This window comes from Amphiura filiformis, chromosome 9 (genome assembly GCF_039555335.1).
Source record: "Amphiura filiformis chromosome 9, Afil_fr2py, whole genome shotgun sequence".
Taxonomy (NCBI): domain Eukaryota; kingdom Metazoa; phylum Echinodermata; class Ophiuroidea; order Amphilepidida; family Amphiuridae; genus Amphiura; species Amphiura filiformis.
Window position 1 is genome coordinate 65,029,816 of NC_092636.1, and position 1,077,500 is coordinate 66,107,315.

A 1,077,500-nucleotide genomic window follows, 5' to 3' on the forward strand; every position below is an offset into this window, starting at 1 on the left:
ATGGATCCCCCACCCATGAGATTTTCCATGGGCTAAAGAAATAAACAAACAAAAAAAGGAACAAAAACACAAGCAAAAAGCAATAAGTGTTTCTATGTCACTAATTGCAAGAATTATTAGTATTCTAGTTAGATCAATTCTACCTGTGTGATTTATATGATATGCATTTACTGTTTAAAGCTATTTCACGAAAGACGGGAATCCTTTTGTGTAATCACAACAAAATCATGTCAGATCTATTTTGGATTTTTGAAATCCCCAACTTGTTCCAGAATGTTCACTATTTTGCATAATAATATAGAGAATCCATGTGGCTATAAAAAGGTGAATGTGACAGAATGATCTATTAATAAAATGAGGGTTTTGTTAGTATATAAATAAATGCGAACATGTTTTCGTGGCAGAATTTATCACTAAAAGTTTCTAAAGTGTTTTTAAAGGAACATGGGATTCTTCACACAAACATATTTCATTGGGAACCCTCCCACTCTGCTACATTATAAAAGGTAATCAAGCTTTCAAAGCCTGTGCATTAAATTAGCGTTATTTCATTCTAAAAACACTTTTAGAAACTTTTCGTTATGGCGTATACTGCTGTGGATATACTCGTCGATAAATATTTGCAGACAGGATTACCAGTTACGGCACTCGGACATGAGGTCGATAATACAAGATGGATTGGGATGATGGCCACAGAAAAATATAAAATATTTTTCAAGTTTTAAACCTGTAAACAACGGAATCCCCGTACATTTAATATTTCTCTTTCCTGCATTACTTGTGTAAAAGTGAAATCTATTGACAATTATCGCGAAGAAAGGCCATGGCAGTATGCCAACTCCAGGACATGGCAGTATGCAGAAATAGGTTGTGCAAAAAGTCAGCAACGAGCGAGTAGAACTTGTTTTGCTGTTTTTCCTTTCAAGAGTGAATCCCGGGTCATATCTTCTCTTGAACCCTTTCAAAATACTGAAGTACCGTTGCGCATATAAAATATTTAACATTTCATTGATGTTCATGAAATATTTCACATTTCATTTTTGGGGAAAGTAACAAGGAGTGCTACACACTATTTAAGATAAATAGAGCACTTATTCTGAAAAATCTCTTGGACCATAAATTATCAGTGAAAACGTTGAATTTTACGGGCGAATTCTATGTGGATAATGTCAAACTAGTCAAACGGAGGATTCTAAGAGACGAAAAATAACACATAATTGAAATTGAAAAACGACACATGGCATACCCAATAAAACCAAATAGGACTAAAAATATTAGGTTTGATAGATTACCTATTAAAGAATACAAAGAATGATCAGCAAGAAAAAATACAAGCAATTAAATGTTTTGATACGAAACTATTATAAGCTATAGAAGCTCTGTAATAAGTCAACTACAATTCTATAGCGCCTCACGCTATTTTGTTTTAAATCTGATTGTTTCAGATTGATTGTAACCGAATAGAAAACAATACCATTCATTTCGTTGATCAATTTGAAAGATAAGTGCCCATCATTTGCGTGAGTTGCGATATATGTTGCGAGGGTGTTTGAAAATATTCCAGCAAGGAAATCCTGCGAAAGTTAATGTATGGTTTGGCTGGGACCAACATGTACAAGGATATCATTAAGGTATTATCGTTAACGTTAAGTTATGGCTCGCCTGGGATCGGGATCAGTATGTACAAAGGTGTAATTTTGTCGCGAACAACAGAGTAAGAAAAACAAGAAAGGAAATTACATGTTTTGCTAAAATGTTGTAAGAAAACATTTGAATATGCGGAACCATGACGTAACAGACCTTATAAGTATTCCCATCTTGCACTATTCCAGGGGTATATAGCGCACTATAGCGCGCTAGAGTTTGCCATTGTATGAGCCGGATATGAGATATCCGCTGGCCTACCAAACTCTCAATGGAGAATTGCGGGGAAATGGGACAAAAGTGTATTACCGCAATAGCAGTCGAGACACATAAATATATAATATTATAGTCATGTACATTTTACATGCTTGTAGCCTTCCCATCATACTGTAATGATATATGAAAAATTGTAAAATGCTTGACATGATCAAGTATTAGCGTTTAGTTTTCAAATAAAATTAAAAGCATAAAATATTACCCTCCAAGTTGTATGATAGGCATAGATGTTATGATATATGAAACCAAACTAATTCACTTGTATAAGATTTCAACTGCATTGGTGAACTCAAAATATTTAACAATAAATAACTTACTAAATTTAGAATTGAGGTAATTGGAAAATATTTTTTTTATTTAGAAACCGATATAATATCAAACCATTGACCATCAATTTTAGTTGTATGTCGGGCAATGCTTCAGTCGGGTTTATCAAATGTATAGGTACATGAAATGTTGCCCACTTAACCAATGTTACGTTATTGATTGTTAATTTTGTTTGTTAATGTTACAGGTGAGTAGAGTGACCACCTTGGTCTGGGGCGGACATTTTAAAAATGAATTTAAAAGAGCAGCAACGACATCACTTGCATTACATTCCAGATGTTAAATCTACATCATATGCAAAATTTGAGGAAATTTGCATGAGTCCGTTTTATTTTAGGGCCATTTGTCTATAACTGGTCTTTACATGTAGCACTATGGAGAGAGTGCCCGTTGAGGGCGCTATAACCCCCACTTTAGTAACAAAAAAAAAAAAAAAAAAACTGCCCGTGCGAATTTTCTAAAATTTTCAGAGTATGTAGTATGAACATGTAGAAATATAATCAAGTAGTTGCCCTACCTGCTCTCCTCCGAAAAAATAAAAAGTCCTATACCTCAATGATAAAGAAACCTAGGTGTGACAGACATGACAGAGGAAAAGGAAGAAAGTACATCTGAGATCGATGGACTTATCTCCTTATTCCCAAGCCTGCTCATGCTCCTCCAGACCCTGAAAAATGTATCATTTTTCAAAAGAAGTCACAGTCACTTCAGAGTGGTGAAACTGGTAGGAAATGTGTACGAGCAGTGACGAGAGGTAGCTGAACTCAAAGATGATGATGTTCACAAAAAGCTTAAGGTTCTTGGACCTGATTATACATTCAAGTACCATAACATGATTGCATGTTATAAAAGGTATATACAAATACACGAAACAAAGAAAACATTTGAATATGCGGAACCATGACGTAACAGACCTTATAAGTATTCCCATCTTGCACTATTCCAGGTGTATATCGCGCACTCTTTTCTCCGCGCTAGAGTTTGCCATTGCATGAGCCGGATATGAGATATCCGCTGGCCTACCAAACTCTCAATGGAGAATTGCGGGGAAATGGGACAAAAGTGTATTACCGCAATAGCAGTCGAGACACATAAATAGATAATATTATAGTGATGTACATTTTACTTGCTTGTAGCCTTCCCATCGTACTGTAATGATATATGAAAAATTGGAAAATGCTTGACATGATCAAGTATTAGCGTTTAGTTTTCAAAAAAAAAAATTAAAAGCATAAAATATTACTCTCTTAGTTGTATGATAGGCATAGATGTTATGAAACCGAAATAATTCACTTGTATAAGATTTCAACTGCATTGGTGAACTCAAAATATTTAACAACAAATAAGTTACTAAAATTTAGAATTGAGGTAATTGGAAAATAATATTTTTTAAATTTAGAAACCGATATAATATCAAACCATTGACCATCAATTTTAGTTGTATGTCGGGCAATGCTTCAGTCGGGTTTATCAGACCCACGCGTGTCCCAGAGTTTACTACCATGCTCTCTGATGATGTCTCATTGGTTTGCCTTCATTATCATAGTTTGGTTAACCATCTCACGTACCTTGACGAATTGATGGTGTGACATTTTATGCATGGTCAAGATGAATAAGATGAAGTATCTTAATCTGAAATAGTTTGCTATTCGCTGTTTACAACTACGGATGCAATAAAGATTTTGAAACTAGCGAATGAAAGTTGCTTACAAATTACATTACCTGCAAATATGCTACATGTGACATGCACAATAAAACATGGATACAGCATTTTTACTATAAAAGCTCATTAATTTGACGGCCTATGCTACAAAGTCTGTAAGAAGACGACATCTTGATTGGATTTTGTAACCCCATCTTAATTGTAGAGGCATCATTCTTAATATTTGTTTACCAACCTGAAAGTCAATTATATTTGATTAAATTTTCCTGATTATAAAGGTAACATGATCGAAATTCAGCTCTGTATTATGACCATGTAACCTTTGTATATTAACAGAGCCAAAGGGATATCGATACTCTATTAACTCTTAATTACCGTTTGGCTCTTTCCATTATCGTATAATTATTAGTTTTATTCAGGATTCAAGTTAAATCGTCTACCTTCGCAATATGACATTGACCTAAACACGTCACATAGAGTAATTATACCCTTCATTATGAGACGATAAACTCATCTATGCATCAAAGTTTAAAACTGCAATAGTATAAAGAAGCCCAGTTTATATAGTTTTGAAATTTTTGATGCCTTATTTATCTTAATAGCCGAAAATGCGTTGCAGATTTAAAACGTAAAATTTCCCCAACTGGATGAGTATACATTGTTTATCCCATGGGTCCTAAGATGGATCCTTGTGGAAGGCCAAAATTCAAAACATGCTCGATGGAGAACTGTCCTGAAATACAAACAAGGTTTCTTATGTTTTTAAGATAAGTAGCAAACCATCGTAGAGCCCGACCGTTATTACGAAAAGTATGACAAATCCTGTTGACAAATATGGCGTGATCGATTGTATCAAATGCAAATGCAGCCGTTAAGTCGAGCATGAGGAGAAAGACTGCATTCTTATTATAAATTGCTGAGGCAATGTTATTCTTTACCCTAAGCAGGGCTGTCTCGGTATAATGCAATGGTTTCTGAGCAGATTGGAACAACTCATTTAGGTTATGAGATGCTCAGTTAACCTACTAGACGATACCATTTCAGCAACTTTAGTAACAACCTTGATGTTTGAGATTGGCCTGTAGTTCTTAAGAACATTAGGATCTATACTGTGCTTCTTAATAAATACACTGTAACTCAGAATACAATTGAGGACATTTACGGCTCATTCGTGGTGTACGGTCACAAATAAATGAAACACTTCATCTTGATTACATCAATATCGAATTGGCATTTTACTAACTCCCTTGGCGACCAATATGAGGGACTGTGCAATAATTATGATCGGGGGGGGGGGCTCGCCCCAAATCGCTTTCCCCTCTCGGCCCGCCAAAATTGCTTTACCCCTCGGCCTGCCATAAAATCTTTGCACCCCCCTGCACATGCCCAATTTCTGGGATCCCAATTTGCAAACCTTAAATGATCTACACACTAGATATATGTTGCGAGCGGCGCGAGCAGACAAATGTGCATATTTAAGCGTTTACGTACTGTTTTCTTAAGACTTTTTAGAGCGTTTTATTTAAAAGGCATCCCATTAATGTGTGCCAAAAATCGCTTGCCCCCTCTCAGCTTGCCAAAAATTGTTTGCCCCCCATTTTGGCTCGCCAAAAATTTCTTGCCCGACTACAGATTCCTGGTCCCCATATAATTGACTAATGAGACCCAATAATGTGACCAGGGAATCCCATCCATTGTCCATAATCTGGGATGGTTGACACAGTCAAAGGCCTGGCTGTAGTCAATGAAGGACATAATAATGTGGTAGTCTGTGATCTTTACACTTCTCATTTATATTCTTGATGTTTACAATCTGGGTCTCTAGTCCTTCTATCTTCTTGAATGCCAGCCTGCTCCTCAAATCTCTTGGTCTAGTTTAGTCTCCTGATGATGATCTTTAACAGAGCCTTACTTTCATAACATATGAAGCTGACGGTGCGAGGGTTAGAACACTCTTTTAAGTTATCCATCTTTATAGGGAGTGTAACAAATACAGCTCTAGCTGCACCAGTCTTTGGGCTGTTCCTGCTCCTTCCGTATGCGAGAGCATAAACGACACATTATGCCAACACCTTCCTTGCCTGTTGCTTTCCATAGCTCTGCTGGTATTTCATCAATGCCAGTTGACCTTTTTAGTGATATACTTCACCCACCTTAATATCTTCACTGTCAGTTGGTGTGATGCCATTTCCATCATTTATTACATCCATTCTTGGAACCCACTTCTTTGTTTGCTATACCAATGGCTGCTTTTGAATCACCTTTACACATGTTACGTCTCTCCATTTCCTGGTATTTTCTTTCAGTGAAGTTCTTTTTATCTCCCTTAACGTCTTGAGTCAGTTGGTGTTGAAGGTCTAGCTTTGAGATGGTTTCAGTCTTATCTTTGTAGCAGACCTCAGGCAGTCAACATAAACGGGACTGTTTCTACGCATGTGCCACTTTACTATGGAGTTCCTCAATTGAAACACACAAACATTACACACAACCGCCCTCTCACATGTGCACATATAAACAATATGAAAGCTATTTTACATGAACTTTCCTGCTTTTTGGATTTCTTTGGAACAAAAGTTATGGGTATGCAAGGATCTACATAATGTAGATTTTGTTGACATAAAACCAAGCACATACCTGTCACTTAGCAACTGAACAGCTCACTATAATATTCATACGCCCACTTATTTGAAACACGTGTTACACACACTTCAGCTATGTTTCTCGTTAAAAGCATGGTTGGTTGCTAAAATAATTTAAAATAGGCTGCACTTCTAAGCTCCAGAAGTCATCCAAACATGCGTATTAGGAATACAAGGCTGAAATCACTATGCCAGGAGGAACTACGCTTTACTTTTATTTGCAGTAATTAGGACTCATATGTCAGCACTTTGAAAGATGCGGAGAATTTATCTCATTGATTGCAATCTTGAATTGACATTTCCTAGCATGGAAGTTTGGCATTAACTCTTCTTTTCACAGATAAATAAATGAAACACTTCATGTTGATTACATCAATATCGAATTGGCATTTTACTAACTCCCTTGGCGACCAATATGAGGGACTGTGCAATAATTATGATCGGGGGGGGGCGGCTCGCCCCAAATCGCTTTCCCCTCTCGGCCCGCCAAAAATTGCTTTACCCCCTCGGCCTGCCATAAAATCTTTGCACCCCCCTGCACATGCCCAATTTCTGGGATCCCAATTTGCAAACCTTAAATGATCTACACACTAGATATATGTTGCGAGTGCAGCGAGCAGGAAAATTAGCATATTTAAGCGTTTCCGTACTGTTTTCTTAAGACTTTTTAGAGCATTTTATTTGAAAGGCACCGCATTAATGTGTGCCAAAAATCGCTTGCCCCCTCTCAGGTTGCTAAAAATTGTTTGCCCCCATTTTGGCTCGCCAAAAATTTCTTGCCCCGACTGCAGATTTCTGGTCCCCATATAATTGACTAATGAGACCCAATAATGTGACCAGGGAATCCTATCCATTGTCCATAATTGGGGATGGTTGACACAGTCAAAGGTCTGGCTGTAGTCAATGACGTACATATAATGTGGTAGTCTGTGATCTTTACACTTCTCATTTATATTCTTGATGTTTACAATCTGGGTCTCTAGTCCTTCTATCTTCTTGAATGCCAGCCTGCTCCTCAAATCTCTTGGTCTAGTTTTAGTCTCCTGATGATGGTCTTTAACAGAGCCTTATAACATATGAAGCTGACGGTGCGAGGGTCAGAACACTCTTTTAAGTTATCCATCTTTATAGGGAGTGTAACAAATACAGCTCTAGCTGCACCAGTCTTTGGGCTGTTCCTGCTCCTTCCGTATGCGAGAGCATAAAGGCCACATTATGCCAACACCTTCCTTGCCTGTTGCTTTCCATAGCTCTGCTGGTATTTCATCAATGCCAGTTGACTTCTTTAGTGATGTACTTCACCCACCTTAATATCTTCACTGTCAGTTCTGAGTTGGTGTGATTTCATTTCCATCATTTATTACATCCATTCTTGGAACCCACTTCTTTGTTTCTCCATTTCCAGACATTTTCTTTTAATGAAGTTCTTTTTATCTTCCTTAATAGCAACCTCCTTGTTCAGACGTGACCTTTTATTCTGATCACCAGCTGCTTTGGCTTCTTTCCAGTGTGTGTTGCGTAATCCAAGGTTGCTTACCTACTTTACTTGTATTACGCCGGGGAAACGATTAAGCATCAGTTATGATCTCCCGTACATGTGTACTTGCGTAATATTTGACCACGACTACCTACGTTAGTACCCAGTTTTAACCACCAGTTATCAGTGGGAGCTGGTAGCCTGATGGATAGAGTGTCCGTCTAGAGAACGGAAGGTCGTGGGTTTGAATCCCATGCAGGCACATTTCAGTTTCCTCTTGTAGCGAGCAATCGTTCCCCATTGTGTGTATTTATAATTGTGCAGGATGTATATCCCCATTACCTAGGTATACATCGCACATGACTCCAACTCTAATTTTGCATACCTTACCAAATTTACTGGATTGCTTTCGTCATAAGGTAAACCCGTCCGTCCACGAATATATAGGGTTTTGGTATACAAATCCGTAGGCGGGGGATTTGTACGAACTGCGTGCAGTCAATCGATAAGGCGTTCGATTATGGTGCGAGAGGTTGCGGGTTCGAGCCCTGGCTGTGGTTTCATACACTGTCGTGAAAAATTGAGTTAGCTTGAAATTCCCCTGGACAATGACCTTACTGCTAATTGTCTCGTTGTAACCTGTACTGAACTTGGTAGTTTGATCTGGCTGCGATGGTCAATTATGGAATGTCCAGGGTGCGCGCTCCTAAGCTGCAAAGTTGTTGTTTAATGGTTTATGGAATGATATGAGGCCGTAGTAGGCAGGTCACTATAAATCATTAAACATTTTTGTTGTTGTTACACCCTCTCTTTAATAGTACAGCGTATACCAAAAAATTATATGTTCCCCTCTACATTTGACCTTGTTTGATCAAACCTAATTAAACGAGTGTTAGGCTCATATTGGTTTAGCAATCACCCATTTTAAAAGCTGCTAAAAAGTGCAGTATAGTGTATCCAGAGGCAGATTTAAGAAACCGGCCCTGTCATCCAGCAAAGTAGCCGGGGGCGGGCGCTGACTTACAGAGCAGCGGATACACAATATCAAGTAAGCATGGTAAGTGAGGATATAGGTAATGCTCCGGTGTTATTGTGGAGGTCAGGTTTTACCGTCTTGGCAAAATGTTCAGGGTATATTGATTACTTTTCGCATTTTTGACCAAATAAAAAACGGTGCGAAATGACAAAGGTGGAAGATATATAGCAAACATAACGATCACACCTGGTATAGCATCTATAATTCTACACAAAGATAATGGGCTTATAACAAGAAAATTCATGAACATGTTTCACTGAAAGTAATGATTATAATAATGTATTTTCGATTTCACATGAAACGATAGTTTGAAAAACCTGGCTTCTGGTATGTTGCGACCCAACATTTCACTGAAAGTAATAATCATGATCATGTATATTTTCAATTTCACATGAATCGACAATATTAAAAAAAAAAAATTACAAATCATAACAACCATCACCTGGTTTATTGCGACACAAAGACACAAAAAGAAAGTTCATAAAATTTCCGATAGATAGTTGAACTATTATATGTGGGGAAATTCATTATTTCATAGTGTTACAAGCTGAAAACCAAGTATTTTACCATTGGGGCCCATGTAAATGTCATTTATATTTTTAAGCTTTTATCAGTCCGGTCCGACTGCCTGCCCAGGAAACACTGCTGGGCCAGGTAGGTGAACAACGTTGTAGCATAATATAACTGACGTTTAAAGCCCACATGGCTGAGACGTATTGACTAATATTACAAGAATTCTTCGCACGTCAAGGGAAGGGCTAGTTCTTTGGCAAACTCTTTTAAGAGCTAGTGATATCCTTCAGGACGTATGAAATGATTGCCCACTTTAGCCATTATCACTTAACAAACTTCTTACATTCACACATACAGTCTTAAAAGTGCATTATGCGCCAGCACTTACACACCCACACACCCATTAAACACAACGGTGCGTAGTGTATGAGTTATAAGGTCGAATAGATCAAATATCAAAAATTTCAAAAAACAAAATTATAATTACTCCTTTTAACATAAGAAATCGCAAACATCCCTTTAGTGCATTTTGTATTGTCATGTCCCCCTTTAGAGTTCATGCAGCCAAAGTTCAATAAAAATATGTACAAGCATAATATTTGACCCATGATTTCATCCGATTCTGAGGTTAAACATTTCTCAAATAATTTTTTTCCTATTTGGTTTGCCGAGAGGAGTAATTTAGGACAAATTTCGATTGAATAGCTGTATTTTAAACAATTTGGCTTCTGTGAACGAGATATTTGACATTTGACCTTATTTACTCTATAACTCCTGAACTAAGCACCCTAGTGCAATATGATAATTGACTCTTTTTTTATTTCTAGCAATGAGCGGAACAATTTGAGGTATCTTACAATATGATAGAACAAATATTCAATGTTGGTCCTATTATGACCTTCGATCCCTCGTGGGAAGCATAGGTGCATAGACAAAATAGACTTTTGAGGTGTAAGGATACCAAATAACATTGGTTCCACTAATGTAGGAAAGCTAGGTTCTAACTCAAATTCACCCCATAGCGCCATGTACTAGAAAGTACCTCATTGATTACAATCTTGAATTAACATTTCATTTCACAAATAGCTGTCCGCATGGAAGTATGGCATGAACTTTTCTATTCACAGATAAATAATTGAAACACTTCATCATGATTACATCTATATCGAATTGGCCTTTTACTAACTCCCCTGACGGCGGTTTTAACTAGGTCCTATTCAAATCCGGGTATGATTAAAAACAGACATAACAAAATTACATGAACTTAAGGGAACCTAAAAATAGGTAAGGGAATCAAATTTCTGATAATATCATCTAAATGTAACCTACCACCTCTGAAAATTTGATATGTAGTGATCTCCGTAAGGATATTTTAATTTTCAAGCTTTTATTGGTTGACTACATCGCCTATAGGGAACAAATGATATGATCTATTATGAAACTAGTTTCACTAAAAGCATGACCCTCCCTCCCTGCCTGAACTTTCACAATTTTCTTCATCAATATTTTACCCTTATTATTACCATCTTGATCGAAGTTTTGACCAATCCCCGTTGGCAAAACGAATTTCGTTTATATATTTGTTTTTCTGACATGTCTGACGTTATCTGGTATGTTCACTTATACAAGACTAATGCAATAGGTGTCGACGACGTACATTATCAAGCATGGTAATATTAATTTGATTTTGATTGCGGTTAATTGACAAAGTATTAGTATATTTTTGATTCTTCAAGAAGTACACGTACATACATAACCACAAGAGTTCAACTTACATGTTGAATTAAACAAATAAAATATAATTATGATGAAGAAAATTAAACTATTACTCAAAGCGGAAATTAGCTCACCTGAGAGCTTTCGGAATGTAGCAATAACTATATTCCTTGTTTACTCGGTAGATGGACTGGTGAAAGATGCTTCTTACTGCTTGAGACCGTCGAACTGTGAATAAAATATATTTCTTCAAATATTCCTGCTTAATTAGAGATGCAAAGTATTCAACACTTGGAGACATTTTCTCGTGAAAAATCTGTGACTGGGTGAAAAATTTGTGAAAAATCCATGTTGGATTACAGATTCTTCACGGATTTTTTCCAAAGATCACATATATTTGTCTACTTCGGATGTTTTTGTTTGTTCCTTCACATATTTCCTGTGAAAGATTGAGGGTTTTCTTTTTTTGTTCTCGATTTCTACAAAGCTTTTGTCAACAGTATAAAATGTTTAAATGAAATAAATTTAGGCTCCAAAGTAGGAGATAGAGGTTTGGGGAAGTGTCGCCATCTTTCAATTACCTATGGTCAAGTGTCCACGTCGGGCTCTAGTAACAATGGTAATATACTATTTGCCAGCAGTTTAAACATTAGAAAGAATATACGGAGCATGAAATAACAGTCACCGCAGGAAACTACGCTTGTATATAAAGAAAGTTGGGGGGAATTTATGAAACTTTTCCGATGACGTAACACACATACAGTCTTAAAATATATAACAAACAATATCTTGCTCAGGCACACGAGCTTATCTGGATCGAAATACACCTTATTTGCTTGCAATTTGTTGCAGTTGACCTATATTGATCTAGTTGATTTCGAGATGAAGTATAAACTATCATTGCGAGTAATATGATAAACAACCAAGTTCGTTGACTTCAATCTAGCCACTATTTCATCAATATCCAAATACATATATTTCGTTAGGTAACATGCGACATGGGCTAATATGATTTAAAATAAATCTTCTTCATGCTAAAACAGATTTAAATTGAAAATGTTTCACTTTTCACACCGTAGTTTCATTATTTGCCGCTTGATGCATTGTTTCAAAATGTTCGACGGGAGTTTGAAAATGAAATACTGGTCTTATATTCATACATTTATCGGGCACAAGCACTTTCTTAAATGCTTGCCGGTAACGACGACACATTACAGTATATACAACTGGATTAACGGCGGAGTTTATATAAGAACATAATTGACCAGTATCAATATGTATTGCCTTACAGTTTCACTGGATATAAGGAAATTCTGTGCATTGTCGCCCGTACGAAAAGATGCTATCATTGAAAACACGCAATTAATCTCAAATGGAAATAGCAGACAAATAAGATCACAAGACCATTAACCACCAACATATTTCCTATTCCGGTGTTGGCATTTGGGTTTGTACACCGTGTTGGCTTAATCTTTTAATCTTTCAATAGTGATCACAAACTAAACAATCAGGAAAGGAGACACCACAAACGCAACGTGATCTGGTTTAATCCACCCTATTCAAAAAATGTAACAACTAGCAGAGAAATACCACATCTTGACAGCTGATAAAGACTCAACTCTAAACAAGCGCGCAGAACTGGTGTCTAAATGCAGACATAAGCGAAAATACAAACTACGAAAAGTAACATGGCATTTTCAGTCACCTACCTGGACAACCGATTCTTTAGAAATGCTTAGTCGCGCTAAAAGTCGATCGATACATGTTAAAATCAGCACAATTCAGAGATACACCTTTTGCTATGAAATTAATTTTCTCGGTCAAATATAAAGCAATATATTTTTTTTTTTTTTTTTTGTCAGTTAAAAACTTGGTGCTTGGATATACATTTAAAAAAAAAAATCCTGGTGTTAAAATTAAGCATCAAATTGTATCTTTTAGTGTGATATTTTTGATTTTTACTATGATAGGCCTTGAGTTCGCCTGCGAGCTTTTTACGGAATTGATTTTTTAGCGTCTCAAACTAATATAGTTTGCTAAAGAAAGATATTTCCCACCTCTGTAAAGCACATCGTGTGGGTCTATATATTATAGTTTTGTCAGAATTTCCGTTTTTATTTTACCCTTTTTCCCTTCATGCTCTGAAAATGTCAAACTCGGTGCTTTTATCTCGTGCGCAACCAGCAGAAATAGTCGATATTTTCATTGTTGTCATCCAGGGCAATTTTCCATTGAAAAGCAAAGATCATGAAGATTGCCCGACTAGCGATTTGGTAGCCCAAATCCCCAATTGGTAAATGAGGTGAATTTTAAAAAATTGCTCCCGTGATAGCCTGCAATTTCAATTTATATGCATTCCATGATTATGAAAACCATTTTGTCTGTCTGTGTGTTTGTTTACCTAGGTTAGTCCGTATTAAGAGACGCACGCTTGAGGTTCATGAAAATCCACGGTCCAAACCTAGAAAAATTAGCGTGTTATTATAGGGGATTTTAATCTTCTGTCCCTCCTATCTCCATGTGAATTTTGTATGACCTACCCACGCGCCCCCCCCACAATCGCGGGTTGCCATTTTCATTACACCCTTCAGACTTGTGTTCGGGTTTCTGTAGAGATTCATCAGTGTTCGGGTTTGTTTTTAATTTGACATGTAGGCCTATATATAGGCCTAACCATATTTGTCATAATTAAGCGCTATACCTAAATGTATAGCTATGCTATATATTATTATGTAATATCATGTACATGTAGGCCTATAGGGTGGGGTGGGTGCAGAGGTGTGTAAGGTGGGTAGTGGGGGAGTATGTAGGGAAACTTTGGTGTGGTAATCAACACACTTTAACCATGACTTTCAATGCAAGGCTTATTGTTGCCACAAATGGTTTTTTTTCCCTTACGGTTATTTAATAAGTTTTTATAAACTTCCATGTTTAACCTGGTATTGTTTTGGCTGCTTCATTAGGACCTATGACTTTCGGTGGGTTTCCAAAAGCAGTTTCAAACAAACACAAACAAAAGGCACCATACCCAGTCACCTTCATGACAATTGAAACACTACGTCAAGTATTAACATCCAAGTTATTCTGTTTTTAGGCAAGCAATTTTAAATAATTGCTTGAACAGGTTTTTGTTTAAAAACAAAAACCTGTTTAAGTTAGCAATGAAAATGAATGGTTCTTATAAGGCACAATCTCTGATGAGGAACTCAAAGCGCGTAAAGCACGAAATTTACAAACAAACATAAAACAATCAATTTATAAAGATGTTTAAAAACAAAAACCTGTTTAAGTTAACAATGATAATGAACGGTTCTTATAAGCCACAATCTCTGATGGTTCTTATAAGGACAATATATTTCTGGCGTTTAAATAACGAAAGTCTGGGGCGTTACGCCGGGGCGTTACGAAGGTTATTTCTTTGGAAGTGTGTTCCAAACAGTTTGCTTGATCATAAAACATACAGCGTAATATAATGTTTTGTAAAAGAAAGTTTTGTTTAAAATATTGCCCAATTGCATGTAAGCCTTCGGGCAAAGTTGTTTTGAGGAGAAGCAAATTTCAACACATTGGTCCGAATCACTCACGTGATGATGAAATATCCTCATCGTGCTATAAACATGATCAGTATAGGAGCGCTATTAGGCCTGGGAATTTCGTTGCTATATTGAAGTTCTGGCAACACTGTATCATGCCGGTATTCCTATTAAACCCAGGGATATCGATCCACAATGTTAGTATTATTAGCCTTATATTTCACGCGTTGATTTTGAAAAAATTTCAGCCGGTGAAAAAATGGTGAAATCAAAACGTAAATTCTGACAAAACTATGATATATCGCTCACGGTGATGTGCGTTAGAAAGTTGGGGAAAATCCTTCATTAGCGTACTATATTACTTTGAAAAGCTAAAAGGTTGATCCAAGAAAAGGCTCGCGGGCAGAGTTTAAGCCTATCAAAATCGAAAATCTTACACGAAATGACTGAATTTCACGCCTAAGTTTAACACTAGGATTTGAAAAAAAAAAAAAGTATCAAGCACTACAATTTGACCTGACATTTACTGAAACAATGAAAATGATTGCATTTCATTTGGCCGAGAAAATTAATTTTACATTGAAAAGGTGTAACTCAAAATTTAGCTCGTTTCAACACCAAATTCGATCGTTTGTATTGCCACATTAAATGACTGAGTGAGCCTTGCTAAACAAAAGAATCGGTTGTCCAGGCTGCTAACTGTTTTTTCTTGGTTGGCCCAGTGCTTATTGACGGTTTTTCGCCACTTCAACTAACTCTTTTCATGATGGGCTATTGTAGCTTAACATGCTTAAGGTCAAGTAGTTTATGTCGAGTGTATTTATGTGTGTGTGTGTTGCTTGTACTGTTGTTTTAAGGTTGGTCTGAACCCTGAAATTATGGAAACTTTCGGGCCTCATAACTTCTAAATTGTTGGTCTAAAGTATATAAAAGTATACATATTTAGAATGGCAAAGACTTGATAAGTTCATCTGTGAGGTCAAATTTGGGCCAAAATGCCATTTTTGGCCCAAAATCCCAAAAATAACGGGTTTTTAAATTAATTTTTAAAAACTAGATCAAAATATCTAGGACCCGTTTTTTAATTTTTTTAAATTTTGACCAATTTCACCAAAAATATTTGAAATTTGTGCCAAAATCGGGCATTTTTATGATTTTTTTTTGAAAATTCAGCATTTTTTTACCATTTTTGGTGCAAAGTTGGTCGAAATTCTCCTAAATGAAAAACCTGATCCTAGATATTTTGATCTAGTTTTTAAAAATTAATAAAAAAACAATTTTGGCCCAAGAATTTGTTTGTTACGATGCACGAAAAAGAATTGGATCAGTTTGCATGATGATTCCATCATGGATGGTTGAAACTGCCAGTAGCAAAATAATTTAACTTTTGCATTATCACATTAATTTTTATAAAAAAAAAAATAGATTGCAAGTGTTCGGATACTTTTTTGGCCCAGTACAGAACCAGCTCCTTGATGCATCTAGGCAAACCGAGATTTACTTTAAGTCTGGAGTGTTGGATTTCTTGCGATATTAATTTGCATCAAGTTCTGTTCCTTTCAACACTTGGGCTCTGGTTACAGGTGCTTAACTTGTAGGCTGATACAATTCCCCAATTCTTTTGGATGTAAAGTGTGATGTCACAGAAGTAACATGCACCTGTTCCTCCCAGCTTTCTGGCTGGTTTATAACATTATATCACATTCTTCTTGTATTTCAAACTCGATATTGTGTCCATAAAATTGTTAAAACAAATAATACTTTTTTGATGTATTTGAATATCATACCAATAATGAAGTCAAATGAATAACTTTCGTTCCACAAGTTCTAGTCGTATTATTAGCTCTGCTTAAATGCATCGAGCACTCTGGTGCAAAGGTTGTGTTGGTTTCTTACAGAATCTTGATATTTATAGTTTAGAATCTGCAGGAGACTTTAAAAGATGTACGTCGAACTCCGGGACGCTTAATTTATTTTTGCAACCAATACTCTTAATCTTTAAGGTTAGGGATATGTAAAACTAGTCAAATTGAGGATTATTTTGTAAGAGATGAGAAATAATAAATTAACGAAACTGCAAAAATTGCTCATTATCAGATTAAATACAAAACAAATAGGACTAAAAGTATAGGTTTGATAGGTTACTTGGAGCATGCAAAGAATGATCAGCAAGAAACATATTACCAACAATGTTTGATACGAAGGTATTACGGCTAGAAGCTCGAGTGTTAAAACCAGGAGGATAAAGTTCTAGTACTTTTTCCAATGATGACAACCATTCCAAGCCAAATATCATGACCCATGTGAGGTAAAGTCTAAAGTGGGTAAAGTAGATCATATCAAGACTCCTGGTAGACGCAAGAGCAGGCAATTATGCCACGTAAATATGCTCAAAGAGAATGTATAAAGAAGTGACAGTGGTATTTCACTATCCATGTGTACAGTAATACATGATGATAAGGTAAATGGACACCGGGGATGGATATACCGATGCCAAAACTCGGCAATGTAGACATAAGTAAAGATGACATTAATTCCGATGTCACATTTGACCAGGATAATGAGGTGGAGCACAAGGAGTATAACTGACCACTGATCTTCAGCTAAGTATAATGTAAAATTGAACAATTCTGATGTGCTTACTAACTTTGACCAAAAGTTAGCTCATCTTAATCAAGACCAAACATAGTCAAATTGCAAATTTGATTCACAAATTTGACAATATATTTCCTGATACGCCAATTAGAACAAATGCTGTATTTTATGTTGACGTTGATGATACAGAACCAATTAATCCTTACAGAGTCAATCCACTGAAAATGGAACATCTCAAAAATTAGACTAAATTATATTCTATACACAATGATATCATAAAACCAAGTAGTAGTGAATTGAGTGAGTTCACCATGTATCCTTGTTCCCAAGCCTGATGGATAGTCGCGGATATGCGAACTACAAATGTTCATTCAAAGACTAGCATCCTATTCAAAGAATTGACGATTGCATAGACAAAATCGGGAAAGCAAAGTTTGTTTACAAATTTGACATTTTGAAAGTGTACTGGTAAGTCCAATTTACAGACCGTGCCGAAGAGATTTTTGCATTTTGTACACCATTTGGTCTTTACTACTACAAAGTTTTGCAACTTGTTTTGAAAAAATGGGCCAACAACCTTTCAATGAATGGAAAACCAAATTGTGGCAGATATAGAGGGTGGTGAAGCGTATGTGGATGATTTGATTGTTTATAGTGAGACTTGGGAACAACACATGGAACTACTCCATTAATTGTTTAAAAAGCTACCTGAAGTCCTTCTTGACAGTCAATGAGTTTTGTCATGCCATAGTCATATTTAGGATATGTTGTAGGTTAAGTTCGGGTGAAACCAATCAAAGCGAAATTGAAAGCAATTGGGCAATAACTCATGCCTACAAACAATTTGCACTCATGAGATTTCTAGGTATGGTTGGCTATTACAGAAATGTCTGCCCAAACGTTTCAGATATAGCAAGTCGGCTCAAATTGCAGAAGCAGTTCAACACTGATAGCCAGAATCGAGTCAAGTGACTCTATAAGTGGAGTAAACTAGCACCGACTCTCCAAAGGAGTCACCTGACTGTCATAAGAGAGTCAGTTGACTCTACCTGTGGAGTCAATTGACTCTACATTTAGAATCGTCGACGGAGTCAAAACATTTATGACTCTTCAAGAGAGTCAGTCTCTGGAATAGTTTGGCTGTTGACACCATGGAATGTATATTCTCTTATTCCTAAGGGATGGTGGTTCAGCTTAAATTTTTAAAACCTTTTTAAAACCTGTATTATACTTGATGTACATCTATATGTATCATTATTTTGTGCTATTTCCGAACTGTCGGAGTGACCCTGTAACGGAGTCAGGGTGACTCTATAAATGGAGTCTGGATTACTCTAGAAGCAGAGTCTAGCCACTGCGTGACTCTACGTCTAAAATGACTCCATATTGGGAGTCAATTGACTCATGTGTAGAGTCATCATCGGTGACTCTTGCGCGGAATCAAGACATTTATGTCTCTTCAAGGGAGTCAGATGACTCCCAATATGGAGTCATTTTAGACATAGAGTCGCAGAGTGGCTGGACTCTGCTTTAAGAGTCACACTGACTACAGTTTGGCTTTCAGTGAAGTTGACTATTGATGCAGGTGATATTGGCTCTGGATGTTTTGTAATACAAGAGGGTTAAAATCAAGTTGATCACCCCATAGGTTACTTTTCAACAAGTACAAGCCAAATTACTCTATAATTGAAAATGAGTGTCGGCATTGCTGTTAGCATTGCTATAATTGGAAGTGTATTTGGGTACCATAGTTTACTATGTGCTTGTCTTCACATAACACGATCCCCTCACCTTCATCAACAGGATGAAGATCAAATACCAAAGACTGGCGAGGTGGAGTTTGACATTACAAGAGATAAAAAGACATTAAGAAAATATGATATTAAGGGAAAAGACAATGTAATGGGTGACGCCTTGTTTGTCTAGAATTGCATACAAACTGACAAACAAAGATTCCTTTAAAAAGGAACATGTGTGTGACAAGAAGTCACTGTGTAATATTATGAAGAGTTCAATACTCAAAATTGATATTATTGAAGTTGATGTATTAAAAGAAAACATGATTTTCTTTACATTCAAACTTTGTTCTTTTAGGGTTGAGGGTGTGATGTGCCCTGAGCAATTTAATTTGATCATATAACTTTGGTTATAATTTAAAGCTATTACGTGAGAGATATGACAGATGGAAACTCACTTTTAAGTAAATCATGCAAGAGTTTGGGTGTTATGAAATGTTAGGGGATACACCCATTTGTTGCAATAACAATTTAACCAAGATTGATTAATATCTTGGATATCCCCATATGTCAAAATGTCGTCATAGTATTGCACCACTATGGAAAATCCCTGTGAATATAATAAGGTGAAGGGATTTTTCCGTTTTACTGCTTGTATAAAAGAGGAAAGCAAGAGTTTCTCGTGGCAGATGTGGATCAAGAAGATTGTTGTAGCCTGAGTAGCCGATAATGTGCTTAATCCAGCAATAACAAAGGAGATTTCGAGTACACGAAAGTGCTTATCCTCCCCAAGGGAATACGATTCTTCTGTCTGATTTATGAGACAATATACGTAGAACAGTGTGGAAAAAGCATGTTTCCTGGAGACAGTGAGTGATTGGTGAAAGCAGCACCATTTTGGAAATTGTCATCTGTGCGAGGATTTTAAACGCACAGGATGTATAAATTCAACGGTGGACTTCGCTGAACAGTAGTCTTTGCTTTGATTGTATGTATTTATGTTTATATGCAAAATTATGGTCAAATCATACTTAACTATATTGTTAATAATCAAACAGTGTGTTGTACTTGGATAAGGTGTATTTGGCCTTGAGCCATTACGACTCGTAACAATATCTACATGTCTGTGGACTAACTTTGTGAAAAATGGAGCGATTGTAATGAAATCCAAATAGTGATTTATTTCATCGAGATATAAGCTAATGTCCGCTATCATGCTGCAAAAAAACATCACCCACTTCACAGCTGTTCAGGTGCATTATCAGGACATCATTGGGCGATACATATGGGTCCAGGGCAATTGTCTGTCTGTGATACACACACCTACACATAAACTGACGCTATGGACCACAATGGCCTCATCCCAATGGCATAGTTCAATAACCTCAATTAAACAATCATTGTGCACAATTTGACCTCAAGTTGCAGAGTATGAGTTTTTGTACTCAAATTTTTAAAGGTCATTCAATGAATGTACAAATGTATTAGGGTTAAAGAACTGTGTCCTGATAGATGAGCATGTTATGGATCCTAGTGTGACAGTCTTCCTTTCCATGGCACCTTGGGGGCAATGACAGTTAGAGCAGATTTATGGTTGCACAGTCACTTTATGCAAAGACCTAGTAATACACAGTTAAGCTGCGAAAAACATATAATATTACCCTTCAAGATGTATGATAGGCACAGATGCTATGAAATATGAGACCAAAATTAATTCTCTTGACTCGATTTCAACTGCATTGGTGAACACACTAAATTTAGAAGTAAGGTAATTGGAAAACTAAATTTTTAGAAACCGATATCAAACCATTGACCTTCAATTTTACCTGTTTGTCCGGTAATGCTTTAGTCGGGTTTATCAAATTTCAAACATATTGCCCTGTCCCATGTTTTATTATTACCATACTCCCTGATGATGTCTCGTTCGTTTGCCTACATAGGACTACAGATTAGCGAATCAATTGAGCCAAAGCTGATACAAGCAACAAAATTAATTGGCATAAACTCTCCTAGTGGATCCCGTATTAGGAAAAATGCGTTAGCCAACGTGAGCCATTTGTGCAACCCCATATTTCCAAGGTCAAAGTTTATACAGGTGTCAAAATTCAAAGTTGCTCAAATTTGGTTTAAAATATTTCTGTGGTCATAAGGATTAAGAAAATACATAGTTTGACCTATCTACGACTTACCGTTCCGGATTTCTGAGCAAGAAGGTCAACATTTGGATTCTACATTGGTCAATTTTCTCCGAAAATGGTCTCAAAATCTGAACTCAAAATTTCAATAAGGAATAGTTTGTAATATCGGAGCTGTTTTGTTGCCAAGGTAACATAGTGAAACGGGTCAATACCCAATCAGTCCCATTGGTTGTGACCTATTTTGCTGTGTTTCCTAGGTAACCGAATGTTGTAGATAGTGCAAACTATTCTTTTGCTTGACTGCTATTAAAAGACGAACAATTTGAGAGCATTTTCATCAAAACCGGAGTTTTTTTTTTATGTGTAGCCCAAATGTTGACAATAAATTTTAAGTTATTGTCTCGTTAAGGGGGTACTACACCCCTGGCCAATTTTGTGCCTATTTTTGCATTTTTCTCAAAACTTATAGCGCATTGGTGACAGGTAAGATATGTATATTATAGGGGCAAAGACAACAACTACTGCACTGAAAATTCAGCAACTCAAGGCAAGTAGTTACTGATTTTCCCTCATTTTTGACTGTAACTCCACAACTGTTGTATGTGCTGAAATAGAATTTCCAGTGCAGTAGTTGGAGTCCTTGCCCCTAAAATATACATATTTTACTTGTCACCAATGCACTATAATTTTTGAGAAAAATGCAAAAATAGGCACAAAATTGGGCAGGAGTGTAGTACCCCCTTAAATGGGTATAATTTCTCTTTGTGATGTGTTTAGGTATGACGCCTTTTCAGAGCTGATTAAGGTAATTGTTCACGTTGTCTTTAATAACTCTAAATGGTATTTTTAATGTGGTCAAATGGCCCGGGTATGAAGAGATTTCAGAGGGAAGGTGTTTACTTAATAGAAATTTCCATATTTATTGTTAGTCAAACAATAAGGCGAAGAAGCCATTTTAATGTCAGAACAATGTTGACCTTTACAATTTTGGAAAATTATGTAAATGCTATACTCAGTAGTCACCTTGTGTGAAAAGTGAATTGAATCGTCCGTTGTATTTTTGTGAGCTTTTTTTTACTGCGACGCCCAATTTAAATGTTTGTTCAAGAGACATGAATGAGAACACACAATGCGCAAAAACACACCAGATCTGAAACTAGCCGCGGCCACCGAGCCAAAAAAAAAAAAAAAGGGGTATTTCACATCGTCCTGCTGACCAGCTACTGCAATCACTTTAGTGGGCTATTAAATACGCTATTTTATGGGTCAAACAAACTGTGACCTAAAACCGGACGAACGGAAAATGTACATCAACTTTTCGCCAGATTTGTGACGGTATTTCGAGCGGGTATTTTTGTCCCGGTAGTTCAAACATCCCCTTCCCTTTTCCGGATTTACCTCAATAGTTCAAGGTCGAATATATTCCTTCTTTCACTTCCTCTTTTGTTTCCAAACATAGCTTCTTATATTTTTAGGGCCTTTATATCTCACACGACTCGCACACGACTACAACTCTAATTTTCTATTTACTGAAGATTGCTTTCGTCATAAGGTAAATCAGTACGTCCACGAATCTATAGGGTTTTGGTATACAATTCTACAGGGGTTTGTTACATCTCCCCTCTTACATGTAGTAAAAAGTGTAACCAAAAATACGTTGCTAGGACAAGGGTTAGCATAAATGACATATTTTTAATCATGTAAGCATTCGTACATAGTAACAACAATATATTATGGATTTGTTTGCCTTAGTATACAGAATATGAAACATTACATGCATATGATACTACGATATTTACATAGTATTATTTTGATATATATTTAACATGCCGTGCTCTATTTTAAAACCAAACAATGCACGGTCTTGTCTTTAGAATGTGAATTTTCTTATTTATGGAATTTGCAGATACATGTAGGTTGAAACAAGCAGTAAAAAAAGAAAAGAAAAGCGCAGTGATTTATAGTGCGCTACGCACAGGCACAACGCCTAGACGTTGATCCACAAGCCTCGGCACACTATACATTGTTCCCAACATCATGCGAGCGACGACCTATTATATTTGACCAATGACCTGGTCCATATTCTGTTTCAGCCACCATGTAACCTTATCAATTTCCTGGGACCTTTGGATGTATTGATAAATATGTGTTAGAATTTATTTAAAAAAATATATCTTACCCAGGGCAATGTGCATGGGGTGTCACATAGCTGCTCATGGGAAAGTCAGCCGAAACAGCGTTTGTACATGAGAATTAGTGTATTTTGTTCCTATCATGATTAGATGAAGAATTTTGGTCTGATCAAATCATGTCGATTTGGTTTTTTTATTTAACCCCATCGAAAACAATAGCACTATGTTTCATTGGATTCAGCTGTATCCCGGATGTCCACGATTTTCTTTATTATGAGTTTTCACTGCTTTAAATACTGTTGTAGTTGTTTAATTTTCTCTTGATCCTTTGACATCTTAAAGTTTTTCTATATTTTATAATATCATTGTATAATTGTACAAGAACGCACCGTCATGTAGACGAGTGCCGCTATTTCACAAGCGATTATTATTATTATTATTATTAATATTATTATTATGCTTAATATTACAAAGAAAATTGCTTAATTATAGCAGTCAATTATAATTATATGGTATTATATGGTATATTTGTTTGTTTAAACGGTCGTTCTGTGCGTAGAAATAAAGGTTAATGCCCGGCCTTTTCCATAGGGACGTTATAAAGCAACACAGCTAAAATTCACATGGGACAAATGTCGAAGAATGTCACTTTGTCGTGAACAGCGCTGTAGCATAAAATGACTGACGTTTAAAGCCATAACATACGATCGTATCCGGGGATCTTATAATATGAAATTATTTTTTTTTAACCTGAATTTTTTGGCATACAGGTCCCAACTTGCACCTAAATGGAATCAGCCAAATTTGTTTTGTTTGTAGGTCAACAGAGCAAAGTTTGACATAAAGTCATAATTCATGAAGTATGACTTATGTCCATCTCTAGAACTATAACGGGAAAATAACCAGGAAGGTTTCTTTTATTTTACCTTGTTATTTCAGCTCCAAATGGACAGAAACCCTTCCCGCCAATTATTACTAGTATTATTTTAGCATTTGGAGTATAATTCACAAATATTAATTGAAAATTGGAAGGAAATCGCCGTACATTAGGGCTTTAAAGCCCGCGAGGCAAACCTATTGATTAATGTATAATTCTTGGCACATCTTGGGGAAGGGCTAGTTCTTTGGCAAACTCTTCTGAGAGCTAGTGATATCATTCAGGACGAGTGAAATAATTGCCCACTTTATCCATCACCCGGAAGCCATTATCACTATGCACACTTCTTTCATTCACACATAAAGTCTTAAAAGGTCTTTATGCGCCAGCACATACGCACCCCACCCATCCAACACGCAAATAAACCCATATACACCCCACACCCAAACCAACACAAACACCATACACAAACACCCCCACTCACATACACACATTATATAAACAATATGAAAACAATGTTACATGAACTTTCCTGGTTTTGGATTTCTTTGGAAAAAGGTTATTGGTTTGCAATTATATACATAATGTAGCACACAACTATCATTTTGCAACTAACTACAGAGCCTACTGAATACACGCTTACACAGCCAAAACCACTGACCCACATTACACATACGCCGCCCACTCCATACTCACCCACACACTCAACTACACGACCGCTCACTCACACGCTTAGAAACATTAATTTGTAGCCTCATTTTTACCTAATTTGAAACACATGTAACACACACTTCAGCTATGTCTCTGATTGCGACACTTGATTTGCGGAATAACTAAATATACAGGGCTGAAAATACGTGAAGAGCTATGCTTCAAAGCGTTTAATTTGTAGTAGTTAGGACGCATATGTCCGCACTGTGAAAGTTGCGGAGAAAGTATCTCATTGATTACAATCTTGAATGAACATTTCATTTCACAAATAGCTTTCCGCATGGAAGTATGGTATTTTCCTTCCTGAGAGAAATAAACACTTCATCATGATTACATCGATGCCGTATTGGCCTTTTACTAACTCCCTCGACGGTGATTTTAAGCAGGTCCTTTTCAAGTCAAGGTTTGATTAAAACAGTCTTAACAATATTACATGAACTTAAGGGCACCTAAGATAGGCAGGAAATTATATTCTTGATACTATCATCTGATATTGTAACCTGTCACCTCTTAAGATTTGATACGTAGTGATTTTCGTAAGGGATAATTTTAATTCTCAAGCTTTTATTCTAATAATATTATCAAGCAAGGTAACATTAAAAGTTGATTTTGGTCGGATGGCAAACTATCGAAGTATTAGAATATCTCTGATTCTTCAAGATACGTTGAAAGTAACACAAAATGATCATAATGAAATGTGGTTCATTCTTAGAAGTACATACATAACCACAAGAGTTCAATAGAAAATATATGAGTTCTTAACTTACATGTTAACCCTAAACTAGAAAACAATTAATCTCCAAATATTCCTGCTTAATTAGAGGAGATAAATCTCATGAAATATTTACGGCCGTTTTTGTTTGTTCCTGCACACATAGAAGTGCTTGAGGAAATAGAATTAGAGATTAAAGGTTTTCCATTCTTTCTCAATTTGCTCAAACCTTTGTTTAGAAGAAATAAATGTAAGCTCCAAAGTAAGAGCTAGAAGTTTGTGTAATGTGTAAATGTTACAACTGGCACCATCTTTCAATTCTCGGTATTCATAATTCGTTGCGCCACCTATCGACTAAGCGAAATCGGCCGAAAATCGCAATGCATCATATGTATTTGTTGGCATCCAAACCCGGAAGTGCCCGTATTGCTACGCGAATTGTAACTAAACGTTGGTAAACTGATCGATTTTTATTTCATTTTCAACCATGGTCAAAACCTGTGAAGGGGCCGAGTGTTATTCGCATACGAACCAGCTTAAAATAATTGCGTTCAAGCGAAGCTAATCGATTCTATTCATTGCTGTAACAATTGGAATTGGTAATCTGATAATTGCTTAAGGTTATTAATTATTTTAAACTGTTGTGATTTGGTAGTTCACATCATCTTACGAATGGTAGTGAGCTTTGGCAAAAACTGCATTGCTCAATTCATAGCGAGCGTGTAGAAGAATTAAAATATCACAGATATACTTTTATAGGTGCTGCGGTTCTTGAGTTACGTTGTAAAGAGGGCTGAAACAACAACACTTTTGTAAAACGTACATAACTCATTAACAACAATACATTAAGCAAGTTTGCAAAGTATACGATTTGTAGAATGAACTTTTGCAAAACATCAAGGTGTTAATTTTCAATAATATATTGATCTAGAGAATGCCAATCGATTTTTAGGTTGCTTCGACCAACAATACCTCGTCAAGATTTCCGGACTGGAATCTATTTTAAATGTATATATATTTTTTTTTCAGTCAATAACTAGGCTGATAAAGATTGCAAGTATTTTGCTTGGAATCACTGGGAGACGCCGGTGAACCCAAGATGCACCACTGCTATCACATGTACTACAGCGATTGCACGGGGACCAATAGAAGATGTCGACGGAAGAAGTCCTTTCAGGCCTATATCACTTAGTCGATAGATGGCGCAATTTATTTCGAATACCGAGAATTGCCTACGGGCAAGTGTCAATGTCGAGCTCCAGTAACAATGGTGATATCATTTTTGGCAGCAGTTTTAACATCAGACAGAATACCCAGTACCTACAATAATAGTTACCACAGGAAACTACGCTCGTACATAAAGCAAAGTTGGCCGAACTTTCGAAGCTCACATTTTTCTGATGACCTAACACACATATGGTCTTAATGACAAACAATCTCTTGCTCAGGCACACGAGTTATCTTGATCGAAAGACACATTATTTCCTTCCAATTTGTTGCAGTTGACCTATATTGATCTACTTGATGAAGTATAGAATATCCTTGTGAGTATTGCGCTAAACAACGCTTCACCTTTTCGTTGACTTCAAGCCAGCCACTATATCATCAATATTCAGATACATATATTTCGTTAGGTAACAAGCGACATTGGCTGATTTGGTTTAAAATAAATCTTCTTCATGCTTAAACGGATTTAGATTGAAAATATTTACTTTTCATACTGCAGTTTCATTATTTGCCGCTTGATGCATTGTTTCAAAATGAATATCCCCGGTTCGACAGGAATTTGAAAGTCGATTACTTGTTTTATTCATGCATTTATCGGGCAGAAACACTTTCTTAAAGGCTTGTCGATAGCGACGACACATTACAGTATATACAACTGGATTAACAGCGGAGTTTATATAAGAACATAATTGAGCCAGTATCAATATATATTGCCTTACAGTTTCGCTGGATATAAGGAAATTCTGTGCATTGTCTTCCGTACGAAAAGTTGCTATCATTGAAAACACGCAATTGATCTCAAATGGAAATAGCAGACAGAAGAACACAAGACCATTAACCACCAACATTTTTGCTATTTGATTTCTTATTCCGGTGTCGGCATTTGTTTGTACACCATGTTGGCTTAATCTTCTAATGCATTTGTCCAGACCTTTGATAATAGAAATATACAATACAATGTTCATTACCAGGGTAACGAAGAAAGGAACAGTTTGCAATCCTGTAGATACACTGCTTATCCATATTTGATGTCTCAAAGGTGAACATATTCGAACAACTTTTGGCCATGTTTTATACTGTTTAACATCAGGCCATTGTACGCAGTGTACTTTTTGGTCAGCGTTACCTGGAGTAAGACATGCTGCCAGAAATGCCGACGCTATCCATGATAGAAAAATGATTTCAAGAGATTTCGATTTAATGATACTTTTTCGATTTTGTGGACAGCATACTGCCATGTATCTATCCACACTTACAAGAGTCACGCAAAATAGAGATGAGAAATATGCTGTATCGGTTAAGAAATATATCCATACACACCCGAATGTTCCTAAGGGTGTGTCATCTACTTGGATTGGAGACATAGCATATTTGGCAAGTTTGTGGCCCACAGCTGAACATAGGAATATAATATCGGCAACTGCTAGACTTATCAAGTACCTGTTGGTGATAGTTTGCATGTGTGTTATACGTAACACCACATAGATGAACGCCAGGTTACCAATAACTCCCAATATGAGAAAAACAGGTAGAATAACAACTAAAAGAGCAGTTTGTCCATCATTATAACCATATTCCTCTGATTCTTCCTCTGAAAGATTGTAAATATTATCTATATCACACCCAGTTTCTTGGCGAGAGCCGAGATCTATGTACACGGCCATTTCGTCGGTTGAAACAATGATCATCCGAGCAAGCCACTATCCCGGGATGTGTCTAGTATTCGAGCTTAACAAAGTGTGCATGCGCATGCGCATCACCAGGTTATCAATATGGTAGCTAGCAATCCAGCATGGCTTTACTTTGATGATCAGCACTTTGCAACAGCACCTTGTCAACTTAATAAGCTATTTCACTGAATAAAGTGTGTAGAGTAATTAAAAAATGCATTAGCTCCCATATAATTTCAAGCGACCTCATATTTATAATAAATATCGATTATTGCGATACGAACGGCATAGAGTATGTTAGATGCATTTACATAAGTAAAGTTAAGTTAATGTCATGCATAAATCACATACTACGATGTGACTAGGTCTGGACCATGGATTTTCCATGTAATCAAGTTTATGTTCCTCACGTACATTGGTAAGAAACAAGCAAGCAATAATTGTTTCTTCTTTCTACCATATACGATTGATTGCATTGAATAAAGCCCCTTTTTTGTTTCTTCCCACCCCGTTTGATGACATGAATAGTGTGTTTGTACCTGTTCAGCCTAGCCATTCACTGTATATTAACTGTGTATTAACTTATACCTATATATATTTCAATTGTGAAATATGATCATTTAGTTTCTTTTATATGTCCTATTATTTGAATGCCGGTAGTGAATTGTATAAATAAAATAAAATTAAACAAATGCTAACCGAACATAATGGTTGAATATTGTAACCTTAGAATGCATACAAGTACATAGTAATATGCAGTCTTCTATGAGGTCAGCATCATCAAGAAAAGCCAAAGTGGGAATATTGATACCCTATTTAGCATTTTGACACACTAATGGTAACGCTGTGCGATTTCATTGTGCCTGATGAATTCGACAGGGGTTTGATAATACATCATTTATAATGGCTTTAAGCCCTCGATATATGTCCACTAACACACCCCCACCCCCACACAGAAAATACACCACCCTTCTTGATTTTGTAAACATTCAAATCCCTGGACATTTTAGACTTTTCCTTTCCATGCGTTTCTTGTTAAAAAGGGAAATCCATTGAAATACTTTGGAATTGGCATCAATTTTTAATTTTGACCCATGTGTAAACTTGGACCCTCTATATCTCGGAATGCCCATGTATTGGATTCTTATTCTATATACCTCAGACACATCGACATAAAAGCACAAACAAGCTTTACCCGACTATTACGTTAGAACCAAAATGAAATATATATGATCACCCAATTCATAGTTTCGTTCACAATATTGAACGCATTTTAAATCTTTACCCAGAACAGCTAGCGCGCACATAAAGTACATAAAAGGTTGACTTGACTTCTTTCACTTCATTTGAAGTATTCAAACAAAGCTTCTAAGTTATAAGATTACAAGTCCTTCAAACCGTACATGAATCCAACTCCAGTTTATATCCTATATTTCCAACTTACTGGATATTTTGACATTCAGTCCACTTTCCACATTTGCATAACTCGCCCACCAATATTGTACTTTCTTGTTTATACTTTACAGAAAATAAACATCTTAAAAGCAAAGGTAAGTGTATAAATATAAACAAATAATGTTCCTTCCCCTTAAAAGACCAGGAAAATAGCCCTTTATCAAAATACTAAATGAAGTTAAGAAAATAACAGTTACTAGTATTCCAAATCTACCTTACATAGAGTGAGCTTACATTCAAAATAGTGATGCCTCGTGGGCATTTGAATTGAATATCGCTTAAAACGGTTCATACGTCGTACCAACGGTAAAGGTTGATTTCAAAATAAAGATGGCTTCTTTGTTCTATTGCACCTTTTTTTTGTTTCGGGCTATTAAAGTACATGTACAGGTTGAAACAAAAACAAATTATACAAATTTTTTTTAAATGTTATTGTTAACCATGAAAGCCGATTTTACACAATACAAGCTTGATATGCGCGAAAATGTCAAAAGTGGCACAACTCTGAACGATATCTGGACGATTTAGTTAATTGAGCATAGCGTTTGAGCCCGAACTAGTTAAGAAACCAAGTTAGCCAAGATGTTACTCATTTCACTGCATATACCATTGTTGACATGATCTCTTTCATTATATAATTTTTATTGTTACAGTCTGTATGATAGACACTCCCCTGCGTCGCGTAAGTCTATCAGACCTGCATTTAGAGGTCTGTTCTGCCAAGGAGATGGTTCTACTAAAACGTGCACCAAATGGTTTCAATTTGGGCAAACTCCAAACCAAACTCCACACAAATTGCATCCCTTGAACCCCTACACACACGGCCCACAAAAATATCACATTCACACACCCTTAATAGTGTACTTGTAACTATCCATTTTGAGGTACGGTATTCTTGGTTGTGGACACTGCACCTTTTGGAGAGATTTGACTATAGAGGAAATTATAAAGAGGAGGAGCACCACCATGAACAAAGACTAGGACAGTACCAAGTATCTCACATTTTTGACGGGTTTTTGAACTACTTCTAGCGTCGGTTGACAGTAACTACTCATCAAGTGCTGATAAAGGCAACAGTGTCTGCTGAAACGTGCAATTTCTGGATCACATGCAGAGAACCTTGTCTACTCAGTTTACTATACCAATTCTGATGAATCAGTTAAACCATTACTCAAAACCTCTCGAACAAATTATTTAGTTATAATACAAAAAAACACGTGAGCTCTCCTCAAACTTAGTCAGACACTTATATTACCAGTTCTCGCATGCATCCGCGTTAAAATCTTCATCGTAAATATAAAATTGAAAAATTGGAACAAATTTAATATCATGCCATATAGACTTAGCCTATATACTAAATATCAGTGGGAGCTATCATACAAAGCTGGACTAAGTTCTGAAAAGGACTATTAATCCGTATTATTTGCACGTTTAATGCATCTTCACTTTGTTCACATTTCCAGGTGCTGTGTCAACACTAGATACAAGTCATTCGACAGTATTCTGTTTCTTTAAACTATACCAGAATTAATGGGTACACCTGCTTTCCAATAACATTCCTGTTTTATGCAATAATTCCACCCACAAAGGAAGATGCTTTTTCGCACCTACAAATCTGTATAGAAATCCTAATTTAGGCAAAATTTATAAGGCATTCATTATTAAAACTGTTAACTACTTTGTATTCCCTACCCATGGGCGTCATGGGGGCAGTGGTAGACGTTCATATATAAACTACGCAAAAAAAGTGTCTTTATGGTTAGGAAATTGACCCACAATTAAAATCTAGCAACTAATTTTGTAATTTTGCTAATTAATCGCGTGCGGGGGATTGTCCTGCGCATTTTGACACCTCAATCACTACCCTACGACACTCCTGAGAAAAGATATGCATGTTTAAGTACCAAGAGGTCGACAAATAGATTTTAATAGTGTGTTAATTTCCTAACCATAAAGAAACTTTTTTTGCGTAGTGTAGATACGAGAACACAATATCAAATGTATCCCACACATTTTGGCAACTTTCACTTAAGACAAATACAACATTAAAGTCTATATGATATTAGACTACATTTTGAGGTTTGTGCTAATACATGTACATCCAGTATGCTCCCTCGGACATGCACCAAATGACTTAAATTGGGGTGTCATTTTTTTTGGCCAAATCCCTTATACTGTTCTGGTAGGATAGCTATTATGGATTGCTTCTATCCAGTGACCACTTCTGGGACAAATTCAATATCACTTACAGATATTTGAAAGCAAAAAGTACAAATCTCTGGGCATCGAACACTTTACCCATGGGGAAGGTGGTAGGTCAATTTGTCCCATTAATTTAAAGCACACTCTGTGTACAGTATAAACTTAAAAAATCGAACTGAAAATTTAGAAAACCCCATAGGAAAATTGCTGAAAATGGTTTGTGCCCCCCTCTAATCAGACCCGGTGCCATCCAATCATGGTTGGTGCCCCCCTTCCATGCCACTGCCGGGGAAAATATGTAGGGGTTAGTCACCTTAGTAAAAAGGTTAACCTTTAGAAAAGTGTTAAACTGGTTAAATTTGTAGTCCCTAGGAAAAAGTCAATGCGATGATGTAAAACGGGATCACTCAGTGAGAATGATAAGATAAGCGTTAAGCGGCAGCATGTGTTAGGATAACCGCATGTTCCAATTCCGTTTCTGTTTCCTTGTTAGTTGCCAGTAAGCGACTCATATTAAGATGGATTGGTTAAGCTATTCCTACAACAACAAATCAATATGATCAACCGGATATGTTCGGTATTCCATTTAAATCCCTACTGGAGCAAGGTAAAATTCTTCAAAGTGTAATATATTATTTTTTATTCCTGTACTTAGTATTGATTAATTAATATATCACTAAATCGAAAAAAGTGGAATATTATCTGAACGCTGAATTTCCCCGAGATGAGGAAGTACAGCATCATATCCCAGAACCAGAACCATGTCGATAGAGGAAGTAGAAAAAGGTCATCAAGAAATTAAAAAACAACAAAGCATGTCAAATATGGAGCCTTGTTTGAGGTCGACACCATTAAGCTTGTAACAAGTGTGAATCTGTTAAGAAGTGTAGCCTGTTATCAAGAGTTCTTACATTCATTGTATTATTTCTTGCCTAATGAATAAGGTCATAAATTTGACAAAAGTGTTCGAAATGACTCACTAGACCAGAGTGAATGCATTGTAAAAGGAGAGTGGGTTTAAGACAGTAGAACTCAGAAATTAGCAAATCTGGTCAAGCCCCGTCTGGCGACGACATGTTTCCATAATATTTGAAAGGTGGGCTTCCTAAAGTAAACATTAAAAAGTACATTGGCATAATGTCCATTATGGGCATAAATTTGGATTAATTATAATACGTGATGCTCCTCATTAAAAATATAAAAAAAGAGAGGAATAGAGAGTGGTTCAGAAAAAAAAATGTAATTTTTTCCTGTATTCTCTCAGGTCACTCTTACTAGGAATCTGCACAGGGATATCAGAGCCCAAATCATCTGTTAGTCTTCCAAGTTAAATCGCGTTAAAATTATGGTCAAAATATCATTTCTAGTCAGAATAAGAGGTAAATGACTCATTTCATTTACCTAAACGGTCGTTTAGTAACTGGGTTTCTCCTATTAAATGAAAAAGCCTTTTTGCTGAGGTCCGATTTGAACACAATCCAATATGGGGCTGTGCGAGTGTGTGGCCAAAAGCATCAGAGTGGCTACATGTCCCAATTCATCTTGTGTTCTCATGTTAATTTATCAGTAAGAGACTCATATTAAGTTGGACTAGTTAATCTATCCTCACAATATTATTAACCCAGATATGTTCGCTATTCTATATGAATACCCATTTGAACAAGGTAATATTTACGGTGTAACTTGGCATTCTTTAATTAATACTTCACTGCACGTAAACTGTAATGTCTAGGTTGTTTTCAGACGTCCTGTGTTTTTCTGTTAAGATGGGCGGCTAATTTTCCGTCAGCATCTTTGTAGCGACTAACAGTTTTCCATCAAGTAATTAAATAATGTGTCAAATAATTGCCAACAGCCTCACTTGGTCGGAAACTGTTAGGTCGTTGATCCGTTAAAAATCAATTTATTTAACCATTTTGAATGATTTGAAGGAACTGCGTGTATAAAGTGAAACAAACAGAATTTGAAGGAAGAAGAAACCGATAACGACAATGACGAGGATGATGAAGATTATGAAGGAAGAAAAGAAATAAAAATACAACAGTAACAACCAAACTAGCAGGTGTTTTTCTAGGAAATAGTATCGCATTTATTTGAATTAATTAATTAAACACAACGCATTAGTTACTGTTTCATGGTGACTGTAAGCAATTTCATTTTACTTTAAATCAAACACGTGTTATGCTAGATAAATAGCTCGTATTATCCAAAATACAGAGTAATAGAGGCGAGTGTTGACAGCGTTCATTGCTGCTAGGCTAGTATAGACCATATCCATTAACTCCGTTAAAGCATTAAAACATTGTTTGCTCACCCAGTTTGAACATCTTGTTGTGACGTTTAAAAATAGAAAGCAAAATTAAAATATTTTGTGTTACCACTATCGGTCAGATATCTGCTATAAAAATAACTATATACATTAATATGAGTATGCTACGGGAACCACTCGAAAAGGAACATCACTAAAATGATAAATAAATGCATCCTTGCAAAGGTATGTTTGGATGTCTATATATCAGTTCCCTTTTTCCCATAACAGATCAGTTCTATTGAACCCTTATTTTCTAATTATAAGTTTTTCTTACTTGGTGCGCAGTTTCACTAGGCATATGTAACGATTTCCTTCGGCTGTCTAGTCTGTCTTATTAAATTTCGTTATATTGTATGTTCTTTGCCATTAATAGAATTTTGTAATATGTGTAGTAGGCTACATTTTGACAAGCTTTCTGTTATTATCTCGTTACATTTGTCCCAAATCGTTTACCTTATTACATTATGATACTCAATCCGTAGGATTACATATCAGTCTTTGTGTATCCGTAGATTACAATGAGGCTTTATTCTAAAATCTTTTGTTAATAGTCTTACACTAGTTGATCCAATACCAAATGCTATTGTTGCAGAGGAAAATACGCTTTTAGTACCCGGACCCCTGTTGTCTAAAACAAGAGCTCCACTTCACTTGCTCCACTTCACCGGCGCGTCTGCGTGGTTTACTTCGCTCGCGAAATAAACCACTCAGGCTACGCGGACGCATCGTTGTTAACCGGTGATGAACAACGGTGAAACATGATTGAATCCCTAAATACTAAAAATTGCAAATATGACTAAAAATCACGACACGTCACTATGTGATGAACCAGACGATGCATGTTTTATGTGTAAAATGTGAAATCTCCGCGCAATTTGCTATATTTTCCTCGCAATCATTTTGTCCCTGGTCATGACAGACCTGTTAATAAGCGATTAAGATGTTATCTCCCTTCAAACATAAAAATATATTCAATTTATTCGTCTAATACCCTGTGCCCTTGGCACGAAATGGGCTCGTAAGATTCAAACCCAAGAACAACAAGAATCCTCTTACTCATACCTACAGCATGGGAGGTGCATCAGTCTACAGATAGTCACATCAGTTTACAGATAGTCACATCTTCTTCTTCTTCTTCTTTTGGTCAGTTTGGCGCCCCCCCCCTAAGGGTGGCGCCCGGGACACGTTGCCCCTGCCCCCTATAGTTACGCCACTGACTCCATACCAGTATTTTGATCAGTTTCATTTGCCTCTCTCTGGCAATGTTCCGATCATTCCACAGATCCTGAAGTTCAATCATTCTTCATTTGGTCATCCCAATCCTGGCTTTGGATGTTTTTACCGAACCTAGATGCTTGAAGTGGTTACCTGTTAAACTTCTTCTCCATCTATTGTGATGTTGTACTCTTTTCCTTCTGCCTCTGCAACCAGAAGTTTAGCTTTCTTCACATTGAGTTTGTGATTCACGTCTTTGCCAGTTATATCTACTGCTATGTCCTCTACTGATGCCATAAGTATCCACATCATCAGCATCCCTCATCGCTTTCTCTGTGTATGCCACGGAAAGATACGACGCAATGTAGCCCTGTCTCACACCTTTGGTCATACTGAACTCATCTGTATTTCATCATTCCACCTGATACTTTTAGTATTTCCTTTACATACAAAGATTGTAGCAGAAACACAAGATGTACTGGGATACAGCAAACGGCTTTGAAAAATCAAACCTTCATCACCTACTCCTAGTACATTCTCCATCAGTATCTGAAGGCATACCAACATATCTCTGGTTCATCTGCCTTTCCTGTATTAGCTTGTTCTTCTGGTAGTTCTTGCTCCAGTTTTGCTTTGAGAACTTTGCTGGTATGGCTAATGAGTGCGATTGAACATTCCTTAGGGTCCCCAGACTAGAATAACATTACAAACTCTTGTATTTTTCATTCTTCCGGCCATACTCAACTTGTCCATATACTTGTGCGTAGTTGGTGTAAAGCTTCTAGTCCATACCGTCCTAGGGATTTTATTAGCTCGCCAGGTACACCATCAAGACCCGTTGATTTCCCAGTTTGGTGACTGCATGCTCAACTTCATACATGATAGGTGGTGGCTCTACCTCTTCAACCGGTCATGGCATGGAAAGTGGTACTTCACATTCTGGTTTTTCAAACAGATTTCCAGATCCAAATATATATTCAATTTATTCGTAATACCCTGTGCCCTTGGCCAGAAAATGGCTCGTAAGATTCAAACCCAAGAACAACAAGAATCCTCTTACTCACACCTACAGCATGGGGTGTGCATCAGTCTACAGATAGTCACATCAGTCTACAGATAGTCACATCTTCTTCTTCTTCTTCTTCTTTTGGTCAATTTGGCGCCCCCTAAGGGTGGCGCCCGGGGCACGTTGCACCCCTGTCCATCTAGATACGCCACCGACTCCATACCAGTATCTTGATCAGTTTCATTTGCCTCTCTCTGGCAATGTTACGATCATTCTACAGATCCTGAAGTTCAATCATTCTTCCTTTGGTCATCCCAATCCTGGCTTTGGATGTTTTTACCGAACCTATACTTGAAGTGGTTTACCTGTTCAACTTCTTCTCCATCTATTGTGATGTTGTACTCTTTTCCTTCTGCCTCTGCAACCAGAAGTTTTGCTTTGAGTTTGTGATTCATGTCTTTGACAGTAATTTTATATCTATACTGATGCCATAAGTATCCACATCATCAGCACCCCTCATCGCTTTCTCTGTGTATGTCACGAAAAGATACGACGCAATGCAGCCCTGTCTCACACCTTTGGTCATACTGAACTCATCTGTATTTCATCATTCCACCTGATATTTCCTTTACATACAAAGATTGTAGCAGAAACACAAGATGTACTGGGATACAGCAAACAGTTCAACGAGTTTGACTGAATCAAACGGCTTTGAAAAATTAATGAGCATGACAAACCTTCATCACCTACTCCTAGTACCTTCTCCATCAGTATCAGAAGGCATACCAACATATCTCTGGTTTATCGGCCTTTCCTGTATTAGCTTGTTCTTCTGGTAGTACTTGTTCCAGTTTTGCTTTGAGAACTTTGCTGGTATAGCTGATGAGTGCGATGGAACATTCTTTAGGGTCCTCAGACTAGAATAACATCACAAACTCTTGTATTTTCCATTCTTCCGGCCATACTCAACTTGTCCATATACTTGTGCGTAGTTGGTGTAAAGCTTCTAGTCCATACCGTCCTAGGGATTTTATTAGCTCGCCAGGTACACCATCAAGACCCGTTGATTTCCCAGTTTGGTGACTGCATGCTCAACTTCATACATGATAGGTGGTGGCTCTACCTCTTCAACCGGTCATGGCACGGAAAGTGGTACTTCACATTCTGGTTTTTCAAACAGATTTCCAGATGCATCAAAGTCTCTGATCTGCTTACATTATTCTTCGAGCATGTTGTCTTGTCTCTTCCGATCCTCCTTTGGATCTCAGCACGCAGTTCTTTGTAGCGATGTTTCTGGGTTGGTGTGTCACTTTGTTTGCGCAACCTGCTCTTTTGCTCAGCTCAAGTACTTCTTAACTAAGCTATGGCTTTTTGAGAACTCTTTTGGCTCTTTCAATTGTTTACTCAGCTGTCTGTGTCAATATGGTTTTGTATGTTACCCGCAAGGATTCTGGTTTGGTTTCACTTGAAGTATTTCGGTTCATCGGTTCATTTCTCAATGGCTGTTCGATTTCATACTCAAACTTACTTGGCCTATTCACATTCAGTTTGCCCGATCGTCTCTTTGTTTTGGCACATGTTGGCTTCACTCGCATCTTTGCTGCTAGTAGTATGTGATCTGTATCACAGTCAGCCCCAGAGGATGTCTTTGCATCCATGACACTCGATTTCCTCTTCTTTTCATCATGATGCAGTCGATCTGGTCTCTGTAACGTTCGCCAGGTGATTTCTATGTGTACAGGTTTCTGTTGTGGTGTTTACAGGGAATTTTGGCAGGGAAAGTATTGCTTCATCTATGAAGAATGACCTAGAATGGAATTTAATACATCAGGTTACAACAAAACCAACTTCAGCATTCCTTGTAATATATTGTTACATGCATATAGAAATTAATATACGTATTAAGTGCTGTTTAAAATCCATATTATAATAAAGTTACTGCTTTCATATCACGAGAGACATTTTGCAGGGTGACTAACCCACTGTCTAACGCCAAATTGATCAGGTAAATATTATCATAATAACAAGTCAAATGAAACACATCCTTTTGCTAATGTTAATGTTTTCATTCGAGTGCCGTCTGTTACTTAATCAGCGTTTCCGATTTGGCCTAGCCGGATAAAGTGATATCTGGGTAAATCGACTATGTAAACATCGCCATAGGTATATTAATTATTTTACACTACTGAATTAAGGGCTCGGATAGCGATGCTCACCCAGCTTAGCACATTATTTAGTGGTTAGTTATTCCATTTTTTTTATTTGTTCGGGTTCTGACAACCCTGGATAACCCAAGAAAGCTTCTTTTGAAGCTTATTTCCATTGTGGTCCATTTGAACACCGGGACGGGTTGGGAACAGTCAGGGGTTAAAACCCTACTCTTTTCGAAACTGGCTGCGAAATACATGTACAGATATGGCTCTCTGCACACGGGACCGACGGCTTAAGGTCCCCTCCGAAGGACGGAATACTTTCATGATTCATTTACCCAATTCTAAATGAACCATGGGGAGAGCGGAAGTCTGAATTTAATCTACAGTTGCCAATTAAATCGCCACCGCCGGGAATTGAACCCGGGACCTCATGCACTAAAGGAAAGTACCCTAACCATTGCGCCACGCTCTCCCTCTTAAAACAGAAGATGCACTGGGCATTAATTCTGGTCAAATTCTGCCCGGTAGATGCCAGATTGATGCACTCTATCCTCCACGCAACTGTTCGTCCCAAGGCTTTACGCTACGACTGACCGAAACATTGGGGACAAAGGGCGTTTTCAGAGGCGTTGGAAGGCTATATTTTACACCCCGCTTTTTCACAAGATTCTCCCACTTGTTCGTGGAACTTTCCTGGTCATTTGTCGGATTGAAACTTGCATAGTATTGGAATATTTTAAGCACGGATTTCAATTCAATTCAAAGTAGTTTATTTATAATACTTTTCCATCTGGTATAGCAATCACATATTAACAAGGCACGGGATAACATTAATATGCTTAATTTTTTATTTTGTTATTCTTAATTCAAAATGTTGAAATAATATTAGCTGCTGGGAAGGGTTGCTGTCCATTTTAAGCTGAAATAACAAGGTAAAGTGAAAGAAATCCCACTGGTTATTTTGGTTATTTAACATGCAGTTTTATGGGAGGACATAAAGTCGTAATAAAAAATTAGGACTTTATGTCGAACATTGCTCTATTGACCTACAAAGACAACAAATTTGGCTGATTTCATTTAGGTGCAAGTTGGGACATGTGTAAATATTACAAATACGACCATTCGACCTAAGCTAATCGTAGATCCATCTTTTGCGCTCATTTTAGTGATCAAATTTATACCCCGGTTATCTATTTATCAAAGATGATCATAGAGGGTGAGGGGGGGGGGGGGGTGAGGCCCACCTGTGGTTTCTACAGTAAGATCAAATATCAAACATTTTCATTTCCCGCTTATAAGATTATTTGTTAAAATTAATGTTTGACTGATAATAACAAACAATACCCCGCTTTTTCACAGGATTCTCACACTCGGACAAGTGTACTTTTTCTGGTTATTTGTCGGGTTGAAACTTGCATAGTATTGGAACATTTTAAGCCCAGATTTCAATTCAATTCAAAGTAGTTTATTCACATGCTTTTTCATCTGATACAGGGTGACCCAGAATGATTTATACCGAGAAAGATATATTTTTTAGGTATGAAGGGCATTACTATTGGTAGTTGTTTTAAATTCAAAAAATTACATTTATTTAGTTTTCTTAGGAATTTTAGATTTTAGAAATTTGACGTTTCGGGAACAGGATATTGCGTAAAATTGATGAATTCCAAGTTTTGACAAAACTACCTATTTTGAAAACCTGTACAATTACTAACCGTTCAGCACATTTTATTCAGTATATTTGTTGTGTCCTGTAACTTCTACTAAATAGTCTATATCTATCGATTATTTATGATGTTACGAAGCAATCCTTGTATGGAATAAAGGATTTGGTACGCTTGGGTGACCTTAAACTATTCTTTCGTTGGCGGCAGTTTTGATTGAGGTGTGTGAGTTTCATCATTTGAAATGCCGGCAGAGATGGATCGTATTAGAGAAGGTTCGTCCTTAGTGTCACAGCATGTATTATGCCCACAATATACTGGCAAACCCACAGCTACGTAACGGAGAAGAGTAAGATTTACTGTCGAGGATCCTTGAGGAAGTTATATCCTCTGTAATGAAGGACATTTTTGGGTCAAAATTGTGGTAAAAATCACATAAAAAGTACGTTTTTCAACCTAAATATCTGAAGTCATGTTGAAATGTTTCACTTAATCCTATATCAAGAATTATTTAGCGTTGAAAGGTCTACATCTGCGCCAAATTTGGTGTATTTCCTATAAAAGAACTACAGTACTCTATAATATTTGCATGCGCTTCGAGATTATTTTTGTAAGCGCTTAATAAATGTGCCTAATATTGTTAGTATTATTAAGAAAATAGTATGAATAATAAATAAGATATAGTATCATATATGAAAACACAATATACTTTGTAAGATTGCATTTTAAACAGGTACACTCAATATGAGTTGGATATTATATAAATCTAATACAAAATTTTATATATCAGTATAAGTGAAGAATAAATAAGTGAAAAAAAATTTAAACAGATACACTCAATATGAGTTGTAAATATGTATAAATTAAATAAATACAAAAAGTAGGTGATAGCATAGGAAAAAACTACCCGTTGCACACAGAGGTATACATAAGGCCATACACCATATGCATATACAACGGGAGAAAAAACACTACAAACAATATTTTTAGGCCTATATTATGAGAAGGCAAATGGGATGACAAAAGACCTGCTTAATGTCAAGCTGATAAACTGTGTTTTTGATGACAGTTTTTGATTTTATCTGTTTCCGATTCACTGCGAGAAAAACCGTGTTTATCGATCAACTCCGATCGAAAAAAAACACCTTTTTTTCAATTGTCCTGAATATATATTATTTGGTGTCAAATCACATTAAGGTTACTGTTTTACATTAAGGTAACTCTTGCTTTCTTGCCATGCGGGTCATCCCACTTGGAGTTTTTAGTCGTCGCATGAGAGTCACCGGCCTCGGGCCTGTGGGCCCTGCGGCTTTGATGTTTTCAGTATCAACAAAAACATCAAGCTGCAATTTGTATTCTACTTTTAATATTAACTAATTTCCCCCGGTTCTTGAAGCCATGTCCTCTATCGTGGACTAATTTATAGTTTAAGCTTGTTGGACATCCATATTTCGGGGTAAGTGGTTCTTTATAGCCATGCGGGGCAAATTAGTTGGATATCTATATTTAGCGGTTACCACTAACGTGTCAGGAGACACGTTAAAAATATCCCTAGTCGCTTTTGAATGAGGTACATGTATATAAAGTTTCCAGAACATATTACTTGAGTATCGTAATTCATCAACATTACATAAATCAAAATGAAGCTTTATATTACCTGAAATTATAAAACTACTTTTTTCCTAAACCCAATTGCAATATTGAATAATTGAATATATATGTTGAAACAAATGTTGCTGAGCTTGCTTAATGAGTGGATTTTCATAAATCTTCATTTTCATGCTTAAAGGAGTATTTCGTGATCCTAGCATCCTCTTTTTATGACATTTTTCAGTAAAAAAAAAAAAAAAAAGCATATTCCCAAAATTTCAGTTGATTCCGATTTTGCGTTTGCGAGTTAGGGCCTATGCATGATTATGTGTATTACACTGCTCCATAGACAATACGTTGTAATTTCGTTCTGGTGCACCAGAACGAAATTCAAATTTCGCGATATCTTTGCTAAACGAATTAATCTGCAAGAAATATTTTGTACACAAACATTATGTAGCCAGAGTATTCCAGTGATATAAAAATCTCAACTTTTTTGAGAAAAGTGGGGGATGAGGCTGTGGATCACGAAATGCCCTTTTAAATGAACACTGTAATTAAAACATCAGTTTGTATAACCAGGGAATAACATTAGATATGCAATATTATGATTTGTAGACCAATACACATGTAAGTCAGTCTTTCCCTGGAATTTACGACTAGATGGATGAAGCATGGACCTTTCGTTTATCAAACAAAAATATGCCTGTTACGGTCACTAAACTGTCCCAGGCCAAAGTCACATGCTACCGAGTTCACTCAACGCCAAACAGACACACTGTTTATTATATCAAAAAACTTAGGATTATTTATTAGTGCAGTATGGCTGTCAATCAAAGCACATTACAAAATCATGCAGGAGTGAAACTCGCAAGTGCCACAAATTTTTGCTAAAATTGCTTATCTAAGCCTGGAGATCTTGATTAGCTGACGTTCTGATGAGATTCCTTTGATGGTCTCAGTTCTCGAAGATCATGTTTTCACTATCCTAGCTGCTATGCTAGTGGTTTCCAAAATAATGGTCTTCTATGTTGATCGAAAGCTCCTCTGTTGGAGATCTTTCGAGCTAGCTATCTGCTGACAGTCAGATAACACTATGTTAGTCCAGCAAAATACCACAGATATTTTAGTCTGTCACCTCTTTGAGTCGACAAGACAAAATTAGGCATTATTTGCCTTCACTACCGCCTTTGGCGTATTTTCGTCTCTCCAACAGACAAGAACCGCGAACCGAAGTTTGAAGACTTCACACAATTATTATAACTTTTGTACCAATACTGGCTAACATAAATTTCACAGAGTTTTTCCTGTAATAACTCTAAAATGTGGCTCTCCAGGCCTTACATCTAATATGTTACCCTTCAAAATTGAGCTTCAAAATTATAACATATTTCAGCATATTACATCATTCCTAAATATAGCTCATTATATCATCACATTAGAATCATTAATCTGTATAGATGGTTACTGCGCCACCACTGACATTTCCAGAAACTTCTTTATAACTAATTTCACTTTACTCATTAGAATTTTTCCACTGAGTTTCTAAAATATTCCATATACAAAATAGTGATCAATATCAGAACAAGTGAAACCTAATGTCTGATGCCAAAATACATAACTTTTAATCAAGTCGAAAATCGGAAACAGGTTAATCGAATTGAGTTCAATCGACTTTGAAATATGTCTAAAACGTGTTCTTTGTATCATAGTTTTACGCTTAATGACAAGTTCTACGTATACCGTATGTCTTAATTATGATATTTAACAACCAAAATAGATTTGGTATACTAGTGTCTCATTTGATACTTTTTGTTATGACAGTCTTCGAATTCAAATCACATTTTACACTCTATTATTATCAATATAATATATCCATAGTGCATGGTACGATTAAAATTGCCAGCATTTTTGCATGGTATTTACAATGTCACATAATGTCTATATGGTATTGAGAATTTTCAATGTCAAAGTCAATGTTCCTGCTTTTGTAATATAAACTATGAAATATCTATTGAAGATGTGAGATCTCATAATGTATAGATGCCAGTCGTGATATGTAGCAATTGACATGTTATTGCGCTCAGGGAAGCAAATAAAACTGGTGATGTTCAAACATATTACAAAGTATAAATACATACAATTGATTGTTTATTGCACTTTAAATTTAAATTGTACAAATAACCTGTATATAAGTGATTCACAAACAGCAAGTCCTTGACGGAAACGTTAATAGTTACACAGTATTTTATTAATTTGTAATTCCTTTATCCATAAGAGGCGGCATTATGCTTACATGTATATCAAAATAGGTTATCGGCTTGTGAGAGATGATTATTATACAAATTAATTCATTTTGTAACCAGTTCTCTAGACACTGTAACTAATAGATTTCAGCGACAAAAAATATTTCCTTATGCTTGATGGAGTCACTATTATGCTTAATCCGCTTTATTGGTGGTTTGTATTTATATACAAATGAAGACTGTAGTGGAAGAAGTGCTCACGTGCCAAAATACTAGTTCTGAGAAAATGGGGTCTAAAGTTTTGAAATGTATCTGCTGATCACAAACTTTATTATTTTGTACTAAAACTTGCAGGAGTAATTTTATATTCACTATTATTCTTTTACAGCTATAAATTAATACATTGTTACTTATTGATTTTCTATAATTGATAATCGATATCTTGCACTTGAGTCTTTTTTCCACTACAATCAGTGATCAGCTGTAAACAAATGGATTTTTCTCAAAATTGAATGGCAATATAAGTAATACAAGTATATATTTTTGGAATGCCCATATAGAGAGGAACAATTTGATGTATCATTTGTGTAAACCGGATGTTGCTTAAAATTTGACCTCGTTTGACCTTTGGTTGACCTTGAGCTTATAACTCCTTAACTAAATGTTGTAGATATGACAAACCATATATTTTTGTAATCCTTATGACCCAACGAGCAATTTGACACTAATTTGATAGTGATCAGACCAATTTGAAAATTTGACCCCAGTTGACCCCTCACGTGACCCCTATTTCTGAGAGGTCATATCGGCCAAAATTTTCAGAAAAAAATTGCTAAACCCCAAAGACTTCAAAACAGTCAATAACTCATTTTCGCCAAAATGGCACTTGAGTACATTATCCACTATGGTCTTCAAATATACTTAAATCTTTAGAGATAATAATTTGTATTCACAGCTCAGATTACAAGATAATATTCCTTGAAATATGTAAACAAATTAAAAACAAATAGGGCCTCACTTTCATAATGGCCAGGGTTTTCCATCTGATATTGCATGTCACTGCAGTAATATTTGAGCACGGATTTCACTTATTAGTTGGAGTTATCTTAAAATCTCCTTCGTTATATATAAGTAGATTAATAGCACATTGTTGGAAAATAACTTGTCTGCAGGCACCTTTATTTATCTGAAGGCACATAGACTACCAAAATATTAGAAAGCCTACAACGACTTTCTTGGTCCGAATCTGCCACGAAAACAAAAAAAAGATGTAAAAGTTTTAGGTATAGCCCCGTGACTAATGCTGGTTTCATACTTTCTGCCGCTTGCCGCTGAGCGGCGTGACGCTTCATCATTCCGCTTGCACTTGTCTGCAAGCGGAGCGGCAGCGGCATGACTCTGAAGCCACTCTTGCCGCTCAACACCGCTCCAAAGTCGTATTTTCTTCTCATACGTCAGAGCGGCACCGCTCCGAGTTGATTTGAATTCAACTCCCAGCGGTGCTGCCGCCGCGGCAGAGCGGTGGGGTGATCGATATATCGGCTTGCCGCTGGTCACCGATAGCGTTTCTGGCGGCTGGAAAGTATGAAACCAGCATTAAGCGTGCAACCAAAAATAAACGGCAGAAAGACCGTAAAGGGTTAAGTTATATCATAAGTTATAAGCTTAGAAATAAAAATTACTTTTATAACCTCATCCTTATTCACATTAAACTCTCTAAGATCTCAACACATCAGTTACTCAAGTTTGCAAGAAATATTGCACCAGCCATTATTTATAGTTGAGTAGCAATTTGACAATTAATATCAGATGAAGTATCCTCCATCATGTTCATAGAATCAGAAATATTACACACATCAATTTGATTTGAACTAATAGATATAACACTAACATCACCAAAACATTACTTATTACACTCTCCATCAAGCTCGACACTTTATCGCTAACATAACCCAGAGGTCACCCTGCATCCACCCAGTCGTATGTTTGAAGGAAAGTCTGACCTAAGAACTCAATAAGCTCCCGATTTTATTTGAGTACATGAATAAGTACGGAATACCAAACAAACACATGTTTACTATTTGCGTGTCTTCAGGATAACTCTTATATCTTATACACTTATATATATTCAGTTGATCTTCGCGTAGGGAAATATAACCTGCAATATTAGTACAGACAAGCAATGCAGCTGGAGAGATTGTCTAAATAGGTACTTAGAAAAGCAATTTAGGCAAACGTCAAAAGAGTCCCCAAATATCCCCAAACCCAAAACGGATTTCAAATTAAGTTTCGTGTAGAACTCTCTGCCTCAAGAATTGAAAACAACGTGCAATGTATCTCAGTTCAAGATGAAATATAATGAACGCTATTGCTTTTCTCCCTGCATTCCCTGTATAATTTTACTCTTGTATACTGTGCATTTTTTCGTCTTATTTAGTTTATTTTCTGAATATAAATTGGCATTGTTGCTCAACTGAACTGTATTTTGTAGTTCTCTTTTAAATAGGAAGGCAGGCACAGAAGGTTACCAAGTAATATCAGAAAGATGATGCAGGAATCATATATCAGCTTCTTCCATTAATGTCGGTGTATATCTGAAATGACAAGAAGTAAAGTAAAATAGCAAATTTGAATAGGATATGGAGTCAAATTAATTTGATATTATTTTTTTCTGCTGCATGACAAGCACTAAGTATATCTTAAATATGGAATTTCGGAATCAAAATAAATACTAATGTCTCATCTTATATATTTTATATTGAGAAGCTTCAAATGAGGCATGTTTCAAATCGTACTTTACACTATATTATCATCAATATAAGACATCCCAGGTACATGTTATTCTTATAGTGATAAATATTGCTGGCATTTTGTCATGATATTTATCTCACATTGTCTATAGGGCATTGAGAATGTTTAATGTCAGAGTCAATTTTCCAATTTTGTCTGTAAACACCAAACTGCTTTTGCAATATAAGCTATAAAATATCTATTGAAGATGCCAGGTCTCAAAATGTATAGATGCCAGACTTGATATGTAGCAACTGAGATTTTATATCCCGCTGGGAAGCAAACTGGCCATGTTCAAACGTGTAAAAATGTATAAATACATTCAATTGATAGTGTTTATTTCTAAAAATTGAACAAATATTTACCACTGCTTTTACATGATTCAAAAACGGCAGGTCCTTGACGACAACGTTATTACTGTATACAACTTATAAGCAAAAGTTACGAGCAACATCATTTTTATGACAGGATTGAGCAAAGTGGTTAGCAGTCGCGCAGCATTAGATGTATTTTTTTATTTCCAATAAACACAGGTGACTATATGCTTACATTTCTATCACAATATGTTATCAGTTGTTAGGATATGATTATTTTAAGTTGAAAGACAATATTACAAATTTCATAACCAGTTAGAGATAATTAATAGATGTCAGCGACAAACAACACGTATCCTTAGGCTTGATGTAGTCACTATTATGGCTTACCTGTTTGGTGGATTATATAATATCTTCGATTTTTTTGTATCTACAATTTGGACAAGCAATATTCCTTAAAACGATTTATTGATTCATCAAATACGTAAACACATTTATTTAGCTATTAGTGTCTCAATCTGGCAATGGCTGAATATTGATTGCATGTCACTGCATCAATATATTACGGACTTTATTGACATTATCTTAAAAACGCAGTCGCTATGTTTAAAGGTGTTTAAATTACCCCGTAATATTTAAAAACAACCCACGGAGAAAAAACAATGAAAAACAGGTGAGAACATTTGCTGAAAATTCCAATACTTTAATGTATGAGAAAATGAAGAATCGTGCTTTAAAGCAACTCACAATAGTTATTATATAGAATCGTTATCAAAATGCAGCAGAACATGTTGAGTGACTTTATGAATTGGGAATAATTTTGTTAAGTAAGCTAGAAATAATCTAAAATACTTTAGCTAAAATAGCGCTATTATAAGCACTGATCTTGGCTAATTTACCCAAAACAGGATGCTTCTTTCACAAATGACCTTGACCTACACAATCAGCCTGGGAAGTGGGAAATGTGAATAAAATAATCGCTTACGTATTGATTTGAGAAGCATACTTGAAGACGTTTTTCACATCAACCATATATACAAAATATATGTTGGATTCAACAGCTTAAACTGCCTAAATGATGTACTATTAAGTGTTTGGGACCAACCCTAAATTATTTATCTTATAGATAATATGAGTTGAAACATTACTATAAAAATACATGATGTAAACCCTATATATTTGGCCACTGCAGCTATTTATATGGCATGTTTTAAAATATATTTATGACATTTTTGTTTAAAATATGGCATCTATGCATTAACAGCCGGAGATAACGCTGATGAAACTTCGGCCAGGCATAAGTGGCCTGGTGAAGGAGGTGCCGTGCGTAGATTGTTGATCTGAGTGTTTTTACAGGACAGGAAAGTATAGCCAACAATCGGGCGTACCCTGATCGGAACTAACTATAACGGGGTACTTTATCATGGGTCATCTGCCCTGCCTTTTCCAGATGAACCACAGGGAGAGCCTGGGACATCTCGCATTTACATATATCACTTTTGCAAGTGACTATCCGCCACATTTACCGTATAGAGTAACGTTTCCTGGAATTGTTGGTGTTATCCTCAGATAATGTAGAAGCACAGGGATGACAACATAGCCACAGAATAAGGTTGATGTTTACAAGTTGTAGCCATTTGTTATAGGGAATCAAGGCCATATATAACCAAAAACGAAAGTTCTGGGTGATTCCCCCTCCTGATCAGAATCATGGATATGGGACAAAAATGACACATCTTTTATCAATTCTTGGGAATGTGATGTGCCCTGAGTAATTTAATTTAATTATTTAGCTTTGTTTACAAGCTGAAAGTATTTCATGAGATTGGAAACCCCCTTGTACTTGTAAGAGTTTGTGTGTTATGGCATGTTCTGGGGGAATTCCCTTTCATTCATCAGGTGATCAAAACAAACTGAATCAGAATTATTAATGTCATAGGGGATTCTCCATATTACTCATTATATAACACCTAGGTAGATCCTTGTCACTTGATTGGTTGATTGTTGGTCACATGTCATTCAATAAATAAACTTCGTTGAATGGAACATTCCATTTTTCAACTCATGAAAATATTCTTACCATTGCACTCATAAACATTCATTATTTGTATAACATTCTGGTTGATGTGTATAATTAATCTTGGGAAATCCCAAGATTGCAGCAATCTGTTGTGAAAATGTGATTGAAGTAATGGTTTATTAATAGATGATAGGTTTTGCATGAGTACTGGTATAAAAGCGGGAGGCTTTTGTTTGGACTTTACAGAATGTCAAGGGAGATTGTAAACTCCACATGTGTGTGATGGTCTTCGTGCTTCAAAAAAAGTACATTTTAACCAGTTTATATAGCCAATAATTGAGCTATTTTAATACAGCAACGAAGGAGATTGCGAGCACACAAATGTGCTCTTCCTCATCAAAGGATGAAAGTTCTTTTGTCGTATTGCTGGAGTTTGCTGGGAAAACCACACATCTGTCAAATACAGCGGAGCTGTGTTAAAGAAACCCGTTCCCTGGAGAAAGAGCGATTGGTGAAAGAAACACCATTTTTGGAGAAAGCAGCGCAAGGAGATATATTTTGGAGAAAGCAGCGCAAGAAGATAAGTAATTGGAGAAAGCGGCATCATTTCGTGTGAGGATTTCATACGCAAGGATATTTATATACACAAGTGTACACTGGACTTCGCTGATTTTCGCAGGACAAGTGAATAAGGATATATTACATCAGTCGTCCAGAACATTGCAAGAACTCTAGGATCACCAACAAGAAGACCGCTGGTTAAGTACTGATAGAATAAAACTGATTGTGTGATTTTATTGTATATGCAATAGTGTTGTTATATGTACCCATCATACTTTGTTTTCAATTAAAGACTTAGATTTTGTTAGCTTAATCAAACAGTGTATTTCCCAGCTAACACACTACGTTTTCACGACATTCGCTGACGTTGGACTTAGGTTATCATTTACGTTGTAAATACGTAAATCTGTGAACTCGTATTCGTGTAGTGACAACGTTATTTTCGACGTTGATTTTTGGACGTTGATATAACATCATTATGACATTGTAATGACGTTGTTTCGACGTTGATGCAATGTTTGACCAGACCTGGTGACAACGTTTGAATAATACGTTCAGTAAACGTTACACAAATACGTATCTGAAAAATAGTTTAGATATTGAAACCATGGAATGTAAATTCTTCCATTCCAAGGAGATTGTTGTCCAGCCAAAATTTCTCATCGTGTCGCTTGACGATCGCCTTTAGGCGTGAAACTCAAAGTAACGACTTCTATTCCTGAAGTTCTAAACTTTAATTTTTATACGCTCTCCCTTTTTGGGATTGAGCATCATTGTTGCCGGATGATAATATAATGTCATAATCACGTTGTCTCGACGTATAAAGCACGTGGTTAAAATGTGGTTTAAAAGTCATGAACTGACCCAGATACAACGTCATCTACGGACCTCGTTAGTACGCAAATTTATGACGTTGTTTCGACGTATAAAGTACGTTATTACAACGCCGTGTAAATGTCATGGTCTGACCCCGATACAACGTAATCTACGAACGTCCTAATTACGTTAATATGTGAACTCGTATTCGTGTTGTGATTTTCGGACGTTGATATAACGTCATAGTGACGTTGTTTTGACGTTCACAACTTGACGTCGAAACAACGTCATAATGACGTTACATTAACGTTCGGGAATAACGTTTTCACGACACGAATACGAATTCACAGATTTACGTACTTACAACGTCCATATATTACGTTTGTACGACTTTATATAACTTTTAGACAACGTTGTAACAACGAAAAATTGTTAGCTGGGTTGTGTTGTGCATGCGTGAGAATTCGGGTAAAAGGTGATTTTGGCCTTGAGTCAGTACCGTAAAATGGGGTAACTTTGGTCTGTCAAATATATTTTTTTTATGGTCATATTTTCGTACAGCAATATTGTTTTTAGTCGTATTTGGTGTAAATTTATTAAGAAATATATTTGGAAGAAATAATAGTTGCTCATGTCTAAGTTCCTTGAAATTTACGAAAAATTCGGGATGTTTGACCAAAAATGAGCATTTTTAAACATTTTTTTCAGAAAAAATTAAAATCGATATTTATGACCAATGATGTGTGCTTGATTAATTTTGCAAGGGGTCAAATGTCACAAAAAACAACAACTTGCCCATATACAGCGAAGATCAATTTTTTTGATTTTTTTTCCTTCATGGAATGTAATACTCTGACCAAAGTTGTCCCAAATGCGGGGTAACTTAGGTCAGGCTATTTTTAACCCCTAGGGCACCCTTACAAAATTATTTTAAAATCTTTTTCAACTTCAAGGTGTAGAAGGGAACCCTACTGTCATAAAAAAGAGTTAATTAGAAATATAATTTGTTTTGTTTGGAAGCAGTGGTTTAAAAACTCTGAAAAGTGCCCAAAGTTACCCCATTTTACGGTACGACTCGTAACAGGAAACTATCCACTTGAGTGTCATATTTACTCGTCTTGAGCGCAAACACTGCTAAGTCACGCTCCCTCTGACTAATGATATAAAACGACATATCACAACACATGAAACTCTTTAATTTAGACCTCTTCGATGTAAATTAAGCACATTTGTGTGTCCTTTAATCTATAAATAATATACATGTTTATGGGCCCTAGGCAAGTATTAATGTATGGAGTTATAGTTGATTTGCATAAGGCGAAAAGTCATTAGTTTTGTCCATCCGAGTTTGAGTGTGAACATGTAAATGTGACCATAATTTAAAGGTGAGTGGAAGATGGCAGGGTAATTTTAGCCACGACCCATACTTTCATACCTAAATTGGTTGGTAGTACGAAAGTTGCCAATTTACAAATAAGAATTCTTCGCCTCGTGTGAACGGGGCCGCGGTATACATCGTACATAATAGAGTGTCTTATTTTTTTTGTTTTTCTCTGTTATTGGTTGTTAGTGTAACTTTAGTTCTTCTATTATTTATTATAATACTGTAATTTGTTTTCAGAGGTAGGTAACTTTATCTGGCCTTATTGGCTTTCCAGCTTACTCCTCCATAAAGTTTTAATTGTTTGTAATTTTGATGTATTGTTTTTAATATGGAAATAATAAATTGAAATTAAAATGACAATGTGAAGTATCAGTTTACTTCGGCTTGCATAGTTAAGTTGTAGGACCTGTCGAGGAGCAAGTCTGAATTCTCATACATGTTGATAAAGCAAGCATATGTGAAGAGACGTTGGGGTTTTGAACTTTAGACTCGAATTCCAGAAATTAAAATATCCGATTACCATAAAACGTGCCAGTAATTTTAGTTGGCGTCAATTGAATTTTTAAAAGATATTTTGCCGTCTTTTCATTTTCACTTTTGTCAGATTAAAACAAAATTATGACGCATTGTTAAATGAAAATTAATGCTCTGCCTTCTAAACTATGTAGATCAAGTGCGACGCGAATAGGTATCATGAATTGTTAGATATGATGTGGAATTAATATCCATGTATCCCTTTATAAGATATGCTACAGTGTTTACACAAAAATATTTATTTAAAAAATCTACAACCTCACTCTTTCCAGGAATATAACCGAGCCTACCTGTGCATTAAATTATCGATATTTGCTTCTAGCACCAGCTTACAAAGTTATAGAAACTTGATTATGCATGGCGTACAGCGATAGTCACTTTACTCTCGTTTTACAAAGGGGTTGTACCCCGGTGGTGGACCCACCCCAACATGTGTTTTCCCGGTGCACTTAAATGTTCAAATGACTTGGGCTAATCGCAAGCCCACCCTTTGCGCCCATTTCAACAAATTGTTTATAACCCGGGGATAGGGTGGTCTGAAGCCCATCGATATTTTTTTTAAATTTTTTATTACAGATATTCTAAGCGATACCGAGTTCAAATTTACTATTTACATTTCGAATAGTTTTCATTCACGCTTGTTTAGCCAAGAATTAAGTGTAAGTGTAGTGTAAGTACAGCGTATTGATACTATTGTTAATCACAGCTATCTAATGATATCAAAATCCTTATGGGGTTTGTAATCCCAAAGCGTGTAACAAGAAATACGTAATCTGAACATTGTGAGTGGCCCATGAATGTAATGTAATGCATTGTAATGTAATGTAATGTAATGTAATGTAATGTAATGTAATGTAATGTAATGTAATGTAATGTAATGTAATGTAATGTAATGCAATGTAATGCAATGCAATGCAATGCAATGCAATGTAATATAATGAAATATAATCTAATTTATTTGTATTGTAATGTACGTAATGTAATGTAATGTAATGTAATGTAATGTAATGTAATGTAATGTAATGTAATGCAATGCAATGCAATGCAATATAATCTAATTTATTTGTATTGTAATGTACGTAATGTAATGTAATTTAATGTAATGTAATGTAATGTAATGCAATGCAATGCAATGCAATGCAATGTAATGTAATGAAATATAATCTAATTTATTTGTATTGTAATGTACGTAATGTAATGTAATGTAATGTATTGTAATGTAATGTAATGTAATGTAATGCAATGTAATGCATTGTAATGTAATGTAATGTTATGTAATGTAATGTAATGCAATGCAATGCAATGTAATGTTATGTTATGTAATCTAATATAATCTAATGTATTGTAATGTAATGTAATGTAATGTAATGTAATGTAATGTAATGTAATGTAATGCAATGCAATGCAATGTAATGTAATGTAACGTAATGTAATGTAATGAGATAATCTTTACCAAATAGAGGAAGCACAATGCGTAAAGTATCATGTCATACTAAACATTCCGTGTCTTCTAGACAACTCTGTATAATACCCATCTTCTACATGCTCCATTGATCCTCACGCACTGGAAAGTCACGTGAAGCGTTAGCACAGACAAGACGTTTAGCCGCAGAGAACGTCTGAATAGCTACTCAGAAGAACATTTTAGGGAACAGTCAAAGCCCGGAAACGAGGTTAGGAAGGTTAGTTACTTTGGACAGGATATCGAAAACACATGTTACTTGTTAAGAAATACTAGGATGTCCGGTTCTTGGCGCGGGTCCCCACCCGCTAGCTGAGTATACCATGTATACGGGAGCAGTTAAAATGAGGAGATAGATACATGACACCAATCACTTTCTGAAATATTAGAACTATGCTTCAAAGAATAATGACATGCATATCTGGAAAGACAGACAGTTTTTCATTCCGCCTGCCCACGTCTCCGCTGTCCCTCTATGTATACAAAACATGAGTACATTGCATTGTAGCTGGGATTTTAGGTATTTTTTTAATGAAACTTCACGTATATCTTATCATGATTATCGGCTTCTTCTAAAAGCTATATAGGCTACACTTTAAGTATATACACATCATTAGATTTACAAAGTTTACTTCGAGGTCTGTTAAATGTCAATTTTTAGTAATAATTTGCCAAATAATTAAAAAAATCAATATAATTTGATATCAGAATATTCCTCGTTTTCAGAATGCAATTTAGTGCGTCTGATGTGCTCTCGGGTCCCCAAAATGACCTTTGATATATCGATGCAAGTTGATGCTAGGATCAACAGAGAATTCTCTTGTAAGTAGCGTAGTCCTGGTCCTTTCAAAATTACAACATTATCGTGTTGAGAGATAACGCGGGAAGACAGCAAAGAAATGTCAACCTGCATTTAATAGGGTATACTACGCAGACATAGAAAAACGTGATCAAGTGTTCGAGTAGTAAAATGAGTGAACATCGGTCGAAGTTATTACAGCTGATACAAAATATTTTCCTTTAAATTCACTTTTCCTTTAAATTAAAACATGATAAGGGATGAACCCAAAACCAAAACTCGACCGGCGGTTCACTCTGTACAATTAAGTACGTGATCTTTGATGGAAATGAGCTTTCACTGGAGTACCGAGATAAATAAAATTGTGCACTGTGTATCGAGTCACAAGGAATCGTTAGGGAAGGACTGCACCATGCCTCACACGATTTTGTACAGCTCTCTTCCCTAGTAAAAGGGGTACAATTGTGGTTTTACCCTTTCGTTGTTAACTGAACATATCTCGAGATCAAAATAAGCAAATTAAACAGAAAAAACGGCATTTGAGAGCTAAGACTGCGTCCTTGACGTTGATATAAGTAATATGTCACAGCCGTATTTTCTAATTACCAAAGAGGGAGGGGGGAGGGCGCTTTTCACTTGCACAATTTTTTTTTAAACTGGCTGTATTGTGCACTGTGTCGAGTCACACGGAATCGTTATGGAAGGACTCGCCATGGCTCACATGATTTTTCATGGTTGCCTTCAAATTTCGGAATGGGTAGACACATTGGCTTTAAAAAAAGATAAAGCAACCAACAATATTTTCTCTTAATAATAATAAGGAGAAGAGCAGATAATATAATTAGTTCGAAATACGAATATGTTGTGACTATTTTAAAATTTATGAAAGTACGGTAATATGAGTCTAAGAACGACGAAATAGCTACTCTGAAGAATAGCATTATAGGCAAATGTCAAGGCTAGGGGCAAGATATTACCTCAGCCAGGATATCAACACATTAAGAATATAAATTTATCAAAACAAACATAAAGAAAAATACAACAAATTACTCAGCAACATATGAAAGATATTGAAAGATGATCAAATCGTTAAAGGACAGTACAATGTACCTCATGTAATTAATAAATTGATTAAACACATCGCAAAATTGATTCTTCTCTGGTGGTTCAACGTAATTGATCGTTATAACGATTATTTTTTATACGTAGCGGTATTTATGTAAATAGAAATTAAAATTTAACTTCTACGCTATTCAAATTTGGTACCCTCAGAGGAGCGCTTGCACAGGCTCAACCGTCTTCAGCGGATGTTATTGCACCGAAGATTTGTTTTGTTTGTGATGTTGAAAGACCTCCGATGACGATGACGTGGATGACGTCAAACAAGAATATGTTGTGGAGTGTCAGGAGCTTGTTTCATACAGGGTCAAGGTCTAACCCTTTGTCACGGCTCAGTCTGGGTCCTTTAGTTCTAATATGGATACCTTCCAAGACCCTATGACTAGAGGGAAGGTCTTTGACTCCTGGTATTAGGTTTAATTCTGTAAAATATTATTTGCTGTAATTTTACGGAATCGGAGGTAGAAAACGGTAAACAGGATTTCAAGTATAGTTCGAAAAATAAAATTGAATTAACTGAAAAAAAAAATACAAAGAAAAAAAAATCAAAAATGTGTGTCTGTTGTTGTTTTCAATAGAATAAACGTGTAAAGTTGAAGTTTGTAATAGGAATATATCTTTATTAAACTTCTTGTAAAACCTCAGGTATTGGAGAACAACAAAATATGGTGAAACCCCAGATATTGGAATAGCCACAAGAAAACGGAAAAACACGGAATGTGACATATTGACAAAACGGAATTTCAAAGGTAGAACACGGAAAACTTATGGCTCTAGCTATAACAACCTTATATTTATATTTGAAGCAACACGGCAATTTAATACACTCTGTATGCAGGCGGTCTCACCAAAGAAAGGGTGAAACAATATTAAATACGGGTCATGATTACAATGCCCAATGATACCTCCATGAACATTTAAAATTTATATCACAGAATCCATGGAAATTGTGATTTTAAAGGCAAAAAAGAGGATCGTTAAAAGGTAACTATAGTAGATGACACGGCTCAATGCTATATGTTACATGTGAATCACCTTAGCTTATTGAACATATTGAAATAAATCGTTCCCTTTCCGGTAGGTATGGATACCTATACAGGAGTTTGTTTCTTACCACAACAGATCGGTTACATAATACCATTATTTTCTGTTTAATTATTTAATTATAATGTCTGTCTGTGTTGTATGTCAGTATAGAATTTGATAAGAAGGCTGTATTTGCGACAAACTGTCTGTATCTTTATTTTGAATTCTTTATATTTGTCCCAAGATCGCTAACCTTATTACATTATTATATTTTCGACAGTGGTTGTGCATCCCCTTGTTGAAAGTGTATATTGTCTAGAAATAAATACAAGCGTAAGGGACAGGAAAGCACGAAATGGAACAGCATCAAAGTATTACAGGCTTATGTGATCAAATACAACGCAAGAAGGAAGAGTGTGTCAACATGGGTGGGGGGGGGGGGCATTTCCAGGATGGATACGCAGCATGTGCCTCGGGATAGACCACCTTTTCAAACCGAACCCCAAAATCAAAATGAACCTCTTTTGGCAATCTTGTACCCAATGACCCCCATTTTACAGTTTGTAATTTTTATTCAGATTGTGTATACTGAATGACCCCATATTTTTTGCAAATGTACATTTGAACTGAAATCTCTGCCACTTATAACTTTAGATAGGGAGTGCCCCGGATCAACATATTCGATTTATATAGGTCAGTGAATAACTGGAATTCTTGATGGCGGCTCTTAGTAAAACTACGTGATCAAGTATAATTGAATCGCATGTTGGGTTAAATCTGGGCGATATGAACTGGTTCTTTTCTTATATATTGTTTTTTCCTACTGCAAAACAATTACTACATCACAGGATTTATTTACCAATTTAGTGTTTATTTTCCACTACATTTTGTATCGTTTTAACAAATCCCAGGTACATTTTTAGTGTTGGATATTTGCTTCCTTTCTTTCATGTTTATTTATATTGATCTCACATTGTCTATAGATTGTTGAGAATGATAAATGTCAAAGTCATTAAATTTCATTTTTGTCTTTAAATTTTGAAATGCTAGGGTCATTCAATAAGTTCTACCTCCTCTCCTATAACTTTGGTTTGGTTAATGGTAGCTTCTTCAAACTCAGCATGATTATACCAGGCCGTTGCAACTTCTATACTAGCGCAATACAAAAAGATGGCGACAGCGTCGGCTTCCCCTGTGTATTACCTTGTGTGATAGCCTACTGAAAACTGCAGAAAAATGCTGCTGCCACCTACGATAGTACTGCGTAGTGCTGTGGAGACTTATGCTTATGACAGAAAAATGCTGCTGCCATCTACGTCCACATGTTGCAAGTGTTGACGTCGCTGACCTCATATCGACGATCGGAGTTGCAATTCCATCGCACTTCGTGCTCTATTCTTCTTCCATGATTATACATTGAAATATCACCTACAGATAAGAGCAAATATACATTGATGGCCTTTCCAGATGTTTAAAGGTGACCTCAGGAGCAAAATAAGAGATTGATACACCGGAAACTGTCACAAAAACGTAATACATATACATGACAATAGGTGTGTATACCTCCTACGACATTTGCTCCATATGCAACGGTTATGACTATGCTAACAATTTGTAGCTGTAACAACATCGAATCTAGTAACCAAACAGCAAAATTGTCATTATTAAAAATGCATCTTCACTATTATATCAGCATCCAGTTTTTGCTGTTATGTCTGGTAGTCTTTCAGAGCATTAAAATATGATTGCGAAACATCTGTATGAAATGAATTTTTTAGAGCTGAAAGTAATAAATAAAGATATCCAACCTCTTTTTGTCACTTTCTATATATTTGTAAATCAGTTTCAATTACATTAAGTGCCATTTTCATAGCAGGTTTAAAGTGCTTCCAGTTAGCCATAGTTTTCTAATAATAAGCAATTTCTGTATAAATGTATTTTGGGCATTTAAAAAAAACCCGTGAAATTTGATTCTTTGCGAAAAAAATCCAACGGATGCTGTTGAGTGAAGCAGTTTTTTTGTCGCTTCACATCATTTGCTATATTTTGCTATATGTCAGCTTCAATTTAAGCCATCTGAAGTGACCAAATAGTATTTTATGGTCACTTCAGAATTGGTCTACTTATGTCTTGTATATGTTCTCCATTTCCGCGGCACCAAATTCTGATTTCATTTTTACTTTGCAAACAACAGATTAAAGAAGATATTGAAACTAAATGTTGTCACAAGCAAGATAAGACTCCAGGTTATAATCATAAAATATATGAAACGGCTATTATTTGCAGAAGCTGAGATATGAGGGTGGAGGTATAACGTTTTGAATGACCCTCGTAATAAACATCTGAAAAAAAGTAACTAACCCCCCTTAAATAACGGCCATTATTTAAGAACGAGCTATTGTATTACAAATCTGTAAAATGCGATGGAAGCAGAATTTATTTTTGCGCATTTTGACACCTCATTTGATACGATAGCCCAGAAAACAATAAAACACCGGTCAATTTAATGTAGTGAGGTCCAGATTTGAGAGTTGCACTTACAACAATACAAAAACAGTCAGATACCATTACACAGATTTCCCTCCATTATACCCAATACAAATCAATAGAATTGACAAATCTATAAAATGCGTTGGAAGCAGAATTTATTTCTGTGCATTTTGACCCCTCATTTGATACGATAGCCCAGAAAACAATAAAGCACCGGTCAATTTAATGTAGTGAGGTCCAGATTTGAAAGTTGCACTTACAACAATACAAAAACAGTCAGATATCATAACACAGATTTCCCTCCATTATACACAATACAAATCAATAGAATTTACAAATCTATAAAATGCGTTGGAAGCAGAATTTATTTCTGTGCATTTTGACCCCTCATTTGATACGATAGCCCAGAAAACAATAAACACCGGACAATTTAATGTAGTGAGGTCCATATTTGAAAGTTGCACTTACAACAATACAAAAACAGTCAGATATCATTACACAGATTTCCCTCCATTATACGCAATACAAATCAATAGAATTTACAAATCTATAAAATGTGTTGGAAGCAGAATTTATTTCTGTGCATTTTAACCCCTCATTTGATACGATAGCCCAGAAAACAATAAAACACCGGTCAATTTAATGTAGTGAGGTCCAGATTTGAGAGTTGCACTTACAACAATACAAAAACAGTCAGATATCATTACACAGATTTCCCTCCATTATACGCAATACAAATCAATAGAATTTACAAATCTATAAAATGCGTTGGAAGCAGAATTTATTTCTGTGCATTTTGACCCCTCATTTGATACGATAGCCCAGAAAACAATAAAACACCGGTCAATTTAATGTAGTGAGGTCCAGATTTGAAAGTTGCACTTATAACAATACAAAAACAGTCAGATATCATTACACAGATTTCCCTCCATTATACGCAATACAAATCAATATACTTTACTGCAACTTTCAAATGTTGGGTTACATTGATTTAAATGTACGCTGTGACGTCAATATTTAGTCAATTGCTACAAATGAGGTGTCAAATAAATTGTGCTTCTAACGCATTTTACAGATTTGTAATACAATCGCCCGTTTTTGAATAATGGCCATTATTTAAGGGGGGTTAGTTACTTTTTTTGAGATGTTTATATACTATGACATGTCTATTATGGTTGCATAATATATCCAGGCCAGGCTTGTTATGTAGCGATGTCATCTCCCTTAGGGTAGCTAACTAGTCTTGTTTAAACGTGTTGCAAAAGTATAATACATTCAATTTATTCCGCTTAAATTGTACAAATAACCAGTGTTATTCAACTTGATGCAAAAATAGCAAACCATATGAAAGTCCCTTACGGACACGTTATTGTATTCAGAGCTTACAAAGCAAAATGCCTGTAACTTATCTTACAAGTATAACATGTTACATTTGTCAATGACGGGATTAGGCAAAATAAGCCAGTAGTATTATTTATCATTCTTTCATTTAATATTATCATAATATTTATCATAAAACTTGACAGGCAACTATCTCGGCAACTATGTTGGAAGTTCAATCAAATGTGTTCCTGAAATATAATTATTTTCCGTTGCTAACCACTGTGGCTCCTTGTACAAAAAACCATTTAGGAACAATCAGCGCACACCCTATACATACCACAATTAACCATCGCAACCAAGATCAGCCGGCGAGTTCTCGTACGGGTAATCACAAGAATAGACAGTGCACTGCATCGAGCTCGTGAAATGAAATAGTAAATGGAAAATAATTTGCCCCAAATATATTGGCGCAACTCAAATTTGATTTCAACGATAAACATCTTATTATTTTCTTGATCAAGGCACCCTGCCCTGTTTCCTCTTTTCTTGTTCGTGATTCTTGTTACAAAATTAAATGACGGACTGGTGTATATGCATAATTTCGAAAATCTTCTTTGTAATAATTCATTAATCCATGCATTACGTAAACACATTAACAAATAAGGGACTCAAGCAATGACCGATTGTTGTTCCAACCTGATTACTTGTCACCCAGGTTTTATGCAGTTCTAGTTGGAATTAGTTACGTCTTAAAATTCAGTCGCTTAGTAAGGCCAAAAAAGTATTTGTTTTCCTTTTTTTTGTCTTAGATCTGTACACGTGTTGCAGCAAGTGTCAAACTGTAATGTATTTCAATCTTACCATAAAGTTTAATCTCTTTGGCAACACAATCTTGATAAAGATTCAGTATGAATATGCTTGTTGCAAGGGTCGCGGGCTGGAAGCATGTAGTACAAAATCTCAGACCGTAACATAATGTTATTTTAAAAGTCTTGACAGAATATTTGGAAAACATGTTTGCCCAAAAATGATTTCTAATAATAACATTTTGACAACATTTCTGAACTGTTATTGTAGTTATTGTTTTATATAAACCGTTTTAATAATGTTTTCATGACCTTTATATAAACCGACTTTTAAATGTTATTGAAACGTTTGAAACACAACCAAAGCATACTTCTAACACGTTTATAACGTTTTCAAAACATTGTTGTTTTTGCTGGGGAGGTCACTAGACTTGTCACATAATGGGGACTTTTTGACTTATGACAGACGTGATCATGGTGATAGAAGGAAAGTGAAGGGTCCGTGATCGTTTGGTTGGCATGCGGGGGGGTCAAAGGTTCGAATCCCGGGGTGCCAAGTGACTTCTTTCTTCATCTTCCCTCCTTTTTCGTATCTTCTTTGACTTCAGATATCAAAAAGCAGGGTTAAGTGTTAGGGTTAAACACATTTCTAAACATGCTAATGCCAATGTTTATTTATGTACTGTTTGTTATGTATGATACACAAGCAGCGGTTCCGATTTGGTTCAATTCGATTCAATTGATCTTCACGTAAGGATGAACATGAAGTGTTAGTACAGACAAGCAATGTAACTGGGGAGAATAAAATATATATAGAAAAGCTATTTAGGCAAAAAGTCGAAACTCGGAAACAGGTTAGGATTCGTAGATACGTGGGTTAAATTCGTAAGGACATTGATTTCTCAAAAGACCGTAAAGATGAGGTACGGATTGACTTGAAGATGGAATAGGGATTGACTACCAAGTAATGTCAGAAAGATGACAAAAAATAATAACAACCTAGGGGATTTATGTTTATTACAACCAAACTGATGCCATGTAAATGTACTGCAAATTTAACATTAACCTTTTAGTAATTTTGCAGAAGGCTTTTGTTGGCTAATTTATATCATTTGAATTTGAATTTTATTTTAACAATTATTTAATCAAAGTTTAATTGATGGTTTCTAAGACTGAATTCGCCCAAAATTACGTATACGACAATAATACACTAATCCGTCGAGTTATTAAATACAGAATTTTAAAACATGTCTGAGTCCTAACAATGAATTTTTCATCAAACTTAAGATTTGGTTTTATACCACTTTATACCCCCATTTTATTATTTTACTTCAGAAAACTACAACAGTAAATATAATAACGCAAAATTATGACTTGACAAGCGTGCATCGATTAGTAGTCGAGTGGAGTAGCCTTTTGTCCCTTTAGTGTTAGGTGTAAAGTTGCGTATGACTAACATTTTCTTGATTGAAGGCACCATGTTTTCTCTTTATTTGTTCGTGATTCTGACTACAAAATTAAATGATGGACTGTTGCATATTTATAATTTCGAAAATCTTCTTTGTAATAATTCATTAATCCATGCATTACGTAAGCACATTAACAAATAAGGGACTCAAGCAATGACCGATTGTTGTTCCAACCTGATTACTTGTCACCCAGGTTTTATGCAGTTCTAATTGGAATTAGTTACGTCTTAAAATCCAGTCGCTTAGTAACGACTGTTTAAGGTGTGCAAAGCACGTTTGAAAACAACCAATCAGTAGTCTGGAGTGTGACTTTGTATGGAGTTGAGACATGGACATGTACATGGTGTGAGGAGACGGGAAACTTGAAATGTAGGCGTGTGTAACAAGTGAGTTAAAATGTGCATAGGGAAGTATTTTGCTGTGGGAAAGAGAGGTCACTACACTTGTCACATAGTGAGGAATTTTTGACTTGACAGCCATGATCATGGTGATGAGGGAAGGGGGGGGGGCGACTATTAATTAAAGACGAAGAAGAAAATAGCAATGCTAGATGAACCAAAGCATAGGTGACCGCATATTGGGATAAAACAAAGAGCTGTAGACAGAGGATATGAGAGATGACGGAAGTCGCGAACCTAATAAGGCAGAATACTAAGCAACCATGCAAGCAACAAATCAAATTAAACACATTTCTAAACATGCTAATGTCCATGTTTATTTCGGTGCTGTTTGTTATGTATGATACACAAGCAGCGGTTCCGATTTAGTCTGGCCGAAATAAGTGATATCTACTGCAACGTTTTAATCATGGAACTATTGAGCTATATTTTGTAGCACGGACTACGAATGGGAGGGGGGGAGGTGCAACCCCTAATTTTTACACATTCAAGATCCAGACCAGTATTTTCTCACAAGCTCGTTCCACAAACGCTATGCTGTGTGCTATTTTGAGTTCATTTGTTAAGACCAAATAAAAATCTAACGTTTTTCTGCTGACAGTTTTGCCAGGAACCTTCTACCAAATAGCAAAAGTGTAACATAGTTGCTAACCTTACATATCATTAGATATATAACGTTACTTCGAGGACTGTTATATATCAAAAATATAAAAATATACATACGTGTATCTGTGATATTTGAATTATTCTACATGCTATGAAATGATCAATGTAATTGTTGCCAAAGCTCACTACCATTCGCAATTGTGATCTACCAAATCGCAACAGTGTTACATAATTACTAACCTTAAGTACATATCATTAGATATATAACGTTACTTCGAGGACTGTAAATATCAAAAATATAAAAATATACATTTTTTAATAATATGCCGTAAAATTGGTATTATTTTGTATTTCAAAAAAATATTTGATATCAGAAGAACACTCCTCGTATTCAGAATGCAATTTGGTGTGTCTGACGTGCTCTCAGGTCCCATAAGAATACTGGGCAAACGTTCATGCTATCCGATTCCGTAAGAACTTTTAAGAACACTCCTCGTATTCATAATGCAATTTGGTGTGTCTGACGTGCTCTCAGGTCCCACAAAAATACTGTGCAAACGTTCATGCTCTTCGATTCCGTAAAAACTTTTAAAAGATATCAAAAATTGCATCTACATGTATAGGGAAAAATTAAAAACACCAAATTGCACACAAATAAACGACTATTGTACTGAAAAACATCAAAATAATCAAAATTTCAAAACATGACAAAAATATTACAACAGCTGAACCACACTATAAAACAGTCATTGATGGCACTGAAGAACATGCCCCTTGATGCAGATGGTGAAGAAGTTAACAGTGGTATGTCGAGACACCTTTAACATTGCTGAATTGGCGTTTTAGTATGATTTTTTATGCTGAATATCACCGAGGAGTCACCCTGCAACATAACATTCAGCAACTTGAGCAAAAACAGTGGTGAGTGACAATAGGCAGCTGCTTAAGAATAGGCACAACTATCGCTTGTTTCCACTGTTTGGGAACTTTATCCTCTGAGTAGGAACTATTAATATACCAGACATGGTCATACTCAGTTGATAAGCGACTTCTTTTACCAACCGAGGAGGAATTTGATCAGGACCCACGGCTTTGGCTGACTTTGGTTTGCCAAGCTCAGCAAAATCGGATAGTGTACTGAGGAGGTTTTTCAGCAGGTACGTAAACAGGCAGATGACTAAAAATTTAAAGGGTCAATTAAGACCCTCAAAGACCTAATCAAACTATATAGCATTGATGGCATTTGCTTTACCTTTCAAGTCAGAATCATCCATACCCAGGATGTCCAAGCTGAGCTTAGTTTTACTGGAGTTCAGTTTTCTGTAAATTACTGATTCTATTGTTACGAGTCATTAATCTGACTCAAGGCTAAAACACCCTTTTCCCAAATTCACTTTATAACACAACACACTGATTAATTAAGTTAACAATATCTAAGGCACCAGAGACAAATTTGTTCGATCTTTGGATCGACCATCGATGCTGCATCGATGTTTGTTATTAATGAACTGACAACTAATGAATCAGAATTAATGCTAAATTAATATTTATCAATATCAAAACAAGCAAAGATTCATGTTTTTATGCGCGCCTTTAATTTAAAACAATATGAACAAAAGAAAACTGAAACATAAGAACTGACAAATGAAATGAAAGTTATAAAAAGTACAGAGAAGTAAATACTGAAATAAAAACTGCTTTAAATAAAGCTTCATTGAAGAAACTGTGTTGTCTGTTTGTTGTGTTTGTTGGAATCTTTTTGCGCCTTGTATATTCCAGTTTGTCACTTTTAAAACTGAACCGTCGTCTTTTCAATTACCTGTAACTTCACCTCTTGAGGTCACATTGGATTCAATGTGATGTCATAATGTGCAGGATTGGATAGTGCATCTATTAAAAAAACAAATTTACCCCAACATGGTTCAGTTTTAAGTGTAAGGATAGTTTTTTGGCGCAGTATATGATTTGTCCATTTGAAACATATGTCCTACGAAACCGTTAAATAGAGTTCTTTTGGCTGCAAGGCCCATACTGGTACTGCGTAAAATTGTGTTTATATTCGCTTATATCCCAAATACCGGAAAATCCGATTATATTAATAGCCAATTGATATTTGCACAACATATGATGTAATCTGGGAAATTTCCAATCACAATTATAAACATTAACATAACATCACCTCCCGTGGGTTTTTCCCAACATGATGTCATATTCACTTTACAATGTCGGGAATTCCCCTAATGGTGCAATACACTGAACACTGAATTCCCAAAACTGTAATCACTCATGTAATAACTCTGAATTGTAAACAAAGATAAATAATCAAATTAAATTACTCAGGACACATCAGACTCTTTGGTCTTTTATTTTTTTAAACTGATTTGAATCTTATTTCTAAGTTCACGTCACAGTTAATGGTTATCTGACGCAAAAGTATCTTGTCGTTGAGAGATTAAGTTTTTAATACTTTGTGAAAGCCACGGCTTATCATTAGAGTGCATTTTTGATTTAACAAGAGGAAAACACAAGTCAATAGCCACATTTTTCTTGAGTATCACTAGACTGTAAGAATTCATGCCAATCCTGATCATGAACCCACATCCCCTGAGCTCGTAATCGAGACTCGCATAATGGTATTTATGATGATGATAACGGTGACGATGGTGATGATAACGATTCCCTGCGACTCGATATTGCGCACAAGGAAACTCAAGCTTCATTGGAATTTAAATATCTTGCCATCCATAGAGGAGAGAGAGAGAGAGAGAGAGAGAGAGAGAGAGAGAGAGAGAGAGAGAGAGAGAGAGCTCATGTCCATCACAGGATCACGTACTTAATTGCAGATTTCATGACAGAACAATTTGACCCAATATAAGGCCAAAACAGAGGAGAGGAAAAAAAGACAGCTTCACTGGTTTGACAAAAAAAGTAGGTCGGTCGATTACTTTTTTTACATTATAAATTAAAATCTTTAACTGGTTAAATAATGTACACTTGCTGTGTAACTTAATTTACATGTTAAAGCAGGTTTTAAGGGGGTACTACACCCCTGCCCAATAATTTTGTGCCTATTTTTGCATTATTCTCAAAAATTATAGCGCATTGGTGACAAGTAAGATATGTATAATTTAGGGGCAAGGACTACAATTACTGCACTGGAAATTTTATTTCAATACAGACAACAGTTGTGGAGTTACAGTCAAAAATGAGGGGAAACCAATATTTGATCAATAAATCAATAACTACTTGCCTTGAGTTGCTGAATTTTCAGTGCAGTAGTTGTAGTCCTTGCCCCTATATTATACATATCTATTGAGAAAAATACAAAAATAGGCACAAAATTGGCCAGGGGTGTAGTACCCCTTAAGTGATACACATTGTTTAAAAACGTGTATTTGTGGTCAATTAGAATGCAAAGATAGGGGTGTGTTTCTGGAGTGTTAGAAATTAGGGTCGCTATTCTCTTCTACAGTAAAAACTTTTACCTTTAATTTTGTCAAAATTAGGAGATTGAGGCTAAACATACTTTTTTGTTTAAAATTGCTGCAAAATTCACTCACATTTAAGAAACACGAATCAATTCTGCAAGGCGCGCACGCACAGAACGTACGTAGTACACGAAACCGCGCGCGAGTGCAATATTTATGCGTTGTTCGTATTTTTCTAACGGCTTTTCTGATTGGTTATGTGGTTCGCAATGTGTAAGGACAAGTTTTAGTCAAGTGAATTCAAAGGTGAATATTATGGTAAACATGGTCAAGTATTTTGCCGTATCAAGTCATATTCCTGTAACACTATTTTATGCATTTTATTACTTTTTATTACCTTTGGTACTGCGAAAACACACCTGTCAGTGTGTATAAGCTTGTATGTTAAAACATCTTTCGATTTTGTAGAGGGCTTGTGTACACATTTGTCATTTTTATTTCTCATAGGAATCAGTTATATTCCCGGTTATGTTTTCCTTGGGCTGTCTGGTATGTGTTATTAAATTGAGTTTGGAATTTCTTTGCTGTCTCTCCACACGGCATCATGTTGTAGTTTTTGCAGGTTGTCATGGTTGTACTATACATGTATGTCAAGCCCTGCGCGAGTTTCAGGATATTCCTCTGGTGATTCTATAAATAGCATTTCCGAAATATTCCACACTTTATTGCATTTATACTACCTGATTTATCCGCATGAGTCGCACCTTCCTCTTTTTGTCTGCCTTTGTGGAATCATTTCAATCATTTTAGCTGAGTGAGTATAGATATACATACAAGCGCAAACCGCATGAACGTAATGAAACTGGGATATTGAACAATACCAAAGAGCTATGTGAAAAGGATTGCACCAATATGCACCTTTTTGTCAAATTCACAGGATTGGTTAGAAGTTTGTAAGTAATAATAAATATGTTGTGACGAGTCAAAACTAGAATAATTAAAATGAGTTAAAAAGATCCAAACATCACATTGAGAACAAGAATAAGAGCGAAGATGCGCAGCGGTTGTTCCGTCGCCTTGCATCACTGAGGTCCCGGATTCAAGCCCCGGCCGTGCCCAAGGACTGTATGTGTACTTGGTTTATCCCGATCCATGCTCGTTCTCGCAGGTTTTCTGTCTGCGTGTCTGTCCGCATCTTTTCTTGGAGACTGGTGATGTGATGAGGAATAGTGTTGAGATTAAGGAGTTATTGAATGTCACCATATCATGGAAATTAATGCCACTTATCTCCTCCTCAACCTTTAATGAATGACCATTATTCCAAAACGGTTAATTGAATGCCAAATGAGGGATATGCAATGCATACAAAGTAACCCAAGAATTGAAAGTTGTAGCAAAATCCTGTTGCCTTGTACATAAAAATATAGGCCTATTCAGTGTCCATTAAAGGAAATGCTTTCAGCTCTCATTGGATTAGTTTTCTTGTTTTGTGAATTTGGAGGTCAAAACATGTGATAAGCAATAAAAAAATCATTATTCACATCACTGATGTCATCAGTGGTCATTATTTATTTAATCCCATATTAAAACATGACAAGTTCAATGTTTTTGGGGGACCAAGAAGCGGAAGACCAAGGGTTACATCTGTTGGTATGGTTGGTAACACCTCCCAATCAGGAAATTTTTAATATAACTTTACCAATGAAAGGAGAACTTGCAATTGTAGGCCAATTGTTGGTTAGAAAAAATATTGAAATCTTAATGTTCGACACTACGTGAATTATGATTACTGATGTGAATAATGACAATCATTATTGATTATCACATGTTTTGATCCCTCTAAGAGCTTGATACAAAAAGGATGATAATCCAATGAGAGCTGGACAGATTTCCTTCAATGGATGCTGAATACAAGGCAATAGGATTTTACTGCGACTTTCAAATTTTGGGTTACCTTCATTTAAATGTACGCTGCGACTTCAGTATATAGACCATTGCAACAAATGAGGTGTCATAATGCGCAGAAATAAATGCTGGTTCAAATGCATATCCCACATTTGGCATACAATTAACCGTTGTGGAAAAAGTGTCATTCATTAAAGGGGACGGGTGATTACTTTTTGGTAGATGTATTGGTTTACATTATATGAAAAGCAGAGTTAATCCTAGTATACCAGAGTTTGATATCATCAAATAAGTAATTACTAACTTCGTAAAGTGTAATGGAATCGAATCGTATAACTGATTGATAAAGCAGAACTGTTAAAATATCATACAGCGACTCAATGGAAGAAGTTCCAAAATAATATTTAAAACCTGATGATCTACATACAATCTGAAGCAGACAAGTGCCAATCAATTTCTCGTGAGAATTCAATAAAGGCAACCTGTCACCTTGACTCATATCTGTCAAAACGGTATCTGATTTGATTATCATTCAAAGTAAGGCGCTTTGTCCAAGTATTTTGTAGGCCAATTATCTCATTATCATAGTTGACATACAAAAGAAAGTCATCAAATTAGAATGGGTGGATTCAACGTTGTATTTATCCCACATGTACCAGAGTGATTGAAAGACATACATCTTTGTTCCATAACCATTAAGGTATAGGACATTTTGTGTTTTTGCTATAGCCCCCGAATGAAATGTATTTAATTATGTTTTTACTCACTCATGTAGCATTGTGTATGAATTTTACATGTGCTATTCTTTTTTTATGGGCATTTTAGTGTCTAAAATGGCCCAAAATGAGGGTTTTTCAATATTGCCGTCCCTTTCTAATCGTCACTCCCATATTCGTTGTTTTTCTCATACTAGTTTACTATATAAACTGACCCCATATAATCCTTTGAAGAAGTTATCTATACATTTAGGTGTCAATATGAACAAAACCAATGGCGAACATAACCGAAATATATGTAAACATATCTGGTGAGAAAAAAATTGAACGGCTTATGGTCTACATTTAACTTTATGTAATGAAAAATATACATGTATTGTGATCACCGTAAGAATTTTTCCTAAAAAAATAAGTGGACAGAGAAGAAAATATTCATTTGTTACTTTTGCATGTGTCTTGCATGTATCATTTGTGACAAAAACTGATTTATAAGGAAACTCGGTTAGACTATAGAACATTTTGTCACATTTAACTCAACACACCACCGATTTCACCAGAATCATTTATAGGAACATGCAGCATGTGTAATGGACCCCAAATCCTCAGAAATAGGTTATCAATGGTTAGTATTGTTATATACTAGTCCCTAGTTTTGTATGAGCGTATGAGGATGACTGAGTAACTTGATCAATGTTGATATGAATATGGATAATGCTTGACGTGCTAGATAATTTACGAACATGCTCATGTTCCGGCGCGTCAATCATGTTATCATAATAACTTTCTTAGAGGTTCTCGATTCAATCATCACATCACATGTTAGCTTTCGATGATTGTATGCTTAACATCCTGACACATATTAATGGTATGATGTACACTATAGTAGATTTTAGTCATGTTTGATTTCAAATTGATTCGTGAAAGTGATATTTATATTGTTCGATATATTTTTGATGAAAACCTAAGATGTGTACACTCGTGTGTTTACGAAAATCACTATTACGGGCGCTCGCTCTAATTTTACTACTAGTAAATACGGTATAAGAACTTGTACTATTTCATTATAACAATTTGGTGACTGTTACAGTGTTTCACATAACTATATGGATTTCCTGTATCCATTGATTGCACATAGAATCCAATTTTGAAACTAAATAACTAAAGTACTATTTGCGTAGTTCATATGCCTTGCAAAATAAGAAAAGGTAAATTAGTTTTCATGAACCTCCCAACCAGGGCCTCCACATCCTTAAAGGCCCATTCAGTGATTTGCTCATCCTGACGATCGTCAAAATCATCAAAATTCAGATTTTGGAACCTTTGTCATTGTCATTGTCATTTCACATGCATCTGCAATTCATATATTGACAGTACATATATTAGCTATTTCAATGGGATAGGCCCGCAAACAATTACAGACCTCTACTTCGCTGACGACATAGCACTATTGGCCGACAGTCTCAGTGATGCTGAAGAGCTACTCCATCTTGTTGAAACTGTAGCACTAACAGTCAGTCAGCATGAACGCCAAGAAAACCAAGGCAATGGTTTGCAATATGGCTGCATCCCCAATCCGAACACTTGATGGAAGCGAGCTTGAAGTAGTTGACGATTTCAAATACCTTGGGGCTTGGATTGGCAGCAGTGAAAAGGATTTTAACATCAGGAAAGCCCAGGCATGGAGGGTCGACAACATTATGAACAAGATATGGAAGAGCAGCCTGCCTAGAAATCTTAAAACCAAGCTTTTCACCACCACAGTCGAATCGGTTCTGATGTATGGTGCAGAAACCTGGACAATTTCATCAAAGTTTAGGAAGGCGCTTGATGGTTGTTACATAAGACTACTGAGAAAAGCACTTAATGTTACCTGGCAGTCGCACACCACAAATAAGGACCTGTACGGCAATCTCTCCCCAATCTCCGAAAGGCTGAAAACAAAAAGGCTGAGATTTGCTGGACATTGTGCCAGAAGTGAAACAGAGGCAGCTTCCAGAGTTTTGCTGTTACGCACGGTAAAAGCTCAAGAGGACAACCACGGAAGGACTACATTAAGTAACTAATCGAGGATACTGGACTAGAGAGACAAGGCATTAGGAACTGAATGCAGAACAGAGTTGTGTGGAGAGCCATCAGCGGAGTCCGACTAGACAAATCGACATAAGCAAGTAAGCAAGTAAGCAATTTCAATGGGGCTTCAACTTTGTCAATAATGCTGTAACTTGTTTTTTTGCCCAATTTTTTCATTTAAGAAATACCTAATGACAATTTGAACGACTTATCATTCACTTTTAAGGGTTTTATAAATAATTCATGTATTCTTTATACTTTTGATGGATCACTGAATGGGCTTTAATGGTCAGCTTTATTCCAGGTGTAGGTCTGGTGTTCTTATTATTCATTCTAGAGTGTGTGCATAGAATGGTCCTACAAGTATTCACTCACCCCACCCAGAATTTTTTTTAAAGTTCCCAGATCGAAAACTCTAGTCTAAAGGGGTTTCGAACACAGACAGGACTCAAACTGCACAATATCTAAGGGATGTAGTACTAAAAAATTATAGTTTTTATTATGAAATGAAATGAAACTAGCGGAAACAAAACGAAATGACATGAAATGAAATGAGATGAAATTCTTGATTACTGCGTATGCTGTTACGGGACCCTGTAGCCAGTATAAACAGTAAGTCCAGATGAATAAGTTTAAATATATTTATTTTATTTCATGTATTATATGCAACATCTGTTCCAGGGAATTATACTTCAGATCTTGGCGTGTTTTTCTTCTGTGAACATAAACAAAGGGTCTGATGGAGCTGCGAACAGTCAAAACAAAGAATCTTTATTGGCTTTCTGGTTAGAAATCGCTGATAAAACGAGAAATGTGAGGAATGAGCAATTTAAGAAATCCAACAGGATTTAAAAAAAATACAGCATATCTATCAAATATATACATGATATGTATGATCCTGCTTGCTACCATGTAGGAGATGATCTATGTATGTAGTAAACAGGATAATTATACATTATCGAGGAATACATGTGCTGAAATTAGCTGCTTATGCTGCACTGCCTCTTTATCCACTTGACACAATGCCATGTGATATGTAACGTAACCTTACTTGCAAGAAATCAAATAAGAATGGTATCATTTGCCCCACGAGCAGCAAGCTGATTCCCGTCCGAATGCATGCGAAGTTATAATACGCGAGTCACTTATTTGATATAGAATTCTCGCGATACGGCCTTAGCCTTCCATATTTGTCATGTACGTCCACATGGTTATTACATCTCTAATGACTTTCGTTCTTACATATTGTTAAGTATTGATGTATTCTTCTGTAATGACGTATAATTGAAACAGTGTACACTCTTGTTCCTCCTGTAAGGATAAAGTATTTATGGTTTTCATGATTATTTTTATGAGAACATGCAATAAAGTATGTTAATATAACTTCAGATGAGTAATTTCTATGGCTATACTCTCAGTAGGTTCGAAGGTTTGTCAAGTGCCTAATAGTATATAGCCTCGGGGTTTATTGTAAAGTCTGCACAAAAAGTAACTCAGCTGTTATAAATACTCCTATAGATTCAGAACTAATAATTGTTTTCACAATATTTCAACATAGAGAGAAGGATGATATTTACACGCATTTTGATACCCCATTCGTCAAATGTAGTTCAATATTAACAACACAGTGCTTTTACAGAAAAGTACCCGAATTTAAAAGTCGCAGTTTACAGCGATCAATGCCAGCACTGTAACACGTAAAGCCCGCCATTATCTTCGCGTTTACTTCAAATCAATACAAATAACTGCAACTTTTAAATTGGGGTATTTTTCTTTCAAAACACTGCTGTATTGTCAATATTGAACAAAATTGGACAAATGGGGTATCAAAATGCGCGTAAATAAATCATCCTTCTTTTTTATGTTGAAATATTGTGAAAACAATTATTAGTCTATAGGCGTATTTATAACAGCTGAGTTACTTTTTGTGCATAATTTAGAAACCTCTGATGGGTTACAGCAACCCTCTATGGTAATTTCTAATGGTCCTACCACCGGGTAAGGTAGTGGTAACATTTTTATCGCTATCACTCCAATTAGTCCAAATTAGACCAAAGGGTGAATCTACGATGAGCTTAAAGCCATGATTATGCTCTTTTCATTTCTATACAACATTGCTGATGTTGACAACTTGGTCCCTAGTCCCCCTTGCTTCCTGCCTGATCATCAGATATGTGTGTCTAAGTGTCTACCCCTTGTAAAGACGCAAACACGATTTAAGATAAATAGCGCCATCAGTGTTCAACTTTTCTTTAAAATGACTCAGTTTTAATACATGCCATCAAACAATCGTGTTCTACAATAAACCACAAGGATATATACATTCAAGCTTAGTACATGTAGTTAGCATAGACATTTCCTTTTATATTCAGCAGAGAACATCCGATGAAAGTTGCATGTTCTTGTGATTTTTCGCCGAAAATAAATTTTGCCTATAATATTTGTGCGCTCAGTATGACATCAGGGCAACATTGCGTTTGTGCTTATTTTGGTCTCATTGGATTGAGTAAACAAATAGCTGTATCAAATATAACAGTATTATGATGTTTAATATAGAAAAATAAAGGGGTTAGCAGCACCCACCATTCGTAGTTGTCATTAACACTTTATTATTTGTTTTTCATTTGCTCTCTCTCTCCACTCTCTCTACCTCCCCCTCTCTCTACCTTACCAACCTGACAATATTCTCTCAAAGAAAGTTGCTCAATGCATCCTGTGCTGAAAATCGTCTGTCGCAAAATGTTGCACTGCTCATAGTATAGCATCAGAACCAGATGACAAAATAAAGATGCATGTTTGGTAATGTTCAAATAACGCTGTGAAAGAGAGTAGGAAATAAAGCGGATTCTGAACGCTCATGTATATAGATTCTTGCTATGCATAATGAAAAGGCAAAGTGATAAGCTTGTTATGCCATGGACTTGACAGAGATGCCAAAAATAACTGAAAAAAAAACACCGCGAAAGTTACACAAATTACAGTATAACCGTCAATATTTATCCCATAAAATGTATCAATTGCGCGATTTGCTGAGCGGTGAGGGAAGCAACCAATGAATTTGAATGAATTAGTGCATTGTATTAATTGTATAATTAATGGGTGCATTTGAATACCACGTCGTATGGATTTTGAGGCTTATAATTTCAGCCACCAATGACAAAAAATGGATTTATTACATCAGCCAGTTTATTCTCATTAGTTACATATGGAAAGACAAATAATGATACATGAATAAAATAAGTATAGCAACAATAAAAAAACCCATATAAACTAAAGCAGGCTGGCAGTGTAAAATCTAGGACAAAATATTAAAAACAATTGTAAAAAAACAAATTTAGTTTAAACAGTGGTGGATCAATCCATGATGGTTCGGATTTTGAACAATATATACTAAAAGATGTGCACAGGACAATTTTTACGAGATTATTCCAAACGTTCTTAAAAGTTTGAGCTGTACCCGAGAGATATATGAGGGACTTAAGAGTAGGGATATTTTCAGGAGATAGGTAACCTCTACTACCAATTTCAAAAGCATGAATATCAGCTTTGAGCCCTTTTTCGGTAAGATCATTAATAAAACTAGCATATTTGTCAAGTTTCCTCTGATGGGCATCAACAAAGTTTGTTTCGAAGGGTATGGTTAACTCAATAATACAAATCTTGCTGAGATGCGGCCAACGAATCAAGTTTCGTCTGATGGGCATCAACAATGTTTGTTTCGAAGGCTATTGTTAACTCAATAATACAAATCTTGCTGAGATACGGCCAACGAATGACAAGATCACGGCGCTGGGAGGTAGGGAGAACATCAGGTGGAACTGTTGTGACTGTTTTTTTACCTCCGAGATCAGCATAAACATGATAGTCATCTAGTATTGTCAGTAATGAATTTTAAATTTGCTTCGAGAGTAGAGTATTGAAGTAATCTTGTGTGTAATTTTGGTTCATTTTTATGGACAGGATTTTAAGATATGACCTTGTGAAAAATCATAAGGTTTTTTTTAGTCCAGTTTGTATAATAATATGTGGCGTGACGAAGCAAAACTAGTTTAATAAGTGCGTCAAAAAGATGAAACTTCAAACGTCGCATTAAATCTCTTTTAAAATCTATTATAAATCCAATGTTAAAGTCAAATTCAAATTCAAATTGTTTCCTCTGTATATCAAATCTGTCTATTTTTTACCATTATGGATAACATTCTTTTTCATCTCAATACAAAATTTCTTTTTATATCTATGATATGGTGTTTCTTTTTGAGCCCAGTTTATTTACAAGCTTCTAGAAATTGTCAATAAAACCAATTTTCTTTTAGCTTCGATATTGAATAAATGGTGCGTGTTTGAGAATCATACTAATTCTTAGTATTGTTCTATTTCCCGCTTTCATTTGGTTTGTGCTTGCATAAAGGCATAATAAAAGAGAAAGGCGCGTCTCATACGAATACATCAGGTAGTATAATGTAATAAAGTTTGGAATACAGGAAACATTTCAGAGACGCTGGGATCGCCAGAGAGTTGCCCCAAAACTCGCAAACTGAGCTTGAAATACGTGAATAGCAGTAGCACTTTCAAACATGTCGTGTGGCGAGACAACAAGATATTCAAAGCTGAACATGATGACGCATACTAGATAGCTAAAGGAGAATAACCAATTCCTACGGGAAATCAAAATGAATAATGTCTTTTAGACACACACTCTACACAAAATTAAAACCTAAATGTATAAAAACTGAAAGGGGCGTTTTTGCAGTAACTAAGGATAGATAAAAAGTAAAATATAAATACCAGTACGTTTAATAAAAAAAGTAATACGGGAACAGTAAGATGGGCAAAAAATTAAGGTTAAGGTTAAAGCCTTAATGTACGACCTTTTTTCAGAATATACCTTTATTTTTTTCAAAACCGATTTCTTGGCATATTTCTAATACTTACACATGTTCCAACTTACATTCTATGAGCAAACTGTCAAATTCGCCCTATTTGTAGTAAAACGGGATGATTTTCTGTTGGTCCGATTATCATAATTTTCAGATTATGATATTGTCGGAACGATCGCAAATCACGGTCTCCTATGAAGCCAGTTTGGCTACGCTCTCTCCACACAGGGGGCGTAACCAAACTGGCTGCGTAGGAGACTAACTCTGTGGCCGCACTCGGCGTCCTAATCCAAAAAGTGCGAGATATTTCGAGTGATAGAGGTGATGTTTTTGATGTTGTTTCTTTGCCAATTTCCAATGTTTTTCGTGTCCAAATGTATTGGGAACTGTCATAGTGATTGCATATTATCTATTTTATCATTTTGGAAGAAACAAAGAAAAATCTAAAAATTTTTGCCTTAAGAAAACGTCATTTTTTCTTCACAGGAGCGACTCAGTTTTAAGCGACAGCTATGATGGTTGAAATTAGCCCTTGACTGATCAGTCTGGCTGGGAAAAATATAGGTTGACCGTCATTATTTTTACGACTGGCCCTCGAAGTCTATGATGTCCGGGAATTGCCTATTTTACAGGCAAAATCATGCCAGTGTTTCTGTAAAGGAAAGGCTGCTTAATATCATTAAAAGTTATTCGATCTCTCCCATCTGTGGTACACTTGCAGTATTTAACATTACTAATCATGACCAATCCAAATTTTGCCAAAATTATGCAAATATCTGCTCATTTTAATGCTTACTTTAGATGTCCATGGTTTTTTCTGAGAAGTGAAATTAAGGGCGCACAACCATATAATTCTATTTTGTGGTGTGGAATCTGAAGAGTTAAGGTTAATCAATGCTGTTTTCAGGTGCTTGATTCCTGAGGGGCGTTGTTAATAACAGAATAAGCAGGCAGAAAATGATGAACTCGAAGCGTACTCAAAGCCACGAACTTGTGTTGAAATTATTCCTCGATATCATTGGTGAAATAAATCAATGCTGATAGGCCGTATTAAAAAGAAAGAAAGAAAGAAAGAAAGGAAGGAAGAAAGAAAGCTAGACATACAAAAAGACGGGAAAAAGCAGGGAAAAAGTAAGAGGAGAAAAATAAGGAAAGAAAGAAAGAAAGAAAGAAAGAAAGATAAAGAAAGAAAAAAAAGCGAAGAAAGAAAGAAACAGAGAAAATGAAGAAGAACAAAACAAAAAGTGAAATTTTACCACATAGGGCCTCGAACCCAGGTTTCATAAATCTCAAGATTTCAAATCCAGCGCGTTAACCGATTTGCCCACTGAAATACTAACTTAATATCTAATCTCAATGCAATTATACGCACTGGTGTGATTACAACCACGTCCGCTGTTTATTGATGATTTTTATGATAAACAAACTTGTCAGCCTGAATTTAGGACGTGTCGATTTTCAAATAGTTTATTATAGGAATGTTCTTCTTGTCAAAATCAAACAGATTTACAGACCAGATAGTCCATCATCGGAGTGACGGTACTTGACATTCCTGCGTTTCATTAAAAAAATATATCCTCCTATATAACTCCTATATTTTAAAGGTTTGTGTGTTATCTTTCATTAAAAAGAATTAGGTTTATAACATGCTTCGTTGTGTACCTGGACTCTTTTGAAATGCAACACCAAAAAATACAAGATGGCCGCCAATAAAATATGCAAATTAGATAGTTTTTTCACTTTTCGCTTTAATTCAACCCAAGTGTCTTTGACACCATATATGAAGTTTCTAGCAGGTCTAGCAGGTATAATAAGAAAAAAGTGTTTTTGGCGCACGCCTTCCTTTAAATAACATGTGTATCTCGCCAAAGATCCAACCATTATGTGTGAATGGAAATCATTAAATGCTAATTCAGTGATTTGCTCATCTGGAGGATCATAAATTCATCACAATCCAGATTTTAGCAACTTTGTTAGTGTCATAGATGTGATAACATAGCCTGCTTGTGGTTAATCCGAAAGCCGGCTATTAAAGACAAAGTTAAGACATTTTACTTAAATCTGTAATTTAAGTACTACACCCCTGGCCAATTTTTGTGCCTATTTTTGCATTTTTCTCAAAAATTATAGCGCATTGGTCACAAGTAAGATATGTATATTATAGGGGCAAGGACTACAACTACTGCACTGGAAATTTTATTTCAGCACAGACAACAGTTGTGGAGTTACAGTCAAAAATGAGGGAAAACCAATATTTGATCAATAAATCAATAACTATTTGCCTTGAGTTGCTGAATTTTCAGTGCAATAGTTGTAGTCCTTGCCCCTATACTATACATATCTTACTTTTCACCAATGTGCTATAATTTTTCAGAAAAAATGCAAAAATAGGCACAAAATTGACCAGGGGTGTAGTACCCCCTTAAGTAGAGAAATTAGGTAGAAAATTTAGCTACATGTATTCATGGTATATGAATGGAGCCTCAACTTTTTCAATACAGCTGTTTACCTCGTTTTTTGCCCAATTTTTTATTTAAAAATACGCAATGACAATTTTAAATTTATTCTTCACTTAACCTTATGTGATTTCTTGCTATCGCTTAGCATTGTGCAAAATGAATAAAAGCCCGTAGACTCTAAGCAGCTAATTGCAGCACATGTTTTCATACACCCAACTAGTAAATCATAAAATGTATGATTATTCAGTTTACTCCGCGGCAGCAAAAAGCATCGTAATTGTTGATAAGTGTCCTCTATAGCGGTCATTATCACTACATTGATGGAAGCTGATATTTGATGCAGCAACACTTGATTTCATTTTGTCTACTTCTCAATTTCGTTTATTAGATTCTGACGTGCCTTTTATGGATTAGCTCCTGACAAAATACCAACAGTTGTCTTGCTGGCAAATCACGTCAGGATCTGAAGTGTAATTCCCGGGTACTTGTGGATGATGCATGTACAGGGTGAGTCAAAAAAAGTGCAATAGAGAAAAGAATCCATTTTTATTTAAGAACCGAGTTGCACCTTTTAGGTTTTTTTTAAACACTGTATAAATGATATATCCATTAGTGACCTTGTGTGAAAAAATCAAGGATTTAGCACTTAGCATTTTGTTTTTAAGGCACATTTTATAGCGATAACCAATTTTGATGTTTGTCCAACAGACATCTAAAGACTGCCATTTTCTTAACCTCATTGACACTGAAATAAAATGGAGCACCCAAAGTGTTATTGCCCTTAGTCTAAAAGGAGAAGAAACATTATTTGTTGTTATTTTTATTTTACCTTTACTTTAAAGATGTTTATTCTCTATTAAAACATACAAATTTGTAGGCGGGTTTTTCAAATATCGAAATGAAATGCGTGCAAATTGAGGTGGAGTGAATTACAACATATCTAGGAAGTTGGGTATATTGTGACTTGGAGTTGGAGTCGAGTGAGGTATGAAGGATTTTAAAAAGTAATGCTAGAAAGATTGCTTGAACAAAAAAAAAAATAACGCAAAAATCAACCTTAAGTTAAAGTCAGTTTCAGAGCTGGTGCCTTTATCGTCCATTGTGTGCAATCATTCAAAATAGACGGTAGCTCTTGGACAAATAATGAAATTGGGTATCGCTGCAAAAGGACTCATAAAAATTTAACGGTAGTTGCGATTCACTTCATTTTTTCACAGAAGGTGACTATTGAGTGTGGCATTTATAAAAATGGTCAGTAATGGGAAAGTTCGACATGGTTCTTACTACGATTATTTGCTCTATTGCACTTTTTTGACTCACCCTGTAATACTAGATTTCAATTTTAGTTGTTCATTTTATTCGAAGGAAATCCATTAGGGCATTAGAAAACAGTTTATATTACCGATTGATCAGTCGTTTCATATAATTCATTTTAATCAACTTCTTCTTTGTTACCCCCCCTCCCCGTGTTGTCCCATATCCTCCCGTTCTTTCCACTGTTCCCCCTTTTGGCTCACATCCCTCTTATCCGCTCTATATGTCCCTAGTATCATGGTTTTAGTACTTCTTCCTAGTCAACTAGACGCGAATTAAATGATACGCGTTTTTTTTGTTTGACGCGGCGTGTTGATGCGCGAAGACGCAAGAATTTTTGTTTGACGCGATGTAGTTGTTAGGCGGACACAGTAACTGATGCTCACTATTTTGAGGTATTTTTTTTAGATTTTAATCACTAAGATTGAAAAAATGAGGTGAATATGCGGCGTAAGGTTTGTCATGTTTGCAAAAGTAAAATTTGCAGTTGCATCACCACCGTTCGAATTTTTATCACGAAAAGTTTTGCAACTCGGTAATTTATTATAGATATAACTCATACAACGTTTTTTGTCATTTGATTGGCTAACCACTATTGATTATTTCTACTATTTTTAGCAGCTAGCTGCAAAAGGACTATATCACTCCACGTCCGTGCAATATTTATTTTTCCATTGCACGGACGCGGAGCTACCACAGCAACGCTGACAGACGCGCGTGTGTATAACCTCGATTCGTCAATTATAGGTGCGGGTGTTGCTTCTAAAATAAATAGGCACATATCTTTCAATTTATTTTGCTTTCAATGGAAGACACTTTTTTAAATTGTAATGGGTCAATCAGATAATGTACGGTTAATTTCCTCTTCAATTCTATGGACATTCAGTCGACAACAACCGCAACAAATTCGGTAAATGTCCCTTTAATGTGAATTATGGTTGACGGAATTTTACAAATTTATATTTGTATGTCCATTAAGTAATTTAACTGAACATACTTGCATAATATACGTCTAGCACTCCTGTTTTAGATTTCACATAATAATATATCATCATATGGCTGAGGGAAAGTACTCCACATTTTGTAGATCTTAGTAGAACCAATGTATGGTGCGCCATTATATAACTCAATAATGCTGTTTGGTCGCAAGCCATTCATTGACTGAGGGTGGCATATGAATCGCTAGTAATTCATGAAAGTAATGAGTGAATAAACAGGGCTTCTCAAACCTTTTTTCCGGGACCCAAATTTAATAAGGAGAATATGACGCGCATTTGTTGGCATATGCTTTGTAAATAGCCGGAATTTCAGCCACCAATAACAAAAAACTGATCAGCCAGTTTATTTTCATTGGGAAAAATATGATACTGTCATATGATTGGCTGAGAGAGACGTATATTGTTGTGAACCAACAAAGCACTGCCTGTGACTTCCTGTTGTTGTCATAATATATTGTATTCAAAGAACAACAATGATATTATTTTTCTCTGTATATAAGACTTGCTTTTTCATGTCTGTCTTTAGTCCTGATGAAGTCAGAGCCACATCTGGCGAAAGCCTGACCAATTTCACACATTATTATGTTTTCAGAATCTTGCTTCCTATACCTCTCCACACAGTTTAAAACGTCAAAAAATAGCATATTGGATGCATTTCGAATCCAATTTTAGCGCCACCTGGATCCCAATCCCCCGTCATTTTAAAATCACCGATTTTGCCGCCAATTTTAACGTATTGCAAACAGCAACGACCGTATGTGAGACTAGCGAACATAAACGCACTGAATGAGACTATTCATTCATGAACTCGATTTTGTTTACTTTGCTGTCAAACCGGGAGAATTTGATTTTCTACGGACGCGGAAAGAGATGTTTAATTTCATGATTCTAGGCTTGAAAATCAACGTTGTGGTGTACTAAATGCATGTTTCAGCTGCTAAGAAATGAAGAAATTAATGTTGTTTGCCGTTTATCTGTACGAAAGTACAAAAAAACGAGTAAAAACCGGTGCTTAACAACCACGTAAAAGCTGCAGAATTCGGCACTCTCATGCCTCGGACATCGAAAATTATCATATTTTCTGACCAAACCAGAGGATTTATACCTGCCAAATGTCACTTTTGTAACTAATTGAAGACTCTGCAAGGTTTGAATGATGTTAGCACAGACACGGTAGGGTTTTAGATACGCTTATGAAATCGGCAAATATAGCTCTAGTCCACCCAACTGCACTGCACTGGCTCTTGCACAGTTGCACTGCAGGCTTGCACTCTGTATTTTGTAGCTTAAGTTAAGCTTTACTTTATCAGTTTATTGCCTATCAAATATTATTATAAACACTTTATTACTTCATATTTTCAACCCTCATAATTCAATTATATCATTTCGCAACTTACGAACGACTCGGAACGAGTACGTAACTTCATGAGACATAGGGATTTTTCCCCATTTTTTTTCCCTCTAGTGTAAGTGTTGGTAGGCAATCTCTGGGAAGTGCAGATTAGTAAATAATTTTAGTGAAATGTATTTTACAATACGTTCTAAAGGATTTTGAGACTTACGAAGCGCTACGAATCGTCATAAATTTTGGTGAAATGAATCCCCGTTGATGTAAATGTTACGAAAACTTGTGGAATTCCGGAAGTGGGGCCAAAAAGTCCGAAATAGGACAAAAAAAAAATTCAAAAATTCTTTTTTCAATTTTTTTTTTTTTGCTCTAGGCATGTAAGATCAGTCGATTTTGACCTCCCCCCCCCCCCAATTTTTTTTTTTTTTTTTTAAATCTAAAAAAAACCAATTACTGAAAAAAAAAATTGAATTTTGTCTTAAAATAAAGATTCTGAAAACATAATAATGATAAAATTGGATGGTTTATTTCACCCAATGCAAAATTTATTGGTCTCGCTATGAGTTTTAAAATATTGGACTCGACTACGTCTCGTCCAATATTTTAAAACTCATAGCTCGACCAATAAATTTGTGCATTGGGTTCAAACCATCCAATTTTATATCAGTGACTGGCTGCACCAGTACTCTAGTTTTCACACATTGTCAGTGGCGAAGCCACAGAGCACGGAAGGGAGGGGGGGGGGGGAATTATCCAGTCAGAACTCTCCCCTAGTAGCGTATCTACTAGCTAAGGGTTATGGCGCCCGGGGGAAAGGATACAAAATGGCAGAAGGATGCAGAAGGATGAAGGATGGCAGCCCCTTATTCAAACAATCGTGCGTGGATTGTGTAACTCTGTCGCCCCTGCCCCACCTGGCTACGCCACTGAAGCTGAGACAAACTTTAAAAAATCTTAGGGTTTCAAAATCACAATTTATGAAGGCCATCAACAATCCGAGGGCCATTCAACTTTGATGCGCTATTATTAAACTGTACGCTATGAATACGCACACACCAAAAATTCAAATTTTCTTGGTTTGGTTGCAGATTTAAAAGCTTCCATGTGTCTACAACTCCTAATACAGTAAAACCTCGTCTATAAGCATATATGGTGTTTTTGATGAAAGCTAAATTAATAATATGAAACAGCCGTAAATATGCTACAATCGAAAAATGCCGACATTTTCGATTTTGGTATAATTTTTCTCTTATTCAGGTATCTTCTACCCAATGATATCGTCAAGACACTGTTTTAAATGTCAATGGGTCAATCAGAAAATTTAAAGTCAGTCAACAACAACCGTAATAAATTCGGTAAATGTCCCTTAAATATGAATTATGGTTAACGAAATTTTACAAATTTATATTTTCATGTCAAATACGTAATTTAATTTGCAATATACGTCTAGCACTCCTATTTTAGATTTCACATAATATATCATCATATGGCTGAGAGAAAGTACTCCACATTTTGTATGGTGCGCCATCATATAACTCAATAATGCTGTTTGGTCGCTCGCAAGCCATTCATTGACTGAGGGTGGCATATGAATCTCTATCTGTCTTTACCGGAGTCGACTCATTCAAAATTAGAGTTTAATTAATGAGTGAATAAACAGGGCTTCTCAAACCTTTTTCCCGTGACCCAAATTTAATAAGTTGCCATATGTCTTGCAAATAGCCGGAATTTCACGATATTATTTTGGGAGAGCACATTTACTTTATGACGGCAGAGTGAAGTAGATTTGGAACCTAGTGGTTATAAGACCATGTGGGTTATAGACCAAATGGTACTATGGTTAGTAGAGTAGTAGACATACTTGGTATTGGACCAAACAATATACGACTAAATGGACATTAGACTATATAATTATTAGTGGTAATTAACATTTATGGCAATAGATCGTCAATAAATTTAAGTAAATTAGGTGTATAATCGTATTTTTTTAAAACAACTATATATACCTAATTTACCTAATTTTAATTTTTGCAAGTTATTATTCACACTATAATGTCTTTCTGTGTATAAATGTATTAATAAATAGATTTAAAATAAAAGCCACATTTTCGTCCCCGATTGTAAATTTTTGTCCCATTGTCAGTGGCGAAGCCACGGAGAGGGGGCGGTAAATTCCCTCAGTCAGAACTCTCCCCCAGTAGCGTATCTACTAGCTAAGAGTTGTGGCGCCCGGGGGAAAGGATACAGAATGGCAGAAGGATGCAGAATGGCAGCCCCGTATTTAAACAATCATACGCGGATTGTGTTTCTCTTCCCCTGCCCCACCTACTACGCCACTGAAGCTAAGACAAAAATAAAAAAAAAATACTGGGGTTTCAAAATCACAATTTATGAAGTCGGAGGGCCATTCATCTTTGACGCGCTATTATTAAACTGTACGCTATGGATACGCACACAGCGAAAATTCAAATTAGCTTGGTTTGGGTTGCAGATTTAAAAGCTTCCATGTTTCTCTCTACAACTCCTAATAGCTGTATAATTTATAAATAACTACAAGAAAGGCTTTCAATATTGTATATAATTATTATGTTAAAAAAATACCGTAACTTTGCAAGGAATATGATATGGGCACATATGAGATGATTGTCATGTATTGAGATAAAAGAGTAACAAAAACTACTATATTTTAAAACTGGTGTGATGTCATAAATCAGGAATTTGCATTATGGTTAGAAACATGGCTCATTATCCTCATATAGAAAAAACCCTGCCGGGATGAAAGGGATATTTCCACAGAATTAGAGAAGGAGAACCGGGACTCCCTATACCGCCACGTACAATCGCGCCTTCAGCTATGGGGAGAAAATTGGGGGTATTCGGGTCCTTGCTGACGGTGCGCGGAGACGAACGAAAACAATTCTGCGTCTCATCTGAAGCGTCTTGGTACTCGCGTACAGGTCGCATCAAGTGCGTCTCTCAAATGCGCCCATCATCCATGTCGCGCTTGCATGACTACGAATGCCTCGACGGCGCATTCCGAGGAAAACCGAATACCCCCAATTTTTGCTCCATGTCTGTATCAAGATGGCGGTTGAGTCCTGATTCTCTGGTTTTAATTCTGTGGATATTTCACAAGACGGAAAATACCAGTAAACAGTAGGCCATGCGACAACAACATTGAGAGGACTCGTGCAAACCAGTGTTAAACTGCGTGCGAGTATTGCACTAAACGCAGATAAACGACGCGCTTGAGCGCAACAAAGTCGTTCGCGTTTACTCGTTCATGGTATCAAGTCACGCGGTATCGTTATGAAGGTGTTTACTTAATTTTCGTTGATGGGCCGAATCTGGGTAACTATTTTAAAACCATTATTAAAACTTTAAATTTTAACGTTACTACTTGGGACAAAAACTAATCGATAGATAAAGGTTGAAATTACTTGTCTGGCTAAAAATTAGAATGATTAAAGCGTTAAGACAGAAAATATCATAGTTAGAAATCCTTGGCAACGAATATAAATTTGAAACGCAAAAATCATGAATTCTAACAACAAGTGTGGACAAAATGGAAATCAAGTAGAGAATTATTCAGCTATTTTCATTGCAATTTATTTGTTAATTCCTCAAGATGATTGGCTACACATAATAGGGTACATTTCATTTCGAAGTTTTCCGCGGGAAAGTTAAAAAGGCATACCCACGAGTGCGACGGTCATTTTTGCAAAGGTCGCGTACGTTAATAATTTGACCTTCAATGGAAAACGCGTATTATGGCCCTTGGACTGTCAAGGCTTTTTATGAAAATATTTCAAATATAAACAATTGATCATATTGTTGATTATGATATATAGCATAATATAATAGTAGAAGAGTATTAGTAGAGCAAACATAATTTGCAAAGTGGCATGGCAAGCATTCCTGTATTATCTATCGAGATAAAAGTACAGCGCACCTGAAAAAAAAACCCCAACGGATACACATAACATCACAATACATTAAATCAAAAACATGCATCAAATACAAATAAGTCTGCTACTATTTTCATTTGTATGAAATGATAGCAAATTAAATGAAAGTACATAATAATCATGATGACGAAATTAAATATGAAAATTCGATTCTGTATAATATCTCCAGATTCTTTCTGGCGACTCAAAAATAACAAAAAGTACAGATTCGTTATCAAAATTTAGAGAAAATAAACATAATGAATTAGAGTTTGAAACTTTGATATATTGAGCAAATTGCTCTACACTCACATCCCAAAATGGTCTAACTGACCAAAGAACATTAGTCCAGATGCTGCTTATTCTGACAAGCATAACGCTTGTCACACCTTGATTACTTAAAAGTAAAACAACGAGGCGAAGCAGCCAGCCTCATCATGCGCGTATTTGGGGGGGGGGCTTTGGGGGCGCCAGCCCCCCGGGGTCAAAGTAGGGGGCGGCAAAAACGAAGGGGCGGCGGAAGAAGAAGGGGCGGCAAAAAGAAGGGCGGCGGAAGAAGAAGGGGTGGCAAAAAGAATTAGTAAAGAAAAAAGGGCGGGAAAATTTGAAATGCTTCAAAAACTGTGAAAAACTGGAACTATACATTGGGTTTTTTTGCTCTTCACTTTTTCAAACCACCGAAAAAATAATTGGGTCAACCTTTTCGGGCTGTTGAGGAAGGGGCGGCAAAATGTATTTTTCTTCAGCCCCCGGGGAAGGAGCGGCAACGGTACGCCACTGCTCAGCTCCCAGATTTCGAAGGGGTGAGGGTCACAGAGGGGTCACGGAGGTAGAAAACGTGATTTTTGAAGGAAATGCTTCTCCTCCTGCAAGTAATATAATAGGATGCTGGTACTCCAATAATATTGCTTGCAGGAGAAGAAGCATTTCTCGCAAAAATCACATCTTCGACCTCCGGGACCCCTCTGTGACCCGCATCCCATCGAAATCAAAAACAATGATGTCGCGTGTTCTTTGAGACGATAGATGCACGACAGCAGATAAAAACAACAACTTTATTCTCATTCTTAAACACTTCAATTCAAAATATATTAATCATAAGTCATGATACCAAATTTAATTAAAATTAAGGGATCGGATATTTCAACATTTAGCGACGTTTAGCTGAGTATACACCAAACATCGAATTGCATTCTGAATACGAGGAATGTCCTTCTGATATCAAATAATTTTGATTTTTGTTTTTTAAATTCGTGATATATTTCAAATTTTATGACAAATTAATCAAATTTGATATTTTTGAAATATTTGATATTTAACAGTCCTCGAAGTAAACGTTATTAATCTAATGATATGTACTTTATGTGTATGTAGCTGGGATGAAAAGCCGACGATCAATTGAAAATTGACCTTTTCATGAAGAACATGAAGAACCAAACAACCAATGTAGGTACAGGCAAAGTTAGATAGCCAAAAATTGCCAATTACCCCACAGAAGTGTCAGGAAAACAGTACAAAAGTGCACAAGTGATGAAAATCACTGTGCACATATAAGCAGACCTAACAGACAATAACACAAAATCCGACGTTTCGAGCAGATAAACTGCTCTTATTCAAGGACAGACAACAAAATATAAAATCAAACAGCGAAAATTACATGTTGCAGTTTAAAAACAAATTCAAGTCAAATAGAACACAGTAGCAAACACGACAACAAGCTCGGAGCAAAATAAGCTTTGTCTTTACTCTATGAAAGCAAGTTCACAACAAAGAGTAGTAATATACAACACCAGAGGACAATAGGGTATTGTCCTAATTGACAGGATGTAAATGTCAAGTGGGATCGCAATCAATAGAATGAGGAATAAATTGAATAGAGGATAAGTGAAGTGGACTATAATAGAAAAGAGTGCCACTCAAAAGATATAATTCCTAGACTCTTTGTAGTGAACTTGCTTTCATAGAGTAAATACACAGCTTATTTCACATCAAGTTGGTATACCTTGCTCTCTTTATTTTCAGTTATTTCACGTTCACCAATTTGGACTTTTGGCTCACAGTTTTAGGCTAGTCAAGCATGTGTCTGACTGGTTGTTTATCTTCAGTGCAGGATCTACAGTCGTGATACATTAAGCACAATACCGTATTACAATATTCTATAAACGTTATTTCTATTTCAAATCTATTGAACATTTTAATAACTTAGCAAACTGCGCAGATATTCTATTAAACTCTCGTCGAATGACGTCACTAATTCATCTAGACTACAAATTCAGCAAATTGTACCAGTATAACGTTATGTATAAAAGGATTTCCTTACATCATGCATGTACATCGCAAAAAAGGGAGCACCCATGGAATAGTGATATAGGGATTGTCATCAAACTGGAATTTTCTGTTCTAAGGTTACTCTAACAATTAACCGGTAGATTGAGTTGCTGAGACTAGCGGACGATATCAGATCATTCTATCATTGGTTGTTTCTTACTCACTAAATAAGCAACTATTCATTAAAATGACAATTGCTTTATCATAACTGGTCTAATATATTTACGTAAATAAAAGTGTGTAACATTTGGTTACTTCTTTTCATTTTGATTCACACCGGCGCGCGTCTTACAATGTTCAGCGAAAATTTTAACAAAACGGACGAGTCTCGTATTGTTTTTAACAACGAATCATTTGCAAGCGGCAATACCATCTCTTGCGTCGACTTGTCCCCATACCCAATTTTCGCGATTGGGTTTCTTTATTCCTTCTCCGAGAAAATTGTCTTAGAAATGATCTTACCGCCTATTATCATCATAGGAATTCTGTTGAACGTGTGGTTTTTGTTTGCAGTGGCACGTTTAGATTTCATGAGGACATCTCTTAACTATTATCTTGTCAACCTTGCGTGTGCTGATACTATGATTCTCATAATTAACGCAATTGACAAACTTCTGAGATATGCCATTTCACCGGTAAAAGGGTACGATGTAGTTTTTGGAGAGATTGGCTGTGTATTTATCGCGCACATCAAATGGTGGGGTTTCTTTTCGTCTTTAATAATCATCACTATGATCACATTCGAGAAGTACTTTGCCGTTTGTAAGCCACTGAAACACAAGCATATTGATCACAAGAAAAGAGCTATAAAACTTTGTACAGTAGCATGGTTGGCAGCTTTCTTGCTTGCGTCCGTTAACATCACATCCGTCCTCAGAACAGAAAGATTTTGTGTTTCAGGGTGGCCTAATGAAGAGCGGTTTGCAAGGCATCCCAAGATGTTGGTACGATGTTTATCAATAAACAAATTTTTTAACAAATTCTGCCAATTATATACTTCGATTCCGTTTTTCGTTGGATTTGTGATCAATACTATTTTATATATCAAAATATACGTATCGGTTACGAAAATGGTCAAGTTTCGCAAAAATTCTCACTCTGATGCTGATAATCGCAGCACCAAGATACGAGTTGCTAGAATGCTCATCACTAATGGATTGGTGTACTTCTGTTGTTTGGCGCCAAATCAAGTTAGACTATTGATGTTATATGTGAACTTTTTTCATACCGGAATTCCACATCTTTACACCATTTACACTGTTATCGATGTCATGGTCTACCTTAACTCAACACTGAATCCAGTGGTGTTTAGTTTGACAAATTCGCGTTACAGATTGGCGCTTCTACTCGCCATTTCACCACGGAAGTTTCACTCACGAATCAGCAAAGACAAAACCGGGACTGTCAACAGAATGGCAAGCACCGATTTCGCTCGTACACAAAACACAGCTATCCCGTTGAATACGGTATCTCACCGTGTTAGCAAATCATCGGCTTAACTTAAGGGATCTAAAATGAGCGTTTATTGCGTTTCGATAGTATTTTTTGTGGCACATGAGAGCACCTCAGACCTATCGAATTGTATTCTGAATACGAAGCATGTCTTTCTGATATCAAATAATTTTCATTTTTGAAAATCACAATATAATACAAATTTTATGACAAATTATAAAAATTTGATATTTTTCGATTTTTTGATATATAACAGTCCTCGAAGTAAATAATATAAATCTAATGATATATTTTTAAAGTGTATGTGGCTGGGAGGAAATGCCGCCGATCAATTTTATTTTTTGTCTTTTTATATTGAAGATATGGATTTTTTTCCAAAAAGACCTACTTTTTTTTGGTGTTTTGGGAAAAAAAATCCATATCTTCAATACGAAAGGTCAAAATTTTCAATTGATCGTCGGCTTTTTAACCCACCTACATACACTTTAAGTATAAATCATCAGATTTATAAAGTTTACTTCAAGTACTGTTAAATATCAAAAATATCAATTTTTAATGATTTGCCATAAAATGTGTATTAAATTGCGAATTTCAAAATATCAAAATTATTTGATATCATAATGACATTCTTCGTATTCAGAATGCAATTCGATATGTCTGATGTGCTCTAATGTCCCAAAATAAATACTGTCCAAACGTTCATACCCCAGCCCTTAAGACTATCCTACTACTATTGATAAATAGCTTTTCAATTAACATGATTAACGAACATATTTCGAGCGCATACATCTGTAAAAATACATCGAAAATTAGGAAGTCAACTCTTTTCATGCCAAATCGCGGTTTGCCAAGAACGTTGCTAACGTAGACATCAACATTAGTGCCACTATCGCATCTCCTTCAAAGGTAGTTCGCGAGCTTGGAGTCCTACTTGATAGTTCTCTTTCTATGAGCAATCACATTAATAGCGAGTGTTGAAGCGCATCCTTTGCCATCAGAAAAATAGGCAAAAATCGTCGCTACCTTTATCAAGCAAGCGCCGAGAAACTGGTTCATGCGTTCATCTCGTCCCGGTTGGACAACTGCAACAACGTTTTCTTTCGAATTACAAATAAAGAACTCAATAAGCTGCAACGCATTCAGAACATGGCGGCTAGAGTCATCACTTTGAGTAAGTTCTAATTTTATAAAGCCCTGAACGGTCAGGCATCCGTGTACATTTCGGAGCTAATTTCGGAGTATCAAGCTAATCGAACTTTGCGTTCTTCGTCATTTCATCTCCTCTAAGAAGCTCCACTTACGGAAGCAGATTTGTGTCAACTGCGCCAAAACTATTGAATTCGCTTCATCTCCTACTCAGGACTCCACAATCTGCAACCAGTTCAAATCACATATTTTTCATATTTTTAAAACTGTGTATAATTCTCCTTAATCATGTTTATACAATGTTTCACGTGCAATCTGTTGCCGATTTCGCCGCCCTGTATTATATTATCGGTGGTTGTTTTTATTATTCTCTCTTGTGTTTACTGTAGATTTGGTTGCTTTAATATGTACTTTTTAGCTAGTTTTCTTTTGTAATTACTATCAGTGTTTTATCGTATGCCTGTTTTAGGCTGGTGTAAAGTGCATAGATTCCTTTGCTTATGCGCTATATAAGTCTTTGTTATTATCATTATTTTTATTATTATTATTATTATTATTATTATTATTATTATTATTATTATTATTATTATTATTATTATTATTATTATTATTATTATTATTATTATTTATTTATTTATTTATTTATTTATTACGATTGTAATGAAAATGTGTTGAATTCTGACATTAAAGGCCATTCAAACTTCATTTTTCATTCCATCTCTGCTGAGTATATCTATGATCAATTTTGTAAATAATCGAATAAAAAATCACCTAGTCTTGATGATATTTGTGTTAAATTGCTTAAAATAGCTGCCTCTATTATTTGTAACTGACTTGCCTATATATATACATACAATCTTTCTTTGTCAACCTCGGTTTTTCCATCAGAATGGAAAAATGCCAAATTTGTTCCTATTTTTAAATCTAGCAGCAAATGCAATGTTGACAACTTTCGTCCCATTTCTGTTTTAAGTGATGTTTCTAAAATTATTGAGAGTGCACTTCATGATCAAGTATAATCTTTTTTGTCTGTAAATAATTATATTAACCAATCAAAATCTGGTTTTCATTCTCAATAATCGACTGTTACCACTGTAATTGATGTTCAGGACTATATTCTTAAGAGCATCGATGAGGGGAAAGTCACTGGTGCCATTTTTCGTGACCTCAAAAAAGCTTTTGATACTGTAAAGTACTGTAAAATGACTTTTAAGTTCTGTCTCAAAGATAAAAATAAATACACCCAACCACTTTTTGTCACTTGCTATTTTCAAATCAATGTCCTTTGAAAATCTCAAAGGATTGCTCCTGGAAACTTGATTTCTCAATTAAATACTATTCAAATTGCTGACTCGTTTAGAGCATGGTAAGTTTTTGGGACAAAGCAGCTCAAGATCATGGTTTAATAAGTATGTTTGAAATAAGTCCAAGCATTGTGTTTACTACAGTACGAGTCGTGGTACGAAAAGGAAATTTCAACATTTACAGAAAGGCAGCATCCCATACCCGTCTGTACAGAAATAAACAGCATCCAACACCCGCCAATACAATCCGGCCAAGTTTGGAGTCATGGGAACACAAACAAATGCTTACAAATTCTGTTTTACCCGCACAATATTCTGGACTGGAACTTCTATACACATATTCAAATTATCAATGGTTTCAATGGTTTCAGAATTGAATTAATTTAAACGCTAACTTGAGTATAATTTCAATGGCTTTGATATTGTGTTTGGAGTATCAAATGACCATTTTTTAAACTTATTTATGTACTGCAAACTTTACATTTACAAATCCAAACGGATGTTATTCATATTTTTGACGGTTTTATATCATTAGGCTACAAACAAACGCAATATTGAATCAGTAATTAATCAGTAAGCAAGGGGGTCAAATTGTACCCAAACTGGCGGACAAGAAATGTCATGAATTACGACACCATTTTGCACGAAAATACAGCTTATTAAGCCAATTTGAACATGGAGTCATCCCGAGAAATATTTTCCTAGCATATTGAGCTAACACCTCAGCTACTTGTTTTTTCACAATAAGATACTAATGGAAAGAAATTAACAAATCTCTGTCATTTTTCGTCAGTTAATTTTTTTACAGAACGTTATGTTTATGTGCATCACCTCTTCCACCGTCAGTCTCTTACACAGTCTCCTTGACAAAAGTATCTCTCTCGTCCATAGATTGACCGTTGAAAGTTTGTCGTAGTTTATGATACGTGTTACACATTGGAACTTTGCACTATACATGATGCTGAAGAGGTACTTTTATGCACGCGGGATAGGGGAAATTATTTCATGCTCCGGGTTTTATCGGAATTACTCAGTATGAAAAGGTCTATTGTTGAGGGAAAAGGTAAATTTTTTACTCAAAACTCAAAAAAAAATTACTCAATAATGCGTGAAACGTGATTTATATTTTGTTGTTATAATACAGACTCATCTTGATTCGATTTCGTTGTACAATACACATGTATTTTGTTTAAAACAAATTTGTTTTCTTGATTTTTGTTGCAATATCAGATAATTTGTGGCATGCTATCTTATATCTGACAATGATGTGTATTTGTGTTTTTGATTCTTCAATAACAAAAAAATGCAATGACAAAAAAACACAAACAGTCGATATAGAAGAATAAAGAAGAATAGTTGGAGTATATGTATGGCCCTTTGTTGTCAAACAAACAAGTACCGAACTCACTGCCAGTGGCGCAGCGTGAGTTGTCATATTTTGTGGTAGGGTGGGTTGTGGTGTGGGGGATGTTCACCGGCCCTGATGGTGGGGGCACAAGCAGTTTTTCTGCAATTTACCTATATGATTTTCTAAATTTTCAAATCGAGCGGGAGGCCACGTGTGATACCCCCTGCCCCTATGACGCTACGCCACTGCTCATTGCATTAATCTTGACGGGTTCCCGTAGCCCGACAATTTAGCCATGTATCCATTTCATGTTAGTGGCATTATTACAGCCAGGATAGATTCTCTGCCGAGAAGAACCGCATCATCTTCAAGTTGGAGTCTCTGCATCCTCAGTGACTCACCCGGATGGTCTAAACACGTTCCCTCTCCATGACGTGACATTTTGCTCTTGCGCCATTTTAAGATATTAGGGATGTTGCTATATGGCCAGTGTGTGTTTAAGGCATCGTTACGTAGTAGATAAAGGGTGAGAAACAGACCATTACCATAGATAATCGGTGTCTTGTTGAGGTATGGTGAGCATGTTAGTCGCTCGGAAGGCGAGACCCCGAAGGGGTCGAGCCTTCAGAGCGACTAACATGCGAACCATACCTCAACAAGACACCGATTATCTATGGTGATGGTCTGTTTTGAACCGTTTATCTTACATATACGGCGAGCAAAAATAAACGAATTTGTTATAAAAGTGTATTAATTTTCCAAAAAACAAAATGGAAAAAACTGATGTATTATTTTGTAAAAGTTGTGGGTTTTTTCCCAAAATAAAAACACCTCGAGATAGTGTAATATTCTTCCCATGTGTCCTGCGTGCGAGTCTATTTAATGACAAATGCAAGAGATTTAATCAAATCAATACAAAATTGATCTCAATTGACAATTGTATTTGAAATGGTTTGGTAGGTTATTCACTTGCTTTAATCCGCTGGAGTTTATTCACCCCGTGACCATTGTTATTCAAATGATTAATGAATAATGCAAATTATATAGAGTTGTCAACTTTGGACTACAATCTGTTTCAACACCATGAAATTTATATCTTAGAAAAATGTGAATATAAGCAGATATTTGAAAAACCTAGTAACGTTGTGTCCAATGGTACTCCCCATTATGGGTAGGTCACAGTAAGGCTTTGCACCCCCAGCCTCTTGACTTGTAATGAGTACCGCAGGTTAGTTTGCGAAGCTCCCCTGGTCGGGTACTATCCCGGGGTTCTTGCCTAGCAGCTGATTTGCATGGACCGTTGAGCGTTTTGGGTTGGGCAAGGATAAAGGCAGATTCCCTTCTAAAAACCAATGGCAAGTTTATATACATGTACTGAGTTTACATTCAACGAAACGGTTACTTTTTATTTATGAATATTTACTTCGTTATGCTAATAAAAATTTAATTTGCATAAATCTAATTGAGCACCAGTGGTGTTATATGAATTTACTGTTATACGGACTGCAGGAGCCCTCTATAATTTTCTCTTGCCATGTAACATTTGCATTTAAATCGAGCTGTAAATGCATTTTTTTCCAAAATTCTATCTGAGACTAGTAACCAACTCAGATTCTACATGTATGTTGTGATCCTTTCCATAGTGTTTCTAGAATGCCCATGGTATTCCTTTTGTTTAGCTCGCTGCCCGAGACCGTTATCTTGAGCTATTGTGTTGATAACGGTCTCTGGGCAGCTACCTCCATTACTCTAGGTAATGGTCGAGGCAACGAACCTCAAACAAAAGGAATACAATGGATAATCTGTGAATAGAAAAGGGCTAGATATCCACAGATACGTGTATCCTGAGCAGCTAATGATGGACTGAGGAATAAGGAAATCGTTGATGCGCATATTTGAGTAATATATTCTCGAGATATCATCCGCAAACATGCATTGCGTTATTTTATGTTTATATTAGGGGGCCCATATGGGGAGTATATAAAACGGGGACCCCAAAAACGGGGACCCCTTAAAATCACCCCATAAAGTTACTGACAAATTTCTAGGGGTCCCCGTTTTTCAACTTTGGGGTCCCCGTTTTACAGATTGACCCAGGGTAATCTGTAAAACGGGGACCCCAAAAACGGGGACCCCTATTTTTTCACTCTATTTTAGGACTGATGAGTCTCCAAATCTCGACAAAATATTCACCATGGATATACTAATATTACAAATGTAATTTATGAAAGTAGTAAGCACTTCTTATATAATTGTCCAATATACAAAATGTTGGGGTCCCCGTTTTTTAGGGTCCCCGTTTTACAGATTGACCTAGGGTAATCTGTAAAACGGGGACCCCAAAAACGGGGACCCCTTAAAATCACCCCATAAAGCTTCTGACAAATTTCTAGGGGTCCCCGTTTTTGGGGTCCCCGTTTTACAGATTGACCCATGGTAATCTGTAAAACGGGACCCCTATTTTTTCTCTATTTTAGGACTGATGAGTCTCCAAATCTCGACAAAATATTCACCATGGATATACTAATATTACAAATGTAATTTATGAAAGTAGTAAGCACTTCTTATATAATTGTCCAATATACAACATTTTGGGGTCCCCGTTTTTTAGGGTCCCCGTTTTACAGATTGACCTAGGGTAATCTGTAAAACGGGGACCCCAAAAACGGGGACCCCTACAATCACCCCATTAAGCTTCTGCCAAATTTCTAGGGGGTCCCCGTTTTTGGGGTCCCCGTTTTACAGATTGACCCATGGTAATCTGTAAAACGGGGACCCCTATTTTTTCTCTCTATTTTAGGACTGATGAGTCTCCAAATCTCGACAAAATATTCACCATGGATATACTAATATTACAAATGTAATTTATGAAAGTAGTAAGCACTTCTTATATAATTGTCCAATATACAACATTTTGGGGTCCCCGTTTTTAGGGTCCCCGTTTTACAGATTGACCTAGGGTAATCTGTAAAACGGGGACCCCAAAAACGGGGACCCCTTACAATCACCCCATTAAGCTTCTGCCAAATTTCTAGGGGGTCCCCGTTTTTGGGGTCCCCGTTTTACAGATTGACCCAGGGTAATCTGTAAAACGGGGACCCCCAAAACGCTGTGACCCCTATTTTCTCTCTATTTTATGACTGATGAGTCTCCAAATCTCGACAAAATATTCACCATGGATATACTAATATTACAAATGTAATTTATGAAAGTAGTAATAAGCACTTCTTATATAATTGTCCAATATACAAAATTTGGGGTCCCCGTTTTTAGGGTCCCCGTTTTACAGATTGACCTAGGGTAATCTGTAAAACGGGGACCCCAAAAACGGGGAGCCCTTAAAATCACCCCATCAAGCTTCTGCCAAATTTCTAGGGGGTCCCCGTTTTTGGGGTCCCCGTTTTACAGATTGATCCAGGGTAATCTGTAAAACGGGGACTCCGAAAACGGGGACCCCTATTTTTTCTCTCTATTTTAGGACTGATGAGTCTCCAAATCTCGACAAAATATTCACCATGGATATACTAATATTAGTTGTCGAGATTTGGAGACTCATCAGTCCTAAAATAGAGTGAAAAAATAGGTTCCCCGTTTTTGGAGTCCCCGTTTTACAGATTACCCTGGGTCAATCTGTAAAACAGGGACCTAAAGATGAAAAACAGGACCCCTAGAAATTTGTCAGTAACTTTATGGGGTTATTTTAAGGGGTCCCCGTTTTCGGGGTCCCCGTTTTATATACTCCCGGCCCATATGTATCGCTATACAATGCGCTCGCTCTCTATCCAAGTGCAGAGTAGCGCACTACCTCAGCTAATTTGTGTAAAACGAGTGTGTAAATGATAGACGTTAATGGACAAATCAATAATGCGTGTTTGAATACTGTATCATTTGCGCGAATTACGCGAAGAAAGCAGGAAAATACCCGAAAACAATATTGTTTTGAGAAAACGCAGAGCGATGTCATATTTTGCTGACAGAAAGAAGAAAACTATTGTAATAGGTAATACGCATGAGTAATACACAAGAGTATAGATGTGTGTTTACATCATTAGGCAGAGGCGCCGTATTTAGCTTTGGACATTTGATTATTTTCTTTATTTTCTGCCCGACTTTATACGCGGGTGAAAAATTTAAGAAATTCATTGACTATCCAATGCTTACGCTAAATACGACGCCCTCCGCCTAATGTACAAGTAAGTCACGTGAAATTGTACGCCGCTATAATCCATTTTGGAATTATTCCAGAGAATAACATTTATTATGTCATCCATTATAAATCGCTCCCAATCGACAGAGAAATCATGAAGCTTACCTAAACAGCATGAACCAGCTATGGATCAATGCTATCGTGTTATTATTTTTTAGTTGAATGCAAGTTTTGCTTTTCCAAAGGTATATTTACACTCAAAATATGTGTTTGTCGTTGTATAAAATCACTTATATAAGAATAATACATGTGACTTTGTGTGGTTTTGCCTTTTAACTATACGTTTGTTTGCTCTCGATCTATCTAGATATGTATATATATCTACCTTCATTTATCACATTATTTAGATATATGTGATGCGATCAAGCAAAATCAGTCGGAACTCGGAAATATTGATTTTGAGATAAAACCAAACAAAGGAAAGATTTCCTTTTGTTTTCTATTGTTTTTGGAAACTCTTTAATTGCTCATATCTTTGGATCTGGTTGTTCAATTTCAATGGGATGTCCGCAAAATGCAGCTTTGTAAATGATTTTTACTGTCCTATAAGAAACTGAAAATTTAATATTTCCGAGTTCCGACTGATTATGCTTGATCGCATCACATATCTGGAACGAACATGTACGTTAACACATTTTCGTGATCGATTAAAATACATTTTATAAATATTTTTGTCAAATACGGTGAATGCTTGCATTATGTTCCGCGATTGACTCGACTTTTGCATCGAACAGCTCAGCTTAGATATGTTAACCCTAACCGTACTAAACAACACAAAACCATGGACAGTTCATAAAACATAGGCACGGGCAGGAATCCCACGTGATGTGATTGCGTCATCTTGCGAACAGTCATATGGTCGCGGAAAGCTTGGCCGGGCAAGCTACACCCCGTAGCAAGGTAGGCCCGTGCACGTGTCTAGAATCCGAGGGGCCGCTGGTTCAAAATCGCACACGAGAAGAAAGTTTTCTCTTCTTCTTTCTTTCTTCTTTCCTTCTTTCAGCGAAGGCGTTGGGGTTAATATAACGAAAACACACTCGGCTGCTTTCCAGTGATGTGTTTTATTTCTAATATGTAACCGTACACGTATATTTCTGTAGTACATATGCAACAGAAGATCGTGAAAGTTGTGGCTAGCGACTTACCAACTATTTATTTTATTTGGCGCCATCTTCGTTAACACTTTTATAGTGCAGTTGGATCTCCAAACAAATATATCCGTAAATAAAAACAAGGTAAAATCACGTTCATTTCTCTGTGTGCCCTTGAATAAATTGATTGTGTGATATTCTTTTTTTTTTTTTTTAAGTTTTTTCTACATAATTATTTGAAATATATAATTATCAGTATTATCAGAAAGATTCGAGCCAGGTATACCAACTTGGTGTGGGGAACAAAGACAAAGAAAAGATAAAAACTAATGCAATATGTAAACCAGAATGGTGTACACTGTTACTGCACTAGCAAAATATAAAAGCAAACAACAAGGGAAGTTCAAATATAACTCAGTAGCAAACAAGATAAGCTCAGAGCAAAATAAGCATGTCTAACCTCTATGAAAGACGTTCACTACAGAGAGTAATTGGAAAGCAATATAATTCTGTAATTATGATTATAATTATAATTTCGTTGTTTGCTTTTATATTTTGTTGAAGAAGAGCAGTTTATCTGCTCGAAACGTCGGTTGTATTTTTGTTAACTTTGTCTACCATCCCTGTGGTTTTGGTTTTTTTCTAATGCAGTAACAGTGTACACCATCATATTGCATTAGTTTTTAATCTTGTCTTTGTCTTTGTTCCCCACACCAAGTTGGTATACCTGGCTCGAATCATTCCGTCTTTATATATTCTAGATATCCTCTTGTATCATCCTTTGATCCTTGGTGTGTTTTTCCGTTGGAGACCATTACCTACTTTATCAGTATTATCATTATTTCTCTAAAGTCCACCTGAAAATACCGGTGTGAGTAAAAATAGGACTGTAAGGGCAAATTTACTTTAGCGGGAAATAATAAGGTCGACTAAACGTTTTAACGACATCTCTGCAATCCTTCCGATTTAATTTTTAATATGGAGGGGCACCTCACCTCTCTATATACTCGCAATGTGTTCAAAATATCTTTTCTAGGGCGAAAGATGTATTTTTTTGTTACGTTCTCTAATATTCCAAAATGGCGGAAGTTGTCAAAAATTATTAAATCTGATACGGAAAAATATATATTATTCACAGGTCAAAATAATATTTTTAACCAAAATAAGACAATAATAATAATAAACATCAGATTTATGAGCAAGCACAAATTTCGCCCTATTGTTTACCACTTCCTGTTTTAGTGGATTTTAACGTTATTATTATTGTTTTTTATTATTATTATTATTATTATTATTATTATTATTATTATTATTATTATTATTATTATTATTATTATTTTTTTATTAGTGTTAGTGTTATTATTATTATTATTATTATTATTATTATTATTATTATTATTATTATTATTATTATTATCATTATTATTATTATTATTATTATTATTATTATTATTATTATTATTATTATTATTATTATCATTATTATTATTATTATTATTTTTATTAGTGTTATTATTATTATTATTATTATTATTATTATTATTATTATTATTATTATTATTATTATTATTATTATGGAGATCTACTAACTAGTGTGTTGCTATTCATCGAGTATCGAGTTTCGAGTTCGAGTATCGAGTTTCGAGTTCGAGTTTCGAGTTTCGAGTTACTAATTTCGAGTTTCGAGTTACTAATTTCGAGTTTCGAGTTAGGTTTTTCGAGTTTCGAGTTAAGAATTTCGAGTTTCGAGTTAAGAATTTTCGAGTTTCGAGTTAGGATTTTCGAGTTTCGAGTTAGGATTTTTGAGTTAGGTTTTCAGAGGTTTTTTAGTAAAAATGTAATAAAATCTGAAAGTAGTTGAACATTATAAACAATGTTAAACGAACACGGAAAGTAGAACGGTAGTATTCAAAATAATACACGCTAGACTTGGCGAAATAATAAAAGTCTTATTCGGTGTAACTTTTATGAGATAAATTTGACAGAATGTTAAAACACAATTTAGCGCAGAGCTACGAGAAACCAAGGAAGTGCCAATATTTAAGGGAAAAATGCATGGATCTTATAAATGAAATTTTGTGATGTTCAACGAGTAGGCCCTATATTAATTAAATAATCATTTAAGGTGGTACTACACCTCTGACAAATTTTGTGACTAATTATTTATCTATTTATTTCTTATTTAACCTGGGGTGACCAATCAATGCACTGGCACTGTTCTCCCCTGGTTCCCAATTTTGCAGTGTTCTCAAAAAATAACTACACATAATTGGTAACAAAAGTTATGTATATTATAGGGGCAAGAAATCCCATTAGGCCCTACTTCACTGAAATTTCAGTGTGATTTAAAACAAGTCGTTCATTATAAGAAATGAGGTACATTCTAGTAGTACATCTTTTCTTATAGTGGTACCTCTTTTCTTATTATAAATAACGTACCCTTGAGTCACTGAAATTCCAGTGTAGAAACTGGATTCCTTGCCCCTATAATAGTACACATAACATTTTGTTACCAGTGTGTTATTATTATTTTTTTGAGAAAAATGCGAAACAATAGTCACAAATTTATCAAGGGGTGTAGTACCCCTTAAAGTTACATATTTTAATTTTTTAAATTGACCTAAATACTGGTGATATATATTCATATATATTTAGTGAAGTATGTCAAACATCGATCGGATGAATTGATATTTCGGTCCAAAATTATATAATTCCTCGAATATCAAGTAAGTGTTGATTGAGCCTTCACTGGTTTTTGGCGAGGGGGAAGGAAAGAAGGAAGGAAGAAAAAAAAGAAGAAGAGGATAAAACTTTTTTCTCGGGTGCGGTTTCGAACCACCGACCCCTCGGGCGCCAGACATTGCCACGGGGGTGTAGCTTTGTCGACCAAGCTTTCCGTGACCATATGCGACTTGATCCACCAGTCCTTCAACTGCTTACGCACGGTCATCGGGTTGTGCTTGCAGGTGAGAAACGGCCATTTATTCCGCCATGTTGATTGTTTCGAGATCGGGGCCGAGGGACTCAGGCTATGCATATGCTTTGTGAACTGTGGTTTTGTGATGTTTGGTACGGTTATTTCACGTTTAAATGTTGAATTTAGTAGTAATGATGTTTCATACACTGTTTTAAACCAGTATTTAAATTGCATCCATAATTTTCAATTTCAAATGAACAAAATATGACTCTTCTTGCAATCCGTTGACTTAAATCAGAATGTAATGAGATTGTATGAAGAATATTTTACTTCCCAACGTCTATACGTGATATGGGGAAAACAAATACCTCTCTTCAGGGACATAATAACTTAACTCGATATTTTGACATTTTCGAGTTATAACTCGAAAATGTCAAAATATCGAGTTAGGTTATTATCATGTTCATTGAGCTTAATAAAGTTAATATTTCACGTTTAAATGTAGACCGACTCTTTATACTCTGTTTTACACCAGAATTTAAATCGCATCCGTATAATTTTCAATTTCAAATGAATTATTCAGGGAACAAAATATAACTCTTCTTGCTATCCTTTGACTCAAATTATTAGGTAAATGAGGTTTCATTAAGATGATTTTGCCTCCCAACGACTATACGTGATTTGGGGAAAACAAACACCTCTCTTCAGGGACATAATAACTTAACTCGATATTTTGACATTTTCGAGTTATAACTCGAAAATGTCAAAATATCGAGTTAGGTTATTATCATCTTCATTGAGCTTAATAAAGTTAATATTTCACGTTTAAATGTAATCCGACTCTTTATACTCTGTTTTACACCAGAATTTAAATCGCATCCGTATAATTTTCAATTTCAAATGAATTATTTAGGGAACAAAATGTAACTCCTCTTGCTATCCTTTGACTCAAATTATTAGGTAAATGAGGTTTCATTAAGAGTATTTTACTTCCGAACGTCTATACGTGATATGGGAAAACAAATACCTCTCTTCAGGGACATAATAACTTAACTCGATATTTTGACATTTTCGAGTTATAACTCGAAAATGTCAAAATATCGAGTTAGGTTATTACCATATTCATTCAGCTTAATAAAGTTAATATTTCACCTTTAAATGTTATATTTAGTAGTAATGACGTTTTATACACTGTTTTAAACCAGTATTTAAATCGCATCCGTAATTTTCAATTTCAAATGAACAAAATATAACTTTTCTTGCTATCCGATGACTTAAATCATAATGTAAATGAGATTTCATTAAGAGTAGTTTGCTTCCCAACAACTGCACGTGATTTGGGTCAAACAAACACTTCACTTCAGGGACATAATAACTTAACTCGATATTTTGACATTTTCGAGTTATAACTCGAAAATGTCAAAATTTCGAGTTAGGTTATTATCATGTTCTTTGACCTTAATAACGTTAATATTTCACCTTTAAATGTTATATTTAGTAGTAATGACGTTTTATACACTGTTTTAGACCAGAATTTAAATCGCATCCGTAATTTCCAATTTCAAATGAATTATTTAGAGAACAAACATATAACTCTTCTAGCAATGATCCGTTGACTTAAATCATAATGTAAATGAGATTTTATTAAGAATATTTTACTTCCCTACGGCTATACGTGATCTTGGGGAAACAAATACCTCTCTTCAGGGACATAATAACTTAACTCGATATTTTGACATTTTCGAGTTATAACTCGAAAATGTCAAAATATCGAGTTAAGTTATTATGTCTCTGAAGAGAGGTATTTGTGTTCCCCCAGATCACGTATAGACGTAGGGAAGTAAAATACTCTTAATAAAAGCTCATTTACATTATGATTTAAGACAACGATAGCAAGAAGAGTTAAAATTGTCCTCTAAATCACTCATTCGAAATTGAAAATTACGGATGCGATTTAAATTCTGGTCTAAAACAGTGAATGTAACGGCATTACTACTAAATATAACATTTAAAGGTGAAATATTAACTTTATTATGCTGAATGAACATGGTAATAACCTAACTCGATATTTTGACATTTTCGAGTTATAACTCGAAAATGTCAAAATATCGAGTTAAGTTATTATGTCCCTGAAGAGAGGTATTTGTTTTCCCCAGATCACGTATAGACGTTCGGAAGTAAAATACTCTTAATGAAACCTCATTTACCTAATGATTTGAGTCAAAGGATAGCAAGAAGAGTTATATTTTGTTCCCTAAATAATTCATTTGAAATTGAAAATTATACGGATGCGATTTAAATTCTGGTGTAAAACAGAGTATAAAGAGTCAGATTACATTTAAAGGTGAAATATTAACTTTATTAGGGTCAAAGAACATGATAATAACTTAGCGCGATATTTTGACATTTTCGAGTTATAACTCGAAAATGTCAAAATATCGAGTTAATTATTTCCTGAAGAGAGGTATTTGTTTTCCCCATATCACGTATAGACGTTGGGAAGTAAAATATTCTTCATAAAATCTCATTACATTCTGTTTTAAGTCAACGGATTGCAAGAAGAGTCATATTTTGTTCATTTGAAATTGAAAATTATGGATGCAATTTACTACTAAATTCAACATTTAAACGTGAAATAACCGTACCAAACATCACAAAACCACAGTTCACAAAGCATAGGCACAGGCAGGTATCCCACGTGATGTGATTGTGTCATCATGCGAACAGTCATATGATCACGGAAAGCTTGGTCGACAAAGCTACACCCCCGTGGCAATGTCTGGCGCCCGAGGGGTCGGTGGTTCGAAACCGCACCCGAGAAAATAGTTTTATCCTCTTCTTCTTTTTTCTTCCTTCCTTCTTTCCTTCCCCCTCACCAAAAAACAGCGAGGGCGTTTGGGTGAAGGCTCAATTCAACACTCACTTGATATTCGAGGAATTATATAATTTTGGACCGAAATATCAATTCATCCGATCGATGTTTGACATACTTCACTAAATATATATGAATATATATCACCAGTATTTAGGTCAATTTAAAAGATTAAAATATGTAACTTTAAGGGGGTACTACACCCCTTGATAAATTTGTGACTATTTTTTGCATTTTTCTCAATAAATAATAATAACACACTGGTAACAAAATGTTATGTGTACTATTATAGGGGCAAGGAATCCAGTTTCTACACTGGAATTTCAGTGATTCAAGGGTACGTTATTTATAATAAGAAAAGAGGTACCACTAGAATGTACCTCATTTCTTATAATGAACGACTTGTTTTAAATCACTGAAATTTCAGTGAAGTAGGGCCTAATGGGATTTCTTGCCCTATAATATCTATAACTTTTGTTACCAATTATGTGTAGTTATTTTTGAGAACACTGCAAAATTGGGAACCAGGGAGAACAGTGCCAGTGCATTGATTGGTCACCCCAGGTTAAATAAGAAATAAATAGATAAATAATTAGTCACAAAATTTGTCAGAGGTGTAGTACCACCTTAAATGATTATTTAATTAATATAGGGCCTACTCGTTGTACATCACAAAATTTCATTTATAAGACCCATGCATTTTTTCCTTAAATATTGGCACTTCCTTGGTTTCTCGTAGCTCTGCGCTAAATTGTGTTTTAACATTCTGTCAAATTTATCTCATAAAAGTTACACCGAATAAGACTTTTATTATTTCGCCAAGTCTAGCTTGTATTATTTTGAATACTACCGTTCTACTTTCCGTGTTCGTTTAACATTGTTTATAATGTTCAACTACTTTCTGATTTTATTACATTTTTACTAAAACCTCTGAAAACCTAATTCAAAAATCCTAACTCGAAACTCGAAAATCCTAACTCGAAACTCGAAAATCTTAACTCGAAACTCGAAAAACCTAACTCGAAACTCGAAATTAGTAACTCGAAACTCGAAATTTGTAACTCGAAACTCGAAACTCGAACTCGAAACTCGAAATTAGTAACTCGAAACTCGAAATTTGTAACTCGAAACTCGAAACTCGAACTCGAAACTCGATACTCGAACTCGAAACTCGAAACTCGATACTCGAAACTCGATACTCGATGAATAGCAACACACTACTAACTACGTTTTTATACATGGTGAGTAATAAACAGCGCAATAGTGCAGTAGGCAAAAATCAACATTGGTATAAGTCTCGCAGTAACAAGATTTATAAATAGATGCGATTCATATTGTTTTGTACAAAGTTACTATTGAGTGTATTTAGTATTTATAAACGTGTTAAATAACTGAAGTTTAATTTGGTTATACGTAAACATCGCTCATATGTTCTTTGAACTATTGCACGTTTTTTTACTCACCCTGTAGTTGTACGTAAGCTTACAAAATCATGTTGCCCTTGGCTCATATTCTTAACACGCATTATTGATTTGTATTAGAAATTCATTTATTTTATACTCAAAATGAGTGATTTTGATGTTTATTAAACCGCCTGTTTTTCCAAATGCAACATCGAATTCTTTTGAAATGGCTAGAATGTATAGTTTATACAATTAATCTACCAATCAGACTCATCCACTATCAATGGATCAAACTGATGATACCAATTATTTTGATACGAACAATGTGTCCACATGGCACCAACCCCCAAGTTTCATTTAAGGGGTATAATCCACGCGTCTAGTACGCACTCGTTTCTAACTGAAATGTCTGTGAAATCTTGTCCGCGCAGTTCTTGCCGCCACGCGCGCGTCAAACTAAAAACTGCGTGGAGTGTGCGCCATGCGCTGGTAAGAAGTTCAGCTACGCGAGAGTACCGTGTTTTCATCGCCATTTACCAATGATTTTTGTAAAAGAAAGAAAGATAAACAAAGAATAAAAGAAGGAAAGAAATAACTAAAGAAATATATAAAGAAAGAAGTTCAGGAGTGAAAGAAATAAAGAAGGAAAGAATGAAAGAAAGAAAGAAAGAAAGAAAGAAAGAAAACTAATAAAAGGAAGCCAATTTTGGTAAAGGTTGAGCAAGAGGAAATCAATAACAGGCCTATACGTAAAAATAATATAGGCTATAGGTTTATATAATTTATAAATAAAACTAGGTCTAGCTATATTTTGTTTCTTAGGCATACTGTCCATTTAAACAGGCACAGTAGGCCTACGAAAAAATATATAAAAGGGTGATATCAAACGGCCTTTTTATTTGTCTTATTAACTAGTATTATATAACTTATTTATTATAAAGTAGTTTCTTATTTTACTGATTATTAATATAATGAAATGATTTCAATAGTATATTAAGGTAAAATTCTGTAATTTGAAATATATATCACATGAAGTCAATTTAAAAAAAAATAAAATGTCTATTTTCACATCGCGTGCAACTGACTTTATAACTTAATGATTTGTATGAAAACACAATACAATAATATTTCTAAAGTGTTTTCAAAGTGTTATTGTAAAAAATATGTTTTGCAAATAGTTTTTGCCAAATATTTTGTCAACACTGAGATAACATTATGTTAGAATGTTAGCAGTATAACGTTTTTGAGTGTTTTGAAAACGTTTTATACCCTTTATAACCCTTTAAATAACCCAATATTTAAACGTTTGCAACCTTTTCTAACCTTTGTGAATGATGGCGAAAATGTTTTGTGTTTGCTGGGTACATACCTAAAATGAGATGATATTTGAGTAATATTAATATCATTCTAAACATGATAAATAACGAGATCCGCTAATATTTAAGTTAATAATTACAGGCCTATTCAGTGATAGCCTGCAAAGAAAATAACATTGTTTATAAATTGCATAGGAGTGAAGGATAAGTCATTAAAGTTGTCATAGGTAGGCCTACAAGTATTTTTGCTATATGCAAAACAACGAGAAAAAACGGCAGTATTGATAAAGTTCAAATTTAATTCAATTTGAAATTACAGATATGTAAAATATCTCATTTTGTTTGTTGGTTTTGATACTTTGGAATCAAGAGGGCTAATATTAAAACCAAAGACTGTCATGTTGCAGGTGTTTGCGATATCACCTGCATACGCGGAAAATGTAGCGCGTATGAGCTGCGACAAGTTTTTGCGAGTGACTCGCTATGATATCGCACTGATATTTTGAACCAAAAAATATGCCATTTCTGCTCAAATTGTGAAAAAAGTAACTCGGTGACCCCCATTTTTTATTAGCTTTAATGAAACATCCTTTCAGTGCGCATATTATATCAAAAAATCAGCAAAATTGTTGGGGTAGAATTTTTGTTATAATCGAAAATATGTCTAAATTTGTAATTTTTTTTTAGACGCCTGTACTAATTTTCCCCAAAAACAGCCTTTTCAAAATGGTTATTTCTCGAAAACGAGCTCGGTGACCCCTCTTTTTTATTTTAGATATTCGAAGTATATCGATGAAAGTTAATTGGTACGAAGTTTGAGAAAAATTGTTGGACGGGATCTTGTATGGACTATACCCCTTAAGTGAACTTGTAGTGTCAGCCGACAAACGTCTAGTGTTTGTGGTGGTTCGACACCTTGAATTTGCTTTGGGATACGACACCACACGTCCGTCCACACGGTCCACACCTCAAAGTTTTGGCCTCCATCTGGACATGAATATAATACAAGCTAGCTATTTCCTCGCGTTTAAAAGGTAAGGAAAATCAACAATTCTTACATCTTTCCCGTGATCCAAACTTCATAAGACAGGGTTTGAGGTTTGAGTACGGTTTCACTGCCAAATGTGTGAAAAAAAATATTTAGGTGTGAAGAATACTTCTAAAAATGAGCATATATAGTATTTCTAAGGTAAAAATGTCTGAATTTTCAATTTTTCTAACTTAGAATACTGTATCTTAAGTCGTTTTTGGGTTAAACATGGATTTATGGCCATTTTTTACTGAAAATGACCAGTTTTAGGTGAAAAAAAATTCACCATTAATTTTCAATCCCTAATATTTTCTACTATATAGATAAATGTTGTCTTTCTCTGTTATTTTGTATTACCTGATGGTTTATTTGTTCAAATAAAACTGTTTTTAATTGATTTCATCGCTTACTTTGTATACCATACCCGGATAAAGTTGAACTTGAAAGTGAAAAAACGAAGCCCAAAAAAGGTCATTTTCGAGAGATTTGTATCTTAGTTTCGCCATAAAATTTGATCTAAAGAGGCTAGAGACCTCATTAACCCCTCATTTTAATGATATTTCAATTTGCCACACACTGATAATAATTTTAACTTCCTTAAAAAAAGAGAAATTGAAGAAAATTGCAAAAATGTTACCCATACCCCTAAGCGTGAAAAAAATATGGCAAATTGTAAAAAAAATTATTTCGGAAAAACTTATGGAGGTACAGCTCTGAAAAGTTGATCGATTGTGCACTCTACCAATCCCCACAATCGATTAGATTTGTGGAATGATGCCATGTATACTTTTTTCAAAATAATTTTTTTTACGACTCAGATTTTGCCCCATTTTGAGGTTCACGCCATTTTTCTGATGTATTAAACCCTTAAACCCAAAGGTCACACCCATAAAAGTTATTCCAGGAAGAGCAGTCAATGCCTTTCATGTTGTGCCCTCAAATATGTAATTATAAAGGGATGATCTGATGATAATACGACCACCGATGATGAAGAATCTTTCACACCGGGAGATGTAGTATGGGCAAAGCATGGTTGCTTCTGGTATCCAGCTAAAGTCATTTCCCCAACTGATGTACCTGAACATCTATCTGAAGTTCTATCCTGAGAAAACTGAATCAGAATCAAGTAATAGTCAAGTGGTATGGTGAAGAGAACTTTAGTTCTGTACCAGCTCATCACATCAACCATTTATCAAAAAAAAAGTTGATGCAGCCCATGCTGCTAGATCACACAATATTCAGTTGCGCTATCAACAAGCCATTTCTGATGTCAGGGGTGAATAAAGTGCTATGCTTCAGTATAAACATTTTAAGATTGTGTAAAGGTAATCAGTTATACATTAACACTTTAAGAACATAATTTCTTTATGAGTTTAGACATCAATAGATTTATTGTCTTGACACCAAACCTGACCGCTATATGTTTACTAAATATATAGGAATACAGGGGCCTCAGTACCAACATCATTTCATTTTCATACATGAGAACAGTGTTTAAGCAGTCTTTATAGTTTGTTTAACGTATTTATAGATTCAAAACAACTTAACTGAAGTAATAATGCTCTGTAACTTTTTAAAATACAGTTGTGTTCCAAGTAGACTCCCAGGATTCTTCGTAAAAACAACATGCGCTTAGAATTTGTTACATATCTTTAAAATGGTGATACCCTGTGTATTAAAAACTTCAGAAATGGACTCAGCACAAAATTCTAGTCCAGAAAACATGTATAATGTTATGATAACATGAACTTCATTTTTCCCCCATTTTGGCAGTAAAACCGTACTCAAACCTCGAACCCTGTCATAAGAAAGGTTTGGCGCGAACCACATCATGATAAATAAGCAAAGGAATGTGCCGGCATGGGGTTCGAACCCACGACCTTCCGATCTCTTGACGGACGCTCTATCCATTAGGCTACCATATCTCTAATGTAATCAGTCCAGGTATACTATACACACAAACAAATATAACACAAGTACATAAGTATATAGTTACTGATGCTTAATCGTTTTGCCCAGCATAATACAAGTAAAGTGGGTAATGGGGATACGCATCCTGCACGAGAACAAATAAACACAATGGGGAACAATTGCTCCCTACAATAGGAAACTGAATATAATTAATAAGAAAAAAAGAACAGTTTACCAACCCAAAGTGTTACAATTAAACCAGACAACAAATACACACAAATCACGGATTGGGATTGGAATCATGAAATTCGAACCCACGACCTTCCGATCTCTAGGTGGCCGCTATATCTCATGCCAATTATTAGGTTTACAAATGTTGATGACGTCAAACGTGAAGATGTTGTGCCGCCCCCTTGGTTCCGGGGGGTCAGGAGGTTGTCCCAGACAGGGTCGATGTCCAACCCTTTGTCACGGTTCAGTCTGGGTCTTTTAGTTCTAATATGGATTGCTTCCAAGACCCTGCGAGGGAAGTCCTTGGACTCCCTTTCTAACACTTTTACGTTCTCCCAGTCAATCTGGTGTCCTTTGCTCCTGTCGACGTGTTCCTTGATCGCTGACTTGGAACTGGCCGCTTTGGATTTATGTTCTGTTAGCCTCTTTTCGAGCTTGCGTCCAGACTCACCTATTTTCGTGCAACAAAAACCTCATCATAAACCTAATAATCGGAACGGGATAACAATTGAAATGGCAGCTATGACAGTTCTTAGTGTCCAAGAGACAGGTTTCTAGTTCCATTCTACAACCATTCATACATATTACCCGTTTTTTACTTTTATTGTATTAACATGCACATTACCCCGTCATTGCCCGTGGAGGTGGTGGGCAGTTTTCATTTAAATTCGATAAATGCCCTCCCTAAGTTGATAATGGACCATCTCACTCGATTTGTGTGGACCAAAGTAACTGCCTAAAACGAGGCAAAATTGAAACGAAATGGGGTTTCAAATCATTGAACATTAGAATTTAAAAAAGTAAGGGTGTGCTAACACTTTTCTTTGATGACTTTTACCAATTTAAAAAAAAATTAAAAAATCTTAAAAAACAAGAATCTAAGCTAATTGAATGGTGTAGTCAATGAGTACCATATCTCATTGTCTTTATTACACAATAACAAAAAATGTGAAACTTGAATACGCCCTTCAACATGTTGAACCCGCACTTTCCGAGATTCTGTCAAGCTGGCTTTTCCTGGAATCCAAACCACGTCCACCCTCTTATCACGCCTTCAATAATAGTAGACTGAGTGCAAATAGATATGCATTTGGTGTTCAATAATTTCACGTCAACCTGCGCGTCTCTGTTAATATTTTACCCTGACGTCGAACAGACAGAGACGTAATTAGATGCCAGTCTTTAAATCTCTGGGGAAAAATGCCTCCTCTCGCGATCATATTCTGTCAGTGTTATTTTATGTTACAACATAATCATGGAATATATATGTACTAAATGCTCTTGCATTGATTTTTTTTAATCTTCAGGAGCATCCTTGTATCCACTCATTAACTACATGTCTCAACTAAAATGGTGCAACCAAAAACGGCTGATTAATATCAACAGTTGAGGTTGACATAATTGTTATCAATACCACGGTATAACTATTCAGCTTTCTAATTTGGTCGTGTTGTTGCTGAGCGATATTGTCCCGGGGATATGAATTCGTGCTAGCCAAATCCGTTTGGTGCCATATAAATGCACAAGAACTAAAAGAAAGAACACTGTTTCATGTTCATGATGCAGTCATGGTCCATGGCAAAGGCGATTCGACCTTTGTGGCATTAAACCCAGTTAACAGGAAATTAATCCAGTAAATCGATTCAGTAAAGCAAATAAGCTCATGCATTCGATCACTAACGGCAATCAGCTTCGGTCGATTACCCCAGCTGCAGCGTATGTAAACTCTAATTTGCATAGAGGCTGTACGTGAAATTATTGATTGGCTCCAAACAAAGGATTTGAACCGGTGCACGTAATCATGGCGCAGTGCAGTCCATTCAATCAAATGTTGTCATCAACCTATTTGATCGCAGTGCATTGTTATGTGTGTGAGACGAACTGTCGCGGTTGATTGCAATCAAACAAACGATGTCTTATGTATTACTTTGTTCCGTGATGAAAATCGTGATGTTTTATTTAATCACTCTCGAAAAATGTATTTCTTTTGTAGGCCTATTACTTTGTTTTGTGATGAAAATCGTGATGTTTTATTTCATCACGCTTTAAAACAAACGATTTCTCATGTATTACTTTGTTTCGTGATGACAATTTTGATGTTTTATTTCATCACTCACGAAAAATTGATTACTTCTGTATTACTTTGTTTCGGGATGAAAATCGTGATGTTTTATTTCATCATCACGCTCTAAAACAAACGATTTCTTATGCATTATATTTGTTTTGTGATGAAAATCGTGATGTTTTATTTCATCACGCTCTAAACAATAATTATAGTTACATGCATTTCAAGAAAAAAATCTTATTAAAACGGTAGGCCCTATGTTGTTTAGAAAAAATGTAGAAAGTGATGATGATGATGATGTCGATGATGATGATGATGATGATGATGATGATGATGATGATGATGATGATGTCTCCAAAAGTGTCCCGGTTTGTTTTTCTTGCCCTAAATCGTGCGTATCTATTAATAAGGCACTTCAATAATCAATAATCAGTCCCGTGACGGCCTCCACTAACTAGCTACTAACTTGGGTTTATGGGCGCTGATATTTCATGTTCACTGTCACTTATTTATCAGAAAAGTGCGACCCTTTGTCAATCACCTACAGTACCCAATTTCGGCATACTATATAAGAAACTCATCATGATGATTGCCAGAGAATAGTTAAGATGTAGCTTGTACCGTTTTTTTGTGGCATCCTTCAGAAGTGAGCGGTCCGGTACCAATATTTTCGGTCAAATCTCCATTCAATTAACACGGGGAGTTGGCTAGCTATGCCTTGCCCTCACTCATATGTTACAAAAGTGCGACTATTTCTGAACATCTAACCTAGCTGTAATTTTAGGTCATGTTAGAGAAATATATTTGCTAGAAGTTTGGAGAATAGCTAACATATTGGCTGGTTATTTTTCACACAGTGATGTTAACTAGGCAAGTGCCCATTCTTGCAACGTACATCATTTGTAGGGGTCACGCGTCAATGGTGAGAGCACTGTGTATTGTGTATAGGAAAACGGACAGTAACTGCAGTATGTTTTTCGTGAATGATAAAAAGATGGACCGGATTTTGCACCTAAATGGAATCAGCCAAATGTGTTATGTTTGTAGGTAAACAGAGCAAAGTTCGACATAAAGTCATAATTTTAAGAATTATGACTTTATGTCCTCCCATAGAACTGCGTGTTAAACGGCCAAAATAACAAGCAGTGTTTCTTTCACATTACCTCGTTATTTCAGCTAAAATGGACAGAAACCATTCTCGATAATTATTACTAGTATTATTTCAGCATTTTGAGTATATAATGACAAATTTAAAATTTGGAGGAAATCGTACATTAAGCCTTTAAGCCTACCAAACGTGGAATCTTGTGGGACTAAATTACACTACACATCGTCATGAATTCAGCAGACAACCGAATCCGTATTCGGCTTTTGGTAAATTCATGTTACACACGAAATATTTTTGAATTAGAGAACAAGGGTTCACGGATCTATCTCAAGAGGGCAGCATAATTATCAATTTTTAACGGTGATCATTGTCGACCGTGCTGCGCTGTACTTCGTTAGCTAACCCAGTATGCCCTTTCGCTAATCGATACGCTGCCATCTAGAACTGAAGCGCTTGATCCCTTTAGGGTATTTCTCATCACGAAACTCGCCGAATTCCGTAGAGACAGGACTTTCCCTACGAGTACACATGGGTACAAAATGCAGCCAAAACCTGGGCACCATAACGACCCTTAAACGAAAAATCAACACACAATGACGCAGAATATAGTAGTAGGCCTATAAATAGTCACCAAAGATGATGTTACCATGGTTACTATGATTTTACGATGACATCACGTTGGTATTACGATGGTTGATTAAGGGTCCTTTCAACTTTTCTGTTTCTGTTTCGGTTTCCGGTTTCGGTTTCGGATCTCATTGTTATTTTGAAATGTTAGCATGGTACGTGTGAACAATCCTTTTATTATAGTCTTTTGTTGACTACAGAAAAGTTGAACGAAGATAACTTCTGTTTCGGTTTCGGGAGTTATGTTAATTTCTGACATGAAAAACGTGAGATGAGAGGGTTGATGCTAATCTAGACAAAAGAAGTGTCTAAATTTTACGGTCGTAAATTCGCGATAAATTGTACGGCTTCAATTGACTTGCGTTGGGTGTATAGGTACTCCAGCCTAAGCGGGAGTAGGCTCGTGAAAATAGCCCAGCGTAGAAATATACATTAACATGATTAATATAAATTAATCAATAGTAATCAGTGTTGCCAAGAATACGTATACTTGTTCGTGCAATCGCGCAAAAATCGGTCATATCCCAGCAAACACAAAACGTTTTCGACATCATTCGCAAAAGGTTATAAAAGGTTGTCAGAAAACGTTTAAATGTCGGGTTATATAAAGGGTACATTAATGGTATAAAACGTTTTCCTAACATTAAATAACATTTGCTGGTAATTTACTGCACAGCAAACACAAATGTTTTACAGAAAACATTTAAATGTCGGGTTATATAAAGGGTATAAAAACGTTTTAATAACATTCCAAAAACATTTTTGAAAACTTGGTACAAATTATTCTAAACAGAATGTTATTTTGGGGTTGAAAAAATATTTTGCAAAAAATGTTTGCCCAAAATATTTACAATAAAGTTTTTAAAATGTTTTCACGACCTTTAAATAACCCGACATTTAAATGTTATTAAAACGTTTTGTAAAAAACATTTAAAGAACATTTCTGTGTTTGCTGGGTGCAAATATTTAAACATAATGTTATTTAAGTGTTGACAAAATATTTGGCCAAAAATGTTTGCAAAAATAGTTTACAATGACATTTCGAGAACATTTTAAAAATATTGTTGTAGCGTGTTTTCATACAAAACGTTTTAAAACGATTTCATGACCTTTATATAACCCGACATTTTAATGTTATTAAACATGTTAAAACGTTTGTACCTAAACCAAAACCCAAAATATAACTTATTTAGAATGTTTTAAAAACGTTTTTGTGTTTGCTGGGATTATGATTATGTAGCGATTAAATGGGGAATTATTTTCGTCCCAAATACACCTTAAAACTTGGTAATATGCAAAACCAGAGAAGTGCGTTGACTCAAATCTATTTTAAATGTATATTATTTGAGAGAGTGGGGATGATGAGACGCGGAGATGATCTGGTGGTGGGGAGGGAGGGAGGGAGGGAGAGGAGGGGGGGGAGGGGAGGGAGGGAGGGAGGAGAGGAGAGGAGAGGGAGAGGAGAGGAGAGGAGAGAGAGGAGAGGAGAGGAGGAGGAGGAGGGAGGAGGGGAGGGAGGGGAGGGGAGGGGAGGGGGAGAAGGGTAAAGGAAATACAACATCCAATATAATTCAGATATCCACATAATTCAAAAGATGGCACAGGTGAGAGTTGGGGAGGGGGAGAGACAGACAGACTAGAAAGAGAAGAAAGCGAGAGGAGAAGAGGCAGGGGTCCTTTTTTTTTAAATGTCATAGTAATATGGACCATAATGACACCAAATTTGCATTCGGACCTGATGTAGGCCTATGACATGAGTAAGATTGCCCACTTGAGACGCAGGTGTTGCATATAAGCCCCCTAATTGACTTATCCAACCTTTATTGACAGACATAAGTGTGATTGACAGCACCTATTATTACCTCTTCAAAAGAGAAGCATGATGCCCCAAACGTAACAATGAAGTCAACTTACACACCATCCTACTTAATCCCTTGCGTTTTCGTTTCTGAACAATAGGGCTCCCGAAACAGAAAAGATGAAACGAGGGTATGTATAAACACCCGCAGATTCGCTGCCATTTTCCTGTCTGATTCTAAACACAAGGTGGCGCTACACCACAGTCATGATTAATCAATTACGTAAAGGTGAAACAAAATATACTCAAAACAAATTAGCATTTACAGCCTTGTTGTCTAATTCAAATGCGTAACATGAGTTTATTAAAAAAACAAATCCGGATTCGACCGTCTGCCGAATTCATAACGATGTGTAATGCGTTCGAGTATTAATATAATACGAAAAGAAAGTTGAAGACGTCGAAGATTATAATACCAAAAGACGCAATAAAATAAATATTAATGAAATAATTGACTCTTTGTTTATTTTATCTGGCTTATTTCGAGTTAGACTTGCTCAAAGTTCTCAGGTTTTCTATTAAATGTGCATTTTTCTCTCAGTTGAGCATCAACACATTGATATATCAATGCTTACATAGAACATCATCCAGCATGTCCAGTGGCCTTTAAGTGTAGATTAGGCTGATTCTTGTAGCTACTTGTATGCGGTGTGTTTCATGTTATTGTAAGCAGTCAGCTAGGGTATCCCTGGTCAGACACATGAACCCAAATGTCTTGACAGTCGGATGCTCAATGCAGAGAAAAATAAATTAATAGGGCTCTGCAAGCAGGCTTACAACCACAACATAATCAATTGGGTTTTATGTTAAACTTCAACAAACAAAAGTCTAGGTGAAAGTGGTTTTTTTAATGGGAGAAGGATAATAAGCCAGAAGCCTCGAATCAAGGCTAATTTCGAGTTTATTTATTATTATGACGACCTCTAGCATTGTCGTTTGTAATAGCACTGTCGTAATACAGTACAAGTGGGAAGCGGCAAAAATGATGCTTTTTTTTAATATCCCATTTTCAAATAATTTTCATTCCGGACGTGTCGAACTAATCAACATCTTTTACCAACATTGCACTGAAGACACATTTTACTGTGAAAAATCTCTGACAAGTTAAAAACAGATCTGTGAAAAATATGTAATCCAACACAGATTTTTCACGGATTTTTTTTAACTTGTCAGAAATTTTTCAACCGATGACGGATTTTTGTCTCCTAGTGAGATGTTATAAACCTTAATTATTTTTTAGCACTAGACCTATTCGAAGCTAAAATTAAATTTAACACTTTGCTACATAACGTTGGAAACATGCTAATTATCTAATACCAAGATCACGCTTATCAAGGTGTGTTTCACCAAAGTGTTTCTATAGTGAAAGAGGTCATTCCGAGATATCACTGCACAATAGATGCAAAGCAAAAACAAAAATTAAAAAATATAAATACAAATATTATGCAGTGTTAAAAGATACTATCTTTGTTATCTATGTTAATAGTCAATTCGCTATATTTCATTATGCATTCCATTCATATATAATTTTGATGATAATTATGATAAAAAGTATCATGTTATAGAGAAAATATACAACATGTACATGAACACGTCAAGAATAAACGATTTGCAAGGTCATCAGCCTTTGATTATTTGACACTTGGGTGATAAAGATCATCAATGGTGATATATTTTAAATTAGATGGGCAGCATTCCCGCGTAAGAGGTGTTAAGGGGTCAGGACATGGATTGCATTCAAGAAGTAGTGTGCTTGTGATTGAAGTTGTGTCATTCAACCTAAACTGTTTGTATAATGAGATCTGGCACCAATAGGAGTTCTGAAATTGCAATATTTTAAAATATAGGCAGATATGGGAATCGAATCCGGAAAGAAAGAAACTTAATGAAAGAAACAAAGTAAGGAAGAATGATGTCTAATAATTGATCAGAACACAATTTACAGAAAATATTTACAGGCATTATGATAGTGGTCAACCCCTTGCCTTTAAATGAGGCTTATGAATAATTAAGTAGCTGTTGCACACTGTTCAGACGTTTTATACTAGTTTGACTAAGAATATATCGTACAATAAAAAATATTGAAAATTTAATGGATGATCATTATAAATAGATGCATGTGTAGGATTGTAGGTAAATAATTCAAACGTTTTTGGTTGAGAAATCCATTAACTGATTTTCTGCGAAACGGAGTGTTGACATTTCCCGGAAGTGATAATGTGTTTGTTTTGAGTATTGGATCGTATAAGAGATCAAGAGAAACGGTACCTTCGTAGCGGTTGATTGCTTAGGCTCCTTTTTACGAATATAGATTGATTCCTTCTTCGACAAATAAGTACATTTGCTATCTCTGAAACGTTTGGAGAGAACTTTCTGTAATAATAATCAGCCATTCCTCACGAGTGCCTTCTTGCTTACATGTGTGGGGTATCAATTGCTTCAACTTTGGCTTTGATAGATTTCACCTGACCTTGACCTACAACATATCCCAAGTATGTGACTGTGGCAGGGCAACACTCACTTTTTACCAGATTGACTGTCAATGCTTCAGACAGCTTCTTAAACAATTGATGGAATTTTCCCATTGTGTTTTTCCCAAGTTTTGACTGTAAACAATTAAATCATCTACATACGCGTCACATCCCTCTATGTCTGCAACAATTTCTTCACCATTCTCTGAAAGGTTGCATGCGCGTTTTTTAAACCGAATGGCATAACTTTGTACTGGTAAAGGCCAAATGGGTTCAAAAATCTCTTTGGCACAGTCTGTGATTCAAAAGATCTTGATTTTTCAGGTTTTAGGGGAAAATCTCTATCTTCAATATGAAAGGTTACATTTTCAATTGATCGGCGGCTTTTAAGAATTCCATAGAGGATATTATGTGCTTTTCAATTAGCGCCTGATTGTTCTGGTCGCGTTTTAGGGCCTTTCATTTAGCGCTGATTATTTCTGTCTACGCTTTGGGGGTTTTCTCTATAGAATCAAATATTAAAAATATTAATAAATGATAATAACTCTATAAGAAATCTTGGGCAATTATTGCTGAATTTTGAGAGAACTTCGTCTACTGTATTTTTCAGCGTTTCTTACGTATAGAAGTGTAAACTGACTCCTATCTGAATCATCCATTACAGAATGGGCTGGTCTATTTCTGAATCTTGGGGAAAATCCCAACTCATAAGAGACATTACCATTTTACATCGCAACACTGCCTGGGGAAAATTCCACGAGGTTCCCCATATGATGCCGTCATTAAACTACAATAGATCTGACTCGACTGATTATATTATTGGGAAAATATAGGGTTTTTGTACTCTCTTGGGTTTTCCCCTTATCCCATCGCATGATTTTAAGTGCACATCACAATATTCTTTAGGATTTAACCACACTAATAAGTGCAGTTTCCGGGAGCAGTTGTAATACATATAGAAACACTCCGTATTATTCTCTCCTGGTAATCATTAATATCTTCGTCTTTAAAATGATTGAACACATATGTGTGATTTGTCCATTTAATCTTACTGTGAAAACAATGCATCTTTGCATCGTTGATCATGATTAACATTGCCATGCGGAAGTCGTATGCTGAAGACGGTCAATTACATCTTTGACACTACAAAAGAACACGGATGCAATATTGTCAACTACGTTCTCCTCCTTCTAGTTGTGGCGCATTTTGATATTAAAAGCGCAGATTAATACAGATTTGGGCCAGTTTACATTCCAAGTAAATATATTTGTGGTGTTAAATGATATTTTGTTGGGAATACACTCTTTTACACCTTTTTATTTGTAAATCATAGCCTTAGAGGTTTGTTTCTGGACATACGTACTTTAAAGTCTTTCAACTCTCAATACAAATCACAAACGGAAACTATATTTGAATTATGGATGGACCTCAACACTCCACCCCACCATACCTACGCTTCAAATTGAAGAATGTGCTACACTACAGTTTGTCCACTTTAAAGTACGAAGTAAGGTACGCGCATTTTGGGTAAGTCCGTCGCGTATTAAGTACTTTTGTCTGCGGCTAGCAGTATGTTAATTCCTTTTGCCATTACGGCGCGCCAAAACTGTGTAATTAGAGACTTTGCGGAATAAAGTTACTGGAACTTTAACGGCAACTTCAAAAATATCGATTCGATTTCTTGCTCAAATTCACCTCAACGCGAACGTCAGATTGGTTTCTGTACCAACAGCGTCTTGTTGTTTAAACTAGGGGAAGTGTATCAATGGGTGATCAAAAGAAGGGTATGTAAAAGCGACTGCATCAAATTTCTCCCTTTTGTTTGTTGAAGTGGTTTGTTGGTAACACTTATTACAATAGGCGCTTAGTTTGAATAAACATGGATTACATCTGTAGGCGATGACCAATGGGAATTAGGCCTATGTTATGAGCTATACGCTAATATTATACTTCTAAACATGTTTCAATTAAATATTCTTGTGATATGCCTATATTATTGTCCCGGAATTTTATAATAAAAGCTCGATTATTATTCCAGTAAACGTTAGCTTTGTCAATTTTATATTTCCATCAGGACACAAGCCCATTTTATCTGTTTGCTCTCCCTAGACCCCCCCACCACCACCTCTCCATATCATCCCCTCCCTCCATCTATTCATCTATCCTCACTTTCCCACTCCCCAGTGGAATTGCCAGGAGTTTTCTTTTAGGAGGGCAAGGACTCCTCTTTGCATTTTGATCGAATTAAATATATCTCCCCGAATGAACCTCATTTTGTTCTTTAAAAACTCCCATAATTTTGAATTTCAACCAACATATTTCTGAATGCTTCTTATTTTTTGTAACAAATATGCCTCCTCTTTTAATAATGAATAATTTGGTTGACATACAATACCCATAGGCCTATATGCATATAGCGTGGCACATGTTAGACCAGCTTTCTGCTGAATTGGGGTACATAATGTAGGCCTAAATGAATAAAATAAATAATTAAATAATACACCTGAACAGTACAAGCATATTTGGTTATATAGAGGTGTACTTATAAGACACGCAACGTTGTAAAAAAATGTTCACAGTAGCTGCAATTCGCAGAAGTTCAGTACACTGCTAGGTCCCGTAAAATCAGGCCATTAATTTTACGGGCACTTAATCCCCTTGGCGTTGAAGTCGAAGCCAAAATTTGGTTCCGCAAGCTGATTTGGTGTACGTCATGAGCACACACAAAAGCATATACCAAGTGTGACGTTTGGAACAAAACATATTTTGATCTAATTCAATCAGTAATTTTCAGCAACATGTTGCATGTTTTTTACCCAAACCAAATTAGATTTCCAATAATTGGTCTATTAACTAGATAATACATAAGTGGTAATTATGTAGTCTATGGGGAAATATCCAAACTATTGTTCTTAATTATGACGTATTTTCATCATAATTTACGGCACACTATAGATTCTAGCGTTAACTTTAACTTCAAGCGGCTTTAATGGCAGAGTGGTTTTGAATACATAATCCTCTATAATCCTCTAGACGTTAAAGTGTGTGGTTTCTAACTTCATTTCGCAAGGTCTCTATTTACTTACTGCATAATTAACTTCGTACTTCAAATTGGACAAACTGTAACCAATGCAGTCCAGAATACGTTGCAGTATATCCAGAAACAAGCCAAAATAGAGATATTTAATTATTAAAAAATTAAAAAAACAAACAAACAACAAAACAAAAGGGAAAAATAGTGTGTTTTCTCAGAAATACCACTTAACAATATCGAATATAATTTGCATGGAAAAGGGTTTGAAAGAGCATTTGGCCGGGTCCTAATCTCCATTAACTTCGGTGGACCGCACCATTAATTGTCAAATTATGCTTTGCTCAAAATTTAAAGATAATTCGGATTTCTGTTATCTTACTTAAAGGTATCAATCAGTCTAACCAGTGGTGTTTTTTTTTATCTCGGTTATTCATCCTGTTACGATTAATTTGGCATCGGATGATATATAGATAGTTGCACACTGCTCATGCGTAAAGTGGAGTAATTAGGTATCTACTGTTCAGTGTAGTAGGAGCAAGATAGTCACTAAAGTGAACACACGTGGTAGTATAGAGTAAGGCTGGGATGAACATCTGCATTGATTATGTATGGTCCTTGTATATCATTAGACAATTAGTTTATCAGAAAAACAAGATCATATTGGAATAATACTGGCTAAGACTTCATTAGGTGATGTTCTCTCATCACGTAAGCAGCACCGAAAAAAATGACTATTGCTGATCATTCTTAAATAGTGGACAGGTGGTGTTGGATTTGCCTTTTAGATATTAAAGCCATTGTGTTGAGGAAAAGGCTGATTGAAAAGTTTGTGGATTGTTTGGCTTGTATTCTGTACTTCTATCATCGCAGTGTATCAAAATGGCTAACGAATCGATGAGCAACGACATGTCTTCGGCATCATATTCTTATTATTCATATACAGATGGTATTGATTGCTTTAACCTATCACAGTACCAACACCTAGCTATTGAATATGTTTATCCTTACTCGGAGAGGATCGTATTGGAAACCATCTTCCCGATCATTGTAATTGCTGGACTTCTGCTGAATGTATGGTTTTTGTTTACAGTGGCACGTTTAGACTTTATGAGGACATCTCTTAACTATTATCTCGTCAACCTCTCCTGTGCTGATATCATTATTCTCACAATCAACTCAATAGACAAACTTATTCGATATGCCATTTCACCTGTAGCAGGCTTTGATGTAGTTTTTGGAAAGGTTGGTTGTATTCTTATTACCCATATCAAATGGTGGGGTTTCTTTTCATCTTTGATAATCATCACCATGATAACATTCGAAAAGTACTTTGCAGTTTGCAAACCGCTGAAACACAAACACATTGATCACAAGAAAAGAGCTATGAAACTTTGTACAGTAGCATGGTTGACAGCCTTCACGATGGCGTGCGTTATCATTCCATCTTCTAGCAAAGCAGAAATAAAGTGTGTTAGCGATTGGCCAGATGAAGAACACTATGCTAAGCATTCCAATTGGATGGTACAGTGTCATCCAATAAATAGCCTTTATTTGTCGTTCAGTCAAGTTTTTACTTCTATTCCCTTTTTCGTTGGGTTTGTGATCAACACAATCCTATACGTTAAAATATATTTAACAGTGAGGAAAACAGTCGAGTGGCGCAAAAAATCTCATGCTGATGTTGAAGATCGCAATACGAAGGTGCGAGTGGCTAGAATGCTCATCATTAATGGTCTAGTTTACTTCTGCTGCCTGGCCCCGAATCAATTTGTCCTATTGCTAAGTTCTACAAACACATTAAACCAAGGTATTCCACATCTTCACACCATTTTGCTTGCAGTGACTGTTTTGATCTACCTAAACTCTTGTCTCAATCCGGTGGTGTTTAGTCTCACAAATCCGCGTTACAGATTGGCTTTTCTACTCGCCATTTCACCACGGAAGTTTCATCCAAGAATTAGCAAAGGCAAAACTGGGGCTGCCAGTGCCGATTTCTCTCGTTCTCCAAATACCCACATGTCAATGTATTCGGTATCAAATACTGTTAATAAATTATCTTTTAAAGAATGATATTTAATTCATATCGCTAATCTAACCCGTAATCAATGTACAGAACTCAAGCACCAATCCAATAATATCCAATCGAAACAGTTGTAACATATATTATAACAATTTTACCATGAATATGTTTAAAAAAAGAAAAGAAATTATGATACTAGTATGTTTATGAAGGTAATTTTTATCGATAAGACGATTTGATAAATACGACGTAAAGTTTGCTTCGTAAAAAATCGAAAGGTGAATTCTTTTACGGTACTGATAATGATCTCTGTAATGCAAATATGTATAATGAATATTTCGGTTATATTGTGAACATGGTACAAATAATATTGCTTTGAATTGTATATATTAGTGACTACTCATATCGAGATCTGTCATATTTTGCAGTCTAACTTTTTAAACTATCTCTATTAGAAAATCAAAATTGATCGATATTTTGATATTCAACGTGTTCTGATAGGTTATTGATAAACAACTGATCATTAAACTTTAACCAAATGAACACGTTATTAGTTCATTTTGCGAATCAAAGATCAAAAAACTAGATCAAAACAGCTTATCGAAACGAATCGACCACAATTATTAAGGTAGACAGGTTGTGAAGAGGTGTAAAACGTTAATTTTTGCAAATAGATAATATTGCCATATAAACTACAGAGAGCATTTCACATTACTCATGAAATCACTGTAAAGCAGGTATAACCTTCATTAGAAGGAAAATATATGCACATATAATAATGCCCCTAACCCTAACCATAACCCTAACATATTTCCATTATGTTCCTTCATAATGAAAGAATAACCCACAAGTTCCTTCATAATGAAGGACTAACCGTAAAACATACCCTTTAGTCAGCTGCGACATTAGTTGAAAAATTATGTTGAATATTAACGTGCAATTCGAGAGCTGGATACGTTTTCAGAATACTTTGTTTTTCTCTGAACTAAACCAAATTTGTATTTAAATTGATGTAAGTTAAGTGTAACTGTAAGCATTACGTTACAAATAAAATGAGACCATGTCTTCAAAACTATATATCTAATGAACTATGTTCTTTTTCAAATGATAGCTACGAAACGGAGCTTTCACATAAATGCAAAATAATACTAAATGATCGGCGAAAAAGGTATTTGTTTGGCCCGCTTTAGCCACATTAAACGGGATCAGCCCATTGGTCCGTATGATAATTAATCAGAAAGAAAGAAAGAAAGAAAGAAAGAAAGAAAGAAAGAAAGAAAGAAAGAAAGAAAGAAAGAAAGAAAGAAAGAAAGAAAGAAAGAAAGAAAGAAAGAAAGAAAGAAAGAAAGAAAGAAAGAAAGAAAGAAAGAAAGAAAGAAAGAAAGAAAGAAAGAAAGAAAGAAAGAAAGAAAGAAAGAAAGAAAGAAAGAAAGAAAGAAAGAAAGAAAGAAAGAAAGAAAGAAAGAAAGAAAGAAAGAAAGAAAGAAAGAAAGAAAGAAAGAAAGAAAGAAAGAAAGAAAGAAAGAAAGAAAGAAAGAAAGAAAGAAAGAAAGAAAGAAAGAAAGAAAGAAAGAAAGAAAGAAAGAAAGAAAGAAAGAAAGAAAGAAAGAAAGAAAGAAAGAAAGAAAGAAGGAAAGAAAGGGAACCGACATTCTCCAAATCACGTGAACGGCAAGTTTCAAATGCATATCCAGTAGTCTAATGAGAGCTAAAATAAAACTCACGAGGCATTGTTATAACCATGTACTACCCATATAAGGTGCAAAGCTTTTTGTCTTTTTTATTTCCATATTTACACATTAACCCAAAGCTGATATTCACATTAACCATTTTGATATACATGTCTCTGTCAGTCACGCCAACAAAACAGAATATAGTTCAACGCTCTGACACTAATAACGGATGAAACCATGCATTTCTTACCTAATATGCAACCAAAATATATCATTGATATAATATACACTGATTAAAATGCTCTCATCACGTAAGTACCACAGTAAGAAAATCACTATTGCTGATCATTCTTAAATAGTGGACAGGTGGTGTTCAAATTTGCCTTTTAAATATTAAAGCCATCGTGTTGAGGGAAAAGCTGATTGAAGAGGTCCTCCCGACAACTGTCATTATTGGACTTCTGTTAAAATAATGTGTTTTTAAAGCAGTGGGGCGTTTAGATTTTATGAGAATAACTATTATCTTGTCAACTTCTCGTCAGCTGGTATCGTTATTCTCACAATAAGCTCAATGACAAACTTGTTAGATACGGTATGCCATTTCATCTTTCTTGGTGTATGTTTTGGAAACGCTGGTTGTATTCTTATGACCCATATCAGATGGTGGGGTTTCTATTAATCTTTGATAATCATCACTATAATCACATTTGAAAAGTGCTGATTAGATGCAATAATGTGCGTGCAATCAACTACTACGGGCGCGGGTCAATAGGAAATCACAAGAATTGGTCTGGTAATAAGATTTATATTTGAAGTCATACCTTCAAAAATATTTCAGTAAATGACCTCTGGTATTTGGCTTACAATAGCTAACATATATGGCATTTAAATATAATATGAAAACAACAGAACATTGCTTAAAATAGGTATATCACCTCAAAAATAATCGCAGCAGAAACACGTTATTTAATGTTCCTACATTATTGAGCTTTATTAAAGAATCAAAAATCAAAAAACAGAATTGAAATCGGTCAATGCATTGTGATGTAGTGTCAATTTAAAGATGCTCGTAGATGGAATGAAATCCTGCCACAAATGGCTGTAATGACAAAATTTGCACATTTCGAGATTTTGAAGGTTTATGTGGACGCTTGCTTGAAAAAGCAGCGTTAATTTAAATATCACATGTTAAATGCCTATCTTTCCTGACTTCGTTAAAAACAAAATTAAAAAATCTATCATTGAATAATTATAACAAATTAACAAAATATACTATTTTAGCATTTTCGGCCAATCTGTAGACAAATTAAATCTCAAAAAATGTTCAGCTAATTAATATGCAAAATTGATGCCAATAGAAAACCGTACATGATATAAAGGTGCGGGTTTTTTTGCACACATATGTATACAAAGTTCTTTCAATTGATAACAAAAATACACAAAAAGTAATTAATTATGCAAATTAGGTAATTACAGCTAAATATGTATTCATGATATTATTATGCAAATTAGGCATGAGTAATTTTGGGTTTTTTCAATATTTAATGAACGTCTGTTCATTCATTATAAATTTTTAAAGTATGATCCTGTTATGAGGTTGAATAAATGAACTGCAGTTAATTATTTAAAAACAATACAAAAAAATTAAAAAGTTTGACATTTTGACGGTGTCTGGAATATAATTTTCATTTTTACTGTATACATGGTATGTGTCACCATTACTCAAAGCCAAGTCCGAAAAGTAAAAATAAAAATTCAGTTGCAATGAGACTTTATATTAACATTTTGTTATCTGGATTAACATGGGAGGACAATCGGTAAAAGGAACAGCAATTCTACTGTACTGCGTATACAAAAATAGTATGGCCTTGGACACACACAATGGCTTAGAGCTATTGTGGTTTGGAAAATTACTCCCTAAAAATATCTTTGATTAATGTTTTGCTTCAACTAGTTTTAGGGAAGTGTTTCATTCGTTGTCGACGGAAATAATTTACATGCTAAGAAAGATTAGTATTTCAGCTAAATGGTGGTAGGTCCCTTTATTTCAATAGGCCTATATTTACTGATTTATGAGCGATCTTCAAAAATCCATAAAACAGGCAGCAGCTCTTAAACAAAACAATTTTTAATTAGCCTCGGAAAGGCTTCACACACCATATATTAAAAATTTAAACAATTTGGATAAGTGAAGCATATGAGGAAATTCATTTATCGACATGGATGTTTTCTAAAATTGGCCAAATTTGAAGCGCCCGCTTTTCAATTCACTGTTATGCTTGCATGCACAGTGTAGCAGAACTATTGTGCAGCCACTGTGACATACCTACTTAAAATATATTTTAGATGCCCATATTACTGGGAAACGCTGTAGCAAAAGGCAGAACATTAGACAAAATATATAAGATAATTAAAGTACACAAAATACGGGCTTATATTAATTCGTCGGTCGCAACACATAGGAGCGTACTGATTTTGGTCATTATTATGAAATTTGGCGCAACGGTTTTAAATACTTCAAGTACACCAAGCAATATTAACTTCCAATATCCAATCCAATATCTTCCATTTCACAAACTAACGTACGAACAAGATGCGTCAAACGGCACAAGAATCGGATTTGATGACATTTAGGCACAGGATCAGCATCATCCGTTAGTGGCGTATGCTTTAGAAACGAGCCGAAAACCCCAAATCTTCCGTTTCACATAGTGACGGATGATGTGGCGTATGGTACAAAAAGACACCGAAAGTCCAATATGCTTCATTTCACATAGTGGCGTACGTGCGACCTAACCCTACCAAGAAGTATTTTGGTACACATTGGATTCAAACCTCTGTCCCCTCGCATGCCACGCAGAAGATCACCGACATGTAGCCACGAGGGTTACGCTGGCCCGGCTAGCGATTGCCTGGGTATATATGACTTAGACTGATTGCGTCATCGCATCACGAGGAATGCATGCACGCCCAGTGGTATTAATAAAGAGTTTTAGTGAAACTTGGTTCGGTTAGGGTTAAGCTTCAAAAAGGTACCGAAATCCTCAATTCTCCCGTTTCACATCGTGGCGTATAGGTTAAGAGCTAGATATATCCTATACAATTTACAATTTAATTTAATCCTTTAATTTAAATTTCAAAATGGAATCGGTCCACTGAGAGATAATAGCGAGCTTCCAAACGTAAGTGTCATACGCCCATGCATATATTCAAAATCATTCTCATGTAACGGGATTTTCAATAGACGGGCGTATGGTACGTACTTTTGGAAATCGCAAGCTCTCTATTATTAGTATATAGCATATCCTCCAACCGCGTTTTTCTCGGAAACGTATTTTGCATTTTTCCTGCACGTACGCCACTATGTGTTGCGTCCGACGAATTGCATTACTCAGAGCTGGCATTACTCTGAATCGTTTCTATTTTTTTTTAAATTCTGTTCAAGTTCAGTAACATAATTACAAACATGCGTTACTACAACCAGGGACAAGGCAACCCATTATAAATAGACGTGGTCGATGCGCCGGTTTTCCAAGTCATATACATTATGAAAACGAGGGACAAGGATTCAACGACCACAAATATGCACCTATCAAAAGCAAATATGTGACCATCCATCTCAAACCGCTCGTAAAGTCGGCAAATTGTATTTCGAGTTACAGTCCAAAATGTGCATAAAGCTTGTATTCAAAATGTACCTAATAATTGTCCTACAAGTTTCTCATTTCAGTCCAGTCAAATACCAATCTTTAATCCTATTGTTGAAGAGGATAATAAGCTTATACTTATAGTAAATAGCTTTAGTCTTTGTTTGCTTTGGCTAAATCCTGTTCAAGTGGTGGCTTAACCAACAATTAACAATGAGAGGACATTCCTGAACCTCGTTGACTTGGGGGATGATTTGAAGTGACCGCCAATTATGACCATTTGATATTTAATACCAGCAATATAGAAAAAGAGATATATTGAAGCACAAAAATAATGTACCTTTTTACTGAAGGAGCAAAGTTTAACAAGCCATAACTCCGCTTCTGGAAGAAAACAAAATTGACCAGGGGCCGACTTTACGAGCGTTTCGATGTGGATGGTCACATCACTGAGATCGCAACCATGCTCATCTATCAAGGCAGAGTTCTCTAACTACTATATCCGTGTACACTCATCAAATACAGACTTGACATGTATTATGGAATATTTCTTCACGAAGTGCCAAGACTAATCTGAAAGGGGTCTGCATAAACCGCACGGGTTAGATACTTATTGGGGTATGTCGGGAGATGGTATCAAATAATTGTTGATAGAAAATGTGTTTTCCATGAGATTACATTATGGTGCTCATAATGTAGTGCATTTGCCTAAAATGGCGGATTTAAGGAGGCTGAATTTGAGCTCCATGGGGGACACAATTTCGGACTTTATGCAACATTGTTCTGTTATTATCAAAATTATTTGGGTTTGAGGTGATATTTCTTAAACTTTGTCAGCAATTGGCATTTGTCACAGCTGAATGCACTTGTAATGAACCATTTTTTTTAAATGGCTTGAACTTAAAATAATAGCTCTTCAAAGTGGTACGAACTCAGAAAGTTTGAATGTCTCCCACTGCGGTCAAATGTTATAAACTTACGGTACAAAAACAACTGCGCGGATTCCTGGTTGTCCAATGAAGTCACGCTGTTTATTTATGACAGTAAGTTTATAACACTTGGCTCTACATGTAGTGGCGCATTCGAATTTTCTGAGTACGTACCACTTTGAAGAGCGGGTTTTTTTTCAAAAGTTTCTCTCACATTCAAAATTGGTACATTATACGTACATTCACAAATGCCAATTGCTGACAAAGTTCGGGAATATCACCTCAAACCCCAATAAATTTGATAATAACAGAACAGTGTTGCATAAAGTACGAAATTGTGCCTCCACAAAGCTCAAATTCAGCCTCCCTAAATCCGCCATTTTAGGCAAATGCAATACATTATGAGCACCATAATGTAAACTCACTGAAAGCACATTTGCTATCAAAAATTATTTGACACCATTCCCCGTCACACACCAATAAATACTTAACCCGTGCGGTTCGCGCAGACCCCTTTCAGATTAGTCTTGCACTACGTAAAGAAATATTCCATACTAAATGTCAAGTCTGTATTAACCTTTTGCATGAACCCAACATAAACGTCGCAATTAAGATTTAATATACAGGTTAGTATTATAATATTTAATTAATCTTCCACATTAGAGGTATTCTTTTTCTCCATAAACATGATAACTACCTGGGACATTTACTAATGGACGATGACGTAGGTAAGTAGGCATTTCCTCTATATCGGAAAAAACAAACCAATAAAAGCTAGAGTGCTTTTACCGGCTCATCTGCACACGTTGATTTGAAATGATTATCCTAATACAGTTAATTTTTATTTCTTCCGTGGTCTGGGCAGTGCGTATCGCGTACATGAGCGTAAACACACAGGCGATAAACAATTACGCTGATTGGCTGATCAACGGTCTTGACAACAAGACGGTTTACCTATTGGTCATAGACGCGTAGAAGCGGAGGAGACCTCGCCACTTCTACGCGTTTGCCGATCACCAGCGCGTACCTGGACCAGGGAAGAAAAAAATAAAACTATACACATTTTATCTTACGTATCTGTATTGGGGTTCGTATAAATTTATTGTGGTGAAACTATACACTACAAAAGTCCCCTCCATTTTGAGTGGTCATAACTTTGAGGATAATTAATTAAAATCAATGAAATTGATACGAACGTGAGGATATCTTTGTTAGCTACAGTATAATACCAATCGTGAGTAAAGCCAAATCGGAATGGTCGTAAAATTAACATTAATTTTGTTGAAGCTCCATTGACGCCTTATATGCATTAATTCCCGTTGATATTTGGATTCAGATTCAGATTCAGATTAAATTTATTTCAAATTCGTGGCCCGTAGGCCAAATTACATGAACTATTACATTTGCATTGTTTACATTAAGAGACATAAAAAACATATAAAATATACATACAATCACAATAAAATTGCTCAAAGAAATTACTTGCACTTGTTGAGGCAAAATCTCACACTCACACTCATACAGCTCACACACCCCTACATCTCCTCACACACCTTACATACAACCCCACCCAAACTATCAGCCCTCCACAAACACACACCAGATGCACTAGAGAATTTAATTTAATAAAACAGTAATTACTAATAATTAGAAATAAATTAGAAGAGACACATTGGATACATCAAGATAAAAATGCTGTCTTAAAATCACAGTTATAACACACTAGCTGAATATAAACATGATGAAATGCACTAATTAATTAAGTAGATGAGTGAGATAGGGTATTGAGCTGTTCCCGTATCTTTTTGTTTGGGTTCAGGGGACCTGATACTTTTTGCACTCATATTGTGTGGAAACCATTCTGAGTACCTAAGTTTGGAGTTCCAACTGATCAAGGGAATATGTGTAGGATGAGTAATTTTGAAGATTGTGCGCTTACTAAGAACCCACCATTATTATTATTATTATTATTATTATTATTATTATTATTATTCTTATTATTATAATTATATTATTATTATTATAATTATAATTATAATTATTATTATTATTATTATTATTATTATTATTATTATTATTATTATTATTATTATTATTATTATTATTATTATTAATTAGCACCAAGGATAATGCGGCAAGACCTCTTTTGGATGCGCTCTAATTGATGTGCCTGGTCGTTGGTGATATAGTACCATGCCAGACAGGGGCTGCATATTCGCATGTTGGGCGAGCATAACTAATATAAACAGAGACTAGGTCACCAGTTGGAACACCAAAGCCTTTGAGACGTGAGAGCATGTACAACCTTCGACTGATTTTTGATACCATATTGTCAGATTGTTAACCTGAGACTGACAGCCAAGATTGGACTGGACAGTGAGCCCCAGGAGATTAGTCTCAGACACCACCTCAAGCTCAATCCCAGCAATGTGAAGACTAGGAGGGACAGGAGGTTCCCTCGTGAAACAAACCTGCATCACCTTGCAATTACTCGGATTGAGCTTGGGATGATGGTCATTTGCCCAAGCATCCAAGTCCTGAACATCAGATCCAATCTGGCTCACTTGTTTAGCAGGACGAACCTCTCCAAGGGTGAGATTATCGACATACTTAAAGCTTTTAGTCAGAGACTCCTCAGAAGCATTGTTGATTACACCAAGAAATGTGATGGGGCCAGCTTAGTGCCCTGTGGGACACCACATGAGAGAGTTTGCCATTCTGACAGGGCAGAGTGGTACTGCACCCGTTGACGACGATCCTATCAGCGACTGCTACACATTGTTTAGGAATTTCAAAAGAATTACCTGCATGTATTAGCTTGATGTAGTTTTTTGAATTGTGGTTGTGTATAACCCATATCACAATTATGGTAGGGTTTCTTTCCATCTTTGATAATCATCACTATGATTACATAAAGTACAGGATGTCCCTGAAAGAACTGTATTGTCGGAAACTAATTTTGGGTACTTTAACGCATGAACCAAATAACTAAATAACCAATGTAGTTGAGGAATTATCAGCTGTCACATAATTTTTGAATTTTGACGATTGACCACTCCGTTTTTGAAATACAAGAATTTTGCGAAACTACTTTATTTTAAATCCGTTCCCTGAGTCAAATATCTATCAATAACAATATACGCCTCATGTACTGATGATATGATGCGCAGTGATTTGCACTCCGAATACAGATCATCGATTGATATTTGAATCCGTGCAAAGGCTTGATATATGAGGGTGTTTCGTAAAATTCGTAAATTTCACGAACGGTTTGGTCAATTGTCAAAATTCAAAAAGTATGTGCTACCTGATTTATTCACCAACCACACCAGTTATTTAGTTATACTTAATAGTTGTGGCATTAAAATACCCAACAATTAAGTTTCCGACGAGTTCTTTCAGGGATACTCTGTATGTGCTCGTAATCAACCACTACGCCGCGGCGGCTCAACGGGAAATCACAAAAAATGGTCTTTTACCAGATTTATGTATGAACTCATATCTTCAAAAGTACTTAAATGAGCTCTGGCCTTTGGCTTACAATAGCTCAAGGCAATCATATAATAATATGAAAATACATGCCATTGCAATAATGTTTATAGCGCTCGGGCGCGCTTTACTGGGACACCATTATAGTAATCGGTAGAACATTTATAGATTAATTATTATAAGGTCAATTTAGTTTATTTTAAAAGCCGATATTAATAATATTGCATTACTGGCTGCCATAGAATTTTTATCTTTTCTAGAGTACGCGTGTTTTTTATTTGTTGAATTCTATTCAATTTCAGCATGTTCAGTACACTAATTACAAACATGCGTTACCAAAAACCATGAAACTACGTGGTCGATGGGCTAGCATAATATGAAAAAAACCACGAGGGACCAAGATTTATTAAACCATGAAGTTCACCTATAAAAAGTTAATACTTGAGTCAATTTTCACATGCTCACAATAATTATGCACACAAAACTAACATGTCAACAACATGCTCATCTATCAAGGCACAATATTCTTTAACTACAATATCCGTGTGTACGCAAATTGGTGTCAAATTTTGTGCCCTGATTATTTAATGAATGTTATTAAACTACACCATCGGACATGAGTATATTTCAGTCAGTAATGTACACACCACACAAAAGTCGCAGGCAGGTTGGTGTTAAACCAGTGTGTTAAAATATTTAATTAATCGAATTTATCTTCTTCCACATTAATGTTTCAATAACCATAGCTCCATGAGAAAGACAAATGGCATTCTTTATCATCCATACAAACATTATATAATACCTCAGGCATTTGCTAATGGACGATGACGTTGGTATTTCCTTTAATACATGGGGAAAACAAACCAATAAGTGCAAGACTGTAACATTATCAACTCATTTTCACACGTTGATATGAAATACTTTTTTCTTTTTTTCCCCGGGTTTGTCCCCATATAAACGTTATGCCTGTTTTAAATAAACATCTCAAAAAAAGTAACTAACCCCCCCTTAAATAATGGCCATTATTCAAAAAGGCGCTATTGTATTACAAATCTGTAAAATGTGATGGAAGCAGAATTTATTTCTGCGCATTTTGACACCTCATTTGATACGATAGCCTAGAAAAACATAAAACACCGGTCAATTTAATGTAGTCCAGATTTGAAAGTTGCACTTATATACAAATTTTTACAATAAAAAAACACTCAGATATCATTACACAGATTTCCTTCCATTACACTGAATACAAAATCAATACAATACACTGCAACTTTCAAATCTTGGGTTACATTGATTTAAATGTACGCTGTGATGTCAATATTAAGTTAATTGCTGCAATTGAGGTGTCAAAATGTGCAGAAATAAATTCTCCTTCCAACGTATTTTACAGATTTGTAATACAATCACCCGTTTTTGAATAATGGTCATTATTTAGGGGGGGGTAGTTACTTTCTATGAGATATTTATATAAGTGGCAAAGGTCTATTACAGTTGGAGCCTATTCTGAAATTAATCATAGCGACCCAAAGAATCTACATGCCCAGTCTTCTGATTTTGTTAACTCTGTCCCCTTAATTTAGTTATCCTGCCTCACTATATACGACCAGAGAATTTGACTGTGATTGTACACCCGTTACGGCTAGTGTTTATAGTGGGCAAATTTGCGGATAATTTCTGACCGGATAGAATTTATACGCCAATGTATTGTACATCTTCTCCCACTGTACACACGCTGGTATGATGATGTCTAATAGATCAATGTTCCCGCTCTTGTCAAAGGTGAATCTTTAAAGGTTGAGCTCTAACAATATGTGACCGTACATCGCGAATGAGCCGTAAATTCCTCCCCGGTCAATTTTGTTTTATTTCGTATTTAGAAAATATATCATAAGCTTTAAAATGGTATATCATTTGACTTCAAACGATATCCAGACGCGGAGTTATGGTTTGGTGATAAACTTTGCCCCTTCAACAAAATGGTACCTTTTTTAATTTCTACATTGTGTCTCTTTTTCCACATTGCTGGTAATAAATACCAACAGTCATAATTGGCGGTCATTTCAAATCATCCCCAGGTCAACGAAGTTCATGGATGTCCTCTCATTGTTAATTGTTGGTTATACATAGCGGGCTGCAACGTTCTTTGTTCTATTGTGTCTGATTAGAGCGCTGACATAAGTCGGAACTCGGAAATATTAAATTTTCAGTTTCTTATAGGATAGTAAAAAGCATTTACAAAGCTGGATTTTGCAGAAAACCCCATTGAAATTGAACAACTAGTTCCAAAGATTTGAGCAATTAAAGAGTTTCCAAAATAAAAGGTAACAAAAGGAAATGATGACTTTGTTTGGCTATATCTCAAAATCAATATTTCCGAGTTCCGACTGATTTTGCTTGATCGCATCACATATTTGAAAATGTTGCCAATCAATATTCATGAGAGTGTACATTCAACGTCCAGTTTTCGAAATTGGGTGACTTGTGCTTGGCAGGTGCAAAATACATCTGACTGGGCGTTTTAATTACGTAACGCATAACGGCATTGATGTCATCGAATGGCTGCTTAGTGCTGTTATGAGTTTAGTTTCTAAAATGATTATTTTTAAATTTATTTTCCTTTCTTTTCTTTCTATATGTTCTATGTACTTATTCTTTCCTAGGCCTAGAGTAACTTTATCACTCCCTCGCTCTCCTTCTATCTCTTCCGTTCTTCCCCCTCTTTCTTTCTTTTTGTCCTCTGTCATTCCAATAATATGTCCTTATCTTTCTGTTATTTTATTTACTTCTCATTATTTCTTTCTGTTCATTTTTCCTCTTTCTCCCTTCCTGTGGGCCCCGCTCATTCTCCATATCCCCTCATTGTTTTTATATCCCCTCCTCCCCTCTTCCTCCCTCATCCCCTCTCAAGACTTCTAACAGGGGTGAATTTGCTCCTGCTCCCCCCTCCCTGTGGGTACGCCGCTATCCCTATGCCAACCTCCTTCTTAAAATAAAATAATGTACATTTGTGAAAAAAACCTTTATAGGCCTATTACTTATACTTACATGTATACGCTGCGATTACCATTATAGAGTATTATAGAAATGTGGACATGGCAGCCTTAATACATTCTGATGTGTAATCGATCAGCAGGGGCATCCAATGTATTTAAATGAAGCACCTAAAGTCAGGTGGGTGATAAACAAGATTACATCGACAAATAAAGCTTCCTTTATACTTCAGACCCACACAAGCGCACATTTGGGATACGTGAGAACAATGGTACCACATTACACATGACTGCCTTTACACATGACTGTATTGTGGTCACTTATTGATACTCGCCGTTGTGTAAAGCGTTAATATGATGCCGGGTCAGTGACCAATTTAATGGCGGAACCCCTTTGTTCGAAACAATGGTACCACTTTTATGAATAGCCTACCGGATAATCTAATTGGCATCAAAGGAACAAAGCATTACGTAATTTTTCTCTCCTTAATTCTATCTATAACCTCCTTGGTTATACATACCTAGACAAAATTCAATGCTTTGTAACCCACCACTAACAAGATTAAGCCAAAGCAAACAAAGACCAGAGCTATTAAGAATTCTATAGACATCTAAGGTACGTCGAAGCATTATCCTTTCATCGACATTCATGCACATTTTACACTGTAATTCAGAATACAATTTAGGACATTTACGGCTCATTCGTCGTGTACGTCACAAATTGTTTTGGGTTATGATATACATTAAGTCAAATTTGTAATTGTATAAGATAGCAAAAAGTTGATACATGCTTCATGTCGAGCCTCGACGATTGATAAAACATCTCGATACTCGGGTGCATTAATGTATAATATCTTTCTCAACAAGTATAAATAATGCTCAGTTGAACCTTCTGTAACGGCCTAATCTAATGCGGACGTAATTAAGTTAGACACTATTACAGTCATGACTAATTCATCAAAACTTATTTTAATATTATTTATGGAATTACATTTGACACCATGCTTTATTAGTTTTCTATAATCATTTTCTATTACGACGGAGGATAGTAATATCGGGCACTTTTACCTATTCAATAATCATTTCCTCTATTATATTTGTGACGTCTGCTGAATATTTTTATTGAATAGAATATTAAACAATATAATGATTCCTTGTACTGCCCAGCAAGGACAGAAACGTTTTTTGAAAGCATTCATAAAATGTTAAAAAAAGTAGTCAGAAAACGCCGATGTGGTTGTGGTGTTAAAATAAACGGTATAAAATTTTTTAATAAGATTTAAAAATATTTTTTGAATGTTATTGCAAAACATTCTGCATGAACTATACAAGCCTAAATCATTTTAAGTGTTGACAAAATATTTTTAAACGTTTACAAACACACTATGTTACAATAATATTCGACAACATTTACAAATGTAAAAAAAATGTTTTCATACAAAACTATTAAAAAGCGTTTTGACCAAAAACCTAAAAAAAGTTTGAAACACAGGATTATTTTTGATGGGGCGGGGGCAGGCGGCGGATGACATGATCCAGCCGGCAACTTGTGAAACCGCCCGGCCGTATGGCATTTCCAATATAGTCGGTTAGTCTTGTGGGGTTCATTATCGAACCCCAACGGTTTTAGCTTGTATTTATATTATTTATCAACATAGGCCTATTTGTTTGTGATATTTCAAGCGTTTTAAAATTTCAAAATAATCCCATTCAATTACACGGTTGACGATGAAAATTTACTGAATTTAGAGAATGCAATGCGGCCACCACCTGGGACGGGGGTCTAGATACTAACATGTTGTTAAATATGGCTGGAGAAAAAAACTACATCAGAAACAATTATGATATATATTGTGTATACGTATGTATACGAGCGTACCTAAGCAATAAAACGTCCCCTTCCAACAATGCCTCATTTCAAATATATAGTTTTAGTTTTGGTTTTGGTTTTGGTCACGTGTTTTCCTATTGTCCTGCCTAACCACTTGAATCATAAGATATCGAACTCATTGTTTCTACCTTTTGTTTAAAACCGAACATTTGAGACAGTCAGTTTCGGTTTTGGTTTCAGTTTCTTATAAGTGGTGTGGATCGTAAAATTATTTGATTTGAAGTTACCTACTCTAAGTATACAAAAGAAATGTTTAAATTTCGCAGTGCAATATTCACGAGCAGAGAAGTCGAACAAAGAAGTCTACATTTGAAAGCATTGATTTAGTTTGAAAGCATTGACTTGAGACTACGAATTAGCCTAAGCTGATTTCACTGTGAAAATATATAGACCATCAAAATATTTCCACAGACATTACAATAGGCACTTGACAGATTATGACTTCAGTGTTATAAACACTATTATACACAATTCTATTTATGTGCATGTCGCATGACGGAAGATCAATATCATAGAAAGCTGGTTTAAACTAACTTTTATTCAATTTATTTATTGGAGAATAGAGAGAGAGAGATAGAAGAGATCGCCAGGGAAAGAGGGTATGTGTGTGTGTGTGAGGGGGGAGGGGGCAGGGTAAGGGAGAAAGAAAAACAGGGGGGAGAGCATTGGAAGTGGGAAGGGAAGGAGGGGGAGAGGGGGCTCAAGAGTGGAGTGGAATAATAGGGAAGAGTCGATATCGAGTGTGGGGAGGGGGAGGGAGGAGGATATATATAGGTGGCGGAGGGAACATAGGTAAGAGGTATGGGTTGTGCTTTCCGGGGAATAATCTAATTCATAATCAAATCATCTACATCATCATGCATCGTTTATATTTCAGACAAATAAAAAAACACCCCCCCCCACCCCCTCAATATATGCACATGATTTCTACATGTAGGTCTAGGCCTCGTATATATCCATCTTTTATGTCTCAACGATGTCTATGCATAACTTATCGGAACTTGGGTGCAATTTTATGGTGTCATGGAAGTGTGCCACTTACGGCAGAGAGCATCAAAAGTCGCCGGCGTTGATAGATATCGATAATTCAAATGTTAGCACAATAGGCTATTATATACGTATGGTTATAGGCCATTATACTTATGATTATATATACCCTCTTGTGTCCTCCCAGCACAAAAGTGTTATGATTGCATACCAGTTCATCTCCACATTTTAATCCCTTGATTTTTGGTTTCTGAACAATAGAGAAACCAAAACTATATATTTGAAATGAGGGAATGTCCAAGCAATGCGACCGAATAAGCTCGAATTGTTGTGAGCGAAAACATCAAACGAAAAACCGAAAATCTCAGCGTATACGAGGGTCATTCAACACGTTCTACCTCCACCGTCGTATCTCTGTTATCTTATGGTCCAGGATATTGACATTACCCATGGTTATACTCTTAAATCTTGGCTAAAAAGATATTTGATTAACTTGTGTTTTTCGGTTTTTAAGATATGTTGGTTAAAGTGGACATAGATTTGGTACGTCGGAAACACGTCTGAACGGAAATGCTAATTTTGGTTAAAAAGGATGCCAACATCTATGTGGAAATCATTGCAGATTTATTTCTAAAAATGGTTTTAACAAAAATTAAAGCAATTAAAATTGCTTTAATTTTTGTACACATATTTTAATCAACATCTAATGCTTGCAGATAGTACAGTTTTACTGTAGTTAGGTCAAAAACCTCAATTTGGTGACAACTCTCTGGCTAGTAAGGTTTGACTTCTATGGACCATTTAGAAAAAAAAATCAATAACCTCGCTGAATGCATCAATTTATTTTATTTTTGAAACTTCATTTTTACCCTGCGATCTCGTCGAGGAAAAGTTACAAGCATTTTCCGAAATTCGAAGACAACAATGCTACTTCTATGTGTAATTGCTCATAAGATAATATAGCCTACATGAACACATTGCCGTTGATTGATATCTAATATGAGGAGAGTTTATCCATTAGCGTAAAATTCAAGAAACAGTGAAAATGAGTCCAAGAGATGACAGACCGGTGATTCTGTGCGAGAGTAATAAAAGGTGAGTGACCCAACTGACAGCCTCATCTTCCATATTTTTATGAAGAAAGTTCATATTCTCATAACCAAAGTAAGAAACGCACCATTTAATTTTCATGGGGGGGTATGGGAGTTTGGGTTAGGACATTCATAAGGACGAGCGCAAGCTGCATCCAGCAAACAAGAGAGTTCAAGTATCTGGGAAGTATATTTTCTGCAGATGGAAAGATTGATCAAAGGTCAATAATATCATCTACCAACTGGGTCCACATCTGGCACATTTAGCCATCCCGATTTGAAAACCAAGACAAATCAACTTAATTTCAGCCTAACACTCTGCTACCACTGCCAAAATAACAGAAAAGCTCATCACCTGTGAAATGTAATGCCTATGAGCTATGACGAACAAATCGAGGAGATCAGAAATGAGGACATTCTGTCTGATTCGATCGTCATATTTTCAAGTAAGCATTTTCACAAAATCACCCACAACTGAATTTTACCTATCGTTGTATCTCTAATGTGAATTTCACATAAACTCTCTCTAATGTGATCGCACAAAGGAACATACATGACACAAAATGTATTCCGAAGGAATTTCAATCGCGATTTTCACAGAAACTGTACTTCATGAGATACGTCAGTATGTAATGCGGGCTATGTATAATAATATAATATAACAATAATATTTATAAAATAAATCTCGTCCCCAGATTAACTGATTAAGAGTAAGGCCCAAGTACATTAATACAGATTGAGATTAACCAACGTTATGACTGCAACATATTCAATCGCACCAGCATGCAATCGGTTGTTTATGATGCATCACTGTTATGTAAAACACACAACAAAATTAGATTTCTTAGATTTGTCACTAATAAATTTTGATGACTCTACATAACAACTTCATTTGATTGATGTTACATTGTAAAAGATAACACCTCGATTCTGATTACATCCGTAGATGTGTTTCCAATTAAAGTCTGCAACACAGATTTTGATTAACTGTAACAGGGATAATTTGAATATATAATTCGTGATTCATTTCATTCGTGCTTAACCCTAGAACTACTGAGCCATATTTTTGATTTTCGGCTAAAATTCTACAAAAATGCGATTTTCACCGAATTTTCTCCTCAATATAAACGGAAATTACTATTTCAACCAAACAAACAAGTAAAAAGTCAAGAGCAAAATGAAAATAATTTATTTTACTGTACAAAACCAATGGTGGGCCTCACCAACCCTCCCCCTTCTATATTCATCTTTGACGGCTGGTCCTACACCCGGTTAAGGTGCTGGGGTGAAAGTTTTATCACTAAGATTAACGCAACAGATGGATCTACGATTAGTTTAGGTCGTTAGGCGTGCGTTTTCTTTATGACGGATAAAGAATATTATTCTAAGGGCGGTATCTATTCGTAGTTCTAGGGTTAATTAATTATGTCAGTGATCTTCACTGAAATTGGTAGAAAAAGCTTATTCCGTGATGGAGAAGTATGTAAACGTCTCCAGAGGTATTTATTCGAGTCTTATTCGTATGAAAAATTGACCAAAAGGAACAAAACTTGCTGGCAGCTGGGCTGTTTATTTCCTTCACAAACTTGCAAGGTCTTTTAGAAATAAATTTTATGGACATTTTAGATAATTAAACCTTTGGTTCTTACGGCTATTGAGGTCTATTCAAAAATAAATCCATGCAATATCAGTGAAATTCCAATTAAAACACGCGGGAAGTTGCTGCTAAAATTTAAAAATGCATTCTGTAAAAAAACAATATTTTTAACAAGGTGCCTATATGTCTAACAAAAAAGCAAGCATCTGATACTATGATTTGTTTAGATTTTCTAAGTTAATGAAGCAAGAATTGTAGGTCAGGCATTTTTTTTTTTTAAATGACTTTCCCACGTGCTCAATTTGTATGCTCTGCTTACTCGTATAAAACACACCGCGCAACGATTAACGCAACGATCTGTTAACGTTTGCCAACACTAACACTCGTGAGAATTTCCGTGGTGCACGACAAAGCCACCAAATGACTTATCATATTATTGTCCATTGCGCTTGAATTGCGCTTATAGTTTGATTAGCTCGTAATCGGCGGTTCTTATAACATCGCGGATTAATATCAATATATTTTATTTTGAGAATTACCTTGTGACATCTCACCAAAAGCATGAAAAATTATTAATAGAAGTCCTATTATATTATATATTTTGTCTACTTTATTTAACGCGCATAATATAGATCAGACAACTATATATCACTCTTAACGTGGGCGTAGTAGTAAAAATCTAATAAATTCAAAGTACCGCTCCCTCGGAAAAATACCGAGGCCCAAAACAAAACCCTCCGATTTCACACAATGACCTCAAAATAGATGGTGCGCAGTTATTATTGTCTAATTCATAACCTCATTAATAAACGTAATGCGTGCGATCCAATTACATTTAGTTATTTGTGAAAACGCGAACGCAAATCGAGGTCATTAATATCTCACAATTGACCGCAAAATGCGTAATTGTTCCAATGTCGCACACAATTGACCGTCGTTTGCGTGTTGTTGTGCGCCGAACAAACTGCGCGCGCGCTGGCTGCCGTATTTGGATTGCGCGCTACCATATTTGCACAGCTGTACAGATTGTGATACGCACTTTTGTTATTGGTCGTCCTGTTTTAACCTGATCGATTTTTGGAAAGGGAAGATCAAGATGTAAAAATCATCTATTTTTATAAACTTTTGAGCAAAATTTTGAGTTATTTGTAAGGTGAAGACATTTTAAGTGACGGTTATGAATGAGGTTAATATGGTAATATGTCGGGCATTGTGAAAAATCTAAACATTTTTTTCGGAATATCCCTCGGTTCCAAAGGCAAAATGTTTAGATTTTTCACAATGGCTTCCAAATAACCGATGCGCAGCTATTAACCTCTAAGAATAGTTTATTCTGTCACATTTACCTTAATATAGACACAGGGATTTTCCATAATGTTGCAACACAATGATCACACTAAGTCATGTGGGAATTCCCAAGATATTAATAAATCTGGCTGAATTGTTTTTAAATCAACTTGATTGCATGATGAGAGGGATTCCAATCTCTCATTAAATAGTTTTAATATGTAAAGAAAATATTAAAAGATCAAATCAAATTACCCAGGGCAAATCACAAGGTTCTGTTAGCTTAAACACTATACTTTTAAGTATAGTGTTTAAGCTAACAGAACCTTGAAACAAATTAAAGGATCAGATTTATTTATTAGCACATTTTTAAATATCATAACGATTGTAAATCGAAAAACGCTTCAAGTTCAAAATCCTCTTATACATCTACAAGTCACTGAATGATCTGTCACCAATCTACCTGTCTGATTGTTTGACGATCTATATCCCAACCAGAGAGGGTTTACGCTCGGCGTTAGACGCAACTCGTCTAGTTGTTCCCAGGAGCAACAGATTAATTGGTGATAGGTCTTTCAGTGTACGAAATTTGAATTTCGTTCTGGTGCACCAGAACGAAATTACAACGTATTGTCTATGGAGCAGTGTAATACACATAATCATGCTCGCGAACGCAAAATCGGAATCAACTGAAATTTTGGGAATAGGTTTTTTTCGTGGATATCTAATGAAAAATGACATAAATAGAGGATGCTAGGATCACGAAATACTCCTTTAAGGGATGGGTTCATTAAAGTAGCGTTCTCCGAAAAGTTTTTCGATAAATTCATTAATTTCTCAAAAAATAAAAATCTCAGTTTAATAAATAACGGTTAAAATGAAAGCCATTATTGGGGGCCTAATTATCGTATCATTATAATAGGTCTGGCACCAATGCAAGCATTTGTTTCGGTGTCCCAAATTCATAGTAAAATATGCTGACGCTATTTTTTACAAATCGCCTGGAATTGCATATTTAGGTTCCAGCGATTGCTGAAAAAAGTGGGGTATGTTTCTGAAAAGCGTTTCCGCTTGGAATGTAGATGCCTATTGTTGAGCTAAATGTCCGTGATTTTAATTTATAAGCTCTTTCATTGACAATTTGCAACGTCTTTTTCATACCATACGGGTCGCCTGCTTGAATCCCGATATTTAAAAAATATCGGGATTTTAAACCAAACAACCAGCAAAAAGAGTTCTCTAAACTGTCCTCTAACCGCAGATAACATTAGATCGACTGTGCTATTGGTAGAATTTAAACGAGAACCAAAAGTGTTCGCCGAAGTCATGCAAATATGGACTATCGGAGAATATAGCGTTTTTGTAAGAAGTTGCATTTTTTGACAATGTTTTATATGTTCTTGCTATGAAGAACATTAAGAATTTACTTCAAACGTCGTATGTAGTTAACATACCTATTCCGGTTCGGCTATGTATATATTAGAATCCTTGATCGTCGTTATTTGCAATGTCTTTTGCACTTTTCTCCTCCATAAAATGGCGAAAATATTCCTATTACAGAACAACACCTCCAAGTCACTTTAAAATACCACAGCACTATATAGCTTGCGTTGACAGTTCTGACAGAATACAAGTCACTATGCATTGAGCGCATTGGAATCCCAATTCTTTCTCACATTGATTGATTTCAAACAATTGATTCGAACCAACGCCCTTGATCCTAATGTACTGTGTTCAGAAGTTTTGAATTGAGTTATCAAATTTGTAACAGCTGGACTCAGTCTTGCGTATAATAAGCGTCACATTGTAATTCACATTAGATAAATGAATGTGAAATGAATAAGAGAGTAATTTATCGGTGAGTTATGTACTGGGACTGTTTTCTGTATAACTGTATTATTTCTTGTTGTTTTCTATTATATTTGTTGGTTTAGTTTATCGCTATGCACAGCTCCAAGATATAGTATATTAGTATAGTGCGTTTTATTTTTTAATTCATCCTATTATTTTGGCTTCAGATGGACATAAACCATTTTTTACAGTTATTGCTGATATTATTTCTTTATTTTTGGTAAACCGAAATAATAAACTATAAAACCATTAACTGATAGAATATATTTCCTATAAGGCGCGTGAAAGTCGATTCCGAGTTTATCGTCCCCCGCCCGTTTCACTTTTTGGAAACCAAAAATACCCGCATCAAATTTTCAAAAATGCCAAAATAATTCATTATTTTCAAAGTATCAGTGTTTTCACCAGTTTTAGCAATTGGAAACATATATTTTTGTTTGTAAAACATATATTCATAACTTGGAAGCATGAAACCAGGCTCTTTTCTAATTTTTCTAGTCCTTACCCATATAAAAAAAAAACATGTTTATAAATCACATGTATGAGTTTGGCTTCAAATCAACACGCATTTTAGGTCAATAATGAAATCTGATGAAATAATGAAAAAAGAAAAAAGAAAAAGACACCTCACCAACCTGAAAAAAAGTAACGATAAACTCGGAATTGACTTTCATGGGCCTAATCTATACTGTCATGTTGGTGCAAATTAGAGCATTTGAGATTGTTCATCAGGTGGTAAAAGTTGTTCCTGAGAGCATCCGAAAGTCCCGCTGCCTTAAATTTCAAGCCGTAACAGTATCAAAAATGTTGAATGATATCAGGCAGCTGTTGCCTAACCCACCCCTCCCCAAGCCTCGAAATAAGCAGGCACCCAGGAGCCAATGGTCATAACATTTTGGCTCCTGGTCCACACCAAAACCAGGCTCCTCTTTTTTTTTCAAATAGAGCCTGTTAGTTTCGGTTTTTGTATGTAAGATGTACAATTAAAAATTAAATGACTCATAGCTCTTTAAAAATGCCTCCTGGTTCACTAGATAATCACAGGACCAGGAACCGCTTTTTCCAAATGTGTGGTTCCTGGTCCAGATCTGCTTATTTCGATGCTTGCCCCTAATAATATTAACCCCGGGCCATAAACACAACACATGCCCCTCACATCCACACACCTCGCTCTGCTTTCACTTTGCAATGGAGCTTATAACTCCCCATTAAGAACTCAGGAAATCATTTTGTATTCTTACATGTCAAAACTAAGCATACGCCTGTCATTATTTTGCTATCGGGGGAGCACTTCAATTATATGAGATCTACTAATGACGCCTACTAATTTCAAAAGACTTTTTGGCAACATTATCAGTGATAAATATAATAAAAGTTGTCAATGAAACAATAAAAGCGTCTAAATCATGATGACGATAGATCCAATGGGAAACAAGTGGGGTGTGTGTGTGTGTGGGGGGTGGGGGGTGGGTGGATGACAAACCATGTGCTGGGTGATAGCGAAAGGGGGGGGGGTCTTAATTTAAGGGCTATTCATTGATCCCAGAGAAAGTATAAAATGGTAAAACAAATTTAAATTCTATATAAAATGCCTAAAAGTGAAGGATAAATCATTAAAATTGTCATTAGATATTTTAAAACGTTTTGGCAAGAACCGAGGAAAGCAGTATAGTGTTGATAAAATTATAGCCCCGTTCCATATTTTGTTAATCTTTTAAATCTCCTCTTGGGATTGTTCTTCATTGCCAATGCCATGATTGCTTTTTATAGTCTGGTACAACTGTTATATTATGTTTGACATATTTAATCAGTGGCGTAGATTTCTTTTTGACATGGGGAGGGGGGAATGGAGTTGGAAAAAAATTGAAGTATAGTCAATCGAGCGACAATATATGGCAATTATGGTACAATTGCGCGCTAAGTGCTCGAAAAAGTTTGGTATTTTGAAGCTAAACTGATGAAATATGGTGTAAAAGTAGAATAAATGCGCGCGAAGCGCGTGAAAATTTGCACTTTTGGGGCTAAAATGGGCAAATATGAGGTTAATTTGATCAGAAACCCATTATCAGGTATCGACATGGGGGGATGACTGTATGGACCATCCCCTGGCAAAATATTGGGGGGGGATAAATCCCCCATCCCCCAGGATCTACGCCTATGCATGATATTTTTGGATTTTAGTCTATTTTGATGTTTTTCATAGTGCAATAGTATTTTGGTTAAATTAATATTTTGCGTGCAATAATATGACCGAGTGCTTTTCTGATCTAATACTTTTTTCCCTATAGATGCAATTTTTGATGTCTTTTAAAAGTTTTCTTAAGGGATCTAAAATGAGCGTTTATTGCGTTTCGACAGTATTTTTTGTGGGACATGAGAGCACTCAGACCTATCGAATTGCATTCTGAATACGAAGCATGTCTTTCTGATATCAAATAATTTTCATTTTTGAAAATCACAATATAATACAAATTTTATGACAAATTATAAAATTTGATATTTTTCAAATTTTGATATATAACAGTCCTCGAAGTAAATTATATAAATCTAATGACATATTCTTAAAGTGTATGTAGCAGGGAGGAAAAGCCGACGGTCAATTGAAAATTTTGACCTTTCATATTGAAGATATGGATTTTTTTCCCAAAAGACCTAATTTTTTTTTTGTGTTTTGGGAAAAAAAATCCATATCTTCAATACGAAAGGTCAAAATTGTCAATTGATCGTCGGCTTTTCATCCCACCTACATACACTTTAAGTATAAATCATCAGATTTATAAAGTTTACTTCAAGTACTGTTAAATATCAAAAATATCAATTTTAATGATTTGCCATAAAATGTGTATTAAATTGCGAATTTAAAAAAATCAAAATTATTTGATATCAGAATGACATTCTTCGTATTCAGAATGCAATTCGATATGTCTGATGTGCTCTAATGTCCCACAATAAATACTGTCCAAATGTTCATACCCCAGCCCTTAAAGTGTTTAATATTTATATGTATGTTCAAATTGTAATTTTACATGTAATTTGGCCGTTTGGCCACGATATGTGTAAAATAAAATACCGATATTAAATAATAATAATAGCTGATTTCTCTACTAAGTAGAGAAATGATAGATTCATGTAAAATAACTTACTATGTCTTTAATACATGGCTTAAGGTTTGCACATCGAAACTAACAAAGATACTGGACAAGGTGCTAAAATCTAAATTTTGCTGATTCATGGATTTCTACATTCTCCGGATGAAATCACTGAACAGGCTTTTTACAGCCCTACATACATGTAGGCCTACAACACATCAGTCATATTCACCATAGACCCTAGAAAATAACGCCACTGAGCTATATCAGGGCACGATGGCTCAGTGGTTACGGCCTTGGACTCATAATCTGAGAGCTTGCTCGACGTGCGTGGGTTCGATTCCCCGTCCCACCACCGTGTTGCGCCCTTGGGCAAGGCGCTTTGCCTCGCTTGCCTCACCCCACCCAGGTGCAATGGGAAGCTGTTAGGGGTAGTCACAGTCGTTGTACTGATGAACCCTGCGCCACTTGTAGGCTGCAAACGTGGTTCCGACATATTCTAATGACGGCGGAATAAATGTAAAGCGCTTTGAGGCTGTTTACGGCATTAAGCGCTATATAAATATCTACATTTATTTTTTTATTTATTTATATGGAAGTCCCTCCCCCCGGACAAGACAAATTTCAATACCATTTAAAGTTAGAAGTACTTGCCCACTGAAGCATGATTAATAGCTGCTAGTATTGCATAATATTATTACTATAGTCTGGTCAGTACTAAAATCGCAGAGTGATTTAAAAATATTACTATAGTCTGGTCAGTACTAAAAGCGCAGAGTGACTTTATTTATTGCATTTTTAATTAAAAGAACCACTTTTTAGGTAAGTTACACAGCTGAAGTTGTGATAGTATTGAGATACAACAATATCATGGTATAAACAAGAATATGTTCCTTTGGTAAAAATTTCTATAGTCTCTACCCTTAAGTGCTGTTATTATTATTATTATCATTTCATTCAGTAACGTTAATTAAGGCAACAGAACAGTCTCATGACACTGAATAAAAATTCCTTTAAAAGGAAGGCCAGCGTCAATGCAGAAGAGGTCTTGTAAATAGTTTGGGTCACCGTGAAAGGCATTTTTAGGATCACGCTTACATCCATGTTACATGACAGTTCACCAAACCATCAATGGTGAGAACATGCACACTGAAACAGCAAAACACATTAACTCCTATAACTCCTGTCAACTCTTTAATTCATTACTCCAAATTGTTCTGTATTTTTGTCTTTACTGCTTTTTACCCATGCTTATTATAAAAATCAAGAAATACACTGCAGTTGTTAGTTAATTCGCTATGTTAACTCAACTTACATGCACATTTTATTTCAAAATAATTTTATATTATTTCGCAATGTATAGTTTACTATATAAAGTAGATAGTGGCAAGCACATGATAAAGGACTGATCATTCACTACAATCTTCACTTTTAAACTGTATTTTTTGAATGTGTTGATTGTTAGTCCGAAACTCCTGCAAAGCTATGGACATGGCATCTTACCTACTCCATTCTGTAGTCTGCATTGTGTGTTTTCTCAGTCTTCAATCATTTTGTTGAATGTAATTTTATGAATCAAATAAAAAAGATAGAAATTGGCCTCACTTTAGTTATGTGTCATTTTACAGTATTTATCATTTATAAAGTAAGACAATAATTTATTTATTTTCTATAAGTGCATGTCAAAATATGGGATATATTGTTCAATATTATAGCTAGCCCTAAAAACTTTATTTTCAATCGGATTTTTCCCGTTGAAAAGACAAAACTGATGTTAAAGATAGCAATAATATCATCAATAACATTTTGAGTCAATTTTATCCATAAAACGATACAGGATAGGATAGATAATTACTTTGACTTCAATGTGGTCCATATAATGAAGATTTTGATTCCACAACATTATTAGATCTGTTATCAACATATCAATTATGCACTCACAGGCAACCAAACATCATGCTATCAGTAGTCCACTGATATGACCTCGTGATCATTCCCCGCTTTGACCATGTCATTTTTTTGATATGCTGATTGCTGAACAAGTTTATGTTTATATGTGTAGGCCTAACCTATGATAACTTTTTAAGTCATAATTAATTCAAACATAACTTTGGCAATACTCAATCGTTTTCGTTCGTTGAAACGGCAAAACATACATTCTTTTCCTTGCAAATCGAATTAGCAGACATCAAAAACATTTCCACCACGAGAAGTAAAAAAAAAAATTCATACCAATAGAAGAAGGCTATAATCTTAGCTAATCTTTAGTGTACACAAACCCCATCTCAGAATTAGGTACCAGCGCCCTATGCGCTGGCGAAAACACTTAATTCAGCACTTATGTATTGCTTCCACCATCATTATGCTGTATGGGGCATGATATTTTCTCGTCTTCATTTTTAATGAATAAAATTAATGTGATGTAAGTTTGATTGATGAACTTTGTTATTTGCATCAAGTATCAATACATCACATCACAACACATCGACTCGACCATCCGCTACCTCATAAATCATATTACAGGTACATAATTTTCTGTTAAAACTGAGTTAGGGAATTTCCACTTTTTATAGCAATTAATTAATAACAGCAATAATGTATCATGTCACTGTGTGGGGTGGGTTCGGGTGCGTGAGTGTTTAATTGGCGTGGTGTGTGGTTAGTCTGTGGTTGTATATGACACGACTCAATCGCCAATACAGTTAGGACGCTGGACAACCGATTGTTATTGTTCTGCAAGGCTCACTCAGTCATTTAATAAGGCAATACAAACGATCGAATTTGGTATTCAAATGAACACAATTTTGAGTTACACCTTTTCAGTGTAAATTTTTTTTTTTTTTTCCAAATGAAAAGCAATAATTTTCATTTTTTCAGTAAATTTCAGGAAAAACTGTAATGCTTGATACTGTATTTTTTTTTCCAAATCTTAGTGTTAAACTTAGTCGTTAAATTCAGTCATTTAGTGTAAGATTTTCGATTTTGATAGGCTTCAACTCTACCCGCGAGCCTTTTTTTGATCAACTTTTTAGCTTTTCAAAGTAATATAGTTCGCTAAAGAAGGATTTTTCCCAACTTTCTAACGCACATGACCGTGAGCGATATATCATAGTTTTGTCAGAATTTCCGTTTTGATTCCATAATTTTTGACTACCAGCTGAAAAATTTTCAAATCCACGCGTGAAATCTTAGGCTAATACTAGCATTGTGGATCGATATCTCTGGGTGCCCGGCCTGGATACAGTGTTGCCAGAACTTCAATATAGCAAAGAAATTACCTAGTGTTTCAATTGTCATGAAGGTGACTGGGTATAGTGTCTTTTGTTTGTGTTTGTTTGAAATTGCTTAAACCCACCGAAAGTCATAATCAAGCAGCCAAAACAATACAAGGTTAAACATGGATGTTTATAACAACCTATTATAATGACCTAAAGGAAAAATCATTTATGGCAACAATGAGCCTTGCATTGTAAGTCATGGTTAAAATGTGTTGAGTACCCACCCCACCCCCATAGGCCAACATAATATTACATACCGGTACCTTACAATATTTATATAGCACGGCTATAGCTATACATTTAGAAAGTAGGTCATATAGCGCTAAATTATGACAAATAGGCCTACACAAACCCGAACGCACGTCTGAAGGGTGTAATGAAAATGCCAACCCGCGATGGGGGTGTGTCATTCAAAATTCACCTGGAGATAGGAGGGACAGAAAATTAAAATCCCCTCTAATAACACGCGAATTTTTCTAGGTTTGGACAGTGGATTTTCCCATGGACCTCATCCTAGGTAAATAAACAAACAAACAAACAGACAAAATGGTTTTCATAATCATGGAATCCATAGCCCCTATAAATTGAAATTGCAGGCTATCACGGGAGCAAATTTCAAAAATTTACCTCATTTACCAGAATTGGGGATTTGGGCTACCAAATCGCTGGTCAGGCAATCCTGGTTTTCAATGGAAAAGGGACCTGGTTGACAACAATTGAAATATAGATTATTTCTGCTGGTTGCTCTCGAGATAAAGTACTGAGTTTGACATTTTCGGAGCATGAAGGGAAAAAGGGTAAAATAAAAACGGAAATTCTGACAAAACTATAATATATAGACCCACATGATGTGCTTTACAGAGGTGGGAAATATCTTTCTTTAGCAAACTATATTAGTTTGAGGCTAAAAAATGAATTCCGTAAAAAGCTCGCGGGCGAACTAAAGGCCTATAAAAATCAAAATATCACACTAAAAGACAAAATATGATGCTTGAATTTTAACACCAGGATTTAAAAAAATGTATATCCAAGCACTATGTCTTTAACTGACATTACTGAAGAAAAAAAAATATTGCTTTATATTTGACCGAGAAAATAAATTTCATAGCAAAAGGTGTATCTCTGAATTGTGCTGATTTTAACATGTATCGATCGACTTTTAGCGCGACTATGCATTTCTAAAGAATTGGTTGTCCAGCGTCCTAACTGAATAGTCATGATAGAAGTAGTGGCGACTTTCTACATGACTATATGACTTCGGCGGTTGTTTGATGGCATGTAAAATGACTTTTTAAGAAAAGTTGAACAATGTGGCGCTATTTATTTTAAATCCTGTTTGTATCTTTACAAGGGGTTGATTGATTGATTGATTTTATTTGGTTCCATAATACAAAATACATAAAAATATTATATTGCACAGTTTAAAATACATTACATAAATATAACACTTGACAAAATAAGAAATTAAAGATATACAATGTGAAGATAAAAATACACTAGGAACCGGATAACCCATAAAGCCAATGTTTCAGGCTTATTTCCAATGGGGTCCTTGAAAGAAAGATTTTGGCAAAAAAGGCAAGAGTATAAACAAAAGAAGAAAGAAAGCACACAATGGACAACAGACCCCACTGGAAATTAGCCATTACTGAAAAATGTACACTTGCACAACGGTATTAGAACAACAGCAAAAAGACTAATAAAAAACAAGGGAATTTTCAAAAAACATTTGATCATGAAATGTAAGGTATAATTTGGGGGGGTTGCCGCCCTAGCATCGCCACTGTGTATGTACGGGGATGTTGACTACGACTTTTTTAGCTATTAGAAAACTCTTTATTGATATCGGATCAACAAAATGTACTCGACTAAATGGTGTAATTATTTTCGTGCGATCAAACGGAATATATTTCATAAACAGTACGGTACATTAGCTCGACAACACGGTTTTCTAATGGGTTTCATTTATAGCATCACTCCCCATCCATTATTTCAAAGGAATATTGAAAAAAAGTTCAAACAAATTATCGGCGGCAAGATGACCTTTGGAGTGCTCCTATATGACAATAGAATATTGAGCATTTTGAACGTAATTAGCGTCTCTGCCCCTTTTACATGTGCAGGGTGAGTAAAAAAGTGTAATAGGGCAAAGAATCTATATTTACGAGCGATCCAAGTTGAACTTTACACACTTGCAAATTAATTTGTATGAGTCTTTTTACTGCGATACCCAATTAAATTTTTTTGTCCACGAGGCGACATGTATTTTGAATGAGAGCACACAATGCGCAATAAAGACACCAGATCTGAAACTTAATATCTTAAATCAAGGTTGATTTTTGCGTTCTTTCAATTCCTCTTTTTGGTTCAAACACACTTTCTATCATTACTAATGTCTTTCATACCTCACACGACTACATAGTTAGGTCAAAAACCTCAATTTGGTGACCACTCTCTGGCTAGTAAGGTTTGACGATTGATTCGAGATTGATTCGACTTCTATGGACTATTTAGAAACAAAATAGCCCCCATGTCCCTCGCGAAAATCCCGGCATTTTTTGCTAGAGGCCAAAATCCAAAATGGCCGCCGCAACCATTTTGAAAATTTAAGTTCTGAACCAAAGCACCTATAATCATGCACAAAGACACTTTTTCGGATATGTCGAGTACAAGGATTCCGATTCTGACATTAGTTTGACATTTTTATCATTTCCACCCAGAAATCCAAGATGGTGGCCGGCATAGAGAGTGCTGACATTCAAAATTTAGGTGTTGCACTTTTTACTCACTCACTGATTAATAATGTTTTTGTGATACGTCCTCATTTCAAACTTGTAATCGTAATTTTAAAACGCGAATAAAATGAAAACCTTTTTTTTTTCGTCTCTCCTTTTGTATAACACTGTGTATATTTTCGGTCATCTGGGATTTGATCAATTAGTAGATAATTAAATCTGGTCAACCAGAAAAACTCACTTTTGGTTTTATCTTAACATATCTTTTATCCTTTTGTATCTTAACGTAAGCAGTAATGAAAAACGTCATTATTGAACACGAACACAAACTTGCAAATATTATTGTGGGCTGGAGCAGATGTGAAGGCTGTAAATTATACAATGACTTGAAACACACGGTTTTTTTCTGAAATCAAAGTTGATGAAGCATTTTTGGTAAAAGGAGAGAAAGTCAATGTTTGTACAAGCTTAATCCAACGTTTCTATCATAGACGCTATATCCCCCGTGCTATATCCATTATCAAAATGCCTGATGTACATACTGTACTTCAGTCTGACATTGTATGATAACTGTCGTGTCATCCTTCATCCATCAAAAGTGAATGGCCAACTAACCGGACAGAACCAACATATCTTGTTACGATGACTGCAAATCATTAACTACTGATTGGCGATTGGCAATTGAAAAACGTTTTTTCTGGTTACCATAAGAAAAGTGTTTCTTAAACACAATTTCTAGAGGGTTCATTTTATACAGGACTACACAAAACTGCAGCCAATGTAGTTTTATCACACCTAATGTGTTCTTTTATGTTGAACTCGGCCCTGGTTTCTATGTGTGCGGTGTACAAGCTGATTGAAAAAAGACGTAAACTCATGTTTAATTGTGGCCCTTTTGTACGAACTCTAGAAGGAATCCGATATAAATGAAAATATCATTGAACAGACCAGATTCTCAACCGTACATTTAAATTAAAAGGAATTGTTGTACTTGTTTATACCAACCCCGAGTTATACCCATTAATTTTTTGTTATTTCATGCATCAACTTAATATAAAAACTCTCTGTCAGGAGGAATAATGTCATGTAGGAATTGAAGATGAATCGCTCAAATAAAAACCTAATATACTTCATTTCCACAGTCGCTTTCGGCGAATACCGGAAGACCAAATTGAATTCACCAATTATGATATAAAACTGCAATCAACTATCAAGTTGATGGCTAATGCTGCCTATATATCAGGCTGGCAGGCTATCAATTACTTTCGCATCTGATAATTTTTGACACTGTCGTCCATAGAGCTTTAAAGCATCATCGCAGTTTTATAATGAAATTGGCCTATCTTTAATAGGTCGTTATCTCTGATCCCTGTCTACATACGCAAGTACGTGTGGTGTTAAAATTATATTTAAGAAGCGTAAAGAATGAAAAATAAGAAAGAAGTGCACGGTTTATTGGTCAAATTTGATAACATCTGCATAGGTACCGTAAACGTTCGCCTAATGGCGCTATGGAGTTCATGGAAATGAGAGAGCGCCATCCCTGTAAAATCCGACTATTATCACTGATCATTAAGGGTACGTGTAGTTAAAGGGTGAAACCTATCGACACATACAATTATGAACAAGATCGAACAAACTTGTTCATGATAATGCGGTAATCATTCATCTGATACGTTGTGGCCCAGTGAGCAGAGCATTAGACTATAGTGCGAGGATAAAGAGATATTGTGGAGAAGATTGATGGTTCGAATCTCATGCAGTAATTTCTGACAGATTATGATGTCTGTCAATGTTTTTTTTTTCTGATTTGAGGAAATTTTATTCTCTATTTTCTTGATTTTATCTTTAACATTGTTTATATAATTTTATTATTTTATCTTGTATGTGTCTTTTTTCATGATTCTTTGTTCTTATCGTTTCATTTTAGAGTAACTCAATTCATTCAATCAAATGTTGTAATGAACCTATTTGATTGTATAGGCATTTGTTATGTGTGTGAGACGTCTTTCAATTCGCGCGAGTGTCCTTGCCTATGCATCAGTGGTCATAAGAGGTATATCATTTTATTCGAAAGGGGGGGTCCCAAATTTACGGGGGGTCATAATGTCTTGGAGAGAATAAAAGGAGGGTCATAAAATGTTTTATGACCAAAATGTAGGAGTCACACGATGACCACAGAAAGTGTGTTATTTTATTCAAAAGACTGATTTCAATACAATTTTGGGGTTTGGGATCATACAATTTTTGTTGCCGAAATAGGGGGCCGGGGTGCGCAATTTTATTGACGCAGACTTTTTGTAAATTTGGGACCCCCCTTCCGAAAAAAATGATAGCCCTCTAAGAGGATTCAAAAGATAACCTCTGCCCCAATAATCCGTAGCTATATTTGAAACTGTTCCACGGAGGATTTATCATAATAGGCTCAGTCTTCAAATGATATAAATAAAATTTGAATGAGTGAACGAACAAAATCATACAACGACCAACTGAATAGAGGCTGTGCATATGACGTATCATCCCGTAAATATGGCGGACTACTCAAATGCATTCAACAAAAGCATGATTGCATCTACCGCGACAGTTCGTCTCACACACATAACAAAATGCACTACGATCAAATAGGTTGATGACAACATTTGATTGAATGGACTGCACTTCGCAATGATTACGGGGCAGAAACCGGTTCAAATCCTTTGTTTGGAGCCAATCGATAAACGCAAGGCCTCTATAGCTATCATTGAATACTGGCTAGGATTCCACAACACAATGAGAACATGTTATAAAGCGCTTTGGAAGGCACACAATACCCCAATGGCTTTCCATATTATGTGCACTCAACAACTATTCAGTATCGAAGCCCGGTATCGAAGTTACGTAATGTTACTATGTCAACGGGATCACGCGCTTAAGTAATGAACCACGATCGAAACAATCAGTACACAAAAAAGGCATACCAAAATAGCGTGATCGTAATGATCGCCATACAAACAGTGCTTGGTTCCGATACCATCACGGAGTTACGTAACTACTTCGTGGTCTGATAGTTATATGATCAATGGTCTGATCTACTTGGGTTCGATCCTTTTAAGAAAAGAAAAAATAGCTGATCATTTATAATGCATAAATGAATAAAGTAATGTAGTTACACAATTTGAAACATTGAGGCCGTTCTATTTTTCAAAGTTCATTTAACTGTTAAATGTAGTGGAATATATGACGCATTGTTAGGTAGGTAGCAGGTAGAGCAAATTTTGTCAGCGGTTTTTGTTGCCGTTTGTTCGCAGTGCCTATTTATCTAAAAAAATAAGAAAATAAAAATTAAATTAAAAAAATTCACAATATTCGTTCGTAAAATGGGGACAAAATCCAAAAACATTTCTTGACCCTTCTTCACATAAAAGTGGGGGCAGAAATCAAGATTCGAACAAGTACCATTCACCATTCAAGGCGCACCCTCTACCGACTGAGCTAACGGGTCAGACAATAGAAGGATGTAATTTTGAACTGAAGAATATTTTAAAAAAATATGAAGAAATTACAATGTTACAAAAAGATTTACCAAAATGAGTTACAACGTATGAATCGATTTACAAATTAAGTCCAATGGCACTTTGAGAAAGAATACCTGAAGAAACCCCAAAACATTTGCTGCTCTAGCAACTAACCTAGTGACCTAAAGTATTGGGTCATGTCACGATATTTATTCTGAGACATTATGTCCAGGTTGCTCAATTTAACATACACGTATCCTTAATGCTGTTGAGATTTTACAAGGATGGCGCTCTCACATTTCTAAGAATCCAAAAGCGCCATTAGGCGAACGTTTACGGTATACCTTTTCGGGCATGGGCCATTAGTGCGAACCTGCACCGAAGGCAAGTATAGCACGGAAATGACGCCAATGCAATAATTCAACACATGTTATTTGTAGGAATCACACCAGAACTAAGGTAATATATAGGCATAATTGTTATATTCATTATCAAGTCAATAGTATCTTGAAATATTGAAGTAAAATGAGAAGCTGATGCCTCCTTAAATAAATAAATAAATAAATAAATAAATAAATAAATAAATAAACAAAATCAAATACTTCAAAAAATACACAGAATGATGGAGACTTATAACCAAATAGAATTAGACATTTTATTGCAAAAGAGACTTGGCAAAATCCAACATTCAGCACAACTTTGAACTCACGTTTCAATATAAATAATAAAATGAAATGTACATTTTGTTTGGATAAATGAATGTAACATGTTTATCTCATTGTTAAAAGGGCATTTCATGATCCATAGCAGAAGCCTCCTGCAACACCACATCTCAAAAGCATCAACTCTTTTCCTGTCATTGTTGGAAAAGATCAGATGTGGACATTCTGTGCACAAACTAAAACAAATCGGTGTTTTTTGGTAAACATGGTAAATACAGGTATAATAGCTAGATTATGCACGATGGGCAAGTGCCCCCCCCCCCTTCCGCCGCCTATGTAGGTTTATAACTAATTTACTGGGTTTTGAAATAATGATCCTTCGGACTATCGACCTATAACCAAAAGAACATGTAGGACCATTTCGAGTATTGCGTAATTGAAGAGCTTCTTTCCAAACCATGTTAAGTCCACAACCACATGTTTCTCATTTACTTATGTGATACAATCATAATTACTTTGACAAGTTTGACATTAGCAACAATGAGTTGTCCATTAACAAGCCATTATTTACCACTACAATGTTGCTTAACAATATGTAGACTGTTGTTCTCATTTGGGAACCAAAGGCATCACACGGAATTGTTGCTGTGCATCCATCCACTGTTTGCTTTGTAATGATACATCCAACTGAAATTACTTTAGCTATAGCATCAAAACCCATTGCAATATCGCATAGGTAAATCAGAAACATGTGTTTGTGGACTTAACATGGTTTGGAACAAGCTCTTCAATAATGTTGCCTCCGATTTGATTGCAAACCACTATAGACTGAAACGATGTGAAACCTCTTGCTGGTGTGACAAAGCGGTACTGGTTAACGAAATCTCAAATAATTGTAAAAAGGAAGAAACAACCAAAGAGAGCCGTCGACTTTATTGGAATATTGTCGCTATCCTGTTTTCAAAATCAAAAGCATTTAAGGCATCCGATACACAGCCCAACCCCACATCGTCCCACTTTTGTCTGCATCGAAATGTCGAATTCAATACGTAACAAAGTGTTAATCGTTCCACAGAAAGGCTTCGTCACCTAAATACTCAGCTAATTCTCTGTTATATCTTACAAAGAAATTATCGAGGAGAGCTCTCGTTTCTGGCAGGACATATCCCAACTTTTGACTTTTTTTTTCAGTAGCTTTTTTGGATTCAATTTGTACCAAAACTCGGTCGTCTTCTAAATCAGGTAATTCAGCTTCGGATAATTCATCTGTGTAAAAATAAATAAACACAATATCATCTTACATTACAAAAATTATATCTACCGCGTATTCTGTAGCTATGGTAGCATCTTAATCACGGACCATTAAACGCAACTAGTTTAAATTATAGACTGTCCCAATTAAGGTGAGCCCGACGAATCGAATGTGATTCTATCTGAAAATATATCCATTTGAAGATGACATCAAATATAAATCTTGTTGCACCCGGTACCCGTGCTGCAGTGGTTGATTGCACGCACATGCATGCGGTACTCAACATTGGCGTTTCTTCTGATTTTATCTAAACTCCTCAAAAAAAGTTTGGAAACTTACCAAAACGGCTTTATATCAGAAAAATTTGAAATCTATTTCCATATTATTTCATATCAATACAAGCGTTGTTCTTTCCTGTCAAAAATGACACCAAATTTGTGACCATTACTTATTTTATTGTTGAGTAACTGTCTTTGAAAGACAAGGAGGTCTAAAAAAAAATGTGCCAAATCTGTCATTGTCTGCGCCATTTGCATCAGTAAACATGAATAAGGAATACCACACTGTTTCATTAAAAACGGTTTTTGTACTGTCAGTCTCACGTACCGGTCTTCTGCAGCCGTTGTTTTTCTTGGATGGCCTCTTCTGGGTCTGTCTTTGACATCTCCGGTCTGACGAAACTTGACTTTTAGCTTGGAGATCATACTGCAGGAAAATCCAAATGTTGCCGTTATTCTGTGGTATGCCAGCCTCAAGCTGACCAATAGCGCGAGCCTTATCCAGGTCTGGTAATCGAACCATGTTTGCTTAGAAATTTCTTGCAAATGACCACTATGAAGAAGTGACCAGCAAGATAGGTTGACTTGCGTTGATCTGTTTGAATCCACAAGTAGTAGAACGGCTAATCCCATCCTAGCACTTTTCATTCAACATGATGTACTGCAAACAACTTTTCATTCATTCTTTTATTCATGCATTAAACCACTCGTTCATTCATTCAGAGCAATAGGATGAGCGCAGATAATGGTCAGATTCGCACATTTTCTTTGACACCTCTCTGTCTTTCAAAGCAAGTTACTCAGCTGTGGAATAAGCTATCGTCACAAATCAGGTATCATTGTTGACAGAAAAGAACAATGTTTTCGCTGGTATGAAACAATATGGAGATAGATTTCAAAATTTTCTGATATACAACCGTTTTTGAAAGTTTCCAAACTTTTTTTGAGGAGTTTATTATGTTGTTAATAAACGTATATTAAATGAATGAATGATTAACTGAATAACTGTAATTCTCTTCGTTAGTCAAAATAAAATGTTACACAAAAAATGATAACTTTGAAGAATGATATCAAAATGGCAATGTCACCCGCAGGCGTTTATTATTAACATGATTAAAATGAACATTTTAAAAGGGCATTTTGTGATCTTAGCATCATCCCCCTACTATACACCTGATCCGTGAACTTTGTATTTTTTAAAGACTATTCTTGTCAGGTTGAATCAAAATGAAGGAGGAAAGGTACGGAGAGGAGTAGAACTGAAGCATGCTGAAGGGAGGGTGAACTGTAATCCGACTTACCTATTTCAAGAAACTTAAATATCTCTTGAAACATACTATTGTTTGCATGATCATGCCAATCTTCAGTCCGTAGTACTAGGAACTGTTCTCTTGGATATAGGCGAAGCCATTCACGAACATGGGCAATGTACACACTTACTTGAATCCTCTGAAAGACAATTCAGTACACATTCATTTTATTAGGAACACGAATTTGGTTTGGTATTTATATAGGCTCACTATTATGAACTGTCTGAAAACATGACAATCCAATCAGAATTTGTGAAAATCATTACTAAACCGCCCACATTAGCGACGTATTGGTACATGGTATGTGTCACATTGTATGAATATTTTTAATGAAACAATTTAAGGTGGTACTACACCCCTTGATAAATTTGTGACTATTTTTGCATTTTTCTCAAAAAATAATAACACACTGGTAACAAACGTTATATTTTAGGGGCAAGGAATCCAGTTACTACACTGGAATTTCAGTGATTCAAGACAAGCGGTACGTTATTTATGATAAGAAAAGAGGTACCGCTAGAATGTACATAATTTCTTAACATATAACCACTTGTTTTGAATCACTGAAATTTCAGTGCAGTAATTGGATTCCTTGCTCCTATAATATACATAACTTTTGTTATCAGTGTGTAGTTATTTTTTAAGAAAATTGCAACATTAGTCACAAAATCTATCAGGGGGTGTAATACCACCTTAAAATGTTTTTTGATTAAGTTTAATGGTGGCGAATTATGGTAATCAGGGATGACTTGTGGACAAAATGTATTAATCAGGGATGATTATAAGTTAGTATGAGTATTAGAATAGACTACATAAAATTACACTTACGAATATGCAAGTATTAGATATAACACTGAAATTAGAAATTTATAGCAAAATATTAAAATCTGGATGACATTAATATTTCACCAAACAGTATAAATGACCCAAAGTCTTATCAATCAACGGCTAACATAATTAGTTTTAAATCTTCATTCATTTTATCAACAATATTACCAACACAATATCGCTAACACCTCAAGAGCTGTAGTATTGTCGTGTCATTAGCATACATCATGTACATGCTGACCTGAACATCTCAAAACAGAATGACTAAAATCATTGACATATCATGACGAGAAGTGGGCCCAAATTTGAGCCCTATGGGACACCACATAATAACTATAGCAATCTGCATGTTTGAACATCATTTATACATGTGTTATGTAATGTTCAAACCATTGAATAACATATGAATTAAAACCATAAATGAGTTCATTAATATTGATATTTTTGAACGAAACATTATTGCTGTATATCGTATGCATATAAAACTTTTAATTTTTGGCAATTATGGTGGGATGATATTTTGTAAATGTTATATAAAATGTAAAAAGAAAAGGACCTAAAATTGAGCCTTGAGACACGCCGACTGTGGGGGAAATTTCGCATAATATGTTACACAAAAATTGGGCAACAAGTGCTCACAATAAAGTGGTCTCTACTTACCGGGTAGTAACTACGGGAAGCACATGCTCGGTAACTCCGTCGTAACCGACACTTATTAAATCTTTTGGTTGCGTCTTGAACGTGTCTATGAAAATCAGTGGGAGACTGATGTAAACCAGAGTAGAAATAGTCGGAAATTGTTCTGTCAAAATTAAAAGAAATAATACTAGTTATTTAATCACTTATTTATTTATTTAAGAATTGAATTATTATTTTAGCAATACATTGGCTATTACGTTGATTGTTTACGTACCTATCAGTCGGGTTTCTCAAAATAAGTATGATTTTCGCTCCAGGCATCACGGCATGGATTACATCTGCCCAGAGAAATATTAATTCGCCATTGTTGTTCCTTGGTAGTTCATTGTTTTCCCACAAATAGGACGGTGATCCATCTCCTGAGGAAAAAGGAAGAATATATTGCAGTACACAAGAAAAAGCCAGTAAGGGGCTGTGCAACAATTATGAGCTCTCGGGGAGCGTGGTACAATTGGGGGGCGGCAAAGATTTGTTGGCAAGTTGGGGGGGCAAGCAATATTTGGTACGCCGAGGGGGGGGGAAGCAATTTTGGCACACACTTACCGGGCACCTTTTAAATAAAATGCTCTAAAAAGGCTTAGGAAACACTACAGAAACGTCATATGCAAAATGTCCTGCTCGGTACGCTAGCATCATATAACTAGACAATTTAAAGTTTGCAAATTGGGAACCACATGAGAAATCCGCTCTCTACTAAATTGATATTAAGGGCGTTGGCTCTTACTAACGTTGTTCCTTGTTATGCAAATGAGCAGTTTACGCTTCTACACAGAGATTTCGGAGCTATTTCCCTCATATTCCACGTGCATCAAGGCCGTTTCTATACAGTTTAATGAGCATGAAAAGAATCTTCCGCACGACTATATAGTGCGAAGTAAATATCATTTTTGCCAGCGCACTGCAGGGTTTATTGTTCTATTGTGTCCGATTTGAGCGCTGGCATATTGTGAAATTTTGCCAATCAATATTTATATTATACATTCAACGTCTACTTTTCAAAATTAAGTGACTTGTGTTTGGCAGGTATGAAATACATCTTTGAATGGGCGTTATATCAATTACTTAACGCATAAAGGCATTGACATCATCGAATGGCTGCCTAGTGCTGTTATGTGTTAAGTCTCTACATTCACTGCAAAAATAGTGTTTAGAAATCAGAAGTCGCCTTAAGGGGGTACTACACCCATGCATTTTTTTTGCATTTTTTTGCATTTTGTGAAGAAATGAGAAAAAGAAATTGGACAAAGTGGTATGCAAAATGAAGGGGCAAATCTTCTCGTTCAATTGGTGGCATCAGTATCAATGAAGCGTACATGCTTCTAATGATATAAGCCAAAAGGTGGTACATCACTGATGTTTTAAATTCACTTCATTTTGGAAAGCTTACTATCAACGGATTTCGTTAAAATTTTGGATATGTGTTGCTAACACATTAGGGAAATAATGTTGATATGTAAAATGGGAATAAGCGGTCCCTGATCTCTTTTATGACTTCATGAACTTGGTGCTCCACAACTATCAAAAAACGAACCGGTTAAAATGCTTCTATTTTCAATGTTGAGCTATATTTTGTATTTTGAACTTGCGACACTATTTCACTGAAACTTAATTAAGCCATAGGTAACAGGTTACCACAACCACATTACAGCAATGTTGAAAAATATTGTATTTTTTGTCACCCATACCACCATATTAGGTAGTTTCCCGTAAGCTTCATTTTTGTGATTTTGGTAACTATTTTATATTTATTTGCCCAATTCATCTCAACTAGGCAATCTAAATTGTACTCACCATTTACATCCCAAGGTATTTTAGTATATCCACCTCACATATTTCCATTATATATCCAGTAACAGACAAAATATCAAAATTGATGCCTCATTATGACATGTATTTTATCACAGACTACCACATGTTGATCCCTGAATTTGACCTGAACCAATTGACCTATAACCTGACCTTTGATGACCTTATAGCCTTTTTTAATCTCTTTTCCTAACACCACATTATAGAAGATAAATACATGGTGTACTATTAAATTGTCTATGTGGAAGAGATTAGGCCTATTTAATTTATTCAGTGTTATAATCAGTGAGTACATTTCTATAGATGGTATAACAAAGGATTTAATGTATTCTATTCATGCCCACTACTTGAACATGTTGAAAAGAATAAATTATGGACAATTTATGGTTTGTTATGAAACACGCATCTGAGTTACCAGGATACATGTAAACAAAAAAATATATAGGGCTAAAATGACTTACTATACAATGGTTTAAAAGCACCTTTTTTATTATTATTTTATTTTTTTCTTTATTTCACATGATCCGTGCATATATTGCCTAGCTATAAATGAAAAAATATTTTTTTAGACCAATCAAACCAATACATGGGTGTAGTACGCCCTTAATGCGGTCTTTTCACTTTGGTGAGCATTAAATGCAGTGGTGCACCAAAATGCATCCTGTTACACAGTAAATGACGCTACAACTTTTCGAATCGTACCAAATTTTATTCAATTGTTCATTTCTTGATCATTCTGATTTCGGGTTACACAGGTGTGGTATCATTATCTGCAGGTAATACCTTTCTCTAAATGTTCATTACATATTGCTTACATAATAAGGCTCCAAGTTCTAATCACTCAAAATATAGTAGGGACTTTCTGATTTTGATGTCCCTCAATAAGCCTGCACGTGCCTCTGCGTTTGCACGCACAATTTCCCAGCAAACACAAAAATGTTTTAAAAACGTAAAAAACACGTTTTCGTTTAATTCAAAACGTTTAAATAACATTTAAATGTCGGGTTATTTAAAGGTCATGGAAACGTTTTATATGAGAGAAAAACACACTATACAACAACATATGAAAAGGTTGTTAAAAATGTTATTGTAAAATATTTTTTGCAAAAATTTTTGCAAATTTATTTTTTAAATAACATTATTTTAGAATGTTTTGCCTCAAGTTTTCTAAAATGTCTTTGAAACGTTAGTAAAACATTTTAAACCCTTTATATAAGCCGACAATAAAACGTTTTGTGTTTGCTGGGTTATACTCCTTTTCACAACTTCTAAGAGTCACATTTTGTTATATACATTTCATTATTATCTTGATTAATGTACTTGCATTTACTTTTCACCTACCGAATATCAGTGATTCATTGTCTCTCTGTGTTATTAAGGATTGTGTAAATTTTCTCAACGAGTTCAAATATTGTGTTATTGAGTTATCTGAAGAGAAAACGTATATCACGATGTTATTGTATTAGTATAAAATATCTGGATATAGGCAATTGCAAGCGAAGGGGTTCCAAGTGAAAATTGTTAAAGCTATCAATAACTCTTGATAATCTCAAATAACAAAGCATAACCTCTTTCAAGGCAATTTCAGCAGTCTATCCATTCGGAAAACCGTAATTAAATCATTAAAACTCAATTTAATATACTAATACTAGTAGCATAGGTGTGCTAACAAAGCCTGCTAGTGTGAAGCAGAAAGCCGTTTATTAAAGATAAAACATTTTACATGAAACTGTCTGTAGGGAAATTAGCTACATATATTTGAATGGGCTTCAACTTTGTGGTTTTTTTTAAATTCAAAAATACCTCTAATAACAATGTTAATTACTTAGGCTATCATTTACTTCTAAGTGAAAAATGTATTATTTTTACACTTTCGCTATACGAATGGCACTTTTGAAATGAACAATTTGGCAAAAAATGAAGAAAACAGCAGCATTGACGAAGTTGAAGCCCCATTCAAATACATGTAGCTTATTTATATACTGTCAATATATAATATTGAAAATACTATTGTTTTCACCATCATGATCAACCGAAGTACCTACTAATACGTCTATACCATATTCTTACCAAATTAAACATAATATAATTTACGTCCTTCGCCACTGCACTGCTGACGTTTCCTATAATGATATTGGTTTGGCGCCATCTCAGTGAATTTATAAAATGCATTTTGAATCCAAGCAACCACACAAAGAATTTCTCTTTTCAGCAATAAAATGTGAGAATTTTTCAACCAGCCTCGTAGCTAGGATGTATTTTGGGGTGTGCGGTGGGTAAAAATGGCACCATTTTAAATTTTTCTTCAAAAAGGCTTATTTGAACGTTTTTACAGAAAAAAGCAGACCGTTTGTGAATTGTTCCTTCAAAAGAAGACTGATTTTTAGCGTCGTTTACAGTTCAAATCAGAACGCATGACCGACGGCCCATTATTTTAATGCACAAAAACGAGAAACGAAAATTCTACTGCATATAACATTTACGACATAACCCCCCTTTTTCATGAAAAGCAAGAATGCAATTGCTAATCATGAAAGTCGATTATAAGGGTATACGATGTATTGTTGGTCGAAGCAGCAGAAAAAAAGTAGTTCACAGCATCTTGCGAATGGTAGTGAAAAAAAAAAAAAATTGCATTGCTCAATTCATAGCGAGCGTGTAGAAGATTTCAAATACCACAGATATACTTTTGTAGGTCCTGTGGTTCTTGCGTTATGTTGTAAAGAGGGCTAAAACAACAACACTTCTGTAAAACGTACATAACTCATTAAAACAACAATAAACCCGAACTAGTAAATAAACCAATGTAGTTTTTCTGTTAGCCAAGATGTTACTGATTACACTGTATAAACCATTGTTGCCATGATCTCTTTAATTCTTTTCTGAGAAGCGAAATTGCAATTGTATAATTTTTATTGTTAAAGTCTGTAGATTATAATGCATCCGGTCTCTGGTCTGGTCCTTTTCTAGCGGGAAAGGTCAGTCGGGCTCGTCATCTGACCCACCAAAAAGAAACTCGTCAGTTATATTCATCCTTGCTGTTCAATAACTTGATAATTTTGGATTATTCTGAAATATACATTTTGTTAATTGGACTTTTCATTCTCATTTGACACCCTGTTCGTGAACATTAAGCAAGAATTGACCAAGATATGCGCCTCCAAACTCTCAAACCCCAAAATGAAAAGTTGCAATTTTAACGATTCAATTGTGCCTGTTACATTGTGTGCTTTATTGATTGGCCCGTGGTGCTTGTGTGCAATACAACGATGCGTTCCCATTGAAAATCGTTGAAAATGCAACTTTTGATTTTGGGGTTTGAGGCTTTGGAGGCGCACATCTTGGTCAATTCTTGTTCGTTTTTCACGAACAGAGTGTCAAATGAGAAAGCAAAAGTCCAATTAACAAAATGTATATTTCAGAATAATCCAAAATTATCAAGTTATTGAACAGCAAGGATGAATATAACTGATGAGTTTCTTTTTGTGCCTGGTGTATATTATTTACACCATGGACAACAACATGTTCTTGTGACTTGCATGATTATTATACACGAAGAGAAACGATTTCGACATCATCTGTTAACCGCTAAACGATGACTTCAAAACTGCTGACCCGGGGTAATATAGTAAACAAAATATCAGGTGAATATGGTGAAGAAAATTTATATACTTCATCATATGTCTCAATTCGTCTATACCATAATCTTACTCCAAGTTGAAAATATAATATCATTTACGTCCTTCGCCACTGCACTGCTGACGTTCCTATACTGGTATTGGTTTGGCGCCATCTGAATTTATACAATCTAAAATGCATTTGGAATCCAAGCAACCACACAAAGAACTTCTGTTTTCAGCAATAAAATGTGAGAATTTTAAAGGTTTCAACCAGGCTCGTAAGCTCTCGTAGCCAGGGTGTATTTTGGGGTGTGCGGCGGGTAAAAAATTGGCCCATTTTAAATTTTCCTTCAAAAAGGGCTTACTTGAACAGAAAAAAAGCAGACCATTTGTGAATTGTTCCTTCAAAAGAAGACTGATTTTTAGCGTCGTTTAGAGTTCAAATCAGTACGCAAGACCGACGGCCCATATTTGCACAAAAACGAGAAACGAAAATTGTTATTTATAAAGTTGATAATTGCAATATTCTAGCCGATGATTTTTAAAACCCAACTCGTATATCTAAAGAGTAAATTCTACTCTCACCACTGCACTACTTCTCCTAGCCTATCGCTGAAAATATGATCAAAAAGTAAAAATAACGAGACTAAAAAAAATTTCCTACCAGATTTGTCCTTATGTGTCCAGAAATGAGGTTCTTTGTTGACTCGTACTACTTGTGGATGTCGGCTGATGTGATAGTATAAATCTGTCGTGCCGCATTTTGCTGCACCAATTTCAATAAAATAAGGTAGACATCTTAGATCGCCGTCTTTTTGTCGAAAACATGGATTCTTGTAGTCTGTCAAGAATGGTTTCATTAACCGCCGGAAAACCTGTTCGAAATAATTAATCGTATATATGTAGGCATAATATGCCAAATATCGTAGATTTTAGTCTCATTTTGGCATCTTTTGATCATGCACTTAAAGGGGGAGGGGTAAGTTACCCAATCGGTTTTGGATATTTAATTTTGTCTTCAAACTTACATGTCATTTTCGGTTTATCCCTCGTGTAAGAGAGCACGAAATAATAATCATTTTTTCACCATGGCTACAAATTTTGAGCTATTCAGACAAATTTTGCTTTCGGTTTTAAAATTGGATGCATAGATTGTGATTGTCTCGAAACAAATTACTTTTTTGGATGTGTTTACATGTCGTACACATGATTTTCAGTGACACAAAGAACATAAAATCCTACTCCTCCCCTCCACCCTCGCACCTGCCCCGTTACTCACCAATGGAAACATTGTTAACATTTCATCCCATATGTATTTGTGATTAACATGCGGTGGAGGCGGTAATTTCAACGGCACATTCATGTTATTCAGAACATCTGTATGTTTTATTTTCCAAGCTTCAAACTGCTGCAACATTTCCTTCAATTCAAGATTTTCTACTGCGTGATCCTTCACTCCATTTGCTAATTTCAAATTATCATTGCGGAAGTTCATATTCAAGAGTGATGTCAAATTTTGATCCTGTTTGATTAAGTCGCTTTTATCCCGCCCAACCTTGGTCTTCTTATTCGTTGAAAAATAATTCCAATCCAGTTGTTTATGAATTTCAACACGGTCTAAATTAGTACTGGTATTTTGAATTGCCATATTCCCAGGTCTCCTGTTCTGGTCTGTAGCAGTCAATGCATCTTGTTGCCATGGAGACTGATCGGAAAGTTTTCCACGTTTGTGGAATATTGAGAGTTCGTAACCTTTCAACTTTAAGGCGATGTATATAAAACTGGCAAGAGCACTACTGAAAATCAGCACTGCAAGTCGACGACGGTATTTGAAGAGCTGAAAGAATAACATGCAGACATTATCGTTTACAGGCTTGAAAATAAGCGAATTTAAAGATCGTACATTTATAGCGTGGAGCGGCTGTCGTGTATCAGAAATGCATGAAGTAAAAGTGTTGTTGGTTTAATTCAGGCAATTAAGAGTCGCGGAATCTAAATTAATAAATAAACAAGATGAGTTTCAAGATTGGATTTGGTCACGTGGTTTCCTATTATCCCGCATAAGCTCTTGACTGACGTCATTACCGATATCTTAGTCAGTACCGTACCCTTTGTTAGAAACTTAAAACTTGTATAATGCAGTTTCAGTTGTGCGGATGACATTGCAGTGAGACCCAGGTCACAGTTCGAGAGGAGATGATATACCACCCACGCACGGCCATTTGCGGAAGCAAAAAGTCATGCCAGTGACCTGTACCATGGTACCATAGTCTGGCTAATCAGGAAGATGATTAATATCCTTGCATATTATGACTCATCAGTTATGGTATAACCATGATAACCGATTTACTATAGAATAGTCATTATACTATGTTTACTGTATTAATACTTTATCATATTGATAAAATCGCAGCAAACACAAAACGTTTTCGACATCATCCGCAAAAGGTTAGAAAAGGTTACCAGAAAATGTCATGCTATATAAAGGGCATATAAAGGTTATAAAACGTTTTAGAATAATTTGGCCAAAAATGTTTGTAAACAGAATTCAACAATAACATTTTAAAAACATTTTAAAAGTAGTGCATTTTCAAACAAAATGTTTTAAAACGTTTTTATGACCTTTATATAACCCGACATTTAATGTTATTAAAACGTTTTTTATCCAAACCAAAACCCCCAAATATGACCTGTTTTAAACGTTTTCAAAACGTTTTTGTGTTTGCTTGGATGTGACCACATCTTTATTAAATATCCGGATGTGCCTACTAAACATACTGGAATATACACTGACCTGTGTCAATTCAGGTCAGAGATGATATATCATTTGTGTGAATTGTGACATTTTTCAGTCGCAATTTCCCCGGATATAGTAAGTTCCCTGTTTCAGTTTTCATTTCAATTTGTTACATAATCGTGTGACCGCAGAATATCTTGGTTTGAAGATACCTTGATCAAAGTATTGTGATGTGCCCTGAGTAATTTAATTTAATTATTTATCTTTGTTTACATTTAAAATCTATTTCATGAGACATTTTAGGGAATCCCCTCTCATGCATCAAGGTGATCAAAAACAAATTGAATCATTTCTAATTTTGGATAATTAATGTTTACAATTATTCTTGGGAATTTCCCAGATTACATTATATATTGTGAATGAAGTAATTGGCTATTAATAGAATGGGACTTTTTGTTTGGTATATAAGAAAATATAAACACAATTCTTCACAGTATTATAGTGTTGTTGCAGGCTAGTAACAGTGTGCTTACAGTCCATTTCGTTCAAAGAAAGGAAATTGAGAACCAGAAATATTTTATGTAGTCAAGGTACTACTATAATCGGAGAAGATCTACAATACGTCAAAGTGCGCACCTCTTCCAAGAAAGAATACAAGCCTGCTTTCCATTAGAAATTGTGCGAAAGGTGAAAATAGCACCATTTTGGAGATAGTCAACAGTGCGAGGAATCTATACAAAGGATATAAACGTCTTCAGTGGACTTCACTGAACAGTGATCTTCGCAGGAGAAGTGAATCAGGATAATACATCAAGAACTTTACAATCAACAACAAGAAGAAGGCTGCTGGATAAGTAACTTTTCTAAAGGGTGTATGATTGATTGTATGTGTTTATGTCGACTCACTTAAGTATCATTTTCTTTTGATTAAAAGACTCAGATATTGTTAACTTAATTAAACAGTGTGTTTTGTTTTGCATTCTGAAGTGAATTTGGGAAGAGGGAGAGAGCCAGAGAAACAAAGGGGGGGTGGGATTGGTGAAGGGAAGTGAAAGAAGGGGGGACACTGGGGAGAGGATGGGAGGGAATAGGGGAAGAGGAGGTGATAGGTGACGCTTATACTTCCAGCACCCTTGCCACACCAATCCCCACACCGTCCATGCGTGATTGATATTCGACTATAATTGTTTACATTCAATATAATGATATAGGCCTACATTCTGATAATAATATGCTTAGCACATTCATGACAATGGGCTATTTTATACTTTGGTACCGTACTATGCACTATGAAGTCTATTGCTTAGAAATGAAAACGCAAGGTATTAACATGATTAAGGTTAGCAACTATTCCAAACTGTTGCGATTTGGTAGTTCACAGCATCTTGCGAATGGTAGTGGGCTTTGGCAAAGATTGCATTGATCATTTTATACTAGCGAGTGTATAATACATTATCATGATTATAGAACAATTCAAATCTCACAGATATAAACTGAGCTCAAAAAGAAATTTTTTATAACTTGTGAATCACAAGGTCATATCTTAAAATACTGTCAATCAAAATGAACCAAAATTACACACAGGATTACCTTAATACTCTACTCAAAACACATGTCAGTAACCAAGCAGTTTTCCAACTGACACAACAGCAAAATGCACTGTCATGGGACAGCTTCCTGGACTTCCTTCACTTTTACAGCCCAACATTGGGCACCCAGGACAAAAAATCTGCGAGAATGCACACAAGATCCTTGCACAGATGATAAAACGGTGCTGCTTTCTGCTTTTCATACACTTTTTTCATGAAACAGGGCTGGGCTGTGAATGTGGTCCAGGAAGCTGTCCCATGTCAGTGCATGTTGCTGTTGTGTCAGTTGGATAACTGCTTGGTTACTGACATGTGTTAAGAGTAGAGTATTGAAGTAAATATGTGTGTAATTTTGGTTCAATTTGATGGACAGGATTTCAAGATATGACCTTGTGAAAATTATAAGTTTCTTTTTGGGCTCAGTTTACTTTTGTAGGTCCTGTGGTTTTTTAGTTATGTTGTAAAGAGGTTTGAAACAACAACACTTTTGTAAAACGTGCATAACTCATTAACAACAATAGTCAGTACCCTTTGTTAGAAACTTAAAACTCAAAGTGATAATTATTTTTCATGGCCGGCTTTTCCTTAAACATTTTGTTTGAGGACTATTGTCAAAAATATCATTATCAGAAGGACATTGCTCGTATTCAGAATTATTAATTTTGTATACTAATAATTATTTGTTGAAAATGAAAATATTAAAGCATTATGTATAGTTTGCATTAAAAAAGAGATTATAAGATGAGTGGCATGGTGTTTGTTTCTATTCGTGTATTCTGTTTAAATAATTGTGCATTATTTACGTCATTCAATCTCGTAAACATGCCCCGAGAAACATGCCTATCAGAATTCAAACTATAAATACCATGGAAGTATTAATACAGGACCGGCACGTGAACTTACCAACGTGTTTTGATGTAAAAAACAAAACACCACATGAACGCCTTTATTCACGCTATATTTATAGAAAAACCAGGGAAGTGTCACTATGAAACCCCAATCTATGATTAAACCCAGTATCACATCAGTACCAAAGCATGCAGCTCGCATGTAGCTATATATTCCTTGGAGCTATTCGACCTAAGGTTCATATTACAGTTCGAGTTATGGTTTTAGGAAAGTTTTTCGTTCACAAATGCTTACTTGTGTACAAAGATGAGCAGCCATTGCTACAGCAGTTCAGCCTGTGGGAAAACCATGCAGTCGACGGCGTCTATGAATGTAGTGGTAGTAGGCTCCCGTGAGTAGATTATATCACTCTTTACATTTTACATTAGTTTTACTTTTCGTATAACTACATCATTTTCCCCATCTCCCGAGTAAAATCGTAGCAATTTTGGGTCACCCACTAGTACTAGTAGTCGAGGAATCGAAGTTCACAGGTCCAGCGTCTGCACTTCCCTGATCTGACTGACAATACCACATGTATGTATGGTATGACCATGACCCGATATAGCCCTACTATAGGGCCTTTTGATCGTACGTGGCAAATTCTCGGGTGGAGCAGTCACTGGGTTTTAGTACTTCTCGGAGGATAGCGTGTTTAAAGAGAGTCTATGGCAGGGGCTAGAGCCGATAGAGCGAAATGAGGACAAGGAAGACAAGGAAGCGTTCGTTAATACATTGGTGTCAGGTGGTGAGCGTTGTGCAATCTCTAAATTCAGTAAAATTTCCTGTTTAATAAATGAATAGAATTATTTTGAAATTTAAAACGCTTTAATAAAATATCACAAACAAGTAGGCCTATGTTTTAAATAAATAATAAGCTAAAATCGTATAGGGGTTTGATAATGAACCTCCACAAAACTAATTAATTACCTTCAAATTAATTGAAAGGGCATTTAGTGATCCACAGCCTCATTTATGCCCCCACTTTTTTCAAAAAAAACTTAAAGTTGAGATATTTGCACTGGAAACGTTTGGCTACATGCTTACATATTAAATGTTGAGGTCTATGTACCAAAAATTAATTCCTTAAGCAAAAATATCGTCAAATTTGAATTTCGTTCTGGTAATCATGCATAACTCACAAACGCAAAATCGGAATCAACTGAAATTTTGGGGAAGCTTTTTTCGTGGATAGGCCTTATCTACTGAGAAATGTCATAAAAAGAGGATGCTAGGATCACAAAATCCTCCTTTAATGAGTAATATTTGAATATTATTAGGCCTACCGGGTGATAGTTGGGGTTTTTTTTAAATGGACTTATTTTCAGGGGGAGGGGCGATTTTGTGAAAGGTGGACTATCTTCTCAATTGGACCTTTTTGACCAAAAAAGCATAAAAACCAATTGTGATATTGGGACTTTTGTATACCTTTGCAAATTTGGGAGGAGGTGCGCCCCCACTTTGATGCAAAAGTTTGAGCCACCAGCTCTTATAAATAATAATTCTAGAATCCCCTATTTTCGGTGTACAAATATTATGACTCCCCCCCCCCATGTATTTTGGGTATGAAAATTATATAACTCCGTATATTCATGGCTACCCGTTCCGGAAGAAACTGCGCGGACAGCCCCCTAAATAAGGGGATGGGCAATTATGATCTGCTCGGGGAATTTCGGCTTGTCCCCCTCGACCTGACAACCCTCACCCCCCCATCGAAAAGTTGCCGCCTCCCCCTCGGCCTGCCAAAAATCCTTGAAGCTGTATGCAGCGAAAAATAGCTGTTGCTTCTCAACTGGAAAATCGCTTGCACGACGTCCGACGATTACACGAGGGTCATTCAAAAAGTTCTACCTCCATCATCACATCTCTGTTATCTTACGTGCTATCATATTGAAATTACCCATGATTATACTCCTCCTGGCTACATGTACAATACAAAAGTTATTTGATGAAACTGTGCCGTGAAGTTTGCCAGATTTCGACTATAGACCAAGAAGCGTTACGTCCTTACTTTAAGCAAGGGATGCATCTTGACGTGGAATAAGATGAACAGTTTGTTAATAACCCTGTATACTTACAAAAACTGTGCATACGACTTATTTCAATTTAACTTATGAACCAATTAATACGACTTGAACCAACAAATGCTCACCAAATCGAAGTAAACAACCTATGGAAAAGGGTCAACATGATGGCTATTCTGAACATGTATTAGTTTTGTTGTGCAAAATACACGATACCGAATTACACTGTACTATCTGCAAGCATTAGATATTGTTTAAATTATTTGAACAACATAAAGCAATTTAATCATTTTCAGAAATTAATCTGTACTGATTTCCATAGAAGTGGGCAACCTTTGTAATCAATATTAGCCTTCCTTTTCACCGTTTTCGACGTACCAAACCTCTATTCGCTTTAACCAACACATCTTAACATCTTAACATTTTAACAACCAAACATATTTTCATTAAATACAGAATAACTTTTGTAGCCAAGGTTTAAAAGTATACCCAGCAACACAAAACATTTTTGACATCATTCGCAAAAGGTTATAAAAGGTTGTCAGAAAACGTTTATTTTTGTTGGTAATTTACTGCACAGCAAACACAAATGTTTTACAGAAAACATTTAAATGTCGGGTTATATAAAGGGTATAAAAACGTTTTAATAACAATCCAAAAACATTTTTGAAAACTTGGTACAAATCATTCTAAACAGAATGTTATTTTGGAGTTTAAAAAATATTTTGCAAAAAATGTTTGCCCAAAATATTTACAATAACGTTTTTAAAATCTTTTCACGACCTTTATATAACCCGACATTTTAATTTTTATTAAAACGTTTTGTAAAAAACAATTTAATAACTTTTATGCCCTTGCTGTTTGCACATAATTTAACATAATGCTATTTGAGTGTTGACAAAATATTTGGCCAAAAATGTTTGCAAACATAGTTTACAGTGACATTTCGAAAACATTTGAAAAATATTGTTGTAGTGTGTTTTCATACAAAACGTTTTAAAACGATTTCATGACCTTTATATAACCCGACATTTTAATGTTATTAAAACGTTTTACCTAAAACAAAACCCAAAATATAACTTACTTAAAACGTTTTTGTGTTTGCTGGGTAATCATAGGTGATTTCAATTTCCTGGCACGTACGATAACAGAGATGTGACGATGGAGGTATAACTTTTAAAGGGGCATTTCGTGATCCACAGCCTCATCCCCCACTTTTCTCAAAAAAAGTTGAGATTTTTATATCACTGGAAACCTCTGGCTACATAATGTTTATGTTCAAAGTATTTCTTGCAGATTAATTCGTTTAGCAAAGATATCGTGAAATTTGAATTTCGTTCTGGTGCACCAGAACGAAATTACAACGCATTGTCTATGGAGCAGTGTAATACACATAATCATGCATAACTCGCGAACGCAAAATCGGAATCAACTGAAATTTTGGGAATAGGTTTTTTCGTGGATATCTAATGAAAAATGACATAAATAGAGGATGCTAGGATCACGAAATACTCCTTTAAAATGACTCCCGTATAAACAATGCTTAATTAGCACTTCGGCCGGAAGTCTGTCCTACTTTGGGCAATTGTCAAGTCAAAATCAGACAAAAAGCCTTTAACATAATGTTTAAATTCGATTCTTTGTTAAGATGAGTTTGAAATCTACTTGATTCGTAATATTCTACTTGTGAAAGTAATACTGGGCCTATAACTGTACTTGTGCAAGTAAGACTGGACCTACAACTGCATATGAAAGTAAGACTGGGCCATACAACTGTACCTGCAACTGAGATTTGATATAACACTGTCAAACTACAAACTGTCCATTTCAAGAGCCAGCGTTATGAAAGTCTTGTTTACTTATCGTGTTACTCTGAATAGATGGCAATTGGTAGAATACGCTCACGTTTGACATCTCTATAAGGTAAGCCTCATTTACCCTGTAATGTATTGGTGTTCCATGTCCATGACATGATATATCACAGGAAACAACCAAATAAAACAAATACTAGTGGAATACACAATTTTACTTATTTAGTTTGCTCTTCGTGGTAGCCTTTGTTATGTTTGAAAAGGTCAGAATGTCTTCAATCTGTCTGTTTACCTTCTAGTTATAAATTTTGCTCCTTTTTAACACAAATTGATCTCAAAGGGCACAGCAATTACCGTCTATAAATAATGAGCCAACAAATGAAATCCTGGTTGGTAATGCGGCATGCATGGAAATTACTATCCAGTGACACATATTTGAGTTGCTCTTAGTAACCAGTATGATCTTCTATGAAAATGATTAATGCAGTACGTGTTTACTTTGGATGGAAATGACCAAAAGTGTCATCACTTACCTCGATTACACTTTAAATTTGTACAAGGCAGTATCCATTATTGTTCTGGAAGCAAGACTTTAGCACCTGTATACAAGGAGTTCTATACACTACGACTAGACTAGTACAATAGATACCTCAAATACTGGATGTTGGCATCAGTATACAATCATGATGTCCCAGGATGATTGCGTCTCATCCCTTTGTAACGGAACAACCTACAAACGTACATCAGACACTATAAAACAATATGAGAATGCTGAAATTATTCTTCTAACTATCATCATGCCAGTAATTCTGATATTCGGCGTGATTGGTAATGTCGCCTTCCTTTATGTCGTCACAAGAATATCATGGATGCATACTATTCCAAATAAGTATCTTTCACATCTTGCTGTTGCAGACATAATCCTTCTTCTCGCTGCTATTGGAGAGAAACTAGCCCGGTATTTGCTGTCCCCATACGCATACGATGAAGCAATTCTTGGTTACTTTGGATGTGTCGTGATACCTGTTATGAAATATTCTGGCTACTATGCTTCAATGTTGTTCGTTACACTCGTGACATTAGAAAGGTACTATGCAGTATGTCGTCCTCTTGATAGATTCTTGAATAATACCAATAAGAGATCTTCCCAAGTTATCATTGGTGCTTGGACAACATCTTCTGTACTTGGGTGTACTCAGATCCCAGCCACATGCAACATAATCACGTATTGTATTCTCTGGACTATTGAAGAATTACAACAGGAATCCAATCTTCCAGAAAGTATTGGTTATTGTCATCCGGTGAATATGTTACACTGGTTGGAAGATGTATCGATTATTATACAAACAATCACATTTCTTTTTGCAATGATTTGCAATGCCATTTTGTATATCGAAATAATTCGAACGCTCAACAGGAGAGTTGGTGTTATGGACATAAATACTGCGGACCGAGAGCAAAGGGGAGTAACTCTTCACCGCCTGGAATCGAATCCGGGACAAAATCATAGAGAGGTGACACGTCATATGCGGGATCGTATTGCTCGGATGCTCATTGTTAATGGTACCATATTCTTCTTGCTAATGGCACCATTTCAAATCATAATGCTTGCAAAGGCCTTCACTACAAAGGACCCACTTGTATGGGAAAAGGAGTTCGGAGCTTGGATGCAGATTTTTCGAGTACTGACATATCTTAACTCAATGGTAAATCCTATAGTATTCAATGTTACAAATCCTCGCTACAGGAAAGCATTTCAGGAGGCTTTCCTCTGCTCTAGATTGAAGGAAGACAATACATCAGTTGTGGTTTTAAGACCCTCTCATGACCAATAAAATGATATACAACAAAATATACTTTTACCTTAAATTGTTGCCTCACGAAAAACATTAATCCGAAACTTATATCTTCAAGCGAAAATTATTTACACAAAGTTATTATAAATAGCTGTAATACCGTGAATAAAAATGTACATGTTGTATATTGAATGCTATTTGCCATGAAGACAATCTTTCGTTTTACTTCTACTATACTTGATAAACTTAAATAACAATTAAATTTTTTCAAGATTTATAAATTTCCAAGTTCTTTTCAAATGGGAAAAATGTGGTTATCTCTTTGAGAACTAAAAAACAGCAACTACAAAGAGATATCCATAGAATGTCTACGTACTTTCGTTATACTTTATATTTAAAAGTCTGGTCATATCATGTGCAAGAGGCAGACATTAAAACACCGAAATCCAACGGAGAACGACTATTTTGATACAGCCTATATTTAAAATTTTCAAACAGTATTTCAAAATTATCCAAAGGTCTACTTGACATTATAACATAAGCTTACAATATATATTTCATCTAACTTTTCAATAGAACTGGTAAAATTGTAGCCAACTACAAATATCTCGTCATTTTGATTGATTCTTGAGTATACTAGTAAGAGATCTTCCCAAGTTATCATTGATGCTTGGACGACATATTCTATTCTTGGATTTACTCAGATCCCAGCCACATACAATATAATCACGTATTGTATTCTCTGGACTATTGAAGAATTACAACAGGAATCCAATCTTCTAGAAAGTATTGGTTATTGTCATCCGATGAATATGTTACACTGGTTGGAAGATGTATCGATTATTATACAAACAATCACATTTCTTTTTGTGATGATTTGCAATGCCATTTTGTATATCGAAATAATTCGAACGCTCAACAGGAGAGTTGGAGTTATGTTTTTCTGTGTATTTGACACCTAATACGGGACAATGCAACTTTATGCAAAGTTATACCAATTTGAATGGAAAAAGAGAGCATTTCAAGTGACACATCTGGGATATTTTTTCCTTCACAGCAAGTCCCGCCGGCTGTTTAATGGGATCGTTACACTACAGCATAACATATTGACACAAATATCATCTAATTAGAATCTCTTACTACGAGGGTCATTCATAAAGTTCTACCTTTAATACATATAACAGTATTTGCTATGATGTAAAATGTCAACAACAAAAAATGATAAAAAAGATGCTTCACTCCAACAAAAACCCTTGCTTTTTATCAAAGATTTAGATAAGAGCAAGTAAGAATTGTAACCAAATTTAATGTTTTTCTTAAAATCCTAAAAGACATTTATGCATAAATTGTGTGTATTAGGAAAAAAAGGCTACCTGGAAGCACTTTAAACCTGCTATGGAAATGGCACTTGGTAACTGAACACCAAGGAAACTTATCTGAAAAGTGACAAAAAGTGGTTTGGTGCTTTTATTTTTGAATTTCAGCTCTGAGAAAGAACTTAAAAAAGTCATCTGGCTGTTTTGTTGTTACACATTTGATGTTGATTGAGTTATACTCTGTTAGCATAATCATAACACTTGCATATCGAGCTAATGTCATAGGAGGGAAACACACATATTTTCTTGTAAAAATGTTTTATGAGTTTTTACCGTTTCCGGTGTATCAAATCTTATTTTGGTTCTGAGGTCACCCACAAAATCTGGAAAAGGTATCAATATACATTTTCCCTCATTTGTAGGTGACATTCCAGTGTATAATCATGCCGAGTTTGAAGAAGCTACCATGTACAGAACCAAAGTTATAAGAGCGGAGGTATAACTTGGATGGCCACCATTGTTTCCTGGTGTGAAAACAAAAGTGCATGGCAAAATCAACTTTCCAATTCCAATTACAATGTGTAATATGTTTTATGTTTTCTCTTTCGTTTTCACTTTGGAAGTTCTGCTTTTGTCCCATATCTGCTCCCGTTTCATTTCTGATGACTTCAAATTAGGTAGAAATCCTCTAGTTTGATAAATTGTATTATTACCATTTGGACTTGATGTTGTACCTGAAGTTTCATGTTTCATCTTTGAGTTTGAACTTTCGGCATGCAATGACCTTTTCTTTGGTATTTGATCATGATGCAAGTCATCACTTGAGTGTCTTTTAGAAGTATCTCTTGCTGATGTTTCTTTGTTCCTGACATGTGTTGTTGGCTTACTGTCTTTTGAAAGTGTTCCGAGCAAAGTGTTCCTGAGAAATCGCTTGTTAGTTGTCATGTTCCTCTTTTTCCTGTTGAATGATAATAGCACAAGTACATTGAAAATAATTAGAAAATTAAGATTATCCATTATTACAGTTACAGTACATAGCACAGAGCACATTGCATCAGGGATTAATGAAATTGGGATATGACAGCTAGTCAAATAATATGTACAGGTATCTGTAAGTCGCCAATACTCTGCCATTGCATATCCTGGATCACCAACTCAATTTTAACCGGCTTTTTTTTTTTTTATCACATACGATTTCTCTGTTCAAGCAATAAAATTGCCCTTAAAATCGTCACTTACTGCATCCACGGTTAGACTTTTTCAAGCCTGCTATAGTGTATTTTTTTCAAATGCTGAACAGCTATAGCTTAATTTATTAAATACATCAAATCAACCAACAATACCACGATACTGTAAGTGAAGCTGATCACATAGTTATTTATTTTTATTTTTTATTTATAACATTCGGCCGAAGCCAGGCTAAGCCCAATAGTGCTCAGAGGCTACTAAATTCAAGGGATGCCATCCGGATATGATGGAACAGGGATATGGGAAGAGGTCCGATTTTAGATGCAGAAGGAAAACCGGAGCACCCGGAGAAAAAACGGCGAGGACGAGCATGGATCGGCAACCAAACTCACATGTGGCACCGCGAGGGAATTGAACCCGGCCACAGTGGTGAGAAGCGAGTGAGAAGACCACTACAATGGTGAGAAGTGAGTGAGAAGACCACTACACTAACCCGCCCTCCCAATGTTAGGATGCTGGGTGCGTTCTTAATAACTACTACTAGTATTTGTTGTCTTGTCCTGTCTTGTCTTGTTCTTTATTGTGGACTTTAACAATGACCAAGATCTGGAATGATATAATGGTATAATGATATATAACTAACTGTAACATACTATACAATAACGTACAATCCTATATGCGCCCCCAAGTCCTTGAGTGTATTATTTTAGGTACCTGGATAATGAGCACATGTATATCAAGGACTGAGAAACAACTTAGCTAAGTATTTACAGTCTTGAGGCGCATGGAACGCCGGACAGAAGGGGCTGCGGAAGGCAGGCTTGGTGGTGTGTATGTTTCCTTTAGACCCGGAGAGTTGTGGGGTAGCAACCGTGACAATGCGCGCTGTGGAAGCTGAGTGTCGCGGGTGGAAGAGGGTGGCGGATCCAGGGACAATGCTGGTCCAGGGGTGTTTGGTGCTGGTTGGGTTGTGGGTGTGTCTGGAGTAGATGGGGCAGTGTTGTCCGTAGGTGGCATACCTGTAGTCACCTTGTTCGGGTCGCTGGGTGCAGATGCTAAGGAGGGTCTGCGAGGTACGACTGGTGGTGTAGGAGGGCAGATGAGATGATGGGGCTGGCAAGACACTGCAGGTGTATAGCGCCGCAAGAACTTCCTGTTACGTAAGGTTACTCGGCCAGAGCCATCTACGCTGAACCACATATTGGTCAAACTGACGCACCTCAATGACAATGCCTGTTTTGTCCCATTTGGTTGGGTGAGGGCCGGTTTGATTCTGGACTCGTGCGTGGTCACCAATAACAAGGGGAGGAAGGTGTCTTGTGTGCTCGGAAAGCCGTTCTGCAATTTTCATGTGTCTGTTACGCAGGGCCTCTTCTCGGGCTGCCAGTGTCTCTCTCCATGTTGGGTGTGGTTCATAGCGACCGGGGTGTATGGGAATGAAATCACGTATGGGTCGACCAAACAGACACTGTGCTGGGGAGAGTTTAGTCCCTTTGTCTGGTGTATTTCTGTATTGTAACATTGCCCGTTGAAAGGAGTCAGTGTCTAGGTCTCCATTGGGGTTTGTGTTGTCGAAGACATATTCCAGCTAGCTCAAGTCAAGACCCTGAACGCCTTCAGTATCAAAATGCCAGGCATAGCATGCCCGATCACTTCGTGTGACTACGTCACACCAGAGGACGCCACACCTGAACTCACTATTGCGCTACTCAATCTTCATGGCAAACAACACGACACGCCACCCCAACCAGGTGGTGCAAAAACTGAAAAGGTTAAACGCCCTACAGTGTCCCTCGGGGGCACATCAGAGGAATGGACATATTTCCTCTCCAGATGGAATGACTACAAAACTGCCACCAAAATAACTGGTGCAAACATTGTAATCCAGCTCCTTGAATGCTGCGATGACCCCCTCCGCAAGGATTTAACACACACAGATGGGGGCATCACACTCACTGGGAAACCTGAAGAGGATGTCTTGAAAGCCATGAAAACACTCGCTGTTCGTCAAGAAAATATCATGGTTTCACGTGTCCAGCTACATGACATGCGACAAGACAGAGATGAGCCGATCACGGAACTTTGCCGCCTGTCTTCGTGGCCAGGCAGGGGTGTGTAATTTCATTGTGCCCTGCCCAAATTGCAACCAGAATGTTGACTATAGTGAGCATGTACTACAGGACGCCATCTCTCGTGGCATCAGCGACAAGGAAATTCAACTGGAGCTCCTTGGGGAGCAGAAACAGAACATGACTTTAGAAGAAACTGTCAGCTACATAGAGGCAAAAGAGAGCGGGAAACGATCCGCCACCCGCCTACAAGGTAACATAGCCTCCACAAGTAGCTACCGCTCAATGAAGAAGGCAGATAACACTCATCAAAGACACATTTGCAACTATTGTGGTCGTAAAGAGTCACATGGCACACGTCGCAAGGACCGTGAGCAGTCATGCCCTGCATTTGGCCATGTGTGTGGAAAATGCAGTGTTCGGGGCCACTTTGACGCAGTTTGCAGCGGTGGCGGCCGCAAAGCGACATTCCAAAGAACCTACTAATCAAAGAAAAGGCACGACAGACACAGAAAGCGCCATATTTGACACACTTTGCAGCATTGACAATGACTCTAATGTGTTTAGAGTTTAGAGTTTGTGTTGTTGTGTTGGGGTTTGTGTTGTCTTGGTCATTGTTAAAGTCCACAATAAAGAACAAGACAAGACAGGACAAGACAACAAATACTAGTAGTTCGTTATTCCATGATGCCATGATCTTCACCTTCCATGGAAGGCATAAGATCTTGGATCACGCGCAATGGAAGGCTACTAGTATTTGTTGTCTTGTCCTGTCTTGTCTTGTTCTTTATTGTGGACTTTAACAATGACCAAGATCTGAAATGATATAATGGTATAATGATATATAACTAACTGTAACATACTATACAATAACGTACACTCCTCTACGTTCAGGGATGCTGGCGACCATCGATCGATGATCGCCAGCACTCCTGGAATTAACCAAGATGGCGGTCTCCATGCATGTACCGAGGTGTGCTGGAGTAGAACCAAAATAGCGAGAATTGCTGGTAAAATCGAACTGGAAAATTTGGCACGCAAGCCACGCATACCAGCCAAATTTACTGTCAGGGGCTTGATTGTACTATCAGGACAATATTGAGGTTTGCAACTCACAGTTAAAAAATCATGCTATTCCATGATGCATTGATGAAATTGTGCTAAATCACACATGCAACCTGTTCCTAAATGGGATGGAAATTGCTCTTATAGAACAAGTTCAATAACTTCAATTACATAACCATTTATGTCACAATTAACCCAGTCAAGCAATTGTCTTAATTTGTCAACATGTATGTACTGTTTTAGGGAGGCACTGGAATAATACAAAAAACGCACAATTCTCTGCGGTAGGTTATAGTCAAAGTTTGTTCAGCTTATATAAGTTGAAAAAAATTAGACTAGTTGTATGTTGCGTAATGCGTGACTGGCGCACCCTTATGTGAATCTATGTGAGTTTGAGTTGGGACTTTATTGACGTGTGTAGTAACAAAAGCTGAATAATTTTCACCTATTATAAGCCAAACAAACTTCAATATACACTTGCTTTACATACATACCAGCCATATGTTCCCATGGTTTCTGCTCTCTCTTTGCCTCTTTTGGCTTCTCCAAGAAGTTCTTCAACTGCTAACCTGAAAAGTAGCATTTTATAGACCCTCATAAGCACGGATAAGTCATGGAACCATGATGATACAGTTTGGATACTTTTGTTTTGTTTTATTTAGTTTTATTTAAAGGGAGAAAAAATTACTTAATGCTACATTGTATATAAAACTGTTTGACTAATTGCTCCACAAAATGACCAACAAGGAACCTCTGGAATGTGTCTCCACCACTTGGTCATCCAACTTGGTCAACAAAGCTATTAGCGATAAAAATATATTATCCTGCATGCAGCCATTACACTGATTTGTGACAAGAAGATATCATGACAAAATGTTTTAAAAAGTACTTGTTTAACCTGTGCAATTAGAACAAAAAATAACAAAGCAAAAGATGTACATGTATGTGCAAATGATATATGGTATTCTCTTTATTTAAAAAAAAAGATCAATTGATCAATGTTCCTGTTAAACAGCAATTCTGTGTAGAATCTTAATGGCGAGCACTATATTCAAAAGCATAAACAATGTTCACTATGTGTGTTTTTTTTCATCCGGCCAGCAAATACAAGAATGATTTTCAAACATTATAAACATTTTTATAAACATGTTTTGGTTATTGGCCAAAAAAATATGTATTGGTTTTTGGTCAAAACTTTTTAATAATATTTAAATCTTGGGATATACAATAGTCATAAAAACAATTATTTATGAAAAAACACGACAACAATTTAAAAATGTTTGCAACATAGTTGCCAGGACTTACAAAATATAATGTTGAAATGTTTTATATTCTTAATTATCAGTGGTGGTGGAAGCATTTTAATGAATACATCAATAAATTGCCTGGGAGTAAATTTGCATAGGCCAAAATGAAGGTGGGTTTTGCTATTTGCTGTACCGTTGTGTGTTAAGGGCACACATTTATTGTGCAATTTATCCTATTTTGGCCCCCAAACCAGTGGATGCACAGGCCTACAGGGCAATTATTGCTTTATTTTTTCTTCTATTAGGATTCTAGTTAGGGGGGATATGTTTTGGTTATTGGCCAAAAAAATATGTATTGGTTTTTGGTCAAAACTTTTTAATAATATTTAAATCTTGGGATATACAATAGTCATAAAAACAATTATTTATGAAAAAACACGACAACAATTTAAAAATGTTTGCAACATAGTTGCCAGGACTTACAAAATATAATGTTGAAATGTTTTATATTCTTAATTATCAGTGGTGGTGGAAGCATTTTAATGAATACATCAATAAATTGCCTGGGAGTAAATTTGCATAGGCCAAAATGAAGGTGGGTTTTGCTATTTGCTGTACCGTTGTGTGTTAAGGGCACAAATTTATTGTGCAATTTATCCTATTTTGGCCCCCAAACCAGTGGATGCACAGGCCTACAGGGCAATTATTGCTTTATTTTTTCTTCTATTAGGATTCTAGTTAGGGGGGATATGTCTATCCCACTGCTTCCACCACCTGACATTTACACATTTTCTGTAAAACGTTTTGTCTTTGGTGTTCGCTTTTACAATGCACAATTTGGGATAAATTTGTTTTACCTCACATGAAATCCATCTGGACATCGAGTTACACCCCAATACCACATTTGCATCATGCCAAATAAGTGCCAACAGGGCCTAGATTTTGACGAGAATAGTAGAATCGATTCTCATAATGATTCTCATAAGAACTTCTTCCATTGTTTCATACAGTAAGTGCAGTGACTGACTATGATGATTTTTGCAAACCAAGACGAAATCTAGGCCCTGGTCAAGTTCAATATGTTCATGTTTGTTTGTTTTTGTACAACCTAATGATAATTCAACTAACAACCAAAACAAGGGTTAAATACATGTAAGAATAAAAGACTGATATTTGAAAACATATAAATTGACACATGGAGATATACTTTACCTTTCCAATTCGTTGTCATCCATCTCTCTGCACCTATGTGTAGTAGGCCCTAATGTGTAGCTCCTGTATGTCACCTGTAAATAAATAGATATACACACATTTTAATAAACATAATAACTGATGCAAAATGGGGGAGCCTTAAAAGTTTTGACCCTCCTAAGGGGGGGGCTGAAAAAAATGACCACAAAATTTCCGGAAAATTGAGTTGAGATGCTTTTCTATGGGGTTGACCCATAATTTTCATGTCAAAAGGGGGGGGCCCTGAAATTTTTGAGACCTAAAAAGGGGGGGGGGGGCCTGAAAAGTTTTCGCGATAATTTTTTTTGCATCAGGCCCCCCTTACAAGTGTTTGTGAACAGTCCCTAACCCATGTTCAAAATGGATTTGTGGAACTGTGTTAAGGCTGGGATTTTTCGCAAATTTTGTGCCTGGGTACCCTATTTTGTGGCTACTAGCAGTGGTGGCACCATGAATTTTCTTTTGGGAAGGCATGTGGGCAAAGTGAATTTCGGGGGGCAAAATCAACAAATTCTGCGCAAAATTGCCGCAACACTGTTAGTGGCGTGCGCAAAGGGGGAAATGGTCAGGGGTAACCTGAGAGGTCACTGTTCATGCCAGTTTGAGTTTCAGAAAGGTTTCATTCATTTTCTGAAATGATCATTTGATATGAAACAATAAATAGTACAATTTACATCAAAATGTCGATAAATGACTAATACAACTACAAGTGAGAAACATCCCACCATCGCATCCTTCATCATGCGTCTATCGCGCTACGGTGGGAACATAATAGATTTCACAATTAGCCAGTGCCGGCCACACAATTTCTATTGGACCCCAAACAAAACATGCGGGTTTGCAATGTCAAGTTGGCTCCTAGCATGGCATGCTGTGTGGATATACTTGTACTGGGAACCACCTAGACTACTCCGTACTGTCCGTAGTCCACTTGCATATTGTGCATACTAGCTCATACTCTGGATATTGCATTTAAGCTTAAAACTCCGATTTAATTAATTTGTGCACAATTGATAGATTTTCAAAAACTGATCATCTTTTCAGTCACCGTACTCCCTCTGTTTGTTAGCTTCCCAAGTGGACTACTGACTTTGGATTGCGGTTTACACGCTTAACACGGCTGTCTATGAGCTTCTATGGATGAGCTTGTCGGGTTTCTGGCCTACTAAAATTGGCCATGATGTAATGCATCTTTAATTGGATCTGGCTTGTGATTGGTCGCCCAGATCTCGTTATGGTTTAACTCCTCCGGGCACCTGCCATTACCATTAATACATGGTACACAACTATGCGGCCTTTGTGTTGGCGGGAACATGAGCGCGTCTTGTACATTTTTTTGTACCATGCTTGTATTTCCAGGCTTTGTGCGTGCGGTTAAATTGGATTGATAAACAAGTATGATTGACAGTGTTTGTGTTAGGGATCAAAGTTCCGTTTAAAATGCAATGTCCATAGTCGATTTTTAACTGGGACTTATGCGATTAATAAACTGGTAGATTCTAAAATCAGAATTGTTCAGTATTGAAGAGCTAATATAATTATGACATTTTATTATGATGTTGTATTCAATAATTAAATATAAGCCTCACGATACTTTACTTTTTTACTGTCACTAATATAATTATATAAACTTTTTCATAACAATTTTATACTAGTATTTTGATGTAATAAATATCAGTATAATTTCGAGTTCAACTGAATGCTTTCATCATGATTAATAACATGTTTTATTTATCAAAAATCGACTATGGTATAGTCTAGGAACCACCACGATCTTCCGCTACGTGTTTCATGACTACTTAGAAGAGAGCTCTTAGGCCCTTCGCACTTGATTATTAGTTTCCTGTTTACCGCCCGTGTCCAAAATTGAAAATCTCAAAATAATTTATTTTATTTTTATTTCTTATTTCTTATTTCTTATTTCTTATTTTCTCCTTTAAAAAATAACTTTCAACTACTTCTACTTGCCATTTTCTGACTTTAATAATATCAACAATAATGATGAATGAACAAAGAGTACAACTCCACCTTCACTTAAATTTAAAAATCAAATATTGTTGTGAAATAATTAAATGCTCGCTCTAGTCAAAACGAGTCAATAGTTGCTTGTAATAGTTCAAACTAAATAAAGAAAATAAAAGATAATTAATAATTAATAATTAAAAGTCACCTCGTCCCTTTTTCAAAATCTTTAACAGGAAACTAATAATCAAGTGCGAAGGGCCTTATGGTCATGCGCCATGAATTGCGGTATGTATGTACATGTAGGAAAGCTGATCTGATATGGCCAATTCCACCTTTACGGACGTTACAGATACATGCAACTTGCAACTTTTAAGTGAATGTTTGTTGTTAGGATAACACTTTATTTCTTTGTACATATATCTACTAGTACACACTCTAATGTTCAATATAATGAAGCAATTTTGTTTTGGCTTTCTTAGTTAATTAGCTACAGAAATTAGAAACGCAGCGTTCACGGACGTTACGCTGAAAGTGCCTGCCATTTTGACAGATGGTAGGCCTACATATCCTTAAATCTCCATTCAGTTCTGTGTTTTATTTTTTTCTGTTAACTATATTGAGCAAGCCCTGACTCCATTCTATGTAAACATGAAAAGCAAGTTTGAAATTAATACTCCTGTATCGTCCTACACTGTTAATTTAGTATTACGGACGTTACATTTTATCTCAAATGTAACGTCCGTAACGTTTTCATAATGAAAAAAAACTGTCAAGGTGCTTCCTCAAATTTTTTCTTTACTATCTTGAAGTAGGTCTGACATCAATCTATGGAGGCATCATTAGCAAATTTGAAATAAATGCTCCTGTTTTGAGCAATAATGTTCCAAAATTTTGTTACGGACGTTACAAAAGGCACTTTTGGCATGGAATTGGCCATATATCTCATTGTGATGGTAATTAAATTCCGTTAAAAATGCCAGTATGATAACAGTCAATGTCTGTGCTGACGAAACTAAGTTGGATGTGTACCTATGACATACATGTATGTTTTTTAAGTTGCGAACTATTTATAAGTCAAATGCAGCAAACCTTTGACGAGCGCGACTACCGTGATGTTGCAAATTCGGCGCTAACAACGCGTACGGCGCACAGTTCATTCATAAATTTCCACTCAGCAACAACATATCGCCTTAGCACCCAATCAGAGACAAGTGCGTGCAACGCAGTAAATACGCGATGTATCCTTACAATACTCGCTCGTCAAAGGTTTACTGCATTTTTTTATAGAATTTATTTTTTAGTTAAGCTTAAAACATTTCTGGGAAGAACCGGCATGATTGATTACTCACGTAACTCACCTCATCACTGACACCTACAAAAAACCCGTAAATCACTCCTAACTGATCAGATACTCCAGAAACGCTGTCAGAATGCAACCTTATGGAGTCAAATCGCATAGTTTTCAGCGAGAATTGATCAACAAATTCTTCTTTCGTTAAAAATGCTTTACATAGCCCCTGATAGCCCGTAACCCAACATACGGGCGCACACCACCAATAGAGCGCCCCATTGAAATACACGTGAAAACGCATCTATTCTTTTTCTGATTTTAGACCTTTAGGCCTACGCAGAGATACTATAATAGGTCTACGGCAACAAATTGAATTATAAACATACTGACAAATCGATGACAATTTATTATTATGTTTCAATGTACGGGTAGTAGGCCTAGTAGACCATTTCATGATACCATTTTCGACACGTTTCTAGTGAAACCCCATTTCTCTTTTTTTTGGATCCGTAGTTCATGATTGTATAGGTTTCATGATTTAAGCTATAACATGCCTTTCTTTTTGATTACAAATCCATTCGTATTACGCGGACTTGGATGTCGACCTTTTCCCATGATACATCACGATTACATCGCAAACCGCTGGCGGCGCCCTTATTGCGAATACCGAGAATTGGACTAGACCCATGCGCGTATCTAGAAGGCCCTTACCCCGGGGGGCTGAGATGGTTTGTGCCGCCCTGGAGAAAAGATACAGGATGCCGCCCTACCCCCTACCCCCCCCACCCACACACGATTATTTGGGAAGTCTGAGGGGAATGTTACCTCCTAAGAATTTGGAAAAAAAACATTTGGTGGACGATTTTGACACTATTATATTGTAAAATTATACTTAGAAAAAGTGAAAATGAAGGCCCAAATGAAGCAATTCGTGGACCAAAACTGATTTTGTGTTCTAAAGAGAAGAGAAACGGCCACTTGTTTATCTATACGTAGGAGGTTGTCTGCTCGAAGTTGGAAAGTTTTGGTAAATGATGGTCCAAATTGGAGCCATTTTGTCAATCATTTTCACTTGTTTATCCATAGGCTAGGGGTGTCTGAGAGATGTTCCCCCCTCATAAAATGTTGCAAATGAAGGTCCAAATTGAAACCGTTTGGTGCATCACTTTTTACTTGTTTATCCATAAGCTGGAGGGGTGTCTGAGGGAGATATTTCCCCTCCTCCGAAGTTGGAAAATTTTGCCAATTAAAGGTCCAAATTGAAGTCATTTGATGTATAATTTCAAAGTTGTTTACCCAATAGCAGGGGAGTGTCTGAGGAGGATTCCCCCCTCCGAAGTTGGACAATTTTGCCAAATGAAGTTCCAAATTGAAAAAAAAAAAAAAAAAAAAGCGCAGTGATTTATAGTGCGCTACGCACAGGCACAACGCCTAGACGTTGATCCACAAGCCTCAGCACACTTTACAGATTGAAGCCATCTGGGGTATAATTTTTCACTTGTTGAACCAGGGGGGAAGGTGTCTGAGGGGATGTTCCCCCTGCCAAGTTGGACAATTTTGCTAAATGAAGGTCCAAATTGAACCCGTTTGGTGCATCGTTTTTACTTGTTTAACCATACGCAGGGGAAGAGGTGTCTGAGCGTGGATGTCCTCCCTCCGAAATTGTACAATTTTGCCAAAATTAATAAAGGTCCAAATTGGAGCCATCTGGTGCATCATTTTTTACTCGTTTAACCATATGCAGGGGGTGTCTGACGGTGGATGTTCTCCCTCCGAAGTTGGAAAATTTTGCTTTTCACTTGTTTATTCCCCAGAGGGGGTTCTCCCTGGTTGAAGGTATACGGGGATGTGCCACGGTTTTCGGGTACCTTTTCAGCAATTTTGGTATATCAATGGGTGGGTTTTCAGTGGAGACCAATGCGCCCAATTGGGCGCATTTGGGCAAAAATGCCCCTAAAAGCGCCCAATTAGGGCAAATTCTGTGCTTTTTGGGTGTTTTTGTGAAAAATTGGTATACTGATGGGTGGCAAAAAGTAGGTATAGAGAAAGTCAGCATCCCGAAAGTCTGCGTGGCACATCCCCGTAAATTTTTTTTCGAAGAACCCCCCCCCCCGGGGTTTATTCATTCACAGGGGGTTGGTTGTCTGAGGAGTGATGTCCTTTTGCTGGCCCCTGCGCAACATGATTGCCACCTCTGGCCCATCAAATAGCAGACACCCCTCCCCACATCTGTAACCCAAGTTTTTTCCAAGCTGTCCCCATAATTCCTTTACCGGGAAATTTTGAAAAAGTGCGCGAGTAGCGCGCAGAAATTTGCTATTTCAATGCTAAAAATTCAAAAGGGATGTATCGGCATGATCGGAGTCACCGAGCCAGGGGCCAAAATTCCTAAATCGTCCCACTGATTTACTAGGCCTACTAAGAGAACATTACCGGGCGCGAAAAATTGCAGTTTCAATGCTAAAATGAACATAATTGAGGACAATTGTGCCAAAGGAAGATGTATAGGCGTTTTACAACATTTGGTTAATTTAGTCCCGGTGTTTTGATCCAGCTCATGAGTTTTATGCTTATTCCATGTTAATGATTTACATAATAGAAAGGATGGTATGACTCTCCTTTTTGAGATTCGTGATTGTGTTCAAGTTTGAGATGAAAAAAAAAGAATTTCCAATGGGGCGTCTCACAGATCTACTCACAGAATGGGTTTGCCGAGATAAATGCGCGAGAAGCGCGATCCAATCTGGCATTTTAATACTAAATGTTCCAAAATGTTTGGCTTAAGGGCTGGGGTATGAACGTTTGGACAGTATTTATTGTGGGACATTAGAGCACATCAGACATATCGAATTGCATTCTGAATACGAAGAATGTCATTCTGATATCAAATAATTTTGATTTTTTGAAATTCGCAATTTAATACACATTTTATGGCAAATCATTAAAATTGATATTTTTGATATTTAACAGTACTTGAAGTAAACTTTATAAATCTGATGATTTATACTTAAAGTGTATGTAGGTGGGATGAAAAGCCGACGATCAATTGAAAATGTTGACCTTTCGTATTGAAGATATGGATTTTTTCCCAAAACACCAAAAAAAAATTAGGTCAAAATTTTCAATTGACCGTCGGCTTTTCCTTCCTGCTACATACACTTTAAGAATATATCATTAGATTTATATAATTTACTTCGAGGACTGTTATTTATCAAAATTTGAAAAATATCAAATTTTATAATTTGTCATAAAATTTGTATTATATTGTAATTTTCAAAAAATGAAAATTATTTGATATCAGAAAGACATGCTGAGCCTAATTCAACGACATGACTCGAGAGAGCAAAAAGTGGGGATCTGGGCCAAATTTTGACAAGCCATATCTCCAAAACCGCTTGGAATTGAGCATTAATTTTTTCCATGTGTTCATTATGCTCATAGAGGTATGCTATCAATGATTTTCAGCAAAATTTGAGGGGATGACCAATGACCAACCAACCCTTTTTGTTGATGTGGCTGGAATGACTCCTATGTGAGTAGGCAAGCCTAACTGATGTTTTTAATGCAAAGTCATCAAGACCCCAAGCCACTATTTCTCAGAAATGTTGTCCAAGAACATATTTTCAACATACCTAAAGTTCATGGTGGGGCAAATTGTCTGACATTGGTTTTCAGGGGTGTCAAAATGTACAAAAAATGTACTATTGGAGTTTTGCATGGGTAATATCTCAGCTAAAATTATCCTAATTGACTCAATTTTGGATAAGAGTAATGTCCTACCAAAGGGTTCCGACTGGCAAAAAATGGACAAAAATTATTTTTACTTTTGGAGTTCTGACCCCCGAAGTTGGTCCTGGATGGACAAAGTTGCATTTTGAGGGCCCTGTATCTTTTAAAGTAAAGGAGTTACAAGTTTTCTGATGCCAGATTTGAACTCTACACAATTAAGTACCCCAGGATACATACTTTCAAAGTTGTAGGGGGTTCTCTTTATACATTTATGGACCTCCAAACATCGTCTTTCGCGTTGCGACACATTTTTACGCTGATCCCCTAAATTTCAAATTGATGCCACGGGAAAACGAAATAGCGTATGAAGCTCAAATTTTCAGGATTTTACTTTCTCATCAATATCTACCACCACACAGATAAAGAAAAAAATTGAACAGGTGCTGCGGTGCACATCCCAGGAGTTGACATGGAATGGCTCTGCTTCGTATTCAGAGTGCAATTCGATAGGTCTGAGGTGCTCTCATGTCCCACAAAAAATACTGTCGAAACGCAATAAACGCTCATTTTAGATCCCTTAAGTTTGGGTCTAAAATAGACCAAAAGGAAGATGCAAATCGTAAATTGGCACAACATTTCTCTCGAATGAACAGGGAGGGTACTGACTTGCCACCCTGCCCTATTGTAATTTTCAAAAAATGAAAATTATTTGATATCAGAAAGACATGCTTCGTATTCAGAATGCAATTCGATAGGTCTGAGGTGCTCTCATGTCCCACAAAAAATACTGTCGAAACGCAATAAACGCTCATTTTAGATCCCTTAAGTTTGGGTCTAAAATAGACCAAAAGGAAGATGCAAATCGTAAATTGGCACAACATTTCTCTCGAATGAACAGGGAGGGTACTGACTTGCCACCCTGCCCTATGGACAGTGGCGTAGATTTCTTTTTAACATGGGTGGGTTGGAAAATTTCTTGAAGTACAGTGAATCCAGAGCCTTTCAGTGACAAAATTAGTTTATGGTACAAATGAGCTCGAAGCGCCAGAAAAATTTACCATGATTGAAGTTAAACAGAAGTGGAATAATTGGCACTTTTTAGGTTTATATGACAAAATATAATTGACTTCCATGCAACGCTAATGGCACGGGGCTATATGATTTTTGTTACCCTCTGAAAATGTTGGCTTTGAAAAAACTGTCTTTCATACTATTAGTTTTTAAATTCGCAAGAGGTGCGGAACCATTTTTGCCGCTTGCATCATGGGAGGTGCTCAAAATCCACCGAGGGGTACTGATTCCAACACCGGCTAGCTGCACGTTCCTTTTTTACTCTCTTAGTTTTAATGATCAAAGCAAAATAATTAGTTTTGTTGAAATTCGCGCGAAGCGCGCAAAATTTAGATTTTTACTGCTTGGAAGGGCTCAAAATCCATCGAGGGGCACTGTATCTGATCATGCGTTTATTCGGTTTTTTCTGACCCTCTGAATTTTGCCGGCCGTAAAACAATCTTTCATAATGATTAGTTTTGTTGAAATTTAGATTTTCACTGCTTGGACGCGGGCTCAAAATCAATTAAAGAGGCGCTGAACCCAACGCAGGGCGGCAAGTTCCCTGTTGTCTCCCTTAGTTAAGGAATGGTCATGCATGGCGTTGATTTTCCTCTCCTCCCCTCTTCTCTCAGTGCTAGTTGAAAGCCAGTGGCATAGCTAGGGGTTTTGGCGCCCAGGGCTAAGGATACACAATGGAGCCCTCCCCAATCCTTGAAACAAATACCCGCGGAGCGCGCAAAAATGTGCACAAATAGGACCTATCACTCATTAATTTTGGTTATAATGAAGTTGAATATCGTTCAATTGATCTTTCAAATGAATTTGTGTTCAAATGCGCGCGAAGCGTGCGAAAATTTTGACTTTTATCGCCAGGAGGGGCGCAGAATCGATGTTGAATTGGTCAATTCGGCGCCCCTAAGGGTGGCGCCCAGGGCACGTGCCCCCTCGTTACACCACTGTTGAAACCCACCATATATATGCGGTTTTCTCTCCTTCATTTGCTTTATTCCTGGTTATAAGCCATCTTCCTTGTATGTGCCGCCCCATAAGCCACCTTACTTTTATGTAGTGCCGCCCACAAGCCACCCTCCTTCTATGTGTCACAGTGCAGGCCCATAGTTAAACAGCGTGATATACCGTTTTCCACTAAGAATCACGACGTGCCGCCATTTATATGTGACTGACAAGCGTTTTTCTCTCCTCCCTCCCTATTCTTTTGTCCTGGTTACAAGTCGCCCTCCTTGTATGTGTCACCTCACAAGCCGCCCTCATTCACCTATATTTTTAACGCCCGTTGTACGTTTCCGCCGCCCCCCTCTTTCTCTTGGTTACAAGCTAACATGTGCGGCCCTACAAATAGGTTTACTTTTTTTTCTTTGTTACAAGCCGCCTTCCTTGTATATGTGCCGCCCCTCAAAAAATCCCCCATACTTCTGTGTGCTGCCCCACAAGCCACCCTCCATGTAGTGCAGGCCCATATAGTCAAAAAGTGTGATCTACCTTTTCACCCCCTCTTTTCCCCTGGTTACATGTCACGATGTGCCGCCCTATAGATGACCAACAAGTGTTTTTCTCCCCCCCCCCTCTACTTTTGTCCTGGTTACAAACTGCCTTCCTTGCATGTGCCGCCCGTCACAAGCCGCCCTCCTTGTGAGGTCACCCTGTGGGCATATTAGACTTGTTGTACATTTCCACCCCCTCTTTTATCTTGGTTACAAGTTGACCATGTGCCGCCCTTTATTGGTGACTGACACACGTTTTTTTTCACAAGCCACCGCTCTCCTTGTATATGTCGCCCCATGGCGCCCTTCTTGTATATATATGCCACCTCTATCTCTCTATCATGGTTGGTTGGCTACAAGCCGCCCTCTATCTGCATTCCTGGTATGAGCCGCCCTCTATCTCTCTATCATGGTTAGTTGGCTACAAGCCGTCCTCTGTCTGCATTCCTGGTATGTGCCGCCCCTCTATCTCTCTATCATGATTGGTTGGCTACAAGCCGCCCTCTATCTGCATTCCTGGTATGAGCCGCTCCTCTATCTCTCTATCATGGTTAGTTGGCTACAAGCCGTCCTCTGTCTGCATTCCTGGTATGTACCGCCCCTCTATCTCTCTATCATGGTTGGTTGGCTACAAGCCGCCCTCTATCTGCATTCCTGGTATGTACCGCCCCTCTATCTCTCTATCATGGTTGGTTGGCTACAAGGCGCCCTCTATCTGTATTCCTGGTATGTGCCGCCCCTCTATCTCTCTATCATGGTTGGTTGGCTACAAGCCGCCCTCTATCTGCATTCCTGGTATGTACCGCCCCTCTATCTCTCTATCATGGTTGGTTGGCTACAAGCCGCCCTCTGTCTGCATTCCTGGTATGTGCCGCCCCTCTATCTCTCTATCATGGTTAGTTGGCTACAAGCCGTCCTCTGTCTGCATTCCTGGTATATGTGCCGCCCCTCTATCTCTCTATCATGGTTGGTTGGCTACAAGCCGCCCTCTATCTGCATTCCTGGTATGAGCCGCCCCTCTATCTCTCTATCATGGTTAGTTGGCTACAAGCCGCCCTCTATCTGCATTCCTGGTATGTGCCACCCCTCTATCTCTCTATCATGGTTGGTTGGCTACAAGCCGCCCTCTCTCTGCATTCCTGGTATGTGCCGCCCCTTTATCTCTCCATCATGGTTGGTTGGCTACAAGCCGCTTTATCTCCCCTTTTCTCCTGACTGGTTGCATCTCGTACTTGATATGTGCCGCCCTACAAGCCGCCCCTATCCCTCATCTTTTCTTCTCAGTGCTGATTACAAGGAGCCTCCTTGTATGTGCCGCCCCACCCATTATTTTAGGCCGGTTTTTTTCTTTTTTTCTTTCTTTTCTCTTTCTTTCTTTTCTTTTTCTTTCTTTTCTCTTTCTTTCTTTTCTCTTTCTTTCTTTCTTTCTTTCTCTTTCTTTCTTTCCTCTTTTTCTCTTTCTTTCTTTTCTCTTTCTTTCTTCTTTTTCTCTTTCTTTTTCTGTTTCTTTTTTTCTTTCTTTTTCTTTCTTTCTTTCTTTCTTTCTTTCTTTCTTTCTTTCTTTCTTTCTTTCTTTCTTTCTTTCTTTCTTTCTTTCTTTCTTTCTTTCTTTCTTTCTTTCTTTCCTCTTTCTCTTTCTTTCTTTCCTCTTTCTTTCTTTCTTTCTTTTCTCTTCCTTCTTTCCCTTTTTTTCTTTTTCTCTTTTTCGCCGCCCCTTTTTTCCCCCCGGGGGACTGGCGCCCCCAAAGCCCCCCCCAAATACGCGCATGAGACCCCTCCCATATCGGCAACATATTTTATGAGCTTTTATGCATACATATCAAATCATGAGATGCACGAATTTCAAACCTACTATTTTGGCATATTTGTAATTTTTACACAATGTTCAACTTACACCTCGGATTACACCTAATATAATTGGAATCAGCCAAGTTCGTTGTCTGGACCAATCCCCCATAGAACACCACAGTTAAGCGGTCAAGATATTAAGTGTTTTCTTTCCTTTTTATCTCGCTACTTCTGCTTCAAATGTAACGTGAAAACCTTCCTGACAGTTATTTACTAATATTATAAATATTGTTATAATTTTGAAATGACAAAACTTCAAATTTGCCCGAAATCGTATATTATGGCTTTAATAAAAATATGAAAACTAGGATTTAAAAATATGAGTTAAAATCAAATCAAAAATCAAAGAGAGGTGCTTGCGGGGTTCGAACCAAGATCGAACTTCCAAATACATGTATTTACCACTAAGCCATACCGGAGATATGATTAATTCGGTGACAATAAAAGCAATGTTATTCCCACTCAGTGCCTCACTCGTGTATTCTATTTCTGGAATGAATTAACACCGTCCAAATAATGTAACACAAACCTTTATGCTGACTTTTGAAATTGTTTGAACGTTGGGAGTATTATTTTCAAGTTAAATAACCAACAATGGACAATTGACAATGAAAGTTTCTTTGCAGGAAAAACATCGGCCGTACAATATATGGCGTGACAGTAGTCACGCACAAAGATAAACATTTCAACATGTTCAATATACGACTACGAATATACCCCAACCAAAATTCACGACATTTTCAGGCAAGCTAACTTAAGTTATTCTATAACATGACACCGATTTTTGATTCCGGCGCTTTTTCTTGCTTGATGATATGAACATTTTTGTGTTCGTGACATGCAATTTTTCTCATTTTCCGAGCTACTTTGGACATGTTCAAGCTTCTTTTTTTCCATTTAATTCAACTTTTACACGTTATTTGTTGCTTTACACAAATGTTTGATGTCTTATCTGTGGTCAGGGTACATGAATGATGCAATATACGACCCGTGTCTTCCATTTCTGGAGCTATTTATTTCAACATTGTGTTACGTAACCCGTGTTCACCAACCCGTATAAATTTTCTGTCGAACAAAAGTGGTCACGAAGTTGCTGTCGTACTGTAAAATGTCCAACTCAGTATTTCATTTCTAATATAACCAGCATAAATAATCGATATTTTTATTGCGTCTTCCAAAATCATCCATCCATGAGTACATTCGCGAGTTGATTTTGAAAAAATTAGTAGTCGAAATTAAAAAATGGTGCAATCAAAACCGAAATTCTGTAGGGAAATATCTTTCATTAGCGAATTATGTTACTTTGAAAAGCAAAAACGTTGACCCCCCCCCAAAAAAAAAAGCTCATGGGGCGTGTTGAAGTCTGTGAAAATCGAAAATAAGCCCAAATTTCATACCTAAGTTCAACACCAAAGTTTGAAAAAAATATACAGTACCATACATGATAGTTTTTTCCTGACATTTACTGACAAAATGAAAATTATTGCTTTTCATTTGGCCGACAAAAATTAATTTTACAGTGAAAAGTGAAAAAAGGAGTGAAAACTCCAAATTTTGCTCATTTATACGCCAAATTCGATCGTTTGTATTGCCTCATTAAATGACTGAGTGAGTCTCGTTATAACAATAGCCATCGATTCACTAGCGTTATGAGTGAATTGCTTTGGGCAAGATTGCCAGACTCGAAAATATTGTTTTTGCAAATTGGGAGGGGGGTTGAGGAATAGGTCCATTGCTTTTCTTTGATTTTTTTTAGCAAGTGTTTTGCAATTTTGACTGCGTTCTCCGCTTTGCCACAACTAGTGGTCAGCTTGAATTGATATTCATTGGCAAAAGCATGCGAACTAAACGGTGGACCATTATCTGAGCATATCTCATCTGGCACTCCATGGGTTGCAAAATGCTTCTTAAGGATTCTCATAAACAACTGCGGCATCCTTTCTGCCATGCAACTTATCCAACTCAAAATAGTCTGAATAATAGTCCACTGTAGATACGACCTTATTACACTCTAGATGGCGATAATCATTAAGGCCATACGACACAGCATGTAGGAGGAACAATAGAAGGCTATATGACTTTTACACTATGAGACATTTTTCTGTAAAAAATCTGTGTGAAAAATCTGTGTTGGATCACAGATTTTTCACGGATTTTTCAAGTGATCACGGATTTTTGTCTCCAAGTGATATAAGCTAGTTACTTTTATTGAAGTAATTTACTCGAAGAAAATGAGAATAGAGATAGAAGAGAGAGGAAAAGAGAGTGTGTGTGTGGGGGAGGGTAAGTGGGGGGGGATAAAGAGAAATAGATGGGGTATAGCATTAGAAGTGGAAAGGGAAGGGGGAGAAGAGCTCGAGAGTGGTGTGGAATACTGAGTGTTCGAATGTATAGGGGAAGCGAGGAGGGGGAGAAGGAGACACTTGGGACAGGGAAGAGAAGGTCATATAGGTGGGGGATAGGGGAGCCTAGCTAGGTGGTATGGGTTGTGCTTACCGGGGACAATAGACTAATTCATAATCAAATCATCTCCATCATCATCATGCATCGGTTATGTTTCGTACAAACAAACAATGCCCCCCTTCAATATACGCGCATGATTTCTAGGCCAAGGCCTCGTGGCCGTATAGAACTCGGGGTGTAATTATACGGTGATATGAAAGTATGCCAACTACGACAGAGACTTCTCTACGACAGGCATCAACTACCGCCCGCGGTGATAGGTGTCCGATAATAATTATGTTAGCACATGCAATAGGCCATTATGTACTTGATTTTTGGTTTCTGAGCAAAAGAGAAACCAAAACTTATAATTTGAAATGATGGATTATAGTGCAGATCCATTAGGCCTAACTCACCAAATCCATACTCTTTAAGCTCATTGCATCTCTACACTGAGTTGAATGGCACTAAGTGTGTTTAATTCCCACAGAACATTATTTCAGAAGTTGCCCTTTGCCGTGCAGCTGTCTGTTTAATGAATTTTGTCTGCTATGCCATGAGATGAAATTGCTTTCTTGAGTTTTCAACATCTCTGATGTTTACACTCACGTTTTAATAATACTAGGCTAATGACTATGAAGGAGCATATTCCTGGTGCTTTGCAAGTCGGTGTACTGTTACATTGATCCTTTTTAGTGATCTGTGTACTAAACAACATACGTGTTTGCTTTTTACACTCCATGCATCTTGAGTTTACCTTGAACGCTAGCGAACTTTGGTATATAGTCAGGGTACAACGATTTTCGCAATGCAATGTTGCCCCACTCCGCGCATTTCATTTCCACAATTCATTTCGTTCTTCCAGAATATCGGTAATGACACGATCGACAGCTTCAGTCCCATTTTTCATGATCAAAACTTGGTATCAGAAGAAAGCTCATATAACCTCATTACGCCAGTACTAAAAATTAACGCCTGAAATGTGGTTCGTTTAGATAAAGTGAACAAAAACGTAGTATTTACTATCCTATGTAGCAATGTTATACACGTTTTTAATTCTTGTTTCAAAGCTGCTTTGTTTTAATAATAATATGCTTCCGTGTAAGATAAAAAACAGAACACGAGCAAATTGGACCACGCCCCTTTAATAGCTATTTATCCGGACTGAAAATGTGAATGTCATACGTACCCCAACCCCAACACCTTAACACCACTTTGTTAACACCCCTCAAAATGAATTGTTTAATCCTAGCCCTAAGTACTCTCATAAACATTATAGTCCTACCCCTAAATCCTGATCACAATCGCTATCCCTAATCCAATTTCGTATCCTAAATCATACCCTAAATATAATCCCAATCATAAACCTAACACTAACCCTAACAATGGATAGGACATTCCCGGACATTCAGCAGCCCATACCAACTTTTTGTGGGTTCTCAACGTTCAATAAAACCTAATTTTTTCTCAAATTGTGACCCCTTCAATTTTCCAATAAATGTTAAAGGAAAAGCGCAGTGGTTTATAGTATGCGCACAGTCACAACGCCTAGACGTTGATCCACAAGCCTCAGCACACTTTACAGGTTTTCGCTGACCGATACGGGCATTAACGGGCATAAACCATTAAACAACTACACATGGACTTGCAGCTCATAGTGCAGTTACGCCCACGGCAAATTCACCGTGACCTTTCCAGCCATAAACCCCCTTATTGAAGATTAAACCGATATATGCAGTACTAAACCATTATATAGTAATCTATTGTCCAATGCAAATTTATTACCACCTGATAATATTAATCCAATGAGCGACCGAATTGTCCGCTACGGACGACTAATCCAATCGATAATGATGCTATTGACATGTACGAGCGGAGCTCCACTGACCGAGTTTTGGGGGTATTTTTTACTGGTTTGCAGCTGCTTGCTGTCATTTACTCATCAAGGCGGACCACCGTTATTATAAGGACTCTGCCAATTATTTAAAGATTGACATTTAGAGAATAAGCCATACTCGATTGACAGAAAGTACTAAATTTGTACGTATGACGGTTTTATGACACCAATCTTCCAAATACGACCAAGCTATGGCTGCCCGGTGAAGCAAAATGTGCATTGGAATAACACGGCGAGTTTGGATAGATGGTAGGATTTCTTTTTAATACAAATGTATGTTCCCTCGTTATTAAAGCTTGTACCGGGTTGAAGATTCAGATATTTGGAAAAGAATAAGTAATTATAACATAGAGCAAGTACTAAAATCATAGCTTTTATACTTTTTGATATTTGATGCTAACTAGTTCATCCCCAATAGCTACAACACAGCGCTACCAGTAGGGTTCAATTGCCAATTGTGAGTGCCCATGTGTTGTGTGCATACATGTAGTTAACAATAACTGCATGTAAGAAGCGCACAACATTAGACATTCCACAATACTGACCATTCAGCCAGGATCAACTCCCGGAGTTTCGTACCGGTTACAACGAGACAATTACAGTAAGTTCCTTGTCCAGGGGAATTTCAAGCTTACTCAATTATTAACACGAGAGCGTACTAACCACTGGCGGGGTTCGACTCCGCAACCTCTCGCACTATAGTCGAACGCCTTATCGATTGAGCTAACTTGACTGCTATTTGGACTTCTATAGAATAGCAAAAATTATTTTCCGCGTACTATTTATTGTCCCTGCAAATCAACGAGTCCTTTCCAAGGTTGTCTACATTTTAAATATCTAGAATACTAGATTGGGGACAAGTACATCCGGCCCAGACTGCTTAAAGATAATAGGCATATTACTATAAAGCAGGTTGGTCCGAATCAACTACGTGTATATTACAAAAACATTTACTGCTGCTGATTGTAGATGCATTTATTTATTTGTTTATTTATTTATCAATTTAAACCAAAACACTTTTATTGGTATAAAGATACTAAAATTCTTAAAGTAGCAATATCAATCAAAATATAAAACGCGCTTTAATTGCAAAGACTACTCGCTTAGAAGAAAACAATCGATATGCTGTGATGAGTAATCTATATTTTGATGAGTTACATCCAAATTGGACCTTCGCAAATACATATTCATTAGCTTTTCATCAAATGTATTGCAATCATAAGCATGATTCGTATTACGTAAGTCAACAAATTAAATTAGTCCCTGTTGATGATGTTCATACGCGCCAGTGGCGTAGCCAGTGCAGGGGGGGGCAGGGGGCTGGTGCCCCCCTGTAAGGCCGTCGGTAGACGGAAGGCGTTGGTGAAAAAAAATTGGGTTAACAATAGACTATTTTTTACCCAGGGTGACAGAAAAAAGGGGAGAATTGTAAAAAAATGATGACAAATTGTGAATGAAATTGAATTTTACATAAAAATTTTCTGTTTTTATGATGGTACCGCCTCTTCACTTTTTCAAACCATGCAAAAAAAAAAATTTGGGTCAACAAATCACAACTTTCGTCGGCAAAAAAGAAAAGAAAGTGTATTATTCAATGTCAGAATTGAAAATCCACAACTCATTATCTGGAAGATGCATGTAGGCCTATGAGAACGCGTGCTTGTTATTGAAAGAAATTTGCAGTGTGCTTATCATTGTGGAAACATTATTTTGCAAGGCAGTCCGAAGCATGGAAAGTCAACGTTAGCATTGAAAATTGTACATGGCAGGTTTCAAATTGTGTGTAATGTGTGCATTTCCGGGTGCATGTATGCCTCAATGCGTTTGGGGGGGGGGGGGGTGCTACATTGCACTATAATCACATTATCATGAGAAGCACAGTGTTGCTATAGTATAGGGTACAACGATAGTCAAATGTACAAATATGTGACGAACAAAATTAATATGATATTGAAGCAATACATCGATATAATGTACAGGCAGTAACAATCTAATACGATATCAATATAGTCTAGACACAAGTCAGTTTGCAGTCAACCAAAATTAATCAGCAATGCGAAGGTCATTATTATATCTTAGGCATATGTGACCATCCACCGCAACTGAGCCCGGATGTCTCCAGTGCCACTATTGAGATATGCTCCATTGAACTTAACAATAAACAATAGGAAACAAAGGATTTATTGACTGTTTTATTGATTTTTCACTACTTAAATGTCAAGTACTATAGACATGATATACATCATTTTAAAGCTAATTTCAAGCAGAATATTTTGGTTGAATATCTCAAAAATGATGATTGGCGACTTCAGGGCTCAGTTGTGCTGGATGGTCACATATATCAAAGTATAGGTATATATAATGAAGTCCGACATAGTATTATTGAGTGAAGCTCAATTATTGAAACCGAATTAAAAAGACTAGTTTGCGTCTGACGTCAGGGCAAAGGCGCAGCGTGGTTGCTGACCTGAGCAGTACAGCATTTTTGGTCAGGTTGACAGGACGTCGTACACAAACTAGTCTTTTTAATTCTGTCTTCAATTATAACATAATTAGTTAGCAGTGTGCTAATCGCAATCGCTGTCATATTTCATAATATTATATTTTTGCAAGAAAGTCCAAAACCGGAAAATCAACATATTAAGGGTAGACGAGGTATTGTTGGTCGAAGCAACCTAGAAATCGATTTTCATTATCTAGATCCATATATTATTGAAAAAAAAAAGGTTGTGAGTGTGAGGACCCAGCACGATAAAAATTGTACTCGATATCTTAATTGATACTTGATACAGTGCATGCAAGTGCAGTATAGCCTACGTGTTTCTTTTCCAAATGGTACAGAAATAATAGAACGAAATGTTTTTGTTGGGAAAGAATATTCGTCCTCTTATTCAAAGAAAACAGTCAATACTTAAGACTGGATTTTACAAGCTACAACTCAAATCCGACCTTAAGAAGTACACGCCGTTAACTTTTCTTTAAATGTAAATCATAAGCATAATACTTTGCGGGTACACGGTATATTTATATATAAGTGAAATGGAAAATAAATATCTTGCTAGCCGTACGAAGCGACATTTCAAGGTTAAGACGACGTCTTACTCGAGTCATTTGGCCACACGAGCTGTAACACCAGGTGAGTTGGAATTCAATATTATGCATTTATTCCCGGACATTTTACTATATATATCTTACCCTTACAAATATTTGCCCGAACTATTATAGACATGACCTTTTCTAGTAATAAACATGCTAATCCTCATTAAAGATAAGCATGCTCTTATGAAGATAGCGCATACTATAATGCGAAATAATTATCATAGAGTATGGCCCGGGAGTATGGCAATCTATAATTTTTTTTAAAATTACATCATATGCGGTATCGCAAATGGAATTTTAATTGTAATAGATGCTGTATATCGTAGCTTGTATGCAGAATTGAAAAGTATGTTACATGACTCGGTAACAACAAACACTGTACTAAATTAAAAATAATTAATACTTTCCTTTGGATCCTAGATGCTGCATTGCCAGCACTGCATCAGTCAGCTTGACATGTGTAATACCGCCCTCTACAGTTATTACAACTTCAATGGGCTCTGTAACTTAGCATAGCCTAGCAAAACTTATTTAAAAAGGGCTTTCATCAGTATTTGTATGCTCAACTCATATACTGCGCCAATAAAGTATCCTTACACTTGGAAAAATAATCACAATTTTCAAACTGAAAAATATTGGAGTAAATTTGTTTTTTTAATAGATGCACTATCTAATCCTGCACATTATGACACCACATTGGATCCAATGTGACTTCAAGCATTAGATTAGACGAAGGTCCAGTTTCAAAAGTGACAAACTGACCTATTCAAAACGCCACAGACCACAAATCTGGTTTGAGAGTGATGAATGGCTAATTTATGCGTTTGGCTTTAATTTAATACAAAAGGAACAAAAGAAAGCTGAAACAAAAGAACTGACAAATAAAATGAAAGTTATGAAAAGTACAGAGAAGTAAAAACTGAAATAAAAACCGCTTTAAATAACGCTTCATTGAAGAAACTGTGTTGTCTCTTTAAATGTCGCTTGTTGGAATCTTTTTGCGCCTTGTATAGACGAGTTTGTCACTTTCAGAACTGGACCTTCGTCTATTCAATTGCTTGTAACTTTACTTCTTGAGGTCACATTGGATTCAATGTGGTGTCATAATGTGCAGGATTATATAGTGCATCTAATAAAAATACAAAATTACCCAAATATTGTTCAGTTTTGAAATTGTGATTATTTTTCCAACTGTAATGATACTTTATTGGCGCAGTATATATGTCCTAAAGCAGGTTCATGCATCCACGATGATATAAATAACAATGAATAATTATAACATCCTGAGCTATCGATAATTTCTGAGAGCGAATATACTTTTGGGCTCGCCAAATATCAATTGTTCCGATGATGTAGCGATGTAACCACTTTAACATGCTTTAAATTAAACTTAAACAATTAATTTGATATTAATTAGTTAGTGGTTATTGTTTTAGTTTAATTAATATGTCACGTAACAATTTATTTGAAGTTGTTGTCTCCTTATGGTCGATAATCAACGAAGGTATGCAGACAGGTGAATCCGTCAAAACATACAAAATTAGCTCTAATAAAAATTCCTTTAAAAAAGGAATGGGGCGCCCAAATTATGTGAGCTTGGACGTGATATGGTGAATTCCATGGCATGGTGTTTAGATTTGGTCCCGGGGATTTGGTATCATAATGATTTTTTCTAGGGAAGAGTAGAAGATGATCAAATGCAAGACAAATGTGTTTGATTGGGGAAGGTGTATCACAGGACCGTTTTGGATGAAATAAATTGAATTGGAATGAAGCTGTCGTGTCAATTTGCGATTATGTGGGGTGGGGGAGTTGCTTTGGTGATATTGCTTTGGATATTGAATATTGTTGAATTTCGTTATGCAGGGGGGTATATGATGGATAGTATAGAAGAGGATCTACCCCTATGTTGACCAAAAGAAAAGTTTTTATGAATGTATAACGTCTGTGATACATATACATCATAACGTCTGTGATACATATACATCATCTACTTGCTAATACACTGAAAATCTAATAGAGATGAAGGATAAAAGACAATTACAGAACATTCATTCTTCAAAAGTAGCTATATGGGTATACAATGTTTACAAGATAAGAACGTTAATGTTTTGTACATGAACGTAACATCTTTGATACATAGTTGTTAACACACTGAAAATCTGACTAGAGATTTACAATTTGATGATATCCAAAAGAATACTTACTAACTTAGCATTGAAGAATTAAAATAATTACAGAACTTTCATTTGTTAACATACACGTAGCAATGATTAACAATGTTGAAAATACAAACGTAACGTTTTGTTCATAAACATAACATCCTCGACACATCTAGGATCCGCATAATTTGTTGATTAATGTCATAAACAGTCACAAAAGATTTATGGTCTGATCATTTTATCATTTTAAGGGAACCCGATATTGCATTTGGAAGAACCAGGCTTTTCAATTACTATCAAAACTGCTGGGTACCAAACTTTTGATACAGCTTGTATAGTAATTTGTTCTAATTTCCATGCAAAAGGAGCCAGTTGTTTCATCCTTAAAACAAATAGGCTACACCATAATTTCCAATTACCCCATGCAGATAGATAAGACCTTGGTAAGATAAGCGTGTTAATTGTTATGTCACTATCACTATCTTGATCTTGATAAGATGCCTGACTTTGAAACTTTGGGTACAAAAACTCATACTCTGCAAGTTAGGTCAAATTTTGCACTATGATTGTTTATTTGAGCTTATTGGACTATGCCATTCAGATTAGGCTATTGTAATCCATAGTGTTGGTCACCGTCTATCGGGTTCTAAGAGGCGGTAAACTGGTTACAAAGGTCAAAGTGGTTACAAAGGTCAAAGGTCTCGATTTATTTGGTGTTTTTACAAATCCATTAATTTTGTCTTTTAAACAAAGAATATACGCACACCATTTTATCCTGTGCATAACAGAAAACAATAATAAAATCAAATCCAAGCATATTGTGGATTTATTTCTGAGCAAGGGCATAATTTTAGCAAAATAGCACAACAATTGCGGAGTAAATCTAGTAAGACTGAAATTAGAAGCTACTCACAAGTACATGCCAATATTGTATATTGTATAGAGGGCGCCCCAAAAATCTAGAACAACGGCCGACATATTTTTTTCTTTGCAATGCGTCTTTGGATTCATTGCAGCTAAGGCAAAAAAACAGAGGGGGTACTTCCATATTGATGCTACGCTCCATGGGAAGTCGGAATATGGGCGGAACGGACTTAGGGACCGTTCACAAACACTTGTAAGGGGGGGGGGGGCGGATGCAAAAAGGGGGGGGGGCTGAAAAATTGTGACCCTCTTAAGGGATCTAAAATGAGCGTTTATTGCGTTTCGACAGTATTTTTTGTGGGACATGAGAGCACCTCGGACCTATCGAATTGCATTCTGAATACGAAGCATGTCTTTCTGATATCAAATAATTTTCATTTTTTGAAAATCACAATATAATACAAATTTTATGACAAATTATAAAAATTTGATATTTTTCAAATTTTTGATATAGGCCTATAACAGTCCTCGAATTAAATTATATAAATCTAATGATATATTCTTAAAGTGTATGTAGCAAGGAGGAAAAGCCGACGGTCAATTGAAAATTTTGACCTTTCATATTGAAGATATGGATTTTTTCCCAAAAAGACCTAATTTTTTTTGGTGTTTTGGGAAAAAAATCCATATCTTCAATACGAAAGGTCAAAATTTTCAATTGATCGTCGGCTTTTCATCCCACCTACATACACTTTAAGTATAAATCATCAGATTTATAAAGTTTACTTCAAGTACTGTTAAATATCAAAATATCAATTTTAATGATTTGCCATAAAATGTGTATTAAATTGCGAATTTCAAAAATCAAAATTATTTGATATCAGAATGACATTCCTCGTATTCAAAATGCAATTCGATATGTCTGATGTGCTCTGATGTCCCAAAATAAATACTGTCCAAACGTTCATACCCCAGCCCTTAAGGGGCCCTGAAAAAATGGCCACAAATTTTTCTGGGAAAATTGAGTTTATATGCTTTTCTATGGGGTTGACCGACAATTTTCATGTCAAAAAGGGGGAGGGGGGCCTTGAAATTTTCGAGGTCTGTAAAGGGGGGGCCCCGAAAAATTTTCGCGATAAAATTTTTTTGCATCAGCCCCCCCCCCCTTACAAGTGTTTGTGAACGGTCCCTTACGACACACGGTATATCATCATCATGAGTTATTTTAAGATTTAGTTCATGTTATACTAAAAAGATGACCTTTAACCATTTTACTGAAGCATTATGGGTACCTTTAGTCATTGATACAATGACAGTATATTTTTCTGATCCGGGCAGTGTATTGGTTCAAGCCACAAATTTATGTTCTTTTCTTATGCGGTATATACGCGAGGGGGGTGGGTGGGAGGGGTGAATTGGCATTATTTTTCCAATGAATGCCAAAGAATGGAAAGTCAACATTAGCATTGAAATTGCATAGGAGGTGACAAAGTGTGTAATGTGTTCGATTTCATATATGGATGCTTCAAAGTGATTATGAGGGTGTGTAGATGTGAAAGGGGTGTGTGTTTGGGGATAAGGTGGTATATTTGGCTTGGTGGGAGGAGTGTATAGCAGCGAGATCATATTGCAATAAGAAAAATTGTAAAATGGTGGTTGTTAGACTTCATATAATTTCTACGCAAAACTATATTTACTTTGGGGTTTTTTTTTATCACATATCGAAATATCGTTTTTACATAATAGTGAGGAAAACTACGTAGCTAAAGTTCTCAATAACTAAAGATTCTGAGCACAATATTTCGATTCTGTATTTGTTTGTTTTGTAAAAATAATTACGTTCATATGGTTGGAGTATCATTTTTGAAATCTTTGGATACAAATGCGTTTTTGCAACCACCATCTGCTTACTGCATGCAATATGTCAACCATGCATGTGTCCTTTTTGCCTACTTCATGGAACCTGATCTGTGATACGCGATATTCAATAATTAATTTGTAGTGTGTACCTACCTTACGGTAATGCAATGGAGGCACAAGATAACATATTCGAGACGTCTATATAACTTCATGATGCGTAATTGTGTTGCCCCAGTTATTTGATTAAACTGGATTTCATAACCCTAGACCAAGCCTCGGGGGAAATACGACGGACTCGCTACTATTTTTGACTTCATGTCTCAGAACTTGGTCAATCTATACACGACATATTAAGATCATGCCCTAGTCTGATTCAAAAGTACATTATCAGATGTAGTAGAGCTCTCAATTCAATATCATGTTTATATTGTGTTCGCTTGTTTGTTTTATTTGTTTGTTTATTTATTGTTTTATTCTTGAGAGAGGGAGAGAGAGACAACTATTACTCTATTAAAACAATGGCTTTATATTTGAAGGTAATTGATATTTTCTAATTGTATTTTTGTTTTCCCCACTATGCGGGTACACGGTACATTTATAAGTGAAACGGAAAATAAATATCTCACTAGCAATACGAAGCGACATTTCAAGGTTAAGATGACGTCTTACTCGAGTCATTTGGCCACAGGAGCTATAACACCAGATGAGCTGGAATTCAATATTATGCATTTATTCCCTGACATTTTACTATTTCTTACCCTCACAAATAGTTGCCCGAACTATAGATATTGCCTTTTATAAACATGCCAATCCTCATTACAGAAAAGTACGCTCTTACGATGATAACTAATGCATAATATCATTTGAAATAATTATTATAGAGTATGGCAGTCTATAAATTTCAAAAATCACATTATTTATGCGGTATTGCAAATGGAATTTCAATTGTAATAGATGCTGCTTGCACGCAGAATTGAAAAGTATCGTATCTGACTTGGTCACAACAACCCCTGTACTAAATTTTAAAATAATAATAATACTTCCATTGTGACCTTATGTACGAGCACCGCATTTGTCTGCTTTACAATGTGTAATACCGCCCTCAACAGTTATTGCAACTGCGAGATAAAAAAAAAAAACTTCATTAGCTCTTTAACTTTAACATAGCAAAAGGTTTTTTTTAAAGGGCTCATGTTTATGCTTAAATAATAATGCTCTGAAGCAGATTAATGCATCCAGGATGATATAATTAATAATGAAAATAACATAATGAGCTTTCGATAATTTCTGAGAGCGAACGTACTTTTGGGCTCGCCAAATATCAATTTTTCTAGACGACGAATCGATGTACCAATACAATGTGCATTTTACTGGTGCTCTATACTTGTTACTTCGTCATTTATATCTTAATTGTCTGCCATACGTCCAGTCATTTAAGATGTTTTTTCATAGAGGTTTTATGTTAATTGCAATTGATCAACGAGGTTTTAAAATCTCCCGATATCGAGTACGACAACGGAGACGAAAAATTCACCGATATGTAGTATATATATACATTTTCTTTTTTGCATTTGTTACTTCAGTAACTTCACATTTACAATTTGAATAATTATTACAATGAAACCAACAGATTTCAAATGATGTACCACACATAAATCGATGTGGATATGAAACTGGCAACCCTGGTTCATTCTACTACATCTGTTCAGGCGCATAAACTACCCCACAGTCACTCACTCCATCGGTGTACATCACACAGCTGCATAGGTTCAGATTCACCGGCATCATATACCACTTACTCTGTAATTCTATTGGTGTCCTCTTTGAGTTTCTTTATCTTTTAGGCATTATCACATTGATGGATAGTTTTATCGGATAATGTTAATGTATCATTTTTGCTGACAAATGACCATGGATACGGATACTACATTCCCGGAAATAATTATCAGGTGTATTGCATAATCGCGAAACAGGCACTTTTTATACAGATCGACTTTGTATTCTTCAACAAATATTTCTCTTCAATCGTATGATTTCAAATTTTACTTTAACTGTTCTTGTAAATCTCTATCACTTAATCTGAAAATGCAATTTCAAATGTTTGAAAGCATTGTAGTATTTCCAGATTTTCAACGTTTGTTACGCTAGACCAGCTACGAATGTTCTCTGCTTTACGCAAATATAAGCAATTATGAAAAAATGGTATACAAATAATTGCTTTTATATAATATTATCATGATATCAATCTTTTGGAATATGTTAATTTAAACGTGTTTTTTCGATTTTAATTCTGTTAACGCGTGGTTAACGTTGATATTTTACAAAGAGAACAGCTTTCACAATGTAAACAGATGATTATATTGTTCAATGCTGGAGACTACAAAAGTACGGATCAAAACATTAGGAATACAGTGCTTGGCAATATCAATATTATAATCAATGATTATTCGCTCATTAGCAGAAACAATTGATTGGTATTCGCTTTGAACCTGGTCATTATTAAATCATCAGCATTATACAACAAGCCTGGGATGTGTTCGCTATAATGGACACATAACAAAATCACAAAACTATTGAATAACGTGTTTTGGGTATGAGATTCTCTTCGTTTCAGCGCTATTGAAGAAATCACAGCCTCAGTGATAATTTAATTAGTGAAAACAGATATATCTTCATTGCTTATGGGAACCCAACCAAGTTACATCTGCATTGTGAACGACTGGTAGATAAGGAGACAAGCTCATTTCTGGATTACTATGATTTTATATATGACCTTTACAGCTTATCTTTCGTCTATTCACTGGTCTTGGTGTACTATAAGAACACCTCCGCAATTACTGTGCAATTCTAAAGCGACAACACATGCGGATTTATCTATCGACTGAAATGAGTTTTGGAATATATAGCGAGAGAAGAGATCGTCCAAGTTGATACAATTTACGCTGCTTCCGTTGAATCTGCGCCTCGAATGTGGGAGGATCTCATCTCAGATCCGCCGTGCGTCTTTTAGTAAAACTTATATCATCGGCGTTGGAATTCAGCCTTACTTATTCGACAAAAAGGCTGAAATTCTGAACTTATTCTACGGACAATATAAACGATGTAACAAAACTCAACTATCAAAGAAGTAATAATAATGTTGGCATTATAAATAACTAGCTGGCGTCTTTATGATTGCATTTTTTAATTAGAGCGATTCAACTGAACAGTACTTGTATTATAGGATTCACTGCATTACAGCGGTCGTTAATAGTGGCAATCTATCTGAAAGAAACTCGTTATCTTTACTTGATGCAACAGTACCTAATTTAAACTGCGTCAACGGAAAACAATATGCTGAATACTCTTTTGGTTTACGTAACGGCATTAATATGTTAACCAATATCTGTGATTGTTTGGTTCATTGAAGGATTCGGATATTACAACCTTTGATAAAGCAGAAACATGATCAAAATGAATGTTTCAAATGCATGAAACATCAGCAACCTACCTGAGGCACAAGCCTATTATTATGACGACAGTGAAGCTCTACTTATAACAATGGTCATGCCTTGTATTCTTGTGTTAGGATTATGCTCGAACGTCGCTTTTATCTTCGTAATTTATCGCATACAATGGATGCGAACCATTCCTAATACCTATTTATTAAACTTAGCAATTGCTGATACTTTATTCTTGATAGTTGCTGTCGGGGAAAAGTTATTTCGTTTTGGGAGTTCACCGTATCATGACGATTGGGCGCCTGTGGGAACTACAGGATGTATCTTAGTCCCTGCAATTATGAGTTGCTGTTATTATACGTCTATAACGCTTGTGTCTTTAGTTAGCTTGGAGCGTTTTGATGCCATCTGTAGACCTTTAAAACACAGACAATTCAGCAGTAAGAATCGAGTACTAAAGCTCGTAGCAGGTGCCTGGACCTTTTCCATGTTGATGGCTAGTGCTCAAATACCTGATTATTCTCATTTAGTACTTTACTGTGCATTACCACCTAATAACACAGGGGATCTGACAGTAATGAAAAATCACCATCCGCAAGTCATAGGTATGTGCAAACCAGTCGCTGCCTGGCTTGATCCATTTGTCAATTGCGTCCAGACAGTCCCATTTATAATTGCCATGTTTGGCAACGCTTTTTTATACGGGAGAATTGTACTTGCAGTGAAAAAAAGTACCGCAGAAGCTCAGATGAATGGTTTATCTGGCCAGAACCTTCGCAATCGAAATCGGGTGACAAGAATGCTTGTAATCAACGGGGTGCTATTTTTCTTATGTCTATCGCCTTTTGAATTGACTTCCTTCTTATTTGTAGTATGGGAACTGAGCGCTGGCTCGTTAGACATGCTTATTACCCCTTCAATGATGGTGTGGATTCAGATCGCAAGGATTCTTATGTATTTCAATAGTGCCATTAACCCGGTCGTATATAATATAACCAACCCAAGATATAGGACAGCATCAAGACAAGCTTTCTGTCTAAAATCAGTTGGGTCGTCACATCACACAGAGTATACCCAACCTACAGCCACACATGTTGCCAAAACTGCTGTCACTGCATCATAAAGTCAGTTTATTCAGAAATTGTTTTTCATTTCTATTTGTGACCTGAGCTTACAACTATTAGTGATCATATTTTGTATTGGATTCGATAAAAGTTATACCACTGAAATATATCGACAGTTCAGGTCAATTGCTGAAATTACAGTTTAATATACTGACTTTTAGTGTGGGTAAGCAGTTTTGTAACATCTCAATTTAACTCAAAAGATATATTAGTGTCATGGAAAAACAAACAAGATTTCCCAATCTAAGAATAAAATTTAAGTAGTATGTATAAGTAACATAATTATCCTTATCGTGCCAATGATGCCACTATTACGAAAAATAAGTTTCAAATGCGTGAATAAAAAAAACCAGCTAGCAACATAACAAATCGGAATAAATGATTGACCATTGAAGAAATAAATTTCGACTACTCTAAGTTTACCATGTTCAATGATGCTTTTAAATCACAAATTTAATTTCGACCTGGACTGAAATAGGCCATAAGGACAGGCATATTTTTGACAGCTTTGTAGACCGATGTTAAAACACGACAAAATATCATTGACAAAATAGGTATGAGATTACTGAACTTGACCAGCTGCAGAAACATCAGTTACATATTTCTAATACGGACAGATTGACCAACAAACAGACTGACAGATAGACAAACACGAAAAACAAACTTAAACACAGCTTCTGACCTTAACTTGAAGAAATGACGAAATAACTATAAAAAAAAGGTAGCAGATGAATATGATTGACATCAAAGTTGCTATTCAAAACGTTTAAACGATTTCTTTCACGTTCGTAAGAATCACTTCAAGAACTATAACCATCAACGTCGTTTATTCCTGACAGAAAGCTGACGACAGACAATTGAACCAGGACAGACAAAGACAGCTACATACAAAAATATGAAAGACGAAGCGTATTGATGATGAACATTGTTCATTGTTGAACATTAATAATTTGTTAAAATGTAAACTAAAAGATAAGGTACGATTTAAAGAAATACGGGTAATACAGTACCCTTTACACCCAAATAATGTGTTCGAGGCAGTAAAAATGAAAATGATGGGTGAGGCGCAACCGAACCCATTATTTAAACATTTTTACTGCCGAGGACACACTATTTTGGGTGTAAAGATAATGCCACACCCTTTATTTGTAGAGGGGCGGCAATTGGTGATCTCCAAATTTTAGCAGGTTTTCGTCGCAAAATATGGTAATTAAGTTCCTAATTTGCATAATTTATGCATATCAAGCAAAATAAACTTGTGCACATATTATCTGGAGATCTGTATGAGTTACAGTGATGAAACTTGGCGGAGAGTAGCACAGCCAGAGGTTCTTGACCTGATTCGATTTGATATTCAGCGCAAAACATGCATAATCGCAAGGTCATTGTGAGGTCATCCGGGGTCAAATCGCCATATTGTTGCAGGTTCATGATATTTGGTGGGAACGACCACTGTAGGAAGACAAAAAATGTTAAGGTCATTTTGGGGATCAGTACGAGTGATAAAACTTGGCGGAGAATAGCACAGCCAGAGGTTCTTGACCTGATTTGATTTTCAGCGCAAAATATGCATAATCGCAAGGTCATTGTGAGGTCATCCGAGGTCAAATCGCCATAGATTGTTGCAGGTTCACGAAATTTGGTGGGAACGACCACGCTAGAAATGTCAAGGACATTTTGGGTCATTCGGGGTCATCCGGGGTCAAATTGCCATAGATTGTCGCAGGTTCATGAAATTTTGTGGGGAAGACCACTGAAACAAGGCATAAATGTCAAGGTCATTTTCGGGTCATTCGGGGGGTCATCTGGGGTCAAATCGCCATAGACTGCTGCAGGGTCATGAAATTTGGAGGGAACGGCCACCTTAGTGAGGCAAATAATGTGAAGGTCATTTAGGGGTCAAGTGAAATTGCACCGGTTAAATGATGGGCGTCAAGGCGGAGACATTGCGGCCGACGCTTTGCGTCGAAAACCGCGCAGGTCGAGAACCGCGAAATTCTAGTTTATATTCTGTTACCATGAATGACAGTAAATGACAGATATTGTACGCGTAACCAAGTGTAATGCTGTGCGTAGAATGTTCGACCCATTGTAAATAAAATGCTCTCATGTGTTTTAACAAATCACACTTCGCGATTTTGAATATTGAGGGTAATAGAATTGCACATTATGGTAGCAATGATATCGCAACCAGATAAAGACCAGTAACTGACGAACACGACGTCCCGGACAGACTGTGGTAATACGTATAAAAGCGTGACAGACGTGACAGAACGGAGCAATTGACTTTAGGTTTAGCAGTTTACCAAAGGGTCAACGATTAATAATAATTATTATTAATCGTATTTTTTATTATTTTCTATAAAGGAGTATCTGTTGCATAGCAAATATTTATTGTTTACCATGCGAGTATCTTGCCTGTAGAGACAATAAGGAAACTATTATTGACTTCCAAATTAACGGATCGGCTGGCGCACAGACAGACGGAAAAACAACTGGCAAACAATCAAGCGAGCAGACAGACACGTGAACTGTAGAATTATGTTAGCAGATACAAAATACTCTCATTACGAACATAATGCACCCAACACAATTGTGCAACTCGCCATACACATATACCCTCCACACACCCCAACCCCTACACCCACCCTAAACACCACCCGCAAATGGAAACAATACCCACAGACGGTTGAACGTGGACCAAACCTCTCAAGTAACGTTGACTGCAAAAAAAATCCCTATAAAATACTTGACGGCTTTATTCAGCTGCGCAGTATGGTTAATATTATTGATTGCTGAACACAATTGAATTCACTGTATTTCGATGTTTATGTTGCTAGTAAGCCTTGACTGTGTGTATCAGTATCTGATATAAAATATTAAAATAGTGTTACTTTCAACTTAAAATCATAATAAATTGACAAATTTGATGTAATGTGCTATGTAACGTTATAATTATTAACAGATAACTTTCGCTTCGTGTTTAATAATTTTGTTCCAAGCTCGTGATGTAATGTTTATGCAGTATCAACTGGAAGTTATCTAAATTACTGGTGCTAACGATATTAAATAAAAATGTCAAGTCAGTAACAGCTGTATTCATTTACTCTTTCACATTGTCGTATATATCTTAAATTTTCAAAATTAGCCTAAATAATTTAAAATAAAAACAATTATTCTAAGCATATAAAGATAAACCTCATAATATGGCTTCCGTCATCTATCTGTTTTAGCATATTCCTTTGCAAGGTGTTTCTCATGGTACGCACCATTATCTGTGGTGTCAATTCAATAGAAGCAACACTGACCGAGCGCGTCTTTGTGTACGATGTTTTGTTTATTGTCCGTATCATGAGAAATTCCATGTAATATTGGGTAATAAGGTTAGAAAGAATAGCACTCTTCTTTGATTGAGCTCGTATTAGGTTAAGAATAATTAAATGAGTACTATCACTACAAACGTAGTAGAATAATTAAATGTGTACTATCACTCCAGACGTCAGTGTCATCATTATCTCATCTTAATTGGTTTCAGGATGTGTTACGCACATGATACGCATTGTAAACAAAACATCGTACACAAATGACGCGCTTGAAAATGTTATGTTTATAATGAAAAGATGTTAGAAAAGTGCGTACATTGCGTGTACATACCTCTGAAGAATTACCACATTCCTTTAATATTTTTTATTTATATTTCAAGGGCGTGTCGTGTTATTCCAAATTCAGACAAGCGGTATTAAGGAGTATCTGCATTCAAAGCTTATTGACTGAGAACTTTCACAAGCATTCCTGACATAAAACAAAGCCGCCAGATTAGACACGCTCGAGTGCTAGGACAAGCTGATATGTTCCACGCATTATGTTGATTTTAATGTAACTTGTAACTATTATATTTGCTAATAAATTAAACCCTGAGAAAAACAATCACCTACTTGCTCAAATGTTTGTTCAATTGTTTGACATTACTCTTCAACCTCATTATTTTCAATTCCAATTGACATCATCTATCAGGGTTGTTTTTCTGAAACGTATTGAACGATTAAGCTCCTTAAAACTAGATTCTGCAATTCAAACAAACCCTGGTTTAATTATGTTCACTTCGTTGCGACATTATCTATGAAATATAATATGACGGGTATGTAAACTCTTAAAACCATGACGTTGGTTATTCCGTTTTGTCATCTAGAACTTAAGGGGGTACTACACCCCTGTCCAATTTTGTACCTGTTTTTGCATTTTTCTCAAAAATTATAGCGCATTGGGGACAAGTAAGATATGTATATTATAGGGGCAAGGACTACAACTACACTGGAAATTTTATTTCAGCACAGACAACAGTTGTGGAGTTACAGTCAAAAATGAGGGAAAACCAATATTTGATCAATAAATCAATACCTAATTGCTTTGAGTTGCTGAATTTTCAGTACAGTAGTTGTAGTCATTGCCCCTATAATATACATATCTTACTTGTCACCAATGTGCTATAATTTTTGAGAGAAATGCAAAAATATGCAAAAAAATTGGCCAGGGGTGTAGTACCCCCTTAAAGGAAGGTGACCCGATATATAAAATCATATTCTTACATACAATGTTGTCCCTTTCAAGCATTTATGTAAAAAGAACACGTAACTGTTACTTGTAAATGTGAATAATTCCTTATGAAATTACTGACACTTATGCAGCGTGATCATGGTAGTCTACAGTGTTTTTATGAATGCTAATCATCTTGATCATATAATAATATAATTGATTTCAAATGAAAGACCCTATTTTTCTCACTTTCATATTGAAATTAGGAGTTCCAAATCGGTGTATTTCTGAAAAGATCATCAAAAAATTTTTTTAATTAGTCTCAAGCGTAGTATACCACAGTCGAGATTAATTCGTTAGTTTTTTGATGATATCTTCGGATATACCGATTTGCAACGCCTAATTTCAATAATTATGTTAAGGAACAAATACGAGCTTTTACTTGATACCAAAATCTGCATTTTTATGGAGTAAAGTGGTTGATGGGGCAATCAATCGGGTCATCCATCTTGAAACAGCATAAAGTCACGTGATTAATATCGATCATAAAACTGTATTACAAGATGGAAAAAGAACCTGCTATTTTCTTACCATAGCATGTTGCACTGTCATTATCTATTTTGTACGAAAGTCTGAATTGTCCTTTCGGTTTGGATTTTATTATTTAAACTTTAACTTAAGCCTCCTACGATAGCTGGTGGTGATTTCGAATGTGGTGATTATGTTGAACCATTAATATTCTAAAATCAGTCAGCAATATATTATTTCAGGTGTAAGTGTGTATGGACTTAAGTTCTATGACGCCTGTAATTGGATTCCTGTATATGTGATACTGGCACATCTTGACCATTCCACATTACTCGTTTTGCCACCATAATACAGATAATATCAAATAACAATATTGATTGTTTTATCCTGTGGAGTGCAACCTCTGAACATTCCTCTAAAGTCAAGTAGTCATATGACATATGATACTACCAATATTACAGCGTCCCACTTGCTCTTTATTCTGCACAGTCATATGACTTAGTTTTCATGGATATCTTTACCACATGTGCAATACCTGGTAGGAACTCTATAACTAAATAACTCTCAGTGTATACGTTGATATTTGTAACTGCATAAGAACTTTATTTTGCATTTGAATTGTGTATTCTGATGAATGACGCGTGATTCCACAGCCCCCAAGTTTTTGGGCCTCTGGCCTGGGCCTGTTGGAATTTATTTTTGCAGTACATTTTAGGTTTGCGACACACCCACGCAAAATTATGAGAAAATCGACTTACGTGATATGCCTGAAATTACTTCTAAAACAAAGCACGAAAACCAATTATTCTTCATTAAATATACAAGCCTATAGATCAGCTTAGAAAAAAGATCATGCTAAAATATTAATCTGTAGTCTTCCTCCTTCACATGCACCATAGATGTTGTACCTGTGATAAATATTTCTAGGAAAAACATAGTAAACATGGCAGGCCCTGAAATTTCTGGCCAAGTTTTTGCAAAAGTATCTTTTCGTTAAATATGATAATCAAATACGTTTCTTAAGCAGATTTTTTGTTTTTATTCCAAAACAAAAGCGTCACAAACAATCCATTTACGGTTATTTTTTCAGATTTCAAATCTATATATGTGACCCGGCAGTACAAATGAGCCGTAAATTCCCTAAATTGTATTCTGAGTTACGGTGTAAAATGTGTACGAAGGTCATATTCATCGGTAACTTAAGCTGGCCCGACATCCGTCTCATTTCGATAGTCAAAAACTAATCAATAATCCTATTGTTGAAGTGGATAATAAGCTTCTACCTTAGATGGCTATAGAACTTTTAATAGCTCTGGTCTTTGTTTGCTTATATTGCTAAATCCTGTTCAAGTGGTGGGTTACCAGGCATTGTATTTTGTACAGGTATGCCTAACCAACAATTAACAATGAGAGAACTTTCTTAAAGCTCGTTGACTTGGGGATGATTTGAAATGACCGCCAATTATGACTGTTTGATATTTATAACCAACAATGTGGAAAAAGAAACACATGTAAAAACGTAAAAAGCTATACTTTTGTTGAAGGAGCAAAGTTTAACAAACCATAACCCCGCTTCTGGATATCGTTTGAAGTCAAATGATATACCATTTTTAAGTTTATGATGTTTATTTTTTAAACACGAAATAAAACAAAATTGACCGGGGAGGAATTTACGGCTCATTCGCCGTGGACGGTCACATATGCGTTTTTGCGTACATTATCTATTTTGTATGAAAGTCTGAATTGTCCGTTCGGCTTTGATTTTCTAAACTTCTGCGCTAAACTTCTTATAAGTTCCTACGCTAGCTGTGGTGATTATGTTGATTTAACTTCAATCAACAATGTACTATTTCAGGTGCAAAGATGTATGGACTTTAGTTCCATGACGCCTGTAATTGGATTCCTGTATGTGTCACTGGCACATCTTACCTTACTCATTTCACATTACACATTTTGCCACCATAATATAGATAATATCAAATAACAATGCTGATTTTTTATCATGTGGAGTGCAACCTCTGGACATTCCTCTAAAGTCAAGTAGTCATATGACATATGATACTGCCAGTATTACAGTATCCCACTTTCTCACAGTCATATAACTTAGTTTTCATGGATATCCTTACCACATGTGCAATACCTGGTAGCAACTCTATTACGAATTTTTAAATGCTTGCTACAATATATATTTTACTATTTATACTTTTGTCATAAAACTCTCAATGTACTTAGATATTCTTAACCGCATATTCATTTTATTTTTGCATTTAAATGGTGTATTTTGAAGCATGACGTGTGATTCCACAGCCCCCAAGTTTTTGGACCTCTGGTCACGTCGGGATAGTTCTTTGCATTCATCGTGCAGTTATTGTTAACTACATGTATGCACACAACACAGGGGCACTCACAATAGGCAATTGACCCGTACTGGTAGCGCTGTTTTGTAGCTATAGGAGATGAACTAGTTAGCGTCATATATCAAAAAGTATAAAAGCTATGATTTCAGTACTTGCTCTATGTTTCAATTACTTATTCTTTTCAAAATATCTGAATTTTTGACCCGGTACAAGCTTTAATAACGTGGGGCCATACATTTGTATGAGAAAGGAAATCTACATCTTATCCAAACTCCCGTGTTAATCCAATGCACATTTTGCTTCACCGGGCCGCCCTGACTTGGTCGCATTTGGAAGATGGGTGCCACGAAACCGTAATAGGTACAAATTTAGTACTTTCTGTCAATCAAGTATGGTTTATTCTCTACATGTCAATCTTTACATTATTAGCATAGTCGGAGGACCGCCTTGATAAGTAAATGATAGCAAACCAGTGAAAAATACCCCCAAAACTCAGTCAGTGGAGCTCCGCCCGTACATGCCAATAGCATCATTATCGATTGGATTAGTCGACCGTAGCGGACAATTCGATCGCTCATTGGGTTAATATTATCACGTGCTAAGAAATTTGCATTGGACAATCGATTACTATAATGGTTTAGTACTGCATATTTCGGTTTAATCTTCACTAAGCGGGTTTATGGCTGAAAAGGTCACGGTGAATTTGCCGTGGACAAAACTGCACTATGTACATCTCTAGTTTTGATATTTTATTCTGCATAGATGGTGATAAACAAAACTAAACTATAATACGGTTATATTATTATTCTCCCCAGCATATTCTCAGACATTTATAGACTTGGGACTCTTTTCAATGTTTGTTATACTTGTTCAACTAACAAGATTACTTTGTTTGATACCATATACCGTTTGTCCTGGTTTTCTCTTAGTAGAGTAATGTAATAAAAACGAATGAGCGATAAACAAAAAATGAAAGAAAAGAAAAGTAATTAGAAAGAGGAATAAGAAAAGGGGGAAGCGCCTGTGCTACTGAAGTGCCTTCATATCAAGTAAGCTCAGTAGAACATTGCACCACTGCATCAATGTTCAAGGTGATGAAATGTAGCTGAAAAATGTCAGAAACCGTTTTGACATTTTAAAAAAATATTCCCAGCAAACACAAAACGTTTTCGACATCATTCGCAAAAGGTTATAAAAGGTTGTCAGAAAACGTTTAAATGTCGGATTATATCAAGGGTACATTAATGGTATAAAACGTTTACAAAACATTAAATAACATTTGTTGGTAATTTACTGCACAGCAAACATAAATGTTTTACAGAAAACAATTAAATGTCGGGTTATATAAAGGGTATAAAAACGTTTAAATAACATTCCAAAAACATTTTTGAAACCCTGGTACAAATAATTCTAAACAGAATATTTTGCAAAAACCTTTGCCCAAAATATTTACAATAACGTTTTAAAATGTTTTCACGACCTTTATATAACCCGACATTTAAATGTTATTAAAACGTTTTGTAAAAAACATTTTAAGAACATTTCTGTGTTTGCTGGTTGCAAATATTTTAACATAATGTTGTATAAGTGTTGACAAAATATTTGGCCAAAAAAAAAAAAAAAAATAGTTTACAATGACATTTCAAAAACATTTTTAAAATATTGTCATAGTGTGTTTTCATACAAAACGTTTTAAAACGATTTCATGGCCTTTATATAACCCTTATATTTATCTAAACCAAACCCCAAAATATAACTTATTTAAAACGTTTTAAAAACGTTTTTGTGTTTGCTGGGTTAAGATTAACACGAAAATAAAAGGTACTGACCGAGTTCTAGTCTTTATTTCCATAAAGCATTTGTATGCCAATTTCTTCATATCGTTTTTAGTATGTCAAAGTGTCTTCAATGACATTTTACTGTTTCTCCTATCTTCGCGTAAAACAACCAGTATCTTAGTATTAAAGCTGTTACTGTGAGGTAGGGTACGTTGGCTGTACGTGAAATCAAATTATGCGATATGAATGATTAAGCTATAGTATTACTGAAACTGAATTCATTTATGCTTACGCTTCACACTTGGAGTGACCCTTCTTTGGAGTGACACTTCTTTGTAGTGACAGTCTTTGAAGTGACACTTCTTTGGAGTGACACTTTCTTGGAATTACACTTCCTTAAAGTGTATATCCGTAGATGGAGTGATTGTATTTTCGTCTTTTAATTTTGTTAAGAAAATCTGCGGTCACACGATTACGTAAGAAACTGAAATCATAATCAAAACGGCTTGAGCTTATGTATAGGACAATATAAAACCACGTTCCCAAAATCCAACTCATCCCCAAATGTTTAATTTGAAACAAGGTATTTTCACAATTTCACAATGGATAAGCCACGTGATTAACATGGATGACATTAGCTCATTTACAAACATAAGAGACAATGAAACTCTTAAGTTTAGCAACTATTTAAACTGTTGCAATTTGGTAGTTCACAGCATCTTGCGAATGGTAGTGAGCTTGGGCAAAAATTGCATTAATCAATTCATAGCGAGTGTGTAGAAGAATTCAAATAACACAGATATACTTTTTATAGGTCCTGTGGTTCTTGAGTTATGTTGTAAAGAGGGCTGAAACAACAACACTTTGCAGTAGAATGAACTTTTGCAAAACATCAAAGTGTTATATTTCAATAATATATTTAGATTTTTTGACTGCTTCGACCATCAATACCTAGTCTACCCTTAATGCATTCATTTATGTAAAAGGATAATCATCGTGTGGGTGACCAATGTCGTTATTAGAATATACGGGAAATGTGTGAACAGTTTAGCATCTTAAGGAATCAATTTTCTCTCAGGAGGTATTCACGATGAGTGTCAACACTACTCAGGACATGACAACCGTTGCTACTACGTGACAAACACGCAATCTGAAATCTGAAATGTCAATCAAAACAATATGCACTTTAAATTGATAATAAACTCGTTGTCAAGTGAAAAACCAATATAATCTGATAATGATCATACTTCAGACAATATACATCAATAGCTACAGAATTCTTAAAAAGTGGCTTGTATTTGTGATTCTATGTTATTTTTTATGCATTTGTGATCATTTATTTTATTGAAATAGTGTAAAAAGCATTTCAATCTTAACCACGGCTATCGTGTTTTACGTTCTAAAGAGTAAAACTAAAATTAACACCCCTTTGGATTTGTTTCTGTATTTCAAAAAGCATTTCTTCGATAGTTCGATTGCAAATATTTTTGACATGCATCATCTACAGACTCATAGCATATTCATCCCCAGTGGTTCTAATCTCAGAGGTGTTATGATGCATTAATATTCACATACGAATGGAGAGAATTTGATATCATGACCCACTTGTATGTCCAGAATGGGATAATCCCATAAGTCTTTGCGAGCATACCGGAGATGTTATCATTGGACGACATGTCATCTGACCCGTTTGGCGAACATCGTTTCTGCGCATTGCAAGTCGGCGACGGTGACGTCAAATAACGACATCTCAGGTCTAACCGCAAAGGCTTCTGGGATTTATAAAATTGTCAATTGCAATTGGGAACTTGCATTATAATCAGGCACCCGGTATCAGGAATTCTTGCATTATAATCGGGCACCCATTATTAGCAAGTACACTTGTATTATAATCGAACACCCGGTATCAGGAAAATGTGCATTAAAATCGAGTACCTGATATTAACGTTTTGCAACTTTTAAATTAGCGAACTCTTTCATTTAATGTGTGCTCTTTCAGGCATGAAGTCACCTACCGTTATGAAATCGGTGTCATAGAAGTTGTGAGTCTGCTAATTATGCATGCAAAGAATATGTTCAATTAAAGAAATACTTTTTGAAATATAGAAACAAATCCAAATGAGTAATTATTTTTGTATAATGTGTTTTATTTTTCTGTAACCCGATTCATTATTTCTGTGGAGTGACTTCATCAGCAAGTTCGTTCGTTTTTATTTCATTTAATATTGAAATACAACAGCAAATAAATAAATATAAAAAAAAAACGACTCACACACACAAAATGAGGAGGAAGCAAGTACTATGCAGTACCACCGGTTTCATATATATTTTAAGCTGAGTGTTTAATAAACATCCCACATGCAAATGCCTGAAATAAATTGCATATTAATGGATATTGACCACCAGAAGTTCCATTTTAGCTTCGAATCCATGGAAAGTGTTTAGGAATTAAAGGTCATTGATCGATCTGCATGTGAACACATGTGTTTTGGTGTCTTATTGTATCCAATTACAGGGTGAGTCAAAAAAAGTGCAATAGAGAAAAGAATCCATTTTTATTAAACAACCGATTTGAACCTTTTAGGTTTTAAAACATTTTATAAATGATACACCCATTAGTGACCTTGTGTGACAAAACAAAGGAATTAGGATTTAACGTTTTGTTTTTATGGCACATTTTATAGCGATACCCAATTTTAATGTTTGTCCAAGAAACATCTATAATTTGAATGTCAGCCCACTCTGTGTAAGGAAGATTTGGAACAACTGCTATTTTCATAAACTCATTGGCATTGAAATAACATGGAGCACCCAAAGTGTTATTGCCCTTGGTCTTGTTTAAGGAAAAGAAACATTATTTGTTGTAAATTTCATTTTACCTTTACTTTAAAGATGTTTAATCTCTATCGAAAACATACACATTTGTAGGCAGATTGTTTTCAAATGTCGAAATGAAATGCGCGCAAATTGAAGTGAAGTGAATTATAAAATATCCAGTAAGTTGGACATATTGGGATTTTAAAAAATGGAGTTGGAGTCTAGTGAGGTATGAAGGACTTAAAGTAATGTTAGAAAGTCTGTTTGAATAGAAAAAAGAAATAAAAAAAACACGCAAAAATCAACCTTATTTAAGTTAAAGTCAGTTTCAGAGCTGGTGCCTTTATCGTGCATTGTGTGCTCTCATTCAAAATACATGGTACCTCGTGGACAAATAATGAAATTGGGTATCGCAGCAAAATGACTTTTAAAAATTAAACGGTAGATGTGATTGGCTTCATTTTTTCACAACAGGTGACTATTGAGTGTGGCATTTATAGAAACTTTCAATAATTGGAAAGTTCAACGTGGTTCTTACATAAATATCGATTCTTTGCTCTATTGCACTTTTTTTGACTCACCCTGTACTTTTCGTTAAATGAAATGATGTCTCAACCTATCTTACGTGGGTTGAATAAAATAAAAACAAGAACAAGAACACAATCTAGTGTTCTGTTTCAAGGTCGGTCATAAATGACGTTCTACTCCATCTTCTATTTCTTATAAATTTACATTCCTATAATTGCCCCTCCCCATAGCCCACCATCTCCAATTGCCGGCAGTCTCATGCCGAGGGTTGAATATAGAGACATTCAATATACCAAGACAATCAGTGAGATAAACAATAAGGTTATAAACAATAATGGTGCTTTGAAGCACTTTCTGTTGAAAAGGCGCCACTCTTCTTGACAAATATTGCCAGTGTTTAATTGTATGTTCACTACAATTGATTAATGAAGACGCCTAACATACACCGATGGATTAATTGTATATAAACTGTAAACATGGTATGGTAAACTATTATTAACGTTTTCAAGTTACATCCATCAAATGGTGGTTATTGACCAAACGTTTGCATCAGATGTCACTTTCAAACTAAACATGCGGGTACCGCGAAAATAAATAAATAAATAATAAAGCAGAAAATAATTGTTCAATTACATCTTTCGCTGAAAACAAATAATTGATTTTCAATCTTTTGTGTGCCATTGTTCTGCAACCTGTATTCTTGTTGTGTTGTTTAAAGTAAGCGTTGTCGATGTTTGTCAACGTTTTTTATTAACCTACCTGAGTCGTTCCTTATTCAGACACTGTTCAGATCATATAGTGATCAAGGCAGGGAACATGAGAAGCTAGACTTTAGCTTGCTTCGAACTGGCTGCGAGGTCCTTGTAATCTATAGCAACAACTGAACTACATCGAATCCATGCCCGCTTACACTAGATTAAAAGACCTAAACCAATGTTTAATTCTATATATACATAAAAATGCTGTATTCTCATTCCTTTGGTTAAAAAAACCCCATCCTGTTCTGTGAGTGAGTTTGCGAGTCTTTCTTTTTAGGTGATGTATGTTGCAGCAGATTGCGTTAACTGTCTATACTTTAGGTTCACACAGACAAGAATTTAAACCGTTGATTTGATTTGAAGTCGAATTACTGGAGTGGTGATAACCACTTGTAATCACTTTACACCTCATAATGTTCTTGTTAATTTGAATGTCATTTATTCAGACTGGTGTTGTTTTTTTAATGTTTTTTGATGGTTAAGTGCATTCGTAGTTTTATTATTCGTCCTTTTATTTTTACTTTTAAAACGAGCATATGTCTTGTATGTGTTACTTATGAAGTGGTGTCTGATTTAAATGTATTATGTAGAGCCTTAAGTATAAATTTAATAAACGTTGACATACGAGGAAACGAATTCCATTGCTATATATCTGGGTTTTTTGACAAATGTAATCGTCTGGCGAATAAGGACAACATAAAATATTATCTACAATCTTTACATATCACCTCCTTCACTACGTAAACTCTTTACCTCCAAAACCCTGTTATTCTGGTACTTATATCTGCGAGTTAAATCATTCTGTTCTTCTCGAGATATCAGTTATTATATATCATTCAAAATTTGTAGGGCATTCGTGATTCAAATTTCACAGTTGAAACAGATTGACTTATATTTCACCTCAAACACCAGATTTTGAATCAGATTTTTATGACATATATAGGTTATTGTATCTCGAGGGTTTGGCTTTTAGCTACGGCAGCTGAAATACATGCTTTCTTGTTGAATAAAGAAACCAGAATCGCCTGGATGTTTTCTTGGATGAAGAGTAATTTCCATTATCATGGGATAGATTTAGGCATATTCTTTACATCTCATTAATTTACGTTGAAAACAGTTATTACCTAAGTATGAGTTTATCGTAAAATTTAAAAAACAACCGTTTTTACATAATGTAAGTCTTTATAACTTGCGGCGCCAGTAGGCGAAAACCTGACACCACTTAGTCACTTACCAACCTGATTACTCAAATAATCATCAAATAACATCACTCATTTACAAGTACAACATACAGCAGTTTTCGTTCTATTACCTGCTATCTATCCATTACTATTGAGGTAGTTAAATGAGAAATGATATATATTATTGGTAACATCCCTTTTAATGCATTTCACTCCAGTCATGCAACCAGACATTGAGTTATATTCACTTCAATTCCTTCTCCTTATTCTTACCTAATCACATTTTGCCGAAATGGACACCGAGGTTATAATAGACGTCTAACCCTCTAGGGATTCTTATACAATAAAGTATAATAAAAGAAATCGGCAAATAGGGCGAGGCTGAAATCAATCAAATTTCTTTTATACAATGTCTCTATCCTGTTTTACTTCTGTTTTTATATCTCACAGTTTCGTACATTACAAAATGTCAAAATAATTTAGGTCCATATGCATGATGTGCTGTTTCTTATATTAGCCACAGGCTAAGCGATATACATTGGAGAGAACGTGTAACAATAGGACCAAAAAAGATAACAATAATTTAAAGTTACATTTATAGTCGAATAAACTCTGTTTAATAGCATGTATTTTAGTGTAGTCTAATAGTATCGCAAAAGGGAGAATTGGCAATGATGGAAAAGTAACTCGGGAGAGACGGAAATAGTTTAAATAGACAATAACATTATAATTGCAAAGGAACAGGCAATTTCAGTGCAATATGATAAGAACAAGATAATTATTAGTTATACTGGTAGTTTTGTTCAACTGACACCTACACAATAATAATTATTATGCATTAATGGCTGCAGGTAGGTAATATTAGATATCTAACAGCTTGAAATTATAATATAATATATAACATACATTTCTCTTGCCCAAAATAATCGTAAGAAAATTATAGTTATCTCATATAGGTTATTAATAAAACAATAGTTGTTAACATTTCCTGATAATTCTTACATGAAACTTTACTCACTTCAAGAAGAATTATGCATGTTGTGATATTAAAGTAACTTCATAGCATACGTAAACCAAAAGATCAAACATTTGTAATATCTGGAAGCAAAGATATTCTGGGTAGACACGCGGGGACATGTCAAATATTAAACATGATGCTGGTTCCTCATGTGTGGAGATGATTCGACAAAGATCAGGTTCATAGGCAATCAATAGTCGTGTCCTCAAGACGATGTGAAGACTTGAGGAAAGTAAAAATCAAATTGCTTTCAAATCTTGTTCCCTGGCAACTTCAGGTGCAACTTTAATTTATATATATATTCATACTGATTTCATGTAATATGAATCTCCGTTGAAAAGATCACCCAAACTGTTTTGCCTGAGCGGTCCATAATGTGATCTGTCAAACGAGGTTCACGATTGATAAAGAGTTTCATTGTGTCATACACTGGGTAGGATACGTCAGTTGCATTTCCAAGTTAATTGTAAATGTTGTCACTTGACATCGTTGACAAGCCCGAAACAGGTCAAGTATTGGGAAAAAAAGTATAAACATGATGAAGGTGAGGGATTCAAATGCTCATTGTGGAATCATAACAGCATTCGTCGATAAACTCATAACTATCCACAATTTCGCGATTATGTTCTTTCTTCATTTTAAATTCCCGGGTTTACTATGATAAAACACAGAGTAACCTTGTTAAAGTACAATGTTTTATGACACAGTAAACACTTTGCAATGTTAACGGGGTATAAGAAAGTCACTTAAAAAACCAACTCAATCCAATCTGAATAATACACTTGTGATAATATCAAAATTAAAGTAGCTTGATCTTATGCTTAACACTAGTAATCTGTGCCCAAAAATACTACATAATCTCAAAATGATTGCCTGTCCGTCTCCAGGAGAATAGTGCAACCCAAAATGACTGATATACTAATATTTGTAGGTTGGCACAATTGTTATTAAGGGAAGAAGTAAAAAATCATTTTTAAACTAAACCTGCTAGGAAATTCATATTTGGTGTAAATGACACTTGAGACCTGAAAAAATCAGAAAAATGCCAAAAAACATTCTCATCTGCATATTTAATTGGTGGCCATCTTGGATTTTAGGTGCCGGGTTTCAAAATAGTAACGGAACATAACTGTAGATGCTAGAGATGTAATATTTTTTAAATGAAAGTTAAAAAGCAGCAAAAAAGGTGTTGAAGTAGATTTTTTATAAAATGCTTCATTTTTTGAGAGAAAAAAAAGCAAAACCTGATAACGCCAAAAAATGTAATTTTATGACCTAAAAATGTGACCAAAACAAAAGCAAAATTCTAAAATCTACTTGCAGACTTTTTTTTACAACTAACAAAACACACATGCTGTGAAAATTGCATTCAAATTTGTCGCAAAATGGCCTCCGATTTCTCTTTTGAAGGCGCAAAAATGCAAAAACGAGAAAAATCCCAGAAACATCTAGAAACACCTTTTTAATTTTTTATGCAAATTAGATGGCAATTTATTACATTATACAACTTGTAAAAGACGCAGGCACTTAATTTATTACACTTTTTGTGAAGAAATGGGTATTTTTGCTGCACTTCCAACACACATTCACCCAAAAATATTTGTATCGGCTTCCTTTGGCTATCAAGCTTAAATGCTATGATTGTTTGTTTGTTTGTTTTTCTTTTTAGTCGAAAAAGGTTATTCGGGCCGGGCTTTTTTTTAATTGCATTTTAAGCCCGCAAATGCGAATGTGCTCGCCGCGTTAATCTGAGACGACAACATTTTATATTTATTTTTGCCTATGATCGTCAACATTATTCTAAATCATAGCCATTTAATGCAACCCATGTTTTTGTTTATCAAATATACTTCAGGCACAGTACTGTCATTATGATCATGATTGGATTCAACAGAATTGTGCTTGTTGAAGGTATTATATTAAAACAAGCAATGGCAGCAAACCTGTTTTTGCAACCCCTCAGGAGATGCAGTGTGTATTCACAAAGTTAAATATTTTGTTCCTGATTGCAAAGCCAACTACTTTCTTTTAGCTATCATAAAACAAAAAAATGAACAAACCTTTCTATCTGATATGGTCTACTTTGAGCTTCTTCTTTTTCGATCACCTGCCGTCTCAACCACAAAGTTTTGATTGTCACTAAAACATTTTCCCTCATGTCATTCCGACATTTAGGTCAATTCACACTTCAGAGTCGTTAGACATACGTGAATGTTATCTATCTGTTATTTTATACATGAAGTCGATTAATAGTTGAGAACTATGAAATGGCTTTCTGTCTGTATACGTGTGATAACACACCATCAAGTTATCTGATAACATTTACCGCCAACTTTCTTAGTCTCTATCATCGCGTCATCGTGATTGTCTCATGGCATATAAGGCCTGATAATAAATGGGGCCTTCGATTACATGATGATATTGCGTATGTACTATCCGTTATTAATATTGTAGTTAGATATGTAGCGTGAACCAAGTTTGACATTGTCAAAAATGATTATTGGCATTGAAACACATTTAGATCGATATTACTACATTCACATATCGCAGGAATAGGTAAACAACCTTTCCGCAAAGGCAAAATGTTTGTCACGCGAAGTAAATGGAAATGATGTAAATTTGATGCAATGCAATTTGATTCTTATTCATGTGCTTTTGATCTATTTGATGTATTTGTTTGCGTGTTTGTTTGTTTGTTTATGGTCCTTTGCCAAAATATGTTAGCCGATTAGAATAAACCAATCTTAATCTGCTAAATAAAATGGTTGAGTATAAAAAATTATTACATTTTGAAATATACACATATCAGTAACAATTAAGGAATAAGGGTCAATGCGCAAGATATTCGTTTGGTTTAAACGAAAATATTCCTTGCCTCAATAAAGACGAACAAGCAAAAATTGATGTAATCATTTCTTATGTGTAATTTATTATTTTACTGTGAGGTATGGCGAAATACCAGTTTACTAATAGTCATAAACAATAATAGTAATAATTCTACATTAATAATAATTATTATTAATAATTATTATTTTTTAAATACTAAAGCATTACATTGTTGCCATCATAATGCTTGTAGCAATTATCCATATCATTGATATAGATGTAATAATAGAATATTTGAAGATTTCAGATTTCGGTGGACGTTTGTAGAATAATAGTTACGCCTTAATTAAAGTAACTGTCGACCGCAAATCGTTCCAAGTGTAATATTATTTGTGACTTTAAATAACAATCTTCAATCTAGAGGGTTGGACAACTGTCTCTTAAGGCGAGTGGGATGGCTGGAGGCATGTTCTTATAGTTATTGTTAAATAACAAAATAAAAATTGGTACCTTGATCTTATAAGAATGTAATTAAGAAAGCCAGTAATCGCATTTACATTTCATTACGATTCTTGAGTTATGGCCAATAATATATCAAAACAAAAGTTTTGGGGAAATTCCTGTGAACCACCTCTCTCATGTTTAAAGGCACTACGTGTACTTTAAAATGGAGTGACAGCAACAGGTGTTAACATGGAGCTCCAAACATTAATAATGACATCTGAGACCACAATTTCCACATCTGGTGCTTGAGGTAGTGGCTCTATAACTAGACATTGTTTAATAATGTTCGTGATTATATATTGAAATTTGTTCTGATATAACCTTTGTAGTGTAAAATGTGTCTCTCCATTCTAATATTTTCAACCATTTGTTCCAGACATCAAATATATATCCGTTTTCTAAGTTACTATCTTACCATAGCTTTATCAGTGCACAACGTCATCATCCCTATATCTTCGTGTCAGAAATTGCCATGATAGTAGGGCGAATCCGCTAGTTGTTCAACAGCCACGCATGGTGAGTTTGTTCGAGATAGGCCGATTGACTCAGGCTAAGCACACCACAGATTACCATAAAAATACACGCTTCTTCTCCATTACGAATGCAGCGATACCATTAATATCAGCTGAAATGACTAAATGTTACGATCTGCGCATGCTCATTATCCTCTTTAACGTTGCCAACTCAAGAAAATTTGATTTTTCGCCAGTTTTTACTTTCAAGACGCAGAGTGTAATTTCAATACGCACATAAACGCTTATCATATTCTTTCAACACATATATTCAACTGCAAGTCTTACAAATGTTTTGTACAAAAGCAAAAATAACGGTATATATTAAAGGGTTTGAGCATATAATCACATCAAAAGAATCTACAATCATATCACAACATGTAGTCTAATTTCATAAGGAATAAAATCAATTCATTTCAATATGCAACGCTCACCGAGTGCAGAGTGCAAGTATAAGCTCATTTGGTAATAGAAGGTACTCTCTGCAGCCGGTGGGCAGTTTATAAAGACACATGCTTTGATGCCTATACAAAATAATTCTTTACCTGGCGTGGACGATGTGCAGTGTTGTACCGTTATTGGCTATTTTGTACAACTGTCCGAATTGTACTTTCAGCTTGGATTTTGCGCAAGCTGTGGTGGTTAGTTTGAACCCTTAATCTTTTAAAATCAATCAACATTGTGTTATTTCAAACGTAAAGGTGTGTGGACCTAAGTTCCATGACGCCTGTAATTACATTCTGGCATATCTTACTGGCATATCTTACTCATTCCACATTACTCCACATAAACGGAAGAAAAGAAAACTATATATTTAGAAAGAGGAATAAAAAGGGGAAGTGCCTTTATAACTAGGCATAGGCTACTGAAGAGCTTTAATAGCAAATAAGCTCAGTAGGCTACCTATAAAGCCTCTTTCCATCTTCTCATCTTCATCTTAGTTGGAAAAACGTCGCGCTTGCATGTTATACTTAACAGAGTTTTAAAACACAGTGTAAAAGGAACATATGGACATTATTGCACCGCTGCATCAATGTTCAAGGTTATGAAATGTGACTGAAAAATGTCAGAAACCGTATTGACGTTTTTAAACAAATATTAAGATTAACGCGAAAACAAGGCACTGGCCGAGTGCTAGTCTTTATTTCCATAAAGCATTTGTATGCCATTTTCTTCATATCGTTTTTACTACGTCAAAATGTCTTCAATGACATTTTACTATTGGTCCTATTTTCGCTACCATTTTCTATAGGATTAAAGCTGTTACTGTGAGGTTGGTACGTTGGCTGTTGTTATACTGATATTTTGTCGGTCGGGCTGTTTAATTCATTTATACTTACGCTTCACACATGGAGTGACCCTTCTTTGAAGTGACACGTCATTGAAGTGACACTTCCTTGGAATGACACTTCCTTGGAGTGTATATCCGTATATGGAGTGATTGTATTTTTGTCTCCGGCAATCATACCGGCCAATCATAACACTATGCCGTATATGTTAGAAAAATAATTATCAAGCACAAAACACATGTTTTTTTAAATTTAAAACAAACTCATAAACACGAATAAAAATAGTCGGCTCTCAAAACGTGATATTCAAAACTCCCGCGCAGAAATTGTCTACGTGGCCTAATAAGGCATAATGTTGTGATTGCCGGAGACACCCTTTAAGAAGATCTGCGGTCACACGATTACGTAAGAAACTGAAATCAAAACCAAAACGGCTTTCTACGTTGTTGGTTTGTGACCAAAACCAAAACTTATTTATTTATTTATTTATTTATTTATTTATTTATTTATTTATTTATTTATTTATTTAAATATTTATTTATTTATCTATTATTTAACCTGGGGTGACCAATCAATGCACTAGCACTGTTCTCCCTTGGTTCCCAGGTGGCACAAGGCCATACATATAATACACAATAAAAACGGCTTATAAAACATTATATCATACGATTGCACATAACAAATTACATCAAGAGCAATACAATAAAAAACATCATTTAAGACATAGGTCATATGATTGCACATTACATTAAAAGCATCAAAGAAATATACATAATAACAATAGAGGAAAAAAATATGACAAAACAAAATGGATATATGGGGGCCAAAGCCGGGTAATAGGCCCATGGCCATGCCCCAGGGGGCAGAACTAGAAGTGCAAAAGTCAGGGGTTCACCCAGTCCGAAAAATTGCACACAAACATTTAAAAAGTTTAACTCATCCTAAAACGTTTAATTTGAATGTATGAGCCACGTCATTAACGTGGATGACGTTAGCTCATATACAAAAATAAGAGACAATGAAACCCTTATGCATTCATTTATGTAAAAGGATAACCATCTTGTGGGTGGCCAATGTTGTTATGAGAACATACGGGAAATGCGTGAACAGTTTAGCAACTTATGGAATCAATTTTCTCTCAGGAGGTATTCACGATGAGTGTCAACACTACTCAGGACATGACAGCCGTTGCTACTACGTGACAAACATGCAATCTGAAATCTGAAATGTCAATCAAAACAATATGCACTTTAAATTGATAATAAACTCGTTGTCAAGTGAAAAACCAATATAATCTGACAATATCATCAATAGCTTCAGAATTCTTAAAAAGCGGCTTGTCATTGTGATTTTATGTTATTTTTTTATGCATTTCTGATCATTTATGTTATTGAAATACTGTAAAAAGTATTTCAGTCTTAACCACGGCTATCGTGTTTTACGTTCTAAATAGTAAAACTAAAGTAACTACCCCTTTGCATTTGTTTCTATATTTTAAAAAGCATTTCTTCTATAGTTCGATTGCAAATATTTTTAACATGCATCATCTACAGACTCATAGCATCATTCATCCCCAGTGGTTCTAATCTCACAGTTGTTATGATGCATTAATAATCACATACGAATTTGATATCATGCCCCGCTTGTCTGCCCAGAATATGGTAATTGACCTTTTCTGGTAAATCACATGAGCCTTTGCGAGTATACCTGAGATGTTATCATTTAACGACATATCCTTTCTAACCGCAAAGGCTTATGGGATTGACCAAAAAAGACAATTGCATTATAATTAGGCACCTGGTATCAGGAAAACTTGCATTATAATCGGGCAACCATTATTAGCAAGTATACTTGGATTATAATCGAGCACCCGTTATCAGGAAAATGTGCATTAAAATCGAGTACTCGATATTAAATTTTTGTAACTTTTGAATTAGTGAACTCCTTCATTTAATGTGTGCTCATTCAAGCATGACGTCACCTACAGGTATGAAATCGGTGTCCTTGATACTATGTGTCTGATAATGATGTATGCTAAAAATGTTTTCAATTGAAGAAATACTTTTTGAAATCCAGAGACAAATCAAAATGGGTAGTTTTATTGGTTTACTCTTTACAATGTGTTTTATTTTTCTGGAACCCGATTCATTATTTCTGTGGGGTGACTTCATCAACAAGTTCATTCATCTTTATTTCATCCAATATTAAAATACAACAGCAAAAAACAAACACAGACGACATTAAATGAGATGATACTCAGAAGGAGAAGCAAGTACCAGTCAATAATGCAGCACCACCTGTTTCACATATATTATGAGTTGCGTGTTTAAAGAAACATCCCACATGTGTTACTATCATGCAAATGCCTGAAATAAATTGCATATTAGTGTTCTGTTTCAAGGTAGGTCATAAATGACGTTCTACTCCATCTCCCAATTCTTATACATTCCTATAATTGCCCCTCCCCATAGCCCACCATTTTCTCCAATTACCGGCAGTGTCATGGCGAGGGTTGAATATAGACATGATAGAGGCATTCAATATACCACGACAATCAATGAGATAAACAATAATGGTTTTTTGAAGCACTTTCTGTTGAAAAGGCGCCAATCTTCTTGACAAACATTGCTAGTGTTTAATTTTATGTTCACTACAATTGATTAATGAAGACTCCTAACATACACCGATGGATTAATTGTATACAAACTGTAAACATGGTATGGTAAACTAGTATTAACGTTTACAAGTTACATCCATGGTGGTTATTGACCAAACGTTTGCTTCAGATGTCACTTTCAAACTAAACATGCGGGTACCGCGAAAATAAATAAATAAATAATAAAGCAAAAACTGATTCAATTACATCTTTCGCTGAAAACAAGTAATTGATTTTCAATCTTTTGTGTGACATTTTTCTGCAACCTGTATTCTTGTTGTATTGTTTAAAGTAAGCGTTGTCAATGTATGTCAATGTTTCTCATTAACCTGCTTGAGTAGTTCCTTATTTAGACAGGGAACATGTGAAACTAGACTTTGGCTTGCTTGGAACTGGCTGCGAGGTCCTTGTAATCTATAGCAACAACTGAAATACATCGAATCCATGCCCGCTTACACTATATTAAAAGACCTTAACCAATGTTTAATTCTATATACATAAAAATGCTGTATTCTCAATCCTTTGGAAAAAACTCTGTGAGTGAGTATGCGAGTCTTTTTTTAGGTGATGTATGTTGCAGCAGATTGCGTTGACTGTCTATACTTAAGGTTCACACAGACTAGAATTTAAACCGTTGATTTGATTTGAAGTCGAATTACTGGAGTGGTGATAACCACTTGTAATCACTTTATACAGGGTGTCCCAGAATGATCTATACCGGGAAAGTTGAATTTTTTTAGGTGTGAAGGGCATTATTCTTGGTAATATTGTTTTCAATTATAAGATCTACATATTTAGCTTTCTTAGAAATTTTAGATTTTAGAAATTGGACGTTTCTAATAGAAGTTACAGGATATTACGTAAAAATGGTGAATTTAGGGTTTTACAAAACAACCTATTTTGAAAATCTGTACAATTACTAACTGCTCAGCACAAAGTTATTTGGAAAATGTTATGCAGGTACTTTTGTTCTTACTTTCCTAAATAGTCGATATCTATTGATTATTTATGATGTTACGAAGTAATCCTTGTAATGAATTTGTGACCTTATACTATTGTGTCTTTGTTGGCAGTTTTGAATATAATTATTGCGGTGTTTAAGTTTCATCATTTTAAATGCCGGCAAAGATGGATTTGTCATAAAAGTATAGAGAATGTTTGTTTCTTAGTTTCATAGCATTTATTTATGTCCACAGTATATTGGCAAACCGACAGCTACGTAACGGAGAAGATTAAAATTGACTGCGGAGGATCCTAGATGAAGCTATATACTCTGTAATAATGACATGTTTGGGTAAAAATAAATGTTTTTAACCCAAATATCTGAAACGTTTCACTTAATTCCATATCAAGAATTGTTCATCGTTGTACGCTTAACATATGTGCCAAATTTGATGTATTTCCTATATTTCCAGTAATATCAATGTCACGCCAAAACGAATCAAGCTATTTCCATAAAAGTCACAGAATAAGTAGGTGACATGTGTGCCATTGTATTGCACCTATCAAAATTAGATATACTGTTGACTATATATTTTTTTCAAACACGGTATAGATCATTCTGGGACACCCTGTACCTCATAATGTTCTTGATAATTTGAATGCCATCTATTGAGACTGGTTTTGTGTTTTTTGAATGTTTTTTTGATGCATTCGTAGTTAACTCGTTCCTTTATTTTTACTTTTAAAATAAGCATATGTGTTGTATGTGTAACCACCCATAGTGGGTAGGAGAACATGAAAACTAATATGAGATACTGTATTAGGATCACATATTAAGTATCATGTGAGAGTATACTCTTGTACTCCAGAAGACAGGATCACATATTAAAGTGTGCGACACTATGGAATATAAAAAGCATGATATGGGTATGTTAAAAATTGAAATGAGGTATGGGGCTGGCTGGGGGTGGCTACGGGGTGTTATCTCAAGGACAATATTGTTCAAGGTTGCGCCGCAGGCTTACAAAGAGACAATAGCAATCAAGCTTAAACTTTAAATTAGCACCCGATAGAGGGCAGGGCCTGAAGAATGAGGGAATTTATAGGGTAAATATTTAACGGAATAAACTGCATAATCATATTATTTAGATTTATTCCGTTAAAAATCTTATTTTAACTTATCAAATTACTAGTTTTTATATTCTATGGTGTCAAATTTTATTCACAACGTTGTAAATACGCATTAAATACGATTAATAACAACAGAGGGCGAATTTCTTTAATATGTGATCCTGTCTTCTGGAGTACAAGAGTATACTCTCACATGATACTTAATATGTGATCCTAATACAGTATCTCATATTAGTTTTCATGTTCTCCTACCCACTATGGGTGGTGTAACTTATGGAATGGTGTCTGATTTAAAAGCATTATGTAGAGCCTCAAGTATCAATGTAATAAACGTTGACATACGTGGAAACGAATCCCATTGTTTTATATCTTTTTTTGCCAAATGTAATCGTTTGGTGAATAAGGACAACAGACAATATTATCCATAATCCCGTATATTTACATATCACCTCATTTACTACGTAAACTGTTTCCCTGCAAAACCCTTTTATTCTGGAGCTTATATCTGCGAGTTAAATCATTCTGTTTATCTCGATATATCAGTTATTATATACCATTTAATATTTGTAGGGCATTCGTGATTTAAATTTCACAGTTGAAACAGATTTGACTTATATTTCACCTCAAACACCAGATTTTAAATCAGATTTTTATGACATATATAGGTTATTGTATCTTGAGGGTTTGGCTTTTGGCTACGGCAGCTGAAATACATGCTTCCTTGTTGAATAAAGAAACTAGAATCGCCTAGATGTTTTCTTGCATGAAGAATAATTTCCATTATCATGGGAAAGATTTAGGCATATTCTTTACATCTCATTAATTTACATTGAAAATATTACCTAAGTATGGGATTATCGTAAAATTAAAAATACAAGCGTTTTTATATATACAGCATATGTAACTCTTTGTAACTTGCGGTGCCAGTAGGCGAAAACCTGACACCACTTAGTCACTTTCCAAACCTGATTACTCAAATAATCGTCAAATAACATCACTCATATACTACAAGTACTGGTATTGAGGTAGTTAAATGAGAAATGATATATATTATTGGTAACATCCCTTTTAATGCATTTCACTCCCAGTCATGCAACCAGACATTGAGTTATATTCACTTCAATTCCTTCTCCTTATTCTTACCTAATCACATTTTGCCGAAATGGACACCGAGGTTATAATAGACGTCTAACCCTCTAGGGGCTCTTATACAATAAAGTATAATAAAAGAAATCGGCAAATAGGGCGAGGCTGAAATCAATCAAATTTCTTTTATACAATGTCTTTATCCTGTTTTACTTTTATATCTCACCGTTTCGTACATTGCAAAATGTCAAAATAATTTATGTCCATATGCATGATGTGCTGTTTCTTATATTAGCCACAGGCTAAGCGATACACATTGGAGAGAACGAGTAACAATAGGACCAAAAAGATAATAATTTATAGTATACAAATATTGACTGCTATGAGGGGCATGGTTAAGATTATAGGCCCAAGGTGATCTCAAAACCATGCTATGACCCGAGGCGCAGCTGAGGGTCATAGCATGGTTTTGAGATCACCACGGGCCTATAATCTTAACCATGTCCCGAATATAGCAGTCAATATTTGTTTTATATACCGAATGGATACGTGGATGTTGCGATTGCGCAGTTTGATCGGGACGCACGTGACCGGTCCATAGTTCATTTCCATGGACCGGTCCATAGTTCATTTTGAGGGCATAGTTAATTCAATGACTGCACTTTCAACCAATCAGATGACAGGAATCTATATATGAGGTATATAATTACATTTATAGTCGAATAAACTCTGTTTAATAGCATGTATTTTAGTGTAGTCTATTAGTATCCCAAACGGGAGAATGAGCAATGATGGAAAAGTAACTCGGGAGAGACGGAAATAGACGTTTAAATAGACAATAACATTATAATTGCAAAAGAACAGGCAATTTCAGTGCAATATGATAAGAACAAGATAATTATTAGTTATACTGGTAGTTTTGTTCAACTGACACCTGCATTATTATGCATTAATGGCTGCAGGTACGTAATATTAGATATCTAACAGCTTGAAATTAGAATATATAATATTTAACATACATTTCTCTTGCCCAAAATAATGGTAAGAAAATTATAGTTGTCTTATAATAGGTTATTAATAAAACAATAGTTATTTCCTGATAATTCTTACATGAAACTTTGCTCACTTCAAGAAGAATTATGCATCTTCTGATATTAAAGTAATATATAACTTCATAACATACGTAAACCAAAAGATCAAACATTTGTAATATCTGGAAGCAAAGATATTCTGTATAGACACGCGGGGACATGTCAAACATTAAACATGATGCTGGTTCCTCATGTGTGGAGATGATTCGACAAAGATCAGGTTCATAGGCAATCAATAGTCATGTCCTCAAGACGATGTCAAGACCTGAGGAAAGTAAAAATCAAATTGCTTTCAAATCTTGTTCCCTGGTAACTTTAGGTGCAAATTTAATTTATATATATTCATACTGATTTCATGTAATATGAATCTCCGTTGAAAAGATCATCCAAACTGTTTTGCCTGAGCGGTCCATAATGTGATCTGTCAAACGAGGTTCACGATTGATAAAGAATTGCATTGTGTCAAACACTGGGTAGGATACGTCAGTTGCATTTCCAAGTTAATTGTAAATGTTGTCACTTGACATCGTTGACAAGCCAGAAACAGGTCAAGTATTGGAAAAAAAAGTATAAACATGATAAAGGTGAGGGATTCAAATGCTCATTGTGGAATCGTTACAGCATTCGTCGATAAACTCATAACTACCCACAATTTCGCGATTATGTTCTTTCTTCATTTTAAATTCCCGGGTTTACTATGATAAAACACAGAGTAACCGTGTTAAAGTACAATGTTTTATGACACAGTAAACACTTTTCAATGTTAACGGGGTATAAGAAAGTCACTTAAAAGCCAACTCAATCCAATCTGAATAATACACTTGTGATAATATCAAAATTAAAGTAGCTTGATCTTATGCTTAACACTAGTAATCTGTGCCCCAAACATTCTACATAATCTCAAAATGATTGCCTGCCGTCTCCAGGAGAATAGTGCAACCCAAAATGACTGATATACTAATATTTCTAGGTTGGAACAATTGTTATTAAGGGAAGAAGTAAAAAATAATTTTTTAAACTAAACATGTTGGGAAATTCATATTTGGTGTAAATGACACTTGAGACCTGAAAAAAAAAATTCTCATCTGCATATTTAATTGGTGGCCATCTTGGATTTTAGGTGCCGGGTTTCAAAATAGTAACGGAACATAACTGTAGATGCTAGAGATGTAATATTTTTAAATGAAAGTTAAAAAGCAGCAAAAAAAGTGTTGAAGTAGATTTTTTATAAAATGCTTCATTTTTTGGAAAAAAAAATGCAAAACCTGATAACGCCAAAAAATGTGATTTTATGACCTAAAAATGTGACCAAAACAAAGCAAAATTCAAAAATCTACTTGCAGACTTTTGTTTTACAAATAACAAAACACACATGCTGTGAAAATGTCATTCAAATCTGTCGTAATATGGCCTCCCATTTCTCTTTTGAAGGCGCAAAAATGCAAAAATGAGAAAAATCCCAGAAACATCTAGAAACACCTTTTTAAATTTTTATGCAAATTAGATGGCAATTTATTACATATACAACTTGTAAAAGAAGCAGGCACTTAATTTATTACAATTTGTTGTGAAGAAAACATGAAAAACGTTTATTTGCTTTTTGAGATACAGATTTTTGATTGTAGAAGTGTTACATATCGCCACTTGAATAAAATATAACAATAAAATACACAATAAATATCACTGCTTGAAAAACAATAAAATACATTAATAATGCATTTGATCGCGCAAGATGCTTCACTTCAAATTGCAATTTCTTGGGAACCATAAGTGCGATTTTAGTGGAATAAAATGTATGTGAAAGAAAAAGGTCTGCTCTTTACCTGGGATGACAATGAAATATGACTATAAATGGGTATTTTTGCTGCACTTCCAACATACATTCACCCAAAAATGTTTGTATCAGCTTCCTTTGGCTATCAAGCTTAAATGCTATGATTGTTTGTTTGTTTGTTTGTTTGTTTGTTTTTCTTTTTAGTCGGGCCGGGCTTTTTTAAAATTGCACTTAAGGCCCGCAAATACGAATGTGCTCGCCGCGTTAATCTGACACGACACCATTTTATATTTATTTTTGCCTATGATCGTCAACATTATTCTATATCATAGCCATTTAATGCAACCCATGTTTTTGTTTATCAAATATACTTCAGGCACAGTACTGTCATTATGATCATGATTGGATTCAACAGAATTGTGCTTGTTGAAGGTATTATATTAAAACAAGCAATGGCAGCAAACCTGTTTTTGCAACCCCTCAGGAGATGCAGTGTGTATTCACGGAGTTAAGTATTTTGTTCCTGATTGCAAAGCCAACTACTTTCTTTTAGCTATCATAAAACAAAAAAATGAACAAACTTTTCTATCTGATATGGTCTACTTTGAGCTTCTTCTTTTTCGATCACCTGCCGTCTCAACCACAAAGTTTTGATTGTCACTAAAACATTTTCCCTCATGTCATTCCGACATTTAGGTCAATTCACACTTCAGAGTCGTTAGACATTCGTGAATGTTATCTATCTGTTATTTTATACATGAAGTCGATTAACAGTTGAGAACTATGAAATGGCTTTCTGTCTGTATACGTGTGATAACACACCATCAAGTTATCTGATAACATTTACCGCCAACTTTCTTAGTCTCTATCATCGCGTCATCGTGATTGTCTCATGGCATATAAGGCCTGCTAATAAATGGGGCCTTCGTTTACAAAATATTGAGCGATTACATGATGTTATTGCGTATGTACCATACGTTATTAATATTTTAGTTAGATATGTAGCATGAACCGAGTTTGACATTGTCAAAAATGATTACTGGTATTGAAACACATTCAGATCGATATTACTACATTCACATATCACAGGAATAGGTAAACAACCTTTCCTCAAAGGCATATAATATTATTATCACGCGAAGTAAATGGAAATGATGTAAATTTGATGCAATGCAATTTGATTCTTATTCATGTGCTTATAATCTATTTGATGTTTTTGTTTGTTTGTTTGTTTGTTTGTTTGTTTAACTTTATAATGGTCCTTTGTCGAAATATGTTATCCGATTGGAATAAACCAATCTCAATCTGCTAAATAAAATGGTTGAGTATAAAAAATTATTGGTTTTTGAAATTACCTCATATCAGTAACAATTAAGGAATAAGGTTCAATAAGCAAGATATTCGTTTGGTTTAAAACAAAAATATTACTAGCCTCAATAAAGACGAACAAGCAAAAAATGATCTAATCATTTGATATGTGTTACTATTTCAGCAACTCTTCCTATACCGTTGTACAGGAGCCAACCGGTGTTAATCCGTGATGAATCCACAGTTCAGTAGCGTGTACGCGAACGCAAGGTTAGGCGTACTCATTACGCGTTACGCATGAGCGCGTAAAAGTCGTCATGGCTAGAACATATGCGTAAACATGAACTCTCTTATGTTGGCGGTAGCAGCTAAATATTACCGCTTTATTCTTTAGTTTTATTGCCGATATCAACAGAGAAATACCGCGATTTTTTTATAAGGTTGAGTGGCAATGACAAACGGATATTCCGAATAAAAAGATCATGTGAATTAGACATCTTTAGCTTGTTTCGTTATTGAAAGGGATTCAATCATGTTTCGCCGTTATTCATCACCGATTAACAACTCGCGTCCGGTGCGTCTGCGTGGTTTACTACTTACTAAAGCTGCCCTCGCGAAGTAAACCACTCAGACGACGCGAAATACCAATTTACTTATAGTAATAAGTAATAACAGTAATAGTTCTACATTAATGATAATTATTATTTTTAAATACTTACATATAAAAACATTACATTCTTGTCATCATAATGCTTGTAGCAATTATCCCAAATATTATCATTGATACAGATATAATGATAGAATATTTGAAGATTTTAGATTTCGGTGGACGTTTTTAGAATAATTTAAGTATAATTCAAAACTGTCCGCAAATCGTTCCAAGAGTAATATTATTTATGACTTTATATAACAATCTGCTTCATATTTCATTCAATCTAATGGGTCGGACAACTGTCGCCTAAGGCGAGTGGGATGGCTGGGGGCATGTTTTTCAACATTATTGATACATCGATGTTATATGAAAGTAGTTAAGAAAACCAGTAATTGCATTTACATTTCAGTGCGATTCTGGAGTTAAGGCCAATAATATGTCAAAATGAAGGTTTGGGGGAAATTCCCGTGAACAACCTCTCTCGTGTTTAAAGGCACTACGTGTACTTTAAAATGGAGTGACAGCAACAGGTGTTAACATGGAGCTCCAAACATTAATAATGGCTTCTGAGACCACAATTTCCACACCTGGTGCTTGAGGTAGTGGCTTTATAACTAGACTTTGTTTAATAATGTTCGTGATTATATTATTGAATTTTGTTCTGACATTACCTTTGTAGTTTAAAATGTGTCTTTCCTATTCTAATATTTTCCAACATTTTTTCCAGACATCAAATATATATGCGTTTTCCAAGTTACTTTCTTACCATAGCTATATATATATATATATATATATATATATATATATATATATATATATATATATCTTCGTGTCAGAAATTGCCATGATAGTATGGCGAATCGGCTAGTTGTTCAACAGCCACGTATGGCGAGTTTGTTCGAGATAGGCCGATCGACTCAGATTACCATAAAAGTACACGCTTCTTCTCCATTACGAATGCAGCGTTACCATTTATCAGCTGAAATGACTCATTTTTACGATCTGCGCATGCTCATTATCCTCTTTAACGTTGCCAACTCAAGAAAGAAGAAAAGAAAACTATTTAGAAAGAGGAATAAAAAAAAGTTGAGTGGCTTTATAACTAGGCATAGGCTACTGAAGAGCTTTTATAGCAAGTAAGCTCAGTAGCCTACCTTTAAAGCCTCTCTCCGTCTTCTCATCTTCATCTTAGTTTGAAAAACGTCGCGCTTGCATGTTATACTTAACAGAGTTTTAGAACACGGTGTAAAAGGAACATATGGACATTATTGCACCGCTGCATCAATGTTCAAGGTTATGGAATGTGACTGAAAAATGTCAGAAACCGTACTGACGTTTAAAAAAAAATTAAGATCAACGCGAAAACACTAAGGTACTGGCCGAGTTCTAGTCTTTATTTCCATAAAGCATTTGTATGCCAATTTCTTCATATCGTTTTTAGTACGTCAAAATGTCTTCAATAACATTTTACTATTGGTCCTATTTTCAGCTACCAGTGTCTTAGGATTAAAGCTGTTACTGTGAGGTTGGGTACGTTGGCTGTTGTTAGGTACTGGAAATCAAATTATGTGATATGAACGATTTAGCTATAGTATTACTGATATTTTGTCGGTCGGGTTGTTTAATTCATTATTCTTACTCTTCACACCTGGAGTGACCCTTCTTTGGAGTGACACGTCTTTGAAGTGACACTTCTTTGGAGTGACACTTCCTTGAAATTACACTTGCTTGGAGTGATTGTATTTTTGTCTTGTCTCCGGCAATCATAACATTATGCTTTATATGTTTGAAAAATAATCATCAAGCACGAAACACATGGTTTTTTTTTTAAACAAACTCATGAAAACGAATAAAAACAGTTGGCTCTCAAAACGCGATATTCAAAACTCCCGCGCCGGAATTGTCTAAGTGGCCTAATAAGGCATAATGTTATGATTGCAGGAGACTTCCTTTAAGAAAATCTGCGGTCACATGATTACGTAAGAAACTGAAGTCAAAACCAAAACGGCTTTCTACGTTGTTGGTTTGTGACAAAGGGTACGGACAAAGGCATTGGTAATAACATATATCATGAGCTTATGTATTGGACAATAGGACACCATGTGACCAAAACCAAAACTCATCCTAAAACTTTTAATTTGAATGTATGAGCCACGTCATTAACGAAAATAAGAGACAATGAAACTCTTATGCATTCATTTATGTAAAAGGATAACCATCTTGTGGGTGGCCAATGTTGTTATTAGAACATGCGTGAACAGTTTAGCAACTTAAGGAATCAATTTTCTCTCAGGAGGTATTCACGATAAGTGTCAACACTACTCAGGACATGACAGCCGTTGCTACTACGTGACAAACATGCAATCTGAAATCTGAAATGTCAATCAAAACAATATGCACTTTAAATTGATAATAAACTCGTTGTCAATTGAAAAACCAATATAATCTGATAATGTTATCATACTTAAGACAATATACATCAATAGCTTCAGAATTCTTAAAAAGGGGCTTGTCATTATTCATCCCCAGTGGTTCTAATCTTACAGGTGGTATGGTGCATTAATAATCACATACAAATGGACAGAATTTGATATCATGCCCCGCTTATCTGCCCAGAATATGGTAAAAATTGACCTTTTCGGTAAATCCCATAAGCCTTTGCAACTATACCTGAGATGTTATCAAGTAACGACATGCCGTTTCTAACCGCAAAGGTCTAACCGCAAAGGCGTATGTGATTCACCAAAAAAAGACAATTGCAATTGGGCACTTGCATTATAATCAGGCTTAGCAAGTATATTTGGATTATAATCGAGCACCCGGTATCAGGAAAATGTGCATTAAAATCAAGTACTTGATATTAACTTTTTGCAACTTTTGAATTAGTGAACTCCTTCATTTAATGTGTGCTCTTTCAAGCATGAAGTCACCTACATGTATGAAATCGGTGTCTTTGATGCTATGAGTCTGATAATGATGCATGCTAAAATGTTTTCAATTGAAGAAATACTTTTTGAAATACAGAACAAATCCAAATGAGTAGTTATTTTTGTTTTACTCTTTACAGTGTGTTTTATTTTCCTGGAACCCGATTCATTATTTATGTGGGGTGACTTCATCAACAAGTTTATTCATCTTTATTTCATCCAATATTAAAATACAACAGCAAACAACAAACACAGACGACATTAAATGAGATGGTACTCAGAAGGAGAAGCAAGTACCAGTCAATTATACAGCACCACCTGTTTTACATAATTATATTATGAGTTGGTTGAGTGTTTAAAGAAACATCCCACATGTGTTACTATCATGCAAATGCCTGAAATAAATTGCATATTAGTGTTCTGTTTCAAGGTAGGTCATAAATGACGTTCTACTCCATCTGCCACTTCTTATACGTTCCTATAATTGCCCCTCCCCATAGCCCACCATTTTCTCCAATTACCGGCAGTGTCATGGCGAGGGTTGAATATAGAGGTATTCAATATACCACGACAATCAATGAGATAAACAATAATGGTTTTTTGAAGCACTTTCTGTTGAAAAGGCGCCAATCTTCTTGACAAACATTGCCAGTGTTTAATTTTATGTTCACTACAATTGATTAATGAAGACGCCTAACATACACCGAGGGATTAATTGTATACAAACTGTAAACATGATATGGTTAACTAGTAATAACGTTTACAAGTTACATCCATCAAATGGTGGTTATTACGAGCATATGTCTTGTATATGTTACTTATGAAGTGGTGTCTGATTTAAATGTACTATGTAGAATCTCAAGCCTTTAGTAAACGTTGACATACGAGGTATCGAATTCCATTGATATATTTTTTTTAAACAAATGTAATCGTCTGGTGAAAAAGGACAACAGAAAACATTATATATAATCTTTACATATCACCTCCTTCACTACGTAAACTCATTATCTCCAAAACCCTTTTATTCTGGTACTTATATCTGGTACTAATATCTGGTACTTAAATCATTCTGTTCTTCTCGAGATATCAGTTATTATATATCATTCAAAATTTGTAGGGCATTCGTGATTCAAATTTCACAGTTGAAACAGATTTGACTTATATTTCACCTCAAACACCAGATTCTAAATCAGATTTTTATGACATATAGGTTATTGTATCTCGAGGGTTTCGCTTTTGGCTACGGCAGCTGAAATACATGCTTTCTTGTTGAATAAAGAAACTAGAATCGCCTGGATGTTTTCTTGCATGAAGAATAATTTCCATTATCATGGGAAAGATTTAGTCATATTCTTTACATCTCATTAATTTACACTGATACAGTTATTACCTAAGTATGGGATTATCGTAAAATAAAAAATACAACCGTTTTTACATATATAGCATGTAACTCTTTGTAATTTGCTGCGCCAGTAGGCGAAAACCTGACACCACTTAGTCACTTACCAAACCTGATTACTCAAATAATCATCAAATAACATCACTCATTTACAAGTACAAGATACAGCAGTTTTCATTCTATTACCTGCTATCTATCCATTACTATTGAGGTAGTTAAATGAGAAATGATATATATTATTGGTAACATCCCTTTTAATGCATTTCACTCCCAGTCAAGCAACCAGACATTGAGTTATATTCACTTCAATTCCTTCTCCTTATTCTTACCTAATCACATTTTGCCGAAATGGACACCGAGGTTATAATATACGTCTAAGCCTCTTGGGGTTCTTATACAATAAAGTACAATAAAAGAAATCGGCAAATAGGGCGAGGCTGAAATCAATCAAATTTCTTTTATACAATGTCTCTATCCTGTTTTACTTCTGTTTTTATATCTCACAGTTTCGTACATTACAAAATGTCAAAATAATTTAGGTCCATATGCATGATGTGCTGTTTCTTATATTAGCCACAGGCTAAGCGATATACATTGGAGAGAACATGTAACAATAGGACCAAAAAGATAACAATAATTTAAAGTTACATTTATAGTTGAATAAACTCTGTTTAATAGCATGTATTTTAGTGTAGTCTATTAGTATCGCAAAAGGGAGAATTGGCAATGGTGGAAAAGTAACTCGGGAGAGACGGAAATAGTTTAAATAGACAATAACATTATAATTGCAAAGGAACAGGCAATTTCAGTGCAATATGATAAGAACAAGATAATTATTAGTTATACTGGTAGTTTTGTTCAACTGACACCTACACAATAATAATTATTATGCATTAATGGCTGCAGGTAGGTAATATTAGATATCTAACAGCTTGAAATTAGCATATATAATATATAACATACATTTCTCTTGACCAAAATAATGGCAAGAAAATTATAGTTGTCTTATAATAGGTTATTAATAAAACAATAGTTGTTAACATTTCCTGATAATTCTTACATGAAACTTTACTCACTTCAAGAAGAATTATGCATGTTGTGATATTAAAGTAACTTCATAACATACGTAAACCAAAAGATCAAACATTTGTAATATCTGGAAGCAAAGATATTCTATGTAGACACGCGGGGACATGTCAAACATTAAACATGATGCTGGTTCCTCATGTGTGGAGATGATTTGACAAAGATCAGGTTCATAGGCAATCAATAGTCGTGTCCTCAAGACGATGTCAAGACTTGAGGAAAGTGAGAATCAAATTGCATTCAAATCTTGTTCCCTGGCAACTTCAGGTGCAACTTTAATTTATATATATTCATACTGATTTCATGTAATATGAATCTCCGTTGAAAAGATCATCCAAACTGTTTTGCCTGAGCGGTCCATAATGTGATCTGTCAAACGAGGTTCACGATTGATAAAGAGTTGCATTGTGTCAAACACTGGGTAGGATATGTCAGTTGCATTTCCAAGTTAATTGTAAATGTTGTCACTTGACATCGTTGACAAGCCAGAAACAGGTCAAGTATTGGAAAAAAGTATAAACATGATGAAGGTGAGGGATTCAAATGCTCATTGTGGAATCGTAACAGCATTCGTCGATAAACTCATAACTACCCACAATTCCGCGATTATCTTCTTTCTTCATTTTAAATCCCGGGTTTACTATGATAAAACACAAAGTAACCGTGTTAAAGTACAATGTTTTATGACACAGTAAACACTTTGCAATGTTAACGGGGTATAAGAAAGTCATTTAAAAAGCCAACTCAATCCAATCTGAATAATACACTTGTGATAATATCAAAATTAAAGTAGCTTGATCTTATGCTTAACACTAGTAATCTGTGCCCCAAAATATTACATAATCCAGGAGAATAGTGCAATCCAAAATGACTGATATAGGCCTACTAATATTTCTAGGTTGGCACAATTGTTATTAAGGGAAGAAGTAAAAAATCATTTTTTAAACTTAACATGCTAGGAAATTCATATTTGGTGTAAATGACACTTGAGACCTGAAAAAAATTCTCATCTGCATATTTAATTGGTGGCCATCTTGGATTTTAGGTGCCGGGTTTCAAAATAGTAACGGAACATAACTGTAGATGCTAAAGATGTAATATTTTTTAAATGAAAGTTAAAAAGCAGCAAAAAAAGTGTTCAAGTAGATTTTTTATAAAATGCTTCATTTTTTGAAAAAAAAAGCAAAACCTGATAACGCCAAAAATGTGATTTTATGACCTAAAAATGTGACCAAAACAAAAGCAAAATTCAAAAATCTACTTGCAGACTTTTGTTTTACAAATAACAAAACACACATGCTGTGAAAATGTCATTCAAATCTGTCGTAATATGGCCTCCCATTTCTCTTTTGAAGGCGCAAAAATGCAAAAATGAGAAAAATCCCAGAAACATCTAGAAACACCTTTTTAATTTTTTATGCAAATTAGATGGCAATTTATTACATATACAACTTGGCTCCTGCACTTAATTTATTACAATTTGTTGTGAAGAAAACATGAAAAACGTTTATTTGCTTTTTGAGATACAGATTTTTGATTGTAGAAATGTTACATATCGCCACTTGAATAAACTATAACAATAAAATACACAATAAATATCACTGCTTGAAAAACAATAAAATACATTAATAATGCATTTGATCGCGCAAGATGCTTCACTTCAAATTGCAATTTCTTGGGAACCAGAAGTGCGATTTTAGTGGAATAAAATGTATGTGAAAGAAAAAGGTCTGCTCTTTACCTGGGATGACAATGAAATATGACTATAAATGGGTATTTTTGCTGCACTTCCAACACACATTCACCAAAAAATGTTTGTATCAGCTTCCTTTGGCTATCAAGCTTAAATGCTATGATTGTTTGTTTGTTTGTTTGTTTTTCTTTTTAGTCGAAAAAGGTTATTCGGGCCGGGCTTTTTTAAAATTGCATTTAAGGCCCGCAAATACGAATGTGCTCGCCGCGTTAATCTGAGACGACACCATTTTATATTTATTTTTGCCTATGATCCTCAACATTATTCTCTATCATAGCCATTTAATGCAACCCATGTTTTTGTTTATCAAATATACTTCAGGCACAGTACTGTCATTATGATCATGATTGGATTCAACAGAATTGTGCTTGTTGAAGGTATTATATTAAAACACGCAATGGCAGCAAACCTGTTTTTGCAACCCCTCAGGAGATGCAGTGTGTATTCACTAAGTTAAATATTTTGTTCCTGATTGCAAAGCCAACTACTTTCTTTTAGCTATCATAAAACAAAAAAATGAACAAACTTTTCTATCTGATATGGTCTACTTTGAGCTTCTTCTTTTTCGATCACCTGCCGTCTCAACCACAAAGTTTTGATTGTCACTAAAACATTTTCCCTCATGTCATTCCGACATTTAGGTCAATTCACACTTCAGAGTCGTTAGACATTCGTGAATGTTATCTATCTGTTATTTTATACATGAAGTCGATTAACAGTTGAGAACTATGAAATGGCTTTCTGTCTGTATACGTGTGATAACACACCATCAAGTTATCTGATAACATTTACCGCCAACTTTCTTAGTCTCTATCATCGCGTCATCGTGATTGTCTCATGGCATAAGGCCTTCTAATAAATGGGGCCTTCGATTACATGATGTTATTGCGTATGTACTATAGTATCCGTTATTAATATTTTAGTTAGATATGTAGCGTGAACCAAGTTTGACATTGTCAAAAATGATTATTGGCATTGAAACACATTTAGATCGATATTACTTCATTCACATATCGCATGAACAAGGTAAACAACCTTTCCTCAAAGGCATAATATTTGTCACGCAAAGTAAATGGAAATGATGTAAATTTGATGCAATGCAATTCGATTCTTATTCATGTGCTTTTGATCTATTTGATGTATTTGTTTGTTTGTCTAACTTTTCTAATGGTCATTTGCCGAAATATGTTAGCTGATGTGAATAAACCAATCTTAATCCGCTAAATAAAATGGTTGAGTATAAAAAATTAGTACATTTTGAAATATACTCATATCAGTAACAATTAAGGAGTAAGGGTCAATACGCAAGATATTCGTTTCGTTTAAACAAAAATATTCCTCAACAAAGACGAACAAGCCAAAATTGGTGTAATCATTTGTTATGTGTCATTTATTAATTTACTGCGAGAATTTACTGCGAGGTATGGCGAAATACAATTAACTAATAGTAATAAGCAATAATAGTAATAATTCTACATTAATAATTATTATTATTAATAATTATTATTTTTTAATACTTACATTTAAAAACATTACATTGTTGCCATCATAATGCTTGTAGCAATTGTCCCAAATATCATTGATATAGATGTAATAATAGAATATTTGAAGATTTTAGATTTCGGTGGACGTTTGTAGAATAATAGTTACGCCTTATTTCAAGTAACTGTCGGCCGCAAATCGTTCCTGCTTCATACTTAATTCAATCTAAAGGGTTGGACAAACTTCGCTAAGGCAATTGGATGGCTGGAGGCATGTTCTTCTAGTTTTTGTTCAATAACAAAAATATATACCTTGATCTTACATGAAAGTAGTTAAGAGAGCCAGTAATCGCATTTACATTTCATTGCGGTTCTTGAGTTAAGGCCAATAATATATCAAAACAAAAGTTTTGGGGAAATTCCTGTGAACCACCTCTCTCATGTTTAATGGCACTACGTGTATTTTCAAATGAGCTCTATACCTTGGTAATGGCATCTGAGACCACAATTTCCACATCTGGTGCTTGAGGTTGTGTAAACATTGTTCGTGATTATATTATTGAAATTTTTCTGGTATATGTATAACCTTTGTAGTGTAAAATGTGTCTCTCCACAACTACTACCTTCCAGCTAACAAAAACACAATGTTGATGATGCAACATAATGCTTTATCTGTAAACGTTTTGGCGACACTGTGTGCTTTTGATTTCAATTCTCAAGGAATTTGATCTTCGCTGGCCTTTGACAATGAATTTGTGATATGATAAACATCATCCTCTCTTTCAGGAATGGCATTATTATGACTTTCAATAAAATATGGTAATATGATATACTGTGTGCATAAAACTTTTTTAATCGCATAAGACGTTTGACATTTTATTAGCTTGTGTGCTATAGTGATCAAGTTATGCATACACAGCCCAGGCATATATGAAGTGTGAACCGTCTCTCTCGTGTTTAGTGGCACTACGTGTACTTTCAAATGGAGTGACAGCAACAGGTGTTAACATGGAGCTCCATACCGGCCATATAATGGCATCTGAGACCACAATGTCCACATCTGGTGCTTGAGGTAGTGGCTTTATAGCGTGTTTATATTATTGAAATTTTTTCTGACTTAACCTTTGTATTGTAAAATGTGTCTCACCAGTACTAATATCTTCCAGCGTTTATCAAAATGTCAAAAGCTGACAACACAATACCAGCCACTGCCAATAGCAACGTACAATAAAACAAGTCTGGTAAGTCACAGCATAATTAGATTTTTAAGTATTGTTAAGGCACCACATGATATTTTATGTAACCTGAGATAGCTAGGTTGTTCTAAGTTTGAGAGTGAAGACATCAAAATCAAATATTGTTTTAAAAATCATTAATTGTTTTTTTAAAGTGCGGTAAGTTTTCATTATAGTAGTGTAGAAGACGAAGTACGGCAAATAGACAACAAAAAATTGTAACCAGCTTGCTGTACATTCAACAAAGCACCAAATGACTCGCATTAATTGTGCAACCAACCACAATAGAGCTACCTCTACTCTATGTGATATTGGAAATGACAACAAAGTGACATAGATATTATTACATTGGCTTCATTTGATCGTAGATCGTTGGATACATTAGTAATATCCACATTTAGATGTATTACAAATAAATACATGGGTTGTACATATGGGTTGAATGAGCTTTCGATCTGTCAGCCTATAAAATCGATTCTGATTTGAAACATTCAATTTACAATTTAAGGGATTTCTAATGGGCGGGAACCTGGTTTGGATTCCAGAGGGAGTGTGCCTCTAAGAGACACAGCCATCAGAAAAGGACCAGCTCAGATCGCCCAGTCATATTACCGACCGCTATGATTTGGGGTAACTCATTGCTTCCCCTCTCCAGATACGTGTACTTCAAGTTCGCCAATACCCCACGCCTTAATGTCCTAAACAAAAAAATAATGTGATTATTTATATAGAAGAGCCATGGTTTACCTTTTTACACTGATGACATTATATCGTTCGAGCAGAGTTTTCAATAGGTAACGAAATACATGTATATGTTGGTGTATTGTAATCATCAAAATGAAAATATAATATTGTTTTGATTTGGATTTTAAGGCTTAGATGCGTCTCTGTCACTTAGGCGATTCCGACACTTATCCAAATAAGCTTTGCATATAAAGGAGGTTAAAACAATAACACTACACGTACAGCACCCAATTCTCCTAACTGACTCACTATTGAACAATTGGCCGATTAATTATTTTAATGGTTACTGGGCTGGGTTTACCGTTACTGCTGGGTGAATTCGGTGCGTACCTACATGAGAGTAATAACAACGTTGCAATAATATTGTGACAGGGCTTTGTAAAAATGTTTTGGCAGAGGTACCTGAATAAATAACTACAATTTTTGTTTTATATATATTATATAAAACCTTTACCCACTTACAATAGTGTGGTTCAAATTGATCACTAAGTAACATAGTAATATTGTTTATTGCAGCCGCTGCTCCATTTTCCTTGAGTACCATATACCGGGTGTCCCAAAAACGTTGCATGTAGATTTTTGAAAATAATCTTCTAAGTTAATATTAACAAATATAAATATCCTTTTCATGACATAATCTGTGTACGCAATGTACCAGTACCCCTGTGCATGTCATGTTCATAACCTACGTACCGTACTTATCCAACATTCCATGCATTCCTGAGCAAGCTGTTTACGTGGCATAATGCCACACGAGGCTCATTACCACCGTCACAGCCACCGAACATTTGGCGGGGCATTTGAGTAGGCCCAGCCATAGCATGGCAGATGCAATGTTTTATTTCGATAAACAGAGAGTAAAACATGTTCAGTTTTATTTCAAGAGTTCAATAAGAAATGTGTAATATTCTTACAGTGTATAACACAGCAGCCATTTTTAATAAATTTCGGTTTTTATAGAGCGCCTATTACCAGATCTCAGAAGATTCAAAACACTGCAAATTTCGCTGCCATGGTGAATCACAATCAGATCGCATCAACTAAGGATTGTGCAGCCGAACCCGGCGCAAGCCTATCCGTACTTAGATTGTAACATCTACCAATTATTTGTGCATATCCCCAAATTCCATTGGGTAAAAGAAGTTTTTGATAGACAAGGAACTAGGAACTAATCATTGATTTTGAAAGCAGTAGGAAACTAGCTCTTGATCAGAGCCCTCGCAGTACCTTAGAAGATCCAGTGATCCCCAAGTAAAATAAACCCAAGCAAGTGACTAGTATTAGTAAAGAAAATGTATATAGGCCAATCCCTGCCTGGTTTAGACCACAGATATCTGTGTTTAGACCATTCTGTAAAAAAATTAATACCACTCCCAGCAGTACATGTACATGTACAGAGCTTGCCGAAGGCAAGCTTCACTATAGGCAAGCTACATAAGTCACCAACAAGTAAGTAGGACCACTATGCAGTAAAGATCACTGTCTACCTAAGATATTGGTCTACAAAACCCACCAACCGCGAAAGTCCACTCATTAGTGTCAGAGGGCATATGGCATGGTTTTTCATTTTTTCTTTCAATTGGATGGAAAATAGGTTGGCTTTGGAGCAAAGCTATAGGAAACCGGAGATCCCGGAGAAAACCTGCGATAGCGAACATGGATCGGGATACCCCAAGTGCACATATAGAGCTTGGGCACGGCCGGCCTTGAACCAGGGAGCTCAGTGGCGAGAGAACAACCGCTGCGTCAACTCGCTCTCCAATGACCATCTTCATTTATTTGTCACTAAGAGTCAAGAAGCTCTAAAACTGATTTATTTTTAATGTAATATTTGATTTTTTTAATGTTTCTTTTGTGCTATAAGTTCAACCATGAAAAAAAAAATGAAAAGTAATAAAAATATTATGAAAACAAAGAAGAGCTTGTGTAATATTTTGATGGTTAGTCACTCTCGCAGGGACTGCCGTTTGAGAGGAGTGAGAGCAATCACTCCTCTACAGCTCTTCTTAAATTGCATTTGCAAGAGCGGTTTATACCTCCTCTAGATGACTCATTAAATTATTTATGATTTAATGGCCACAGGTGCAAACAGCTCTTCTAAAGCTCTTCTTGAAGAGACCAAAAGAGCATTCTACAGCTCTTTTCTAATTTTCAAAAGGCAGTCCCTGCTCTCAACACCCCTGTCATCTCGCGCTCATAAGTTAAGTTGCTATTAAGATACGGAGTTGAAACCTAGCAGATAATTACAAGAAGTATGAATAAATAATATCTCACAAAAATGACAGTTTTGTAGTACCGTCACAAAATGCCGTCTATTATCTACATGTAACCTTTTTATGGGACATCTTGTATAATTACAGAAATAGGTTAACACTGTAGAGAACCTGCGACAACCATGGATGCGTTAATTGTTGCTATTAGATTGATTACTCTCCTTAATACTAAATCGTGATTAATTGCATCGAGCTTAAGACAATTAGGCACGGTGCATGGGGAATTGAAAGGTAGTCCACAAATTTCTAACTACTAATTCATTTAATTAAGTAATCTATTAAATATCACCGTTCAAAGTTCAAATCTTATTTGCAATATTACTTCTTTTTTATGAAAATTCCATTCTGACTTTTGCTCTATTCCAGTTTATCAGAATTCATCTACAAATTCCTTGTGGTACTCACATATATGTGTAGCAAAGCTTGTTTTGAGACAAAACAGAAGAAAACAAAGGATTTCAGATCTCTTATTGCTTTTTACTACTTTGCAAACAAACAACAGGTACATGAAATACATTTATCGTAAAGCTTATTTTGAGGACTATTTGCCTGCTTAAAAGTAAAAATGCAAACATTACATTACTGAAGGATGATCACCTACGAGTCGTACAGTGATATGCAAGAAATCCTTTCATTTTGAAGAAATATCTTCTGATTTAAACTAACTGATTACATTGGATGCTACGAACGTGTATCTTTAAAATCAAATTCCTTAGATAGAAGTTAGATTAAGGGATCTGGAATGAGCGTTTCGACAGTATTTTTTGTGGGGCATGAGAGCACATCAGACATATCGAATTGCATTCTGAATACGAAAATGTCTTTCTGATATCAAATAATTTTCATTTTTGAAACTCACGATATAATACAAATTTTATGACAAATTATTAAAATTTGATATTTTTCACATTTTTGATATTTAACACTCCTCGAAGTAAATTTTATAAATCTAATGATATATTCTTAAAGTGTATGTATCTGGGAGGAAAAGCCGACGATCAATTGAAAATTTTGACCTTTGATTTTGAAGATATGGATTTTCTTCAACAAAAAGACCAAATTTTTTTGGGTGTTTTGGGGAAAAAAATCCATATCTTCAATACGAAAGGTCAAAATTTTCAATTGATCGTCGGCTTCTCATCCCACCTACATACACTTTAAGTATAAATCATCAGATTTATAAAGTTTACTTCGAGTACTGTTAAATATCAAAATATCAATTTTTAATCATTTGCCATAAAATGTGTATTACATTGCGAATTTCAAAAATCAAAATTATTTGATATCAGAAGGACATTCTTCGTATTCAGAATGCAATTCGATATGTCTGATGTGCTCTAATGTCCCACAATAATTACTGTCCAAACGTTCACATCCCTTAAGAAATAATAAGGGTTTGGCAGCTCCAGCAGCAGACCCCGTCGAAAAATATTTCAAGACCCCGTCGAAAAATATTTCAAGTATACCCGCCTCCTCTACCGGGCAAATTTCTTTAAAGGAAATTTCTACTCCATTTTTGAACAGATAAACTTCGAAAGATTAGCGTAGCCTCCTATACCTCATTAACTCGTTTAGTAGTTCCCAAGAGTTAATAGCCACTATACTCTGCTAATCTACTGTTTCCTACCGGAATTCACATTTGTTATGACGCCGTGCATATCTTTTAGGTTCCAGCTTTAATCATTAAATCTGATTACTCTACCCCTTTGAGACCCACCTTGCGTGAGTTCGAAGTTTCAATTACTTGCCTACCTGAAACAGGAATAAAAAATGTATATGCTATATCCTGTCGAAAACCTTTCTCAAATTAGCATTAAAAGCATTATTTTGTATTATATCGCGAGTTTAAAAAAATAAAAATTATTTGATATCAGAAAGACATTTCTCGTATTCAGAATGCAATTTGATGTGTCTGATATGCTCTCATGTCCCACAAATAATACTGTGCAAACGTTGCTATCCGATTCCTTAAATTGCGGGCTTAGCTTTTAATGTATAAAAGAATGCCGCGTATATCGTCAATATGAAAATTCAAAACGGCTTTTCCTACATACACTTTAAATAAATACCATTAGATTTATAAAGTTTACTCCGAGGACTGTTAAATAGCGAATTTCAAACAATCTAAATTATTTGATATCAGAAGGACATAGAAACTTACAGAGAAATGAGTCAAGTAAGTCACAGCTTGTCTGGATTTTTGACATTTTCTGTATTGTTTTTCTATAACAAAAGGTAACATGGGTAATTGTCTCAGCTACTCGAAAAAAGACATTTGCAGTTTTATGATTACAAAAGGTGCCTGCTGAATTTGCTTTACGTGTGTAAAGAACACATTAAGTATGTTTAAGGGGTACTACACCCATTGATTTTTTTGCAGTTTTTGCATTTTGTGAAGAAATTACAAAAAAATTGGACAAAGTGGTATGCAAAATGAAGGGCAAATCTTCTCGTTTTATTGGTGGCATCGGTATCAACGTAGCTTACATGCTTTTAAAAGTAGAAGCCAAAAGGTGGTACATCACTGATGATTTAAATTCACTTCATTTTGGAAAGCTTAATATCAACGGATTTCGTTAAAATTTTGGATATGTGTTGCTAACACGTTAGGGAAATAAAGTTGATATGTAAAATGGGAATAAGTGGTTCCTGATTTCTTTTATGACTTCATGAACTTGGTGCTCCACAACTATCAAAAAAATGTTGAGCTATAGTTTGTATTTTTAACTTGCGACATTATTTCACTGAAACTTAATTAAACAGGTTACCACAACCATACTACAGCAATGTTGAAAAAAATTGTATTTCTTGTCACCTATACCACCATAGCTTAACTTTTGTGATTTTGGTAACTATTTTATATTTATTTGTGAAATCCATCTCAACTAGGCATTCTAAATTGTACTCACCATTTACATCCCAAGGTATATTAGTATATCCACCTTGCACTTCTCGATATATATCCAGTTAAAGACAGAATATCAAAATTATTCCTCATAATGATACATTTTGTATCACAGACTCTCACATGTGTATTCAAAATTGATGCTTAAATTTGACCTGAACCAATTGACCTATAACCTGACATACGGTGACCTAATAGCCTTTTCTTCTCCTAACAACACATCAATAACAACATCAATATCAAATTGACTAATGACTATGCATCTATTGTGTAAGTGTTTATTTAATTTATTCAGTGTTATATATTTTGCAAGCACCACTAGATTTTCTATAGAGAGTATAACAAAGGATTTAATGTATTCTATTCATGTACCCTACTTGAACATGTTGAAAAGAATAAATTATGGTTTGTTATGAAACACGCATCTGAGTTACCAGGATACGGTAAACAAAAAATATAAAGGGCTAAAATGACTTACTATACAATGGTTTAAAAGCACCTTTTTATTTTTTATTTTTTTATTTTTTTTTTATTTCACATGATCCGTGCATATATCGCCTCGCTATAAATGAAAAAATATTTTTTAGACCAATCAAACCAATATGGGTGTAGTACGCCCTTAATGGTTTTAGAAATTATGTAGTCAGCTTGCTACTTGCTATTTAGTAAATGGCATTTAGAGACTTTCTTTCCACGATAATATATACATCGTCTTTAGTCAATCTTAATTGAAGCTATATGTTTTATTTCACTTTTCACATTCCTGTAAAGAAGATAAAAGCGACTTCATTGTTTTGTTTTGAGTTACTGCTGAAGTTTGTACCAACCAGTTCTTCAACCAAATGCTGTTCCATATTCCATTCGAGATGTATTTTTTTCTTGACGAAAACTTCATGAATGAACAGGACATAGAGGAGCTAGATTAGCTTTCACATAGTCGAGATCTCAAACCTATGGGACATACTTTAGATGAGTTTCCCATCGCTAAGAGGATGAAGCCCAATATGGTTTTCGTCGCCGTATTCTTCAGGCGGTGAACCAGATTGAACAAGGACAGATCATATTGTTTAATTAATAGTCAAGCTTTTTCACATTCCTGTAAAGAAGATAAAAGCGACTTCATTGTTTTGTTTTGAGTTACTGCTGAAGTTTGTACCAACCAGTTCTTCAACCAAATGCTGTGCCATATTCCATTCGAGATGTATTTTTTTCTTGACGAAAACTTCATGAATGAACAAGACATAGAGGGGCTAGATTGGCTTTCACATAGTCGAGATCTCAAACCTATGGGACATACTTTAGATGAGTTTCCCATTAAGAGGATGAAGCCCAATATGGTTTTCGTCGCCGCATTCTTCAGGCGGTGAACCAGGTTGAACAAGGACAGATCATATTGTTTAATTAATAGTCAAGCGCACGTGACGTCGAACTAATGAAAACTGAAATAAATAAACTGGTTAAAAATAAATGAAATATAACTGGAATACTGCTTGGGTAATGAAATGTCGACTGATGAAATTTGATGTGTTTTTGTTCCGCTTGGTAGAATCTTTCCTTTTTATGTATATAAGTGTTTCAGTGTTAAAATTCAACTGTTGACCATTCAAATGCTTGTAACTTTGCTTGTAAATGTCACAGATCTCAAGATCTAAAGATTGTTAAAATCTTCTGAATGGAATGGTGCAAATTATGTTCTATTTTCCAAGCGTAAAGATACTCTTTGTGCGCAGCATATGTCCAGTGATTAATTTGTTTTGTTTTCATTGACGCTTCATAATCAAACATAATATTGCGAATCCAAAAACATAATATGATACCCCTATATACAACTTGCATAAATCAGCCCTTTTTATGTTACAGGAATTACCATAAACCCATTGTGAATGTACACAACTGTTTAGTGTCCAATTCCAAAACGGGGGTTGTACCATGTATTATGCCTATTATACAAAAAACGGGATGAAAGCTATTCTAGCTTTTTTCAAGCACACTACAAAGGTTTTACTTGAGGTCTTGTATGTTGTTTTGATCACCCGAATTGACTAGCAGCCTTTTCCATGTAACCACAATGATGTATATAGAACCCAGATTACGGGAAGGTAAATGCCGTGAAATGTTGCTACGACAATCTTATTAGGTTACCCACCTCAAGCATTAAAGGGGAATTGAAGTTATCTTGTCAGTTCGATTGTGTTATTTGATCTATATACTTTCAACATAGTCCTTGTAACTACAATTCCTGCAAGTCCAACTGTTAACAAGTGTTAAAGGTGGTACTTGCATGACTTGTAGTACTTTCCTTTGACCATACGATTCTGCAGATGCGATTAAGATACGTTGACACTTGTTTTATCGTATGGACTCATCATATAATACAATACATCATACAATACTGCTAATTTACAGCTGTAATTACGTACGGATGCATATATACTGCGCCAATAAAGTATCCTTACACTTGGAAAAATAATCACAATTTCAAAACTGAACAATATTGGGGAAATTTTTTTTAATAGATGCACTATCTAATACTGCACATTATGACACCACATTGAATCCAATGTGACCTCAAGAAGTAAAGTTACAAGCAATTGAATAGGCGAAGGTCCAGTTTTAAAAGTGACAAACTGGCCTATACAAAGCGCAAAAAGATTCCAACAAGCGCAACAAAGAGACAACACAGTTTCTTCAATGAAGCGTTATTTAAAGCAGTTTTATTTCAGTTTTACTTCTCTGTACTTTTCATAACTTTCATTTTATTTGTCAGTTCTTTTGCTTCAGTTTACTTTTGTTCCTTTTGTTTTAAATTAAAGCCAAACGCATAAATTAGCCATTCACCACTCTCAAACCAGAAGTCTAATCTGTGGAGTTTTGAATAGGCCAGTTTGTCACTTTTAAAACTGGACCTTCGTCTAATCAAATGCTTGTAACGTTGCTTCTAGAAGCAATTTGGAAATTGTGAATATTTTTCCAAGTGTAAGGATACTTTATTGGCGCAGTATATATGCATCCGTACGTAATTACAGCTGTAAATTAGCAGTATTGTTAACAAGTCGTTGTTCATGTTGCTGTATTGTGTATTGAAATAGCTCCTGAAGAAGACTGTTGTGAATGTGAACAGGTGATTCAAACTATCGGGTATATTGACATATTGAAATTAAAGTATATTGTTTATTTGCCGATGATATCAACCATACTGCAGTTACTGTCCGTTTTCCTATACACAATACACAGTGCTCTTTCCCATTGACGCGTGACCTCTACAAATAGCCCTACGTTAAAAGTATGGGGATATGACTAGTTAACGTCGCTGTGTGAAAAATAACCGGCCAATATTAAAAGTACTCTTCTAAAATTCTAGAAAATATAGTTTTCTAACATGTCCTAAATTTTTAGCTAATATAGATGTTTGGAAATATTCGTACTTTGGTGTTTTAGTTAATGTTATAGGTAATAGTACATTGCCTAGTTAACGTCGCTGTGTGAAAAATAACCGGCCAATATTAAAAGTACTCTTCTAAAATTCTAGACAATATAGTTTTGTAACATGTCCTAAATTTTTAGCTAATTTAGGTGTTGTGAGAGGGTCGCACTTTTGTGTTTTAGGAAGGATATGTAAACGACAGATAACACCAAAAATATGAAGAAATTATTTCCAAACCGTGTTAAGTCAACAATCATTATGTTGCTCATTTTCAAGAATGCTGGTTTACAAAAAGCAGGCCATTGTCTCATTTCGTGAACAAAGGTACACATACCATTGTTTACTTTCGTTTCCTTTATAATTGGTTACCCAACTGAAGCTATAATACCAGCTTTATTGCGATATCGCACATGAAAACAGACACATGTGCACAACCAGAGAAGATCCGATTTAATCAGTTGAGCTGTTTCAATGAGTGTTATCTTGGTTTAATAGCTTTTAATGGGGTTTAAGTCCTGCAAAGGTCGAGATGAATTCTACTGTAGACATGACTGCATCATGCACCTTATAACCTTTCCAACAATCGTGATGAATAAAGCTATGGAAGAATAAAAACATTGAATGTAAAGATAACGTTTGAGGATTCCCAAACCACTAGTTTTGCATTGAGACTTGAGCCAATCTGACCACTAGACATGTCATTTGACCACTGATACATATCTCATGATTCAGATAACGTCGAACTACCATTGAGCAGGCGCTACATAGTCATTGCATTAAAATCAAGAAACCTGAAGGAAACAAACGAATGTCATTGTGTAATTTTAATGCATCTACGCAACTCGAAAAAGCGACACACATGACATGGATATTAACCTACCCACCTATACCTCACATTTCTGTTGTTAACAACATTCCTGGTGTTAACTTTGAAGTTTTGGCGTATGACCTCTGATGTACCTTTTAGAATTGGCATTGGCATGGACGATTATTGGAATTAAATCCATTCAACTTTGAAAAATGTGTGCGGGTTTTCTCGTTGCTATTTTGGAAACAATGATATACCCGGCGCACCTGTTTCATAAGAAATTGTCTTCATCGTATCTAGAATAAGCTCAACATTAACAATCTCAAATATATATAAAATATACGCAATACAATTCACACGTAGGCGTTATTCCTTTAAAAGCATACATCAATATCGATCACTGATATAAATATAATATAAATTGTTTATATGAAATAGGAGACAGTTCAAGAGAATCCATTATTCCATTTCAATTTATTTGAAAATTCAATGCTTTATTCTAGCATCTTTAAATACATATGGGAAATTGTATTCCCATCCAAATTATGGTTGCTGCAAATGACTGCTATAATTATGCATACTAGACATTATCCTGATATATTTATATTTTTCTATTTTCATTTACGATTTGTAAGATCCTCAGCGAGTCCAATATTCAAACAGATTTTACCATTTGGATGGTAACATGCAGATTGGGACACTGGTTTAATGTTAATGCAAACATGTTGCTATCTGTGAATGGGATTTTATCTCCCAATTGTAGGATAAAATACTCACATGATATAGTTACCCTTCTAGTTAAGATTACTAAGAAGGTGCTTTCCGATTAAATAACATATTTCTTAAAATGTAAATATCGTAGTTTAATAATTGTGATGATTGTGTCGTTATAACAGATCTGACATGAATTTAATTTAAACCCTTAGATTTCCCTGAGAGAATGGGGTGGGGGGTAGCAAAACGTCCAACAACACCGATGAAGGTCCAAAGCGATAAAAGTAACAAAATCTATTTCGGTTCATTAGTACAAAGTAGAAATATGGATGGGTTCGGTCATACTGTTCTATACATGAAGAACTTTAACTTGTTAATTTCATAAATATTAAAGAAATATGTAGTTGTCATCATGGTTGGGTCTTGGTTCTGATGCTGCATTCTTGACTTTTGTGTGAGGGGTATGTGCACGTATTCCGCGCATAGTACGTACATGAATAATACGCGCTCAAGCGTGTATGCGCGTTAGTGTCGGAAGCTACTATGATAGTTGGCTCCAAAACAGAAGAGATCAACAGGATTAGAAATCCCCATCTTTTGCATTTCTTATTTGGAACTTCACGTAATAGGGGATATTTTCGGTGTCTGTGTACATTTGTGGATTAAGACAAGGTGGGTCTCATGTCCTGAGATGTGGGACCAGAGTATAGCTGGATACTGTGACTCTCCGGTTCCCTTTTGGAACTTGAAGACTGTTACTCTGTCAAGCATGAATTATATGTAATTCACTAAGAAGTTACCAAACTTTGAGGGAAAATGTGCTTCTCTGATTTGCTCCAAGATTTCTTGACTAATTCCATTTCCAAAATGTATACTTTTATATATCTTGCATGAATAATGAAGTTACAGCACTTTTAATTCTTGTATTTCTAATAGTGCCCTTTAATGCTTTGCTACTGCTTCAACAAGTGACCAGCACTTACTATTTACATGACTTACAAACATTCATTTTCGAAAATTCGTGCAGTATACCTACACTAATAACTGATACGTGTTTCAATATCCTGATGGCCTCAGGAAACCGGGATAATAATTCGCTTTTTCCGACAAAAAGCTATTTTCCTTTACGTGTTATTAAGATGCTAAAACCCTTTCCACAACACCTGAAGCAAAATAGTGTGATGTTTCCATTACACGGTACGCAGTTCCTAATGGCAGAGGCCGGATGTTCGCAATGTTCCATATAGTCTAGAAACTGGGTCACTTTCGGAGTTAGGGAGAGAGTTATGGGTCTAAACTAACACTTTCTGCCGTCAGGCAGTTTCCTTCTTTGATATGAAAACTGCACATAAATATGAGCCCGATTACTTTATTTAAGGTGCAAAGCGTGGGTTAATGTACGTTTATGCATCGTTGAAGTGAGATGTAATGAAGTAAGAACACAAAAACAGTTTCTGCATTTTAAAAATATCATTCGACTGAGGAGCTGTCGACTACAAACAAATAAGGAACAATCATGGATTTGTCTTAATGCGGGACCATCGAAATTTAATGGCGTTTAATATATTAAAGCATATCAAAACAAATCCCTGTAGGTTAACGAAACAATAAACTATATCTAGTGACGTGTTTTGTTGCCATTGAAATATCATACTCGAACATTAGATTTTGAATCCAGGACAGTAAACAGAATCTGATATCCCTAGACAACTTACGTAAACCCGCACCTTTAACATGACACAGAGAGTACGTATCTAATTTGAATACACAGCCGTCTAGTGTCCGATTCCCACGCGGCCTTTGCACTCTGTATTACGCCCCTAATAAAAAAAACACCTTGATTCCCGGTGACTTCTGGTTGATGTATGACATCACCTTGTGATGTCATTTCGCGAGGTAGAGTTCTGATGTTTCTGTCCAAGGTGCGTAAGAGTTTGTGTCTGAGTCCTCAACGGTTGAGGGACTGTTGTTCTGCCCGAACCCAGATGGCTTCGTTTATTCCCCGTTCGTACCAGCGTGCTTCGCGGTCGAGGACTTTGACGTCCTCGAGGTCCACTTCGTGTTTGCTAGCTTTTAAAATGTATGCAAACTGCAGATTCCACGGGATCCGAACTCGAGCGTTGATGATGTTGTAGCCTTCTCCTACCAGTCAACTCTGCTTGCCTTTGGGTTGCTCGTCCTGAGGGTGGACTCACGCCTGGCGGATGCATGGTCTTGACATTTTCAAATGTGTAGTGATGTTGTAATATGTGTAGTGATGTTTAAACATCACAACCCATGAAGTGGCACTGACCGCAACGTTGGTTGCTCCAAGGTGTATGTTGGAAAAATCTGATTGACCAGATTGAATTTAATCTCTCGTTTGAGAGAGAGTATTCACATTTCACAACAAGCAGCAAAGACGTGGACTTTGTCCTCTCTAAGATTATGCTTTCTGAGTTAGCAACGTAGCATATACAGTCACCAATTAATGACAGTTTTGCGTGAATGATATTTGTTAGTTGCATTATGATGATATTTTAAGCTGATCTTATTTCAATTCATTCAGTCTCAAATCGAAGCTTATTGGTTGGAAACTCTGCCTTCCAGTGCAGAACGTTCCCCGCACACTTTATAATCCAATTAAATTAAGCATATTCCTTTACATAACGCAATCAACATTGTTTAGCTTTCATAGTCGCTCTATATCCCCATCATAACCTTTCAAATCATCTTGGCGAATAAAGCTTACGTAATAATGAAAGCATTAGCCTTAACACATTTACCTCCAAACTCATCTTGACCAGTGACGGATTAACTTCTAGGCATATTATTTATGGATTAGAATCATGCATACAAAGTGCGACGATTTTACTACAGGCTGACGTGGCGTGAGATACTTTGGTTATCCTACTGACCATTGATGTAATAGGAAACCGTTGAATTGAACTATATGATTCCCATAGCGACCAGTTTCGCATTAAGCCAATAGCTGCCAATCTGACCACAGGCATGACATTTGCAGTTGTAATTCACCACTTACACATATCCCATGATTCAGTTCTGCCAACGCAGAACTACCCATTGAGCGTGTGATACATTGCATTTGAACGCCCGCAAGAACAAACTGTCGATATGAATTGTAGATGCGATCGTGGATTGGTTGGTTAAACCAATACGAGAGCTGATGCCTTTACTTTAAGGTTAAAACCAAGGTAAATCACCTTGATAACAACCTTTCTTTGGCGGTTTCTCTCAAAGATCTGGGTTAAGGATACTTGAACAAGTTGATGAATCTTAAAAATCACTTCAATGCAACGTTGTGCCACCTTGCAGACAGAATACTTACTAGTAGTCGGCATTATTAACAACTTACAGCTATGCACTGGTATGTTTAGGCAACTTGCAGAGAACATTATTTTGATGCATTTAAAAACATGTTTTTTTCATCCATGAAGTCGTGGAGACACATATGGGTCACACGGGAAAAACAGAATGCTCCGGACTGGTTCGTGTAGTGATCAACGCACTTGCCTCACCTAAGGCTCCAGTTCGATTCCCTCTCCGTGCCGTAATGAGCATGGCTACTGATCCATGACCATCCTCCCAGGGTCTTCCCGGGTTGCCTGGTGATCCTACTGAATCCTAAAATCGGACCATTTGAACTCACGTAAGAAATACAATAAGAATTATGACGTACTAAGTAAATGCCGATATGAATTGTAGGTGAGATCGTGTATTGATTTGTCAGATGTGCTAATGACTTAACAGGCGTGACATGTACAGTTTAAGTCACTATTTACACATATCCCATGATTCAGTTCTACCAACGTCGAAATACCCATTGAGCGTGTGCCACATTACATTTGAAATGATTCGTATTACTTGCCGCCTTTAACACTACGCCTGCCTGACAAAAGATGGCGCTTTATGTTTGGAAACCTTCTATATCACTCCTCCGTAAGTCAAATTTTAAGATGATACACTTGCTCATTTAATATCGATGTTAAACAATGTGATGTTATTCAGCTTGTTAACTTTGAGGTTTATGTAAGACCACTTGTTCTTATATGTTTCACAACACAGAGATTTTGCATGATTTGCCATATGACATAGAATTGCTATTGACATAGACGATTAATGTAAACAAATCCACACAGTCGACGCAAGTGCGTGGGTACTCTCGTTGTTATTTTGGAAACAATGATGTACCTGCAGTACCTGTTTTTTTAATATAATCCTCGGCTTGTAAATAATAGGCTTCCTACAAAATTCCTATAATGTATTTTAATTCATATATGTTATTCCTTAAGAGCATAGACCTGGATTTAGATCATTCATCCAGTGGTGTAAACATCGCATCGAATGTTGTTAATTATTTATATGAGATACAATCCAAGAGAAACCATTCAATTATATATCAATCTATTTGAAAATTCGGTGCTTCATTTAAAGGTACACCTCAATTTAGACCACTCAATGGCTAAAACATCGAAACAGACCACTATATAATTTACTCGTATATGCGACAGGAGACACTCGAAGAGAATTCATAATCAATTTATATCAATCTAATTGAAAATGTATGCTTTGTTCCTAGTTTCGGCATCGTTAAATACATATGTGACATTTTATTCCCCAGCCATAATGATGATCACTTATCCATGTCATCCCATCTGAATAATCTTAGCTATCTAGCTAACCTACCTTCTCCTTGTAGACTATTATAGGACAAAGGTAATTTGAGCAGCGTCCTGTGCAAGCTTTCATCTCATCGTGCTTTGATAGTTGTAATAAACTGCTCAAATAAAGAAAGTCCGCACTTATGTAACCCATCCTACACCAAAACCTGATCGTGTAATGACAATTTGATTGATAAGGTCATGTGCAGAATTTTGTTAGCTCCATTTTGATAACAACGTTGCTACTGACAAAGATTGGTGCATTTTGGTGCATTTTCAAAACGATGAACGCGGTCGAAATTGCTTTAGCGTGGCAATGTGGTCAAGTTTGCTGCCCACGATGGTCCCTGTCGACTATCCCGTGTGCGCTCTTTATTCATTTGTTAATTTAAAACGCATGGATTGTTGCAATGCTTTACTGATGAATACTAGGGCATGATGCGATCGACATGACCTAGCGGTTGTTTCGGGCTATGTCAATGACTGCGCTCTGCCAGTCACCCTACTGGTCCGCGTGGTCCGTTCTTATATAATTTGCGACTTTTACAAATGCACCAAAATTCATATACTGGTATCAATCTCTGTGAATTCCAACGTTTGATAGTAAATTTGGTATCAAATTGGAGCCAATAAGATTCTACACACGATCTTATTAATCATATTGCAAAGAAAAGATCAGGTTTTGGTGTAGGACTGGTTATAATAGTGCGGACTTTCTTTATTTGAGCAATTTAGCTTGATACACGGTCTGCCTGAGTGTGACATGCACGTGGGTGATACGCGAACGTTTGAGGGTTTCCAACCAATCCTTAGAACTCTCCCTGTCTACCAGTCCATAAACCTACATAAATGTACTCTTATTGGTCTATAATTCACTGAATTTGCCTTGCTCCATCATTTATGAGCTCCTTTATGCCTTAATAAATTATATTCCTTCTGTTGCTTTACAATCAAGCTTTTGGGCTTCTAGCAGATTCGCCGTGAAGCAAGTACACTCGCTGAACTTGCGGTGATAGATCCTTTTCCTTTTTTACTGCCGTGTTCAGTGAATGAATAGACTTATCGAGTTCATCCGCAGAGCTACAACTGAATAATGCTTTTAAAACACTCTTTAAAACTTTCATCTTTATTTTGCAATGTGTCTAGTGCATTCATAATTTGATTGTAATATTTTTCATGTATTTTTCTATTAGTGAATTGCCTTGATGTTTTTAAAGGGTGATCAATATGCATTATAAATGAGTCAAGTGGTTACATATAGACACTGATTTCGTGTTAATGCAGTTGATGAGTTAGAGTGGCTACCCTTCTGACGGAAGTACCTGCATGATAAAGTTGCCCTTCTTGTTTAGCCATTTGGGAACTTTTATCCAATCTCACATTGAAAGAATAATGAATTATCTCAGCTCTACATGTTTGCAAATACGTTTCTGTAACATCAACATGTCTTGATAAGAATGGGATAAAATCTTTTTCATATCCTTAATAGGACTGTTTGATCATCATACGAGTTCGTAAGGTGTTTAATGCAATAATAGTACAGAGAGTTTGTAAACATTTATAAATATTTATAAATATGGATCCTTGTCTCATGTTTGCTTTTTAGTTGGCATGACATCAGATAAGTATATACAAAACCAAATTCAATAATCATCTTCTTGGCATATTTGAAGTACCATATTTCAGTTAGGAATAACATATAGCGAGGAATAACATTGTGACATTCATTCGTCTTTGTGTATTCACATTTATATTACCTTACCGCTTAACACGTTGCTATTTTACCAGCTTGTGCGTGACGGGGATCTTGTCATTGCTCACATGACACAAGCAAGCAAGTGTGAGCTGACGTTATTTCAGAACGTACGTGTTTATATATTTTAACGCATCTTGTTCTGATATCTCTTTAAGTGTAAAACCTTTGTGCCAAGTGCCAAATATCTTCCAGTGTTTATTAAAATGTCAAAGGAGAATGGTCAATAAATATTGACAACAAAACACTAGCCACTGCCAATAGCAACTAACATCAAAACAAGTCAAGTAAGTCACAGCGTAATTGGACGTGCATCTTTTTAAAGGTGCCACTTTGTATTTTCCACAATATGATACTGGTACCTGTTGTTATAACAGTCCATTTGAAGTTTGAGCGAAAAAGAATAAAGTTTTCATCAAAATAATACTGACCGTCTTTTTACTGTTTAAAATAGTAAGGAGCCGGAATTGTTTAAGAGCCAGTTCAACTCAGTTTCTCTACTAAAGGCTCCATAGTGAGGACTTGCAAGTAATGGAGTTCCAATATATAATAGCCCTGTAGGGCAAGAAAGCAAGGTTAATGCGAAACCTTGATGTTATAGATAGTCCGTCACCCATATCACCCACTTCATAGTTAGAGACAGCCCGTCAACCATTTTATTTTCCCCCTTAATTTTCTTTATTTTATTCTTCATGCCTGGCCCTTTATTGGGGGCTAATATTGTTTTTAACAACCGATACCTCCACAACCACAAGGACAGGCAATTCGCAAGCGTAGTCGCCGATCAGGTCTTACTACGACAGTGTCATGCGAAGAGCCCTATATAGAGCTCTGCGGAAGAGACAGTTCTGAATTGTGGATAGTTTCTAACCATGTGCAGCATATCTACACTTATAACATATTCATGTTTCAAAACCCTTGTGACATTGGATAGTAATTCATTTTGTCCTACAATGAAATTTTCACCCATACCCATTAAGATGCTAGAAATTTGTCTACAGAATGCTTTAGGTAAAAAAGTAAGATGTTTCATTCTAGAATACGCAGTTCCTAATCATGTTAATGGCGAGGTCAGATGTTCGCAAAGTTTACCAGTCTAGAAAGTAGGTGACTGTTAGAGTTTCAGAGAGAATTACGGATCTAAAGTAACGCATAATGCCGCCAGACATTTGCCTTGGAATTGAACAAAAATATAAAATCGATTAGTTGTTTTAAAGCATCAAGTGTGGTTTAATTTAGCAGTACGTTTATGCATTTGTTTTTGATTTGAAAGTAGTGAAATGACAAAGAAATCCACAGTTTCTTCATCAGTTCAAAAGCTTTACTTTCTGCGACCATACAGAGGAGCCACTACCAAAACTTTGTGAATGAAGCGGGCATAGAGAAGCTAGAGTAGCCTTCACGGAGTCCAGATCTTAGTGCTCCGGTGAACATATGGACATCCTGAAGAAGAATGGCACATCAATAAGAGAATAAAGCCCAGTACCTCACTGGGTTTGCGCCACCGCATTCTTCCGGCGGTGACCTAGATTGAGCAAAGTCTGATCAGACGAGGAGGACATACGACGTCGATTTTGTGAACATGAACAATAATTGTGGCTATAAAACATTAAAACGGAACTAAAGAAAACTTAAACAAACGAACTAGCTAAAATTAATCAAACAAAACTGGAGTATTGCTTCAAAAAAGATTGACTGACAAAATGTGTTACCGTGTGTCTTTTTGTTCCGATTGGTGGAGTATTTTTGTACAGCCAGCTTATCATTTTAAAATTCGACTTTTCTCTGTTAAAAAGCTTGAAACTGTCTAGTTAGATGTCGCATATCTAAAGAGGTGTTAAAATCTCCATAATAAGTTGAATCAACTAAAATCATTAAATTTATCCAATGATTGTTTAGTACAAACCATGGGCGCTTTACCATTTGTCAAGATCCTTGTACTTTGTGTGTCCAGTATATTTCTAGTGAATTGAACATTAGATTCTGAATCTATGACAAACATAACCTGATATCGCTATACAAGTTACATAAACCCGCCCTTTTAATATGGTATAGAAATTACCGAAAGCTCAATGTGAATGTACACAGCCGCCTAGTGTCAAATTCCTACATCAGGTCTGTACCATGTATTATGCCTTATAGAAAGAAAACGGGATGAAAGCTTTTCTAGCTTTACTTCAGTGCAAGCGCTGCAAAGTTCCCGGGGCAAAGTTTTACTCGGGGTCTTATGTTGTTTTGATCATCCGAATTGACTATTGGATTGATACATGTAACAACCGTGATATTTAGAACCCACATTGCATGGGAGAAATAAAGGCCGTGAAATGTTGCTGCGGCAATGAAGCTAGTTATCTTGTCAGTTCGATGTTGTGATGTGATCTACTTTCAACATAGTCCATTCTACTAGGCCTGCAATTTCATACAAGTTCCAGTTATCATGCACATTTTCCTTCTGATCATACGATTGTGCAGATGCCAGATAAGGATATGATACCTATCTAGTCAGAAATGAATTGATCATCAATGTAGCAGTAATTATTGTAGTAGTTTATTACTCATGTATCACAATGCTAGATTATACACGGTTGTATTACCTCAATTTTATATGTTGATGACGTAGTGTTTTGAAGCTGCCACTGGAGAAGAACATTTCAAACAGGTTATGAAAAGTACGGGGACCTCGGCAAAATATTGAATTTTCAATATTTTGCTGAAGCCCCCGTACTTTTAATAACCTGTTTGAAATGTTCTTCTCCAGTGGCAGCTTCAAAACACTATGTCAACAACATATAAAATTGTATAATATTTATTTTACGAAGGGCCGAAATTAATCCTTGAGCTATGTGATTTGTTTGAATGACCAAAATATTAATATAAATATGCCTTTTCAATTTCTAAATGCGAACTGTTATGATCTCTTTGAGGACGTTCCCGGCAAACTTTATAGTATATTAATATTCTATAGTAGCCTCCAGCTTTATATGTACACCTCCAATCAACTACAGAAGAATAGAAACATAGGTATGACACACTAACCTGCCACCTCATCTTGACCAGTGACTGATTATCTGCCATAGATTAGGAATCATGTCTACAGGCTGGCTTGAAGAGACAAAGTTATTACTAATATTAATACAGCATTTTGAGTAAAGAAAAAACAATTAAAATTTAATGGAAATCGCGCATTTGGCTTTAAGTGTGTAATGAGGGTTCCTACACTCCCATTATGTAACGGGGTAGCTATCTGAGTTAAGATGCTATGAACGTATTGGTAGAAGTTCTTTATTACCAACGTGATTGAACTAAATGTGTTTGTCAGCTGTGGAGAAGGATTGGTGCTCTACGGGGCATTTGTCTCTTGGATCCAGACTACCAAATGGCCGATCAATAGGGACCTTGGATCCAGACTACCAAATGGCCGATCAATAGGGACCTTGGATCCAGACTACCAAATGGCCGATCAATAGGGACTTTTCCTCCTCAGCCTATACATGTAATTGCACCGAGATTAATGCTAAAGTTTACCAAACTTTCTATATTGTTTTATCTATTGTGATCCATAGCCTTCTGCAACAAATGGTTTTGGTCATGAGCGTGGTTTTAGGCAGTCTACCCTTTTTGAAAGTTAACTTATTGTACCTTCTGAACAACAAAATTTACAGTTCTATGATTATAAAAAGCGCATATACTGAAATCGCAAATATAACACACACATTTGCTAAAGGTTCAATCAGCTGTTCACTTGCTATTAACGATTCAAAAACATTCATTTCGAAAATATGCGCAGTATATACCTACACTAATAACTGCTACGTGTTTCAGTATCTTGTTGGCCTCAGCTCAGGAAATCGGGATAATAATTCGTTCTTTCATACAAAAAGCTATTTTCCTTTTCGTGTCTAAGATGCTAAAATCCTTTCCACAATACTCGAAGCAAAAGTAGTAGAATTTTATTTTCCATTACACAGTACGCAGTTCCTAATGACACAGTCTGAACGTTCGCAGTACAACATTCCTGAAACTGGGTTACTTTCGGAGCTTGGGAGAGAGTTGCGGATCTGAAGTAACGCTTTATGCTGTCAGGCATTTTCCTTCTGTGGTATGAAATTTAAACAAAAGTATAACCCCGATTACTTAATTTAAGGTGTCAAGCGTGGTTTAATTCGTTGTAGTGAAATGTAGTAAAGTGAGTAAATATATATTATTTAAATCTGTATATAGTATAGCTATATAGTAAATATATCCAAAGGTTTACTTTTTTCATTCAAGCATATTAAATTGACGAATAGTGATGGAGTTGCCTTGATGCAGGACACTCGTAACTTAATTGCGCTTAAAATATCGAAGCAAATCAAAACTTTAAGGCTGGCGAAACAATAGACTACGCCTGTAATGTGTTTTGTTTAAATTGAAACGCCATACCTGAACATAAGATTCTGAATCCAGGACGACGGTAAATATAATCTGATATCCCTATTCCACTAAACGTAAACCTGACAGTTTAATATGGTACAAGAATAACCTAAAACCCTATTTGAATGTACACAATCGTCTAGTGTCCTATTCCCACATCGTCCACGCGGGTTTTGCACCATGTTTTATGTCTTATTAATAGATCGATGTGTAAGATATTCTAGATTTACTCATGTCTGTATAAGTTACAAAGTTATTACCTGGGCTTTTGCATGTTGTTTTTATCACCGGATTGACAATCGGCTAGTGAGTTCTATATAACAACATGAAGGTATGACCCAGATTGTACAGCATGTACGAGAAAGATTAAGGTCGTGAAATGTTGCTACGAAAACCTTACTGGGTTACACACCTCAAGCCATCTAGAGGGAAATTGAAGTTATCTTGTCAGTTCGATTTTGTTATGTGATTATGTGATCTACCCTCAACATACGTGTTTCTTATTCTGGAACTTTAAGCAAAGCACTGAATGCAGCACGAGGAAAGTACGGTATAGCGACTTCGCCTCTTGACTATATGATTTCTTGTTTTGGTTTAGCACATACAGTGACCAAAGGAAATCTTTGTCATTTTTGCATACTACTCTTGTTTTGCGTAAAAGATATTTAGGTATTTTTTAATCTTTTGACATTGCATGTCAGACAGAATGCCTTTATTCACCTATACATACACAATATAAATATTACAAACAATTTATTGCACAGCACATATAATTATATTAGATATTATACAAAATTTCACATAATAATAATAAGAAAATCAAACAAAACAATAATATAAGCAAAATGACAATGCCAAAAATAGACACGGACGTCATCCAAGTAACTGTGGATCTGCGACCAACTAGCTAACTAATCGCAGCTACAATGCTGGCCAAAAGTGTTGGGACGGTTTGATAGGGTAATGTAAATAAGCCCCCCCACTCCCCCCGATCAATGTTGAATCCTACTTTTTTGGTCACACGCGCCTAGTGGCACCCAACATTGATTGGTGGGGAAGGGGGAGGGTTGGGGTAATAGGAAAGGGTTTAGGCTTGTCACCAAAGAAACCTCCACTTTATTACGTTAACAATAACGGAAATAAGGCCATAATATAGTGTACGTTTCCATAAGTGTCCCAACACATTTTGGCCATGGTTGTAGATCAAACGCCTCGCACGGAGTTCCTGCCTAAATAGGAACAGCAGAAAAGGATGTCCTCCATATCTCAATTTGCCAATGCACATTTTGCCAACACATAATTATATCATAGTTGACATATTTTGAACGAACATTGGTTAGGTAATGTCATTATGATAATTAACTAAAACATTTTCAACAGAAAGCCTAAAGTTTGTACCAAACCTTTGTATTATGTTGATATTTTTATATTCCTTATTGTCTGAACTGATTTCATTTCGTCTTAAACCTCAGTTCATAGCTTGGTAATCCTCTATTCGAGTGCAGAGAGTAACCTTGCTCATTTGCATTTTCTTTTAACGTTACGGTTTGAAGTTGCCATAAACATGAATGCGTTTAGGACTCAATACAACACTGCCTCCTTTCCATTTTGGTATTTTGTTAGAACATTTTGTTCTTATTGTACTTTATATATAAGGCTATCACTGCTCTTAGGCTTTTTTGTGAAATAAAATGAAAATGAAGCAATGTTGCGCTGAGCCCTCAATACCGTATTATATAATACCATAGTCCTACAAGTCACACATTTTCCTTTTGACCCGAGAACCCATTAGAGAACTACGGTTATTTCATATGTTATTGTTATGGCACTGCAGTAATATAACTGGGTAATGTGCATTACGAGAGCACGGTGGCCGAGCGGAACGGGCTCCGACTCATAATTGGAAGGTTGCGGGTTCGAGCCCCGGCGACGCCATCTTGTTGTGCCCTTGAGTAAGGCACTGTATTTCGATTACTAAAATAAATGGATACCGGCATTCTTAAGGGTAGACGAGGTATTGTTGGTCGAAGCAACCTAAAAATCGATTTTCATTATCTATATCAATATATTATTGCAAAAGTTCATTCTACAAATCATATACTTTGCAAACTTGCTTAATTTATTGCTGTTAATGAGTTATGTACGTTTTACAAAAGTGTTGTTGTTTCGGCCCTCTTTACAACGTAACTCAAGAACCACAGCACCTATAAAAGTGTATCTGTGATATTTTAATTCTTCTACACGCTCGCTATGAATTGAGCAATGCAGTTTTGCCAAAGCTCACTACCATTCGTAAGATGCTGTGAACTACCAAATCACAACAGTTTAAAATAATTAATAACCTTAAATGCTGGGAATGTAACAGACTCGCTGTGAAGGAGGTGTAGCGATCCCCATATAGCAACATTACATGGAGGAGTTAGGATCAATCGCCGATGTAAGAGAGATGGGCACTCCGATCACTGTTTATACAGGATCGTCTACTTTACTTTTTTTTTTATTAATGTGCGTCTATGGTAATGCTGGATTTACGATTTAGCCATATTGTCGCTGTGCTTGCTATTTACGCCTAAAGATTTGCTCATCCAGAGGATCGTTAATGTCATTAAAATTCAGATTGTTACACCTTTGTTAGTATCATGGATAGAATAGAATACCGTAGAATTCCGTCTACAAGCATATATGCCTCTAAACGAGACGAAAGGCAAATACCCTCCACAAACACATTGCAATAGATTGGTCTTACAATAATACGTGTTTGTACAGTCGCCTATATCAGTAAGGTAGTTGTTCAAACTCCAAATAATGTTTTTGTGGAGAGTTTCTGCCTCTCGTCTCTTGCATTCAAAAACACACGTTTAGAGGCATATATATTCTTGTAGACAAGTATATGTCTGTTGTTAAGTCAACGGTCGTTTACTAAAGACTATTTCTTATCGCACCATAAGGCTGTTGAATTCAGCATGGTATGCCGCTGCAATAGACACCCTGGATAGCAAGTTCGACATTCAGAGTGGTTTATTTACATGTCTTATATATTATATTGTTGGTCGTTTGGTGGTGCAGTTAGACAAAAGTTTTGTACAGAATTTATGAATGGACGAAACGCCTGGTTTATTTTAGTGTGGCAGAAACCAATATATTAATATCCGGTGTAAATGACCCTTTTCTTTTGTAAATGCGAACTTTAATTATCTCTTTGAGGACGTTCACGGCACACTTTATCGTCCGTGTAAATTTTACTCAGCACTTCATATAGAATAAACAAACAAATGTTAGCCTTCAGTACCTCTACATCCACACCCTTTCACCTTTCCAATCAACTTGACGAATAACGTTAATTGAGACATAAAAATATTAGCCTTTGGTAGGTTTGGCATACTAACCTCCCAACACAGGCTTGATCAATGACGGATCACAAATTAACTGGAAGGCATATCATTCAATAACAATCATGCCTAAGTATGCTGATGTTTGAGTCGCACTATTTAACCGGGCTAGACTTCTAGGGGCTGGAAGTCAAGATTTTTTTTTTGGAACTGGGTATTAGCCACTTTTGTAACAACATTATGCATTAGTGTACACACAGTTATAATTATGTAAGTGTTTTTAGAGAAAGTGGGATGTTTTTTTCTTTTCAAACGGTGTGTCTCTTACAGCAGACTGACGTGGCGAGAGATACTGATAACGGTTAAATCCTGATCCTTTAGTTAGTTCTAACTGGCAATAAAAGTTTGAATTTAATAGTTGGTGAATTTTGAGAAAAGGGCCGAAAATGCATTTTTAGGGAGTTTTTCCTATGCTCTGATAGTCAAGCCCAAACACTTCTACTAAGACTAGGTTATACATTCTAAGTTTTGGAAAACACTTTGTCTAATATATTTATAACCAATTATCAAAATATAATTGTGAGCAAATTGAAAGCCGCACTCAAAATGTTGAATGCTTAGAATTATGATTTAGCTATGTTTCATATGGCAAACAGGAAAATATTTTTAATTCAACAAATTGGTGCCGTATTTTAATACTGCGAAATAATCTTAAAAGTGAGTTAAGTCACTATTGGACCAGTCTATTGGATCAGTTCCTACTTTAATGATGAATGTAAGATCCGATTTATATAGGTCTATTGCTTTGATAGGAATTATATTGCCTAGGTGCGTCTCTGTCACTTATCTAAATAGGCTTCTGTTATGATAGCGGCTTTAAAACAATAAACACGTAGACACATGAGAGTAATTACAGCGTGACAATTATATTGTGGTAAACATGGTAAGTCTTTGTAAAAATGTGTTGGCAAAAGAATCTGAAAAAAAAATCAACATTTTCCACATTTACGAATGAGAGATTTCATTTGTCAGTGAGCTACAAGATGTTTCTCGTTTCTTTAGTGTTTGATTTTCCACAGTAATACTTTCATTGCATTTTGATTGACTCTCTGTCCTTAATGGAGATGACTTAAGAGTACCAAGACACGAACATTCCGTAAGTGATACGCCCCAGACAAGCCAAATCGCTGGAATTCCCCCACCTGAATTTGATACTGCGATTGTGGTTTATGCGCTATTTTTAAAGCACTTTGTGTGGTCCAAATTGGTTAATAAGGGACATAGTAATGTTGTTTATTTCAGAGCTATATGAACATAAGTATCCAAAAACCGTACTCATGGATGTATTTTCATGCGTCAATTGACGCTATTCAATTATTTTGTCCTCTTTAATGATACTGAATCTTCATTAAATAGTCTCGTGCATCGTGTTTAAGAATATACATTAAGAAACAAATCAAGCTACTATCCATTAAGTAATTAAATAATTAAATAAATTGATTAGATACAGTTATGTAGTTTGTAATTAATGTGTCTTTATCATTTCATCAGATCCTGATCATTGACAAAGTTGACAAAATATTTCGTGTTTGTTGATCTGTATTTTTCTTGTTTGAGTTTTGGTGTAGATTAATCATGTGACCTACTGACGATAAACTAAATCCTTAAGCAAGGGTCTCCCTTAAAATGTCTGAAAAGGAAATCAACTAATTGTTAACCTAAAATCCCGTGTAAAAAATAATAATATCCCCCGTCCAGTATTCGAACAAAAAATAACCCAAATAGTCTACTGTTTACTGATTACTCTTGCAGGCCCACCTTGTGAGTTGGAAGTTCCATTTACCTTCCTTTCTAAAAAGACTTGAAACCCCTCTGTATCGTACATTAAATTTCAAGATGACACTTTTGGGAGTTTGGTAACTGTTATAAAATCTAAGCCAACAATGTGATGCTATTCCTATTGCTATCTTTGAGGTTTGTAAGACGATTCTTCTTTTAAATTGTTTGTAGAAATCTTCAGTCTTCTTAATAAAATTATGTGCTTTTCACATATTAATGAAAATAAAGCCATACAGTCGACACATGTGTGTGGGTCTTCTCGTTGGCTGACCTGGAATATTTTTCCCATTATGCTAAAATAATATTCAAAATATGCGCCAGTGGAATTTAAACGTAGGCGTTATTCCTTTAAACCTTGATTTAGATCATTCAATCAGTGCTTTATACATTCACGGTTGTTTAATGGCATGTAAAACTGAGTCGGTTTTAAGAAAAGTTGAACAATTATGGAGCTATGTATCTAAAATCTTGTTAGCATCAAGGGGTAGACACTTGTAAAATGGTAGTTGAACATCAGCAAACAGACTAACAAATGACAGGGAAATTTAAAAACAAAATTATTTTTATCATGAAATGTAAGGTAGTACTCATATTATTTGGATAATTTAAATTTAAAATATATGTAAATAGCGCCCTCAATTTGCACAGAAATTCACAGTTTATAGAATTACAAGTACCACAAAAAAGCAGAAAAGATGAATAATTTGATATAGAAACGAAAATCTATGTTAAAAATTAATACAAAATATATGTTTATATACAGTTTATTAGTGTGATAGCTGTTGGTATTATTCAGGTCTAGAATTGAACATTATGATGTTTTGTTAGGACATCAAACGAATCGAATACCATAAATTATTTATGTGAGATAATACAGATTCCAAAATAATCCATAATCAATTATATGAATCATTTTATGTAATGCAATGCAAATGCAATGTTTTAGTATCGTTAAATTTGTCCCCCAGCAAACTTTAAGCTCCAGGAAGTGGTATTTCTGTAAATGGTTTTAATATGTAAACACATCAATAAGTATTCCGAAATATTTTTTATTATTCTATTCTATTTTATGTATTTATGTGTAAAGTGTTTTCCGTTTAATGCAAATTAACAGGTATTACATCTCCATTTCTTCCGATCACCACTTCTATGCAACTTTCTCTTGTATCATTTTCTCCAGTACTGAACACCTTATCCAGGCCAAATAAACCATTTCGCTCTAATACCTCTCTCGCTCTGTACCAAAAGTCTCCAGATCTCTGCGTTCGACGAGTTCTTGCACTTCCGAATAAGTTAAAATCTTCAGAATACGTTATTGAATCTACTAAAATCTTAAATCTATCCCATGATTGTTTAATTTAAATGACGTGATTGGGGCTCGAGCAAACTGGCATATGAAAATATTGAGAGAGAGAAAATCAGGATTCAGCGGTGATTGTTTAACTTAGAGTATTGACGTTTTTCCATTTGTAAAAATATCTTGATGGTCAGTTTATTTCTAGTGATTGATTTTGTTGTCAATGAAACTTCATTATCAGAAAACACAATTTGTATACACGCAAACCGTCTAGTGTCCGATTTTATACGGAGTTTGCACCATGCATATGTAGTATGCCTTATATAAAATTTAAAAAAAGCATGGGACGTATTTATCCGAGTATAAGCTACTGACAATACTTTTTTACTCGAGGTATTTCATGTTCGTTAGATCACCGGAGTTTACTGTCGGCTAGTGAGTTCCATATGCAACAATAAGGTATATAGAACCCAAATTGTTCGGGGAGGCAAAGGCCGTGAAATGTTGCTACGACAGCCTTATTAGGTTACCTACCTGAAGCCATCTAGAGGGATATTGAAGTTATCTTGTCAGTTCGATTTTGTTATGTGATCTACTTTCAACATACATGTGTTTTCTTATTCTGAAAGAGTAAAGTACACTATTTAAAGAATAGGATTTTGCCTGCTTTCATGCTTGGTTTATCAAATACAGTGACCAAAGGCAATATTATTCCTTTTAGTTGCATAATACCGTACTTGTTTAGCGTGAAAGATATTTGATAGTTGTATTATGTTGATATTCAAATCTGAGCTTGCTTGGTAATTCTATAATTATTCCAGTGCAGAAAGTAACTTTGTTCATTTGCATTTGCTTTTATTGTTACCGTAAAACATGAATACATCGAGGGCTCAGTGCAACACTACCGTCCTCATTTTGGTTATTTTGCCTTCCAACTCTCTTGACCAGTGGTAGTCAAATTATTCATGGATTAGGAATCACTGATGCATACCTGTACGTACAATGTTATTACTGCAGGCTGGAGTGGCGAGAGATCCCTCGAAAGATAAGTTGGTTATTCGACTGACCAATGAATGTAATAGGAAACCATCAAATTAAACTAGATGCTTCCCTAGCCACCAGTTTACATTAAGTCCTGATCCATTCTGATCAAAAGCATGACATGTAGTTTTTAGTAATATCATCGAACTGCCTATTGAGCATGCGCCACATTACATTTGAACGCAAGAAAGAAAATGATAATCATCAACGGCCGATATGAAGGGTAAATGAGATTCTGGAGAGCTTGATCAAACGATTGCGAGTGATCTAAACTATAATACGAGAGGTGTTCAACTTGAGGGTTAAGACCGAGACAAATCATTTTAATGCTGACATTTCTTCGGCCTAGTATCTCAAAAGTCCGGTTAAAAGACACTTGACGAATCAATGTAATACTGTGCCACCTGACATGCAGGAATCAAAACTCGTGACGTCAACACAAAGGTAAAGATACAAACAAAATACTTTTAGTAAAACGTCTCTTCGTAGACACACTTTGGTAGACACACCAGGCTAAAGAAAAATGCTCACACTGAACAAAATAATACAAACAAAAAATGTTTGACTTATAGATTTACAGAAACAAGTATAAACCAGCAATATCTTCCCTTAATGGTGAGTGCTAAGTAACATGAAATGTGTTCGAGGTAATGGAAATATCAGTGCAAATAACCTCGATATAACCTAATTCACTGATTAGGCCTTCTTTGTTATCTTATTTGACCCATTTCTGGACTTGCTACACTGCGAAGGGATGCTGACGGTAATTCTAGTTACTATTGGACCAGTTCCTACTTTAATGATCGGATCGTAAGATCCGATTAGATCTATTGCTTTGATTGGGATTTTATTGCTTAGTAACGTCTCTGTCACTCTAGGGCTTTGTAAACTTATCCAAATAGGCTTCTCGTATAAAGCGGTTAAAACAATAAACACGTACACACATCAAAGTAATTAGTATGATTATAGCATCGCAATCATATTGTGGCAAGTCTTTATGAAAACGTTTTTTGCCTGAAGGCCAAAGCTACAGTTTCAACATTACCCACAAGTAAGACGTTGAGTGTGATATTTCATTTGCCAGTGAGATATAAAAGCTCTCTATTGATATGCCTCCCGTTTCTTTAGCGTTTGATTGTCTCTAGTAATACATTTACTTTCCTGGAATTTTGATTGATTGTCTGTCCTTAATGGAGAAGATTTAGAGTTTGTTTTTACTCGCCAAACTGTAGTATCAAGTAAACCAACATTCGATCCGTAAAGTGATACCAGAAGGGTGAGCGTTCATGATAATCCAATAAATTCCCGTAACAATCGTGCAAATCATGTTAAATTGGCCGTATTTGGCAGAGATGCAGTACTTATAGCGCTTATCATAATATTATAGGCTATGGCGGCATTTCAACAGCACCCTTATTTGTTGGGAAAAGGTCGTTGAACTTTTACACAGAGGCCAAGTTCAAAATTGCTCGGACTTGGTTAAAAATACAGGCAATGTGTTTCTCTAGTCACAAGGATTCAGAAAAATTATAGTTTGACATATCTACGATGTACGGTTATGGAGTTATGAGCAAACATTGTGACGTCTTAGGTCTAATTTTGGCGCCACATGGAGCAAAATTGACAATTGTTGAATATGGTCCCACATTATTGGCCTTTCCATGATAAATAATAATAGTTTGTGCTATGTAGGATGTTTCGTTACCTCAGTAACACATCAAAATCGACAATACCTATTGAGTTGCATGGAGTTCTATATTGAATCAATTTGACCTTGACAAATTGTGGTGTTACCTGTATAAGAGAGCACCCAAGATAGTTAAACTATCCTTTTTCTGGTTTCGTGCAACAAGACAAATAATTTGAGACCAGTTTCATCAAAATCAGAGCAATACTTTTTACTCGAAGACTTACATGTTCACCGGAGTGTCCTGTCGGCTAGTGAGGTCCATATACAACAATAAGGTATATAGAACCCAAATTGTTCGGGGAGGCAAATGCCTTGAAATGTTGCTATGACAGCCTTATTAGGTTACCTACCTGAAGCCATCTAGAGGGATATTGAAGTTATCTTGTCAGTTCGATTTTGTTATGTGATCTACTTTCAACATACACGTGTTTTCCTATTCTGAATTTTTAAACAAAGCAATGAAAGCAGCCGGAGTAAAGTGCACTATTACAAAGAATAGGATTTTGCCTGATTTCTTGCTTGGTTTAGCACATACAATGACCAAATGCGATCTTATTTCTTTTAGTTGCATACTAATCTTGTTTTGCGTGAATGATATTTGATAGTTGTATTATGTTGATATTCAAATCTGAGCTAGCTTGGTAATTCTATATTCCAGTGCAGAACTTTTTTTTGCATTTGCTTTTATTGTTACCGTAAATATGAATACATCGAGGGCTCAGTGCAACACCACCTCATCCTCATTTTGGTTATTTTGTCTATAATTATTTGGTTTTTTATGTGCACATCTTACTTCAGTTATTACAGCTTTTGTGCATTGATGACAATGCTAGATTTAGGCGAGGGTTAGTAATATTTACCCTAAGTCGTTGTACTTGCTATAGACGAATCCAATTTCACGCATTCCTACACCTTAATGGCTGCCAAAGCTGGGTCCCCGTCGGCTCCATCTCACCTAAAATGTGAAATGATGCGGCCTTGGGGGGGGGGGTATTTTAAACTGCATTCTATCACCTGTGTTACACGTAGACAAAAGAATAATGACAGTGTACAACACAAAAGAATCTAACATCGAATTTTAAGCGGCTTTAATCCACCCAATTGGGCAGTCACTACACCAGTTGGTGCATGCCCGACATGGCCGACCAAATCCTGACCATGACTTGGCTCGTTGGATTCGTCTATAGGCGCTTACGAATTGATATGATGGAGGTCATTCTGTCTAAGGACAGTAAGAACAATTTTGGACAGTGTTTAAGTCCATACTTAATATGATAATAGTCAATTTATTTTACGAAAGGACAATGATTTAAAGACGTTTAGAGCTTTATGACTTGTGTGACCTATACTAATATCCTATGTAAATAACCCTTTTCCCTATGCAATTATGAACTGTTATTCTATCTTTCAGGACGTTCCCGGCAAGATTTATAGTCTATGTAAGTAATACATAGTCCTTCATATAACGCAATCAACATTTACAGCCTTCAGTCGCTCTATATCCTCACCTCATAACCTTTCCTATCATCTTGACGGATAAAGCCGCGGAAGAATAAAAACATTAGCCCTTGGTAGGTTTGACACACTAACCTTCCAACTCTCTTGACCAGTGGCGGATGAACTGATAGGGAAATTATTCATGGATTAAGAACCATGCGTACATGTACGTACAAAGATATAACTGCAGGCTGGCGTGGCGAGAGATAAGTTGGTTATCCGACTGACCAATGAATGTAATAGGAAACCATCGAATTAAACTAGGGGATTCCCTAGCCATCAGTTTTGCATTAAGACTTTATCCATTCTGATCACATTATCCCACGATGCAGTTTTTCATAACATTGAACTACCTATTGAGCATACGCCACATTAAATTTGGACTCAAGAAAGAAAACGATAATCACGATGTACGGCCGATATGAATGGTAGGCGAGATTATGGAGTGCTTAATCAAACGAGTGATCAAAATTATACGAGAAGTGTTTAACTTCTTGGAACTGCATTGGTCTGATTTAGTCAAACGTCTCTCCGTAAATACACTTTGGTCACCCAGGCTAAAGAAAAATGCTTAGACCAAACAAATAACAAAAACAAAATGTTTCTCGTATCTGATTGTAAAAGTTTTCAGTGAACTTCGCCATGTTCGCAGGACAAGTAAATCAGGGTATACATCAAGAACAACATAACTTGGTAATCAACAACAACAAGAAGGCTGTTGGTTAAGTAACATTAATACCATTATGTATTTGATTGATTATAAGGTGCATGTATTCATGTTTATGTATCAGAGCATTGATCATTTGATTAAAGGTTTAGATATTGTTAACTTAATCAAACAGCGTGTTTTGTTCCCTGGGTTTTGTCGAGCATTCTGGAAAGAATTTGGGAAAAGGTGTTTTTGGCCTTACATCATTAACGACTCGTAACACAGTAATTCTAGTCAGTATTGGACCAGTTCCTACTTAAATGATATGAATGGTAAGATCCGATTAGATCTATTGCTTAGTGGCGTCTCTGTCACTCTAGGGCTTTGAAAACCTATCCAAATAGACTTCTCGTATAAAGCGATTTACAATAAACACGTACAAACATCACAGTAATTAGCATGATTATAGCATCGCAATGACATTGTGGCAAGTACTAGTCTTTATTAAAACGTTTTTGCCTGAACTACAAAGCAACAACTTCAACATTAACCACAAGTAAAGCGTTAAATGTGAGATTTCATTTGTCAGTGAGATATAAAAGCTCTTTATTGATAAAGCTCTCTTTTCTTTGGCGTTTGATTGTCTCCAGTAATTTATTTATTTTCTTGGTCTGTCCTTAATGGAGAGGATTTAGAGTTTGTTTTTACTCGCCAAACTGTAGTATCAAGTAAACCAACATTCCGTAAGTGATATGCCCCAGACAAGCCAAACGCCTGAAATTCTCGCGCCTGAATGTGTTACTGAGATTGTTTGTTATGTTCTATTTTCAAAGCATTTTGTGTGGTCCAAATTTACAAGTTATGTTGCTAATTCAAATTTCCTTACACATGAATAGGCTAAGAATATGAACAAAGCCGGACTGACATAGATAGTCTTTGTATACTTAAACTGTTGCTATAAATGAGCAAAACTGTCCTCCCTAAAGTCTGGTATAAAATATATCATCAGTTTATTCAAATCCCAAATATTTATTTACAAGATCCCAATTTTCTACTGTAATTCTCAGCACACTCCACACTGTGGCAGTTAACCAAGCCACCCTATTTCGCATGCACTCATGAACTATATATAGTGTTAGTCACGAAAACTGCAAATAAGGCAAAGAAGCCATATTTTTTTATAACGCAATTTGAATTTTTCAGTTCTTGTAGAAAATGTCTTGAAAAGCTATACTCAATAGTCACCTTGTGGGAAAGAATGATGTGGATTGCATCTAACATTTTATATGTTTTCTCATTTTTTTTGTGTCTAAAAGCACCAATATTTTGAATGAGAGCATATTTTTGAATATCTTATTCTGACTTTAAACTTAGATTTATAATAATTTGCCATAAAATTTTAGAAAATAACTGGCTCATCATAAGACAATTTACAGTCAATAATCTTTGTTATATTTCCTTTTCAGCTGCCAGCAAGCGGGTTCTCTATACATGATTCATGATTGGTTTTATTCCAACTTTCCAAGAAGACGGAGAAGACTAAACACAACAAATATAATATATATATACCCCTCACACAGGCATAAATAACTTGATCATTATCAAATTTTAATATGATAAAATTAATAACTACCCTGATTAATGCATACCGTATCATACGAACATATCTGTTAATGTAGCATTTGCTACTTTAATATCTGTAACTATATTGGAAACCAAATTAATATAACGATAGTAAAACAATTGACTTGTTTAAGAAAGTACTTTTCTTTTAATAACAATCATGTATAAGGTGTTATCTAAGCGTGAACAAAAGCGCTCATACATGCAAAAAAGATAAAAATAAATAAACTTAATTACATTTGGTAGAAATTCGCATCACATGTGCAAATGCTATAAATAACTGTTCTATTTTATTCAATTACGTAAAAAATAAATCAATTGTTTAGATGCAATGCACAGAAACAAAATCAGCACTCCTTTTTGATTAAAAACAGTTATTGTGATTGAAAAATAATTAGAATAATTTCCTTTTCTCACACACGGTCACGTTTGCATCTGGTGGCAATTACTATTTAAAAATGGACTCGTTAAAGGGCATAAACTGCTTCAAATAGGTTATTGAATACTTTGAACATAATAACTAGCGGTAAATAATATGGCAATGACTAACTGGCATTCCTCATGAAATAATCATGTGAATTATACGATCTTTAGCTTGTTTTCGTTTTATACTATGATCAGCTCTTAATAGGCGGGAATTATTTAGTTTTTGTTACTGCGAGAGTCAATAAAGTTCTAACTTACGCACGCGTAAATTCACAAAAGCACGCGTCATTCACGCAAAACGCAAAGCGAAATTCGCGTAGGTGCTGCGCCTAGCTGTGTGTACGCCATTCTATATCAATCCACGATGTTATGAGTCCCGCCTATTTAGAGCTGATCAGAGTATAGTTGTTGAAAGTGATTCAACCATGTTTCACCGCTGTTCATCACCGTTTAACAACTCGCGACCGGCGAGACTCGGTGGTTTTCTTCGGTCGGGCAGCTAAAGCTGCGCTCGCGAAGTAAACCACGCAGACGGTGAAACATGATCGAATCCCTAAGTTAACAAGCTTTTGTTTATACCCAAGCTAACCGTAGATGTTAGTGATAAAAAGGTTAGCTGACCACATTACCAGATTTAATTCCAGCCATCAAAGTGAACCAAAAAGAGGGTTACACGATTTTCACGATTTTATATTTATTTACTCTTTTGAAATTATTCTGAGGGATCTTGACTTTTAATCTTGGCTATCCATTCCACAGTTTTGGACTAATGTTCTAGTGCCGTACGTTTTAGAGGACTTTGGAGATATTTTATTTTTTTAATTAATACAGTCCCCTGGATGGAACATTGCGAATTGCGTAAGAGAACACTTTTTGGTCAAACGTACCATTGGTTTAGAATATGGTACATATAGCACAGCAATACATTAGTTGGGAGGTTGGATTCTGTGCATAGACTACATGGTAGACGAGGCACAACATGCATGCTCTACATAAGCATCAAAGTCAGTGCCCAAATGATGTCAGCTGTTTAAATGTTAGTGTCTCAACCAAAAATATAATTATTTATAACCTTAAAATTCGTTGACGCAAATGAAAGATAAAGTTACAATTTTGTTTTCAAATGTAAAAGAAGAAACTTTGACGCAGGGGGAATAAAAAATGTGAAAAGTGACGGCTATGGACGCTTAATGACTTGACATCAATTATTTTTTGGATGTTTAGGTATTTCACAATACCCTAAAAAAACTTCAAATTGGACTCAGTTGAAGATTCTTACACCCACTATAAAAAGATCTCCCATGATGTGCCTTAATATGCTCTACTAGAATTGCTATCAACATTAAGGGCGTACAACACCCCTGGCCAATTTTGTGCCTATTTTTGCATTTTTCTCAAAAATTATAACGCATTGGTGAGAAGTAAGATATGTATATTATAGGGGCAAGGACTACAACTACTGCACTGAAAATTCAGCAACTCAAGGCAAGTAGTTATTGATTTATTGATCAAATACTGGTTTTCCCTCATTTTTGACGGTAACTCCACAACTGTTGTCTGTGCTGAAATAAAACTTCCAGTGCAGCAGTTGTAGTCCTTGCCCCTATAATATGCATATCTTACTTGTCCCCAATGCGCTATAATTTTTGAGAAAAATGGAAAAATAGGCACAAAATTGGGCAGGGTGTAGTACCCCCTTAACGATTCATAGAAATAAAGGAGGTGTTCATCCCTAATCAATAAAATCCATTCAGACGCAGCACGCGCAAGTCGTTTGCTATTTTAGCAACGCCAGTTTCTTCAAAACAATGTTCACCTCACCTATATATATAAAAAGTAAGCTTCCATCTAAAAATCTCATAGCTATTAAAAGATGTGCCCCAGTGGAATTCACACTATAGAGTCTGTCCTCTACAGGCATACCAGTAGATAGTTCATGCGGAATGAAAACCATAAAGCCTATACTCGTTTTATTATACATTATAACTTAAATTGTGAGAGGGGTGAAACATTTTCGCATTTACAACCCCTGCTACACTATCAGGGATCCTCCGTGGCGGATTTAAACTGTCAGTAAATCAGCAGTCCAACTCTCATTTTATGGATACATTAATGCCGTGTTCAAAGGTGCAGTGGGTAGAATATTAATTAAAAAGCATTATGCCCGTGCTACAAGTTAGAAGTATACCCGCGTGCAACGCATTCGTGATACTTTCTTCTCATCCTCCCCTTCCTCATTAAACATACAAGTGTCAAAGCTAGCGGTCGTAACTCTATAACTACAAAAGTATCGGGCCCAGGATGTGGCATTATTATGATGGATCCAAGTTGTGATAATATTGGATCCAAAACATAATAATGATAAAATTGGATGCTTTACGCCCAATATTTATTGGTCTTGCTATGAGTTGTAAAATATTGTACTCGACTACGTCTCGTCCAATATTTTAAAACTCATAGCTCGACCAATAAATATGGGCTCAACCGATCAAATTTTATATCACACTAGGGTCCTACCCCGAAGATGTGCATTTACCCACTTTCACCCACCAGAGGTAAAAGGTCAATCAAACATTACGCAGAAAGATCGCAAACCCGCGAAATGGCATCCGGCGCGAACGAGCACAGAAAGATCGTAATCCAGCCAAACGGTAAACAAGTCTAAGAGACCATAGGGCTAATTGCTGAGGCTTCTACCACAGACTCCAGGGCACTTAATTCCAGGAATTAGGTCCAGGGTACCGAACGTGTCGAGAGGGTTCTTGTAACCTGACCCTTCCAGCTCAGGCCACTAGATAAATTGGATACATCATTAATGATTTATACTGTTTCTGATTGAATTAAAAATTCTTAACTCATTGACCTTGTACTAATGCAAATATAACCGTGTACCTAATTACAACTAGTTCTTGACAGACAAGTAGACTTCCGCCTCACGCGTTCACACAAATTAACTTACTTTCGTATTTTATTATTTGCCGCTAGTTATGTCGCAAGTAACAACCCATTTGAAGCCGTTTATGCCCTTTAACGAGTCCATTTTAAATAGTAGTTACCACCAGATGCACACGTGACCGTGTGTGAGTAAAGGAAATTATTTTGATTATCTTCAATCTAAGAAATATTCCTGGTTTTAAGTACTGTTTAAATACTGTTACGAGTCAATTATTACTCAAGGCCAATACCGCTTACCCAAATTTACTTCAGATTAAGTTGATTAAGTTAACAATATCTGAATCTTTAATGAAAAGCAAAATGGATTTAACAATAATTCTTCATATGAACATAAATGCATAAAGTCATTTAGAATCAATAAAATACACTGTTTAGGAATGTACTTGGCAGCCTTCTTCTTAATGTTGATTATAAAGTTCTGTTGCACTCCATGTTTCTGGACTACTGATGTATCCTGATTAAATTGTCCTGCGAAAATCACTGTTTAGCGAAGTCCGCCGTTGCCTTGAATATATCATCTGCGTATAAAATTCTCGCACAAAAGATAATTTCCAAAATGGTGCTCTTTCACCTTTCACACAATTTCTAATGGAAAAAGGCATTCATGCATCCCCCTGTTTTCATTTACATTAACAGATTTGTGATTTCATAAACCAGACTGCATTAAGTCGACAGAAGAATATATGTATCCCTTTCTTTGAAGAGGTACGCACTTCTACTGGATTTTACCGCGCGGCGAAGTAAATAGTCTGCACATGTGGCATCACAACTCCAAAATGCGTCAGTCATGCATGCATGTGAAGTTCTTTCTGTGCTTTCTGAGGACAAAGTTTGCTATCTTATTTCTTGATTGTTAAAAACATATAAACAAGGATATTATGGAACGATTATAAAACTATGATTTCGATGTGTTCTATTTAGCAAAACTTTTGCCGATTCCGTTCTGTCCACTTTGGCACTATGCAAAAGTACAATGTATAAGCTACCAGCATAGCCTACCCGCTCCATGTAACGAACATGCGCTGTAGCTACGGTACTGTTTATTATTATGATGATTCAGTCTCTCTTAACAACAGAGATACATGAATGATAATGTCTCCAACAGAACTGCACCGTCTAACGATTTACATTTTTGGATATTTTAATGCCACAACGATATGTTATTGAGTAATAAAGCCGCCACATCATTTTCAAACTCTGTTTTTGAATAATTTGCAATTGAAAATCAAACATTGCGGAGAAAGATCGCAAAACCGCAAAAATTATCCGGCGCGAACGAGCACAGAAAGATCGCAAACCAGCCAAACGGCAAACAAGTCTAAGAGACCATTGGCGCTAATTGCTAAGGCTTCTACCACAGACTCCAGGGCACTTAATACCAGGAAACAGGTCCAGGATACCGAACGTGTAGAGAGGGTACTTGTAACCTGAACCTTCCAGACGTGTCCTAGATTATACAAACATGATATCAATATGCAACAGACATCATTAATGAGACAAGTGTCACGATGAAAATTTCATCTCAGTCCATGGAAAGTCTGTCCGATAATCCCCAAGGTGTCGGCGTGGACAGAATACTAAACAAAATAAGGAAATTGATGACAACGCCATGACATCCGCTTAGGGCTTACACTTGACTCTTTCCATCTTCAATAATTGATTGTTTGTGAGTGAGTTTAATATTAAAGGAAGATGCGTGTGTGATATTTAAATGTATTACAAAATGGTCAAGTTGTAAAACTAGAATTAGAAGTTATTAAGGATGTATTTAAAAGTCCAATTTATAGTGGTCTGACATTTCAATCTTAAAAGACTTTTTATAGGATTGAAAGCTCAGGCCACTAAATAAATTGGATACATCATTTATAATAATTTCTAATGTTTCTTATTGATTTAACATTCTTAACTCATTGACCTTGTACTAATGCAAATATAACCGTGTACCTAATCGTTCTAACTAGTTCTTGACAGACAAGTAGACTTCCGCCTCACGCGTTCCTACAAATTAACTTACTTTCGTATCTTATAATTTGCCGCTAGTTATGTCGCAAGTATTCAACAACCTATTTGAAGCAGTTTATGCCCTTTAACGAGTCCATTTTTAAGTAATAACCACCAGATGCAAACGTGACCGTGTGTGAGAAAAGAACATTATTTTGATTATCTTTAATTTAGAAACTTGTTTTTAATCACAAGGATTGATCGTTATTGTTTTTATACATTGCAGTTTCAACAATGAAATGTTTAACGGTTTTATTTTTTATTTTTATTTTTTTCTCAGAGCATCAATAAGTACTTTTGTTGCTCATTTAGTCCTGAGAAAGCATGTAACATGAAGGAAGATGATTCTTAATAAATATTTTTTAAAGATGATTCTTAATAAATATTTTTTTAGAAAATGTTTCTCTGTGCATTGTATCGTTGCATAATGCATGTTGGAGAACTTTTATCCGTTTGAAATAAAGAAGTGCTTTGAGGAATATAACTTGACCCTTACCAAATGCAATTTACCCATTTCGAATTGATTGCTTTTTTAAAAATACATTACATGTTGTAGAGATATACAAATACTTGTAGAAAATGACCGCAGCCATTTGCAGTGGATAGAATTGCATTAGGGCAAATTGGACATGGTTTACACTGAAATACGGTTACAAGGAGTAAACATAATTATCTCTAGCGTTCAATTCTTATCTGATCAACCATGTTGTAGGATATATCATCTTCCCTGGAGGACAAATTACTCGGTTCAGGTTCGGTCAAATCACTAAATGCGATCGTTCGTAACAGTCGATGTAATGCAATAAAGTGCACTTTCATTCTACCTTTTTAACGGCACCAACTGTGATGGCACGAATGTAGCTGATGGCATTGTTTCATATAGGTTTAATGCGTTACATTAATTGGAATGTATTGATTAGTGTGTATACTCATCAGTTAGTATTGTTCTTAAAAGTATGTTTCATAACCAACTTTTTAAGCAACCCAAAACCCCAAGTGTTCGGTAACATAAAATCTAGCCTATATAGTCGCATATGTCTTTCCTTGATAATTATCGTTGATTACATATTTCTGATAAGAACGTCAATATTACTGGAAAGTAACTTTGCATGTTTTGCATATTCTAGTTTACTTTCATATTCTCTGAATTTAAAAGTAAACAGGTTATTAAAAACTATTAAGCCCCTCACTCATTCAATGATGTAATCCTTTGTAACAAATATGTACTTTCAAATACTAGATAACCCAGGTATTCGTAAATGTCGCTATTGGTTGCTATGCAAATCATGCAAATATGTACATGCCAATGAACAAGGCAATACATTCTGATTCTTTTGTTCTGTATTTGGCATCAGCCCCGGGCATCAGCATGGTATGAAATGTCGTGAAATCCTTTAGGCCGTATTAAATTAATGTTTTGGTTCTCGTCCAGAAGATTTTCATGAATTGATGAGGGAGGGAGGTGTTTTTTTTTTTTCAATGTAAAATTAGCATTGTCAGTAGTTTTCGGTCTTCTCCAACAGTGCTCGAGGAAACGATGAGGCCCTTTTTTTTTTTTCAAATGTGAGATTCTGAGGATAAACCCCTAGAGTACCACAAAAAGACTTGGAAGTGATGCTTGTTCTCTAATAAACTTATTTATATGTATGAAGATTTCATAAATCATTCCAAAGTCTAAAAAATTGAAAAATCTAAAAAAAAAAAAAACAATCTGACAAATCCCAGAAATTGAGGAGGGAGGGGACGAGAACCAAAATATTAATTTTACACGGCCTTATCAAGGACTGGTGGACATAAAATTAGGGGTTAAATGTCCAACCCATGAAAATGTGATTATGTTTGTATTATACCCTTACCAAACATGAATGCCTATTTGGCATTCTGTAGCTATTCGCCAAGCCCTCGAGTGCTAAGGATATCGGTACTAGGTGGTCACTAGCACTCAGCAGCTAATGAATGCCTATAGAGCTGGTTCACAGGCATTCCGAATGCCTCACAAGAATGGTACCGAATGCCTATTTACTCATTAAGCCCTCATTAAAGCTCAATACTATTAACTTAGGCATTCCTAGCATTCGTAACTTAGGCATTCCTAAAGTGGTTCTAGGATTAGGCGGTTTGCTATAGGCACTCAGTGGCATTCGGATAAGTCATAGGCATTCCACAGACAAAATTTCTAAGTATTAGGCATTCGGTTAAAAAATGTGTAAAGTAATAGGCATTCACTGAAAAATTTCTAAGTATTAGGCATTCGGTTTAAAAATTTCTAAGTAATAGGCATTCATTCAATTAGGCATTCTGCTAATAGCCTTGACTAGCATTCCTTTAGTGGTTGACCCAAGGGTCAAACAGGTGCATGATGGGAATATATTTCTAACTGCCATTTTGAACTGGTGTGAATGCAGAGATGATGGAATCTTTATCCTTTCATGTTTCCAGCTTTATTATAGGCCTTATTTGTCCACTTTTTACATTTGGGATGTTACATGACAATGCATATTATGTGGACAACATCATACATGTATGTGATCCATGTAGTTATCTTTGTGTGCAATAATATGCCACAATATGGATGGTGTATGTACCTGGTGTGTGTAGGTAAGCTTAAATAGACTAGATGTAATGTAGGCAGTTTCTTGAAATATGAAATGGTCTAGTGCTAGGAAGGAGGAGCTAGTTAGTATATTGGGGCATTATTATTGATAATAATAATAGTGTACATTTATACCACGCACAAATACACTAAAAAGCACTCATATGGCGCAAGAGCTCAAGCAGAGCAATGAAACCAAACAACAACGACAAATTATATCATTATGTAGCTAATATTATTTTGTGTACATATTTATAAAACACACTGATCCCAGTGGGCGCACCTAACGTTGAAATCATATTGAAATTTCGATGTCGACTGGTTGAAATCATGCAGGTTGTATTTGCAAATTTGAACTTCAACCTGATTTCAACCTCCTTAATTTTTGCATTGAAAGTTGGTTGAAATCAGGTTGAAATTTCAATGTTGTATCAATTAACGTTGAAATTTCAACATGCTATCAACTAACCGTTAGGTTGAAATCAGGTTAGGTTGAAACTTCGACATTGTTTCAACGTTGAAACGTTGAAATCCTAACCTGTGCCCACTGGGATATGTTACTCAATTTATCAGTTATGAATTTGATGCAATTTAGTGGCTCTTGCTGATGCACATGGCTATATACATGTACTTGCTGATATATTCAAGTTCAATTTGTGCATATTCTTAATCCTTACTCTCCTAGAATTCCTATATAGAAACCCTTAGAAGATAGGGATTTAAGTGCTATTTTTTGAAAAAAATATGGGAAATCATATGGAAAAGTATTATCATGAGCCTCATTTGATCTGAAAAAGCATTAAGGAAATAATTTTGTCTTTTTTCACTTTTGACTTCATTTATTATGAAGGGAATAGTTTGGACCTCCACAGTTGTTGATAAGAATTGGACAGTTATATCGTTCAACCAGAAGAACTTGGGAGTCACATCTCCGCTCAACAAAGACAGAGGACAGACACTGTACTGAACTAAAATGCCTCTGCGTCTGTCACAATGGATAAAAAATGGAGTATATTCTGGGCTTACCGTGTGCGGTTTTCTGCAGTGCATTCTATTCCTATTCCTCACTCTACTAACCATGTATCTTGATGAATCACTCGATGAATTGCTTAGCCAACATAGCTATATAATTATATAATGGTTCGAGTGCCTCACCTGTAGGTAGTTGGAATACCTACATGTATAAGCGGTTGGAATACCTATAGGTGGTTGGAATGCCTATAGGCGGTTGGAATGCTTCCTAGGTGATTGGAAATTTCTTTGGCGGTTGGAGTGCTTCATAGGCGGTTGGAATGCCACTAAGTGGTTCGAGGGCCTAGCTCATTTATTATTTCGCCTCTGAGGAGGGCTTATGAACCACTTACGAACCACTTGTAGCGGTTGAGGGCTTAATAAGTGGTTCGAGTGCTAACCTGTAGGCGGTTGGAATGCTTCTGAAGTGGTTGGTATGCTTCCTAGCGGTTGGAATGCTTCCTAGGCAGTTGGAATGCTTCCCAAGCGGTTCGAATGCTTCCCAAGCGGTTCGAATGCTTCCTAGGTGGTTTAAATGCTAGGTGGTTTGAATGCCTCCTTAGTGGTTCGAGTGCCTCCCTAGTGGTTCGAGTGCTTAGCTCATTTACATATTTCGCCTCTGAGGAGGGCTTATGAACCGCTTATGAACCACTATAAGCGGTTGAGGGCTTAGAAACAGGCGGTTGAGTGCTAACAACCGCCTATTAACTCAATGTTATAGTATTGGAGGCATTCACCATTTAGGCATTCATTACCGGTTCTTTACCATTCAATGGAATGCCTAGTGAGTGCTAAGAGAATGCTAGTTTTTTAGGTAAGGGTAGGCATGGAAGGATTTAGCTGAAAAGCAAGCTAGCGCCCTTGAATGAAAGGCACGGTAATAGATATTTGCCTAAATAATGCATTCTTTATAGAAAGTGTATCTGTAAGCATTCATACCAGCTACTTATACAATCAAGAAACCCAATTGTACCGTGTACACAAGTGTTGGCTCTTTTTACACTTGCTGTTTAGAAGGAGCAGTAATTGGTTCAGAGCACACTACGAGAATATTGCCTGGTGATGATATGACAAACGTGGTGATAAGTGTTATCGTCAACATCATTGATAAGCTTTGTATGGTAAGATTGTATGAAAATGGCTTTACTGTAAGCATTAAGTTCTAATTACAATTTGGTTGTTTGTTTTTCCTTTTTCAGATTCAACAGTAGAAGTGCACTAATTGGTAGTGACATTGAGCATGATGACACGGTAATAACAATAACAGAGTAAAACCTATGTAGTAATATCAGAGGTTAATTACTGCGCATCAGTTGATTTGAGGGTCAAATCTAAACATTATTGCAAGGCGCTTAATTATGCGATGCTCAAATATGGTAGTTGCGTGCGCGTAGCTTGTTAATTCATGATGAGCACGCGGAGGTCATTAAAGCCATTATTGTAATATTTGCTGAGGAGGACGCCCTCAATATTTTTCAGAATTCTGTTTTTCACACGAAAGTAATGTACTTTGTTAAACTAACATACCCGGCAAAAAATAAGACTTTATGTGCTGTAGTTTTGAATAAACGCTGGAGGAAATATTAGTCGAACGCGTGAGAAATGTTCATAACACACTACGTACATGGCGTGCGGGACGGTTATGCACACATCAAAGGACCGTGTCGTAGCACGTCCGACGGAGTGATACGCATTGGTGACACATATCAATTTGTAAGCACTCTTTAGCAAAGTCATAGTTCATTGAATTTACATGCCAGTGCAACTATATGACAAAACAGGCGAAAATAGTAACTTTTAATGTTCTGAGTCAATAATGACCACTCGAAGAACTGTGTACTTATTTCCATTGGTGGTTAGTTCAGTATTGCAGAAGTCAATTTCAAACATTCGAGTATGTGGCTGTCTAATCATTTTGTATATGTTACACATTTTAGTTATCAAAAAAGTACTTGGCGAGAGTGCAATTCTTTAAGCCTCGCCCTATAGCTCACAGCCAGACACATATTAAATTTTAAAACATTACTTATCTCTTATTGACACTAGATGTGACAGCTGACTCACATATGAAGTGTACTTACGTTACAGTTTCAGTCGCTAGAGAAATGTCGAGACATGTATTTAATTTGTTTGCATTACTCAGGGATTCGCTTGTCATTATTTCTGATTATCCAGATATTGGTTTACTTAAGTATGTCAAGCTGACATTTCTTGTTTGATGACCTTGGATCTCTTCATTTTGCAATTCAACGTGTGGACAGAGAGAGGGGGAGAGATATTCATAGGGACAAAAATGCCTTGAATGGTAATGCAAATCGCAATCATAGCAATTGCCACTCCCCTGGTCAACCTGCCGTGCAATGCATTTTACAACTCATACCCGGTCAGTTAGATTGAAATTCAATGATACTACATCATAACATAATACAAGGTAAACGGATTAAGATAAAAACTAATTTAAATATCACCAAACTCCATTAGTAAGATTGAAAGTAAGATGTATGTTCTTATCATATAAAATGGTATATATCCTTGTGTTTTCCTGGTTATGATAAGTCTTAGGGAAGATGTCATCCTCCTGTCACAAAATGTACTTTAATAATGATCTTAATTTACAATAGTACATGCTAATGCAACAGCAGTTCACTTGTTCTATAGATACAACACTGAATTAATCCAGGATGATAATCCTCCTCTAATAGACAACAAACAAACATATTCATCCAAATGCAACAAAACAATTGTTTTTCAGCAGCTTCGTAAAAATAATCATGTTTGTACGCTCGTATTATGTTCCATTCAGTTAATAGAAGAGAAGAGTTTTTAGTTGTTTATCAACATTCTTGTTTTGACTACAGTTGAGAACTTCAGATAGATTTAATGTTTGCTCCTGTATAAATAAGTGTTATGTCAATATCGTGTTATTGAACTTATGTACTATATGACGTCCACAAGTTTTGTCAGACCATGTGATTTTAACTTTGCTAATTCAGTATGCTATATTATTAATGTGGAGAATATAGCTACAAATGCATTTTGTGATATGCGGAATATAGATGTCGAATTAAGTTCATATTATTGATATTTCCTCTCAAAAGGTGAATAAAAGATTGAACGCCATGTGCATTAAATGATTGCCTGTGCGACAATGATATGTTATTAACCTGAACATATATACTCTCATTATAGTATAGTTATATAATACACAAAAAACACAAATATCTCGAACATACATCTAAAGTCTGCACAAAGAGTAACGCAGCTGTTATAAATACGTCTATAGCTTCAGAACTAAAATTCTTTTCACAATATTTCAATATAGGGAGAAGGATGATTTATTTACGCGCATTTTGATGCCCATTTGTCCAATGTCGTTCAATATTAACCACACAGTAGTGCTTTTAAAGAAAAGTACCCTGATTTAAAAATTGCAGTTTACAGCCATCAATGGTTATCACGCAAGCATTGTGGCACGTAAATCCCTCAATTATCTTCGCGCTTACTTCAAATCAATACAAATAGCTGCAACTTGTATATACGGGTATTTGTCTTCAAAAACACTGCTGTGTTGTTAATATTGAACGAAATTGGACGAATGTGGTATCAAAACGCGCGCAAATAAATCATCCTTCTTTCTATGTTGAAATATTGTGAAAACAATTATTAGTTCTGAAGCTATAGGCGTATTTATAACAGCTGCGTTACTTTTTGTGCATTCTTTATTTGAAACTCACTGGCGGTGTATCGCGTGTAGCAATTTCACATTATGTGAATCATAAAATTATGAGCAATAACCAAGTTCAATAACTTCAATTACATCGATTGCACTTCATTTAAGCAAGATGCGCGTTTGCATTTCAAAGGCAATATCACTCAACTGTAAAATCGTTCAAAAGTATCATTTATTGCTCTGGTGGCTAATTTGGTAATCTAATTGGTTCGCATCTGTCATTATTTATACGTTGATATGCGGGTAGTTTTAATAAGTGCCAGGGACAATTATATAAATACTGAATGTTTTCAAAATAATCGTAAATGCATGTCATATTATTTCATTTTATTTTATCTAATAATGTGACATTTCATCATTGTATGCTTAGAATATTTATTGTCAAATTAAAGAGAGAAACTTACGTAAATAACATCAAAATATTATTGAGAAGTATGTTGACTCAGAATCCGTACAAAAATATGGCAATGAATACAACTAGCTGAACTAGTTTAAGGCTAACATATATTTCCTTTTTTAAAGCCTTGGAAACAATGCAAAATTGGTAAGTATATCATATTCACTTTAAGGTAACCAGACCATTTCTGCGTAATTAAAGTCTGGGATTTACTGTTTGAATAAATAACCCTCCTCTCCCCTTTTTTTTAGGTCAAGGCTGTTTTTTACATTGTTGAAGTTTTTTCACAAAACGCCATAGAAACAATGGGCCATATGTTGTTGAAATATCTTTCGAATTTTTATGCCATGAAGTGGTAAATTTTAAGGTCAAATTCCAAAAGCCAAAACAAAACATTGCAACGCAGATATTTTAACACTATTATGCAATGTCATCATCGCATCAGTGTATTCATTATTTGTTTGAAACCTTCATGCTATTTAGACGTAAAACGCCCATTCCATATTCACAAATATGTAATTTTATGTAAACAAAAGGTTATAACAAAGCGTTTATGATATTTATATTTTATATTACAATTCTCCGTCCAAGTGCTTCCAAGCGGAAAAATACCCGGATTCATAAACAACGAAGTAACGGATCACTGGATTTGTGATATACCATCCATATACCTGCACCATCCTGTCATCCAATGAATAACGTGTAGCATCTGATTGTTGTACAACAAATTCATATTGATTTTAATAAAAAGTGCTACATTTGTGGTCAACACCTGTTGGTTTTAATAAAATCAATTTAATTGATAATAATCATCACACCAGCCTTGACCCGAACAAGATGTACGGGCACAACCACACTCCCAGTCAATCAAAATAATTAACTCCCCTGGTAGTCCACTGATTAAATTCATTAATTAATCCCTGAGTGCTTCATATAGATAACTGTAGTTGTACAATAGAATATAAGTCGCTGATCAGTTCGGTGAATGGATGGTAAGTGAAACAGCTGGTTTGATTAGGTATTGATTTCATCATATAACCAATAATAGAGGATCTGTGAAAGCCTGTCCTGGGATATACGTATTGGTGCAAGTATTAACAGGATTAAAGTGCACTGAATTGAACTTTAATAACCACATAAGGAGGCGACTATGAAATGAGTACCGTCTATCTCTATGTGTGGATGCACTCTACCCTACCTTAAAAATAAAAAGCTAGCTCTACTTTCCCTAAAATGAACATTTACCGATCAATCAATACAAAGGAACAATATACCACTAGCCCAACATGATAAACCCATTATATTAAAAGATATAACCTCTCATTTCACTCACTTCTTACTTATGCGTTTACATTATGTACAGCTGCGTAAAAACTAATGAGGCACTTGCCCGCTGCTATATCAGATATGTGTCTTTTTAACATAAAAACCAACATCTCCAAATCTCTCATTAGTTGCAGGTTGTGACAAACAGCTAGCAAGCAATCATACTGAATTCTTTATTGTATTGTCCCTCAACAATAGGAGTTTTTGTTTAATAAAAATCTGTTTGACCGCCATTACATAAAAATAGTAGTTTTAAATTTATTTATCATAGAGTTATGTGACGAATTTGCTAGTCTCCTTCACAGCCAGTTTGTCGGTCCTAACACTCGCCGTTCGCGGTTGCAGACCATGCAGTCTGGGCCAGATACTACAAATTAGATTGCAATGAAAAAATCCGCATAGCACTCCAGAAAATAGAAGATTAGATTACCATAAAAACGACAGAGTAATCTTTAGCGGGGTTTTATGTAATTTTTAGATAGAATTTTCACCATCTTTTCAACCTTCATTATCAGCCTTCAGGATTGAGTATCACGAATCGTTATATATGATGCACATTTAATATTCATAATATTATTTTGCTAGGGGTGGTCCATTCAATAATACCTTAAAGTTGATGCCTGTATGTGGTTTCTGACCAAATTTACCTTCATATTGGTCATTTTAGCCGGCCCTATAGGTGCCATTTTTTTCACATTATTGCACAATATTTCATCAGTTAAGCTTCAATATGGCACAATTGTTCGCGCGTTTCGCACGCATTTGTACCATCAACTTATTCTGTTGCCAAAAGGGGCTTCACTATGCTTCAAGAATTTTTTCAAACCCCATTCCCCGAATGTCAAAATCCAATCTACCCACTGACTAATGAGCTGGTCGTAGCATATCCTTTAGCTAGTTTAGCATATCAGCTCATGCTCATCATGGTACACATCGTCATCATCCCTATATCTTCGTGTCAAAAATTGCCGTGATAGTACAGCGAATCCTCTCGTTTTTCAACAGCTACGCATGGCGATTTTGTTCTCTCATATGAGATACCACAGTGTTTCTATATTCTACACATTATTACGATTTGTGCATGCTCTAGTACCCCATATGATGTTGCTATTACAAGAAAAATCGATTTGTTTTCAGGTAAAACCAGGGTTTTGTTTCCAGTACACTAACTTGAAATGCAATACACTAATAGCGGCGACTGCTGTTTGTTGTGTATATGTTTTACTGCATTTTGTAAAAATTGTGATATATTTAATTTTAAGAATTACAATTATACTTTATAGGTATAAAGGAACACGTTTAGCCCATTCAGTTAAGTTCCAGGTGCAAGTCCTATAACACAATGCATATGTAAACTTTCTTTATCTGTGTCAATAATAGAATATTGATTTCAACGGAGTATGGAGCTGAATGGAAAAAATATACAGGGTGTTGACACTGTGTGGTATTAACCACCTGGGTATTCTCAAATATGCTAGTGAAAGTGTTAGCAACAATCAAGAGAGCATGTCAATGTCGCACGCAATTAATAAAATATTGCAATATTGACTATTAACATTGTTTCATCGAGCATAGCGTTCCACATACAAATGTTTGATGTGTTTTTTAATTTGTATGTTGAAAAACCGTTTTGACATGTGTTTCGTGAAACACATTTTTGGTGACAGATTTACTATGTTTTGCAAGATTGTTTTCATGTTTTTGACATTTGATGAAATTAGTTAACATTTTCATTTCAACTATTCGTTGTTTGTTGCCAGGTGTACTACCCAATGGATATTAAAATGTTTGAATACATTACGTAACCAACAGTTGGTAGAAGAAGTGAAATGAATTTAACCAACTTGGTAACAACCAATTTATCAATGTTGGGTAAAATGCTATGACAAAAAACCGTTAAGCAGCGTTTTGAAACTATAGTTACAGAAAGTGAAATATTCTGCTCTTTAAAGGAATGCGCTTGCAATCACATCATTATGCCTTATATGTACAAATAATCTAGCACAAATCAATATGCTTTTATTTAAAACAATCTTATATTCACCATAAAAACGAATAAAAACATCCTTCTTTCAACATGCGATATTCAAAATTCCCGGGCTCCGCTATTGTCTAGTGCAATGACGTCCCCATACAATGAAGGCTGACGACAATTGTGCACAAATAACCATGACGTCATTGCACCAGACAGTCGGCGCCCGGGAATGTTGAATATATCGCGTGGTGAGAAACGGCTGCATTTATTAGTTTTTTTATGGCCAATATGAGTTTAAATAAAACCATGTGATTCGTGCTTGATAATTACTTTTCTTCCATATAAGGCATAATGTCATGATTGTCGGAGACTTCCTTTAAGGTTATACGATGTATTGTTGGTCGAAGCAGCAGAAAAAAAGTAGTTCACATCATCTTGCGAATGGTAGTGAGCTTTAGCAAAAATTGCATTGCTCAATTCATAGCGAGCGTGTAGAAGAATTCAAATATCACCGATATATTTTTGTAGGTCCTGTGGTTCTTGAGTTATGTTGTAAAGAGGGCTGAAACAACAACACTTTTGTAAAACGTACATAACTCATTAACAACAATAAATTAAGCAAGTTTTCAAAGTACATGATTTGTAGAATGAACTTTTGCAAAACACCAAAGTGTTATTTTTCAATAATATATTGATTCAAAAAATGAAAATCGATTTTTTTTTGGCTGCTTCGACCAACAATGCCTCGTATACCATTAAGTACCATAGTACATATCCAATACTCATTCATGCGTGAAAATCAGATTTATGAAATACATCTTTGCTTCCACTGATCCACTGATGTATACATACACAAAATTTGTCTTTTAATATTGATTGGTTTTTTCATTAAATTGCGGTAATTACAGAAATTAGATTAAAATTAGAATACGCGGATTTAGAGTTTCTCTACCGGAACTCAATTGGTGCCGAAATTCCTTCCCACAATGCAATAAGCGTTTTGCATAACAATAGATACAGTTTGGAGGTTAATCAGTATTCTTTGTTATGCAATACGCATATTGCATTGTGGGAAGGAATTTCGACACAAATTGACTTCCTGTAGAGAAACCCTAAATCCACGTATTAAAGCAACTCTTACATACATTAGTAGTAAGTATTAGAAATTATATGAATATGATTACAAAGATATACAAATTAAAACATTAAGGTTAGCCGAGAGCTTTTCATGCGCTTGATATCAGAGGGGTGTAAGTTCATAACAGAAACAGCCATGCAGAAAATGAACAAGCGTGTACACTGGGATGTAGGCCTACTTACAATAGAATATCGATCCACGGTCAAGACATGAAACTTAGCTCGTGCCCGGAGCTCGTGAGTCGGTGGGGGGGGGGGGGGGGGGTGCGGTATGCCGGGTCGGATGCCGGGGGGGCACAAGCCGTTTTCGGCAATTTTCATAAGGATTTAAAAAAAATTAAAATTGATTGGGGGCACTTCGTCAAGCTACGCCCTGGAAAATGTGTTGATTTTGAATTTATAGCCTTGATATCTTTGATGAAATAAATCAATGCTGCTATTCCCCTGATTACAATGTAATAGGAGCTAATAGGTTACAACAATAACATCAACAACATTAATATCAAAAAGCAATTATTTGCAAATCGAATTTGGGAAGAACAACGAGACAGACTTTAGCAGGCCTACAAATTTCTGAATTATATAAAGTGAACAACAATCAATCACGAGCAAGAAAGAATAAAGAAATAGTGAAAAAGAGAAAGAAAGAGAAAGAGAGAGAGAAAGAAAAAGAACGAAAAAGAAAGGAAGAAAGAAAGAAAGAAAGAAATGAAAACAAAAATGAAAAAGATATGGAGAAAGAAAATAGGAAAAAAGGAAGTAAAAATGAGAAAACTTCAGCCTCTATCCACTCGGCTATACATCAGCTTACGCAATTGCTTGTTCTCGAAGCGGATATATAACTTTAATATGACGCAATTACTTGATTACAATCGCGTCCGCACAATGGCTCTTAGAATAAACACGCATGTCGGCGCTGAAATTTTGAACGAACTGATGGAGGAAAAACCTCGTTTTTTGCCATACTAGCTTCAATTTGGAGTGAAAATCAAATGGGATAGCAATTGGCAGAATGTTGAGAAATAATGTAGGTATTCAGATGTCTAAATTAACGTCCCGTAATCAAGATATCGATAATTTTACAAAACAGTTTTTTCTCAAGCAAGATTCTCGAAAATGTTCCCCAAAAACGGGCTTTTAAAATTTAATCGGTACTGTATTTGGTTCTTTCCCATGGCAACATTATTTCTTTAATCGATTTGTAGTACAATGCAAAAAAGAAGAAAACAATCACTCGGCGTGGTTTTATACGAGGCGCACATTTGAAAAAAACGTCATGGAACGCGTTTTTGATCTTGTGAACATGGTGCGCAAAACGGCTTTAAACGAAGGATTTTCAAATTTATTCCAAAATTTGTATCAACACACAAGAAAAATGTTAAGCTACATCCAATGCACCAACATTTCACTTGCTGCGATATTTGATTACTGAGAAAACTCTGTTTTAGAGAACAACTTTATACGTCTTTTATACGTTTTTTATACGTTTCTTTGTTATTACCTTAAAAATACCGCACACTTTTAAATGCAGAGTAAAAACAACCCAGCAAACAAGAACGGTTAAAACATATAAAAACTTTGTTTTGGTTTTGGTTTAAACTGCTACCACATTTTGAAAATGTTTGTTTTAAAACGCTACTGTAAAATAAATTTGTCTAAACATTGTCCGCACATAAATAACATTTATGTTAGAGTGTTTTGCAGCAAGTTTGCAAATATGTTTTTGAATGTTATTAAAACGTTTCATACCGTTAATATAATCTGACATTTCAACTCTTTTCTGCCAACCATTTCTCACCTTTTGCGAATATTTTCGAAACCGTTTTGTGTTTCATGGGAATGTAAATTTATAAAAGCGCGGTAATGAATGAAACTTATATTAATGAAATTAGCTCCCAATTTAGGTGCAATGGCAATGTACTCTGAATGTTACATGTATATTGGAATATTATAAAATACAATTACATGCATGTCAATATTTCATTGATGTCTTGACTATAAATCTTTCGTTATGACGTCATTCACCCAACTATCGCAATATTTCAAACAATTGCCGCCCGGCTCTTCAAATAAAAAAGGTATAGATGGTATTATCAATTCACGTGTGTACTTCATTATTCAATATTTAACAGGTCATTAAAAGTACTTTGAGGAAGTACTTGAAAAGGAGAAGAATGCATCAAATGATACAAAATTTACTCATAAAAATGATGCTCAATTTCATGCTTTCGGTCACAAGTTAGACTACCCTGTAGTCCACTTGCCCATTGTGCATACTCTGGATATTGTATTTAAGCTTAAAACTCTGATTTAATTAATGTGTGCACAATTGATAGATTTTCACATCTGTTCTTTTCAGTCACCCTACTCCCTCTGTTTGTTAGCTTCCCAAGTGGACTACTGACATTGGATTGCGGTTTGCATGCTTAACACGGCTGTAATGAGCTTCTATGGATGAGATTGTCGGAAATCTGGCCTACTAAAATTGGCCATGATGTAATGCATCTTTAAATGGATCTGGCTTGTGATTGGTCGCCCCGATCTCGTTATGGTTTAAATCCTCCGGGTACCTGTCATTACCATTAATAACTACATGGTACACAAGTATGTGGCCTACCCCGCCTTTGTGTTGTGTAATTGCATGAACGCGTCAATAAGTGTATGAACGCGTCTTGTATTTGCTTGCGGTTAAATTTGATTGATAAACAAGTATGATTGACAGTGTGAGTGTTAGGGACTTTGCCCGTTTAAAATCTTAAGTCCATAGTCTATTTTTAACCTGGAATTTCGCGATTAATAATCTGGCAGATTCTAAAATCAGAATTGTTCAGTATTGAAGTGCCAATACAATTATGGCATTATGATATGTTGCATTCAATAATATAAGCCTACGTACACTTTACGTTTACTGTCACTAATATAATTATATTAACTTTTTAATAACAATTTTATACTAGTATTTTGATGTAATTAATATCAGTATAATTTGGAGTTCAACTGAATGCTTTCATCATGATTAACATCAAAAATAGACTATAGCATAGTCTAGTCACAAGTAGGCACTATTATAAATTTTAGGATAATAATAATTACGTTTACTCAATTGCTCATTTGGCCAAAGGTTTAATGTTATAGTTTTCCGTCAAAAAAGAACATATCAACCAAATTAATTAAATTTGATGGTATAAAGAAATGAATAACCACGTCTCAACCTGCAGCTGGAAAGATGACCATTAATTTTGTCAAAGCGCCCTGCGCTATCCCCTATTACTATATACAGGGTGTCCCCAAAAAAACCTAGTGAATAAAATTGTCCGTAAGTCAAGAACTAGACATCAGAAACCAAAAAAATCAAATGTAGCGCATAGCCTATTTTTTTGTGCATCACATACGAAAAATGTATTTGATTCGCTTGAGTGGTTGCGAAGAAATTAACAATTACATAATGCGCGTATCAATGCAGTTCATTCCAAGTTTGATCAACAGGCGTTTTTCTCATCTCGCTCACCGTTTCCTAAATATTTGAGCCAAGAATGACGATGAACAAGTACTTACAGCTTTACGTGTGATTTTGATACCATGCAACATTAATGTTGAAGTTTTAAAAGATTTAAACTTTGCATTACAATTTCTTGGAAATATTCCAAAAGCATTAATGTCATGAATGTGTGTGAGAATTTTAAAAGCCAAATGGAATTCTGTATGCAATAATTCTTTATGCAACATTTATATCAACATTAACGAACAGAGTACCGAGCATCATCTTACATGCAAGATTTCCTTTTCAATATCGTGCAGGTTTTCAAATTTGAACCAAACCTGATTAAATGTTTTGCAATAAACAGATTATTTAAAAAGAACGAAAAGGAATTCACGGTCCATTGACTGTTAACCACTGGTGCGCATTGTGTTGAATGAGCTTTCATTCAAACTTGAAATGAAGTGAATTGAGGCATGCGTTATGTAATCTCTCATTTCTTCGCAATCAGTCAACCGATTCCAATAAAATTAAAATTAGATTTTTAGATCTTGATGTCTATTTCTCGACTTACGTTCACATTTATTTGTTCGGTATTTTTTTCTAGGATACCCTGTATTTGGGTTAACATTATACATATCCTATTACGTCATTACATCAATCTCTCTAGCTGTCCAGCACATAGAAGCTGACGCGGTTACACCCTTCCACCAAACATGCCAAATGCAACTAGGAGCATATCGAATGAACTGAGAAATTAAGGGATCTAAAATGAGCGTTTATTGCGTTTCGACAGTATTATTTGTGGGACATGAGAGCACCTCAGACCTATCGAATTGCATTCTGAATACGAAGCATGTCTTTCTGATATCAAATAATTTTCATTTTTGAAAATCACAATATAATACAAATTTTATGACAAATTATAAAAATTTGATATTTTTTATTTTTGATATATAACAGTCCTCGAAGCAAATTATATAAATCTAATGACATATTCTTAAAGTGTATGTAGCAGGAGGAAAAAGCCGACGGTCAATTGAAAATTTTGACCTTTCATATTGAAGATATGGATTTTTTCCCAAAAGACCTAATTTTTTTTGGTGTTTTGGGAAAAAAATCCATATCTTCAATACGAAAGGTCAAAATTTTCAAATAATCGTCGGCTTTTCATCCCACCTACATACACTTTAAGTATAAATCATCAGATTTATAAAGTTTACTTCAAGTACTGTTAAATATCAAAATATCAATTTTAATGATTTGCCATAAAATGTGTATTACATTGCGAATTTCAAAAATCAAAATTATTTGATATCAGAATGACATTCTTCGTATTCAGAATGCAATTCGATATGTCTAATGTGCTCTAATATCCCACAATAAATACTGTCCAAACGTTCATACCCCAGCCCTTAAGCATGTCCATCTGCTCCACCTGAACATTTACCAAACGCTCCCACGCTAGTACTTTCTTAGTATCTATTTAGGTTAATCTATCCACACCCCTATGACGTCATTACTTCAATCTCTCTAGCTGTCTTTCATGAGCTGACGCGGTCACACCTTCCACCATCCACCTTCCATGTGGTCGTAAACAAGCCTTCATTATACGTTACATCCCCTCGTTTGAAATTATAAGTATTCATTTCTCTTTTGTTCAGAAACCCAAAATCAGCGGGTTAAAACGAGGAGCAGAACTTATCTGCAATCATAACATCTAAAGCTAAATTTATACTACATAGCTGAGCGACAGCGATTTGCTTTTACCCAATAAGGTAGAGCGTTTTTTGTTGAAAATTAAATGAAACTACTTGCTACATAGTTTAAGTTTCTAACAAAGATACAAAGAGCTTAGGCAGGATAATAGGAAACCATGTGACTAAACGACCGATTGTGTATTCGTAATAATGTGGAACAAAATACTTACACAGTCACAGGATGGACCCATAGCTATCCTTTGATACCATATAGACCATTACAGTGCGTTTGGTATAGAAATCCATAGGGTTGTTACCTCCCCTGCTCCCCCTGCCCCCCCCTTGTAAGGGGAGATTTGATCTGTTAAAAATGCTATAAATCGTGAGTAATAATCATCGTAGTATGTGCAAAGTGCAAAATGTTGATTGATATCAGACCCTTTTTTATTCTTGGTCATAAAACAATCTTTTCCGATTCCAGATCAATTCCGATCGTCTCCGATCCATACATAATCGGTAATGGTTAAGTTGTTCCGATCTATTTATATTCAGTTCGAACTAGTTTCGAACAAAAGAAATGTGGATAACTATAGAAAACCTGTTAAATATTTGTTAATAATATATTATTTGTAATAATTATGTGCTCAAGGTGGACTCAATTTTCAAAGCTATGATCCTAAAACAACATGGTATCCAGCAACATGAAGCAATCTGAAGGGTTTTTGGGAGATCACCATAAATGAGGACATATTTCACTCAGGGAACGGGATCTAGCTATAGCAAAGTCATTAACGCTGCTGCAAGACAGTTACAGCATAATAGAGGTAATGCTTAGATAAAACAATAGTGTATTATTTCATCATTATTTTCTTCCTACACATTAAATAAATACAACAAACACGTACACGAATAGGCACTTGGCATACATAAATGAACCCTTCAAAGACTATTTAAATATGGATTTGAAACACTTAGTAATTCGGGCCTAATCCTAAACCTAATTCTAATCATAACCCTAACCCTAATCCTAACACGAACCTTACTCATAACCCGAATGCTAACCCTAACCCTTAATGCTATGTAAAATTACATTAAGGAATAAACGCAATTGGATTAAGCTATAAGTTGCGGGAGGCCCGCACTATACTAACATTTCATACTATTTATTTTGAGTTGCGTAAAGATTGGAGCTATATTGTTTTCTGCCTTCGCGAAAAGACCCATAATCTGATAATATAATTCATTTTATCAATTTCCTCATCCAAATAATTACTTGTTTGAAGACAGACACTGTGTAGTTGCAAAGAAAGAGGGTAAAATTCTCTAAATCAATGCGAACTGTTAAGAATTTTTGACTAATTTACATGTAAAATCCCTCATACCCAATGATACCAATAAACATCCATATAGAAGTGTCCTGCCCCTCCGCCTTCCCCCTCCTTCTCCTACGCTCTATAATTATGTCTAAGCTTCACCAACTGAATTGTTTAAAGCATACGGTGTGTGAAAAAGGCAAGACCGGACTGGTATCGTATATCATTAGACAGGTCTATAAGACCATTTAGGATGAGCAACAAAACGGGTTATCAGAAGTGACAGTTGCGACAGACAAGCTTGCGCATTTAGGCACTAACAACAACAACGGAGGTCAAATGTTCAATATTTCCCAAAGAGAATAACACAATATCTTATTTTATTTCCAAATAATAGTGACAGTATCGACTCTTAAAAGCTGTCATCATGTTTCAGAACAATCGGCTATTCACTTGAAATCCCTACACCCCTTTGAAAAATACTAACCTTAATCTCCCACACAGGGAGTGTGAATTTCAAATGGGGTTACCTGAATTGGATAAATATTTTGTATGGATATGCTATCTTTTAACTTTTAACGCGAAATAAGATTACATGTAATGCCTTGGGATATCATGAAAGCTTTATAAATTAATATATTTTCTATCATTGCATTCGAACTTAAATATTGCTGCAAATTTGGTTTTCATAGAACAGCTGCATATTTCAATATCGCAGCTGTATTATTATTTTATGATTTAACAAATATCTGCGTAGATAGAAAAACATGACAAGGACATTAAATCTTTTTGAGAAATTCTTCCAATTAACTAGTTTCTATTTCCTGCATAATCCAACAAAATTACACGGAACTTGAATTATAAGGGACAATGGTTTGGTATTTGAAACTGAAATAATGGTTGAAAATGAGTGTTTATCGTATGATTAATCCAAGATGTGTCAAATCACATTTCTATATTACAGTTTTAAAACGCATCAATGCGATCTCCCGGGTCGCTATAATACAAGGTGCATGGACGAAAGAGTAACAGACCGCGTGCAACCAGTCAAAGTCCCCGTGCATTGTATGCTGTGAGTTCTCGCATATTCATGAGGGCCGATTGCTCGATCATGCCGTATCTGACAATCACGCCAGCTTGAGTGCATTGGCGTGTACGCGATAGAGCACTGCGTGCCTTCGCCGTTACGCGATAGACCTTTATGTGCGTAGCAGTCTTGCCTGTCGCATTTCATGGAACAATCGGCCCTCATTATCGGGTGATGCTGAAACGTTGACTGGTTGTACCACAGAATTAGAGAAGGAGAACCGGGACTCCCTATACCTCCACGTACAATCGCGCCGTCAGCTATGGGGAGAAAATTGGGGGTATTCGGGTCCTTGCCGACGGTGAGCGGAGACGAACGAAATTCTTGGTACTCGCGTGCAGGTCGCATCAAGTGCGTCTCTCAAATGCGCCCTTCATCCATGTCGCGCTTGCATGACAACGAATGCCTCGAGTACATTCCGAGGGAAACCGAATACCCCCAATTTTTGCTCCATGCCTGTATCAAGATGGCGGTCGAGTCCCGATTCTCTGTCTTTAATTCTGTGGGTTGTACGCGGTCTGTTATCTCTTTCGTCCATGACAAGGTGGTTAAAAAGACATTCAAAATCCGGGAGATTCTCGCTTAGTAGCGCGTTTATTGTAAGTACGTTACAGTGCATGTTCGTGTAGGGCGCTCATGACGCGATGCCGTCAAGAGGAGATCACATTGAAATGCATCCCAGGAACACGTTTCAATCCGGATCCAACCTCTCGTGTAGAGCCACCCATTGTTTGTGGGTGGGAATACTATTCCTTTCAATGCATATAACGTGCCATTTTGAAATCATTAAAATTAAGAACAATTTGAATCACAATCTTTTAATCAATGTTGTACAATAAAATAATGCGACATTTCTTCAAACGTTAAACAAAAGAATGGGAATTTTATTATAAATTATTAATCAATACACATTTTCAAGTATTCAACTCTAGCGCGATTGCTCTTGATTACTCTCCTTCAACGTGCACTATGGCAGATTGATATATAATACGCTTACCTCTTTTTTCAGGTTAATGAAGTAGCTATTGGATATATAGCATTTACATTGGGAATTATCTCGTAAAAGTATTGCAAATAAAATAGTATCGTTATAATTAGGAAGATAAAGGTGAAATAATACCTTCTTAATTAAAAAAGAATTAGAACATTTCCCCTAAGACCTTGTCAGATAAGTATTGAATCACCTGATTAAAGCGAGTAGCGCTTAATACGATTCTGTTAAAGTTAATTGAAACCAACTACGATAAATATGATCAGGTCTAATTATATGAAAATAAGCCTCGAAGTAACTGATACCTAATTTACGTAAATTTTAACTTGAAAACAATGTAGCATCTTTGCTTTTACCAACAACATTTGATGTTGGCCACCCGTGTAATCTAACCCTAGTCCATTTACTTCAGTTTCATATTCACAATAAAGAGGTCCATTAAATTAAGGTTTTGATTACATGTCCAAAATTCATGCTATATAGGAACGGATTTAGATGGCTCAGACTGGAACGACATGGGCTTCAATCCAAGAGCCGCAACCCGTGCTCGTAGAGTTACGCCTGGATGTATGTGTCCATCGTCGTGATTTAGAGTGCTGACAGGTTCGTTGCTCTTTTTCAAATTTATTTGGCGTTATGTATCAGCGAACAATGGTTGACAAAAACGTAAATAAATAAATGGATAAATAAGTCAATAAATAACTAGATAAATAAATACTCAATAAAATAATATAAATGAAAAAATAATAAATTAAATAATAATTGAAGTAACGTATTAGGCACTCTTATAGACTAATAAGATGAATTAAGTTTACTCACTGTGTTGTCGCTCAAGTGACCACATTTTTACTCATTTATCAATAAATGAACATTAGATAAAGGTCCCGGGGGAGGGGGTGCATACCCAGATTGTTTTTGACCAATTGAAAAATTGCCTCATTAATTCCAATGTGGGTTATATTTCACAAGTTTAGTGCCAAAACAGCAAATATTCGCGCGCAATTGTTCCTAAAAGTTTGTATGTGAATATTAATTTAATTAGATTATCTTTTATAAAAGTGTCCAAGAACTCCAAATCCCCCCTCAGATATCCATGATCAATTATACTAATTATACAGAGCTAAAACAGCCTATTTAAACCATGATTCAACTTCACTTTGCCCCCCCCCCCCCTTCAACGATCAACTTCGGATTGACAAGACCCGAAATGTAGATATAAAATAATGTTGGCAATATCGTACCTTATTGTATAGCTTTTTCTCGGATCGATCAAGATCTCAATTGTAATAATAACTATAGCACTCCATGCAAGCCACACATACAAGCAAAACATGAATGGTCTTTTTGATAGGCCTATGGACAGGAAGACGATAAGAGATTAAATACGACTTCACCAGAATTTAGCAGATGAAATGATATAATAAATTTAAAAAACATCTGCATTGAAGTTAAAACCGCATCTTTGGCTAAATTTGAATACATTTCAAGTCATATTAGGGGGGAAATGTCATGCTTTCGATTTATTACAACATAAAAGTGTAACTAGAAACACCATTTAAGCATTGTTCATTTTTCAACTTTTACGCCCATTTTTCTCACAAATCCAATAAATCACGACATAACATTGAAATCAAAATATAACAGGCTATTTTCCCACCAAATACTTGTTAACTATTAGTTGAAAGGAATAGTAATGGAAGTCTATTTTCATCGTTATCAATCTGTAATAAGTGCTTAAGGCGGACTCAATTTTCATTGCTGTGAACTTACAATAACATGGCATCCAGCAACATGAACCTACCTGAAGGGGCTAAGGGGAGATCTCCTTCAGGAAATACACACCATAAATGAAGACATAGTGCACTCAGGGAACGGGATCAGTTATATTATAGTCATTAACGCAGCTGAGAGACAGTATACCAAGGAATGCATAGATAAAACAATAGTCTCTATTTCATCGTTATTTTTTCTTACTACACAGTAAGAAATAATATTCTCAAAGCAGTATTGCAGAACACACACATTATTAATATGACGTATTAATCAATGTATTAACTATCTGAGGATGAGAGAATAAATATGGCAAAAATGGCGGTCAGCATGCATTAATAAAAATAGCATAGGATTCAATTTGATTTAGAGATGCCCAGAGATTAAAGCCATGCTCGTTATATATACCCGGGGGACTCGACATTGGAAGTGACGGGGATGTGCGGACACCAGTTCGAAACTATTGGTCTTTTGCGTGGGACTACACAATTTTCAAAAACTTTTTTTGAAATTATTGAAGAAAAGTAATGAAACTTTGTGAATCTTAGTGAAAAAACGGGGTCATTCGGTGAGAGATTACCATAAATTTGCACAAAATATAGAACTTCTACACTGCTGCAAACTCTTGAATATTCTTAGAAAAGGAAATCTGTCGGTCCCTGGTACCCAAAAGTTTCCCGTAAACATCTTTACATTTCCAATCTACCTTCCCCTTCCACGCTATAAAGGATATGTTCTTAAGTTTTTGTTTGACCCACTTAATTAAAGAATACGATAGTAAGCATGACTGGGTTGGTATCGGATGACCATTAGATACGGGGTCCTCTCGCTATTCCGAAGGTTTGCCATTCCGAAGGTTCGCTATTCCGAAGGTTCGCTTTTCCGAACGTGTAATTTTACCATTCGCTGCTATTCCGAATGTAATTAAAGGTTCGCTATTCCGAAAAAACGGTTCTCTATTCCGAAGGTTCTCAATTATCATAAATTTGCCCAAAATATAGAACAAATTATAGAACTTCTACACTGCTGCAAACTCTTGGATATTCTTAGAAAAAGAAATCTGTCGGTCCCTGGTACCCAAAAGTTTCCCGTAAACATCTTCACATTTCCAATCTGCCTTCCCCTCCCACGCTATATGTTCTTTAGTTTGTGACCTACCCAATTAAAGAATACGGTAGTAAGCATGACTGAGTTGGTATCGGATGATCTTTAGATACGTCTGAATGACCACAGTTTCGACTGGCAGGCTATCGCAAAATAATGTTTTTAGTACTAACAATATCAACGGAGACCACATTTTCAATATTTTAAGAGAATAGTAGAATATCTTACGACTCTTTAAAGCTATGATGGGGATTAAGTTTTTACACGCAATAGCGTTGCAATGAATGCCTTGGGGAAGTTAGGAACGTTTTATAAATGCATGATTTTAATAATTTGAAGCTTTCAAACATACGAATTTATGACTTGGATTATATTTTTTATAGAACAACGGATATACTGCCACTACCAACAATATTATGATTTTGCAAATATTTGGCTATAAATGCATGACATTGAATCTCATTTATGAATTTACTCGACTACTTTCTTGAAAATCTAACAAAAACACACAAAAATGATAAGAAACAATGATTTTGTATTAACCCTAGAACTACGAAGGGGGTGTACACTGTATCACCCTAAGATTTTTTATCCGTCACAAAAAATAACGCGCATATTTACGCCCTAACGACCTAAACTAATCGTAGATCCATCCATTGCGCTCATTTTAGTGATAAAAATGGTAACCCCAACACCTTAACCGGGGGTAGGACTGACCATCAAAAATAACCACAGAGGAAGAGGGGGTTGGTGAGGCCCACCATTGGTTTCTACACAAAATCCACAATATTTATTTCGGTCTTGTAAATTATTTCAAAAGCTACTGACTTTTTGTTAGTTAGATTGCAATGGTCATTACAATCGCAAATTTCCAATTTGCGAGTGTTCTGTTTTTGGTCAGTTCTTCTTTCTTTCTTTCTTTCTTCTGTCAAACTTTTAACGAGCCATCGTAGCCATATGCTTTAAGCCAATGTGACCATATTTGGTCACAAGGACCATTGGGTGGGGGCACAAATGTTACATGACCAACTCGGGGTCAAAGGTCATCCAAAGGTCATTATGACCAAAATGTGATTTTCACTAAAATGCTTCTTCTTCCACAAATTACATAACACAATGTCGTCACTTGCATACCTGCATCGCCTTTAGCCAGTGTCTAAAAGTTGTACAATGAATTGGGGTCAAAGGTCATTAAGGGGGTAAAATCTTACAATTGCATTATCTCAACATCCGTAAGGGGTATGGAGCTCAAACTCAGTGACAACAAATCTCATGACCAGGGGAACATTTTACAGGGGTCAGGTCAAAGGTCATGCAGAGGTCAAATTTAAGAAATGCATTTTCTGTACATCTGTAATGGGTACGGGACTCAAACTCTGTGACAACAAACTTAATGACCATGGGAATATTTTGGAACACTTTGCAGGAGTCAGGTCAAAGGTTATCTTGGGTCAAATGTTACAATTTCCTTTTCTGGACATCTGTAAGGGATAAGGGGCTCAAACTCAGTGACAACAAATCTCATGACCAGGGGAACATTTTGTAGGGGTCAGGTCAAAGGTCAAATTTTAGAAATGCATTTTTTGGACATCTGTAAGGGGTACGTGGCTCAAACTCAGTGACAACAAACTTAATGACCAGGGGGAATATGTTGGAACACTTTGCAGGGTCAGGTCAAAGGTTATCTGGGGTCAAATCTTATACCGTAATTTCATTGTCTGTAAGGGGTATTGGGGGCTTAATTTCGGTGACAACAAACCTCGTGACCCGGGAAACATTAAGGTCAAAGGTCAGGTCAAACGGCCATTAAAGGGTTACATGCCTTGCGATTGTCTGCGCTCTGTGAGCGCAAATTATCTCTAGTTTCCTTTCCGACATTATGTGGGGAATGTTTGCACTTATTTTGTATCACTGGATATACCGTTATATATATTACGTTATATACCAAAGCTGGTACCATAATGATATAACGTTTATAATTGAAAATTTGGGGTGCAAACGACCCCCCGCCCCTTCGTATCCGCGTTACAAAATATTGCTCAGTAGTTCTAGAGTCAATGACAATGAACAATTGGTGTCAATTTTAATATAGATAACACTTTTTTTTTTTTAATACGATCAATCCAATAATAATGCAAAGTCACGTTTTATATTTAAGGTTTTAAAGATATTACTTTCTGTGTGAAAATGCTTCTCCTCTTAATGTAATGCGAGAATTGCGACTTTTTTTAATAAATCAATAGAATCATAATCTTTATACCATAATATAGATGAGCACTAACTGAATTTGACAAACCTTTTAAACGTTGAACAAAAAATGGAAAAATCTAAAAATAATTTATCTATACCATACTATACAATTCTATCAGCGCAGAAATGCTCTTGGTGATCACTTTCAATAACTGATTGATACCTATTATTACTTTTGCCAGGGTTAAAACGAAGTAAAATTCAATAAAGATTACATGTATATCTCGTAAAGAGTTTAAACAGAATAAATCCATTCATATTAATAATCTGGTTAAAAAGAGTAGCGTTTAATTATACGACTTTTATGATTATTAAATTAAAGCACACTACCATGACTACGCAGAATATCAGTAAAATCATATCTGAAACCAGAAAACTGGAATAAACATGCTTCGAAGTAACTGATATCCAATTTACGTAAATTAGAAAGTAGATACAATGTAGCATCTTTACTTTTACCAACAACATTAAATGTAGGCCACCCGTGTAATCTAACCCTAGCCCGTCTACTTCAGTTTCATATTTAGCATAAAGAGGTTCATTAAATTAAGGTTTTAGTTTCATCACCAGAATCAATGACGAGATAGGATTTAGATGGCTCAGACTGGAACGACATGGGTTTCAATCAGACAGCCGCCACCTGTGCTCGTAGAGTTACACAATGTTGTCTATCGATTTGCGTCACTCATTTACACTTTTCTTGGAAATGCTATCTATTATTTATTTATTTATTTATTTATTTATTTATTTATTTATTTATTTATTTATTTATTTATTGACATATCAATGAAATGTACCGCAGTGGCACGTACAGGGTCGACATTAAAATACACAATATGACATAAATAAATACAACTGGAGCTAAATGCGTACACGAGTATAGTCAATTAACTATAGCCAATCAGCCCAGCTATATATAGCCAGCCCCAGCTAGCCGAAAGTTACGACCTTTTACCCCAAGTCTGTATAAATACCGGATAATGGCTATTGCATGTGCTCAGTAAAAATAGCAGAAAATTGCATTTTGGACCATAATGACCTTTTGTATGAACTTTGACTTCGAGTTGGTCACTTGACATTTATGCCACCAGTGCCCACCAGCAATTTGTGATGGTGACCAAGTGATATCGTTGTACTATGTAATATGATCATTGACCCCAATTATGTATAACAACTTTTAGGCACTGGCTATAGCTGATACATGTAAAATTAACATAAAATCACATTTTAGCTATAATGTCCGATGTCATGATTGGAGTTGATCCCTTAAAATAAAAGTGAATTATTTCTGGGTTCATATTTATGATATGATCACTTAATTTACAATCCCGAAAAAAATGTGTTCGAATAAATAAGGACATATTGCACTCAGGGAAGGGGATCTAGCTATAGCAGAGTCATTAACGCGGCTGCAAGACGGTTACAGCATAATAGAGGTAATGCTTAGTTAAAACACTAGTGTATTATTTCATCATTATTTTCTTCCTACACATTTAATATATACAACAAATACGTATACACGAATAGGCACTTGGCATACATAAATGAACGCTTCAAAGACTATTTAAATATGGATTTGAAATACTTAGTAATTCGGGTCTAATCCTAAACCTAATCATAACCCTAACCCTAATTCTAACACGAACCTTACTCATAACACGAATGCTAACCCTAACCCTTAATGCCATGTAAAATTACATTAAGGAATAAACGTATAAACCTATAAGTTGCAGGAGGCCCGCACTATACTTACATTTCATACTATTTATTTTGAGTTGCATAAAGATTGGAGCTATATGTGATGCGATCAAGCAAAATCAGTCGGAACTCGGAAATATTGATTTTGAGATATTGCCAAACAAAGGAAATATTTCTTTTTGTTTCCTTCTGTTTTGGAAAGTTTTTAATTGCGCGTATCTTTGGAACTGGTTGTTCAATTTCAACGGGGTTTTCTGCAAAATACAGCTTTGAAAATGCTTTTTACTATCCTATAAGAAACTGAAAATTTAATATTTCTGAGTTCCAACTGATTTTGCTTGATCGCATCACATAATATTGTTTTCTGCCTTCGCACAAAGACCCATAATCTGATAATATAATTCATTTGACCAATTTCTACCACACTCTCATCCAAATAATAAACTTTTTTGAAGGCAGGCACTGTGTAGTTGCAAAGAAAGACTCGAGGGTAAATTTTTCTACATCGATGCGAACTGTTAAGAATTTTTGACTAATTTACTTGTAAAATCCCTCATACCCAATGATACCAATAAACATCCATTAAAAGGTGTCCTTCCCCTCCGCCTTCCCCCTCCTTCTCCTAGGCTATATGATTATGTCTAAGCTTCACCAACTGAATTGCTTAAAGCATACGGTGTGTGAAAAAGGCAAGACCGGACTGGTATCGTATATCATTAGACAGGTCTATAAGACCATTTAGGATGAGCAACAAAACGGGTTATCAGAAGTGACAGTTGCGACAGACAAGCTTGCGCATTTAGGCACTAACAACAACAACAGAGGTCAAATTTGCAATACTTCGCAAAGAGAATAACACAATATTTTATTTTATTTCCAAATAATAGTGACAGTATCGACTCTTAAAAGCTGCCATCATGTTTCAGAACAATGGGCTATTCATTTGAAATACATACACCCCTTTTGAAAAACATAACCTTAATCTCCCACATAGGGAGTGTGAATTTCAAACATTTTGTCAAATGGGGTTACCTGAATTGGGTAAATATATTTTATGGATATGCTATCTCTTAACTTTTAACGCGAAATAAGGTTATATGTAATGCCTTGGGATATCATGAAAGCTTTATAAATTAATATATTTCCTATTATTGCATTCGAACTTAAATATTGCTGCAAATTTGGTTTTTCATAGAACAGCTGCATATTTCAATATCGCAGCTGTATTATTATTTTATGATATAACAAATATCTGCGTAGATAGAAAAACATGACAAGGACATTAAATCTTTTTAAGAAATTCTTGCAACTAGTTTATATTTCCTGCATACTCCAACAAAAATACACGGAACTTGAATATAAGGGACAATGGTTTGGTATTTGAAACTGAAATAATGGTTGAAAATGAGTGTTTATTTAATGATTAATCCAAGTTGTCAAATCACATTTCTATATTACAGTTTTAAAACGCATCAATGCGATCTCCCGGGTCGCCCATTTATAATACAAGGTGCACGGACGCAAGTCCCCGTGCATTGTATGCTGTGAGTTCTCGCATATTCACGAGGGCCGATTGCTCGATCATGTCGTGTCTGACAATCACGCCAGCTTGAGTGCATTCGCGTGTACGCGTGTACGCGTGTACGCGATAGAGCGCTGCGTGCCTTCGCCGTTACGCGATAGACCTTTATATGCGTAGCTGTCTTGCCTGTCGCATTTCATGGAACAATCAGCCCTCATTATCGGGTGATGCTGAAACTTTGACTGGTTGTACCACAGAATTCGAGAAGGAGAACCGGGACACAATATACCTCCACGTACAATCGCGCCGTCAGCTATGGGGAGAAAATTGGGGGTAATCGGGTTCTTGCCGACGGTGAGCGGAGACGAACGAAAACAATTCTGCGTCTCATCTGAAGCGTCTTGGTACTCGCGAGCAGGTCGCATCAAGTGCGTCTCTCTCAAATGCGTCCTTCATCCATGTCGCGCTTGCATGACAACGAATGCCTCGAGTACATTCCCAGGGATTTAATGCTGTGGGTTGTACGCGGTCTGTTACAAGGTGGTTAAAACCCCAGACAAACAAGTACCTAGACCTATGACTTTGGTTCGCGTAGTGAAGCCGACACTGCTTAGCAACGACTTTGACAAGGACGCATACCCGGACGCAAGCAAGCAGACATGTTCGCGTCAACGGAACATTATTGCATTTGACGCGAGCGATAATGGCGCAACAATCACGCGTTTTCTCTCCAGACATGAACGCTTATTTCTCCGCGTCCGACCACCCGACCAAAATCACCTTGGATACGTGGCTTCACCTCCCGCTGTGGTAAGGGATGGGCAGTAATAGGTCTAGGTGGTATGTCTATGGTTAAAACGACATTCAAAATCCGGGAGATTCTCGCTTAGTAGCGCGTTTATTGTAAGCACGTTACAGTGCATGTCGTGTAGGGCGCTCATGACGCGATGCCGTCAAAAGGAGATCATATTGAAATGCATCCTAGGAATACGTTTCAATCCGGATCCAACCTCTCGTGTAGTCACCCATTGTGTGTGGGTGGGAATACTATTCCTTTCAATGCATATAACGTGCCATTTTGAAATAATTAAAATTAAGAACAATTTGAATCACAATCTTCTATTCAATGTTGTACAATAAAGTAATGCGACATTTCTTCAAACATTAAACAAAGGGATGGGAATTTTATTATAAATTATTAATCAATACACATTTTCAAGTATTTCAACTCTAGCAGTGCGCGATTGCTCTTGATTACTCTCCTTCAACGTGCCCTGTGACAGATTGATATATAATACGCTTACCTCTTTTTTCAGGGTAATGAAGTAGCTATTGGATATATAGCATTTACATTGGGAATTATCTCGTAAAAGTATTGCAAATAAAATAGTATCGTTATAATTAGGAAGATAAAGGGAAATAATACCTTCTTAATTAATAAAAGAATTAGAACATTTCCCTAAGACCTTGTCAGATAAGTATTGAATCACCTGATTAAAGCGAGTAGCGCTTAATACGATTCTGTTAAAGTTAATTGAAACCAACTACGATAAATATCATCAGGTCTAATTATATGAAAATAAGCCTCGAAGTAACTGATACCTAATTTACGTAAATTTTAACTTGAAAACAATGTAGCATCTTTGCTTTTACCAACACCATTTGATGTAGGCCACCCGTGTAATCTAGCACTAGTCCATTTACTTCGGTTTCATATTCACAATAAAGAGGTCCATTAAATTAAGGTTTTGATTACATGTCCAAAATCCATGGTATATAGGAACGGATTTAGATGGCTCAGACTGGAACGACATGGGCTTCAATGCAAGAGCCGCAGCCCGTGCTCGTAGAGTTACGCCTGGATGTATGTGTTCATCATCGTGATTTAGAGTGCTGACAGGTTCGTTGCTCTTTTTCAAATTTATATGGCGTTATGTATCAGAGAACATGGTTGACAAAAACGTAAATAAATGGATAAATAAGGCAATAAATAACTAGATAAATAAATACTCAATAAAATAATATAAATAAAAATAATAATAAATTAAATAATAATTGAAGAAACGTATTAGGCACTCTTATAGACTAATAAGATGAATTAGGTTTACTCACTGTGTTGTCGCTCAAGTGACCACATTTTGACTCATTTATCAATAAATGAACATTAGATAAAGTCCTGGGGAAGGAGGGGTACATCCCCAGATTGTTTTTGACCAATTATAAACTTGAAAAATTGCCTCATTAATTCCAATTTGGGTTATATTTCACAAGTTTATTGCCAAAACAGCAAATATTCGCGCGCAATTGTTCCTAAAAGTTTGTATGTGAATATTAATTTAATTAGATTATATTTTATAAAACTGTACATGAACTGCAAATCCCCCATCAGATATCCATGATCAATTATACTAATTATACAGGGCCAAAACAGCCGATTTAAACCATGATTCAACTTCGCTCACCAACGATCAAATGCGGATTGACAAGACCCGAAATGTAGATATTAAATGTTGGCAATATCGTACCTTATTGTATAGCTTTTTCTCGGATCGATCAAGATCTCAATATAGTGTAATAATAACTATAGCACTCCATACAAGCCGCACATAAACACAGCCAAAAAAGAAAGTCTCCAGTAGTTCCATCCCCATTTAATCAGAGTCTGATGAGTTTATGGCAAAATAATTTATATGATAGTTTTCTATACACTTTCCTTCAAAGGTTGATACCAAATTTGATATCAAAAGTTTAATCATCGTGAGCATAGAAACCGTTGTTTGGAAATTCGCGCAATTTTAAAAATGACACAGGGAATTGTATCACGTAGCAGAGCTAGCGTGAGTGCCAAGAATTACGTCGCCTGAATAGGCCGGCAGGTTAAAGGTTTACCCATGCATGTCAAAATGCAAATCAAATACCCCGCTGTTTCAATTGTGCGCAGGCAAGTGTGCAATGATTCCTGTACGGGTTGCTTCAGGCCACATAATAAGCTGATACCATGCATTGGATTTTGCGTGGTCAATTCGTAATTTGTCATTTTAAAATTGCACGAATTTCCAAACAACGGCTCCTATGCTCATGATGATTAAACTTTTATATCAAATTTGATATCAACGTTTGAAGAAAAGTGTATAGAAAACTATTATATAACTTATTTTGCCATAAACTTATCAGACTCTGATTAAATGGGGATGGAACATGATGCAGTCATGTCTACAGTAGAATTCATCTCGACCTTTGCAGGACTTAACCCCATTAAAAGCTATTAAACCAAGATAACACTCATTGAAACAGCTCAACTGATTAAATCGGATCTTCTCTGGCTGTGCACATGTGACTGTTTTCATGTGCGATGTCGCAATAAAGTTTGTATTATAGCTTCAGTTGGGTAACCGATTATAAAGGAAACGAAAGGAAACAATGGTATGTGTACTTTTGTTCACGAAATGAGACAATGGCGTGCTTTTTGTAAACCAGCATTCTTGAAAATGAGCAACATAATGATTGTTGACTTAACACGGTTTGGAAATAATTTCTTCATATTTTTGGTGTTATCTGTCGTTTACATATCCTTCCTAAAACACAAAAGTACGACCCGCTCCAAACACCTAAATTAGCTAAAAATTTAGGACATGTTACAAAACTATATTGTCTAGAATTTTAGAAGAGTACTTTTAATATTGGCCGGTTATTTTTCCCACAGCGACGTTAACTAGGCAATGTACTATTACCTATAACATTAACTAAAACACCAAAGTACGAATATTTCCAAACATCTGAATTAGCTAAAAATTTAGGAAATGTTAAAAACTATATTTTCTAGAACTTTAGAAGAGTACTTTTAATATTGGCCGGTTATTTTTCACACAGCGACGTTAACTAGTCATATCCCCATACTTTTAACGTAGGGCTATTTGTAGAGGTCACGCGTCAATGGGAAAAAAGAGCACTGTGTATTGTGTATAGGAAAACGGACAGTAACTGCAGTATGACTACTGGAGACTTTCTTTTTTGGCTGTGTTTACAAGCAAAACATGAATGGTCTTTTGATAGGCCTATGGACAGGAAGACGATACGAGATTAAATATGACTTTACCAGAATTTAGCAGATGAAATGATACAATAAATTTAAAAAAACATCTGCATTGAAGTTTAAACCGCATCTTTGGCTAACTTTGAATACATTTCAAGTCCTATTAGGGGGAAATGTCATGCTTTCGATTGATTACAACATAAAAGTGTAACATTTGATTTCGTAACTCCGTCTCTTTAATTTTCAACAAATGAGATCTTAACAACTTTCAACAAATGAGAACTTGAATTATACATAAAGGGTACAGGTACTGGCTGTTTGTTTTTAATTTTGACATATTTGTCTTTATTTAGGATATATATAATTGGTACCTTAATTCTTCTGCAATCCAACATTTGCTGTCTTGAGTGGGGAACCTGAATCATGAGGGAGGAATGTTAAGTTTTAAATGGAGGAAAATGGAAAAATAAGGGGTGATCCGAAAATGTTGAATGCCAGGGGGAACGTTAAACTTTTCGTCGTTTTTTTATTTTTATTTATTTCAAAACACCAGTACCCCGCTGGCTTAAATATTGAACGCTCCCTGTCGCTATGACTATATATGAATACATTCATATATTGGATTATTCGATATCGTTGGTGAAAATAATAAAGTACTTAACCCTCTAAATAGGACACAGAATATACCTAACCTCAGTGACAAGTGACGTTAAGTCTACAATTGCTTCAGTTGCTTCACTTGTGAAAAAGGCTTTGCTTCAAAACATAAATAAGAAAAAAACTAGCATTAGCCTATAACTAGAAACACCATTTCAGCATTTTTCATTTTTCAACTTTTAGAAAAATGCCCATTTTTCTCACAAATCCAATAAATCACGACATAACATTGAAAGCAAAATATAACAGGCTATTTTCCCACCAAATACTTGTTAACTTCTGATTAGTTGAAAGGAATAGTAATGGAAGTCTATTTTCATCGTTATCAATCTGTAATAAGTGCTCAAGGCGGACTCAATTTTCATTGCTGTGAACTTACAATAACATAGCATCCAGCAACATGAACCTACCTGAAGGGGCTAAGGGGAGATCTCCTTCAGGAAATACACACCTTAAAATGAAGACATAGTGCGTTCAGGGAACGGGATCAGTTATATTATAGTCATTAACGCAGCTGCAAGACAGTATACCAAGGAATGCATAGATAAAACAATAGTCTCTATTTCATCGTTATTTTTCTTACTACACAGTAAGAAATAATATTCTCAAAGCAGGATTGCAGAACACACACATTTGCCACGAATATGCATTATTAATATGACGTATTAATCAATGTATTAACTATCTGAGGATGAGAGAAAAAATAAGGCAAAAATGGCGGTCAGCATGCATTAATAAAAAATAGCATAGGATTCAATTTGATTTAGAGATGCCCAGAGATTAAAGCCATGCTCGTTATATACCCGGGGGACTCGACATTGGAAGTGACGGGGATGTGCGGACACCAGTTAGAAACTAGTGGTCTTTTGCGTGAGACTACACAATTTTCAAAAACTTTTTTTGAAATTATTGAAGAAAAGTAATGAAACTTTGTGAATCTTAGTGAAAAAACGGGGTCATTCGGTGAGAGATTACCATAAATTTGCACAAAATATAGAACAAATTATAGAACTTCTACACTGCTGCAAACTCTTGGATATTCTTAGAAAAAGAAATCTGTCGGTCCCTGGTACCCAAAAGTTTCCCGTAAACATCTTCACATTTCCAATCTACCTTCCCCTTCCACGCTATAAAGGATATGTTCTTTAGTTTTTGTTTGACCCACTCAATTAAAGAATACGATAGTAAGCATGACTGGGTTGGTATCGGAATAGGGAACCTTCGGAATAGCGAAGTGTTCGCCCTTAGATACGTCTGAATGACCACAGTTTTGACAGGCAGGCTATCGCAAAATAATATTTTATTATACCAACAATATCAACGGAGACCATATTTTCAATATTTCACAAAGAGAATAGTAGAATATCTTACTTTATCGACTCTTTAAAGCTATGATCATACTATCAGAAAACATCTATCATGTTTTTACACGCAATAGCGTTACAATGCGTGCCTTGGGGAAGCTAGGAACGCTTTATAAATACATGATTTTAATATTTTGATACTTTCAAACTTACGAATTTATGACTTGGATTGTATTACTTTATAGAACAACGGATATACTGCCACTACCAACAGTATTATGATTTTGCAAATATTTGGCTAGAAATACATGACATTGAATCTCATTTATGAATTCACACGACTACTTGCAAATCTAACAAAAACACACAGAAATGATAAGAAACAATGGTTTTGTATTAACCCTATAACTACGAAGGGGGTGTACCACCCTAAGATTTTTTATCCGTCATAAAGAAAAGGCACGCGTTTACGCCCTAACGACCTAACCTAATCGTAGATCCACCCATTTCGCTCATTTTACTGATAATTTTTTTACCCCAGGACCTCAACCGGGGGTATGACTTGCCACAAAAAATTACCATAGAGGGGGAGGGGGCTGGTGAGGCTCAATATTGATTTCTACAGCAATATCCATAAGTTTTATTTCGCTCTTGTGACATTATTCCAAAAGCTAGTTAGGTTGCAATGGTAATTTCTAAATTATTTATATTTAGGATGAAATTCGGTGAAAATCACATGTTCTTAGAATTTTTAGCCGCAAATCAATTTTGCCTATACTTTTGCACATAGCCAGAATTTCCCAAATTGGCGCATATTATGAAAATGTTTGTACTTATTTTGGTATCACTGGATAGAGGAGACCCATAGCTATACATTGGTATGTAACGGTATATAACGTTTATAATTGAAAATTTGAGGTGCAGCACCCCCTCCCCCTTCATATGTCTCAGTATTTCTAGAGTTAATGCATGATAATAAAAAATTGGTGTCGATTTTGATATAGATAACACTTTTTTCGTTGATATCACGATTAATCCAGTAATATGCCAGGTCACGTTTCATATTTAAGATTTGAAAGATGTGTGAAAATGTGTCTCCTTTCAATGTAATGCAAGAATTGTGACTTTTTTGTTTTTTAAATAAATCAATAGAATTATAATATTTATACCTTAATATAGATGCGAACTAACTGAATTTGACAAACCTTTCAAAGTTAAACAAAAATAAATCTAAAAATAATTTATCTATACCATGTATACAGTTCTATCAGCGCAGAAATGTTCTTGATGATCACTTTCAATGACTGATTGATACCTATTATTACTTTTGTCAGGTTTAAGGCCTGTAGCTGTTAATGTGACACTCTCCGTCGAGTTTTTCGATAAATTCATTAATTTCTCAAAAAGTAAAAATAGCAGTTTAACAAATAATAGTTCAAATGAAAGCCATTATTGGGGGCATAATTATCGTATCATTAAAATAGGTCTGACACCAATTAAAACATGTGTTTTGATGTCCCAAGTTCATAGTAAAATATGCTCACGCTCTTTTTTACAGATGGCCTGGAATTTCATATTTCGGTTGCAGCGATTGCCCAAAAATAGGTGGTATGCTTATGAAAAGCGTTTCCGCTTGGAATGTAGATAGTTATTGTTGCTATTACTGTTCGCGATTTTAATTTATGCATTCTTTAGCCGACAATTTTCAATGCAATTTACACACTCAAAATGTCGCTCGCGTAAATACTGATATTTTAAACAGTATCCGTTTTTTAAACGAAACTACTGTCCACATTAGTTCCCAAGACTTTGATGAAAACATAGATACCAAATCAGACTGCATGTGACGAACAGATTTTAAACTAGAATTGAAAGAACCAGCGTATGCCCTATGAAAATGCTGTTTCGTAATAAATCGCGTTGTGATAAAAGAGGGAATTTTGGACATCCTTTTGGCTGTTTTTTTATACCAAGGAAATGCGTGACCTACCCCAAACTTCTCATGTAGCCTTGACTTAATGTCCGTGACTGTTTGATATTATTGAATTTAGACGATTTGAACTATTTACTTACATTTAACCCGATGTTTGGCCAGAGAATGTTGTATTATATTCCAAAGATGGCGACAGCTACAGACTCACTTTAAACCAGAAAAAGGACACGTTTCTGCTCAGATGTTTCAGAGTTTGAGACCATATATTCACGGTTTTCCTATTACAATTCAAACCTATGACAAATTTGGCTGGTTTGCGATATGCGATTTTTCATCCTGATGTGGTAGTGATGTCAGTACAGTGAGCATTTAATTGGGCACAGCCAAATAATTACTAGCGTTCGGTCAAAGCGCTGGTGTACACATGCACACGCTTAATACGCCACATAGATGCGCGAGCGAAACAGCTGCTTCAACGCGTTGACGTTGACTGCCACATCAGGGTGAAAAATGGTAGGCCTACATAAAGGTTGGCAAATGAAGGAGGCGGCAGTTTAGCGAATATGCGAGTGCAAGCGCCGCCCTAACCGTGGAAGGTTTCCGCATACCGAATATAGGTTTATATCATGCCCTCTAGGCCTCATGGTTTATTTTTCGAAAAGAAAGCATAATCAATTGAGAAGGGAATGGATATTGCCATAATAATATCAAAGTTAATACTTGTCGTCCATAACAAGAAGGAATGCATCACGATTGTATAATATCCAGCTTTGGTATTTCATTTGATTACACTAAACATATGAAGCTTTATCTTTACTAGATTTATGCACTGAACATTTGCAGACCAGGCCTTCTACATGTAGTGAGCACCACATTAGATTGTGTTTACAAGAAATATTTATAAAATAAATAAATAACATGAATCCATATAAGATTTATATAGTGCACCAGAGGATACAAAGCGCTGTAATTTCGCTGCTACTAGTGAATTATCAGAATCAGATATCATCAACTATGCCGATTGTAGCCGATTAGATTGTAACATCCACTTATTATCTCAGCAGTTCCCCAAAGTCCATTGGATGAAGAAAGATGTGAGCGGTATGAATTAATAAGTGTCGCCTCCTAGAAATATCTTAGATCACCAGCTTGGATGATAAAATATTATCTAGAAACACGCATCTGTTTTTCAAGGTCTCCCTTTCATCTATTGACCTTAAAGAAAGGATTAAAATTATTGAATAGAGTCCATGACCTGACGCAACGCATTATTAATGAGTAGCTATTAGGGACAGTCATGATGTTATGGTTGAGCGAGCAACGTATGACCACTACACAGGTCAATGGCCTGATTGCGATCTGGCGGGTTTTTAAAAGCACAGTCCCTGAACTACGGTGTACCATGAGGGACATGCAAACTTAAAATAATTTTTCACAAACTCAAATATTTTTTTGCAAACTTAAATGATTTTCTACAAACTCAAATATTTTTTTTACAAACTTGAAATATTTTTTGCAAACTTTCGACTTTCACGAGAGAGCAAGACTCCCAGCGAGACTCAGGCTATCGAGATTGAGTCTATGCGATGCGATATGATTTTTTTTTTAAAGAAGAGTCTTAGACCTCTCGGCCACACGATTGGTTGGTATCCATCTTGAATTTTTTTACATATAATCGCAACCTCAACATAGGCTTACCACGTGGCAAGCAAAGGCAGAAAACGTACCATATTTTGGAATTGTATTTGCTTAAAAACATTAATGTGTATTAATAGCGCCCAATTGTTGTTAAGGAGGCTGTGTACTCTCAGACATGCATGTAGTAAAAGTGCAATAACTTTGTAATTATTCGCACAAGACATATAAAAGTATACATTTGTATGAAGGCAAGACATCAATAAATCTTAATATAAATACAGATTTGGGGTAAAAACAACAATTCTGAAGAAAATCACAAAAAGTGAGTTTTTGGCAATATTTGTTAGGTACATCATAACAAAAAACACTCTTTCCAAAATATTTTATTTTGTTTTTAGCTCAACTTGAGGCTCCATTCCAAAAGCGGTTTTTTAATATTTTTTTATATCAATTGGCCTTATATTTTGAGATATTGACCATATAAGACATCAAATTGAACTTTTTAAAATTCACAAACGCCTATTTGCACAAAATGATGCCTAAAATCGGAAATAGACCAAAATATAAAAAAATGAAAACCGTTTCTTGAGTCAATCGTGCTTTTTACGATGATCATATTGGCTTACCTATAGATGCTGTATTTATTGAGTTATCGTGTACCTAAATCGTCATTTTACCGAGAAAATGAACATTGAAATAATGGCCGTTGAAGTTTAAAGTGGTCACATTTTGCACTTTCATCGAATTTCACAGGGGAATAGGGCAGTTTTCGTTTTTGTACCTTATATTACGTGAACATCGGGTAAATCCACAGCCCCTTGAGAAGTTTGAGCGAAATCCATTCATATTTAAATCGGGGGAAAGAACTTGAAAAAAGCCACATTTTATCAGCTAAAACGGAGCCATTTGACCACTAGGTTTTTGTTAAATCAGTGCTTCCGTGGTGTTTCCATAAGATGCGCCGCGCATGCAGATAAGCGTCGCGTATGCGTAGCGTATTTGTGCGTTAACAAATTGCGCGATACGCAACGCGATGCGTTGTTGGGCGCGAGTACCCTGCTGGTTCAACAAAGATTTTCTTTCCTTTTCAATTTCAAACACGAGTGGAATAGTGAAATAAAATCCTTAAAATATTGCAGTTGGAGTTTACAAATCTGGATTTTCATTCCTTTTATTTATAAAAAACATAACAAAGTGCAAACATAAAAAAAAAACTCAATTTTGCGAAAGAAACAATGTCTAGAGTACACAGCCGCGTTAAGAGGCGCACCATTTGATTTCAAAGGGGAAAGAAAAAAAAAAAAAAAAACTTCGCCCACTAGTGAGACGAAAAAACAACTTCGCCCACTAGTGAGATGGAAATTTTTTTTGCCTCACTGGTGAGTAAAACAAATTTCTCCCACCCAACTTTGTATAAAGGTATACATTATAATTGAAAAATAAATAAATAAATAAAAAAAGGCGGTGAAAATAAATCCTCCCTTTGGAGGCGATAAAAAAATACAAAAAAAATTCTTCCTGACCCAAACTCCCATGCACCCCTGAGAATCTAATGGTGCGTCCCCTGCGTGATCTAAATACAGAAATCCGACAATAAATGGGCCTCTACATGCACAATAAATTATATTAAAGTTTGCAACAACAACAATTAAAGTTTGTAATAATTATTCGAGTTTGTAAAAAATCATTTGAGTTTGTAAAAAATTATCAAAGTTTGCAAAAATTATTTTAAGTTAGCATGTTCCTCATGGTACACCGTACTGAACATAACATATCCGTGGGCATATGACCGAAATTGCCTAGCAATTGACGTCTCATGTCAACGCAGTCTATAGTGTGATTAGAACATTATTGTCTGGTGATCATTATAGTATGATCAGTACGAAAATCCAGATTTTCAAAAATTAAAAGAACCACTTTTTAGCGGGAATTTTCGTAAGTTACACAGCTGAAGTTATGAAAGGGTTGAAAGACTACAATATTATGGCATAAACAAGAATATGTTCGATTGGTCTTTATTCCTATAGGCTGAACCCTTAAAACGAAGTAAAATGCATAATGATTACATGCATATCTCGTAAAGGTATTAAAAAGAATAGTACAATTATTAGAAAAAGTCCCCAAAGACATTCCAAAATAGGCTTATATTAATCGATTCATATTAATCATCTGGTTAAAAAGAGCAGCGTTCAATAATACGATTTTATGAAGTAAATTGAAGCCCACTGCGCAGAATATAATAAAATCATATCTAACACCATGAACAACTGAAAACTGGCATAAACATGCTTCGAAGTAACTGATATCCAATTTACGTAAATTAGAAAGTAGATACAATGTAGCATCTTTACTTTTACCAACAACATTAAATGTAGGCCACCCGTGTAATCTAACCCTAGCCCGTCTACTTCAGTTTCATATTTAGCATAAAGAGGTTCATCAAATTAAGGTTTTAGTTTCATCACCAGAATCAATGACGAGAAAGTTTTTAGATGGCTCAGACTGGAACGACATGGGTTTCAAACAGACATCCGCCACATGTGCTCGTAGAGTTACACTTGTTTGTCTATCGATTTATTTATGTATTTTTATTTGTTTACTTTTATTTATTTATTTATTTATTTATTTATTTATTTATTTATTTATTTATTTATTTATTTATTTATTTTATTTATGTCATATACAACTGGAGCTAAATGCGTCACGAGTGTAGACAATTAATTATAGCCAATAAATAAATAAAGCAAAAAGGTTTGTTTATTATCAAACAATGATTGACTGTAGGATTTGTGTCCCTTTTTGAATTAATGAGTTGTCAAGATATTACACTGGGGACTGTAAATAACATTTAGCATGGTTGTATATACATTTTGTACCCAGCGAAAAATATCATAGAACAATAGAACTGAAGTGGTTTAATTTTAGGTGTAAATATTTATTTTTCAAACTTGCTGGTCACGGCCACCGCGTGACTCTAATAAACATCTCAAAAAGGTAACTAACCCCCCTTAAATAATGATCATTATTCAAAAACGGGCGAATGTATTACAAATCTGTAAAATGCGTTGGAAGCAGAATTTATTTCTGCACATTGTGACACCTCATTTGTAGCAATTGACTAAATATTGACGTCACAGCGTACATTTAAATCAATGTAACCCAAGATTCGAAAGTTGCAGTAAATTGTATTGATTTTGCATTCAGTATAATGGAAGGAAATCTGTGTAATGATATCTGAGTGTTTCTGTATTGTATGTAAGTGCAACTTTCAAATCTGGATCTTACTACATTAAATTTACCGGTGTTTTATTGTTTTTGGGCTATCGTATCAAATGAGGTGTCAAAATGCGCAGAAATCAATTCTGCTTCCAACGCATTTTGCAGACTTAATACAATAGCCCCCTTTTGAATAATGGCCATTATTTAAGGGGGGTTAGTTACTTTTTTGAGGTGTTTATAATAGGCTACATTTAATCCAAAAGGACAATTCAGTACTGAACGGTCACGAACATTTGAGATATCCTCAACATGTAGTGCTCCTGGAACATAATTGTTGTCTATAATCCTCTAAGTAATACTGTTCATGATATTTATATAGAGGCTGAGCATAACATATTCAAGGAATATCAAATGTACGGCTTGTCTTCTCCTCGGCTTGTTTTTAATTGTGTTTGTTTTGAAAATATTATTTATCTTACGGTTATTGGAAGAATATCGTTGCGATTGCATATAAGTTAATTTCTCTGACAATTGAGGACATTAGTTATTTCTGTGGTCATTGTTTTCATATGCCTTAAGGTAGCGAATTTAATAATGAGTTAGGGAACCTCTACACAATACCGGTTAATAAAAACAACATATTAAATAACAAATTCCAGGAAACACTACTTGCAGCTTGACAGACCCGATAGGTGCTGGACTACTTGCAGCTTGACAGACCCGATAGGTGCTGGACAAGTATCGGTGCTCCCAAGGCTACTTTATCGATCTGCAGAACTCATAGCACGAAGCCATCCAACAACTTGACACACAACAACAAACTACACTACTTATGGTATCAAGTTCAAGTCTACCTAGGGTTATTAATTCCATCAATTAATTGCATACTAGAAGATGCGTGAAGGGACCATGTGTTTAAAGTTAAATGGTCGCGATGTCCTAGGCTCTCTATGGGTTGTATTTCAACCCGAGGTTCGCATGATACGTACGTGATAAAAGTAAATTAGGATCAATTTCAAGAGTATTACTATACTTTAAAGTCTGAAAAGTAAGAGGATGCCTCAAACCTGTGACCTGTCACATGAACCAAGCAATAATACGAGAGTCATTCAAAAAGTTCTACCTCCACAATCATATCTCAGCTTTATCTCAACTTTAACAGAAACCATTGCTTTATAGCAAAGAAAAGAATAACAGCTAATAATACCTGTATTCAAATTTAATTTTTTTCTTTAAATGCGCAAACGATATTTATGCAGAAATTGCCTGAAGAAAAAGAGCTAACTGGATGTTTTTAAACATGCTGTGGAAATCGCACTTGGCAATTGAACACCAGGGAAACAAATTTAAAAATAACAAGTACAAAAAGTGATTATTTTTAACTTTCAGCTCTGACACAGAACTAAAAGTGATTTCATATAGATAGTCCCCATGCACAATTTCATGTTCTGAAAGACCACTAGAGATAACAGTAAAAACAATTCGATGCTGGTATAATTTAAGTTAAAATACATTTTTATCACCCTTGATTTTGCTGTTTGATGTTGTTTCAGTTACAATTTGATAGCATGATCATAACAAATATACTCATACGAGGTGTATCAAATTTAATTTTGATTCTGAGGTCACCTACAAAATATGAAAAAGGTATTAATATACATTTGACCTTTATATTTGTAGGATGTTTAGGTTACATAGCAATGTATAATCATGATGAGTTTGAAGAAGCTACCATTTGCAGAACCAAGTATATAAGAGCGGGGGTAGAACTTATTGAATGACCCTCGTACATACCGGTTTTCGATAAATTAGAACCCTGTGGCGAAGAAGTAGATTACTTTTTTTTGTTCGCCTTTGCGCGTTGATAATTATTTGATAACGACATTTATTAACGTCAAATGCTTAAAATAATACGTAATAGGATATTATCAAAGTATAATATCAAGTCTGATTTGCTTTAAGCGCTAACAAAAAAATGATAAACGTATCCTTTTATTCCTTTTAATGACAGTATTGTAATGACAGTAACCTATACACAAACGTGAAGTATTCTGTACATATTATTATTATTATTATTATTATTATTATTATTATTATTATTATTATTATTATTATTATTATTATTATTATTATTATTATTATTATTATTATTATTATTATTATAAAAATGATGAGGTTTCGTCAAATAGTTATGGTTCGTAAGGTTGTCAATCCAAACCCAAACACTAGCAAATCAAATGATAAGAATCGGCCCTTACATATCTCCAAACAATCAAATACCTTCTCCCGGTAACAAACATGTGATCACTACTCTACCAATCGACAACTTAGGTTTCCTTTATTTCTTTTACCAATCCTATCTTTCCACGAAATATCGTAATAGACTTGAAACTACCAGAATGAAAACCATACAATCAGTGATATTTGAAAGGGATTTGTAATTGAAGAAGCGTGATAGTGCATATTTGTCCGAGTTTTTCATTGATTTCCGATCTTTTTGTATTGTCGATTTAGAATTAACAGGTGAAATTGTGTCAGGAGATATTCCCTCACACAAGGCTGTATACAAGAGGCACACCTGATGCATATCTTACTAGAGCACTGTTAAGGCGTGGGGTATAAGCGAACTTGAAGTACAGGTATCTGGAGAAGGGAAGCAACGAGTTACCCCCAAATCACAGCGACAGGTAGTGACTGGGCCGCCGAGTGCTAATATATATTTATTTTGGAAGGTTCGTGTTTGTTTTCCAAAATTTGATATTTTTGGTGATATTTCAAAAAAGCGACATGCCAAAGACAAATCGTTTTGCACATACTTTGTTATTGCTAATACAATGGAGCCAATTCAACAGCACCCATATTTTGTTGGAAAAGGTCATTGAACTTTCACGTGTAGGTCAAGTTCAAAATTACTCAGACTTGGTTAAAAACAGTAATGTGTTCATCTAGTCATAATGATTCAGACAAAGTATAGTTTGACATATCTACGACGTACGGTTATGAAGTTATGGGCAAATAGGTAACATTGTGACGTCATATATCGAATTTTGGCTCCACAGGGGGGCGAAACTATTTGTTTGGTCACGAGAAATCAGAAAAAGAATTGTTTTCCCTATGTATGATGCCTCGTTACCATGGTTATAAAGCAAAATAGGACAATATCCACTACATTTTTATTGTATTCTATATTTAGTTAATTTGACCTTGACAATTGTTGTGTTACCTGGATAAGAAAGCAATCTTAGAGAGTTATAACTATCCTTTTTCTCATTTCTTGCAACAAGATTAATAGATTGAGACCATTTTCAACAAAATCAGACAATTTTCATTTTGCCCCTGCGGAGCCAAAGTTAGACATAATGACGTCACAATGTTACACTTCACTTTTGTGACCAGAGAGTCACAGTGGGTTTTGAGCAAGTTTGAATAACTTTGAACTTGACCTCCTGTGCAAAGTTCAATGACATTTTACCACTAAATGAGGGGTGTTGTTGAAATGGCTCCACAGCCTAAATTAATCACCTGTATAAGTACTATTACTCTACCAAATATGGTATCTTTAACACAATTTGCACGATTGTAATGCCTATGAACTGAAATATCTTGGTGTATATTACTTTAATATGAAATCGCCCTTTAAACCACTTTGCTACTTTGAAGTGTTAGTGATAGTGTTCGTTGGGTTGCACTCTTTGCAACGATATAACAATATTGTCTGCTAGAAAGTACAACACGTATAATAAGCTTTTAGTCATGGCTCATTGTCATGCTATCTAAATATACCTAACTTCTGAGAGAACACAATTACCATGGTTACCATGTTTATTCTAAAATAGAAAATGAGGGGACCAACTTAGCATATATAACCAACGTTACCACAATAACAATATTGCCACACGGTCAACAATGTATTACAAACTCAATATAAACAGAAGGTATGGTTAGCAAAAGAACAATAAAATAAATAATAAATAATATATTGTATTCCTTTGGCAATTTTATATCGCTTGTTTAAACTGTATTCTTCTGTATTGATATTCATGATATTGTGCTGCTAAGCAATAATGTCTTAATATTACAAAGTTTCCTGAAATTCTAGCCATTATCTTTGTAGCAATACTTTTCTATTTATCTGGTCGGGTGTGCGTGAATGGGGTGGCTTACTTGAGTTTTAAGGCTACATGCTCTTTTTGGTTAAATTTTTTGGCGGGAAATAATCCCGCCAAAACATTAAAGTAATCTTTTCCCACAACTAAATATCATAGTCAGGAAATTAATGATGCATCTGGTAGATTAGATCATAACTTTCATTATACTTAGTTGCAATTATCCAAGAAAATTCTTGATTTGTTTTTACAGTGTCTTGAATTGTCGATGTTTTTGATCAAAAAACATCACTCGGTGTATTTTGAAATTCGAGGCATTAACTCTTCTCAAATTAGCCCCAAATCATAATTTATTATATGCACGTGTAGCAAACACCAATGGGAATAATTGGACGTTGTTTGCGGAGCCTAAATTTGGTTTGACTTTATTTCACAATAATTCTAAGGTGAAAATTTTGACCTGACATTTCCTTTTTGGATTTCCAATTTAAATTCATTGATATGTGATATTTTGAATAAATAAAGAGTACGCTTACCTTTCTGCAACACTTCCCGGTATCATCAAGCATCTGCTGATAACCAACATTTTAGCTGAAAACAGTCCCTTCCTATCATTTTTGAACAAAAGTGCGTACGCTACGCGTATATACTGGCACAGCGAGGTAATGAAGAGAGCTATTTACGGTGGGGTATCTATTGTAAGCTATTAGGTAGGCCTATAGTATATCTTCCCGCAAGTGACATAAGGGCGGTATATTCAAACGCTATTGTCTGGATCATTGAGTATCGATTGCGCACATATACATGCAACACGGATGTGTGTGGTCCTCCCCAGGTTTTGACATGAATTACAAATGACGTCGTGAATGACCCAGCGTTTTCATTTTATTATTACTAAATTAATCGTCGTTTATCACGAGTCCTAAGAGTCGTACCAGTTCAATTCATCAAAATTAATTTGTATTAAATGAAAAACAAACAGACAAGTAGAGTCATATGTATTTCTATGACCGTATTCCTACCAAAATCTGATTTTCAATACACTAGAAACGTGTTGATATGTATATCTTTTAAAATCGCCGAATGTTAACCACAGTCACCGTGGCACAGTAGGCATCTGTAGCATTCATAGTGCAATTGGCAGTGGTTCGAACCCCGGTGAAAATTTTAGTATTTTTTATTCTTTTTACTAATGCGCTGTGCCGTTTTTCAAACACGCCCCTGAATGAAATTGATGGGCAAGTACCCTTAAGGTTAGCCGAAATGTTTTTCATGCGCTTGATTTCAGAGGGGCGTAAGTTGATAACAGAAACAGCCATGCAGAAAATGAACAAGCGTACCGGGAGGTATAATAAGCCTACTTTAATAATCATAATAGAATATCGATCCACGGTCAAGAAATGAAACTTGGCTCAGCTCGTGCCCGGAGCTCGTGATGCGGCGGGAGGGGGGGGGGGGGGGCCCAAGCCGTTTTTCGCAATTTTCTGAGGATGTTATAAATTTTAAAATCGATTGGGGGCACTTCCTCTGGCCCCTATGCCCGCCCCATGAAGATACACCACCGTCTAGAAAATGTGTTGATATTAAATTTATAGAGCCTTTATATCGTTGATGAAATAAATAAATAACATCAACAACAACATCACAAAGCAATTATTTTTAAATTGAATTTGGGAATATTCAACAAGACAGACTTAGCAGGCCTACAAATTTGTGAATTATATAGAAGTGAAAAACAATCAATCACTGTAGTCAGCGAATCAATCAAATCACTGAAATAGGCCTATACAAAAACTAAAAAAGAAAGGAGCAAGAAAGAATAAAGAAATAGTGAATAAAAAAGAAAGAAAGAAAGAAAGAAAAAAAGAAAGAAAAAAGAAAAGGAGAAAGAAAAGAGGGAAGGAAGAAAGAAAAGAGGGAAAAAAACCCGAAATTTCAGCCACACGGGGACTCGAACCCACAAAAATTAATTATAATAGATTCAAAGTCCAACGCTCTATCCGCTCGGCCACACATCAGCTTACACAATTGATTGTCCTGGAAGGGGACATATAATTATAATTTGACGCAATGACGTGATTACAATTGCGTCCGCATAATGGCTCTTAGAATAAACACGCATGTCGGCGCTGAAATTTTGGACGAACCCGATGGAGAAAAACCTCGTTTTTTGCAAAACTAGCTTCAATTTGGAGTAAAAAATCAAATGGAATAGCAATTGGCAGAATGTTGAGAAATAATGTAGGTATTCAGATGTCTAAATTAACGTCCCGTAATCAAGATATCGATAATTTCACAAACCAGCTTTTTCTCAAGCAAATTCTCCAAAATTTTCCCCCAAAAAGGGCTTTTAAAATTTATTCGGTACTGTATTTGGTTCTTTTTTTTTTTTTTCGTATTTTATTCCCTGTACTTGGGTTTGATGGGGGGAAAAAACATACAAAATAAACCATCAAACCCTACACACATATACAAGTAAGATACATACATGTAATCAGTAAAGCACTTTATAATATAAAGGAAACAAACTTTAACTATAGACTGTATTCATAAAATGTAATTACAAATCAAGAGTTTCATAATTCATACAACATACAATGTACATGTACCTTGCAACAAAATAACACAACACATGACAAAAAGCCCAAAAAATTATTTTTTTTTAAATGTACAGTTCCTGAATTAATAAAATAAAGGGTTACAGCTCCAAAATCAAATTATCAAAGGCTCCCATTTTTTTGTGTGCTTAGCAAACTTATTATTTCTAACAGCAATAAACCTCTCTGACTTCTCAAAAGTTTTGACCCACGATGTAAACACAAAAATGCTCAAAGGCTTTTCCTCGACCCGGCACCTATAAATGTAGCGCTTGGCCAAAAGAATAATTAAATTTTTGAAACAATCAAATTCCTCGTTAAGCAAACCAAAACAAACTATTTTGAAAGTAAGGTTTATGAAAAGATGAAGATCATTTTTATCCAGGAAATAATTTCCTTCCAGAAAAGGTTGGAGAAATTGCAATCCCACATCAGATGTTTAGTGGTTTCAATACTTGTCTTGCAAAAACTGCACAAATTTGTTTCTTTTAATCCTATCTTGTAAAGAAAATTGTTTGTCGCTAAAATATTATGAATAAATCTAAATTGAAAATATCTTGTGTATGTGTTGATACTGCTAGTAAAAGCCATAGTATATATCTCATTCCAATTTTCAATAGGTACTGGTACAACAAAATCATTTACCCTGGCATTCCAGTATGCCTGTGATGTGGGGCATGCCTGCTGTCTTAGCTTTTCATATGCAAATTTGCAAACTCTTTGTGTATTCCAAAGTTCAGTCAACAGACAGTCACTCATCTCATTATCATTCATTGAAAAAACCTTGCACTGTGCATTCTGGATGCTCCTAATTATACCATAATACTGAATAAAGTTACACTTCACATTGGGATGCTTTTTTTAAACCCTCAAAAGTCATAAATTGATTATTTTCAATTAAATCTGATAACAAGTTCACACCATCTAAACTCCAACTACGGTAATAAACACACTTCCGGTTCACCTTAATTTTAGAATTAAACCAAATAACTTTGTTTGTAACATCATATTCTGCACGCAATTTAAACCAGCCTTCCAAAATATTTTTCAAAAAGTCATTACTTGTGTGACATTTAAAATCAGAAATCTTAGATGGCTCGCACTGCCATAACCAGTTACTTGTTCCGGACCCACCAATTTTGTCAAGTTCTCTAGCAAAAAGTAATTTCCACTTGCCATTATTATCTGGGTTCATGAACCTTTTAACCCAAGATATTTTAACTGCCTCTTTAAAAAGAAATATATTAGTCATGTTCAAACCACCATCTTCAATTTTATTATACATTGTTTCTCTTTTAATCTTATCTTGTTTACCATTCCAAATAAATTTAAAAAATAGTTTCTCAACTCTCTTAAGAAAAGCATCAGGGGGGTTAGATAACACTGAAAGAAGGTAAGTAAGCTGGGACATTGCAAGCGACTTAATAATGGCAACTTTGCCAATTGGGGTGAGACCCCTTTGTGACCAAATATTCAAAACTGTGTTCATTTTATGCAATTGACTTTCATAGTTTAAATTAAACATCTCTTGTTTATCCAAAGAAATATTCACACCTTTTTATTGGGCCTTTGGTCCAAGTAAATTTTGTGCCAGGAATCAAGATATCGTCTTCATTCTTTGAAGAACCAATTTTTAAAATGGACGATTTTGAATAATTAACAACCAAACCGGAAATTTTGCCAAATTTTTGATGGTCTCCACTGAACTCAGAAGGAGTTTTCAGATCCGTCCAAAATTAAGGTAGTATCATCTGCGAATTGGGTTAATTTGACAGAAATAGAATCCTTAACTTCAATCCCTTTTATATTATCATTTTTACGAATGGCAATTGCAAGAATTTCTGCACAAAGAATAAAAACATAACAACTCAAGGGACATCCTTGACGCAGACCACGTGTTAATTCAAAATATGGTGAAACAAAACCCTTATTAATAACACAGCTTTGAATATTTTTATAAAAAGAGAAATCCATTTTTCAAACTCTCACCAAACCCAAACATGTTAATACATTTTTCAACAAAATTCCACTCCAACTTATCATATGCCTTTTCAAAATCTAAAAATAAGAGTAGGCCTGGAATATTTTTAATATCAGCATAATCAATAATATCTAACACCAGCCTGATATTCTCACCTATGTACCTATTTGCTAAAAAGCCTGTCTGATCATTAGAGATTACAGAAGGAAGTACTTTCTTCAACCTATTTGCAATTGTTTTGGTTGCTATTTTATAGTCTACATTAAGAAGACTAATCGGCCTCCAATTTTTCAACTGATCATGATTTTTACCCTCTTTAGGAATTAATGAGATGACTCCTCTACACTGCTCATCAGTCATACATCCCTTTTCAAAACAGTAATTGAAACAGTTAACGACAATTTGGCCGATGTCATTACAAAAATACTTAAAGAATTCAATTGGAAAACCATCAGAGCCTGGGCTCTTACCATTCTGCATATCATTCAACACTTCAGAACATTCATGCAGAGAAAGAATACCTTCACATAAATTACACTGGTCATCACTGATTTTAGGAATGTCCTCAGGCTGTATTCCCAACTCTAAGATACCTGTATCAATATAGTTTTCATCCTCACACTCTGTCGAGAACAGGTTTGAATTTGGTTCTTCCCCATGGCAACATTATTTCTTTGATCGATTTGTAGTACAATACGAAAAAGAAGAAAACAATCACTCGGCGTAGATTTATACGGGGCGCACATTTGAAAAAAACGTCATGGAACGTGTTTTTGTTCTTGTGAACATGGTGCGTAAAAATGCTTTAAACGAAGGATTTTCAAACTTATTCTAAAAATTTGTATATAACACAGGAAAAAATGTTAAGCTTCATCCAATGCACCAACATTTCACTCGCTGCGATATTTGATTACTGAGAAACTCTGTTTTAGAGAACAACTTTATACGTCTTTTATACGTTTTTTATACGTTTCTTCGTGTAACCTTAAACGTGCCTTTGTAACCTTAAACGTACCGTATTTTGGGACATGCAGTAGAGAACGTATCGAAGGTAAATGTGCACAGAATCATATTACTTTCGATTATTTTCTCATTATTGATGTGTAAATTGACATAAGAGAATTGTTGTATTTTTATATGTTGATATAATTAAATCCTCAGTATTCCAAATATAGTACCGTATTCAGTATTCCAAATAATCAGTGCTATCGTGTTTGCTTTTAAAATATGCTCAATTGTCCGTGGTTTAATTTTTGATAGAAACCTAGGGACCGTTCACAAACACTTGTAAGGGGGGACCTGATGCAAAAACATTTTATCGCGAAAATTTTTCCGGCCCCCCTTTACAGACCTCGAAAATTTCAGGGGCCCCCTTTTTGACATGAAAATTATGGGTCAACCCCATAGAAAAGCATATAAACTCAATTTTTCCCGGAAAATTTGTGGTCATTTTTTTCAGGGCTCCCCCCCCCCCTAGGATGGTCAAAAATTTTCAGGGGCCCCCTTTTTGCATCAGCCCCCCCCCCCCCCATACAAGTGTTTGTGAACGGTCCCCTATCTGGATGTACTAAAGCTACTTTACAACCTATTTTCCAGATCAAGGGCCGTGCGTAGGGGTGGGGGTGTAGCCGTCTACGTGAATCAATGTTTCCAAACTAATACAATCGAGGTTGATATCCCCCAAGAGATTGAAATGTTTTGGCTTCATATTCGCCCAAATAGACTACCAAGAACAGTTTCTTCTATTATTGTTGGTGCACTCTATTTCCCCGACGAAAACCAAGATATAATGATGCTTATGCTCAATCATATTCAAGATACTTTGGATCTCATGCGTGTTAAATATCCTGACGCAGGCGTTTGCATCATAGGGGATATGAACAAACTTGATGTCTCTCAACTTTGTAGAAATAACAACCTAGTCCAAGTTGTCGACAAACCAACAAGAGGGAATAGCATTTTGGACAAAATAATAACAAATTTTGCTCAATTCTATTCAACCCCTTTGATTGAAACACCCATAGGAAAGAGCGACCACTCAACAGTTGCATGGTTCCCAAAACCTAACACAGTATTAAGCATACTAACGCGACTATTACCAGAAGTGTTCGACCAATCAAAGACTCGGGCATTCGTTCTTTCGGTTCTTGGATATCAAGTCACGATTGGAGTGAAGTTTACGAGCAAAACAAATCTCAGGATTGTACAAATGCCTTTTATAACACCCTGAATGAACAGATGGACTTGCATTTTCCTACACGGCAAGTAAAACATCATGTCACAGATAAGCCGTGGCACTACGAACTTACACACTATACTGCTGTATCTAAATACTCGACAGCTTTGTAAGGTCAAACTTTTCACTGTGAGGTTACCACGCTTGCGCGGAAGCTGTTTTGTGTGACCTTTATGCTAATTCAGTGACCCGTGTTCACTCACGCTGCCCTGCACTTCCCGCCGTGAATCAAATCATCCTCCAGACACGCTCCATAAGATATGCTAATGCATGGAGTACAAAGAATTACTTTGATCAATACCAGTTAAACAGGTGATTGGTATTGTACTCCATGCATTTGCATGTCTTCTGGAGCGTGTCTGAAGGATGATTTAACCAGTAAAAATAAAAACATGTTTCTCGTCCGGGTTTAAAAAAGGAGGAAGAGGGCTTGAGGCCCTTTTATTTTATTGTTCTGGTAGGTACGCCCCCGCTAGTGATCACAGAACCATCCAGAATTGTTTCTTGCATATTAGCAAGGCTATAGAAAACATCTCAACATCCAAGACATCTTTCTTCAAAAGTTTTGACTGAATTAAAAAAAACTGAAAATAAATTTGAAGCGGCCTCAAAAAAGAAGCGGGAGGGGACGAGAAACATGTTTTATTTTTATTCGGCCTTATGATCTTCCGTGCAGTAGAAACGGGAAAATCCGAAATATTACTCAAATTTGGTCCAACTTTGGCTTAAATGTAACACAAAACTCGAAAATGTAACACGTTAAAACTTGCACAGTGTTATACTGTGTAGTTTTCCGATGATGGAAAAATCAAAGTATTCATCGAAAAATCCAAGAAATTGTGAATCTTGCGATGAAATTTATACCTCAAAATGTTTCAGAATTGTCAACTTGCCTAAAAATTCCGATGATCAAAAACATGTGCGCTGAAAAATGTCATTATTTTCCTTATCTCTTCACCGATTTTCAAGGTTTAAAAAACTTCGTGTATATTGCCATTTTGTCTAAATGCGAGTAGAAAGTTGTCAGATTCAAAACATCATTCAACCCTCAAAGACCTTTCTAAAATCCCCGAGCCGAACACACGAAGATTAAAAGTTCGGCTGGTCGTTCGGCAAACATCGGCAGGATCTCGCTGAGTCCACTGTGATTGGTCCAGCGGCTGGAGCATGCGCGAGTAATTTAACAAGCATTTGGATACAGTAATATTTGTAGTGCGTGGATATCTTCGAAAACAAAGGAATTAATCAAAAGACGTCAAGAAGTTTTCGATCACACTAGACCTCCAATTTGGAGATATTACAGGAACAAAGTTCAGTGTTCCATTGCTAATGATAAGAAAGACTATTACCATGACAGAGTTCAAAGGCATAAAAAGTCTAACCCTGCTGAGTGGTACCGTCAGATACGTGTTATGACAACCAATAACACTAGCCAAGCACCCATTGAGCCTCCAGCAGGTACCGACCCTTCTGATCCTAAAGCTGTGGCCAACAGTATAAATGATCATTTTGTTTCGATCGGTCAGCACATAAGCCCGTTGAACATTTCTGGCTTACCCACTTACCTTCCTGCCCCAGAAGCACTTCCTGAAATATATCCCTGGGAAGTCAATTCGAAATTGTCTAAAATCGGCAGGAAAAAAGCGGGGGGACCAGATGGGATCTCATCTAAGCTGATCCGTGAGTTCTCAGTTGAACTTAGTGATCCACTGTGTCATATTTTAAATAAATCTTTTCAAGAAGGGTCGGTGCCATCGCAATGGAAACGTGCCGTGGTTGTGCCTTTGCCTAAAAGTAAACCCGCTACGTGGAACCAGCTTAGACCGGTCTCGTTGACTGATCACTTTTCTAAGGTGGCCGAGTCCTTTGTTACAGATTGGGTGGTGGATGACATAGAACCACAAATCGATCATGGGCAATTTGGCAGCAGAAAAGAAAGATCCACGACCCATTATTTGGTTAAGTTAGTCGACTTCATCCTTAAACACCTTGAGCAATTTAAAATTATGTCACGTATCACCGTGACTGATTTTAGTAAAGCATTCGACTGCGTTGACCATAATATCGCCATTCCAAAATTAATTGAAATGGGTACAAGGCCTGCTGCAATACCATGGATTTGTGATTTTTGTCGTACAGATCCCAATGTGTGAGATACCAAAATGTCCTGTCTGACTGGCAAAATCTCTCAGGCGGTGTTCCACAAGGCACCTTAAATGGGCCTATTATTTTTATGGTTCTTGCAAATGACGCTGCCAGCATGAACGATCCAAATAAACTCGCTTTGAAATATGTTGACGATTTAACTGTAATTGAAAACATCAATACCAGAAATGGTAGTACTATTCAAACTGATTTAGACAATTTTGACGATTGGGCTCTGTACAACAACATGAAGTTAAACCCGTCCAAATGCATGTACATGGACGTCTCCTTCATGAAAGATCCCGAGGTATTACCCCCTCTGCGGTTATGTAATCAAAATCTTAAAAGTGCCGATGTGATCAAAATTTTGGGCATTAAGATCGCCAAAGACCTCAGTTGGGACATTCATATTGGAGACGTTCTAGGGCGTGCTAGTGGCCGGCTGTTTATGCTGACCAGGCTCAAAAGATTTGGTCTGAGTGTTGAGGACTTGGTTACCATCTACGTTGGTTTTGTGCGCCCCCTTCTTGAATACGCGGTGCCCGTTTGGCATCCGGGGCTAACTGAGAAACAACACCTGGCTTTGGAGCGTATTCAGAAGAGGGCGTGCAGAATCGTCTTGGGTGGTAACTATATTTCTTACCAAGACGCCCTCGTCACATGTAAAATGTCTGATCTCAGAAGCAGACGTGACAAGATCTGCTTAGATTTTGCTACCAAACTATATGACTCTCAACAATTTCGCAGCTGGCTACCTAAGTTGAGATCCGAAGTGGTCAAGGTTCCTCTCCGCAATAGCAACATGATGACGCTGCCGAAAGTGCGCACGCAGAGATACGCCAACAGTGCTATCCCGTACATGGTCAAAAAGTGGAATGAACAGTTGAAATAGTTTTGGCCATTTTGCATTCTCTGTGCTGCGTTGTTTCTGCAGTTCTCTCTGCTGTTTGTACTGAGGTTGTTTTTAGATCCGGCTTCAGTTTGATTTGTCATTGTTGTTTATATTGTAGTCTCATTTAATTGTTGTATATATTTTCTCTTGCCATTGTTGTGATATTTTTGTGTTAATATTTTGATGTGTAAATGATGTTGTAATTCAGCTATTTGCTGCGAGTACATTGTTTTAATAAACCATTTATATATATATATATTCATAAATATCATTAAATATTATTATGATTCATTCATCATGTTCATAGTTCCATTGTCTTTCTTTGTCAGATTCCTATATTATTGTACAGGGTGTATCAATATACAGTAAACAGTTTAAAACATGTCACTAGATGAAAAAGTTTGTGGTATGATTTGGTCAAAATGGTCTAGTTGATGGCTGAAAAAACACTTGGTCTCCCACAACTGCTGGCTTGTGACCAGTACTATGGACTCGGTGGCTATTTTCATATGCTGAGTAAAACTGCAGCTGCCCAAAGTAAATTAAAATCAAAACAACATGAAAATCACATGTTTCACTACTTTCTTCACCGCAATTGACAGTTTTAGCCTTCCAAAAGGTCACCATTCCTCTGTATGCAGATTTCAGCTCTCCTCAACATGGCATTCACACCACGTCTAATGATAGGTCTGTCCTACCTGTAGATATCAGCTTCAGCAATTATGCGTTTCTGGAGTTTAGCAAGATCTGCAGGAGAAGAAATCCAGTGGTGTAAGATCAGAAGATTTTTTTTGGGGGGGTTCCACTTGGTGATGCAAAGCAATCACATGATTACCAAACAATTCTGCAACGCGTTCTGTCAAGAAATTGGTGAAACATGAGATTTTGTATGTTGTTTGGATTTTGATATTATTGACCATTGTTGACTCAACTACATTTTACTTGGCTCTAAGTCTTTATTAATGGTCACATGCCGGTGATTTTGCAGTTTGGGAGGACAAGACGTTGATTCAGCTATGACCAAGTACCTCATAGTTTTTAATCAAACTGCTTACTTTATTTTTATATCGTACCCTGTATAATTTTATAGTCTGGTCAATTAAAACAAATATGTACAAATAATTTTAAGAAGCTTTTCTGCAAAACAAACATTTTGCATAAAATAAACCGTGTAGAAAAGTGGGTCAATCGATTCCCTGTTGCCTTGCAAATGTTGCTTTAATATGGATTATTATGCTTCGTTCGTCACTAGATCCTTTTGTTTGCGTTAGCTAATAGCCAAATAGTCAAATATTGCCAAACGCAATTTTCTAGTATTAACTTCTTTTGGCGTTTGATAGATTTTTTCTTCTCAAAACAACCAATTTCAAATTTGAAATTGCTCCAATGTTGTAACAAACCTCTGGCATGCAGTATTTAGGAAATATCACCAAGTGAATGGAAAGAAAACTAACAATTGCTTTTCAGGTATTATTGAAACCATTTGTATTTGCATGAAGCATATTTGTACTAGGAAATGAAAATTGGGAATTTCAAGCTCATACAAGAACTATAATATTAACCAATTTTTAATGTACATGGACTATGAGGAAACATGGAATGGGTTAATATTATTTATCTAGAACCTACACTATTCTTAAGGGGGGGCTGAAGTAGTATTTTTGTGAAATAAGGGTATTTTTGTAATTTTAGGTTTTTTCTAAATTAAAAACCTATAGAGTTTGGGCTTTTATTGCTTTTTATTTGAATCAAATCGAACATTTGGTTCAGAAGTTGCAAGTAATCAAAGGGAACAGAGTGACGCGCATTGAATTTTGTCCTATACTAATACACATAATGTATTTCTTATGTATTGTATTGTTTTCAAGGGGCGATATTTAAGGAATTTTCGTACAAAAATTAATTTCTGAATAATGTAATATGCTAATTGCATATAAAGAGTTCTAATAATTAGTATAAATGTTATTGTTGACAGAAACGTGATTTTATAATTATTTGATATGCATAATTGCTGCCTAATTAACATATTAAGTGTTTCTAGACTTAAAATGTCATTTTCTGCCAGATGTCGTTTCGCGTCATTTTGTACCTTCCGTGTCACTTTTCTTGGTAATGGTGTATCTTTTTGAGCTTATATTTGGCAGGTATGTCGGACATACATATATCTAAACATTTACAGAAGGAAATTTCAAAAAACATCTGGTAACCTTGGAAATTTTCCCCAAAATGCGCAAATTTACCAATTTTAATGCACCGTAGCGTAACCGTACAACCTCTTTTTGAAAATTCCTTCTGTAATTTTTTTAATTAGACATACATTTGTCAGTTAAAACAAATTTCAGAAACAAATACCAAAGAACGACCGAGAAAAATGTCGCGCAAGGACAGCATGTGAAAATCCAATATGGCCGCCGTTACCATGACAACCGGTATAACGACAATTTTTTTGGTTGGAATCGCTAAGTTTGATCAACATACACATTCCCACCAATTTACAAGTGCACAGATCAAATACTTTAGAAAATCACTTTTACTACTTCAGCCCCCTTAATTAAGGTGGCTGTGTACTCTCAGACATGCATGTAGTAAAAGTGCAATAACTTTGTAATTATTCGCGCAAAACATATAAAAGTATACATTTTATGAAGGCAAGACATCAATAAATCTTAATATAAATACAGATTTGGGGTAAAAACAACAATTTTGAAGAAAATCACAAAAAGTGAGTTTTTGGCAATATTTGTTAGGTACATCATAACAAAAAAAACACTCTTTCCAAAATATTTTATTTTGTTTTTAGCTCAATCTTGAGGCTCCATTCCAAAAACAGTTTTTTTATTTTTTTGATATTGGCCTTATTTTTTGAGATATTGACCATATAAGGCATCAAAATGAACTTTTAAAATTCAAAAACGCCTATTTGCACAAAATGATGCCCAAAATCGGAAATAGACCAAAATATAAAAAATGAGAAAACCGTTTCTTGAGTCGATCATGCTTTTTACGATGATCATATTTGCTTACCTATAGATGCTGTATTTATTGAGTTATCGTGTACCTAAATCGTCATTTTACCGAGAAAATGAACATTGAAATAATGGCCGTTGAAGTTTAAAGTGGTCACATTTGCACTTTCATCGAATCTCACAGGAGAATGCGACAGTTTTCGTTTTTGTAACTTATATTACGTGAACATCGGGTAAATCCACAGCCCCTTGAGAAGTTTGAGCGAAATCCATTCATAACTTGATATTTAAATCGGGGAAAGAACTTGAAAAAACCCACATTTTATCAGCTAAAACGGAGCCATTTGACCACTAGGTTTTTGTGAAATCAGTGCTTCCGTGGTGTTTCCATAAGATGCGCCGCGCATGCAAATAAGCGTCGCGTATGCGTTGCGTATTTGTGCGTTAACAAATTGCGCGATACGCAACGCGATGAGTTGTTGCGCGCGTGTACCTTGCTGGTACAACAAAGATTTTCTTTCCTTTTCAATTTCAAACACGAGTGGAATAGTGAAATAAAATCCTTAAAATATTGCAGTTGGAGTTTACAAATCTGGATTTTCATTCCTTGTATTTATAAAAAACATAACAAGGTACAAACATATCATAAAAACTCAATTTTGAGAAAGAAACAATGGCTAGAGTACACAGCCGCGTTAAAGCCAGAAGTCCTCCGCGTAGGAAAGAAACGCGGAAAAGGCAGTTTTGCTAAAAAAAAATTTTTTAAATGAACAGGAAAAGCTTTAAAAAGTAAAATTAAAACAAAATTCAAGACTTTATGTACTGTAGTTGTACGCGATGATCATAACACAGTACGTACATGGCGCGCGGGACGATCATATACACATCAAAGGACCGTGCCGTAGCATGACATACGGTAGGGTAAGCATTGACGACTTTGGCGCTGGTACTTCATTCCAATTTTCTTTGCTTTACTTCAGTTGGTCGGCTTAAAATTAAAAGAAGACATATCTAACTGTAAAAGCTAACGTTTTTGGCAAATATATACTAATCTATTTTTTTTAAAATATGGCTTTAAAGAGGAAGTCCCGCAAGAGCAGTTCTTCTGGGATGAACCAAACCTGCCTGGCTATCAAATTAATTAGTGACAATGTTATCTCTGAATGTGCTAATTGTGCAATAACATTAAAACATCCATTAGCACCTGTCAAATTCAGAGATAACCATATCACTGATTAATTTGATAACCAGGCAGGTTTGGTTCACCCCAGACGAATTGCTCTAGCGGGGCTTCTTCTTTAATGTGAATTTGTTAAAATATACCTTATTAATTGTATTCTTCGAATTATCTACATAACATATAAAGTTAGCAATAACGTTGTGTTTCACATTTCAGTCATAGAACATGTAGAATGGATTACTTACAGTTTATGGTAAACATCTTAAGGGTACTTGCCCATCAATTTCAATCAGGGGCGTGTTTGAAAAACGGCACAGCGCATTAGTAAAAAGAATAAAAAATACTAAAATTTTCACCAGGGTTCGAACCACTGCCAATTGCACTATGAATGCTAAAGATGCCTACTGTGCCACGGTGACTGTGGTTTAACATTCGGCGATTTTCAAAGATATACATATCAACACGTTTCTAGTGTATTGAAAATCAGATTTTGGTAGGAATACAGTCATAGAAAGACATATGACTCTACTTGTCTGTTTGTTTTCATTTAATACAAATTAATTTTGATGAATTGAACTGGTACGACTCTTAGGACTCGTGATAAACGACGATTAATTTTGTAATAATAAAATGAAAACGCTGGGTCACTCACGACGTCATTTGTAATACATGTCAAAACCTGGGGAGGACCACACACATCCGTGTTACTGTATACGTGCGCAATCGATACTCAATGATCCAGACAATACCGTTTGAATATACCGCCCTTATGTATGCACCTGCTTGACACGTCTTGTCACTTGCGGGAAGATATACTATAGGCCTACCCTAATAGCTTACAATAGATACCCCACTGTAAATAGCTCTCTTCATTACCTGTGCCATGTACGTACTTTTGAACCATACTTTGTTCAAAAATGATAGGAAGGGACTGTTTTCAGCTAAAATGTTGGTTATCAGCAGATGCTTAATGATACCGGGAAGTGTTGCAGAAAGGTAAGCGTACTCTTTATTTATTCAAAATATCACATAGCAATGAATTTAAATTGGAAATTCAAAAGGAAATGTCAGGTCAAAATTCTCACCTTAGAATTATTGTGAAATAAAATCAAACCAAATTTAGGCTCCGCAAACAACGTCCAATTATTCCCATTGGTGTTTGCTACACGTGCATATAATAAATTATGATTTGGGGCTAATTTGAGAAGAGTTAATGCCTCGAGTTTCAAAATACACCGAGTGATGTTTTTTGATCAAAAACATCGACAATTCAAGACTCTGTAAAAACAATCAATTTCTGGGATAATTGCAACTAAGTATAATGAAAGTTATGATCTAAGCTACCAGATGCATCATTAATTTCCTGACTATGATATTTAGTTGTGGGAAAAGATTACTTTAATGTTTTGGCGGGATTATTTCCGCCAAAATTTTCAACCAAAAAGAGCATGTAGCCTTAAGACACTGCAATGACTGCATTCGGTGAGCCCTGGAATAACTTAACAGTATTTTAATATATAAGAATGTATCAAGGATAAGCATGCCATTATCACCAGTGGATCCGAGATAATATCATATGCATGAACATGATCTTATAGCTTGAAACAGTCAGAGTAGGCATGGTTGAAGCCTATAAGGTTTCCTGACAAAATACTTGAACACAGTCAAGGTAACCAGGCCGTACTTGTAGTATGGATTTGGTTTCTTCTGCATTTCGTCTCGCTTGTGTAAGTATCGATTTGTATTACTTTATACTTTGACCTTTATGAACAGCATACCAATGCATACGGTTAAACGTGCAAATAGGAACAAGTGGTCTAGAATACCGGATCATGTTGTAAGTAAATGTAGGAAACATGTTATGTAATGCACATCACGTAATGACCAGGTTTAACCTTGTACAAACGAAATAACAACGTTAAATGCGCATACACAAAAGGATTTAGTAAAGTGCACACATTGGTAAGCCATCTGAAATTTATCTTGTAAAATGAGTGCTTTGTGTGAAAAATCCATTTAGTACCTATATCATGATATGCTTTGTTTGTTTCACACCTGAGAAATAAGTTGCCCTTTTCGAGCTGAAATTTCATTGATATGTAAGTTAACAAGCTGCAAAATTAGAGCAACTACCTTTGATCCCCTAGCCTTTTGGTATCCAATTCGCTTCCTATAATTCGGCCAATTAATATTGCTTCTTTATTATCAGGATGATGGAATAGTTTTAAGGTTAAATCGAAATCCCGCCTGAGGCGAATATTAGCAGTAGTTACATTCTTCCGCGCTATTTCCTGAGGAGACGGTATTTAAGACGAAGTGTTGTATATTTGCTACACTCAATAAGGGTCCACGCGTTGAAATCAATTCCAGATCTATTCGGTGGCTGATATAATTGCGCCATAGCGAATGACGACGCACAATGTATCGATATCTTGTTACGCATTTTCCTTGGCTGAGTGTACATCATCGATCCATAAAGTTGCCACCTGCAATACCTTTAATAACACTTCAGAGTGAAAAACGGGCACATCTCTTAAAAATGTTCAATAGTTGGGAGCCGATTGAAATCATTTTGTTGGTTTATTATTTAAGTTAATGATTACAGGTATCTTGGCACATCAAAATATATTTGATAATTTTTTTCAGATATAGGAAAAAAGAGGGCACAATGATGGTTCTGTGTTTTGGGGACACCCTGTATCATTTGCATTGTGATTTGTGATCTTTCAATACAAAAGTATTTGGAGTTTTCCACTCGATTCAGAATTTAGCAAATAACAAATTTGCCCAGTTTTACAGCCTATAACATGTATAAGACTTTGTGTCTATGATCTTGATCCAATGACTCTTATCACAGGCCTGGTAAATTAAGATCCATGCATGGGCGAAATACCATCAAAATATAAGTTTCTTGTTAGTAAATTACTTTGTGGATATTTGTTTATGTCGCAGGTGTATGTTATGTACTACCGATATGCCAATCTCATAACACAGTATTTAGCTTGCTGACAGTCTCAATTTCTTTTCTGATATTCTTAGCATTCTTGAAAAGCAAAGAAAGTAATACAGTTCCAAACATGCAAACACACATTAAACAATGTGTTTTGTAGCACTGTATTTCTTTTAGATTAAGTTAGATTGGGTTTCAATAACTTGATGCTTTGACCTTTTTCTAAATGAGATTTCGAATGCAATATTCACAAACAACATTAATAAGAAGTTATCAGCAACAGATAACGTCATCCTACATTTGTAAACAAAATTGCAAATATTTTGATGTGCAAAATATTATTATTATTGTTTTTAATTTCTTTTACCTATCATTTTACATTTTATATTATATTATTATACCAAGTGGAATGTACATTTTCTATGTATTTTTATGTAGTTGCATGAAGGGGTGTGTGTGGATGTGTGTATCTTGTGTGGGGATGAGTCTATGTTAATACCGAAGGTGTGTGGATCTGGTAAGTATGGGGGTGCGTTGGGGGTGTAGGTGGGGTGCTTGTGGTGGGGTGGGTTTGTATGCATGTATCGGGCTTATGTACTGATTGATGCTTGTTTGATATTGTAATATCGTTGCAATATGATGGGTTTTTTAATAAATTTGTATATAAAATTGATGTAACTCTGGTTTTTAATACAGTAAAGACAATTTATTCATATAAAAACGTTTTTTTTATTAATGCATGAATAATAATAATGATAATTATGACTACATTTCAGTGGTAAATCAAAAAATGACAGTCAAAACACAGATATCAATAATAATCTGATAATAATGTATACTTTGATGTCTTTAAATATCGTGTTTTGTATTTTCCTTTGTTTTTTCAGGTAACTAACCAAAACTCGCAGAACATACATAATGTGATTAATTTATACACCGTGAATGTAAACATACCCATGTTTTCTCAACTTGACACGTATTCTGCCATTAGTCTTAACTTCATCACATTTTGTCACCAATTTCTCATGCAATATTAGTAGTGACAACATCGAGAGCTTGATGTGAAGTTCGAATATCACAAGTACAACACATGAATGCATCACTTGTCAACCATGTAGTTTTAGAGTGTTAAAATGCTTTTACCTCAAACGTTATTTGATCATTTAAGAGAGGATGACGTTAAAACAGATGAGTGAGTTTAACGGTTTTATGATGACTAAAACTGAAATAAATACAAAGAGTTGCTTTATGTCTTTACATAACATAATTGATAAACTGGATAGAATAGGAGAAATGTCCAAAAGCCGAAGCGACTGGCCATGTGAACTGAAGGGGCTGATTCAAAAAGAAGTAAACTCATGTTTGAGGGCATGTACCTATAAATCGGTAAGGAATCCGGTGTAAATAAAAATGACATGGGAAAGAGGAGATTTTCAAAACAACCGAATAGTTGTATTTGCTCGTAGCAAACCAAAGTAACACCCATTTGAATAAAAACACTTATTTTAGTAGCTGCACACGGCCGATTGATTTTGCATCCATTTCTATCAATAAAGCATTATTATGATTTATTATTGAAATGACAACGTTTGCTTTTACTTCATATTCAACAAACAATGATAGTAAACTTAAACTAAAACATAAGTACTGATAACATTAATGGCTTGGACAAGTACCTTTGCACAGTTTTTTGTGTGGCCAAATAGTGCGTCAGACACACCAAATTGCATTCTGAGTACGAGGAATGTCCTTCTGATATCAAATAACTTAAAGTTTTAACCAATATTAGTAGTGTCAATATCGTTTATGTGAAAATTATTAGGTTCAAAATCGCATAATATACTATATGTCATGATAACATATTTGAAGCAAAAATCAGATTTGCTGCTTTTCAAGTTTCATTCAATTAAAGCAAACTCTGTTTAATTTGATTTGAGTTCACTTGTGAAACATAAGTCAGTTATTGTCTGGCTCTACCTTCAATCTAAAGGCCCTGGCGGTTTGATGCATCTTCTTGCCCTGTCCCTCAAGTTAGTGATGTGGGTGCAACGAACGCCTGTTACTGCATTCTGCTGTATGTGCTACCTTAAAGCTTGAAGGCTCAAGACTCAAGGTGGGCCTTGAGAACATATCTGGAACTTGAGATAACCCCATAGAAAATAATCCAGCGGGATCAGCTCCTTACCAATTAATACATTATGTATTTGTGAAGTGAAACCGTGAGCAGCAACAAAGATGGGTGGTTTATTCAAATGAGTATAACTCTGCTGTGAGCAATTACAAAAAATCATTTTTATTTAGACGTTCAGAATTTTCCAATGATATATTTTTCATTTACAGCGGTCAAACATGAGTTTATTTCCTTTTGAATCAGCTCGTATGTCCGCAGTGGCAAGTGACATATAATGACAAATGCCCACTGATGACAGTCAAATGCGATCCCGTTAAAACAACCTATTAATAGGCAAGAGACAGGACAAAATTGGGCATGAGACAAGATTAAGAGTGTTGTGGGGCAACACGTGCAGACCAAGCTCGTGGGGTGCGGGTTGCCGGCAAACAGTACAACATCGAAAATACAAATACAAGCAGGAAAATACAAGACATTACAATAAAATAAGATGTGAACAAAAGTTAAAGAAAATTACTGGTAATACGCATTTATTAACAATTGATACCTATTTCAAACACGAGACAAAAAAGCGTGGTTTTTGCTGTATTTATATAGTTCTTAAAGCTAATCAAATGAAACAATTATCATAATACAATATGACAGAGACATTATCATAAAGCTCAGTACAATACCACTATATTAATCTACTTGCGAATGTTGCTAAATGTATTTGAATCCATTTGCTTTTTGCTGATATAGGACTTTCCGTGATGCGCCAATAAGTCACAAAAAGTTATAGGAGCATGGTACAATGTAATAAAAAATTGTCATTTAGTTTAAGGGCTGGGGTATGAACGTTTGGACAGTATTTATTTTGGGACATTAGAGCACATCAGACATATCGAATTGCATTCTGAATACGAAGAATGTCATTCTGATATCAAATAATTTTGATTTTTGAAATTCGCAATTTAATACACATTTTATGGCAAATCATTAAAATTGATATTTTTGATATTTAACAGTACTTGAAGTAAACATTATCAATCTGATTATTTATACTTAAAGTGTATGTAGGTGGGATGAAAAGCCGACGATCAATTGAAAATTTTGACCTTTCGTATTGAAGATATGGATTTTTCCCAAAACACCAAAACAAATTAGGTCTTTTTGGGAAAAAATCCATATCTTCAATATGAAAGGTCAAAATTTTCAATTGACCGTCGGCTTTTCCTCCCTGCTACATACACTTTAAGAATATGTCATTAGATTTATATAATTTACTTCGAGGACTGTTATATATCAAAATTTGAAAAATATCAAATTTTTATAATTTGTCATAAAATTTGTATTATATTGTGATTTTCAAAAATGAAAATTATTTGATATCAGAAAGACATGCTTCGTATTCAGAATGTAATTCGATAGGTCTGAGGTGCTCCCATGTCCCACAAAAAATACTGTCGAAACGCAATAAACGCTCATTTTGGACCCCTTAATGACTTTAAATCTAAATGATTAATATCATAGTCCTATACGGTATTTATAGTTGTTTTGGTTATACTGTTGTTGTTGCTATTGCTGTTGTTGCTATAGGCTATATGTTGTATAATATATATTTAAATAATGCCATCCTTGTTTTTGCGTCGTTTTACAGCCAACTTCATATGTCACAGCTGAAATGCAATTCAGCCCCTTTACATTCTAAAAGAATCGGCCTTTAAATATCTTTTCTCATTAAACAATCAAATACCTTATTCCGGAGCACGCAATTGCTCACTGCAAATCAACAACTAGGGTTTCCTTAATTTCTTTTACCAATCTTTTTATCTTTCCACGAAATATCGCAATAAATTTAAAACTACCATAATGAAAACCACACAATCGATAACATTTAAAAGTAATTTAGAATCGAAGAAGCGTGTAAGTGCATAATTGTCCGAGTTTTCCATTGATTCCCGATCTTTCTCATTGTGGATTTAGAATAAACAGGTGGAATTGTGTCAGGAGATATTCTTTTACACAAAGGAGCATGCGAGAAATATCTGATGCATATCTTATTGGAGCAATGTTTAGTTTTATATAGACTGTTTCACAGAAATAATTCATCCATGAACGGTTAAAAGGTTAAAAGTTCCACATGATTTTAAAGTTTAAATAGCTTGCAATTGACATGTACACTATGATATAAGAGCTAAGAGAAGCATGAAGAGTGAAGCATAATTTCGACAAGCTTTGTTTTTCGATGTTTGTTTTATTAAATTGGTAATATAATTAGCTGCTAGAGTGTACAAAGTGTGTAATAAGCTTTTGGTCACTACCATGCTATCGAAAACAGACAATGAAGGGACTGACTTTGGAATTTTAGAAATGATCATGAATGTTACCACAATTGACATTGTCCTACATATTCAACAATGTATTGACTTATTAATATGAACTGAAAATGTGGTTAGAAAACGAAAAACAGTCAAAGTCATACAAGTGTTATACGGTATTGTAATTTGCAATTGTCTTGATTGTCTTTCACCTGTTTTGACTTTATTCTTCAGCATTGGCGAAGCAATAATGCAATGTCGGAATGCTATCAAAGTGACCAGAAATTCATTTTGAACAATATTTAATATAACGTTAGATATCTCACCAACCATGCTAACCATACTAAAATAATATCTGACCCTGGTAAACCTGTAGCACAATTTAGATATTAACTTTTTGGGGGACATGCTATATTGTACATTAGAATCAGGTTTCTTTTGTTTTTGTTCTCTGTGGTACTCATTATTGATGTGTAAATTGATATTAGAGTGTTGTATTTTTTCAGATTTCAGATCGAATTGATTTAATGGGCCATTAATACGAGCGCTGATGTAACCGAATCTTTAGTATTCCAAATCAGAGGATGATTTAAGCACTTCCCACCACACCATTGTGTTGACTTGCGGTTAGCACAGCTGTGTGAGTGAACATGACACCACTGCTCGCACATTGCATTGAAGGGCATGGTTAAATTTAAATTTGGACTGATATATTTACAATAAAAACGCATTCAAAATTCTAGTCGATTTCACATTTTATGTTACCTACAGAAGGTGTGAATTATCCTTTATGCATACATCACTTTTGTTCTGAAATCGACCAAGTAATAATGACACACGCACAATTCTTAAACAACATCTTTTGCACAGAATTCAATGGGATTTGAAAAGTAAAGTGGCAGTTGAAACTCTAGTGATAACACGTTTGCAGTGCATGATGGGGCTTCCTTAAATCATCCTCTGATTCCAAATAAAATCATTGTCTCTGATTTCATACCAAACGCCTCATGCCATAATGATACACTCATTGTACTCTCCTGTCTTTCTTTGTCATACATCTTAAATTGTAAGGTTCGGTTAATTATTAAAAAAACTATGTAAAGATAATAATATTCCATGACGCTTCTCCTGAAAACAAACACAAAAGTGGGTCAATCGATTTCTTTTTCCACGCAAATGAAGACCTGAGCTGCAAAAGTACCCAAGTCACATTTTGGCGAAATTGGGTTATTAGCAGTTTGATGTTTCTAGCCAAGGGGAAAGAAATGTAAGTTTAAACCAAATTCGTAATTTTAAATGCTTTTTCAGGGAGTCAAATTTGGTATCATCATTGATCCGAGCTGCAAAAGTGCCAAAAGCCCAAAATCGACCAAATACCTGATTTTAGCAAGAGTCAATAACCTTATGTGCCAGAACATATCTAAAGACATTTCCAATGTGAATACTAAATTTGATTTTCATACCTTCCTCCATTATTTTGCTACATTATTTTGACAACATTAAAATGCTTATGTTCTCAAAATATCAAAATTTAACTTCTGCAGCTCAGGTTTTCAAATGTACACTGCTTTTCGCTTGCGTTAGCTAATGGTCAGGGCGCCAAACGCAATATTCCCGTATTAGCTTAACTTGTTTTGGCGTCTTTGTTTTTGATAGATTTTTATTTTCAAGACAACCTAATTCAAAGTCAAGTTTAATGGTTCTCTGTCAGCATCGGGCAATTTGAGATATGGGCTGTCATAGTTCATACAGAGGTAAAAATTCACAATTGCTATCAAACCTCACTAAAGTATTTGTATGGCAATATTGATGGACTATTCCAGAAAATAAATGCACACCCCTTATAGAGGAGTAACGTTCCAATAATAAAAAAATGTCTGTTCTCTGTAAACGACTAGAATTCCAGTTGCCAATGTTACTTGAAAAAGCTTGGAAATTCAATTAAATGAATGAAAAATCACCGAAATGTCTCAAATGAGTTCCCAAATTGAGGATTTCTGGTTTTGAACTATTTTTCTGCTGGATTTTTTGACCTTCGGATACTTTAAATGTCTTGATTTCCAACAATCACGACTGGACATAAAATCCAAAAATCCGAACTCCTCTATAGGGGTGTGCATCTGATTTCTGGAATAGCCACCAAATGTCACCAAATGAAGGTTTTATACTAGCACAACGCTCTAGCCAACTCCCGGGGGGCACTCAACACAAATGACCATACGGGTATGCTCCCCGGAAAGACCCCCCTTTTGGGTTTCGCAGCTCCGAAAGACCCCCTATATTTGACCAAAATAAAGCTCCGAAAGACCCTTGATTTTAATAATTTCAGCTCTAAAAGACCCAAAAATTGCTCATTCCTCATATTTCTTGTTTTTTCAGGCGATTTTCAACCAACAAGTCAAGAAAGACCCTTGATTTGGACTTTTCGCAGCTCCAAAAGACCCCATTTTACTTGTTCACAGCCCGGTTCGCAGTTCCAAAAGACCCCCTTTTACCGGTACGCCGTCAGCTCCCAAAGACCCATCACCTCAAAATTCCAACTGAGCCACAGTGGCACGCTGGAGAAGAACGGAAGATATCTATTTAATATAGGTCCGAATGTACTATTAAAACTTGTCATCATCATCAGCGGATACGGCATAATATCATTATGGATATGCAGAAACATGATCTTCACACAGTCAGAGTAGGTATATAATTATATAGGTGAAGCCTATTAGGTTTCCTGGCAAGATACTTGAAAACAGTCAAAGATAACCAGGCATACACGGGTTGTGTACTAGTATTAGATTATGTATTATTTTATGCATTGACCTTGATGTACAAGCATATCAATGCATACGTTTAAACGTCAACATAGCAACAAGTGTATAGCAAGCCATTGGGCCCAATGTGTGCACTTATTAAATCCTTTTGTGTATGTGCAGTTACGTTGCTAATGCTTAATCGTTTGAACGAGGTTAAACCTGATATTGAGTGTGGGAAACATGTGATGCAAATCAGGCAATGATCAGCCTCGTTCAAACGATATAGCATTAGCAAGGTTAACTGCGAATACACAGAATGATTTAATTTAATAAGTTCACACATTGGTTTAATAATTGAAGCTATCTAAAATTTATCTTGTGAAATGAGTGCTTTGCGTGAAAAATCCATTTAGTACTTGTATGCTTCGTTTGTTTTGCACTTGTAGTCTGTTGTTTACGCGCTGACATTTCATACCATTGATTATGTACGTTAACAAGCTGCACAATTGGAGCAACCATCTTTCGGCCTAGCCTTTTGATATCAAATTCGCTTCTTATAATTCAGCCAATTAGTATTGCTTCTTCATTGTCAGGATGGTGGAATAGTTTTACGGTTAAATCGAAATCCCGCCCGAGGCGAATATGAGCTAAAGGTATATTTGTCCGCACTATTTCTCGAGGTAACCGATATTTATGACCAAGTGTTGTATATACACTTAGAAGGGGAAGTACCTGATGTAATTGCGCCATAGCGCATATTGCAAAATAATGTATCCTGACGTGGCGGGTTTAGACAAATAGCACCGCGTGAGTTTGAATAATGAGCGCGGAAGTAATTATAATGTACCGCAATGGACCGATCAAATAACGTGCATTTTATTGTTGTACCCTTGCTCGACGTCATAACGTTTCTGATGCTTGTCTGAAGAATAACATTTTTTATCAGTGTGTGCAACCTTCATGTAAGCATTATTACGAATCCCAAGGCTTGACTTTAGGGTTTAGTGGTAGGGGTTAGAGTGAGGTTAGAGTAAGGGATATAAAGAAATTCGGGATGCTTACATTAAGGTCTTCATATATAATTATGTCTCATTCGATTTGTATTGTTTGTGCTATTCGGGATGCTTACATTAAGGTCTTCATATATAATTATGTCTCATTCGATTTGTATTGTTTGTGCTAGCCAATATTACGTCCCTACTATGGTAAAATAGTGTTTCTTAATGTGTTAATTGATTTGTAGAGGCTTTCTTAAATAAATTTGTCAGAAACAAAGGTGTCTTGGTATCTTACCATTGGAATCGGCATTACACGTACTTTCTTAATATATAAGATATGTAGTCCCAAACGTTGGGGTGGAGGAGGATTGCGTAAAACTCCCTCGTACTTTTCAATGGTTGACCTATTTTGTTGTGTTACCTAGGTACCGAAACATCCTAAATTGTGCAATCTTATATTTGTATTGCTATGTAAAACGAACATTTTGAAACTCTTTTGCCAAAATCGGAACATTGTTACACCCTTTAGAGCCACAAATGTGACCTTTGATACTTTTGGAAAAATTTCAAGAACGGTACACCCTAAATAGGTCTACATGCTCCCAAAGCTTGTGACTAGAGCAATACATTGGTATGCAAATCATACAACGTTAAGGACTGGAAGCAATATACAGGAAGACCATATTATATTCCAATGGTACCAAGAAGCAGTAGGTCTTCATTCTTTTCCGACATCGATCTGAGAATTCTTTAAATAAGACTGACTTTCATAGTAAAGAATGCAGATAACATAAGATAATAATGCCTACGTGTTCGAAAGCACTAGAGTGCATTATAATCTATCGATACCCTCCGCATACATTCCGATTCGGATTTCTTGGGGTCGACTTACTCGAAAAAGTGTCTTTGTACACGATTTTTGGTACTGTGGTTCAAAACTTATTTTTTCAAGATGGCGTCCGCGGCCGCCATCTTGGATTTCTGGGTAAAAATGAGGTCGTACTGTCAAAGTATTGTCAGATTCAAAATCCTTGTGGTCGACTAATGCAAAAAAGTGTCTTTGTACACGATTTTAGGTCCTCTGGTTCAAAACTAAATTTTTCAAGATGGTGCCGGCCACCATCTTGGAATTCTGGGTGAAAATGATGCCGTAATGTCAAACTAATGTCAGAATCGGAATCCTTGTACTCGACATATCCGAAAAAGTGTCTTTGTGCATGATTATATGTTCTCTGGTTCAAAACTTACATTTTCAAAATGGTGGCGGCGGCCATTTTGGATTTTGGCCTCTAGCGAAAAATGCCGGGATTTTCGCGAGGGACATGGAGGCTATTTTGTTTCTAAATGGTCCATAGAAGTCGAATCAATTGTCAAACCTTACTAGCCAGAGAGTGGTCACCAAATTGAGTTTTTTGACTTAACTAATATGAAAGTGCAATAATTAAACAACAAAGTCATCACTATGAGCTTCAAAAGATTTTGTTTTATTACTTTGATTGTGTTTTCATCTCCCGGGGGTTCGTACGGAAACATCTTTCTATACATTTTAGTACCAATTAACACACGTACTACGATATCTAAGAATTGAGGTTAAATTTGTATTGAATTTACTCTATCATCATTTTACCAATCCTACAAATACATCTCTTCACGGAGAAAATATTACATATGTATATGATTTATCCGATATTGCCAACAATATTATTCTACCTCTTTGGATACGTTTTCATAGTTAGTGAGAATGTGTTCTTATTTATTTAGTTTTCTTTTTATTTATGTTATAATTGTCTTCAGTGTTATTTTACCTGTAAATTGCTCTTGATACAGTTTATTCAATATACCGTTCTATACCTGTTCACCTTGTCCTTAAAGCTTTGCAGAAACATAATAACAATATCAACAATACAAACAACAAAAATAATTTGACTCAAACTGAATTCAGTATCTGTTATCACTTTTAACGAACTATTGAATTTAATATGAATGTAAGATAGAAGCCCCAGGTTGAATTTTCACACACGTATATATCATATTTCCTTGTTAGTTTATTGCATTGTATAATTTCATTTTAGTCGTTAACCTTGCTGATCTTCGTTCTAATTAAATTAGTCATAGATTGTATTACACAATTAACGATACATGTATTGGAATTGTGTATTAGTGTATTGAAAGTGCAATAATTATACAAAACCCAGTCGTCGCTATGAGCTTCACCTTTTTTTTTATCATTTCATTTGTGTTTTCATCAGTAGTCAGCTTTCTATAATGCATTAGTACCAATTAACGCTCGCCCTACCAAGCATTTTAGGCAACTCTTACCAGGGGGGGGGGGGGGCCGCCCCTTTGATTTTCCCCAATAGATGCCGTACATATATGTATGACTTTGATAGCATACTCAACCCCAAGAAAGGTAGGGTTGTCAATTTTCTTATCTTTAATACACATTGGAATCAATTCATCATCATCAGTCGGCTACAAGCTTTCTCCAACTATTGCGATCTTGGGCAAGCGAAACAATTTTGTTTGGCTGCAACATCCCTTCAGTATCTCCCAGGAGGTGCTGGGCATACTGTAAGTACAGTGTGCGCGGCCGCCCCGGTTTCCTCTTCCCATGTGGTGGAATATAAAGGGCATAATTCTTTCACAGGCTCGTCGTCTTCAAGACGCAGTATATGGCCGAGAAATTTGAGTTGATGAATCTTGACTCTGGCAACCAGTGGAGTGATGTTGGTCATATTGGAATCAATTGGGTAACATCAAAGACCGTGTATACATAATCTACCATTGTGCACTGTACACACGAGCAATACTAGTGCAGAATGGTAGATTTATTAGGTCTTTCAACGTATACACCAATCCGAGAAGCGTTTACTGTATTTGGCCCTCTATTGACGGCAACACAGATGTACCAGAGCGGGAGATTTAATTCGTAATTCAATACTCATGATTGTGTATTGAATATCACTGTTGTGTACAATTCCCGGGTACAATTCTGTATAGCACACAATAAATAATGGATGGAACCCCCGACCTCGGGACACCGCAGTTTTACATCGGGGACACCGCAGTAATGGCGAAGTCGGATAGGTGTATATGAGTGCAAATGATGGTACTCAACTACAAAGAAGCGTTTGGTCGCCTTTTGTAGCGTTTTTAGTGCAACAAGTAAATCCTGCTCTAATTCTCTTGTTGACTTTATCAATTTTGGATTGTTATAAGCACGTGGCCAAGATACACGGATTATTTTCCTTCATCCAGTGCTGTTTACAGGATGAAGATTGGTTTCTTGGTGACAAAGTTGTTTATACATGTTTTAAACTATGATTTGTCCATATTTATCCTTAACCCTATTAAACATGCAAAACCAAAAAGAGCAATGTTGCGCGTATGATGCTGTCCTACAATCGGAAATTTATAAATGTTTTTTTTATGTTGACCATCCATGAGGTTACATGTATATAGTATACAAATGTATACTGCCATGAGAAGTTTGGGTTAAAACTATGGGCCCAAGGTGAGATCAATAGTACTATTTTCCGGAGGATAATATCCCCGAAGGATAATATTTGTTTTATATACTTCATTAATATGTTCTTTGTTCATTGATTGGTTAAAAGAAAACTATTTGACGTTTTGATTCTTCAGCTTCTATCCTGAGTGAACAGCACGACCAATTTAAGCACAACCTATATTTTGCCCTTCAAAAAAATCGAATAGGCTAAAATCGGGCTAACCAATTACAGCAGCGCGAAATCACGCTTTGGCAGTTTCGCGTGCGTGAACTGTTCCGTCGCATCAAATGCGCGCACGCGGAAGGCATGGTCAAAAGTACTATTTACGGCTTGGAGGTACTATTTAGAGGTTAATAACTGCGCATCGGTCATTTGGAGGGCATTGTGAAAAATCTAAACATTTTGCCTTTGGAACCGAGGAGCCCCGAGGGATATTCCGAGGTCCAAAGCAAAATGTTTAGATTTTTCACAATGCCCGACATATTACCGATGCAAAGTTATTAACCTCATTCATAACCGTCACTTTAATCTCTTCACCTTACAAAATAACGCAAAAATTTGCTCAAAAGTTTATAAAAATAGATGATTTTTACATCTTCCCTTTCCAAAAATCGATCAGGCTAAAACAGGACGACCAATAACAAAAGTGCGTATCACAATCCGTGCAAATATGGTAGCGCGCAATCCAAATACGGCAGCCAGCGCGCGCGCAGTTTGTTCGACGCACAACAACACGCAAACGCCGGTCAATTGTGTGCGACAATGGAACAAATACGCATTTTGCGGTCAATTGTGAGATATTAATGACCTCGATTTGCGTTCGCGTTTTCACAAATGATAAAATATGATTGGATCGCATGCATCGCATTTATTAATGAGGTTATGAATTACGGCTCATGCGGGACATTGAAAATACTATTTACGGCTTAGAGGTACTATTTACGGATAGGAGTACTGATGGTAGAACTATTTTTGGTCATGTGGTCCACTTTTAACCAATCAAATGCACAAGAATATATTAATGAAGTATATAATATCCTCATCTTGTGTATGATCGAAATCTTCAACAATTAGTTGATAATAAGGATGTTTATGCATTGTTACCATTTCACATTTAGATTGATCCTCGTATCACAATCTTGAGCCCTAGTTAAATCACGATCAAAACATATCTTAGAGGTTTTTAGCACCAAGACAGGAAGAAAATATAAATTTTCAACCGTCTGCGGGTCATGTTGCCAAGAGTAATACTTTTATACCACTTATTTTGGTCATGGCATAATAACCCTAATTGTGATTCCGCCTTGCCCTTGCATATTCAGTTTTCCGAAAATAAATAAACCTTCTGATCTTGTAAACGTTATGTAGGATTGCGATTCCAGTAATTGATTTCTCACTTGCCTATATCTTAGTCTTTGTTTAATGCTACATTCCTTTCAGACTACAAGCAAGCAAAGGCAACTCCTATTTGCAAAGCCGCAGAGTAAGTAATTCATATTAGTCATGAACATATCGTAAAGTGTCAAGATGAATAATGGGAGCTGTAAGTTTACGATAGATTACTTACACAAAATGGGTTAAAAGCATTGTGAGATTAACCCAAGGTAAATGTCCTCAAAATGAGCATTTCAGTGAAGCAAACCATAAACAAACAATCACTAGAAGACAAAAATACGTGATCGGTTGAATCCACCATAGACCAGTCACGGATTTGTCACGAAAGCGTATAATCCTTAATTAAAAGCTGGACAGTATTGTCAACATTTTAATTATCAATATGCTTTTAAAAACAAAATACTTGATAATTACATGAAACGATAATAATAAGCCATTAGCTAAATGATTTAATTGAATAATATGATTTTTTTCGCACTAGTATACAATATTACTCATACTAAAGGCCGGCACTTACAGGAAACGTTCCTTTTTAGAGTAATAAAGCTTGCTATTCAAAATATTACGCTATCTAAAATGCATTAATGTGGGACATTTCTAACTCGGCCTGCATAAAATAGCTTGCCCTCCCCCCCTGCTCTCGGCCCGCCAAAATATCCCCCCAATTTGCAAACATCAAATGGTCTAGATATATGTTGCATTTGCATATTAAAGCGTTTCCGTACTGTTTTCCTAAGCCTTTTTAGAACGTTATATTTAAAAGGCGCCCCATAAATGTGTGGCAAAAATCGTTTGCTTGCCACCCCCCCCCCCCAATTGATCGTAATAATATGTATATACAATGAGTTAAAAACAATAAACACAACAGGTTGAACGAAAATCATGGGAGGTTAAATAGCAGCATGCAACCTTCAGTTATACAGGTGTTCATGAACTTAACTCCTGAAAACTTTGACTCCATTAAACCAAATTTAATATTATGCAAAGATGCTTCCAGCTACATCTACTGGAAAACTGGAATGTTGTTCCAATGTTGATTGCGGTGTGCAGGAAGCTTCTATCCAGGAAGGAGTTCTCGCATGCAAAGGCATGACCAGGCATGGAAGTGCTAGATCCTGTGGCGTGTCGTCTTTCGTATGGTGACATACCCGTATGTACCGTAGTGCATACATCATACATATTACGACGGTATTTTCTGATGAAAGAAATGTAATTTAGTGTATTATGAACCTCCTAACTCTAAAGAGCCAAAATGATTTCTACCCAATTAACTCCCCCCTATCGCATTCGCCAAAATACAAAGAAAAACTAACCAGTAGATACCAGTTGTAGTAGTCCTATATACTAATGCATGGCGTATTATGTGAAAGTTAGCGAATCTTTGCAAGGTGAAAAAACCTACTATACTCATGTGACCATTTAGCCATGGTCTGACATGCTGTGAAATGATGATTTCCAATGTGGTGGTTTAAAGTCCATATCCATTCCACATCACAAGAGCAAAATAAAATATATGGATTTTACTGTAGAAACTTACCTATGGTGTGCCTCATCAATATACACCCCCCCCCCACACACGCGCACTAATGTTCGATTTGAACGTACCCCCAGGGTAAGGTGGTGGGTTTCTTATTAAACATGAGCGCAAAATGGATATATAATTAGCTTTAATCATATGGGCGTTAAAAGAAGCGTTTTCATGTGCCGGATGAAGAGGGTACACCCCAACCACAGCCACCCAATTTCATAAGAGGAGGGTTATAAATTGTGTCACATGCACGAACATTTATTTTATTCACAAAATGGTAATCCAAATTTCAAAAGTGTATTTTAATCATGTTTTTTTTTCTGAAACCCTTAAGGGATCGGATACACACAGACGTTTGCACAGTATCTTTGTGGAGCCGGAGAGCACATCAGACACACAAATTTGAATTCTGAATACGAGGAATAACCTTCTGATATCACATAATTTAGGTGGTTTTTTTAATTCTTGATATAATACAAATTTTATGACAACTTATTAAAATTTTATATTTTTGATCAATCTAATGATGAAAAGTCTCCCATCATTTGAAAATGTTAAGTTTCGTATTGAAGATTTGTATTTTTTCCAATACACCAAAAAGTTTTGGTTGACGTTTGTTTGTCTGCTTGTTAATTTCCACTTTTAAAAAGTGTCAAACTCACAATTGATTAATCAGGTTAAAATAAGATCTTGCTAATATCATATTTGAACATTAGTAAATTTCATTTGATCAAGTAAATTTATGTTACGACCCTGAAAAAGACTGATACGTACGTTATTGGATTTACACTCAACTGAGCTAAGGTTTTAATGAAAATGATTATTGTAAAACCCATCAATCAAAATGTTGACAATAGTCTAATGGTCATAATCTAATCAAAGCTTAAGAAAGAAAATATAGGCCTACATCTAATACCGTTCTTGCTTTTGAATTGTTATAACAATTTGATCAAAATAAAGTTTAATCTTTGCCCCTTGCAGCAAAGTACTTAAAAGTACATATAATTATTTACACAATCCTCTTCATCTGCATATGTCTTTAATAATAGTATCTTATCTGCTCTCTTGAAAATCTATCCGGGATAATTTTATGACCCAGCCCCTTCATTTGCTCACATTTCCCCAATGTCATGACAGTGATTGTTGAGGCATCAAAAAGTAACCCGTAGACTCCCATTAGCCAGGTGCAATTTTTGAGATAATGATCGAGCTAGAAATAGGAATACTTCAATACCGCTTGACAAACTTGATAGCTAGTGATAATACTGCCAGGCGCTATGTGCCCAATGATGATGCACCATTTAAAAGAAGCTTCATCTGCACAACATGTCTATCAACAAAATGTCTTTCAAGGTCAGTTGATATGACGGAAAATATTTACCCGTAAGGGGCAAACTTACAAAGAACTCATAAAGAATTCCTTTGTGAGCTAAAGCTTTCTGGTTCTCAACCCTCTAAATGTATACCGGTAAGTGGAATATAAGGTTATAAGCTCAAGGCTGACACAGATTGGTGAGTTTACTAGAGCTTGGGAAAATGTGAAGTCACCCTTTTTAAATAACGTTATTTTTATTGTATCCGGGTGTTGTATGTTCTTTTTTTCTCGTGAACGAATGATTGAGCTAAAGAAGGCAAAAGGAATAACAGTTTGATCGATGTAGCTAAATTGTAATCGCTATTATATATGTTTGAAATATTTTGAGTGGAATAATCGGCAAAAGCTGGTTTATTTTTATAGGATAATTGAAAAAGATGAATATTTACCATGGTAACGCTATGGAATGATCAAGCGGGAAAAATCAGCAACTTATTCGCTACACCCAAATGTTTTATATACATTTTTCATTTTTGTAATGGATTTTACTGTTAATATGTATGATATATAAGGAAATTATATTCTCGAGAGCTTTATAAATAGATACATAAATCGTCACGTCCATGCTACGATAATTGTTTAAGTCATTTTTTGTAATTTTGAAACCAAAGTACAAAATATGGTTCAAGCATGCATCAGTTACGTAATCACCCTAATTATTTTTTGATTACTTGTCTTTTCATTTGTCTCATTATCATTTGCTCTTGTGCAAAGATTGGTGAATAAATAATGTTTAAATGCATGTTAGAACTTTTAATAGCATTTAAATGTCGGGTTATATAAAGATCATGAATACGTTTTTTAATATTGTAAAATATTTTGAGCAAACAGTTTTTGTCAACAGTTAAATATCATTCTGTAACACCACGTTTTCAAAAATGTTTTATGAATGTTAGTAATGTATTTCATGAACCCTTTGTAATTTGTCGTTTTATTTTGGACTTTTGTTGATATTTTTTACTCGAAAGTGTACTTTTGTCGATGGGGGGATGGCGTCGCAAACTTTCCAACCCCCTTTGTAAACTACAAATTTATCTATGTTTACACTTCAATATGTTATACACTGCCGTTAAGCCTTTAACCTGAATTCTAAACATAGTATTTATTGTCCTCAATTAATAATATCTCTCATTAAGATATTACGATTTATTTCCATTTCCAGATCGTAGGACAGTACGTATTTACAGTTTTGTATTATTAGATTAGATTATTAATGACACTAATGTGCTGTACACCTCTCCGTTGTTTACCGTTTTTATTTACTTTAGTAGCTTTTAGTGATGTTCACTTGTTATGTGCAAGAAACAGAATGATATCTAAATAGTACATCCCATTGCAGATATGTTGCACGAATATTCATTGATATATCTACATATGTCAGAAAATCAGAAACTGGAGTAAAGACGTGCGACTATGAAGATATCAGTAAGAATAGGTAAATTTATCAAGTATCTAATCACGACAGATCACGACTGTCTCTAAAACAAGCAAGACAACCATGTATACCCGTAATGAGTGATGCTAAAACCAGCGCTCGAAATAAGGCGCGTCCTTGCGTCAAATATCCGTGAAAGTAGGCGCGGACCCGCAAATTTACTGCAGTACGGGTCCGTGTGACCCGTAAAAATTGAACCAAGCAAAGAGCAGAAAATTCTGGTTTTGTTGTTCTACTGGAAAATCTGGTTCACATAATAGGTCCAGCTCCCTGAGTACACTTTCATTTTAGTTTCCCATCAAGTTTTCAACCCAGGTTTTCAATTTTATACAATTTACATACCGTGATCGCCGTAGCTAATTCTCTCTCTTGAAATTTCAAAGGCATGGGTCCGGCGTCGGACCCTTGAAAATTGGTGAGGGCCCTTGAAAATTGTTCTTCTTGTTTCGAGGCCTGGCTAAAACCCACAGTTGCTGTAGAAAATTATATTCACACACTAGGGAACATTTTCCGTGAAAAATCTGTGATCGGTTGAAAAATTCTTGACAAAAATCTCTGCTGGATTAAGATTTTTCACGGATTCTTTTAACCGATCACAGATTTGTATCTTTTAGTGACACTGTACACACATTTGTGTGACGGTGATGTCAACATTCGACTCCATTCTCACAATGCAAATATCTTATAAGCTTGTGCCAATAACTAGCACTTTAGATGAAAATTGTATCAGTAGTTCTTTAAAAATGCTAAGAAACATAAACCGCTGAGTGCACCAAATCCGCGTAACTTCGGAGTAAGCTACTAGTTTAGTAAGTTGGCGAGTATCTCGCATTTTGAGACTTCCAAATCGGCGTAAGTTACTAGACTAGTAAGTTCTATTGTTATTATACTCGGCAACTTACTCTTCATCTTTGCGGAGTAAGTTGGCGAGTATCTCAGAATTTCGTGACTTCCAAATGTGCGTAAGTTACTAAACTAGTAAAGTTACGCCGCAGCTATTGTTATTTACTCGGCAACGTACTCTTCATCGTTAGAGGAGTAAGTTGGCGAGTAAGCAAATCGGTTCATAGATAGAGGAGAAAATCATTGATATTGATGAGATTTTGAAAGTAAATGATATGATATTTCGCATTAGAGCGTATTCTGCGCGTGGAGCGTCTCGTATTAATCAATCAATCAATCAATCAATCAATCAATCAATCAATCAATCAATCAATCAATCATTATTCATTCCCTGTGACGTGTCACATAATATAGTGATTAGCGAATGCATGTTGGATTCCATTTGTATCTTCAGTATAGCATAATTAAGTAGGCCTATCATTTAAATTTCACAATAGAGAAAAAGTCCCATTACTTTATGCGTTTATTTTATGCCTTACAAATTTATGACAAGGGACCATTCACAAACACTTGTTGGGGAGCCTGATGCAAAAAAATTTCATTGCGAAAATGTTTCGGGCCCCCTTTTGAGATCTCAAAATTTTCAGCCCCCCCCCCCCCCTTTTTTGACATTAAAATTATGTGTCAACCCCATAGAAAAGCATATAAACTCAATTTTCCCAGTAAAATTCGTGGTCATTTTGTTTTAGGCCCCCCAGAGTCAAAATATTTAAGGCCCCCCTTTTTTTTTGCATCAGCTCCCCCTAACAAGTATTTGTGAACGGTCACCAATTGTATTCTATATACTACACTGAGTAATAATTCGAATCTATGCAAATATTTTCATATCTGGGGAAACATGTTTTTAAAACTCAAGATATCTTCTATCGCTAATATAGGCCAACATATAAATTATCGTATTTCAGGATCTCCCCAAGCTTCAAGAACTAGGAATAATTGCAAGTTTTGTGCCAAATAAATATTCCCTTCACACGGCTGGATACAATCACAGAAATAAATTATTTCCTCATGATATTCTCATATTTTAACCTGATAACGGCAGATCCATATGCTATATCCCAATCCGACTGGCACTGGATGGGATGTATTTTAAGTATAATTATTTCCTGACCCTTCAGGAATTATATGCCCCTCTATCATGTTGTTTATTCCATTCCCGGTTCGCCTGGTTGCAGGGCTGCACAATTACACACTATCACAAAACGCTATATCCCTCATCCTACCCCTGGGGCACACCCTCTGGTTAATGTTTGAATAGAGTAGGCCCACGATTGTCAGATATTTTGCCCAAATTGAAAAAAAAAATTGTTACCAAATATCATTTTAAAAATACTTGCGCTTTTTGTGTTGTTTTAGAAAAATACAAACCTTTATCATGTTTATTCTAAAATTGGGGAGCTATTATTATACAAGAAGCCCAACAATTAGACCCATATTTTGCGGCTTATTATCTATGACATACGGTCTCTTGAACTGAGAACCAACCTCACAAAGAAAATGTTAACACCCTAAAACCAACCACCTACAATTTCACCACCTGACCCCCAGTGTAAAACACACAATTTTACCCTTATTTGACATGTTTGAGCAAAATAAATGAACTTTGCCATAGAAAACAAAAAATATCACATTAATTTTGGGCTAAAATGGTGCAGGCCTACAATTGAAACTAGCAATTATCACAATAACACACACCCACCATTTTTTTAAATCTTTTCCCCTCCTACAACTGACACTGATACGCGACTGAACACGTAAACTACTTTGACCCCGAAATGATTTTTACAAAAACTATACTGCTGAGTCCCCCACCCCGGCGTTTGACCCCTTCTGTTATGGTGTGACAAAATAGATAATCATAAACCTATATAGGCCTACTACTACAAAGCACGCTAAATACACTGATATGGTATTTTGTTTGTACCGGGGTATTTAGTGACATAACTCTGCCTATTGTTGAAATTGAATAACAATTGACCGCGTGGTTAAAAACGTGATATTAAAGGTGCTGATTGGGATTCAATGCTCCATTAACGAAGATACTAAAGAAGTAGTTACTCGCCAGATACGCTTCAGCGCAAGTCCCAAAAATACTAGTTTAGTAAGATACGCGGCAGTTGCGGAGTAGTTAATAGAGAGATTGCGGAGAGGCGTTCACTGCAAACGCCATACGGGTTACGGATTTCTGCATTTTGCGGTAGAACGTCATAGTCCCGTTCACATCCAAACTAGCCTCCTACACAGCCAGTTTGTGTCGGTCGTAACGCTCGTCGTTCCTAGTATGTTCGTGATAGCCGCATAGAGTCTGAACCAAGACTACGTGTAAACGCAATTGCAATCATGATGGCGCTATACTGAGACAAATAATCTAAAGGTAATAGGAAGCACCCATTGATTCACCTTGGGTGCATCGAACCAGAGAAGATTATCTTCTTTCATCGAACTACTTTCCTCGGTATTGATATGCAAATACGACTGGCTGTATCTATAATGTTCTAAGCATTCAGTCCAGATTAGCGATATTTGAGTTTTGCGGGCTATTGGAAAATGAGTATAGGCCTATGTTCACACGTGTATGCTATTTGTCTAAATAATCTAAATAGAGTTTGGTGTTGGATGCCTAGGAAGTCTTGGTGTATATTATTCGAATAACAAGAAACAAACTCCATTATCATAATAATACCCTGTTTACTTTCTAAAGCAAAATGAAAATATATAATCTAATATGCCTAGTTCGATTACTACCCAGCAAACACAAATATATTACAGAAAACGTTGAATGTCGGGTTAAAGGTTATGTGAGGGTCAAGGGCATTAAAAGTTTTATAACATTCAAAAAACCCCTTTGTTCTAAACATGCTGATAAACGTTCTAACACAATAGACACTTAAATATGTTTGCCAAATCATATTTTACTATAGCATTTCGAATTTTGGCTTAAAATGTTGTCGTATTATTTTTTCAGTATAACACGAGTTTTCAGGATTTTTATATAAACACATATCGATATGTTATCAAAATGTTTTAACTAAAACCAAAAACACATGCATTATCATGTTTTAAAAACATTTTGGTGTTTGCTGAATAGTATCCATAAGCAAAACACTTTGACAGCTGTTTAATGCACAACGAAAAAGCAAGGCGAAAAATAGCGTTGCACGAACTTCTGTTCCCCGTCCCAAACAGACAATTATACCGCATTTATGCCGTAACACGACACAATCTTGCCTAAAACGTCTCTTCGCAAGCTGATTTTTGGACGGCATTTTCCACACACAAATGAATAGGCAATCTGCCCCTTCGAATTCGCGTCGAAAAAAAATCGAAATTTGTTCACTTCTTCTTGTCTATACGAGATCAAATTTTGACCCCCAAAATGGATTTTATTACATGTCGGACTCTACTTGTTCTATTAGGATGCTTTGATTCGTTTCATAACATGATAAACATAACATTTTTCTGCATTTTTATAATGCGTTTTTTTGTCATTTTGGAACGTCATTTTTTGCTACCAACCGCAACGTAATCGCCTTACGGTAATTCCACGATTGACCAATTCACAATAGATTTCACCCTCTAGAGGGCATAATAACCGATTTTCGACTAATGTAGCTTGCCGTTCGCGTTCCCGTGTCACGTTTCACGTAAATTTCGCAATCTCTCTACTAAAGAAGTAAGCTACTAAACTAGTAAGTTACGCGGATTTGGTGCACTCAGCGGTAGTCTAATGATTTCTCTCTACTAATTCAAGTAGACACTAATACTATGTAAAATAAATACGTGTTGTGCAAAATTGCACGATACATTACCTGCCGTGTAATTGTGCCAGACCTTTCAAGACAGTATTAGGGATTTGAGCCTGAACTAGTATTACCCAATTGTAGCATAATGGACGACGACCTTTTATCAAGTTTTTAATAGCAATCTTGTGTGATCCCTCTTACCGCGCTTACTTAGGCTCTTCTGCCATAAGCCATCTTTACTATGTCTGTCCAGACACGCAATTTCCACATGCACCACACATTTATCAATACATATAACTCAGGCAATTAATCTTTATAGTGTTATCCGCTTTGGAAATACACTATTAATAATGCACATCTCTTGTTCCATTTTATACGCTTGCTCCAATTTTGGTTTATTACATGGGACAAACCATAACACCGTATTAAATTTAATGGTGTGAGAAGAAATATCTTTTATTTATTACTATGGCACAGGCAAGATCTTTTTGATCCAACGACTAGATTCTGATGCCTACACAAATGAGATTTGAAAAACATAACATGCTGTCTGAATATGACTTGCGTCTGACACTTCACGTTCAAAGTTGAGAAACATTGCTTTTAAAACATCTGAACGCGGCTGACTCTATAGAATATTTATGTGTGATATTGCAGATCTAAAATGGCTTACTTTATGATATGTGACCGTACACGACGAATGAGCCGTAAATTCTTCCCCCGTCAATTTTGTTTTATTTCGTGTTTAGAAAATATATATCATAAGCTTTAAAATGGTATATCATTTGACTTCAAACGATATCCAGAAGCGGGGTTATGGTTTGTTGAACTTTGCTCCTTCAACACAATGCAATGGTAGCTTTTTTCGTTTCTACATGTGTCTCTTTTTCCACATTGCTGGTAATATATATCAAACAGTCATAATTGGCGGTCATTTTAAATCATCCCCAAGTCAACGAGGTTCACAAATGTCTTCTCATTGTTAATTGTTTGTTATACATACCTAGACAAAATACAATGCTTTGTAACCCACCATTTGAACAGGATTTAGCCGAAGCAAACAAAGACCAGATCTATTAAGAATTTTATAGACATCTAAAGGTAGACGCTTATTATCCTCTTCAACAATAGGATTATTGATTGGTTTAAAAGTTGTTTGACTATCAAAATGAGATAGATGTCGCGCCAACTTGAGGTACCGATGAATACGACCTTCATGCACATTTTACACTGTAACTCGGAATACAATTTAGGACATTTGCGGCTCATTTGTGCTGTACGGTCACATATGATTTATGACTCTCAACCACAGATAGCATGTTTCTGGAACAAATATTGTTGGCCTTGTGCCACCTGGGCACCGTGGGAGAACAATGCTAGTGCATTGCAAGGCCAAAATAAAATAAAATAAAATAAAATAAAATAAAATAAAATAAAATAAAATAAAATAAAATAAAATAAAATAAAATAAAATAAAATAAAATAAAATAAAATAAAATAAAATAAAATAAAATATCAAATAAAAACCGTTTTCAAATTGTTAGCTTGGCTTTATTTAATTGATCTTGTAATGCCTATTTTCCTCTCGATGGCGTAGGCTTATTAAGCTTGCTAGTTTTATTTCAAACATAACATTGCGTGGGTATATGATTTTCTTGAAATACAGACAAACAACTGACTTAACATTAACTTGAATATTGACCGATCCACTATATTGTACTTTGTAAAAACATACTTTTACGACGGACAATGGTATTAAAGCAAATGCAATTAAAGGATATAAGAAATTAATACAAAGCTGATACTTAGTGAAAATACATCTTGACAATTCCACTAAAATCAACATGTCCGCAAAGCTGGAAATACCTTAACCAGCTACGACTTAGAGTAGGCAAATGGGGATACTATTAGGGAACAACCATCTGTGATTGCAGCGCAGGGCCCCTGACACCATTACATTGGGCCTTGCTTGAGAAACAATGCACAACTTGGTCAGACCTTGCTCAGTACATCTGAGCGCCCCAGAGATGTTTACAACAGTAGGTGAGAGTTTTATGTAAGGACACAGCAAAAGAAGCTTAGCTTATTTGTTTATATAGTCAGAATAAACTCTGCAGTGAGCTATCCCAGTGGGCACACCCGACGTTGAAATCACGTTGAAATCAGGTTGACGTTTCGACGTTGAAATCACGTTGTATTTGCAAATCGACTCTAACCTGATTTCAACCCGATTTCAACGTTGATTCAACGTCGAAATTTCAACCTAATTTCAACCTGAATTTCACGTTGTATTAACGTCGAAATTTCAACCTAATTTCAACCTGAATTCAATCCGATTTTAACCTGATATTTAAAAAAATATAATTATTATATCTACTATACTAAAATAACCAGCGAAGTCTGTCTGTCTGTCTGGTTGTCCGGCTATGCGTTTCGCCGCGCTTCGACGCATCGATCCGATATTTTGGATATGGATAGGTATCGAGAAAAGCCTGTTGACCGGGTGGTTTTTGAAGGGCCCCTCGAGGTCAAAGGTCATCTAGGGGGGAAAATGTAAATGATTCCCTCAAAGGATAGCATTAAGCAGTCAAGTGCATAAGTTAACTGCATAAAAAGAAGTCCACCTGTCCAAGCTGTCAGAAAATTTCACAACACCTGTGACCAGTAAACACCGCAATGTCTACCCAGAATTCATTGCTGCAAATTCTTTTTAAATTTCAAACTTTGTCCGATCGGGCCCAAACTTGGTGGGTGGAATCCTTGATACGAGGGGAATATATGCGCGAAATAAAATCCGAGGTCAACCGAGGTCAAAGGTCATTACGGAGGGTTCAAATTTCAAACTTTGTCCGATCGGGCTCAAACTTGGTGGGTGGAATCATTGATACCAGGGGAATATATGCGCGAAATAAAATCCGAGGTCAAAGGTCATTAAGGAGGGTTCAAATTTCAAACTTTGTCCGATCGGGCTCAAACTTGGTGGGTGGAATCCTTGATACCAGGGGAATATATGCACGAAATAAAATCGACGTCAACCGAGGTGAAAGGTCATTACGGAGGGTTCAAATTTCAAACTTTGTCCGATCGGGCTCAAACTTGGTGGGTGGAATCCTTGATATGAGGGGAATACATAAAGGGCAAAGGTCATATGACTCGAGGGCAAAGGTCATATGACTCGAGGGCAAAGGTCATATGACTCGAGGGCAAAGGTCATATGGGGTCAGTATGCAGCTTAAAAGTGGTAGAAGTAAGAAAGAATCCTCGATATGAGGAGAACATAACAAAAAGTCAAAAGGGTCATCAGGGGTCAAATAGCATTGCCATCAGTTACTCTCACAGCAACGGGTGAACTAGTAGTAATAAATTTATACGTACCCACGTGTAGAACCTCACCGCTGTGGTCCGTCTGGGAGAATATTATCATGAATTCATGATTATAGGCTAGGCTTGGTATCGCCCCTGGGTAACTGGCATCGCCGTCGTTGTCGGTGCAGAGGGCCGGTGCAGTAGACACCCATACGCGGGATGCAACCGGGTGTGGAGAGCCGCGCGCAGTGGTCGGTGCAGAGGGACGGTGCAGTCGGCATCCATACGCGGGAGTCTACCGGGTGTGGTGTCGGTTGGCCGCGTGCAGTGGAGCATGCGTCGGAGTCGGAGGGCCGGTGCAGTCGGCACCGCAACGCGGGAGGCAAACGGGTGTGGAGTTGGTGGGCCCGTGCGCGGCGGTCATGTTTTTGACCAAAAATCACATTTCTGACCAAAAACACATTTTAAACCAAAAATCACATTTTTGACCAAAAAATCACAATTTTACCAAAAATTACATTTTTGACCGAAAATCCTATTTTTGACCAAAAGTCACATTTTGACCAAAAAATCATATTTTGGACCAAAAATCACATTTTGAACAAATATCACATTTTGACCGAAAATCCTATTTTGACCAAAAATCCTATTTTGACCAAAAATCACATTTTGACCATGAATCACATTTTTGATCATAAATCACATTTATGACCCTTGACCAAAAATCACATGTTTTGAAAAACACAACAACATATTTTTGACCAAAAATCACATTTATGACCGAAAATCCATTTTTACCAAAAAAACACATTTGTCAAAAATCAAATTTTTGCCCAAAAATCTTTTTTTTTTCCAAGATGGCCACCACTGAGTAAACATCAAAGATCTTTTAGTAAAGCTAGATGAGAATAAGTATATGTGTTCACGTAACCGCCTCAACTCATTTGCATAGAATTGGAGGTGGGCTCGTATTCTGATTCGTCGAACACCTAATTTGCATAGTTTTGGAGGTTTCCATATTTGGGTTTACCTAATTAATTATTAATGACCCGGACGTTGTTTACATCATGACGTCATAGAGCTTGTTACTCGTCCGATTCGAAACACGAAAAGCATTTGCACTTTTCTTCCCATTAATGTTATATCATGAAATACCATATAGCGGAGGTGTTAGTTTTTATATAAGGAAAATATTCAAACCGATGACCCCATGTTGACAATGGCTAAATATGCTGTATTAGTTCTGGAAAGGGTCCGGCGACGGTCCGCCATTTTTTTTCTTCAGATTTTGATGTCATTTAGGAGACTTGCTTACCAGTCGTTTTCATTATCCTAACTACAGTTTGCACATTGAAAAGTGAACTTCGACGTACGTGATGCGAACAATTCTTGCCGTACCTTTTTTGATTCATTTTTCAGCCGGGACGGTTACGTTTGCGGCCACGCATCGGTATAGGGATGACCAGTTCTTGTGTATATAGAATTCTGTGGTAAACATGCAACATCGGGCAATCTTCTTAGTATTCGATTTTGCTAATTTCTCACCTTTTTATATCAGTTTATCGTAAAAGCCTCAATTTGATGATTTGACCTATTTTTAACCTTCAAATCCTAAATAGATTTTACGTGCAAACGGTAAGCGTCGCGTTTTAGGCCATAAGTCGAGTTACCTTGAACTTTGAAATTTATTTTTGATATCATCATCATATCAATTTTTCAACGTCGTCGTAGAGCCTGCAAGATAACGTTTTATTGTTGGTTTATATAAAGGGTATAAAAACGTTTTAATAACGTTCTAAAAACACTTTTGAAAAATAGATGCACGATATTTTAACATGTTATTATAGAGTTGACAAAGCATTTTGTGTACCTTTATAATGCAAGTAATAGTAATACAGCAATACTAAACAATTCTGGTTTATTTTTTCAAGATGGGTCGCCATTTTCAAATGGCGCTGCCATAGCTGAAAACAACAACAACAAACACATGTACATACAGGACACTTCTTTCGCCTATTATTGGTATAAAATCAACCAGGAATATTAAAGTGCTCTAGCTGCAGAACAATTTTGGATATGAGGTAATCCATTATTTTTTTCAAGATGGTATATCCACTTTCATAGTGGCTGCCGCCTTAGCTGGAAAACACCAAAAACACTTAAATAGTTTTGTGTGTCTTAAAAAACTGCATATTTATGTTCTAAAGACACAAAACTAGAAACAGTTCTCTCAATAATTTTAAATAATCAAAAATATGGGCCAAAAAGGATCAAAATTTGACTTTTTTTCACAATTTTGACCAAAATTGGGGATATTTTAAGGTCCTTATTCAAGAAATTGAGAAAATTGTTTCTAATTTTATTTTGTGTCTTTAGAACATAAATATGCAATTTTAAGGATCTGGAATGAATATTTTTTGTGGGACATGAGAGCACATCAGACATATCGAATTGCATTCTGAATACGCAGAATGTCTTTCTGATATCAAATAATTTTCATTTTTTTAATTCATGATATAATACAAATTTTATGACAAATTATTAAAATTTGATATTTTTCACATTTTTGATATATAACAGTCCTCGAAGTAAATTGTATAAATCTAATGATATATTCTTAAAGTGTATGTAGCTGGGAGGAAAAGCCGACGATCAATTGAAAATTTTGACCTTTCATTTTAAAGATATAGATTTTTTCCCAAAAAGACCTAATTTTTTTGGTGTTTTGGAGAAAAAAATCTATATCTTCAATACGAAAGGTCAAAATTTTCAATTGATCGTCGGTTTTTCATCCCACCTACATACATTTCAAGTATAATTGCGAATTTCAAAAAATCAAAATTTTTTAATATCAGAAGGCCATTCTTCGTATTCAGAATGCAATTCGATATGTCTGATGTGCTCTAATGTCCCACAATAAATACTGTCCAAACGTTATGGTTTCATATCCTACACATCGCAAATCCAAAATAAAATCAGCTCCGTCCTTTTGATTTTCAAGTTACGTTACCATGGTTACATGTATCATACTTTGATACAATTTGTATCTAAACGCATCCTAAACACTTATATCCCGTCTTCAACACTGCTAACGCTTAGCTAAGTGACATGTTTAGATATGTAACAAGTAACAACATCATAGGACTTCCTACCATGAAGATGTGTGTCACACATCGAAAATTCAAGGTTGCTTGGAATTTTGTGCTGAAAGTCATTTTAAACTTTTAGAAATTAGATATGTAAGCTTTTTATTTGTGATTTGTGATGTTTAGGAGTTGGAGTTCCCAAAAATGTGGAAAACAATATTTTCTTTTATTCCAGAGCACTTTAGGTATACGGGGATGTGCCACGTACCTTTTCAGTGATTTTGGTATATCGATGGGTGGGTTTTCAGTAGCAACCAATGCGCCCAATTGGGCGCATTTGGGAAAAATGCCCTTAAAGCGCCCAATTATGGCAAATTTAGGTGCTTTTTCTTGAAAATTGGTATACTGATGGGTAGCAAAAACAGCAAAAAGTAGGTATAGAGAAAGTCAGCATCCGAAAATCTGTGTGGCACACCCCCGTACAATTTTTTTCGAAGACCTCCCCCCCGGGTTGTGATGATTCTCAAAAGAACTCGTGAATTTTCAGAAAGCTGTTTGTGTTAAAGTGCGAGGGTTATCCATAGGCCTAGATATGTACTAGGAGGACACTTTAGAACTTGACCCTTTTGGAACCTTTTAAGAATGTACTGGATGCAATGTGCCCATTATACTTAATGTTAATATAGGGTTTCCCCTGGCTTGCGTAAAAATCTTGAGTAAAAATCTCAAGTTTTTCTTCTTTTCACGGTACAACTTGCTTAAAGATGATGCTACCATGTAAGATACCTTTAACATAATTATGGTTTCTAAGTCCTGACTTTTACACGTATAACTAAACTGGAAATTGTTGACAGATTATACAACTGAATACTTCTATTTTTCTCATCGAAGAACTTCACAGAACTTTCTTAGACTGATGATCAGATCATATACAGATAGTGTGATCAATAGCTTTGAAAGTGTTCTGCGTTTGCAATCCACCCTTCAACGTATTCAAAGGATCCTTGTCGTGCTCAGTTTTAGCTGATGGAGATAAGCATCGAAAACGTCAACCCTATCAGTAGGCTTATATCGCATTGATGATGTCATCAATATCAATATTAAGAAAATCTACACCAGAATCTGTATATTTGCTTGCTTAGTTCTTTCTATGTCAAGACACATATCAAGGCAATAACAGCTGTTATCATTAAGCTGATGGGTTTGCACATTTTTTGACCAAAAATCACACTTTTTGAAGCTGGTCCATTTCACAGTTCCTGGAATGTGAGGCGTGAGTTCATTACATCTGCGGGCTATATGGAATGAATGATGATGACTAACAACTTAAGTTAGATCTTGAAAGGATGAGTAGTATGTGGCAGCAACTGCTCAACGATGGACTTTATTCAGTGTAGGAGTTGGTCCATGCCATGCCGTGCCAGTTTACTCCATCTTTGATTTGGCCATGCTCTTGTATTAAAATTATGGCTCTCTCAAGTTGTCAGTTCATCCGAAATCTTTGGCTGCATCTAAACTTTCTAAGTTAAGTCAATTTTCTTGATGCTTTATACATTGTACATTGTCATGGACTATTCGCTACTTGCACGGTTCCGCCATTATGCACTATGTGCGGGGAGAGCCTCGAACTGGCAGGATACATGAAAGGAAGAATTATGTAACCTTACACAGAATGTTATATGACTAGTTCAATTCCCATTCATGTATGCTGCCAGTTCGAGGTTCTCCCCGCACATAGTGCATAATGGCGGAACCGTGCAAGTAGCGAATAGTCTGTCTATTGCATGGCCAATCTTGTTTTTTTTTCCATTGTCACGTGGCACAACAACACGTCAGCTGTAACGACAAAAATAACAATTTAGGGATTTAAAAATACAATTATTCCCATAATTTACACATACAAAAACATTATATTTGACATAGACTTGCAGTACGAGTAATATGCTTAATGTAAAATAGGCACAGGCCTACTGAAGGTAGACCTGTTACTCCTGACTGTTAGGGTCATTCTGCTGAACAATTCTTAGGGCCATTCTTGGGACCAAAAAGAGGGAAATTATAACTTATTTTTGCTCCTTTAGACACATGCTTTAGACTAGAGACATTATTTGGGGATGTGAAATCTTCTGCCTAAAAAGTGTTCAACACTAATTGGCTCATGCTTGCACATGTTTAAAGTAGGCATACTCAGAGAACATGATATTTTTGACATAGAGCAGTGATAAGTTTAATGAAAAATGAAAAATAGCCTCACTTTCTTTCTAGAGAACTGCAGATTGCACCTTAATGTTGAATCTATTTGAAGAAGATATTTACGACCTTTAATAACTTGAAGGTATAGGCCTATAGCTTTAAGGGCCTAAATCTTGTGAATACAAATACTGAATAAAGTTCATAATTCATTTAGCCTATTAAAAACGAAGATAAGTAGATAATTAATATTAGGGTCCTATGATGTATATCTTTGTAATTTATCCTTAAGTCTCTCAGAAAAGATTAGATATAGGCCTACCCGTTATGTTTACTAAACGGTTGCAACTAGGCCTACCAAGGAAGCACAAGCGAACATTAACATGATTAATTTTGAATAGGGGGATGTCCTTCTGATATATTTAATTTAATTTAAATTTTTTGAAATCCACGATGCAATAAAAATTGTGGGGCAAATTATTAAAAATGGCAATTTTTGACATTTAACAGTTCTCAAAGTAAACTTAATAAATCGAACGATATCTGCTTGAAGTGTATGTCGCTGGGATGAAAAGCCAACTATCAATTGACAATTTTGACCTTTCATATATAGATTTTCCCCCAAAAGACCTAAATTTTGTTGGGGAACAATCTATATCTTCAATAGGAAAGGTCAAAATTTTCATATGATTGCCGGCTTTTCGTCCCAGCTACATACACTTTAAGCGTATATCATTAGATTTATAGAATTTACTTCGAGGACTGTTTCAAAAATATCAATTTTAATCTCGAATTTCAAAAAATCAAAATTATTTGATACCGTACTAGAAGGACATTTCTTGTATTCAAATCAAAATGCAATTAGATATTTCTGATGTGCTCTCAGGTCCCACACAAAATACGTGAAAACGTTGCTATCCGAGCTCTTAAGGCTTAAGCTTAATTACGGTATAAGATTTGACCCCAGTTAACCTTTGACCTGACCCCTGCAAAGTGTTCCAACATATCCCCTCTGGTCATTAATTTTGTTGTCACCGAGTTTGAGCCTCGTACCCCTTACAGATGTCAAAAAAATGCATTTCTAAAATTTGACCTCTGCATGACCTTTGAACTCACTGACCCCTGTAAAATGTCCCCCTGGTCATGAAATTTGCTGTCACTGAGTTTGAGTCCAGAAGAAGAAATTATAAGATTTGACCCAAGATAACCTTTGACCTGACCCCTGCAAAGTGTTCAATATATTCCCCTGGTCATTAAGTTTGTTGTCACAGAGTTTGAGTCCCGTACCCCTTACAGATGTACAGAAAATGCATTTCTAAAATTTGACCTTTGACCTGACCCCTGTAAAATGTTCCCCTGGTAATGAGATTTGTTGTCACCGAGTTTGAGCCCCATACCCATTACGGATGTCGAGATAATGCAATTGTGAGATTTTACCCCCTTAATGAACTTTGACCCCAATTCTTTGTACAACTTTTAGACACTGGCTAAGGCGATGCAGGTATGCAAGTGACGTCATTGTATTAGACCAAGTAAAAAAAATAACATGTATATCGTCCGGACTTTTTCAACAATCGGTGAGGGAGGGCCTTATTATTTGTTATTATGTTATTTTTTTACCATTCATTTCTGTGTAAAATTGAAATTGCAAAGTGTTTGTCAACACATCATAAAATCGGGGAGGTCCCCTAATATTTTTGTTATTTCCCCCCAAAGCCCTACTCCTAGCATGAAGAAAGTGTTTGCAATGTGTTTATAAATGATAACCAAGAACTTCTGAATATGTCTTTTCATCACAACAATTTTAGAAACAAAGTAAGGAAGCAAATAGGAAAAATAACAAAAATATTTGAAAATCTCCAAAAATCGGTGAGGGCGGGGACGATATACATGTTTTTTATTTTACTTGGCCTTATGTAATTTGTGGAAGATGAAGCATTTTTAGTGAAAATCACATTTTGGCCATAAATAACCTATGACCTTTGACCCCGAGTTGGACACTGGCCTAGAGCATATGGCTACGATGGGTCGTTATAGGTTTGACAGAAGAAAGAAAGAAAGAAAGAAGAAGAACTGACCAAAAACAGTAGGCCTACAATCGCAAATTGAAAATTTGCAATTGTAATGACCTAGCACATGAGCATTGCTGCACGATATGACTAGGCTAGGCCTAGGGTCCTAGTTTCGTAATTATACAATAAACATTTGCATTTCCCCCAGGCTCGTAGCCAGCACCCCCCAAATGCCAAAGGCAAAGGCCCAAAAAGTTACCTTTTTTTTATGCCTTCTTGGTCCGTCTAAAAATGTCCAAATCCGCCCAGTCCAAAAAGTTCCAAATTTTGAAAAAAGTCCACTTTTTCAAAATCAATACCTTCCCCCCATCAATCCAGACTACGGGCCTGATTGCCCCAGCAAATATTCCAAACTGGCATGACTGGGTCTTGTACAAATACAAGTCATTAAGCATGTCAACTTCAAGGCACTGTTTCGTGTCTGTCGAATGGTGCATTTATGATTGTACAGCATGCATGTCATGTGCAGCAGGCATGTACTTTAACTGCTCAGTAAGCTTAACTATTTTAACATATCCTGATGATACAAAATGGAAAACCAAGTTGAAATATACATCCAGCAATGTGTCCAAAAGTCAAATAGACCTTTAAAGAAAATTTAAATGTTTACTAACCTGTTTTATTTGCAAATTTAGGCCTCAAGTTAATGTTCGTCACACGAACGCGTACAACTCCTTTTGCTTACTGATGTTGGGCAATATCCGTTCTGGAAAAGTGTTGGGCGAAAGCGATACTACTACAAATTTGTTTAACTTTTGAATGTCCAAACATGGTGATCTTAAACTGATCTAGGATTAGAAACTTGTTTTTAGGTCAAAATGCGACCAGAACTAACGAATATCCAAAACATTGAAATTGTTTTTGAACATGTTTCATAGGCCTAGGCCGACTAGCCTACAACTCTAGCGTGATGCAGAATTCACTGCTTGCCTATCCAGATCCTACATCAAGTTCAAACAAACGGACACATTCAAGGCATTATGTCATTGATTGATGCGCCATCAGTTTTGCACTCGCGTGTGCGTAGGCCTACCCATAAACACTTGTGAAGGCACGTGCGTACTCGCAAACACTTGTGCACGCGCGTACGTACCTTCAATAATTTGCAAATGTGCGTGCGTACCTATAAACACTTGTGAACGCGAGTGTGCACTTGCAAACACTTGCGAACTCGCATGCGTACCCATAATAACTTTCGCGTACCCATAAACACTTGCGAACGGGCATGCGTACTCGAAAACACTTGCAAACTCGATTGCGTAACGTACGCGCGTGCGTACCCGCAATAACTTTCGAACACAAGTGCGTACCCATAAACACTTGCGCATGCGTGTGCGTACCCATAAACACTTGCGCATACGCTTGCGTACTTGCAAACACTTGCGAACGTGCATGCGTACACATAAACACTTGAGAACGAGCTTATTCACGCAAACACTTGCGAACGTGCGTGCGTATACTCCCAAACACTTGGGAACGGGCATGCGTACCCGCAACGTGCGTTTGTACTTGCAAACACTTGTGTATGCATTATGTGTACTTGCAAACACTTGGGAACGCGCGTGCGTACCCGCAATAACTTGCAAACGCATGTGCGTACCTATAAAGACTTGAACATGTGCATGCGTACCCATAAACAATTGCGCACGCGCGTGCGTATTCGCAAACACTTGCGAACGTGTGTGCGTACCGGCAATGTACGCAAGCGTACCCATGAACACTTGTAAACATGAGTGCGCGTGCGTACTTGCAAACATTTGCGAACGCTTGTTAACACAATTGTGCACGCGTGTACGTACCCACCCACAATATATCTTGCAAACGTGCGGTATAGGCCTACCTATAAACACTTGCCGTCCCCATGAAAACAATAAGAGGGGCGTGCCCCCCCTAACTCTCCCCTGCTTTCTCCGACTATGATCGACAACATAGGCCTATGATGCGGCCGGCCCACCCACTCCCGCACCCGGTTGCCTCCCGCGTATGGGTACGGTGCCGACCTCGATCTGCCGACCTCGTAGCTACTGACGCCGGCTATGCCGCCGCGGCGATACCCGGGCAATACCCCGGGACGATATGACCGGGTTAGTAAAATAGTTAGAAGATATGCGAATAGGCATATTAGGGACCAATCACCACTTGTTAGGGGGGCTGATGCATCACCCCCCAACAAGTGTTTGTGAACGTCTCTTGCACCAACTTCACCATGTTGTAGGAGTTCCCATATCAACATCAGCCCGCCAATTGAGCGGCGACGGGGCCGTATAGCATACCCCGTACCACCCGGTGTTTTCGCGTAAGTATTTGAGGTAGTGCACGCCGCGCGCGCCACTTGAAGAAGGGAACGGAAGTTCGGTTAAAATCGTTAGATCATGCGGCCTGGATATATAGAAAAACTTGGGGAAAATTTCAATGCTATCGACCTTTAAACATGTATTAATCTAGGCATATGCATATTTCGTCCTAATAATATTTTATGTAAGGTCATTAAGTTGTGCATTGAAACATTGGTTGAAATCAGGTTGAAATTTCAACGTTGTATCAACGTTGAAGTTTCAACCTGATTTCAACCTCATAATTTTGCATTGAAAGTTGGTTGAAACATGGTTGAAATCAGGTTGAAATTTCAACGTTGTATCGACGTTGAAATTTCAACCTGATTCAACCAATCTCTAGGTTGAAATCGGGTTGAAATCAGGTTAGGTTAGATTTCGACGTTGTATCAACGTTGATACAACGTCGAAATCCTAACCTGTGCCCACTGGGTATTGATAATATCAGATATCTAGAAAACTAAAGCACCTGAAGAACATCATATTTACTGTACCTGTATTTAAATACATTATATTTGGTACTATATAGTACTGAAGAAAGGGGAATAAAGGACACTTGGGTAGGGAAATGCATCTTGAAAAATCATAGTGAATAAATCAAAACACTTGAACGCACACAAAGTGTAATCTACACCGCTGTTGTATGTTTCAAGAGTGCGAGCAATGTATGTTTACCTCAAAGTGCAATCCACACTGCTTAATTCATATTCAAACGATTAGCTCTTTAACATGTTTAAAGCGAATTAAGTACGACGGTAAATTGATAAATAAAACTTGATTTGTAGTAATGAGTGTGTTAATTTGCTATTATTTATTTCAAAAATTTATTCATTTAATCATTTATTTAACCCTAGAACTGCCAGTGGCGTAGCAAGAGCGTCAGGGCCCATGGACAAGGAGCACTACTACGGGCCCTTTGAACCATGGCGGGATTTACCCTTTTGGGGCTCTGGGCCAGGCCAAAATTTTGAGGCCCCAAACTCAAGAAGCGAGGAAGGCATGTGCACTCAAGGCAGTGGCCAAGTTTTGGTTTACGTAAAATGCGGATGCATTAAAATGTATTTTTTATTTTAGCCCCAAATCACTAGGAGACAGACAAATCTGTGAAAAATCTGTGACTGGTTGAAAAATCTGCACTTTTGCCCTAATGTAGCCAAAACATGCTGTTATTGAGGTTAAAAGAAAGATGCACGGAACCATCTGGCTCAATGGCAAATCAGGCCCTGTTTTTAACATGTCCATTATCAGCCCTTATTTAATTTTCGCTTTGATGATCGGGGATGCTCGGGGCCCATGGACTTCGTCCACCATGCCCCTCCCCCCCCCCCCACCCCCCGCTTGCTACGCCCCTGAGAACTGCTGGGCCAAACTTTGCAACACGGACTACGAAGGGGCTTGTTGCACCCCTAATTTTCAATTATAAACGTCATATAACGTATAATATCCTATTTGGTACCCATGTGCAGCTATGGGTCTCCTCTATACAGTGATATCAAGATAAGTAAATTAAATCATGTTTACTGAAAAACATTACAAAATAACAGAAAAAAATAACCAAAATGCAACTGTCGATGGTTTCATCAATATATTGTTTAACTATTCCTAGCCAACGACAGAGATGATTACTGTTTGACTTAGTATTGACGACTGACACACATGAAAGAAACCTCGCGTAATGATTGTGCATGTGCAATTATGTAAAATTAGGGTTTATGTAAAATGTAATGTGCCACTGACGATTATCCTTTTTATTTCTAGTTTAGATGTAATCAAATAACAGGGCAATGTACGCTCATTGAGTGCACTTTATGTCATTAAATATATATTTGCACCTGCTTAATAACCAAACACTCATATTAAATAGGCTATTACATCTTGAAACTTTTATTGAAAACAATTGTTTTTACAATCGGTAAAATAGGTTCAATAACACGGTTTCGTCGTTAGTGAGAAAGGCTTTACTTATTAATATTTATATTGTAATTATCTTCTGTTTTATTTTAATGTAAATTACCTTTGATACAGTTTATTCCTATACCAGTTTAAACCTATTCACCTTGCAAATTTTAGCTTCGTCGAATCATAATACCAATACATTCAGCACCAAAGTAAAATAACTTGACCTAAACAGAAGTTCATCAAACCCTCGTAGTTACGGAAGTATCAGTTATCACTTTCTCACTTTCGACGAGTTGTTGAATAATGTATGCACGTAAAATATAAGCCCATGGTTGAATTTTCTCACACGAAAATATCATGGTTGCTTTATTGCATTGTATAATTTTTATGATATCTCAAGGCATGTATCATTCATTCCATCGTTAATGACGCTGATTGGATCAATTTATCTTGAGCATCCCCTAGATTCACGTGCGCAACGAGATATTTTAATTAGTATGAATCAAATATTGGGTCCATTGATTAAAAATCTAAGATTTTCACAATGAATGGTTCCTTATTTATGTTGTCCTTAGAATGTTTTTTTTTCTTTTCTTTTATGTCTGTTCTGTATTATAATTTGAACGTAATTTCTTTTGTGCAGCTATATAGTAATAATTTTCTGTATTCCTCATACATGTTTTATGTTCTTTCTCTATAAATTAATTGTTTGCTCGTATATATATTGCCAACGCTTAGTTGTGCGCTTTATATATTTCCAATCTAAACCATTACGTTATATTACAAAACATTACATTATTTACATTCATCACATTACATTACATTACATTACATTGTACATATATATATCAGTAATGTTGTATACCACTTATGCTTATGTTTTACTTTAATTAGACAACAATAACTGCGCATCATCTATTTTGAGGTCATTGTGGGAAATTGGAGGGATTTGTTATGGGCCGAGGTCCAAAACAAAACCCGACAATTTCACACAATGAACTCAAAATAGATGGTGCAAAGTAGTTATGGTGTCATTCATTATTGTCGTATCTGATATTTTGAACAAATAAAAGTGGCATTTTATGTTATTTTATGCCATAAAACGTTGTTAAATATAATCAGTTTTAATGATTATTACAACCTACTCTACAAAAAGAATCGACCAGGCGAACTTGACATTAGCGCCGACAACAAGAGCTACCAATCACAGAAGCGAAACGGCATCGCGTGTACGTGTGCGTTGCCGTAACTCTTAGCGTATACACGCACGCGCGCGCGGAAGTTATTGTAGCGTGTCAGGAGTCATCGTGAGTTATTAATGACCGCGCAATGAGTGCGAGGTCAGGCAATCAATTTCTTTTGATTGGATCGCACTTGCTGCGTATATTAATAAGGTTATGAATTAGACAATAATAACTGCGCACCATCTATTTTGAGGTCATTGTGTGAAATCGGAGGGTTTTGTTTAGGGCTGATGTATTTTTCCGAGGGAGCGCCAGCTCCCGAGGAAAAATACCGAGGCCCAAAGCAAAACCCAACAATCCAGATGTAAGATTGCTTAAACCTGCGATTCCAGTACTTGATCTCTGACTCGCCTGTATAACCTGTCTGTGCATGTTTACTGCCTGCTAACTTCCATTTCAGGACGATAATTTATGCCATGAATATATCGTTAAATCAAGATGAATAATGAGAGCTTGTCAGTTTGCGACAGATCGCGTACCAAAAATGGATTAAAAGCATTATTAAGATTGAAAATGTCCTCAAACCAGCAATTATGTGGTCAGTAAATCTTAAGCGACGACAACTGTGCAAATAGCACTTGTTAAGCAATGAGCATCCTACAAATTTATAAAATCTCAAAGTTTACAACGATAATTATCGATTTGCTTTCAAAAACAAACTAATGGCATTTTATCACCTGAAACGATAATAATAATCGATGAGGTAAATTATTAACTTATTATTTCTCATAAATGAAATCGTTTTAAATGAAAATCTTTGCATGGAATAATATAATGCTTTGCCCTAACACATTATTATTATAATTATTATTACTAAGAGCATTTAACAGGAACAGTAATATAATCAAGCTTGCTATTTAAAATACATTCATGTGTTAAACATCGCTTATTTTTCAAGCATGAAACATTCAGATTTTTTTTCCTTACGTTTTTGGAACGAACATGAATGAAAGTCGTTTCCAGATAGTTGGCCTTTTATTGATGTTACACTTACGGCACTTGCCTCGTTTACTCTCGATGGTGCAGGTTTATTGAAACAAGACTCGTCATGATTACAAACATAGCGTGGGTGAAATACGAATTATCCGAGGGATAAAAACAACAAAACGTTAACGAAACTTGATCGATGCACTTGTGCCTTAATAGCTCAAATCACCGGTGGATATTCAACTAAAAGGTTGACATTAATGAACGTTTACAATGCTTTATTTTATAATAGCCACATTGGTTTTGAATCTACAGAAATTCATAAGCCAACAAAGTCAGCAAATATACAAAAAAAAAGTCTCATATGTCAAACACGTGGTTCACGGCCGGTTAGTTAGAATAAATAACATAATAATATGTACTATTTAAAGACAATGAACACAACAGGCAAACTGGAATCATGAGTGATGACCTCTAATTACAGGTGTACATGAAGTTTGTTGAAAACTTGGGTTCCATTTTCAACAGGAAGGTTATGTTGAAATGTTGATGGCGGAATGAGGGAAACTCCTGAGAGGAGTTCTTGCATCATTTGTGCAAAGTGCATGATCAGACACGAAAGGGCTAGATCGTGGCGTCTTTCGTGAGGTGACTTGCGTTTTGAAAAGTATAATATATTAAAATCTAAACTCGCATGTGCCGTGGTACATATAAGTACATCTAAGATAAAGGACTAAAGATAAAAGAAATTGTTTGTGAAAGAACAAATCACAAATGTCAATTTGTCTTTGTATTATCCCTTAATTTCACAAGAGGAAAGTCAACATCATTGATTTTACTGTAGAAATGTAGATATGATGGGCTTCACTTCTCCCCCTTCTTATGTTCAACTTTGATAGTCGGCCCTACCCACGGGTATGTTGGTGTTAAAATTAGTAGCCTATCACTAAAATGAGCGTGTTTTAGTGTTTTCATGATCCACTGCCCTTCCTCACACCCTCACATGTTTTTGCTGGTAAAAGGGACCTTGTACTGGACCGGCAAACGGGGTCCTGTTTTTTCTGAATTTCTGGCCCTAATTGAGGACGTTGACCCCGTTTTATACAAAGTATCAAGTTTAAATAAAATATTACCAATTATTATATTTTATGATCGATACAATTGTTTAGAGGTAACTCAAAGAAAGAAAACGAAACATCTGATACTATTCTTGATTTTGATCAAGTTAAAGATTCGCTGCCTGCAGGAAATTACTTCAAAGAAGATGTATTTAAGCAATACAATTCTCTTCACCAGAATAATCATGTAGTAACTCCTCTGCTCTTATCTGTAGATAATCTATCCGGGATAATTTTATGACCCAGCCTCTTCATTTGCTCACATTTCCCATGTGTCATTACAATGATTATTGAGGCATCAAAAAGTAACCTGGATTTCCCTTTAGGCAGGTGCAAATTTTGAGATAAAGATCGCACTAGGAATAGGAATATTCAATACCGCCTGACAAACATCATAGCTAGTGATATAATAATGTGCCGTATGATGATGCCCCATTTCCAATAAGCTTTATCTACACAACAGCAAAAATTACTATAACAAAAACCAAGTTTTGTTCATACAGCCAACTGAAACATATTTTAGGTTCGTATGGGGAAAGGCGAGTTCATCTAATCTGCGTTTTGAAGGGCGCATGTCTTTAAAAGCCGATTACAAATCGACTCATTACAATTAGGATACAGAATGACGATGTGAAATGTCATCATCCATCGTGAGAAACTTTGAAAAGAAGAAATCAATCAATCAAACTATAGCAAAAGACATATCAGTTTGCTATAGCCTGGATAGCCTTGACAGACTTCTAGTCTACCTCGGACATCGCATGATAATATTATCGGCCAAAAAATCAATCATGTATTAAAACTTTATGTTATAATAACATTGTTTCCACAACAAACCAAAATTCAAGAAAAAATAGAATGTAACATTTATTTATTTATTTATTTCATATTTAACATGGGTGAACTTTTAAATACAATATGCTCTTTTTGAATGCGCAGCTGAAGCCATAATGTACATCATAAACATTACTTGTGACTTCATTGTCAACTAATACATTTTGACTTTTGATTTAATTAATACCAGGGCAATAATTCTGTTTGTTGTTATACGTGTTTGAATACAATAGAATCAAATTGTAACTGACAATTTGTTTCATAAAGAAACACGTTTTTCAACCGGAGCAAAGGCGATATTCACTAAGATAACATTCAATCAGGTTTTTCCTTCGAGTGAATGCACTTCATTTAGTATGCATCGGCTATATTCATAAATACGTTTTTATAAATACGCACGTGACCCATGGGCACGACATACCAAGACCAGCAAGCGTGACCAAATTTTCCTGCATTGACCACTATATAGAAAAGGATAGGAACTCTATAGATAAATATCATCAAATTTAAGTATTAATTGAATAGCAAAATTATTACACATAGGGGTTTTGTAATATGTTATCAAAAACAAAATTTTGAAAGTATTTGACGACTAAAAAATATTCAAAGACGGAAACGTTTACAATATAATCACAAAGTTGAACAAAATAGACAATTTTGCTGGACAGTAGTCTCGTGTTGTTTCGCCTTTGCATTCAAATGTATAGAAAGACCACACGCTATGTAGAAGGTCACTTCAAGACTTACTGTCTACAAGCTGTTATGGCAGCGCGGAGGTGGTCACGTGTGTATTTATAATAACGTATAAATGTAGTCGAAGCATACTGTCATTTGTCAACAAATTAGGTTTTACATTTAATACTTATCTCGTTTCAGCTTTAGGAGAGGACATATACGTCTGCAGAGCTCCTGAACTACGAAGCTATTACCTTTGCAGATTACGAAAAAGTAAATAAAGAAGAGTAAGAAGAAGAAAGCAAGAAAACCTTTGGAAAAGAAGTAAATCCTTGAAATCTAACACATTTTACAGCTAAACTCTGTTCTCTGTTATGTATGTTAAGCAGTTGTAACAAAATACAAATGCTATGATCACATACATCGTTTGTTAATCATATACTTGCAGTAAGATGATATTTTAGGCAGTAAACTTCGACTATGTTTATAAATACGTATTTATATTTACGCACGTGATCACCTCCGCGCTGCCATAACAGCTTGTAAACAGTATGCACAAAAGAGTTAGACAGGGTCTAAAGTTAGACCTGGTCTAACTGGAATTAAGTTCTATCAGGAATGGCCCTTTACTCTTATTTCCTTCCTAGAGTAGCTAGCACATTCTAAAGATTTTAATGCAACGGTCAAAAATAATAGAAAATAACTTAAGCAAATGTAAAGGAAAATGTCCTTTCTCATGGTAAACTCGACTGTGCAGCAAAATTGTCTATTTGTTAAACTTTGTGATTACATTGTAAACGTTTCCGTCGATACTTTCAAAATGTTGTTTTGATCAAATACTACAAATTCTAAATCCCCTCATCCGTAATAATTATGCTATTCAATTAAAACTTAAAATTTATCTAAAAAGTTCCTTTTTCATTATAGTAGTCATGGCATGGCCTATGGGTCACGCGCGTATTTATAAATACGTATTTATAAATATAGTCGATGCATCATGTTAGACAAGCATAATGAAATATATTCATTCACTCCAAATTCTTTAGTAATCGAGTCATATGACAGTAAAGTAATAAGATACAGTCAAAATAAGAAAGAGGAAAGATCGAAATAAAATTGAGAGGTATAATCATTTGCAATAATATTAAACCCGTAGAATCGTGTCTGCTTTAAATGATTTCACAGATAGACCCATGGCAATATGTCGCATCGTCATATTGTATTATCTATTATTTCATTGCTTTTTTTTTTATCTTACCAAGTCATTGGAGACGTAGTGAAGGTTATCTTGCATGTAAATTACGATTATAGTGGCTATGAATACCATCTTGTATCGATTAAGCAAGAAATTAAGCAAACCCAAGACAAATCGAGTGAAAAACAGTTTTGTTCTATTATGTTATGTAATTTGATCGCACGCATTATTAACTGCATGGACGCGAACATGAAAACTGTTATTGGTTGCCCATTCGGTCTGCCTGACTAGACTTAGATGTTACTTTGTCTAGGATTCTTTTAAGTTTGTTAAGTATCACTTTCACATACTTGATAAAACTTACATAATGTCAGTTATTTTTGTTATTTTTTATTGCAGCATAGGATATAAAGCTGCCAGTTTGACTTTTATTTCATCAGCACTCTGGCAAAAAGAAGGTTCGTAAAAAAATATTTAGGCATCAGCTAGTAAGTAACTCATGCATTTCGTAAATTATACATTCCATTCGGAATTTTTGCCACTGACCAAGCTCTTCAAGGACGTATTTTCATGTTCTTAGTTTGATCCGTTATGAATATCAAATAAGCTGTGTTTGTTTCTAAAGGTTATAGAGAGAGACATGTCCTTGACGTTGAAATAAGTCGTATCTTCACATCTTCCAACATTAGGTAACATTTAATTAAAGCGCAGTTATGACGCATGATTTTGTTTGACTTGAATTTCTTGGTAAAACATTATGACACGGTGTGTGGTGATGATTACATATCTTAAGCAAGCAACGCCAACAATTATTGGTTCGTGAATAGTAGTTGATGGTTAAAATCTCAGTAAGTTGCATAAATATTGTCACTCAAAAGTACTGAAGACATGCGGTGCATAATATAATAGCAAGGCGCAACACCAACGTCATCAGAAAGGACAATTCATAGGAAAAATCGTTCTTGTGCTGTTAGATTGATTAACTGCTGTTACGCGTAAATTGCACAAGTAATGCCTGACTGGCACCATTAGTATGATTACCATGCAATTAACAAATCTTACTTGTCTTCTTTTACTTACTAACCTTATAAAATTGTAAATTCAAGGCTATTGTTTCTTTTCATTCTAAACTTCACAACAGCATAATTGATAAATAAACAACGCACGATTTCTACTGTAATGCATGTTATAGATTTTAACCTAAAGGTAACTCTAGAAAATCTAGTTTCAAGTGTACTAATTTTGAAACACAATGCTCTGAATAAGAAATCTACAGTTCTACCAGCTTATTCATGTAAATAGTACGATTTTAGTTTGGTATCTGTAACTCATCTATAGCGTATCTATCCAAGAAAGGTTACACAAGGTTCTAGTGGATCATCTATATCGAAAACAAAAATGTCAGTAGAAATATATACCATTCCCAATAGTGAATGTACCGATTGGGGAAAAGGGATGCTCTAAATCAAATTTATTCGCTTTTGAAAAAAGTAGAACAAGCAGACGTAGAACGTGTAAATGAATCATTCGCGAGTCTTTTGTGTATGTAGGTCTATACAATTTGTACCTCGGTACGGCGATATTAACTATTAAGACGGATTTCAAAATCTGCTTCATAGTTCAATGTCGTTGATAGTTAAAAATGGATTGATGATCTAAAACCTGCGCGCCAACTAGGTGTAAATTGCTTCCATTACTTATATATACAGGGTGTATCAAAATGATTGGTACCGACGACTTCTCATTTTTGCCGATTTTTTAAACTATTTTTTGTACCAGTTTGGGGTTAATTGTTTAAATATTTGTAATTATAGTAGTTTTATCTTCTCTAAGAATTTTAGATCATAAAGATAACACATTCTGTTCAGAAGTTACATGATTCTAAAGGAAAGTGGGTGTTTTACACTTTTCATCGTAACGCTGGATCAGTAGCGCACCATTTTCAAAGCTCTATTTCACTACAAATACCTAGTGAGAATGATATGTTGAAAACCATGGAACAGTTTAATATTTTCCTTGCCTATTTCTGCATAATATATTATATAAATATTCTGATCAATATTTATTAATTGAGAGTAATATTATTGACTTGAATAATTTAGGCGCGGTGAAAGAAGTTTGTGTATCAACACCTTCCAGGGCAGTAATTTAAATTGTAGTATTGAGATTACTAAGTAGATGGTGTGGAAGAATTGCTATAGACTGTAGACAGTGTAGGTTAGGTTAGACCTGGTAAAAGTTATTGGAATGGCTCCAAAGTACTCCACACTTCAGCGCCTGCATACATAGTAAAGAATTACTGGTTGACACGAAGCTATGGAGAGGTGCGGAGAAGATTTAGAAGACAGTTTCCAAGAGCAAGGAGTACCCCATGGAAACATGTTATAACTTGCAATGTTTCAAAATTTGATATGAGCAGTTTCAGAATGGATCCATGCCAGGTGTTATGTTTATTCAAGATAGGGCTTCACCTCACACTGCCAGAGCCGTAAGGCAAGGACTTCAGGAACTATCTTTCTATATAAAAGCATTTGTAAAGAAATTTTATGTTATAAAGACTGAGGTGAAATAATGAAGAGCATGTATGCAATAAATACTTCAAGCAGTGAACCTATTCATCTTGTGTTGTGTAAGTAAAACCATGATTACGTCGATCTTCGTTCAAATGACAATAGCTCCCAGATGCATCAACCTATCATCTTCAGATTATTAGATCAATAAGTTAACATATACCCCTTTCTATTTATAGTACAAAAACTATATTAATTAGCAATTTTATATTTTTGATATATTTTTGAAAAAGTCACATAGCCCGGTACCAATCATTTTGATACACCCTGTATTATCTATATAAAAGCTTGTAATGTAGACGGCAATAAGGTTCTTCAAGTAGGCTATTCACATTGTTAGAGTAATCTCCCCGGAAAGAAGAATATCTGTAAATGATTTTACCAACTTAATGCTAGGCAAAGCGTAAGTATAAAAATCTGGCTTTCCTAGTTATATCTGTGCTGATGAGACAACTCAAAGCAGCGTCAAATCCATGTTAATAAGGCCTGATATGACTGTTGTTTTAATAATTGTTATTTTGTTGAGAAAATCGCCAAAAGTGAAGCGGATATGTGGAGCAGAAGAAATCCCGTCTGTGTATTCTATGACCTACTTGCCTAGTTTTTTTTCACACTTGAATATTTAGCTCCTTTCAGCGATTTAATAAAACATTGAATGTAAGTGAAAGATATAAATTATACGTAATGCAAAAAGAAGATAATAGACACATTGCGATTTCCAAACGTAGACATCGGACGTACACGTTGATCTATTCAAAACCACTCTCCTGTATCGAAGCGAGGTCACGTATTTAGCTATTTGTGAAGATATTCCACGTGCGAAATCGACGTAGATACATCCATTTCACAATATGTTAAAGACAGTCAAAGATAATGAATATACGAAGGAAAGTCTAATTATTATTATGATCCTTTTTGTTTGTAACAAATCATTATAATAAAGATGCAGCGATGTGTTAAAAATGGACTGAATTTAAACGCAATATTCATACGCAGAAATTGAAATGTGTGTGATACTTTGCGTACAAAAAATGACATTGCGATTTCCCATTTTGGATTCCAACGTAGAATAAAACGCAGATGCTACGTTGAAATATGCTGATTTTACCTCGTGTCTAAGTCCATGCAACGCGCCCAATTTTCAGGACTAAAAAGTCTCATTTGAAAGTAAAGTCATGATGTATGGATGTAGTGATCTTTAATCTACCAAAATATATGTTTTTGGGCAACTATAATATTTGGGGACCACAAAAAAACCCAGCATGTTAGTGTTTTCTGTGTTAGTTTAATCAGCATGTAGGTCAAACTTTAGTCAAAATCAAAAGCGGCCTGTTTGAATTAGGCAAAGACTCAGCTTACTGTTATTTTTTCAATCACTATGCCCTCTATCGACCTAGATTAGATTAGACCAAATATTATAGTGTTCATTCCAGCTGACTTGTTCTCCTTCGTGACGAATGAGCACAATCCAGTTTGGAACCGAGACTAGCAATATAGCGTATTAACGTACGTAAAAACGTATGTGAAAACGTACGTTCCACGTGCTGCGTTTGGAACATCGCAATCTCTCTAATAAAATTTGATACACTAAAAATAAAATATTTTAAAAAATGGTGGCATTTTCACACCAAAACTAGTGTCAAAGATGGGTCCTCAGGTGGCTACCTTAAGGTGTCAGATTGACTCCATTATGGGTGTAAGAACATGACACCTCTGGCAAAAACAGTTGCCCACTACGGTATATGGTACTGTGCACCCGTGGCAAAGTGGGGTGTCATTTTCAATTTCACACCAAAACGTGTCGCCTCTGACACCTAATTTTCTTTCCATGTATAAAAAAAAGCCGGAAAATAAAAATATCCTCTGAACGTTGACAATGATCTTCCATACACTGTGTAATATGTCAAAAACGTGGTCTTAGTTCAGAAATTGAGTCATAATCTGTTTGATTTATATTGATGAAAGAACCCTTAAAATTATTTCAAATTTATTTTGAGCAAAATACATGATTTTCATGATTGGTAAAATAAAAATTTCACTTGTCATGACAAATTGATACTTGTCAAAATCAATTATCATTCATCAATTTGTCATTATGTGGACTATTTAGCAACTAAGAAAATATTAGTAGTAAGTAATATATTTTTAATTGCTATAAATTCTTTCATCATTACACCTAAATTCCAACATAACAGATTATTTTTGAATGACTTAACAGCTATTTGAAATGACAATTTTTTTAATTTGTCAAATTACACCACATTTTAACAAATTAATCAAATTACGGTATGATAGAGAGCCTTAAGTTTGTCATCTCTGCAAAGCACTTTTGACATTTTCAATATCTCGCTATGTCTAGCTCTGCCTGTGCCAACAGTGTATGTTTAGCAGTGTTTGTTCTTTTGATGGTTCCCCACGGTTAGCTTCGTCTTATGGGTATGTGATGGCTTTTCAATGTATCATCTGTTTTGGTTTTGTGCTTGCCGGGTCTTTATTCATACTGTGCATTTTAAGTCTTGTCTCCACCATCACGGTCCCCCATCTGTTTTGTTTTCAAAAGGAATGGTGGATGTTGTCTCCTACGCAGCCGGTTTGGTTACGCTTCCCCCTGTTTGTGTGGAGGGAGCGGAATCAAACTGGCTGCTGTGGAGACTATGGTGGATGTATGACTTTAAATAATTGCGTGATAGTGTTTTGAGAATTAATTTGAGTACTCAAGACTTCGTCTTGGTATTGTGTTCACCGAAGGGTGCTCTGATAACCCAGTAATTTACAACATCTCCACTTCGGACGTGACCAAAGTCTGAGTAACATTGCAGGCACGTTTTTCATAATAATCATTTTGTACAAGAAAGTGTAATTATTGCTACAAGTATACAAGTAGTACGTGATTCTTAAAATGGGCGATTATTAAATGCATATCAATATTACTTCATAATGTTGTTCATCACATCAGCACACGTGCAAACTAATTAATTATGCGTAAAAGCATATAGGCCCTAAATGCAACGTACATAAAGTTTCCCACAGTTTACATAAAAAGTCCTGCCTACAGGTCTCTTTGTCTAGATTGTAACTCCGATACTTGGGAGCTGTGGAGTCAGTTAATTTTGGAAAGGTTCAGAATTATCCATTTTTGCAGCATAATGTGCCATTTTTTCTACTTTTTTGATATTCTATTAATATTAAAAAAGAAAAGACAAAAATGTAATAAGTTTTACATTTGTGAAACACAGGCTAGCAATATGATGGTAAATGGCAAACCGAGTCATCAATCTGACCGCTCTCTATAATGAGGCACTGCTCTTTTGAAAAGAAATGTGCGCTCAACAAGAAATATTTGCATTTTCCTTGCTAATTTTGATTTTTTGAGTAAAATAAATAATTTTCATGATTGGTAAAGATTCCACTTGTCATGGCAGATTAATAAATGACAAATTGATACTTGTCAAAACCATTTTTATCATTCAGTAATTTGTCATTATTATATATGGACTATTTATCAATTTGAAAAATAATTCGTTCTGCTGAAAATATTTTTAATCGCTATAAACAGTTCTTTTATCATTACACCTAAATTCCAGCATAACAGATTATTTTTTTGAATGACTTAACAGCTATTTAAAATGACACATTTTTTTATCTGTAAAATTACACCACATTTTAACTGATTAATGAATTTACGGTGGGTAGCTGGTAGATAGCCTTATTAAGTTTGTCATCTCTGCAAAGCATTGACATTTTCGATATCACGCTATGTCTACCTCTGACTGTGCCGACAGTGTATGTTTGGAAGTGTTTGTTCTTTTGATGGTTCCCCACGGTTAGCTTCATCTTAGGGGTGTGTGACTGTGATGGCTTTTGAATGTTTCGGTTTCGGTTTAATTTGTGTTTGCCGGGGCGTAATTCATACTGTACGTTCTAAGTCTTGACTCCACCATCACGGTCCCCCATCTGTTTTGTTTTAAAATGGAATGGTGGGTGTATGACTTTAAATAATTATGTTATTATTGTGTTTACCGAAGGGTGCTCCGATAACCCAGTAATTTACAACATCACCACTTTGGACGTGACAATGAGTCTGAGTAACATTGCAGGCACATTTTTCATAAATCATTTCTCATGTAATATAAATGTAAAGAAGATTTTCCACCTGTGTGAATCGAGACCTTTTTCAGTCGCGATTCCCGGAATATCGAAAAAATATCGAAGTTTCCTAAAAGATCCTTAGTATGTACTTCTTCACTCAAGGTTATATACTGTCATCTGTTTTGGTTTCATGTTTGCCGGCTTGTGACTTCAACTGGGGCTTAGATGGCTTGTCTCCATCATCTGCTTTGTTTCCAAATGGATTGGTGGGTGTATGGGTTAACTTAATTGTATGAGAGTGCCGTGGGTACTCAAGACTTCGTCTTGGGATATCAAAGAACCTTTGTTGTTGTTCACCTACGGGTGCTCTGATAACCCATTTACTCGACTAGCTTCATACTTATAACATCACCAGTATGGAGGTGACAAAAAAGTCTGAGTAACATCGCAGGCACGTTTTTCATTAATTCATTTCTCGTATTGCAATTTACAGCAAATGTTAATTATTGCTTCAAGTTTACAGATTATATTGTACGTTATTTCTTCAAAAGAGCGATTATTAAATGCATATCAATAATTCAAACTATTTACTTGCTTATTGCATCAACATTACGTGCACACTAGTCATGATTATTTATTAAGCATTTGAATGCTTCGTACATAAAAGTTACCAGTGCATCGATCATTGAAAAAGTCATTCCTATCGCAAAGTGTACATTATCTAAAAATAAAAAATAAATTAAAATTAAAACAGAAACATTCCATTAAAAAAATCGGATAGTTGCTGACAGCCCAGCTGCAAGTAATTTTTATCGGCGTGTGTTTAAAAATATATTAATAAGTTTTTAACCAGATAGAATATGTGAAAACAAAACCAGAAATATTCTTCTTTTTTTTTTTTTTTTTTTTAAATACGAAACATTATGTAAAAATTGTTACACCAGTAGTCCAGTAATTAGCATACCGGTATTCATCTCAGGATATTTATTAAAGGAAGTCTCCGGCAATCACAACATTATGCCTTATATGAAAGAAAAATAATTATCAAGCACGAATCACATAGTTTTAATTAAAACAAACTCATAGTGACCATAAAAACGAATAAAAACATCCAACGCTCAACACGCGATATTCAAAATTCCCGGGCACCGAAATTGTCGAGTGCAATGACGTCCCAATAATACAATGAAGGCTGACGACAATTGAGCACAAACAATTATTACGTCATTGCACTTAAACTATTTCAGTGCGGGAATTTTGAATATCGCGTGTTGAGAGCTGACTGTTTTTATTAGTTTTTATGGTCAATATGAGTTTATTTTAAATAAAACATATGATTCGTGCTTGATAATTATTTTTCTAACATATAAGGTATAATGTTATGATTGCCGGAGACCCCCTTTAAGATACTATTTTCTATTCAATTGCCAGGTTATATATACTAAGAGTATGATAACGCTTTTGAAAAGCAAAAGCCCAATAATGTTTATGTCCATCTCGTAGGTAAATATCCGCAGGTTAATGTGCTATTAAGGCACAAGGACATCGATACATTTTCTTAAATGTTTGGGTAAGTTTATTTTATCATGATTACTTCTTATACGGATATACCGTTTTTCATGCACACAAGGTATTCTTTGTAAAAATGGTTGAAGTATATTATGCCAGTAAGCCTTTGTATTAAAAGTAAACGAAGTATGTACAATTGTAATAACGACAAACTAATAATCAAAAAACAAGATCCGGAAGCTTCTTTTTAAATCATAGACAGAATCTGAATGTTACGTGTTGGAAGTATTATCAATTTAAAATGTCACACATACTGTATTTAAATGAGGCAAGTAGACCATTTTCCCTAGAAAAAACTTTGAACATGAATTGCCTTTTAGTAATTACAATACTTTTTTTAAATCCTAACATTAAAATTGCTTCCCATTCTGAAAGTAAGTAGAAAATTTGCATAATGATTTAATATTACTATGACGGCTTCGGGTGTTACACATTCTCAATATTTATCTTTGGAAACAAACAATCTTTTGATTGCAAGATGCAAATAATTATGAATTATGAAATTAATACATAATTATTCACTCTTCCGAGTGTTTATTGCTTGACAGTTGATGTTTGAAAGGAAAATTTTTTAATGGTGTTGTGAGTGATAAATAAAACAAACATTTATTTTCAAACCTGTTTTCACTTTAATTGCTTGTGCTTACGGTTTACTGACCACTATTTGAGGCCGTTTACCTCGGGTCAATCTCCCAATGCTTTTAACCCATTTTTTGGTAAGTATTAAATCCGTCGTCAACTTACAGGCTCTCCTTACTCGCCTTGATTTTATCTTATGTTCCTGTAGTAGAGCTCTATTATTGACGATGAGTCTTCAAAATAGGGTTTACTTATTTTATAGTCCGAAGGATTCTACCAATAAGCAAAGACATGTCATATCGAGTGAGTGGTAAATTACTGGAAAACATGTTTAGCAACCCGAATGATTGAAACTAAAACAGTAAATCGGTGTCAAATCAATTCATAGGTACAACCCACATAATACTTACTATAATGTTTTTCAAAATACCAAATTTACAATACCGTTAACACTGTGTTCTGTGCCTGACACAGAATAGTGTAGCAACCACAGCGAGTTATCACAACATACATGACATAGCATGGAACAATGTTGGGATTGCTGTGGTTGGAGCCTTTGGATGCATTGTAGAGTTCACTGATATCATATATACAAACCGTCAAACAAAAGTGGATTTACAATGAATTATATGTGATGCGATCAAGCAAAATCAGTCGGAACTCGGAAATATTAAGTGTTCAGTTTCTTATAGGATAGTAAAATGCATTTACAAAGCTGGATTTTGCAGAAAACCCCTGAAATTGAACATACAGTTCCAAAGATATGAGCAATTAAAGAGTTTCCAAAACAACAGGAAACAAAAGGAAATATTTCCTTTCTTTGGCTATATCTCAAAATCAATATTTCCGAGTTCCGATTGATTTTGCTTGATCGCATCACATATAGTCAATATCTTTCCCCTAGAAAGGGGCGGAACTGCTTTCTGGATGGCGCCGTATCATTCCATACAACAAATTTGCAGCTTAGAAGCGCACACCCTAGAAATTCCACAATTGCCCTTCGCAGCCAAAATTAGATGTTCGAGTTTCGTACGGGTTACAACGAGACAATTAGCGGTTAGTTTTTTGCCCAGGGAATTTCAAGCTGACACCACAGTGGTGTAAAAAAATTAATGATGCGTCCTTGGCGGGGATTTGAAACTGCATGTCATCAACCGTGTTACGCGTAGACAATAGAATGATGAAAGTTTACAACACAATACAACATAACATCGATTTTTAAGCGGCTTAAATCCACCCAATTGGGCAGTCACAACACCAGTTTTGTGCGCCGGGGACCCAGTCATAGTCGACTAAATTCTGACCATCACTTGGCTCGTTGGATTCGTCTATATGAGAAAAATCTTCTGATACGAAAATCTTACTCTAAATGTAATGAAATGATCCACACCATTATCAGTCCCAGAACAACGCCAAATATGGATTAAAAGACCTTTGACCTTGGATGTATAACAGCATGTTATGATCTAATGGGAAACTGTGCACATCAACAAACACCATTTCTATCAAAAAGGCAACGGCCGATATAATTTGAAACCACATAAATTACTAGAGTTGGTTCTTCTCTTGGATTTGGACCAAGCTTTAGAATATCGACTGTTGCGTTTTGAAATAAAACAAACCAGAAATTTATCACCCATTGTAAAAGATATGCGGCCCTGATTTGGTAAAACGATCTAACTTGAAATTGGGACATTTTGAGATAAATCCATATCATGGGTAATGTGAGTGCGCTCTTTCCATTGGTGACATACTAAAATCACCACCATGCCACCAAATAATGAGTTTTTTATATTTTCTAAGACATTAGATCTGTTTAATAATTTATTTTATTCAAAAGAAAAACGTCAAGTGTTCAAACTTTAAAGCTCTTTTTCTCGAAAGAGCGATTTTAATTTCAAGTTAGATCATTTTACCAAATCAGGGCCGTATGGCACATGTACCGAATACATGTACATACATTGGCTGACCTTGTGGATTTCCTGGCCCAGCCATGCTAACCACATAAGGAGATTATACGATTAACCTAGTGCAGCTATTGTCATAGCAGGGTATTATTATGTAATACTCCTGATCCATATTTGGCGCTCTCTTGGACTGATTATGTGGCCATGTGTTATTTGTCAAACCAGAACTGGAACCAAAAACTGGGACAGGAAATGTGCAAAATATTAGCTTCATAAAGAAAACGGAAAACGCTATGAAAGGTTGTCTGCGTTTGAGATGAATGCAAACAAGTAGCGTATGGGGATAGTTTAAGTAATGATGGCTCATGGGTAGAGAGTCGAAGTAAGCGTGGTAAGAGGGGTCACAAGAATGGTATTGAAAACTCAATAAAAGGTCATTGTCCATTGTATTATTCAGGCAATAGCTGTTCAGGCTCAAATTCCTAATATTTGTTAGGTTCAAAATGACATCAGTTAACATGGTTAATGGATCTTGCGATATTACGTAACGTGTACCTTTCTATCTTAAACTAGTATTAGCGTCCAACTTGAAGTTGAATTAGTAGTTGCAAAACATTGGTACTATTTTCTTTAACATTTTAGTAAAATTTAGCTATACCAGTTTTGTTTAAGGGACTAGTAACTAACGCTCGGGATCTAATGTGCGCTGTTAAAGTTTGTTCGGCTTATATAAGGCGGACATTATTCGGCTTTTGTATTTAAACAACTGCGCGCATCAATAAAGTCCCAACTCACGCTCGCGTAAATTCACATAAGCATGCGCCAGTTACGCAACACACAACTAAGCATTGCATCCAAATGCGGGCACGCCATTCTAAAGTCTGCACAAAAAGTAACTCAGCTGTTATAAATACGCCTATAGATTCAGAACTAATAACTTATTCAGAACTGCAACTTTTAAATTCGGGTAATTTTCTGTAAAAACACTACTGTGTTGTAAATATTGAACCACATTTGACGAATGGGGTATCAAAATGCGTGTAAATAAATCATCCTTCTCGCTATGTTGCAATATTGTGAAAACAATTATTAGTTCTGAATCTATAGGCGTATTTATAACAGCTGAGTTACTTTTTGTGCAGACTTTATATCAATACACGGTGTTATGAGTCTTATTTTTCCGCCTTATAGAAGTCGAACAAACAATTAGAAAATATGGTCGGCCATCATTGTCCGGTTTTTTTTGTTTGTTTGTTTTTTAGATCTTTTTGTTTGTTTATTCGGATGTTGTCTACTCTTTTATGAAGAAGTTACGTCAGTTTGTTTTATGAAGAAAGGACGTCAGTAAAACAGCAAATTGCTTGCAGTCCGGAATGTTCTATTGTAGCTTTTCTTTTGATCTTCACTGATGTATGTATAAGAGCTTGACTTTCTTCACGTAAAATTCGGAAAGCTATTAGGATTAGCATTACAAAAATAATGTATAATTGTGGCGGATAGAAAATAATTTGTTGCATGGTAAATATCATGTTATATCCTTTCCCGGCGCCTTTGTGTACAAAATGATATGCCATGAGTAAAACAAAACACTGGCAAGTTGGCTGTAAAATACAAGATAATATAACAGTGTAAGCTCATGCTTTGAAACCGACATAACTAACTATAGGACAAGTTGTAAAAACAAAATTGAGAGTCCAATTCATACCAATTCGAACTGGGTTACCTGATTTAGTTGGGATGTTGCTGTGACCATAAGACCATGATCTGGCATAAGATACTTACTCATGTTACGTATTCTTGCTGAGCACTGTCTCCGGTCCTTAACTACATGTAGTACTAGTATTTCTGACACAGATATCTCAATGAATATTCGTGCGACAGATTTTCCCTGGGGTATGCTATTTAGATATGGTTCTGTTTCCTGCAAATAACAACTGAACATCACTAAGGTAAATAAGAACAGTAAAGTAAACCGAGAGGTGTACATCACATACATTTCAACTAAGACCGCTGTCAGTTGATACAGGACAGTGAAGCGCACTATCCGCTTGACCGCTTTACGAGACACGATAAACCAATCACAAGATAACTGATATTCAGGCTAAAGACATAGAAATAGTGTTTGGTTGTAAACATGGTAAACTGTTGTAAACTTGGATGAAGTCTACAAAGCAGTCGGATATGTTTGTATCACATGCATGTGCAGGGAGCTAAGCAATATTTGTAATCATCATAAAGGTCCAGGAAGCATGTCACATTTCAAGATGTTTTGTGAAATCTGTTTCATATTTCCAACGTCGTCGATGGTTTTTAATATGGATAAGATAAATTTGAAAAGCTAATAGGCAGACAACTCATGAAATAGCAAAACTTTAAAAAGTTATTTCCAGTATCATTATGAGTGACATAGATTCATCTGGCCACCTCAAACCAAAACTTCAAAGAACAAAGATGTTCATTTTTCAAAACAAAAGTCAATGTACGTTTATATAATATTAACTATGTGGCAACGTAAAGAAGATTTGGGCAACATGTACTCCACTTTTTCAACACGCTCTTAATGTAAGGTTTAATCATGTACTCTGGGAAATCGTGATGTACGGGGCGTTTTTACATCGTGACATTTTTCTCATTCGTAAGATTCGGTTATATAGTTTTTTACTTTCTGTTTTTCTTCATAAATTTTACAAATGTGTCTCGATTACATTAACTTTCAAGTGATAACGACTCTTATCATCATGGTAACGTTCTTAAAGACCGAACTCCGGCGGCAGTTTGACGATGGCAAAGTATTGTCATACATTGCGTGCATCCATTACACTAATTAATACTGGTATGAATTTCTACATAATTATAAATATAGACGAGTCCTTTTTATATATTCATGCCACCATAATCAAATATGACGTGATATCTTGGAGTGTGTATATTTTCAGGAGCGACAAACTCTAGTTTCTAGAAAACTAGTAAAGAGTCGTTGGTTGTTCCACATCACTTTGTATTCATTTATTATGCTAGTCAAATTTAGAAAAAATAAGGGGTTAACCCACTACTAATTGCAACAGAATCCATTTAATCACCATTCATTTAAGAAAAGCGTATTTAATAACACATCAAAAGTCCCAAAATTTCAAGTAGTGGAACGGGAATCAGAAAAGTATAGTTAGAGCGGTCTCCGATATATAGTTCTTGAGTTATAGGCAAAAAGGTCAAAAGTCAAATTTTGGGGCCCACTGGCGGTTACAATTGAAATATGCTCCAGATGACAAATGACAAACTATACTTTTTATTAAATGTTTTGCAATCGGAACAATATGAGACCATTTTTATCATTATTATGTTTTGATGAATTCAAGTGTGTGAAAATATTGGATCCAACACATATAATAATGATAAAATTTGATGCTTTACACCCAATATTTATTGGTCTCGCTATCAGTTTTAAAATATTGTAAAAAAAGCTCGACCAATAAATATTGGCGCAGTGTGGGTTTGAGCTCCACCTCTGCCGAACCATGGCCGAACCAAATTTCCTTTTTTTTTAAATTTCATATTATGTTAGGGAAATGTGGCTGGGAAAATTTATGTATGACGAACAGACAGAGGAGTGGGCGACACTATAACACTATTTAGGTCCCTATAAATTAACAAAAGCTCATAGACAATCATGTTTTGATTTCTCCATATTCCGAGACTCATTACTGTAAAGAATTAGGTCATAATAATGAACAGACGTATTTTGTTCTGCTTCATCCATTGCACTTTTGGCTATATTTTAATAAAACAATGATGGTTAAAACAACAGCGTTATCAGGCCTCATTAACAGAGATTTGACGCTGCATTGAATTGCCTCATTAAGAATGACATATCTAGACAACCAGATATTTATATTTACGCCTTACCTACCACCATGCTACCACAAAGTAGGTAAAAGCATTTGCAATTAGTTTTCGTTCCGCGAAGATTACTCTAACAAAATGAATAAATTATCTTTACTTAACACCCACAGACGAGCCCTGATCTAGATTAGACTAATTCTGTCTATTTTAATTACATTTCAAATTTCGCACAGTCTTTATTCTAGCGTTAAATACCTGTAAATATTGGAAACAATTTACACTTATAGACGTTCGTTGAGCTAGTTCTGTCTACTTTATTAAAGTGTCTTCTTTTTATAGCATCCAATATCTGTAAATGATGCAAGGCATTTTACACCTATTTGGCGCGCAGTCTGGAGATCATCAATCCATTTTTAAAACCGGCGTCGACATTGAACTATGAAACAGATTTCGTCTTAAGAACGTTGTCGTCTCGTACCAGTAACGACTTTCATACGCTGATACATACAACATACTTAAGTATTGATTTTTACGCGATTACATTTTATTTGGCGTCTTCATTCCTAAAAAGTTGTCATTTTATTTGTGCTGACGGTACATTCTGTTTTCCAATTGCCAATCCCTCTATACTGGAAAGATTGGCTATATAACTAGTGTTTTGTTTCTGCTTTGTTTCTCAACTTTTCTTCGAGGTGTACATCTTCAGATAAATAAGACACTTTCATGAATTGGTTGTACAATCCAAACCAACCACAAATTTACATACTGATATCCAGTCTTAGCATTATGTTTCATAATGACAGTAATGAGTGTACTTGATACTCTCATTTCATTCTAGCATAAGTCATACGAAGGTTTTATCAATATGTTATTGTAAAATTTAGAATTACAAGAATAGCCTGAAATGAATGTGCCAATTACAAGGTCACAAGGGAAGAAGGCAAGTAATATTGTTAATTGCACGGTAAGCGTGCTAATAGTGTCAGCTAAGCCTAGTGCAACAACAGTTAAACAGGAAAAGCATTTATCAGATTATATTTTTACTTCCATCGCTTTTGTTCACAATATCTGAATAGATTAGGACTGTAATTTACAAGAAAAGAGTTCAAACTCTACATGTACGTTAACCATATCGTTATGAATTAGTCAGAGTGACGAATCAAGAATTATTTGTGCTGGCCAGGGGCTTTTGTGTAGAAAGTATTGCTTGTTCTAAGGCAGCCTCTAAACTTGTATAAGTTATAGTCATATTTAGCAAACAGATCATCCGACTATTTTAAAGAGCCCCATTTGGTGCCGAAGAAACAATCCTATGCTATTATATACTGTTTTATTATTATTATTATTATTATTATTATTATTATTATTATTATTATTATTATTATTATTATTATTATTATTATTATTATTATTATTATTATTATTATTATATAAATAGAAAATCCAAAAAGTGGGAAAAAAAACATGATATATACTGCACAAATGGCCAATTTCGACACTCTTTTCTAAAATTGTCCGACTCCTTCAGATGGTGTATCATTATTATTATTATTATTATTAATATCGTGATATTTGACCTGTTTGCTTATAACTCCAGAAGGGTATGTCAAAGATAGGTAAAAGTGTACTTTTTCTGAATCGCCATGACAAGAGGTATAATTTGGGGACCTTTCCAACATTTGAGCAGTTTGAATTTTGACCTCTGTGTGAACTTTGACCCGCCATATCTCACAATGCTCATCGCTGACAGAGGTGCAGTAAACTTATTTTTGAAGTTGGTGGTCTTGAGAAGCAATATCCATCAAAAACAAAACTATGGACACCAAAACACACGGTTGTTTGATGTGACCATTTATTAATTTTTCTAACAAAATATTATTATAATTTTCAATTTTTGACCTGAATAATACCAAAAGCTGTCACACTAATAAACTGTATAAACACATATATTTTGTAGCAACTTTTAACATAGGATTTCGTTTCTATATCAAATTATGCATCTTTTTCTCCTATTTTGTGGTAATTTTAATTCTATAAACTTTTTATGCAAATTGAGGGCACTATTTACATGTATTTTAAATTAAAATTACACCTTAAATTTCATGATAACAAGTTTCTTTGATAATTCCTTTGTCATTTGTTAGTCTGTTTGCTGATGTTCAAAAATCATTTTATAAGTATCCACCCCTTGTAAAGATGCAAACAAGATTTTAGATAAATAGCGCCATCAACCGTGAACAAGCTACTGTGGCAAAATTGAGTTTGGCAGCCGGACTATAAGAAAATGTTTAAGATTGCTTTTGCTAAGCTATAGAAACATGGTGGTAGATGGTATTTCCGAGTGGCAAGGTATTTAGCAGAAACGCGTGCTTTTGTGTAGTGTAAGTATACATTTAAATAATCAATACCCACCAACCATCAATCTATACGGTATCACTGGAAACGCATTGGTGTATCTCCCACTAAAACCACCCAAACCATCTATTAAATAAATAAATGGATAATTAATTACAGTAGTTACAGTGAGGTGCCAAGAAAATGCAAAAGAAATGCGATATAAAGGACTGTTGTCGCTTTGTTTTCAATAGAAATACCAATACATGCAACATGTTTTAAATTTTAAAAAGAAATAGAATAAAGATCCCGTTACATTTTATCAGCATAATAGAGGGTGGTATTTTTCATCAATGTAAGCTTAAGGGGATTCGTGAGAATAACGAAAGTAATCTAGGTGGATTGAGCTGGTATTAGCACAGTTTTTGGATTTCTTCGTTTCATATCTACAGGCAATGTTACCAATTTCAATTCAATTTATTCAATTTCATTAATAAGTGTCATGTTGTTTTTAACGGCAATTGCCTACAATTCTGGGGGTATGGGAATTGGTTGTAATTTGCAAGATGGATGGGAAGTACGTGTGTTAAATTTTTGGATTTTCGCTTTCACTATTTTCAAGGTATTTGCTGAATTTCCAATGGATAGGATTTGGGAGTCAACATTGTATTTAGTTATTGATAACAATCTTATTGAATGTATCTATTGACGGCAATATGTCATAGCTTTGTAACTAACCTACTCCCAAATATCTTGGCTGAGAGGAATTTTAACCCGTAATAATTTTGTAATGTCTGTTTATATAAGCGAGTCGAATAAATTGCATATAACAATTGTGACTGCTTATGTTTATGTTTATGTAATATTGTCAGAATGCCCCCTTTCCTGTTAACGCCGGTGGGTTTGCCGATCCTATTATATTTTATATTTTGTCGTGGGCTGTTCTCTTCCATAATGCCGGGATTAACTCCAGTTTTTTTTTTAAATTAATAATTGACTATCCGATCCTTGTGCCCTTTAGAATAGCACTGGAATATAGACAATATATAGATGATGTCTTTCATCATTGTGTGGACGTTGCTCTCCGACTGCTCAATCTCACTTGTTCCCATATGAATCCTATTCCTACTTCATGTAGATGCTTGTAATCCGATATGTAGCTCTTTCCCTCTTCTATGATTTGTCCGTTTTTCTGATTCTTGAACCCTGCTATTTCGCGCGCCTCACATAACTCATATATCAAGTCTTAAACCCAAGATATATACACGAGTGTGAACTTGGAAACCTGATATGTTTACTGTCAACTGCAATTCCCGATGATTGTCAGTCTTCGTATTCTGAAGATGCGCGATTGACTTAACCATGCATTAATGTTATATTACAGCAAATTGACGTCCAACTACTCAAGGAAACACCCGTCGTTACGTTGCTCCTAATGTTGCCTACTTCACAGGTGACAGTAACCGCATCAATGCCAGTGTTGTAAGATAAGAAGGTATGATATACTTCAACATAAGGACATCTTTATGCTGCATACCTTCATAATAAACTCCTACCAAAAAGCACCCCTTTATTACGAGACAAAACTAAAAATCTATTCATCAAATTTAAAAACCGAAATAGCAAAAACAAACCCATACCAGGTTAATTTTGATACCTAATTTGTCTGGATAGCTCCAAATCTGTAGCCATGGTGACTCCTTGAATGCAAAAGATGCATTTAAAAAAGTTGCACTAAAAAGCCACTCAAGTCAGTGTACCATTACATTCTCTACATGACTAGTCAAGGATGACCCGCGGTGACTAGTGACGATCAGGCACTCAAGCAGCAAAAGCAACATTTTCAATAGGTTTATGTGCAAATTTTGAATTAGCATCTGTTTCATTCAAAGGGTCACCATAGCAACAAATGTTGGGCTATTAAAGGGGCATTTCGTGATCCACAGCCTCATCCCCCCACTTTTCCCCCAAAAAGTTGAGATTTTTACACCACTGGATACCTCTGGCTACATAATGTTTATGTACCAAATATTTCTTGCAGATAAATTCGTTTAGCAAAAATATCGCCAAATTTGAATTTCGTTCTGGTGCACCAGAACGAAATTACAACACATTGTCTATGGAGCAGTGTAATACACATAATCATGCATAACTCGCAAACGCAAAATCGGAATCAACTGAAATTTTGGAAATAAGCTTTTTTCGTGGATATCTACTGAAAAATGTCATAAAAAGAGGATGCTAGGATCACGAAATCCTCCTTTAAGACAAATGAGGCATCACGATTTACGGGACAAAACTGATTTACCTTTTGCTATTTCAGTTTTAAATTATAGTTATTATCTGATAATAAAGGGGGTGAGTTTGGGTCCGAGTTGTCACATATTTTGTTATCTTTAGCGGTAGGGCCAACAATTTCTGGAAGCGCCAATTGTATCATGTTTTATTGAGCTATTGACAAGATTGAGACAGCAAATCTTTTTCAAGACTTCCACGACTACACTTTGCTTAACTTGATTTAAAAACTTATACACGTGAATTTAATGTGGAACTATAATACTGTGGGGTCTTTGAAAATGTTATGACATGTACCAGTGTGTACCGGGACTAATTTTTGTGAAACAACATTGATCTTATATTACGTCACAGTATTATGAACGCAACGATCATCATATTGTCCTACAATGCCACGCGGAAAATACAAGCCATGCTTTCTTGACACTATTCCAAAATAGTCCTGTAAAAATTACTTATTCCTTATAGCAAAACTATGTACGTTTGTTATTTGCTTTCAGCAGATGAACGGGTAAAATAAATATCCCTTTAGATAATATAAATGATACCTTTTGGTGAAATAAATGCTACGATCTGAATATCCATGTTTCTGAAACATGATCCTAAGCCAACATTTTGTTAATGTATAAGGCTAAATATCGCAATATATAAATCGATACTGGCTTGTCGATGATTAGCTTACAGATTTTACATCCACTTATTGACAATTGGTATAATGTTATTTGATTTGCATTTATTTCATTTATTTCCGTAATAAGAAGGCATGTTGACTATTTGTTATGTTCTTGATACTTGATACGACTGAACTTGGAAAGAAAATCCTTTTCTATTATTTCTTGTTCAATATTAAGCTTCGAAAAGCAGATTGCTATCTCCAATAATCCTGTAAAATACTCAGTTGAAATTGAATGATGATAACAAAATAATCAAAAACGTATAGTAAGATAGGATTCACCTATATTTTCCAGGCTTAATCGATAAAAGATTGAATTTAGCCATTATAATCGTAACTTACATGCAAGATAATCTTGTGTGGGTCTCCAATGACTTGCTATATTAAAGATAAAAATGTAATTAGACGCCTTCTCTCTCCGCAAAGAAATGCATAAACTATTTTTAGAGATAAAACGGTTGATTCAAAGAATTTCGATTGAATAAACACATTATTACTTCTTCTTCTAAATAAAAGGGGAGACAGTGCCTAGCACAAAGTTACCCATGGGTGTTTCTTTTCCTGTATAGGGTATGGTACGAGACCCTTTTTAAAGCAGCCGTGGAGGGACAGTGAGTCACCCCTCCCCTCCATCAGTAATGAGGATCGGTAGTGAATGCGGATGAGTTACGACCTCCAAAGCCAACGGCATTCCACTGGCTGACGGCTGTAACAGAGGAGAAGGGAAGTGTTGGTCATCAGTATAGTATAAGCCTAATCTGGTCAAGTCAGGAAGCTTGCCACTGGTATCCAGTACTACTTGTTCCCAGAGTCGGGTGTGCGGCGACTAAACCGTCACCCCTGCCAGTTCTCAACCAGGAGACTGGAGAGGAGGATCACTAGACATCCTGATGGAACGATAAATAACACCAATTAACAAGAACGTATGAGGTTAATGAAGAGCCATCGGCCATCTAGAAATGGTGGAAGACAATGGCACGCCACCACCATTTATTTTTGCCATGTATACCATGATAATGAGTTCGGTTACGAGCAGAAGCATGGCACTGGAAAGTGATACCCCTGGCCGGAATGTGTCTCAAATTCTACTGGGGAAGAGAGGACGGATGGCATGTACCCATGACGCTTCAACATTAAAGCCATTTGGAGGTGCTGAAGTCGATGGTTCCTTTGACAATGAGGGCAGACAAAACCTGGAAAACAACTTTAAAGATCGGAACTTGGAATGTGAGAACAATGAACCAAGGAAAATTGGACATTCTGACCATGGAAATTGACAGAAACGATCTCAATCTTGCAGGAATCTCCTAAATGAGATGGTCAGGAAAGGGCCACATCACCACAAGGACCAACCATGCAGTTTACTACTCCGGAAATGATACCAGAAGAGAACGTGGAGTTGCTTTCATAACGAATTCAAATGTTGCCAGATGTGTCCTTGGATACAATCCGGTTAATTATCATCATTCGCCCAAACGGAACACCAATGATTATTTTTGTGGTTCAAGCCTATGCACCCACTTCATGAACAGGGGAAGAAATCAAGACTTTCTATGATAATCTCCAGAAGGTGATAGATGACAATCATGACATCAACAAGAGAGACATAACCATCGTCACAGGAGATTTCAATTCGAAAGTTGGAGGGAAAAATACCAACAGTAATGTTATGGCAAGCTCAGGAGAGCAGAACGAAAGAGGAAAAATGCTAGTTTATTTCTCCAATGCAGGAAACCCATCTAATCATCCTAAATACCTTCTTCAAGCAACATCCTTGAATGCTCTACACATGGTCATCACCAGATCATATCATAAGGTGCCAAATAGATTACATCTTGGTCCAGAAGAGATGGCGAACTAGCTTCATGGCTGCAAAGACCTACCCAGGAGCAGATTGTGGATCGGACCACCAACTACTTGTATCAACCATGAAGTTGAAGCTAAAACTGTCCCATGCGAATGCTTACCGTCTTGCATTGGACAGACAGAGTTGGAACAACATCATCAAATGGGTCACAACAGGTCAGTCATGACCCCTAGGACAACGACGACGACGACGACGACCTAAATAATGTTCTTACTTTTCTCCTTCTTATTCTTCTTATAAATCATGGTAAAGACGTGGTAACTTGACGCTAACGCTCACACTTAAACATGACTTTTTTGCATGACTAATATTATTCGAAGATAAAAAAAAATGGTAAAAGCTAATTTAATCGCAAAGTGAAGTGCTTCCATAAAGCTCACTCGAAGGACAAAATGTGATTTAATGTTAGCTAATTGAATGTCGCGATTCATCAATAACGCCATACTTGAAAGTAAAAATGTCGATAACATTTTCATGCTATTTAAATCAAGCATTTATGTTCGCTGACCGTTATTGCTTTTATGTCATAATCTTAATTATAGAAAGTAAAAAACGTATTGAACAGAAATTAACACGATGAAATAATTACAATTCCATAATTCTCATTCGGGCAATATGGGTTCAGGTGCATCGACAAAACATTACATTTTCAGATTTGACCATCTCGGCACTTAACCTGTTCTCTACGTGACCGTGTTCAGTGTCATGACTGTTATTTGGTTTGCATGATACGTACCATTACTTGGTTTAATGATCGACGTGAGAAAGCATAAGTACATGAAAGTAGACATGCCACATTAATTTCGGGTGATAAATAAATTCTTTTGAAAAGAATGTTTTATAGCCGATAGGAAAATGGCAACATGGTACATTTTATCACGTACAACGCTCGAGGTAGACCATGTTAAATTTTTAAGTCTGCCCAAGAAGTTCTAGGCTATATGAATGGAACGATAGCAGACTAATATGTCTTTAGCTGTAGTTTGATTTATTCTCCTTTTTACATTTTCTAAGGGTGACTTGTCACATCGCCTTTCTGGATTCTACATATGAAATCGATACATATGCTACTCCTAATCAAACAGTTTAAGACACTGTGTACTTTTAACGAGTATATGTCCTTTTGGCTCCCTCTAATATTTGCATGTGTCCATCTATACTCTCTTTCTATTTTGCCACCAATTCACCAATAACACATTGGCAGAGATGAAGCCATCGCCGGTTAACATTTTCGAAAAATGACTGGCAAATCTAAAACTATATAGAACGCGTTAAAACAGAAAAGGGCACTGTTGCTACCGAAGTAGGCCGTTGTAATACTTATTGTTTAGCATGAATGAGTACAAGAAATAAACATGTTTTCTTTTGAATCAGATGAAATAATTGCACATGTTGCCATTTGTCTACTCAAAAATAAACCCTCAAGAGTATTGTGTGGCTCTTATGTATTAAGTAAAGTGCAAATAGCAAACATTACTGATTTGAGAGTATTCATTTGTTTATTTTTCCCGCTCCATCATTCCACAATTATTGTTTTGATGAATCCAAGTGTGTGAAAATATTGGATCCAACACATAATAATGATCAAATTGGATGCTTTACGCCCAATATTTATTGGTCACGCTGAGTTTTAAAATATTGGACTCGGCTACGTCTCTTCCAATGACTCATAGCTCGACCAATAAATATGGACTCAATCAATCCAATTTTATATCAATGGCAGGAGGTAAATATTTATATTTCGCTATCACTCCACAACAATAACCAGCTTCCAGCTCCACCATTCTGTGCGGATTTAATATTGTTCAAATAGGAAATTGAAATTAATTTTAGCTACATATATTGTTCATATTGTTATTCTTTTTCCCCAAAGCTAATCAACTAAAATAAACCTGCTTATAGCTCCATCAATCACACATGAGAACAGCGAACAGGTAAAATAAGAAAATCGTTATTAAGGCTTACATCCTATTTTCCCAAGCAATATTAAGTATTGAATGTATCATTTACTATCTATGGTGTATCGCAACCTTTATAGCATTCAGATAATAAACCAATAGGCCTATATGATGTGATCAAGCAAAATCAGTCGGAAGTCGGATTTTTAGATATAGCCAACTTGTACATTGTTTTAGAAACACTTCAACCTATTTTTCGATGTTATGTATTCTTATGTATTTAAACATCCTAAACAGTGCAAAAATTTTTTCTTTAAATGAATTATGTTTGAAAATCGAACAATTAGGACCATTTGCGTTAAATCAGACAATTTTTAGTTTTTGACCTCTGGGGACCCCGACATTTGACCTCTGACCTTTTGATCAAGAACCGTCACAAATATGGCAAACTATGCTCTTTCTGAATCCTCATGATTATAGGAATACTTTGGTATAGTTTTAAAAAGATGGAAGCAATTTTGAAATTTGACCTCTATATGCTGTTCAGGGGACATCTTTGAATTGCCTAGCAGTGAACACAATTCTGTTGTAATTAGTGGTGATTCAATTCAAACCCCACTTTGATTGGAATCTATCATGTTTGTCAGGCGGTATTGAAGTATTCCTATTTCTATCTGGACCATTATATCAAAAATACCTGAAGGAAAAATTCGGGTCACTTTTTAATGAATCAACAATCACTGTCGACACATGGGAAATTTGAGCAATTGAAGGGGTTTGGTCATAAAATTATTAAGGACATGTTCTTTACAGGGCAGTTTCTACATAGATATCTCTTATCAAATACGTATCCGTTAATCATCTCTAAACATGTTAGGGTGGTACTACACCCCCTGATAAATGTTGTGATTTTGCATTTTTCCAAAAAAATAACTACACCCTGATAACAAACATTATATACGTTAAGAAATGAGATACATTCTAGCGGTACCTCTTTTCTTATCATAAATAACGTACCGCTTGTCTTGAGTCACTGATATTCCAGTGTAATAACTGGATTCCTTGCCCCTATAATATACATGTACATAAATTTTGTTACCAGTGTGTTGTTATTTTTTGAGAAAAATGCAAAAATAGTCACAAATTTATCAAGGGGTGTAGTACCACCTTAAAGTAATCATACAAGCGGTTGGGCTTAAACCTACTTAGTATTTTGCACGTACAAAATGAACTCGCAGACGAAACAGAAAATGCACAATTTTGTCCATTTTAAAATATATCAAATAGAATCAAGAAAATACCAATCAAAGCAAAATTACAAGAAACAAAACTTTGCTGGTGGTAAACAAACCCGCTACCGGTATGAAATAGAACTTACACTGATCATAAACTGCATACTGCCGATTAGCACACAAGTGTAAACTGCCTGCGCCTGCGACCTTTTCAATTATACTGACTACAGAGGGCGGCATTATCGATTTTGTTTACAAAGTCTATGTTACTAGTCGTAAAAACATAATACGCAGTTGTTAACCTATAATTAACCTATAAGTACCCTCTGCGATTTGCTGAGTACGACTGGTAACAAAGAGAAAAAGATGAAAAAACATTGCACGGGCGCTGAGTGCTTACCGTATTATACGCATTAACATATCAGCGCATGTCAATTGTTTCATCCAATTTCTATAGCAACAAGTATTGGTTTTCTATTTTATACATGAGAAAAATCCCGTGATTTTTTATATTTTTTTAACAAAATATTTACCAACAATGTCGAAATATACGAGCAAATATAAATGCAATCATCGCACAGCTTCAGGTCTTCCATCTGCTCGATGCACGTAAATCCTGGCTTGCGGCACTATAATCAATATTCAATTATGCAAAGACAAATTATCGTCACGACAGATGTAACAATTATAATTTATTTTAATCATGGTTGTGGCATATTTCTAGGGAATTTCCTTTTTCAAAGCCTGGGGTTAGTCAACAGAAATGACCGAAAAATACTGTTTTCACTTACAAGTGCTTTTATTACAAATATCAAATTATATACAATGTATTAAAGTAAATGGCCTTCCTTTTGTCAAAAACAACACATATTTGAGGACACAGTATAAATACATTTTTAAAAAACAGGTCTCAAAAGGGTGTTTTATGAGCTGAAACAGCAAATAAAATGTAAATAATAAAACCTCATTTTGACCTGCTTAGATGCTTAGATTCATGCATCATTCCAGGCATTTCCGTTCAATAGGTCATTGATTTTACGCTAAAGCTGTTACTTAATCCAGTGTGTGGTATCATTTATTAATGTGGTGTAAAGGACAACGATACATTCTTTATGTGATCATAAAGAAATGTTATGAAATCAATTCATAACATGGGGTCAAAGTTCAACTTTCATTACATACTGACCACACGTCGTCGTAGTTTGATAGTATTTGTTTCAAAGATTTTGTATGCAAGAAAAACACTCTTTGAAATACAAACATGCTTCTCCAAATATATGCAAATGCAGATACGACCTCATTAAAATTGTATCGAAGGAATCGAAATAAAACCAGCCAACTATACGTGCAAGCAAACTTTCCTTGTGTTTTCACCTGAATACCTTCAAAAGTTCAGAAGCCTGGTATCTTATAGACATCATTTCACATCGAATCCCTCGGGCTGTTACGTGATATCTGCCTTGTTCAGCTGTTATTTCTCAACTTAGAAACATACTCTGAAAGAAGGGAGAAATAGAAGATAATTGGAGCCCCTTGCTTTATCAACACCACAGGATATGATTTGCTCCAGACAAGAAAAATAGATGAAGTATTAAGTAATGCATATTTATAAGCGCATTTTATTTGAAAACAGACGTGTGGGTGGCACTCTTGATTAAATTAGAATAAGAGAAAATCGAAGAATTGTCAGTATTGTTTTAGTATTGTTAACGGTCAAATTGAATTGACAAATGGAAAATAAACAAACATATTTTCCATACCTACGCCAACTTAGAGAATATATTGAACATGCCAGTCGATATTCATGCGAGCAGGCGCTTATTAAGTTCTATAATTCATTACCATGGCCGTCGTAACTATTTGTGTATTTCCAGCCACATGTAATCAATCACAGTTTTGTATCTTAACAACAGGACGCAATTAAAGATGTTTCTGGTAAATAATAAGTACGAAATATCAGTCCAGTAACTCTCTTAACAACTATGTAGATAATAATATTCTGAAAATGTGAGCTTAATTTCGTAGGTCTTGAAGTTCTTGATCAAAGATTAAAAGTTTAAAGTACACATGGGGCAATGAAAAACTAGAGATAACCATCTGGGTACAACATTTAGATACCAGAAATAACCAGTTATCCTATTTCTTAGAACACTACATGTATTTGTATGCTGGCTAGTAGCATATGTACAAGTGACATTGTAATTGTGGAAAAGATAGCACTTTTAGTGAAAATCATAATTTGGGCCATAATGAACTTTGGCTGACCATTGACCCCAAAATGCTCATGTAAACACACTATTGTCGCGGTAAAATTGCACAAATCCTAATAATGGCTACGATGGTTCAATATAAGATTGACAGAATAAATAACGCGGATGATACAGGCAAAAACAACACGCTGCTCTACATTGGTGTCGAATATTAACTGGTTATTACCCATTCACTTTGTAGTTACCATTGTATCAAGACCATAATGATTTGGATAACAAAATCTTGGGTTTGTTTTTTAGAATATGCGCCACACAATAGCCATCTTGGCTATATAACACAAGGTCGTAAACTATACTATGGAGTCTTTAAAAAGGTTACGGCACGTACTGGGACATATTATTTTGAGACAAAATTGATCCCGACATTCAAAATATGATCTCAATGAGCATAGTATTGTATTACAGGGAACATGCAAACCATGTACTCATTACACTATTCCAGAATAGTCCTGTAGCAAGTGCGTACTAAGTAACTTCTTGCTTAGAGCAAAGTTATGAATAATGCTTATTATTTGCTTTGAGCAGACGACCGTTCTTACACACAGATTATACTTACATGAATGAATACTATGTTGCAATACAAATATCCACGTTCTGAAACCTGATTCTATGTCAACGTAATATATAAATCGGTACTAGCGATCGGTATTTGTCGATGATTATCTTACAGATTTCACATTTTTATATTGACGATTCGTAGATTTGGACTTGTTTTTTTGTATTTCCTGTATGTGTTTCCTTATGACAAGGAATATTGGCTATTTGTAATGTACTTGATACATGTAGGTACGACTGAAATTCCAAATGAAACTACATTTCTATTATTTCTTGTTCGACATGCGATTTTAGCAAAATGTTCTTTGTTAGCACTGATTTATGGATGTAATCGGCTTTTCGCTGTAATGTTAATATTTTTTTTTAAATGACTGCTAGATCCACAATTCCTGTAAAATACGCCTTTAAATAGTCTTTGAGAAGTTGATGTTGCATGACGTAAAAAAACAATCCTTGGAAGACATTCTTCAATGAGAGTGCTCAACAATAAAATAGGAATCCCTTGTTATTCTCAGTGCGGCAATGATATTTAAAATGACCAGTGCATCTAATACATCCACAGTGTTTATCAAATTACTTATGAAGTTAATATATAACTACGCGACAGAAACTGAAAATCAAATCCCTGTTTCATTAGCTGTGTCATGTGCATGCTTAATTTCACGCTTAATTCATACAAGATGCTGTTTGGCCAAATACAAGATAACACTGAGTGCGCATCCAATATGATCTTACTTTTCTCCTTCTTACGTATTCTTCTTTATATTAAATTTTCTTTCCTTTGTTTTAAGTATGTAGACGTGATAGCTCGAAGCTATTGTCCACACCTCCATATAATTTAGTTCACCTCAAGTTCGGTTGTGACTAGTGATGTATGTGCGTATTTCGCTGGCCGCAGTATTGAACCAAGCGCGTAAGGTTAATCGCACAAAGCGTACACTCACGCTTACAAAGGCGGTTTGTCGGCACGCTTGCGGCGCAAAAGCAAAAAAGCATTGACATCACTACCGACCTTAACTAAAGTTATGATTTATATTCATTTGTATAATAAACACATTTTTCTCATCCGATCTGTTCATTGATCGCACTTCCTCAGTCTATAACCAGGATTGCGGTTTGCTGATTTAACGTTGTCGTCAATGGAGGAGATTGTTCAGCGTGATCCAGAAACTAGACTACGCCTGACGTGACCGACTGACCACGATTGGTTGTTTAGAGTTCGTGATGATTGAAATCTTCCGGGCACGTGGCATGACCGCTAGCTACACCGAACACAACTATCTGTGGAATTTGTGGTGCTTAATGTTGGCGCGAAAGTTAAACTCTCACTAGGTCCTTGCGGTTAGATTGAGCTGATTAACCAATAGATGCCGTGTATGACTGACAGCTACAAGTCACTGATAAAGTTAAATGTCACCAGGCAAAGTGTTGCTCAAAATCAAAAAGTACATCGGGCGTTCGCGGTCAATAAACTGGTGTATCTCAAAATCAGAATTGTTCAATATGTGAGCTCTCATTAATATTATACCAAAATATATTGCATTAGATAACATACATATATTTTACTTTTACTGTGACTAATTAAATAAACCTTTTTATGACCATTTGTTGAATACATTACTTGTGATGAACATCTGTTTAGATTCGAGTTCAACTGAATGCGTTCATCATGATTAATAACATTTTTTTATTTATCAACAATCGACTATGGCATACCGTAAAACCTCGTCTATAAGCATATAGAGTGATGAAAGCTAAATTAATCCAGGCGCCATTTTGGAATTTGAGCAAATAAATTACAGATCCATGCATATACAAACAAGTATTATTGTAAGACATATCTATTGTCTTGGCATATTTACGCATGTATCGTATTAATTTAGCTTTCATCAAAAACACTATATATGCTTGTAGACGAGGTTTTACGGTAGTCTACCAAAGCTAAACCTGGCTTTTTACATGTCCAATATTATCGAAAATGAAAGACTCTATTATGGAAGCTAGCGTGGTTGCAAAGTGGCGGTGCTTTCACTATGCTCAATCGAAGACACATTTACTGCATGTGCTCGTGAAAATGTTTTGTTATCTTACTAACGTCATACTTTAAAGTAGAATAGCTACAAAAAATATTACATTATTGAAATCAAACATTTATGACAATAAAATAGAGAAATATTTGCAATAACCGACAGATATGACAAATTTACAATTTCATGATCTTAATACAGGAAAGACGGGTTCAGGGAACAGCAAAACCAAAACATTCAATTTTCAGATTTGACCAGTTCACTACATGACCGGATTTACGTGTTATTTCTGATTTGACCAGTTCACTACATGACCGGGTTCATTGTTATTTCGGGTTTGACCAGTTCACTACATGACCGGATTTACGTGTTATTTCGGGTTTGACCAGTTCACTACATGACCGGATTCACTGTTATTTCGGATTTGACCAGTTCACTACATGACCGGGTTTACGTGTTATTTCGGGTTTGACCAGTTCACTACATGACCGGATTTACGTGTTATTTCGGATTTGACCAGTTCACTACATGACCGGGTTCACTGTTATTTTGTATGCATGATACGTAGTTCAATGTGTGAATGTACAGGTGAGTAGAGCCGCCACAATTCGTTCTGGTGATAGGGAAGAATGTCTTTTTAATAGAATGTTATATTGTATGATTTCTTAGCCTATAGACAAATTTCAACATGAACATTTTATCACGTACCACGCAGAGGGTAGAATAGAAGTAGTTCCAGGCTATAAGAATGGAACATTAGCGGACGTATGGCTCTTGCTGTTGTTTGATTGATTTTTCTTCTTTTCTTTCTTTTTTTCTCAGGGTGACTTGTCACATTGCCATTTTGGATTCTACATTTATAAAATCGATATTTAAGTTTCGTTTACTTCAACAAGTTTCTTTTAAACGCTTGCATTTTATAATGTACGATTATCTGTCCTTTTGTATCCTTCAAATTAAATAATTTGATGTAATTATTTATCTTTCTTTACAATATAAAGTGAAATGGATATGACATCATATTGGAATTCCCCCAGGCAAGGAAGTGATGTAATGTGAAATGTGGGATTTTTTGTGTTTTGTATATAAGAACATGTAAACACAGTTTACAGTGTTGTTGTGGGGTAGTTATATCAGTCCATATGCTTTCAAAGAAAGGAATTTGCGAACCAGACATATGTGACGTGTCATGTCAAAAGGAGACACTTTGGGCAGGATCGTAAATGGAGAAATAGCCAAAAATCTGCCCGGGTGATTTTTTTTCACAATTTGGGTTTGTTGCGAATTTGTGATGTTATTAATGTAAAAAATATTGTCTGATAGTTTCAGACTGGAATATAACTTGCATTTTGTATTTTTTGAGACATTTTTCAAGGAAATTCCTACTCTCAACATTGTCAATAATATTTTTAAAGGCCGATATTTAAATTTCCAATTTTATAATGCCATAACTTACGAACTCAATATCTTCGCTTAGGAATGTCCGATTTCATTGGGGAAAACGAGGTTGTGGAGCAAAATATCTCTACTTTTGACATGACATGTAACATATATAATGTAGTCAATGCACTACTATCCAGTAATATCGGAGAAGATCTTGAATACTTCAAAGTACATACCTTTTCCAAGAAAGAAACATATATTTTTCTGTCCACTTGCTGGACAGAAACATGAAACAACACATCTGTCAATATTAGTGGAAACAGAGCGGATAAGAGCCAGATCTGTTTTCCCAAAACAAGAAACGGTTTTCTCACGTTTTTTTTTCTTTGTTTTAAAAATATACCTTAAAATATCCAAAATGTTGGTCCAAATTAAAACAAACAAATGATCCTTTTTGACCCATATCTTTAAACGAAGAAAGATTTAAATAAATTGAGAAACCTGTTTCTAGTTTTGTGTCTTTACGACACAAATGCGCAATTTTCGTCAATTTCGATATTAAGGGTAAATTGTTATGGTAGGTCGAAAAAATTTGCATGAAATATTTGGTGCTTTTCTCAAAAACTGCTCATTTTTGCATATATCTGCCATGCTAGTTAGATTCCTTGCATCATTTCCTTTCTGAAAATGTATACTTTTAGGTATTTTGTCATCATTACTTTTAAAGATACAATACAAAACAATGTCTAAAATTTCCCACTTTGAGTGATCCTGCCTGCCCCCTTAAGCGTATTCGAATTGGGGCATCATCATTCGGCACATAACACAGTATTATCATTAGCTATCAGTTTTTCAGGTCGATACTGCAGTATTCCTATTTCTAGCTTGATCATTATTTCAAAAATTGCACCTGCCTGAAGGGAAACCACGGGTTACTTTTTGATGCCTCAATAATCACTATCATGACACATGGGAAATGTGAGCAAATGAAGGGGCTGGGTCATAAAATTATTCCAGATAGATTCTCTACAGAACAAAGCAGTTAGTATAGCAGTCTTTACCGATGAAGAGATTGTTGTATTTCTGCAATACATATCTTGTTTTTCTTTAAAGTGCTGCAAGCGGTAAGGCTAATTAGTTTTTATTACAATTAAACAACAAGAAAAGTGTTAGATGTGATGTTTTATTTCTTTTGACCTTTTAATTAATTTTGGGAGATCACCTCTATTGACAATTTAATTAATCAGGTTTCATAATGATTAATTTGCATTAACTACGGCTCATTTTAAATTATAAAATAATATATAAAACATTTCAAGGTTATAATATCAAGAGATATTTGAATTATTTGACCTAATATCTTATTTAAACCTGATTTATTAATTTTGACGAGAAGTGACATCATCCTTCGACTGCGGAGCAGGCGACCACAACATTTATCCTTGTACAGAGATCTTTGACAAGTGCGGCCATCTGTCCCGATTGAACCATGCCTTCATGGTATGGTACCCTAGCACACGTTGGATGTATAGGTTACAATACGAATTGCGTGGGCGTCCAGGTCTCCTTTTGCCATGAGGTGTTTTTAGAGAGCATACCTTCTAGCAGGCTCTTCCTCTGGAACGCGAAGGATGTGCTCAAGGAATAGCCAGCAGATATAAGAGGTTCAGCGTTGGTCATAATTTGAATGTTAGATAGTAATTAAAATAAGTTGGTTGGTTAACTGATTATGATATAATATCGTTTTGCATGGTACATAATCACACCGATATAAGCTGTTCAATGACTTACTAAATTATATAGTTCTCAAAAATGTCTATGATCAAAACTAGTTATTTCTTAAAGTTCTAGGCTATTACATTAAGTAGAGTATCAAAATAATGGTCCAGTCAGCTACAGCCCTGAAATTTGAATGTCTACCAAAATCTTTCCAAAATGACAAAGGACAATAGCCCAAAGTCCTTCTCATTAAGGAAATGAATGAAGGAAAATGCAAAACAAGTTCCATTCTACGAATCGTAAATAAGTGGATGTGAAATCTGCAAGATAATCATTGACATCGACAAACTATTGCGTGAACTAAGAAAGAAGAGATGGCGTAGGCCCGGGGCGTAGGATCAAGTTTAAGAACATAGAGATTCATATTGTACAATTATAGCATTCATGTACGCCAATAGGAACCATCTATGTCATGAATGTGGAAGAACACTTGCCATATTTCCTGCAAAAAGAAAATGTTACCCGTGCATCTAATTTAAGCAAATAACCAGCATTATACATACCTTTACTTTGAATAAGTCACGATTTGGTTCAGGAATATTCTGGAATGGTGCGTTGTAATCAATACAAATGAATACATCATGTATGTTTACTGTATTACAATGCGATACTCATTGGGATCATATTTTTGTGTGTCGAGAGACAATCGATGTTGCCTCAAAATGGTTAGTACCAGTACGTGCCTTTATAAAGTACCACAGTATAGTTTAACTGTTTAGGTTTAACATTGGAATCAGGTGTCTAAGTTTTGCAATCTTGCGTTTATAGCATTAAATTTGGATCTTGTGTAGTCAAAGTTCTTATTCCAATCATGGCCAAGTAAACCTTGATACACTGGCAACTGTATTAACGTGAATGGGTTGTAATCCGTGTCGTACAGATGGACATCCTCGGTATGATTACAGAAATGTTAGGGTGTTTTTGGGTGTCCTATTTTGACATTATCCCTTTACATTAAGGGAACTGGAATGAGCGTTTTGAGCGTTTCGACAGCATTTTTTGTGGGACATGAGAGCACATCAGACCTATCGAATTGCATTCTGAATACGAAGAATGTCTTTCTGATATCAAATAATTTTCATTTTATGAAATTCACGATATAATACAAATTTTATGACAAATTATTAAAATTTGATATTTTTCACATTTTGTAGCTGGGAGGAAAAGACCTATTTTTTTTGGTGTTTTGGGAAAAAAATCCATATCTTCAATACGAAAGGTCAAAATTTTCAATTGATCGTCGGCTTTTCATCCCACCTACATACACTTTAGGTAGAAATCATTAGATTTATAAAGTTAACTTCGAGTACTGTTAAATATCAAAAATATCAATTTTTAATGATTTGCCATAAAATGTGTACTACATTGCGAATTTCAAAAAATAGATATCAGAAGGCCATTCTTCGTATTCATAATGCAATTCGATATGTCTGATGTGCTCTAATGTCCCACAATAAATACTGTCCAAACGTTCATACCCCTTCCCTTAATACTTCTGTGTAAAACAAACTTATGTCATATATTGTCACGGACTAATGACGTTTTCAATACATGTATTCGTCAAATTTGAACTTTGGTAAATGCTTAAGCTTGTATCAACATTGATTATATTGATTTATAAATCTATAATAGAAATGACAAAGATTTTTTCAGTCTTAGTTTAACTCAATAGTTACAACTTAGCCCAAATTCTACCCGATCAGCACATTTAGACAGTACTTCATGTTTGTTCATGAGATGAAATTATTCGATGTTTCAAGACGGGAACTACGCATGCATTCTAAGAGTGCTATTGACACATACTTGTCACACATTCGACATTTGCTTGTTGTTGCTTTATCATTACAAACTCAAAGTGGTATATAAAAAGTGGGTCGCTTTATGAATAGAACATTCTCAGCAATAACGATTCAAAGCATTACAAAATCGTTTAGATTCATATTAAAAAAAAGATACTATTTACAGGTTTGCCATATATCAAAAGGGCTGTTCATGGGACTGTTTGGACTAAATTTCATTGCGGTTAGATCCCGTCTTTCGTTTGATCAAGAATTTGAAGAAAGTAATCTCTTTTGATTTGTGATTTTGTATCTTATGATTGTTTTATAAACATGAAATTAGGCGTTTCCTCATGTTGTTGAGAAAGTCAAGGAAAAAGAACTCAGTACAGGAATTCAGTTTCCTGGGACGGTGGATCAGATCTGGTGAATGTATTACTGTAGTAGGTCTACTGGTAAAGTGACGAACAAACCTCCAAGCGCACCTTTAGGATTTTTCATCAGCATCAGTAGAAATTCTATCCTTTGATAGATTTTTGGATGACCTCGCTTGAATCTAGCAAACAATAAACATTCAGGATTATAGCGCGCTATTTAATCTGATTCAACTCGGCGTGGGACTTACTTATATTCGACGTGGAATACTTTTTGACGTCACGAAAAGTATCAGACATCAAAATATTCTACGTAACATACGGAGTCTGCAGCTACCCTTACTGAGCTGATATTTATATAATTTACTATAAGCTGCTTTAATTGGTCCTGCTTGTTATAACACAAAACTGTAATTGATGCCGTGTGGCTGGAGATTTTTAAACAGTTATGACAGCTATGGTAAATGATTTATGGATTTAAAACTTCAGCTTCTGCTCTCATGAATATCGAATACCATGTTGACTATATTCTGTCATCTTGCCGGTCCCTGGATTATCTTTTATTATTTTCTTAAAAACATTGATTTTGTTAAAAATCCTCAATCTTTATGGTTGTAAGGTGGATTCGTATATCTCTACGTTGAAGTACCTTTGGAAAGCATGTTTGGTTATATTTCATTTGTCGATTCAAAAGCAATACTGACAATCTTCGATTTTCATTTGGTTACCTCGCACAGATGTTATCTTACTTCAATCACGGGTGTCTGCCACACGTCTGTTTTCAAATAGAAAGTTCATATAGTATGCATTACTTAATACTTCATCTATGTGTTTTGTCTGGAGCAAATCATATCCCGTGGTGTTGATAAAGCAAGGGGCTTACATTCTCTTCTATTTCTCTATTCTTTCAGAGTATGTTTCTAGGTTGAGAAATACCAGCTGAACGAGAAATATATCACGTAACGGCCTGAGGGATTCGATGTGAAATGATGTCTCTAAGATACCAGGCAACTGAACGTTTGAAGGTATTAGAGAAATGAGGTGAAATAAATGCGGATTTAAGGGATGTTTGGCTTGTACGTATAGTTGGCTACATTTTATTTCGATTTCTCATACTGCAGTTACTGTCCGTTTTCCTATACACAATACACAGTGCTCTCACCATTGACGTGTGACCTCAACAAATGATGTATGTTGGGAGAATGGACACTTGCCTAGTTAACATCACTGTGTGAAAATAACCAGCCAATATTTTATTTATTCTCCAAAACTTCTAGCAAATATATTTCTCTAACATGACCTAAAATTACAGCTAGGTTAGATGTTCAGAAATGGTCGCACTTTTGTAAAATATGAGTGAGGGCAAGGCATAGCTAGCCAACTCCCCGTGTTAATTGAATGGAGATTTGACCGAAAATATTGGTATCGGACCGCTCACTTCTGAAGGATGCCACAAAAAAACGGTAAAAGCTACATTTAAATTATTCTAAATAGGTTCTAGAAAATAAAGTTTTGTAACATGTCCTAAATTTTTAGCTAATTTAGATGTTTGGAGACGGTCGCACTTTTGTGTTTTAGGAAGGATATGTAAACGACAGATAACACCAAAAATATGAAGAAATTATTTCCAAACTGTGTTAAGTCAACAATCATTATGTTGCTCATTTTGAAGAATGCTGGTTAACAAAAAGCAGGTCTTTGTCTCATTTCGTGAACAATGGTACACATACCATTGTTTCCTTTCGTTTCCTTTATAATCGGTTACCCAACTGAAGCTGTAATACCAGCTTTATTGCGATGTCGCACATTGAAAACAGACACTTGTACACAACCAGAGAAGATCTGATTTAATTAGTTGAGCTGCTTCAATGAGTGTTATCTTGGTTTAATAGCTTTTAATGGGGTTTAAGTCCTGCAAAGGTCGAGATGAATTCTACTGTAGACATGACTGCATCATGTGGGATATAAACATTAATGCGGTGTCTACGTTATGCATCCCACCCGCATACTAACGAGCACGAGATGAATATAACCCGTCTCTATATTCCCCGTTCAGTACCGTTTCGATTCAAAACAGGGGGGCGTGGCAACAACGGCTTCGCACTGTAAACAAATCTATAATGTCGCCCTCTCTAGTCAATACAAATGAAGTTGTATGAACGGTTTATACTTGTCTGCTATTCGTCTGTATGCAACAATCACAACTAACAGTGCATTTAAACGGTGACCTGAACGACAAATCACACTTTACAAGCAGCGAATGTTTGTTTCATGTAATTTTATTTTAAATATATACTTTTACTGTTTATCTGTGCGCTTCATTTTAACCTCGTTTTTCCAAGTCAGTTTAATTTCGTTCTTTACCAGCGTATGGATGCTTTGTATCCCTCTGCTCCCATTTGATTTTCAAAAATGTTCTTTGAACAACAGTTTGTTACCATTGTCATACAGACAGCAGACGAATTTTAAAAGATACCAATTATTTTCGCCCCTGTGTGTCCTAAACAAAGAACGAAAATATATTGCCTATGTCATAATTAGAACCAGCAGCTCGCATTTAAGACACACGGTGATCCAAAATTCCGAGGAAGATGTCAATTCAAAATGTGCAGATTACTCCATTGACTGCCCTATTTATTTGTACACTAAGCGTTCTAGACAGTGCACGATCTAAGGTTACTGTTCCGAAACCAGGCTACACGTTATACAATGCACACAGCCCGTAGTATGGCCCTCTATAACAATATTCGTACTGTACGGAATAAAGCGTAGTATCAACACGTTCGTCAATGATGTTGTACAAGAGCTATATCTTGTTGACATACTGGCATGTCACCCCTTGCTGTTGTCATCACGTACCATAGGCCACAACCATAGATTTGTGATACTTCGAGTCTTCATCTTGGTGTACCAACATGCATTCTTTTCCAGTACCATCCGGATGTGGAATGCCCTTCCATGTGGAATGCCGCTCCATCCTGTGAGGCATTCAGAGGAGGCCTGGCCAAAATCATCCATTTAGCATCATTGGAGTTTTTAGCAGCACTGAACAGCACCTTCATCTATTTTCTTTTGTGTTTTCTGCACCGCACTTGCTCCATGGATGTGATTATACTCTCACCACAAAGATGAAGTCTTAATCTCGGGAAGCTGGTGATGGTTTGTTATGGTTTGAATTGTGCGTGCGCTTCATAGCTGCAAGTCTTTAATTGCTGCTAAATGGTTTTATGATCTGTCTTGGGCCACATTGGTCAGCGAATTCCTTTAAAGTGTGCTGAGGTTTGTGGGTTTATGCCTGTACGTATAGGCATTATATAAATCACTGCGCTCTCCTTCATTGATTTACCCTTGAACGGTAGTAGTATCATAATATTTTGTCGTTATAACTTTTCATCAATTGCTTCCAGGAGTCTAGCTGACGATAACTATCTCCCTTGGAATGACAAGTATTAAAATATAATTTGATAGAGTTATTCAGTCAAGATTTACGGTAATATTTTATACATATCCAGTCTAAACATTCTACAATAGAAATAACTAAATGCGTAAATTCAACTTCAATCAAATTCCAAAATCTGAAATAATAATAACGCATTTTCAGTTGATATTAGTTTTGACAACTTTAAACTAGATCACGAACTTATAATTTCTTTAGATGTTAGCAAATGGCACATTAGTAATAGTTACTATCGGAGAGGGCTGTAAATACAGAGAAATTAATTACACTGACAGTAGGATCTCAATCATAACAATGTCTAATAACACAGTTCTTTACCCTTAATATGATGTACACTGATCGTAGGGAATACATTTTCTAGTATTTGGAACCGTTTGACACATACTTATTTTCAGCTACAAATTTGCATAAATAATCTTCCCTATTGAATCGTATTTTTTATTTTTGTTATTATTTTATAGCTTACTTTGGTACGTGCAATTTTACTGACTTTGCAATCCCTTTTACCATTTCCACTGAATCGCTATTAATCTTAGTAGGCTTGATCAGAGGCCGCATAAATTTAATCACCCTCTAAAGCAATCTGTCACACATAAACCACACTATGAGTAACAATTCAGATTTGGATTCTCTCCTATAATAAAGCTATATTATGCCGCGGAAAGAAAACCATGCATAATATATAACAGACAACGTAAGGTCTTCTCGTTTCGGATTAGTCTTAATGTGCATCAGATATTAATTGAAAAACCTTGTTTGAATATAACTGCCGAAAATTGTGGTAAATAATTCAATATGGTCTTCAATACCCTTGTTTATGTTTATATAAAGGTTACTTTAGGTCAATGCATAGATCATGGTCGTTAACTTTCATTGAAAACTTTTGTAATTGCATGGCAAATAATTTAAGGTTGCTTTGGGTCAACTGCCGTTGGATCACACTAATCTATCATTCATCGCAAGTTCTATAGATGGTGTACATTTATTAGAATGACTTTGAATTTCCCGCTTGAGAATGTGCTGGGTTCAAAACTCATTTTGAACTGTGATTGAAAGCTGTTTGGCAGTCCGGTCCAAGTGCCTAGTCAGGCAACACTACCTGATCAGGCAACATGGTATCCGAACAATGCAGTGCGCTGATTCAAATAAAATATATCTTCTTTCTTGGTTTATTACTATTTTTAATGGATATACAAGTAGTGCTATATTTCCCAATAATTGCTATATTTCCCAATAATTTTAGTTAAATTAAAGCCATTTACTTCGGTTAATTAAAATTGTCAAAAAACGGTTAGAAACTGATTTGTCATTTTTCAAGTTAGATATTACTCAAGTGTTTGGAATTGAATTTCCGCTGATCAATAATTAAGTCACCATGAGCAATTAGAGTATTGTGTCGAATTCAGAAGAGTTTCAAAAGCCTGTGATGCCTGCGCAGGAAACATGCTGCCCTCTTGGACAGTGCTTTCTGGCCAGGCAGTCGGACAGGACTGTAACAACAAAAAATGTGTGCCAGAAATTGTCGATCTACAGATCTTCCAAAAGAGCTAATTACTGCATTCAAAATAGTTGACTGTTAGTGTTGAATCTTCAATAAGTACAATAAATTAGATCTTATTATTTATAGTAATACGTTTTGTGATCATAAATTAAATTTCAAGCAACGGTTATATAAAAATCCTGGCAAATAATTTAATTTGCCAAAAGAAAATGGTATCGGCTTGTGCAAAATCATCAGGCATGTTCATCGTTTCCCCTGGTAATGCCTGGTAATTACGTAAGTTGGTACGTTTATATCACGGCAAGTGACCCTTCAAATCCATCAAGAATAATAAAGGCTGGTGTCAGTTGCTGACTGTACGTAATTAATCACGTGACACACTTACGAGATGAACATCAAGTAAACTCTTGATGACAATTTGCTTTTGAAAACAATTTATATAAGAAGCTTTGTAGGAGGAATGTCATGCCATATCAATAATTATACCTGAACGAGTACGACATTTTATATGTCCAAACCTTGCCATGCTCTCACATTGCCATATTTACTGGCAGGACCTTCATTCACATTGCAGTTCACGTTTGGAATAGTCTACCAGATGAAGTACATGTAGTCGGGGACACTGATATCTGCCAACGGCGCACCATCCTTCAAGAGCAGAGTGCATAAGCATCTTATTTCATGCGTCTGGTGCTTTACTGTACCCCTTCACTCTTGTTGTAAGCTGCTGTGAACCACTGATTGGCCCATGTGGTTGTTGTTTTTATAGTGCCTAGGTGCCTATAAGTTCTTGACCTGTTTCACTCCCCGTGGACTATTGTTCACTCTAGCATTTTATTAAAAAAAAGGGGGGGAAGTGGGTGCATCATTTCATCGAATTTAGCTAGAATCGGCAACAAAACGCAAAACTATATATAGCAACTTTTAATATGAATCTAAATACCTTCATAATGTTTTCGTTATCGATGAGAATTTACGTTCTTACAACAACCCAATTTTGGTTCATATACCTCTTAACTTTGAATTTGTAATGATGAGGGAATGTGTGCCAAATTTGTTGAGTGTCTCAATGGCACTCTTATCTTAGAATGCATGCGTAGTTCCCGTCTTGAAGCACCGGATAATTTCACCTCATGCATAAACATGAAGTACTGTGTGAATGCTGATCGGGTAGAATTTCGGCTTAAGTATGTTATTTGGCTTTCTGATTTATAAATCGATGCAGTCAATGAAATAACAACATTCGGAAAAATAGGAATTTGACGAACATATATCAATGTATTGAAAACTAGGGGCGACCCTTAGCCGTGTACATTTGTCTCCCATTTATATGAAATGGGCTCGTTACTTACATTAGGGGGTTGTCATTTTCTTCGAAATGGGTGCATGCTTATGGGCACATACCTGACAGCTGTCACAAATATTTCCTACAAGTCAAGAAATAAGTGCGGCTGTGTGGTAGCGGATATATAAAGTCCGTTTTGGCCAGTCACATGTTGCAATTATCTTCTATTTGTGTAGAGACTGTATTAATATTATATCCGAGAAATTATAATTAAACCAGTTGTACGTACAAGCAAACATCTTTTAAATCCAATCCACGTGTGTTCACCTCGAATCCCGCAGGCTGTTACGTGATATTTATCTTGTTCAGCTGGTATTTCTCAACTTTGAAACCTTCCAAAAAAGAAGAGAGTAATAGGAGGCAGTGTCCCTTGCTTTATCAATACCAGAGGACATGATTTGCTCCAGACAAAATAAAATAGATGAAGTATTAAATAATGTATAATATAAGAGCATTCTATTTTGACAACAGACGTGTAGGAGACACTCATGATTAAATTAAGATAACAGCTGTGTGTAGTAACGAAATAAAAATCGAAGAATTGTCGGGGATTTTGGTTTTTTTTGGTTTTTTTCATTTTTTCTTTCTTTCTTTCTTTTTTACGGTCAAATTGAAAAACTAAACAAACACGCCTTCAAAAGCTACATCGACTTGTCTGTCGATATTCATGCGAGCTCTTTAAGTCAGTCACCACGGCCGTATAATTGTTTAAATATAATACTCCAGCTTCATGGTATCAATTACAGGTTTGTTTCATAGTAAATGATAAGTACCAAATATCAGCTCAGTTACTGTCGCAACTATGTTACTTGGCTTTCAGATTTATAAATCGATGTAGTCAAAGAAATAACAACATTCGGAAAAATTTGAGCATAACGAAAATATATCAATGTATTGACAACTATATCTTCGTTATTCAATGACAATATAGTGGCGTACTACACAGACAATTAACTTGCTTTCATTGAGTGAAGATTTGCGGAACAGTAACAGTGTAAGTGATTTGCTTTACTAAAGCTTAAATTAAACGAACCTTTTGCAATCCCACATTCACAACAGTCATTTCTACAAAATTCCAATTAATCTTAGCTTATATTAACATTCTCTATAAAATACAATATTTTACTCATGAAACACTTTACAAGTAATAATTCAAACTTGGTTCTCCGCGATTTATCAACATAATAAAATTATAACTACAATTTAGAGCCATAAGTTTTCCGTGAAACGGAAAACTAACTAATTTCACGGAATCGGAGGTAGAAAACGGAAAACAGAATTTCATGTAGTTGGAAAAATAAAATTGAAATAATTGAAAACAAAAGGAACAAAATCAAAAAACATTAAATCATGTTTAACTATTGGTGGGTTTTAATTATGTTGACTTATTATTATTATTATTATTATTATTAAACAACAAAAAAACACGGAAAGTGACATATTGACAAACGGAATTTAAAAGTAGAAAACGGAAAATTTGTGGCTCTAATTACATTATAATACGGGGAAAGAAAACCAATAATAATAATATCTGACAGACCACTTAAGGGCCCGGCCACCCACCTTTGCGCATATCAGACACACTAAATTACATTCTGAATACGGAGAATGTCCTTCTGATATCAAATAATTTTGTAAATGCGCGATATAATGCAAACTTTATGGTACATTATTAACAATTGACAATTGACATTTTGATATTGACATTGGAGGAAAAGCCAACATCACATAAAAATTTGGACCTTTCGTATTGAAGATACGTGACGTTTTTTGGGAAACTTCATGTATATTTTCGTTATTATCTTTGGTAGTTACTTAATATTCATAATTTTATTAATTCATCCCAAATAACATACATGACACTATGGTTTCGGTAGGGAAAAGTTATATTTTTTCCTTGGATGGACCTGTCTAATATGTCCCTCGAGAAAATGTAACAAGGGGAAATCAATCAAACTACAGCAAGAAACATATCACTTTGCTATCGTTCCATTCATACAGCCTGGAACTGACTTGGTAGACTTCTATAGTCTACCTCGGGCGTGGTACGTGATAAATGGTACATGTTGCCATTTCCCTATCGGCTAATGTGCAATATACCGTTCTATTTAAAAGAAATTCTTTTCTATCACCAGGAAGGATTGTCTCGGCTCTACGTACCTGCACTTATACTTTTACACGTCCACAATGGTCAAATGAGAAAACTGAATGTTTTGCCATCATGTGATGGAGCCATCACCGACCAACATCTACGAAAAGGACCGGGTAATCACAACCCAGAATGCGTTAGCTCAATCGAACTAAAAATTGGGTTATTTTCAAAAAACAATGAAGTATTGCTTAAATAGATCGTTACAATACAATTTGTTTGGCATGAATTAGTACAAGAATGAAACATGATTTTGTCTAAATCTGATTGAATAACTGCCTGCACATTTTGTCATTTGTCGCATGTATAAACATATGTAATCGTATTAAGAGCAACGTTACGTGAACTATCAAACACTTAACGAATTGAGTATCATTTGCAGTTTCCTCCTGGTTTATCAATTTCAAGTTATCATGATAAATATTATTCTTTCTCAATCATACCCTAAATATAACCAGCTTTCAGCTCGATCGGTGTGTACTAGTTTAACATTGTTCAAATAGGAAATTAAAATTAATTTTAGTTACATTGATTATATTGTTATTCTTTCATTTGCTTAATTTCCTCAAAGCTAGTAGTAAAAATATATCTGCTTTTAGCTAAATTATTCACTCACGAGAAATAGAACAGGTAAAATGAAAAAATAATTAGGGCTTACTTCCTATTTTTCCAACTAATACTTAAGTCACCAATGTATCGCAACCTATATCAGATTTTAATGTATTTTCCCATATCTATCTTGTCTATGATTTGGCCCTTCTGGGTAAACATTTTTACTAATCATTACTAACCTTGAAAGAAATTTTGTGATAGACATGTTGTGCAGATAAAACTTATTTGAATTGGGGCATCATCATTCGGCACATAACACAGTATTATCATTAGCTATCAGTTTTGCAGGTCGATACTGCAGTATTCCTATTTCTAGCTTGATCATTATTTCAAAAATTGCACCTGCCTGAAGGGAAACCACGGGTTACTTTTTGATGCCTCAATAATCACTATCATGACACATGGGAAATGTGAGCAAATCAAGGGGCTGGGTCATAAAATTATTCCGGATAGATTCTCTATAGAGTGGAGCAGTTGCTACATTGATGTCTTATAAAGTTTAATAGATATCGCATTTCTTAATATGCATCCTTTAATTTTCTTTAAAGTAAACCTGCGTGCGGTGTGGGTAATCAATCTGATTATGACAATTCACCAACAAGAAATGTATTGGATGTATTGTTTTGATTTGATTTTCATTTCATAATTATTAATTTGCAGTGATTGAAGTTTAAATTTTAAATGATTATGTATTAAACGTGCTGATATCAAGAGATATTTATTTTATTTGATCTAATAATTGATCTTATATGAAAGATGACATTCCAATATATGCCTTTAATATCCACAATATCATGAATATGGTTGTAAGAATACTCGCCATATTTCCGTCGGGCAAGATACATATCTTTCCTATAATAAGTCACACATTTTGCTTCAGGACTATTCTGTAATAATGTCATAGGTGGGCCAAGTTGTAATCAATACAAATGAGTACATGGCCTTTATGTTGCCTGTAATACAATACGGTACTCATTGGATCATATTTTGTGTGTCGGGATAAGATGGATCATCGATGTTGTCTCAAAATGATTAGAACAACTTCAAGTACGTGTCACATGCCACACTATACTTCAACATTGAAGTCATTGAAGTTTTGCTCATGTGTTTGTAGTAATGGTAACAGTGGTTTTTTTATGTTTGTGTGGTCTTTTTTTACAATTTTGGTATTAGGGTATACCGTTATATTAATATTTATGTTTTTATGTTCCAAGCAACAAAAAAAAGTAAATGACGTTAAAGTTTAAATACGTTTTCTTCAACTTTTGAAAAGTTTACATTGATTTATAAATTTGTAATACAAATAACATATTTCATAACCTTAATTTAAAGCGATGGTGGATCCGAAATTCTAATTAATTATTATTATTATTATTATTATTATTATTAAACAACAAAATAACGAAAAGAAACACGGAAAGTGACATATTGACAAACGGAATTTAAAAGTAGAAAACGGAAAATTTGTGGCTCTAATTACATTATAATACGGGGAAAGAAAACCAATAATAATAATATCCGACAGACCACTTAAGGCCCCGGTCACCCACCTTTGCGCATATCAGACACACTAAATTACATTCTGAATACGAAGCATGTCCTTCTGATATCAAATAATTTTGTAAATGCGCGATATAATGCAAACTTTATGGTACATTATTAAAAATTGACAATTGACATTTTGATATTGACAACGGAGGAAAAGCCAACATCACATAAAAATTTGGACCTTTCGTATTGAAGATACGTGACGTTTTTTTGGAAACTTCATGTATATTATCTTTGGTAGTTACTTAATATTCATAATTTTATTCATTCATCCCAAATAACATACATGACACTATGGTTTCGGTAGGGAAAGTGATATTTTTTCCTTGGATGGACCTGCCTAATATGTCCCCCGAGAAAATGTAACAAGGGAAAATCAATCAAACTACAGCAAGAAACATATCACTTTGCTATCGTTCCATTCATACAGCCTGGAACTGACTTGGTAGACCTCTATAGTCTACCTCGGGCGTGGTACGTGATAAATGGTACATGTTGCCATTTCCCTATCGGCTAATGTGCAATATACCGTTCTATTTAAAAGAAATTCTTTTCTATCACCAGGAAGGATTGTCTCGGCTCTACTTACCTGCACTTATACTTTTACACGTCCATAATGGTCAAATGAGAAAACTGAATGTTTTGCCATCATGTGATGGAGCCATCACCGACCAACATCTACGAAAAGGACCGGGTAATCACAACCCAGAATGCGTTAGCTCAATCGAACTAAAAATTGGGTTATTTTAAAAAAAAATGAAGTATTGCTTAAATAGATCGTTACAATATAATTTGTTTGGCATGAATTAGTACAAGAATGAAACATGATTTTGTCTAAATCAGATTAAATAACTGCCTGCACATTTTGTCATTTGTCGCATGTATAAACATAAACGCATCCCAAAAAGAAAGTATCCAGTTTGATTTTGGTCCATAAATCAAAGATGGGGTCTTCAATCAAGACCTACCAAATGTATGTTACAGATGACTTTATTCCGCACAGTTTGATATCTCATTTGTCCAAATCGATGCTGAATTGATGACACAGTGATCTTTTAAATGCAACCACCCCAATTTTAAAAGTTGCAATAATCCCTATTGATGTGGTTTTCCTGCTTCTCAAGATTCTTCATAAAGGTACACAATAACAGAGACGGTCTAAGACTGTTTGACTTCATTTCATGTGTTTTATTCAATACAGATACTCTTTTACTCCTTCCTCAATGTTTTACCCTTCACACTTCACAATCAATATATGGTATGTCCTCCTGCTGCATCAATGACTGCCAGACATCTGCGGCGCATGCTCTTGATCTATCGCTACCCATATTGAGTAGCAGGACCAAATCAATAGGAACTTACTGCAACTTTTAAAATTGAGGCGATTGCATTCAAAAAGTCATTGTGTCATCAATTCTGCATCGATTTGGACAAATGAGGTAACAAACTGTGCGGAATAAATTCATGTGTAACATACTTATGGTAGGTCTTGATTTAAGACCCCATCTTTTGATTTATGGACCAAAATCAAACTGGATACTTTATTTTTGGGATGCGTTTATGTAATCGTATTAAGAGCAACGTTACGTGAACTATCAAACACTTAACGAATTGAGTATCACTTGCAGTTTCCTCCAGCTTTATCAATTTCAAGTTATCATGATAAATATTATTCTTTCTCAATCATACCCTAAATATAACCAGCTTTCAGCTCGATCGGTGTGTACTAGTTTAACATTGTTCAAATAGGAAATTAAAATTAATTTTAGTTACATTGATTATATTGTTATTCTTTCATTTGCTTAATTTCCTCAAAGCTAGTAGTAAAAATATACGTGCTTTTAGCTAAATTATTCACTCACGAGAAATAGAACAGGTAAAATGAAAAAATAATTAGGGCTTACTTCCTATTTTTCCAACTAATACTTAAAGTCATAAATGTATCGCAACCTATATCAGATTTTAATGTATTTTCTATATCTATCTTGTCTATGATTTGTCCCTTCTGGGTAAACATTTTTCCGTCATTACTAACCTTGAAAGAAATTTTGTGATAGACATGTTGTGCAGATAAAACTTATTTGAATTGGGGCATCATCATTCGGCACATAACACAGTATTATCGTTAGCTATCAGTTTTTCAGATCGATACTGCAGTATTCCTATTTCTAGCTTGATCATTATTTCAGAAATTGCACCTGCCTGAAGGGAAACCACGGGTTACTTTTTGATGCCTCAATAATCACTATCATGACACATGGGAAATGTGAGCAAATCAAGGGGCTGGGTCATAAAATTATTAAGGATAGATTCTCTACAGAGTGGAGCAGTTGCTACATTGATGTCTTATAAAGTTGAATAGATATCGTATTTCTTAATACGCATCCTTTAATCTTCTTAAAATTAATCTTGCGTGCGGTGAGGCTAATCAATCTGGTTATGACAATTCACCAACAAGAAATGTATTGGATGTATTGTTTTGTTTTGATTTTCATTCGTCAGATTTCATAATTATTAATTTGCAGTGATTGAAGTTTCAATTTTAAATGATTATGTATTAAACGTTATGAAATCAAGAGATATTTGAATTATTTGATCTAATAATTGATCTTATATGCTTTATATAAGCTTAATCAATTTTAATTTTAACCTCCGCAATATGGTTATAAGAATGCTCGCCATATCTCCGTCAGGCAAGATGCATAACTTTCCTATAATAAGTCCCACATTTTGCTTCAGGACTATTCTGTAATAATGTCATAGGTGGGCCAAGTTATAATCAATACAAATGAGTACATGGCCTTTATGTTGCCACATGCCACACTATACTTCAACATTGAAGTCATTGAAGTTTTGCTCATGTGTTTGTAGTAATGGTAACAGTGAGTTTTTTTTGTATGTTTGTGTGGTCTTTTTTTACAATTTTGGTACTAGGCTATACCGTTATATTAATATTTATGTTTTTTATGTTCCAAGCAAAAAAAAGTAAATGATGTTAAAGTTTAAATACGTTTTCTTCAACTTTTGACAAGTTTATTACATTGATTTATAAATTTGTAATACAAATAACATATATATTTCATAATCTTAATTTAAAGCGATGGTAAATCCGAAATTCTAAATGATCAGCATTCACGCAATACTTCATGTTTATGCATGAGGTGGAATTATCCGGTGCTTCAAGAGGGGGACTACGTATGCATTTAAAGAGTACCATGAGACACTCAACATATTTGGCATACATTTGACGTTGCTTGTTGTTGCTTCATCATTTCAAGTTCCATGTGATGTATGAACCGAAATTGGGTCGCTGTGAGAACACAAGTCTCATCGATAACGATTCAAAACGTTATAAAAGTGTTCAGATTCAAATAAAAAGATGCTATTTATAACTTGGTCTCATTCCATGCGAGGTTTTTGTATTCGATTTTATGCGAAATTCGATGAAATGATGTCCCTACTTTACCATATAAGCTAGAGCTGATGCAATAAACATACTATGTTCAAGAACACATTATACATTACATGGACATTCTCTCCCTCTCCCCCTCCCCTCAAAAAAGATATAACATAACAGCCTGGGGAATTTGATGTGAAATGGTGTCTATAAGATACTTGTGAAGGTATGCTGATATAAGAGATGTTAGATGGTACGGTTAGTTGACTATTTATTAGTTCGATTCCTCGGATATAAACATTAATGCGGTCTCAGAAATTATCTATTTTAGGGGCAAACTGTTTATGCGTTATATACATCCCAACCGCATACTAATCGGGATACTAATGAATATGAGTTCAATATAAACTGTATCTTTATAACTTGTAGTAAGTTTCCGATTCGCTGGGTGCGAGTAGCGAGCATTGTAACAACGGCTTTGTACTGTAAAATAAAGAAAAATATATAATATCGCCCCCTGTAGTCAATATAATTCGAAAGGCTGATATAGGTATTCTAGTCATCAGTATAGACGAATCAAATTTCAAGCATTCCTATACCTCAGTGGCAGCCATGGCTGGGTCTCCGCTGAGTATATCTCACCTGAAATGTGAAATGATGCGTCATTGGCGGGAATTTTAAACTGCATCCCGTCATCCGTGTTACACGTAGACAAAAGAATGATGAAAGTTTACAACACAATACAATATAACATTGATTTTTAAGCGGCTTTAATCCCCCCAAGTGGGCAGTCACAACACCAGCTTGGTGCGCCGGGGACCCAGTAATGGCCTACCAAATCCTGACCATGACATGGCTCGTTGTATTCGTCTATGCTATACTCACAACAATCAGTGTATGAAACACACCTTAATAAAGAGACATACTCGCCTTGTCCTGTTTAATTGTAAGTTCAGGTAATTTTTCAGTAGGGTTGGCAAAGGTCAAAAAATAGATTTTGCTTATACCTTGGGGGTTGAAGTACTTTGGTAGTGTGTTACAGTGACGGGCATTGTTAGTCCATTTTTTGCTTGTTGCCATGGTAACAGGCAATTCTTAGTTTTAAGCAGTTTTCAGTCAATTTCGGGGTAAAAAAGTTAAATTTACCCTATTTTGGCGTTCTAATTGCAGCAATGCATAAAACATTTGTGCAAAACCAACTGTTACATGATATAAATCCATCTCCATACGTTACGAAAAAAGTTTAAAATGTTTTGGAAAAAACATTTTTATGTCTTTTTTGGAACTGGCAACACTGCAAGTTTTCACATATTGAATAATGTGATATTTTACCCCATATTTGCATCGAAAAAAATCTATATGCCGGAGCACTCTGGATAGTAATCTTATAGGAGGTGATGAAGGTGACTTGGCCCCACTCATATCTGATGAGAACAGCTTGGGCACTTGTATAGATTGGAAGCAGTTTTGCCATAAAAAGATGCATTTTGGTGATTTTTAAAATGAGATTTTTACAGAATATGATATAATTTGCTACTCAGAAGCACGTTTCTTAAGATAAAATGTATCTCTCCATATCCTTATGATATAGGGGTCTTAGGTGCTGCAAGCATAGCGATATGTTCAGTTACGTAGTGTGTTTTGGTTTTGGTTTTTTATATAGCAGTATACATGATCCGGACGAAGAAATATCACACTTCTAACCAGCAAATAAATGATTTCATGTAATTTCATTTATCTCCCTGTCATATCCCAGCAAACACAAAAACGTTTTTAAAACGTTTGAAATAAGTTATATTTTGGGTTTTGGTTTAGGTAAAAACGTTTTAATAACATTAAAATGCCGGGTTATATAAAGGTCATGAAATCGTTTTAAAACGTTTTGTATGAAAACACACTACAACAATTATTTTTAAAATGTTTCCGAAATGTCATTGTAAACTATTTTTGCAAACATTTTTGGCCAAATATTTTGTCAACACTTAAATAACATTATCTTAAAATATTTGCACCCAGGAAACACAGAAATGTTCTTAAAATGTTTTTCATAAAACGTTTTAATAACATTTAAATGTCGGGTTCTATAAAGGTCGTAAAAATATTTTAAAAACGTTATTGTAAATATTTTGGGCAAACATTTTTTGCAAAATATTTTTTCAACCCCAAAATAACATTCTGTTTAGAATGATTTGTACCAAGTTTTCAAAAATGTTTTTGGAATGTTATTAAAACGTTTTTATACCCTTTATATAACCCGACATTTAAATGTTTTCTGTAAAACATTTGTGTTTGATGTGCAGTAAATTACCAACAAATGTTATTTAATGTTATGAAAACGTTTTATACCATTAATGTACCCTTTATATAACCCGACATTTAAACGTTTTCTGACAACCTTTTATAACCTTTTGTGAATGATGTCGAAAACGTTTTGTGTTTGCTGGGATACTGCTTGTCTGTACGTGTCATAGCTCTATACTTATCTTACCAAGCTATTTTAACTACATTCATTTCCTAAATTTTCTTTGTATGCACCAACTTGGTGTCTGATTAAAACTATGAGTTTACATTTTCCTTCCATATCAAAATAGTACATAACGAAACGAACCTTTAAAGCTGTGTATTGTCATAGCAAATTGAGTCAGATGTTGTATTTTGAGATAATTTTAGCTAATAATAGTATAGACTGGTTCTATTTTGGTAAAATCGCGTTCCTAGCGGCAAGTTTGCGTAAAAGTTGGCAACCAGCTTATTTTTGTTAATTTGGATATGCTGAACTCGAATCTGTTGTATGCAAAGGAACATTTTGAGACCGTGACCCTCAAATAGACACCCAAATGACCCCATAGGATCGCATAAGGGGCAAAAATTAATTTTATTCCAATAACACTTTCAAATGTCCAATTACGCGTCTGACCCTGTGGATTCCAGATATGTAATGTTTGTGCGTGTACGACCTATCGGGGTTCCAATATAGCTTGACAGACAAAATATTTGAATTTAGCATACCCGAATTAACCATACTAATTTGGTTGCCAACTTTAACGCAAACCCGCCGCTAGATGCTTAAATAAGCACATATTTCCTAAAAAAACCCAGTCTAGTATTCAACATTAAAATGGTCTTCTCTGAAACCGTAAGTCTAATTATGATCATTTTCAGAAAAATAAAACTCTGAGATCAATGACTCATGTACTCAAGTTGGGAGGTGAATTCTGATTTTGATTGGCATCAGACTCATTTAACTTAATCACATCACATATAAGTCCATACTTCTAACACAATGATTAAAAAAATGTATAATAAATGACTTGGGTGGTTACCACCCCTTACCCCGCGGACTTTGGTGCCATCCGGGCGTACCTCACAATGCCTACTAGACAATCAATCAATCAATCAATCAATCTTTATTTCATTCAAAATACAACAATACAATAACAGCAAAACAACACATTTGAAAGAGGAGATGCTCAGAAGGCCAAAAAGGCCTGAACAAGCACCCCCTTAACCTTAGCCTAAGTTTCTTAATTTGTCTAATAAAATACAATTACATACATACAAACACCCCCACCCTCTTTCATACATTCATGTAGAACGAACTAAGCAGGAAAAAAATGATGAATAAAGAACATGCAGAATATAAATTAGGATTTCATAACATTTGCTCACGTACGTATATCGCACAAGAAAGCTGACATTTTGTGAATATAGTATAAATGCTAAGAGATCAGTTAATTTTAATCGATTTTTTGTTTTAAAAGGAGAAAAATAAAAATAAGTAAATCCAAACTAAGAGGTATTAAGTGTACATTTCTATAAGGTTTGTTTTAATTTGGGATCTAAAGAGTTTTACTGATGTAGCCGTTTTGGCGAGAGTAGTATCATATCTTCGTATCGTACACATAACCGCTGAGTATGAATTAACAATAGCCACCCCTGAACATCGTTGACTTGGGAATGATTTGAAATTACCGCCACTTCAGATTGTCATGATTGTTTGAGATATTTTCTGCCAACAATGTGGAAAAGGGGACACATGTAGCAGCCGACAAGTACCGCTTTAACGGGTCACATACGGAGAAATTAATTACACTGACAGTATGATCGCAAACATAACAAATGTGTGAACACAGTTCTTTAGTCTTTATGATGTACACTATAAATATGGAATACACTTTCTAGTATTCAATTCAATTCAATTCAATTCCAGTATTTAATTAATCTTGTTGTGCTTTATCGGCAGCCACGTAAATTCAATTAATTTTCTCCAAAACAATCTGTCACCATATGCAAGAACACATTGTAAGTAATAATTCAGGTTTGGGTTATCTGTGTTTCATCGTTATACTAAAGCTATAATTACATTGTAGCGCGCGGAAATTTAACACATAAATAATATATGACAGACCACTTAAGGTCTTCTCGGCCGGCTTATCGTCAGCTGAAGTTGTTTAAAAATTGACAGTTTCGGATTAAGCTTAATGTGCATCAGATATTAATTGAAAAACCTTGTTTGAATATAAACACTGAAAGTCCCATGGTTAATAATTCAATCTGATCTTCAATAACCTTGTTTAAATGTTTAAGGTTACTTGGAGTCAACGTATAGATCATTTACGGTATACAGTCAGCGTAAACCTTATATTAATTGAAAACCATTTGTTTAAATATGAATACTGGTAACTACATGGTAAGTAATCTAATGTAACCTTCAATACCCTCGTTTGAATGTTACTTTGGGTCAACGTTTACTTTTGTTGAATCTTGCTAATCTATCAGGGCAGATGGTGTACATTTATACGAATGACGTTTGAATTTCACCTTTGAGAATGTATTGGGCTCAAAACTCTTATTATACTACGTAAGGTTACATCTTAAACTGTCATTGCTGAATAGACTGTGGTATTGAACTGAGACAATTTTGGATGAGAGTCTATTTAGCATGATTCATATAAATTCTTTAGGTTGTCACCAGCTTTGCATAATACCGAAGTGCAGATTACTATAAAGCGTCCGTTTCAATAATGATTTCAATGATTTACTGCTCAGCCTGATGTATAATATGACACATGAATATGAAATAATACAAAGCACATATGGCTTAGCATTGTACAAAATCTACAACGTCATCCTCTGCAGTTGTAAGCGGGTGGAGGAGGAAGGTTTTTATTAGTATCCTTTCTTTTACCTCCCGACAATATATTTTACTGATCTCTGGCCAAGTGAATAAATATGCTATTTAAGTTCTTCCTTCAGCATCGATATTCGATATTTAGCATCGATATTCTTCTTCTTATTCTTTTGATACATTTGAATTTTCATTTTTAAAAATGGGGGATATTGTTTTTTGTGATCATAACTTTATTGTAAACGACAGGTATGTAAAATTCCTAAAGCAACATTGTTTAATTTGCCCAAATGGCATCGGCTTAGGCGACGAAAAAGAACCCTTTTCTTCAGGAGGATCAGGGAAGGTCGGTCGGTAGGGCTTTCTTATTATTATTATTATTATTCTTTGTCTTCTTCTTTCTTTCTTTCTTTTTTTTTTTTTTTACCAAAGGACCAAAAATATTTTAGAATTTTGTTCCTCGCTTTTTTTTTCATTCAAAATCAATCAATCTACTTTTTGCCAGAAACAGCTGAATTTACATGCTTATAGTTATTGTGGTCAAACTCAATTAACTTCTGGCCATTCTACAAGAATACACATATTACAAAATGTTCCATAGTTGACAATCTACGTCGGCCAGGCAGGTAGAACATGGGGCAAAATCATCAAGCATGTTCATCTTTTCCCCTGGTAATGCCTGGTAATTACATCACATAAGTCAGTACGTTTATATCACGGTAAGTGACCCTTCAAATCCATCAAGAATAATAAAGGCTGGTGTCATATGCTGACTGTACGTAATTAATCACGTAACACACTTACGAGATAAAGCTCAAGTAAACTCTTGATGACAAGTTGGTTTTGAAAACAATTTACATAAGAGGGTTTTAGGAATAATGTCATGTCTTATCATCAATTAATATCCCTGAACGAGTACGACATTTTCACTGAACGAATTTGACTTTTACCTGTGATGAATAATTGTGGTTCAACGCGATCAAATGAGACGAATGTCCGCAAACATGCTGTTTGATCATTATTAGGGGCTTAGAATCATCAAGATCAGAAAATATATTAATGAATGCCTCTATGAGGAAAATAATTCTTTTTTTCATACGCGATGATCTCAATCGATGGACGAACCCAGCAGTAGGTGATCCATTTAACTTTGTTAGCAACGTTACAATAATATCTTGTTGTACTTTGATAAAACATAAGTCAAAATAGGGTTTAGAAAAATTCAACTTACCGAGAAAAATATGCGAGACAAAACCGTTTGTGGGCTGTTTATTTTACCAATTTTGACAGTGTAAATCACAAACAATATTATACTTAATAGATTCATCAGATTCGGTCAGTCTTTTTTCTTTGTTTTTCTTTTTCTGGAGGCTAAAGTTACCCTTAAATTTCACAAAAAAATTTTTATTTTGGTCCCAAAACGGCTGATTTTACATGATTTTAGCCAAATTCAAAAAACAATCTTCAAAACGTACAATTCTGGGTCGGTCGGGTCCGGTGAACAGACTTTTTTCGTCGCCTTAGGGAGAGATTAAACCTAAATATAACAATAAATTGTGAAATGGTGCTAGGAATATAAGGGAAAAGTTCGTCTATTCGTCCAACAGGTATTGTGTGTTTCATTTACAATTAATGTAAAATGTAGCAGGATTATAACTGATTATCTCCAGTGTCTTTTTTACTTTCGGTCTGGTCACATTAAATATATACCATTACAGCACTGCAACAAATCCCTGTAGATACTAACATTATTAAGTTACTTTTTTACATACGTTGTTCTGAAATAAATAATCCATCCAATCGTGGCATGTTAGAATTAATAATAGCTTCTAATTAATATTTCAGTTGTACTCTTCTTAGTGATTTGTAGGTCACTGTGACTATCATTGACGAACAAACAAACAGCCGAATAGAAATAAAAGAACGACGAGTACTATGAGAACTGCTCTATGTAGTTATACAGCGTGCTGTCGTGGTAAGAAAAGCAATGCTAGCCCACAATTCATTGTATGTAAACAGGTACGTAAACAAGACGTAAGACCAATAGCGATACGAATACAGCTTAGGCCCTTTATCCATAGGCTGTTCCCTTGTGGCGTGTGCCCTTGTTCCGTGTTCACTTGTTCCCATGTGACCTGCCACACAGACAACGGCCTTTAAGCAAAACAAAGGTTCGTTGTCTGTGTGGCATGTCACATCACATGGGAACAAGTGAACACGGAACAAGGGCACACGCCACAAGGGAACAGATTTGTCGCCACGTGCGCCTAACAGGCAGCCACACAAGAAATTTTGCTCTTGGTTTTCCGGCAATTTTGTAATGATTAAGGAGGATTTGTGCAGCATATTTATTACTGTTGGATAACTTATTGGATTGTGATCTTGGTGGTCACTCAGAAAAGCATAACTTTGATAGGATTTCACCATTTTCTGCAATTTTTGTGATTTTCTATATGGATTAGACTTCATATATCATGGCTAAACAAACTACCACAGTTCTACACTACAGGGCAATACCCTGGCTCTACAATGTAGTTTCATTGACAGCTATCCTCACAGTGATTTGGATTATATTGATTCTTGACTCAATCCCACTTCACTCATCACTTGACTGCACCATCATGAGTCTGAATGAGAATTACTCTTACAGCCAGTCACAGTTGTTGCAGTTAAGGCCAAACACTTGTGAAAGATTACCTAATGGTGTCTGGCAGAACATAATACAGCTTGGAATTAGATCACCAAGTGTGAAACCTCCAACCCATCGTGGCATCAGAGCTGGCTCTAGAAAACTTAAGTATAGACAAATACCTGTGCATGTAACTTGTAGGCCCAGCCCCATCCAGAAAGGCCACAAGCAGCTACAAAACAACCTTAATAATTGAACTCAAATTCCCAAACATTCCCCTCATCACCTTGACATACATTAGTGGAACGCGCAGTCGGTGCGAAATAAAACCACTGAAATTGCCGACTTCTTGCTTGATAGAAATGTTGATGTACTTTTCTTAACTGAAACATGGCTCCGCCAGAATGATCCTGTCGTAATTGGTGAACTCACACCACCCGGTTTCACCTATCTTCACATCCCTCGGCAGAACTCGGAAATGTACGGTGGCATAGGAGTGGTATTCAAATCAATTCTCCAATATCAAATTAAGCCTAGTACATTTACCACTAAGACATTTGAACACGCATTTATCTGTGATAAGTCAAATCACATCATGTTCGTTGTTATTTACCGTCCTCCTCCTTCAAAGGTAAACAAGCTGAAAACGCCCGACTATCTAGATGAAATTGACTCGTTTATAACGGATGTGAGTATGTCAGCCAGTAAGATCATGTTTGTTGGAGACTTTAATCTTCACATGGAAAAACCAGAGAAACCGGAGGTTAAGGCATTTCTGAAAACTCTATCAACTGTTGGCTTTGAGCAACATGTCAATGAGCCAACTCACATCAAGGAGGGTATTCTTGACCTGATTATTTCCAGGCCTACAGATGACATCATTGAGCACCTTAATGTTCATAGAAGTTTGCATTCTGATCACTTTGTTGTGCATTGCAAGCTAAATTTGGAGAAGCCGAAACCCCCCAAAATAACGTCTTCTGTGAGGAAATATTAAACCATCGACCTTGTCAATTTTAAAGCGGATTTGGAATCTGAACTTAACAACTTCGCTGTTAACAGTGACATTCATATTGCCTGCAAAGATTTTGAGGAATCTCTGACAATCGTTATTGACAAACACGCACCAATCACAGAAAGAAGCAGAACCATTCGTCCAAGATACCCTTGGTACAACGATAACATTCACAAAGCTCGTCAGAAACGGCGTCCACTAGAGCGTAAATGGCACAAAAACCCAAATGACCGCAACTATGAACTTTACCGCGAACAAAGCAAGATTGTCACAAAGTTGATTAATAATGCAAAATCTGCTTATTATAAGAAAGAACTTGACACAGCAGATACGAAGCAAGTGTTTCAGACACTCAATACTCTGTTGAACAATGGCTGTAAGATCCTCCCTGCCTGTGAGTCTTTGAGTCAGCTGAGCAATGATTTTGCAATTTTCTTCAAAAACAAAATTGCTCTGATTCGTGATAGGCTTGATGGTCTCGAAACTGACACAACCGCTAGTGAAAGATTATTTCCGGATGAAAACCCAAGATTGTGCACTTTCAACCAAGTTTCTGAAGAGGAAGTATCAAAGATCATCATGAATCTTCCCAATAAACAATGCACTTTGGATGTTTTCCCTACTTGGTTGCTAAAATCAGTTACTGACACGCTTATCGCTCCACTTACGAGCATTATAAACAGGTCCCTTGTTCTGGGAAGTTTTCCAATGAACTTAAAATCAGCCATTGTGACACCTATAATCAAGAAACCAAGCATGGACTCTAACGAACTTAAAAGTTACAGACCTGTTAGCAATATAAAGGTCTTTTCAAAGATCATGGAGAAAGTAGTCCTTCCTCAGATCAGATCTCATCTTGCTATTAATGACTTAGAAGAACCATTTCAGTCAGGATATAAACCATCGCACAGTACTGAAACAGCCCTACTCAGAGTAAGGAGCGATATTCTGAATGCCATCGACAGAAAGCATGCCGTCTTCCTGGTCCTCCTGGACCTAAGCGCGGCTTTCGACACGGTGGACTACCCTACTCTTATCAACAGTCTAACCAGCGTTTATGGCATTACTGAAACAGCGCAGGCATGGCTTGCCTCCTATCTCACCAAAAGAGATCACCAAGTTTGTGTGTCAGGAGCCATGTCTGAAAGCCTTCCTCTGCTTTATGGACTTCCACAGGGGTCTTGCATCAGCCCGGGAATTTTTACAATGTACACTTATCCAATGGGAGCAATCATCCGCCGTTATAACATCAATTACCACCTTTACGCGGATGATGTGCAACTTTATATTGAATTTGACCCTAAAATTCCGGGTGATGCTGCTGTTGCAGCTTTTAAGCTCCAGGCTTGTATTGCAGAACTTAAGACATGGATGAGCACTAACAAGCTGCAGCTAAACGAAAGTAAAACAGAGTTCATGGTGTTAGCTTCAAAACACAACCTGGAAGACCTTTCTACTGTCACTTTGAATTTGGATAATACCACCATCATCCCTTCAACTGTCATTAAGAACCTCGGTGTCAAGTTTGAGTCTGACATGTCAATGACTGCTCAGGTTGCTTCCATATCTAGCTCCACTAACTATCATCTCCGCAATATCAACAGGATCCGTCGTTTCATTGACAAAGACACTTGCGAGCAAGCAGTCCGAGCGCTAATAACATCCAGATTGGACTACTGCAACTCTCTGCTTATTAACATCACAGCCAAAGACATACAGAAGCTTCAAAAGATCCAGAACCGCTCTGCACGTCTCATTTTCCGGGCAAGCAGACGTGAGAACACTTCTCCTCTGATTCAAGAGCTGCACTGGTTGCCAGTCAAGCAGCGAATCATCTTTAAGACCCTTCTGCTTGCTTACAAGTGCCTGCAAAATCAAGCCCCCATTTACCTCACTGAACTCCTTCACATTTACATTCCGTCTGTCAACCTGCGTTCCGGGCAAGACCAACCTCGCCTTGTTGTCAACAGAACTTTCACTACTCAAGGGGATCGCGCTTTCACACATGCTGCCCCAATGTTATGGAACACTTTACCAAATGTCATCAGAAACTCTATCACAGTTGCTTCTTTCAAGAGCCAAACAAAAACTCATTTATCCCGGACTAATTTCTTCCCCCATGTTTCATGCTGCTTTGTTTATTTAATGTAAGATGTGTAGTTTAAGATATTTTTCTGTAAAGCGCCGAGGTCGTGTTTTGCTCATGTTACGGCGCTATATAAAAGCTGCTTGTTGTTGTTGTAGCCTATGGATACAGGGCCTTATACGGTACGTCACTGATTCAATGTACATCATCAAAGCTGGCTAAATAAAGGATTTTGAATAGATAGACGGGATTACGATCACGGCGTTCGGAACATCTCTAATAATATCTTAGTATATCGTCGGTCGCAACACATAGTGGCGTAGAGCGATTTTCCAAATTTTCCGTTTCACATAGCGGCGTATAGGTTTAGAGTAATGTGAACCTTAATTTCAAATGGGATCGGGCCACTGCGAGGAGTATTGACTCCGTTACTAGTAGCATATCCTTCAAAAACGTTTTGCTCGGAAACGCATTTTGTCCTTCACGTACGACACTATGTGTTGCGACCGACGATATGTGCTACTGGGCGAGCATTCTTGTATGTTACAGCAATATCTTGTGGGGTGCAATTTTCTTTTCTTTGTGGGGTATAAATCATAGAAGAAATAGCTTATAGGACCCCATAACGTCTGAAACCTTCAGAAATTCTATTTTAGAGGTACATCAAGGGAGGTAAGGGGGTCTGTGTGAAATAACGTTTCCCACAAAATATTGGTCGTACGTTTTTTATACCCCAAGAATGGAGTGATAAGAAATACCCCAGAAACAACCAATGGCTTATTTTATCGCTAGATTCGCGATATGTGGAAGGAGGGTGTGTGTATGTACTTTTCTCAGTAGTGTGAGATAAAACCATAATATTTGAACATATTGGGTTTTTAAGGACACGGTGGCTCAGTGGTTACGTCCTTGAACTCATAATCTGAGAGCTTGCTCGACGTGCGTGGGTTCGGGTCCCCGTTCCACCACCGTGTTGCGCCCTTGGGCAAGGCGCTTTGCCTCGCTTGCCTCACCCCACCCAGGTGCAATGGGAAGCTGTTAGGGGTAGTCACAGTCGTTGTACTGATGAACCCTGCGCCAATTATATTTGTAGGCAGCAAACGTGGTTCCGACATATTCTGATGACGGCGGAATAAATGTGCGCTTTGAGGCTGTTTACGGCATAAAGCGCTTTATAAATATCTACATTTATTTTATTATTATTATTTTTTTTTCTAAATCCTACTTAGTAAAGAATGATAAAATATTGTTAATCATGGGGTTCATTGTTGTTTTAAAAATTTGTAAATTTGTAGTGGGGTTCATGTTAGACCAGCACTAACCTGAATTGGACTACCCTGGACAAATATGAATACAATAAATGAAAAAGTATATAAATAAATAGAACAGCCGCAAAACCTAGAGAACTGCTGGTGCAATATGATGCACAAAATGTTGCACTTGGCTTATAATTCTAATAAAAGTTTTAAGAGTTAGAGTTAAGAAGCTATAATACAAGGTCTGTTAACATGATTTTGATAGGGTAAAGTCAGCGGGAATAAACTATAAATCGGGTCAAGCACCTAAGATGTCTAAGAAGCTATATCGTGGTTAATGGTCGGTATTTGTTATATATTGCTTGTGTATCGTAATGCATTAGGCCAAAAAAAAAAATATTGTTGTGTTGCCCTCAAGTGGAAAAATGGGAAAGTTGGGTCGGGCGGTCGGATTTCTTTTTTTTTTTTTTTTTTTTTTAACCTTCAGATTTTAAAAATCCCCTCAAATATTAAATAATGCTTCTTCAATTAGGGACATTTGTCAATTTTGACTTCTGGATACCTGTTAGACATCAATTAAAGACTAGTCTTTCAATATAATATTAATTTTAAGTGAAAAACATTGATTTTTTGAACAAATCTGTAAAAATCATCATTCCAAAAAAAAAAAAAAAAAAAATTGCGACCCTGATTTTTCAGGATTTAGGACCGGACGGTTGAGGGCAACACAACAATTTTTTTTTTTTTGGCCTTATGGGTCGACTGTCGCACAAGGTGTAGTGTACTCTTGTGTCTTCTTCAAATGGCTATACGCACGTTTGCCCTATCAAGTACCTAAACGTGATGTGAATTCCAATTATTTTACTTTCTATTATGAATAGCAATGTCCAAACCGACTTCCATCCTCTCACGAACAAGGTAATTATAGGTCCGTAACCCGATCAATAGCTTTATCCCCCATTTTTATTTATGAAAACTGAGATATTAGTATCAAAAGAAAGCTAACATTTTTTCATTATACCAGTGAAATTTATGCACGAGATATGCGTCGTTTAAATGGCGTGAACAAACACCTGTGATTTAGGTTTACCACACTGGAAATGTGTGTATTCTAATCCTATTGGGTATTGTTTACAGGAGTGTACTTCTCACATCAAAAGCGCTGCAGCAATGCAACTCAAAATTTAGAAAACTAATTGTTTTAATTGGAGTCATCATAGAAAACAAAACATTAAAAATCAGACCACGCCTCTTTATTTCGTAAAGGTATCTCATTTATTGGCATTTCTTATCTTAAATTTGACGTGCTCCAATAAAATTGAATCCAGTCAGTGCATTCTGCCAAACTGGTTGTTTTGCCAGGGCAAATGGTAGAACAAGCATAAACTGACAGTATTCATTGTGAAAGTACGTGTATACTACAGTTGAGAGTCATCGGGAAATCTTACAAGAATGTAAGTATCTATTTCCTCTCTCTCTCTCTCTCGTGTATCTGCTAGGAACGTTCAGTCGAGTTTAGTGCGATATTTTTGGTCAGTAATGATGTCTGACGACTGCTGGCCAAAACAAAGTGTTTGTTTGCTCAGACATGGGGTAGAAAAGGATGGGTCGGTAGGTCGGTTTTTTTTTCAGATCTGTACACGTGTTGCAGCAAGTGGGGTAAGAGAAAATATACGACATTCAGCCTTACATTTTGTACTTGTGTCAACTTTAATTACAGGTTAATTAATGAACGTGTTTTACTTGTTGGGAGAGAAATTAGACAAAAATAATGCATGCGCGCTGTTGATGCGTCTAATGTATTATAGACTCATCAACATCAGCGCAAGCGCATTATTTTGTCTAATTTCTTGAGCAACAAGTAATAACCTACTTCATACATAATAAGTGATTTTTGCTGTTTTTATAACAAACTATCACTAAAAATCTTGAAACAGATTCATCAGGATCGTTCATAGTTCATTTGATTGATAAAGGTTCTTTTTCAGATCCAATTAAAATGATACTACTCACTCAGAAATATTTCATTTCCTTTCAGGAATCTTGTTCACTCTGGTACTGGTGTTTCTAGATGTTTTTAGAACCGGCAACACTCTTGTCTGGTTTTGATGACGTCACCAAACTTTCTTGTTACCGAGTATTTATGACCTGGTCATAAATACTCGGCAACAAGAAGATCAGGCAAAGGATGAGTCCCACATAAAACAAGCCCTCGCGAGATGTGGTTATCCTGAGTGGTCCATCAACAAAGTCAAAGCGGATAAAGAACATCCTAAACCCAAGAAAAAGCCCCCCAAAGACAGCAAGGAGAGGAGCAAAGGTCTTGTGGTCATTCCATACGTGGAGGGTCTCGCTGAGAGGATTTCTAGAGTATTAATTTTAAGAAACATGGCTTTTCAACCAGCATGAAACCTCATCGCACTATACGTAACATGTTAGTCCATCCCAAAGACAAGCGCGACCCATTACAATCGGCTGTAATTATCTACGAGATACCCTGCCAGAATTGCCCTAAAACCTACATCGGTGAAACAGGCCGCTTGTTTGAGACGAGACTAGCAGAACACAAATCAGAAAGTGAAAAAGTAAGCGCAAAGAGCTTAACTAGATCTCAAAGAAAAGCATCCGCCTCAGAAATTCATAAATCAGCCATCGCAGAACATGTTGCTCACAAAAATCACATCTAGAAACACCAATACCAGAGTGAACAAGATTCCTGAAAGGAATTGAAATATTTCTGAGTGAGTAGTATCATTTTAATTGGATCTGAAAAAGAACCTTTATCAATCAAATATTACTAAAAATGTAGGAAAATTAGACCAAATATAAATGCATCAACCCGCCCGAAAAATGAATAAATCCTACACGACGCGAACGCGTGCAAAAGCACTGCGCGTAGTACGCAGAGTGCACATTGTACACAATCAATGCACTCTTCGTACTTTCCTAACCTCTTTTCTGATTTGCTGCTTTGGAGTGTATGAATATATTTCAACCTTACCATATAAAGTTTAATCTCTTTGGCAACAAAATCTTGATAAAGATTCATTATAATTTCAGTATAAATGCATGCTTGTTGCAAGGGTGACGGGCTGGAGTAAAAAATCCCAGACCATGCTTGTCATTCTTGGTTCTCTATGTTGATGTTGATTCATGGTAAAATATTGTTGGTGAGGGATATATGGGAGAAATGAAATCTGTTATTGCCAGGAATATTAACTTTCAAATGTCATTTGGCACTTTTATAGGATAAAAACATAATTTTCTTTATTTTTATATCATTGTTTTAAAAAAAAGTGTTTCATGTTTTTTTAATTTTTTGGGTCGGTCGTGTCTGGGCAAACAAACACTTTTGTTTTGGCCTAGAGTCATTGCTATAAGTAGTAAACAACGATCATTATCGTAATCTATCGCCTTATTTCATCAAGAGCTCCAAGTAGTGATACCTATGCTAAGAATAAAGAAGATGAAACTCGAGAACTCGGTGAATTTCTAGGAACCATTCAAATTCCCAAACCAGCTTCACAGTGTGGTTGCAATTAAATAATCATATCTGAATGTGGCCAAGCAGCAGTAGCGTAACCGTTTAGTTGTTAACTAAACATATCTCGAGATTAAAACAGGCAAATTTAACAGAATAAATGACATGTGAAAGCTAAGACAGACTACGCCCTTGAAGTTGTCACAATTGCATTTTCTAATGGCCAAAGAGGGCGCTTTTTACTTGCACAAGACAGGCTGTATATGTGACCGTACAGCACGAATGAGCCGTAAATGTCCTAAATGGTATTCTGAGTTACAGTGTAAAATGTGCATGAAGGTCGTATTCATCTGTACCTGAAGTTGGCGCGACAAGAAGGCTTATTTTAAACCAATCAATAATGCTATTGTTGAAGAGGATAATAAGCTTCTTCCTTAGATGCCTATAGAGTTTTTAATAGCTCTGGTCTTTGTTTGCTTTGGCTAAAGCCTGTTCAAGTGGTGTGTTACAAAACATTGTATTTTGTCTAGGTATGTATAACCAACAATTAACAATGAGAAGACATTCCTGAACCTCGTTGACTTGGGGATGATTTGAAATGACCGCCAAGTATGACTGTTTGATATTTATTCACCATCTGGTCTGGGGCGGACATTTTAAAAATGAATTTAGAAGAGCAGCAACGACACCACTTGCATTACATTCCAGATGTTAAATCTACATCATATGCAAAATTTGAGGAAAAATGAACGAGGCCGTTTTATTTTAGGGCCATTTGTCTATAACTGGTCTTTACATGTAGCCCTATGGAGAGAGTGCCCGTTGAGGGCGCTATAACCACCATTTTAGGAACAAAAATGTGATTTAAAAAAAACGGCCTCGTGCAAATTTTCTAAAATTTTCAGAGTATGTAGTATGAACATGTAGAAATATAATCAAGTAGTTACCCTACCTGCTCTTCTCCGAAAAAATAAAAAGTCCTATACCTCAATGATAATGACACCTAGGTGATTACCAGCAATGTGGAAAAAGAGACACATGTAGAAACGAAAAAAGCTACAATTTTGTTGAAGGAGCATAGTTCAACAAACCATAACCCCGCTTCTGGATATCGTTTGAAGTCAAATGATATACCATTTTAAAGCTTCTGATATATATTTTCTAAACACGAAATAAAACAAAATTGACCGGGGAGGAATTTACGGCTCATTCGTCGTGTACAGTCACATATGTTATCACTCACCATTACTATCTTTATACCTTTATTCCATCGTATTCAAATTTTAAAACATCTCTGCAGACGTGCGATGACCTTCAGATGGTGATTCCTTGGGGCTTTGTACAAATTGGCAATGTCCCTATGGTTTAGTTTTATCACTGTATGGTGGACGAAACGTATATTAACCATATTGACTGTCTAGGAAATGTGATTCTTCCTATTTATGTAATTCTGTAAATCCTGCTTTATCACTTTGCTGTCTGAAAACATTTCCTTGACATTTCCTTGAAGAAAAATATAAGTAAGGATATAAAACATTACTTTTGTGGTTTTATCCGAACATAACAAGTCACGGAAACATGATACATTCAGTATCTGCTGTTACTATTGCTAATACTCTAATGTAATCAAACACAACCCCTTATGAATCGTATGTTATTTTTTTTCTCCTTTGCATTCTGAAGAAATCAAATGAATATGTAATCAATCCTTGTCACCACTTGTTAGAGGGGTGCCAAGACATCCTTAAGGTATCGCGGATCCATTTATGCACTGTTATCACTAAACCATAGGTTTTATATACTGACATTTTTGCCGTTGGAGGCATATTAAAATATGCCTCCAACGGCAAACGGTGAATGAAAAAATTTGCAAAAATGACTATCGGATACCGGTACTTTTTACGAACATGATTCATATATCTCCCATGCGAGATTTTGCCATTTTCTAGAGCTGTGTAACTTTTGCATCTTTACATAGGATAAGTAGTTTCATGTCTGACATGATTTAGGTCTTCTAACAACTTGAACCCTAGAACTACTGAGCCATATACTACGAAGGAGGCGTTGTTGCACCCCCCCCCGCTTTATTTTCAGTTATAAACATCATACCGTAATATTTGGTACTAATGCATATGCTGGGGTAAAAATGTTATCACTAAAATGAGCGCAAAGGATGAATATACGATTAGCTTCAGTTGTTTGGGCGTAAAGACGCACATTTTTATGACGGATGAAAAACCTTAAGGGGGTTGGTACAACTCCCCCCTTCGCAGCATTAATAAGACTTTGAAAACCAACTCGTAAAATACGAGTTTAAAACTAAACAATGTCAGTATCTACACTGCAAATTTCTCAACGGTATTCAAATTTTTCGGAAGATTCAAAATATGTTATATTCGCACACATCGGATGCGTCATACTTTTAATGGTCTTCTTTATCCAAATAATATTCTGCGGAATTAGTCTTACAAGCATCCCAGTGTAAGCATCATTTTTGTCACGACTGTGATACTGTAAAAGTTGCTATTGTAAGTGAGAGTGATCGAAAGTCACACTAAGTTCTCTGCATAACGTACTTGACACCTTAAATATTGTCATCATAAATGGACATCCCTGAAAGGAAGAACTATTTTGAGTGTGGGGACCTTGATATATTCTAAACCTGATTGCCGCTAGTTACGTTCCAAAGACAATGGGTTATGCATATTGAATATTACTACAGCTATATACGTAAAACACTGAAAGGAGGCTGAAACTATTTGGCAATTACTCATCAGTAAACAACATGACAAATGTTAAGGTTACACGAAGAAACGTATAAAAAACGTATAAAAGACGTATAAAGTTGTTCTCTAAAACCTCGTTTTCTAAGCAATCAAATATCGCAGTGAGTCAAATGTTGGTGCATGGATGTATCTTTACATTATTTTTGTGTGTTTATACAAATTTTTAGAATCCGTTTGGGAAATCCTTCGTTCAAATCATTTTTACGCACCATGTTCACAAGATCAAAAACGCGTTCCATGCAGTTTTTTCAAATGTTCGCTCCGTATAAAACCATGCCGAGTGTTTGTTTTCTCCTTTTTTGTATTTCTAACTGCCTACATTATTTCTCAAATGTCTGTCGCTTACTTTACCATTTGAATTTCACTCCAAATTTAAGCTACTTTTGCAAAAAAAAACAAGTTTTTCGCCATCGATACCTCCGACATTTACAGCGGTAATGAGCTTGTTTATCATAAGAGCCTGTTATGCACTATTCCATAATAGTCAGTTTGAGATCAATCAATTTCATGTGTCTCCCGGTGGCTCAATCGGATAGCGCGCCGGACTCACGTTAGACTTTATATGCCTAATACTATAGTTTTGAGCTAGAAAACTTTGGTACGTGTTCGAGTCCCTATGTTGTCCATTCCATTTATTTTATTTTATTTTTTCTCCTTTTTTTTCTTTTTTTTGTTTTTTTTCTTTCTTTCTAACTGCAGCGATTGATTGTTTTTGCCCGTTTTTTTTTCATTATATAATTCAGGAATTTTTTGGCTATACTGGTCTAATAGGCGCGGACTTATGAATATATTTTTACAAATTAGATTAACAAAATATTGGTTGTTGGTTTTGTTATTGTTGTTGTAGTTATTGTTGTAGGCCTATATATTGCATAATCAGGGTATAAATAGGCCTAGTATTATAGCCTATAGAAGCATTGATTTATTTCACGACAGATATCATCCAGGATAATTTTAAAAATTGAAAATTTAGAAAATCCAAAGGAAAATTGCCGAAAACGGCTGCCCACAATCAACCACCCCCCAATCAGCCCATATGGTCCTATCATGGCCGCCCCCATGCAACATATATAGGGATGACTCACGAGCCGCGGTTTGTCCGTGGCCCTAGTTCAGATTGATATACTATTGTACGCGTGAGTTCATTCTTTTCTGCATGTCTGTTTCCATTATTAACTTACGCCCCTCTGGAATCAAGCCTTGAAAATCGATTGTATTTAACCTTAATCTTGAGTAGGACTTAAAAACTTGCAGGGGAAATGCAAGTTGCATGGGGACAAAGTGATACCTGTTATTAGAATGCCGCCGAAAATAGCATAACTGTGGTGTAAAGTTATTATATGTTATTATACAACGAAAGGCGCAAGGTGGCAGTTTCGGGACATCCTGGCCACTGAGTTAATGTTCTTTGTTTGCCGCGCACTTGTACAAGCCAGTTGTATCCCATATCAGCAAACACAAAAATGTTCTTAAAACATTTATTCACAACGTTTTAATAACATTTAAATGTTGGGTTATACAAAGATTATGAATGACTTTTTAAAACTTTATTGTAAAATAATTTGATCAAACATTTTTGCTAAATATTTTGTCAACAATTAAATAACATTCTGTTAAAATGTTTTGCATCACGTTTTCAAAAATGTCTTATGTATTAAAACAACTTGCGACTTCATGCTTATTGCGTTGTAGCAGGTCACGTAATTATAATAAAACAATATTTCAACGCATATTTAGAGAAACTTCGTCACATATTAATCGTGCTTTAAAAAAAAATTAATTGAATGTTTTTAAAGAGTCCCTTGATAAAGCTGCCATTAAAGTTTGATGATTATTACTATTGATTTAGTACTTTTCAGTAAAAACCTTAGTGCATATCCATGGTATAGCATGTTTAAAAACGTGGGGCCATGGGGAATACCGCTAAAATAAGCTGCTAGATGTAAACGGCGCATATCAAATAACACATAAGCATATGATACCCAAATACTGCAATAATTACTTCATTAAATGTTATCCTATTTAAGTTGTTATGAAAACTTAATTAAGTTTGACATATCGTGTGTTATGACATATTGTACTTTGGTCACTTCTTTTTTAATAATGTTTAAACAAACTTAAGACAAGATGTTTTACACTGTAAATAATACATATACAATATTATAAGATAAGCCTAGACCTTAAATGGTCAAATGCCTACGGTGACACTTTTCCTCATGCGAGGTGCCAATTGGGAGACACTGAAAGACAATGAAGCTAAAGAAATATGTCTCATATATGTTCACTTCAGACAACTGTCTGCATTTGTGGCGGCACATGAGCCAAAATAATTGAGTTCCCCTGTTGTAAATAGTACTGAAACCGATACAGACTGTTTAACTTTAGTGAGCTTAGACATGGAAAGCTAACATATTTCATCTGCTACGTGCAATGCTTGTCAAATACAGCACTTCATTTCCTTCTGCTCCCATTGGACTTAGTATTATATCACAACTTCATCACTAGAAGTATGCAATATTTGCAAGTTTTCCGATAAATGTTATAGGCTAAATGTTAAAGATGTAATGCGTCACCTGTGGTGTCTGTTAGAGTTTGGTGGATGACTCTAGCTAAATATTATTTTGTCTTACCATAACTTAATATTATTCTATTTTTAATTGTCATGCCATTATTGCAATACCTTTATTTATTTCTCCTGAACGCACTTTCCTTCTTTGAATTTCTTTGCTCTTTTCATCCCTCTCCCTCTTAAATAATTTCTCCTTATTTCATATCTCCCCTTTTCATACAGTCTCTCCTTTTCACTCTTTTTTTTTTCTTTTTTTCTTATAAGGTTTCTTCTCCGAGTTTGCTGATTTTGGCTTGCACAAACACGCAAGTAGTGAGTGAGTCCTATTTATGCTCCCTTTCCTTCATTTTCCCTTAGATTACCTGGTATTTGAATTGGGTTGTCTTAGCACGCTTTTGGGTCTTCCTATAAACCATACTCATACATTTATTAACTTTATGATTGGCCCATATAGTATCATATAGCATTGCTCCTGAACATTTAAAGCTCTAAATCGGCGGGGAGTGTAACATCAGCACATTTGAGGTAACAGGTTTGATGTTTCAAAGTTCCACCAATTTTAATTCAATTGCTAATGTAACTAGCACAATTTTACTTTTATCCGATATAGTTCTTTGGGTTTTTCTTTGCTGACTTTACAATACTCGTTGCTACACAATAAATATAAAATACTCGTTGCTACACAATAAATATAAAATATCTTCTTATGTTTGCTTTTTCCAATAAAAAATATAATGACAAAAAAAAAAATATAAAATATGCACTGAGATGATTCCGAATCAGTTCGTTTAATAACCCTATGCCTCTTTGTACTAAAATTACGATAACTATCAGAGGAGGACGAGGTAGAGTATAGGTCCGTTCTTTTTGTTTTTGTTTAATATAACATTCAATATGCTCCTCCAACACTATCAGCGTCCCACTGATTCCATTTTTCCAGATAGAGGTACCCATAGGCATGGGCTTTCCAATTTCGGTTTTCAGTGTACCTCGTGGGCTTAGACCAAATGGATGTAGACAAAATATGCATTAGGCGAAATAGTATTTGACTAAATGGCAAATCACCCATATATAAACATAAATTAATGAAGTTGCAATTTTTTATTGTTATGATGCCTAAGGACGTTATATATCTTTACCACCATCTGTCGTCTCATTTGCTCAAGAGCTCTAAGTATTGATACCAAAGCTAGCCATAAAGAAAACCTTTCATTCGTCTTTCAGGTTTCAGTTTAATCACGATATCGTTAGTTCAATATGCGAAATAGTCGGGTGCAGCCCGTCAGTCAGAAAACCCATTATTCAGAAGGCCTGCTAGTCAAAACGTTCTGTGTAGCGGGCCTTCTAAATAACGGACTTTCTGAATAGTGGATTTTTTGTTGAATTTTATGTTAAAGTCCTGCTACTCAGAATTTTTTCTGACTAGCAGGCTGTATCCAACCCTAGCCGTAAACCCTAAGCCTAAGCCTAAGCCTAACCCTAACCCCTAACCCTAACTCCTAACCCCTAACCATAACGATAAGCATAACCATAACCATTACCCTGCAAAGGGCCCGTTAATCACAAGGCCTGCTACTCATACCCGCTACGCAGAAAATATTTCTGATTAATGGGTTTTCTGATTAGCGGATCTTCTAGTTCGCGAATCATTTTAAATGAAAACAAGCCCGCTATTCAGAATTTGACGGGGTTTTCAATGTATAGTGGGCCTTCTGTGTAACGGGCCTTCTGAGCGACGGTTGCCATAAAGAAATGGATGTCGCAATTCCATACTAGAGGCTGACGTATGAGGTGAGAAATAAACAAAAGGAAAGAACACAATATTGACACCTAAATTATTATTCACCCCCAACCATCTCACGGCTCTACGATTTCCATAACGACACGTTATTCAAATATCAAGAAGCAGATGTCGTAGCTCGGCTTATCCTTTCTTTTCACTATTTTTTATAGTTATATAGTTTCGTTCTGAATTTGTTTTGACTTGAGCACTACTTTTATTTGAATCATGTTATAATTATATGAGACTGTCTATATCATAATAAATCTGATGACCTTCATGAAATATTAACCTTCCTATCGTCTGTGGAAGTAATTGATACAATTTAGTCGATGCAACGTTTAAAAACACACGTGATCAATATGATTTTAGTAAGGCTTAGTAAATCTTGGGTGGTGCACATAACACTTGTTACACTTGTGGTTTTTTTGTTTGTTTTTGTTTTTTTCTTTTACAATTAATTTTTCGCTATTTTGTGCGTTTATTCATGACCACATTATATTCTTATCATCTAACATCAATTCTTTCTTTCTTAATGCTCTGCATTCCGTCTCTATTTTTGTTATCTACATATCTTGATAGTTTATTGTTTGGATATTCAGTTCCTCACACCCCTGATACTATTTTGTTTGCGTCATATGATTTCTGAATTCTGATATCGGTATTATTATATATTACCATTAGAGACCTGCTCTCACATAATGAGCATGGCCATAAATCAAAAACAAAGATGTGCAACTTTCCTCTCATTTTTGGAAACGGTGTTAATAAACATCAATGAGATTGGGTCAATTTATGCCATTGCAATTCATCCTAGGCGTGCTATATCATGTTATCATTCACCGTTGTTATCTTTTATACCTTTATTTCCTTCTTTTTAAGTTCGAATGTGCTTCACAACATCTCGTGCCATTAGCTTCGGAAGTTGATTCCTTAGAGCTTTGTACAAATAGACAATGTCCCTGTGGTCAAATTTTATCTCCGCATGGTCGGAATATACGCGATATTAACCCTATTGACTTTGTCTATGCAATATGATTCTTTATATTTATACAATCTCTGTCAATTCAGTTTTATCACTTTTTGTCTGAAGACATAATGCTTGACATTTCCTTTTAGATAAAATGTAAATATCAAAAAGATGTAATGCGTCACCTGTGGTGTCTGTTAGAGTTTGGTGGATGACTCTAGCTAAATATTATTTTGTCTTACCATAACTTAATATTATTCTATTTTTAATTGTCATGCCATTATTGCAATACCTTTATTTATTTCTCCTGAACGCACTTTCCTTCTTTGAATTTCTTTGCTCTTTTCATCCCTCTCCCTCTTAAATAATTTCTCCTTATTTCATATCTCCCCTTTTCATACAGTCTCTCCTTTTCACTCTTTTTTTCTTTTTCTTATAAGGTTTCTTCTCCGAGTTTGCTGATTTTGGCTTGCACAAACACGCAAGTAGTGAGTGAGTCCTATTTATGCTCCCTTTCCTTCATTTTCCCTTAGATTACCTGGTATTTGAATTGGGTTGTCTTAGCACGCTTTTGGGTCTTCCTATAAACCATACTCATACATTTATTAACTTTATGATTGGCCCATATAGTATCATATAGCATTGCTCCTGAACATTTAAAGCTCTAAATCGGCGGGGAGTGTAACATCAGCACATTTGAGGTAACAGGTTTGATGTTTCAAAGTTCCACCAATTTTAATTCAATTGCTAATGTAACTAGCACAATTTTACTTTTATCCGATATAGTTCTTTGGGTTTTTCTTTGCTGACTTTACAATACTCGTTGCTACACAATAAATATAAAATACTCGTTGCTACACAATAAATATAAAATATCTTCTTATGTTTGCTTTTTCCAATAAAAATATAATGACAAAAAAAAAAAAATATAAAATATGCACTGAGATGATTCCGAATCAGTTCGTTTAATAACCCTATGCCTCTTTGTACTAAAATTACGATAACTATCAGAGGAGGACGAGGTAGAGTATAGGTCCGTTCTTTTTGTTTTTGTTTAATATAACATTCAATATGCTCCTCCAACACTATCAGCGTCCCACTGATTCCATTTTTCCAGATAGAGGTACCCATAGGCATGGGCTTTCCAATTTCGGTTTTCAGTGTACCTCGTGGGCTTAGACCAAATGGATGTAGACAAAATATGCATTAGGCGAAATAGTATTTGACTAAATGGCAAATCACCCATATATAAACATAAATTAATGAAGTTGCAATTTTTTATTGTTATGATGCCTAAGGACGTTATATATCTTTACCACCATCTGTCGTCTCATTTGCTCAAGAGCTCTAAGTATTGATACCAAAGCTAGCCATAAAGAAAACCTTTCATTCGTCTTTCAGGTTTCAGTTTAATCACGATATCGTTAGTTCAATATGCGAAATAGTCGGGTGCAGCCCGTCAGTCAGAAAACCCATTATTCAGAAGGCCTGCTAGTCAAAACGTTCTGTGTAGCGGGCCTTCTAAATAACGGACTTTCTGAATAGTGGATTTTTTGTTGAATTTTATGTTAAAGTCCTGCTACTCAGAATTTTTTCTGACTAGCAGGCTGTATCCAACCCTAGCCGTAAACCCTAAGCCTAAGCCTAAGCCTAACCCTAACCCCTAACCCTAACTCCTAACCCCTAACCATAACGATAAGCATAACCATAACCATTACCCTGCAAAGGGCCCGTTAATCACAAGGCCTGCTACTCATACCCGCTACGCAGAAAATATTTCTGATTAATGGGTTTTCTGATTAGCGGATCTTCTAGTTCGCGAATCATTTTAAATGAAAACAAGCCCGCTATTCAGAATTTGACGGGGTTTTCAATGTATAGTGGGCCTTCTGTGTAACGGGCCTTCTGAGCGACGGTTGCCATAAAGAAATGGATGTCGCAATTCCATACTAGAGGCTGACGTATGAGGTGAGAAATAAACAAAAGGAAAGAACACAATATTGACACCTAAATTATTATTCACCCCCAACCATCTCACGGCTCTACGATTTCCATAACGACACGTTATTCAAATATCAAGAAGCAGATGTCGTAGCTCGGCTTATCCTTTCTTTTCACTATTTTTTATAGTTATATAGTTTCGTTCTGAATTTGTTTTGACTTGAGCACTACTTTTATTTGAATCATGTTATAATTATATGAGACTGTCTATATCATAATAAATCTGATGACCTTCATGAAATATTAACCTTCCTATCGTCTGTGGAAGTAATTGATACAATTTAGTCGATGCAACGTTTAAAAACACACGTGATCAATATGATTTTAGTAAGGCTTAGTAAATCTTGGGTGGTGCACATAACACTTGTTACACTTGTGGTTTTTTTGTTTGTTTTTGTTTTTTTCTTTTACAATTAATTTTTCGCTATTTTGTGCGTTTATTCATGACCACATTATATTCTTATCATCTAACATCAATTCTTTCTTTCTTAATGCTCTGCATTCCGTCTCTATTTTTGTTATCTACATATCTTGATAGTTTATTGTTTGGATATTCAGTTCCTCACACCCCTGATACTATTTTGTTTGCGTCATATGATTTCTGAATTCTGATATCGGTATTATTATATATTACCATTAGAGACCTGCTCTCACATAATGAGCATGGCCATAAATCAAAAACAAAGATGTGCAACTTTCCTCTCATTTTTGGAAACGGTGTTAATAAACATCAATGAGATTGGGTCAATTTATGCCATTGCAATTCATCCTAGGCGTGCTATATCATGTTATCATTCACCGTTGTTATCTTTTATACCTTTATTTCCTTCTTTTTAAGTTCGAATGTGCTTCACAACATCTCGTGCCATTAGCTTCGGAAGTTGATTCCTTAGAGCTTTGTACAAATAGACAATGTCCCTGTGGTCAAATTTTATCTCCGCATGGTCGGAATATACGCGATATTAACCCTATTGACTTTGTCTATGCAATATGATTCTTTATATTTATACAATCTCTGTCAATTCAGTTTTATCACTTTTTGTCTGAAGACATAATGCTTGACATTTCCTTTTAGATAAAATGTAAATATCAAAAAGCATTACGTTTGTGGTGTTATTCGGATATAGCTTCTACAAGTCACGGAAACAAGAGGCATTCAGTGTCTGCTGTTACTCAATTGCAAATATTCTTATATAATAAAGCACAAAGACTAAACGATTGTGTATCTATATTTAGATATGAATTATGAAGACAAACTTTGAGGCCTCTTTAACAGCTGGTGACAAGGATGAATTGCATCTTTATTCGATATCTTGAGCATGGTGTGAAAAAACAGAGTTATAATAGTTATGTACTTTGCCAATTCATTTCACTATACTACTACATTACACCGTGTGTTATTTTAATTACAAATGGTAGAATCGGTTTCTACGTATAGAGAAATTCAGTAAGCCTACACAGCAAAAAATAAGGAGTAAAGTGCTACCGACTAAAGTATGTTGATTAAAAAATAGACCAATTATTTACTCATCAACGAGTAAAAGACGATATTTGACACAACTCTTTGCCAGAGTAAAAATGGTCAATGGAAAGAAGTAAAATATTTTAATCGCCACATTGTATTTTACTCAAATCGCGTAGTAAATTCAACACGCGGAGTAAGTTTAATTCGACGACGTATTAAAATTCATGTCATCATGGCGTATAAAAGTGGAGCCGGGATGCGGGTGCAGTGTCTGCTGGTGGAATGGAGTTTGTCAGCAGTACAACCAATGTTTGAAGGTACTAATTTCATTACTATTATTCATAACTTTATGTCCATATACCTGTTACACAATTAGAAATCTTATTGTATGATTTGAACCGGATATAGACAGGTTTTTAAGTTAGTTAAGCTTATCAGTAATTGTCATCGGCTCACCATGCTAGCTGTGTATTTGCGATCGTAACTAGTCTGAGCAACCTCGAAGTACATACGCTGATGTGGACCAGGCCCGGGGTCCAGGGGCGTACATGTAGCAAGCGGATAGGGTGGACAAAGTCCATGGGCCCCGAGCAAAAGCGAAAATGAAGTGGATAGGGATCAGGGCTGATAAAGGAGATGTTTAGAAGGCCTCACACTACTCCTTGTCCATATGCCCCAAAGCTCTTGCTACGTCCCTGATCCTGATGTTGACTCGTGCCACATAACTTTTTTTTCAGTTATATGTAGTAGGAGAGTGAAACCATTGCAAAATATCACTTGAAATTTTTTTCCATAGGCAGTTTTCTTTTTCAGTGCATTTATAATATTGATCTATATTTTACTTACAGATCAGATGTGACTTTGGGATTTTTGTGCTGCCCTACCTCTTTCCAGGAAAGGTATTGAAGAAAGATGCACGAACGTCAGTCAACAGGTAAATTTCTATCAATAATGTTGCATTTAACTTGCCAATTTCTTTGTGCATCTCAGAATACATGTAGTTCATTGAATGTGTAGTTCTTGAAACCTCAAATGCCAAGGGGAAAACCCCCTATATAACCCCTTATCCTCACCGACAGGTGTTGGCTATCGTGAACTTTGAATAATCAACCGCGAATCTTATAATTATCTTGTTTACCATTTCTGTAAATTCTTGTCTCCTAAAGTTTGTGTCCCCTTGAAAATAGCATTGCCCGCTATCACAGGAATAATAATATAATAATTATAAAGATATTTTTAATATTTGCAAAATCGCATGAAAGTAGAAATGCCAATGCAATGGGTGATTACAATGTAAATTACATGTAAATATGTCATATTTGCTTTAATATTTCAAGAATTTCAGCAAGAGTTTTCATTTTTGGTTATATACCATCTGACCAATTATAGACAGTTTAAAAATAAGACATGCATAAATTTAGTTATTTGTGTTTTAAACCTTCTATCTGCTTCATCACTTTCGAGTACCAAACAAATTTTGATTTATGGTTGATACAATGAAAAGGTGGTGGATTTTCTATTTTAAGGCAGCTTTATTTCACTTGAATAGTCCCAATCCATGAAATTAATGTCCTTTATTACATTTTCTTTTATTTTACATGTTTCAGGAAGGCACAGCTTTGGACTGGTTCCTCGCCAACTTTACTGGACGCACGCTGCCATTTATATACTTGTGAAGCAAGTTGAATCCAGAACTGTGTTTTTATATAAATGGATAGGCAAGCTTTTTCAATGCGCAACAGTGATGAAAGTTGTAGAACTTGTGGACAAGATATACCAAATCCTTCACATACAATGACTTAGCATATCCAGTACAGGCTGATCACTGCTATTTGGCAGTTCCTGGACACTATATCAGCTACTAAAGAACCTGGTAACATTAGACAATTCTTGAGTGTTAAAACATAATGAAGTGAAGACTTAATTTCTGTCCCATTTAAAACACTCAGCATCTATAACATTAATTTTCAAATGACTTTTTCACATCAAAAGTTTTGGGAGAGGTGACCGGCTTCTATTCTATGTTTGCTCACATTGGGTAATGAGACAATAGACATGCTATATTGTGATTTATTTGATACCTATTTTGAAAATAAAACCAGGAAAAATGCAGAATATTATATTTAATTTTGTATTCTTTTCATTCTTTTAGTTTAAAATACTGCTTTGTTCCAGCTGCAGATGGAGCCTCAATACAACTCGAAAGTGTTTTTTGCTTAATATTTGTTGAGTAAAATACGTTTCATGTTGCTCAAAATGTTGAGTAACACTTTACTATTCATCATTTTGCAAATATTTTCACTTAAGTTTTACTCAAATAATGAGTAATCGTTTTTATCAACACTTGCGTAAACCTTTACTCAAGGTTAAACGAGTAAATGTTTCCTTGTTTCAGAGCAAAAAGGAGCTACTCAATATTGGGTAAAATTTAATCAACAAACGTTGAGCAAATATTACTCCATAGTCAATGAGTAAAATTTACTCTCATCTTTGAGTAAAAAAAGGGAGCTACTCAATATTGAGTAAATTTTACTCAACAAAAGTTGAGCAAATATTACTCCAAGTGAAAGAGTAAATTTTACTCTCATCTTTGAGTAAAAAGGAGCTACTCAATATTGAGTAAAGTTTAATCAACATGTGCTGAGTAAACAATTAATCAACCGAAGCTGAGTAAAAATTACTCAAAATTCGACTAGCTCCCTTTTTACTATCGTGATGAGTAATATTTTACTCAATATTGAGCTTTTATTTTTTTGCTGTGTACTACGGTGAATGGAGAAGTAGTCTTTGAACTTGCAGAAACAGCTCTTCTCTAATACTTAGTTTACTTAGCTAATTCAAGCTAGTGTTGTACAACCATTACTACACAACTTACTTACACCTCATTTTTGTCAATCACAATACCACGCTTGACACCTAATATTGTCTTCATAAATAACGAGCCTGAAAAGAATGAATACTTCTGTATTCTGGAGACCTTGATGTATTCTATACCTGATTGCCGCCAATAACGTTCCAAGGGAAATGGGTTATGCATCCTGAATATACTTTTACTACAGTAACATGACAATACGTCTAACACCTATGAGGCATTGAGTGCAAACAATTTTATTCTCTAAAATGGAATTATTCGGCAACTTCTCGTCTATGGTATGTTTTATTATTATTTATTATTATTATTATTATTATTATTATTATTATTATTATATTATTATTATTATTATTATTATTATTATTATTATTATTATTATTATTATTTAATAAACCTCAATGGATGCCACAAGATGTTAACAAGCGCAGTACCCTGCTATCGTACATGTATGTCGCTGACGTAAACGTCGAATATCAAAAACTTAATCGATGCAATACGTAATTACGTATCCCATTTGGGTTATAATGGCGTCCAGTTATGAATGTTTTTGTTTCTGGTTTGTTTTGTTTTGTTTTGTTTTAGTTTTTTTGTGAAATCTCTCAGAGACCCTATATACCCTTTCATGTGCGTCTCTTTGCACTCGATTATGTGTGTAGGCTCTGTTTAACAAGTTGCATAGATATAGTTTTCCTTTAGCTTGTCTTGCTCTCCTTCTCGCATTGCTCTTTACACTTCTCTCTTTAAATGTTACTCTCACTTTTGTACTTGTTTACTTACCTTGCGTCGTTTGTTTATGTCTTTCTTTTAAGAGTACGTCACTCTCTTTTTTATCTGTTTCCATTTTACTCACTCACTTCCACCTTTCGATATTCTACCTCCTTTACTTTCGTCCCTCTCACTTTAAAAAACAAGGTCAAATGTAATAGTTATGTTTTTTTTTCACGAGGTTGCCTCACCTTGTTGGTTCTTTGCTTCATAGTTTTGGCTTGCATAAACACGGGACACGTATTGAGGGAATTCCATGCTTTCTTACTCTCCTTTGTTTCTCTTAAATTAGGAAGTATTTGAATTGGGCTGCACCACGCTTCTGGGTCTTATCCTAGTTACCATTCTCATACATTTACGTAACGTATTAGCCCATATTAAGCTCTGAAATTTAAAGCTTCCAGTCTGGAGGGAATGCAATATCGTAACATTTGCCATATAATTTTGATGAAACGGCGAAGTGTCAATTATAAATAGAACTGGAACAGTTTTACTCTTATCTGATTTAGCTCTATAGGCTTAACTTCTCATTACTCGTTGAAACCAAGTCACTTACAAAATAAAAACAAAATATGATTACTTTTAATGACGTGAACGTACGAACATTACCTAAATACACAAACCTCAAAAACTGACTTCGGCATTTTGGTTATGGGGTGACGATATATAGCATACAAGTACTTGATATTTTGGTAAATATCGATGGGTAAAATAAAATTTCATAAAATCATTCAAAGCTACAAACAATTTGATTTGATTTGATTTGATTTGATTTGATTTGATTTGATTTGATTCAGCATGTTAAAATGGATATACATTACAAACATTACATTTACAGGTAAAATACTTATTATAAACATACAATTATTTTACAAATATTACAAAAGAAACAAAATTGTGATGTAAATATTTGCAAGAAAAGGAAAGAAGACAGTTATTGTTACTTTAATATAACATACGGTAATATAACAGTTGCTTCAGGAACATCGATAATCTAATAACAGTATACTACTGAGGGGGAATAGAACTCTTCTGTTTTGTTTTCTGTTCAAATGTCTGTCATATGGAATCGAAGTGTGCCGTCAAAGACAGTCGGGCTGTCTCTCGCTTCATACTTACACAGCTACCGGAGTCAAAGAATCTCCAGAGCATTGCTAGTATAGCTTATAGTTCGATGCTTTGATCATGTTGATGATGAGTTTCACCCAAACCATCTCTCGGCGCTCTGTTTGCGATTTCCATAGCGAAACGTTATTTAAAACACATCGAGGGTTGACAAACAGAAGGCCTTAACTTTATGATTTTAAGAATCTGTGGGTATTACAGATTATTTTGGTACCAAAATCTCAAAATGGCCAAAAGTGAGTTAAGGCCTTCTGTTTGTCAACCCTCGACATGTGATTATTTATGAAATGCTTTTACTCCTCTTCTCATTTCTTTCTAATTTTCAGGATTTGTCTGCAAAAAGAATAGTTCTGAACTTGTTTTAACTGTAATTCTACATTTATATACAATTTCAATACATACAAGTAGTAACTCACTCCGTGCGACTGTGTATATCATTAAACAATCTGACAATATCTTTATGAAATATTAACCCACCTATTGTCTATTGGAAGTAATGGATACAGTTAGTTGATGTATTTTTAAACACATGAATGTGATAAATATGATTCGCTATAAGCATTAGTAAGCCTTTGAGGGATCATATAATACTTGATACCCTCGCTGTGGTTTCTGGCATTTGGTATGTTTAAACTTTTACGTTATTTCCAGGGTTTTATATCCAACATATCAAGTTTTTATTTTGCTATTTTGTGCTTTTGTTTCATTGCCATAAAAATATATTCTTATCATCTGATATCAATTCATTTTCCTTTAAATAGTTGGATTCCTTCTCTGTTTTCGTCGGTTATCATCTTGGTCTTTTATTGTTTTGGATGTTTTCCTCGCACCCCAAGATACTATTTTAATTTTCGTCTTGTAACTTCTTATATCGGCAGTCGTCTAGGAGTAGAATCACTAAATAATAGTTCACGGGTATTTATCCGACGCTAAGTGTGAATGAATAAATAAATGATATAGAATCCATTAATGCCTTGATGTTATCAATCAACAATGCTATCTTTTCTTGGGTTTCTTACATCATTTCCAGGCTTTAGCATGCTTGCGAACGTCTCCGTAGACGTGCGATGACCTTCAGAATGTTGATTTCTTGGGGCTTTGTACAACTCGACAATGTCCCTATGGTCAACTTTTATCACTGTAAGGTGGGAAGAAACGCGATATTAACCCTATTGGCTTTGTCTGGGAAATATGATTCTTCATATTTATACAGTTCTGTAAATTCAGTTTCATCAGTTTCTTGTCTGAAGACGGTTGCTTGACATTTCCTTTTAGAGAAATGTAAATATCTAAAAGCATTACGTTTGTGGTTTTATCCGAACATACCTTCTTTAAGTCGCGAAAGGCGAGACATCCAGTATACTCCCACTAATATTCTAATATACATCAAAAGCAATCCCTTATGTGTTTTTATTTGATGCAAATCATGCAAACAATAATTTTGTTTGTTTCTTCTTACCGTGTAATTAATCCTTCTCGCTAGAGAGGTGCCAATACGTTCCTAAGATAGCTCAGAGCTCTGATAATAATGGGATATTCAAATAAATGATTCGATGCAGCTTTTGCAAATTCATTTAAATGTACTGTTAGACCATGTGTTGATTGAATGTAGGAGTTTAGTAGCCCTTCCTCGTGAATACGAAATACTCTCTGAACTTGCAAAAATAAATATCTGATACTTGTCTACTTACCTACTTCAAACTACAACCTTGGCGGAAATTCGTTGCCACACATGCACGTTCTGGTGTTAAAAGCACGCAATCGGAGCCAAATATGTGATAGTTCCGTATTATTTTGTATAATAGTTGCAAATGTACATGCAGCTTACACTCGCCCCTTCCCCACCCCCCATTTTTCAATGTTGGGAGACTGTGATGTAGAAATGATGACGATTTTGTCCAAATCAACATTGCAATAGGGGAGCGGAAAGGATGTTGGCCAATTAACGCTCAGGTGTGGCAACCTTTTCCGCCAAGGTTGTCTGAGCCGAATGCAAAATATTTCATCTAAATTTCGCTTTTTGTCTCATAACTCAAAAACGGAATGTCGTATGAGCTTCATATTGCACACGATTTGGGAGTAGATAATATTCTTTTGATTCATAATAAAAATTTTGACAAAGAACTTGGTATATTTAGGGAGTGGTCACTGAAATCACCCTATATGCTAAATTACACACATTTCGTAATTAGGCCTCTAAACTGCATGATTTTCTGTTAAATATCAGTAACGGAAAATCGTATGAAGTTGCTGCTACACACAGGTTTTAGTGGATCATGTCCGTTTTATCCATGTTACAATTAAGCGTAGATAACTTTTTTCATATCATTTTCACACGCATCGGCCTATGTATATTATTAATTATTAAGATGCCAAAATAATGCAAAATGTGTCAAAAAACTGCTCCATCGCCATTAGGCCTACATGCTGGATGCTGTCTACTGAAGATAGTACACCGAAAATTTCATCATTTTGAATGATGATGAAATAGCGTGAAGTTTAACTATTAGGCCCACAATAATAAGAAGGGTTAAAAGAGGAAAAATATTAATTTTAACAAAACTAACAAAGGGATTCGAACCCGTAGCCTGTAGATTACAAATCGACGCCTTTACCGCCGAGCCACGTAGAAGTGAATGAATTTTGTAGCCATATCTAATATATTAATGTTAGTTTTAAATTATGCAATGCATATGGTAGAAAATTGACCTGAAACGTTCCAAATACACATAATTTCATCGATTTACAACGATTATATATGTTGGCAATGTATTTAGGGTTATAAAAATAAACTTGGAATTTTGATTCACGCACTTTCCGCACGATGGACAAATTTTAAATAAAGCAAATAATCTAAATTTCTTTTAATTTGTTTGTGTCGACCGTCGACCGTTAAACCATCAACCTCATCTCCATATGTGCAATAGGTTACTGATCTTAAATGCATTTGTATGACATGTTCATTCAACTATGAGGTTATAACGTCTCTATATTAGGTTAAACCAACCGGAACGGCATAACAATTGAAATTGTAGGTGAATGAGAATTAAATCACCTGTTTTAGTGTAAGCATTGCATAATTTTAAATTAGCATTAATACATGAGAAATGCTCACGTAATCATGGACTTCTTCGTGGCTCAGCGTTTAAGTCGTCGCCTTGTAATCTATAGATCAGTGAAATCAGGGGTTCGAATCCGTCTGATGACTTTGTTATGATTATAATTTTCCTCTTCTGATCCTTGCTATTATTATTATTAGGCCTAATACTTAAACTTCACGCTATTTCGTCATCATTAAAATAGTTTTAAAATTTTTCGTGTACTATCTTCAGTAGACAGCATGTAATGGCGATTGATGTTTTCTTCACATATTTTGCATTATTTTGGCATCTTTATAATAAATAGGATACATAGACCAAGCCATGTAAAAATTACATGCAAATAGTTATATTCAGTATAGAGTACATAAACAGGCTAAGACTTTGTGAAAATTGCACGTGAATCCGACATTCCGTTCTAAAGATATGAACGAAAACGTAATTTCAGATGATTTTTTTACATTTCATTCAGACATGTCTGAGCCGAATGCAAAATATTTCATCTAAATTTCGTTTTTTGTCTCAAAACTCAAAAACGGAATGTCGTATGAGCTTCATATTGCACACGATTTGGGAGTAGATACTATTCTTTTGATTCATAATAAAAATTTTGACAAAGAACTTGGTATATTTAGGGAGTGGTCACTGAAATCACCCTATATGCTAAATTACACACATTTTGTAATTAGGCCTCTAAACTGCATGATTTTCTGTTAAATATCAGTAACGGAAAATCGTATGAAGTTGCTGCTACACACAGGTTTTTAGTGGATCATGTCCGTTTTATCCATGTTACAATTAAGCGTAGATAACTTTTTCATATCATTTTCACACGCATCGGCCTATGTATATTATTAATTATTAAGATGCCAAAATAATGCAAAATGTGTCAAAAAACTTCTCCATCGCCATTAGGCCTACATGCTGGATGCTGTCTACTGAAGATAGTACACCTAAAATTTCATCATTTTTGAATGATGATGAAATAGCGTGAAGTTTAACTATTAGGCCCACAATAATAAGAAGGGTTAAAAGAGGAAAAATATTAATTTTTAACAAAACTAACAAAGGGATTCGAACCCGTAGCCTGTAGATTACAAATCGACGCCTTTACCGCCGAGCCACGTAGAAGTGAATGAATTTTGTAGCCATATCTAATATATTAATGTTAGTTTAAAATTATGCAATGCATATGGTAGAAAATTGACCTGAAACGTTCCAAATACACATAATTTCATCGATTTACAACGATTATATATGTTGGCAATGTATTTAGGGTTATAAAAATAAACTTGGAATTTTGATTCACGCACTTTCCGCACGATGGACAAATTTTAAATAAAGCAAATAATCTAAATTTCTTTTAATTTGTTTGTGTCGACCGTCGACCGTTAAACCATCAACCTCATCTCCGTATGTGCAATAGGTTACTGATCTTAAATGCATTTGTATGACATGTTCATTCAACTATGAGGTTATAACGTCTCTATATTAGGTTAAACCAACCGGAACGGCATAACAATTGAAATTGTAGGTGAATGAGAATTAAATCACCTGTTTTAGTGTAAGCATTGCATAATTTTTAAATTAGCATTAATACATGAGAAATGCTCACGTAATCATGGACTTCTTCGTGGCTCAGCGTTTAAGTCGTCGCCTTGTAATCTATAGATCAGTGAAATCAGGGGTTCGAATCCGTCTGATGACTTTGTTATGATTATAATTTTCCTCTTCTGATCCTTGCTATTATTATTATTAGGCCTAATACTTAAACTTCACGCTATTTCGTCATCATTAAAATAGTTTTAAAATTTTTCGTGTACTATCTTCAGTAGACAGCATGTAATGGCGATTGATGTTTTCTTCACATATTTTGCATTATTTTGGCATCTTTATAATTAATAGGATACATAGACCAAGCCATGTAAAAATTACATGCAAATAGTTATATTCAGTATAGAGTACATAAACAGGCTAAGACTTTGTGAAAATTGCACGTGAATCCGACATTCCGTTCTAAAGATATGAACGAAAACGTAATTTCAGATGATTTTTTTTTTTTTCATTCAGACAACCTTGGCGGAAATTCGTTGCCACACCTGCACGTTCTGGTGTTAAAAGCACGCAATCGGAGCCAAATATGTGATAGTTCCGTATTATTTTGTATAATAGTTGCAAATGTACATGCAGCTTACACTCGCCCCTTCCCCACCCCCCATTTTTCAATGTTGGGAGACTGTGATGTAGAAATGATGACGATTTTGTCCAAATCAACATTGCAATAGGGGAGCGGAAAGGATGTTGGCCAATTAACGCTCAGGTGTGGCAACCTTTTCCGCCAAGGTTGTCTGAGCCGAATGCAAAATATTTCATCTAAATTTCGCTTTTTGTCTCATAACTCAAAAACGGAATGTCGTATGAGCTTCATATTGCACACGATTTGGGAGTAGATAATATTCTTTTGATTCATAATAAAAATTTTGACAAAGAACTTGGTATATTTAGGGAGTGGTCACTGAAATCACCCTATATGCTAAATTACACACATTTCGTAATTAGGCCTCTAAACTGCATGATTTTCTGTTAAATATCAGTAACGGAAAATCGTATGAAGTTGCTGCTACACACAGGTTTTTAGTGGATCATGTCCGTTTTATCCATGTTACAATTAAGCGTAGATAACTTTTTTCATATCATTTTCACACGCATCGGCCTATGTATATTATTAATTATTAAGATGCCAAAATAATGCAAAATGTGTCAAAAACTTCTCCATCGCCATTAGGCCTACATGCTGGATGCTGTCTACTGAAGATAGTACACCGAAAATTTCATCATTTTTGAATGATGATGAAATAGCGTGAAGTTTAACTATTAGGCCCACAATAATAAGAAGGGTTAAAAGAGGAAAAATATTAATTTTTAACAAAACTAACAAAGGGATTCGAACCCGTAGCCTGTAGATTACAAATCGACGCCTTTACCGCCGAGCCACGTAGAAGTGAATGAATTTTGTAGCCATATCTAATATATTAATGTTAGTTTTAAATTATGCAATGCATATGGTAGAAAATTGACCTGAAACGTTCCAAATACACATAATTTCATCGATTTACAACGATTATATATGTTGGCAATGTATTTAGGGTTATAAAATAAACTTGGAATTTTGATTCACGCACTTTCCGCACGATGGACAAATTTTAAATAAAGCAAATAATCTAAATTTCTTTTAATTTGTTTGTGTCGACCGTCGACCGTTAAACCATCAACCTCATCTCCATATGTGCAATAGGTTACTGATCTTAAATGCATTTGTATGACATGTTCATTCAACTATGAGGTTATAACGTCTCTATATTAGGTTAAACCAACCGGAACGGCATAACAATTGAAATTGTAGGTGAATGAGAATTAAATCACCTGTTTTAGTGTAAGCATTGCATAATTTTAAATTAGCATTAATACATGAGAAATGCTCACGTAATCATGGACTTCTTCGTGGCTCAGCGTTTAAGTCGTCGCCTTGTAATCTATAGATCAGTGAAATCAGGGGTTCGAATCCGTCTGATGACTTTGTTATGATTATAATTTTCCTCTTCTGATCCTTGCTATTATTATTATTAGGCCTAATACTTAAACTTCACGCTATTTCGTCATCATTAAAATAGTTTTAAAATTTTTCGTGTACTATCTTCAGTAGACAGCATGTAATGGCGATTGATGTTTTCTTCACATATTTTGCATTATTTTGGCATCTTTATAATAAATAGGATACATAGACCAAGCCATGTAAAAATTACATGCAAATAGTTATATTCAGTATAGAGTACATAAACAGGCTAAGACTTTGTGAAAATTGCACGTGAATCCGACATTCCGTTCTAAAGATATGAACGAAAACGTAATTTCAGATGATTTTTTTACATTTCATTCAGACATGTCTGAGCCGAATGCAAAATATTTCATCTAAATTTCGTTTTTTGTCTCAAAACTCAAAAACGGAATGTCGTATGAGCTTCATATTGCACACGATTTGGGAGTAGATACTATTCTTTTGATTCATAATAAAAATTTTGACAAAGAACTTGGTATATTTAGGGAGTGGTCACTGAAATCACCCTATATGCTAAATTACACACATTTTGTAATTAGGCCTCTAAACTGCATGATTTTCTGTTAAATATCAGTAACGGAAAATCGTATGAAGTTGCTGCTACACACAGGTTTTTAGTGGATCATGTCCGTTTTATCCATGTTACAATTAAGCGTAGATAACTTTTTTCATATCATTTTCACACGCATCGGCCTATGTATATTATTAATTATTAAGATGCCAAAATAATGCAAAATGTGTCACAAAACTTCTCCATCGCCATTAGGCCTACATGCTGGATGCTGTCTACTGAAGATAGTACACCTAAAATTTCATCATTTTTGAATGATGATGAAATAGCGTGAAGTTTAACTATTAGGCCCACAATAATAAGAAGGGTTAAAAGAGGAAAAATATTAATTTTTAACAAAACTAACAAAGGGATTCGAACCCGTAGCCTGTAGATTACAAATCGACGCCTTTACCGCCGAGCCACGTAGAAGTGAATGAATTTTGTAGCCATATCTAATATATTAATGTTAGTTTAAAATTATGCAATGCATATGGTAGAAAATTGACCTGAAACGTTCCAAATACACATAATTTCATCGATTTACAACGATTATATATGTTGGCAATGTATTTAGGGTTATAAAAATAAACTTGGAATTTTGATTCACGCACTTTCCGCACGATGGACAAATTTTAAATAAAGCAAATAATCTAAATTTCTTTTAATTTGTTTGTGTCGACCGTCGACCGTTAAACCATCAACCTCATCTCCGTATGTGCAATAGGTTACTGATCTTAAATGCATTTGTATGACATGTTCATTCAACTATGAGGTTATAACGTCTCTATATTAGGTTAAACCAACCGGAACGGCATAACAATTGAAATTGTAGGTGAATGAGAATTAAATCACCTGTTTTAGTGTAAGCATTGCATAATTTTAAATTAGCATTAATACATGAGAAATGCTCACGTAATCATGGACTTCTTCGTGGCTCAGCGTTTAAGTCGTCGCCTTGTAATCTATAGATCAGTGAAATCAGGGGTTCGAATCCGTCTGATGACTTTGTTATGATTATAATTTTCCTCTTCTGATCCTTGCTATTATTATTATTAGGCCTAATACTTAAACTTCACGCTATTTCGTCATCATTAAAATAGTTTTAAAATTTTTCGTGTACTATCTTCAGTAGACAGCATGTAATGGCGATTGATGTTTTCTTCACATATTTTGCATTATTTTGGCATCTTTATAATTAATAGGATACATAGACCAAGCCATGTAAAAATTACATGCAAATAGTTATATTCAGTATAGAGTACATAAACAGGCTAAGACTTTGTGAAAATTGCACGTGAATCCGACATTCCGTTCTAAAGATATGAACGAAAACGTAATTTCAGATGATTTTTTTTACATTTCATTCAGACAACCTTGGCGGAAATTCGTTGCCACACCTGCACGTTCTGGTGTTAAAAGCACGCAATCGGAGCCAAATATGTGATAGTTCCGTATTATTTTGTATAATAGTTGCAAATGTACATGCAGCTTACACTCGCCCCTTCCCCACCCCCCATTTTTCAATGTTGGGAGACTGTGATGTAGAAATGATGACGATTTTGTCCAAATCAACATTGCAATAGGGGAGCGGAAAGGATGTTGGCCAATTAACGCTCAGGTGTGGCAACCTTTTCCGCCAAGGTTGTCTGAGCCGAATGCAAAATATTTCATCTAAATTTCGCTTTTTGTCTCATAACTCAAAAACGGAATGTCGTATGAGCTTCATATTGCACACGATTTGGGAGTAGATAATATTCTTTTGATTCATAATAAAAATTTTGACAAAGAACTTGGTATATTTAGGGAGTGGTCACTGAAATCACCCTATATGCTAAATTACACACATTTCGTAATTAGGCCTCTAAACTGCATGATTTTCTGTTAAATATCAGTAACGGAAAATCGTATGAAGTTGCTGCTACACACAGGTTTTTAGTGGATCATGTCCGTTTTATCCATGTTACAATTAAGCGTAGATAACTTTTTTTTTATCATTTTCACACGCATCGGCCTATGTATATTATTAATTATTAAGATGCCAAAATAATGCAAAATGTGTCAAAAACTTCTCCATCGCCATTAGGCCTACATGCTGGATGCTGTCTACTGAAGATAGTACACCGAAAATTTCATCATTTTTGAATGATGATGAAATAGCGTGAAGTTTAACTATTAGGCCCACAATAATAAGAAGGGTTAAAAGAGGAAAAATATTAATTTTTAACAAAACTAACAAAGGGATTCGAACCCGTAGCCTGTAGATTACAAATCGACGCCTTTACCGCCGAGCCACGTAGAAGTGAATGAATTTTGTAGCCATATCTAATATATTAATGTTAGTTTTAAATTATGCAATGCATATGGTAGAAAATTGACCTGAAACGTTCCAAATACACATAATTTCATCGATTTACAACGATTATATATGTTGGCAATGTATTTAGGGTTATAAAAATAAACTTGGAATTTTGATTCACGCACTTTCCGCACGATGGACAAATTTTAAATAAAGCAAATAATCTAAATTTCTTTTAATTTGTTTGTGTCGACCGTCGACCGTTAAACCATCAACCTCATCTCCATATGTGCAATAGGTTACTGATCTTAAATGCATTTGTATGACATGTTCATTCAACTATGAGGTTATAACGTCTCTATATTAGGTTAAACCAACCGGAACGGCATAACAATTGAAATTGTAGGTGAATGAGAATTAAATCACCTGTTTTAGTGTAAGCATTGCATAATTTTAAATTAGCATTAATACATGAGAAATGCTCACGTAATCATGGACTTCTTCGTGGCTCAGCGTTTAAGTCGTCGCCTTGTAATCTATAGATCAGTGAAATCAGGGTTCGAATCCGTCTGATGACTTTGTTATGATTATAATTTTCCTCTTCTGATCCTTGCTATTATTATTATTAGGCCTAATACTTAAACTTCACGCTATTTCGTCATCATTAAAATAGTTTTAAAATTTTTCGTGTACTATCTTCAGTAGACAGCATGTAATGGCGATTGATGTTTTCTTCACATATTTTGCATTATTTTGGCATCTTTATAATAAATAGGATACATAGACCAAGCCATGTAAATTACATGCAAATAGTTATATTCAGTATAGAGTACATAAACAGGCTAAGACTTTGTGAAAATTGCACGTGAATCCGACATTCCGTTCTAAATATATGAACGAAAACGTAATTTCAGATGATTTTTTTTACATTTCATTCAGACATGTCTGAGCCGAATGCAAAATATTTCATCTAAATTTCGTTTTTGTCTCAAAACTCAAAAACGGAATGTCGTATGAGCTTCATATTGCACACGATTTGGGAGTAGATACTATTCTTTTGATTCATAATAAAAATTTTGACAAAGAACTTGGTATATTTAGGGAGTGGTCACTGAAATCACCCTATATGCTAAATTACACACATTTTGTAATTAGGCCTCTAAACTGCATGATTTTCTGTTAAATATCAGTAACGGAAAATCGTATGAAGTTGCTGCTACACACAGGTTTTAGTGGATCATGTCCGTTTTATCAATGTTACAATGAAGCGTAAATAACTTTTTTCATATCATTTTCACACGCATCGGCCTATGTATATTATTAATTATTAAGATGCCAAAATAATGCAAATGTGTCAAAAAACTTCTCCATCGCCATTAGGCCTACATGCTGGATGCTGTCTACTGAAGATAGTACACCTAAAATTTCATCATTTTTGAATGATGATGAAATAGCGTGAAGTTTAACTATTAGGCCCACAATAATAAGAAGGGTTAAAAGAGGAAAAATATTAATTTTTAACAAAACTAACAAAGGGATTCGAACCCGTAGCCTGTAGATTACAAATCGACGCCTTTACCGCCGAGCCACGTAGAAGTGAATGAATTTTGTAGCCATATCTAATATATTAATGTTAGTTTAAAATTATGCAATGCATATGGTAGAAAATTGACCTGAAACGTTCCAAATACACATAATTTCATCGATTTACAACGATTATATATGTTGGCAATGTATTTAGGGTTATAAAAATAAACTTGGAATTTTGATTCACGCACTTTCCGCACGATGGACAAATTTTAAATAAAGCAAATAATCTAAATTTCTTTTAATTTGTTTGTGTCGACCGTCGACCGTTAAACCATCAACCTCATCTCCGTATGTGCAATAGGTTACTGATCTTAAATGCATTTGTATGACATGTTCATTCAACTATGAGGTTATAACGTCTCTATATTAGGTTAAACCAACCGGAACGGCATAACAATTGAAATTGTAGGTGAATGAGAATTAAATCACCTGTTTTAGTGTAAGCATTGCATAATTTTAAATTAGCATTAATACATGAGAAATGCTCACGTAATCATGGACTTCTTCGTGGCTCAGCGTTTAAGTCGTCGCCTTGTAATCTATAGATCAGTGAAATCAGGGGTTCGAATCCGTCTGATGACTTTGTTATGATTATAATTTTCCTCTTCTGATCCTTGCTATTATTATTATTAGGCCTAATACTTAAACTTCACGCTATTTCGTCATCATTAAAATAGTTTTAAAATTTTTCGTGTACTATCTTCAGTAGACAGCATGTAATGGCGATTGATGTTTTCTTCACATATTTTGCATTATTTTGGCATCTTTATAATTAATAGGATACATAGACCAAGCCATGTAAAAATTACATGCAAATAGTTATATTCAGTATAGAGTACATAAACAGGCTAAGACTTTGTGAAAATTGCACGTGAATCCGACATTCCGTTCTAAAGATATGAACGAAAACGTAATTTCAGATGATTTTTTTTTATTTATTCAGACATGTCTGAGCCGAATGCAAAATATTTCATCTAAATTTCGTTTTTTGTCTCAAAACTCAAAAACGGAATGTCGTATTCAATTCAATTCAATTCAATTTATTTCCATCAAAAATACAAAGAATACTTAATTAACACCAAATGATTAAAAAACACAAGATGGAGGAGATGCAACAAAAGGCAAATGCCTGCAAAAGTGTTGCACCACCTTACAAAAAATTAAACACACACACATAACAACTAAACAAGACAAGTGCGGAGGCCTAACAAATAAGGATAAACAAAAATAAATAAGTCAGTGTTGTTAATTTAACGGCAAATTAAAAAATGACGTTTAATCAACCGGTAAATAAGCATTAATTTACGTTCATACATACACGCTATATAACAGCGCGCGTGATTGGTCGTCCCGGATGTGAGATCGTCGGGTAAGGAAAATCATGTTTTTTAATAATGTATTTGTAATTTTTTTTATATATTGTTTTGATGATATAAGAATCATAAAATATTCAGGTATGTATGAACGGGGTTCCTTCATATATCCACACGACTAAACGGCCGTTTATGCCCTCTGGCACAAACAACCGCCCAGCCATGAAAATACATGAATGAACCCCTAACATAATTTAAATTATGAAAATACACAAAATTGCAAACTTAAGTACAGTATAGGATAATCTTGTAACAAAAAACAACAACAACTCAATGATAACATAACCCCAAGCCGAAACACTTCACCACTTCACCAAAATTTCACCATATTCAAGGGGAAAAAGCTTTCACCCCCCAACACCCCTCCACCCGCAATCCAGCCAAACTGCAACGTTTCCAGGGAAAAACAATTATGGTGATAATTTATCAGAAATTTACCGACTCACAAGACTGGAATATCTACTACTCATTTGATCATTTGTATTACTTAGGAAGGAAGAGATAGCTTTCTTAAAAGAATTCAAAGTTATTGCATCCTTAACTGATTCAGGTAAACTATTCCATAATTTTGGTCCTGTGTTAAAAACAGTTTTAATTTTATGAATTTCATGTCGGAAATTTGTTCTGTATCTAGTATCATATCCATGAAAGCTTCCTAATTCAGTAAAAATATGATCAAATGATGACGGAAGTAAACCCTTCTTGTACTTATACATGAAAATACCCAGCTATTTGTTATATATCTCAAAATGTTCAGAGTATTATATTTTTCAAACAATGGTTTTGTATGACACAAATATGAGCTGTTTGATATTATTCTTATGGCCCGTTTTTGAAGCTTGAATACTTTCGTTAAATAGGTCATAGGTGCATTACCCCATAACAATATTCCATATAATAAGTAAGGTAAGATAAAAGAACAGTATAATTGATACAATGAATTTTTGGGCAAGAAGTGCTTGACTTTGTTCAAGACACCAAGATTTCTGGAACATAATTTGCAAACATTTTCAATATGAGATTTCCATGTCAAATTTTCGTCTATAATCATGCCTAAAAACTTTGTACTAGTAATTCTTGTCAGTTTACAACCGTCTAATTGAATTGATTGATCTACCTTAGCATTCTTCGTTTTGTAGGCCGTTCCAAGTAACATTAAATTAGTTTTAGAAGCATTAAGAGATAATTTATTACATTTGAACCAATTGCATACTTCTTGCAGTTCATTATTCACTGTATCATAGAGAACGTTAATATCTTTATCAGAAAAAAATGCAGTGGTATCATCAGCAAAAAGAATAAACGATAGCAGTTTTGAAGTATTACAAATGTCATTCATGTATAGAATAAAAAGTAGTGGCCCAAGTATAGAACCCTGAGGTACACCACAAATTACTTTTTCATGCGATGAAACTGTATTATTAAATTGAACATATTGCTTTCTGTTTGAAAGGTAATCTGAGAACCATGCATGAGAAATCCCACGGAACCCATAGTGATACAGTTTATCCAGTAAAATAGTATGGTCAATGGTGTCAAAGGCCTTTGACAGATCCATAAAAATACCTACAGTTAATTTATCATCATCAATAGCTTTACTAACCTCCTTAACAAAATCTAACACAGCCATATAAGTGGTATGATTGTTTCTGAATCCATATTGCTTTTGATACAAAATATTATTTTTGACCAAGAAATCACAGCACCTGTTATGAACAATACGTTCCAAAATTTTAGAAAAAGTGGGTAAGACAGAGATAGGTCTATAGTTACCAAAATGTTGTGGGTTGTCTTTTTTTATAAATGGGAACAACTTTGGCTAATTTGATATCATCAGGTACTGTTCCAGTACTAAGAGATAGATTAAATAACATTTTCAATGGATAGCAAATTTCATTCGCTACTGTTTTAATGAGATCTGATTTGATATTATCATGACCGGGGCGTTTTTTATTCCCAAGCTTTCCAATGATTTTAGCAATTTCTTCCTCATCTGTAGGTCGCAGAAAGCATGTAGCACTAAAGTGAGTATTTTTCAAATATGAGTTGTAATCATTACCAGTGTGTTTAATGCTAGAGGCTAAAGTTGGGCCTATACTGGAAAAGTACTTATTAAACTCATTAGCAATTTCCTTTGAGTCAGTAATGGTTTCATTATTTTTGATGAATTTATCCGAAATAGGTTTTTTTGAAGTCCTAAGGATAGAATTCAAAATCTTCCAGGTGCTCCTCATATTGTGTTTTTCTTTATCTAGCAAGCTGCTGAAATAATTTTGTTTTGCCAAACGAAGAGTAATATTAAGTTTATTACGATACATTTTGTATTTTTGAATATTGTGTTCTGTTCGTCTGTTTAATGATTTTTTATATAATAGATTTTTTCTTCTTATACATTTCATCAAAGATTGTGTAATCCAAGGGGACTTTGGTTTATACTTCATAGATGATTTCTTTAACTTCTTTTTTGGAAAACATTCATCATACAACAAATTAAATTTATTAATAAACGACATATACGATTTGTTGACATCATCAGATGAGCACACATCATCCCAATCTACACATCCCAACCTTTGCTTAAAAATAAGCATATTTTTTTCACTCAAATCTGTGATTTCAATATTATTATCTTTGCTAACATTTTCCTTATAAACTGATAAGTCTGTAGATACAAAAGTTGGCAGGTGATCACTGATGTCGGTTAATATTATACCAGCCTTTTGTTTATGATGAGAATTTGTAAAAATATTATCAATAAGGGTCGCAGATCGTGAGGTAATTCTGGTGGGTTTTGTAATGCTTGGATACAAAGAGTAAGATGTCATCATGTCAATAAATTCATTGGTTGGTGCATGCACATCTTCATTTAGCAAATTAATATTGAAGTCTCCCATTATATACAATAACTTATTTTCATCTTGTGTTAGTTAGATAACAAATCTTCTACAAATCGGTTAAATTCACGTACATCCTGATCAGGTGACCTATAAACAATACCAATAACAACATTTTTTACCTTAGGACGATTGATTTCAATAAACAAAGTTTCTGTGTGATCAGGGTGTTTCATTTTGTTTAGATCATGACGTACACTATAATTTATCGTATCATCAACATATAAACAAACCCCTCCCCCTCTATTATTTTCACGATTATGAAGCTCCAAATTATATCCATTAAGTCTGAAGTAGTCATGAGGTTTGTCATTTAGCCACGTTTCTGCGATACCGATAACATTAAATCGAATGTTACAACAATGCAGGTAATCTTTCAAAGAATCTAGATTTTTGGTGATACTTCTAATGTTTACATTCAACATTGACAGATTGTTATCAGATATCATCTCCTTCATTTCATCCAGCTTATCATCAGTGTAGTATTCAGTATTATTATTATTCAAATCAGAAGTTAGTGTACTACAATCATCTAATCTATCATCAATACAATCTTTGAATGGATTGTACACCAAATCTTTAAATCCGTCAACAATAATATTATCTATTGATTTTAAATTGTGGTCGAATGAAACATTATATAATGTAAGCAGGTACACACTATCATCAATTATATGGTTAAACGGTAGAGCAATTAGGTCATTACAAACATTACAATGCCAATATTTGGTATTGAGTATTTTACGAAATTCCTTAGAAGTAACATCACTACATTGCTTATGTATAAACCTTTTACAAATAGTACACATCAATCTTCTTTGATTTTTTTTAACATGTTTTAGGCACACCGCACAGGTACAAGACATAACAATAAACACTAAAATAACAAGGAAAAACATTTTTAGCAAATCAAAATGTGAATAGTTTGGCAATAAAATTTACAAGAATAATTCCGTGCAGTCCGACGGTCGATCTTGCTGCCAATCCAGAGCAAGATAAATGATAAAGTTGCTTGGCCTAATATTTATTTGGGTTTATAAAGGTAATTTCATAAATGTCACATAAAATTCAAAGTTTTTGGAGTTCACCATTTACAACATAGGTCAATTGCATTTTAAAGTTATTTTCCACTATTTACAACATAGTTCTGTATTTGTTTGTCTATCATTCAGTTTTTTAGATGGATACCATGTACCTTTCTGTATGTCCATTAGTCCTTCAGTTACTTCTACGAATGGATTTCCAGTATGCTTGTAGAATGGTGCTCTTTTACCTGAATTGTCGCGCCATATTCCTCCACTGAAACGTAGTTTCATTCCTCGTTTATACAACTCAGCGACTTCTTCTTTCCACTTCTGTTTTTCTTCAAGGTCAACTTGTGTAAGGTCGTCTGTGATATGAAAAGGTTCAGTTTTTAAACACTGTCTCCAGCTCTTCAAGATGCTGACTTTATCCCCATACCGGAGAAGCCGTATTAGAATATGGCGAGGTTTCTTGTGCGATCCACTGTAATGGCGAACCCTTCCAGCACGGTGTGCTCGTTCGATTTCGATATCGTCAAAGTCGAACTTGGTAATGAAAATGTCCTTGGCAATTTCTTTCACATTTTCCCTTCACTTTCAGGATAACCAACAACTCGCAAATTGTTCCTCCTCGAGAACCTCTCTGACTTATTCACCTCCTCCCATAGCTTACCAATATGGTCTGCATGACTTGTAATGTTCAGACATGCATTGTTAAGTTTGGTGGCCATTTTGTCCGTATTTTCCTTCAGTTCATTTATTTCTTCTCCTTGGAATTCAACTGATTTAGTGATATCTTTCTTAAATGTCTCTAGATCCGATTTCAATTGATCTTGGCCAGCTAGCAGTTTCTTTAGGGATGCCATAACTGTAGTCTCGAACTGTTCTCGCTGCGTATTACTAGCCGGTTTGGCCATAGATGACTGCTCCGCGGTTTGTTCGGTGGTAGTGTCCATGTTGTTGTCTACAGCGTTGACCGTAGTGGACTGGTCAGCCATGGCTGACCCATTAGCATTTGTAATTCCCGCGCTGTCGTCGTTTTTAACAGGAGGTTTTCTCCTACTACGTCCTGACATTTCAACAGAAACACTGTCCAAAATATTCCTTAGATAATTATGAATATGATGAGATATAAATTTATGGCCATAAACTGTCGTATGCAGGTAAATTAAGTCTGGATTGACGGACCGATGTCGACGCACGTCTTATCTACAAGCCGCCATATTTCATTCGAAATGAGCTTCATATTGCACACACGATTTGGGAGTAGATAATATTCTTTTGATTCATAATAAAAATTTTGACAAAGAACTTGGTATATTTAGGGAGTGGTCACTGAAATCACCCTATATGCTAAATTACACACATTTTGTAATTAGGCCTCTAAACTGCATGATTTTCTGTTAAATATCAGTAACGGAAAATCGTATGAAGTTGCTGCTACACACAGGTTTTTAGTGGATCATGTCCGTTTTATCCATGTTACAATTAAGCGTAGATAACTTTTTTCATATCATTTTCACACGCATCGGCCTATGTATATTATTAATTATTAAGATGCCAAAATAATGCAAATGTGTCAAAAACTTCTCCATCGCCATTAGGCCTACATGCTGGATGCTGTCTACTGAAGATAGTACACCGAAAATTTCATCATTTTTGAATGATGATGAAATAGCGTGAAGTTTAACTATTAGGCCCACAATAATAAGAAGGGTTAAAAGAGGAAAAATATTAATTTTAACAAAACTAACAAAGGGATTCGAACCCGTAGCCTGTAGATTACAAATCGACGCCTTTACCGCCGAGCCACGTAGAAGTGAATGAATTTTGTAGCCATATATAATATATTAATGTTAGTTTAAAATTATGCAATGCATATGGTAGAAAATTGACCTGAAACGTTCCAAATACACATAATTTCATCGATTTACAACGATTATATATGTTGGCAATGTATTTAGGGTTATAAAAATAAACTTGGAATTTTGATTCACGCACTTTCCGCACGATGGACAAATTTTAAATAAAGCAAATAATCTAAATTTCTTTTAATTTGTTTGTGTCGACCGTCGACCGTTAAACCATCAACCTCATCTCCGTATGTGCAATAGGTTACTGATCTTAAATGCATTTGTATGACATGTTCATTCAACTATGAGGTTATAACGTCTCTATATTAGGTTAAACCAACCGGAACGGCATAACAATTGATATTGTAGGTGAATGAGAATTAAATCACCTGTTTTAGTGTAAGCATTGCATAATTTTAAATTAGCATTAATACATGAGAAATGCTCACGTAATCATGGACTTCTTCGTGGCTCAGCGTTTAAGTCGTCGCCTTGTAATCTATAGATCAGTGAAATCAGGGGTTCGAATCCGTCTGATGACTTTGTTATGATTATAATTTTGCTCTTCTGATCCTTGCTATTATTATTATTAGGCCTAATACTTAAACTTCACGCTATTTCGTCATCATTAAAATAGTTTTAAAATTTTTCGTGTACTATCTTCAGTAGACAGCATGTAATGGCGATTGATGTTTTCTTCACATATTTTGCATTATTTTGGCATCTTTATAATTAATAGGATACATAGACCAAGCCATGTAAAAATTACATGCAAATAGTTATATTCAGTATAGAGTACATAAACAGGCTAAGACTTTGTGAAAATTGCACGTGAATCCGACATTCCGTTCTAAAGATATGAACGAAAACGTAATTTCAGATGATTTTTTTTACATTTCATTCAGACAACCTTGGCGGAAATTCGTTGCCACACCTGCACGTTCTGGTGTTAAAAGCACGCAATCGGAGCCAAATATGTGATAGTTCCGTATTATTTTGTATAATAGTTGCAAATGTACATGCAGCTTACACTCGCCCCTTCCCCACCCCCCATTTTTCAATGTTGGGAGACTGTGATGTAGAAATGATGACGATTTTGTCCAAATCAACATTGCAATAGGGGAGCGGAAAGGATGTTGGCCAATTAACGCTCAGGTGTGGCAACCTTTTCCGCCAAGGTTGTCTGAGCCGAATGCAAAATATTTCATCTAAATTTCGCTTTTTGTCTCATAACTCAAAAACGGAATGTCGTATGAGCTTCATATTGCACACGATTTGGGAGTAGATAATATTCTTTTGATTCATAATAAAAATTTTGACAAAGAACTTGGTATATTTAGGGAGTGGTCACTGAAATCACCCTATATGCTAAATTACACACATTTCGTAATTAGGCCTCTAAACTGCATGATTTTCTGTTAAATATCAGTAACGGAAAATCGTATGAAGTTGCTGCTACACACAGGTTTTTAGTGGATCATGTCCGTTTTATCCATGTTACAATTAAGCGTAGATAACTTTTTTCATATCATTTTCACACGCATCGGCCTATGTATATTATTAATTATTAAGATGCCAAAATAATGCAAAATGTGTCAAAAACTTCTCCATCGCCATTAGGCCTACATGCTGGATGCTGTCTACTGAAGATAGTACACCGAAAATTTCATCATTTTTGAATGATGATGAAATAGCGTGAAGTTTAACTATTAGGCCCACAATAATAAGAAGGGTTAAAAGAGGAAAAATATTAATTTTTAACAAAACTAACAAAGGGATTCGAACCCGTAGCCTGTAGATTACAAATCGACGCCTTTACCGCCGAGCCACGTAGAAGTGAATGAATTTTGTAGCCATATCTAATATATTAATGTTAGTTTTAAATTATGCAATGCATATGGTAGAAAATTGACCTGAAACGTTCCAAATACACATAATTTCATCGATTTACAACGATTATATATGTTGGCAATGTATTTAGGGTTATAAAAATAAACTTGGAATTTTGATTCACGCACTTTCCGCACGATGGACAAATTTTAAATAAAGCAAATAATCTAAATTTCTTTTAATTTGTTTGTGTCGACCGTCGACCGTTAAACCATCAACCTCATCTCCATATGTGCAATAGGTTACTGATCTTAAATGCATTTGTATGACATGTTCATTCAACTATGAGGTTATAACGTCTCTATATTAGGTTAAACCAACCGGAACGGCATAACAATTGAAATTGTAGGTGAATGAGAATTAAATCACCTGTTTTAGTGTAAGCATTGCATAATTTTAAATTAGCATTAATACATGAGAAATGCTCACGTAATCATGGACTTCTTCGTGGCTCAGCGTTTAAGTCGTCGCCTTGTAATCTATAGATCAGTGAAATCAGGGTTCGAATCCGTCTGATGACTTTGTTATGATTATAATTTTCCTCTTCTGATCCTTGCTATTATTATTATTAGGCCTAATACTTAAACTTCACGCTATTTCGTCATCATTAAAATAGTTTTAAAATTTTTCGTGTACTATCTTCAGTAGACAGCATGTAATGGCGATTGATGTTTTCTTCACATATTTTGCATTATTTTGGCATCTTTATAATAAATAGGATACATAGACCAAGCCATGTAAAAATTACATGCAAATAGTTATATTCAGTATAGAGTACATAAACAGGCTAAGACTTTGTGAAAATTGCACGTGAATCCGACATTCCGTTCTAAATATATGAACGAAAACGTAATTTCAGATGATTTTTTTTACTTTTCATTCAGACATGTCTGAGCCGAATGCAAAATATTTCATCTAAATTTCGTTTTTTGTCTCAAAACTCAAAAACGGAATGTCGTATGAGCTTCATATTGCACACGATTTGGGAGTAGATACTATTCTTTTGATTCATAATAAAAATTTTGACAAAGAACTTGGTATATTTAGGGAGTGGTCACTGAAATCACCCTATATGCTAAATTACACATTTTGTAATTAGGCCTCTAAACTGCATGATTTTCTGTTAAATATCAGTAACGGAAAATCGTATGAAGTTGCTGCTACACACAGGTTTTTAGTGGATCATGTCCGTTTTATCCATGTTACAATTAAGCGTAGATAACTTTTTTCATATCATTTTCACACGCATCGGCCTATGTATATTATTAATTATTAAGATGCCAAAATAATGCAAAATGTGTCAAAAACTTCTCCATCGCCATTAGGCCTACATGCTGGATGCTGTCTACTGAAGATAGTACACCTAAAATTTCATCATTTTTGAATGATGATGAAATAGCGTGAAGTTTAACTATTAGGCCCACAATAATAAGAAGGGTTAAAAGAGGAAAAATATTAATTTTTAACAAAACTAACAAAGGGATTCGAACCCGTAGCCTGTAGATTACAAATCGACGCCTTTACCGCCGAGCCACGTAGAAGTGAATGAATTTTGTAGCCATATCTAATATATTAATGTTAGTTTAAAATTATGCAATGCATATGGTAGAAAATTGACCTGAAACGTTCCAAATACACATAATTTCATCGATTTACAACGATTATATATGTTGGCAATGTATTTAGGGTTATAAAATAAACTTGGAATTTTGATTCACGCACTTTCCGCACGATGGACAAATTTTAAATAAAGCAAATAATCTAAATTTCTTTTAATTTGTTTGTGTCGACCGTCGACCGTTAAACCATCAACCTCATCTCCGTATGTGCAATAGGTTACTGATCTTAAATGCATTTGTATGACATGTTCATTCAACTATGAGGTTATAACGTCTCTATATTAGGTTAAACCAACCGGAACGGCATAACAATTGAAATTGTAGGTGAATGAGAATTAAATCACCTGTTTTAGTGTAAGCATTGCATAATTTTAAATTAGCATTAATACATGAGAAATGCTCACGTAATCATGGACTTCTTCGTGGCTCAGCGTTTAAGTCGTCGCCTTGTAATCTATAGATCAGTGAAATCAGGGGTTCGAATCCGTCTGATGACTTTGTTATGATTATAATTTTCCTCTTCTGATCCTTGCTATTATTATTATTAGGCCTAATACTTAAACTTCACGCTATTTCGTCATCATTAAAATAGTTTTAAAATTTTTCGTGTACTATCTTCAGTAGACAGCATGTAATGGCGATTGATGTTTTCTTCACATATTTTGCATTATTTTGGCATCTTTATAATTAATAGGATACATAGACCAAGCCATGTAAAAATTACATGCAAATAGTTATATTCAGTATAGAGTACATAAACAGGCTAAGACTTTGTGAAAATTGCACGTGAATCCGACATTCCGTTCTAAAGATATGAACGAAAACGTAATTTCAGATGATTTTTTTTACATTTCATTCAGACATGTCTGAGCCGAATGCAAAATATTTCATCTAAATTTCGTTTTTTGTCTCAAAACTCAAAAACGGAATGTCGTATTCAATTCAATTCAATTCAATTTATTTCCATCAAAAATACAAAGAATACTTAATTAACACCAAATGATTAAAAAACACAAGATGGAGGAGATGCAACAAAAGGCAAATGCCTGCAAAAGTGTTGCACCACCTTACAAAAAAATTAAACACACACACATAACAACTAAACAAGACAAGTGCGGAGGCCTAACAAATAAGGATAAACAAAAATAAATAAGTCAGTGTTGTTAATTTAACGGCAAATTAAAAAATGACGTTTAATCAACCGGTAAATAAGCATTAATTTACGTTCATACATACACGCTATATAACAGCGCGCGTGATTGGTCGTCCCGGATGTGAGATCGTCGGGTAAGGAAAATCATGTTTTTAATAATGTATTTGTAATTTTTTTATATATTGTTTTGATGATATAAGAATCATAAAATATTCAGGTATGTATGAACGGGGTTCCTTCATATATCCACACGACTAAACGGCCGTTTATGCCCTCTGGCACAAACAACCGCCCAGCCATGAAAATACATGAATGAACCCCTAACATAATTTAAATTATGAAAATACACAAAATTGCAAACTTAAGTACAGTATAGGATAATCTTGTAACAAAAAACAACAACAACTCAATGATAACATAACCCCAAGCCGAAACACTTCACCACTTCACCAAAATTTCACCATATTCAAGGGAAAAAAGCTTTCACCCCCCAACACCCCTCCACCCGCAATCCAGCCAAACTGCAACGTTTCCAGGGAAAACAATTATGGTGATAATTTATCAGAAATTTACCGACTCACAAGACTGGAATATCTACTACTCATTTGATCATTTGTATTACTTAGGAAGGAAGAGATAGCTTTCTTAAAAGAATTCAAAGTTATTGCATCCTTAACTGATTCAGGTAAACTATTCCATAATTTTGGTCCTGTGTTAAAAACAGTTTTAATTTTATGAATTTCATGTCGGAAATTTGTTCTGTATCTAGTATCATATCCATGAAAGCTTCCTAATTCAGTAAAAATATGATCAAATGATGACGGAAGTAAACCCTTCTTGTACTTATACATGAAAATACCCAGCTCTTTGTTATATATTTCAAAAATGTTCAGAGTATTATATTTTTCAAACAATGGTTTTGTATGACACAAATATGAGCTGTTTGATATTATTCTTATGGCCCGTTTTTGAAGCTTGAATACTTTCGTTAAATAGGTCATAGGTGCATTACCCCATAACAATATTCCATATAATAAGTAAGGTAAGATAAAAGAACAGTATAATTGATACAATGAATTTTTGGGCAAGAAGTGCTTGACTTTGTTCAAGACACCAAGATTTCTGGAACATAATTTGCAAACATTTTCAATATGAGATTTCCATGTCAAATTTTCGTCTATAATCATGCCTAAAAACTTTGTACTAGTAATTCTTGTCAGTTTACAACCGTCTAATTGAATTGATTGATCTACCTTAGCATTCTTCGTTTTGTAGGCCGTTCCAAGTAACATTAAATTAGTTTTAGAAGCATTAAGAGATAATTTATTACATTTGAACCAATTGCATACTTCTTGCAGTTCATTATTCACTGTATCATAGAGAACGTTAATATCTTTATCAGAAAAAAATGCAGTGGTATCATCAGCAAAAAGAATAAACGATAGCAGTTTTGAAGTATTACAAATGTCATTCATGTATAGAATAAAAAGTAGTGGCCCAAGTATAGAACCCTGAGGTACACCACAAATTACTTTTTCATGCGATGAAACTGTATTATTAAATTGAACATATTGCTTTCTGTTTGAAAGGTAATCTGAGAACCATGCATGAGAAATCCCACGGAACCCATAGTGATACAGTTTATCCAGTAAAATAGTATGGTCAATGGTGTCAAAGGCCTTTGACAGATCCATAAAAATACCTACAGTTAATTTATCATCATCAATAGCTTTACTAACCTCCTTAACAAAATCTAACACAGCCATATAAGTGGTATGATTGTTTCTGAATCCATATTGCTTTTGATACAAAATATTATTTTTGACCAAGAAATCACAGCACCTGTTATGAACAATACGTTCCAAAATTTTAGAAAAAGTGGGTAAGACAGAGATAGGTCTATAGTTACCAAAATGTTGTGGGTTGTCTTTTTTATAAATGGGAACAACTTTGGCTAATTTGATATCATCAGGTACTGTTCCAGTACTAAGAGATAGATTAAATAACATTTTCAATGGATAGCAAATTTCATTCGCTACTGTTTTAATGAGATCTGATTTGATATTATCATGACCAGGGCTTTTTTTATTCCCAAGCTTTCCAATGATTTTAGCAATTTCTTCCTCATCTGTAGGTCGCAGAAAGCATGTAGCACTAAAGTGAGTATTTTTCAAATATGAGTTGTAATCATTACCAGTGTGTTTAATGCTAGAGGCTAAAGTTGGGCCTATACTGAAAAGTACTTATTAAACTCATTAGCAATTTCCTTTGAGTCAGTAATGGTTTCATTATTTTTGATGAATTTATCCGAAATAGGTTTTTTGAAGTCCTAAGGATAGAATTCAAAATCTTCCAGGTGCTCCTCATATTGTGTTTTTCTTTATCTAGCAAGCTGCTGAAATAATTTTGTTTTGCCAAACGAAGAGTAATATTAAGTTTATTACGATACATTTTGTATTTTTGAATATTGTGTTCTGTTCGTCTGTTTAATGATTTTTTATATAATAGATTTTTTCTTCTTATACATTTCATCAAAGATTGTGTAATCCAAGGGACTTTGGTTTATACTTCATAGATGATTTCTTTAACTTCTTTTTGGAAAACATTCATCATACAACAAATTAAATTTATTAATAAACGACATATACGATTTGTTGACATCATCAGATGAGCACACATCATCCCAATCTACACATCCCAACCTTTGCTTAAAAATAAGCATATTTTTTTCACTCAAATCTGTGATTTCAATATTATTATCTTTGCTAACATTTTCCTTATAAACTGATAAGTCTGTAGATACAAAAGTTGGCAGGTGATCACTGATGTCGGTTAATATTATACCAGCCTTTTGTTTATGATGAGAATTTGTAAAAATATTATCAATAAGGGTCGCAGATCGTGAGGTAATTCTGGTGGGTTTTGTAATGCTTGGATACAAAGAGTAAGATGTCATCATGTCAATAAATTCATTGGTTGGTGCATGCACATCTTCATTTAGCAAATTAATATTGAAGTCTCCCATTATATACAATAACTTATTTTCATCTTGTGTTAGTTTAGATAACAAATCTTCTACAAATCGGTTAAATTCACGTACATCCTGATCAGGTGACCTATAAACAATACCAATAACAACATTTTTTACCTTAGGACGATTGATTTCAATAAACAAAGTTTCTGTGTGATCAGGGTGTTTCATTTTGTTTAGATCATGACGTACACTATAATTTATCGTATCATCAACATATAAACAAACCCCTCCCCCTCTATTATTTTCACGATTATGAAGCTCCAAATTATATCCATTAAGTCTGAAGTAGTCATGAGGTTTGTCATTTAGCCACGTTTCTGCGATACCGATAACATTAAATCGAATGTTACAACAATGCAGGTAATCTTTCAAAGAATCTAGATTTTTGGTGATACTTCTAATGTTTACATTCAACATTGACAGATTGTTATCAGATATCATCTCCTTCATTTCATCCAGCATATCATCAGTGTAGTATTCAGTATTATTATTATTCAAATCAGAGTTAGTGTACTACAATCATCTAATCTATCATCAATACAATCTTTGAATGGATTGTACACCAAATCTTTAAATCCGTCAACAATAATATTATCTATTGATTTTAAATTGTGGTCGAATGAAACATTATATAATGTAAGCAGGTACACACTATCATCAATTATATGGTTAAACGGTAGAGCAATTAGGTCATTACAAACATTACAATGCCAATATTTGGTATTGAGGTTTTTACGAAATTCCTTAGAAGTAACATCACTACATTGCTTATGTATAAACCTTTTACAAATAGTACACATCAATCTTCTTTGATTTTTTTTAACATGTTTTAGGCACACCGCACAGGTACAAGACATAACAATAAACACTAAAATAACAAGGAAAAACATTTTTAGCAAATCAAAATGTGAATAGTTTGGCAATAAAATTTACAAGAATAATTCCGTGCAGTCCGACGGTCGATCTTGCTGCCAATCCAGAGCAAGATAAATGATAAAGTTGCTTGGCCTAATATTTATTTGGGTTTATAAAGGTAATTTCATAAATGTCACATAAAATTCAAAGTTTTTGGAGTTCACCATTTACAACATAGGTCAATTGCATTTTAAAGTTATTTTCCACTATTTACAACATAGTTCTGTATTTGTTTGTCTATCATTCAGTTTTTTTAGATGGATACCATGTACCTTTCTGTATGTCCATTAGTCCTTCAGTTACTTCTACGAATGGATTTCCAGTATGCTTGTAGAATGGTGCTCTTTTACCTGAATTGTCGCGCCATATTCCTCCACTGAAACGTAGTTTCATTCCTCGTTTATACAACTCAGCGACTTCTTCTTTCCACTTCTGTTTTTCTTCAAGGTCAACTTGTGTAAGGTCGTCTGTGATATGAAAAGGTTCAGTTTTTAAACACTGTCTCCAGCTCTTCAAGATGCTGACTTTATCCCCATACCGGAGAAGCCGTATTAGAATATGGCGAGGTTTCTTGTGCGATCCACTGTAATGGCGAACCCTTCCAGCACGGTGTGCTCGTTCGATTTCGATATCGTCAAAGTCGAACTTGGTAATGAAAATGTCCTTGGCAATTTCTTTCACATTTTCCCCTTCACTTTCAGGATAACCAACAACTCGCAAATTGTTCCTCCTCGAGAACCTCTCTGACTTATTCACCTCCTCCCATAGCTTACCAATATGGTCTGCATGACTTGTAATGTTCAGACATGCATTGTTAAGTTTGGTGGCCATTTTGTCCGTATTTTCCTTCAGTTCATTTATTTCTTCTCCTTGGAATTCAACTGATTTAGTGATATCTTTCTTAAATGTCTCTAGATCCGATTTCAATTGATCTTGGCCAGCTAGCAGTTTCTTTAGGGATGCCATAACTGTAGTCTCGAACTGTTCTCGCTGCGTATTACTAGCCGGTTTGGCCATAGATGACTGCTCCGCGGTTTGTTCGGTGGTAGTGTCCATGTTGTTGTCTACAGCGTTGACCGTAGTGGACTGGTCAGCCATGGCTGACCCATTAGCATTTGTAATTCCCGCGCTGTCGTCGTTTTTAACAGGAGGTTTTCTCCTACTACGTCCTGACATTTCAACAGAAACACTGTCCAAAATATTCCTTAGATAATTATGAATATGATGAGATATAAATTTATGGCCATAAACTGTCGTATGCAGGTAAATTAAGTCTGGATTGACGGACCGATGTCGACGCACGTCTTATCTACAAGCCGCCATATTTCATTCGAAATGAGCTTCATATTGCACACGATTTGGGAGTAGATAATATTCTTTTGATTCATAATAAAAATTTTGACAAAGAACTTGGTATATTTAGGGAGTGGTCACTGAAATCACCCTATATGCTAAATTACACACATTTTGTAATTAGGCCTCTAAACTGCATGATTTTCTGTTAAATATCAGTAACGGAAAATCGTATGAAGTTGCTGCTACACACAGGTTTTTAGTGGATCATGTCCGTTTTATCCATGTTACAATTAAGCGTAGATAACTTTTTTCATATCATTTTCACACGCATCGGCCTATGTATATTATTAATTATTAAGATGCCAAAATAATGCAAAATGTGTCAAAAAACTTCTCCATCGCCATTAGGCCTACATGCTGGATGCTGTCTACTGAAGATAGTACACCGAAAATTTCATCATTTTGAATGATGATGAAATAGCGTGAAGTTTAACTATTAGGCCCACAATAATAAGAAGGGTTAAAAGAGGAAAAATATTAATTTTAACAAAACTAACAAAGGGATTCGAACCCGTAGCCTGTAGATTACAAATCGACGCCTTTACCGCCGAGCCACGTAGAAGTGAATGAATTTTGTAGCCATATATAATATATTAATGTTAGTTTAAAATTATGCAATGCATATGGTAGAAAATTGACCTGAAACGTTCCAAATACACATAATTTCATCGATTTACAACGATTATATATGTTGGCAATGTATTTAGGGTTATAAAAATAAACTTGGAATTTTGATTCACGCACTTTCCGCACGATGGACAAATTTTAAATAAAGCAAATAATCTAAATTTCTTTTAATTTGTTTGTGTCGACCGTCGACCGTTAAACCATCAACCTCATCTCCGTATGTGCAATAGGTTACTGATCTTAAATGCATTTGTATGACATGTTCATTCAACTATGAGGTTATAACGTCTCTATATTAGGTTAAACCAACCGGAACGGCATAACAATTGATATTGTAGGTGAATGAGAATTAAATCACCTGTTTTAGTGTAAGCATTGCATAATTTTAAATTAGCATTAATACATGAGAAATGCTCACGTAATCATGGACTTCTTCGTGGCTCAGCGTTTAAGTCGTCGCCTTGTAATCTATAGATCAGTGAAATCAGGGGTTCGAATCCGTCTGATGACTTTGTTATGATTATAATTTACCTCTTCTGATCCTTGCTATTATTATTATTAGGCCTAATACTTAAACTTCACGCTATTTCGTCATCATTAAAATAGTTTTAAAATTTTTCGTGTACTATCTTCAGTAGACAGCATGTAATGGCGATTGATGTTTTCTTCACATATTTTGCATTATTTTGGCATCTTTATAATTAATAGGATACATAGACCAAGCCATGTAAAAATTACATGCAAATAGTTATATTCAGTATAGAGTACATAAACAGGCTAAGACTTTGTGAAAATTGCACGTGAATCCGACATTCCGTTCTAAAGATATGAACGAAAACGTAATTTCAGATGATTTTTTTACATTTTTTCAGACAACCTTGGCGGAAATTCGTTGCCACACCTGCACGTTCTGGTGTTAAAAGCACGCAATCGGAGCCAAATATGTGATAGTTCCGTATTATTTTGTATAATAGTTGCAAATGTACATGCAGCTTACACTCGCCCCTTCCCCACCCCCCATTTTTCAATGTTGGGAGACTGTGATGTAGAAATGATGACGATTTTGTCCAAATCAACATTGCAATAGGGGAGCGGGAAGGATGTTGGCCAATTAACGCTCAGGTGTGGCAACCTTTTCCGCCAAGGTTGTCTGAGCCGAATGCAAAATATTTCATCTAAATTTCGCTTTTTGTCTCATAACTCAAAAACGGAATGTCGTATGAGCTTCATATTGCACACGATTTGGGAGTAGATAATATTCTTTTGATTCATAATAAAAATTTTGACAAAGAACTTGGTATATTTAGGGAGTGGTCACTGAAATCACCCTATATGCTAAATTACACACATTTCGTAATTAGGCCTCTAAACTGCATGATTTTCTGTTAAATATCAGTAACGGAAAATCGTATGAAGTTGCTGCTACACACAGGTTTTTAGTGGATCATGTCCGTTTTATCCATGTTACAATTAAGCGTAGATAACTTTTTCATATCATTTTCACACGCATCGGCCTATGTATATTATTAATTATTAAGATGCCAAAATAATGCAAAATGTGTCAAAAAACTTCTCCATCGCCATTAGGCCTACATGCTGGATGCTGTCTACTGAAGATAGTACACCGAAAATTTCATCATTTTTGAATGATGATGAAATAGCGTGAAGTTTAACTATTAGGCCCACAATAATAAGAAGGGTTAAAAGAGGAAAAATATTAATTTTTAACAAAACTAACAAAGGGATTCGAACCCGTAGCCTGTAGATTACAAATCGACGCCTTTACCGCCGAGCCACGTAGAAGTGAATGAATTTTGTAGCCATATCTAATATATTAATGTTAGTTTAAAATTATGCAATGCATATGGTAGAAAATTGACCTGAAACGTTCCAAATACACATAATTTCATCGATTTACAACGATTATATATGTTGGCAATGTATTTAGGGTTATAAAAATAAACTTGGAATTTTGATTCACGCACTTTCCGCACGATGGACAAATTTTAAATAAAGCAAATAATCTAAATTTCTTTTAATTTGTTTGTGTCGACCGTCGACCGTTAAACCATCAACCTCATCTCCATATGTGCAATAGGTTACTGATCTTAAATGCATTTGTATGACATGTTCATTCAACTATGAGGTTATAACGTCTCTATATTAGGTTAAACCAACCGGAACGGCATAACAATTGAAATTGTAGGTGAATGAGAATTAAATCACCTGTTTTAGTGTAAGCATTGCATAATTTTAAATTAGCATTAATACATGAGAAATGCTCACGTAATCATGGACTTCTTCGTGGCTCAGCGTTTAAGTCGTCGCCTTGTAATCTATAGATCAGTGAAATCAGGGGTTCGAATCCGTCTGATGACTTTGTTATGATTATAATTTTCCTCTTCTGATCCTTGCTATTATTATTATTAGGCCTAATACTTAAACTTCACGCTATTTCGTCATCATTAAAATAGTTTTAAAATTTTTCGTGTACTATCTTCAGTAGACAGCATATGGCGATTGATGTTTTCTTCACATATTTTGCATTATTTTGGCATCTTTATAATTAATAGGATACATAGACCAAGCCATGTAAAAATTACATGCAAATAGTTATATTCAGTATAGAGTACATAAACAGGCTAAGACTTTGTGAAAATTGCACGTGAATCCGACATTCCGTTCTAAAGATATGAACGAAAACGTAATTTCAGATGAATTTTTTTACATTTCATTCAGACAACCTTGGCGGAAATTCGTTGCCACACCTGCACGTTCTGGTGTTAAAAGCACGCAATCGGAGCCAAATATGTGATAGTTCCGTATTATTTTGTATAATAGTTGCAAATGTACATGCAGCTTACACTCGCCCCTTCCCCACCCCCCCATTTTTCAATGTTGGGAGACTGTGATGTAGAAATGATGACGATTTTGTCCAAATCAACATTGCAATAGGGGAGCGGGAAAGATGTTGGCCAATTAACGCTCAGGTGTGGCAACCTTTTCCGCCAAGGTTGTAGTTTTGTTCACAACCATGGCAACAGTAATAACGCGTTCAAGTTATTATGTGCTCCATAGCTCAATCTTCGCCCTGCTATTAATTTACTTTTAATGTCGTGAATGGAGAATGGAGATGTTAGAATTTTGTCATCCAAGAATAAAATCGAACGGAATAGTTATATATATCACAATAGTGCTCAAGAACAAATAAACACAATGGGGAACGCTACGATAACGCTAATGGATAAGGCGTCCTTCTAGAGATCGGGAGGTCATGGGTTCGATTCCCATGTCGGCACCTTCCCTTGCTTTTTTTTTAAAGTTGGGTTGTGTGTCGGTCGGGATTTGTATTTATTTGTTGTAATGTTTAATTGTAACACTTTGGGTTGGTAAACTGTTCATTCTTTCTTATTTAATATATTCAGTTTCTTCTCGTAGCGAGCAATCGTACCCCCATTGTGTTTATTTGTTCTTGAGCAGGATGCGTATCCCCATTACCTACTTTACTTATATTATACTGGGGAAACGATTAAGCATCAGTAATGATCTCCTTCACTTGTGTTAATATCTAATTGTAACACTTTGGGTTGGTAAACTGTTCATTCTTTCTAATATATCACAATACATACACCTATGTTCAAATACGTATGGACGAATGTTGTTCAGTTGTAACAGTTACCTACTGGTATGTGGTACTCAGTAGCGTATATAGCCCTTTTTTAAACGGGCATGCGTCCCCGGTATCAAAAAAGAGAAGAGAAATTGGAGAAAAAGAGAAAAGAAACGATTGTGTACATGTGATTTTGATGAAATTAATCTCATATTTGACCATTTCGGCTTTTAAAAAAGCAAACTTGGGCGCGCTTCGCGCGAAGTTGTTTAAATTTAAACAATACTTTTACCATTTAAGCTTAAATGTTTTCTTAGCTCACTAAGAAATTTGCGCCCTCACTCCGGTTGTTGAATTTCTGTATACGCGCCTGGTACTGGTATTATGTACATTGATGTATTCTAAACTTGATTGCCGCTACTGAAATGGGTTATGCATCCTGAATTCATACGTACAGCAGCAACAAACGTCATAACGTGAAACACTCAAGGAGGCTGAAAAGTTGTACTATTTCTACAACAGAACTATTTGGCAACTTCTTGTCTATGCCGTTCTTTATATCACTATTAAAACAACCTGAAGAATTTCATGTGAAATTGTGACCTTCAGATTTGTGCAGTAAAAGGCAAGGTACGCGAGAGACAGTAGAAAACCGGAGTACATAGAAAAATGAAATAGTTATAACAAAAGATACGTAGCAAAAAATTCAAAATGCTCCACTAAAAGTAAAACTTGCAAGCAAGTAAAACGATTAACCAACTTTTATTTACAGAAACGTCTCATCCAACCATGATCTAACACGTAACTGGTTTGGATGCCACAATAAGCTTGGTATTAAACATGATGTCCGTGGTAGAATTTTTTAGCTGAAATAAGTCGCAAGCCGCATACGGCAAATATCAGCATGATCCAGCAGGCCCGTAACTAGGGGGCTCGGAGGCGGACGCCAAAGGCCCAAAAACTCCAAAAAAACTTTTTCAAAATCCGCTCCGTCCTTTTTTTCAAAATCAACCCCCGTCCCCAAATAAATCCTGGTTTCGGGAATGTGATCAAGGACTACATTAGCTAGAATACTTACAATACAATTGATGAAATAATAACTTCATTAAATGCTGTTCAATTAAACATATCTTATAAAATGTTGAACTTAATTAAGTTTGACGTATAATTGAGTTTGTTTTGTGCATGTTTGACATTGAACGCTATACAGACGTAAAGACGTAGGCTACACTATAACAAGATTAGACGAGACAGTACTGAACCCGATTATACTGGTAGATTGTTCAACGCAAGAGCTTAAAAAGCCAACATTTTTCATCTGTCATACAATGCTTGTCAAATCCAGTACTTCATTTTTCTTCACGCTCCCGATGGACTTGTCATTTCAGATCTTTGATGTCTGTAGCTAAATATTATTTTCATCATTGTAAACCCAGAATAAGCTTTATGTTGTCTTAGTGTGTCTGTGTACTCAATCTCGTCGGTGCTTACGCTCTGTTCAATAAGCTGCTTTTCTTTTAGCATGCACTGCCGACAATCCGTTAACCGTAGACATTCGTACCACCCCATAAGATGTTTTATCTGTCATGAAAAAAAGCACGCGTTTACGCCCAAACGACCTAAACTAATCGTAGATCAATCCTTTGTGCTTATTTTAGTGATAAAAATTTTACCCCAGCCCCTTACCCTTGGATAGGACAGGCCATAAAAGATGACCATGGGGGAGGCCCACGATTGGTTTCTAACGTAAAATCAATGACTTTCTCGCCCCCTCCCCTCACCTTCTCTCTTTCCATATCACTCCCCATCTCTCTCTCTTTTGTTCTTGTCATAACTTAATATTAATTTTTATTATTTGTTTTTCATTTAAATATTCTATCCCTCCCCTTTTCTATCGTCCCCTGTAAAAATGTAAAATTTAATAGTTTTGAAATAATTTTCCATGTTTTCCCTTTCCCTCTTTGTTCTTATTTTGATCAGGTTTCTTCGCTGTGTTTGTTCTTTGCTTGATGTTTTTGGCTAGCATTTCATTCAATTCTCCTAGATTACCAGATATTTGAATTTGGTTTTCTTACCACACATTTGGATCCTAACCTATTTACCATACTCATACATTTACGTAACTTCATTATTGGCCCATATGGCATTGTGTTTGAATATTTGAAGCTCTAAATCAGGAGGAGTTATACAATCGGTACATTTTTGAATACATGTTTGAATTGAATTTCAAACGATGAAGTTTTAACAATGACGTTTTAAACACTTTAGACGCAATAACAATATGATTGCTATTGATGATTTACGTGCGAATTTCACCTAATATAAGATTTTCCTAACATTCTAAAGCACATCATATTGGGCTATATATCATAGTTTTGTCAGAATTTCCGTTTTGATTGTACCATTCTTCACTCTCGACTGACAATTTTTCAAAAATCAACGAATCGAGTGAATATACCTATGGAGTGATGATTCTGAATGCCACAATAGAAATATCCATTTATTTCTACTATACTGGTTGTATTCGAAATAAAGTACTGAGTGGGACATTTTGGCAGTCGCGAGTGAAACATGGTGAAATCAAAACGGACATTATGACAAAACTGTAATATATTGGCCCGTACGATGTGCCTTATAGAATTGGGAAAAATCTTTCTTTAGCGAACTATTATTAGTTTGAATCGCTAAAAAGTTAGCTCCAAAAAAAAGGTCACGGGACAGGTCTGTCAAAACAAAAATCTCACACTAAAAGACAAAATCTCATGCTTAATTTTAACACCAGGATGCATATAAAAGAACCAATTTTTTACCTGACATTGCTGAAAAATACTATTACTTTTTTATATTTAACGGAGAAAATCAATTTCAAACCAAAACTGTGAATTGTGCTAATTTCAACGTAGCGTTCTGAGTGCATTGTGGCTAAGTTTTTCAAACCTGTTTTCTTTTTGGCACATTGTAATGTTTATACGTGTCCAAGTATTCACCTAATTGGAATCTGCAACATTCGTTTGTTTGTATAATATGTAGCACAACAGAACAATGTTTAATTAATATCTTTAATATCAATACATTAAATCTCCCTAGAGTTCCACCGCTTAGCGGCCAAGATAGTAAGTGGGCTTGTATCATATTCGCCACTTGCACGGTTCCGCCATTATGCACTATGTGCGGGGAGAGCCTCGAACTGGCAGCATACATGAATGGGAATTGAACCAGTCATAACATTCTGTGTAAGGTTACGTAATTCTTCCTTTCATGGATGCTGCCAGTTCGAGGCTCTCCCCGCATATAGTGCATAATGGCGGAACCGTGCAAGTGGCGAATTTCACATCATTAGTCGGCTTAAAATAAATAAAATTAATAAATGTCATAATTTTCGTCAAATTCTATTTTTAAAGAGGTAACAATTTTCAGTGGTTCATAAGATTGACATCCAATCACATCTGACTGCTTACTTTGTAGGCAAAATGAACTGTCGTAGAGGGCTTGATGAGATGGTCAAAGATGTAATTGAGTCAATAGACCCCATCGCCTTTGTTTAGAGTGTCGTTTCCTTTTCAACGGATCCCGATCGCTACTGTGGTCTTATCAGCTCACGACAAAAGTAATCTTTCCCACGGCAGTTCGGAAAAATGCTGAATAACCTTTCTCTTTCCTCATTCCTCCATTTCCTCCATATTTTACGTAATACTTATTTTCTACATTTCAATCAAGTGGTTATCACGTGATCTTCAACTCTCTATTGAAATTACATTTTATTTTATGCGAAATGTTGGATTAAATATCTAATACATAACCAAGAAATGTAGGTCACACGTCCCTGTAATACGTTGATGTATGAGGTAAGAAATAAATATTTGCAACAAAAGTAAAGAAGACAGTATTGTTACTTCAATATTATATTGCTGTTGCTCAAAGAGTATAGTTAATCTAATGAAAATATACTGGGGGATTAGAGCTCTTGTCTATTTTGGTTTCTGTTCAAATGTCTGTTATCACTAGGAATCGAAGTATGCCGTCATTCCGGCTGTCGCTCGTTTCATACTTCATGTACTTACAAAACTCCCAGAGTATGATCTCCAGAGCATTGCTAGTATTATGCTTTGATGCCTTGATCCTGTTGATGATGCATTTCACACCCAACCGGCTGTAATTCAACGATCTCCATAACGAAAAGTTATTTCAAACGCATGTGATTATTTATGAAAGGGACGCATTAACTCCTCTTTTTCCGTCTTTTCTCCTATTGTTTGCCTGTTGCTTTCATCAAGGAAACAGGCTTTTTCTGCACTGATCCACTTTATTGACAGATGTTTTACCAGACTCCCGCAAGTCGATAAAAGAATATTAATCCCTTGGGGGAGGAGGCGCACTTTCGTGTACTCAAAATCTCCTTTGCTGTTGCTGTATTAATAGCGCATTATTGGCTATGTAAACTGGTTCACAGGTACCTCTTCTTCAAGCACAATTACTACCAACACATTATGGAGGGAGCCTACAAACTCTCTTCATGAAAACTGCCAATAGAAACTCCCCCTTCTCGCATTTATACCAAACCTGGAAATTCCCCAGCTATAATTAAATTATTTCTGTCACTTCAACCTTCCACGGGACCATTATACAATACAATGGTCACATTGAGAAGGTGATTTCCAAGATCCAAAAATACATTTGATTGGATTTTGATTTTTCTGATCAAAACGGAATTCCCCTAAATGTCATTATACACAAACTCTGGAATGATTACTTGAAAGGGAATTCCCATATCTCATGAAATAACTTTAAATTGTAAACAAAGTTAAATAATCAAATTAAATTACTCAGGCCACATTACAGTGACCTCGGGAAAATAGTGTGCCCTATTTCCTCTAACCACGTAGTGCATGTATTTGTATAATCTATGCATCGTCTGTTTTCATTTTACGGACCTGATAATCGTTATAAAATATTTATAATTGCCTATCGTCTATGAAGGTGATACAATTACTTGATGCAATTTTATACACATGAATGTAATCAATGTTATGCGCAGTATAAGGCATAGCACACCTTGGATAGTTCAAATAGCACTTGTTAACTACTGTGTTTTCTCTTCGTCTTCTACATGCTTTAAAACTCTTTACGTTATTTCCAACCGATCAATTAATTTTTCGTTGTTTTGTGCATTTTTGAAGTATAGGACTGTGATGTGCCCTGAGTAATTTAATTTGATGATTTATCTTTGTTTACAAAGTTACATGAGTGATGACATTTTAGGGGAATTCCCCTCTCAAATTGAGCAAAACAAGTTGAATCATATCTAATTTGGAATATTTGGAAACCCCCTTCAGATTGTAAAGAGATGACATCATATATGGGATTCCCCTCAGGAAGTGATGTAATGGGATTTCCCCTCAGGAAGTGATGTCATGTGAAAGGTTAATGTTATAATTAAGACTTTGGAATTCCCCAGATTGAGCATAATGTGAAGGCAATAAATGGCCCAGAATAGAATGGGGTTTTTCCCATGCTTGATATATAAGAAATGTAAACACAATTATTGTCACAGTTGATAGTGTTGATCTGGGCTATGCTTACAGTCCAATTCCTTGAAAGAAAGGAAATTACAAACCAGAAATATTTTATGTAGTCAAAGTACTACTATTTACCAGTGTTGTCGGAGAAGATCTAGAATACGTCAAAGAACGTTATTCTTCCAAGAAAGGAAATATATTCTTCTGTCGACTTGCTGAAGTCTGGTATTTTGATTCAACGCAACTGTCAAAATAAGTGGGGACACCTGCATCGCAGTCCTGCTTCCTGAAGATATTGTGTGAAAGTTGGAAATAGCACCAAGTTTGGAGAAAGCAGCGCAAGGAGTTAAATTTGGAGAACTGCGCAAGGAGTTTAGCATAGGAGAACGGCGCAAGGAGTTTAGCATAGGAGAACGGCGCAAGGAGTTTAGCATAGGAGGACGGCGCAAGGAGTTTAGTATAGGAGAATTGCGCAAGGAGTTGTAAACGTGTTTGGAGAACACCATTTTCGTGTAAGGATTTTATACGCAAGGAGTTATCAATGCAAGTGTACAAAGGACTTCGCTGATTGTCGCAGGACACGTGAATAGGGATATATTAAATCAGTCGTCCAGAACATTACAAGAACTTTATGATCACCAAGAAGAAGAATGCTGGCTAAGTACAAAATAGATAAAGAGTGATTATATTTGATTAATGTATATGTGCATTTGTAGTCATTATATTGTACCAAAGGAAACTTGCTTTCAATTAAAGACTTAGATTTTGTTAGCTTAAACGAACAGTGTATTTGTGTTGTGCATTCGTGTGAGTTCGGGTAAAAGGTGATTTTGGCCTTGAGTCAAGTACCACTCGTAACAAGGACGTAATAACGAATTACCCTTAAACGTGGTCTAGTCGAAATTTGGCAACTTTCACTAACATCGTGTCAGGTCTCATGTTAAACATTAAACAGGCTAGGCACGCCAGGGAGCTCAAATAGAAACAAAATATTTATCCCGAGTAAGCAGTTGACAACCGCATCTTAAAAACATTAATGTGGAGATTATCCGAAGCTACAATATGATGCTTACTAAACTTTCGCTTCAGTTTTCAGTATCTGAACAACCAAAATTCACATTTTCATCAAATAACTTTCATTTGCAGGCTAGATTTAAGAGTATAAGCATAGGAAATTACAATATCCTGGCACGTAGGATAAAAGAGATGTGACATTTTGAACGACCCTCGTATTTTATTGCTTTGGCTGTTCATTTCCCTACACCTCATAATTATACTAGTTTGTTTATCGTCATATCAGATATGACTTCTGATATCGGCATTATTATAGTTACAGCACACCCAGTACATGTATCATCAAGCAATAGTTCCCTTATGGGCATTTTTCTAATATTAAGTGTGAATAAAGATATGAAATAGAGCCCATTATTGCCTTTGAATTAATCCCGGTTGTACTACGTATATCACGTTATCAATCACCGTCGTTATCTGTTACACCTATATTTCATCCTTTTCAAGTTTTAACATGCCTAAGAACATCTCTGCAGACGTGCAATGACCTTCACAATGGGAATTCCATGGGGCTTTGTACAAATAGACAATGTCCCTATGGTCAGGTTTTATCACTATATGGTCGGATGAAGCGTAATATAAACCCTATTGACTTTGTCTGTTCAATATAATTCTTTATATTTATACAGTTCTGTTTTTACCACTTTGTTGTCTGAAGACGTTTGCTTGACATTTCCTCTTACAGAAATGTAAATATAAAAAAGCATTACTGTTGTGGTTTTATCAAAAACATATAAGTCAAGAAAATATTAAACACTCAGTATCTGCTGCTATTGTTGCTAATATTCTTATGCAATCAAATGGTCACCTTATGGAAACTTTAGTCATGTTATCTTTGATTCTCCATACGATTTTGAAAAAAATCGAACTTGGTGCAATTATTCCTAAGTCTCCAGTTACGATGCGATTTTCAAATAAACGACTCGATGCAGTGCAGTTCAGTATGTCTGCCACTGTAAAGGGAGAAGTAGAGCCTCATTCAAACTAGTTTGTCATAACCATAGCAACTTTAATATCGCGCTCAAGTCATGTTGGCCGTGTTATCTGCATCGTACTTTTATGTCGTGAGAGTATATCAGAGTAGTAATATCACAATATATATGCACATTCATGAAAGGAATACGTTTGTGCAAGTTTGATGCTAATAACGTCAGTACCTAAGTATCGGTTTACTTTCGATACAATACTGAAAATATTATACCTAGCCTTCTATGAAGTGGGTTTTACGTTTGGGTTTTATCGTCTCACTTGTATCACCATATACCGTAGTATATATATATAATCATAATAGTAGTGGTTACCAGAAAAGATGTCATGTTTAGAGGTCAAATTCATGAGAACAAAGCATTCAGCAGTGGGTGTGTTTGTATAAGAGCTGCTGATTGGTCAGCTTCCAGTACACTGAAAATTCTTTTTTATTGACAAGATACAGTGTGGTACGGTCTCTAACCATGATCTAAAACAGGATTGACTTGATTCCATTATAAGCTAGATATTAAAGGATTATAATTTTTACTAATTTTCAACAAAAACAATAAAAACTTGGTGGATGCTTCTGATAGGGATTAAAACAAAACGCACTGCTGAAGTAAGCCAAGACGCAAATGGCTAATATCAAGGGACTGCATAAGCTTCAACACCTGAATTGCTGAAATGATTGCTGTTAAGTTTGACCTAATAGGGGCTGTGACTTCCTTCCTTAAGAATATTTAAAGAAAACATTAAACACGACGTTCTGGACGATGTGCCAACACATCACCCTGAAGCACTCCAGTTATTACTTGGAAAGGCTCCGAGATGCTTCCACCCACCACTTCACAATTGGAGTCTTTGTAGAGCATCTGAATGGCATTGACCACAACCTTTGGTATTCCATCCATAATGCCGCAGCCCTGAAAACATGAAAACGTGAATGCCGAGGGATGTTGGTACTCCTTGAAGCCTTCTCTGAACTGCTTCAGCAGTTATAGCATAGTCCAATGCTGCTGCCTTGTGGTTCTTCATGGCTGCTTCTTCACGAGTTGGGGGCTCAGTGGTAATAGGACGATCTTCAACAGGTGGTGCAGGAAGTTCTGAAGCTGCAGTCTTTGTTAAGGAATGTGCTGAAATATTCCTTCCACGCGTTTGTTTGATGTGATCACTTATTAATGTATCTAACAAAACATTACATCATTTTCAATTCTAGACCTTGTTACGAGCCGTAGGGCCAAAATCACCATTTACCTGAATTCACACGAATGTACAACAAAAAGACACTGCTTGATTAAGTTAACAAAATCTATGTCTTTAATTAAAAGTAAAATATGATTGGTTTATGAACAATAAATGCATATACAATATAATCACAATTTTAATATCATTACTTAAAGCAATAATGTGATTTGCATAAAGAATAGATTCCTTTTTAAGTGTTTGTTTTCACGGATCACATCATCCTCTTTTAATTTCGAGCCAAACTAATGACGTATGAACGAAGAAAATTGCGATTTCATTCCAGCGCCTACAATGCATGTACAACGCTCGCCGATCATAACATGTAATATATACTACACGGAGCATCGCGCTCGACGTGTGTACACACAAGCTGACATCCACGTGAGATGTTAGCAAGCAGTCGATCGATGAACTCTGAATAAAACCGGGTCGACCCGGTTTTAATATAAAAAGTTAAATTTGACTGTTATTAAAGCACTTCAGGCTTAGTCTTTTACGTGGTATTTTAGTACACCACTGGGCATTATAATTATGCAAAAAGTAGAAATCCGAGTAAAATTGAGGGCGTCGCTGTGAAGCAAATCATACATTATGGCTTTAACCAGCCGTCTTCTTCTTGATGATTATAATGTTCTGGTACAATGTTCTGGCTGGCCGATGTATACATACATACATACATGTTTGCTTATCCTGCTCAAAATTACTATTCAGCGAAGTCCATTGTGCACTTGCATATATATATCGTTTGCATATAAAATCCTCGCACAGAAATTATGTTGCTTTCTCCAAACACTTACCTCCTTGCGCAGTTCTCCAAACATTCAATTCCTTGCACAGATGACAATCTCCAAAAATGGTGTTTCTTTCACCAATTCCTCTCTTTCTCCAGGAAACGGGCTTCCTTCTGCACTGCTATACTTTATTGACAGATGTGTTGTTTTATAAACCAGGCTCCAGCGCTGCAGCAAGTCTTTCATACACTCAAAATCTCCTTTGTTGCTGTATTAAAATAGCACATTATTGGCTATGCAAACTGGCTCTAAATTGCTTTCACCTTTATATTCACAATCTATTAATAGACTTTTCTGTCACATTCAGCTTATTTTAGAAATGGGAATTTCCAAATAGCATCAGGTAATGCACATGGATGAGCAATCTGGAAATTCCCAATATTAATTTATAAACATAAACCTTTCTCAATGCATCACTTCCTGGGGTTTCCCAACATGATGTCATATCCACTTTACATTATCGGGGATTCCCAAATAATCCAAAATTAGATATGATTCAATTTGTTTTGATCAACTTGTCATCACTCATGAAATATCTCTTAATTTTGTAAACAGAGATAAATAATAAAATTAAATTACTCAGGGCACATCATAACCTTTACAATACAAACAGCTATGAGAGTAATATACAAATATATTTTTTTAGCTATTTTTAGCTTAGATTTTCTTTTCTGCACTTTTTTTCTGCATTTTTGTAATTATTGTCTATAAACTGTATATTTGTGTGCAAATTGAGGGCGCTATTTACATATATTTTTTAATATGTATATGTTTGAAAATTACCTTGTTATATGTTACTAATTTTTATGATGATTTAATGCCATTATACAAATGTCTACAATTTGTAAAGATGCAAGCAAGTTTTATGGTAAACAGCGCCATCAATGTTCAACTTTGCTTAAAGTTGAATACAGTTCGACCTGCCATCAAACTATCGTGTCCATTCGTCAAGCAGTTCATGGTCACTAGTTAGGGCTGATCTATCCCTTTTTCTGACTTGCACACATTTCCTTGAGTTCTTCCAAGAAAGTGAGTGTAATTCCCAATCTCATCGACCAGATTCAGGTCTTTCATCTGCTTATTTAGAGAAGCAAGCGCATCAGATTTATAAGAAGTGTTAAGGCTAATGTTCAAGTTCCACCGTCTTTCACTAGATTGACGACACTTGGAAATAGAGTCCTTTTCAATTTTTTTTTGGTGTAAGTAAATGTCATCGGGTGCCTTATGTGATACCCATGTGAAAAATTCTTTCTTCTGAGTCCCCCAGACCTTGAAGGACCTTGTCCTCTAAGACTAATTTCTTATATCCGTCACATCCATGAATCATTCTCCCACCACCTTTTTACTGGTACCTTGCAGAAACCTAAAAATCATTGGTGACCATTAATTGCAAAGGCATCTGGACATTTTGTGAAGTAAAGTATGTTCGTCTCGGCTCTGCATTCAACCGGCTTTCCGTCACTCCGCCATTGTAAGCACTGAAATACACGCATGATGGCAACACGGTGAACATCTTCCTTCCCATGATTAGCATATTATCTTAATTTTTTCATGCAAAGAACATTGCCATCTAGTACACAATGTGAAATTGACAGGATGTTCAAGTAATAGTTTGTCGAATTCTTGCAACACTTTTGTTTAGTATTTGTAAATACAATGCTTGTCAAATCCAACATTTCTTTTCCTTCAACTCCCGACGGACTTAGTGTCATTTATGTCATCTCCAATCTCCAATCAGGTTCTGGAAAATATTAAGCTTTATGTTATGTTAGTGTCTCTATGTACTCGATCACATTGGGTGTACGCTCTGTTCAATAAGCTGCACAAATTTGTTTTTCTCTGGTATGCACTGACCTTTCTCCCTCCCTCTCTCTCATTTCTATTTTGTTTGTATCTTTCATTTTTCTGTTCTCTACTCTAATTTCCCTCTGTCTTTTCTTTCTCGCTTCCTTTTTCTACATTTTAAAGTCTTACTTTTCTTGCCATAGCGTGTTTTTTTTCTTCATTTTTATCCTTTCATTATGTCAGAGTTAACTTTATTGATTTTCCTAAAACGTACTTTTTCTTTTTGATCTCTATTCTCTTTTCCTCCCTCACTCTAACTTTCTCTATATTTTAAACCACCCTTTTCTTCCCTCTCCATTTAAATAATGTGAAATATGATACTTATGGAAACTTTTTCAATTTTTTCTTTCTCTTTTTGATATTTTTCTGATAAGGTTCTTCTCCGTGTATGTTCTTTGTTTGATGATTTTGGCTTGCACTAACACACACGTAGTGAGTGAGTCCTATGGTTACTCCCTCTCCGTCTTTTATCTTAAATTACCAGGTGTTTGAATTGGGTTGTCTTACCACGTATTTGGGTCTTATTTTATTTCCCATACTCATACATTTATAAACTTCATTATTGGCCATTGTTCCTGAACATTTGAAACTATAAATCTGCAGACAGTGCAAAATCGGCACATTCGCAATATAATTTAGCTGAAACAGGCTTGAATATTTTCAAACAGCGTTTCAACCACTTTTAAGTCAATTGTTAATGGAACTGGGACAATTTTATTTGTATCCCATTCAGTTCTGTAAGCCTTTCTTTGCTAAGTTTACATTACTCGTTGCCTAAAACCAAGTCACTGACACGATATAAATCAAATATGATTACTTATGCTTATTCTGCTGCAGTGAGAATATGTCGTTCAGCACTAAGATTATGATAACCATCTCACAGCTGCTCATTATGTGTGATGAGGCGAGGACGGTGTGTTGAAATATAGGTCATATCTAACCCGGTTGTGTTTATTTTGTGGGGTAATATTTAGTACGGTCCTGTAACACTATCAGCGGCCCAGTGACTTTTTTCGATAGAGGTACCCATAGTTATAGGTCCATCATTTAAACAATATAAGCCTTTCTTTGCTAAGTTTACATTACTCGTTGCCTAAAACCAAGTCACTGACACGATATAAATCAAATATGATTACTTATGCTTATTCTGCTGCAGTGAGAATATGTCGTTCAGCACTAAGATTATGATAACCATCTCACAGCTGCTCATTATGTGTGATGAGGCGAGGACGGTGTGTTGAAATATAGGTCATATCTAACCCGGTTGTGTTTATTTTGTGGGGTAATATTTAGTACGGTCCTGTAACACTATCAGCGGCCCAGTGACTTTTTTCGATAGAGGTACCCATAGTTATAGGTCCATCATTTAAACAATATAAATAAACGATCATCACGAAGATCTTTATTGCCATTAAGCCCGTCATTAAGTTCTTAGCGATCCACTTGCCTAAACACCATTATTAGTAGTCTGACGTGTTTTCGGACGTATTTTCTGTTAGGGCCAAATATATTCGGGTGTCCTGTGGGCGTTCTACTGTGACAGAAACCATGGAAACAGCGGCTAATATTTCCGCATCAGCTAAAATTTATATCACTGTATTTCGTCACTGTATGGGCGGAAGATACGTGATATTGACCCTGTTGACTTTGTCTAGGCAATTTGTTGCTTCATATTTATACAATTCTGTAAATCCAGTTTTATCACTTTCTTGTCGAGAGACGTTTGCTTGACATTTCCTTTTAGAGAAATGTAAATATAAAAAAGCATTACGTTTGTGGTTTTATCCGACCGTAACATCTAAGTCAACAAAACATGAGATATTCAGTATCGGGTGCTTCTATCGCTAATATTCTTATGTAATCAATTACGAACCTTTGCGTATCTATATCAATCATAGCTACAAACTTTAATCATGTTCTCTTATCAAAGTTTGATTCTCCTTACCATTTACAAAAACATCGATAGTGGTGAAATTAATCCTAGTCTGAAGATATAAGAGGGACGCCAAGACGTCCCCAAGATAAGAGCAGAACTCTGATAGTAATTTGCAAATACACGGCTCGATGCAGCAGCTTTTTTCAAAATAATTTGAATGAACTGTTACATAAAACCATGTGTTATTTTGGTTCAAAATATAAACCTGGCGTCATCTGGCCTAGTCATAAAGAAATTAATATACCTCTCACTGTGCATGGAGAAGTAGTTCTTGACTTTCAAAATAACTATCTGATGTTTATTCTGCTTTAGTATCTTATTCAAACTATTTTTTTGAAAACCATGGCATCTTTAATATCGTTATCAAGTTATTCTGAGTACTTCATTGCACATGTTCGCCATGTTATCTATTTCGTACGTTGTCGTGAATGAAGAATGTAAGGACTTTGCCATAAGAGCAAAATCGATCGGAATAGTTTCAAGTAATACAAAACGGAGCCCAGGTCCCACATTGGTTTTGTGAACATTTTAAGAAGCGTGGTATGTTGAAAGTTAAAGACAGGATTTCTGCTTACAGAAACGTCACATTTAAGGGGTGCAAAGAGAGGCCGTATTTTCTTTTTCATTTCTTTCTTTCTTTTTTTTTGGGGGGCGAGAAATTTGTTTATTACCAATTTTTAATGTACAGAATTCTCATCATTGTAAACACTGGCTCTGGAAATTAAGCTGTATGTTGCCTTAGTGTTTCTGTATTTCTATTCTAGTGCGATTTAAAGAGAAATTATTACATTTTCCCCATATTCAAAGTAGCTTTAACATCAAGGTAAAGCCACGTACGCGTACATCTTAAGTTACAGCGCCTATCCAGTTTTCTGTTGTTCGCTACGACTTTCTGTTATTTCCCCTCAAATTGGATTTGAACGTGTTTTGTTCGCTTTTCGATGCCTTTTGCAGCGCAAGACTCTGCAGAAAATGATTGCTATGCTGCGGTTGAGTCTATCGCAACGGGAAAACGCTCGCACGACGTCATACTATACATGCTATACACTGGTCTTACACCAAAGTTGTGTGGAAGTAGGAAAGAATTGAGAGCTAATCGCAAACCCTTTGCGATGTGCAATAATTCCAGTAGGATAACGGTACAGCAACATCACCAGGTAAATAATTATATTGTACAGGCAGGAAACTAAATCAATACACGTCGCTATATACCACAATTTACAAAATTAATGATAACTATCCTATTGACCAAACAGATTAAAAATCCTATATTGTTGAGAGGACGATAGATAAGCAGTGTCTCACCGTCTCTATAGAATTCCTGCACGATTAAACCAAATGGTGACAATGAGACAATGAAGTAACCACTCGCGCTCTTGTCCTTTCTAGGTGGCATGGGGAAATGGGCGACCGACTTGTGCACTGGGCGTAGAGTGGTGTACTCTGCTATTTGATATTCAGACGATAAAACTTTGAATACCGGGGTAGAAAACGATGAATATCTCCCGTTATTTTTGCTTTCTATAAAAAACAATTGTAAGGCTTGCACTTGAATATAATGTGTTGAAAGAACATGATAATCTTAAGCGTGCGTATTGAGAAACAACCGTGCGTTTTTAAATAAAAAACTGACAAAAATTCGGAGTTTGTGCAGAACAAAAAATGACTGCTGCCCTCATTCGTCAACCTCATGATTACGGAGCATAACACAGTACATGCGCAGGGTAGGTGACTGGCGGAGTCAGTCTAAAGCAGATAAGTAGGGAAGAAACGTACTAGGCTCACTGACGCACAGGGGTCAGTGTCCAGCCTTAGTCTCGGCCCATAGTCTCAAAAGAATTAAACATATCCACTTTGTTTAATGTAAACTACCCTGTTGAATTATATTCCGAATAAAATTAATCAAGCATCACTTCCACAAATATTCAAGTTTATTCGATAATAAATCGGATGTGGTGAATGCAACAAATGAGATAACCCACCACGCTCTGCCGTTTTCATCGATAATTTGTAAGTGATCTAGAACACTCAAGTTCATCACTGCTGTGTTTTGATTTTGTCTTATAGCCTTTCTCTCAGGATTCAAATTTTACACTTGATCTAGAGGTGAACGACTTAAAATTTAATAAAAATGCACAGTCTTAATCTAGGTCAACATAGCTGTTAAGCTTAACTCCTTCACTTTGATTATGTCCATTGGCAAACATAAATTAACCAAACACAAGCATCAATTTACTGCTACTTAGGTAACTTGGGCTTTAATGTGTATTCGTATTTTGTACAAGGTCAGTAACAAGCATAGCATGAAGGAGACGACAGAAAAACAGAACAAGCTTGTATTGATCAAATATGTTCGCTTTTATATAGTTTGAAAGAAAACATTAATAACGGGCTCTTATCTTTCTCAAGTAAGCTTCTGATGGACGCAATAAGCTGTAAAAACATAATATTGTCAGCCTGTCATCAAGCTGGTCGCATTATTATTACGATCAACGTCCGTTGTTTCCGAAACAGTGGCGTAGCTGGGATTTTTATGAAGTTCATGTTGAGGGGAGGAAGTCCAACACTTACTTCATAATACAATCATGGTAGGTATTATAGAAGGAGATTCCACAGAAAAATCCTAATCCACTCAATAGGGTTAAGCCGATTACGCTATTCAACGCGAGTCATCACTTGAATGGATTTAATCAGTGCAGTCCCTCAAACACGGCCTTTGATGTTTATGATCGTTATGCGACAATATCGATCTTCTATTTTAAAATCTAATTTAAACCGACCCCCCAGGTGACCCGTACAGGAAATGGATGGTATTAGTACCCTTTTGCATCGGTCACATGGTCTTCGATTGCGTCATTGTGTTTCCAAGTACAAGTTGATTTACTAGCGAAAACCTGATCGAATTCCCTCATTTCCTTCCAAAGTTACGGTGAATTTATGTATTTTTTCTAATCTTGATTAGTAATACTGGCGGGTGTCTGCGGGACTTTTAAACCAGTGGAAATGATTTGGAAAGGTTTTCCAAGACTGGCAAAGTTGTTTCTACGATCCGCCAAGCTTGGCCATAAGAAATATTGGCGTTACAAAATTACCGGAAGTAAATTGTTTTCCTTTGTTTATGGTCACGGCCACAATGCTTTGTGGGTAAAAATGACGTCATTCTGCTTAGAAGTCGCGATAACGGTGGTTCATAACCGGCCAAGCTCAATAGATAAGAAGCTTAGCAAATCGATAGTGCACCATTCATACCTGATTGCTCAGTATCGACTCATAACGATCATAGTACAAAGGGAACTGGGTTCGTGAATTCTCCTTCTATTAATACCTACCATGATACAATATTGTCTGATTTTTAACTAAATCTCCTTTGTCACAACTCAAAATGTTAAAGAATCATATGGGCCATTTTCGCGGCATGGTCGTCCCCTGACCCTGGAAGCTACGCCACTCTTCCGAAGCACCGATTAAGAACACATTTCCTTAAGGGGACTCGATCTTTTGTGCGTAATTATAGAGGGCCAGGGGATTCACTCTATCATTTAAAAACTTATTTGAAGAAGTTAAAGAGCCCTAAGAATAAAAAAAACTGTAGAAATGTTGGCCTCTTATTGACATATTTTACATTTGACCTAATTTACTCTTATACTTAGCACCAGTTCAATTATGACAATTTACTTTTTTCTTATTTCCAGAAATGAGAGGAACTATTTGAGGTGTGAAACAAGATGATAGAACAAATGTTAAATTTTGGCCCAATTATGACCTTCGACCCCTTGAGGGAAGCAAAAGTATCACATGGGTTAAAAATTAATTGGGGTGTACCGGGAGATGGTGTCAACTAGTTGTTTGATAGAAAATGTGCTTTCCATGAGTTTACAATTTATAACTGACATAGTTAACGCTACAGCATCTGAGTTTCATATACCAAACAATAAATTGCTTAGGAATGTATCGATCTTTTCCTGATTGAGGGCGACGAATACATGTTTAGGTTTGTATTCTTTTTTTTCTAAATAAATCCTTTTCCTAAACCAAATCACACCAGTCAATACGAACCCCCTAAGGTTTGCCATCCGGCAGAAGAAAGGCATGTATTTACGCCCAAACGACTTAAGCTAATCGTAGATCCATCCTTAGCGCTCATTTTATAGTGATACAATTTGTACGCATGTTTTTACAATTTTTAGCCGAAAATCAATTTTGCTTTATACTTTTGTACAAAGTCGGATTTTCCCAATTTTGCAAGGGTACACTCACATTATGACATCATAGCGATATATTAAATGTTTGTGCAGAGACCCACAGCTATAATATACCAAATGAAAAGACTTTTAAAATAAACAAATAGTGTGGTTGCCAAAACCCTCCCCATTCTTAGTCCGTGTTTCAAAAAAGGGCTCAGTATGACTGGGGTTAATATTACTCTAATAATCACATAAGATTTTTGCGGTTTTTGATCGTTATGGCCGAAGGTATTATTGCGGTTTTAAATCCATTACATTCTTACAAGACCAAGAAATAGGGCAATTTTAAGTGTCACATCTTAACGTTTTGGTGAGGTCTAATTTTCTTTTATTAGTATTTTTAATTAAATTATATACATAAAGTAAGCGAATTTTAAATCCCATTTTTTAATTAAGCGAGCATCTTAAAGAAAGCGAATTTTAAATCATGGTAAGAACAAGCAATGGGCAGATTTTAAATGTCACAAGTTTTCATTTTGGTGACTGGTACATGTACCCTCAGGTCTATAGAGGTTTTTTGTTGGGGTGTTTTTTAATTAAACGTTGGTTACATCTTAAAGGTAGCGAAACTGTAAGTTAAAAAAATCCTCACATACATCTCCTCAAGGGTCTCATTTTCTTTTTTTCTTCTGAAATTTTCTGAAATTGACTTTTATTTACGTCTTTTCACATCACATCAAATTAAACATCGTCCTACGAAGTTGCATGCTTTGCGCTCATTTAACTGTTTGCCCCATCACTTTACCCGGTGGAAGGACCGAACATTAAACAAACACGGGGGTGGGGGGGCAGGGGCGTAGCCAGCTTTCTTGGTCAAGGGGGGGCAAAATAAAATTTTGGGGGCACAGACGAAAAAATTGCAGTTGCATCATACAATACATAGAGACTGTATGTCTTCGAGCTTCCCGAAAAGGGCCTTATTGGGATGATGTGTGCGCGTAGCGCGAAAAAATGGTATTTTACACTATTTTCGCCCATTATCCGGCTAAAAAGGGCTTTATAGTCGCAATGTGCGTGCGTAGCGCGGAAAATTTTTGTATTTTACACTATTTTGGCCCTGAATTTTTTGTCAGGGGGCACTCTGCATCAAGCAAAAACAGTCGGAACTCGGAAATGTTAAATTTTCGGTTTCTTATAGGATAGTAAAAGGCATTTACAAAGCTGGATTTTGCAGAAAACGACATTGAAATGAAACAAGCAGTTCCAAAGATATGAGCAATTAAAGAGTTTCTAAAACAAAAAGAAACAAAAGGAAATAGTTCCTTTGTTTGGCTATATCTCAAAACCAACCAGTTCCGACTGATTTTGCTTGATCGCATCACATATGTGGGTGAGTGGGTGTCGGTATGGTTAGCTACAATATTAAAATAATACTGAGTGACTTACGTGTATGCGTACTTACGAAAGCATGAAAGTACGTTTTCATGATAAATGTATAGGTTGGTGCTCCCTCGGATTTAAATAAATTTAAATAAATTAATCAACAATGAATAACGTCTTGGTAAAATATGCATGGAATTTACGCTTTACGGATTATCAGGATTAAAGGCTCTGTAGCGTATTAACCTTATTATCTATTTTCTCATTTTATTATCCTTTAGACAAATGATATTGCATCATTTGTCAACCTACATATGGACGATAAATGACACAAGTAAGCAGGGAGATTGAATAATGCTCTAGTAGTGTTTGCGAAGTCAGGATGTCAGGATTACATTTTAGATTTATTGTTCACTTTATAAGAACTGTAAGAAAGTACAAGTATTGTTGTAAAAGAATACTTTACCAGTGATAAATTTTTCATATGAACCGGATTTATGAGTGCAATAATCATATACATGTTCTTCAGTATGTCACTTGCTTACTCTGAATATGGCTGTTGCATCAATTTGCATCAGTTGGGTAAGATGTCAAAATGAAGTCATATAAGCTGGGAAGATTTTTCTGTTCGGGTAATTCTTAGAAGCTTCTTCATCAAAAGAATTATTTATAGCGCTACGTTTCTATTTATTCGACCGAATTCCAAATCCTCTTAGTGCGCAACTGAGTTAGTACTTTCCTGAGAACTTGGTTTGTTTAGATTTCTTTATTAAAATATTTGTAAAGCCCTATCATCTTCTTCCGTTCCAATAAGTCGCAGTCCTATTGACCGTATTATTTCTTGCCCCTGGTGGTGTTAAACAAGATATCATCAAATTCTGACCTAAACGTTCTCGTTTGCTTATGTACTCAGTATCCCAACATCCATAGCGCTATATTATTTCAAATAATTATTATTTTCGAGGCAACGACAGCTATATAGATATCTGCATAAAACCGTTGAGAATGATGAACAATGAGTTATGGGAAGTTGATCAATTGAAGATGGCAAGGCGGTACTTTAAATATAATTTTCAAATCTAGATCAAAATAGTGTTTAATTTTTAAATGTGTTTAATTTCCAATACGATGCATTATCGAGAAACTGGCAGATATTAAAAAAACGTAACCTCATTTATTGCATGATTTTGATCTGACCAAGATAAACTATTCCTCAAGGCAATACAATCTCGGTAAGTTTAAGATAATAGGCAACGCATATTTAATACGGTTCATTTACCCCATTCCAGAACAAATTCTCTAGCTCCTGAGTATTCCGTAGACATCATAGCAGCTGACTACATTATAGTTGCAAACACGTTCCAAATGTCCATGTGGGTGCGAAGTCACCTATATAGATGTTGACCCAATTTGTATGTGGATTTGGCCCGTTGCTTCATAAAACAACTTTTGACAATAAACTTATAAACGTGCCCAGAATTTAAAACATATCAAAACATTATATTATTCTCGGATGTCTCATTGTAAATAGTCCTGCAAATAATATCTTAACTAAGGGCACTGAATAAACAAAACGTTAGTGGACATGCACGTCAGAACTAAACACATAGAAAGTCTCCAATAGTTTGAGTGGTTACTACTTTGAGCACAAATAGTTAAAAACAATAAAATGTATTTGAACGTTTGGATAATTTTGTTAGCTGCAGCATGATACTGATTGAGAAATTAACGATTGAACTCAATTTGGTGCCATGCGAAAAGTTGCAGCTCAAGTTCATTTACTCTGTAAGAAGATGTTGAACTTGTGTCAACCGTGCATTAAGCTCTCCAAAATAAAATGAAAGACCTCAATGAAGACGTTTTATTTCATAAGTGGCAAACGCTGATCGCCTCTCACCTCAGGTGAGTGGCTCGGGTTAGCACAAATTACGTTTATTCCTTACATATTTGATCATTCCGATTCGTCTTTGCACACGTATGATATCATACTATTTTTTTAACTGTTTGTGCTCAAAGTTATGAGCACTCAAATATAGTAGAAATTTTATTGTTGTTGTTGATTATATTCGTGATAACGTATTTCACAATTAGCTATCAAGTAAACTCCGTGCTCAATATTGTTAGAGAGCGCCTACAATATCCACAGATAAAATCATTGATCAGTGACGCTTGAGAGTTACATAGAATATACTCTGGCATGCAAAAGAGTTTTAGATTATATTCTTAAACAATGCTGACATTTGCAGCTGTTTTAATGTCCATGGTAACCCGGGTTGAAAAGCGATTAAAACTAGTTGAAAAAATAGTTGAAACTAGTATTTTATTAGTATTTTTAAAGCATTTTACTATACTTTGATCAGCTCGTAATCGGCGGGAATTGTTAGGCTTTTACCACTACGCCGAAAACGTAGGGACGTGTTAAGAGTGATATTGTTCATCTGGAAGATCTACAATGTGCATGTTAAAGAACGTAGACAAGTATAGGACTTGAATTAATAAATTGTGATTTTTCTGGCGAGGTGTGACAAGACAATTCTCTAAATAAAATATATTGATATTAATCCGCGATGTTAAAATTCCCGCCGATTACGAGCTGATCAAAGTATAGCAAGCTTCCATTTTATATTCAGATTCGTGGTGGACGAACGATGTTCCTATTTTAAATAGCAAATAATTGAATTGGCACATTAACATTAGAGGTTACGTACCACTAATAAGACTGGGCGATGCATGTAAATACGACGAGGAACTATTTGTTTTGTGGCATCTGTAAAGACTGCTTTAAAATCACTGAAATTTACCAAGTTATATAGCCAAAAAAGTTCATTTTGGGTATTGATGCTTCGAAATGGTATATTTTCTCTCATTATAATCATTTTTGTTGTAATATTACCAAAATTCATCCGCACGGCATCGGTTTTTACCTAATTGTAACTTTCAGCTTCGAGGGCGCACTGCTATTTCAAGGTGTTATCGGTGCAGTGCGTTAAAACAAGAAAAGTCATCAGGGCAACTGAGTTTTTTATCATTTGGCATCTAAATTATCTAGTTTCACTTGATATTTAACTGTGAGAGTTCTGCATAGCAAAAAATACCACCCGAAATTAGCCATTTTCCCATTGAAACTGTGTAATAGAAAATTAGTGGTATTGAACCAAGAGCAAATACTAGGGGAATAGGGGAGCACGAAGTATCACATACATACGAGGGGCAGTCAGTATGTAATAAGAGTACTTTTGCTGTTCTCGGATATTTTAAACACGTGTCTTTGCTGTAATTTAAAAGGCCCGCCTTTTTACGTGATTTGGCAGTGTCCCCAGTCTATTGATTTAATTCTAATGCTGTTACGTAATCATGTGTGTGATATAATTTTTACATGTGTTGTTTGAAAGACAAAGGTACAGTGTTTATGTAGTCATTGAGAAATGCCATGAAAACAATCCACATAGGACGTCACAAGTCAACTCTTATTACATACTGACTAGCTGCCCCTCGTAGCAACTAGATTTCACACAGCTTGCATCATGAGCACTCTGCATTCCCAATGCCATTCGTAGCCATGGAGGCAGCATAGTTGACATTTGCACAATGATTTATATGGTCAAAATTATCTGTTAAATAAACAGGTGTCAGAAAATGAAAGATAACATGAAGGTAGTGGAACTGAGGCCCGGAAGGAATTGCCTCATAGTATGCACAAGGGATGTTGTTTGATGTCCATCTGTAAATGCGTAGATCTATGTGATAAGTGTTACTTCCGTGTTAATGTCCAGACGTTCAATCAGTAAAGGCATAAGATTAAGAGCTATCAAAGACATTAACAAACGTGAATAAAAGACGGTAGGAATTAAGCAAGAAAGCAGTCATATTTAACACAAATTAACATGTAACAGTAGTATAATGTTATGTAATCCACAGAGAAAGGATGAGAAGGAGGGAGGGAGAACAAGATTTGAAGGGTATGGTGAGATGGAGAGAAAAGGAGTGAGGGAGAGATGAGAAACAAGTAGAGGGCAGTGAGACGACAAACATGACGTGTACGTTTAAGTATATTTCGTGTATCATGAAAGTTAGGTTAAATGTCGTGTAAGATGATTCTTTACAAAGCATTTGGCTATTCGAGTTGAAATCCATACACCATAACCTTGATGTATATCAAATGGAGTCACCCATACAGGAAGCCCCATTTGAAATTCACATTCCATTTGTGGAAGATCAACGTCATGTCTTCTGTGGTTGGTGTATGGATTTCAATTGGAATATACCATTTCAATGACGTTAACATCCCATCCAACCGAACGTATGCTGCAATATTGAGCTTACATGAAGTATGGATTATAAGATTGAGTGGTGAACCATTTCATCTCATTTTGGAATGAGTTATGTCGGCTAATGACACTCTACACATAGAAGATACAGGTTACCCTTATCTGATTTCAAACAGTCACTGATGCCAGTGTTATTGCTGAGTGTCCATTGCGTTGATCCAGTGATCTTTTAATACAGTAATTGCTCTTACCGAGAGAATTAGCCTACATGTTAAATTAGTTTCAAAATGTTTGAAGTGGGTGGCACGGTTGTTTGATGATATCATTTATTAGTTTTTCAAACAAAACATCATGTACAACCAAATTTTAGGCTTAACAGCTAAAAGTGATATCATGCTAATATATACAGATGCTTTTGAGTCATTCTCAACTTTAATTTCCACTCTTTTACAAAATTATTCATTTTTATAGCATTTTTAAAGCTTTTTCAGATATAAAATGTATCTATTAATGACAAAATTGGTGGCGCTATTTAGTTATTGGAAATTACTCTTTCAAGCTTTTAATACAAACAATTCATTTTATTGTTTGATAAAATATGTTTATTAAATTTCCTTGTTGCTTGTTTCACATATTCCAGCTGTTTTAATGGCAGTATTAATCACCTACCCCTTGCAAATAAAGAAATATGATTTAGGATAAATAGCGCCATCTATAGTTTGCATTTAGTTAATAATGAAGCCAATTCTATCAACAAATATGTTGATACATTCTCCCGATATTATCATAATCAAAATCACCAGCCACGTAATGAATATTTATATGATCTCTGCTTTAAAAAAAATCAATATTAGTTTTTACAGTAATAGCTTATTGCTTTGTATGAAACATTTTAGTTACACTGAATATAATAATAACCGTCGTTATAATGACTCCCTCATGGTGAGAGGAAGTAGAAAACAAAATCTCATTTCTGATTGCAATTTCATTTCCAGATTGATCGAATTCTGAGGAATGACATCAATACAAAGGCTTTCATCTTCAGATAATACACTTATGTACGTTTCGGAAATTGGAAAATTATTGCCAAACCGAACGTCGATAAGAACTAACAGCTTTAGTAATTGATTAAACATCCATATCCTCTGAGTAACAAAACAACTTTACCGCTTCGATATTATCTTACTTTTCATCATGTTCATTTGTTATATTCTTCCATCTGCCAAGTTAACAAACCAGACTGCGAACTTATTTCTAAAATAAGTTCCATGTCTGGTTTGTTAACGCTAAGCCAGAAAAGGGGTTTATTCATTTCCCAATGGTCCCATTCAATCTCCACAAGTTATAGTTTGTTAGATTATCACGGACAAACGTGATGATTTTAATCAGAGTGCTTCTAAGTTATGGTATTCTTTTTCTTAACTTTTGAAACATTGCAGTGAATCCTATAAAGAGAATAAAGAGAATATTGCATTTTTCTGTTTTGTTTGTTTCTTTTCCAATGGAGCAGGTAAAATAAGTCGTCATTGGCATTACTATTATCTATATAGCATATACCATATACTTGAACAAATGTTAATATTTACCCAGAGCAGCCAACACACGTAAACGTTAAAAAACAGTGCATCTGGCCGGATTCGAAGCGGCGACCTTCGTATTACTAGCACGACGCTCTAACCATGCAATTGAGCCACAGAGGCACACTGGGGAAGAGTGGAAGATTTAAATCTTTATATATTTTTTGTTTTTTGTTGTTGTTGTTGTTGTTGTTGTTGTTGTTTTGGGGTTTGTTGTTTTCAACGTTTATGTACGTTGGCGGCTCTGGGTAAAGATTAAACAGCGATCTCAGAGTAATATTGTCATAGCATAGATTTGTTTTGAATAACTGATATTTGATTTTGAACTTTTCTTCTGTCAATTGGTGAAACAATGTATTAATTTTTTTTTTTTTTTAAACCTTGTATAAAAAAAACAATCATTAATGTTTATGGCAACTTCTAATTTACCCAACTTATTTTCAAGGCAAGTCATACACAACCAGAATTAGTACTGTAATATCCTATACCGAGGATATAACGTTGACAATTCGTCAGCCTTTATCAATGGATCTGAGACGTAATGAAATTTAGTTTTATTATTCATGGGCAATGTACGTCTTCCTGACACAGGATTTATATTGAGACAAACTTCTTTGCTCGGTCGTTCAACTTAAGCATACACTTGAAAGAGATACGGTGCTCCAATAGCTAAAATATTTTATACTTCAGTCACTAGATTGTATATACAAGTTGGTTTCATGGTGATCCACCGACATTTAGAGTATGAATTTATTTTCAGAGAATAATGATCATAGAATAGCTTTAAAGATATGTGATCATTTTTTGCTAATATTTATGTCACGAACGGGATTCGGTATAAGAGGTCAACATTCTCAAAACAATTTCTCAACACCATCAAAATACGTTTAGGTAATGATTTCTTTCAAAACGAGGAAAGATTAAAGTAATAAACTGAATTATTTTGCCTTCTATTATATTAGGGACAAATAGAATAAAATCCGCCATCTTAAAAATATAAGAAAAGAACTTGGATAAACAATACTAACAATTCTGCAACAACTGATAAGCTTTCAAACTGTCGCTTGCCTTGTGTAATCTACTTCAAGGTCATATACCTTAAAATCACAAATTAGATGTTCGAATCATTTTTGATATAATTGTGTATTGAAATTAGACGTTATATAAAATTTTATTGCCCTTGCGTTCACTAAATCAGTCTAATTACTGGTAAATTTCACCTGAACAAGGTGACCATTTTACAAAATATGTAGTAATCATATTGGACAGTATAATGTATCCTGCTGTGTCAATAACTCAGAAATATTAAGAGAAACGTGAGCACATTACACAAATCGCATGATAATGTTATGCCTGGACCATGACATTCATGATTGACATCTCCAAGTACCTTGCAAGAATAAACGGAAATGAAAGTCTGTGTAGAGTAAAACCTCATGTTGAAAACCAAGTTACGAAGTTAATTTCGAGTAAATCAGCTAATTTCAAGACATAGATTACCAAAACGTTGGCCTTAATAAAAGTGCATTCTATTTAATGTCGTGCATTTTTTAAAGTGTAAATACGAGTATTTATTATTATAGGTAGATTGAACACTTGTCAATATGGCACAATTTGACAGCTGCAACCTGTCTATTCATGATTTCATTAAAGCTGCTTGTTTTGCCATTACATTTAAAGTATCGTTCCCCTTTAGTCATTCGTTGATTTTGTTTTTTGGCTTGGCAACATCCATGCAAAATACTGTTATACATGGATAAGTAGCGATTTTATTAATCAAAGACGTGTGATCCACTGTCATCCTATACAACACAAACTGGATACATCTCTTTTATGTATTCTGTATTTTCATTAAATTTACTTCAACGGGGTTGAAATTTCAAAATTGCTCAGATTTGGTTAAAAATTTCTCTGATCAGAACAAGTCAGAAAAAGTATAGTTTGACCTATTTGCGACATACTGTTCTTGAGTTATAAGCAGAATGGTCATAATTAGGGGGTTCATTTTGGAGTTTTTTTGGCCACACAGGGGTCAAAAACTAAAAGTGCTCTGATTTCCATGAAAATGATGATTTCCATCCATAACATCCTTTGTAGAATAGATAATAACGTCACTGTTCTTTAGCTCTTCACTTATTAGCTCAGATTAGAGCCGACGGTCCCAGTCCTGGTCAAATCCTGGATGATCAGTGAAATTGTCTATGTGGAGACTTGTGTTAAAAAACCTTTCTCCAAATTGAATATAATGTAATTTGTTGTGTAATCAGCAGAGAGAATAAATGGGAACTTCTTTGATGTATTTATTATCGTTAATATATAATATAAATAATAGGGGTCCAAGAGTTTACTTTTGTGGTACACCTGAGCTTATATTTTAAAACCTAAAATTTAATAACATAATTCATATTTTCCAAATGTTGACGTAATATCATCGTAAGGACAACTTGTTGCTGTTTCATGGTAGGTTTCATATAAAATGTCAACCCACTTCTTGAAAGTACACGTACATGTCTGGTTCCATGTATTTCACTAACTCATTTAATTGACTTGTCATCATTATTTTTAATTACCTACAGCTCTATAAAAGTACACACTAGGATCACTAATGTCATTAAGTTTAGTATTACGCTCAAACAATGCTAATCAGAATACAAAACGAATACAAACTCTGCAAAAATGCATAAAATGCACACAGGTGCCTACAATTGCACGGAATTAATATCTGTAAAATGTAATAATAATGTTAATAAAAAAACCGTTTTGATTTACTTAGAAGGGTATGTTTCATTTAAAAGGTCATTCCATTTAATTGAATTATCATTTTTGACAACTCGATAAAAGTACACAGAACCACTAATTGTTGAATGAAATGCACAAGAGGTGTCCCTACCATATCTTAACATGTTGCACAGTAGCGTAAATTTCTTAAAATGTGATAAGATTTCTGCAACTTAAGTGATGCAAAGGTTCAAAAGTTGTCGGCAAATTGTATAAAAAAGCTGCATTCATATTTCATTACAAAAGATTTAACACACTCTTCATAAACTTAAACAGGGTGTGTATTTTTATACAGACAATATACAAAAGAGTGCAATAGTGCAAAGAATCCATCTTTATTTAATAACCAGATTGAACTTCTAGGCTTTATATAAATATAGGCATGATATATTCATTAGTGACCTTGTGTGAAAAACGAAGAAATTAGCACTTACCGTTCTGATTTTATGACACATTTTACAGAGATACCAATTTTAATGCTTACCCACGAGACATATACATTTTGAATGTCAGCACACTCTTTGTAAGGTAGATTTGGAACAACTGCCATTTTCTTAACCTCATTGGCACTGAAGTAGAATGTATAAAAGAAACATAAAAAATGGTGGGATGGTTTTTCAAATGTCGAAAGGAATGCGTGCAAATTATTGAAGTGGTGTGAATTACAAAATATCCAGTATAAGTTGGACACATTGCAGGGAATTGAAAAATTGGAGTTGAACCGAAAATAAAGGAATTGAAAGAACGCAAAAATCAACCTTGATTTATGTTGAAGCCAAAGTTATTTTTTTCCCAAAAAGACCTAAATCCATATCTTCAATACGAAAGGTCAAAATTTTCAATTGATCGTCGGCTTTTCATCCCACCTACATACACTTTAAGTATAAATCATCAGATTTATAAAGTTTACTTCGAGTACTGTTAAATATCAAAAATATCAATTTTAATTATTTGCCATGAAATGTGTATTACATTGTGAATTTCAAAAAATCAAAATTATTTGATATCAGAAGGACATTCTTCGTATTCAGAATGCAATTCGATATGTCTGATGTGCTCTTATGTCCCACAATAAATACTGTCCAAACGTTCATACCCCTCCCCATCCCTAAGGCTGCGATCACATAGAAGTATACTATTCGGGTATACGGTGCACGTTGTGCAGGTGCACGCGTATAGCAGGTGCACGCGTATAGCAAGGCAATTTCATAGTACCGGGTCACATAAGGCTACGATCACATAGAAGTATACTATTTGGGTATCATCACGGTGCACGTTTTGCAGGTGCACGCGTATAGCTTAAATCGAGCAAGGTAATTTCATAGTACCGGGTCACATAAGAGGGCACTATTCGAAAAGGCCGTATACCTGCGTATAGTATTGTATAGTGGGAATCGTGCGTGTTCGATTTTAGTGCAGCGTATACCGTCCTAAACCATATGTGGGTAAATGCATTTTTTTAATAGATCTAATTCTGCACATTATGACACCTCATTGAATGCAATGTGACCACAAGAAGTAAAGTTACAAGCATTTGATTAGACGAAGAAAATTGGTAAACTGACCTATACTCACTATTCGCTATACGAAATACGCTCATTCGATCAGGCTGAGTTCACATAGTATACTCCTACATGAACTCAGCCTGATCGAATGAGCGTATTTCGTATAGCGAATACCGTATACCGTATTGACCTTTTTCCCTCTATCCCACAATGCACTACTCCAGGGGGGTATGACGTAGTTCATCAACCTCATAGATCGTGTGCATCCGATGGTCTTTGCCAGGCCTTTGCAATTATTTTGTCTTAATATGGGCATACTGATTCCATATATGCGGATTATCGTAAAGGCCATCGATGTTACTAATTATGCAATTATTGAATACACGAGTGATGCAGTTACGGAGCGATGCAGAACATCTGTGTAAGAGATATTTGTTTACGTCTTATTTTCATCTCCGAAAAAAAGTGAAACGGACGCCGACAAAATATTTCTGCGTGTCCCGTCATTAGTTTTTCACCATTATGTCTATAAAATGTATACAAAGTTAGGTTTCAATAGCAGGAAACTTTTTTTGGTGACGACACCATGTCCATAAGGCATAGAAATGTTGTTTTTGCCCCCGAAAGGTATTAGTGATCGCGCGCCATTATCGTGATGATCGGGGATTCATTTTTTGTGATGAAGGCACCAGCCGAAATGTCCGTATTCCAGATTGTAATGAACATAACTCTGTACTCCCCCATGTATTTTGCGACACTCATACCCCCCTGGAATAGTGCATGATGGGAAAGAGGGAAATAGGTCTATATTTCTATGTGATCGCAGCCTTAAGCATGGATTTTTAATTCTCACTGCATGGATTTATATTCTCACTGCACGAACGTGTCAGGAGGCACGTTAAAAGTTGCAAAGTTAATTTCGAGTAAATCAGCTAATTTCAAGACATACCTGGAACCGAGACTAGCAATATTCAACACCGTATTAACGTACGTAAAAACGTACGCGAAAACGTGCGTTCCACGTGCTTCGTTTGGAAAATCGCAATGTCTCTATTATAGGTAGATTGAACACTTGTCAATATGGCACAATTTGACAGCTGCAACCTATCTATATTCATGATTTCATTAAAGCTGCTTGTTTTGTCATTACATTCAAAGTATCGTTCCCCTTCTGTCATTCGTTGATTTTGTTTTTTCCGCTTGGCAACATCCATGCAAAATACTGTAATACGTGGATTAGGTAGCAATTTTATTAATCAAAGACGTGTGATCCACTGTCATCCTATAAAAAAACTGGAAAAGCTATCAAATGGGTAGTAGTTACGGTATATCAACTGAAAAAATGAAACAATCTCTTTTACGTATGTTGCATTTTCATTAAATTTACTTGTACTTCGCCTTGTATGAGCTAGCATTATAGTTTAGTTTGAAGAAGAGCCTAGCGTGCACCCTCGGAAATATACTTCTAATCAATGTTTCTAGATATATCGGGAAAACATGCGTAGAGAAAGATAAGATATGTTAACCAATTCAAAATGTGTCCCTAGCGGTCAACAGGGGTCAAATTTCATACAACAGGGTTGAAATTTCAAAATTGCTCAGATTTGGTCAAAAACTATGGCAAACTGTTTTCTGCTCAGAACGATTCAGAAAAAGTATAAAAAGGTTGCACGCTAGGCGCTCTTTCCAACAAAACTATTACACCAAATCTGTACGCTGATGTATGGTGAACAAGCTCAATATTTTATCATTACTCTGTTTGCTAGGTATGTAAAGGTTAGAAAGTCAAAGACCATGCATGCCTTCCCTCGTTTATAGATTGAATGTCAATGGCATTATGTATGAGAATGGTGATTTAAGGCTTTCAGATTGTTCGATATGCCAGCTGCATTTACCTGCAGCCGGTTAACTATCGGGTTACAACCAGAACTTAAAAAGACTTTTTATTTGTAATGTAACTTTCAAAGGATAAAAAGTAGATATCGATGTAAATGTGTGAGTATAACCACAGTCTTTGGAAATGTCCACATGGTCACGTGATAAGGAGCGCAAGCCTTTGAATTCGACCTCCTAGTTCATGTAATTCAAAGTATAATGCTTGTAAAACGATTATAGTCAAATGCGGCTTGATAAAACCAGAATGACAAACAGGCATAAACAACAGGAATAAAACATGCACAATTCAATTTATCATTAAGGAAATAGGTGTTCTCGTCAATTGGTCAGTAAATATTTTTGTCGAGGTGAAGAGTAAATGTACAAGACGAGACAACCAAGTGCATGTTGTCATCGATGTATATACCTTTGTATAAACGCTTTACCAGGGCCTTCCTCACTTTTCACTTTACAGCATAAATGATTCCTAAGCCCTATGTATTTCACCATGTTTCATCAATAACGCATCATAATAGACAAAGGTCACCGTACAACATACACAATGACAGAAGCAAAGCCACTTTACTTCCTTCGTCAGCATCTAGTTTTAGAGAACACCAACTTTGATAGATGTAATAGGAAGGTGCTGAAAAGTATATGGTCAATTCCAAGAACATGCAATATTTACAAACTCCGGCTTTCATTAGCCATTGGTTGGTCACGTAATTTAAGCTATATTTCTCTGTGAACGTATCAAGGACAAAATTAAGATGATTTGATTTTTTTGGACATTAGAATATTCTTTCTATAACCTCTATAAGTTTCTATTATTATGCACTAGAATGTCCCTAACAATAATACTTTACGATTAGGTCTAACCTGTTGTTTGAGTTTAAAACACGGACCAAACTGGGTAAACAAACAAACAAACTGTGATGTTTTTATTGGTTTTTGCCAATTTACGCTATTTTAGTGAACTCTGGTTTTTATTTCATTAGCAGATCTTGCTTATATGAATTTTCGGATTTCGTAATTTTCATTGAGAATAACACCTACTTAAGAGTCAAAATGACTATGTGAGGTGTGATTTTCAGTTTTGCACCAACATATGTACCAGGCTCAGTGTATCCGTAGTAGTAAAGATGAAACCAAATTAATTACTTTTCGATCAAAATAAGATGTATTTCCTTTTCGCTCACGCACTATCTATTAGATAGAATTCTTCGCAAGTATATATACCTTGAATTCTTCACATGTGTCCATAACCTTCTGTTGGTTTTTTTAGCCCTGCGGGGTAACCGTGATGGCTATTGCTTTTTTGTAGAGCCCAGCCAGAATTGGGATTCCTTTCAGGAGAGCCCGTCACAGCTGTCATACTTACAGAGAGTCCGCCACCTATTTTTTAATTTTAACATTTTTTGTATTATTTGCCCCTCAATTTTCCTCATTTTTCAGGTCCTGCCTCTTTCGGGTTGCTAATCTATAGCTTAGAGCTTATTTTTAGCCCTTCAGGGCAACCTTTATAACTATTGTTTTGTAGTTTGCCTTTTTTTTCAGCCTCTCCCTCCACCACATTTGATTTTTGTAGATTTGAATGGCGCTTTCAACCATATGTTATTTGCGCCAGTAGCCCCTCCACCACATCCCCGGGATACTTTAACTTAACAATATGGTTAATTATATATTTTATTGTGTCAAGGTATTTTAAATTAAAACAAAAAACCTTTACCGGGGACTAATTTATAGTTCAAGCTTGATCGTTATTGTCTTTAAGCCGTGCGGGCAGCCTTGATGGTAGGTAATTGTTTTTAGCCCTGCGAGGCTTGATGGATATTGCTTTTTTATAGTTCGCCTTTATTTTTCAATCTCCCCCTCCACCACATCCCTAGGATATACTTTAACTTAACAATTTAATCATTTATGTATTTTGTTGTGTCAAAGCGTTTTTTGAGCACATTAGTGCAGTAATAGCGCCATCTGTTGTTATTTAGTTTATTACTGCACTAATGTGCTCAAAATTAGCACTTTATTGTACAGTGTTTACTATGGGAGACTGGGTTGGTGTTCTTGTAAACGACTTACGATTAACTGTCTTTTGAGTGACTTCAACTGAACTTGATATTTTAAATTTACATAGCAACTTAGAAATAAAGTTCATTGAAGGTCATATGGAAAGGTTTCTATACAAAAACGATTCTCTTATAAACAATCTACGCAGAGTTTCCACCTCGATGCACCTGAGCACACATTTTCGTCCAAGAGCTCTCAAGCAAGCAGTGAATTGTCTTCACACAGTCTTTGATTACACTACACGGTTGAGTGCATAGCATTGTAAGAGCTGTGGAGCTTCTAGCTGGAAAATGGGCCTCTTTGATTGGTTTTGACGAAACCTCAAGTGTTCCTTTCATCCAATCAAGAATTGTTTTTATATCAAACGAAAGCTAACACTCCCCCTTAAAAACACTTTTACATTACGTCAACAATGTTATAGCAAGGCGAATGTGGTAAAACTGTCGAAAACTACCTATCTCCAAGCACATTCTTTGACCAAAATGTAGGTTTTAAAAGTCAAAACCTCAAATGTTCCTTACAACATTTTTAAAATTTAACGTCATTAAATGAGAAAGCAGACTTATATTGTCCATATCTAGTATAGTATTAGAATGAGCAATGGCCAATTCTCTTTAAATTGCAAATCTTGTGCAAAATGTTACAATATTCTCCTGTTTTGTCAAACGGTTGTAAATTCAATTCTTTGCTAAAGAGCGCTTACAAATTGATATGTTAGTTATGTCTAAATGTAATTCTGGCTTTATTTGAAAGAGAAAATATATTGCAGTAAATATTGGCAATGGTGATCTCAAAGTGAAAAAAAATATTAAATAAGGACCGAACAGAACAAACAAAACAATTTGAATTTGATACGAACTCTTTATTAACAAGCAGTGCATATTCCTCATGAGTAGGGATTTTTTTTTATATAGGATGAAATAACATAATCACACAACTAATTTCCTTTGCACATTTCTAGAGCTGAATGGCCCGATCGATAGCCTTATCAAGCTGCGATTTTGATATAAAGAAAAAACATATTTTTCCTCTTTACCCCAACAGGATACACCCAAGATATGTTTCGTTTAGACATGTTAGATGGTTGTTACAAAAATAAAACTGGCAACAAGTGGTGTGTATTGGTAGTGGGTTATTGTTGTATATGTTTTTGCTTTAATGTATGATATAAACCGCAATGATATAAAAACGAATCGTACCATCACGACAACATAAACATATCATATAAAGTGGCTACTAGTATTCTACAGTTATCAATAAGACAAAAAGAGACAAGACTAGTGTCATTTTCCACGGCTCTCATAAAATAATAAAATGTAACATGAAACGCATGGCGTTAAATTGCTTTTGATTCCCCTTGGTAAAATATAATTTTCTAGTATTATATTATACAAGACTATTGGTCCTGTGTCACAACCTGGGGTACCTTTGTGTTACAGAGTAAAAAAATGAAATGTTTCAAACATTTTACCTACACGTCTCATTTGAAGTGGTTCATCCTCCTGAGCATTTTGACACCTTTTTTATGGAAATCGGTTAAAAAATGAGAGAGTGCGGGTAAAAACAATCACAAAGTCGGTGGGATTTAACCCCACACCTCTTTATTCCACATTTACAATCATTTTGAACAAGTATTAGTCTTTTAATTGACCTTCTGTATTTATTTACTTGGTTTAGATGTCTGGGAGTTCATTTAGACATTTTTTTACTAGATTCAAATAATTAATGGGGTTTTAGATCAAATTTACGATACGAATCCCTCCTCCTAATCCTCCTCCTCCTAATCCTCAACCACCCTTGGCACATTTCATGCCAAACGTCATAAGAAAAAAAATTATTTTAAAACAGGATCAAAACATGAGTAATATAGAATAAATTTAAGACCTAGTTGAATCTTCTTAGTGAAGGAATACTCAAGCGACACTGTTTTGAAGTCCAAGCTGCACATCAAAATGTAACAAAACCACCTTTTTGGGTACCCCAGTATATGACATAGGATCTATTATAACGTGACCAGATTGTGTCTTTTTTTTACCGTGGTAACCTCAATAACTCTCAATATGTTCACTTATATCCTCCGGAGATATAAAATTCTACTCGACCCAATCCCTTTGCTGTTATTAGCTACTCCCTGCTGGTCACGGATATTCATAATTAATTAACTCGGGCCTATCTGAAACTGAAAGAAACATTTTGGATTTGAACAAGCACATAAAAACATTGCACTTCACGCTGTTCCTCCAACACTCGCACACATACCTACACCACCACCCCCCCCCCCACCCCTACACACCCCGACACACCCCCTCGTATCCCCTGCGCAATTCCAAGCAATGCAGCTATGTTAAATGTGAAGTTACGGGATTGATAACTTAGTTGTCAGAGACAAATTATTCGAATCATTTGACCTCGAAGTAGCCAACGGGAACCACAAAGAATAGAAATGAAAGTTTTTTATAGATATGACTTGCAATGTGCTGTTGTGATACTGATAACATCAGTGCTGTTAGTGTTTGCCCTTATACTGGGTTAATATAACATGTATAATAACATGCCACTTCACTGAACATACTGATGGTCATTGTATATCACTTAATATTTCATCATTACGTTTCACTACCTGGAGAGAATTGATCAAAATCAAATTCTCTCCTTAGATTAGTATCTGTCAATGAGTTGACCAGATCACAAGGATGTCATTATAGCTAGAGGCAGTATATAACACAAATGGGTCAATGAGTTACATAAAACCTTGTGTGATGGTATTCAGTTCCCAGGAAGGGAGTTTTGCCTGAGGCAATTAGTGGTTATATGTTGATCCCTCACTACAAGAGTTATTACCGTCGATTTGGTTGAAAAAGGAGCTGAGACATGATCAAATCTCTCCAGGTAACAAAACGTAATGTATCGTATCCTCCCTTTCATAACTCATTCGACGACCGGGCAATATTTTCCGAAAATTAGGTTATTATGAGTTGTGTATTTTAAAGGTAAATTTACTCGGATCACACATTTTCATCAGTTATTTTCTTATTTAATGTACCTTTTTCAATCAATTATGCGACTAAGACCATGTCGCAGCTGCATATCCCTTTAATCACGAAAACCTGCGATGCCTAACGTCTTGCACAGAAATCTATTGGTATATTGCAGCTGACGTACACTTTGACGTGTTTCGTGGTTTGAATTGGCTTCACTTCCTTGCACAATGCAGTGCTTCCCAAGTTGTGGATGGCGAACTAAATGCGTATGGGGCGTGTGGTTCCCGAACAATTGTTCCGGGGGTCGCAGATCTTGACTGAAAATAAAAAATAAAAGGATGAAGAGTAATTTAAACAAATATATGTACCTCCTTAATTAGAAATTTGCGTGGGTTTCTGCAGCTGTTGTCTCTCACACAGTGTCATCGCCCCGATATCTTCATGGCAGAAATCTGCATGATGGTAGGTCGAATCCACTAGATCTTCAACAGGCACGCATAGCCATTTTGTTCCGATCTGTTTAATAGTTTTGAGACTATGGGCCGAGGGACCTCCGACTAACGACTGACCTCTGTAGAGGTCAGTAATTGACAATAGCCTGGTACGTTTCTTCCCGCCTGCGCATGCGCGGCAGCCCTTCATCTGCTTGAAGGATTCCTTTTTTTTTGTTCTGCGCATATAAAATCCGATTTTTTTTGTCAGTTTTTGATTTCAAAAGGCAAGCTTGGTTTTCAATCCCCAGATTGAAGACTACCATGTTCTTTCAACACATATTTTCAAGTGCAAGCCCTACAGTTGGTTTTTATAGAAACCAAATTCATTATTTTCTATCCCGGTATCTATCGTCTGAATATCAAATAGCAGACACACCACTCTACGACATGCATGACTCGGCTATAGCCCAATTCCCCTAGCCCAAATAGAAAGGACAAGAGCGCGAGCGGTCACTTCAAATTTTGTTTGGTCGTTACTAACAATAGGGTAGTTATCAATAATTAGGAGCAAATTGGAAAGGCAACTCTATTTTATACTGGCGATTAGTGGTGTGATAGGAGATACATGTGATTCCGCCTGTACTAAAATCATTATTTACCTGGCGTTGACGCTGTGTCTCATCACCGTGCATCTAAGTGTAGGGTACCATCGTACTTGTCATGTAGCCCCATTTTAGCATTAAAATTGCACATTTTTGGCGCGCCTCGTGCGGATTTATCCAGTACAATCATTCTTGGGGCTGATCAACAGGACTTCCCCTGGATTTTTTACCTGGTACGCCACTGATTAGTTTCAGCGGTTCATTTGTGGGTCGCAAAATATTTTTCTCATGAAATATGTTTTTCTCGGAAAAAAGGTTTGGGGAAGCCCTGCACTAAGGCAATGCATCAAGACGGCATAACGGGCTTTATAAGTAAAACTTCTTCAAAGATGCAAAGGCTTTATGTAAGCCGCCTGTCGAAAAACACACCCTAAAAGCCGTGTTTCAAAATAGCTCAACCTACATTGGTAAATTGATTTGTTTTAATTTTTTTGTAAATATCCCACCAAACCCATTTTTATTAATTTTGAACTATGCTGTTGCAAGGCAAATATTATTAATTTTGAACTATGCTGTTGCAAGGCAAATATTATTCGCCGAATAATTCTCAAATGGTATTTCCCCAGGGTATTTCAGTATTAGGTAATAAGGGAAACATTTGTGAGTCGACTGCCCGTGTCGAGACTACCTTACGCTTATGTGGCTGTTCAACTTTTCCCCGATATAGTTTCATTCATTCACTTTATTTATACACGGTTACATGTTCAAAAATATTTGTTCTTCCACACGTCCGTGGTGTAAAACATTAAACATAAAAACAAGATTAAAAGATAGATATATAAAAGAACATTATTATATACAGGTTATTACAAAACATGATAAGAGATCGTTTTAAAAACAATTATCTTACAGATGTAAAGAACTTTAAGAAAAAAATACATAAATCTTTAAATAATTCAAAGTTAAATAATATTTACAATTTTTCAAAATAATAACACCAAAAACAATTACACAAATAATATCTAGTTAAAACATAAAACATATTGAGATGAATTACATTTAAAAATAATGTTTCTTAAGTAACCTGTTTTGAAATTGCGAAATATTGCACGCTTGTTTAGTCAAATCAGGAAGAGCATTCCAGCATATTGCACCTTTATACGATAATGATCTTTTCTTGAACTCTGTTCTGGGTTTTGGGATGAGACCGTTTTTGTGGCCCCTTAGATTGTATCCAGAATTTCTTATAGAAAATCTATTTGTCAGATAGGAAGGCACATAGTTATTCATTATTTTATACATAGTACTTGCAAGGTGATTATCATGCCTTTTTCTTAAATTGTGCCACTTCATAGTGCTTAATGCTGCCGTCGCAGATTCATATCGACCAACACCAGTAGATATTCTAGCAGCTCTGTTTTGGCGTTTTGGACCTTATGAAAAGAAGATTGGTTGCATGTACCCCATATAACATTACAGTAATCAAAGTGAGGTGCAACGATGGTCTTATATAACACATCGAGTGTCTTGGATGGAATAAGTGACCTTGCTTTATTAAGATAGTACAAGCCTGGTTTTACCTTCTTTTCAATATGATGTACATGGTCATTCCATGACAGATTTTCGTCAATTATGAAACCAAGATGTTTACATTTTTTATTCACGAGTGAGCTTGGTTCCATTAATATGAACATTTATGTTCTCATCGTTAATCCTACATAGTCTCTGCTTAGAACCCATTACAAGAAGTTCTGTTTTGCGTACATTGAGACTCAGTTTGTTACGTATAAGCCAATTAGATACATTTTTCAAATCAGTATTAAGGGTACAATTTAAGTCATTTACATCTTTACAGACAGTGTATAAGGCAGTGTCATCTGCATACATACTTACTTTAGTTCTAAAAGATACTACATTCGGGAGATCATTGATGTATATAATGAACAATAATGGTCCAAGAATTGACCCTTAGGGGATTCCACAGACACAGTCTGCTTGTTTTGATGAGATACCATTAATAGATACACTGTGTGACCTATTTAAGAGGTAATTTTTAAACCACGCTATACATTCATCATCGAGATCATACAATTTCAATTTATCAATTAAAGTTTCATGGTGCATAGTATCGAAGGCCTTTTTAAGGTCCAACATAACAAGTCCTATGACGTTGCCCTTATCTATTGCATCGAACCAGTCATCGGTGACATTAAGTAAAGAAGTCTCAGTACTGTATCCCGGCCTAAATCATGACTGACAAATGTACAGTTTTCCCTTAAGGGCGTACTACACCCATGTATTGGTTTGATTGGTCTAAAAAAATATTTTTCCATTTATAGCTAGGCGATATATGCACGGATCATGTGAAATAAAAAGATTATGAAAACACATCGTGAAAGTGTAATTTTTCACCTATTTGTCTTAAAGTTGACAGGTTGTTAAGGACGCTTATTTTTGTAGCGATCCACGTAGTCTTCTTCACAACCGGTTTCTGCCGTTACTCACACGTATTAGACTCGCTCCCAGTCATATAATACGGCTATGTCAATCTCCATAGGGATGGGCGATACCAGCTCTTGTTACCGATTGTCGATCCAGAGCAGTCAGGGAGTGGGGCCGAATTTTTAGAAAAAATAAAATAAAATGAAAAAAAAAGAATGGCCGCGGAGCGCGCTTGCGCGACGCAGGTGGTTGTCTGAGGGGGATGTTCCCCCCTCAGAAGTAAGAAACTTGTGCAAAATGAAGATCTAATTGAAGCGATTTGGTGGACAATTTTAGCAATATTGTTTTAAACATAAATCGGCGAAAGCCCCCTTTCTCTTCTCTTCGGGCCAGTCGGCGCTCCCCCTGAATCCGCGCCTGAAATGAGTCGGGATGTGCTTGTTCAGGGGATGCGGGGTACGTGTGGCTGTAGGCCTACCACATTAACGAACTAAACTTACTCTTCGTGGGATTACGAATCGTAAACACAAACAACACAGGTGATAATAAAACCAGTATAGCAAACATCACTTTAATCAACTAGATGCAACAAGTTTACAACTTTCTTTTTAATTAAAGCCTTAATGTACGATCGTTTTAAATTTTTAGATTTTTCTTTTTTTCTTCCAAAATGATAAAATAGTTAAAAGGCCCATTCAGTGATTTGCTCATCCAGACGATCGTAAAAATCATCAAAATTCAGATTTCGGTACCTTTGTCATTGTCATAGATGTGCTAAACATAGCCTATCCGAGTGGTTCAGCCGAAAGACATTTTACACGAATCTGTAATTTAGATACTGATAGTATCTAAATTAGCTACTGTGTATTTGAATGGGACTTCAACCAGTGGCGTAGCTGGGATTTTTTTCCGGGGGGGGGCAAGCCTGTATGGGGCGGGGGCCCAAATCCACCAAACAAAAATTTAGCCGCCCCTTCCTCAACAGCCCGAAAAGGTTGACCCAATTTTTTTCCGGTGGTTTGAGAAAGTGAAGAGAGACAGAGAGAAAAAAAGAGATTATAGGTGCTAGCGCCCCGGGGGGGGGGGGGGCACTCCAATTTGAAATGGATATAGGTGTAGAGCTGGCACTTTCACACTAAGGGGCATTCGGTGAGAGCAAAATGTAAAAAATATGGGGTCATTGGGTGAGAGCATGATTTTTTGCATTCGGTGAGAGCAAAATGTAAAGAATATGGGGTCATTGGGTGAGAACATGACCTTTTTTTGAAATGGAATCTTTGGGTGAGAACCGAAACCTCGAAAATCGTATTTTTAGTTCTATAAAATGGCTTCAAATTTCTTTGTTTTTTCAAAATAAGTAACAAAATCAGTGATAAATGAAAGTTGCTGTTCAAATTGAACTTGTAAGGGTCTTTGGGTGACAGATCAAATGGAAAAATAGGGGTCTTCGGGTGACAGAGCCGGGACAGAGCATGTGTTCGTAAAAAATATGGGGTCTTTGGGTGACAGCGATGCTGAAAAAGGGGTCTTAACAGCCCTACATACGCGTCGCCTCCAAAGTTGAAGTGCCCCCGGGCTATAGCGCCCTAAAAGCAACACATTTTGATATTATATAGTACCATTCTCCCCCCCCCCCCCACTCCTCTCCCTTTTTTTTCCTCTTTTTTCCTAGAGATAGGGGGCGAGGGCCCAAATTGCGCCAGGGAGCGGGGGCCCAAACAGGCAATTTTGGCAGCTACGCCACTGGCTTCAACTTCGTCAGTACTGCTGGGGTTTTTTTTCGTTTTGTTGCCAAATTTGTCATTTCAAAAATACCAACTGACAATTTGAATGACTTATCCTTCAAACAATTTTAATTTTTTACACTTGCGCTGGGATCACTGAATGGGTCTTTAATATGCAATCATTATGAAAGTTCCCAATACATTTGGAGGCGAAAAACATTGGAAATTTGCAAAAAAAACAACATCATAAACTTCACCTCTATCACTCGAAATATCTCGCACATATATCACGCCATGGTATGCCGCTGAGTATATCCCATAGACAATCCCGGGGACAATCCATTGGAATTAAATCACTATACCACACAATTTATTCGCTACCTGAAGTCCGGGGGGGGGGCACTTCAATATGAAATGGATTATAGGTGTAGGGCTGGCACTTTCGCACTAAGGGGCATTCGGTGAGAGCAAAATGTAAAAAATATGGGGTCATTGGGTGAGAACATGACCTTATTTTTAAATGGAATATTTGGGTGAGAGCCGAAACAGCGCTGCAAAAACCTCAAAATCGAATTTCTAGTTCTAAATGGCTTCAAATTTCATTGTTTTTTTTCACAATAAGTAACTAAATCAGTGATAAATGAAAGTTGCTGTTCAAATTGAACTTGTAAGGGTCTTTGGGTGACAGATCAAATGGAAAAATCAGGTGGTGGTCGCATTGCATTCTCTAAATTCAGTAAATTTTCATCTTCAACCGTGTAATTGAATGGGATTATTTTGAAATTTTAAAACGATTGAAATATCACAAACAAATAGGCCTATGTTAATAAATAATATAAATACAAGCTAAACCGTTGGGGTTCGATAATGAACCCCACAAAACTAACCAAGTAGCGGTATACCCCCGGTATGGAAATGCCATACGGCCGGGCGGTTTCACAAGTTGCCGGCTCGATCATGCCATTCGCCGCCTGGGGAAAATAGGGGTCTTCGGGTGACAGAGCATGTGTTTGTAAAAATATGGGTCTTTGGGTGACAGCGATGCTGAAAAAGGGGTCTTATCCAGCCCTACATACGCGTCACCTCCAAAGTTGCCGAGTGCCCCCCCCGAGAATGAAAGATTAGAATATTTGCTTATAATTATTTGTTTTCAATTTTCGAATATTTTTGTTTTCAATACGTTTCATAATAATACATTTTATTTTTTCTATATTCTGTCAAAAGTAGCCTACCGGTAGGTATCGTATGGCCGATACCAATTAATCGTATCGACCCACAGTACCGATCGGCGGTATCAAAGTATCAAGTATCGCCCAACCCCAAAATACCAAATTATAATGGCGACCTCCACAAACTCGGAAATATCATCTGGCAGGAATTGTTTCAAGTGAAATTCACAGGATTGTCTTCTCTGATGTAAGTAAAAATGGTGGCATATTAATTATGCTCCAACATACATTGTGAACGTTCCCACTTTAGTTGATTTTGTGCAACAAGTTGCGACAAATTAACATTTTTGTGCCAAACACATGTACTTGTGATAGCGTTTACATTGTATTCAGTGTTTGTCTTTCACTGAGATGGCGACCCTAAAAATCGCCTAGAACTAAAAAACAAGCATTATCTTATCATTAAGATTTTACTGTTTCAAACCTGAAACAGATGTGCTGGCTAGCGAACACAAATTTTGCATATCATTGTCAACTGGAAGGGGAAAAAAGAAGTTTATTTTCTTTAATAATGATAAGTGATGCCAAGCATGTGTTTTCAAAGCTGTGCATAATTAATGCATTTCCAAAAATATATATTTTTGGTACTTTTAGGGTCTGACATTAATGCTTAATTTGTGTGTGTGACTGGTTTCACGGTAGCAATTCTGAAAATTTAGATATACTCCAATTTGTAAAAGTGCCCCCATGTACCGCTTTTGTGCATGTCCCTTTAAAAGCATGTAAGCTACATCGATACCGATGCCACCAATAGAACAAGAAGATTTGCCCCTTCATTTTGCATACCACTTTGACCAATTTTTTTTTTTTTTCATTTCTTCACAAAATGCAAAAAACCCGCAAAAAAATGCGATGGGTGTAGTACCCCCTTAATATGATCATAAAGCTGGTCAAATACTGCACGTTCACATTTTTGAAAGTACTGGGAGAATGGCAATTGGCCTGTAGTTACCAGGATCCGTTTTTTCACCTGCACCTTTGTAAATAGGATTTACTCTTGCTTTCTTCCAGCTTTTCGGAAAAATGCCGGTTTTCAGAGACAGATTGATGATGTGCGTGATAGGATCAATAATTGCAACGCCTGCTTTCTTAAGTATCCTTGCCGAAATGTTATCATTCCCAGTTGCTTTACTTTCACTTAATGTCTCAATATATTTACGGACATATTCATGACTTACAGGCTGGAAAGAGAACTTGTGGCTATCCACACTGTTAGGTATAGTGTCTACACTCTGTTCACACTTACTATTACTAGTTACAACATTATCATCATTATCGTGACCATTTTGTATATTCTGAGCTAGAGTTGGGCCTATGTTTGCGAAGTACTCATTAAGGTTATTTGCAATAACTTCAGGATCAGAACTTACACCATCGTTGGTTTTGATATTATTTATATTATTAGACTTATTTTACCAGGTACAATGTGTCTTAGATGACTCCAGACTTTACGCGAATTTTTACCGCTCTCTTTGATACCTTGAGACAAAAAATAACTTTTTACTTTGCTCAATTTCCTGGTTAACACGATTACGCATTGTCCGATAAGCATCCCAGATGTCATCACAAGTAGTTCTGATCGCCTCTCTTTTTAAATCATCGCGCTCGCGCATCAAGTCAATGATGTCATCAGTCAGCCAAGGGGATTGCACAGTTAGGTAGGTAAGGGCCGATTTCAAAAGACAACATTTGCGTATGTGACTTTCTTGCTTAAACCATAGTGATTAATTTTGTAATAAGCCCCAAAATGAAACACTTCTGGAAATCACAAAAAGGAGTGGTCAAAGGCTGTTTAGATGCACACAAATAAATAGATTGTGATAAAAAGCATTCCTCAAGTCATAAGGGTCGGGAAAAGTATAGTTTGGCATATCTGAGATGTACTGTTTTTTAATTGTAGATCAAATGCTATCAAATTGTTCCTCTTTAAGACTCATTCTAGGTAAAATGCAAAAAGGTATCATGGGTTTATGATATTTTTTCCAGGTGGGTTAGTGTAGTGGTCTTCTCACTCGCCGTTCACCACTGTGACCGGGGTTCAATTCCCCGCGGTGCCACATGTGAGTTTGGTTGCCGATCCATGCTCGTCCTCGCAGGTTTTTCTCCGGGTGCTCCGGTTATTCTCTTGCATCTAAAATCGGGCCTCTGCACGTATCCCTGTCCCGTCATATCCGGATGGCATCCCTTAAATTTAGTAGCCTCTGAGCACTATTGGGCTTAGCCTGGCTTGGGCCGAATGTGATATATAAATAATATCCTGCTTCTGCCACATTGTGTTTAAGTCGCCCGATTAAATCTTATGGGTGGGTGGTACTTTTTAATGCGACTTACTTCTACTTCAGATCCTATCGGACTATTGCTTGATTATCGTATTGATGGTCAGATCAGCATACTCAATATATTCTTTCGTGTTTTTTTTAAACAATTTCCGATTATTTATTAATCAACGTGTGCATAGCAATTACTAGCAACCTTGGTTTGACCAGGAATATAGGATCCCTGGTTTGGCATAGCATACACTGGTGGAAATTTAAAATGAGAATTCTTTCAAAACCGATGAGATTGGACAAAACTATGAGAATTGAAAATTGTCTCATTTCTATGAAACTTTCTCATACAAATGACGAGAAATACTAATTAACATGTCAACCACCTGTTACATAATTTTAAATGAAAAAAGTTAACACGATAATACAATGTGACAGGTTGTTGACAATTCTCATTTTAAATTTCCACTAGTGATAGTATAATTCTCCACAATATTAAACTCTAAATGCGTTATTTTTCAAAGAAACATTTTATTTAGAAACAGGCCAGGTCGACACATGATCCATCTGAAACACACATCTTTTATTCAATTTATTTCTTGAGCAACCGGTACAAATTCACATGCAAATTTGTCAATATTGGTTAACATTCACTTTATATCTCATGCTGATGACGTAATCCGATAGCACGTGTTACGCATCCAATTTATACTACATTCTATGTCTCATTGTCTACATTTCGCATCATGTTACTAAGAACCAGGACCTATATCTGTGCCCGATATTTTAATTTTCAATTTGAGCATTTAGATAACTTTGACATGTATACAGCTGCGTTCACAACATACAAATAATTCCACTACGCCTACTATATGGAATAACATGTAATTGCCTCTAACTCTGGTAATGCACCTCCTTTGCTAATGTACGAAATTGGTCTCCAGGGTTATGACTCGCTAATCCTAATGTATGTATGTTTATAAACAATCAAGTCTAGTGTTGACAACATTAATGGATGTATAAACTGTCAACTCTGAGATATGACAAATGCGATGAAACATCATGTACATGTATTTTAAAGATATACATCATGCAGCATTGCGGAAAATGTCAACAAAAACCATTAAGCATTAGTTGCAGTGGCGTAGCCACAGGTCAGGAGGGCAGAGTGCCCCCCCCCCCCGAAATTTTTCAGGGATAAAATGGGGACGCCAAAGAGTAAAATGTCTTTAAAATGACTAAAAATGGGACCATAAATTGACATATGGGGGTGAAATTTGGCTTTGTTACTGGTTAATTGAATGCAATGGAATGGATATGAACATGAGGGAAATTATTTTCGCTACAGTATTGTGTAAAACAAATTGGATTAATCGATATACAAGTAATTGAATCAAAGTTGTTACTATTTGAAATATTTCATGGGCCCCTTGTCTAAAGTGGAAAGTTACCTTGGTAACACATTTTGTCTGATATAATATATCATCAAATATTCCTATACCTGATACAGACGTTACTTCATTTCGTTGTTGTATTGACCAATCCCAGATTGCTTCATATCATCCCTATGTACTACATTATCAATCGATGAGGGCGACATTATAGTATTTCTTTTGTTGCAAAGCCGTTTTTGTCATTATGTGTTATTGACTCCTCCTGCGCGCGATCGTCAACACGAAACATCAAATGATTATAAAGGCTAGTTTGTCACAGTAGAATCTCATATTCGACAATACTTATAAGATTGAGTAAAATTCCCATCAGTTAAAACAAGAATAATTGCATATCCTGCATGCTAATTAAAAGTAACCAGAATTAATAATGACTTTCATGTATACAGAGTCTCATTCTTTACATACCAGCTACCCAGACCCATTAACGTAAGTAATGATAGGCATTAATCATTATATGGGATAGCAATAATGAGATAGTAATAATTAAATCATGCATTTTACATGACCTGGCGTATTCTGACGGGTGTCAAATTACAAACTTCGATGTACATTGTCTATAATACTACTTGTATGTCTGTGGCACATCGGTTGAATTATTAACAAGAAAATGTTACCGCCATCAACGGTATAGAATTCATTTGTTACTGAATCAGACGTTACCTAATTCAATAATGAAGAATTTGGGTAACATCTTCAATCGTCGTAGAAGTAGTGATGCCGCCGTAGAAGTAGTGATGGAACAGGAATAATTACCAAAGCGATGGGGCAAACAAATTTTTAATGTATTACCCAGCACTATAAGCAGGTTATTCTGATCACCTGTTGTGCCTGTGTATGTTTACAATCATAGATTGAACACAATACCGCACACCGACATCGCCTGGCTAATAATTACTTGGTACAGCAGAGATACTAAAATCAACACCCGGGATCGATACACGTGAATGTGCTATGCACGATTTGATATTCAGACGATAAATCTTTGGATACCGGGGTAGAAAATGATGAATATCTCCCGTAATTAAAAAAAAAAAAGGTAAAGGAGACGACACTGTATAAACAGTGATCGGAGTGCCCATCTCTCTTTCATTGGCGATTGGGCCAGACTCCTCCATGTAATGTTGCTAAAGGGGATCGCTACACCTCCTCTACAGCGAGTCTGTTACCTTCCCAGCATTTAAGAATGCCGGTACCCATTTAAACACCTGGGTGGAGAGGAGTAATCGAGATAAAGTGCCTTACTCAAGGGTACAACACGATGGCGTCGCCGGGGCTCGAACCCGCAACCTTCCGATTATGAGTCCGGGCCCGTTCCGCTCGGCCACCGTGCTCTCTATAATTGATTTATTCTAAAGAAGCCAGATTTTGTTCCTTGCACTTGAATATATTTGTTGAACGGATATGATAGTCGTTAGCTTGCGTCTTGAGAAAGAACCGTGCGTCTTGAACTCAAAAACTGACTAACATTCTGATTTTATATGTGCCGAACTATAGCGCAGCGTAGGCTAGATGCACTCACTCGTAGAGGCAGTCTAAAAGCAGACGACCTCATGGTGTATACATGCTCACTCACACACAGAGAGGTCAATTACCAGGCTATTGTCAGTAGCCTTAGTCGGATGTCCCTCAGCTAATTATGCGTCTCAAAACTATTAAACAGGTCGGAACAAAATGCGTGGCTGTGGATTCAATCTACCATAGCGATTTCTGCCATGAATATATCGGGGAGATGACACTGTGTACCGTCTCTTTTCAAAGACACTAATCGTACAGGTGTGAGTGAACGTACACGGACTCAACTCAACATCATGTGAAATTGCTATAGAATTGGCAATGCAGATTTTTATGCCTACCGTCATATTTGGATAAGTTGGATAAGTATTGGACAAGTACATTTTTTTGCTACTGGTACGACGTAACCCAGTGCTGCTCACCCACCATGGTTAGCACATACCTCTATCCTCATTGTTTTGTAATTTTTAGAACAAAGTATAGTATAGTAATCGTACAGGTGTGAGTGAACGTACACGGACTCAACATCATGCGAAATTGCTATAGAATTGGCAATGCAGATTTTTATGCCTAACGTCATATTTGGATAAGTTGGATAAGTATTGGACAAGTACATTTTTTTGCTACTGGTACGACGTAACCCAGTGCTGCTCACCCACCATGGTTAGCACATACCTCTATCCTCATTGTTTTGTAATTTTTAGAACAAAGTATAAAAGATATGGTTCAAGCATGCATCAGTTACGTAATCAACTATTTCTGATTATTCCCTTTCATTTGTCTCATTATCATTTGTTCTTGTGCAAAGATTGGTGAATAAATATGTTGAAATGCATACTTGAACCATATATTTAAATGCATACTTGAAGCCATCAACCGTAAAATTAGCCACGCGGGCGTGACAGTGCATTCCAAACCTGCCAACACCATCCGCAGCATGCTTGTGTCACCGAAAGACAAACCCCAGAAACTAAGATCAAATGCGGTGACTATACTTTAGTCCATACAGGACCAACGCAATATGTAGCACTATTATCAACGCCGTCAGGCGTTGGTCCTTATAGATTGGTGCTCTACCCCCAGCAGCGCAATCGAATTACCATAAGCAGTGACCAGAACCAACCCAGTTAATGACAACGTAATAACTCCAAATATGGTTGGTAACCCCGCCCATTATTTAACCGCATCTGTTATGTAACTGGGACGAGTACGCTAGTCATCTCAATCGATTGATTATGAGATTGCATGGATCAAAACACTTCACACTTTTGAAGTAGCTGGGTTTCGACCAGTGTAGGCCTAAATCGTGATATCATATTGATTTATTTTGTAAAATCAGTGTTGTTATATTAGTCTGGCTCTATTTTGGAAATGTGCTTATTTAAGCATCAAGCGGCAAGTTCGCGTAAAAGCTGGCAACCAAATTGTTTTGTTTAATTCGGGTATGCTGAATTCAAAACTTTTGTCTACCAAGCTATATATATATTGGAACTCCGTGACCCTCCAAAAAGACCCTCAAACACCCTACATGCTCATGTCATATGGGGGGCAAAAATGCTCCAAATTCACTAAAAACATGTCAAATTATTTGTCTGGGTCTAAGGATCAGAAAAGTGCAACATTATTGCGCACGTAGGACATATTGAGTTTTGAGGTTCGACAGGTCCAAGGTCAATTTGCACGCTAGGGGTGGAAAATTAAAAGTTGCTCCGATTTTCGAAAAATGGATGCAAACTGTTCTTCAAGTTCAAGGGATTCTTTGATTAATCACTCAATCGTTGGTTCATTCAACCAACGATCCGTCCAATAAGTATTCAACAAACCATCAAGAAAACAATCAGAATCATTATTGAATTGATTGATTAATCAATTAATTGATATGGTCATCCAATCAATCAATAAAATAATATAATATAATAGAATCACAATAACTTATTAGATTGATATATCGATCATAGTCAGTCAATTATTGAACTACTCATCAAGTATCAATCAATAATCATTCGTTCGATCAATCGATCAATTATTAACAAATTACATTGTAGTCTCGCAATTAATGTACCGTATCTTGGTGTTAAAATATCAATCAATTAAGTAATCGAGTAGTCAAGCAACCACTCAATTTATAATCAGTCTCTCAATTGTCTCTTCATGGTCTTACACTAGGATCCACAACATGCTCATCTATAATTAATAAGGGCACAATTCTTTAACCCCAATGCATTTGTATAGTCATTGAATGACCTTTGAGAATTTGGATACAAAACTCATACTCTGAAACTTGAGGTCAAATTTGCACTATTGAGTATTTAATTGAGGTTATTGAACTATGTCATTAGGATGAGGCCATTGTGGTCCATAGTGTTAGATCTGGCAATCTCAATCAGTCAGCCAAATAGTTATTGACCGCTCATAACTTCATCAATCTCAAATTAATCAGTCTCTCAATCAACTAATCTACCAATCATTCATTCTATAATTCAATTACAAATTGCATTCCTTTATAATTCATATGCATGATATTCATTCATTAGTGACTGATTAAGCATCAATAATCATTAATACTCTGGTTCTGATATGATTAGTCTTTGATCTAAAAATCTCTAAACAAAAAAGTAAGCAAGCAAAAATGAAAGAAATCCTAATTTCACGATATAAGCTATAATCAATGGCAATATATAAATCAATCAACGAAAATAAAATAAATAAATGAATAATTAATGAACACACATTAATAATAAAACATAAATGATGATACATGAAATAAATGTAATTATAGGCCCGTATTAAATAATGAAAGAAAGAAAGAGAGAAGGAAAGAAAGAAAGAAGGAAAGAAAGAAAGAACTTGCTGAACTTCTTTTTTTTTCAAGAAAAGGAATTAAAGTAAATAAATGAGTGAAACCCAAAGTTTTTATGAAGCGTGTGTCCTCCAATTCTATATTTTTCTTAAACATGTTAAACGAATAGGTCAACTATCCCAATTAATAGAGGTTGCGCATATGACGTATCATACCGTAAATATGGCGGTATACTCAAATCCATTCAACAAAAGCATGATTGCAATCTACCGAGACAGTTCGTCTCACACACATAACAAATGCACTACGATCAAATAGGTTTATGACAACATTTGATTGAATGGACTGCACTGCAATCAATAATTTCAAGCACAACCTCTATACAAAAATAGTAAGGAATCGAGGTTAACCAGGACAATATTAAATGTAGTGATGACAAAAGGAATTGATTGTGTGCAACCTACAGGTCAGTGAACTGAGGGTAAGAAGAAAACCGAGTATTATAACAGGATTAACACATGCAACTGAAGAGGTTTAATAATCAATTTTGTTACGCAATACTGGTGTCAATTCCAAGCTGGAAGCTAGTGTTCTGGTAGCAGGTAGGCAAGCCACACCTACTGACAGCTATTGATGATATTTAGTCAATCGGATTTGCTGAATATCATTAGTAGCTGTCAGTAGGCGTGGTTAATCAGTTTGAGATTTCCCTCGACTTTCCAGGTCAGGATATGTCTAATCTAGAAGGACCCACGCCTGACGGCGTGGACTATCGTACTAAATGGAGCGTGGTCCTCCTTGAAGGACTACTATACTTCCACTTATGTTCGGGAATCGGAAAGACCATTAAGCAAACGCATTTCAGAACACAAGCGTGAGTCCTCCCCTGTCGGTGCGCACATGAAATCCCACAAACATTCATTTGACCCCAAGGAGGTTAATATTCTAGACACTGATCAAAGATGGTATCAGAGAGGTGTGAAGGAGTCTATTTATATAGCCACCAACAACCCAGACTTCAACCAAGATAGAGGCCGTCACCACACATCGTCATCATCCCTATATCTTCGTGTCAAAAATTGCCGTGATAGTACAGCGAATCCTCTCGTTTTTCAACAGCTACGCATGGCGATTTTGTTCGAGATAGGCCGAGCGACTCAGGCTAAGCATACCATGACTATCATATGAGATACCACAGAGTTTCTATATTCTACACATTATTACGATTTGTGCATGCTCTAGTACCCCATATGATGTTTCTATTACAAGAAAAATTTGTTTTCAGGTAAATCCAGGGTTTTGTTTCCAGTACACTAACTCGAAAAGCAATACACTAATTAGCGGGGCCTTGCAGCTTGCTGTGGATATCTTTTACTGCATTTTATAAGTAAAGATTTTGAAATCCAAAGTAAATATTGTGATATATTTAATTTTGAGAATTACAATTATACTTAAGGTATAAAGGAACACGTTTAGCCCATTCAATTAAGTTCCAGGTGCAAGTCCTATAACACAATGCATATGTAAACTTTCTTTAGCTGTGTCAATAATAGAATATTGATTTCAAAGGAGTATAGGGCTGTATGGAAAAAAAATATTTATAATACAGGGTGTTGACACTGTGCACCACCTCCCAAGACCTACGGATGGCTTCTGGAATCACATAGATCGATATCACAAGATCGATCACGTGACTCCAGTACCGCTAACGTCAACCAGCAGTCACAACAGTTGAAGAAGTGAACTCGGATGAGTCACGAAAATGAGTTTTCATTTTGCTTGTGTGAATTAGTTTAAAAGTTTCAAATAATTACATATATTTTGTACTTTCTTATCAAAATTACAACAACTTACTCAGGCAATTAGTTAATTAGGGTGACGATATATTGTATGCTCATTGCTCAACGTATATTCAAAAATTGTAATTTGTACTACAGTATAACGACACGTGAATAACATCATGTAGGAAACAAAATGGCCGCTAATGGTCGGCAATTGACCTAGCATACATCATCCGAATTCGTCACGTGCCGTTGCCGTTCTTTAATTTATTCAAGTTCACTGGTTGTACATATACAAGAAGAAGAAGAATGCCAATTCTTTGATAATCTATGGTGCGATGGAGGTACAACGTACGTCTAATGTATAGTAATTCATTCAAATATAGTTTTGATCCATCGCTATTGTAATTAATCCTGTTGCATCACCACTTCTATAGCGAATGGTACTTCAGATTACATTTTGCAGAAGTAGATAGGCACTGAAGCTGTTACTTTCCTTGTGTAATCTACTTCAACTTCATATATTTTCAAGTCACAAACTACTTTTTCAAAATATTTAAGAGTGATATGGAATGTTAATAATTCTAAATGTGTACATGCTATTGCCCTTGAGTTTACGAAATCAATCAAATTCGCTTTTAAAATTTACTTTGCTTGAAGTTCGCCATCAATTTTATTTGAGGGTTAATTTTTTACTAGACATGTCAAAATCATATTTGACAATAATGTATCATGTTATGTCAACTGTCATCAAATTTCAAGAGAAAATTGAAGGAACATTAATGAAGTGCATGATAATGTTCTGCCCGGACCATTACATTCATGATTTACATCTCCAAGTACCTTGCAAGAATAAACGGAAATGAAAGTCTATATAGACTGAAAGCTGCTGTTGACAACCAGGTTACAAAATAAAGTTTGCGTAAATCATGCAAGTTAACTTATTTGTAGGATTACCAGATATTGTGCTCTTATGGGCTGTGCCTTAATTATGAGCCTATAGAATTAGAGGGCAAGAATGTTTTAGCAATCCAAAAGGAGACAGGCAATTTTCCCCGGATCAAAGCGGAAACAAGTGATTTTTGGCACACGCTGTAAAAAGGCTTAGAAACAGTACAAAATTTTTAAAATAATTATGCAATTTTGCTGCTCACTACGCTCATAAAAATCATATATCTAGAACAAATTTAAAAATGGAAACCTAGACATTTGGCAATTGCAAGGCGGGCAATATTTTTGGCAGGCCGAGAGAGAGGCAAGCAAATGGCAGACCGATGGGGAGCAAGCATGTTTTGGCACACCATTTGGAAATTTTACTCCGGGGGGCATTACACATACACAGCCCTTATGAAAGTGCATGTAATTTAGTGCCATGCACTTTTACACCTTGTAAACACGATTAGTTATTATTATTTTACAGCCAGTCTAAACAAAATTGTGCAGTGAAAAGCGCCCTCTTCAGCAATTAGAAAATACCGCTGTCTTACCTCTCAAATGCTGTTTGTTCTGTTCAGTTTGCTTGTTTTAACATCAGCGCGCGTGTATTATTTTGTCTAATTTCTCTTCCAACAAGTAATATGCGTTCTTTTTGGTTTTTGGTGGGTTTTTTTTGGTTTTTTTTTTTTCTTTTTGTCTTTTCACATATCTTGAGTGACAAAGAGAACAGTATTTACCATGGTAAAATAATTGACATGCACATGTATTTAATTTTACAGCAGAATGTGACATATTTATTCATCTTTTAATCTGTTCTAAGTGAAAAAAGAGAATCATTATACCTGTATCATGATAAAACGGGGTCATGTCGTTATTCCGAAGGACCGTTATTCCGAAGGGTCATTACTCCGAATTTACAACAAGGCTCATTATTCCGAAGGGTCATTACTCCGAAGGTTCACTATTCCGAAGGGTCATTACTCCGAGGTTCACTATTCCGAAGGGTCATTACTCCGAAGGGTCATTATTCCGAAGGGTCGTTATTCCGAAGGGTCGTTATTCCGAAGGGTCATTACTCCGAATTTAAAACAGGGCCCGTTATTCCGAATTTACAACTAGGCTCGTTATTCCGAATTTAAAACAAGGCTCGTTATTCCGAATTTAAAACAAGGCTCGTTATTCCGAAGGGTCATTACTCCGAATTTAAAACAGGGCTCGTTATTCCGAATTTACAAGTAGGCTCATTATTCCGAATTTAAAATAAGGCTCGTTATTCCGAATTTAAAACTAGGCTCGTTATTCCGAAGGGTCATTACTCCGAATTTAAAACCACGCTCGTTATTCCGAATTTAAAACAAGGGTCGTTATTCCGAATTTAAAATAAGGCTCGTTATTCCGAATTTAAAACTAGGCTCGTTATTCCGAAGGGTCATTACTCCGAATTTAAAACCACGCTCGTTATTCCGAATTTAAAACAAGGGTCGTTATTCCGAAGGTGCGATATTCCGAATTTAAAATAAGGCTCGTTATTCCGAATTTAAAACAAGGGTCGTTATTCCGAAGGGTCATTACTCGAATTTAAAGCAAGGTTCGATATTCCGAATTTAAAATAAGTCTCGTTATTCCGAATTTAAAACAAGGGTCGTTATTCCGAAGGGTCATTACTCCGAATTTAAAGCAAGGTTCGATATTCCGAATTTAAAATAAGGCTCGTTATTCCGAATTTAAAACAAGGGTCGTTATTCCGAAGGGTCATTACTCCGTATTTAAAGCAAGGTTCGATATTCCGAATTTAAAATAAGTCTCGTTATTCCGAATTTAAAACAAGGGTCGTTATTCCGAAGGGTTATTACTCCGAATTTAAAACCAGGCTCGTTATTCCGAATTTAAAACCATGCTCGTTATTCCGAATTTAAAAAGGGGTCGTTATTCCGAAGGGTCATTACTCGAATTTAAAGCAAGGTTCGATATTCCGAATTGAAAATAAGGCTCGTTATTCCGAATTTAAAACAAGGGTCGTTATTCCGAAGGGTCATTACTCCGAATTTAAAACCAGGCTCGTTATTCCGAATTTAAAACAAGGGTCGTTATTCCGAAGGGTCATTACTCCGAATTTATATTAAGGTTCATTATTCCGAAGGGTCGTTACTCCGAATTTCATATGAGACTCGTTATTCCGAAGGGTCATTACTCCGAATTAAAAAGTAGGCTCGTTATTCCGAATTTAAAACTAGGTTCGTTATTCCGAATTTAAAACCATGCTCGTTATTCCGAAGGGTCATTACTCCGAATTTAAAGCAAGGTTCGATATTCCGAATTTTAAAAAAGGGTCGTTATTCCGAATTTAAAACAAGGGTCGTTATTCCGAAGGGCCATTACTCCGAATTTAAAACCAGGCTCGTTATTCCGAATTTAAAACCATGCTCGTTATTCCGAATTTAAAACAAAGGTCGTTATTCCGAAGGGTCATTACTCCGAATTTAAAGCAAGGTTCGATATTCCGAATTTAAAATAAGTCTCGTTATTCCGAATTTAAAACAAGGGTCGTTATTCCGAAGGGTCATTACTCCGAATTTAAAGCAAGGTTCGATATTCCGAATTTAAAATAAGGCTCGTTATTCCGAATTTAAAACAAGGGTCGTTATTCCGAAGGGTCATTACTCCGAATTTAAAGCAAGGTTCGATATTCCGAATTTAAAACAAGTCTCGTTATTCCGAATTTAAAACAAGGGTCGTTATTCCGAAGGGTTATTACTCCGAATTTAAAACCAGGCTCGTTATTCCGAATTTAAAACCATGCTCGTTATTCCGAATTTAAAAAGGGTCGTTATTCCGAAGGGTCATTACTCCGAATTTAAAGCAAGGTTCGATATTCCGAATTGAAAATAAGGCTCGTTATTCCGAATTTAAAACAAGGGTCGTTATTCCGAAGGGTCATTACTCCGAATTTAAAACCAGGCTCGTTATTCCGAATTTAAAACAAGGGTCGTTATTCCGAAGGGTCATTACTCCGAATTTATATTAAGGTTCATTATTCCGAAGGGTCGTTACTCCGAATTTAATATGAGACTCGTTATTCCGAAGGGTCATTACTCCGAATTAAAAAGTAGGCTCGTTATTCCGAATTTAAAACTAGGTTCGTTATTCCGAATTTAAAACCATGCTCGTTATTCCGAAGGGTCATTACTCCGAATTTAAAGCAAGGTTCGATATTCCGAATTTAAAAAAAGGGTCGTTATTCCGAATTTAAAACAAGGGTCGTTATTCCGAAGGGTCATTACTCGAATTTAAAACCAGGCTCGTTATTCCGAATTTAAAACCATGCTCGTTATTCCGAATTTAAAACAAGGCTCGTTATTCGGAAGGGTCATTACTCCGAATTTAAAACCAGGCTCGTTATTCCGAATTTAAAACCATGCTCGTTATTCCGAATTTAAAACAAGGGTCGTTATTCCGAAGGGTCATTACTCCGAATTTTGGAGTAATGACCCTTCGAGTATTGATTCCTTCGGAATAACGAACCTGGTTAAAATTCGATTCAATAGGGTTCGTTATTCCGAAGGGTCATTACTCCGAAATGACAATAATGGGCCTTATAGGTAAAAAAACCAATACAAAAGAAAGAAAGAAAGAAAGAAAGAAAGAAAGAAAGAAAGAAAGAAAGAAAGAAAGAAAGAAAGAAAGAACTAAAGAAACTAATTAATCAATTAACTAATTAATTAATACTTTTGTTAAATAAAAGCGAAAAATACAAAAATAACCTAATTTGCATATTTAATTGGCGGCCATCTTGGGTTTTTAGATGTCGGGATTTCAACAGAGTAAAGGTACAAAACGAAACATGCTAGAAACCTAACTTTTTTTAATGAACGATAAAAAAAGTATGGAGTTAGATTTTTTTTAAGCATGAATTGGTATAATAATAGCGTTACCTATTAATGCACCGAAAATTAAAATGTTTGGGTTTTAAATACTTGTTTAAACACTTCAATACGTTTACTTTGTAATACCTTTAAAGGTTACCATGATTACAGTTAAGGTACATGAGGTAAAGACTAAATTAACCAAATTAAACAGTAAATTAAACAGTCACGTAAATACTCAAAAACACTAAGGGCTAACTATAGCCCCTAGGTCTATGGCCTAACGATAAACACATTTAAAGCAATAATGTGTGGATTTTGCATAAAGAATAGATTCCTATTTAAATAGGAATGAATGTTTTCGCTTTTAATTCCCCTATAACACATTCAAGATGTTAACAAAAAATATGTCCCGGCACTCCGGCCATATTCAAGGTTAAAGGTCAACACAGTGGTCAAATTTCAAAGTTGCTCAAATCTGGTTAACAAATTATTCCTCTCATTGCAAGGATTCAGAAAAAGTATAGTTTGACCTACCTGCGACTTACCGTTCTTGAGTTATAAGCAAAAAGGTCAAATTTTGGGCGGTGGTCAGTTTTTTTTGGCCACACAGGGGCCAAAAATTAAAAATGCTCCGATTTCAACGCAAATGGTCTCAAATTGCTCGTCATGCAAAAGCAAGTCAAAGAAGGATTTGTTTGCACTGTCTAAAATGCTTCGTTATTGACAAAATTGGCCATAAAGTAATTTTTGGCCCCTATGTGGCCAAAAAACTGGAAAAGCGTTCATTTTCTAAACATGTATGCCCTACTGAACTCGGGGGGAGGATGGTTGGGGTATAGTGCCGACAGGCGTTGGGTAGTAGGGGCCTGTCGGTAATAAATGGTGATTAAAAGGGTTTATTGGGTATTATAAAAATGAAAAAAGGGTAATTGCGTGTAAATATTTGACAAAATGGGTTTATTGGGTATAAGACTTGAAAAAGGGAGTTATCGGGTAGAGAAATTTCAATAAATATGGAACAAATTTCAAAAGTTTTAATTTTTTGCAAATTTGCAATAGAAATATAGATGCCAATAGTTTGATTTTAAGTTTCTTCATTAATTACTTCATGGCATTTTTATGATAAAATTGGGTAGAATGTAAAAAAGAAGGAGGGTCTCATCTAACATATTGACTTTAAAAAAGGGGTCTTTTCTTATTATTCGGCTAATTCCAATCAGCCGGAATTAGCGGACCGGAAAACTGGATGGCGCCTCTGCCGAACTAAATTTCCCTTTTTTTCATTTCATATTATGTTAGGGAAATGTGGCTGGGAGAATGTATGTATGGCGAAGAGTGGTGTGAGATCTAGCTATCTCGCTGGCAGTTTTCCGGTCCGCTAATTCCAGCTGATTGGAGTTAGTCGAGCCAAATACGCCCAAAACGCCATCAACGTCAGGATGGGTGCCAGTTATAAGATAACTCTTGACAGGCACATTATACCCGTCTATTCAAAAGTTGAGTGCTCTCACTGAACTTTTAGGGTTGAAATCCATGAACACGAAGACAGAGTAGGCCTATTAATCAACTGATGACACAATCTTAGAAACAAACAGGTTGTAGGGGTTCTACATACAGGACAACTAGGGGTTCTAGGAAATTGCAAGAACTCAAAATGGTTCCTTCTGGCTTTAACAGAACCTGGCTTCTCATGCCTAAAATGGTTCTTTCTGGCCCTTGCATAACCCTTTTATTATAGTTCTACGTACATGACATTCTAAGTATAGGTTATCTCGAAAGTCTCTTTACCATTTCGAGCCTTTATATCTCTCACATGTATTATCGTAAGGGAAATCCAAATACATATTTGAAAAGAGCACACTTGTACAATTATTCTCAAACTCAGGTGCCCTTTTTAAACCATGGATATCAACTTTTAGATATTCAAGTCAGGAATGTTTGCTAATGATGTTTACCAACTGTAGATATTTGATTTTGGACTTCAGAAGTTTAAATTCTGTCACTAGAAGCTACTGGACCTTTCAAAACAAGACAATACCTGGTTAAGTTTCAGCTAGATTACCATTACTAGCGGGACACCCGCGCTTCGCGCGGGTCCCCGCTAGATGAGTAAATGGGAGCGTTCACTAAAACAGGAGGAATTACTGAACAGGTAGAATAATTGAAAAGGTACATTTTTATTTATCTAAATCTGTCTCTTCTCACATTTTCTTTTTAGTTTCTTTTGCTTAGCTTGTGATTTTCCTTTTCCATGTTATTTATTTATTTAACCCGTTCCCATTATTTTCTAAATCTGTTCTTTCTTACATTTCCCTTTTAGCATCTTTTATTTGCTGCTTATGATTTCCCGTTTCCATGTTTTTACTTTCTGTTCTCATTATTTTAGCTTCTTTTTTTTTTCCTTACATTTCCTGATAAGTTTCTTTCCTTCGTTCCCGTTTCATTTAGTTACTTTAACCCGTTGGCTTCATGTTGTTTATACAACACACATCTTTTCCCGTATTTATTACGTCTTCTCATAGCGTGACTGCGGACGTGTTCACCCGGTATCCCGTGACCCGTCCATGTACCTTTTTGTCCTTTATTTTTCCTTCTTTCCGTATTCTCACGTCCAGTGGTCTCTGGCTCGCAAGTCGTGTGGCTCTGCGCCCTTTACGCGCGCATTCGCGTAATACGCATTACGCACGCGGCGCCGACGCGCTGCCGGCCAGCTGCAGTGACGCGTAGGCTGGTAACCGATTTTCATAACAAAACCCCGTTTTACCCATATTTTCACTGTTTTTGCAGCCAATTCTTGACCGTTTTCAACCAAATAAAGTTTAAACACGTCCCCGTATATTCATCGATCTCCCGTATGAATTTGGCGACATTTGGATCGAAACTGACGGAGCCTTTATAGCGATACATACATAGATACATAGATACATAGATACATAGATACAACATTCCCCTATTTATAGTAAGACTAGCGGGATACCCGCGCTTCGCGCGGTCCCCGCTAGATGGGAAACGTTCACCATAACAGGAATAATTACTGAACAGGTAGAATCATTGAAAAGGTACATTTTATTTTTCTAAACCTGTCTCTTCTTACACTTTCTTTTTTTTAGTTTCTTTTGCTTAGCTTGTGATTTTCCGTTTCCATGTTATTTATTTATTTATTTAACCTCGTTCCCATTATTTTCTAAATCTGTTCTTTCTTACATTTCCCTTTAGCTTATTTGTTTATTTGCTGCTTGTGATTTCCCGTTTCCATGTTTTTTATTTAATTCTGTTCTCATTATTTTAGCTTCTTTTTTCTTACATTTCCTGATTAGTTTCTTTCCTTCTTTGTTTCGTTCCCGTTCATTTAGTTACTTTAACCCGTTGGCCTATTACTCGTACTTTTTTGTCCTCATTTAAATTTAATTTTTCTTCAAAGTACCGCTTCATGTTCTTTATACAACAAACATCTTTCCCCCGTATTTATTACGTCCTCTCATAGCGTGTCTGCGGACGTGTTCACCCGTTATCATAATCCCGTGACCCGTCCATGTACCTTTTTGTCCTTTATTTTTCCTTCTTTCCGTATTATCATGTCCAGTGGTCTCTGGCTCACAGTGGCTCTGCGCCGTTTACGCGCCCATTGGCGTACGCGCTGCCGGCCAGCTGCATTGACGCGTAGGCTGACAACCGATTTTCATAACAAAAAACCCGTTTTTACCCATATTTTCACTGTTTTTGAGGCCAATTCTTGACCGTTTTCAACCAAATAAAGTTTAAACACGTTCCCGTATATTCATCGATCTCCCGTATGAATTTGGCGACATTTGGATCGAAACTGACGGAGCCTTTCCATGATACATAGATAGATAGATACATACATACAATATTTCCCTATTTATAGTAAGACTAGCGGGACACCCGCGCTACGCGCGGGTCCCCGCTAGGTGAGTATATGGGAGCGTTCACTAAAACGGGAGGAATTACTGAACAGGTAGAATCATTGAAAAGGTAAATTTCATTTATCTGAGTCTGACCCTCGTTAAGCCTAAGTTTCCATTTTAGCTTCTTTCTTTCTTTTTAGTTTGTTCTACATGGGCCAATTTTGTTCCATTTTTAAAAACATTTTGCTGCTAAGCTTGCAAATTTCCGTTACCATGTTTTTTATTTACTCAATCCCGTTCCCATTATTTTCTAAATCTGTCCTTTCTTACATTTCCTGTTGACTTCCTTTTTTTATTTGCTGCTTAGCTTGTGATTTCCCGTTTTCATGTTATTTATTTAGTTCTGTCCTCAGTTTAATAGCTTTTTTTTATTATTTAAATCATCTAATTTTATTAGATTTTATTATTATTTCCTTCTTTAGCCTATTTTATTCCCGTTTTCATTTTCTTACTGTGACTAACTGTAGGCTAACCCACATACTCGTAGGCCTACCTGTTTGTCCTCATTTTGTTTTCTTTTTTAATTACAGTAGGCCTACCGGTACCTCTTCATGTTGTTTGTACTTTTTAACACACATCTTTTCCCCGTATTTATTACGCCTACGGTCGGTCGTTCACCCGTATTATCATTCATTGCGCGACTCTGCGTCGTTTACGCGCGACATGGCGTAGTGCTGCGTTACCCGCGCGCTATCGCTGCGCTACGCGAGCGGCTTGGCATTAGATACGCCCGTACGACGCGCACGGGCTAGCTTGACAACTGACTCCCTTTTTTGTTTAGCCAGCATAGCAACGTACCACATTTTCACTGATTTTGAGGCCAATTCTTGACCGTTTTCAACCAAATAAAGTTTAAACACGTTCCCGTATATTCATCGATCTCCCGTATGAATTTGGCGACATTTGGATCGAAACTGACGGAGCCTTTATAGCATACATAGATAGATAGATACATACAACATTTCCCTATTTATAGTAAGAAGCGGGACACCCGCGCTACGCGCGGGTCCCCGCTAGGTGAGTAAATGGGAGCGTTCACTAAAACGGGAGGAATTACTGAACAGGTAGAATCATTGAAAAGGTAAATTTCATTTATCTGAGTCTGACCCTCGTTAAGCCTAAGTTTCCATTTTAGCTTCTTTCTTTCTTTTTAGTTTCTTCTACATGGGCCAATTTTGTTCCATTTTTTAAAAACATTTTGCTGCTAAGCTTGCAAATTTCCGTTACCATGTTTTTTATTTACTCAATCCCGTTCCCATTATTTTCTAAATCTGTCCTTTCTTACATTTCCCTGTTGACTTCATTTTTATTTGCTGCTTAGCTTGTGATTTCCCGTTTTCATGTTATTTATTTAGTTCTGTCCTCAGTTTAATAGCTTTTTTATTTAAATCATCTAATTTTATTAGATTTTATTATTCTTTCCTTCTTTAGCCTATTTTTATTCCCGTTTTCATTTTCTTACTGTGACTAACTATAGGCTAACCCACATACTCGTAGGCCTACCTGTTTGTCCTCATTTTGTTTTCTTTTTTAATTACAGTAGGCCTACCTCTTCATGTTGTTTGTACTTTTTAACACACATCTTTTCCCCGTATTTATTACGCCTACGGTCGGTCGTTCACCCGTATTATCATTCATTGCGCGACTCTGCGTCGTTTACGCGCGACATGGCGTAGTGCTGCGTTACCCGCGCGCTATCGCTGCGCTACGCGAGCGGCTTGGCATTAGATACGCCCGTACGACGCGCACGGGCTAGCTTGACAACTGACTCCCATTTTTATTTACCCAGCATAGCAACATACCACATTTTCACTGATTTTGAGGCCAATTCTTGACCGTTTTCAACCAAATAAAGTTTAAACACGTTCCCGTATATTCATCGATCTCCCGTATGAATTTGGCGACATTTGGATCGAAACTGACGGAGCCTTTATAGCATACATAGATAGATAGATACATACATACAACATTTCCCTATTTATAGTAAGATGCCATCAAAAGCTGCTTGAAATGGCAAAGCCGATGTAAGCTTTCATGTTGGATCCCTCGTATAGGCCCCGGGTATAGGCCTACACTTTAAAAGCTACGTTCTACATTCAGTTTGGATATGTTAAGAAATTTCATGTGAGACCAAGGAAAAGTCAGTAATAATATATCTTAGTAAATGATTTTATTTTACTCAGTACTTGATATGTTTTTCCCGGGGTTTTCCCCTTTAATGACGCATTTTTGATGCAATGAAAGTTGCCCTGAAATTTCCGGTCCACTGATTCCGGCTGATTAGAGTTAGCCGAGCCAAAGCGCCCAAAACGTCATCAACGTCAGGAAGGGTGTCAATTATAAGAAAACTGTATCAAAATATGTCAATCGCTCCCTCAAAACCAGGAACATGGTATTGGCAAACTATGATCTTTGAGAATGTGATATAGGCCTATTTAAAAATGAGAAAATATGTTTGAAAATGTTATCAAAAGTTTGATAATACGGTGAGATTTTCAATGTTTTTAGATAAAAGGATTTGGTATTGTTAGTGTCACTTTTTGGTCCACGTCGAATATTCGATGCAACAAGTTTTTGCTATTCAATATTAATATGTCTATTATATTTCCATAATGAATTACAATTCACCAAACGCATTGTATTTTCATGTACTATATTATGGAAGAAAAGATGATGCAGCTCATTTTGTTTTCAAATTTTATAATCGCAACATCATAATAACCTTAAGGCGTGTCGGAATAGTCATGCAGAAACTCAATTTTCATTGTATAGATTAGGAGATTAATGAAAAGTTACACCTCGAAGATTTGAATGGGTACGGAATGCAAAGAAACAAAAAAAACACCAAAAAACAAAGGGGGGCACTGAAGTGGGCAAATGGCGAAATGATGATATTGTATACACTCCTAGATAGTGAGAACCAATCAAAGCCTCCGTAATGCTGGTTTCATACTTTCCTGCCGCTTGCCGCTTTGCCGCTCTGAAGATGATTTTACTTCACTGCGCAATCTCACTAAAAACGCTAGCGGTGACCAGCGGCAAGCCGATATATCGATTACTCCACCGCTTTGCCGCGGCGGCAGCACCGCTGGGAGTTGAATTCAAGCAGGCGGCATAGGACACGCAACACGGACGTACGAGGCTGGCGAAGATACAGGGCTGACAGCCCCATTCACAATACACGGTTAGCGATTATAAATGGACAATTAACATACTTGCAGTGGGGTACTTTGCAGAACCCCAACGGTTTTAGAGTAAGATAATTTTGCTTTGACACCACATAACAAATTTAGAATTGTTTGTGAAGATTTCATGATTATGTGTTAATCCAATGGCGACGTCAAAAATAGCGATATCGCATCCACCATCATCTGAATTCAAGTCAACTCGGAGCGCTGCCGCTCTGACGTATGAGAACAAAATACGATTTTGGAGCGGTGCTGAGCGGCAAGAGTAGCTTTCAGAGTCATGCCGCTGCCGCTTAGCGGTGTGCCGCTCCGCTTGCAGAAAAGTACAAGCGGCATGATGAAGCGTCATGCCGCTCAGCGGCAAGCGGCAGAAAGTATGAAACCAGCTTTAGTAAATTACTAGCCGTGCATAAATGTTGTATAATTGCACGGGCGCGCACTCCGCGTAGTACTCGCAGTGCTTTCGGACGCGTTCATTTTACTTGCGAGTTGGTGCATTTGTATTTTTTTTCTCGTGTATGAAATAGGTTAATAAATGCGTATCACTTGTTGCTCGAGAAATTGTACAAAATAATGCACTTGTACTGAGATGTTGATGCGTCTAATGCACTGCCCCCTTCGGGGCTCGTGCATTAGACGCATCAACATCTCAGTACAAGTGCATTATTTTGTACAATTTCACTCCCAACAAGTGATACGCATGTATTAACCTATAATTAAGTCATATTCGGGTTTTCTCATATTTAATTTCTTTGAAATTGCAGCTTCAATTGGCTTTTTTATTTGAAAGATATCGGATATTCGGTTCTCATTATGGTCATAGACGTGGACAAGATAACGCAAAATTGAAACCACTTATCATTCCTTTGTCCCGGTACCAGCCGGTTTGTGCTCCTCCGTCACTAAACAAAGTGACGGAGGAGCACAAACCGGCTGGGACCGAGACTAATCATTCCTTTACTAATGCACGTATGCAATTTCTTTTGTATTTTATTGTTTTTATGAGGCAATTTTGACAAACTTGTAGTTAAACTGGTTATTAAACCTATTTTATTACAGAAAATTTTGTTTTTGTATCTTTTTTATTATTGCAAATAGCCAAGCCATGTTTTGTGATTCAATTTGCATTTGTAAATAAGTGATAAATGTTTAATTTTTTTTCATCTCAAAACTAATTATTATGTAACAAAAAATATTTCTGACTGTAGGCCTAATAAGGCCAGATTTTGCTATTATAAGTATAAGAAATTAAAGGCATTGGGTGTCATTGCTCACAAGTGCACTTCACTGAAATGTGTCATCATATCAAATGAGACAAAAATGTGTTGAATGATTCATTATAACTTAAGTTGTGTGGTACTGTTTATGAGCTTTCTGTGTTACTTTTTAATATTTGACTGACTATATTTTTTGCAAGTTTTGGCCATTCTTTTTTTTTTTTCTTTCTTATTTACTTGCTTACTTATTTTCTTTCTTCTCATTCTTTCTTTTTTTCTTTCTTTCGTTCTTTCTTTCTTTCTGTGTCTGTGTGTCTGTATGTCTTTCTTTCTTTTTATATTTCTGTCTGTCTTCCTCTCTCCCTCTCTCTCTATCCGTCATTTTTTTAAATTTTGTATTTCTTTATGTTTTGTCTGTCTGCCTGCCTTTCTGACTTTCGTCATTTTTTTCTTTAATTCTTTTTTCTGTCTGTCTCTTTCTTTCCTTCTTTCTTTTAATACTTTCTTTTATTACTTTCTTTTATTACTTTCTTTATTTTTTGTCTGCTTTTTGTCTTTTTTCTATTTGTCTTTCTTTGTCTCTCTTCTCTCTCTCGCCCTCCCCTTTCTTCGTTCTTTCTTTTATTCCTCTCTTTATATCCTTTCATTTTGTCTATATTTTCTCTCTCTCTCTCTCTCTCTCTCTCATTCTTTCTTTCTTTCTTTCTTTCTTTCTTTCTTTCTTTCTTTCTTTCTTTCTTTCTTTCTTTCTTTCTTTCTTTCTTTTTTTTTTTTTTTACCTATAAGGCCCATTATTGTCATTTCGGAGTAATGACCCTTCGAATAACGAACCCTATTGAATCGAATTTACAACCAGGTTCGTTATTCCGAAGGAATCAATACTCGAAGATCATACTCCGAAATTCGGAGTAATGACCCTTCGGAATAACGACCCTTGTTTTAAATTCGGAATATATAAATCCGAAAATTATTATTATTATTATTATTTATAACGAGCCTTATTTTAAATTCGGAATATCGAACCTTGCTTTAAATTCGGAGTAATGACCCTTCGGAATAACGACCCTTGTTTTAAATTCGGAATAACGAGCATGGTTTTAAATTCGGAATAACGAGCCTGGTTTTAAATTCGGAGTAATGACCCTTCGGAATAACGACCATTGTTTTAAATTCGGAATAACGAGCCTTATTTTAAATTCGGAATATCGAACCTTGCTTTAAATTCGGAGTAATGACCCTTCGGAATAACGACCCTTGTTTTAAATTCGGAATAACGAGCATGGTTTTAAATTCGGAATAACGAGCCTGGTTTTAAATTCGGCGTAATGACCCTTCGGAATAACGACCCTTGTTTTAAATTCGGAATAACGAGCCTTATTTTAAATTCGGAATATCGAACCTTGCTTTAAATTCGGAGTAATGACCCTTCGGAATAACGACCCTTGTTTTAAATTCGGAATAACGAGCGTGGTTTTAAATTCGGAGTAATGACCCTTCGGAATAACGAGCCTAGTTTTAAATTCGGAATAACGAGCCTTATTTTAAATTCGGAATAACGAGCCTAGTTGTAAATTCGGAATAACGAGCCCTGTTTTAAATTCGGAGTAATGACCCTTCGGAATAACGAGCCTTGCTTTAAATTCGGAATAACGAGCCTGGTTTTAAATTCGGAATAACGAGCCTAGTTGTAAATTCGGAATAACGAGCCTTGTTTTAAATTCGGAGTAATGACCCTTCGGAATAACGAGCCTTGTTTTAAATTCGGAATAACGAGCATGGTTTTAAATTCGGAATAACGAGCCTGGTTTTAAATTCGAGTAATGACCCTTCGGAATAACGACCATTGTTTTAAATTCGGAATAACGAGCCTTATTTTAAATTCGGAATATCGAACCTTGCTTTAAATTCGGAGTAATGACCCTTCGGAATAACGACCCTTGTTTTAAATTCGGAATAACGAGCATGGTTTTAAATTCGGAATAACGAGCCTGGTTTTAAATTCGAGTAATGACCCTTCGGAATAACGACCCTTGTTTTAAATTCGGAATAACGAGCCTTATTTTAAATTCGGAATATCGAACCTTGCTTTAAATTCGGAGTAATGACCCTTCGGAATAACGACCCTTGTTTTAAATTCGGAATAACGAGCGTGGTTTTAAATTCGGAGTAATGACCCTTCGGAATAACGAGCCTAGTTTTAAATTCGGAATAACGAGCCTTATTTTAAATTCGGAATAACGAGCCTAGTTGTAAATTCGGAATAACGAGCCCTGTTTTAAATTCGGAGTAATGACCCTTCGGAATAACGAGCCTTGCTTTAAATTCGGAATAACGAGCCTGGTTTTAAATTCGGAATAACGAGCCTAGTTGTAAATTCGGAATAACGAGCCCTGTTTTAAATTCGGAGTAATGACCCTTCGGAATAACGAGCCTTGTTTTAAATTCGGAATAACGAGCCTGGTTTTAAATTCGGAATAACGAGCCTAGTTGTAAATTCGGAATAACGAGCCCTGTTTTAAATTCGGAGTAATGACCCTTCGGAATAACGACCCTTCGGAATAACGACCCTTCGGAATACCGAACCTTGTTGTAAATTCGGAGTAATGACCCTTCGGAATAACGGTCCTTCGGAATAACGAACCTTATCGTTAATTCGGAGTAATGAACCTTCGGAATAACGACCCTTCGGAATAACGAAGCGAAACCGATAAAACAGTAAAAACAATTTTGTATTGTTGTATAATTAATGCATTATTTTGATTTCACGAAGGAACTCTTGATAAGCTTTGATTTACATGTACAGCCCCTCTTCCCTAGTAAAAGTGTGATTTTACCCTTTCGTTGTTAACTAAACTAAATCTCGAGATTAAAACAAGCAAATTGAACAGCACAAACGGCATTTGAGAGCTAGGACTACGCCCTTGACGTTGATGTAAGCATCATTGCCAAAAGGGCGCTTTTCACTTGCACAAGTTTTGATTTTGATTTATGATTACATGAACGATTTTGAGGATGAATATCTATTGTTATACAAGGCACATCACTCGGTCAATTAATTAGGCACTGCACCAATCGAAAACGGTGTTGAAATGAGCGAAATTATAAGCTACATCTTTTCACTTTAAAATAAGTTTTCTTGGCCAAATAAAAAGCAATCATTTTCATTCCTTCAGTAAATATCACAAGATAATACTAAATGATACTATATTTTGAATCCAGGTGTTAAACTTATGTGTGAAATCTAATGTAAAATTTTTGACTTCGATAAGCCTCAACTTCGACCGCGAGCTTTTTTATTGGTCACTTTCTAGCTTTTTAAAGTGATATAGTTCGCTAATGAAAGATGTTTCCAAACTTTCTAAAGCACATCATGCCACCATAGTAATATCGACTATTTCTGCTGGTTGTATTCGAAATAAAATACTGAGTTGAAATTTTTTTTAAAGTGGTGAATAAAAACGGATATTCTGACAAAATAATATATATACATATATATAGACCCATAGGATGTGCCTTTGCTTAGCGAACAATATTAATTTGAAACGCTAATATGTTACACCAACAAAAGGGGGCGACGTTCAGGTCTGTAAAAAATAGCAAATTCTCTCATGCCTAATTTCAACACTAGCATTTTTTTAAGTATATGCAAACACTGTGGTTTTATTTGACATACTGGAAAACTACTATTATTGTTTTTATTTGATGAGAAAATTAATTCGCGAAATTAATTACAAAGCAAAAAGGTGTATCATCAGTATCGTGTTGATTTCAAGATGTATCGATCGAATTCCAGCAACCATGATAACAATAGAGGTGATCCGTAGCGTTCGCGCGTTCTGACTGTATAAGGCTGTAAGAGTCAAAGACCTATTTTGCTTGTTTGATATCTATTATATTGTATGTCAATGACATTATGTGTGAGAATGCTGATTTGACTTTCAGATTGTTCCGCGTTTCGGCGTGTCAGCTGTTGTTGCAATTGCATGCTGCGAAGCACTGGTTAATGATGTCACTATCGAGTTACAACCAATGCTTGGAAACACTTTATATGTGAAAAGTAACTTTCAAAAGATAGTATACAAATATTGAATGTTTATGAGTGCAATGGTAGGAATATATTCATGAGGTGAAATATGGACTGTTCCATTCAACTCATATATAAATTTCATTTCTCCCCCCCCCCCCCAATTCAATGTTGGACCAAGGCATATTGTCAACATGCCCGTGAGACCCTCCAACATTGAAAGATGGGGAGTGGGGAAAGGTGAGACACAGTACTTCACATAATTATAGTGCATGTTTCACTCGCCTCTCCAATAGATAGGGCACGCATTTCAATTGTTTAGTGCAAGTGTGCTAACTGGGTTTTTTCCTGGATTGTAGTTTGAGAGAGTATCAGCTCTGATATATGTAATAGAAATACTGAAAAGTATAAAAGGTCAATACCATGAATATGCAATATTTACAAACTAAATTAGACTGCGCAGTTTAGAACATTAACCCCGGTTAAGACATACTTGACTAATTCCAATTTTATGGTCATCAAACCTTCTTATTAGTTTAATTATGTGAATGATAGATTCCTATATTTACACATTGGAATGTCTCCCGGGAATGTCTCCTATAATAATATTTTATACTGATGTTCATTTTAAATAGGTTTGTGAAGACGAGCGCAGAAATAAAATAAGATGTGGTATACATTGGAGCAGTAAAACCGTTTATTACTTTTACCTGAAATTACTCTATTTCCATCCCTCCTGATTTGACTTATTTTCAGGTATTTTGACCAGGCTAACGGATAATAACTAAAACAAATGTCATATGAACAGCCGTCATAAGTACAAACGAGTAGAAAGAAAACTGGTTCCATATAGAGAAATTGAAGTACCCCTCTAATCCCCATATCGGACAGCCATAGATAGTACATTAAAACATCATTACAGGCAAACTATGTCTACAATGGTGTTTTGATATACTTTATATATATTTCGTCAAAACATCATTGCAGACCAACTACGTCTGCATTGATGTTTTGATATACTTTATATACCGGTATATTACGTTAAAACATCGTTTTGTCTCACATCATCCTCTCGTTATGCTACTGGAATATCTGGTGACCTTAGTTTGTCTGCCAATCAATATTTTGAGACAGTGATCCTCAAAAAGACCCCCAAATGACCCTATATGATCGTATATGGGGCAAAATATAATTGTGCATGGTTATTCAAAATGAAGTAAACATATATGTTTGTGGTGCTTTTGTACAAAATCTAGAATGAATCTGCTGCAATTAAGTAGGCAAGCATCGTCTGCGGGTGCTGCTTCAAAAATAAAGATATCCAAACACCTTCTTGCTGGCTGCATTCAAATTAGAATTTCACGATTTGGAACACTTCCATTAATCCTGTTTCTTCAAAACATAATCAACCATGTGATTGTTTTCCAAGCACAGGCGTTGTTACTACTACTGACTAATTCCGTCATTAGGGCATTTACTAAATAAACATTTCATTTGATTAATTTTCCCTTTTTGCTTTTTGATGAAAAACAGTGATGTTGGTATGAGTAAAGCAGCTTTTTATAATTTTATGTACTTTAAACAAATCAGTGGATTCTTGTTGGTATTCCAATAGCCGAACTCTCTCAATCATTCGTCAAATAGGAATTCGTATGATTCCAATCAAGGACACAACATTGACAACTCATCAGTTATTTTAATAAAATACACCAAATCAGTAATGAACTAGTATCTTATAATAATCTCATAATTCAAAAATGATGTACGTTTTCCTGGCACAGGGTTTACATCGAGACAAACTGTTTTATTCGGTCGTTCAACTCAAGTATTTGAAGGACACGATGCTCCATTATAGCTTCAAGTTTCATTTATACCATGATATTTGCTGGATTCGAGTAACTGGTAATTACTTCGATTATTGAATGAAGTTTTACTTCATATACGAATTAACTTACTAGTTAATGATGAACAGTCGATGACTGGATATGAATTAAACTAGAGAAACTCATTATCCTCAGATTTACTTAATATCAAAATACCATTTAAGATTATCTTTCATCTTATTAGTTTATGAAATTGAATATCGACGAGTCTTTTTAAACTTGGGGAGGGATTGAAATAAATAAAGTTAATTTATTTTTGATGTATTTGTCTTTGCATTAACAAGGTCATTAACATTAACATGGACTTTATAACGTCTTGACATTATATAACTACGTAGAAATCGAGTTTATTAATGTCAGTGATATCTGTCGCTAGGATGTAATTCACTTTTTAATTCAGACTTTGTTTGAAGGAACGTGTGAATAAGATAATTATAGGAAATTTGCACTATGCAAATGCTTATCTCAAAGTGAACGAACACTTTATCATACTAAGCAGTATGGTGTAATGGTGTACGTCATTAAAATTTTAAAAAACGCTAATACGAAAAAACGAAATACTCTTTGCGATTGCTTAGTATGATATGGATTTAGACAAGAGGTTTTAAGTATCTGTAATTTGATACAAACTCTTTCAGGACACAAAATTTATTTACAAGCATAGCATATTCGTCGTTAATATTGCTATTTGATCACGAACAAGATGGAAACAACAAAAACTAGTGGCAAATGGTGGTCATAGACCACAAACCTAGCTGGGGCGTGTTGGTGTTGTGGAGGTATCTGACCCCTGCAAAAGGTTCCAAAAATGTTCCCCTGGTCATGAGGTTTGTTGTCACCGAGTTTGAGTCCCGTATTCCTTACAGATGTCCAGAAAGTGCAATTTTGATATTTGACCCCAGATGACCTTTGACCTGACCCCTGCAAAATGTTCCAAATATGTTCCCCTGGTCATCAAGTTTGTTGTCACCATGTTTGAGCCCTGTACCCTTACAGATGTCCAGAAAATACATTTATACGATTTGACCTCTGCATGACCTTTGACCTGACCCCTGCAAAATGTTCCCCTGATCGTGAGATATGTTTTCACAGAGTTTGGGCCCCATAACCCTTACAGATATCCAGAAAATTAAATTATAAAATTTGACCCCAGATAACCTTTGACCTGACTCCTGCAAAGTGTTCCAAAATGTCCCCTGATCATTAAGGTTGTTGTCACCAAGTCTGAGCCCCCGTACCCCTTACAGATGTCCAGGAAATTCATTTCTAAAATTTGACCTCTGCATGACCTTTGACCTGACCCGTGCAAATTGTTCCCCCGGTCATGAGATTTGTTGTCACCGAGTTTGATCCCCATACCCCTTACAGATGTCCAGATAATGCAATTCTAAGATTTTGCCCCTTTAATGACCTTTGACCCCAATTCTGTATGCAAGTTCTAGGCGTGGGGTATAGCCGATGCATATATGCAAATGACATCATTGTACTATATAATATGTGGCAGAAGAAGCATTTTGAAGGTATTTGGTTAAATACAGGAAATGCCCCCTTAATGACCATTTACCCCAATTCCGTTTAGACCCTATGGGCGCTGGATATAGCCAATACATATGTGCAAGTTACGTAATTGTAGGGTGTAACATGCAGGAGGAGAAGCATTTTCAAATTTATTGCCAGAAAGAAGAAGAAGGAAAGAAGAAAGATCCGATAGCAAAACAGTACCTAGCTCGGGGGGTTGAAAACCCCCCAGCTAGGTAATAAATCAAAGAAAGTTCCGTAGATGTGCTTTGATCATCGTACGGTATCTTTATCCACCGTCAGTCGTACCGTATAGACGCCCTAAGGGTAAGCGCGTAAAAGAAGTCTACACGAACCCACTCTGACTCTTCTGTGTGCACTGTCAAGATTGTCTAACCTTTGAAATTGATAACCTCGTGCGTCGTTGGTCTTTGCCCTTATACTGGGTTAAAATAGCATGCTCAATGTTATATGTGTGTAATTCTGATGGCCAGAGTACAAGTTTACAACTTAGGCCTATGCTTTATTTCCTTTGCCATAACTGCATATTCTGAATATATATTTTAATAACTTATTTTATTGCATAATGTACTTTTTTTCCATCAATTATATATATGGGTGCGCAACCCTAATATATTTTGCAGATGAAAATTATTTAATCAAGGAAACTTTCGAAACCCTAACGTTTCCACAGAGAGCTATTGACACATTACAGCTGGCAGACATTTTGTTTTCATGATTTTAATTGGCTTCATTTCATCGCACAAAAGCATTACGACAGTATAAAGGGCTCAAGTAAATATACATTAAAGATGCAAAGGATAACCTTTTAACAGGCTTCCTTTAAACGGGTTCAACCTGCACTTGTTAATCTCCGCAGAAGTACCTAAAATACACCTCAAACGCCTTTTCTTTTACATGTGAACTATTCTGCTCCTACCAGACAAAAATACATTTTGCTGAATTTGCCATTTTATTTTACGATTAGAGAACAGGGGAAATGTTTAAAGTCGACTGCAATAAGAGTCCAGTCTACTGTAAGCTATGTAGCTGCAAAAATAGAATCATTTTATTGAGGTAAAGACCCATTCAGTGATCCCAGCGCAAATGTATAAAAATTATAAATTGTTCAAAAGTGAAGGATAAGTCATTCAAATTGTCATTTGGTATTTTTGAAAGGACGAAAAATGAAGAAAACAGCAGTTAAAGCCCCATGCAAATACATGTAGCTAATCTAGATAGGCCTACTGTCAGTATCTAAATTACAGACGGCTTTCGGATGAACCACTTGCAGGCTATGTTAGCACATATACATGTATGACAATGACAAAGGTACCAAAATCTGAATTTTGATGATTTTTACGATCGTCCGGATGAGTAAATAACTGAATGGGCCTTTAACAGCCAGTTCAACTTGTCCCTAATTTCCTGCATCTGTCACATTGTCTTTAAGTCACTAGATTAAATCTCATGACGGGAGAAGTGTTTTAATGCCACTTCAGCTCCCATAGGACTATTACTTGTTTAATGTCTCGATGGTCAGATTAGCATAATCATTGTATTATTTTGGGTTTTATATGTATACGTATATATTTCGTCTTCTATCGCAGCCTTGCATGATTTGTATAAACTATATTTCAAAGAAACATTTTATATTGAAACAGGTCGGGTCGAGCTATTAAGGCAAGTTGGGGAGCATGATCTCAATATTGAAACAAATAAAGCTGACACACAAGAGAAATGTTATGTTTTCTGTATTCTATATACAAAGGCTTCATATATTATGCCATTTTCACCACGAGTGCATGACTTTTCTTGGAAGAGGAAAAACTCCCTAAACTTTCGTTTTGATATATTATTGACCTTACGAACCGCAAGACGTATGAAAATATAAATGCGATTATTGGCTTCCTTGACGCGTTACATATAAATACATAGCTCCCTGACCTTCAACTCGCCTTACACACACAGCTTTTATTCGGTGATGTAATTCCTGAGTAACGTACATGTTTGTCAATATTGGATATCATTCACTTTTTACCCCATTCTGACAAAGTAACTAAATAGTTCTTATCTCTCACCCAATCCATACTAGAATGTACATCTCGCATCATCTTACTCAGAACAAGGCCTGATGTAGCCTATACATGTCTGATATTTTCCTTGAGTTTAAATTGAGCAATTAGATAATGTGCCACAGCTGCTTTGAGCAAAATACGCCGGAAATTGCTCCCCTATGCCCACCACATGTAATTGGCTCTTTATCCATTAAGACATATCCTTTGCGAATACGAGTATGTACCACATTGATTTGCTTCTTGTCTCCTGGTTTTTTTTACTCACTCTACACATAAGCTCATATAATGTGTGTCTCAAACAATCAAGACTAATGTCCACTGTAAATCTGTTCTGTTAACTCTGTCAAGTCTGAAGTTGGAAAACATCGTGATATTCGGTAGATTTTTTCCCGCATTTTCTGAGGATTGATGCAGTATTTTATTATCTAAAAGATAGAGAATAAGAAGACAACATTATCATGATCATTTGTTAACAGTAAATATTCCTTTATTCAGCTTGATACCTTAGCTAGAGAGGGCGGCATACAATGTTAGTTAACGGTTTCGTCTGATCCTGTTCTCCAATTCAAGAAAATACATGTGTAAAATGATTTTAGTTTACCAAACAGACGAATATCTATTCGTCGCAATGCAAAGTTCAAGGTAATTGCTACGAACGCGTGTATTAAAATTACATAACATAGTACAGAATATTTTAACTGTCTAAGCCAAATTATCACTGTCTATTGAAATTCACAAATATATTAAGAGTTACAAAATAGTTAACATTTGTAATATTTGTGCCGGTATATGTGGGCTCAGTTCAGATTTTTGGTATTGTAAAATTAAAGTGTTTTTGATGTATTTTCTTACATGCAGCTCCTAAGTTGAAAAGCTTGAAAGGTACCGTTGAAGAACTCGATATTGCTTGCAGGTAGATTTGTTTGATTGTGGAGCACGATATGAATATAAAAAGCTTTCTTATATCATGATCACCTAGGTTTCATTATCATTGAGGTATAGGACTTTTTATTTTTTCGGAGAAGAGCAGGTAAGGCAACTACTTGATTATATTTCTACATGTTCATACTACATACTCTGAAAATTTTAGAAAATTCGCACGAGTCCGTTTTTTAAAATCACATTTTGTTCCTAAATGGGGTTATAGCGCCCTCAACAGGCACTCTCTCCATAGGGCTACATGTAAAGACCAGTTATAGACAAATGGCCCTAAAATAAAACGGACTCGTGCGAATTTCCTCAAATTTTGCATATGATGTAGATTTAACATCTGGAATGTAATGCAAGTGATGTCGTTGCTGCTCTTCTAAATTCATTTTTAAAATGTCCGCCCCAGACCAAGGTGTGATTTAAGCTGCCTATCATTTGCACTGGGGCAATATCCAATTCAAAATGGGATGACGATTTTTTAAATACTTTTAGATGTTTTTGTTTACCAGAGAAATGTAGTTGTATATACAAATTCATCTCATCCGGCCATACTATTATAGCTTTTGATGTATCGTGAGCATTGCTTCCGTATATATATAGTCATACTATAGAGGCATCATATACGAAATGGTCAGAAGTAGCTGTTAAATAAACAAGTGCAAGAAAATGAACATGAAGGTAGTGGATCTGAGACCCGGATGGAATTTGCCTCACCTCATAATGGAGCAAGTCATTGAAATGTTGCCCACCCAATGTTGTAATGTAAAATTAGTTTATGAAATTGAATGCTAAACAATTTGATCTTATTTAAAATGAGTATGTCGGCTACCGACACCTAAGCACATGGCTAGAACAAAATAGGTTTGCCCATCAGATTTCAGACAATCACTGATGCTACAATCCTCGAAAAAAGTACTTGAAACACTTGGTACACGTTGTCGTAATTCTGTGCAGAATTTGAAATTATCATGGAAATGACGTGAATTTTGTTCATGGACAAACATGACACCTACAACAATGATTTACTCTTCCCCTCTCCCCATCAATCAATGTTGGAACACTTTGGGGAACTGCTGAGAACATTGGCATTTCCCAACATTGCACTGGGGAGATGGTGTGTCAGTTTTCCGTTCTAGACAAAAAAGTGTACCAAGACTTTTTTCGAGGATTGTAGGTGATGTCATTCACCTGGTGGCCATCATAACGATCTTTTAATTCATTAGCTCTTTTGTTAGCTTTTTGGTATGATCATTGGGTCTTAAATTGTTTGAAATCGCTTACATAAACACCATCTTTTTGGGAAAAATCTAATATATCAGTATATCTGCCAATGTAATAAATTAATATATCAATATACAAAAGTAAGTTCTTTGATCAAATCACAAGCAATATACGTCACCGGACGCCAGAATGAATGTCTGCATCTTGATCAATGATATGTTTTATATTGAGAGCTAGTTTCTTATTAGATTGCGATTTCATTTCTAAGATTGATCAAGTTATGTAAAATAATAGAAGTTATAACAAAGAATTTTATCGTCAGATAATACACATGTGTACGTTTCGGAAATTGGCAATATGATTGCCGAAACGAGCACAATAGGAGCATTTGTTTCATGAGAAAATTAGAGCTGAAATACGCTCCAATGTAAGTGATGTGACGCAGCAGACAATAGGCTTACGTGTGGACAAATGTGATGCGATCAAGCAAAATCAGTCGGAACTCGGAAATATTAAATTTTCAGTTTCTTATAGAATAGCAAAAAACACTTACAAAGCTGGATTCTGCAGAAACCCCCATTGAAATTGAACAACCAGTTCCAAAGATATGAGCAATTAAAGAGTTTCCAAAACAAGAGGAAACAAAAGGAAATAGTTCCTTTGTTTGGCTATATCTCAAAATCAATATTTCCGAGTTCCGACTGATTTTGCTTGATCGCATCACAAATGTGAAAGAAATTGGTCCCAGGTTTCATTAATCATGATGTATGTATCATGTATAATGTCCACTGTAATTCCGGGTAAAGACATTAATGGATGTATATAAGCTCTGTTATAGCTAAATAAAGATCTTTGCCAAAAACAAAGGAAAATCTTAAGTTTTTGTGCTGACAGTTTCACCAGAAACCTTCTGGCTTTCTCAAGCGATTGATGTTGTTATTGATCCATCTGCTTGGAGCGGGATCCCCGGCTGGATGTTATTGTTTTACCGGAAGTACTCCTGTCTCCAAAGTTGGTCTTGAGATCAAAGATGTGGCGTGGAAAGAATGTCCCTTCGTCTCTGTTCATGCGTTGTCTCCTCCAAAGAGCCTTAAAAGATCTAAAAAAGAGCAAAGTAACTAAACACAGCCAAATTAAAAAGTCTCCACTAGTTCCATCCCCATTTAATCAGAGTCTGATGAGTTTATGGAAAAATAATTTATATAATAATTTTCTATGCACTTTCCTTCGAAGGTTGATACCAAATTTGATATCAAAAGTTAATCATCGTGAGCATAGGAGCCGTTGTTGGGAAATTCGTGCAATTTTAAAAATTGTGCCAAAAGGTTCCGTACATACCAAAAGCTGTCTTAACATATATGTTACCATACAAAATGAGATTACAGATTGCCCGAACACTCACACAGGTACCAGTTACGCTGACACTGCGATAATCGACGGCGTACTCTTAGCAATAATGCTATAACTTTTGTTGGTTGACATTACGAATATCAATTTTAATGTTATTGTCCTTGCGTTCACAAATCAGTCAAATTTATGGTCAGTTTGAAGTCTGTTTTGCTTGAAGTTCACCGTCCATGAAAAGGTCAGTTTTTACTAGATATGTCGTGACCATATTTGACAGTGTAATGTATCCTCAGGTGTATCCTGTTATTTCAAGAGCCCATCAATGTCAATAGAGCATTGAACGTACAAATTACATGATAAATGTTGTGCCTGATATTTTGTCTGTACCCTTTGTTAGAAACTATCAAAGTATACAAAAGAAGTTTTTAAATTTCGCAGTGCAGTATTCACGAGCAGAGAAGTCGAACAAGTCAATCTGCATTTGAAAGCGTGGGTTCGATTTCCAAATAAGCCTTAGCTTATTTCCCTGTAAATACATATAGACCATCGAAATATTTCAACCGAGATTACAAAAGAATAGACACTTGAAGACTACCTTCATGACCTACTACCATCTCATACTACTGACACAGACTATTTTATAACCAACAAAGACATCCACACCCATGACACCCGTTTCTCGAATGACCTTCACGTAACCCTTACCAATACCAGGCTGGCTGAAAATATCCTTCGGATCCAGGGTGCCCTGCTCTGGAACTCCCTTGATCAATCATTGAAACAGTCTCCAACATTGGCTATTTTCAAACATAGACTTAAAGATTATTTAATCGATTCTTATACCACAACTGATTAAACTTCCGTTTTAGGGTATTTTCAAACTGCCCGTCTTACTTGGGTCTGTCATGTCCTGTCCTGTCTTGTCTTGTACTGTTCAGCCTGTCCATGCCCCATTAATTTATTTGGCACAATGTTTGATTCCGATCTTGTCCTAATTATCTTTCAAGTGAGGGAATCATACGCTTCTCGTTTCATTCAGCCTTGTGTCAAAATATGTTATTTATTTATTTTTTTTTTTATTGTTGTACTTTCAAGTATTATTATCTGATTCATTGATTCCGTTCAATTAATTTTCATGTATTCTTATTTCGGCCACATGATACATTCGTTGTACATATTAATGTTGTAGCGTAAGTTAAATTTCCATCTTGTTCAGATTGGGTGCCACAAGTTTCACGCTCTGCGTTTTGCGGCATCCACATCTCTTCACTTTTCATGTTCTTACTGCGTTTCTATAAGTTATATCATTATGTTTTCCTTATCTTTAATTTCCATTTGTATAATTTTATTGTGAATTGAGATGAAAACAAATAAACTTGAACTTGAACTTGAACTACTCGAGTGTCTATTTATATGCATATCACATACCCGGGATCGATTGAAGATTGAAGCTATGTTACTTCCAATATAGACTAGTTGACTTAGTTATTTATTGCTCGCAAGAAGATATTCAGAGATCAGAAAAGAGCTGCAGGGGAGAGTAGAGCTCCAGAGTGGAGTGGAATAGTGTATAGGGGAGAGGAGATATCGAGTGTATGGGGAGAAGCGAACGGAGAAGGAGACACTGGGGAGGAGGGGAGTCCGAGGAGGAGAAGGAGTAAGAGGTGGGTATTTAGGAGAGTGGAGAAGGGAACCTAGGTATGGGTTGTGATTTCTGGGGACAATAAACTAATTCATAATAAAATCATCTCCATCATCATGCATCGCTTATGTCTCATACAAACAAACCATAATTTTATGACGCTTATATTTCCAGCACCCGTGCCGCATGTCCACGCGCGATTGATATCCGGTCCATATATAATTCAATTTAAACACAATATTATACATTCAATTTAAACACAAAGGTGATTAAGTATCCGATAATAAGCAATCATGACATTAGGGCTAAATTTATTACTCTATCACTGAGCGGAGAGAAAAGCTGTTGACCAATAAGGTAGTGGTGCTTCTCCCAACACGACTCTCACGTCCACATCTGTTTATTCAACTGGTGCCTTTAAGGCGTCTAATGCGATAAGCTGAAATGTTACTGACCATAAGTACAATGAATATCGTCACGTGAGCAGGAGTGAAATTTTACCGACGGTCAAATTCCATCAGAATTTAGCATGAAGGTGTAAAACAGCAAAGGTTCGTACAAATGCATCTCAGTGTATTCATGAATCTCTGGTTGAAGTGATGGGAGGATTGTGAAAAGATAGAAGAGAGGTTGACAGGACGGGAGGAGGGAGGGATGAAAAAGGGGGAAATGTCAATGAAACCGGCCAGGCTTGTATGAAGTATATTTCCCAGCCGTTACATATATGTTGTCTCAAAGAGTTTTAATATCGATAACATTATTATAGACGCACCCTTATGTCATGTGAACTGTTCCCCACCCAACTGCAATATAGGTTGTGAAATTTAATGCTAAACCATTTGATCGCATTTCAGGAAGCTTCAGGATGAGTATGTCGGTCAACGACACTCAGCACATACGTATGATTTCATGCTAGCGTCATTCGCCTGGTGTCCATTGCATTCATCTAATGATCTTTTGATACCGTTGTTCTATATATTACATATGAATGGCATGTTCAATGGTCTCAAATAGTTTCAAGTGGCTTATATAAATATAACCCTACCATAATACAAGTGCATGTTATGATCAAATCACGGTCGAAATAAAGTCATCGGACACCCAAATGCCTCTTCTTTTTCATCAATAATATTTGTCATCGAGAGCTATAGTTTCTAATTCGATTTAATTCTGAGATTGGTGTTGAAGTTACATAGTATTTCATCTTCAGATAATAAGCTAATCATATGTACGTTTCGGGAATTGGAAAAATGATTGCCAAAAGCAACTTTGTTCATTTTATTTAGCAAAGCACCTTTATATCTTCGAGTTGTCTAATTTTTTTATTTCCTCCATACCAAAGCTAGCAAACAAGACTAGATATGAACTTATTAAACATATCAGTAGGCAACGAAAGAGTAATCCCCAGCAAACACAAAAACGTTTTAAAAACGTTTTTAATAAGTTATATTTTGGCTTTTGGTTTACATAATAACGTTTTAATAACATTAAAATGTCGGGTTATATAAAGGTCATGAAAACGTTTTAAAACGTTTTGTATGAAAACACACTACAACAATATTTTTAAAATGTTTTCAAAAATGTTATTGTAAACTATTTTTGCAAACATTTTTGACAAATATTTTGTCAACACTTAAATAACATTATGTTAAAATATTTTCACCCAGCAAACACAGAAATGTTCTTAAAATGTTTTTTTCAAAACGTTTTAATAACATTTAAATGTCAGGTTATATAACCCCAAAATAACATTCTGTTTAGAATGTTTTGTATCAAGTTTTCAAAAATGTTTTTGGAATGTTATTAAAACGTTTTTATACCCTTTGTATAACCCGACATTTAAACGTTTTCTGTAAAACATTTTTGTTTGCTGAGCAGAAAAAAAAAAAAAAATGATTTTTAATGTTATGAAAACGTTTTATACCCTTAATATGCCCTTTATATAACCCGACATTTAAACGTTTTCTGATAACCTTTTATAACCTTTTGCGAATGATGTCGAAAACGTTTTGTGTTTGCTGGGTCCCTTGTCTCACGCATAATTCGCAGTTTCAATGTCCGCATTGTTTTAGCAAGTAAATAAAAACACTGATTTTAAACAATTGAAATTCTGAATTTCAAAGTTTTTTAAATGTTTTTTTGTGAAATATTGAATTCGATTTCATCTCCAGAAAATTCGTTTATAGCAACATAATTAGACAATAAAGGTATTGTTATATTGTCATATAACAGTGTACTTCGGTGTTATATATAAATGCGCTTTTATAAATACGCACGTGACCCATGGGCACGACATACCAAGAACAGCAAGCGTGACCAAATCCTCATGCATTGACCACTATACAGAAAGGGATAGGAACTCTGTAGATAAATATCATCAAATTTAAGTATTAATTAAATTGAAAAATTATTACACATTTTGCAATTCCGAATTTGTTATATGTTATCAAAAACAACATTTTGAAAGTATTTGACGACGGACAAAAATATTCACGACGGAAACATTTACAATATAATCACACAGTTGAACAAAATAGACAATTTTGCTGCACAGCAGTCTCATGTTGTTCCTCCTTTGCATTCAAATGTATAGAAAGACCACTTGCTATGTAGAAGGTCACTTCGAGACTTACTGTCTATAAGCTGTTATGGCAGCGCGGAGGTGGTCACATGCGTATTTATAAAAGCGCATTTATATATATATAACCGAAGTACACTGTATAACACGGGCGACATCACTATTTTAAGTAAAACTCGGCGTCGCCTCGTTGTTTTGATAATATTGTCGCCCGAGTGAAACGATAGATGCCCGACAGCGGTTAAAATAATACCTTATTCTCATTCTTAAACACGGCCAATAAGATTGCAGGAACTTTCTCAAGTGTTTAAGAATTGACATTAGGAAGTCGTCAACGGTTATCAAAACGTATCATGTGATTTTTCTATAATATACATGAATATCGTATGTTTTCCTGGGACCGGGTTTACGTTGGAACAGGCATTATGGTTCGGTCCCTGAACTCAAGCTTTGACAAAAGTCGATGTTGAAGTACCTGAAGATTGATTAGGTTACTGGTTTTGAGTCACTATTTTGATTTGATTAATTGTTTGATTTTTACTTCGTGATCCACAGACTCATCCCTCCAATTACTCCCAAGCAAGTTGAGATTTGTATACCATCAGAAACTTGGGACTACATCATGCAGTTATTGTTAACTACATGTATGCACACAACACAGGGGCACTCATAATAGGCAATTGAACCCTACTGGTAACGCTGTGTTGTAGCTATTGGGGACGAACTAGTTAGTATCATATATCAAAAAGTATAAAAGCTATGATTTTAGTACTTTCTCTATGTTTCAATTACTTATTCTTTTGCAAATATCTGAATCTTCAACCCGATAAAAGCTTTAATAACGGGGGAACATACATTTTTATTAAAAAGAAATCCTACCATCTATCCAAACTCGCCGTGTTATTCCAATGCACATGTTACTTCACCGGGCAGCCATTTTTTGATCGTATTTTGAAGATTGGTGTCATAAAACCGTCATAGGTGCAAATTTAGTACTTTCTGTCAATCAATTATGGCTTATTCTCTACATGTCAATCTTTAAATAATTGGCATAGTCCTTATAATTACGGTCGTCTGCCTTGATGAGTAAATGACAGCAAACAGCTGCAAACCAGTGAAAAATATCCCAAAACTTGGTTAGTGGAGCTCAGCTGGTACATGTCAATAGAGTCATTATCGATTGGATAAGTCGTCCGTAGCGGACAATTCGGTCGCTCATTGGATCAATATTATCAGGTGGTAATAAATTTGCATTGGACAATAGATTACTATATAATGGTTTAGTACTGCATATATCGGTTTAATCTTCAATAAGCGGGTTTATGGCTGGAAAGGTCACGGTGAATTCGCCGTGGACGTAAGTGCACTATGACATAATGTCTCTGTGTCTTACCACTTCAATTGTTTGCCAAAGACATCGTCCTATTTGTTTTTCTCTCGGTCGATAGACAGAACTCACAACACATTGACCTATTTGGGGTGGTATTAAGGCAATTACACATAATTCGCAGTTTCAATGTCCGAATCGACTTGAATTTTGGAAAATAAGGTTTTTTGTGGATATCTGTTAATTATACCGTTAGAGGAGGATTGTAGAATCACTGGTGACACAGTAAGTGAAATTTTTATCAAAAGAATCCTTTAAATTGAAAAAACAAACCATATTTTGTGCTCCTGAATGATAATTCAATATAATATCAGAATACGGTAGATCATTCACCGCAGGTACAATATAGTATTATCCTACTGAATACACAACATCGACAAATCTCCAGCAAAAGTAATTGGATTGTGTCTTAAAATAATGTTCGTTCTCCTGACACAGAATTTACATTGAGACACAGGTTTTTGCTCGGTCGTTCAACTGAAGCATTTATATCATCAAGGACAAAACAAAGTAATACATTTCTTCTATTGATTGTAATAATTGTCTGATGAAGATATAGACAAAAAGGGAAAAATTAATCATAAACATTCAACAGTCATCTTAGGGCATTTTGAGCGCTAACATTACAGGATGTCTGGAAAAGTGACCTTTGGCACAGCGGATGGTCTTCCTGTATATTTCAATTGGAAACGCGGGATGCATGTCCAAATTTTCAAGCAAATTTGTCATTTTTTTGCAACTTTGTAAGAGTTTCCGTCGATAACTTTTTTTCCGTCGATCAAAACTTTCAAAATTTAGTTCTTGAAAACATACTAAAAAACAGAATCCCCCCCCCCCCATGTACAATTATTTTGCCTATTAAATTTTCAGTAATTTGATGGTATTTGTCTGAAAAATTCCTATCTCTTAGCATTGTAGCACATCTACTGATCACTTGGTGGTCTTGGTATGGCGGCGCCCATGGGTCACGTGGGCATTAAATTTAGTGCATTTTATTTGATAACCTATGGTAACTGTTCAATGCTCTACTCGCCATTTATATACACCAAAATCCGACCAAACCAAAATATATCAGAAAAGCATTCATCAATGATGTAAGGAGATTTAAAAAAAAAAAGTAAGAGGAAGCTATTAACGATATAAGTGGTCTCCCTCAAAATCGACCTTCCCATAGAACCATACACATAAATTTACTATATATTGTATTGTAAATCTGTATTAGTAAGGTATCAGTAGGAAAAATAACCCAAATCGTTTACTTTTCGACCAGAAGGGAGACGTATTTTGGTTACGCACTACTTATCAGATAGAATTCCTATCATGTGTCTATTTGTGAAGGACTTACGGTCAATTGCCTTATGAGTGACTTTAAGGGAACTTGATAATGTCTTAACATTACTGAACAACGTACAAATGGGGTTTATTTAAGGCCAGTGATGTTTGAATGTAATTCAGACTTTGAGAGTGTAAATTAATACATTGCAGTATATACATTGGCAATATGTAAATGGTGATCTCAAAGTGATCGAAATATAAGGAGCAGACAAGAAAAGAGGTTTTGATTTGAATTTGATACAAACTCTATCAGGACATAATACTTTATTTACAAGCACGTCATATTCTTGGTGAGTAGTGCTTCATCATACATGTATAGAACGATGATATAGAATAATATAGAATGGGAAAACCGCAAACGTATAACTTGTGTGATATCATTTCTTTTGCATAATTCTAGTCACTTTATAGATGGATTCATACAAAGTTTTTAAACTACAATAGTAGGCTAGTCAAGTTAAGAACAATAAGAGGTTAACCCACCACTAACTACAACAGAATCCATTTAATCACCATTCATATCAGAAAAGCATATCTAATATTAACGTATTAACCAAGTAGTGGAACAGTGCCTAATTTGTATAAATCCAAAATGCTTAAAGAACCTTTAATGCAGATGTTGTAATGGGTTATTACTTATTATATCATTTTATTTGACAAATCCTGGTGAAGCTTTATTCAATCTCTGTTCAGTCCATTATCAGCCTATCAACGATATACCAGAAATTGTATCTTGATCGATAGAGAACAAAAGCTATTATATATATACAATAAATTAAAACCATTTTTGAATATATCGCACATCACTAGTACGTTCACACATTTCCTCTCTGTATTGAACCATATCATACTAATCACTTGCGCTAGTTCATCAATTCTCGCTATTCGCAATAAGGGCGCCGCCAGCGGTTTGCGATGTAATCGTGATGTATCATGGGAAAAGGTCGACATCCAAGTCCGCGCAATACGAATATTACCATGCTATTACATAGGAACACGTGACAATATTTTTTAGTTTGTCAAAATAAAGGTGTTACACGCGAATCGATACTCAATAATACTTAATAATGTGATTTGAAATGTGCACAATTAATTTTTTCTCTATCGATTTGCGTGTAATACCGTTATATTGACAAACTAAAAATATTGTCACGTGTTCCTATGTAATAGCATGGTAATATTCGTATTGCGCGGACTTGGATGTCGACCTTTTCCCATGATACATCACGATTTTCCCATGATACTTCACGATTACATCGCAAACCGCTGGCGGCGCCCTTATTGCGAATAGCGAGAATTGGCTAAACATTTTTAAAACCCAAGGACATTTGGTGCGGACTGGGAGGTCGTTTGTGCTGCTTTCACTGTTTTTACTTCATCTGGCATCAGGTAACAGTTCACTGACTGTCATAAATATGGGCTCAAATGAGGTTTTATTGCGAGGTAAAACAGACGTGGGAATCTCTCTATTCTCCCTGCCTGTTGCTCGTCACTACATATGAAATATTATATATGAACGATTTTAGTAATATGATATTCGCCGTAGAAGTGATGATGTAACAGGATTAACTACCATAGCAATATGTTAAAACAATGTTGAATATATCGCCCTGTACTACCAACAGGTTGCATTCATCACCTGTGTATGTCAGCCATCATATATCGAATACAATACCGCTCTTTTCAAAAATACTGATCGAGTAATCAACAACTATTGGCATGATATGAATTTTCTATAAATATGATCCAGATCTTTGACCCTGTACTTTGACATCTATGGGCCAATGCAGAGATACCACGTGAACGTACTAGTGCAGTGCGATATATTCAAAAATTGTTTTAACCTATTGCTATGGTAGTTAATCCTGTTACCCCATCACTTCTACGGCGAATTCCTTCACTGTTTCAACAAAATCCCCATCAGATACAAGAACCTAGTCATCTAGTCATCATACACGCTAAAAAAGTAACCAAGATTTCTAATGACTTTCCAATCGTTTCATGATCGAATACCACCACACCCACTAATATGAGTAATGATGGGCATTAATCATAGACCGTAGAAAGAATCATACGTTAAGTAGGATAACAATAAAAATCATATCATACTTGTGTTATTAACACATGACCTGAAGTATTCGGACGGGTGTCCAATTACACATAATTATTCACGTATATTGTAAATAATAATACTTGTATGACTGTGCCACATCGGTTGATTTAATAACAAGAAAACCTTACAGCTATCATGGTATAGAATTCGTTGTAATGGATTAGACGTTACGTAATTAAATTACCATTATGGCGAATTTGGGAAGTTATTCTTTATATAAAAGTAATCGGTTATCAGGCAGATGTGCTGACCTAGTTCCTATGTTGCTGTTTAGGTATCGTTAGGTATCAAATTGAATCTCAAGAACAGTGTGTGCGATAAAAATCGAATTAAATTATCGACTTTTAACACAACCATGACAACGTGTGTTGAATCTCCTAAATACTGGGCGGTATCCTGAAAGAAAGACACAGTGATAAGACTGCTGTCATATTTGATAAATCCACTTCAAAATGATTATTACAGTTGGTAGACTGTGATATTAAATACTGAAACAATTAAACTTATCAATCATTTCATTTCATTATTTCGTCTCAGAGTGGATTAACAATATTTATATTTTGCAGCAGCATGGGCATTTTAGCTGTTACTTTCCTTTCTTCAAGGGGTCATATACTATCAAATAACAAATTATTTTTTCGAATCATATTAGTGTAATATGGTATGCAGATGATGCTAAATTTGGAAATGTAATGACCTTGTGTTCACGAAAGCAATAAAATATATGGTCGCTTTTTGCTCACCTTTAAGTCATTAAAGGTTACTTTTTACTAGATAATGTCGCAATGATAGTAATGTATCATGTTATGTGAAGTGTCATCAAGTCGCCGAAGAAAACTGAAGGACATACTACACTATGAATTACGTGATAATATTCTGCATGGACCATGACATTGAGCTATTCCAGTTGAAATCATATACATCCCCTATGAAAGACATGACCTTAATCTTGTCGTTGTAATGATAAATCAATTACAAATGTGATTAAATGAAAAGTATTATTTCCTTTCTAATTATTATGCTTAAGGTAAAAACAGCCAGACATGCAAATACAACCAGTATAAACAGATATCAGATCAAAGATGCAAAATCCGATTCAACATTAAGGAACTAGCGCAAGGTGTCCTCGTCAATTGGTCAATAAATTGTATTAAATGAGACGAGACAACCAAGTGCATGTTGTCATCGATGTACTTTCATATAAACACTTTACCAGGGCCTTTCTCACTTCTCACTTTACAATGGCCTCATCAGGAGACCGGGATTACAGCATAAATGGATTCCTAAGCCCTATGTATTTCACCATGTTAATATTTCATCAATAACGCAGCATAATAGACAAAGGTCACCGTACAACATACACAATGATAGAAGGAGAGCCACTTTACTTCCTTCGTCAGCATCTAGTTTTAGAGAACACCAACTTTGATAGATGTAATAGGAAAGTGCTGAAAAGTATAAAAGATCAATTCCAAGAACATGATATATTTACAAACTAAATTAGAACGCAGTCTAGAATAGGGCTGTCAACTCTCACGCATTGGCCGTGAGTCTCACGCATTGGGTCACTTTCTCACGGTCTCACGCTAAGGTAGTATAATCTCACTCCTAGGTAGTAAATCTCACGCAAAACGCTGGAAAATGAGTAAAATCTCACGCATCATCAAAATAATTTGTTGCCCCTAAATATAAAAAAAAGCAGCTCAGTTTGAAAGTGTCATATCCTTTTCATATTGAACCCCCCGGTTTAGTATTATGATTTCAAGGGGTCTGATAATTTTTAGGGTGGGTCCTGATCTTCACTTCCACGCCTATGGCATGCTGCGCTGAACCTAAATGCGCCCCAGTGCAAAAACATATTAATTAGCCTTTTCAAAGGTTGGCGTACACAATAGAAGGGCAGTATTCAATTTGGGTAAAACCCGGCAAATTCAAAAGCCTTTACCCACTTCGTGCAGCGCCATCCTATTGTGTCTGCCATATCTCGAAAAGACTAATTGGCCTTGGATCAATATGGTGGGAAGTGCAGAAATGAAACTACCGGAAGTGAATCTACGAGTCTCACCTAAATAATTTTACACGTATAGATGGGTAAAATTGTATTGAACATAAATATTATAACGGGTAGGTTTAATATGACTGTGTCTGTATTTTGCTCGATTTGAAAATCATGACTGTAGCTCACTTTTAAGATATAAAAGACGATTATTCCCTGATAAGTTGATAATAGTACATTTTGTGTGACTTCTTTGCTAAGTGAACGATTTCACGGGATCTTTATTGCAAGGTATCCACGCTTTGTTGAATGACGAGGTCACTGGCAGCGTATTGCCTCACTAGTATTCTTTAGTTTTCCAATATGACAAGAAGAGACAAGACAAGTGACATTTTCCACGGCTCTCATAATATACTAAAATTAAAAGTTAAATTACCTTTGATTCCCTGCGGTAAGATATGACTTTCTAATTTATATTGAACAAGACTTGTGAACCGCGTATATATAATTATATTTTCTTACTGTGGTAACCTCATTATGTTTATTTGTATTATGATTCTTGTATACCCAACCCATTGGATTAGCTGCTCCATACTACACTGCCAAGTAACACGAGATTATCTATGTTAAATCTGATTTGCCATGCAGCATTACGCAATTGACCAATTTAGTTGTCACGAAGAGGGAATAAGTTTGGAAGAAACACACATGTCACCAAAAAGGATGAAGAAAGCTAAGTAGATCTGCGTTGACCATAGTATGGTATCTTTATCCATCATCATTATTCTCCATAGTGGATTTATGCTGCACAGCAAATATGATTCGACCTGTGCAGTACTTAAACCTGGTTAACAGGAAACTACTCCAGCAAAATCAATCGATACAGTCTAGTCTATCCTCCACATTGAATGGTGGACTGCACTTAATATGCCCAAATATGGCACTTGCCAATCAATAATCACCCACTTGAAATCCCCTGACTCGCTGCACTGACCAAAGTTATGGACAGCTATTTTTGCTGTTATCTGTCATTTACATATCAGGGAGGTACGAGCATTTGCAGATACTCCATCTACTCAGTTATTAGCCTACATGTAATGTATACATTATTCTTGATTGACAGCAAGTGCAAAAAATATCCGTCAAGTGATGTAGCTTTAATGCCCTTCGGAAGAGAGCGGTCTACAAGTGAGTGATAGTCACTAAAAGTTGCATTCGATTTGCACAGGGAATTTTGCAGGCCATGTCGTGCCTTCCTTACTAAAACTAAAACTAAAAGTGCGAATATTTCCAAATATCCAAATTAGCTAAAAAATTTAGGATATGTTACAAAACTATATTTTCTAGAAATTCAGAGAGAACAATAAATATTGGCCGGTTATTTTTCACACAGTGACGTTAACTAGGAAACGCCCCATACCTCTAACATACACTGTTTGTAGAGGTCACACGTCAATGGTGAGAGCACTGTGTATTGTGTATAGGAAAATGAACAGTACTGCAGTATGCATAGACGCCTCAAAGAAGTCTATGGGAACCCTTACATTCTGCCACTCTTTTCAATGCTGTCGCGGTACTTAAAACATCGTGTCATTGGTCCTCATCCTTAACATAATATCCTCAATAACATCCTGATGGCCATTGCAGTTCAATTTCATAACGTATGCTGCCTCATTTAACGATCATAAACGGTTACCAGCAAATAGGGTTAACAGGACACGTAAGATGAGGTTTGGATTTTTAACGGTAAAGTTTATGCTGTATATACATTTTAATCACTTATTTTGTTGCTTAACCGCTGCCATGGTGAATTATCTTGGGTTTTTTCACAAAATCCGCCCTTTATGATGGAAAACAAACCATGTTTTGTGCTCGTGAATGATATTACAATACCTCGTACTTATTAATCTAGTGCCGTATTTAAAAGTGTATACTTGTACGTACCGATTTCAAAAACAAATTTGTCAATATTGAAAATACCATTCAGTCTTTATCTCATGCTGATGAAGTAACCTAAATAGGCATCATGTTACTAACATCCAAGTTCGATATACTTACTCGATATTTTCTTTAATTTCAATTGAAGCATTTAGAAACTTTAACATGTACCGCAGCTGCTTTAACAAAATACTCCGGAAATTGCTTTACTATGGCCACTACAAGGAATAACATGTAATTGCTTCTAGCTCTGTTATAAATGCATATCCTTTGCGAATGTGTATGAAATCTGTCCCCAGGTTTCTGACTCATTCTTCGTGATGTATGTATAGGTTTATAAACAATCAAGTCTAATGACCACTGTCTGCTTAACAATGTTAACGGATGTACTCAGCAGTAGAAAGCTTCACCTCAGTGTGTCCTCACCCGATCACTCTAGACAGTTTCCGGTCTCACATCGTATTGAACTAAAAGAGTGAATATTTATGCACTCCAGAGTATAAATCACAACCAAAAAGTGTCATTTTCACTCTAAAAGAGTGAATTTCAATCCAGAATAGTAGTATGTGACTTTTTGTCCACGTGTTAAGGAGCCATGAGAGGGATGACTCGTATTGGAGAAGTCCTTTATGTGGCTACTTGAAGAGTGAATATTCACTCTTTCGGAGTGATTTCCAATTCCACTCTTGGAGTGCATAATAGTCACTCTTTTGATTCACTCTCTTACATTTACAGAATACGTCTGTATATGTCGCATAATTAGAAGTCAAAGACCCCGCATTCCCTTGTTTAGATCTTTATCTATTTGTGTTTAAATGAAAATTTTATTTCACCATGTCAATGACATATGCCGAGAGACTATTGGTTTGGCTTTCAGAATGTTCAGTGTGTCATCTGATGTTGCCTGCTTCCAATCACTGGTTAATGCCCGGTTAATAACTATCGCATTACAACCAATGCTTGAAAAGACTTCATATATAAAGTAACTTTCAAAGGATAAAATATAAGATAACAATGTAATGTGGAAATGATGCGTGCAGCTGTCTTTGGAAATGTCAACGTGGTCAAGGTGACTGCGATGGCACAAATCTTTCTTCTTAGTCGTATCTGTTTGTAAAACGATTTGTAGATACTTTTTACTACATTCTATGATTAGTAAGTAATAAAAGACGGAATGACATGTATACAAGAATAAAACATGTAGAATGTGATTGAGCATTAAGGAAATAGCGCAAGGTGTCCTCGTTAAGGTGGCTGTGTACTCTCAGACATGCATGTAGTAAAAGTGCAATAACTTTGTAATTATTCGCGCAAGACATATAAAAGTATACATTTTTATAAAGGCAAGACATCAATAAATCTTAATATAAATACAGATTTGGAGTAAAAACAACAATTATGAAAAATTTTTTTTTTAATTATACTACAACAAAAGAAATCTACACTCTTTCCAAAATATTTTATTTTGTTTTTAGCTCAATCTTGAGGCTCCATTCCAAAAACGGTTTTTTATTTTTTTGATATTGGCCTTAGTTTTTGAGATATTGACCATATAAGGCATCAAATTGAACCTTTTAAAATTCACAAACGCCTATTTGCACAAAATGATGCCTAAAATCGGAAATAGACCAAAATATAAAAAAATGAGAAAACCGTTTCTTGAGTCGATCATGCTTTTTACGATGATCATATTTGCTTACCTATAGATGCTGTATTTATTGAGTTATCGTGTACCTAAATCGTCATTTTACCGAGAAAATGAACATTGAAATAATGGCCGTTAAAGTTTAAAGTGGTCACATTTTGCCCTTTCATCGAATCTCACAGGAGAATGCGGCAGTTTTCGTTTTTCTACCTTATATTATGTGAACATCGGGTAAATCCACAGCCCGTTGAGAAGTTTGAGCGAAATCCATTCATAACTTGATATTCAAATCGAGAAAAAGAACTTGAAAAAACCCACATTTTATCAGCTAAAACGGAGCCATTTGACCACTTGAAATTAGTGTTTCCAAAGGATGCGCCACGCATGCAGATAAGCGTCGCGTATGCGTAGCGTATCTGTGCGTTAACAAATTGCGCGATACGCATCGCGATGCGTTGTTGCGCGCGTGTCACCCCGCTGATACAACAAAGATTTTCTCTCTTTTAAAATTGCAAACACGAATGAAATAGTGAAATAAAATCCATAAAATAGCGCAGTTGGAGTTTATAAATCTGGATTTTCTTTCCTTGTATTTATAAAAAACATAACAAAGTAACAAATATCAAAAAAGCTCAATTTTGCGAAAGAAACAACGTCTTGAGTACACAGCCGCGTTAACTGGTCAATAAATTGTATTAAGTAGGCCCATTTCCAAGGCAGAACTTTTTCAGATTTAAATTCTTTGAGTCACAATAAAACCCCAGGTTTGAATGGACTTCCAGTGGAATTTTATATTCAATGACATTTCAGATTATTTAATTGACTCATACAATTTTTCATATGATCAAGGTGTGCTGTCTCTTTCTCAAAGAAATGGAGTTATCACCCTACTCCCACAAAAGGACAGGGATCCCGATTTTATTAACAATTACCCTATTTCCCTTTTGACAACCGATTATAAACTTATTGCCAAAACAATGGCTAATCGTCTCAAAGTTTTCCTTAATGATCTTATTCATGCTGATCAAAATGGTTTTATGAAAGGTCGGAATATTACATGCAATATTCGTGAAATTATTGATTTAATTGACTACACTGATGCAATGAACATTCCTGGATCTATTGTCTTGCTGGACATTGAAAAAGCATTTGACAGTGTGGACCATGGTTTTCTCTTTGAAGTATTAAATAGATTTAAATTGGGGGAAAACTTTATTAGTTGGGTTAAAACATTTTATAACAGCAGAAAAAGTTATGTTAGCAACAACGGTTTCCTCACTAACCCCATTATCATGATTATGTGTCGCGGTATTTTCCAAGGTTGTCCAATTTTGTCCTTTTTGTTCCTTTTTGTGATTGAAATATTAGCTATTGCCATTCGTAGAAATGACAAAATTAAAGGGCTTAAAGTTAGAAGCTTAGAAAAGAAAATCAGTTTAATTGGTGATGATACCACTTGTTTTTTGCAAGGGATCTTTTCAAACTCTTTTTAATGTTCTGAAAGAATCTTTTCCAGGTTGTAAGATTAATATGTCCAAATCCGAGGCAATTTATAGTGGTAGATTAAAAATAATGCTTTCCATCCTTTTGAGGATATTGGGCTTACATGGAGGTCAAACATTGGGTATAAAGTTTTCTTTGAATGCAAATGCCATTTATGATCTCAATTTTACTCCACAACTTCAACAAATTGAGCAGACCCTCAATTGTTGGCGGTGTAGAAATTTGTCCCTGCTGGCTGGCAAAGTTGCAGTTATTAAATCTTTAGTTCTTCTTCAACTTATTTACCTTTTTCTGCACTCAGTATTAATATCCCTAAAACGTTTTTTAAAAAGTTGAATAGTCTTTTCTTCAAGTTCTAGAATGGGGGAAACGATAGGGATGAGCGTAACATCTTGTGTAACAATATTATGAGAATGGTGGTCTAAAAATAATTGATGCTCTTGTGTTTTCACAAGCTCAAAAATTTGTTTGGGTCAAGAACCTTTTGGATCCTAATAATTATTATTCTAACTTTTGGAAAACTCTTGAGATTTCTGTTTTATCAAACTTTTATCCTGATCATAAAGGTTTATTTAAATCTGATGCCCCAGATTCTGTTTTGGATACCCTTTCTAACTGTCAGTTGGTTGGAAGTATTAAAATGTGATATTTATACGAGCGTACAAGGAAAAAATAAAGAATAATTGAAATTGGTCTGACTTCCATCTTCAAGACCTTATTTAGTGGAATAAGAAAGTTCGGTTAAAAAAGTTTTTTTTGCTACCCAGTTTGGGTGGAAAAGGGAATTCTCACAATATCTGATCTCAACAGAGGCTACAATTTTGTCAAGACTTTTGAAGATTTAGTTATTGAATATGATATTCCAATTGGTGATAGGAGAAAGTACAACTCTTTGATGAATGGTAATTATCTTGAATGGTTTCAAAACCCAGGCGGCGGATGACATGATCGAGCCGGCAACTTGTGAAACCGCCCGGCCGTATGGCATTTTCCAATATAGTCGGTTAGTTTTGTGGGGTTCATTATCGAACCCCGACGGTTTTAGCGTGTATTTATATTATTTATCAACATAGGCCTATTTGTTTGTGATATTTCAAGCGTTTTAAAATTTCAAAATAATCCCATTCAATTACACGGTTGACGATGAAAATTTACTGAATTTAGAGAATGCAATGCGGCCACCACCTGTCAAAACCCGAAGAATATTCAAGAGAATGTGTTTGATAATATTTGTGGTACTCTTCTTGAAGCTGTTAAAGTTCCAAGATATATTTATTCCATTCTTAGGGAAACTTCTTTAACAGAATATACTGGGTCTAAATGGATTGGATTTCTTGATGTTGTTGAAGAGGTAGACTGGAATTTGGTTCATATTAGCAACTATAAATGCACTATTGAAACTCAGCTGAGATCGTTCAATTTCAAAAAGGGCTATTTGTACAAATTATTTTCTTCATAAAATTGGCAGAGCAGCGTCTCCAAATTGTTATTTCTGTGATGAACTCCCTGAAACTATTTTCCACATGTTATATGATATTGATGAGGTAACATCCCGCTATCGCTAAGGACCGCTATCTCTAAGGCTATCTCTAAGGTTCGCTATCACTAACGTGTAAAGTCTATGGAGATCCGAATCCCGCTATCTATCTCTAATAGAGAAAAGGGTTCGTTATACCTAAAAAAAAGGTCCGCTACTTCTAAGGTTCGATATCGCTAATTTGGAATAAGGTTCGCTAGTTCTAAGGTTCGATATCACTAATTTTAAATAAGGTTCGCTATCACTAATTTAAAATAAGGTTCGCTATCACTAATTTTGAAAAAGGTCCGCTATCACTAATTTATTGAAGGTTCGCTATCTCTAAGGTTCGCTATCACTAATTGCAATAAAGGTCCGCTATAGGCCTACCTAAGGTTCGATATCACTAATTTTGTTTAAGGTTCGCTATCCCTATTTAATTAAGGTTCGCTATCTCTAAGGTTCGCTATCACTAATTTCGATTAAGGTTCGCTATACCTAAGGTTCGTTATCACCAATCTTAAATAAGGTCCACTCTCTCTAATTTTAAACACGGTCCGCTATCTCTAATTTCAAATAAGGCCCGCTATCTCTAATTTTAAATAAGGACAGCTATAGCGAACCTTATTTAAATTAGAGATAGCGAACCTATTTAAAATTAGAGATAGCGAACCTTATTTAAAATTAGAGATAGCGAACCTTATTTGAAATTAGTGATAGCGAACCTTAGAGATAGCGAACCTTAGAGATAGCGGACCTTATTTGAAATTAGAGATAGCGAACCTTAGGGATACCGGGATTGTTAAAATTAGAGATAGCGGACCTTATTTTAAATTAGTGATAGCGAACCTTAGAGATAGCGAACCTGCAATAAATTAGTGATAGCGGACCTTATTTAAAATTAGAGATAGCGAACCTTATTTAAAATTAGGGATATCGAACCTTAGAAATACGGAACCTTATTAAAAATTAGTGATATCGAACCTTAGGTATAGTGGACCTTTTTCGTAAATAGTGATAACGAACCTTAGGGATAGCGAACCTTATAGAGATAGCGGTCCTTAGAACCATGTTATTCCGTAACCTTAAGAGTATGCTGAGCAGCACAAAGAAACTTCACGAGACACTTACAACCGATTTTGATTTGCTGTATGCATTTAGAGCATTTTAAAAGCTAGACTTGAATACAAGTTTTCATAAATTTATCCTTAACATTATCTATATAATAATACGCATCGTCTATCTGTTTATCTGTCTGTCTATCTGTGTGTCTGTCCGCCTATTTTCTCGGAGACTAGGGGTCGCACGTTCCTCAAACTTGGTGGGTGGGTGCATGTTGCCCCCATACAGATCAAGTTTGTATTGGTTAGTGGGTCAAGGTCACCCGAGGTCATCCAGGGGTCAAATTAGTAAAAACTGTTTTTCTCAGAGACTGGGGGTCGCACGTTCCTCAAACTTGACGGGTGGGTGCGTCTTGACCCAGGACAGAACGAGTTTGTATTGGTTAGTGGGTCAAGGTCACCGCATGTCTATCTGTTTATCTGTCTGTCTATCTGTGTGTCTGTCCGCCTATTTTCTCGGAGACTAGGGGTCGCACGTTCCTCAAACTTGGTGGGTGGGTGCATGTTGCCCCCATACAGATCAAGTTTGTATTGGTTAGTGGGTCAAGGTCACCCGAGGTCATCCAGGGGTCAAATTAGTAAAAACTGTTTTTCTCAGAGACTGGGGGTCGCACGTTCCTCAAACTTGACGGGTGGGTGCGTCTTGACCCGGGACAGAACAAGTTTGTATTGGTTAGTGGGTCAAGGTCACCCGAGGTCATCCAGGGGTCAAATTAGTAAAAACTGTTTTTCTCAGAGACTGGGGGTCGCACGTTCCTCAAACTTGACGGGTGGGTGCGTCTTGACCCGGGACAGAACGAGTTTGTATTGGTTAGTGGGTCAAGGTATAATACGCATCGTCTATCTGTTTATCTGTCTGTCTATCTGTGTGTCTGTCCGCCTATTTTCTCGGAGACTAGGGGTCGCACGTTCCTCAAACTTGGTGGGTGGGTGCATGTTGCCCCCCTACAGATCAAGTTTGTCTTGGTTAGTGGGTCAAGGTCACCCGAGGTCCTTCTGGGGTCAAATTAGTAAAAACTGTTTTTCTCAGAGACTGGGGGTCGCACGTTCCTCAAACTTGACGGGTGGGTGCGTCTTGACCCGGGACAGAACGAGTTTGTATTGGTTAGTGGGTCAAGGTCACCAGAGGGTCATCTAGGGTCAAATTAGTAAAAACTGTAATATGGGCATGCAACTTGGTGGGTAGGTGCATCTTGACCTAAGACGGACCAAGTTTGTATTGGTTAGTGGGTCATGGTCACCCAGGGGTCATCTGAGGTCAAATTAGTAACAACTGTTTTCCGCCTATTTTCTCGGAGACTAGGGGTCGCACGTTCCTCAAACTTGGTGGGTGGGTGCATCTGGACCTCAGACAGAACAAGTTTGTTTCGGTAAGTGGGCCAAGGTCATCCAGGGGTCATATGAGGTCAAATTAGTAAAAACTGTCGTATGGGCATGAAACTTGGTGGGTACAGTCAACTTTTAGAGTCAAATTTTTGGACGGTCATTTTAGGGTCATCCGGGGTCACCCAGGGGTCATCTGAGGTCAAAATAGTAACAAATGTCGTATGGCAATGAAACTTGGTGGGTACAGTCAACTTTTAGAGTCAAATTTTTTGACGGTAATTTTAGGGGTCATCAAAGGTCAAATTACTAAAACTGTCGTATGGGCATGAAACGTGGTGGGTACAGTCAACATTTAGAGCCAAATTTTGGAAGGTCATTTTGAGATCACAAGGGGTCATCTGAGGTCAAATTATTAAAAACTGTCCTATGGGCATAAAACTTGGTGGGTAAAGTCACCATCAGCCAGGTAATCGCAACAGCCGAGAACCGCCAAATACGGGTAACCGCCTAGTCCTTAATATTGTTCTATGAGATGGGATAATTTGTACCTTTTATTCAATGTTCACCTTTTATAATCTGTTTAATATCTTGAAAAACTTGAAACAATGCCTTGGGGAAATGTTATTGATTGTTAGACGTGATCATGAATCCATGTTTTACTTTGGCGTAGAACATTTGACACTCCTGGGCCATTCTTTGCTTATAGACACACTATATAGGTCAAGATAGATCGATGAAAAGATGTTCTCCCTTCTTCGTTCTTCCCTATTTGTATAGTGATGATATATATAGCCTGAGATAGACAGGTTATGACACGTAGATTTATTTTCATTTCATGTGTTGAGGTATACATATTTATTTAAAGTATTTGTATGCTTTACTATGCTGTATGTGTCTAGCCTGTAGTGTTTTTGCTGAACCATGAAATGGTATCAGCCTATAAGAGTGAATGTTACTAGCTTACTTACTAGCTTACTTACTATCTTACTTACTAGCTTACTAACTAACCATTTGGTCTGAAATGGACATATCTCTAAATGCCACAAAGGTATGACCCCATGAGTGGTGTCATATGAAAGAGGAAAACATAAAGAATATAATAAAAATATTTCCAAACGTCGGAGGTCATCCAGGGGTCACAGGGGTCAAAAAAGGTCATTTTAACTGAAAATGCTCCGATTGAGCTGAAATTTAAATGCAATGATCCTTATGACATTCTAAACATTTAAAAATATTTTAAGATTCATTTAAGGTCATTAAGGGGTTATAAAGGGGTCAAGGTCAAGTTTTCCCAAATGCTCCGATTGAGCTGAAATTTAGACGCAATGATCCTTATGACATTCTAAACATGTTGAAAATATTTTAAAATTCATTTAAGGTCATTAAGGGGGTCATACAGAGGTCAAAAGTCAAGTTTTCAAAATGACAGCTTCTCACGATCAAGGTATAAACGGCAATTAATGAAAAAGTGTTATTAAAATTAATACTATCCTGCACAGTATTGCTGCTTGATCAGATCGTCACAGTCATCCGCCTAACTTACCTTGTGCCCTTGCAAAGGCACAGTTACTCAGTTTATTTTATATTCTTTACTTTTCCTCTTTCATTAACACCCCTCGAGGGGTCATACCTTCGTAACATTTCGAGAATGTCCATTACAGACTCCGGGTGACAGTGGTATAGGCCTACCACAATATACTGCCAAAGCCACATGGTTCAGCTATGGTGCGGTTATCGCTCTATTTCTTTAGAAATTGAAAAAAAATTTAATCAGTTTCTTCACACTGTTTTATGAATGAAGCAATGCCAATGCAATCCTATTAAATTAGCCTATTTATTTATTTTATTGAGCTAAATACCCTTACATGTGTTTTGGCTATGACCTTTAATAAAATCTGACCCTATCTTCCACAGGGTGTATACAAATGAAGAAACCAAAGTTGTTTTTGCTGAACCATGAAATGGTATCAGCCTATAACTGTGTATGTTACTAGGTCCCTAACTAACCATTTGGTCTGAAATGGACATATCTCTAAATGCCACGAAGGTATGACCCCATGAGTGGTGTCATATGAAAGAGAAAAACATAAAGAATATAATAAAAATATTTTCAAACGTCAGAGGTCATCCAGGGGTCACAGGGGTCAAAAAAGGTCATTTTAACCAAAAATGCTCTGATTGAGCTTAAATTAAAATGCAATGATCCTTGTGACATTCTAAACTTGTTTAAAACATTTTAAAATTTATTTAAGGTCATTAAGGGGTCATAAAGGGGTCAAAGGTCAAGTTGTTCAAAATGCTCCAATTGAGCTGAAATTTAAACGCAATGATCCTTATGACATTCTATACATGTTGCAAATATTTTAAAATTCATTTAAGGTCATTAAGGGGCCATAAAGGGGTCAAAGGTCAAGTTTTTTCAAAATGCTCCAATTGAGCTGAAATTTATATGCAATGATCCTTATGACATGCTAAACATTCGAAAAACATTTAAAGATTCATTTAAGGTCATTAAGGGGTCAAAGGTCAAGTTTTCAAAATGCTCCGATTGAGCTGAAATTTAAACGCAATGATTCTTATGACATTCTAAACATGTTACAAATATTTTAAAATTCATTTAAGGTCATTAAGGGGCAATAAAGGGGTCATAGGTCAAGTTTTCAAAATGCTTCAATTGTAGGTATAGGCCTACCACAATATACTGCCGAAGTCACATGGTTCAGCTATGGTGCGGTTATCGCTCTAGTTGTATAAAGAGAAGTTTTAACCAATGTATAACAAAAAAATAAAGATTTTACACCCACATAAGTACAAATTGAAGATGTTTCCGTGCTAGGAAGACCAAGTCAAGTTTAGGCGTAAACTATCATAAATGTTTAACTACAATTACGGTCATTCCAAAGTTGCCAAAAGTGTATAGTTTTCAAATACCTCCAAATAGATAGCTCGGTTCACCTCGAACTCAAGAAAGTTATAACCTTGATTTATGTCTTTATGCCAATTAACTTTGGCCAAAGGCTTTTTGACACAATCTTGTCAAACATTTTCTGTTCACCAAGCTGTATAATAACGGGATTCGAATCCGGGATTCGAAGCATCATTAACTTCAAACTTCAAAAAAAGTGAGCAATACGTTCATCGTCACGACGAGACGAGCCAAACGCAGAGATAATTGCACAAGAAATACCAGTCGAGATCCAGGTAACGTTTGCACCTGCAATTACTAGAAATAATATACCAAGTTGATCTTGTTATGGCGTGTCTAAATATGACGATTTTAACTAAATCTCTTGCACCATGCAGTGGCAGCTCTGATTGTTTTTACGACGCTGTTGCCTGATTTACTGCCGGACTGTGCAGATATTGTCTTTGAGCATCTGGATTCAAGTTCAATGATTTCAGGACTCACTTTTAAATATTCTCCTTACTCTTTCCTAGCCTAGTTTAGATTCGATAGTACAAGACCAAAATCATTAAGCATGTAAGAGCAGGCTGAGCAGCACAAAGAAAGATACTCCATGAGACATTGATTTTGATTTGCTGTATGCTGCATAGAGGGCATTTTAAGAGCTAGACTTCAATAAAAGATTTCAAATCAACAAATTATTTTTACGATGCATGAGATTTTACTCATTTGACGGCTCTTTGCGTGACATTTACTACCTAGGCGTGAGATTATACTACCTTGGCGTGAGACCGTGAGAAAATGACCGAATGCGTGAGACTCACGGCCAATGCGTGAGAGTTGACAGCCCTGACTTTCGTGTCTTTGTGTAGCAAAAATGACTGAATTGAGTTGAATCATTAACCATCCGGTCGGTGCTCTTACGATGAGTAATTTTAAACAATTGGGCATTTGAAGCGGTATTTTAATTGATAAATTCGAAATTTATTTACTAATATCAATTAAGTGAAAAAAATTGACGATAAGCATATAAGTTCAATTTACGCGGTACAAAAGTGCGAACGTGGCAAAGAGTCGCCTAACTCAGGCGATTTAGTAAAATCGGGTATAGCGTTTGAACCTGAACTAGGAAAGAAACCAAGTAAAGTTTTTCTGTTAGCCAAGATATTCCAGATTCTACTGCACATCACATTTACGCCATGACCCCTTTTATCTTTGTTTTTCTGAAAAGCAAAAATGCAATTGCTAATCATGAACTCAATTTTACGCAATGCAAGGTTGATATGCGCGTAAATGTAAAAAGTGGCCCAACTCGTTTTCTGGACGATTTAGTTAATTGAGCATAGCGTTTGGGCCCGAATTAGTAAAGAAACCAAGTAAAGTTTTTTCTGTTAGCCGAGGTGTTACTATTTCCACTGCATATAACATTGTTGCCGTGATCTCTTTTGTTTTTATAGAAAGTGAAAGCAAATTGTATAACTTTTTGTTACATTCTGTACTCGTATAAGACAGCAAAATGAATAGTTATCTTAATATCCATTCTATGAGATGAGATTATGTCTTTTGTAAATCCTAATTGCTTTATTCTAGACGTGATCATGAATTTGAGCTTGTCATGTTTTATTTTGGCATAGAACATTAATTTCTGGGCCATTCTGTGACTATATAGGTCAAGTTAGATCGATGAAAAGATTTTCTCTCTTGTTCGTTATTCCCTATTTGTACAATATATATATTATATAATCTGAGATACCCAGACTATGACATATATATAGATTTATTTTCATTTCATGTGTTGACGTATACATATTGATTATTTGTACACTGTATACGTTCTGTCTAGCCTGTATAGTATTTGTGCGTTAGGTAAACTTTTCTCTGATATATAACAAAACAAAAATAGAGAGACAGATTTCTTGCCTTCGACATGATATGACTCATTCTACAAGTCTTGTGAAAAACATACTAACCCATGCATAATATAAATATTAGTCATTGTATCTTTCCTTTGGAGTCCATACTTACCAACAGGGCCGATGGGTGCCTATTGTACCCTATATGAAATGAGACTAAATATATTGAGAACATGACCCCAATGCGGAAAGGAAATAATACAAAAAGGTAAGTAATTTCATATTTCCTGACAGATATTGTGAACGCCGACGGTCGCGGGAGATCACAATTTTGATATGGTCATAAGGTTGTGACAGAGGATGATTTAAGGAAGCCCCATCATGCACTGTAAAAGTGTTATCACTCGAGTTTCAACTGCCACTTTACTTTTCAAATCCCATTGAACTCTGTGCAAAAGATGTTGTTTTAGAATTGCCCGTGTGTCATTATTACTTGGTCGATTTCAGATCTAAAGTGATGTATGCATGAAGGATAATTCACACCTTCTGTAGATAACATAAAATGTGAAATCGACCAACCTTTGGAAGGTGTTTTTAGTGTAAATATATCTGTCAAAATTCAAATTTCACCATGCACGTGTGTATGCAGTGGGCGGGCAGTGGTGTCATGTTCACTCACACAGCTGTGCTAACCGCAAGACTTGCTGGGAAGTGCTTAAATCATCCTCTGAGGTTGTGATTAGCCCTAGAACTCTGACCATAGAAACCATTTTTACTTTTACTAAGGCCAGAGGTACTTTACATTGAACTAGAGCATTTACCGCACCTTAGCTGAACCATGTGGCTTCAGCTAATGATCCAGGTCTTATGAGGAGTGTTACCCCCGGTGGGGGAAAATTTTTGTATTATTTTCTTTATTTTGTTCTCTTTCATTTGGCATCGCTCAGTGGATCATACCTTCTTGGCATTTTGAGATATGAAAAGGACCTATATGATGATGAGTGTCACCACCGGGTGTGGAAATATTTTTGTTATTATGCTTTACTTTGTTCTCTTTCATTTCACACCACTCGGGGGACATACTTTCATGACATTTCAAGATATGTCCATTTTGGCTTTTCGAGAAATGAAAAGGGCCCAAATGGAAGAGAAAAATGTAAACTCCTCATAAGACTTGGGTCAATATTCCTAGTGGGTCTTTTTCATTATGGATATCCCAAGAATGTATGACCCCCGGGTGACAGTGGTATACCACAATCAGGGTCTTAGCTAGAAATTGTGGGTTGCCCGTCATTTGAATAAAATTGCCTGTCCTAATTTGACCTTTAAAACATTTACCAGACGTCTATAGCCCATTGGGGGTTCAAAGAGTTCAAATATGTGCTGATATGGCCTTGTCCTACAAATTGGGTCTACTAAAAAGGTCAATTAGCTTCTCAAAACATACAATTTATACTATAGCATCTGTCAAAGGCATTAATTTTGCCCATCCCAGGAGCAAACTGGCCGTCTAAAATGACGGCCAGACAGGTGGCTAGCTAAGACCCTGACCACAATATACATCTTTTTAAGTAATAGGACTTACAAGTTTGCTGATGGCAGATTTGAATTCTACACAAAAAGGTACCCCAGGATACATAGTTTTCGAAGTTTTATGGGTTCCCTTCATACATTTATGGCCCTCCAAACACCGTCTTTCGCGTTGTGACGCGTTTTTTTTAACGCTGACCCCCCTAAATTTCAAATTGCTGCCACGGAAAAACAAAATGGAGCATGAAGCTCAAACTTTCAGGATTTTACTTTCTCACCAATATCTAGCACCACACAGAAAACATTTGTAAATCCTAATTGCTTTATTCTAGACGTGATCATGAATTTGAGCTTGTCATGTTTATTTTGTCATAAAACATTTGATTCCTGGGTCATTCTTTGACTATGATAAAACTTTGACTATAATGACATTCTTTGTCTATGATGACATTCTTTGACTATGATGACATTCTTTGACTATGATGACATTCTTTGACTATGATGACATTCTTTGACTATGATGACGTTTTTTGACTATGATGACATTCTTTGACTATGATGACATTCTTTGACTATGATGACATTCTTTGACTATGATGACATTCTTTGACTATGATGACATTCTTTGACTATGATGACATTCTTTGACTATGATGACATTCTTTGTCTATGATGACATTCTTTGTCTATGATGACATTCTTTGACTATGATGACATTCTTTGACTATGATGACATTCTTTGACTATGATGACATTCTTTGTCTATGATGACATTCTTTGACTATGATGACATTCTTTGACTATGATGACATTCTTTGACTATGATGACATTCTTTGACTATGATGACATTCTTTGTCTATGATGACATTCTTTGACTATGATGACATTCTTTGACTATGATGACATTCTTTGACTTTGATGACATTCTTTGACTATGATGACATTCTTTGTCTATGATGACATTCTTTGTCTATGATGACATTCTTTGACTATGATGACATTCTTTGACTATGATGACATTCTTTGACTATGATGACATTCTTTGTCTATGATGACATTCTTTGTCTATGATGACATTCTTTGACTATGATGACATTCTTTGACTATGATGACATTCTTTGACTATGATGACATTCTTTGACTATGATGACATTCTTTGACTATGATGACATTCTTTGACTATGATGACATTCTTTGTCTATGATGACATTCTTTGACTATGATGACATTCTTTGACTATGATGACATTCTTTGACTATGATGACATTCTTTGACTATGATGACATTCTTTTATTATGATGACATTCTTTGTCTATGATGACATTCTTTGTCTATGATGACATTCTTTGTCTATGATGACATTCTTTGACTATGATGACATTCTTTGTCTATGATGACATTCTTTGACTATGATGACATGGTCCTAAATTCGTGATAAATTGTACGGCTTCAATTGACTTGTGTTTGGTGTATATGTACTTACGCCTAGGCGTAAGTAGCTCGTAAAAATAGTCTTGCATTGAAATATATACTAACCATGTTGCCAAGTTATAAGCAAAAGTCTTTCATATTGGCAATGAAACGAGCGTCTGAAATAGCCAAATATCTCCCAATGAGGCGCGTACAAGTGGCGATTTGGTAAACATGTTTTATATTGAAATGCAATACAAAAGAATTGCATTGGAGCAAAGATAATTTATTCTATTCATGCGTAACGATGGCAAGCTAATCTGATAATTGGTTGGGCCTATATGCAAGACTCGGGTTTATTTTAAATGTTTATTTGCAGAGCTTATTTTCAGTCATGGATCATACTGATAAATTTTGCAAGGGAGGGGAGGGAGGGAGGGAGGGAGATACTTGAGACTGAACAAGTGAGAGTGGGAGGGGATGAGGAAGAAAGAGAGGAGAGGGAGAGACGGAAAGGCTAGAAAGAGAAGAACTCGAGAGGAGAGAGTAGGGACCAGGGAGGGAATGGGGAGACTGATCATGGGGGGGGCTGGAGTAAGCAAAATAGGGATATAGACATTGATACGAGGGAAGGGCGACACTGTGGCCATGCACAAGTGCATTGGGGTGCGACAGGCTCATAAGCGGACCTTTTGTGATTTAAGGGCTTATTTTCAACGTTTTTACGTGGACTTTGTCATTCGGATTGGCATGCATTTTGTCAAATTAATGTAGATCAATTTACCACTGTCAAAGACGAGAGGGCGGTAGACCATTAAAAACACCGGTGTTTATAATGGTGACCTAGTCTCAGTGTTACCGGGTATGTAGACAAAATGACAGATCTAGCCAGATTTATCTTGGCTCTAGCGCCCATATCAGTGCTCAAAACATCATGAGTACGGCAAACATACACCCATATGTTAAATACCCACCCACTGCAACGCCTTTTAGTAGGGATGACCATCATAATTTCATGTTGCCGCTATTGCTACAAAAGATTGTTATCTGGAAAGAACTCATCAACAGAAGTATTTTGGTGGTTAAATGGTCAAAATCGGTCAAAAACTTTTCGAATTATGACTTTTCAAAGTTTCCCATTCTGACCGGTCATTGGAACGAAATAAATTGACTAAGTCTAAAAATACCAATGTGAGCAAAATTGGTATAAGCATATATTTACCTTTTTATATTTCTTTATTTTAATATATATGCAAACATGAAACAAGCATATTGTGAAAGTATCAAAGGGTTTCTTATGAAATGGCACTACTAGTCAATAGCATTAAGTATTTCTTCAAACCGAGGCACTGAAATCATGCTTTTAGAAAACATTTGCCAGAAATCATCCATAATGGCCGAAGTGGCACAAAATCAAAAGTCCAGGTGAACTTTTTTTCCACAACAATATACACTACACATAAGAAAAATACTAATGTACTACAAGGGATTTTCAACATAGGGATCCAAACAATCAAGTACCAACATGCACAGCTTTGTCCTGATATCACTTCTGGGGTTTTAACAAAATGTTTAACCTCTATTGTGATTGGCAGCAGCATAAGGTATCTCTTTGATAGCTGATAATGCCCAGCCATTCAGCAAGTGGCTAATAACTGACCTACATGCTACAGGGAGCACAGTACTTTAACAATGGAGTGAAAGACTTATTATTGATTAGGCGCGTATTTTAAAAGTACAGCTCCTGTGCGTGTATAGCAGCAAGTCAGTGCAGATGGTATAAATATAAGAAAATGTTTAGGGTTGAAATCAGGTGAAAAATACATCCAATGGGCACGAAACTTCACATTTATGTTCAGAAAGGTGTCTTTTTTTAAACCTTTTTACAGAGGGTATCATAGAGGTATTGCTGGCAACTCTGCCAAATTACAGCTCTGTAGGCCACGTTTTTCACCTGAAATTATTGACATGAAAATTTTGTGCCATTCTTGAGCAGTGCTGAACTCAGCCACTGGCAATTAAGCGCACTGTGGCGATGGACCAATTTTGACTCGCACTTACAGGAAAATGAAATAAGTTATGTTGCTGTAATTTGCAAGATAGTTACAAATTATAATTGGCATTAACATCTCCAATTTTACAGAAAAATTATGAAAAATAAAAGAATGAGCTCAATTTAGAAATGTCTGTGCAAGCAGTGCACAGTTGAGCTCCCTGCATGTCTATGGGAGTGTTCTAATCAAGTTGATGGTTCATTGGTCATCCCTACTTTTAGTGTAGGATAGGTCGGGATAAAAGAGTTGCCGATGTACATAATTAGCAACCAGTATTGGGTGACCGGAAAGCTGTTCAATGCCTTTGCTGTACTTTTGGGTGTTTTGGTTTTTAATTAATTTCTCTGTTTCTACATCTCTGGTACGATTCAAATACAATAGGTGTCATCATTAGCACACACTATATATATCCTGAAAGTGTCACTGACCAAAAATACTTCGTTTGTCTGCTTTTTTGTATACAAGAAACACATGGAACATCTCTTGGTGTGTTGTTGTCGTTCCTCCACCCAAACACACAACAATCCTTGAAAATTTGATTATCAACAACTTAAACTCGAACCCCGACTTTACATCATGCAATCGGCCACACAAAGTGCCGACATGCATGCGGGTACGTTTTATACACAAATTTCTTCAATTCGGGACATACACAGTGGCTAAAACAACGCTCAAAATTCACCTTTTGTTAAATTGTGCCCCTCCAAATGTCAGATTTAGGTTGAGACACGTTTTCCTGACAACCTTTTATAACCTTTTGCGAATGATGTAGAAAACGATTTGTGTTTGCTGGGATACTACCTTGGCGTGAGACCATGAGAAAGTGACCCAATGCGTGAGACTCACGGCCGATGCGTGAGAGTTGACAGCCCTGCCCCCCCCCCTCCCCCTTTGATATCTAATCAAACCACAGCTACATCCACAGCCCGGGCACCACAGACTATACAATGCGTTCCATATAAACATCTCAAAAAAAGTAACTAACCCCCCTAAAATAATGGTCATTATTCAAAAAGGGGCTATTGTATTATTAATCTGTCAAATGCGTTGGAAGCAGAATTTATTTCTGCGCATTATGACACCTTATTTGATACGATAGCCCAGAAAACAATTAAACACCGGTCAATTTAATGTAGTAAGGTCCAGATTTAGAAGTTGCACTTACATACAAATTTTTACAATACAAAAACACTCAGATATCATTACACAGATTTCTTTCTATTACACTGAATGCAAAATCAATAGAATTTAGTGCAACTTTCAAATCTTGGGCTACATTGATTTAAATGTTCGCTGTGACGTCAATATTTAGTCAATTGCTACAAATGAGGTATCAAAATGTGCAAAAATAAATTCTGCTTCCAACGCATTTTACTGATTTGTAATATAGTCATCCGTTTTTGAATAATGGTCATTATTTAAGGGAGGACAGTTTTTATGGTCTACTTAGCTCAGCAATGCTTTGCTGTCTTCGATAGCGCATTGTATCGGAGAAGTATCTGGCTTTTACCAGAGCCCAAACCCATAAAAGCCTATAGCAAACTCTGTCAGGCTCCGCTCAATTGTACACAGCGCTCCGATACCACGCTTTGACCAAATATCGATTGAATCTATTTTACGACCATGCTTGAATTAACAACCCCTTGAAACCTAATTGCACTATTGCCTTTCTATTGACCGCAAAACACGACCCCAGACATGCTTATTTAATGACCACTTGAGTAGTTGATAAGTGGGTCGTTATGTACTTACTGAACACAAAGGAAATTGATTATGGTTTTACCATCGACCGTAGTTTTAATCCTGCTGCTCTGCTGAACGCTCCGATAGATATCAGCAAACTCGTATACTGTTTGCTTGTTCCTATCGAACGCTCTAGCGTACATGAACCATTATCGAAGACAGCAAAGCATTGCTGAGCTTAGTAGACCATAAAAACTGTCCTCCCTAAGGGGGGGTTAGTTACTTTTTTGAGATGTTTATTATCTTGAGGCTTGTATGCATTTACATTTATCAATATTTGTTTCAGGATTACCTTTGACCATCGCACCAGTTTGCAAATTATCGTTTATCAGCTTCGAGGTACAAAGATAAACTTTAATGACAGGACGGACACAAATCCGGTGTTAGTTCGATGTTGTTCTGCATCTGTACTGTAATATTGACTAACTGTATTTTAATATAAGCCACGAGCTGTATTCAAAATGCCTTTCAAATCTCACGCAATAAATACTGCTGGACTTGCAATAGGAATACCAGCTGTTATTGCAGGATATATGCGCACAAAGTATGGACCAACGGTCTGGCAAGATATACTAGCATTAAGAGCAAGAAAAAACAGGGCAGACGATGTACTTAGACAATTAATGAGTGGAATAACATTGATGGATGTTATTGAAGGCCACGCACAGAACACTCCTGACAAGAATTGTATCCTATTTAAAGACGACGTTTACAGTTATGCCGATGTTGATAGTGAGGCTAATCGGATGGCACTATTTTCTCTGCATAGTGGGGTTGTGAAACCACGAGAGACGGTGGCTGTTCTCATGCATAACGAACCGGCGTTTGTGATGACTTGGTTGGCATTCAATAAGATTGGAGTGACTACGGCATTTCTTAATTACAATCAGAAAGCACAGACATTGCTCCATTGTATCAAGACATGCGAGGCAAAGGCTGTGATTTGTGGCAGAGGTAAGTCAAGTTAAATCATATAAACACCACCAAGGCACCCAATATCTGTTGCTCATACACCCTAGCGTGGATCTCACCAAGGATCCAATCCCGAGGATCTAATCCAGGGGATCTAACCGAGATCCAACCAAACGCTTGAGGCTCTCAACTGTAAACATTAAGTTATCGCCGTACATTAAGATTAAGTTATCACCGTGTTACGTTAACGGAATTAAGCCCATTTTTGCTCAAACTTCATATGCTTCAGTTTTTGCTATAACTTCATATAGCAAGTATAAAAACATTTTTAATATATGACACATGCGTCCGTCTAGTCTCGGAGTGGCCACATATCAACGTTCTTTGAATATTGGTTTTTGAGGTAGAGTGAACGCGTGACTCATTGGTCAAACCCCTATCTCTCGTTGCTCAGTAAACGTGCTTCTGATTGAATATAAAATCCTTAATCTTATCAGAGTCTGATCAGATTAAGGTAATGATCATCAGACTTTCACTAAAATTTGCAATATAAATAAATAGATCGTGCCCATTTCCAATCACTATTTTTATGTATGACAGATCCAGAACTATTAGATGAATTGATGAAGATTATGCCAGATCTGAAAGCTCTTGGCATAACCATATGGGTTCATGGACGGCTAGAAGATGTCCTACCAGGAGTAGTATCACATTTGGATACCAGAGGTTACTCAGGAGATCCGATACCACGAGATCTTCGTATGGAACAAAAACTGCAAGATATGGCGTGTTATATCTTTACCTCCGGCACTACAGGTACAGTGGGCGTCCATTGTATATAAACAGCCCCCACCCCAAACAAATATTTCTGAGCAGGAAATGGCAACCGTCAAATTTCTATTAAATGAATTCAATAATTCTTTGAGTTGGATTAAATCAAGCTTTAAAAGACAAATGTTGTAAAAGGAAGGGCAACTTTGCACTCCATAGGAAGGCTGGTTGTTAAGCATGGGCCTTTCTTGAGATGTTGCATATACACCAATCCGAGAAGCGTTTACTGTATTTGGCCCTCTATTGACGGAACCACAATTGTACCAGTGCGGGATATTTAATTTGTTCAATTAATTCATGATCCTGTATTGAAAATCACTGTTGTGTACAATTCTGTATAGCACACTAAAAAGTAATTGATGGAACCCCCGACCTTGGGACACCGCAGTTTTACGTCGGGACACCGCAGGAATGGCCTAGTTGGATTGGTGTATATGCCATTGGAATTCACTCATCAATGTGCGTGTGTACGTGTGACAGATACAGAAAACCCATTATACAATGAAATGTTGAAATTAACAAATTACAGACTTTATAAAAGAATTACGAAACCCAAATCAAAGATTTGACCTGATCCATTGTGTATATCTACAGTATAAAGCAAAACAATTAAGGTACCAGTTATGATATTCACCTCCTGTATATCCTAAACAAAGACAGATATGTCATAATTGGAACCAGCAGCCAATAGCTGCATCTTTTAGCTCGAATTTAAGACCTCATTCGTTGAAATTGTTCAAGAAATAAAGACACGGCGATCCCTAAACCCAAGGCAGATATAAAAGTTGCAGTTTGCTGCATTAAATACCCTATTCATCTGTACACAAAGCGTTCGCGAACAAGAGAACTAGCGATGCGCTTCCATTGAAGCTCGTTGATTAACATTTCATTAGGTTTTTAGATCACCGTTTCTTTAATTCTCAACCAATTTCAACAAATAAGGTCTTAAATCAGAGCTTAAGAGTACAGGTATGACTGCTTGATTTAATTTTGACATATTTGTCTTTAGTTAGGATATACAGGGTTGAACATAACTGGTACCTTAATTATTTGGCTTTAATGTATTTACATGTCAGTGCTTAAATAAAGATATGCTCCATGCAAATACATGTATAATTTTCATGCACATTGTTATGTCTAATGTAATGATATATTTTCATTGTGTTTCAAAGGAATGCCCAAGCCTTGTAATGTGTCTGTCCAGAGACTCTTCGCATCAAGTTTTGCCCAAGCTGCCCTGCTGGGCCCTGATGACGTACTTTACACTGCTCTGCCGTTGTATCATAGTGCAGGTTTTCTAGTTGGATTGATACAAATTTTGAGAGCTGGTAGGTTGTATTGCTCATTTATTTGTTGTACCGATATGATTAGTAATAACGAGAGTATAAAGGGGAAATTCTGCAATGTCAATAGTTCAAATAGCACCAAAGTGGTTTGAAACAGTGGTGCAGCTTCCTCTGTTCCACCCTTAGCTACGCCACTGGCGGGGCTTGCTTATTATGAGCTTTGAACAGTTGATGATGTGTTAATTTTGTTTGCAATGTGGCTTGATTTCAGGGGGAACTGTGGCCATTAGTCCTCACTTCTCGGCTAGCAGATTCTGGGATGATGTCAGGAAGTACAAAGCAACTGAAGTGCAGTATATTGGTGAAACGTGTCGCTATCTTCTGGCGCAACCCCCGGTATTGGATATTATACAATAATATAAAGTATATAGAGAGAGCGGCGTGGCCCAGTGGTTAAGGTCTTTGACTCTTGTGCAGAGGGTCCTGGTCCGATCCCCGGCGGGGACAAAATTCATATTCAGTATCCACTCTCTCAATTACTGCATTTTGACAAAGATCTCACATCTCGTTCCGATCAGGGTAACACCTGGCTGTTTGGACACCCCACTGTGGTCCCTGGGCATCATGGGAAACCAATGTTCCAACACTGAATGATCTATCCAGTTTAAATAAGACGTAAAAAAGCATACATACCTTTTCGCCATCATCCACTAATTTGAGGCGTCACGTTAAACGAGGTGCATAATACTTAGTTCGAACGCATCAATTCGAGGTATCTGATTTGATTTTGCATGTCGACTGGCGTACGCATATAATATACAAAGCAAGAATAGGACTTTGAAAGTGGCAATCTTGCCGACCGATGTATCCATATAATAGACTATGGTGGAATTTAGGAATGAAAATATCTATGGGATAATATCAACTTTATTAATACTATTTAATCATTATTCTTCTTTTGTGTAAAAACATCTTGTGTTTCTTCATGCCTTACCAGTTTCTGTATTCTGTATTCTGACCGCACATTCCCTTCACTACCAATGTGCCAATGTAACCTGCAATATAACCTATTTGATTGCTTCTTTTCAGCGACCAGATGACGGAAAATACGACCATGTTGTTCGGATAGCGATTGGGAATGGTTTGCGTCCTGATATATGGCAAGAATTCCAACGACGATTCAACATTCAGGTGATTGCCGAGTTTTATGGTGCAACAGAAGGAAATCATACCACTATTAATCTCGATGGCAAAATTGGAGCATGCGGAAGATATTCCCCTTTCCTGAAGGTAGGCTCTCAAATACGTTGCTAATGTCACATGTGGTTTCTTTTTCACATCCATTAAGCCCTCGTTTGTCACCCTTAGTTGAAAACTTTGTCCCTTAGCCTAATTTGCAGTCATTGTACTCCCTCGTTCAACCCTGGACAGTCACTATCTCACCTCCAGTAGGGAATAAGGTTTTCATTTGGCCATTGGTGTTTTTTATGTACCGCATACAAATAAAAAACACTAACAGATGCATCAGTTATATGTTTTTGGCGTAGTCGGCAGGATATAATTATGCAGTGAGTGCACATTAACCCCTGGCTAGAGAGAACACTTGATAACCCAAGGTGATTAATCAGATCTGGTAACTGTATACCAACCATGTATGTAGATCAATTTGAGAAGAAGCTTGACGAGTTGACACTAGGGTCGACCGAGGAAGAGTAGAAGAGAGCAAAAGCTAAACAAACGACAGTTGAGGTGAAGAAGGAGTTGAAGAAGGTGATGGAAGAGGTTAAGAAGACATCTATTCCACAAATTTATGTTTACCATGGTCGAAAGCAAGATACATGCAAGGATAGACCTTCAAACCTCGGAGACATCGCCATTCAAGATTGGATTGTGGAAGAAAGAAGCTGCAGCATTTATAAGAGGTCATCTAGGCCTATGCGGCAAGTCTTGAGAAAATTTCGAAGATGGGGTCGGGGGATACACTGTGAGCTCCAACAAAGGTTCTTTGGATTTAAGCAGAGAGCTGGTGAGGACCTCTTTGCATGTTCTTTGTGTCTTTACGATCGGATTGGGGTTCTCGAACCAGCATACCAAGCTTGCAGAGAGTGCATGTAAATGTCGTTTGGCGGAAGCGGTGACAGACGAGGGTGATAGGGAGTCGTGCCGACTAAATGTAGAGACTCCATTCCTCAGCTACTTCCAACTTAGGTACAGGGCAATAGAGTGGCTCGGACAAATTCACGTTCTTTTGCAGACCAAGGAAGATCGATGTAGCGCATTCGCAGCTAATACGTTTCGCATATCAAAATGTTACTTCCAACTTAGGTACAGGGCAATAGAGTGGCTCGGACAAATTCACGTTCTTTTGCAGACCAAGGAAGATCGATGTAGCGCATTCGCAGCTAATACGTTTCGCATATCAAAATGTTACTTCCAACTTAGGTACAGGGCAATAGAGTGGCTCGGACAAATTCACGTTCTTTTGCAGACCAAGGAAGATCGATGTAGCGCATTCGCAGCTAATACGTTTCGCATATCGAAATGTTACTCCCAACTTAGGTACAGGGCAATAGAGTGGCTCGGACAAATTCACGTTCTTTTGCAGACCAAGGAAGATCGATGTAGCGCATTCGCAGCTAATACGTTTCGCATATCGAAATGTTACTCCCAACTTAGGTATACAGTGCAATAGAGTGACTCGGACAAATTCACGTTCTTTTGCAGACCAAGGAAGATCGATCTAGCGCATTCGCGGCTAATACGTTTCGCATATCGAAATGTTAGTATCAATAATTGATACATTAATCGAGAAAACATTTCATTTGCACAAATACAGGCGTGGTTTGATGTAATGGAGTTTATTCAGTGTGATCATGATACAGCGGAACCAATACGAGACAACACTGGGATGTGTATACCGGTTGCTCCAGGTAAAACCGTTTTTATTTTAGCCATCTTCATCTTTAAGGCTACATGCTCTTTTTGGTTGAAATTTTTGGCGGGAAATAATCCCGCCAAAACATTAAAGTAATCTTTTCCCACAACTAAATATCATAGTCAGGAAATTAATGATGCATCTGGTAGCTTAGATCATAACTTTCATTGTACTTAGTTGCAATTATCCCAGAAAATTCTTGATTTGTTTTTACAGAGTCTTGAATTGTCGATGTTTTTGATCAAAAAACATCACTCGGTGTATTTTGAAACTCGAGGCATTAACTCTTCTCAAATTAGCCCCAAATCATAATTTATTATATGTACGTGTAGCAAACACCAATGGGAATAATTGGACGTTGTTTGCGGAGCCTAAATTTGGTTTGATTTTATTTCACAATAATTCTAAGGTGAGAATTTTAACCTGACATTTCCTTTTGGGATTTCAAATTTAAATTCATTGATATGTGATATTTTGAATAAATAAAGAGTACGCTTACCTTTCTGCAACACTTCCCGGTATCATTAAGCATCTGCTGATAACCAACATTTTAGCTGAAAACAGTCCCTTCCTATCATTTTTGAACAAAATATGGTTCAAAAGTGCGTACACTACGCGTATAAACTAGCACAGCGAGATAATGAACAGAGCTATTTACGGTGGGGTATCTATTGTAAGCTATTAGGGTAGGCCTATAGTATATCTTCCCGCAAGTGACAAGATGTGCCAAGCAGGGCGGTATATTCAAACGCTATTGTCTGGATCATTGAGTATCGATTGCGCACGTATACATGCAGCACGGATGTGTGTGGTCCTCCCCAGGTTTTGAAATAAATTACAAATGACGTCGTGAATGATCTAGCGTTTTCATTTTATTATTACTAAATTAATCGTCGTTTATCACGAGTGCTAAGAGTTGTAAGAGTTCAATTCATCAAAATTAATTTGTATTAAATGAAAAACAAACAGACAAGTAGAGTCATATGTCTTTCTATGACCGTATTGGGCTATTCCATTTGAAATCCACACACCCCCTGTGGAAGATTTTGGAATTCCAACCAAAATCATCAGTTTGAGTCGTCGATATTCCAACTGGAATTGAGGTCAGATTTCATCTGAAATAGTACGGCAAGGGTGTGGAAGATTTTGGAATTCCAACCAAAATCAACAGTTTGAGTCATTCCAGATCTGGAATTGAAGTCGACATTTCAACTGGAATTGAGGTCAAAATGCAAATCTTCCACAGGGTATCCGACTGAAAGTTAAATTTCCCACTCAAAAACATCTGAAATAGTACCAAAATCAACAGGTTGAGTCGTCAATATTCCAACTGGAATTGAGGTCAAAGTACAAATCTTCCACAGGGTAATTCAAAAACATGTTATTATGTATATTTCAACCCAAAAACATGTAAATTTCCAACTGGAATTGAAGATTGACTCTGAAAAGGGTGTGGAAGATTTTGGAAATCCAACCAAAATCATCAATTTGAGTCTTCCAGATTTTCATTATATGAAAAGTGCATGTTTGGAATTCCAGCTTTTCATAGTACCTTAGTATTGGTATAAAATCACTATACCTGATCATATTATTTGCTAGTAATCATGGTTTCAAACCATCAAATGCTGGATCTAATGAGATTGCATGCTCCCAGTCCCCGCACTCCGTGTATCCGCGGGTAGTTGTGAAATTTGAAAACCCAGACCTGAAACTTTTCAGTTACTTTTGTTGCTCAAATTCATACATTAAAAAAAAATAATTCAGCCCAATTGGAGTTATTTTATCACCAATTTGACGCTGTCTTTCAGGGGTTTTTTGTTTGAGCATTTAGCTCTGAAAACCTGGGGGGTCAATCCCATTGTAGCATGTACACCATCCATGATAATCAACTTTTGAAAAGCACCCTAAACAAGGATTTAACCCTTGCCTAAAACGTCACCATAAACAGGTAACACGCACCTGTTTTTTCACACCCTAAACAAGGATTTTATTCCTTGCATCAAATTTCATTTCCGCATATTAGCAATTGCAATTTTGCTACCCTTTTTTCCAAAATTTCATGCTTTTACAGCCTAAACACGATACGCGCGTAATTTTAATAATTTGTCATAAAATTTGTATTATATCGTGAATTTCAAAAAATGATAATTATTTGATATCAGAAAGACATTCTTCATATTCAGAATGCAATTCGATATGTCTGATGTGCTCTTATGTCCCACAAAAAATACCGTAGAAACGCTCAAAACGCTCATTCCAGATCCCTTAAACAAAAGTTTATGGTACAAATTTGTGCGACGTGCCTAATATTTGCCATATTAAAGCTATATAAAATTGTGTGAAATATGGTTTGTGCAAAAATAGAATGAATAGGCTGGCATGAAGGCTCTTTTTAGGCTAAAAGGCTACATAGATGTCAACTTGATGCATGGGGAGGATTGTCAATACCCCCTTATCAAAATTTTTAGGGAATTATATAAAAACGAAGCTAAACTATTATAAATGATGAAAACAAAATCCTTGTTTTGCCAAGAAGTGGTAAATTTCTTGACTTTTGTTTCACTATGTCTTGAATGAAACTTCGAAGGAAATTCTAGACATAATTAAGTAAAGACAAGAAATTTGCCATTTCTTGACTAAACTGTTATACAAAACTTATTGTTGCTGCATAGTGAAAACAAGCTTCATTTTAATTTGAGTAACAGTTTTAAAGAGTTAAACTTAGGCCTACACCTAATTATAATGTTCTAATGTTTTGGCCTAAATTATTTTTTGGTATAATATTGTAAATATTTAAGTGAACAGATACAATCACTACAGTTTATTGCCAGATTAAAAAAAATATAGTGAAATTGAATAGAGACTATATTAAACAAAAACAATCCGTTTTTTTTAAAATATATTTTTTTGCCATTTTAATGTGATTTAAAAATATAAAGCTGTGGAAATTTAGTGAAAAGGGGGAGAATGTGGGACTCGAATGTAGGGCCTTCAAGTCAGTGGCATAGATTTGTATTTGACATGGTAGGGGGGCTGGGGTTGGAAAACAATTCTTAAACCTACCCACAGAATAAGTCTATGGTACAAATTCGCACGAAGCACCTAATATTTGCCATATGAAGCTAAATTGTGTGAAATATGGTTTATACAAAAATAGAATAAATAGACGCAAAGGCTATTTTTAGGCCAAAAAGCCCCATACAGATATCAACATGATGCATGGGGAGGATTGTATAGATCATACCCTCTTATCAAAATATTGGGGAATTATACATGTACTAAAATATTATAAATGATGAAAATGATTTGTTTTCACCCTTGACACCAAATCTTTTTGTTGATCCGACGTGGAGCAATTTTTTAAAATATTTTTTTTAGTAGGTGGAGGTGTGGAGCTAATTTATTTTCCCCCTCAGGGAGGGCGAGTTAGCGCAGCAGTAATTCCCTCACTTTGCACCACTGAGGTCCGGGGTTCAAGCCCCGGCGCGGCTCAAGGACTCATGTGCGCTTGGTTTATCTCGATTCCATGCTCGCTCTCGCAGGTTTTCTCCGGGATCTCCGGTTTCCTCCTGTATCACAAAAATCGGTGATTACTTGTTTGGTTATCAAAAACTTCCTTCACCCAATGGAATTTGGAGAGCTGCACAGATAATTGGTGGATGTGACAATCTAAATGCGGATATGTGTGCGCCGTTCGGCAGCAACCTATTTGATGCGATCTGATTGTGATGATTCACCACTGCAGCGAAATTACAGCACTTTGAGTCCTCTAAGATCTGGAGAAAGGCGCTTTATAAATCCAAAATTTATTTTATTTATTTATTTATTTATATAGCGAGATAATTTATTTTTCTTCAAAGAACTTTTCCGAGAAACCACAATATCATAATATTGAAAGTTACACATAATGCTAAAAAAAAGGGGGCGAAGGTAATTAACTGACCAACCTAAAATTGGCACAGTTGGAAAATTGTTCATGATAAAATTATATAGCAATCCCCAAAATGTTTATATAATCTTGAACATTGGCTTCAAAATGCAACAACTTCAATTGCACTACTTATCCTAGAATTGCTTTTCAAATTTGGTCTTCATCAGATTGCTTTCACAAAAATGTGCTATTGGCATGGTTTTCGTATATGCCTACATGTATACATGTATTTATTTATTTATTCAAATTTCTCTGCGATCACAAATAACAACATACGAGGGATGGTCAATATATTCCTGCAACTATTATTTATCTCTGCTAAGCATGACTTTGACTACCCCGTAGTCCACTTGCCCATTGTGCATACTCTGGATATTGTATTTAAGCTTAAAACTCTGATTTAATTAATGTGTGCACAATTGATAGATTTTCACATCTGATCAGTCACCCTACTCCCTCTGTTTGTTAGCTTCCCAAGTGGACTACTGACATTGCCTTGCGGTTAAGATTTTTAACACGGGACTCTATGGAGAGTTAGGCCAATTTCTGGCCTAACTAAAATTGTCCATGATGTAATGCATCTTTAAATGGATCTGCCTTGTGATTGGTCGCCCATACCTCGCTATGGTTCAAATCGTCTGGGCCCGCGCCATTACCATTAACTACACCGTAAACAACTGTCTGTGGTATTTGCGGCGCTTTTGTGTTGACGCGAAAGTTAATCTCTCATCAAACATCTAGCGCGTCCATGCTTATTACTTGTGGTTAATGGACTGATAAACAAGTATGCTTGACAGTGTGTTTTTAGAGAGCAAAGTCCAGTGGGTAAAGTTCTGCTTACAATTCAAAGTTCATAGTCGAAATTTCGGAGATTCCAAAATCAGAATTGTTCAGTATTAAAGTGAGCCGTTATAATTATGCAAGATAATGTTGCATTCAATTACTTTTATTGTCACTAATCGTCTGATATTTTTAACTCTTTATGACCATTTTACTATTGAATACTTTAATTTTAATAAACATCAGTATAATTTTGAGTTCAACAAAATGGGTTCATCATGACTAATAATAACATATTTTAAATAAAATTCGACTATGGCATAGTCTAAGCATGACTTTGATGACTAGTTTGTAGTTTTTGTACCTTTGTCTTTCAAAACAAATGTGTATTAGCCAAGTCGAATCCTTGATTACGTAATAACATTAGCATAAACACAATAGCATATGGACACTGCCTGATATATCATAGTGGTGAAAAATAGTGGAGAAAATAAGGAGTCAAATTGAGGTATTGTTACATAATTCTAAATATCTCGAGAATAAAAGTATGGAATCTGGTGCGGTTTTGCAATTTGGTAGACCGATAACACAGGGTTGATGCTATACTCTATTTAGACCTATACTATTTTATTAGAGATAGGGGATCATGTTGAATATCTCCAATTTTGAGTAGGCGTATTTCTTGTTATAAGAAATAGCAAGATTAAAATGGTACCTGGTTCGATAAGGTAAAATGGGAGGTCCCCGTGGGGAATTCGCAAACATTTCTTCGTTTTTAAACCCTTTGTTTTCAAAATGTCATGTTTATGTAATCAAAGCAGCACACCATAGAGAGGCTCTGAATTGAAAAAGAAATTTGAATTCCAAAAGGTGTGTTTAATTTCAGCATTCTGAGACTTAGTATAGCAACTAACTCACAACGTCCAGCAGCATTGTATTTAGTCATATTTATAGTGCTTTTTTGTCTAAATTTTCCCTTTTTCATACATTTTTGGTACTTTTAATTGTGCCTACCACCCACACATGCGCATATTTATTTCTTACTTACTTATCCTTCTCTCATGTTCTGTAACTGCAATTCAAATGTCCCACCAACGTTTACAGTTGTCAGTGTACATATAGCAATGACTTGATACAAATGAGATTACGTAATTCAAAAGTACAAACCTGTATTTATCATAAGAAATAGTCATCAAAGTCATGCTTGAGGGGAGATAAATAATAGTTGCGGCAGTGTGGGCCAAAAACAACTTTACCCAATTCAAAAGGTTCATATCTCAATATTGAAAAGTCTGCTTCAAATTTTTTTCACATATTCGTAAAGAACATTAAAAAAACTATATAAAAATGTATTAAATTAAAAATGTGACGCTAGTTTTAAATCAAAGGGTCAAAATTAACTTTGTCCACGCGAAGGCCTACTAGCTGTCACGTCGCATCACTTGCAATACCAAGTTCGACAGAGAATGAGAACCACCCAGTATACGCACAAATTTGTTCAGCAATTTTATATAACACAACCAAATAAATCAAACATAAACAATTTAAATTTCAAGCTACGATATTTCGTCATGATATGCAGCTTTCATGCTGCAAAGATATAAAAACAATTCTCGTCAAATATGCGCAAAAGCAATAAATTATTGTAACCTCAGACCTCATTTTTTTGTCATTTTTTGTCAAATGTTATACAAGAGAGTTTGTACTTTTTGCATTCGTAGTATGTTCGGCCGGCAAATTGTTGCGTCGATAACTGACTCTGGGGTTAGCTGCAAGTTCCCTTTGAACCGCTGAAATATTTGCAGCTGAATTTTCAGTTCTTGGACGTCCGCTCCGTGCTTTGCATCTATTCATCACACTTCCGAGGTTGTGAAAGTTATTCATGTGTAGAGTTATGGTAGGTTTTGGCGGGATTCTTACGTTCGGGAAACGAATCCGAAAATGACGCTGCACTTCCAAAAAGCTTTCTGTTCTTAAGTTTACCTCTGCCATAAAAGTCCTCTCTTGTGTTGTGAATTGTCTTATCTTGACACCTTGCAAATCTATTTAGAAATAAGCCACGCAGTCTCAAAATGCACGAAGACCTATTTAAAATTCAAAACTTGCGCAAGATGAAGCCTTTGTAATTGTGTAATTTTGATGCTAATTGTTGGTCAATGACAGGAGTGAAGTTCGAGTACATGACAAGTAAATGGGGATTAAAATCGATTGTATTTCTTTCATGCATATAAAACAAGCATAACTTTTCAAAGACAAGCCAAACATGTTTACTAATTACATGTATGCCTAACGCATATGTATGCCTTACTCTTAGCAATCTGACAAATCCCATTGAATTACGTGTGGACAAAGTGATTTTTGACCCTCGGACGTAAAACTAGCACCATTTTGTTAATTTAGCTTCTTTTGTTTTCATTTCTTCATCACATACTCTTAGAAAAATATACATTCAGAATATGTAACAATATCATGAATAGCTCTTCTATAATTCGAGCATCCACCCTCTGAAATTGGGTAAAGTTGTTTTTGGCCCACACTGTATATTGACTGCATTGTCCCTCGTACAAAGACAATAGAAAACAGCATACACAAATAGTAAACTAATCTTAAGGGATCCCCGTAGAATACAGGAAGGAACATGATAAAGCGCAACATATCTTTTTATTTCAACAGAAAGGTTGTCAACATGTCCAGGGTTTTGTGGAAATGAGTCCCAATTTATATATTTTTATTTACAATCTTTTATCAAACATGCCAATGAATGTGAGAAAGAGAGTGAATAATTGATACAAATTCTCCTTTCAGAAATATATGGCTGGCTACAAAACAAAATGTGACATATTTGTTACAACCTGCAAAACAATTTGAAAATCAAAGGCATTCATTTTATTTTAACAATCTTCATAATGCCTTTGTTTTTTATGAAATATTTGATTAATTTAGTTAATTCCGCACTTGTCATTGATATTGTGAAAAGATATTCTAATTCCAAAAATATTGCAGCCACAGAAACTCAAAATATTTCCTTATGACGGTATGACTGTATGGCAAATATCCACTTGGCGATAACTAATTAATTGAAAAGGCTATTGACATTCATTTTAAGTTTAAAAGAATATCACATTGAAATGTTTAGAAATACAACTTTTAAAATAAGTAAGTTTTTTTTTAAATATTTTTTTTGTCATTGAACATATTACTTTCGATGAAAAAGTCATTAAACATTGTGCAGAAATAAGTCAAGCAAGTGATTTGCCCATATTTTCTCAGTTGACAATATTTATAGGCTTATGACAAAAAATAAAATACAATACAAATTAGTGAAATTGATGTATGCATTAAAATGAACGACCAATTCGATTGATTGACAAATATTACAATAAAATAAAAAATACAATGACATGGTATTGCACACATAAGCCTAACAAACTTCAGTGACAAACTTATTAAAATCAAAATGTTTGCAATAAAAATTCATTTTCTTGCATTACAAATTATTTTAAATTTATTTAAAATTTTACAAATATTTTTTAGCATTGAAAATATTACTTTTGATGAAAAAGTCAACAAACATTGGGCAGAAATAAGTCATGCAAGTGAATTGCCCATACTCCCTCAGTTGACAATATTTACAGGCTTGATATATTAAAACAAATGATTGAAATTAATGAATGAATTAAAATGAACGACCAATTCCATTGATTGACACATCTACTATGCGTTCATAGGCAAATGTAGAATGCCAGAAGACAATAAAATGACAAGGTATTGCACACATAAGCCTAACAAACTTCAGTGACAATCTTATTAAAATCAAAATGTTTGCAATAAAAATTAATTTTCTGAAATTTTCTGAATTTGTCAAATAAGGAACTTTTTCACGATAAATTAAAATTTGTCATTTGTGCATGCATGACAAATTTTTCAACTAAGACAGTATGTATGGCCATATTTTGTTTGTTAAATGATGAATTAATTATACTTCATGTGCTTGGTGTACATATAAAGTAAACTAACAAATTTATATTAGTCAAAACAAGAAATTTAACAGAGAATGTAATTAAATATTAAAATGTAAATTTTAGACATTTTATAAATGCTTGATATGACTAAACATTGATCAAATTACCTATAGGGCAAAATAATTATTTATTGTTGTTGGGTTTTATTAAGTGGGAGCATGATAACAGAACAGAACAAAAGGTTTTGAAGAATCATTTTCTGAACGAGACATTTGTCTTACAAATAAGCAAATGAATAAAGAGTAAACTGACGAATCAAACAGAAAACATTACAAGAGCATATTTTTAACTGTTAGTATACATTTTAAATGAGAATCAAAATAAACCTTGAATGAATAAATTAACAATGTGAACTGCAAAAAGTTTATTCTTAATTAATATATCATTTTCTTTCTTTTGAAATGAGTGGTCACATATGCAATATCAACGGTACATTTTGGCACTGCGGGTTTAATTATATTGCAATTATGGTTGATTTCACACAAATGCAGAGATGTTATTTGTTTGTTCAGCATCATAGCTATTAAATGTGATCAAAATATCAAATAAAAATCAAATAATTATGCCTAAATATTTTGCAATTCTCAATCATTTTGGATGCGGGCAGGAAACGGTAAACTCAAAATCAAGAAGGGCCCGAGGTTTTTCCCCTTCAAAACAGACCAGGGGAAAAATATTAGTTCCTATGATATGACAAAGTGGAGGGTGATATTCATAGCAGGATACTGTCATGCTCTAATAGACTATAATCAATATGATAATGAAATATGCAGGGGCATGGTTGATGGTTCAAATATCCTGTATAAACAGCTAGGGGGGTACTCAGTACAAAAGACCATTTGCCCATCAATGACTTTTCGGAAAAGGTAATTGGTATAAAAGTTTCATGTCCATCTGCTTTGATAACGATCAAAGCTGAAAAAAAAATCCCCTCATTTCAATATCTCCAATATCTTGAAATAATTAATTAAGAATGAGTTTTTTAATTCTCATCTTTCTGATATCAGAAAATGAGCATGTAGTGTGGAATTTTTAAGTGTTTATTTTTTCATATGGGCAAGTTCTTTGACATTTGAATCTGTGACATTGGCACGATACATATAGGAATCAGCCTAGAAATCAATTCAAAATTATATTGCCAAATTTAATTTGTCCATCAAAGTATGTTGTCCAACCTGCTTGGAATTTCCCTTTAGACACCAAAATGACACCTTAAAAAATTAAAATGCCCTGGGTATAAAAATGCAGGCAATTTTGTTTGAAAATGTTTACGATTTTGAACTCTAAAGCCGAGAATAGAAAAAAGCAACCAGAGCAATATTAATTAAATTATATTGTTATCTGTATGAAAACATCAATACAAAAAGTGAAGTGGTAATCAGTTTTGTGGTTAGAAGACGCATTATACTTCAGTAAAAAAAGAAGACTCGTTATACTTGAACTTCAGTAAAAAGGGTTAATTCACATGTCAATATAAAACTTGAATTTGTTATGTGAAAATCTGTAACCAGGTAGAAAAAAACATGAAGCAAGGCCTATCTTGAGAAAAGCCCAGACTAAATCAAGATCATAATCAAATTATGCTCCATACACTGTCCACTGTGGTCCACAGCTTCTGTGCACAAACTTGTAGTGGTTTTACAAAACTATTCCACTGGTCCAAGGACACCCATCCTAAAAATAGGTTTTAGAATGTTAATGGTTTAATTTATGTGGCATTATATTTTTGCAATTATCTGTTCTTAAAAAAAACCTTCACAATGCAGACAAAATAGATTTCTTGTCACTTGAGGTCTATTGAAGTTGGCTATAAAGTCTATCTGGTATTTGAATGAATGAATGTATAGCAAAATAAAAATCTGAAGAAACTGTCAAGAATTCTATCTATTAAAAATCCTTTTTTACAACAACAAAAAATTCGTAAATTTGGACAACAAAATAAAATTCAGGCAAAAATTCTCATTAGGGGCTGTGCAATAATTATGAGCCAATGGGTTGGGGGGATTTCCCATGATGGTCCAACTCAAAATGTGTCGGTTATTGTTGGAAATTTCAGCATGATAATATTTTAAGCAAACATGTTTTTTGCGTCTAACAGTTTTTATTATTTTAAAATTTCCACCATACTAAGAAAACAAGCAAATCTTCCACAGGGAATTTCTCCGGGGGGGTCACTCCCATTGTGGCCTGTACACCATCCGCTATAATGAAAACGCGTAAAAAGGGTAGTTTTTCGCCCAGTGACAAACTAGTACTGGTATGTCTATGGTTTTTCGTGGGTAAGCACGATACGCGCGTAACACGTTTAGGGTGTCAAAAACATGAAATATTGGAAAAAGGGTAGCAAAATTGCAATTGCTAATACGCGGAAATAAAATTTCGGGTATGAAATTTGATGCAAGGAATAAAATCCCTGTTTAGGGTGTAAAAACACCTGTTTAGGATATTGTTTTAGCCAAGGGTTAAATCCTTGTTTAGGGTGCTTTTCAAAAGTTGATTATCGTGAATTGGTGTACAGGCCACAATGGGAGTGACCCCCCGGAATTTCTACCCTGTTTTAGACCTTCTCTGCTGGAATTCTAACAAAATGTAAATGTTTCCAACTGGAATTGAGGTAGAAGTGCAAATCTTCCACAGGGTATCCGACTGAAAGTTAAATTTTCCACCGATAATGTTTCCAACTGGAATTGAAGTCGACATGAAAATCTTCCACAGGGTATCTGACTGGAATGAAGTTTTTAGCTAGAATTCCACACAAAACATGTAAATGTTTCCAACTGGAATTGAGGTCAAAATGCAAATCTTCCATAGGGTATCCAGCTGGAATTGCATTAAATTTGTAAATCTTCTACATGATTCAGCTGGAATTACAATGAAACGTGGGACTATTTCCAACCGGATTGTACATTTGGCCCAACTGGAATTTAGGTAGCATTGTAAATCTTCCACAGGGGGGGTGTGGATTTCAAATGGAATAGCCCATTCCTACCAATTTCTGATTTTCAATACACTAGAAACGTGTTGATATGTATATCTTTGAAAATCGCCGAATGTTAACCACAGTCACCGTGGCACAGTATAGGAAATCTTTAGCATTCATAGTGCAATTGGCAGTGGTTCGAACCCCGGTGAAAATTTTAGTATTTTTTATTCTTTTTACTAATGCGCTGTGCCGTTTTTCAAACACGCCCCTGAATGAAACTCATGGGCAAGTACCCTTAATACCATCCCACCTTCAGCCACCACCACCAACACCTATTCAAATGTTTTTGATTCCTACTTTCTACAGGTGAACAAGGTCTATTAGTGTGTAAAATCACTCCAGCTACACCACTACATGGCTACAAAGCGTCGAACGAAGCCAATGAAAAGAAAATCATTCGCAACGTGAAGAAACAAGGTGATGTCTATTTCAACACTGGCGATATGTTATCCTACGACAAAGAAGGCTATTTGTATTTTGGAGACCGACTTGGGGATACGTTTAGGTAAAAAATATTAAATTGTAGACTAAACGACATTTTAAAGAGTAAGCCTATGACCTTTTTGTACTTGAAAATAACCAATTTAACTTACCTTACATCATAATACCGACCTTGAAATATTTAAATCTGGTAGTTTTTAGTTTAAAATAGTGAAACTTGCACAGTGAAAAATCGTGATAATTATGAATTTACGAGAATAATCTATTGCGTGTATGATTGCCTGTAATGTACGATTGAAGCTATAATGGATATACGACTTTGTATTGCTGAGCTACTATATCGATATTGATATTCCATTTAGGTGGAAAGGAGAGAATGTTGCAACTACTGAAGTGGCGCAAGTACTTCACCAATATCCAGGAATAATGGAAGCAAATGTCTATGGAGTCAAAGTACCAGGTTGGATTTTGAAATAAAATATTATTGTTATAATTATAATCATTTTTGCTATTCCAAAATCACATACTAACATGTAAAGGGGCACTAAAACATCAGAGAGTTACAGATTATGGTCAATTTTGTTGGGCGCACTTTATCACTTGCACTTCAATACAATTTGTTTTGAGTAAGATATTTTAATTTACGTGAAGTGAGATTTAAAATTAAATTTCCCATTGAGGTATTCCCTCTTCCAAAACCTCTTTTCCATCCCTTCAACTGCAGTTTGTGCTGTAACGATTTACTATTTGAGCACAATATTTCCAGTCTATGGCTACCAGCATTTACACAATGGTCAGGTGTGTTCATATAAAGAAGAGCATTATAAAGTCACAGAACTATATCTGGACAATGTAATGATTATAATTCATTATTCACTTTCTTCCAGAAAACTTGGATGGTAGAGCAGGTATGGCCGCTATAGTCCTCTCGGATGATTCTCAACTAGATATGAAGAAATTCTACCAATATGTGACCAAGAATTTACCTATGTATGCATGTCCAAAGTTTCTACGTATTATGCCCGAAATGCACATTACTGTGACCTACAAACACAGGAAGACGGATTTGGTGAAAGAAGGTTTTGACCCGAATTTAGTCCAAGACCCACTTTACTTTTTGGAACCAGAGAAGGAGGCATATGTGCCTTTGGATACGCAAGTACTTCAGAAAATCGTCAGCGGTCGTGCAAAATTATGAATAAGCCAAGTTTGTAAACATACTGCCCGATCTTGCGTGGTGGGGTCTTGGAACTTGACCTGCGCACTAACATGAAAACTATATACATGAATATGGGAGATATTTGTTAGCATGAAAGAACGCTCACAATCATGCAAACACTTCTAAAAACATGAAACAATAAATGTATTATAATCATATGCACTATGCACAAATGTGACGAATTTTGTAAAACTGTAAACTTTAAAAAGAAGTAAATTATATGTATTTGCGTATACTTTATTATACGACTAGTTGATATATGAGACAATAATTAGGACGTTTCAAAAACGTGAAATTTTAGCCACGCACTCCTCTGAAGCACTTTCGCGGTACTTATGAAACAAGTTCAGTGCGGCTTGGCAGTTGATGAAGATTTGCTTAGGGGAAATAATGTGTACAGAAATGAAAATCTAATTTTGTGCCTGACGTTTTGAATTTTAAAAAAATGCTGTCAACATCAAAACTTTCTGAAAGCAATTTAAGACATAATTGTAATTTCATTCCTCGTTTATTTTTATATACAAAATCAGACGTAATTGTAATTGTACGTTTGCTTCGATTTTCGTTTATTTTTGTATACAGAAGCAGACATAATGTAATTGCGCGTATACTTTTTCTTATATTTTTATAATTATTATACAGATGTTTGTTTGCTGTTAATAAGCTTGTACCTCAACCTTTAATTCATCTTCATGTCATTGATTGTATGATACTTATTGGCTTTTGGACGTGTTTGTTTGTTTTTTCGTGTATGTTTATATAATGATATTTTGTTTGTCAGCCCTGTCAGTACCTTGATGACGTGGAAATAAAGATAATAGAGAGCTTGCGATTTCCAAACGCCGTGATCATACGCCCGTTTATCTATTCAAAATCCCGTCACAAAAGAGTGGGTTTGAATAGATATGCACGGGCGTACGCGGCTTTTGGAAATCGCAAGCTCTCTTTACTTACTTACATAGCTTGTTTGCTTTAATTTTTATCTGAGACGTTTTGTTTGGCGTGTTGATTTGTCAAGAATATGCCTCTCTTCAAGGTGTAACGACGCTTTTTGTGCCCAGTGTAAATAAATTTGTGAATAATTAGCTTCTACTATTTTCAGTTACAACCAAATAAATTAGTCCAACTTCGATTGTGTTTCGTTGTCTAATTCTGCACAAACCAAAATAAATCTCAAAACTCGAGTCATGATCGACGATGTTTTCAGCATATTGTAGATTGTAAAATGATCAATTTATTTAGCGGAACAAACTTCTCACCTTTTTGATAACCTCACTAATAAATAGGAAAGGGGTTATCATACCCACTAACTATACATTCATACATTCATTCGTTCATTTATGGTTTATTAACACAATGCATTGTAGCCCGCAGGCTAAATTACAGCAAAGTTTACATTAAAAGACATATATAATATACACAATAAAGAATTATGACAAAATGCAAGTGAACAACAAAATAAATCAACAAAATATTGCAGCAAACCCTATAGCACAAACCATACGAAAGCAAAACAAGTTAATAATCCACCCCAAGAAATCCAACCCAGACTACTCACAAGCACACATTTGCACAGCACAATCCACTTACAGCACACTGGAAGGGCACATAACCACTCACAACAGTTGCACACCCACACCACTCAGCATGACACTAGACACAACCTGAATAATACCACAATCAGAGTCCTCACACCAACAAAACTCACATAACATAGTCTATTCTCCAACCCCCCTATACTTTCAATACAATAAGATGTCACGAAACCGTAATAGGTACAAATTTAGTACTTTCTGTCAATCAAGTATGGTTTATTTTCTACATGTCTACATTTCTAAATTATTAGCATAGTCCTTATAATAACGGGGATCGTCTTGATGAGTAAATGACAGCAAACCAGTGAAAAATACCCCAAAACTCGGTCAGTGGAGCTCCGCCCGTAGGCCCGACTTGTCAATAGCGTCATTATCGATAGGATTAGTCGATTGTAGCGGACAATTCGATCGCTCATTGGATTAATATTATCACGTGGTAATAGATTTGCATTGGACAATCGATTACTATAATTAGTAGCATAGATTAATTCCTGGATTCGGCAGCTTTAATTAGCATGAGGCCGCATTGATATGTAAATAGCGTATTGTTATTTAAATTTGTGCCCAGACGTATTATCCAGACGGAGAATGGTTGCATATGCCGGGCATGTCAATTTGCTGAGTGAAGGCTGATAATGTCCTTTCTGTATAGGTAATAAGCTAGTATATTTCGTGTACCAGTTGGTTATAACAAAAAATTAGTATCATAATTATTACTGATATATTAAGTGTATAAACTTTGAAATTTACATGAATTTGAAGAGCAGAGCTTCGAAATCTAGCTAAGTTAGGTGGTGTGAAATTCTGCTGCGTGACCCCTCTGCGTGGTAGAATTATATTCATAAAACATTGAATTTAACAGATATCATGGGCAGCCAACCACGATTTATCAGCATTTAAAATATATGTTAATTAACAAAGATAAATAATAAAGAGTACAAATGGCAATTAACTAGTAAACAAGCCTGAAATCTTAAAATGTTGCCACGTGATTTCCCGAACAACATGTGACCACTATTCAGATTTACCGTAAATATTTGTTGCACGGCTTGCATAGTCGTATAGTCAACTGTGCATTTCTTTACCTCCGTATAAAATCAATAATTCATCCTGGGAGCCAAGTAACATTCTGTCTGCTTAGTGCAGATTGGTATTTTATTTTACTTGAGAGCATAAAAGAAATACATAAGACGAATAAGGCGCCATGGTGGAAGGTCAGGTACGGGTACAAGTTATTGTAACTTCAAATACTACTTGTATTTCACACCTTGCCTCTGTCACATATTTACTTCATATTATTGACAGCAAGTCCTAATTTTGACTTTGCTATTGCAAAATGTCATTTCATATCAAATTAGTAGACTTTCTTTGAAAAAACATATCACTGGTGCCTGATAGGAATACCCGTCCGCCAGTTCATTAAACTGGATCGTTTTCGCCTGGTTTGTGCCCAGATGTATTGGGGGCGCGCTCAGATACTCTCATTGAACAGGCAAAGTTCGCAAAACCAACAACGTTGTTATTTGCAACATGAATTATCCATAACGGATCGATAACTGGCCTCACTTTCTAGCTAGTAAACCAGCTGAATTTTTCATAGGTTTTGCGTTGCTAATAGAACAACCGTGAATTTAGTGTCACTCCCTTGTTAGTAGGCCCTACTGCATATCTCGGTTTCTTCTTCACTACGCTGGTTTATGGCTAGAAAGGTCACGGTGAATTTGCCGTGGACATAACTGCACTATAGGCCTTTTTTTTGCAACCCTCTTTGCTGATTTAATGGTATAAGGCCTATAATTAGCTTTCTCCTTTTAGCCATTGTAGGGCCTACAGCATATTATTTATGTTTAAAAAGAAATGTGCTACAGATGTCTCATTAAAGCAAATGGAAATAAAGTTTTAAAAAAGTTTTGAATGAGATGACCTTTTTTTATTAAAAAGTCATCACGTTAGACTTGTCAATATTTACAGAAAACTTGCATCCTCTTTTTATGACATTTTCAGTAGATATTCACGAAAAAAGCTTATTCCAAAAATTTAACTTGATTCCGATTTTGCCGTTTGCGAGTTATGCATTAACCATTAAAGAGAATGGTTGCATATGCCGGGCATGTCAATTTGCTGAGTGAAGGCTGATAATGTCCTTTCTGTATAGGTAATATAAGCTAGTATATTTCGTGTACCAGTTGGTTATAACAAAAAATTAGTATCATATTACTGATATATTAAGTGTATAAACTTTGAAATTTACATGAATTTGAAGAGCAGAGCTTCGAAATCTAGCTAAGTTAGGTGGTGTGAAATTCTGCTGCGTGACCCCTCTGCGTGGTAGAATTATATTCATAAAACATTGAATTTAACAGATATCATGGGCAGCCAACCACGATTTATCAGCATTTAAAATATATGTTAATTAACAAAGATAAATAATAAAGAGTACAAATGGCAATTAACTAGTAAACAAGCCTGAAATCTTAAAATGTTGCCACGTGATTTCCCGAACAACATGTGACCACTATTCAGATTTACCGTAAATATTTGTTGCACGGCTTACATAGTCGTATAGTCAACTGTGCATTTCTTTACCTCCGTATAAAATCAATAATTCATCCTGGGAGCCAAGTAACATTCTGTCTGCTTAGTGCAGATTGATATTTTATTTTACTTGAGAGCATAAAAGAAATACATAAGACGAATAAGGCGCCATGGTGGAAGGTCAGGTACGGGTACAAGTTATTGTAACTTCAAATACTACTTGTATTTCACACCTTGCCTCTGTCACATATTTACTTCATATTATTGACAGCAAGTCCTAATTTTGACTTTGCTATTGCAAAATGTCATTTCATATCAAATTAGTAGACTTTCTTTGAAAAAACATATCACTGGTGCCTGATAGGAATACCCGTCCGCAAGTTCATTAAACTGGATCGTTTTCGCCTGGTTTGTGCCCAGATGTATTGGGGGCGCGCTCAGATACTCTCATTGAACAGGCAAAGTTCGCAAAACCAACAACGTTGTTATTTGCAACATGAATTATTCATAACGGATCGATAACTGGCCTCACTTTCTAGCTAGTAAACCAGCTGAATTTTTCATAGGTTTTGCGTTGCTAATAGAACAACCGTGAATTTAGTGTCACTCCCTTGTTAGTAGGCCCTACTGCATATCTCGGTTTCTTCTTCACTACGCTGGTTTATGGCTAGAAAGGTCACGGTGAATTTGCCGTGGACATAACTGCACTATAGGCCTTTTTTTTTGCAACCCTCTTTGCTGATTTAATGGTATAAGGCCTATAATTAGCTTTCTCCTTTTAGCCATTGTAGGGCCTACAGCATATTATTAATGTTTAAAAAGAAATGTGCTACAGATGTCTCATTAAGGCAAATGGAAATAAAGTTTTAAAAAAGTTTTGAATGAGATGACCTTTTTTTATTAAAAAGTCATCACGTTAGACTTGTCAATATTTACAGAAAACTTGCATCCTCTTTTTATGACATTTTTCAGTAGATATTCACGAAAAAAGCTTATTCCAAAAATTTAACTTGATTCCGATTTTGCCGTTTGCGAGTTATGCATGATTATGTGTATTACACTGCTCCATGGGCCACTAGTGCTGTGTGTAATTTCGTTCTGGTATACCAGAACGAAATTCAAATTTGACGATATTTTTGCTAAACGAATTAATCTAGAAGAAATTTTTGGTACACTCATAGAAATTGTTCGTTGGCAGTAAGTTGATGTAAGTCGTTGCGTCAACTTTCCGAGTAATGCCAACGGGAATGTGTAAAATTTTGAGTAACGCTGACTCGATATCATTATGTTGGTCGCACTCATTTGCACTTACCTTATTAACTCAGAAAATGAAACTAGGTCAGCATAATTTTCTAGAGGTGTGCTATATACAAAATTTTGCACTGATTACAAAAAATAAATATTTGAATACTGCTAATTACAAAGTAACAAAGTACCAAATTGGAATAACTCAAAACAATAAGTACCTGTAACTTAATATGAACGAGTTATATCAACTTACATGTTGAGTTACAATAACTCAACTAATTGGTTCTTTGAACCTTGTTTATTTTTCTAAGTTCCCTGAACTTGAATTCAGAAGTTGGCATTACGCGTTACATAAAAAGTTGACGCAACGACTTACATCAACTTTTTAAGTAATGCCAACAAAGTTGATTAGTTGACGGAACTTTTGAGCTTTTCAGCATTTTTAAGTTCGGATAACTAAAATGAATTTTGTTTTGGCAACTTTACACTATTTTTGAGTTGTCCAAACTTACTCCTTTTGAATTGCGCTAACAAGGCGAACAATTCATTTCTATGAGTCTACATAAACATTATGTAGCCAGAGGTATCCAGTGGTATAAAAATCTCAACATTTTTGACAAAAGTGGGGGGGGGGGATGAGGCTGTGGATCACGAAATGCCCTTAAAGTGCGTGAAACACATGTTTTAATTGGTGTCAGACCTATTATAAGGGACTGTGCAATAATTATGAGCCCTGGGGGGAGGGTAAAATTGGGGGGGGGGCAAGCCAGGGGGGCAAGAAATTTTTTGCAAGCCGAGAAGGGGGGCAAGCGATTTTTGGCACGCATTCACGGGGCGCCTTTTTAATAAAACACTCTAAAATGGCTTAGGAAAACGATACAGAAACGCTTTAATATGCAAATTTTCCTGCTCGTTGCGCTCGCAACATAGGCCTACATCTAGACCATTAAAAGTTTGGAATTTAGGATCCCAAAAATTTGGCATGTTCAAGGGGGGGGCAAAGAATTTTTGGCGGGCCGAGAGGGGGGGGCAAGCGATTTTTGGCGAGCCGTTCGGGGCTCATAATTATTGCACAGCCCCTAATGATAGGCCTATACGATAATTATGCCCCAATAATGGCTTTCATTTTAACTATTATTTGTTAAACTGCTGTTTTTACTTTTTGAGAAATTAATGAATTTATCAAACAAGAATTTGTCTTTAAAAAGACAAAGTTCACGGATCAGGTGTAGGCCTATAGTTCTCTACTTTGGTCTACTGACTTTCAATATTATTATACTAACCCACAGATACTAACCTACTCTGCGCTGATTTAACAATAAATAAGTGATTTGAGGCATAAATGATACTTGCATCTTGACTCTGAAAATAATTTTCCAAAACCTCATTTTGCATAAATTAGGTTTTTAAGCCACCTACAGGAAACAAACTTACATCAAAATGTCCACTGTATCAGCCCATTAGCCTTGATCAAGTCTTCCTCCCTACTTTTTCTCTATAGACCCATGGTTGAAGTATCATTATACTGGAATCCCTCAGATTTTTAGTCAGGTCAGCTGGCAACATGAGCTAGGGAGAAAGTATACCTTGTGGGCATGGTCTGCATTTTGCTCAAACACTACCGGTAGGCCTACCCCTGCAGTGCACAGTATGCCTGGGGTAAAGTATGATAAGAAAGTCCACTATCTAGCAATTCAAATGTCAAATAGGCCTAGATGTATTTTCACAACGTTATGATGGTAAATAATTATTTTGAAAGAATATATAACTTCAAAACTTTGGAAACAAATAGAAAATAACTATAGAGAATGGGCTTAATTTTGTGCGCTGTAGTTATATTCTAAAGTAAATCGCCTAATGCAGGTTTCTATGCCTTATCACTAAATAAATAAGATTATAGCTAATTATACTGACCATGGTGACCTGCTTAACCAATCCGAGTTATGTGTATTGTCAGCATGTGATTGCTATAAGCCAATTGAAAACATGTTTAATAAAAAAGGCTAAAAATTCCCTACACTATTCAGTCTCTCTGACGATGTGCTAAATTGTCCTTGTCATGGGGAGCGGGGGATTAGATAAAGGCATACAAACGAGGGTATGAGATATTAGGAATGATTTCCTAGCCTCTTAACCACAGGTTTGGTGGCTTACAATAGCTATTCAAGGCACATGGTATGTACGGGATAAACTGTGCATATGAGATGTGGGTGAACAAAAACTTTTCGGAGAGTACTACTTTACTTGCCCAACCCGTTTAAAACAATAATTATTAGGCCTATGGTATCGCCCAGAGGATGATTTAAGCACTTCCCAGCAAGTCTTGCGGTTAATAGCACAGCTGTGTGAGTGAACATGACACCAATGCCCGCCCACTGCATACACACGTGCATGGTTAAATTTGAATTTGGACAGATATATTTACAATAAAAACACCTTCAAAAAGTTGGTCGATTTCACATTTTATGTTATCTACAGAAGGTGTGAATTATCCGTCATGCATACATCACTTTAAATCTGAAATCGACCAAGTAATAATGACACACGGGCAATTCTAAAACAACATCTTTTGCACAGAGTTCAATGGGATTTGAAAAGTAAAGTGGCAGTTGAAACTCTAGTGATAACACGTTTACAGTGCATGATGGGGCTTCCTTAAATCATCCTCTGGGTATCGCCGATGTCTGAATATCGAGTATCTAGTATCGCCCAACACTAATATTGTGGTTCAAGTTCGCGGGGATTTTGTGCTATTTATTTGAATGGAAATTTATTGGATTTTTACCATCACAGACACCTGCGTAAGTTAGGATATTTTGTAATTGAATAACGAGTAAAATTAGGAAATATTCTGTACTATATTGGTAACCTGGACTAAAGTTAAAAGGTAAAAATAACAAGAAACATGTTCGTACATGTGTGAGAAAACTGCCGAATTCGACAGGCATGACATGATGACAGCATAATTTTATACTAAAATGCAGAAAACCTTAGACGAGCGCGTATTGTAAGGATACACCGCGTATTTACTGCGTTGCACGCACTTGTCTCTGATTGGCTGCTGAGGCGATCTGTTGTTGCCGAGTGGAAATTTATGAATGAACTTTGCGCCGTACGCGTTGTTAGCGCCGAATTTGCAACATCACGGTAGTCGCGCTCGTAAAAGGTTTTCTGCATTTTAGTATAGTAAGCTTATTATCTTCTTGGATGCTATGCCTCCATATACTCCCTACAGAAGTTTTAACTGTAGGTGTTATACCACAAGCGGCTACGGGACGCCAGGTAACCTCGGTATTCTCTTGTAAATCTAACACTAACAATACATTAACCCCCCCCCCCAATTCATTGCCAATTAGAATACTTGACAGGATAGCGGTCAACAGATATCCGCTATACATCCACATGTGGATCCTACCGAGTATAGAAGTAGAAGTAGAAGTAGAAGTTATATACTGTCATGACTGTGTGGCTGTGAGTAACAACAATTGGTTGACGTTAGTGAGGAACACCCCACCTTTCCTTGGCTTTGGGGATTGTAATTGTTAACATACATTTCCCCGATAACGAGAATGTTCCAATGTGGAAACAAACTGTGCCGCAGCATATCAAGTCTGAACAGATTCAATAAAATATGTCGTAATAATTGGTGGGTAACCTGATTGGTAACTGGACACTTCATCCCCAGGACATTTCATCCCCTCGCATTTTCATCCCCCTGGACATTTCATCCCCTCATGTTAAAACGCACTGTAGCGTGACAGTAAAAAAGAATGCATATGAATATAATAATTGTATTCACCTGATTGACAATCTCATCCCCCACTTTACCTCATCAAAATGCTGATTTTGGTATCAGGTGAAAGCGCATATTTTTCTCATTAACATAGTGAAATTTGGCGTTCCAAATCGGTATATCCAGTGTTCTTAGTCGGTTAATTAACCTCAATCTTACCGGTTAAGGGGGTATTACACCCCTGGCCAATTTTGTGCCTATTTTTGCATTTTTCTCAAAAATTATAGCACATTGGTGACAAGTAAGATATGTATTATAGGGGCAAGGACTACAACTACTGTACTAAAAATTCAGCAATTCAAAGCAATTAGTTATTGATTTATTGATCAAATATTGGTTTTCCCTCATTTTTGACTGTAACTCCACAACTGTTGTTTGTGCTGAAATAAAATTTCCAGTGCAGTAGTTGTAGTCCCTGCCCCTATAATATAAACTGGTCCCAAAAAGTAACTTACCAGGTAAGAAATTCGTCTGTCAAGTTCAAACGACAAATCGTATTATACTGAATACATGTAGCATATGAGTGGAAGCGGTGTACATTTACGCGGAGTTTGACACCTCATTTGTCGCAAACAGATCAAAACTTTTGAAGTTATGCTCATTTGAACAAGCCTACTATCAAATTTGAAAGTTGCAGGTCCGCCCCAATGAATTCACACAATAAACAGACACATGAAAGGATGTTCAGAACTTTTATTCTTTGTCAACTCACACTTTCCTGCTCAAACCTTCCTCACATGAACCATCTTAACAGTCTTCAATACCTGGTGTGTCCACCATCTGCATCAATGACAGCCAAACACCGGCGACGCATGCTGTTGATCAATCTGTCGATCCTGACCTCTAACATTCCATTTAAAAGCCATCTCTGATTTTCACTTAATTTAGGCATATTGCTTGGTCTTGTCAGGTCTTGAACCAACGACCACATGAACGCAATACTCTGGACACACCCAAGGTCCCCTAAATCCCTGGTCATCATATTGATTCTTTCATTCGACTTAATTTCTTCAGATGATTGAATAAGGACAATTGTCATTGAACTTTGATCATTCTTCATTCTCACAAGAAGCAATAGGAAAGTTAGTCATGCAAAGAAGAAGAGGAGAGCACTGATTACACCTGTATACTGCCAACCATCTCAAGTGGTATGAGTGCAACTTTCATTCCAGTGGATAGGTTCGGTTAAATAAGCATAACTTCAAAAATACTCATCCGTTTGCAACAAATGAGGTGTAAAAATTCGCGTCAATTAACACTGCTTCCACTCATATCCCATTTAGTGTAACACAATTTGTCGTTTGAATTTGACAGACAAATTTCTTACCTGGTAAGTTTCTTTTTTGGAGCAGTTTACATCTTACTTGTCCCCAATGCGCTATAATTTTTGAGAAAAATGCAAAAATAGGCACAAAATTGGGCAGGGGTGTAGTACCCCCTTAACCGGTAAGATTGAGGTTAACCGCATCATATTTAACCGGTGGTAAAATAGGTTAATTATGAATTTTGAATTATTCATACGCTTTTAAAGTTTCAACATTTTAATATCACTCCAATATTCACTGGAAATATTAAAATAGTATTCTTCTTCTTCTTCTTTAGTCCTAGAGTGTCATGCCACTATAATTATCATGGTCTATGAGCAGTTGATCACATACACAAATCCATGGGGGGGGGGGGGTCTTTGAAAAATTTTGTACAGGGCCCTGCGTTACAAGGTGGGAGTACTAATAAGTGGGTGGTGTGACATTTTTCTTAAAATATGAAATGACTTTAGTTGTTTAGATATGAAGATGAACACCTACAGCTTTTATTTTGATATCATTTTAAAGCCTATTCTTTCTTCTTTCATTTGAAACCAAAGCTAGCCTTCTCCACCGATTCTAATTAACTTTATGATTAATTATGCTAACGAGCATGCAGGTGGGCGGATATTGGGACATGGATATTGGGACACGGTACCATAGAAACTGTATGGGAAAAGCGGCATCCCAAGTTTGGTTGAACTTTATTTGATTCTACAAACTAAAAACATGTCTAGAGGAAATGTTATTTGATTAAAGAATTAATAATATGTCATAAGTAGTCTTATAAAACTAAGGATTAAGTAATTAACAAGCTCAGATTCCTGATTTACGGCTTCCGATGAAAGCATTATTTTACAGAACTTACATGTACGTAAAATGTTTACCTCCCTATTTCATATCCAAGTGTTTTGCATTTATATTACAATGTACATTGTTAATCTTAAACATGTTCAAAATTACATTTTTATTAATTAGAAGGGTAATTAGGTATCAAGAAAGGATTAATTATTAAGGTGCAATGTGGGGGGGGGCTTCAGAAAGTCGAAGTACCAATGTTGCTGAAAATTCAATTGAACCTGTTGAACCAACTGAAGAACAGCTTTAAAATAATAATATATTTTATGTATGATTTGATATGCAAGGGATCATTTTGTTGCTATTAAACCTGGTTCTGATTCCCTACATATGACTACCATTTGTTTGAATTGGAATCAGACGGAGTTATTACTGTTGATGAGCAAACACAAGCACAGTCAGATTTTAACTACACTTTTGTACATGGAGATGAAGTAATTGTTGTTTTACCAAAAAACATCAAGGCAGGGTTGCTTACTTGATCCAAGAAAAGTTATTATCCCAAAGCAGATATTAGGTATTGACATAACTCCATCACAGAAAAAATCTACTACAAACCTTGTTGTTCTTCAAACTGAGGATCACGAAGACATTATATGCTCAATATAAACATATGCTTGTAGAATGACTTATTTTGATAATTTGTATGTTTGAAATTTGTATGTGAATATGTTTCAGTGAGTTTATTGATGATTTTTTCTGTTTAATCAGGCTACTTTTTACTAATCATAACCTTTATTGAAACACACTACACATATTTCTGCCTTTTTGTTGTTTTATTCAAGTCGCGAGTAGTCAATTTTCATTCAAATATTTTGGGTCAAGTAATATGTCAACCCCCAATAAACTATACATATTTGGAAAGGTCTTGGCTTGAGGAATTCAAATCTGGCATTTAATTTCATGTAGGGTATATCATAATGAAAATATGAAACTTTTTTCAGACACACTTTTTTTGAAAAAATTCTTCCTACTTTGGAATATAACATTCTGAAGGCATACTGCCACCACAAAAACAATGTCATTTTTGGAATCCTTGGACAATTTCCTTTCAGAAAATGTATAATTTTGCTGAGGTAGGGTCAATACTTTTCAAGATATGGTATTTTGAATGCGGGAAGACGTAATTTTCAGAAATTTATGGTGCGTCACGAAAGAGGTACCCACCTTATATCGCATGGCCACAGGGATGTGCCACACAGACTTTTGGATGCTGACTTTCTCTATTGTACGGTAGGCCTACCTACTTTTTGCTGTTATCTATGTATCAATATAATGCACAAAAAAGCACCCAAATTTGCTCTAATTGGTCGCTTTTAGGGGCATTGGTCTCCACTGAAAACTCACCCATAGATAAGTATATCTGGGGAAAATGTGCGATTTTTGAGAGCAAAATGTATGCGCCAGTTTTCGAAAGTGCGTAATTTGCACATTTTTTTTCCAAAATGCATGAATTTTCTCCCCAAAAGTTTGGATTTGCAATATTTAAAAATATTTTTTTTTAATTTTACTTTTTTATCTTCTTTAATTTCTTGCATTTTTTTTTTTGTCATATTTTCTAGAATTTTTTCAACATGAAATTGTGTTGCAGATCATTATGGATTCTTAAATATAATCAGTACGACAGCAACTTAGCTCACTTCCGGTAATTTTTACCGGCGTGACCTTTGCTGTTACGTAACGTAATGTTGTAAATCAGGTGGCAAATACAGTTTTTCAGAAAACATCAAAAAATGGAATACACGAGTGGTTTCTCCTTCATTTCCATATTGAGCCCATAGATAAGATATGAAACATGAGTATAAGGCAAACAGTACCGTAACGTGTAAAAGTCCAATTATTGTGGAGAAAATGAATGTTTATTGTGCGCGAAGTAGCCTAAAAAAAAAAAAAAAATGCATGTCACAATCACCAAAATGGTTATATCTGCAACTATGCGCCAACGCCGGTCGTATGCTTTTCTGCAATGATAGATATTAGCTAACTTGAGCTTGTATTAAATTTTCAGCGAAAATGATTGGTGGAACAATCGAGTCGTAGGTTGGAAAGTTGCTTTCAAAAGCGGCTTCCCTCGCAATCGTCGTGACCATAAGTGACCAGTGTCAGCAGGAAAATTAACAGCCGGCCTTGTCCATATAATCGATTAATAATTGTCAGGATCGTCCAGTTGACTACAGTGATATTTATTTATTCATACAAAATACTGCCCTGTCATACAAAATATCGAAGTCAATATAAAACGTAATTTCAAGCCATTTGACTGAACTTACAAACAGTTTATAAAAGATTATTGTTGAACGAGACACTGAATTAGAAATAACATTGCAAAAGGTACGAGAATAAGTAAGCAGGTTGTGATGGTCTAGTTAGTGGCTAAGTCCGTGCCTGAAGTGCGTGAGGTTGGAAGTTCGAACCCTACCATAGCGGGTTTTTTTTGTTGAAAATATTTATGATATTAGTAAACAACTTTCAGGAAGGGTTTCTGATCATTTGAAGCAGAAATAATGAGGTAAAATGAAAGAAAGCATTTTTTTTATCTTGACCGCTTGTGGTGTTCTATTGAAGATAATTAAAGTTACTCTAGACAACGAAACGCTGATTCCGATTATGTGTATGTCTGGGTATGGTGTAAGAACGGTGTAAAAATTACAAATAATATTATGCCAAAATATCAGGTTTGAAATTAAGTAAATTATGGCTGACGCTATCTTATTTTTTTTTAATATGTAGGCCTACGCATAAAGAAAAACATTGCAAACGTGTTGCATAGAAATATTTTAATTGATCATATAATACTGATGACGGGCCTACACCATAGGCCTAACAGAACAAGAGAGAAAAAATCGAAATGCTGTAGGATTCGAACCTTCAACCTCTCGCACTTCAAACCACGGCGTCAACCACTAGACCATCACAACCTGCTGTAACATACTCAGTATCTTTTGCAATCTTATTTCTCATTCAGGGACTCGATCAACAATAATATTTTTAAAACTGCTTTTAAGTTCAGTCAAATGAGGTGATATTACTTTTTATATTGACTTCAATATTTTGTAAGTCAATGCAGTATTTTACTTGAATAAAGAAATATCACTGCAGTCAACTGGACGATTCTGACGATTATTATTCGATATAATGACAAGGCCGGCTGCTATTTTGCTAGTGACACTTGTCACTAATGGGACACGCCGCGATTGAGACACGGGCCGCTTTGAGAGTAACTTTCCAACCTACGACTCGATTGTTCCACCAATCATTTTCGCTGAAAATTTAATACAAGCTCAAGTTAGTTAATATCTATCATTACAGAAAAGCTTAAGACCGGCGTTTGCTCATAGTTGTAGATTTAACCATTTTGGTGATCGTGACATGCAATTTTTCTCATTTTCCGGCCACTTTGGACATGTTCAAGCTTCATTATTTTCAATATTATTCAACTTTTACTCGTTTTTGTTCTTTGCACAAATGTTTGGTATCTTATCCGTGATCATGGTACACAATTTAAGCAAAAAAAGCGACCCGTGTCTCCCATTTCTGGAGCTATTTCGCTAAAACATGTTTGCCGGCCAAATTTTCAACATTTAGTTACGTAACCCGTGTTCACCAACCCGTAAAAATTTTCTATCAAACAAAAGAGGTCACGAAGTTGCCGTCGTACTGAATTAGTGAAAAGTTCCAAGTTTTTGGAAAATGAGTAGGCCCTACTTGAAAATGGTTATTTTGTGAAAATCTTAAAATTTGCGATCGGATCTATAATGTGCGATTATAATATGAGTTAAATACGTATACTACATAGTTTAGTGCATAGCATCATAAGAGCTGTGTTAGATCTAGTGGAAAATAGGATTTTGTGATTGTTTTTGTCAAAACCTCAAGTGTTCCCTTCTTCCAATCCGATTTTTTTTTATATCAAAAGAAAGCTAACACTTCCCCCTAAAAACACTTTTCCTCATTAGGGCAACAGATAATGCAATTCAATGTTATGGCAAGGTGAATGTGGTAAATCTGTTGAAAACTACCTATATCTATTATCCAAGCACAAAATGTAGGTTTTTAAAGTCAAAACCTCAAGTGTTCCTTACAATATTTTTCAAATTTTATGTCATTTTAAATGAAAGAGCACACTTATTTTGTCCATATACTAGCTTCATTTTAATGAGCAATGGCCAATTCTTTTTAAGACAGCGTTCAAGCTTTGACTTGCGTTTGGCGGACAAACCGTGAAAAAAGTATTTAGGGGTGAAAACAGTCAAAATTCTTGATTACTTAAATGTTATTAGGGGTAAAATGTCACATATTTTCAGATTTTGGCACTTAAAACCCCTTATTTTTCACTGATTTTGAGAAAAATTCATTTTTTGGTACAATTTTGGTCGAAAATGGCCGTTTTGGGGTGACAAAAATTTTGACTTGCTAATTTCCTGTGAGTGTATGAACATGAAAACTATCAAATAGTGCCTAATTTTCTATGCTAATTGTGTAACAAGGGAACAATATTGTGCTATTAAAAGCATTGAATGGGATCCATGTATTTCTTTATTTTCATAGCAGGGGTAGAAACTTGAGGGTTTGGGTGACAATTGATTTGGAAAAAAGTATAATATTTGCCTCATTTTCGATTTGAAAATGCCATATCTCCACAATGGTATGAGCTATAGGGATGTTTTAAGTGTCTTTTTGCTCAGTATTTCAATAGTTAAATGGTGATATAACAAATAAGTAAGCTAGATTTACAGAAGAGAAAATAACTTGCAATATGCTACCCCCACCCCTAAGAATTTTGAGGGCGTAAAAAAAGTAACGGAATTTGAAAAAAAATAAGTCCTTCAAAACTGGGAGGTGTACATGTAAGGCTAAACAAAGAACATGTTGCTCTAACCAATACCTTTCTCTAGAGCAACATGTTTTTTGTTTAGCCTTAAGTATCTCCATTTTGAAGGACTTATTTTTTTAACAAAAATTTTTGCTCAAATTTGACGATTTTGGGCAGAAATATGCCTGTACAGTGCTATGGGGAAAATTTTCAAGTTGATAATTATGCATTTTTTATGTCAGATTCAGATTCTACACAAAATTTCACCCTAGAAAAAGTTCCTTTAAGTAGGATATCTTTCACTTTAAGTTTCCTCCATTCTGTCCGCCAAACGTAAGTCAAAGCTTGAACGCTTTCTTAAATTGCAAATCTTGTGCAAAAAGTTAAAATTTTCGTCTGTTTTGTCATTACGGTTGTAAATTCAATGAAATATGACATTGCTAAAGAGCGCTTACAAATTGATATGACCCAAAAAGTTTATAAGAAAATAATTTTTTAATTTTAACATTTTAAAATGGAATGTTTTAAAGCTAAAAGTGGACAAGCTCATGTTAAATGCTTGCACAATGTTCTTCAGTATGATGGCATGTATTGAATTCCAAGCTCGGATTTATATATTTTCCAACCATAATTAACCAATCTTACCGGTTCATTACCGTTAATTAACTGGTTAATTAACCGCAGTTTATAATTAACCGGTTAATTAAGTTCCGAAGATATATGTTTATGAGAAAAATAGGGCCTTTCATTTGAAATCAAAATATTACATGATCATGATGATTGTAGACGTCACGCTGTATTCACATTTACAAGAAACATTTACATGTTCTTTTTGCATGAGTGCTTGAAAGGGATGACATTTTATGTTATACCATATGTAAGTTTTAAAGAAGTTGATTTTCCAAATATACATGTATCAGGTCACAGCACAAGGTCTTAGCCAGCCATATGGCTAATCTAATTTGGGTAGATTAGATTTAATGGATTTTACAGATGTGATAGGGTAGGGCCTATCATATGAACTTGGGACTAATTCAAAGTGACATGTTAAAGCCTTAAAAGGGCATTTCGAGATCCACAGCCTCATCCCCCCACTTTCTCAAACGAAGTTGAGATTTTTATACCACGGCACTGGATACCTCTGGCTACATAATGTTTATGTACAAAAAAAATTCTTGCAGATTCATTCTTTTAGCAAAAATATTGCCAAATTTGAATTTCGTTCTGGTATACCAGAACGAAAAAACAACAGTGACCTATATGGAGCAGTGTCCCACTAAATCAATGCATAACTCGCAAGTTTACGCAAAATCGGAATCAACTGAAATTTTGGGAATAAAATGATGTCATAAAAAGAGGATGCTAGGAATCACAAAATCCTCATTTAATGTACGGTACGATCTTTTTTCAGAAGATACCTTTTTTTTTTCAAAACTGATTTTTTGGCATATTTGTAATACTTACACATGTTCCAACTTACTTACATCTATGAGCAAACTATCAAATTCGCCCTATTTGTAGTAAAACAGAATGAATTTCTGTTGGTCCGACATAATTTATTATCATAATTTTCAGATTATGATAATATGTTGGAACAATCGCAAATCTTAGACTCTAGATGCAGCCAGTTTGGTTATGCTCCCTCCACACACGTGGCTGCGTATGAGACTAACTCTGATTCCGCACTCGGCGTCCTAATCCAAAAAGTATGAGATATTCCGAGTGATAGAGGTGAAGTTTATGATGTTGTTTCTAAAAAAAAAGTTGCAAATTTCCAATGTTTTTCGCATCCAAATGTATTGGGAACTTTCATATAATAATTGCATAAATTATTGTATTTTATCATTTTGGAAGAAAAAAAAGAAAAATCTAAAAATTAAAAAAGATCGTACATCAGGCTTTAAGGCCAAATCAGAACCAAGGGTGAAATTAAGCAGGAGACGAGAGCCGTTTGGCCCCCAGAAACTCTGCAATGGCCCCTGGTTCCATCTCATTTGTAGTTGACCAGGGGACACTTTTCTCACAAACCTTGCCCTCTGGATAGAGAACCAAAAAGTTATAAAGCAAATAGTGCTTAACCCATCCAGCAAGCATATCTTTATTTTTATTGGCCCCTTGGTAATTGGAAGTGGCCCCTGGTTTCTTCAAATCTTGGTGAACCAGGAGCCACTTTTTTCTGCCGATCAGGACATATTTGAACCCAGTGACCCTTCCATGGGTATAGACAAGTAATAGTTGACATTTGAGGGTCAAATGTTGGTATAGATTGGACGGGTGGTTTCTGATTTCTGGCTAAGACTCTAACTGTTTAGTTTTCCTGTATACCAAATTCCAAGGAGATTACAATCAGTTATTTCTTTATTGTAACTTTTAGGTCAGCAATATTTACATGGCTGATTATAGACACTTGCATGTACTACAGTGTGGGCCAAAAACAACTTTACCCAATTTCAGAGGGTGATTGCTCGAATTGTAGAAGAGCTGATCATGATATTGTTACAAATTCTAAATGTATATCTTTCTAAAAGTATGTGATGAAGAAATGAAAGCAAAAGGAGCTAAATTAACAAAATGGTGCTAGTTTTACGTCCGAGGGTTAAAAATCACTTTGTCCACACGTAATTCAATGGGATTTGTCTGATTGCTAAGAGTAAGGCATACATATCGTTAGGCATACATGTAATTAGTAAACAGGTTTGGCCTGTCTTTGAAAAGTGATGATTGTTTTACATACATGAAAGAAATACAATCGATTTTAATCCCCATTTACTTGTCATATACTCAAACTTCACTCCTGTCATTGACAAACAATAAGCGTAATAATTATACAATTACAAAGGTTTCATCTGGCACATTTTTTTAATTTTAAATAGGTCTTCATGCATTTTGACCGCGTGGCTTATTTCTAAATAGGTTTGCAAGGTGTCAAGATAAGGCAATTCACAACACAAGAGAGGACCTTTATGGTAGAGGTATACTTAAGAACATAATGCTTTTTGGAAGTGCAGCATCAATTTCGGATTCGTTTCCCGAACGTAAGAGTCTTGCCGAAACCTACCATAACTCTACTTACGAACAACTTTCACAACCTCGGAAGTGTGACTAATAGATGCAAAGCACGGAGCGGACGTCCATGAACTGGCCGTTCAGCTGCAAGTATTGCAGCGGTACAAAGGGAACTTGCAGCTAACCCACTACCCCAGAGTCAGTTGTCAAAGCAACAATTAACCCAACATACCACGAACGCAATAAGTGCAATAACTTTCTTGTAGATAACATTTGACAAAAAATGACAAAAATGAGGTATGAGGTTACAATTGCTTTGCGTATATTTGAAGAGAATTGTTTTTATATCTTTGCAGCAAGAAAGCTGCATATCATGAGGAAATATCATAGCTTGACATTTAAATTGTTTATGTTTGATTTATATTATTGTGTTATATAAAACCGCTGAACAAATTTCAGAAATTTGTGCGTATAGTGAGTGGTTCTCATTCTCTATCGAACTCGCTATTGCAAATGATGCGACGCGACAGCTTGTAGGTCTTCGCGTGGACAAAGTTAATTTTGACCCTTTCATTTAAAACTAGCATCACGTTTTTAATTTAATACATTTTGGATAGTTTTTTCACCAAATACTCCTAAGAAAATGTTGTTTACGAACATGTAAAAACAATTTGAAGCAGACTTTTCAATTTCGAGATATGGACCTTTAAAATTGGGTAAAGTTGTTTTTGGCCCACACTGTAGAGAGAATCTTGACTGCATCAAGGACCCACTATCTTAATACCATGAAAAATTACCGATGCATACATGCATGTATTCTTTTTGAATCACTCCATAAACTATGTCATAGTAGACAACAAAGATTACCATAATCTGATGAGTTGCCAATCACAACTTTTCCACTGTTCCCTGCATTGAAATCAGAAACCCATAACATTTATGCTATGCCTTGGTGTTATCAATCTTATTACAAGGTCTTCAAGGAAAATATACAACTGCAGTTACAATGTAGATACTTTTAGAAATCTTGAACATAAGTACATGTAGGACCAGGCAAGTTGAAAACCTTTACTAAGAAATCTAGGTGGACCATGAGGTTAACATTTCTATTGTTAAAAGACCTTCAGGAGGATATTAACTTCTTACAGAGTTATATGCACTGTTAAGATAATGTCTCCCTTGTGACACTGGTACATATTTTTCTTTGTTAGAACTAGAGTAGTATGGCGATATTATGATTCTACAGACGACCAGCACTGCATGCCGGAGCCCATAAAGTGACTGTTACCAAGATACAAAATCTACTCCAGGATTGCACCAGTATTGATTTAAAGACAGAAATCAGCTACAATGTAGAGACGGCTTTTGGAGGTAGGTTATAATGGCATTTTCAAAGAAATTGAATGAGAGGAATGCATGCATTGTGCATGTGCAGCCCATGTGTATTAAACCCAAAATTCATGTCACCAGAGCATTTTGAGCTTGAGCCATGAACTAATGGAATTTATAACAAGATGTTGTCTTGTTTTATTGTGATACTTTAGGTTGGTAAACTGTTCTTTCTTTCTTATTCAGTTTCCTCTTGTAGCGAGCAATTGTTCCCCACTGTGTTTATATGTTCTAATGAAGGATGCGTATCTCCATTACCGTTAATTGTGTTGTGGCGATATATTATTTTATATCCCATGCCTTCTATTTTAATTTATTTATTTATTCAAAACTATGGTGTCATTCACCTCGAGTGAGATCACTCTCTCGTATCATTTCGATTAGACTATCGTTAAACGTCACAATGGTCTTTTGTAAACGAAGGTTTTGTGGACGCGGCACTTAAACGGATGTTTAATTGTAGTCTGTGGCATTCACTCAGATGGTTAACATCTCTCCATAAACTCTCCGTGTACGTCAAGATTTGAACACAACTTCTTATTTTAGAGCGAGAACAATTCTTGCTAATTATTACTTGATAATGGAGTTTGTTCTACTCCTAGTTCACGTGTTAGTTTTAATATAAAGTTTCATACCGAATGAAGAAGATGTAGTAAGTAATAAATATAACTTAATTAACAGTAAATTGGGTTTTGATTGTCTTCATGTTTGTGTGATAATACTCGTGCTTGGCTGATTCTAAAAGCCTAAATAAGTCCCTGGTTGAACCTCTGGTTCTATGAAGAACTTTATTTTAGCGCCCCTACTCAGGCCAAATCTATGATGAAGAGACGATGAACCAAATACCAATCTTGAGGGACTAGCCGAGACGAGTGAACTAAGACGCATCTACCAAGCCGTGTGATTATTCCCTGGTACCTACCTCGCCGGTTAAAATATTTAGCGAGTCCTATTCCCAAAGTTCTTTATTAGAATTGTAACACTTTGGGTTGGTAAACTGTTCTTTCTTTCTTATTGGAATAACAATTATTACTAATTTTGAGAGAAAGAACTCACTGTAAAATTGTGACTTAATTGTAAATGTTTTTCATACATCGTATTTTGAAACCGAATTTTGTCTTTCCTCTTTGAAATTTGTGAATTTGTGAAATGAAGATGGATTATATATACTTTTTGGGTATAAAATATAAGCGAATAGTTTGATGTATATTGTATAATTATTGTTCTTCTCTTTTGAATCAACTCAGTGAACCTGAATGATGAAGATTGCAAGAAACTGAAGTGGATTCTTGAAACATCTTTTGAAAGTCATAATTTGGGATTGGAATCATTTCTTGACAAGGAAAATGTGGCATCAGAGGGATTTCTATTTGAAATTGGACCAAGGTAAAATGCAAGTATGATATCTATAGCTTGTATGCCTTCCTCACGGTAGTAATTTAGAAATTGTTTTTTATTGCATGATAAGTACTGGTATATAATTTATGAAAGTATAGACCACTTGACATCATTGTTAATCAACAAAGGCGAGGGACTGGTCTATCAATATGCTGGAACGAACTGCTACATTGTTCTTGTGCTGTATGAAATGTGGTGGGCGATTTAAAATGCACATGCCCTGAGCAAACTACAATGCGTATGCACACTGCAGGGCAAAGAACAATGGAAATTGCTGGGCAATGATGTCACATGTCAATTGGTCTATAAATGTACATTTTCAGAAAGCAAATGATGCAAGGACTCCAACAAGCATACCAGATTCCTGCAAAAATGAGCAGTTTGTAAGAAAATCACAAAATTTGATTTTCCTTTACTGCCTCGAGGAAGGCATCATATAATAGCAGGTGATGGGCATCATTCCATGCTGGTAATTTGCTAAGTGTTACCGGTACCCATATTACTGATAAACATAGTGTGTCCCAGTGATGCTCGTCATCCATCCCAAAACATTACCGTCATGCCATGTATGATGTACGTACATAACTGGTGGATAAAATTTCAGAGTACCATAATAATAAATCATGACCTACATATTGTAGTGTACACACATCAATTGTTATCAGCAGCCCTCGAATTAACCCACGGCACCCATGGTCGCATGTCACAAGTTGGTACTCCAAAAAAGGTGGAGGTGTTACAATTTTTCGAATGTAGGCGAATGAAAAATGTCATATTGAACCAACCCATTGTCCTATTAAATAATAATAAATAATTAAATTTTGGATTTATAAAGCGCCTTTCTCCAGATCTTAGAGGACTCAAAGCGCTGTAATTTCGCTGCAATGGTGAATCATCACAATCAGATCGCATCAACTAGGTTGCTGCCGAACAGCGCACACCTATCCGCATTTAGATTGTAACATCCACCAATTATCTGTGCAGCTCCCCAAATTCCATTGGGTGAAGGAAGTTTTGATAACCAAACAACTAATCACCGATTTTTGCGATACAGGAGGAAACCGGAGATCCCGGAGAAAACCTGCGAGAGCGAGCATGGAATCGGGATAAACCAAGTGCACATGAGTCCTTGGGCGCGCTTGGGCTTGAACCCGGGACCTCAGTGGTGCAAAGCGAGGGAATTACCGCTGCGCTAACTCGCCCTCCCTATTGAGCTACTTTGGGTCTCATTTTAAAGCTAAAGAACAGAGCTAAAACTGTGTAAACTAGTACTGAAAAGTGAGTGAAACTAAATAAATGGCATCAGCTGGAATTGAAAATTGATGGGGTGGAGGAGCACATGGATCAGGAGCACGTGGATCAGGAGTACTATTAGCATAGGAAAATGTAAGATTTCCATAGTGTTGATTTGAATAAATTATTGTATCTTCATAACCCCTTGTCATATTGAGCTTTTCAATGTCTCATTTTAGAGCCAATTACTCAAAGAAACAAGATTGACTTCAAAAAATTGATCAATTTCATATTCCATATTAGTTTCTCATTACATTTTGTACCACGGGTTGCTTCTAAATGCACAGAAGTCAATGCAATCACGTGCAAAAACTGCAAAGGTCCATATCTCCTTTAATATTCACTGTATCATGATAAATGTATGTATTTTCTGAAAGGAAATTGCACAAGGAAACTAATTTGTGCATTATGAAAATGGTAGGAAGTAGTGTTGGGAAAATATGAATGATTAATTAAATTTTAATTAAAAAATATCAATTTTTTTTGGCGCACCCTGTATATCGTGAACGCGATTACATAAATTTTTTTTGAAGGGTGAGACTGATGCATCACTATGTTGTGAACATATCCTAGCACATTGGACAAAATCCAACTTCAGACATTTGTTGTGGGGTATTTTATGTGAATAAGGTCCAATTTGAGAAAAACGCATTTGAAAATTTTGTTTACATTGCGGCCTATGGGCTAATTAGTTATTAAATAGGCAATTACGCCAAAACGATAAACATTTTTGAGGTGAAAATGTTATGAGATGTTGTAGTTTTACAATATCTGTAACATATTAAAAAAAATTTTTTTTTACCATTTTGACCATGTAACACAAAATGGACCACCTCATGACACGCGACCCCATGACATTTTGCCATGGGTGCCCATCCCCACTGCCGTAATGCCCTTAAAATATGTCCTTTACCCAAGGCAGTCACTTGCCGTGCCCTCTAATGAAGTTGCTGTCGGTGCCCCAGCCCTGCCCCTTCATTATAAAATCATCTATCAATGTTTGTGTGTGTTTTCTTCACTTTTGAGAAATTGCCTTGGTGCCCTTCTCAAATTTTCAACAGTTGCCATGATGCCCTCTTGAAATATTACAAACTGCTGTGCTGCCTTGCCTTTTCAGTGAAAATCCAAGGCAATTTTCAACTTGCCCTAAAAAGTTGCCGTGCCCCTTCAGATCCTTAATTCGAGGGCTAGTTATCAGAGTTGTAGTTACGGTGTGCGGCCACCACTGATGCTGGCCACCCGGCACAAAAAAAAATTAAAAATAATAATTATTGTTTTTTAATTTATTTATAATGATTTTTTCATCATAAAAAGAGCAAAAAAACAATTTTTAGGGGGGTGGGATACCCTGGAGCTTATTCCCCGATTACTTGCATTCATTTAAATTAAAAGATTGTGTCCCAAGCTATTTAGAGCCCACCACTAAAATCAGGCTAGCTACAACTCTGATTGTCATACTTGACTACAGAGTTCAAACTTTCAGTTTGACACTCAGATAATTTCAACAAAAATTTAATATTAGAAAGTATGTGTAAGTAGCAATTAATATCAGAAATCAAAGTCAAGTTTATACAACAGTTTACTTTGAATAAATGGGCTAAATGTTCTGTGAAACTACACATGCACGTGCTATGCCAACATATTTTTACTTTTTGTTTTTATCAAGGCTCAATTTCTCTACTGCATGGTCCACAAATGCTGTATCGATCTGCCAATCTGCTGGAATTAAAGGTATTACTCGCATTGAGCGCTCCAGGCGTTATCTGGTATTCGCCAAGGAGCAAGAGGGCGCTATCTATCAAATCACGACCAAGGAACAGAAAGCAATTGTTGCAGCACTACATGATCGCATGACGGAATGCTGTTATCTGGAACCAATTGAGAGCTTTGAGATCCAAGTTAAACCTGAACCTGTGTATGATATAGATGTCATTGGGCAAGGTAGAGCTGCACTGGAGAAGGCTAATACGGATCTTGGTAAGTGCAAAAGATGTGAAAAGGAGAACAAATTATCATTTTCAGCTAATGAATCGATGGAAAATTTGAAACTCTTTGGCATTGTTTTAACATAATACATGTATATTTGTAACACTGGTCCGCTTTGTGGGTGTGTGTGTCGGATTCAAGTGCATCATAAAGTTTCCAAATAAAATCAGGTGATACAGCAGCCAAGGAAAATTATTTTGTAAATTGTGTCATTTGTTTTCTTGAAGGTCTTGCCTTTGATGACTGGGATCTAGACTATTACACAGACATGTTCCAAACTAAAGTGAAAAGAAATCCAACAAGTGTTGAATGCTTTGATCTAGCACAGTCAAATAGGTAAGTCTGCATCAGAGACTGGTAAAATGTGCCAATTATTTTGGGTAAAAGGGGATTCCAGGCAATTGTAAATTACAATTAAGGCTTAACATTTTGCATGTATTAAAAATAACAATTATTTGGGAAAACTTAACAAATTATGTTGAGAAAATAGCCAATCTCATGGAACTTGCATATAGAAAAACTAGTCTCGTTGTAACCCGCACGAAACTCGAGGAGCTGATCCTGGTTGCGAAGGTTATTTGTGGAATGTCTAGGTTGTGAGCTCTTGAAGTGGCAAAGTCCCTGATATGTTGTTAAATGGTTTATGGAATGATGTGGGCCGTAGTAGTCAGCAACAACCTGTAAAGTGTGCTGAGGCTTGTGGATCAACGTCTAGGCGTTGTGCGTAGTGCACTATAAATCAGTGCGCTTTTTTTAAAATTATTATTATTACATGCATTATAGTACGGTATGCAACTTTAAATTGCTGTATTTCAGATCAAAACCAATTATTGTAAAATGTATTCAGTATAATTTCTTTTCTTGTTATTTTCATCAGTGAGCACAGTCGTCACTGGTTCTTCAAGGGGAAACTTGTTGTAGATGGCAAGGAGCATCCAGAGTCACTCTTCAAGATGATCATGTCAACGCAAGATACTAGCAACCCAAATAACGTTATTAAATTCTCAGACAACAGCAGGTATTTATAAAGATTGTGTAGATTTGTTGTTTGTGTGACTTTGTTGGTGTTGGGGTGGGTATATGGTTAAATTGATTTATTGTATGTTTGTGTTTGTTTGTATGTTTGTTTATCCTGATATACCGTACATATCTATTTTTATACATTGTATTTTTTATCCCATTGGGCACCCCATTCCTTTTTTAAAGGAATTTTAATTATATATTATATTTTTTATTTTATTTTTGAAGCCAAAAGTAAACTTACTGATGATTTGAATGTGGACATGTTTGAACAGGTGCAGTTTTATAGAATCTACACTTTGAAATACAATTGCTTCTGAAATGTTTATCGTACAATTCCAAGTTTATGTCCTTAATTATTAAAAAATTTGAATTGTAGGTTGGATTTGTATTGTGAATGTTGAAATTCAGTAGTTAAGCAGGTGCTTTCCACATTAGAGCAGCCCTAATAGAGTACCTTTGTTTTCTAAAATTGGTGAAAAGATGCATAGAAAATTACTCTATTTTGAATGTTTTATTAAGACCACTCATTTTGGTAATGAAATTAAAATTGCATAACATCGCATCAGGTAAGCAAATGCACAAATTGTTCCCAGAGTGATTTAAAAAACTACTTGATAATTTAAGATGAAGTGGGATCTAGGATATTTTTACTGTTTTAATGAAGAGGAATAAAAGTGGGTATTTTCATGCTACATAAATGTTCACACTTTTTGTCTTTTTTTCAGCTGTCATGAAAATAGCAACGTGCAAATATATTCCTTTGTATATAGGTCAATGTAAGAAAGCTTAGAATCACAAATTTATAAATAAACAAGTGAAACAGTTCAAATTTGGACAAAGTGCAATTATTAATCAAATGAAAATTTCCACTTCTACAGTTAGTTGAACAACATGAGAAGTAAATGAAGGAATTAACCCTTTTATATTGAGTTTGAGTGTAAATGGAAATTCTGCTTAAGATTAACTTTCATGGAAAATGTTTGGAAGAATACTTCTATCCAAAAAGCAATGAAAACATTTAAATGAAGTAGTAATTAAATACCACTTAGCTGTTTCCATTAATACTCAAGTGAGTGGCAAGGAAAAACAGTAACATAATAACCTGTGAGTGTATATACAGGCCCTGCATTATGTGGATTATGCTGATTGCATTAGATAATAACAGTATTACCTTCATGTAAGTCTACTCCTTGTTAGCCTAGTATTAAGACAGGGATTATACAGCTTATATTATTCCTCAGGTGAAGTCTTGACAATAGACTAATTCCTGTAGGATTTAACCATGATGTGATAACGTAAAATACCTAAATCCTTTGCTTTATTCATGCATGCAAATGATTTGGAGTAAATGGTATAACCATTACTACCATTGTGTAATGTATAGACCCTAATTTATGTGAGTGAGGCTGTTCCACTAGTTAATAATGACAAAGTATAAAACTTTGAAGGAGCTAAAAAGCTGAGGGAATGTGATGAAATATTCACAAAATGTATCAAATATAATTTTGTGAATCATGAGAAATTATTTACAATCAAGACTCCGCTTTGAAGAAGTTTATATTTTGATGGTTGTATACATTTGTGTACATTTGCATCTTTTGCTGTTTTCATGTATATAGGCCTATGCCTGGGGTTTTTTTATGCCAGGGATCTCATTACACCGGTTGGCCACAGCCAGCACTCGGTGATAATGACCAGCACTTATAATTTGGTTCACCTCAAGTTCGGTAGTGTCGTACGTGCGTATTTCGCTCGCTGCAGTATCGAACCGTGTGCGTAAAGTTAAACAAGCTGAGTGTACATGTAAAAAAGCATTGATGTCACTATCGAACTTGAGGTGAACCAAATTATAGCTGTTATTGAAGCCTTCTGAGTAGTACTAAATTTGGCTCAATATAATGAATATTTGGTCTAGAACCTTTCAAACGTAGTATTTTGTGCTTGAAATATGAACATTACCCAAAAAACAATTGATGGCAATCCCAAATCCAAATATAAATATGCAAATATTTTTTGCAACTGGAGCAATTTATTTGTAAATCATTAAAACCCTTTATTGCAGACATGAAGCCTTCACATTAATATTGATGATCTGTTAAAGAATATGAAGAAGGTAAAATACCAAGAAAAACAGATTATTTTTAAAACCAATGTATTGAATATAATTATGTCAATCATGCATCCATCATGGGACAGTACCTACTCCTGATTCCAGAAAAATACAGCACTAATTTTTTCGGATTAAAAAAATAATATCCTGTTTTGCCAATTTAATGAAAGTAACTAAATCCTAATTCTAACTGGAAATCAAATTTAAATATTTCATATTTTGAAATAAGGGGTGGATTTATGGGGTGTTTTTCATATGCTGTGACAATCAAGCCCAGAGACTTGTACTAATTTCAGGTTATACATTCTATTTTTTTAATGCTTAGACTTGTGCCAAGTCTTTGAAATTTGTGACTGCAGTTAAACAAAAACATTTTGTGGCTGCAATTGCATACAAAATGGAATGTTTTTGGCCCATTTTTCCTCAAATAGCAAAAATATTAAATTTTTATTTTTATTGCCAGTTAGATCCCAAAGGATTAGGATTTAGCTATAGGTTTCATTTGGCAAGTAGAAAAATATTTTTTTAATTCAAAAATATTAGTGCTGTATTTTTCTTGAATCGGGAGTCACCAAGATGCACCATATGAGACTGTTTACATTACGATGGTTGTATAACTAGATATTTCTTTTATTCATGTATGCAAATTTTTTATAAAACTGGAGCAATGTATAAACACTTAATCTGAAAGAATGCAAACTTGATCTAAATTTGAAGAGTGAGTGAGTGGTTGTACCCAGCCACCCAAATACATGCCATCGATGTAATGCGCTATTATGTTTAAAAAAAACACTCCCCCAGAGGAAGATTTTGGAATCCAACTAAAATGCAAAACCAATTTTCATCCAAAAATAGTGCTGTGGAAGATTATTGGAATTCCAATCAAATTCTAAAGTAGGAACAAAATTGTTTAAAAGCCAACCTTAAGTGAGATTTGAACCTTTTCCACGCTATTCAGCTGGATTTAACATGGAACACACACACACCCACCCCCCTCCTGCATATATTTGCCAGCAAACAGGGTCTCTGTACTGGACCAATGAACACAGACATATTTTTACTGATTTTCTGCATATAACTGGGAACGTTGACCCATTTTATAAACATTATATACAGAATATTTTTTTGGAGGAGGGGGGAGGAGGATTTTAACCGATCAACCAGGGACTGATCTTTATCAACAATAAAGGATCCACTCTCAAATGCATTTTAGGCTGTTTGCATGCAATTACACATGTCAGCTAAATGGGGGATGGTCCCCTGTTGCAGTAAAGTCCACTCCATGGTTGCAATTTAAAGTTTCATATTAACATCCAATTGTACCCTCCACCCCCCCCCCCTACACATACACAATATCGCCAGGATTTGCTTTGTAGTTAATCAAAATAATTGTAGTTCAACTGGAAGTGGCAAATGAAATCTTCCACAACAGGTATGTGTATTTTAAATGGAATAAGCCAATTTGTCACTGCTTTTATATTAGTTTATTGTTAGCAGATTGAGTCAAGAAGATAAGCAGTGATTTGCTCAACACTCATCAAAATTTACATTTGACATTTTTGGGACATGCAGAAATGTACCAATATATCATGCAACTCAAAAGCCTCATTGAAAATAATACTTCCTATTGCATTAGATTGAAGTAGACCAGGCAGGAACCACTATGAAATTGTAGAATTGTGTACTACTTAACAGACTATTTTTAGAAAAATTGAAATACAATAGATGACACCTGACTTTTAATACTTGAACATCTCTTCCCTCCCAATTTAGATTTGGTGATTTCAAATTGTGGCCCTTAGGCCAAATTTGTCACAGAGCCGACACACTGTGATGGGCATACGACACACTGTGATGGGCATACACTTGACGTCATTAAAGCGGAAGCCAGACATGAGCCAGAAGACAAAATATTATTATTATTATTATTTCATGAAATATTACAGAATATTAAAGTTAAGACATAAAAACAAAGAGTTTGAAGCAAAGAGTACCGACTCTGCCATGTTTGTGTGTCGGCCGTGGAGGCAAATAGTGTCCCTCTAGATAATTTTACTCTACCCTGTAGACTTAAATCAAAGTATGTTGTTGTTGCATTCTGTATGTAACATGTTGTGCCAAAAAAGTGCTTTAAGCGCTAAGTATGCAAACCTTCGTAACCAGAAAGATGCAAATTATCACTCAATTTCAAGCTCTTGCCCAAAGGAAGCTGGAGGTACAATATTAGCCCTTTATGAGTGACAATACCAAAATGTTGATTTACCGTAACCTTACACACACTGGCCAGTTTTGAGTCGGTACTCTTTGGTCAAACTCTATGCAGATAATTTATATTAACTACAAATCTTAAATAAAATTAATAAACAACTCTTCAACCAAATTAAATACATGATCATATCCACACAAACAAACCCTAACAAAGCAATAAAACACCCTCTCACTCCCCTCTACCTCGATCCTACTCTCAGACCCTCTTTCTATGAATCTTGGGCTCACATAACAGGTAATATGTTTGCAAGAGGGGCACTGATTATGAGGAATATGGAATTTAAAAAAATCAAAATTCAAACTAAAATATAAACTAAACTAATGCTATGTAATAACAATATCTACATGTATAGGGACTAGCATCGGGCAGCCAATACAGTATTGCACATTTTGCATACATTGTGAGGTTTTCATGTTATGATGCAAACTTCACCGCAAGCACTTCATATCTCGCACTCACTCACCTCCAGCCCAGGCTTTGATCCGTAATCAATTTAGTTAGCATGAGATGATGACATTTATTCTGATTTATATCGTATCAACGTCATTCTTCATCCCTGCATCTAAATGTAAATCATAGACTTGAAATCCCTGCACCATATGGCCTATTTATTGATTTAAGGAATGTGTGTCATTAGGAGTCGATCCAGGTTTAATAAGCCATTGTAATGATTGGCCTCTAGCTAGATCTGAAATATTCATGTGCAGAGAAAGCTTAATTTGGAGTCTGTAGGAATAGGCAATGAATTTCTGTATGTCATTATTTTGAACATCCCCTTTCTGAGGGAAAGAGCGAAAAACATCTGTGTTTTGATAAGAACATGTTTTGCAAAGAAATGATCTGTATTCATTACCATGCTACAATGTACCACACTGTTATGTTGTAGGGGAGGGTTGTTATGACAAAATAATCCATAACAGATGTGACAACATTATTTTTCAAACCAAAACAAAATAACAACTTGGAAGATGCCATAAAATTCTGTCTACAAGCATAAGCATTATAATGCCTCGAAATAGGGTTGTTGTTGTTTTGACGAAAGAGACGGAAGGCAGACACCCTCAACAAAAACATTCTTTGAAGTTTGAGTAACTATATTTCACAGATACAGGCGGCTGTACAAACATCTGCTATTGTAAGACTAATCTATTGTAATGCTTTGTGGAGGGTATCTGCCTTAAATCTCTTTCATAAAAAAAAACCCTCATTTGGACGCATATGCTTGCAGATGGAATTCTTTAGATATTATAATGTCTTTAATGCCAAATTATAAACCACTATATTATACCAAAAATGAGGGCGACATCACATGATTATTGCAGTACGGTGCACACATTATTTTGGCCACTGTCTTATAAGACAGCACAATCCCACTCTTGGCAACTTGCGTGAGATGCTTCCATGAAGGGCGGTTTAGTTGTAATAATTATGATAATCAGGCATTTACTCCTTTAATTTAAAAAACATTAAAAAAACATGGTGGCTTTGTGACTAAAACTAAATTTGTTACAAAATATAACTTTGGAAACAAAAGATATCTCTTTTTTGTTCAAAATCAATGAAGGTGCTTAACATGTCACTACAGCCACGTCATACCATGTGTGAATCAGAAATAGGATAAAACACAAGCAAAAATAATGAATGAGGTTAAAATATATGAGGACACAGAGATATAGGCTTTTATTTAATACTTTTGCAATTTCAATTTGGTGTAGCTGTAATGAAATTAACTACATCGTAATGCATTTAGGAGATTATGTTACAGTGGATAGCATTTCATATGATGCATTTCAGCATCAACAACATACTCATAATTTGATTACATCTTGTATGATGCACTTCATAAAAATATTTTTTGGAATCTAATAACTCATTCTAATGAAAATTCAGAGCTACTTTATACAACATATATTTTTCAGGTATAATGATTTCTGACTTGCATTTATATATTTGAAGACAATTCCTGAATCAAATGTCTGCTGTGATTTGTGAAAATGAGCTATTTAATAACCTGAAACAAGACTATTCTTGTTTCCAAACTAGTGATATCCATGCTATTTTCAGATTATTATGTTCTTCGCCTCCATTACTGGGAAACATTGCACCTCTACCCAAGTCATTGACCAATCATATTTCATAATCAGTTTTAAAATGATAGCAAAAGAAAAATGGATCAATATGTTTAGTGGTTTTCTAAATACTTCAGTGTAAAAGAAGCTTTGAAAATATAAGTCAATGAGTATTTCTCATTACTTACCACTTAGACCCAAATTGCCTCAAGTGATAATGTAGTATACACCTGAAACACCTGTATTTAACAAATTGTATTTCCTGCCTTGGTATTAACTGGCGGACTTAACTAATCACTGTGCTGTGCTCTCCACTGGCAGTTCCGATTCAAACCTTTGTCTTTCCAAATTCTTTAAAAATCCCTACATAGACATGTAAATGTATTTTAATCATGTCCTCTTTATTATGGATCATGATATTTGTGAATATGAGAAGAAACAATAGCAACAAAGTATGAAATATGATATATGGTTTTCACCAATGCTATGGGGGTGACCTAGTTCCTGAAGTGTTTGCGCGAGATATGTATGAAGAAAATAAATGTAATAAGTACATCACTGCTGACTATTGAGAAACCAGGCAGATTCGGTTAAGCCACATTTTTGCATGTTAATTGCAGCAATGTCATATCAAATTGAGCTCCTTTGTGTTTTTGTTTTCAAATCAGGGATTTTGATTGGGAAAAGACCACTAGGAATCATGTTGTTCTAAAAAACCTCTGTCTTCAAATTTCATATCTTTAACCTTCATTCACAGACCTGTTACTGCTTTCCCCACAATATTTTATTGTTTTTTGTTGTTGCTGATGTTGTTGTTGTTTTTTGCTTGTTAACTCATGTTAAGTTTGTTCAACTTATAATAGGCGGAAAAAATGGGACTCATAACATCGTGTATTGATATAGAATGGGGGCGATTCTTCATGAAATTATTTTGTGTTAGCTAATTCTATCGCTAATCCTCACCCTAATCCTAACCCTAAACTAAACCTAACCCTAACTTCGTGTAAAATTACATGAAGGAATAACCTAGAATGGCGTGAATGCAGTTAGGCGCAGCACCCCTGCTAATAGTGCGTTGCGTAATGCATGATTGGCACTTGTTTTCGTGAATTAATGTGAGCATAAGTTAGAACTTTGTGAAGGCACGCAATAACAAAAAACAAATAATTTTTGCCTATTATAAGCCAAACAAACCTTAAACTAAACTGACCCAGAAAAGAATACACCGGAAACTCTATTTTTGTGTCAAGAAAGACAAGTGTTGGATCTTGCAAGTTCCGTTGCTTTGGGGACATGCAACTCCATGTGAACAAGAAAGTTGAAAAGATGTACGCTCGTAGACGGCGCTAGAAGAGGCCAATTGACATATCAAGGAATTAGTTGACCTATTTCATGTAAAGCGTGGGTTATTATTGATCATCAAATGGAACTATTTTTTCATCTTGTAATGATCAATTCTTAGAGCACATAGGCAACCAAATTTGCACAAAATACTATGAATGTGGCTTTAAACAATGACAATATGTTGAGATGACAAATGGCAGCCATCACCCCTAGCAACCATCTCATTCTGATACTGATGTACCACGGAGTGCCTGCTACCCATTTATGTGATGACAACTCTCATTACCATCAATTCTATGATGGTGTTTATACATAATTTATTGAGGATATTGAGGAGAGTTTTGTTTCTCATTCATTTTGTTCCAATGTAGATTAAAGGAGAACAGGGACGTGTAAATCTTATTTACAGCTAGATACAATTGTTTGAATGATTGAAGAGAGTGTGTTAAGGAGGAAATGGATTCTTCATCCTGCTAAATGTTTAAACATGTGTTCAATTATTGTGTTAATAAAATGGGCTGATATGATGCTGTTGGAGAGGCTATCCACACTACATCACTCATACTCATTTAAATAAAATTGTGCCCTCCGTAAGGTACCACAGAGCAATTCTTATGATAATACAATAAAACAGGTAATAGGTATGAATGGTTGTGGAATCAAACTGAAGACCTGTCCCTCTGTCACTTAGAACTTAGAACCATTACCAACATATCTACCATTTCAATGTTATATTGTTCCGGTTGAGTTTATTTGATTGGGTATATAAAATAAGTGTTCCTTCTGTCTTTTTCTTGTCTTGTCTTTTAAGGTTCTGTCTTGTTTGTATGTTCTTTGATTCTTTCTTTCATACTTGCATGGACCGTACCAGCTCATTAAATGTTTAACCTCATCCTCCGGATTCTTAAATCTACCCATATGTTTGTTTTCATTATAGTCTTATTTATTTCTGATCTTTTTTTTTCCATTCATTATACTATGTATTAACCATTCTTATTAAGAATTAAGCTTGATGAGTGTTAGAAATGCATAGTTTAAGATTGACCTCCTGTATCACTGACCACTAATGCATACATGTAATATTGTAATATTAATGTTCAATCTAACTGTCGTATCACCTTAATTGTTAATATCATTCTATTTCAGTGCAATTGAAGGTTACAAAGTCAAGGCGCTTTGTCCACAAAATCCCGGCACAGGTCCGTATAGCTTTCTACAACGCGAGCTTCATCGGCATGTGATATTCACAGCAGAGACACATAACTTCCCTACAGGGGTAGCTCCCTTCAGCGGTGCTACGACAGGGACAGGCGGCAGGATACGTGATGTACAAGCAGCAGGGAAAGGAGCTCATGTAGTAGCAGGAACAGCTGGCTATTGCTTTGGCAATCTACGTATTCCTGGTAAGGGCACATACCTAACTACCAGTGCACAGCCTTCCCCAGCCAAGCTGCAGCTTACTGTCTGCAGCAAGGGCACATACCCAATTACCAGTGCACAGCCTTCCCCAGCCAAGCTGCAGCTTACTGACTGCAGCAAGAGCACATACCTAATTACCAGTGTGCAGCCTTCCCCAGCCAAGCTGCAGCTTACTGACTGCAGCAAGGGCACATACCTAATTACCAGTGCACAGCCTTCCCAGCCAAGCTGCAGCAAGGCCTCAGTATCCATAGGCTGTTCCTTGTGGCGTGTGCCCTTGTTCGTGTTTACTTTTTCCCATGTGACCTGCCACACAGACAACCTATGGCTACGGCCACTAAGCAAAACAAAAGTTCGTTGTCTGTGTGGCAGGTCACATGGGAAAAAAAGTAAACACGAACAAGGCACACGCCACAAGGAACAGCCTATGGATACGAGGCCTAATGCAGCCATAATGCTTAAGTTCCGATTGAATGAGGGATTCCCCAGCCAAGTTGGGGGAAGCTGATAGACCCCAAGTACAACTTGCACTGAAAATATTGTTAATATTTAAGACAAGTGCATTTTGAAGAATTTAACACTCAGTTTTAAAGAAATTTATTAGAACAGTCGTTGGCAAGTTTCTGTTCTTTGTATTATGATATATCACCTGGCACAATGCAACTCCTATACATAGCTCCATATGAAGGACAAAAGGGACAATTTCAAAATAACAAAATTTCCTTTCAACATGTTCAAAAGTTAGTACCCCCAATGTCATGCTGATCTTGTTTCTTGCTAAAAGTTACCAAAGGTGGCCAATGTGGAGGAGGAAATAGCTAAATTTGTCATACAACCATAGCTTACTTAAAACAGGTTCATATGTAGCATTAAGTATTAAACCTAAGAGCAATGCAAACTTCTTCACTACACTACTGAATATTGAAACCAGGAGTACTGTTGCCTGACCTCAGGCATTGTCAGATGTTGTCGATGCTCTGACCCAATATATTAGGTGATGACGTCATGTGTCCAGATGTCGTCATCTAATTTGAAGATCTTGTGGTCCCTCCACTTTCAGAAGAAAGCAAGTTAACGCACAATACAAAGGAGCTTGCTTTTCATTTTCTTACTGTCTCATATTTACAGTGTACTAATAATCACATTGACCAAATTTAATAATTTCTATGTAATGACTTGTCATTGACATGTTATAAATATCTGCAGTCCACTTGAAAGCAGTTGTTGACATTTTAGAGACATTCAATTACTGTGCTAGTGGTAATTTCACATGTAATTTTTTACACTTTACTGATTCTGAACTAATTTGCTTGTTTTTAAGGGATCTAAAATGAGCGTTTATTGCGTTTCGACAGTATTTTTTGTGGGACATGAGAGCACCTCAGACCTATCGAATTGCATTCTGAATACGAAGCATGTTTTTCTGATATCAAATAATTTTCATTTTTGAAAATCACAATATAATACAAATTTTATGACAAATTATAAAAATTTGATATTTTCAAATTTTGATATATAACAGTCCTCGAAGTAAATTATACAAATCTAATGACATATTCTTAAAGTGTATGTAGCAGGGAGGAAAAGCCGACGGTCAATTGAAAATGTTGACCTTTCATATCGAAGATATGGATTTTTTTCCCAAAAAGACCTAATTTTATTTGGTGTTTTGGGAAACAAAATCCATATCTTCAATACTGAAAGGTCAAAATTTTCAATTGATCGTCGGCTTTTCATCCCACCTACATACACTTTAAGTATAAATCATCAGATTTATAAAGTTTACTTCAAGTACTGTTAAATATCAAAATATCAATTTTAATGATTTGCCATAAAATGTGTATTAAATTGCGAATTTCAAAAATCAAAATTATTTGATATCAGAATGACATTCTTCGTATTCAGAATGCAATTGATATGTCTGATGTGCTCTAATGTCCCACAATAAATACTGTCCAAACGCTCATACCCCAGCCCTTAAGTTCACAATTCGAGTTTTCTATTAGACATAGGCGAACAAATTCACAGGTTTTTATTTTGTGGTAGCTGTGTTAAGCGCTAAAATTGTCACCTTTACAGTAGTATATTTTATAATGTACTTTACACTAATGTGAAGTGGTCCCTCTTATCATGGTTATTGGCCTTCTTATTAAGTACCCCCAAAGGTAGGGAAACCTAGAAGTTAGCTCAAGAAGTATGAAGTGTTTTCCCCTCTAGGATACAAGGCCATCGATTTTCATCAAACTAAGTCAATTGCTAAGGCCCTTGACTGGCATGCTTTGATGTGTGGTGATGTATGATCAAGCTCCTCCAGGGGTGTTAGCCTGCTCTCATCTCAAAATGGGACCGGCTTGAAATTCTCTTGGATAACAAACTTACCGATGAATGTCATAGTTTTTGTGGGCTAGTGACACTTAGAAATCTGTTGTGTGTGAATGGGGTCATCTATGGGGCTCCGATTAGGCGCAAAGTTGGTGACATAATCCTGAGGCATAGGGGAACATGTTAAATATCAACCCAAGGTCAAATGTCATTAGGGTCACATTTTAAAATGGCTCTGATTATAATTTGAGACCGAATTAAAAAGACTAGTTTGGGTATGATGTCTTGTCAACCAGACCAAATATGCTGTACCGTACAGGTCAGTAACCAATCACGTCATGCCTTTGATCTGATGTCAAATGCAAACTAGTCTGTTTAATTTTAGTAGAGTTAAACCTGGGGCAGTGCATAAATATTGTATCATTGCACAGGCGCGCACTCTGCATAGTTCACGCAGTGCTTTCGGACACTTTCATTTTTCTTGAGGGTGGGTGCATTTATACTTGCTTGCATTTTCCAACATGTTTAGTGACAATTTTGTTTTAAAAATTGCAAAAAACGCGGGATTTTTAGTTGTGTATGAAATAGGTGAATAAATGCGTATCACTTGTTGCTCGAGAAATTGTAGAAAATAATTAACTTGTACAGAGATCCTGATGTGTCTAATGCACTCCCCCCCCCCTTCAGGGCTCGTGCATTAGATGCATCAACATCTCAGTACACATGCATTATTGTGTACAATTTCACTCCCAACAAGTGATACTCAAATATTAACCTATAAATAGCTTATGCTATGACCAGAATTCCCATATGGCTTACTATGGATTCCAAAACTTTTGTTTCCATACTTTAATATTTTACAGCAAACTAACACAGATTTCTGAATGCTAGAATCCCTACTTGTGCTAAGAGCTCTGTAAGCCACAGGCTTTAAAAAAGCAACTTAGTATACACTCACACTATTTTGTTGTCAGGCTACTATCAACTTTAAAAATTAAAGAAGATAAAAGCACAGCACTCTACATTGACCCAGTTTCTCAACAGCTGATAGGGTTTGTTTAGAGTACCTTATTAGAGTTGCATTAAGGAAAAAGGTAGTCCTTGAAGTCAAATCAGTGTGATCAAAAATTGAAAAAAAAATGTACCTCAGTGCTAAGTCCGTGGGCTAAAAGTGCTCTTGTTCATTTGGCTAAAGTGATATCTTAAAGCTAAGTAATCAGAGCTGTAGATAGGGACTTGTATATGTCATATGTGTACCACTCTAGTTGACATAATTGAGAGGATGATTTATTGATGTTAGTTTTTGACAGTGAATTAAGGGATCAGATAGCGATGTTTGAACAGTATTTTTTGTGGGACCTGGGAGCACATCAGACACACCAAATTGCATTCTGAATATAAGGAATGTCCTTCTGATATCAAATAATTTTGATTTGTGAAATTCATAATATAATACAAATTTTATGGCAAATTATTATAAATTGATATTTTTGACATTTGATAGTCCTCGAAGTAAACTTTATAAATCTAATGACATGTACTTAATGTGTATGTAGCTGGGAGGAAAAGCCGACCATCATTTGTTTTTAAATAAATTTAAAAAGCAATCAATTTTGATATTAAATCAAAGTGTTGATACTTAGATTACCGTACGATGTTTTAAATAATCAAGTACTCAGTTTAAAAAAATTGATTATTTTAGATTAACCCTAACACCGGACACTGCTTTTTGCTATTGGAAGTTAAAGAAGAAACAAAATAAGAGATAAGATGAACCAAGAAGTCGCTTGACACCCCCGGGATTTGAACCTTGGACCCTTCGCATGCCAAGCACACGATCCCGGCCGGTAGCCACAGGGCTTGCGCTGCCCCGGCCAGTGACTCCCTGAGCATATAGAACTTAGGGTGATTGCGTCATTGCATCCCGTGGGATTCATGCATGTGCCAGAGTTATCATTGTGGTGTTTTGTGGTTTCTATGGGGGTTAGGGTTAATCTTAATATCAAGCCTGAGTGCTTTCATCAACATTGAATTGGGGGAGAGAAGTGAAGTGGTGATTTACATTTAGTTTGCCAAAGTGTGCCAACATTATTTTCCTTAATTGTATACTAATTAGTGCCCCTTCCCTTACAGTTTCCCTATGAACTCTAATTTACATCTGTTCAAGTATCCTATTACAGGGCTTTTAGCATAACCAGGGGAAGGGTATTAAAATAAAATAATAGAAATATCATTCAAGTTGTGCATTGATTTTTCAATTGCTGTGCTATCTTATTTTGTCTTATAAATATTATTCATAATATAGTAGATAATTAGCACCTTAAATTTCACAGGGTCCAAATTGGGTCAAATATTTTAATTTTAGCACACATTGCATAATGCATAGAATATAACCAGGAGAGGCAGAATAAATTTGTTGTTTCTTCCTTAAAAGACTTCCCAAAAAATACCATTTTGTTAGTTTGCCGTACTAAATGAACATTTTCTTTTTTCAGGTTATGAGTTGCCATGGGAAGACCAATCCTTTGAGTATCCTAGCAACATGGCGCCAGGCTTAGATGTGGCAATAGAAGCTAGCAATGGTGCATCTGACTATGGCAACAAGTTTGGTGAGCCTGTGTTGACAGGATTTGCCCGGTCATTTGGCATGATGGTCAGCGAGAATGAGCGTAGAGAATGGGTAAAACCGATCATGTTTAGTGGAGGCATTGGATCCTTAGAAGCGTCACATGTTAGCAAAGAAACTCCCGAAAAAGGTGAGACTAACAGCTAGGAATATTGTACACCATGTGGGTATCACATGTTTACCGCCCTACCATGACAAAAGGAACACATGTTTATCACATGGTCATCATTGATACCACATGGCCATCACGTGTATACAATTTGTCCTTTCATTGATGATATCTTGTCATGCTCACTTTACATTGCATTGCGCATCCACAAAACATGGCAATTGATAAAAAAAAAGTGAGTGAAAATGATGTAGCGAACCTGTACGAATCTGTGGTTGCAAATCTGGGATCTGCCATTTTTGTATTTTTTATCCATGGGAAATTTGTGTCACGGCAGAATGGTCCATATGTAGTGACAGAAATTATGCTGTCATTATTGGTCACCTGTTTAGAGCTGTGATTGTGTGAAACACATGTATGCTAATTGAATATATGGAAGCAGCATTGTTAAGGAGAGATATTTGTTTGTATAGTGTGCAACAATTTTTAAGCCATGGAGCTGCAAATTGAGCTGGGTACCTGTGATATATACTTTGATCAGCTCGTAATCGGTGGGCCTTATAACATCGCAGATTAATATCAAAATATTTTATTTTGATAATTTTCTTGCCAGAAGCATCACAAATTAGTAATTCAAGTCCTACTTTCTTTAACACACAAAATAAAACCAGACAGGTCAACTAATAGCACTCTTGATGTGGGTCTACTTTTCGACGTAGTGCTAAAAGCCTAACATTTTCCACCTATTACAAGCTGATCAAACTGTAGTAGCACAATTTTGACATGGTGTCACAAGCTGACTTGCAAGAAAGGGGTTTAAAAGAAAGCACAATGATTGGGAACCTCCGCCCCAGAGCAACTAAAACATGTTTTTCTTTCTGTTTAATATTACAACAGACATGAAAGTAGTGAAGCTAGGTGGCCCTATATACCGCATAGGGGTAGGAGGAGGTGCAGCATCCTCTATACAGGTACAAGGTGATAATGCAGAGGAACTTGACTTTGGGGCTGTACAGAGAGGAGATGCTGAGATGGAACAGAAGCTTAACAGGGTGATACGAGCTTGCATTGAAATGCAAGATGACAATCCTATATGTAGTATACATGACCAGGGAGCAGGTGGTAATGGTGAGTAATCATTTAGTATACCGTAAAGATTCGCCTAATGGTGCACCTGGGCTCCATTTCCTTGGGTAAATATCAGGTACAAATAGAGAGCATCCTCCTCTGAAATCCCAACAAGAATTAAGGTTCCATGCTCTTATCTGCTAGTGGGAATTTTATGGGATTGCACTTTTAGGTTGTGCCTAAAATTCCACTGATGTCAAGGGAACCCTTAACGCCATTAGGCGAACTTTTATGGTAGTTCCACTCACAAATCTTCTCATGAGTTGTACTCTGAATAAGCAATATAGATGCATTTTCTATTTTTAAGCTGCAAATGAAATATTTGATCTGTTAGTTGCTAGGAATTAAGATCAGATAATTCCACAAGATCTAGAACAATATGATTAAGCACTTTCTCTGAAAAATAGGTATTATCATTACTATACCAGCCAATGCAAAGGATTTTGATAGGTAATAATAGTAAATACTGTAATTTGAAGGAATATAGAGCTTTTATTGCAGGCCATTTTTACAGGGGCACACTGTAAGGTGGTGGGGGATATTTTTTTGTGGGCGTAATATATATTGTAAGAAAAGGATTTGTAGCACATACGCTTTACAACTCCACAGACTCAAATATTGTTATCAAATCTAAACATCAAATATGGAAACTCGTAACTCATGGAATATGATTTAACTTATTATTATGCTTTTCAAATCTTGTAATCTTCTCTCAGGGAATGTACTGAAAGAAATTGCAGAACCTGCTGGTGCCCTGATTCGTTCCAAGGAATTCCAACTGGGTGATCCAACCATTAACACAATGGAGCTATGGGGAGCTGAGTACCAAGAAAGCAATGCTATCTTAGTGAGAGAGAAGCATGTGGATTTATTACAGGGTATATGTGACAGGGAGAAATGTCCTGTAGCTTTTGTAGGAGATGTCACAGGTGATGGAAAGGTGAAAACAAATTAATTATTGCATATTTAATTTCGTGGCTTCCTTTCTGTTCTTTTCCTTTTCTCTTCTTTTTTGTATTATATTACCATGACTGCCTTAATGCTTCCCCCCCCAGGACATAAGACGATCTAAGACACATTGTAATATAGCGCAATCGCAAATAAAGGATGCTGGCCACTCAGGCCAGCATTCTATTTTGCAATCCTTATGTATGTATATGACATGTATGTATGTGACACTCATGCCAAAGTTGGAAATCACCATTGTCTTGCTAATTACTTACACTTACTGATGTACCCACATCCCTAGCTTACTTGGTTGCAAAGTTAGCAACTTTTTATCAATCCATTGTGTTTTTTATTGTTTTGTTTATCTTATTTTTTGCCTATCTGAATTTCATTATTGCTGACTTTGGCATGATTGGATCAAATAATGTCACATGTTTATTTGTGTCTTCCAATATACAAGAATGTAAAACTTCCATTCCTATTTTTGTCTCACCTGGAAGGTTTAGACTATCTTTACTTTTCCATGTATGTATGTGATATCCATTTAGAAGTTTTTAATGTCTCATTGCTGAGCTCAGCCCTACAAAATGGCAATAACGGTCCTTTAAATTAAAATAGGCAAGTAGCGGGGGTGGAACATCTTCTTGTTTTGTGTTATTTGTGAATATTTCAAGCTCTGGTTTCATTTTGCTTCCATCAGATTCGTCTTGAAGTAGAAGGTGATGTCAGTGAAGGGGTCAATGGTTCTGGAGAAAGCACCCCCAAGAAGGCACACTCATTATCATACCCAGTGGATCTTGATTTAGAATGGGTCCTTGGATCTATTCCACGCAAGGTATGCACACATTAAGTTTCTTTTATGAAGATATTGAAATACATTTTAAATATGTGTAATTCTCATTGCAGGGCATGAAAGAATATTCATAACCTCATTAATAAACGCGATGCATGCGATCAAATTATATTTTGTTATTTGTGAAAACGCGAACACAAATCGAGGTCATTAATATCTCACAATTGGCCGCAAAATGCGTAATTGTTCGAAAGTAAATATTAGTAACCTCCGCAAGCGCCGTATTGTGCATAGAACAAACTGCGCGGGCGCTGGCTGCCATATTTGGATTGCGCGCTACCATATTTGTACATTTTGTGTTATTTTGTAAAGTGAAGAGATCAAAGTGATGGTTATGAATGAGGACAAAAACTTTGCATCAGTAATATGTCGGACATTGTGAAAAATCTAAACATTTTGCTTTAGACCTCGGAATACTACGCCCCTCGGGATATTCCTCGGTTCCAAAGGCAAAATGTTTAGATTTTTCACAGTGCCCTTCAAATAACCGATGTGCAGTTATTAACCTCTAATCACTGGATGCAACAGTGGTAGAAATTTGTGCACATCCTACCAGTTGGTGCAGATGTTACAGGTGACCAAAATTGGTTGAACAACTGGGAATCAAAATTAATTTATCCAACTATTTTTTCTGGCAGGAATTCAAACTTGAGCGCATTCAACCCAAGTTAAAGCCACTCTCATTGCCTGCTGATCTGAATGTTAGGAATGCATTGGACAGGGTACTCCGACTCCCATCAGTAGCCAGCAAGAGATATCTCACAAATAAGGTATGAAACACTTTACTGCTAACACTAACCCTAAGCTAGGCACCGGAGTTTCGCGCGATTTAAAACGGCAAAATGCTCGGCCGGGTTTTTATAAAGCGCGAAAATGCGCGAAAATTCAAGTCAAAAAGCGTGAAAATGCGTTTTCCAGACAGATTTTTGTGCGTCCATCTGAAATTCACGATTATGACGATCCACACGTACCCCAGGTCTACACCTCATCAAATGTTGATTGTTAAAAAAATAAAAGTGCATTTTCGCTGTGATATTCCATCTCCGTTAAGCTATGATAATTTTTCTCATTTCTGTGTCAGTTTTGGTCCGAAACGTGGTCAAAAACAGGTGCAAAAACATGAGCAAAGTCTGTCAATCTTGAGCAATTTTCGTTCGTACTTTCACTTCCGCATTTCTTTTTTTAAATTAACATGTTGTTGATGCTACAAAAACTAAAACACGCGCTACCACAAATAAAACAAAAAAGGGGTTATCATTTGGATTTTGTCTTTAAAATTGCTTTTATTCATCGTAACAATAATACTAATAGAGGAAACCTAGATTATTTATGAGAAAATAGACTTAAAATATTAAAAATTGAATATTGTCAGGTTGTGATAAATAATTAAATAAACATTAACCGCACGTTAGCGGCCCGTGCTTGGTTGTAAACAAATCAATCGGGACTTCCCCAGGCCAGCGATCGTTCGGAAAGCATGCAAAAAGTGCACGATTTCCTGACGTTGCATTTACAAATATTGCAGAATTTACTTCAATTCTCAGCAGGTGGGTCAAAATTTTGGGCTTTTATTATCTTAAAAATATAAAAGAATAAAAATTTAAGCCTGTTATGTTGTAAAAAGGTTATTATTGGTGAATTTACATTGAAAAGTAGTGTGTTTGGCAAAATTCTCAAAATTCATGATAGACCACCAAAATCGCGATGGACCCCCAAAATCGTGATTTTTTGCGCGATCGCGCGAAACTCCGATGCCTACCCTAAGCAAAGTTTAACTACTATCATTGCCAGCTGAACACATTGGAAAGTGTCCTTGGAATACCATCAGCAATCAGAAAGAGATATTTTAAAAATGAGGGGTGCTAATTAACCATGTGGCGCTGTGGTGAAAATGATATGTATATTTCCCTAAGCTGTAACTTTCACTTCATACTACTGGAAACAATTTCATTCAACAGGAATACTACTTTCACCTACATGCAAGCCCCATCAGTTGTTGACCCTTTAAAAGGTCATTTCAAAATGATAGCTAGATGGCATTTGTATTGCTCTAATCATACTCTATATAACAGTCCAAGAATATTTGGGAAGATGTTTCAAAACAAAGTTTTCCTGATACAGCCGTTTGTTTATAAATGACCCAAGTTTATCATTCCAGGTCATCACACAGCTGTTAGGCGCAAAACTTAAGCTAGTTGTGCTTTGCATTTAATGCATGTCACTGGCAAGCGCTTCTGTGAATTTACGCGAGTGTAGGGATGCTCGCGTACGCTTTATTATACTGAATATGCACCTGGTGCACATGACCTGGTTTTCCAAATGTGTCTGATGTTGATGTGAATAGGTCCATGGCTATGCATGACCAAATCAAAGGTCATTAATATAATTGAGGACATGGTTCTCCATCCTAGTAATGAATGAACACCTAATTCCCTCATCTCACGTCTGTAATCATTTCATTTCACAGGTAGACAGATCTGTAACAGGCCTAGTAGCCCAGCAACAATGTGTAGGACCTCTCCACACCCCATTGGCTGATGTAGCAGTCACAGCCCTATCTCACTTTGAGACAGTAGGGTCTGCCACTGCTATAGGAGAGCAGCCTATCAAGGGACTGATTGATGCAGCATGTGGAGCCAGGATGTCAGTAGCTGAAGCTCTTACCAATCTGGTGTTTGCTAGGGTGACATCATTAAAGGTATGATTCAGAATTGCTTTATGAATTAAAATGAGTTATATTATACAAAATAACAGGTTTGTATTGTGTAATTCATGAAACTCACTATAATCGTAACAAAATACTTTTGTTAGTACGACCCATGTGATTGCTACAGTTAAGACTACAGACAACTCAAGGATTATAACAAGTTTAAGAGAAAAATTTCACATTACTATTTTGGACCTAATTACTGTCCATTGCTTAGTAACACCCCATGTAGAATTTTCCAAATGACGTCTAACAGGCACTCCCTTTTCGATATACCTGTACAATAAAAGTACTTTCAAAACTTTCCATCGTAGGATTAATATAATAATTTGACTTCTGATACACTTTGTTCTCATTGTTTTGTGCATAAATTCCCAACTTTGATGTTCATTTCATGCTTTTAATATGTGTTCGCCGAAAGTGACCGAATTATTTTCTAGACTGTAATTAGGTTGAGTAATCAAACTGTGCTGCCATAATAATGAAAAGTGTTTTGCACACAGGAATTTTGGTTTCTGTGTTGGCACATTGTCTGATTTATCTATCAGGGTTTTGTGAGCACTTGTTAATTTTTTTATCATCAAATTGATCCAAAAAATATATTATTCTCTGATTTCAGGATGTGAAATGCAGTGGTAATTGGATGTGGCCAGCCAAGCTGCCAGGTGAAGGGGCTACATTATTAGAAGCATGTCAAGCTATGTGTGATGTCATGAAGGAATTAGGTGTAGCAGTAGATGGTGGTAAAGATTCACTCAGTATGGCTGCAAGAGTGTCAGGTGATACAGTCAAGGCACCAGGTATGTGCATACAGTACCTTAATCATCCTATTATGTAAAATAACCATTGCATCTGGGAATATCAGTGAACATTGTATAAAATCATCTAAAGAGATGAGAGTTATTAGTATGTCCAAAAAATGTATTTAACACATTAAATTTCCCCGTGATATGTACTATTACTTACATCATGGATTCACATACATGCTCTACCTCAATGTAAACAACTTCACAAGTGTGGGCAAAAACTGGATATTTTAAATCACACCATTGGGGTAATAGAATAAGTGTAAAGGGTGTTGCTGTTTCCTTTACACCCAAATTTTAATTATTCGTATACTCTTGTATATATAAGGCAATCAGTAAAGCAGGTACAAAAATGTGCAGAGTATATTGATAAAGTATATTTGCAGTTACACATACTACACAATACTTTTGAATGGAGGTGGATGCATTATATTTACTCCTATTTTCAAACACATTTTATGAATATTTTGTTATTAAAATAATAAATATCGCAGGATATTTTATCTTGTGTATGAAATAGATAAGACTGCACATTTACTTATTACCTGCTGTGCGAGAAAATAGTGCACTTGCACTGAATGTTGATGCTTGCCTAATGCATTAACATTTCAGCATGTGTGCATGATTTTGTCCAATTTCTCAAGCAACAAGTTATTTGCTGTATTAAATTAGGCTATTTTTTTAATCAAACTTATTAATAACTTATTTTCCCACACAGGTGCATTAGTGATATCAACATATGTTTGCTGTCCAGATATAACAGCTACAATTACTCCTGATCTAAAGTGTCCAGGTGACTCTGGTAAGAAAAAAAAGTCAATTGAATTAGCGATTATTCCTTATTTTCCATATTTACATTTTAATATATCATGGACAACAAAAAAAAGCAACATGACGGACCTGGATTTACCCAACATGTTTTTAGAGTTGCCATGTATAAGTATAAACAACAACATATCAAATAGACCACAATATATCTTTTTTATATCTATGGTATATCACCACACAGGTACATTGGTATATGTTGATCTCAGCAATGGAAACTATCGTTTAGGAGGTTCAGCATTAGCTCAGTGTTATCAGCAGCTTGGGGACTCTGTACCTGATTTAGATAAACCAGCTTTGTTGGTAGCAGCATTTGAAACAACTCAGGAACTTTTAGCAGGTAAGATATAGATTGGATAAGGAGTTGATAAACAAGGTTGTTGAATGATTAGTAGTGCCAAACCCACAAGGATTTTGGCTCTGAAGAGGACTTCTCTAGGAAAGATCAAACCTTACTCAAGGATTTAGATAGTGTAGTAGAAAAACTTAGGCCAATTATATTGTGGGAGAGCAAGTTGGCACAGCGGTTGTTCCCTTGCCTTGCACCACTGAGTCCCAGGTTCAAGCCCAGGCCGAGTCCAAGGACTGTATGTGCACTTGGTTTATCCCAATCCAAGCTTGGTCTTACAGGTTTACTTTGGGTATTCCAGTTTCCTCTTGCTTTCAAAATCGGTGATTAGTTGTTTCGTTATCAAAAAACTTACTTCACCCAATGGAAATTGGGGAGCTGCACAGATAATTGGTGGATGTTATATACAATCTAAGTGCAGATATGATTGTGCCATTCAGCTGCAACATACCTTGTTGATGCAATTTGATTCTGATGATTCACCAGTGCTAGTGAAATCCCAGGGCTCTGAATCCTCTGCAAAAATGCACTATATAAATGCAAAATTTATATTTTTATTACATGTATAAAGGAAAAAATTAGATGATATTGGACCTTGACCATTGCCAAAAATAATGAATAAAATTAGCGTTTACAAGTATGCTACAGTTTTGCATGTTTACTTTACAGAAAGTATGATGATTATTGCATGTTGTTTTCGTTTCAGATGGTGTTCTGTCAGCAGGTCATGATATCAGTGATGGTGGATTAATAACCTGCTTATTGGAGATGGCATTTGCAGGAAATGCTGGCATTGAGGTTAACTTGTCTAATGAAAACAAAGGTATTCAGTGCAAACAATGCTATTGCATATAGATCTTCAAATTTACTACACACACTCCACTTGATTAGCACATAAAAAGCATTTCAGCCAAACGCACCCCATGCATTCACTACTTTAGTATATCAGCTCATAATACATGTACGCAGGACTCATAACATGGATTTATAGAGTGGCGTACATACAGCTGGGAGCAGCACCTACATGTATGCAAACTGCATAAATGAGGTTAGCGTAGCAGTATATGAAGCCATTTCCTGGCTTGCTTGGCATCAACAAAAAAGGCCACAATTTTGTTTTATCTCATGTCTTCTATATCAGATGATGTCTCCAGTAAGTCTGTGAATGGCTATTTTTATTAATATTTGAATTATTTCAATTTCTGACAGCATCAGCAATAGATATTCTATTTGCTGAGGAACTTGGTCTAGTTCTGGAGGTACCAACCAATAATGCAGAGAAAGTTTGCTTGAAGTACACAGAGAAAGGAGTGCCATGCTCAGTGATAGGCAAGTCAGCTGGACAAGGGACCGGAGCAATGGTAGGAGTGATTCTTAGTGTTTTTACTGTTTGAAAACATTGATGTAATTTTTGTTGCACTCCTGGTTTTTTAAAGATGGGGAAGGTAGAGGATTAAGCTTGTAATTAAATTATTTATACCTTTTTGGCATCATCAATCCTTGGTTTGTTTCCAATACAAATGGGTCCAGCAAATTGACTTGAAAAATATATTGGTGACTCTAGTCAAGCAGAACCTCAGGCAGTTGTTATAGAAACAGTCCATAAGGATTAAATAACATATAGTGATTCTGCAGCTAAAATATTCAACAATATACAGAACTTTTAGGACAATAAATCAATGTGGCTGAAGTGCAAGAGGTCCCTGGTTTGATCCCTTATTGATTAAAAAATCATGATGAACAATTATGCACTTTCTCTAAGTCTGGGACAGATGAAAGACAATTCCAATCAGGGTAATGCCTGGCTGTTTGTACAACCTTACATGGGCATCATGGGAGAACAGTGCCTAACTTTGCATGATTCACATAAGTGAAATGAGAGAAGTTTTTTAAACAATGAAATATTTGAAATAAAGCATGCAACATTGTTTTATAAACCAAGCATGTAGCATTGTTTTTGAAAGCAGTTACCTTATTTGTTTTGACACAGGTCAAAGTAACAGTTGGTGAGGAAGAAGTACTGAATGAAAAAATGACAGTTATGCGTGACATCTGGGAAGAAACCAGCTTCAGGCTAGAGCGCCACCAAGCCAACCCTGAGCGTGTTGCTGAAGAGGAATCAGGCTTGGCAAATCGCGTGGCTCCTCCATATAAGTTGACCTTTGACCCAAATGTACATGAGGGTATGGCTGATCAGACTCTGTCACAAGGTAACCTCCCATATTTATGCATTTGTTTACCTGCATTGGCATATGGCAATCAAAATCTTGACATCAGTCATGCACCAGCATAACATAGCATTGGCATATATTACCTGCTTATAGTGTGGAACAGAATATTTTATACATTATATAAAACAATTATTGATTGCTCTTTATTAATTTTTGGGGATGGTACAAATGATACCGCCTTGGTGATCGCAAAAGCGTAGGTCTACTATTTTCCCCTATTCTGAAGAGACGTGAAGTTGTATGTAGCTGTTCATATGTACATTGATTTGATGAAATAGTACTCTCCCATTGTTATAACATTCAACAGGTCATCCGATGCCCAAGGTAGCTGTGATTCGAGAGGAGGGCAGCAATGGTGATAGAGAGATGGTAGCGTCGCTTGTAGAAGGTGGTTTTGAGGTGTGGGATGTTAACATGCAGGACCTTGCCAGTAAGAAGATTACCCTGGAGGAATTCAGAGGTGTGGTGTTTGTAGGAGGATTCAGTTATGCTGATGTATGTGATTCTGCTAAAGGTAAGAAGAAATGCTAAGATATTGGCCATCCAGGTCTAGTGTCTGAAGAGCCATTAGTCCAAAAACCCAATAAATTCAGTTGGAAACCCTAACCCTAAACTTCACTCTAACCCTAACCTAAGCCCTAATCCCAGTGCTGTACGGTGCGACTATTTTAGTCGCATTGGCGACTAGATTTTTTCTGATGCGACTAAAAATTCAATCCCTGGCGCCAATGGCGACCAAATGTTGAAACTTTTAATCACCAGCAAATAGGATAGGATAGGTCAAAAGTTTTGATTGTTTATAAACTTGTACTCAAGATAGCACAAGGAGAATAAGGAGAAGGAGGATGAAACAATAAAATCAGGGAATTCAACAGCTACTGATACTATAAATGAAGCAAGTAGTACTAGTGGTGTTATGTAAGGTCTTGGAACTGGAAATGGAAGTTAAAGCCTAAAAAACTTAAAATTGAAGATAGATTTAAACCATTGTGGCAGAATGACTTAGAGCGGTTGGAATACGATGAGTTGGCACCTCAGTGTTTTTACTTGGGAGCAAAATTTGGGCACCTAAATTTATAAAGTAGGAGCCATTGGCTCCTCAATCAGTTTTTGCACTGTACAGCACTGCCTAATCCTAACCTAAACATAGCCCTAAACCAAAACCTAATTATAAATCAAAATTCTAACATTTACCTTAGCCTAATCCTATCACTAACCCTAATACTAACCATAACCTTATCCCCAAAATGCCCTAAACCCTAACTTGAATCCTTTTCAGACTAATGACCATAGATTAATACAGACTATTCACCACAGCCAAAGTCCCCATGCTTTGTATGCTGTGAATTCTCACATATTCATGAGGGCCGATCATTCAATTGTGCATGTCTAATAATCATGCCAGCATTACATTGGGTACCTTTGCATTTACATGAAAGACAGATATGTTAATGTAACTGTTTCATTACATGCATTATTCATAATACTCTTCTCTCTTTGTGTACATTTTATTACAGGTTGGGCTGCAGCCATTTTATTCAACCCCACTGTACGTGCTCAATTTGATGCCTTCAAATCGCGGAGTGATACGTTCTCCTTGGGTGTGTGCAATGGTTGTCAACTGATGGCGTTATTAGGCTGGGTGGCTCCTGATGACAATGTCAATCAATCAGCCAACCAGAATGGAGGTAATGAAATATACACTGCCATACATTTTTAAATATTACAAAAGAAATTGTCAGAAAATTAGATTTTTGTAGCTAAAACTATTTGCATCTATCCTTCATAATTTAAAAAACTGGGCCATTTTCATTGAAAAGGTCAAAAAGGGTCATTTTCATTGAAAAAGCCAAAAAGGATTTTACATAAAAGAGACACATAATATGGTTATCATGTTGTGTGAACATATGTTATCAATTCTATTGACAGATTCCACACATTGCAACCAAGGCTTGGTGTTATCACCTAACCAGTCCGAGAGATTTGAGTCTCGCTTTGTGACCGTCAAGATTCAAGACAGCCCTGCCATCATGCTTCAGGGGATGCAGGACTCAGTGTTGGGAATCTGGGTTGCACATGGTGATGGTAAGCGATAAATAGGATAATATATTTGTTGTTGTTCACTATGTTGTTTCTGGTTTTTTTTGTGTGTGTTCTGTTTTGTTATGTTGTTGTTGTTGCTCTTTTGTTGTTGTTGTTGTTGTTGTTTTTGTGTGTGTTCGGTTTTGTTATGTTGTTGTTGCTCTTTTGTTGTTGTTGTTGTTGTTGTTGTTGTTGTTGTTGTTGTTGTTGTTGTTGTTGTTGTTGTTGTTGTTGTTGTTGTTGTTGTTGTTGTTGTTGTTGCTGTTGCTGTTGTTGTAGTTGATGATATTGATAATGGTAATGATGATGGTGATGATTATGACAATTGCTATATTGTTGTTGCTGTTTTTGTTTGTTGTTGTGTAGGAATACAGTCAGTCTACTCTGAAGTACAAAGTGCAGATGCGGACGCACACATTGTGCCGACTTTGAAGGCACGCATAACTGCAGCAGAGACGCAGTACTGTGCCCTGTTTACACGCAGTGTACGTGTGTGTTGTCACTTTGTACTTCAGAGTGGACAAACTGCAGGGAATATGAAAAAGTATGATTAGCACAAAAAATTACTTTTATGGTAATGGAAAGTAAATTTATTCAAGTTTAGCATGAATTTATTTTTTGATATTTATTTACAGTCGTAAAAGATACTTGATTTAACTGCTTAGGTTAGAGGGGACCCTTTACCCTATGCCAGGTGATTCTTCCAATCAATAAAAGATAGTATGGCATAATCTTGAAGAGCTTTGCATGTTACAGTGGTATAGATTGATATGAGGCAAGGCCAGCATTATATATTCCTTCTCCGAGTCAAAATGGAGTGTTTTGTGTTATCACAAATTTTACATAAGTTTTAAAAGCTTCACAACTGACCATTTTCTTTAATGTTTTTCAACAGGTCAAATGAAATTCACATCCGATGCTCTTTGTGATAGTTTGAAAACCAGTAATCTGACCCCGATGTGTTATGTGGATGATCAGGGTAACCCAACAATGCAGTATCCACTGAATCCTAATGGCTCCCCTGATGGAATAGCTGCTTTATGCTCATCTGATGGCCGTCATCTTGCTATGATGCCACATCCAGAGAGATGTACACAGGTATGTTGGTTGATTTTCTTTCTGCACCTTTGTTTTTAGTCTCCCACTTCCTCTCACTGACCAGAGATGCAGGTAATAGCCGATACAAGTCAACAACCTGATTGCAAATACAGTTTGCTTCTAAGTCCTATGTTTTAGGATAGTGGAATAGGTCCTCAGAATGACTGTGCTATATCACTTTTATTTATGTCCTCAGATGTTTAGTGAAACCAGTGTGCACACATGCCGACATATTTCTACACCTTTATAAAAATGCTGCGTTGAGACGTAAGAACCTTGCACTATATCATAATACTACTATAATTTTATGTTCGTTTGTCATACTTTTAGGTTTGGCAGTGGCCATGGATGCCAGTGATTGGAAAGCCAAGGTCAAAGTGTCACCATGGAAACGGATGTTCCAAAATGCAGCAATATGGTGTCATAAGAGTGTTTGAACAGTGTGACTAAAGGACATTTCATGGAACAAAACTACAACTATTTGTGATTTATTTTCTTTTTTCCTGGATTTTTTCAACTAAATTATATTACCTGAAAGCACATGGATTCTGGTTAATACTATTAATATTCTAACAGTTTCTAACCACAGCAGCTGAAAGGAGTGTCTCATTATGCTTTGCAATACCATAATCCTTTGGACATTTTTGAGAATACAATAGAAAATGTGCACAAAATCCCTCATTCCAACTTTCAATTACTCACTTAATCAGGAGTGCTTAGATTTTTGTTTGAAATAATATGACCCTGAAGTATTGTGAAACTATCCAAAGGTCTCAATATTTAAGCGGCTCTTACTTATTTTTGTATACATTTGCTATGGAGCAAGCAGATAGCCTGCAATGCATGATGGGATACTCCCTTCAGCTCCTATGGTTTCTAACAGTCTCACAGGCAAAAATAAGTTGGCCTCTTTACAGCACTAATTAAGAATGAGAAATGATTTAATATATAGCATGCACAGGGGTTAACATGGTTAAGGTCTTTAGGTTTCTGTGCTCAAAGTCCCAGGTTCGATCCCTGGTGAAGCCAGAATAATAAACAATTAAGTGCTCTGTACATTACTGTATTTGAATTGTAGGGCAGAGGCAGATGCAGTGGATGACAAATATCTTGCAGTCAGTTCCGATCAGGTAAAGCCTGGTTGTTGTATGACCTGCCTTGAGGGTCATGGGAGAATAATGGGAGCAATTAGAAGTAAATTAATACATAAAAAGTAGTAATAATCCAGTGGAAAAAACAAAACAAAAACAGTGAAACAACTCGAACAAGAATAGATGGAATTAGTGGATATTCATAGTTGTCTAAACCTTTATTCATTCAAATTCAGATTTTATTTATACATGGAAAGACCCAGATCAGCCCTTAATATGGCATACTTTGTTCAAGTTCATGGTCAGTGATGAATGCAGACCATGAAAAATGACAAGATTCAGAAAGCACAACTATAGTTTGTTCGGCGTATAATTGGTGACAAAAATGAGACTCATAACATTCTGTATTGATATAGAACAGCATGCACACATTTATGTTGGCACTTGTGCTAGTTGCATATTGCATAATGCATGACTGGCGCTCGCTTATGTGAATTTATGCGAATGGAAGTTGGGACTTAAATGATGCACGCAGTAGCAAACAAAATTATAGCCAAACAAACTATACCAGGGAATTTTGGGTTGCATGAAGAAAAGTATGCTTGTGCGTTATGGGGTTTTCCCGCAGACCTTTCATAAAGGGTTTGAATTAAAATGAAAGTGTTCCCGCTGCTGAACCAGGGTTTCTTTTTGAAATTGCAGAATTTTATGTCTGAAAATAGTCATGATGTGTTAGTATTAAACCATACAGTACTAATGGTAGTATGCTATCAAGAATCAGGGTACTTCTCCACACAAATGTGACCCATCATATCAAAACACATTAATGTCTGGAAATCTACATTTGAACTTTGAAGATAATAAAGAATATATTTATGAACTTGAAACAAGAAAATATTCAATATTCTACATTTGGTATCAATATGCTATGTGAGATTTTTAAAAATCAGTTGGTTATAACCAGGGACAGGCGATTTGCGCGGAAAAAAATAGCAAATTGCGCGGAAAAAAATAGCAAATTGCGCGGAAATGCGTGGAAAAAATCAGCTAATTGCGCGGAGATTGCTTGTGAACTTTTATACATAAAACATACATATAAAAAAAAAAAAAAAAAAAACATATCAAAATATGAAATTATATACCGTGTCATGCAGAGTATTATGTATGTTTAACATTATGATATCTAAATCACAAAATTTGTGGCAATTTTGACCAATTTAGGCATTTTATGGCCATTTTGAAAAGCGCCTCTATCTGGAGTTTTTCACACCATTTGACCATTTCATATGTTTTACATGCTTCAAAGTAAAAAAGAAAAAAAAAAAAAACACTTTCAAATCATATTTCCCGTGATTTGGTCACAGAATCATTATTTTCACCCCTACTAATATACGTACATCCCACAGAATTAGAGAAGTAGGCCTACCCCCATACGCGAAAGTAAGCAACACTGGTACGAGACAAATTAGTAAATGGTTACATTCATGTTTTTGTTAATCTATCATTACATGACGCGTACTCTTCAAACAAGGCTGATATATCAATACAGACAAACAAAACACCATTTTTGTTCACATTTCATAGTGAATTGCACGGAAAACATGAATTTCATGGAGAAAATGAAATTGCGCGGAGAAAGGAAAATTTCGCGGCGCGATTTCGCGCCGCGAAAATCGCCTGTCCCTGGTTATAACCTATACAAATGCATATTTCAGACAACTGCTGTGTTCTGATGTGATGGATCACAAATATGTAGGACTTCGTTTTTACACCTTCAGTATATTTATCCACAGTCAAAAAATTTGACAATTTTGCATTTTTTTTTTTGTTGCCAAAAGTGGGATTTTCAATGATTTTTGTTTCTTACTAGGGTAAGCTCAAGCAAGTTGGGGGGCTGACACCCCCCTTAGTGCTGCCACTCTAGGTTTCGTCATCTTGCCATTAGGTGACAAAAAAAACCCTGTTCTACGAGTCTAACAGACCCAGATTTTGTGTTTGGGGATTGTTTTTAGCTGAATGCATGTGCCTCATGGAAGAACAGAAGATGCCTTAAAACATCCTCTGAATGGGTAACCTATGCAAAAGAAGAAATCAAACAAATTTAGAATCAGCTGTTTGGGGGAGGGTAATTTCAAAACATCTCCCTTTATAGAACAGGGTATTTGGTTTTGTGTTTTCTTGCCTTATATAACAATATTTATTGCACATTTTAAGTGATAGGCCAAGCTTACCCACATGATATATTTAAGAGATAGTACTGTTTTCCATATATTTATTTTACTTTCATTGTATTTTGTCTTGTAAGACATTGCCTATAAGGTGTGTATAAACAACAATCATTTGATAAAATGTCAGTGTATTCACCAATGAGGTAGAACCAAAGAATACCAACTCTGCAATGATTGTGTGTCACTCATGGACGGCAAAATACGTAGTATACCTACAAATTATTATGTGCCCTGCAAACTTTTAAAAGTGTTTGATTGTTGGCGTGCTTGTGTAACACATGCCAAAACATACATACACTAAGCACTGCATGCAAACCTGTGTAAAACTCTTTCTCTAAGATGCAAATTATTGTTTGATGTAAGGCAATTTCCAATAAATGCCAAAAATACTGCATTTGCCCTCTATGAGTGCCAAACTGATATGGTGGATTTGCCATTACACACAGGGCACTTTGGAGCCTATACTCTTTGGATCTAATCTCTTTCATTTGGTATTCACAGATTCAAAACAATTGATTCTTATATACAAGTTAATTAATATTCAACTTTTATACCAAATACCATGTAGCAGATGAATAATATCAAAATTTGACCAAACAGTTAAGCTGAATTTATACTCATTCGTCGAGCAATTGCGATGTACCGCTTTTGGAAGTTGATTGGCAATCACAGAATTTTGCGATGTATCGCCCATTGTTTTTGCATTTATACTTGCAAGAGGATGTGTGAGAATCGCTTTTCTGCAGAAGTGATTTAGTATAAATTCAGCTTTTATGGTGTTTTTCCAATGGGGGGAGTGGGTTAGAATAGCGGTTCTGTCCTCACTTTGTATCACTAAGGTTCCGTGTTTGAGCCCTGGCAGTTCCCAAGTAGCTTTGTGTGCATTTGGTTTGCAGCCCGCACTCGCTCTCATAGGCTTTTCCCAGGTGCTTCAGTTTCCTTCTGAATCTGAAACTGGACTCTCTTCCCCAAGTATACTGTTCCACAGAATTAAAGAAATGCTGATGAACTGGATGGCATAAATGGTCCAAGTAACCGATGAACATCAATGAAATAATGTCATTGGCCATTCAATAACATTATAGCTATATTGTACTAGATGGAAATGAATGTATTAAGTGTCTTTTGTAGTGTTACATTCCACAAGAATAAAAACTTTATTTTCCAGAGTGATGTTATATCTTGTCCAGAAATATTTTTATTCCATCATAAGTTGTCATGTGTCTACTATATATTCACTATTGGCATGTATACAAAATGATGTAATTTGATAAGCACCATAGTTCCAAGGAATCAAAGGAAATCCAACTTGCACTTTTTCCACACCTCCCCTCCCCTGTTTTGTTTCATGTTAATAACGATTAGCTTCACAACAAAATTTGAAGGATCAGAATCGGACAATCCTGATTTGCATTCTTTTCTATTCTCATGGGTGACCAAATTGTTTTTCAGTGTCATTGGCACAGACTAACCACAACGAGTCAGTCTCATCAGCAGGGGGATGACACTCTTATTCACATTTTCATTTTACAACGCAAACCTATATCGAATCCCGGTGGTTTGCGAATAATGAAATGTCCGCATCCCAGATCAATTAAACCCTGGTATGAATTATTTATTAGCTTTCGCCACGATCCGTTTTGCAATAACATAAAAGCACTTCAAATAACAGCCCGTTGAGTTCAATGAACTACGCCCTGAAACCGATAGTGCCCCGTAAAGAAGCTCTAGCTCCCATTGACCTCTATACAGGTCAGTGAGCTCTCCATACACAAATGAACAAGTACAATAGGACAAGGCCAGCACCTATGACCTGCTTAGTGACATGATATTTTGAAGTCTTCTAAAGCTTAATATCTTAAAGATTAGTATTCGTTTGTACATATGAACTGCGCATTTATGATGCAAAATATTAGTTCTTATATAAAATTACAAAATATTGGTATTATGACACACGGTATAGGTGATATAAAACGACTCTAATAAAATCATGGCGTCATGTCAAAGGTTCATTATATCCCGTATGTTTAATTAATTAATATTTTCAGAACAATTTCTACACCCATTTAATATGTACTCAGGTGGAACCTGACTTTTTTTAATTTTCATTTCTTTTTATGTAACAAATTCAGGTTTTTCCATTGCGCGCGCTGCCGGGCAATACAAATTTAATGCTAACATTGAATAAACGCGGAATTAAGAATATGCGTTTCTAGTATATACAGCGTCTGACTCTACCTGAGGACCTAGCCTGAGTCCCATGGGCTCCAAGAATGGCTCTCCATACACAAATGAACAAATACAATGAAGGGTCGCCATTGCTCTCCATACACAAATGAACAAATACAATGGAGAGTCCGACTGAGCCAAGTGTCCTCTCAAGGTATGCTCTGTGTCATCAGCATCACCCCATAATGCAAAATGAGGTCGGAATTTTCCATGAAGTGCGACAGATGAAACTACTACGCACCTAAATGCTGTCTTCAGTACGGTAGATAGCTTACATCAGTTAGTGCAAATAAATGCTGTCTTCAGTACGGTAGATAGCTTACATCAGTCAGTACAATAAATATTGTCTTCAGTAGATAGCTTACATCAGTCAGTATAATAAATACTGTCTTCAGTAGATAGCTAACATCAGTTAGTGCAGTCTTCAGTAGATGCAGTCTTCAGTCTTCCCCAGGTTAAATAAGAAATAAATAAATAAATAGCTTACATCAGTTAGTGCAAATAAATACTGTCTTCAGTAGATAGCTTACATCAGTCCGTACAATAAGTATAGTCTTCAGTAGATAGCTTACATCAGCCAGTATAATAAATACTGTCTTCAGTAGATAGCTTTAGTGCAAATGCTCAGTCTTCAGTAGATAGCTTACATCAGTCAGTACAATAAATATTGTTTTCAATAGGCCTATATAAATTACATCAGTAGTCCAATGCTGTCTTCAGTAGATAGCTTAGATCAGTCAGTAGGCCTACAATAAATGCCATCTTCAGTAGATATAACTTACATCAGTCAATATTTAAAAAAATGCTCTCTTCAGTAGATAGCTTATCAGTAAGTGCAATAAATGCGGTCCAGTAGATAGCTTACATCAGTTTGTGCAATAAATATGCTGTCGTCAGTATAGCTTGTCAGTGAATTCAATGAAATGAATGATGTCTTCAGTGTATAGCAGCTTATAGCTTACATCAGTTAGTACAATAAATGTTGTCTTCACTCTTCAGTAGATAGCTAACATCATGGCGTAGCGTGGGTCATATTGGAGGTGGGGCACCGAGTCCAGGGTCGGATTTAATTAAGCGGTGGCCCGGGGCCAGTGGATTTTGCGTCGGGCCAGTAAACTTCCAACAACTCTGGCCCGGCGGGCCACTAGATTTTTGAGCCAACACATATGAGACAAGATATAATCAGTCATGAACATTATTTACACAGTTTCTGCTCCGCCTGTCACCTGTAATTTATATCTTTATTCAATGATTTTTCGTATATTTATATTCTTATTCTTGCATTGCTAGCAAGTTGGAAATATACGGCCGCTTTTTACGGTGATAGTAGGCTTCACAAAGGTTCAAATATGCGGTATTTGCGGTATCGCTATCATCATCAGATAGAGCACGAAAGAGCTTGGAAGCAGTAGGCTACGTAGGCCTACTGCTTCCAAGCTCTTTTCGTGCTCTATCTGATGAACCTTGTGAACTTTTGGAACTAAAAAGGCAGGACCAAACAGTTGAATTTATACTCATTCGTCGAGCGATTGCGATGTACCGCTTTTGGATGTTGATTGGCAATCACAGAATTTTGCGATGTATCGCCCATTGTTTTTGCATTTATACTTGCAAGAGGATGTGTGAGAATCGCTTTTCTGCAGAAGTGATTTAGTATAAATTCAGCTTTTATGGTGTTTTTCCAATGGGGGAAGTTGGTTAGAATAGCTGTTCTGTCCTCACTTTGTATCACGAAGGTTCCATGTTTGAGCCCTGGCAGTTCCCAAGCAGCATTATGTGCATTTTTGTTTGCAGCCCGCACTTGCTCTCATAGGCTTTCCCCAGGTGCTTCAGTTTCCTTCTGAATCTGAAACTGGGCTCTCTACCCCAAGTATATTGTTCCACAGAATTAAAGAAATGTTGATGAACTGGATGGCATAAATGGTCCAAGTAACCGACAAACACCAATAAAATAATGTCATTGGCCATTCAATAACACAATAGCTATATTGTACTAGATGGAAATGAATGTATTAAGTGTCTTTTGTAGTGGTACATTCCACAAAAATAAAAACTTTATTTTCCTGAGTGATGTTATATTTTGTCCAGAAATATTTTTATTCCATCATAAGTCATGTGTCTACTATATATTCACTATTGGCATGTATACAAAATAATGTAATTTGATAAGCACCATAGTTCCAAGGAAACAAAGGAACTCAGACTTGCACTCTTTCCACATCTCCCCTCCCCTGTTTTGTTTCAGGTTAATAACGATTAGCTTCACAACAAAATTTGAAAGATCAGAATCGGACAATCCTGATTTGCATTCTTTTCTGTTCTCATGAGTGTTGATAAAAAAAATTTCAGTGTCATGGGCACAGACTACTACAGACTAACCACAAAGTCTTGCCATCAGCCGATAAAAGGGCCGATTGTTCCATGAAGTGCAACAGCGAAACTGCTATGCACATACCGCTATTTTTATGGTCATTCATGTAAACGCAAAGGCATGCAACACTCTTATCGCATATGCGTGAAGGCACGCATTGCAGGCATGATTGTTAGTAGACTTCTCCGCAATCCACTTGCCCATTGTACATACTCTGGTTATTGCATTTAAGCTTAAAATTCTGAAAATTTGAGCACAATTGATAGATTGTCACGTCTAATCTTTTCAATCTACGTACTCTGTTAGCTTCCCAAGTGGACTACTTTGCGGTTAACATACTGAACACTGTTGTCTATGGAAAGTTAGTCCAATTTCTGGCCTACTAAAATTGGCCATGATGTAATGCATCTTTAAATGGACCTGGCTTGTGATTCAGTAGATAGTGTACATCAGTGCAATAAAGGTCTTCAATAGATAGCTTACATCAGTCAATGCAATGAATTCTGTCTGCAGTAGATAGCATAGGACTACATCAGTGTAATAAATACAGTCTTCAGTAGATAGCTTACATCAATCGATGCAATGAATGCTGTCTTCAGTAGATAGCTTACATAAGTTAGTGCAGTCTTCAGTAGATAGCTTACCTCAGTGTTATAAATGCTGTCTTCAGTAGATACATTACATCAGTCAGTGTAATAAATGTTGTCTTCAGTAAATAGCTTACATCAATCAATGCAATGAATGCTGTCTTAAATAGATAGGTTACCCCAGTTAGTGCAAAGTCTTCAGTAGATAGCTTACATCAGTCAATGTAATAAATGCTGTCTTCAATAAATGGCTTACATCAATCAATGCAATGAATGATGTCTTAAATAGATAGCTTACCCCAGTTAGTGCAAAGTCTTCAGTCAGTGCAATAAATGCTGTCTTCAGTAGAAACATTACATCAGTCAGTGTAATAAATGATGTCTTAAATAGATAGCTTACCCCAGTTAGTGCAAAGTCTTCAGTCAGTGCAATAAATGCTGTCTTCAGTAGATAGCTTACATCAGTCAGTGTAATAAATGCTGTCTTCAGTAGATAGCTTACATCATTGCAAAGTATTCAGTAGATAACTTACATCAGTCAGTATAATAAATGCTGTCTTCAGTAGAAAGCTTACATCAATCAGTACAATAAATGCTGTCTTCAGCAGATAGCTCACATCAGTCAGTGTAATAAATGATGTCTTCAGTAGACAGCATACATCAATCAATGCAATGAATGCTGTCTTCAGTAGATAGCTTACATCAATCAGTATAATAAATGCTGTCTTCAGTATAAAGCTTACATCAATCAGTATAATAAATGCTGTCTTCAGTAGACAGCTTACATCAATCAGTATAATAAATGCTGTCTTCAGTATAAAGCTTACATCAATCAGTATAATAAATGCTGTCTTCAGTATAAAGCTTACATCAGTCAGTATAATAAATGCTGTCTTCAGTATAAAGCTTACATCAATCAGTATAATAAATGCTGTCTTCAGTAGACAGCATACATCAGTCAGTATAATAAATGCTGTCTTCAGTATAAAGCTTACATCAGTCAGTATAATAAATGCTGTCTTCAGTATAAAGCTTACATCAATCAGTACAATAAATGCTGTCTTCAGTATAAAGCTTACATCAGTCAGTATAATAAATGCTGTCTTCAGTATAAAGCTTACATCAGTCAGTATAATAAATGCTGTCTTCAGTTGATAGCTTACATCAATCAGTATAATAAATGCTGTCTTCAGTATAAAGCTTACATCAATCAGTATAATAAATGCTGTCTTCAGTATAAAGCTTACATCAGTCAGTATAATAAATGCTGTCTTCAGTATAAAGCTTACATCAATCAGTATAATAAATGCTGTCTTCAGTAGACAGCATACATCAATCAGTATAATAAATGCTGTCTTCAGTATAAAGCTTACATCAGTCAGTATAATAAATGCTGTCTTCAGTATAAAGCTTACATCAATCAGTATAATAAATGCTGTCTTCAGTAGACAGCATACATCAGTCAGTATAATAAATGCTGTCTTCAGTATAAAGCTTACATCAGTCAATAGAATAAATGCTGTCTTCAGTATAAAGCTTACATCAATCAGTATAATAAATGCTGTCTTCAGTATAAAGCTTACATCAATCAGTATAATAAATGCTGTCTTCAGTAGAAAGCTTACATCAGTCAGTATAATAAATGCTGTCTTCAGTATAAAGCTTACATCAATCAGTATAATAAATGCTGTCTTCAGTAGACAGCATACATCAGTCAGTATAATAAATGCTGTCTTCAGTATAAAGCTTACATCAGTCAGTATAATAAATGCTGTCTTCAGTATAAAGCTTACATCAATCAGTATAATAAATGCTGTCTTCAGTAGACAGCATACATCAGTCAGTATAATAAATGCTGTCTTCAGTATAAAGCTTACATCAGTCAATAGAATAAATGCTGTCTTCAGTATAAAGCTTACATCAATCAGTATAATAAATGCTGTCTTCAGTATAAAGCTTACATCAATCAGTATAATAAATGCTGTCTTCAGTAGACAGCATACATCAGTCAGTATAATAAATGCTGTCTTCAGTATAAAGCTTACATCAGTCAGTATAATAAATGCTGTCTTCAGTAGACAGCATACATCAATCAGTATAATAAATGCTGTCTTCAGTAGATAGCTCACATCAGTCAGTATAATAAATGCTGTCTTCAGTAGACAGCTTACATCAATCAGTATAATAAATGCTGTCTTCAGTAGATAGCTCACATCAGTCAGTATAATAAATGCTGTCTTCAGTAGACAGCATACATCAATCAGTATAATAAATGCTGTCTTCAGTATAAAGCTTACATCAGTCAGTATAATAAATGCTGTCTTCAGTATAAAGCTTACATCAATCAGTATAATAAATGCTGTCTTCAGTAGACAGCTTACATCAATCAGTATAATAAATGCTGTCTTCAGTAGATAGCTCACATCAGTCAGTATAATAAATGCTGTCTTCAGTAGACAGCATACATCAATCAGTATAATAAATGCTGTCTTCAGTAGAAAGCTTACATCAATCAGTATAATAAATGCTGTCTTCAGTATAAAGCTTACATCAATCAGTATAATAAATGCTGTCTTCAGTATAAAGCTTACATCAATCAGTATAATAAATGCTGTCTTCAGTAGACAGCATACATCAGTCAGTATAATAAATGCTGTCTTCAGTATAAAGCTTACATCAGTCAGTATAATAAATGCTGTCTTCAGTATAAAGCTTACATCAATCAGTATAATAAATGCTGTCTTCAGTATAAAGCTTACATCAATCAGTATAATAAATGCTGTCTTCAGTATAAAGCTTACATCAATCAGTATAATAAATGCTGTCTTCAGTAGACAGCATACATCAGTCAGTATAATAAATGCTGTCTTCAGTATAAAGCTTACATCAGTCAGTATAATAAATGCTGTCTTCAGTAGACAGCATACATCAATCAGTATAATAAATGCTGTCTTCAGTAGATAGCTCACATCAATCAGTATAATAAATGCTGTCTTCAGTAGATAGCTCACATCAGTCAGTATAATAAATGCTGTCTTCAGTAGACAGCTTACATCAATCAGTATAATAAATGCTGTCTTCAGTAGATAGCTCACATCAGTCAGTATAATAAATGCTGTCTTCAGTAGACAGCATACATCAATCAGTATAATAAATGCTGTCTTCAGTATAAAGCTTACATCAATCAGTATAATAAATGCTGTCTTCAGTAGACAGCATACATCAATCAGTATAATAAATGCTGTCTTCAGTATAAAGCTTACATCAGTCAGTATAATAAATGCTGTCTTCAGTATAAAGCTTACATCAATCAGTATAATAAATGCTGTCTTCAGTATAAAGCTTACATCAGTCAGTATAATAAATGCTGTCTTCAGTAGACGGCATACATCAATCAGTATAATAAATGCTGTCTTCAGTATAAAGCTTACATCAATCAGTATAATATATGCTGTCTTCAGTATAAAGCTTACATCAGTCAGTATAATAAATGCTGTCTTCAGTATAAAGCTTACATCAGTCAGTATAATAAATGCTGTCTTCAGTATAAAGCTTACATCAGTCAGTATAATAAATGCTGTCTTCAGTAGATAGCTTACATCAGTCAGTATAATAAATGCTGTCTTCAGTAGATAGCTTACATCAGTCAGTATAATAAATGCTGTCTTCAGTAGATAGCTCACATCAGTCAGTATAATAAATGCTGTCTTCAGTAGACAGCATACATCAATCAGTATAATAAATGCTGTCTTCAGTAGATAGCTTCATCATCAGTATAATATATGCTGTCTTCAGTATAAAGCTTACATCAGTCAGTATAATAAATGCTGTCTTCAGTATAAAGCTTACATCAATCAGTATAATAACTGCTGTCTTCAGTATAAAGCTTACATCAGTCAGTATAATAAATGCTGTCTTCAGTATAAAGCTTACATCAGTCAGTATAATAAATGCTGTCTTCAGTATAAAGCTTACATCAATCAGTATAATAAATGCTGTCTTCAGTAGACAGCATACATCAGTCAGTATAATAAATGCTGTCTTCAGTAGACGGCATACATCAATCAGTATAATAAATGCTGTCTTCAGTATAAAGCTTACATCAATCAGTATAATAAATGCTGTCTTCAGTATAAAGCTTACATCAATCAGTATAATAAATGCTGTCTTCAGTATAAAGCTTACATCAATCAGTATAATAAATGCTGTCTTCAGTATAAAGCTTACATCAATCAGTATAATAAATGCTGTCTTCAGTAGACAGCATACATCAATCAGTATAATAAATGCTGTCTTCAGTATAAAGCTTACATCAGTCAGTATAATAAATGCTGTCTTCAGTATAAAGCTTACATCAGTCAGTATAATAAATGCTGTCTTCAGTATAAAGCTTACATCAGTCAGTATAATAAATGCCGTCTTCAGTATAAAGCTTACATCAGTCAATATAATAAATGCTGTCTTCAGTATAAAGCTTACATCAGTCAATAGAATAAATGCTGTCTTCAGTAGACAGCATACATCAATCAGTATAATAAATGCCGTCTTCAGTATAAAGCTTACATCAGTCAATATAATAAATGCTGTCTTCAGTATAAAGCTTACATCAGTCAATAGAATAAATGCTGTCTTCAGTAGACAGCATACATCAATCAGTATAATAAATGCTGTCTTCAGTATAAAGCTTACATCAATCAGTATAATAAATGCTGTCTTCAGTATAAAGCTTACATCAGTCAATAGAATAAATGCTGTCTTCAGTAGACAGCATACATCAATCAGTATAATAAATGCTGTCTTCAGTATAAAGCTTACATCAATCAGTATAATAAATGCCGTCTTCAGTATAAAGCTTACATCAGTCAATATAATAAATGCTGTCTTCAGTATAAAGCTTACATCAGTCAATAGAATAAATGCTGTCTTCAGTAGACAGCATACATCAATCAGTATAATAAATGCTGTCTTCAGTATAAAGCTTACATCAATCAGTATAATAAATGCTGTCTTCAGTATAAAGCTTACATCAATCAGTATAATAAATGCTGTCTTCAGTTGATAGCTTACATCAGTCAGTATAATAAATGCTGTCTTCAGTATAAAGCTTACATCAATCAGTATAATAAATGCTGTCTTCAGTATAAAGCTTACATCAATCAGTATAATAAATGCTGTCTTCAGTAGACGGCATACATCAATCAGTATAATAAATGCTGTCTTCAGTATAAAGCTTACATCAATCAGTATAATAAATGCTGTCTTCAGTAGACAGCTTACATCAATCAGTATAATATATGCTGTCTTCAGTAGAAAGCTTACATCAGTCAGTATAATAAATGCTGTCTTCAGTAGACAGCATACATCAATCAGTATAATAAATGCTGTCTTCAGTATAAAGCTTACATCAGTCAGTATAATAAATGCTGTCTTCAGTATAAAGCTTACATCAATCAGTATAATAAATGCTGTCTTCAGTATAAAGCTTACATCAATCAGTATAATAAATGCTGTCTTCAGTATAAAGCTTACATCAATCAGTACAATAAATGCTGTCTTCAGTATAAAGCTTACATCAGTCAGTATAATAAATGCTGTCTTCAGTATAAAGCTTACATCAGTCAGTATAATAAATGCTGTCTTCAGTATAAAGCTTACATCAATCAGTATAATATATGCTGTCTTCAGTAGAAAGCTTACATCAGTCAGTATAATAAATGCTGTCTTCAGTATAAAGCTTACATCAATCAGTATAATAAATGCTGTCTTCAGTATAAAGCTTACATCAATCAGTACAATAAATGCTGTCTTCAGTATAAAGCTTACATCAGTCAGTATAATAAATGCTGTCTTCAGTATAAAGCTTACATCAGTCAGTATAATAAATGCTGTCTTCAGTATAAAGCTTACATCAGTCAGTATAATAAATGCTGTCTTCAGTATAAAGCTTACATCAGTCAGTATAATAAATGCCGTCTTCAGTATAAAGCTTACATCAGTCAATATAATAAATGCTGTCTTCAGTATAAAGCTTACATCAGTCAATAGAATAAATGCTGTCTTCAGTAGACAGCTTACATCAATCAGTATAATAAATGCTGTCTTCAGTATAAAGCTTACATCAATCAGTATAATAAATGCTGTCTTCAGTATAAAGCTTACATCAATCAATATAATAAATGCTGTCTTCAGTATAAAGCTTACATCAGTCAATAGAATAAATGCTGTCTTCAGTAGACAGCTTACATCAATCAGTATAATAAATGCTGTCTTCAGTATAAAGCTTACATCAGTCAATATAATAAATGCTGTCTTCAGTATAAAGCTTACATCAGTCAATAGAATAAATGCTGTCTTCAGTAGACAGCTTACATCAATCAGTATAATAAATGCTGTCTTCAGTATAAAGCTTACATCAATCAGTATAATAAATGCTGTCTTCAGTATAAAGCTTACATCAATCAATATAATAAATGCTGTCTTCAGTATAAAGCTTACATCAGTCAATAGAATAAATGCTGTCTTCAGTAGACAGCTTACATCAATCAGTATAATAAATGCTGTCTTCAGTATAAAGCTTACATCAGTCAATATAATAAATGCTGTCTTCAGTATAAAGCTTACATCAGTCAATAGAATAAATGCTGTCTTCAGTAGACAGCTTACATCAATCAGTATAATAAATGCTGTCTTCAGTATAAAGCTTACATCAATCAGTATAATAAATGCCGTCTTCAGTATAAAGCTTACATCAGTCAATATAATAAATGCTGTCTTCAGTATAAAGCTTACATCAGTCAATAGAATAAATGCTGTCTTCAGTATAAAGCTTACATCAGTCAATAGAATAAATGCTGTCTTCAGTAGACAGCTTACATCAATCAGTATAATAAATGCTGTCTTCAGTATAAAGCTTACATCAATCAGTATAATAAATGCTGTCTTCAGTATAAAGCTTACATCAATCAATATAATAAATGCTGTCTTCAGTATAAAGCTTACATCAGTCAATAGAATAAATGCTGTCTTCAGTAGACAGCTTACATCAATCAGTATAATAAATGCTGTCTTCAGTATAAAGCTTACATCAGTCAATATAATAAATGCTGTCTTCAGTATAAAGCTTACATCAGTCAATAGAATAAATGCTGTCTTCAGTAGACAGCTTACATCAATCAGTATAATAAATGCTGTCTTCAGTATAAAGCTTACATCAGTCAATATAATAAATGCTGTCTTCAGTATAAAGCTTACATCAGTCAATAGAATAAATGCTGTCTTCAGTAGACAGCTTACATCAATCAGTATAATAAATGCTGTCTTCAGTATAAAGCTTACATCAGTCAATATAATAAATGCTGTCTTCAGTATAAAGCTTACATCAGTCAATAGAATAAATGCTGTCTTCAGTATAAAGCTTACATCAGTCAATAGAATAAATGCTGTCTTCAGTAGACAGCTTACATCAATCAGTATAATAAATGCTGTCTTCAGTATAAAGCTTATATCAGTCAGTATAATAAATGCTGTCTTCAGTATAAAGCTTACATCAATCAGTATAATAAATGCTGTCTTCAGTATAAAGCTTACATCAGTCAGTATAATAAATGCTGTCTTCAGTATAAAGCTTACATCAGTCAGTATAATAAATGCTGTCTTCAGTAGACAGCATACATCAGTCAGTATAATAAATGCTGTCTTCAGTAGACGGCATACATCAATCAGTATAATAAATGCTGTCTTCAGTATAAAGCTTACATCAATCAGTATAATAAATGCTGTCTTCAGTATAAAGCTTACATCAGTCAGTATAATAAATGCTGTCTTCAGTATAAAGCTTACATCAGTCAGTATAATAAATGCTGTCTTCAGTAGAAAGCTTACATCAGTCAGTATAATAAATGCTGTCTTCAGTTGATAGCATACATCAATCAGTACAATAAATGCTGTCTTCAGTTGATAGCTTATATCAGTCAGTGTAATAAATGATGTCTTCAGAAGAAAGCCTACATCAATCAATGCAATGAATGCTGTCTTAATAGTGCAGGAGCAGCAACCTCAAAAAATGACTTCGTTCATCCCCACTACATACAAGGTTTGACACCATAGGTAGTTAGTATGGACCCTCTAGATCACTGCTAGGTAGATAGTGGACTCAAATTGTGGTATCACTTTTTTTTTACAGGTCATTTTATGTATGGACGTATAATCGCATAAAATCACAAAAAATAGGACAAAATTAAGGGGTAGAGGAGATATAAACTCCAAGAACTCAACTTTTACTCGTGATTTTGAATTCATTTTGGTATCAATATGTAGCTAAATGATTTTCCTAACTTTCTAGTATTATTTTCAAACAAAAACAGGTTTCATTTGAGCATATTTGGAAGTATATAGTCCATAAATGAGTGGTAATCTGATTTTTTTAAACCATATGTGTAAAGTTTGATATTGGCCTCAAATCTCACAACTATACCACTTTATATTTTCAAAATTGATTCAGTTTCCATTTTTAATTTTTTTATTTAAATTTTAATGTTTTATTTTGTTTTTAATGTTAAGCATATCAAGGGAAACATTATTGTAACAGTTCCAATCATTATAATATGTATGAGTTCGTTGGGATGTCTGTGGGACGAGGTGTGTGTGGGGGGTGCTGGGTGTACATAGGGTATGTGTGGGGCGAGGGGATGAATGTGTGTGTACATGTCTTAATATGTCACTTCACTGCACCAACTTCATTTACAAAATCCGTTAAGTTTCCATTGATGTAAATATTTATGTGTAGGACGTGAGTAACCACTGGGAAAAAGACAAAAAATGTTTCAAAAAACCAATAAAAACTGATGTTGATTTCCCTCGTATATCAGCATAACATAGAAAAATATTAAGGGGTAGGGGAAAATTAATCATCAGAACTCAATATTTTACTCATGATATTGACTTCATCTTGGTATTAATTCTATTCAATTCAATTCAATATGTATATCTAATTGATTGTTCTAACTTTTTTTTTTTTTTTTAAAGCAAAGCGACCATTAGTTGTCAGGTAGATACACAGAAACTGTGAGAAAGGGGTACGTTTTCTATGTCTAACAGCGTAAATATGACAACATTAAGGGGTAGGGGAAATATAAACTGCCATAATTCAACTTTTACTCATGAAAATGAATTCATCTTGGTATCAAAATGTATCTAAGTGATTGTTCTAACTTTCTAGTATCATTTTAAAGCAAAGCTACCATTAGTTGTCAGACAGATATACAGAAACTGTGAGGAAAAGGTAACTTTTCTATGTCTAACAGCGTGAAGATGACAATATTACGGGGTAGGGGAAATGTAAACTGTCATAACTCAACTTTTACTCATGAAATTGAATTCATCTTGGTATCAAAATATATCCAAGTTATTGGTCTAGCTTTCTAGTATTATTTTAAAGCAAAGCGACCATTATTTGTCAGGCAGATATACAGAAACTGTGAGGAAAAGGTAAATTTTCTATGTCTAACAGCGTAAAATGACAGTATTAAGGGGTAGGGGAAATTTGTAACTGCCATAACTCAACTTTTACTCATGAAAATGAATTCATCTTGGTATCAAAATGTATCTAAGTGATTGTTCTAACTTTCTTGTATTATTTTAAAGCAAAGCGACCATTATTTGTCAGGTAGATACACAGTATTTGTGAGGAAAAGGTAACTATTCTATGTCTAACAGCATAAATAAATATGACAATATTAAGGGGTAGGGGAAATATAAACTGCCATAACTCAACTTTTACTCATGAAAATGAATTCATCTTGGTATCAAAATGTATTTAAGGGATGGGGTAATTTATTTTTAAATTGAGGAGAAATGGGAGGATTTTGGCATGTTTGCTGTGATTGTTTGCCTAGCAATATTGATCACAAGTACACAATTGATTGTGCATATCAAGGACCAAACTCTATAGTTTTATATTTGAGCATGATCACTTCTGTAAGGTCATGGGAAATTATGTAAATCGGCTTTTATATTTGATGTTGCATATCGGCGCACACACTTTTTTTTTGTACCCAGTATTTCACAAAGTCCCTGTACTCTGATGACCCTATGACTTTTTGCTGGTATGTTGAACACTTTAAACAAATAATTATAGTACTTACCTCCTACTTTAGGAACGTGCATATGCCTTAATGTATGTCGACCATGTCAACAACCCAGTGTAGTTTTACATCCTTTCGCTATTTTGCCAATCAAAATTCATAAATTGTCCAACTTTATTGACAAAAAGAGTTCTGCAACCATTCCGGCAGCAAGGAAACACAAATGTATGTGTATTCAGTGCGTCCTTTGCGTTTAAATAGTTCAGTTTATTGTCAAGTTGTGCTTCTATACGCCATATTTACGGAATTGATGATACGAGCTGATACGGAATTTTTGAACCCAAATTCCTTGAAATATACATTACCGTTTCAACTTCTCGCCACGAAATTGGATTCATAAGAAGGTCAAATACAAGCCTTCCACTATGGCTGCTATCATCATCTCGATTGGTGTCTTGTGTTAGGGCTCATATTGAAATACCCTACCACGTTTTCACACAGAAAGAAGGCAGGATTCCCCTCGCTAAGCGCGCGCCTTAGGAAAGCTCGGTCAGGAAAGCGCGCTCCTAATTTAAGTCAGTGAAGTGGCTAATTGCAGTGTTATAATCACACAGGATTTTAACAAAAGGCTAGCAGAGAAAAGCTGCAGGATGGCGCACACCTTCTTGTGTAAGGGAATTTCAAAAAGAGCCCTTAGTATTATTCCATATTTTGTTCAATGAAACACTCCATAATTCACGACTCCTGTCACTTGTGTTATAAACTGGATGTGTTTACTATATTGTCGCTCCGGGTCCGCGACTAATCGCAGGGACCGGTCTATTAGCTATTCTATACACTTTTCAATAGCCTTATTGTGATGTGCGGGAGTTTTAATAGCCGAGCCATGAACAAAATATAATGCGAGCACCCGGGGGGCATCAACTTTTGAAGTGACGGTATGTGCCTGTCAATATATGCCCCTCTTTTGAAGTCGACTATACCCGATGACCATGCACCTTCAGTTTTCAAAATATTATACCCAATGACCCTTTTTCATTTTGATTGTACATAATGACCCCATTTTTTTAAATAAAAAAACCCAACGTTTTGTACCGATATGCCCCTACTTCGCGACGCTTGTAGGCACATATCCATCAACTCTAAAGTTGAGTGCCCCGGGGCGAGCGCATACTGCGGGCCAATGAACAATGAGATATCGGCTTTTCTGATATCGCTTTTGAGGAACTATTGAAGTATAAATCAACCAACGAGTAGGAGGAGCACAAAACAACAGCTAAAAATCATATTCCAGCAGCATGTAATTTTTTTTTGAGTTTTTTAATGACATGACGAGTTATGGTAGAATAGGAGTTAGAGCAGAGTGAGGTATTTGGGATATGGGAATATGTTTGAAGTCGACATGGTCGATGGCGTGTGGATTTGTGGATGTGGGTGCTACGCGGTGTGTGGGGGTGTGTGTGTATTAAGGGTTGCGGGGTGAGGAGTTAGAAGTGAGAGTTAGGATTCAGAGAGTCATGGGTTAAGGTTTGGGGTTATCATGGTTATAGGGCTAGGTTTAGGATTAAAGCTTAGGTTATAAGTTAGTGAAGTTTAGGGTATAGAACAAAATTACTGGGTTTTGGACTAATGACCTCAAGAATATCGGCGTGTAACCCATAAATTACTGACACTGTCTTGAATATTAATTAAAGGAGGATTTCGTGATCCTAGCATCCTCTTTTTATGACATTTTTCAGTACATATCCACGAAAAAAGCCTATTCCCAAAATGTCAGTTGATTCCGATTTTGCGTTTGCGAGTTATGCATGATTATGTGTATTACACTGCTCCATATACAATGCGTTGTAATTTCGTTCTGGTGCACCAGAACGAAATTGCAAAACGAATTAATCTGCAAGAAATATTTTGTACATAAACATTGTGTAGCCAGAGGTTTCCAGTGATATAAAAATCTCAACTTTTTTTGAGAAAAGTGGGGGGATGAGGCTGTGGTTCACGAAATGCCCCTTTAAGTTTTATCCTAATCGTGAACAAAAAGAAAGACCTTCATATATTTGACGTTATAACCCCTGAACTAAGCTTCGTAGAACTATGACAATTATCTTTTTTTAAATTCTTAGCGATGAGAGGAACAATTTGAGATTACAACATTACAACATGATAGGATCATTTTTTAGTATTGGCCCCATTATGACCTTTACCCCCTCGTGGGAAACTTAATTGCTTTTAAAATAATGCCAGAAAATGAGAACAATCAAATAGCTACATATTGATACCAAAATGGAATTCATTTTCGTCAGTGAAACTTGTGTTTTGGAGATTTGTATGTCCCCTACCCCTTAATATTGTCATATTTTACGCTGTTAGACATGGAATATCAACATTTTTCTCATATTGTATGTTTAACTACCTGACAACTAATGGTTTAATTGCTTTTAAAATAATGCCAGAAAATGAGAATAATCAAATAGCTACACATTGATACCAAAATGGAATTCATTTTCGTCAGTGAAACCTGTGTTTTGGTGATTTGTATGTCCCCTTACCCCTTAATATTGTCAAAGTTTACGCTGTTAGACATGGACTATTAACATTTTCATACATTTTATGTCTATCTACCGGACAACTAATGGCTTAATTGCTTTTAAAATAATACTAGAAAGTTAGAACTATCAAATAGCTACATATTGATACCAAAATGAATTCATTTTCATCAGTAAAACTTGAGTTTTAATGATTTGTATGTCCCCTACCCCTTAATATTGTCATATTTTACGCTGTTAGACATGGAATATCAACATTTTTCTCATATTGTATGTTTAACTACCTGACAACTAATGGTTTAATTGCTTTTAAAATAATGCCTGAAAATGAAAACAATCAAATAGCTACATATTGATACCAAAATGCAATTCATTTTTGTCAGTGAAACCTGTGTTTTGGTGATTTGTATGTCCCCTACCCCTTAATATTGTCATATTTTACGCTGTTAGACATTGAATATTAACATTTTCATACATTTTATGTCTATCTACCGGGCAACTAATGGCTTAATTGCTTTTAAAATTATACTAGGAACTATCAAATAGCTACATATTGATACCAAAATGAATTCATTTTCATCAGTAAAACTTGAGTTTTAATGATTTGTATGTCCCCTACCCTTAATATTGTCATATTTTACGCTGTTAGACATGGAATATCAACATTTTTCTCATATTGTATGTTTAACTACCTGACAACTAATGGTTTAATTGCTTTTAAAATAATGCCTGAAAATGAAAACAATCAAATAGCTACATATTGATACCAAAATGCAATTCATTTTTGTCAGTGAAACCTGTGTTTTGGTGATTTGTATGTCCCCTTACCCCTTAATATTGTCATATTTTACGCTGTTAGACATTGAATATTAACATTTTCATGCATTTTATGTCTATCTACCGGGCAACTATTGGCTTAATTGCTTTTAAAATAATACTAGAAAGTTAGAACTATCAAATAGCTACATATTAATACCAAAATGAATTCATTTTCATCAGTAAAACTTGAGTTTTAATGATTTGTATGTCCCCTACCCCTTAATATTGTCATATTTTACGCTGTTAGACATGGAATATCAACATTTTTCTCATATTGTATGTTTAACTACCTGATAACTAATGGTTTAATTGCTTTTAAAATAATGCCAGAAAATGAGAACAATCAAATAGCTACATATTGATACCAAAATGGAATTCATTTTCGTCCGTAAAACTTGTTTTTGGTGATTTGTATGTCCCCTACCCCTTAATATTGTCATATTTTTTACGCTGTTAGACATGGAATATTAACATGTTCGTATATTTTATGTCTATCTACCTCACAACTAATGGTTTAATTGCTTTTAAATAGTACTAGAAAGTTAGAACTATCAATTAATTACATATTAATGAATTCATTTTCATCAGTAAAACTTGAGTTTTGGTGATTTGAATGTCCCCTACACCTTAATATTGTCATATTTTACGGTACTACACATGAAAAATTGACATTTTTTAGCATTTTATGTCTTTCCAGCTAACAATTAATGGTTATTTTGCTTTAAAAGATTACAACAACCAAATAACTATATATTAATGCCAAAATGAATGAATTATAATGAATAAATGTCGAGTTACGTTGGTTTGTACGTCCCCTAACCTTTAATATTGTCAAATTTTACGCTGTTACACATTGGAAAATTAACACTTTTATCATATTTTATGTCTATCTTATGGTTTTTCTGTTAAAAATAATACTGGAAAGTTAGAGCAATCAATTGACGCGATTCCAGGGGGGGAAGGAGGATTATGGCCTGTTGACTAACTGAATACTACTATCGCGGATTCAGGGAAATATGATTGCCCAAATACGCAAATTAACATGGTGTAGGGATTTTTTGAGCACCATCGTTAGAAATATAAAAACAAAGAGAAACATAGACATTCATTTGATCTGCCCCATTTCATTACATTCTGAAATGACTCTAAATTAATACCATAGGAAGAAAAAATTAAAATCTAAATTTTAGCCATATATATTCCAGTATCTATGGGCCGTTTTCTAGAAAATTTAGCTTTTGTAATAACCTCATGGCGTCAAAGTTCACTCACAGGTCCGGTCAATGTTGCTATGTAAGCGATCCGTTGAGTCTGTTACTGAGACTGTAAATTGTGTCGATATCGATTACCCAGGCAGCAGACGACGTTCGCAGGAACCTGAATCTCGACCTACTCCCCTAAAATCTTTATCACGTAATGAATACGGAATAAATCACAAACATTAGGGGACTAGATCGGGTTGGAGGTTATTGCGGATCCTTCATCAGTTTCGGCTGTGATATTCATGTAGTAGGGCCCTAGATCATAATTAGGCCTATTATAAATTATATTACATTACTTTTTAGGGGAGTTCTTGAATTCTATCTTATTTATTTATTATTTATTTTATTCATAATCCAGGGTAGCACAATTCACCAAATAGCTGGTCTAACGAGGGCCCTGCGATAGGCCTACATTTACACAACATTAAAATGCAACAATTATCAACATGCAATTTATATAGAATAGGCCTGTAGGGTAAATTGGGGTAAATGGAACGGTGGGGTAAATGGAACGCTGAGAATACAATTCCCTCAATCAAGAAAAAAATTGGGCAACATCATACCGACTGTTCCATTTACCCCAACGCCATACGTTCTGCTTTCGTTTCATACCCCAAGCGTGGGTTTACTCGGTATTTGAGTGGAAGAAAATCTCAAATGTTGTCACTGACCTTGAAGTGGTGCTACAGTTCAGTGAACATTACTAATTTAAGGGTATTGATTCCTAAATATTTGAATGTTGTGCTGAGAGTTGTCTTACAATATTGGCAATATGTATGTTATCTATACAATAACATAAATGTTTGAAACAATAAAATAGCAGATTTTAATGATGAAATTATGCAAATTAATATGCTAATTAGCTAATTAATTAGTTTGGTGTTCCATTTACCCCACAACAGATCCACTTGGGGTAAATGGAACACGGTTGACTGACTTCAAATATATATAACATGTTAATATTTTTTTACTAATTTGGTTTAATTATTATGAAATTATATACTACAAATGACTAATTCATGGTAGATTAGGCCTCCTATTGATTTTTTAAAAATCTGAAAACCATTTTTTTCTGTTATGTACCGAGAGAAAGACATTTTTACGTGGTATTTTACCATGTTTATGAAAAAAACATGAAAACAAAATTATTTTTATTAATCTTTTGTTTAGTCACAAAATATATGTTAAATAAAATATTCTGATGTCTTTTCAATGTAAATATAGCTATGAATGTAGGTTCCTTGCAAGTAATGCCCCTTGTTCCAATTACCCAACCCACTGTTCCATTTACCCCAATTTGTTGGGGTAACTGGAACACCATGACCATGCATGTATTTGGACCGATACAAGAAACAAAGCCATAAAATGGGAGTTTATATGTTAAAACAAGTTGTAAAAACATATTATCTACTTATTGAAACAAACAAAAATCATAAATGGATACCCTCCTGACCACAGAAAGTGATTTATTGCTTAAGCGTTCCATTTACCCCAATTTACCCTACAGTACGCCTACAACTATTTAGGCGGTAGGCCCTATACAAAATTAAAATACAGAAATGCATACACTTTTCAAAGTAAATAAAAAACACATCATTAACAACTACATGCTCAGAATCTTGGATTCTATGCCTATACCTCCAAATCAGTAGGCCTAGGCCTACTCCCTGTAGAAGTATTAACCAGATGGGTGGAGGGGGGTATGGGCCATGAATAGGCCTAGGCCTATAGGTGGTCATCAAAATATGGGGGGGGGGGAAGAAGCGCTACTAGGTCATAACATTAATGATGATAGGCCTATAGCCTATTTGGGATTGGGACTAGGCCTATAATTGGCCTAGGCCTAAATATTGTTTGAAAAACTAGTTGATTTACAATCAATAGGCCTACAAAACTTTCGCGCTTTCCAAATGGACTTCAGGCTTAGGCCTAAGGGAACAAAACAGACCAGTAGGCCTATTATTAGTTCAGGTGTTTAATTATATAAACCTAGGAATATAATTAAACACCTGAACTTTGTGGAATCTAGGTCTAATAGGCCTAGCTAGGCCTATAGGGGCCTAATAATTAAACGGGAATTAAACACTTGAACTTTGTGGAATCATTTGTGCGCGGAAGGGGTGTCATAACAATTTTCCAACCCGAGATAGGGAGTTTCATGGGCCGCCATGGGGCCGTAATTTGTTTTAACCCGTGCGGGTCATTGCCTCTGGTCACTGACACATTTTGGGACTTTTTTTTCTAAAATTGGGCAAATTCCGCCCAAAATGGTGCGATTTGCTTATAGGGCCATTGCATTGTATTTGAACAATTTATAAAAAATAATCTAAGCCTACCACTCATGTCCCCTCCGAGGCTCTCCCGGTGTGGATGAAAAACTGATAATCTAAATCTCAAAATATGGGGCCGAGCAAAACATAGGCCTATTGCAAATTTGAACGTTTCCGTACTGTTTGATAGGTGTCGTGCATGCCCCATAAATATGTGCCAAAAGTTTTCCCCCTCATTTCAACCTGCAAATAAATTTTGCCCCCCCCCCCCTTTTTTTCTCTTGCCAAACAAATCCCCCTCCATTTATCCTCCCCAGGGCTCATAATAGCATAGCCCTAACCATTTGTATATGTTATTTCTAATTCAAATTGGAGCGATGTATAGAGCTCGGGTAGAAGAAAACTGGGATGGGGATAAATTTTGCCGAGAATAAGTTTGGTATATTATATAATGTTCTGCTTGAAACAGCAGAGTGTAGGGAAAGCCCCCCAAAAATGGATTCAGCGAAACCTAGCAAATTTTGGGTTAAACAGGAGCCTAAATAAATTGAGTAAAATTTTAGGAAAATTCAGTGAGGGAAAATTGCACAACTCTGGTTGACTCAAAAGGATAATTTGGTTAGAGCTTATCTAACATTAGTTCAAAACTATTTGAGCGGGTCACTGGATAACAGCAAACAAAAAAGAGGGTCGGTCATTGGGTGAACATTAATTGAAATATGTCGGCCACACATCACCATCACCCATTTTTCAGTGAGGTGCCCGCATAACAGTGATTGTGCCCCGCATTGTTCTACAAAATATTAAAGCGGCTCGTGCATTGATTTGAAAGTCCTACAACAAAATCATATCTAGTGATTAACCTCTAACATCAACATGTCTAATTTTGGAGACTAGTAGAGTTCTACTAGCCATGAGACAATTACAATTAAAGATCTGTAACACGTACTTTGTTTTATTAATATTATTTATTGTTCACATTGTAGCTTTTCATCATTTTTACAAATTTCAATATTATGACAATATCAAGTATAACATATTTTATTTAATATTGTACACTAGAAAAAATTTAATAATGATAAAACCAGATTCGAATTAATTATTCTTAAAGGAGTATTTCGTGATCCTAGCATCCTCTTTTTATGACATTTTTCAGTACATATCCACGAAAAAGCCTATTCCCAAAATTTCAGTTGATTCCGATTTTGCGTTTGCGAGTTATGCATGATTATGTGTATTACACTGCTCCATAGACAATGCGTTGTAATTTCGTTCTGGTGCACCAGAACGAAATTCAAATTTCACGATATCTTTGCAAAACGAATTAATCTGCAAGAAATATTTTGTACATAAACATTATGTAGCCAGAGGTTTCCAGTGATATAAAAATCTCAACTTTTTTTGAGAAAAGTGGGGGATGAGGCTGTGGATCACGAAATGCCCCTTAACAGACCGAAAATTGAATTAAAAAATTGAAATGTCGGATAAAAATCAGAGATCCAAATAATGTGTACATTAACTGCCATAAAAAGTCATAAACTATACATTCTGGACATTTCAAGAGTTTCCAATGTTGCATTTGGAAAAGGCAGGCTTTTCAATAAACATCCAAATTGACGGGTACCAATCGTTTTGATAGAGCCTGTAGTGTGGGCCCTGTTCTCACCAATGGTCAAATCATCAACATTACTTCCAAACTTCTGTAGAGTTTGGAACATCCAAAGCATCATCATTGATCACTAATCTTGCCGTAAAATGGAATGAACAGGACCAATGACATTGCCTTGAGGAACACCTTACACCACCATTAAGTAAGAGCAAGTCTTAATATGAAGTAATTTTTTTTTAAATTTATACACTAGGATTTAATTGCCCTCCAACATTTTGTAAATAGCTGTTTTTGCTGTTTGTTTTGCAACAGACTTGTAGTTGAGTCACTAAACCGGAGTTTCGAGTCATCTTGAGGTTGAGACAAGTCTCAAGTTTGGTCTGAAAGTTGAGAAGAATCATAACATATTTAGTGATAGACTTTGTCCTGAATGCATATTTTCCAAACTTGGACTTTTCAACAAAAATAAAATTTACATTCAAAGGCACATTTATGGTAAATTACAAACATTTATATTTTCATAATTGAAAACATTTCACAACCACATCGACTTACAGGTTTAATTTTAATTATTGGTACATAATTATTAGACCATTTTTTGTACCTGAGTCCACTTCATTCAAGACTGAGCCAAGCCCAGTTCATTTATATTCGAGTCCGAGCCAAATTCAGGTCCAAAAAAACTATGACCCACCGCACAGTTGACACTTCAAAAACTCAACCTAACAACAATACAAACAACAACTAAATGTACAAAACAACCATGATAATTAGTAGAGAGGCCACTTGGTCTATCTGCTCTAGTTAAGATTTTGCATTATTTTAGACAAAGGTGCCAGCTAGGTTAGAATTAACCATTAGGCTACGAAAAAAAGAAACCCTGTTCTACAGGCTAACAGACCAAGTAGGGTCGGTCGGCCTTTTTGTTGTTTTGAAATGACCCCAAAAAAGCACCACCAAACTCTTTAAATAATTTGCAATTTGAGAAAATGCAAAAAAAACTTTGTTTCTGAAATTTGGGTCGGGATTCATTTTAAGTTTTCCCCAATTTGTTCAAAATCTTGGTCAGTCGGGCCAGTAGAACAGGGTTTTCTTTTTTCGTTGCCTTATCTTTCCGTTTAACCCAGCTGGCATTTCCAAATGAGCTGAGATATTTGGGTAGAAAATGCAGTTTGTAAATTTGTTATTTTCAATATTTGTTAACAAAAAAATGCATCTTTATATCTTGATGCAATATTTTGGGAGAAATGCATTATTTTGATGATTTTGCTCAATTTTGAACAAAGAAAGTTAATTTTACATGGTAAAAAATGAAATTTCATTTTTTTTAAAGATATTTGAAATACCAATACACTGGTATGAATGTGTACATCAAAAAAGTCAATCATGGCAACTTCCTGAAACCAAAGTTTTTGACCTATGACCTCTTGAAAATCAAATGTCAACATAAAATAGTTTTTGGCAGTTTTGCCATCAAAATCAACTGAAAAATGGTGGGAAACATAGTTGCTATGGTAGCTGAACAACCCGTGACTTCTGCAAATATCCTGAAATTGTGGTACCATTTAACATCAAGACCTATAGCAACAAAACAAATGCCCATTTTAACCAAAAATTCAAATTTGTACCCAAAAATTGCACCAGCAAATTTACAGCCCAAAACAAGCATTTTATGCTGACCTTTGATTTTCAAGAGGTCATAGGTCAAAAACATTTGGTTTTAGAAAGTTGCAATGATTGACTTTTTTGATGTACACACTCATATCAATACAGGTATACTCTTTATTCCAAATATCTTTAATTTTGTTTTTTCCATGATTTACCATTGTTAACTTTTTTCGGTCAAAATTGTACAAAATCACCAAAATAATGTATATCCTCCAACTATCTCATCAAGATATAGAGATGCAATTTTTTTGTTAACAAATATTGAATATATGTAGGGATGTAGCTACAGTGGGCGGTGGTGGGTGGCACTGTGGCAGAGCCCACCACTCAGTTTTGGAGCCCACCAGTCAGCTGCAACTTTAGCACTGGAGCCCACCACTCAGAGGCCAAAATTGCACAATTTTATTGGATTAGTCAAGAATTTGGCCCATTTTGGCAGAAAATTGCCAAATATGCAAGATTTTCATTAAATGCCGCCCACAACAAAAACTATCCTAGCTACAACCCTGTACATATGACATGTATAATTCTCCACAGCAAATATGAATTATGAAGTTCATACTTATTTGTAGTTTCAAAGTTATAGCTATTTTAATATTCACATTTTTGGTAAAAATTGTACTCACAAAAACTGCATTTCAACACACATGCAAAAAAAAACACAAGGAAAAGGGGTGTTTTTTTAGGCAAGGCAAGTTACGCGCATGACGCATTTAGGGTCTAAAAAACACTGATTTTCAAGAGTAAGGGTAGTTTTCTGAAACTGAACAACTTGTTTAGGGTACCTTTACAAATTTTTGGTACTAGCCAAAAAACACATTAGCAGGCATGGGACAACGCATTTATGAAAAAGTCTGGAAAAGCACGTAAAATTGGCCAAAAACACCTGAAAAAGGGCTGAAAATTAATAAAATTGCGGAAATTTTGACATCACAAAAGTCTGGTTCCAGTGTTTTCACTGGAAAATCCCATGCCTGCATTAGAGGGTATATTTTATATTAACTGACCTAATTTAGGCTTAAATTTCTTGGTATGGTAAAACTCGTTTAGGGGGTGTTTAAAGAAAATTTGGTCACACATGTGTACACTATCATACTGAAGTGGCCCCCAGGCAAAAAATGGGGGTGGGCTTATAACCGGGAGGGGCTAGTAGTTGAATTTAACAATAAGAAAAATCTTCCCCATTTGTATATGCCCAATGTATCAGTAATTTCTATCATCTTTGTCAATTTTTAAAAGTTTTAAGTATGGAATGTTAATTTTTAAACAATATTTTTAAAATATTTGTTCTTAAGGAAGGGGTATGAACGTTTGGACAGTATTTATTGTGGGACATTAGAGCACATCAGACATATCGAATTGCATTCTGAATACGAAGAATGGCCTTCTGATATCAAATAATTTTGATTTTGTGAAATTCGCAATGTAATACACATTTTATGGCAAATCATTAAAATTGATATTTTTGATATTTAACAGTACTTGAAGTAAACTTTATAAATCTGATGATTTATACTTAAAGTGTATGTAGGTGGGATGAAAAGCCGACAATCAATTGAAAATTTTGTCCTTTCGTATTGAAGATATGGATTTTTTTCCCAAAACACCAAAAAAAAAATAGGTCTTTTGGGAAAAAAAATCCATATCTTCAATATGAAAGGTCAAAATTTTCAATTGATCGTCGGCTTTTCCTCCCAGCTATATACACTTTAAGAATATATCATTAGATTAATGAAATTTATTTCGAGGACTGTTATATATCAAAATTTGAAAAATATCAAATTTTAATAATTTGTCATAAAATTTGTATTATATCGTGAATTTCAAAAATGAAAATTATTTTATATCAGAAAGACATGCTTCAGTATTCAGAATGCAATTCGACACGCCTGAGGTGCTCTCATGTCCCACAAAAAATACTGTCGAAACGCCATAAACGCTCATTCTAGATCCCTTAAGGTGGTACTACACCCCTTAATAAATTTGTGACTATTTTTGCATTTTTCTCAAAAACTAATAAAACACTGGTAACAAAAGTTATGTATATTATAGGGGCAAGCAGGGGTAGCGCTAGAACTAAACACTCCAGTGTCCACAGGGACCCCAGAACTTGCAGAAAATTAAAAAGTAGGGGGTCCGGGGTAGAGTTTGGTGGGTTCGAGTTGCACAAATGCAGCATTATAGTATGTCTGCAATAGCGCAAGATCGAAAAACTGGGGGTCTGCAGGGACCCCTGAACTTGCAGAAAATTTAAAAACAGGGGTCCAAACTCTATTTGGTTGGGTCCGGGACCCCAAAAAGCAACTTAGCGCTACCCCTGGGGGCAAGGAATCCAGTTACTACACTGGAATTTCAGTGAATCAAGACAAGTAGTTATTGATTTATTGATCAAATATTGGTTTTCCCTCATTTTTTACTGTAACTCCACAACTGTTGTCTGTGCTGAAATAAAATTTTCAGTGCAGTAGTTGTACTCCTTGCCCCTATAATATAACATATCTTACTTGTCACCAATGCGCTATAATTTTTGACAAAATGCAAAAATAGGCACAAAATTGGCCAGGGGTGTAGTACCACCTTAAATGTGAAAGAAAAGCATTGATTAGAGGTTAATGACTGCGCATCAGTTGTTTTGAGGGTATTGTGAAACAGGGTCTTAGGCAGGATTTGAAGTTTGGGTGTGTAAATTCAAAAAACTGGGTGTGTAAATTTAAGATTTGTGTACAAAGTATAGGCCATGTGGGTAAAAACTGGGTGTGTAATGTAATGTATTTACAAATTTGGGTGTGTAAAACACTCGATCCCTACACGGCTGGCTGCCTAAGCCCTTGTTGTGAAATATCTAAACATTGAACCGAGGTATATCCCGAGGTCCAAAGCACAATGTTTAGATATTTCACAATACCTGAAAAATAACTGATGCAAAGTCACTAACCTCATTCATAACCGTCACTTTTTCAATTTTTTTAAAATTCAATTAATGTTACATTTTCTTCTTTTAATTTGAAAACAGAACACAATTTTAACTTTATCTGTCGTTTTCCTGTAAAATCGAATAGCCCATTAAGGAAATACCGCTAGCGACCAATTACACTAGCACGCAATCAAGGCATTAGCCAGAGGGGTGTCTTTAGGGTGTCCAAAATGGTCAAAAATACCTTATTCTACAAAATCAGAGTGTCCACTTCCTATTCACTCCATTGTAAAATCAGAATTTTAGGGTGTCCAAATTGAAAACAGGGTGTCCAAATGACACCTGGACACCCCTCTGGCTAATGCCTTGCACGCAATCATGCGACATCCAAATACAGCGGCCAGCGTCCACGTAAATTGTTCGAACGCGTAACACGTCATATATAACGCGGGTCATTGTAGAGCGTACTTTTAGCGGTCATTATACTTTTTCAATGACCTGCATTTGCGTCCGCTAAAAAGTTATTATCTGTGATTGGATAGCACTTGCTGCGTTATGAATATGATTTAAGAACTAAGCCAAAATGACTGCTGGGCTTATACCCGAGTGCACCCTTGTTCCCCAAATGGTTTGAAAAATAGGGGGTGGGCTTATAGCCGAAGGTGGGCTTATACCTGAGTGGTTACGGTAATATAACAATTAAAATTCACCTTTCATAAAATATCAATAGAAAATGTATGCTGAAGACTAAGTTCTAGTTTGCCATTTTATTCAGCAAATATTCAGTTTTACTTTTTGCCAAATTTATTGCATGCAAATCAGTAATTTGTTCTCGTCCCCGCCAAGTATGCTAGACCTTTGGTGTTTTCAGTAAATGATAGCCTTTTGTATGTGTAATGTAATTACAGTAACTCAATTTTCAAAATGCCTCCCATGCCGGGGGCACTCACTAAAATGGGTGACGGGATGTGCGGCCACATTGACCCCCATTTTTCAACTACCTCTCACCCAATGACCCCCTTTTTTATTTTACTGAGCTCCTCTCACCCAATGACCCCCATTTTTGTTTTCCTGTCACCAAAAGACCCCTTTTTCAAAAATTTTGGGAAAATTCTGATAATCTCTCACTAAATGCCCCTGTTTTTTCAGTATTTTTCCTAAAATTTGTCAAAAATTTTTCAAATTTTTCAGTGTCTAGGCTCTCACCGAAAGACCCCTAGTTTCGAACTGCTGTCCGCACATCCCCGTCACTTCCAATGTCGAGTGCCCCCCGGGCTCCCATGGTGCAGATCGTGTCACTGCGTGTCACATATGTGACACAAGCTGCTCCATGGGCGCCAACTTAACAGGAGGCATTACCTTGTAGTAACATTATGCTATCATGTAGATGTACCAAAAACACCAAAGGTCTAGCATACTTGGTTCTAAAGTTATGAGGTATTGTGATGTACATTTTCTTTTGTGTTTTATTGTCTTTTACTCCATATGTTTGCCTTTATCTCAATTTCATGTTTGCCGCCTTTGGCCCCCATGGACCAGATCGTGTCACATATATATACATGCATGCATCACAGCACTACCAGTGCTGTGCCCTAATAAGTGTATAGCTCATCAGAATTAAACCATTAATACCATGCATTTATAGATGTGGAAATAATGTTACATTATGAAATGCAGCTGAATTAGAGCCACTGAATACAACTTGGGTCAGGGGCGGATTAAGAGGGGGCGCACCGGTGTGTGCCCTACAATTTTTTGCAGAGCGCGCCTGACTTTTATGTATTTTTACAGATCGGCGCTTGACATGGCTCTCGCTCTTTTGAAAATTCCTGGATCCACCCCTGAGTCGGGTCAAATGGTCTTAGAGTCAAGTCCGAGTCACCAAAGTCTCAAGTGAAATCATTGAAGTCTCGAATCAAGTCATTTGGATTTGAGACTCAAGTCCTAAAGCTTGAGTTCAAGTCGTTATTTTCAGACTCGAGTCGTGTCTGGAGTCCTAAAGGCTAAAATGTCGAGTCGAATCCAACTCAACTTGAATGACTCGACTTAACAAATCTTTTTTAGCAGTGCTTGTTCCCATTCAAAACAAACAAAGTTTAATGTTTAGGAAAGAGAACCATAATCTTTATACTGATTTCCAAATTCCAATTGTAGATCAAACTTAGCGTGGTGGGTTGACTTGATCTTGGGCAACTAATATGTCATAGGTGACTTCCACTCTGGTACGAAATCCAATTGCCAGGAGCTACTTTCAAGTAAATGATGCTGGGGGCACAATTTTTCCGGCCATCCGTCTCTGGTATTTGTTGTTGCTGTAGACCAGTTTCTTCCAGAGGTGCAAGTTCATATTCTGTAAAATGAAATAATTAAAGACAATACTGTGATACTTGTAATATTGGGCTATTCCAGTTGAAATCCATACACCCCTATGGAAGACATAGGTCACCAATTCAGGTAACCCCATTTGAAATTCACACTCCTTGTGTGGAAGATTAAAGCAATAATCAGGGGTGTGAGTGACCACAAATAAAAGAGCCTCAAAATTCTGAAATTTAGAAATTTGGAAACCTCCTATAATTTAATTCAGATTTTAATCTGAACTCTCACACCCCTGAATAATGTGCAATTTCAATCATAGGTTCTTTGTTTCCATAGTTTTCACTAATCACATTATGTCCCCTTTTAACTTCGAGCCAACAAATGCGGTAAAACAAAGAAAATTGCCATTTCATTCCAGTGCCTGTAGTAAGGTACCGTTCACAAACAGTTGTTAGGGGGGGCCTGATGCAAAAAGGGAAAGGGGGGCCCTGAAAATATTTGACCCTCCTAAGGGGGGCCCTGAAAAAAATGACCACAAATTTTCCTGGGAAAATTGAGTTATACGCTTTTCTATGGGGTTGACCCATAATTTTCGAGGTCTGTAAAGGTCCAAGGGGCCCAAAAAATTTTTGTGATGAAATTTTTTTGCATCAGGCTCCCCTCTTACAAGTGTTGTGAACGGTCCCTAATTATCGTCAATGCGTTTTGGCTCGCCGATCGTCATTGAGCTTCATGCAGCTTGGTTGTATAAAGAGACATTTAAGACAAATAGCGATAGATACACACAGTTTATATGTCACTGATTCAATGATATGTATACATGAGATGTATCAGCCATCACAATAAAACCAGAGATATCAGGTTTTATTATAAAAACTTAAATTTTACTGTAATTAAAGCACTTCAGGCTTAGTCTTACTACTCTTTTACGTGGTATTTCAGCAGTACGCTATTAGGCATAACAATCATGCAAAAAGAAATTGAGGTCATCACTGTGGAAAAATCACACATGGCTTTAAGGTGGTATTGGATGCATTTTCTAGAAATTAGAAAATGCTTTGAGCATGTTTTAAACATATTAATTGAGTAGGGTAAAGTACACTGATCAATATGCATTTTGTTTGTAGCAAATCGGACATACGGTTTCCAAAATACATCAATTTATATTTTCTTTGTATCCTATTGTTTTTGTCAATAATCAATATAGTTAATGAGCTAAAAGGACAGGAAAGGCTCATTAATATGTAATTTTGCCAATATTTTGCTAAAATCAATGCATAAATGTTCAGGTACTTTTATTTTGCATACTTTTGCCTGAAACTTGGTCAAAGTGTTTCTAATATGTTCTAATGTATTATATAGTGAAGCCGCCTCTAATTTGCATATTTGCATAATTAATGAGCTAATTTGCATAAATGCTAATTAATTATGCAAATTAGGGGCGGCTTCACTATATAACATTAGAACATATTAGAAACACTTTGACCAAGTTTCAGGGCAAAATTATGCAAAATAAAAGTACCCTGAACATTTATGCATGGATTTTAGCAAAATATTGGCAAAATTATATGTAAATGAGCTTCTCCAGTCATTTTAGCTCATTAACTTGATTGATTATTGATAAAAACAATAAGATACAAAGAAAATATAAATTGATATTTTGAAAACCGTATGTCCGCTTGACTCCAAACAAAAGGCATATTGATCAGTGTAATTTGCTCTACTCAATTAATCTGTTAAAAACATGTTTAGAGCACTTTTATAATGCCTCCATAACCACCTTAAGGGCATGTATTCCATGTGGGTTGGGGTTGTATGGATTTCAACTGGAATAGCCCATTGCAACAGTAAGCCTACAAGAATATTTTTAAGCTAAACAGTATTGTCACATGGAGAGCACACAACAACGTTTCTATTACGGTACTGCTGTTTGTTTGTATGTTGCAGTATTTTGCAGCGTCCTGATCATCACGTAAAATCTGGCAAAATGAACTAGGTGATGCACAAATGCTGTTTTATCAATTAATAAACATGTTGTTGCATCTTCCATTTATTTATTAGATGAAATCACAGTATTAACAAATGCATGCCCTTAAATCAAATAAAAATTACAAATTATAGTTGTACATACCAGGTCTTTATGCTATTTGTTCACTCTGTAGATCTATGTAAAGTCATATTCTCCTCACAACTGTGGCATGTGGCTAAAGTTGCTGCAATAGTTCACACTGACCTAGCTGTTGGCAAAAGTACAAGAAACATGACTTCATGTCAAGCTAAAAATCATATAAAAAACAAACACCTTTTTAATCCCAGCCCAATTTAGTCGTTGAGTAGGCGAGTCAGCACCTATGTTAGGCCTATGCCATGGCATGGGCCTAAAGAAATCCCAACTCACGCTTGCGTAAATTCACATTAGGGTGCACCAGTCACACAATACACAACATGGAACTAAGGTAAGTGCTGTACCCAACTGAGCTGCGTGCACACCATTCTATCTCAAGACATGATGTTATGAGTTTTTTCATCAATTATGAGCCGAACAAACTTTTAGTCCTAGGTAGTATTGAACTATAAATGCCTCCACCCGCAAGAAAAATGAACGCATCCGAAAGCACTGCACGTACTACGCGGAGTGCGCGCCAGTGCAATTATACAATATTTAGGCACGGCTATTAATTTACTAACGCTTGCTCTGATTGGTTCATACTATGAAAATGATAATATTCATGGATGGTTGACATTGGTTGTACTGAATTGGGGCTTCGTGAGCAATAAATCAGTCAATTATGTTCAGGAATAGATCCTATTCAAACATTGGCTTCAAAAGTGGCGAAATTGAAATTGTAGCCTACGGTACTAATATAAAAATATTAAATTCATGTACATCGTGGAACATTCAACTACGCTTGTTACTCTGCGACTAATCATGCTAACTACACGCACGTACAACGCTACTCTACGCGTCCATATTAGCGAGGCTATCTGCGTAGCAACTGCTTACTACGCACAGCCACACAAAGAGTATGTTCCACGATGTATACTGAATTTGATAATTTTTCTATAGAATTTGTTTGCAAGCGTTTATGGGTACATAGGCCTACACTCAAGTGTTTACGGATATATGCGCGCAAGTGAATATGGGTATGCACGCGGTCGCGTACCTGTTTATGGAAATTATGGGTAAGCACACATCTTTGCGCAAGTGTTTGTGGCTACGCAGTTGTTTGTTCCACTTTGCGGGTGCCAATTTGCTAGTGCTACTCAAGCGCTGTGCTTGCCCACAAGCAAAGCAAAGTTAAGGCAAGTCTAACATGCTACGCTAGAGAAATACTTCACTTAAGTCTTAAGTTCAGAATCAGTCTCCAACACACCACTAACTATGTACTGTGTGTGGCTCAAGAGCCACGATTTATGGGCTGCATGCAGTGACTTCTCATTTGAGCTGTATGCGTCATGTGCGTAACAGAAAAGTGCGACCATAAACACTTGCAAACGCATGTGCGTACCCATAAACCAATAAGCACACACATGTGTGCGTACCCATAACACTTGCACACAATGCGTGCGTACACTGCGTATCCGTAAACACATACGCATATATGTACCCAGGGCCAGGGATAAAACAGTTGCAAACGCATGTGCGTCCGTAGCATGGTAGTTGCGTACCCATGCTAAAGAAGCCATTGTCATGTTTTACTAAAACTTTTAGTCAAATGACGGAATCCCACACCAGGTATATTTATATTATTCATTAGATTGTTTAGTTCTGACTTCTGAGAGTGATAATTGGGACTGGGACTCGGAGCTACTCAGGGGATCTCAGCTACTTACTTACCGAACATTCATGTCAGTTAACTTTGCAGAAGTACTGTCATCATGATCAGCCCATACCGCCATGATCATCATGATGATGGCCATGTCCATGATGATTCAAATGCATGAATGCAACCATCGATCGGCGTCCTGGCCGTCGACGTAAACGTAAACCGTACTGGAAATGGAAAGTCACCATTGCAATCCACGCAATGATTGCCAATGTAATGGTTTGCATGCATGACAGCTCGACAGTGCATGCATGTTGCGTGTGTTGCATACGAAAATTGTCAGTTGCCGGTTCGCTTTCTGCAGTGATTTGACGACCTTTTATGGGCAAAATCTCTCAAAATCAAAGAGTTGCGGTGTGCCCATTATGATCTAAGTCCGAAAATCTTTACATACACGAAGTTTTAAGTCATGAACATCAGGCAATGTTGACTTTTTTTGGAATTTAAAAACTGTGTTTTCCAATGACAAAATGGCGGCGTTTTTACCAGAGTTTTTCCGATCCAGACCGGCCTGGCAAAATCTGATCACGATTATCGATTAGGACCAGGGAATAAATAAAGGGTTGCCAGTCATCAAGAAATCCTCCGTCCCCCCCTGACGCGATTCCAAATACAGCGCGCCACCTACGATCACGCCTGGCTGATCTACTTCGCGCAGAGCATCATGGGTAAAAGTCGACATCCATGACGCGTCGACGATTGTTGCTATCGATTACTCAACCACTTTTGTTTATTTACGTTGATGATGATCAGCTGTTGATTCAACCTCCGACGATTTTGTTTTTAATTTCTGCCTCCTTTTTTAAGTTAATTTCGACAGTCATGGTTTCAGGCCTATACCTCTGAAAATAATGGGCATCAATTCCCTTATTTTCAAACTTTTCCGAACTTTCCGAGGCGCTTGGGACCCTGGGCTTGGGAAAATACTTTAGGCTCTCGTTTACAAGAAAAGAAAACACTTTCAGGTCTTTAAGCTTTGTTGTAAGTAGGCTTATAATAGACTTGATTAAAAAAATATGATTGGGGATAGGCCTACTTAGACCCTCATGTATATATCCTTTAAAAAAAACCAAAGTAAAGTAGGCCTAATTCTCAATATTTAGAATAACGAAATATTCAATACATATTTTAACAGCATAAAGCATTTTTTTTAATGTGGTTTTTTCTGCCTCCTTTTAAAGTTAATTTCGACAGTCATCGTTTAGGCCTACCTCTGTGAATGTTCAGAGTGTTAGGCCTATTCCCACACAAAATAATGGGCATCAATTAAACCCTTATTTTCAAACTTTTCCGAACCCGATCCGAGGCGCTTGGGAAAATACTTTAAGCTCTCGTTTACAAGAAAAGAAAACACTGAAAAATATGATTGGGGATAGGCCTACTTAGACCCTCATGAATATATCCTTAAAAAACCCAATTTTTAAACCTTGTTTGTTTTAAGTAAAGTAGGCCTAATTCTCAATATTTAGAATAACGAAATATACAATACATATTTTAACAGCATGGACAGCGTAAAGCTTTTTTTTTTAAATACGATTAAAACGTTTTCAAATTTCAAATGTACTCTACTCCTATTCAACCATCTACGGTTAAAACTCGATGTCAAAAATGTTGATGTCTCTGATCGACCATCTAGGCCTATAAACCCGATGTCAAAATGTCAATTTTCGAGTTTGGGTAGGCCTATAGGCCTAATAGCAAATGCTTTTGATGCAAGACAATTTCAAACAGGAAATTTAATCTAAAACGCAAATTCATGCCTTTTTTTATTTCTTGTTTGGATAACTTTTCCCATAATTATTACCATGCGTGATACATGATTAAGATAAAAGCTTTTGGTTTTCATAAATGTTTTGAACGCTTGTCTTATTTTTATTTTTTAAATTTTTTTCCTAACCTAGGCCTATTATAGATGTTTTACATTTATAACGTTTTTACAAACTTGAATAGATATGAATTGATTGTTTTAAAGCATTTTTCGTGTGACGTTTTGAAACGCTCTTTGTAGCATGATGTAGGCCTACTGTATGATCACGAAAGGTCGTAAATTTAGAAGCCATTTCCTTCTATATAGCCCTATAAACAAAACACTTTGGCTCCAATGTATAATGTCGGGAGAAAATAGGCTTACTTGCACTAAACAAATAAACCTGTTAATTTTTAAAATAAACTCTCGTGGTGCAATTCTGTCAACAAAATTACATAGGCTTATGAACCGGGGGCGGGGGCTCAGCCCCCTCAAAAAATTTGGTGCGGGGGCTCGAATAGGCCTACCCTTCTGTATGAATAGGCACGTTTTCATTTTCATTTAGGCCTATAATGGCCTCCAAACTACATTGTTAAGCATGTTAAGTAAGTTATCTTGTTTTGTCAAAAACATCAACTGCAAATTGTCCCTTATTGTACAGTATATCCTTCACCGTAAATCGGTGTGTGTTTGGGGGGGTGGGGGGAGGTGGTGTTCTGTTTCGCCCCTTCAGTCTTAAATGAAGCAGGCCTAAACAATGCGTTCACCCCTCCAATAAAGTCCATCCCCAGATTTGACCTCTTTTCTTTGTAGGTTGAGTCCTTGATCCATGGGCCTGCATGATCCATTATTTAATATGCAAGAAATGTCGACCCTCCGAATTTAAACCTTTCCAATTTGGCCAACGTCCACAATGCCGTAAAGGTTGGGCTACACTACAGTTCAGTTCTTTTCACAGTGTTGACTTATAATTTCATGAGAAAGAACAAGAAAATGGGAAAGATTTTAATCTTTCCCATTTTTTTTTTCTTTTTAAAAAACATGTATAGGCCTAGGCCTAGGTGTTTAAAATTGTCCAATTGAATAGTTGGTCGAAAAAGTTGATTTTTCAATCTTGTGCCGACCGATAATATGACTAAAAAGAAACTCATTCCAACCAACGTGTGTTATTTGGGAGTAGGCCTAGGCTAGGCCTACATTAAGAGTAAATTTCCTTGGGTTATGAATTATTAAAGGGGAAAGATGAAATAAAGATGGTATGACATGCAAGAAAGCGGAAGTAAAAATAAAATATGAAAAAGAAACATGAATTAATATTAAAATCGGGCATGACAATTGTCAAATTTAAACCTTAATTGTGACACGATCTGGTTCATGGGGGCCAAAGGAGGCATTTTTGAAAATTGTGTTACTGTAATTATTATACATACACGTACAATAGGCTATCATTTTAAACTGAAAACTCCAAAGGTCTAGCATACTTGGTTCTAAAGTTATGAAGTTTTTTCATGCATATTTTCTTGATATGCCTTAAAATAATGATCTTTTAAAATTCATGTACTCTTTTGCAGTTTGAAACTTTCTTCATCTTTATTATAACAAAAATTCTTATTCAATGGGTGCGTCTTTTAAAGAATTCATGTAATTTGATTGGTTTTCTGGTGTATAATATCTCACAATAGTTTTATAGTGATATTAGTCAGGGCGCGCGCCGCCACGCAACGGCGGCACGCTTGTTGCTCCTCAATGATCGCGCGATAATGCGTTCGCGTAATACACGTGCGAGAACTAAGAACGCGATTCGGCGGCTTAGATGTTCGTGATGGTTTCGTTCATTTAAAACAACGGGGATGTCCTGACAAAAGCAACTTTATTTTTTTCTGAAAAAAGGCAGCTTTTCTCGCAAAAATTACATTAAAACTGAATAAGAATGAGAATAAAAGATAGGATTTTGTCTTTTGCCTATCCAATATCGTGTCATAATGGATGGGGTGGCCAATATTTTTATCGTAGTGGATACCGGCTGCGCCGGCATCCACTACTCAAAATATTGGTCAGCCCATCCATTATGACACGATATTGGATAGGCAAAAGACAAAATCCTATCTTTTATTCTCTAAATAAATGTTATTTTTATGCGGTAGGCTATGCCTACAATGTTTTTATTGCGATCGTAATTTTTGTAATGTTTGATAGTAGGCCTAATATAATTAAAAATACAAATTTAGGCTAAAAATAAAATAAGGACAAATCAAACAATTACAATAATAACAAAAACGGTAAACCAATGTGATGCATGTTTATAAGTAATGAGACATTAAGAATCTTTTTAAAATTTACTTGAATTTCTTTGCTGTAGGCCTATCCCGCGCGGCGGGCCGCTATAAGCGCCTTCGTGCAAAAAAAAACCCCATTTTTAGAAAATGTAGGCCGATTACAAAAACGCAACACCTATAGTTTGGATGTTCTTATTATGCTGGTGTTATATTATTATCGTATTGAACAAACAATAAATTCAGAAAGAATTAAAACAATTTATTCTAATAACCAAAATAAAACCTATGCGTTTTCCATTTAAAAAAAGACAGGCCTAGGCCTACTTCGCATTGACTAGGCTCGCGCGTATGGGGCTGAAAAGCATCGTAAAGTTTAAAAACAAAAAAGGGCGTTTTTAGAAAATGTAGGCCTATAACAAAAAGGAAACACCTAGTATCAACATCAAGTTTGCGGGTTTTAGAAAAGGACATCTGTGAATATCAAACTGCAATATTTCACTTCAACACAGAAAACAGTCTCAAAAAAATTCAAAAAGTACTATAAAACATTGTGTTTTTAGAGTAATAATCACAAACATGGTCAGCTATGGTTGATGAAAAAGGATGTCGACCCCAGACACGGGAAATGCCAATTTTCACTGCCGTCGTTGGTGGCGCGCTGTATTTGGAATCGCGAGAAATCGCTACATGTTGATACCAAAATGAATTCATTATTATGAGTAAAGGTTGAGTTATGGTGGTTTTTATTTCTCCTACCCTTAATAATGCCATATTTGACATGGTTATACATAGAAAAGTAACCTTTTCTCACATTTTATGGCTATCTACCTGACAATTAATGTTTGCTTTGCTTTAAAATAATACCAACACGTTTGAACAATCAATTAGCTACATATTAATTCCAAAATGAATTCATTATCATGAGTTGAAGTTGAGTTATGATGGTTTATATTTCCCCTACCCCTTAATATTGTTACACACGCTGCTACATGTGGAAAAGTAACTATTTTTTTACATTTTCAGTCTATTTTCCTGACAAACAGCGGTTGATCTCACCCCGCTCATATAAATATTCAATATAATACATGAATGGCAACTTACCAAACAAATTTTGTTAATAGAACTTATATAGTTCAGCCGAGTGACATATTAAGACATGTAAAACACCCCAACCCTGAACCCTATACACACCCCTGCACCCACCCCCACATACCTGCCCCCACCTACCCCAAACCCACACAACACAAACCAACATGCAAGGAAACATGCACATACATAAATATTTGAACCAGAACATCAAAGTTTGCCTAGATATGCTTGATATTAAAAACAAAATTAAAAAATGGAAACTTAATTAATTTTGAAAATAGAAATTGGCACAATATTAAAATTTGAAGCCAATATCACAAAAACATCCACCCTACGCTTTGTTGTGAAAAATCTGATTTTTCACTAGTGTATGGACTGGCCACTTCAAATCATGATCAAATGAAACCTAGGTTTGCTTTCAAATAATAATAGGCAGTTAGGAAAATCATTTAGCTACATATTCATACCAAAATAAATTCATTATTATGAGTAAAAGTTGAGTTCTTGGAGTTTATATTTCCCCTACCCCTTAATTTTGTCCTATTTTTGGTGATTTTATGCGATTATACGTCCATACATAAAATGACCTGTAAAAAAAAAGTGATACCACAATTTGAGTCCACTACCTACCTAGCAGTGATCTAGAGGGTCCATACTAACTACCTATGGTGTAAAACCTTGTATGTAGTGGGGGATGAACCAAGTCCTTATTTAGGCCCCCTGTGGGATCTTGCTCCTGGACTATAAATAGATAGCTTACCCCAGTTAGTGCATTCTTCAGTAGATAGCTTACATCGGTCAGTGTAATCAATACAGTCTTCAGTAGATAGTTTACATCAGTCAGTACAATAAATGCTGTCTTCAGTAGAAAGCTTACATCAGTCAGTATACAATAAATGCTGTCTTCAGTAGATAGCTTACATCAGTGCAAAGTATTCAGTAGACAGCATACATCAGTCAGTACAATAAATACTGTCTTCAGTAGAAAGCTTACATCAATCAGTACAATAAATGCTGTCTTCAGTAGATAGCTTACATCATTGCAATGTATTCAGTAGATAACTTACATCAGTCAGTATAATAAATACTGTCTTCAGTAGAAAGCTTACATCAGTAGAAAGCTTACATCAATCAGTGCAAAAAATGCTGTCTTCAGTAGACAGCATACATCAGTCAGTGTAATAAATGCTGTCTTCAGTAGAAAGCCTACATCAATCAGTACAATAAATGCTGTCTTCAGTAGATAGCTTACATCAGTGCAAAGTATTCAGTAGGTATCTTACATCAGTCAGTATAATAAATGCTGTCTTCAGTAGAAAGCTTACATCAATCAGTACAATAAATGCTGTCTTCAGTAGACAGCATACATCAGTCAGTGTAATAAATGCTGTCTTCAGTTGATAGCTTATATCAGTCTGTGCAATAATTGCTGTCTTCAGTAGATAGCTTATACCAGTCTGTGCAATAAATGCTGTCTTCAGTAGATAGCTTACACCAGTCTGTGCAATAACTGCTGTCTTCAGTAGATAGCTTATATCAGTTAGTGTAATAAATGCTGTCTTCAGTTGATAGCTTATACCAGTCTGTGAAATAAATGCTGTCTTCAGTTGATAGCTTATATCAGTCTGTGCAATAAATACTGTCTTCAGTAGATAGCTTATATCAGTCTGTGCAATAACTGCTGTCTTCAGTAGATAGCTTATATCAGTTAGTGTAATAAATGCTGTCTTCAGTTGATAGCTTATACCAGTCTGTGAAATAAATGCTGTCTTCAGTTGATAGCTTATATCAGTCTGTGCAATAAATACTGTCTTCAGTAGATAGCTTATACCAGTCTGTACAATAAATGCTGTCTTCAGTAGATAGCTTACATCAGTCAGTGTAATAAATGCTGTCTTCAGTTGATAGCTTACATCAGTCAGTATAATATATGCTGTCTTCAGTAGAAAGCTTACATCAATCAGTACAATAAATCCTGTCTTCAGTTGATAGCTTATACCAGTCTGTGCAATAAATGCTGTCTTCAGTTGATAGCTTATATCAGTCTGTGCAATAAATGCTGTCTTCAGTAGATAGCTTATATCAGTCTGTGCAATAAATGCTGTCTTCAGTAGATAGCTTACACCAGTCTGTGCAATAAATGCTGTCTTCAGTAGATAGCTTACATCAGTTAGTGTAATAAATGCTGTCTTCAGTAGATAGCTTATATCAGTCTGTGCAATAAATGCTGTCTTCAGTAGATAGCTTATATCAGTCTGTGCAATAAATGCTGTCTTCAGTAGATAGCTTATGTCAGTCTGTGCAATAAATGCTGTCTTCAGTAGATAGCTTACATCAGTCAGTGTAATAAATGCTGTATTCAGTTGATAGCTTATATATCAGTCTGTGCAATAAATGCTGTCTTCAGTAGATAGCTTACATCAATCTGTGCACTAAATGCTGTCTTCAGTAGATAGCTTACATCAGTCTGTGCAATAAATGCTGTCTTCAGTAGATAGCTTACATCAGTCTGTGCAATAAATGCTGTCTTCAGTAGATAGCTTACATCAGTTAGTGTAATAAATGCTGTCTTCAGTTGATAGCTTATATCAGTCTGTGCAATAAATGCTGTCTTCAGTAGATGTAGATAGCTTATATCAGTTAGTGTAATAAATGATGTCTTCAGTTGATAGCTTATATCAGTCTGTGCAATAAATGCTGTCTTCAGTTAATAGCTTATATCAGTCTGTGCAATAAATGCTGTCTTCAGTAGATAGCTTACATCAGTCTGTGCAATAAATGCTGTCTTCAGTAGATAGCTTACATCAGTTAGTGTAATAAATGCTGTCTTCAGTTGATAGCTTATATCAGTCTGGGCAATAAATGCTGTCTTCAGTAGATAGCTTATATCAGTTAGTGAAATAAATGCTGTCTTCAGTTGATAGCTTATATCAGTCTGTGCAATAAATGCTGTCTTCAGTAGATAGCTTACATCAGTCAATGCAATAAATGCTGTCTTCAGTAGATACCTTACATCAGTCTGTGCAATAAATGCTGTATTCAGTAGATAGCTTACATCAGTCAGTATACAATAAATGCTGTCTTCAGTAGATAGCTTACATCAGTCAGTACAATAAATGCTGTCTTCAGTAGATAGTTTACATCATTGCAAAGTATTCAGTAGATAACTTACATCAGTCAGTATAATAAATACTGTCTTCAGTATAAAGCTTACATCAATCAGTACAATAAATGCTGTCTTCAGTAGATAGTTTACATCATTGCAAAGTATTCAGTAGATAACTTACATCAGTCAGTATAATAAATACTGTCTTCAGTAGAAAGCTTACATCAATCAGTACAATAAATGCTGTCTTCAGCAGATAGCTCACATCAGTGCAAAGTATTCAGTAGATAGCTTACATCAGTGCAAAGTATTCAGTAGATAGCTTACATCGTCAGTATAATAAATGCTGTCTTCAGTAGAAAGCTTACATCAATCAGTACAATAAATGATGTCTTCAGTAGACAGCATACATCAGTCAGTGTAATAAATGATGTCTTCAGTTGATAGCTTATGTCAGTCTGTGCAATAAATGCTGTCTTCAGCAGATAGCTTACATCAGTGCAAAGTATTCAGTAGATAGCTTACATCAGTCAGTATAATAAATGCTGTCTTCAGTAGAAAGCTTACATCAATCAGTACAATAATTGCTGTCTTCAGTAGACAGCATACATCAGTCAGTGTAATAAATGCTGTCTTCAGTTGATAGCTTATATCAGTCTGTGCAATAAATGCTGTCTTCAGTAGATAGCTTATATCAGTCTGTGCAATAAATGTCTTCAGTAGATAGCTTACATCAGTGCAAAGTATTCAGTAGACAGCTTACATCAGTCAGTACAATAAATACTGTCTTCAGTATAAAGCTTACATCAATCAGTACAATAAATGCTGTCTTCAGTAGATACTTTACATCATTGCAAAGTATTCAGTAGATAACTTACATCAGTCAGTATAATAAATACTGTCTTCAGTAGAAAGCTTACATCAATCAGTACAATAAATGCTGTCTTCAGCAGATAGCTTACATCAGTGCAAAGTATTCAGTAGATAGCTTACATCAGTCAGTATAATAAATGCTGTCTTCAGTAGAAAGCTTACATCAATCAGTACAATAAATGCTGTCTTCAGTAGACAGCATACATCAGTCAGTGTAATAAATGCTGTCTTCAGTTGATAGCTTATATCAGTCTGTGCAATAAATGCTGTCTTCAGTAGATAGCTTATATCAGTCTGTGCAATAAATGTCTTCAGTAGATAGCTTACATCAGTGCAAAGTATTCAGTAGACAGCTTACATCAGTCAGTACAATAAATACTGTCTTCAGTATAAAGCTTACATCAATCAGTACAATAAATGCTGTCTTCAGTAGATACTTTACATCATTGCAAAGTATTCAGTAGATAACTTACATCAGTCAGTATAATAAATACTGTCTTCAGTAGAAAGCTTACATCAATCAGTACAATAATTGCTGTCTTCAGTAGACAGCATACATCAGTCAGTGTAATAAATGCTGTCTTCAGTTGATAGCTTATATCAGTCTGTGCAATAAATGCTGTCTTCAGTAGATAGCTTATATCAGTCTGTGCAATAAATGTCTTCAGTAGATAGCTTACATCAGTGCAAAGTATTCAGTAGACAGCTTACATCAGTCAGTACAATAAATACTGTCTTCAGTATAAAGCTTACATCAATCAGTACAATAAATGCTGTCTTCAGTAGATACTTTACATCATTGCAAAGTATTCAGTAGATAACTTACATCAGTCAGTATAATAAATACTGTCTTCAGTAGAAAGCTTACATCAATCAGTACAATAAATGATGTCTTCAGTAGACAGCATACATCAGTCAGTGTAATAAATGATGTCTTCAGTTGATAGCTTATGTCAGTCTGTGCAATAAATGCTGTCTTCAGCAGATAGCTTACATCAGTGCAAAGTATTCAGTAGATAGCTTACATCAGTCAGTATAATAAATGCTGTCTTCAGTAGAAAGCTTACATCAATCAGTACAATAAATGCTGTCTTCAGTAGACAGCATACATCAGTCAGTGTAATAAATGCTGTCTTCAGTTGATAGCTTATATCAGTCTGTGCAATAAATGCTGTCTTCAGTAGATAGCTTATATCAGTCTGTGCAATAAATGTCTTCAGTAGATAGCTTACATCAGTGCAAAGTATTCAGTAGACAGCTTACATCAGTCAGTACAATAAATACTGTCTTCAGTATAAAGCTTACATCAATCAGTACAATAAATGCTGTCTTCAGTAGATACTTTACATCATTGCAAAGTATTCAGTAGATAACTTACATCAGTCAGTATAATAAATACTGTCTTCAGTAGAAAGCTTACATCAATCAGTATAATAAATGCTGTCTTCAGTAGATAGCTCACATCAGTGCAAAGTATTCAGTAGATAGCTTACATCGTCAGTATAATAAATGCTGTCTTCAGTAGAAAGCTTACATCAATCAGTACAATAAATGATGTCTTCAGTAGACAGCATACATCAGTCAGTGTAATAAATGATGTCTTCAGTTGATAGCTTATGTCAGTCTGTGCAATAAATGCTGTCTTCAGTAGATAGCTTACATCAGTGCAAAGTATTCAGTAGATAACTTACATCAGTCAGTATAATAAATACTGTCTTCAGCTTACATCAATCAGTACAATAAATGCTGTCTTCAGCAGATAGCTTACATCAGTGCAAAGTATTCAGTAGATAGCTTACATCAGTCAGTATAATAAATGCTGTCTTCAGTAGAAAGCTTACATCAATCAGTACAATAAATGCTGTCTTCAGTAGACAGCATACATCAATCAGTGTAATAAATGCTGTCTTCAGTTGATAGCTTATATCAGTCTGTGCAATAAATGCTGTCTTCAGTAGATAGCTTATATCAGTCTGTGCAATAAATGTCTTCAGTAGATAGCTTACATCAGTGCAAAGTATTCAGTAGACAGCTTACATCAGTCAGTACAATAAATACTGTCTTCAGTATAAAGCTTACATCAATCAGTACAATAAATGCTGTCTTCAGTAGATACTTTACATCATTGCAAAGTATTCAGTAGATAACTTACATCAGTCAGTATAATAAATACTGTCTTCAGTAGAAAGCTTACATCAATCAGTACAATAAATGCTGTCTTCAGTAGATAGCTTACATCAATCAGTACAATAATTGCTGTCTTCAGTAGACAGCATACATCAGTCAGTGTAATAAATGCTGTCTTCAGTAGAAAGCATACATCAATCAGTACAATAAATGCTGTCTTCAGTAGATAGCTTACATCAATCAGTACAATAATTGCTGTCTTCAGTAGACAGCATACATCAGTCAGTGTAATAAATGCTGTCTTCAGTTGATAGCTTATATCAGTCTGTGCAATAAATGCTGTCTTCAGTAGATAGCTTATATCAGTCTGTGCAATAAATGTCTTCAGTAGATAGCTTACATCAGTGCAAAGTATTCAGTAGACAGCTTACATCAGTCAGTACAATAAATACTGTCTTCAGTATAAAGCTTACATCAATCAGTACAATAAATGCTGTCTTCAGTAGATACTTTACATCATTGCAAAGTATTCAGTAGATAACTTACATCAGTCAGTATAATAAATACTGTCTTCAGTAGAAAGCTTACATCAATCAGTATAATAAATGCTGTCTTCAGTAGATAGCTCACATCAGTGCAAAGTATTCAGTAGATAGCTTACATCGTCAGTATAATAAATACTGTCTTCAGTAGAAAGCTTACATCAATCAGTACAATAAATGATGTCTTCAGTAGACAGCATACATCAGTCAGTGTAATAAATGATGTCTTCAGTTGATAGCTTATGTCAGTCTGTGCAATAAATGCTGTCTTCAGCAGATAGCTTACATCAGTGCAAAGTATTCAGTAGATAGCTTACATCAGTCAGTATAATAAATGCTGTCTTCAGTAGAAAGCTTACATCAATCAGTACAATAAATGCTGTCTTCAGTAGACAGCATACATCAGTCAGTGTAATAAATGCTGTCTTCAGTTGATAGCTTATATCAGTCTGTGCAATAAATGCTGTCTTCAGTAGATAGCTTATATCAGTCTGTGCAATAAATGTCTTCAGTAGATAGCTTACATCAGTGCAAAGTATTCAGTAGACAGCTTACATCAGTCAGTACAATAAATACTGTCTTCAGTATAAAGCTTACATCAATCAGTACAATAAATGCTGTCTTCAGTAGATACTTTACATCATTGCAAAGTATTCAGTAGATAACTTACATCGTCAGTATAATAAATGCTGTCTTCAGTAGAAAGCTTACATCAATCAGTACAATAAATGATGTCTTCAGTAGACAGCATACATCAGTCAGTGTAATAAATGATGTCTTCAGTTGATAGCTTATGTCAGTCTGTGCAATAAATGCTGTCTTCAGTAGATAGCTCACATCAGTGCAAAGTATTCAGTAGATAGCTTACATCGTCAGTATAATAAATGCTGTCTTCAGTAGAAAGCTTACATCAATCAGTACAATAAATGATGTCTTCAGTAGACAGCATACATCAGTCAGTGTAATAAATGATGTCTTCAGTTGATAGCTTATGTCAGTCTGTGCAATAAATGCTGTCTTCAGTAGATAGCTTACATTAGTCTGTGCAATAAATGCTGTCTTCAGTATAGCTTACATCAGTTAGTGTAATAAATGCTGTCTTCAGTAGATAGTTTATATCAGTCTGTGCAATAAATGCTGTCTTCAGTAGATAGCTTATATCAGTCAGTGTAATAAATGCTGTCTTCAGTAGATAGCTTACATTAGTCAATGCAATAAATGCTGTCTTCAGTAGATAGCTTACATCAGTCTGTGCAATAAATGCTGTCTTCAGTAGATAGCGTATATCAGTCTGTGCAGTAAATGCTGTCTTCAGTAGATAGCTTACATCAGTCTGTGCAATAAATGCTGTCTTCAGTATAGCTTACATCAGTTAGTGTAATAAATGCTGTCTTCAGTAGATAGCTTATATCAGTCTGTGCAATAAATGCTGTCTTCAGTAGATAGCTTACATTAGTCAATGCAATCAATGCTGTCTTCAGTAGATCGCTTACATCAGTCTGTGCAATAAATGCTGTCTTCAGTAGATAGCTTACATCAGTTAGTGTAATAAATGCTGTCTTCAGTAGATAGCTTATATCAGTCTGTGCAATAAATGCTGTCTTCAGTAGATAGCTTACATCAGTCAGTACAATAAATGCTGTCTTCAGTAGATAGCTTACATCCGTGCAAAGTATTCAGTAGATAGCTTACATTAGTCAGTATAATAAATGCTGTATTCAGTAGATAGCTAACATCAGTGCAGTCTTCAGTAGATAGCTTACATCAGTCAGTACAATAAATGCTGTCTTCAGTAGAAAGCTTACAACAATAAATGCTGTCTTCAGTAGATAGCTTACATCAGTGCAAAGTATTCAGTAGATAGCTTACATCAGTCAGTATAATAAATGCTGTATTCAGTAGATAGCTCACATCAGTCAGTACAATAAATACTGTCTTCAGTAGAAAGCTTACAACAATAAATGCTGTCTTCAGTAGATAGCTTACATCATTGCAAAGTATTCAGTAGATAGCTTACATCAATCAGTTCAATAAATGCAGTCTTCAGTAGATAGCTTACATCAGTGCAAAGTATTCAGTATTTATTTATTTATTTATTTATTTATTTATTTATTTATTTATTATTCAGCAGATAGCTTACATCAGTGAGTACAATAAATATTGTCTTCAGTATATAAATTACATCACTGTTAGTCCAATAAATGTTGTCAGTTCAGTTCAGTTCAGTTCAGTTTTATTTTCATCTCAACACACATACATATAAATAACATGATATAAAAAAAAAAACATTTTGTAATAAATTAGTAACAATGCAATGCCAAATAATTTATAATTGAGATACCAATATTAATATTACAAAATAATATTTTAACAATGTGGTATGAGAGATGTGGATGCCACAGAAACGCAAAGCGTGTAAAGTTGTGGCACCCATTTGAAAGTTACAGACAAGTCTATAGCTTAAATACAATATTCGATATTTATAAGGTTACAAATTCTATGAATGCCATAGACAGACAACATAAAGTCCGAAAAATCAATGAAGCATAAAATGCGAACTAAAGCAGCGCAGTAAATCCATCATGCAGGAGAAAGCACTTTAAACATCATCATGTAAATATCCATTGATGAGGTTTTGTTTGAATGTTTTTTTAAATACTGTAGGAGACGGGATGAGTTTAAGGGATTGGTCAAGATCATTCCAGAGGAGAGCGCCATGTGTTTTGATGGTGTTGCTAGCAAAAACCGTATTAAATAATTGGATGTGAAAGTCTTTAGAATGTCTGGTATCGTGTGTATGGATGTCGTCATTAGTAGTAAAGAAGTTGTCGTAGAGGTCATTTGGTAGCATTTTGTAATGAAATTTATGCATAAAAATGCTGTTTGAAATGAAAATGTCATGGATCTTAAGGGCATTTAATTGGTGGAAAAGTGGGTCAGTGTGGGCGAGCCACAAAGAATTTGTGCACGTCCTAACAACTCGTTTTTGTAGGAGAAAAAGAGAATCCAGATTGGCGTTGTTTTTATCTGCCCAGACAATTACGCAGTAAGTTAAATAGGGAAGCACAAGTGTATTATATAAGGTTTGCAAAGAGGCCTCCGGTAGAAAAGGGCGGACTTTACGTATAATACCATTATATTTTGACACAATTTTAGTGATGTGTGTAGTGTGTGATTTCCAGCTGAGGTTATCATCAATAAGTAGGCCTAGAAATTTGGTAGTATGAACCAGATTTAATTCTGTATTATCTATTAGTACTTTTATATTGATTTCAGATTTATTATTGTATTTATTTTTAAAAAGCATATAATTAGTTTTTTGATGTTTAGTGAAAGTTTATTTAATTTAAACCAATTTGATATTAAAATAAGCTCAGCATTAATGATTGATTCGAGGTGATGGTGATCTTCATGCGAGAAAAGTATGTTGGTATCATCTGCGAAAAGGATAAAATGTGGGATTTTGGAACACAGGGGAAGGTCATTAATATATAATAAGAAGAGGAGGGGACCAAGAATTGACCCTGTGGAACTCCGCAGGTGATATTCGTGAGAGGAGAAACTGCTTCATTAAATACCACACATTGTTTCCTATCACTGAGATAATTTCGAATCCATGTATTGGCCAGACCTCTGATACCATAATGATCGAGTTTGTTCAAGAGGATGTTGTGGTTTAAGGTATCGAATGCCTTACTGAGGTCAAGAAAAATGCCTGCAACATGATGCTTTTTATCAAGGTTTTCTGCAATTTTGCAATAAAGCTCATTAATGGCCATATATGTGGATCTTTGTGGCCGGAAACCAAACTGATGAGGACTTAGAATATCATGAAGTGAAATAAAATTTAAAATACGATTATAAATAACTTTTTCAAGAAGTTTTGATATTGATGGTAGAATTGATATAGGCCTATAATTAGAGAAATTGTGACAATCGTCTGCTTTAAAAATGGGTGTGACTTTAGCAATTTTTAGTTTTGAGGGTACAATACCGGATGATAAAGATGAATTGAAGATGTGGGTGAGAGGAATACTTATTTCGAAGATGATTGATTTTAGAAGATTGGAGCTTATTCCGTCTGCACCAGAGCTATAGGTGTTGTTAATTTTGGAAGAGAGCTTGATAATTTCCTCAATTGATGTTGGAGAAAGGAAGAGGCTTTTGTTGTTTGAAAAGTCATTGAAGGTTGACGGGGAATTATTATCGGGTTCCGGAATTTTTTTTTTTTATAATGGTCCAATATTTGTGAAAAAATCATTAAATTTCAATGCATGTCTATATTATTAGTGACTTTATGACCGTTAACGGTATCAGTAAAGAAATCAGGAAATTTCGTTTTTTATTCCTACCTAAGAGTTTATTTAGAGTTTGCCACATTTTTTCATGTTATGACTGTGAAATTCAATTTCGGATGTGATGTGCAGTTTCTTTGAGGTACGAAGCAGTGAGTTTAAGTAGTTTCTATATTTATTATATTTCAGTTTATTCTCCACAGTGGGCTTAGAGATATATTTTTTTTTGCGTTTGTCTTTAGTTTTAATCGATTTTATTAGGCCACTTGTAATCCATGGTTTCCGAGGCGATTTTTCTTTGGATAATTTAGTTATTTTGATTGGACAATGAATATCAAACAAGGTGGTTAATTTGTTATTGAAATCATTATAAGCACATTCTGTGTCATTGTTGTTTGTAATGAATGACCAATCCACAAGTGCAAGAGCACTTTTAAAACCTCTGATGTTATCTGGTTTCATTTGACGTGACTTTTTAAATGATGTTTTCTTGGATGTGTTATGACGTGAATTCCTATTAACGAGGGAAAATATTGGAAAGTGGTCAGAGAGGTCGGTAACAAAAATACCAGACTTAGTATGGTCTTCAGTCAGGGATGTAGGCTAAATCTTCAGGAAATTTTTAAAGCAGTTTCAGGAAATTATGCCAGTGCTTGTTTTCTTCCCTTCTTCGGTAGATAGCTTACATCAGTCAGTACAATAAATGCCGTCTTCAGCAGATAGCTTACATCAGTCAGTACAATAAATATTGTCTTCAATATATAAATTACATCACTGTTAGTCCAATAAATGTTGTCTTCAGTCAGGGATATAGGCTAAATCTTCCAGTTTCAGGAAATTATGTCAGTGCTTGTTTTCTTCCCTTCTTCAGTAGATAGCTTACATCAGTCAGTACAAGAAATGCTGTCTTCAGTAGATAGCTTACATCAGTGCAGTCTTCCGTAGATAGCTTACAGCAGTTAGTGTAATAAATGCTGTCTTCAGTAGATAGCTTATATCAGTCTGTGCAATAAATGCTGTCTTCAGATAGCTTACATTAGTCAATGCAATAAATGCTGTCTTCAGTAGATAACTTACATCAGTCTGTGCAATAAATGCTGTCTTCAGTAGATAGCTTACATCAGTTAGTGTAATAAATGCTGTCTTCAGTAGATAGCTTATATCAGTCTGTGCAATAAATGTTGTCTTCAGTAGATAGCTTATATCAGTCAGTGTATAATAAATGCTGTCTTCAGTAGATAGCTTACATTAGTCAATGCAATAAATGCTGTCCTCAGTAGATAGCTTACATCAGTCTGTGCAATAAATGCTGTCTTCAGTAGATAGCTTATATCTGTCAGTGTATAATAAATGCTGTCTTCAGTAGATAGCTTACATTAGTCAATGCAATAAATGCTGTCTTCAGTAGATAGCTTACATCAGTTAGTGTAATAAATGCTGTCTTCAGTAGATAGCTTATATCAGTCTGTGCAATAAATGCTGTCTTCAGTAGATAGCTTATATCAGTCTGTGCAATAAATGCTGTCTTCAGTAGATAGCTTACATCAGTCAGTACAATAAATGCTGTCTTCAGTAGATAGCTTACATCAGTGCAAAGTAGTCAGTAGGTAGCTTACATCATTCAGTATAATAAATGCTGTATTCAGTAGATAGCTTACATCAGTCAGTAGAATAAATACTGTCTTAAGTAGAAAGCTTACAACAATAAATGCTGTCTTCAGTAGATAGCTTACATCATTGCAAAGTATTCAGTAGATAGCTTACATCAGTCAGCATAATAAATTTTGTTTTCAGTAGATAGCTTACATCAGTCAGTGTAATAAATGCTATCTTCAGTAGACAGCTTACATCAGTACAATAAATGCTGTATTCAGTAGATAGCTTACATCAGTCAGTACAATAAATATTGTCTTCAGTAGATAGCTTACATCAGTCAGTATAACAATACTGTATTCAGTTGATAGCTTACAACAGCAAGTGCAAATAAATGCTGTCTTCAGTAGATACCTACATAGGCCCTATGTCACATAATCGATAACGCAAAATAACGAAACATTTTAATAAAACCTAAGATAAATATTGTACAAAAACACAAAAATTCAAAACATTCTCTAAAATAACGGAAAATATCAGTAAATATTCTAAGGTAACACTGAATTTCAGTAGATATTCTAAAATAATTTGTTTTGTTTTTAAGGATAGTTTGCGTTATCGATCAAGTGACATAGGGCCTGCGTTATCGATCAAGTGACATAGGGCCTCTACATCAGTAAGTACAATACATATTGCCTTCAATAGAAAGCTTGAATCAGTCAATATAATAAATGCTATCTTCAGTAGATAGCTCACATCAGTTAGTACAATAAACGCCGTCTTCAGCAGATAGCTTACATCAGTGCAGTCTTCAGCAGATAGCTTACATCAATTAGTACAATAAATGCCGTCTTCAGCAGATACCTTACATCAGTTAGTGCAATAAATATTGTCTTCAGTAGATAGCTTACATCAGTTAGTGCAAATAAATGCCGTCTTCAGCAGATAGCTTACATCAGTCAGTACAATAATTATTGTCAGTACAATAAATATTGTCTTACATGAGTTAGTGTAATAAATTTTGTTTTCAGTAGATAGCTTACATCAGTTTGTGCAAATAAATGCCGTCTTCAGTAGATAGCTTACATCAGTCAGTACAATAAATATTATCTTCAGTAGATAGCTTACATCAGTTAGTGCAAATAAATGCCGTCTTCAGCAGATAGCTTACATCAGTCAGTACAATCAATATTGTCTTCATTATATAAATTACATCACTGTTAGTCCAATAAATGTTGTCAGGGATGTAGGCTAAATCCTCAGGAAATTTTTAAAGCAGTTTCAGGAAATTATGTCAGTGCTTGTTTTCTTCCCTTCTTCAGTAGATAGCTTACATCACTCAGTACAATAAATGCTGTCTTCAGTAGATAGCTTACATCAGTTAGTGCAAATAAATGCCGTCTTCAGCAGATAGCTTACATCACTCAGTACAATAAATATTGTCTTCAGTATATAAATTACATCACTGTTAGTCCAATAAAATAATGTTGTCTTCAGTCAGGGATGTAGGCTAAATCTTCTGGAAATTTTTAAAGCAGTTTCAGGAAATTATGTCAGTGCTTGTTTTTTTTCCCTTCTTCAGTAGATAGCTTACATCAGTCAGTACAATAAATGCTGTCTTCAGTAGATAGCTTACATCAGTCAATATAAAAAATGCCCTCTTCAGTAGATAGCTTATCATCAGTAAGTGCAATAAATGCGATCCAGTAGATAGCTTACATCAGTTTGTGCAATAAATGCTGTCGTCAGGCTCCGTCAGCAGCTTACATCAGTGAATTCAATGAAATGAATAATAGCTAATAATGTCTTCAAGTAGATAGCCATCAGTTAGTACAATAAATGCTGTCCTCACTCTTCAGTAGATAGCTAACATCAATCACTGTGGCGCAGCGTAGGTCATCATATTGGGGGGGCACCGACCGTGATTGGGGGCACCGGGTCTGATTGCATTGGGGTGGGCACAAACCGTTTTTATGGCAATTTTCATATGGGATTTTCTAAATTTATCGTGCCCCCCCCTCCATGGCCCTATAACACTATGCCACTGATCAGTCAGTACAAATTTGGAAGTGATGGGGAATTGGGGATGTGCGGACAACCGGTAACGTGCCGAGAGCCTAGACACCGAAAGAGAGGTCTTTCAATTTAGAAGGTCCCCCCCCCCATGATAAAAGGGGCGGTTTGCTTTCCGTGAGACTGGAATGGTGTGTGTGGGGGGGGGGGGGGTACAAAAAGTTTTGGTGTATCATACAAAAGCAGGGGTAGATCCAGGAATTTTTGATAGAGGGTGCGCCTTTTGGTCGACGACAAAAAAATGGTGTTAAGGTACGGAAAGCCGCTTGGAACCACCGCCTCCCATATATTTTTGTATACAAATCAATAGATGAAGCCGGCGTTTAGGATACCGGGGCGGGAGTATGCCGCCCCGAACAATTTTTTTCCTGACCTATTTTTTTCTCAATCGCCCCCTTCATTTTTCAAACCGACGCGATCGCATTTTTACCGATATGCTACCGCCCCGACGCCGATTATTTGCCGACCGGGTGCCACCCCGCAGCGATGAATGGGGCGGGGCGGCATTGGTAAATTTTACCGCCCCCCCCCCTAATCCCAACTCGATTTCCAATGCCGCACCCCCCCCAAATATTGTCAAATGCATTGCCGTTTTTTTTATTGCGTATGCGGTGATCGATTTTTTAAATAAATATTCATTACTATGATTATTTTAATGGATGTAATTAGTTCAGTAATTAATTCAATGAACGTAACATAGTCTGATGTAGGAAGTTATGTGTAGGGTCATTAGTGTTAAATGATAATTTCACTAACGAACCTAATCGCATCAAAAAATTTGCCGACATGTCGTTCCAAATGTCGGCATGTCCGCAATGATTGGCACTAATTTCGACACGTCGACAAATTTTTGACCTCGTCAGAAAACTTAACTATATGAGATATGGACCTAAAAATCAATTTTGCACACGTTTCAGACCATTCCGCGTCGATTGATACCATTGCCGACATGCCGACATTTGAAATACCGACAACGTCGGAAATCGTAACCATAGCAGATTTTGCTCTAAAGTTGGTTTGTACACGTTTTATCCTTTATTATCTCCCATGTGAAATTTGATACATTTGGTACTTAATTCAAATTTATTATTATTATATTATTAATTTTACAAAAGTTTAAGCCCAGAGGGGCAACAGCATGATAGCGACACTGTTGCATCCCGTTGACCCCATATGACACGACCCCGGATGACCTTTGTTAACGACGTTTGACTTTGAGTGACATTGATTAATTTATTTAACTGACTACTCTTTCATTCTTTCTTCATTTACAAGGTTAATAATGCAACCCTGGCACAATCATAGTTGCAGCATTATATTGACTAGTGGGATACCTTGTGATTTTCTGTTTCCATGTTATTTATTTATTTATTTAACCTCGTTCCCATTATTTTCTAAGTCTGTCCTTTCCCTTTAGCTTCTTTGTTTATTTGCTGCTTGTGATTTCCCGTTTCCATGTTTTTTATTTAATTCTGTTCTCATTATTTTAGCTTCTTTTTACTTACATTTCCTGATTAATTTCTTTCCTTCTTTGTTTCGTTCCCGTTTCAATTAGTTAATTTAACCCGTTGGCCTATTACTCGTACTTTTTTGTACTCATTTTAATTTGATTTTTCTTTATAGTACCGCTTCATGTTGTTTATACAACAAACATCTTTTTCCCGTATTTATTACGTCCTCTCATAGCGTGTCTGCGGACGTGTTCACCCGTTATCATAATTCCGTGACCCGTCCATGTACCTTTTTGTCCTTTATTTTTCCTTCTTTCCGTATTATCAGTATCATGTCCACTGGTCTCTGGCTCGCAGTCGCGTGGCTCTGCGCCGTTTACGCGCCCATTGGCGTAGTGCGCATTACGCACGAGGCGCCGACGCGCTGCCGGCCAGCTGCAGTGACGCGTAGGCTGACAACCGATTTCCATAACAAAAAACCCGTTTTTACCCATGTTTTCACTGTTGTTTTGCAGCCAATTCTTGACCGTTTTCAACCAAATAAAGTTTAAACACGTCCCCGTATATACATTGATCTCCCGTATGAATTTGGCGACATTTGGATCGAAACTGACGGAGCCTTTATAGGCATACATAGATACATAGGTTCCGTAATCAAGGATCACTAGCGGGACACCCGCGCTACGCGCGGGTCCCCGCTAGGTGAGTAAATGGGAGCGTTCACTAAAACGGGAGGAATTACTGAACAGGTAGAATCATTGAAAAGGTAAATTTCATTTATCTGAGTCTGACCCTCGTTAAGCCTAAGTTTCCATTTTAGCTTCTTTCTTTCTTTTTAGTTTCTTCTACATGGGCCAATTTTGTTCCATTTTTTAAAAACATTTTGCTGCTAAGCTTGCAAATTTCCGTTACCATGTTTTTTATTTACTCAATCCGGTTCCCATTATTTTCTAAATCTGTCCTTTCTTACATTTCCCTGTTGACTTCATTTTTATTTGCTGCTTAGCTTGTGATTTCCCGTTTTCATGTTATTTATTTAGTTCTATCCTCAGTTTAATAGCTTTTTTTATTTATTTAAATCATCTAATTTTATTAGATTTTATTATTCTTTCCTTCTTTAGCCTACTTTATTCCCGTTTTCATTTTCTTACTGTGACTAACTATAGGCATGATACTCGTAGGCCTACCTGTTTGTCCTCATTTTGTTTTCTTTTTTAATTACAGTAGGCCTACCTCTTCATGTTGTTTGTACTTTTTAACACACATCTTTTCCCCGTATTTATTACGCCTACGGTCGGTCGTTCACCCGTATTATCATTCATTGCGCGACTCTGCGTCGTTTACGCGCGACATGGCGTAGTGCTGCTTTACCCGCTCGCTATCGCTGCGCTACGCGAGCGACTTGGCATTAGATACGCCCGTACGACGCGCACGGGCTAGCTTGACAACTGACTCCCTTTTTTGTTTACCCAGCATAGCAACGTACCACATTTTCACTGATTTTGAGGCCAATTCTTGACCGTTTTCAACCAAATAAAGTTTAAACACGTGCCTGTATATTCATCGATCTCCCGTATGAATTTGGCGACATTTGGATCGAAACTGACGGAGCCTTTATAGCATACATAGATAGATAGATACATAGATACATACAACATTTCCCTATTTATAGTAAGATAACAACAACAGCGCAATACTCTCTAAATTCCTAAGATTTGAATTTTAAGTCTTTTCAAAGTTTTGTCCTTCTAATAAGTCCCTGGAATTTAGAGAGTAGTTTGACGATCGCCGTGAAACTATTATAGTGGGAATTCCAATTGAATGAACGCAGCTTTCAATAGACCTTTTTCTCAGACGTCACCAATCAATCGATATTGGGGTCCAGCATTCGAGTCATCAGCACCCAAACGCAAATACCGCGCCGGCGCGCGCGATCAACTTTGCGCCACGCTAGGCGTCATGCGCGGAATTGCCAGCTCGCAGTACGCGTTTAGTTCGCCACGGTGTAAAAAGTAAACAAAATTGTGAAACAAAACAAAGATTGAATTTTAAATAGCATCGCGGTTTTTTCGTATCTTTTGTGTTTTATGGCATCAAATCAAACTGGAACAAAGGTAACTAGTATACAGTTCCCGTTTAAACAATTATTTTATGGAAGCTAAAGTGAAATATGACAAAACAGAGGAGAAAATACACAGTATTTGGCGATTTTACACCGTGGACACGTGAGAAACGCACGTGTTGTTTGTTTACATCTCAGACCCCAATATCGATTAGGTGACGTCATCAGAAAAAGGTCTATAGCGTGACGAATTTTTGCGTACACTGCGCGATGTACGCCAGCGTGTGCGACTGTGCGTGAGTAACGCGGAAGTGAATCCAACCGATGCCAACGCACTCGTGATTGGATAGCATTGTATCCAAGGTCGTGCGTTCGCGTTGTAGTTTGAAATACGCAATATACGATCGCGGTTGGATCGAGTGCAGCTGTTAAAAGCTGCGTTCATTCAATTGGAATTCTTACTATAGTTACTAAATGCTGAATATTATTTAGCCAAAATTGTTTTATTAAATTAGCTCTACCTTGTTAAAAATTGGTATTGAGCACTGTGAAACGACTATCGAGTGACTATTTATGTTAGATACATAGATACATACATAGATACATAGATACAACATTCCACTATTTATAGTAAGATATTGTTTCACCCCGTTGACCCCAGATAACCTTTGACCCCGGATGACTTCTAATTAATGAAATAAATAAATAAATAAACTAATTAATTTAACAAATGCACGTAGTTATTTATTTATTTAACTGAAAAATCCTTCTTTCTTCATTTATTAAGGATTAATATACATGATATATGAAGAGCTTTGCCCAATTTTGAGAACAACATCCAAAAATCATCAAAAAAATCACTGATATATGGGGGTTTGCAACAAAAGCAGTTTTGGCAGGATGCTCATCCTACCCAAGCATCCCGTCAAAAATGATGTGTTCTCATAAATGAGCAAGTGGATTTAAGGGGTTTTGAAACAAAGTTCTTCATATTTAAGCAATCCCCTGTCTCAAAATGGTATACCGTAATTCTATACCAGTCACGTTTATGTCCCGTCAGTCACATTTATGTCCCGTCAGTCACGTGACTGACGGGACATAAACGTGACTGACGGGACATAAACGTGACTGACGGGACATAAACGTGACTGACGGGACAAACAACTTTTTGGTGTTTTTCGTGACAGACGGACAATTTTAACACCCATAGTGGAAAATGAAAGCATACATTCATAATATTTCTTCTGGGTTTTATTTGTATCCTGGATTGCAGTGCCAGTAGAGGTGTCAAAGCTGATATTACACTATTAATGAATATCCCCAGTGCATATGTATTATAATACACAAAATGTGTGCTATTCAAAATTGTGACACAGGACGTGACAGAAGGACGTGACAGACGGGACGTGACAGACGGGACGTGACAGACGGGACGTGACAGACGGGACGTGACAGACGGGACGTGACAGACGGGACGTGACAGACGGGACGTGACAGACGGGACGTGACAGACGGGGACGGGACAGACGGGACGGGACAGACGGGACATTTTAGTGCTTTTCTTACTAAATTTGTAGTTTCTAATACCACATTGGTGAACATGTGAAGGTTTCTAAGCTTTTCTATTTCTTGACGAACTTCAAGAGTTCAAACCTTTCTAAATCATACACTCACTCAGCAACGACCAGTTTGCAAAAATTATTTGAGTTTGCAGAAATTAATTTAAGTTTGCAAAAATTATTTGAGTTTGTAAAAAATTATTTGAGTTTGTAGAAAATTATTTGAGTTTATAAAAAATTATTTTAAGTTTGCATGTCCCTCATGGTACACCGTACTAAAGCCTCCTTTATAGACTTCAGACCCACACAAGCACACATTTGGGATACGTGGGAACAATGGTACCACTTTACAGATGACTGCCCTTACACATGACTGTACTGTGGTCCTTATCGATACTCGCCTGTTGTGTAGAGCGTTAATATGATGCCGGATCAGTGACCAATTTAATGGCGGAAACAATGGTACCACTTTTATGAATAGCCTGTCGCAACTTCTAATCGGCATCAAACGAACAAAGCATTATATAATCTATTGCGACTCTATTTCTATTAAAAGCTCTTAGTGTCTAACAGTCATGCCAGCATTGCGTGCCTATTCGCTACTTGCACGGTTCCGCCATTATGCACTATGTGCGGGAGAGCCTCGAACTGGCAGCATACATGAAAGGAAGAATTATGTAACCTTACACAGAACGTTATGACTAGTTCAATTCCCATTCATGTATGCTGCCAGTTCGAGGCTCTCCCGCACATAGTGCATAATGGCGGAACCGTGCAAGTAGCGAATACAGATTTACTAGCATCACTAAATTTATTGTATACGTAATACAATAGATGTACAGGCATATAAAACTGTGCGTAGCAGTTTCGTGTGTCGCACTTTATATCATGGAACGATCGACCCTCATTATCGGGTGATGCTGACTCTTTGACTGTTTGTGATTCGTCTGTGGTAGTCTGTGCATCGGACATCATCAGTTTCTATCATCAGGTGATTGTTCAGGTTATGTCAGAAATGTCGTGTTAAACGAAACGTAAGTTGCAGTATTTGATTTAATTTCTGTACTTTTGTTTTACCAACTTAATAAAAAATCTACACCTAGATACAAAATAAAGAATATTATCTTTCTCTTCTACCAACTATGCCCCGGGCAACTATGCGATCGATCAAGTAAATTACCAATCGTTTCTTAGGTCGAAACACATAGAAGCAGGACAAATGCAAAATACAAGAAAACACGTTTGAATGGTAAGCTACTAATAACATAGTCAGTACTCCTCCAATACTAACTCCAATATTAATTGACGTTAAAGGAAACTATTAAAATGTAACTTTAATAGTTAAAAGGAATAACTTTTATAGGATTTATCTAGCGTTTAACTTATACGCCACAATGTGAAACGGAAGATTTAGGGGGGGTGTTGGGCAGGTTTTTGAAGCTTAGGTCGCACACATGTGAAACGGATCATATCGGAATTTCAGTGTCTTTTTGTACCTTACGCCACATCATTTTTCATTATGTGAAACTTAAAATTTGGGGTTTTCGACTTGTTTCTGAAGCATTGACGGATGATGCTGTGCCTAAATGTCCCTAACTCCGATTTTCGCCGTTTCACATAGTCGCGTATAATGATCGTATGTCAGTTTCTGAAACGGAAGATATTGGATTCTTACGGGATTGTTAACATAGGTCAATTAAATAATTAAAGTTGTTTATTAATTAAGTATAGTTGAGCTTTCCTACTTGGTGTACTAGAAGAACTGGATATTTAAAACCGTTGGGCCAAATTTCATAAAAATCGCACATTGTAACAATAAAGCCCCTTTTTAGCCGGATAATGGGCGAAAATAGTGCAAAATACCATTTTTTTTTTCTACGCGCACATCATCCCAATAAGGCCCTTTTCGGGAAGCTCGAAGACATACAGTCTCTATGTATTGCAATTTTTTTCGTCTGTGTCCCCAAAATTTTATTTTGCCCCCCCTGACCAAGAAAGCTGGCTACGCCCCTGGTGTTGCGACCGACGGTTTCAAATGCACTTTTATTTGCATTTGCTGGTAATTCAATTTTACCGCTCTGGTATTTACCGCCCAACACTGACACAGTCATGATAATTATGTCTTCCTAAAATACCGCCCCAAATTCTAAGCTGTCTTGTATGACAAAGATTTTGAAAATCAAGAAATAAACAGCAATCAGCAGCTATAATGACATGATTTGGAACATTGGGATCCGGTACAATCATAACCTTGTTCTAAATCATCATCATGAAATAGAATCCTTCTTTTCCTATATAGAAGTAATGGTGAGTTGTTAGTATATAAGATCTTTAAATGATCAAAGTGAAACATATATTATGCCTAAGTAGGCACATGGATGTTTATCATCAAATGTTCTGTGCATGATAGCTTTCAATTAATTATTCAATACGTGAACCTTTACTTCCCAAGGTCCCAATTTTGGAAAAATCACAAAAGGCCAATTCCTTAAGGAGATATTATAATAAAGAGCCACCCAAGGGGGGAACTTCGCTATTCCGAAGGTTCGCTATTCCAAAGGTTCGCTATTCCGAAGGTTCACTCCTCCGAAAATTAAAAAGGTTCTCTATTACGAAGGTTCTCTATTCCGAAAACAGAAAAGGTTCTCTATTCCGAATATGAAAAAGGGTTCTCTATTCCGAATATAAAAAATGGGTTCTCTATTCCGAAAACGAAAGAAGGTTCTTTATTCCGATATAAGCCACCGTGTTCTCTACTCCGAAAATGAAAAAAGGTTCTCTATTCCGAATATGAAAAAATGGTTCTCCATTCCAAAATCTGAGGCCCGTGACCTTTGACCTCTGGGCCAAGCGATGGGCAAAGGATAAATCTATGGGTAGGGCCATTAGTGTACCACATATGGGCCCTGGGGCCTTTGTAGTTTTAGCGCTAGCCTTGACAGAATTATGTGTTTGATGACGGAGGAAAAGGCCCTTAAATAAACCAAGTTAAGTTTTTCGGTTAGCCATGATGTTACGAATTCCGCTGCATATAACATATTCGGAATACACTCATAGAAATGACTTGTTCGCCTTGTTGGCGCAATTCAAAAGGAGTAAGTTTGGACAACTCAAAAATAGTGTAAAAGTTGCCAAAACAAAATTCATTTTAGTTACTGGTACTTATTGTTTTGAGTTATACCAATTTGGTACTTTGTTACTTAATTCACGTAATTTGATCATTTTCTGCACAATTAGCAGTATTCAAATACTTATTTTTGTAATCAGTGCAAAATTTTGTATACTATAGCACACCTCTAGAAAATTATGCTAACCTAAGCTAGTTTCATTTTCTGAGTTGTAACAACTCAATAAAGTAAGTGCAAATGAATGCGACCAACATAATGATATCGAGTCAGCGTTACTCAAATTGTACGCGTTGGCATTACTCGGAAAGTTGACGCAACGACTTACATCAACTTACTGAGTAATGCCAACGAACAATTTCTATGAGTGTAGAGAACTTGTTTTCATATTCGGAGTAGAGAATACGGTGGAAAAGCGCAAGCTTAAGGCCCGGTCACACTGTGACGGACGATAAGCAACGAAAGGTGACGAACGTGAAAATCACAAAATGTTGACGGCAAAGCAACGACAAAAAGAGCAAAAACAAGATTCGGTGACGAGTGGGAACGACCTTTAGCGACAACACGACGGCAAGGGACGAGAGGATGCGGCAGGAAACGGAGACTAGCGACCAAATCCGGACGTTGTCTGGGCGATGAGTGACGAAGTCTCGACGGAGCCCGACAACAAGCAACGAGGTCAGACGGCTGGCAGCGGATTTGCTTGCGGCAAGGAACGGCAACTGACGGTGGATTGCGGTGATGATGACGTGACTCAGCAGCCGACATCAAAGCCTGTGTGTGTGCGGGTCGTATAGTCCCTTTGGCGTTCCCACTCTTCACAACGTTCTGATCATCCACACAAAAAATAAAAATATCAATAATAATCAAATATATTAACATCAATATCAACAATAATCAAAAATAGTAAAATCAATATCAATAATAATCCAAATTATTATCTATATCAATAATAATCAGGATTATTAACATCAATATCAATAATAATCAAAAATATTACACATATCAATAATATTCAAAAATATTACACATATCAATAATAATCAAAACTATTAATATCTTTATCAATAATAATCAAAATATTACCATCAATATCAATAATAATCAAAATATTACACATATCAATAATAATATAAAAAACCCAATATAAATATCAATAATAATAATAAAAAATAGTAAAATCAATATAAATAATAATCTAAACTTTTAATATCTATATCAATAATATATTAACATCAATATCGATTATTATAATCAAAGATATTAATATCAATATCAATTAGGCATATTATAATCAAAGATATTAATATCAATATCAATAATAATAAAAAATATTTACACATATCAAAAATGATCAAAAAAATTAATATAAATATCAATAGGAATCAAAATATGAAAATCAATATTAATAATAATCCAAACTATTATATCAATATCAATATATCAATAATGATAAAAAATACTATCATCAATATCAATAATAATCAGAAATATTAATATTTTTGATTATTATTGATATTATTTTCTTTTATATGAACTTTAAAATTGCATCGTGCCGGGTAGTCTATTGAAATCGAACTGACGTCAATAAAACGTCAAACATCGCACAAAAAGACTTGATTAGAATTTACCGTCACTCATCGTGAGTTGCCGTTAGTTGTCGCTGAGAATCCGTCAGCGACCGCAGACGGCCGAAATTATTCGTCGGGAAATTTTCAACATGTTGAAAATTTTGTGACGACAAAAAAGTAGTTGTGATTCCGTTCAAATTTCGTTGGAGACCGCAACCCTCATTTCTTTGACGTTTCCATACCGTGGGAAGCCGTCTCTAGTCGTTTTGAGGTCGTCACAATTTCGTTGGTAGTCGTTGTCAACGACCATAAAAACAATCCTACAAATGCATATATCTATCTCATGAATCGCACAAAAAGTTTAAAATCGTTGACCATCGTTTAAAAATCGTAACCCATCGTAGACCACCGTTTCAATGCCGCAGGTACTCGCAAACGATACTCGCAAACAATATCCGTCACTCTCACTGTCGCACCAAGATCGTTACAATTTCGTTGCTTGGCGCAACGTGTCGTCAGGGTTCGAGATGTGACGTCGCCTGCCGTTGGTTATTCGTCAATGGACGTTGACAACGACTACCAACGAAATTGTGACGACCTCAAAACGACTAGAGACGGCTTCCCACGGTATGGAAACGTCAAAGAAATGAGGGTTGTGGTCTCCAACGAAATTTGAACGGAATCACAACTACTTTTTTGTCGTCACAAAATTTTCAACATGTTGAAAATTTCCCGACGAATAATTGCGGCCGGCTGCGGTCGCTGACGGATTCGTCAGCGACAACTAACGGCAACCCACGATGAGTGGCGGTAAATTCAAAATTGCAATTCGCAGCTTAACGTCGCTTGCCGTTCACCCCTATTCGTCATAGTGTGACCGGGCCTTAAGGAAGGTCTTTGTTCAGATAAATAAAATTTACCTTTCCAATGATTCTACCTGTTCAGTTATTCCTCCTATTTTAGTGAACGCTCCCATTTACTCATCTAGCGGGGACCCTCGCGAAGCGCGGGTGTCCCGCTAGTAATATAATGATATAATAATAATGTGAATTTCTAATGCGCACATCTCCACCAAATCAAAGGCGCTCAAGGCGCGACACAGAAATTAACTTAAACTACAAAATAAAAATTAATTTACATTACAACTTAATCTACACATGAACAACAATCAATAGGTGAACAAAATATGGTGATGCACATCAGTAAAATGCTTCTTTCATTAAATGAGTTTTTAAAGAACTTTTAAACTGTGTTAAAGATGTACTTAGTTTAATGTGGGTTGGCAGAGTATTCCAGAGACGTGGTGAAGCAATTGAAAAAGCCCTGTCCCCCCATGAATGTTTTGACACATGTCACAACCCGGCGCTTTTGCGGAAGTCCTAACTCATTACGGCAGCAAACACCGCTGGGGGTGTATGGAATGCACAGCACGGGCCCCAAAATATCTCATAGCTGCTGCTCGCGTTTGTTTTGCTGTGCACATTTGTCTGTTATATTTGTCTAAGATATCAGCTAATTATTGTTTTTGTTTTATTTAGGTAAAAGATTATGTTAAAAGAATTTTGTTGGAACAACTATAATAGGCCTACACCTACGTGATAACAATTTAAATTAGTGACACTATTTCATTATGTAACACAGAATCTTCTCTGATATAATAATTATGTTTATAGGACTATCAATAACATTGTAAATAAGAAATCAGATTCAGAACTCATATCGACCCAGGCGCCACAGCAGACTGCACCAAGCCGTGCAAGAAAAAAAACCCCAACAATTATCATAGTTGGCTCAGTGATGGTCTTTCGTAGAACACCCATAGGCCCAGACTAAAATTGTGTTGAAACTAATGTAGGCATATTTCGCTATATTGGATATTAGGCTATGGGGCTGTAGACTTAGTAGGGGCCTATATGCATGTACTGGCGACCTCTGCTCCTCCAGGGTTCCGTATAATATTTTGTCTTTGTATGTTCCTGATAACCGGTTTCAATAATGCTTTATTATAATTGTTGTATTTATGATTGAATTGTTTATCATTATACTTTTGTTTGCATCTTAATGTTGCTCATATGTACTGGTGACATCTTCGTTATTCAAGGGTTCCCTATTTACTCTTGCCTTTGCGTATTCCTGATAATTATTGGTTCATATTTTGATTCATTTTGCATTATATTTTGCATATATCACAATATGTGGTTTTGTTTTCATAATTATTAATGATCTTTCAGATAATTGATCATTAGTGGTTTCATATAGTCTGTTGAAATGTATGCTCTTATGTTATGTATTCTGATGTTTGTTTAAATAAGGTTTTGCCTGCATTAAAATAATGGGGACTGCTCTATAATCCGAAGGTTCTATAATCCGAAAGTCCTTTAGTCCGCAGGTTCGCTAGTCCGAACACGTGTTCATAGCATTCGCTAGTCCGAAGTTTAAAAGAGGTTCTCTAGTCCGAAAAAAATTTGAAAAGAGGTTCTTTATTCCGACGGTTCTTTATTTCGAAGGTTCTATAGTCCGAATTTTAAAAACGGTTCTCTTGTCCGAATATGAAAATAGTCTCTATAGTCCGAATTTAAAAAAAGGTTCTATAGTCCGAATAGTCTGTAAAAGGGAGACACCTTATCCCAGTGTCGAGGAGCTTAAAACTACCTTTTGCCAGCATTTTGGCACTTGTGCCAACTCTTTCCATCTATGCTGGATTTTCTCCAATTGGGTACTTACACCTTGTCCCATTTTGGATGCTCCTACCTACACTACTCTATATTTCATCCTTTTCTATTTTTTCATCCTTCTACCTTAAAACTTCCTTTCGCAACACAGCTGGTTAGGAAAGGTGAGCCAATTTAGTTGGCTTGGTAGTTTGTTTGTTTTTGTCTGGTGTTGTTTTTGGATTGGAGCTTTCGTCCTAAGTTTCGTAGAGGATGGGAGTTCTTATTCCACATACTAGGGTAAAGGCGCTGAATTCCAGTACTGATGGGCACATAACCCATATCACACTGGCGGTACAGGACACAGATCCCCAGTGTGAAGGTGACGGCGTAACCCCACACGGGCATCAGGAAATGGGCGATGCTGTCAAATTAAATCCGGACTGTGGACTAAAAGGTTGTCCACAGACGGACAACATCATCCATTTCCTTTCGTCGGGTAAAAGCTAGTGTGGGTGCCAGCTTGTGTTGTGACTTTTACTTCTTCTCTTCATCTTTCTTTCTTGCTGTCCCAATCATAGTGTTTTGTGTAGGATGTGGATTCTCAGGGGGCGCTGAGACCCCCTGTCAGTATAACAGCAAGAGCTGACTTCAAGAACTCCTCTCTTCCAACTCGGAGCTCATCCAGCCTCTACCATGTTACCTCGCCAGTGTGGTATGAGTAGGCAGTAGGAAGGGACACTTTGTAGGGTGAACCTTCTGTAACCCAGCTATGGGTAAATAGCGAATACTAGCTATGGTTTAAATAGTCGTCAGTGGTCAACAGCATTGATGTATGTGTTGCGCCGGAGGAATCAACCGTATGGTCAACGACAAAACACAATTACACAAAGCTCATATCTGGCATCCAGGGAGATGGTTTGTGTCAAGAGGAGGCTAGTACTGTAAGAACTCAGGAATGGCCCTCTACTGTTGGTACGGAAGGACCTGGCCACCCACCGTACTATTTGGCCTTGAATGTAAGCATGAGAGTACAAAGTCAAAAGAAAACGATGGTATCGGAAGGTGCGACCCGCAGGCCGGAAGATACGTCAATGGCTACTGGGGAAGAGAGAGATGCTGCTCAGAGTACACCTGTTGGTGATGACAGATCAGGATTAAAGCCTGCTACAGGAAGTCCTGTTCTTGACGGTCCCAGGAAGGAAAGGAACAGCACCCCTTTAAGGAAGCCAATAAATATTGCTACATGGAATGTACGCAGTATGTCAGGAGAAAAGATTGAAGTTGTGGAGAAGGAGATGGTTGCAAACAATATTAAGATCCTAGGAGTAACAGAGTTGTGGTGGCTTGGTCAAGGGAGGTTCACTACAGATGATGGAAGTATGTTCATCTATTCTGGAAAAGATACTGGAAGGAAACGAGGAGGTGTGGGTTTCATAATAGAAAGAACCACAGCCAAGTGTGTTTTGGGATATAATCCAATAAATGAAAGAGTGATGACTGTAAGACTGCAAGGACATCCTTTAAATGTATCTATCATACAAGTGTATGCACCAACATCAGATGCATCAGAGAGCGAGATGACAGACTTCTATGAGATGGTACAAGGAGTTATGGATAGTATACCTAGAAGAGACTTACTCATCGTACTGGGGGATTGGAATGCTAAGATTGGCAAAATGAAGGAGAAAACTGGGTGTATAGGCCAATATGGACTTGGGATCAGAAATGAACGTGGAGACAGACTGGAGGAATTTTGTGAAGCTAATAACCTAGTCATTGGGAACACGTTATTTCAGCATCATCCACGGAGACTGTGGACTTGGATGAGCCCAGGAGATAGAACAAGAAACCAGATCGATTACATCATGGTCAGGAAGAGGTGGAGAACATAACTCCAAAATGTCAGGACACGACCAGGCGCTGACTGTGGTAGTGACCATCAGCTACTTGTAGCCAAAGTAAAACTAAAACTGAGAGCTAAGAGAGGCAATGCACCACCTACCAGGTATGATGTTGACAACATTCCCACTCAATATTCAGTAGATGTGAAGAACAGGTTTGACGAGTTACTGAAAGTTAATGAAGAGGAGCAGACCCCAAATGAATTGTGGGAAGACATGAAAGAAGCAGTCCAGAGCACAGCAAAGAAGTACATCCCTAGAAAGATGAAACGGAAACAGCCGTGGATCTCTCAGCAGACCTTAAACCTAGCTGATGACAGGAAGAGAGCAAAGGCAGATGGAGGAAAGGAAGAATGGGCACGCTTAAACAAAGAGGTCTCCAAAAGTGTTAAGGAGGACAAAAGAAACTACATCGAAAGGAAATGTGTGGAAATGGAAAGATGTAAGGGTGACTCAAAAATAGCTTTTGGTATTGCCAAAGAACTTACCAAGAAGTGGACCCCCAGGATGGATGTTATAAATGATGAGAGAGGTAACACTCTTACCGAAAGTGTAGACATCAAAAGGCGATGGGTTCAGTATAGTTCCCAGCTGTTTGAGGCACAAGATGACAAGGCGTATGTACAGTGTGAAACGAGTGAGGAAGAACCTCCACCATTGAGATCTGAAGTTGAGCTTGCCATGGAACAAATGAAAAATGCTAAGTCACCTGGCATTGATAATGTAGCTTCTGAGTTGTGGAAGGCAACTGGGAAAGAAGGATAGACCTAATGTGGCGTCTATGTGGTATCATCTGGAAAAAGAAGAAATGGCCGAGAGACTGGTGCAGGGCAGTATTTATTCCACTGCCAAAGAAGGAAATTTGAAAGAGTGTGCCAATCACCGGACCATCAGCCTGATTTGTCATGCAAGTAAAGTGCTTCTGAAGATCATCATCAAGAGAATGAAGTACAAAATGGAGCAAGAAATAGCTGATGAGCAGGCAGGATTTCGTGAAGGAAGGGGTACTAGGGACCAAATTGTCAATATCAGGAATGTGATTGAGAAATGCAGAGAGCATAGACTTCCTCTTTACATGTGCTTCATAGATTACAGTAAAGCTTTTGACTGTGTTAGCCACCCTCAGATGTGGGAAACTATGAAAAAGATGGATTTCCCAAGTCATCTTGTGGATCTGATCAGCTGCTTATATGAAGACCAAGAATCGGCAGTCAGAACAAGTAGTGGAGACACAGATTGGTTCAAGATTGGAAGAGGCTTACGACAGGGCTGTGTGCTATCACCAAACCTATTTAACATCTACTCTGAAGACATAATGAGAACAGCTTTGGAGGGGTTTGAAGGTGGAGTGAAGTTTGGCGGTACAAGAATTACTAACCTGAGGTACGCCGATGATGCCACTCTTATTTGTAGCAGCAGAGTAGAGCTGATTGATCTTTTGAAGCGCATCAAAGAGGCCAGCGAAGAAAAACACCTTCTCCTGAACACAAAGAAGACAAAAATAATGGTTGTAGACAGAGAGCGGAAAAGTGATGAGTTTGTGATAGATGGACAGCAGATTGAGGAGGTGAAGCAATTTGAATATCTGGGTTCAATGATTAACAACAGTGGTGACAGCACAACTGAAATTAAGAGAAGACTGGCTATTGCAAGGACAACTGTGCAGGGCATGTCAAGCATATGGAAAAGCAGAGGCCTATCCATTGACCTCAAGGTACGCCTACTTCGTGCAACTGTGTTTTCCATTGCCACTTATGGATGCGAGTCTTGGGCTATGACCAAGAATGATAGGAAAAGAGTAGATGCTTTTGAGATGTGGTGTTACAGGAGGCTTCTACGAGTGACATGGAAAGACAGGAGAACAAATTCCTGGATCCTCGACAAGATTGGTACTAGTCTAACCATCAGAAGCGGCATAATGGAGAGAAAGCTGAAGTACTTTGGCCATATTGTCAGGAAACATGGAGGTGTAGAAAAACAGATTTTGCAAGGGGCTATGGAAGGCAAACGAGGAAGAGGACGTCCACCAACATCTTGGACTAATGACGTGAAGCTGGTTTCTAACCAGGGAATGCAAGGTGCAACGCACTTGGCATCAGATCGAGTGAGATGGCGTACTCTTGTGAAGACCACAGCAGCGCTACACAGCGCCACCTGACACAGAGAGAGTCCGAATATAGAAATAGGCTCTATAGTCCGAATTTTAAAAAGGGTTCTATAGTCCGAATATAGAAATAGGCTCTATAATCCGAATTCAAAAAAGGGTTCTCTAGTCCGAAATTGCAAAACGGTTCTATAGTCCGAAACGGATAACGTGTTCTTAGTCCGAATCAGTAAAAAGGTTCTATAGTCCGAATTTTTAAAATAAGACTAAAGCAGAGTTTATGGTAAACGAGATGACTCTACTGCTAAAAGGGCGAATACTACAAAATCACGATGAAATGTATATAGATGGATTCCAGTAAAAACAACAATCTTTTTAGAGATATTTTAACCTTTCTGTGGAAAAAAGAGAGGCATGTTATAGCTTAAATAAATATTTGAGACCAACACATGAACTTGGATCGCCCAAAAAGTTGCATAAATGAATAAAGTAGCCCTCGTATTGAAAAATGGCCAGAAACGGGTTTTCAGGGTAGAGAACGGGTCGAAAATGATGATGATTTAATCACAAGACTACCCGTACATTGAAACAATTCACAACCCGGGCACCCCCCCAAATCGCAAGATAAAACTATTCAATTAAACTAATTTGTTGAAATGACTCAAATTTGCTTAAATGAAAAAGCCGCAGCATTTACATGGCTGGATGGCGCTATGAAAATTTGAACTCGACTATGCCCGAATACATCGTAGAGTATTACTAGTATATAATATTATAATGGAATGAAAAAGGATAAAAATGAAGAAAATATCACCAGAATAAAGGTGAACGTCAAGGAACGTTACGGAAAATATTCACAGAAACCAACCATGTTGAACAGCAGCGGATTTGTATTTAACAAGTGATGATTTGACACTGAAACAAATGATAAAAATAAATTTCGGACTATAGAACCCGTTTACCAATTCGGACTAAAGAACACGGTATCCATTTCGGACTATAGAACCGTTTTGCACTTTCGGACTAGAGAACCTTTTTTCAAATTCGGATTAGAGAACCTATTTCTATATTCGGACTAGAGAACCTTTTTTTAAATTCGGACTATAGAGCCTATTTTCATATTCGGACTAGAGAACCGGTTTTTTTAATTCGGAATAAAGAACCTCTTTTAATATTCGGATTAGGGAACCTTTTTTAAAATTCGGACTATAGAACCTTCGAAATAAAGAACCGTCGGAATAAAGAACCTTCGTAATAAAGAACCGTCGGATTAAAGAACCTTCGGACTAAAGAACCGTCGGAATAAAGAACCGTCGGACTATAGAGCTTCCACCAAAATAATGTTGTTTGCCATGTTCTTTTTTTGCCGAGGGCGTGGATGCCGGTCATCCATACTCTCTTTTTATTACTTGCCATTTGTAATTGAAATATTTTTATGTTATATATTTGCTTTGATATATTTGTAGCTTACTATCATTATATTGCTTGCCTATATTTTATGTTCTGTAACTGTAATTTACTTTTTATTGCTTGCCTGCTTTGTAAAACCATCACGTTTGAGTTTCAGTCTTTCGTCTTGTTTTGCTCTCCTTCTGACTGTATTCTTAGGCGTGTTGGTTCTTTTAATGTTTTTAATGCTTGTATATTTTGTTGTAAAGCGCATTGAGGCTCTTCGTATAAATAATGCGCTATATCAAGTGCCTGTTTATTATTATTATATTGAACTAATCTAAAATATATTTCCGGGGAAAGGGCCCTAATTTATAATTTATAATCTTTATTCATGAAAACATACCTGCAATTTGAAATTAAGTGCAGAAAGATTTTAACATAAATAAATACATAATGGTATGGAACTGAAACAGATTTAATTTCCACATTATTATTTAGAAATGATATCACTAACGCTTTAATTTATTAATTATTTTTCATGAAAATGCAATGTGACATCAATGGTCTATGCAACGCGTGTGTACTAAATAAACTATCATTATATTCACAGACCACAGTTAATCCGTGCACATCGTACATTAGGCCTATGGTTTATGAATATCAATTTTCTTCAATCGAAGCACATTCCCGGAGCACATTATAGACCTACCGGACATAATCAAACCGGAGAGCACCATCAGCAAAATAGGCCTGCCACTTGTTTATTAGTACACACCCACACCACTCTTCGCCATACATACATTCTCCCAGCCACATTTCCCTAACATAATATGAAATTTTAAAAAAGAAGGAAATTTAATTAGGCAGAGGCGGGGCTCGAACCCACGCTGCACTGCGCCGCTATCACGTATAACATATGACCAGCGCCTTAGACCGCTCGACCACGAAGGACTTGACAGTGTCATCGTGAAAATTGAAACATATAATATTAATAGATCGCAACTTCATTACTACATCATATTTTGGAATTTTATCTGCTTAAAACATTAATGTGTATTTATAAAGCTACCATTATTTATATTGTTGAATTCTCAAGCGCATAGAGACAATTAATACGACGGTCCTATGAATAGGCCTACATACACAATACATAAAATCGATTTTGATATGGCGGCCACGTGCTCTGCTGTGCATGTGTTTTCCCGCAAATAGCGGAAGTTGTATTACGAAGTGCATCCGAACTCCATTTTGAAGCAAATGCTTTTGACAAGGCATTGGATTGTTCCAGTTTGCATCCTAAATTCACATTAGACCCCTAATTTTATTTACGAAATCAAAAGATTATATTATCATAACAACAAAACGGTAATCTTTTGTTGGGTCTAATGTGAAAATTACATAAAAAAATTACAGTTTTTACAGAATTAATTTCCACTTAATTCAAAAAAAAAAAAAAAAATGGCGTATATAAGATTGAAATAAATTCTCTACCTTCTATACTAGGGGCCTAGATCAATTGTGACGCAAATTGTTATCAAAAATTGTTATGATAGATGTACAGTTAATATTCATATATTCCATTACCTATCTGATGGTACAGTTTTTACACAGAAAATATTTATTTGAAAAACCTGCCACTCGGCTTTTTCCAGAAAGGTCACAGGGTTGCCGTGACCTGTACAATAATTACAATTAAAATTTTTCTTATTCTAACAGCAAGCGTTTCTAAAATGCAGTATGGCGAAATGTGGTGTAGTACACACCTGGGCCGGGCTTCAAGCAATCGATCATGCCGCTATCCGCGGTATAAAAAATACCTAAATAGAGCGTATAATAGTTCACGTGATTTCACGGGGTCACATCAGAAAACTTGGATTTATTTATTTATGAATTTTATACTTTGAAACACTCTATGCACTTTATTGATAGTTAATATATTATTTACTGATATAATACGGTACTTTTATTTGATTTGGCATCGTAAATTGCTGGGTTATTGTATAGTTAAATCACTCTTGATTCAGCATGTGGTGTATAGTGTAGTGGTTTAGTCGCTTGTGTAATGATGTACGAGTCCTGGGTTCGATTCCCACCTGCGGCTATTTTTCAATTTCGAAAAGGAAAAGGAAAACTATATTGTAAATCAAGATGTGTGATTATTTATTAGCCTATTTTGCGCTCACTTTTAGTTCATACTCTTCTGTGGCTATTCCGTTTAAAGACAAACCTCCCTCTGGAATCTATCGGCAGATGGGTAGGCTACATTCCATTGCCCTTAACATCACGATTTTGCAACAAACCCAAATTGTGAAAAAAATCACCCCCGGGCATTTGTTGCTATTTCTCCATTTACGATCCTGCCCAATTGAAAGTGTCTCCTTTCGATATACCACGTCACATTTGATATCTGAAGGACATTCCTCGTATTCAGAATTTGGTGTGTCTGATGTGCTCTCAGCTGCTCAGGTCCCACAAGAAAATACGTTGCTATCCGATTCCTTAAATTGTTTTTAACAGTTTGTTTTCTTGGTTGTGTACACTTCTTGAATCATTTTTAAATCTATCCAAAGTTCACCTGTTGGTCAGTTGGTACTGTTTTAGTTTTTTAGCTATTATATCAAGGTCAGGAAGCCAGAGTAAAAACATGTTGTAGAGACAGTGGCTGGTTAAATCTTTGGTCAAGGAGTGAGTAAGTGATGCATTCTGTTACCATACCTATTTAAGTTACATGCAGAATACAATTTATGGCTTTAATAGCATGTTAGAATGTCTTGCATCGAGTTTTCAAAAATGTTTTATGAATGTTATTAAAACGTTTATACCATTTATACAACTCGACATTTAAAACGTTTTCTGTAAAACGTTTTACGTTTGCTGGGATCTTTTTTTGAGTTTTGGACCAAAGTAGAGCAAAATTGTGAAATTTTCCGCGCCTCGCGCCCATTGGTCCATCAAATAGCAAACTCCACCTTCATTTTGGACTAAAATAGTCTGAAATTGAAAATGTTCACACGCTTCGCGCACAAATATTACAGTACTAAAACCGGCACAAAATATGCCCCATCCCTCTAAATTGTAATGCTTCCGCCGCCACTGCAAGGAGGAGGAACAATGAGACAAGAGAAGAGAGAACAAAAGATGAAACGGGAAAGAGTAGACGAAGAAAACAAAAGAGAAGATGAGAGAAAAGGATGAAAGGTAAGAGGACAACAAATCTATACTTTCAGGAAATTCGCATCATCTGGCCCACCCAGTGCAACACGGCTGACTACGCCCGTATATCACGAGGTAAGTATACCAGCTGTATCAAAACGATTGGTACCATCAGTTTCCAGTGATATGAACATGACTGCCACATTAAACTGCAATACAGGGTCAGCATCATTTGTTCATTAACCCTAAAACCCATTATTATGTTTTATTTGTTGGAAAAATAATTATCAAGCACGAATCACATGGTTTTATTTAAAACAAACTCGTATTAACCATAAAAACGAATAAAAACAGCAATCTCTCAACACGCGATATTGAAAATTCCCGCGCCGAAATTTTCTCGAGCATCCTTCTCGTATCTTCTTTAACTTCCCATATCAAAAAGCAGGGTTACGTGTTAGCGTTAATAATGTCATAAACAGTCATTATGGTCATTTCAAGAAGACCCTATTTGCATTTGGAACAAGCAGGGTTTTCAATAAGCATCAAAACTGATGGGTACCTATCCTTTTGATACAGCCTGTATATCACGAGACAAGTATATATCACGAGACAATTTATAAGCCTGTTATATCCTCACAATGCATGTAAGAGCGTATTGATGTTTATCTATTTCTGACAAGAACGAAATCTCAACCCTAGCGTAAAAACGAGACACGCGATTTTTATATTTAGATGCCATTTTGATGTGTTTTGAACAGGGGCGTAGCCAGCTTTTTTTACATGTAGTATCAAATACATCGTCATCTCTTATACTTTGTCTAGATGCTCAAAGATGTATTGATGTTTATCTATTTCTGACAAAAACGGCGCCAAATTTTGACGGCTTCTATTAATTAAACGAGACACGCGATTTTTATATTTAGTTACCATATTGATGTGTTTGAAGGAGACTTAGTATTAAATAAATCATCGTATCTTACTTGGCGGTCTAGAAACTCAAATATGCATTGATTTATTGTCGACAAAATCTTCTTCTACTTGAGCTTTGAATATAAGCAGAAATGTGACTTTTTAAAGGTCAATCTTTACATTGTATAGGGGTTAAAATTTCAAATAGCTCCGATTTTTACAAAATTTGCATCAAAATGTTCCTCTACCTTCAGAGATTCAGTAAAAGAATAGTGATGTATAACTACCAAGATATATGAGATAATAAAGGTCAATGACCATTTAAATTAATTGATCTATGGGGCTTTCGTTACGTAGCACACTAACCATACATCACAGCTAGTGCAAACTATTCTTTTTATGAGTCTCTGAAGATATAGGAACAATTGATGCAAATTTTATGAAAATCTGAGCAACTTGAAACTGTGACCCCTGTTCATTGACATTTGACCCAATACGTCCTAAACTATAGGTCAAATGTGAATGAACTCCATATTTTTTGCAATTCTTAGGAGCAGTGGAATAATTTGATATGATATTGCGTGAAATCGAAGCAGTAATTTGTACCATTGTATTACCCATAGAATTGGCAGCCATATTGAATTTCATTTTATAGTATCAAGACCTCAAAATGGAGCATGATTGTTGTTCATTAACTTTATAAACTTTTTATCTTTCAAACTGAGATGAGATTTACAAACATTAACTCCGCTTTTTTGTTCACAGTCAGACGGCAGGTCACGATCTATGCATTACGAGGTCACAGTTTCTATGCTCGCAATTTCTCAACCCAGTCACCGCGCTGATTTTTCCGAAGTTTGCCGAAGTAAAGGCCCATCTTAAAATCATTTTCTGATAGTTATGGAGTAGTCATCAGTTGTGTTAAAAGCCTCAAAAGTATGTTTGTAGGTTTTTCCTTGTCTAATCATGCAAAAAACAGGTATTCATAAAATATTTCTGGAAAATAATTGCGTTAAGATAATATGTTAAATTTGAAGGTTTTAAGAACTGTGCCCAAATAAACCGTGGGCCTGACCGTTTACAACCTTCCCCTAGAAAATAACCATAGGTAAATTGCTCATAAAACATTGATCTGTCAGTTAATAACAAAATCAGAAGTGTTCAACGGTTTTCATTAGGACAAAAATGGAAGTGAAAGTATATAAAATTACGACTAGATCGGCTTTTTACGCCATAGAATATTATGGAATCTGCACCCTCATAAACATGACAAAGTCGGGCAGTATCACAATGGATTTTTGTCTAATAAAGCCATTGCGACTTTATTCATGTTTTGTTGTAGCAGGTCTGATATTACACAGTTTTCCGAATACCACGAGTCAATCCGATCGGTTGAATTCACGCGCCTGTATAAACTCCACGCACGATTGGTTCTATGTCCTTGTCTACTACAAAAGCAATATTGATTGATTCCGTGGCTTCCACACAGACGAATTTTGACAAAATATTTTATATGCGTTTTTGGACTATTTTCGTGGATTTGACCGTTTGCAACGTTGATATGATATATGTTTTCATGGCTTTTGGAAGGGAATGATGTAAAGTTTGTACACTGAAAAACCAGAAGTATCTGTCTGCTGGAGGTATTCTTTAAGACAAAAAAACTACCCGACTTTGTACCCAAAAATTGAGCAATCTGTTTTGTTCCAAAAATCACATTTCTTCACTCATTTTCACTAAAGTGAAATCTGGTAATGATAGATTGGACCCTTTACTGCCAGAAAACGTTTATCATTTGTCATTCGAAAATGGATAGCATTGCAAAATTAAATAAATACAAGGTTATCTCCACATAATTTGTACAATTTCACAGAGGATAGACCAAGTCAGATGCACTCAGAAAAAAGAAACCAAGGCCTGTATCTGTGTGTGTTGCTAATCTTCGAGTATCGAGTTTCGAGTTCGAGTATCGAGTTTCGAGTTGCAATTTTCGAGTATCGAGTTGCAATTGTCGAGTATCGAGTTGAAATCTTCGAGTATCGAGTTGCAATTTTCGAGTATCGAGTTGAAATTTTCGAGTATCGAGTTGGAATTTTCGAGTATCGAGTTGAAATTTTCGAGTATCGAGTTGAAATTTTCGAGTATCGAGTTGAAATTTTCGAGTATCGAGTTGAAATTTTCGAGTATCGAGTTGGAATTTTCGAGTATCGAGTTGAAATTTTCGAGTATCGAGTTGAAATTTTCGAGTATCGAGTTGAAATTTTCGAGTATCGAGTTGAAATTTTCGAGTATCGAGTTGAAATCTTCGAGTATCGAGTTGAAATCGAGTTGAAATTTTCGAGTATCGAGTTGAAATTTTCGAGTATCGAGTTGAAATCTTCGAGTATCGAGTTGAAATCTTCGAGTATCGAGTTGCAATTTTCGAGTATCGAGTTGCAATTTTCGAGTATCGAGTTGAAATTTTCGAGTATCGAGTTGAAATTTTCGAGTATCGAGTTGAAATTTTCGAGTATCGAGTTGAAATTTTCGAGTATCGAGTTGAAATTTTCGAGTATCGAGTTGAAATTTTCGAGTATCGAGTTGAAATCTTCGAGTATCGAGTTGAAATTTTCGAGTATCGAGTTGAAATTTTCGAGTATCGAGTTGAAATTTTCGAGTATCGAGTTGAAATCTTCGAGTATCGAGTTGAAATTTTCGAGTATCGAGTTGAAATTTTCGAGTATCGAGTTGAAATTTTCGAGTATCGAGTTGAAATCTTCGAGTATCGAGTTGCAATTTTCGAGTACTATATATGAAAGGCAAAATACTTCAGATCAATCTAGATCAACCTTTGGCCTAATAAAATGTGTTTACCACTTTGATTAAGGGTCGCATGTGCGACAAATGCATCATTTGCAACAGAAAAGTTTAACTCGAACTTCGTTCATTTGAGCGCATTTCGAGTAACAAACTCGAAAACCTGCAAAAAGAGCGTAGTTCGAGTTAGAAACTCGAAAACCTACAAAATGATCAATATTCGAGTGAAATCCATATTTACTATATACTAGCGGGACACCCGCGCTACGCGCGGGTCCCCGCTAGATGAGTAAATGGGAGCGTTCACTAAAACAGGAGGAATTACTGAACAGGTAGAATCATTGCAAAGGTAAATTATATTTATTTGAACCTGACCCTCTTTAAGCCTACGTTTCCATTTTAACTTCTTTCTTTTTAGTTTTTTCTACATGGGCCAATTTTGTTCCATTAAAAAAAAAAAATTCTGCTGCTAAGCTTCCGATTTTCCGTTACCATGTTTTTTTATTTATTCAACCCCGTTCCCGTTATTTTCTAAATCTGTCCTTTCTTACATTTCCATTTTAGCTTCTATTTTATTTGCTGCATAGCTTGTGATTTCCCGTTTTCATGTTATTTATTTAATTCTGTCCTCAGTTTAATAGCTTTTTTAATAGCTTTTTTATTTAAACTTCCTGATTTTATTATAGCTTTTATCCCCCTTACATTTCCTGAAGAGTTTCTTTCTTTCCTTCTTTAGCCTACTTTATTCCCGGTTTCATTTTGTGAAAACCCACATACTCGTACAGCCTGTTTGTCCTCATCTTGTTTTCTTTTTTATTTATAGTAGGCCTACCTCTTCATGTTGTTTGTACTTTTTAACACACATCTGTTTCCCGTATTTATTACGCTACGGTCGTTCACCCGTAATGTCATTCATTACGTGACTCTGCGTCGTTTACGCGTGCCATGGCGTAGTGCTGCGTTACCCGCGCGGTATCGCTGCGCTACGCGAGCGGCTTGGCATTAGATACGCCCGTGCGACGCGCAGGCCTAGCTTAGTAACTGACTGCTTTTTTGTTTACCTTGGATAGCAACGGACCACATTTTCACTGATTTTGAGGCCAATTCTTGACCGTTTTCAACCAAATAAAGTTTAAACACGTTCCCGTATATTCATCGATCTCCCGTATGAATTTGGCGACATTTGGATCGAAACTGACGGAGCCTTTATACCATACATAGATACATAGATAGATACATACAACATTTCCCTATTTATAGTAAGATGAACGGCAAAATACTTCAGATCAATCTAGATTAACCTTTGGCCTAATAATATGTGTTTACCACTTTGATTAAGGGCCGCATGTGCGACAAATGCATCATTTGCAACAGAAAAGTTTAACTCGAACTTCGTTCATTTGAGCGCATTTCGAGTAACAAACTCGAAAACCTGCAAAATGAGCGTACTTCGAGTTCAAAACTCCAAAACCTACAAAATAACCAATATTCGAGTGAAATCCATATTTACTGTATATGAAAGGCAAAATACTTCAGATCAATCTAGATTAACCTTTGGCCTAATAATATGTGTTTACCACTTTAATTAAGGGTCGCATGTGCGACTAATGTATCATTTGCAACAGGAAAGTTTAACTCGAACTTCGTTCATTTTAGCGCATTTCGAGTTAAATTACTCATTATTTTCTTAATTTTGAAACGAGTGGTCACATCCCAATATCAACGGTACATTTTGGCACTGCAGATATAATTATTGCGATTATGGTTGATTTTATAGGCCTACATTGATATCAAAAATGCAGGGGTGTTTCAGTATCATAGTTAAGAAGTATAAAAAAGTAGCAAATTAATATAGGCCTATGTCATTTTGAGAAAATGTCAAATAAAGATCAAATAGGCCTAGTTAAATATTTTGCAATTCTCAATTTTGGACGCGGGAATTATTAGGCTAAATAAATAAGAAATAAGTAAATAAATTAACATGTTTCACGTCTCCTCTGACTTTCTTTTTTGAGGTTTCTTCGATTTATAGGCCTATAGACCTATTATTATTTTTCTGAAATTCAGTTTAATATAGGCTAACTTTTTCAAAACATAGGCCTATCTATAGGCTATGTCTAGGAAGTTGAGATGCTTTCTATAACCTAGCTAATAAAGGCCTACAAGAAACATTTTTGGTTTTGGAAGGTTATGTGATAATTAAAGGGTCTTACCGGTACCTCTCAGAAAAACAAATAAAAGGCTTATTAGGCCTGTTGTCAGTGCAGTGGCGGCGCCAGGAATTATTAAAGTGAATTTCAGGGGGAGGGGCGCAAAATAAACAAATTTTGGGAAAAATTGCCAGCAAAAAGTGGAAATTTTCATAATTTTGAGTTTTTACTGGGTATTTACCGGCAATTTTGCGATAAAAAATAAAAACTCCCCTCTTCCTTCTCTTTTATTCAAAAAGCCGGATGTGAAACATGTTTGTTTATTTTGTTTGTTTAGGCCTATAAGTTTGTTTATTTATTTGTTTATAAGTTTGTTTATTTGTTTGTTTAAAACTTTGTTGTTATTTGTTTGTTTGTTTATCTTTGTTATTTAATTTGTTTATTTGCCATGTATTTTGTTTGTTTTTCAGTTTGTTTGTTTATTAATATTTGTTTATAAGTTTGTTAATTTGTTTAAACCTTTATTCATAATTTCTTTGTTTGTTGACCTTTTTGTTAATTATATTGTTTATTTGTTTGTTTATAAGTTTGTTTATTTGTTTCTTTGCTTGTTTGTTTATCTTTTGTTTATTTGTCTGTATTTTGTTCAAGGTGTAAGTGTTTATTTATTTATTTATTTGTTTATAAGTTTGTTGATTTGTTTATAACTTTATTAATGTTTGTTTATCTTTTGTTAATTATATTGTATATTTGTTTATTTGTTTTTGCTTGTTTGTTTATCTTTTGTTTATTTCGTTGGCGCGTTATAGACCAAAACGTATATTTCAATGGTCCATAGGATTGTGTGTCATAATTTCGTTCTGTAGGGGGTGCCATTGGTATGAAAATCTCAAAACGTTTGGTGTTACGTGGGGGTCTGAAAAAGTGGATCACGAAATGGCCCTTTAAATCAAAAATCACGTAAATATCATGCCATGTTTTCCCATGTAAATCCTATGGCAGCTACTAGCCTGGTGCGGATTTCGAAATATGTGCTTAGTTTTCAAGCTAGACGCAAATCCACGTAAAAGCTGGCAACCACCTTTATTTTGTCATTTTGAGTATGCTGAATCCAAATATTTTGTCTGCCGAAATCAATTTTTATCATGTGACCTTCAAAATGGCCGCCAAAAATGATGCTTTTAGCGCTTGTCGTTTGATAGATGTAAAATATGTAAGTGTTATAATGTTTCAATCCATTCAAAAGCTAGCAACCACCTCTAATTTGTTATTTTGGATGTGCTGAATGCAAATATTTTATTTGTCAAAATCTATTTTGATCATGTGTCCTTCAAAATGGCCGGCAAAAAGTCTGCCTTTAGCGCTTGTCATTTGAATGATGTAAGAGCTTGTTATAATGTTTATATATCCGCGTAAAAGCTGGCAACCACCTTTGTTTTGTCATTTGGGGTATATTGATTCCAAATATTCTGTCTGCCAAAATGTATCTTTTTCACATGACCTTGAAATGACATAAAAAGGTAACGTTTGTATAGGAATATACAGGTGGCCAAAATTGAAAGTGCCAAAATGTGTGCATCCAGCATATCAAATTAATCCGCATTCTCCAAGGATTCCAGAAATGCATTTCTTTTCTCAATAAGACCGATGGTTTTCAAGATAGGGGGTTTTAAAGGCCTGGGCTGATATTCATAAAACCACGCTAGGCCTAGTTGACAGCTAAAATTGACTTTAGCAAGCTGCTAAGCCTAGCTGATTGCTAATTCTTATTCATAAAACCCAGTTAGAGTTAGCAACATTCTAAAATTTTGCCAAAACTTAGAGTTGATCTGGGGCAGCGCTAAGTCACTAGTTGACAACTAGTCTTAATGATTTTGAACTAAGTTTGACATGATTTATTGTTTTAATTTCATATTAACTGTTGTCAATTATGAAAAATAATGTTCTCAGAATATTCTGTTTCTGAGGTCTTCAGTGTGTTTTACACATAAGAAACTGTCTTAAAAACACACAACAAATTTAGGGTGAATGAATAAACATTGAACTAAGCCAGTATTGTTTAACCAAATTTGCACAAGAAAAAATGATTATGATATAGCAAGTAATCTTTAGTTAAGCAGATATGTTCAATCGAAGCAATTCTGTTCAATTGTTTGATACGTAAAATATATATTTTGGAGACATGTTACCAATGTTCTCTTTGGTAAAGATGCATGACTTATTTTCAATAACAAATTATATGTCAATTTCATAAAGATAAATCATGCTTGGCTTTTGTCAGGACAACAAGCAAGATATATCATATGCTATTAAATTATCTAATATTATTTACACAGTGTTGCTCATGAAGCTAAATGAGCAGCGTTAAGTGGATGCATGTTGTTTTCTATTTGATGAAGCAATATAGTATGTATAGTATGTTTTTACAACAAACCAAGGACTTAACATGTATATGAACTTTACTTGTTCAGAGTATCTTTTTTAATTTAATTTGCCGTAACAACCTTGTAGGCCTATATGGTACACATGTAATTTTATTAACGAAATCTCAATGAAGACCATCAGCAATGAGTCATTACATTTTGATCATTTTGACTGTGGTTCAGAGCTCAAGTATAATAGACATGTATTATATAAGCCTATTGTATTAGATGTTACACAACTGTTGAAGGCCATATCACCCAAAACACCCAAATAAGTTATCAGCTAAATATTTCTAGTTGATAGCTAGTTAGCAAAGTGTTTAGCAAGGTTTTATGAATAAGAAATTAGTTGATTGCTACGTAGCTATCAACTAGTGGATTTAGCATCTTGCTAAGCACTAGTTGGTTGCTAATTTAGCAAGGCTTTATGAATATCGGCCCAAGTCTTGTACAGGGGTCAGAAAATAAAAATGCTCGGATTTTCTTCAAAATGGTCGCAAAATGTTCCTCTTGTCATTTGGGATAAGAAAAAGAATAGTTTGCACAACGTCTGATGTCCAGTTCTTAAGATATGGGGCGCCAACTAGAAATCGCTATTAGCCAGAGAAGGGCGGCCACGATTTCTTGGAATTTAAATCCCGCTGCCGTTTTCCCATTCGATTAGGCCTACATGTGATTTTCTAAATTCCCCCCGAAATTCACCAAAATCACATATGTTGTGTAAAAAAATATTGCGATTCATAATCTGCAGGAGTTCAACTTTGGACTCCAGTCTAAGTAGGTTTTTTCAGCCCGTTTTTCAGTCGACCCAATGCGGAAGTCAATGCGGAAATTCTGAGGGATTTTATGACGATGTGTTTAGGCACGATCGAGTCCCACCACCACTACTATTAGCCTCAGTTGTTATGATGGTGACAAGTGGAATCGTGATCGATACACCATGAAGGAGGCATCCAAGGTGTCCCAAACTATTCTTTTTCTTATACCAAATGACAAGACGAACATTTTGCGACCATTTTGAAGAAAATCCGAGCAACTTTAATTTCTGACCCCTGTACAAGACCTCTGACCTTTAAAGGACCCTATCTTGAGAACCATAGGTCGCATTGAGAAAAGAAATGCATTTCTGAAAACCTTGGAGTACCCGAAGTAATTTGATATGCTGCATACTGACATTTTGACTCTTTTAATTTTTCACCCTATTTACCCGTGTACACAACTTTACCCCTCAAGGTCATGTGGGAAAGAAACATTTTGGCAGACAATAGATTCGGAATCTCTATACCCAAAAGGACAAAATAAAGGTGGTTGCCAGCCTTTACGCGAATTTGCGTCTAGCTGAACGATTTTTCCATTTTCGCACCAGACTATACGTTTTCAACGATCAGATCGCGAAGTACTGTAGTCTAAATCCCAGTCGTCGAAAAAAAAAGTAAAAAGATTGCGGCAGCCGCCTGCTTGACGATATCAAAATAAAAATGCTTGACGAGAAAAAAATTCGACAAATGACTCCAAAATATAGGAACTGTATACAAGTACTAAATTTAGAATACGATGATATGATCATGGTTGTGTTGTTAGTGTCTAAGTAGGCCTATATATGTTTTCGGAATAGTACATTTGTCGCGCATATTTAGGCAAATTAATCTAAATTGATCTGAAGTAGGCCTATGTTGCCTTTCATATATATAGTAAATATGGATGAGACTCGAATATTAATCATTTTGCATGTTTCAGTTTGAAACTCGAGTAGGCTCATATCAGCGCTTATTTCGTAGGTTTTCGAGTTTGTTACTCGAAATGCGCTCAAATGAACGAAATTCGAGTTAAACTTTCCTGTTGCAAATGATACATTTTTAGGCATGCGGCCCTTATTAACCCTCGTCCTACCAAGCCTTTTTTACTACGTATCTTACCAAGGGGGGGGGGGGTACCCCCCCTCGGGAATTCGTTATAAAGCACCCCACACTTACGAAAGTGGTACTAGTGGTTAGCTATGACCCTCCTCTAAACATTGATACCCAACAAGTACCAACATTCCCCATAGCCTAGAAGTTATGACGTCATAATGAAGCCCGCCCTCGAAAAATCATGATATATCAGAATACACACAAAAGTATAGGAAAATTGAAATTTTGCTAATTTTTTTAGAAAAATGCTATTTTGATGGGGTTTTCTGTAGAATATTGTGGGAAATGACAATTCTAAGCTACATACCAAATTAGAAGTCAGTAGGACTTCAAATATTTATGTAAGAGCAGTACAAATATGCCCAGGTGGCAACCACCCCCCCCCCCGTACCCGCCATCTTTGACGAGCTACCCTACCCCCGGGGAAGGTGGTACCCCCGGGTTTTTTATGTCAAAATAAGCGCAAAGGATGAAAGGACAACTACCTAGAAGCCGTAGGTCCCATTCGTTTGCGTTTTTATGCGACGGGGAACAATCCGTTAGGGGTGGTAACCACCCCCTTGGTAGGACGAGGGTTAATCAAAGTGGTAAACACATATTATTTAGCCCAAAGGTTAATCTAGATTGATCTGAATTACTTTACCTTTCATATAGTAAATATGGATTTCACTCGAATATTGATCATTTTGCAGGTTTTCGAGTTTTTAACTCGAAGTACGTTCATTTTGCAGGTTTTCGAGTTTGTTACTCGAAATGCGTTCAAATGAACGAAGTTCGAGTTTAACTTTCCTGTTGCAAATGATACATTTTTCGCACACGCGGCCCTTAATCAAAGTGGTAAACACATATTATTAGGCCAAAGGTTAATCTAGATTGATCTGAAGTATTTTGCCTTTCATATACTGTATATAATAAATATGGATTTCACTCGAATATTGATCATTTTGCAGGTTTTCGAGTTTTTAATTCGAAGTACGCTCATTTTGCAAGTTTTCGAGTTTGTTACTCGAAATGCGCTCAAATGAACGAAGTTCGAGTTAAACGTTTCTGTTGCAAATGATGCATTTGTCGCACATGCGGCCCTTAATCAAAGTGGTAAACACATATTATTTAGGCCAAAGGTTAATCTAAATTGATCTGAAGTATTTTGCCTTTCATATATAGTAAATATGGATTTCACTCGAATATTGATCATTTTGTAGGTTTTCGAGTTTTTAACTCGATCTACTCTCTTTTGCAGGTTTTCGAGTTTGTTACTCGAAATGCGCTAAAATGAACGAAGTTCGAGTTAAACTTTCCTGTTGCAAATGATACATTAGTCGCACATGCGACCCTTAATTAAAGTGGTAAACACATATTATTAGGCCAAAGGTTAATCTAGATTGATCTGAAGTATTTTGCCTTTCATATACAGTAAATATGGATTTCACTCGAATATTGGTTATTTTGTAGGTTTTGGAGTTTTGAACTCGAAGTACGCTCATTTTGCAGGTTTTCGAGTTTGTTACTCGAAATGCGCTCAAATGAACGAAGTTCGAGTTAAACTTTTCTGTTGCAAATGATGCATTTGTCGCACATGCGGCCCTTAATCAAAGTGGTAAACACATATTATTAGGCCAAAGGTTAATCTAGATTGATCTGAAGTATTTTGCCGTTCATATATAGTAAATATGGATTTCACTCGAATATTGATCATTTTGTAGGTTTTCGAGTTTCTAACTCGAACTACGCTCTTTTGCAGGTTTTCGAGTTTGTTACTCGAAATGCGCTCAAATGAACGAAGTTCGAGTTAAACTTTTCTGTTGCAAATGATGCATTTGTCGCACATGCGACCCTTAATCAAAGTGGTAAACACATTTTATTAGGCCAAAGGTTGATCTAGATTGATCTGAAGTATTTTGCCTTTCATATATAGTACTCGAAAATTGCAACTCGATACTCGAAGATTTCAACTCGATACTCGAAAATTTCAACTCGATACTCGAAAATTTCAACTCGATACTCGAAAATTTCAACTCGATACTCGAAGATTTCAACTCGATACTCGAAAATTTCAACTCGATACTCGAAAATTTCAACTCGATACTCGAAAATTTCAACTCGATACTCGAAAATTTCAACTCGATACTCGAAAATTGCAACTCGATACTCGAAAATTTCAACTCGATACTCGAAAATTTCAACTCGATACTCGAAAATTGCAACTCGATACTCGAAGATTTCAACTCGATACTCGAAAATTTCAACTCGATACTCGAAAATTTCAACTCGATACTCGAAAATTTCAACTCGATACTCGAAAATTTCAACTCGATACTCGAAAATTTCAACTCGATACTCGAAAATTTCAACTCGATACTCGAAAATTGCAACTCGATACTCGAAGATTTCAACTCGATACTCGACAATTGCAACTCGATACTCGAAAATTGCAACTCGAAACTCGATACTCGAACTCGAAACTCGATACTCGAAGATTAGCAACACACTGTATCTGTGACCGGCCGGTTGACTGTTCAAACAAAAAGGAACAAAACGATAAGCTGGCTGCTTACCGTAGACAAATTCTCCTAAATAATATACCATCATTTTAGCCATCTTATGTTATACATGGTGAGAAAGAAATCTAAGATGAAAACTACAAACTACACACCGCTGGAACGTTTAATTGGTTATTGAATACGGTATATCTAAATTTGGAATATTACGTGCTGCCTTCTTTATTAAAAGACAAAGTGAGTAACGTCTCTTAATTAAAGGCCTTATTTAGTCTCACCATTGATTTGTCAAAAGCAACTGAAGCTGTTAACAGTTTAATAAACTACGGTATTCAAATAGATTTCTACTATACTTATTTCAACATTACGTCTGATCTACGAAAAAGTGTACGTTAAAAGAGGGTAAATACTTTAAAATGGAAGTGTCGTGCGGATGAAATCTGGTAATATTTCAACAACATTGTTTATTATTATATTCCGCATACAATCTAGGCTTAAATGTTAAAAGATACATGTCTGTTGTTGTTAATATTGTTTATTACTTTTTACACCTTTCAATTGTGATTCTACATGGGCCTCTATTATTGTGTGCAACATTTATTTACTTTTAAGAATTGCCGAAATAACTACTTTGATTATTCGAGCGTAGTTGGGAGAAAGTCAAAAGGGTTGCCACACTGCCAAATGCTAGTAATTTCATTTACCGGTTTGGGTGGAAAATACCGGGGAATATAAAATAATACCACAGAGATATCACCTACTTCCACTCATATGAAGCCAGAAACCTTGTGACAAAAACCTGAAATAGCTCGTAAATTTGGGATAAAATGTTCAAATAGGGCTCAAAGTAAATAAAAATTCGTAAAGTTTGATTTAGGGCAAAAGAAGGAAAAGTGGCATCTTTGATACCGAAATTACATACAGTTTACACACATTTTCGTCCAAGAGCTCTCAAGCAAGCAGTGAATTGTCTGCATACAGTCTTTAATTACACTATACGGTTGAGTGCATAGCATCGTAAGAGCTGTGGACCTTCTAGCTGAAAAATAGGCCTCTTGGATTGGTTTTGTCGAAACCTCAAGTGTTCCCTTCATCCAATCAGAATTGTTTATAACAAACGAAAGCTAACACTCCCACCTAAAAACACTTTTCGTCACTAGGTCAACAGTTAACACAATTCAATGTTATAGCAAGGCGAATGTGGTAAATCTGTTGAACACTACCTAACCAAGCACATTTTTTTGACCAAAATGTAGATTTTAAAAGTCAAAACCTCTGGTGTTCCTTACAATATTTTTCAAATTTTATGTCATTAAATAAAAAAAAGCATACATATATTGTCCATATACTAGCGTCACTAGAATGAGCAATGGCCATTTCTGTTTAAATTACAAATCTTGAGCAAAAAGTTACTAATTTCGCCTGTTTTGACATACGGTTGCAAATTCAATGAACTATGACTTTGCTAAAGAGCGCTTACAAATTGATATGTTGGGTAATATTTGAAAACGTAGAAATTTACTGGTAAATACCTTGCCAAATACTGGTTTGGCAATACTTTTACATATTAAAAATATGGTTTTGTTCATGTTTTTATTTACGCAAAAGAGGTTTTCATAATTTCCAAATATTTTAGAAAATGCCACTCAGCCAATTCAATTTATATTTCTCTAATCTGTGAGTGATGCGTATCTGTAAAAGTTCAAAACATTAGTTCACTATACCTAATAAAAATATAAAAGTATACATTATTATTAAATCAAATACGGGAACTTACGTTTCGTTAACACAACGTTTCGTCCGAACCCATCGGACCAGAGACTACCAAAGACGAATCAATTATAGTCAAAGTCCCCATATGCTGTGAATTCTCACATATTCATGAGGGCCGATAGTATCGTTAGCCATGCCTATCAGTATTCGAGTGGGCCCGGTCGAGTGGGATATTTCTTGGTCGACCGGGCTAAATCCGCACGACCGAGCATCTTAACCAATCACGCAATGATCCCACTCGGTCTTACTGTTTTCCATTCGGCCAGGTTTGGAGTAAAACTACCGACTCGGTGAATTTCCATGCGACCGGACTTTTGACCCGCCCACAGAGCGTGGAGGCTCAAAAAGAGCCACGTAGTAAGGGCATGATAATATTGTTGGCTATCTCATGATCTGGTAGTCCGTGCTGGTAGAAGCTACACCATAAATATTCACAACTCTACAGCAATAAACGGCCCGGCTCAGAATCAACATACTGCATGTGAACGTGAATATAATTGCGGGAATACCCATTGCTGTTATTTGCCTTATTTTCAAAAAGCATCGCAGAGCTAAATATTTAAATACTGGTGCTTTATTTAATTCGTGATTGTTATTTGTAAATTATATAAGACACACCGAATGCAACACTTGGATGGATGAAATTAGGTGCTGCAGGCTGAGAGGGTTATGTTGGCCGATTTGTATTGCCTATTCATTTAATTTGAACCAATATGAATATGAAATTCTTAGTATACTCTTTTCCACATAGGCCTATACACAGTTCAAAAATACTAGCACGACTGTATAACTATCGGCAATGCAGCAACTTCATTTGCCAATTCCATAAAGTTATCTTATAAGGCGCGTAATTTTTTTGTAATACTAGGCGTGGCTTTCAAAACTACCTGGAAAATACGATAAAGGGCCGGTTTCTTGGTTGTGGGCCGCTCAGCCCGTTGGGCGTGTGATCAATCATGGGCCAATCAGTTTAGTAACTTTACTTTTTCTTCTTAATTTTGTTTAACTTTTAAAAAAGATAGGCATTTAATCTCGCACATTTAGTGTTAGTCATATTTATTATGTAAAAATTAACATGATTAAGGGGGATCAATAAAAAAAAATATCCATTGAGGTAGCCCCGTTTGAAGACTGAGAGGATGTGCTTTGTCTCTAGACACCCATGAATGTACCCTGCAGGCATTCAGATTGTATAGCCCGGTCGACGTCGAATGTACATTGTATAAAGTGGTGCTGCAAGCTTGAGCTAACGAGCGGGATTCAGATGCCGATTCACGTGACCACATGTGTTTCAATCATGAATAGCAAACTTTGCGACCGGTTCTGATTGGCTGAATAGACCACTCGTATCAAATACATATCAGATTGACAAGCGAAACATAGAGTTTCACCGTATGTAAATCCCGGTCGAGTGAACTATTAATGATACACAACATAACGGCATTTGAAATAAATCTCAGCTCAGCTAACAGGAAATACCCTGTTGGTACTCCAATTTCAACCACCTGTGCTCAGTTTAACAGGTTACCATACTATTATCGAAGTTCAAGATCAAGGCATGAGTGAAGATTTATGTCCAATTATCTCGACTACTTCTGCCAGGTCAAAAGGTGGTGCAGTTTACCCATAGAGTGCTATACTGAAGTGAGAGCAGTACATTTAATATTGTAAATTGAAGTGGGGTATACTTACTCAAAAGAAAATATAAAGTCCATTATGCTACAAATTAGCCCTATTACCACTCTCAAATTAGGTAAGAATACTATAGTATAGGTGGGTTAGCTACACTCTATTTCAATGACAGTTATACGAATAGGCCTATTATGTTATCTGAACAGGTAACTTGAAGACTGAGACTGAGTGCAGCCTTCGCAAAACTTATTTTGGTTTTTAAAAAAAACATGTTCCGGGACACGCAAATTTTACCCTAATCTACCCAAATATTTCAAATATATTCAAATTTCTTGTAACAATATATTAGGGGCTGTAAACTAATTACTAAGGGGTCAAGCAAATTTTGGCACTACATTTGGAAATTTTACCAGGGGGTCGTAATTATTGCACAGCCCCTTATTGATTTTACGTTATCAAATTGCATTACATTACAGTTAAACATGACTGGAAATAGAATATGTGAATAGATTTTACGAAAACATGTTTCATCGAATATTCTACGTCGATCGAATAAAAAGCGGCCATTAAACCATTAGAGGCCAATTATTTAGATTTACTTAGAATACCATGAACGCACCGGGTTTTTTTTAAATCTGATAGATACATGTATTATTCATAGGTAGGTGATTGGACAACAAAAGTTTCGTATCAACTCCATAGGTACTGCACTTTTACATTTTAGTCGTTCATATAATAACAACCATGACAACTAGAATGTGTTTGGTAAAATAACATAGTAGCAGACTACTACATGTATTATGCAATGCAATTTGAACTCAAATACGCAGTTAATGACATGAATTCGATATTGGTAATCCAAGTAAAATAATGTTGTAATGCATAACATTCAAAATATTGCTTTTGCCTAATTGTCGAACATCCTCTGTGTTATTTTTGATATTAAAATTTAATCATGCCTTGTGTATGAACGCATTACTGCAAGCAGTGCTCAATGATCACTTAGTATACGCACATGGTCTATGCATTCTATTATGATATTTCTTTGTCTGGTAAATGGTAAACAGAACTAGCAGCCCGGTCGTATCGGAAAAAAATACATTCTGTACTCTACGACCGGGCTAATCACGTGGTCAGGCCACGCCTCTTATCCCGGTCGAATGAAACATAGGCTGAAAATGGGCGGTCCGATTTAGTGAGTATGTCGTTCGAGTGGAATAAAATAAGAGCGAGTGGGTTATTTGCGCTGATTGGTTAAAACAGCCAGTCACTCGCATTTTAACCGGACGACCGAGAAATTTCCCGGTCGACTGGGCCCACTCGAATTCTGACAGGGATCGATATAATGGGATAGGCATCGTAGTATTACGTAACACACCGAAAGATGTAGTTTAACTCTAGACAATAGGCGCCATATTGCAGGAGGGTTAGAGTTCATAGAGGAAACGTTAAAGGTTAGTAGATTAGGTCACCCAGGCACATCACTAATGTGTTTCACGAGTTGTAATACCGACAGGTAAAAACATTGATTTTGTAAAATTCTCCCGATTTTTAAAAATTACTAAATAAGGTTAGTACTTCAAACCATTCTTTGATGAATCTATGCAATATGACGGTAATTTTGAAACATCTAAGAATCAATCTTAAACATCTTCATGATATTCATTTTTTGCGCATGGTCAAAGCATGCTCTTGCGCTATCCACAGACTATCCGGTGGAAACTTCAAAGCAACGATCATGCGTTAATATTTACAAAATGGCGAATGATGTAGTTTAAGTCGAACAATAGCGTGACCGGCGTGACGTAGTTTTTGGCATTGTTCCTATATGCACTTTCACCCTCCTGATTCTGATAGCTATGGCTTACGATACGATCGTTCGAGCATGCGTGTCTAACAATCATGCCACCATTGCGTGCCTATACAGATTTACTAGCATCACTTAATTTATACAATAGATGTATAAGCATATAAAACTTTGCGTAGCAGTTTCGTGTGTCGCACTTCATATCATGGAACGATCGGCCCTCATTATCGGGTGATGCTAGCTCGAGATACTCTAGCTAAAATACAGGTTTACATTTACTATCTTACATTATCTTGCTGTATTTCAGCTAGAGCTCCAAACGACAAGCTTCCGGGTTTTTTGGAGAACAATACTGTTACGTAAGATGAAGAAGAAACCCGCCTCGGAGCCCGCCCTACTCATTATTTCATTGTACTTATTGCAATTTGCCTCCACACATACGTAATCAACACAAAGCTTTTGTGAGGATTAGTGAGTGGATAAGAAATTGACAGTGGAGGATACGAAGGATACGCCGATTGTTAGTTGTCAATCATGAATTGCCGCAACGTATTAATATTTTACTGCATGGCATTCCGCAAACACCAAGACAAATTATGCGTATTTTTCCAAAGATCATCTCATATGAAGTAAGCTGAATGCGATCTGTACTTTTGTAACATTCCGATCGCTTTTGATCACCTATTATCGGCGAATTTGCTTGAAAACACGTGAGTTCATGTTGTGTAAACATAATTAGCATAGACACAAATGAAATTACGATGCAATAGGCTACAATGTAATTTGAATGCGCAGCAGATCTATAGAAATAACTTTGCCCGGTTTTATGCAGAATTCGACCCTGTCTGGGTGATGCTGACTCTTTGACTGTTTGTGATTCGTCTGTGGTAGTCTGTGCATCGGACATCATCAGTTTCTATCATCAGGTGATTGTTCAGGTTATGTCAGAAATGTCGTGTTAAACGAAACGTAAGTTCCAGTATTTGATTTAATTTCTGTACTTTTGTTTTACCAACTTCTTAAGGGCTGGGGTATGAACGTTTGGACAGTATTTATTTTAGGACATTAGAGCACATCAGACATATCGAATTGCATTCTGAATACGGAGAATGTCTTTCTGATATCAAATAATTTTGATTTTTGAAATTCGCAATTTAATACACATTTTATGGCAAATCATTAAAAATTGATATTTTGATATTTAACAGTACTCGAAGTAAACTTTATAAATCTGATGATTTATACTTAAAAGAGTATGTAGGTGGGATGAAAAGCCGACGATCAATTGAAAATTTTGACCTTTCGTATTGAAGATATGGATTTTTTTTCCAAAACACCAAAAAAAAATTTGGTCTTTTGGGGGAAAAAATCCATATCTTCAATATGAAATGTCAAAATTTTCAATTGACCTTCGGCTTTTCCTCCCAGCTACATACACTTTAAGAATATATCATTAGATTTATATAATTTACTTCGAGGACTTTTATATATAAAAATTTGATATTGTGATTTTCAAAAATGAAAATTATTTGATATCAGAAAGACATGCTTCGTATTCAGAATGCAATTCGATAGGTCTGAGGTGCTCTCATGTCCCACAAAAAATACTGTCGAAACGCAATAAACGCTCATTCTAGATCCCTTAATAAATCTACACCAAGATACCAAGTAAAAAATATTATCCCTCTCTTTTACCAAGGTAATTTTTAAACTATGCTATCGATCTATAAGTAAATTACCAATCGTTTCTTCGGTCGAAACATAGAAGCAGGACAAATGCAAAATACAAGAAAACGCGTTTGAAGGGTAAGCTACTAATAACATAGTCAGTACTCCTCTAATATTAACTCTCAGCGGACCGATTTCATTTTAAATTGAAGTTAGAGGAAACTACATGTATTAAAATGTTGGTTTTGGCAGGTTGTTGAAGCTTAGGTCGCACGTACGCCACTATGTGAAGCAGAGAATATGGGACTTTCAGTGTCTTTTTGTACCTTACGCCACATCATCCCTTATTATGTGAAACGGAATATTTTGAGTTTTTCGGCTAGTTTCAGAAGCATACGCCATGTTATTGACGGATGATGCTGATTCTGTGCCCAAATGTCACCAAATCCGATTCTCGCCGTTTTACATAGTGGCGTATGTTCCCACATGTTGATCGTATGTCACTTTGTGAAACTTGGATTCTTACGGGATTGTTAAGATAGGTCAAACTTAAGGAGGCACACAGGATCACTAATTATCCATTATTATTCACCTCATAACTCGAAAACTATTTATGTAAAGTATATAAAAGTATACATTTTTTGAACGGAAATGAGCTCATAAATCCATTTAAAATGTCAGTTTGGGGTCAAAAGTACAATTTTCGAAAAAATCCCAAAAACGGCTTTTTGACCAACAATTTTGGTCCGCCATAAAAAATTATTTGAAAATCAAAAACTGTAAAACATGAATTTTATTAATTTAGACAAATAAATCTAGAAAGTGTTTTTTATTTTTTCGAAATTTTGCTTAGTTTTTAAAATATATGCAAAAAATCAGTAAAAACGTGTGACCCGTGTTCAAATTTTTGAATCATGGGTGATAAAAAAAGTTCTAGGCCCTAATTTAAAAAAATGAAAAAACACTATCTAGATTTTGGCCATATCTAAACGTTTGACTTAAAAACTTACCTCAGTGATGCTTCATTTAGACGCTATGGCGGACCAAAAATGGTTAAAAGTGGTCAAAAGTGAACTTGCCGAAAATCGCGATTTAGAAAAATACAGCCGATTTTAAGTCCATTTTTGAAGATTATTCCATAAATATATAATCCGGTGACTTGTGACGTTTGGTCAAGTTAGAAAATGAGAAGGGGCGTCCAACTGCAGCAGATTGGCATTCTTTGTGGTTTAGAAGGTAAAATATACAATATGACAAAATTATCCGTGCACATTCGGCAGATGTTTATCCACATGGTGCAGCCATTTTATTTACTGCAGTCTTGTTTCCATGGTGCAGCAGAGCTTCCGGCAAGGCCGCGGAGTCGCGTCGGCGTTTGAGGAGCGACAGGGCGCGCGGACAGACAGACAGGTTACGCGAATAAGTTGCACAGTGCATGGTCGTGTTGCCGCGAACGAAACCATGATTATTTTTGCACAATTTTGTCCTGTTCCGTATAAAAAAAAGATCATGCTATGTATTAAAATTTGCGGACATCAGAACATTCAAATTAGCATAGAATAACTGACAAGCAATTATTTTAGCAGATAGGCCTAATCAGGAAGTTTTATGAAATGAAGAATAAATTGAGACATAATCATGATAATTGCGATTTCTGTTTTGTACTAATTTTCATAATTTTGTTTTAAAAATGCAATGTTTTTGGTGATTTTCTTTTTTTTTTTTTTTTTTTTTTTTTTTTGGTGTTGACAAAATATTGCATTTTTATGTTCATTGTCCTTTTCTGAACCGCAAACATGATGTTGTTACTACTCGTTGCTTTTTCTTTTTAGTTGGTGCTTGAGAGGCACCACAGCGGCCCGTCCGCGCCAAAGATAGGCATTTTAACGCCCGTTAAAGCTAGGCCTACACCACAGGAATCCCAAGTAAAATTTTAAAAGATTCTGATGTGTCGCATTACTCAATATTCAGTTTTTGTTATTGTAATTGTTTGTTACGGAATATCAAAGTTGTAAAATATTTTGTACCGCATAAAAAGTGAATAAAATACAACAACAACAACAACAACAAAAGTGTGTCTGTTGTTGTTTTCAATCAAATAAACGTGTAAAAAGTGGGGTAAAAGTTGTAATATGTCTTGAATAAACTTCTTGTAAAACGGACAAAAAGTAGGCCTATATATATATGTTAAACGGGCAAAACACGGAGAGGTCACAAGAAAACTGAAAACACGGAAATTTACATAGCCTAACAAAACCGAATAGAAAACGGAACACTTATGGCTTTAAATTAGATTATGGTTTATGCAGTAGGCCTACCGTAGGCCTATATAGGCATCATGCTATAAAGAGCGTTTTAAAACACTGCATGAAAACATTCACGGAAAATGCTTTAAAGCAGTAATTACCTTTTAAAGCATGCAGAAAACGTGAAAGTTGAAAGCCAGACAAACATTGCAAATAAAAAGGCATTCGGCCAAAACATTCGCAAACAGTGTTGTAAAACCAAAAGGTCAGTTATCGCAATCATGGCATGGTAGACCTAATAGGCATACTAATGGAAATGTAGTTAAAATGGGTTATGAAAAAGCACGAATTTGCGTTTTCGATTATATTTCTCGTTTGAAATTATTATTTAGCATTAAAACATTCATGAAAATGCTTTCATAAACGCGTGCTCGCTATGCCGATTTCAAATATCGACATTTTTGACATAGAGTTAGGCCTATAGCCCTATGCCTAGATGGTCAACATGATGTAGGCCTATTGAAATGTCAACGTTTTTGACATTGCGTTAATGGTCAATCAGGAGTAGAGAACGTTTGAAAACGAATCTTAAATCCGTGTTTTAATAACACTTTGAAACATTATTCGGGTCCTTTAGGTATCTAATATAGGCCTACCGGTAGTAACTGCTTGCCTATTTTTTATGGTCTTCAAAATGAAGACGAGACTGAAAGACCGCAGAGGCTCCCGAACCAAGGCTGGGACTGCATAAAATATAAGCTAATATAATAAGCCTATTATTGTCCAACTACACCAACTTGGTAAATCAAATACTAACAATGAAATGAATGAATGAATGAATGAATGAATGAATGAATGAATGAATGAATGAGTGAATGAGTGAAATAAAACAAATTTTTAAACATAAAATAATAAGCCTAACTATACGGGCTAAGTCTAGCATACTAGCAAAATATTTAGGGCCTACGTTTTCTATCGTATCTACCAGATTGCGTCATCATTACAGGGCTTCTTACGGGTAACTACTTCTTACAGATAAATTTATCTTTTCAAGTTCAGAATGAAACTTGAAAAACAAAACAAAAACAAACAAAAAATTCACTATATGTTCATATAAAAAAAACCTATAATTTATACCACTATATCAGCACTTTTTTGGCGAAATTTATCGAGTAGGCCTACTGATTCTGGGACGGGGACGGTGCTGGTCTGTCGGCCCGCAGTTTCGCAATGCAATGGTGCAATCTTTACCTACCTTTGAAGAGATCAATACGATAAAATACGGTAGTGATCGCGATTGGCCACTCCAGCGCCTCAATCAGTAATCACCTCGCCCATCCAGTTTACACGTGTGCGTGTCTTTGCTAGCTGTACGCCGCAGTACGCGTTACGAGAACGCGATCTATTGCGGGAAAACAATGATTTATTTGCTTTTGCATTTTGACGAATTTTTAATAAAAAGGGTCTTTAAAATAGCTTTTCTTATGGTTCAAATTTTAAGATTTCTTTAAAATCTATTAATGACAAGATAAAATACGGTTTGAAGATGACATTAGTGATGAAAACTCAATTTTGGCCATGTAACACTTCAGTGATCCTGTGTGCATCCTTAAGGGGTGGGGTATGAACGTTTGGACAGTATTTACACTACAAGATTCCTGGCGACGGAGTACCTCTGCTGCAATGTTACTTCGCGGCTACTACCGCTGCTACTACCGAGTACCCAAGCCCTTTGTGGCCGACGTTGGTACTACACCAAAGTACCAGCGTCGGCCAACATACTGTAGATACCCCCGTAGCAAAGTACTTACATCGATACTCCACCATGCGGTACCTATAAGAGTCAACTGCGATGTACCGAGTAGGTGACTTATAGGCACACCATAGTCGGAGGTACTTCGATGGCCCTTCAGCGGAAGTACCTGCACAGTAACCGCATCCATGGTGTACCCATGTGTCAGCAGTGAAGTAGCAGTGAAGGTACTCGCCCGCGAGGTACTCCGTCGCCAAAGTCCTTTGATCGCAAAGTTCATTGACTTCAAAGCGCGCGCGCCCGTGGTACAACTACGCGGCCGACTGCGCGTTCATCTACGCGTTTAACAAGGCTTGCACACGAACGCGTTGAAGTGGAATTATTAATTTGTTATGATGGATGCAATTGCATGTTGCACAATGCAGGCGCCGGGCGACAGTGTTATAATCCCGTTGTTTTTTTGTTTTCCTTTTGTTCTGTTACTTACTAGACCGATGTTATGTGAATATCTATTGTTATTTATTTTCTTGTGTTTTGATTTTTGTTTAGGCATATGGTTTTATGTTTGTTTGGTTGTTTACTTGGTTGCTTGGCTGGTTGTTCAGCTTGGTTGTTTTCATTTGGAATTTTTTTTTCTCAGTTATTCCATTAATTATTTAGTAATTTTATTATTTGTCAGAAATGTTTAGAAAATATTGTATCATGTATTTTATTGACATGTTCATATGTTTTTTATTTATTAACTCATTATTTGCTTTAGTCATTTACTGACTTATTTATTACCTTTTTATTTAGTTGTTTACTTATTTATTTACTTATGTAGGGGCCTACTTATACATTTACTTTATTATCTTCACTTATTTATTAACTTACTCATTTAAATATTTATTTATTTATTTAGTTGCTTATTTATTTACTGGGTTATATTCTTATTCCTTCTTTATTTAGGCCTACTACCCGGTACTCATTTAGTTATTATTTACCTAATTATTTACTTATTTAATTAGTTATTTACCTATCTCCTTATTTATTTACTTCGTTGGGTAGTTATTTATTTAATAACTTATTTATTTGTTTACCTATTTCCTTATTTATTTACTTACTCCTTTATTTATTTATTTATTTATTCAGTTCGGCTTACATGTATTTGTTTATTTATTTATTTATGTATTCACTCATTTACTAATAGGCCTACTTTATAACTTATCCGCTTAAAAATGCCCAAAGAACAAATAAGAAACATAAATCAAGAACAAATTAATCAATATAAATCAATATGGCAACAGAAACAAATTAGAAATGGCAACCCGCTTGCCTCATTTTCTTGCCAGAGTACCGACGTCGGTACTCAGCTCCAGCGTACCTAGCAGGTGAGTACCAATGTCGGTACTCGGAGTACCTTCAAAGTACCTACTCCACGAGGTATTCGCGAGTTGCAGCTGGCTTGCTGGGCCACAAGGGTCTGGTGGCCGATGTAGGTACTCGAGAGTAGCAGCGCTGCTACTCTCATGAGAATCCTGTAGTGTATTCATCTTCTTCCTTATAAGTGCCTCCCTCATATGTATGAGTATTGTCGCACTGCGTACAGACAAGCTGTACTTATTTTTTACTCTGGACCTAGAGTAGATGAGTGTATTTTGAAGTACAGTCAACATGACCGGGATGATCCCCTGCTCTTTTCGAATAGCCTGTGACGTTCTTTAACGTGCACACTACATTAATGTGAGAAAATATGCATGTACACGGGACCGACAGCTTAAAGTGCCCTCCGAAGCACTACGCAAGTAGAGTGAAGTGTCTTGCTCAAGGACACAAAGAGCCGGACCTGGGATTCGAACCCTTGACCCTTGGGTTCACAGTCCTATGCCTTAACCGCTAGGCCACGCTTCTCAATTGTGGGACATTAGAGCACATCAGACATATCGAATTGCATTTTGAATACGAAGAATGTCCTTCTGATATCAAATAATTTTGATTTTTGAAATTCGCAATGTAATACACATTTTATGGCAAATGATTAAAAATTGATATTTTGATATTTAACAGTACTCGAAGTAAATTTTATAAATCTGATGATTCATACTTAAAGTGTATGTAGGTGGGATGAAAAGCCGACGATCAATTGAATGTTGACCTTTCGTATTGAAGATATGGATTTTTTCCCCAAAACACCAAAAAAATAGGTCTCTTTGGGAAAAAATGCATATCTTCAATATGAAAGGTCAAAATTTTCAATTGATCGTCGGCTTTTCCTCCCAGCTACATACACTTTAAGAATATGTCATTAGATTTATAAGATTTACTTCGAGGGCTGTTATCAAAAAATGTGAAAAAATATCAATTTTAATAATTTGTCATAAACTTTGTATCATATCGTGATTTTCATAAAATGAAAATTATTTGATATCAGAAAGACATTGTATGTATTCAGAATGCAATTCGATATGTCTGGTGTGCTCTCACGTCCCACAAAAAATACTGTCGAAACGCTCAAAACGCTCATTCCAGATCCCTTAATTAATTAAAGTTATTTATTAATCTTCTATACTATTAAAGAGGAACTTGCCGATAATCGATACTGATCGATACTTTGAAGAGGAACTCGCCGATAATCGATACTTCTTGGGATCGATTCATCGGTATCATCTCAGAGATTATAGATGAAAAATAAATTAATAAATTAATAAATAAATAGATAAATAAATAAGTTCTAGCATTTCCAGATGAATGGTAAATGCATAGATAGATAGATAAATTAATAAATACAAATAATTATTTGGATTTATTCGGTAGATCAACCAATGGTGGCCCGCTTATATTTACGGTCCGTTGCTGCGTTGCTATACGCGGATTACGCACAGGTCGTGGCAACTTCCCGACGCGCTAATGGTATAAACAAAACTTCCAGCACGGTATAAATCGCAACCGTATAATAAATCAACTGCATTCGTTTATGATGATTTTCGGAAACTTCTTTTGTGATGACTTTCCGAAGATTTTAAGGTAGGCCTAGGCTTGATTAGCATGGTATGATATATCTCAACAATGGCGCCGTAGATTTCTTTTTGACATTGGGGGGGGTAGGGATGAAAAGCATTTCTTAGAAGTAGGCATATTAATAGTGAATCCGGCACCTTTTGGCAACATTAACGATGGCGTAGGTTTCTTTTGACATGGGGGATGGGATCCGTTTAAATCAATTTCTTGAAATAGGCCTACAGTGAATCCAGCCCCTTTTGGCGACAGATTAATTTATGGCCATAATGAAGCTAAAATGGTGAATTATATGGTGCAAAAGTGGAACAAATTCGCACGACGAAGACCGCTACAATTGGCACTGTGACTTCAACCATCTCGAAAGAAAGAAAGAAACGGCCACAATACATGCGTGCAAAAGTGGAACAAATTCGCACGAAGGCCGCAAAATGGGCACTTTTATAGTTTGGCCAAATATGAGCCAGAAACCCACATGTACAATATGTATACAGGTGTCAACTTGGGGGTGATTGTATGGACCATTGACCTTATCAAAATATTGGGGGGGAGGGGTATCCCCCAGTCCCACCCCATACCACCGGCATGTAACTCAACCTTCTTGAAACCCAATGTTGCTATACAGTCAGCCGCCTGGACAACCAATTCTTTAGAAATGCTTAGTCGCGCTAAAAGTCGATCGATACATGTAAAAATCAGCAATATTTTTTTTTTCTTCAGTAATGTCAGTTAAAAACTTGGTGCTTGGATATACATTTTTTTAAATCCTGGTGTTAAAATTAAGCATCAAATTGTGTCTTTTAGTGTGATATTTTGATTTTTATAGGCCTTGAATTCGCCTGCGAGCTTTTTACGGAATTCATGTTTTAGCGTCTCAAACTAACATAGTTTGCTAAAGAAAGATATTTCCCACCTCTGTAAAGCACATCGTGTGGGTCTATATGTTATAGTTTTGTCAGAATTTCCGTTTTTGTTTTACCCTTTTTCCATTCATGCTCCGAAAATGTCAAACTAAGTAAAAGTAGGTAATGGTGAGTACTTTTATCTCGAGAGCAACCAGAAGAAATAGTCGATATTTCCTTTGTTGTTATCCAGGTCAATTTTTCATTGAAAGCAAATTGCCCGACCAGCGATTAAATCCCCAATTGGGTGTTCTGGTTAAACATGATCAGTAGGAGCGCTATAGGTCTGGGAATTTCTTTGCTATATTGAAGTTCTGGCAACACTATAGCCATGCCGGTATTCCTATTAAACCCAGGGATATCGATCCACAATGCTAGTACTAGCCTTAGATTTCACGTGTTGATTTTGAAATTTTTTCAGCCGACAGGAAAGATGGTGAAATCAAAACGGAAATTCTGACAAAACTATGATATATCGCTCACGGTGATGTGCGTTAGAAAGTTGGGAAAAATCCTTCATTAGCGAACTATCTTACTTTGAAAAGCTAAAAGGTTGATCCAAAAAAAGGCTCGCGGGCAGAGTTAAAGCCTATCAAAATCGAAAATCTTACACTAAATGACTAAATTTCACGCCTAAGTTTAACACTAGGATTTAAAAAAAAAAAGTATCAAGCACTACAGTTTTTCCTGACATTTACTGAAACAATGAAAAGGATTGCTTTTCATTTGGCCGAGAAAATTAATTTTACAATGAAAAGGTGTAACGCAAAATTTAGCTCATTTCAACACCAAATTCGATCGTTTGTATTGCCTCATTAAATGACTGAGTGAGCCTTGCAGAACAAAAGAATCGGTTGTCCAGGCTGCTAACTGTATAGGCCTACTTGAAACAGAAACAAATTTATAAGAAAGAACGAACCAAAGAAAGAAAGAAACCCTGGCACATGTACATGCGTCAACATGGAGGTGATTCAGTAGACCATGCCCCAAAATATTGAGGAATTTATTATTGGTACTCACCCCGGGATGTATGCCTATGTAAAGAAAGAAGAAGGAAGGAAGGAAGGAGGGAAGGAAAGAGGAGAGGAAAGAGGGAAAGAAAGAGGGACAGAAAGAGGGAAAGAAAGAAAGAAAGAAAGAAAGAAAGAAAGAAAGAAAGAAAGAAAGAAAGAAAGAAAGAAAGAAAGAAAGAAAGAAAGAAAGAAAAACAACGGGAAAGCAAGAAAGAGAAAGAAGAAAGAAAGAAAGAAAGAGAAAGAAAGAAAGAAAGAGAAAGAAAGAAAGAAAGAAAGAAAGAAAGAAAGAAAGAAAGAAAGAAAGAAAGAAAGAAAGAAAGAAAGAAAGAAAGAAAGAAAGAAAGAAAGAAAGAAAGAAAGAAAGAAAGAAAGAAAGAAAGAAAGAAAGAAAGAAAGAAAGAAAGAAAGAAAGAAAGAAAGAAAGAAAGAAAGAAAGAAAAAAAAAAAGAAAGAAAGAAAAAAAACAGGAAAGCAAGAAAGAGAAAGGGAGAGAGAAACGAAAAGAAAGAAAGGGAAAAACATAGAAAAAAATTGACAGACAGAAAGAAAGAAAGAGAGAGAGAGAAAGAAAGTGAACAAGCAAGAAAAAGAAAGAGAGAAATGGAACGCAGGAAAGAGAGAGAGAAACTGAAGGAAAAAAGGGAAAGACAGAAAAAATAAGTAAAAGGGGAAGGAAAGGGGGAAAGAAAGAGGGAAAGAAAGAAAGAAAGAACGAAAGAGAGAAAGAAAGAAAGAACGAAAGAAAGAAAAAGAAAGAGAAACAACGGGAAAGCAAGAGAGAGAAAGGGAGAGATAAACGAAAAGAAAGACAGGGAAAGACAAAGAAAAAATAGACAAAAACAAACTAGAGTCAACAGACGCTGAATACAAGCCGCAATTTGACCCCTATAACTTGACCCCTGGGTTACGGATGGGGTCAACTGCTCTTGCATTGTGCTTAGGATGTCATAAGAAATATTCATAAAAATTATACATGGATATTTTGATTTTTTTTAAGTTTTTGATTAACCTTTTGACCCCCTTAATGACCTTTGACCTCAATGAAAAAAAAACCTTATGTACATCGACAAAATGGATTGTTTTAATTTTAATTAAAAAATTCTGACATGTTCAGTTCTTGAGATAAAAATTCTTGAAGTTATTCAGCTAAAAACAGGAAGTGACCCCTTAATGACCTTTGACCCCCAAAATAAAAATACCATGCATACATCAGGGAACACTAATTCATGTATGTTAGTTATATTATTCTGGTCTGCTTACATTTTGAGATAAAATTTTTTTGAATATTTTTGATAATTTTGGTTTTTGACCGGAAGTAACCCCTTAATGACCTTTGACCCCAAAACTGTAGGCATCCTAAAGACCCTGGCTAGTAGCAATGCATGTGTACTAATGGCGACTCTCTGCTATGTAATTTGTAAAGACAGTGATTTTTTGAATATTTTTTAGACTTTGACCGGAAATGACCCCTTAATGACCTTTGACCCCTTATCTGAGCACACCCTATAGACACCGACTAAAGTCGAGTCACATGATTTAACCATGTCCTCATCGCATGAAATTTGTGGAAGGAGTAGCATTTTTGTGAAATCACATTTTGACCATTATAGCTAGGTCAAAGGTCACAGCAAGGTCAAAGTCAAATGGAAGGTTTGGCCTAGCCCAGTGGTCTTTTGGGTCAAGTTTGGTTGAAATCTGTCAATCCCTTGCGGAGCTACATGCAGTTGATTGCGGTTGCCAGAAGAAAGAAAGAACTAGAACTGTAGACAGATCTGAACCTAGCCGTTTTAGCGGAAATGACCCCTACATGACCTTAGATGAAATAACTCCTGAATTTTGACCTTTCGGGTCATAAATATTTTTAACATGTTTAGAATGTGGTAAGGATCATTTCTGTTGAATTTAAGCTCAATTGGACTAATAAGGGGGGGGGGGTGAAGGGGTAGCAATCATTTTTTTCGAAAATCGGAGGAGGGGTGATATAATGATAATGATGGTGATGATGATGAAGAATGACGTAGAGAAAGAGTAGGGGATGATGATGATGATCATGATAATGACGACGTACGATGATGACACGGATTTGACCTTTGACCGCCAACGGATGACCTCAGATGGCACGAGTATTGTTAAGATGTTTAGAATGTCGTAAGGATCATTAATGTTGAATTTGAGCTCGATTGGACCAATTTTAAAATTTGACCTTTGACCCCTAAACTTTGACCTTTGAGGTCACAAACATTTTTAATATGTTTAGGATGTCATAAGGATCATTTCTGTGCAAGTGGCATCGACATACTATGTTACATGTAGCAGATATGAATTTTTGAAGATTTTTAGATTTTAACCGGAAATGACCCCTTAATGACGTTTGACCCCAATTCTATGAACACCCTATAGACACTGGGTATAGCCGATGCATATGTGCAAGTGACATCATCGTACTATATAATATGTGGCAGAAGAAGCATTTTGAAGATATTTGGTTTTATACCGGAAATGACCCCTTAATGACCTTTGACCCCAAATTTGTGAACACCATATAGTACATAGACATAGCCGATGCATATGTGCAAGCGACGTCATTGTAGGATGTAACATGTAAGAGAAGAAGCATTTTGAAATTTGTTTGAAATTTGTTGCCAGAAGAAGAAAGAAACTAGACTTAGCTGTGGTCTAAGACCACGAACACAGCCGTGTTGTGACCCCTTAATGACCTTTGACCCCAAAATATATGAAAACGCCCATAGACATTGGCTAATGTCAACGCATGTGTGCACGTGGCATCACTTTGCCATGTTACTTGTGGCAGAAGGGGCATTTTGAAGGTTTTTCGTCTCAGACCGGAAGTAACCCCTTAATGACATTTGACCCCAAATAAAAAAATACCACATATGAATTGGGTAACCACAATTCATGTGAGAACATACCGTTACTGTCCTATGTTTTTCTTAGCAAATAAAATTTTTGAAGGTTTTTCGTTTTATACCGGAAGTGACCCCTTAATGACCTTTGATCCCAAATCTGTGTACACCCCATAGACACTGGGTAATAACAATACATGTGTGCAAGTAGCGTCACTGTCCTACAGAATCTGTGGAAGAAGATGCATTTTAAAGGTATTTCTTTTTATACCGGAAGTGACGCCTTAATGAGCTTTGACCCCAAATAAAAAAATACCACATGTACATTGCGTGACTGCAGATCATATGTGAACATACCGTTACTGTGCTATGTTTTACTTAGCTAATAAAAATTTGTGAAGGTTTTTCGTTTTATACCGGAAGTGACCCCTTAATGACCTTTGACCCCAACTATGTGTACACCACATAGACACTGGGTAATAACAATGCATGTGTGCAAGTGAGGCCGCTGTCCTACGTAAGATGTGGGAGAAGATGCATTTTTAGTTGAAATCACGTTTTTGACCCCTATGACCTCTGCGTGACCTTTGACCCCACGAATTTCATGTGACATGTAGGGGCATAGTCAATGATCATTGTGACCAAATTAGGTCAAAATCGATGTAAGCATGTGAGTGCTAGAGCAAATGTAATGGTTGACAGAAGAAGAAGAAAGAAGAAGAAAGAAAGAAAGAAAGAACCTGTAAGAAAAAAGACACAGCCGTGACTAACGTCACGCTGTGTAACTAGAGTCAACAGACGCTGATACAAGCCGCAATTTGACCCTATAACTTGACCCCTGGGTTACGGATGGGGTCAACTGCTCTTGCATTGTGCTTAGGAGGTCATAAGAAATATTCCTGGTGAATTTCAGCTTAATCTGAACTTATACATGGATTTTGATTTTTTGAAAATTTTGATTGACATTTTGACCCCTTAATGACCTTTGACCTCAATGAAAAAAAAACCTTGTATACACCGACAAAATGTATTGTTCCAATTTTAATTAAAACATTTTAACATGTTTAGTTCTCGAGATAAAAATTCTTAAAGTTATTCAGCTAAAAACAGGAAGTGACCCCTTAATGACCTTTGACCCCCAAAATAAAAATACCATGCATACATCAGGGAACACTTATTCATGTATGTTGGTTATATTATTCTGGTCTGTTTACATTTTGAGATAAAAAATTTTAAACATTTTTGATAATTTTCGTTTTTGACCGGAAGTAACCCTTAATGACCTTTGAGCCCAAAACTGTAGGCATCCTAAAGACCCTGGCTAGTAGCAATGCATGTGTGCTAATGGCGACTCTCTGCTATGTAATTTGTAAAGACAGTGATTTTTGAATATTTTTAGACTTTGACCGGAAATGACCCCTTAATGACCTTTGACCCCTTATCTGAGCACACCCTATAGACACCGACTAAAGTCGAGTCACATGATATAACCATGTCCTCATCGCATGAAATTTGTGGAAGGAGTAGCATTTTTTGTGAAATCACATTTTTGACCATTATAGCTAGGTCAAAGGTCACAGTGAGGTCAAAGTCAAATGGAAGGTTTGGCCTAGCCCAGTGGTCATTTGGGTAAACTTTGGTTGAAATCTGTCAATCCCTTGCGGAGCTACATGCAGTTGATTGCGGTTGCCAGAAGAAAGAAAGAAAGAAGAAGAAGAAGAAGAAGAAGAAGAAAGAATTGAGAAGAGACAGAACAAGCCGACATCCGTCGTCGGCTTGTAAGAACTAGAAACCGCCGTTCCATAGAACGGGTACAAGCCGACTCTTGAACTTTGACCCCTATAACTTGACCCCTGGGTCACGGATGGGGTCAACTGCTCGTGCATTGTGCTTAGGATGTCATAAGAAATATTCCGGGTGAATTTTAGCTTAATCGGAACTTATACATGGATTTTGATTTTTTAAATTTTGATTGACCTTTTGACCCCCTTAGTGACCTTTGACCTCAATGGAAAAAAAACCGTATGTACACCAACAACATGCATTGTTCCAATTTTAATAAAACAATTCTACTATGTTTAGTTGTTGAGATAAAAATTCTTGAAGTTATTTAGCTAAAAACAGGAAGTGACCCCTTAATGACCTTTGACCCCAAAATAAAAAATAACATGCATACATCAGGTAACACTGATTCATGTATGATGGTTATATTACTCTGCTCTGTTTACATTTTGAGATAAAATTTTTTTGAACATTTTGGTTTTTGACCGGAAGTAACCCCTTAATGACCTTTGACCCCAGAACTGTAAGCATCCTAAAGACCCTGGCTAGTAGCAATGCATGTGTGCGAATGGCGACTCTCTGCTATGTAATTTGTAAAGACAGTGATGTTTTGAATATTTTTTAGACTTTGACCGGAAATGACCCCTTAATGACCTTTGACCCCTTATCTGAGCACACCCTATAGACACCGACTAAAGTTGAGTCACATGATATAACCATGTCCTCATCGCATGAAATTTGTGGAAGGAGTAGCATTTTTTGTGAAATCACATTTTTGACCATTATAGCTAGGTCAAAGGTCACAGCAAGGTCAAAGTCAAATGGAAGGTTTGGCCTAGCCCAGTGGTCTTTTGGGTCAAGTTTGGTTGAAATATGTCAATCCCTTGCGGAGCTAGATGCAGTTGATTGGTTGCCAGAAGAAAGAAAGAAAGAAGAAGAACTAGACTAAGCTGTGGTCTAACCCACGAACACAGCCGTGTTGTTACCCCTAATGACCTTCGACCCCAAAATATATGAAAACGGCCATAGACATTGGCTAATGTCAATGCATGGGTGCATGTGGCACCACTTTGCTATGTTACTTGTGGCAGAAGGGCATTTTGAAGGTTTTTCGTCTCAGACCGGAAGTGACCCCTTAATGACATTTGACCCTAAATAAAAAAAATACCACATATGAATTGGGTACCCACAATTCATGTGTGAACATACCGTTACTGTCCAATGTTTTTCTTAGCAAATAAAAAAAATTGATGGTTTTTCGTTTTATACCGGAAGTGACCCCTTAATGACATTTGACCCCAAATAAAAAATACCACATATGAATTGGGTACCCACAATTCATGTGTGAACATACCGTTACTGTCCTATGTTTTTCTTAGCAAATAAAAAAAATTGAAGGTTTTTCGTTTTATACCGGAAGTGACCCCTTAATGACCTTTGATCCCAAATCTGTGAGGACCCCATAGACACTGGGTAATAACAATGCATGTGTGCAAGTGGTGTCACTGTCCTACGTAATTTGTGGGAGAAGAAGCATTTTAAACGTATTTCGTATTATACCGGAAGTGGCCCCTTAATGACCTTTGACCCTAAATATAAAAATACCACATATACACAGGATAACTACAATTTATGTGTGAACATACCGTTACTGTCCTATGTTTGTCTTAGCAAATAAAACAATTTGAAAGTTTTTCGTTTTATACCGGAAGTGACCCCTTAATGACCTTTGACCCAAAATCTGTGAGGACCCTATAGACACTGGATAATAACAATGCATGTGTGCAAGTGGTGTCACTGTCCTACGTAATCTGTGAGAGAAGAAGCATTTTTAGTTGAAATCACGTTTTTTGACCCCTATGACCTCTGCGTGACCTTTGACCCCACGAGTTTCATATGACATGTAGGGGCATGGTCAATGATGGTTGTGACCAAGTAAGGTCAAAATCGGTGTAAGCATGTAAGTGCTAGAGCAAATGAAGTGGTCGGCAGAAAGAAGAAGAAAGAAGAAAGAAAGAACTAGAGTCAACAGACGCTGAATACAAGCCGCAATTTGACCCCTATAACTTGACCCCTGGGTTACGGATGGGGTCAACTGCTCTTGCATTGTGCTTAGGATGTCATAAGAAATATTCCTGGTGAATTTCAGCTTAATCGGAACTTATACATGGATTTTGATTTTTGGAAATTTTTGATTGACCTTTTGACCCCCTTAATGACCTTTGACCTCAATGAAAAAAAAACCTTATGTACACCGACAAAATGCATTGTTCCAATTTTAAATAAAAAATTCTACTATGTTTAGTTGTCGAGATAAAAATTCTTAAAGTTATTTAGCTAAAAACAGGAAGTGACCCCTTAATGACCTTTGACCCCCAAAATAAAAATATCATATATACATCAGGTAACACTGATTCATGTATGATGGTTATATTACTCTGGTCTGTCTACATTTTGAGACAAAAAATTTCTGAACATTTTTGATAATTTTGGTTTTTGACCGGAAGTAACCCCTTAATGACCTTTGACCCCAAAACTGTATTCATCCTAAAGACCCTGGCTAGTAGCAATGCACGTGTGCTAATGGCGACTCTCTGCTATGTAATTTGTAAAGACAGTGATTTTTTGAATATTTTTTAGACTTTGACCGGAAATGACCCCTTAATGACCTTTGACCCCTTATCTGAGCACACCCTATAGACACCGACTAAAGTCGAGTCACATGATATAACCATGTCCTCATCGCATGAAATTTGTGGAAGGAGTAGCATTTTTTGTGAAATCACATTTTTGACCATTATAGCTAGGTCAAAGGTCACAGCAAGGTCAAAGTCAAATGGAAGGTTTGGCCTAGCCCAGTGGTCTTTTGGGTCAAGTTTGGTTGAAATCTGTCAATCCTTGCGAAGCTAGATGCAGTTGATTGCGGTTGCCAGAGGAAAGAAGAAAGAAAGAAGAATTGAGAAGAGACAGAACAAGCCGACATCCGTCGTCGGCTTGTAACTAGACTAAGCTGTGGTCTAACCCACGAACACAGCCGTGTTGTTACCCCTAATGACCTTTGACCACAAAATATATGAAAACGGCCAAAGACATTGGCTAATGTCAATGCATGGGTGCATGTGGCACCACTTTGCTATGTTACTTGTGGCAGAAGGGGCATTTTGAAGGTTTTTCGTCTCAGACCGGAAGTGACCCCTTAATGACATTTGACCCCAAATAAAAAAATACCACATATGAATTGGGTACCCATAATTCATGTGTGAACATACCGTTACTGTCCTATGTTTTTCTTAGCAAATAAAAAAATTGAAGGTTTTTCGTTTTATACCGGAAGTGACCCCTTAATGACCTTTGACCCCAAATCTGTGAGGACCCCATAGACACTGGTAATAACAATGCATGTATGCAAGTGGTGTTACTGTCCTACGTAATTTGTGGGAGAAGAAGCATTTAAAAGGTATTTCGTTTTGTACCGGAAGTGGCCCCTTAATGACCTTTGACACTTAATAAAAAAATACCACATATACACAGGGTAACTACAATGTATGTGTGAACATACCGTTACTGTCCTATGTTTTTCTTAGCAAATAAAAAAATTTGAAGGTTTTTCGTTTTATACCGGAAGTGACCCCTTAATGACCTTTGACCCCAAATCTGTGAGGACCCCATAGACACTGGGTAATAACAATGCATGTGTGCAAGTGCTGTCACTGTCCTACGTAATTTGTCGGAGAAGAAGCATTTTAAAGGTATTTCGTTTTATACCGGAAGTGGCCCCTTAATGACCTTTTGACCCTAAATAAAAAAATACCACATATACACAGGGTAACTACAATTTATGTGTGAACATACCGTTACTGTCCTATGTTTTTCTTAGCAAATAAAAATTTTGAAGATTTTTCGTTTTATACCGGAAGTGACCCTTTAATGACCTTTGACCCCAAATCTGTGAGGACCCCATAGACACGGGATAATAACAATTCATGTGTGCAAGTGGTGTCACCGTCCTATGTAATCTGTGAGAGAAGAAGCATTTTGAGTTGAAATCACGTTTTTGACCCCTATGACCCCTGCGTGACCTTTGACCCCACGAGTTTCATATGACATGTAGGGGCATGGTCAATGATGGTTATGACCAAGTTAGGTCAAAATCGGTGTAAGCATGTAAGTGCTAGAGCAAATGAAGTGGTCGGCAGAAAGAAGAAGAACTAGACTTAGCTGTGGTCTAAGACCACGAACACAGCCGTGCTGTGACCCCTAATGACCTTTGACCCCAAAATATATGAAAATGTCCATAGACATTGGCTTATGTCAATGCATGGGTGCACGTGGCACCACTGTGCTATGTTACTTGTGGCAGAATGGGCTTTTTGAAGGTTTTTCGTTTTATACCGGAAGTGACCCCTTAATAACCTTTGACCCCAAATCTGTGAGGACCCCATAGACACTGGGTAATAACAATGCATGTGCGCAAGTGGTGTCACTGTCCTACGTAATTTGTGGGAGAAGAAGCATTTTAAAGGTATTTCGTTTTATACCGGAAGTGGCCCCTTAATGACCTTTGACCCTAAATAAAAAAATACCACATATACACAGGGTAACTACAATTTATGTGTGAACATACCGTTACTGTCCTACGTTTATCTTAGCAAATAAAAAATTTTGAAGGTTTTTCGTTTTATACCGGAAGTGACCTCTTAATGACCTTTGACCCCAAATATGTGAGGACCCCATAGACACTGGGTAATAACAATGCATGTGTGCAAGTGGTGTCACTGTCCTACGTAATTTGTGGGAGAAGAAGCATTTTAAAGATATTTCGTTTTATACCGGAAGTGGCCCTTAATGACCTTTTGACCCTAAATAAAAAAAATACCACATATACACAGGGTAACTACAATTTATGTGTGAACATACCGTTACTGTCCTAAGTTTTTCTTAGCAAATAAAAATTTTTGAAGGTTTTTCGTTTTATACCGGAAGTGACCTCTTAATGACCTTTGACCCCAAATCTGTGAGGACCCCATAGACACTGGATAATAACAATGCATGTGTGCAAGTGGTGTCACTGTCCTACGTAATCTGTGAGAGAAGAAGCATTTTGAGTTAAAATCACGTTTTTGACCCCTATGACCCCTGCGTGACCTTTGACCCCACGAGTTTCATATGACATGTAGGGGCATGGACAATGATGGTTGTGACCAAGTTAGGTCAAAATCGGTGTAAGCATGTAAGTGCTAGAGCAAATGTAGTGGTCGGCAGAAGAAAGAAGAAAGAAGAAAGAAGAAAGAAGAAAGAACCTGTAAGAAAAAAGACACAGCCGTGACTAACGTCACGGCTGTGTAAAGAAGAAAGAAAGAAGAAAGAACCTGTAAGAAAAAAGACACAGCCGTGACTAACGTCACGGCTGTGTAAAGAAGAAAGAAGAAAGAACCTGTAAGAAAAAAGACACAGCCGTGACTAACGTCACGGCTGTGTAAGAAAGAAAGAATTGGAAGAAGACAGAACAAGCCGACGTTCCGTCGTCGGCTTGTAAAGATCCGATAGCATTTCAAGACCTAGCCGTGACGCAAGTCACGGCTAGGTAAAGAAAGAAGAAGAACTAGACTTAGCTGTGGTCTAAGACCACGAACACAGCCGTGTTTTGACGCCTTAATGACCTTTGACCTCAAAATATATAAAACGCCCATAGACATTGGCTAATGTCAATGTATGGGTGCAAGTGGCACCACTTTGCTATGTTATTTGTGGCAGAAAGGGCATTTTGAAGGTTTTTCGTCTCAGACCGGAAGTGACCCCTTAATAACCTTTGATCCCAAATGAAAAAATACCACATGTACAATAGGTAAACACAATTCACGTGCGAATATACCATCACCCTCCAATGTTTTTCTTAGCAAATAAAATTTTTTGAAGGTTTTTCGTTTTATACCGGAAGTGACCCCTTAATGACCTTTGATTCCAAATTTGTGAGGACCCCATAGACACTGGGTAATAACAATGCATGTGTGCAAGTGGCGTCACTGTCATACGTAATTTGTGGGAGAAGAAGCATTTTAAAGGAATTTCGTTTTATACCGGAAGTAGCCCCTTAATGACCTTTGACCCTAAATAAAAAAATACCACATATGCGCAGAGTAACTACAATTTATTTGTAAACATACCGTTACTGTCCTATGTTTTTCTTAGCAAATAAAATTTTTTGACGGTTTTTCGTTTTATACCGGAAGTGACCCCTTAATGACCTTTGACCCCAAATCTGTGAGGACCTCATAGACACTGGATAATAACAATGCATGTGTGCAAGTGGTGTCACTCTCCTATGTAATCTGTGAGAGAAGAAGCATTTTGAGTTGAAATCACGTTTTTGACCCCTATGACCCCTGCTTGACCTTTGACCCCACGAGTTTCATATGACAGGTAGGGGCATGGTCAATGATGGTTGTGACCAAGTTAGGTTAAAATCGGTACAAGCATGTAAGTGCTAGAGCAAATGTAGTGGTCGGCAGAAGAAAGAAGAAGAAGAACTAGATATATTGCATCCTTAGTAAGGCTGCGAAGTCTAGCCGTGACCTTGAAATGACATATGATGACCTTGAAATGACCTTCACCACATTTTGCATCATATCCACATAACATATACTAATTTTTATTCAAATTGAATAAACTTTGTAATTTGACCCCTTTTGACCTTTAGTTGACCTCTGGTGACCTTGAAATGACCTCCAATATATTTTGAATCATATCAAGATCACATATACTAATTTTCATCTAAATTGGACAAATATTAGAATTTGACCCTTTTGACCTTTCGTTGACCTCTGGTGACCTTGAAATGACCTCCAATATATTTTGAATCATATCAAGATCACATATACTAATTTTCATTTAAATTGGACAAACTTTAGAATTTTACCCCTTTTGACCCCAAAACAGACCCCTCCTCCATGTTTAAGCCAAATCTGATTACAATCGTATATGAACATAATGCTACAGCCCTTTTGGCATTATTCTGATGATCACAGCACGTAATATGCAGAAAATATTGAATTTTAAAGTGATTTTCAGTAATCAACCATTTTTGTCCCCTGTTTGACCTTGAACTCAAAATCTGTGAGGACCCCATAGACACCAACTAATGTCAATGCATATGTGTCAATCGCATCTCTGTACCATAGAATCTGTAGGAAAAGAAGCATTTTGAAGGTATTTGGTTATGTGCCGGAAATACCCCTTAATGACCTTTGACCCCAAATCTGTGAGGACCCCATAGGCCCCGGCTATAGCCAAGGTAAATGTCCAAATCTCGATACTCTACCATGTAATCTGTAGGAGAAGAAGCATTTTTGGTAAAAATCACATTTTTAGCCAAAATTACTCATGCGTGACGTTTGACCCCAAATGGGTCATGTCAAATTTAAAGGCTGGGGTAGTGGAGCTTGTGCCCAAGTTTGGTCATAATCGGTCAAATAATGAAGGAGCTAGAGCAAATTAGGTTAAATGTTGACAGAAGAAGAAGAAGAAGAAGAAACTAGATATATTGCATCCTTAGTAAGGCTGCGAAGTCTAGCCGTGACCTTGAAATGACATCTGATGACCTTGAAATGACCTTCACCACATTTTGCATCATATCCACATAACATATACTAATTTTCATTCAAATTGAATAAACTTTGTAATTTGACCCCTTTTGACCTTTAGTTGACCTCTGGTGACCTTGAAATGACCTCCAATATATTTTGAATCATATCAAGATCACATATACTAATTTTCATCTAAATTGGACAAATATTAGAATTTGACCCCTTTGACCTTTCGTTGACCTCTGGTGACCTTGAAATGACCTCCAATATATTTTGAATCATATCAAGATCACATATACTAATTTTCATTTAAATTGGACAAACTTTAGAATTTTACCCTTTTGACCCCAAAACAGACCCCTCCTCCATGTTTAAGCCAAATCTGATTACAATCGTATATGAACATAATGCTAGAGCCCTTTTGGCATTATTCTGATGATCACAGCACGTAATATGCAGAAAATATTGAATTTTAAAGTGATTTTCAGTAATCAACCATTTTTGTCCCCTGTTTGACCTTGAACTCAAAATCTGTGAGGACCCCATAGACACCAACTAATGTCAATGCATATGTGTCAGTCGCATCTCTGTACCATAGAATCTGTAGGAAAAGAAGCATTTTGAAGGTATTTGGTTATGTGCCGGAAATACCCCCTTAATGACCTTTGACCCCAAATCTGTGAGGACCCCGTAGGCCCCGGCTATAGCCAAGGTAAATGTCCAAATCTCGATACTCTACCATGTAATCTGTAGGAGAAGAAGCATTTTTGGTAAAAATCACATTTTTAGCCAAAATTACTCATGCGTGACGTTTAACCCCAAATGGGTCATGTCATATGTAAAGGCTGGGGTAGTTGAGCTTGTGCGCAAGTTTGGTCATAATCGGTCAAATAATGAAGGAGCTATAGCAAATTATATCAAATGTTGACAGAAAGAAGAACTAGATATATTGCATCCTTAGTAAGGCTGCGAAGTCTAGCCGTGACCTTGAAATGACATCTGATGACCTTGAAATGACCTTCACCACATTTTGCATCATATCCACATAACATATACTAATTTTCATTCAAATTGAATAAACTTTGTAATTTGACCCCTTTTGACCTTTAGTTGACCTCTGGTGACCTTGAAATGACCTCCAATATATTTTGAATCATATCAAGATCACATATACTAATTTTCATCTAAATTGGACAAATATTAGAATTTGACCCCTTTTGACCTTTAGTTGACCTCTGGTGACCTTGAAATGACCTCCAATATATTTTGAATCATATCAAGATCACATATACTAATTTTCATCTAAATTGGACAAACTTTAGAATTTGACCCCTTTTGACCTTTGGTTGACCTCTGGTGCCCTTGAAATGACCTCCAATATATTTTGAATCATATCAAGATCACAAATACTAATTTTCATTAAAATTGGACAAACTTTAGAATTTTACCCTTTTTGACCCCAAAACAGACCCCTCCTCCATGTTTAAGCCAAATCTGATTACAATCGTATATGAACATAATGCTACAGCCCTTTTGGCATTATTCTGATGATCACAGCACGTAATATGCAGAAAATATTGAATTTTAAAGTGATTTTCAGTAATCAACCATTTTTGTCCCCTGTTTGACCTTGAACTCAAAATCTGTGAGGACCCCATAGACACCAACTAATGTCAATGCATATGTGTCAGTCGCATCTCTGTACCATAGAATCTGTAGGAAAAGAAGCATTTTGAAGGTATTTGGTTATGTGCCGGAAATACCCCTTAATGACCTTTTGACCCCAAATCTGTGAGGACCCCATAGGCCCCGGCTATAGCCAAGGTAAATGTCCAAATCTCGATACTCTACCATGTAATCTGTAGGAGAAGAAGCATTTTTGGTAAAAATCACATTTTTAGCCAAAATTACTCATGCGTGACGTTTGACCCCAAATGGGTCATGTCAAATTTAAAGGCTGGGGTAGTGGAGCTTGTGCCCAAGTTTGGTCATAATCGGTCAAATAATGAAGGAGCTAGAGCAAATTAGGTTAAATGTTGACAGAAGAAGAAGAAGAAGAAGAAAATAGATATATTGCATCCTTAGTAAGGCTGCGAAGTCTAGCCGTGACCTTGAAATGACATCTGATGACCTTGAAATGACCTTCACCACATTTTGCATCATATCCACATAACATATACTAATTTTCATTCAAATTGAATAAACTTTGTAATTTGACCCTTTTGACCTTTAGTTGACCTCTGGTGACCTTGAAATGACCTCCAATATATTTTGAATCATATCAAGATCACATATACTAATTTTCATCTAAATTGGACAAATATTAGAATTTGACCCCTTTTGACCTTTCGTTGACCTCTGGTGACCTTGAAATGACCTCCAATATATTTTGAATCATATCAAGATCACATATACTAATTTTCATTTAAATTGGACAAACTTTAGAATTTTACCCCTTTTGACCCCAAAACAGACCCTCCTCCATGTTTAAGCCAAATCTGATTACAATCGTATATGAACATAATGCTAGAGCCCTTTTGGCATTATTCTGATGATCACAGCACGTAATATGCAGAAAATATTGAATTTTAAAGTGATTTTCAGTAATCAACCATTTTTGTCTCCTGTTTGACCTTGAACTCAAAATCTGTGAGGACCTAATAGACACCAACTAATGTCAATGCATATGTGTCAGTCGCATCTCTGTACCATAGAATCTGTAGGAAAAGAAGCATTTTGAAGGTATTTGGTTATGTGCCGGAAATACCCCTTAATGACCTTTGACCCCAAATCTGTGAGGACCCCATAGGCCCCGGCTATAGCCAAGGTAAATGTCCAAATCTCGATACTCTACCATGTAATCTGTAGGAGAAGAAGCATTTTTGGTAAAAATCACATTTTTAGCCAAAATTACTCATGCGTGACGTTTAACCCCAAATGGGTCATGTCATATGTAAAGGCTGGGGTAGTTGAGCTTGTGCGCAAGTTTGGTCATAATCGGTCAAATAATGAAGGAGCTATAGCAAATTATATCAAATGTTGACAGAAAGAAGAACTAGATATATTGCATCCTTAGTAAGGCTGCGAAGTCTAGCCGTGACCTTGAAATGACATCTGATGACCTTGAAATGACCTTCACCACATTTTGCATCATATCCACATAACATATACTAATTTTCATTCAAATTGAATAAACTTTGTAATTTGACCCCTTTTGACCTTTAGTTGACCTCTGGTGACCTTGAAATGACCTCCAATATATTTTGAATCATATCAAGATCACATATACTAATTTTCATCTAAATTGGACAAATATTAGAATTTGACCCCTTTTGACCTTTAGTTGACCTCTGGTGACCTTGAAATGACCTCCAATATATTTTGAATCATATATCAAGATCACATATACTAATTTTCATCTAAATTGGACAAATATTAGAATTTGACCCCTTTTGACCTTTAGTTGACCTCTGGTGACCTTGAAATGACCTCCAATATATTTTGAATCATATCAAGATCACATATACTAATTTTCATTTAAATTGGACAAACTTTAGAATTTTACCCTTTTGACCCCAAAACAGACCCCTCCTCCATGTTTAAGCCAAATCTGATTACAATCGTACATGAACATAATGCTAGAGCCCTTTTGGCATTATTCTGATGATCACAGCACGTAATATGCAGAAAATATTGAATTTTAAAGTGATTTTCAGTAATCAACCATTTTTGTCCCCTGTTTGACCTTGAACTCAAAATCTGTGAGGACCCGATAGACACCAACTAATGTCAATGCATATGTGTCAGTCGCATCTCTGTACCATAGAATCTGTAGGAAAAGAAGCATTTTGAAGGTATTTGGTTATGTGCCGAAATACCCCCTTAATGACCTTTGGCCCCAAATCTGTGAGGACCCCATAGGCCCCGGCTATAGCCAAGGTAAATGTCCAAATCTCGATACTCTACCATGTAATCTGTAGGAGAAGAAGCATTTTTGGTAAAAATCACATTTTACCCAAAATTACTCATGCATGACGTTTGACCCCAAATGGGTCATGTCAAATGTAAAGGCTGGGGTAGTGGAGCTTGTGCCCAAGTTTGGTCATAATCGGTCAAATAATAAAGGAGCTAGAGCAAATTATGTTAAATGTTGACAGAAGAAGAAGAAGAAGAAGAAGAAGAAGAACTAGATATATTGCATCCTTAGTAAGGCTGCGAAGTCTAGCCGTGACCTTGAAATGACATCGGATGACTTTGGAATGACCTTCACCACATTTTGCATCATATCCACATAACATATACTAATTTTCATTCAAATTGAATAAACTTTGTAATTTGACCCCTTTTGACCTTTAGTTGACCTCTGGTGACCTTGAAATGACCTCCAATATATTTTGAATCATATCAAGATCACATATACTAATTTTCATCTAAATTGGACAAATATTAGAATTTGACCCTTTTGACCTTTCGTTGACCTCTGGTGACCTTGAAATGACCTCCAATATATTTTGAATCATATCAAGATCACATATACTAATTTTCATTTAAATTGGACAAACTTTAGAATTTTACCCTTTTGACCCCAAAACAGACCCCTCCTCCATGTTTAAGCCAAATCTGATTACAATCGTACATGAACATAATGCTAGAGCCCTTTTGGCATTATTCTGATGATCACAGCACGTAATATGCAGAAAATATTGAATTTTAAAGTGATTTTCAGTAATCAACCATTTTTGTCCCCTGTTTGACCTTGAACTCAAAATCTGTGCGGACCCCATAGACACCAACTAATGTCAATGCATATGTGTCAGTCGCATCTCTGTACCATAGAATCTGTAGGAAAAGAAGCATTTTGAAGGTATTTGGTTATGTGCCGGAAATACCCCTTTGACCTTTGACCCCAAATCTGTGAGGACCCTGTAGGCCCCGGCTATAGCCAAGGTAAATGTCCAAATCTCGATACTCTACCATGTAATCTGTAGGAGAAGAAGCATTTTTGGTAAAAATCACATTTTTAGCCAAAATTACTCATGCGTGACGTTTAACCCCAAATGGGTCATGTCATATGTAAAGGCTGGGGTAGTTGAGCTTGTGCGCAAGTTTGGTCATAATCGGTCAAATAATGAAGGAGCTATAGCAAATTATATCAAATGTTGACAGAAAGAAGAACTAGATATATTGCATCCTTAGTAAGGCTGCGAAGTCTAGCCGTGACCTTGAAATGACATCTGATGACCTTGAAATGACCTTCACCACATTTTGCATCATATCCACATAACATATACTAATTTTCATTCAAATTGAATAAACTTTGTAATTTGACCCCTTTTGACCTTTAGTTGACCTCTGGTGACCTTGAAATGACCTCCAATATATTTTGAATCATATCAAGATCACATATACTAATTTTCATCTAAATTGGACAAATATTAGAATTTGACCCCTTTTGACCTTTAGTTGACCTCTGGTGACCTTGAAATGACCTCCAATATATTTTGAATCATATCAAGATCACATATACTAATTTTCATCTAAATTGGACAAATATTAGAATTTGACCCCTTTTGACCTTTAGTTGACCTCTGGTGACCTTGAAATGACCTCCAATATATTTTGAATCATATCAAGATCACATATACTAATTTTCATTTAAATTGGACAAACTTTAGAATTTTACCCTTTTGACCCCAAAACAGACCCCTCCTCCATGTTTAAGCCAAATCTGATTACAATCGTACATGAACATAATGCTAGAGCCCTTTTGGCATTATTCTGATGATCACAGCACGTAATATGCAGAAAATATTGAATTTTAAAGTGATTTTCAGTAATCAACCATTTTTGTCCCCTGTTTGACCTTGAACTCAAAATCTGTGAGGACCCCATAGACACCAACTAATGTCAATGCATATGTGTCAGTCGCATCTCTGTACCATAGAATCTGTAGGAAAAGAAGCATTTTGAAGGTATTTGGTTATGTGCCGGAAATACCCCCTTAATGACCTTTGGCCCCAAATCTGTGAGGACCCCATAGGCCCCGGCTATAGCCAAGGTAAATGTCCAAATCTCGATACTCTACCATGTAATCTGTAGGAGAAGAAGCATTTTTGGTAAAAATCACATTTTTACCCAAAATTACTCATGCATGACGTTTGACCCCAAATGGGTCATGTCAAATGTAAAGGCTGGGGTAGTGGAGCTTGTGCCCAAGTTTGGTCATAATCGGTCAAATAATAAAGGAGCTAGAGCAAATTATGTTAAATGTTGACAGAAGAAGAAGAAGAAGAAGAAGAAGAAGAACTAGATATATTGCATCCTTAGTAAGGCTGCGAAGTCTAGCCGTGACCTTGAAATGACATCGGATGACTTTGGAATGACCTTCACCACATTTTGCATCATATCCACATAACATATACTAATTTTCATTCAAATTGAATAAACTTTGTAATTTGACCCCTTTTGACCTTTAGTTGACCTCTGGTGACCTTGAAATGACCTCCAATATATTTTGAATCATATCAAGATCACATATACTAATTTTCATCTAAATTGGACAAATATTAGAATTTGACCCCTTTTGACCTTTCGTTGACCTCTGGTGACCTTGAAATGACCTCCAATATATTTTGAATCATATCAAGATCACATATACTAATTTTCATTTAAATTGGACAAACTTTAGAATTTTACCCTTTTGACCCCAAAACAGACCCTCCTCCATGTTTAAGCCAAATCTGATTACAATCGTACATGAACATAATGCTAGAGCCCTTTTGGCATTATTCTGATGATCACAGCACGTAATATGCAGAAAATATTGAATTTTAAAGTGATTTTCAGTAATCAACCATTTTTGTCCCCTGTTTGACCTTGAACTCAAAATCTGTGCGGACCCCATAGACACCAACTAATGTCAATGCATATGTGTCAGTCGCATCTCTGTACCATAGAATCTGTAGGAAAAGAAGCATTTTGAAGGTATTTGGTTATGTGCTGGAAATACCACCTTAATGACCTTTGACCCCAAATCTGTGAGGACCCCATAGGCCCCGGCTATAGCCAAGGTCAATGTATTAATCTCATTACTGTACCATGTAATCTGTAGGAGAAGAAGCATTTTTGGTAAAAATCACATTTTTACCCAAAATTACTCATGCATGACGTTTGACCCCAAATGGGTCATGTCAAATGTAAAGGCTGGGGTAGTGGAGCTTGTGCCCAAGTTTGGTCATAATCGGTCAAATAATAAAGGAGCTAGAGCAAATTATGTTAAATGTTGACAGAAGAAGAAGAAGAAGAAGAAGAAGAAGAAGAAGAAGAAGAAGAAAGAAATCGCCCAGAAACAGGAGTCTAGCCGCCGCTCGGCTAGACTAAGAAGAAGAAGAAGAAGAAGAAAGAAATCGCCCAGAAACAGGAGTCTAGCCGCCGCTCGGCTAGACTAAGAAGAAGAAGAAGAAACTAGATATATTGCATCCTTAGTAAGGCTGCGAAGTCTAGCCGTGACCTTGAAATGACATCTGATGACCTTGGAATGACCTTCACCACATTTTGCATCATATCCACATAACATACTAATTTTCATTCAAATTGAATAAACTTTGTAATTTGACCCCTTTTGACCTTTAGTTGACTTCTGGTGACCTTGAAATGACCTCCAATATATTTTGAATCATATCAAGATCACATATACTAATTTTCATCTAAATTGGACAAACTTTAGAATTTGACCCCTTTTGACCTTTGGTTGACCTCTGGTGCCCTTGAAATGACCTCCAATATATTTTGAATCATATCAAGATCACAAATACTAATTTTCATTAAAATTGGACAAACTTTAGAATTTTACCCTTTTTGACCCCAAAACAGACCCCTCCTCCATGTTTAAGCCAAATCTGATTACAATCGTATATGAACATAATGCTAGAGCCCTTTTGACATTATTCGGATGATCACAGCACGTAATATGCAGAAAATATTGAATTTTAAAGTGATTTTCAGTAATCAACCATTTTTGTCCCCTGTATGACCTTGAACTCAAAATCTGTGAGGACCCCATAGACACCAACTAATGTCAATGCATATGTGTCAGTCGCATCTCTGTACCATAGAATCTGTAGGAAAAGAAGCATTTTGAAGGTATTTGGTTATGTGCTGGAAATACCACCTTAATGACCTTTGACCCCAAATCTGTGAGGACCCCATAGGCCCCGGCTATAGCCAAGGTCAATGTATAAATCTCATTACTGTACCATGTAATCTGTAGGAGAAGAAGCATTTTTGGTAAAAATCACATTTTTAGCCCCAATTACTCATGCATGACGTTTGACCCCAAATGGGTCATGTCAAATGTAAAGGCTGGGGTAGTGGAGCTTGTGCCCAAGTTTGGTCATAATCGGTCAAATAAAAAGGAGCTAGAGCAAATTATGTTAAATGTTGACAGAAGAAGAAGAAGAAGAAGAAGAAGAAAGAAATCGCCCAGAAACAGGAGTCTAGCCGCCGCTCGGCTAGACTAACTAGATATATTGCATCCTTAGTAAGGCTGCGAAGTCTAGCCGTGACCTTGAAATGACATCTGATGACCTTGAAATGACCTTCACCACATTTTGCATCATATCCACATAACATATACTAATTTTCATTCAAATTGAATAAACTTTGTAATTTGACCCCTTTGACCTTTAGTTGACCTCTGGTGACCTTGAAATGACCTCCAATATATTTTGAATCATATCAAGATCACATATACTAATTTTCATCTATATTGGACAAATATTAGAATTTGACCCCTTTTGACCTTTCGTTGACCTCTGGTGACCTTGAAATGACCTCCAATATATTTTGAATCATATCAAGATCATATATACTAATTTTCATTTAAATTGGACAAACTTTGGAATTTTACCCCTTTTGACCCCAAAACAGACCCCTCCTCCATGTTTAAGCCAAATCTGATTACAATCGTACATGAACATAATGCTAGAGCCCTTTTGGCATTATTCTGATGATCACAGCACGTAATATGCAGAAAATATTGAATTTTAAAGTGATTTTCAGTAATCAACCATTTTTGTCCCCTGTTTGACCTTGAACTCAAAATCTGTGAGGACCCCAAAGATACCAACTAATGTCAATGCATATGTGTCAGTCGCATCTCTGTACCATAGAATCTGTAGGAAAAGAAGCATTTTGAAGGTATTTGGTTATGTGCCGGAAATACCCCTTAATGACCTTTGACCCCAAATCTGTGAGGACCCCATAGGCCCCGGCTATAGCCAAGGTCAATGTATAAATCTCATTACTGTACCATGTAATCTGTAGGAGAAGAAGCATTTTGGTAAAAATCACATTTTTAGCCAAAATTACTCATGCATGACGTTTGACCCCAAAGGGTCTGGTCAAATGTAAAGGCTGGGGTAGTGGAGCTTGTGCCCAAGTTTGGTCATAATTGGTCAAATAATAAAGGAGCTAGAGCAAATTATGTTAAATGTTGACAGAAAGAAGAAGAACGAGATCTGATTGCGTTCGCCTGCGACCGCGAGGATGCACAGCCAGCAGTGACAAATGAGTTATGACCCCGAATCTGTGAGAAAATATTACATAGTGCTTAGGATGTCATAAGGAATATTCCTGGTGAATTTCAGCTTAATCGGAACTTATACATGGATTTTGATTTTTGAAAATTTATGATTGACCTTTTGACCCCTTAATGACCTTTGACCTCAATGAAAAAAAAAAACCTCATGTACACCGACAAAATGCATTGTTCTAATTTTAATTAAAAAATTCTACTTTGTTTAGTTGTTGAGATAAAAATTATTAAAGTTATTTAGCTAAAAACAGGAAGTGACCCCTTAATGACCTTTGACCCCCAAAATAAAAATACCATGCATACATCAGGTAACACTAATTCATGTATGATGATTATATTACTCTGGTCTGTTTACATTTTGAGATAAAAAATTTTTAAACTTTTTTGATAATTTTGATTTTTGACCGGAAGTAACCCCTTAATGACCTTTGACCCCAAAACTGTAGGCATCCTAAAGACCCTAGCTAGTAGCAATGCATGTGTGCTAATGGCCACTCTCTGTTATGTAATATGTAAAGACATTGATTTTTGAATATTTTTACAAATTTTTCAGACTTTTACCGGAAGTGACCCCTTAATGACCTTTGATCCCAATTCTGTGAAGGACTTTTAGACACTGGCTATAGGTGATGTATGTGTGCAAGTGACGTCACGATGCTATGTCATATGTGGGAGGAGTAGCATTTTTAGTGAAAATCACGTTTTGGCCACTGACCGGAAGTGGATGACATTTGATCGGAAGTTGATCATGTGACATCTGTGGCACCACCCAATAGTCCTAGTGACCAACTATGATCAACATGGCTGAAAGCATGTGGCTACGATGGTTGATTTAATGATGTTGACAGAAAGAAGAAAGAAGAAGAAGAAGAACTAGATCTGGTTACAGATCTGGACCTAGCCGGGGCCGGAAATGCCAGTCTTAACTTAAAGTTTGACCTTTGACCGGCTATTATTGACATCTCACACCAAAGGGGCTTTATCCGTCTTCCATAGGCTGAGATACAGCTACTTTTCCGTAATTTTACACATTTTTTTTTTTTTTTTACTTTTTGACCTCCTTAATGACCTTTGACCCCAATATAAAAAAACCTCATACACACCGCAAAAATGCATTGTTACATTTTAAATTAAAAAAATCCACTATGCTTAGTTATGGAGATAAAAATTCTTGAAGTTATTTAGCTTAAAACCGGAAATGACGTGTAAATGACCTTTGACCAAAAAAATAAAAATACTGTGTACACATCGGGTAACACTAATGCATATATGAAGTTTATGCAACTCTGGTCTGTTTACGTTTTGAGATAATAAAAAATGAACATATTTGATGATTTTTGGTTTTTGACCGGAAGCGACCCCTTAATGACCTTTGACCCCACAACTGTAGACACCCCAAAGACCCTGGTTGGTAGCAATGCATGTGTGCTAATGACAACACTCTGCTATGTAATTTGTAAAAACAGTGATTTTTGAATATTTTTAGCTTTCAGACCGGAAATGACCCCTGAATGACCTTTGACCCAAATTCTGTGAATAATTTATAGGCACTGGATATAGCCGATATATATGTGCAAGTGACGTCATTGTAGGATGTAACATGTAGGAGAAGAAGCATTTTGAAGATATTTGGTTTTATACCGGAAATGACCCCTTAATGACCTTTTGACCCCAAATTTGTGAATATCCTATAGACACTGGATATAGCCGATGCATATGTGCAAGTGACGTCATTGTAGGATGTAACATGTAGGAGAAGAAGCATTTTGAAATTTGTTGCCAGAAAGAAAGAAGAAAGAAGAAACTAGATCTGGTTACAGATCTGGACCTAGCCGGGGCCGGAAATGCCAGTCTTAACTTAAAGTTTGACCTTTGACTGGCTATTATGGACATCTCACACCATTATTGGTGCATCACTGTAGCATCTAGGGGCTTTATCCGTCTTTCATAGGCTGAGATACAGCTACTTTTCCGTAATTTTAAACATTTTTTGCAAATTTGACGTTTTGACCTCTTTAGTGACCTTTGACCCCAATATAAAAAAAACCTCATATACACCGAGAAAATGCATTGTTACAGTTTAAAAAAAAAAAATCTACTATGCTTAGTTATGGAGATAAAAATTCTTGAATTTATTTAGCTTAAAACCGGAAATGACGTCTAAATGACCTTTGACCAAAAAATAAAAATACCGTGCATACATCGGGTAACACTAATGCATATATGAAATTTATGTCACTCTGGTCTGGTTACGTTTTGAGATATAAAAACATGAACATATTTGATAATTTTTGGTTTTTGACCGGAAGCGACCCCTTAATGACCTTTGACCCCGAAACTGTAGACACCCCAAAGACCCTGGTTGGTAGCAATGCATGTGTGCTAATGACAACACTCTGCTATGTAATTTGTAAAGACAGTGATTTTTTGAATATTTTTAGCTTTCTGACCGGAAATGACCCCTTAATGACCTTTGACCCAAATTCTGTGAATAATTTATAGGCACTGGACATAGCCGATGCATATGTGCAAGTGACGTCATTGTAGGATGTAACATGTAGGAGAAGAAGCATTTTGAAGATATTTGGTTTTATACCGGAAATGACCCCTTAATGACCTTTGACCCCAAATTTGTGAATATCCTATAGACACTGGATATAGCCGATGCATATGTGCAAGTGACGTCATTGTAGGATGTAACATGTAGGAGAAGAAGCATTTTGAAATTTGTTGCCAGAAGAAAGAAGAAGAAGAAGAAGAAAGATCCGATAGCATCACAAGACCTAGCCGGTGTCCCGGCTAGGTAAGAACGCGGTAAAAAGAATGCACAGCGCCGATGGCGGCTGTGCAAGAACTAGATATATTGCATCCTTAGTAAGGCTGCGAAGTCTAGCCGTGACCTTGAAATGACATCTGATGACCTTGAAATGACCTTCACCACATTTTGCATCATATCCACATAACATATACTAATTTTCATTCAAATTGAATAAACTTTGTAATTTGACCCCTTTTGACTTTTAGTTGACCTCTGGTGACCTTGAAATGACCTCCAATATATTTTGAATCATATCAAGATCACATATACTAATTTTCATCTAAATTGGACAAATATTAGAATTTGACCCCTTTTGACCTTTCGTTGACCTCTGGTGACCTTGAAATGACCTCCAATATATTTTGAATCATATCAAGATCACATATACTAATTTTCATTTAAATTGGACAAACTTTAGAATTTTACCTCTTTTGACCCCAAAACAGACCCCTCCTCCATGTTTAAGCCAAATCTGATTACAATCGTACATGAACATAATGCTAGAGCCCTTTTGGCATTATTCTGATGATCACAGCACGTAATATGCAGAAAATATTGAATTTTAAAGTGATTTTCAGTAATCAACCATTTTTGTCCCCTGTTTGACCTTGAACTCAAAATCTGTGAGGACCCCATAGACACCAACTAATGTCAATGCATATGTGTCAGTCGCATCTCTGTACCATAGAATCTGTAGGAAAAGAAGCATTTTGAAGGTATTTGGTTATGTGCCGGAAATACCCCTTAATGACCTTTGACCCCAAATCTGTGAGGACCCCATAGGCCCCGGCTATAGCCAAGGTAAATGTCCAAATCTCGATACTCTACCATGTAATCTGTAGGAGAAGAAGCATTTTGGTAAAAATCACATTTTTAGCCAAAATTACTCATGCGTGACGTTTGACCCCAAATGGGTCATGTCAAATGTAAAGGCTGGGGTAGTGGAGCTTGTGCCCAAGTTTGGTCATAATCGGTCAAATAATAAAGGAGCTAGAGCAAATTATGTTAAATGTTGACAGAAGAAGAAGAAGAAGAAGAAGAAGAAAGAAATCGCCCAGAAACAGGAGTCTAGCCGCCGCTCGGCTAGACTAAGAAACTACTGGGATTCAAGAGTCTAGCCGCCGCTCGGCTAGACTAAGAAATCGCCCAAAAACAGGAGTCTAGCCGCCGCTCGGCTAGACTAAAGAACCTGTAAGAAAAAAGACACAGCCGTGACTAACGTCACGGCTGTGTAAAGAAGAATTGGGAAGAGACAGCACAAGCCGACGTTTGACGTCGGCTTGTAAGAAGAGAGAGAGAGAGAGTGAACAAGCAAGAAAAAGAAAGAGAAATGGAACGCAGGAAAGAGAGAGAGAGAAACTGAAAGAAAAAGGGAAAGACAAAGAAAAAATAAGTCAACAGGGTGTTTGGTACAAAAATTACGCAAAAGATTTTATGCCAAGGAAGTCGTTTGCAAAGTAGAGGCAACAAATGGTAGGCCTACCACATCACTAACCGCGTAATAATTGAGCTGTTAAAAGCGATACCAATTGCCATTATTACCATTTCCATCGTTTATACTAACCGCTCCCGTTTACTAACCGCTCCCGTTTACTAACCGCTCCCATTTACTCATCTAGCGTGGGCCCGCGCGAAGCGCGGGTACCCGCTAGTTAAATATAAAAATGACCAAAATCACTATGTGTTGACGACTATGTATATGACCGACGGTTTCAAATGCACTTTTATTTGCATTTTCCGGTAATTCCAATTTTAGCAACCTGCTATTTACCTCTCAACACTGACACAGTCATCATAATCGTGTCTTCCTTAAATACCGTCCCCAAATTCTAAGCTGTCTTAATTTACAAAGATTTTGAAAATCAAGAAATAAACAGCAATCAACAGCTAAATCATGACATGATTTGGAACATTGGGATCCGGTACAATCATAACCTTGTTCTAAATCATCATCATGAAATAGAATCCTTCTTTTCCTATATAGGAGTAATGGTGAGTTGCTAGTATATAAGATCTAAATTAAGACCGTGATCATGAACACCATAGGCATGATACTCTATGTACTGCTGGCAATGTTCTTTCTTTATTTCTTTATCTATGATTAACGAGCTCAAAAGTCACATCTGTCGTCATTAGGGGTAGGGCCAAACATTTCTGGAAGCGCCCATTAACATAAGAATCTTCACTCACATTCAACATTGCATAATACAGTACAGCGATTTCATCAGGTAAATAATTATTTTGTATGGAAAGTAACCAATAGCAGCAAAGCACGTGGCTATACAATTAGCAATTACCCCGCCAGTCGCAGTTAGCACCACTTACAAAATAAGCTGTATTTATACTTCGTCGATGAACGATGAGCGATTGGTATTTTCCGCATCATGCCAATAAGGTAGCTCTCTTTTCACAACGCAACAAAAGGAGTTATTGGCCAACCCAATCTCATTGGCCTATCCATCGTATTTTACTCAGCGATGTAGTTTAAATTCAGCTAACATAGTCATAATCCTATACTTTCCTAGTGATATTTTGTTCCTTTGTATTGATTGATCAATATACATTGTCATTTAGGAAAATTATCTAGTCCATTGAGACCTGGCCGCATTGAAAAAGTCCCATAAGCCATGCCGGCAATGAAGTTGTTGTTATATACTTCATTAATATATTCTTGTTCATTGATTGGTTAAAAGTGGATCACATGACCACAAATAGTTCTACCATCACTACTCCTATCCGTAAATAGTACCTCTAAGCCGTAAATAGTATTTGCAATGTCCCGGATGAGCCGTAAATAGTACCTCCAAGCCGTAAATAGTACTTTTGACCGTGCCTTCCGCGTGCGCGCATTTGATGCGACGGAACAGTTCACGCACGCGAAACTGCCATAGCGTGATTTCGCGCTGCTGTAATTGGTTAGCCCGATTTTTGGCCTATTCGTTTTTTTTGTAGGTTGTGCTTAAATTGATCGTGCTGTTCACTCAGGATAGAAGCTGGAGAGTCAAAACGTCAAATAATTTTCTTTTAACCAATCAATGAACAAAGAACATATTAATGAAGTATATAAAACAAATATATACTGCCTTTATTCGAAGTTCTGGTTAAAACTATGGTCCCTCGTTGAGATCAATTAATACTATTTTCCTTCAATAGTACTATTGATCTCATCTCGGGCCCATAGTTTTAACCAGAACCTCTCATGTCAGTATATATTTGTATACTATCTTACGGTGTCTGATCTCCGCCAAACTCCCCTTTTATAATTCATATCCCCAAATTTTAGTTTTCCCCCTTTTTGCGAAATGCTTTCCCCTTTTTCAAATATTTCCCCTTTTTAACTTTCCCCGTTTTCAAATAGTTTCCCCTTTTCGACTTTCCCCCCTTTTCGACTTACCCCCTTTTCAAATAGTTTCCCCCTTTTCGACTTTCCCCTTTTCGACTTGCCCCTTTTCAAATAGTTTCTCCTTTTCGACTTTCCCCTTTTCAAATAGTTTCCCCTTTTCGACTTACCCCCTTTTCAAATAGTTTCCCCCTTTTCGACTTTCCCTTTTCAAATAGTTTCCCTTTTCAAATAGTTTCTCCCTTTTCGACTTTCCCCCTTTTCAAATAGTTTCCCCCCTTTTCGACTTTCCCCCTTTTCATATAGTTTCCCCCTTTTCGAATCCCCCTTTTCAAATAGTTTCCCCCTTTTCCCCCTTTTCAAATAGTTTCCCCGTTTTCAAATTACCCCCTTTACAAATAATACCCTTTTATTTTCACCCATTTTGTAAAATTAATAGTTCCCCTTTTTACAAATAATCCCTTTTAACTTTCCTCCCGCTTTTCACAAATAGGTTCCCATTTTAAATAGTTTCTCCCTTTTAAATAATACTCCTTTTTGTTTTTAATACTCCCTTTTTGTTTGGGTACTCCCCGTTTTCCGTGCGTAGGCTTTAACAGTAAGCCTGGACCCTGGAGAGTACCGTGCACTCACTAGAGCTCATTTCGCTACATCCATTATTGGAAAGGCGTTCTACATGAATTTGGATACCAACGTAGGTAGATTTATAGCCTGTTGTGCAAGCGCCGCTAAATTCAATGGGTTAGGGATCCGTCAACTTTTATGCACGTTTATAGAGGGCTGTACAAAGAGCAAATCCGATATGATTGATAAACCAAATGATGTTCAGAATGTTAAACGGGTGAAATGGCATGCATAAATATTTATGCTGGTCAAATTCATAGCAATGATGTTTGAAAGTCTGTGAAGAACTTGTCTATAAACAGGGATATGTCAGAGACAACAAACAACTGGCTGCCATGCTATTGTTACAGAAGCCTAGATAATAAGAATTGTTTGTGCTATATAATTATTCAAAATTTTTTTTTTAAAGTTAGCACCAAAGTTTAAAACAAGCGGTCTTAACAGTGAAATGACAATAAAAGCATACATTTATAAAACGGGCCTGGACAAAATGGGCATTGCATATTTATGACAAGTGTGGCTGTGTGATTTTATGCAACTTTATTTTTAAGCCAGTTCCGAGTAATTTTCTCTATTCTTTGTTTGTCAACAATCCCGTTAACAATAAAAATGTGCTTTCTAATCAAAGGCTCTATGGCGTATATTCAATTGACCAGACAAATGAACCAGGGACTTCGGTCAGTGGTGCACGCCTCAAAAATCCAAAAAGAATTAGTAGGCCCGATATGTTAGATGAAGAATTAAGTAGCAATTATAGGGGTACTACACCCTCACCCCAATTGTGTGCCTATTTTTGCATTTTCTCAAAAATTATGGCGCATTGGGGACAAGTAAGATAAGTATATTATAGGGGCAAGGACTACAACTACTGCACTGGAAATTTTATTTCAGCACAGCCAACAGTTGTGGAGTTACAGTCAAAAATGAGGGAAAACCAATATTTGATCAATAAATCAATAACTACTTGCTTTGTGTTGCTGTATTTTCAAAACAGTAGTTGTAGTCCTTGCCCCTATAATATATACATATCTTACTTGTCACCAATGTACTATAATTTTTGAGAAAATTGCAAAAATAGGCGCAAAATTGGACAGGGTGTAGTACCCCTTAAGCCTAGTCTTTTTAAAAGTCGAGACAAGTCCAAAATAATAACGATTAATAAGCCAATCTAATTGATTCGAATTCCAATCTCCTGGCCTTTTCCTGGGTCTTTATTTAGTTGCATGATATAATTCAGATTATGATTTTCTTAAATGTAGATCTATATCCTATAGAATTCATAAATTACATAATAAGTATCATTTTATTCATTTTATTTAGCTCAAGAATTTGTATCAGACAATCACGTGCTTTCAACGTGTAGGCCGGACCTATTTCAATATCGAAGTACATGGGACGTGAATGCACGGTACTATAGATGGTCCGTGCCTACTGGTAAAGCCTATGCATCGTGAAAAGGGAATAAAAAAAGGGAGTAAAAAAAAGGAATAAAAAATAAGGGAGAAACTATTTTAATGGGGGAAAATCTGTAAAATGGTATTATGTAAAAGGTGAAAAGAAAATTCGAAAAGGGGAAACTATATGAAAAGGGGGAAACTATATGAAAAGGGGAAATTCGAAAAGGGGATACTATATGAAAAGGGGGAAATTCGAAAAGGGGGAACTATATGAAAAGGGGGAAATTCGAAAAGGGGGAAACTATATGAAAAGGGGGGAAATTCGAAAAGGGGAAACTATATGAAAAGGGGAAATTCGAAAAGGGGAAATTATATGAAAAGGAGGAAATTCGAAAAGGGGGAACTATATGAAAAGGGGGAAATTCGAAAAGGGGGAAACTATATGAAAAGGGGGAAATTCGAAAAGGGGAAACTATATGAAAAGGGGAAATTCGAAAAGGGGGAAACTATATGAAAAGGGGAAATTCGAAAAGGGGAAACTATATGAAAAGGGGAAATTCGAAAAGGGGAACTATATGAAAAGGGGAAATTCGAAAAGGGGAAACTATATGAAAAGGGGAAATTCGAAAAGGGGGAAACTATATGAAAAGGGGAAATTCGAAAAGGGGAACTATTTGAAAAGGGAGAAATTCGAAAAGGGGAAACTATATGAAAAGGGGGAAATTCGAAAAGGGGGAAACTATATGAAAAGGGGGAAATTCGAAAAGGGGGAACTATATGAAAAGGGGGAAATTCGAAAAGGGGAAACTATATGAAAAGGGGAAATTCGAAAATGGGGAAACTATATGAAAAGGGGAAATTCGAAAAGGGGAACTATTTGAAAAGGGGAAAGTCGAAAAGGGGAACTATTTGAAAAGGGGAAAGTCAAAAGGGGAACTATTTGAAAAGGGGAAAGTTAAAAGGGGAAATATTTGAAAAAGGGGAAAGCATTTCGCAAAAAGGGGGAAAACTGAAAATTTGGGGAGATGAATTATAAAAGGGGGAGTTTGGCGGAGATCAGACACCGTACTATCTACTGTGCATGGAGGTGTTTTATTCTATAGAATTTCATAGTATGCTATATTGACCTGGGTAGAAAACCATCAATATATCCTGTTATTTTTGGTATCTACACGATCTATAAAAACATATTGTCAGGCATGTCGGGCTTGCAGTTGAATATATGTGTTGAAAGATTGTGGTAAGCTTTTATCTGTGCTTTGAACTCCAAACAAAAACTGGCAAACAATCTAATAGTCTTGAGTTGGTGAAGTTAAAGATGCGTGATTAGGCTGCGCAGATCGTAAAAATGAGTCCTTCCAGCTGATGAGCGGTAGCAGCGCATGCGTAGTGGGAAAGAAACCTATTTGTCCATCGTACAAGTGGTGTGTTTCGTATTTTGTTATACTTAGCCTGAGTCCCCCAGCCCCTATCTCCAAACTATAATACATGGCGGAACAAACTCACCATGCGTGGTTGTTGAAGAACACGAAGATATAAGGGTGATAACGCTGTGCGGTTTATTACTTTGTACGTTTATTCCGTGATCCGTGTCGAATCGCCTGATAATATAGATTACAAAAGAAAGTGAACAAAACTGGTATTCAATATACAGTATCTAGTTTACCGGATTTGTTCTGCACAAACCTTCGCATAAGTTGTATTTGCCATGTATAAAAGCCATGTTAGGTATGACTTTCAGTACACTTCTTGAAAAATCTGTTGTTAAAAGCTGGTGTTGAACGGCTATAAAATCTGCATTCATTCTGAATATTGATTTACTTTTTTCATGTCTTGCCATTTTGACACAGCGATCAAAAAGCAACCTGGTCAATATCATGGCGGGAGTAGGCAAACATAACTGTTTCCGTTTCATCCTTAAACTTTCTGTCATCATAATGACATTGGGCTTTAACAACAACACAGTGATGAATGGAATGATCGTTGCAGCTCAGATGCTGGTGGAACCTCTTTGGGATGTGCCTCTTACTGAAACTCATCCTTGCTTTGTTGATAACGCGACCGAAGGAGGTGTTTTCTTCAAAGGAAGCGTGGATTACATATGTATCCTTCAAGTGACAGCATCACAAGGAACTTTTGCTGAGCTACAAATATACGGATATCATGATTCTACGGAACCGACATTCCTTTATATTGAACGAGATGGAGACTTTGAAGACCGTAAGAGTAAATATGTAGTAATCAATGTTCAACCAGAAACGTGTAGTTCAACCTTGTTTGAGTCAAGTTTCCGAGTTAATTTGCAAGGTAACATAAGTGTTTACATAGGTGAATTACGTGATAATGATACCTTATTAGGATGCCCTGAAGAGGAAAATAATGTCTCAATAGATCACCAGGTAAACAGAGTAAGTAGAAATCATTGTAGCAATGTTAAAGGGTACAACAACAAAGTAACGTGTGATCCACAATTTATCGGTAAATGTAAGCTTACGTTTCCGCTAAACTGTGCAGCATATCTTGGTACCAGAGAAGTAGTGTATGAAGATTGCACACATGATCAAAACATCACTTCTGTGATCCTCTACCCACTTTACACAACCCATTTAGATTTATCAGGAAATAACATTGTGCAAGTGTCTTTCAACTATTTTCAAGACTTGAAATATTTAGAGGTATTAAATTTGACATTTAATCAGATATCGGACCTGCAGCTTGAGAATAATTTCGTAAGCACAGTACCTCATGAACTATTTAAAGGTTTGAGAAATTTAGAAAGACTATACCTTAATGAAAATCAAATATCAAAATTGGGAACACTGATGTTTCAAGGTTTGAGCAATCTCAAAACAATTTGGCTTTCTGATAATTTATTGAGTAAATTACCTGCTGGGATATTTCAAGATTTGATAACGTTGGAGTTTTTACACCTTGATAACAATCGGATATCAGATCTGGATGTAGGAGTGTTTCACGGTTTGAACAATCTCAAAACACTCAAGCTTTCTGATAATTTATTGAGTAAGTTACCTGGTGGGATATTTCAAGATTTGATAACGTTGGAGTTTTTACACCTAGATAACAATCGGATATCAGATCTGGATGTAGGAGTGTTTCACGGTTTGAACAATCTCAAAACACTCAATCTTTCTGATAATTTATTGAGTAAGTTACCTGATGGGATGTTTCAAGATTTGATAACGTTGGAGGTTTTACACCTTGATAGCAATCGGATATCAGATCTGGCTATAGGAGCGTTCCAAGGTTTGAACAATCTCAAAACATTCTGTATGCTACAAGGTAATTCATTGAGTAAATTACCTAATGGGATATTTCAAGATTTGATAACGTTGAAGGTTCTATACCTTGATAGCAATCTGATATCAGATCTGGATGTAGGAGCATTCCAAGGTTTGAACAATCTCGTACAACTCAGGCTTTGGGATAATTCATTGAGTAAATTACCTAATGGGATATTTCAAGATTTGATAACGTTGAAGGTTCTATACCTTGATAGCAATCTCATATCATATCTAGATGTAGGAGTGTTCAAAGGTTTGAACAATCTCAGAGAACTCGGGCTTTCTGATAATTTATTGAGTAAATTACCTGATGGGGTATTTCAATATTTGATAACATTGGAGGTACTAGTAGGCCTTGATATGAATCTGATAACAAATCTAGATGAAAAAATGTTCCGAGGTTTGAATAATCTCACTGTACTCTCGCTCAGTAGTAATTCATTGAGTAAATTACCTGAAGGTATATTTCAATATTTTAAAACGTTGAAGGCTCTATACCTTACGAAAACTCCTATATCAGATCTGGATGTAAGAATGTTCCTAGGTTTGAACAATCTCATAGACCTTTCTCTATATGATAATTTATTGAGTAAATTACCTGAAGGGATATTTCAAGGTTTGATCAAGTTGGTGTATCTATTACTTAATAGGAATTTCATATCTGATCTGGATGTTGGAATATTCCAAAGTTTGAACAATATCAAAGTACTATGGCTTTATGGAAACGTTTTAAGTACATTACCCGATCGGATATTTCACGATTTGATAACGTTGGAGGATCTACGCCTTGATAGCAATCTCATATCAGATCTGAGCGTAGGAGTTTTCCAAGGTTTGAGCAATCTCAAAACACTCCAGCTTTATGATAATTTATTGAGTAAGTTACCTGATGGGATATTTCAAGATTTGAAAACGTTGGATGTTCTATACCTTCATATAAATCGGATATCAGATCTGAGCGTAGGAGTGTTCCAAGGTTTGAGCAATCTCAAAACACTCTGGCTTTCTGATAATTTATTGAATAAGTTACCTGATGGGATATTTCAAGATTTGAAAACGTTGGATGTTCTATACCTTACTAGCAATCTCATAACAGATCTGGATGTAGGAATGTTTCAAGGTTTGAACAATCTCACACTACTGCGGCTTAACGGAAATGTTTTGAGTACATTACCTGATGGGATATTTAAAGATTTGAAGAATTTGGAAGAATTGAACCTTAATGGAAATCAGATTTTAAATTTGGATATAAAAATGATTCAAAGTTTGAGGAATCTTAGAATACTTTTGATTTCTGGTAATTACTTGAGCGAATTACCCGACAGAATATTTCAAAGTTTGGTCAATTTGGAAGAATTGGACCTTGGTGGAAATAAAATATCAGATCTGGAAGTAGAAATTATTCAAGATTTGGAAAATCTCAAAAAGCTCTTGCTTTACAATAATGTATTGAGTGTATTACCAGTTGGGCTATATTTGATTAAATTGGAACAACTGAATCTCAATGGAAATCGTATATCAGAATTTGGTGTGATAATGACTCGGAGTTTGAAAAATCTTAATATGCTCTGGCTTTCTGATAATTTTTAAGTAGTGTACCAGATGGGATAGTTGAAAATTTGATATATTTGGAAGAACTGCACCTTGATGGAAATCAGATATCAGAACTTGACGTGAGGTTTAAAAGCTTGAAAAATCTTCAAATACTCTCGCTTTCGGATAATTTGTTAAGTGTATTGCCTGACGGGCTATTTCACGATTTCATACATTTTGAAAAACTCTACCTCGATGGAAATAAACTATTTAATCTGGAGGTGAAGGTATTCCACGGTATGAAAAATCTCAAAATACTTTCACTTCAAAACAATTTCTTGAATTCAATACCTGATGGAATATTTCAAGATTTATTTAATTTGAAAGAACTTCTCTTAAAGAGAAATCAATTGGCTTTCTTAAATAAAGGGTGTTTTAAAGAATTACCCAATTTGTATTTACTATCATTGAGTGGAAATGAATTATCTACATTCGAAGTAGATTTATTCTCTTCTTTAAGTAATCTGATCTTCCTGGAACTTAATGGTAGCAAGTTAACTGAATTCCCCGATGATATCTTCAAAAACGTGTTACATTTGAAAGTACTCTATGTTCACTCTAACCGATTACGATCGTTAAACCAAAATGTGATGCAAGGTTTAAGACTGTTGACAATTCTCAACATAGCAAACAATGATCTGACACATTTAGAGAGCGACATATTTAAACACACAGCCAAACTATTATTGGTTGATTTGTCAGCAAATAAATTAAAAGAAATGCCAAACATACAGTACTTGATTCATCTATTGTTCTTAAATATCGCAAACAACAGTTTGACCAGAATAACTCGCGATTCGTTTTCTTCTCTATCAAATAAGTTAGAATTATTTGTTAGTCAGCATGAAATATGTAATTGTTATGTCCCTACTCATATCAAATGTATTGCCGCAGGAAGTAGATCCCCATATCTTACATGTGATAGGCTGCTTTCTGATAGAAAATTGGCAGTGATAATGTGGCTCATCGGTTTAAATGCACTTGGAGGCAACCTGTGTGTGCTAGTTGCCAGAAAGAAAATGGCCCAGGCAAACAAAGTGAATGCAATATTGCTGAACAATCTTGCCGCATCAGATTTACTTATGGGAATCTATCTTATGATCATTGCTTCAGCTGATTTTTACTTCGGTGATTATTTTCCAATGCAATCTGAAACCTGGAGATATGGCATTACCTGCAGAATTGCAGGAGCTTTGTCAATAATATCCAGTGAAGCCTCTGTGTTCTTTGTGACATTGATAAGCATAGACAGGTTTATTGCTATCGGGTTTCCTTATACTACTCACAAATTAAGAAAAAAATCTGCCACAATCGTTGTGATTTTGATATGGATCATTTCAATTGCATTAGGCACTATTCCATCCGCGTTGTCAGGAAAAAGTTTTGAATTTTATGACAATTCACACGTTTGCATTGGACTACCACTAGCTTTGTCCAAGAGATATTTGACTGAAAACATTGAGCCTATAATAGTTCCGTTTTCTTTTGGTTACGGTATCATGACAGATACGGTAAAAGCGTATTACCATGCCTCTTACAATACTGCATTCAAAGGTCTCACTAATGGCCTCTTTTATTCAACAGCTATTTTCTTAGGCATTAACTGTGTATGTTACCTAGTAATACTTGGTTGTTACATTGGATTAGTGAGGGCATATTACAAATCCGCCAAGCGATCTGGACGTTCTCTTGAAATGAAAGAACAGATCACGCTCACAACCAAAGTATCAGCCATAGTTGCCACAGACTTCTGCTGTTGGGCTCCGATAATCATCATCGGGATCTTGGTTCAAACCAGGGTGATTACTCTGCCCCCATCAGTATTTGCATGGTGTGTTACATTTGTTTTGCCCATTAATTCTGCCATTAATCCCTATATATACACCATTGCTGACCTAATTTCTGAATATAGAAAAAAACGAACTGAAAAACGGAAATTGAAAAGAGGTGTTGAATAAACAAAACCAGTTAATCCCAACAAATACCAAATTATTCAATCCACCCACAAACTAAAGAATCTTGGTAAACATAATGAATTCTCACCTGAAATTCAAAGTATCAGGATGGATACCCAATTGTGATAAATAAATTAATAATAATAGGTATATAGATAGAGAAATAAACAAACAAATAATACAATAATTAATATACGGTTAATGATAAATTAATAATACAATGCACATACTATACTTAGACGAAAGAGCCTTTATTGATTCACAATAAGCGTGTTTATCGGGAAGCGGAGAGTGTACGTTATTTTGGCGTATAAATTCTGGGCGGTCAGAAATTGTCCGGAAACACGTTAAAACACCAGCCGTACGTATTGGGAAGGTATCGTGCATCGCTATCCTTCTAAACAGGTGGACATTGGCGAACTATCTTACAGTCTGGCTGCCAGTGGGTTTGCACTGTTTTGGTGTCCATAGTTTTTGATAGATTCTGCTTCTCAAGACCACCAATTTAAAGAATATATTTACCGGACCTCTGTTGGCATTGAGCATTTTGAGAAATGGGGTCAAAGTTCATACAGAGGTCAAATATAAAAACTACGCACATGCTGTTGAAAAGGTCACCAAATTATTCCTCTTTTCATAGCGATCCAGAACCTTGTTTTACCTATCTGTGACATTCCCTTCTGGAGTTATAAGCAGAAAGGTCACAGGTCACCATTTGACCTCTATAATGTTCAAAACCTGAAAAATAGTCAGTTTTTTATGAAAACAGTTCCAAATTGTTTGTCGTCTATAAACAATTAAAAGAGAATAGTTTGGCATAGCTAGGATGTTTCGATACCATGGTTACATGGTGACAAATCATAATAGACATGGCCCTTTTTGCTATGTTACCGTGGTTACCGTGATGTAAGGAAACATCATACACCATACAAGCTATTATTTTTCTGCATGGATTTTCTATGATGAACAATTTGAAGATCGGAGCATTTTTCAGGTTTTGATCTCTGTGGAGGTCAAATCATGACCATTGACCTTTTTGCTTATAACTCCAGACGGGTATGTCACAGATAGATATGAAAAAGGTATACTTTTTCTGGACCATTATGACAAGCGATATAGTTTGGTAAACCTTTCAGCAAAATTGAGCAGTTTTGAAATTTGACCTTTGTATGGACTTTGACCCCCATATCTCAGAATGCTCAATGCTGACAGGGATCCAGTTTTTGAAATTAGATTTTGTGAAGCAAAATCCATCAAAACTATGTTTCTGTGGAAAAATTACGTTTGGCAGCCGGACTAATTCAGTGGATGATAAATTTAGTACGGTATTGCCGTATTAAAAAGTGGTACATATAACACAGTGCTTAAACCTCGGTTACGGTATGCGGTGGGGGCTATTTAATACTTGAGGGAATTAAATATGTACGATAAATTTGATAAACTCAGTATATTTTAATACTATAAGCACGCTTAATGATGCATGTGCCGTAGTGTGACATTATTCTGTTTGTTATTATCTGAAAAGGTATTTGGTATGTTGGTGGAAAGATGGGAAAATAAACACATTATAATACTTTTTGACTTTAACACAAGGTCCACAAGAATTGTCTGCGAATTCTTGATTTGAATTGTTTGACAGATACACTCACATGCGGTGTTCCCCAGGGTAGCCTTGTAGGTCCACTGTTGTTTTGAGTATTTTGATAAAATCTACTTCTAAAAACTATCAGATCAGCGGATCCAATCAGTTTTCATCAGGTCTTGCACTCAAATTGGCACTGCCAAGAATTCGAAACTCGCGCCTTTGAGCAAACGCGCAATTTTGAGTCGAATGTAATGTAACCGTAACAGGACTAACATGTAGGCCTGTGCCGTATTGCTAAGTGTGCAATTAAAGTGTGATCTTATCTTTACTTGTGTCAGTGTTTTAAATTTGGTAAAATGTTCAATTGTAACATCTTGCAGAACATAATGTAACCTTAACTAACAAATATCTCGTATTTGCTAAGTGTGATCTTAACCTCTTGTATCAGTGTTAAATTTTGTGAAATAACATAAGAAACTGATTTTGTGGAACACATTGCACAGTTATCAAGTTCAGTGGTTTAGAGAAAGTAGTCAAATTGTCATTCACACTCGGCTACACTCAGAACAGGGTTGCTCATTATGCAGTCTTTCCGGCAAAGGTCTGAACTACCAGAGCGTGAGTTGCTATAATATGTAAATATGATGGTCTTACCAGGGACCGTATAGACGAATCCAACGAGCCAAGTCATGGTCAGGATTTGGTCGGCCATCTTTGGTTTCCCGCTAGCACCAACCTGGGGTATTGAGCTCCCGATTGTGCAAATAAAAGCCGCCTAACACCTGGAGAAGATGCAAAGACGAGGAGGGTTAATATAATAATATATACAATAGAGGTAATCCTGTCGCATCTATTCATACATATAGTCCTTTTGTTCATCCATTTGTACATCTATGAATACATGCGACGGGATTACCTGCGGAATTATCTCTATAGTATTATTCTATTAACCCTCCTCGACCTTATCTAGGTGTAAGGCGGCTTTTATTTGCACAACTGTTGGAACTGTATTGTGTTGTAAACTTAAATCAATCTTTTGTCTACCTGTGTTTTCGCGGAAGGTGTAAAACGGGTGATGGAATGCAGTTTAAAATTTCCACCAAGGCCGAATCATTTCACATTTTGGATGCATTGTAGCCGGCGGGGACCCAACTAAAGGCTGCTAGTCAGGTGTAGGGATGCGTGTATTTGGATTCCTCTATATGAAGGAATGGAAACGATTTGCGCCCAATGTACCATGCGAGTTGCTGGTTTACAAATTATCCTCAGTTGAGCAAGCACGCATAATACTTTGATCGATAAACCCTGGTACAGTTACAACACGGCGTGTGGGTTGCGTTGCACGATGCGAAAGGTGCCTACATGTTTCATATAATGAAAGACTTTAGAAATATTCCAACATAAATAATCAAAGAACATTGGTTTAACAATTATAGGGTCCACAACTTATAAGTTCCCCCCTAAATACTTTTTAAAATAAATCGAAAAATATTTGACGAAATGCAAACGTGTAAACAGGTATGGAAAGCCGTGTTTGTTTTACACATTTTTTTATGTACCAAATTATAGCGTCACACGTCATCGCGTTCAGTCACAATGATTCATTATGTAAAAAAAGAAACCATTTTAAACAGTGTTAAAAATTGAATACCTGAGTGGAAGAAGGGCCCAACTCCAATTTTTTACAAAAATGAGTTAGACCCAGCATTTTATTGCCAGCAGACTGTTCTTCCTTGTGTAAAAGATGAGCCAAAATTCACTCTCTAAATAGTCTTCCACGTAAACTTAATCATGGTTTTAATGAAAGAAAGGCCCAACTCTATGGAGTTGGGCCCTTCTTCCACAAATATTGGATTAAAGAGGAATTTTGTTCATCCATGAAATCTGCTTTTCACTACAATAAACTTTCTTGTTAACATATTACATGCTTCTACTTGTGCAATAAATGGATAATTACCTAATTTCTGTAGCTATTTATAACACATCTGCTTACGGAACTGGCACTTGCAAGTATATTAGTGGAAGAAGGGCCCAACTCCAGCTCGTATTAAGACCTGTACCGTTGCCATGGAAACACCATATATAATTTCGAATGTATGTAATATTGTATGTTCATGTATTAAAGGTCCCCTGAAGATGAAAACATTCTGTCTATAAAACTTTTCCAAATATTAAGTTTTTTCTTAATATCTCAAAAACAGTTTTGATGGAGTTGGGCCCTTCTTCCACTCAGGTATTCAATTGCATCTGAGTCCATCTGAGTCAGCTCTCAAACAATATACTCGTAGTAGGCCAGGTCTATTCATGTGTTTGTTAAAGAAAACCTGACTGCTATGGACTCAGGTGCAACTTTTAAAACGGTCCATACTGCAGTTACTGTCCGTTTTCCTATACACAATACACAGTGCTCTTTCCCATTGACGCGTGACCTCTACAAATAGCCTACGTTAAAAGTATGGGGATATGCCTAGTTAACGTCGCTGTGTGAAAAATAACCGGCCAATATTAAAAGTACTCTTCTAAAGTTCTAGAAAATATAGTTTTGCAGCATGTCCTAAATTTTTAGCTAATTTAGATGTTTGGAAATATGCGTACTTTGGTGTTTTAGTGTATGTTATAGGTAATTGTACATTGCCTAGTTAACGTCGCTGTGTGAAAAATAACCGGCCAATATTAAAAGTACTCTTCTAAAATTCTAGAAAATATAGTTTTGTAACATGTCCTAAATTTTTAGCTAATTTAGATGTTTGGAAATATGCGTACTTTGGTGTTTTATGAAGGATATGTAAACGACAGATAACACCAAAAAATATGAAGAAATTATTTCCAAACCGTGTTAAGTCTGCAAACCACCATGTTTCTCATTTTCAAGAACGCTGGTTTACAATAAGCACGTATTGTCTCATTTCGTAAACAAAGACCACACAGAATTGTTCTCTAGTGCTCGCTTTATAATCGTTCACCCAACTGAAAGGATAATCCCAGCTCATTGCTCCATTGTACGTGTAAAGCAGACACATATATTGTGTGTATTTAACCAGAGAAGATATGATTTAATCAGTTGAGCTGTTTTCAATGAGTGTTATCTTGGTTTAATAGCTTTTAATGGGTTTAAGTCCTGCAAAGGTCGAATTGAATTCTGCTGTACAGTTAGCAGCCTGCACAACCGATTCTTTTGTTTGGCAAGGCTCACTCAGTCATTTAATGAGGCAATACAAACGATCGAATTTGGTGTTGAAATGAGCTAAATTTTTAGTTACACCTTTTCGATGTAAAATTAATTTTCTCGGCCAAATGAAAAGCAATCATTTTCATTTTTTCAGTAAATGTCAGGAAAAATTGTAGTGCTTGATACTGTATTTTTTTCAAATTCTAGTGTTAAACTTAGGCGTGAAATTTAGTCATTTAGTGTAAGATTTTCGATTTTGATAGGCTTAAACTCTGTCCGCGAGCCTTTTTTTGGATCAACCTTTTAGCTTTTCAAAGTAAGATAGTTCGCTAATGAAGGATTTTTCCCAACTTTCTAACGCACATCACCGTGAGCGATATATCATAGTTTTGTCAGAATTTGCGTTTTCATTTCACTATTTTAACTGCCGGCTGACCATTTTTCAAAATCAACGAGTGAAATCTAAGGCTAATACTAGCATTGTGGATCGATATCCCTGGGTTTAATAGGAATACCGGCATGGCTACAGTGTTGCTAGAACTTCAATATAGCAAAGAAATTCCCAGGCCTATACGCTCCTACTGATCATGTTTAACCAGAACACTCAATTGGGGATTTGGGCTACCAAATCGCTGGTCGGGCAATTTGCTTTCAATGGAAAATTGACCTGGATAAACAACAAAGGAAATATCGACTATTTCTGTTGGTTGCTCTCGAGATAAAAGTACTGAGTTAGACATTTTCGGAGTATAAAGGGAAAAAGGGTAAAATAAAAACGGAAATTCTAACAAAACTATAATATATAGACCCACACGATGTGCTTTACAGAGGTGGGAAATATCTTTCTTTAGCAAACTATATTAGTTTGAGACGCTAAAAATGAATTCCGTAAAAAGCTCGCGTGCGAACTGAAGGCCTATAAAAATCAAAAATATCACACTAAAAGACACAATTTGATGCTTAATTTTAACACCAGGATTTGTAAAAAAATGTATATCCAAGCACCAAGTTTTTAACTGACATTACTGAAGAAAAAAAAATATTGCTTTATATTTGACCGAGAAAATTAATTTCATAGCAAAAAGGTGTATCTCTGAATTGTGCTGATTTTAACATGTATCGATCGACTTTCAGCGCGACTAAGCATTTCTAAAGAATCGGTTGTGCAGGCTGCTAACTGTGTAGACATGACTGCATCATGCTCTTTTCTTACACAATCAACAATTGTGATTTCGTAAAATATTTTTGGTCTTATTTTAAAAAGTATTAGGGGGGAACTTATAAGTTGTGGACCCTATATTTGAGTAGCAAAATCAGTAGGAACTGAAAGCGAGTCCCCGTCCCCCCACCTTGGGCAAAGCGCTTTTCCTCGCTTGCCTCACCCCAGGTGCAATGGGAAGCTGTTAGGGTAGTCACAGTCGTTGTACTGATGAACCCTGCGCCATTTGTAGGCTGCAAACGTGGTTCCGACTTATTCTAATGACGACAGAATAAATGTAAAGCACTTTGAGGCTGTTTACGGCATTAAGCGCTATAAAATATCTACTTTTTTTCAGCGTACGGAATATTGTAGTGTTTGTTCTAGTATTTTACATTTCCAATTCCAAAATATTATGACATTTTTTCTTCAAAAATCCTGTGTAAATGATTCTCAACGCTACACAGACATTAATCTCGAAATATTATAAACATTTAGCCCAATTTGACATAACTTTAGAAAATATTGGAATATTTTTTATAACTTTTTTTATTGAGAAGGACAACATGAGTAAATAATAAGAATTCAAACATCGCCCCATCGCGCAACAAGCCCTCGCATGGTATCGAACAGATAATTTGATAACAATAGCCATCAATAAGCTGTTTCCAGTCCCTTCATTATACGGTCCCTGGTCTTACGCGCAACCCTGCCATATAGATGCAATGGAGATGGGTTGAAATCAACCAAATGCCGAGTTTTTTGTTCATATTCATAAGTATTTCAAACATTATTGTGTAAATGACACCACAAATTTTTAAATATTGACACCGCATACTTTTAATAAAAAAAAAAAAAAACCATTTTTATACTGTGGAAATGAGGCATACCAACATATTGTTATATTTTCATTGAAAGATAACAGTTTAGGATTGTCAGATGATTTGCTTCATGCATAATTAGACAGAGGGCGCCCTTAATCACTTAAGTACCAGACACTTGAAATCTAGATGAGAAGAAAATGTGATTATGAGGAAAAGCAGAATGTCAACTTTAAATTTGCCACAGTTAAACTGTAGTGCGCCCAAATAGTATTCTTGTGTGCGCTCGGCCGTATAACTATAAATCAGTATGCATGTAATAATGTAAAGAATAAGTTTGAAATGAAGTATTGTCAGTCAGTATTCCTATTCTTAAACACTTGAGAACGTTCCCGCAATCTTATTGGTTCATACCCAGCTTTACCCGTGTGATTTGACACGATATCACACGGGACAGCGCGTGTGCGTCGACGCGATACTCGTACTCGCTATTTGGACCAATCGGAGGCGCACAGCAACAACAGGACTGCTCGATTTTAAGCCCTCGGTAATTCCTTGCAAAATGTAGGATTTAATTTGATTACAATTTGTATGATATTTGTTATTTGAATTGAAGTGTTTAAGAATGAGAATAAAGGTTTTTAGCCGCTGGAGTGCATCTATCGTCTCATATAACAGTTAACACGGGCGACATCATCAGTTTATGTAAAACAACTCGGCTTCGCCTCGTTGTTTTTCTGAAAATAATGATGTCGCCTGTGTTATATAAGACGATAGATGCACTCCAGCGGCTAAAAACAATACATTTATTCTCTAAGTATAGCTTGTAAATTAATAGAACTATTGTTACACTTTAAACATCCTGCAGAACATATGGTAACCTTAATTAGTCTGGACCGACTGTCTGCCCAGGAAACATTTCTTGACCAGGCAGCATTTTGCCTGCGCAGGCAACATGGTATCACACAATGCAATGCTTAGTCTGCCAAATTCGGAAGAGTTACCAAAGTCTATGTTGCCTGCGAAGGCAACTTGCCTCCTGGCCCGGCAATGTTTCCTGGGCAGGCAGTCGAACCGGACTGTTAATAAGTGTCGTATTTAACTTTACTTGTATCGGTGTTTTACATTTTGTAAAATAAAGTATTGTCAGCATTGGTTGTAATATAGCTTGATAAATTAATAGAATTGTTGTTCGATTTTGAACATCTTGCAGAATATAATGTGGCCTTAACTAGACTAATAAGTATGTCGTATTTGCTAAGTGTGATATTAACTTTACTTGTATCGGTGTTTTGAATTTTGTAAAATAAAGTAACTTCAGTATTGGATGTAAAACCTAGTATAGCTTAATAGTATTAATAAAACTATTGTTACATGTTGTAGAATATTATGTAACCATAACCAGACTATGAATGTGTCGCATTATTTTGCTTTACTTGTCAGTGTTTTAAATTGGGTTAGTTTAAATGTGATAACCTAAGTATTGATGGGATATAACGCTGTATAGCTTGATAAATGACTAGAACTATTGTTACGTTTCGCACGTCTTGCAGAGGATAATAGTGCAATTAATTTCAGTTTGTATGCACTACAATCGTGCAAATCATGTTAAAGTTGTCATATTTGGCAGATGAGTAGTACTTATAGTGCTAATTAATCTAGGCTCTGGAGGCATTTTAACAATACCCTCATTTTAGTAGAAAAGGGTCAGTGAACTTTGCACAGAGTGTCAAGTTCAAAATTACTCAGACCTGTTCAGACCTCTCACCATCGTGATCCTCTGGTAAATGTATGCTTTGACTTTTCTATGATGTACGGTTATGGAGTTATGGGCAAAAGAGTAACATTATGATGTCATATGTCCAATTTTGTTCCCGGGGGGCGAAAATGAAATTTGCTCTGATTTTGATGAAACGGATTTTAAATTGCTTGTCTTGTCGCAAGAAATCAGAAAAAGAATAGTTTTAACTATCTTGGGTGCTTTCTAATCCAGATAACACAACAATTTGTCAAGGTCAAATTGATTCAATAAAACAATGGATATTGTCGATTTTGATATGTTACTGACGTAACGAAACATCCTACATAGCGGCAAAGTATGTTTCTGATTCATCATGAAAAGACCAATAAGTTGGAACCATTTTAAACTAAATCGGAGCATTTTTCAATTTTGCTCACTGTGGTGCCAAAATTAGATCTATGACGTCACACTGTTAACTTTTTGCTCGTAACTCAATAATATTACATCGTAGATATTTTTCTGAATCCTTTTGACTAGAGAAACACATTGCTTATGTTTTTAACCAAGTCTGAGCATTTTGAACTTGACCTCAGTGTTAAAGTTAAACGATCTTTTCCCTCCAAATAAGGATGCTGTTTAAATGCTTCATAGCGCTATAAGTACTGAATCTCTGAATACAACAAATTTAACATGATTTGCACGTTTGTTACGGGAATTTATTGGACTACAATACAATGTAATCGTTTCAATTGAGAATTTTCAACACGTACGTAGAAAATATCTTATACGTCTAGCCCTTTTTTATTCACCTCGTTGTTTTTCTGAAAATAATGATGTCGCCTGTGTTATATAAGACGATAGATGCACTCCAGCGGCTAAAAACAATACCTTTATTCTCTAAGTATAGCTTGTAAATTAATAGAACTATTGTTACACTTTAAACATCCTGCAGAACATATGGTAACCTTAATTAGTCTGGTCCGACTGTCTGCCCAGGAAACATTTCTTGACCAGGCAGCATTTTGCCTGCGCAGGCAACATGGTATCACACAATGCAATGCTTAGTCTGCCAAATTCGGAAGAGTTACCAAAGTCTATGTTGCCTGCGAAGGCAACTTGCCTCCTGGCCCGGCAATGTTTCCTGGGCAGGCAGTCGAACCGGACTGTTAATAAGTGTCGTATTTAACTTTACTTGTATCGGTGTTTTACATTTTGTAAAATAAAGTATTGTCAGCATTGGTTGTAAAACCGTCTAGTATAGCTTGATAAATTAATAGAATTGTTGTTCGATTTTGAACATCTTGCAGAATATAATGTGGCCTTAACTAGACTAATAAGTATGTCGTATTTGCTAAGTGTGATATTAACTTTACTTGTATCGGTGTTTTGAATTTTATAAAATAAAGTAACTTCAGTATTGGATGTAAAACCTAGTATAGCTTAATAGTATTAATAAAACTATTGTTACATGTTGTAGAATATTATGTAACCATAACCAGATATGAATGTGTCGCATTATTTTGCTTTACTTGTCAGTGTTTTAAATTGGGTTAGTTTAAATGTGATAACCTAAGTATTGATGGGATATAAAGCTGTATAGCTTGATAAATGACTAGAACTATTGTTACGTTTCGCACGTCTTGCAGAGGATAATAGTGCAATTAATTTCAGTTTGTATGCACTACAATCGTGCAAATCATGTTAAAGTTGTCATATTTGGCAGATGAGTAGTACTTATAGTGCTAATTAATCTAGGCTCTGGAGGCATTTTAACAATACCCTCATTTTAGTAGAAAAGGGTCAGTGAACTTTGCACAGAGTGTCAAGTTCAAAAGTACTCAGACCTGTTCAGACCTCTCACCATCGTGATCCTCTGGTAAATGTATGCTTTGACTTTTCTATGATGTACGGTTATGGAGTTATGGGCAAAAGAGTAACATTATGATGTCATATGTCCAATTTTGTCCCCGGGGATTTAAATTACTTGTCTTGTCGCAAGAAATCAGAAAAAGAATAGTTTTAACTATCTTGGGTGCTTTCTAATCCAGATAACACAACAATTTGTCAAGGTCAAATTGATTCAATAAAACAATGGATATTGTCGATTTTGATATGTTACTGACGTAACGAAACATCCTACATAGCGGCAAAGTATGTTTCTGATTCATCATGAAAAGACCAATAAGTTGGAACCATTTTAAACTAAATCGGAACATTTTTCAATTGTGCTCACTGTGGTGCCAAAATTAGATCTATGACGTCACACTGTTAACTTTTTGCTCGTAACTCAATAATATTACATCGTAGATATTTTTTCTGAATCCTTTTGACTAGAGAAACACATTGCTTATGTTTTTAACCAAGTATGAGCATTTTGAACTTGACCTCAGTGTTAAAGTTAAACGATCTTTTCCCTCCAAATAAGGATGCTGTTTAAATGCTTCATAGCGCTATAAGTACTGAATCTCTGAATACAACAAATTTAACATGATTTGCACGTTTGTTACGGGAATTTATTGGACTACAATACAATGTAATCGTTTCAATTGAGAATTTTCAACACGTACGTAGAAAATATCTTATATACGTCTAGCCCTTTTTTATTCACAGATTATCCATTGTATTCATTGTGTTTCAGGTTCGTTGCCTTGACCATTACCTAGAGTAATGGAGGCAGTTAGCTGCCCAGAGACCATTATCAACACAGTAGCTCAAGATAACGGTCTCGGACAGCGAGCTAAACAAAAGGAATACCATGGACATTCTAGAAACACTATAGAAAGGATCGCAACATACATGTAGAATCTGAGTTGGTTACTAGTCTCAGATAAAGTTACAGAACAAATGCATTAACAGCTCGATTTAAATGCAAATGTTACATGACAAGAGAAAATTATAGGGGATTTGCCATTTGGTCTAATACCATTTGGTCTAGTATCTATTTCGTCTACATCCATTTCGTCTAAAACCATTAGGTCTATATCCACTACGTCCAATAATCATTTGGTCCTTTGACCATTTGGTCCGATAACCATTTGGTCCGATAACCATTTAGTCTAATAACCATTAAGTCTAAAACCGTTCAGTCTAACAACCATTTAGTCTAATACCCATTTGGTCTATAACCAATAGGTCTAATAGCCATTTGGTCTAATACTCATTTGGTCTACACACCATTTAGTCTTACAAGCATTTAGTTTATTAATAAATAGACGAAATGGTATTAGACTAACTGGTTATTAGACCATATGAGTATTAGACCTAACGGTTATTAGACCAAACGGTTATTAGACCAAATGGTTATTAAAGAAATATTAGACCAAGTGGTTATTAGACTATATGCTTAGTAGACATACTGGTTATTAGACCAAACAATATTATACTAAATGGACATTAGACTATATGATTATTAGACTAGGTGGCAATTAGCCTTTCTAGTAATAGACCAATTGAATATAGACTAAACGGGAATTAGACGAAATGGTATTAGACCAAATGGCAATAGACCAAATTATAGAGGGCTCCCGCAGTCCGTATAACAGTAATTCAAATAACACCTCTGGGGCGGGTGCTCAGTTAAATTTATGCAAATTAAATTTTACTTAGCATATTAAACGAAGTAAATATTCATAAATAAAAAGAAACCGTTTTGTTGAGTTTTATTTTATTTATTTATTTTTATTATTAGAACAAACGCTTTTATATCAGCGGCACACGTATACCCGACGGTGCGTTCACAAAATTACAAAGTTACAAAGTAAAACAAGGAAACACAATAAATCAATAAAAATGAAACATGACAAAATGTAATGAGTACAATATTATCGATCCACTAGGTACAATCCCATTTTCATGAGCGCGAGCAGGAAGAGATAACGGTGCAATGGCTGAAAACGGGAACCTACATTGTAGGTGGAGGGCGCGCATTTATCGGTCTATTGCCATTTGGTCTAATACCATTTCGTCGAATTCCCGTTTAGTCTATATTCAATTGGTCTATTACCAGAAAGGCTAATTGCCACTTGGTCCAATAACCGGTAAGTCTACTAACCATATAGTATAAAAACCATTTGGTCTAATATTTTAATAACCATTTGGTCTAATAACCGGTTGGTCTAATAACCGTTAGGTCTAATACTCGTATGGTCTAATGACCAGTTAGTCTAATACCATTTCGTCTATTTAGTAATAAACTAAATGCTTGTAAGACTAAATGTTGTGTAGACCAAATGAGTATTAGACCAAATAGCTATTAGACCAAATGAGTATTAGACTAAATGGTTGTTAGACTAAATGGTTTTAGACTTATTGGTTATTGAAACGGAGAGCCAAAATGCGATTTCAGATTTTTGGCCTGTTTTTGAAGCAGCGCCCGCAGGCGATGCTTCCCTATTTAATTTCACTGAAATGGCTTGCATACGATTAGGTGATATTCCTCAACTTTCGTTGATACACCATTCAAAATACATTACGATAATTGAGCTCAAATGAGCCTAGAATATTACAGGTTAGGCGCATGCACATGCTGTATTTTGTTATGAGTTTGATTTGCATGGCAGTACATGACTGAGAAAGAGAATAAGCATAGTTTGTCTTTTTAACAGTCTGTGCAAGGGTTGGCCGGTTTGTAGTATGTATTGACAGTGTAAGTAGAGGTTAACTAAGGTGAGACCACCAGATTTGGAAGGGGTTATATTATATTATTCAGTCGTGAATTTGCACTATACTCTGATTAAAAACAAACGACACGCCATTTTATAAAGTGACTGCAGTGCCCTTAGTGAAACCAGATGAAAAATTAGTGAAACTTGACAGGGCCTTACCAATTATAATGGTGTCTTTTGTGTGTAATTTAGGAACACTCTTGATTTGCCAGATTACAATTTTATGTTTCCCTAAAAATATAATGGTATGTCTTTTATATAGTCATGGTAGCCGATACGCTACGCTAGCGCGCTACGCTACGCTACGATACGCTACGCTACGCTACGATACGATACGCGCGGAGACTGGTAACGAGTCCAAAAAACTATAAAACTTGGTTTATCGATTGGCAAGGGGCGATTATAGCATTCAATCTTCATTCAACGTACTTGTAAACAAACCTGAACTCCTTGGTTATCGATTAGCATGGTCTTTAACATTTTAACATTTTACACCAAAATCATTATTGTAACTTAATGCTTATAACTTAGATTAGTTTAACTTTTAACTTATGTATAATATGCGTTCTTTGTAATAAATGTACTTCTCCACATCTAACTTTAAATACGTTTATAATGTCCACATTTACCACTACAAACTGTACAACTCATCTGCCAAACCAGTTTTCATGTAATCTTTCAACAGAGCCTTACTTTTGCCAGTAACTAATATTTTTATAATTATATGTACATCTGAACGTTATATTTTTCCACCAAATAAACTTACACGAAGTACAATTTCTGTGTTCAAGTGCTTTACTCCAAAGTGTTCTCACAGTATATAGCTTAACTCCTTTGCTTCCACTTCAAACAGTGTGCATAAAACACAAACCTATTAAATGCCAAACATTTCGTTGAGCATACACTTTATCAAAGTGTTTAGAGTTTTGTAACACTTTTAACACTGAAAAGTGTTTATTTAGGCCTGTCCAATTCACACTAAGTGTAAAAGACACCTAAACACCAAAGCAAACATGAACTTGAAGTTAACACATAAACACAAAGAATAATCATATGACAGTATTAAGATCCTAAACATCGGACATGTTGAGTTCCAAAATTGTTTAAAAAGTAATAAAATACAACAGTAAAACATCTACCCCCACCCCTTACAAAAAAAATTCATCACAGATTCCAAAATTTCAAAGATTTCCTTTGACGCTGCTTAACCCTTTTAAAGGGTTTTTTTATTTTAAGCTTACCTCCTGTGTGTTTGTCCATTGCAGAAATACGAAAATTTAGCTCTTGTCAAATTCATATTTAGAGAAAAGTCACGATGCTCACGTTTTCGTGGTAGTTTTTGATAGTTATTATACATTTAAAAATGATTGCATGGCTCTGCACAAGGTATATTTTTGTAAATATTTGGATTTGTTTACCTGCCGATCGTCTGTTGTCGCCGTGGGTTGAAAATACGGCAGAGAAAATTTGTCATAAAGTGCGTGCGAAATTGGCCTCAAATTTCACTATTTCCGCTAGTATTGTACTGAGATCTTATAATATTGTGTAAATAATTTTGTCAGGAAAACAATAAGGTATTACATACCGTCTATGAGTAAATATTCAGGACAAAATTCAGGCTTTTCTTGTGTTGTTTACCCGGTTGTTTACAGAATTTTGGATTTGCCATTTTGAAAGTTCCCGGCCATCAGTCGTAAACAAGTTTTCCTAAAAATTGTAAATTTCCTTAAAAACGACTTTTGTTGATCAAACTTTGGATTATTTAAAGGAGTATTTCGTGATCCTAGCATCCTCTTTTTATGACATTTTTCAGTACATATCCACGAAAAAAGCATATTCCCAAAATTTCAGTTGATTCCGATATTGCGTTTGCGAGTTATGCATGATTATGTGTATTACACTGCTCCATAGACAATACGTTGTAATTTCGTTCTGGTGCACCAGAACGAAATTCAAATTTCACGATATCTTTGCTAAACGAATTAATCTGCAAGAAATATTTTGTACATAAACATTATGTAGCCAGAGGTTTCCAGTGATATAAAAATCTCAACTTTTTTTGAGAAAAGTGGGGGATGAGGCTGTGGATCACGAAGTGCCCCTTTAAGATGTAATTGTTTAAGGATGTAGAATTTTAAGATATTTTGAGTATTTTTATGTTTTACATGGTCAAAAAGGGGGTCATAGGTTTGATTCCTGATTTAAAAACACTAGCAGTTCTAGTTATTAAATTTCGTCATGTTCAAAATCTTTTCGAAAGTGAGCGCCTGACGCGGAGTGACTGCGCGATATTCATAGTAACGGAGCTTACGCTTTGAACGCAGCCGCCAAAAGGTTCCATGAACGCGTTCAGGAGAGTATAAAAGGCCGTGCACGACGCAAATTAATCAGATTGCTTGGTGGACAATAGCAGGACCGCGACACTCCGGAGGACAGCAGAGGACAGAAAAATGTGACTCTCCTGCTAGTCTCCTACACAACCAGTTAATTATGTTTTTGTTCATACCGCATACAGTCTGGCCCGCGCCTGAGACTAGCAGGAGAGTCACATTTTCTGTCCTCACATCGGTATAGGCCGTCTGCACGTTAATTGTACGGAGTGTCGCTTCTCTACCTTTATTTTCTCTGACAATAGTCCACCCAAACCTTCACTCAGTTTGAAGGTAAGCACTGCCAACCAAAGCAAATACGCCCTACTCTGGAGCTCAGATTGAGCTAGGGGCAGCTTGGCTACCACAATAGTGGCACTGGCAACACCAGGGGGTTATGCACTCCGGTGATTTGGCCTAGCGCCTGTGCCTAATTTGGGGCAAGTGACTTGCCACACACATGCACAAGTCCAATGGAAATTATGCACTGTATTTTGTGTGCATTCATTGTTGCATAGCAAGTTCGTATTTGGTGTACAGGCATGGATACTCTGCAGTATAGGCCTACTAGGCCTTGGCCTAGCCTACGACTATGTCATGTGATGAGAGATTCTGTTGATTAAATTGTATTTTTATGCTTCTCGATTATTCAAGCAGATAGTATATGTAGTTTTCGGCAGCATTTATTGGTAATTTATTTGGATTTAAAAGAGAGAAATAAGGAAATATCGTCATGATCATCAACAGAGATTGTGTATTTACCAGTGTTTACTTGTATTTATGAATTGTGATGTGATAAGACAAATATGAAAGCAAAATAACAATACATGATATAACAAAAGAAGCAAATATAAAACAGAATTGTCAAGTCTCATTTTTACCTGTTACTTCTCCTTTCATGCATCACTGATTCCACATATCTTGGGGAGAATTCTAGTCTTACGCAAACGCTACCACTTGTATGTTTAGAAGGCTAGTCTTCTCCATCAGTCGTTTACAAAAGTATTAGGGGCAAGCTCGGTCCCGTTACAACTTATTTTAGACTTATTGGTTATTAGACTAAATGGTTATCGGACCAAATAGTTATCGGAGCAAATGGTTATAGGACAAAATGATTATTGGACTTAGTGGATATAGACCTAATGGGTTTAGACGAAATGGATGTAGACGAAATGGATATTAGACCAAATGGTATTAGACCAAATGGCAAATTCCCCATTTATCAAACGGACGGGAGCACAAGCATTCAAATATGGCTGAGGAATAAAGTGTGATTGTGACTTGTGGAACAACAAATTTACTCAAATACAAAACAGAATTTACAATTAATTACATAAAATGTACATATAAAAATTAAATTACTTGCATGGCTATCTTAAAAACTTTAAGTTTGTGATTTCATTACGCCTTTTTTAGGAATGATTTACAAACAAAGTCAAAAATATTCAGAGTACAATCAATACCACCAATGTCAAGAAAAAAGGTGTTATATAAACCTAATAAGAAGCATGTCTTAAAATCACTAGATATAAACAAATACCATATGGCATCTAAACGATTAATTTTCAAAATGGGGTCTACAACTTTAACATAGGTCACAGACATGGGGGTCAAAAAAGTTTTGACATAAATTTTCCAGACCCCACCAAAGTAGGCATATTTATGAACGCCCCCCCCCTCCTTTGCAAAAAAACGTTTCATCATTGTAATGAGGCGTAGGGCCTACTGAGCTGAGCTGACTGCTGAGGACTAGCGATTGGTCAATCTTTATCGCTGAGCGACGAAAGATTGATATTTGACCAATTAGTAGCACGCTTTTCCCAACACGGCAAAAATCGCGGTACCTCATTGGCTAGAAAACAATCGCTGCGATGGAGTATTAATTTAGCTTAATGTTTTTGTTACGTAGGATTTTCACGAACTTACGAAACTGTGAAAGTAATGAAGTTTATGAACAAAATGCAGTGGTTATGATAATACGATTTTGCAGTTTACGAAGGGTTAGTAAAGCTTTGTTTTTTAGTCCTGTAATTAGTCAAATTTTAGTTCATCGTAATCAAAGAATCAGTCTTAATTCATGTCATAGTGTAGTAGTTTTTAATTACGAAATTAGGCTGCTGAATTCGACAGTTTTGCATGCAGGTACTTTACCACGACCACGTTCTGATGTAAGCTTAAATTTTTGTCAGAGTATTAAAACGTGACATTCATAATAATATATATATGTGAGTGGCATTGTGGCATCTGCATGTGTTGTTTTTCCTAATATTATAAACATCAGGGCTGATCAGGCCAAGTAAATGTGATCGTAATGTCAAATAATAAAATGTAGGTATGCCAGGCAAACACATTTGCTAGTCAGCCAAATTCGCCGACAATGTCAATGCATTTTTACATAGAAATTTAAAACTTGTGCCCGAAGAAAGAAACCTATATAAATATGTTTTCTATACTTCACTTGACCCAAATATATGATTTTTTATGGTGATAAGTCACTCGCACATGGAATTTTAGAGGATTTTGATAGCAGTTCCATTAAAAAAGCTGCTATCATAATGAGACTAAGATCTAGAAACACCCCGAAATGCCGCTTTTGGGGAATTTTGCTAGCTGAATCTTTTGACATTGTTTGATGAAAGTCAATCTTTGACAAGATGTAACTTTGCTACGGAAAGTGCTATGAAAAAAAGGTTTTCAGTTTTGGCTTTGTTTACTCAAGGGCTTTAATTTGATATATAAAATGATGCAGTTTGATGGCAAATTTGAATTCACCTAGCATACCTATAAAATGATAGGCCAAGTAAAATAAAAAACATGTTTCACGTCCAGGTTTTTGAAAAAGAGGAGGAAGAGGCAGTTGTTCATAGTAACTACAAATTTCGAACGTTTGAGGACTTGTTCTCAAGTTGTAGCAGGTTCCAAAATGGTGCCCAGTACGTAAAATGTTGGCAAGTTTGCAATTGCATTAATATATCTAGTAAAATACTCACTTTAGAAACCTGTGGCACTGATGTATGTTAGTGATTCCTGAACTTATTCTACGTATCAGCTGTTGTCCAAAGAAATAATTAAAAAGATGATTTTTTAGTGATTTTTAAGAGCAGCGAAAAGTCCATGCCATGACTATGTCGCCAGTAGACCCGTTGTTTACCCACTTATGGAGCTGCTCGAGCTTAAACTGGCCCGAGTTGTTTATTTATTATAATATTAAAATCCACGTGCAACACATGCGCATTCAGTCACACGGCCGGTTGATGAATTCTTAGAAAAATCTAAAGAAAAAAATTTAGATGTGGATAAATTAGGTTTTTATTGTTTTTAAAATATTCTAACTTAAGAATGTACCATTTTCAGGTTGTTTTTTTAAAGGGTAATGAACATTATTGACATTTTTATCAAACATTTTCTAAGACATAAATGAAGATGGTGCTGGATGGTACCTGCGTACTGCAACAACTTTATCTAAAGTCCACTCAAAATTAACCATCAAAATTAATTTCTTTTTTAAATATCAGCATAACCGAGGTTAGTTGAGATACTATTTATTTGCTTTTTACAATAAATATTAATTTTAATGCATCAAGTCATTCGATGTCAGTGGATGGAGTTTTTGTATTTTGTTTCAAGGCAGAATGACAGATTACATCAATTCTGCTGGCGCACATGGGAGTATAGGGTTAATCCACCAGTCCTTCAACTGCTTACGCACGGTCATCAGGTTGTGCCATGTTTATTGTTTTGAGATTGGGGTGAGGGACTCAGGCTAGGCTGGGTCATGGGTCGAATACATCCGGGAATGCATCACAGATTTGCGAGTTGCAGCATTAAAATGGTGGAATGTCTGAAGCGACGCTAGAGGATTTCAAATGTGTGGAATTTTTTTATATTCTGTTACCATTTTAACTGGAAATCATACGGAATCGATGGATGCATATGAATCTTGTGATACTTAAAGGCCGCTATCAATATCTGGAAAACACATTAAGTTGGGAGCTGTACAAAGTTTGGTGGTATAGAGGTGAACATTGACTTGATTATATTTTAAGCCTACTTAATTGGGTTGTCCTGGTCAACTGGATCCCCCTTTAAGTATCATTCCATGCCAGTGTTGGTGAGTACTGACCGTTTGGGAAGTCACAGGTACTGTTGGCAAAATTTGTAATTTGCAAAAATCAGTGAATACCCGAATAAACGAATATTAGCATGTACATACTACCTGTTGGAACTCGCTAACGCGTGCTCACGGTGCGTATCGCGTACGCGCGGTGCATATCGCGTGCACGCGGTGCGCTCTCGCGTAGTGCGCGGAGTACCGACGGGCGCAGGCAGTGCGAGCATCAGAAAGCATTACATGAGGTGCATCTCATCGGACCAATAGGCCTATTTTAAAGACATGATTAATATAAAAATCATCAGTTACAGTTATGGTAAGGCCTATGTAACCCGTTTGCGTTCACATTTCTCCCGTTTGAATTGACGGCCTACATCCAGATACTACCGTACTAGAATTTCGGGGTATTTTTGGGTCCTCCGATGTGGTAGCAGGACAGGGCTTGGAAGAGGCGAAAGATGGGTTTTCAGATTACGGTTCCGAAGTACGGCGTCACAGCTACAAAACAGAGTTGATAGTTGTGTCTTAATCATTGAGAGACATATATCGTAGTAGTTTGAAAGGTCAGGACATGTATTATGGGTAACGGGTGTTAGAGATAGGCCTATCACGAGAACCGCCCAACCCGAGAACCGCGAAATCTAGTAATGTATAATCATAAAAATGATGATCGTCCCAACTACAAATTGAAATTTCGAAAGTTGGGGACTTTTTTCTCAAGTTGTAGCAAGTGCCAACATGGTGCCCTACAGTTTACTCGAGAACTCTAGCTTCGATTTGCACATGATAGTTACGCATTCGAAGCTAGAGTGCTTTGCTATGGTTTTTCGGTCGGACAGCGGTGCAATTTTTTGCACTGGAGGTTATTTATTCTGGTAATGTTGAAATTTGGATGAAAGTTATTCCGTCAATTGCAAGCCCGGCTACCAGGGACCCGGGCACTGTAGACACAATACCCGGGACTTTCACCCTGAAATTACCAGAAAGTACGTTCCCAGTATCCGGGACTGTACCCGGGATGTACAATCAGTCGTCCCGGTAGCGAGGCCATGAAAATACTTTAAATTTTGGATTTGCTGATTAAAAACATTGAAAATTAATACAGCACTTTGAAACCCGGCTGGCATGGGCGGGGACAGTACCGGGGGTTCCACCCACAATTTGTGCCCCGGTACCTGGGACAATACCCGGGGCATAGCGGGGATTATTACAATTGCCTTTGGTAATCTCCCCCGCTACGTCCCCGCTGTGCCCGGGTCCCTGGTAGCCAGGCTTGCAATTGACGGAAGCATTATTTCGATGAGTCAACTGTATCTTTTGAGCAAGATTTGCCTATTTTGGGCAGTCTAAAATTTAGCTGAAGTGTAATTTTAGCAACATTTTTGATGCAATCGCCTGTCGTGATCGGCTGTGTTTACTTCTGACCTTCCATTGTTTTACACGGTGTCATGCTTCAGCGAATCCGACTACATTTTGAATGCTACGGTCTCTAGCCTAGAATGTGAAGCAAATTCTTGGCTAGACTTCTCGAGCAACCTACAGTCTGTCCACTACAGTACACAGTATCAAATTGTATTTTAACAAAATATCACTTCTTACCGTTCCTCACGTGAAGGTAAGACTTAAACAATACATATTTGGTGCATGTGTGAAAATTTTGGGTACCGGGGTACATTTAAAGACTATAAAATTACCAAATTTGTGACCGTAGCGATCGTCACCATTAAAACAAATATTAATGTCTCATAGAGATAACATGGTAGAGAAGAAATTTCATTTTCTTGCTGTGAAATGCAGATTTAATGAAGAAAAGAGATGCAGGATGGAAGTCTTAGTGTTATTTTTCAGGATTATATCACAAAACTGAACATGTGAGTACTTATGAATGCAGGGTGAACCTTTGAAACATCGACATGAGTTCATGGTGCGGCTGCCTCCATGTGCCCCGCTTTTTGTGATACTACGGAAGTCATGGCCCTATTAGGCTATGGCGAGGAAGGAACCAATAGGGCCATGATGTGTTGGGCTAATTTCAGAGTAGACTGACTGTACAGTGTCAGTGTTATTGTTTTGGCAAGTGTGCATAATTACTGGTCCTGCGCCATGAGTTGGAAAATTTTGAAAATTACAATGGCTTTCCTCTTGCAGCTAAGACTAAGTAGGCCTACATGTAACATCTTACTCAGCGTTTGAAATAAGGTGCGTCTTTGCGTCATACCCGTGAAAGTAGGTGCGGACCCTCAAATTTCCTACGGTACGGGTCCACGTGACCCGTAAAATATGAACCAAGCAAAGAGCAGAAAATCCTAGTTTTGTAGTTCCAATGGAAAATCTGGCACATAAATCTATGTCACACCATTGTGTTTTCATATGGGCATAAACACAACCTCGTGGTATCATCCCCATTCATCCGTGGTAGGGAAACACTTGAGGTAGGCGCATATTGAGTACCGTACCTCATTATAATAATTTATTATGTGTATGTAACACTAACAGCTGGTCAGACCCTTGAAAATTAGTGAGGACCCTTGAAATTTCAAAAGCAAGGGTCCGACGTCGGACCCTTGAAAATTGGTGAGGACCCTTGACATTTCAAAGGCAAGGGTCCGGAGGACCCCTGGAGTTTTTGTCTTATTTCAAAGCCTGATCTTACTTGATGAGGCTTGTTTTCCCTGAGCATTTTGAAACCTTTTTAATGAAAATTGGCCAAGAAATGAGCTGGTGCTGGCCAAAATACCATTTTCAGGATATATATTTGTAATAAAATGATGTTAATTTCATTTTGGTGTCTATTTATAAATTATATGTATTTGGGGTCTGTTAATCCAGAAATTGTGTTTTCATGACACATGGGCCTTCCTGTTTCTTTAAAATAAACTTTTAAAAATGTGAAAATGGCTCCTTAGGCCTATAGAAAAATTATCAAATTCGTGGACATCGTGGAACATTCAACTACGCTTGTTACTCCGCGACTAATCATGCTAACTACACGCGCGTACAACGCTACTCTACGCGTCCATATTAGCGAGGCTATCTGCGTACAACTGGTTACTACGCACAGCCACGCAAAGAGTATGTTCCATGATGTCCACGAATTTGATAATTTTTCTATAGTAACCATGGCTCCCAAATGATTATTGATGAAAATATTCCCCGTCCAAATACTTGTTTTGGCCGGCACCTTCTCATTTTTTGGCCGATTTGGATGAAAAAGGTGTCAAATTGCTCAGGAGATCATGCCGCATCAAATAAGCTTTCCCTTAAGAAATTTGAAACATCACCCTTTTTAAAAGGTTGTTTAAGGATGCACACAGGATCACTGAAGTGTTACATGGCCAAAATTGAGTTTTCATCACTAATGTCATCTTCAAACCGTATTTTATCTTGTCATTAATAGATTTTAAAGAAATCTTAAAATTTGAACCATAAGAAAAGCTATTTTAAAGACCCTTTTTCATTAAAAATTCGTTAAAATGCAAAAGCAAATAAATTATTGTTTTCCCGCAATAGATCGCGTTCTCGTAACGCTGTGACTGCGGCGCATAGCTAGCAAAGACACGCACACATGGTAAACTGGATGGGCGAGGTGATTACTGATTGAGGCAGGCGCTGGAGTCGCCAATCGCGATCACTACCGTATTTTATCGTATTGATCTCCATTGATCTCTTCCAAGGTAGGTAAAGCTTGCACCATTGCATTGCGAAACTGCGGGCCGACAGACAACCACCGTCCCCGTCCCAGAATCAGTAGGCCTACTCGATAAATTTCGCCAAAAAAGTGCTGATATAGTGGTATAAATTATAGGTTTTTTTATATGAACATAGGCCTAATAGTGAATTTTTTGTTTATTTTTGTTTTGTTTTTCAAGTTTCATTCTGAACTTGAAAAGATGAAATTTATCTGTAAGAAGTAGTTACCCGTAAGAAGCCCTGTAATGATGACGCAATCTGGTAGATACGATAGAAAACGTAGGCCCTAAATATTTTGCTAGTATGCTAGACTTAGCCCGTATTATAGTACATCATTAGGCTTATTATTTTATGTTTAAAAATTTGTTTTATTTCATTCATTCATTCATTCATTTCATTGTTGTTATTTGATTTACCAAGTTGGTATAGTTGGACAAGAATATAGGCTTATGATATTAGCTTATATTTTATGCAGTCCCAGCCTTGGTTCGGGAGCCTCTGCGGTCGTTCAGTCTCGTCTTCATTTTGAAGACCATAAAAAATAGGCAAGCAGTTACTACCGGTAGGCCTATATTAGATACCTAAGGCCCTGAATAATGTTTCAAAGTGTTATTAAAACACGGATTTAAGATTATTAAAAACACGGATTTACGTTCTCTACTCCTGATTGACCATTAACGCAATGTCAAAAACGTTGACATTTCAATACATCATATCGACCATCTAGGCATAGGCCTACAACTCTATGTCAAAATGTCGATATTTGAAATCGGCATAGCGAGCACGCTTTATGAAAGCATAATTTCAAACGAGAAATATAATCGAAAACGCATAAATTGCGTGCTTTTTCATAACCAATTTTAACTACATTTCCATTAGTAGGCCTATACCATGATTACGAACACTTTTTGCGAATGTTTTGGCCGAATTCCTTTTTATTTGCACTATGTTTGTCTGGCTTTCAACTTTCACGTTTATAATGTTTTCTGCATACTTTAAAAGGTAAACTGCTTTAAAGCATTTTTCGTGAATGTTTTCATGCAGTGTTTTAAAACGCTCTTTAGGCCTATAGCATGCATGATGCCTATATACGGTACTGCATAAACCACAATCTAATTTAAAGCCATAAGTGTTCCGTTTTCTACTTTTGAAATTCTGGTTTGTTAGGCTATGTAAATGTCCGTGTTTTTCAGTTTTCTTGTGACCTCTCCGTGTTTTGCCCGTTTAACATATATATAGCCTAGGCCTACCTTTTGTCCGTTTTACAAGAAGTTTATTCAAGACATATTACAACTTTTACCCCACTTTTTACACGTTTATTTGATTGAAAACAACAACAGACACACTTTTAAAAAATTTGTTGTTGTTGTATTTTATTCACTTTTTATGCGGTACAAAATATTTTACAACTTTATTGTGGCTTTAGGCCTATAATAGGCCTATGACTTTTGCACGTGTTTGATATTCCGTAAAAAGTTACAAATTAAATATGATAACAACAAACAATTATACAAAAACGGAATATTGAATATCGGAATAAGAAAAGAAAAAAAAATCACCAAAAACGATCAATTAAAACATCGCAATTATCATGATTATGTCTCAATTTATTCTTCATTTCATAAAACTTCCTGATTATCTGCTAAAATAATTGCTTGTCAGTTATTCTATGCTAATTTTAATGTTCTGATGTCCGCAAATTTTAATACAGAGCATGATCTTTTTTTATACGTAACAGGACAAAATTGTGCTTAAATAATCATGGTTTCGCTCAAGGCAACACGACCATGCACTGTGCAACTTATTCGCGTAACCTGTCTGTCTGGCCGCGCGCCCTGTCGCTCCTCAAACGCCGACGCGACGCCGCGGCTTTGCCGGAAGCTCTGCTGCACCATGGAAACAAGACTGCAGTAAATAAAATGGCTACACCATGTGGATAAACATCTGCCGAATGTGCACGGATAATTTTGTTATATTGTATATTTTACCTTCTAAATCACCAAACAAATGCCAATCTGCTGCAGTAGGACGCCCCTTCTCATTTTCTAACTTGACCAAACGTCACAAATCACCGGATTATATATTTATGGAATAATCTTCAAAAATGGACCTAAAATCCGCTGTATTTTTCTAAATCGCGATTTTCGGCAAGTTCACTTTTGACCACTTTTAACCATTTTGGTCCGCCATAGCGTCTAAATGAAGCATCACTGAGGTAAGTTTTTAAGTCAAACGTTTAGATATGGCCAAAATCTAGATAGTGTTTTTTCATTTTTTTAAATTAGGGCCTAGAACGTTTTTTATCACCCATGATTAAAAAATTTGAACACGGGTCACACGTTTTTACTGATTTTTTGCCTATATTTTAAAAACTAAGCAAAATTTCGAAAAAATAAAAAAACACTTTCTCGATTTATTTGTCTAAATGAATAAAATTCATGTGTTACGGTTTTTGCTTTTCAAATAATTTTTTTATGGCGGACCAAAAATTTTTGGTCAAAAAAGCCGTTTTTTAGGATTTTCTCGAAAATTGTACTTTTTGACCCAAAACTGACATTTTAAATGGATTTATGAGCTCATTTCCGTTCAAAAAATGTATACATTTATATACTTTACATGAATAGTTTTAGAGTTATGAGGTGAATAATAATGGATAATTAGTGATCCTGTGTGCCTCCTTAACCTACCCGTATTAAGAGTGTACATGTATGAACCTGTAACATATTATCCAGTTTAATATTCTCCCAATTTCTGCTCCAGAACATGTTAAACTCTTGGGGTTAATTAATCCCTTGTGTCAAACAGAATAAGCAGAGTGTATGCTCACCAATGCACTCCAGATAGTACGGGGAGTAAATTATGCTAACACAAATTTTCAGCCACAATGTCAAAGGTAAAATTTCTAGCCCAAAATAAGATTTGGTTGAAATGGTTGATAAATCATTAATGCACTCACAACAAATAATGTATAGATACTGATCCACATGTTCTTTTGATCATCAATTTAAAAAGTAAACTTCTTCCTTTTCTTTTTTCTTTACATTCTTGTTTCAGATTCCTTGAATGTTTTGAAATCTGATCAGCAACTCCATCATCCAGTCAGTCAGTCAGTCAGTCATTATGGCGTCTGTATTGAAGCATGGTGCCAAGAGACTTGCCACGCTGCCTTCCAACTTGCCTCTACACACAATCCATCCACCCAGTTTATGTTTACAATGCCTTAGTCTAGAGGCACTACATACAAGATCATCCGTACAACTCCTAAGTAAGACTCAGAGAACATATTCACAGCAGAAATCCCAGCTTCCAAGTCTTCATTATGATAGAAGTAACTTGCATTTGAATCCTCTCAGAAGACTTGGTGCTTCAACACCTGCTGGTATAGCTGTAACAACCTTTGATCCACTACAGACAGAGATTGCTATGTCAACAACAGTAGATGGTTTGTTTGGTGCTGTGAGTGCTAATAGATCTCTGCTAGAGTTGAACCATGTATGCAGCATCTTTAAGAAACTTGAGGCTGTAGTCGAGGTAGAGTCGTGTCCTGATAAGCAGCAACAAATAGTTGAATCGGTCAAACATCACCCGGAATTCATGAATCTGTGCTTGATAGCTCAAAAGAAGGTTATGGACATGACTAGTGATGAACTTACCGATACTATGGAGTCAATGATACGATTTGTGTGTGGTGGGTCGGAATCTTCGTATCCATTGGTCCGTGGTGTTCCTGATGCATTGCAACGTCACATGCTTAACTGTAAAGGGTCTCTAGCAGCATTCCCTCTTGTTAGTGAGTTGTTTGTAGAAGGTTCTCACAGATTGCATTCATTTGATCTCCACCAGCTGGCGAAATATGCTATGTTTGTCAAATGTAGTCATTCAGAACTCCGATTCATTTTGCAGCTTGGGCCCATTGCAGAACAGTTGTCCCAAGTACTTGATGATTTGGACCCTAGTAATCTTCCTGAGTTGATAGCTTTAATGACAGCAACAATAGATGTTTCAACTGGAGATTTGCAAAACAGAGTGCTGAAAAAAGTAACAGACTTGCTACATTTTGCTGTGCAAAGAAAAGATGTGTTTCTAACAGGGAATGATATTGTACGCATCCTCACATACGAATGGAAAGCTTACAGAAATGGTAGCTATCTGGAGCTCAACGATATATGCTATCAGCGACTATTGGAGATCAAAGAGGATATGTCTTTGGAAGATCTGCACAAAGCAAACATGATCCTCTTTGATTTAGACAACTTTGATAGGCCCATCAAATTTGTGAACACACTTCTTGAGGAGATGTTGAAGAGGCTTCCTTCTCTAAGAAGTGCCTATGAAATCGGATTAGCATTGGAAAACATAAGCATTCTGTCTAGCACAGATTCATCAGTGAAGTTTGTGATTGAGGATCACATAAAAGAACTACTTAATGATTATTGTGATGTCCCTCTACGTAGCATCTGCATTGCATTGAGACGATCAAAGTACATTTACTCCACACCACTTGTTCAGAAACTTGCAGAACGAATCAAACTAGCAACGTTATCTACTTCCGACATAGTTCATGTTGTAGAATATTTCCAATTACTACCTGAACCAAATGCATTGATCCTACAGATGTATGATGTCTTGTTACAAAGACTTTGTCAAATTAAAAAAGAATCTCTATCTGCCCAGCTTTGTGTCAATGTCCTCTACTGTATATCGCTATTACCCCAGGAAACAATTGCTGATGTTGACCTGCAACTGTCTATGTATGAAGACTTGCTACCACAGCTCAGTGATCGATACATCAATTTGCTTTCATTTGCACTGCAAAGACTCAAGTTCAAACTCAAGCATGTTGTAGAGATGCAGCATACTATTCAAGACTTGTTAGAAAAGGTCAACTTCCATGCTGTATGCAATATTGAACAGAATAAGAGTGTGCATCATTTGAATAATCTCTCTAAGTATATCCTGAGAGAAGGTCAAGGCGATGTGGTGTTCTTAGATAGAGTCATGAAGCAATACACAGAAAAATTGGATCAAATCTCACACCCACGTATAGCTGCCAAATGCGCCAATGTACTGTACAAAGCAGGCTACCTTCATGTGCCACTCATGAATAAAATAGCAGAAGTAATCACTAAGAACATTCACAAAGTGAAACCCTTTGATATCACTTCAATCATAGCTCCATTCTGTCACCTTGGCTACCATGATCCACCAAATGCAGATGAGTTCTTTGATGCTTGCATTAATAGAGTCATTCCGTTCCTGGACGAAGTGGAGCGTAGCAACATACCTAATGCATTCTACTTGGTGTCGTTAGCCTCATATTTGTCCTGTGTACAGAGGTATCCAGAAGTGTTGCTCAAACGCATCTTTAGTGTGGAATTTCTGGACAGATTTGATGCTGCCTTACAAGGTAAGAATGATAGCATGATTGCATGAACATTCATGCTTCGGCTCAGTAAATGCAAAAAAATTACATCTGCAATATGACTGGGCCATCACACTGATTTGAACAAAGCTCAATGCACAGATTTAGAGTTTCTCTATTGGAAGTCAATTTGTGCCTAAATTCCTTCCCACAATGCAATATGCATGTTGCACAGCAAATGAGATATACATGTACTAATCTCAGCACTGTATATATTGTTATGCAATGCGCCCATTGCATTGTGGGATGAATTTCTGCACACAAAACTGTAGAGAAATCCTAAATCTATGTATTTTTAGATGAGAGTTAAAGAGGCTATACAGATCTGCATCATGGCCAACCAGTCATCTTTTAGCAAGGATGGGGAGCACTGGAAGTTACCAAAAATTATGATGTAACAATTACAGCACATATCAAAAAGGTCAGATTGGGTCATTCTCCTGAAGAAGGTAGTAACATCAGTTTTACAATTTTGGAAATTTAAATATTTTTGTATAGAGATCAAAGGGTCACATTCATTTTAAGGAAGAGGGGACTTTTTGTATTGAAATCAAAGGTCAATTCGCCAGCGAAGTGTTACGTGTAATCCGATTATCAATATGTCAATTGGATCACGCTTTTGAGTTCTGCACCACGATCAAAATGATTGCAACGCAAAGTCTATGGCATGTATTACCAATTCCTAAAGGTGCGTATTCCAGTTACTAATGTGTTATGTAACCACTTCGCTGGCGAATTGTGATATTGGTAAAACAGTGGGAAGTGGAAATTTTGTTATCATTTTCAGGAGTGACATTTAAACAATCACATTTGAAGCAAGGTGGCACTGTGGGTCACATATTAAGGTCATGTTCCAAACTAATCTCTGCAGGATTATACTGAAATTGTACATGTAAATACCTGAACTAATGTAGTTTTCATTTAATACAGAAGTTTATCATCTACATACCTGTTCACATAGTTCTGTCTCTTTTGATATAGACGCAGCAAGTGATGGCAAGCTGTACATGGTAGGAGAATTCCGTCGTCGTATGATGCATCTAAACCGATCCGTGGTGTTGGAATGCCCAGAACTTCAAATCCCCTGGTTTCATGAGGAACACTGCTACAATATGATCCAGAAAAGTAAGTTTCCATGTAGCCAATAAATGAAAGTTACATCAGCCATACATGTAAAATATTTTACTTTTGGAGATGTGACTCTCTTTAGGTGGAAATATTCTCAGACTTCTGATATTTCCCTCTTTCCATTTTAACGATGTGTCATTTCATATTGCAGGGACAGCGAGGCTTAGCCCTACTCATCTGGATCTACAGAGTGCCTTAGTGGAGGTCCTAGGAGGAGCTCAGTATCTCAGATCATTGGTGGTTTGCCCATACTTTGTAGAAGTCAGTAAGTACATGTACCTCAGCATTTGTCATTATTAACCCCTTGTACACTATTGCCTATTTTGGAGCCCCTGATTGGTTAATTAAAGTAAAGGTAAAGGAGAAGATCCTGTATAAACAGTGATCGGAGTGCCCACCTCTCTTTCATTGGCGATTGGGCTAGACTCCTCCATAGAATGTTGCTATAGGGGAATCGCTACACCTCCTCTACAGCGAGTCTGTTACCTTCCCAGCATTTAAGAATACCGGGGTGGAAAGGAGTAATCAAGATAAAGTGCCTTACTCAAGGGCACAACACGATGGCGTCGCCGGGGCTCTAACCCGCAACCTTCCGATTATGAGTCAGTGCCCGTTCCGCTAGGCCACCATGCTCCCTGGTTAATTACATGACATAATCATCTGAATAACCAATTTAAATAGAGCTCTTAGATCTCTTAGCAATTTTAAGCTTAATTCCCCTTCAGCCCTACTGACTATTTGTACCATATTTATGATTAGCTTGTGAAGATAGCTTGTTGTAACCAATTAAAAATACTGCTTAGAGACGGATAATTTGTCTTGTAGTGCTCTTGGGGTTTACACATTGGAGACATTGTTCTAATTGTAATACTAGTATCAGGGGCAGATCCAGGAATTTTCAATAGAGGGGGCGCCGAGCCACCGTGGCAGCTCGGCACCCACACAAAGTCAGGCGACGCTCTGCAAAAATACATAAAGTCAGACGCCGCTCTGCAAAAAATAGAGGGGGCGCCCCCCTTTAAACCCACCCCTGAGTATTGCCTTGTTTAAAGTACTTCATAGGTCATACATACATGTATATGGATGACTTATAGTAATTTGCTTTTCATAACTATGAGAAACCTAACTATTAGAAAACAATGACAATATATTCATGGTAGATTCTGATTCGAACCCCCATTCCAAAGAAATGTATCATGTTCTTTTCTTTTGCAGTGTTTGAGTATGTGTTGGACCCTGATGGTAACCCATTGGCAATAGCAGAGTATGGTAGTGCCCTAAACTTTGGTAGAAGCAATAGAGTTATGTCTGATCTCATGCAGTGGGGAACACAGACTAAAACCCTACCTAAGGGTTCACAGAGGTAAGTCCATTAGCATGTGTTCACAACAATTGTTTGAGAGTAGGGATTATGTGGTAGGTTATCCCCGAGAGTGGGGTAATGGAAAGGGGGCTCCCCTCTGATGCATGAAATCCTGCATAAAATAACCAGTGGAGACTTGCTGGGGTATTGTCTGTAAAAAGTATGTATTTAATAGATAATATCTATAAATTAAATTCAGACTTCCAAAAAATGTCCGCATTTAATTTAGAATTTGGTAAGTAATTCTTGAGAGTGCACAATCGTTTGGTGGAGGTGTTAGGCTGCCAACTTGTACTTTTAGCTCTCGGTTACTGTAGAAAGGAGTAGTGTATAATGAACCCAGTGACTAGGCACTGAACTTGTAACTGTTTTTCCTTCCACATCAACATTATTTTCAATGGATGTTTGAATTCACATTGTGTTTTTGGCAAAGAAACCAGCGTTCTTTGTAGTTTGGTAGCATTTGGTAAAATAAATTTGAACGCAACATGATGTAATATGAAATATGTAAAGAAATATGGGTAAAGTCCAACAGCAGCAATTGCAAAGTCATCACATATCAACAAGTATCTTCCATGACTACAACTGTGTTATAGACGATACTTGGGAATCATCAAATTTGAGACTTGCAAGCGAAACCACACACTGATGATGTTTGTTACTTACACTCAATGTTGTATGATATCTTTGTGACAGGGTCGCTGTAGACTACATGCATCCACATTTCTACAACATCAACTCCAGCAGCTTACTGGGTGGTTATATCTTGAAGAGAAGGCAACTGGAAATCATGGGATTCAAATACATTCAGGTAACATGATTCCCCAGTTGTGTTACATGCATTAAACATGGGTTTTCTTTCGGGAAGGGACAGCACAAAGTGGGATCTTTAAATCGGGCTAGACCAAGCCAAACAAGTATCTTGGCTAGAAATTGATTTGCCTGTCATCTGAATAAAATTGTCACATATCCTACATGTGACATTGAAAACATTAAACATGTTTAAACAGCGTACAGGGGTAAAATGAGATTGAATATGTTGCTATATTGGCTTGTTTTAGGAATATAATCTACTGCTAAGCTTACAGAACAGAGCTAGAATAAAGAGAAAACAAACACGTACACCCCCTACACACTAGATTCATTCAAGAAACATGTTGTGACTTTGATGCAGTGAAATGTCATCTCAATGAAAAATTGAGAAAAAATAATAATCAATTCTTCCTTTGGCACACAAACATTCTACATAGAGTGAACACTGGCATCGATGTTTCCCCCATACTGTACCCACCCCTACTTGTAATCGCAAAATGTTAAAAACCCTACCTGTAATTGCTTCCTATTGTTATTTGTAGACCAACCCAGCAAACACAAAGTGTTAACACTCCTACATGTAATGGCTGCCTGTTGTAGACCAACCCAGCAAACATAAACATGCAGGTTTTTGTAAAAACTGTAAAAATTTTACAGGGGTGTGAAATCTCCTCTTTTAAGCTGAATTCCTCTTTTTTGGAAATTTCTTTGAGGCAAAATTTTAGCTTTTTCTTTTGTTTTCAGCCCATTTTGAGCATATTTCATTGCTTTTCCTCTTTTTTGAACAAAGTTCCTCTTTTTTCAAGAGGTCACTCACACGCCTGATCCAATTTAACCACTGGACATATATTTATTTTCTCTCTCGATTATTCCGTCTCCCACAGATCCCATATTATGAGTGGAGATCCGCATCTCTTCCAGGCAAAGAGGACAAAGCTGAATATCTTCAGAAGCTTCTCTTCAGCAACCAATCAGCTCTCACTGGACCTATCACAGTGCTAAGAGATGAAATAGATCCAAACCAAAGAAAACATCAGCATCAGAAAGACATCTCCCAGAGAGCCGTGGTACTGCCAGGGTATAAATCTTTAGGTGGGGTTGACCTGAGAGTGCGAGAGGAAGATATGGTAGATGACCCAACGCTCATGAGAGTTTTGAAAAGCTTCACCGGCTCTAGTGAAGGGCAAAGATATAAATGATTGGAAGAAGTCCTTTCATGATGGAGTTCATCAATGCTCATTAGAGTCATGAACAGTTTGGTTAGCATTCAGTGAAGGCCAAAACATGATACCAAGAAGTTTGTTTTATGTTGAATCTCATGGTTGTAATCCTGATGTCAGAGAAATATCTTAAAAAAATTACCAATGGCTTTTGCCAGATGAAAAACAGCTCGTAATATTTGTGACCCTCCACCATAAATGGACTGTTAAGTCATTTTCACCTTTTGGGATATTATTGGACAAGCAAATTCTACAATGATATATTGCATGCCTAATGCCGACATATATATATTGCTTGTTAGGAAGGAAAAAGTAGAGAAAACAATCCTTGTTCTGCTAACATTATATCCCCTTTGTGGTGAATGGTCACACTAAGACTGCTCCACACATATGACTGCGTCAACAGAGGGGTCACTTCGGTGAGTTATACATGTAGTATTTCTTTTGAATTCTGTAAGATGATGAAACTATCTTATCGTTTTCATATGTATATAAATTAGTTTGATTGGTACCATATTTTACCTAATTATAATCTTTTGCTAGGTTCTATTTCAGCGCTAACCATCGCGTATACACGCGCAACGTCAAGCATGTGCATAGGACCTTGTGCGAAATAATATATGCTGGATGGTTAGCAGTACACTTAATTTGTAAAAGGAAATCTGCAAAATATTACAGTGCCCCCCCCCCCCTATAAGCATCCCCATGGAATTTTTCAAGTGACAAAGTCAAACCACCCTTCTCAATGGAGGTCTGTACAACTAAATTTTGTCTAATGTGTAATAATAAAGTAAACATCTTTACCTTCCAGCGTGGGACAAAATCAAAAATACACCCGTCATTTTACGGTTTGGTAACCATATGGGATACAAACATGTATCATGCTCACGTCCCTTTTTATATCACTCATACATAAATGGTAAATATTAGACAGTTCATTGGCTGATTGCCATTTATCATTTTACCATCAGCCTCTTTGTATGAGAGTTTTTACCATCATAGTGCTGCGCCATAGTGCGCCTGCGCCAGGCTGTGTGCCGACTCTGAGACTTAACTAGTTAGTTATGGGGTGGACCACAAAATGAAGTATGTCACGACAAAACAGTGTTTGGTTGATGAAAAATGTATTTCCTACCTCGTAAAATTTATGAATGAGTGATATAAAACAAAATACTGCCTTAAATTTGTGTAATGGTTGAAATTCAGTCGCTCAGTGAAAGATGTATTGTCTCACCGTTCCAGTTAGTGGAATGGAACAAGCCATCTTTCACCTCGTGATTATATTTTGACAGTCACACTCATAGACAGTTAATATTTGTCATAATATTCAATTTTATATACCTCATCTAAAGATTCCCGCCATCTGATTGGTTAAAAGAGCGGGCATAGTTTTGACTATGCCCGCTAAAGTTACTATTCCCCGGGCATAGTTCTGCGTGTGCTTTGTTCCTAGCGTAAAATGCTATTACGCACGCGTTAATGTTTTCGCGCGCTATAATTACGCGGAAATCGCAGATTGTAATCTGTGCCGTTCGCATTGAAACGTTTAGTTTTAATTTCTCTTGCCAAAACCGATGCTTTTAACCAAACAGATGACAAGAATCTTAAGATTCGGTATATAAAACAAATATTGACTGCTATGAGGGGCACAGTTAAAATTATAGGCCCGAGGTGATGTCAAAACCATGACTATGCCCTCAGCTTCGCCGGGCATAGTCATGGTTTTGACATCACCGAGGGCCTATAATTTTAACTGTGCCCCTCATAGCAGTCAATATTTGTATACTGTTACCCCAGCTGCCCAATTTTTAGAATCGCTCTCTGATTTGTTATAACACATGACGTGAGAGCACTGTATTCTGCAATAATGGGTTGAACACCATAACACATTCTATGCATAGCATTACGCTTGAGTTTCTTTGCAATATTTCTGTGATGTGTGTGCTGTCACTTATGCTGTGGATGCGCGACCTGCTCCACCTTGAAGTAAACAACTGAAAATATTTGGGCAAAAAAGTTTTATTTTATCTTTAAATTGCACTATTTTGGGGGTAATAGAATAGAAATAAAGAGTGTAGCATTATCCTTTACACCCAAATAATGTGTCTTTGGCAGTAAAAACAAAGTTTAAATAATGAGTTTGGCTACACCTTGCCCATTTTTACTGCCTTGGACACATCATTTGGGTGTAAATTATACTGCATTGCCATATATTTTTAAAGTCTGAGGGTGACATTTCTGATCTTTCAAACAATGAGAAGCTGCTTTTGCCTTGGTCGGTATTGCTCGTTTACAATTCACATGCTAGATCTGTATGGTTAACACTAATCTGTCATTCAGCATACAACAAAATGATTCATTTTGTTGGCAGTTTCAGCAAATTGTAGCACCTACGTATGCATTTGATATAATTTGTGTTTGAAGTTTTTTCTCTCCATGAGAGGGCTTTATTATCAGGCCTTACTGGCCATTCAGCCATCATCTGTATCTTCAATATCAATTTTATGTAATTGTATAGATGTTATTATGGAAATAAATGATTGCTATTATTCGAATTAAATCAAGTCCGTCACATTCATTTTGAGTGATTGCACAATGCATATATTGTTTGATAATCCACAGGAATTGCTAGGCTTTTACCATTATGCCAATAAGCAGACCCACATTAAGAGTTCAAAAGGGTTAAAAGGGTTCAATGGTACTCGTCATTTGGGTAAGGATCAGATAAAGGTAGACAAACGATGGTTTGAGATTTTAGGAATTATTCATAGCCTCTTAAAGGGCAGGTCTATTGCAAAAACAAGTTTATCTCTATTCGAAGAGAATAATTCGTACATTACAAGTTGACACTCATTGCTATTTTTTTATGCGCATTTCTCCTGAAAAAAGAGAAATTGTGTGGGCAAAGTTCGGGCTCGTACGTGTTCTTCCCCCGTTTGAAGCGAAATTAATTTTCAAGGCAGCGGGCCACGACATAAGTAAATGAAGCGGACACTATATCATGCTCTCATTTACTTGTGTGACAAGTTTGACATTAGCAACAATGAGTTTTACTATTATTTACCATAACAATATGCAGACTATTGTTCTCATTTCGTAAATAAATCCTCACACAGTATTGTTACTATGTGTTTGCTTTGTTATTTCATCCAACTGAAACTATAATAACTATAGCATTGCAATTTTGCACAGGGAAATCAGATACATGAGTTTGTAGACTTAACACAAACTCAAAGCTCAAATTATTTTTTATTTTTTAGCCCAAATATTTCTCATGATATTGATAATTGTAATATCACAATTTACTAATATATAAAAAAAGAAGCGGCTGATTTGATCCATATGTTTAAAAACCATTAAATTTGTAATACTTAATTCAGATTTTTTTTCTGTGAACAACAGTATACGTTCTGTGTATTGAGTATGTTTAAAGTCCCTTCTCGCACAGCAGGCACAGTCATTTCATGACGTAAACCTTTTTCTAGGTCAAATCTGTCTCGTTCGAAGGAACTCATCTCTTAAGTTGGTTTTTGCGGGATATCAATTTTAAACGTCTTATTTTCTCAAAAAAGAGTCATTTTCATTGTCCTCATAATATTAGCTTGCCAATGATATGATGTTGTTTTTGCAATAGACCTGCCCTTTAACCACAGGGTTGGTGGGCTGCAATAGCCATTCAAGACACATGGTATGAATTGCATATGAGATATGGGCTCCATGAACAAAAAAACCTGATGGACCTGTAAAACACCTTACCCACTCAGGGTTTTTTGTTGGGGAAATGGAAGTTTTAAGATAAACAATAAATCAAGACACGGTCTCTTCATGGATATACATTTTTTATTAATTTGAAATTGATTTTACATGAATACACATGACCATTAATGCAATCACTGCATATTTGCAAAGTGTATGAATGCAACACTTGTATCTGCAATGTCTTCACAAGGTAGTTGGAATAGCCGGTTCAGGATTTATGGCATTAACCATTAATCCCTGAAGAATTTGACGAAGTGATGGAAAATTAGAAGCAGAAACAAGAATTAAACCTCAGAGCAGTTACTGCAGATACAAGTTAGTTGCATTCAATATGTTCACCCACCATGTAAACATGTGAGCTTCAGTGCACCCAAGAACTGTCATCAAGTATACAACTTTTGAATTGTTATAGTTTTAATATAGTAATTACCATTAATGTCTGCAAGTAGTGTTTTTAATGGGAACAAACCACAGAATGAGGATGAGGCCATGTAAATGGTCCTATAGTCTGTATACCTTCCTTGAGTCAGTAAAGTAAAATCAAATGTTGAGATTTTCTTCAAAACTTAATTTTTGCAGGAATATGTTATGCTAGTTGGATTCTTTGCATCATTTCCTTTCTGAAAATGTATACTTTTATATATTTCTCATCATTGCATATAGATAACAATAAAATACAATATCTGAATTGCTGACTCAAGAAAGGTATACAGACTATAGTTTAGTTGCAAAGCTGATCCCCTCCTCATATGTAACATAACGATAACACATCAAGTCAAATTGACATATAAGAAGTATATATGAAATGTTACACTTACGGGTTATGATACTAATTGCATTCATATGGCTTCACCGATTAAAAAAAAAAAGTTTATCACTGAAATATGTAAAAATCCACACCCTGGCACATAGTAAACAAACAATTCTATATAACAGTTCCCTTGTTCACTGAAGTTGACATGACTTAACATCAAACACTGGATAGATTACTTAACCACCAACTAAACGGAGGAGGCTAGAACAAAATTACATTGCAAACACTACATGACTGAAACATCAAAGCTTACAAAACTGGCTTGATGTTATTAGTTTTCAAAACTTACTTAAATTCTGTACACTTTTCAAAAATATACTGTTTACATCACCTGAATGTAAGACAACCATTGAAACAAATCATGCATTATAAAATCAATTTCTAGAAACAATATTAGCAAATAGATTTCTAAAAACAAACAAAAAAGCTGCAGAAAGAAAAAAATGAAGAAAAAAAAAAAAGATGTTCAACCATAATGGACCTATTTTTCTTGTATTTCCTCTTTCTAAATTCTGACACATCACAAATTCAAGAATTATAAAGAAAAAAACACCAATGCAGATACCATAGTAATATGTTCACATCCATCCATTATTAAAGCCATAATGTACGTTCTTATAATATGAAATTGGTTAACTAATTTTTTTCAAACCTAATTTTTTGGCATATTTGTAATGTTTACAAATGTCCCAACTTACACCTACATGGAATCGGCCAAATTTGTTGTGTTTGTAGGTCAACAGAGCAATTTTGACATCATGGTTTTAAGTCCTCCATAGAATTCCCATGTTAAATGGCCAAAATAGCCAGTGGGGTTTAAACGGCCAAAATAGCCAGTGGGGTTTCTTTCGATCACTTTACCATGTTATATCAGCCTAAAATGGATAGAAACCCTTCCCGCCCGCCTTCCCGGCAGTTATTACCAACATTATTTTAAACAATAACAAAATTAAAATTTGACAGAAATCATACATTATGGCTTTAAGGTGACAGATAGAAAATTAAACTTTTTGTTATGGACACACATACTCGTAATTGCATTTCTGGTATCTAAATCAGGGAATCCAATTTTTAGAATTGTAGAACATCAAATTTGTCCAATAATCTTGCTGACGTCAGTTTCTAACTCTACTCAACTTAAAATTGAGTTAATTAAATGTCTATTACATAATAAATTGTTTATCTTGATCCATCATGAAACAACAGCATAAAGTAATTAACTTCAATCTACAAGATTGCACATGGGCATTACAATGGTCAATTCACTCTATGTACACAATTCGACCATTTAGTTTTTCTGTTTTCAAATTCTGTTACGCTCTTGAACAATTTCATTATTGCCCTCTCTTGGCTTCAACCGTCAAATTTATCAGTTCCTGAAATATACATACATGCAGCTCCACATTCTCTTCTTGAAACAGCCACGACAAAATCAACGCAGTCAAAGTTTATGCCGAAGAATTTGACATTAAAACACCTTAAAATTTTCAGTTATGTAAACATTCCTGCTTTCGTCAAATGGCAATGGTTATTTAATAGGTTCAGTGACCTTTTAGACACTTTAGAGGGATTATTAGTGTTTTGCAGAACTAGACCACCCTAAAACTCATCAAAAAGCAAATTTGTGCATTTTTTGGAGCAAGCAAACAAATGTTCTCTTCATCAGATTGATTTCACATGTGCCATTTGTTTGCCAATGAAGCAAACAAATGGCACATGTGAAATCAATCTGAAAAAGAGAAAATTTGACCTTCAAAATAAAGTACATACACACTTTAATTATTGTGCGAGTAAGGCTATCAAATTCTGCAACCTTGGTTAACAAATGTATGTACGAGAACAGACAATGCTGGAATGGCAATTTACACCTACAGAGTGAGATGAAATGGACATGTTCTTAGGAGGGGTCATTCATCTTTTGTACAGAGCACCACCTGTAGCTAGCTTGCAGTCAATTTCAAAAAGAGTAGGATGGTAACTTCAGAGCTCTGACTATGAAACTTGTTATCATTTGCACCCTATGGATCCTGAAAATAAACACAGCATACTTTGTACACTCATGCCGGCTGCCACCGAGTCAACGTCAGAATCAGGATTGTGTGGAATGGACACCCAGTAGTGTTCTAGAATACACAGAGTTTCCTACTGCTGAAGCGACCATCAAATCAATAATTTTCCCATAGCCCATGACTCTCCCAATATGTCCTAGTGCAGTACATAAGACTAGACAAGGAGTGGGCCAAGGCTGTACGCATAGAGAAAGTGATCTGAATTTGAAATTAAGAACCTGTAGCCCTTATAAATTTTGATATTTATATGCTATACATATGATGCAAAACAATAATAATAATAAGTCTAAAAAAAATTGTTGTGTTGCCCTTAAATGGGAAAAATCAGGATGGCGGGTTTAGGGTTAGTCAATTATTTTAATAATGGTGATAATCGCTTAGAGACTACTTTCAATAAAACATTAAATTTGAAGAGGAAAACATTAAGATTTTGAATATATGTAAAAATGGTCATTAATTTTTTTTTCTTCAGGATTTAGGGTCTGTCGCAGAGGGCAATACAGCAATTTTTTTTTGAAAGAGTAATACATGAAATATTAATATCTGGATGATTTTTGGACCCCTAGGTTCACAATGTTAAGATTTTATACATCAATTATCAAGGATTATGCATTTATAAATGATACAAGTTCATTAATTCAATTGCTACGTTCATCAACACTGATTATTCAATTGTTATGTTCATCAACACTGATGAATTATTAAAAATCAGTACAAGGTGAATACCTCTATATGCCACCCATATGTGTGACCCGCTATCACAAAATGAGTCCTGGCTGCTGTGTTGGTGTTCTTTGTCTCACATTCACCTGTTCAATCCAATAGTATGTCCATACACAAAGGACATACTACTGGCTTGTACAGGTGCGAGGCAAACAAAGAACATCAAATCAGCATCCAGGATGTCTTGAAACTACCAATTTGCGACTTTACACTCATTTCGTGGTAGCAGGTCACACATTTGCATGCAACTTAAACATATATTATTTAACCAGATTCAGCTACCCATAATTCACAAACTGCTTTTCTTTTCCTCTCCTCTCAATCTGGTTACTCAGTTTCGCCTTTTTCTTACACTCCTCTATTTGTAGTAAGTTACTTTACAATGGGACAGCACTGATTCAGTCTGTAATGACATAAACAGCTGTGTGCACCCAGAGAGATTAGGACTAGTTAAGAGTTACTTTGAGATTAAGAGTAGGGTTAGGTTTTAGGGTTAGGATTAGTGCTAAGATTATGATTAAGAGATTACGTTTAAGATTACAGTTGGGGTGGTAACCATAGGAGATTCAACTAACAAGCGATTGCTATGTTAAACTAATTATCCTTGGTATGCAGAATTCAGCAACCTTGCCAAGGCTCGACAGGGTGGCTTTTTATATACTAAAGTTATACAATATCACTAATTTTACAAGATGCAGGACTTATATGTACTGAGCTTGAGTCACAGAAAGAACAAATCCTGTTTGGTATAGGTAATAAACAAGAAAATACAAGGTGACAATATCCTACATACAATTTACTACTGACACATCAAATACAAATCAAGAAAATCAAGTCTCACAGAAATTACAAAAAATACCTCATGAACCTGCATGTGGTTTGACATCTAATTGCTATAGGAATTACACCATCATGTGACAGCAAACAAGCAGGGCTTGGCTTTGAAGCACAGTTGTCTATACATCTTCTTAAAAGGTCTTCCCAAATTCCTCAGGTGTGTGACAAATTGCTCTCCTAAAATATCTACCATCTCATAAATGCTACAAGAAGAGTAATTTACAATTCTTGTACATGAAATTGGTTTTCCACAAGTTCTTTAGCAGTGTTATTAATTGCTCTCATCACAAGCTGCTGACACTAGTGCACAAGTTGTTATGTCTTGAGATTGGCTCTTATAAAATATCTGCTAGATACCATCACAAAGTGCTGTCTACATGCAGTACACAATTTGTAAAGCATCCTGACTGCACTTCCTGACATCTCTCCAAACACAATCAGGAGAGCAAATTGTGCTCACCTGAAATGCTCAAACTCAAGCCCTGAATAAGATGTGTCTACAACAGCTGTCCTAGGTTTTGTGGCTAATATATCATACAGAATATGAAACATAATATATTGTCTTATGTTTGTTTGTGATTATATGCAGTGCTTGAAATATGGCTCTGCCTTGGACCAAACGCTGGTTATCACCATGGGTCACGTGAAGTGTCATACATGTATATTGGTCCCAGACATGACATCACATAAAGCCTTGTATCTCACAAAATGCAAAGGCAACTATTGCAGGAATATTTGTTTGCACCTGAAACATAACAATTAAACTATCAAAACTCAATGGTTTAGAACTGAACAACGCTATAACTCTCTATTCACAGTGTGGCAAAATAACGTATGAAAGAACTGAAACCAATTTCTTATGCCGCAGCTGATAAATATTGTATTTACTATCATTTTCACAAAAGTTTCATTGTCATACATTCTGTATGGAAAAACAAAACCCAATAGGTGTGTGTATGGTTCCTGATTCAAAATACCCATTTGGTACTAACAAACAACAAGTTCACCTAGATATATCATTTGAATTATTCTCAATCTGTTACGGCTCATTTTCCAACTGACCCATGTAACTGGAAAATCTAAAATGTCCATTGAAACCTGTGGTATCCCGACAGAACTATGATACACACACATCACCTTGTTTAGTATATTTACTACAGATGCTGTACCATATTGAGCAGAGAGAGAAAACAAAAGGGTATATTTATTTTACAAGATTGAGTATTATGGCTTATATGCATGCAATATTATTATAAAAATATACTTTACCCACTGTGCTGACCAGAATCCTCTTACAAGATAATTTCAAAACATTGCAATTTACCTGGTCACTGCAATTCAAAGTTTGCATATTTTTTGCTGAATTACATATACATTTGTCATATTCTACATATCATGAAATGCCGACTTTTAGCATGGGGAATTAACATCTTATTACATTGGTGTTTGCAGTGTTTTGAAATGGGAAGAAGTGAAAATTTACCAATCCTAACTTGTATGTACAAAATAGCCAATGTGATGATCTAAGAGTAAAAGAACCAGCTTTGATTAGCTAAATGTCAAACCACTTATGTTTCAGCCAGGATGTCACCTGTCAAATAGTATGAGAGCTTACGAGACAGGTGCCATGTTCAATGCTTGTAAATGTCCTTGCTCCATTACATTCATATCAACACACCCACCAGTGAATGGAATCTATACTATATTTCATGCTGGCTAGTCAGTGACATGATACTCACATATATCTATGTGGCATCTTGAGTTAGATCTCATGATTTGCCAATGAAATGCTCACTGATGTCACTGTCTAACCAAGATGAAAAAAATATAGTGATGCCAGAGGTGGCAGCCTCTTTCTATTCGCCGTCGAAGTGATGTAATAATCGGATTAACTACAATAGCAATAGATTAATACAATTTTTGAACAGATCGCCCTGCACTACACGCAGGTTGCACTCATCACCTGAGTATGTCTGCAATCATAGATTGAATACAATACCGCTCTTTTCAAAGATACTAATCATACAGGTGCGAGTGATTAGTATTTCTTTGACATCTATGGTTCAATGCATGATAGGTACATCAATACATGAACATTGTAGTGCAGGGCAATCTATTCAAAAATTGTATGCATCTATTGCTATAGTAGTTAATCCTGTTACATCATCATTTTGATGGTGAATATACTGATCAATTGGTAAAAGGCAACATTGCACAATGTTTCCATCACTGTATGGTCCATCTTAGTACAAATTTATATAGGCTGTCTCAAAATGATTGGTATTAATCAGTTTTCATGTTTCATGGAAACCGTACTACCTTGTAATATGAATCTACAAATTAGGTAGCTCTAATGCTGTATTAGGCTATTCCATTTGAAATATATACCCCTTGTGTGGAAGATGTCACTGCAACATGTAACACAAATGCACTTGAACTATCTGGTCAATCCATATGGCATATATTTTGTGTGTTTCACATTGAAATCCAGTTAGATATCACACAATTTGGCACATATTTTGGAAATGCTGTTTGGAGTTCCAGAATCTTACACACCTTTTCCACTGTTTTTGAATGAAAATGAATCTGGATTCTGAAAAGGCTAAAACTGATGAATTTGGTTGAGAAATGGAATAATCCATTTTAAAGTGGTAGTCTTGTCCCTAATCACTAGAAACTGATGGATACCAATCATTTGGATACTAGACTGCATGAGGTCACATGGAGGAGAGAAACTATCCATGGAAGATAAAACTATTGTACAATCAGTAACAGCGTATGGTGATTTGTCTATTTCTAAATTGACAAGTCTACAATACCCCAATGGGGGAGGATGTCATAAATTTTGGTCTGATTCACAATCTATGCAGGATTTTAAATGTGGGATTAGAACAAAGGGGCTCCCAGGCAGTGATCAAGTGGCAACCTTTCACTGAAATCTGGGAAGGGCATTGGCTGTAAATTTTGATAAATTCCTGTTTAATTTAACTATCCAAAAAAATCAATTCTTTCTGCGACCTAGAATGAGAAAACATTGGGATTGTTTGCTATATTTGATATCGCATAGCCATCATTTTCACCTTTTCAGTCCCATTTTATAGGGTCATTGTTGGCACAAGCATAGGAAACCAACCAAGACCCTGTAACAACCTCCCATGGGTCAATACTATATATACTGCTTTTGGTATTAACTTTAAGCACACATGGTAAGCCTAAAATCTGGACAGGGATGTCTATTCTTCTCTAATTCACTAACAGGGTTGGGGAATTATTTTGCCCCTTTTGGGGAAGATATTTAGGAAGAATCACAGTAGGGTCAGGGAATTATTTTGGCTTTCTAGAAGAATAGACATCCCTGAACTTGATGCAACCAACCTGACCTTGTATCATCAGGACAGAATTGTGCAACATATATACAATGTGGCAATACTTCTCCTTTTATGGTAAACATTCAATTGTTGAAGACAGATTCTTCATAGCCTTGGATGTAAGACTGTGGAAATTCTGCTACATTGGTTTGTCAGAGACAAAACCTGTGTACATCTGATATATTATTAGGGTCTTCAAAAGTATGATCATAACACAGCTTTGTGCATAAAGCACATTATCGCTGAATTATGTTCATCTTTTTGAGAAACCATCACTTTTGGGACATGTTACAATAAGGATTTGAACAAAATAATGTATTGCAAACACTAGATCTATACACTTTACAGCTTTATAAAGTATAAAGCTTTGTAGAAGTAAGTATATTTGTAAGGAGACAAATATCTTAAAACATACCTCTTACAGTACCTTCACTCTAACGTGAATCTCTGACATCTGAAGGTCATAAACAGATCATATTATGCTAACCTTTGACCTAATAAAGTCCAAAGAGTTCAACAAATATGACATGATCCATAAAACTGGGTTTATATTCCATGTAAGCCTACACCAAATGTTAGCATACTGTCAAAACTTCATTGAGGGATTATACAGCATTATTCTGTAAGGTGTATAATCCAGAGATGCCAGTGGAAGTCTGTTAAAAATTTCCTGAACAGTTCTCACATAATTCAATGAGGGTCATTCTTTTCATTTCCCACTACAAACAACTTGTCTCCAGACACTAACCTTAAATTGAGATAATCTCAAATCAAAAGCTTTTACTAACACTACAGCTTTTCCTTTTTTTTTTTTCTTTTACATTTAAAACATACAAAAATCTACTTTGAAGTTTGCGGAAAACGCTGGCCGAAAACAAATTAATAAGCACACGGATGTACGGCATATAATTATGTCCCTTTTCTTCGCCTGTGATATGATACACTTTACAATTGGCAGCAACAGCAGCATGTTGATGGTAGCATGGCCACACACCCAAAGTAACATGAGTGTTACACTTAAAGGTGTTTCTTTAGGGTGTTTCAAGTTTCTTGCAGCATTGACAGGTTGCTGGTTGCTTGGCTAAACTTTGTTTTACCTCAAGTTTGGAAGTGATATCCGTGCCTTTGAGCGATTGCGGCACAAGCATGCCGATGAACTGCCCTTGCAGGCGTGTGTGTATACACTCTGAGGGAATTAGGCCAGGGTTTGCAAACTCTGCCAAATACCCACCTGCGTCACTCCAAATGTGAGGTGAAACAATGTTTAGATCATCCCTCCCTCCCTCCCTCCCTCACATAGGATCTAGATTTGGTTTGGATCAAGTCTAGGGGAAGCCACATTGAAGCTAATGTTAACCTGCAAATGAGAACAAAAATAAAGTGATATTAATGCAAGGCATTCTTAATTAGATTGTATGAGGTGCCAGATGTACTACATGGAATCAAATTGATGCTACTATCCATAAATGGGACAATCCAATACACATATCAGGTAGTGTTACATTTATTTAATGATGCTGTGAAAATATTTGGTTCCACGGGTACAAAATCATACCAGAGTGACCCTTCCTCCCCCATGGAGAGTAGGTCAATGTTCAATAATTTGACCAATTTTGATCAGACTGTACCTGGGCTCTTGGTCCAAAAGAAGTTACAAAATGCATATACCAGCTATCACTTCTTAACCTGTCTGATACACTGCATGTTTTTAATATGAACTATGCTGAAGTATCATTGGAAAGACTTGTGCCAGCATTTCTATACTTCTCATGAAGTGAGATCTGGGATTTTATAACTTCATCTCTATGTTCAATTCTTACTCCAATCAAAATTATGACACAGAAAAAAGTTGACAAAAATAAGTTTCCCTATTCACACAAATGGTACTTACCTATCTGTACGGTTACACCATTTACAAAGAAGCATCCACTCCATTCCATGGGGGTGTGTCAGGTTTTGGTTGTGCACATTTGGTAGCCAAATCTTCATATTTTTCCCCTTGTAACAGGCACACTAATATGACAGTCATGTTGTCGCACCCTAATCCCCCCATTTGGCAGTCTGGTGCAAGACATCTTGTCATTAAATCTTCGCATATCTGAAACAAGAATGAAAATGAATTAATAATAAAATCTAGTAGGACCAAGATAGTAAGATTAACATGATAAGAACTTTTATATGGGTCATTATTGTATTCTGGGGTCCAATGGTGTCCGGTTATGACCGACATATAATTTGCCCTGAATTTTGAAAACTGTAACAGGTATTTGGCCTATTTGTAATTTTTTATACAAAACAAGTGGGTTATTACTAAAAACTTTCAAAAAAGAAATTGTTAACAGCTATTTTTAATTTTTATTACATGTAAGGTCTCGAAAATCATGGACACCACTTGTGACAAAAAAGATCATCTACATCTGGTTGCCTGTTAGTTTCATTTGTGACCATTGCTTATTTTTTTTTGGTCTTATTGAGTGAATAGGATGTATACTAAAATTGTATTATGAAAGAAATGTTAGAGACAAAACATCTGTTAACAAAGACAGCGCTTACGCAAAGTACATATTTTGGTGTCCGCGTTATGCGCGACGTTATGACCGACATGTAAAAATGAAAAATGTGCTATATTTTTTGAAAATGGGGTAATTTGTAAACAACAAATACTTCAAATGATATATTATGACATGTTTAAATATATGACTGACAAATGGAAATTGCAAAATAAGTTGAATTAAAGTTAAAGCTGGATATTGTACGACAAACTGGACACCGAGTTATGACCGACACATGAAATTGAATAATATGTCATAATTTTTAAAAATTGGGTATCTGATAAACAATGAATACTTAAAACAACAGTGTGATATGTTTAGATAAATTTGCAGGTCAAATACACTTTTCAAAGTATGACATAATTACAGATAGCTTGTAATAATAATAATCTTTCTTTATTGAGGGTAATTCCACTTCAGTGTCAAGCACTGCTTTCCAAGCAGGCCCTCATACAATTATAAATAATGTAAAGTACATAAATTGATAAACGGTAAATACACATGATAAATCAAAAGCATAATATTGGTTACATATGGCAAAGATTATATAAAATACAAACTAAAGTTAAGATGTTCTTATAAAAGTACAATTTATAAGGGAATAGAAATACAAGTTATTTAGCAGAAATATTTGTTTGCACTTTAAATTGATACAAAGACATATTATTTAATTCTTTCCGGATTTGAGGTGCAATTCCATTCCAAGTATTAGCAGCTCTGACATGGAATGTACACGCTTGCCTGAATTTGAATTACATTTTGGTACAACCAAAGTGTTTGATGTATGATTCCTGGTAATATGCATATGACTATCATGAACAAATTCAAATTGAGATGATAGATAAGATGGCCCTATATTTCTTAAACACTTAAAAACTAATGAGAAGTTGATTTTGCCATCTATCATTTAGTTTTAACCACTTTAGTGCACTCATTAAGTTACTTATTGGTGTTCTAATATCTGCAGATAAAATTGTCCTGGCTAGCTGATTTGTAACACTTGCAGCCTTGTTTGAAATTCACTAGAAAAATTACTCCATACAGAACTTCCATAATCAAATTGAGGCATAACAAGTGCATTTGATAACATAACAATGGTTTGACGAGGCAGGAAGTATTTAACACGCCTAATGACACCAATTTTTTTAGAAACATTTTTACATAAATAATCTACATGAGCTGACCAAGAAAGTTTAGAATCAAGTTTTACTCCAAGATATTTAAACTCATGAACTCGTTCAATAATAAAACTACCCTCATATGTTAGATTTATATCATTAAACTTTTCAAGCATGTGGTTGGTACCAAAGATCATAAACTTGGTCTTATCAACATTTAAAGTAAGTTTGTTTATGAAACCAATTTGCTACACTGTGAAGACTTGACTCTAGTTTAGCTTGCATTTCCAAAACATTCTTTCCTTTACACATTAAACTTGTATCATCTGCATACATAATGGTTTTACAGTTAACAGCATTAGGCATACAATTTACAAAAATAATAAATAACAAAGGACCCAAGATTGAATTTACACTAACTGTTTGAGATCTTTCATACAAATATGATTTAAACCACAGAAGCTCTCTGCCTTGAACACCATATTTTTCAAGTTTTTTAAGAAGTATTTCATGGTTGACCGTGTCAAAAGCTTTCTTTAAATCAATAAATATAACACCAGTAGCAAATCCACTATCCATGTTCTTAAGAATAAAATCTTCTACATTAAGTAAAGTTGTGGTAGTTGAATGGTTGGCACGGAAACCAGATTGATCTTCAGAGAGAAGACCTGCATTAGTCATAAACAAATACAATTGATCATGAATGGCCCTCTCAATAATTTTGGAAACAATTGGAAGAACAGAAATGGGCCTATAATTTCCAACATCAGTTTTGTCACCTGATTTATAGATTGGTGTTACTTTTGCTTTTTTCCATAGAGCAGGGAAAATAGACTTACTTAAAGATATATTACAAATATATGCAAGACAATTTGAAATGTAAGGTCCAGCTAATTTGAGCAGCTTGACATTAAATTCATCTAGACCAGTTGATTTATCAATCTTCATATTATGTATCTGATCAAAAACAAACTCAGGACTAATTTCCTGGAATTTAAATGTAGATGATGAATTACATTGTTGAGAGCAAATAGAATTACATGTACAATTTACATTTTGCATTTGTATCAAATTTGTTTCCAAGTTCATTACCAATTGATGTAAAATACTTGTTAAATGTGTCTGCTGTATACTTAGCATTTGGAACATCATTATTAGAATTAATGTTAGGCACAGTGGATGATTTACTGTTTGGAATAATTTTCTTAATACTTTTCCACAGTTTTTTACTATCATTCATGTTATTAACAACAGCTTCATTACAATAATTCTTTTTAAGATAATATCTCATATTGTTAACTTTATTCCTTAAAGTTTTTGCCATATCCCAATCAGCTGGATTGTTTGTTTTGTGTGCTTTATCAAAATAAAAGTCTCTATCTTTACTTAATCTTAGAAAATCCTGTTATTGTCAGTCATAACTGGACACCAAATGATTTGGTGTCCAGTTATGCGCGACACCACTGGGCACCTTAAATTCTCTCATGTGCACAAAATTGATGTTATAGAAAGTCATCCACTTATCTATTATGCCACACTTGTGCTGGCCCCACATAAAAATGGCAACTTTTAATCTAAACTGACAGAAATTGTACAAAACAGGCCCAATAATTAACTTTTGGGTCAATTTTTGACCATGTATTTTGACCAAAATGCAAATATGTTGTTTTGAAGGTTACAGCAACTTCTTATAATGTTATTTTATTTTTACATTATAAAAGCTCCTAAACCACATTTAACTTGCAACTTTTTAGCCATTTTGGCATTTATATTTTTGTTTAGCAGGGGTTAAAACATGTTTGGTGTCCGGTTATGCGCGACATTTTAGAGTGATTTCTCCACAGTTATGTGCTTCGTACAGATTTCTGGGCAATCATCGCTGAAAATATTTTGCAGATTTTAAAAGAGTATATAATTCCACTCAATTTAAGCTAACTTTTGACATTAATATTCAATTTTGAAATTTTGACTGTATGTCACACTATTGGACCCCAGAATACAATAATGACCCATATATCTCTGTCCTTACAGCATCTTTGCTATCACTTTGATATTAAATGCCATTTCAGATTGTATGAATGTGTCCACAATGTACCTTCACACTAGCCGATGCACACACCCTATTTATTGTGTGAAATGAACCATGTGATGTCAAAGATGAGAAACAGAAATACCTGGATGGTTTGTTTAAAATTAAAGGCAAATTCCGCTTTCTTTTTATTTGTAAATTGTTTAATGAACAAAAAAATAAAATGGAAGCAAGACTAAACAATGAACGCAACTACAATCTGGGGTAGAGAACCTACCTTTTCTGGTTCCATTTTGGAAGCTATTCTTGTCCTGATAAAATCTACTACTTCTTGATTTGTGAGTACATCCCATATGCCATCACATGCTAATACTATGAACTCATAATCTGTGCTCAGATTGTTTACTGTTACGTCCGGTACAGCTATTAAGGAAAGAAGAAAAAAACATAAATATCTTGTATCATAGCAACAAATAAACTGAAATATAAGAATATAATAATTTGGTGAGTTTTGTGCCTTGAAAATTATTATGGATCCAAGAGCTTCCTAGCATCATGATCACGATCACAGCTTATCAATATATTTTGCAATTTTTCATCATGATTGATGAGCTAGGGACGGGTAGTGCAGCTGCTCTTCAATTTTACCTGAGCATAATTTCATTTCAAAATGTAGAGAACATGTACATGTATCAACTGCAAGACAACTAAAACCACATGTTACGTGCAAAAAATCACCTATTACAGATAGATTTATGAACTCTAGACACATAAAACCAGGTAATACATGTACTTTCTGAATATAAGCAAAGGGGATACCACCTGCATCATAAACTTCAAACACTACCATTGTATGTTTAATGAGACCGGAGCTAACTAGCTCTGGAAAAGGCTATGACAATATCCTTAATAATTGGCACACAGCACTGTATAAGTAAGAAATAAAGTTTTCAATCCCATCAATTGAAAACCAATTTAACCCCTGCAGAATAAATGCTTGGGTCCCCCGTTGTCATGGCCCATTGTCTGTGTGTTTACCGTTACCAGGTCACGTGGTTGCGGTTGGCGATGTCTTGCATTCCGTTTAATTCATGTAGCGTCATTGCTTTGTCAGATTCAACAGGACTAAGTTGTGTTTTACAAAATTTCTTTCCCACCCACCACTCCCGTAAAATAATTGCTGAAAGGCATTGGAAGTTGTGGGGCGAAAAAATTATATATACAGAGAAATTAAAAATTTCCATGATTATGTGAAAGCTAAATCTAACATGTATATATTAGACCAATCAGGTCAAAATGTCAAGAAATACAAGTTAAAAATTTTTATAATTATATTGGGTTGATAGAGCAAAGGGTTGGTACAATTTCCTTGGCTTTAGGTTGGTCTCGGTGCAGTCGTTTAACTTCATTCGAAAGCGGTATTTTGGTTGCTTTCAGGAAAGTTCTGGACATATGCCCATCCATTGCTCTATCAATTGACAAATTTCTAATGGATACTTCATCGCATAGAGATTTAAAGCTCATCGAAATCTCTTTTGTGGGCTAATGTGTATATAGTTAAATATTATTTAAATGTTATAAATGTCAAACAAAAATTTGAAGGAAAATGACAAAACAGCGAATTTTGTTTTGAATAAAATGCACACTTGTGCAACCATGTCTTTTCAATCGCGCAATGCTAAAGCATTAGCATCAATTTAAACAAATTTAAAATTTCATTGGCAGATATTTTCTATTTTGAAACATATATCTATTTAAGTATGGACAAGAAATTCACATAAATTAAAAGTATGTAGACATTTTACTAGGGATCAAGTTATCCAATTTAACCTGCTTGGGAATTCCCCTATATGATATATAATTATATTTTGCATGCACAAATATTGTTAAAGGTTTCAGCCCATCATTTTATATTACTGGCTGTGCTCTTTGTTTGGATATTTATAATCTCCCTTTTTTGTAGTTCACTGGGGATGTGATTTTCAGATAGGTCATCTGGGGTGCTATATTAAATATTCCTAATTTTCTGTTAACAAGATATTATTCAGCTCCCTCTGTATGGGTCACGGGGGTGGTGACTTCAGATAGGTTTCATCTAGGTCCTCTAAAATATTCTTGTTTATTTATAAGATATTTATAAGCCCTTTGTAGGTTACTGGGGTGGTGACTTTAGATAGTTCGTCTGGGTCCTTTATAAATTTAAATATCGTTTTCGCTAATAAGTCCAGGTACTGGGGGCTGACTCCTTATCTGCATGCTATTTTGTTACATACTTATTGCAAATAAATCATACTTATATCTGTTGAACGTCTGACAAAGGCGCAAATCACTGGTTCCGTTTTCATTATTTTGTCTGGGGTTACTGTTTGTCTGATTACTTTTTTCACACTCAAGCGATTTGGAATTATTTCACTTGTTTCTGCAATTCCAATTTTAAGTTTCCTTACATAGAATAACACACAAAAGGAATAAATTTGTACATTATTATTTTTGTGGCATGTGCTGGAAAGGCAAAAAGTGCAAAAATAAAGGTATCTTGAAAATTTTTACTTGTACAGCACCAAATAAAACATGAAAGTTGGCCTCATAGCAAATGACACAACAAAACATCATTGGAAACAGTAATGGCAATGTGTTTCCTGTGGTCTTTGCAAAATAATACAAAACATGTTGCTCTAGGTATAGTGTGTACAATAACCTTGAGCTCAAATGACCAAGCATGTATCAATCACTAGGGCAGTGAACAGGCACAATCACCTGCTGGTGATCAGTCAACAAATAAATCAGTAGCTAATGTGGTCAACCTGCTAGATAAGCCAAGCTGGCTGAACACACACTAATGCGAAAACACTTAAATTAGCCAAGCACTTGAATGTCCCTTACTGTCCCATGTCTTGCTCGAGGTTACCACAGAGAAGGCCACCATGACGAAGGCAAGTAGCCCAATTTCTAAACAAAAGGAAAAAGTCCCCAAAATCCTAACTTTTACCAATTGGGTAGATAATCATTTGATTGAATCTACATCCTACCTTTCTTGATAGATCAATAATTGGCAATTCAATACTTTGGAGGTTCAATAATCTGTGAAAATCAGCTAAATGGTAAGAAACTACACAAAAAAGGCTGCAGTCTGCACCTCTAAACTTGCACAAGTAACACAATTATTAACAAGAAAATATAATTTTTTATGAAGCATATTAAATGAAGACCTATTGCCTTGTAGCACACGGTGTTTGCTTTAACTTTGCCTGTTTGTGTTATATTATATAGATGTAACTATCTATTGTCATATGAGTCTAGCCAAGTTAATACCAACCTATTACAATCTGTTCTTCTACACGTTTGGAATCATTCCTTTTAAACACAAAATCTCCAAGTGCTCTGGAAAGCGCTAGGTTACCTGAAAATTAATGTAAACAAATACAGGTTAACACAATACTCATGACTAAATGTACACAGAAATATTTGCATGCCATGTCATTTTCAGCTGTGGAACTTATCTCATATCATTATGAGCTTCTCTATGCATATTTTGCCGGTTACAGTATCAAATCACACACATCACAGATAGCATAAACTCACGCATGCGGTTTATCAGCACCTTTGTGGCACAACCGCAAAAAAAATGCATTCAAAAAGAAACCTTTGAAAGAATCTATTTTTGAAAATAAAAATATTTGTCCTTATTAGCTATATACTTACCATTGACTCTGTTGAATTCTACCCAACCCCCAGCAGCAACTATTCTCTTAGATTCCTCTTCATTGCTGGGTTTATGATCAAATGATAATGGTTTGGCATGACCTTTGACACTGGCTACTGATCTTGAGTCACCAACATTACCCTGAATATGGATAGAAACAAACAAAAGCAATAAGACTATGCAATAATTGGATTTTTTGAAATTTGGAAGTGATATTTTCATCTTTTACCATAAAAGGTGATTTCCATTAAAATCAGAAATGACAAAAAATAATCATACATCCATTGCTTGTGAATAACTTCATCAGTCAGTCATGATTTACTGCACAACAATTGATCACCATATAACCAAGAAATCAGCCATTATTAATTGCATGTGTGTAATGAACTTGACGAAAGCTTTTCAAGTAATTCTTGTTAATTAAATTCTGATCAATTCTCAAGGTCTTTGTTCCTTAAAGCTAATAATTTCACTCTATCAACATTTTGCTAACTCAAATATTCACTTAATTTGACGCTGCTGAACATTAGACACAAAATTGTTTACTCTATTCTTCTGTTACATAACCTAAATAAGAATTAATAAAATAGCACCTGAATATAATTTACCAATCTGAAGTAACTCACAAATTGCATGCTCATGAAAATAAATTGCATTACACAATTGGCAGAATTGCCAATATTTTGCCAATTTACGTGTCTGTATGAATGTCTTTTGACGTCACTTACTTACTGGGTCCGTTCATTCAGGCAACAGTCACAATATATTATAGCAGGTATTCAAACAAATGATATTTGCTGTAGCACGGTTACATGCAACCTTATGCTCATTGATATGGCAGATATGGGCTATTCCAGTTGAATTCCATACAACCCCTATAGAAGACATTCCTTAATCTACCACACCGAGTGTAAATGGAGTCACCCATTCAGGTGACCGGATTTGATATTCACACCCCCTGTGTATAAGATTAAGGTCATGTCTTCCATAGGGGGTGTATGAATTTCAACTGGAATAGCCAAGTAATACATTGGAACAAAATGTTGCACAAGGTCAAAATGAGTCAAATCAGTAATATTGCTGTAAGATGAAGTGAATTCTATCAACCTATATAACTGAATAATTTCCTGCATGGGCCTGAACATGTGTTTGGAGGTATTGGTGAAATAATTTTGTCAATAATCTGGTCCATGGGGGCCAAAGGCGGCAAATTTGAAATTGAGATAAAGGCAAAAATATGGACTAAAAAACAATAAAATACATAGGAAAATACACATCAAAAAACCTCAAAACTTACGAACCAAGTATGCTAGACCTTTGGTATTTTCAGTATTATATGATAGCATAATGTTTGTAGAAGGAAATAATTACACTAACTCAATTGTCAAAAATGCCTCCTTTGGCTCCCCATGAAGCAGATTGTGTTACAATTGACTTGTAATTTGACTTTAATTATAATTCATATACTTCATAATAGTTTCAAAGTACTTTCAGACTCCTAGAGCTAAATACTTACACAATATATTGTATTATTCTTCATAGCTACACATAATGCTGTTGTTCCTGCTAACTCGTCTTTCATGGAATCATCTGGTGAAAGAACACATTGACAATGTTTACTATAAGAATAGATCTTAACATTTTAAAGTCATTTGAGTCTTTACCAAAGAGTTGAGACTATATAGTATGAGTTCCAGTCTCCCACCATGTTGTGTGTTGCTCATGCATAAGGCTTCTGGTGACAATTTTTTCTTCAGAAGAGTATCTCCTGTACTATTATGTTCCTTGTTATGTACATTATATTACATGTTATATTTGTTAGTGGAGACATAAGGCACAATGCACTGCTGCTAAATGTTGATGTGTGTCCAATACACTTACTCCTTGTAGAGTTTGTACATTAGATCTCATTTCTATTAAAGCAGTTTCTATCATAGAGGAGTTGAGTAGACTTATAATAGAAATGGAGTAACTCGTTTATTAAGATGAATTGCAATTCCTTTTACTGGCTTTTTAGATGGGATAGTGTGATTTAAGAAACATGAGTTGTCAACAGAGTAAAGTCATTGTCCGTCCAGTGATGTCCGTCCAATGACGTCGACAATCATACCAAATTACTACCCTACCCTGCTAACTAAGTTGATATGAATTAAGTAATTCTAAAAGTTATAAGCCGAGTTGAATTGGGTTATCATTAATTTGAAGTGAATTTGTTAATAAGTGAATAAGTTATTGACAAATTTCCCCTAAAATCAAACATACTTACTTACTACCAACCATAAACTGTTGTTCACCCAGTTTATCCACAGGCAATTGTGGTTAAAAGAACAAATTTACCTTTCTGTTTTGGAATTCAAAATTGTATTGTGATTGAACCAATTACACAAATTTAGGCTAAATCCCTCACTTCACTTCATTAAATTCACTCATTCATAGTCTGATAACACAGCATCCATTATCCCATCATACATTTTCCTTCCTATCAAGTTTTGATACCATCCATACATAAAGATTGATCTATGCACTTTGCATTCAATGGACTCCTTCATGTCACTTTTGATTTCACTTGTTGTCCATTTACCGCTGTATTAACAACATGAACTGCATTAAAGGTACTATCTCTAAATCAGATAAAATACCAAACATCAGATGTGTGCATTTTTGTGTAAAAAAGTAGATAGGTATGTCAAGACACCATGCATGGTATAAGATTCAAATAATATTTGATGTTGGACATTTACTGGAACCACCAATTCAATGGAACTTGAATTTATTCAGGCTCACTATTTTCTTTAGTTTTATTTTCATAAAAACAAACACAAATCTAGACTTATCCTACAACCAGTACATGTACAAATTTGAAATATTTGTACAACATATTCCTGTGGATCACTGATAATACCTTTAACCATAACATTTAGTTGCCATGGTAACAGAGGTATAAAACAGTCAGATTTTCATTGTGTAAATTTCAATTACATTTGTATTCCGATATATCCCCTGTAATGCGATGTACATTATGCCTATTATTTTGATAAACAGATTCTCACTCTCACGCCGCTGCACATCTAATGCTCTTTCCCTTTATTGTACATGTAAGTGGTCTTTTTTTCATATTATTACTTAACTGTACATTTCCGAACATATGGAACAAAATATAAAATATATTTACAAAGCTACCAACAATTATGGGGTGATAAAACAGAGACAAATGCAAAGGGGTACAATGTATGTTAGATATAGTTATAGTGACAGCTGGTGAACTAGTTCAGTCAAGCAAAGAAACAAACAAAGAGAATTCAAAGAACACAAATAAACAAATAGATAATTTAATGAATAAATGTTAAATAAATAAATAAATAAATAAATAAATAAATAAATAAACAAACACAAAAATTAATTAATGAATATATAAATAAATATGTAAATAAATAACAAAATAAATAACAAAACAAAAAATAAATAAAAAATAAAAATAGATAAATAAATTAATTAATCAATTTATAATAACATACAAATAAATATAAATTTCTAAACTATGGTTTGGTTACTTATAAAGACAAAACCCTGAAACCTTTTTCTTTTCAGAAATATTGACAAAATATGAAGAAAATTGAAAAACATCAGTTTCTGAGATCATGTCCTGTATTGAATTCAGACAGGTTCATAAAGAATTGAGATTGGGTTTATTTTGACATGAAAATTCACTGTGTCCAGCTTACTCATTGTAGTGGTTAGTTAATAGTTCTAAATATTCAAAAAGTTCAAGAAAATGACATGAGTGATGAATAGTGTAATTTGGAATTGACAGATCACTCAATGCCCCTTTAAATGCATCTTCAAAATTTCACATTCTTCTCTTGTCAGAGCTGCTCATGTTCTGATTTCCCAATCCACCGTGTCCTGTTTATATAATTCATGAAAGTTTTGAAAATTGCAATTTTATTTCTATTTTAACTGGTTGTCAAAAATATCCCCCAATACATGCTAACCAAATGATAAGCACTCTCTGTGGAATAGAAGCTCTGAAATATTGACGCAATCCTTGACATTTTCCAACCTTTGTTTTCTCTGATGGTTTGATTCATATAATAAAATTCTCTTACTAGCTTGCTAGCTAGCTAGCTGTATCTATGTAAAATGCTTCATTAAACATGAAAATCATGTCAGACTTAAGTAAGCACCAAATGGTTCACAAAATCACACTGGTAGCATAATCATTTTGGAATAGAATAATAAAATCACACATTGCTGCGGTCAATTATATCCCAAGTGGCATTTAAGTGATCAATTATAATTTACTTTCAGTGTGTATAGTTTGATAGATTTGAAAGGTTTCAATATTTTATTAATGTGAACCACAACTTAAATCACCTCCACAAAATCACAACAACAACAGCTGTATTAACAAACAAAAAACATCACTAATAAGGCATGCTGACAACAAGCTGATCAAACAACAAGTGAAAACTGTTTATTAAAAGCACCCCTTTTCAATGCACCTGTACAACTAAATTCTGTCAAATGTCTAAATAAAATGACCATATTAATCTTCCAGCTTAGGATTACAATTATTTTGACTTTAGATACACTGTATTTTTAATGTTTATGTGTGTAACTTCCCAATTTGTGCTTTTATTTAATTATTTTAATAAGGCCCCTGAAATCGAATACCGTAAGGTGGTGCTACCTGCCAAGGATTTGGTCAAGCAGATAAGCAAATTATTTTGTACAGAAAATCTCTGATTGGTCCTTTAAGTGTAATGTGAAATGTGCATTCTTAAAAGCTGAGTCCATCAAGAAGGGTCTAAAGATGAGCAAGCACAGGGCACTAGAGAGGCAAAGCCAAGCAAGCACAGTAAAATATTGAAATGCCTTGCAATATTTGTGCAACCTTCTGACAATATGGAGTCTGGCTTCTCCAATCTAGTTCTATGGACTGAATATGAATACATACCTTTTAACATATCTTCATCAATCATAAGAAACGATGACTTAATAGCCTCTACTATATCTCCTCTTTTATACGCCACTTGATTAGCTAATTTGGTATGTAGATGTTGCCCAGCATAATGGGCCACTTTTGCTCCTGGATATGATGAAAAAGAGAGAAAAGAAAAAATTGCAAAATAAAGAATTGTTGAAATTAAAACAAAATTATCAAAAAAGGTTTTTGACCTACGAATACTTCAACAAAAAAACAAATTATTTGATATCAGAAGAACATTCTTCCTATTCAGAATGCAACAATACACACATGAATACTGTTAAAATCAGAGTTTGAGTACTCCATAACAAACACTGGAATATAGGCAAGCTAATGCATCAATGGTAAGGACAAGTCAAACACCACTTAACTGAAAAAAAAATATATAAAACCATAAGACAGAGAGAGTGAGAGAAAAAAAGAATTGAGTGACTTTCAATATAAATTGAACTGCAAGTATTTTTAGAATATATCTTAACCTCTACACAAGTGTAGCAGTACTTTTTAAAAATGATTTTCATACAAAGATATTGTTTGTTGGTTTTTGGTATAATTTTTTAACTTCAAAATAATTGCAGGGAATGTGTAAAGGAATTGCGACATAATAGGCTTACCTTATTACAATTTGCTTTGTATTTGACTTTATAAATGATACATAAGAAAACTGTAATTTTGATTGAAAGTCAATACACAAGACTAGCTCAATAAACCAAATGTTCACCAATTCTGATCCATTAGCTGATTATGACATCCACGAGCTATTAATGACCAATTGTATCAAATTCATCAAATACCCTATGGTGAAAAACATTTAGGACTTTTAGGGCTATTCCTGGACATCTCCCAACTTTCTGGCAGGATAAAGCCAGGAATCTCCCATCTTGCACACACCCCATACACTCCTTACCAACCCACTCCTGTTTTGTAGGACCTCATTCTGCATATGATTTAATCCTATCTAACCAAGGACACCCCCACCGGATTTCAATCGACACACCGTGGAACACCCACATCCAACAACTTCCTATCCAACCAAGACCTGTCCTGAATCAGCTCAAACCCTCCACTTTTAAATGCATTTTTATGTTATAATTTGCATTGTCCACGGTTGCAGGTGTATCCACGTTTGTGATGTGTGTATCCCCCCACACACCTTCTCACCCCCACATACATGGCATACATGTACAGGGGAAAGTATACATTTTGTAGTCTTTACACACCCATGTTGATGTAGCTCTGCTATAGATGAATCCAATTTCACCAATCCTACACCTCAATGGCAGCCATAGCTAGGTCTATCCCACCTAAAATGTGAAATGATGTGGCCTTGGTGGGGATATTAAACTGCATTCCATCACCCGTGTTACACATAGACAACTTCGGAATAATGAAAGTTTACAACACAACACAATTCAACATCAATTTTTAAGGGGATTTAATCCACCCAATTGGGCAGTAACAACACCCAGTTTGGTGCAGACGGGATCCAGTAATGGCCGACTGAATACTGACCATCACTTGGCTTGTTGGATTCGTCTATAAGCTATATTATGATAATGTATGATTTATACACCGGTTTTGCATCAGGGCACAAAGTCATCAAAGCACCTGCCTAGGTCTGATAAGTATTTATCATCACCAAGGATGAATCCATATCCTGAATAAAACAATTCATAACCAAGGAGTAGAATGAGCAGGGATTCTGCACTGTATTGACATTTCAGTACGCGTCCATGATGCTTTGGGTTTGGGTCAAGGAATTAGGTCTATGGCAGGTTTTAATTGCGGTAGGTTAGGGCGGCCCAGCTGGGGCTTTGTATATTGTATACAGTCATGTATGTTGAAATTATTATACTTTAGTCTGTCTCATCTCAACAAGCGTAATGCCATGTTGGATTTCACAGTGGCAGATTTGAATCATGTGTGCTAACCTTAGGTGTATCCTGAAGGCATTTACACATGCGTATAGGCGATTTGTCTGTATGCTGGCGATACGTCTGTATGCTGGCGATGCAACCGCGTAAACGCACTGATTCGACTCTGCTACTGCGAAATCCATGGCATTTCTCTCAACTTGAGACAAGACACACTTCCGATATCCCAAACCTCCTTTTTAAATTTCTGCAAAGAATACTTTATGTGCATCTCATCCAGGGGGCATCAGGGTGACATACTTACCTCCATGTCCATCAAATACTGCAAAGAATGCTGCCTCCTTGTCATCATCTATGTGTAGCTGCATTGTGTGTGCATCCTCCATGTCTACAAAGTGCCATTAAGGATTTATACCATATAATTGTATTTAAATCAGATCTTTCTATCATAAGAATTCATAATTGTCAATCATTTTTGTAATACATATATCTACATCATCAATAATAGTTGAAAATTATTGATGAAATGAAAAATAGGGTTTCCAACTGGTTGCTAATCATGTTATTGCCTGAAGACTGTTGTTATAATTTTAAATTTAAGACATAATATTATTGTTAGGGTTGTCTATTTTATTAAGTTGGTGTAATTGACAGATGTTTATAATATTTGTCAGTTGAGTCCTAAAGTTATTGAGTTTCTCAACACCAAACCTAGACGTGTATTAAATTGGCCTCAAACTCATCTTCAATGATACTGTAAGGAGAGATGTTACTCAGACTTTTTTGATGTGACTCTTGAAAAGCAAACAGAGCCAAATTAAGCTAAGTTGAAAGATGGTATTCTCAAACATATTTATAATGTATCCCACAATACACTTTTGATAGCTATCTAGGTGTAAGTGGTTTCCTAGCAACAACACGGCAAATACAATTTAGATCATTACGTGTTCAATTTAGCAGTGATGATGATGTCAATGTTTAGGTTGTTTGCCTATGTTCTACTTATGGTAAATATGCTAGAATTTGCTGAATACTACATCAGGGTAGTCAAAAGTCAGTTTATGAAAAATGTACACAAAAAACACATGAACACCCCTCCCCCCACACACACGCAGGAAAAAAAGTACTCAATGGAACCACCATCCAACAGGGATCATGTATAGGACTATGCAAATGGAAATGTTACTTCCTATCTTTCACCAGTTAACCAGGGACGTTACACAACACAATTTTTATGACATTTAACCTATCAACTGCGGATTTTATTTTGATGGAGGCACTCTCAATGTTTTTTTAAATGTTACTTTATTATAGCCCATTGCACATGTTTATAAAACAGTCTTTGTCAAACACTACTCGCAATTGAGGGGGAAGAGCGGCAAAGTCACAACGTCAAGCCACGAGTCACAAACCGCCATGCCCCTCGAATAGCGAGCGAAGCGAACGTAGTGATGGTATCCAAGAGTGTGTGGTCCCAAGTAGTTTATCGCCCTATGGGTAATATAGGTACACGGTCTGCAGCACAGACTAATAAAACAGCCTGGATGGTTGGAATGTAGGGTATCACACTATCCCTGTTTGAAGGTGATTACAAATGCATAAACACACCCCCACACAAATACCATACACACACATGCAAAAATATTTTTTGCACCTACGGACACCAGAATTTCCGGAAGATTTTCATCCCTGTATAACAACATGAAAAACATTTTTGATTCATGCAAGAGTGAGAAAATGGGTAACCATGATGGTCCACAACCCTAGAGAGTATAGAGGTGAGTTGTCACAACAAACATGCAAAGGGAAAGGTGTCGGAAAAAGTATGGGTCCAAAGAGATCAATTTTGTTGTCATGACAACTGATTAGTCTATTTGAATGGTTTGCACCTGTCAGTTACCATAGTGATACAATTACCCAGGTTGCATCACTGACACCCAGCCATGACTATTTTGATCTAGAGATATGCAGTGATTTTAACAGGTATTACTGTACGTGATGTCAGCTCTCAAGTGTGTTTACGTGACCTTGATGATATTGTACTAGTGTGAAATGTCAATATAAACAACAACAACAGTCATACTAGTTTATGTAAGATTGTGCTGACAAAATACAATTAAAATGTAAAATCTTGATTATGTTCTGATCAACCTAAAATAACATGGTCTGCATGCAAAATCAAAATGTGGGTTCTTATTTTCCAATCTTTTTTTTTCATCTCCTTTTTCTCTCCTTTTATCCAATATCATTCAAGCACTTATAAAGCTTTTATCCACTCACAATCAAAGAAATATGTAGCACTAGCAATGAGAATGGGCTTTTTTTTTTGTTTTTGTTTTTTATAATATATTGTGTTATTTTTGCTGATTACTCCACATCCTGAAGGAATAAAGCAACAAATGAAAAAAAAAAGTACAAAATACTAGAATTACATGGTTTGTAATTAAGGTGGCCCTTACACAAAGGTGAAATAACAAAGGTTTGTAAATAAAATGAAATTTAAGGTCTGCAACCATTTTTGAAATGCTAGATAGTGCATGTCAGCTAGTAGCACATCTAGAAATGTCACTTCCCGCTTTTAAAATAAAAGAGGATACTTCAAATGTCACTCTCAGTAAGACAAATACTAAGGTAAATGTCATGCTCCACACAAAAAAATAATGAGTATGAAGACTCAACGGAATATGCACATCATAGATTGGACATCATATCATCCCAGTTTTTACCATGGATGTAGAATAAAATATTGACACAAGTGAAGATAGAGCTAGCTAGGCAAAATAAATGACAGCAATTTATCACAGTAGCTATCTGACCAACTCACTTTAACATGTGATTGCGATAATCAGGAAGAGCTGCCTTTTGGCAAAATTCTGAGACTGCTATCTAGGCCTAATTTGTTTAATCCATGGGTCCTCCTGCCCTGTCCACGAACAAAATTCAGACTTTGATCCGAAGTACAATGTCCTTTAGTCCAATTCAGTTTTGACCAACCAAATTTTGTCCCCTTTATTTTAGTCCAAATCATACTTTGTCCCATATATTTTTTCGGCCAACATTTTGATGGACCACAGTATGCATGCATGGACAAAATATCTTTTGGAATGTATTTGGACCAATCAACATTGGACCAACTGTATTTGGATATAACAATTTTGGATGAAATGTTTCTCAGAAAGCCGATATTCACAACAGAAGCAATACTGGTCAAATTTTACTAAAAATAAAAATGGATTAAAATTAAATACCAAAAAAACATCAACAATTGTACTAGCTCATCATTAGAGTGAACCTTCTCCCACAAGATATATCATCTGGTTTGATCCTAAGCTAACAGCTAATAAGCTATCAGCGGCCGCTGATGCCAATGACTCTTCATTGCAGCTGCATGGGTTTTTATCTATGGGTTTTTACCTAAAGTGAGTAAACATCATGGCAAATTGGTATATTCATTTTTTTTTGGAAGGCGATATTAGGTATACAATTCACAGTATGCAATAACAGTATAATTCTTGGGTACCACACCTGCCTTGATTTGTTTGAATTTGACAATCCTGGATAACACTTGAGAAAGCCTATCTTATGAAGCTTATTTCAACTGGGGTCCATTTGAACACTGAAACAGGTTGGGAACAGTCAGGGGTTAACACCCTAGTCTTCTCATAACTGACTAAAAGCTGTACAGGTATGGCTATTCTGTACAAGGGTCCTGGGTTTGATTCCTGGCAGTGAAAAACTTGCTGGGATATTGACTTGGAAAAATAAAGTCTGACTTTAAAGATCCATTCAGTGATCCCAGCAAAGTTAAAAGTTAAAATTATTTATAAATTGCTTAAAAGTGAAGGATAAGTCCAGGCGGCAAGCGGCATGATCGGCGGGAAGAGACAGCAAAACCGCTCAACCATATGGTATTTTCCATACACTCAGTTAGTTTTATGGGGTTCATTATCGAACCCCAACGGTTTTAGCTTGTATTATTATTTATTAACATAGGCCTACTTGTTTGTGATAGTAAGTGTTTTAAAATTTCAAAATAATCCCATTGAATTACAATTGCTCACCACCTGGATAAGTCATTCAAATTGTCATTTGGTATTTTTTTAATTTTTTTTTTTGGCAAAAAATGAAGAAAACAGCAGTATTGAAGCCCCATTCAAATACATGTAGTTAATTTATATACTGTCAGTACATGCATTAAAGATTCATGTAAATTCCTTATTTTGGTTAACACATGACAAAGGTACCAAATCTGAATTTTTGATGATTTTCCGGATGTGCAAATCACTGAATGGACCTTTAATTGGCAAAATCAGCTCCCCATGTACCATTTAGCTCACAAGGCAGCCATGTAGTAGAAACAGACTTGTGTTACTAACAGGAAGATTTAAGTGTCATCACTTGTCATTTGTTAAACTCTACTAGTACAATGGACTTTGAACACAACATCAACCCAGGCCAATAACTCGCAAACATATAGTACTCATGTTAAAAAATCTTCTCCACTCACCGCACACAATGATTTCAGGACAACTGTGTTTATAAATTATATTGTAATTTTTTTGTCAAGAGTTGTGGTCATGTGCTCATCAAATGGCACTATACATAAAAACTGCTTTGTTGTTGTGATTCTTTCTCTAAAACTTGAAAACCAATGTCAAAGTTGTTCAATTAAGACTGAAAAGGTGCATTGCAGAAAAATACCTTGCTTTCAGCACAGTTCAGTTGATACCATGTTTACCAGGTCAATTTGATTCCTTTTGTGTTATTCCAAATTTTGCAACTGTCCTTGTTTAAAAAAATTGTCCTTTCTATTTAATGACCAATAAACATTTTGTATGGTCTGATTAAGCACTGTGTAAGCCTTTTGCCTTCTTGTTTCATACAGTTTTCCTTAGCATGTTTTTGGTATATATTTTGTTTGATTTGTGTATGTGTTTTTTTTTCTTTACTAATGAGATGAGACATAAGAAAACCACACACAAATTCCATGTGTCAATTCCTGCATCATACTTTTTTTGTCCAAGAGTATGTGTGTACACGCATGCATTGCAAGATCCCTATGAATATCGCAGCTGTAAACACAGCTCTGAAATTACTTCATTAAATTATGTGAACAAACTACAAGAATGATTTAAACTGTATGAATGAAACTAGTTTCCCTGGGAGTGTGGGGATTAAAAATGTTGATATAAACATCTCAAAAAAAGTAACTAACCCCCTTTAAATAATGGCCATTATTCAAAAAGGGGCTATTGTATTACAAATCTGTAAAATGTGTTGGAAGCAGAATTTATTTCTGCGCATTTTGACACCTCATTTGATACGAAAGCCCAGAAAACAACAAAACACCGGTCAATTTAATGTAGTGAGGTCCAGATTTGAAAGTTGCACTTACATACACATTTTTACAATACAAAAACACTCGGATATCATTACACAGATTTCCTTCCATTAGACTGAATACAAAATCAATACAATTTACTGCAACTTTCAAATCTTGAGTTATATTAATGTACGCTGTGACGTCAATATTTAGTTAATTGCTGCAAATGAGGTGTCAAAATGTGCATTAATAAATTGTGCTTCCAATGTATTTTACAGATTCGTAATACAATCCCCCGTTTTTGAATAATGGTCATTATTTAAGAGGGGTTAGTTACTTTTTTTGAGATGTTTAGTTCCTTAATAATGTTTAAACATTGATGTTAATTTAACGACTCCACTGTACTCTTCGTTGTTGTTGCTGACATGCCATTGCTTTACAAATAACTATATTGAGCTTTGTATGTATCACAATTTGCTTCTCAAGCTAATTTCTCAAAATATCCTTACATACATTGTAGTACAGTATAAAGTTTCAGGCTTTAATTACAAAAGAATTTTAACATTCTGTGAAAACATCAAGAACTACATCTGTGTGAAGTATACATAAGTCAGTCAAAACATATAATTCACAGGACACAATTCAATAAAAAGGATACTTATTCTCCATCCTTGCATGCATGACGAACCAACTTTGAGGAGGTGATTTTCGCATGATGATGAGTCTTTGGCAGTGACGGGCTCAGATAACGTCTGTCCCATGCCTGCAACTAAAAGACACACAAATAAATTATGTCATTAATTACTTATTTTAAAATACATTGACAATGTCTATTGTATCATTACAGAATATTAGTAGCACTAACACTTGGAATCCATCCATGGATCTGTAAATAAATAATATGATGGTTATCGGATAGTTCCAATCCATGGATTGACAAACAAGCACCTGGATTTTTTACCCATTCTGTAGAACTGGCCCAATTCCCTTCAATCAGATATCCAACAAATTGCACACACCTTGTGCATGCCAACCTTCCCATTGGCTCTAGTGCTCTTCAGTATTGGTTTTTTGTTATACATTAGATGGTGGTGGCACTTTCCAAATAATTCTGTAGAACCAGTTCCCTTTTATGTCCCACAAATTGCACACACCTTGGGCATGCCAACTTTTGCATCGGCTAGTGCTAGTCAGTAATGTTTTTTGAAATGTACATTAGGTGGTGGCAGTCTCCAAATAATCTTGACAATTATCGTATTTGTTCCATTAACTGCCCAGGGAGCTTAACAAAGTCATTTTGGGTGGGCGCTTACTTTTAACATTGTTGAATAGTCATCCATCACCCTCTGATAGCATTTACTTAGTGCACTCTTTCAAAAAATGGTGTCAAAAATGTGTCCAGGTCTGTTTATCTGGATTTAGAATGGCAGCCGACAGTAAGTAAAATGTGATTTTGATGTCAGAATCATCACCTCAAACTTGGCCTTTTAAAGGCATTTGCAGGTGGTTATTGGGAAGTATTTTTAATATACATCTGCCCACTATGAAAAGGCATCATAATTTAATTTTGGTGCACATTTTGGATATCTTTAGTCACTCAACATGCTTATTAATGAAAGTATTTTGACAGCATTGGATGGGCGGTTAATATTTTCACATTTTGTTTTATGTTAATTTTAAGGTTGTGTGGTTAATGGAACAAAATACCGTATGTCTAATTGATGTCGGAGTTACTTAAATAACCAATTCGTCATTCCTTTAAATCATGTTTTCAATTTGTTTTGTTCCTTTTCACTTGCACTGTTGTGTTACTGTGCCATACTTCTTTTCTTGATGGACACCGACACAAACATTTTCATCATCATTTATTATCATCCTATGATTTTAAATGGGTATAAAAGCATGTCTTGATTTGTCCATATAGGTCTTGTTGTAGTATCATGTGTTGACATTCGTAGTGGACTAACCTATAGCCACTTATTACATAAGTTGAGTAGCATGAGTCTTACATTTCACTGTCCTATAAGGAAGTCATGAATAAATTATTTGCTAGTTATTATTATAAGGTGATTGCCTTACACGATACAAGGTGTTCCAAAGTGATGAATACCCTTCAATGTGTCAATTTATTATTCTATTTTGCAGTTTTACAATTAACCACATCACACCAGCAATATTTAAACCCGACAGTAAAAAATCATATTTGTTGTGTTCATTTCAACGGGTGAGTGACGTACATATCAATTATCATTGTACATTTGTATGCACCATTTTGGATGAACTTTTAGGTTTTTTTATTGATTATGAAAATAATTAACATTAGATACTTAAGATGTTGTATCTGCTATTTCCAGCTTAGTGCAAGACAGTCGTATCCACCTCAGTGTGGCATCCCAATAGTTAATACAACTAACGCTTTCTTGTACTAATCAGGAATGGAAATTACTACATTTTGTTTTTCAATTTATAAGATAAAAGGTTTAAGTTTTGAATTTAAGATTTTTATATTTTATTGCTATTTGCAGAAATATAATAATAATTCAGTGGTACTTTCAACTTTCTTGCCCTAACACAATGATTGTTGATAAAAGGTCACATGCAGTACATGTGAGAAAGTCGTACAACCTTTTAAAAAAGGCTGTACGACTTTCTTTAAAACTGAAATGGCAATTTCTATTTTTATGGAAATTTACTTTTTTTTATGGAAATTTACTTTTTGCTAATTAAAATCAATCAAGTCATGTGACTCCGGATCGTCATTGTGAGTTTAATGATCAGCTTTACTGCTCCGGTTACAATTCTGATTGAAGTCCCATGGATGTGGTGAGGAAATATTAAAGGTAAGTCACTATTTTGTTCAGAGAATTGCTGAAAACATTAATTTTACCCTAAAACATTTCCCCTTTGAGTCCTAGCATTTTGGTTATTATCCAACAATAGAAACCTGTGTAAAACAAAACAAAACCTACAAAGTGTAAAAGGAATATTGAAGGTAAACTTCCTTAATAGCAATAGATTTACTAATGCTTCCCTCCTACTATGGTTATTACTTGACAAGAGTCAGTGATAGCATCATAGAGGGGCTCCCATTCGATCTGAAATTTGTGCCCCCCCGACCTGGTGCTCCACCCCCATCATGGCATGGTCGGTGCCCCCAATATGTTGTCGGATGACCCACGCTACACCACTGCGAAAAGTTCTAAGTTATGTGCTGTGGAAAAATGTGAAATATATTAAAGCTGACAAACTATAGTTTTTAAATAGGTACAAAATTTGATTACTGTCTTTCACTGTCTTAAAACAGGTGATAAAGATGACACAATTAGGGTTCTTTTTTATCTTTTTTATTGTGGCACCCTGTATCACTTCTGTATTTCAAAATGTGCATGCAGGCCCCATTTCATGGCACTGCACATATATATTTATGTATAATATATATTATGAATGTTATTTTTATTTTCCTTTCGAATATACAAAGGCCTGATATACAATTTTGTCACTTTTATCATGCACTAGAAACACCATCAAAAAGGACACGTCGATCGACAGAAAGTACATCGTCATGTGGAGGAAACAGACCACCGACCAGCCAACCTAGGCATCAAGTAACTGATTACACTGCTGATGACAGAGTGTGATTTATTGGAATTATATGGATCAAAACTGTGAATGCTGATGACCAAAGGATTCAGGACGAGCACTGGTCATTGACCAGGTGGTATCATGAGTGACCAAAGATTCACGTAAGGGACTTTTTTCATGATCAGGCACTGTACATAGTATACGTATCATGAATAGGGTATCTAAAATAAGGAAATTTAGGAAAAAGGGTATACTTTAGAGTATAACAGTATTGTAAGAATTACCTATACATGTGAGGCTTAGAATTGATCAGTCCTGTTGATGCTATACGTCCCCGATTGGTTTAAATAGCACATACACGCATACGTGTTGAACCGTGGTATATCGTGTCATATAACACGACTAAGGACCAATAAGATTGCAGGATCTATTATAAATTCCCAGTTGTTGTTTTTAACCCACCTATCCAACCAGTATGGTAATGCCACCATGAAATACACATTGAGTCAATCCATAATGAATGCAACTTAATACTCTTCCTTCAACGTCATGTCCACACGACCATGTCACAATGTACAAAGACATCATGCATGCATAGCAAGTACATGTAGGCCTAATTATTAAGTAGGAGAAAACATTGGGATGCTTTTTAAAAGATTGTGGCATGTAGCACACTAATCATTGTGAGACAATCTGTACATAGGAATAGAACATGACTGAAAAAATGGGCAAATAAATGGATGTATAGGAATGAATGGATCAATGATTGACTGACTGACTGACTGACTGATTGACTGACTGATTGACTGACTGACTGAACAAACAAATTAATCAATATGTAGGCCTATGTAAAAATGTCCAATGTACATGTACTATGAGTCCTTACATTTTTGTATCTTGAAAACCAGGAAAAGCTATATAGAGTAATGTGTAAGAAGGATTGGAAGAAGCATCTCACAGACAAATAAGTTCCATGCGACCTACTTACCCACTGATCCCATTGCAATCTTTAAACAGCTTGTTGAAAGAAGTTACAGAGAAATGCGACCAATATGGGCCCAACTATATCCATACCAATCAGAGCTATAGCTCAAGCCAACTTGATATCAATTCCAAATTCCACTCAAAATGTCAATGAATGACATCTGGTGTACTACATGTATGTAGGCTAGACAAACCACTAGCGACTACCACATGCTCAAGTTAGGTAATATAATATCTCCATTAAAATATTATCTCAATTTATTAGTGTGGTACTAGAAATTAAGAGTAGGCTTGCCTAGCTATCTGCAATTTATATCAATGATATCATCCTTGGTGGCGACTTGTACGTGTCATCGCAGCAGCAATGAAATCTGGACTAAAACTAGATTTGCCTCGTCTTCTTCAACATGCCAAGACTTTGTATGTACACAGCTTAAAGTAGTGACTGCTCATCAATCTCAGCGCACATAGATGGTCCATTAAGGTGACAATGAACGGTTACATGGTTTTTTACTTTAGGAGCATTTCTAAATTCACAGATGCTTTGTGTAAAGTAACACCCGGGAGTAACACATTAATGAATCTACCGAGTGGGGTTCAATATGAGAAATTCATTTATGGCCTTTCATCAGCTCAACATGACCTGTCTAATGGTTCTAAATATAATTTAAATACAGAAAAAGAATGTGCCATGTCCTTTATTGACTTTAATGCTAAAACTCTGAGAAGTACAATATTTGAAATCTTTGGCAATTAACTTGCCTGTACAAGATGCATAGATATTCTGCACCTTTGTGACCTTTCCATTGTCTTAGCACCTGTAGATGTGATGAAATTATAACTAAAGGTTACAATAACACTAGGAGTGTACAAGACCTTAATTATAACAGGGATGGACAGATACAATTATGTGGATATTCCTGGACAACTATTACAACAGCTTGTTGCATTTTAAAATCATCAACTTCCTGTATGAATGAGCTGTACAAAGTTTATTTCTAGGGCACACATCACTATAATTACAAGTCATAATATTGATATATCTCGCACAAAATTCTGGGAAACCCTGCAGTACCCATGAGACAATATATTGGACAGTTTTGCCACAAGAGGAAGAACCTGCCAGCTTTGAATATAGATTACTGTCAAACATGTGTTTCTAAAATATGATCTATCGTTTGCATTTAGCAAAAGAATTATAAAATGTGTATCATGATTGCATGTGAATAATAAAATATGTGCGTGTATGTACATGTAGAAATACATGCAGGGTTGTCACCAGGACCAAAAAAGTACTGGTTAAAATATTGAAGGCGAAGCGTAGCGAGCGAAGCTCTCGCGCCTCGCACTATCTTTTTAGTGAACGCTAGGGATTGGGGAATTGGCTTTGAGGGTACCACCCCCACTAAAAAAAAAAAAATTTCTTGCTCTTTTTATGATGAAATATCATCATCCACTTCTGGAAATTTAAAAAAAAAAAAAAAAAATTATTATTATTTTATTTTTTTTTTTTTGTGAGGCCCCGGACAGTGCCGGACGACCCTGACCGGCGCCGTCCGGCGTAGTGACAACCCTGAATACATGTCAAGATTATAGTTTCAAAGGTAAATGAATTTAAAACATCATTAAATTATGGAATTCACTCTGGCAAAACAAGGGCAAAATAAGGGGAGATACATTCGTCCACACCCAAATTGAGATTTCTTGATACTTGGTAATTTTTACAGATCAAAGGGGTTAACTTTGGATTGTGAACATTTTGATATGTAGTGGTCTAAATAAAGCTACAGCATTCTAAGTTTTTTTGGCCACATAAGTCATCTAGTTACATGTAGCAGCTACCTTGGGGAGCATTTAATCATCTTCGGAGTTCAGTTTTGGCAGGCTAATATTCGTCATAATTTCATAAATATGCCCTTTTTGTTGCACTAAAAACACAGTAACATTTTTGTAAAGCCCTGTGTTTCCTGCAGTTAGTTCATGGATTATTTTTTTCATGCTGAAAGTGTAGTCATATGTTAAGTAAAAGCTGCCACATTAGTTTTAAGATGGCTTTATCGGCTACAGTGTCATGCACAGAATTTCTTTAAAATGATGTGTGTATGGTCACAGATCGAATGGAACAATAGGGCGTCTTCAGGTGACAGAGCATGTGCTCGTAAAAAATATGGGGTCTTTGGGTGACAGCGACGCTGAAAAGGGGGGTCTTAACAGCCCTACATACTAGTACGCATCACCTCCAAAGTGGGAGTGCCCCGAATCAGTCTGACTAAACTGCTTTGATTGATGCAACGACCGGCCGTGACCCAAGTTATGTAATCACTTTGATGTCGAATAAAAAAAAAAGATGCAACGCTACATATCTTGTATATAAACCTATATAAGGGACGCATCATTAGATATCAAGGTGGGGGGTAGTTTTTTGGGAAAAAAATTGTCACGCCATCTGATCAAAAAAAATTGCTTCACCTTAGACCCACCCCCACAAAAAAAAAATTGCTCCACCTCGGACCAGAAAAAAGATTTGGTGGCAAGGGTGCTCCATTTTTCATCTGATATATTTATTTTAGCTTCAAACTGGCAAGTATTTAAATTTTTTTGTTCGCATTTGTTTGTGAAAAGTTATTCTGTGAGTGAAAACACTTGATTCACTCCACTTCAAAGATTTTCACTAGAGTCCACCCCAAAGTCAAAAAAAAATCGATGCCACGTGATGATGGGAGCATATATATATGTGGGGATGGTTTTGGTGAGATATCCTCACATGAACCTATATTTTGAAGAAAATAATCACAAGACATGGATCTCCTTCATGAAAAAAAACATGCTAAAACTCACCATTTGAACCAGAAGCGTACTAACCAGCGGGGGCAGAGTGCTCCCTGAAAAGAGTGCCCGCATAACAAAAAGCAAAGCAAAGGAAAAGAAAGGGGGCAAGGAGCCTGTACTGTTTCCCACCAAAATTACCCCGATCATGCACCAAAATGAATGTAAAATACCAAACTTTTGTGCGGCGCGCGCATTGTCTCAATAAAAACGTTTTGGCTCGGCAAAAGAGTGCGCACGAAAAATGAACAAATTTCATAGAATACCGGGTGACACTTAACCCGATCTTAATAAATAACATTAATAAATAACCTAACTGAATTGAATTTGCAACTAACATTGAACATGCATTCATTACATATACACTTCTAATGATATAAAATCTCAACTTTTTTTTTTTTTTAGCATGAATCATCTGATATCTGCATAGTGTTAATTTAAAAAAAGGCAGAAAGGCAGGCCCTTCTCCGTCCGTTTTGCAATACAGAGACAAAAGTTAAGCTGAGGGACCGTTCACAAACACTTGTTAGGGGGGCCTGATGCAAAAAAATTTCAAGGCGAGTATTTTTCGCCCCCCTTTACAGATCTCAAAGATTTCAGGGCCCGACCCCTTTTTGACATGAAAATTATTCATATTCATATTCATATTTTATTATCAAAAGGTGACCCGAAGGTCAAATTACATGATAAATTTACAAAGATAAACAACAAACATTCAAAAATATTTTTTAAAGAATAACATCTATAAAACACATAAAATGGTATAAAATTTCATTTACATAAACTAATATTGCACTTTTAAAATAGTATCATTAAATATTAATAAATAAAAAGAAAAGGAAAGAAACACATTGCAAAATACACTTCAGAAAAGGGGGGGTTATTGCACGGCCACTGTGCATGCAGGATACAATGAGCACATGAATAAAAAAGAAAAATTACACATTACTTATTTAGCAGGTCCACAAAGTATGGTATGGGACTATTTTGGAAGCGAGAGGTTCTGAACCGCAGTTGGGTGAATTTATGCGCATTAAGAAGGTTGCGACCATGAGCACTTTGTCTAGATGGAGGAAGAAGATCTTTGGTACGGTCTGAGTCGGCAAGCCCTTCGGCTAACCTTCGACAATGATCTTCTCTTCTATCTGACAAGCGCTCAAGGTCGCAAGCTTGCACCGCCTCAGCATATGAGGTAAATCTCTGGCCTAAAATGATCCTGCATGCACGTCTTTGGAGTTGTTCAAGTGACTTTGTCTGATTTGTTGTTAACGAGGAGTGCCAGTGACATCTGCGTACTCAAGAATAGGGCGCACATAACCTTTGTACACAGTAATTAGTTCTTCGTCATTGAAACCAAATTTTTTTAGCAGTTTAAGCATATACAACTTCTGGTTGGATTTCTTTGTTTGTCCCATTTCAAGTCATTTTGAAGGTGAACCCCTAGTATCTTACTAGCCTCAGTTACATAGTTCAAGGGCTTACCAGCTATCTTAAGCTCAATAGGGGGCGGTGGTTCATTTTTGAAACAGACCTGGATGGCCTGACACTTGCTAGGGTTCAAGCTAAGCTTGTTTTTGTTTGTCCACTCAGTGAACTCGTCCAGTGTGTCTTGAAGCTTGCTTGGTTGGGAATACGGACGATTTTCAGCAAGTGTCAGGTCATCCACGTACTTCCAACAGTTGATGCTTGCATCTTTGGACTGGACTGCATCATTAATGATAACCTGGAAGCCAATTGGGCGAGTTTAGTCCCCTGTGGGAGGGCACCATTGAGAACTTTGAACTCAGAGAGTGACTGATTGTAGCGAACACATTGCATACGGTTGCTGACAAAGTCACACAACCAGGGAACGATGGATCTGCGGACTCCCAAGTGGATAAATTTCTCAATGAGGATGTTATGGTCTATCATATCGAACGCTTTGGAGAAGTCCGTCAGAACCACCGTTCCCACATTGTTGACCCTGTCAGCACCTTGATGAAGAGTGTGGAGGAGGTTGATCAAGTAGTGGGAAGTCGAGATACCCTTGATGTTACCAAACTGTTGGGGGTCAATTTTGTCTTCGATGTCTTCCAAAATCCACTTCACAACAAATTCTTCACCTATTTTTGACAAAACATCGGTCAAGGAGACAGGTCTAAGTTTATCGACCTTGGGAGGTTTTGTTTTGGGGATCGGGACAACGATGGCTTTTTTTCCACTGTGTGGGGACCACTCCCTCATGATAAGAACAATTCAAAATGTCAGTTACAGGGATACTTAATTCGTATGCGAATTCCTTGATCAACCTTGGGGAAACCCCATCTGGGCCACATGCTTTACTGGCTTTAACTTTACTGAGTTCAGCATACACATCCCATGGGTAGAGCAAAATTATGGGTCAACCTCATAGAAAAGCATATAAACTCAATTTTCCCAGGAAAATTTGTGGTCATTTTTTTTTGGGCCCCCCCCCCCTAGGAGGGCCAAAAAATTTTCAGGCCCTCCCCCCTTTTTGCATCAGGCCCCCCTAACATTGTGTTTGTGAACGGTCCCTAATACTTTTTTTAGGAAAGAAGTGGAAACGATAGGCCTACTATTAAAACCTCCTGGATCTTTTAGCAGGAAGATCTGTTCCCGCCCTTTCTTTCAAAAATCCTATAAAGCTTAAACTAGAAAAGAGCGGGAACATTTTTACGTTAATTTACAGGCCTAATCTGAAAAAAAAAAGAGATCAGAACCTTTAAAATAAAACACTGCACAATTTTCATTTAATTTCAATTATATATTTCCAATTTATTTTACATTTTTACACATTAAAAAGAACACAATCACATTTTCAACAAGATTATTAGGGCAATTTTGGTCATTTTGTATTATAAAACTTTATAGACTATGTGACTGGACTATATTGTGACTTTGTGCATATATGAACAGGTTATTAGCATGATTAGTGTATCTGGGTAGAAGTGACTGCATAATTTGTGTATCCATATTTGCTACCTTTTTGTGTACATACATGATTTGATGTTAATAATTGTCTTACCGTAATTATTTCTTGTTTATGAATAAAAACCAATAAATATTGAAAGATAAAAAAAAAAGAAGATTATTAGGGCAAAACAACCTGATACCTGATATATAACTAGTCTCAGATTTACGTATAGAGCGACCAATTTTCAGTAAGCTAGGGAGTCGGGGGTTGTAAAACACGATATTGCCTTCCTGATACAATATTGCAGACAAGTTTACCAAAATTGTTTTTAAACATTATTACGGTATGTAGTATTTTTTTCGTGAATAAAGTTTAGATCGACGTCAGAAAAACTTGCCGTTCGGCGTGATGAAACTCGCCGTTTGGCGTGATGAAACTCGCCGTTTGGCGTGGTGAAACTCAATGTTCGGCATGAATCTCGACCAGTCTAGCATGCTTCTTGACCAGTATAGCGTGCTTCTCGACCAGTCTAGCATGCTTCGCGACCAGTATAGCATGCTTCTCGACCAGTATAGCGGGCAAAACTCGCATTTATGACCGATGTGGCTTGCCATACACAGGCCTTGGTTTTGCACGTATGCTAGTCATGTGCGCTAGCAGCAGGGACGAGATTGCGTGAGCTAGCTGGTAGACTATGCCATAGTCGAATTTTATTAAAAATATGTTATTATTAGTCATGATGAACCCATTTCGTTGAACTCAAAATTATACTGATGTTTATTAAAATTAAAGTATTCAATAGTAAAATGGTCATAAAGAGTTAAAAATATCAGATGATTAGTGACAATTTAAAAGTAATTGAATGCAACATTATCTTGCATAATTATAATGGCTCACTTTAATACTGAACAATTCTGATTTTGGAATCTACCAGTTTATTGCCGCAAATCCGACTATGGACTTTGAATTTTAAGCAGAACTTTACCCCGGACTTTGTTCTCTAAACACACACTTTCAAGCATACTTGTTTATCAGTCCATTAACCACAAGTACTAAGCATGGTATAGTACAAGACGCGCTAGATGTTTGATGATAGATTAACTTTCGCGTCAAAAAACAAAAGCGCCGCAAATACCACAGATAGTTGTGTACGGTGTAGTTAATGGTAATGGCGCGGGCCCGGAAGATTTAAACCATAGCGAGATATGGGTGACCAATCACAAGGCAGATCCACTTAAAGATGCATTACATCATGGCCAATTTTAGTTAGGCCAGAAATTGGCCTAACTCTCCATAGAGTCCTGTGTTAAAAATCTTAACCTCAAGGCAAAGTCAGTAGTCCACTTGGGAAGCTAACAAACAGAGGGAGTGCGGTGACTGAAAAGATCAGATACAGATGTGAAAATCTATCAGTTGCACACATCAATATAAATCAGAGTTTTATGCATATAAAAATGTAATAGCCAGAGTATGCAAAATGAGCAAGTGGACTACGGAGAAGTCTAGCTAGCTGGCAACACAACAGCTGATTTTCACCTTGTTTCTCATTGAAAACAACGGGTGGGTATGGTATGACGATGTATGGAAGAGAAAGTACATATGGGTGATTTACAGAGATTTTTTTAATGGATCTTGTAGCCCACAGAACAAGCTTTATTTTGATATCACATTATACATTGTAGTATATTTGGTCACAGGAACCATATATTTCGTAAGTGATACATTTAAAAAAAAATATTAAAATACTTTCCTTTATCAAAAAATCTATTTATTTCAGTATATGGGTCAGTCCATGTCAAAACAGACTGAGTGTACACCCACCCTCTTGGATTATGCTCTCCTTTGGCTCAGGGGTACCTTTCATGGACCCCTAGGTGAGGTCACAAGAAAAAATTCAAATTCAATTTCATTTTCGAATGGCGGGCCATCTAAGTTTGGCGACCTTGACCAAAATTGGGAATTTAAGGTGTCCAAATGACAAAGCGCTCTCTTTGAGAGGCATTTTCTTCTTAATTAAATCAGTTGTGACCCTCTTTTTGAATGTGGTCACTCACTGGCTGTGTCTGAAATGCCTAATGCCAAAAAAGATTGATTTGAATTTCGTTGGGATTTCAGAGGGGTCAAAATCAGCACTTCATACTGTTCAATCAAATTATCTTTGATTTTGAAGGACCCATGATAATGCCACAGTGCACTTATAGGTCCTAATTATGTTCAGAATGGATTAACCATGTGCCAATGTCTGTGAGCAATTCAAAAAAAGAGAAATTTCTAGACCCCCTACAGAATTTTGGGCCCCCCTAAAGTGGTTCAGCCACAAATGACGCTTAAAATCGGCAAATTATGACACCTAATAACTTTAGGTGTACACCAGATATGAATTTCTAGTCTTTTGCATCTGAAAGAATGTAGTCTAATGTTACTAGGAACATAAGATTTGTTTTGTATTTTTGTGTTTTGATACTTTCAAAAGGTCGTTGACCTATGAACATTTTTTCGTCATAGCGCCCTCCTGAAAGGTCTGACACATAACAAACTATACATTTTGGAATCCTCATGACCATACGAGTAATTTGATATATTACTTGACATAATTGGGAGCATTCTGAAAATTTGACCCCCATAACCTGTACTTTGCATGTGCATCGTTGCCAGGAAGTGCATTTTTGACCCCCTTAAAAATCCATACAGAGGATTAGAAAGTAGTTTTTTCTTATTACTTGGCTCAAGAGCAACTTGAAATATCAGGATAAATAATACAAATGGCTATAAAGTGATCAAAAATATAAAAAAATATCATACTAAAATTGGCATTTTGTACCGTATCCTGTATCATGCATGGTATGTAAGGCAAAAATGACTATTTTTGAAAGCTGCAACTTAATACTAAAACACAGAAAATACAAAACAAATCTTATGTTCCTAGTAACATTAAACTACATTCTTTCAGATGCAAAAGACTAGAAATTCATATCTGGTGTACACCTAAAGTTATTAGGGGTCAAAATTTGCCGACTTTAAGTGCCATTTGTGGCTGAACCACTTTAGGGGTGGCCTAAAATTCTGTAGGGGTCTAGAAATTTCTTTTTTTAGAATTGCTCATAGACATTGGCATATGGTTAATCCATTCTGAACATAATTAGGACCTATAAGTGCACTGTGACATTATCATGGGTCCTTCAAAATCAAGATAATTTGATTGAACAGTACGGTGCTGATTTTGACCCCTCTGAAATCCCAACGAAATTCAAATCTATCTTTTTGGCATTAGGTATTTCAGACACAGCCAGTGAGTGACCACATTCAAAAGAGGATCACAACTGATTCAATTAAGAAGAAAGTGCCCCTCAAAGAGAGCACTTTGTCATTTGGACCCCTTAAATTCACAATTTTGGTCGAGGTCGCCCAACTTTGATGGCTCGCCATTCAGAAACGAACTTGAATTTGAATTTTTTTCTTGTGACCTCACCTAGGGATCCATGAAAGGTACCCCTGAGCCAAAGGAGAGCAAAATCCAAGAGGGTGGGTGTACACTCAATCTGTTTCGATATGGACTGACCCATATAGGGTATTGAAGTCTGTAGGCCTACTTATAATCAAATTCAGTAAACCTTTGACTAGCGCGTATTTTAAGTATACATCGCATATTTACTGTGTTGGACTCACTTGTCTCACTCTGATTGGCTGCTGAGGCAATCTGCTGTTGCCAAGTTGAAATTTATTAACTAGGCGCCGTACGCGTTGCCGAATTTGCAACATCGCGGTAGTCATGCTCGTCAAAGGTTTGCTACATTTGATTATAATATATACAATTAATAAAAATAATCATTTATAGTCCGCGTATATTTTCTTTCTGGAGATAATAAAATACATTCGCAATCACAGCGTCATGTGAACCTGCGGGCATAACGTGCCACGCCGCGTATCCGTTTGAGTGCATATTGCAGGGATGTAAGTGGCCTATTGTATTTTGGCCTGAAATCCCGAAAGCGCTATGCTGCTGAGTGCAGATCGCCTCGCGAGGCGCTCTGCAGGGGTCAAGGCGCGCCCAGGGTTGCAAGGGGCAGCGCCCTGGAGAAATTTTTTGTAATTTTGACAGTGAAAATATCCAATTTCCTGGCTTTTGGACCCCTTAATTCTAAACATTTGAGGCTGTTTGTGTTACATGTAATGTACTCATAATTATGCACATGATAATAGTCTTACTTAATACAACATGTACAACATGCTGTCTACCTGATTCACCACTTCAATTCAGCTGCAGTAGCTGCAAAACAGCGCGGCAATGTCTCATTGGTGTCTAATTCAGCTGCAGTAGCTGCAAAACAGCGCGGCAATGTCTCATTGGTGTCTTTAATCTTGCATTTCGTCTTGTGTTATATCTGACGTGCCGTGTTTGAAAGCGCCTTCTTACCACTTGAACCATACAAAATGTAGTTGTAGTAACTAAAAATTTCAAACGTTTGAGGACTTGTTCTCAAGTTGTAGGTACAGTACTCCCATAGGGTGCCTCCAGGGTTTTATTTTGGCAAGTTTGCATTAGTATATCTGGTAAAATACTCATATTTAGAAACCTGTGTCACTGATGTATGTCATCTGTGATTGCTAAACTTATTCTATGCATCAGCTTTTGTCCAAAGAAATATTTAAAAAGATGATTTTTGAGCGATATTTATGAGCAGAGAAAAGTCCATGCCACGACTATGTACATGTGAATATGGTGATGAATGCACGCTAAATCGCGACGACACATACACATAGCTCCTTGGAACTCACGGTCGGAGCTGTGAGTTCCAATTATTGGAACATTTCATGATTTCATGATTTGCAAACAGTAGGCCTACACAGCGCTTCGCCGGCAGTATTCACGTAATCCGAATAGTAAAATCCACTACACATGCTGCATGTAATGATGTATGTAATATGTATCATCCTTCGTCTTCGATTCAAGCCATGGCATTCATGCATTCCCATTTAAATTTAATGCGTACAGTAACATCAATCTTTCTTACATTGGCAGGTCTATTGATGATTTCCATGATATGATGCACAGTGTCATCGCCCCGATATCTTCATGGCAGAAATCGCCATGGTAGGTTGAATCCACCGCCACGCATGGCCATTTTGTTCCGACCTGTTTAATAGTTTTGAGACGCATAATGGGCGAAGGACATCTGACTAAGGCTACTGACAATTGCCCGGTGACTGACCTCGCTGTGTGTGAGTCGAGCATGGTACGCCATAGGTCATATGCTTTTAGACTACCCACGATACACTGCGCTATATAATTCGGCACATATAAAATCAGAATTATTGTCAGTTTTTGAGTTCATGACGCAAGCTTCTTTCTCAAGACGCAAGCTAACGACTATCATATCTGTTCAACATATATATTCAAGTGCAAGCAACCACATCTGGTTTCTTTAGACGAAATCATTTACGGGAGATATTCATCATTTTCTACCCCGGTATCCAAAGATTTTCGTCTGAATATCAAAATCGTGCATAGCACATTCACATGTATTGATCCCAGGTATTGATTTTAGTATCTTTGGTGTACCATGTAATTATTAGCCAGGCGATGTCGGTGTGTGATGATTGCGATAAGCTTTCATAAATTTTAGCCGACCTCATACGCTCTTAGACTGCGGAACTCAGTCCTCAATGGCAATGATGGTCAGTCACTTATCTTTTGGTCGTTATATGACTATCATTTGAGGACTGAGTTCTAACCATACATCTTCCGAGGTGCAGTTTCAGACAATAGCTTGGGATTATTGGGGCAGAGGCAGGGGTCGCGCTAAGTTGCGTTCTTGCGCGCCACGCGCATTTTTTTAAGTTTGAGCGCATCTATTCATTTTTGCATACCAGTTCGGGGGTTTTCATGCGCGCAGAAAAATGAAAACATGTGAAAGAAAAATAAAAGCTTCGATCTCCAATATTTACGACCTGTCCAGAAATTATGTAACATAAAATGCAATAACATAAATGTTGATGTGAAGGTTAGCCGAGAGTTTTTCATGCGCTTGATTTCAGAGGGGCGTAAGTTCATAACAGAAACAGCCATGCAGAAAATGAACAAGCGTGCGGGACGTGAGGCCTACTTACAATAGAATATCGATCCACGGTCAAGACATGAAAAGGCTATGAAACTTGGCTTAGCTCGTGCCCGGAGCTCGGATGCCGGGGGGGGGGTGGCACAAGCCGTTTTCGGCAATTTTCACAAGGATTTTATAAATTTTAAAATTGATTGGGGGCACTTCGTCAAGCTACGCCCTGGAAAATGTGTTGATTTTGAATTTAGGCCTATAGCCTTGATATCTTTGATGAAATCAATGCTGCTATTCCCCTGATTACAATGTAGGCCTAAGGGTAGGCAACAACAACAAAATCAAAAAGCAATTATTTGTAAATCGAATTTGGGATGAAAATCAACAAGACAGACTTAGCAGGCCTACAAATTTCTGAATTATATAAAGTGAAAAACAATCAATCACGATTCACTGCACTCAGCTAATCAATCAAATAAAACTAAAAAGAAAGGAGCAAGAAAGAATAAAGACATAGTGAAAAGAGGAAGAAAGAGAGAGAAAGAAAATAAACGAAAATGAAAGAAAGAAAGAAAGAAAGAAATGAAAAAAAGAAATGAAAAAAGGGAGAAAGAAAAGAGGAAAGAAAGGAAGTAAAAATGAGAAAAGAGAAAAAAAAAGAAAATTCAGCCACACGGAGACTCGAACCCACAAAAATAGTTCACATTAGATTATCAGTCCAATGCTCTATCCACTCGGCCATCGATCAACTTACGCAATAGACTGTTCTCAAAGCGGGTGATATAACTATAATTGGATGCAATTCAAGATGATTACAATCGCGTCCGCATTATGGCTCTTAGAATAAACACGCATGTCGGCGCTGAAATTTTGAACGAACTGATGGAGGAAAACCTCGTTTTTGCAAAACTAGCTTCAATTTGGAGTGAAAATCAAATGGAATAGCAATTGGCAGAATGTTGAGAAATAATGTAGGTATTCAGATGTCTAAATTAACGTCTCGTAATCAAGATATCGATAATTTCACAAACCAGCTTTTTCTCAAGCAAATTCTCCAAAATTTTCCCCCAAAAGGGCTTTTAAAATTTAATCGGTACTGTATTTGGTTCTTCCCCATGGCAACATTATTTCTTTGATCGATTTATAATACAATACTGAAAAAGAAGAAAACAATCGCCGGTGTGGATTTATACGAGCGCACATTTGAAAAAAACCTCATGGAACGTGTTTTTGATGTTGTGAACATGGTGGGTAAAAATGCTTTAAACGAACGATTTTCAAATTTATTCTAATAATTTGTATATAACACACACAAAATGTTAAGCTACATCCAATGCACCAACATTTCACTCGCTGCGATATTTGATTACTGAGAAAACTCTGTTTTAGAGAACAACTTTATACGTCTTTTATACGTTTTTTATACGTCTCTTTGTGTAACCTGAAGTCGCCGTAGCATTGTAACATAATTTAAAAATAAAAATAAAATACACACCGCCAGCGTAATTTAACACAGATTGTGATATTGTCTAGAATCACTGATGAGTTTTATTGCAGTACTGAATGACGACACGCACGTGAGTTGGTAATTTCTAATTCTAGGGATCTGTAAGAAATGCTTCAAGGGTGGTGTGTAGAGATATGCCCTGTGAAATTTACGAGGCCAGAGAAGAAAAAAGTGACAAAATTTGCCCTTGAATTATGTTTTATAGTCAAAATACTCCAGTAATTCAATAAATATCATGATATTTGGCATAAACTTGAACTCATTTGCAATGAAATGTCATTTTTTATTGAGTAAATCATGGCTTTTTCACTCGTGACATGTGACTTGCAATGCTGTTGAATTCTGCACTTTGCCGAAGTTGAACTGCATTTTATGGAATTCGCTAACTTTTATGGCATAAAGCAACACTTTTATAGCAAGTACACTGCGTGGGAACTTTCTTTAAAAGCCAGATAGTTGGTTAATAGCGAGAATCACGGCGTGAAAGGGAGATCGCGTTTTTGCCAGGCCTTAACTATTTACACATCATAACCAAAATCACAAAATCTGATACTGATATATTGAAACGCTGAGACGAATATACCTATTCGTCTCAGTTGAAACGGGCATTCAATACTTGACTAGAGAACCCCTCATTTTAGGATTTGAGCGCATATTTTTAACACTTTCAGGGGTTCAGGGGTTCTGAGAACCCCTGGTTTTAAAACCTAGTGCTACCCCTGGGCAGAGGTTATCTTTTGAATTCTTTCATGACCACTGAAGCATAGTCCAGCCTGTCAAGGACACTTGGCGTGAATTGAAAGACCATGTCACTCGCCACAAAAGATGTCAAACTCATCAAAGGTCATAAAGAGTGTGATCGGAATCCGTCCCTCACGTGAGGGACGGACATCAATAGATTAATTGCTGTGTTTAATTAACCCTTGTTAAAATTTATTCCTCTAAGTTAGGTTAATATATAACCCTTCAACCAATAGTTATTTCATGCATGAAAATGTTGCCACATGTGCATCAATTAATTCGATATACAAAATTTTCACGTGTGAGGGACGGAAATCAATAGAATAAGCAATCACCACCATCAGTTACATCTTCAAGTTTTCTATTGAAACTTATACACATGTTTAATCAATATATACTTATCATGAAAGAGTAATGTTCCATCCCTCCAAAAATTAAGAAATTTGACTCAGTTTGTTTTCAAGGCGCCTATGAAGCGGGTCCAAAGTTTATGAGGGACGGACATTTTCTATGTGAGGGACGGACAAAATGTTACAAAATTTCAAATTTGGCAAGATTTCTCCAAATCCACCCCTAATGCTATCCTTGACATCTAAATGAAATGCAGTTGTCAAAATAATTCAAGTTCAGTGGAAATATCATATGATTATCCCCACTAAATACTTGTGTGAGGGACGGACAGCTTGTCTGTGAGGGACGGACATATGATGGCCTAAATATCTTATTCAGTGTGTATTTCACTTTTAATTTCAAATTACACAGAAGTTTTACTTCATGCTGTTTGTTTTCAATATCCAATTGTAGTTTTACTGATAAAGAAGCAGTAATTAACAATAATATTAATTTTAATAAGTTGGTGTGAGGGACGGACAGACCCTCTTTTTTAGCAACAGGATCTTCAATTCCAAATGTTTGGGAGCATGACCTTCTGGGATTGGCATGAATTTGTTTTAGACAGACTCTCTGACTGGGTAGAAGAATTGGGTTTAATATTTAGTGGCCAAATATTTTCACTCAACATACATTGGTACAGTACATCCAAAATAAGTTGGTGTGAGGGACGGACATGTCAGTCCCTTAATTAGTTAAGGACTAATAACTCTTAGATTTAAAGATTGGTAATTTTAGTTTCTTTATCTCTAGTAAGGTGAGCACTAATATTGATAGATGGGGTGTATGCTATTTTAATTCCTTAGAATATTTCTCAGAGAAACAACTTTTTGGATTTTTATCCGTGAGGGACGGACAAAATTTCTAGCATTCACCTTCCATGACCTCCAACTCTCTTCTGAAAGACATCTAATTAAAAATCTCATTGATATTTCATGTGGCAGGGGTTGCACTATTGATATGTAAACAAAAATATTTTCACTCAACATACATTGGTACCTGTACATCCAAAATAAGTTAGTGTGAGGGACGGACATGTCCGTCCCTCACATTAATTAAGGACTAATAACTCTTAGATTTAAAGATTGGGAATTTTAGTTTCTTTATCTCTAGTAAGGTGAGCACTAATATTGATAGATAGGGTATGCTAATTTAATTCCTTGAAATGTTTCTCAGAGAAAAAACTTTTTTGGATTTTTATCTGTGAGGGACGGACAAAATTTCTAGAGTTCACCTTCCATGACCCCTCCTATCTTCTGGAAGACATCCAATTACAAATCTCATTGATATTTTCTGTAGCAAGGGTTGTACTAATAATCTGTAAACAAAAATTGACAATAGCATATAATCTCTTCCTAAGAGAAGTATTTTCATAAAAATGCAACATAGTGTCCGTCCCTCACGCTACAAATAATGCACGCAACTTTAGCGGCACGGAAAACACAAAATTTATGCGACAAATTTTTCTTTTTTTCTTTTAGATTATTAAAATATAATCCTTTCCGCCAAATTAAAACCATTTTTTATGGAAATTTGAATAAATCCTATTTTTTCACCAAATGTTACCCAATTTCCGATCACACTCTAAACACCAATTTGGTGTACTTCCGCTAGTTTTGGGCGATATCGCCCCCTGCGATATATCGCGATATTAAATCCTTATCACGATGACAATATGTAAGAAAAGTGACAGGCGATATATGGTCTACCATCCAGCTTCTGTCCACAGCCAACGTACCGTACTGACGCGAGTATACATGTAGTCCCACCTTCGAGTAAAGTCCCACCCCCAAATTTTCAAAAATTTCAGAAATTAAAAAAATGTTTTGTATTTTTATGAAAATTGATAATTTGTATTCATGTCATACTCTATTAATGATTTAAAAATGCATTCAAATTCAATGCATTTTGAAATCATTAATATAGAAAAAATATTAAATTTGTGTACATCGTGGAACATTCAACTAATCATGCTAACTACACGCGCGTACAACGCGTCCATATTAGCGAGGCTATCTGCGTACAGCTGCTTACTACGCAACTGCTTACTACGCACAGCCATATGTTCCACGATGTACACCTCCGTCACTACGATTTCCACTGTCCTTCTCCGTACGAAGGTCTGAGACTCATCCTGAGCATATCTGGTCCAGGGTACACATAAAATACCACTTTTTCCACTTCCTACCATTCCTCACATGAAGATGAGACTTAAACAAAACATATTTGGTGCATGTTCGTAAATTTTGAGCACATTTGAGGATGTAAAAGACCAGATTTGTGACTGTTATCGTCGCCGTGTTTTGAATTCTTCCTATAAATAGATGCCGTCAGTGTGACATCATCACCGCGACGTGACTTCACGGTGCCCCGTTTTTACGTATAGTCGTGCGCCATGAATTGGGGGCCAAATGCGTTACATACTAAAAAATTCAACAATTTACACATGTACATGCATTTGTACTTAAACTGATCTAATTCATATTCTGTTCATCAAAACCCTATCAAATTATATATCACTGTAAAGTCTGTAAAGCTTAGAGTACCAGGAATACACACATACAAATATTTGGTCAATATACAGGGTGCCACAAATGTCATATAGGGTGGAAAAGTTAAATTTTGGTTCAAAAAGTATACAATTTTGTTCCTCTCTTATTTGGTCATTTTCACAGTAAAGGGTGTAACTTTTGATTTTTAGGGTCAAAATTTCAAACCACTTAAATATGTTTCTGTTTACTGTAATCATGCATAGAAGCAACTTAAATTCCAGTAAAATAGTGTTTCAAGGCTTAAACCTTTTGATTTCTGATAAAAAATTGACATTTCCATAACATTTTGGTTAAAATCTAAGAAAAATGTATTTTACATAAGCTCAGAAAATTATGACATGAAAGATGGAATACATGTGAAATCCCATTCCAAAGTAAGTCAACAGATATAAGTTAAATTTTATACCATGTTTTGCTATGTTTGTAATTGCAATTTTGAAAATTTTTAACATCAAGGGTCATTTGCAATGGAAATTTCCCAACCTTAAACATATTTTTTAAGTTTTAATTGGGTTCCTAAAATAATTTAAATGTCTAACTTCATGTACAAATACTACTTGATGAAAGGAACCTCCCAGCCAAGTTTCACAGAAATTGGAGTTATTTTTAGAATTGGCAATTCAAGCGATTTGTGTTTCGGAGGCTTCAGTTAACAACACAGGTGATCATAAAAGTAAAATATTTGGCTAACTACTACAAGTTGACATGAAAAAATAGGTAAAAAATATCACAATTACCAATTTTCATGCTTTGCTTCTAAGTATTGAATTTCAGTTGTGACAAAAATTAAATTATCACAGCAAGTCATTTTTTTTTTGTTTCGAGGCTTCATGTTAACAATGGTTAAACATTGCAGAAGTAGTTTTTTGAAAACAACACTGTTGGGATCATCTAAGCTGTTATTTTCTTGTGTGTATTGAATCAATGATTCTATGCGGCAGATATTGTAGATTTATAACATGGTAATTTTTTCACCCATTTGTTAAGTATGGTGTTATTTGCATGTGAAGCCTCGAAACGGGCTTTCTTGGATATCAGTATATTTTTCAAGCATTAACCATAATATCAATTTTTTTTAAATTTATGACATTCTGCACATATCATGCAACAATTACAATGCAGATATCAATATGGAACATACCAATTTAGATATATGCATAGATGATAATTAAGCTTACTGTTGTTTCGGAGGCTTCATTTGTTTCGGAGGCTTCAATTGTTAACGGAAAGTTTGTATTGGGTCCCATTTTCAAACGGTGATATATATCTCCATGATTTAAAAACAAGTGACTTGAGGATCTACTTTGCTACATTTTGATAATAGATTGGATGAGCTCTTTTATTTATATTTGCCCAAGCTTGCTGAACAGTTTGTTTCAGAGGCTTCAAAAAAGTTAACGGAAAATCGGCTCTTTGAAGTCAAGATTTTATAAAAATTTTAAAAGCTTGCAAATCAACTAATTTTTGTTACCCATTTCAAGTTAAGATATCAACTGTTATGAATCAAGAAGAAGTGAAGAAATAACCAAGAATTATGAACCAAAGCTATACCCACAAAGTTTGTTAACAATTGTTAACGGAAAATGAAGCCTCCGAAACGACAAATATCGAAGTCCGGTTCTCAAAAATACAGGGCTGTTCACAATTAAATCTAATGTGGCAGTGTTTACTGAACATATGACCGTACTTTCAGGATAAGAAAAATTATCCATGAACTAACTGAAGAAAACACAGGGTTTTACAAAAATGTTACTGTTTTTTACAGTTTTTCAAAATGGCAATATTAGGTACATTTAAGCCTGCTAAAACTGAACGCAGTAACTCCCGAAGATAATTATGCTACCCAAGGTAGCTGCTAACTAGATGACTTATGTGGCCAAAAATCATGGAATTCTGTGGTTTTATTAGAAAACTACGGATCAAAATGTTAAAAATCCAAAGTTACACCCTTTACCGTGAAAATGACCATTTACTAACATAAACACCTGGTCTGTTAAAACCTTTTAGATGTGCTAATAACATTGTAGACTTTCAAAAAAAGCAAACTTGTAATGATGAGTTATGTTGCCTAACTGAGATACAGGGTGTTCAAAAGTCGTATAAAATTTTTATGATTTTTATTATACTTTCAATCAAAACTTTTTTCCTTCATGCCCTACACAAAAACCAATGGCATATTTGAATTCCTCATCAAATTTCCTTCTAAGAAATGATAACTTTTCCAGAAGTAGGGTAACTTATTCAAGAAATATGACATTCAGAACATTTCGGAGCATAAATGCATGCTTAGTACAGTAACGTAAAAGCCTAGAACCCATGACACAGAATGCAGCACATTTACAACAAATTAAACTAGCTTGGAGTAAAATTGGTCACATTACCTACTAGACATAAATACCAAAACAATGCGGTCAATGGTACATAATCCATCCCAATACCTTGCTGGGTTACGAAGTTAGAGTAAAAAATAAATTTGAGAGGCACTAAAAATCAATACACATGTATTCCCTATACTTTAACACATGCCTCAACCATATTCGCCTCAACCGTATTCGCCGCCACCCCTGACACTACTTCGTTTGAATTGCAATATCTCAAGAAGGAAATGTAGTGTGAAGTTGTTACTTTCCAAAATGTTAGCTAGATAAATTGGAAACAAAATGAGACCAAAACTAGTTTAGTACCCCTCTCCATTCTTGAGTTCTGGTATAGAATGTCCTGAAAAAAATGTAACACCGCCACCTTTTCCTATACCCCAATTCATGACGCACGACCGTACGTATGGCACTCATGGCCCTAGTGAGGAAGGAACAGGGCCATGATGTTTCGGGCTAGTAGAACAGTGAACTTCTGATCATGCATGTATGGATAAAAATATCGTCAGATGGCGATATCGCGATATGTTTTTGGCCGCGATATGCGATGTGCGAAAGACTGATGATGCCCAAGACTAACTTCCGCACCTCGGAAAATGATGTTTAAGGTTTAGGACTAATACGCTCTCTTGCAACTCGAATTTCTCTATTTGTAGGTATGCCAGGCAAACCTTAGTTAACACATTTGCTAGTCAGCCAAATTCGCCTAGAACACAATGCATATTTACAGTCATAGAAATTTAAAAGAACTGGCCGGTCAAGGAAACCTACATTTATGGTGATAAGACAATCGCACATGGAATTTTAGAGGGATTTTGATAGTCAGTTCCATTAACAATCATCATGAGACTAAGTCTAAGATCTAGAAACAACACCGAAATGCTGTTTTGGGGAATTTTGCTAGCTGAATCTTTTTGATGAAAGTCGATCTTTAAATGACAGTCAAGATGTAACTTTGCTATGGAAAGTGCTATGAAAAAAAGGTTTTCAGTTTTGGCTTTCTTTACTCAAGGGCTTTAATTTGATATATAAAATGATGCAGTTTGATGGCAAATTTGAATCATACCTACTATTTGTCATTTGTTCAGGGAATCAGGCTCAGCTGATTTACACACAAACTCTCGTGTCAAAATGCGTAGGCCTAATGGCGGACTTTCACTCGCGCCTCCCGTAAATCACATTCCTCATTTTGACTACAATATGAACGATAAGTACCTCAACCTGTTATAACTGTAGCGATCAAAATACAGCAATACTACGTATTGCTGTATGGAACCAGACAAATCATTTACATGTATCATGTCTGTGCCGACAAGCTGTCAAATTTGGCAATCTCGCATTCTAGATGCAGGTCATCTGGCAGGGTTTCCGCCCACGATTAAGCTGCATATTTCAAATTTCATACATCTCACTATTCATTTATATGTTATACACAACATCAATCCAGTAAATAACTTACCTGTGATCAAATATGCTTTTTAAAAAAAAAAATTACTCATCAAAGTTGTCATACAGTTGCCTACGTGAAAATTTCGAGCTGAGATTTCTGACAAGGAAATGTCGCCCTCTGTTGTTGAAAATCTGACAGGCATGAACTCATCACATTGAAAAACTTATCCGCTCTAAGAAAAATTACATATTACTTCTAACGGACGTACTTTCTATCCACTGTTTGACACTTTCCTGAAAGATAAGAATAAATTGTATCATTTCAAGCAATTAAAAATAATTTAAAGGCCCAAAACAAATTCTTTGAACTTTCTTTTGCTGCGGACGAAATGCATCACGGTAGTAAATAATTCATGTAACCCGGAAGTAAATTGTCGGAGGTCATGTTTATGTCCAGTTTGCGAAATCTCTATGTAAGTCAGTGTAAATGTTGACGTGGCTAAATATCTTTCTCTCAACAGATGGAGCAAATAAAATAATATTCTAGTTGCTTTTTGGAGAGTTCCTCAGGTAAACATCTTAATAAACTGTCAAATTATTTGTTGTATCGTTTTTGTTGTCAAGCAATTTTAATTGCAACTGCCAACTCTGTCTCTGGTCTGTCTGTCTGACAGTGCAGAGTGACAGGCACATCCATGACATCAGTCATCACATACATGCACTGCCACTGCACAGTCATGACAGTGTTGACCACTGACACTGTCATCATCATGCATGCATATCACATACTATAAAAAATTATTTAATTCGTGCACATCTTGGAACATATTCTTTGCGTGGCTGTGCATAGTAAGCTGCAAGTACGCAGATAGGTATGTTCACAAAATTTTCAAGTAGGATATTTCACATGGAAATTATTTTGTTTAAAAAGGTGATTATTTAACTTAAAAAATGAGGGGTCAACCATGTCTGTAGGTCAAAAACTAGCGAAGTTATGGGCAAATTGTCTGTTTTTAAAAAAATGCACTTTTCTGCGACCATCATTGACAATGCCTTACAATGACTTATTGTACAAAAAAAGCATGTAATGCATCATTTTTTACCACGATGATCCATTTTAAACAAAGGCGATTTTATTTTATGAAATCTAACTTTCACTGCATGCTGACATCTGTATCAAGGATAAAGTACCAGCACTTTTTAGACTACGTCGTCAAGTTTCTGGTGTCGAAATTTCAAATTTTTGTATTTCCCTATGGGGATTACACAGTTAAGGTTAAGCCATTGACTGTGAGCTACTGTGGTCCAAACTTTTTGGATTGAATGTCGCCCTCTATAATAAGCAATGTGGACATGTCTAACGCAGATAACATCGCTAATATGGCCACGCAGACCCGCGCGCACAGAGTATTAGGCCCTTCGCACTTGATTATTAGTTTCCTGTTAAAGATTTTGAAAAAGTGACGAGGTGACTTTTAATTATTAATTATCTTTTATTTTCTTTATTTCGTTTGAACTATTACAAGCAACTATTGACTCGTTTTGACTAGAGCGGGCATTTAATTATTTCACAACAATATGATTTAAATAAGTGAAGGTGGAGTTGTACTCTTTGTTCATTCATCATTATTGTATGTTGATATTATTAAAGTGGCAAGTAGAAGTAGTTGAAAGTTATTTCAAAGGAGAAAATAAGAAATAAAAATAAAATAATTAATTATTTTGAGATTTTCAATTTTGGATGCGGGCGGTAAGTTACAGGAAACTAATAATCAAGTGCGAATGGCCTTATCAGTTAGAGTAGCATTGTATGCTCTTGTTAAGTTGTGTATTACTTAGAATTAGTCATGGAGTTACAAGCGTTGAATGTTCCACGATGTACACAATTTAAATAATTTTTCTATAGGCTATTTTCTGTTGCAAAATTCCTTCACAGTTTTTATTTTGGATCAGTTTAAAATGGCGTAAACATTACATGAAGTTGGGTTCTGATTGGCTAGTTGAAACACTGCATCAGCACCTCATTCGCCATTCAATCATGTGACTGAATTTAATTTACGCAGGCGTACAAGGTGGATAAAAACTGCAACTGCGAAGGATCTTTGCAAAAGGCTATACATGATGATCATGAGTTTATATAGAAAGGTGAATTCAAATTTGTCATCAACCCACATCATTTCTAACCATGAGTAAAGAAAGCCAAAATTGAAAACCGTTTTGTTATATAGCGCTTTCCGTTGTAAAGTTACATCTTGTCAAAGATTGTCTAGCTTCAATTTGCTCATTGATGATGATTGATTCCAAGATAATTGATAGCTTCACATTCGATGCTAGAGTCCTTAAAAATTAAAACCTAAAAAGCACACAAAAAAGCTGATTCGTTTATAAGCTGGGCAAGTTGTTATTTTACATACTGGGGGTGCTCCAAATAAAAAAGCATACAATTTTGTATGTACAGTGACCCAGTGTATAAAAAAAGCTCTAGATCAATAATTTTGGAAGCATGTAACTTCAGTGCTTTGTACAAATAAGATGTTGTACATTAATGTCTTTTTCCTGTGTAAAATGGTTTCATAATTTTTTAATGTTGTTCATTTTCCTATCACTTACATGTAATAAAATACAGTTGTAAATAGTGTTTAATTAGTTCAATAAAATTTAGAAAATAAATGTTTTACATGAATCGACACTTCTCTGATACACTTAAACTGTAAATTTGTGCAGAAAAGTGTTGATTCATACATGTAGAAAATAATCTAGTTTATTGCATAGGCTGACATGGTAGCAATCATTTGGATTAATGTTCACCAACATACATTGCGCATATTGTTTATAAATGTTTAATTTCTTATGCAGGTGGAGAATTTATATTAATCATAATGGCTGACAGTGACAGTGATCCATTCCAAAGTGCAGATGAAGGTGAAAATGATGCTAAGAATGAAAAACAGAAGGAAAGAAAACAGCCGGCAGGAAATGATGAGTCTCCTTCAACTGATAAGTCCAGTGACCATCAAGGTGATGATGAATCAGACAAAATTGAAGCCAAACCTGAGCCTGAGACACAAGATGAAGTCGAAAATGCAAACACAACTGAAGAATTAAAACAAACTAAGGAAGACAATATTCAGCAGAAAATCAATGATGAGAAAGAAAATGTTATTGATGAAAAGGGAACAGCAGAAGATAGTGCAGAGAAAACTAAATCTGAAATGACAAAAACATCAGAAGTGGAAAGTGATCCTTCAACACAACAAGATGAAAAATCTGCTGAGAAAAGTGAAGAGAAGGATGAATCTGATAGAACTGAAGAACCAAAGGCTCCAGAGGCACAGACAATTGAAGGTGCTCTAGATAGATTGGCTGTTGCCAGTAGTGATGGAGGAGGTGGAGATGAAGGAGAAAACATGCAAAACCAAGCATCTGGAGGAGGAGGAGGATGGGGAAGTTGGGGAGGATGGGGTTCATCTTTGATATCATCTGCTACATCTAAGGTGTCTCAAATGGGTAAGTTAAAATATTGTGGATCTTATATCAAAGATATCATTGAAAAATAAGCTTGTAGTGCTAGTGGAAACAAATTTCAAAGGGAATGTTGGGTTAGATTAGTATAGTAGATAAATAAGATAAATCACCTACAAATTATGTGTGTGAAAATGAGAGACCTATATGAGATGCCTATTATAGTAGCACCCAACTTCATCTTTGGTTGGATCATTGGCCTTATGGCCATATACCAGGGCCAGGATTTATCATCATTCAAGTCAAAATTTGAAACTCTCCGTTTTCACTACTATCCAGCCCAAAAATCATGATTATTACTATTAGTACATAATTTATAGGCAAACTAAAATGTACACTGCAGACTGAGGGAGTTCAATCCCTTAAATATTTTGAGATATCCAAATTCACTCTTTCTTTCCTACATTGTAGCCACAAAACACAAATCCTAAATTGTCCTAAATACAAATCTGATCATATTTGCACCCAATGGGGTAGTGCATGGCATGCCTCATCAGTAGGCCTAGTATTGGTAACATAGCAGGTTGGCCTATTCAGAGACAAAGTAAGGATGAAGCCCTGATCAAGGCTGTGAACTGACAAGCTGGATCCTCTGGAAAATGGATGAACACTTGCATACATTGTGTCAACAAATAGTAAAGCATCTGCCTCTTTCTTGTGCCATGATATAGGCCATGGTTTGTCATCTGTAATAGAGAATGTTGAATCACAACTTGGGGTACCAAAGCCTGAAGAACTACCAGACACAGCTGAGAAAACAACTGATGGAGGGGAATCAAAAGAAGAGGCAAAGAAAGACTCACAGGATGAAGACCAAGGTAATATAAATGCAAATACACACCCTCACACCCCCCCACAAAAAACACCCCAACCCCAACTTTCCTACATACCAGTACATACATAAACACCCCTAGATCTCAATATTCACCTACATACCAGCACACACACCCCTACTGGCCTATGTACACACTCGCAGACTGAGACTGTTTGTTTAATTGTTTCTTTATTTCATATATTTAATACAAAGATGGATGTCCTTGGTTGTGAAAAACAAAATCTCCGTAATTATTGCATTTTACATACGATATAGATCTTTACACACATGTTGTATAGTTTTGCATGTGTGTAAAGAGTTTTCTCCTGAATAGAGATCTTACTGCTGTCCCAGTTTAACTAAGGAAGCTGATCCTGCAATTAATTATAGATATAAGGCATGATCACACGGGAGCTTACCTCTGTGTTACCGTAATACGGAGGTAGTGCAAGGTCATGACTTAACACGGATACTTGTCCACACGGTCCTTCCTCGTGGTCTTTAACTCTAAGCACTCCGTGTTAACTGCACGCTCGGTCTTTACTTCGTGGTAAATATAGGAATTTCCTGGAAGTTTTAGGGCCGTTTGCTATACTGCAAGTACACTGTGGAAGCCGATGTCTCTTAGTTTCAGGGCAATTATGTCCTACACATGTTTTTTAGCTGTTATTTTCTTCTCCACTCAATTTCTTTGTCTTTCAACACACTTATATCAGCTCTTCCGTATCTTCTTTTGACCAGTATAATGTTTTGTTTTGTTAGGTTTTTTTTTTTTTTTCATTTTTGTGGTGCTTCTTTTATCATGTTCATTCTCGGTGAGAAACGGAGATAAATTATTGTGAATTTATAATGTTAAGAAATTTAAAATACTGCGAAATTGTAAGTGTTGTATCCATAAGGTCAAGCTTACCCCAGAATCTTGTTCATACGGGCACTAACACGGAACGATCGCTTTGTTAGCGCTTCCACAGAGATTTCTCTGTGGTAAATCTTCCGTGTTAAGCTTTGAGGTAGTTAACACGATACTTGTTCAGACGGTCGCTAACACGAAGCTACCTTAGAGGTATCTTTGTGTTAGCTTAACACAAACTTACCCCTAAGCCCGTCTGAACACGGCTATAGGCTGATAAAGATACTGCACCTGTCCAGTGCTGCATCCCTGATTGATGATCTTGGGTCACTGTTGTCAGTGACTTTCTGTAAATGGCAGTGATCTGATGTAATCACATTTTATCAATTGCTTTAAATGAGTCCTTCATTCCTCTGCAAAAAAAAGTTTTATAAAATGTTCAAATTATTATTTCTTCCTTGCAGAAACCCAAGAAAGTGTTGAAACCAGTGAAGAAGAGAAACCAGCTCAAAGTCCGTCTCTTGGTGGATGGTTTTCATATGGGGCCACAGCATTGACAAGTGTTGTTGAGAAAACGGTGAGAAATATGGAGGTGGTTGGATTTAAACAGCATAAATGTATGGCTGTTTAATGTTATATATGTTTAATTAAACAGAAAAAAGAAAACTATTGTAGTATCAAAACAATCAGAAATGGTTCATAACAATGGCTGGATCCTTTTAAAACAATTAGAAATAATTAACAAAGAGTGTGCACAATATTTGAAATGTGGACACAGTAATATCATTGGACTGTTGGTGCTTTAAAAGTTTTAGTGAATGGAGACGTTGATATCCGTTGAATTTACCATTAAGAACAAAATTATGTTTCCACGATTAAATGGTTCCCAAATGTTTTTAAAATGTATAATATAGACAGCCTTAATAATAATGGGGTAGTGGAGTCAAAGAGGTACACAGACTGGAAATATTTATCCATCTGGCACCTTATTTATTCAAAATCTTGTCATCCTCTTAATTTCCTACCTGATTGACCGGTATTAGCTCCAAACTGTGATTGATCATAACCACCAAAATGATCTGTTCTGTAGTGAAAGCACTTCAAATATTCAGGATGGTTCATATTTATTGACAGATTCACAATTTGATTTTTTGTTGTTGGATAACCTCTCTCGTGAAGCTTCTTTCAGTTGGGGTCCATTTGAACACCAGGACATGTTGGGAACAGCCAGGGGTTAACACCCTACTCTTTTTTAAACTGCCTGTGAGATACATGTATAAACCCTGCATGGCTCTCTGTACAAAGGACCGATGGCTAAACATCCCTTTCAAAGGATGGAGTACTTTCATGATTCATTTACCCACTTCTAAATGTATCATACTCATAGGAAAAGGGGAAGTCTGAATATACAGATGTTACCAAATACTTTCAGACTTTTTTTCCCAAGTTGATATCCCATCAAATCTCCACTGCCGAAAATTGACCCCGGGCCTTGTGTACCAAAGGCAAAAGACACGCTCTCCACAAAAATTTGCATATCTAAAAAAGTTGAAATAGACATGTTTTTAAACATGTCTATCACTTTTCTTTAAAGAGGTATGTTGCATTAAATATTTTACATCTGCTTCTCATTAATCTGATCAATAATTACAGAGGTACAGTTAAAAATTCAATTCAATGAACAAGGCAATGTGACATTTTAGACACATGTGATTCCACACATCTGTTGTATCCTATAACCTCCCTGGGCCTACTAAAAATAAAATTTTGTTTTCGGTAACAGGTTCTGAACATATTGGGATGGAAGGAAGGAAAAATTTTTATATGCACATAAATGAAATTCCAACCCAATTTTACACTTAAATCTGTATTATTGTATATATTGGCTTGTAATATTATCCTTTATGTGATGCGTATCATACTACACGTTACACGAACATATACACATATATTAGAGAGCTTGCGATTTCTAAATGTACGTATCATACGATCATGTATTTGAAGCAAGTATTAATCTATTTAAATTTAAATAAATGTGATTTCCAACAACCTCATATCAGAATTTCGACACGGACGACTATTGAAAAATTCTATTTTTCCCAAAGTGGCATAAAAAAATAATTTGCAGCACCAAAAAAAGGGACGGGCGGGTTACTGGAAACATGAATTTATTTTATTTGGCCCTGTGGGTTGGTTGTCATAGTGCCAACATGTTTTTATCATCTATTTTGTATCATCTATTTTGTATCAAATTGTGTAGGTAAGTGGTGGACTGGATGCCCTGGAGTTGATTGGTAAGAAAACTATGGATGTGCTTCAAGAAGGAGACCCTGGATTTAGAAAGAAAAGGGACTACATCAGTAAGAAAACAGGAGATTCTATTAACTTATCACAGGTGAGTTAACTATTTTAATACACAATAGATTATGAACGTATCACAGGTAAATCAACTCTTACATATGATGAGAGGCTAATTAGTTGTAGGATTAGCAGTAGCATTTAATAGTCTCTGGATTAAGAGATTTTGATGAGAATTTGTCTCAAACTCAAATGTCACAAAGCTGTGGTAGCCATTGTCAAGTTGATTTAAAAGTTGCCTAAATGGGATACTAAATCCCAGGTTTGGCAACCATGTGCACTACTTGCTGAATATCACATTGTGTGATATATGTTTTAATTCATTATTATTTATACTGACCTTAGTAAAGGGTGCCACAATAACATGTCCATTGTTTCAGTGGCATCCTCATAATTTTCTCCATGTTAACTGGTATTTGTGAAAGCTTTCATGATCATTGTAATTTAGTATTACTTACCATGGTTGGAATTTGATGAAAATAAAACTGAAATGAACTAATATGGGGACAGATATTTTATCATTGAATATTTCATTTTGTTGTTATCAGATGTTACGTGAAGCTAAGGAATCAGCAGAAACAGCTAGTAAACTTGAAGAAGAACAGAGAGAAATGGAGAAGGTCCACTTTGGCATACTCTTTGATAATTATCAAGGTTTGTCATTAGGAAATAGGGGGACTATCGTTTTCTTCAGAAGGGGGGTCCCAATTATACAGGGGGGTTATAAATTTTTGGACAGAAAAATCAGGCATGAGAATTTTCAGTTTAAAAACTGAATTCAGTTCTTTTTATAGTCAAAATTTCCGCAACTTTATTTAATTTCAGCCTGTTTTTGGTACTTTTTGCCCAATTTCACGCGCATTTTCAGTTTTTTCAGTTTTTTTTAGGAAAGTGCAGTCTCATGCCTGAAAAATAGGGGGGTCATAAAATTTTTGATGACCAAAATGTAGGGAGTCACAAGATGACCACAGACAGTGTATTTATTTTATTCAAAAAGACTGATTTCAATACAATTTTAGCCTGTTTTGGGGGTAAGGTGTATCGGTGGCGGGGGGGGGGGTCATAACATTTTTGTTGCCGAAATAGGGGGTTGCAATTTTATAGATGCTGACTTTTGGGAAATTTGGGACCCCCCTTCCAAAGAAAATGATAGCCCCTAAAGGATTAAATGGTTGCGTTAGCATCACTAGCCAGGAAATGGAGGTAGTTCACTGGTTGAATGCAAGAGGGTAATGTGTATGTAAGCTGATCCCTTTTGATCAATCCTCAAGTTCAAACTGATCTCATTGAGTTGGTTTTTATTCTGAACATCCCATTGATGTCAAAACTGGCTTAACACTGTAAAAGAAAATTGTTAATGTCACCTTCTGTATGCAGAATAATTAAAGGGATATAGATGAGGATAGTTTGTAATTGGGTGCTCTTTGGAAATATGTGGTAATCACAATGATATGTGGCGTTACAGAGCCTCCCAGAGTGTTACAGAGTTCTCCACTTCCAGTATAACTCTGTGGACACATTGGTAGTGTAGTGACTGCTTCATGCTGTAGACACAACTAACCCTTTATAAATTGAATGACAGGTCTTGCTCACCTGGAAGCTCTTGAAATGCTCTCTAATGAGAGTGAAATGAAAGTACATAGTTTACTGTCTACACTATCAGGGGATAAACTCAGTGCTATTCAGACTGAAATAGAGGAGATCAAAGATGCTTTCCAAGTTGAAGATCTGGAATCGGATGAGTTAGGTAAGAAAATCAGAGTAAAATGCAAGTACAAAGTTTACTCGGCTCACTATCAAGAAATAAACTCAGTGCTAACACAGATGCTTTCAAAGTTGACCTAGAATCTGAAGAAGTTTTACAACAGGCTCAGGCTGGAAAAAGTTCATTTCTCAGGAAGACAAGTAAGGTTCCCCATATGCAAGTGCCATAATGGTCTGGATGAAGCTTTCTAAATGCCAACTTTTTGAGCCTGGGGTAAGAAATCAGAGTGAATTGAAAACTGTACTAAGTTAACTGACCACTCTTAATAACCTGATGGGAGATAAACTATTTATCACCAGTATTTCATTGGGGTGGGGGATATGGTGAGAAGAAAAAGTTTCATATTTGTTATTTTGATATATCATTCATATAATCAGATTAAATTATCTTCCACATAGTATTGGAAGTTCAACATGTAATATGATTTCTAATTTTGTTTTAATTGTCCTCATTTGAAATATAATTTGAGTAACAATATTGTTTTTGTTTTTTCTTCAGATGAGTCGATAGATGAACAAGATTTTATCAATCTAATAACAGAGCATCTGTTTGGTGTTTGTGTGGCAGCTACACCAGATAAACTACAAAAGGTAAATTGTTATTGAAACAAACCCAGGTTATTTCAAGTGAAATGCTGCTTCTAGGGCAGTGTTCAATCTGAAATTGTGTATGTTGCAATTTTGGTTCAGTGAAAATGCCAAAAGAATTACCATTCTTAACATTTATACCATGTTCTTGGCAAATCTGTCAGTAACTGCAAATTGTATATGATTGCAAGTTTAGGGAAACATTTGAGTTCTTCTGCGGTGGAGCTTCATAAGAGGAGAGAAGCTATGAAAGTGGACTACATGAGAAATCCTAATCATGCTCAGTATCAGGGCTACACCTACCCACTTGAATGACTCATACTGTGCCTGTGGATAGTCTTTTTAAACCATTTTTTAATCTTACATCAAGTACATAAAAATCTATTCTGTGGTTTAAGCCATAAGTTCCAAGAAGCAGACTTTCCTGATGTGCATAAGATGTATTAACAGTACTTGAATAAGTCACATGTAACTATTTGTTTTTTGTTCTATTCCTTTCTGCAATGTTGACTTGTGCAGGTCCAGAAGAGTGCTCATGAATGGTTAATGGAATGTCAAAAAGTGCAAGAAGACGGTGAAAAGAAAGATGCAAAGGTATGTGTACTATTTTTGAAACTCAAGGAAGTAATAATGTGGATTGACGACCCCTCCCATGAGGACCATCAACTATAGTAGTGTATCCCACCTCACATCTATTGCTTGCAACATTTTACATCTTTAGAAAAAGAAAAAGAAATGATTGTAATGGAAATAATTATTGCCCCTTCCTTAAAACACCTGTACAACTACATTCTTTCAAATGTTATTGCAATTACCTTCCTAACCTTCCAGCTTAGCTTAAAATTATGATCATTTTGACTTCAGAGATACACTGTATATGTGGGTAAATTCACAAATTTGACTCTCATTTATTGTTGTAATAAGCCCCCCCCCCCCCACCCCACCAAAGTGTGTCACTTAAATATTGCCAAATGTGCTAATTGGAACAAATATGGTAATGGAACAATGTTAGAATGTGGGGTTTGATACCCCTCATTGTATTCTGTTACTATTGTGAAAGTATTCAGACTCATCTATAGTTTACAGCTGTCTTCCTCTATCTGTTCACCTCATAATTCGTCGGTCGCAACAGATAGTGGCGTACATGAAGGACAAAATACATTTCCGGTCAAAACGATTTTGAAGGATATGCTACTAGTAACGGTGTCGATACTTCTCCATTGTTATCTCTCAGTGGCCCAATTGCATTTGAAATTGAACTTTAAGGTTCAAACTATTAAACTGTATCTTTAATAGTTAAAAAGGAATAACTATTATAGGATAATAGCTAGCTCTAAACCTATACGCCACTATGTGAAACGGAAAATTTGGAAAATCACTCTACGCCACTATGTGTTGCAACCGAAGAATTATGAGGTATTGGGATAAAAGCTTGATCATGAAATGATTAAACTTTAATAGGAATACAGAAACAATGTTATTTTAAACTATTGTTATCTTATTTTATATTATTGTTAAATATTTTTTTCCTGTTTACTTTTTGCCATCATCAGGAGCTTCATATCAAAGCTATTGAGACTGTTGCTGAGTTATCTGCTAGGAGTATTGAACAATTCCATAAATCAGCTGAATTGATGTTGTTACATCAAGATAAGGACCAACATAAAAGTCATATACAAAGGGCTACTAGTCTGTCCAAGTAAGTTTATTGTAACACATCTTTCCAGTTCCCTACACAGGTCCCGAGTTGTTTTTTGTCTGGCGTATCTGCCAGGTGTATCTGCCTATGCAGAATATGTTTACAGCAAAATATGTGTTTACAATACAAGGAGATTTGCTTCCTGCGCATGTAAACTAATGTCATTGAATTAGTTTAGAAAAAGTGCACAGTTTAAACTTAGAGGTTATATTGGATAAAATGTTTGTTTGTCTCTCAAGAACAATGAATTAGCATACCTGTGGATTACTTTGTAATGTGCTTGGCAAACTTCAATTTAATATAAAGAGTATGCTTATTTGCATTTTGAGTGACATCTGCAGTGGCAATAACAAGCTAGATGTGCTGCAAACCAAACTTGTGACACTTGTCCATAAAGATATCAATTGTCATTCTATTCCAGGCTTTCTGCAATGCAAAATTATGGTACACTTCTTTGATCCCCATTCATAACAATCCAGTATGGTGGATTTATCATAGTGTAATTTATGGTTTATTTGATGGTTGGGACTCTTTAACCACAACTCCCTTAGGTTCTTTTTGGTGAGAGGGAAGAACCACAGACCCCTCCAGTGCCAGACACATGACCGGGGTGTACCTTGGCTGGCCATGCTTTCCATGCCCTACATGTGTTTTTACATGATGACGCAATTGCATCACAGGAGATACTTGCGCTTGCAGTTGCTGTGTGCATTGAGGGGTTTTAATGCTTGGAAGGGTTAGGGTTAATATGACCTCTTCAGAACTTTTATGCTGCTAATATTTGCATATCACTAATGTGTGATGTATCAATTTCTTTTTTCAGACTTACAAGTACATTGTGTGCTGAATTGAGTAGTCTCGCAGGAAAGTTCTGTGAGCGTCTTAATGTGGTGGCCAATGATGAGAGTACTGAGAATGCGTCAGAGTCTGTCAATCCTATCATCACAAACATCTACCTAGAGGTAGGTTGTTATTTTATTCCTAGCTTACTGCTGCTGGAATCTATAGTGTGTCTCATCTCAAGTTGAGAATAATGGCATGTTGCATTTCAGTTTTGAATCATGTGCACTAACCTAATCCCACTAACAAATCGCCCTTGTACATGTGTATGCCCTGTAGGATTTTGTTAGTGTGTGCGATTTGAAACTCCACCGTGAAATCCAAACATGGCGTTACTCTCAACTTGAGACGAGACCCATTATAGCATGGGTGTGTGGGTAGGGGGAGGTGTGCATGTATTAACGCATATGTGCCGGCTTACTCTACATCCTGTGAATTCAACATGAATTATATTCTATGTTCCAAGGACCAATATCTGCTAATCAAAGACTTTTCATATATGATTTCAGATCAAAATGCTATATATCAAAAGGCCGCCTTGTGTATTGTACTGTAAAAGTGGACATTTTGCGCTACATTTATTTTAGCACTTTTCACGCTCCAAGCTGCTACCGCGAAAATAACATAACGCAAATATATTCCTTTTGTGTACAGGTCAATGTAAGAAAACTTAGAATCGCTAATTTAAAAACAAGGGAAACAGTTCAAAATTGGCATGAAAAATTAATTGCCCGAAATTTCCACTTTTACAATATTGTTATTTATGCAATGAGATACTTTGTAATATAATAATTGTGCACTAATTAGTGTGAGTATGGAATTGAAAGCTGAATAAAATGAACACTAAAATATATAATCCCCATATCAATAACAATATTGACTTACAAACACAAGGCAACAAGGGTGTATCATACTTTGTTACTGAACTCTTCTGTATGTGCTCTGCAGTAACTAGTGTAACATAAGTTAGGGGTATATATTATGTGTATCATGCACCCCCCCCACTCCTGCTGTGTTCTTCTTAGGACAGTATGTTGAACATCTAATACATCTCACATCACCTTTCAGAGGACACATTTCTTCAAGTTTGATGTCCTCAAAATGTGGTGATACAAGCGTGTGTTGGGGAGGTCAGTGTGTGAGTTTTTGTGTGAGTAATCAAGCAAGTAAGTGAGCGAGTGAGTGAGCAAGTAAGTGTGTGATTTGGGAAGTAGATAGTATGGAGAAGAACTTAGCAGCAGGGTTTTCTTTAACCATTTGCTGAAGGGGTATTTTCAAATTTTTAGGACCCTTTCAATTGTGAATTTTTCCCCTGAAGGGGTCCAAAACATTGCCCAAGGGGTATTTTTATTTTTGAAAGGCATTTATAACAAAGTATGTATATTTAGGAGTTACCGTTTTTGTAAGCAATATGTGATTTGTGCGTTAAAGTAAACCCTGCTGAGCAGACAATAGGGAAAGCAAGAATAATGTTTCATGTGAAGTGTTTAAAAATACAATAGCACTATGGACATTTAAAACTAGAACTCCTGTGATTCAGAAAACAGACAGTTTAGAAGAGTAATGATGTGTGAAATCTTTCAGAGTCAGTGTAAATAATCATAGTAACATTTTTGTTAATTGCAGGCATCTAATAGTTCTTCATACATTCAGGATGCTTTCCAGTTATTACTGCCTGTGTTACAAGCCTTAGCTGTAGAAAATGGGATGGAGGAACCAGCAACAGAACCAGAACCAACTACATGAGATTCAAAAGACTTATGAATATGAACAAGTAATTATGAACAAAAGTGTTTATCAACCGTAATCCCAGCAATAACCACAAAATAATACATTTTGTGGCGCTTTCCCTGGACCAGAGTGGAGATTAGCAACACATATATAGGACAACCTCACCCAACCACCCAGCCTGTGTCATTCATGTGAATGTGCCATGGAATGTAACTTAAAATTGGTTGTTTGAATCGCATACTGTGCTATTTCATAGGCCTTGTCTGTTTGAAGTCTATAGACTTATTTATGGCATTACATTTGTGTACACCCTACTCATGAATTGCCTTACAAAATATAATTTGTATCAAATGACCAGCATTATTTCAGTTCTTATCTTAAAGGCCTATTCAGTGATCCCGGTGAACTGAAGGTGTAAAAAATTAAAATTGTTTATAAATTGCCTAAGAGTGAAGGATTGGTCATTAAAATCATCATCATGTATTTTTGCTATGAAACATTTGGCAAAAAAAGGGAAACCAGCAGTATTGATAAAGTTAAAGCCCCATTTAAATACATGTTGTTAATTTCTCTACTCATGTATAGAAATTACAGATTAATGTAAAATGTCTCATTTTGTCTTTAATATATGGTTTTTGGCTTAACTGCCAGCAGACTATGTTAGCACATCTTTGACACAAACAAAGGTGTGATTTTTATGATCATCCGGATGAGCAAATCACTGAATGGGCCTTTAACTTCTTAAAAGTGGGAAAACAAAGGTTATTTAAGTTGACATATAAATCATGTTTATTTTTGTACTAATTTCATTAATTTGTTAAGAAATTGAGAAGAATTTAAGATAATTTGATACTAATTTTGTGATTATTTTAATATTTAAAGACTTCTTTTTTCATTTTGTCTCGGAGTAGGGTACCATTATTTAACACAATTTTCCTTATTTTTCCCTCCTGTTTTCTTTTCTAGCATATTTAATTGTGCCCAATTAGAAATGTTGTAACTTGGATTTGAGTCTTACATTGAGGTAAACATTGTAGAAAAGGTATATAGCCTTTAATTCAAACATTTTTGCTTGACAAATCCATTTAAAAAGTACTCACAACTTTCGCCGTCTGTACTGATGGCTGCATCTCAAGTGACTTAGCATAAAGCCTGTGCTCAACAGTTCCTATTATGTTATTCAATTCCTAAATAGAAAAGACTTACAACAGATTGATTCAGAATGGCATACACACAGTTAGGTGCATGTATGACCAATGCACACTTTGTGAATTTATGTGTGCGTTGCACCATTTTAGATTTCAGAAAAAAAATTGCCCACTAGGAGATGAAAAAAATTAATAAAATTGCCCCACAGATGAGTTAAAAGGAAAAAAAAATAAATATAATAAATATGGATAAATAAAAATTTGCCACAAAAAATAAATCGCTAATGTCAATGCCCACCCTGAATATCTAATAGCGCACCCCTAAATTGGGACTTCATTGACAACCAAATCATTTTTGCCTATTGCGAGTTGAACAAAGTGTAGCAAGGAAAATATCAAGTTTATAACATGATAATAATATCATGGGGATGTTAGTTGAGATTACCCGAGTACCAACTGTGAACTCACATAGTAGTGCAGTGGTTAAAACCGGTAATCCAGTGACCAGGGACCTTGCTGAGTCTTGACTTTTTATCTTCAATTTTCATGTCAGTTTGCTCGAGCCCCCAAAACAACATTTAAATTGTAATTTCTCAGGCTTGCATCATTTGATCCTCACATATATTTTCTTGCATTGTCTTAAGGCCTGCTAGGGTGAAGCATATAGGCTGCCTCCTTCATGATATAAAAAGTAATAGTTACAATATGGGCCGTAGCCTCCTTGAAATGGCTTACTCAAAAGCCAAATATTTTGTTAATATTAAATATTATATAAATGTATTGTTAGAAGATTTACTATTTTTCTGTTTCTGTATTAAAAGTGTACTTCACATCAAGTATGGACAAAAATATATTATTCATATATAATTCAGAATTCTTTTGTTTTCAATGGGAACTTCCCAAAAACAGTGCATACAAGTACACTTGTGAATGTTAATTTGGGAGCATATTCTAAACAATCTGGCAAATAATTCTAAATATTGCTGTTGAATTCAACCTGTCTTCCATGTCAGCAAGGGCTGATTGCCAGAGACTCAAAGATGCATGTCAGTGGTTAATGTAATTTAATTTGTAACTTATTGGATAATAATTGGCAGCATGAAAAATTGATTTAAATTGTGAATTTACTGTGTTTTAAATAGCACATGGAATGCCAAAAATGTCACCACCTAGTATAGTGGCATGGTTGTGCTCTGGCTTTGATGACATATTTCAATTCTTGTGCAAAGCATTGAGACTATACTTTCAATGTACGGTACTGTATTGTCTGTAATAAATGCCTAGGGGTTGTTGCACTCCTCTCTGTGCAAGGACTTATATACAGATGTCACTTATTTCCATTGTTATGTATTACCTATAGGCCTTTTTCTCAGACACCGATTGATATTGGGTCCAGCATTTGAGCATTTCACATCCATATTGAAAATATTATGTGCTGACACATGTGATTACTGTTTGAGTGAAAAGGTCTATATGATCCTCTAAAAGACTGAAAAGGAGTAGAAATACAACACCAGTTTTGTGGAAAGTGAGCTGATCATTTATTGTGAAGTCTTAGTTTAATGAAGCAAACCTTTATACAGAATGCAAAGGAATTAAGGTACCAGTTATTGTCACCCCTGTCAATCCTAAACAAAGACAGATATGTCATAATTGGAATCGGCATCCAATAGCTGCATCTTTTAGCTTGGATTTGAGACCTTGTTCATTGAAATCGGTCAATAAATAAAGACAACGATTCAAAATGCCAACTTGAAGGAAGATGCTAATTCAAACGTTGCAGATTGCTGTATTGGGTGCCCTGTTGATTTGTACACAAAAGTATTCTGCAACAAGAAAGTTAGAACATTAAAGTGCAACTTTTGAAGCTTTTTGATTTCTTTCTTTCCTTGGGTTTTCGATCACCATATCTTAAATTATCAACCAATTTTAACAAATTGGGTTTTAAATCAGAGCTTTAGGGTCTGGGTACAGGTATTCTATGGCTGCTGGTATTATAATTGGCAAATTTGTCTTTGTTTAGGATACAGGGTAGACATAATTGGTACCTTAATTCTTCAGTGGTCTGTATACTAGTAATAATGTATATAGGCTAGCCAAACTAATTTAAATACAATTTCATGGTGCTTTTGTATTATTCATTGTGTATTCCCAGTATGTTATGAATAGTTTGGTAATATAATTGAACCCTCTTATGTAATTAGTTTTCACAAACGTTTTCAGCATGTGAAGTTACAGGAAATGATGTGTATGACCATGTAACTAAAAGTTTGTAAAAATTATTTAAAAAAAAGGTATATTGAATATAGACCTACAACCTTGGCGGAAATTTGTTGCCACACCAGCCCGTGCTGGTGTTAAAATAAAGCAATCGCCAGAGGTAAATATGTCACAGTACCGCATTATCTTTGTATAATAGTTGCAAAAATGCATGCACACTCAATTTAGACTCTCCCCTTCCCCACCCCCCATCTTTCAATGTTGGGAGACTGAAATGTAGACACGATGACGATTTTGTCCAAATCAACATTGCAATAGGGGAGCGGGGAAGGATGTTGGCCAATTAACGCTCAGGTGTGGCAACCTTTTTCGCCAAGGTTGTAGAACTTGTGTGGTAGATTAATACATATATGCCAGTATAAAAAAACACTGTTTTGTCAAACCCTGTTCAACTAAGTTGTACCTATAAGTTATGTATTAGTAATACCCAATACCATATTGAAAGGGAATAAATCTGGTAGTATCTATCAAACATGTAAACTTGACTATAAGAGTATTTTCTACTTACACCGTACACATGTCAGTGAATCACAGGTGGATGAGTGTCAAGTGACATTGAAAAAAAGGAAGTTTTTTGAAATTTGATACCAAGACAGCTGATGTTACTGCTTTACTTTAAAAGTTAATTGATGCCCCAAATCCAGAGAAGATATCTTGCACTTCCCACAATGCATTTCTCCCATTTCAATTTTCTGTACTGGTTGACTGTCTAATGCAACATGGGTCGATAGTGACAAAAAGTTCCCCAATGAACAGCACATCCAGATATTGCATAATATGTTGATTTCTTTACTATCGACCCATTTAGCCAGTATAAACATGAAAACAATGGGAATATGTACAAAGTAATGGGAGTGTCATTTGCTGTAATGAGGTGATGTATCATTTTGCAAAGGATTCTGGGAAGGGTAAAATATTTTCTCTGCCCCTGATATCAGGTAGTTTTCATCAATGCTCCATATACACTGCTGTTATCAGGTAGTTCATCAATGATCACATCTACTGCTGATATCAGATTGTTCATAAATGCTCCTCATCTCCTGCTGTTATCAGGTAGTTCATCAATGCCTCCCATCCAGCCCTGATTGATATCAGATAATTCATCAATACAATGAACTGCTGAGATCAGGTAGGTCATCATTAAGGTAGTACTATCTACTGCTGATATCAGGTTGTTCATCAATGCTCCCCATCGACTGCTTATATCAGGGAGTTCATCAATACTCCACATCTATTGCTGATATCAGGTAGTTCATCAATGCCCCTCATCTACTGCTAATATCAGGTAGTTCATCAATGCTCCTCATCTGTTGATATCAGGTAGTTCATCAATGCTCTCATCTACTGCTGATATCAGGTAGTTCATCAATGCTCTCATATACTGCTGATATCAGGTAGTTCATCAATGCCCCTCATCTACTGCTAATATCAGGTAGTTCATCAATTCTCCCCATCTATTGATGATATCAGGTAGTTCAATGCCCCTCATCTATTGCTGATATCAGGTAGTTCATCAATGCTCCTCATCTGTTGATATCAGGTAGTTCATCAATGCTCTCATCTACTGCTGATATCAGGTAGTTCATCAATGCTCCTCATCTGTTGATATCAGGTAGTTCATCAATGCTCTCATCTACTGCTCTCATCAATGCTGAATGCTCACATCTACTGCTGATATCAGGTAGTTCATCAATGTTCCCAATCTACTGCTGATATCAGGTAGTTCATAAATGCTCCACATCTATTGCTGATATCAGGTACTTCATCAATGCCCCTCATCTACTGCTGATATCAGGTAGTTCATAAATGCTCCACATCTATTGCTGATATCAGGTAGTTCATCAATGCTCCTCATCTACTGCTGATATCAGGTAGTTCACCAATGCCCCTCATCTACTGCTGTTATCAGGTAGTTCATCAATGCTCCCCATCTACTGCTGATATCAGGTAGTTCATCAATGCCCCTCATCTACTGCTGTTATCAGGTAGTTCATCAATGCTCCTCATCTACTGCTGATATCAGGTAATTCACCAATGTCCCTCATCTACTGCTGTTATCAGGTAGTTCATCAATGCTCCCCATCTACTGCTGTTATCAGGTAGTTCATCAATGCTCCCCATCTACTGCTGATATCAGGTAGTTCATCAATGCCCCTCATCTACTGCTGTTATCAGGTAGTTCATCAATGCTCCTCATCTACTGCTGATATCAGGTAATTCACCAATGCCCCTCATCTACTGCTGTTATCAGGTAGTTCATCAATGCTCCCCATCTACTGCTGTTATCAGGTAGTTCATAAATGCTCCTCATTTACTAGCTTTTACTGCTGATATCAGATAATTCATCAATACAACCATGAACTGCTGAGATCAGGTAGGTCATCATTAAGGTAGTTCATCAATGCTTGTCTACTGCTGATATCAGGTAGTTCATCAATGCTCCCATCTACTGCTGATATCAGGTAGTTCATCAATGCTCCCCATCTATTGCTGATGTCATGTAGTTCTTCAATGCCCCTAATATACTACTGATATCAGGTAGTTCATCAATGCTCCCCATCTACTGCTGATATCAGGTAGTTCATCAAAGCTCCCCATCTATTGCTGATGTCATGTAGTTCTTCAATGCCCCTAATATACTACTGATATCAGGTAGTTCATCAATGCTCCACATCTACTGCTGATATCAGGTAGTTCATAAATACCACTTCTACTGCTGATATCAGGTAGTTCAAGCTCCACATCTATTGCTGATATCAGGTAGTTCATCAATGCCCCTCATCTACTGCTGATATCCGGTAGTTCATCAATGCTCCCATCTACTGCTGATATCAGGTAGTTCATCAATGCTCCCCATCTACTGCTGATATCAGGTAGTTCATCAAAGCTCCCCATCTATTGCTGATATCCTGTAGTTCATCAATGCTCCCATCTACTGCTGATATCAGGTAGTTCATCAATGCTCCACATCTATTGCTGATATCAGGCAGTTCATCAGTGTTTCCCATCTACTGCTGATATCAGGTACTTCATCAATATCAGGTTGTTGATCAATAAACCCAAATCTGTTTATGGCATGCAGTTCATAAAAATATACCCATATCTACTACAGTAAATGATATCAAATATACGGTCCACAACTTACAAGTTTCCCCCTAATACTTTTTAGAATAAGTCAAAAAATATTTTACGAAATGTAAAAAGATATGTATAGCCCAATTTGTGTTACACATATGGACCAATTTATAGCATCACACGTCATTGCGTTCAGTCACAATGGTTAATTGTGTAAGAAAAGAGGCCGTTGTAAAAGTTACACCTGAGTCCATAGCATAACAAACACATGAATAGACCTGGCTTCCTGTATTGTTTGAGAGCTGACTCCTATGCAACATTTAACACTGTGTAAAACGGTCTCTTTTTTTACATAATGAACCATTGTAACTGAACGTGTGACGCTATAATTTGGTCCATATGTGTAAAACAATGTGTGCTACCCATACCTTTTTACACGTTTGCATTTTGTCAAATATTTTTTTATTTATTTAGGGGGAACTTAAAAGTTGTGGACCCTATAGTTCATTAATGCCTAAACCTATTCACTCCTTGCACATAGGAATTTCGCAAGGATGCCCACTTGACAGACGTGAGAAATGGGCAAGTGCAATGGATAGAACAACCTGAAATAATTATTTCATATCTGTTGCCATTTTGAGGCTCTACCCAATATGGAGAACCACACAAGGCATGAATTGCTGGTATCATGTAGTATACTAATATTACATGATTAGAGGAAATAATTATGGCAAACTATCCCCCCGAGGTACTGGCTACAGGCCTATCACCTCAAAACTGCAGGGCCAGGGGTGACAGGCCCATAGCCGTACCAAGGGGAAATAGTTGCCCTATTTCCCTGATATAAACCATGTAGTATTTGTTTTATTACACCAAACTTTGGCTATGGGGTGAGGTCATCACATAGATAGGGAAAACTATTGCACGGTGGTTGTCAATTGTGATTACCAATAGTGTCATGATTTGCTCATATTTATTTTATGAGGTGTAATAATTCATCATACCCCAACTCTAGGCTACTGCTGATACCAAGTAGTTCATTAATGCCCCAAACCTACTGTTGATATCAGGTAGTTCATCAATATCCTTATCTACTACTGATATCAGGTAGTTCATCATACCCCAAATCTGTTGATATCTGCTAGTTCATCAATACTCCAGCTCTACTAATGATATTAAATAGTTACTCAATACCCCAAACCTACAATGTACTGTTGTTATGTGCTGGTTCACAAGTTTCATCAATTCTGTGGTTCTCTTTGCATGATTTTATTGGTTTTAGGTGTAGTAAAATTGGGTGTGTTTTCTCAAACACCACAAATTAAAGAATACAACATTTTTGTTTATATTTTCATAATCTTTATTGAAAATACTGTATTTTTGTCGTAAGTACATTCTCTGAAAATTGTTTTCACTATAGCAAATTACATAACATTTAAGATAATGTCCTCTTTCAGTTCAAACTGATAACCCAATTTTTATACATGTAATTCATGATACAAATCAAGCAAGTGTCAACTATTCATCTCCCATTTAGGTAGATATCCCCACAATCTAGAAATCATGACATACTTGGTCATGTTGGTCTTCACTGGTCTTCTTTTTTTTGGCCAATAGGATTAAGGGGCAAGCATAATTAACAAGAAAACACTACATTTTAATGTTATATGTATCCAACCCGGGTCAACAGGTAGCAACGATGGTGCAAAATTGACAGCACTACAAATAATGCAACAATGCTGCCCTCTAGTGTCGGTATTATACAAAGGGATGATTTCTAGTTAATATCTATCGTCTGTCAGTACAATACGGTACAATTTTGGCACAACACGTTATACACAGAACCATGCACTTTGAATCAAAGATTGTGGGCACACTGACTGTATGTGCAATAAAGTGACTAGCACATTAACACATTCATTTGAAGAAAAACCCAATTTCTTTCTTTTTTGCTATCCATGCTTGAAAAATTACAAAGGCACTTCACTTGCTATAATGACGGTAACCCGATGCTTGTCAGCATGCAGAAATCACACCAATATGGCATCCAACTAGCTATGGCCTCATTATCCAAACTTTCAAAGGAGTATATTAGCCTGATTTAATTGGTAAGGCAGTGCCAGACGTGCCATCATTTAATTCATTTGTAAAAATAAGCCAATATACATAATGTCCATGAAGTTTTAACATAAAAAATACCTTTTCTAAATCCTTCTACTGCTTTGACAATTCAGGCCACAGTCAGCAAACATATTACCACAGTCAGCAAACATATTACCTTATACATGTATACATACCGTAAAGATTTGCCTAATGGGGCTATGGGCTGATTTGATATAAGTGGAATTTTAGGCACAACCTTTATAGAGTGCCCTCCCATAAAATCCCCACCAGTAAATAAGGGCACAGAACCCTAATCTGTGTTGGGATTTCTGAGGAGGGAGGTCTCTATTTGGACATGAAATTTACCCCAAGGCAAAAGGAGCCCACGAGCATCATTAGGTGAATCTTTACTTTAGTATAGACGAATCCAACGAGCCAAGTCATGGTCAGGATTTGGTCGGCCATCTTTGGGTAGCCGCTAGCACCAACCTGGTGTATTGAGCGCCCTATTGTGCAAATAAAAGCCGCCTAACACCTAGAGAAGATGCAAGGACGAGGAGGGTTAATAGGAAAATACAATAGAGATAATTCCGCAGGTAATCCCGTCGCATCTATTTATACTTAGTCCTTTTATTCGCCGATTATTATGTCACTTCAACAGCGAATAGAATATGTAGAAGCTGTGTGTTTTGCCGAAGGGAACTGTAGGGCCTATTGTGTTGTAAACTTTAATCATTCTTTTGTCTACCTGTGTTTTCATGGAAGATGTAAAACGGGTGATGGAATGCAGTTTAAAATTTCCGCCAAGGCCGAATCATTTCACATTTTGGGTGCATTGTAGCCGATGGCTACCCAACTAAAGGCTGCTAGTCAGGTGTAGGAATGCGTGGATTTGGATTCGTCTATAGGGTGGGGAATACTGACACTATGTATACATTGTACTTCAATTTTGCTTTGAAAAAGATGATAAAACCCAAGAATATTACTTGCAATTTCTACCTTTGAACAATTTAGCTAGCTCACCATTGGCACACTCCAATGACAAATCAACTGGTTCAGGTTGTAAAATATATTATATACCTCATCTAAAGATTCCCGTCATCTGATTGGTTAAAAGCACAGGCATAGTCAAAACTATGCCCGCAAAAGTAACTATTCCCCGGGCATAGTTCTGCGTGTGCTTTGTTCCCAGCGTAAAATGATATTACGCATGTGTTAATGTTTTCGCACGCTATAATTACGCGGAAATCGCATATTGTAATCTGCGCCGTTTGCATTGAAACTATTAATTTCTCTTCCCAAGATTGATGCTTTTAACCAAACAGATGACAAGAATCTTAAGATTTGGTATATAAAACAAATATTGACTGCTTTTTATTCAGGGCATGGTGAAAATTATAGGCCCGCGGTGATCTCAAAACCATAACTATGCCCCTCGGCTATGCCTCCAGGCATAATCATGGTTTTGAGATCACCTTGGGCCTATAATTTTCACCATGCCCCTCATAGCAGTCAATATTTGTATAATATACAATGTTATACTCTGATCAGCTCGTAATAAACAGGACTCATAACATTGTGGATTAATATAGAATGGCGTACATACAGCTGGGCACAGCCCATGTGCGAACTATGTTTTGACTTTTGCATGGCTGACGTGAGCTTTGTGAATTTACAAACTTTATTGACTTGCGCAGTTATAAAAACAGAATAATTCTCATCTATTACGAGCTAATCATAGAATAGTAACTGATGGTCACACCACATTGACAGCTTTTTCCGTAGTCATCAGTGGGGGGAATATGAGACAATCTTACCACCTTTTTTTAATAGGAAAATCAACAGTATAACCACCAGATGAATCGACACATAAAATTATGATTTTGGCAGAATGCCAACAACACTTCGTCTCTTTGTTAAATCATGTTATGTATGAATTCCCTTTGAATTGGAGAACAAGGATAAGATGTCATGGCGCTGCAGTGTAGTAATGTACCATTAACTAACCCTGTATGCTGCCTCTAGCTCCCATATCACGCAGCATATCACCATTAAATTGATGATATGCTGCTCTCTGGTTATCTACCATCTGATCCTATTTCAAGAGAATTCATGTGTAACATTAAAACAATTGGACAACTTGTTATTCAGCATTCTGCCAAAATGATCTTACATATTAATTGTTACAAATGCTCTGCTTGCTTCATACAAAAAACCATCCCTAAGGATACAGAGGGTAGCACCCCAGGGAGCTCCTTGCATATTATTATCCTTTCTGAATAACCTCATAGGCTTATTTAAAACACAATTTCTTTTGTTTACTACATAATAATAAGTTAATAGAAAGAATCCTTCAGTCTCTTTGGTTTTTCTTTCTTCTTTTTTGTAGGATATAGAATACATGCCACAAAAAGACTGCAACATGCAACCCGGAAAGTTGTGACATGCCACCTTTGACAAACATTTTATTTTTCATGTATGCCAGTGTCAATAATTGTAAGCACTAGTATTCAGTGATTAAATATGTAATTCCAATACAAAATGTCAATATATCATGTTAACTCACATTTTAAGTAATGATGTTTCACCCACCTGATTATCAGTTTTTTTCGCTTACCAGCATCCATTAAATTGTTTCTTACTACATTTACAAGCTAAGGTATCTAGTAAAGCCAAAAAAAAACATGTTTGTTTCCTGTAGCAGGTCAAAAAGTCAAATGTCAAATGCATTTTTTTTAATCCATGTCTTAAAATGACAAAAATACCTTTTTTGCTGCAAATTGGAATGGGAATTTACAGTGGGTCTCTCCAACACACACAAAAAAAATTCATATTCAAGAATATTTATGATCCCCTTTCAACCTGCAGATTAAAAAAGTATAAAAAAAAAAAGTTTGATGTTTTCTCCAGTAGTTTTTCACTACGCTCGTTTGTTGTGTAATGTGTAAATGTTTACTCCGTTTTTTGTTTTGTTTTCTTTGAAAAAAAAATCCAATGCCCAAAATAAGCCGTCAAAAACGTAATGTGCGCGCTACATGAAACAAACTTTTTTTTTGGCCTAATATTATTTAATTATTGGTCAAAAAATATATTTCTCGGCATAATGTCAAATTTTACACCAAAATATCAAAAGTACTCAAAACTTTTCTTCTTTCAATGTAAATTCCCTACCTGGACAAGGAGATTTCCCCTCCAAATGCCAAAATCTCTTGCAAATACGCTTACTGAATCCCATTTGTTTATAAACCGGCCATAATCAATGAAACATTGAGTTCATCCCACTTTACAGAATACATGAGTTTTTCAAATAGTTCATACCATGTCATTCCATGGGTGGCGAGCTTTAATGTTCAATGAAGCCCTTAAATAAAATAATATTCACAAAGATTGTACAAACTATATGCAGAGGTGTATAAGACCTTCATTACAACAAGTCTTAAAAGTTCTTTGGAAAAAAAAAAACTTTGGCGAGGTTTCCATACAGTTATCTGGTGCCCTTTCTAAATTTGCTGGGAGGTTTCTGAAGTTGAACTGGTCTTCCAGTCACTGTTGAGCTGGCCGTTTGTCCAAACGCAGTTGGGGTACCTGCAAATTAAACAGAGAAAGAGACAGAGAGGGGAGAATTTTAGAAATAAGCAAATTAATATCAATTCTGTCATTTTGCATCCATGCAAACATTTGTTGTGCATTGTACACAAACAACTGTTTCCAGCATAATCAATTTGACTGCTATAAATTTTCAAATCGAATGATTGTGTGCAATTTGATCATTCACAAATCATCAAATTTGGCTGTGAGAATTCACACTTTGTATATACTTAGTGTTAGTATAAGTAGTATATTTATTAAAATCAACATATTGTGACCCGAAGGTCAAATTACATGTTAATGTACAAACTATAATAAAAGACACAGTTAAAAAGACTAGTTTGCGTCTGACGTCACTGTCAATCAAATTCCCTGCGATCCTTGATTGGGTAATAGCGCGTAAAAGGAAGGTTGATTTATCTGGTGCCGATAGGAGAAAAGGAATAGCAGAAAATGGTGAAAAATACGTGCTTTTACAAGGCAAAAAGCAACTTTTCTAGGCATTGTTGACATGGTGCCTTCGGAAAGAAAGTTTCCTACTATAAAGGCCTAACTTTTGAGATGGTTTGTATGTTTGAAGGTGCAAAATTAACAATAAGGCACCCGATTATACCGCAGAGTTCAGCAAGTCTTCATCACGGCACTTGTAAACAAACCGTGTTCGAGTTTGATTGACAGATGGCGTCAGATGCAAACTAGTCTTTTTATCTCTGTCTTTAATTATACAAAGTAAAAACATTATATGAAAATTGATATAAAAACATGAATAAAAGAAATAAATAAAATTAAAATTGGTTCTTTATTCATTAGCTATGGCACTGTATCAGCATGTATATCATTAGTGATGACGTTAGCAAGTCTCTTGGACCTTGGATGATCTTCAAGCATGCTCATTCCATCCTTGAACTTTAAGGATCATTTTGTTGCTGTTGAATACCAAGGACTTCATCACCATTTACAGCAATGGAACATTGTTTTATTTCATTTGAGTTTTCACCTCCATCGGGAGGAAATTCCATGATGACCCTGTGTTCACTTATTGGTAGTATCTGTGAATTCAAGGAGGTGGACTTCCTCTGCAGGGTGTCCTGCCCATATACAGTGATGCATACTGCCCATATATGGCACATGCATATTGATGAAAGAAAATTATGAATGAATGAATGAATGATGGAAAAATGGGAATATATTTGTAGTAATGTTGTAAAGGAAAAGACTTTCAAATGAGACCAAATTCATTAGCATGCGAGAAAGTACCTTGTTCTATGAACTTTTTGACTGCCCCTCATAGTTACATACATCAAACTTTGGGAAATCCACACTTATTGCACCGAGTTGCACCTTTGGCATTTTGTTTGCAAATACCTGAAATCCAACAATTATTTGTGTATTACTTGATGGTTACAGAACTTTCTTTGCCCATAAAGTGCCAAGTACATATAGTAATCAGCACTATGCACAATTTCATACAAGTGCACCCTAAGAAACAAAGTTTACCATATGCAGAATTACACAATCCAGAGAAAGTAGGAACCATCCTGTAACAAGTTGATTATCCTAATCTGTATGAAATCTCATTGACTAGTAAGCCAAGTGATAAATTTGGTAACAATATTGTCCTCCACCGCATGCATCACAATTTGAAAAATAGAGAGTTTTTTCTTCTGTCTTTTCTGTACAAAAGAATACTACCCTAATATTGAAATTCCTGAAAAGGGGTTCTTTCACAATTTTCTATTTTTTTAATTATGATTTAAAAGATTTAAAACAGTGCTTCTTAGTAAAGTACTTTTTTAGGAAGATTAAAACATGAATGTGCAATATTCTTATTCACATCTTATAAGGCTTCAGTGCTTTCACCAAACTCTAGCGATTTGAGGTTGCGGCCAATACAATGTGCAGTATTTTTCAGGGTGGAAAATGGAAGGCATACAGTGAATCAATGATGTAAGGATCAGCATGATTGACTATGGGGCAAGCTTATGATGATGAAGATAATAATAGCTTTTTGCATAAATTACGCAAGTTTTGCAGATATTCTACGCCAGGCATTCTCAAATTTATGGATATTCTGAAGTGCCACTGTGTGAAATGAAAAGACCCTGAAGTGCCACTATCCAATGTGAGTGAGTGCATCATGTTGGGTCCAGGGGCTCGCCTTAGGGCCCCTGGTGGGGTCCAGGGGCAAAGCCCCAGTGGGTGTCCAGGGAGCAGAGTCCCTGGATGCTCCGGGGTTTTAGCTTCTGGAAGGCCTTGGATGGGGCTCTCCTGGCATGTTTTGGTTAAACAATCATAATTAATATACTTCAATAATCATCATAAATAAACTCAAAAGAAGGGTATTTACAGGAATTACACTGGTTTCAGAGTGAGTGGAAATTTATTAAAGGTGAACCTCATTGAAAATAAAGTTATATATCAATGGAAAGCTTATGATGTCAGGATACTAAAAATTATTTTTTCCGATTTTTTTGATGGCCAATAAAGCTGAAAAATTAACAAAATACATTTTTTTTTTTTTTTTATACGCCCAAAAAGCAACCAAATCAATCGTCTATGACCTTGGGAATGCTCGTGACGTAAGCTCAGGGTTCATGAGTCACGTGATCCTACTCGAAACATGTAAACAAGACTTGCTTCCTGTACATTGCAAGCTGCCCGGCAAGTCTGATTTTCACAATAAAGCTTGAAATTAGAGGAATCTTCAAGTTTGCTGGCTCCTTCTATATATATTAGAAATAATAGAATTATTGTCAATACATAAATTTTCCGTAAATTTTTGACAAAATCAGTCATAACTGGCTGGGTATAACTGGGTAATTGAGTTTGAATTTCGCGCTGGGATCAATCCCATGCGCAAATGCTTGCTGCTACCGTTCATGTCATGGACTGAATAAACATGATCGAATAACAAATTAAATACTTGTTTGTGACATTCCCTATCCTTGATTCATTTTAAAATATCTGATTAAAAAAATATCGTCTTGCAGTAATAAAAAATTAATAAAAACCGCCGATTTCATCAAATCCAGCCCATATAAAGGTTTTCATATTTAGCGCATTATGTAATACATTCTTTCAACACAATCGCGATTGAAAGAAACAGATACTCGGCCTGATTTATTATAAAATAAATACAATTTAGGCTTAGTAGACCATTATTTGATGGAATTCTGAAATCTGAATAAAATTAAAATATTGTCACTTGTGTCACGATTCTTTAATGATAGTACAATCAGTGTACGGTACTGAAAAAGTGAAACATTCATGTTTTATGGATTACCGAATACGATGCGTAAATTGCTAGCACTGCTGAAGAAATTGAAGGGACGGATATGCACAAACACAGCGACTCGCTTCGGGGCTTCGTCCTCAGCACTTGCGCGTGTGTCTCATGGGGTGTTTCAGCAGATTTGATCAATCGTTCCCTTATATTTGGAACATTTACAGGAATAAATTTTGCTGATGAAGTAGCAATAAGTTGGAAATATCAGAATGTCAATATCAAATCGGTCATTTTGTCTGCAAGTACAGTACAGTCGCGGATACTGAACACTCGGCGTAGTGAGACTCAGTCAGTCACTGAGCTCATCTCGTATGTATCTATATACGTGTTCGCCTATCATACATGACAAGAAATAATTACAAAATCCTGTACATGTACCTTATTCTATTCCTTCATTTTCTCATTGTGATAAGTTCATCTCAACTTGGTGTGACGATCTGAACTGGTAGCACTAGCAGTTATTTTTTGCAATCTGTTTTCTTTCCGGTTCTTCTGCGAATCTCCACTCTTCGTGCTTTACTGTAATATTCCCTATGCATATCGTGGATGGCTTGGCCTATCCCAAATCACCCCGGCCAGCACTTTTCCCATTTTTAAATCCACACACTTTATTCAGGAACTTCATTCTTGATTTGATCATGATATTTCCTTCATGTTATTCTTATTTTATTGAAGACATTTTCATGTAAGGTAAGTTGACAATGACTGAATTCGTGCATTGGCCCGATGCATGCCACAGTAATACACGGACATTGTGTTTACAATCAAACCCGGAAGTAACTGTGTGTCCCTGGGCTGACGTCATCAACGAAAGCGCCTAATTTGAACGATTTCGCTTTTGTAATTTAGGGGGTGCCAATATCCAATCTTTGCATGGAGATTATGTCTACCCTGGTACGCTATGCAAATAAAAAATATTCTTTTCTGCTTCCTGACATCATAAGCTTTCCATTGATATATAACTTTATTTTCAATGAGGTTCACCTTTAAGTAAGGTCATGCGCCACTTGGAACCCTGCTCCAAACCTCTGAACCTTTGGCTCTGCTCCAAATGCCATCTTGGAGCAAATCTGACCCATGGATCACTCCACTGAAGTTGCATCAAAATACAATGCATTTTATGGACGAATGACCTTTGACCTAAGTAAAACAGCTTATAACATGCCTATTTAATACATAATAGTCACAAAATATTATATTACACTTGAAAGAGACATAATTTAATCAAAAATGTATTTCATTAAATTCACTGGATGCAGCAGTTCGTTCTGCACATTTTGACACCTTTTGTTGTGTTGTGACTGCATTGAGCAAAGTTATAATGAATATTGACGGCAGGTGAATGGTAGATCAGATTTCAAAAATGAGCCTATTCAAAGTGCAAAGATCATACAAACATATAACTATGCATAGCAAAAACATTTTCTCCTGATTCTTTGTCCGTCTACCTTTCTGTTGACTTCTTGTGTGCTTGATCTGAGCCAAGATGGGGTCTCATTTCATTTAGGATTGATCCTATTCGCTTTTATTGTCATTGCTTCTCATCAATTGATCAACCATGTGACAAATCATGATTTAAATTTGAATAAAACTAGAAATTTTGTGGTTTTTGACCACAATGCCTCCACCTTCATGTGCATTGTTCACATTTTGACATTTTTTTAACATTTGAAAAATATGCAAATTAACTCTTTCTCATAATAACAAATATATGCAAATTAGACTCCCAAAAAGAAAACAGACTTTCTAACTGCATCCTACCTATCCTAGAATATCTGAAGTCAATCCGTCTATACATTCAAAAGATATAGCATCCAGACGGACGGAGGACTAATTTCAGAACAAAATATGCAAATTAGCTCATTATAACAATATGCAAATTAAACCAAATTACTTTCTGACAGTGGCCTACCTATCCTAGAATATCTTACATTACCCGTTCAAACGCTACAGGATCAAGATGGACGGACGGAGGTACAGTTATTCAGCAGGAACATCCGACATTGCAAAAACAGGATTAAAAAAAAATCAAATACCACATTGGCAATAATATGAATACATTGTAGGCCCTACTCAATACATGTTTGGTAAATTATGACATCTCTTTCAAAGGTGACACTACTTTTTGTGTGCAGTTTACAGTAAAAATGTCATACATGTGTATGAATGAACACAGCTGCCAGCAGCTGTACATGATCTGACCGTGAACGTATTTCAAAATACGAAATGTTGGCGGGTGGAAATACTGATCAAACCAATGAAAAGACATTAATCGGAAATACCAACTAAAGTGAATTGGGTTCACTTCCACGGACATGTACACACACATTCGTCACGCAGTGTACTCAGACGTTCACCCTATGTTCATTCAAATGAAATTTTACTGCAGTTAGACAGTCATGCATCCATATTTTACAATTACCATACATAATTTGTCTTGGTTAATTGTCACTATGAACATTATTCAGACAACACAATAAAGATCCATAATGTACTCTATTTATAGTACTAAAATGTGATGCAATCAAGCAAAATCAGTCGGAACTCAGAAATATTGATTTTGAGATATAGCCAAGCAAAGGAAATATTTCCTTTTGTTTCCTCTTGTTTTGGAAACTCTTTAATTTGTCATATATTTGGAACTGGTTGTTCAATTTCAATGGGGTTTTCTTCAAAATGCAGCTTTGCAAATGCGTTTTACTATCATATAAGAAAATGAAAATTTAATATTTCCGAGTTCTGATTTTGCTTGATCGCATTACATGTGCTTACATTACAAGGCTAATATATTTTCAATCATTAATTTACAGAAGGAATATTAATCCACATTTAGTGGTTATAACCAAGGTGACTATTGAGCATGCATGGAATTGCCTCATGATATGATAGGGAGTAATCGGATAAATACTTTCATTATAGTGTAGAAATATATCAAGGAATTAATATAAACTTAGGAGAGTTTTGGGTAAATATATCAAAGAATTAATATAAACTGAGGAGAGTTTGGAGTTTAAGTAATCAAAACCTGAAGATAGTATTATTATGTACACAAAAGAATGGTGAAGGGAATACATGGAGGTTGGGCAAGTGAAAGGTGATTTAAATGTTTATTATGATAAATATTTGGATATATGAAAAGGGAGTAAACACAGATGAGAGTGAGGGCAGCCACAGACATGTTAATTTATCATTCTGTTGTGATTTCTGCATATTGACAAATAATAGGTGACTATAAACCGTCCCTATTATAACCTGTGAAGAGCCTCACACCATTCTGCAAGCATGCGCAGCAACCACAACAATATTGTTAACATTGCTCACATCATTATCATTAAATGGTCAGATTTATATGGTATTCTGCATAGCACATCTTACACCAAATGGTGTGTGCCTATGGTGCGCCTATCTTATATTTTGCAAGCTTTTCATTCATTCAAGATTTTATTCTGATATGACATTTACAACTTTATCTGTGGCTACCCTTCATCATAGTGTTAAAAGTATGTACAAAAGCTGAAAGAATATGTTGTTTTCCAATGGTATGTATAAAATATTAGTTCTTGGAATGGAATGGGATGAATGGGATGGGATGGGATGGGATGGGATGGGATGGGATGGGATGGGATGGAATGGAATGGAATGGAATGGAATGGAATGGAATGGAATGGAATGGAATGGAATGGAATGGATGAATATGAATATCATGGCATAGGTTAAGGATAGGTTATCAGTAAGATGATATTCTTCAATATGTGGAAGATATGATCATAATGATATACTGCATACATTTAGAAATAGAGGTTACCGTCGCTTCCGTACAGGTGAAAGGATGAATGAAAATGAGATGGTATGGTTACAATGAGTATAAAAGAAAGAATGGAAGATAACAAAACAAGATTTAATGGATAGAATACTTTTAGAAAGGTCATAAATAAAATGAATGAAACAATCTGTTGCATATACTGTGGTTTGGGATGGAGAATTTGTATCCAAAATTGTGTACAATTTAGCCTTTAGAAATGCGATTTAGAAAATATATATAAATATAGTAGTTAATCTTTATATAGATTTTGCTTTTTTTTTAAATATATCACCTACCAAAATGAAGGAGCAATTCCATGCTGACTCATCACTAAAACTTGAAAGCCTTGCCTAAACCAGCCGCAACATACAACCATAATAGGGCCGGCCAGAATTTGAAGGAAAGGTCAATGAAGACAAAGAGAGAGAGAGAGAGAAAAGAGAATAAAACAGTAATATTTTGTCAGTCCAAAGGAAATTTTGTGGGTTTTCAAAATAGACACAAACTATTTTGAGACATTGTGCCTAGATGTTACATAATTTAAATGCTTAGTTTTAGTTCTTTGGACATTGGTTTGCAATTAAACTGATTTTTTTAAACACTGAAAGTTGAGACCGAAGAAGGGGACTCTGTATCATCCTAATGATAACTTACATCTAATATCTTCTGCTGCCAGTTTATTTCCACCCACTCTCCACACAAACCAATTTTAACATATAACACTAACACAGTTTCTGATTTACTACAAAGATACAACATGATGAAGATATATCCAAAAACTTTTCTAGTCTATTTTCCAGTTTGATACTAAAATAGGCTCTATAGAGGCTGTCAGCCTTTCGCCATCTTGTGGGTACAAATAATTTGTGTGTTCATGCGTCGGACACTACGCGCAGGGCGCAGCTGTTATCACGCATCGACACAATGATTTTGCTGTTCACGCATGGAGATTGAACGACCATCGCAACGTGCACCCACAAGATGGCGGCATATGACGTCACGCTGACGGCCTCTATTGTATAAAATCACTCCATGTGACTATGGTCACTGATGAGTCCGATGACTATATTAAGTAGCCGATTAAAGTATCAAAAATCTTATTTTTCGTGCTTGATGATGTTGTGGGAAAAATTATGGCAATGAAAAAGGGTTTGTGATATTATCATTGCCAGACAGTTTGTGTGGAGTGAGCAGAATGCCCCTAGCCAGAATCAAACCAGTGACAGAGACTAATTGGCATATAGTTGAAAGTTAGGAAACAAACCAAAAGTTTGATAATGTCCTATAAACAACAGTGATTTGGTCAGGGAGCTGGGCCCCTTCCTCCCTCCTTGAAACGTATGTGTGAAATGTTGAAAATTCCAACTCGAAAGACTCTACAGACAGACAGACAAAAATTGTAACCAGTATGTAACAATTGGATTTTTTGACCACCTCCCCCCCATCTCCTTTCAAAAGGACTTTTATTTATAGGAAGTCATCAGATTTTTGGTTTGTCCCCTTATAAAGATTTGAGTGTTATCGGAATGATTGCATTATAAATATCATTGTGATCACAGCATATTGATGAATAGCATAACCGTCCGCATCCCTTTTATTATTCTGACAAAAAAGGAAGACGTTACCAATATATACCAATTTATGTTTTATCCTCGATTGCTACTCATATTGGGGCGCTAGTTCATGTGTTACATAGGGACGGTCACAATGCGAAAGTCACAGTGATATATGGATTGAAATCATTTGCTGAATGCATGGTCCAACAATCTATGTACAATAAACTACCTTGTGTAAGCAACATGATGTCTCTCCTTCTCCACTCTAAATTCTATGGACCAGACTGCTCAAAACAAAGAGATTGGACTCAAAGAGAAATTTATGGACTCAGAACTGTTATGGTAAAGTCCACCATATTGGTTTTTATGTATGGAGAATAAATTAGTGCATCTCTGGAATTTATTACAAGCCTGCACATTAAAAAAAGGGTTGGACATGTAGTGCTTAGTGCATGACATCGCAAAAAATAATCCAGAGCTTGCATGTTAAAAATGGTTTTGGCATGTAGAACTTAGCACATGCAATAGGAACATCGCAAAATAATCCAGAGGTATACTGTTGAGCGAAACACAAACATGGCAGAGTTTGTTCTCTGTATGTCCAATCTCTTTGTCTCAAACAAACCAGTGAATGCGCCTTAGCAGTAAGTACAATGTATCTCACAATGGTAAAGGCACAGAAACTGTAAGTACAGGAGACACTGTTTGTATATTATGAGCACTTTTTGAAATCAGTGCTTAACAGTATTCATGATCTACTTACCCATGGACCTATTTGTTCATATATTTAAATCTCACACACAGTTGTACACCTGCCAGCATTGAGTTCGGTTACTTACATACTTTTTGGTAGCTCAGACACAATTAATATAACATCGCGTCATGTGGTTGGTCAATTACACAGATTGGTAATGAGTAAACCCTGTTTGCTCTAAGATTGAAGGTTTTAATAGTCCCTTGCTATGCACAATTTGCAAATTCTATAAATTCATTTGCTTTTAAATTATTGGTAATTATAAATACACCTCTTGACCTGGATATTATACAAAGAAAAACTAAACCAAATTGATTGACTTCTGGTTACAGCCCAAAGACAGTTATGGCTATGAGGATCAACTGCTGGTCCCCAGTATGAACCTAAAGAGGCCTTCAAACTTAGCCCAAACAGAGTTTACATCACAGTGTCACATGCTTGCCACCTTTTGTTTCAAGAGTACATTTCATAATTCAAAGAACATGGTCTCATTAGTGAAGTTTTGCAACATATACCTCTATATTTGACAACAATATTTATGAAAAACAAAATGCTCCTTTTTAATTTGTGGGTGTTTATATCAGGGTTTACATGCATATCTATAGAGAGCGGGGCCAACTAGTCATTGAGGATGCTATCACATCGCAATGTTTCAGTTTTAGGCTTGTAGTAAAAAAACAAATTTTGCTTTTCATAAAATTTGAACAGTGTGCTTCAAACATAGGGGTATGTTATGCAATAGTTTACTAATAAGATTATGAGACCTTATCCTCAAAACGTAAATATCCTATACCTCAATACTTCAAAAATATAATAGTTGTTGCACGATACATGCACATGCTGGATTCAAATGTACATGTTCTGTAAACTTCAGTCCAAGAATCAATTATACATACAAAAGACAGGACCAGATAGTTACCCAGAGACATACCGATCAGGGTGAGGAGGAGGTGGCTCAAAATACCGGGACAAAATGCTTGGAAGTAGCGGAATAAAATTAAATACAAGATGTAATGTACATCTTCCTTTTGCCCGGTTTTAGACCACAATTGTCCCAAATGGAACTTCTGCAAAGTATGCACACGCATTGACCAGGCACCTACACTGTGTCCAAGAATTAAATATAGCAAAAGCAGAAGTAACATTCATGTAACAACTTGCATGGCATATCAACAAATCTTGCTTGCCAATGAGCTTGTCCCAACGTCTTCAAGACCTAATTAATCTTTTATTAGCATACAATATGGAAAGGAATTTCAAGAAGATACAGCGATTTTCTGGTTTGATGTTGGGATTTTAGTCATGTCTCCCAAAACTTTTCAGTGCCTTATTTTAAGATGGATTAAAATCTATTAATTTTACTCTCTATAAACCCTAACACTTACCTCCACCAAATCCAAATCCTGTTGAACTGCCTCCTAGTGTCGGTCCTGCACTCAAACTGCCACTACCAAGGGTGCCTGTAGCCTGGAATGGTGTTGCTGTTCCAATTGCACGCCCTGTTCCCAATCCACCTGTTCCAAAACCAGTAGTTCCTAATCCTGTTCCAAGACTGGTTTGAGTTCCTAGACCTGTACCAAATCCGGTGGTTTTACCAAATCCGCTGGTTGATCCTAAACCACCACCCAATCCTGTACTGAGGCCGGTGCCTAGACCACCTGTTGTGCCAAGTCCAGTTCCAAGACCAGTGCCAAGACCGGTACCAAGACCGGTACCAAGACCAGTGCTAAGACCGGTACCAAGGCCAGTAGCACCAAGGCCACCACCTAATGCGCCAGTTGTACCCAAGCCTCCTGCACCACTACCTAAACCAGTACCTTGTAAACCTGAAACAATACATATCAATAACAGCAGGTGTTTATTCACCATAGTTGGCAGTGGTGATACAAACCCACCCTTGTGATTTCAAACCCACCCTTTTTATTCTATACCCTTTATACCAAAACTCTGAAACCCACCCTTTCTAAGCGTGGTTACTAATCATAGATAAGTGGTTATGCATGTATGGTGGTCCAGGAGGTGCAGATTTGCATCCAAAGAGAATTACATATTGAAGTTTTAGATGACCAAACAGAATGGGATTTCAATATTTTTGTGTGTTTCATTTAGTGCAATCGGAAACTACAGTAAGCTTTAACTTTTGTGATTGCAATTATTGACTTCTAAACCCACCCTTTTTATCAGTGACCATGCTTTATATTTGGACACACATTTTAACCAGAAATTTTTCAAACCCACCCTTTTAAGCATTTTGTGGACCCTTCAAACCCACCCTTTCTAAAGCGTGGGTTACCAACAGTGTTCACATAAACATATCAAGTTCCAATCACAAAACTGCTAACAGTATCTACAGTAAATACAATGAAATCCAAATAATTTCAAGTATATGGTCAGTAACCCGTCCTCACCTGGTGGTTTCTGTGCTGTTTGTAGAGCTGTTGCCATAGCAAGAGCTGCAGCATTAGATGAACTATCAAATGGGACTGGTCCTGTGGGAAGCGCACCCAACATGCGATGGCGCTCTACTGTTCGTTTTCGGGCTGCAAAGATATCTTCAATGTCACCATGGTAGACTCTTCGGTAATTGAGATACAGATCTTTCTGAGCCTGATAATTAGATAGATAATATATTAGTCAGCAATCATTATGGCATCTACAATAGGCATTTCAGATCCCTATAACATGTTTCTATTTGGCTACTAAAATAGTGGAGTGAATAATGGAAGGTCTCACTGCATAGTCCTTGCAGGACTCAGAGGTGAAGCCCTGACAGTGCATCAAGTGGCTCAGAGGTTAAGCCTTTGTAAGTGGCAATAGGCCATAAGAGGGTCCTTTACCTTTACAATTCTTTCATGAATATGAAGCTCATTTTTTGTAGTAATTTTGTCATTGTATAAATGGCTCAACAATATTCTGCTGGAAATTAAAAAGTCCAGTTTAAAACTGCATGCACTTATTCATTTCTGATGAAATTTTGTTAAAGCCACTCTTGACCTGTTTGTTGTCTAAACATATCATAAGTAGTATTTTAGATTCTGGAGCAGCAACCTTGTTAATATTTATATGACAATATATTCCATAAAGATAGAAATATACATTTTCTACTGATCTACTGCTTTTCTATATGCAACCTTATTTCACAGACACTTTTTACTGACAATGTCAGTTTTTTTGCATGATACATCAAACCTCCATCGCAACCTTTAGTCCTTTAGCTCCCTGATTTTAGCTTCAGTGTAGTCAGTGACATCAATGCACAAATCAAAACATGCGGCATCAAATTACAAGCATTCACTTAAAAGTGTTAGCATACACCCACACTCACATTAAAGATCTGCATAGATAAGCACATAAAATAGCTGGCTCAATGTGCTGACATCACTGATCACATATCAAACATGAAAATTACATTAAAGAGAAGCAATGATCTCACCTTGACAGCTTCATGTACACTCTGTAGCTGGGCAGCAAGAGCTATGAAGGTTTCATTCAATTTCACCATAATAATTGACAATTCTGTAAATGAAAATAAATGAAAATAAATGAGAACTTGTTGGGCAGGTTGATGTGAACCATGAAGTTAAAATCAAGAAACATAAGGTATATGGCTGTTAGCAATTGATGGGCAAGTGATGCATGTCGGGAACGAAAAGGGCTCAAGATGGCCGTCGCGGGTGATGAATGCGACAACTTTTGAGCCCTTTTCATTCCCATGTTTGCCTAATGATTGCTATCAGTAATATAGCTTATGTGCAGAATTTACTTACAAGTGTTGTTTGAACAAACCAGGCATGACTAATTCTGCATCTTTCACAACATGTTATCCTGTAAGGACATGCTTGTTGCATGTACAGGGTGTCTCAATAAAAACAGAAAACTCATTGCACCCTCTTTTTCTACCTTAAATCGTTAGCTTTAATAAACCAAAACAATTATTTCAATCGGCTAAGGGGCTGTTTTTATTGGGACACCCTGTATATATATTACATCATGTGACAAGACCAGTCTTTCTTGTGACCATTGTTCTTATTTTCTATGGAATGAGCTACATGTACCAGTTTTTATTTGAGACAGATATGGAATCTGCCTTCTTTCAGCAAACTGCTTAAACTTTTCTTGTCCCCAACTTCTTCCTGCCTTTTTTGTCTTTGCTCTTCAGTCTTACAAGGCATTAACCCCAGACGGAGACAATGACACACAAGGCAACAGCAATTTTTGGTAATACTTATTGGCCATCAGGATAGACAATACATGTAATTTTATTTTCATAAACAAAGATTTCAGCCATTATATCATTACAAGCAAAGGGTTTGTACACAACCCTGGAATGAAATCAGAAAGGATGGGATTCCAAGATAAAAGTAAAATACTCAACCCAATTTCTGTACGACAGTAAACCAACTGAGGAATCATGAATCCCAAATCAAGCAAGTTCAAAAGGAAAAATCAAAAGGATGGGATTCCAAGATAAAAGTAAAAATACTCAACCCAATTTCTGTTCGACAGTAAACCAACTGAGGAATCATGAATCCCAATTGCAAATTCAAAGGGGAACTCCAGAATAAGAGCAAAGCTGCTCAACCCAATTTCTATTCTACAGTAAGCATTACTGAGGAACGTGGAGCCCACAAATAACCCGACAAAGGATTTTTATAATGGCGAAACTTTCCACTCTATCAGTTTTTCATTATATAATTAGTGCATACAGTATTAACTGATATTAATATGAAATATAGAGATACAGGTGCATATAAGTGGAAGATGCAAGATAAAAGAAAACAAACATCTCCTTGTATAATACATGTTTATAGCTTGTCCTCTAAGTATTATATGTAATTAAACATGACATGTTTAACTCTTGATCGATAAGTCTGTCTTCTGTGAGGACTCCTTTCTATGTTAGAATTTTTTGAAAACAGATGTTGTAATAATGCAATAAGCTGCAGTTAAATTTTATGCTGCTATTATATAAAATTTAGCATTATAATGAATTTGGCCGCGCATGTCGGGAGCTTATCATTTATTTGCTATTTTATATTAAGATATTTGAGATTCCAAGATGAAAGCAAAATGCTCAACCCAATTTCTGTTCCACAGTAAAACTACTGAGGAATCTGAATCCCAAAGCAATCCAGGGAAAATTAATACAAATCCTCATGGAATTCCAAGATAAAAGTAAAAATACTCAACCCAATTTCTGTTCTACAGTGAATACCTGACTGAAGAATCCAAATCCCATAAAAAATTTTCTTTACCCATATAATTATTTGTGCTCAAATAGCATGCCTAAAGCATGCTATATATCATGCAACTATTTAATTTGTTTCCCTTAATTATGTAAGGAAAGCAGTACCTGCCTTTTTTAAAAACAACTTATGATTTGCTTGAAATAAAGTTATGTGCTTGCATTAACATATTTGACAAACACATAGGCTCCCCTATAATTGGGAGAGGTGGGTGGGAATTAAAATTTTTTGTCTATCCATTCTGGAAACCAATAATGTAATGAAAACAAAACACCACGACAGTGACCAGCGCAGACGAGAGGGCAGCTCTCATTGGTCAACACACGATGCAATTGATGGGCAAGTGATGCATGTTGGGAGCGAAAAGGGCTCAAGATGGCCGTCATGCGGTGATGAATGCGACAACTTTTGAGCCCTTTTCATTCCCATGTTTGCCTAATGATTGCTATCAGTAATATAGCTTATGTGCAGAATTTACTTACAAGTGTTGTTTGAACAAACCAGGCATGACTAATTCTGCATCTTTCACAACATGTTATCCTGTAAGGACATGCTTGTTGCATGTACAGGGTGTCTCAATAAAAACAGAAAACTCATTGCACCCTCTTTTTCTACCTTAAATCGTTAGCTTTAATAAACCAAAACAATTATTTCAATCGGCTAAGGGGCTGTTTTTATTGGGACACCCTGTATATATATTACATCATGTGACAAGACCAGTCTTTCTTGTGACCATTGTTCTTATTTTCTATGGAATGAGCTACATGTACCAGTTTTTATTTGAGACAGATATGGAATCTGCCTTCTTTCAGCAAACTGCTTAAACTTTTCTTGTCCCCAACTTCTTCCTGCCTTTTTTGTCTTTGCTCTTCAGTCTTACAAGGCATTAACCCCAGACGGAGACAATGACACACAAGGCAACAGCAATTTTTGGTAATACTTATTGGCCATCAGGATAGACAATAATTTTATTTTCATAAACAAAGATTTCAGCCATTATATCATTACAAGCAAAGGGTTTGTACACAACCCTGGAATGAAATCAGAAAGGATGGGATTCCAAGATAAAAGTAAAAATACTCAACCCAATTTCTGTACGACAGTAAACCAACTGAGGAATCATGAATCCCAAATCAAGCAAGTTCAAAAAGGGAAAAATCAAAAGGATGGGATTCCAAGATAAAAGTAAAAATACTCAACCCAATTTCTGTTCGACAGTAAACCAACTGAGGAATCATGAATCCCAATTGCAAATTCAAAGGGGAACTCCAGAATAAGAGCAAAGCTGCTCAACCCAATTTCTATTCTACAGTAAGCATTACTGAGGAACGTGGAGCCCACAAATAACCCGACAAAGGGATTTTTATAATGGCCGAAACTTTCCACTCTATCAGTTTTTCATTATATAATTAGTGCATACAGTATTAACTGATATTAATATGAAATATAGAGATACAGGTGCATATAAGTGGAAGATGCAAGATAAAAGAAAACAAACATCTCCTTGTATAATACATGTTTATAGCTTGTCCTCTAAGTATTATATGTAATTAAACATGACATGTTTAACTCTTGATCGATAAGTCTGTCTTCTGTGAGGACTCTTTTCTATGTTAGAATTTTTTGAAAACAGATGTTGTAATAATGCAATAAGCTGCAGTTAAATTTTATGCTGCTATTATATAAAATTTAGCATTATAATGAATTTGGCCGCGCATGTCGGGAGCTTATCATTTATTTGCTATTTTATATTAAGATATTTGAGATTCCAAGATGAAAGCAAAATGCTCAACCCAATTTCTGTTCCACAGTAACACTACTGAGGAATCTGAATCCCAAAGCAATCCAGGGGAAAATTAATACAAATCCTCATGGAATTCCAAGATAAAAGTAAAAATACTCAACCCAATTTCTGTTCTACAGTGAATACCCGACTGAAGAATCCAAATCCCATAAAAATTTTCTTTACCCATATAATTATTTGTGCTCAAATAGCATGCCTAAAGCATGCTATATATCATGCAACTATTTAATTTGTTTCCCTTAATTATGTAAGGAAAGCAGTACCTGCCTTTTTTAAAAACAACTTATGATTTGCTTGAAATAAAGTTATGTGCTTGCATTAACATATTTGACAAACACATAGGCTCCCCTATAATTGGGAGAGGTGGGTGGGAATTAAAAATTTTTGTCTATCCATTCTGGAAACCAATAATGTAATGAAAACAAAACACCACGACAGTGACCAGCGCAGACGCGAGGGCAGCTCTCATTGGTCAACACACGATGCTGTCACGCTGCTATGGCAACACCCGGCCGGGAAAACACAGACCCGATCGGTATGAACCGGAATTGCTTCCGCGTGGGGTCAAACTTGTTTTCTTATCGTTTCACGTTAGAAAACTTTATTTTGTACAGGTTGCGTGTTTAGAATAATAATTAATAAATGAAAATGAGTAGTATTATAGCACAATACCTTGAGGTGTATATGATGTTGGTTGAGCTAGTGATGCCATGTAGCTTTCTAACTGCTCTATCTGTTGTCTGCATAATATCATTTGTTCTTCAAAATGTTCTACCAGACCCTGAAAATATCTGAAATATAAAGATTCAACCCACCATAAGATGTAATAGCATGCTTATAGTAAATATACCAAGTTTTAAGCATAATGTTTAAGAGAGTTCTAATATATACCGCAACTGGTGCTGTTTATAGTGAATCAAATTTACCGCACATACATTAATGTTCTTTCAAGTGTTGAATGAGCTCCACTGTATACCAAGGTCATAATAACTGAAAACCACTGTGTTATATGTACCACTTCCAATACCATACAAAATTTATACTTGATTTCAAGTGTTGAATGAGCTCCACTGTATACCAAGGTCATAATAACTGAAAACCACTGTGTTATATGTACCACTTCCAATACCATACAAAATTTATACTTGATTATAGTGCGCCAATAATCCATATCTTCAGAAGGATATCGGGGTACAGTATATTCCTAATACGGCTGGTGTTTAGATCGAGCAGTTTCCGGACAATTTCTGACATAACATACAAATTAACGTACACCTGCTCCCACTATAAACAACCTTTATGTCTCCTACTTTTGATATAGAAATAACACAAATCAATTACACATGTTGAGATGCTGACGTGAAATGCATGAATCATGACAAGCATTAACATTCAGTACAGGTGCATACTGCCAGCCCTCGAATTAACCCACGGCACCCATGGCATTTTGCCGTGGGTGCCCAACCCCACTGCCGTAATGCCCTCAAAATATGTCCTTTACCCAAGGCAGTCACTTGCCGTGCCCTCTAATGAAGTTGCTGTCGGTGCCCCAGCCCTGCCTCTTTATTATAAAATCATCTATCTATGTTTGTGTGTGTTTTCTTCACTTTTGAGAAATTGCCTTGGTGCCCTTCTCAAATTTTCAACAGTTGTCATGATGCCCTCTTGAAATATTACAAACTGCCGTACTGCCTTGCCTTTTCAGTGAAAATCCAAGGCAATTATCAACTTGCCCTAAAAAAGTTTCCGTGCCCCTTCAGATCCTTAATTCGAGGGCTGCATACTGCATTGCCATTTTAACTGATGGAAACACAAGTGATATAAATTCATCCACCTTCAAGGAAAATAAAACAAACATTTTTTTTAATTGGCTACTTGATCTTGCTCCATCTTTACCATGTTCACTGATTGGTTACTTGATCTTGATCTTTTTCTGACATCTTTACTGATTGGCTACTTGATCTTGCTCCTTTTCTAATTGGCTACTCGGTCTTGCTCCTTTCTAACATCTCTTCTAATTGACTACTTGATCTTGCTCCTTTTCTAAACTATTTTCTAACTGGTTACTTGGTCTTGCTGTTTTTCTAACGTCTTTTCTTATTGGCTGCTAATAGTTTTGTTACTTTTCTAACATCTTTTCTAATTGGCTACCCGGTCTTACTTCTTTTCTCCCTGTATGTCTAATTTACATTTATAGACTTTTTTCTTTTTCTTTCTTCCTTGAATTTCTTTTTCCCTTGTTTTTCTCCCTTTTTAATTTTATTTTCTTCTTTAATTTTTACTGTTTCCCTTTCTTTTCCTCTCCATTGTTAATTCAGTTAAGTTAACTTTTTATGAGCTAGTAACTTACTCTGTAGGTGCTGTGTTTTCTATTTGTAATGCTGGTGGTATTTCTTGGGTTCTATGAGCTAACTCCACATTCTTCAATTCTTGGCCTGACTCAAGCTTCAATTTATGGATGGCGACAGCATTTCGTTGTAGTCCATTTGATACTACTGCCAGTAGCTGCTTGAGGGCGATTGTCTCTTCCCGTACGCGATGGAGTGGTTTACTTGAAAAGCGAGATATCTCCTCGCGGACACCTTTTTGTTTCTTCACATAATCTCTGTTAAAGGTGGAAGAAGTCATTAGCAACAAAAGACTTACAGGTGGCAAGTTTTCTTTTTGTCAAGACACCAATTGAATACATGAATACAAAACCCACCCAAGTCCATGGGAAGTGATTTTGAGAGAAAAACACGTGTATCATTTTAATTCCTTCAGTTATATTTACCTGGTCAATATGGTAAGTTTTACATGCAAATGAGTGGGTTAAACTGTATTAAGTATGACGATTAGCATTTCAGGGACTTTGTGGGGTTCGTTTTAAATTTTGGACTTGGGTGGTTTTTTGAATCATATACAATGTCAACAATGTTTGAATGAGATTACCACTAGTAAGATAATACAAAATAAAGCACACAGGTATGTATAATGTTGATAAGCATTCTGCCATGTAATATAAACCACACACTTTCCTTTATTAAATCCATTTTTTTTCAAAAGTCACTCTGAAGCAATGAAATGTGTTACAAGTGGACTTTTATACATACTGGATTTCAATCAATGTGTTACAAGACTCAAATCATGGACTTGGATGGTTCTTTCATACATGCTATTTTTCACATGCTCAATAGACACAGTGGATGAATTTGAGTTGTTTTTTCATACATATGACAGGCCTATACATAGCAACAAATTCCCATGCTTAAATCAATTTGGCCACAGTATGGACTTGGGTGGCTTTTGTATTCATATATTCAATTACTTAACCATAGTTGGTTTTTTTTAATAATGGGAAACCTGCTCCCACAAAAAACCTGGACAAAGTCACCAAGGCTTTATCTAAGATACAGTCCAAAAACATGCCAGAAATCAATAGAAAACTAGATGGACAGCGGTTCTCGGATGTCACGGTTTTCGACGCAAAGCGTCGACCGTGATGCCTCCACCAAAGGGAGTGATGTGGCACGTACTCACAAGTTGATACAAAGCTGGGTGACCCCGAATGACCCCAAAATGACCTTCCAAATATTTGGCTCTAAATGTTGACTGTACCCACCAAGTTTCATGTACGTATGACAGTTTTTACTAATTTGACCTCAGATGACCCCTGGGTAACCCCAAAATGACCTCCCAAAAATTTGGCTCTAAATGTGACTGTACTCACCAAGTTTCATGCCCATATGATAGTTTTACTAATTTGACCTCAGATGACCCCTGGTGACCCCAAAATGACCTTCCAAAAATGTGGCTCTAAATGTTGACTGTACCCACCAAGTTTCATTCCCATACGACAGTTTTTACTAACTTGACCTCAGATGACCCCTGGGTGACCCCCAAATGACCCCAAATGACCTTCCAAAAATTTGGCTCTAAATGTTGACTATACCTACCAAGTTTCATGGCCATATGAGTTTTTGCTAATTTGACCTCAAATGACCCCTGCATGACCTCAGGTGACCTTGACCCACTAACCAATACAAACTTGTTCTGCCTGGGGTCAAGATGCACCCACCCACCAAGTTTGAGGAACATGCGACCCTAGTCTCTGAGAAAAGAGGTAAATAAGGAAAATGAGCCCCCTGACCTCAAATGACCTTTTACCTCAGTATATGACCTTGAACCTCACCCAAAAAAAAGTAGCCAGAGTTTTTGACCATGACCCACCTATAGATCCTGAAAATCTGAAGTCAATCCGCCCATCCATGCCCGAGATATGGCATCCGGACGGAAGGACGGAAGCACGGACATTGCAAAAACAGTATGCCTCGCGGTGGAGGCATAACAATGAAATTTTGAAGCTAAAGATGTATATTTGAAGGACAAAAGATTGAGTAACCTTATCATTTTAAAGCTGAGAATCTGAGCATTTTAAATGTGGATATATCCCTAAATCATAATTTCCTACAGGTCTCAAATGTGTATGCTTTTTTCCATGTAAACATGACATATACATAATCTTTAAAAACACAATTTGACCATTACAATATGTGACTGGACGCGGCGAATCAGCCGTAAAGTCGGCCCCGGTCAATTTTGTTTTATTTTGTGTTTAGAAAATATATACCATAAGCTTTAAAATGGTATATCATTTGACTTCAAACGATATCCAAAAGCGGGGTTATGATTTGTTGAACTCTGTTCCTTCGACAAAATTGTATTTTTTATCGGTTCTACATGTGACACTTTTTCTACATTTCTGGTAATAAATATCCAACAATCATAATTGGCGGTCATTTCAAATCATCTCCAAGTCAACGAGGTTCAGAAATATCCTCTCATTGTTCATTGTTGATTATACATACCTAGACAAAAAACAATGCTTTGTTATCTACCACTTGAACAGGATTTAGCCAAAGCAAACAAAGACAAGAACTATTCTATAGAAATAGGTAGAAGCTTATTATCCTCTTCAGCAGTAGTATTATTGATTGATTTAAACAGCGTTTGATAAGATACTTGTCGCATAGCGAATTGATAAACCTATGAATACGACCTTCACATACATTTACACTTTAACTCGGAATACAATTTGCCGAGTTTACGGCTGATTCGCCGCGTCCACTCACATATGTGTAAGAGATTGTTTTCTTCGCTATTAATGTATATAATAATAGTGTTTATTCCGGTACGCTCATACAGGATTCAAATCAATCATCTGCCAGTTAAATGTCCATGGGGCGCTAATTATAGCATACTTTCCTGACTTAGAGCTTCACTTAAATAGTCAAGACAGTTTATAATGTGTCTTACTTGAATGACTCCACAGTGGTTACAATCTCATTGGGCATATAACTCTCCTTGATGGCCTTGCTATCACTGAAAATAAACAAACAATTTGACATTAATTTCAAATCTATGTTCATATGTTGCTAGATAAACAGCAAGTAAAGGTTAAACAGTTATTCAACACAATAAATAGAGATTTAGGCGACCTGTTCTACGAACCCGACCTACCTAAACTTTGCATATTGGAAAAACAACAATTTTTAGCCGAAGTGGATCAATTTTAACTGAAAGTTTTTGGAAAAAAATTGCAGATAACTTTCAAAATATGTTTGCCAAAAACCTTTTTTTTTTAAGAAATCCCAACATACCAACCCTACTTGGCAACTTCATCTGCCTGTAACATAGGGGTTTTGTCTTCATTGCCTTACCTCAATATTTTGATGTGATGACATGTAGCTCATTATTAAGGAGACCGACTCCATCACAACATCTCTATAATTTAAATTTTGTTTCAATAAGTGCAATAGGTCAAAGTGTGCTTCTTTGTCTGAACCCAATGGGTGTTATATTATGATTATAGTATACTCTACGGTGCACTAAATTCACCACATCACATGGACCTGTGCTAATAACAAAGACGGTTAAAAACAGAGAGTACTAACAACCTTGTAATACTGCCATTCTAAAGCTAAACTGATACTAAATAGCAAAGCTGAAGAGTGTTTTGAGATCAACAGCACTGCATAACTATGTACTGGATAATTCAAGTAGAAAAATGTGTAAAAGAAATCCTGTTTTTTATTTTAGTGCAAATACCTAAATAGTTGATTGAGTTCAATTTGACCAGGAATGAAGACTATTTAGCTGTCTAATGATGCGTATAAGTATCTACATAGGGAATGGTGGCATACAAGCTCAGACTCAGATCGGAAGGTTGTGGGTTCAAACCCCATCATGTTGTGCACTTAGAAAAGGCACTTAGCCTCTATTGTCTCTCTCCCCTCAGAAGTATTCAAATGGATACTGGCATTATAGCACTGGGAAGCCTGCAGGAGTAGCAAACCCCCACAACAAGTTACTGCAGGGGAGTCTGGGCTAAACGCCATTGAAGGAAGCACTGGCCCACGCAACCTTTACCTTATAATTGGACTGAAGTTACAAACAACATTATATTAAGGCACCTCATTTAGTTTAGACCTATATGCTATCAGTGCCCAAGTAGATGACTATCTTACCGTGGACCAAATGAAACATGATGCCTTACCTTGTAGTGGTTGTATTGTTGCCTGTCCCATTGTTGGCCTTTGATCTAGCTAATGATGCTGGGTCAACCCCACCAAGTCCCTTACTAGCTGTTGTAGTTGCTATACAAGATAAAAGAAAACAAAAGATTTTTTTTTTCACAGGGATTTACATTGTCAAAATATTTGATGCATGGGGAGGATCATGGAAACTATGTTTTCACTGCTTTTAAGTATGCAATCTCGTCAACAATCCTGCATTTACCAAATCCTTGAAAGTTTTGCTTTAATAAAACCAACTGTAAAAGAAATCATATTCATATAAGAGCAGGCCTGAAAATAAGCCAAACATTTTGCACACCCTCCAGGTCTTTAGTATGAAGACTTTGATAGGCATGATGTGTACAAATGTTAAGGGATCTAGAATGAGCGTTTATGGCGTTTCGACAGTATTTTTGTGGGACATGAGAGCACCTCAGGCGTGTCGAATTGCATTCTGAATACTGAAGCATGTCTTTCTGATATCAAATAATTTTCATTTTTGAAATTCACGATATAATACAAATTTTATGACAAATTATTAAAATTTGATATTTTTCAAATTTTTGATAACAGTCCTCGAAATAAATTTTATAAATCTAATGATATATTCTTAAAGTGTATGTAGCTGGGAAGAAAAGCCGACGATCAATTGAAAATTTTGACCTTTTATATTGAAGATATGGATTTTTTTCCCAAAAGACCTATTTTTTGGGTGTTTTAGGAAAAAATCCATATCTTATTACTTAAAGGTCAAAATTTTCAATTGATCGTCGGGCTTTTCATCCCACCTACATACACTTTAAGTATAAATCATCAGATTTATAAAGTTTACTTCAAGTACTGTTAAATATCAAAATATCAATTTTTAATGATTTGCCATAAAATGTGTATTTATACATAGCAAATTTCAAAAAATCAAAATTATTTGATATCAGAAGGACATTCTTCGTATTCAGAATGCGATTCGATATGTCTGATGTGCTCTAATACCCATTAAATACTGTCCAAACGTTCATACCCCTTCCCTTAAGAGCCCTCAAAGAAATCCAGGGATCCTAGTCTATTTTAAGGCATCAGGCCAACTTTATTTTGAGGCTTGAGTTAAGAGTGATATAAAAATCAAACATTCACTTTAAGACCCCCAAGAAAAGGTTTGTCTCTGGTCAACTGTGCGTGTTCAATGTTCATAAAATTGTGCAGATATATACTTCTTAATTTTTTTTTCTTGTTATTTTCTTCTTGTTTTTTGGGGTTTTAGCAAAATCATCAAGTAGTCCGAAAATAAATGTAAAATCATTCAGGGGGGAAAAAGCATACCACATTTCCCTTCCAACCTCCTGTAAGACCAGTGACAAACCTTCTTTTTTGGCCTTATAATATTTGCCAATACTTGTAGTAATTGGGGATAAATTTTGGATGGGGACAAAGCCCTGTATTGGCCTCTTACCTGCACCAAGCGTTAATCCAGATGCTGTTGATGTAGTCCCTAATCCTCCTCCCAATCCTCCTCCCAATCCACCTCCCAATCCACCTCCCAATCCTCCTCCTAATTTAAACCCTGATGAAGCGGTACTAGTTGCACCACCAAGGTTGAATCCTGTTGATGTAGTCGTCCCACCTAGTCCTGCTGTACTAGTACCACCCAACCCCAAACCAGTAGAGGGTGTACTAGTAATACTTCCAAGGCTGAACCCAGTAGATGTTGTACCGGTTCCAAGAGTTAAACCTGATGGTTTACCAGCATTTAAACCAAGCCCAAAGCCTGTTGGAGCAGAAGTTGTGGTAGCCCCTGAAAATGAGAGTAAAATGACAAATAAGTGATGAAATATAAACCAAATTGTTACAAATGCACTTGATTGAGAAGCACAGCAGCCTTTGTCTAAAATGACAATTAAACACACACTTGCAACACCCTTCCCCCACACACACAATCAGTTATGCTCACTCAGTGATCAGAGTACAAGAGTCGGCATCAAGCATAAGATCAAGCATTTGACAAGCAATCTGGGAGAAGATAATGCTGGCGAATCTTCGGCCAGGCACAAGTGACCTGGTGAAGGGGTCAGTCGCCATAGATAGCTGGTTGGGGCATCTTTACAGGACAGGCAAGTGAAGCCAACGATCTGGCTTAATACCCTGATTTGAACCGAGTGTAACAAGGTCTTTTATCATGGATCACAGGGTTCCCGTTAAGGTTTTAAAAATGTGCGTCCGTAATGACGCAAGTTTGCTGACGAGGTTGCAAAACTTGCGTCCAGACAGATTTTTAAAGCGTCCATCTGAAATTCACGATTATGACGATACACACGTACCCTGGGTCTACACCTCATCAAATGCTGATTGTTTAAAAAAATAAAAGTGCATTTTTAGCGTGATATTCCATCTCCATTCGCTATGATAATTTTTCTCATTTCTGTGTCAGTTTTGGTCCGAAGCGTGGTCAAAAACAGGTGCAAAAACATGAGCAAAGTCTGTCAATCTTGAGCAATTTTCGTTTGTACTTTCACTTCCGCGTTTCTATTTTTAAATTAACGTGCTGTTGATGCTACAAAAACTAAAACACGCGCTGCCACAAAAAATACAAAAAAGGGTTATCATTTGGATTTTGTCTTTAAAATTGCTTTTATTCATCGTAACAATAATACTAATAAAGGAAACCTAGATTATTTATGAGAAAATAAACTTAAAATATTAAAAATTGAATATTGTCAGGTTGTGATAAATAATTAAATAAACACCGCACGTTAGCGGCATGTGCTTGCTTGTAAACAAATCAATCGGGACTGATCAAACAGCTGTACAGCGATCGTTCGAAAAAAAAAAAAAAAGTGCACGATTTCCTGACGTTGCATTTACAAATATTGCAGAATTTACTTCAATTCTCAGCAGGTGGGTCAAAATTTTGGGGCTTTTATTATCTTAAAAATATAAAAGAATAAAATTTCTTATTTTATCATCAATTAATGATAAAATTTGAAGTTTTGTCTGCGTCCAAATCCATGTGACATGGACGCTTAAAATACTTGATTAGCCATGTGAATTTGCGTCCAAATTTGTAAAATACGCGTCTGGACGCAATGACGCACACTAACGGGAAGCCTGATGGATCATCTGCCCTGCCTTTTACCAGATGAGCACAGGGAGAGCAGAATTAGATTTATTTTTTGTCCTATGGGAAATTGAACCCACCATTGATAGGCTACTTTCCCATTTCACTTGTTTCTGGTAACAATGCGCCAATGTCAAGAGAACAATTTCATCCATCCACAGTAATGTAACTGCTCCATTTTGCCAAAACTGTCACCCTTGAACCAATTGCTTCAAAGCTTTTCCTGTATGTATCTTGCCTGAACAATAACAATAGCAACGGAAAAATGGCATACTTTGCTGAAGAACATTTTATTTCACTGCACTTGACTTCTGCATAGCTGGATTAGCTGTACACTTCACAATATTAACCATAAATTGTTTACCTAATGAAGGAGTGGACAAGGTCAGTCCACTAGCTGTGCTAGCTGTTGTCAATCCACCTAATTTAAAGCCAGCTGGCTGAGCGGCAGCAGCTGTACCTGTAGTACTTCCAAAATTAAATCCACCTGTGCTTGGCTGAGTACTGGTTGTTGATGTTGAACTGAAAATAAATTTAGACAATTAAACATGAAATTTATAGGTATGCCATTGCCAGGCAAACCTTAGTTAACACATTTGCTAGTCAGCGAAATTCGCCTAGACCGGGGACCAAACACAATACATATTTACATAGAAATTTCAATTTTTTTTCAAGAACAGGTCGGTCAAGGAAACCTACATAAATATGTTTTCTACTTCACTTGACCCAATGATTTTTTTATGGTGATGAGACACTCACACATGGAATTTTAGAGGGATTTTGATAGCAGTTCCATTAAAAAAAGCTGCTATCATCATGAGACTAAGATCTAGAAACACCCCGTAATGCTCTTTTGGGGAATTTTGCTAGCAGAATCTTTTTGATGAAAGTCGATCTTTGAAAAGATGTAACTTTGCCACGGAAAGAGCTATGACAAAAGGTTTTCAGTTTTGGCTTTCTTTACTCAAGGGCTTTAATTTGATATATAAAATGATGCAGTTTGATGGCAAATTTAAATTCACCTGGCATACCTAAAATTTAAATTAATGATAAACAAAAGATTTTAAACAGTTCTCTCAACAAATATTTGACTTTATACTTGATATTTCATCCCACATCTGCATCATCGGATTTCATCAGAAAGCGAGGTGGAGCGGTAAACAAGTGAGTACCGGTATCAGTATATACTATATAGTGTTTTTTAAGATTTTTGAATTCATATGATTATGAGTCAAGTGAGCACAAAGCATTTTTTCTTGATTAATTTTCATTTGCCACTTTTCTTCCCACTCCGAGGTCTGCCTGGAGTTTGTTAGTGTCAAAATCATCAAATTGGCTCATAGGCTGTGACACAATTTGGTTAATTTTAAATTTCAAAGGCATGTTGTCATAAGTCTGCACCAGAACTTCAGAAGCAACCATTAAGCGCACACCATTTTGCGGTTCGCCTTCCCCACTGGGGGTGTTGAACTGTACCAAGAAGAAGAAGAAGAAGCAGACATGACAATGCATGATTGATAAATAAATTAAAATAAATGATATGAGATAACTTTTTACAATTAATTTTGCCTTTCTCTTTTTCTTTTTTCATAGTTGAGCAAAATACCTTTTTATTCACATCATTTTTTCACTTAATTATTCACACAAGATAATTTGCCATGTTTTATTCACCTTTCATACCAACATGTATATGTACATGCGATATGCATGAATGAATGATACTACAAAAAATGCATGAATTGAATGGGTGACGAATTAGGCACCAGTTCAAATTAATTCTGAGCTAGCCCTAGAACTCTGGCCATAGTATCCGTTTTTACTTCCACTAGGGCCAGAGGCACTTACATGAAAAATTTGTTGGAGATGCTTGAGCGATCCAGTACAAAAAATCAATGCTTGATCGAACCAATACAAATGTGTGTCAGGTCACTAATTAACATGATAAAACCCACTTGAGAACACACAATCGCCAGTCATTTCTAAAGACGCATTTATACTCAATCGCTTTTGCAGAAATCTGAATCGCACGCATGATCAGTGTACTAAATCGCCGTTGTATTTGCCTGCTGAGCATGCGCATAAATCGCTGTTTTTCAAAAGCGACACGTAGGCCTATATTGACACACACCCTCTGTCGGTCAAGGATTCAGTCTGATGATAAGCAACCCATGGGTATAAACACAGCTTTACACAATGACTAATTTACATAGGCACAAAAGACCGTGTTCATGTACCGTTACTCAGCCAAACATGGCAGAGTAGGTCCCGGATGACGGTACATGTTCCTATCTCCTCAACGTTATACCTTTCCAACAAGGAAAGAGATACGAAAAGCGAACGTCTATTCTGAGCTGATTCAGCATAATAGGAAATAGTAAATCTAGAATTTTTGAATTACTGATCAATTCAATAAGGAGTACAAGTTACTAAATCTTATTTTTCAAACTTACCTTGGCGTTCCAAAGGAAAAACCACCAGGACGAGCACCAGATCCGAAAGAAAATCCACCTCCGGGCGCCGCCATTTTGTGAAATGCTATGCCAGTTGCCAAATTCAATAAACTGCACAAGTTTAGAGATTTCTATCTGGCCCCAAAATTATATTTTCCGGGGGTGGGGGAGAGGGCTGAGGTCCAATAGGCCTACTATCATACTATGATTGGGTAACCATGACCGTTCTTCAATTTTTCAATATCACCTTTGCAATTAAGGAATTTCATCAAATTTACCAACCACCCTCCCTAGGGACCGTTCATTATTTATAGGGGGGGCCGAGAGGATTTCAAAATTGAGTTCATAAAGTTACACAACCCCCCCCTATTAGCAGCATCTAAAATTACATAACCCCTCCCCCCTATTGCTGCCAAAAAATACGTAACCCCCCCTCACATCGAGAAATACATTTTGCTGGTATACCATGGCCGGATTCACCTTTTGATGGCCCCTGGGCATAGCAACATGATTGCCACCTCTGGCTCTTCGTATAGAAGACACACCTCTCCCCACAATTGTAATCCAAGTTTTTTTCCAAGCTGTCCCCAGAAAATATGCTATTTCAATGCTAAACTTCACTGAGAGAGATGTATCGGAGTCACCGAGCCGGGGGGGGGGCAAAATTTCCAAATCTCCCACTGATCATGATGCAGTCATGGTCCATGGCAAAGGCGATTCGACCTTTGTGGCATTAAACCCAGTTAACAGGAAATTAATCCAGTAAATCGATTCAGTAAAGCAAATAAGCTCATGCATTCGATCACTAACGGCAACAAGCTTCGGTCGATTACCCCAGCTAGCTGCAGCGTGTGTAAACTCTAATTTGCATAGAGGCTGTACGTGAAATTATTGATTGGCTCCAAACAAAGGATTTGAACCGGTGCACGTAATCATGGCGCAGTGCAGTCCATTCAATCAAATGTTGTCATCAACCTATTTGATCGCAGTGCATTGTTATGTGTGTGAGACGAACTGTCGCGGTTGATTGCAATCAAACAAACGATGTCTTATGTATTACTTTGTTCCGTGATGAAAATCGTGATGTTTTATTCAATCACTCTTGAAAAATGTATTTCTTTTGTAAGCCTATTACTTTGTTTTGTGATGAAAATCGTGATGTTTTATTTCATCACGCTTTAAAACAAACGATTTCTCATGTATTACTTTGTTTCGTGATGACAATTTTGATGTTTTATTTCATCACTCACGAAAAATTGATTTCTTATGTATTACTTTGTTTCGGGATGAAAATCGTGATGTTTTATTTCATCATCACGCTCTAAAACAAACGATTTCTTATGCATTATATTTGTTTTGTGATGAAAATCGTGATGTTTTATTTCATCACGCTCTAAACAATAATTATAGTTACATGCATTTCAAGAAAAAAATCTTATTAAAACGGTAGGCCCTATGTTGTTTAGAAAAAATGTAGAAAGTGATGATGATGATGATGATGTCGATGATGATGATGATGATGATGATGATGATGATGATGATGATGATGATGATGTCTCCAAAAGTGTCCCGGTTTGTTTTTCTTGCCCTAAATCGTGCGTATCTATTAATAAGGCACTTCAATAATCAATAATCAGTCCCGTGACGGCCTCCACTAACTAGCTACTAACTTGGGTTTATGGGCGCTGATATTTCATGTTCACTGTCACTTATTTATCAGAAAAGTGCGACCATTTGTCAATCACCTACAGTACCCAATTTCGGCATACTATATAAGAAACTCATCATGATGATTGCCAGAGAATAGTTAAAATGTAGCTTGTACCGTTTTTTGTGGCATCCTTCAGAAGTGAGCGGTCCGATACCAATATTTTCGGTCAAATCTCCATTCAATTAACACGGGGAGTTGGCTAGCTATGCCTTGCCCTCACTCATATTTTACAAAAGTGCGACTATTTCTGAACATCTAACCTAACTGTAATTTTAGGTCATGTTAGAGAAATATATTTGCTAGAAGTTTGGAGAATTCGCTACTTGCACGGTTCCGCCATTATGCACTATGTGCGGGAGAGCCTCGAACTGGCAGCATACATGAAAGGAAGAATTATGTAACCTTACACAGAACGTTATGACTAGTTCAATTCCCATTCATGTATGCTGCCAGTTCGAGGCTCTCCCCGCACATAGTGCATAATGGCGGAACCGTGCAAGTAGCGAATAGCTAACATATTGGCTGGTTATTTTTCACACAGTGATGTTAACTAGGCACGTGTATGGCAAGCTAAGCGGCTCAGAACGTGGGACTAGCTACGCGCAGCTTCTTTCTCGTTACGTGCAGCTTATTAACCAATCAGATTCGCGGTTTTAAACACGTGGAGCTGATGTAAACATCCTCTCTCACAAATATTACGTTGTTAATTTTTGTAAATGAAAATATCTGTAGTATATCAGCAAAAAATGGTATAGGTGCTATTAAAGTAATATCTGAACAGAATGATGATTGTTCTATATTTAGGGGCTATCATTTTCTTCGGAAGGGATCCCAAATATAGGGGTCATACTTTTTGGAAAGAAAAATATAGGGGAGGGGGTCATAAATTGATAATGACAAAATGTAGGGAGTCACAAGATGACTACAGATAGTGTGTTTATTGTATTCAAAAGACTGATTTCAATACAATTTTAGCCTGTCTAGGGGTACGGTGTATCGGTGGTGGGTGTCGGGGTCATAACATTTTGATGCCGAAATAGTGAGGGCCGCAATTTATTGACGCCGACTTTTTGTAAATTTAGGAACCGCCCCTCCCCGTTCCGAAAAAATTGATGACCCATTTTACTCTCTCCATATTTACACAGTGGCATGTGATATCGCTTTCCCTGCAATATCTTTACACAGCGCTTTACATCAGTAGTTGTTGTTGTTTGACCTTCATATCCCCTGCACCGTTAATACAGGCCGAGTATAAAGTGACTTGCTATTAAACACGGTGTAAACTTGGAAACACTAAATAAATATGCTTTGTGTCATTTTAGCCAGGCATTAGCAACATGTTCTCTTGACACGTGCTGTGATTTGGCCTCCTTTACCCGTGCGTTATCTATGCTAATTCCGTAAATTAATTACAAGATAATAATTGTGAAAGAGGATACCTATAACTATACTACGCGCAGCTAACGACCCAACCACGTGATTAAATTTGACTATTTTGATTGGTCAAACAGCTGCTCGTAACGAGAAAGAAGCTACGCGTAGCTGTTCCACGCTTTTGGCCCCCTTGGCTTGCCATACACGTGCCCATTCTTCCAACGTAGATCATTTGTAGGGGTCACGCGTCAATGGTGAGAGCACTGTGTATTGGGCTATTCCAGAAAATAGGTGCACACCCCCTATAGAGGAGTAAATTTTCAATCAAAGAAATGTCCGGATTTCCAAGTCTGCTTTCTGAAAACGACTGGAATTCCAGTTGCCAATGTTACTGGAAAAAGCTTGGAAATCCAAAAAAATGAAGGAAAAATAACGGAAATGTTGAAAATTAGCTCTCAAAGTGAGGATTTCTGATTTTTAACTATTTTTCTGCCGGATTGTTTTGCCTTTGGGCACTTTAAAAGTCTGGATTTCCAACAATCACGACTGGACAAAAAGACCGGATATCCGAACTCCTCTATAGGGGGTGTGCATCTATTTTCTGGAATAGCCCATTGTGTATAGGAAAACGGACAGTAACTGCAGTATGTCTGCTACTAAAAGAACATTACAGGGACAAATGCGCTTGAAGCGCGCGAAAAAAAAGCTAAAATGAACAAATTAAGGACAATATGTGCCCTAAAATCATTCCAAAGGATGATGCATATGGCTTTCACAACTTTTGGTTAATTTAGTCCCAGTATTTTGATCCAGTATACAAGTTTTATGCTTTTTCCAAGCATCAGAAGCTATCAGAGGAGCTGCCCTAGCACTCATATTTATGATTTACATTATAGAATGGATGGAATTATAACTCTCATTTTTGACATTCGTGTTCAAGTTCAAGATGAAAAAAACACCAGAATTTACAAGGGCACGTCTCGCAGATCTACTCACAGAATGGTTTTTTGATACTAAAAAATGGAATTAATTTAGGGTCTAAAATAGACCAAAAGGAAGATGCAAATCATAAGTTTTGTCACAATACATCTGTCGACTGAATCCAGCACTTTTTGGTGAGAGAGTATTAAGTTTATGACACAAATGCGTACGAAGCGCACAAAAATGTTGCCATATTGAAGCTATAAACTCAAAATATGGTGTAGGAATAAATTCGCGCGAAGCGCGCAAAAATTGACATTTTTGTGGCTAAAATGGCCAAATATGAGGTAAATATTGTAGTGAATCATAATCATAGTGAATAATTTAATATTAAATTTCACCTGACCCCCCCTATCAGGAAAAATAAAATCACATAACCCCCCCTGTTTGTTAAAGTGAAAATCACATAGCCCCCCTACATTTTTCCCGGCCCCCTCCCTGTAAATAATGAGCGGTCCCCTAGCTCTCCCCGTTCATAAAAAAAGGAGTGCCTCTTTCGGCTTCGTGGCCCAAGGGCCCTTTTCATTATAATTAACGGGCTATTTAGGCACCCAGAGCTAAATTTCCAAACGAGCCAAGAAATGCTTACCCCCCCGACCAGCCAAATCACTCCCTTGCCAACCCCTCCCCCTCAGCCGGTGCACATGGGGGTGGTCTTGGGAAATATTTATATTTGTACGGGGGTGCTATAAAAGTAGACTTCAGAATGTTGCATAACGTGCAAAAAAAAAAACACCCGATGACCATACCGTTCAACCCTTCTCTACACCATTTTTACTGTATTATGGTGTGACCCATCATTATACCTGTAATTAAAGGGTGACATTGACAAAAAAGATTCACATCGAACATGATACGTACATGAAGCCTACTTTCAATTTACCTATTTAGGCCTATTTCAATGTAAGTAGGCCTACTGTCATCAAGGGTGAAAATAAGAGAGCTTGAACCAGGGGCCACTTCGCCAAAAAAGTGGCGTGTGGTTCACCAAGATTTGAAGAAACCAAGGCAGTGCCACTTCCCTTTACAGCTCTTTACCAAGGGGCCAATAAAGATAAAGATATGCTGGATGGGTTAAATAAGCACTAGTTTTCTATACTTTTTGGTTCAGTATCCAGGGGGCCAGTTTTGTGAGTGTCCCCTGGTCAACTACAAATGAGATGGAACCAGGGGGCCATTGCAGAGTTGGGCCAAATGGCTCCCGTCTCCCGCTTAACTTCACCCTTGACTGTCATGAACAGTGTGATTCCAAAAGGCTTTGGACACACTAGCGGTGATAATAGGTGATGGGTCATTAATATACCCAACATACAACAGCCCATCTCAATGCCATGCCATCCATTAGGATTTTGGGATGTCCCCCATGGAAACAATTAGAGAAGATAGCCCCCCTCCGGTCATTCTCCCGCTTCCGCTAGCTGCCTAAAATTGGAATGACACATGATTTTTAAATTGTAAAGAAACTGATATAAAAAATGGTCAAAATACAGTGATACTGATAATAATCAGTACTTCATGAAACATGAGTGTAAAATGTCAATACTAAAGAAAAACAAAGATATTGCAGCTTTTTCAGCAGACCAGATCTGACACAAACCTCGAAATTTAATAAAGTTACAGACAAGACAATTTTCAACAATAGACCTATCTCTGACATGGAGTATTGATCAAAATACTATCCTCATCTCCCATGGAGCTTCATTGGAACACTTCACGCGAGGGCACGCGACACCATTCATGACACCAAAAACTTCTTAAACCGCCCCCCCCCCTATTCAGAACTCCAAAAATGTTATGTCCCCACCTCCCCAACATATTTCCAAGTCCCCCCCCCAACTTTTTAATAAGTATAGTTGGCTTTTGCTATGAAAAAAGGGATTAATCCAGGCCCAATTACTGATAATTACCCCCTTTGGTCAATTACACTTCCAGCTGGACAAGCCCATCCCAATGATAAACCACAGCAGACAATCCAAAAGATAGAAATTATTGTTGGTACCGGTAATAATGTTATTATGAAACCTGTTGGCACAATTTGTGATAGTTCTATAATGGGAAATCAGCAGGAGCTAATTGGAGGGATTACATGTAGTGGTTTTGATTTTTATACCTAGCCTATTTCGTAGAGCAACCAGATTATTTCTGAGCACTCGATGTTCACTTGTCACTTTATCAATGTATAGGGATTTACTAGATTTCGTCAATAGGATCTTTTCTATATCAGGTTAACATTAAAACTGGCAACCTACAAGTCTACCCTTCAGTCTCTTACTCAAAGTGAACTCAATCGTTTGATGCAGGCAAACAACAGAAAAAGATATATCACATTTGTTTAAGAGACAGTCATAAGGGACCGTACGTAATTTTGCTGTACATATTGAAGCTGTAGTCGTTGATAAAATTATTCATTTTATCATGATTTGACTCAACTTACAGGACCTAAATATCCGTGATTGAGCAGTAGACATTTCATTTAGTTTGGAAACAAATCCGATTGAAAATGGAGCATATCACAACACCAAAGGTAGGTCAGATAATCGCCGGGTAGCGGCTCTCGGGTACGATACTTTTGACTGTGTCACTGACTGCCCATGTAATCTCTGTGCAGGCAGTGCAGTGTGTATGTACACTGCAATTGCAAGGCCAGGGCATGTATTTAAAATCATACATTTTTTATATCGGAACCCTGTGTCATTCATTGGGCAGTGGCCTCAGTCCGTCAAGGGAAAGCTGGGGGTACATTTGGCCTGAAATGTCAAAAATCAAAAAGTGCCGGAAAAGAACACAAATTAATGACATTTAAATTTTAATATCATACATACAGTTTATGATTTTCAAGTGTGCCAACTGACAAGTCAATACTCTATATTCCAGGGTCGGCATACATGTACAGGGGGGTGGGACGTGAATGATGTTGCATTGCCTAGACCCTGTGCAGTGCCTCGTCTTCCGGTCCTCCAGCCAGGTCCGGGATTGATGCCGAGGTACTCACTCCTCCGTCACTGTCACTACGATCTGTCTTGACTGTCCTTCTCCGCTCCGTACGAAGCTGAAGGTCTGGGATGTCTACCTTAAACCTTTCCAGCCCCCAGGGTACACATAAAATACCACTTTTTCTCATAAATACCACTTCCTACCATTCCTCACGTGAAGATGAGACTTAAACAAAACATATTTGGTGCATGTTCGTAAATTTTGATCACATTTGCTGAGGATATAAAAGACCAGACTTGTGACTGTTATCGTCGCTGTGTTTTGAATTCTTCCTATAAATAGATGCCGTCAGTGTGACGTCATCACCGTGACATGAGTTCAGGGTGCCCCGTTTCTACATACGTTAGGTATAATACAAAAAAAATTGAACTTTTTTTGATTCTCATCAAAGTAATCTCATATTAAAGAGGTAAATGAAAGAAAACTGATGAGGCATAAATGAATGTCATACGACATGTGGTTGCGGAGATATGCTAATTTGAATGTCTCAATTTTTCAGCCAATTTCCTGTACAAACTTTTTGTGCATGCACATATTAAAATGCTTATAGGCCTATACTGTGCATTGTGAGTACACAATTTTAAGAAACAAGCACTTGCTATTTACTGGTACTGAACTGTAAATGTAATCCTAGATTGATTGAATTTGAATTGATGTGAATATAAGGGCCTATCATTTTCTTTTTTTTGGGGGGCCCAAATATACAGGGGGTCATAATTTTTTGGAAAGAAAAATAGGGGGTCATAAAAGTTTTGACCACAGATAGTGTGTTTATCTTTATTCAAAAAGACTGAATACAATTTTAGCCTCTTCAGGGGGTACGGTACATGACTTGTAAGGTGTATCAGTGGGTGGTGGGGAGAGGGGTCATAAAAGTTTGTTGCCGAAATAGGGGGGTCGCAATTTTATTGATGCTACCGTTTTGGAAATTTGGGAGCACCGCAGAAAATGATAGCCCCCTAATATACAAATGAACATGTATGAGTAACATTTTGTTTTATTTCTGTTTTCTGATGCAAATTCCAGCTTTGACAGAGGATGGAAACCAGGGACTGTATTTTGGAATTTGCAGGAGAGCATTACATAGCTCTTCTAGAGCCTTCAAGAGCTGTTTAGAACATTCACAATAAAATGTAGTGAGAGAATGGTCAACTAAGGAAAGCTAAAAATCACTCTCCGATTTAAGGAGAGCAGAAGAGAGCGATTGCTCTCGCTCTCCTCAAAAGGCAGTCCCTGGGAAACCAGTGAGGGCCAACAGCATATATGCAAAAATAAAGAAAAACTTATTCCAAAAAATGAAATTTGTGTTGAAGTGTCTTATTATTTTTTTGTCATTGAAAAACTCACGGTTCTGATACTGCCCACCCGAGTACACCTTTTCACTGATACAAGGGGGGGGTAATTTGTTTGAGGGGCACCCTTTAAAATGTTTAATTATTATAAGCACTAGCTGATACATTCACCCCCTCCCCCAGGAAATTGTTTTTGAGCAGGCACCCTTTGGAGCACTGGCTGGCGCATGCTCCCTATTCAAGATCATTGCGAAACTCGAGGGCCAGTTCACTTGATCAACAGAATGGGGTCACTCCTGCTCAAGTATGAACCCCCCCTTCCCCCAGCTTAAGTTTTGTGTTTGAGCAGGCACCCTTTGGAGCACTGGCTGGCGCATGCTCCCTATTCCGAAGATCATTGCGGAAACTCGAGGGCCAGTTCACTTGATCATCAGAATGGGGTCACTCCTGCTAAAGTATGAACCCCCTGCCCCCATCCCCAGCTTAAGTTTTGTCTTTGAGTAGGCACCCTTTGGAGCACTGGCTGGCGCATGCTCCCTATTCCAAAGATCATTGCGGAAACTTGAGGGCCAGTTCACTTGATCATTAGAATGGGGTCACTCCTGCTCAAGTTACCCCCCATGACGTGGCGTCATAGGACTACGCCCCATCAATTTGAACATTTAGAAAAGAAAATCAAATAGGAAAATGGCCAAAAAACGGCCTGTATCCCCACGCCATCATACCCGATGTGCCCACAGTCGTTCATGCGTCTATCATATCAAAAATCTGATAGCGCTATGCATGATGGGATAGGAATAGAAAAGGTCCAAATTTGCTTCTTCCCCCGACTCATAGTCGGCACAGAGTGAGAATCTATCCCAGCATCCACAGCATGAGCCCATTCAATTAGTATACACAAACCATGCCGGGTTAAACATGTTCACTCACTGGCAAAAGTCGCCAATTAAGTACTACACAAAGTCCCCAGTTCACTCACTTTTTGCGCAAGGCATCCATCCAATCTCATCAAACCAAACATTTTCATGTACAAAAAACTACCTTTTTTCACCGCGTGCTCCATTTAACTTACCGCTCAACTCCGTTATTTAGATATTTGGAGAGTAATTTCCGAATAAAAATAGATCAAAATCGTCACTTTCAAACCCACTAGAAAGTCGCCAAAATTTGCCGCGACCATGTGCGAATCATCTGACCTCTTCCGGGTTATGATCAAGTTCAACCTTTTGACTTGACCTTGTAAGCTTTGGAACTGTTTTTAACTCGATCTAATTCCCCAAAAATGTTTTTTCAAAAACATCGCCGTAAAATTTACTACCGGTAATGAATTTCCAAAATGGCGCCGGGTGCGCGATTTCCCTATGCTGAGAGAGGCTGAATATTGCGCATGCTCAGGTAAGGAATGCTCACATACCTACATACGTACAGCATTCATGGCCCTATGAAGAGGAAGGAACAACTAGGGCCATGATGTTTCGGGCTAGATGCCTGCCATGCCAGTGTCAATGTCATGAATGTGTGCCAGATATATACAACTTACAAGCCAATTCTGTCGAAAAAAAAAAATTAGGTAAAATATACTTGCCATCAGTAATGACGACGATGCCATACAACTCCAGCAAGATCTTGACAAACTCCAAGAGTGGGAAAAGACCTGGATGATGGAGTTTCACCCTGACAAGTGCCAGGTTCTGCACATAACCAAACGTCGCAATCCTGTGAAGCATGTATACAAGTTACAACATTCATGACTTTGGATTTCTTAAATTTACAGTACTTCCCTATGTATCATTGCAAGACTTCAGGTCAGTAGATGTTTATGATAAAGACTGAAGTCTTGCTTGCAGGACTCTAGAGGCATATGATACGGTACAGTAAGAAAATGTCAGATTTAATGCAAACCTGAGTCATTCCATGTCAAATCAACCAATTTGATGAAAATCTTGGCAGGTCACCCCCTCAGATTTTGCTGAAAATCATTTCTAGCATATCTCTATGGCAATAATGAACACATGAAAATAAAATAGTGCTCGACTCCAAGCGGTTTCGGAGATAGGGCTTGTCAAAATTTCACCCAGACCCCCCCCCTTTTTGCTCTAATAATGAACTGCATCATCGAGATCCCAAGTCAAACAAGTTTGAAATTTGAGACCCTTAATACATGTATGATAAGTTTCATTTTCCAGCTAAAAATTGTTTTTGTTCAAACATAGAACTTTCCTTCTAATATGTGTACATGTACATCCATATCAAAACGATGCACTTGTCGGCTGCTACATGTGTCTCATTTCACATAATAGCTAGGAATAAATACCAGACTCATTTCCTTAGTGGAGGTCACTTTAAATCATCCCAAGTCACATGGTTTAGGAATACAGAGAACATTCCTTATATAATTCGACTTAGAGGTGATTTGAAGTGACCTACACTTGTTATGAGTCTGGTATTTGCTCCTAGCTATTATTTGAAATGAGACACATGTAGTGGCCGACAAGTGCATCCTTTTTGCACATATGTTATGTGAGATACAGCGTAGAATGCACACATTTGTGAACATGTGTTATTGCACAAATTCAAATTCAATTTTATTAAAATAAACATGATTGGTCAGATCTGAAAATGTTGCAGATCTCTGTGCCGTATGCCCTCGCCAAAGGTCAAAATTCCCTATTTTCTGCATGCCAATGTCACCTGATTTTCTGAATAGCATATTCCTCAAAGAAGAGGTAATTCCATGTAGCTTGGGATCTCTTGATCTTCAATAGGCTTCGAGAAAAAACACAATTGTTTTGACCAAAAATGCGAGATTGCAACTACTATACAACGCAATTTATAACAAAACACTGAGCCGGTCTGACCAAAAATACACTTACATGTGTCGGGCATGTATACATGTTTCATCCAAATGGTTGGCTGGCTGCCTGTTGGGGTGGGTGCCTGTCTGTCTGTCTGTCTGTTGGCTGTCCGGGCAAAAGCAAATTACCGTAATCTACTGTCCCCCCTGTGCAGCTCAAATGCAATAATCGATAAACTTCAATCTTGGTATGGTGATAGGGTATGGTGGCCTGATGTGCTGTATAGTTTTTTGTCACATTATTTGCATATTTATGAATATCAATGAGCTTATTTGCATAATATTGTGCCTATATTTTCATTTATCATTATCTAATTATGCCAATCATTGTTTCTTACAGTGAGTCAAGCTAACTTGCACGTGATTGACAGCCAAGTTGCAGAGTTCAAATATAAAATTGTTGAACATGATAAAAATTGTAAGTTTTTTTTTTCAAACTAACTAACACCAGAGCAGCAGTTGTAGCATCCCAAAGGTGGCAGCAGGGGCTTGAACTGGCTTATGATTTGCACTTATTATAGGGCTAATCAAAAAAAAAACCACATTACCCTTTCTCCCTCCCTCCCTCCCTCCCTCCCTCCCTCCCTCCCAAGGCATTAGCCAGAGGGGTGTCCAAAATGGTCAAAAATACCTTATTCTACAAAATCAGGGTGTCACTTCCTATTCACTCCATTATAAAAATTTTAGGGTGTCCAAATTGAAAATAGGGCATCCAAATGACACCTGGACACCCCTCTGGCTAATGCCTTGCTCCCTCCCTCCTTCCCTCCCTCCCTCCCTCCCTCCCTCTCTCCCTCCCTCCCTCCCTTCAATTGTTCCTTCTTTCTATCTTTCAATCTTTCTTTATGTACTCATAAATAAATTTAATTTATGTATCTCACCTGGATCTTTCCTTCCTTTCATAAATTTGTTCATGTACTTGTTATACTTATATTTACAGTATAATTAGTATATAATGTGTCCTATTTGTAATCCCTTCCTTCCTTTCATTCCTTCATTCTTGTGCATACATTCATTCATTCATTTATCCATTCATTCATTCATTCATTCATTCATTCATTCATTCATTTACTTTACTTTTTATTATATGTTTATTTACCAGTATTTATTTATTCATTCTTTCATTGGCAATATCAGTCTGGTTTGACAACAATAGCTTTATAAATAAAGAAGGAGCCACACATAAGTTTTGAAACAGTTCATCAAATCATGTTATTATACATTAAAATTGTCTTAGGAAATTAGTTAGTGACTGCTCCCCGGGACAGCACAGTACAAAGTGATGTTAATAGCATGTACTGGTGTGGAAACATGGTTGCAGGTAGTCGTTGACAGACACTACTAGTATGTACTGTATACTACAGGCTGTATCAAACCATAGATAGTGAAGGAGACCTATGATCAAACCCGAGTATCAAAATGATTGCTCTCCAGCTGTTTTCAATTTCTGTGAATGTTTTAAACAGTGTTGCTGAAATGGGTCAGCAATAATATTGAAATTGTCAAGACTGACAACTTTAAATAATAATTTTAGGTAAATGGGAATAGTACATTCTGTGAAATAATGATTAGACTAAGCCTTGTTAAGGGCCTCAGATATATCACAATCTAAATTGGCTGAGAGTACCTGTGCATCAGTTACGGACTTGGTGAAGCGGAAACGATTCTGATATAATGACAGCGGAATAATTGTTGAAGTGTGCTGGTACACAGATGTAGTGCATGTTAAATCACCAACATTTATTTTATTTTAATTAAATGACATACTTTCTGCAGATGCACAATAACAGTAATCATGCGCGTATTTTGGGGGGCTTTGGGGGCGCCAGCCCCCTGGGGTAAAAGCAGAGGGCGGCCAAAATGAAGGCGGCGGAAGAAGAAGGGCGGCAAAAACAGGGCGGCAAAAACTTAGGGGCGACAAAAGGATTAGTAAATAAAAAAAGGCGGAAAATTTTGATAAAGCATAACATTTTTTGAAACTAGAGCGATAACCGCACCATAGCTGAACCATGTGGCTTCGGCAGTATATTGTGGTAGGCCTATACCACTGTCACCCGGAGTCTGTAATGGACATAATCTCCAAATGCTACGAAGGTATGACTGGCGATTCATTGCCGTTTTAATATACCTTGGTGGTGGAAAGCTGGCATTTTGAAAACTTGAATTTTGACCTCTGTATGACCCCCTTAATGACCTTAAATGAATTTTAAAATATTTAAAACATGTTAAGAATGTCATACGGATCATTGCATTTAAATTTCAGCTCAATTGAAGCATTTTGAAAACTTGACCTTTGACCCCTTTATTGCCCCTTAATGACCTTAAATGAATTTTAAAATATTTTCAACATGTTTAGAATGTCATAAGGATCATTGCGTTTAAATTTCGGCTCAATCTGAGCATTTTGGAAAACTTGACCTTTGACCCCTTTATGACCCCTTAATGACATTAAATGAATCTTAAAATGTTTTTAAAATGTTTAGAATGTCATAAGGATCATTGCATATAAATTTCAGATCAATTGGAGCATTTTTAAAAACTTGACCTTTGACCCTTTTATGACCCCTTAATGACCTTAAATAAATTGTAAAATGTTTTAAACATGTTTGGAATGTCATAAGGATCATTGCATTTAAATTTAAGCTCAATCTGAGCATTTTCGGTTAAAATGACCTTTTTTGACCCCTGTGACCCCTGGATCACCTCTGACGTTTGGAAATAGTTTTATTATATTCTTTATGTTTTCCTCTTTCATATGACACCACTCACGGGGTCATACCTTCGTGGCATTTAGAGATATGTCCATTTCAGACCCAAAGGTTGCCGAGTAAGGAAGTAAGGAAGCAAGGAAGGGAGTAACATAGACTACTATAGGCTGAGACCATTTCATGGTTCAGCAAAAATGGTACTATACATCAAAATGTGCTGCTTTTAGGGCGCTAACGCCTGAAACCCTTTAACATGCAAGGACTTTGTGTAAACTTACCAACCATCAAATCCAAACTCTATGCATTTATGAACCACAAAAAAATAATGAGGAACTTGAATAGACAAAACACCCCTCTGGCCTCCCCTCATCAGACCCTTAAATCGTTTTGATCTTCCAATTTTTTAAAAATCCTTTATTGTGTCATCTGCTATATTTGTATACAAAGATGTATTAAAGGGGTACAATAAAGGTTTGGTTGTTTATATTGGGACACCCTATGTGAAAGTCACGTCCCAGTTCAGAGGGACTAAATCTCCCTACTTAGTAGAATCTATGGTTCATGTGTTGTAAACGAAGGGTTCCAACACTATTTCCTCAAGGGAGATTTGCACCATGGCTTTACTAGACTACATCAAAGTCTAATCATAGTCATATTGCATGGAATATTACATCATGTTGTGGTCTTCGTCAAAGACCTGCAAAGTTTCCCTTATATTTAGCCAGATTTGACCAGACTTTTTCAGCTTCCAGTAATTGGTGGACTTCAAAAAATGTTATTCCAGGAAACTTATTTGTACCTAAATTTATAATTCTGACTAGTGAAGATCAAAGGATGTTGAAATGGGTTTCCAATGTATCTATCATGTTGCAAGACATGAATGCGATATCATACAAAAAAAGAAGAAGCAAGTCATGTACTAGTACTACCAGAATTGAACCACAGAGAACACGGGTAAGTACTGTACATAATGACTCGAACATGTCCTGTTTGTATGCACACATAATACAGGAACACCGGCAGACTGAGACACTTAGTAATAGATCTAGAATAATGAAAGTTGATGTTAAGTTTCCCGTCACATATTTTTTGTCGAGTGATGAGGTGACTCTTGTATTATTGTTTGACTGTATTTCATTACCTAAATCACTTCAATTTTCATTATTGACTATATCCTCTACAGTCTACTATACATGTATGTAGTACCGTACTAAGACAAAGTGCTGAAATCATCAGTAAGGCATGTGTTACATAAATTTTGAGAGTTTATAATTTTGATTATTTCCATCTCAGTTTTCAAATAATTGTCTTTTTAATGACTATGACAAAATGCAAAAGTCATGCGGGCAGTGCCGGGAAACTAAACTTTTATTCACTTGCCTGATGTTCGCTTGCATGAAAAATTTGTGAATTTCATGAGTGCAGTTGAATCGCAAAATTTTCATGCTTGTGAATATTTTTCCTTCCTATAGACCTTTCATGTCGCTTTTAATGATGGGTTCTCTCCAAAAACGCAATATTTTTGCAGTGAAAATATCATGCTTGACAGTAATACAGTGTTTGTACAAGTTGAATATCGGGGGGGGGGGTCAACTCTGATTTGGGTGAGGATATGTGGCTGGGACTCTGAAAAACTAACATGACTTTAAACTAACTTTGACAAAAAAACACCTGAAATTATACCAATTTTTGGAAAAATTTTGTGAATTTTGCTTTAAAAAAACAAAGAAAAATTGGCATTTAAAAAAAACCCTTTCTATTAAACTAAATTTTCATGAAATTGAGGGCCATCAAGGAAGTTAAAATGGCTGAATGCACACTGAAACTAAACTAAATGGCTGAAAATGCACCCGGAATCTCGCCCACACCTCCCCGTACCCTCATATCCACAAAGAACCGTACCCACTGATCAGTTGAATAATATTGAGTAAAAGTTAAATGATCAAGTTATTGTATTTTTGATTGTTCTTTTCAGATTGAGAGTGTGCGTCTATTGGATCGGTTCAATGCACGCAAGCCGGCAGTTGGAACCTTGTATTTGACTACTACTCATCTCATCTTTGTTGACCCAGCAGGGAAGAAAGAAACATGGGTATGTTATTATGTTATATGCTCACCTACTCGTATTATAGTCATGTTCATATTTTGAGTTACGCCTGGCATAAACTTACACTAACAGCGATAAAAATTCCATAGATACCGTAAAACCTCGTCTACAAGCATATAGAGTGATTCTGATGAAAGCTAAATTAATCCTGGTGGAGTTTGAGCAAATAAATGACAGATCCAACATCCAAGCATATACGAACAAGTATTATTGCAAGACCAATATTTTGTATGGCATATTTACACTAGTTTCGTATGAACTTAGTTTTCATCAAAAACACTATATATGCTTGTAGACAAGGTTTTACGGTATTTTCCCTACTCCTACCGTGTATTCACACTTGCCTACTCCTAGCACTACGCTGACCAGTTCCACCAAGCATTCATTTCTGGTCCGTATAAACATTGGTTACCACTTCTGGTGTTTCGATGACCTTTTTCAACCATGCGAAATGTAAGTTCTTAGCTTTCAACCAAAAAACTCACACCGGGTGCCAGGCGTTCATATTGCAAAATACGCCTGGCGGAGATTACACATCTATCGCTACTCCTGACTTATGTCAAGAGTAAATTGTCAGATTTACGCCAGGCGTTCCTTACGCTGACCATCATTCACACTGCCGCTACTCCTGGCTGCGCCTACAGTACTGCTACTCCTAGCAACTTGCGCCAACCTGGTTTATGTCAGACAATGTGAACGCAACTATTGATGAGGACAATATTGTTAACATTGATGAACAGGTTAGCTGGCTCAGCTGGTGACATTTCTAGCTTGTTGAGTTACATAAATAGTAACTGTCAAGACTGTCTGCTGGGAATTTTCATGCCACATAAATATTCACAAGTATCATAGCCTAAAGTTTAAATTATTGTAGAGAGCTTGGGAAAGTTGAGTGTGAGACCCAAAATGTGATATCTGCTGTTTTATCATTTTTGTTTATTCTTTCGAATGCCCTACCCCGGTACCATCTATTCCATTTAATGTGCATCTGTATGCTTAGTTCTTTAATTAAAAGACCAGCATTGAAAACTTACAGTGGTAGGGTATTCTAACAGAATTACAATTAATTGGATGAATCAATGTAATAGTTTTCAGCAAGGTTCTGCAGCAGTCTGTCGTTTGGTGCTGTTTATGGCGTAATCATGGAAGTGAGGTTCTCATGATCAGATAATTGAATCACGTCATCACATTGGCACCTCATTCGCTGGTCAAGTTTCATAGCATCGTGTGACCTAGTTCTTTGTGATAATCAGAAAGAGCAGACAGACACTGCTGAATGAATTTGCTGAATACTATAGGTGTTGTTGGTTGTCTAGAATAAAATATTTAAAACTAAATGTAGCTTCATGATTTCACAGATGAATGAGAGTTTAGCCATTTTGATGATACCAAAATTTCTGTTCAGTCATCTGGTCATCTGGTCATCTCAAAACTAAAATGTTACTGATTTTGACAAACAAGTTGGAGCATTTGATATATCGTACATGTATTCATTGATTTTGAGATACTAGTGGTGCATCATCAAAGTAATATTCTCTCAGGCAGTTCAAGTGAAATTATGATTTCAGCATGTAGCTTTTATGATCTCTAGGCAAGGACATTAAAAGGAAAAGGAAATTTATATAGATTTGACTTGATAATGTTAATTGACTCAGTCAGCTTGATGGCATCGCTTGCATTGAAAATGTCAAGCACGGTTTAGCATGCGAACACAGCAAGTAGTGCAGAACATTAATTCTAAGAAATCAATGGCATGAGGATACAGGTTGCTACTGAGTGCATGTATCAATTTCATTTTTGTATAAATTTGAAAACTTATACATCAAGCCATCATCGACTTAGAGTTGTATTTTGGATTACGACCGTAGATTAGCATAAATTAATTTCTTTGGTGGGTGTGTAAACTGGATCTGCTGAATTTGATTCTACATTCACATTCAGAAAAGTGATTAGTTTGTTTTGCCATAACTAAACTTCTAAGCAAATTCTCCATCCAAAATGTGGGCCTTTTAATTTGCTTTTTAATGTTTGAAGAATCCATCTTATTCAAATTCACTTCAAATGAATGATGATGAAGTCATCATTGGAATTACGACTTTATGAATTATAATTAATTACGTGAAGACTGTAGCTGTTTTTAGTCGATTATGGCTTTAGTGGAATCGATTGTACGACTTTTACCCAATGTAAACGGAATATTAGTATAAGCACCAAAATAAGTGTACTATAAATAGATGGCAGAGTAAGCATATATTGCATGACCTCAACTACATGTATAAGCTATGTATGAGTAGCATCAACTCATACAGATCTAGCATGTTTTTATATTTTTAAACAGAATATGCTAGGAAAGATTAAACCTGTCCTCTCCAAACTAGATGTTTGTTATGATTGGCCAACTGATTATCATCCATCCATGTGATATTTTCCATGGTATTTTGAAGAACTTTTACTAGACTGTCAGCATGATTTTATAAAGTATATCTTTTCCTTTTGTACCGTACTTTGTGTACACAATCCATATTGGCTAAAAACTTAATCCAATGTTACATCCGATGTTACTGATCTGAAATGTTTTTGAACAGTGGACACTGGACAGTGGTCATGTTGAGACTGCCTGGTGGCTGGTCCTGGTCATTGAATATATAATCAAGCCATTTGTTTTAGATTTTATAATATTAGAGCTCACATCTTAATCCAAAATATGGGAACCAAAGCATTTGTTGATGCTGAATTCATTCACACACTTTTTTGGTCACCCCGTAGTTGTACAGTAGTCAGGTCAAAGTTGTTGTATTATCTTCAAGTAATTAATAATTTCCTGCTTGCTGCATGACAAGCTAAACTGAGTGCACAGTAGACTGTGTATCACAGCTACAACAATGTATTTTGTAAAAAGCAATAAAATCACTTCTCAATTTGATCTAATTTATTAACCTAGGTAATTAGGAAAACACTTGTTAACATGTTAATTTTATTTTCGAACCAAAAATGCCATGATTTATTTTAATATTTGGTACTAGAGTGTATGTGTGTGCCCAATTGTTAAATCTTTGGTCCTCAAATTCCGGTTTCTGAACCATTTGCAGCTCAAACATTCAAAATAAAAAATAAGCGAAATATTTAAATGTTCAGTGGTACAGCTCAATCTTATGCCACCGTTATGCCACAACAGACATCAGTGTCCCTGATGCCAAATGGCCTACATGTACTTTGAGCATTTATAATCTCTTGACTAAGTTGTACTAAAAATTAATGAGGTTCAGACAGGACTGGGCAATTTAGGTACTGGGGTATTTGTATACTTGGGAATTAAATCTTACTTGGGATTACAAATCTCTCCACCAACAGTAGGGTGCATCTCTTGCCCCTCGTGTTACTCAAATTTCTTGTCCCTAGTCTCAAAATGTGCCATTGGTCAAAATATTACCCCATACCAAATTTAAAATTATTCCGAAGTCGTTTAGGGGGGCCTCCATGACGTTGAAATTGTTGGTCAATGGCCATACCATATGCATAAGGCAGCTATTTTGTTTTGCATGGTTAACATTAGAAATGACAGCTGCCTTATGTATTTTGTTCATGTAGTTAGGACTATTATGAATCAAGATGTTAAAAATAGTCTAACTCAAAAAAATTAAACATAATTTTCAATATTTTCAAAAGACTCTCGAAATGCCATGTGTTTAATGTTGCCTATGGACTGTAATTTTATTTGGTTTAAGTGTTTTTCAGCACCTTAGTACAATTGTTTGGTTTTAGGCGCTTTCTAAATTTCAGTTGTATATTGTATTGTATTGTAAGGGAAATTTTAATTTTGCAATTAAGAAATATATATTCAAAATTGTGGAAAGTGCTTTTGGGTGAAATTATGCTATTCCCACAAAATTATTGTTTAGTTTGTCACCTGAACATTCTTATTACCAGTCCTAAATTCTGTTCTAATGTTAAAGATATTTTAATACAACTTGCACCCCAGGTCACTGTGAACACAGGTTGAGAACTGCCTTGTTTCAAAGGCTTTTTCCTTCTCTTGTTTTTCAGAGTACGGTAGTGCGACTATTTTGCTTCTATGTTTCTTGTTTATTTTTAATACATGTGATTTTGATATCATTTACCTCTAGATAATGCACATGCATGTTGCATCAATAGAGAAGTTGTCATTGACGGCAGCTGGAGCTCCCATCCAAATCCGATGCAAGACATTCCAGATGGCTACATTTGTCATTCCAAGAGAGAAAGACTGTCAAGAATTGTACAAGTCACTTCAGAAACTCTCTAATCCAGGTAAGAGTGCACAGTTAATTCCAACAGGGATGCAAGTTTTCCTGCTTTTGCAGGGATTCAGGCTTTTTGTTACTCCAAATTTCCGCACCTTTATTTATTTACGGCCCGTTTTGAGGCTTTTGAGGCCCTAAGTTGCACGCTTTTTCAGGCTTTTCCTGCAAAATCAGGCCACTTTCATCCCTGTTCCGAGAAGACTGGACTGACTCCTTCGTCATCTACATACCATCTGCGCATGTTATAATGCTTATTAGTTACAACCAAAAATATAGCTTTCAAAGAATGCGGAAAATATTCCCCCATGATTTTAGTTGCAATCTGTAGAGGAACTTTGATGTGTTTGTGCGTGCTGTGTTACAGGATTGCACATTGAATGTTAAAACTGACAATTTTCATATAAAGCCCTAATGCTTGTAATAAGACTAATTTCAGATTATGCATTCTAAATTTTCTAATCTAGTTTATAAACATTTATCAAAATTAATATAAAATATTAAAATTAATATGAGCAAACTCATAGCCTATACTGAAGATTTTGAATACCGGTACTCAGACTTGTGGCAAGTCTTTGAATTTTTTGACTGCAGTTGTAAGAAAATGTGCAAAAATGCATGTTTTTTGCCCTATTTCCAAAATTTGGCCAAATATTAAATTTGACCTTTGTTGCTAGTTCCAGCTAACAGATTATGATTGAGCTAGGTTTAAATATTAGGCAAAACAAACAGGATGATATTTCTTTTTAAGAAATCATTGCTACAATTTTCTGGAATCAGGAGTACGGTAGGGCGCATAAAGTCATTTTGGGTGGCTGGTATCTTTTACACTGTTGACTAGTTATCGATAGCATATTTAGTTAGTGCGACCTCACAAAAAATGATGGACGTCAGAATCACCTCAAACTTGACCTTTTAATGAAAGTATTTTGACAATATTAGATGGGCTGTTGATAAATTTCACATTGTGTTTGTTGTAAAGTTGCTGGGTGGGCGCTTATAGGAGCATGGGCGGTTAATGGAACGAATACGGTTGTTTATGGAATACAGGTGGAAGTGGTTTTTAAAATCCCATGCATATAATCCTAGGACAAAGTGCTCAATGACATATATATCTATGTGATATGCACAAGCCAATTGCTCTAAACAAGCTATAGAACATCAAATTTAATAATTAGATGAAATGAGATGATCAAATTGAATTGAAATTAACTGAATTAATGTAGAAAACTGAATCTTAAAAACTAAATTGAAAGAAATGAAATGAAACATCTTTATGCAAATGGTAAAGGTAGATTTGTTAATTAGCATCTTGTAAATTATGAAAATATACAGCCTGTGCCTTCGGTTGACAGTTATAGCATGGCAGGTGTATATTTGCTGACTTAATTTAGAATTTGTAATCAATACTTTATAAATATTCACTAATGGGGAAGTGGCAGGTGTGATTATATAGACAAGTTTTCAAGAGAAGCAAATTTATTTTAGATTGCAGGCTGTCAAATATTTAACAAAATCAAGTGAAATGAGTAGTTTATCAAAAAAAAAAAATCAATGAAATTTTAAGTTATGACCAAAAAAAAAAGACAAAAGAGGTCAAATTCTTTTGTGTTCTATTGTTTTCAGCAATGTAACAATACCTCAAACGTGTCAAAAGTTACAATGGGTTAAATTATACGAAAGACGTTTATTCAATTTTTGATTGATATGCATCTTAAGTAAATATTAGGGACTTTTTCAGGAACCCATGTCATGATGGATGTATACTATGATCAGCTCTTAATAGGTGAGAATTATTAAGTTTTTGTTACATTGGGCATCAATAGCATTTCAACTTACACCCCTGTAAATTCACAAAAGCACACATCTGTTATATGCAATATATACATGTAGGTACTGAACCCAGCTGTGTGTCCCATTCTAAGTCCACAATGTTGTGAGTCCTGCCTATTAGGAGCTGATCACAGTATCTAGACTACTCACAACTTTACAAGCAGTATTTGTTTATGAAATCCACCCTTGCCACATGTGTCTGTTGATAAATAGTAAGATTTCTTGTGTTCATCAATCTACTGTAAAAGTGGATATTGTCACACAACATATATATTTTGGTGCTGTAAGTAACAACCTCAAAAATACCAATTTGCCAATTGAAATACAAGTTCTCAATTGATGATGCACAAAAAAGTAATCATACAAAAAGGCCACATCTCCAGACTGACTCATTCATTATTTATGACCAAATTAAAGCTGATGGAACAAACTGAAAGGCACCAAGCATGTTTACAGTTGAAGCTAACTGCTCTGTGGTTTATAGAGATTTACTCAAGGAAAAAATGCCAATAAATAAAATAGATTTTCTCCAGAGGCAAAAAAGGGTAATATAATTGATAAAATATCTTGTCAGAATACTATTTTGTTGTAGCTATGTTTGAATCTTCATTCACCGGAGATAACCAAACCAAATGCAGGACAACCTAAAAGACCATTACAGTTGTCCATTGAAGAACCAAAATCTGAACAAAATTTTCAGTTGGTATTTAAACATGTATTCAATCTTGACATGTCAACTTACAATTCAGACTATTATTGAAGTTGTTTTATTATATGCCATATCTGCAATGTTGCATAAAAGGAAGCTATTGTGCAAGTGTGAAAAGATATTAAAAGCGAGAATTGCAGCAAGATTGTTGTGCCAACTAGGAAGTGTTGTAAGCTGTAGGCAAACAAAAACATCTCAGATTTGTATCCACAAAAATGACCTATATAGTTTTTCCCTGGGGGACCGCTTTTAGTTTCCTTATTATTCAAACATAGGCACCAAATTAACGAGTAATGCTATGCTTTTATCACAAGTGAATTGAATTTTCAGAAACCAAATCTCCAGACACAATTATTGAGTCAAAATGACCTCATTTCAATGCCATAGTTCAATATCTTCATTCAACAAACATAGCTTAAAAGTTGACCTCAAGAACTGTGACATGACAGATGAGTTTGTTTGAGATGACGTATGTGTGTGATGCAATCCAAGGGAAGGATTCCAATGTTGCTGATATTGATGGCCAGTTATTCTCTCAGTCTGTGGGGAATGATTCCAATGTTGCTGATATTGATGGCAAGTTATTCTCTCAGTCTGTGTATTAATTAATTGGGCTCTATCTCAACCTCCCTCAGAGCATGAGTGAAGGATTTATATGATGAATGGGAAAGTTAACAAAATTTGAAGCAGGCCTGCGCGTAATCCTTTCATTTAGAAATTACAACTTTTGTAAGATATTGTTCAGTTTGATATTCTCATTTTCTGCTCAAGAAAATGTTAAGCTATTGTGTCACCCGGAAAGATTTGACACAAACTGTTATTTCCCTATACACTCCCAAATCAATCCAAAGTTTTACTCAGGTCTGGGGAGTAAGAGTGATAGATGGAATAATTTTCAGCAATCCTGACCAACACAGAATTGGCAAAACAAGGTCTCACATTAATCAAAATAGCATTTTGAAGGACAAGTAATTGATGTAAAAAGCTTGCAATTGAATATATTTTTGACATCAGTTTCATGTCCCTAGATCATGTCACATACTAATGTTGACTATCTTTTTTAAATGTATGTGTCTTTTCTTTTTTTTGACAGCTCAATTGGAAGCAGTCTATGCCTTTCACTACAAATCATCCACATTCAATAACATCTATTCTGGCTGGAACCAAATGGATCTTGAGACAGAATATGCTAGATTGGGAATCCCCAATGAACACTGGGTACCGTCCAACATCAACAAGAATTATGAGGTAATATGGTGTATTAAGGGGGTACTACACCCATTGATTTTTTTTTTGCATTTTTTTGCATTTTGTGAAAAAAAGTACAAAAAAAAAATTGGACAAAGTGGTATGCAAAATGAAGGGGCAAATCTTCTCGTTTTATTGGTGGCATCGGTATCAATGTAGCTTACATCCTTTTGAAGATAGAAGCCAAAAGGAGGTACATCACTGATGATTTAAATTCACTTCATTTTGGAAAGCTTACTATCAACGGATTTCGTTAAAATTTTGGATATGTGTTGCTAACACATTAGGGAAATAATGTTGATATGTAAAATGGGAATAAGTGGTCCCTGATTTCTTTTATGACTTCATGAACTTGGTGCTCCATAACTATCAAAAAACGAACCGGTTAAAATGCTTCTATTTTCAATGTCGAGCTATATTTTGTATTTTGAACTTGCAACACTATGTCACTGAACCTTAATTAAGCCATAGGTAACAGGTTACCACAACCACACTACAGCAATGTTGAAAAAGATTGTATTTTTTGTCACCTATACCACCATATTAGGTAGTTTTTGTGAAACTTCATTTTTGTGATTTTGGTAACTATTTTATATTTATTTGCCCAATCCAACTCAACTAGGCAATCTAAATTGTACTCACCATTTACATCCCAAGGTATTTTAGTATATCCACCTCACACATTTCCATTATATATCCAGTAACAGACAAAATATCAAAATTGATGCCTCATTATGACATGTATGATATCACAGACTATCACATGTATTCCAAATTGATGCCTGAATTTGACCTGAACCAATTGACCTATAACCTGACCTTTGATGACCTTATAGCCTTTTTTATCTCTTTTCCTAACTACATATTATAGAAGATACATACATGGTGTATTATTAAATTATCTATGTGGAAGAGATTATTTAGCCTATTTAATTTATTCAGTGTTATAATCAGTGAGTTTATTTCTATAGATAGTATAACAATGGATTTAATGTATTCTATTCATGTATTCTACTTGGACATGTTCAATAGTATACAAATAATGAATGTTTATGAGTGCAATTAAGCTACTTGCGGTTCCGCCATTATGCACTATGTGCGGGAGAGCCTCGAACTGGCAGCATACATGAATGGGAATTGAACTAGTCATAACGTTCGGTGTAGGGTTACAGAATTCTTCCTGTGATGTATGCTGCCAGTTCGAGGCTCTCCCCGCACATAGTGCATAATGGCGAACTGCAAGTAGCGAATGGTAAGAATATTTTCATGAGTTGAAAAATGGAATGTTCCATTCAACGAAGCGAAGCTGAGTTGAATGGAACATTCCATTTTTCAACGAATGAAAATATTCTTTCCATTGCACAAATGAAAAAACATTCATTATTTGTTTTATATAACATCTAAATAGATCTTTGTTATTTGATTTGTTGATTGTAATGGCTTTGCAGGAGTTAAAATATTGTATGCGAATCGTAGACAAATATGGCTTTTTTTAGCAATACATTCTTGTATCACCCAAAAATAAGCCATTCAAAAGTATTATTTTAAGGGTCTATTATTATTTTTACCAGGCGTTTGCTACGCAGTAAAATAGAATTTAAGCTTACCTAGCCACCGGGCCTATCCAATGCGTATTGTAAGCTTACCTTTTCACTTTTCTTGTTTTCTACTTTTTCTTTCCCCAAAGAAAAAAAAATCGGAATATGGATATTCGCGGCTTTCCTTGTAGATGTGATTATATTTCTTCAAAAATATTCATCCAGAATTGCCGCAAATTAAGTTTGTTGTTTAAAATATCCCGTAACACGGTAGGGCCTATGCTATGCATACTGTTCGCCGATCGGACTGAAAAACACACACCATGTAATCTAGCCGTGCAATAGAACGTACGGAATATAACGAAAATGCACGGTGCATGTAACGACAATGCACGGCGCATATAACCAAATTCCACGGTAGTGACGTAGGCCGTACAATAGTTTATTTATTGAATGACATGTGACCAACAATCAACCAATCAAATGACAAGGATCTACTTAGGTGTTATATAAAATAAATTATGGATTGTTATGAAACACACATCTCAGTTACCAGGATACAGTAAACAAAAAAATATATAGGGCTAAAATGATTTTCTAAAATGGTTTAAAACCACTTTTTATGTAGAGATATTTTATAAGTTCAGGACATGAGATGATGAACATATTTATATACTTTATAAATTTGCAACAAAAAAAAGAAGATGGGTACTGATGAAAATGGGGGTATTAAATCGCCTTAAAGTGTACTATTTGTAGGTTAAAATCTGCATTTTGTTTGTTGAGAGAGAACTGAGATGCAATGCACACAGGCTGAGATGATGGCATGCATGATGATGTGGGTGGATTAATGCATCACCATCCGGTAGCCCAGATGCATTAATTTGTCTTTTATTTATTAAAACAACAAGTGATACCCACATTTAACCTAATTAATGAACAATAACAATTTGTGTTTTAGTAATATAGTTAGTGGCTTGCAATTTAAGATGTCAATAGGCCTACATGCAACATTTTTTCTAACCTTGTTTTAAACATAATTAGTGACTTCGTATGATAAACAACTAAAATGAAGAAAAACATAAAGACATTACAAAATTGTTATGGGAGATTGCATGGTCATATTTCCAGAAGTAACATCTGTTTCCGTTGAGAAACATAATCTGCTGTGTGAAATAACCTTGTAATATATAGTACTTTTGCACTTTTGTTCCTTCAATTTATGGTTGATTTGGTATTTTCATTGTGTATGTGCATTTATTTAGTGAGAATGTGAGCAAGCAAGCAATTGAGTGACAGGTGCACAGGGTTATTTTGAAAGGTAAAGCCAACATTGAACATTCATGCTGTAAAATTATGTGCATGTTCTTTTTTGTCCAATTATTTAACCAAGAAGTTGTTGAATAATTAGTTTTCCATAATATGCAGAATCCATAATTGATATAACTAGTTTGACAGTTGACACAAGTAATTTGTTTTTATTATTCCAGATTTGTGATACCTACCCAAAGCTGATTCATGTTCCCAAGACGGCAAGCGCCCCCATACTGTTTGGTAGCGCACGATTCAGAAGTCGAGGTAGACTGCCTGTACTGTCTTACCTTCATAGTAACAATGTAAGTAAACTTGAAACAGTGTATAGTTCTAAAAAAAGAGGGTAATGGTGAATCCAACATACGAGGACACAACACATGGATCAATAAATGATACAAGAGGATATCTTGAATACAAGAACAACTGGAAAGAAAAAGATCAAGGTATACCAGCTTCATGTAGGGAATAAGAAAAATACAGACTAGACGGTATGCCAAGGGGGACAAAAAACAACAAATGTAGGCTCAAAAGTAGTTTAAGTTTGATAACCAAAAATTACAAATTCCAAGGTCCACAAAAGTAAACCTGCAAAAGCAACAATGATCAATGGGGATACGAAAGTGCACTGGAACAAGTGATGAAAATCAACTGTACACATAAGCAGACATGAGAAACCAAACTACAAATGTAGGCACAAAAGTAGGCAAAGTTTGGCTATTCCTTCATGTAATTATACACAAAATCAGGGTTAGAAAACAACTGCCTTTTGTCAGGGACAGACAACTAAAATCAGGCAGTGAAACTACATGCTGTATTTTAAGAACAAATTCAAGTCAAAAACTGAAGGCAAATAGAACTCAGTAGTAAACGAGACAACAAGCTTGAAGCATAATAAACTGTATCTTCATTCAATGAAAGCAAGTTCACTGTATAGCTCTCTCATTTAATAGGCTTGACTGTTACCTGATATGTAATATCTGTGCTATACTTCACGGGAGAGCGTGGCGCAATGGTTAGGGTACTTGCCTTCAGTGCATGAGGTCCCGGGTTCGATTCCCGGCGGTGGCGATTTGCTGGGATATTGACTTGGGAAAAAAAAAGTCTGAAATTAATTGGCAACTTCTGTAGATTAAATTCAGACTTCCGCTCTCCCATGGTTCATTTAGAATTGGGTAAATGAATCATGAAAGTACTCCGCCCTTCGGAGCGGACGTCAAGCCGCCGGTCCCGTGTACAGAGAGCCATACCTGTACATGTATCTCGCGCCAGTTTCGAAAAGAGTAGGGTGTTAACCCCTGACTGTTCCCAACCCGTCCCGGTGTTCAAATGGACCCCAATGGAAATAAGCTTCAATAGAGGCTTTCTTGGGTTATCCAGGGTTGTCAAAACCCGAACAAATCAAAATCAAATCAAACACTTTGTTCTACTCCTAATTGGTGAAAATTATGCAGTTTTTGTTGTTACGTGTGTCAATAAAATTTCAACTTAAGCTCCGTAAATTAACAAAAGTGTGCGCAAATTTCACAAAGCGCACTTCGCATAGGTGTTGCGTCTGCGCCATTCTATGTTAATCCACAATGTTGATGGCTAATAATTATAATATGAATATATTATGTTACAGGCAGCCATGACACGCTGTAGTCAGCCCTTAGCGGGATTCAGTGCACGTTGTATGGAAGATGAACAAATGTTGCAGGCTATACTAAGGGCTAATCCCAAAAGCGCCTTCATGTATGTGGTAGACACAAGACCAAAGGTTAGTCATTATACATTGAAAACGATATATTACTTGTAGAGAGAGAGAGAGGAGACAAATCAATGGGCTATACCATTTGAAATCCATACATCCTTCTATGGAAAATGTGACCTTAATCTTTCACACAGAGTGAGATGCGGTTACCTGAATGAGTGACTCAATTTAAAATCTACACCCCTGTGTGGGAGATTTGAAGGTCATGCTTCCACAGGGAGTGTATGGATTACAACTGGAATAGTCCAATGCACACAAGCTGATATGTTGATGTGTGGCTTGTGCATTGACAAGAATCAACATCACAACAAGTGCATTGATTTATCTCATTTGTTGGCCACGAGCAATAGGCACACAAAGAATACGCAGTTCATGCAGTGCGTATTACGCACTGCATGAATGGAACTTATTATTACACACTGCATATTTTACCTGACTTTCTGATGGGCTACTTGGTAATGTTCTCAGAGTGTTTTGCCGCTAAGAATGTATTGCTCAGTAATAGGGAATTTGTTGAGTTGGGGCTCAATGATGCAGAACAATTGTTAAAGTACTACAAGTTCCTGCTAGGTACTATGAATTATTTGTATCTTTTTCTACTTCAGATTAATGCCATGGTAAACAAAGCTTCAGGCAAAGGCTACGAGAACACTGACTTCTACTCCAACATCAAATTCAAATTTCTAGGAATTGAAAACATTCATGTAATGAGGGCCAGTTTACAGAAGCTAACAGAAGGTAGGTTAGCAGGCAGGCTAGCTGCACGGTATTGATGTAGCTTCATCAAAACAATGTTAAATGTTATATATCTCAAAATAGATTGATTAAGTATATCACATCCTAAATGAAGGCTGCACATGTAACAACATATACATGACCAGCCACACTAAACTTGTGACATATCTTTCATGTAATTTCAGGGGTGTGAAATCTCTTGATTTTTTTTTTCAAGTTTTTTTTTCTCTTTTTTGGTTTTGGAGTGTCCCTGGGCCTAGAACTAAAATGCTAGGATCATTCTTGGTTGACATTAAAAAAAAAAAAATAGGACCTAGTGTTTTTAATATGCAAAGTTATAATTTGTGTTCATGTCATACTCTATTAATGATTTCAAAATGCATTAAATTTGTATCCATTTTGAAATCATTAATATAGAATATGACAAAGTTATAACTTTGAATATTAAAAAGACTAGGGCCTATTTTTCTTTTCTTTAATTTTTTAAGTGTCAACCATGAATGATCCTAGCATTTAGCTCTGTAGGGCCAGGGACACTCAAAAACCGAAAAAATAAATAACTTTTGAGAAAACAACCATTGAAAAATAAGATACTTGGCCAGTCTAAAAACCCTAAAATGCCGGAGCATCCCTGAACCCCACCCGTTAGGGGCGAGCGCCTTTGTTGCATCCTGTACGCGCACATTCATCCCTCTATAAGTCAGTTAAAAACCTCCACCGACATCCTTGTGTAAAGTAACATTTTATCCGTTTTATTTTTTGAGCTTATCACTTGTCAAAATGGATCAAGGCATTTAGATTTTCTAAGTGAAAATAAGTCTTGTTATTATTGTCTAATTTCCTGTTATGTTCTTCATTTGTTCATTCATGATTTTAATCATGTCATGAAAAGCAGTTTGCTGCAAAATCTTCCCCTCATATGTGACTCACTAATCCTGTTTTATCTGCTGAAGCCTACCTAATGTTTTCGGGGTCAAATTTGAATGGGCAATTACATTCAAATGGCTGGGAAACTAAATTTCCTAGATAAGGTACTGCCTTGGGATATCATATGCACTTTGCTAAACATCTGTATGTGTAATATTCTACTTTTTAAAGCAATTTTCCTTTGGCAGTGCAAATCCTAGGTCAATTGTCATACTCTCACAGTGTAATTTAATTATTTATTGATTGATTTATTTTTTGCTTGAACTTTCAGTTTGTGAGTTAAAAAATCCATCAATGGAAGCATTTCTGAGTGGTCTTGGATCAAGTGGTTGGCTCAAACATATCAAAGCAATTGTAGATACTTCTTTGTTTATTGCAAAGGTAAGGACAGCACATGTTTTGCATCTATTGGAACTAGAATCCTTATCAAAAGTTGTTGGGACACCTATGGAAAAGTTGCACTGTATTATGGCCTTATTTCCATTATTGTTAACATTCTGAAATGCTGCTTTCTTCGATGTCAAGCCTGAGCCCTTCCCAAACTCCTAACCCTGCCCCTTCCACACCATTCAGTGTTGGGTTCTACTGGGCATGCATGAGTAGCATTGTCAGATTCGACATTGATTGGGGAAAGGGGGTTCATTTATATTATCCCAAGTGTCCCAACACTTTTGACAAGCATTGTAGTTTTAGGGTCATACTCTGGGATGTGTCAAACATTACCGAGGATACATCTAACCCTGTCATGTTTACATCAATTTTCAGTTAATCAACAAATCAAGTCACAGGCAATTTTAACCACACAAACCTGAAAACATTTTCTTGAATGGATACATAATACGGTCATTCAATAATCTACACCCAAAATGTAAGACCAACTTACCAATATTTTGAAAGAATGTGTGGGTTGTGACTTTAAAAACCTGGCGATACTGCTTAATTCAACTAAAACTGTTTTCTTTATATGTGGCCCGATCCAGTCCACTCAGGCTTAAGTCATATTTTTTCAAAATTGAATTTTATTAGATTTTTATGAAGTAAAAAATTTCCTATCTATCAGTCCAAACCCCATGTGTATAACTGATTTGATTGCGAAGTTACAACATTTTTGCATGTTCATAGTCCAACTCTGACTAACTATAACCCTAACCTATTTCTAGCTATAGCTCAGTTTCGTATTTGCCAACATTAACCTGAGTGGAGTAAATCGGGTCACATTTATATATTCTTTAAGTTCAAGTAAAATAGAGCACCCTTGAATAAACGTTGTGATGTTTATTCCATCATGCATTATCATAGGCTGCCTTTAAATACAGCAATTAAGTTGTTTTTTTGGTTTTTTTTCATTTATATTGTTCACCTTTCTCCTTGAATTGAACTTGTGAAATTTTGGTGTAAAATGCTCTAAGGTTTCATTTTTAACATCTAAATCTTTCTTGCTTACAAAATGACTGTATAAAAACAGCAGATTCACTGTTTCTGGAGAATGGCCCGTAATAGTGAGGACTTTGTTATGATTAATCCATTCATAGTAACTTTCCTGAGTGTACAACACAAATGTGACCCTGCACAATGAAATGAGGTCAATTGCAACAAATGCCATTTTGAGATATGAGCACAAAATAATGTGGTTCAAGGTTTAAAATAGGTCAAATTTCTATAATGTACTTAAATGAACTTTGATATATATATATATATATATATATGCTATCAGTATAAGACTTTCATTATTATGTTAAGGAAAGGAAAATCAGGTTGGGGTTTTATTCTTTCCATTAATTTCTTCACCAAGAACTTAGGATGCCTCTAACTTTGGTAACTTGTATTTCGATGTTGTCAGACAAAATTTGTTACTTTTGATAGGAATACTTCATGATGTAGATTTGGATATCAAAATTAATGCCGATTACAATATAAACATCTCAATTTTCATATCTCCCACATGCTGTATTTATATGCACACTACATCACCCAACTTCAGTAGTTCCATTTTTATTTTGCCAATTATACAAATTGTACAGTCAGAAGAAAATGTGTCTTCACTCCTGACCAAAAAAAAACTAGACTTAGCTGTGGTATAAGACCACGAACACAGCCGTGTTGTGACCCCTTAATGACCTTTGACCCCAAAATCTACAAAAACCCCACAGGCATTGCCTTGATGCATGTGTGCATATAGTATCACTCTGCCATGTTATTCGTGACAGAAGGGACATTTTGAATGTTTTTTGTCTTAGACCGGAAGTGATCCCTTAATGACCTTTGACCCCAAATAAAAAAATACCACATATACATTAGGTAAATCGTCATCCTCCTATGTTTTTCTTAGCTAATAAATTTTTTTGAAGGAATTTGGTTTTATACCGGAAGTGACCCCTTAATGACCTTTGACCTCAAATCTGTGTATGATTCATAGACACTGAGTATTAGCAATGCATGTGTGCAAGTTGCGTTACCGTCCTATGTAATTTGTGGGAGAAGTAGCATTTTGAAGGTATTTCGTTTTATACCGGAAGTGACCCCTTAATGACCTTTGACCCCAAATAAAAAATACCACATATACATTAGGTAAACATAATTCATGTGTGCACATACCGTCACTCTCCTATGTTTTGCTAAGGTAATAAAATTTTTTGAAGGAATTTGTTTTTTACCGGAAGTGACCCCTTAATGACCTTTCACCTCAAATCTGTGTATGATTTATAGACACTGGGTAATAACAATGCATGTGTGCAAGTGGCGTTACTGTCCTGAGAAATTTGTGGGAGAAGTAGCATTTTGAGTTGAAATCACATTTTTGACCTCTGTGAACCCTACGTGACCTTTGACCCCACGAATTTCATGTGACATGTAGGGGCATGGTCAGTGATTGATATTGACCAAGTTAGGTCAAAATCGATGCATGCATGTAAATGCTAGAGCAAATGTAATGGTCGGCAGAAGAAAGAAGAAGATCCTGTAAGAAAAAAGACACAGCCGTGACTAACGTCAACGGCTGTGTAATCAAGATTCAAGTCAGGAACAATAAATTGGACTATAGAAATGTATCATTTGTTTTTGAAACAATTTACTGCTGCCTTAGAATTGCAATAATATGTTCTCTTATTTCCAGGCTCTCACAGAAGAAGGAGTGAGTGTATTAGTGCATTGTTCTGATGGCTGGGATCGTACAGCACAAACATGTTCACTGTCTAGTATGATGCTGGACCCATACTATAGGACTATTCAGGGCTTTCAGGTAAGAGCTTGTCATAAATCTGTTTTGCCAGGTTCATCATTCTTTTGTGAACCAGTTTAATTTGAATTAATTTGATCAGCTGCACCCAAGATAGGCAATGTCATGCCATTGTTTCATTTGATTAAAGATTATCAGAGGTTTTCTGTTTTATTTTGTCTAGCTACCCCACGAAACAATCAACCAACAAATACATATAGGCCAATGTGATCATAATTATCATCATTATGTCTGTCGTAAAGCATGTAAATGAGCTGCTCTGTAGGTGTAAATTGCTATCCGTGGTGTAGACAGGTAGCATCTAGGAATCAATGCTGGTTCTATTTAAATGTAGTTAATTTGATCTGAGGTCAGTCACAGTGATCATGAGTTAACATTGGCAGCGGCAGCAGATCCGTCATTGTTGATCAAACTTTCATTTCGGCTGCAACGATTTTCCACTTAAATATGGGCCAGATGTGTGAATTTAATCGGAATGGGGACCAACTAAAGTGTAGTAGCATAATATAATATAATATAATATAATATAATATAATATAATATAATATAATATAATATAAAAAATTTAAAAACTGACTTACGACTTTTGTTGTTTTGCAGGTTTTGATAGAAAAGGAATGGCTCGCGTTTGGTCACAAATTTCTGCATAGGTATGTTATAAAGGAATTAAATAAATAATCTAAGATAGTATGTATTCACAATTTTGCCTCATCTGAAATTATGTTCAGGAACAGACTTAGAGTCACTTGTTTTTTTGTTCAAAATTTCATATTGTAGTTTTGTACTACACTCATGTTTGACTCAGCTGTTGATTTATGAGGTATGTCATATAAAGTACATATCAATACTACATATATTTATATATGATTTGTTTAGAGTTTGTAATTGCCACAATTCTGAACTATAAGATTCACTCGGTCGGACATCTGGGAACATTGTCCTCTTCGTCCCCTTTGCACAAGCGCGCGCATAGCAACCAGCTCGAGAAAGGGGAACTGCACATGCGCACACTGATTTTACAAGGCTATTTCCCCTTTGTGACGTCAGCCCGACCAAGAGAATATTCAAGTCAGGCAAAATTAACGATTGAAATTTAAGAAAATATAATGTTGTCTTCAGTAGGGAGCAAAGTATGGTTAGGACTACATTTCTGTTTAGTTGTCCTAATTGCAATATATATTTTCCATCCAAATTAATCACATTTTTATTTGCCTTTGCAGGTGTGGTTTGATAGCTTGTGACCCACGTGAAGTGTCTCCAATCTTCACTCAATTCATAGATTCCGTGTGGCAGTTAACTCAACAGTTTCCCTGTCAGTTTCAATTCAATGAGAGGTTCTTACTGGAGTTACATGATCATGTCTTCTCTTGTCAGTTTGGTAACTTCTTAGGCAACTGTGAAAAGGGCAGAGTCGATCTCAGGTAAGAGCATTGGTTGTGGTAGTAAATTGTGTTTGTGTTAGTTTATGTTTGTGTTAGTTTGATTGCATAAATGGAATTGGTCCATCATATATCACTGAAGTCCTTCATCCATACAAAAGATTTTCTTGTTGTACAAAGATCATCCCTGTCATGGGGGAGGGTATTTTCTGTGGCAGCTGCTTGTCAATGGAACTCTCTACCTCATTACATCCAGTCTCCACTCTTGTTCTTTTGAATCTTTTAAAACATCACTTAAAACTCACCTCATGAATATTGCTTGTGGTAAAGTTCTTGTTTATTGCTTGTTATAGAGGGTATGCAATACGACGTCACTCATAACAGAGTCATTCTCATTTAAATAAAATTCTGTCCTCCATAAGGTACCACGGGAAAATTCGCATAATAATACAATGAAACGTTTGATAGGTATGAATGATTGTGGAATCGATCTAGAAACCTGTCCCTCTCTCATCTTAAGTTATCTTAGAACTGTCCTCCAGCATGGCTGCCATTTCAATTGTTATACTGTTCCGGTTGGTTTATTGCATACACTCTATACTTATTTGTTGTTTGCTCTTTGCTTGAGCTCTTTTTGCACCTGTATTATTATAAGCTGTGGTTTAAAAGTATTGTGAAAAAGCAAAACATTTTGCTTTGGACCTCGGATTACTCCTGGGTCTGCACACTTTAGGATAATCATTGGTTCCTTTTCACAATACCCACCAAACAACTGATGCAGTCACTAGCTTCCCAGACTGACCTCTATGAGTAATGTTAGTGTCACTACAAGTAACATTGATTTTGTTTGTTTGCAGGGTATCAGAGAGGACCTACTCACTTTGGGCATATATGCAGACTCGTATGGCAGATTATATCAACCCATTATATAGGCCACTGCTAGCTAGTAAAGATCCAGTGTTAAAACCTAACACTAATCCACAAGCATTTAGGTAAGTTTTTGTTATGGTTGTGATTTCTGCATAGTGACAAATAGGTGATAACCATAAACTGCCCTTATATAACCTGTGAAGTGATTTTCACACCATACATACATGCAAGAACAACAGTATGTACGAAGTGATCATTAGGATATATACTTAATATTTATTAATCGTTCACACACTCAAAGTGCAGGCTACTCCTGATTCCAGAAATATGCATCAACTCAAAATTACTGCTCGGTTATCTCTTTGAGTATTCAATCTATCCAAATAAGGCAATATTTTCTCGTTCAATGTTTTTTTTTTGCAATATCTCTCAGAGCACCTTCAAGAAAGGTTCTTCAATACAGACACAATTTTCTTCTTTCAGCTGTCATCTACTGTATTCCTAGTGCATTAAAATTAAGATGAGAATTGAGGCATAAAAAAGGATATGCGTATAAATCCCGGTCCCCGCACTCCGTGCATCCGCGGGTATTCATGCTCGTCGAAAATTTCCCGAAATAAGGGGTGTTTTCAGATGAAGAAACGCGATTCGCGAAACACACAAAAAAAGAGGTGTTTTTTCAAAACATGTTTTCGCGAAATTGAAAAAAAAGGTATTTTCATTGAACAGCCTACGCGTTTCTGCCAGAAATGGGTAAATTAGAAATAAAGTTCGCGGTTTAGCAAAAATAGGGGTATTGTCGAAGGCAAATAATTGCGAAATCGCTAAAAAAGGGTGTTTTTCCCTAAAAACTTCGCGAAATGAGATGCAAAAGGGGTGTTTTAAAGTTCACCGAAAAGCATGAATACCATGGATGCACGGAGTCGAGGACGGGTATAAATACCCCACACACACACATAATAGCAAACATTGACATTTCTTAATGTTTTGTTGTGTAGGTTTTGGAGGGGTATGTACAACCGTTATGAGAATGGTGTTCATCCACGTGAGCCTCTAATGGACATACTCAGTGCAATGAAGGACCACAGTTCCTCATTAGATGACCATGTACAGTATCTGGAATCTGTAAGTATTCAAGCAAATAATAACACATATAAGAAAGTAAACTACCATAATAAACAAGCCTCATTTTGACAATAGCACAATTATATTTTTCACAAATTTTAGAAATAAGAGTACACATGTGGACCTCACATGCTCTGTTCAAGATGTGCACCTTATGTATGAGTGACATAGGTGAGGCTTTGTGTTCCTTTCATGAGCATTGCTCTGAACAAAAAGAAGCTTTGACATGTAATCAGCCAATCAGATTACCGGACTGTTGTTATGATTGTGGGATGATTGAATCAGCCAATCAGAACTCCACTTCTATGCTTAACACTGTTTACGGCTCGTATGTGCACCATGGACAGAGGTCTGTTCTTTTCTGAAAGCTAACATACGTTCTGGGCATGATTATAGGAAAGTAGATCTATAACATAGAGCTGATGGGTTAACATAAAGAAAGAAATGGCCTAAAAGTATGCAAGTTGTAAACTTGACATTCACAGGGTACTAGCAATAAGTCATGAAATTTATATTTGGTAAAAATAACTTGGATTTTTTTAAATCTTCATGTAACCTTTTTTGAGACACCCGGTACAATATACGTTATTTCCTTGCAGAAAGTCACCAGTTTACGAAGGATGCTAGGGTACGAAGACAAAAACAAGAAGTACGACGATGAGAAAGAGAAAGATGAAACAGAGCACCATGGCAGTAGGGAAGACAGTCTCAGTAATCACTCAGTAGATTCCTTGGAGAATCCACCCATCACAAAACACAGTATACCCAATTCAGTGGATAATAAAACTGTTGATGAATTAGAAAAAGTTGCTAATAGCTCGTCAAGCAGCATGAAAGACATTGTAGCAGGGGATACCTCAATATCACCACTCAAGATTCCAGGCATAAAAAGAGAGGATAGCGGGGAAATCATATCGGCATCATTGACGGCTGATGCGGTGGAATCGGTTGCTGCTGATTGGCAGAGTTTTAGGAATATCAGGCAGTGTGTATGTTCAACTCCATTTGATCATTTCAGTAGAAAGGTAAGAAGAGGTTTTTGTGAAATTTGTATCAGAATCTGTTCATCCTGTTTGTGATGTATAGTTATTTGTGTCATTTTTGTAATGATAGCAAGTTTGGAGGATTTGTTAATCTTGTATTTCAGCAATTGAAGCCAAGACACAAATACTCATGGTTTATTTATTATTTATTACATCTTCTTTAGCCTGGGGATACCCAATCAGTAATAACACTGTTTTCCATGGGTGCCCAGGGGGTTGCCTGCTAGAATAAATACATACCCCCACCCAAACACACCCCTACAAACACACATACACAGATATAACTTCAGAAACAATTTAAAAAAAAGTAATCAAAAGAAGTTTAACTCCAAAATTAATAGTGAAAGAGAAGGATGAAAACAAAAACATACCAACAAAAGAAGTATAACTTCAACAATATGATCACTTCAGTGTTAATGTTAAATCACTGTTTAAAAGTTAGGTGATTAAAGGTGGGTTTTAAAGAATTCAATTTTCCAAATATTTCGGATCACCTTCCTTTAAGTGTAAAACCACTTGGTACGTACAGGTAGATAACTAAAGATGATAAAGTAAAGGTGGATAACAGATTTTCTATTACTAAAGAAAACATGTTCTGTCTTTATCACAGTATCATTGCTGGAAATGTGGCAACGTATTCTGTATGCGATGTATTGACAAGCAAACACCATTACCAGGACACTTCTCTCAGCGGCCAGTACCTGTGTGTAGGCCATGCTACAAGGACCTCAAAGCAGGATCATCACTGCCAAATTCACCAACTCTGTCTCCAGCTCATATTGCAAATATGATGATACCTCCACGATTGGAAAATCTCAATCTGGTTAATTAAGTATGAGTTAGAGTAAGAGTATATATATCTATATCAATTTCCTAAGAATTGCCGATGCAGAATCATCAGTGCCAAATTAGCCAATGTAGACCACTGTAGCCCACCGGGCAATAGTCCTGCTGATCTGCTACCAAAACTGGGGGAAACGGTGTGTGCCAAAATTTGCAATTATAATGCTAAAATGGGCCTGATAGGACAACCATGGCATAAAACAGGTAAAATGAAAAATGCACATCACAAATTTTGGTCAATTTGTCCCGGTAATCCTGCCCCACCCCTGGGCAGCAGGTTGGTTGACTGGTTGACCCCTCCCCTGGGCAGCATGCCACTGGTTGACCCCAGCCCCACCCTGTCCCTGTCCAGTATGCCACTGATTGACCCCTGCCCATATTGCAAACATAATACTACCATGGATGGAGAATCTCAAAGTGGTTAATGCACTCTGTAAATAAGAGGAAAATAAATTGGAAGTGTATTTATCATCAAATTATGACTATGGTCCATACAGCTGATATGTTACTAGACTAACTCCCTCAGTCGTCTACATTGCGCATGTATTTGTGTTACTCAAGTGCTTTGTAGTGACAGCTTATATCGTGGTGGACTCATGAAAATATTCTCGCGCAACTTTGGTTGTGCGCCACTATACGACTGCCTATCAATTTGGACACAACTGCGCAGTCTTGGTTCAACAAGAATTCTGTTGCAAAGTCCGCCACTTTTTTTCCACATAGTTTTCTCAGTCGTCAATCCAGACAGTTGACGAATGAGGGCAGCAGTCTAATATGGTACTACCATCCATGAAAATTGGCTATTTAATTCCAGTATCAGAGTAAGAGTTTGATCAAGAATGTATTTATCAATTCGTCATCACTGCACCAAAAAGACAGTCATGTTGCCCCACTTCACAAGTTCGTGTACACACATGTGATTGTATATACATTTAATAACAAGGTGCTTAGATAGAATAGGTGAATATGTATGTATTGTTACCATGCATTTGGTACTGAAATACAACAGGAAAAAATACATAACAACTCATCAACAGCGTTAACACAAAAGAAGCAGATTTAAGGAGAAGGAAGAGCTTTGGTGCAATCCCCAGTGCATGTAGATATGTTAGCCTCTCTCAGGCTGTTGTACCAGTATACTAATAACCATTAGCCCCTTTTAGTATGATTTCTCAAATCCTGGATCTGCATCTGGTGTCTCACTGTGATCTTGCCAGCTACTTAAGGTATAGAGTAAATTATGTCAAACGAATGCCATGAATAGTCATTGAGGTAAAAATCACAAAACATTTATCATAAGATGAACTTTTAACCAATCAATGGAGAAGAAACTGTTCTGGAAATATGTGTATTGGATTACATGTCACCTGTATGCATACGTATTATTACACAAATGAATTGTGTGGATATGGTGTTAACACCAATATCATCATAAGCAGAAACAATAATTGGGCCATACCAGTTGAAATCCCTACACCTCTTTTGAAGAAGTGACCTTGATCTCCCACATAGGTAGTGTGATTTTCAAATGGGGTTACCTGAATGGATGACTCCATTTGAAATCTACACCCCTATGTGATTAAGGTCATGACTAGTATTTCAAGTGGAATAGCCCATTGGTGTTGATGATGACCAATTATTAAGTATGAATGTTTAACCCTAAGAATCTCTAATACACTGTTACTCACTATGGTTTGCCAATAGCTATTACCTTAAAGAGACTTGCTGCATCTTAGAATAATAATAAGAACCCACTGCACGTCAGAAAGCTGGGGTCCATTTCACTAAACTTTTAGCCCTTCGTAACTCGAGTAACTTGTATGTTAGGAATAGCATACCTTTTACAAGACATAACTTAAAGAAGGGTCCCTGTAGTAAAAGACTAGTAAATCCCTATTACATGTACTTGTGATGGGTACCGTTCGTAATTAAGTTTAGTGAAATGGAACTTACAATACGTCATTAGTTACAATTGAATTTGGAGCTTTGTTAAGTTGAGTGAAATGGACCCCAGTAGTGTGCAATATGCAGTTTGAGACTGGGGCTGTGTTTTTAGAGTATGGTATATAAACCTGCAGGATTGCCATTACAGTGTGTTATGGACATGCTCAAGTCCATCAAGTTCTTCTGCACCATTGGGTGACTTCTTTACTTGTGTATGTATATCTTACTAGACATACAGGTATAAGTGACAACAACCTGCCTACTGTCATGTGTTGCTAGCCATGTCTGTGGTATAAATGGTGGGCAGTGGTACGTTACATCCTCTCAAAACTCTTCAAAACATGTAGTGTTTAATTATGAGCCACCTGTTTTGTATATCTCATCATATAAGGTCCTGTTGAAATATGTGGACATGGTCTGACATTTCTGTTGCTTGATGTCAATCATTTGCAACTACACCTGTTTCAAGTGTGTGTACTGATGCACAAAATGGCCATGTACATCAAAGTTAATTTAACTGAAAACAGCAACTTTCCACACAACTGACTGAACTACTGTAAAAGTGGACATTTTTGCAGAGCATAATTTTTGCGTTCAACACAGCTACTGCGAAAATGAAAACAAACAAATATGTTCTTTTATGTAGAGGCCTATAATACGCAAAATCATGAATTTAAAAACAACGGAATTAGTTCAAAATCGACGCAGTATGAAAATTACCACTTTTCAGTTGGGGTGTGTATGTAACAGATTTTACTTGCCCAGTTGATGACTCTGGATCAGGGCATTTTGCATCCTCACTAATAATTTGGCTACCAGCAAGTATGGGCTTCAGTACAAGATATTTATAATAATTGTGTGTTTTTAAACTTCTCTTCAGAAAATCATGTAAAGATTTTGATACGCAATATACATTGTAATGTGTTTAAATGACATTGGAGCTTTTTGAATCCAAAGACCTACAAGATCTAAGAAGTTTGCATGATACCAGCTTATGCATCAGTTTCATTTAAAAATAACAGTATGCTTATATTGTGATATGTAAGTGGATACAGTATGTCCCAATAAAAGACACAAATACATGACATGTTACATATGCATGTATTTCTTGCAATGGGCGCATTGCTATCATGACAAATTACTAAGTTACAACAGTCACATCAAAATAGTTATATACTTAAAAACATTGTTAAGTAATGCCAAATATGGTACCATTGTCAAGGTGATTTGTGAAATGTAGCATCACATTAGTATGAAAATAATTGCTGAACTTTATAGTGATTTTGAATACTAATGATTTTATAGCCAAGTGGCTAATGGCTAATTGGAAACAACCTGTATTTTATACCAAAGCAAAATCATAGAATTCTTTACCTATAACCAAATCACCATTTTAAATAACCCTATTAGTAAGGTGCACAAAATATTTGATATGCTAGGCTTATTCTGTATAGCCACTTTTCAAACATGTACATTTCAATATATTTTCTTTAACAATATAATGCCATTTGGGAGAGAAAAAGAGCTGGTTGTCGACTTTTATTCAATTAACTTCCATGTACATAATAATATTAACGCATTGTATCCATGTCAGAAAAAATTACATGCTGCAAATATGATTTGTTTCATATCAAACATATTTCTTCTCACAAAAATATTGTATATTGCAGTATTTGCTTGATGACACCAAAGCATGACTTGTGAATATGAACTGCCACTGTTGCCAACCCAAGACATTAGGATTATAGGATAAGTTCCCCCTAATGCTTTTTGAAATAAATCGAAAATTATTTAACGAAATGTAAAATTGTAAAAAGTTATGCGTAACCTTATTTGTTATATAAATCTGGGCCAATTTGTAGTGTCACACATCATTGCGTTTGGTCACAATGGTTCATTATGTAAAGAATGAGGGAGTTTTGAAAGTTGCACCCGAGTCCAAAGGAGTCAATTGTCAAACAATACAGTATGTTAGACCTGCCCATGTGTTTGTCATTATTAACATGGTCTCTTTTCATCTCAGCCATTTATCATTAAAAAGAAAAGAATTAAACACCTGCTTTGCTTTTGGAAAAGAAGAAGAAGAATACCAAAGATTAAGGTTTTTTTTCAAACACATGAATATCCCTGGCCTACTGTATTGTTTGAGAATTGAGTCCTATGGACTCAGATGCAACTTTTAACACTGTTTAAAACAGTCTCTTTTTTTTACATAATGAACCATTGTGACTGAACCCAGTGACGTGTGATGCTGAAATTTGGTCCACATGTGTAAAACAAATAAGGCTACCCATATCTTTTTACAGGTTTGCATTTCGTCATTTCGATTTATTTTAAAAAGTATTTAGGGGGGAACTTATAAGTTGTGGACCCTATAGTTTGTAGGGTTAAGATGAAGAGATTAGGGTTAAGATTATGTTTTGAAGTTGCTCCCACACTCCCAACTCACTTTTGAGAGGCTTAAAAATTTCAATATCTACTATAAATCCATGTGATCTTTCACATTGTTGGAAAGTTACCAGTGTTGATATGATTGAAATTCAATCTTTTGATCCAAACACACAAATGTGGTGTGATCAAGCAAAATCAGTCTGAAGTCGGGCATATTCAATTTTCATTTTTCTACTTTGATGTATAAAGCATTCACAAAGCTACATTTTACAAAAAAAACCATTGAAATTGGGCAAATTGTTCCAAAGATATGAGCAGTTGAAGGGTTTCAAAAACAATAGAAAAGAGAAGAAATTATTTCCTTTGTTTGACTATATCTCAAAATCAATGTTCTGGACTTGCGACTGAATTTGCTTGATCACATCACAAATGTATTCCTACCTTGTAATTTTCAGACAGTTCTTTATCTTTCATCAGTAAGAGTGAATCACAGAGGTCTATCTGATAATTCTGCAGTAGTAATAACAATTTTTGTGTTTGGATCCAAAGTTTAAAGTTCAATGATAAACTTATAAATTTATGAACTGTTCATTTGCATAAGTAATCTTTTGCGTGATCAATGTGTTTTATTATCAACATTTGTTTGCAAATCTTGTGTAATTTGAAAAGATGGAACACCAAAGTAAAGGATTGTGCACAGGAATATTTTATATTTTGAAAAGAGTTCAGTCATATCAAAGATGAATTTGAAGCACTTCCATGATGAGTTAATTTGCTTATTATTTAATTATAATTCAAGATCAAATCAAACAATATCTTTCAGCCTTAGCACTGGTTTCTTCTAAGACGTTGGTACACTTAAACCAACCTTTTATACTTTGATCAGCTCGTAATCGGCGGGAATTATTAGGCTTTTACCACTACGCCGAAAAGTAGACCCATGTTTAAAGTGATATAGACAAAGTATAGTACTTCAAATAATAATTTGTAATACTTCTGGCGAAATGTCGCAAGATAACTCTCCAAATAAAATATATTGATATTAATCTGTGATGTTATAAGTTCTGCCGATTACGAGCTGATCAAAGTATAGTGAATAACTTGATATCTATATCTGATGAAGAACTGTCCAAAACTTCTTAAACAAAAATGTTAAGGTCCGTTTATACTACCACCACATTTGCGATGCGTTGCTTTGCGATGCCGATATATCAATTACTTTTTGCTGCAACTCAATGCAACTCGTCGCATTTCCAAGTTAAAATGTATTTAACTTTATTGCGATATCGCAATGCAGTAGTTTGCAGTACGAATCGCAAATGCGGTGGTAGTATGAACGGACCTTTAGAAGTGTGCAGTGGGGAACATTTTTCTCTCACTTTATATTAATCCGAAATTTATTTTATATTATTTACATGCTTGTAAAGCTTAAGATTTAAAAGGGCTATTAGGGTTTCTATTGTGATAATGTCATAGGAGGTTGTTGATGATGGGAAAAAGAACTTGCAACTGTCCCTACATCAAACTATTTTACTATTACAGCAAGTTAGTAGATACTTATCATATTCTATTCCCGGCTGACCAGCTCAGCAAGTGATCAGTTGAATATTGTCATTTATTCTCTTGTCACCCACCCACCTGTGTAGGATACTTCATTAAGCACAGTATAAATGATGACAATATTAATAGTTGTGAGGATTATTAACGAGTTGGGACAGATGAAAGGTTACACTAGAGTTGAACTATGTCAGCACATCATATCTGTTTATGTGTTGGTACTTAATGGGAAACGTTCCACATCATTAAGTACTTAATGACATGATGACAGCAACTCCTTTAAAAAACCATAAACTCTTCTTTCTTTTTTTTAATATATTTGAAATACCCATATAATGATTGGTCACACATAATGAAAACAATATGAAATGAGTTGTAAAGTTATGTAATATTCTTGCAAATAAACTTTTTATTATTTTCTGTATTGGATACTTTGCACAATATGTGCTATAAAATGTAAAATGGAAATTTTTATTATGTTGTATTATTTAAAACATTCCAAGATGGACTGATTAAATGTTTAGTTACACATGTTCACATTTTAATGAGATAGATGCTATTTTCATTCACGACAGGGAAACATTGTTTTTATACTTCAAATATTTGTGAAATTGAATGTCTGAAAGAATGATTTGGGCATGATGGCCTTCCCAGAAGTACATGTAAACCCAATAGACCATGGCTTTTCTTTTTTTGGATTATAATGATAATTTTGATTTTGATTGTTTCAGCCGGAATTTTTCAACAATAACAAAATGATAACTTGGACATTTGCATTCTTTAAATGTTAAAAGGAGTGTTAATAATGTTTGGATTTTTAAATTGGGGAATTAGTTCTTGCTCTACTCTTTGGTTATTGTAAAGGTGCTCATGTTTGCCTTTCTCAATCATTTTGTTTATGCATCTAGTCCATTTGAGACAGTGACGTCAGGATTTTGCCAAAGTTACTTTTAACTTTGCAAATGTACAGATGCACCACCTTTGATCGCATGTGGGTCACTCCATATCAAATCAAGGAGGCGCCCCACCTGACCTCCTCAGATTTGATTTATATTTTAGTCATATGTTGTACCTGTAAAAATATTAAAAACCTGCAAATTTGAGGTCTGTAGCTCTTACGGATTTTCTGTGGCAGCCATTTAAAGTTGGAGTAGGGGAGTCTAAATTTGGACCCAAAAGTTGCCCTTTAAATAAATTTCATCTTTGGGCGTTTGTGCCTTCTTTATAAAAAGAAAGAGAAGTCTGAAACTTAGAATACACACTACCTGCATGCCCAATTTGTCAAAAAATTAAAAATTAAAAAATTCTGTAATTGCACGTTGTGTCACGGGCTCATTAAATATGCAAGAAAAAAATGTAATGTTTTGTAAACTGGCAAGTTTAGCCCCCTAAATTCAAATTTTTTGTCAGATTAATTATTTTTGTTGTCACCGATGCTATATATAGGATAAATACAATGCATACCCAAAAATTGGGGTCACAACTCATTTACATTTGAACAGCGCCCTCACGAAGATGGAATTTATTGCACATTCAACATTTTCAGGGGCCCAAAGTCGATGTGGTCCACCTTCAAAGTTTATAAAACATCACTTTTATATAACTACAAGTCTTAAATTACAACTTTGCTAAGTCCCAGTAATTGTATAGGTTGACTTCATATAAAATGACAAGCCCAAAGTTAACCATTTTCTTATGATTGCATGTAGTGCAAATGTGCAATTCGGAAGGCTTGAAAGTCAAATTGGCCCCAATATTGAAAATAAAATGGAAATAAAAGTAAATAGGGCCAATAACTATGCATCTAGTCATTTATTTTCAATATTGTGGCCATTTTGACTTTAAAACCTTCCGAAATCGGCACATTTGCAGTACATGCAATCATAAGAAAACGGTCAACTTTAGGCTTGTCGTTTTATATGAAGTCAATCTATAAAATTAATGGGATTGAGCAAAGTTGCAATTTAAGACTAGTAGTCATATAAAAGTGATGTTTTATAAATTTTGAAGGTTGACCACATCGACTTTTGGGCCCCTGAAAATGTTGAATTTGCAATAAATTTCATCTTTGTGAGGGCGCTGTTCAAATGTAAATGAGTTGTGACCCCAATTTTTTGGGTATGCATTGTATTTATCCTATATATAGCATCGGTGACAATAAAAAATAATTAATCTGACAAAAATGTGAATTTAGGGGGCTAAACTTGCCAGTTTACAAAACATCTTCGTGAGGGCGCTGCACTCCAACTTTAAATGGCTACCATAGAAAATCTGTATATATTGAAAACGAAATGGAAATACAAGTAAATAGGGCCAATAACTACTCATCTAATCATTTATTTTTAATATTGTGGCCAATTTGACTTTCAAGCCTTCCGAATTCGCACATTTGCACTACATGCAATCATAAAAAAATGGTCAACTTTGGGCTTGTCATTTTATATGAAGTCAACCTATACAATTACTGGGACTTAGCAAAGTTGTAATTTAAGACTAGTAGTTATATAAAAGTGATGTTTTATAAATTTTGAAGGTGGACCACATCGACTTTGGGCCCCCTGAAAATGTTGAATTTGCAATAAATTTCATCTTCGTGAGGGCGCTGTTCGAAATGTAAATGAGTTGTGACCCCAATTTTTGGGTATGCATTGTATTTATCCTATATATAGCATCGGTGACAACAAAAATAATTAATCTGACAAAAAATGTGAATTTAGGGGGCTAAACTTGCCAGTTTACAAAACATTACATTTTTTCTTGCATATTTAATGAGCCCGTGACACAACGCATAATTACAGAATTGTTTAATTTTTTATTTTTTTGACAAATTGGGCATGCAGTTAGTGTGTATGCAAAGTTTCAGACCTCTCTTGCTTTTTATAAAGAAGGCACAGACTCCCAAAGATGAAATTTATTTAAGGGGTAACTTTTAGGTCCAAATTTAGACCTCCCTACTCCAACTTTAAATGCCTGCCACAGAAAATCCGTAAGAGCTACAGACCTCAAATTTGCAGGTTTTAATATTTTTACAGGTACAACATATGACTAAAATATAAATCAAATCTGAGGGGGTCAGGTGGGGCGCCTCCTTGATTTGATATGGAGTGACCCATGTGTAAACACGCTAGTTCTTTGAGTCAACACACATGATTTAATACTACGTCCGCTAGAGCATGGACTGATGTCACTGTCTGGAGAAAGCTAAATGGACTATTCTGTCGGTCCACATCCGGGCTATCTCTAGTCTCGGGCCCAAACTGCATGTGGCTCACGGTTTGTTATGAACAACAAAAACCGGCTGTGAAGGAGGCTACATAGCGATGTTGTTGGAGTGACATTCAATTTCGGAAAAAACGACACTTGACCATGGAATTTAATTTTAAATTTGTCAGTATATAAACGGTAAATCAAGTAAGTTTCTTCCACTCTGAAGACTTAGAAACGGTTGTTTGATTCCACTGACTATTTGCGATCGAAATTTACATAACACCAATGACAGAAATCATCAACAAAAATCGAATCAGGGACTTGTTTTCACTCGAACATCATCAACCGGAAGTGACGTGACACAGACCGACAGAATATATGTTTATACCCTGAGACTAGTATACTAGTCTCAGCTTATGCATTCAATTAACTTTGACACTGGGTTTTATTGCTCCTTCTTTTTTTCAGCAACAAATTTCTTTGTCATTTCTATTCAATCTCACTCTATTTTAGCTTGAGAACAGTTGAAAATGGGGTTCCGTGACCTATTTGAAACCACCATAACTGGTCCCTGACATTGTGGAGCTCATTTTGAATATTGGTCAAAATTTAATGGATTTTGATATATTATGGTATTCAAAATTAGAATTCCAATGTAAGAACACCTGTGAGGTCTAATGATATGAAAGACTTTCTTTAAAATATTTCAGTTGCTCTGAAGATGGCACTCGCTAGAGTTCCGAAAGTTCAGCCCTCTCAAAAGGACTTCTTGAGGGAAAGATCAAATCTTACTCATGTTTACCGACCTAGAGTACCAAGTAATTTCAAATCGTAATTCAAACCTTGTATTAAAATTAATTGAATGCATAATAATAATTGTTGTAAAAGAAATTATGCAATTTCAATTTGACATCAATGCTTCCAAGCTATGAATGCATTTATTGTACTAGGTTTTCTGTGATTAGTTTAGATTGTATGCAATGTAAGGTGTTCAACAGTGTATTGCAGATTAGCTCAATGGTATTATGATGGTGTGTGATACGTTAACCCAAACTCCCTTTCTGTTGTTTGCCCAAGGGGAAGGAAAAAGATGAAGAGAAAAGTTTTCTCTGGTACAGTTTTGAAGCACCAACCCCTCAGGTGCTGAGGACAAAACCAGTGATACCAAGCCATGCCTGGGCAGCGATTTCATATATATTATGTACATTCAGATCATTTCATAATCTGATCTCATGGGCTTGCGTGGCGTTACCTGAATGGGTGACTCCACTTTGAGATATACGCCCCTCTATGTGGGAGAGTAAGGTCATTTTTTTCCTTAGGGGCGTATGGATTTCAACTGGAGTAACCAGAATATGTGATCATTATCTGATCATTAAATCATCTGTATTCTGTGTCATGCCAGGTCAGTGATTGAAATTATCATTGTGTTATTTGCCGTGGTTAAAATCAGTCAAGACTACAATTTATTACTAAGATACATTCTATGACAGTTATATCTGACTTTCTCTAACCAGGATGTGGGAAATCATAATCTGATTCATGAAAGTCTTTGTTTATATATCTGTGAGAACAGAAAAGTCATGTGTATAAGCTATATGTACTGTTTCAAGAAGAGAGGACTGACCTACGATAAGGAAACAGGTCTTAAAATACGTGCATATTTCCGGGTACAACTTGGATGGAAAAGGTGAAAATAATGTTGATTGGGTGATGGGGTTTTTTTTAATCCTGTTTCCTTATGACTGGTCAAGTTTGGGTTATTCCTTCATGTAATGTTACACAAAATGAGGGTTAGTTTAGGGTTAGAATAAGGGTTAGAATTAGGGTTATGATTCTGATAAGCTTACATGAAGGATTGGTCCAAGTTTGTCAAGAGTTTTGTTCTTTTTGGCTGGTTGTGTCTGCCCAGGGAGGTTAAAGCCTGAAATCATTATTGGTCAAATTCTGTACTTCCATGCATCAGTTTTTGTCCTCTTTATGATCTTCATATAGATTCTTTATGATCTTCATAATAGATTCAAGACAGACATTTCTAAAAGGGCATGAATAAGATGGCTGTTTCTCAAAGAAAGCAAACTCAGTATTCACCAGCATTCAAGTGTCATTCTTAAATAATTTTTAACATAATTTAAAACAAATATCAAGTCTACAGTTTGATATCTCAGATCAGTATCATACTCAAGAGGTGGACAGACTACCCCTTCCGAAAATAATTTTGTGTAAAATCCTGACAAAATATGGGGGCTCATTAATATGCATTTTAAATCATTTTTTTATTTTTGGATTCTGTTGTTCTAACTGGAAGTCCTCACCAACCAGGATGTGGCCTCTTGGGGGAAAATAGGCTGCTTATGCACTGTATTGAACAAAAAATTGGAAATATTCTGGTGGATTTAATGATCATATTAAGTGGGATACCAAACTGCAACTAACCAAACTTATGTGCCTGTTTATTATTTTCAGTGCTTTTTATCATGTTAAAATATATGATCACTTGAACAAGTACACACTGTCTTTTATGTGTGATGTTTCAAACATCATGCGAAGGTACTGTAGGCAGGTGAATCTAGGATTTTTAAAGGACTGCCCAGTCATGAAATAATCTTCCAGAGCTCGCCAAATTTGACAGCAATTTGAAATTGGGGGGGGTGGAGAATCTGGTCAAAATCGCCTAAAAATTCTTCAAATTGGTTTTTCCTTTTTTTAGAGGGAGAGGGTTTCCTGCCCATGCTTCCTGCCCCTCCCCACAACCTGGATCTATCCTTGACTGTATAGATGAAATACACCTGGTAGTGATACTCTTTGTAATAACAGCAATTATGTAGACATGTATCTGGTGTCATTGTTGTAAATTGAAACAGTCATGATTAGCTATACAGCCTTGTGCTTTTTGTAATCAATTTGTGTACAGTACCAACTATTTTTTTTGATGAACGCACACAATGTTGTTGTATAAAATTTGTAAACTCTTAAGATATATACAAGATGCAATGTGCAATTATAAATAGTTATGAATTTAACAGAATACATGTTTATTATAGCTATTATATAGGTAGTGATTTAATAGCCAGCAGTTCACTTTGGGAACGGAGCATATTATCATGATTATTGGATGATAATGAGATTAAAAAGGAAATTTAATTAACAAATTTGTGTATTGTTGTGTTTTGTTATATTTGTAGAGAATCTTTAAAACTTATTATTTGTATAACATTATTCTAAATAGAGTCATGGAATTTTGAAAAATGGCAAGTCATGAAATTTTGATTATATTGGGCATGAAAAAGTGATGTAATGAAAGAGTGATGTAATTATATTCAAATATATATTGAGAATGCAAATTTGGGAAAGATGACTGTAAAAAGAGATAAAAAAAAAGACTTATGGCTATATTTTACTATAATTCTTCAAAAGTAGCTTCAAGATTGAGCTTCAAGCACTTGCTACTGAGAAGATAAATATGAAGAGATTTCATATTTCTAGTCCAATAAATCAGTACTCATTGTGGACGTTTCGAAGTCTAGCAGACTTCTTTCTCAGCGCTAATGTTGTTGTGATGATCTTCTGTTTACTGCTGATGATACTGGTTGCTTAGCAACGTGGCTGCCAGTTAGTTTTCCAAGAAGATCGTCAAATGCGTGACTAAGATTGTATTGCCCCTTGTCCCTGTTCATGAACAGGGACGAATATGAAATCTCTTCATTTATTTATCAACAACAGTCCCGATAAAAATGTTTAGTAACTACTGAGAAGATTTTGTCACAAAGGGCAAAAGAAGGCCCATTTTATTTCCAGTTATCCCATGTTACATGTATGTCCTCGAAATATGTTCTGTAGCCCGCATTTTTAAATCAAGTCTGTACATACGAGGGTCATTCAAAAAGTTCTACCTCCACCCTTATTATCTCAGCTTCTGCATAATAGTAGCATTTTCCTATTTTCCATGATTGTAACCTTGGGTCTTCCCTAGCTTAGGCATAAATTTTGTTTTCATATTATTTTCCATATGTTGTTGGCGAAGTAAAGATTAAATCGGGATTCAGTGTCGTGGAAATGGAGAAAATCTGTACATATTTTCATATAAGTGTTTCATGATTTTTGAACCGTTTCCGGTGTATCCAATCTTATTTTGGTGGTGAGGTCACCTACAACAATTTGAAAAAGGTATCAATATGCATTTGCCCTCATTTGTAGGTGACATTCCATGGATCATGCCGAGTTTGAAGGTGCTACCATTTACAGAACCAAATTTATAAGAGTGAAGGTAGAACTTATTGAATGACCCTGATACCTACCAAAACATGACTTGAATATCCATGTTTATTCCCCACCCCCATCGGTTCAGCATGCTACAAATCTTCAAGACCCCATTACCTATCATTTTCACAAACTTCCACACTCTTGCCGTGATTTTGTTGGGTTTTTTTTTTGGGGGGGGTTTTTTTGCTATAAAGCCATTGTTTGAACTTTTCATATTTTTAATACTAATTATTGGACACTTAGTAAAGCGCTGGTATCCGCTTGAAGACGCTCATGGCGCTTTTGCAAAACAGCATACAAACCGTTTTTGAAACAGAATGTATCTTGGAAAAGTATAGAGGTCACATAGCGATTTTGAGGTTTTTGTACAACATATTTAGACAAGAAAACAATAAAAATGTTAAAAATATCTTAGCTCACGTCATTTTCAAAAATGACAGCTGGGTAAAATGAAAAGAAAGATAGATCAAGAGTAAGATTGTTTTTTAACATGGTTGTCACCGTTTACAACAATCTTAACTAAACCAGATAGACCATGGAGGCATCTCCGTGGATAGGTAGACAGACGTGATTTAAAAAAGGTTCCAAGACAATAAATCGAACTGCCGTTGTCGAAATACTAAATAGCCTAATCTTTGAGCGCCTGTTAATATCTGGTCTGATGTACCACAGCCCTATGTGTTATATAAAGACACTTTCCGTCGTGATGGAGAAGAACCCAGGTATGTACATAAGAAAACGGGCTCTACAAATCCATAATGCAAAGAGTAAAAGTCCTCAAGACTCGAGTTCAAACAAGAACAACAAAAAGAGTCCTCTAGGTCATGTCAAACTGGGTGGAGTAAAATGTTTACTTACATTACACAACTAAACTGAGTGCTCCAGAGAAGAGAGGATTCGAAACTTTCACTAAATAGGGCCTACAGTATAAAGATACGATTGAAAGTTAATCTCTAAAACTCATCTGAATTATCCGTTTCCAGTTTCTTCAGAGTTAATGGTGACATCCGTAAATTGGATTTAGGTGTAAGAAGAAAGGATTCATATAATATGGGGACGTTCTATCTCATAGTAACACTGATTCTAACGGGTGTTGCGAATATTCTTGGTATGTAAATGTCATAAACGTAATTTGTGTATTATAAAGATAACAAGTTCATTCACTGCAGTTAGCATGGTTAGGCCTACAAAATTAATAAAGTGTAAAACTACACATCGGCCTACTCTTTGGAAATGGCAAGGAAACAAATATGGACTCATCCGGGACTCATCATCATGGTCGATCTCTGGTAAATTGAAATTGCTTTTCATATAGATATGATCACCATGGCCATGATCACAAAAGAAAGCGAACTTATAATCTATTTATGTTGCAGCAATTCCAGGAAAAGGTGGAAAAAAAAACTAAAATCAAAGAAATACCTGTAACTTATGAATACCAATACTGTCATGGTAACTGTAAGAAAGAGATCAAAGCTCTTTAAATTGAGCCGTGTTCCAGGTACATTGATACAGGTTTACTTTGAAATTTCTTAAAAAAACTTTCTTTGCCAAATTTTGTTTTGTTTTTTTCTAAAAAATGGTAAAGTTTGGATCTCATTCAATAAGGGTTAATTGCAAATGTTTTTGTTCCACATTAATCATGAGGGATGAAACTTTTGTTATAAATATTGATTTTTATGAATTTTGTTTCTCTTCTATCAACAATGACTTGTTATTTATAACAGGAAAAAAATTGTAACGCGTGTTACTGTAACGCCTGTTTATAACTTTTTTGCAGCTAATTTAAAAAAGTATAACTTGAATTATTGTTATTATTCCTGTATTATAAACCTTGGCATAGTACTTGATTACAATAGAAACCAATATGTTGTAGATTGGTTAGTTTTAGGAGAAAGTTAAGATCAATTTTGTATGTATGCTTTTCGCATAGGTCTACACTGTTTTAAGATTTCATTTGATAATTGGAAAAGAACGACCAAGTCGAGTCATAATTGTATTAGCTATCGCGGATATCGTAGTTTACCGTTTTCTTTCTTCCTCTCTTCAGCGGATTGTCCCGATCCTATTGCACCAGAGTTTGGGTTTCAGAAAGTTTACAATACTGGCTCGACTCTGGGTCAGGGTAGTAAAGTAAGATTTGTTTGCAATACTGGCTATGATCTGGTTGGCTCGCCCGTGTCCGTATGTAAGGAGGATGGACAGTGGTCACTACCTAGTCCTCAATGTATTCGTAAGTATCTCATCTGGTATAACGATATATTTTTATATGCTACATAATTATGAGGCCGTCAAGACCCATATTTCTGAGGCCCGATCTTGTTTAACGACGGCCTCAAGAACCGCGAGACCTATTGTGTGATTGGTTTCCTAGCCTCGTTTCATATGAGATCAATGTATTGATATTAAGGAGCAGACTGCAGTTGTTTTTAGTTAAATGACTAAAACTGGAATTATGGGTCCTGCCATCTCACTTTTAGACTACTCCGTAGTCCACTTGCCCATTGTTCATACTCTGGATATTGTATTTAAGCTTAAAACTCTGATTTAATTAATGTGTGCACAATTGATAGATTTTCACAACTGATCTTTTCAGTCACCGTACTCCCTCTGTTTGTTAGCTTCCCAAGTGGACTACTGACTTAACACGGCTGTCTATGGATGAGATCGTCGGATTTCTGGCCTACTAAAATTGGCCATGATGTAATGCATCTTTAAATGGATCTGGCTTGTGATTGGTCGCCCAGATCTCGTTATGGTTTAAATCCTCCCGGCACCGCCAACACAAAGGGCGGTATAGTTGTGTACCATGTAGTTATTAAACTACATGGTAGCCTACACAACTATACCGCACTTTGTGTTGGCGGGAACATTAAACTCTCAGTAGGTGCATGAGCGCGTCTTGTACTTGATTGCGGTTTAATTGGATTGATAAACAAGTATGATTGACAGTGTGTGTGTTAGGGACTTTGCCCGTTCAAAGTCCCGTTTAGAATTCAAAGTCCATAGTCGATTTTTAACTCGGACTTTCGCGATTAATAAACTGGCAGATTCTAAAATCAGAATTGTTCAGTATTGAAGTGCCAATATAATGATGACATTATAATATGTTGCATTCAATAATATAAGCCTACGTACACTTTACTTTTACTGTCACTAATATAATTATATAAACTTTTTCATAACAATTTTATACTAGTATTTTGATGTAATAAATATCAGTATAATTTCGAGTTCAACTGAATGCTTTCATCATGATTAATAACATGCTTTTATCAAAAATCGACTATGGCATAGTCTATCTCACTTTTTGTACTCGCCTTAAAATATCTTCTTACAGAACCTCAACCGATATAATCGCACACACGGGTATACCCCGTCAGTCCGAAACCCCGTCATGACGAACCACCGTTAGTCCGAATTGTAAGCTTAGTAGGCCTACCTAACGCTAGTTTACCCCCGGGCGCTAACCCTAACCATAAAAAATTCGGACTATAGTGGTGGTTCGGACTGACGGTGTTTTGGACTGACGGGGATACCCCACACATAATTGGTAGGTTGTCATGCTGTACCTGCTGATAGAAACATTCTCTGAGATTCTTTAGGCATTGTCAGTATAATTAATAGAAAATGAATATGCACGTGTCATTATGCTCGATAGACACATGAAATTCATTTTTTTAAATGAGTTTTCCTCTTTGAACGAAACTCATTTAGGCCTTTAAGCCCTATAAGCATAATTTATAGTTATTGCCAATTGCCAAGCATGATCAATTGAGCAGAGCATGATGATAAAAATAAAACAAATGCAAGCATGTAATTTTATATCATAATAATTTGGAAGCAATGTTTTATCCATTTCTTTGTGAACAGCCAACTGCCCTGAGTTATCAGCACCCACTAATGGAGAAATTGCGGGGAAATCTTCCAAATATGGTATGGTTGTCAAATTCTCGTGTGATTACGGCTTCACTGTAGTAGGAGCTTCAATGGCTACATGTAAAGGTGGCAGATGGAGCCATCCAACACCAGAATGCTTAGGTAAGTAGGTTTGGATTTTCAGTATCAACCAACAACGCAACCACATTTTCTCCCACCCACCCCTCCCACCTCCGTTGGGGGTCATTCAAATAAAAAATCGCTACGCATCCGCGTTACTAAAACGGTTGATAAAGGGTTGAATTTTGAGCGTACTGTGGGTCCATTTTTGGCCAGGCGACATTCGCCACAATACGATGTTACAATAATAAAATCAATTCAAATAACTAAGTTGTAGAGTGATCATATAAAATCTGAGAAGTCGGCGTAGGCATACTTTTATAATGATTTTTATTTCTTTCACTTTTTCTCTCTTTTTTCGCTTTTCAGCAAATTGTCAAGATCCAGGCTTTCCCGAGAACAGCGAGAGATTCACCGAAGGCTTCGATCATGGAGACTCTGTACGATTTAGTTGTGACGCAGGGTTTAACATGATTGGTTCAAGCACGGTCACGTGTCAAAATGGACAATGGACCCATAATGCACCATTGTGTGTTCCTGAATGACGAGTGTTAGCAAACTTTAATAATAAATAAATAAATACAAATAATGTGCTCAAAATAACCTATAGCGCTAAGGCACTAAACCGGGTTGAATAAAATAATTATCACCCTTTGGGTCTACGCACCGAGTCCAAAAGAAGTTTACCGAGATTGGTCATACCAATTACCATAAAACATTCAACATGTTCAAACGAAAAAAATATTTTTGGATTTGATCAATGCTATATATACAACCATGCATTTGAATAACGTATTGGAATCGTCTACGGATACTCATTTTTATTTACATAATTGTTTACTAACATGACTTGGGCGCAATATTCATATTGGCGCAGTGCACAAATATGGGAATCAATAAGGTAACAATAAAATTTCAATAAAAGTACTTAAAACAAATATAACTAATGTTATATCATATGAAATAACTAGTAATATTCTTTCCCTTTTATTCATATTACAATAAACATCAGAATCGAACTTCAAAGAATGAAATTATTTTAGTTCAAATTACTTATTTTATATTATAAGATCGCATGTTTAGGCCATTCAAATTAAGAAAAATAAGGGGTTAACCGACCACTAATTGCAACAGAATCCATTTAATCACCATTCTTTTCAGAAAAGTCAAAAAGTCCAAACAATCCAAGGAATGGAACAGTGCCTAATTTGCATAAATCCAAAATGGCCGGTTATATGCCGTGTGTGAAATTGGTCATATCTTGTATTGTTCTCATTATAAGGAATTTGATCTTCTTTGCCTTGTTACCAAGGTAACAAACCACCTGAGATATGGCAAACTTTTTAAAAATGTTTTTGCCAGCGGGGCAATATGAGACCATTTTTATCAAAAGCAGTCTAGAAATTTTCAATTTGTGTCTCCTGTGGAATCCAAATTTTGACATTTGCCCTTTTCCCTATATAACTCAAGAAATGTACATCGTAGATAGGTCAAACTATACTTTTCCTGAATCCTTATGATGAAAACAATACATTGGTATGGTTTTTACAAGATTGGACTAACTGAAATTTCACCCCTGCATAGCGGCCATTTTGGATTTATGCAAATAAGACACTGTTCCACTCCTTGGATATTGGGCGACTTTTGATATATTTTTGCGTGAGCTTAATGGGAGATATATGCATGTGAAATAGATTCTATTGCAATTAGTGGCGGGTGATTTTTTTTTAAATTTGACTGGCTTAGTTATGGCTTTAATAATTATGAACACATTGTAATGGTCCAGTAAGTTAAGATGATACACAAATGTACAAGTGCGTGATGGTACATGGTGAATGGCATGGTGAAGATAGATCGAGACTGTCCCTGGTGAAGCCATGTGGCATTTTTAACTACTTGGTCATAGTGTCTGATCAGTGATGCAGGCATTCAAATTACGTTTATAGTCAAGTGACTTGTCTCGGTTTTGATTGGTTTAACATATGTCCACATTAATTTATCGCCTGGTTAATTGCAATTAAAGTACGCGTTGGATTAAATAAAAGACGCATCAGAATAATTTGAACAGTCGATAGCTTCGAACGTGAACCTGAAATATATTGGAAAAAACGCGTGTCTGTCAGCATTCCTGCTTTCTGTATAGAGTTTAAAATCATCAGCAGTGACTAAACACAACACACCAAAGGAATGGAAAACCAAGAAGGTGGGTCACATAATATCATAATATGAAACACCTTTTACGACCTAATAATATAATTATTATTGGTGACTTTATAAGCTGGCGAAGTGATGTAATAATCGAATTAACTACCATGACTACCACAGCAATAGGTGAAAATAATATTTGAATATATCGCGCTGCACTACAAGCAGGTTGGTTGCACTCATCACCTGTGTATGTATTCCATCATAGATTGAATACAATACCGTTCTTTTCAAAGATACTAATCTTACAGGTGCGAGTGATCAGCATGATATCAATGCAGAGGTACCGCGTGAACGTACCAGTGCAGCGCGGTATATTCAAATATTGTTTTCACCTATTGCTATGGTAGCTAATCCGATTACATCACTTCGGCACTTGCCAGCGTATACGATCGGCCGTTTTTATTATTGTTCTTACTTCTTTAACACACATTCGTTTCTATTTTCATTCTCTTTCGTAGGTGGTGTAAACCCAAAAATGGCGTTAGAAAACATCATGACTCAAATTGAAGAAAACCAAATAGACTTCATTCGATTTGAATTCAGTGATATGTATGGCATCGCGAGATCAAAGATAGTTCCATCTCGTCATTTTAGAGAGAAAGTAAACGGCATCAACATCCCCCTGGTGCATTTGACAATGGATCCACAGTGCAATCTTGTCAAGTGTTCGCTTTTTGCCGATGATATTGGATACGCTGATGGGATTTGGATGCCAGATTTAGACACATTTCGCGTCATACCCTGGTCTTCTAACACAGCAGAAATACTGGTAGAACCGACATTTAAAGGAAAACCCGTGTCTGCGTATCCTCGATATATCGCAAGGAAACAACTTGAAAAGCTGCAAGAATTGGGTATTTCTCTTCTCTCTGCTCATGAGCATGAGTTCTACGTCGTACATCGCGATACCAAGAAACCGTTGTTTGACGATATCAATCTACGTTCTACATTACGTAATTACACTGACCCTAACTTAGTGGAAGACTTGTTGACGAATCTGTACAAGATAGGGATCAATGTTGAAATGTGTGATACAGAATACGGACCGGGTCAGATGGAAATCACTTATAAACCGCATCTTGGTATCCGAGCCGCAGATAATGCACACGTATTCAAAGCAACGGTCAAAGAAATCTGCCATCGTAGAGGCTATACGGCAACCTTCATGTCTAAACCCTGGACTGATCATTCTGGTTCCTCTGGTCATTTTTGCCATTCACTTTGGGATATCAATGGTAAGCATGGTTTACTCTATGAACCCAACAACAATTCTATGGGCTTATCTAAACTTGGCCAACATTGGATGGCCGGTATCCTTGCTCATGCTCCAGCAATAAGCATCCTTATGGCTCCAACTGTGAACTGCCTGAAACGTTTGAAACCATTTACATTCGCGGCATGCAATGCGACCTGGGGAATTGACAATCGTACTTGCGCTCTTCGACTCAAAGTGAATGGTGAGAGAGGAACATATATTGAGAATCGTATGGGTGCTAGTGGATGTAACCCGTATTTGAGTATGGCTGCGGTAATTGCGGCAGGTGTTGATGGAATCAAACGAGAGTTACCTTTACCTGATGCCATTATCGGTAACGCTTATGACAAATGCACAAACACATCAGATGCAGCCATTCTTCCCGATAATATGAGAGATGGTGTCAAAGCCTTTATGGAGGATGACGTCATTCGTGAAACTTTCGGAGAAGACTTCCAAAAGTGTTTCGTGACAATAAAAATGCACGAAATTCACGCAGAAGAAGAAGCCAAGAAAGGTGGAGATGAAAATTGGGAGAAAAAAATGTTCTTTGATTACATATAACGACGTATTTTATGAACTTGTATTTCAAACTCAACTCAACGCTTCAGTTTCCTAATTATATTATATAAAAAGATGCATGCGACGTGAACGGAATCGTACTCTGTTTAAAGATACTCTGACTTGTAGCACATTAGCAGGACCAGGACCGTTTCAGTTATTTATATATAATTACTAGTATTATACCTTATTCAGCAATCTCACGCTTATGATGTGATATTATCACAAAGCTACAGGATGAGATTATATGAGCATAAACAGAATCAAATACTTCAAGTTACCTTGACTTTGCGCAATCTGTTACATAATTTCAGCGAGTTCATTATATTTACTGCCTTGGTAAAAAGTAAGCCTGTTAAAAACATATCATGATATCAATGCTTACTTAATCAAAGCAACAGTCAAAGAAATCTGCCATCGTTGAGGCTATACGGCAACCTTCATGTCTAAACCTTGGACTGACCACTCTGGCTCTTCCGGTCATTTTTGCCATTCACTTTGGGATATCAATGGTATAAGTGGGTTACTTTATGATCCCAACAACAATTCTATAGGCTTATCTAAACTTAGCAAACATTGGATGGCCGGTATCCTTGCTCATGCTCCAGCAATAAGTATCCTTATGGCTCCAACTGTCAATTGCCTGAAACGTTTGAAACCATTCACATTTGCAGCATGCAATGCGACCTGGGGAATAGATAACCGTACTTGCGCTCTTCGACTCAAAGTGAATGGTGAAAGAGGAACGTATATTGAGAATCGTATGAGTGCTAGTGGATGCAATCCGTATTTGAATATGGCTGCGGTAATTGCGGCAGGTGTAGATGGAATCAAACGAGAGTTACCTTTACCAGATGCCATTATCGGCAACGCTTATGACAAATGCGCAAAATCAGATGCGGCAATTCTTCCTGATAGCGTGAGAGATGGTGTCAAAGCCTTTATGGAGGATGACGTCATTCGTGAAGCTTTGGGAGAAAACTTTCAGTTTCAAAAGTGTTTCGTGACTATAAAAATGCATGAGATCCTGTCAGAAGAAGTAGCCAAGAAAAGTGGAGACGGAAAATGGGAGGAAATTATGTTCTTTGATTACATATAACAAAGTATTTTGTGAATTTACATGTATTTCAAACTCAACTCTACGCTTCAGTTTCCTAATTATATTATACAAAAAGGTGCAGTGCATGTGACGTTAACGGAATGGTACTCTATTTGTGGTTAAATGTGTGGCGTGTAGCGCATTTCCAGGGTCCTTTCAGTTATTTATAACTACTAGTATTATATTAATACCTTATTCGGCAATCTCACGCTTATGATGTGATGTCACTAAGCAGCTTCATGATGAAAAATGTTATGTGAACATAAACAGAGAATAAAATACTTCAAGTTACCTTGACTTGCGCAATCTGTGACATAATTTCAGCGAGTTCATTATATTTACTGCCTTGATAAAAAGTAAGACTGTTAAAAACATATCATGATGTCAATGCTCACTTAATCCAGGGAAGTGGCACTAAGCACTTGCCTACTTAATCAAAGCAACGGTCAAAGAAATTTGCCATCGTAGAGGCTATATACGGCAACCTTCATATCTGAACCTTGGACTAATCATTCTGGTTCTTCCGGTCATTTTTGCCATTTGCTTTGGGATATCAATGGTAAACATGGTCTACACTAAACACTAATCCAAACAACAATTCTATGGGCTTATGTAAACTTGGCCAACATTGGATGGCTGGTATCCTTGCTCATGCTCCAGCAATAAGCATCCTCATGGCTCCAACTGTGAATTGCCTGAAACGTTTGAAACCATTCACATTTGCGGCATGCAATGCGACCCGGGGAATTGGCAACCGTACTTCCGCTCTTCATCTTATCGGAGAAGATTTCCAGAAGTGTTTCGTGACTAGAACAGTTTCACGCAGAAGAAAATGGGATGACAATTGAGAGAAAATAATGTTCTTTGATTACATGTAAACTCAGATCTACCCTTCAGTATCTTTCATATCAAAACAAAACATGCATGCGACGTCAGATGAATCGTACTGTGGCTGAAGGAATCGTGGGAATGGCTAGCGCATTTGCAGGACCGTTTCAGTTATAATTATTTAATATTAATACCTCATCTCAATTATGATGTGATAATGTCACGAAGCTTCATGATTAGAAATGTAAACATAGAATAAAATACTTTAAGTTACTCATGACTTGGCACAGATTTGCATGCCAGAACGTGTTTAGACCATTGAGTATTGAACATTTCTTATGCACTCTCTTCAATTTCAGTGAGAGATTCAGAAGCCTTGCGGGCTGTCCAATAATTGGTCGGGGGTAAAAATGCTTACCTGCCAAACAATTGCTTGGTCCCCTCCCCTTTGCACATATGCCAAATGTTTTGTCCCAATTTGCAAACCTTAAATAGCCTACATTACTCGTATATATAATGCGAGCTTAGCGAGCAGGAAATTGGAATATTTGACCGTTTCATTAGCCTTTTTAGAATGCGTAAATATGTGTTCCGCCGGCTTTCATTGTCCCAGAGATCATTTTATCCGTTTGCCTCCTCCATCTGGAATTATCTCCCCGAGGCTATTGTCAATGCTTCTTCCCTCCAGGCCTTCAAATTGGCCATCCAGTCCCACCTCCTCTAACCAGTTCACATAATTTATTTTTGTTTTATTTTATTGTGTATTATTTTGATTATATGTATTTTCTAGTAATGTTTTGATTTTAATGTTAGGGCAATCCTGCAATTTATTGTGTAATCAATATTGGATCTGCCTGGCCTTGTGCCAAATGTTATAAATAAATAAAAATGTTCCTTATTAACTGTGACAATCCAAAAATCCTAGCTACGGACGACACGAGGTCACGAGACTGCATCCACGAGTCAGTGGAGCTAGACTACGCTGCGCTACAGTTCGGCGTATACATTTTGTAAGTTTTTGAGTTCAAGACGCAAGCTTCTTTCTCAAGACGCAAGCTAACGACTATCATATCCGTTCAACACATATTCAAGTGCAAGGAACAAAATCTGGCTTCTTTAGACTAAATCAATTACGGGAGATATTCATCATTTTCTACCCCGGTATCCAAAGATTTATCGTCTGAATATCACGTGTATCGATCCCGGGTATTCATTTCAGTGCCTCTGCTGTATAATGTAATTATTAACCGGGGATGGCGGTGTGTGGGGGGGGGCAGGCAGGCGAAATTTGCATTTTATTGTAATTGTACAATCATTGTACGGTAGTGTGAATTTGACATCCCATGTCAAATTAATTCGTCACGATGTATAATGTAGGGAATTAAATACTATATCTTTTTTTGTTATAGACTCGTGTAGTCGTTATATTTCAATTTCGTTTACCTAACAAATATCTTCAAATCAAACAGCAGACAAAAGTGGGTGAAAAGCGAACAGCAGGGGATATGTTTTCACTCTATGAACGAATTGACGTAGTTTTATCAATACATCACACATCCTCATACACACACCACACCCCATACCTATATTGCCTTTGCCTATACATACAAAAAGATTCGACGTTTGTCTATAGACCTTTTTCCCTCTTTCCCATCATGCACTATTCCAGGGGGGTATGAGTGTCGCAAAATACATCATCTCCCCGGGGGAGTATAGAGTTATGTTCATTACATTCTGGAATACGGACATTTCGACTGGTGCCTTCATCACACAAAAAAGGAATCCCCGATAATGATGATAATGGCGCCACGATCACTAATATAAAGCCAAGAATTTTCTGCTTTACAAATGCTAAATTCCGCTTTTCTCCGCTTTGTAATTTTAGCACATTTCTGACATAATAAAATTTCACAAGAATCTTACCAAAAATAAACTGATCGGGTCTCATGGCTGCAATGGGAGGTAGGACAGGCGTTGTACGGTAAATCTATGACGGATTTTACTTTATTTTGAAGACCCATTTCATTTAGTATTTTATTTATTTCTTTTCAATTGTATTTTTCTTCTTTTTCTATGTCATTTTGCTTATTTTTTATTTTTCTCAGAAATGCGTTTTCCGCTTTACCTCCGAATTCCGCGATTTTCGCGGAATTTCCGCAACGCGGAGAATTCTTGGCTTTACACTAATACCTTTCGGGGGCAAAAAACAACATTTCTATGCCTTATGGACATGGTGTCGTCGCCAAAAAGAAGTTTCCTGTTATTGAAACCTAACTTTGTATACATTTTATAGACCTAATGGTGAAAAACTGATGACGGGACACGCAGTGATATTTTACCGGCGTCCGTTTCACTTTTTTTTCGGAGTTGAAAATAAAACGAAAACAAAATCTCTTACACAGATGTTCTGCATCGCTCCGTAACTGCATCACTCGTGTATTCAATAATTGCATAATTAGTAACATCGATGGCCTTTACGATAATCCGCATATATGGAATCAGTATGCCCATATTAAGACAAAATAATTGCAAAGGCCTGGCAAAGACCATCGGATGCACACGATCTATGAGGTTGATGAACTACGTCATACCCCCCTGGAATAGTGCATTGTGGGATAGAGGGAAAAAGGTCTATAGCTTTATCAACTCACACCACCACATTGGGTTCGTTACTTTTAATGCACTCGGTGTTTCTACCGTCCCGGCTCAAACCAGGCTCAAACGATTCTAGAAGTTTTTCTCACAAGCCCCGCCTACTTTTCATTCCTTCTCGGCGACCCGGAAGTAACGTTTTCCATTGGTTTGTGTGGTGCAAAATGAGGAAATTACCAATATTTGGCAACGAATTACAGGAATTCCAGTCGTAGATCTCGACTGAAATGGATATATTAGGTAAATAACACTTTCATTTATGTAATATCAAAAAATTGTAGGAGATCTACTACCAGTTTGGTAGAAAATCGAGTTGAAATGTGGGCATGTTTTTGGTATAATGGTCAATTGAATTGACGGGTTCGTATTAAACTTAATGGGAATCTCAAGCTTTCGGCTAGGCTAGTCTCGGCATTATACAACAATATTTTGTAAATTTTTCTCGTAAATCGACTCGTCCATGTGTGGTATACACTCTCTTTTTCCATTTAAATAGTTAAGAATGGAAATTTTGGCCTTACGAGTGTAACAATTACGAGGTATTTGTCCGCAGTTTCGGATTCTGTTCCTTCGCCAGTAGTGCAAGACTGTGGAATTCGGCAATGTCGAGATAGTATTTCCACGAGTTCATACCCTCAAATCCACATTATCACTGAGTGTCTCCCAACGAGTGTTTTTTTATTTATATCAAATGTCTTCATTACAAAAGAAAACGTCCAAACCTGTTAGGGGTGGTGCAATAATTATGTGTACCCTGGGGGGAATTATAGGGGGGGGGCAAAGATTTTTGGCAGGCCAAAGGGGGGCAAGCATTTTTTGGCAGGTCAAAGGGGAGTCAAGTGATTTTTTGCAGGTCGAAAGGGGGGGCAAGCAATTTTGACACAGATATTTGGGCACCGTCTCTATATTACGCCCTAAAAGGCATAGGAAAAGCGTTAGGAATACGTTCAAATATCCAAAATATCCTGCTCGCAGCGCTCGCACTATATGATAAGGCAATTTAAGGTTTTAAATTGGGGTTCCCCAAAATCTTGCATGTGTAAGGGGGTGGGGCAAGATTTTTGGCACATCAAAGGGGGGGCAAAGGTTTTTAGCACGTCGAAAGGGGGGAAACAATTTTTTGGCACGGCCAGAAGGGGGGGAGCTATTTTGGCAGACCATTTTGAGAATTCACCCCAGGGGTACACATAATTATTGCACCACCCCTTAATTTAGATTTTAGTTAAGAGAATTCCCACACATAAGGGGCCTAGGGCTGGCATTTTCTTTTTATATGTGGGGGTCCCAAATATGTCGGTGACCGGAGAAATTTATGACCCCCCTATCGCGGGCAAATATTTTACGACCCCCTAAATTTGGTTGAAAATTTTTATGAACCCCCCCTTCCATCTACACAGACAAATTATTTATTGCGGAACTAAAGTAGCGCACGCACTCAAAACTTTTATAGTGAAGAAAGTGCATTGAGCGTGTTAAAATTTTTATTGTAAGTGTAAACAAAGTAGCGCGTTGCATAAACATTTTGCATAGATTATGCGCACATTTCGATTGTGAAGTCAAAGAATGCTTGGCGTAAGCCTTGCTAAAATTGAGTCACCAGCCCTTAATAATTCTATAACCCCCTATTTTGGGTGTTAACAAAATTATAACCCCCTATTTTTAGTCTGAAAATTCTATGACCCCCTGTATTTTTGGGACCCCCCTTCCGAGAAAAATGCCAGCCCCTAACCACCTTCAAAATACAAAACAATGATTTGTTTACCTCTTTGATGAAGTATGTATTTATACTACTACTGTGCGTGTAATTTTTTGCTTGTTAAATATTTTTAAAACTGCATTTAGGGGTTGTGCAATAATTATGAGCTCCCTCTTGGGAGGATTTCAAACGGCTTGCCAAAATTGCTTGCCCCCGGCATGCCAAAATCACTTGCCCCACCTCTTGGCCCGCCAAAAAATATTCCCCCCCTCCTTTTGCACATGCCAAACTTTTGGGATCCCAATTTGCAAACCTTAAAATGGTCTATATGCCTACATGTTGCGAATGCAGCGAGCAGGAAAATTGGCATATTTAAGCGTTTCCGTCTGATTTTCCTAAGCCTTTTAGGCGTTTTATTTAAAAGGCGCCCCAAGAATGTGTGCCAAAATCATTCCCCCCCTCAGCTTCGGGGTCGGAAATATTTTGAGGGCCCCTTTTCAGACCTAATATTAATTTCAGGGCCCCCTTTTTGGCCATGATTAATGAATGTCAACCCTATAGAAAATGGTGTAATAATGTTCTACAAGAAAAATTAAGGTGAAATTTTTAAAGCCCCCCCCCCCCGGCAATTTTTCTTTGGGCATTAGGCCCCCCTGTTACAAGTGTTTGTGAGCGTTCCCAAATATGACACCTAAATGAACCCTGTGGTGTGCGACCAACTGGGGGTTAATAATTTGCCCCATAAATGAAATCACTCAGTGCTCAATGACACCGCACCACAGGGGGGGGGGGGGTTCAGGGGTAACATTCTCCAGTGACGAAACTAGGCTTCCGCAATCAAGAGAACAGTTACATGTAGCTGGGGGTAAATCTGCCACCACCACCAAAGGGGCTGGGGAAATGCTGATTTTTTATTAAAGAATGTGTTCATTTGGGGAAGTGTGAGTGGGGGCAAGGATTTCAAACGAAGCTGCTGTAACATGCTGGAGGTATTGTGCCACTGTCCCAGCTCCACCCTAACAAATTTTCTAAAATCCTATTTTCCTTTACAGACCCCGGTTCAGACCTGCCAAAAGATGAGAGCTACTGTACAAGTAACAACCAACTGCCAGTCACCATTGACCAAGTCGGTTTTTGCAGCAGAGGCAGACAAAACAAAGGACTGAAATAACGGAGTTCAGAAACGCACTTCACTATGTTGCTAATTGAAGAACAATACTAGTATTAAAAGTCGGGACTCATAAATTAGGTGTAATGGAATGTGTAAAAAATCTAGTATTAGAAATATTCAATCTAGACAGATTAGAATATAATTTAATTTTAATTTAAGGGATTAAAAATTGCTTAGATTAATAAATAAATTTTGGATTTATAAACCCTTAAATTGAAATCAAATTAGATTGAATCGAATTGGATTTTAAAAATCAAAGCGATTTTAAAAATCCAATTAGATTGAATTCTAGATTGAATGTTTAGAATAAAGGTATTGTTTTTAACCGCTGGAGTGCATCTATCGTCTTATATAACACGGGCGACATCATTTTTTTAAGTAAAACAAAAATAATGATGTCGCCCGAACTCGCCCATGTTATATGAGATGATAGATACATGACAGCGGCTAAAAACAATACCTTTATTCTCATTCTTAAACACTTCAATTCAAATAAAAATATCAAAAGAATTACAAATTTTAATCAAATTAAATCCTACATTTTGCAAGGAATTATACCTAGGGCTTAAAATCGATCAGTCCCATTGTTGCTATCGCCTCCAATTGGTTCAAATAGCGAGTGCGCCTATCGTGTCGATGCACGCAGCTAACCCGTGTGATATCATGTCGTATCACTGCGGGTAAGAACCAATAAGATTGCAGGAACATTCTCAAGTGTTTAAGAATAGATTAGAATTCAGTTAAATTTCATTTAAATGTTTTAATCCAATTTTGGACTTGTCTCTGATTACAATCACTAGTAGACTGATTGAGGAATTTGTAGGGAGCATATACTGGATATCTTCTTCCATCACACAATAGTAGAGGCTAGTAAAAAAAATACCATCATTTATTCTCTATTTAGTATATATAATAAACTAATCCCATTTCATTGTTTATTGATGCCAAACACAAGCAAACACAGAACTTCATACTTTTTTAATTAAAAAAAATAGTGCTTTTTATTTTTTTAAATTACAAATCTCAAAATAAATAGTGATCAAAACTACATATCGGCCGTATTCACCATGCTTTCTTGTTGTGTTTTTTTCATGAACTCTTGGCTTTTTTATATAGTGTAAAAATAACTTTAGTAATGAATTGCAAGTACAAAAGATCATTTGTTTGTCTATTGGCAGTCACTAGTCTTTTGGGAAGGCTTGTGTGCAGGCCTCAATTTCAATGTTTTTTTTTTTTTTGGGGGCTTGAAAATGGGTGCCCCCCAAATAAAGCACATTGAAATTGAGGCCTGCACACAAGCCTTCTCAATTCCCAAAAAGACTAGCAAGGGCACCAAGGCCAACAAGTGATGAAGAATGCCTTGAAAATGACAAAGATATGGGGCACCAAGGCCAAAACTGAAATACATGCAGGGCAGGCAATGGCCCTGGTGGCCTCACTGCAATTCAAGCCCAACTTAATATGGTACTTTCACAAAAGACTAGTGTTGACTGACACCTTCCAATGCTAGTCTTCATGAAAGAAATAGTTTGTCTGCCAATAATAAAGCATTTACAAGTCAAGGTTTAGGACCAGAAGGCCCTATCTGCAATAGCTGCCAGGTGTCATATTTTAGATATGTACACTACATAATGCAAAAATTACTGAGATGTCTACATGGCAGCTATTGCAATTGGGGCCTTCTGGACTTAAACCCTTGAAGTGGATACTCATCATATTTGCAGTATCCAGATTTTTAATTATTGGAATGAAGGTACACCTTACCCATCACTGCCACCCCCCAACACACACTCACGGAACCCTAGTTTGACTCAAGTTCGGTAGTGACGTTGGTGCAAAATTTTTGGGCGGGGTGGAGTATTGAATCGCACTTTTCGTAAAGTTAATTGCGTAGAAGCGCACATGTACAATGTTGGTTTTAGGGCTCTCAACTAACAAGTAATTATGTACTTGGGTACCGGTACCTGATTTAATTTGCGAAAAAAAAAAAAATACTTTTGCTTCTATTGAACAGGCAGGGACACATTGAATTAGTATGCATTGCTAGCTGTTCAATAGAAGCAAAAGTAATTAAAATGTACAACTTCATCCAATTTTTAATTTTTTTTATATAGCAGTATTTCTCTGGTTTCCAACCTCGAATAACACCTTAGTAATTTAAGGCCAGGTTAACTGCCAGGTTATTTTTTCAAATTTTGTAACAAAAAAATTGCCATTTTCAGGTACTTTGAACCGGGTAGGCCAAGAACAGGCGGGAACTCAGAATTGGTGAGAGCCTTAGTTGGTTTGTAATGGCACAACCGCGAAAAAGACATTGATGTCATTAGGCCTACAGAACTTGAGGCGAACCAAATAAAAATGCCTGCACATTGAACATTTCCAATCATTCTGTGCTATAATTTACAGTCTACAAGGAACTCTGCATTGTACTTGTAGGCATCACTTGTCAGTGTCACTTTTTGAGGTCCTTATTGTTTTTATAATTGGAGTTCATATTTACTAAATTACTACTACATCGTGCATGTAGTTAGTTTGTGCCCAACATGTATTGCTATGCAAGTTTTTAATTTCTTTTAAAATGTTAAACCTCCAGATAAGATTTTTCTTCAAAAAATTAAATTGTTGACTTTATCGGTCCAGCAGCATGTTGGGAGAGTTTTAAATGCATGCAACAGATAGTTTACAGATGCCAGCTGTTCACTTCCAAATCATTATCTTTTCGGTCTTGCACCATTATTCTCAGTTGTTCTACTGCACCTGGAAATGAGAATGAAATAAATTGTAAAATAATATTAGCCAATGATAAATTACAAATTATTATCCATGTATCAGGATTATAGACTGCCTTTTACCATGGACAGCATCCAGCGATGCTTTTAGTTTCATTCTTTTAACTTTCGGATGCACTCGCTTTTAAAATTGAAAATCACATTGCCACGATTTATTAAAATTCCTGTAGTAGGTTGCAGAATAAATTTTTGTACAGTAACTGAGTAAGGGGCTGTGCAATAATTATGAGCCCTGGGAGGTAAAATTGGGGGGGCAAGAAATGTTTAGCGAGCAGAGAGGGGTGGCGGGCAAGCAATTTTGGCAAGCCAAGAGGGAGGGTCAAACGATTTTTGGCACACGTTCATGGGGCGCCTTTTAAATAAAAGGCTTGTGGAAAACAGGACGGAAACGCTTAAATCGTAAATGTTCCTTCACGCTCGCTCATAACATATATCTAGACCATTTGAGGTTTGTAAATTGGGATCCCAAAAATTTGGCATGATACGCAAGGGGGGCAAAGAATTTTTGGCAGACCGAGAAGGGGGAAGCAAATTTTGGCGGGGCAAGATGGGGGGCAAGTGATTTTTAGCGAGCCGTTAGGAAGTCCAAGCGGTTCATAATTATTGCACAGCCCCTATGTCAATGATGGCTGCAGAAATATGCAGAATTTGAAAACAGTCATTTGCCCATAAACTTAGCTAATTTTTGATATACAGACATGGTGGCAAGACCCCTCATTTTTTGAGTTAAATCATCACCTTTTTAAACAAAATAATTAAATGTAAAGGACCGTTCACAAACACTTGTAAGGGGGACTTTACAGACCTCGAAAATTTCAGGGACCTCCCTTTTGACATGAAAATTATGGGTCAACCCATAGAAAAGCATATAAACTCAATTTTTCCAGGAAAATTTGTGGTCATCACCTGTCATTTTTTTCAGGTCCCCCAGCCCCCCTTAGGAGGGTCAAAAAAATTCAGGGCCACCCTTTTTGCATCATGCCCCCTAACAAGTGTTTGTGAACGGTAGATTTAGACTATAATATTTATTTTCTTGGCCAAACTGGAACATGTGCGTTGCGTCCTTGTAGCGTACTAAGCGTGTGCATGCAATGTAAGTAGCGTGAATGCTTTCTTCTGTACCACGCTATATTCGCGTGTGTTTATCGAGGAACCACTAGCGATGATAGTGTTCCAGTTTGGCCAAGAAATTACTGTAAATATTATAGTATTGGTTATATAAAAAAACCCACCTTGCAGAGTCGTGTACACAACAAGCAACACAATCCAACATACAGCATGCTCAGCTAGCTGTACACACAGACAAAGGTATGATCAATTGATGCATATGAAAACATACGGGCAGTGCAGTACATGGTAGTCAATGGAACAAATCTCGATATCTGTATCTGTATCTGTATCTGTCTTGTCACGTACAATCACCATCTCTGGTTGTCGCATACGTTGGGGGGTCATGTGCAAGTCATGATATCTCGTCATGTTATGCAAGTCATGATATCTCGTCATGTTTTCGCCGTCTATTCGATGCGGGATTCGATGTCCGTGGCAATATTTGTTCTTAGTCCATATTATTTGCTTCTCTGATACATGATGAATTGAAACTTGTCAAAGCACGTCGGTAAACGAGGCAAATAATGCGATTGATTTTCACAACTATCGTGTGTATTGCATTTTGTGTGTGTGTGAATGTCCCACTGGGCGCAGCCATGTTTGTGATCGAGGTCAGAGGTGAAATCTGTCAATCAAACTACTTTGCGATATTTTAGGGAAATATTTTGCCGAAGGCATTGAGGTGGTGTGTTATCAACTTATCATTACACCCCCACCACACACCTCCCCCTAAAAAAAAATAACGCATACCTAAGAAACCAACTGAAGGTTTATACAGGGATACACTTAGGCTCCTAAAACGTATTGAATATTATATTCAATACGTTTTTAGGACCTTTGTGCAGCCCGATATTGTTAGCAAGGGGAACAGCAAGGTAGACTTTCCTGTCTTTAGATCATTGAAATCGTAACGCTCCTTTGCCTCCGAAGGAGATGGCCTCGCCAACAGTGCTTGTACCCGCCGGACTTTTGCATAAAATTTGACGCGTTGAAGCGCATTTTGTGTTTGCGCCTTTTGCGCAATGTGCAAATTCGCGCTTGTTTCTGGGCAACTGTTGCTCGGTGCTGTGCAACCCCAGACAAACACGACACTACAGCTCATTAACTACCGTAACTTATGCATGACTGGAACAACATTCAACCAAGTAAACGTTTTGATATTAAGGTAGGACTGCATTCAATTATTTATTTTAATAGGAATTAGTAAGTATACCAAGTAAATAAATTTGAGAATAATTAGTTTTATTCACGCAAAGTGGCTCAAAGTGCGACGAAATCGAGCTCAGTGAAGGTGAGAGAGCGAGTAAGGAAGAGAGTGACGAGAGAGGTAAGATGAAGAGACGGGAGATGGGAAGAGGGTAAGGAGAGAAAGGGAGGGGGGAAATGGACAAATGACATTCAAAAGCTCATGGTTTTTCTTGGTCAAAATACTATAAAGTGGGCGAGAAAAAACGAATTAAATTGGCCCCCTAGAGAGCTATAATCGAGACTCGAAATTTAGACCCAAGTTCGTGTCTAATGGACAAATGACATTCAAAAGCCACTTATCTCTATGCCAAATTATTATTAAAATGGGAGAGAAAAAAGTGAATAACTTTGCCCCAAGAGAGTAATAAATCGAGACTCGAAATTTAGACCCAATTTCGAGTCTCTTCTTTTTAAAGAAACCGCGGAAACCGGCCTTTTTTTAAAAGACATATGACATTCAAAAGTCACCCTTTTTATTTCTTGGCCAAAATACTATAAAGTGGGCGAGAAAAAAATAATTAAATTTGCCCCCTAGAAAGTTATAACTAAGACTCGAAATTTAGACTCAAATTCGAGTCTCGTCATTTAAAAAAGTACGAAATGGACCTTTTCTAATGGAAAAATTACATTCTAAGAAGCCACTCATATTATTTCTAGGTCAAAATACTATTAAAATGGAGAGCAAAAGCTCAATAAATTTTGCCCCCTAGTAGAGAGACTCGAAATTTGGGCCCAATTTCGAATCTCGTCATTTTAAAGAAAACGGAATTTTTCTAATGGACAAACAGGCCAAAATACTATAAAGTGGGAGAGAAAAAAAATTAGTGACTATTAGCACCTCATATGCAATTGTGCTAAAGCCTGGTGAAATTATTCCAAGTCTAGGGAAGCGCGATATTAGCGCTAATAGCCTATGATAGCACCATAGGCGATATTAGCGCTATGATTTCACATTAGCACTTCATATGCAATTGTGCTAAAGTTTAATATTTTTAGGGAAGGCGCGCTATAAGCGCTAATAGCGTTTGATACCACCATGGCGCTAGTATTAAAGGAAGGTTTTTATTTCAAACTCTAATGGTGACCCGCAGGTCAAATTGCTAGAATTGTACATTAAACACAACTAAACAGACACAATGCAATTTGCAGGCAGCAGCTTAATCAGCTCCAATATTGCAACATTGAAACAAACAACTATACAAACATCCAATCCAACCCAACCCCATCCCCAGTAGGCAATGAGGATAATGTGCCTTGCCAAAGGACACAACACGTTGGCACGAGCGGGGCTCGAACTCGCAACCTATGGATTATGAGTCGGGCGCCTCATCCACTCGGCCACACGTGCTCCCAATTATCGCTTATATCAAATTAGCACTTCATATGCAATTGTGCTAAAGGTGAAAATATTATAAATCTAGGGAAGGCGCGCTATTAGTGCTCATAGCGCTATTAGTGCTATCATATACGCTAGTACAAAAAAACCCAGAAAATTGCAAATACCGCGCAATTTGCAAATTTGCTAGTGAGCGGTGCTAACGCGTTAAATTTCCATCATCGCACCTTCTTCGCATTTTCAATTAGAGGAATGTCTTCTGATATCAAATAATTTTGATATTTTGAAATTTACGATATAATACATATTTTATGGCAAATGATTAAAAATTGGTATCTTTGACATTTAAAAGTCCTCGAAGTAAACTTAAATGTATGTAGCTGGGATGAAAAGCCGACGATCAATTGAAAATGTTGACCTTTCATATTGAAGATATACATTATTTTCCCAAAAAGACCAAATTTTGTTGGTGTTATTGTGAAAAAAATCTATATCTTCAATACGAAATGTCAAAAATTACAACAAAAACAACAAAATGCAACAACAACACACACAACAATACATATGTTCGTATTTTATCAAAGTTTATTTGTATGACAGAAGAATATTTTTTACAATACTGTAACTGCTTGCAGCAGTACCATTAAAACAAAAACAATGATAGACAAAAGCTTGCCGTGACCAGGATTCGAACCTGGGTTATTGCGGCCACAACGCAATGTCTTAACCACTAGACTATCACAGCGACTTGGTAAAACGTGACTTCATATTTGCGTCATAGAGGCAACATTGTCTTGTTAAAACAATTTTCGTGAATGTGACACATTTTGATATCGTGAAATAGCACCCATGTTTTTTATTTTATTTATTTATTTATTTATTTATTTATTTATTTGTTTATTTGTTTATTATTTATTTATTTATTTATTTATTTATTTATTTATTTATTTATTGGCTTAATGGGCTCGGATAGCGACGTTTTTACGTATTTTTTGTGCGACCTGAGAGCACATTAAATCTAGGATATTTCAATCCACTGTAATCAATAAATCAAATATATACATATAGGGCAAGTTGATATTCGTTTGATTTTTCAATGAGTTGGTTTATTGCAAGTAGGTGGTCCATGGTTGAGAAACCTTCTCTAAATCCCGCCTGCTCTCGTGGTTGATGTTCATCCAGTTCTTTCTTTAGTCTACGTTGAAGAATTTTTGTGAAAATTTTGTATGTGACAGAAGAGTAATGATGTCTGCTTTGTCACCCTTCTTGTGAAGAAGAATGATTTTTGCTTCTTATGGGATGGCAGGGATGCATTTTTTGGTGATAATTTGGTTAAACAGTTTGCTAGATGGGTTATTACTTCACTTCCTCCCTCCTAATTGCATTTTGAATAGAGGCCTTGCATGTGACGTATCATCCCGTAAATATGGCGGACTACTCAAATGCATTCAACAAAAGCATGATTGCAATCTACCGTGACAGTTCGTCCCACACACATAACCCTGCCCTGCACTACGATCAAATAGGTTGATGACAACATTTGATTGAATGGACTGCACTCCGCCTTAACTACGGTGAAGGACACCGGTACAAATCCTTTGTTTGGAGCCAATCGATAATTTGATGCAGGGCCTCTATAAGAGGAATGTCCTTCTGATATCAAATAATTTTGATATTTTGAAATTCGCGATATAATACACATGTTTTATGGTAAATAATTATGTATTGTATATAATATTGTATGACAGAAAATATTTGTTTTTACAATACTGTAACTGCTTGCAGCAGTACCATTAAAACAAAAAGACAAAATAATGATAGACAAAAGATTGCCGTGACCAGGATTCGAACCTGGGTTATTGCGGCCACAACGCAATGTCCTAACCACTAGACTATCACAGCGCCTTGGTAAACGTGACTTCATATTTGCGTCATAGAAGCAACGTTGTCTTGTTAAAACAATTTTCGTGAATGTGAAACGTTTTGATAAAGTGTATGAAGCTGGGATGAAAAGCCGACGATCAATTGAAAAATGTAACCTTTCAAATTGAAGGTATGCAATTTTTCCCCAAAATAACTACTAGTAAATATTTTTGGTGTTTTGGGGACAAAAATCTAAATCTTCTCTTCAATACGAAAGGTCAAAATTTTCATTGATGACTAACAATCCTAGCCACGCCATCGGACCCTATTATATATTATCTCCGTCACGGATCTGTAGACCCCCTCCCCAAAAATAATAATAATCTTACGAGAAGTAATTCATTGGTAGTGCACCAGCGCAGTCACCTTCGGAGCCTTATTTCATACAGATGAGCACTCCATTATAACGCCTCTTTGAAGGTGTCTTGTGAAGTTTTTTTTGAACTGCATATCTCTTTGTATTTATTTATTTATTTATTTATTTCTTATTTAACCTGGGGTGACCAATCAATGCACTGGCACTGTTCTCCCTTGGTTGTATTGGGTAGGCATCAATCAATTCTCTGAGGTCCCTGGACTTAGGACCAGACTCTGGTGGGTTAAACCGGTTTTAAGGGACCCCAACCGTCCCGCTTCCCTCAGAGCATATTCCAGTGAACTCCATCAGCCGAAATGATCCCGAGCACCTGAGCTGCGTACACACCAGCCCTAGTGCAGTGAGCTCAAAAGGACATCCTCAGATGTTGTGTCCACGAAGCAGGAATCTTTGAGGTCTCTGGACTTAGGACCAGACTTTGGTGGGTTAAACCGGTTTTAGGGGCCCCAACCGTCGCACTTCCCTCAGAGATAGATTTAATTAAATCATCAGAGATTGGGCACTCCATCCTACTTTCAGGTTAGGAACAGCTGGTATGAGTGGTGTAAACCAGCGTGCTAAGTCAATGCCTCTATACTACCCAGCAGACCCTTGAGCTAGAGTCAGCTGAGCAGATCTTGCACTGCTGGAGCTGGGATGTGCAATGTCATTACGGACAATGACTGGTCACAGGAACCTAGTCTTACTATCAGTTGGAGAGGTAGTTCATTGGTAGATCACCAGCGTGGTCATCTTCGGAGTCTAATTTCACCCTTCTTAAGATGAGCACTCCTGGTGTAGTTCTCTCTTGGAAGATGACAAAATTGGAAAAAAAACACCTTGTTGCAGTTTAACTAACAAACGAGCAAAATCAGCTTGTTACACTAGCAAGTGCCACACCGTTGCAACGGTCCACCCGGGGTGATGTAAGGCAGCAGGCAGGACTAGTGTATAGCTACGAAAAGTGTCGTTGAGGAATATTTATAAGTATCACTTGGCATATAGCTTCCAAGCCCTCGATGTATGTAATTGGGAAGTTGTAGATGGTAAACTCCCATGTCATTTTGGGTAGGATTGCATTATTATATATCCATATCTTCATGATTCCATTGAGTAGGCTTTTGTCTGTCTTTTTCAGCATGTCTGTTAGTTTCTGCTTTACAGACTCTCTGATTTCCTTATCTTTCGGATCTTTGAAGATAAGCTTGCCGAGAAATCGCATGGGTTAGTCGTGGATATACGCAATCTCTTCTCCATCTATTGTCAACTTTGGATCGTATGCCACATATTGGGTTTTATGTCCCTCTTGCTTTTGTTTCTTATTTGGGACAAATCTCTTCATGGCATGGGATCGACATTTGCTTGGCTTTGCCTTCATTGATCGAGTCCACCCAGGGCCGGATTTACCTTTTTTGGGGCCCTGGGCCAGGCCAAAATTTGGAGGCCCCAAACGCATCGTGTAGAAGGCATTATGCACTAAATTGGCCAAGTTTTAAGATTCTACTAGGATGTTTGCGCGCGAAGTGCGAAAAAAAATTCAATTTTAGACTGTTTTAGTCCGAATTGAAGGTGAATGTTGCTATATTACAGGCCAGTGCGCGCGAAGCGCGCAAAATTTTGCAATTTTTGTAGGCTATTTTGGCCCAAAACATGGTGTTTTTCGGCTAAAATGGAAGATGCACACTGCACAGGGCAATTTTGGGGGCCCCCAAAATTTGGGGCCCTGGGCCCGGGCCCATCTGGCCCTATTATAAATCCGGCCCTGAGTCTACCTCAGGAAGTCATTAACGACGTTGACCAGTTTCTGACAGTCTTCTGGGTTTCTTGCAGTTAGAGTAAGATCATCAGCATAGGCTTTGACTGAAGATTTGATGGATGAATCCTTCTTGCAGTACCCCAGATGACTGTGTTGGTCAAGAAGATCAAGGCAAAGATTGAATACTGCCAGGAATAGGATGCAAGATAGTGGGCATCCCTCGAATACTCCTATGCTGCAGTGTATCCAATCTGTTGTCCATTCCTTAGTCTTTACATAGATGTAGCTTTCATCATAGTAGTTAAAGATCATCTTCCTGATGTGGTCGGGAACATGGTACCAATCTAATGCAAACTGGATGAGGTTGTGTGGCACGGTACCATATGCATTGTGTAGGTCAAGCCACGTTGTCACCATCGGTTTTCCATTCTCTTTGGCGTCTTGGAGTATCTCGGAAAGTGCCTCCGTATGTTCTACACATCCCGATATTTTCTCCATGAACCCTTTCTGGATGGATTGGTCAATATATTCATTCTCAGTCAAGTAGCTTATCGTCCTCTGAGCTAGGAGTCCCATTCCAAGATTACCACTTGTATTCTTGATTGTGATTGGTCTGAAGTTGGCAGGTTCAGATGTATTTTCACCTTTGGAAATAAGAATGGTTTCTCCCACCCGCCAACTCATCGGAATGTCACCCGTTCTCCAGATGTTGCAGATTACTTCGTGGAGGAGTTCTGTTGTTTTAGGGCAAGTAGGGGATGCGATTGATTCCTGGTGCGCTGGAGTTTCTTCGTTTCATAAGATAATTGGTCAGTTCAGTGAGACTTGGTGGTTTGGTGTTGAAGGGTTGTTTAGGACATGTCGGTCTTTTCATCCCTTTCAGTGGGTGATACTTGTAGCCACGTTTCTTATCATTGTTGACAGAATTGAAGTACTTTTCTGCAGCAGGTTTCTGAAATGTTGGGTTTCTATTTGTATCTTGGTAATCTAATAGTAATAATAAAATTTACAACAAGAACAACAAAATGCAACAACAACACACAGAAAAATACAGATTTTCATATTTTATCAAAGTTTATTTCCACGCAATCTTATGACAGAAGAATATTTTTTTACAATGCTGTAACTGCTAGCAGCAGTACCATTAAAACAAAAACAATGGTAGACAAAAGCTTGCCGTGACTAGGATTCGAACCTGGGTTATTGCGGCCACAACGCAATGTCCTAACCACTAGACTATCACAGCGACTTGGTAAAACGTGACTTCATATTTGCGTCATAGAGGCAACATTGTCTTGTTAAAACAATTTTCGTGAAAGTGAAACATTTTGATATCGTGAAATAGCACCCATGTTATTTATTTATTTATTTATTTATTTATTAGCTTAAGGGCTCGGATAGGGACGTTTTTACGTATTTGTTGTGGGACCTGAGAGCACATATTGATTGCATTTTGAATAAGAGGAATGTTCTTCTGATATAATTTTGATATTTTGAAATTCGGGATATAATACACATGTTATGGTAAATGATTAAAAATTGATATTTTTGAAATTTAACAGTCCTCTAAATGAACTTTACAAATCTAATGATATGTATTTAAAGTGTATGTAGCTGGGATGAAAATCCGACGATCAATTGAAAATTTTGACCTTTCATATTGAAGATATATAAATTTTTTTCCAAAAAAAGACCTCAATTATTTTGGTGTTTTCATGGTTTTGGGGACAAAAATCGTCGAAATTTTCATTGATGACTAACAATCCTAGCCACGCCATCGGACCCTATAATTTATTGTCTCCGGTACGGATCTGTACACCCCCCTCCCCCAAAAATAATAACATCTTACTATAAATAGCAATAATAAAAATTACAACAAGAACAACAAAATGCAACAACAACACACACAAAAAATAGATGTTCATATTTTATCAAAGTTTATTTCTACACAATCTTATGACAGAAGAATTTTTTACAATGCTGTAACCATGGTAACTGCTTGCAGCAGTACCATTAAAACAAAAACAATGACAGACAAAAACCTGCCGTGACCAGGATTCGAACCTGGGTTATTGCGGCCACAACGCAATGTCCTAACCACTAGACTATCACAGCGACTTGCTAAAATGCGACTTCATATTTGCGTCATAGATGCAACATTGTTTTGTTAAAACAATTTTCGTGACTGTGAAACAATTTGATATCACGAAATAGCACCCGTGTTTTTTATTTTTTGTATTTATTTATTTATTTATTTAGCTTAAGGGCTCGGATAGCGACGTTTTTACGTATTTTGTGTAGGACCTGAGAGCACATCAGACATATTGAATTGCATTTTTAATAAGAGTAATGATATGAGTGGCTTAATTTGAATGTCATTTGTCCATTAGAAAAGGTCCGTTTTCTTTCAAATGACAAGACTCGAAATTGGGTCTAAATTTCGAGACTCGATTTTAACTCTCTATATAGGAGGCAAAATTTAAGTAGCTATTTCTCGCCACTTTATAGTATTTTGACCAAGAAATAAAATGAGTGGCTTTTGAATGTCATTTGTCCATTAGAAAGGGTTCCTTTTTCTTTAAAATGACAAGACTCGAACTTAGGGCTAAATTTCGAGTCTCGATTATAACTCTCAAGGGGCCGAATTTTATTAGTTTTTTATTTCCCATTTTAGGCCTATAGTATTTTGGCCAAGAAATAACATGAGTGAATTTTGAATGTCATTTGTGTTTTTAAAAAAAGGTCCGGTTTCTCGTAAATTTCGAGTCTCGATTATCACTCTCTAGGGGGCAATTTTTTTTTTTTTTTTCTGTCCCACTTCAATAGTATTTTGGCCTAAAATTAATAAGAGTGGATTTTGAACGTCATTTGTCCATTGGAAAAGGCCCGGTTTCTTTAAAATGACGAGACTCGAAATTGAATTTAAATTTCGAGTCTCGATTATAACTCTCTAGGCGGGAAATTTATTTAGTTTTTTTCTCGCCCACTTCTAATAGTATTTTGGCCTAGAAATAATACAAGGTGTCCCAAAAGTACCATTAAAACAAAAACAATGATAGGCAAAAGCTTGCCATGACCAGGATTCGAACCTGGGTTATTGTAGACTATGCCATAGTCGATTTTTGATAAATAAAATTATGTTATTTGATCATTATGAACGCATTCAGTTGAACTCGAAACTATACTGATATTATTTTATTACATCAAAATACTAGTAATACTGGTTATGAAAAAGTTTATATAATTATATTGGTGACAGTAACAGTAAAGTATACGTACGTAGGCTTACTGAATGCAACATTGAATGTGCTTATTGAATGCAACATAATGGCACTTCAATACTGAACAGTTCTGATCTACCAGTTTATTAATCGCGAAAGCCCGAGTTAAAAATCCACTTGGGAAGCTAACAAACAGAGGGAGTACGGTGACTAAAAAGATCAGATGTGAAAATCTATCAATTGTGCACAAATTAATTAAATCAGAGTTTTAAGAGTATGCACAATGGGCAAGTGGACTACGGAGAAGTCTAGGGTTATTGCGGCCACAACGCAATGTCCTAACCACTAGACTATCACAGCGTCTTGGTAAACTGTGACTTCATATTTGCGTCATAGAGGCAACGTTGTTTTGTTTAAACAATTTTCGTGACTGTGAAACAATTTGATATCACGAAATAGCACCCGTGTTATTTATTTATTTATTTATTTATTTATTTATTTATTTATTTATTTATTTATTTATTTATTTATTTACTTATTTATTTATTTATTTATTTATTTATTTATTTATTTATTTATTTATTTATTTATAGCTTAAGGGCTCGGATAGCGACGTTTTTACGTATTTTTTGTGGGACCTGAGAGCACATCAGACATATTGAATTGCATTTTGAATAAAAGGAATGCCCTTCTGATATCAAATAATTTTGATATTTTGAAATTCGCGATTTAATACACAATTACACATGTTATGATAAATGATTAAAAATTGATATTTTTTGAAATTTAACAGTCCTCGAAGTAAACTTTATCAATCTAACGATATGTACTTAAAGTGTATGTAGCTGGGATGAAAAGTCGACGATAAGTTGAAAAATTTGACCTTTCATATTGAAGATATACATTTTCCCCCCAGAAAAAAACAAAATAAATAATAATAATAATAATCTTACTATAAATAGAAATAATAAAAATTACTACAAGAACAACAAAATGCAACAACAACACACACAAAAACACAGATGTCCATATTTTATCTAAGTTTATTTCTACGCAATCTTATGACAGAAGAATATTTTTTGCAGCAGTACCATTAAAACAAAAACAATGATAGACAAAAGCTTGCCGTGACCAGGATTCGAACCTGGGTTATTGCGGCCACAACGCAATGTCCTAACCACTAGACTATCACAGCGACTTGGTAAAAAGTGACTACATAATTGCGTCATAGATGCAATGTTGTCTTGTTCAAACAATTTTTGGATAAAGGTGCGATGATGGTTATTTAGCGCGTTAGCGCTGCTAACTAGCAAAATTGCAAATTGCGCGGTATTTGCAATTTTCTGTTTTTTCCACGCTAATAGCGCTAATATCGCCGATAGCGTGATAATAGCAAACCTCTGCTATTTCGTGCTAATTGTGGTGAACCAATTGCGCGCTATTACCAAAAGTGCTAAAACTGTTATCGGCAAGGTAAGCGATATTAGCGCTAATATCGTTAATAGCGGCCATTAGCGTAATGCGCGCTATTAGCGCTATTAGCGTGAGTCGTGCTATTTTCATCACTAACGCTATTAGCACTCATTAGCATATCACTTGCAAAAGTTCTAAAAATGCTCTCAATCGCGCAAGGTGTGCTACTAGCCCCAGACAAACAAGAATCTATGCTACTAGCGCTATTAGCGCTAATAGCACTCATTTGCGTGAGATGCGCTATTAGCGCTAATAGCGTAAGGCGTGCTATTAGCGCTATTAACGCTAATAGCGTAGTGTGTGCTAATAGCGATTTAGCGTTCATTAGTGTATCGTTTGCAAATTTGAAAATTGATCATTTTCTACGGATGGTAGGTGCTATTAGCGCTATTAGCGCTAATAGCGCTAATAGCACTCATTAGCGTGGGATGCGCTATTAGCGCTAATAGCGTAAGGTGTGCTAATAGCGCTATTAGCGCAAATACCGACAGGTATGCTAATAACGATATTACAACTCATTGTATTATGTGCCAAATTTTTCATTTTCTGCGAATGGTAGACGCTATTAGCGCTAATAGCACTCATTAGCACGAGGTGCGCTATTAGCGCTAATAGCGTAAGGTGTGCTACTAGCGCTATTAGCGCTAATAGCGTAGTGTGTGCTAATAGCGATTTAGCGCTCATTATTGTATCGTTTGCAAATTTGAAAATTGATCATTTTCTACGGATGGTAGGTGCTATTAGCGCTAATAGCACTCATTAGCGTGGGATGCGCTATTAGCGCTAATAGCGTAAGGCGTGCTAATAGCGCTATTAGCGCACATACCGACAGGTATGCTAATAACGATATTACAACTCATTGTATTATGTGCCAAATTTTTCATTTTCTGCGAATGGTAGACGCTATTAGCGCTAATAGCACTCATTAGCACGAGGTGCGCTATTAGCGCTAATAGCGTAAGGTGTGCTACTAGCGCTATTAGCGCTAATAGCGTAGTGTGTGCTAATAGCGATTTAGCGCTCATTATTGTATCGTTTGCAAATTTGAAAATTGATCATTTTCTACGGATGGTAGGTGCTATTAGCGCTAATAGCGCCAATAGCACTCATTAGCGTGGGATGCGCTATTAGCGCTAATAGCGTAAGGCGTGCTAATAGCGCTATTAGCGCAAATACCGACAGGTATGCTAATAACGATATTACAACTCATTGTATTATGTGCCAAATTGTTCATTTTCTGCAAATGGTAGACGCTATTAGCGCTAATAGCACTCATTAGCGCGAGGTGCGCTATTAGCGCTAATAGCGTAAGGTGCGCTACTAGCGCTATTAGCGCTAATAGCGTAGTGTGTGCTAATACCGATATTAGCGCTCATTAGTGTATCGTTGGCAAATTTTAAAATTGACCTTTTTCTACGGATGGTAGGTGCTATTAGCGCTATTAGCGCTCATAGGGCTGATAGCCCTTATTAGCGCGAGGTGTGCTATTAGCGCTAATAGCGTACGGCGTGCTATTAGCGCTATTAGCGCTAATACCGACAGGTATGCTAATAACGATTTTACAACTCATTGTATTATGTGCCAAATTGATCATTTTCTGCAAATGGTAGACGCTATTAGCGCTAATAGCACTAATAGCGCTAATAGCACTCATTAGCGCGAGGTGCGCTATTAGCGCTAATAGCGTAGTGTGTGCTAATAGCGATATTAGCGCTCATTAGTATATCGTTTGCAAAATTTAAAATTTATCATTTTCTACGGATGGTAGGTGCTATTAGCGCTATTAGCGCTAATAGCACTCATTAACGTGAGATGCGCTATTAGCGCTAATCGCGTAAGGCGTGCTATTAGCGCTATTGAGCGCTAAACACTTCAAGTGAGTTCCAAAATAAAAGGGCCCGCAAATCAACAAAGCTAGTGTGACCGCTGTCCCTACCATCAACAAAAATCAAGGCCACAGGGCCGGCAGGCCGAGGCCGGAGACTCCCATACGACAACTTAACACTCCAAGTGAGTTCCAATATAAAAGGGCCCCGCAAATCAACAAAGCTAGTGTGACCAATGTCCCCACCATTAACAAAAACATCAAGGCCGCATGGCCAGCAGGCCCCAGGCCAGAGACTCCCATACGACAACTTAAAACTCCAAGTGAGTTCCAATATAAATGGGCCCCGCAGGGCAAGAAACTTAGTGTGATTGCTGTCCCCAACATCAAAAAACATCAAGGCCGCAGGGCCGGCAGGCCCAGGCCGGTGACTCCATACGACAACTAAACACTCCAAGTGAGTTCCAATATAAAAGGGCCCCGCAAATCAAGAAATTTAATGTGACCGCTGTCCCCAACATCAACAAAAAACATTAAGGCCGCAGGGCCGGCAGGCCCGAGGCCGGTGACTCCCATACGACAACTAAACACTCCAAGTGAGTTCCAATATAAAAGGGCCCCGCAGGGTAAGAAAGCTAGTGCGACCGCTGTCCCCACCATCAACAAAAATATTAAGGCCGAAGGTCCGGCAGGGCCGAGGCCGGAGACTCCCATACGATAACTAATCACTCCAAGTGAGTTTCAATATAAAAGGGCCCCGCAGGCCAAGAAAGCTAGTGAGACCTCTGTCACCACCATCAACAAAAAACATCAAGGCCGCAGGGCCGGAGACTCCCATACGACAACTAAACACTCCAAGTGAGTTCAAATATAAAAGGGCCCCGCAGGGCAAAAACTTAGTGTGACCGCTGTCCCCACCATCATCAACAAACATCAAGGCCGCAGGGCCGGCAGGCCCGAGGCCGGTGACTCCCATACGACAACTAAAGACTCCAAGTGAGTTCCAATATAAAAGGGCCCCGCAGGGCAAGAAAGCTAGTGTTACCGCTGTCAACACCATCAACAAAAATATTAGGGCCGCAGGGCCGGCAGGCCTGATGCCGGAGACTCCCATACGACAACTTAACACTCCAAGTGAGTTCCAATATAAAGGGGCCACGCAGGGCAACAAGGCTTGTGTGACCACTGTCCCCACCATCAACAAAAAACATCAAGGCCGCAGGGCCGGCGGGCCTGAGACCGGAGACTCCCATACGACAACTAAACACTCCAAGTGAGTTCCAATATAAATGGGCCCCGCAAATCAACAAAGCTAGTGAGACCTCTGTCCCCACCATCAACAAAAACATCAAGGCCGCAGGGCTGGCAGGCCAGAGGCCGGAGACTCCCATACGACAACTAAACACTCCAAGTGAGTTCAAATATAAAAGGGCCCCGCAGGGCAAGAAATTTTGTGTGACCGCTGTCCCCACCATCAGCAAAAAACATCAAGGCCGCAGGGCCGGCAGGCCTGAGGCCGGTGACTCCCATACGACAACTAAACACTCCAAGTGAGTTCCAATATAAAAGGGCCCGCAAGGGCAACAAAGCTAGTGTGACCGCTGTCCCCACCATCAACAAAAAACATCAAGGCCGCAGGGCCGGCAGGCCTGAGGCCAGAGACTCCATACGACAACTAAACACTCCAAGTGAGTTCCAATATAAAAGGGCCCGCAAGGGCAAAAACTTAGTATGACCGCTGTCCCCGCCATCAGCAACAAACATCAAGGCCGCAGGGCCGGCAGGCCCGAGGCCGGTGACTCCCATACGACAACTTAACACTCCAAGTGAGTTCCAATATAAAAGGGCCCCGCAGGGCAACAAAACTAGTGTGACCGCTGTCCCCACCATCAACAACAAACATCAAGGCCGCAGGGCCGGCAGGCCCGAGGCCGGTGACTCCTATACGACAACTAAACACTCCAAGTGAGTTCCAATATAAAAGGGCCCCGGGGCAAGAAAG

At 36.0% G+C, this 1,077,500-nt stretch overlaps 16 protein-coding genes, 2 long non-coding RNA genes and 5 other non-coding genes across 27 annotated transcripts; 11 read left to right on the plus strand and 12 right to left on the minus strand.

The window, feature by feature from the left end:
- Positions 1-26,741: 26,741 nt before the first annotated feature.
- LOC140160391 (somatostatin receptor type 5-like) lies at positions 26,742-28,662 on the minus strand. The gene has a single exon (XM_072183629.1). The coding sequence runs from the start codon at positions 28,638-28,640 to the stop codon at positions 27,441-27,443; it is 1,200 nt and encodes a 399-aa protein (XP_072039730.1). The 5' UTR covers positions 28,641-28,662; the 3' UTR covers positions 26,742-27,440.
- A 131,205-nt stretch (positions 28,663-159,867) lies between these two features.
- Positions 159,868-165,047, minus strand: LOC140160393 (carbohydrate sulfotransferase 15-like). The gene is made up of 5 exons (XM_072183630.1): positions 164,968-165,047; positions 164,454-164,598; positions 164,201-164,342; positions 162,704-162,851; positions 159,868-161,138 (listed from the first exon to the last, which is right to left on the minus strand). Exons 2-5 carry the CDS (start codon positions 164,498-164,500, stop codon positions 160,933-160,935), a joined length of 543 nt encoding a protein of 180 aa, XP_072039731.1. The 5' UTR covers positions 164,501-164,598; positions 164,968-165,047; the 3' UTR covers positions 159,868-160,932.
- A 2,331-nt stretch (positions 165,048-167,378) lies between these two features.
- On the minus strand, positions 167,379-175,389 carry LOC140160224 (uncharacterized). The gene is made up of 4 exons (XM_072183500.1): positions 175,135-175,389; positions 170,945-171,502; positions 170,330-170,540; positions 167,379-167,473 (listed from the first exon to the last, which is right to left on the minus strand). Exons 1-4 carry the CDS (start codon positions 175,156-175,158, stop codon positions 167,379-167,381), a joined length of 888 nt encoding a protein of 295 aa, XP_072039601.1. The 5' UTR covers positions 175,159-175,389.
- Positions 175,390-179,400: 4,011 nt separating this feature from the next.
- LOC140160225 (thyrotropin-releasing hormone receptor-like) lies at positions 179,401-180,549 on the plus strand. The gene has a single exon (XM_072183502.1). The coding sequence runs from the start codon at positions 179,401-179,403 to the stop codon at positions 180,547-180,549; it is 1,149 nt and encodes a 382-aa protein (XP_072039603.1).
- Positions 180,550-181,550: 1,001 nt separating this feature from the next.
- Positions 181,551-192,101, minus strand: LOC140161324 (uncharacterized). Its single transcript, XM_072184803.1, has 4 exons — positions 191,949-192,101; positions 188,608-188,681; positions 186,643-186,717; positions 181,551-182,784 (listed from the first exon to the last, which is right to left on the minus strand). The coding sequence occupies exons 1-4, from the start codon at positions 192,045-192,047 to the stop codon at positions 182,418-182,420; spliced, it is 615 nt and encodes a 204-aa protein (XP_072040904.1). The 5' UTR covers positions 192,048-192,101; the 3' UTR covers positions 181,551-182,417.
- Positions 192,102-204,509: 12,408 nt separating this feature from the next.
- LOC140161326 (long-chain fatty acid transport protein 2-like) lies at positions 204,510-647,202 on the plus strand. The gene is made up of 10 exons (XM_072184806.1): positions 204,510-204,601; positions 627,666-628,333; positions 628,892-629,107; positions 630,295-630,450; positions 630,680-630,804; positions 631,498-631,698; positions 633,245-633,338; positions 645,366-645,564; positions 645,863-645,960; positions 646,388-647,202. The coding sequence occupies exons 2-10, from the start codon at positions 627,841-627,843 to the stop codon at positions 646,696-646,698; spliced, it is 1,893 nt and encodes a 630-aa protein (XP_072040907.1). The 5' UTR covers positions 204,510-204,601; positions 627,666-627,840; the 3' UTR covers positions 646,699-647,202.
- On the plus strand, positions 214,453-220,828 carry LOC140161325 (neuropeptides capa receptor-like). The gene has a single exon (XM_072184804.1). It carries the CDS (start codon positions 215,878-215,880, stop codon positions 216,898-216,900), a length of 1,023 nt encoding a protein of 340 aa, XP_072040905.1. The 5' UTR covers positions 214,453-215,877; the 3' UTR covers positions 216,901-220,828.
- Positions 460,736-463,909, plus strand: LOC140160226 (uncharacterized). The gene is made up of 3 exons (XM_072183503.1): positions 460,736-460,933; positions 461,375-461,582; positions 461,766-463,909. Exons 1-3 carry the CDS (start codon positions 460,736-460,738, stop codon positions 463,907-463,909), a joined length of 2,550 nt encoding a protein of 849 aa, XP_072039604.1.
- On the plus strand, positions 480,259-482,254 carry LOC140160394 (uncharacterized). The gene is made up of 3 exons (XR_011859980.1): positions 480,259-480,469; positions 481,001-481,086; positions 481,760-482,254. It is a non-coding gene; the product is annotated as an uncharacterized lncRNA (long non-coding RNA).
- A 7,580-nt stretch (positions 647,203-654,782) lies between the features above and the next one.
- Positions 654,783-702,533, plus strand: LOC140161327 (phosphoribosylformylglycinamidine synthase-like). The gene is made up of 24 exons (XM_072184807.1): positions 654,783-654,898; positions 667,083-667,242; positions 668,508-668,646; positions 671,618-671,928; positions 672,165-672,273; positions 672,815-672,955; positions 681,899-682,155; positions 686,989-687,249; positions 688,126-688,356; positions 689,073-689,296; positions 690,005-690,139; positions 690,796-690,927; positions 692,625-692,855; positions 693,484-693,664; positions 694,389-694,472; positions 694,680-694,835; positions 695,551-695,667; positions 696,054-696,205; positions 696,835-697,054; positions 697,383-697,589; positions 698,593-698,763; positions 699,005-699,160; positions 700,053-700,255; positions 700,586-702,533. Exons 4-24 carry the CDS (start codon positions 671,802-671,804, stop codon positions 700,703-700,705), a joined length of 3,615 nt encoding a protein of 1,204 aa, XP_072040908.1. The 5' UTR covers positions 654,783-654,898; positions 667,083-667,242; positions 668,508-668,646; positions 671,618-671,801; the 3' UTR covers positions 700,706-702,533.
- A 31,178-nt stretch (positions 702,534-733,711) lies between these two features.
- Positions 733,712-738,673, minus strand: LOC140160395 (uncharacterized). The gene is made up of 3 exons (XR_011859981.1): positions 738,089-738,673; positions 736,382-736,487; positions 733,712-734,281 (listed from the first exon to the last, which is right to left on the minus strand). It is a non-coding gene; the product is annotated as an uncharacterized lncRNA (long non-coding RNA).
- Positions 738,674-861,561: 122,888 nt separating this feature from the next.
- On the plus strand, positions 861,562-878,733 carry LOC140161328 (FAST kinase domain-containing protein 1, mitochondrial-like). The gene is made up of 7 exons (XM_072184808.1): positions 861,562-861,650; positions 870,506-872,858; positions 873,855-873,998; positions 874,153-874,266; positions 875,217-875,364; positions 876,061-876,175; positions 877,062-878,733. The coding sequence occupies exons 2-7, from the start codon at positions 870,572-870,574 to the stop codon at positions 877,374-877,376; spliced, it is 3,123 nt and encodes a 1,040-aa protein (XP_072040909.1). The 5' UTR covers positions 861,562-861,650; positions 870,506-870,571; the 3' UTR covers positions 877,377-878,733.
- Positions 878,734-881,219: 2,486 nt separating this feature from the next.
- Positions 881,220-936,014, minus strand: LOC140161329 (probable protein phosphatase 2C T23F11.1). 2 transcript variants are annotated; one of them, XM_072184810.1, is made up of 10 exons: positions 935,934-936,014; positions 911,212-911,322; positions 905,535-905,618; positions 903,327-903,458; positions 899,886-899,959; positions 898,369-898,510; positions 897,983-898,066; positions 894,944-895,089; positions 890,859-891,065; positions 881,220-890,324 (listed from the first exon to the last, which is right to left on the minus strand). In XM_072184810.1, exons 2-9 carry the CDS (start codon positions 911,312-911,314, stop codon positions 890,880-890,882), a joined length of 951 nt encoding a protein of 316 aa, XP_072040911.1. In that variant the 5' UTR covers positions 911,315-911,322; positions 935,934-936,014; the 3' UTR covers positions 881,220-890,324; positions 890,859-890,879. The 2 variants fall into 2 exon arrangements, with proteins under 2 accessions (XP_072040911.1, XP_072040910.1); XM_072184809.1 differs by lacking the exon at positions 935,934-936,014 and adding an exon at positions 911,515-911,584.
- A 304-nt stretch (positions 936,015-936,318) lies between these two features.
- LOC140161330 (protein FAM114A2-like) lies at positions 936,319-950,654 on the plus strand. Its single transcript, XM_072184811.1, has 12 exons — positions 936,319-936,433; positions 938,720-939,370; positions 940,057-940,203; positions 941,514-941,626; positions 943,310-943,444; positions 943,956-944,061; positions 944,990-945,154; positions 945,671-945,762; positions 946,279-946,353; positions 947,313-947,458; positions 948,282-948,420; positions 949,925-950,654. Exons 2-12 carry the CDS (start codon positions 938,743-938,745, stop codon positions 950,042-950,044), a joined length of 1,866 nt encoding a protein of 621 aa, XP_072040912.1. The 5' UTR covers positions 936,319-936,433; positions 938,720-938,742; the 3' UTR covers positions 950,045-950,654.
- Positions 950,655-959,742: 9,088 nt separating this feature from the next.
- Positions 959,743-990,891, minus strand: LOC140161331 (uncharacterized). 2 transcript variants are annotated; one of them, XM_072184813.1, is made up of 12 exons: positions 990,785-990,891; positions 988,699-988,856; positions 986,673-987,014; positions 985,207-985,306; positions 983,967-984,032; positions 981,022-981,276; positions 979,344-979,462; positions 975,055-975,137; positions 974,030-974,228; positions 973,007-973,447; positions 969,608-969,661; positions 959,743-962,220 (listed from the first exon to the last, which is right to left on the minus strand). In XM_072184813.1, exons 1-11 carry the CDS (start codon positions 990,856-990,858, stop codon positions 969,642-969,644), a joined length of 1,857 nt encoding a protein of 618 aa, XP_072040914.1. In that variant the 5' UTR covers positions 990,859-990,891; the 3' UTR covers positions 959,743-962,220; positions 969,608-969,641. The 2 variants fall into 2 exon arrangements, with proteins under 2 accessions (XP_072040914.1, XP_072040913.1); XM_072184812.1 differs by lacking the exon at positions 969,608-969,661 and having other exon boundaries at positions 959,745-962,220.
- Positions 990,892-997,208: 6,317 nt separating this feature from the next.
- On the plus strand, positions 997,209-1,029,750 carry LOC140161333 (phosphatidylinositol-3,5-bisphosphate 3-phosphatase MTMR8-like). Of its 3 annotated transcripts, none has more exons than XM_072184815.1 (15): positions 997,209-997,374; positions 1,006,674-1,006,790; positions 1,010,930-1,011,092; positions 1,014,718-1,014,872; positions 1,017,901-1,018,026; positions 1,019,346-1,019,480; positions 1,020,080-1,020,212; positions 1,021,408-1,021,517; positions 1,024,249-1,024,374; positions 1,024,972-1,025,021; positions 1,025,592-1,025,792; positions 1,026,608-1,026,742; positions 1,027,619-1,027,745; positions 1,028,345-1,028,770; positions 1,029,399-1,029,750. In XM_072184815.1, exons 1-15 carry the CDS (start codon positions 997,351-997,353, stop codon positions 1,029,618-1,029,620), a joined length of 2,250 nt encoding a protein of 749 aa, XP_072040916.1. In that variant the 5' UTR covers positions 997,209-997,350; the 3' UTR covers positions 1,029,621-1,029,750. The 3 variants fall into 3 exon arrangements, with proteins under 3 accessions (XP_072040916.1, XP_072040917.1, XP_072040915.1); XM_072184816.1 differs by lacking the exon at positions 997,209-997,374 and adding an exon at positions 1,002,349-1,002,408; XM_072184814.1 differs by lacking the exon at positions 997,209-997,374 and adding an exon at positions 1,005,555-1,005,652.
- Positions 1,029,751-1,043,861: 14,111 nt separating this feature from the next.
- LOC140160396 (seizure 6-like protein 2) lies at positions 1,043,862-1,048,006 on the plus strand. The gene is made up of 4 exons (XM_072183631.1): positions 1,043,862-1,044,101; positions 1,045,044-1,045,226; positions 1,046,867-1,047,034; positions 1,047,362-1,048,006. Exons 1-4 carry the CDS (start codon positions 1,044,044-1,044,046, stop codon positions 1,047,535-1,047,537), a joined length of 585 nt encoding a protein of 194 aa, XP_072039732.1. The 5' UTR covers positions 1,043,862-1,044,043; the 3' UTR covers positions 1,047,538-1,048,006.
- A 207-nt stretch (positions 1,048,007-1,048,213) lies between these two features.
- LOC140161334 (lengsin-like) lies at positions 1,048,214-1,053,222 on the plus strand. The gene is made up of 2 exons (XM_072184818.1): positions 1,048,214-1,049,195; positions 1,049,659-1,053,222. The coding sequence occupies exons 1-2, from the start codon at positions 1,049,180-1,049,182 to the stop codon at positions 1,051,017-1,051,019; spliced, it is 1,377 nt and encodes a 458-aa protein (XP_072040919.1). The 5' UTR covers positions 1,048,214-1,049,179; the 3' UTR covers positions 1,051,020-1,053,222.
- A 12,396-nt stretch (positions 1,053,223-1,065,618) lies between these two features.
- On the minus strand, positions 1,065,619-1,065,690 carry Trnah-gug (transfer RNA histidin (anticodon GUG)). The gene has a single exon. It is a non-coding gene; the product is annotated as a tRNA-His (tRNA).
- Positions 1,065,691-1,066,775: 1,085 nt separating this feature from the next.
- Trnah-gug (transfer RNA histidin (anticodon GUG)) lies at positions 1,066,776-1,066,847 on the minus strand. The gene has a single exon. It is a non-coding gene; the product is annotated as a tRNA-His (tRNA).
- Positions 1,066,848-1,070,153: 3,306 nt separating this feature from the next.
- On the minus strand, positions 1,070,154-1,070,225 carry Trnah-gug (transfer RNA histidin (anticodon GUG)). Its single transcript has one exon. It is a non-coding gene; the product is annotated as a tRNA-His (tRNA).
- Positions 1,070,226-1,071,022: 797 nt separating this feature from the next.
- On the minus strand, positions 1,071,023-1,071,094 carry Trnah-gug (transfer RNA histidin (anticodon GUG)). Its single transcript has one exon. It is a non-coding gene; the product is annotated as a tRNA-His (tRNA).
- Positions 1,071,095-1,073,323: 2,229 nt separating this feature from the next.
- On the minus strand, positions 1,073,324-1,073,395 carry Trnah-gug (transfer RNA histidin (anticodon GUG)). The gene has a single exon. It is a non-coding gene; the product is annotated as a tRNA-His (tRNA).
- Between the last annotated feature and the right edge of the window lie 4,105 nt (positions 1,073,396-1,077,500).

Coding starts and splice junctions, on each gene's coding strand:
- LOC140160391 (XM_072183629.1), bottom strand. CDS start 28,640: ATGATCATTGTTTCAACCGACGAAATGGCCGTGTACATAGATCTCGGC.
- LOC140160393 (XM_072183630.1), bottom strand. CDS start 164,500: ATGCCTGGAGCGAAAATCATACTTATTTTGAGAAACCCGACTGATAG. Junction 164,343..164,453: donor TTGAGAAACCCGACTGATAG/GTACGTAAACAA, acceptor TAATTTTGACAG/AACAATTTCCGACTATTTCT. Junction 162,852..164,200: donor CTTCCCGTAGTTACTACCCG/GTAAGTAGAGAC, acceptor ATTGTCTTTCAG/AGGATTCAAGTAAGTGTGTA.
- LOC140160224 (XM_072183500.1), bottom strand. CDS start 175,158: ATGGCTGCTCATCTTTGTACACAA. Junction 170,541..170,944: donor TGTTAACAATGTTTCCATTG/GTGAGTAACGGG, acceptor TATTTCGAACAG/GTTTTCCGGCGGTTAATGAA. Junction 167,474..170,329: donor GACACATAAGGACAAATCTG/GTAGGAAATTTT, acceptor TTTTCTCTTCAG/ATAACTCAATAACACAATAT.
- LOC140160225 (XM_072183502.1), top strand. CDS start 179,401: ATGTCCCAGGATGATTGCGTCTCATCCCTTTGTAACGGAACAACCTAC.
- LOC140161324 (XM_072184803.1), bottom strand. CDS start 192,047: ATGCGATTTGACTCCATAAGGTTGCATTCTGACAGCGTTTCTGGAGTA. Junction 188,682..191,948: donor TTGTAGGTGTCAGTGATGAG/GTGAGTTACGTG, acceptor ATTTATTTACAG/GTGACATACAGGAGCTACAC. Junction 182,785..186,642: donor ACCATGGGAACATATGGCTG/GTATGTATGTAA, acceptor ATCATTCAACAG/GAAAAAGAGGAACATGACAA.
- LOC140161325 (XM_072184804.1), top strand. CDS start 215,878: ATGGTCATGCCTTGTATTCTTGTGTTAGGATTATGCTCGAACGTCGCT.
- LOC140160226 (XM_072183503.1), top strand. CDS start 460,736: ATGAGTCTGAATGAGAATTACTCTTACAGCCAGTCACAGTTGTTGCAG. Junction 460,934..461,374: donor ATAGACAAATACCTGTGCAT/GTAACTTGTAGG, acceptor CCTCCTTCAAAG/GTAAACAAGCTGAAAACGCC. Junction 461,583..461,765: donor GCCAACTCACATCAAGGAGG/GTATTCTTGACC, acceptor TCAATTTTAAAG/CGGATTTGGAATCTGAACTT.
- LOC140161326 (XM_072184806.1), top strand. CDS start 627,841: ATGCCTTTCAAATCTCACGCAATAAATACTGCTGGACTTGCAATAGGA. Junction 629,108..630,294: donor CTTTACCTCCGGCACTACAG/GTACAGTGGGCG, acceptor TGTGTTTCAAAG/GAATGCCCAAGCCTTGTAAT. Junction 645,961..646,387: donor CTATGGAGTCAAAGTACCAG/GTTGGATTTTGA, acceptor ACTTTCTTCCAG/AAAACTTGGATGGTAGAGCA.
- LOC140161327 (XM_072184807.1), top strand. CDS start 671,802: ATGACGGAATGCTGTTATCTGGAACCAATTGAGAGCTTTGAGATCCAA. Junction 692,856..693,483: donor CTAGGGTGACATCATTAAAG/GTATGATTCAGA, acceptor CTCTGATTTCAG/GATGTGAAATGCAGTGGTAA. Junction 693,665..694,388: donor TGATACAGTCAAGGCACCAG/GTATGTGCATAC, acceptor TTTCCCACACAG/GTGCATTAGTGATATCAACA.
- LOC140161328 (XM_072184808.1), top strand. CDS start 870,572: ATGGCGTCTGTATTGAAGCATGGTGCCAAGAGACTTGCCACGCTGCCT. Junction 872,859..873,854: donor ATTTGATGCTGCCTTACAAG/GTAAGAATGATA, acceptor CTTTTGATATAG/ACGCAGCAAGTGATGGCAAG. Junction 876,176..877,061: donor TGGGATTCAAATACATTCAG/GTAACATGATTC, acceptor CGTCTCCCACAG/ATCCCATATTATGAGTGGAG.
- LOC140161329 (XM_072184809.1), bottom strand. Junction 905,619..911,211: donor CATGCAAGGATGGAGAATAA/GTATCCTTTTTA, acceptor GGCACTTTGTAG/ACATGGAGGATGCACACACA. Junction 895,090..897,982: donor AGAAGAACAGATTGTAATAG/GTTGGTATTAAC, acceptor TTTCCTTAATAG/CTGTACCGGACGTAACAGTA.
- LOC140161330 (XM_072184811.1), top strand. CDS start 938,743: ATGGCTGACAGTGACAGTGATCCATTCCAAAGTGCAGATGAAGGTGAA. Junction 941,627..943,309: donor CAAGTGTTGTTGAGAAAACG/GTGAGAAATATG, acceptor CAAATTGTGTAG/GTAAGTGGTGGACTGGATGC. Junction 948,421..949,924: donor TCACAAACATCTACCTAGAG/GTAGGTTGTTAT, acceptor TGTTAATTGCAG/GCATCTAATAGTTCTTCATA.
- LOC140161331 (XM_072184812.1), bottom strand. CDS start 990,858: ATGGCGGCGCCCGGAGGTGGATTTTCTTTCGGATCTGGTGCTCGTCCT. Junction 984,033..985,206: donor AACAATACAACCACTACAAG/GTAAGGCATCAT, acceptor GTTTATTTTCAG/TGATAGCAAGGCCATCAAGG. Junction 973,448..974,029: donor AACAGCACAGAAACCACCAG/GTGAGGACGGGT, acceptor GTATTGTTTCAG/GTTTACAAGGTACTGGTTTA.
- LOC140161333 (XM_072184814.1), top strand. CDS start 1,005,563: ATGTTGCAAGACATGAATGCGATATCATACAAAAAAAGAAGAAGCAAG. Junction 1,025,022..1,025,591: donor GGTCACAAATTTCTGCATAG/GTATGTTATAAA, acceptor TTGCCTTTGCAG/GTGTGGTTTGATAGCTTGTG. Junction 1,028,771..1,029,398: donor TTGATCATTTCAGTAGAAAG/GTAAGAAGAGGT, acceptor TCTTTATCACAG/TATCATTGCTGGAAATGTGG.
- LOC140160396 (XM_072183631.1), top strand. CDS start 1,044,044: ATGGGGACGTTCTATCTCATAGTAACACTGATTCTAACGGGTGTTGCG. Junction 1,045,227..1,046,866: donor ACCTAGTCCTCAATGTATTC/GTAAGTATCTCA, acceptor CTTTGTGAACAG/CCAACTGCCCTGAGTTATCA. Junction 1,047,035..1,047,361: donor TCCAACACCAGAATGCTTAG/GTAAGTAGGTTT, acceptor TTCGCTTTTCAG/CAAATTGTCAAGATCCAGGC.